The sequence below is a fragment of the Phaenicophaeus curvirostris genome, chromosome 3 (genome assembly GCF_032191515.1).
Source record: "Phaenicophaeus curvirostris isolate KB17595 chromosome 3, BPBGC_Pcur_1.0, whole genome shotgun sequence".
Lineage (NCBI taxonomy): Eukaryota > Metazoa > Chordata > Aves > Cuculiformes > Cuculidae > Phaenicophaeus > Phaenicophaeus curvirostris.
The window spans coordinates 19393160-20546592 of NC_091394.1; the positions used below are offsets into that span (position 1 = coordinate 19393160).

Consider the following 1153433-nt stretch of genomic DNA (forward strand, 5'->3'; position numbering starts at 1 on the left):
GTGCCCCACTCGCAGCCAAAATGGAAAATCTGCAAGCGTTTTCCTCTCTAGGGCTGTGAAATAAAGACATGGGATGGTTTCAACTGGAGAAACTTGCACCAAACTCAGACTGAAGGCACCGCCGGATAGGCAGAACTCAGGCAGATCCCACAGCAGGAATGTGCCATGAGCAGTTCCACAAAAAAAAACCCCGTGTTTATGCAGCCAGCAAGTGGGATTTTTTTTTTTTTTTTGCTTTGCAAATTAACATCTCAAATTAAAATCACTCTTGTGCTTGTCAGTGGTTTGGCCTCTGGCATGCAACACTATTTCAGACAACACGGGGGAATATTAGAACTTGTCAGCTATTCCTTAACTTTTTTTTTTCCCCCTCAGTTTGAAATGTGAGTGGTTTAAAGCCCAGAGGATTTCACAGGACTGTTATGACAAAATAACAGCAGAAGCAAGGCAAGGTTCCTTTAGCTTGGCATTGCTCTTCTGTTTCTGAACTATTGCTTCTAAAAATCTTCCCCGCGGTAGCAATTCTCCAGTCCAACATTATCTAGCTCTTGCTCAGAGTCTGAAATTGTTAAAAGAAGACCCAAACAAAACAATTTCCAGAAACAAAACAGGCCTGCAGGTTCATCTGTCTGGAAATATTTTTGAAGAGGCTCCTAAGAGTTTTCTACCGTCTCTTCATTTCCCCACGATTCTCCAGCCTCACTCATGACCCCTTTCATTTGGAAGCCAGAGATTTTTAAATTGAAGAGAAAATCCCCAAGGAAATAAGGCATATGTTTTCTATATTTTATACATGTAAACAATGTATATTTATAGATTATATATTATTTATCTACATATTAAAAAGGTCAGTGTATATATTTATACAAACATGTATGTATGAATGTGGGTGCATATATGCTTTAAAGGTCAACAGCATGAGTAAAAACGGTCTCCATATTTTTAGATGTTCTATGCAATTGAAAAAAAAATCCTGGAGGTCACACAGGATGGCAGTGAAGTCTTCTAATCATTACTCTTTTCTGCAGTTTTTATAGGCTTACCTACAGAAACTCTCTAGCCTTGCAGAAATTCCCACCAGCACCCCTCTTCCCTGGTAAATTCCACAACAGTCTTCCTCATGGGATGTTTTTCATCTAATGGAGACACACACACACCAAATAACTGCAGATTACAGTATAATTTTCTTCAAACAGCCCTGACTTTAAAGGAACTAAAAGGCCTGTGTGAATCCAATCAAGGAAAAAAAAAATGAGGTGGATAACAGATGGTTCCACAGTTAGGGGAAGCTCTGAAATGAGCTCAGACTAAGCTCTTCGAGGCTTCCAAACAAATAGGCCAAAATAGCCACTGCCAAATACTGGAATCATTATCAAATATATAGATCTACCTGTTAACAAGACAATGTTTGTACCGAAAGCAAGACTAAAATGTGCAGTCTCTTTATTTCGCATATTTACCATGAGTGTCTTTGTGAAAATCATGCATTCTGTTTGCTTAAGTGCCAATAATGAACTTTTATCATGCACTTTGTCCTGTCAGCCCAATACAGACATGAAACCAAGAAACGTTTGGTTTATCCTTCTTACTAGGGCGCAGAAAAATCTGGTTGCATTTAATCTTACTTGTAGTCCTGTATTCACACCTTTTCTAGAGATTGATTAAGGCCCTGATCCAGCAAGCACATAAATGCACAAATCAGCGGGAAGAGGCACATGCTGATGGCTTGTGCTGGGGAGCATCTAGGTACAACCTGCCAGATCCTGCATGTTGTGACATCTGTGTAGGTTTCCTTGGGAGAGCAGTGGGCTGAGCCAGCAGCCGTGGGCAGAAGCACGACTCGTCTACAACCTGACTGTGCCAATGGACAAACTTCTGGGTTTCAAACAAAGTTTGTAATCACTACCTTTCCCTTCTACCGCAAATGTAGAAGAGTCAGTGCAATGTTCCGAGTATTGAGTTCTTCTCTTGTTGCATTTTTTACCACTTGCCTAAGGATGTGAGGTTACTGTGACCATATTTGGTACATCACTTCTTTACCTACTTCCTCCAAATATTTCAGAGGCAGGATTTGACTTTAAAGTTGACAAACTTTAAAAAAAATGAGGATGAAATTTTGTTAAGACAAGCGCGAAACACTACCCTTGGGCAGGAATAATCAATTTTATAAGTACAAATTGGGACCAACTAGCTAGGAAGTGTTGGAAAAAAGTTTTTGGAGATTATGGTGGACCATAAGCTGAACATAACCCTGTGACAGATTGCTGTGAAACAGGTGAGCACTATGCAGGACTGTATGAACATGAGGATAGCAAACAAAACCTGCAAGTAATCCTGCAAGTACTTCTTATGTTTTGTTGAGCACTTGTAAGGCCCTTGCTGGAGACATATGCCCATATTGGACACTCTCCTTCAAAAATGAGAGAGATCTGTGATAAACTGATACCAGAGAGGCTGCGGGAACTCCAGGGCTGGAAGCTTCTAGGTACAGATTAGCTACATATTAAACTGACATCAGTAACGTTTACTCCCATGCTTAAGCAGATGGCATCCTGGAGTTCATGTCAGCTCTGTGGTGACCAACCATAAAACACATATTGATGGGAAAACGAGGCTTCACGCACATAGGCTTTGCGTGGAAGCCCTTGCTTTAGCTGGTGGTCAGAGCACAGTGTTTTTGTATCTGTGTGTTTGAACTTTAGGAGAGAGTATTATCCAGGTAACTAGAATCCCTGTGCTTGTTTTAAGGGAGTTAGTTAGAGATTCCCTTAACTACAAGAGAAAAATTCTGAGAGAGGAAGAAAAAGCATAGTCACCAAAAATCTCTTCTCTTTTGTAGAAACCTGGGAGTAGTATCAGAGAAGAATCTTATGGAAAAAAAGAAAACAATGACTTCAATCACCTGGGCATGTTCCTTTACATGAAAAGCCTTCAGACAGTAAAATCATGCTATGGCAGGTCCCCGTCTGTTCTCCTTTCTCAGTTTCACACTTTGCAATTTGTAGGTAATAAGGAAGATCACTGAGCTGCTCCTCTGCCTGGACATTGATCATGGAATCATAGAACAGTTTGGGTTGGAAGGGACCTTAAAGATCATCTGGTTCCAACCCCCCTGCCATGGGCAGGGACACCTCCCACTAGAAGCAGGCAGAGGTCTTTCCTGTATTCCCGTGAGAAAAGCATCTCATCACTCCTCTTCAAAACAAAATAAAGAAAAAATGCAAAGGTGCAGCAGCAGCACAGATTAGCTAAAGAGATTATGCTGTTGGTTCCCCTAATGGAGAAGGGTCATAGGAGATTAGGGACGTTCCTGCCTGACCATGGATTGCTAAAGACAGACTTCCACAAAACCAACAAAACGGTTTCTTAACAACGTGCCACATAAGTCCCTCACAGACATGCTTGGCTTTACCCTTCTAATCTTGGTAGTACAGAGGAAAATCTGAGTGCAATTAAATTTATTTGACAAATAGATACTGGAGCCAGAGAGAGACAGCAGGGCTTGCTGAAGGCAGTGATGCAGCTGAGCAGCAGAGCCAGGATGGCAATTCAGTCTGACCTGACTGGGACTCCCCTGGCGAGGTAATTGCTTCAAGAGCAGATGGGTTACATGTCCCATTGCATCCATCAGTAAAAACATCATAAGTACTCGTCAAGAAAGCACACTTTTTTTCACTGCTTGCTCGACTCTGTAACTACCAATGCAGCCAATGAATATTCTTACCACTTTTGCAAATGAGTCAGATTCTGCATTTCCAACTGTGTTACGCTGCTGTCACTGTCTCCTCCTCCTATGCTGCCACAGGCAGAGCAGCACGCTGGCTATCTCACACTGAAAAGGAGATATTTTGGGTGCAACAATGAGACTCAGCAAGCAGCACTGCAATAGTGCACATCAGGCTGGACTGGGGGAATGAGCAAAGCAGAGAGAAAAGTACAACATTACACAGTATCTATAGTACTCTGAGATCTCATCACCTAAATATGTAGCAGTACAAATGAGATCTCACCACCTAAATATGTAGCAGTACAAATAACTTCTAAGTGCTGGTATGAGAGAAAAAATATTCTTTCATACATATATACATAGACAGAATGAGAAACAACGTATCGCCATGTCGTGCAGGGTAAAGTGCGTTCAACATAGATTTTTCAGAGGAAACAGATTAGTTTTACTACACTTTATTGAAGGGACTCTGGAGGGACAGGCTATTTAACTGTTTGTCTTGTGCACCTTAACTTTTTATTTTTCTTGTTTAAAATGGACATAGTTTAAACCTACTACATATATTGCTTTATGTACTTTTCGCTATGTTGGAAAGTAAACTTGCCCTAGAATAGTTAATTATCTCACCTGTAAGTAGGAGAAAGGCTAGTAGAAAGATTTTTGCTCTTTTTAAGCTGTGATAGCCAATATAATGAATTTTTCTCAATTATTGTTTTAACGGGTGTGCTGTTTCAAAATATGTTCAACTATTTTGCTATCTTATTTTGAAGCTCATTATTTTCCAGCTGGGAATATGGCAGACTGTGGGCTGAGGCAGCTGGCAGAAGGACAGAGAGGAAGAACTGCCATCCCTCAACAGGCTACACCTACACTTGCTGGGGAGTTGGTTCCCTCAAAGCACAGCTTCGGTTTAGGTTAGCTGGCAGCAATTCAGGTTTTGAAGAAGTCTTGTGATACCCAGTGTTAAAAGAAACAGTCAAGAGCTCTAAGATTTATTGCTACATCTTACCCACCTTTACAGCAGCAAAAAGCCCATAAAATACATGATGGATTAACAAAAAATTCTATCACAAATGAAGATACTGTTTTCCCTCCTCACACTTAATTCTCTTTTGTTTTAAACTATGCATATTCAGAACTAATGGAAAAACCTACATAGCTAGTTTTCATTTTGGGATGATAGCTGCATCAAATGTTTGATACACTGGAAATATCAGTTACTCAAGCTTTTTTTTTTTTAGAGGGGGGTGGGTGGTGGGGAGGGTGTTTAACAAAGAAGTCCAGACACTCTCTTTGAGAAGCGTAAGAAAAGAAGTAGTCAGGGTGGTCTTTTGAGTGATGAAACATGGGAGATCCAAAGAGGTCATTTAATTGGTGCTGTCCCTTACAGCACCAATAAATATGGCTTATTGCAGTCTTCTGCTTCAGCAACTGACTGTACAGCTGGGAAAGTGAATTTCTTGCATATTTGGGGATACAGAGCACATATGCACAAGAAAGCACTTACAGTGCATGGAGGCATTGACTGTGCAGTTTTCAGACAGGCAACAAAACAAGGGAGTGGACTGGCCGCCCACAGGGCTGGGCCATAAACACCACTGCCAAACAAGTGCTTAGGTTTTGGCTGCCATTCAGAGCCCTGAAGTGATTCTCCTAGTCCTCTCCAAGTGAGCCTTCAATCAGCTGGCATCAAAGTGCGGTGAGAAAGGCCGTAGCAAATTTAAAAAATAGCCAAATAATGCTTTAAACCACACATGGCAAAATTCCCCTTTCACTACCACTGACCTGTTGGCTTAAAAGAATGCAGAGTGCAGTACCTTCCTCAACAATAGACACTGTGGATGCACAGAACTCATGACTTGTCTTAGACATTTATCCTGCAGTGAATCTGGTACTACTAAATTGTGGTAATTTTTTGCTGCTGACAGTTTTTAGACTACTTGCAAGATTGGTGCTTTAGGGGCTTCTGTCCGTCCAGTGAGAGGGCAGAAACTACAGGCAGTTTAGATGAGTTGTAATTTCTCTGCACTCTCAGTGTGGTTGCTGGCTGTGAATAACTATTTCCAAATTAAAGGAAAAGCCTGGTATATCCTGGAGACTCCCTGGGATTCACAGAAACTCATCACAACTGTATTCACTCAGCGATCACAGTGAGTTAGTGGAGCTGCCATACACTGCACTATTCTTCCTAAAGTGAACACTGCCTTGAATTTGCAAGGAAATAAAGCATATTAGGTAAATTAAAAGAAATAATCCCTTGGTTCTCCAAACCAATTTTCCTTTCTGCTCTGGGATGGCTGTAGTCCTGTGACCGACTGCTCCCATGCAACTGACTTTGTTGGCATTGCACACAGATTAAGAAATGCAGTCATATACTATAAATTACAGGACTGGAGCCTTAGACTTTAAATCCTTCAGAACAGAGACCCCTTTTAGCAGAAGTTATACACAATGCATAATAAAAACCCCATGCATAGCATAATAATGGCTTACTACATCTATTCATTATTATTGATGACCATATTACAGCATTACAAACAATTTGCTTTATGCCAAAATTTCCCCAGAAAGCAGCTGGATTGTTGAATGCACTAAAAAGCTTTCCCCTGCTACCCTGACCTGCGGCACAAATATAGAACACTAAAACCCTATAAAAAAGGCAATACACCAGCAGTCTTCATCCTCTTATTAAAAGGCAGTTTCTTAGGGGGAGGTTAATTATTTAACAAGCAATTTAATCCACCTCATCAACCCACTTTGTTTGGTTTTCTGCAGCTGGTGGCTTCAGGCTGCTGTGCCTGCTCCCAAATTGCCAGCTCCATACATCTTCAGTGTCCCCAGCTGCTAGAGCTGCAGGCATCACCCACTCAGGCCTGGGCATCAGCCCTGCCACTGCCCTGCATCAGCCAGTACCCAGCCAAAAAGCTCCAAGGCCCTGGAGAGGTGCGAGCTGGGGACTGCTCCCGTCAACAGTCTAACACAGCTTTGGGAGGTGGGAGGGAAGAACTTTATGCACACACACTGTAGGCTCAGAAAACAGTACTTGTTTTAGTGACTGCCACAGGTGTTGCTTGTGGGTCTCAGGGCACTGCAGCACTCTCTCCTTTCACCTCTTCCTATCTGAGCACACAGCTACCTTGACTGGAGCCCTCATCCTCCCAGATGTCCAGATCTGGAATACAAATTGCATTCAGGCATATATTTTATTATCCCCAAGCACAGCAGAAGGAAAGCTTCCATCTTCACTATGTCTCCTTGAACAACCATTCAAGCTCCTCCCTGCAGAACTGGAAGAATGGCAACAAGTGTGGCTGCATGTGTCTCACCTGAACCTACCATCAGCAGCCCTTGCTGTAATGTCACACAAAAGGGCTCTAGGGTCCTTAACCAGAGTGGATTTATTAAGAGGATGAAAACTTCCTTGTTTAGGAAGTCTAGCATCCCTGGCTGATGCAGTCTTGCAGTAATGAAAGGAATGGAGTAACAGACGTAGGGACCTTTATACAGGAAGTCTGAGATTAAATCTGTCTTCATTTAAAAAAACAACAACAACCACCAAACAAAAAATACTCAGGAAAATAAGTTTGCATGTAGCAGGAACCTAATTTCAGCAGGGGCCTGAGACTGGGCTGCTCTTGGAGCAATGCAGGGATGCCACATCATACAGGTGAGTCAACAAAACGGACAGATAAAGCAATAGGGCAGTGAGAGCCTCAAGCATGTTTCTGGGGCAGCAACCCTCTTTGTGGAATAGTACTGCCTCCCTCCTGCCAGCCTCCCTCCCATCTGATCCCTCCAGCCCCTGCTCTGGACCTCTTTAAAAAGGTTTAAAAAAATAATCAGCATCAATCTTTACTTTTCCAGAACTCTGGTTCATAAGTCGTCCTTGATCAGTCTGAGCAGGTTCCTATCTTGTGACTTTCCTGGGAAAAGACGATATCTAATATCTAACTATCTTTCCATGGAAAAGCACTGTGCATGGACAGTGGAGTTCATGTACGAGACAGTAAAAGCACAAATGAGGCAAAAGGCTGCCTTTCAAGAGAAACCTGTGATTTGAAACAGATAAGTATTGAGACTCTTAGGAGCAATTAATACCCAAACTGGGAAAATACATTTTCTAATCCAATGAACCGTATTCTACTCCTAAACATATTGTAAAAATTATAGAAAAGGAAAAAATGCTTTAAATGGCCATTATAGACTGTTAGGCAGACTTTAGCAAGACAGTATTGTGCCTAAAAGACAACCAGAGCCCTATGAAAGAATCAAGGGAAAAATGAGCAGCATCAGGAAAAACCCACTGCTGTGGAAACTGGCCATTAGCAATATGGCAGTGCTGCAGCACAGCCCAATTTGACTGTCAGCCTGCTGGTTGTGACCATTTTCAAGATGCAGCTGGCTGTAATAACTAAATTTTTTTTTTCTTAACACTGCAGGTTAAATTCTCATCACTTTTAGCATCTTTTAGTAAAGAAATATAATATTCTAACAGTAAACATAAATGTTACTCAGAAGGTTTCTTTAAGATGGAATTATGCATTCTTTAGGTACATTTTCAATTGCATCCTGAATTAAGGCTGATATGTTTTTTTTTTTAACTAAAAGCATGTTAACTGCATGTGATCAGAATCTTTGTTCAAGCTTAGTAAAAGACAAGTGGGCTTGATTATTAAGTACCTCCTGGAATACTCACTTTAATCAGAAACCTCATGTCAATTATTTTTAGACAAACACACAAGAAATGAAGAATCACTGATTGCTTATTACCAGCATTCAAATCTTGTCTGATTCTGCGCTACAAACTTTGCTTTGGTACATTAAATAATTCCTTGGCTTGTAATTCAGATGTTATATTCTCAAGGAGCTTTCAGGAAAGGAGGGCTTGTAACTAGTGGAAAGGTCTTATCTGTATTTGTAAATGGAACATAAATATGTTGTGTGATCTGGGGGAACTCATTAGGCTGTTGGTTGCTTCAGTTTCCTGGAAGAAACTGAATATATCCTTTGTTCTTATTTACTGTGGGGATTATTTCACCAATACTTGTAAACAACCAGTATTTAATGGAAGATAAGACCGTATTTATTTGTTCTTCAGAAAATTTTTGGAGCATAATGATACGAAGTTATCATCTAAAGCAGATAAAATCTTATAATTTTGCTTGTGGACAAAGTATATTTTCCTAACTTGACTCTGTTTACAGATGTTGAACCCAGGTGTGAGCCCCAAGTAAAACTCACCTTACCATTGACAGTATGGCCACCTCTGTTTTTAGAAACAATGTGTACACAACCAGCATGCCAGGTTAGCTCCAAATAGAGTAAACCTCCTTTCCAGCTGCTATGTATACATATATAACAATACGACGGAGTCCATCACTCTTCTAACAAAGGCTAAATCACTAGGGCTGCTGAGTGGTTGCCCGTTTGATGCTATGTAGGCATCTCTGGTACATTAAATGTGAGGATCTTATAGCAGAGAGCATTGAAAGCCTTGCTGAAGTCTTGATAGACAATGTTCACAGTTCTACCATGCCAGTCATTTAATCACTTATCAGGTTCATTAAACATGACTTCCCCTTGGTGAAGCCATGCTGACTCCTCCTGATGATCTTATTTTTCTTCATCTGCCTGGAAATTATTTGCAGGATTAGCAGTTCCACCACCTTCCCTGGGATTGAAGCAAGTCTAACCAGCATATAGTTCTCTGGGTCCTCCTTCTTGCACATAGGAAGGACATTTGCTTTCATCCATTTCTCAGTCACCATGGTTGATCAGTGACTGAGAGTGGCCTCACAATAACATCCACTATCTCCCTCAGCACAAACAGGTGCATCCTTGTCAGGGCCCATGGCCTTAGCTATGACTAGTTTGCTTAAGTACTCCTCTCCCACCAAGAGTGTATTTTCCTTGCTCCACATTTACCTCCTCCAAACATGATTTTGTCCCTAACCATCTGTAGAGGGCCTTACCCACTTGTTTTTCCTTGTCAGACAGCCTGTAACAGACGCCCAGTATAATGTCACCTTTACTTCTCCTCTCTTTAATCCTAACCCATATACTCTCAGTTGGCTCTTCATCTATCCCCACGCAGAGCTCCATACCACCCAGCTGCTTTCTCACAGAGAGGGCAACTCCCTCTCCTCATCTTCCCAGCCTTCCCTTCCTCAAGGACCTCACATTCCCACATTACAACACTCCAGTGGGAGGCCATCCCACCACACCTCCATGATTCCAGTAAGATCATAGCCCTGCAACTGCATGCAGATCTCCGGCTCACGTTTATGCCCCATGCTGCATGCATTATTATACAGGGACTTTAGAGAGGTGCCCCGTTTAAATCCCATTTTCTTGATTTTGTGTTCCATTCCTGTCACATCACCTCATTCCCTTTGGTCATTGACCCTGTTCAGCATTCCCTCAAGACTTCTGACACCTCTCTTCCTCCCATGTCATCCTTACGAGGTCAGCCATCCTAATGGTGAAAATAGCTTTACCCTACTTAATGAGGTGGCTCCTATCTCTCCCAAGCAGATGCTTATCTCCAAACAGTGTCCAATGGTTATAGAACCCAAAATTCAGTTGCCAGCACCAGCTCTGCAGCCAATTGTTGACTGGTACCATCAGTATCTTCTTCACACCATTTACCCTCACTGGAAAAATATTAAACATCACGTGGGCCCCCAAACCCTTGACTACTGGTCTGTAGTCGCTTTCATGCCAGGTTTCCCTGGCAGTATAGTTTATGTCAACGTGGAATAACAGCAGGGGGCAGTGTTCAAAGAGTTGGATCATCCACAGTTCATCCACAATGTTCCCTATCCTAGAGCCTGGCAGGCAGCAAGCCTTTCTTGATGATAGGTCAGGTTGACAAGTAAGGAAGTGGCTCTGACCCCTGCAGCAGGGAATCACCCATTACATGGACTCACTATTTCTTCCGCATGGTCTTGCGTGTTTCAGGGTCAGGTGGATCAGATCATAGAATCATAGAATCATAGAATAACCAGGTTGGAAGAGACCCACTGGATCATCGAGTCCAACCATTCCTATCAAACACTAAACCATGCCCCTCAGCACCTCATCCACCCGTGCCTTAAACACCTCCAGGGAAGGTGAATCAACCACCTCCCTGGGCAGCCTGTTCCAGTGCCCAATGACCCTTTCTGTGAAGAATTTTTTCCTAATGTCCAGACTAAACCTCCCCTGGCGGAGCTTGAGGCCATTCCCTCTTGTCCTGTCCCCTGTCACTTGGGAGAAGAGGCCAGCAACCTCCTCTCTACAACCTCCTTTCAAGTAGTTATAGAGTGCAATGAGGTCTCCCCTCAGCCTCCTCTTCTCCAGGCTAAACAACCCCAGCTCTCTCAGCCACTCCTTGTAAGACCTGCTCTCCAGCCCCCTCATCAGCTTCATTGCTCTTCTCTGGACTCGCTCCAGAGCCTCAACATCCTTCTTGTGGTGAGGGGCCCAGAACTGAACACAGTATTCGAGGAGCGGTCTCACCAGTGCCGAGTACAGAGGGAGAATAACCTCCCTGGACCTGCTTTGCTTGAAGGCATATCTGGATTCTCTTCAGCTTCGAGGGTAGTGAACCTATTGCAGTTATAAGGTGGCGTAGGAGCCTTTCTCTTGGTGCCAAAAGTCATCAGCTTCCATGCTTCCCCTTCTCCAGCAGTTGCACTTACCTTAATATTAAGTGTGAACACCGCCTGCTTCTCTGCTGCAGTTGGGGTCTGGGCTTCTTCAAGCTGCTGCATCTCAGAGAAGACCTGTCAGGGACCAACTTGAGAAGCCTGGGTTGAAGTCTGGTTTGACACAAATTAGAGATTCCTGTAAAACGAATAAAGGTGCATCCATACCAAGCAATCAGTTAGGGGAGGGGGTGCGAGGAGGGATTTTTCTTGATTGAGCAAGGAATAAAACTATGGTGTATTTGAACATTTCAGTGAAAAAGGGGGAGAGGGGAGAAAAATAGAAAAAAGCGATCACCACTTCAGCATTCCAGCAACACAGTTTCTTCTTTGTCAGCTATGAAGTCATCTTCTGTGCTGTGGACCCAGGATGCAATGGAAGAAAGATGGAGCAGAGAGACAGCTAGCGGCTGAATTGGCCATCTTTTTTATCCTATTTCAAGGGTCCTTCCATTGGGTCCAGATCAATTGTCATACTCATTCAGGCCTTCTGGGAGATTCTGGAAAAGGGCCTGTTGACAACTGCCATAAAACTCCTTTTGTCACTTATCAGCAGGGCTGTTTCAGGGTAGAAATCAGGTCTGGAAACAGGACAACATCCCACCCTCCAGCACAACTTTTCCCTTGTCAGCTACTCCCCTTCCTCCCTTTTCACACTTCAGAGTGGGGGTCAAAGCTGTTGACAAGAAAATACCCCACCTCCAGTAGAACTTGTCTCCTATTAGCAACTCTCCTTCCATTTAGTCCTAGGTTTTCTTCAGTCATCAAGGTGGGGGTCTGGGCTTGAGACATGACAATGTCCCATCTTTAGTTGTTTGAGGCAAACCTCATCAGTTCCTTACAAGACCCCATCTATCTGCCTTTTCATCCTCTCTGATACTGCACACCTTGCTCACTTCCTCCTGAAACTCCTCTACTTGGCAGCAGAGTTTCTTCAAGATGGCACGTGTCCTATGGGACAGTGGGCAATCAGTCCAGGCAGTGAGAAGCCCCAGGCACACCCTGCAGCCCAGGACTTGGACAGCTGCATGTGCCATCTGGAGTTCAGTCTGCATGAAAGCCTCTGCCCTAGCTAGGACTTCTGCTGCAACACCTGCTGGGCAGACTGCCCTGTGGCATCATCACCATAACTGAGTCTGTCAAAACAGTACAAATTGAACTGAGCACCATTCTTCCACCCCTCTTCCTCATGCCCTGCTGCACAAAACACCGCCTCTAGAAGTTATACTCTGGACTATGGCTCTTATGTAGCCCTACTGTGAGAACTCTTCGCCCTTCCTGATGAGAAACAGTTGCAACAATGGCTCCAGGCACCTGAAGTCAAAGGCAGCCGATCACGTTCATTAGAATATTCCACAGGCCCATGCACTGGTGACTACCCTTCCCTCCACCCTTGCCTGGCAGCAGCAGATGCTCTGCAGTTTCTCAAAGGGTTCCCAGGCATTCCCCAATGATCCTGGATCTTATCCCCAGAAAGTCCAGATGCTCCCAAGGAAGAACGCAGAGACTGCTCCCCAGACAACCCACTCTGCTTTCTGCACTCAAGAATATCTTACTAATCTCTCCAGACACTTGTTCCTAGTGACCTTTGTGGGCTCCGTGTGTCTAAACTCAAGTGTGCATTCACGCTGTCTGAATAACCTCCAAGTCCAGAGAAGAGCAACAAAGCTAGTGAGGGGGCTGGAGAGCAGGTCTTACGAGGAGCGGCTGAGAGAGCTGGGGTTGTTTAGCCTGGAGAAGAGGAGGCTGAGGGGAGACCTCATTGCTCTCTACAACTACCTGAAAGGAAGTTGTAGAGAGGAGGTTGCTGGCCTCTTCTCCCAAGTGACAGGGGACAGGACAAGAGGGAATGGCCTCAAGCTCCGCCAGGGGAGGTTTAGGCTGGACATTACGAAAAAATTCTTCACAGCAAGGGTCATTGGGCACTGGAACAGGCTGCCCAGGGAGGTGGTTGAGTCACCTTCCCTGGAGGTGTTTAAGGCACGGGTGGACGAGGTGCTAAGGGGCATGGTTTAGTGTTTGACAGGAATGGTTGGACTCGATGATCCGGTGGGTCTCTTCCAACCTGGTTATTCTATGATTCTATGAAATGTATTGCATACATATATATATATGTAAATGAATGATATATGTACATGCAAATCTAATACACTCACACATAAATTTCAGGGCCCCTTTCTATTTGAGACATAGGCAGCCTAAACCATTCATTGACCTCCCCAATATGTCCAACTTCCTGTTGTCAGGGCTATGCATAAATATTTCGAGAGAGTTCCACTTGAACTCTCATTGTGTTTGCAACCTGAAAGACTGGTGAGCATGCAAAAGGTGAAACCTTAAGGAGTTTAAACATAGCAGCATAAGAATAGTTGCGCCTCATCAGACCAATGGTTCATCTGAAAGCATCCTATGCCAGATGCCTATGGGAAGCATAGGGGCAGGACAAACAGGTGTAGGTACTTCCCCAGCTTCCAGAGGTCTGTGCAGCAGAGAGAGTCTCCTTAACTCACTTTATAACCCCTTTGCCCAACTGTAGATTCAGACTGGGATGAGTTAGGATTTATTCACAAATTCAGCATCTTTGACCACGTGAATCATTCAAGGTCTACTAACAGCCGTTAAAACCAAGTGAGTGAAATGTTTTATCTTTGAGAGCTGTCCTTAGGGTATTTAATTATAAATAAGCTCTTGACCAAAATAATTTAATCAGATTACCCTTCATGAAAGCATTACTGTGAAAGAATGTAATTGCTGGGGAAAGATCCTATAACGTGTTCTGTTATAAAAAACATTTCCCTTCACATTCCACATATTCAGCCAAGAAATAAAGGACTAAAGGTGGGCATACGGCTTTTCCCTCTGCATTGTATTTCAAGATGATTTGACAAGTATTTGATACTCCCCACCCCACACCTCCCCCGGTTTTGCTTCTTCATTAAAGCAGAAATTAAGCTCTTTTCTCTCACGGAAGGCTGCGAGAACTAGGTTGATACTGAATTGTAAGTGCCTTTCTTGAAAATAAAAAGATTCAAACTGCTTATACATGTCAGAGATTGATCTTTATTATGCTTACTTAACTTAAACATGTAAGGAATACCATAGAGAAAACCCATTGTTGTTAGGATCCAAATCAAATACATTGTTTTAGAAGAAACAGCATTATTGGTGTTCCACTTGTCTTGCAATGCAGGCATTTGTCTGTGACACGTCAGCATGTCACATTCATTAATGTCACATTCATTTCTCCTTGAATACATCTGTGAATTCGTGTTATTCACATGTTTATAGCTAGAGAAATGAGGCCCAGGAAGAGCAAGTGATCCATCTACAGTCATAGTCTCAAGGTAACATGTTAACTAAACATTGGGACATCCCAACTCACCACCTTCCAGCCCTGAAAACATGTTCTTACAAATGAAAATCCAAGCTACGCTCTTCACAGATTGCAACATCAAGTTGCTGAGATGTTCTTTGCATTGGTATCAGCCTGATAAAATTCATGTTTTGCTCACTATTTTTTTGATAAATTTAATGTTGATCAAATAAAACCCCAAACCCCTATTGATAATTTGTCTAAAAATATTAGCAAGGCTACTATCCTTTATAAATCAAGCACAGTGTACATGAAGACTTGGCTCACAATCTTAATTTCAAAAGAAACATCAGGATTGCCTTCCCATTTTCTCTGCCCCACCTCCATAGTTTTTACCATCTCTTGGCTGAGGGGAGGCCTTATTACTGTTTAAATCATCTGAAAGGAGGTTGTAGCAAGGTGGGTGCTGGTCTCTCTTCCCAAGTGAAGGTGATAGGAAGAAAGGGAGTGACCTCAAGTTGCACAAGGGGAGGTTCAGATTAGACATTAGGGTTATTGGGCACTGACACAGGCTGCCCTGGGAGATGGTTGAGTCACCATCCCTGCAGATATATAACAGATTGGTAGATTAAGTGCTCAGGGATATGGTTTAGTCCTGGACAGGTATGGCTGGACTTGGTGATCTCAAAGGTCTTTTCCAACCTAGTGATTCTATGACTCTTCCACCTTCTCTCCCTATGGAAGACTATCCTCTGACTAATGAGCTGTTTTGTCAACTCTTTTACTACCTTATTCTCCAGCTAAAACCAATGCTATTTTTCTTACTTGTAAGGAATCACTAACCCAATCAAAGAGGGTAGCATTTTAACTTCCTGGGGAATGTGCCATTCCAAGACAATATTTTTGCCTGGAAAATAATTAGCCTCTATGGAGCTGGAAAGCACAGATCCTATCCACTGAAACCTTTCTCAGATGTCAGATATTTATTGTTTTACATCCCTTGGCCCTTGGTGCATTTTATAATGTTGAGCCCTCTAATGATGCTATTCTGAGACCAATGGGATATTACTGCTAATACGGCCTTGCCCCAACACAGCATGCACAGAAAAGAAAAAAGAAGTCAAGACCTTAGGAGTACGATGTTCCAAGAGACATCACACATTCTGTAACAACAAACTCCTCCATTTAGGCAGAGACTGACCTTTTCAGAAGAAAGAGAGCAATAAATGTTCATAGGAAAAAAAAATAACTCAGGTTGGATAAGTGTAACGGTGGCCTAAAATGCTGCTGACATTCAGAGTCGTGCCTGAACTGCCCTAATGGTAGGAGATCAAATGTGCTGGGTGCAGGTTCATAACATCCTTGAAGTGGTCTGCGCCAAGTCCTAATGCAAGACTGATTCATAAGTGATTTAAATGCTCCATTAAAACCTCATTCACTCCATTGGAGCATTTTTTACTCCCATTCTATCCCAAAAGCGCTGAATACTGGCACCAAAAGCACTCAGTCTGCCTGGATGCTGTGACAAATACACCCAACGGTTACAGTAGGCAGACGCCCCTTGTTCTCCAGAGTGCAGTACAGTGGCTAGTGGCGTTAGACAACCTCCCTCCTCTATACTTCAGTAGCTGTGGGTTCAGCTAGGTTACATTAACTTTGGCTTAATCCACCATCACTTGAGTAACTGCATGGTTGTTGTCAAATACTCGATGTGGTCTTCTTTTCCCTGGAAAGAGATTTTTACTTTCTTAGCTGGCCCCTTGGCTGATATAATTCTGTAAGATCCTGGAATAGTATGTTCTTCAATATATTTGTCATATACTCACCTCAACAACATTGCATCATATCGATGTCCCATTTCCCTCATTTATCCCCTCAAAACAGTGCCTTTGGTTAAACTGTGTCATCATTCAGCATTTGACAATGGTAACTTTATTTACCACGCTAGAAGGAAACATTTTCTTTACCCCATATATATAACAAATATACCAGGGAAATATTCCTAGATAAAGCATTAGGAAACATGGCAATGAAAGACCTTATTTCACTGGACAACTAATTATACTTGCTGGGGATGACAGCTTAAAGAGTAATGTAAACAAACACACTGATGCAGTAATTCCCCTCAGGATACACCGTATACAATTCTGCAGTGAAAATAGTCAGCTGAGACCCTCTGGGCCAAAATGTCATTAGTGACATTAAGAAAATGCCACTGCTTGCTGATTTATGCAAAGTCCAGAGACTCGTGAGAACTAGAGCTAATGTTGCCTGTAAATTTTAAGTCACCAAAAGCACAGTTTCATATAGCTTTTGCAAGTATTTTTGTCATTCTCATGCTTTATTCTAAAAAAAAAACCATAAAATTTTTCATGATTTCTTACTTAATTCAGCCACTGAACTAAGAATATAATAATTTACACTGGAACAACAGGCTTCATCCTACCAGGTTGCTAGAAAATTTTAAAAATTACTCTCTTTTTTTAAAAAAAATTCATGTGCCTCTACAGGGAATATCTAGTTTCACCAATTTTACTTTGTTCACTCACAGTTCGCATGCCTACTCACAGTGCAGTACCTATATCTGGGCCAGGTGTAGGACCCACCTAATGCTCTTGGTCTTCACTGACTGTCCTTGCAAGACTCCTCTGACTATAGCTTGATTCCACATAACTGTCTTAGACATAGATAGATTTCCATCTCATCAATCAGATATAGCCACAAAGCAATCCAGAAAGATTTTTCACACCCATTATTGAAGCTGATTTCTGTGTGCTGCATAGCAGTGGCAGAAATGCTGCAGAAGCTCATTGAAACATGCATATTTGCAATCAGAGAAAACTGAACCTCAAAGCAAATTCCCAAGACTTTAAATCCCAGCTGCAGCCCTAACTCCAACCCCCAGTTTAATGGATTTCACTAGCTCATGCATGGCACCACACTGCTTCAGTGCTGCAGTAATTCATCTCGGCAGCTCCTGGTTCTGCACGGCAAAAGTGTGGGCAAGCCACAGGATAAGTGAAACTGCAGGCTCTTAGGTTTGCAAGGCTTTGCTACACAAGAGGCTGCAGCTCTTTTAGGGATGCCATATTGTTCAAAGCTTTCTCTGTCTCTTTTTGAATCACCTGTGGTTGCTGATCTAATACCAGTTTTTACTCAGCATTTATTGTATTTCTTATTTTATGTCACGTTGTGGCTTACTCCTTTCTGGTCTACATCCAGATGATTCAGTCCTTTCTGTATTTCTTTGCTTGCTTCTAAATTGACCACTGGTTGTCTGACCACGCTGCTCCCACAGTTAACCACAGCAAGGACTTGCTGGAATACCTCTAAATCCCTATCTAACCTTTGCAAACAAGTTTCCTATCTGAAAACAACAACAACAAAAGGACTAGTGAACGTCTCAACCTCATACTGGAACAGCTGGATCATGCACCAAAACCCAAAGCTTCAAAACACTTCAGCAAACTGAAACTCACTGCTCCAATTCTTGGAAGAGGTTTCCCCCATCAGGCACTAGGTGCCTCCTCTTTTGACTTGGGAAGAAAGGACAATTCTCTTGTGGAGAAGAAAGGACAATTCACTGCTTGGATACAATCCAGAAGTAAATTGTTTTATTCTGACCTATAAATTGCCAAAAATAGGGATGGTCATATTCTGGTAGTTTTTGATGATTTTGCTTTAGGGGCATTCCCTTCTTACAAGAATCTCAGGCCAAACCCAAGTTCCAGTACCTCAATAATGGTACAATGGAGTAGCAACAGAATAACCAAACTCTACTTAAAACAACCTTTCCAAACAACTTTATTTTATCTAAATAGTCACAAGGTACTTTATTGGTATTTATTTATTAGATATTTTATTGTATCTAATACTTATGCACAAATTAAAATAATCTGGAAGAGTAGAACCACCGGTCCAGACTTGTCTCAACAGTTCTTGGCTTCATCTTGTCTATTTCTCGATTATTTTTCTTTACGTCACAAAATCCGGAATGACTGAACATCCTTTCAAATTCTGTGACTATTTCCCTACTTGCTACAGCTTTTCCTTACATTCAAAAAAAATCTGTTTTCTATTAATCTTCTACAACTTTAAGCAGAGGAACTGCTTTTCTTTTCTTTTTCAGTTTTCTTTGTATGTCATTTACCCTTGATTCTGTTAGGAACAAAGCATAGTTAAAAGTACTTACTTTGTCTGTCATTAATATAAGCAGAATTAATATAATTAAGATGGGAGTTCCAAATCCAACCTGCCTTTCAATTTCTTTCAATTATGCTTCATTAAAATTACCCTATGTCATTGGTAACAGTTATGTCAGGTTTATAAGTCAAGGCAAAAAGCCAGCTTCAAATGACAATTTTCTACCATACCAAAACTATAACATTTCTGTAACTACATTACTGAGCGTCTATATTATCGTTCATTAGATGCAAATTTCTTTGTACCACCCCTGAGTAAATGAATGCATTCTTCCCTAATAAAAATCTCGGTTGTGCCACTTAGTTTGAGCACTATTTTTTTACATTGTTTTACTGATAATCAACAGCCCTCTACAGCTTTGTATTCAAAGAAGAGACTGTTTCAGAGACACAGACAAGAATTGCACACCACTTAATTCTGCTCTAATAATATTTGAATCATTTAGGGGACTTGTCATCTTGAGAAAAAGAACATGCAAATTTGATACAGTTGTAATGTGAGGAATTCCTTTCCGGAGATGACAAAGTCATCAGAAGCTGTGTAACTAGCAGTATCAACAATTTTTGGTTTTCATGTTGATTACATGTCTATAAAAATGTTTGTAACAGCTCTCCTTAACCTGTTAGCAAACGTTATAGGCAATATGATTGTATGCATGCAAAATGAGTGTTTCTTCTATTGTTTTCTCTAGTTTTATTATCTGGATCCCATATCTTCTGAATCTTGTGATTTTCTAATTTCATTTACTCCTATGGTAAATATTCCGTTTTGATTATGTTCTCTTTACATGGCACAAAGACATCACTGAAGAGCTCAATACAGAGAGGCTTTGCAAATTATTCTAAGAAAACAAACCCCTGAAGATGATACAAAATCCAGCAAAGTCTATGAAAAAACTCCCTTCCCATGTCCTTTGGAATAGGTCCCAAACGTGGCAGAAGTAGGTGCTGCACTTTTGTGCCAGACTTCCATCCTAAAAGGAAAGCAACGGTGACCAGGCTTCAGCTTTTGTTCCTTGCAGAAAGCACTGGAGAACGAAGGGTATCACCTCGACTCCTCACTCAAACAGCCCAGACAGTGAGCCAAATATCTATATACAACAATATATGCGAGTGCTTATATGTCAGCCCTGTTCTTAGAGACTCTCAGTGTAGGAAAATGAGAAAATAAACTACTTAACTGTGCAAGTAATTTCAGCTGGAGCCGATTATCTGTGTGCTAATACAGTGCAGCCTGGAAGCTTTGCCAATGACAGATTAAGGTCAAACAAATGATCATTCCTGAGAGATACGCTCCTCTTCCTGAACATATTTTTCTTCCAATATGTCTGAAATGGTGATCAAAGACCCTAAAATAATATTATATTAGCATAAATTTCGTGTAATGATGTTACAGCAACTTTGTGGAGTAACACTGGGGTCTAGACAGGCCAGACAGTATGTTTAAGACAGAGACTCTGGTCTTTAGGAGCTGACAGGTGATAAAGGAAAAAAAACCAAAACCAAAACACAGGAAAAACTGCAGAAAGAAAGTGCTGTTATTAACAGGCTGCCCAGGGAGGTGGTAACAGGCTGCTTAAGGAGGTGGTTGAGCCACCATCCCTGGAGGTATTTAAAAGATGTGTGGATGAGGTGCTCAGGGATATGGTTTAGTGATAGGAATGGTTGGACTCGATGATCCCGGAGGTCTTTTCCAACCGAGTGATTCTGTGATTCTGTGATTCTGTGATTCAGAGGGCAGCACTAAAGCAGGGGGCTCATGGGAAAGGGCATACAAGGTGTGCAAACACTGAAAAACAAACAGCAGCTTTAAAGCCTGCATCCAGTGACAGTGTGTGGCTGAACCCCCCCCCATGATATACTGAAGAATATTATCTCCAAACCTCAATTTGTGCTGACTTGTTTTTGCAGAAGCACTTTTTCTAAAAGATGTTTAATGATGAGCTTGAGACAGCTTTGAAAATCCCAACCTGCGCAGCTGTACACACACACACAAACTATAGTACCTGAAGGGGCTACAGGAAAGCTAGGGAGGGACTTTTACAAGGGCGCGTAGCGATAGGGTGAGGGGGAATGGCTTTAAATTGGAGAGGGGCAGATTTAGACTAGACATTAGGAAGAAATTCTTCACTATGAGGGCACTGGCACAGGTTGCTCAGGGAAGTTGTGGATTCACCTTCCCTGGAGGTGTTCAAAGTCAGGTTGGATGGGGCCTTGAGCAGCCTGGTCTGGTGGGAAGTGTCCCCGCCCATGGCAGCGGGGTTGGAACTGGATGATCTTTAAGGTCCCTTCAAACCCTAATTATTCTATGATTCTATGAATTAAAGACAAGTTCTTAGTATGAAAAGTGTTAAGCAAACCAAGCAATAGGGATTGCTGCTTCTGCAGCCCAAAACGTAAGACAGACCTGTAATTAGTATTTATTTTATGACTGAACAATTATGCAAAGGTAATTTAGGCATTCTTTAGATTCAGACATAGGTCTTAAGTACTGAATCAGGAAGCCTCACTCACTCAGGCGTGTTGCTCAAGTGTTTTAAATCTTTGCACAAGCTGTCTCATCTTTTACCACTGCTCTGACCATGAGAGGATGCTCTTTCCTCAAAGCCAGACACCAAACATGTAAATTGAGGATGATAACCCCTACCTCTTTTCTTGCACAGAGTACTTTAATACCTACTAATGAGAAGCGCTGCCTGGAAGCTGGGTACCGTTACATAAACAGAGCATCCTCATGCCATTAATCCACAGATGTCTCACAAATTCTTGTGTAATGGACTGGCAAGGCATGGTGTGTATGTTGCCTCCTCTCAAAAAAGCTGCTTTGAATGAAGGATAAGAGCCTACTTAGCCTGTCCGACAGTATCTGAGCTACAACAATGCCACATCTGTGCCACACAAGGCACAGGTAGGAAAAACAATAACGTGTCACTGATTATTTAGGGACTGCAGCGCAATGCCAGGCACATGAGGAATAATGTATAAAAATGTTTTGATCTACACTTTTGAAGGGGGTGCTGGGAAAAGCAGGCATTTGCTGAAAGTGAAGGCAGTCTGGCTGACATTCAGATTTTTTCAAGGTAGTTCAGAAAATATTTTAGTTCCCATCTCTCCTTAACTTTTGAATTTCCTGGTAAAAAAAGAGGGAGAGAAAAGGAATAATATGAGAAGTGAAGTAAAGCCTGACTTCTTAAAGAGAACGATTCACCGTGAAATAAATTTTGTCACAAACTAAAAAAGCTTTTTTTCAAAGACTATAAAGCATAAAGAGACAGGGGACAGAAGTGCCCACTAATTTAGAGTCTGCTGCTGGAGGTGCTTATGACTTGAATTTTGCCAGTGCATGCAAGGTGAACAATTTAAATGTGTTTACATACTTAACACATGCTTAATTACCTTCATCTTTCCCTTAAGAATTTTACGGGATGCTCTCCCTCTTTAGCACAGGTATGTTTCACCTGCAGCAGTGAATGATGACTATTTTTGAAAAGCAGATGGAGGACTTCAAAAAGAAGGAATCAAGACCCTCTGAAAATCTGAAAGATGTCACCACTGGGAAAAAGAAACAGCACACTTGTCCTTCCTTTTTTCCCACTTCAAAGTTGCAGATCTTCAAAGTTGCAAATCAAATTAGGGTAACACCTCCTCCCACCTCCTAAAGTCATAAAAGCAACCTTCCTAAAACCTAAGGAATTTTGCCTAGGCATTTAAAATTTGGTGAATTTTTAAAGTAAGAGAACACGGTTCCTTATAATGTGAAAGTGTTAAGCTGCCTTAATTACATCTGGACCCAAGGGACTGAATCTTTGTTGTGCAAGGCTTGATATTGATCACAAACTGCAGAAACTTCTCTCTTCAAGTCCAGCACAGATCTATAGCTAATGAAACCTGCTCCTCAGTAAAGAAAAGCCTGGTCATTTGAAATCACTTTACTGTGACCTTGGACCACACATGAAAAGCTTGCAATACAGGAACTGAAATTAAAGGTAGATACAGAAAAATAGCCAAGAATTTGTTGGGTTACAGGTGCTGGGTTGCCTATTATTTCTGAAAGATTATTCACGGAAAGGATCATTGGGCACTGGAACAGGCTGCCCAGGGAGAGGATTGAGTCACCATCCCTGGAGGTGTTTAAAAGATGGGTGGATGAGGTGCTGAGGGGCATGGTTTAGTGATTGATAGGAATGGTTGGACTCAATGATCCTGTGGTTCTTTTCCAACCTAGTGATTCTGTGTGATTCTGTGTGTGATAATGGGGCAACGCAGTGTGGAAGTGCCCGTTGTAGTACTAATCCGTAAATATATGATTCTCACCAGAACTGTCAGCCAGGTGTACTTCCAAACCACTGATTCCTGACTGCTAAATTTAAAATTATGCAGAGTTTCTACTAGTTAATAACTAACTGGCAAAGTCACTGAGTTACTATTGCACTGTAACCATGATTTCCAGATAAGCCAGTGATTTCAGGAGTTTTGACTTTAAGTGAAAAATGGGGGCATCGTGAGACACTGCTGGAAACTGAGACATTTGTTTTCACAGGACCACGTCCTATTCCTACTAAACACAGGGAGTTTTCCCACTAGGGCATATCTTGTTCTCAAAAGTTATTCCCAGTGGACCTCAAGGCTTTCCAAAGACCATTAACGTGTCTTTCCCCATTAGCCTTTGCTACAACCACTGCTGGAACCATCCAGTTGTGTTGGCAGCTTCCCTGGCCACATGGATCTGGAAGGTAATCCTTATTTCACGGAATCCATTTCGGAGGCCTGGGCATGTTATCAGTATTGACTTGCAGAAGGCAGTTCTCTTCATGATCTCCAGAGGAACAAGGAACCTTTGCTGACACCATTCCTTGTTTCCCAACCAAACCAGAGGAGCACCACCAGAGAAATGTGCCTTACTCCACATTTCTAATTAGCTCAAATGCTGTGATTTAGAAAGCACTAATCTGTTGACTTGATGAATGGTTAAAATTCATTTTCTCTCAAATCCTTGCTGACAGGGAAGGTGTACCCTGCTGCATAGTCCCTGCCTGGTGTAGTTTTCAGCTACGGTGCTGGGGAGGTCTCCTTATTCAGCCCATCCTATACATTCTTCCTCCATGCCTGGAGGAAGAAAACCTACCCATTGCATGAAGCCGTGTGTTTCACTGACAGGGTTTTACACCCTCTGTGCTGAGCCAACACACCAACATGTAGTAATACTACCTATTGCAGCACTCGTGCCAGCACAGTTGGCATGCACAGCCCAAAATGACTCACTCCAAAACATTTAAATGGGAAAATAATGTGTGAATTGAACAGCGCCCAGCTCTGTTTCTCTCACAATTATGAAGTATTTTAAAGTGTTATTAATGTAATTGTCTTACCTACAAAGGGGTTTACTAGGTAAAGGTAAACACAGCTGGGGCGAAGAGCATGGAAAATGCCATTCAAAGGAACCCTGAATCCCAGTAAACAGCTACTGCTGCCACACCAAGAGAGAAGGAGGATATAACCTGCTCGCAGACCAGCCAGGTAATATGACTCTCCCCACTGGTGCACAAATCATTTATCTCCTCTCCGTTCCCTTCATCCAGGCCAAGTCCCAGCCCTCCTCCCCATCCCCAAAGGGACTATGCTGGCCTTGCTCCATACTCTCCTGACTGTGAAATCACCTGGAAAGCTCACACACTGCTCACTTTGTGAATGCCAGGAGACTTCTGACTGCACTATTCAAATATTTAGGAATGCCTTGTGTGTTAAAAAACCAGTAACACCTGCTGAAAACAAGCACGTGATCCAAAATACACCCATTATCCAAGACTTTGTGCATTTTACACTGTTGTATCTTGCTACGGAAGTTGTCCCTATGGCATCAGCAAAGGATTGTCTCTGCAGAAAAGTAGTTGTGCTTTATACACACACAAAAAAAATTGAATCTCACCAAAGTTGCTGTAGCAAGTCCCAATTAAATGAAAATGTTTCTTAGCTAATTAAAGGGCTTTTCATTGTCTTTCAGAAATATCATTCTAACCCCCTCTTTATTTTTACAGAAACACAGGAGATGCTTTTTGTTCTAATACCAGGAAGGGCTTATAGGTCACACAGTGCCAGAATTAGGTTTAACATGGGTAAGCAAAAGGCAAATTTGTAAAACTAAATGTTACATATCCATTTTTGTTGAGTATTGAAAGAAGTATTATAACTTAGCTAAGAATAAGAGAGGTGCAGCAGAAGAATTTTTAAGTTGAATGCCATGTGATTGGCAAAATGGCAAAATCTTAATTCTTTTATTTTGACTTTAGAGCACGCCATACAACAAAGCACAATGCAAAAGCTTATATCAGTGCTAACAGTTCTGTTATATCTAGAATGGGCATTCCTCTCTCAGTAACCTTATTTGAAGATATTTAACTTTATGACAGAAATTAGCAACAGTCTGTCTTTTTAAAATATGTCGTATCCTATTATTCCCCAACTAACATTTCCAGCAGAGTCTGCAATGAAACAGAGCTCGATATACAAGGCCTTGCTGCTAAATCTCATTGCCAAGAGATAAGCAAAATGCCATTTTTATAAACCAATCAGCAAAAAATTAAATTAGGTTGCTAGCAAATTCTTGTTTATTTCTAACTAGTAAACAAAAATCCTCCTGGAAATTTCTAGGAAATGTCAAGGTTTGTTTTTCCTGTTTACACTCTGAAATAACATTTTTTTTCCAGATCAATTAGTTCACATTGAGCCCTTGTGCCAGTTACAGGTCATTATGTTGCTTGTAACGCTAATATGCTGACTGGTGCAATGAAACTTTTATAAGTAGTATTACAGACTGCATTCACTATTAAGGCAAAGCATGTACTTTTCCCAGACTGCCAAAATACTGTCTCCAGGCTTTCGATGGGAGAGTTGTCATCTTTCTCAGAAGCAGCCCCCAGCTTATTTTCCCTCTATCAGCTGGCCACGTGTAAGCAAGGACATGACCAGTATGCTCAGTGCCTCCAGGCAGGACACAGAACCTCCAGGCAATAACAAGAAAGGATATACCTGACTTGACTCTCACCCCCCTGCCAGGGGAAGAGAAATATAAAGCAGGAGGAGGAGTCTGATCATGTGAATGCAGAGCTACGATAAAAGAAGAATCTGCTTTCTTCCACTGTTGATTACGACGTTAGGCAACTTTACTACATTTTCTATTATGCTGAAAGTGGAAAAATGTCTGCTGCGGCCACATGCCTTAAAGTGAGGGAGAGGACTAAAAGGGCCAACTGGTCCAAAATGTTCAAGTTTTAGAGTTAAAAACCCCACCCTTTTAAGAGCTCTACAAAATCCACGCATTCCTACTATGCATTTGGTGTGCCCTGTGGTCAGCATTTCATTAACTAATCACCCATAAGTGAAGACAATGTGCCAGTCACGCTGCTCTTGGTGTGCATCACCACTCACCAACATTCACTGGACGACCTTTCAAACAGGACTGTGTGGATGCAGACAAGAACGGAGTGCAAACACTCTTCTAAAACACTGTGTTGTCTTGCCCTCTCCCTTCCCTACTGCTGTCCTCTGGGAAAGCAAAATGCTTGTTCTTCCCTCTTCACCAGGAAAGTGCATGTTTGCATCTTTTCCACAACCACTTGCAGAGTAGATGATATGTTTTTTCCCTCACATAGTGTGCAGGTTCCTTCATCAATGTGAGACAGACTGTAGTGAAGGAAGCTGAAGGGCATCTAAATACAACTTAACTTTAACAGCAACCAAGATACTTAAGGAAATTTTCTTCCTAAGATCTTGATACTACACAAGGGTAAATACATAGAGGAGGGTAATTTAAATTCTGGTATCTACTGCTGAACATAAGACAAAACTCCGAAACTAGAGAGATTCAGGATATCTTTGACCATGACCTACCATTGCCCTAATCACTAAAGCAAGAGCATTTAGCTGGGTTACACCACTAATGGCATGTAAATGAGTCTTCCAGGATTCCCAAAAATGTGCAGTCCTTTTGATTTTGTAGGTTTCAGAAGTTTGCAATTCACGTCACTAATTTAGCAGTTGAAGTCCAACCATAAATTTTAAATTGGAAGACTCTGACCTTCACCTCTTTATTTCAGTTTCACCAGCTGAAAAGCAGAGATAACACTATTTACCTATCTCAGTGTCTTCTCATCATTAATTGCTGCTTGTGAAGCAGCTTGACTATGGAAATTTCATCCCTCGATGCTGCCTTTTACAGAGGGAGTTACAGACTTTCTTGTGGCTGTATGTACAAGAAGCTCTCAAAAGGAAATCACACTAGACTCAAAGGATGTTGCCAAAGAAAACACAACCACACGGAAGCATTTATTTCCTTCACTGAACCAGTAACAGACTTTATTGGGAGTTGTAAAGAAAATACATGCAATGAGAGCAGTGCAGGAAGGAGATATTGCACTCTCCATCTGGTATTACTTAATAACTTGCTCTGTACAGGGGGTGAGAAAGACTCCCCATTCGTGCCCGCTGTGGCATAATATGCTTCAAACAGCTACAGCTCTTCATTTTAATACACTACGTCTATAAGGAAGAGAGCTGTTCAAGTAACAGAACTGAAGCCAGTGGAGCTGCATAGAATTAATCACAGAAGCATAGTCAAATTCATAGAAACGTGTTTTCTTAAGTCAACAGATTCCGATAAAAAGAAATGCAATAGAGTGAGTAAGATTCTTAAAATTGCTCAAATAATGAGCACATGGGAGGTATGGTTTCTAAAGAGGCAGGTTATACAGATAATATTCTGCTTTTACTTGATTATCTTCTGGGACAAGTCCCACAATACTTGTGATTTGTGAAAACTGCATTACAAAACCACCAAGAAAAAAGAGAAGCATTGGGTGAGGCGAGCATCTATGCATTTTAACCTGGCAGTACGGCAATTTAAATTATTCCAGGAAAACATTATATAAATAATCTCTTTGAAGGGCATTGAATTTCTGCAAAAATAAAAATGAGTATGAGGCCACGAGAGACAACGAGACTTAATAGATAATGAGCACAATATGAAAATAACAACATCCCCACAGTTATCCTATCAGTTTCTAAAATGTTTTCCAACTACAAGTATCTTTATCAGGGCACTAGTTCTCCAAATCACTTAAATACATGCACAAAGCCTTTCCAGAATATTTAAGTGCATTTGTCTTTCCATACAAACTTCTAGTTAATCATATGATTGCACACTCTGGTGAAATGCGAGGTGGGAAAGGAAAACTGAGATATCCTATGAGCATTATTCATTGCATATAGAAGGAATCACATTTCCAAATACAGGATGTTATTATTTTGATACTTTATGAAGAAATAAATGCAAGCTGCAATCCCTTACTGAAGCAACAAAATATTTTTTTTTTATTCATGCGGCCTTCCTGGAGACCACTTTGTTTCTTTGTTTCCTGGTTTATATTTAATAATGTAGAAGAAACTGAGAAAAATCCATTATGCTGAATATAATAACTGTGTTTGTCCTAAAGTGACACTTATAATATTTGCTGGCCAGCATTCATTATCCACTAAAAAGAGGAATAATTTCAAGATAACCACGTGCTACCCTTGATGGAGCGACAATATATGTGCTCAGGTGGGCGTCTCTAACAGTCTCAGTGAGGAGCCGTACCCTCTTCTCCATTTGCCTGGCTATAAAGATTTGGACAAGCCGTTTAAATGATGAGTCATTTAAAGCGTTTGAGTAGTGCCAAAATAAGACCTCTGTATGTTTTGAGTTGTATTTCACAATCCTTTGCCATATTTGAGTACTCTCTAAATCAATTTCAGCACCTACAAAATAAGCATGATATTCACCTTTACGACAGGAGCTGAGATGCTCTGCTGAAACATGTCAAGCACTTCAAATTCTTACAGGAGGGTGGATAATAAAATGAGGTGGTCTATATGAATGCATTATGGCAGCAAAACTTCTAGACTTTCCCTTTAATTTCTTTACTTTGTGAAATTGTTTCTGTTTCTGCTTTTGTATAAACATCTCTCCAGTACTGGATTGCATTAGATAGCAGCATTCAACTCGCAGCCTGAATTAGATAAAACTGAAATAGAAAGAGGATTAAAAACATAATATTTCAGAAATAGAAACTGGGTCACATATTAAGGCTTTCTCTATGGTTTGCCAGAAAAAATTAGAATTAGGATCAGTTCAGCACTGACTCCCTTATGGTCTGCTGATGTGGGGCAGTAGTAGGGATAAATGGACACAAACCTGTGGTCCTTTCATGACTTGAAGCCAAACACCATCTGAGCCTCTACAGAACTAAAGTCATTACGTCCCAAACATCATAGGAGTGGAGAGGTGTACCATTGTCATTCAGGAGCAAAACCTCGGAGATGGAAGGGCTCAAAGCCCCCCCAGTCATGTGGGAAATCTGTAGAAGAGGAGTGAACTGATCTTAAGCCTCAGAAGTGTTAGGGTAGATGTGCTACACACATAGAATAGCACCAGCAGACTTGTTTATACCAGTATCAACACAACCTGGTTTTAGTTACACTATTTAACAATAAGGAAGAGGATTAATTGTTGGAAAATGTGAAGCAAATGCATGGTTTAATCCCTGTATGTGGAAAAAAGTTCCTTTAGGGAAGAACAAAAGATTCTGGTGAAAAGATAACACTTATTTTAGATACCCAACCAAGTGACACATTCTCACATATACACGTGAAGAGTCCTTCGCTACACTAGAGTTCAAAACCAAACCAGTTCACATATAAATTGTAATCCAGATAAAAAAAGCTGATGATCCAATAATTATAATCTAGTAATGGGATATATATGGGATTTTTCCCCAATCAATTTTACACATGTATTAATTTCTAGAACTGTGTTCTTCTGTTAAAAGGTATCAAAATCTAGGAAAAGAAAATTTAACTTATTTGAGAAGCATTTTGCTTTTTCTACTGTCAGTCTTTGTTAGACTTCATCCAATGAAAGACAGCAACTGACATTTCAAACAATGAATGTTTCCAAATTATTATGTGCATATGTAGCATTAAAGAAATAATATGCAAAGTAAAAAGAAAAAAACTATTTCGAAGTGGAGATTTCTGTAATCTACTCTTCAGAGATGGCAGAGCCCCAGACAAAGATTTTATGCAAACTGCTGTTAGTGCTCAGTATTTTAATAAAGCACCATCTGAACAATAACAATAAATTTTCATCAGTTTTCTTCCAAGAAACTCCCCAAGAAAGACATGAAGAGAAATATGAAAACAGAAGTTCCACACTGGAGAATTATTGAGAAGCCTCAAGATTCTTCACCATCAACATAGTCTACAGTATCACATATTTGAAAAAGTGTCTCTGTAGGAACTCTATCCATTTCTCCCTGCCTTCACTTACATTTGCTCCTCTACTGTCAGCCTTCTACCTACCACCTTAAGAAATATCAAAAGAATATATAAAAGCGCAATATTAGCTTATTTGATGTGCCTTGCCAATGCCACAACGGTTGTTCTTCACAGTCTCGAGGAAATAATCCAAAATAGTCAATTCAGTAGCTTCCAAATTTCCTCCAGTGTGGCTGAGCTCTGAAGACCAGAGCAGAGGAGGTAGGTGCACAACTTCCAGGTGCTCCTTGCCCTGCCTATTCCAAATCAGCAAAATTTACCTTGAGAAACCTACTTGCTACTGGGCATTACTATCCTCTGGGAGCTTAGCACTGGCAGGGCTTGCGAGCTCAACTACAAACTAAGCTGAGATCAGCTATACCCAATACTGTTCCTTGAGGGAATAATCTTTTTCTAGAATAGGCCACACTTTCAATTTCAAGTGGGAATAAAATATAGATTAATGTTAAAAGCAGTACACCAATTATTTTCTAATAGCTATCAAATGAAATTACAAGAACAAGTATCAAATCTTTACACTTATGTCCTTTTGGCGTATTAACTGAATAGAATCACCAATGGGCTGGTCTTATGGATCCTTGACTTCCAGCACCAGCTGGAAAATACCAGCAACTGAGAAAATACTAACATTTAGCAAGATGATTGCTAATATTTCTTTTTCTCTGGCTCCACTCTCAACATTCAGCTCGAGCCTTTGGTTTCTAGGAAACATATTACAACTTCCACCCATACCTCCTTAGCAGATGCTACTTCTCAGATCAAGCAGGATTCCACATCAAATATTGGCCAGAGCTTAGGAAAACTGTAAGTGGGGCAGTCCTAGCAAGTTCTGCTGAATCTGTTAATTTGTAAATGCTCTCCTCACCTACTTCCCCAGTTGGAGGAACATGAAAATGAACACTGTCTCTCTTTGACTCTTTCTGACAGGAAAGTTTTCCCCAGTGATCTCTGCAACTTAATTAATCTTTACCTTGAATGTCTTCTTCATACACACCTCCCCAACAGTAACACTCAAGTATGGTGCACCATCTGATGTCTTTTGACTAACATAATGGCAATTTTATGCCTCGCAGCAGCTAGCATGTTTACAATCCTGCTACAGCCCTAGTAAAGTAACCAAATAAAAAATACATTATCTGGTGTAATAAACACAGTGTTGGATTTGTTCATCTGCAAGCCCTGCCAAGAACTCAGCTACTCCAGGAACCATTTTGCTTACATCCGTGTGTAAATGTTGTGTTGGGACTAACTTCAGGCAGCCAGCTTTTCAAGCTGCAACTGGGCCATTTTGAGGACCAGCACAAGGCTTGAAGGCAGTAATGCTGAAAGCATGAATTGCTAACAATCTGTGTCTGAAAATCAAAAATACTATGTCAGTAACATCTGATACTCCACCTCTTTTAGTGGTTTATTTCCCTCGGTGCCCATGATTCCCCCATGGACACCTCAATGGCACCTGTTGTGGCCCACGGTATGAACCAAGTTAGCACTGAGGTGATGGTGGCTCAGGTCGTACCACCAAACACTTTCTCCATGTTGGCTGTTTGGAGGCTTCAGCTCCTCTTCTGTCTGTGAAGATGGGCAGATTGCTCAATGGACATTTCCCTGTGCTCCTTTAGTGGCTCTGGTGGGAGTGCTGTGAAAAAGGGGTCCAGCACCCACAGTAACATCTTCTATGCATACCAGAAAAGGAGCTTTTACAAGTTGTTCAAGTAAGGAAGCAAGGCAGCTTGTATATTTAACAGTGTGTATGTTGCTCTCTCCTTTTACATGTTCCCAGCACAAACCTACAAAGCAATGGGTGAGGTGACAAACAGCTGAGGAAAAGACTAGCTGATGTGCAACTAAGAATTTATAAAACCCTTGAATCAGTAAAACTGCCTAAATTGCCAGCTTGTGGGAATACACTGGGAGGTGAATAAGCACCAACAAATGCTAACAGCCTCAAATTCTCTTCTGGTAGATTTTTACAGACAGGTAAAGTGAGGAGAGAGAAATAGTCTCAGGATTTCAGAAGAAAGAGCATAGATCACAGATGGGTAAAAAGAAAACAACAACAGGTTTCTTGTTAACCAAAAATTTCAGAAACCTAAACAATGTCAGCAACTAGAGCATATATGCACATATGTAGCAAAATATGTATATATAGAATAGAAACCAATACTTTTGTTCTGAATGTATTTTCTTTTTAAGAATGTTGGCAATAACTTTCAGTGTGTTGTGACATTTTTCCTTAGGTTAAATTATTGAATGTGAGAAGGACACATATCCACTGAACCTTCATAATAATTTTACTAATGCACATGGAACTCATTAAATATCAGTTTCAGAATTGTTTATAAATGAAATGGCTTATAAACCCTAATGAGGCAAACTGAGGGCACCTGATGCTGCAATCATTCCAAAAAAGAATTTCTTCAAGCGGAGGTCTGTCTGCATAGGAACAGGTGGGATCTGCTCTGGATATTTTAATTTCTTGCCTTGTTAATACCCAGTAATAAATTTTGATGAGATTCTGATGATGATAATGACTAATAATTCTGGGCTTTTTGCTTTAAGATGATAAACTTTATTTCTTCACTTTTATTACAAAGTTTATAAATACCATCATTTAACTTGAATGATGTTAACTGGTATCTTTTCTAGATGAAAGGTTTAAGGATGTCCTCTTAAAATTGCCATGAAAACGGCTTTTTTTTTTTTAATACTTTGAACACATTTGTAGATTTATTCCATAGCCTTTCACCACATTGCTTTGATTTTATTTGCACACTGAAGCACAAACGACAAGAAACCCCATGCGCCACATGCAAGCTGTGTCACTGAAAGAAGTTAGATATCAGACATAATCTGTTTTAAATCAATAACTGTGTCCAAGCAGACTATCATTTGTGGTAGCGTATTGTCAAGCTGCACGGAGATTAAATAATTTGAACTGCAGTCTCAACAGCAGTTGCAAAAGTGAAAAATTCATTGGGAAACGCAGTGTCTGCTCTGTACTAGGTTGACACCTTGCTTTGAAAGCTCAAGCAATATAACATTGTGTTTTGGGAGAAAGGATGAAAGCATCAAGCTTAGGCAAAAGAAAACAGTTTTTATCTCTGAGGTCCCTGCAGAACTTTGGCAGCTGTGGGAGTGAACAGATTCATTTCTCCTCTTTTAATAAGCCAATAAGGTAAATGCTAAACCCAGAGAAAGAAAGGATGAATTTTCAGAATAATTTTTCTTTTTGCCTGTATTGAAATAACTATTGTTTCCCTCGAGTTAGACTTAGCAGTTTTCAGGTTGGTTTGTTTGTTCATTTGATGGGTTGGTCTTGAGGGATTTTTTTGGCTATTCAAAGGTAATGGTACCTGCATCTTTACTAACATGTTTTATACGAACTTAAAAAACCCCGACTCTGGTAAATAAAGTAAATCTTTATTCTTGTGAAATTATGTTATTAGACAAGCAAGTTTATTTGATGAATCAGTTCTTACAGATGAGCTGAATCTTCATTCCCCAAATTTTTATCCCCCTCTAGTTAAAATTAGGCTTTTTATTTTTGTGCTATTGAAAGTTACTAGAGCCAAAAGTCCTTCTGACCTTTTGTGATGAGTTCAGGCTGAGAACAATGCAAATGCTCCTTGTTAGCTGCAGGATCTCAAGGGAAAATGAAGTTCTTCCATGCTGCAGGTTATGCCAATGTGGAAACGTTTGGTTTGGGAACAGACACATAACATACAGCTGTATCAGATGAAGGGCCTTTCTTTACACAAAGGAGCAACAGGAGACAGCATCAGCATGAAGATGGCTGGCAATACAGGTCAGCTATGATCTCAGAGGTGTCTGAAGGTGAAAGAATAGTTTAATCTCATTTCTTCCCAGTCTAGCTTATTTGCAGAAGCAGCCAAGCTATTTATTACTAATTCTTATTATAGATATTCTTTTGCTAGGTGCTGGTCTACCCCATCAGTTAGAGATCAGCAAGAAGCCACTGGGCTTCGTACCACCTGTGATGTCTGTTCACATGGTCGTTTTTTTTGAAAGGCTGTAGAAAGCTACTACTCTGCCTCACCTCATGCAGAAATACCAGCTCATTTCTCTCCCATCAGACAGACAGGGACTCAGACCCTGGATGTTCACCTGCTGAAGCACATCATATATACAAGCTTTGCTTCAAAATGCTGTTGTAGAGACCAGCTGTTTTGCTGGCCAAAAGGCTATCACTCACCACTTCCCTGCCAGTAAAGAGTGCTAATCCATGGCATTTGAAATGGAAAAAGATTTCAGAAGAACAGTGATGAAACAGGATCTCAGTTTATACATACAATATTCTCCTCAACCTAACCTCCAAATGCCTTCCATAGAAAAGTATGCCTGACACCTCTACAGCTGGTAAACTGTTGGGGCTGTGTTATGTGATTTTATGAATTATTTGCTTTAAAGAAAGCTCTCCCTCAAAGCATTCAAATTCTGGCTGTTCAGGTGGATTTTGTCTTTGCTTCTACCAGAGGAGCTGTAGATATTTTGCAGGATTTGCAAGAATGAGATCTACGGCTGTGACATGAATCTGCCAAATTTGTATAGAGAATACGTGAACGTGTTTAAAAGACTACAGGTAGTTTCACTTTAATCCTTTACTTACTGCACAAGACTAGCTCTTGTGCATAAGGAAAATTCAATGATCATTAACTTAAATCCGACTTGCACTGGGCTTTAATAAGTGTAAGTTTGTAGTCACTTGAAGAATTCTATGTGGTTTGGCTCATTGCAACTGTTCAGTGATATGGAAATTATCTGGATCCTAATTTAGGTTTAGACTGGATATAAGGAAGACATTTTTTACAGTGAGGGTGGTGAAGCACTGGCACAGGTTGCCCAGGGAGGCATCAGGGGCTCCATCCCTGAAAAGATTCAAGTTCAGGTTGGATGGGGCTCTGAGCAACCTGATCTGGTTAAAGATGCCCCTGCTTCTGCAGGGGAGTTGGACTGGATGACCTGTAAAGGTCCCTTCCAACCCAAAGTTTTCTACAATTCAATGGTATCTATGATTCTAATATAATCACATAATTTTCCTTGGTTTCAATATTTATTTCAGAGATTAATTCCACACAGAGTAGTTGTATTCCTGACAAGTTTTACATATGTCACTGTACTCAGGGCTTTTGGGAACTCACAATCTGCTCTGCAAGGACTGGTGGCAGCTTCTCCCTTTACCTGCCCCAGGTACAGCCGGCCCCACTCCCTACTCTCGCAGGCAGGATGCCGTGGGGATGCTCCCACTTCTCTCAACTGGGATGCTGTGGGGATGCTCCCACTTCTCTCAACTGGGATGCTGTGGGGATGCTCCCACTTCTCTCAGCCGGGATGCCGTGGGGATGCTCCCACTCTCAGCTGGGATGCTGTGGGGATGCTCCCACTTTCAGCTGGGATGCTGTGGGGATGCTCCCACTTCTCTCAGCCAGGATGCTGTGAGGATGCTCCCACTTCTCTCAGCCGGGATGCTGTGGGGATGCTCCCACCTCTCTTAGCCGGGATGTTCCCACCTCTCTTAGCCAGGATACTGTGAGGATGCTCCCACCTCTCTCAGCTGGGATACTCTGGGGATGCTCCCACTTCTCTTAGCCAGGATGCTGTGGGGATGCTCCCACCTCTCTCAGCTGGGATGCTGTGGGGATGCTCCCACCTCTCTCAGCCGGGATGCTGTGGGGATGTTCCCACCTCTCTTGGCCAGGATACTGTGAGGATGCTCTCACTTCTCTCAGCCGGGATACTGTGGGGCTGTGGGCTTGCGGTGGGCGGGCGATCTCCCCGCAGCTATGGCTAAGCCGTAAAGCAGGACTCGGCAGTCCGGAGGAAGACCGGAGGTGCTCTGGAAATCGAGGTTTCCCACCTGCCGGCTGCGACTCGGTTGCTCGGAGCGTGAGGAGGAGCAGCCGCCCGCTCCCCCTCCCGCCCCCCCAGGCTTGGACACCGCGCCCCTGATGTCAGCGCTCTAAGCCGGAGCCCCAAATCTTCTCGAAGAGATATTAGAGCGGATTACGGGGCCAGGAGTTTGCAAACCGCCCGCGTCTCCCCTGCCGGCAGCCTCTCCCGGCTTCACCGCAGCAGCGAGCGAGCCCGAACCTTCCCCCCACCCCGTCGGGAAGAAAACCCAAAGCGGCGGAATGTCCCGGCCGCCGGGGTGCCGCAGGGCGCCCTGAGGCTTGGGTGAGGGGCGGCGGGGGCGCAGGGAGAAGCGATGGTGCTGCGGTGCGGGGCCGGCGAGCGGGGCTGCCCCGCGCCCCAGCGGGACGAGGAGGAGGCGCCCGGAGACCCCGCGGAGAGCGGCCCCGGGCAGGGGGCGGGCGAGGAGGAGGACGACGACGAGGAGGAAGACGAGGAGGAGGAGGACGAGGAGGAGTACGAGGACTTCTCCGAGCTACCCGACACCTGCAGCATCGCCTCGGACGACTCGTTCTACCCGCCGCGGGGGCCGGAGGACGAGGAGGAGAGCTGGTCCCTGGGCGGCGGGGACCGCGACAGCCCCGAGGCGCTGAGCCTCTTCCGAGCCTGCTGCACCAACAGCGCCGTCGTGCTGCGGGCCCTCATCCGACAGGGCCCCGAGGCCGAGGACGTGCGGGAGACCGACCGCAACCGCAGGGTGAGCGGCCCGGGGGGGCGGTTCCTGCCCTCGGCGGAGCGACTCGCCGGTTCGTGGGGAGGGAGAAAAGTTGAGGTGCCCCTTTTCCTGCCGTCGGGTTTGAGCTGGGTCTTGCTTCCCCGCAGGTTCTCACTAGGGGAAGTCGTGCTCGGGAGGGCAGCCGCGTCGCCTGGAGAATAGGAACAACTGTTCGAAGTTTCCGTTTGGAGTGTACCTACCCCCAAATCACACCTTTTGGAGTTCTCCTGGTGTTTGTTTTGTGACTGGTGGCCTGTTTGGGGGTTGTGTGTCGCCACACGGCTCCTGGTTTTGACTGTGAGTTAGTCACTTGCAGGGACTTGCAGGGACAGGCCTTATGAGGAGCGGCTGAGAGAGCTGGGGGTGTTTAGCCTGGAGAAGAGGAGGCTGAGGGGAGACCTCATTGCTCTCTACAACTCCCTGAAAGGAGGTTGTAGAGAGGAGGGTGCTGGCCTCTTCTTCCAAGTGACAGGGGACAGGACAAGAGGGAATGGCCTCAAGCTCTGCCAGGGGAGGTTTAGGCTGAACATTAGGAAAAAATTTTTCACAGAAAGGGTCATTGGGCACTGGCACAGGCTGCCCAGGGAGGTGGTTGAGTCACCTTCTCTGGAGGTGTTTAAGGCACGGGTGGACGAGGTGCTGAGGGATATGGTTTAGTGTTTGATAGGAATGGTTGGACTCGATGATCCGGTGGGTCTCTTCCAACCTGGTTATTCTATGATTCTATGAATCAGAAAGTGGAAATGTGGGAAAGATTTCCTGGGTGATGTGTAAAGGTGGCAATAGTGCGGGTTAGCACAGCAACTCCACCCACTAGTATTACTAAAATTTATATAAAGAGTTTTTACTCGTAGTTTTCATAAACAACAACTAGCCTGTGACAGGAATGTTTTGAAAGAAAGCCTGAGTGAATTCAGCTGGGCAACTGATTCATATATTCTGGCAAAATAAGTAATCTTTGAAACAAAAGCAATGCAATGATTTGCATTTGGAGCTGCTTGGAGAGGGGCTTTTTTTGTGTCTTAGGTATATGTACTTGTAGGGCTTTCTCTGAAAAATATCTTTACTTGCCCCCCAAGGATTGTTTGTAATACAGATTTTTAGTAATCTGATTTACAATAAACTCCTGCAAAACAGACAAGGAGTCATATTGACACATCTGAGGGGGCAGCAAACTGTGGCATGGAGGTGAGAATGGGCAGCATGGGGTGGAAATGTTTTAAATCAACTTTTCAGCTGGACTCAACATATGGTGTAGTTACACCCTTAGTCAGTACTATGTGAGATCCAAACATGCATTATAGGAGACGCTGAAGGTTCTGCAGAAGTATCTATCCATGATACGAGACCTAGACCTGAGCTGGAGCCCAAACCCAGTCCTGGCATTGTGGAATTGCTCACCTCCACAGGTGTCCATTGATTCACTGTGCCTCAAGTATGTGACAGTGGGGCAAGTTTGGCCCCACTGTACTTGTGGCATAGAAGACCAGGTACCCCACAGCTGTCCTTTCTGGAAGGGTGGCCTTTCCTCCCAACAGAGAGCATGCAACTGGCTGCAAAGCTGGAGGCATTCTCTGCCTCGGGGCTGGTGCTGCACAGAGCTGAGTCTGGGAATGTAACAAAGTTGAATGTAAGCACCAGTCTTCATCTCCCAGTAGCTCATTCTGCAGATGTGATTAGATCAGGGATGTGAAAATAATGGATTCACCTAGTTGGGCAGCACTCCCTTCTCCACCTCACTTCCCCAAAATGCAAGTTGTCATTGTTTAACTCTCCAGCTTCCTAGAAAAGAAACAAGATTTTAGCTTGAATCCAAACTGTGTTCCTCTTATCTGTTGAGGATGAATTTCTGGTTCTTTTCTCTTATTTGTTTTCTCTGAGGCAAGAGAGAGAAGGAAGAATAACTTGCTTTTCGAGGAGTGGAATGGTGAAGGGAGGGCTGTCCAACTGTGTAAATTAACTATTTTCACAAATTTGATTGGATAACCTGTTATCTATGCACAGTACATTTTCATTTTTGCAATTACTTTTTTTTTCAAAATAGACAAGGGGTTATGGTAGTAAGGCAATGACATATTTTGATTCTGAAAGTAAACTCATCTCAAAGTGTAACATGAAGAAGAAACTTCCTAATAGTAAAATTCTTACAATGCATTTGGGCACAAACAGCTGAAGTTTTGCCATTGTTTTTGTTTTCAATTATGACCTTGGCCCTAAAGTAATTCTCTGTGTATATTTAAGATTTGGAAAGAATTATTTCCAAACATGCTAATATCCAGAGTTAACTTCACTTATTTTCCCTGATCTTTTTAATCAAAATACATCAATTCTCTATTTCGAGACAATTTGCCAGGGCTAGATAGTGGCTTTTCATCAGTTTTCTGAAGTAGTGTATTTTTCCTGTGGTGTTTGTGAGCTGCAGAACCACCTGCCAGGCTCAGGTTTTCATTAAATTCACCTTCCTGCAGTAAACCAGACTCCAAAACATCCGATTTATTAGTCACCACATGTAGCCTGAAGACCAGTACCTTCCCTGTCTTGTTTTCATTACTGTTGAGACAATAACAATTCATATATCATTGTCTGCACAGGATCCCCAAAGGCTTGATCCCTGCATCTTCTGTTGTACTGCTGTCTGTTTATGGAGTCCCGAAAGAGAGGCTTGGTACTGCTCGTTTCCTCTCCCTGTCAAATCTAATACTGAAATAACTGGAAAACAACTATGACAACATATTATATACTAGTTGTATATCATGCATGGTGGCCTCTCATTCATGAATGTTAATGTATTTACCTGACTTGTGCTGGCAATAAAGAGGGATTTGCAAATATACATGAGAAAATAATTGTGGCTCTAGTGAAATCTTCTCATCTGATTGAGACCAGAGTGTGATCCAGAAAATGATGCTGCTTTTCTCCTCATGCTGTAGGGATTGGTTTTGCCTCCTTATTAACCACATTTCTAAAATTTCAGATATTTGCATTTCCTAGGTTTAACATCACTTCATATTAAATCTTGCCTGGAGACCAGAATTATATATACTCAGAAAGACAGAATTTTGAAATCTAGAGTTACCAAACCATAGAATGAAAGCAAATTTAGAAATTTGCCATGACAATAGAGAAGGCAATAATGGATGGGAGGAAGAGAGAGAAAAGAAGGCAAAGAACATTCTCATGCCAGATCAAAAATAATCACTGCAACTCATCAGTAGAAAGGTTTTGTGCTAACCATCCATGTGGTATAGTCTTGATTAGTAGATATGCTGTATAACTCTATATTTTAGAGTTGATATATGTGCCAAAATATCCTGTTGTAGCATTTTTCAGCTTTTTCCATTTCCATAGATAGCTAGAAATAATTTGCAATTGAAAAGTATATTATTTTAAAGATGCCGTTATATAAAGGAAATGGTGCATTTGTGATCTTCATTTTGCTGCCTTAAGAGGTACAGACACAAATTAATCTATGTGGCTCAGCTCATAAGCTCTTTCTTCTCCTTTCAGAAAATATTCCTAAATCTGTAAATGAACACAGTTAACTTTTCCCCTTGATACTTTTGAACAGGACGCTGTTGATCAGCATTGCTCTGGAGTAAATTTTCCTTTGAAGCACAGTAGTTCTGCAGCTCTGTCATCAAGCAAGTCTGGATCCCCTTCCCCTTCCCCTTCCCCTTCCCCTTCCCCTTCCCCTTCCCCTTCCCCTTCCCCTTCCCCTTCCCCTTCCCCTTCCCCTTCCCCTTCCCCTTCCCTTCTCTTCTTTCTGCTGAAGGAAGAAAAGAGATTTTTGAAGGCTGTTGTTGTTCCTCCTGATCTAAATTTTCTTTTTTATTTTCCCTGTCATGATGCTTAGTAGAAAAAAAATGCAAAACCTAAAGAATTACCTGGGGAGGGACAATTATGCGTCAAAAGCCAGGAAGTTGCTGAATAAGCAAAGATAAAGTAGTGATGTCCTGGCTAGAAACCTACTTGAAAGCTTATGATAATGTAGAGTTGTGCCAGCCATGGAAGTAAGCCAAGAGAAGTAGGAGCAAGAGAGAGATTTCTTAGGGAGTGACTCACACCATAGTGTAGTACATGAATTAGGAGTGTGGTTTCTTTTCTCTCCTCTCCTCAGCAAAAAGCAGTGAGTTTCTCCAGAGGGTGATTCAGGTGTTTATGTTGTGTTAATTTATACTTGCTGTCCTCTCACTCCCTGCCAAAGAGTATTCCTTTGCTGACTTTTAAGAGAGTTTGCAGACACTGTTTTCATGAGACTCCTCATTTGGGCACTGCGCCTGCCTTCTGAAGTGGACGTGGTCTGTTGGAGAGCATCAGAGAGTGCAGAAGTTTCTCTGAATGCAGGCTAGGTTTGTCTGCATGTTGCTGGCTGTAAAAGGGTGTTTCAGAGTGGCATCATTCACATAATCTCCTTATTGGGCTCGTGACGGTATCATACTGGTCTCCCTGCCATATGCTGCAGACTGCTCCTCAGCGAGGCAACGTAGCCCACAGGCTTCATCCTGCCACAGTGAGACTGCATCAGCCAACTTGGCTACTTTAGGGAGCATTACCCTTCAGAGTTTCTCAGAGAGAGATGCACAGTGAGTCCCTCATGGAGTTGACACCCAAATTTGTCTTTGCCAAAGGGTTGGGCTCCTAAAATTGCAGCTGGCTGAGAAGGACAGGGAGCAAGTCATTCAGTTCCTGCTTCCCGTGTGAGGGAATATTGCACTAGATAATGCTTTTCTAGAAAGTTATGTATCACAAAAAGTGCCAGAGCTCCTGTAACACTCCAGTAACTTGTTTTTATTATTTTTGTTGTCTTCATGATGCTAGTGTGTAAAAATATAGGGAGTACAGCATTTTGTGGTAAGGGATAAACATCTCTGTCACGTACTGCTTTTCAGTTGTCATGGCACGTAGTATAAGTCATCCCATCTCAGAAGAAGGATTCAACGAACATCATCTGCTACAGTGCTGGGAACTTTCTTCTCATTTTCATAGGCAGTTTCAGTTCCCTCATATTCTCTCATAAAAGGTATTCTCATGGGAGGGATTGTATTGAAACTTAACCTCATGATATTGAATCGTGAAAGGGAATTTTTAGGATGGAAATAGTTTAAAAAAGACCTAACAGTAAAAGGAATCTAATTTAAATCCTTCAAAAAAATAGTACAGAAATACCCAAATGCACTAAAAAAGCCCCTGGAAATATGTATGTGTTTAAAAAGGAAGTGAGTAAGCAAGGCAAGCCAAGGAACAGTAAATGTCAAAATAGAAAAGCTGCCAAAAGAAATTTTGAACCCTTCAAATAACGTAACTGCAACTCAGGAAAGCCATGAGAAAGGAGTAGGTAGAACAGGGAAATTTTGAAATCAGTTGGCTAAGAGGGAATTCAGGGAGCTAACCAGAGTGTGGACTGGATTGATACAGATAGGCACTCGGCGGTGTTAAAAGAGTGTGAGCTGTCTGCCTACCCTTGTCTGCATTTATCTGAAGTGTTAAGTGAGTAATGCCTTTGTAAATCTGGCACAGAAATATCCTTTAAAATAACTTAGCTGAAGAAGTATATGCCAGGAACATGTTTTCGGTGGAGTAAATGGGCAATTCATGAGTATGACACTATGCAGAGTTCACAATCCTGAAAGCCTTCAGTTGCTGCTCCTGTTGCTTTGGTTTTACCATGCTGTCTTCATATTCATTAGCAGATTTTGCCTTTTTATAAAGGGGATATAATAAGACCAAAAACTAAACCAAACTGTAGCTTCATGCTATTTTGTAGTAGTATCAAGGCATTCACTTTTGAGCTGTTCAATTAGTTTCAGAGTGCAACAACATATGTAAAGAGTGTGTGATAATATCAAGAACCACTGCATTGTTTTCATCCCAACAACTCTACTGGTACCTGACATACCCATGTTTACACAAGTGGAAGTGATTTATATCTAGACATTGTTGTTCTTCTACCTTCTCCCCCTCAAGGGCTAAGATTTCTAACTTATGGAAGAAAAATTTAGTTTCCAGTAGTATTTCTCCATTAGCCTTAGGAATGCATAAGTGCTTGGCCCTAAGAATGTTTCACACCTTTTGGTAAGGAACACTCCTTGAATTGGGGTCCTACTCCATGTAGAAATCACTTCTCAGGCCTAATATCTGACCTGAAACAAAGTGCATGCCAATACAGTTTCTCAGAAAGAAAATGGAAGTTGAAAAAGGTGGCATGGCAGAGCACCTGGTTGCTCTGAAGAACCGCATCTTGTTGAGTTTCAGTAGCCTGTAGGAGCTACCAAGATTTAAGTACATTGGGAAAAGAAGCAGGTCCAAAACCCCACAAATTCCCAAGTTCTTCAGCTCCAAGCCAAGCACCAGTAAATCATTGTTTGGTATCTTCTCTGTCAAGGCTCTAGGCCTCGAAGCAGGGTCTCTGAGGAAGAAAGAATAAATGGTCACATCTCAGGCACTGGGCTTAGAGTTGTCTGCTAGGAGGCACCATAGGAGTGATGGATTCAGGTGACAGCTGCAGGGGACAGCACACCCCTGGTGCCACATCTTTCAGCATCATTGAGAGCTTAATTTTAAGTTCCTTTCATGTCCTTTTCCCCTGCTAATGCTAGGAGCGGTGACACAGGCTTTGGCTTCTGAAGGACCAGACTCGGCGCCGTCAGGTGGAAAGGCAGGGATGGGGACACCTTTTCATAGATGTGAGGTTTGTTTGTTTTCCGCTTGGTCAGACTTGTCACTGGGTTTCAGGATATGTTTCAAAAAGGCTTCTGAGGTAGGTTCACTGTTGCATGTGCCACAGGCACTGCTTGTCGTCATATTAATTCAGTCACATGGTATTGTGTGTGTGCTTGGGAATAATGTAAGTATTGAAAACAAATACTAACAAATGCTGAATAAGGAGTAGAAGTAACCAAAATATCTATCTGGATCTATCCAGGTGTTGCAGTAGGTACTATTCTGTTCAAAATCTGTTCTACTACTCGAGAAGAGGTAGATAGAAAGATAAAAAAAATAATGACTTCGTTACACATTTTGATAATGATTACTATGTAACAGAGTCTCAACAAAAATCAGGTCATTTATTATAATACTGTTATGAATTGGTATGTACTTCACAAAGGAGAATGATAGTAAGACTGAGTAATAACTCCTGTGTGAGTTTACAGGTGCTGATTACTTCATGCTAGATGAGCCTAATGAGCATCAGGTTTATTTTTAATTGTGTTTCATTAAAATACATTTTTCTTCCTCAAAAGAAATGCAATACATGATCACTAACTAAAACCCAGTGTTAATTTTGAAACAAAGGTTGATTTGGAAGACGTCATCAGCCTTTCACTTGCAGAAGACCGCCCTAGATGAGCGTGGGCTGTGTGTTCATTGCCAGAAGAATCCACTTCTGGCATGAGGGCACATCCACTCTGCTCAGACTTAGCCTCTATGGAGAGGACCAACAGTGTCCCCACAGCTGGCAATGGGCCCAGATTTTATTTGACTACCAAATGGTTCTCCTATTCTGACTTTTTTTTTTAGGCTTTTCAATTCAAAGTGCCCAAATTAGCATCATTTGAACGGACTGGTGATATTTCCTGTTGTGTTATAGATTTGGAAAGCATTAACTATCCTGATACTAAAATTGGTATATAACACCTAGTTGCAAATGCTGTACACTTATTTCAGATATGAGGAGATAGCATTCGGATAGGATAACATAGTTAATATGATGCTTCATTTTTTTCCCAAATCAATGTGTTTTTTTCCATTAATTTTGATACCTTTTCCAATATCCATACTTTGTTTATACAAATAATTTTGTTCTGGGTATTTTTTTGGCAATTAAGACAAAAGGTATATTGCCTGCTAATGATTATTCTTCATGTTCTTATGTTGTCTGTTGCTGCACTGTGGGATTAAGTTTAACTTTTGTGACTGAGGTGTAGTTGCACAAAGGCCACTCAGTAAAAACTGCCAATAGATTTTTTTTTTAAATGGAAAAGAAAATCTCTGGAGGATGGGAAAGCAATGAAGAACTCCCACAGACTTTACTGGAGACAGGAGTTCACCTTTAACGTTTTAATAAATAAAGTTACTCTCAGAAGGTTACCCTTTTGAATTATTTAAAATGTTGTACCGCATAGGTTTAAATTTACCCATTTCTAAGGGTTCTTTCATAACAAACAAAAATGAGAACACTCCAGCTTGGGCTAAATATAATACTATAGTGTACCCAGCACGTCATAATAAGAAATAATTAAGTAGTGTAGGAAGAGCATGGCTGTCACAGAGTCCATAGTTGCACATCTGGCAGTGAATTAGCAATTCAAATTTTATCCACTGTGGGAAAACCCCACAATGTTGAAATAGTTCCCGTTTTTCAATTCTATTATTTTCTATTATGTCTGTTAAAATCCACAGGGAGCAATTTGAAAGCAAGCTGATGGAAAATGGGAATGACTTACAGGCAGGCTTCTGTTGTTTCCCTCATTGGGATGTGTAACAGTTTGAGCCTGACCCTGTAACACCCTCACACATACATTTGGCGGGGGGTGCTGTGCATTTAGTCTTTTACCTCTTTGCCTCTTACTATGTGAAGCTCTATCTCTGGGATAGCCTGTATGTAGACAGACTGATTGCTGCTGATGAGGGACGTTGCTAGTGGCCACTGCAGCTCAGATTTGGACACTCAGGGAAATGTTGTCTCTGATACTACTGGACAGGCGAGCTTACACATAAGCTATTGTTATTGGTTTTCTGAAGCGGAGAAGTGGCAGATAACTAAGTGTATTAAGTTCATAAAAGCAGCCTATCACGGGGGTATTTGGCTTTTCCATCTGTTAGTTAGTTAGTTTGTTTTAGAAAACCTGCGTATCTTGCTATTTGTAGCTTACGCCAAAAAAAAGAAAAGAAAGGCTTGGCATATTTCTTTACTATTTGATTAGGAAAACCAGTAAGGGTAGTTGTGTATTCATAAAAGTGTCTTTAGATGTGGATGAAAGGAAAGGGAAAACTGTTTTTGGAAGGTGGTAAGGTACTTCTGCATATCTGGAAGTATCATATGGGTTTGATACATGTTCCAAGAGAAGGCAGAGTTGAAGCTCAGGTCCATAAAGTAGTTAATTTAAAATATTTTTCTTTCTGCAAAGAAAAATTTTCTCTGAAGAGCATGAAATAGCAATAGCTTGTTAGACAAGGAATATAGAATAGTAAGTATTGATGGGTTTTGGAAAACACCACAAATATTAATGAAACCTTAGTGTTTAGACATGCAAAGCCTCCTGAGCTGGAGAAAAATGCAAACACAGTTGATGAGTTTTCTGGTTACACACAGACAAGTGTAAATGGGTATATTAAATGCCTAGATGTATGGAATAACAGCAGCCGGAGGAAACCTTTAGCTGGGAAGCAACAAGTTAGTTTCCCTGCTGTGCTGCAGGCACTTAGTCACCACTGTGTTAGGTGAGTCCTGCCTGCTGAGGGGAGACTGAGCAGTGAAACCATGTCAGAGACATTGCTCTGTGGCACTACTGCAGCAGAGGTCCCTGCCCAGAAATGCCAGCGTGGAATAAAATCCATGTGGAATACTCTCTGCAAATCAAGATAATTAAGCCTCACCAAATTAAACCTGCTGCAATAAATATAATTGACTAAAGACTTTGAAAAGTTGCTTTTGAATTTTAAAAAATGTAATCAGATGCCACAACCTTTTTCCACCATACATTAACGCCAAATCATCCAGTTAGTGATATGACATGATCAGACATAGAAATATTTAATAGTCAATGAGACATTTTAGAAGCAGTAAGCAACATTAGCATCCCAGAACAAAAAAGGAAAAAAAGAAAAGAAAAAAAGTCACATGGTGAATAAATGTCAGCCTTTCTCCTAAAATTTATCACCCAAATTGTTTTTCTCTAAGATGTAAGATTGTGAAATGTCTTTCACTTACTATTGTAATTTTTTCTTTCTGTGAGCATTTTTAGCTTGACCTAGTTTATGCTTATTACAGTCAGCACAGTTCATCTATGAGCATAGGCTCCATTCACAGATGGTGTGGGGAGAACTGAGGTCTTTTGGTGTGCAGCTATGGGATTGTTAGTGCACGTTTCACAGTTCACAAAGGTACAGCAAACTGATCATCCTCCAAGGGTCTGACTGCAAATAAGGAAAAGGAAAAAGTAACCTGAAAGTTTCCAGTAAGTTGATGCTGTTCCCCAGTGCTTCTCAATATTTCAGGTCTAGTACTCTCTTTTCTGATGTCATTACAGCTATGAAATCCCCTAGCTCTCAGATGTCAGCAGAAAATACTGTGGTCTTTCTTTGGAGGTTTAGCACCTGACATTACGTCAGTAGAAACTTCTACTGCACTGTAGCAGATCCAAGAATCGGTCACTCTATTAGACATAAACAGTCACTGTGTAGAAAGCATTAAAATCACTGACTAAATACTAGTGATCCATGTGGTAAACATTGCAGAGAGGAAGGATTTTAAAAACATGAAGTCTCCTTTGGTGTTGTTGCAAAGGAAGAGCCCACGTGGGCTGTTGCAGTGTGGGAGCAAGGGCGCAGTGCTCAGGGCACAGGCACTGAACCTCCTTGTAAGGCCACATTCATGGATATTAAATAATTATGTGGGAATAATAATAATTAAGTGCTCTACAGAGCACTTACCCATGTTTTTCTGAAGTACATCTCCACAGCAGAGTGAAATGGGGGCTGCTAGCTGGACTGGTTGCAGCAAAAAGCAGCCACTGCATTTAAAAACTCCAGCATCTAGCTGTCTTGTGCTGCCACTATTATTTCGATAAGTTAAGTGTGCAGAAAAGTACAGTTCATAATTCTGCAATTAATATCCTTTTTCAGCTAGATTACTGTCATTGACCTGCCAGTCTGCAGAGTCTGAAAATTTAGGTCAGATATATTCACGGAATAAAATTCATATTTTGAGAATTTAAAGATAAGAATAAATTCACTGTTTTGAGAATTTTTAAAAATAATAATCAGTACTACTGTTTCTATAATGCAAAATAGTTGCAATTGCAGTTGGTGAGTTTAATGTGTATATTGGCCCTTTCCTATTTACTCCTGCCATCCACGAACCACATTCCTCTGTGGAGGAAGTTTTCAAAATAGTGCTTAGGTATCCAGTCCAGACATTGAATACCTGTCTAAAAATACCGTATTTTTCACTTCCTCATGTAATTTCCATTTCCAGTACAGTGACTGCACCAATTCTGTTTTGTCAGTAAATTGTTAGTGTGTCTTATAGGAAATAAGAAGCCTCTCCAACTTGGCAACTTACCAGTCACAGAGGAAAGGGTTCACGTGATATAGAAACTAACAAAACCTTTCAAATATTGTTGTCCCACAGCTGTCTCCTGCTGTTTCCTTTTGGATTTTAAGGTCTACAGGGATGGCATTTGGAAATGCTTTATCTCATTATTGGCATTACTGGTGTAGAGAATATTATTCCAAAATACATGATATCGAAATCCACCTGTATTGGCTGAACTTTTAAGATTATTGCTACAAGGTGATGTCAGTTAGTATAATCGTCTTTGTAGAATCACTGAATCATAGACTCATTGGGGCTGGAAAAGACCTCTAGGATTATTATCTTATTTACAACAGTTCTACTGTGCAAATATGCAAAATGAGATTTCCAAATATTAAGGGGAAGAATACAATTTGTGGCTGTAGGGTTTCAATATTAATGTTAGTTACATCAGTTAACTGTAACAAGCCTTCCTTTTGGATATTTGCTTTTGTATGTGTTGTTCCAGAGGTGAACTGAAGGTGTTGGACTCTGAAGGTAGCAGGAAAAGTCCTGCTCATACTTTTTGAGAAAGAAATACAAACACGAGGCATTCTGCTCTTCAAAATATAGCAGTATTACTGAGGAGCATTCTCTCATTTTGTATCAGAGAAATAGAAAAAGAGCTCCAAACGCTTAGCAAAACATTTGAAAATGTGTAGTGGTCTATTTTAGCGGTGAATCTGGTGCTGCTTCCAGATGCCTGAAAACTGAGTGGGGGGAAACATAAATGTTATCATTCTTCCTTTGCTGTTCTGTGATCTCCTTCGCTACTAGGGGTATGTAGTTCTAAGAAAATCTGGACTAAGAAGCTGCAGCATTTGGTCAGTGATTACAAACCATCCAAATATGTTACCTTCCACTCCTCATGGAAAAGAAAAAAAAAAAAAACCCGTTAATTTCTGTGATCATAGGAGAGACATTTTGCCTGCTGAACTGATAAGTGGATGGTGACCATACTTGTTCATAGCTTTCAATTTCATTTCACTTCTGTAAATTTTTGCAAGTAAAGGAAAATCTTAATAAACCTTCCTGTTGTTTTTACTACATTCTAGCTTTTCTGCACACACCTAAGTCACCTTTATTGCCACTGAATAAAAAATAAAAGCCAGTGGAAATTGGCAGCATATCTCCAGATAGAGTGATGAAAATTTTAGTAGAAGGGATAGTTAATTACTTAGAAAATTGATTATATATTCTCTGAAAATATTTTAAACTTCTCTAAGCTTACTGGAGGTATTGTCCTTTAGCAGATATTTAGGCCAGAGACATCTGAGACAGAAAGGCATATACAGATGAGGTTCCTCTTGCCACAAAAATGTAATATGAATGAATGAATTTATATGGACAGTAAAATGCTATTAACCAGTAATTTTCTAATCTGGGTGTAAATGCTATTTTGCTTGTGCATGACCTTAAACAAAAGAGAAGGAAATTACAAGTTGTTGGTTTTCCAATACAGGCAAGACCTTGATGTTTCCTCCCTGTAGTTACTAATATCCAGCTGAGCAAGTGTTTTCCAACCTAGTGATTCTGTGAAAGCTGGAGAGGGACTATTCATAAAGGCTTGTGGTGATACGACAAGGGGGAATTGGTACAAACTGGAGAAGGTCAGATTTAGATTAGACGTTAGGAAGAATTTCTTCACCATGGGAGTAGTGAGTCACTGGAACAGGTTACCAAGGGAGGTTGTGGATGCTCCATCCCTGGAGGTGTTCAAGGCCAGGTTGGATGGGGCCTTGGGCAGCCTGATATAGTGGGATGTCCCTGCCCATGGCAGGGGGGTTGGAACTGGATGATCTTTAAGGTCCCTTCCAACCCAAACTATTCTATAATTCTATGGTTCTCTGATTCTCTGATTCTCTGATTCTACAACCTGACAAAGTTTTTTTAAACCACTAAGGTACAAAACTCTTCCAGTTTACTGCTCCTGTATGAGTCGTTGCCATTGTGTGTCTGATAAAATTTAATCTGACCTGTATATCTTTCCTGAGATATGGAAGGGGTTTTTGGCTCTCACTTGAGGTATTGCGGACAGCCTAGTAGAATCCTGTAGCAGGTGGAAAGTTCTTTGCAAAATAAAGGGCTCAGAGGCATTGAGGGCAACCTATATGATTCTGTGATTGTTAGCACATCACTTCTTAACTTTTCAGAACAGAAAGCATTGGTTGCACATTTCATTTCTTTGGCAAAAGAATGAGGTGGGAGAGTCACTCCTGGGAAATGAAACATTCAGTACTGTATGATAAAATGCACATTGGGGGAATTAAAAAAATACCAAACAGAAAATGTAGACCTTAGTGCATTTGCATTATGACTGAAGAAACAACACATTTATAGCTTTGGTGGTAATGAAGGACAGATAGTGTTTGCTGCTCTCGAGTCCTGTGTCCATCCACAGGGCAACAGTAAAACAAGCTTTGACAATGATGTCTTGTGTTGCTGATGTGTATCAGCTCAGCTCTGTGGGGAGTTCTGCATGGAGCTGGGAGGTTTAATGCTGCTGAGATTTACTATTCTCGGACCATGCACAGATGGATTCAAAGGAGCTCCTCGGGGTCTGCTGCTGAGGGAGGACAGCTACTGCTCCATGTACTCAGTTATAATGAAACAAACGAAAAAAAGCCAAATAACAAAAAAAGCTGCAGAACAAATGTTTACCATTTATCATCTTGATTGTTGTTGGGTCTGTTTAATCATCAATCAACTCTAAAAATGCCAGTTTTCTGGTTTTGCCTCGGGAAAAATGCTTGATTTGTCCACTAGTGTTGCCTGTGAGTGATTGTTAAATGAACAAGGACTAACTTTTTAAAAATTACTGTTATTCATTTATGGGGTGGAAATGTACTTTTTTTTTTGTTTAGTGTAATGTAAGGAAGAAGGCTGCACAGGTGAAAATTTATGTTGTATTGTACGTTATTGATAACAAAATGACAAATTTACAATATTGTTTCACCACATGTACTATTTTAATTTTACATGCTGAAATACTTCTTCATCCCGGCTTTTTATTGTTATTATTCCTTTTTACTGCTAGCAACCCTGTGCTTAGCCAACAACTGGAGAGTTCTCTCCTGTAACATGTTCTTCATAATTGTGAAATAGAAAAATTGCACAAATATTAATGGAATCTTCAAGGTAAATGTGTTTCTTTGCTCCTATCTCTTAGCAAATTCCAGTGTTTTATTAGCGTTGAGCACCACAAAAATAAAGAAAATTTTGTTTACAGGTCATGTCTATACTATTTTAATGGACAAGTGGCTCTAAGCAACCAAGTCCATTTCAATCAAAGATCCTCATTTACTATACAGGGATCTCTGGAGTTTTCCATGTACTTTTGTTTATGCCTTTAGTAGAAATGTAATTGCAGTTTTCTGATTTGCCAGCCTTTTTGCTTAGATGGAGCTTTCTAATAGCAACAGATCAGCCATGAAAGCCTTGTGTGGCCTCATGCCATACTGAGCTGATGGGAAGTCTCCTGTGACAGAGAATCAGAAAATCCTGGAAAGCAACACAGACAGCTGATGGATATGTAGACTGATTTGCTAATTTTTTTTTTTCTTTCAAGAAATGAATAATATGGCTGCGGTTAAATGCTTAGTTATGCTAGTCCAATAATTGCTAAGGTGTTTGGCCAACGTTGCTTGCAATAGTATATAGGCTTCTGATGAACAGTGTTAGCTGTCACAAACTGAGATGGAATGTGTTAGGTAGCCAATTTTTTTCTGTATCCTTTTTCTTTAATATAATGTATCTATTTGCAAATCTCCTGCTGGAGAGGTTAGATGAGTCTTGGGCATAAGAACATGTTTGTTTTCTTTTAAAAGCTGTATAGTTTATAGCCAGTTAAGCAAAAAGAAAAATACTTTTTTTTTAGGTTGTAATTCCAAATTGTACATTCAGAATTCCCTATACATTGAACAATTTTTTTTTCTCCAGGGGCCTGGAACATCATTCAAAGGTCCCTTAGAATGTTCACATATCACTTGCATTAGTAAACTCCTATCAGCAAAAATACCTTTCTGCAGTCAAGCAATGTCTTGGAGTACCAAAAGACTCTGTGCCAGACTTATAATTCTTCAGCTGCTATGGGGCTTGGAGACAGATCAAGCTCACTGCAAACAGCTCTGAAAAACCTCCATCAGATACGTTAGATACATACTGCTTTTTTTGTAGCATGTTCAATTTCAGAAAAAAAGGTGTTCTTTTGTTAAGAAAACTGTTTTAAATGTCTACTATTTCTCTCATAGATATAGATCCTTAAACTAAAAAGTAGATTGCTTGTATGAATTCCTCGAGTCTTGACTCAAGAGAAGCAGTTTTACACTTTATGCAAATATTCTCCAATTTTATGAGGTAGAACAATTTCTAGATTGTTTACCTGAAACTGTTCGATAAAGATGATATGTTGAATTAATGAGTTAGGAGGTTTTTAAAAAGACAGATCATCTCTAGTAGTTCTAGACATTTGAATATAATTGTGAAATTACTCCTCCCTCTTTTTTTTTCCAGATATTTAATTCTATCTTCTCTACTCCAAATTCAACAATATATTAATGTTCAATCCCTCCTTATGCTTCTTTATTATTTAGCTGAATGGAGTGTATTCACTGGAAGATGAGATTGTTAGATCGAAACAGAGGCAGAACGTGGTTTTCTGCCTTTTTTGCATGGATCTGGACACTCAGCTGAGAAAAACAGAGTGATCACAGGCTCTGTATAAGATGACAGACTTCACCAATGGCAAATACAGCTTCACTCGTCTCTTGCCACTAGGTAATAACATTATGAGCGTGTGCTGTAGTTGCTCATTAAACTGAAGCTGCAGTACTGTACTTTACTTGAGACAGAAATGATTGTGATGCTACTGTCTCTCACTTGGGTATTATAAATATGACTTTTCAACTTTGCTGAACCCTGCTCATACACCGATACCTGTTACAGGTGCAGTGGATGATAAATCCTTATTTAGCCAATTGACATAATAAAAGAGAGAAATTTAAAATGGGAGTGCACATTAAAAAAAAAGAAAAAAAAAGTGCTTTGGAACTGTCTTCTTCAGGATTTGTAAAAACTTAAATCCCCCCAAAATTGCGAGCTATCAGAGGAAAAAAGATCCCCTCTGAATAGATTAATTCAATGGCACAGTGTGTGTTTTATCAAACAAAAAAATCAGGCTGAACCTCTAGCAGATAAGCGTCATTGTGGATGAGCCCATTCTCTAAGTGCAATGTTAAATTAACGTGAGGCTGCTTGCTGGGACTTGCAAGCCAGTAGCAGCAGCGTTCTTCATACAGCCAAGTGCTATTCTCTGATCTTTCAAAAATGTAATTCTGCCTTTGTTAAGACAGATGCACTTTTCACAGGGTGATGTTAAACCTGCAGGAAAGAACCATTCCTGAATGAGAAGTACAAGGCACACTGGCTTTCCTATCCAGTGGCTGTATGCAGCCTATCTGTTACTTTGCTCCTAAATTAGACAGACTTGTGGTTTGATAGGTTTTATAGCAGGAGTTAGGTCTTTTTCTCTAACCAGCCATGAACATTACTGAGTTGTCAATCCTCATAGGTGTAAGCCAAAAGAATGCAACCCTCTTTGCCCTTGACCAAAGCGTATTTGCATAAAACCCAGAAAAATCTGTCATCTGAAGTATAACCCACATGTTCTGCTGTAATTTAAAATATGATTGTAGTCATCAGTGTTTCTAACAGTTTTAAGCATGAGAAACTTGGGCATAAAATTATTATACTCTTATTATTAGCAATACTAATTCACTCTGCATTACTTGAAACTTGGACACTTTTTTGAAGGTATTGCTTTCATTCAGAACTGAAGATCTCCAGTATTCAGAGTGTGAATATAGACAGGCAGTGTTTATACAATTACAATTATTAGTGCCTTATCTTTCTTTGTGGAGATACACTTTTCAGCGCAATTCCTGGAGCACTAGTAATTAGCGGTGCATAGGTGGGAAAGAGTGAAAAGAGTTCTTACGGAGTCGGGAACTTTAACACTTTTCTCCAAGTTTCACACACCTAAATCTAAGTAGTAATATAAAAATCCAGGTTTTGACCTCCAGCATGGTAATCTGTGATATTCTGCAGTCGCTGCATTGCATGGAGCTGTGGGATTACAGGATCGCAGCCCTTAGGTTCACAAGAATTGACACTAATCCATACATGCGGAAATCCACTTTAGGTCTCAGTGCAAAATAGACACCTCTCATCAATTCACCACAAATGTGCCTATTGCTTTAAAAGTTTATTTGTTTTCTAAGGAGAAGTAGGCAACATTTTTTGTATTTATGCTCAAAGAAATCTTTTGCTTTGTTGGAGCTGGGGAAAAAACAGGAAGAGGCACAACTGAAATGAAAGCCAGTCTGGGTAAAACCAGCTGTATATCCTAGATAAAGGGAGATCTTTTATTATGGAAAGCACAACAGGTGCTTTCAAGAACCGGGATGCTTTAACATCTGAAGAACCATTGTTCCTTGCACGAGTTGATGATAATCTGAAGAGACAAGCTAATGAGATCCCACCAGTGGGATCCTTCCTTGATAGAAAGAAAATAATAACACCTGGTCCAACTGGAGAATCTTCTTCATGTTAACCAATAATATTTCAGCATATTTTCCTTCCTGAATAACAGCATTTATCTTGTGTTTTCGTGAACAACAACTACTGATTGTTGTTACCATGTTCTCCTCGTGGCTGAAAGGGTGCACGATGTGATAACGCATCTAGAGTGAAGTATGCAAGGTGAATTCTGTAGGCTAAATATTAATAAATGTCTGTCATCTGAGAATCACTTGCCATTCTTCTATAGAAAGGCAGGTGGTCTTCTCCCCTCTCTTTGTTTTCACTGGTAGAGAAGGTTTACTGCAGTTTCCCAGTCCATTCAGGTCAGTTCCAGGATTAATCAGGCATGTTATCAGAAGATCCAAGATCAATAATGAGGGTTATTATTAGAAGTGCTATAAGAAAGGAAGCAATGACATTCAAAAGCCAGACTGCAGGGGAGTTTGGGAAGGAGAGACAGTGAGGATGTTACTCATCCATTGATGTCATTATGAAACTCGCTGTCAAATAGAGACTGGGCTTATATTGCTTTTACAACTTCTTAAGATCTAAGGGCAAGAAATAAGCTGGTACTTTTGTGTATAGTACTGAGGAGTGTTGTGTGTGGTTTGTAGGCAATTCCTCATCTCTGGTGTCCCAAGAAACATATGCAGTTGCTCTTCTTGGTGAGAATAGAGCCTCTGAGAGGAATAGCTTTCACCCTGATAGGGTTGTTTTTTTTTTTCTTCACAGAATTGCTTTCCTTTTCAGGAGATGCATAAGTATGTGTGTTTGTGCGTGTATTTCAGTGGCAGATTAATTGCTGGTGGACAGACCTTTTTCTGGGCTCTTACTTTACAATGTTTGGATATGGTGTGATTCCACAACCGAGAGGCTCAGAGAGACACAAGCAATGTGAATTTATGGAAGCTGGAGGAAAGGACCTGCAACTTCTCTGGAAGGCCTTTCCTAACATAACTGCAGGAGCTCATTGCCACAAGAGGGTGCTTGCAAGCTCATCACTGACTGTGTCTCTTCAGAGAATTCCACAGTGAAAAAGCACTGGGGCCTTTAAAGTGTAGTTTACAGAAGAATTAGACTACCTACAATGACAGATTATGAGGAAGTAGAAAGCTGTGCATTTATCTTGTAGCCATTGTAAAACTGAAAATTGTTGCTTAAAAAGATTTTGTGAGTCATTACTTTTGGCTGAAAAAACCTGCATTCAAATATTCTGTTTAGCTGCCAGCCACAGATCTAAGCTATGGTCAGCCTGTGTCTGACAGAATGTAACAGAAAGGAAATTGTTATCTATTAAACACAAAGAGGGGAGTTGAATCATATGCCTTAAAGCCAAAGGGAGCACTGTTGACAGAGTTATATCGGTGCACAAAATGCATTTCACATGGCTTCTGAATGAGCTACAAAATCTGTTTTTAAAATGCTGCAAACTCTCCTTTTTATCTTAAATGTGTGAGGTTATGTGTACATATTCAGAGGCCACAGTAGTGTTGAGCTCAGGATCTAAACTGATTTCTAAACATTCCTAAAGGTCTAACAAAGTGAGAGAGTGCACTGAATACAAGTCATGTCAAGTTTGGTTTACGCTGTCAGATGACCCACCTTTGGCTGTCATTTTATTTAGCTCTTAGGAGTTTTGCCTTTCTGAAAATAAATGAAATGATTTGATGATACAATTGATAGGAAGTCTACTATTGTAGCATTGGATTTTGAAATAATCTTATAATCAGGAGATCCTCCAAAATGTTTTCCATATAATTATTTCCACAAAAAGTATATTTTGGTCCTTATTACAAACTTGCTTTCTTTCAGTGTTCCCAAACTCACTGCCGCTTTGTGCAGCGACTGGCCAGAGCAGCAGGTGCTTCCAGCCTCATACATTCACAGGAGGAAGCACTCAGAGCTTTATTGTTTTAAATCTATTGCTAGCTAGAAACACCCGTTCAAGCAAAGTATAATAATGTACTCTTCATTTAAGTATCCAGAAGTACATTGTCCTTGTTCACAGGATGGTTCACAGCCCTTGGAGACCTTGCTAAACATCGCATAGCAAGACAGTGAAACACTAATAAAATCCACTCACTATTCATTGGGGCAGGATCCTGATGTCTGTGGGAGTCTGTTAGTTGCCTTTCCCAGCCCTCAGCAGTTAATGGTTTGGGTTGCTAATTTTTAGAGCATCTTGAGGTGCAGACATAGGATTTTTGGTAGGTATGCTGTCTGGGTTTACAGAAGGATACCCCCACTAAGAGTTCAGTACATTATTTATCTTTTTTTCTGAAGTCAGACCTCTCACTTTCTTATAAATCTCTTCCTTTAAAACCAGGGTGACCCACATCTAGCATAGATCTTGAAGAACAGGCATAGCAAAGAGAGGTGTATAAATTCAGCTGCCGTGTATTATGTGTTATTACTGTCAACATTATCATAACTTAGCACTAACATTTGGCAGTATTAACGCTGATTAGTATGTGCTACACAAACAGGAAAGCTAGGATTAGTAAGGCTGCATTATTTGTCAGGGATCATCACTGCTTAGTAGTTGTACGTAACACGACAGTCTAAACAAAACAAAAATGTGAAAACTAACCCGATAAAAATTGTGTTACTTACCCTACCATCTACCCACAGTATTCTTTCTCCTTTACAGTCAGGCATCCCATAAGCAGAACAGAGAAGCTTTCCCCCAGAATGGTATCCTAGGCTGAATTCCCATGTTATCGAATGCAGAGATAATGTCATTTTAACGTATGTATAATGGGATAAGCTCCACTAGGGGACCTATCAGTTCTTTTTAAGCATGTGTTATATTTATTAAATATTATTTCCTTAAAGATTCCATACATATTCTCTTTCTAAAATTGCACCTTATTTATTTCTGATGAGTTAAGACATCTCACATAAATTGCAAAGCTTAATTTTGGACTGATTGGACTGATTGGACTTCATCAAATGTCACTTCTTTTTTCAGTTGTGCAAAAATGATCCCACTTTCCTCTCTTTCCATATAAACTTCTTCATTCTCTGTATTGCTCATTGCATAACAGTTTGCTATCACTAGCAAAGGCATTTCTCCCACCTGATGAAACTTAAGACTGATGAGCATATTTCTAATATAGTCTTATCAGCTGTCAGTACAAAATAATATGTTATTTTATCAAAACTGATCTTGAATATGAATGTGTATACTTGATAACATCCTGAACAAATATTTTTTATTATTTATATATATATTTAAATGCAATCGCATTAAATTTCCTCACTCAAAGGCCTCAGCATTAAAATACATGAGTCAGTTGTACCTGCAACGAGTTCTTGTTCATGTATTCAGGTCTTCAGTCCTTTGCTTCAAGCTGATGTTCATAGAGAAAAGAGTAGTAAATGACTTTTCGTGTGATAACATAAGTCCAGTTGACTACTATCTTAAGAAATATCACCAAGTGTCATCTTACCCCGTAGTAAAACAGTTGGCAATGCAGTCCACCTCTTCTGCTACTTGATTGACATAGTATGCCTCAGCTCATATTTTTTTGCGGAGATGTTTCCACTGCTAGATGTAGTCCTGAGTGCCCTTTGCTGCTGTCCTCCTTCTGCAGTGAAAAAGGTGGCTTAGGGGATGTGATACAGTGAGGAACAAACCAGTCCTTTTCTCTAATCATTGGGAAAGTGGGTTCCAGTGAGCTCTGACTCTTGGTCAGGCCATAAAATCAAAAGATGTCTTCTTTCCTTTAGCAGCCCTCTAGCCCTTTGGACATGGCATGACTTGGAGGAGGCATGTGCAGGGTAAGAGCTGGCAGCAGATGCTGTGGGTAAAGAGGTGTAAGAAGCTGCCTTCTGCAGCTCCTGAAGCATCCCTGGGGGCCAGGGTATAGTGAAGGTTTGCTCCTTAGCAACCAGGTGTTGTCTCTCCCAGGGTTGGTCTCCCAGGAAGATGAGAATTCCCTATAGGAGAGAGGAGAAGAGAGGATTGCTTCTTTTGGTGTAACACTTTCCTCCCATCGGGCTTCCCATGGGTTGAAGATGCAATCATCTCATTCTTCGATCACTCTCTCCCCTCAGCTGCAGTGGCGAGAGCCCTGTCAAGAGGCAGCTGTTTGCCTGGTGTTGGGAGATGAGGTTGGGTGGTGCAGGAGCTAGGGGCATGTTCCTGCCTGCTGTGGATCAGTATACAACCCCCAAATCCGCATCAACTTAAGGGGTTTTGATTTCCCATTGAATTATTTGCTTTTATTGTGTGGCTTCATATTAAAAAAATATAGAGAATGGTTAATCCCTCACTAGTGTCTCTCAGTATTGCCAAATGATAAAACAATTTGTTTCCTGTATGTCCCACCTAGTGTAGTATCTCTGGCATATGATTGTTTGCCTTGTGTGTCCCCCCCTGGCAGTAGCTCTCTGAGGTTTCTGCCAGCTCCTTACATCACTAGTGATGCTGAAACTGATTCAGAAAGTGTACGTGTTAGTAAATAAATCAATTTTATCACCTTTATTCCTAGTCTAATTTATTAGACAAGTGGTGCTGGTTTTCTTTGTTGTGTAATGCAAGCTTTGGCAGGCATGGTAAAATGATTTTCCCTGAGACTATTTTTAGAGGTGATTACAGAGATTTGGATTAGAATAAAGTAAGGACTTCTGCAGAGATGATACATATAGTCAGCTATACCTTTACTTAAAGGCATGTGGCCTGATTGAAACAAGAGGGGTTTATGAAATAAGTGAAGTAAAACATATTACACAAAATGGAGGGGGAAAATAGTGTGTTACCATCTGCACGTCCACAGTCTGGCACATGTTTTTAGCTAGCAGAGTGCAGTTCATGCTGGGAAATGAATCTGTGAGCACTCATACGCTGTGAAGCAAAGGTGGCAATTTTGTGCCATCAGTATTCAGGCACTGGAAGTGGCAGTGGCATTTAGGCTTGCTTTTGGATACAAGATTGTGCTTCAGGCTACTGTGCTCCTCTGCAAAGGAGGCAGAGAGTTCTGCACACTGCTGATCCATCCCCGCTCATATACGCTTTTGCACTTGTCTCATCACTTCCCTCCACATCAGTGACTCCCCCCTCACCCTCCACCAGGCACATGGAGTTTTGTCCAAGCAACAGAAAGACAAAATTAATTTAAATTTGTAGTTGGTTTTTTTTGTTGCATTCCCAGTATAAATTTGTATGTGACTAAGCTGTTGCAGCCTTTTCTCTAAAAGGTCAGCATAAATTATTTTGTGCAGATAATATTAAAGCTTACGTGCTTGATGGATTTCTCTAGCACATAAACACCACTTCTCACGGGACTGATGACCTGAATAATTACCTCATCTCAGTCACCGTTGATCCAATCATCTAAACCAATTATAATATAAGCTCAAGCCATTTATGAGTTTCTCAGATGGCTTTCTGCAAACTGGAAGGTTTTATGCAATATGCACAAATTAGTATACAGCAGATGGTGATGCTCAACAATAAATTTTGCTCTTTTTCAATACAATGTAAATTTAAAATCTCTGTTAAGCTAAGTTTCACAGAGTATTGGAGCTTTTGGTGAAGATCAGAATCTCCCTCAAATAATTTTGGGAGATTTATTTTGAGATACTTGACCTGATTTTTTTCCTTTGTATGTGGATTATGTTATAGTGAGTGATATTTATGTATAATTCTGTTATTATAGTGAGTTATGTATAACACAAAATATTAAACATATGAATTATTGTTTTACTAAATCAACAAGTAAAAGCTTAAACTCAACTTTGTATTCTTTTATGTTTTGTTATTCTTCCATTTCTTTTACTCATAATATCATTTGTGTAATCTGCTTTTAACTTAGAAATAATGTTTAGAGTTGTCCATGCATATGATTATGGATTACAATGAATCATTAATTCAATTACATGAATCATTGCTGTTAAAACAACCTCACAGAACTGTCATTAATACTTACAGATGCATGCAAAGCAAAGTGGACAGTTGTTTATCATGATGCTTATGAAAAGCAATGGGTAATGTCAATTTAGTCCTTTGCCAGACCCATTTTTGTGTGAATAATCGCTGAAAAGCTATTATCAGCGTCTTGGTGGAAAATAAGTTGCCTGAAGAGATCTTTTGAGAACCTTAAAAAAAGCTGTATGTGATTTATTCTGCTGTTCAGCTTGAGCTCATTATTGATCCTCTAGTATTTCTTGTCATCTCTATTATCTGTAACAATCTAGTCTACAAATAGCCTTACATCTGTAATTTTGTCATAACATCTGACTTGTAAAACTGTCTCCTGAGATATCCATGACCTCACTTAATCATACACATTGTTGTGTCACTAGCCAACACAACGGTGCAGAGCAGAGTTTATTTATTTTTATAGTGGCAACATTATTCCAGGCTTACGTGAAAAGGCACATGAAAAAAAATCAATTTATAAAGAATCAAAAGTTTCCCAAGACTGTTTCATTCTATTTCAAACATGCAGTTTTAAACTTTATGTTTTTGTAGGGTATTTTAATACAATACTTTTGGTTTGATTATAGAAGAACACTATGAAACTTATAATTTGTAAACACTGTTTGAGGAAGATGTTGCAACATCTGGTTAACTTCAAGTAGTTCCATGCCTGCAATGTCCGTTTAAGTACTCTGTGGTGAAATTAAGAAAATTACTTATACTTTATTTAGATACATTATTCAGAATACATGGAAAATAAGTAATTTGTCCCAGACTCACTGTTTTTCCATATATTCTGAATAAAGTATTGTTATTTTTGCTCTGTCTCTTCAAAACAAAGAAGGATCTTTCAAAACTGTGTTAGTTACGTAAAAATAAAATATGTCATGTACTATGGAAAAACTGTGGGGGAGCTCTGCAAAATGCCAGATATTGCGCAGAGGAAAGACAGAAACCTCAACAGTATTATGGCAGTATTATGGCTTCTGCTTGAAAAAAACCTGTTATTGAGCTGAATTTCCAACTTCTCCCCCCTTATGTGGAAAAATCTACAGTAAATGTTAATGTAGCTGATGTGATGGATGACCGATGTTTTCTTATTTGCCAAGCAGGATCAGTATGTGATATCTGAAAAATGAAATTGGATTTGTTGCAAAACTCAGAGAAGCCAGCAACCTCAGTCTCCTGTAATAAAGAAATCACTTTTCTTATATTCCAAAGGCATCAGTGCCATTTTATATTTAAGGTCTCTTCTACACAGAGGATCAAAGCAAACTTTTTTGCCTGTTCTGTTTCATTTTTCTGGGAGAATGACAGGCAACAACCCTGACTGCTGAGCGGGAGAGAGCAGATCTTAGCTAACATAATAGTCCTTGAAAAGCAGGGATACTGTGCTTGCATGCTGTGATGTTTGTACAGTTATTTCTTCTAATTATTATATATCAATAACAGGTTGAGTTGTTGCTGTGATTTAAAGTAAATGGTAGTTGGGGACATTTGAAAGGGAAAAAGCAGAAAGGGATGCATTTGAAGAAGAAAGACTGAAGTCTTAGGGAGAGTATAATACATCCATTTAAGAATTATCAGTCTTTCTTCTCCTAAAGCTTTCACATATAGTGAATATGTCTGACAAATGATCTTACTGACAAAATAATAGTAAGATTATATTTAATTTTGGTTTTCCGTGTACACTGACCACTTCACAGTTGCACTTTGACTCTTTATGTGAGGAGCAGAATAACTGATGCCTTCCTAGAGCAGTAATGAGATGCAATGTCTTCTCTTTTCTGAGGATAACCAGATTGCTCAGGTTCAGAATTTTCTAGGTAAAATTCATTTACAGTGCTTTCTTTTTATGTTTTTAAAAAGCATGAACTGCACAACTGTATTTTCCTGCAGGCCACTGTCATACAGCTTTACCAATCGCTTCAAAAAGCAGTGTGCTGAAAGCAGTTTTGCATAGTATTTCTTTGTATGTGAAGTTAAGGATTCCAGACCAATAACTCATGCTGCAGTTGATCGATTGTGCATCCTGGATGATCTGCTTGTACTTTCAGCAAGCAGAATACAGAAAGGGCGGAAAATGGATGCAAAAAGAAAATTAAAATGTAAAAAGAAGCAACCTGAAACCACAGATTATCACGGAATCATTGAACCAGGTTTTGGGAAAGAACTGTTGAATCGAGGTGTTTATTGCAATTTTCATTCTAAAACTTCTGCACCAGATATTTCAGTATCAGATGCATTTGCAAGAGTTATGCAAAGAAAATCAGTCCCTCAGCAAGCCGTCTGTCTCACCCACCTCCCTGTGAAACACATAACTGGTGAGGGTAACCAGAGAGCACGTGCACGAGCTTTACGGCTCTGGACTGTGCTGGGAACTACATGGCAGAAACAACTTGGTTTTATGTCCTCATGCAATTGCTCATTTTGCTTCTCAGCCAGGAATTGCTGGGAGTGCTTCATCAGATATCAGATTCTCACACTCTTGTCTGAACAACTTTAGATATATACAACTGTCCTCCAAAAATAATTTTCCATGTTACTGCATCATGTAATCCCGCAGAAAGATACTACTCTCTGTTGCCTTTCCTTATCCTCATGCAAGCAGTCTTTGATAGCACCTTTGGGAAACAAACTTTAGAAAACATTGATACCTAAGTAATTCTGCTGGTTTGTAAACTCAGAACAGTCAATAAGATTAATTGATTTTAAGATCATTTGTGTATCATATGTTCTAAAATCAGAGTGCTGACGTGTTGTATATGCCTTTAGGTGTCTATCTGATGGAGATACCCACTAGAAGTAGGATAAAGGTCCAGAAATATTGTAATGCAAAATCCTCTGCAAACAAGAGCTAATACTTTTTTTGCATGTTTTCCTGTTTTAAATTTTTTTTTTCTTTTAAGGAGAGCAAAAAAGAACTTATTTTCTTTTTAAGCATGTGGTAAATACATTTAGAAAACAAAAATGGCCTGTGAAAGTAAACTGTGAGAATATCCTTCAGATCTTCACATACTTAGTTTTGGAATTGTGAAGTCCTATATCCCGAACATCAGGTGAAAAATGAAACTATATTGAAGAACTAAAATAATGCACAAGTAATTACCAAGTGGATACTGATAATTTTTTTCTTTAATTTAAATCTAAGAATCATAGTAAAACTGGGATTAATCTGAATTATCCCACCAGAAGAGCACATATATTTTTGGTGGCCTATTTCAGGTCATAAGTGTATATATATACACCTTTATATGTTTAAGCAGAATCCTCTGTACAATTTCAATAGAACGATTTAAGGTATTGCAGGTGGATCACAAGGAAATGCAGCAGTGGGTGTTGTTTCATACTGAGGACAGGAGTGAATTGAGAATAAAAGAAATCAGAGTAATAATTTTATTGAAAGATGTAATTAAGAAATACTACACATAGCCTGTGAGTGTCCCAAAGAGTTGGCGCTGCCTCTGTTTCTTAATGAAGCTGTCTGCCACCTGCTCCAGACTACCCAGAAAAACAATGCAACAGGACACTGAAATATTAACTAACTAGTTATAATGACAATAAATCAGAAACCACAGCTGTTGTCAATTGGTGAATGGCTCTGGCTCAGTAGTATGCATGGAGAAAAGAAATAAAAAGTGTTTATATAAAAGCAGCTTAGAAAAGTAACGGAGGAGTCAGGATAGGCCATTCGGATTTTGTAACTGGGTTCTCCTTCTTGCTAGTCTTTTGTGGTTATGAACTTGCAGCAGGTCTCTGTGAGTGCATTTTAGGCAGACCAGGTTACCAGAGAGGTTGAGATTTGTGTCTCTGCCCTAATCTTCTCAATAGTCAGGTACTGATGCTGAGCTCAGGAAAACTGAGTCATGTGTTTGCAATGAAGAGGGAATGCAGGGAGCACTGATTTATTTGCTCCTGCCCTCCTTTACATCCGTCAACCACATGAAGATGAACACAGGGCTGCCCGAGTAATCCTGAAGACCAGAGATAATGGTCTTAATCCTAGTGGTCAAGTGAGCAGCCAGGATTAAGTACTGTAGTTCCATTTAATTAATGACAAGTGTACTTTGATGTATTGTAGGCAAGCTGTCCGTTTGCCACTCTGGAGTGAAACGCTAGCTGCGTACCAAGCTGAGTTATAAGGTTTACCTTCTGGCTTGGCTTCCTTTGGGAAGTTTTACAGCTTCCAGCTGTCATAAAGCACATTAAATGGGAACTCTAAAAGCAATTTTATTTTATTTATGACTATAAAAAAGGTCTGGTTATAATGAGAAACCTGAAGCTTTTAAATATAGCAACAGGCAATGTGAACACAATTACTACCTACCGCTTCCCCATCAGAGAACAAGTAGTTGTTTTACAGATAATTATTATTCAGATCAGGTCCAGTTCATCTCTCTGCTGGCTTCATTTTATTGTATAATAAAATTTGATTTATTCTCATTTGGATCTAGATTATATAGTCATATAAGCATAAGCCGTTTATAAACAGTTACTTTCCAAGTAGCATAATAGAATACCTACTCTCTTAGGTATTTCTGAGGAATACCAAATGTTACTCGGCAAAGGGCAGAGATAAAAAGTAGCAGTTTGGATCTGAACATGGTGCCTGGAGCTAATCACTAGTTATGCTGATACCTTCTCAGTTCTTCATTCTGAAAGAAAGAAATGAAAAAGCAGACTAGTATGGTTCCTCAGTGAACTTTCCTGAGTCTGGTAAACCTAACTCTGTCTTTATATTTTACTTACAGAATGGTCTTATTGTTGCCTGTTACCAAGGTTATGTGGATATTGTAATAGCCTTATCACAATGCCCTCACCTTGATGTGAACTGGCAGGATAATGAAGGGAACACGGCTCTAATTACAGCTGCACAGGCAGGTAAGGTTCTTTGATTCATCTCTCACATACATAGTCTTAGGAGAAGTGTGTATTTCAGCTATTATTTTTTAGGATTTTGTCAAAGTCATAGAAGAAATCAGTTTGCATAAAAAAATCCTGGCCAAGACCACTTTCAAATAAGTTTGTTGTGATTTTCTTTGAATAATTAATGTACAGTAACATTTATCCAATGGATTAAGACAGAAAAAGCTATACTTTTCTAGTAGATGCCATTAATATTTTAACTTAAAAAAAAATCTTGGCCCATGTGTGCAGTACTATACTGTTTTGTCCCTTTAAGCTTGTTTGCCTATGTTTTCTCTGGCAAGCAACCAGTCGACGTTGTGGTCATAGAATGTGCTGTATCAGTGCTCATAGCATCTCTTCCCATCTTGCTGCACCTATCTCAGTAGATCTGTAGTAATTGCTGACTGCAGGAAAATGTATCATCATTAAGAAACATCTTAGCTGCTAAGACGTCCTTCAACCACTCCACAGTTAAAAGCAAAGAAAAAACAACCCCAAAACAAACAACAAAAACCTATTTATATAGACTCAGCAGAAGTCAGTGTTTGCCAGTGCTGCTCTTACAACAGACTGGGTATATTGACATTGACCACGTGAATCTGATGCAGACTGGAGTGAGAGCAGAGTTTATCACCAGTTTTAATTCTATCTCCCCCAGCATGGTAATATTCAGTGAACAAGTGTAACAGATCATGTAAATGTAAGAGGTGTTCCTAAAAGAGTTACTAGTTTCAAGCATACAGTTAAAAATTAATCAGTCAATCATTTCTGTTAAAACTATAACACTATACTTTAATCTTTAAGGGAAGCTGTGGTTTTCTCTTAGAAGTGTTAACAAAATGCTGAAGCATGTGAATCGGGAAGAAACTGACCAAAGGAGCCATCCCTTTGTGGTCTAAAAGCTGCTCCAAGGGCTGCCATGGCTCTGCATCCATGGTTTCCGTTGCATGCTTCAAATGTGCTCCTCAAAGGCAATCACTTTATGAGGAATTGCATATTTGGTCTTTAACACATCTTCTTACTGACGAAGAATGAGGGATGTTCATGGGAGTTCATGGGACATAGTATTCCCTCTCAGACCCTGTTCATTCTTCTCTGACTAGATGGAGGAAACAAGTTTCCATCAGACAGCATCCCATGTCTGCTTCAGGCATGTCTGAACATTGGAGCAGTTAGATTTTGGTTTTAATTGACTAATATTGCTGCTAGACATTTCCATATAATAACAAACTTTGCTTTGCGTGGTACCAAAAGTGAACTCTGCTAAAGAAGCCTCTGTGAGATAGATGTTGCATATTGGAAGGGAGGACTGGGACCAGAGTTGCTACTTTCATAGCAAAGCCATGAGTATAGTAGCTTTCCAAAGAAAGTGTGGAGGTCTCCAAAACTCTAACCTACTTTATTTATCTGCCCTAATATAAACTTGGACTACAAAAGGTTTAACACTGACTCCTTCCTGACCTTTATAACTGGTGATAATGAGCTCAGAATTAATCCAGAGGGCTGACATTGACTTGACACTCTCTGCCAGTACTTGTTATTGATCCCCAAAGCAAAAGGAAATTACTGTAGTCAGCAGAAGCTTATACAAACTCTTAACAACTTGGACGTTTTCCCTTGTCTGTGATAATCCTGAGCTACAGTGTTGACACCAGTTATTTAATTCATTATCACAGGATACTGCTGTCGTGTTAATGGAGATTACCCTGAGGTTAACACTGCAACCAGAGGAGCTATGGTGCAATAGATACTGCCTAATTATTGCTGAGTAACAGAGCAGTGTATTCTGAAGAACTGAAAGCAAAGCTGATGTGAGCTTTCCTTTAGTCAAGGGTTTACGTGTTTTTTTGGGGTTTTTTTTACCTTTAGGCCATGGAAATAATAATAATTTTTATGAAATAAATTATTCTGAAAGCACACTGTTATCTATACCACAAGTATTGTTTTTCTTGTAGCAAATCCAGGATATTTCAGTTGATTTTGAAGTGCTGTCAGAAGGTTCAGAAAGCCCAGCTTTCTGTTATGTTCCACTGACCATGTATGGCCAGACCCTGGAGAGGAGCTGGATGGGAAAGAGGCCGCAATCCTGGGGAATTGTTCTGTGTGTTTCAGAGGCTAGGTGCAGATACTAAGGGAGATAAGAGGGAGGCCTCTTTATGTTTCCTAAAGGAATGTGAAATCCATACTTGCTTGTGCAATTCCATGACTGCTCAGAAAAGATGCTCAAATCTGAACATCAGCTTGATTTAAATAGAATTATTTTAAAGACTAGCTAGAGTCTCAGAAGAGAAGTAAATTCAATTCTTTGTATCCATTTGCTTTGATAATTTAAGATTCTCACCCTAAAGTATCTAAAGCTGAAGCTTTTCTGCATGGGCTGACATGAGAAAGATAGGCTGGACAGATCAGTGAAAAGCATTATTTTCTTAATAAGCTTGTTAGTATAGAAAAATAACCACAGAGTGCTCTGCTTAGCGTGTAAATTTCAGTTTTCAAAATGTATCTGTTTGGTTGCTCTCTCAATATTTTTTACTGAGGTGGAATCCCTTCTCAAATCCTTGCTTTCCAAAACTGTAAGTTTGTTGCACTGCACAGCACATGGTGCCCAGAAATGGGCGGTGAGGCCTTTAAAGCAAAATCAAAATCATTAAATGTCAGTTTAAGGACAGCACAGGAAAAGCAGGGAGGTTGATGGAAATGAGATTGACTTAACAGGTGGGAAGAAAGTAGGGAAGAAGAGTGGTTTCAAAAGGGGAAAAAGGAAGGAAAATTACATTTTATCTTTTTTTTTTTCTTAGTCCTGCTGATGCTGAGGACATAGCTACATCAATGCAGTGGATGGTAATTGGCATATTTGCTTACAAAGCATAGATGTTTCATGTTACAGGGACTGGTTTGGGGCAAAGCAGTAGATCTGGGAACATCAAGTGAGAAGTTATCCCAGTTTCTGATTATTAAGGGGAACATGAGAATACAGACCCCTAAAACATCCAGAGGATAAGGGTTCCGGATGTTTTCAGTTCCACCCATCCATCAGAAAGCATTCACCAGCCATGGACCAAACAAAGGCTTTTAGCAGGTGCAATTCAAAATTGTGATGTTATATGACACAGCATCTTCCTTACTATGCAGCTTATCCTTCTGCCTGTATTGCACAGATTATTAGGTAATATTGTGATCATTCTATGCATTTCCTCTGTAGCAGCAATTAAGTGAATTAAGCTATTACAGACATCTGGGCTGATCTCTAAATATGGCTCACAGGGCAAAGAACTGTACCCTTAGCATGCCTGTTCTGGTAGAAGATAGATCTGGCTTAGAAAGAGCAAGAGTCTGATATGAATTCAGTATCACCAAACTGACTGAGGCCAGGCTAATTTATGTTAGAGCTGCACACAGCTTTTATAGCAGACTTTAAATCATGGAAGAGTCAGTTTACAGTTTACAAACACATTTCTAGTTTGCCTAGACGCAGAAGAACTGAAGCAAACTTTATGGTCTTATATCAAAAGTGTATAAGAGAATTTGAACAAAAACTTGGCAGCTCCGAGTTTTACTTTGAATTTGATATCTGTTTGAACTAGGAGTTTGAAGCAAACCTCAGAGGACAGAAGCTTCTGCAGATTAAAACTGAAATGTTTTTTCAGGAATCCCTGAGACACAGAACTTCTGAGAAACACAGACCTCTTCATTTTCTTTGTTATTTTATATCTGGGAGTTTTTCTGTCTCATTTGGGGCCATCTATAGTCCCCTGAAGAGTTTTGGTCAAACAAAGTCTTTCAGGATTGACTGTTAGGATCATCTCAGATTTGAAAAATGTCTCTTACTGAGCTACACTTATGGCAAAGGGAACACCTTTAGTAATGTAATAACTACTGAGAAATTTTCCATTTTATTATTTCTCCTTGTTTCAGTTCCTGTCTCTGGTTTCTGTGGTCAAAAAGCATTATTTCAGGAGTTCCAAAACCTTCATGAAGATGTACTCTGTACATCAGTGAAACAGAGTATATTCCGCCAAACACTTTTGAGCGCAAAGATTCTCCTGGTGATCACCCATACCGTGCTGGGATTTGATCTTATGCTATAAAGTCAGTGAAGCTGAAGTATCTGCATTGAGTAAGCAGGACCGGGTCACTGATCCTGCCCTGAATCCAGCTCACTTCTGCTTTGTTCAGCTTGTTGTGGTTTGCCATATCTTTATATTTCATTTGCATCAGACTGCACAATGTATAGGCACCACCTTATTTGGTTTTCTCTGACTCTAGTGTTGCTAAGCTGATCTGCACTATCTCTTACACTTGCTCAGGTTTCAGGAGAGTTTCCAGTCATGCAGCAAGGTTGCAGAATCCAGCAAATTCTAGGAGATAAGGAGTAGCATCCAGAAAACATCTTAAGTTAGTTGATAAAGATTTTCTTAACTTTCATTACAAAGTGAATGCCGGACTATGTTGGTACAAAGTTACTGCTGATGAAATCTGCACCATATATGACACTATAGACTTTTTGAATTGTCCTGTATAAATTATAATCTGCTTCAGTAACATTCCTAGATGAATTTGAATGACATGCATCACAGAATATTCAGCTGGACTGCAGAGTGAGAAGAGAGAATATTTTTACAGCTCCTCATAATTAAATTGTGATTTTTGCAGCTGCCTGACAGACTGCATTATTTTATAAAGCGTTAAAGCATCATAAAATGAATGACAAGTGAAGGGAAAACTGTTTTGAATGAGTCATAATGGAACTAGATGTTCATCTTGTTCCGATAGTACAATTATAGAGATTTGATGTTTTAATTGGTCTTCCAACCATTTAGCTAGAGATATCTTCAGCTACTCAGTACGCCCTTGCTGGCATCGGTTATCCTGGTGTACAAGGAACATGAATGGCAACAACAGTTGCTTTTAGAAACAGAACTTAAGTAATTTACTTTACTAACAAACTGAACATCTGCCCCATTTTCCTATTGCTGGAGAGTAGGCAAGTGGCTTCACACTGTCAGATGGTAAAATAAACCGTGGGATTCTACACAAAATATTCCTTTGTCTCATATCGTGCCTGGCGTGGTTTGTTACTATTATCAACTCTAAATACCATGTGTAATCACTTTTTAATTAAGCATCATGATTGTAAAGATAAGTTTACTGGAGCATGGAAAGAGCTGAACCTTTATAGTCAGTTTCCCCAGGTGACACATCTTCCTTCCATAATCTGCAGGAGTTCCCCTTGCGGTGCTGCTTACTAGGCCAAAAAAATGAGGCCCCTTGCAACCACAGAGTGACCATCTCTGTTCTTCAATTATTCCTTTATCTTAAATTGACTTTTCAGAGAGGAGAGCAAATTGAGAGAAAGTGGGAACCCATTTCCAGCTCCTATGCCTACACTCTGGTCACAAGGCAGTGCCACCTAACCCAAGGGCTAATGACTATAGTGAGCAGAAAAGGACCTGGGAAAAAGAGATCTTATTAAATGTATGTATTTTTCCAGTTATCAAACCCACAGGAGTAATTTTTGGCTTAACCTTGAGGCAGAGTCTTAGATCTGTAACAAGTTTTCTGCTTTTTTTTATTTCTTTAAAGGGCACATAACCATTACAAACTATTTGTTGAACTATTTTCCTGGGCTTGATATTGAGAAGAGGAATGTCTTTGGATTCACAGCACTGATGAAATCTGCGATGCAAGGCCGAACTGAATGCGTGAAAGCCTTGATGATGGCAGGTATGTAAAGTGCTTCTTCATTGTAATCTGACTGTAAATACTGGACAGTCACAGGCAAACGCGAAGAAGAAAATTGGCTCTTGGGTTGTTTACTCTGAGACATGTGGTACAGCCTTCCCTGCAAAGGGGTGCAACCTTTAAATAAATTGTAGAAGCAAAGTCACATGCTGCAGGTGAAGGAGTGTTCAGTTTGTTTGTGTAAACTCAACCAAGAGCTCTCCAAGAGCTCTCAGCATGAGATTCATGCTCTCCAATAGAGGTTGGGGAGTGTGATCATCAAGATTTGTAGACAAAGAGCTAATAAATTTCATGATACAGCTGGAAAAGACACACAGGTCTGTTGCTGCCAGCTGCTGTGGTTGTGATGGTGCAGGAGTGGGTGATGGTAGTGGGACTGCGGGGCTCTGCAGCTTGACCTTTCTCTCCAGCTGGGGCAAGAAGTGGAGAGACTTGAGGGCCCTGGCTCCTGTCAGGAAAGCTGGGTATAGGGTTCATACCTCACAAGGGACAATGGTGGGAAATTTGGCAACATAGGAAACAATCTTCCTTTCTAACTCCTCTAAGTGGGGTGTCCAGCTTTATGGGCAACAGAGCACCATAAGGTCTGTACCTGCCACAAGGAGAGAGTCATGGCACAGGGAGTGAGCAGATCCCCCTCTGTCCACCTGCCTATCTTCACATTTGAGCAGAGGAAATATATTTCTTGCTGTTGGCCCTTGACTGTTGTTGAATTTCCAGCCGTATGCATTATAAGGTGAAGCGGTTCTTGAGGGGAAAGTCAGAAGTCAGGCGGCATCGGGGAACACAACCTGTACAGCTGTAGTTCCAGCATATGTGTTAAAATATAAGAATATATGTAAATACAGAGGAAAAACACCCATAATCGGCTGTGGGTCTACTTGTATTGTCACTGACTTTTGTACAGCTACAAAGCAGGTATGCATCTCCTGAAATAAGTTATAGCCAGGAGGATTTTAAACTCAATATCTGTTTAGTGGCTTGGGTAAGACCTCTTTTGATGGGCACCTACTTATGGCAGTGCAGGAGGTCAGTAAAGGAAAATAACTCACCTTCCTAGCCGCCTAAGCAAGGATTTAACAGTCAGATGGGGAACAGCTAATGGCAACACGTGACAGATGGTTGGAGCTGGATTGTCAAAGTGACTGCTTTTTCCAAAATTTGAGTTCTGGAGGGTGGCCAAGGTCAATCACTACAAGATTAAGGTGCTCTGAGACACTTGGCCATCATGTTTGCTCTTTCAAACCGAGTCTATGGAACATGTGAATTTGCTATTCGTGAGTGAACAGCAAGTAAAGGGGGAACCCAGTCGCTCATCAGCAGTTTGTCACAGGCTGCTGAGCTGCCAGGACCGAGCTGCTGCCAGCATTTGGTAAGCAAGCCAGCCTGAGTGGGAGCACAGAAACACTGGTTGTAATTCACACCTCAAGCCCTGTTGTAATCTCCAGTATAAACTCAGTGCTGCTTTAGTAAAGTCATTGGAGTGACTGTGTATCTAGAAACTGGGCTTTAAATACTGTGTATAAAACAGCTCTCTGGCAGATGCCTGAGCTTTTTCACTCTATAAATGCTGCATGTCAGTTTTGCATCTCAAGGGACATGAAACCTTCTTAATCAAAGAGGATATTGATATCTCAAAGGGGTGTATGTATTCAAATTAGTTGCACTGAAAATTATCTTCAGGGCACATTTGGTAGGAAAACCAAGGCAAGTGGCAAACACAATTTTCCTATAAGAAAACTTGTAAGCTACGCTTACACTGAAGTGACAATTAGTTCAATAAGACTGCAATCACACTTAAAAAAATAAGATGACTATGCCAGATGAGACATACTGCTGAATGACAAGTTTATTCAGAAATGTCTCCTGGTTTGTACAGAAAATCAATACCACTATGAAAAAATCATGCCTTAGAAGAGATTTTGTGATACAAGGTATAAATTCAGCATTGATTTCTGTTGAAAGGTCAGAATTTCAGTACTCTGTAGTATTGTTACTGGAGATAAAGTTTCTGAAACTCCTGGGGACACATCTGTCAGGCAGAAGCAGGAGTGGACTTCTTAAAGGGAAGGGAATCAAGGGTCACTGCAAGGCACGCAGAGGCACTAGACTCATCAACAACTGTGCTTCATGAAGAAATGGAGCAGGGCTAGTGACAATAACCAAGATCATCCGTTAATGCAGTAATTGCCAGGGAAGTCCATGGTGACAAGGCAAGTCCACAGAGACAAGATAGGTCTGAGGTCAAACACGAAATTAAGTCTGTGGGTCAGGATCCAAATCGGCAAGGCACATGGCCAGGCACAGGCACAGGCATAGCTGCAGCATAGCTCAGGCAAGGACCAGAGATGATCATCTGAGCTTCAATGCAGCTCCCCAGCAGAGGTGGAGAGCCTACAGTGAGCACTTTCTCACACAGCTCTTTTTGCACAAGTCTGATCCAAGGTCCCACAGCTGCACCATATTAGAGCTGGCATGTCTTTTGTTGAAGATAAAGGTAAGCAGCTGTCTATACCTCTTGCTTGTTTCCAGACAGAACATATTGTTAACTAAAATTTATGGGGGAGATGCAGGGGTAGGAAGTTTGGGTAGGTTCGTTCAAAAACAGGCTAGTGGAGTAGGAGGCCATGTCTTTATTCCTCCTCTCAATGTAGCTTCTACAGTCATTAATTTCTGATCAATTTACTTATGCTCTCCTTTTTCCTCTGTTTCTCTGAAATGGCAAAACATCTTTTGTGTGGAAGGTTATACCAGAGCTGCTGCAAACGGCTTCCTGGTTGCCATTCCTTATACTTAGTTCCCTTCATGCTAGTTTGAAATGCTGTTACTAAGGTAAGCAATGGGTGCACTGCAGAGGACATGATGCTGGCCTTCAAGGCCTCATCGTGGCTCTGAGATTCTTTTTGATTCACAGCAGCAGGCTAGGTTTTGGGGAGATCTTTTGTGCCTTTTAGTGGTCACCAACTGTAATGTGTTGGGCATTTGTCACAGTGCCTTACTGACTTCAGCTTCCAAAAGCAGTTATTGCAGCTTGTGGTTCTGCAGCAGTGCTTCCAAAGGTGCAATCTGCATTGAACTTCTTCTGTCCTTTACAGAGCTCTTCTGTGTGGGAAGAATGAGGCGGATACCATTCTCAATGACAAATGCCCATGCTCCCACCCTAATACCAGAGCGGAAAGGACTTCTTGCGATTTACTGGTTGTCAGGGAATGTGGTGGCCTTGGATATAGAACTGCAGAGGTTGTAAAGGAAACGGTAGAGCAGACGAGAATGCTCACTCCTCCTGTTACTCTTATATCTTCTCTTCAGGCAGCCAGGTACCCTGGAGGAGAAGAGCATAACCCCACAGAAAGCAAAAGACTGAAGAACAAGGGCAGAAGCCCAAGTGAAGCGACTTATAGGAACATGCAGAGATGTCAGAATCGGATGGATAAAGATCATAGATTGAGAATGGGGGCAGGAAGGCTGAAAGATAGTAACTGCTAGAAATAATTTCCTTCCAGGAAACACTGTGCTTCAAAAGTCTAAGCCTCTGCTGTCTACTCTGTGTCCCAGTCACCTCTTATAGATGGTCCACTCAGCAATAATAACATGTTTTTGCCAAAAACTACTTCAATTCCTCAGGTGCAGTAGCCTAAAGTAGATGAGAGCAGCTGTTCTGGGCTCAGACTGAAAGTCCATCTTGCCCCTTATCCACTCTCTAGCATTTACTGAAATTTTGCTTATTACCCTTCTCACCATCCTCTCAACTTTCCCTTATCGTAGAGTGTCTTTTCAGAGATAAGAGAACCTGAATTGTACATCTGGCATTTTCTCTAATTTTTCTCTCCCCCCCCCCCCCATTTTTTTCTCTTATTATTCTCTATTTTTGAAAGCTTTTTAGAAATTCCTTGTATTTTATTTGCTATTTGGGCCCTTAGTGAGCACTGAGTTGATATTTTCATGGAACCTGTGATCATTAGGTCAAGATCTCTCTTCTGAGTGGCAGAAATCAGTGCAAAGTCTACTATTCTATATGGGAAGGATTTTTGTGTATAGAATTGTTTCTTTCCATATTCATCAGTCTTTTCTTACAAACATGAGTGAACAGGTTTTGAAATGGCAGGGAAATTCATTATGTCATTTGAGGTTCATTAAGTCATTCTATGCATTGCTGTAAGAGAATTTCTCATAGACAGTCTTAATTTCTTTTATTAATTTTTAAAATAAATTAGGAGTTCAGTAAGTTAGGAACCCTGATCTCTCCTTATTACAAGTTCATTTTGACACAAATATTATAGTGTGTTGTATGCGACATTTTAATTTCAGGGATCTGTTTGATTCAATTCTGATTATAGCAACAAAATTGTGGGCATTTTCATTAATTAACACTGTTTGGTTTTCTTTTCTTTGAGGGGCAAATGTTCATGCGACTGATCCAAGCCGTGGACTGACTTCATGGGAATGGGCTTGTTACACAGGAAGATCAGAATCTGCCTTCATCATGCAGAAGCTGATGGACAGACCATGCCCAGAGCAGTTTTGCGATAAATTTAAACCAGAATGGCCAAAGATGAAGGAACTTCTTTCCAAGGCTGCAGAGCCAAAAAGCTGTTTGCAGAGGATTTCTGAGTGTGTGAGGGCAGCTGTCTCATTCCGGTCTTTCTATGGCCCAGAAGAAGATGGGGTCCTGGATCACATGGTGAAGGTGACAACAAGCCTGAGTAGTCCTTTCATTGCTCTGTCGTGCCGGACGGTGTGCCCAGGCAGCCCTCCTTCTGTGGGGAAACGCAGGCTGGCTGTGCAAGAAATCCTTAGGAAGCAGAGAGCTGAGGAGATCCGGTCTCAGGACAAAGACCATGTTAGCAGCTATGAGAAGCTATTTCAGAACTCCAAAATAACACTGATTCCCAAGAAAAAGGAGCGGAGAGCCAGCCTGCAGCCCATCAGCCTTGCGGTCTCTCAAGTGAATACCATAGCCACTCGGAAAGCAAGCCTCTTGCCACTCCACCTGCTTAGACGGAGCAGTGTCAGGCCAGGATTTTTCATCCCCAAAGTCCGTATCAGCAAGGCTCCTCCACCCACCTTCCAGCCAGAAAAGGCAAGAAGGAGGAGCAGTGCAAAGGATGACCCCTATTTGCAAATTCCCAAATGGAGATACAAAGAGCTAAAAGAGGAGCGGAAGAAGGTGGAGGAACTGGAGAAGAAAAAAGCAGCAGAGGCTCAAAAGCAGAGGCAGGTGTCTCCTGCCAGATGCAGGACCTGATTTAAAGGCATTTGCTTAGAAGGTTTTACAGCCATTAGTCTTGTTATCTAAGGAAGATAACAGACTGCATGCCTTTGTGCATGCCTGCTGCTCATGGAGCTGGAATACTGAATAATGGCCTTTAAGGTGCAGAAAAGGGCAAGGGCTAGGCCACAGTGTGTCTGATGGTGGAACAGCAAGGTATTTTGTGTTGAAGACTTACTAAGTTTACCTGTCTTAAGTGGTGTGGTCCTTTTGCAGCTTCCTTTTTTTCCAGTTCCAGTTGAATGGCTGAGAAAAAAAAAATTGAAAAACAACATGTGTGTGAAAGGATCATACTTTGTGTTTGTTCATTTTGTGATGGACAAAATTAGGGAGCTGTTCTTTTTACACTTAACATTCCCCCCTCTTCTTGCTTAGGTAGACATATTGCAAGGTTTATAGTAATAATGAAAAGTTTAAAATATACCACAGTGTTGGTGGGCAGTGAATATCCAGGTCTACAATTGTTTTGAACATACTAAGCACTTTATTTGAATTTCAGTAATCAAAGTTTAAGACAGGATAGGTATTGAACTGTACAGCTTTATACAGTCTGCATGGATGCAGTTCTTAATGATACTGTTTATTCTGTCGAATATAAAAAGGGCTCCATATGAAATAACTCTGTAGCTGAGGTATTATATCCTCTGCAGGTATAAATCAGGGGTAAGAACTGATTTCTTTGGAGCAACAGAGTAGCTGAGCAAATTTTGGAATGCTACCATCACTTAAGATTGCTTCCCCCATTAAGTTTCCCTGTATCTGCTATCCGGTGTCTCCTCTTTAGTCTCAGGGAAATTTTTGTCATTGCATTTAACTGTGAAATATAGGAGACTGTGAGCCACAGGTGGACTTTTTTTTTTTTTTTTAGGTTGATATTTAAGTTCCTGTTAAAAATACCCGCTGGGTTTATTGTGAGACTTCCCATATTATAGCCAGGACAGGAAAATTATGCAGCTTCTGGAAATTCAAGCAATTTTCCCAGGTATTGTGCCCAGCCATATGCTGTGAACATCCAGTCAGAGATGCACTATCAGGCAGATTGGTCACTAATGTTTTGAAACTGAGGCCAGATGTCATTGTGAGCTTTGGTTCTATGCCCCTGGGTACCCAGAGAAGGCAGTACCTCAACCGTCTGTCTCAACACTGGGAAAAAATCTTCCATAGTACATGAGTGCATCTCAAAGTGGCAGTTCCCACAGGTTGTTGCAGGTTCTTGTGGTTCACATGAAGGCTTTTAACAGCAGTCAGTCTGAATAGCAAGCCAAACTTTGGCAAATTCCAATAAGGAAGGGCTGTAAACCTGCTGCTTGCTGAAGAAAGACCACATTCATAAAAGTAGAGGTCGAAGGCAAACAGCAAGTCATACAGCACATGCCCAGGCTGTGCTTTTTCTCAGGCTTTGCTCCTGTTTGAAATGAAATGTGCTGTGCTGTGTTCTCTGGACAGCGTTGCTCTGCAGGAGCCCAGGCAGATTCTAGCTTCTGCCGTCACCAGCTTATCCCTTCAGTTAAAGAAAGGGAAGGCTTTTGTGCCCTTTACTTCCACAGCACAAAGGCTGACTGCAGACTCACTGAACTTGTAATGAAACTGCACATGTAATGGAAGAAATCAATTCAATTGCTTGACAACTAGCACCCAGATTGGTATTGCTAGCTAGTGTCTGTGGGGTCGGGGCTTGACAGAGGTCATGGCAGATGAGCGAAACAAGGGGTTTCCATACATCCTCTTCTTTGTACCTCTTGCTGGAGTAGCTGCATTGCCAGGTAGCCTTCCAGATCGCAACTGAAGAAATATGCAGCCTGCTAATAAGCCTCCCCAGCCCTGTAAATATAAAGAGGGTTTTATTCTGCAAGTGCATCAGTGCTTGCAACTCAGAGGCCCCAGTGTTGTAATGGATCTGGTGTGACCAGAATATAAGCTGAACTCATTTCTTTGGAGTGTAGGAAGACAGTCTTTTGGCTGTCTGCGGCAAAAATATTAGCATGGATTTTTAATTGATACACTGGATTGAATGGTTTAACTTTTAATATTTGTTTGCTGCAAGCCCAATTTACTGAAGATTTAGCATTCAGATACACTGTGTGAAAAACAACCTGTGCTGCAGTTGAACACTTGAATTTGCACTCTCAGTATCACTTGCAGGAGACATACAATTGACAGGTGCTCTCAGGGATTAACGTACAGTATGTTAGATTTAGGGGCTAAAAAATGAAGCCTGTTTTCTAACCCTTTGTACTTTACTGTCTGTAAGTGTATAAATATGTGATATTTCCATTAAAAGAGGAACAAGCTGTTTAACTTATTTGGTGACCTTATTCTTCAGAGCAGTTTGGGGATGCTGCTTTTCGCTGTACAGAAGATCAAAAAGCCTCCCATTTTCACCAATGGACTAACCAGCACCATCTGAAAGCAGTTTGGTTTCCCTGGAAGGAGATGTTGTGGGCTAACTTCCACTTACCCCACAAGTAAGAGAAGTCTACTGCATTTGTCATGACACTGAGCTTTGGCTGGCCACCTCACTGCAGAGAGAAGTTGTTCCTTTGATCCCCCACTGCCACACTGCTCTGCTGCAAGCAGGCAGTCCGCTGGTGTCATCACGGGCAGCACAGCTGCCTCTTGTACATCTGTTTAAAACCTGGCTCTTAGTAGGTTGTGAAATGCAGGCACAGGTTTCTGTCTCCTCATTGCCTTCCCCCCAGCTGCCTCTCCACCCCCAGCCATCTTACCCCTCCCTCTTCACCACTATCTCCACCCAAAGTACTCTTACTTGCTTTTTAGGGTCCGTCTGAAAGGTTACAAAGGTTGCAGTGGGCAGGGCTCCTGCAAAACACGCTTCTGGAAGCCTGTAGGATAAGGACCGTTGCCGGGGAGGAGGCAAGTTTGTCTCCCCTCCAGCCATCCATTCTCCTTGAGCTGCTGCCACCGAGGAGTTGATTTCTGTAGGATTTCAGCACAGAGTGGTTTGGGTTGTGTTTTGTTGGGTTTTGTTTTGGTTTGGTGTTTTTTCCTCCAAGAGACCAGTAACTATGATATGCCAAGTGATCCCAGCTGTACTTCAGACTGCTCCTGGTCACTCAGGCGGGACAGTTTGCGTCCTAAGAATCAGCCCCTCCCTGCCAGCTGGATCCACTGAGGGAAGGTGGAGGCGCCGCTACAGGAGGATGCTCCCACAGAGGGAAAGGGGACACATTCCTAGGCCAGAGGAAGGTTTTCTGTCTGCTTTTGATGTCAGGCTGCAGGCCAGCATACTAGTGGGAACAATGCTCCCTAGCACTGTTAGTGAGACTGGAACATGGGCTGCATCTGCCTTCATGGCCATTGCCTACCTTGGTACCCTGAGAGCTTTGGGACGGTAGCCAGCCTCTCACCGTGTGATGCTCGCTCACAGAGAAACACCCAGCCCCGTGGTCTGACTCACTTCTGCTATAAGCAACAGGATTTAATGTAGCGATGGTGGAAAGTGAAATCCCAAGCACTTCCTGATGTAGAGTGAAGTGATACTGTGCTGTTATCTCCAGAGAGAAATGGTGCCCCAAGGAAGAGACTACTGACACCATGGAAGGTTTTCAGGCAAGAACACAGAATTAGACATAACTGGCTCCCTGTGTCACCATGTGTTATTAATTTGGCATTTTTTTTCTGCCAATGAAAACTGTTCCTTAAGCCTTGACAAAAATATTCATTGGGCCTCTTCATTGAATGCATTTTCTGGAAATGTTCTTGATAGTCCTGAGTGATCATGCTGTCCTATGAAGGGACAGAGCAGCTGGTAGAAAAAAAATGCTCTGAATAGAGAAATGGCATACAGATATAACACATTCTTTGAAGGCATTTCTTTTTTAAACATCTACATTTCAGCAGGAAACTTCCAAAAGCTGTGACAGAAATTAGGACCCAATAAGCAGGACATGCTGATTTGCAGATGGTTTGAATTGAAGCCTTTTCTTTTTTTCTGTATTTCATGCGATGCAGCCTGGTTTTACTAGGTTTGCTCGTTGTGCCTCATAACAGAACACAGTTTTGTAAGGTACCTGGAGGCTGCAGGAAAGGGCAGTCGCGTCCCTCTCTCCTGCCTGTGCATTCCTGCTTGCCTCCAGCAAACCTGCCATTTTGTTGGATTAGGATTCTGCCAATTTAACGAGCTAGACAAAATCACTGGAGCCAGTACAGGGGAACAGGGAAGGGAAGGGGTGAGACGGTGTTGCTGAGAGCCAGCACGCTGCCAAGTGGCTCAGCCAGTGCCTAAATTAGCCAGGAAAATCTCCCTGGCACAGGTTAGGCAGCTCCAGAAAACATCTAGCTATGTAAAGCACAGAGGTGACGCTCTCCTACAGGTATTTGTCGCTATTCCAAACCCCAAGAAAAGGGGCTTGGACTGTTTCGCAGATATTCAGGAAAACTACAGGACCCTTTACCCCCTGCTGCGTCCTTTGAGCCCTCTTTGGAATGATTGAACAAGCACCTGCAACAGAGCTGCCCAGCCATAAAGTAGGGCACAAAGATTATAAGAAACGGGAATTAGCTTCACATTTTTCTTCCTTTTAAATGATCATAGGTAGAATTACAAATCCATACAGTCATTTGGGTCATTTAAAGAGCCTCTTCATTACTTAGATAATTACTCACCCGGAGTGTATTCAGCTGAGAGAGCCGCTGAGCAGCCAGCCAGTCATCTTCCTAAGGCAAGCAAAAACTGGACTGACAGTTTTGCAGACTCTCCCTGTAGTAAATTTTGCAACTCAGTCTTTGAATTCCAAATCACTGAAAACTGCCAAACTCATGCTATCAGAGATAACAGTGGGCAGAGACGAGTCCTGGAGGAGTGGGCAAGAAGTAATGGAGGCAGTGAGGGGAAAAGAAAATATGTATGTCTCCAATTTAAAGCAAGATTGGTCTTTTGACCCAATTTTTTCTGACTGTTATGTAGACAAGAGTTCAAAGCAGCCATAAAGGCTTGCTCTGGTCTGCAAAGAAATATATTATTTTTAACAAAAAGTGATTCAATATGAACCTCTTTCATTATCTCCTCCATTTTTGGAAATTAGCTATCCTACTAGTTTTGAGCAGCCACTTCCTACACCTTTGCACATCTTCCTGAACGCAAGGTAACCTTGCAAATTTCTAACAAAGGGTTGGTGAAAACAACTAGCAAATCCAGTTTCTCAACATTTTCTTTTGAAGCTTTTTACTTATCAATGACTTTGGACAGAGTTGTAAAAGATTTGATCTGAGGTGGGGAAAATGTCTCCAACAGCATCTTGAAAACAAGAACATCAAATAAACCTGTCTTCCAACAAGTTGGCTACCAGGGATCCTCTGGAGACTGTAGAGCGTCCTGTCTTCCACGATGTTATGAGTTAAGATCAGCACAAAATCAAAATAATATCGAATAACAAGAAACATTACTTAGGTTCTTTACTGTGTACCCAGGCCTGCCCTTTGGAGAAATAATGGTGGCTGAAGGAGCTGGAGAACCAGAGGCAGCCCGCAGTGTGGTGACAGACTGTATGGAGGATACACCTAGATCAAACCATGAAAACCTGAATTCATTTTGATCAAAATAGGAGATGTCAAGCAATTAATTTATTTCAGTGGGAACATGTTCCTTAAGCGAGTCCAAAATTGCTCCTCTCTGGTAATAAGGAGCCCAAGACATCAATTCTAGGGTGGTAAGCACAAGCCATCGCTTCAGATATGCTGTAAAGTAAAGGCTTCATCAGAAATAAACCTTTTCAGCTGTATAACTCACACTGGGATAGTCCTGTGTCAGCTCACTTGGACTGTATTATCCTCTCAGGAGCTGTAAAGGTTGGCCATCTGATGATCCTGGGGACACTCTTTCTCTAGGATCTCCCTAAGCCAAATGGAAAAGAAGAAAAGGAGATAAGTGCTCATCATCCCCAGGTACTATTTCTCTGACAACATCGTTACTGCTTGCACAAAGCAAAGAGGGGATTATTTCCAGGGAAAGCCAGGTTGGGAAGTCCAACCTCAAGGAAGAGTACAGGTAAATTACAATGAAATACATAGAGTTTGAAATGTCTCTGACCACAAGCTCTTAAGTCATCCAAGTAAGCAAAAAATATAATGTATTCCTAGATACCTCCGAAGGTATCACAGGCTGTCATGGTATCACAAAGGAGTTCTGGAGAATGACGGATGGCAAATGAGTAAGGCCAACTCATCTTGCTTTAGAGAACAGGAATTTTTCTCTGCCTGGAGAATTCCTATGTATAGATAAATATAGCAATTAAGAAAAAAAAATCTCATAAGCTCTGGACCCTTTTTTACTTTGGCTGTGGAGCTGCTGACCACTAAGAAGCATAAATTATGTCAACCAGAGCCATGCTTAGACAAAAATGTGTTCTGTAATGCTGAATAAAGACATCCCAGACTTGGCAAGCTGGATGCCTCAAATAATTTCCCTACCTATAAAATACTTATAGAACTAAGTTACATTAATTATACACAATATTAAATTAAACCATACTTATAAAACTATCTATTGGTAACACAGGAACACATACATAAAGTAATAAATGCCATTTATAAAACATATATGTATTCATATATGTTTAGAAATTCATAAAATACACATATATAAAAAGCCTTTCACCTCCCAGTGATAACGTGACACACTCCAATATGTAAATGATGACTGCAGCTAAGAAATCAGGCATTAAATAATTGTACTGTAAGAGGAACAAATCATTTGGGGTATAATACAGAGGCTACAAAGAGAAAACAGACCAGCTGTCTTTCCACTGAACACTATGGAGCACTTGCATGGGAAGAAGCAGGGAAATCTGTGAAAAATTGTACTTCACAGGGTAATTAAAGTTATTATGCATATTAATTTTGCTTAGTCAGGTTTAAATTTGGCACTTCTCTTGCCACATTTGAATTTACAATGTTTGTAACATTCTTTTATGTCTATAAAGCTGTGCAGAGGTTTGTGGATAATTAGTGGGCCAAATGCTGCTCTCTCAGTCCACTCCTGGGAAAACAGAAGAGGTTGGGAAAATGGGTTCAGGTGGTTCCTTTTTCCCCTTTCTGTCATGAATGACATTTTGCTACTTTGCCCAAGCCCTTCTCCCCAAACAAATCAAGAATAAGCTCAAACCCTCCAGAGGTACATGTGCAAAACTCATGCTCATAGACACCACCCTGGATGCATTCAGTGATTTCTCATAAAGCACTGATCAAACAGCGAACTCTAGTAAATGAGAATCAAGAAAGGACTGCTCAAAGACCTCTGCTGTATGTGATCATGTGCATGTGTATGATAGTTTCACTTTTCACGGAATCATAGAATGACCAGGTTGGAAGAGACCCACCGGATCATCGAGTCCAACCATTCCTATCAATCACAAAACCATGTCCCTCAGCACCTCGTCCACCCGCCCCTTAAATACCTCCAAGGAAGGTGACTCAACCACCTCCCTGGGCAGCCTGTTCCAGTGCCCAATGACCCTTTCTGTGAAGAATTTTTTCCTAATGTTCAGCCTAAACCTTCCCTGGTGGAGCTTGAGGCTATTTTGATGCTGTAGTAAGAGAAACCTGCTCAGGGCAAAGCAGCAGCAGCAAAGATGCTTTCTGAGTATCTATACACAGCCTCCTACTGACAAAGGTGACAAAATATTTACTTTCCAAGTGTATCTAGCAACAGGAACTAAGGTTTCCTCATGCTTGCTGCCATTATACTGAAGCCACCTTCTTGCAGAAGCTGACAGAATGGGGATGCTCGGTGTTAGCATGTGACAGTGTTAATGTGGCACAAATCAATAAGCAATGCTACTAAGTAGTGGTCCCACTAAAAGTTCTGTTCCAAACCAAGGTGAAAAAGCTTTTCAAAAGAATATACTGGCTCAGTTGTGTTGAAAGCAGACACGCTGTGTTGTCAGTTTGGCTACTTTTCCAGGAAAGTGTAGTGGAATAATTGTCACTCGTGATTTACCCAGTTTCCATGCAAGATCTATGTGGTCTTGTAAGTGATCACATTAACCACCTGGTATCCTTTTCCAAAAGCTGCAGTCTCAGCCTGCTGAAGTGCATTGTTATAAGTGATATATTTAGTGAACAATAGAACTGAATAGACTGGTCAAATGAATTTTTATTTATTTTGCCCTTGAAAATTTGTTTTGAAAACTCATATTTTACTAACATACTCTCTTAAAAAAACGCTTTGTGGATGTTTACCTGATCCCTTTTTCACTTGTGGTTTGTGAAGTCCGTAGGTTTTATTCATTGTTTTTTTTCATATTAACATTTCTATTATGTTCCTGAGCAGAACATGCCACTGTGAGGCAGCCTTCTGCAAGAGCCTTATTTGGCTTACACAGGATTTCCTGCACCAGTGCTCCTGCGAGTCTGTACCTAGAAGAAGCTCAGCTGAGCTATAGGAACAGGGCTTTATTGTGTACTAGTGCTCACCTCAGTCACAGTGACTTATGGGCACTAGGTTTGGTTGTACGCTCAAAACAGGTTTTCCACATTCTAGGGTAATCACTTGCCCATTTATGAACCTTAAATACCCTGCACTGCCTTAGGATTTCCATGACTGACAAAGCTATTGTGTTCAGAGAAAGTCATAGATAAAATGCTGGACTTAAACTGCGTGTCAGCTGTCCAGAAAAGAAATAGCCAGGTATCATGGCAAGATCTTATCTGCATCTAAAACCAAACTAGAATTAAAAAAGCTGTTGCACTGCTTTAACTGCAAAGTTAAACTGAACAATTGTGCACACACTCTCTTTGGTTGGTTTTAATCAGGCTATAATATTCACTTGATTAAATCAATCAGATCTGGCTTGAGACTAGAGCAATATAAATCATTCATCCTGAAATCAGTTTCCACCCAGAGAGTTGTGGCAGATTAACTAGGTTGTTTTTCAACAGATAGGGCAGACCTACCACTGGGCAGAGGGCTGTATTGGTGACCTGGGGGAAGGCTCTGCCCATTCTGGTTTCCTTGCAGCTTTCATTTTTTCAACAGGAGAGTAAGGTGCTTGTATCTCTTCTACAGCTCGTTGTTGATGAGCTCCCTTATACACAGCAGAGTCAATGACACCTCCTGAAGCAGTTCAGTGTCTCTTGCTCACCTTCAGCTAATTACCAGTCTCACTTCCATTAATGTGGCTTGCAACTACCAGAGACCCTTCCCCTCACACAGTCCCCAGCCCCATGCTGCAGCTTTGCTCTATCATTTGGAATTGGGGAAATTTTAAATCCCCGCGAGCAGCACTAGGTAAGAACTGCAATGTCAACATCCTCTACAGAGAACTGCTCTCTTTCTGCCAAGTGAGACACTGGCTTAATCTTTAATTCAAGGCTCTTTTGAGGATCGCAGCCCTAACTCAGGAACAAAGCGAGCCTGACAACAGTCGGAGGCAGAAGATGAAATATTAATCCATGCTTTCATGACATCTAGGCTGGATTATAGTAATTCCCTGTCTGTAGGTCTTCCCAAGGCTGCCTCCTACAAAACAGCTCGCACACAAGCCAACTGTGGGATTTAACCATGCACTGCAGACAAACAACCCACCTCCCAGACACTAAGCTTGGGGCTGGCTTGGAGATCTCTATTCCTTCTTCATCTCCATGTCTGCTCGCCAGTTGCCAGTTGTAGAGGACATCCATAACTGTTGCTCTTTCTAGTCACTAAAAAAGTCTCAGATTCAGGACGTATCTACCTGTATAAGAAAAAACCCACATAAAATATATTTACACGGCAGGCAAAATCTATAAACATGGTAGGCAAGTTCTGGTTCTTCCCCTCCTAAGCCCATCATCCCAGGACACAGAACATGTATTATGTAAGGTCACCCTTCTTTTAGGGTATTAAGTGGCATTTTCTCAGGGCAATAATTAATTGTTATTATTTCAATAAATTGAAAAAGCAATAAAAGGAGGCCATTGTGAAGAGCTATGTGACTGTTGTACACTGGTCAGCTAGGATATGACAAAAGTAAAGAGAATGCGAGGGTGGATGAGAGAAAGGAAACAGATAAAAGACAACATCACCAGGTATTTCCAGAAGCATCAAAGCTGCAGCTGGGCCTGTGTTGGCAGGCACGGAAAGCTTTGGCTAGAAATGCAAGACTAAAAAAGTTTTGCGTCATATACCACCATCATACTTTTCTGAAGAGCTGCAGCTTCTGGAGATTCCAGTGAGCTATTCAGCAGACTTATGAAGTTATGAAAGCAAAAGTCAGGTCTGTGCAGCCTAAATGCCATTAAATCCCTGTGTTGCCATTCCCATTAGGTGGGCTCTTTTGAATGCCTCACGCCAGCTGAGAAGACACATCAGGGAACAACACTAAAAAGGAATTTAAATTAAGCTGGGGCAGGAGAAGAAAGAAGGGAGAAGCAGCGGCAGGACCTCAGCAGCAGCACCAAGTCAAGCAAAGCCAAGTTCTGATTTAATGGTCATAATCCCCCATCAGAATTATTTTAAAAATCACATTAACGTAGGGGCGTGACTCTTCCTATGGAATTGTGGGTTTTCTCCCACCCAAAACAGCCTTTGGATTTCTAGGCCCAAGGAAGCGCAGAAGAAAGCAGCCCTTCCTTCAAGTCACAGTTATCAAACCCAACCCAACCATGTGATAACACAGCTTGTGAAACAAGCATGAGACACTCTGATTGCACATTGGTAAGGCCTCAGGAGAATAGCAGATATTTTACTACTTCTAGTCTGGGCAAGAGTGCTTTTTAAACAGGCTGCACAGTGTTCAAGCATCAGCTTGTCTCAGTTCCTTTGAGCTTGTCCAGAATGCAGCTAAGGCAGGTGATGTTTGGAGGAGATTGTAAAAACTTTCTAGGCACTGAGAAAGAGTGAGGATGAAGCAGAAAGTGATAAACTAAGGTACTGGGGATGCTACAGCCAGCTGAGCCCAAACCCTGTCACAGGCAGCACTTTGATTCATACAAAGTCATTGAACTAAATATAAAAATAAATACTCCAGCTGATGCAGTAGTCAGATATCTTATTTTGATATGAAGTTTCACGCTGGCTTCAGATTCAGTTTTAATGATGCTGCCAACTGCCAAGTATGTGTTTTGAAGCCAACAATCCCATTGAGATACATGTAGAATACTTTTTTCTTAGATACTGTTTCAGGCAGCCTGCAAACCTGTATATCAATGCACTGGTTACACTGCTCACATTTTCAAGATGGCATGAAGAAAACCACAGTAGTGGTAAGGAGGGGAAGAGGGGATTCTTGAGCATCATGGAGCAACCAACCTAGGTCTGGTTGCTAGGTCTGCATTTATGAAATCCTCTGGGAGCTACTCCTACCTTTCCTAGGATTCCTTACAAAGTGTTTCTGTTAATTTCAATTGTATTGGTGTTTTCCTTTGAGAAAGAATCTACGTAGGCAGTCAATGCTGAGATGCTGGCAGAGCATGTAGCTATTTAAAGGCCTTTCCATAGGAAAACTGTATTAAATTGTAACAATACCTACATGCATTTCACTGGTGAGCAATCAATTTCCATGAACGATAACAAAAGGTGAAGTGGGCCAGAAATCCATATCCCTTAAAATTTGAGTCCATATTCAAACCACCATGCTCTGGGCATTGCAGTAAAGTCTGCTTATTGAGAGACTCCATGTGTGCTTTTCTTTAGTTACTTGTAAGCATCACCAGCAGATGCAGTCACGTGGAGTGTCTAAGCTCATATATTTTATGTTTGGTGCAAACTCATAACAGATCCTGTGGTCTAGAACAACACACGCTTATTCCCCTCTCTCCTGTCAGCTGCTCACCAGCAACAAGGCTTCACAGACTCTCCTGAAGAAAAGCACCTCATGGTTGGGTGCTGCTGGTCACCAGAAACTCCTCATGTGCTGGAGTTCTCTGAACAGCCTGAGTCCTAAAGACAATGCAAAACAGTGTCTGAAGTGGCCCTGGCAGCTGCTCTCCAGACTCCTACCTCAATAGCATTTGGGTCTAACCCTCAGAGATCCTCACCAAATCGGGGTACAAAGATCACATTCTGGTCTCCTGTGCTGGTCTCTGACTAAGAGTAAGGGCTGTCCACTGCATCATTCATTTAAGTGGCAGAGAGAACAACATGGGGATACTCACCTCTAATGCACAAAGCTGTCAAGAACACTCACACCTTGATAGTTCACAAGCTCTTCTAGGCTTTGTTGGCACTGATTGTTCAGGTGATCAAAGGCAGCCTTGAAAAGCCTTTTCTTTGAGTTACTATTTGTTTTTTCCCCGATGTACAGATCTCTCTCATGTCTGGATTCTCCCGATTTGTTTGACTCTAGGGGAAATTGCTGTGCCAGTCAAAGACACCTTTTCAGCTCTACTGTTTCTCCCGTTGCCAAGAGGCTCTCATCTGAGATGCCAACAGCAATGATCCACAGCTCCAGGAAAGCAGGATGGGGGAGTTTGAAACAGAGATCATCAGAAGGGTTGACAGACAGGTGTCACTGTGCAAGACAGTGTGGGTACCCGTCCCACAAGAGTGGAAGGGAAGACTGCAAATGATGGGATCTGTGCTTATAGAAATGATGGGACCAGACAAGTGAAAGTTGCTAGGCAGTCATGCCTGTATTTCTCACTGTCACAGGTGTTGGATCCACAGTTTGTATGCTTATGATTTGCTTATTCCAAGTGCCATAGGCAAAGTCGTGCTGATTAATTATGTGAGCTGCATTCACTTTTCTGAATTGCATTTCCAGGGTGCATTTCCAAGAAGGCTGCAGCATTTCCCTCTTTAAAATATCAAGGCTAGATGAGCCTATCTGCTACCACGATCTTTTGTTAACATCTTCCCCAAATTCTGTTTGTCTGCCAAGCCATCCCCCAGTGAATCCATAGAAAATGCCCACCTGACTCTCAGCATTCAACGGCAGCTTTAGGGAGTGTAAAGATGCACCTTCAGCTTGAGGTCTCTCCCGTGGATGCTCTCCCAGCCACTGCTTTTAGGCACCTCCCCACAACTGGACAAGTTCACCTCTAAGAAGCCTAGTCCACCACAAAGCAGTCCCAGACACTATCCCAAACTCAATCAGGTAGTTTGCAAGGCACATGTGGGCCTCGGGCCCCAGCATGTTGTTGCAGCCTGTCCTTGAGAGCAGCAGTGCTAGGAGGTGAGATGCCAGCAGGCAGCGCAGGTCTATGTTATATACATTGCTGCCTCTGAGGGACTCAAGGTCCAACAGGTTTTGTTCACAAGTTAAGTCCCTCCTCCTACCCCTTAGATGATGTTTATGCAGAATCTTTCTCTCTCTCTCTCTCTCCCTTTTCTCCCTTGTTGTTGTTGATGGGAAAGGCTGTGTAGCCAGAGAAAGTCTCACCCAAATCTGCATTGATCACAATCGAAGTGATGCACCAGCCAACTCTAACAGCTGCTGCCAGCTGCACTGAGATCAATGATTTGTTCTTAATAAGCATTTCTGTTAAGTTTGCAGAGTAAAAACAAGTTCACCTCTCCTTTTAGACTTGAAGAGCTTTTGCTGCACAACTGATGGGAAGCAAAAAGTCTTCAGCTCTATTGTTATTAATCTCAGAAAATATGGCTGAAAATACACAGGGCTCATATTTGTTTCCTGGAGGTTATATTACCCATTAGAACCATAATGCCCTCAAAGTAATATTCTCCATTTACATCAGGTCTAGCATTTTACCTTAAGTACATATTATAAGCTATCAAAATGCAGTGGCCCATAATAAACACAAAGGTGCCATCTTTATTTAGACACCTTTCAGACTACTAGTGCTAGGTCATTAATGCTATTTAGAATTGCTTCTCATGGTAATTGGTATACCTCTTCTTGCTGAAGTGCTGTGCTTTAATCTTTTCACTCTATAATCTCAGCTCCTTACAAACAGCCACATAAATACTGGTATTTTCAACACATAAAGGACAATATATCAAGAATAAAGTTCCTGCTTGTTTCTGACTATAAAAGCATCTCAACAGTATCTCCTGGCTGAGCAGATCACTTGCCAATTGCTTTGCAGTGTTGCTTGATTATATGCAAAGCAATACATAACATTAGAAGGGACAGAGTTACTGTAGAGCAGTAACCCTGGAAATGCTTTTGTAAATTAGAATATGGTTTATATCATTCCTTAAAGAGTGGCTCTGGTAGGACTTATGTTTGTTTCTGCTGAGACATATTGTACATTTGTTTATTAGGAATTGCAAAACTAGGGCATTTTCCCTAGGTTATTAAAATCAGATAATACTGGTTTGTACAAGTATAAGTAAAGATGTACACACACACCTGTGTGTTATAATAGTGAATTTTTAACCTCCTATCTAGATGAGAGTAATCTCATCTACCCCACAGCATTCTGTTCAATTGTTTTCAGAACAACTTGGGTTTTCACTCATATTATCCTTTTGTTTAAACTTGCTATTCCAGCAAGAAGCACTGCATAGACACGTGGTCTTTCTTCCAAGGAGTTCTACTGAATCCCAGTGCCCTACTTTTGAAATCATGCGATCTACACAACAACAGGCTGGGCTCATACTTGGCATGACAAATTTCATTTCATTCCCTCAACCCAGAGCTTTACAACACATTTGGGTGTCAGCAAAATGTTCAGAAACCAATGTTAAAAAAGTAGTTTAGCAGCCACCAAGCCGCAGACTGAAGATGGGACAAAGTCATCTAACGCTGAGATCCACAAAGACAATTAGTCATAGAATCATAGCCTAGTTTGGGTTGGAAGAGCCTTTAAAGATCATCTAGTTCCACCCGCCCTGCCATGGGCAGGGACACCTCCTACCAGCCCAAGGCCCCATCCAACCTGGCCTTGAACACCTCCGGGGATGGGGCATCCACAACTTCCCTGGACAACCCGTTCCGGTGTCTTACCACTGTCATAGTGAATAAAATAAAATAAATAAATATATAATTAAATAAATATAAATAAATACAATAAAGCAAAGGATCAGCCCACAAGCCTTCTCCTCCACCATTTTTCAGGCTAATAAACCCTACATTGCCTGAGAAGAGAGATGTCTGGAGGTCCCTACTTTAATTCATGTAAAAGATCTACTCTGACCTTTCAGTCCTACAAAACACATCAGAAGTTAGCTTTATACCTCAGAGAGTATCACTGAGGTTAACAGGATTCTGTAAACACAAAATAAAAACCCACTCTGAAAGATAAGTTTCCTGCACAGAATGGGAAAATAACCTGCCTTAAGGGTTATTTAAACCCTTAAAGGCTTAAAGGCCTGCAGGAATCTTAAATCTCTCAGGAGAGATCTGCTTAGATGCTGTTGGTGACATTTTCTTTACTTTTAAGGTATAGATCCTGCCTTTTAAGATTCCTCCTTCTAACCTGCTTCCACTGAACAAAGTCTTACCTGTTGCAAAGGACAGACCATCAGAGACACATGCTGTGTACAATAACAGCGAGGAAAACACAGTGAAAAGCTACCTGCAAAAGGATGTGAAAGGTGTTCTCACAAACAGTGTGTTCCAGGGAATCTGATCTCATGCTGCTTAATGCCTCTGAGATGAATAAAATATTAGATTTTAGATTCTAAAATTGACTCTCCTCTCTCTTTCTGGGTACACACATACTAGAATATTAATTAGGTTTCAGTTCAACTAGAATATCTCTCAGTTCCACATCTTAGATATGCATACACCATGTGCTGGCTTTTGCAGCCAAGAGAGATAATATGTATTTCTTTATACTAAATTTTGTAGGTTACAAGAACCAGGAGTTTGTTAAAATATGTTTGCATTTTCAGATCTTCCTCATCCAAAGGTCTTTCCCATGCAAAAAGTTTCAAGGACACGTAGATTTACAAATCAATGAACCTTGCTTTTGGTATGTAATTAGGCAGTGGAAATTGAGGTCATTGAGCAACATAAGAAATGGTCAGTATCCAGTTCTGAAAGGAGATGATAGCTCAGTTCTTTTTCTCTCTTCATCTTCTAACAACAGTTTCACAGAGCACAACTGCATCAATTTCTTTGCTGATCCACTTACTATTCTAGTTTTAACACTTGAGGGTTTACTGCTTTAGTCACAGCTGCTATTCACTGTAGATTAAAATACAACAAAACCTAAAATGAAATGTGCAACATTACACCACCACGTGCCCCAGTCTGCTGGTCATCAAGAGATGAAGCTGCAGACCTTTAATTTCCTCAAAGTCCCCACTAGCATATTACAAAGGCAGCTGACCACCCTGCTGCTGGGGGCAGACCTGCTAGGGGCAGCAGCTTAGAGCTAAGAATCAAGAGTTCCACTCAGCCCTTGCTTCTGTGATACTTCAATAACAGGCACCAGGACAACAGAGGGAGATGAAAATGATGAGGTCTGTTTGTTCGCTGTGTCCTGCTGGCTCAGGACAACTGTTCCCCACCTTCTGGGCCTTTACTGGCAGCTGAAAGGTAACCTCCTTCCCTTACCTGTGAACCGTTTCTCTGGGCTCTCCCTGTACTCCTTGATCTCAATCAGCATTAGGAGTCTCTTAGGAGGAACCCACTGTCCATGGCTCCTGTTCATGAAAATCTGCTCTGAATTCACTGAAACAATCAGGGATTAGAACAGCTTTTAAAAAGAAATGAGATTAGCAGAACTCAAACAAGTGATTCATCACTTGCAAAATGAAACAAAGCCTAGGATTAGGTGCACATGACTTCAGAAAAAAAGGCCTTTTTTAAAAAAAACATTAAGCAAAGTTTTCAGGTAAATACAGTAGGTTCACAAGTAAGTGTAAAACAAGAAGAAAACTGATGCTTCTTTCTTCAGACCCAAACATAGCATGGTGGTGCAATTTTACTCAGAAAGGCGTTGAACATTTCTGATTCCAGTCACCTCTGAAACATGATGAGATACCAGTTATTCCAGGTGCTGGGAGCATGCAGAGATTAGTAGCTAACTTTTGCTCTTCATTTTAACTAAATCCACTGATTTGTATTTCAAGACACACTTCTGGTTTAAGAAGGAACGCAGGTTAGTTGCTGTGCTCTCCAGTTCATTTGCTCCTCTGTAAGTAAGCGATGTCATTATCCTTTTTAACATGGTATCCACTGGCACAAAAACTAGCTTGTAAAAAGGTACTTTACCTACCTGCATAACATCTCCCTTCTTTGCCAGCCAGAACGAGGGATTAAAAACGTTTTGCTGAACCAACTTGTCACAAGAATATGAGAATGTACCCAAGGTGATATATGTGTCTTGCTGTCAGCTATCAAGTGCTCATAGCTCATTAACAGCTAAACAATTTTTACAGTCCTTAAAATCACTGTGGATTACAAATGCTTTTCTTTTTTGAAAGCCACAAGTGACCTACAGAATATCAGCCACTCCTGTTTTCTAAAAATATCTCCAACGAAAGCTGGGCAGCAGAGATTATATTCTAGGGCTTCTTTCAAGGACATTTGCAACATCTATGCCTGCAATGGCTTTAGCGCCTGTGTTTCAGTTTTGTTCCTGGTAGTGCTGGGAGCATGTTTTGCAAAAAAATCATCAGTATCCATGCATGCTTGTCAGCTCCAAGCAGTAATAAATTACATTCCTAGAAAATGGTACTGTATTCTTGTTCTCACATCTGATAAGCATCCTGTCAGGAAGGGAAACAAGTCTATGTAGCAGAATTGACTCCTTCCTTCATGGAGTGCTTTTGCCAAATACAATGCATTCCGCCTCCCCTCTCGCGTTTCCTATCTAAACACTAGTGCTACCATTTTATGAAAAGACACAAAAAATAGTATACACTAGATGCAGTCTTTTCTCTGACAGGGAATGAGGAAAACCAGTAAAGACATGTTCTGGAAGGAAACTGAAGAACACAGCAACAAGCAAAATACAAACCTCCATCTTCATTTAAAAAAAAAAAAAAAAAGCGTACATGTCAGAGATGTAATAGGGAATTTTTGAGGGAAAAAAAAAAGAATTCTTTAGGGAAGCAAATCAGCTTAGTAATTTACTAATTATACATAATACAATCATGCACAGCACTCACCAAAGGCTACAGCTATGACACAGATCTATTTTACCCACCTGCTGAAGAAGTCTGATGAAGATTTATCGCTGTAGACTTGACTCAGTTTCTTCTCATCAAGGCTCCTCCAGTCACTATGACCCAGATTCCTCTTTTACTGACACAGAAGATAACGTTAGCTGTAACAAGTTAAATTTAAGTGTCTGTCTTGTAAGGGAGGAGGTTCGCGTGCAAAGAAATTCGACTAGAACAGAGATTTATCTTCTTAATTCTTTATATCATTGCAGCATCTGACCAGCAACACCTCTTCCTGCTATAAAAGTAATTGTGCTCTTACTGATATCCTCACATTTTCTAAAATACAATTAATATATCTTAATGCTATAGCTAAAGGCATTGACTTAGATGTAAATTTCATTTTATGCTTGATATACCTAAATCTGAGGGGAACAGAAGAAGCAGTTTATAAACCCACACCTCCCTCCTCCATGAAGACACTGAGTATTCAAAATAAAGTTATTCCAAAGGGACAAAAATGTATGTCCAATTTGTGCCCTTTGTATGAAACAGATTGCTATGAATATTTTTCTTGAGCAGCCAGGAGCATGTAGTGATCATACTACCACAGATAAAGTTACCAGACTTATATTTCAAGACATCTGATGACAAAAAGGTAAACCATACTAGAAGTAAATAATTTCTGATTACTAGCAACATTTGCCATACTGCTGATAACAAGGACACAGATCAATTACTGACAACTCCATCAGCAGCAGGGTAGATGCCAGGCACATATATTGTCCCCAAAACGTAATGAAGAAAGGTATTTTATTAAAAAACGTAGCACATCATTATGTGAATGCAGAATCTAAGGATGTAAAATTGCAATTGTCCCAGGGCAGTAAATCTATCATATCTGCACTGAATGATGTATATTTGTTGGATTACATACCTACTACATATATACTAAATACAGAATGCCCAAAGTATCAAAAAGCTGCCAGAAACACTGCAGCCATCTATCCAAACTCTTTTGTGAATCACCTGCGTTATGGCATGCAATATGTAATGTTAACTGCAATTTTAAGAGAAGCTTGCCACCTCTTCTGATTACAGTACTTTCTTCTTCTGAAAGAATAAAACTTGAAAAGCAATGGAAAATGCTAAATTTAATTTCCCTTACCATACTGATTTATTACCAAGTTTAGATTCTCTAGCTTTGCCACGATCAAGTGACGAATCTCCAATTTCATAGTGGAAACCAGCAACTCGCCTTCTAGCTGGTAGCATCTAGCTTTTATTTTAAATGAGACTGGATTATCCAGAACAGCTCATCCACTGTATCAAAAAATTTCCTAATCAATTTCACTGTCTATAAAATGTTGATTAGTCATGCAGCATTATGTAATAAAATACCATAAACCCCACAAACCCACACCCTGCTGATTTACATTACACTTACAGAAGAAAGAGCCTAATATAGAACTTCATGCTTTATTGTTGCATTATAGCCACATTGACAATGACAGAAAATGTCTTTTGCAATCATTTCAAGGTAACATCTCCTGTGATAGTATGTTGCTGTAACATATTTTAAAAGTATCGACAATCATCAGTAAGGCAATCCAGATCACAAGTTATGATTCTTTATTTTGGGCAAGGCAATGCTTTGGTAAGGACACCTATGTATAAACATGGATACCTCCCAGCAATATATAATAAGCTTTCATACAGAGACATTTTCTAACCATAAAGGAATTCCTGTACTCTAAAAGCCACTAAAGCTATCTTGAGAGTGATAATCCATTGTACAAACTTATATATCCATCTAAGTTATCAAAGACAAAATTCTGGTACTGTCTATATATGCTGTATATATTGCATTAACAACCAGGAGCAGTAGTTCATAATTCAAAACCGTGTTCCTAATTTTCAGTATTAGAATGGAAACGTGGCATTGCTTTCAGAAGACAGATAGAAATATGCATTTCTACCAGCTATTACTAGACGCAGAGTAGAGGTACCCAGTCCCACCTAATCGTGTGCTTCTACAATGAGGTTCATCTAGTTTTCCACTGCAGTCAATGGGAAGTGATTCAGCTTGTCTCGAAAGACACTTCCATTTGGTCAAAGACGCCATACCTAAACTCTACCAACTGTCTTGACTACATCACCATTGACTACAGCTGGAGTCCAGACTCTACCTCAGATCTAGGAGGCACAAGACTATCCAGCTCACTCTCAAGCCAGCAGCTACCAATACAAAGCAACTGCAATGATCTACTTAATTGCCTACACAGCATATTGACAGCTACTGGCTACATCACCAACAGGATGTCACAACTTTCTGTCCTGAATCTCCAAATGTTTCTGTCAGCAAACTACCTGGTGCAGATATTCCATGAGGCTCAACAATGTTACCCTTATAAATGAGTTACTCATATGTGAATTGTACACCCATGAGTGGCTACAAACAAGGCCTCAGACGTACCGACATCAGAAATGGTAAGCATATTTTAAAAATTATGCATATTCTAATGCAGAATAGTTCTTATAAACAACACTCATTCCTTAAGGCAAGTACGGTTATCTAATTAAATTGAAAATAAGGACTGTATACACAGATTGTACATCCCTCCTTAGTGCAGGATAAGGGTATATCCATGCATATCCTTTGCAAAACATCACTTTCATTTCAAGCCTGTGAAGAAATGGAAATGCCAGGTCCCTCTCACCCACATGAAGTGAGTTACTCCACTTGTAAAATGGGCCATATTTCATATAATTTTGTTGCTGTTGTTGTTTTAAATCAGCTACTCAGGGAATAATTACTTAATCTACAGTAATTTTTTAAAATGATATTATTAAAACTCTCCTCACTGTTTTTCTATGCTGTTTGGTTTTAAACACAAATGAACTAGTGAAGCCCTAAGTGACTCCAAGTTTTCAATGGTAAATGTTTGCACCACCAGCTCTGGCACTCACTCTTTTGACATTATTGTCAGTTGTATAAACCTAGAGAGTACTAAAAGATGTATTGCACTTGTAGTGAGTTAAAACCAGAAGTTCACTATAAAAATGTAGGTGGAATGTTTAAAAAATTGCTTTACTGAGTTTTACAGAAATGAGTTGCAGAAGGAAAATGATAGAGCTAAGTGATTTTGAACTGTGCAATCAAAAGAATTAATTATATGGCTAAAACTAATCCGATTGCTCTCTCTGAAAAGTAAGTTCTACTGTCCTTATTCACAATAAGTGACTAGGAAAAAACATGATGCACAACAAAGACCGGATCATATGTTTAGTAATGTTATCTCTTAATTTCAAACAGTGACCTCAAACTTTAAGTTAAAAAACAAAACCAGATTTTTTTGCCAGTCTATTATAAGTTCAGTTCTGGAGGGTCCTGAGATATTTCAGCTTGCTATTGGAACTGAGAAATCATCATCTCATAAAAATACAGCTCTCAGTGTGACCCATGAGATCACAAATCAGTTGCCCACAGAAGCAGTGTTCTTGTAACTCTGATTTATCTTCCCCCTCCACACCCACAGATGTCCAAATGGAGGAACCTCAGCAAGACCGTGTGAGTGCAAAGGGGTGTAAAGAAGATTAAGGTGGATTTCTGCCAACTTGAAAATATTTTTGGGCCCTTTTATCATCTCACTAGTTGAAATCAGAGGGCACAGTCTCTCAGATGTCATACTGTAGGATACCAAAGACTGCAGAGGTTCTATGTAATCAAGACAATCACCATTTTCTGCCTCAATGTACACAACAAGCTCCCTCCAGATAGTAAAGATACCAGTACAAAGGGGCTATTCTTCTTTACTAACACAAAAACTACACTAACTATCTGCTATTGCAATGGCACAACTAAAAGTACACATTTTAAGCCCTTTAATCATAGTATTCATAGTATAGTTTTATCTTGGCAATAAGAAAATCTTATAAAAAGCCCACCCTGATCAGCAAATACTTAAGAGATTTTTCCATTTGGGATAACAACTGAGTAGTGTCTTCATTCTTATTAACCCTTGAGAACTAAAGTAAAAGAAACAGCATTTTATTTTAGAGGTCAATTTTACTGATTTGACAGCGTGACTCCTAAAGCGTTCTCGTCTTCTCTCAAAAACTTATTCACTGATGGCAGTTTGGCTGAGATTTCAATGGAGAGCTCACTTGCGAGGCTGGTGAATGTGCTGTTTGATATGTTGTGGGTGAGGAAGCTTTTCCACAGAAGGATGTGGTTTCTGATGAGCCACCTGAGCCGCAGCTGGAGGAAAGTCCTTATCACCCTGTTCAAAAAACACACCAGGAGAAAATAAAGAAATTTTAAAAGTGTACTTTAAAAGTTCAAGTGGATCTAAGTTTTTAAAAATATGAAAAGCAGGTGGAAAAGTGTTGCATGTTACTCTGAAGACCCCCTGTAGAGATCCTATCTTGCCATTCTTATGCAACTTTCATTTCCTCCAATTACACACACCATGCAAGAACACAGTATCTTAAAGTGACCCAAGAGAACAGAAACCTCAACATTCCTATCTTCAGTGCTCAACAGCTCCTTGTGCTACGTTACTTTCACTGGCTCGGTACGGTCAGATATCCTTGACCTGTTTGGTTTTCACAAAGGAGCCAAAAAGAGACTATTTTACAAATAAGGTAAGGTAGCGTGAAAAAGTACCTGCAGTAGAAATCCTACCGTCAGATTACCAATTCTGTAGGAAGAAATGCAGTATCTAAAACTAATTCTAACTCAAATCTTAGGGCTGGCTGGCTCTTGAGTTTAACATACTCTTTTTAACTATGTCTGCTGGTGATAGTTGATCTTTAAGGTCCCTTCCAACCTCAACTATTCTATGATTCTATGTGCTGTTGTTAGGCAGGCTCAGTTCAGGTGTAACCCTTACACCACCTATTTAACACTGTCATTTCTAGGGTTAGTCCCATGAGGTTTTCAAACAAGCAATGGGAAACAAGTGCTACCATTGCTCACTGACACGGGGAGGAGAATAGCATCACAACTTCTTTCTTTAGCCACTGGGACAAACTTATAAACTAGAAACTCCCTGTGTTCCATCAGCTCACAGAGTAACAACATTACACACAAGTACTTTGTACAAAGCTGATGTCTCAGACTACCTGTTTCCCACCTGATCCCACTTCAATCTACTCCAAACTCTCCCTTCTGTTCTGACATAATTTCATTTTAATCTTGATCACTAGGCTACCTTTTTATATTTTTCATTTTTTTCTCGACTCTAAGTTTCTTCCAAGTTTCTTCCTGAGGCATGAAATTTTCTACTTTCTTTCCCCTGATCCTGCTGTTTGCCTTTCCCATACTTCTCTGACCTCTCACACCTTCTTGTTTCAAATAGGTGATGTGAATGTGGATCTTCTATGACTCATGGGTACTGTAGTGGTTGAGCAGATGACAGAGTCAGTCTGTAAACGCCTAACTTGCAATCAAAACATTGTAGAATAATTCAAGCTGGAAGGGACCTCAGGATGTCTCTAGCCCAGCCTCCTGCTGAAAGCAGAGCTAGCTGATCAGAACAACTTGCTCCAGGTTTTTATGCAGTCTGGTCTTGACTCCTAAGGACAGAGACTGAATAGCCCCTGCAGGCAACCTTCTCCACTGCCTGAATGCCCACACGGTACATTTTTTTTGTTTTTAATGTCTAATCAGGCCCTTCCATTTTAATTTGTGCTGTTGTCTCTTGTCTACTTGCCATGCACCACTCCAAACAATCTGGCTCCAGATTCTTGAAAACTTTGTTGTAGGTGTGGGAAGGCTGCTGGTAGGTCCTCCCAAAACCACCTCTTCTCCATGCTAAACGTGGCCTGTTTCCTCAGCCACTCCTCTTACGACATGCGAGCCAGCCCCCTGACTGTCCTGGAGGCTCTTCAGTGAACTCACTATGGTTTATCAACACCTTTCATACACTGGGGTGTCCAATATGGGATGAACTATTCCAAATGCAGTCTAAAGCGTGCTGAACAGAGGGGGATAATCCCTTCCTTCAATCTACCAGGTACTTTCCTGTTAACGCAGCTCACAATGCTGTTGAATTTGTTGCTGTCTTACATTTGACTGGCTCATGTCCAGCTGCTGCCTGCCATTCTTCCAGCCTGTTCAGGTTTCTCTGAGTAGCAGCCCTGCTCTCGAACTTAACTGTTCCTATCAATTTGGTGCCATCCACAAACCTGACGAGAAGTCTTCTGTCTGATAAAGACATTAAACAGGATAGGTCACAGTATATAAACCTTCACTTGACACTGGTGAGAACTACTGTATATCAAGAAACTTGAAAAATATAATTGAAAAATTACTCTGGGTTCAAAAAAGTCTTGGCAGGTTTTGTTTATTACATAGAGAAGAAATGTTGATACATTTGGTAGCTATAAAGTCTCAGAAAATAATAGAAGCAGTTTGCTCTTCATTCGTTAATTACAAAGCTGTGGCTGACAGCTTATTACCCTATCAATTAACTGATTAGCTAAACAAGAGCTACGTTACAAAATTAAGAAAATAGTTTCTTTCCATTTTGAGTCTTTTGCATGCCTACTAGACTTTGGGGTCTGTGTTTTTCACGTCTGAGATAAGTCACTCATAAAAAAAATATCACTACCCTACATCTGTTAAAGTTCTATTAAAATTACTAAACGTTAATGCAATAATTAGTTAGAAGTAATTAGGCATCTAAATGCCTAAATAGGTATCCACTTTGGTGCAGATGGAGGTCCAGAAAACACATTAGTGTGTGTCTACTATCCTTATGGGCTAGGGAAAACGGCATCAGCTCGCTCTTTCCACCTATGTGATCTGACACAACCACACAATCCTACCATAAACCACGTTACACAGCCTACTGATCTAAGGCCATCATGACAAAGGTGCACATCATAAAAAGACATGATAAAACCCCTGTCACAAAGCACAAGGCATGTATTACTGATCTTATGATTAATGGCTAGTTAATACTAATGATTAGCTTATAGTCCTGCCTGCTGTTAAATTCCAGGGAATAATGCCTTGAAGCCCAGGTACCTTGAGACACGTATGGCAGCTGAAAGACGTATCTTCAAACATGTATCTTTACAGACATTTTTTTTCAATGTTGCTCCTTATCACAGATCAAGCTATAGCAGCAGACTTACATGCAACTGCTTTCAAAGAAAATGAATGCAGTAATATCTACCCTAGATATAAAAAGAAAATCCAATAAAGTCCTAAAATTCTAAGTAAAATGATGGAAGTGATTTCAATAAATAATTTCAGTTTCACACAAAACCAAAAAGAATGCTCAAAGGGACTCTCACAAATATACAAAACAAACCCTCTTCTCATAAAAGAGGAAGAGGAATGAAAAAAAAGATTAATTTTGCTCTGATCAGTGATAATTCTGAGAAGCCTACAATCACTTTTGTATGACTGAAAGAAATTTAATGGCAATCTTACCCTAGCAATCACACCAGAGATGAACACCGCTGGTTTGGGTGGGCTGAAAAAAAAAAGAGTGATTATTAGTACAGATTATCTAGAAGGTAAAAATGAAGTACAGCGCATATACAATGCAAAAAAAAAAAAAACACCCAAAAAACTCCAACAAAAAAACTGTGGCATTTTTGGCAATTAATGAATGTTTCAAATAGACGAGATAAATCCTCTCTTCAAACAACTATTGCTTTCCTGGCACTTATTGCAGAATACACCTGTAGGTTTTGGTTGCTATTACTTCACATTAATCATGACAGCAGTAAAATGCTGGTCTGACAACACTCTGTTCCTCACTTAAAGCTGTGTATCTTTGTTTGCATTGGCTCCTTAATCCTCAAATTTTATACATAAGATGCCAGCAGTCATTTAGACTTTATGTATTTGTATTGCAACAATGAAAACTGTAGCTGGACTAAACTTACTTCTGTGATGGGAGAATAAAATAAAATTCCAAGTGTATATCTGTCAATCAAAAGGATTACGATTTTAAGTGTCAGAAAAAACCAGCACCCAGTACTTTAAAATCATATACTTTTCAAGCAGATATTTATCTACTTTATTACACAGAAGGGGAATTTTGTGTGCAATAAAATAAATGTAAAACACATAATGCAAAGTCTGCCCTGCTTTTTCATCTGCAGACCGTCCCTCACACCACCAGTAACAGACTCTCCACAGGCAGACAATGACTCTGAAGCTTTGCCAGCATGAGGGATCAGTTTCCCTGTGCCACTGATCTGCTGAACTGGCCACTTCTACATGGAAGCCAGAGTGCAGACAGGCTGCCACGTTTAACAGCTCAATCCTGGTAGTGGGCATCGTCACAGAGTCTATATTATATATTCTCAGCAACCTCAGTGTTCACCTGGGCAAGTAAACCATGTATGCACAGAGTCCGCAGAAGGATCCAGACCAGCAGCTCCAAAATATCTCCACCATACAGGTAATATATCTGTAAAAAACAATGTAACCTGAAGCACTGGAGAGGGAGGGTGGGTGTGGAGGTGAAGTTGTGCCTCTTTCTGAACATGTCCATAACTGAGGACTCGGAGCAGCTGATTCATTAGCTTGGACCATGAGAAGGGTCCTTACCCTGTGATGTTATGGTTGATGAGGTTGGAAAAGCACAAAGCAAACACAAGTCAAATGATTTATAAGAGGAACGATAATGATTATTATGATGCACTTTACAACTACACAGCCTGTAAAGATTTATTAATATTATGTTACGTGAACTTAAGGTAACAAGCAGCACAATATTAGATCTAGATAGAATGATCTAATAAATGTTGCCTGAGCCCTTTTCAGTCACAGTATTGCTACACAGTCTCTGAACACCCTAGCTATTCAAGCAAGACTGATCATCCCTTTGACAAATTTTTTAAGTCAGAAAGACAGGATTAGAAAAAAGGAGAAAGGAAGGAAATTCTGCTCTAAAATACTGCAGTTTAAGAGTACCTGTGATATTCCTGCAATGAGAAAGAATATTTTGATAGAGTATTAGATTTCTCCAATCTAATTTGCTGTTGGTATAAACTAATAACAAGCAAAGATCAACAGCAAAACACTTTCATTTTATCCTAATTGTACTAAGCCAATTAGTATGTTACAGCCTGCATGAGATTTCCTGGATGCTGAGTAACAAACTCAAACAAATAACTCTGACTGAGAAAACACAGATGTAGCGCAGTGGCTCAAGGTAGCATTCATAAACTAACACCATGACATTATAAAGGAAATGAACAGTAAATGAAAAAAAAAAATGTGTGGCAAGTTATTCTTCAACTATACATGAAATCTGGCTTTAGTCACACTCGGAGAAACAGTTACTTGTTTGACATTGTATTACTAACAATATTGGATAGTAAGAAACTAAAATCAGATGGGTTTTTTTCCTTGTATTCTTACTATGACCTTTCAGTCTTCACTATGCTTGGATGATGCATGAAATTGAAGTCAACATTTCCAACAAAAAAGAGCCTATACTTGCTGAATGTGCTAAGGCTTGTCTGCCTACCACCTGCTGTCTGTTCTGTACTTCTTGCTTTAAAAACAAGTTAAATGCTCCATGGGTTTGGCCAAAAATGACAGCCAGAAGGAATCAATAGCATAATAGCTGTTTCAAACATAGTTTTACCTGCTGCAAATAAGTCTTCTTAGAAGCCCTGGTGTCCCCAGCTTTCAAATGCCAAATTCTCTGGGTACAAAATAAAGCTGTATAAAGTTAGAATACCTGATGCATTTTTGTACTTATTTTTACTTAGTTGTATGCTCTTTTGTCTAAGGAACTAGGCTGAGATCCTATAAGGACCATTTCAGAATCGGCTAAAAATCCAGCTTGAGGTTTATGTTTCAGGCAGCACTGCAGAATTAGCTACCATATTTTTATAAAGAAGGCAAAACCCAGTAATACTATTTTCTTGGTAAAAACTATAGTAAACTATGGTAAAAAACTTCAGATATAAAGCATCTGTCTTGAGCTCTACGATGAAATAAGATGTTTAGTTTTGCTTAGTTTTGTTTGTATGCAATTGGTTCTGGGACTGTCTTCAATTGCACTGCCCAAGGAACAGGACACTAATTAGGAGTATCCCACAGGTATATGCTAGGCATCAAAACACCTCATATGAACTTGTCTAATGTTAATGTGAAACATTTTATGATAGCACAGGACAGTTCACTGACATAGAGGGAACAACACATTAGGAAATCAGAGTTGTAAAAATGTATCTAAATATAGACGCAGCTAGAACAGATTTGTCCTCCACTTTGTTTGTTCTCTCCATGGCTTTTTGATTAGACCCTTCTTGTTTCATGCTACATTTCCAACTTCTACATGGAAGAACTAACGGGAACGTTGACCTGGCTTCCAGCTCAAACACCTCTAAGCTCCATCCACAAAGATCTTTTATAGAAAACCCAGCATTCATTTCTGGCTGAACTGAGTTCCCATATCCAGCTGCAGGCACATGCTGTAATGAGGTTTCACCTCTTAATTTATTGCAAAGGCAAAATGCTTTGCTTCTATAGAAGACACCTTATTTTTATGCATTAATTATCCCTAGTAGGGGAAAAAAAAAAACCAGAAAGCTGGCCAGAAATGCAAAAGATTGAGTGTCTGTATTTAAGTTCTACATTAAAGCACTGGCTTTCCCCTCATTTCTACTAGATTACATTTTCCTTTAAAAATGTAATGTTATCAGTTGGTGAACTATAAAACCAGAATCAGGCATATATAATCACAATTCTATACTAATGAAGAATTCAACGGATCAGAGAAAGGCCTGGATAACCCGTCACTGATTCATGCTTTAATTTCTGTCTTAATGAAAGAAAACTTTCTTCAGACGAATGGCTTCACGCTGTATCAGTCTCTACTGTCAGGCTCTCATTGGCTTTTGTGGACCCATATTAGCTGCCAACAGCATAACTCTGTAATTGCACTCTGAGACATCAACTGGGATTGCAGTATTGCAGCATCACTCACTATCTTTCCCAAGGACCTACTGAAAATAGAAACAAAAATGGAGAATATGCACAGGCTCTCATCACTACGTTTGTAAAACGCTTTCAAGTGCTTTGAATTCTATTGGTGTTTTATGCAAAGCACAACCTACATTTCCAGTATTTTGTAAGCTGTGATGGTTGCTTTGCGGATATACTTAATCTGATGAAAATTGGTTTGACAGATGTTGTTTTGAAGATGCAGTATTGCTTTGTCTAGACGTCAGTAAACAAGAAAGCAAAAAAAAAATATTACTTTCTGACAAAAACTGATTTTGTTTATATATATACGTGCTTTACAGCCATATAATGCATACATTTTTTATTAAGTTAAATAATAGCCAAACCCAATATTGTGTAAGGAATACAATGGCGTGTTTGCCACAACTGCTTCGAGTGTGTCAATACTTGCCAAGCAAATTCTGAATTTATTATAACATATGGAGAAAAAGACCACATCTGTTAAGATCTGAGTGTTCAAGGAACTTAGCCTGATTTTACATATGTGATGCTGCTAAGAACTGCACCTGTTCAACATCAGACTCTCTACTGGATTAATTTATCCTCATTGTCTTCAAATAAAATAAAGATTTCTGTTATTTCATAATACTTAGCTTAAATAAGAACTTCATCTGACATTGTGAGTAAATCACAAAGATGATTGAATAGTTGAAAAGATCATTAACTAGATGAAATGAGGCATTAATAATACTAAAATCTTATGCCTTCACCTTAAGGGATTGGTTGAACTGAAGTCTGACAGACATACTGTAAAGACATAGTGACATTGGAATTACTGTGAAATCTCCTACAGGACATAGGATATACATAGGGCAGACGACTACTTATCCAGCTCCATTTAAAACACAAGCTGAATATATTAGTATTCTAAATTAACATGAAATTTTATTGCTGTATGTATCTATACATGCAGTGTATGGGCACACACGTGCAGAGGCTATGCATGTATGCATACACAGATTACACAGACTCGTAGCTGTTCAAGAGCAACTCCAAACGCAGGAAAGAGCTCGGCATGTTCCCACAGCTATACAGGGGATGAACGCCTGCAGCCACTCAGATTTGGGGCATCTGAACTGCGTACTGCACTGTTACCTGATGGGATGAAACTGAATCTGACGACAGTTTCCAGTAGCAGGTTAAATGGCAGATCCAATCTGGAGGAAGGACTATGAGCACTGCTCAACATGCAATCCAAACCAAAAGCCTGCGTTTAGAGCTGACAAACCAGGAAACAGAACCATATATACAACCATTCCTTCCCACGTGAACTATAAAAGCTCCTGAAAAGGGAAATGGTTATTACCTGCAGCCAGCTGGTATAGAAGGCTAGTACTCCATATTCACTAGCGATGAGACAAATCAAACCAACTTGCTAAGACAAATACAGAATGAGAAAATGTAATTGTAAAAATAGTGCCTTACAGTATACCTCCTTTAAAATACTGTACTCAGTCCAGGAACACCATAACACGGAATTAGAGCAGAAAGAGTTGAGAAAGCATGGAGAACCTTGAGGAAAGAATATGAGGAAAGAATTAGGAACTATTTGCATTCAGTATACTAAAGAGTGGAGAATATTGTTTCCGTTTACCTACTTTATGGCAGTACATGCAGAAAGTAACACTTCAAGAAAGCGGAAGACATACATTTAAAACTAATTACAGCAGATACTTTTAAAATACCACAGAATTTTAATGCAGAACCTCCTGAAAATAAGGCAGTATCAACATCAAGAGTTTAAAGAAGTTCAGATACTTCTTTATAGCAGTGATTACTTGAATTTACACAGTTGCCTTTGATTTTGGCATTGTCTGAGAAAATAATTTCCATTACAATTAAAAACACATTTCTCAGCAACAGAGTAAAGCTAACAAGCACACTGCTCACCAGCTTGCCTGAAATACTTTCCCATTTGTTATAATAAATTTAGGTTATTAATTTTCTGGACAGAAAAGTAATAATTAGTCTGACTGACTACCAGAGGAAAATATTCTAGCCAACTACTTGGGGACACACAGTATCTGATAATCTATGACAATTTATGCTGTTGAGATCATTTATTTATCTGTCATAGCTTTCAAACCTTTAAGATCACCCACAGGATGGCACTGTTGAACCTCTAAGTATCACATACAGTAAGTAGGGAACATTCTTAAAAGAAATCCAGGTGGTGTGGAAAACACTAAAACAACTGAAAAGCAATGCCTCCCCTTGACGCCAAATCTCGATAAAATCTAGTACATATACACACACACACATTCATACACATACTTACAGACACTCCTTTTGGAAAACAATTTTTTTGTCCCTGTGGATTGGTCTATGCCCAATGAGCTAGCTTCCAACTCTACTAAATAGCTCCTCTTCCTATGCAGCCAAAATTAATGTAAGTTTCAAGGAAGAACTCAATGCCCTATCAGGAAATTTTAATGACTATTTGTTTTGCTATGGACATACAAGCAAATTGGGTGTCCTGATCTTTTAATGAGGTGGTAAATCACTGGCTGTTATATTTAATAGCAACTGATTGACATTAACTGTTCTCACATTCATGTCGAAGTATTGCTGCATGTGGCCTGATTAATCTCACCAGCCTCTTATTCATCTTTGTTTTTAGTGCATGTGTTAACTGTAAAAGAAAATGATTTACGAAATATGTCCAACACCTCTTTTCTATACTGTTGCACGCTACATTGCTATCAAGGAGTAAATTTCTCTTTCATGCCTTCTTCTGATCACAAAATGAAGATTTATGTATTTCACCCTTTACACAGACTCAGAGGATTTACAAATAGTCCCTAATTCTCCAGCTGCTGGTTCACGGGTTATCACAGTATCTACATTAGCTCCTAGTGAGCATTAATGACAAACTTCTCACAGGCAGTGACTGCAGCATTAGCCCAGTTAATATCTGTAGTCACTTAACTGCAGAAAAATGAGAGCTATGAAAACTGATGTAAAGCAAGCAATACTTAAATGGGGTTACAACTCAAGGGGAACTCGAAAATAAGGAATGAAATAGGATAGACTGTAAGCATTTGCACAATGGCCAGCAAAGACCATGGTGCAAAGGGGAGAGATGACCAAGTCCTCCTTGTATCAGTCAAATGGTCAAGTGTATATCCATGTGTGTTCTCATGACAGTAACACACTTCCATAAGGATATCATGACCGTGTACGTGCAGTGCAGCATCTCAGCTGGAGAAGCACATTAGCCAGTTGAAGCACTGCTTCATCTTTCATCTCTGAGTACATGGAAGATGGAATAGAACTGCTGAAAAAACAGCTGTACTAGGAATTCCTGACCAATTCAATGCGTCACTCCTGGGAAAGCACTGAGTACAATAAAGGGCACTGCGGAAGGTCATGAAGACTCTGATGCTATCAGATGTTGTGCTGATGATTGTGTGAGTTGGACAGGAACTTGCTTTAGTTCAAACACTTCTAAAGTTATTGACACAATTCTTCTTATTCTTCAGTGGCAAGCGGCATTCCTAGAGGCACAAATCTTGTCATAGGAATAAGACACAAATTAATGCTGAAACCTGGAATTCCTCTTAATTCAGACATAGAAAACAAAGAAAACAATCTTTAAATAGCTAATCTTGTATTTAAAGCTCATAAAGGTGCAACAGAAGACAGAATTAAAAAACATTTTAAATTCAACAGCTTACTATTAATAGTAAGAAACCACCTAACCCCTAATAAACTTAGCCCTCCTAGGTTTTCAAAGTGAAAAAAGACAAGGAACGAAGTTCTCTAGAAGGGATTCAGACAAGGGTGCATCTTTGTTTAAATGAACTTGGAGAAACGTAATTTCTCCACTTAAGCATTGACCTCCATCGACCTGAGAAGAAGCAACCACTTCATTCTTCTACTACCATTACTACGCCTGCTGCTGCGCTGCAGCGGTCAGAAAGGCAGCATCTTCATTTTCCATCCAGAAACTTCCAGTCACCTGAATACAATCAGAACAGTCTATTTCTTCCACATTTATCTTAAGGATTTATATCAGAAGGTCAACATCAGATATTACTACAATCATCTGCAAAACACCCAGTAATGTCAATAAGACTGGAACTTAGTACCAAAAAAATACACAGAAAATGACCTTGGAGAAATCAATAGCAATGGGATTCAAAGCATTATGAAGTGAAGGACTTCCAAGAGGAGTTCTTAGATGGTAAGCTTACACTCAGAGTGAAATAAGTGTCTAGCTTTTTGAAGTGGTAATAAGAGCCATGACAATACAAATGGATAACAGATCAATGTGCTTTAAAACTGAATATAGTTCTATAATAGTACCCATTCATTTCAATGGGATGTAGAAATATTAAAGCAACTACAAACTTCAGAATGTCAATATCACAGTGATTCTTCTGTTAATCTAACAAAAGCAATCGTTAATTTTCTAGTTCAGACTGTTTGATTTGTGCTCCATTTGTTTGAATGGCCTTTAATTGCTTTAATAACAGCTAAAAAGGTTCATTTCCTTAAGGAAGTACTATAGCACCTGCAAGACGGCAGCTAACCACGTGGCAACATTACCTTGTATGATACAGAACAGGGTTCGACTACCTTCTTTCTGCTTGTGATGCACACATAGCTTTACTTCTTCACTTTGCTTCCACAGGACAAACAGATCAGTCTTTGATGAACAAAACCAAAACAAGCGTGCATGGTCTCAACTAAGTTTACACTTATTAAACAGCAGCAATACTGCTAGTACTATATACTGGTATTTTGTACTAGTATTTTAGACTGGTCATTTCTGCACAGATGACAACGTGGTAAAAGAAAGACAGTAAAAATGACTCATTTTACTTTAGTGCTGTCTGAAGTTATGTTTCTGTAGTTCTATTTGAAGGGTGTTTTCAACAAGAACACATATTTTTCAAAGCATCTACCTAGTGGTAGTATCTCTGGCCACTGTCTGGATGTTGTGACAAGTGACAGTATAATAATGGGAGTTGACTTAAGAAATCATTAGCCTACTCACCTTTGAAATCAGGGACAATGGGCATAAGTAAAATGTACTACTTATTTAAATAATAAAGTGTACCCATCTAAGTATCAATTTAGGTCAGATTAGCTACAGAATTTTTTTTCTAAAGATCCCTTGATTCTTCTGTATGCTTCAAAGGGCCATTTCTGTCATCCTGTGTGTGCTTGGACATATAAACATTTAAATTAATAGCTTTTTATTTGCTAATGAGACAGGATATACATTTTGCAGAAGACTATTAACATGCAAATATAGAGATCTCGCCTGATTCAGTCTATGTAGTTCAACAAAGTAACGGAGTCCCAGTACATCAGCGTAAAAATGAATGAAAACGCATGACACCGCAATCCGATTTTCAAACAATTAAGAAGTGGAAATAGTAATTGTTACAGAAAGTGCACTTTCTATCACAGACATACATAACCAGATGTGCGCATTAGTAAACACTATAGTACATGACTGTTCATAATGTGGTAAAACTTAATGGCAGCCTACTCTTCATGAATTCTCAAATTCTGAAGAAATACTTTGTATATATGAGACATTGCCACTTATCTCTTGGTTCCATTACATTCCCTTATTTCTCTTCCCATCATTAAGACTTCCCAATTTGCTGGATGTACAGCTAAGCATCTGTGTAACACTGATTCTTTATTTCAAGAATTCAGTATAAAACACATTGCCATTTAGTTTTCACTACAAAAGCAAGCGGTTAGAGGGAGCTCAAGATCTGCAGTAGCAGGAACCAAAGAAAAATTTTTACTGGTGCTTTTTGGCTGAGGGTACATGGGAGGTGTTGATCCTGTCCTCCCCATTCCCTCCACCTCTAGCTACCTCTAATAGTCCAAGTGCTAGCTCCCAAACCAACAGGTTTTTTGCTTGTTTTCTGTTTTTTGTTTGCTTTTGTTTTGTTTAATAACAATAGGTTAATTGTGCACAATGCCAAGTTAATCAACAAATTTTCTAAGGAGTGATGACTTTGGGTAACATATCAAAAGCTGGTGCTTTGCAGAGAAAACATCTCTGTCAATTACAGCATAATCACTTCACATGTAAATAGAGAGGATAAGGAATTTCAAACTTGCAACAACCACATTTTGCTCCAGGCTGGAGTGTAAGAGGATCTGATTCCGCTGAACGCTTCTGAATTCACGTGATGTTAGAAGCAGCTGAAAACTTTTGCAATAAGTCTTCAGAATACTTTACAGGAACTGCACCATTATGGACCTTAACTTTCTTCTTTTTTTTTTTATAGAAGACTTAGGAAGAAAATTAAAGATACACTGGCCTGAGACTGCTAAGTCAAAGAACACCAAGAAAGGATTCAAGTGGTTAACCTGCTCGCGTCAAGAGAACGTATCATAAGAGAGACAGGGACAGCAGAAACCATACTGATAGAAATAAACATATCTGAGAAAGGTTCCACACTCCATTAATGCTCTAAAGTCTGGTCTCATAACTTACAGATAAATCTTTTTAAAAAAAAACAAACAAACAAAAAACCCCTTAAGTTTTCATCTAATTGAAAAATAGAGATCATGATTTAAGCTTATTATTCTAATCAGACAAAAATTCTGATAAATATATACACAATAAATAGGGAAGACAATGGAAAGCAACAAAGCTATAGGAAACAATAACACATTTTTGAAAGTGTCTATCTGCGGTCACTTTTCTTGGTCTCAGTGATTCCCAGAGCACCCATCACATGGTAGATGCAAATCAAGTGGTGAAGTGAGATGACAATTTAGGCTACTCCCAGACAGATAATGCTGGGGTCCAATAAATATCCACTCTCTGATGGAAGCTGAAAGAAATAAGTCAGGTGGACTACTACAGTTTTTTGATCACAACCTGGCAGTTACGTTTAAGAACCCAGAATAAGAACATAAGAAGCCAAATTCATACCTGATACATTTACTGCTATTATTTGTTGTATTCACTTATAATGATAGTCCTCCTTTCACATTATTTCCTGAGATGACATTTGATAAAGTGGTACGTGCAAAATTTTAATTAGCAACCCTGATTCTCCCTTCATGTCAAAGACCCACCCATTCATTCTAAGTTTATCATCGCAAAAAATCAAAACAAAAGTCCAGGTGTAAAAAGAACAACCTTAATTTAACAAAATGCCAAGCCATTTTCTAATTTTCACCCTCTATATTTATGGCAAAATTTTGTTATTTACCAATGTGGCATTCCTATTATTAACCTGCACTTTCAAGACTGAAGGCAGACCCCTTGTGTATACTTGCTCAGAATACTTGCTGCTATGACATTAAAATTGACAGGAGGGTATTGGGCTCCTGTCATGTTTATTTAAAATCTTTATAAAGAAGTCGTCCATGGAGACATATCCTAGGCACCCAGGTGACAGCAATGCTATTGCTGCCACATAATGGCCAGCTGCAAACTGAAGTTTAATTTCATTTTTGTCTATAAGAGGGATCTCTTCTAGCTATTTCCAGTTGCAAAGAAAGAGAAATTTCCACAAACTTTACAGCAGGGATCCTCATTCGTTACTGTTACACATCAAGAGAATTAGAAAGTAAAAAGTGTATAGGAGCTTTAAGCCAGAAAAGGTAGCTTTGGTAAGAAGCTCTGCTGTGAAGAACATTAACATTTCCTGATGTAACATGGAGAGGATAACAACACAATCCACAGTTCAGAAAAGACACAGTGCAATCATGCTACTTGATCTGTGAGTGGAAGCAAGAGGACAAGGACAGATAGCTTAACAATTTTGTAAGTACTGTGCAGAAGTACAGCAGGAGAGGAAACTGTAGAGGCAAGGGGAGAGAAAGGATAGAGAAATGAGAAGAGAAGAAAAGAAAGGAATGAGAAAGAGATATCTTCTCTTTTGGAAATACTGCTGAGTAAACATCAGGAAAAAATTCCTAAAACACAGTGGAAGTACAAGCTCCTGTGACCAGCCTACATGACAGGGCAGAAGAGACATCCAGGGACATTCTTAATGTTATAAGGTATCTTGTTTTGTAGACAACAGTCATACTAGAGAAAGCACATGAAAAGACAATGCATAAGTGCCACAAAGTGCTTTGATGTAGATACCAAAGGGTATCAGTAACAGGCATGTTGCTGCAGGCTTACCACCTCATCCAGACAAAGAACTCTGCTATGACCTTGGTAAGGTTACAAAGAGAGAAAACACTGGAATACAAATATTGTTCCTCCTCCCCCTTTTCTGCGGGGGTGAGCTAACTACAGTCACATATATGCAATCCCCCCCAACACACTTTATTGACGCCACATGAAGAAATGATTGAAGTGTTTTGTAGGCTATACAGAAACAAGGAATCCTCTCATCCTCTTGAAAGAGAGCACCAGGCAACAGATTTGCAACTCCTCTGAAAACCTCTGATAACAAGCCACCAAGCATCTACATACAAGTTCTGGTACCTCTGCTACTTCCAGAACCCTAGTTTTCATATGGACCACTGGAGAACCTCAGTCTTTTATGAATCAAAAGATTATGACTTGAGCATTTGAAATAGAAAGCCCACAACTGTCCACAGCTGAACAAAACTGCATAGGAAATTGCCCAGTCTCTTTATCTGTTCTGTGCTGGCATGGTACATCCATGACATGATAGAAAAGATACACCTAGCATTATTTCTAAGGGGGAGCTATGATCACTCACAGAAGTAACAGAAGTCATGCTGGTTTTAGTCTGCATTCGCTTTGCAGAGCTTCAAGTAACAGTAGGGTGTTAACACAGAATGGCAACACTACAGAAAACATGAGCTATGCCAACTGATTAAGCAAGTCCACCCTGAAGCAATTCCTTTCTGTCTTTCTCTAGGTCTTCCAGACTGGCAAGCAGCCTTCTCTTAGCTTTCTCATCAACCAATCCATGTTCAGAAAGTTTCATTTTAATTTCACTTAGTGTTATCTCACTGTCACTCTTGGCATATGAAGCAACCTGATCAGCTGTTACCGTTTCTTTTAGGTATGGTAATCTTGAGGAACAAATTAATTAAAAACTTAAGCCAGGCTGACAGGTGTGACTATTCAGTGGTGTTTTTTTAATGGAAATGCATATTTAGAACTTCAGAAAGGCTTGTAATTATTTCAGGTATGTCAGGTTTTTGATCAGATCAAAAAATTAACATAGCAATTCGAAGACGCACTTTGGTGGTGTTTGTGTCCTTGGAAAACCTATTCAGTATCTCGGCTATTGTGCAAATAATGCAATGGTTTCAAAAGCAGTTTTCAAACTTGAAGTCTGTACTTTCATTAATATACCCTGCTGCAATTTCCAAAGGGGTAAGGCATTCACAATTTCCCTTGATTTAAACAGGAACGCTGTACCTTTGAACACAGAGTGAAAAGTATCAAGTAAGGTACTTGCACTTGAGAAACCACTTCAAAATTTTCAGTAGAATATGCAAGTTAGCCTTCATAATCACTGTCGAAGAAGCATGACAAAAGGGAAACATTTGATATAAACCTTAGGTAAAATGTGCAAAGATTTTGAGCATGAATTAACAGATTAAACAGGACCATGTGTGCCACCTCACACATATTCTTGAGTTTTAGCCTATATAGTCTAGTTTTGAAAAGCTAACAGATATTTTCCTATAAACAATTTGGTTGTAGTGATAAGGAAATAAAATATTGAGCAAAATGTGGATTTGACAGCTCAAGAGATCATAGTCCTTTAAAGTACAGAGCAGGTAATGCAAGCAAAGGCCAACTCAGACACCAGTGCTAATGTGACCTTGACCCTGGCCTGCACTTTAGTATCTTCCTTAGTAGTTTATCTGACTGCAGCTTATGCTCCCTTAGCAGTGCCCATAAACAGACGCCAGGCCACAGATATCACTCTCATCACTACATTGATGTATTGGTTCAGTGCTTAGAGCAGGCTGCCTCTGGAGGTTCAAATGCCCATAGCAGCTTGCAGCATGCTTCACACTGAAAATCAGTGGCTTTTTCTTTGTTTGTGGAGCATGTCATTGTGCATGGGTTTTTTTTGGCACACAAAATGCACTCATCTGGCACTGGCAGTCTGTTGATCAGATCTCAGACCAGATAGTTTGGACCAGTAAAATTTTAGAGATAACCAGGAGGTGGCTCCCTACTGTGCCACCACCAACCTGATTCGTTACATCTGGGGAGGCCTCTGTAAGACGTCACTCTGAAAAGGGCAGGTGGCTCTCCTGGATCATCCAGTCTCTAACATGCTGCTTGGGTGGTTCTTCCCCAATAGTGGCATAAAGGATAAGTGCTTCCTCTAAAACCATTCTTACTAAAGGTCTGTCACGACACTTCAGACTGATTTAAAATTGCTGGCTTGGATTATATTGCTCCTTTAATCTGATATGTATCTCTGAAGTCTGCTCAGAGTATTGGAAACACTCATTCCTAACCCCTTCCCTGTACATGCTATTTATAGAGTTGCCAGGGAAGGTCACGGAACAGGTGATCTTGAGTGTTATCACACAGCAAATGCAAGATAACTGGGTGATCAGCCCCAGTCAATGCAGGTTCATGAAAGGCAGATCCTGCAAAACTAACCCAATTGCCTTCTATGACAAACTGACTCACCTACTGCACGAGGGAAAAGCTGTGGATGTAGCATACTTGGATTTCAGTAAAGCCTTGGACACAATTTCTCACAGCATTCTGCTTAAGAAACTGTCAGCCTCTGGCCTGGACAGGCGCACACTCTCCTGGGTGGAAAACTGGTTGGATGGCCAGGCCCAAAGAGCTGTTGTGAATGGAGCCAACTCCAGCTGGAGGCCAGTTATAAGTGGGGTTCCCCAGGGCTCAGTGCTGGGTCCAGCCCTGTTCAATGTCTTTATCAATGACCTGGATGAAGGCATCGAGTGCACCCTTAGCAAGTTTGCAGATGACACTAAACTGGGAGGTAGTTTCGATCTGCTGGAGGGTAGGGAGGCTCTGCAGAGATCTAAACAGGCTGGACTGCTGGGCTGAATCCAATGGCATGAGGTTTAACAAGGCCAAATGCCGGGTCCTGCACTTGGTGCACAACCCTGTGCAGTGCTACAGACAGCAGGAAGAGTGGCTAGAAAGATCCCTACAGCAGAGGTATCTGGAGGTGTTGATTTGACAGCTGACTGAACATGAGCCCAGGTGTCCAAGAAGGCCAATGGCATCTTGGCTTGTATCAGAAATGGTGCGGCCAGCAAGTTCAGGGAGGTTATTCTGCCCCTGTACTCGGCACTGGTGAGACTGCACCTTGAGTACTGTGTTCAGTTCTGGGCCCCTCACCACAAGAAGGATCTTGAGGCTCTGGAGCATGTCCAGAGAAGAGCAATGAAGCTGATGAAGGGATCAGAGAACAAGTCTTATGAGGCGCGGTTGAGAGGGCTGGGGTTGTTTAGCCTTGAGGAGGCTAAGGAGAGACCTTATTGCTCTCTACAACTCCCTGAAAGGAGGTTGTAGAGAGGAGGGTGCTGGCCTCTTCTCCCAAGTGACAGGAGACAGAACAAGGGGGAACGCCCTCAAGCTCCACCAGGGGAGGTTCAGACTGGATATCAGGAAAGAAGTTTTCACAGAAAGCATCATCGGGCACTGAAACAAGCTGCCCTGGGAGGTGGTTGATTCACCATCCCTGGAGGTATTTAAAAGACGGGTGGATGTGGTGCTCAGGGACACGGTTTAGTGGCAGACAGGAATGGTTGGACTCAATGATCCAGGAGGTCTTTTCCAACCTGGTGATTCTATGATTAAAACTGTCTTCAATGATTCTGCTTGTTTTTGAGAACTCAAAGAACCACCAAGTTCTTCTAGACAAATGATACTGAAAGAACTAATAAAACAAATTACAGAACTTAAACTACAGAGTAGTCCACAACACAACCACTAAATGGCTGAGACTGGTAGGGACCTGTAGAGGTCCTCCAATCCAAATCCCTGCTCAAGCAGGGACACATAGAGCAGGCTGCCCAGGACCCTGTCCAGAGAGACTCTGAATATCTCTCCAAGGAGGGAGATGCCACAACCTCTTTCTACAACCTGTTAGTGCTCAGTCACCCTTACAATAAAAGTGTTTCCTGTAGTTCTGAGGGAATCTTCTGTGTTTCACTTTGTGCCCATTGCCTCTGGTTTATGATCAATCCATGCTGACTACTCCTGATCATCATCTTGTCCTTCCAGTACCTGGAAATGGCTTCCAGAATTAGCTGCTCTACTACCTACCCAGGGACTGTGGTGAGGCTGACTGGTCCGTAGTTCCCTGGCTTCTCCTGCCTGCCTTTTTTCAAGTGTTTATAAATATCAGGAATTTCCTTCTCTCCTTTGCTGAAAGAAATATAATTCTTATTCTAAGAGTTTCTCTTAGGTGCTTCAAGAAAACAAATACACTATTGTAAGGGTGGGACTGAAATGTCAAAAATATGAATAAGGTGTTTTCTTCTTCAAAATGTTTCATTTTCATTTAGCTTTTAACTTACCTGAATCTTTTAAGCGCCCACTATAGTTCCATACAGAGCAATCAAAACTTTTAAAATTGAGACTTGCATATCAGATTGTGCAATGATTATTCTGCAATAAATACCAAAGATGATTACTGAACAAGGAACTCACAAAGTGTGCAATATTCACATTTATTTTTTTTTATGGTTTAGCATTAACTACATACATGTATACTCTTCTGTGAAAAGCAGCAGAACAGTGGACTTCAGCAGTAGTACATTTACTTGATAAAGAATCTTGTGATATAGGTCAGGTCTTTGAAGTTATAATATATAAAAATTGGTTTTACATAGTGCTGTTTATACAACAGAATTCAATTTCCTCCTTCCTTGTATTTATGAATTCAACTTCTGCAGAAAACAATTCAACCATTCTAATATCCTCATCTAACAGATGAGAGACTGAGGTATGGAAATGTCAAGAATTACTATATGGAGTATTACTATTTCAAGTAAGACGTACAACTAATACTAAGAAAGTATTGTGTTACTGAGATAAGGTCTAGATAAACTTTCAACTCCCGAAACTGCCTGGGAAAGATTCATGTAAAATTGCTGGTAGGTAAACAAATTGGGAAGCATGGACCTCCACAGTCAACACCGTTCCTCTTCAGAGAAACTATGTGACTTAAGAGATATTAAAAAGTTAACAGAAGACTGGTGAACTTGTGACTCAGCAGCACCTTAGTCAAGTCCTGTGAAAATTAACTTGTACGCTGTCTTTTTTCCCCATTAGTGATTTCACCCTAAAATAAACAGAACAAAGTTGCCTAGAAGTCTCTGTGACAGATCTGTCATAACAGAGGAAGCAAAGTCTCTGTCAGTTACCACAGCAAAATATAAAGACTTTTAAAAATCAGTTATAAGAGCAGAGAATTGGGAACCCCTGATAAAAGAGACATCATAAAATAATTCTAAAACTGGAGTAAGTAAACATAGACAAATAAATTAAATTAGTGTGTAGGAACTGACTTTTACTTTAGTAGGCTGAAGACACTTCATCCTGTTTATAGCTTGGACACAGGAACCCGAAATATCCCCTTAAAAAGGAATACATAATATCCTTCGCATCAAAGCTTGCTGTAGCTGAGATCATTTCCATAGTGAGGGGAAAAAAAAAAAAATCACACTTCCTAAACTAGTCTGACACCAACACATTTTTCTTACTCTAAAAGAAACAGGGCTAAACTTTTTTCTAATTAAAAGACAAAGCTTTGAATTCGAATTTCCATCCATGATGAACTATCCTTATGTTTATGCAACAGTCCAGATCTTTAAACCTTATTTTCTGATGAATAAAACCCACAGTATACCTCCTTTAATCCAGCACAAAGCAAGAAAAAAACCCCAATGCATAGCTGTGCAGCCATTCCTGTGCTGTACTGTAGCAGCATTAGTTCATGCATTGCAGATTACTTTCTCTAATTATGAGAAATTCATCTACGGTAAAGTCTGTCTCAGGGAGAATGAATCCCTTATGCATAGAAAGCAGTTCTCCAAATGCCAAACTGTTTGGTTGCAACAGACGGGTGATAATCTCACATGTTCTATATTACTGTCCTCTGAATTTCAAAAAAATCACGAAAAATTACCTCTGTTTCTCCCAGATGCCTTACGATCAGTGGACTTATTAGCTAAGGGTAATATTCTTGAAGCAAGTGGTTCTTGGAATTCATCAGCTAAGGGAAGGTAAATGCAAAAAAAAGATAAAGACCTTGAAGAGGTGTACAACAGAAGTCATGGGGTGGGGTTCACATGACATTACTCACTGCAACACCTCTAGCTATTCAGAAGTCAGAGCATATTACCTCTTAACTTTTAAAGAATTCACCCTGATACCTCTTGAAATATTCATGCATGACTGACAGCAGAACTGAGACAGTTCCCCCTAAGACTTGACTTCCTCCACAGCCAGAAGGCTGTCTCTCCTCTGCAGGTAGAATAATCTCTGCCACAGAAAGCATCAGTCCCTTGGAAAACAGGAATGTAGCCCAGCTGTTCAAATAAATAGCTTCAAGGGAAGGTAAGTTATTCTGCCAGACTGAGAATGGAAGAAACTTTAAGCAGCAGTAGCATTGCTACAGCTTATAGAGAAGTCTCAACTGCCACTTATTGTCAAGAACATTCCCTTAGGCATTTATGAATATGGCAAAAAAAAAGTGAGGTCTTGAGGTGATATCGTTATTCCATGATGGCCTATGGACATAGGCAAGGCAATATAAACAGGCATCTTCAGATATGGGACAGAAGTCTGAATATTTCAAAAATATATAAGTCCACAAGCCCAAAACCTCATCTATATTTCCAGCTATGTTAGGAATTCTAACAAAATACAACATCTGCGCTTTTGTGCTTGCATGGATCTGCTACACACGTGCTAAGGTAGAGCGAATACTGTTCACCCTATACAAGATTCCTCAGAGATTCATGAGCCAAATGGAATTGTTTTGCAGCTTTGGCAGACAGCAATACCCCTAAAAACAACACACAAAACACCAGCTATGCTTCATCATCATTGCTTCTTTGTGTTGTCCCTTGTATACACTGTTACAGAGGAAAATCCCAGGAGATCTGAGTGCAGAACATATGGGCTTGGCAGACCAGTCAGGAACAAATGAAAACAAAAAGGACAAAAGATTGGGATTTGTGAAAGAAAGGTAAAGACACCTGAAGCTAAAGTGGAGAGAAACCTAGTGCAGAGTGGTAAGTGATGAAATACAGTCTATAGATGATGAGGCTGAAGAAGAGATGAGACTAAGTTTTACAAGTAATACAGTGCATAACTCTCCTGGAGTCCTGGTGAACAGCAAGCTGAACAAGAGCCAGCAGTCTCTCCTGGCAGCATATAAAGCCAGCAGTATTCTGTGCCCTCCTCTGCTAAGCACTCACTAGACCACATCTGGAACACTGCATCCAAGTTTTGGGCCCCAATATAAGACATCAATAAAGCACAGTGAGCTCAATGAGGTCTATCAGGATACTCAGGGCGTTGGACCACTCACCTTGTGATGAAATGCTAAGGAAACTGGGTTTGTTCAGCCTGCAGGAACAAAGGCTTTGGGGAAATCTAACAGCAGGCTGCCAGTGTCTAGAAAGAGGTTATCAAGAAGATAGAGCCAGGTTCTAGACAATGGTGCATGGTTGTAGGATGACAGACAATGGGGGAAGCTGAAACAAGGGAGGTGCAGATTAGCTGGGAGGAGAATTTACTAAGAGGAGAGTCAAGCAGTAGAACAGGTTGCTCATGGGAACTGCGTAGCCTCCATCTGGTCTGATCTCATAGTTAACCATGCTTTGAGCCTAGGCTACTGATTATTTGAAGTCCTCTCCTACCTAAATTATCTAGAGTCTAAACTGTGTTCACAAGACGCTATGGTTTATAAGAAGCTTAGAAGTGTACTACTTTAGGCCATGCAATCTGCACCAGGCAATTTGCAGAATACTGACCAATAGCAAACCTTTGGCAAAAGCGTTAATGACTAAACAAAGTATACAGTGATCATTTCTCTGCTATTCACCACCCAGCAGCTCTTTGCCTTCATCTGTTCTCATCCAGCCTGACAATGAACTGAGATTTCTGAGGTCTCACCATTGCCTTTGCTGTGAGCGTACATCCCAGGTCATCTCCAAAATTCACTCACACTCCCATCTAGCATTTATCCAGGCAGAAAACAGTCTGCTAATGGTATTTACATTGCTTAAAATGAAAAAGGCTGTGAAACTTACAGAAGAGTGGCATGACGGTTAGTATGAAGTGGATGCTACTTAATGGAATTCTAGATGATTCTACTCAGTTTGTCTACTAATAATCTGCTAATAAACAGAATTCACAGATTGCTTTGAAAGCTCAGCTAATTTCTTTTACACTTTACCTTCATATAACTCTGTCTTTCTTCAGGAAACAGAACAGACATCTGGTGATGAATGAGGATTATGCAGGAGGAGATCTCCTTGCTGTAACAATTGACAAGAGTTTAGCAAATGAGCTAGAGAATGCTCAAGAGGACAAGCATCTAGGGCTAAGGGAGTCCAGTTATTTTCCTAGAAAATATGCCAAAGCAAAACTTAGCAAACCACATAACGAAACTTTTCACAGACTATACATTTTTTTATGGTGTTCAACTTCAGATCTTTGATTCAAAGAAAGAATGGCCAACACAAATAAAGGCAATGGGATCTGTGTCTGAAAAACACAAAAAGCTACATGCAAGCTAAGTATTTTAATGTGACTCAGTCTTCAGGTCAGGCTGGCCAGCTAATTAATTGTAGTGTCTGCACTTCAACATTAAACTCAGCCTCTTCATACTTTAAGAATGTTATAAGAATAAACTAATGCTGAAAGTACCACTTATAAGCACCATGAAAAAGCCCATAAGAAAATTATTCAGACTGCTGTGAATAAAAGATTTTTGAAGTGTAATAAATAGGAACTAGAGCCACAGGAAATTCAACAGGGATTATAAAAGGTTGAGTGAGTAGCAGCTTAATGGCATAAATTCTGTGAAATAAAGCAAGTTCTGAAGAAAACTCGGAGAGCTGATCATGCAACTAAATTCTGTCGTTGAATAAACAGATGGGAATAGTTTTAACCCTAATTCTTAGTTTGGGGTGGGGGGCGAGGGGGGAGATGTCATTTTCTTGTTTGTTTGCTTGCAGTCTTACTGTTACTTTAAGACAACTTTTGCACATATGAAGCTTCTGATTGGTATCATACAAGTGTGATCAACTAATACTTAAAAGAAGTTACTATTAAATTCAAAAACACGTCTGAAAGGACAGATTTTCCATTGCTCCTGCTGCTTTTAGAAGAAAACACCAAACCAAAGCTCAGTGAAGGTCAAGTAGATTTGTTTTATTAAGCTTAGTTTAACCTAGTTGTATTAGTCAGGCTACCTGAAATCTCTCTTACAGCAGGATAAGGAAAAGGAAGATAGCTTTTTTTTTGTTTTTCTGAAGATCACTTTCACAAGGAGTACAGGGTGCACATAGCCCATTAGACAGTAGGCCTACATAGGGTGAAATGTTCTGCAAGTTTGCTTTTGTAAGTGGGAAAACAGGTTTCATCACGTAGCATCATACTGACCATCACACTGATGAAGATTTGTAGATTGTCATATCCACTGAAAATATTAGTTACTTAAGCAACTTGTTAGCAGTAACAAGCTGCTGTCATCCCCTGCACTGGCCAGCACTGCATGAGGTAAGGACACTATGCTAATACCTTCTGTCTAATTCCTGACCACAAAGGAACAGGAGAATTAGAAGCAAATATACCTTTCTGCACTCCCTTCTGTTTCTCAAGTTAAATCCATTCTGCCATTCCACTTTCAATGTTGATTTTGATCTCCTCCTTCCTCTCCCCCTTTCCACCTAGCTCCTTATTAATTTCAGCAGGCCTCATTCAGTTTTCTACCCTATCTAATGCAGTCCAGGTCTCTCTCTCACACTTAGACAATTCTACCTTCCCATTATCTGTTCAGACAATTACAACCTTTTCTTCCAAGAGCCTCTTTGTACTCCCTGAACCTCCCTTCTTTGTCCTAGAAAGATATTCATCCCTTTGGGAACTTTAATTTGTCCCCCTATTACCTAGCTCTGAGAAATTACTGCTTGGAGATGTTAGTCCCTGGATATTTCTACAATCAGGATCTTGCTGATTCACTTCTTGTTGCAGGATCAAAAAAACTTCAGTAAGTGGAACATCTCCCTGCTACCACTAACCAGTACCACTCCAGAGTTGACAGCAGATTGCAAAGACAGAGAAAAAAGCAATTATTCAGCAAAGAAGCCCATGCCAACATATATTTAAGTGTCAATTTAACTTGAAAGTTTGGCTAAAATTCTTTCTGGTACTGTTGTGCAGTTTTGGACCCTGTCACAAGCCAACGGTTGATAAACATTATGCCACTTCAGAAAATCTGAACAACTGCTGGAACAAAGCAAAGATAAGAAACTGGTGGTAGCAGTAAAAACAGCTGCCTACAAAGACAGCACTTAATCCAAATTGGTCCCTGAAGTCTTACCTTCCTGAGAAATCACTGTCTTTTCTATTTCAAAGCCGGTGTCAAAGCAGTATTTGGCAGGCTTCTTTTAGTTTTGGAGAGAACTGACTGCATTCTGTGACTGCCTAAAAGGTAATGCCTAATTACACCAGTTTGAAGCAATAACAATAAAATGTTGATGATTCATACAATTGGTTCCAAGTTTATCTATGCCAGTTGCCAAGTAGTTCTTTCCGTCTTTGCTTTGATCAGAGAAAGTGACCTTGCTATCCTTTTAATACTAACTATAAAATAAGTTTGCAATTAGTTCTTTAAAGTTCAAGTGATTCTAATGAAATCTCTTATGACCAAAATGCAAATTAGTGCTTTAGGTCTACATCTTGATTGTCTGGGGAATTCGAATTGTTCTCTGTCCTAGTTACACTAGAAAAGGGGAAAAAATACCAACAGGAACAAAACCATTGGAATAAACATACTAACACGTCACTGGAACTAGCAATATTTTAACACCTGTGTTAATTAGCAAAGACTATGAAACAAGAGTAGGGGATTTTTTAAAAGCATTTGATGAAAAAAGCACAAAAACTTGCATTATTTCTACATAAACAAAACTTACAGGCAGCTGTTCCTAAAAACATGTATGTTTCAACTCTTCCTTTCTCATCAAATCAAACAACAGCTAGATAATAGAGCTGAAAATGATTTTTGTACCAATGTATTTATCATGTTTCTCAGCACATCAAGCTGTCAGGCTAACAATTAGTTTCATTTCCAATTAAACCTGACAGGCAGTCCCTTGGTAAAAGAACATGTGTTAATTTAACTAAAACACATGCCTCCTTCCTTTAAAATACCTCCTTCATCAAGCATACAGCTTTTGCAACACTTTTCCAGCTAGGTGGTACCGCTCTCTCTGTCATCCCTCAAGTTCTTACTGCAAACACAGCAAACTTCTAACTTACCCTCAGGATGTAACACAAAAAGATTTTCTCCCCCCTCAAAGAAGCAGACATGAAATCTGGACTTAGATGTTCCCATCACTCACTAGCATACCTACTAATAATGCATAAAACCAGAATGAGAGAGAGAACTTCTCCTACACTAGCTTGTTAAATGAGGATGACATCATTCTCTGAGAAACTGATGTTTAATAAGCATAGTACCCTCTATACTTCATTGTCTCAGAGAGTTTCTTCATCTATCTGCAACCTTAGCCTTTTGCAACTGAGGTCTACAAAGTGACTCAAGGATCAAGTAACAATAACCAAAGTAAAAGAGCGAGGATACTTGGTGTTTAGCTATGAGAAATCAAGGACACCTGTCTTCCCATATCTAAGCGAAAAGAAACACTCAAAGAAATGTGAGCAAAATTTGCCTTGAAGAATTGGTATTTTTAATGCAGTGTCAGCCAGCGTTCCCTCTCATTCACAGGCTCATCTTGCCTCAGGACAACATATCAGACACACAACAGTAAGCAAACTATCCAAGAATCTGGTTATAAGGAGGTTTCCTACTACATCACATGGAGTCTGGCATTTTTCATAGAATCATAGAATAGTTAGGGTTGGAAGGGACCTTAAAGATCATCTAGGTCTAACACCCTGCCATGGGCAAGGACATCCCGCTATATTAGGTTACCTAAGGCCCCATCCAACCTGGCCTTAAAAGCCTCTAGGGATGAAGCATCTACAACGACTCCTGGTAACCTGTTCCAGTGCCTCACTACTCTCACGGTGAAGAAATTCTTACTAATGTCTAATCTAAATCTGCCCCAGATCCTTCTCTTCTTAAGGCTGAAAACCCCCAATTCTCTCAGCATTTCTTCATAGGAGAGGTGGACCATCCCTCTGATCATTTTTATGGCCCTCCTCTGGACCTGCTCAAACAGGCCCATGCCTTTCCTGTGATGAGGGCTCCAGGGCTAGATGTACTCCAGGTTGGGTCTCATGAGAGCAGGGGAGGGGGGAAGAATCACCTCTCTCAACCTGCTGGCCACGCTTCTCTGGATGCAGCCCAGGATACGGTTGGCTTTCTGGGCTGCAAGCGCACTTGGCCATGTTGTACTTCACGAGGTTCACATTTGCCCACTTCTCCAGCCTGTCAAGCCTGCCAATCAATCTCAACTCAGTCCTTCTGCTCTTTTAGGCAGGAAGAGCCAAAGTATCTGGCAAAGCTGATCTTTCTAACAGACTTGGAGTATATCCGACAGATTTTCATAACCTCCTCAAAGCACTCTTGCAGCATGTTTTATTGAGGAATCTCAAGTTCAGCAGCTGAGTTTACTGCATGCCAGGTAACAAAGAACAAAACCATTCAGGACTCACAGATTAAAACCAAAACTCTGCATTTCGTTTAAGAGCTTCAGTAAGAACTACCACAAATCTCCACAGAGCAGTGGCATAGTTAAGATACAACAGTTCATTTTATAAATATGTTATGGATCTGTGCACTAGATACAGCTTCTCAGTGGGCCTTGATGGAGCACATGGCTGCAGAAAGACGTTTGTATCCCAGTGCTGATATCCCTGCACTAGGAAGCAAAGGTCCTAAGTTTAAAGGCAGACACAGAGGGGAAAATAAGTGTGTAAAGCTAAGACCTCCACACTTCTGCTGATTGCTTTGCAGGGTTCATCAATAATATCTCATCTCACCTGGGCTGAGTTGGAGCTAGCTTGCTGCCCCTAAAGCATGCCCAAGCGCCTGAAGAATTTGTTCATATATTACCCAGAGCAGGAGACATTGCAGGTGCCTATGGATAAAATCTAAAGTTGCCCCTGCAGCAAAAGAACAATTGCCTGCAATCCCTCTTGGATGATCACAGACAAGCAGGAACACAATCCAACAATATTTCATAACCAGTATTTTCAGAGGCTGCTTATAGAAGCAAACATTTATGTTGCTTTAGTTTACTACAATGAGATCATACATTAACACAGTTGCAGTTTCTAACATACAATCAGGCTCATATAAACAGAATTATTCACCACTACAGAAATGTGAGGGGGAAAAAAAAAAGGTCAGCTCTGAATTCTCTTGTCTTCAAGAAGGTATCTCAAGTTGGAGTTAGAGAGTTAACACTTTAGTGTGCGAATCCAAAAGCACTACAAACTGGTTCCTGGCTGACCTGGAGCGTAAACACAGGGCTCAAACTGCCTGTCAACAACCTTAGGCAACAAGTGCCTCCTGGCTGGTGGAAGTCAGGGAAAGAGGTTAATTCACATTCTGGCTGCAGCCTAGACTTCAGCCATTTCACCTGCTAGTGCAAAACTGTTAGCCCATGGCCAGGGCTCCAAGGCGAAGCTTGCAACGGAGTCAGAGCTACTGCTAGAGAAGAGAAATTTCAGTGTTTTACCATTTGTCTGACTCCACTGACAGCACACTACCTTCACCCTTCTTTCCCCACTAACATGCCAAAGACAGGAATCTAGTCAAGATGGCAAAGCACCATAGGAACATTTCACATCATAACCAGGCTGCCAGCCGCTCAAAAGCGTTTCAATGTGTGAGGCAAGGCAGAGACTACAGTGCAACCGATGGAATCTGCATCAGTTTCCCACAGTACTGTGGTATTTGATCATAAAACCCCCTCTCTACATAGACATGAACTAGCTGGTTTGCAAAGAGAACTACCAGCAAAACTTCAGTGGTATCTTTGTAGCTCATCTGAGAAAGCTCACATGATAAATATTTCCTTTTACTACCCTGTATTTTTACTGGATGTTCCAGCCTTGTGTTACAGAAGTGGGTAAATAGAAGCACTCCACACCACCTCTTCACATGTTGTACTGATTCTTCTACCAGATCCTTCTTTTTTCATAGCGCTACAGAGTAATTTAAATTGGAAGGACTTTGTAAGTGACCAGTCAAACCTGCTGCTCAAAGTGGGCAACGTTGTCATGCCCTGACCTGTCAAATTCTGACTATCTTCAATAATGAGGATTCAAGAACTCTTCAGGCACCTTTTTCAGTGGCTGACCACCACCATCAAAATGGTGGATTTTTTCCTCCTTTTGTCTACTCAGAATTTCCCTTGCTGACATTTGCGGCTGTTGATTTTTGTGTATTTCTGGGAGAAGTACACCTCCATCTTCCTCATAACTACTCATTAAGTACTTATTTAACAGATAATACGGTGATCAGACTCCCTAAGAGCACTTACTTCTCCTTGCCTGTTTCAAATGCATTTTGAAAACAACGGTACATGATACCAGTTGCTTTGCATATCCTCTGTTTCACCAACATGCTAAAGTACCCTAGTAAGTGAAAATGGCTTTACTTTTGCTTTCTTAAACTACTCTTTGATGTAATTTCACCACTGGTGTATCTGTGCCCAGCCTTGTCCCCCACCATCCTAGCTCAACGACTCCTCTCCGAGTTGGGCTCTAGCCCTGGCTGGCTGCCTGGTCTGCTTCAGTCATGGCAGCTGTCCTGGGGACCACTCACCCATGCTGGTGCACTGCAGGGCTGTGTGTTTTCTCCAGCAGCTGCTCCTGCCACACCTGCTACTTGCAGTATCTTTCACCTGAAGAGAGTATGGGTAGCACAAAGGCACTCCTAGTACTTTTGACTAAAGAAATTGCTGGGATTCCCTGCAAAGGCTTTTATTACTGTAGTTCATTCCCAGTCTATAGCCAGCCCAAAAGATCTCTTCCTTTGGACAATATGCAGACCTCCTTATAAAGCTTTGATTTCAGAGAACTATCAGAATAATTCTCCCCTCTGAAAACACACCAAATGTTATGTTAAAAAATGTGAATTCCCACATGGATTAACAGAAATAAGGCTCACTACTCTGTCAGGCTTATCTTTACATTGCAATAGTAGCCACAAGTTTTGCCTCTCCCTCCCCTAGCCATCAACTCGTGGATTGGTTAAGACTGGGAGAGATTAGGAAAACCAAACTAATGGAGCTTCTCGCTTACCACCCTTAAAGGGGAGAGCTAGCATGAGGACTGAAAATAGTAGACAGTTCCCTCCTGAGGCCAGCCCTACCCACCAGCTTCAGGTTGGGTTTGCACTTTGAGCCATGTGGTTGTGATCTTGTTCCTAGAACACAGTACCACCCAGAGCCAAAGTGCCAGCACTCAGCACTCAGCACTCACCAGCCTTGCTGACAAGCCCTTAGTTAAATGTCCAGACAAAGGTGAGGAAAACCAGGAGGACAGCACTAAATTCTGCAAAAAGAAGATCTGGAGTACAAAAGTCCCTGGAAAATTAATGGAAAATAGTTTGTTGAGGACAACTAAATACAAGTACAAAGAGGCCACATGTTTTCAGAAGTCTCTTCTTGCTTCAGGAAGTGCCGCTGCTGCTCTAGCTTGAAGAGATTTGCTTTTTAACACCGCTGAAGAAATGTCTATGGTCCCAGCTACTGCATGGACCCGTGACGGACACCAGTTCTGATGATTCCAGGATTGTTTGCAATTACCAGCTGACAAGTGCTACCATGGAAGGCAATATTTATGCTGCCAATATGTCCTCCAAATGTGACCTTTTCCAGGACATTGTCTCCACAACAACTTCCAATCACTTCCAAATAATTTCAAGACACCTAGCAGCAGATGGACTGCAAACTTGCATCCTAAATGAAAACTATCACACCAGGAGTTGTAGGGGGCAAAGGGGTGAAGAGAAGCTCATTTCCAAGTATGAAAAATCATGAACACCAAGTACTACACACTGAAATAAAGGCACTGCACTCTGCATAAAGATTTTTCAGGCTTCTTCCCATATAGAGATATTTAATCCCTTCCAACAATTTACTTTAGGGAAGAGAAAGTACATGACAGATGTACAGAATCAAATTAAACTTTTAGATCTAAACCATCCATATTTTGATGTCTATCCAAAGACTGACTAGTCTCACTGTAGAATTAATTTACACAGACCATGCTAGTTAGACTAACAAGAGGCATTTAAATTTTTCACCTATATTTACCAAGTTGTTTTCTCAATTTTCAACTTGAAAAACACATATCTCCCTAGAAAATCTTTTGCCAGGTTTGCGGTAAGATTATTTTTTTCAGACAACTCTTACATTTCCTTCCTTTTCCATATTTCAAAAGCTAAAACATGGAGTTTGGGTCGGGGTTTTTTTCTTCTCTTTCAGTGAAACTGATTTTGGCAGATCATGAATCATCAACTTACGCTGCCACTCTTGCCTCCCTTCATTTAAGAGAGAGGAAATCAAACTGAAAAATGTATAAATCTAGGCTCTTTTCCTCTCTTTGCTCTTCAGACTTTTCTGATGTCTCCTAGAAAAGCTCAGTCTATATTTATGCCCATGACTACAGCCTGAAGAAACTAGGAAAGAATTAATCATACCCAATTTATGTCACATATTAAAGATAATGGATACAATCCTAAGCAAAGCCTAAGAGAGTTAAGGTGCTAACTCAGACACTGCTATGCCAAAAATGAACTCCTAGAAGCATACCTTGGCAATCAAATCTTAAAAATCAAACCAAAACAAACTTATATATATGTCTTAAAATTCCCACCCCACCCCCCAACCAATTCTCAGATTCTACCAAGGAGAGATTTCCTGAGGTTCTGTAAACAGATTCAAGCTTACGTTAAGCAATTAGATTTACATTTTCTCTACCCCTTTTTGCCTAGGGAATCTTGCAAGATTAAAGGTATTAATAATATCATGTGCAACAATGGTGAATCCAGAAAATAACACTGCTTTTGTGTTGTTCCCTCAATTTGCTATAATCCCACATAGACTAAACATCTGTAGTACGCAGAGAACAGTTCCTCACCTAAGCGGCCAAGGCAGGCCTGCCAACACCAGCTGAGGATCTGCCCTGCTTATGCTACTTACAACAGGGTTAAAGTAGCGAACAATTTGTTGAATTCTAAAGTATTTGAACTTTAGATTGCCTTCCTGGAAGGTGCTCTAATTCAGGTTTCCAACTTTTCAAGTTCCTAAAATCAACATAGATGTCCTATGTCCTACAAACTACTCCAGCAGTGCTACTGGATTGCCTCCATCACCACCACGGCCACTGAGAAGCCAAATTTCCAACTACTTCTATTATTTAGTATTAGCACATAAATGTTTCATGAGGTCGCCACTTCCTCCCAACACACATATCTCTCCACTGAAATGGGAACTGATGTTAACATTAATTCAGCCTACAATCAGCTGTACAGTGTTAGAGCACATATTCATCTTGTTGATTCCCAGTGGGCAGCAGTGAACATGTGGGAAAGGAGGTGATGTTGGAGCACACAGAAGAGAGCTCCTGAGAGCTCTTTCCAGAAATCTGCTGCTTGGGAACTTCCTAAGCCAGAGGTTGTGTTCTTATATTTAGTAGCCCTCAACAGTTTTCCATGAATTTTGTAGTGGCTTTTGTAACCCAAAACTACTTGCACAGTTTAGTGATGTCCTTCTGGAGCTCCTCATCATTGCTGGGACATTTAACTAATCAAAACAGCTCTGTATCACCTTCAGACATTTCACTGTTAACTTCCTTGTTAAGGTCACTGACAATCAATGCCTTCACTGTTTGGATATATGAAGTCATATGTCTACCATTGCATCAATAGAGCTTTTATTTATTAATTCAAATCCTAAACGCATGAATATTTCCTCAGAAGTTGGCCCAATATTGCCTTCTCTACTGAAGAGCGAGATGGTCTATAGAAACTCATGGCAGTAAACACTTGCTGAAATTATGGCAGACTAAACATCAACTGCAAAGATTCAGTAACTCCAGTGTTACCAAACATCATTATAAAGGCTCTGAAAATCTTAAATGACTTCTGATAGAAATTCTTCTGTTAGTTTCCTTGTACCAACACTTTGCCCCATTTGATAATCTTATTTTTCTCTACATTTCTTAGTAACATAATTAAGTTCAAATAAACAAATGAACGCTGCTTCTCACAGAAGCTATTTACTTGCCAAGGTTTCCCCCTCTTAAACTGGTATAAAGAAATAACTTAGAAAAGGAAATATTAAAAACAAGCACATGAAGAATTAATTTGTTTCAGCAACATGAATGCTGAATTAGATTCAGCATATGAATCCATTACTATATTCCTTCATTTGCATATTTTTTGCACACCACCTAGTGAGTATTAGAAAACTTCAGCTCAGGATTTTCTAGACAGGAAATTAGCAGGTTTTCAAGGTAAAGTTACTGTAAAGTTACCCCCAAAAGAGACGTCAAATATGTTGGCTAAACATTTAATGCTACTAGTATTAAAATCTGTATGAATAATCAAGTGAAGAAAAAAACTTCCAGTCTATTTGGTATGCACAGAAATCCTAAAAATGTAAACAAGGCTCCTCATTAAATAAACTAAGTTACCATGGGATGTGGCAGAAGACGCTCTCCGGGATCAGAAACTGGAAATAAAGGATAGGAATAAATCAAGTATCATAATGACAGAGGTTAACTGTGGGATCCTAAAAGAATCTCAAAAAGAGGTCTACATAGTGAGATGGCAACACATGCTAATGTTAGTGAATTATTCAAGATAAAAAAAACCCTGAATATATACAGTTACAAGGGATCTCAGTGGAACAATGGAACAATAAAGTGAAGGAGAAAGATGACACCTTGATAAATGCAGAATATACAAACTGGGAAAACTAATCATAACTGTACCTAAATAATGATGGGCTCTAAAACAGTTACTAAACTCACAAACAAATGTTAGAAATACCATGAAAAGATTTTTGAAATCAGCATCTTAATACCCTAAAGGCAGTTAAAAAGGCAACTGGCATATAAAAACTATTAGGAGAAGGAAAAGAAGCTGAAAAATAAAACCATGTTACTGTGCAAGTCTGCAGTATACTTCTACCCTGTGCATTGCATTCTAGTTATCCTGCAACAACAACAAAAAACCAAACAAAAAAACCAAACAAAAAGATATGAGAGAACTTGAGGAAATATACACAGTAGATAGGAGAAAGTAAACCAAAACCAATTATACCCTGTTTCTTAGTGCATAAGACTTGGAGGGCACAAGAAAAAGTTACCAGGCAAGCAAAAAGAAAACACTTCCTGCAGCACACACTACTTGGAGACTGTGATACTGAAGACTATTATCAAGATGAGAAATGCAAGTATGCTCAAAGGAGGCCCAGAGAAACTAGGTCCAATGGCAGTAATTTGATATGATTAGTAAATTCCTAAGCTGTAATTCGGCTTGCTAGATGCTAGGAGAGTTCACTGGGCTTGTTTGACATGAGCCCTCCCTGTACGCTGCCTCAAGGTACCATCTGTTGGGGAATGCTGCACAGGCAGGCAAGGACAGGCAGAGCTTCATGCTGGCCCTTCACAGCCATTCATATTCTTTAAAACAGAAGAGGAAGGAAAGGATCATAATGAAGTCAGAACTCCCCCCTTCCTTCATTGTATAAATAGCTCCATATTGGTTTAGAAGACATGGCAACAGGCAGGGAGAAGTATGAACTATACAGTGTCTTAAAAAGACATTAGCTAATAAACCTACATAAATTTTTAAAAGTGCCAGAGAAGACAAAATCTGGTGCATTAGCTGTGATCAGTTATCTTCCCTTTCCCTCTCCTATTGGCAGGGAAAGAAAAGCGTGTCCATTAACTTGGCTACATTTATCTTTCCAATAAGAAGCATTAAAACCTGAAAGAATGATAAAAGTAATAAAAAAAATCTTCTAGCCTATTTGGTAAACATAGATTTCCAAAAAATGCCACCAAAGCCCCTCATTAAACTGAATTACCATGAGATACAGCAGGAGACATTCCTGAATATCAGAAATGGAAATAGCCAAACACAAAAACCACAGAATCACTAGGTTGGAAAAGACCCACTGGATCATTGAGTCCAACCATTCCTATCAATCACTGCTTTAAAACATCTATGGCTATTATGTACCTGTTCCCATTATAACTCTGGAATTCCTAAACACCATTTTTACTTCTCAGACTGACACAGAAAATATAAAAGAGCCTATTCCTCATAATCAGATGAGCTAAATTGTTAGTCAGCTCTGCACAGAAACAGGAATACATACACAAAGGCCTCTCAATATTATAACACTTTCCAGAATGAAAAAAGGTAGTTTTAAGAAAATACAACAGGAGCAGGGCAACTGACAATCACTAACACAGAAATCGTTTCAAGCCAAAGACACAATATGAAGTAAGAATATGAATACTGGGAAACAAGGTATCATAAATTGAGATCCTCCGAGGGGCAGCAGCAAGAATAAATAACATATTAGCAGCAGGACTGCAAGTTTTCTATAGTTGTATTTGCTTACAAGATATCAAGGAAAAATGTAGTATTAACTTCAAAGCCATCCAGAGGTCATCCAAACCATCCCAATACAGGGAAGGAGCCAGAACAGCCAGCATTATCTGCCAGAAGGCCTGTTTGGAGAACACAGCAGAACACAAAGTTCCACTCCTTAGAAACTTTCGAGGTTCTGGATTTTTTTTTCCCCATTGTAAACTGGAACAAGAACAAAATCTTTCAAACACACCAGCAGAAACACAATTGCGTAATGTCTCAAAACAGGAAATTCTACAGCAGTTTTCAAAGTAGTAAGAATGCTCAATTTCATTTAGTCAAAAACTTTCTAGATAGCCTTATGTGGAACAATTTGCAGTAATGTTACTAGTGTCACTGTTGAGGATGGACACATTCAGTAACAAAATTCTGCTTACTGGTTATTTTGAAAACTTCCAGTAGTTCCAAACACTCTCAAAAGAGACACTACAACTTAAGCCGTTCTGGCAAAACAGTCTCACCCTTCCGCTGTAATACCTGGAGCTTTGCATCTATTATCAGAAAGAAGGCTTTAGAGTAGGCTTTGGGAAGCAATTAGCAAACACTCAGCACTACAAACCACAAGGAAGTGTTCATCTTAAATACAGTCCTCCGTATTTGTAATTTTCCCAGAGCGAAGTCTATAATTTAAGAAGACACTTACACAGGTACACCTTCAGCACATCCTCATTTTCAAGCTTAATGATAGTTTTCCCCACCCCAGAGAGAATCGCAAGACAATCAGCAGGAATTTAGTCTGAATCAATGCCTTGAGGCTTGCAGAAGGCAGAGTCTACTTGCCGCAAGTCACCAGTGAAACCAAACACCCTGGGACACTAGGACTGCTTGATTCAGTACTGCTAGTATGGGGTGCTAGATGAAGCACTCTATGGGCTTCTCTATAAGTGAAAGCTAGCCTAGTATTTACTTGTGGTTCTCACAATTTGAAAAAAAAAAAAAAAAGTTACATTTCAAGATCATTAGGGAAAAGAACGAACCAGTTTGGTTGTACCTTGAAGCAACAAAACCAGCTCCTCTTTGAATGTGTTAACAGCCCCAGGCTCACTGTGTCAGATACACTCTAAGGAATGCACCCCAGAGAAACTGAAACTCATCAGAACTAAGATTTATGCGAATGGTGCTCAAATATTTTTACTAATCATTGTTTATGGAGCAGGATGCCTGGGACCAAGATACAATCACTGAAATATAACAGTAAAATCAGAAGGTCTAGTGTGGTGAACACTTTCCCAAGTAATATGCTCCAATGAACAGCTCTATCAATTGCTACAGCAGACTAAACAGAACCTCAATGATAACATATGTTTTCAGTGTAGTCTTTAATCATATCTCATGTATCTCCTGCTTCTGCCACCAGTGTCCTGGAAGCAGCCAACTGAAATTCTCTCGTTTGGTCCAATGATAGTCAACAAAAGACAATTCTAAACTTTATGTTAATATTACAGTGCTTCTAAGCTCAGTGCCTGCTTGCAGCTGAGGTAGAAAAAGCTTAAGGGAGAGGAAGGTGCTACTTGAAAAACTAGATCTGCCCCCCTTGGCACACATAGTGCCAATCTCACATACCTCCTACCCATTTTCAGCTCATGGTGACTTCACTTCAAACATAGAGTTTTGATTCTAAATAAATGAGTAGCATCTGGTCCTCTGGCAGGTTTGTATTTTTTTTTTTTTTTTAGTATAAATTCATACCTTTAGCTTTAGAAATGTTCTCAGTGTTGCTGAACACTTAAGTAACAGAGATCTTAAAAATATTTTATTATTCTTCCGGGTTTGGAGATTTTTGTGCTTTCTAATGCCTATGTAACATTAACACCATCTTTGCCTTTAGACTGGTACGGTGACTGTCATCCCTGCATTCCACTACTTTAGAAAAATATCAAGATAAAAGCACAGAGCAAAATGCCACCACTCCAACCATTAGCTTAAGACATTTTACTTTTCTGTATAGATGTGGAACGCCATGCTAACTAGGCTGTGTCACTCGCAAGATACTACTTCCCTTCCCCACCATTTTCCTACCGCATATGACTAAGCTTTTCACACTTTCCTCATCACACAGAATACAAATTATAGACTTCCATTCTTTTAAAATCTTTTTCTAACAGCAGCTTGGCTGACAATTCAAGTCAGCTTTCCAGCTAATTTCATAATACAGCATATGTTTCTTTGGGACTGAACCTGACTCTCACTGAGCTGGATGGTGTATCTTCCATTCACTTTGAGAGGGGGATGTATCACAACTTTTTTAGTTCTTTCACACATGCATACAGTACTTCAGGAATATGGAAAGAACTATCCATGAAATGTCAAAACTAGCACTTACACTGATGGATTTATCAACCTACTGCTTCAATCATCAAGAAACACTGGGAGCATGAAACAGTTTCTCAGAAGGCTCCCATATTCTTGTATGAGAATGCTTCATTCACAATCTTGTCTAGTTGTTTTCTCCACTCCCCACATGTACAGATATTTTCTCTTCTTAAATGGAGATTCGCCTCTTGCCTTACAACAGTTCTGCATTTAAAAATCACTATTCCCATAGTTAAACTGCATATGCATTTGATATAGTTCAATGTAGGTCACAGAAATCACGTTACTGCTTCTCCAAGAAAATGGTCATCCGCAGAAGGTATTGTCCTGAAAATCACACGAAAATTACTAGTGCCATAGGTTTGTTTTATAATTAAACAAATTACATATATATAAACTTTACGAGACTTGAGCATCTGCTAATCATAAAAGCCCCATGCAAAAGATTAAGACACGAAGATGAAGTGGGAGAACGCATTAAAGGCAGTATCACTTCTGTGACAGAGTGTGACACTATTAAAAAAAAGTTATTCCCTTAAATGTAAAGTGAATTTAAGTCCAAAATAATAAAGATAAGAAGGAGGGCGGGGGGGCGGGGGAAGGCACTAAGCACAGAATCTTTTTGGAAAAGAAAGATGTTATGGCAAAGGTAGGAAGCTGTTTCCCTCACTGCGCTAAGTTCTGTACTCTGCTTAATAATATCATAAAATTATAGTTGCAAATCTTCTACAGCTCTTTTGCCAGCACAACTTCCTTTCAGCTTTTAGAATATTTAACCAAGTAAAGAAAAAGTTACAGTCACACCAGACTCTGGTATGGCAAAGTGATAGTGTCTATTGTTTGACGCAGTTTGCATCTTTCCGAGAAACTGTAAACATGGTGTTCATACCCAGGTTGCTCTTCCATTGCATTTCCTCAAGACATTTCACCCTCTAAGGCCAACTGCCTCTAATGCTCCACATCCAAGAATGAGAAATGAGAGCTCAGATATGAAGATCTTGAGATCCCTCAAGGGTCATATCAATACATTTAATCAAGTCCCAACCTGTCTCTTTCTTTTACCTTAAATATTCACCACGCTAAGACAATGCCTGCTTGCTTTTCCAATATTGTGGTGCGGTACATGAACACTGGTAAAGAGGTCTTTTTTTAGGGGAGAAACACTAGTGGGCTATTGACTATGAGTATTTATGAAAGTACAATGCTACCTATTCATGGGGGTTTGGTTTCTGTGTTTAAGAACCTGTAAAGCATCTCAATCTCACTCTTTTTTAATTTTTTGTTTGGGTGGGGAGAGGGCTTAGAACTCCCAAGACTTCCTGCTGTCAAACACTTGCTGTCTCTACAACAAAGAACATGAGAACTAACTGGACAAACATTTTCATCCATGATGGAAACTACCTCATACAGGACTTGTGCGCAAGTCTGCTGAACACCCAACAATTCCCCAGGTCTTGGCTGTGAAGGGCTACTATTTCTGACTTAAAGAGTCAGGATTTTGACTCCACAGTTTCTGCCTCAGCTAAAAAAATAGAACAACAGGGCTAAAAATAATACAAAGAGCAGAAATAGTTTTGAGCATTTCCATATTTAGGGTTTAAACAAACATACGTATCTGCTCAAATGGCTTAGCTGTGTAATCTGTTTTTTAAATTTTGTCAGAAGATTGCACAACAAGGGTCATTGCAAGGCAAAATTCAAATTTATGTCAATGGCAAAAGAATCTTCAGTGGCAAATGAAAAATGGAAATAATGCCTGTGGTGTATTTCTTGTCAGCTGCAACAGAGTAGAGTGAGGGAAAAGAAAAATAAACTTACTCTTGAATGAAAGCCACAGCTTAAATTTTCGAAATTTCCACTGCCCTTCTAAAAGAAAAAGAGGGAGGGAAAAAACCCAAAAAGCAGATGCAGCTTAAGTAGCATATTCAGACTTTACAAGCAACACACAGAGATACCTGACAGATGAGAAGTACCTTTGACAACCCTTCTCTTGCCATGTAACTGAATAAATACTGAGACTGGCTCTTTGACATATGTAAACACATATGCCTTATTAGCATGATTTTGCTTTTGAGTCACCGCAGTATAAATTACCCTCTTAAATTCTTTTCTTTTGCACAATGAATATAGCTAAAATAAATATCCACATCCCAAACTGAATTAAAATCCACGCTGCCTGATTTGTTCTTTCTAGAGCTAATGGGAAAGTCAGACATGATACTGGATACACAACGTTCAGGTAAGTTTAAGATACAAAACACATACAATTTTCAGATGTATGCCGAGAAACCACTCTATTGCATTAATATTCAGTAATTAAATCACTGTAATTACCCATTTTGTTTCAGAAATATAACAAAAGAGACAGAAAGAGTCTCTAGACATGAAAGTCTGTGCAGTTTACCCTGTTTGTAATAATACAAAATGAGCCAGACATTTGCTTTAAATATTTTTTTTTTAAATCCAGATCGTGATATGCAATTATAGTTTCTTCTTGAGGCTCCAGAGCAACAATTAATGAAGCTCTTGGGCAAAAAAATGAACAAGCAGCTCTCACTTCAAATTATCTGTCTTTCAGAAGTATTTATGATGGCTTGAGTCAGATGCTGGCACAGGAGTAAGCATGATGCTGCAAATCTCAGTTAAACATGCATTCTAATAAAGCCCAGGACTATGAGTAACCTACTTATTCCAAATATTTTCTATGGCAACACAGACCTGAAAAACGATGGTTTCTATTCATAATCCTACTTCTAATTACATGTTTCACCTTCATCAAACATCACAGAAAAACCCTTTCAGCAATCAGTTTGATTGTCACTCAACCAAAACTGCAAACCATATCTAAAAAGTAAGACTTAAGGAACTACAGAAACATAATAAAATCATTAACAGATCAGATGTTCATCCAGCCAGTACTCTATGTCCAATCAGGCTGATCAAAATCACTCTTTTTCTGAAGAACACATGGGCCAAGGACCACACTTCACAGTCAAGTTTGTCACTGACATTTTTGACCACAGTGGTGCCACTGAGTTTGGATGCCACATGCCTTTTTTTAGTTCACCTAAACCAAATGATGTAAGCCATACCCTCCTTCATTGAGTCTCTCTATATAATCAAATCCAGCCACCCCTCTTTAAGTAAAACTATATTTATACGAGACATATCAAATTATTTCTATTATTGCTCAAGACTGAGAATTGCCTTGCAGGGAAATTTTAAATTTATATAAAAACATCTCACCACATACTGTTTTCTGGGATCATAAATCACCATTATGACAAGCTAGCCTACCATTTCATGAAATGGTAGGTTGTTGTAACAATTTCATTTTAGGAACCAGAACCGAAAGAAATACTCTACAGAGTAACTTACAGTAACTGGATTGCAAGTTACTGAACAACTGAGAAAAAAAAATGTCAAAGAACATATACCTGGTGCAAGTTACTTTCAAATCACCTTTATCGCTTGTCACAGCATGGTTAGTTACCTTCGGGGTGTTTACTTATATCAGCTTTGTTTACAGTAAGGCTAGAAACACCTACGGCTGTCTTTTTGTGCAAGCACACTGCAAAAACAATGCAAACTCTCTCCAAATTCACAAATACTTCTATGAAATCTAGCTGAAAACTTCATTGCTGAGCAGCTGCTCACATTTTTGCCACTGTGGGGAAGACATGCTCTCAGAGCTCCCAGGGTACGCTCTGAGAGCTTGAATCTTCTGGCTCTATTTACTGCCAACTCCACTAATCTGTCCTCAACTAAGCCTACAATGAGATTAAAATAATCACTCAATCATCCTAGCCTCCCTCTTCACACATGCACAAATTACTTTTCCCTAGTTTATTGTATTTCTCCCACGTCATTGTCAGCTGCCCATATCACCTGATAAGAATTGACCAAAGGTCTGTTTGCTTCTTTTGAGTTTCAATGCAACAGGGAGTAGAGGTTGCATCATATCCAGGAGACCGCTCTAAAATGGTTAGTCTTAAGATGGCAAAATCATGAAAGAAAGTTAAAAACACAGATGTCCCCTTGTTTAGTAGAGTGCATAAAATACCAGCTAGTAATGACCAAGAAATACATATATTGGTATTGGTGCCAGAGAAACCAGAACAATGGCCTCTTCTCCCTACTCTGACAAGCTCACCCCTATTTCCTGATAAACCTCCTTCCACAGGCCCGAGTGGTTTAGAAGGACACCGTGAATCACCAGGAACAGAAACACAGGAACTCCAGAGGTCTGCATCTTCCAGCATGAAAGCAGATGACATGCTGCAGATGTAATTTAATTTTGACAACCAGCAACTTTATGTACTATGGCCCATGGAGTTTGCTTATCCTGTCTATGGCTAAATAACTCCTTGCTCACATCTATAGCTTGTACAGCCACTGGCTGCAAAAGTACTCCCACAAGAGCCTACAACAAGTACATTAAACCCTTTCCCTCACAGTTGCAAAGGTTTCTTACTTCTACCAGATAAACAACTTCTCTCAGACTTGTTAACCAACTTATAGTTTCGTTTTATAATTCATCTTGGTTCCCATCGAACTGTGTTTCTTATGTCCTTCCTGCCACTTCCTTTCTCAAGAGGATTAAATCAAAGAAATAAAGTTCAGACCAATATATTTTGTATTAACATACAGGCTCAAGAATAACTGTATGCACAAGTGCCAAAGTGTGAATCAATAATGTACGGCCTATAAAAAAAGCTACATGAAGAGCATACTCTGAGTATGCATTTTGTCAATAAACCGATTAGGTAGCTGAGGGAACAGACGCAACAGTTAGCTATTTCCTAATTAATAAGGTAGCTCTAGAGGTCATTAAACTTTCTCCTCTGCCTTTAAAGCATAAAAACTGCTCCCAGACCTACTTTACAATATTAATATAAGGACCTATTTTGTTAACATTTAAGATCAGGAGTGCACTCTTCCAGATTGTTCTGTTGGCCATGCATTGTTTTGCAGTGTGGATTAGATTCCAGGCACCTGACTTGGACTCCTTGCAGACAAAGCCAAACTGGAATACGCAGTCCAAGGAGACACCTAAACCACACCACCTAGCATCGGTCCTTTAGTCCAGAAGATCAGACTAAGTAATTACAAACACACACTGTGAACATCAAGTCCTCGGCACCAACTATGGATTTACTTCTGCTGTGCCATGGCACTTGCCAAAGCCCACAGAGCCACAAATACCAAGGTTAAAATTTAACTTTTCCCTATGCTATTGGAGTTTGAGATCTGTGACAAACCTAAGTTTTCTCATTTGGATCCTAACGAGATTCCTTCTCCATGAGGTAGGCATGCCAAGAAAATGCAAGAATAAGCAAGTATATAACACACCTTAAGTAAAAGGATGTATCCCCAAGCAAAGTTTAAACCAACCACAAGACATGATTTCTTCCTTTGGACAAAACCTAACTGCAATGCAAACTCTGCTTCAACTTACATTCCACTCAATAGAAATACAACATGACCAACTTGTTTAATGAAGAAATGGCATAAAGTTTCATCTTCCTGCCTTTCAGTTGAATGCACTAATTAAAATTGCTTTTCCCTTCTCATAAGGGTGTTTCCTAGTTGAGCTGTGATTTAGTCAATAAACATGTTTGTTCTTATGTATACAGACATTTTCACAATTTCTGTTTATTACCATTGTTATACATGTAAAATAAATATCACAGAAGTCAGTCTACTTACCAAAGAACAAGAATGGCTCTCTGTTTTGTTTTTTTGGTTTTTTTTTTTTTTGCCTTGAGCAAGTAGCAAAACCATGCAATAAGCTAGTACGTTAAGATTTCAGGTAAATGTAGTCTTGTCCTCAAAGAAAAACAATTAGCCAGGGAAAGCAGCACAAAACAAAGCGGCTTTTGTATGAAGAGAAATACAGCAGCCGTCCATTGAACCTCCCTGCTTTCATTTCTACACAGAAGTTACTAGCAGTTTTAAGTAGATTATTAATCTACAGTAACAAGTGTTTGCTTTGGCATACTCCACCAGTAAAACTGCCAAATTCGCACCTAAAATAAAAGCACATAATATTTTATTTTTACTTGTCTTTCAAAAGGCACCATATTGTCAAGTACCTTGCAGAGGCAGGACTATGGGCCAAAGGGTAGAAGGAATCATCTAACACATAGCAAGATGACCTTAAATGCAGATTGACAGCCTAATGCTTGTGACAAAGTGTGCCTAGCCTCTATATTGCTACACAGCGTGAAATGATTTTCTGACATTTTAGGAAAGCTGATGTCTTACTTTTAACTGTGTAGTTTTCTCTAATCTTCTCTTATCTGTCAGGATCACCTTAAAAGAGGCTCACCAAGGTAAAAATTCCCAAATTCCCAGTTCTCTTGAAGGAGCATATAACTAACTTGCTACTGCTTTAAAACAATTTTATGACACATAATTGGTTTGCTCTCCACAAAATAAAACAAAACTGGTGATAAGGTTCAGGCTCACAGAACCCATGTACTGTAGTACTAGCACTAAATCAAAATGCTTACCTGCTGGTTTCCCAGTCTTGGTCATCCTTATCTTTTTCTTCTTTGGCATCAGAATTGTGTGGGTGCTTCTGCACAATCCGCATCCCACCAGCTTTCACTGGAACAAAAACGAGACACAACAGTCTCAGCTAAATCAACACAAGTGAAGAATGTTTTAAGGATGATGCTCCCTTCTGCCCTAGTATTTTACACAACAGTTTCACAGTAATCACAGTTTGAAAAAAAGGGCACAAAGCATTTAAGTGTGACAAGCATGAGGAACAGCCACTTCAGCACTGCATCTGCCATTCACTTTCACATCATGCCACCTTTGCTCATCCTAAGAAGTTGCAGCTCATTTTACCGCCTGCTTCCAAAATAATTTCAGACAACTTAACCCCATTTTAACTCTCCCAAACCCCTGTAAACTTGCAGCAGAATAAATGAAGGCAATGGCATAACATTATGCAAAAGGCCGCAAACTCCTATAATATTGCCATAAAACAGGAAGGGACAAAGAACCTCACTTGTCATTTCAAGTTAAGAACTACAGCTCGAATAATAGCATCTCTATAAGGAAGTACTTCAAGAACACTAAAATAAAAACAAAGTTTAGGAGAACTCTTAACTTGCATTTACAATAGAGCCTTTCGTTTTGGGAAACATAAGCATTTATGACATTTCAAATCCTTGTCATGATTTAGTTTTAGAAATTATGCAAATGACAAAGCATCCCTTTGAAACACCACACAGTAAGTGAAAGCAAATCCACTTATGTTAATCGTTTATCCCCTCCGAAGTGAAATGTAAAATAGGAACCAAGCCAGGCCTAACACCGTAGCTACCAATCAGGGCAACAGGCAGGCTACTCTTGATCTGCTTTGTGTTTTAGTATTGTAGTTTCATCTTCTTTTGCTTCAATCATTGCTACACACACTTACAAGACAGCATAAAATGAGATGATGCATCTTGTTGGCTAATTGGACGGGTTACAGAGCCAATAGAAACCATATCAGAAAACCATTATTGTGGTCAGGTGTCAATAAAACCACCTACAGATGTGTTGGTTTGTGTTTCACATTGCCATGACACGGTAAGCCTGCAGACAGCCTCAGCAGATATGGCACAGCCTAAGCAAGAAAGATGCCAGAGCAGTGCTAGAAAGAAGTCAAAGTGCCCTGGCAGTGCAGCTAGAGAAGCTGTTCTTCTGACAGCTCTCCTGTTCCAGCCACAAAGAGATTAAGGCACCTCACAGCAATTCAGTGCTAATCCCTGAAACCCAGAAACAGGTTTAGTTCTCAGTTCTTAAACAGGACAGCAATGGAAAGGACACTCCTGGGCATAAATTTCACAGCCTGGGTGAAAGCAGGCAGTAAAGAGAAAGTGACCTGCCCTATAAGAAAGTGACAGCTCTTTGGCTCTGGGATTCTTAGAATAGATTTTAAGCTTTGTGTGATTTTTGAAAGATAAACTCCTAATTCAAAAAGGACATGAACTAAAGACAAGCGACTAACAGACAAAACTAAAGAAATATCTTTTAAAACCTATCAAAACTATGCCCCTTAATCATGCACTTAAAAAAAAAAAAAAAACAACCAACCTACCACACAAACCTTTTGTGTTCTTTCTCCAGCATAAAATTTACAACACTTAAACTGGTGACAAATATTTGACATAGGAGAAGGGAAGACAGAAAGGTTATGCAACAATTAAATGTAGTTCTAAAAAAATCAAACAAAAATTAAAATTCCTATTAATTTTTGTCAATGCAAACTCCTTAGAAATTTCTTTGCAAAAGCAAACACTCCAAGTTCTGTTAAGTGCTGTCCTGTTCTAACACCTCAGTTAATCAAAGTGATTGATATGTTTTATTTACATTAATTTAAAAATTTAACATCATTGCACAATCAGTTCTTATTAGTTCCCTTTCAAATCACTTCTTGTGGAACATGCTGTCTCCACAGCAACATCTGCCAGGTTGCAAAAAGCACTTTTCGACAATGCACACACACTTCCATGTTCTTCACTGTCTAACAGAAAACTAAAGAAAACAATATTTGAAGTATAGTGATAATTTAGATAGTCTGAAATCTCTCTTCTCTCATGCTGCGTATTATCAGGCCACCAGCCCCTTGTTTTCTCTTTATCTGTCACTGGCAAATATGTTCAGATTTTTTTGTATGTTGAATTAATGACTAAAAACCAAATAACCAGACAATTAAAAGGTTTAACACCAATACAGTAACTCAATAGCCCTGAACACCTGTTTTTTTGCACCAATATACACAGACATAGTATAATCAGCTAAAAGTACATTGGTGCATAACTGAACAATCTTTAGTAATCCAGGGTTACTGCACAAATCTGGGGAACCAAACGAAGAATCCAGCAAACTGCTGAGAACAAAATCCGGTGGGTCTCTTCCAACCTGGTTATTCTATGATTCTATGAAATAAGTAGACCAGCATCCTGTACATAAAGTGAGGAAAATCTGTGCCACCCATGCCACAGCATGCTCATACCCAATCTAGTTTCAGGAGACAGTTTAAGAGGAGGAGTACTCTCACAACATAGTTCACCTTCCTTTCCAAAATGTTTCAACCAAGCTACACTACTTTAGGGTTAGACAGAGAGGGAAAAAAAAGATTATGTCTACAATGCTAAAGAAAAACCCACTCCATGCATTCCTCAAAGTATAACCAAGAGCTTTACCAGTTTCGCACTTTCCTTGAGCATCCTATTAAATATTAACACAAAATTTATTTCTTACATAACATGTAATAACAGATTCCATTACATTTAAAAGATGTATGAAAAGCCAGGATTGAGAGAAACAAAAAATACGCTGTTCTGCAAGTTTAAGGAAGCATACATTAGTGTCTGACAAAACAAGAATGGGAGTAAGAGTTATTACATACCTCCATTTCACAGAAAATTTGGCTCAGAGCTGTATTTTTTTAATGTATGAAAAAACACAGAACAGTTTTCATGAGCCTACTGTAAAGCTTTATAAATAAACTATTACACAATCACCTTGCTTTATTCCCCAAAACTATCTACTAAAGAACAGCTAAAAGCATAACTACCCAGGCCCCTTTAGAGGGACTGCAAGCTGTACAAACCTACTCAGCAAGGCATTATAGATGCATTGATCTCACTGACAGACAGATATTTAATAAAGCTTAAGTTTTTTCCGGAACAGAGTTCAAAGTCATTTTGTGCACCCTGTTACCAGCCTGAGGTCTTGAGGTTTCTCTCCGTTTCACTATCTTTTGTCTTTTCAAGTGCTTTTTTGTCTTCTCCCTCCCCATGTGAAAGATCAATGCAGAGAGGAACGTAACAGACTGCATGCAGTCAGCAAGTGAGGGCTGAGCACAAATGAAAAACAATGCATTAGTCAGTTCTGCTTTAATTTGATGATTCGAATCCTTTCTAACTTTAACGTGTGTGGGGTATGACATATCTGTAATTACAGGTAGGGCATAAGCAGCAAACCCAGAGCTTTTATGTCATTGGTGAAAAAAAAAAGTTGCCCCTGTTCCCATCTTTGACTTGCTAGGAACTTTGTTATTTATGAACACAACTCCACCTGCATTTATGTAGTCACCTCTTATTTATTTATTAAATAATTTTTTACTTTCATTTTATTAAAACTTATTTGCAAACTGCCCCGTTGGATTGTATTATTATTATTGTTGTTGTTGTTATCATTATTATTATTGAAGGAGCTAAACCAGCTTGAGACAGAGCATTAAACCTAGCTTCAGCCCTTACAGTAAATGTAAACTGTCACTAGTCAGCACATTTATTGCGGAATTTCCAAGTGTTCGAAGACCACAGGGCCACCTTCCTCTGCCAACTAGCTCAGAACCATCTTCCTCCAGAAACAATCTGAAGATACTTTAAAGAACTATTTTTTCTCTGGCTTCAAAGACAGACTTGGTCATCCCTCTCTTTCCAAAGCTGAACTGGGGCACACTCACATAAAGTGCTCACAGATCTTAAAAGGCACATAGCTGGAAACGTTCTTCAGTTCAAGTGTGGATGCATGTTTTACAAAGAAAATAATACTGAAATACTCTGACAGCAAGGGGAACTTTTGTTGTACTACAATTGTGCTTCTGCATGGTTCATTGCCTGTTTCTTGTGCAGCCTAGAGGCTCACTTCAGATCTTAAGAAAAATCCCACCTGTTTCCAATGACAGTTTTTGAAGCAAAACTCTTAAACAGGCTATGACACCAGAAAATGCAGTTACAAAGTACCTAACTGAAAACAGCCACCATTTATCCTTCATTGCCTTTCCATAGATGGTGCAGCAGGAAAACACAGCTAAACCAACCTCATGTCTTAACCATGCCCTCACACTGAAGCTGACGCTTACCTGACCTCAAGACAAGCCAGCTTCAGGAGCTATGATGGCAAAAGCTGATGACATTAGGAAAGGTATTTTGGTTAAGTTCCCTGAACCAGCTCACCAGAAGTCACATAAGAGCTACTGCCATGCCAAAAGAGGCTGCATAAGTGGGACGACTGCTCTGTGGAGAGATCAGCTTCACTGTATTTGTGAGCTGTTATCTGCCATGCAAAGCAAAGTTGCTATTTCTCTATTTCATTATCTATTTAAAGGAATGTCAGCTCCGCATTATAAATGAATTCAATTGTTCAGGCTGAACAATTGTTTTCAAATTTAGCTACTAAATATCATCAATAGATTTGAACATAAAACCAACTACCCTGTGTATTAAGAATTTCAGCATTTTTTGACAGAAACACTTAAAAAAACACCAACTGTTCCACCAGGAAACGCTAGAAGACAGATGAAAAGTTGCTGGTGCAGGGATCACTGTTCCCTTTTGTAGTAAACCCATGACAAAGAAGAAGAAAAACTAACAGTATGTGAAGGAACTTGGATACTGTAACCAAACCCCACCTGTGCACAGTGAAGAAATGCCACCTGTGGACAGTGGCAGATCAGTGCCCCATTGAAGGTGAAACACAGCTCTTACCCCAGCCACCTGCTGCTCTGCTCACCCCTGAGCAAGCAGCGCTGAGTGGAAGGTGCTGGACCTCCTCTGCTGGGCAGCTGGTGAGCAGCTTTCCTTGGTTCCTACCCTGCCAGCCTTCAAGGAATAAAGGCAAGAGCACATAGCCTCCTCCAGCCTGCAGGCAAAATGGATGCACAGAATACTACTGGTTTCTCTGCGGTCTGTTCACACTCACCTCACCATGCTACAAGCAGCCACGTGGGCTGTGATGTGACCAAGATTGCTCCCTTCTCACCTTTTTTCAGCCCTGGGCACTGCGTTTATAGACCTTCACCGCCTTTCGAGACAAGGGCCCATGAGGACAATGTTATCCATCTCCTGGGTCAGAAGCTGGAGATCATAGAATCATAGAACTGTTTGGGTTGGGAGGAACCTTAAAGATTATGCAGTTCTGACACCCCTGCCATGGGCAGGGACACCTCGCAACAGACCAGGCTGCCCAAGGCCCCATCCAGCCTGGCCTTGGGCACCTCCACAGATGGAGCATCCACAGCTTCTCTGGGCAGTTCCAGTGCCTCACCACCCTCATCACAAAGAATTTCTCCCTAGCATCTAGTCTAATCTTCCCCCTTCCAATTTAAAGCCATTCTCTCTCGTCCTATCATTACGCGCCCTTGTATAAAAGCCCCTTTCCCAAGTTCCCGTAGCCCCTCCAGATACTGGAAGGTCACTATAAGATCTCCTCACAACCTTCTCTTCTACAGGCTGAACAACCCCAATTCTCTCAGCCTGTCCTTGTACGGGAGGTGCTCCAGCGCTCTGATCATCCCTGTAGCCTCCTCTGGACCTGTTCCAACAGCTCCATATCCTTCTTACGTTGAGGATTCCAGAGCTGGACAGAGTACTCCAGGTGAGGTCTCACAAGAGGAGCAGAGCGGCAGGATCCCCCCCCTCACCCAGCCGGTCCCGTTTCTTTGGACGCAGCCCAGGATGATGCTGGCTGTCCGGGGTCGAGCTTCTGGCCGGTGCCCAGTCCCTGTCGGCCGGGCAGCTCCCAACCGCGCCAGCCCCCACCCAGACAGACGCCGACGGCCACGAACCGCACGGCTGCTCCGGGAAAAGGCAGCGCGGCCCCGCTAGCGGCAAACCCCGCCGGGGAAAGCCGGGAGGGAGGGAGGGAGGGAAGGCAGGAACGAGGAGGGGACCCGCGGGGAACCCTCGGGGGTTCAGGGCAGCAGCGGCTCCCCCCCCCGCGAGCAGGAAGAGAAAGAGCCGAGAGACGGGAACCGGCGGCCGTACCAGCAGGAGGGTGTCCGGCCCGCGTCTCTGCTTTCTCTTTGGGAGGCGATGACATTTTTATTTTTTTTTTTCCAACTGCGGCGGCTGCCCCGTTCCAGCAACCCCGCTCCCCGGCGCCCGCCCAGCCCCGCCCCCGCCGACGTGGCCGCCGGGCAGCGCCCCGGGGCGGGGCCGGGGCTGCCCCCGCCCGCGCAGGCACCGCCGGGAGGGCCGCTAGCGTCGCCGAGCCCGGCCGAGGCAGTAGACCGTGTCCCTAAGCACCTTGTCTGCCCGTCTTTGAAACACCTCCAGGGATGGTGACTCAACCACCTCCCTAGGCAGCCTCTACCAGTGCCCAATGACCCTTTCCGTGAAAAATCTCTTCCTAATATCTATTCTGAACCTCCCCTGGCGCAGCTTGAGGCCACTGCCCTTTGTCCTGTCCCCCAGGGCCAGGGAGGTTCTTCTCCCTCTGTACTCGGCACTGGTGAGACCGCTCCTCGAATCCTGGGGTCAGTTCTGAGCCTCTCACCACAAGAAGGATGTTGAGGCTCTGGAACGAGTCCAGAGAAGAGCAATGAAGCTGGTGAGGGGGCTGGAGAGCAGGTCTTATGAGGAGAGGCTGAGGGAGCTGGGGTTGTTTGGCCTGGAGAAGAGGAGGCTGAGGGGAGACCTCATTGCTCTCTACAACTACCTGAAAGGAGGTTGTAGAGAGGAGGGTGCTGGCCTCTTCTCCCAAGGGACAGGGGACAGGACGAGAGGGAATGGCCTCAAGCTCCGCCAGGGGAGGTTCAGGCTGAACATAAGGAAAAAAGTTTTCATGGAAAGGGTCATTGGGCACTGGCAGAGGCTGCCCAGGGAGGTGGTTGAGTCCCCTTCCCTGGAGGTGTTTAAGGGACTGGTGGACGAGGTGCTGAGGGACATGGTTTGGTGATTGATGGGAATGGTTGGACTCGATCCGTGGGTCCTTTCCAACCTGGTGATTCTATGGTTCTATGGTTCTGTCACTTGGGAGAAGAGGCCAGCTCCCTCCTCTCTACAACCTCCTTTCAGGTAGTTGTAGAGAGCAGTAAGGTCTCCCCTCAGCCTCCTCCAGGCTAAAAAAATCCCAGTTCCCTCATCTCCCCACGAGACTGGTGCTCCAGACCCTTCACCAGCTTCTTTGCCCTCCTCTGGACACACTCCAGCACCCCAGTGTCCTTCTTGTTCTGAGTGGCTCCAAACAGAACATAGTATTCAAGAGTATACACCTTTTTATTTAATTGATACAAGAAAACTGCACAGGCAATTAACACAATTCTGAATTATATGCTTGTACACTTCAAATAATACTTTTCATTAGTGACTTATTGGCAATTCACGTCTTCCGTTTTATTTTGTTCTGCCAAGCCACATATGTGTGAAGTGCCACATGTAGTGCTCATCTTGCCTTCAGATCTCATTACTTTTTCCTTTGAAATCGCAGCGCTTATTCACACTGGTTTAAGAAATGTCTCAAATGCTTCAGTTACATTTTCTAAGTGCTGTGGAATGTCGTGGAGCGCAACATCTAAATTAATTATATTAGTAGCAAAGTTTATATCATACAGGCTGTTCTGGTTTTGTTTTCTAATTTGACATAAGGAAAATGAGTCCCCTAGAAGATGAGTAGAAGGTGGTTGGAAGTTGAATCCCTCCAAACATGCCGTAGTAATACTGCATCCCAGGTATGTTATAAGGAGATTAATGTAATATTTTAGTTATTTACTATCACACTTTCTTACAATTGTATTTCCATTGTCAAAAGGTAAGAGGCAAATATATGGGATTTTTTTGCAGTAGTCCAGAATATAATAACATTATAGTATCCTTAACAGTCTGCATGATCAAATGTTATACAAATGCTGTAACTAAGTTCTTGCGTTTTGCTGCTGAGTAATTTCAGTTTCTTACGCATACAGCACTTTAGAGTCTCGTTATACAGTATTTTCAGCTCTGTCACTTTCTGTGTAGCCTAACACAAATGACTCCAATTCCCTTTCCAGTCTCTGTCAAAGTCTATTCAGATTATAATTTTTTTCTAGACCAGATTTATCTCCTAAATGGAGATTTTAATGCTTCTTTGTCTACTTTCCTGTGGATTCCAATTAAAAGATTATATTTGCAGTTATTCTTGGTTTTCCCGGTTATGTTCGATTTGTAGTTTCTTGTGCTGGTTACTAGAGCTGGCTTGAATTTTTGTTCTTGCAGGTCAACCAGCTGTTACAGAATTGAAATTAAAGAAAAAGTGATTTATGACATTGAAAGACCCACAAGTTAATGGTTTTTATCTAAGAATCGGTAATAATTTCATATTTCAGTGCAAGGATTCAATACATGGAGGTGCACAGGGAAGATGACTTGCATAAAAAATGAACTTTGACTGTTCTTGTGAAAGCTGGCAACATTTCATAACATTGCAAGATTTTACACGTCACCATTAACACAAGCAGTTGCATGAAGGCTTGCTGTGGCTTCACTGCTGAAGTACGACATCCATCCTGGGTACATCTCAGAAACACAGGGCTGAAACGGGATGTTTCCTGAAAATGCAGCTGTGCATCAGGTTTGGAAGCTGGGATTGTAAAGCAAGTCGTTCTGGTGCAGAAGGAGCAAGGACTGGAAGAGAGGAAGAGAGATGGAAATGGGAAAAAACGAAGCACAAGAGGACTTGGGCCTAGGTGGACTAGGAGAGGACAAACAGTTGAGTAGGAGGTGGTAGAGAAGTGGCATGAGAATTGTGGAAGCAGAGCAGGTGCCAGGATGGGATATAAGAAACATCTTTCCTTAAGCAATGAATTGGAAACCAGGACTGGTTCGGCAAGGATGTAAAGCCCAGAGGAGGGGAGGAAGTCAGGTCAGGCAGGAGTGAGCACACAGAGGGTCAGGCTTTCAGGAGGGAGAGGGAAAAATCTTCACTGCTTTTCAGAGCTGAGAAGTTCTCAGACCTTGCTCTGTGTGTCAGTACATATGACTCATAACTTCAAGTGACAGGGGCCTATGCAAGTGCTAAGTTTTTGTGCTTGCTGAAGGATTATATAGGTGTTGGTATGATACCAAAAGACAGAATTTTATTTTCAGTTAGTTATTCCATTATTGTGGGTTTTTTTTACATGTTGCAAGAAAAAATAAAAAGGAGACAAAATACCTAAATTTTAAAAAAAATTAAATTGAGTTTTGTAAAATCAAGTACTTAAGTGAGGAGATAATGTAAAGGTTGTGAGTGAGATTTCACTTTGGTGAAAGAGTGAAGATATTCCTTGGCAGATCTGAGGCAACATGCATTTCTCAGGATGGTGGTGTTGCCATCTGTGAGTAGCAACGTCCTTCTTGATTATGTGCATGCACAAATAATACAGAGGTATTCTTAATTTACAACAAGCATTAAAATGACAGTTGTCAGTCACTTCGTCGTTTTCCACACTCCTGCTGTTCATACCATCACGCACAAATGGGAGTAACTGTGGGAAACTGCAGTGGAAAACAGGTGGAGTTTTTACAAAAAGTTGGCTGTGGAGTCATTTCCTTTGCCAAGTCAGCCACACCTGGCGCTGACAGCCCGTTCCCAGAGATTGTAGCAAGGGCAAGTCTCCACTGGAAAAATAGTGAATGACAGCGTCACAAGACAGGACACTGAAACACAGCAGCACCATGAGGGAAGAGTAAATAAATCAGGGTGCTTAGAATATTTTTATTTCAAGTTTTCACGTGTTTTGAAGACCAGTGGATGTTTTAGCATTTTTGTGAAGGATTCCACAGCACACCTCTTTGATTAATGGGTAAAAACTCATATCAAGTATCTGTGACATTAGCCAACACAACCAAGAAAGAGTACTCTAGCTACTACCAACTTTAACTAAGAGAGTTAGCAGAAAGAAGTTATGTCTTCTATGGTGACAGCACAGGCAAAAAAACCCCTCAGCTTCCACATTAAAAAAAACAACCAAACAATAAACACAGGAAAAAAGCCTTTGCAGATCCTGAAAACTTGTTAAAAAAAATATCTGAACAGATTAGATAGGGAAAAAAAAACCCACATGTGTATAAAACCTGTTTTAAGTTGCAGTTGGCCCTTCACACCTCTGACAGTAATACTACATTCCTCTTTTTGTGTTTCATAGACCAAAGTATAGTAAGTATTTTAAAAATAGGCAGTCTGTTGAACTATGATTAGGACACCATTTATGTCTATTTTGAAAATACTCCCCAGTACTTAACAGATGGCTGTAATTTTGGTGCTTTTACTGGGGCAAGCAGCAAAGCTTTGTGTTCTTTCTGAAAATATTGAAATACATAGAAAAGCCTTTTCTGGGTTCAAGTCAGGGAGAAATTATAATAAATCAACCTAGGGTCATTCAACACTTAAAAGGTAGCTAAGTGTTTTGCTAAAACCATCTTGACTTCTGCCACCATTTCCAGTATACATATGCACATACATGCTACAAATCCTAGGGAGCAGGATAGACCGTTCTCTATTTAGCTGTTGGGTGGGTGAAACTCTCTCAATGAGTAGTTTTTTACTGCATTTATAGGCAACAATTAGTTTCTTTGAACATTGGGCTGTTTTGTTTCAACAGCATGTTTTAAGATTTTGCTGGTTTTAAAGATGAAAAACCACTGAGAAATTAAAGTACTTTCCTATTTTTTTTTTCCCAGCCAATTAATGAAAATATCAGTTCTTCACATAGTTGTAATCCTTTGTGACATTGTTAGGGTAGCACGTTAAATTTTTGAGAAGTGATAGACAATCTAAACAGGTTTTTTTTTTATTTGAATTTTTTTAATTTGAATTTAATTTAATTTTTTTAATTTGATTTTTTTTTTAATTTTTCAGGTTTTCACCTATATACATTGCTACCCACTACTTAAAACAATGGGTTTACAAACAAATACAGTCACAAGATGGGAAAGTTCTCTGGTTTTCTGCTTCCATGGAAATATATACAGACTTTATCAAAAGCCAAATAACAGTCATTTCTGTTCTGTCCACTGCTACTCCAGGTTAAGAAAAGGTTACAGTTTTTAAGGCTATGGAAATCTTCAGAGGTTGTGTGGGCTGCCATCCAAAAAGGTACTTTTGTTATAATGTGCAGATTTGGGAAAACAGTTTGTGTAAGAAAACAATTAAACAAATTTGGGGCAAGAAAGTAAGATGTACTTTAGAATCCATTTTCCACTTTACCAACTGTTGTGTTGACTTAGTGATTGAAGTCACTTGGGGCGCCAGTGTTTGCTGGTTTGTCCATATCTTGATAATCTGATTGATTCCATGTTGTTACTCTAACTGCACTGTTACTCTTGACAAGGAAAACAAATATCTTTGCTTGCTGGATTTACTAGTTCAGTTTTCCAGGAAAACCTATACAATTTTTTTTTTCTTTAGAATAAGTTCCCACCACAGCAAATACATAAATCTGTTGAGAGTTAAAAGTTGCTGAATTGAATCATAATGTAACTGTAACACTCAAACAGTCTTTTATCTTAGTGTTTTAATAAGTTTCCTTGGAAATATTTCTGCTAAAATGTGTACTACAGATCTCTTTCATCAGAAAGGTGGAATGATGTTTTCATAAAGAAATGCTGAAATTTTACATTGCCACTCTTACGTTATATTGTCATAAAGTTCAGAAGTTTTAGCTGTTATCAAACATTAAATCATCACAAAAAGCAGTTTCTCAGTGTGATGTATTACTGCTAAGTTGTGAATCAAATTCAGGAGTTTTCTAGTAAGAGAAGTTGCTCTATATGTCTTTCCCACGGAGCATTCTGTTTTTAATATTTATCTTAAGTGCAGTTACTCCATTTTACATTTGCTTCTCCCCACTGTTGTTTACAATATTATCTTAGCTGTTGGGTATTAGGCAGGGTGCATGCTAGAGTAACACAATTTGTACTAGGTTTCTTTTCTTTCAAGAGCAGTTGCAGGTTATTTGCCATACCGCTGAAGTAGAAATTTATGTTGACTTCACAGGAAAGTTCTGCCTTTAAGGAAAACCAAAATGGAAAACACTATCGCAATACAGCCTCACTTTAAGATAAAATTTAGTGCTTTTCATTTAAGTCTTTATAAATGTCTCTACCATTTTATACTAAAAGGAAAATAAAGCAAAATAAAGTGAATAAACCCCTGTGACCTTACAGAGACTTTGCAGTACAAAATGTCACTATTTATTCGTCCTCCAATTCAGTGCAATTCAATTCTGCCTTAGGACACCATTCATGGTGATACCACTACAAAAGTATTCTGATACAGAAGATAAATAAAGCCATTTATAGATTCGAAGGAAGGAAGGATGAAGGAAGACAGAGGGAAAAAGAAATAGAAGGAAAGAGAAAGAAAGAAAGTAAATAGGAAGGGAGGGAGAGAGAGAGGGAGGAAGGAAGATATCTAGTGCAACAGGGAAAGTAAAACCTGTCCTTTGGAGTTTTTTCATCCAAAGGTCTCAACATTCTGCATAATGGCCATCATTTTCATTATCCCCTGCCTTTTGATGAGTAAATGGAAATACAAAGAGGTACAAAAAGTTGCCAAACCAACTAGCAGCAGAGATGAAAACAGAATCCGGGTTGGATGGGGACTTGGGTGGCCTGACCTAGTGGGAGGTGTCCCTGCTCATGGCATGGGGGTTGGACCTAGATGATTTTTAAGGCCTCTTCCAACCCAAACCATTATATGATTCTCTTGAGGCACAGAGAGCTCTGTTAGCTCTCATTTCTCTGGGGCTTACTGAAGAAATTGTATATTTTATCATTATTCATAATATGCACGTTACTGCTGCCCAGTTGGAGAGGATCTTGTTATTCCAGCTCTCTATACAACAAGGCTTCCCTCCACATGAATATGAGTGTGCACAGCTCCTTGCTTTTTTTGAGTCACACAGAAGCTTTGCTGCCAGTGGCAATGGGGTCTGCGATTACTCCTGGAAGCTATTTGTGTGTGTCCTGGATGAGGCTCAAGAGAATTAGGCATTGTACTCAGCTTTGGGTCTTATAACTTCTCTGCTCTTCTTTCCCAGCCCATTCTGTCTTTGAGATTGCAATTGATTTGAACCTGTGGAAGCTGTGCTATTTCATTGAAGAATTAATGTTGATTCAAAAATGAAAATGAAAAAAAGGTCAAGGTAAATTAAATTCTTAGTGTTTCCAAGCATATTGGACTATGTGTGTGGGATTCTACATTTTATTTCTAGAAACAGTTAACATCGGAACATTGAGGTTCTTTTGTGGTTGTAGTGGGAACTGAGAACCTGGCTGACTGAAAGCCTTGCTGTAAGCACTCATTGCAGAAGTAATGGTTGCTTAGTGTCCATATTTCATATTTAGGGTCAGATACCACATCCGTGATAAATAACACCAAACTGCATTGATTTCCATGTCTTCAGGTCCTTTTTATTGTTTCATCGAAACTGTTCGTGACTTCAGAGGGAGTTTTGCATGTACCCAAATATGGACAGTTGTCCCTAGCTTCTAGGAAATAACCATTTAAGACTGGAGGGTTGCCTCTTATAGGTGTTAAACAGCTGCCTTTAACACAAGCTTATTATAGGCCAGCACCTTTCAGTAGCTGACTAGAGGACTACCTTGGAGCTTAGGTGCAAACAGCCATTCCTAAGACATATGAGTGAAGTTGGTACTCAGCTTCACACAGCAACAATATGTGACATAGGCTTTACTTGACTGCACTCTATCCTGCTAATAGATAGCTAGACCTATTCCAAAACCCACTTTTTCTCCTGGAAGACCTTTACTGCCTTAGTTTCAGACCTTTGGTAGCTGACTTAGGATTTCTGTTAACTTTGCAGCAAACATATCAATTGCAAAGTTTAGGTCTTTACTTTATGCATTAGTTATTTATGTTCCTTTCAGAGAACATTAAGTAATAGACAACAAGAAGTGATACATTGTGGTGTATATTTAGTCCAAACCTGTCTTTGTCTAGAGCAATGCAGTTGTTTTTTATTCTTTGAACTGATCTTAACACATAGCTCAGTTGTAAATCTACCCAATAATTTTCCTTTAGAAATACTACTTTATGTTACAGCGAGAACTAATTGCTAAACAGCAAAAATCCCTTTTCAGTTGAATTCTAGATGTCAGATTTCCAACTATAATTCTTCTTCAGAAGGAGTCTGAGTGTGTCAACATTTTTATTGATGTTTTCTGCTGAATGCTTTGTTATAAACTGAACATAATTAAATGTAAGTAGATTAGTATTTCATCACAGCTCAAGGGTATAAGGCTAACACATTCTTCCTCCTGTTATCTCTCTAGTCTTTCTTCTTACATGAAAAGAATTCAAAGTATCAGCGTTCTTTAGGGTTGGGAAGTCTTATGACCTCTCCTTAGGAAACTGCAGTGTTTGAACAATGGTGGAAGAGGTGTTTTGCTTTTCAGTTGTGTTCCAGAATTATGTCAGTTTAAAAGAGTGTATTTTGAAAATATTTGCTGGCTGAGTGCTAAAGGTCATAAGACATTTTCAAAGTATGAATCTATATTTTATTTTTCTTTGCACAAAGTTTCAGTTTGTTTACTAGTTTTCAATTTTTTTCTACTTGTCCATGCTACATAATTTAGTTTAGTTTAATTTAGTTGCTAGCATTACAATTTTCTAATTTTTTTCACAGAGGCTTGGTTTTATTTTCATCAATTATCGTATGTTAAACATCGATAAATATCATTAGAAAGTTTTTCGTGCTTGTACTGGGTCTGGCTGGCTGGAGGTAGTTCTCGCCATAGCAGTCCTTACAGTACTGCGTTTTGGATTTGTGATCAAAACAGTGTTGATAACATAGCTATGTTTTGGCTATTGCTGAGCAGCTTGCCCAGCATCAAGGCTTTCTCTTTTTCCCCCTCTGTGCCTCCAGTGCATGGGAGAAAGGGAGGGAGGGAGCAGCTGTGTGGGGTGCTTGGCTGTTGGCTCAGGTCAGCCCACCATGCTGTTGTACTGGGGAAAGTTGATCACCACTGTCACTCATGTTTTAAGAGTGGCTGCTTGTGGCTAAGCTGCAAGACAGCCACCCTGGTCAGGGGCTGAAAGGTACTGAGTTACGATGAGCTTGTGTTGATGGCAGCTGTTTCGCACCTGTAATGCTCAGTCCCAAATGGCATCCAGGAAAATTTGTTGCCCAGCTTCTCCACTCATGGTTGACTGGCCTGTATTTCTCCAGATCTTCCTTCTAGCCCCTCTTGAATTGGGATGTGGCACTTGCCTTCCCTAGTCTTCAGAAGCCTACTTGTGATTGCCATGACCTTTCAAAAGTGATATATATCTTGCAATGACAGCAGCCAGCTGTCCCAGCACTGTTGGATGCACCCTATCCAGTCTTATTTATCCAGCTAGCTTAAGCGATCCCTAATTCTGCTAATTACCATCTACCATGAGTAATGCTTCAGTTCCATTGACTGTTATTAGGTTCCTCGTACACCTGAGGAAAATATATGGCCATAAAAACTGAGACACAGAAACAATAAGTACCTTATCATCTCCATATCCTTTGTGACTAATTGCCCTACCTAGGGGACCTACAGAAAATCTGGGTTTTCCCTAACCTTCCTTTTGCTGCCAACGTCCTTAGAGACGACCTCCTCAACAGACCTTCCTAGCCATGCTAGTTTCTCATCCAGCCAAGCTTTAGCATTACTAACTCCATCTTTCCCCATAGTATAATATATCATAGTGGATAAATATGCAATTAGATACTGAGCTGGGACACTGTTCCACTGAATCCATTGGCCCTGTCTATGGACTGACCTTCTCTAGTGGATGTTGCCAGGCTCTGCTCAGTGAGGAAATCCATGTTGTGCTACATGTGCATTACAGAGCTCATTTTTCCTCCAGATTTACCTTCCCTGAGAACCTCAAAAACTTCTCAGAATGTGCTTTTGTAGCCCCTCCATATCTTTGGTCCAAAACAGGCCTGCAAAACTGACCCTTACTCAGGATCCATAAGCACAAAGAGAAATCCACTGGATGAGGGTTTTGTTTCCCAAAAAAATGTGTTGTTCTGAAACTGAAATTAATTGGCTCAGATAAGTTCACTCAAGCCTGCTATGCCCTTATTTGGAACAAGGTGTGATACCACCAGCACTGCACCACAGACTCATTAGAAGTTTGTGTTATGGAGAATCATGTTGCTCATTAACAGACAAACCTCTTTTTATATGACTATCACATTTTGCAGTGGTTAGAGCACTATGCCTTTGTGCAGTCACTACTACTATGCATACAAGGTCTAAGTGCTCCACAGCAACACCTGCAATTGTTTGAGTGATCCTTCTTGGCCCCTTTGCCCTTCTGATTTCTATCCACTGCTCATGTGGCAGCACAGGTTGGTCCCATACGGGTATCTAGCTTGTTTACCTTGTCAAGGCAGCATCTGTGCAGAAACTCTTTGTCTTCTTATGTGGCCATAGGGACTTCTTCCCTTCCTGCTACCACAGACTGCTACCACATTGTTATGTACTGCTCTCCTTTCTTCCCACCTTTCCAGCAAAGCCCTGAGGACAGTGAGCTGCCAGAGGCTTTCCACTTCCCATTTCACTGCCTGTACTTCATTTTGATGAATTATCAGATGCTGTACCAGCCAGTGAGCAACCTACTGACATTGCTTTGTTGGAGGAATACTGTTCCTGGGTCTTGGATCCCAGCAAATTGAAATCATGATGGTGAGCTGGTAATAGCTGAAATACCAATTTGGTGTTACAATTTGCAAGCCATGTTACAAGGCCATGGGGAAGAATAAATGATACTGCTAGGTCAAGGAAAATGTGTATCAAAAAACTAATCGAGGGTCACCACCATTATTTATGAACACTGCTAGGATAAGAGGGGGGCTGAATGGATCATTCTGAATTCAACACATCCTTTTGTCAATATCTGTCCTAGAGGAGTAAAGGGACCCATAATCCTCTTTGCAGCCACCTCATTTATTATTTTTTATAGGCCATTTCTTTCCAACCCTTTAGTGATTTTAAATTCTTGGCTGTTAGAGTACTCCTGGTTCCCCCTCAAGGACAACCCTGCTAGAAATATTGTCTCTTATGGTCATCCTGAAACAGAACCTCAAGTTCATACAGATTAACTGGGAAAGTTCTGGCTTCTCAAACTACTTCATCCTTTTGCCCAAGGATTAGTGCTCCTTCCTTGCCCTTTTCATCTACTTCTTATCATCTTACTTGCCCTTTTCCATAGCATGAACTTAATCTTAGTTTCCAAACCTGTGCTTGGCAGAGCAGCGTGAAAATTTATAAGCTGTCTAAAAGACGGAACTCTATATTGAAACTGCACTTTTGCAATCATCAACAGCCACAAGTCGCGCTTCACTCCACTGTCCCTTGTTCATCAGTTAATTCTTGTCTAAATTCAATTACAGCTTAAAAGTGCATCCTTCAAAAAATTCTATGTGGCCTGCTTCTGCTTCTGCATTGTGTGTTTTTAGCTCTGACTTCTCCTTTCCCTGCTCTGTTGCTATCTTTTCCCAATGCAGCAATGAAAATAGCTCTTCATGGTCCTGTTCCAAATGTCTTTCCAGATTAACCAGTCTTCCATATTGCAACCACCTCTGAAGACCTGATGGAAATCCCTCCACCAACGGATTGTTCAGGAGGAAATGCCCTGTTTCTTTGCTCTGCTCAGTCCTATGCATAAGCTAAATACCTGTTGTTTTGCCTTGCTTCTGTTTGTATAATTTTGTTTGTCCGTTGGAGACAATCCTGGAATAAAGTTCAGCTGCATCAAACTCACCCTTAGCAAATGAAGTATGTGTAAAATCAATCTAGCTGCTTTTTAGTCTCATGGACACTTCTCATATCTCATGACTCTCATGTAGAGGAAAAAATAAGCAAAATTAAAAATTCCAAACAAAAAATCTCACACAATTCTTAAGTGCTTCCACTCCATCTCTTGGAGTGGGTTTTGTGGCCCTATTGCCCACTCTCCTTGTCCCACCTAGGCATCTCTGCGCTCCTCTTGGCTATGAGGGCCTTTACCCTGGATGTCTGCCTGGCAAAAGATGGGACTCCAGTAAAGGTAGCCTGTTTCTGGAGGACTCCTGTGTTCCTACAGTAGTCTTAGGATGTTGCTGCAATGTCTGGGAAGAGATGCTGCATGCTGCACTGACCCCAGGTAGCTGTGTTATAGACCAAAAGTGAATCAAACCCCATGCTACCAACGTAGCTGTCAGCTAGAGATAATTTTCCAACATCCCATGCCTGAATTACCCTGCGGAGTAGAGCTCAATTGTGTCTAGTCCAGTGATCATGTCTGAGAGACGGATATGGCATAGTCCATTGTTATGTTTGTATTAAACATGGGTGAAACCTTACATGAAATAAAACCATCTGATTAAAGAGTCAGTATACATTGACTTTCAGAAGTATTTTCAGTTTTGATCAGGTAGGAAGAGAAGTGTAACAGTTGGTGATAAACTGATTAACAGTTTGTTAACAAGGAGATCACTGTGTCTAGCGTGCTAGAAAGAAAGCAGCATTTTCAAAGAGGCAAGGCCATTTAATCACCAAGAAAAAGATCCAAGACGAAGGACCACGTTTCACTTAAGAAGTGAAGGTGGGAAGAGAAACCTGATTTTGAAAACAACCTTAAGAAGTGTTTAAAGGCACATATTATAAAAGGCAACATTCTTTCCTGAGCTGAACATTCTCTCCTTCCCCGAACCCAGCCCAAGAAGGTACTCACTTCAAGGCTGAATCCTCGGTCAAGAGGATGTGAATTTCTAACAGTCTCTCAGCTGCTTAACAATGAGTGAGAAACAAATTTAGAGTCAACACAAATAATGACCAAAGATCAGTGTACATTTTCCATTTTCTTTTGGCACTTTCACTTTAGAAAATTTTGTAACCACTTATTTTAATTTCTGTAGCCAAACATTTTTCTTCCCTTTTACTTTAGGCTGGCTTGAATTAAGGATGATTTCATAGTAAATAGTTAATTACTTAATCCCTTAGGTGCAGCTAACCTTAAAACTGTTTTACTGGAATATTCTTGCAATGCCCAGCATCCCAATGCTTTTTTTTTTTTTCCTCCTTTTTGGAGATTCTCAGGTAGGAAGAAGCATTTTCTGATGCCTAGTCAGGGGTCAGTGCAACAACAGAGTAGTGGAGGAGAATGATTAACCCAAGAACTGTGGATGTCAAAGCATTTCCTAACACTGAATGAAAGAAACTTTTAAATGTTGACTTCCATTCTGTGAAAGACATGCAGCACTGTGAGAATCAGTAGGAAAATGATCTGTTACATATATTTGAACTCCTCCTGAGGTATCTTTTCTCCTTTGTCCTCCCTGGAATAGGTAAAACTAACATCTCTATTGAGCTTCAAGAACTGAGCCAATCAACTATTGAACACAGAGCATTTGTCACCTAGAGGAATGAATAATTATTGTAGCCTCACTAATCTGATATCAAGGGGTAGGAAATGTAATTGCAAATATGTCTGTGCCTAAGGGGGGAAAAAATAGCAATATCCTATCAGGTCTGTTAAAGAGTTCAATGCGTGAACCTGAGCTGAGGGTGCAAACTGAAATGTCTAGTGAAAATGGGCTGAGAAACCGGAATAACTTCTTTTGCTGGGAAGAGAAGTGAGATGAAGGCAGAAAAGATTTCTGAGTCTGTTCAAAAGGAAGCAAAGGAAATGTTTCCAGCTGAAGATTTTGGACTTAGAGATGAAATTATGCTGCTAAGCTTGGCTATTCTCTAAGGTAATGAAAGATTCAGGCTTGTTGTATTTCTGTAACTTCTTCAGTATATCCTGCCTCTGAATATAACTTAGGCAAATCTAGAGGTAGAAATCCATTTAATTTTGTACTCACTGTGAGAGTATTTCTTTTTAATGGTTCTTTCTCTATTAAAAGGTAGGAATGGGGGCGGGGGGAGGGCGCGGGAATATATATTCCAAAGATATCCACCACAAATGAACAGGAAATTCTGAATACACAGCATGAAAATGGACCACAAAATCAAGGATTAAAGTCATTGAAAGATAGAAAGGGCTGTTCAACAAGCAGCATTAGGGAAAGCCAAGAACATCGATACAGGCAGACAAACATTGCATTTAGCTTGGTGAAGGAACCAGTTGACAAATTCAGAGAACTTAAAGTATGTCATGTTTAACACTCTGAAAGATGAAAGAGGATTCAGTGACTGCAATCCAAACTTCAAAAAAATCAGTGTCACTCCTGCTGCACAGTGGGTGAATCATTGAAAATCTTTTGTGGGAGAAGGAATCGGAACTCCTTTCTCAGTAGGTTGACATGGAGATTTTTCTCTTCTCCAGCAGTTCATACATCTTTGTAAAAATATAGTTAGCAGTAGAAGAAATTTGGATTAGAAAGCAGACTGTACAGATCTAGGAAATAATGCAAAGTACAGAATTTGAGAAGAAAGAAAGAGCAAATTTTGCAGTATTTTTCCTGAGAAATTTCCTCTTTTTTTTCAGTCATCTGTATACACAAATGGAGGTGACTTCGACAGAAATATGAAAAGGTAAAGCATATGGGATTCTTTCAGTAACACAGAATGTCAGTGAAGGGAAAAAACCCAACTCTGATAATAAATGTAAGCTAGGAAAAGAAAGAAGGCATAACTGAGAAATAAGAGAATCCATGGACTAAAAATACCTAGTGGTAGTAGCAGAAGACCATTACATGGCTGACTGCAGACTAATTGCATTTGTTCAGTCATTGTGAAAATGGATACAGATGCGATGCACAAGTTTGAAAATATCCTACTGTTAAAGAAAAAATAAAGCAAATGTTATGTGATAAACCATTACCTAAGATGATGTTGGAGAGAACTCAGAAGATCATATGCCTAAAATGTTCTTCTCTGCTTTAGCAGCTCTTTTAATTAATTTTTACTGATTTTTTTTTCCATAAAAATACACTGTAGAAACATAGAGTCAGAATCCTAGAATGGTTTGTGTTGGAAGGGATCATCTAGTTCTAGCCCCCCTGCCATGGGCAGGGACAGGTCCCACTAGATCAGGCTGCCTAAGGCCCCATCCAGCCTGGCCTTGAACACTTCCAACGAGGGGGTATCCACAACTTCCCTGGGCAATCTGTTCCTGTGCCTCACCACCGTCACTGTGAAGCATTTCTTCCTTATGTCTAATCTAAATCTTCCCCCTTCTGATTTAAAGCCATTCCCCCTTGTCTATCACTACATGCCCTTGTATGGAAAGTTCCTCCCCAGCTTTCTTGCAGTCCCCTTCAGGTACATTGAGGCTGCTATAAGGTCACCCTGGAGCCTTGTCTTCTCCAGGCTGAACAATCCCAACTGTCTCAGCCTGTCCTCATAGCAGAGCTGCTCCAGCCCTCTGATCATCTTTGTAGCCCTCCGATTTAAAGAGAAGTATGTTGTGATGAACTGTGTCAAAAGCTTTGCAGAAATCCAGATAGATTGTATTCATTGCTTTTCCTGTGTCCACTGATCACAGAATCACAGAACAGACCCACTGGATCATCGGGTCCAACCATAATCACCCCATCATGATATGATAACCCCATCGCTCCATCACAAAACGTAAGATAGTGGTTGGGGGGGAAAAAAAGAGGCAAGTCTTAGCCAGCAAGATGGGTTTTCTTAGTCTGTCACTATCTGAAGTGACGTATCACACTCCTTGCTTGAAACAGAACATAGTTTTGTGAAAATCTGCTAGAGTTGGTTACAGAGCTTCAGGGGCTCAATGGGTATTTTGCATTTTCTTGACTGCTGTGGTATTGCAGTTTCTTACTTGGATGACTTCAAAGGCACAGTCCAGATTTTACAAGCTTTTTCTGAGTAGAAACAGTTACGGAAGCAGCTGATATCAAAGTTAATAGTTCCTCAGAGGTCTGAATACATTCAGATTAAAATGGAGAAAAACCCAGACCAGTCTTTTATATCTCGTTTTCATATACTGATAGTACACCTAGTGGCAACTGGGACTCACAGCTGTTATTCCCGACTGCTCTCAATTTATTACATCATTCCTGGAAAGTTACATCAGGTCCCAGCAAAGCTTGTATTGGTTAGAGGGAAAGCATTAAAGTATAAAAACTGTCTCCAGATGCATCAACAACACAGCAGAGTCCTACTTAGTTCTCAAAATAATAGTAGATGGCTGATGTATGCCAGGGAGGAAATCTTCCTTGCCAGTTAGTTTCCGTCATTTCTCACAGTTCAGACAGATTTGCCAGTGAGAGACACTGGGCAGCCTTTGGGCCATATGGCTGGCACGTCAGTCTCCAGAGCTGAAGGAGGTCATGTGTTACCCTTCATTAAGGAAATCATAAGATGCACTTGGCAGTGTGTTTCTCTGAGCAAGGTGACTGGGGCATTTGTTGTGAGTCTATTAGAGAGCTACTTCTCTTTCTATTCCTGCACCCCAGGTAAATCAGCTTTACTGCATGCATCCTTTTGTTTATTTGTCTCTTAGGAACACCCTGACACAAGAGTAGTACACATTTTTGCAAAATGCTTTGAAGCTGCTGGTTGAAAGCAGAAAGAAAATGCAAAAGACGTTTTGTGGATAAATTTAAGTCTGAAGATTAAAATATGACTCAATGGCAAGGAACATTTAGGGTATTTCTTCAGGCTCTGTCAGTAACCCAAACAAAATGTTAGGTGATCAGGCCCCTGAGCTCTGGTAATTTAATGTAAATTTCCATTCATTTTGGCTAAATTGCTACACACTTATGCAAGCCACATTAATTAAAAAGGCCTGGGGAACTCTCTATATTACAACAATAAGAACCTGTAAGAAAGGACTTTTCTTCTTTGAAGAAAATTCTAGAAAGCCACAGGAAAGATTAAAATTACACCACAGAAACTCAGAAAATTGAATTGTCAGGGAAAAAGAAGAGCTTGGGAAGGAAGGGGCAATAGGGAGTGGGAGACAAAGCCCATAGTGATAACTTCAATATAATTTAGAAGAAAGGGGAGGTCAGACAGAGCAGTGTAACGTTGTGTCTGAATCTACACAAGTCAGAAAGAAAAGCTCATACACTTTCTACCAATAATCCGCATTTCTCACATTAGCTGACACCAACAGGGGAGACTGAAAAAGCGCTCCTGCAGGTACGTAGCTAAGGTACATGTTTGGAGAACATTACTATTCACTCTGTGAAAGACAGATATTAAATATTTAAATCAATTTAAATGCAACTGTTCTGTTCTGAGTCAGAGAAAATCCACAAGCACACCAAAGACATATGAGGATTTTGGAAGCAGGCTTTCCAAGGAAAGGACCCAGAAATCAATTACCTGACAGGTAATATCTAAGCATGTGAGCCATGTCTGCAAATCAGGTGCTTAAGCTGGTATGACAAAGCCATGGCCTAAATGTGTGGGCTATGGCAGCAAAGTAGAGGCTCTAATTATTATTCACTGATGTGTTTCCTATGGACTCCCAGCCTCCGAGGCCTTTGCGTGATCTCCCATCTGAGCCTACAACAGGCTAAGCAGAGATGTGTAAACCAGGCTGCATATCTTGCAGTTTCACTAAATCTATGACTCATCTGGCTGAGTAAGAGCCAAGCTCCCAGCAGGCTGGCAGGAAGGTGGAGGTTGCTTGACAGAGTGGAATAGAAGATAAACGTGCTACGGAAGTGTTGCACGAGCAGTCACTGCCAAGAGCCATTCAGGGCTCTGAATGTTTCAATAAGTGAAGCGTCCCCTTGGGTATCATGTAATCTTCTCATTACTTAAGTTTATCAGTTGTGGGGGATTGCTGGGAAGAAGATTCAGAGCAGCAGGATTCACTGTGTGACTAAAATAATCTTACCTATTGTTTGACCATGAAGTCCTTGCTGCAAAGATTTACACATACACAGGCACCTCTTACTCATTTCACTATACTGTCCTTAGCTGACTGTGTACTTTATTATGGGTTTTTTGCCCTGGAATGATGTGGTGATGTGTCAGTCAGCCATATCCAACCTAACAGCTGGCTGTTCCCTTGTGTCTGGATTAATTATTGCCTTTTATGTGACCCATGAATGCACAGCCCAAAGTTACTAGCTGCTGGCTGGGCTGGGACTGCTGGTTTCCCTCAGGGGGTGCTTAAACTCCTGTGTTGGTGACCAGGCTTAAGTGATGGTGCCCATGGGCTCATTATCTGCCTTAAAGCTCCTCTGCAAATGATTGGTAATAACTGTCTTTCTCAGCTAAGAAGTCCACCTCTGGTCTTCTATTACCTCCGCTAGCACAGTTAGGTTGTCCTTTCTGCCTCACTGGCTGACCCAGGACAGCTGGAACTGTGATGAGCCACAGTATTTAATAGTTGATTCTGTGACATTTCTTTCACCATACGTTGCGTATATGTTCAGGTCAAATGAAACTGCTGTGCAGGGTTCTGGATGTTTCAACAAGTGAATCATCCCCTTGGGTATCATGTAATGTTCTCATGAATTTAGTTCAGCAGTTGGAGGGGGGAAGGAGCAATGGGAAAAAGATCCAGAGCAGCAGGATTCACTGGGTGACTAAAATAACGTCTGGGCAGAGGCTGTCCAGAGGCTTGTCATGACAGCAGCTTTAACGTTCATCCCAGGAGGTGAAGTACAAGCCTGGTAGTGTGTGTACTCTTGCCTGAGTCCAAAAGTTTGTTTGGACTTGGAGCCGTGCTGATAACGGCATCCAGCAATCTTGATAAATGGTAGCTTGTGATCAGGCCTTCATGCTGCACAAGACTTGATCAGTTTGTGATCTTTACTGAGAATTCAGTCTTTGTGATAAAAATTAGTTTGTTTCTTTTCTCATTATGCCTTTGACATTTGATTTATTTAGAATTAATTTCCTTAAATATTTCTTTGTCTTGCTTAATCACACCTCAATAACTAACACTTAGAGAACTTCAGGGACTTCCCTATCTTCAGAGAAGGCATTGACCAACTGCATTTTTTAAGGCAGTACTGCAATTTCACAGTATTTAGTTAAATACCCAATTAAATTACATTGTGAAAATATAAATGAGACCTCTGCTCTCGAATTACTTTGCAAAGTAGTTATTTTAGCTGGTACTTTTTATTTCATAAAATTCCTAATAGTAACTGCCCCACCTGATTCCAAGAAGTAGTAAATACTGTCTTTGTCTTCATGTCTTGCCTAACATATTTTATTGTTCTCATGAAATTTCCTAATATATGTGTGTGTGTGTGTGTGTGTGTGTGTGTGTGTGTGTGATGACACTTGGGTCATATGTCTGGTAAATTGAGCAGAAGCTTCAAACAGCATGACTTAGATTTTTGTGGCAGCAGTCATTAGGGGTTACAAATAATATGTCTTTCACTGGTTGAAAAAATTATTTTAAGGATGACAGGTTATAGGAGGACATCCCAAAACCTACTGTAAAACACTGGCTTTTAGTGAGACAGGCTCGTCATGCTTTATGGAAAATTAATGAGTAAGAAATAGAACTGAACAGAAGTAGAGCATTAGTTTGATACACACTGCAAGGCAAATTCCAGCAGGTTAGAAAGAAGGGCAGCTGAGTGGATGACATGTGCCTACAACTCTGGTTTAGTTCTTTGCAACATGATGTCTGAGGTAGTGGCCTTAAGCAAATCATTTAACAATTCTTTGGAGAGAATCAGTTACATGTTGGATGTAATAGCTCTTAAGTTTGACATACGCAGTCACCTGAGTGGGAGCTCTGCCTAGGAAACGGAAATCAAAGACCACACTTGCTCCAGTGCTTGAGGAAGATTCAAATCCATATTAGTGTTTTTTTCTAGGAGAATATTCCCAAGACTGACCAGTTAATTATCCTAATGGAAGGGAGTAGGAGAGACTGTTCTTTCCAGGACATAGCTCTTGGCTGCATTGGCTGAAGCATGCTTAACCTATGGATCCATGTTATGTTTAGAGACAATTGTTCATCTGCAATGAAATCTCTACCAATACACTAAACACAGATAGAGTATTCTGTGGCCCTGAACTTTGTATCATAGAATCATAGAATAACCAGGTTGGAAGAGACCCACCGGATCATCGAGTCCAACCATTCCTATCAAACACTAAACCATGCCCCTTAGCACCTCGTTCACCCGTGCCTTAAACACCTCCAGGGAAGGGGACTCAACCACCTCCCTGGGCAGCCTGTTCCAGTGCCCAATGACCCTTTCTGTGAGGAATTTTTTCCTAATGTCCAGCCTGAATCTCCCCTGGCGGTGCTTGAGGCCATTCCCTCTTGTCCTGTCCCCTGTCACCTGGGAGAAGAGGCCAGCACCCTCCTCTCTACAACCTCCTTTCAGGTAGTTATAGAGAGCAATGAGGTCTCCCCTCAGCCTCCTCTTCTCCAGGCTAAACAACCCCAGCTCTCTCAGCTGCTCCTCGTAAGACCTGCTCTCCAGCCCCCTCACCAGCTTTGTTGCTCTTCTCTGGACTCGTTCCAGAGCCTCAACATCCTTCTTGTGGTGAGGGGCCCAGAACTGAACACAGTACTCGAGGAGCGGTCTCACCAGTGCCGAGTACAGAGGGAGAATAACCTCCCTGGACCTGTTGGTCATGCCGTTTCTGATACAAGCCAAGATGCCATTGGCCTTCTTGGCCACCTGGGCACACTTCTGGCTCATGTTCAGTCCCTGTCAACCAACACCCCCGGGTCCCTCTCCTCCAGGCAGCACAGGGTTGTTGTGCCCCAAGTGTGGGACCCGGCATTTGGCCTTGTTAAACCTCATGCCATTGGACTCTGCCCAGCAGTCCAGCCTGTTCAGATCCCTTTGCAGAGCCTCCCTACCCTCCAGCAGATCCACACTTCCACCCAGCTTAGTGTCGTCTGCAAACTTGCTAAGGGTGCACTCGATGCCTTCATCCAGGTCATTGATAAAGACATTGAACAGGGCTGGACCCAGCACTGAGCCCTGGGGAACCCCACTTGTCACTGGCCTCCAGCTGGATTTCACACCATTTCCCACCACTCTCTGGGCCCGGCCATCCAACCAGTTTTCCACCCAGGAGAGTGTGCGCCTGTCCAGGCCAGAGGCTGACAGTTTCTCAAGCAGAATGCTGTGAGAAACTGTGTCAAAGGCTTTACTGAAGTCCAGGAAGACCACATCCACAGCCTTTCCCTTTGTAGACCTGGCCTAGCTTGTCCTGGCTTGTTCTGAGTGCATCCATGATACAGCAACTAGCCTTAAGCCTCCTCCATCGGATGCTTCTGTGGCTTCAGGATGTAAATGTTATATTTCTGCCTACCTTTCAGCTCATAGTGTCCAAAACAACGAGGGCACCGTAACAGCCTGTCATTGCTGAAATGGAAGATATGTGTTGCATGGATTATAGTGTGGCATGATAGCATGTAAATATGTTTGAGATTGCACAGTCACATGCAATTGTACTGAAGCAGAGTGCAGACCAGACAAATGTGGTGCAGTCTTGTCCGTGCTCCTAGTGTTCCTGGTCTTTGGTTCCGCTGCCTCAGTGACTGTGTGTAGGCGTGGGGCAAACCCATGCTAGGCAGTGTGTTAACAATGAAGCAATAAGAACAGAATACAACAGCCATGGAGTGCTTGAATATGTTTCTATATCCTGTTCTAGTAAGCTGCACAAGCATAGTTGAAAAAAGGATAATTCCTTGTACAAGAGCGAAACTTTAGGCATCTAAGTAACTTGACTGCTGGAAACAAAAATGTTCATTGAAGTAGAAAGGAGCTTTTAAGAATTAGATGCTTAAATTGATTTCTGGCCTTCCTATGGCTCAGCTTATCAGCAGCTAGGGCAATCACATGCCCCTCTACTCAGTGTTGCAAGGATGAATAATATAAAGATTTTACAGAGTTCAAATAAAAGAATAATGAGGGGCAAACAAGGACCTTGAATAGTTTGACCATGAGAACAATAATGCAGTTTGACTGCAGTAATATTCTTCAGTGTTGTAGACTATCTCAGCTCCGTCAACTACAATTAGCTGCAATGTTGTAAACTCACCATAGTACTCTGTTGAAATTTTCCAGTTCTATCTACCTGCATAGCCCCTTGGATGGTCACTGAAGCAGTAGCGTGTGCCTAAAGCTGGTTCCTCTGTTGTGACTATTGATGACGATACAAAAAACTGTTATATATAATTTTCCTCGCCCTCCCTCCTGTCATTCAAATCTCCCACATTATTTAACTAAGTCCTCAAAGTATAGCACATTAGCCTCTGAGGTGCACTGAGGGCTTCTTAGGTGCACTGAAGTTCTGGGTGGGCTAGGCTTTCTCTGCTTCACTCTGTAAGCTCCATAAAAACACTATGAAGTAAAATTCTCTTCAGCTTCCAGAAACTGGAGGTTCATTGCAATGTGTTCACCCTTTCCCAGGCTAGGCCTAGTCCATCTTATTGTGTGCAGGATAACAATCTGTCCAATGCTAGCATACAAGTGCTGTTAAGTGCTAGCAGAAATTCCAATTAGTTGTTTTTCCCTCTGTAGACCAGAGAAAATATTTTAGATGTCCTCTAGTGTGTTGGCTTTGGAGTGCCTTTAAATCTTCTGAGCTTCATGGAGCCCCTCTCCTTCAATATTTGGTGCTTCTTTTTTAAGATCCTATTGCTTCCAACCGCCATTCCCTTTTAAGGATACCACAGAAGAATTTAGTGTTTTGCCCAAGCACATAACATGGCAACATTTTAGCTTAGAAACATGAAGGCCTTTGCTTGGGGTCACTGACCACTTTGTGAAGTAGCAAAGGGTTTAATAACTTTATTGTTTGAACTAATGCGTATGGACTATTGCAAGGAACCAGGATCTCTGGTTTTGGGAGCTACATGCTTATTTCCACAGTGATATACAGTTTACTTCATTTGTAAAAGTACCCTCTACTGTTCCTCATGGAACAAAAGCTACTAATGCTGGCAGCAAGGGAGAGTGCCTTCTAGTCCAAATTGTGCTTCAAGGAACCAGCCTTCCTGCCCTATGCCCTACAACCCCAACCCAATCTCTGTGCCCATGTAATGCAGAGCCAGGACAAGACCCAACGTTTACTAGAGAGCAGGGCACCCCAGAAGATCAGTAGCAGTGTGAAGATTTGTTGCAGTTACAGACTGCCTCACCTTCTTGGAAACTTGCCCTTGCAAACTAGCTTCAATAGCCATCATTTCTGATGTTAATTTTTTAACGTTCCCGATTTCCCATCCCTCCTGAAGTTGAAGGACTAACTTCAGTTTGGCTTTCTGGTTTAGATGGGAAAGCTTCTGTACAGCAATTCTGGACTGAGTTTCTGCAAATGGGGGTTGTTCGGCAGTGTGATTGTCTTTTTGTAGGGAATTTTTGAAACTATTGCTGCTCCAGCAGAGAGGTCGGGACTGTAAATCAATTAGCAATTAATGGGTTGATCATTAGCTTATAAGTTTTTTGTCCTTCTCCCGTTGAAAGACATGATGGCTTTGCAGTTTAAATGCCCTCTGCTAGATTTCTAAACCAGGCTTTAAAAGAGTGCTAAGTCTAGTTGTGGCCTCTGCAGTGGGTATTAGGCAGCTGTGGTTAGGTAACTAATGGTTAGGTCTCAGTGAACTAAAGTATATCAGAAATCAAAGCTACCTGACGCTGAGTTCATTTTTATTGCTTCTTTTTTTTTCAAATGTGAGCAAAACTTCTTTGTACTCAGAGGCAATTTTATCAAATTTTCAGTCCCCTACTGCACAAGAAGATTTCTCATTGGCTGAAAAAAAGAAGAGATTCTGTAGTAATATTTTCTGTGAGATTTAAGATTAGCAGTTCCTACTACAGAAACCATACCAGTTGCTACTTTTCTACCATTAAACTGGGTGACATGGTTCTTACAGTTCACAGGCAATTTTTGTATAATGGAGATAATTCCCCATCAATTTAATGCAAATTTAAAGTTTTAATTAGTAGTATTTTATGGTTTATATCTCATTATTCTGGAAAACTTCAGCAAATCTAAGTAAAATAAGTATCTTAATTTTTGCAGATAATATTATGAAAATGATAATAGGGTATGTAGATCACAATAATGTACTAGTGTTATAATGTCCGTGCCCATTTCAGATGTAGAGTTTTAAGTTTTGAATGAGTTGACCTGAAGATCTTTTTATGTCAGAGAAAGTTGTGTATTAAACATGCAGTGTTAATGTAAGAACATGAAATGGAGTTACAGTTTTGCCAGAGGCAAAATTCTGCCACAGTGACTAGAGATTTTTACTACTGTGCATGTCCCACATTTTGTAAACAGTAAGAAAAATTACTATAATGATACTTATTAAACTTAGCATCAGTATGCAAATGAAAATATGAAAGATAATATATTGTTCTCTACAATTCTATGCAGCCTAATATATGCACTATAACTTTCCCTTTTGAATCTGTCTGGTGATTAACTCATCAATCCTCTGATAATTATCAAGGATTGATAATCCTCTGATAATTATCAAGGATTGACCCTCAAATTGTGATAAATCCGATGCCTGTTACATGGGTGTGTTATGTGTTATGTGTTACGTGTTATGTGTTATGGAAATTACAAGATGTTCTCTTGAGGATTTTACAAGAAGTAATTCAGATAAAAATCTGTTTAAGTAAACACTGTGGGTTGTTTGGATTTTAAGAGTATTTTAGGTCTACATACTATAATATGACAAATATTAGATCCTATGGAATCTTTTTGTGGCTGAAGGCTGAGGCTTTGTGGAATAGTTAGCAATGTTTGATACAAGTTGACAAAACCCCCAGACTATTGATTTTGTTTTCATCAAGTACTACTGAATCATATTTCTTCTTTTAGAGGCCTTTTCAAATAAGCTTAGCTTTTACATTTCGGTTTATTTTTTCCTAGATAGAGGGGAGCAGAGCTTCTGTGGTGACTAAAGGCACAGAGTCCTTTTGGGTGCAGAAACAAAATCAGTTTATTATGCACATGCAAAGTGTTATATACCCTTATCTGCCCCGTTAGCTAGCTATCCTGGTGATTTTCCACACTAAAGTCTCACAGTTACAGCGATTCAGCGTAATTCTACTTGCTACAAATATTTCTCTTATCTAGTAACCAAAAAACTCCCAACAGTTCCTTTGCAGTTATCTCAGCTCTGTGTTCTCTTCTCCTCCTTAGCTGTCCCACAGTTTCTTGCTTAGCAATCCCATGGTTTCTTGCTTACGAGTGCAGGGATATTGGCTGTATTATCCTACACATTCGCAGCAGTGGAATCTTGCATACCTGCAAGCTTCAGCTTGTTAAAATTGTTGAACATCTTCAAAAGCCAATAAAGAACTGATGTTTACTCTGAACTCAACCTATCCAAGATTTGTATCTGAAATTTTCAAAGTACCAGCTCTGTACTACTTCTGCTTTTCATCTATGTCCCCTTCATGTAAAGTCAACCTCATATATACACAGTGTAACCTAATTTTACATCTAAATTTTACTGTTTTGAAGAACACACTGAAACTATGAATTAGTTTTCTTCCAGTCGTTCCTTGCAAAACAACTGGAATTCTTGCCTTCTGCTATAGTGCAGCTTCAGAAGATGATCAAGTCCAATCAGCCTGGGTGGAACACTTCGCTAGCATAGGCTTTGTTGTGTCTGGCATGCCAGTGGGCAGTGCGGTGCCAGGTCAAACAATGACATTCTCAAAATTCTGCTCTTCTCTTTCCTGTTCATGGAACTATCTCAGCTCCTTCGAGTTCCTAAGTTTCTGTGGATGAGAGCTCACAAAGCTGCTCAGATACAGTTTGTTAGTCTTTTGTTTTGATGGACTGATAGACTCTTCAGGAAGGGCAGGCTGGGAAGGAAAGAAGGAGTATTTGCCCTTTACATGAAAGAGAAGCTGGAACACGTAGAGCTATGCCTATGGCTGGATGACGAGGCAGTGACAGCTTATGGGTAAGGATCAGTGGGCAGACAAACGTGGAAGATATTGTTGTGGGTGTCTGCTGTGAACTGCCTGATCAGGAAGAGTAAAATGGTGAGTCTTTCTTTAGATGACTGGAAGAAACCTTACATACACAGTCCTTAATCCTCTTGGACTCTCTAACCACCCATCTACTGGAGGTTCAATCCAGCAAGCCACAAGCATTTCAGAAGGTTTCTGGAATGCATCAGTGGCAACTTCCTAACACAGAAGACTGAGGAGCAAACAAGGGGAGACATTCTGCTGGTCCTGATACTTATAAACAATGAAGGATTTGTAGAGGATATAAAAGTAATGGGCAGCAGTGATAAGCAGTAAGGTAGCAGTGGCAAGAGGTAGAGGATTTCATGATCTTGTGAAGAGGGAGCAGGAGTGTTAAAAGCAGGATAACAACCTTGGGCTTCAGGAGAGCAGATTGTAGAAGAATCCCATGGATTAAAGGCTTGGAGAGATGAGGAGTCTATGACTGTCGGCATTCAAGTACAACCTCCAAGCTCAAGAATGATCTATCTTGATGAGCAGGAAATTAAGCAAAGGTAACAGGAGCACTGCATGGATGTAGAAGGAGCTCTTGACTAAACAAGTGGCCCAGGTGGAATACAGAGACACTGAACATCCGGGGTGGATTTAGTAAAGCCAAAGCCCATCTGGAATTGAATCTCATAAGGAACCTGGAGGGCAACAAGAGGGGCTTCTACAGGTCTGTAGGCAGCAAAAGGAAGACTGGAAAATGTGGGCCTTCTTCTGAAAGAGGCTGGTGATCTAGCAATGGAGGGCATGTAAGAGTCCAAGACAGTCAGTGTCATGTTTACTTCAGTCTTTCCTGGTAGGATTTCCCTTCAGGTATCCCAGGCCCCTGAGACCTGTGGGAAAGTCTGGAGCAAGAAAGGCTTGCCTTCAGTGGAGAAGGATCAGGTTAGGGAACATCTAAATAAACTGGACACGCTTAAGTCCATCAGAACTAATGGGATGCGCCTTTGAAGGCTAAGGTAGCTATACAATGTCATTGGGAGGCTACTCTTGATTATCTTTAGAAGTTCATGGTTATAAGAAGAGGTTCCTAAGGCCTGGAAGAAAGCAAATATCTCTCCTGTCTTCAAGAAGGGTAAAACTGATGGTCCAGAGTACTACAGATCAGTCAGTCTCAGCATGATACCTAGGAAGGCAATAAAACAACTAACTCCCATAACTATTTCTGGATGCATAGAGGACAAGAAGCTTAAACAACCTGATAGCCTTCTGTGATGAAATTACAAACTTGATTTACCTTAGCTCTAGTAAGGCTTTTGGCAATGTATCCCATAATATCCTCACAGACAAGCTGATGAAGTACGAGTCATACGTGTAGACAGTGAGGTGGATTGAGAACTGGCTGAACTGCCAGTGTTATGATCAGTGGCTCAAAGTCCAGCAGAAGGCCAGTCACTAGCCCTGTGTCCCAGGGGTAAATAGTGGGTACAATACCATTTAACCTCTCCATTACTGACTTGGATGATGGGACTGAGTGCACACTTGGACAGTTTGGAGGTAACATAAAGTGAGAGAAGTGGTTAGTATTACAGATGATTCCACTGCCATTTAGAAGCACCTTGACAGGCTGCAGAAATAGGAAGATAGGATCCTCATGGAGTCCAACAAAGGAAAATGCCATATCCTGCAGCTAAGGAGCAATGACCCCATACACTACGAGAGGCTAGGGGCCAACCATCTGGAAAGCAGCTTGGCAGAGAAGGATCTAGGGGTCCTGGTGTATGAGCACAGTGGAGCACAAACCAGCAATGTACCTTTGAAGCAAAAAAGACCAACAGCGTCGTGGGCTGCAGTAGGAAAAGTGTTGCCAGCAGGTTGGTGGAGATGATCTTTTCCCTCTGCTTAGTACTGGTGAGGCCACATGTGGGGTGCTGGGTCCACTTCTGGGCTCACCCAGGGCAGAGGAAAGACATGGACCTGCTGGAGCAGGAGTGAAGAACTACAAGATGATTAAGGGGCTGGAGCATCTCTCATATGGGGTGAGAGTGAGAGAACTGATACTGTTCAGCCTGGAGAAGAAGGGGCTTGGGGAGACCTCATCAATGTATATAAATACCTGAAAGGAGGGTGCAGACAAGATGAAGACAGGCTTTTCTCCGTTGTGTCCAGTGACAGGGCAAGAGGCAATGGGCACAAAGTGACACACAGGAAGTTCTACTTAAACATAAGAAAACCATGTTTTTACTGTGGGGCTGAGTAAGCCACTGGAACAGGTAGCCCAGAGAGATTGTGGAGTCTCCATTCATGGAAATATCAAAAGCTGACTGGACATGACCCTGAGCAACTTGCTGTAGATGACTCTGTTTTGAGCAGGAGGTTTGGACTACACAGTCTTCAGAGGTCCGTCCAGATTCAGTGGTTGTCTAATTCTGTGATTCTGTTTTATCTCAGTTTCCAGGGTGTGTTTTTCTATCTCACAGGAGCACTACAAGAGATGATGAAGGTGGTGAGGTGCTTAAACACTGCAGTAATAGTGTGAAAAATTACCTATAAAGCCTAGTTTCTAAAATATAGTTTTCCCTGTAGTATATTGAAGAAAGAAAAGCAAAATGCCTAAATACATTGCTCACTGAACTCTGTGCAGTTTCAGGTGTTTTAAGTACAGCCATTTGCTGTTTGCTCAGTAACAGTGATACAGTTCAGGCTGCCCAGACACATTTAAGAGCTGCATTAGGAACTTAAAATGACATGGAGTCAGTGCAGTGAGTGGTATACTAAGAGTTTTTCATCTTTGTTTACTGTCATGTTTTAGCAATTACCTTGTAGACTGCACTGCCAAGACTCAATTCTGGTACAAATGAAATTTATTGATGAATTGATTGATTGATTGCAAGAGGGAATTTACTTTGGTATATATTCCAAGTAGCATGATGGAAGTGTTCTACAATTTCAAAAGCTTAATGTTAAATTACATTGTGTTATTGTTTTCCTGTCATGGTATATTTCATCATTGCCAAGCATGGTACATTTCTGTACTGCCATGGCAGATTCTCAGTGGAATGGAGTTTTTATCTACCATGTTAATGAATGGTTTAATAATACAGTAAGAAAGACTACTCACATAAAATACTTTAATGATGGATGTCAGAACAGTTTCTGGAGTGGATTTGTTTTAACAAAGGCAATGCACTTCCTCAGGCATATATGGGATTGCTACTAATAAAAGAAATGAATGTCATTAAATTGGTAACATCATGTGCCTACACTTTTATTATCCTTACTTTTTCTTTTATTATGTTTTACTAGATGTTTTTGAAACATGAATTGTAAAATAATCTTTGTCATATATATCAGTAGAGTTGGAGAACCTGTGTTCATTGCAGTATTCCCACAGTGTGTTCCTCTCATAGCCTGTATTTAAATGTATCTAAGCCACACACGCAAAAGTTATAAGATTGCCACTCTGCCTATTAGACTGATGTTGCCTGGGGATAATCAATAGCAAACGATGATGTTATAAAAAATTCAATCTCTATTCTGTATTTCAGAGAGTGTATGATAAACTTTTTTTTTATTTTTGTTTGACTGGCAAGTCATGGCTGCAGCTTCAACACAAACTGAAATAGAGGTTCTACCAGGCAATTTTGGTGATTACCCTAAAGTACTAAGCACCAAACATTTCTTCTTAGTGTTTCTGTAGACCTATAATTAGAAAAATCCTGTGGTATTTTTTGTACTATATACAGAAACAAAATGTGTGTGTACAAAGAAGTCCTGAGTAGAACTGGATAAAGAAGAACATATTTAAGGATAGGGCAGGTTTCTTCACAGTAATTAAACTCCTTAGCATTATAAAATAGCAACTCTTGTTGAATGCTTCCCACTGTAGTATTATCCTAGTCTCTAACGTCATGTACAAAACCATTTTCATTAGCAGCCAATACCTGCAAAATATCTAGCTTCTTATTTGGTTGCTGAAGTAGAAGGAAAAAGCTGTGAATTTAATTTTTCTTGTGTAAAAACATATTTATGTTATGTATGTTCTATGTACATCCTAGGTAATGCACTTGGGATCCAATCTTTCCTTCATGCATGAAACTCTAATTTATTTAATCATACTAAACCTCAGATGAAATTATTTATTCAGTCTCCCATTACTGCATCTTTGCTGCATAGGAACCAAGCAGTTGCAAAGTTACATGAAATACTTTGCAGTTCAAGTCTGAAATCTTGCCTCTGGCAGTGGGCAGCACTTGGGTCATCAGAGAGGGGAAGTGAACAAACAGAACAAAATTTATAGCTCAGGTACCTGATCACATACTACTAAACATGTAGGGGAAAAATTTCATCTTCGTTCTTGCTAAGATCAGTATTAGATCTAGAGTAACAGATGTAAATGCCCCTGTTTCTAACATTTATGACCTGATTTTGTCCAAAATTAATTTCTGGAAACATTTTTTTACTGTTGGTAAAACTATCTAATATAATATATAAATATACTATATGTACATATGTATGCATATCAAGTTACTATATGTACATATATAGAACATTTCAAGTAAAACAGAAGCAGAATACTACATAAATTTGGTCAGGTGTAAGTTAGTTATTCTGAGAAATATACCACATTGTTGGTTTCATTGATGAAAATAACATTTAAAGGTCAATTGCAAATTGTTTTCAAAGTATTGCTTTTCTGAGATTTTTGCCTTAACAGCTGTACTCTAAGGCTTTGACAAGTTTCCAGGGGAACTAATGGCTACAAATGTGACTGATAATTGAATAGTACTATTTTATTTCCTAGTGGTACTACTAAATCTGATTGGCACAATGCATTTCCTGAAATCTTTCTGTCTTTAAAAACGGACTCTTCTTTCTTCACTTCTATCAGAAATACATAATTAGTCCTTATTATTACACAGAGGTATGATTTATCCTTTCTCCTAGCACCCTAGAAAGCTGGGAAAAGATGTTTACAAGCAGATCCACATAACTACTTAGGTAGGATTTAGGTGTCTAAGATCAACATTGGAGTGCTCAAAACCCTGCTCGTAACTAATTCCCTCAAAGTTGTTGTTGTTTTTAGTATTCATATTACAAATGCACTTCTGCTTGTGAGCAAATGTACAAGTGTCTTGATCTTGAAAGGGCAGAGCCTCTCGAAACCTATTCATGCCTAAACCCTTTTAGCAGCCATCAAGCAGATACTTGGCCATCTATTTTGCCAGAGGGATCGTGTCACCAGCCACTGCCTAAGTGCATTTAATGGATGGTTTTCTGCTTGGAGGGCAGCAGTGACTGCCATTCTCCTAGACTTCCACTTGTTTCTCCTCCACTTCCACTTCCACTCGCTTCTCCTCAGTGTCTGTGGCCAGTGCACTGGCTCAGGCAAGCTGAATTTAAGTCCCTGATTTTGCTTTGCAGAAGCTGGTTTCTAGAATCCAGCTTTGGTGAGACCTACATTACACATTTTGTACCTTTTCTGTATTTAAATCTCAAAAATGTGCTGTAATTGATTAAAGAAATTGAACGCTTCGTATTGGGAAAAGCAAATTTTTAGCAGATTTTATGATTTCCTGTGTTTGGTATTTCATGTATCCAGAAACCCTGAGTCTTCTGTCACCCAAACAGATTACCTGAAAGCGTTAATTTTTCCTTCTTTACTATGCTAATCTACAAATGCTGTTTTTTCTTGGGAGGGTTGTTTTTCTGTGACATCTCGAGCCTTGAGCTCCAAACTAAAATTAGCAACAAGGATCCCAGATGTGCCAGTTATTTTTGCAAGGCAGCCTTTTAATAACAGGCCAGCTGCAGGAGGGGCAGATATCTGCAGAGCAAACCCTCCTGCGTCGTCTAGGGAAGGATGGGAAGAGAAGGCAGGAGGGCTGTGCCAGGTGTGAGGAAGCAGCAAGGTCCTCAAAAAAGCTGGTATGGGAGAGAAGTGGTATGAACCAGAAGCCCCTGGACATAGGGGAAAGGAGGTCAGCTGGTGGTAAACAAAGAAAGAACCACTTCTAGGGTAGAGGCTGCTACTTGCCACCTAGGTGGGCATCAGATGAAGTGAGCTGGTGGCAAGTTCATAACAAGCATGTGGAGACAATTTCTCTTACATCATATAGCTCACCTTCCAAATGCCTTTCTGTTGAAAGATGTGAATACTGGAAGTTTCTGTGAGTTATAAGTTAATCAGACAATTTTCAGAGGAAGACAATGAATTTGAGTACCAGATCACCACGTCTGGCTCAGGTGTTCCCTGAGTCATGGACTGTGGAATGGTGGGAGAGAATTTAGAGAAACAGAGCACATTGTTACAACAAAATCTCATAGGCATATATGTAGAACCAAGAATTTATTGTCAGCCTAGTTAATGTTTTAACAGTCTGCTTGTAAAAAGTATATAACAAAGTATCATTAATAATACAGCTAAAATTGTTGTACAAGAAAACTTATTCATAAGTACCCCTTTTCTCCTGCGTTTTGTTCACCCTTCTGATGTCCCTCTGGTTGCTAAAATAAACACCTGAGTCTTCCTCAGGGTGAATAGTGGGAGTCAGAACAAGTCATCAGCGTCCTCAGGTCTCACCTGATCACTGTGCAATTCCCATGTATAAAGGGTGTCCCTCTCTCCTTAGTCTTGGGGTCTGGTCAGGGCTATTTGTATAAGTTTTCCTATCACAACCTGCCTCCTTCTCCCTGCTCCCCAGACAAAGTTTGGGAGCCACATGCTGCCCTCCCCCTGTACTGTTATCCCAGAGGGGCTGAGTTTTTTTCCTGCAGCAACTACATAGTGTGCCAGTCACCTGCCGTGGGTGCTCCCAGAGAGAAGCCAACACAGGGAGGCCACAGGCACGTGGCCACCAGGCAATTGCTGCCACAGCTAAAACCAACACTCACTGAGGCAGTGCCAGACATGTCCTGAGACCCTATAATGCCACCAAGACTAGTGCTAGTGTTGACAAAATCTACATTTACTGGTTTTCAATATGCTTGCCCTGGTTTTATGTCTGCCCTAAGTTTTAGTCAGTTTTTCCAGGTTTTGGTCATTGTCCCAAATACAATACAGATCGTTGGACCTAGTACAGGTGCTCTTATTTGCTAACACTTCCTTCTCCTTTTTAGGGCTGATGAGCTGTGGGAAGTGGTCACAAAGAGGGAATAAGATCTCCAAAATTCACACTGGCTCTTTCTGTTCCTCCATCCCTAGTCAACAGGTATTCTACAGATCACTTTCAGTCACTCTTGAATCTCTTTTAACCTTCCCCAAAAAGATAATTTTTCTGTGGAAAAATTATTTTGTTGCCTCAGATTGACAGCAAAGTAAGCATTCACCTCCTCTTCAAATAGAAAATTTTGAACGTGCCTGTACTTCCACAAAGCCTTGAACCAGCTCTGCCTCAGGTTAGTAATGTGGGATTCATGTCATACCTTTACTCAAGCTTGATCATATATTTTAGTCAAGTAAATTCCCCCAGGAATCAGTGTCGTAAAAGCTTTGGAGTTTGCAATAGTTGCAATGAAAATATTGGTTAATAAATAATCCTCCAAGACATCCACAGTGCTTTCAAAAAAGATGAGTCTTTACTCATTGTACTAAACTTGCAGAAATATTTTCTCTGCCACAGAGTGCCATATGTCAAAATAAAACTACTATTTGTCACTAAATCAAGGTATACAATTTCATGAATAAAACTTTCAGAACATGCAGTTTTGATTTGCAAGATTTGACAAAAGTAGGGAAGGGATGCTGGCCTCCTTCTATATGCAGGGCAAGTCACCAGATCACAGTGAAAGATGCCTCTACAAGACTTCATTTAACATTGGCAGTGCTCCATATTTACTCCAGTTTTATTGTCTTTTGTGTCTTTCCTCAATCAACACAGTATCTTAAAAATCTCAGATGTGGAGAGGTCTATGGACACATGTACACTGCTCTTCCAGGAAGGCTCCTGGACTTCTGAACCATAAAAAACATGGTTCTGCTTTGATAATATGCTTTGCTCTCAGTAGTGTGCTACATTTTTTTACTATCCTTCTTTAAAATCAAATATAAATTAAAAGCAAGAAAAAGGAAAGACTCAATTTTTCATTTATTCCTGGACTGTTTGGCTAGAGTTATGCTCTCAGATCCAGATCAATAATCACATCTGATAGCCTCGAGTGAAGGTTTATGCTTGACTAAGGAGAAATACAATAAAAGTTAGTATAGAGGAATTTATTTGCAGAGTGACCATTTTTCTCCATTACCATAGAGGTGTCACAGAGATAGACTGCATATATGACACTGAAGAGTACTAGAAGGGCCACAAAGTGTTTATTTATAGATGTTTGAAATATTTCACAGAGGCCTAACTTGTCTTCAGTACCCTTTTTACCCCAGTGTAAATGAACTCTGATTTTAAAGGCAGAAGCTAGCCCCTAATATACATTTAAGTGATCTTCATCACTTCTGACAGCAGAAAGTTCATGGGGTTTTTTTGTTGTTTTAAGAGCACGCAAATATCTTTCCATTTCAGCACACAGCATAGGCAGAAAAAAGGCTCAAGGGCAGGTGTGTGCCTGGCAGGAAGGACAGGAAAGAGAGAACTTTAGGTATGGAAATTAAGCAATGAATTCCCTTAAAAGCAAAACTCCTTACTCTGTCTAGATAATTTCCCATCTTGTAAAGGATGTAGAGAAATTATAGTACAATTCCAAGTGTCCTTTAGATTTTTTTCTTAGAGTTAATATGTAAACTTAGCACAATAGCACTCCAGTAAGTCCTGCGTTTCACTAACTACAAGGCATAGAAGTACTATAACTATTGCTGCTGCAATTCCAAATCCCTTAGCTGTTGACAAATCACAATGGTAATGCATACGTCCCATCGGGTTAGTTTTGCACTGAAGCATAGTGTTCAGGTTAAAGAGGAACTTGATACATCTTCTTTAGTGTTTTGTAACAGCAAACACAGATACACTTCTGTTGTGCTGATCTTTATCTTTCTTTTAGTTTTTGTTAAAAGCCATTTTAAGAGTTTGTAGTAATTACTTGTTGTGTAGACAAACATTAATGTTCAAAATCTGTTCCTCATTTCCCATGCATGTGCATACAACTTTTTTAGAGCAAGCCCATAAGTTTGTGAAATTACTCACTGTCCATTCAACATGGCAAGAACCAGTCACTTGTACTAGGCATTCTGACAGGTAACTGAGAAAAGAAGTTCCTATATCAAGAAGCAGGCAAGTATTCTTTCTTCTTATGAAGATATTTATAAAATCACTTATTTCACAATCACATGCAGGCACTCTCCTTTGAGGGAAGGCTTATGAAGCAGAAATACATCCTGTATCCTAAAAAGATTTTGAGCCCAGTGCTCCAGTCACCTTCAGATTTATGTTTCCACTTTGGCAGGGCCATAATGTCAAGCACATGGAGGAGTGCTTGAAGGACTAGAACAGACTAAGGTAAGAGCCAAGAATAAGCATAAAGAGCAACAGAGAGGTGGGGAAAACAGGCAGAACAAAAATATAAGCACGCAATAAGAGAAAACATCTGTGAGAAGTAGGATAGTGCGGTTTTGTTTTCAATTAAATTGAAAAATACCAAATGTAACCTATGGAAAATGTTACAACAAGTAGAAATAAATCTATTAATAAAAGGAATATTTCTTTTTATGAATTTTATCAAAAGTTGCTACAAATACTTGGCCTCCCTCTAACATAATTCACATTTTTACTTTATAGGGTCGCGGCAGATGCATGAAGCAAATCACAGCCTCACTGAAGCTTTAGTCATTCAGGAGAACTTCTGCGAAGCAGACAACTTTGAAGATGCTCCAGCTAAAAGACATCCAATTCAATAAATGCTCCATTATTAGATGTAGTCCAACTTGAAATAAACAAGTTCTTGATTCTCTATAATTAAAAAAAAAATAATAATATCAGAACAATTCCAACAGGAGAAGATGCTTGTTTTGACAGTATCTCATGTTTTGCTTACCTATGTGAGGAAAACGAACTCAAGCTGCAAGTAATGATGGAAAGAACATCTATTGGAATTATGAGTGTGGTGGTGGCTGAACACCAGGTGCCCACCAAGCCACTCGATCAGTCCCCCTTCTCAGCTGGACAGGGAGAGAAAAAATATAATTAAGGGCTTGTGGGCTGTGACAAGGACAGGGATATCGCTCACCAATTACTGTCATGGACAAATCAGACCTGACTCAGGGAAATTAATTTAATTTATTTCTAATTAAAAGTTAAGGTAGGGTAATGAGATATAAAAGCAAATTTTAGAACAACTTCCTTTCTTCTTGGGTTTAACTCCACTCCCAATTTCTCTACCTCCTCCCTGCCCCAAGTGGTGCAGTGGGACAGGGGATGAAGGTTGCAGTCTGTTCACCACCCATTGTCGCTGCTGCTCCTTCCTCCTCACTCTCTTCCCTTGCTCCAGCATGGGGTCCCATCCACTCCTCCACTGTGGGTGCTTCCCATGCATTGCAGTTCTTTAGGAAGAGACTGCTCCAGCTTGAGTCCCCTACGAGATCACAAGTTCTGCCAGAAAACCTCTTTCAACATGGCCTCTCCATGGGGTCACAGCCTCCTTTGGGCACATCCACCTCCTCCAACATGGGCTCCTCCATAAGCTACAGATGGACATCTACTCCACCAACCTCCATGGGCTGTAGGGACACAGCCTGCCTCACTATGGTCTTCACCATGGGCTGCTATGGTCCAGCGCCTGGAGCACCTCCTCCCTCTCCTTCGTCATTGCTGCTACTCTGCAGAGGTTTTTTACCCTTCCTAAATAAGTGACCACAGAGGTGCTACCAGCATCATTAATTGGCTCATCTTTGGTCAGCAGCAGATGTGTCTTGGAGCTGGCTGGCAGTGGCTCTATTGGACGCACGGGAAGCTTCTAGCAGCCTCTCACAGAAGCTAATCCTGTAGCCACCCCTACTACCAAAACCTTGCAATGGAGATCCAACTCAATGAGAGAAAGAGAGGTTTACATATAGAAGATTATTGAAAGAGCCTTATTAGGAAACGGAGTATGAATGTTGTCTAAAAAACATTAGGGTGCAGGGTATGCTATCAGGAGGGAAGAAGAACTGTTTAAAATGTTGGACAAGCAGGGGAGGTATTCACTGGAGCATCTGACTAGGATTCAGAAGTTTTAGCTTCAACTGTATCCCCATCGAAATGTGGATAGTGACCTGCATTTTTTTTCTGCCCAAGAAGGTAGCCAAATCAGTAGATTAGAGACATGTTTATTCTCTCTTTAGTGTGTCCCATAGTTTTTTTACACCAGAACACTGCAGCCTGGCAGCTTCCAAATGATTGCACCCTCTAACAAATATGAATGCTCCAGCTCCTTCACAAGAAGTAGGTGAGGAAAAGTTGCTTTAGCAAAATATATCCTTTTACACACAGCCTTTGTCTCCAATGTAATAGGACACAATATCTTTCATTTTGGTAAGGCTTGCAATTCTTTGGGGATTTCTGGAGCCAGATGATCAAAACATTTTCCTTCATAAGAAGTATATCAAGAGAGAGCTGAACCAGAAGCTCCCACTTCGGTAACTGAGTTCTCACATGCAATTAATTTCTGTCCTCTTTTTTCCTGTGAGATACTACCTTTGGCTTTTGATCCTGGGACAGAATACGGAAGCCTAAAAGGAGCCAAGTACCTTCCTCTTCATTAGGGTAAGGCATCTGGGCTCTAAAGAGGGCAAAATATAAGACAGATATCACAGCTTTTTTAAAATTTCTTTCTGGATAGGTAAGCTGGCAGAGCCAGCTGTCCAGCTCTTGTGGATCGGCTAGGCACATATCCCTCTGTCTTCTTGGATTATACAGAGAACTTAAGCCTGAAAAAAACCCCGTGTATTCTACCTCATTGATGGCTTCATGACAACAGTGTGCAAGTTTTCAGAACAAGAGAAAAAAAGTTGTGATAGATGTTAGTCAAATTGCTTCACTATCTACTGGAAGGTCCTTAGATGACAAGAAGTGTAGCCTCCTTTAAAAATTTCTGGACACAGATGGTAGAGATCATATAAGGCTTTAGTTTAAAGGTGGTTCTTGCTTGCATAAAGCTAGCTGGAAATCTTGCAGTCCGGTTGAGGTTATTGTACAGAGGACATCTTTACTCTCTTATACTATCTTATGCTTTCAGTACATATATACATAGCTTGTTAATTCAATACATATTTTTTAGTGTATCAGTGTTCAGGTGACTAGAGGTCAAGATGACCTGATCTCAGTATAAACTTTGTCATTGCTTTGTCACAACAATCTGGTTATTTTAAAAAGCAGACACTGAACACAGTGCTACTAGCTTTGCCTTGATGCTTTTTTTTTCTCCCTCATGTCCCATTTTCCCCAAACACACACCAAAGTTATAAAAAATTGAAGAGTAGAACTATTAATGAATCTCAGCCAACATGACAATTTTTCTTTTCTTTTTTTTTTTTTTCTGTGCATCAAAGAACCATGCTCTTTTTTTCTTTTCAGTGTCGCACAGTTCCTTAAGGCATCTAATCATAAAAAAGTTGGCTCCAGTCAAGGAAAGAGGGTGAAATGTTTAGCCCGACCTAAGTCAAAACCTATTGAAAAATCCCTGTCAAGAACATAGTCTAATGTTGCACTCCTTGACCACGTTTTCTTTCTGAGCAGTCTGCCTGTAGCGTTGTAATTTGCAGGCAGACCTCAGAATTCCCAGAAGATGGCTGCCAGAACTGGTGAGCAGCTAAAAAGAGCATCAAAGGTAAAATTTCTAACACTGCAGTTGAAGTGATGAGTGAAAAACTGGAATAAAATAGGTAATTAACTTTGAGAGTGTTGTCAGAGCAAAGGCAGCATAACGAGCACCACAGATTATTCAAAATTAGGGCATTTAGTTTTGTTCCTAAAATAGCGTGCAGATTACCTTTTGAATGTCTTGTTTTTACAGTCTTGTTTGTGAGTAATCCCATGAACAGCTGTTTAGCCCAACATTTTGAGCACAGAGCCCAAATGACTGACCTGATGTAACCTCTTTCCAGCTATTACCCCTCATCTAGACAGCAGTCAGAGACTGACACTGCTCTATGATGGCTGGAGTTAATGAGTAGATTATTTTTGCTTCCTGTTTTTAGGACTTCACTGAAAAAATGCTGGTGAAAGCCAAGCTGCAAGCAAAAAGAATAAAGACCTTACTACATAATAGGACAAACAGGAAATAATTCATTGTGCCTGAGATGTGCAAGACTGCATTGCAAATTAAACACAAAGGATTTTACTACGTGGTATTTCACATCTGATTCTTACTTTCGTATATATGCTTAAAACCTCTGGATGTTCCAATTTTGTCCCTACAGATAAGATCATCTTCTGGATGTTGGGTTGTTTTAGGACACGGGCTGTTTGCAGCTGCAAGTTTACCTTTCAGTCTGCACCATTGCACAGACAACTCTCTAAATTAATGTTGGGCATGGTTTCCATGAGTGGTTTCTAGGAAAAGGAGAACATTGCCTATTTGAATTTTGGTTTCCATGAGTTTACATTCTGTGACTTGTTACAGTTGAGGCTTCACAAACATAGAAAGCAAAATTTTGTTTCAGCATTTCAGAACATAGCCTCGTGTCTGGGTCCTGTTGTGCACTGCTGCTTAATTGCTAAATCTGTAGTTACCTTTCCTTGCTGTTGTCAGTATGCGTCTTACTACTATGCACTAATGACAGTTGCAATCGATTAGGGTGCAGCATTTCTGGGGGAACGTAGGCATTTTTTTATCTCATTAGAATCTAGAAACGTTCAGGGAAAAGACTTATAGGACACTCTGGAAAGAATACTTTCTCTTCCGTGAAGTCTCACGTGGAAAACAACATCTTTCTTAGTTGGTAAAATAAGCTGGTGCATTTTGGATCATGAAGGCTGTCTAAGGGAACGGTTTGGTGCTATTTTGAACCAAATCTAATTTCTGTCTACAACCTTTTGGTAGTTTCTTGGTATGATTTAAGTGCACAAAAATTTGATTCTACTTGGAGAAAATTCACCTGGAAGTTCTTCAAGTTACATGGGAGCATTAAGTTCTGAACTACTATGTGGGAAGTTATATATACCTGTTTTATATATACTGGAACCCATTTTCCAGTATAACAGTTTTTCTTCAGAAAGTTTTGAATTGCCTATATAATAAAAGCACCTGGGCTAGGGGGTGAGTCTAAATTCAATCTGAATTACATTTCCTGTCAGGCAGCAGCAAAAGCAGGATGCTCCACAAGGGAAGGCATGCAGAGAGCTGAGGCTGGTGATGGGGCAGCAGGGGCACCATCATCAAGAATAAGGGAGGCAGAGCAATGTGCCTGAGCAAGAAGAGAAGAGCAGTATCCAGGCTCAGCTGGCAACGATCACAAAAAAAATCTGAGTGTGATGAAAGCAGATCTGAGGTCAAACCAGGAAGAGGTCACGTCAGCAAGGCAAGGATCAGCAGGATACATGGCAGCGCACAGGCATGCCTACCACGTAGCTCAGGCAAGGAGCAAGGGCCTGAGCTGAGACACAGCTTCCAAGCATAGAGTGCAGTCCCCAGACGAGGCTTCTCACAGTTCTTTCTCACAGCTTAGCTGTTTTCACAGCAGAACAATGAAAGTTTTCACTGCTGTACCATATCAGAGGTCATCCTGAACACAAAATGCTAAACCTTGTGTAGTGATGGAAGATGTTGCAGATTCTGTTGATGGGCTCATGGCCAGTTTAACATAATTTTATATTCTGTCCCACATTCTCCTGTCACATTTGAGGAGCTCTCCCTTGACTGTCTTGACTCTTCCTTTCTATTGCCGTTTTGTTCCCTGATCATCCAGATTTGTTTCATTTTCATTTGTCCATTGTGCTGAAAACTGATAGGCATTTCATTCAGCAAGTCACGTCTGGGGTTTTACGTTTTCTCACTTGGGGAAAGACCCCATATGGGCTCAGGAGGCTTTTCCCAAGCCATCTGGCTAGCTGCTTTGGGCCAGCAGGAGTAAAATCTTTCAAAACAAATGAGAGGACATGCTCATTTTTGTCTGCAGAAAGAGAGCCTTCACTGAATTTTCTGTGACTTGAAAAAAGTTTCTGCATCAGACAAGATTTACCTGAACATCACCCCAAGGTTGGCTGAGGCTCAAGTTAACTTTGTTCAAAACTTGGCCTGCCCCACAGAAATTCAGCCCTTGCTTCCCAGAATCTTTTACAGGACTTAGGTCTGTGTTGAATACTTCCACCAGCCTCAGGATCAGACTAAGTTTGCCTTATTCCTTATTTTGTTATGACGTATCACATAATTCCAACATAAGCAGTGCACTTATGCCAATAAACTGAAATCTAGATGCGTTTTTTCTTTTTTTTTTAATTTGATTTGGTTTGGTTTTTTTAAATCATCATGTAGAATTAGGAAATCATTAGCAAGTAAGGTCATTTTGCTGTCAGTACATTACCAACATTTGGGCTGGTTTTCTCTTTTCCTGCCCGCCATGGTGGGGTTGGCATTTGAGGTGCTGCCAACACACTCTTCTCACAAAATGCCAGTGGAGTAATTCCAGAGCAACTCCACATACTCCTGTGGAAGTAGGAAGTGTCCAGTGCCTTTGAAAAGCAAGTTTCTTATTTAAAGACTTAACTCCAGGCATGTAAGTCTCAGTAAAGCTTATCTGGCAGTGTTGAAATCAGAAGATGATGATAAAGGGGCATGGAAAAGAAGCAGGGGAAAATGATACAGTGCAGAGACCTATGTCAGCTGTTAGGCACACAAAGAGAAAAGAGGAAAGAACTGTGAAAAGGGCTTTGAAAGAGTTTTGGGGGAATGATTTGAAAGTCACAGTCCCTCTTTCCAGCAAGATGTCCCAGCTGGATTTCAAAATTTTATACAGACACCCTAAATTCTTAGGGTTTGAAGTCCTTGTTATAGATCTACTGCAAGAAAAAAATCAGGAAACGTTTCCAGTTTTCCCAGCTAATCTGAATCTGACTCTTGGGCAAGAGTGTGCCAGGCAATTTAGATTTCCAATTTTCACTTAGGGTAAAGCTAGTTGTTCAAAACACAGCGGTGAAAGTGGTGTTTAAAAAAGTTAATCAGATGAACAAAAATAGAAAAACTTTTATTATGAGTGGAACTTTCAACCGAAATACTGCAGTATATGTACCTGGGAAAGAACAGAAAGGATGATAAATAACGTCAGAATTAATTCTTACTTTACTGTCCAAGTCAAGCTGGTGGACTGAGACCTGTTCTGCTGTTTGTATTATCATTGCATACCATGATTAGATTCATTGATGTCAGAATGTAACAACAAATTCAGGCCTCTAAAAAGAAGCACAATCTACTTTTAGTCTATTCATGATACAGATAAGGGCTTTTGAAATGTGCCAATTTCTGCTATAAATATCTATACAGAGGCAGACATTCCCTGTTAAATATAATAGATTTTTTGAGATGGATCTGCCAGCTGCTGCTCAACTTAACAGTTAAAGGTGCATATGGTCACTCAATAGACTTCAACAATTATTTTGTAAAGTGACAGCTCCCTCAGAATCCCCCCCCTTCTGTTTGTGGTTGTACTTGGCTCTTAGTCATTGCCTCGTGATCTGTTTTTACATCTGGGAAGTCAGTCTACTTTTATACCATGACAAGCATAGTCTGCCAATAGCATAATGTGGTTTCCTCTGACATGCAAAAGCTGACACACCAATGACTTCCCACTTATTAATGCTGTAAGGACTGGGAAATAACTATTCTGTTTTAGCAGTTATTCAGCCTTTTGCCCTACTCTTCGCCTCTTTGAGTGTGTGTGTATGTATGTGGTGTGTGATTTTTAAGAAACTTATAAACAGCTCTGTTTATGCTGAAGGCTCCAGCCATGAAACAGATTTCTGAATTAGCTCAGGCTAAAAAAGAGCAGATGAAAGATGAACGGATGGAACAGAATAGTTTTGAAACCGTCCTTTCCCTCCATTAACTTAATGATAGGTAATGACTTTCCAGTCTGTTCTTCAGCCATTTGGTAGAGCTAATATAGCAACATGTTTTTAGTTAATCAGTAATTATTATATTAGTATAAACTACAGTTTGTGAAATGTAGTGAAGAAACTCAACATGTCAATGTGTTAAACAAAGGTGCAAAAGCACTCCATGAGTTTGAAACTTCAATTATTTCCTCATTTACCAGGCACAGTGCTCTCAGGTTAAGCCTGAAAAACAAAAGTAATGACAGAGACTCATATGGCTCATGCAGACTAGCAAAGGCCATAATATAACCAAATCCTCATACTAAGTATTTTCTAAATTGTTTTCTCTCCAGAATCTAAATGCTTTTTGTTTTCAGCCTTGCTTGGTTATTAAGGAAGTTCAAGTAGATGTTTGACAATTCATTAACACACAAATTATATTATCTTACAAGATATCATTAGGTTAGATATTTAATACATTGCACATACATGAGGTTGAAGGCAAACACACACATGCTAGAATAACAAATCAGATATTAAGAGTTTCTAGAATCATTCCCATGCATCAAAATCATGAAAGGCCATAGTCAAAATGTTCCGTAAGGTAAAATGATTTATTTTATAGCTAAAGTCATACTTTCAATTTGTAAGTACTTTTAAGCTATAAAATACTTTTGTTTTATTTTATAGTGACAGTTTTTTCTTTCCTGATAAGAATTCTTTTGCATGAATAGTTTGACATAGGAGCTGATGCCGGTTCATAAACAGCACCAGTGCTGACTCTGCTTCCCTTTCCTGAGACGAAATAAGTCAGTGAAGCCTGACCAAGCCTGCCTGCACTCTCAGGACTCCAGAAGATTAAATATGCTATTTGGCTGGACTAGCCCATAGCATTTACAGTTTTTGCAATCCACGAAGGCTGCTGCTGCCAAAAAGATTACTTTCTGAAGCCTCAGTAATGCCTGAGAGCCTGTGTAGAACAATCTGCATCTTGCAGCACACACACAAGCCTTGACTACAATAACCCAGAGAAACCCTCTAGCACCCATGACTTAGTGAAATCTTGTTTTAAGCTAGTATGCAACCCGAATACAATCATCATCTTCACTCTCAGCTGCCCTGTCTCTGATAGCGAATGCCGGGGACCAGAAGTGCACATCTGAGGCAGCTTCAGGCCAATGAGCAAAATCTTCTCCTGCAGAAAATCTCTGTAATGAGAACTTAGTGACTTGCTGAACTTTCTGCTTGGAGGGATATTATCCATGTTTCCTCTTGAAAGAATGAAATCCCTCCTTTTGAAACTCTAAAGGCTCTATAATGGAGTCACCATCACAGCTGTAAGTGATAGTGACGGATGGCCTCAAATGCTATGACCCTAAAAGGTAATATATTCAAGGGTATCAGTGAGCAAGTCTTCTTAAATGTAAGGCTTAGAAAGTGATAATTTGCCACTGAATTTGTTGGTCTATTCACTGCACTTTCCAGAGTTTTCAGAATGGGAATTCCTATTTTTAAGATGCTTTCTTAAACAGTAAATCCTACCTGATCATAATTGAAGAATTGCCTTGTGATTCCAGAAGCTAGAGTATTTGAGGAGGCTCTGCAAGGCATAGGGTCTTCAAGCATATCAGTTTGAAGGACTGAAGCTTTTCTGAGCTGCTGCTGAAGGGAGAGATTTGAACAGCCGTACAGGTAATATCAGAATGATCTGGTGTGCTTTGCTAAGGCACTGAGGTTTTAATTTTGCGCTCACTGCTTAGGGGCAACATTTTTACGTGTTCACTGGGCTGCTTGTATTTTGCCTTGCTACACAAACCTCTGCTCACAGAATCCTGGGAGTTATTGTGAAGAAAACCCTGTCCAGCAGAAAGCCATCTGACTCTTGTTGCAAATCAACAGTGACTTTATATCCTTTTGTCTATAGTTCTATTGACTATACATTCGTATCTTAAAGTAGCTCAAAGTAATTAAAATTAAAAAAATAAAGAAAATGTGTGAGGCTTATCAAAACAGAGATACCCTGTAGAAAAAAAAAGGAGATATTTTTAACCCTTTGGCCAATAAATTTTTTTTTTCTGTTTCATTGTGCCAAACAGAAAAGCTTTACACATGGACTTTGGCATCTTCCTAGCTGTTCTCCTAACTTCTCAAAATCAACAGGGTAGAAGATATGCAAGCTTATGGTACCCATGTCCCTAACACACCCTTCTGGAGTATGACAGGCTCCATAAAGATGGTGTAAAATCAGTGATAACTTGATGGATTCTCATGGTGAGTTTGACTACAGCAAAGTAGTCATCTGCCTTGTGGTTAAAGCTATGGGGAAGAAAAATCATCACTGGTTGGGAGGAGAAGGAGGAGGCTGCCTATTTTGCCTATGCTCAGTTCTAAAATGCCAGGCTTTTGCTGCTACTACCCCAGAGGCACCAGTTTCTCCATGAGATGGGGAGCCTGGCTCCTCCCATCTGGACTCGATAGGAATGGTTAGACTCGATGATCTAAGAGGTCTTTTCCAACCTAGTGGTTCTATGATTCTATGGTTGCCACCTCCACCCCTCCTGCTCCCATACAGCCCTATAAGCAGCAAACCCAACTCTGCAGGACTCTGCTTTAATGACAAGGAATTGATGTTAGTCTATCCTCCTTTGGTGAGAAAAATTTGATGTTGTATATATTTCCTATGCCTTTAGACAGCTCTGCTTATGCACATCACAAGTGGAGCATGATGATAGAGGTAATATCAAATTTGGAAAATATCTAATTTATAAATAAAATATCAGCTATACAAATCAACATAATGATTCTCTATGAAGTAGTTTAGATTGTCTGAGACAAGCTCAAAGGAAATGAAATTGTTATGTCACCTGTAGTGCATGCCATAATCCCCTTCAACCACAGATGTGCTTCTCCCAGTGATCAGAGATTTCTGGCTGAAATTTCAGCTTGCTGAGCATTTTGAGTCTTCCAGAGCTCCTTAACCAAACTCCCTCCATTTCATATTCATGTGCAAACCATCTCCAATGGCGATAGTGTGAAATGGAAAAATCAGACAGGAGACATCAGAAATGAGAATGTTGCCCAAAATACCTAGAGGGAACAGGTTAGTATGGGATGATGAAAAATTAAGAGCTGAGATTTCATGACTGCTACAATGACATATGACCCAGAGCACTGAGATAACGCTATAGGACCTATCCTTGTGGTCAAGACATCAAATAGGTGTTTAAAAGCTGAAGTCAAGTTGTACCATAAAGACTAAACTTTTTCAAACAAAAAAAAAATTCAGTTTGACAATGAACAGAAATAAAAGGACTTTTTAACAAGCCTTCATTATACCACCATGCCTTTGCAGGGCAAGTCCCTTCTTATAGGCTTGCTACTTGCTAACTTCTGTTTGTAACAAGAACTGTGCGCTCTCCTGTGGCTCTGTGGGAAATATCCTCTTTCTGTTACCTATCCACCTGCTTCTTTTGCTTTTCTCAGCAGTCACCTTGGCTGTTCTGCAGGCTTCTTGCTGCCTGACTGCCTGCTCACGGTCTCCCTTTAGCTGGGTCCATCCTTTCCACTAGTGTTTCCCCTGCCCATGATCAATGGCTCCCTCCCAGGGGAAGGACAATCTTCTGCTCTATCGAGGTTCCTCCTGACTCAGACTGCAGCAGTCAGAACAAGGATGTGGGGTAAGATAATGCACAGCATATATTAAACCACAAACAAGGCAGATGTCAAGTGCCAAGGCTACTCACTCCCTTAAGTTCTCTCTGTGTTGTTTTTGTGGATCTCTGTGCAAGAAACGGTGTGCATTAATACTACCAGTGTTTGTTAGAAATATTGCTTTTACAAACAAAGTCTGTAATAAACTCCAATGCTAACACAGAGATAACAAAGACACTTCACTTGCAGAAATAATAAAGCAAATTGTACATAGGCCCCCGGAAAACAACGAGTTGGGGTGGCATATCCAACATGGATTTCCCAATCTGTTTCTCTTTTATGCCAAAATGGAGGAAGCATCAGTTTTCATGTATCTTGATTCTAGAAAGATGTTGCTTTCTAAAGTCTAAAAGTAAGTTAAAATTACTTTAAGTAAGTCTACAGCCTAAAAGTTACCTTAAGTCTAAGTTACATTAAGTCTACAGTCTAAAAGTAAGTTAAAGAAACATGGACTAATATTTGAATTAATTTTATACTGGGCAAAAAGCGTCTAGAAAATGAGACGCAGTTATAACAACACTTCACTGTCAAAATAGGAGAAAATAAATCAAGCAGCATTCACAAAGGGTTGATCTATATACAGTGTTTTTTAACATTTTCATGAATAATCTGGAGCAGAAAGTTTGGGAACAGAAAATGGGACTGTGCAATCAGTAGAAGGGAAAGTATGACTACTGAATCTGCAGATAGTGTCAAACTAGGAGGAATCTTAGAGAGCAAGCTTAGGGTTCTGGATAATTGTGTTGAACTGGAGGAATACTCTACGAAGACAGCAGGGTGTCATTCAGTAATGAGAAGTAATACACTTAGGCAGGGACAGCCCTTTCTGTAAACAGAGGAAGAGCAAGAACTGGCAAGAAATCATTCTGCAGGGGAAAAAATATAAACCCACTATACTGAAAGATAATTTCTGTTCTTATATCTCTATATATAGGTAGAGAAAGAAGGGATTATAGCTTAAAAGATTGAATTCCACTGCAGTCAGCATTTTTAGGGTTTCAGTGACTTCGCCTGGATCTCAGCAGGAGGACTGTGTCTGCTTTTGGTGAAATGCTTTAAAAAGGATGTGCAAAAAAGCATTGCAGAGGGAACAGTGAGAGCACTGGAAAACATCACCTACAGGGAAAAGTTAAGTCAGTTGAGGTTGTTTAATCTAGAGAGGAAAATGTCAAGGAGAGGCATAAGAATAGTCTTTGGATGTGTAAAGATGTTGCTGCTAAAAGCAAGTGAATAAACTCTTCTTTATGTCCATGGTAGGCAGGGAATAAAGTAATAGGTTTAAGCTTAGGAGAAAAAGTTCAGGTTAGACAACTGGATATCAGGCATACTGCATGTTACCACAGAAAGAAGAAAATTTAAATTAATTGAAGTTGACTTATCTCAGCAAGGGGATTGCACTTAATGGGGGCTCAGGGAATGATCAAAAGATTCCCGACGATTACTGAATTTGATACTACTCTGCTGATGCCAGGGAATGAAAGAAATGGAAGAAATAATGCAAGTTGTAATGAGGAGAGAGGAAATGTGTGGAGTACAGTGTAAATAACACTGCAGAAGAAAGATTAAAGAGAAGAAGTAGGAGGCAGTAGGTGAGAGGAAGCAATGGGGAATAAATTAAGGTGGTGAAGGGAAAGTAAGCATGTACCCAGAAGATAAAAAGATGAAGACCGGTGTCAGAAAGAGAAGACTTAGCACAGAAGATTCAATCCTACTTGGACCCCTTTAGACATCTGAGGTATAGACACAGAGAGATGATCAGGAAGATTTATTGCCTCCAGACCTTTCCAGACCACACTGCTTTCCAGATGCTTCCGCAGAGTCCTCTGCATTCCTCTGCATTTAGAAATGATGATGAAACTGACTGGCAGAGTTTCATCACTTTCCTCTTCCTTGTTTTCTCACAGCAGTTCATTGCACAGTCCCAAGATTTCTCAGTCACTGTTCTCAGAGATCAACTCTTCAGCAAACTTGGCCCTTTTTGTTCTTGGTTTTGGGTACCAAGGAACTAATTACCCTGGAAAGTTTAATAATAAGCATCAGGTAGGAATTCTCCAGCAAGATGCTGGGGGATAAAAATACACTTCTCCATGGCACCATCCCATTTGCTCATTCATTTTTCTTTTTTCATTCCTGCAGGCTACTTTTTTACTCACCAGATTCTTTCCAAAAGCTGCAGCGTGGGAATTAAAGATACTATAGGAAACAGTGTAGTTTGGTGCTTGACTACCTCTTCCACTTGCACGCAGCCTGCTCTCACTTCAGGCACTGCACAACAAGCAAGGACTAGGAATTAGACATCTAGATAATAATTCTGAGGGTCCAGCAGTAACATGTGGGTATCTTTTACAGCAACTGCAGTATAAATATAAAATAGTAATCATAAACATGCAGAGCATAGTTATCTATACATGAAGAAAGAATAATAAATAGCACAAAGATGTATGTTCCCACTTTTTTCTGTTGGAGTGGAAAAGAATCACCAGCCATGATGATTTCTTTGTGCAGTGTTAGTATCAGTGGCAAAATGACAGGGTGGAGAACCATCAAACAGCGCGCAAGAGGGAAAAATGTCTGAGCAATTTACTTCCCATGGCAGCAAGTGTAGTGTTGTATCTTTGGACTGCCAAATATTTTAACTGCTAAGATCACGCAGAGGAGGCATTTAAAGTTTGTTGCAAAAACCAAGGTTTTAAAAAATACGTTTCCCCATTAAAGTTTTCAGCCATGTGCCTGTTATTCTTTGATCAGCCAATTCTCTGCAGGGGTATTGTCTTGGAAGTAGTTTCCACTCCACCTAGCCCTCCCCTCCCCCCAGCAACACAATTTAATGTGATAAACAATGTTGTTACAATGACCCTCAATCGTTTTCCCCTAGCCAGTATTTCACTGAATTACAGCAGAGTAGAGGAACTTTGTGGATTTAGAAAGAGCCCCCAGCAAATCCTTCTGTGAGAAACAGAACAGAGCACTCTGGTGCTTTATTGCCCAGGAAATGAGTAAGATGACTGTCACCAGTTTAAAGAAGTCACTAGTCCAGACCTGATAAGGCTATTGGGAAGTGGGGGGATGATACTATAAGCCAACATTTTCCAGCATGTTAGGGGAAAAAATATACATGAAAAATACAGAAGCTTCCAGTTTTAATGAAGCCCTGTTCCTTACACGTTTTTTTTTTGTTTGTTTTAATTTTTCCTTTAGGAATAGCTGGATTGCTATTGACATCAGTATACTTTTTTTCAGTGCAGGTTGTTTAGCTTGGTAGCAAAACTCAGAGAAAAGAATGCTGGTAATGGACATTAGGATCTGTCAGGCCAAAGAGAAAGTCCTGAATACACGCAAAGCAAGGTGAAAAAGGCTAGCTAATAGCAAACAAACAGTCTCCAAATCTTCTGAGTGATAAAGCTCTCAGAGGCTGAACACAAAGCCATACTTCTGTCATTCTGCCCTTTTTGGCCCATTGTATCCTCATTTTTAAGACTATTTCCTAATTACAAGGGAAGCAAAAATGAAACTGGACAACTCTGAGGTCCCAGCAACTGTACAGTGCCTCTGCCACATCCTGGACTGATAGAGAAGAGGACCTGTAGTGTACAAAGAAAATGTGCTAATGAGCTTATTTGCTCCCCTGCTCAGAGATGAAAGATAGCTTTCCTGAAAGGAAGTTGCTGTTAGAAGCTGCCATTGAAGTAAAGGAGCAGCAGGCTGCCGTCATTTCTGGATTTCATTAAGACCAGAGGAAATAATTTTCTTATTTTGAACAGCAGATAAAGTTCTACATTTGAAAACAAAATTCAGAAGTATTACAATATAAATCTAGCCCCCCTGCTTTCACCCCATTTAACAAGTTCTCTCCCCTTTCTTTTCCCTGCTAGTGAAAATGCGCTGCTTTGGTAAGACAGGGATTATGAAATCTCAGCTAGCAGTCTTCCTCCACTTTTTCTGTGGAAATATTCAAAAAAAGATTAAAGCATTTGTTAGATGTCCCAGGGTATTAACTCCATATTGGAAAGCGGGCAGTCTCCAATGAGAACAAATTATGTCTTCGTTTCAACAGGGTCTTTATTAACAGGAGGACTATCTAACATAACCTTTCCTTTTTCCTTTTTGTCTTAGTGATGGTTTTGTATTTACTTTTTACAGATTCAGCAATTCTTTAAAAAGAAAGCTTTGTTTTCTACCCTTTCCAGAAATAGAGATGCATGTTTCACAGCTGGAGAAAACCAAACTTCTCAACGGTCATTGCACACAGCTAGAAAATCAGCTTTTGAAATTCCCAACATACTACTTTCCATTTAGTCAGACAGATTTTTATAGAGAGGATTGTTCATGAAGGAACAAATATGAAATAACAGTAGAGCAGGCAGAATATTCCTGCAAAGATGGCTAAAGTGAACTATCCTGTGTAACTACCTATTTGAGAAACTGTGCAGTGTTGCAGGGTTCATACTGGACAAGAGAGCACAACACTTCTATGCATTATCATGAAGAGAAAACTAGGGGAAGGTTACAGTGACCTCATGTGCTGTGCCCTGCCATTTGCCTTGGCAGTGTGGTACTGCTAGTGACTTCCCTGGGTGAACAGTTTCCAAGGACCCCACTCATTCATTTCTCCCGCATATACTACATGCTGGTGACAAGGATGCACTCTCAGTCTAGCTTCACCATCCCTGTCAATGTCTTCTGGCAACTGTAGTTCCCATGACTGCATCAGGATATTTGAAAGGATATACTTGCAGTCAGTGACAAATATGCATCCCTTAAGCACTGCCTTGGAGCATTAAGCCACCTTGTACTCTACATGCTTCTCTTTAGGGATGAAAAAGCATCATGTTGCCACCATGGCATTAAAGATCTAAACTGAATGATCTCTATAACTGAATCCTTTTGGCCACCCCAGACGAGTATCAGACAGTCAAAAGAATAGAACACATCTTTTTTCCAGTGAACTAATTATCACGTGCCTGTCTGGAATTAAAGAAGATGCTGTCTGGTAAGAACCTCTTGGAATAAAAACACTGACAGACACAGTGCAGAGGGCAACTTGTGAAAATTTATAAAGGTAACGCATGTGGAGCTACAAGACAGCAAATCTAAAACACACCAAAACCCACAGTTTTACACCTGCAGTGTACTGTCAATTACTGCAGATGTCTTGCAAAAAAAACCCCATGAAAATAACTGCAGAAACAGCAGATATTCTGTGCAGGTTTGCCATGAAGTCCAGTTTAAAGTGCATTAACTTACTGTAGTAGTTGTGCTTGTGCTTAACAGGAATATGATCTCTGTCTGCTGCTAATGGAAGGAGGTGTGTTATATTAAGATGGTTCCAGAACATCATATCAATGTTAGAATTGACTGAGTAATTTCTGTACACATTTGAATCTGTTATCCCACGGTTCTTTCAGAGTTTGGCATTTACAGAGCCAATATTATGTAGTTGGTTGTCTTTTAATACGTATTATATAGATGCTGAATCCTACATAATGCATAGCTGTACTGTTGTGCTAGATGGAGATTTGCTTGTTGCTACTAATATACAACTAGCAATCAATGCACTGCTTCAGTCCTACCAGAAAAACATCAAAATGCAAACTGCAGTTTCAGTTATTACACAACGTGATTCTGTGAAGGTGCTTCATTGTGCAGTTTGCTCAAAAAATTCAAGTTCAACATCATGTAACATTCATATGAAAAAATACTTAGGGCTGAGTATTTATAGGACTGCAGCTAGGATAAAACTTTAAGAAAATACTGCCTTTTTATATGTTACCTCAGTTTATAGACTCCTCCATGTAAATTTGCTTTTGGCTGCTGCTGTACTCAGTATCCTGCACTAGACAAATGCTTGGCTTGACCCACTGCAGACCTCTTTATGTCTCTGCAAATAGAAATGGAGCCAAGAGGTAGTATCCTGTCATCTAAACAAAATGTCAATGACTCCTGGCCTTCTGCATTTATAAAAGACACCTAAAGAGTGCATCTTTAGCAAGGATTCATCCTGGTTTGTTCTTCCTACGCCTAAGGGTTTGATGAAGCAAAGGCAAGCAGTGTATATGAAGGAAGAAGGCAAATAATAGCGAGATGTGTGAGAAAATTTGCAGAGCTGAGGGCATTTTGTGGCAGGGTAAGGATCATGATACAACATTGAACATGTGGAAGCCAGGGAGAGCACAAAAGAGGTGGATAGGGAATGTGGGAGAGCTGAAATGGTGATGATTCCCCCTGTAAGCACCATCTTATATGAAGAGGAGATCCACTACTGATTTAGGAAAGTCTTTAATATATGCCTGACTGACTCATCACAGAATTCCTGTCTGGATACTAAAGAGAAGTTTGTATCTTACCTGAAGAAAGATAAATGCAAACCCCAAATTATGTAATAAAGAAATGAAAAACTATAACCTGAAAAAAATAGCTTACTTTGTATCCCAACTGACTCCTATTTTTGTGCCTGCTGAAACATGAAAGCTGTTATATAACAGCATGAATCATTACCATCTGAACATATAAGTGACAGCTTTTCTTCATTAATGTCACCTTTCCTGCACTAATTGCAGTACACTTTTAAAGCATATATTTTAGAAGGCAATGTCAATGCTTGTTGGGAAACCCAAAACTTCTTAGCATCTGTCTTCTTTCTCTTCTCATGGCAGTGCTGTTGTAGTGGCAGGACATCTTTGCCCTGCTCTTTACACAAGTGCAATTCTTTCCTTATGGAGTTAGGGCACTGGCAAGTGATTACTCATGACTTTACTTATCTTGTCTTTTCTCCGCAGAGAATGATTTCCATGTTGCAGAGTACTTTTCCTGTACTCCAATGCATTCATATACCTAGGGATACTTCCATCACAGGAATGAACCAGAGTTGTTTCAGTGGCATCAGTGTTTCAGATTTTGCAAATTGATATAAATCTGACCTCTAGTGACTTTTTGAAACATTACGTATTAAAATTGTATATGGAATCCGAACATTTATTTTCACAAATAAAAATGATGAGAAACTTATGTCTGAGTACTCTTTTTTAAGTATATTCTCTTTTGTAACATTATTAGGCACTTGTTGAAGCTATTGATCCAAAAAGAGTAGGGTGATAGGTTTACATTTTTGTACACTGCGTGTTGCCTTTACAAGCCAATTGATCTAAACAATCTGCTTCGCGCTGAAGCATGACTCTTTCAGTGTTAACTATTACTTTACCTCTGTTATTAAATTACTTTCTAAATGAGATATGCCTGATTAAATCATTTTAACAACCAAACAAACAGCTCCAAATTTGATTAATTTGCTATTCATGAGTCACACTGAAGTCAGAAGAGGCTTTGTTTGGCAGTAAATTGATATTAGAGAATGCAAGTTCACATTCATACAGTATCACTGAGAGCCCAATAGAGAGCATGCCTCAGTTAAATACTTTGTGAGTGATAAGGAATAAATCATCACGTACATCGGTTTCTGCTTGCCTGTACTGTAAAAAGTTAGGAGTATTTACACTGAATTCATTGTGATTGACGAGATGCAAAACATGAAATCAATAGAAGGCCCATACTCCTGTTAATGTAAACCATCCCCTCTTTTCTTTTTTTTTTTATGGAACTGCATTGACTTAAATTATCGTGAGAGAAGAGTCAGACCTTGACATTCTTGAGTTTAATGAGAGGAAGTTGTAAAGGCTGTCATCTGCCATGCTGTTGTATATTTTTCTTTCTTTCTTTTTCCATTCAGAAGTCTTATTTTTAAAGCCTCAGCTCCTGAAATCATAAGACTATACTAGGGATTTATGTTTCTTTTTAAGACAATTTTTAAGGTCTTGAGGGCCATTGGACATCAAGAGTTGGCTGTTGTGTCCCTTCTGTAGATAACACTACTATGTCCCATGCAATTAAAACCTCTTGACCCTTCCCGGTGGAGGAAAGGAGAACCAGCTCACATGGCTGCCTCCACTTGGTGATGCTTCCTAAGGTCACTTCAATGCCTTCTTGTTTGCCAGGTGTTTGCCATCATCTTGTCCTTTTCTTCCCATGTGAATTTAGCAAGATTTGTTTCTTAACTGTATTTCTAGCATAATTGTCCTTTATTTTGTTAACCCCATAGCGTGTTAGGTCATGACTATTGAATATACTGACACTGGATGTCACTAAACATAATCATGGAATTTATGCTTTACCATCCTAAAATACAAATTCTATGAAGCTTGCTTCATAGTTAACAAAAAAGAAAATAGGCACCTCCAGAAGTCAATCCATCTAATACTAAAATGAATGCCTTTTTACTACAGAGGAAGCCTAAATGACTGGCTTAAACTAGATGCCTGCAGTTTGAAAGGATGTGTCTCACCCTTGCGTCTGTGGAAGAAGAAAAGCTGCAACCTCTAAGGACTGAAATTCAACATTGTGCATATTATTTTTAATAGGGAACACTTGAAAAATCATCACTGATAACTCACCCAGAATTGCAACAACAGGTCACTGAATTGCAATTTATAGCAAAGCTTATTATCATTTATCCTACTCAGGTTGAGTGACCTTGGAATTTTTGCTCATCAGACCTTTAAAATTTCATTTATTGCCTGGTCTCTGGCAAGGAAAGGAGTCCAGCTACATGCTCTGATTGTTAATGCAAGCAGTAGAAGCACTACTGACTACAGTGCTCTAGCTCTTCATTTTGGCCTTTTACTGTTGCCCAATGTCAACAGCAAGGTGTTACTGACAGTCCACATTCTAAAGAATGGAGGAGCTACTGAGTTCTGACATAGCACAACTGCTGCTCTCTAAAGTTTCTTCTGTCCTTCCCTCCTTTCTTTTTATTTCTTCTTGTCTGTTTCTATCACAGGCACCATGAACAAAGCTCTCAAATCAGGGTGTCATAACCCAGAATGCAGATGTAAAGGTACAGACATAGAAAACATAAACCAATGTACAGTGCAGATAGTTCCCTTCATTCTGATCAAATAAGTGTAACCTCCCCCTCTATTCCAGGGAGGCCAACTTTTGTTATTTTCTATCCAATAGAGAAGACTGTTTAAAAAATTAAAAAATGTGATTTCCCACATAGTGGAAAATTGCCTTCCCAGACAGTGGCGTGTGTAGATAAACACACAGACACAGTAGTGCAAGCTAAGGTGACGAGGCATTCTGGCTCTTGCTGACCTAGACTGGCATGATCTTGCAGCTGCAATAATGCCCTTCCTATGAGTGCATTTTGTGCACAACTAAATAGAGCTGTTGAAATGCAAACATAAAAATAAGAAACTCAACATGAGCATTCCTTCCACTGAATCACTGGGAGCATCAGGGGCTAAAAGTTTTTTATCCTGAAGTTTCCCTATTTTGAGGCAATTTTTGAATTGAAGACATTTTTGAGCATTCTTTAGTCATAAATGGCTACATTCTTCATACCTTAATGCACAGGACAAAGTTCTTCAAGCTAATTTCATATTTATATCTCATTTCCAAGTGGTCATATCACTGATTTTTCTTCAGAACTGCAGCATGCAAGTGCAGAATGTCCTGTTTGTTCTTTTCCAGCTCCAATCACTTCATTGCAAGGGGCCACTCAGTGTCCCAGCGTAGCTCTTTCATCTGCACCCTTGGATGGAAGCGCATGTTGACACTAACTTCATGTAGGTATTTGAGTCCTCTTTGTGTGTAGACAAGAGTAACCAATTATTCAAACTAAGATTCCTGTAGGAAGCTAGGCAAGGCTACCAAGACAGCAAGCACATAGCTGCTGCAAACTTAGGTGATGAATCCTCCAGTGGGTCTCCAACCAACTTCCCATTTTCTGCAAATTGGCTTTACCTACTGTTTGTCTACAACAATTAATGCCTTTTACGAGAGGAGGGAAAAATAAATTCTCCTATGTACTTCATGATGATAGCCAGTCAAGCAGAACTGAAGATTATCTCAGAAAATAATTTCTCCAGTTTATTCAGTTGCCACAGCTTGCAATGACAATGAGAATGGAGATATAGAAGGATTTGATTGCAAGGCCTGCCAAGAAAGAATTTAGTACTTTGCAATTAAAAACAAGATCAGAAAGACAGGCTTCACATACAAAGAAGCAGCCTAGGTTCCTAGAAGCGACTGCCCTCCTTAACAGCATGTGAAGCTTCCCTGAAGAAATACTAAAAGAGCAGGACATGAAAAAAGGCATAGTTTCTTCCTCGAGTTCAACTACTCTAAATGCACCCAGTTTGTACATTGTTGAGGACTGCAGTCACTTTTGGTAACCAGGGACAACCTAAAAGGCAGTGTTTAGCTATTTGTTTTCCACAAAGCCTTCTCCAGGATGCTTAGCAGAAAACCCTAATGTTCAACAAAAAAAGGAAGAAACTCTAAATATACTTACCACCTGGCTCTTGGACACATAAGCCTGAATCCTCTCAAATACCCCAGAGAGTTTATCAGAAAGCCATCCTTGCTGTGAAAGACCACTCTGTCCTACAGCAGTCAGGGTTTCTGAAAGGCCACTCCAGTCAGTGTACAGCATCATCCCCCCTCAGAGGAGAGGAATCTATTCATCATCTAGTGTCTTCTCTCTCTAAATTCAGCCCTGTTAATACTGTCAAAATATACTTTTCCTTACATGCCACTAGTATTCCTTGGTAGTCCTGTTAAGCTTACTCTGTTCTCAATTCAGCTCACAACATATACAGGTTATCACACCAAAGGCTTACAAACAATACTAAGGTTTTAATTTTACAAGAGCATTTTGTCATTTGGAACAGGTAGTATAAAATCAAAATAAGTTCCTATTATTTTCGGATCAGGTCTCTACACTTTGCTTCATTGTTTTAAATGGTATTCATTTCCTTGCCTTATGCACTATGTAATATGCAGTCTCTGTGGACTCTGCAAATTATTTTCTGTAATGTCTACCAAAAGGTAAACTATTCAAAGGGCAGCATAATCTTCCCAAGCCTGACACCTTCATTTTCAGAAAGAATATATAAGATAACCAAATAGTGTACCCCATGGGGCCTATTCATAACCTAATTGGGTTGTATCAAATTTGAAACACATTATTCCAACAGCAGCTTATATAGGTAGTTGTTCATCATTAAGGAAATGGATTTTCCAATTGCTGCTGGATATTATGCCGTCCACATTCACTCTGCTTTGTGGATCCATGGAGAAATCCTGACTGCAGGCATTTCTTTCCTGTCCTGTACAGTTTAAGCTGCTTGTAGGCTGTGCTCAGAGAACTGAATCTTCAGGTATTTGATTTGCTGTGTGTTCAGTGAGAAGTCTTCCTGCTTATCACCTCTTAGGAAATCCACCCAGGACCTGGGTCAGTTACTTCATCTGTATAAGGGGAATCAGCCACATAACAAAGATTTCCATATCTCTGTGTGCTCTTCACGTATTTTTTAATTTTGTTCCTTTGATCATTATTTTGAGATTGTACCTGGATGTTTACTGCTTGCTACATGGTCCTAAAATTTACTATGAAGAACAGCATAGGCATAACTCAAGCATTAACAAGCAAAAGAGAACACACTTAAGAAGCATATTAGTTACATCTTGACGTCCTGGAATCTACATTGCCAAATCTCATGTCTGGCTTTGGTCGACTTCATAACGTTACAGGGCTAAATATTATTTGCACTTCAGAAAGTCATTCGTTATTTTACATTCACTGTTTTTTCTCAGGAGCATAAAAAGGTGACATGTTTCTCAAGCAGACCTACAACCACAGAGCACTTTAAAGGGAAAATATGGTAAACATTACCGCTAGAATGCTTAGCAGTAATGACATTATCTTAGTAATAGCCTGCAAAAACTTTCCCTTTTAACAGTCTGTCCAGAGACTGCAAACCAATGACACTTCACTTGAAAGCAGACCTGAAACTGTACCCTTTCAACCGCAAATATGTTAATCATCATTTAGACAGATTCATTAGTCTTAATGTCAGTAAACTTACAGACTAACTTAACCAGTTTCCCTGTCTACCAATCTGTTGCTCCATATGTCCAAATCTACAGCAGAGAATTGTCTCAAGAGACAGCAACACGTTTTGCTCTTTGAGGCATCTGTCACAGCTGGGGCTGAGCTCTGCCTGAAATGCTTGCATGGTGCCTGCAGCTGCCTTCTCTATAGGTGATACCCAAATGAGTGGTGCCTCCTGCAGTACTCAGCTACTCCAGTTGACAGGAAAATGTGGAGTGGTAGTCCAAGGTCTTAAAAATTGAAAGCCTTCTCTTGAAGCCAGTCAGTTGCCAGACAGATGATGGAAGGGGTACAGCCCAGTAGCTAACACAAACAAGCTATTAGAAAGTATCTGTTGGTACAGGACCTATTGCACAGTCAACAGATATCATATGCAATGCTTTGGTTTATTCTGTTAGAATGAGGATGTGAGAAATGTGCGGAAGAGCACTGGGATGCAGCAGTGCCATTTGCCTTGCTTTTTCATGACACTGCATGAATGTATAGACTAACAACTTCCTTGGAAGTGAATAGGAATATTCACGTGGCTGCCAAGTGTTGATTTGTGCATGTTTGGTCCTTGGCTAGGAGGCCTATACTTGACTCAGACATAGATCATGCTTTGCTTCTTCCCCAGAAAGCTGATAAAAACCATCTAAAATATCAACAAAAATGCCTTTTGTCCCTGTTGTAGGCCTGGCAGTCTTTCTTCTTTAAGAGATAGTGGGGGTTAAAGCAAATCTCCGGTATGCACCATAATTCCTTTAATCCAACAGATGTTTAAAGGTGCCATAGGCAAGGCAGGAAAGTAAGGCCAGCTGCTAACCAAAGAGCAGCCCCAGAACAAAAGAAAAGTCCAGCTGTCAAGTCATCTTAGAGGGTTTTTTTTTTGGCAGTTGCTCTTCAGGGAAAGCAAGGCTATCAGCATTGCCTCTACTCAGAGATTCCTTCTTCATGCAAAAGAGCAGCTGACGAGTGAAAGTCAAGTTCGGAGAAAAATCTTGTGGAAAGGCTAGCAGAGAAAGGATTTTCTTCACTGGGATTTGTAAGATGACTCAAATTGGCAAGTTATGTTAATATTCTGTATACAATTTCAGTATTAGCCAAAACATGAGTCTCTTTATCTGGGTACTTGGTTGAACTGCCCTCCTCGTAATGTTTTCTCCTGAAGCAGATAGAAAATCTGTCTTGCTTACCACCTCTTGCAAGACTGTGATCCAAAGGAAAACTTTGCATATTTTTTAATATTTTATGAAATGTATATTATGAACATATAACTATAAAACATATAAAAATGCTGAGCTAATTTATGTAAGTGTGCTATATATATGTATAGTGCACAAATATATAATATACTATATATCTGTTAAGAAATTACAAAACTTTACAGAAGAACAAAAAAAAAAAAGCCAGCTGAAACCCAGACTTTGCTTTTGGGGTTATCATTTATCAGTGTTTTTATTGCTTGCAACCTTCCTTTGAAAACCATAATTAAAGTTAACTGCAAATCCAAGACAAATGAATTCTTCTCCCTCGCTCTTTCTCCTGGCAATATTCTGTGTGATTTTGTAACCTCTTTTTTATTTCTATCTTCCAAAAACTGTCATGGCTTCCTAGCCCTTAAAAATAATTCTTACTAGTTAGATATTTCTCACTAGTTTACATAAAAAAATTATTGCCAGGCACACTTTTCATTCTTTTCTTGGATCACTTTTGCATATTCCTACACTCTCTTAATATACACAGTGTAGCTGAGCCAAACAGGAACTTATTTTGGGCAATATTTATTGACACCTTTCTTGCGCTTATTCCAGCATTTGAGCATCTGAAAGGATGTGGTGTGCTAAGTAGCATAGTGCTTGTAAGAAAACCTAGCGTGTATGAAAACGCTTTTACAGATTGCAATGAAGGTGGAAATACATGGACATGTATCCAGCTGGTCCCAAAAGACCTGACTGAGGTCTTGATTGGTTTGGAAGAGGAAGGGGAAAATAGTACAAAAACACAATAACTTGCTCCATATTTTAGAAATTCTTGTGAAGAGCTCCAAACTATTTAAATCTACTATTTGTTAACACCCAAAGAATACAATATTCCATTGTTTCTGAGTATGCTGAAATTTATTCAAAACCTGAGAATAATTTTGAACTATAAAATGAAAAAAAAACCTACTTAAGGAATGCTTTGCATGTCAAAGAAAACAGAGTTTCTATACCAAATAAGATTTTTGATTAGGAAGTTAGACTATACAAAGAAAAATCAAGAGTGTAATATAAAAAATATATCAGAGATGACACAACTCTTGCTGTCCTTGCATTGAGTAGCTCAATCAGACTTTATCACTTCACTTCAAAAAAGAACGTAAGTGAAGTAGAAGTGGTTGGCTTGAGAACGGCAACAGGAAATAAGAGAGCTGGAGCTGCTGCTGGTGTGAAGGCAGTTGCAAATGACCATGTTATTACTGGAAAGAATATTAAGAGAAGATATGATAAGGGAACATGAATTTGTTGCAACTGTTGTTGCAACTCCAGACAGACAGCTACAACTCAGGAAACATATCTTGGAGCTATTGCTGAATATTTTCTAAAATCACTGATCTGCTGTGCAACAGCAACCAGAAAAGCCAATGAGACTGAGCATCATCAGGAAAAGTATTGAGAATGCTACGTTTCAAGAAGGACATAGTGTTAGAGAAGATACAGACAGGAGAAACCACAATGATCAAAGGGATGCAGGGTTTGCTTCATAAGGAGCAACTAAGGAGGCTGTGGCTCTTCAGTGAGTAGAAAAGGAGATGGGTGGGGGTATGACTGAGGCTTAGAGAATCACAAAGGCATTAGGTGAAACAAATGCAGAACTGGGCTGTTGACCAGATCCCGTGAAGTACTGGCACTGGGGGTACTCAAGGAAACTAGTAGGAGACTAGTTTAAAACAGAAATGAAAGCAGCTCTCTGGGCTATGTGTGGTGAGCATCTGGGATTGCTGGGGGATGCTGTGGAAATCCTGTGGACACTCAGCAGGTCCAAAGGGCAGAGAGGAGTATTCAAATTCAGGGTCTGCAGGTTCAAGCACACATGTTAAATGGAACAGTCAAGGCTGTGTACCCTCTAAAATCTCTTACACACAGTTCTGAGTGCTGGAAGGGTATGAGGAAGGTGGGCAGCAGATAGTGGCAGTCATGTGCCACCTCTGAGAGATGGACTGTCATTCAGAACCTATCAGCCATTTCATATATTCTTAATGCATAATATAGTAAAGAGTATTTGGGAGATCTCATTACGATCAGTCTATAAAATGTAAGCAAGGGAACACTTTATTTATTCCATAATCCGCAAAATGTAAACAAAAACAAAAAAAGAAATTGTTTTGCACATTCCAAATTCATGGAAGTCACTGACAATGACAGGGAGTTAAGTAGGTCATCCAGCCCAGACATAAGCCTGTCCACCAATTAGGGCAACATCAAGAGAAACATTTGTCAGCTAATCCCTGAAGACAGGAAGAGATTCTTTCTGCGTATAATTTGCTAATCACAGTATGACTTGGGTTGGTTTGTTTATTTTCTGGCATAGTTATTCTCTTGCCTATGTGGAAGAAGGGAATTAATTCACAGTGTATTGCTGTCACTTCCTACAAGGGCGAAGACTTCAAAGGGCAGGCAGTGGAAGGTAACTTCCATAAATGCAAATGCATTTACTTCTGCTTCCTTAACTGTGGTAATTAGGAATTCAGGAAAGGTTGCTGTGCTCAGTTCCTTCAATGCACAGATTTTGGCTTGTAAAAGAAAGATGATGGACTTCATTAAGCAGGTATATTTGTACGCTTCCTTCATATAAACTTTTTCTTGAGTCTATCTCTCCAATGGTCATGTCTGCCAACTGCCACATCTGCTGTTTCTTATTATTATCTGCCATTATATGGAGACATTTTTCTTTTGCTTCTATATTAGAACAGCTTGAGGACCTTTACTGCCACAGCTGAGCTCCATACTACTGAAAGACCATGAACCATGACCAGTAAGATCTCCAGTACCACAAATGAAGTCATCAGTCTAATGGTTCGAAAATATTTTCTAACTGCAAAGCAAGAATGAAGCCCTACATTGTGACAATATGCATGGTTTTGTTTGAATATACTAATTGTTTACAACTTTTTACCCTGATAGAAAGCCAAACAACAGCCAAATTTATAGCAGTTATAGGAGGCCATTGCTATTTTCTGTCTAATTCTTCAATGCTCCTACTCTTGTATTTAACAAGATAATGTAAATTCTAAGGTGGCATTGTATAAAAGAGGCTTGTCTTTTGAACTCTGAGCTTTGAGTTTAATAAAGCCTTGAGGATCTGGACATGTTTTGCTGTTCTGTTTTTCTTCTCTTGATGAGCCTCCTATTACATGTGGATATTCTACTATGAGTCTCCTGATGTGGGGCTTTAGAAGATATAACATAGTAATGCTGGCAAGAGATATTTCTAGTGCTGAATCTCTAAATTAAAAGGGAAGACTGAAAACTCACCTACCTTATTACTTCCATGTGAAGTCACAACTATAAGAAATGTTTTGCTGGGAATTTGATTTAGAGAGACTTTAATTACGACTGACATTTCTGGAAGACATGTAATTGTTTCCCCTGTAGCCTCAACAAACTTGTACTGTTTCTGCAAAATCTGAGCAGTCTGAACAAAACTCAGCAATTCCAGAATCCTGCAAGGGGAAAATGCATTACAAAACCCACTAAATTTTAAATACTTTATATTATAAAGCTACTCTCCTACCCTAGACAGCATCCAAAATTCCTGAGCAATCTGACATGCTTTTGTGTCAGGTCATACCTAGATAATGCAACAAGACAGTCCACACATCCTTGTGGCTCTCTGCAAACGCAGGAGCTTTGAATTACAGGATATACCACTTCTGCAACGTTCTTATTTTGCGGTATTGATGTGCAAGGCTTGTGCCAGGACCTGACTGACAGCAGTAAGGGCCCAGTTCAATTTTCAGAAGTGACTAATAAAACATTGGCTTGTGTTCCTACCCAGAAACTGGGGTAAATTAAATCAGCAGTTCCTCAATGACCTAAACTTCCTCACTTGTGAACAATGAATAAACTGGCCTGAATAAAGAGAACAGCATAAAGGAAGAACAGGAAAATCAATACATTAAAAGGATTCATGGATCTGTCTTATTAAACTCTTCTCTCCATTGGATGTCAAGAGGAGGGATTGTACTACTTCTTTAGGTATCAGCCACTTCAAGCTCCTCCACTAACACAGAATCCATCTGCTTTGACAAGAAAGGGGGCCGAAACTGCAAAAGTAAATAAAAAGAGCAGCAACACTTTCTTTAAATGGAAACAAATGAGGTTTCTCTGAAAGGGATACAGCATTTTTATCTGTGACATACAGCAAAATTTGTCCTGTGGGACAAAACTAACAAAAAGAAAATATGTTTTTAAAGTAAAGAGAGAGGAAACTTCCCTGCAAGCCCTTCTGTACACCTATAGTAGCAAAAATAATTGTATTAGTGAGAGTGGGAGAGTAGTGGCCCCAGCAGCAGGGGAACAGTTGCTAAACATGCTTGGCCCTGGTAGTGGTGGGTCATGACTCTGTATAATGCTCAAATACAACTGAAAGTCTTCAGGCTGCTTATCTCTGTCAAATCTCTCCCATGATCACTGAACCTGCTGTGCAGGTAGGGAAAAAAACCCAACAAAACCAAATAGACAAAACCAGCAACAACAAAAAAAAAACCCCAAAACCTAGAGAAACAGCTTGGAAAGCATGAAAAATCACTTGAAACCTCCAGGAAAGCTGAACCTATCCAGAAGCCTGGAGAACACCTGGGAGACTGAAAGCAGCCCCTTGCTCTAGGTCTGCAAACAGCAGATGCCAACATGAATGACATTAGAGGGCTCCTTCAGTTTTTAATTCTGACGTTTTTACTAGTTTTCAGTTAACTGCAGGTGTGTTTTACAGACGTGTGAGTGGTATTGCTCTGTGTTTACAGAGGATGCCAAAGAAAGTGAAAGCAAAATAAATTGCAACCAGCTTAAGACTGAGAAACATATTCTTCAATGTTGGCAATAAAACCAAACAGAAGAAAAAAGAAGTTTATGTTGGCAACCTAGTTACTGTCGTCATCCAAGAAAAGCAAGAGAGCATAAAGGTAGCCCAAGTGTTGTAGTGGTTCAGCCCATATGCAAATGAGAGAGTCACAGAATCATAGAATGGTTTGAGTTGGAAGGGACCTTAACGATCAACCACTTCCAACTCTCCTGCCATGGGCAGATGAATCCATTTTGCAAAGTCACAAGCAATGTCACCTCTGAATTCCAGAAGAAGAGGAGCAAAGGAGGCTGGTTTTGCCTGAAAAGATCTTAGCAACAGCCATAGTTTTAAAATTATAAGTCCAAGACCCACTAACGTCAGAGCAGAGACTGCAGGCTATTGCACATTGTCAGCCATCAGGCTCCAAGTAATGCAAACTATGTAAGGACTTCAGTTTTACAGTGTGACTTGTTTTTTGGGTTTGTTTTTTTTTTATTCCTTAGCTTTGGGAATGCTCATGATCTGGTTGCAATGCTTTGAAAGACAAGCGCACTCCTCAGCTACCCATCAATGAGAGCACCAGGTCAGGGATAGAGGATGGGCTGAAAGTGTCTGAAAGATAGTCTAGAGACCTCCAGATACGTTTCTTGGAAGCAGAGTCACTTATAGAGCAAGGACATGTAAATTGAAGTCTAATGGGACAAAGGCTCTTCAGCATTTACCACCTTATGCTCAGAATTGCATGTGACAGGACTCCAGATGGTATACAAATGTGAGGAGGGTTTGCCTGGGCTTTTTCATGCAGTGAATTCCCCAAGCAGCTTTTAAACTCAGAAAAGACCGGGCTTATTACAATACAAAACTCTACTGCTTAGATATGTCAATGGAGACAGCGGAAAGGTACTGACTGGGGTTGCAACACTAGAAAGAGGGGAGCAAAGGAGATGTTGAGGAGGTTATAGATTTGGCAGGAATAGTGAATACGCAGTCAAACTTGTGCTGTTTTTTCAAGTACCTATAAGATTTCAACTGTCATTATATTGAGTTGGAGTAGGAAATGTTCCCCTAACTACTTCTTAGCATCTCAATAGTGGGTTGGGTTTTTTTTTTAAGAGAAAAGTTTCTTGTTTTAATTAAGCTCTAAATGTTGGCTTCATGACAGGTTCTCACCCCCTGACTTCCTTCCATACTTCCTTTCTAAAGAGATCTCCCTCTAAGCAGCCTCACAGTGTCTTCATCTTCACATTGTAAGACTGGTAATTAGTTGGATCTTTGCTGAGTTCCGGGAAATCTTGTGAGTGAAGTCATTGTAATAGAGGTTAGTGTTTTAGCCTTCTGCTTTTATTTGAAAGCTTATTGATAAAAGAAACAGATTTTGACAATGTGATAGCCGTAGATATTTGAAAAACTATCTCCAAGTTGTTTCCTTAGTTAGGTGTGCAGTACAGTCTCTTATTTAAGGAAGACAGTAACATTGTGGATAGCAAGTCCAGGGATATGATGACAAGTAGGTACTGTTCAGCTTACATGATCATGTGCACACTGTCATCAAACTAGTTATCAGGCCACAGCTGTGGCTGTACTCATATATTTGCACCTTTTTGCCAGTTATTGTGGCTTCAAATTTGACTTTAGTTTTTTAGAACAAGTATCTGCCTTTTCTATTCTTTACAGTAGTGGTTCAGACAAGGTAAAGTGAGCTGTGAATTTGAAAACCAAAGAAATTCAGTATTATTGAAAGGAAGCATAAACTTAAAGGTCTTTAGAAACAATGTCTTCAGTTTCCTCGTACGAAAAGTGCAATCTCAGAAAGATAAATCCATCCCAGGTAAAGTGGGCATCTACCAGTGCAGCTTTCTGTGTTGACTGTTCAAAATAAAGTGCTTTGGTTGAGTAGGTAATAAACTAGTAGGTGCTGGAAGGGGCACAATGAGAACAAAAGAAAAGGTGGATGCACTTGCAATAAATGCCAGCTGACTGGGAAACCAAACAAGTGTTGAGTGAGTCATAGTCTGGCTGAGAGCTATACCAGGTGTTAGTGATTTTGGAACCAAAAGGTTTGAACAAGTCAGGCCAGGATAGGGATGGCTGCCTGCCTAACTTCTGCCTTAAACATCAGCTGACGTGAACAGAAAGACAATGAAAGATCAGCTCGGTACAGTATTGGAACAGGAGTTAAAAATTAATGTTTTATTTTCCAGTAATGATATCCAAGGATATGTAATGGTGTTTAAACAAGGGAGTCTGTGGAGCAGGATGTTCATATGTCTTGATAAGATGGTTAATGGTGGAGGCCAAAGACAATTTACCAGCATATCTTCTAAAACCTGTTTAATTCACATAGGAATTGATTTGAGACTTGAAAGTCTTACAATCTCTACAGCTAAAACAAATGTCAGTGCAAAGAGTGAAGTATGTAAATGATCTTAGAACAATTGCAGCTCTATTTCTTTTACAATATTATTTGCCAAGAGTCTATGAATTTTGAATTTGTTCCAAAACCATTTTCAACATAATTTTAGCATAACTTTTATCAGCTTGCCATCATGAGTATTCATTGTTTATTTGTGCCATATGAATATTCATTCAAATTTGCAATGATGTCTGTCCCTACTGATTTGGCAACAAACATATAAGCAAAAAATTCATTGAATACCTGTAATATTTAAATACACCTTCAGTGTGAAGTCTACCAAGAGCATTGCAACACTGAGAATGTTTTTCTTCCAGACAGTCTCAAAAGTGATTATGTGTGTTTGATGTTTGGCTTTTGATAAAACTTTATGAAACCATCATCCTCAGCTTGCCACCTCAGTGCTATAGCACAGACTCTCGTCACAGCTTTGTGTAGCTGTTGAAGTTTGAACTACTGATTTAATAGTTTATTCATAGACTGAATAACCTATAATACACATAATTTACGATTTGGTAAACCATCTTGTGTTGCCTTTAGGCATGGCTGTGTTGTTATACACTTATGCAAGATGCAAGTTTTCAACTAAACTCTTAAAGACAATGTAAGCAAGGGAATTTCAAGATAATATAGCATAATGATTATGTGTTGATTATGTTTAATGCTGATGATTCTGATTTAATTATCCAATTTCCTGATAGAAAAAAGTAAAAATGGAAATGGATTTTCAAATGAAAATGGATTTCAGAAACAAGAACATTTCAGTTTTCCATTGCCTTCTATCTTCTTACTGTCTTTACATATTTAATTTTATATTTTAAAACAAGGGAGAAACTAACTAAAAGTACATTTGTGTGTAATACTTTTTCTGCTGCCTTCACAATTTTTTTTGTGTCTCAAACCCACAAAGAAATCATAAGATAATTGTGATACTTCTCTTCTGACTTTGAATTGTTAATGGCACACAGGCACTCAGTCTCATGCTAGCCTTTTCAAGAACATTTCTTATCTGGAAAAAAGTGTTAATAAAAAGATAGTAAAAATGATCCACAGATATTGTAAAGGACTAGAGAGGTTCAAGCATTTATTTGATAAAATTTTCAGGCAGTACATCATGAACTTCTCTGTAGAGAGTAATTCTATAATTCTAGAGCTATTTTCCAGTTTGCAGTTTCCACAATTGTTTAAGTGGAATAAAACCTGGGAACAGAATAAAAATAAAGAAAAGTGGAACTTTTTCACCTAGGTTTATACTTAGTGTTTGGAAGATTGAGAAATTTATCATGCAACTGGAATGCTGAGTTTCTGTTTTCATAGTTGTTCTATGTGTGATGAAGTGTTTCTAAAACAGAATATTTTGGATGCAAAAGAAATGTGCTTCGCTTCCCGTTTTATATCATTTGTTCACTTTGTTGGCTGTTTGGTCAAAAGAAAAATCATTAAGCCTTATGGCCACATTTGTTACTATACTCTGCAGATAAAAAGGGACAGTAAACATGGCTTGACTAACTCTTTAACATGATTTAACTTTTACCTGGATTAATGCAGCGTATTGCTTAATATCCTGCTCCACATCCTGCTTCATCCTTAAAGCAGTAGCAACTGGTACTCAAAGTATTCAGTGGATCTGGAACTGACAGCCAGATATCTGCATGGATATGCATGTCTCTGTGTGCATATGCATGTAGAAGCAAATATACGTGAATATTCTAGATCTTCAATAAAATAAAAAAATCAATCCCCAAGTCAACCAGCTAATACATTCCACTTAAGAGTTTTCTTTTATTTCACTTCTAATATTTCCGTGTGGGGTTTTTTGTTATGTTTTGTTTTTAAAATAAGCAAGCCATTTCCTGTCTGAAGCTCTCCCAATCACATAATCTTGCCAGACAAGACACAATCTCTCTTCTTTATATTCCATTTCATGTTCTTTCTCAAAGAAGCACCTCTGCCTCCTCCAGAATTGTAGGGCTCTTACAACTGTCTACTCTGAACTGTTTTTTTTTTCTTTCTTCCAGAAATACAGCATTCCTGGCAGCCCAACACCCTGTGCTGTGGCTACTTTGTAGCTTTAAATTCATGTTCATGCTCCACATCTGTTAGTCACATTCTCTTTCTCGTGGTGGATCTCTCTAAGTTATCTTGGGCAGGATGATGAATTTCCCCTGTGGTGGTTAATGATGAACTCACAGAGTCAATTCATAAAACTAAGTTAGGTATTTGTTAAAAGCAATGATGGAGAGGTACAATTGCACTTGTCTTTCAGCAATGTGTACATTGACTTCAAATCATGACTTCCTCAGACTTGAACTCTTCTCCCCAGCTCAGTAGCTGATTTGAAAAATAGCCTGTAAGGGCTTGGGCATCTCACAGTTATTATACTATCAGTGTATCACTGTTGTGTCTCTGTGTCACTACTGTAAAGCCACAAAGCCACAGTAATATGCATTGAATATTTTGCAGTGGGGCAACCAGCCTTAAGACAGCATCTCAAAAGTATTCTATTGACCTACACAATTATCACGGTGTTTGCAATATAATTTTAAAAGCTTTGCTAGAAATCCCATCAATGTTCCTCCTTCCAGTAAATAGAAATGCCTTGGAGGTAAGTCTTTCATCTGCTTTTCAACAAAATTATTGGACATTTGGGCAATCTTTTATATATTGTTTTATGTGCGAGAAATGAGCCTCAGAGAAATTGATGGTAAAATATGAGTAAAACCTGCCTGAACTTGTGCCCTCCCACTTCTTTACTGACAGGTACAAGCACAATAAGCAAAGGCAAGACTGCACTCCTGAACTTAATTTAACCAGCAATGTTTGTACATACAGCAATAGCAATGCCCAAACCCTTCCCTTCTCCAAAGAGAAAAAGAAAACCCTTCCCTTCTGCAAAGAGAAAAAGAAAACCTCCATCCCTTTGAAGTGGTCCAAGGCAATTTGCTAAGGGTGGGCAGAGAGTAACTTCTTCCGATTTTCCCATGACTGTACTGAAAGAGGCAGCAAGCTGGCAGGCAGCTCAGATGGACCTTTCAATTAAAAACCACAGGGTATTTTTTTCTGGAAATAAATTTGCTGTGTTTTACACAGTAGTTAATTCTTCAAAGCATGTGTTCAGAGAGGTTAGTAAAATCTATTTCTGTGCAAATGATGTGAGAATTCTGCAAAGTGCTGAAAAAATATTTAACTACAAAAGAAGGCTCGGGTCTCTGTCTTCTTGCAATTATACCAGACTCTCCAGAACTGACTTAATAACTGTCAAGAACTCTTTGAACTGTTTTGAGCGTAGGGTCAAAACTGCAGAAGATAATTGCTCTGGACTGAGTGTGATACCTTCCTTAAACAAGGATGTTTAATATATGGATTATATGCGAGCAAGAAAAACTGTGTCTGTTTACCTTGTCATGCAAAGGCATTTCCTGGCATGTGCTGCTTCCCAACTCCTCTTATTGCTCCCAACAGGGTTTGTTCAGAAATGGTGGATTTCCTCTGCCTTTGTGTATGGTTCTTGTTTTGGAAGGGCACCATGATATTGAAGCATCTTCCTGCTATGAAAAAGGAACATGACCCTGGAGAGCAGGACTGGGGCATACTGCAGGGCTGGTAGGTTAGTCTGAGTGCTGTAGTTTTATGGTTCTCGTTTTGATCTTTGCAATCTTGACAGTCCAAATTTCTGTCTGTGATGTTATTATGAATCTGTACACAGCATGCATTAAGTTCTACTTGGATTGGATAATTAACAGCATCAGAATTCTAAGCCACCTGCTAAAATAAAAACTTCTGTACCAAATACACACAAACACACAAACTATGAATATATACACATATGAAATATATAAATGACAATGCACAAATCTTTAATAGCACTGTTTAGACACTCTTTAAAAGTTCTGTACTTAATTTTATTTTCACTTTATATCTGAATATCAGCTTTAACCTTGACTTTCAATTTTTTGGCTTTTCTTATTTTAAAAAAACTATGAAATTGTTGTAATGTTAACAGAGTTAATTTTGATTTGTCATTTGAATCATAGAATCATAGAATCACTAGGTTGGAAAGGACCCATTGGATCATCAAGTCCAACCATTTCCATCAATCACTAAACCATGTCCCTGAGCACCTCATCCACCCATCTTTCAAACACCTCCAGGGAAGGTGAATCAACCACCTCCCTGGGCAGCCTCTGCCAGTGCCCAATGACCCTTTCCGTGAAATATTTTTTCCTGATCTTAAGTCTAAACCTCCCCTGGCGCAGCTTGAGGCCATTCCCTCTTGTCCTGTCCCCTGTCGCTTGGGAGATGAGGCCAGCTCCCTGTTGTTCTTTTTTTTTTCCATTAGAAAGGAAATATTGCTCTTTAAATGAGGTTTTTATTGATAGATTCCAAGCCAGGTGCTGTAAATAGACATGGAGATGGTTTAGTGGTTGATAGGAATGGTTGGACTTGATGATCCTGTGGGTTGTTTCCAACCTAGTGTTTCTGTGATTCTGTGAACCCTCCACCAGACACAACCTCTTTGCCGAGGCAGAGGTGCCTTTAATGGAATATGTAGCGTGGTGCTAATTATGCAAAATTTACTCAAATCTTACCAGGAAAAAAAACATCTGTGGGTGGCTGGGGAGAATAAGTTCCCTTTCCTGCAGGTTTCTTATGGTGGTTGCCAGGGGTTTTGGGCTTTCAGTTAAGAAAGTAATTTTTTCATGCCCTGGGCAGCAAAAGCAACATCCAGACCATGTCCCTAATTCGATATATCTGCACGTGTTTCTAGCACTAGAGGTACTTCTGACTTGGGCTGTCACTCATAACATTTTGACCAAGGTTCAAATCATTGCAAAGCGCATCACCTGTAGGAGACGGGCTAATAATGTGTAGGTACATCACCTCTCCTTAGTGATGAAACAAGGAGCAAAGGTTCAGTCAGATGGACCTATCCTGGCTGCGTGAAAACAGTGATGGTTCTTAGACCCACGAGGGGCCATTTCCCTGGAAATGGGGGCCTTAGCAGCGTACGTTGCATAATTCTCTTTGAGAGAATTGCCATTTGATTATCAAAAAGAGAAAAAGAAAAGCTTGAAATGGAGACCAGCCTACAACACATTGTTTCCATACTCAAATAGTATCCTCCTTGAGAAGAGATATTGCTTGCTATATCAGAAGTTTTGTGACTGAGGTACTAACCTCTAAGAGTGGTTTCTGTTGGAAAAGTCAGCAGACCTAGTTAAAGGATGTTAGTTAAAAGATGTCCCTTGAGCCAAACTGGATGAGACTCATAAATAGGGGATAATTTGAAATATTTTCTTAAGCTCAGTACAAAAAATTCTCGTCCTGTGGTCATATATGTGAAAAGTTCAAAATTTCAGACAAGAACTACTTGTACTAAGTGTTATTTTTTGTCAGCATAATATACATCCCATGTCAGAGAAAGGACTGCTTGGTGAGCCTGAAAACTATAAAAGTCTCCATGGAGAAATTACAAGCTGCTTTACTGAGCAGTGTCTAATATTACAACTGAGCTAACATAAAAGCAATAAAGGAAAATCCTACCACATCAGTATGCACCCATCTGAGCTGTAGTGCCCTGAAATGCCAGATTTTCATCATAATCTCATCTCTTGATCATGTTCGCTAACAGTCAGAAGAACAGTACAAAATAGGAATGTCATACAGAAGTTTCTCAGGTTTTAAATATCATGCCTGGCATTTGAGTTCCAGGGAGTGAAAAAAAAATAACTTTAAGCAGAAATTCCACTCCTTTACCTGGAAGTGATAGAGGAAAGGAAAATGAGGGCTATGTTCACCTTCAGGGTACAGAAGCACATTTTGCACTTCAAAAACTGAGCCAGAAGTTAGGACTCGGATCCTAGAAATAGCACACAGTTCTGTGCATCTTAACATCAACAAATAGTCTCACTCTGTTGTGAGTCTCTTCATGTAGACGGTGGTACTCACATGCAGAAACATCTGCTGAATCAAGCCCAAATGATCAGTGGCAATCCTAGACATGGTATTTGTAATTTCCATTTCTCAGGTCTAGTTCTGAAGACCAGAAGGCAGGCTGAAAATGAGCAAGCCTGCTGTCCTAATTATACAGTGAATTGTGCTATTAATCACTGTATAATTGTTTAAATCATAATAAAAATAAAAATATTTACACAACCTTTTTTTCCCCCTGAAACGTGTCATATTGTCATATTTCATTTTTTCCTCACTGACCCTGAAAGTTGTTTCTTTTTCATAATTTACCAGGCCTTCACACTCCTTTGGAGAGAAATAAGTGATCTCAAATTGGGAAGACTTTGACTGTTCCTATTTGCTGATTAAAACTGAAAAAGGTCAACCTCATCTTTGGTCAAGCAAAAAAAAAATTAGGCTTTTATGCAGTTCTATTTTTGTTGTTGCTAAAATATTCTAAGTATGCCTCCAAAAACTCCTAAAAGTGAAACTAACATCTGGTGCAGGCACTTCCATGCCAACATCTAGCCTCATGGCAATGCATATTTTAGCCTGAATTTCACCTCAAAATGAAAAGGCAGAGGGGACAGCAGTGACTCAAGACCTGTCAGGTTATGCTTACCTGTCAGGTTTCTTTCTATCACTTGCCAACTAATTAAGGTAACCTTGTCAAAGAATTGAATTAACATTCAAGTGAAATGACAGAGCTTTAGATGTTCTGGTTGGAGGTTATCCCATTTCTCTTTTCTTGGCTGCAAGTAGCTGTTGCACACATGCTGTTCGCTGCCCCACTGAAATTATTTTCCATTGCAGCACTGACACATTGCAACGGTGATTAATCTTTGCTTTTCTTCAAAAAGCCATTTTTTTACCTCTGCTTTCTTGTTGAATTTAATGCACAGTAGCCAGACAAAACAAGGGCTTGACAGCAAAAGAATTTGAGAAGTAAAAAACCACAACATAATGAATCAGGATACAGTGCCCAGTTCCTCTGGCTTTACTACAAACATGCTGTGCAGCCATCGGCTCTTTGGAAGAAGATATATTTCATGAAAAAAGATCATGGACAAATTTTTCGGAAGGAACTCATGTTTGCTAATGGGATCTTCTGAAAATATCTGTCCATGAACATTCTATTCGAAGTATTAGAACATTGAGCATTTTATAAAATCTATTAAATGCCTTTTTATGTTTACCTGTGTGTTTTGCATTACCTTGATTCTTCATCCACATAGCTGTGTTTTGCTACTTATCAACATTTGGGGCAAAATCACTGAGGCAAATCCATTGTGTGGGCAAGAGCATATCCTATTGCATATGTGTAACCCCTATTTTCCAAGCAATATTAACAACACCTCTGAGATCTGTGATCTGTTTAAGACAACTAATGTACAAGTGATAGCCTAGGAACTATAGGTAAGTTTTCTGCCAGAAGTCCCCAGAACTAATATCAGATCTGGATTGAACAGTGAAGTAGACTTGTTTATGAAAAACTGAAGTACAAGATGAGAACAATCAGTTGAACAGTGAAAATATGACAAGCAAAAAAGAACCCAAAGATCTAGTGTAAGCTAAAAATGGAGTTAGCAGTGAATTTTATAGCTTTCTAGGAAGGGAAAGACTCAAGATACAGAAAAATATCATTTGCAAGCTCATCCATGCAAAAGAACAAATGATAAGGGATACAAACATGCTTATGATAGAGGTAAATGAGGTATATTGGAAATGAATGCTGAATTAATTAGCAATGCTTGGAGTGATTATTTTGCAAAAGTACCCCATGAAGAGAACGCAAGAGAGGATTTAAATCATGTAAATCCAACCAAGATGAGATTGGCTGTACTTAGAAGGAGCAAGTCATAAAAGCAGGTAGGGAAATGAAAGTGAGGGAAATCTCTTGATGAAGTGCCAATGCATTTGCTGAAGTGACTTGTTATGGAAGGCATGTTTGATTGCTTTATTGCTTTTCTAAGTCTGAGAAAGTACTAAACCAATGTTGTAAAATCTTTGCAGAATATGTGTTTAAATGTGGAGAGGTATTAAGCTTGGCACAAATTATCCAAGTGACACGGTGCTGCAGAATATGAAGGCTTGGCATAGATTACTGGAATCATCTGCAGATGATGAAATTTAGAGGTGTTAGACAGTTTCATGGTAGGGAAGACTGGAAAGTGTGCTATATGTATTTTCTTGGAAATTTAGAGAAAAGAGACAGCTACTGGAATGGTCTTTGTAGAAATGGGAAAGGCACATGCTTATGTAACGAGAACAAGCAAGTTAGTTTGGTGAACCTTGTATGTGCCACCTCTTCCACAAAAAGGTGCTCCAAAGTGAGAAAATATGAAGAGAACTACTGCACCATGTGCTATTACTGAAGGAGATTCACAAAAGCTTGTGATGTCATATTAGCTAAATTTTAACAGTGGCAACACTTTCTTACATAGGCATGAGTTAGGGTAATCGTTGATAAGACTGATGCCTTCATAGGTGGTGAAAGGCATCCTCCACAAACAAAAGCAAGGACAAGACCTTAGAGGAAACAATTCTAACAGTTCTTTCTGATCACTTTTTCATTGCATGTTAGCTCTGTGGTGTAAGTGCAGCTCATACAGACTCTGTTCTTTAATGTTAGTGGGAAATCAGTGTACTTAAATTTCTGTAACTTATGCGATTTAGTTGATCAAATGTTTGGCTGCTCTGTGAAATGAAAAAAAAAAGGAAGGAATGGGGGATTTTTAGTTCAGATTGTTCCAGTTAAAGGCATGCAGGGGGAGCCAAAAAAAGGCTGAACTTTGTTTGAATGACATATATGCACATCAGGACTGCATTAGTGGAATAGTTCTGAAACAACAGTATAAGAGACAATTCTAGGAGTGGACATAGACCTTACATTCAGACTGGGTTTAGCAACAAGTTAATTTGTAGGAGATAGTTTTCTACAGATGTGCTAAAGAAACCTGCAAATGTTGCTAACTTAAACCAAGGAACACTTCATGACAGAAGAATTTTGATGATTTTTTTTTTTTGTCTCTTCTCTAAAATATCTGCCATTATCAAAAAGTACTATACCCTCTGGGATTAGGAAATACAGGAGAAATGTATTTGGCTTCTGAAACACAGGAAAATAACCTATGTTATAGAAATATTCAGTTTCCTCATCTTTTGATAGGAAATGCACAGGCTGTACATATGCAGGCATGTATGTAGACAGACAGCAGCGTGATTCTTTGTTTCTCCCACCTATCTTTTCAAGCAAAGTGTTGGGTTTCAACACCTTCAGTCCTCAAGTTTACAACGACATCAGTCTTGTTATGACCAGCAGTCAGTCTGCATCTTAAATCCTTGATAAGACAGATATCAGATTGTCTACTTTAGTACTTTTACTGCTAGGCAAAAGAGACTGAAAGATAGGACTAAAAGCTGGACTATTCATTTGAAGAGTCCATAGCAAGCAATTATCCAGTCCTTTACTCATTCTACTAAATATTGGTTTTAGGATGCTTGTTTTTCGTGATGTTGTTTTCTGTGTGGGTAATCCATGTCCTCCCAGCTCAGCTCTACAGATACAGTATGGTAGTTAAGTATTAGGTGTACTCACAATGATTTTTTTGTACAGACATCTGTTGAAAGGTAAAAGCCTTTGAAACAGAAGTCTTTCTTCCAGCCGTCAACCCTGTGACAAGCTACTGCCTTGTTAATTCTCTACAATGTTATATATTATTTTGGTCTCTGCAATTATTTTCTCTAACATTAATCTAGCTTACAGTTGGTATCAAAATCCACGGATTTTGCTCATGCTTTTTCTGCAAGAAGAAGCAATTCTTTAATATGCAAATAAGAGCAGCAAAGTTGGATGAATTTAGTTAGTATGCCCTTGAAGGAGAGAAAGGCTTTTATGAAAAGCTCAAGGTTATAGTTATGTTCCTAAGCATGATGAAAAAGCTACTTAACCCTTTAGAACAGATAAGTAGGAAGATCATTTCATCATGAAAAGGAAATTTTTCTTGTGTAGGATATTAGCAAAAAATGGGAAACAAATTAGTGGGAGGGATGTTAAGCAGAAACTGAACTGTAATTGTGACAAATGCTGCAGCCCTGTCTTTCTCATTTTGTTGGACAAAACTCTAGTCAACCTGGTAAAACAACTTGTCCTCATAGGCACATTGTAGGAATCCATCTGGAAAACATATTGACAGAGGTTGTCTTTCTATGCTAATAGGTGTTAGCATTGGCAAATGAAATTGCCTTGAGTTAAATTGTTATGTAAGATTAGTGGACCGTAAGACTTGAAGCCTGGCATAAGATACTACCATATAGATTCTTCTCAGTTTACAATACAGACCCAGGCAAGGAAAATTTTTCTAGTGAGCGTGGCTTTCTTCAGGACTGAAAAGCAATACTGACTTCCTGAAATTTCTAAAAGCTCTCTTTAACAAGTCCCTGTGCATGTGCTTTTCAAAAAATACATATCTAGCTGAAAAGCTCAATTAAAATGGATGTTTGCCCTTATTCAGAACTTGTTCCTTCAGACTATCTCACACCTGGGGAGTCCAAAAAAAAGAAAAGATGCTCTCTGCAATGCAAAATGTTTATTGACTTCGATTGATTGGATGAACAAGTGAATTCTGCAACCAAGCCTTACCCAGGATGAAGTGCTCTACACACCCTCTGATGTAAATCCAGTGTTAGGATGTCATTTTTAATTTTATGAAGACAATTAAGACAGTTTTATAAAGAACAGACCTCCAGTCTTTAAGAATTGATCACACTTCATACTTGATGCTCCTGAAAGCAATAGAAAGCCCATTATGCATTATCTGATTATCACTGTAAGGCATACATGTCTTCAGTGAATTAATAGAAATTGCAGACAAATATTTTGTTTTCAGAAAAATCAATATTATCCATATTGTACTACTTAGCTCTATCAACTCGGGGGAAATCAAATAAGTAAATAATGAAAATCAATTACCAGACACATAAAAATAACATTCATCATCCTTTCAGGGGACAATAACAACAGCGTAAAGAGCATGAAGAAGTAAACCAGTATTTGATGTCATCTTTTTACACTGAAATCTGTCTATATTTTAAAGCATCTGTCCTCACCAGTCAGCTTCAGCAAGCAGTAGGCAATGGGTCCTCTCACCCTGCTTTTAGAGAACTGGGGTCAAGAAGAAAGGCTGAAAAATGCAAAAGCTCCACCCGATCAAATACTACACTTTCACTATCTTGTGGATATCCCATCAGCTGGACCTAGCCTCAAACAAGGCTTTTGTTCCACAGGCTGCTGAGTCCTTTCCCATCATATTCCAGCATGAAGGAACGGCATGTGGCAGTTTCCTCTCCTGGAAGTTATTTTTTCATTAATTGAAGTTGGATACTGCATTAACAGATGTGCCCAGGAAACTTTTTATTTCCAGTGAAGTAAGCCAGAACCAAAGTTGAGCAGCTCTGTGATTTTGACAGCTGAGAACTAACTGACACAACATCATTATTGATCTTTGAGGTCCTTACCTGTAAACTCACAGCTCTAGGTGTGCTAGTGAGAAGCAACTCACCTTCTTGTGAGTTTTCATTCTGTGTTGGGCACTGATGATATGCTGTTTTACAGATCTGGGGAACTGTCCGTGCTGTGCACTTCCTGATTCTTCATATTATTTTAGCGAGATCTTACACAGGTGAAGAGCAGATGCACATTCAGAGCTAGTTATCCTTCCCTAAGCTTGCCAGGTCTGAGAAATGTCAGGCAGGGTCTCATTCTGTCCAGGACATCCTCTTCTGGTATCCCTCCAGTGGGGGAAAATCAGTATCTCCCTTACATATTTGATGTTAGCCAAGGTAATATCCAGTCCCTGTTATTTTCCCTCAGGTTGTTTGGCTCATGGACACACCCATGTTCTGTTATGCCTGTCAGCTTGGCCCTGGATGCAGTTTGTGTCCTCCTTTCCTCACTTAGCACATGCTGTTCATGCCTTAATCTACAAGTGTTTAGTCAGTTATACTTCATCCCTCCTATATTTGGATGAGTATTTTTGCTCATGCTGACACCACACAATTGTGCAAGGCTAAGCAAAACCTCACCTAAGACGTATAAATCCTAAGACGACCAAAGAAAGATGGATAAGAGAGTTGCAGCAAATTTTTGCAAATATTGCTAGAATGGGTTCAAGAACAGACAAATCCAGACATGGTCTGAGTCTTAATACATCCTGTTATTGTTATAAATAAAGCTTAAAACTTACTATTAATACAAAGGCACAATATCCATTAATATTAATATTATTATTACTGTTTGACAGCCCTGCTGACCTTGGCCTATCTCTGTCCCAGTGTCTGAGCACAGTGAAGTCTTGAACCCCTGCAGGTCTCCTTAGTTCTTGTGCCTCTGCAGCCACTAACCACTCACAGGACGAGTCACGTTTCTATACAGCCACCACCCAGACATGGCCATTCACTAGGACTGCAGCAGAGGACAAATTGCTCCAAAGTCCTTGTCATTCCGATCTCCTCAAGGGTAGTAATAGTGGCCAGCCCTTCCCAAGCAAAGACAATGAAAGCATATAGAAAAGTACATACCCAGCTTAGCAGGTGGCTGTCCAGTGTTGTGTGTAGACCTGACAGACTCAGTGCACCCCTGCCTCTCCCATAGGCATGCTGCCCTTCACTGCTGCCCCACAATATGTTACGCAGTGATTAGGGGATCTCTCTTTCCAGAAGCCACTTTAAATGGTCTCAGGACCTTTGCTTTGCAAGTCTGTTCCATTACATCAAACTGGTCTGACTTCATTAAGCCTCCGTTAACTTCAGTTCCCGGTGTCAGTATTTCTTATCTTGCTTATTGACCCAGGTACAATGACTAGTCAAGTCTGCGAGTACTTGATTGGCAGTAATGGGAGCAGTGGGTACGTTTAAGGAGTTTGCTAATAAAACCCTGGTTTCAGTGTCCTTCAAAGGTATGGGGAAAAACATTAAGCTGACAACTTTCTTTTGCACTTGGTAAGCTAAATTTCTCTCTTTGCCATTGTTCACCCATCGCTTTAAACTATTTTATTGAAAGGGAGAAAAATTGATAACCCAACATGGAGAGGAACACAGCATGTAGTTTTCCCCCACACTGTGCCTTGCTCTGCCAGCTACTCCAGCCAGCTCCGCTAGCTGTTTCTATTATTTCACCTTGCCACAAAATCCATATATTACTTAGGACCTACAAAATCATTTTGCATAGAGGACACTCCTAGAACAGCGTTTTCACTTTACAGTTGACTCCAAAAGCTATAAGCGAAAAATGGTGTTTGATGGTTTTCTTTCTATCGAGTGTAACTTCTGCATCCCAGGATTGGCTGCTATTGCTTTACTTTAGAGCAGTTACTTACCCCATACACCTAACTGGCCTAGCCATCCATGCACCTATGTACCTACAGCTACAAACCCTTCTCTGTTTTACGGAGAGCTGTCTTTTTCAGCAGAAATGGCTTCCAGAGACAGTGAAATGACAAATAACAGCTATACCTACTACAGGCCAGCCTACTGGTCACTACAGAGATCTTTCACTCCAAAGCATGTTCATAGAGTACTTCTCCCTTTTCTAGCACCTTTTCTCCTCTGGAATAATTTTGCAGATAGGATTACTTTAAGGCATCAGCCACTAAATCTATCCATATGGCACCAAAGAGTGAGTAGCACCTGGTATATCATAGCTAATAGTGTCTGAAATACCCCATATTTCCAGTGGGTTTCTTGAAGCTGAAATTGCCTCAAAGTCTTCTTGCTGTAACACAATTCATCTTCTGTTGCCTTTTAGCCAAAAAATCACATAATGAAACTATATCGGGGCCCACACACCAAAAAAAAGAGAAAAAAAAATAAAACTAGGATATCTTTAAACAGTTTTATATACTCCTTGTTCCAGGCAGTGATTTATTTCAAATAGCACGTTGGAATGGTCACATCCCCTTTCTGCTCCTCCAGCCCTGTGTGGGATAGATGAAGGTTTTGGAGGAAGGACCAGGAGTTCTGTTGCAGCAAGAAACAGAGATACAGACCTGGTGCTTTTTCTTCCCAAACACATGCCTGTTTGCTGATATTTCATGAAAATATTGTTGGCCATATTGTGAGGATTCATCGTGCCTTGACAGATGGCCTTACAAATGGCAGTAAGTGCTGTGAGCAAGGCACAGAGTAAATCCCTGGAAGTAAGAGAGCCCCAGTCTTTCAGGGATAATTCATGATTTCTGGACATGGTATTGGAAACACAATAAAAGACTATCTAGTTAGTTTCCCACTTTTTACATCCCTTTGTTCAAGTGGTGAGGCTTAGCTGTGACTGAAGTTGTTCTGGTTTATAAAACCGCTTTTATTATTTAAATCAAAGTTAATACAGCAGACAAACACCAGACTTAAACTGTGGCATGGCAGAGACAAGATGAGTGACAGTCATCATTTGACAGTTCATGAAGCAGCTCCAAAATCCTCCTGTCTTTTAACACCTGTTTAACCTTCATTTTGTTGATTTGCACAGTCATTAATTAACTACATATGCTAAGCACACTTATCCTGATAGATCTGGAATTTCACAGTCTATTAGAGTACATAATTTGCATTTACATCAAAGTGTTGTCAAACCAAATAATTATCTTAACCTACACATATACATCAAATTTTAGGAAGTCAAAACAACTTGTCTCCTACTGTACTTTTCAATCATATATATTAGCATCACTTTTCTTTTTACTTAGTCAAAACACATTCCACAGATAGTGACATCAAAAATTTTATTGCCCTAAATTCTAATTGTTGAAAGTGAGAAAACAAGCCAAAAAAGGCCTAAATCCCAGACCTTAATGTGCAAAGGTTAGCTTGCGCTTCCCCCTGTGTTTAGCAACAGTGGCTTTAATTGTCTGCGTCTCTGGCTTACGGCTCTGTATTGTCTTCTTCCTAACTTAGACATTACAGATGCCCATATGCTTACACAAAGCCCTTCTCTTTGGTGGAGGCTGTACAGTAACCCGTGGGCAGTACCTGCTCACTCAGTCTGTAGCCTCCTGCTCAAACACCTTCGTCCCATCTGCCCAGACCTGAGCTTAGCTTCGGGGTGTGAGCTGCTACCTATGCTTTAATGTGCCAGCAAACTAGGCATATTTTAGGTTTCCTTTTTTTTTTTTTTTTATTTTAAAATTTGAGGAAAATGCAAATTTTATTCAGGATACATAATTATCAGTTTCTACTAACTTGAGATTTTTTTTCTTTTCTCCATCACAGATAAGCTGTGAGCGCAAAAGCAGAATGAGTTGCTGACATGTAAGTGTTGGCTCTGCACCTGGGTTTTCATAATTGGAGTAGACAATAACAACCGCTACAATATTGAAAAAAGAACAAGAGGGAAAAAAAAAAACCCAAAGAAATGGATGACCTCTTAAACTATACTAACTGAAGGTAAGGCAAAAAATTGAACTGGAAGACCCCTGGCTGAGCTGCAGCAGAAGTGTAAGGCAATGGGGCTCAGTCAGTGCTGCCCCCCTAGCTGCAGCACATGCAGCTTCCCTCCCACTAGTGCTCACTCCTTTGCTCTGGCACCTGTTGTCCCCTGCTACTGAGGCGGCCACGGACTAAAATGCTGCTGCCTGCTTTTGCTTGCTGTTGCTGTCCCTTGACTCCTAGGTATTTTTTGAGGGAAAGGGTGTAAATCTTTTCTTAAAGGACTTAGGCTTCCTATGGGAGATGTTAAGCCTCATACAGTAGATGGTCTCTTTTTTTTCTTTATAAGTTGATGTCAAAGAGGGATAATAATTGATTGTATCTGTACAGAGCAGTGTGAATTCTCTGCCACAGATTTTCTCTTCAGACTTGATGTGTTATTGTCTTGATGTTTTTGGTTATCAATATTTTCTGCCTATATAACATTCATGTAAAATAACTAAATTATGTAAAAAGCAACCCCCGGAGCCACTGGGCTATGGACAAGCTAAAAAGCTTAAGTGAATTTGTATATTAATTGATTTTGTAAAATATAGGGAATCACCAAATCACTGCTGTTTTGCTTTCCTAGATTTAGTGGCAAGCTTCAGATTATGCCTGTCTGGAAAAGAAAGGTATTTCAGTGTCTGAAACTACTCATGTGACTACTGAAATTAACTGCAACAACCAGTCACTGCAAGTACTTTTTATCTAAGTCACTCTCTTAAAGCAGTGAAAATAAAATTCAGAGAGCCAAAGGCTTTATAGTAAATTTTGACAGATAGATACTAGAAAATAACTTGGGTATTTTTCCTCTTTTAGCTACTAGAAGGTTGCAGCCTTTGGCATGCTGGTTAGGGCAGCTGTCATGCACTCATCCTTCTTTGAGAAGGTTCCATCAATTCTTCACCTATTTTTACTTTGGGCCATATCCATGGCTTGGTTAAGCTGATGGAAGTCTTTCAGGGGACTTCTGAGGGCTTTAAAATTAGGTGCAAGATAAAGCTTTACGCTTTGCAAGAATGTAACACGTACTTTCTTCTAGCAAAGCAATATCGATGACTACAGAGGAAGGAAGCTGCTTTTAAAATTGCATTAAAAGTAGTAAAGTGCGTTTGACTGGGAATTAGACTTAAGAATAGTGCATTGGCAAGGTGCCTTGCTAGACTACTGTGCCTGGCTAGCACCAGTAGTCATGCATGTACCTGGCTGGACTTGGCTGGATTGTGGTGTGCCAACCTTTTGAACAATGTGGTTATGTTGAGATGGTGCAAAACCTCGTGGGGTGGATGGGAAGAAAGAACTTCAAGTGCTTTTATTACATGGATTTGTTTGGCTTGGCTGCCAGAAGAGTGGAGCAAGGTCTCCTAACCCAGGTGTACCAAAATATGCGATAGTCACTGCTTTTCTCACTTGTTTTTTAGAGCAGCCTGAAGGCAGAGATGCACGCCCCCCCGCCCCCAACTGTCAGCTGCAGTCTTCAATCCCCTTGTCTGGGGATGAAACTCAAATCTCCCACTTTCATCCTAAATGTCTGAAGCTGCCTTTATGCCACTATTTAAAAACTCACTGGTCCTCTGGAAGACAGCCGGTCCTGCATAGTTCTTCATCAGATGCCAGTGTGCCTCTGGCCTTCAGGGAAAATGCTGGGTTTGGAAATACAAGTGTTTGGAGCCTCTTCTTGGCAAGTCCAGACCCAGCATTAGCATCATTCAGCATGGGTGGATGCTCAGCCACACATGTCTATCAGATATTACTCAGCTGGGCCTTTGCAAGGGCCTTTGCAAGTTGGGTCCTTGGTGGGATTGCCTCCCATGTGTGTCTCCCTGTGTCCACGTATCCACTGGGGAGACCACACGTGCTGTTGAGGATGGTAGGGTGGAGGGGAGAGGGAGTTTGCAAAATATGCCTTTATTTTGGCCTGCTTAATGTCTTTTTTACCTAGTCTTAAAGTCTTTGATCAAGTCTTATCCTCCTCCTCTCTTCTTCATAGCAGTAAGCAGTCATTGCCCTCATACCTAGCATCTGCTGGCTGAAGCTGCAAGTGCCCAATGGTGACCTGCGATTGCTCCTCCTAGTTGTCTAGCATGAAACTATTTGTGCTTCACATTGCATCTATTAAATGTCCATTCTATTATCTTCTAAGTAATATTTGATGATGTCAGTGCATAAAATCTGTCAGGCACATTCCACTGTTAGTAATTAAGGGCGTGTACCCGTCTTCAAGCACAAGCTCTGAGTGTCTGTATTTTTAGGCCCCTTGTTTGTTTGTCTCCATCCCTCCCTCTTTTTTCACTGCTCACCATGATATAATAATGTTAAACTCAAGAGCTCTTTATGCCTGCTGGCAGGAGAGGATGAGTAACAGGGGTGGAGGCGTTGAGAAAACTTCCCTTGCTGTGCACTGGCTTCCAGAGCCTGTGCTGTGCCAAGGTATGAAAAAATAAGTCAGCATTTCTGATTTGAGTTGCAAGGCTCCCTGGCAAGGCATTTCTGCAGGCTAATGCAACCCAGTCCCATGAAAAAATTATTCCCGAGCTGTAACACATACTGCACTCCATGGTTCCAAGCAACACACACATAAATTAATGGCTTACTTGCTGTTTCTTGGCTGTGGTCTACTCTACGTTAGGGCCAAGATCATGTTTCTTACACTGTGTTCCTATCCAGTGGCACCAGCCTGGAGCTTTTGAGTTTTTTTTTTACAACTGTAGATAAACTGTCTCCCTGTAAGCAGTGACAGCAGAGTTCTTGCAGCCATAATTAGTGGTGAACTGGGTGTGACACCCTTCTCTAAAATACTTTCCCTCTTCGATTGCTGCTGCAGTATAGGTTGTGCTCATAAACCTGATGGAGAAGGAGGAGGTAGTGAATGACTTGAGAGCTGAAAGTTAGCTATCTAATTAATATTTAAGATAAATGAATGGCAGGGGTTTCTTGGCTGTGTGAAGCTAGGCATCAATCTTTGGAGTCAACTTCTGAGTTTAAACATATTGCACTATGACCAGCGATTCTCCACAATACAGTAGGATTTATTAATAGAAAATATGTCAATATGAGTTTGCCTTTGTACATGTTAGCAACATGTACAGTGAAACACATTTTTTTTCTCAATCTATATTGTTATAGTTATTTTGTGTTATCTGACATAACCATTTATAATTTGGGCTTAAATATGTTATTTGTCAAAATGTACTTTCAGTGTTAATATACCTTTAAAATCATAGTTTATCTTTTAAATATTGAATTAATATTTTTTTTCAAATCAATATTGCTCATATTAGTGCAAATTTGTTAATCTCGAGATAGGTTACCCATTCCTTCCAGACCATAAACAGCATTTAATAAAACAGTGAGATTTATATAGCTCTACACAGCTGAATAAGATTCTAACATGAAGCTTGTTAAAAAAAAATCTGACATTTTACAGTACATCAATTGCATTTTATACATTTTTTTGGAACAGTTTTGTTTCTTCTCTATTTCTGTGTGTGATCTAGTACAAGAATGAAGGGAACAGCAACAGGTAATGATACTTTCCTCAGTATTGAAAAGAATGCATCAAAGAATGCATCAGATATATATCTTGTTCCATGTGGCAGCAGTGTTGGATTTCCAAGCCTGGAAAAGAAGCCAGGTAATTAAAAAGCTTCTCAAAACTTAGTACAGCAAGAGGGAATGGCATCAGTCAGGGCACTTGCTGCTACAGAAGAATGGAAACAAAACAACACAAACTATAGACAAAAAATATTTTATGCCACTTCGTTGATCCAGAATCTCTCACTTGAGCAATGGTCAACATTTGACTCTAAGTAATTCCTAAGAGGAGCTGAAAGGGGACAATGTGGGCATTTCAATAGTCTGAAAAATGGAAATAAATCCAACTTACAATAACCTCCTTTTCTAAGAAATTTAAACTAAAAGGCAGATCCCTTTGGCCTGTCACAATACTGCACCTGGAGAACTGTGCCAGCTTGGTGATTACCAGGCAGTCAAGAAGAACTTCAAGTTACAAGTGACATTCTTTATTAAAAAAAATCTGAAAACGTGCTTTGTTCAAAATAGCACTGCAAATGTCACTTATTAAAATCAATGTAATAAATAAAATATAAACAACCCGTGTCCAAAACTATGAATAGTATTTTTATCTACCTCACTATACATCTGGCCCACTGTGCCCCTCCCACCCACCCTTTCTTAAATTTTTCTGATTTTTTTTTTTGCATGCGATTTTTTTCCCCTGTTTACTACAAAGAGCAGATAAGGTTACATATCGTACACTGGGAAAAGCTGCCAAAAAAGATTAAGCTATAGTCCTAGATCACTGATAAACCAATTCTACATCACAATACCTGCCTGCATGAACTACCTGGGCTGTGTCCTGCAGAGCAGGCAACAGACTTGCGGGAGGCTTCTCCTCCTGCGCACAGCCAGAAGTGTGCCAGGTGATGTAACGACTATTACAACGACTCATCACAGAAATGTTTGCAACCTAAAAAGAATTCCTTAATTGCAATTTGAGCAATTTACAACTACTCCATTTGTAGTGTGTCTTACGCTATAAAAACTGTGAACTGTTGTCTGAATCAAAGAATTGAAGAGATGCTGGATTCTTTTTTTTTACTTCCAGAATTCCAAGAGTTAAGATGAATATGCCGTCTCTTCTGGCCTCCTAGCTTCCTTTTCTAGTCTTTAATTAAAAAAAAAAAATATCTGTCCCTTACTTTTCTTATTTTTCAGGGTTTTTCTTTAAATGCACAGAAAAGGTCAGTATCTTTCATGAGGAATGTGTTCTGCGTATCACATTTTTTTTTTTGGTATGGGTTAAAAGGAATGATTGTCCTAATGATTCAGGAGTCAGACCCTTCCATAGCCCAAAGAGTTTGGAGACTCCAGACTTTAGTCTGATGGCTCTTTGTTTTCCATTCCCTCAGGAAGATGGGAAGATCAAATTTGGCCTTCCTTGAGTACTTGCTGGTTGGTGGCTAGAGAGTAATGAAATTTCTTCAAGAGATGCTATTCTAAAGGAAATGGCACCTAGGGGTGAAGGAGTTAGGGGAAAAGATTCGATAACCCCTTCCTTTGTGAGTATGTGACCTAACAATTTTGAATTGCGATCACTTCATAAGAAAGTGAGTAAGAGAAAGCACAAATTGGAGTTTCCACTGTTTCAAAAAAACTGAAAATCAAACGAAAATTGAAGCTTGAACAAGGAAAACATTGGATGAAAAGAAGTCTTACACCACACAAACGCACACACTCAAACACATACACACACAGCGAATACTATGCATACATGGACACACACAAGTAAGAATGTGTATTTTTATGGTAGGTTCTTGGAAATAGACATTCTTAGCAAATATGGATGACAGATCAATTGTAATTTATTTTCTTTTAACACTGTATCATCATAAAGAAAACTGGTATAAATGAAAAAAATCTATTTCAAATATCTACATCTAAAATTTTAGGCAGTGAAAAAGCACTTTGTTGACAAGGAGTGTGGAATGATGAATGTTAATTGTCAGAAACCGCTGAATGCCTTTTTTTTAGTTGCCACAAACAAATTCACATATCAGAACGAACAATACTGCTAAATATTCCTTTTTGTTTTTTTGAATTTTTTTGATTTTTTTTTTTGTTAAAACGCACCGGGGAAAAGAAAACAAAAACCTGGAAATTCATACATCTTTCAAAATTTGAAATTGAAGCAATATTTAGAACCATAGATGAAGAAACACTGTGGCATTGGTGTAATATACACAATGCACTTTTTTTTATCTGTAATGTACATCAAATACTTTACAACGATGCATTAACAAAAGGCAAGAAACATCTTGCTGTACAGAGGAAACCCCAAATGCAACTTGAAGCCTAGATTCACAATGAATGAGGATATTAAACAAAGTGTGAGAAGCTGTTCCCCATAAAGTATGTACGCTGCTCAGTTACTTGTGCTTAACTCTTGACCCACATCCACTGTCATGTTCTCCCTCCTTCCTTCAGCCACATTCAATATACAGCACTGAACTTAAGACTCTACAGGCCAACAGTGAAGTTGTCCCATACTGTAAAATATATATATGTATATATATATTTCTTTCTAATTACTCCCAGGTTTAGCTCTCGTATCTTTTAGCCTTCTAAAAAAAATCTCTTAATTTTTTTCCGTACTGGTTATCCGGGCCTTCCTATGGAACAGGCTTTAACAAACTAAATTTGCAGGAAAAAAAATGTCTTGTGGTATGCATGCACATGCACAGTTCCTGGAGCTTTTGTATCTGCCCAAGTCTCAAACCCAGGAGTCAGGAGAGGCTGGATAGTGGCTTGTTTCATAGTTAAGTTCACTATATGGACGAGCAGCTGAATAGAAGTCGACATAATTGCCAGTTGACTTTAGTCCCAGGTGCATGTTGTATTCACTTGCAGGTGGACGATGATGTACTTGGTCCTCAAAGAAGGACTCATCATAGTTTCTTGTTGAATTCTGAAACGGTTGATATGGTTCATAATCTTTTCTGCTGGGCTCCTGTGGAACTGGCTGTGTTGAAATCTGAAAGGCAGTAATACCCGCAGCTTGTTAGATACAATTTACTGTGGGCGACAATAGGGAAGGAGGAGTGAGTCTCTGTATTTATCATGCTGGAAATAAGGAGGAGTGAGTCTCTGTATTTATCATGCTGGAAATAAGAAGTTTATCTTTGTAATCTTAACATGTGCTCAAGGTATTGTTTGGTAGTGAATTAATTCCATAGCTTTGCCTTGTCATTATGTTTCATTACATTTCTTTATTTAATATTTTTATTAACAAATATTATTTTATGTTACTACTGCTAACACATACTGGTTTACTTAAAATGTAATTTGAATGAGGATCTGAGCAGGGCAGCTTTCAGTTACTTTTGTAACTAAAACCCGTCTATAACCTTCTGAGTATTTTGCAGCTAGGTAATGTGAACACAGGCAGCCAAAACTCAGCTTTGAAGAATTTGAATGGAAACGATATACACTCCAAAGATACTATACATTTTGCAGCTGCCTTTGCCACAAGGGAGATTTAGAGCGATACCATATCCTTAAGAACCATTTACAGTCTTCCGGGAACTGATAGGAGAAAATTTCAAGCTAAGTGCCCTGAAATGTGTTCTACTACTGCTAAGCTGAACCATCTTCTTATCATCTCTTCAGCACTTCACGTTGGCAATCTTGTGCTGTTGCTAAATTGCAACATTACCTCGAAGCTGAAATATTTATGATATTAAGTACAAAAAATCTCAGGCAGTCCCTTAACCTAAGATTGCCATGAAGTTTGTTTGTAGGCAGCCCTAGTGAGTCTCTGGTTTTATAGTTGGAACTTAATTAAGATCTTAATTTTATAAACATTTTCTTAGTCTCTTTGTGGAACACCACCTTTTACTGTATCTCACCTCTGTTAAGTTTGGGCAGTCTTTGTGGCTGCAAAATGATACAGCCCTTCAATCCTCCAATGGTCGTATTGGTGCTCAGACATTGGTGTCAGAAGACTCTTTGCAGACCCTGTGGATGCTGCAAGATCTAGTAATGCTCCTTTAAGAAGAGAGGAACAGTTGTGCTGCTATGTCCCAAACTCAGTCATATTCTTTCAAAGCATGTCTGTATGGAGTGCAAAAGGCTGTCCATGTCCTTTAACAATTCCACAAGTGATCTTACATCGCTGGGCCCAATATTAGAACAGCACAAGGGAGCATAACTATTCTAGTTTCTATTTCTAGTACTGCTATCAAGTTGTATATGATCTGGAGCCTCTCGCTTCATTTCATATATTCAAACACAGATGTTTAATTCTAGACACGGGAGAAAAATTCTATACTAAGCAACCTAATTACATGCCAAAAAGTTTGAGACAGAAAATTTCTGAGTAGAAAACAGGGAACTGAAGTAGTATTTCTGCGTTCTTTTTAACTAAAAACATTACTGCTGATCATAAATCTAACACTTCATTGAGAAAGCAAGTGGGAAAAGGTGGGATATTGGTTTTGTTTTGCTGTTTGTTTGGTTTGGTCTTGCTCAAAATTTCACCCATAAAATCAAATTAGTTGATTCATAAGTGCAGTTAGAGTGTACCTGCTGTTAAAATACCTCTTACCCTTATTTTCTTAAAATACTATGTTAATTAGAAGGGCTTAATCTCTTTAAATGCAATAAAAGCAGAAATACCTTCATGCACTGAACTGACTCACACAAAGAAGGAATACGGTGCCCCACAGGAAATACTGGCTAATTAAAAAGCAAAACCAATAAAGAGAAATGGGGGCACAGAATATCAGAAACTCTCTTCACGTAAAATTTGTAGATTAAAACAGAGATTCATTTATCTGTCTGATAACACTAATCATTTTAAGTGCTTTCCTTAAATGGTTTCTCATCTCATTTCTCTAGTTGAAATATGCTATAACTTTTGCATATTACACAAAGAAGTTGTGGAAATATTAGAGTTGTGATAATTAAATACAAAGCAGCATTATGCATAATCATGAAAAAAAAAGCTATCCATGCAGAAAACTATCTGTGTTCCAGGGACTTAGGAAATACTATATGGGAAATACAAGCCATATAAATGCCATATATGTTAATTTTATAACATTTCCTGTGAGTGCATTAGCTTGACACCTATGCTGCCAATTACATTTTTGTAATGCCCACCTTCTCCAGATATACTCATTGCTTTCTGGTTTTCTGGGGCAGGACATTTTATAAGTCAGTCCTACATTGCTTGACTTGGATATATTTATGTGAGAAAGTGTCCTTGCTGATGACATGCTACATTTTCTTTTGCCCATGCCCCAGTGCATACATCAAAAAACAACCAAGCAAAAAGTCTTGCTACAATCAAGTCTTGCTTCTGGAGTGACTAAATAGTAATTCTAAGGGTTTTGGCTACACCAAAGTGTAGCGTAACTATCCCTGCAAAAGACATTAGGTGGTTTCTTCTCCAGGACTGTTCAGTACTTGAGTTTCTACCAGGATGTCTTAGCATGTGAGCCGTGTGGTGTCAGCAGTAGGGTTGGATTTTATGATGCCTGTACTCAAGTAATAAGATGTGATTTGACTTAACCAAATTCATTGGCACAAGACATCACAAGATACCAGAGCCAGCAGAAGTGCCCATCAACATTAGCTTGGCTTTTGTACTCTGTTTCATACACATCCAGAACTTTAAAGGCATTCAGCATCTCAAGTTGCTCTTGAGTTCATTACGAGTTGCAGGCCTAAACACCTGAAATAATTTTTGTGCATATGCCATCTAGAACAGCAACATTTTAGTCTACTTGCTTACCTGGTTATGTTTGATGTCTTCTGCAGGTGCACCATATGAATTCCTGTACAAAGTTGAGATTCCAGTGTTCTGAGCTGGAGAGAGAAAAACAGGAAGGAAAAAGCAGGTTTACCAAATGTACCTCTTTGGCCTCAAAATGAATTCTGAAGACTTCATTAAATACGTTATACAGAACCTGTTTCCCACACAGGCTTTAAAAGCATCTGCTCCACTGAGCAGTCACCATCTTTGCTTTGGTGCACTTGCATGTGCACGGTACACACTTATTAACAGGTGCTACGTCATGTTCGTATCATCCTTATGCATTTCAAATATAAATCAACAATATAATTTCATATACAGCTAACATTCAGTAATATATTTCAGGTTATATATGGGATTTTATATCACACATACATAAAGAGCTAACAGTTGTAAATACTGAGATTAAAAAAACATTTATTTCATTTCACTTCAGTTGTATGTTGTTACAACAAATCCTGGATAATTATCCTACGGTGCTTTTGCTATATGGTGAAATTATTCATGGAAAAAGTGATTAAATGCAAGTGAAAAAAGAATTACGAAAAAAAGTAACAAGTAGTTATACTGAAGAAGTTTGGCCAAGATAGTCTCAAATTCATGAACTGTCACTTTCTTCTCAGATGTTCTACTACTAAAATACACAGACAAAATTGAGCTATGTGTTTGAAATCAGAAATAATTCTAAAGACATGGATAACATCATACAGTTTTGCTAAAATTATTTCCCACTTTGCCCTCCCCCAAACACATAAAAAGCTAAGGAATTTTTGTGCAAAGCTGACTTCTGTGATCACTTTGATTTAGGTGGCGGGCTGAGTCTCACTTTGCTGTTAGAACTAGAATGATTGTAGTAATTTCTCAAATTTGGAAGAATACGAGGGTAGTATTTTGTGTGGCTGCTGTGCACTGTGCTTACGGGGTACGCATTATTAACTTTCCAGACATTATTACAAATGATCCAATGCTGTCATGCAGACTCTCATTACATGCCTGAAAGTAAAAATTGAGTAGTTGTGAATCAGAGTCATCAGTAGAACTGAAACATATTGAGTTGCATTCAAGCAACTTCTCTCAGGTCACTGTGCAGTGGTGTAAAACCTGGAGGCACCAAAGAGTTGCTTTTAATACCTTCACAACTCAAAACCGTTGAGGGTGATGACTGAGCATCACAACTGAAAGCTGGGTTTGGGATCCATGCTAGTCGTATCACTAAGAAGAACCACAGTTACTGAAGAAGTAAGCGCTCTTTCTTCCTTTGCAACTTGCTAGCATGGATCCCAGCATGTATAATTGCCTCCATCTTTCCCCCACTCACTACACTCTCACTGGAGAAAGGAATGGCATGGTCTTCAATCACAGTTGACTGTAATACGCAAGTCTCAATCTTCAAATCTGCTAAGGGTTCCATGCTGAAGGTATAATTCTTGTTAGAGTTTGGTGCACTGTTCCCTGTGCTGCTTCACAGTTGTCAGATGGTGTTCTTAAAAATCTCCAGCATGTTCTTGACATGGATAAAGGCAGGGCTCATACAGTGGGGTAAAGAGCCATAACAGCTGGAAAAAAATTTTTTTTTCACTTGATAACCATTAACTAATAGGGATGAAAAAACTTATTTCTGGAAGATCTGGATGCAGCACATAGTCTGCTGTAGGAAATGGAGAAGAGCTCTGGAGGTCTCCAGGGAGTGCAGCAGGATCCTCTCTTTGAAGGCGAGAAGACTCTGAACTTCAGTAAGAGATGATGATTCCTCTTTTCCAGTGGAAGGCAGATTTAATTCTGCCTATGTGCCAATAGGCAGTAACAGATGGAAATGATAACTGCTTGAGTAGCTTGTCTTTGGCCATCGATGTTAGTACTGAAGCGTGGATCTGCAGAGGTTCTCTTTGCTCAGGCTGCACTTTGTCACCAGACTTGAGTGCTGTGTGTGACTTGACTGTCATTTCAGAGTTTTTTATAACCCAGCTGCATCCTGTGCTTTAGTGTTTGGAAATCTTCCTCGCAATGACAGTCTTTGGTATTAGAAGCGTCTGCATCAGCACTGCTATTTATGGTGCATCTCACAAGGGCATGACTCTCACTACTACAATTGCCATATCTTTCCTTGATACCATCTTTTTAATGCCTTTTTTCTGAGTTTTCTGCTTGTCTTACAAAGTGCTAGAAGATGTTAGGTTACAGATTCCTTTTCTCAAGATCCAAAGACAGTCAGTGTTTCAGCTACCTAATTTTATGAAGTGCTACATCTTAAAAAAAATGAAAGTGATATTCGGTGTGTTGGACTTCCATAAACAGGGGAAGAACTTCTTGTTACCATTTTGTTTTCATGTATATAAACTGCACGATAAGCATGGCTGAAGTTTCATACAGGCAAGTTTTCAGCCATGTGTGGCTGAACACATTAAGTCCAGACAGGACAATACTGGTTGAATAAGTTGGATGTCAAGAATGAAAGACTGGTATACAGTGCAACACCTGGAAGCTTTATGAAGAATCTGATGAAAACCAGCAAACTGGACACATGCTAATTTATATGTTCTTCCTAGAGGCAATCAGAGAGGTTTTAAGGCAGGTTATGACCTTCCCATCTTTTTATAGGTATATGAAAAGGCACAAGGTTCCTACGTGCCACTAATAGCCATGTCTATTATAAAAGCAGAAATAGTCCAGAGCTGGTGCACAGCACCTGTCCAATGCACTGCTGTGACACTTGCACTGATGCTCAGAATTGTGACATGCCAGATTGAAAACTTACAGTCTCCCAGATCGCATATTCTGCAATGGAAAAATGGGTAGTTTCAGCTTATAAAAATAGCTGCAAGGTCTGCATTGCTGATTTTACTGCAGTGATGTGGACATAGATTGACAAGCTTAAAATGCAAAAAAAAAAAAAACCTATTATTTTCTTAATGTAATAAAAAGAAATATAATGACACATTGAATCCTTGGAAATGAATGCCAAGAGATCAAGAACAAGAAAACTTGGCTCAGACTAGAAGGGAGGCTGGGATAAATCTGTCTCTAGAGGAAATGTAAGTCAAGCAATGTAGCTGCTAGCAATGCATGCAGCCCCGCTCCAGTACCTGCTTCTGAACACACAGGCGGCACCCCTGGGAACTCCTTCCCCGCTCTGCCGTGCTTCAGTGAGCAGTTGACTCTTGCTGTTCAAAAGTAGAGGGCAAATATAAAAGAAAGAAGGAAGAGAATGAACTGGATGAATGGCCAGATATCGAGTGGTTAGCATCTGATCTTTGCTGTTAATATTGTGTATGTACCATCATAGTAAAATTATCAGAGAGGAAGAGAAGTTAATGAAATAACGTTCTTCTTAAAAACATGGCAAGAGAAGGGAAAGGGGTACATGGAGCAAGAGACGGATTTTCCAGCAGCCTTACTTACTTACAGGGATGTGAAAATTGTAGGTTTAGATGAAATGGTTTAACGAGTGATGTGTGTGTGTATAGTCTGCAGTAGCTAAACATCAGTATGTGATAGTACTGAAGAGTTACTTTTTACTAGGCAAAACTGTGAAGGTTCTAAAATGAGTACTATGATCAACCTGCAATACTTTGTGGTTGCATTGCATAAAGAACATTATAGAAAAATACTTTTTTCTCCCTCCGCACCCCTCCCCCCCATTCAGTTTTCAAGGTAATATTGTTTGTTTGGGGTTTTTTTAATATCATATAGTTCCCCACAGCAGTTTTTTGCAAAGCTGCCAACTTTGAAAATTATGTCACTTGATGGTTTATGTGTCACAGGTATCACTGACTGAAGCCGTCCTCATATATCCTTGATTCATGGTTCAACATTCAGCTTTCAGTTCTTGTTAAGTACTTCTTCTAAACACACCGGCAGACTCTTTGAAATAACAAGGTGCTAGCCTTTTGCCCTCACAAACACAAACTGACAGCAAGAAAGGATAGCTCAGCTGGACAGGTAGTCATCCTCATCTGGTACTGTGTGAACTGCTTTTTCTGATATAAGCAGCAGGACTATATTTTCCAAAATTTGGTTTGAGACAGTAATGGAAAATGCTTCTGTGCCTCACACATCTCAGCTAAAAGAGATCATTACCTGTCACTACCATTGCCACCTTCCTACATTGTGAAAGATAAGATAGGGGCATGAGAAAAGATTACAGTGTATTATGTTTTTTTAAGTAATAGTAAGTTCAAGTAGCCTGAGCACTTGTGGCTATTGCAGCAGATGATGGTGGTTGTGTTCTGAATGTGCAGGGACATGCAAGTAAGTTTAAAAAACAAAAATACAGATGATCGATTATTGATATCAAGCAGAAAATAAATTAATCAGGAGATGTTTCTGCTGGTGGAAGTGAAGATACAGGGTGCAGATTGGGATGAATGCGTTAGCTCAGCAAGAGAACTAACAATGTAAAAGAAATTTTAGAGTAGGTGTCCCATGATAGTATACAGTAAGCTTGTCTTTTGTGTTCTGAAGGAACACACCATGGCATAAATAACTTTACCAGATGTACTTATAGTTCCTGTTTTTTAACAAGGAATATAATAGTTTTTGTCTTAAAATATACTTTAGGTGATAACATTTTATTATTGGATATTATTTTCTGCAGAGAAGATGGATACTAAATATACCATGCATCATAAACCTGTGAAGGGAAGAGGGCACTGAGAACTTTGATATTGTTCCTCTATTTTTTAGCTGTCTTTGTGAAATCAATATAAGTTACCATCTTCAGCCAAACAGTTCACTTCATAAAAGTGTCCATTTCTCAGAGAGGTTTCCTGACAACTCCCCACAATGGCAAGAAACCAACATTTCTACTTTGAAAATCCATCAAAAAACCTTCATTCAGTCTCAGCCAAGAGGTCATAAATTTTTTTAACCGAGAAGAGCTTTGGAGAAGAGCATGGAGAGAGTCATGGATATATTGGGACTACAGCAATGGCTCTGCATTCTGTGTAAATCCATAAGTCAAAGAAAGCTCTGTGTAATGCATCAACTTGGCACAAAATACAAGAGCAGCTCAAAATAACGATATGCCAGGTGTAATCTGAAAATCGTACCTCTAATGTACATGGGCAATACACAAAATGAAATATAGGCATTGCAATGACCTTCCTACACGAACTTGTATTAGACCACCCAAGTAAAGTCAAAATGTCTTACAATTAAAACCACAAATACTGATTTTATATTGTTCTTTAATGAAACACTTATTTTATGAGCTACAAGCACAATACACAAATTTCATGGTGAAAGCTGATGAGTGAAACTCCTTCTGTTATACTCCTCTGTTCTTAAGATGGTGGTTAATTTGAGCTCAGACCAAATGAGCAGAGACTTGGTGACCTGAAAGAGAGAGAAAGTGATCTGTTAATTTCATATTCATTTGTACAATGGCCATACAAGATTGTGACATATTATTAAACTTTTCAATTTGATTTTGCTTTTGACTTTTCTCGCTGAGCTCAGTAGCTGGAAAAATAGTCTGTAGCTGAGCATGATGCTGAGTTTCAAGTTTCCTTACTAAAAGCCCACTGAAAAGATCAGTAGAACAGACAAAATACGGGCAGATATTTAAGGAAAACCTGATGCAAATATCAAAGCGGAGCAAAAGTTGCTGGGGAATTACAAGCCTCATGATCTGAAAATTACAGTGAAAGAGAAAGGAAACAAAGGAAACAGGAATGGGAGGAGAAAACGACTACACTAAAAGATAAAACAAAAAGATGGAGAAAAAGAAAACCCCATTTTTGTTAAAAGTGTGGAGAGGGAGATGACTACCTGCAAGGAAACACAGATTTTCCACATGGAAAAACTTTTTTTTGTGAACCTCCTGAGATTATCTGATAGCCTAAATTTGCAGATACAGCTAGAACAAAATATTAATGTTTCTGCTTTTTCAGCCTGTTGATTTTACTCCTGAGATTCCCTCTTCATGGATCCTTCAGAAAATACTGAGAAAACCTGCAGTCCTATCCTTCACAATCACACAAGTAAGGCCCACTGAAGTGTTTTAGAGAACCACCTTGTGCAGAGACTATGAAACACTCAAAATATTAGATACACGAAAAGCAGTACCTTGACTGAATCTGCTGCAACTTCACGTAGTACGCTGCAGATGCTGTTCAGGATGCTTCTCATTTCTGTGGTTTCCAAATGCTCTTGACTGTCATTCTTCTTCTTCAGATTTTCACTTTCATGATAATTGATCTTCTGTATTGCTTTGCACACAAATTCCAGTGCTGGCCTTTAGGTTTTGATTACACAGTGCATAACACAGTAGATGCAGTGTGTACCACAGTACCCTAAATATAGTCTTGAATGCTAGTATGGATGGCCTGTTGCTGAGGTACTACTGGTGTCCCCAGTGACCTGAGGAACATATTCTGGCATCCTCTGAGTAAGACCTCTGAAGTGATCATGGGAAAAGGTCCCATGGTCCCATGATGCTCAGCACTGGATAAATGCAGGAAAATGTTCAACAGATGTTATATAAGCCTGTGCCATGGTGATGGAGACGAACACGTATTTTGCAAGAGAAATAACAAAGAGGTGCAAAGCACTTGAAATATTATAATTAATAGAATGCTAACAGGTTAATGAGTTCACTAAGGGAGCCTTCAGTGAAACCAGCAGTAGATGCCATAACATACGCAGACATTATCATTCCATTTGCGTCAGCCCAGCTGAGAAAGTAAGAAGGATAAACTTTACAAACTGCTACAGAATTTCCTAGGAATGACTGATGTGTAAAACAAGCTAACAGTTCCCAGAAAGCCATTGCCTGCAGAAGACAGATGGTAGGGATCACTGTACGTGCTCAGCCACTGTTATGCTTCAGAAACAACATCAGTTAACACAAGGTGGATTTACTCACTTCCTTCTGAAACAAACACAAACTTTAAATTAAAAAGAAACACAAAATCGCTGTCAGAGCCTTTCCTCTGTAAAGAAACATGGTCTTACAAAAAATTTTTACACAGCATTGTATTCATTCATTAAGATCAAATATTTCTTCAAGCTGGATTTTGCAAGGTGGCTGAAACTCTGGAATCAACCAAAGCAGGTCGACTCTTTTCTATAGTAAACTAAACCCAGCCGAGCCTATAAAATCAGCAGTCTATCACAGCTGATTTTTATATGTACTATGCAAGCATAAACTTACCGGTCATGGTGTCTTTCCTAGAAGTGTGTTCTCCTTTATTTCCATGGTAAGTGGCATTTGTTCCAGTTGACTCATAGTCTGTTTTTCTTTCTTTTAGGCTGATCATTTCCCGAGGTGAGGCTGGGGCACTTGCTAGATCATAAAAATGGATTTATTTTTTTTTCTCACCACATATGACTAAATGTAGTGTTTAACTCTAGATTAAACATTTCAGTAAAGTTTATATTTTTTACCATATTAACATTAAGCTGTTTGAAGAAAACTACCCCATTAAAGGTGCTGTTTTGTCAAATACAGAAATGCATTTTTCATGAGACAACCAATCACAAACTTTTTATCTCTGAACATTTTACTTTTTTCACTTCCACCCAATATGTATGATGATCAGTAAGAAAAAATTACAAGAATGATTTTTTTCTTCCCCTTTAACTTTTAAATTTCTTTATCTTGTCAAACTTTATGGTACAGGCACTTCCTTTTTTTCTCAAAATGGTTAATTCCTTTCTGTGGAAAAGACCATTAACTTTCAACTGTGTGAAAAAAACCTTAGAAACTGTTTCTTCCCTTGTTTGCTGAAAATAAGCAAACCCATTAAATGATTCTAATGGGGACAGGAAGAAAAGCAAGGTCTTCTTCACAGAAAACATACAGAAAAGAATGACTAACACTTAAAGGTAACTCAAATAATTTATTTTCTTTAAATATCTATGTATGACCAATTACCGTTAAAACAGCAACTGTTACTTTAGGTATCACTAAAATGAAATCCTTCATCACCAATACTTGTGTTATGGCTAAAAGGAGGAAAATATGAGGTCACTAGCAGAAGTGGGTTTGTACTTGATTCTCATGCACTGGAAAATATGAAGGTGATCACTGGCATTGATCATGAAACTCAGAGCTTGAGATGCTTAGGAAAAAGAGAAAAGCAGAGGAAAAAATAATAGCATTGGTAGATTCAATTCACTTTCCCTGCTGTGGAGGGCAGGGGAAGGAGTACAAGGCAAGTGGCAGAACACCCCAGAGCCTCATGAAGGCACAGTTGTACAAAAAAGACCAGAGTACTAGTACTTACTGACACTCCCCCCCCTGCCTCCACCCAGATGGCTGGTATGTCAAAAGAACCTCAAAAGCAATAACAGTGCCCTCGCATTAAAAAGGAGAAAAAAAAAAAAAGAAAAAAAGTAAGACAAATTCATTTGTGAAGCTAGGTCATGAGTTATATCTTTCCACATCTCTAAACTATGTTACATTTTTTTAGTTAAGGCACAAGGAAGCACATGTAATTAATTAAGGAGTAGGGAAGCACAAGTGATGTTGAATTCGGCTTAGATTGGTTCTGCTGGCCCTGGCCTTTGACTTCACAGAGCAGACGTGGGACAGACAGTTTTTCTTATGAATTCTATTAGAATTGGGGATTGCTTTTAAATTGCTTGTCAATACTGATATAATTTGAAAGCTGATAATTCAGCAGATACAAAAAAACATGACAAATTACCAAACATTACCAAATCAGCTCACAGCAACTTGAGTCTAATAGGGAACAAAACAGAACGAAAACCTTGAAAAAGTTCCTAACGTGAGGATGCATTTTGTTTCATATACTCTGCTAATGCTTTTAAGTGCTCTGGTGTTTTGAACAAAATTTACTGATAAAGACAAAAACACTTCTCTCTAGTCCCTGTGGGAATTATGTCTCTTCTCCCATGTAAGAACAACTGCTTTCTGGCAAGTGTTAGAATACAGAAGTGCCCTCTTTCAGCATTTTTACTGGAAACAGACATAAAATTATTGGTTGACATTAGACTGAAAAGTGCTATCGAGGCTTTCTGCCTTATTCTTAAAGGACACAAAAAGAAGACAGCTCCCTACACTAGTTAAGGCATCTTATCACAAGTCCTATGGATGGATGGGACATGGTGAGTTCATGTACTTCAACTGTTTACCCCAAGGTAGGATCCAGTATACCAAAATAATTCTTGACAGGTTTTCATCTAAAACTAAAGATCTCTAATGACAGAGACCACATAACTGCTCCAAGCAGTCTGTTCCAGTGCTTTGTTTTCCTATGGTTCTCTGATGTCTAGCCTGACTCCTTGCTGCTCGTTATTTCCATTTGTCTGCTATGAAAGTAGAGGAAGTTTATGCCATTCCTCTTCACAGCTGGCTGTTATGTGCTTGAATACTTGATGCATACCTCTCCGCCCACTGCCCCCATCTTGTGTCTATTTTATTCAAGTTAAAACAATTACAGTCCAGTCAGTGTGTTCTCACATTCTGATTCCTCCATCTCTTGATTCATGTTTGCAACTGACAAAAATCCCTAAAGAATTTCCAAAGAACTTTTGCCTAGCTAGATATCTTCCTTATAATTTATTTCCAAAGGACTGGATCTTTTTTTTTGTTTTCCCTTGGACAGTGTAATTGTTGATTTATTTGATTGTGATTCTTAAACACTCATCTTAATGTGGAACTGTGTGTGTGTCTGGGGCTTTAAGCAGTTCAGCATCTAGCTTAAAGTAGACAGCAAGCTGTTGGCAATCCAGGAGACTACTGGACTGCATTGAAGATAACTTCTTAGTCCAGCTGACAGAGACCCCCACATGAGAAGATGCAATACTGGACCTTATGGTCACCAATATAAGCAAACTCATCAGTGATATTAGGATCGGAGGCAGCCTGGGCTGCAGTAGGCTTTCCAGTCTCATGATAACCGATAATGGTGATATGATTTAATCCAAAATTTCCTTAATATGTTCTTCAAGCAATGGAGCAACAGAAGTGGGAAGACAGTTCTGGCAAGAGACAGAACTAAGATTCAGGGCCAGACATCTCAAGTGTCTCACACTTACAGGCAAAAATGAGATTTTGGAGAAGAACAAAAGGAACAAGAGCCCTTTACGGACTTGTGTAATGACAGACTTTGAAAACTGAATAGCAGCTCTCATTGTACTTCTGCCTACATTTCCAAATCTCCTTAGTGTCTGTTCTGCAGGACCAAGATGCAGCTTCTAGATAAGTAGAACTGGAATAATTAAATAGAACAATTTTCTTAAAACTAAAACCATGGCACAATTTTGACCCATTCTAATCCTAACCTCTTGGGGTACCTACAAATGACAGTATTTGATTGCATATGTAGTAAAAAGCACATTGAAAGGCTGATTGTTTCACTCTGTTATCTTAGATTTTCACTGGATATGGCTTTATCTAACCAAGGTACCTTAGAATAAGCTGAGGGGAAAATGCCCAGATTTCTGAATAGAAAAATTAATTAACACTGAAGCATAAGGTGAGATACTGATATTAAGGCTGGCAGATGTTATACCCATTTACAAGAAGGGCTGGAGGGAGGATCCAGGAAACTACAGGCCTGCCAGTCTGACCTCAGTGCTGCTATCACACTGCACACGCAAGACAACCATGTGAGCAGGGCCATTCAGCGTGCGTTTGTGAAAGGCAGGTCCTGCCAAACTAACCTGACTGCCTTCTGTGACAAGGTGACCCACTTGATGGATAAGGGAAAGGCTGTGGATGTAGTCTACCTAGACTTCAGTAAAGTCTTTGGCACAGTTTCTCACAGTATCCTACTTGAGAAACTAGCTTCCACTGGCCTGGACAGGTGCACTCTCTGCTGAGTGAAAAACTGGCTCAATAACCAGGCCCAAAGAGTAGAGCTAAATCCAGCTAGAGGCTGGTCACAAGTGGTGTCCCCCAGGGCTTGGTACTGAGTCCATTTCTGTTCAACATCTTTATCAATGACCTGTATAACAGGATTGAATGTACCCTTAGTAAGTTTGCGGATGACATTAGGCTGGTAGGAAGTGTCGGTCTGCTTGAGGGTAGGGAGGATCTACAGAGGGATCTGAACAGGCTGGATCAATGGGCTGAGACCAATGGTATAAGGTTCGACAAGGCCAAGCACAGAGTCCTGAATTTGGGACACAACAACCCTGTGCAGCGCTACAGGCTTGGGGAAGAGTGGCTGGAAAGCTGCCTGGCAGAGAAGGACCTGTGGGTATTGGTCAATAGCTGGCTAAACATGAGCCAGCAGTGCCCAGGTGGCCAAGAAGGCCAACAGCATCTAGGCTTGCATCAAACCAGCGTGGCCAGCAGGACCAGGGAAGTGATTCTGCCCCTGTACTTGGCACTGGTGAAGTCGCATCTCAAATGCTGTGTTCAGTTTTGGGCCCCTCACTACAAGAAGGACATCGAGGTCCTGGAGCGAGTCCACAGAAGAGCGACGAAGCTGGTGAAGGGGCTGGAGAACGAGTCTTATTAAGAGCGGCTGAGGGAACTGGGACTGTTTAGTCTTGAGAAGAGGAGGCTGAGGGGAGACCTTATCACTGTCTACAATTACCTGAAAGGAGATTGTAGAAAGGTGAGTGTTGGTCTCTTTGCTCAAGTGACTGGTGATAGGATGAGAGGCAATTGCCTCAAGCTGTGCCAGGGGAGGTTCAGACTGAACATTGGGAAAAATTTCTTTACTGAAAGAGTTATCAACCACTGGCACAGGCTGCCCAGGGAGGTGGTTGAGTCACCATCCCTGGTGGTATTTAAAAGACAAGTAGATGAAGTGCTTAGGAATATGATTTAGCAGTGGACAGGTATGGTTGGACACTATGTTCTCAAAGGTCTTTTTCATCCTAGAGATTCTATGATTCTAACTCATTGTATGGCAATCCCAATCACGAAAACGCTGCATGCGATTCCATAAAAAAAATCATGAAATATTCTTTCTACTGTAAAACTTTACAAGGTTGCAAGTTTAAAGAATATATTTTGTGCCCTTCCACCGCTGTTAACAATTAATCTGGATGCCAGTGACATTCCTTAAAGAAGGAAAATAACAGTGATGGATTGCCTCTGTCTTTACTCTTTACTTCAGTCATGAAAGCCTAGTCTTACCTGAGCGGTTGTTTGGAGACATGCGCACGGGAGAGATGGAGGGCGTGCGTGATGAAGAGTACGGTCTTTGCCGATCCCTTTCTATTGTTGAAGATGAGGCTACAAAGTGATACTGTGACCATCCATCCTGCAACATCAAAAAATGTGATAGCAGTCAGTGAAAACACCATACAGTTCCCCACTGTAAATACAGGTTACCTGCCTCTACTGTTTTCACTACATATGCACAAGAGGGCTACTATATTTTTCCTAACACTGGATGGCAAAAATTCATAGTGGTACAGGATATGATGTGCTGACTGTACTGATGCACCAGGAGAAAACTGAAAATGCAGTAAGTTCTGTAAAATAACACATTTCAGAAAGACTCAAATTATAGAAACACTGAACAACTTTTTAGGCTACTTGTTTAATGGTTCATTTTTTCATGCCTCCGTTTTCCCATTGCAAACTACTTACTGGCTATGAAAATATTTCAAATTATAAGACTGCTTGTTTTCATGGTGAAAATCAGTTTTGGTTTTAACTTATTTCTAAGCCCTAAGGAAAATTTGGAGTAAGTAGATGGGGAAGCTCCAGGATTATCAAAATTATCGTAAACATTTTGGTATCTATAGTCTAGTTATATTAACAACCCATTTGTTCACACATAAGGGAAAAAGAATCAACACAGTTCCTTGTATTTTTCTCAAAGATGTACAGAAATAAATTCTATTCCACCAATTTAAAACTGGTAATAGTGAAGTATTAGACAAAAAAACAAACCCAAACCAAAGTAATACAAACACCAGAAACAGCTAATTCAGAAATAAAACCCGACAGTTTTAATAATTCATATTTTGTTCCTGTACCACAACATAATGCATAATACAATGCATTAATCCAAAGTAACGTATTTTACATTTTTAAAAGGATATTAAAAATAGTTTGAAAGTATCATGTTAGCGCTCTTATTAAATGGAAGTATTTCCCATATCTTAAAATGCTGATATATTTTAACTGCCTTTATCACTAGTTAGTGTTAAATCTAAATCAGTAACACAGTTTTCCCAGTCTCGCACTGAAGGTGCAAGCCTTTTAAAAATGTTTCCTTTCTGTTGGGCTCAATGTAAATCAAGTGAAGAACCTGGAATGGTGCTAAACAGGAGTTTTGCAGTGAGATGCTGAATAAAAGCAACACAATACAGTGCCACCAAAAAACAGCTGGAATTTTCCTTTCACTTACAGAAAAATAGTTCTCTGTTGTGGTAGAAAATATCCCCACCTCCTACTTCAGGCTACTCCAGGCATCTAAGCCTCAGTTCCATGCTCTCCCACTCAGTGACTTTGCCTAAGGCATCTCTCTGACTTTGTTCCCTCCACGGAAACCACAGGCACCTGGCTCTTGGAATTGCAAGAGAAAATGGCCTGAAAATACCCCTTCCACTAAACATTTATGAAAGAAAACTCAGTAAGATTGTGACACTTTCTCTTTTTAAAAGGAGATGAGAAGAAGGAAAGAAGATTTTCACACTCGATGCAGAGGGAAATGTTATAAGTAAATTAGGACAGACAGATATGACACCTAACTACAGATTTCAAATGTCTGTACTCCTTACATAAAACATTTGTATAAACATGTGGGTATCTCCGTTGCAATTTCGAAGTAAAGTAAAAAAAAGAGTGAAGTCTGGGCCCTAGCCTTCATGGTATAATCATGACTTTGCCTAGAGTCAATAGTGTTTGTCCACAGAAGTTGCTCATGTTTAGGACGCTTCACAGAACAGCATTTTGTATTTCACTACAGTCATATAAGAAAGTACAAGGAAGAAAACTAGTTAATTAATAAAAAATAGTGAGTAACCTGAAAAAAGAAATAATTACTCTTTGATACCACTTGATTAAATCTAAATTTCCTATATCCAGTCTTTCATTTCCAACAAGCAACTTCTACACGAGCCACATCTTCCAACCTAGGAGGATCAATGAGAACGCAAACAAAACCCTCTGTGAAGCCCTAACTTCTTAATGCTAAATGCAACTGAAAATTATTAGAGATTTTTCAATATATATAGATATATAATATGTGTATAGAAAATACATACATTTTAAAATACGTGACATAGTTATAATTATAACGAATAGCTTAAATCCAATAATCTTATCCAAGCATCAAGTCTGTAAACAACATACTTAGCATTATTTTTATATCTCCTTTTAATAATAACCTGTGTGGTGATTTATCTACTATAAAGAAAAAAGTAGCAAACATGTAAGAAGCCCATGCCTTTATACTGCTGAAGAAAAATGATTCCCTTCTTCTCTGGGATCAGAAGTTCTTACAAGAAAGGTGACTCCACAGTTCAGTCTGTTACAGTTTTCTGATCATTTATGTATTTTTAAAAAGATACCAAGAGGACAGACTCTAGGTCTGATAAGATGAGAAAGAATAGACTGTTTATTTCTGTCTGCCTGCAAAGGGAGGAGACAACAGTCATGCTTACATAGTGCAAGTCAGAAATGCTTACAGCTTTGTGGATCTGGATGCATGCCTAGCCAGGTACATGCTCATTTTGCACTCTTGCTTCCCTCAAATAAATCTCTGGCATGTGGGACAGAAAAAAAGTGACCTGAGTCTTCCCCTAAACCTTTCTTCTTGTTGTCTATTCCATCTGTATTATTTACATTAACACTTGGACCCTGGCTCTGATGGGAAGTGAATTAAATAAATCCAAGTTATCTGCATTGTCCCATGGAGAAATAGCACACGGCACCACTTTGTCAACATTGCTTCCTCAAAAATAGCCTTGCAAGGTGTCTCAACAGTGAGGACACAAAATCCAGCTGTAGTTGGGATGCTTGGCAATGGCATTCTTCTGAGGCAGATATTTTCCTTTCTTGTTCTCCCTGCAAATTTCTCTCTCTACCAAGAGTAGTGTCTCTAGTAAGGTCTTCAAATCAAATTTGCCACAAACTTTCAAGTTCGCAAGCTCAGTAAAACAAGACTAGGTAAACAATGAACTCTAACACAAGTATTGTAGTGGCTTGGCATTGCTTTTGATTAGGCAAAGCATATTGCTATCACTGTATGACAACTTTCTTGGTGTTTTTCAACAGCATTACGGGCAGCTCCCAGACCTCACGCTACTTCAAACCCCTAAATACTACAAGTCATCTATCTTTAGATCTCCTCTGCCACAAGGAACAAGCTTCCATACTTGGAAAGGTAAACAGTTTGTAACAAATTCATTAAAACTATCCCCCACCAACAATTCCAAAAGCTATTAGTGTTAAATATTGAAACTAATTTTTAAGAGCCTAAAGGGAGTATTTTCAATTTAATGCTGAGATAAATACCACCTGACGTGATGGCTGCTTTCATTAGTTTGTTTCAGCTCTAGTGCTTGCAATGAAATTTAATTAAATTGATTTGGGTACTTAAAGGTACAGTATATAGCAGTGTCCTGCAGAGAAGAAAGCTAACTCAAAAGCGAAGTGTGTGAGACTGCATTTCAGAAGCCAATTTACTAGCCACAAATGTGACCTAGGAGAGGAAGAGTAAGGCAAAAAGAACTGACAATTTGGAAAGAAATTCAATGCAATTCTATTAAAGAATGGATGTCTTTGTTAACTGGCAGCAATTAATTAATAGGTGGCAACTGCAAACTACAGGAGGATGCAGAATGACTAGAGTAAAGAAATACCATTATACATCTTATTGCCTCTTCCAAAGTTATCTTCTATTGGGCATTTCTCTGCATTTTGACCATAGTGAATATAAGTATTCTCCCTCCATTATACTCCATGAAGTCCAAATGTTAAAGTTCGGTTGCCAGTTTATACATTTCTGATAGTATGTTCTTGCTAAAACTGCAAGGATTAGATTTGGGGTGGGGACTGGATAACCACTTCAGAAAAAAACCCCTGTGATATTATAGCCGTACTGTTCATCTTTTACTTGACTTAAAGTGTGAACAGGTCCTTTGTTCCCTGATAAACTTTCAGAGATTTTGAAAACAAATAATCTTCTTCAGGCTTAAGGGAAATATTTATTTTGTCAGGATGACAAAACTCACTGTGCCAAACACCCATTGCATAGGTAACTTATGAAAATATTAGGTTGGTGCAAAAAATCATTGCCATTTTTGTCATTGTAAAGTGTGATGCTTATTTTTGATTAAACTTTTCTTTAACTGTGCTTATGTAGCATAGAATTTTAAAGCATGAAATTTGCTCTACATATTTATGCTAATGGTTTTGTTTTCACTGTTTATTCTGTTTCATACTATGCTCCCAAATTAAAGATGGGCAAAAACCCCAAACTTGAGCAATTTTGTTGTAGTTCAAAAGGGAACGCAAAGCAGCAGAAACTGCTAGCAATATCAACCAAGCATTTGGCCAGGGGACCATCAATGAATGTGCAGCTCAACATTGGTTCCAAAGATTTTGTAATGGAAACGAGCCTTGAAGATGAGAAGTAGTCACGGATGTCCTTCCGTGACAGACAACAACCAATTCAGAGCCATTATTGAAGCAGACCCATGCAAAACAACTTGACAGGTTGCAGAAGAACTAAATGCTGACCATCCAACAGTTGTTTGACATTTGCACCAAACTGGAAAATCAAAAAACCTTGACAACTGGATGCCACCTCAACTGAAGAAAAAACAAGCCTGCTCAGAGCTTCTTTTGTGCAACAAAATTGATGCATTTCTTGATTGCACTGTGACATGTGACAAAACACGGATTCTATTTGACAACCAACAGCATTCCACACAAAGGCTGGACTGAGTTGAAGTGTCGAAAGACTTCACACCAAAACTGCATCGAAGTAAGGTTATGGTCCCTGTTTGGTGGTCAACAAGTGGAATTATCCATTATGACTTCTTGAATCCCAGCGAAACCCTCACAGCAGAGTATTGCCAGGAAATTGACAAAATATACCAAGAACTGCACTGTTTATGTCCAACATTGGTCAATCAAACCCGACTAATTCTTCTCCATGACAACACCCAACTGCATATCTCACAAATGGCTCTGCAGAAGCAGCACAAACTCTACCTCACCTACCTCACTTACCAGACCTCTCCCCCAAGGATTACCAAATTTTCAAGCATCTCAACAACTTCCTGCAAGAGAGGATTTTCCACAACCAAGCAGGAGCTCAAAATGCCTTCAGAGAATTCATCGGTTCCAGGACTCCAGAATTCAAAGCTACTGGAATAAACAGACTTGTTTCTTGTTTGCAAAAATGCTAATGGTTCTTATTAATGAATTTTAGTCTGAGAGACATACCACTTTAAAGTTGATGGTTAAAAACAGCAATAATTTTTGGCACCAACTCAATGTAATATGGGTTTTCAACATTCTTCTTCTTGTGTTTAAAATTCAGGGAAAAAGAGAAAGCAGTTTTCTATAGTGTTTGCAAGAATTCCAGATTTTCAGAACTCTCTGGTGGCAGAGTCCTTGACTTGAGGAGATGATTGATACCACATGCCCCACCTTCTAACGTGTAGTACAGTAACACTACAAGGACTGAATGAAATGAAGCCCTGATGAGAACTGAGATCATGTGGAAAACAAGGGAAAAACAGAGCTTCTGCCTTAAGAATTCACAGAAGACAGAGGAAAGAGAGGGGACCAGATACAATGAGGTGGGCAAGCGATGTGTGGTGGAGTTGGGAAGGAGCACTGACATCACCAGCCTCAGTGCGGCGCCCCGTCTGGATGATCTCAGAGCATTCAGTCAGAAAGAAACCCCACATCAGCTCATGTGCTAATAGCCATGCAGAAAAAGTAAGAATAAGCCCTACCCTCTGACTGATTATACTGATCAGTTGCTAAGAAGACCCTGACTTAAAAAGCACTGAATGGTTTAGAAACTGTACTGTAGCTGCATGCACATAAATATCTCTCAGTGCTCAAGAGCATAGTCTGCCCTGACTTCTGGCCACTTAACATTGTCAGGAAGAAAGAGAGCAACTTCTCAGAAACACAGGAATCCTGCTAGGGAAAAGAAACAAAAATGGTGCAACAAATCCAATAATGAAACATTTTAAATCTGAGAAACTACAGAGGATGTTGTGTCCTTCCTCCCTGAAGTTTACAAACTCTCCTGCATGTTACTTCTTGTTTCAGGCCTGATCCTCGTATGACTTGATTTAATAAACATTTTTCCAAATGACTTGAAGCATACCAGACCAGACTTGTTTTGCCATCCTACTGCTTTATCTGTAAGCCAGCATTTTACTGGTTCCAGGAATTAATTGTAATAATATCTGGTTTTGTAATGGTAATAAGCTGCAGAAAAAGTAAGGTTTTGATAGGTAACCACTTGCAGGAATTGGTAACTAGACCCACCATGGTATTAAAAGTAGGTGATACATTAACAAGGCAAAGTGCCTGTAAGTAGGTAATGTGGGATCAACTCACTTTGAAACTCAGCCAGACACTCCTCTGAGTTGCTGGTGTTGAATCTTTCACAAGCTGAAGCACTGCTGTCAGGTTAAATGAAACTTCCTGACTAGTGTGCACCAGTGTGACACTGTCAAGAGTAAAAGATAAATCTGATGTGAATTAAGTCAAGGTTCATTGGGCTTACAGAGGTCTGGGCAATTCTTCACTGGGAATTCGTTGTCACAATACTAATAAGACATAACAGAAATTAGAACTGGATCAAATTATCAACACACATTGACACATGAAAGTTATGCGTGTGACTTGACTGGTGAGAAATCTAAAACGGTAACAAGGTTGGGGTGATCCACATATTTATCTCAAGGAGGTCTTAAATGGGATTTTTAAAATAATATGTTTTAAATGCTCACCAACCACCACACTTATCATTAGCCTTTACAATCTGGGATCATATTATTTTCTTTTAACATAAAAAGAAGAATAGATACTTTTCAACCGAGATACCAAGAGATACACTTCTCTCCCTCTGCCAGCAAAATGGCAGGGAAGGCCAACTTTCAAATATAAAAGCAAACCTATAAATACACCTGAATACAGAGTTTGCTAGCAGGCCTGCTCCCTGCATGCCACCGAAGTAGCTGACAAGGATTTATCAGCTGCTGAAGGAAAGATGGAGAGAAGGCTGCTCTCTAAAAAAGCCCACATCTTTGTATTGAAGTGTATTTATTTTGGAAGAAGGATTTCAACCGAATACTTGCATTTTCAGTGACTCTAGAAACACTCTTGAAAACCAACCAAACTAAGTTAAAAATAAAGGTGTTCTTTCACTTTGCTTTGACTTTACAGTGCCAAATCCTACTATGAGTAAACATCTCCTGAAAGTATTGCCCGTTATGGATTTGATTGTATTGTTTCCAGGAAAACTCAAATCAGCAATTTCTGGGCATGAATCTACTTTATGCTGTTATCTGAATAAATCGGCTACAATGATGGTTTTTTTACTGCCATCAGCTAAGCTACAAACCACTACAAGCAGAATATTGACATTTTTACTCCTAGGATTTTGTCTTTTGCTCTCAAAGTGGGAACTGGAGACATGTTGTTGAACAGCAGAGCAGGGATTGAGCCTGGAAGACCTGGCGTTCTCCCAGCTTATATAGCAGCAGTTGCTGTTTGTTTTAAATCCTTTGAAGTAATTCTGCTTTAAGTCTCTAGGTGGAAATCTAGAGTAATTTCAGTGTCTCCAAAAGACAAAGGACTTCTGACTCTAGTTGTCCTGTCTCCACTCCTATCCCAAGGAGTTATGAGCCAGACTCTCAAAATCAACCAATACAAAGTGAAGACATGGATCACTGAAGCTCATCTTAATTTGAGGATTTTAATATTTATGTTTATAGTCTTATTTCCACAGCTTATGAAAGTCAGAAAATTACTTAAAACAGAAACATTAATCAAGTTTTGGGGATTTAAAAATATTATAATAATATGGATAAAAGTGCAGGAGTTGCTCTCGGTACAACCACTTAGCTGAAGTGGTTAAAGGAAAATGCAGTTTGCTTCCCATGCCTTCTGATGATGATGCTGATGCCTGTTACTTGCTGCTTATGGGTTATCTTGGGAGTACACCACCTGCTGCTGTGCGAGCTTATGAGGAAGGCCCCTCAGTCCCCATTTGCACAAACACAACTGAAGGGAGAGGATGGAAACCCTGCTGAGAGCACCAGGGGAGCAGTGCCATCACCTGAGCCAAGGCAAAGAGCCAGGCAGGGAAGGACCAAGTCAACCAGGTGGCAGAGCTGCCACTGAAGCAGCTGCCTCTCACATGGGCTCTTGGCTCCTGCCTCAGTGCCCCATGCTGGGGAACTGCCACTCCACTCCCTGGCTGGTGCATCTGTGTGATAACACACACGCACTGCTTCAGTCTTCTTTCTTATGATAAGCAGTGGACTTGACCTCAGCACTTCTCTCCTTTTCACTCTGAATTTCAATGTACAAATAGCTTTTACTTTAAGTGAGCATTTCTACATTCCAGACACAGCACAAGTTCAATTGCTTAAGAAGCTGAAAGAGAAATACATATTTAATGCAGCATGAAGCTTAAAGAAGGGCTCCTAGTTAGTCATTAACCACAGAAAAACTATCTTGCACTGGATGAGGATTATTAAGTTTTACGTAGGCTCTTTAAAGTGACATTTTCAGAATCAGTGCTTAAATTCATTCTTTTTGAAATGACACGTGTACTTCCCAGCCTCCACCTCAGCTTCTCCGAAAGCAAAGCCATTATTCTCCAATTGCCAGCATTCTACCCAAAAATAATTTGGAATATTTTCTCTCTCAGTTTTTCCCTTGACATGACAGAGCCTGAGGTAGTATATTCTTCTGAGAGTATTGTCCATTTTTTTCTTTCAAAATACCACAGGTGGCCTTGGCCATTTTTCTCTTTGTCAAATGCTTCTTTTCTGTGCAGTGTTATCATCTTCTAAGCACATTTCTACTGTAATTTTGCATCTCATCCCTTGATTTTAGCTATGAAGAGACACACGGTAAGGGAGAGATACGTTAATTGCTTGCCAAATCTATCCAAGCTAGTTAACTATCTCTGGTTGTTTTACACAGCACAACTCTTGGATGTTTTAGGAAACTACTGAGGCATCACTTTGCCTATCCGTAATTAATTATTGATTTCCTGTTGTGTGAGTTGCGAAGATGACAAGACCTAATCTGATGAATCAAATAGCTATAAGGGAATCATATGTGAGGCAAAGCATGAAGGACAAGACTTCAGATACAGCAAGGTTCTTTATTAATTTCGCTGAGGTTATATGCAACTAAATAATAAACTTTTCAAAACACTGCAATAAAATGAAATAAATTCATTTTTCAAAGCATCACTTCGCTCTTAAAACAGAAATAGATTTGTTCTAATATTTTTTAGACAAAATGAAGGCACTATCTGGCCCTTCAGCTAGAATTTCTGTTCTCCTGTTTTCCACTGCATAAGGTATATATGCTATAATTTAACCTTAGAATCACAAAGAACTACTTTTGCTTGTAACTTGTATGCCCAAAATAACTTGCATCTAAGAAAGTATTTACAATAATTTTTTGCTTGTATTGTCGTTTTCAATCCAGTAATACAATTTCACCTATCTTAACATGCTTATGCTCTAGAAATGCAAACTATGGCTCTTGATCACAAAATCTCAGGAGCAGGACAAATACTAAATTCTTGTAAGGGTCAGTTTCTTAAGCCTACAGTCCTTACAAAGACTAGAAACCAATCAAAGTCTCTTACTGTTACTCTGCATGCATTCAATCATAAAATCAACTAAATACAACTCTTGTATTACACCTGCGAATATAAAACATGGAAAAAATCATTTTTTTTTTTTTAAAAATCATCTCTTATGGTGAAGAACATGTTAGGACTGGTGGAACTGATTGTGATCAAGGGCCATTAGGATTTTTTACTTCCCGAAGAGTGGCACTGTGGCTGAAAATGGGGGATCATTTTATTCAAATATGTAGCTGCCTGACAAACAAAGAATCAGCAACCCTTTGGAAAAATCAGTAGGTCACAGAACCATTAAATTGTTTGAGTCGGAATGGACCTTTAAAGGTCATCTAGTCCAACCCTTCTGCAATATGCGGGGGCATCTTCAGCTAGATTGCGTTGCTCTGAACCCTGTCCAACCTGACCTTGAATGTTTCCATGACTGGGATTTCTACCACCTCTCTAAGCAACTTGTTCCACTGTTTCACTACTCTCAGCGTAAAAAAAACCCAACTCTTCCTTGTATTATATTTAGTCTGTATCTATACTCCTTTAGTTTAAAACCCCTTGTCCTATTGCTGCAGACTCTGCTAAAAAGTTTGTCTCCATCTTTCTTGTAAGCCCTCTTTAAATACTGAAAGGCTGCAATAAGGTCTCTCTGAAGCTTTCTGTTCTCCAAGATGAACAATTCCCAGCTCTCCTTTCCTCACAGGAGAGGTGTCCTATCCCTCTGATCACTTTTGTGGCCCTCCTCTGACCTGCTCCAAAAGGCCCACATCTTTCCTGTGCTGATGGTTCCAGAGCTGGACTCAATACTCCAGGGTGGGTCTCAACAGAGTAGAGCAGAGGGGCAGAACCACCTCCCTCGACCTGCTGGACAGGCTTCTTTCAATGCAGTCCAGGATACAGTTTGCTTTCTGGGCTGTGAACACACATTGCTGGCTCACGTCCAGCTTTTCATCCACCAGTACCCTCAAGTCCTTCTCTGTGGGGTTGCCTAAAATCCCTTCATCTTCCAGCCTGTACTGACACTGGGGGTTACCCTGACCCAAGTGTAAGACCTTGCACTTGGCCTTGTTGAATGTTATGTGTTTCACACTGTCCCACTTCTCAGGTTTGTCCAAGTTATTCTGGATGGCATCCTGTCCCTCAGGCATGTCAACCACACCACTCAGTTTGGTGTCATCTGCAAAGCTGATGAGGTTGCACTTGATCCCACTGTCTATGTCATTGACTAAGATATTAAACAGTACTAGTTCCAGTACTGACCCCTGAGGGATACCACGCATCACTGACACTCATGCTGTCCTTGGCTCTAGGTCATAGAATCATAGAATCATAGAATCATAGAATCACAGAATAACCAGGTTGGAAGAGACCCAATGGATCATCAAATCCAACCATTCCTATCAAACACTAAACGATGCCCCTTAGCACCTCGTCCACCTGTGCCTTAAACACCTACAGGGAAGGTGACTCAACCACCTCCCTGGGCAGCCTGTTCCAGTGCCCAATGACCCTTTCTGTGAAGAATTTTTTCCTAATGTCCAGCCTAAACCTCCCCTGGTGGAGCTTGAGGCCATTCCCTCTTGTCCTGTCCCTTGTCACCTGGGAGAAGAGGCCAGCTCCCTCCTCTCTACAACCTCCTTTCAGGTAGTTATAGAGTGCAATGAGGTCTCCCCTCAGCCTCCTCTTCTCCAGGCTGAACAACCCCAGCTCTCTCAGCCGCTCCTCATAAGGCCTGTTCTCCAGCCCCCTCACCAGCTTTGTTGCTCTTCTCTGGACTCGCTCCAGAGCCTCAACATCCTTCTTGTGGTGAGGGGCCCAGAACTGAACACAGGATTCGAGGAGCGGTCTCACCAGTGCCGAGTACAGAGGGAGAATAACCTCCCTGGACCTGCTGGTCACGCCGTTTCTGATCCAAGCCAAGATGCCATTGGCCTTCTTGGCCACCTGGGCACACTGCTGGCTCATGTTCAGTCGCTGTCAACCAACACCCCCAGGTCCCTCTCCTCCAGGCAGCTTTCTAGCCAGACTTCTCCTAGTCTGTAGCACTGCACAGGTTTGTTGTGCCCCAAGTGCAGGACCCGGCATTTGGCCTTGTTAAACCTCATGCCATTGGACTCAGCCCAGCGGTCCAGCTTTTCCATAAATATACTTAAACTAGACAGTTTGGGATCCACAGCTTTCTCTGACAGCACTTTTTATAATTAAAAGTAATAAAACCAATTTACAAACTGCCACTGAACCTTCTCATTTCTACTTTCTGCAGGAAGAAGAAGAAGCTACAACTGCTTTATCAAGACAAACTGTATCTGCTAGTAAATGAAGTAAAACAATTCAAAATCAAACACACATACTTCAAAAGGGACTCCTTTCAAAATACAAGGTTTCCTTATTTGAGTCAGAAATGGCAGACATATTTAGGCTATTTTTAAATTCTGTTAGCAGTTTTAGGATGATAAAAGGAAAGAAATGAGAAGGATTTCCCAGCAATTTTTTCCCCACCCCTTATTAGATTCTGTAGAACATCAAAGAACTGAAAGTAGGATATTGATGCACCAGCTTCATATTTCATCAGACTTTGATTACATTTACATGTACCAGCCATGTTAAACAAACACTTTTAAACTCTTTACAGGATCCACAAGAATAAGTATCATGATAGCATAAGTACAGCAACACAGAGGAGCATCAGCAAAAGATGCCCAGTGTTATACATCAGACCATCACAGCTGAACTACTCACCTCTGAAAAGAAAGCACGCTTTGATTGCCGTAATAACAAATTTCATTCCCCTCCTCCTCTGTGGTGCTTGCATATGCTACTACTACTACTAGAAGAAGTTCTACTGATCTGATTCGTTTGCAAAACTATAAGCAACCATACAACACAGTGCTTCAACTTTGCTGGGAAAAACAGTTTCTTATCCATACTTTTTACTACACATGCGTTTTTACCTGTGTCTGAAGCTAGACGTGCAAACACCAAGCATACAAGTTAAGTAAAAATGTTATTTTGTTCTGAATGGTAGAAATGGTCATCCTTGAAGGGATTTTGGAGAAAAAGGTTGACATGAACTAAAAATGGTTTTGCTAAGCATGTACCTTTAAAAGATGTGAAAGTCTTTAGAAAAACTTATGGATTCTTTTTAGTATTGTACATCTGATTCCAGCTAAACTTTCTTTGCCATTAATTAATATTATTTATATTTGTTTTAGAAATATAATACATTATTTAAGTACACTAAAAACGTTCCCAGTCCAAAAGACATGTTGATCATTTTCTTAGGTATCTCCTTTGTATTCAAGTGTTAAAATCTCACCTTATTCTGAGGAACTGTACTTTTGAGAAGAAAAATTCTGTAGAAGTGACCTACCACTTATGCATGACCCTTCAGATTCTGGATGCCTTCTTGTATCTCTACCCTAAGGATATCTGAGAAACTTCAGTTACACAATTCCTTTCAGAAAGAAAGCTCCAAGTCAAAGATACTAACTCCCTGGCTGCATTTTAAATTTTCTTTTCTTTAGAGAAGTTCAAAAGTTGAAGTATTTTAGAGACAGACTTTACACAACTATGAGATATTTCTCTCTTCTAAATCTGTGCTTAGCAACATTAAAATGCACTAGGGTTTTCAGGTGAAAAATACCTAGTTGTTCCCTCATAAGTCAGCTACAGCTTACCATGAGATTCACTAGCAATGCTTAAAATGCTTTAGTATCATGTGTATGGCTCATTCTTTTAATTCTTTTTAATTATTTTCTTATTTGTTTAGCACCTCTTGAGTCTAGCAGGTTTTGGACGAGAACGATGTCAGCTTCCACACACCTCATACTGATAATTTAGAAGAAGTGCTGCCAAGTGTGGTTGTTAAATTAGTGCTTGCTACAATGCTGAATGTTAAAGGAAAGGAATATTATGCCTCTAAGGCCCTCACCGGAAAAGCAACAGTCAAGTATAGCTGCAGATAATTTCTATGCTCATAGCTCAAACCATTAAGGTTTATTCCTGTAGGAATTCCTTAGCTCGCTTTTCAGATTTCATGCTTCAAGTCAACATCTTCTAGGCCCACGCTGTGTTGTGAGTACATTTTATATACACCCTCCCATTTGTGTATACACATACACACATAGACATATTTAGAGATATTTTACACACATAGAGATAAATTATCCTGCTGCAAAACTGTGTAAAGGACAGGCAAAATCTCACCTCAGCTGCACAGGACTGTGTTCATGAAAATATTATCATCAGTATTGAATCTTCAGTTCAGCACAGACTGTATCTTAGATTATCGTTACTATTTTAAACAACATAGTAAACATGGAATATGGTTTAGAAATAAATTTATAAGTACTGAAGTAACTGTAACATGATGAAAGGAGTGGTAGGTGATGTTGCACAGTAAACAAACCTTTGTCAAGGGTATCTCAAAGAATTTAACTATGTAAAATGCAAAATCATTAAAATAAATGAAGGCTATTGTAAACAATGAAATTAAGAAGTACAAAACATTTGAAAACATCTCCCTCTAGCAACTGTTGCAGAAACACAAATTTTGATTCTCCATCATGTATTGTCATTGTCATGTGGGTGAGAACATTAATATTTTCAATTCCAACAGATTTTCTATCCTCTTCAGGCCATGAAAATATATAGAAAAATGTAATAACATAATAGCAATCCCATCTCTTTCTAGTATAGTCTGCTACTGTAATAAACTCAAAGGCAGTTAGAAGGAACTAGGAAAAATTAATACTTGATATGATGGATAAGTTAGGAAAATCAGTACATGATCTACTTGACTGCCCAAGTGAAATGAGAATTATTTGAATTAAAATAAAATTGAAATAACATTTGGTTTGGCTCAGCATTTTGTAATATTTTGGATATAAGTTTTGTCAAGCAGGATATTATTTAAGTAGGCAACTGGCAGTGAAAAAACCACAAAGTTAAAATTTACTTGACAAAGTTTAGAATGGTTCTTGAAATACAGTCCCTGGGAAAGCATATGTAAACAAAATAGGAGCTAAGTTAAATGATAAGTTTATAATATACAGTGATGCAGCCTAGTGCTAATTATGTTGAAAAATGTAGTATCAAGGTAAAAAGAAAAAAAAAACCCAAAACAAATTCCAGATTACCATATCTATCATTCCTCACTGAAGGGGCCTTCTGTCTCTAAGAATGTGAAAAGATCAACCGATTATTCTTTGGTCTGTAGCTACTACTCGTTATTTCCTGCAGAACAGACAAAATGACTTTGCTTTAATGAAAAAATACTTCACATTTGCATGCGGATTGGGAAAGGCAAGCCTAACTGATGTGAACACCAGAAACTAATATACAGTAAAAAATGTAGAATTAATAAGAATTCAACACATACAGACAAAAAAAATCAGTAATACGAACTTTTTCTCCAGTACTGAAATCAACGACAATTTCATGATTAAGTATCTAACATGAGTGCCATTTCATAAAAAGCCACATTTAAAATGCTCATTTAAATGTGAATATGTTTTTAGCAAGAAAGATCTAAAGAGAAAGAAAAAAAGGAAGTATATCTTCGAAGACTATATTTTTTTATTATGTTGGTTATAAAATGTCTTCTTAAATTACTCAGATGGTGCTTTAAAAAGGCTTCAATGTATTAATTTCACAGATGATTTCCACATTTCCTTTATTTAAAATCAATTTTAGAAATTTGCTTAATTCCTGATTAACAAAAGAAGGTAATATTATATATCAGATCATGAAGTGCTAGGTGTTTTAAATATCATATTCCTGCTACCTAAAGATTAAAAGGATTTACACTAACCTTGAAAGATATTTATGTCTAAAGTATTTAAATGAGATTTTCTCTGATGTCTTGTCTCTTCCAGGAAAACTTAATAGCAAATCCAATAAACTGAAACAAATAGCGTAACTACTATGTCCTGTCTAACCAGCACAAAGATGTAAATGTTAATTCTATTTTCTCTGAATGTTTTATCAGAGACAACACACAGACACACACACACGCAAATATATAAAGGTTTCTTCATGAATTTACTTGGAGTTGTGCATATGTAGAAGGTATTTTGGTTTGCAATAATGCCACAGAGCCACATTTTATTATGAGAAAAATAAATAAGGGGAAAACAAAAGACTACTCTTCGTTAAGGATATGGAATTTTTGTACCTAAAATGAAATAACGCCTCGAGAAAATGCCCAGTCACACCAATTCTCATAAACAGCACTTATGTCTGAAGGAAATCTCCATTGTTTTTATTAACAGAGATTTTGGAAATTAGCATTTTAAGAATTTAATTGACTTGTGGACACATTTTTTCTATAGATATCCTAGCTTGCCTGGGATCGTCTTACTGAAATACACATCTATTGCTTTTTTCTTAGCGATGACATTAGGCCAGAAAAGAAAGCAAAATGCTTGATAAATTTCATCTGCTATTGTGACACAGTGCTTATTAGTAACTGCCTTTCTCTTTGAAAGCTTCAGACAATCAACAAAGAGATTACAGAAATGCTAGGAAGCTTGTCAGGGAACTTGCCCCTCTCCCTGGTATCTGCTGTCCTCAGAGAGAGCAAAACTCTGTGTACCTTCCTCATACAGCAGAAATGAATGGAACTGCTCTCCCAAGTAAAGTGAGACACTTTCCATCTAAAACCTACAGGGTTCAGTAAACTAAATTGTGTAATATTAAAATATATACTTCAGTAAGGCTTTGTTATTTTTGATTCCTGTACCAATCTCAGTATGCATGAAACATAACAAATCAACACAGGTCAGCTGACAGCCAGAATACCTGGGTTGGGGAATAGATTCTGGTTTCTTGGCTCTGGGAGAGAGTATGCTGAGCGTGCCATGACCCAGAGTGGTGGGTTGCTGAAAATCCTCTGTCATCAGTCACACTGAAGCTTGGGGCCGCCCACTGCCATAAATCAATCAATGAATCAATCATTTATTAATCAGGTACTTGCATTTTCATAGTTAATATAAAAATGCGCTCCAGACAATGCCCTCGCTATAATGAAAATCCAGTTTTATATTGCATTGGGGTGAGGAGGTTACCTTAAATTAATCCATCCCTTTCTAAAAGGGTGACATATTATCCTGAACAAGGCCTTGCTTATTGTACAGAAATCAATTAAGCCCCACTGAAAGATCAGCACTGCAAAATATATATGCTCACAAACAATTTGAGCACATGAATAGTTTCAAGTCAAGCCACTTTTTGAGGAACTGTGATGTTCTGGATTTGGAAATTAGATCCTTAATGCAAGGTTTAAGTTCTGCACAGATCTTTTTACTAGGTAAATTTTACCAAAAGATAGCATCTTTTTGGGGGATGTCTGAATAATGCTAAGCTTACCAGAAGAAAAGCCAAAGAATGTGTTCCAAGTCTACATGATAGCATGACGTAATTAACATTTTTAAAGGCTGTAGGTGTATTTTACTTAAGAAGGTACCTACTTAAGTAGGTATATTTTACTTAAGAAAGGACTTTAGTTTCTAAAATTCCTTGACTAGAGTTTTGAAGTTTATTGCTGGCAATTTTCATGGAACATTTAGCAACAAAGGACCTTCTCATAGAGTCATTGTTTTATTATTCTGAAAGTCACATGTAAAGAGAGTCCTCTTCTATGTCTGGACTGTCTTCACTGCTCCTGAGGCTCTGGGCAGTTCTAAATATTTTTACCAGACAATTACAGATTCCCCCTGTTGTAAATGGCACACTACACACTGAAGGACGACCACCTTTAGCAGCCTCCTTCATTTCAAATTATTGGTTGTACTTTCATTCATCTGGTAGGTGAATAGGACAAAGACTTCTATTATTCCATGCAGAACAGAAACCTAAGACAACAAATGGAAAAGAAAACGAATTTCTACAAATTCATTGTGATCTCTGCTTATATACTTGAAGACAGAATAAGTGTAAACAGAATGACAGAATGCAAACATAGTTTATTGGAGCCTAACTGGTTAGGTAAAGCAAACCAATTAATAGAAAACATATTCTTCCTGACAATTCCTCCAGCTCTTGTAATATCACACAGATTTAATGCTGATTGCAGCTTCTTTTCAGCTAATACATTTTCTTTCATGTTTCACTCATGTAACACAGCCCTTTTGCTCAAATTTCCTCATGTCATTTAACAAGCTATCTGTGTTTAAGAGTAGTTGGCTATTTTCTTTAATGTTGAGACTGACAGCATTTTCCAGCTAATGGAAATCTGTTCTCTTACAGTTACACCTGCGTTCTCTAAGATGTCCCCAAATCTTCAATTAGCTAACACCCTAGAAACAGGAGAGGAGTCCAGTGCTCCTAATTTCGAAATAGGTGTCTTCAAAGAATCACCACAGTATCTACTTCCAGCTTGCTTTAGTATCTAAATGGAAATGATGAGACAGGACCTCTCTGTAGACTGTAAGCACCTCTTAATTCTCCTGCTAACTGTACAAGATACTTGAAGAAGAGGAGTGTACCATGAGTCTGAAGCACAGCCACAAGCAAGATAGCTCCCCTACTTATTTTCTGAAAGTGCTGAGCCACTGACCTATCCATGGTGTTAAGCATCCTGTGACCATTAGGCACTTCTGAAAATCAGATTTTACATATTTTAGAATGGACTCATGAAAACAGAGACAGATAAATGATAATTCATGAAAATTTATGTCTTACTTGCAGAGAACAAAGAAGTTTTAAAATGACACAACATTAAAATCACTTTTTGGGAGACAATATTTCCTCTACTAATGAAAAACTGTGACAATCGCTTCTTTCTTATTTGCTAAGCTTTAGCAGTATTTAGAAATTAATCACATTAAATCATCCAAACTGTTTATATCAGGCTGAATCTGAATCTTGTTTTCCTCTTGGTGGGAAGTTTCCAGATTAGACTTCTGTTTTGGCCACTGCTCAGCAAACTAAACACTACTTTCCATGGTGAAGTGAAGTTAAAGTTGAGTTTCTGAGATGACTGGCAACACCTTCACTTCAAGACCAAATTCATTGTTTTCTTTTGGTCTGTGAAATTTCTTTTTTTTTCCCATATAATTTCAGGACTGGAAATATTTATGCTTTTAATATCTTTTCTGTTGACCATGTTAGGATAGTATCAAATTAACCATACCAGGAAATTAAATCCTTTTTTTTTCCCCAAAGCACAAGCCTACCAAGGATGGTAAGCACCGTCATCTCACTCACAGATCTGAATGTTGACTGTTTACCTTCTGTGACTTTTCCACTTCAGCACAGCCTAACAACACTATGTGTCCCATTAAAGTTTGAACTGGAAATCCTAGTACACTGGATAGAATTGGATAGATCAGTACAGGGCATGACATAGCCCTGCAAACACAGTCCATAAGGTATTGTGGACTCACAGAGCTTCCCAAGTGGAAACTGTTACAACAAAGCCAATGCATCCTACTCTTTCTTGAGTTTGCAGCTCAAGATGTAGGAAGTTAGAAATCCATCTACCATTCTCCTGCGGCAGAAAAGCTACAGTCTACACCTTTGCACGCATTCTATAGGGTAAAAAGCTATTGGAGAAGAGAAGACAACAGTTCAAAGAGTGCAACTCCTGTTTTATTGGCTATTAAAAACAGGCATGATGTTCCTGCTCCAGAAAACTGAACTAAAACAACACACAGACCTTCGACTGTTATTTTTTATAGGATCTTGGTAATCCCAGGACACATCTGATGCTGCAGATTACCTTAGCCTGTCTCTCAAGTTCAACTGGTTGCAAAAATTCCAGCTCTTGCTTTTGAGGCCTTACAGAAAAGCATCTATGAAATCAAGAGGGCCTTCCCATTGCTTTCATTGGGTGTAGGATGAGCCTGCTGCAGAGGAGATCCTGAGTACCAGAATTGTGAGCTCTGGAGTGTTGGAAATATGCTTCTTGCAGGATTTCTTCTGACTGTCTGCCTTACTTTTCAAACACAGCATGCGTATTAGTCTAAAACTCTTCTCTTCCCAGAAACACGTATGTATCTAGCTTAGCTTAGTTTATCAGATTTAATTTTCTACGCTTTCTGCCTGACTGACTTCTGGAATAATTTTTGCATTTTTCAGGACAAAAACGGACAGGACTTTAAATTTTTGTGTAGTCTAAAAAAAATCTTTTGTATTCTTTACCAGTCACACTATGACCTTGAGACAGGATATATTGCTTAATTTGGGCAATAAAGTTAACCAAGTATTTGCTGTTGCTTCTGCAGCTTTTGGCTTTGAACTGACAAGAGAAACAGGCAATATATGTCAGGCAATGAGCAGTGCAATGAAAACTGTGCACATTACTATCCCTCTTCAGCTACATAGCTGAAGCTCTCACCCTGAAATCTGTTAAATTTGGGCTATTTTTTATGAAATAGCTGATTTTGACAGTGTCCTTAGAGGCTGCTTAATTTTGGTTTCACTACATGGGCACATTAATGCTACAACCTTGGTTAAAGCTGAATAGCTTGCTCGCCTATGATGCAACAGAATTTGCAGAAAGCACTGTATACCCTGCTTAGGGCAGTCCAGCTACTGGCAGCAGGTGGGGGACTAGTTTCTGACTCTTGCAACTCACTCCACAGCCAGAAGTTTATCAGGGCGTGCTGCTAATGCGATATTGATGCCTATACACTTTTTGGTTTTTGGTCCTTCACAGATGTGGCAAGTCATTAAATGACTGTATCAATCCTCAACTCTGGACGGGCTTCCTGTCAGTGCACTTTATATTCTGCAAACTATGGGATGATTCCCGTAATGTTGAACAAAATTAGAAATTTGAGTTAGGTTTTCATGTTTCTGCTGACACAGTCTCATTTGGGTTAAATACATCAACTGTTACTGTATCAGCACTAAAGGTATATTGGCTTCTCTTGCAATTAATACAAAGGTTAACCCTTCTATTCTTTTTACCTCTCCTTACTTACTCTACCATAAACACATAGCTTTAAAATACACCACAATTCAAACTATTTTATTACATTGCTCCTCAACAGCAAGGTAAGTGCTGCTACTTTTCTTAAATGTGATGTGGTGCCCGTAATATTCCTGTAATACAACACAAAATTCTGCCTCTCTGTAGCCCACAAATTCTTTGAAAGTAATTGTATAGATATTTCATGACATAGGAAGAAATTGCTGATGATTTTGCAATAGGATTTACCTGCATTTGAAAAAAAACTGTACAAGTGCAAGATACTGCAAAGCACTGATCATATTATACTCTAAATTCACTCGTTTTCACTAGCAGACTGCCTTGACCCAGTATCTTTATGCTACACAACCAGCTGATTATTAGTAGAATGATAAATTTTCTAAGTTCCTATCATAAAAACATTTTCCCAACAGTGGTGAAATTCAGACTGCCAGCATACCAGTCAGCCTCATATAGACAAGCTCAATAAATATTATGGACTTCATAAAGATTACTGTATGTCTTTTAACAAACAGGAGTATCGTAATTTAATTATCTGAACATATTTATGTAATGCTTAGCTGGATATGTAATGGCATATAATAAATACATGTAAGTAAAGACTGACCTTCATTTTAAGATTTTGTGAAGCCTGTAGAACTCAATATAGAGATTAATAAAATGCTTCCTGAGAATATAAACAATCTGTCTGCTATGAGTGTCCTGGAAGCTATCTCAAAGGCTAGCCTGCACTATTTTACACACGACACGCATGTTTTTGTGGCTGCAGAAAATATTCCTTTAAGCATGCAAGGTACTTGAGTGACCAAGCATGCTTAGTATGCAAGTATATTATCAGACATTCAAATCGGCAGCCAACAGAATATCCTTTAGGTAGCAGTATCCTCAGAAGCCACACAGCATATAGATAACCTCATGCATGAAGCAACCCCTGAAACTACAACACAGCATATATATAGACAGAAGGCTGGAAATGAGCCAGCCATTGTAAAAACTTCTAAGAGATTATGGTGCAATAAAGTTCAGCCTCTATACTGCAGCCACCCACAGGCACAGAAGTCAGGCTACGCACACTTCTAGTGTGTTACTGCCTTGTATCAAGAAGTCTACTCTGGCTCATGTTTGTTCCCAACTCTTAACAGGAGTTAAGAGTTAACTTAACAGCTCAACAGTTGAGTGTCAGCTCATTACTTGGAACATCTTCACATACAGTATCCCTAGGGCTGCCAAGGATGGTTGAAAATACTGGAAGTGAGCAATGGGAGAGACTCAGTGGTCATCTTCCTTGCTCCTCAGACTTGACACAAACAGGGCCGAGGCATGGAAAAGAACAGCATTTCAAACAGAAGGTCAGCTTCTGCCATTTTGAGGGCTGGTTCATACATTTCATGTAACTAAGTTCTTATCTTGAGCAAAACACATACAGCACAGACTATGCTGTTCTGAACTTTCCCTACTTCACCATTCGTATGCCTCAGCCTTAACTAAAACCTGAACTTCTGTGCCACATGAAGTCTTACCTCTCTTTGCTGAGATTACAAATACAAATGTCAATGAGGTCAGCTGTGAAATTCCATTTAGCAAGAAGAACTCTGAGAACTAAAGCTGCAGGCTGATCCTCGCATGGAATGTAATTCAGTTTGGAAATATTCAGCAAGAGCTACTTTAAATGTTGCAACGGACTAAGTAGACAGTTATGTTTTAAAACCTATATAGGATGTTGTTTCATAGGAATGTATTACTGTATTGTGATGAATTTTAAGAGGTTAGCAGGCCTCTGGGAATGGTATGGTAATATTGACTCCATAGTCTGTTTGAAAACGAAGCATATGATACTAGTGTCTGCCAATCAATCCGAAGTGTAGCTATCAAGTTTCAGCCCAGCTCGACATGTAACTGGACCCTAAGTACCACTCCTTCAGATACTCTTGTTTACAATCTCATGAGGAAATTTGGGAGCTGAAGTGCTGGAAATCTGGTAAATCTCCTCAGAAAAGGGTGGGGAGCTGCAAGATTGAAAGGTACAGTAGGAGAACGTGCTTAGGTTTGTTCTACAGAGAACTTAACTCTGCTGGGCTGTCATATCCAGCACTTTCTCTATGAGTTCTTTTGAAAAATTCCCATACCCTTTTCACCACCACATCTGTTTCCAAAAGGTATTTCCATGTTCAAAGTAGAAATGAGGGAAAACCCCATAGCTCCAAGTATCCGAAATTTTAAAACTCTAGGGGAATACTGAGTTCACATGAATGTTTTGATCTAAAGTTTCTCAGCCCCCAGATTTGGGTAACCACCATGACAGATAACAAATCTAGAAAAACCCCAAGCCTTACCTTCTTGTAGAGACTTCTCAGGTCTCTGTACTGCCACATACTATTGAGGACCTGAGATGCTGCTTTCACCACTTTTGGCGAATGCCTGTTACACACATATATTAAAAAGGGAGAGAGAGAGAAAGAAAGAGTGAGAAAGAGACTGTTAAGTACAAGACTCCATTCATCCCAATTTCAAAATGCATTGCTATGGATTTAAGCCCACAATTAAGGTATGTTTCAAACGTACCACAAGACCTTTGTTTGGCATCTTGGAGACCAATGTGTTTTAAGCAAGGGCAATACATGTTATTTCTATAGCACTAATTATTCAGTGAGGAGGAAATATGTGTTCCTCAGCCCACCGAGAACAAGGATTCATGCTAAGACCATAATGAGAAGAATGGGAGAGGTAACAATTGGCACAATGAAAGTAACCAACTGGTGTTGCATACATGTAAGAAGATGTCCTGGCTACAACTTCTGGCATAAAGAACAAGAAGTTAAGCTGCCAAACTTCAATGCATTAAGCACACCTTAGCTGTGGCCAAAAGCAACACTCTAGACGGGTGATGAGCACTGTTCTCAAAGTGCAGAGCCAAGATGCAGAAATACAACTGATTATAAAAAGTCATGACAAATTTCATTAGGTATCTAAATTAGAACTTGCATCTTGCTCACACCATTACTGTTTAATGACGGCAATGTAATGTTATGTTGAAAACTGTATATAACTTCACATGGACTTGCCTTTCAGAAAGATTTTGCAAGAAGCTCTGAACTATTGTTACAGTCAGTTGGAGTCATATAATCTTCTTGGGATAGGTAACATTTAAAAAAACAACTAAAAAACAGTATATCAGAGAGTATTCAGCTCAGTGAAGAAGTCTCAAATAGAAAAGGACTGGGAGGATAACCCAGCCCACTGAGGAAGCACATATTGTATAGTTAAACCCTTGTGCTGTACCAATAACATACATAAAGCCATAGAGCACTAGAAAACCTTGCAAAGTCTGGAGTGAGGGTTGGTGGAGTTCAGGGCAGTCACTGAGGTGATTAATGTTTTGCTCAGAAAAGGCACATGGATTGCAAAGCCAAAGGGAAATCAGAAAACAAACAGCCTATCTTAGTGGTTTGGACAGGGAGTCCTTTCATGGGTCAGGCTCTGGTGCATATTGTGACCTCCGAGAAGGAGCACTGGTAGGTTGACACTCGTGATGGTAAAACAATGTTTATGACACAACTGATTCAATTAACTCATACAGTATTATCCTAGAAATTTACTTGGTGCCTTTTTATTTTCTTCTATTTCTCACCCAGAGTACAGCATTAAGTAGGCAATTGGTGAATAAACAGGAATTTGCTAAACACGTTCAAGCATAATTGTTTTAATTATACTCCCAGTTGTACTGGCTAGTGAGGTGTTGTAGCATGGAGTAACCAGAAAAATAACTGCACCAACCACACTGTGAGTACTAAGGAGAAACAACAACTCTGCAAAGGCAATATGGGCTTGGCCAACATGACCTTATGAACATCAGTTCCCTCGTGCTGTCATACAGGGAAAATTCTCAAGCTCTGGGCATGTTCAAAGAGTAGTGGGGATAGCCCCACACTCCTGGCACTAATAGATACCAGGATGCATGGCCAGGCTAGTATTCTGCACTCATACAAGCAGACACTTCAGACTGGACAAGAAAAATTCATACTGAAGTGCTTTACTGTATTAAACTAAGCATGCCAGAATTTCCTATCAATCTAACAACTAGCAGTTCTGATTTTTGAATAACGGATTACATATAAGAAATCAAACCAAAGCAATGGTGCAGAATACTAACATTTATGAAAGCTGAAAAATGAAGCTTTCATTTAAGATAAGCATTTGTAACACCATGAGTTGACCAGTTTTCTTGTTCTAGGGCTGTGTAACTTGTAACGGTAATAATGCAGGACCTCAAGTCAAAGTACTTGAGAGGAGGGATATTTATTATGATTTGGGAGGACATTTTGGAATTACTCAACACTACCTGGGCTAACTACTTCCATTCAACATAGATATGTCTTTCACAGTTATGAGGGATACGTAGACAGGGAATTATACCCTTGAATCCTCCTAAATCTGCCCAAGATATTTTGAAAATTCCAGACTCAACAAATATTAATTATCTCTACCAGATAATGAACAGGTAGACAAATGCATTTGTCTGAAGAAAGACATATTCAACTTAAAAGAAATGGATGTGAACCTGTTTGCAATATCATACATTTGACCTAGACAATAGAAATAAAAATTTAAGGTAGATTTAATAATAATAAAAATGCAAATGTAAGTAAATCGGCAGAGCATGGGGAGCTCCCACAACTGGAATCACATACTTTGTTACACTACTACATTTTACCCCTTACAATCAGAATGTGAGAATGTTTCAGTAATGAATTTGGTATGAAAACAGAAAGGTGACAATAGAGGAAAACAAACATGATTAAATTACATTGGCAATGCTCTGATCACATAGGCGAGCATAAGTTCTCATACCAAATGTAAGGTGCATAAATCTTTCCTTCAGGTTGTAGCCTGGCTTTGTGGGGCTCTTTTAGAGCTCTGATGCTGCAGTAGGCTGTATGATGACAGCTTCAAGTAGGTGGACTGATGGGTTTTGTACACTACAATGAAGCCTTTTTATTTTCAAACTGCCATAGTCCCATTGCACTCTAGTTCTGCAGAAATATGAGAACCAGGCTATCTGTTTTAGGCAAAAGAAGGATAAAGAGTGAAATCTTCATGAAGAGTGTGTACATAGGAAAACAGACAAGATGAAACCATAGCTGCTCTGAAAATGTCACAGTCGTGTGTAAGATTTTTGCATGTTTCGGTGCCTCACAAAGTAGCCTGCAGGTATCCTAATGCTCCCCCAGAAGCATGGTGTTGGGAAAATCCACGGATCCATTTTTCTGCTATGCCCCACCTTACCAGCAAACTGGTGGCAGGGAAAAGGGTGCACTGAAGAGGGACAATGACTTTACATTCTTCACACCCAGAGCAAGGGGAGCAGTAACAGAACTGTGGTGAGGTCCCTTCCTTTCATAGGATCCCTCCACCTGCACATCACCCCTTCTGCAAGGTGCAATCCAACAGCTCTGGCCCCTAATTTTTATCAGGATCTTCTGGAAGTACTTAGAGATAGTGGTTACTGTAGATAATTACTGTTCCTTAAACTGCACATACAGTGCACTCCATACACTGCTGATGGTACCTCAAAAATAAACCACAGAAGAGACTTTTGCTATTGGTTATTATCCGTTTCTTGTCATCTTTCACACTGGGCGTATGATTTCTGATGAAACCAAAGAATTCAACTCACGATTGCACAGAGGAGGCAAACACATTCAGGACTAGTAACAACTACTGGAGATGTTAAAAAAGGTGCAAGGTGATTTGCAAAACATACTTGTCTCCTTTACTCTTAGATATGCCAACCAGTTTCTCAATGCCGCCTGCGTCTCGTAAGGCCTTGGCATTCTCCATGTTTTTTGTGATGACTTCATGCAGAGTGCAGCAAATGGCAGTAACGGTGTCATCAGACATGGCCTTGCTTGCTGAGCTGTTGCTGTTGTTAGCGCCTGGCAGTCGGTGGACCAGATCCCTCATGGCATACTTGCCTTTGTTGAAAGAAAATGAAGGGAGAATTCAGAAGATAAAGTAATAAAGGGTGATGGGGAAGAAGTACAGGGAAAATACGAAGACTATTACCACCATTTGCATCATTGCATGTAATCTAATTGGCTACTGATACTATTTTGGAACAAATCACATTTATATGATTCCATATTCAAGCATTTCACACATCAGGGACTTTTAGTATTTCCATATTACACTAATTGGAGACTTCAGATATGGGCTACATCATGCCTTTATGAGAATGAAATGATGATAAACAGGTTGAGTAAATGTATAAAGGTAATCCAAATACCACAACTTACAGAGCTTGGCAAGTCCTCATCTCCCATCACACAACTCATAACTCAAGTTACTACAAATAAAATATGCATCAGTTGTTAAAAACACTACACTGGAGAAAAAAAAATGATGTTGTGAAAAAGTATTCTCTAATGGTTGAGTTTCACTGAACAAAGTTAATTCTATACTGAATGCAGTAATTTAACTGGGTTACAAGGTTATAAAGTTTTAGAGTTAGTGTTATACAGTGCTCAGAGATGATACCACATCCTTCCACACATCCTTAGCTGTATGCACGGTGCTAACAAGAAATGAAGACTTCCTGACATCTATTCCTGTTTGATATTTAGAGATTATTTTATGTAACACTAACTTACAGAACTTAAAGTCTCCTACATTGAAAGCTGTGATGAATTTTTAAAATGATCACATCGAACTGAAGACATGAAATTCTGTTGATTATTATAACTTTTTTCATGTTTAGATGAATGTTTTTTTCAAAATTGTGTCTGAAAGCCATGTCCAAATAACACAAGAGCAGTATTTGAGATTATATATCTATATATCTAAATATATATAAATATAAGACAGGGTTAGCACTGGCACAGATAAATGAGATGCCTCAAAACAGTTCTAGTGAGTCACTATAATGGCAAAATGGCAGTTCAGCCCTTCAGTGTGATGAAGACAAGATCAGAGAGGGTGAGGGTCTCAAAAAGTTTTTGATGAGGTCAGTAAAACAACTTTGAATAACTCAGTGCAGCTGTGCTAGGAATTTGCATAAAGCAATCACCATGAGAGTGTATCACACAGGATGAAAAGGACAGGAAAATTGAGATAACTAAATATAATTAGTAATCGAATCTATATTACAATTTATGAATGAAATAATAAAGTATGATTATTTTATATAATATGATAATTTAATCAATTTTTGATAACTTAAAGAAGTTCTGATCAATTAGTATTTATGAGTACTCATTATAAGTCTTATTTCTGAATTCATAAATTCAGTAGCGTGTGTCCATATTTGAAAGCAAAAGTAAGAGGAAAACCACATCTTAACTATCAAATGTTAAATTGTTTTTATTTCTCACAATTTTGTCTCCAGTGGTAGAAATACAGCCAGACATTTAGAACTGAATTCATTGTAGAAATCCCTGTACTGGAACGTTATCAGATAAATGTTGTGGTAATGTGAGATCTTAGAAACTACTCACTCTCTAGCATGTAAAAACCCTCCTGATTATAAAATAGCATAACACTATCTACCTACTAAGTGTGTACACTAGGGTTTGAATCATACTGGTGTTCTGCAATTCAGATACAAATCTTGCCCTGAAACATTTTTATTTCTCTACACTTTTAGTTGGTCATTTGCATTATTGGCTTTTCATCAATATTATTAATAACAGACACACCATGAATGTTATTTTCTTTTTTTAAAAATGGTTTGTCTGAGCTAAGTGTAATTCTTTTTCTCCCCTGCAAAGGCATGAAACACTGTTCAAGAACAGCCTGAAACTCTATTTACATCTGCCTTCATTTGTTGTGTGTCATGTGAACACACCAATAGTTGCTTATCACTTATGGTGCTTACTTCAGCCTGTAGCATACAGTAAATTAAACTTGTGCATAAAAAAAAAAAATCCAAACAAACCAAGACTTGCTGTAGCTTTTACTCTTCTGATTAGTGTCTGCCACTGGTCAGGAGCAAGTACAGTTAGATAAACCAGATCAGCAAGACTTTCTGCTTTACTCTGAACACACATCCAGAATAAACCAATGTTCCTTTTTCATTTAGTACCTCAGCCTATGAGCGAGAGTGTGTCATCATTTCAGTCCTCTGGTGGAACCAGATAACAATGTTCACTCCATTAGCAGACTGTGCCCCTTAGCTCTGGGTTTAAGAAAATCTGGATGGCTGCCCCAAGAAGATTTCTTTCCTGGAACAAGCCTAGTGTTGCAGGCAATAATATTCATGCCAGAACACACGCCTAGACACACAAGATGTTTCTTACAATAAATAAAGCTTTTGGATCTATCAGGAAAAGCTCAAGAAGAAAACTGAAATAAACACATACAAACATGGTACAAGCATTCTAGACATGCTAATGTTCAACGGTTCTAGTATTTCTGCTGTGCACACACTTAGGCATGAGAAGATCAAACCAGTGTTAGATACATAAGCCCCACTTTTTATAGATAATGTATAACGAACGGACAATACAGAATCCTTTATTCTGAGCAGCTACAGTAATTCCAGATCAATACTACTATTCAATTCTGAATCAGTTCCATATTTAAACTACAATTTTTTTTTTCCCTACAAATTGCATCAAATTTAGCCTTTGAACAGACAGTGCCAAAAGATACACAATGCACATTTTCTAGAACTAAAAAGCAGTGAGGATATTGCAGCCGCGGCAGCTGTGCAAGCTGGTGCACAGTTGGGAGACCTCCTCTAACAGAATCTGTTATGACAATGACAGGCTCCTTGTCCTGTGAGGTGCTACCTGTAAGGGAGACAGGCTTATTGCTCCCTGCTCTGTCCCTGAGGTGCAACAAAAGCCAGAACTGGTACCTTCAACAGAACTGCTCACACAGACAGGTAAAGCAGCTGACTGCATATACAGCCATCATAGCTCAAACTCTTCTTCCGAAGGTTCACCTGAAAAAGGTGGCACAACAGCTGGAAGAAGAGGGGAGTTGCTGGGCTATGGGATCATTTGCATGGGCTTAAAAATATGTTAACAAGAGTAACTGCTAACAGATTTCCTGTGATTTTAGTATCTGAATAAATTGGTAGCTATTTGAAAATACGTTTGCGATGAGAAAACCCCTGCCTTAGCCAGAAAAAAGAAGTGTCTAATTTAATTTAATTAAAACTAAATAAAGTTATCTCAAAAAACCACCACATTTTCTTAAGTAGAGACTTAAATCATAAAAGCTAGAAGTTAAGAACTATTCTTTAAAATGTAGAAAACATTCTACAGTAACTTGCTCACATTCCCAGTGCGTTTCTAAAACAACACACAGTTAATAAATTCCTGTACTCCATTCACAAAACATTCAGTCATCAGTTAACTTCTCTGATCTCAATTATGTTTCTGTTGCTTTACAATTGGCATGAAGGAGAGAAGAGTCATGTTTTTTAGCACTAACTACAGAAGAAACCCTACTCTATTTAGAGTCATGCAAATGTTAAGTAACACCAATGAAGCACAGCTACCGCTACAGCAGCTCAACACAGCTGACAACACATGCAATCCTTGACTTTTGCATTAGTGTATGTTACAGTCTTCAGAGAGTCTGAATTTAGAATTACTTTTTTTAACATTAAGAGCCTCTTCTGGAAGCAGACTGAAACATATAACGGGGAATAGTCTTGCAACATCAGTGAAGTTTTATTCAGCACTACTATTAGGAAGGCTGGGGAATTCAACTTGCAGCTCAAGAAGTATTCCCGAGCTGAGCAAGTGAAAACTGATGAGGGTCCTGGGAGGAAAGGAGTATGTGTGTGAGAACAATATTAAAAATAAATAGCATTGTTAATTTTCATTAGGGTTCACATAGAATTGCTTTGATATACAAATAAATTGATGTTTTTATTCAAGCAACTAAGACCCAAAACTGATTTGATGCTTTTAAGGAGGATTTACATAATATGATTAAACATAACCACCAGCTTGAGAAGGAAAAAAGAAATAATATTTACTTGTTCAATTTCACTCATAAAGGAAGAAAGACATTACATAGCCATAATGTGGGGGCAGCATCACAAGACAAAGGTTGTCTTGTAGGTGTTAAGGAGAGCGTTTCTCTGACATTATGTATTTTAAAGTCTTCCAGCGCTTCTATACTGAGAGTCATACTAGTCCATCACCATACACTAAGCCTGTGACTGTAAGATGATAACATTTGCTTACTAAACATTTCAGCAATGCAGATTTAACATCTTTTCCTCTGCATGATAAAATCTCATTAGCACTTTAGTACATGCCTCTGTTAATTCAGGAAACTTCTTTCACAGGATCAAATGGATAGCTGTCCTAAGAAAGACGCTGCCTTCAGAAGAAAACAGTAAAGCAAACTATTCTTCTGGTAGATATTTTACATGAGTAAAATATCACAGATAAGGTTCCACTTCTGTAAATATTTCCCTTCCATTGCCTTAAGACAAATTCACTGCTGATGTAACCCCATTGACTTCATTTCCATTTTCACTCATCTCTGAAAAATTACTTTGACACATTGGCACATTTATTAAATAGTTGTGACATGGTTCCTTATTTGAGAGAACAAGACTAGGAAAATTACCCTACTGAAAACATGAGAGACCTCAAACAGATATTAAGCCAAACTAAGAACACTATTCTAGAGGTAGAGCTTGCTCTAATAAAAGCAAAACATTCCTATTCCCCTGCCCTGTTAATTCACATTGTGTCGCTAAGTAATACAAAAAATAGCAAAATGCCACCATATTTTTTTGTAATGATACAGATATCCTATTCCTGAGCTACTGGTATCTGTATGTCACAATATACATGAATTTTGTTCTTTTGGTTTTAAAACGTGCCCCACTGAAATATTCAGACATACATGTTTTCATGCATTTTCATTATCCTCCTGTGGTTTTAAGACTTTAGTATTTCACAGCCTTTTTTTTTTTTTTGAAAGTATATCACTGGGAGAGCATTTATTATTACTTTCAATCATTATTTAATAAATATGCCAAAATTGTCTATTTAATTTAAGGAACAAATTTTGATCCAGAGTCAGTGTATAAAACTGATTAATAAATTAGAGGGCATTCATCACATGACAGCAATGGCAGAAATACCACTTCTGTATTTGAAAAAGAGTTAATTTGTGCACCATGCTTTCTCTTGTCAGATACTGATTTTTTAAGCTGTAATTGATAATAACTACAGCATCTGAAAATGCCCCTTCCATACCTGCTGAGGTGCAGGAATGGGGCATAACAGCCAACAAAGATATGATTATGCTTAGAACAGTATGTAGTAAACTCTGGACTCAGACTGACTAGACAGTGCAAGGTGTTTTGTAGGCATCAGAGCAGCAGTGAATCCCATGTGATTTCAGAGGTTAAAGGTTTGTTAGTTTTCATAGAGATTTTCTTCTGCCACTGAAACATTTGAGGCAAAATAGGTTAAGAAAGTAGAATGCTACCAGACTAAGTCTTAGAGCCAGACACATAGAGTTTTTTGTGGGACAGAGGAGGAAGTAAACAGAAGAAGATGAATCAGGGCTATTCCAGAGCTGTTGGGCCATCAGCAAAGTTAGCAGATGGACGGAGACAAAGTTATATTTTTGAAAGCAAGAGAGTCTACAGTACTGAATTTGAGTGACACTTGTCTATGGGAGTAGATGACTACTCCTCAGACTATGGGGAGCACCAAGTAAGATGAAGGTGAGTATAGAACAAGAAATGCAATGTCAGTTTATGAAGGAGGACTCCTATTGCAGAAGATAGAGCAGCACAAACTGAAACAAGGGTTATGAGCCATCCAAAGTTTAATGGCCTCTTGTTCAGCATCAAATAACATGACTGCCTTCAGGTAGGCTTTCTACTGCAATGACTGAGCCAGTGACTTTGCTATCCACTCCTATGCATAATATATAGTCTCTAGCATTGCTGACTGCAGCAATGCTTATCTTTAGGTACCTGAATGTCACTCCCTATGTTTGGCCAAAAATGTTTTTAATGTACCCAAGTCCTTTCAGTTGTTATGTTAGCGATGTGCACACATGTGTACTCTCTGGCACTTCAGGGTAAATACATACGAAGACGTTTCACTACACAATGTGAACTCACTACAGTACAACAATTATCCTTATTAAAAATATTATCACCTCAGTTCAATTACTTTGTAAGGGAATGACTGATGAGTTTTGAGTAAGCATCTCAAAACTTGTGGACTGGAGCCATTGCTTTAGCTGCTTCACATTAAGGCTAGCCTGACAATTAATTTCGGATAATGAGTGCTTTGAGCTAGAGAACAATGCTGGATTTCATGGCCTTGCAGCTTTATTTGGGCTTAAATTTTAAGGCTCTATGGAGATAAATTATTTTTGGATAGAAATGTTAAACATGCCCTCCTGTGCCTCCAAGCATGCAGGTGCAGTTTGCTGACAGCTGCTGAGATAGAACAAAAGATTAGGTGGAGGTCTCAAGATTCCCTTTTCCCCCTAGAAAAACAACAAATATTTTTTCCATTTTCCACCACCTCTGATGACAGGCAGCAAGATTTCAAGATATAAGATCAGTATTTGGTGTGGACCATAACTGAGAGGAACAATATATTCTCTGATACATTGTATGTGACATGCCCTTCATTGGTTTTCTTTTCTAAAAATCTTTTTTGTCAAGAATAAACTCAGTGACAGGTAGTGTAGCATATAAAGCCCTACAGGGAGCAGGAATAGTCATTTTTTACAGTTTCAGGGAAGAAACCCTCAAACTTTCATAAAATGATTAAAGTATGTGAACCACTAACATCTGTGTTGGCAATGTCAATTGAGATATTCTTGTAAAAGAATCAAATATCTAAAAGTTCAACTAATATAGATGTTTTCATCTTTTAAAAAAGATAAAATATGCTGGTTCTATGATTCCATATTTTGTAAGAGAAAGGTATGGCATGAGGAGAACTAGGATGACAAAGGGCACAGCCATAACAGGAGTGGAAAAGTAATACATATAGAAGCTAGCAGTATTGCACAAACAAAAGAGAAGCATTTTGGTATTTTCACCCTGAACATGCCATGGGAAATCAAAACTGGGTACAATGCAATCACCACTTTTTAGCAAACTGCCTTCTCAGATCCATGACCTCTCACAGATTTCCTTTCCCATAGCAGCATTTTAACCCAGCCACCTTCCTCCTTCAGCTTCCGTTTCCAGAAATGCAGCTTTTCCATTTTATGTATTTCCTGCCTCTCTCTGCCTGATCATTTTTCTTGCTTTCAACTCACCTTCTCAGGGCTGCCTCCTCTCCCCTCTACCATATGACTAATATCTTTTTTCTTCCTTGAGCCGTACTCCCTCAGCCTTTGGGTCTGAACCACTAACTTTCATGTTCCTTCACCATTTCTTACATATGTGATATATAAACATGTATCTCTGGACCCACTCTGCCTGCCAAACTTTTCCATTCTCTCCTCATACTGGTTTAAATGACCTCCAATTTGATGCTAAGCTAGATCCTATTTTTGTCAAACCCCTGCAAGCCCATGTCCCCTGCCAGGCTCCTTCTTTTTAATGTTCCAAACTAAAGGACATTTTAGTTAGCTCTCAAGCATAGACTTTAGACTTGAAAATATGAGTGTGTTCAATAGCAATTTCTCTTGTACTACTCTTGCTGTCTCTCTCGTATATTTCAATTCCATACATAACTACCTATTTAATCTACTGCAATTCCTAACACTGATTTCACTCCTCTCCCAATGGAAAACCTTCATAGACTGCATTTCTCTCACACAGCGAGACTGCAGATACTCAGTCTTTCTATTAGTAGCTGTCTTAAAACGCAGAGATTAAAGAACTTTCAGACGTCTATAGGAGGCTATAAACTGCTAAGTCATACAGCATATCTGTCCCAATGCATGCTTTAAAGGCTAGATCCACGTCTAAACTTTGCACACAGAAGCACTTAAGCTGGCTCCACCAGAGCTAATGCTAGAACTAGGGCAATGTATTGAGACCCTGCTGTACATCTCTGTCTCTTTCATCTTTGGTGCTGTCTTTTTGGCAGTTGTCATGGGATGCATACTTCCACAGAAAAGCTGATTTCTGGAGAAACTAGCTTTCCTTTGGGGACTAGGTGTTCGCAGCAGAACAGCCAGTAAACTAGTAGAGAAATGGATTTATGGGTACCATGGTACCAGTGCAAATGGAGTTTTTGTTTCGTCATAGCACCTCTCATCCAGTGTAGTGGTTGGTTTTGATTTTGAATGTTAATCCATGTATCAGCTGAGCAATCTCTATCCGCTCTCTCTCATGCTGGAGAGCCAAACCAACCACCAAACACAGGCAGCCCACCTCAGGATACATTCTCAGACTTACAACTTGGTTTTGGAAGATGAATTTGGAGGAGATGTATGCGTAATTTGTTGACTGTCTCTCCAACACTGTGACTACATAAAATGAGTCAGTTCAAGTCCAGCTCGATTTGCCTAATTATCTGTTGATTTGATGCGCCAAACTAACGTGTCCACAGGAGAAGAAAAATGTCCACCACTAGGCTTCTATTTGTCACTTTCATTTGCAAAAGAAACAGCACTTTTTTAAGGTAAACTGTCACAAACCCAAAAATATTACTGCTCTTACGCTGTTCCCCCATCCCCTGGCCAGTAAAAAGGATTTGAGTGGTGGCTCTTGCACTTTTAGCTTTGGTAGATTAGCTTGGAACAAAAATGTCAGACCCAGATTTTATCATTCTTGGATCAAAGGAATTTGATGCTTGGACTTTATGTCCAGAAAGGATGGAGTGCATATGGGCAATCATTCAAATAATTTTGGTTTTAATTAGTTCTGTTTACATTTTCTGCCAGGTATACAAACTAGAATAGACATGGAAAGGAATTGTTAACCTACCTATTGACACAGGCAGTGCAAATATATCTAATTAATCAGCTGCTTCAAACTCCAACACATTTACTTCTTGTTCAGACCGCACTGTCATCTTTCCTTTCATCTTTCCACTAGCCCAAGGTAAAAGAGATTCTGCTAAGGCAAGTGATTCCTCAGTTTAGTTGCTGCAGGCTAAGTTTTCTGATTACTGGAGCTGGTTTTACTCCCTTGCTTTCCTCTTCCCTGCTCCCTGCAGAGAACAGAGCTTTTGGAAGGCTGAATTTTAAAAAATATAGTCATTTAATTAATGTTATGATTAATCAGTGTTTCTAAAGTGCTTTGAAGAGGAAAAGTCCTATGTGAGTGTTGAGCAGAATTTTAGTTTTATCTGTATTATTTTCTGAGATAGGATAATATTTTCTTAATAGTTTAATTCAAGGGACTTTAAATTAGGCCATAATGAAGAAATAAGAATGTAATCTATCTTTGGAAAAATAAGTTTAGGCTTGAAGATCTATGCCCTGATCTAACAGCCATTGAAATTAATGAGCCTGTCTACCAATGTCAGAAGGTATTAAATTGGATTCATAAAGAAGCTTTTCTCTTCTTCTTTGGTTTTTACTTTGTGTCAAAAATAGAACAAGACTCTGACAAAAGACTGATGTAGCCAGAGTGAATTGCAACCAGACATTATCCTGCTTTAACTGGCCATGAAGCAATTTCTATTTATTTGCTACTATTTTTCTTCTTTTTTCACTTGTGCTGTAATATTGCCTGAAACTAATAAACAAATTTGCCCCATCATATTGTCTGAAAGACTGATTATTTTTGCATGCTTTTATATGCAGTTATGACAATATCATGGTGAAATGCATAAAAAATCTTATTTAGAGATGTACATTAAAATATTAAGAAAAGTGACCCCCAAAAGGATTATCATAATATATTATTGAAGATGAAATAAAATGCATGAACTTGAATGCATGAGTTCAAAAACTATAAATCTTGGTAAGGTGATAGTGTCTTCTGAAAACAACTCTTCCAACAAATATAAAAGACACTCCAGGTCATACTGCCATGCTCATGTAATCCCCAATTACTGCATTGTTCAAATATTTCTTAAGTCATCACGATGAAAATTCTACATGGAACTGTTAAAATAATTAATCCGTTCACAATGGCAAAACAACAATGCTGTGGATATGTATCGGTATTCCACATTGCTTTATAGTGCACCATAAAATAAAATAACCGACACTTAAAACCAACATCCTGGTTAGTATTTTAGGTCCAGTGAAACCACACACTAACTTCACACATAACAATTTTTGGGAGAAGGACATAAGGGAAAAGAAAAAGAACAAGTAAAAGAACAGCAACAGGAAAAGTGCTAACTGTTTAAAAGATATTTTAAAACCTTTAAAAGACAATCTATCCATGAATGGGTAAAACTAATACACTATTTGGTTTGGGTTTTTATCAATTTGGAATTGTTCACAAAACCCTCATCAAGACACAGTGGCCATCTGCTGAACTGCTAATGCATCAGGATAACTAAAACAGACCATACAAACGTCTGCTGCCGTAATAAAGTTATAGATACCTTTATTACAAATGGTGTCTCTCACAGGTCATGCAGAAGGTGGACAGGCAGTCAGTTTTACTATGTATTTTTTTAGAGGTCAAGACATTTTTGCAGATAATATTAACGCACCGACTCAGTTTAATACCTGTTCTCGACAGAATACTTTGTGTTATTAGCAACACAGATACTGGAAACAAGCAAGTTATATTGAAGTTTTACATTTTAATTCATCTGAAGATACTCCAGTTTAAGGCCTGTAAGCAGAGATATGGTGGGAAGTTAAAACAAGCTTTCTGTACGCATGGGAAGGGCAAAAATGCATCTGATAACCTTCCTTAAATAATATGTATCATATTATTTTTTGTTTTACCTACAACACAAGAAGTTTTTACATTTCTCATAACAAAACATCCTCAGCTCTTTTTACTTGTATATCTTACTAATAGTTGTCTTTAAAGAAATAGTGACAAATGAATCCTAGTCCCAACTCCCCCATCAGAGTACAGATCTACTAGAGCACAGTTCTTTTTTTGATTCCTTAGGAGGTGGGAGTCAAGGAGTTCACAATGTGACTTGGTTTAGGGTTGTTCCTTTCAAAGTAACAGCTCCAGGTGGCACCTTTGGGCTAGTAGCTGATCAAGTCTTTTCTCCAGTGGCTCTCAAAGAAACCTTACCTCTAGACATCCATCTAGAGCTTGCTCTGTGTCACTACATTATTGCTTATTTAACCTGAGTCACAGCTGCTCATCTGCACCTCGGTAACACACGGAGGGAGGATTCTCAGGGCTGTCCACTCAATCAATTTTCTCCTCTTATCTCCATGAGGATGCAATTGCTCACATGGGAAGAGTCAGAGATCCCACAGGTTAGACGTTACACATTAGACTTGATCTCCTTTTCGGAAATCAAGTTGGACAAAGGAGATCTGCTTAAGGCAAAGATCTTTCAAGATCATTTCTATCAAACCTCTGCAATGTTGGCTCATCTCTGTTAATCCCCGGGAGAGGGGGAGAATTGGGCAAGTTTTCAAAAACTCTTCTCTCTCCATACTTGGGGAAAAGAAGAATCTGACAGAGAGCAGTGGCTCTACATGCCTTACTCTAAATGATAAGAGTGCTCTGAAAGACTAGGGTGAAGTCAGAGTGAAAATTTTACAGCAGCCTTGCTACTTCCCTGCAACATGGTAGAACATGAAAGGATGGGAGATAGTTTTGAAATACTAGAAGAGATTTCACTTAACAACGAGAAAAAAAAAAACCCAAAGAAAAAGAATCCTGTCAAACAGAACAAGTGAAACAGCAGATACAATGCTGACCTCCTAACCACAGGAGATTCAGAGGACAATATTCCCAAAGGTAAACTATTTCTTGATGGACTGCTCCACTGTGAATGATAAAATAAAATTTGCAGAATATCATGTTCCCTTTATGAGATCAACTGTTGTCAGTGTCACCTTGAAAAATTTTGCACACAATTATATGACTTTGCATATATTCATGCCAATAATACACATTTTTCTCTACTTAAAATTAGCACTCTGATTATTTCGTAGAATAATCCCGAGTAATGAAATTCAAAGGATGTATAAAACATATCACTTTAAGAGCACCCCGAACAGCACAGAATCTAAGAGGCCCTGTTACTTTTCTTCTGAGAAGAGTAAGTAATGAGACAGTTTATTTTCCTCATGTGGCACATTACACCTACCAAACAGCAGGTGAATTCCACCACTGCACACATTCTTTTGGTACACAGAGCTGAATTATTGCCTTCTGCTGCAAAATCTGTAAACTTGGACTACGAGCTTTTTTCCTTTTTTGCAAAATTGCAGAAGACTTCTCAGGATTCTGAGAAGAAAAGGAATGCAGAGCCTGTATCTTGAATAAAATGCAAGGATGGACATAAACTAACAGGGTTATTCACTGATTAATTAAAAGACTAAGTTCCCTCTGTGAGACTGACCAGCCCACTTCTGCTCCTGTTCCCCAAAGGGTTAAGCATATAAAACTGAGATCGAACCATGCATGAATGACGTGCCTAGCTTAGTCATGCTTGACTGTGGATCTTTATAATTCTGGTAGCAAAAATGAAATAAAAATTGATGCAAATAATTTCCTTTTAAATCCAAGAACATTTAAGGTTGTTAGGATCCTCTAGTGATTATCTAGACCAACCCCCCTGTTCAAAGTACGGTCAGCTTGGTGGCTTCTAATATTTTAATGGAATTTCCTGTATTTCAGTTTATGCCCATGACATCTTGTCCTTTGATGGACTTCATGAAGAAGAGTGTGGCTCTGTCCTCTTTATATCGTCCCACCACACATTTAGACACAAGGGTAAGAAACCTCTAAACCTCCCGTTCTCTAGGCTGAACAGTCACTGCTGTTACAGCATCTTCTCACAGAAGAGATGCTCCAGCCCCACAGTCATCCTTGAGGTCCCCCTTCACTGGACTTTCTCCAGTAAGCCCATATCTCTCTTGCTCTGCGGAGCCCAGAATTGGAGCCAGTACTCTAGGTGTGGCGTCACCAGTGCTGACAAGAAGGGAATAATCACACCTCCATCAACCTGCTGGCAACACTCCCAACATAGCCCTGGAGGCTGTTAATCTATTTTGCTGCTTGGGCATGTTGCCGACCCACAGACTTTTTTAGATTTTTCTCAGCAGTTAAAGCAATGGCAATGTAGTCAGCACAGTGAATGTGACACCACATTGTTTAGGCCCTTACCCTAACTCTTGCCATTAATCCTAAGCCCTTGTAACTGAACGTCTAACTCTTACCCCAACACCTGCCTGCAATCCCTAACACCAATTCCTATCACAAAGCCAAAGACTAAAACTCTAACCCTTTATCTTATCCCCACTCTAAACCCTTGCCCTGGTCGCTAGGGTCAAATTGCTGTCCCTAACCCTAACTCTGCTACTTCTGACACAATGCCCCAGCCCACACTCTAACCACAAGCCCTTGGAACAACCTCCAGTCCTCAACCAAAGCCCTTCTCTAAACTCAAAGGGTAATCCCACACTCCAAAAGGCAAGCCCAATGCCATTCACCTAACCTCTACTCAGATGCCCTAAAGCCAAGCCAACCCCTCCTCCCTTTCCCTGCATGTTCACCCCAGATCTAGGGCTGGCACATGAGGACACAAAGGGTGTGGGAGAGCTGGGCCAACAAGGGTGATTTTGTGGCTGTAGGGGGATTCAGGTAATGGGACATTGATTATGACACCACGTGTGTTACACCTTTATCCTAACTCTGACCAGTAACCCTAATTCTGTCTTCTAACTCCTATGTCTATCCCCACCCTCTAACCCAATCTCAAACCCTAATCCTTGACCACAGTATCACAAAGTGCAAGCCTCTAAGAAAATCCAATAATGAATAATCTGTTAAAAGAGGAAAATCAATTGCCACAAGAAATATTTATAACTGTCAAAAAAGAAACCAGATTTTTTTGGCATGATCTTGATCTCATAAAGCTGAGCAGGAGCAGTGAGGCAAGGCTTCATTTATCACTGTCTCAGGCAAACATTAGTATTCACTATGTGAGAAAATTAAATATTTTGCTCCCATTAGCCATGGTATTCCTTCCCCACAAGCTGGTTCCCAGCTTACTTGACTTAGCAGAAACACCCAATTAAAATTCCTGTCCATGAATCAAATCCAGTGTAAAGTAGCTGAAGGACAGCGATGGATCTGATGTAAAGCACTAGCAAATGGCACTGGTCTTCCCTTTGACAATTACGCTAAATACTCCATTTAAAAGGCATCACTAAACTCAATGGATCTTAAATATCATAGCCCTACTTTAAAAAAAACACTCAGACAAACGAAAATTCTGTGAAAAAAATGAGAAGACAAAAAAAAATTAGTATTGGCATATCAGCTTTTGAGTAAGATGCAGTCAACAGCAATATCATGCAGCCACACATTCCCCTTTAAACATATGCTCCTTATCTAATATAATCAGCAACACAAAAATATTTGCACTCGTGTTATGTGAAATTAATGGCAGACAAACCCTACTGAAAAGAATCTTTAAAAATCATTAATACAAAGCACACTCTCACCAATTATGTGATAGTCTATTGGATATTTCTTAGCATCCATATTTATTCTTATCTTCAAAAATGTCTGAAACATATTCTCAGTACATATTTATTTCAAATATTAAAAGTAAACATCCTGGAGAATATCTTGGAACCTGGCCCACTTCTGTGCTACGAAATCTTCCCCTGAAAACATATTAAAGGAGATAAATTTGTCATTGATGTTCAAGTTCTCTTCGTCCTGGAATTATATTTCTTTCCACAGACTGAGTAAGATAATGTTCTCCTCATAATTCACAGAAACATTTAGTTTTAGATACACATGAAAAATATTTATATTAATAACAAGTAAATTTCTTAATTACATCTCGAATTAGGATAACTCAGGTTGGAAAGGACATCTGGAGTTTGTCTAGTCTGATCTCCCTGCTCAAAGCAAATGTAAAACCAATGCAGTACAAACACATCACAATAGACCACTTATCAATGGGAGGAGACATATATTATACCTGATATACTTGATATAATACACTGGATGGCACATATAGTCCATTTGCTGCTCCCCTGCGAAAAAAGGCTACGTTCATAATGTAAGAAATACTTAAATATGATGAATGTATCTCTCCATGTGTGCACACACGTTTAGTCTCTTCTCCCAGTACAATTTCAAAACATATTTTTGCCTACACAAAGATCACAATGGACTTCATCCTTTCTGATATGAATATATTCTGAGAAATGGCCTAGCTAATACAGAGCTGAAAATTTGATTTAATGATAGAACAGGAATGGAAATTAAGATGTTCTTTATGCATTGGTACACACACATACTATGCAGCTGCAGATGCCTTTAAAACCCAAATCCTTCCTCAAGAGAAACCACTAGTACATTATGGTTATAAACTAATCTGTGGGAACGAAAATGGCAAATCTTGAAGGAACTGGTAATATTTGTGTGCAAATATATAGTAAATTACTATTGTTAATCTGCAGGAGATAAGCTTGGTTGTAGAATGGAAAGTGGTAGAAAGCTTTACCATGAATCTGGGCCCCTCACCACGAGAAGGATGTTGAGGCTCTGGAGGGAGTCCAGAGAAGAGCAACAAAGCTGGTGAAGGGGCTGGAGAACAGGCCTTATGAGGAACGGCTGAGGGAGCTGGGGTTGTTTAGCCTGGAGAAGAGGAGGCTGAGGGGAGACCTCATTGCTCTTTACCTGAAAGGAGGTTGTGGAGAGGAGGGAGCTGGCCTCTTCTCCCAAGGGACAGGGGACAGGATGAGAGGGAATGGCCTCAAGCTCCACCAGCGGTGGGTCAGGATGGACATTAGGAAAAAATATTTCACGGAAAGGGTCGTTAGGCACTGGCTGAGGCTGCCCAGGGAGGTGGTTGAGCCACCTTCCCTGGACGGGTTTTAAGGGATGGGTGGATGAGGTGCTGAGGGACACGGTTTAGTGATTGATGGGAATGGTTGGACTTGATGATCCGGTGGGTCTTTTCCAACCTGGTGATTCTGATTCTGTGATTCTGTGATTCTGTAATCTGTGTTTTAGCTGTCTCAAAATCCTATGCTTCTTTTCTTTTGCCATGGCAGTTGAAACTTGATGCTACTTTTCAAATATTTTGTAATTTGGGAGAAAAGTGGGCCTAAAAGTATGTCCCTGGAAGGAATGCAGTTTACTGCAGTTTACTCTCACATGTTAAGCCTTTATCCTTGCAGACATGCAGCCTGCAGGGATGATGAACAACACAGAGAGAACTCAGAAAGGAAGAGCAGACTACACAAAATCATGACAGCAGAGATAGGACAGGACTATTGACCGAGGTCGCATATACTGTTCTAAAGGAGCAGAAGACAGAGTTGTAACTTGAGGGACTGGCTCATAGCACTTTTTACTCATGGATCTATCCATTGATTTGGCATAAGTTGGTTTTCCCTTAGAATAATTGCTGAAATTCATCTGAGACTGTAAACGCATTGGTTCAGTGGGCTCAGAATGATAGCTGCTACGAACCTGCACAGAGGCTGATTTTCAAAACTCCTGCGAGCAAAATATGAGAGCTGCTTTCAATAATACCCTTCATCCTTTTCAGGATCATAATGATTTGAGACCTGCACTTCAGGTCTTTGTGATTCCTGGGCCCAGTAAGTATACTTCTTAGATGAAGTACCCTCTTAGCTTGTGAGTGAGGGCAATACCCTGGCTGGAAGATAATGTAACATGATCTTGCATTAGGAACGAATTGCTTAAACTGATTCTTGGAAGAAAGGTAAAAAAGAGGTCCAAGAAGGGAAGATCACAGAAATGGCAGATTCAGCAACCTGAATCAGCAGATCCGGGTCTCTGAATCTCTGTTTTCTTCTCATTTTCAAATTGCACAATTCCCTAAGTTCATTTCATCACCATCCTTCTTTTCTTACTCTCTGTTTCTTTCAGGATCAGGAGAAATAGAAAGCAGAGACATTTCCTTCCACTCCTCTTCATAATCCAGGAGAAATTCTTTCTCTTTGTTCTCTTTTAAATTAGTACCAATGCTTCTGAAAGTACTTCCATCAATTTCGTAATAATGACGTGCTTTTTTATAATGCCTTTGAACTGATGATGTCTAGGCATTTTATGCACATTAACTGTCCCTCACAACGAAAAAGACACATGATTATTTATTCATGTCAAGGAAACTAAGGCAAGACAGGCCGATGACCAGCTCAAGAAGCTATCTAAGACTTGATGGTTTTCTGCCTCAGGAATGACTGAACAAACCTAGAGAACAAATTAACTCTTCCAAATTTTAGATGTGATATTGCTGTGTTTGCTTTCTAAACCATTTAATTCTCTTACTTTGTTTACTTCAGTGGCAACTCCACAACAAATATCTAGCCACGTGGCTCCTAATTGCAGCATCTTATTAGTACTGCCAGGCTAATAGTTACTGATTTCTTATGTTCTAAGTAGATTTTAGAATAAACAGGGTAATGAGAGAGACCTTAAGAATGTGGAAATGGTTACATCCAAGTTAATCTCTGACTCTTAATCAATTTTTGTCTTGTTTGAAGCATGAACTAAAGTTGCAGTTCTTCTTTATTTCTCTCTTTAATAACTTTGCCTCAGCTTTGAAGTTTCTGTAAGCTGAGAATATCTTATCAGAAACGTCTCAGTGAATGAAAGATGCTTAAATAGGGCTACAAGTGAATGAGTCTCTGTAGGAAGAGGCTGAGCTCTTCAGCATAAGGCATATACATATTTAATCCCAAGGCAGAAGAATGGATTTAACTATAGCAGATAATGCACAAAAATCCATCCTCAGTATCCCTGTTTCAAAGGCTTTGCTTGTGATGTAGTCAGTATCTTGGATTGTTAGCGGCTAACAAGAGAGAAGGAGACGTGCCTTTTTCTTTGAGGCTTGATTTAGACATTGCAGTACAGTTCTGCACAACAGAGGATAACACCTTTAACTGCTGAGGATTTAATACCTATATGGGGAAACCAAACAGGCTGACTTGAGGGCTATCCAATATCAGCATATCCAAAGCAGCTTGGCTTTGCCTGGCTGAGAAATGCAGCTTATCTGTTTTGTTATTCTAATTTTCTAGTAAAGAAATGAAAGAATTACCAAAACTGGGTGGTTTTTTTGGGGGCAGCTGGGTAAGAGAGGAGGGAGGGTTAGTAGTAACGTAACAGTTTACTATGTTAGGACTCATGGTGGCTGGTTTCTAACAAAATACAAAAACTTTCAGGGTGTCAGCAGACATCCAGTACACAAGTATTAAAAGTTTATAAGACCATATTTTCAGCCTCACAGACACTCCTGAGCCAAGTCAGAGTTTTCTACCCCTCATATTGAATATTCATGCAAGTTCTTTGACTTTGTTCTGTTTAACTAGGTTTGTTTATAACAGGAAGGAGTAATGTTTTGCTCACCCAGCTCGTTTTGACCAATAAGTCAGGCAGTGCTGACTCACACAAGTGTTTGATTGTAGACATAATGAGTTAATGAGAGGATGGAGGGAGCCTAGGAGCTGGAATACCTCCTGCTGCTGACTGCCTCAGGGTGAGTTACTATGTCTAAGGTGAAGGGACTGTAACTTCCTTAACATGCTAAATCAATCAACTGAGAATCTATAATTTTAGTGTGAATATAGAAATTCCACTATCAAAAAGGAACAGTTTTATATAATATTATATTTTAATATGAATTTATTTCTATGAAATACTCTTAGTGGGGAAAGTGCAATATTTTCAAAGGACCAAGGTGACTCAACTAGCATCCAACTCCATTTTTGAAAATAGAATATTAGTCCCTTTAAAACAGCTGCTTAGAGCCTATGTCATGACTGAAAAGACAAATTCAGTTCTTAATTCACCATCAAGCACCTAAAAATTTTACCTAGTAAAAAAAATTTGTACCTTCACTTTCCCTGCTCTTCTACTGAGTTCATTAATTTAAAGCAGACCTCACCACTGTTTGACACCGATAATGAGCACCGATTCATCCCACTCACTCTACCTTAATAATGCTGCTTTGTTTCACAGAATCACAGAATAACCAGGTTGGAAGAGACCCACCGGATCACCGAGTCCAACCGTTCCTACCAAACACTAAACCATATCCCTCAGCACCTCGTCCACCCGTGCCTTAAACACCTCCAGGGAAGGTGACTCAACCACCTCCCTGGGCAGCCTGTTCCAGTGCCCAATGACCCTTTCTGTAAAGAATTTTTTCCTAAGGTCTAGCCTAAACCTCCCCTGGCGGAGCTTGAGGCCATTCCCTCTTGTCCTGTCCCCTGTCACTTGGGAGAAGAGGCCAGCACCCTCCTCTCCACAACGTCCTTTCAGGTAGTTGTAGAGAGCAATGAGGTCACCCCTCAGCCTCCTCTTCTCCAGGCTAAACAACCCCAGCTCTCTCAGCCGCTCCTCATAAGGCCTGTTCTCCAGCCCTTTCACCAGCTTTGTTGCTCTTCTCTGGACTCTCTCCAGAGCCTCAACATCCTTCTTGTGGTGAGGGGCCCAGAACTGAACACAGTATTCGAGGAGCGGTCTCACCAGTGCCGAGTACAGAGGGAGGATAACCCTCTTTCTTGAGTTTCTTGAGTTTCTTGGTTTCTTGAGTTGAATCCTGCTTCTCAGGAATTTGATGGAAAAATTCCTTCTAGCTTCCATGATGATAAGATCAAGCTGACAGCTACAATATTTTATTGAGGTTGTTGCAATTGTGTGCCATAATATGTGCTTTTTAAAGTAAAGGTGTACTTTTCTATATGCATATGTACCTCACAACATGCTTTCCTTTCATTTTTGGTGCAGGCAGAAGGTTGGAATAAAACCTGTATAGCTGGGGTTGTTTGGCCTGGAGAAGAGGAGGCTGAGGGGAGACCTCATTGCTCTCTACAACTACCTGAAAGGAGGTTGTGGAGAGGAGGGTGCTGGCCTCTTCTCCCAAGTGACAGGGGGCAGGATGAGAGGAAATGGCCTCAACCTCCGCCAGGGGAGGTTTAGGCTGGACATTAGGAAAAAATTTTTCACAGAAAGGGTCATTGGGCACTGGAACAGGCTGCCCAGGGAGGTGGTTGAATCCCCTTCCCTGGAGGTGTTTAAGGCACGGGTGGACGAGGTGCTAAGGGGCATGGTTTAGTGTTTGATAGGAATGGTTGGAATCGATGATCCGGTGGGTCTCTTCCAACCTGGTGATTCTACGATTCTATGATTCTCTATATGTTGTGTGTATATATTCATAGGCATGTAAAGATTTAAGTCAAAGAGAGTTTAGGTCAGTTTAATATGGGGATAATTTTGCAGATGATACACAGAGGTGAAGTTGAAGGAAGTTACCATAAAGGAGAGGACTGAAATTGCCTTCGGAAATAAGAGTGTTTGCGATTACACTTCTTATGATGACCACTTTTTTCCCATGAATCTGCAATAACTAAAAATCCATGTTATTGCTATGTAATTGCATTACAAATCAGACTAGAATATATTAGTGTACATGTGATTACTAAGATCAATTTCATAATAGGCATCACTACTGAATACTAGGAAAATTATATTTATTTCCACTGATTTTGAAGTAACCAATTCCAAAGTTTAGGATATTCACACAGTATTTCTCCTTTAAAATCTGCAAGTACAGCGCCTTTCTGAAAATGCAACATTTTGAACTACTCTAGTCATTTCCTCTCTGGTAAATAAAGGAAACTTCTGTGTCTAAGTGAATTTAGTGGCAATTATGCTATCATGGCCTGGATTCCAAGACTATTTGACATTGGTCCTTATACACTGACACACTAAAATTGTGGTTCAAAATTTGCTGAAACGTGTCCTGAAGTAACTTAAGTATATGCACTGATGTCAAACACATTAAAATTGTGTTTATCCACTTCTGATTTAGGAATTTTGGAGTTCATTCTGCATAGCTTGAAACAACAAAAATGCTAACTTACCAACTTCTTACTCACCAAAGCATCCTTACCGAGATTTGTGCCAGATAAGTGGATGATACCCTGTGTGGAACACTATCTGGAATGCTGTGGTCAAAAGGGGGTAATTGCCAGTATGAAATCCAGCCAGCAGATGGTTACTAATAGTGTCCCACAGGTGGTAACACTGGGGGCAATAATGTTTAACATCTTCATTAACAACCTGAATGATAGGATAGAAAGCATTCCCAGAAAGACTGTGGACAACATGATGTTGGGAAGAACAGTTAATGTACTGGAGGGCAGGAATGCTATTCAGATGGGCAGCTGAATAGGAACCTCAAATTTCAACAAAGGCAAATGTAAAGCCCTGCAACCAGGATGAAATAACCCTCAGCACCAGCACAGGCCGGTGGTGAACTAGTTTGAAAGCAGGTTTTCAAAAAACCCCTGAACTTAGGGGTGCTGGTGGACAAGTGGAGCATGAGTCCACAATGTGCTCTTGCAACAAAGAAGGCCAGCCACATCCCAGGCTACGTTAGGTAGAGTCTAGCCAACTAATGATTCTTCTCTAGACTCAAATGATTCTGCCTCTAGACTACATCTAGAGTATCATATCCTGTTTCCATCTCCCCAGTACAAAAAAGACATTGCAATATTGGAGTCCAGTGGAGCACCACAAAGACAGTCAGGGGACTAAAACACAAAACATACATGAAATGCATTTTCTGAGCCTTAAGAGAAGGTTAAGAAGAGGTCTTACTGTTGTCTACAACTATTTAATGGGATGGTGTAGAGATGGTGTCATCTTATGGTTACAAAGTTTAAGAAAAAAATGCAAATAACAGAAGTCGGAACACAGAAAATTCCAGCTGATGAAAGAAAGAGAACTTTTACTAGGAAGGTGGTCAAACAATGCAACAGATTGCTCAGGGAGGTTGAGGAATCTCTGTCCTTTCATCAACTGGACATGGTCCTGAGAAGCCTGCTCTTATTGGACCTGCCTTGAGCAGCAGCTTGTACTAGCTGACCTCTAGAGGACCCCTCTAAGCCCAAAGGATTCAGTAAGAGCAAATTCTGACTTTTGTTGCACTGGTAGACTGAAGCCTTCCCTACAAACTGAGCAAGTAAGTTATATTTTGAATGCATTTTCTTAAATTACTCAGTAAACTTCATTGTTCAGATAGATTAAAAGGAGGTACACTGCCACAAGATCATGCAGTATCTACGTGAATTTCATAGTATATGTATCCCAAACTGTGACCAATCATTTGACAGTTGAGACCGCCCACAGAGACAAGTAACTTTTGAATTTTGAAATTCTCAATATTATCTCTTTGGGTGTGATTTTCTGACAAGTTTGTTCAAAATCTTCATTCTGGAGTACAGGATGGTTCACATCTCAAATATGAAATTATCTAGTTTCTTTAAAAAAAAAAAAAATTACTTCAATTATGAATTTTAACAAAATGATGTATTGTCTTAACTTGATCTTTCAAATTGCACTATGCATGTTACATTTCTACACAAAAAAGCATAGGTTTAAGCAGCAATGCATATAAATGCTTTCTTAGATCAATTCCTGAAGTCTGATTTATCAGTATAAAGTATTATTCATTATAAATATATAAAATTCTTAACTCTAGGGGGTAGTCATTATATCTTTTTCATGTTTGCACAATCTCTTACATAACACAGCCAGAAGAAGCAGCAAAAGAAAAATGAAAAACATAGTAGTACTAAAGATTGTATCAGTAATACCCGATTTCAAACAATTTTATAGAGATACCATGGAGAGATTAATGGAGCTTTGAAGCTGATTCTAAGGGTTCTCTCGGCCTTCGTTGGGAGGAAAACTAAATTTCTTTATTTTTGTTTAATTGAGCCCATCGAGATATTAAGTACTAGAATCACAGTCTTACCTTATGGAATTATGCCCCACAACAAATTGATTATTTCTTCACTTATCTCAGATGAAGAGAATTTGTTATCATTTTAATATTTTGTAACTGCATATGACAAAATTGCTGCTATTCAATCCCAGCAGTTATAAGCACGGAACAGCAGGTTTGGATGTTTTTAAAAATGGCTTGTTAAGTAGGGGTGCAAGCTGATTTAATCTGAGACCTACTCAACTAGCATCTAAAAGAAGAGCCTCAGAAATTAACAGAAAGATAAAACAGTGACAGTGCTCCCAGCCACTGCCTTTTTAGGGATGCTACTTGCACCTAAAGGTACAAGATTCATGAGGAAACACAAGAATTCATTTATAAAGACTGAAGCAAAAGACTATTACTCTGCTTCCTGTAATGAAAAGGATATTTGAAGTTTTAATAATATTATCTGAAACAAGAGCATTTAACACTAAAAGCTGTAATAAATGATGGAAACTACTAGTCTGTGACTACAGCAAAGAACTTCATAAAGAGCAATTACTTTTTAAGAAAACAGCAGCATCTGAAAAAGTTATGCAGAAACCAAGTAAGAGACCGAGTTCCCTTTGTATAACCGTCAAAGACTAAATTAACACTAGGATCGCCCTTATTTTGACACAGGATACATATAATCCAACAGAGAAATGCAATCACTTTCCATATATACTCAGGCAACTGCAAATCACCAGCCACGCTGTGTAATGACCTAATGATCAGAAATGGAAACAAAAACTAAATTCAATTTAACTGCGCTGAGTTTAGTTAGAGTGCCATTTGTAACAATCCAGACATCCATACAGTTTCCTAATCTTGCATGCTGATTCTCTGATATTTTTCACCTTTGTCATATTTTCATCCTGGGAAAATGAGACATCTTATGGTCCAAATATTTATCTAATGGATGATGACAAACACCTGTACTGCATATCCACAGGTATTATACTTCTGTGTTAGCCCACTTCATGTTAGTATAGTCCTCTTATGTGGGGACACAGAATCTGAAATATGCACAAAACAAGTCTGGCAACACTGAGATAGAAGTCTGAATGTGCCTCAAAGCCACCTGTGGGGAGAGGGACATTGTGTATTGCCATTTCATCTGTCAACATCTAACTCATGAATTAGGATTGTACGACATATTGCAAGGACAACTGTGCAAGGATGCAGATGCACAGAAAAAAATGCTATTAATGTGATTGGAAGCAATCTATTATAGATAGTTTTAATTTAATCGACACAAATTTAAAAAGAAATAAAATTCTTAATTTCTCAGCTCCACCTCCAACTTCCTGTGCAACTACAGTGCCCTAGCCCCATTCCTAGCGTCTTCACGTGTGAGAAAAAGATGTTCCATTCCTCTACCAAATGCTAATTATCACACACAGAATAACCAGGTTGGAAGAGACCCACCGGATCATCGAGTCCAACCGTTCCCATCAAACACTAAACCATATCCCTCAGCACCTCATCCACCCGTGCCTTAAACACCTCCAGGGAAGGTGACTCAACCACCTCCCTGGGCAGCCTGTTCCAGTGCCCAATGACCCTTTCTGTAAAGAATTTTTTCCTAATTCATCTGCCATGTTCTACTCTCTTTCACCAACATGTGTTATCAATAGGATAGAAGTTCTGGTTTCTTCAAAGAAAAAGGTGCTTTCAGTAAAAAAATGCCATATATGTAATTTCTATCATTTGAAAATTGCTTAAGTTGATAAGGATTTCAGGGAAAAGAAAGGTTATTTTATATCTTGTACAGAATAAAACTATCTCACTGTTCCATGAATTGAAGTCAATACAGAACAAGCTGGAAACATCTGTTTTGATATACTTATCTGTTAATGTAAGGCTGTCACAAAACTTGAATTTTCAAAACCACTTTGCAGATTTAGGATAATTCCTCACAGATTTAAAAGTACTTTTAAAACTACTCTGGCAGTTTATGACATTTTCTTTTCTACTTTTGTATGTTTTATGGAATAAGTGACTGAATTATATGCACTTTTTAGACTGGAACTCCAAACTTTCAAAAGATAAGTAGCACTTCTCAGCATGAACATACTGAGAAACAGAGATGAAAATTAATATCGAGTTGTTTTAAATGTCAATCTTCTGAGTGAGAACAGTGGATACAGTTACGGTTTAATCGCTTTCTACCTTGTACAGAAGAACAGAACCAAACAGAAATTGTTTGTCTCAAACTAAATATCAGGTGCAGGCTGGGGAACTTTCTTACGTGCGAAATGAACATAAATGAAGTGAAAAGGCACATTCATTGCCTGCTTGTGGTTTTTTGGTGTTGCTGCTTTTGGCAGTCATGCCGAATCTAGGGTTTCCTGGGCCACCTCCACAAGATTTTGTGACTTTTATTACTTGCACTCATAACTGAATCTAAAGCAGTACTGAATGTGAACACAAATTTATAAAACCTATAACAAACACTTAAGCGTTTATAAACCTTAAAACATTATATTGTATCATTTAAAATTACTGCTATTATCTAGATAAGCTGTCACGGTGCAATGCTGAAGATTATAATGATTAGGTGGAGTCTTCTCCCCTGAAGGTGTTCAAAAAGTGTGTGGATGCAGCACATTAGAACATGGTTTAGTAGACATGGTGGTGTTGGGCTGATAGTTGGACTGGATAACCTCACAAGTCTTTTCCAACTTTAATGATTCCATGATTCTCATGAGACTCTGGCACTTGAAACGGAAACACAGCCACTTCCAGGTATTCCTCCGCCGGAAAACTGCTGCCACAGGGAACAGCTGACCTGGGGCTGGGTTGTGGTTAGTATTGTGAGGCATCTTGATCTTATTTTATGGAGATAAAATGCTGTGTGATTCTTTGACTTGGCATTACAATGAAGAAACAGATCTGTGAAAGTGGTACTCTTTGTTATCCTAGATCTGAGACTGCATACAGTTATCTGTTGTTTTGAGTAACAATGAGAAAATTGTAGTTCTTTTTCACTAACTGTCCTTTCAAAGTCTACCCAGCTAATTAAAGGGGAGCAGGACAGTACTTATTCTGCATCATCAGAACAACTTCTGATGGGATCCTAATGGCTCATCTTCAGTAACATAAAAGCAGCCACTCAATCTCTGTCTACTTATCTAGTTTCTCATACAAGTCCCATCCCACCGTATGATCCAAGACTTTAAGGTGACAGGGGTAAGTGGGATGAACATTTAGAAGTGCCATTTTTACCCTCCTGTCTGCAGTCCATGCCTACTTGACTGGCTGAAACATCAGCTTTTTTAAGGAGTTTCAGGCAGAGAAAAACCCCTCCAAATCTAGATAGTTGTATTTAGGCAATAGGGAAGTTCAGATGTAAAAGACTTAATCTAATCTTGAAAATGTCTGATCTTGACTTCAGTATTAAAAATGAGAATTCAGCTTTACCAGCCCTGTTTTTCCTCAAAAGCCCTTCAGTTGGGAATGTTATTTAATCAGGAATGATTGAGGAAAGAAGACTTTCCTAACCTCTGTAACTACTAGGTCTGCTTGTCAGAAATATATTTGAAACAAACTGGAGTAAAAGGCAATAAGTGGTTGAAGACACATGGAAAATAAAAATCTCCTAGACCCAAAGCTTTTACACTGTAATGGAAAAATATTTAACATCTAAAATTTTACGAGTTTAAATTCTCAGCTAACTTATGTATACAACAATACAAACCAGGGAGTCTGGACTTGGCCATATAGGTGTTATAAAACATCAAAGCTTAATTATGCATTTACCACCTTAACTAACATCTTTCTCTTCATTTGTATAGAGTAAGCAGCACAGCTATTACTGTGTTACCATACCTTCCATCCCCTAAATCAACTTCTTGATGACAGCCTCTTATCCAAGTATCTGTTTATCGTAATAAAGGTTTTGCACAGCTCAATTATTAAACACAACAAATGAAGTGAAATAAAAACTGACAAATTAAACAAATTGCAGCATACATTCTGTCTTCACCTTCTTCAAAACAAATGTCTGATTCCTGATTAATGCTTTCTAGGATTTTGTGCATTGTCAGTTCATGTCAATTTAACATTTCAGTGACTAAGCTACTTTATAAGTCAATTAAAAATTCAATTAAAAAATTCAGTGTCTCCTTTTCACATCTTTGCATACGTATGTGTGAGAAATTCAGAAGCGCTCACATTTAAAAAGAAGAGAGAACTGCATGTAGACGCTCTAAGTGGAATAAAAGCTGCATATTCGATGATTTCCCAATCCATCCCCACAATCTCTGTCAATGTACTTTACTAGGACCTAGAAGTTCTTACAGCTGCTGTTCTTTTAACTACAAAAGTGAACACTGATTTCATTTGAATTTATTACTAAAACCGACACAAAGTTAGGGTCTTAAAATGTGGCCATGTTCTAGACAGGAGAGCTCCCTATACTTACTCATGCTCCAGAAGAGTCACGTTCTGCTGTGAGAATGCAACTGCTTGTCTCTGATGTGTTTTCAGCAGAACAGCTGAGAGCAAATCTTTCCAAATGTGCTTTGAGTGCAAGGCTGGGCATGATGACCTCCTGAGGTTCCTTCCAATCTGAATTACTCTGTAGTCTAACAATTCCTTAGAGTTGTTAACTCCTGATACGTATTTCAACAAAACATTCTCAAGTTTAGCAATAAAATTATGAAACAAATAACAATTATTTCAGGCACTCAAATAGATCCACGTTGCTCATGAGATAGCAAGGTACACACTCATTTACAATTTAAACATTCCCTAGAATTATTTCATCACTCAACAATGGTGAGACAGTAATAGAGGGTGAGATCCGTTTTATTGCATGTGGGATAAATAATTCACTTCCTGGGAGTCTTGCTCTCTCTGTCAGCTGTAAGAGAGTCTAATACAGATATACTGGATACTGAACTTTTAGGCACTTAGTGAGGTTAAGCTGGTTCCAATAAACATTAAGCAACAATTTAATTGATATGCTATCCTTGATTTTTGTGCATGTCTTATACCTGCATTACCAAGAGATGAGTAGTGAACTGAGAATTATACAATATTGACACCAACTAGCTCCCAACTCAGGAATCATTATTACAAAATGACCCCTGATACATGCCCTGTTTCACGACTTGTTTCAAAACCTTATGAAGGTGCAAGAAATTGTGCCACTAACTTCACTTATCTGAATCATCCTTTTACAGCAATAGCCTTCAATATTTCATCAAACTCCCTAGAATCTAGAGCTCTGAATAGACACATGGATTGTTCTTAAGGGAAGAGATACGTAAGGATACATTTTCTACACAAGATAAGAAGCCATCAAAAACCTTTAGATGGAATTGTCCTAATTTTTTTCAAGGTTGACTGATCAAAATACTTCCAGTTTTCGTGGTTAAATAAAAGATAGTTTTAATGAGAAAAACACAGGTCAAGAGAAAGAATGGTGCTCTTGAATTACTATACTTCTACCAATCAACATTGACCTGGAACAGCATTATAAACCACTGTCAGAATAAGTGAAAACTGATAAAAAGACCCAAAGCACAAAACTGTGCATTGAAATTTTATACATTTTACCTCCAGCTATGCATTCATTCCAAAGCCCGTACCCTGTGGACCTAGTGCTAAACAGTATGAAATGCAACACTAATATAAGTTCTAAATTGTAATTCAAGAGTGAAAATCCTATATTGTACATACTCTCTTCTATATGAATAGTGAAAAAATTCTCACCTGGGGCAGCCTGAAAAATCAGCTTATCTCTTCTGAAAGACCACCACTGCACATTAGACGTCACAATAATTGTAATTGAAAATCAAAGTTAAACGCCATACACATACAAGAACAATGCAAATGTATATTTTGGGGACAGAGATTCAGCCTTTAAAAACTTCACTGACGGTGAAGACTGAATGGGGAATCTTGATTTGGAAAGCCTTCTTGCATCCTGAGTGGGGAGAGAAACCAGCAATGAGGGAGGCTGCTGTGCCAGTGCTGGCTGGGAGACTCCAGGGAGGAAAAGAGACTTTGTCTTAAGTAGGACACAGTTCTACAATGCAGGGTCAGATGACCCACAGAAAGTTTCCTAGAAGTCCAGACAACCGTGTGGAAGGTGTTTGGACTAGAAAGCCACTGAAGGTTGCTAGGGCAGATGAGAATGTGAGGAAAAAAGTCATCCTCCAAAAGATGCTGTTTACAGGAGATATATTTATTTTGAAGTCTTTCTGCCCCTCTCAGCTGATCCAAGTTTTCGCAAAAGAAAAAAACTTTATTCTAGATCAGTAACTTTTTTGAGATCATTCCCAACAGAGTGTGGCTTTAGAGAATAGAAGTCTGTAGGTGCACTCACTTCAGGGAAGACAGTGGGACAGTTCCAATGTGAGGCACTAGGCTGACTAGAAACCTACCACAGGTAATCCTCAGGTTAAGAACGAGATTCCTAAGGGAATGATGAATGCCACATCCTCAGATTAAGGCACCTATATAGCATTAAAGGACACAGAAGAGTGGGTTTGTTATTCCACTTTTTCCCCTTTTCTTTTTTGAAAAAGACTGAAAGAGAATGGAAGAAGGAAGGAATATGAGGACGACAGCACAGAGCTCATTGAGAAAACCCATGGAGAAGCTGTGGGACAGAAGTGAATCCTCTATTGAATTGAATATCAAATGCAAAAAATTGTGATTTTTGGTCAACTTGGAGGCCTTTAAGGGGGTTGGAGGGAGATCCATGGAAGAGACAAAACCTGCTTGAAGGAAGAAGAACAAGCACAACTGGTAAAAATCGGAGGAGCTCAAGCATCCCAAAATGCTTATGGAGAACATGAAAAGAAGCCGTAAGATGGTGGGGTCCCAATGGGTCACAGGGGCGTTGTGCGGCTTAGACGGCTGAAACCCAGGAACCAAAACCCAAATATCAGCATTAGATCTTTTCAAGACTCACTTCCCTCATCTATAGTGCTGCTGGGAGAGAGAAAAGGCTGATAAGCCTTTTCATGGGGTGCACTTTTGGGAAGCAACATAGTATTTCATATAGCTGAGGGTCCTGAAAGGCTAGTAGAAAATTAATGTGGTCTGAAGGAGACCAGGAACACAGCTAGGCAGTATGCCCAAGGAGGGAAAACCATGCGCTGGATTACCTAGTGCCAGAACTAAGTAGGCTAAGTTTACTATGTGTTTGTCTGGATGCGGTTTAATTTTGTGGAGGAAGATGAATATTCCCACTGTGTTGGCCTAGAGACACATGGTACAATACAAAAGCTATGAAGAAGGAGAAAAAAGAGGTTGTATTCAGGACATGGAGCATGCCCAAAATGAAACCCAGGAGGAAGACTTCACTATAAATAAAGAAGATGGTGTTATGGGGTTGGCTCAGACAAATTATAAGAGAAGCCTGGCACCAACCTTTAGTGATATAACACCACAGTTGATAGATCTGTGTGGAAACCGAAACAGATTGGTCAATTCAATGCAGTCTAGAAAGAAAATAAATAAAAAAAAAAAGCTTTTCTATTTTTCTAGTTCAGTACAGGTGATTCTGGATCTTACCAGGCTTTCTGATATATTTGCATGATGCCTCAACAGTGATTTATGGGCTGCTTGGCAGCTACAGGAAGAAATATCTCATTCACTGGCACATTTCAGTAAAAATTTGTCAGCCAGGTATGGAACAACAGCACCACTGAAAAGAGCGCTTTACAGATACATAACAAAAATAAATTCTACTTACACAATTTTACTACATATACAGTACAACAATTCACCTTTAAAAAAGGTTATCTTAAGGAGTAAGTTCAAGATTCACAGCTGAAATGGTTCAGGAATTATAATGTCCAAGTCATATTGGCATGTTTTGATTTTCCTTAAACTGCAGCAGATTTGCATTGCAGTTATAAAGTACAATTCCCCAGAATCACCCCACAAATATCTTGAATATGAGCAGCACCACATAGCCATTACAGGTTGACTACATAAATAAATTTATTAGGTAATTATTTTCAACAGAATTTTTCCACCTTTTGAAAATTCATCTTTATTTATATCACATTCCCCAAGAATTCCATAAAATATTAAAATGTAGATGTTGAGTAAGCTTATTATCCATAATTTACTGAATATTTGAATGGTACATCATGTTAAGACAGCTCCATTTTCATATTAGGTCTTACTTTTCTAAATAAAGTTTGCAAATTTGGAAAGAAAATAAAACTTTCAATTAAAAAATAATAATCAGAGCAGAAAAAAAGGTAACCATCTCTAGCACAATCCATGGCATTACATACCATGTTTACACTCAGTAAATTCAAATTCAAAGAGCTTTTTTCTGATGTCAGTAGGTAGGGATAAGAGAATATAGAATAAAACAGCATGAATGTGGTTCATGAACCCTATTGAAGAAGTCCAACAAATAATAAGATGCTAAATAATAGGGATTATGGCATATTGTAGACAGAATGTGGAGGTGGATCATGAGAGAAAAAATAAGTCTGTTATTAATCCAGATTAGACAGTCTGATATACTTGCTTCAATGGTAATTTCTAATTTATATAATCTACAAAACAACAAAACCCCCCACTAAGAATACATATACAGCTTCAAGAAAGCTGAGCACAAAACATTGAACAAATTTAATTTCATGCCGATTTTATCAACTGTAACATGGGCAAAATCTGAACAAGCAGGCTAGTCTTGCAGGTTAAGCACCAGTCTTGAGTTCCATCCCTGGGCAACCACAGCAGATTTACATTACTCAGCAACCTCTAACTCTGTTTGCTTTAAAACATTTTGTCAGTGAAGTTTCTCTAGTTCACACAACATGGAGGGGAGCAATTGCTTTAACAACTTGTAGAACACTACTGTAATGAAGCTCTAACCCTGAGATAACACTGGATACAAATAATAAAACATTATGATCAAAATATCTATTTGCAGAATTCTGTAATTAGAAGCAGAGAAATATGCTGTAATGATACCAAATCGACAAGTTTGCAAAAGAAAAATTAATAAAAAATATGCTCTTAATGTACAGAAAAAGTAGAAATAATTTTGTCATGCCTGTTGAAATAGTTCAAAACCAAGGAAGCGATGATTATTTTTTGAAGACAGAGCATGAAAATAAAAGTTCAATAATCTACAGTGTTTGGATGAATTTCAGCTAAAAAATCCCACCAAAATCCTGAACAAAATAAAAAAACCCCAAACTCTAAGATGCTTATTTACTATGCCATAAGGATTCAGGAGCAACAATGATTTATGCAAATTATTGTTGTCTTCCATTACTGCATAGGTGTTTGTGAATCAAGCACCTCTCAGTTCACTTGCTGGAGCTACTAATATGCCCCATACATCCCTGGAATAATCTTAAAATCTTTATGATTTGTCACTTCATGACCCCAAAATTACTTGCAACAGACAATCTGAGGATCAGGAGTGGCTGCTCCGCTTTGATCCTCAATCTGGAAGATGCAAGTGCTACTGCCAGCCTAGGAATGAAGTGCTAAAGCAGAAAACAAACCCATTGCTTTTCTTCTAGAGATTACAGTATGACAGATCATGAAACACTGCATGATGTTTAATTAATTTAACAATTCCTTGCAATATAGCACTCAGCTGTCACACAAAATGTGAATATGACACATTAGAGAAAGAATTGAAGAAATTGTGCTAGAAATGTGAGAATAATTATTTTCATTGCGCTCATTCTGCTGCAAACTGGAGAAAAAAAAACCCAACCCCACAGAATACACAGATTGTTTGGAAAGAACATACCTATTAACTCCTTATTTCTGACATCTAAGGCCATGTTTCGTAAAGCTGTAGCAACTGCACATACCACCCGGTCATTGTCTATTCGAAGCAGTTCCACCAGGATTGGCAATCCTTTTTCTTTGCGGACAGCAGCACGGATATACACTGACCACTGTAAAGACACATGGGAGACCATGAAGAAGAAAGTGAGAAATCCACTGCAGAAAGCAAGGCACCTGAGGTTACAATGGACATGGAATAAAGACTAACAGAAGCATGGGGATGCAAACTCAAAAGAGGGGAAATAATTGCATTTACAATGCTAGGCAACTGCTTGATTTGGAAATCTGCATTAAGTTTTTATGGTGGCAGAAAAATTAAATGATGAATTGCCTTTACTGCTAGCACACCTAGTTTCATTTGTATAGCCTGAGTCTGCTGACCACTTGCTTTGCATCAGCATTTCTTATATAACATGTAACGATGCTTGTTCACCAACAAAATTTATGTTACAAAATATATATTATGAAACGTGTTCAAGAAATTTGAAGTATTTCTTTGCTATTACCATAAAAATGATTAAGCCTAAACCCACAAAAATGGTCCTATAATTTGTCTTGCAGTTGTCAATGTGTTCAGAAGGAAAAATGAGGACAAATATATGCCTGGTTTTGTCACCTGTAGCGGTCCTAACTGGAAAACTATTGCACATTGAGGATTTAGAGATTCAGAGTTGACCTGAGGTGGAGGCCTGTCCTGTGTCATGCTGCACGTACCACGTGGCTGCAGGATAAACCCACTGGACGATAATATCAGTGAAGCGTGTAGGCATCTCCCACTTGGCAGCTGGTCATGAGACCACTGGTGGGCCTTGTCTTTACCTCAAAGTGAAGCAGCATGTACTCATGTGAACCAACTTTTCTTTGACAATACTAACAAAGAATAGAATTGTTTACATCTAATAAAACCCTCTAAGGGCTCTAAAGACTATCATGCTAGCGAACCTCTCCATGGATGGGATACAGCATGCAATAACTAGGAGCTACATCCAATGTTGCACAACCTGGGTTTCCCAGCATCTGAAGGGACGAAAGATTAACTAGACATCCTCTTTTTTGTTCCATTGTTAGGTGCAGAAGTTGAATACATGTAAGCAAGACTGAAACTATGACTTTGTGATTTTGAAATCTATGGGTATTGCCAAATTTGAGATGTTTGGGCACATGCAGGATGTGCAAGTCTTCTCAGCACAGCCCACTTCGAAACAAGCCATTTGCTAGGTATATATTCCTTCCCACATCCTGAACTTGTCTGGACTTATCATAAAGTTCATATTCATGCTCCAACTGATAGTTGAAAGGAATTTACTGAAGCAGAGCTTCCTCCTCCTTTCAGTACTATGGCATGGATGCTTAACCTGCCATTGTGCCTGGAAAGTGAGGACAAAGTTCTGGAAGCCCTTAAAGTCTGAAATATTTCAAATATTTCAGAAGCCTATGATTTTCAGATCATGATGATCTTTCTCTTCCGACAAACCCTCCTTGAAGTACAGTTCAATCGCACCTTAAAAAAGTTATATCACAATAGTGTTCCTCCGTAAACAGAAAGAGTAAAAACAAATTCCATGAAATAAAGCATTAAAAAAAGGTAAGTACACTCACTGTCAGTAGACCATGCTTAACCTTTGCATACAGCCTCCCCTTACCACAGTTAAAGTGCTCATTTTAAAAGCTAACATCTGTTAATACTATAGGAACCTGCCCTGAACAGCAAAAGCCAAAATATATTTTATGATAACACCTGTAGATATGAAGACAGGCAAGGGCTGCAATGTCACACTATCTAGAGTATAAATTCATTCCAGGTGATGTTATTCAGGTGAAACAGGGAAAAAGAAAAAGAAACAAGCATTTGAGGAATATTATTTTATTATTTTTCCTCTATAATAACTATGTATTAGAAAAGACAGCTGGCTGGACTTTGCTGTACTAGAAAGTGATAATGGTTACGATAAGCTTTCAAGTCAGGTAAATGGGACATGAGGTTCTCAGCACCATGGAGCACAGTAATATGTCTAAAACGTAAATGTGCCATCATTTGCTGCAGCAAAGCAAATAGCTCTTACATGAGCAAAGAAGCAGGAGAAGGATTCTTATCTTATTCTATGCTCTCTCCTCCAGTGTATTCTCTGGAACTGGTGCATGGGATGATCACCAGATAAAAACTTAAAACGCATCTTAAGGATCAGTGAGTTTAATTGAAATTATCTGCTGAAAAATAATTACTTTCCTATACCTTGATTTTAATGGGATGTGAAATATAAAGGATGCTTAAAGATAAAAACAATAATCTGTACGCTTCCCTTTTTAACAAGCACATGCTTAATCTGCCACATAAACACACTCTCACTTGAAGCGAGGAGTACCCTAAGCAACAGCTCTTTGCACTTTAAAAGGCTGTATTTTCTACACCTCTCCCAGGAGAGGCCTCTGCTGTGTCTGCTGTGATTATAAGGTGACTGCAAGAGTGAGAGTTCATGGTAGCAGTGAGCCTGCTTTGAGAAAGTAGTGAGCCTCTCTGGTTGAGGTGAGAGCTCAAGCTAGAAGACAGTATGAAAGGTGCTGTTGTTCACTGCAGAAGTACATCATGAAGGTAGTGCTTCCAATACAGATTACGTGGGAAGTAAGTGGGACTGTTTTTTTTTTAACCCTTACTTCTGCTTATTCAATACCAGGGGAATCTAAAATGATCATTCACTACGCTATTAAACTCTCCATATTAAACCATAGTAAACAGTTTCCTTTGATTTTTTTTTTTTCAGTTATCCACCCAAGGAAAACACAAACACTCTTTTTTAATAAAACACAGGTTTAAAACAAACTTCTAGGGTTGCAGTATTTTCATCATCCATTTCAAAACACAAGTCCAAAAGAAACAGATTAAGAAACGTTTTTTTTTTTTAACCCTAGGGAGAGTAGAAGATGTAGGAAAAATACTGAAATAACTCAGCATGACAAAAAGAGAAAATACAAACATATTTACTGATTAAGTGATATGCAAGCCTTCAGCATCCATAGTGAACCACTTAGTTTGTTCACAACAGTAAAAAATACAGCTCCAGAATTTATAGGGGAAAAATTCAGATGTAATGTTTTACAGATGCCCATATGCACACACATACATAAAATAATAGGAGGAAGAGTGTAAAGTATGTACAAAACCTATCCTCTCTCCTGTGCATTCCTCCCCCTGCCAAGTGACTCTTTCCAGAGAATGCCATCCACTTTGGGAAAAGTCCAGAGACTCCTCAAAGTGCGAGTTGCTATCATTTCATCTGCATTTTCAAGTTATGCACCTTGGGCAGAAAGACAGAAATGTCTATTAATTGTTTCAACAATCCCCAGAGAACTTTCCATGTGGAAAGTGGTAGGAACTGTCTATATCTCTTTCCTTAAGCTGCCAATTAGGACACGTCTCTGCAAGCAATTACGCTGCGCTGTGCAGATTTCAGGAATGCTCAGACAGAGATGCCTCAAAATGGCTATTTTATTCTTGCAGAAAATGGAAAAATTGATTCACTCTTGCATATACTGATGATTTTTTTGTTTGCCTAAAGCCATCATGAAACACACCTGCATTTCCACTTTGCAGGTCAATTGCTAGTATGAGCTCAGTGAAGTATAGAAGGGAAGAGATGAAAAATCATAAAAAAGAAAAGAGACAAAGGGTTTGTTGCCTATCAGTAGGTAAATGAGGCACTCTGCCAATATACTTATCATCCTGTTACTCCACAAATCAGTGGCAGTGTCAACTATCAAATAATTGTTCGTTTTGTAAAGAGAAAGGGCTCCTAAGGGAACAGCAAACACTTTAGAGGGAACAAGGAACCGAGAATAAAACAAAATCATTACTGTTGCATCAGACTGTGGCTAAATTATCAGAGACAAGCAGAGGAGCCACAATCTGTGCATGAATACTCTTTAGAGATAATTGAATTCGGGTAGCATAACTGCTATACATCATTTTGAAAGTATCTAGTGCATCTCTATGTCCGCTTCCATTAGTGGTTCCTTTTTTAAATTTTCGTCATGGTAATTAAGTAGAAAAATACAGTAAACAGGAAAATTGTTTTTTAGTTCATCATATTTATTATTATAAAGGACCCCTTCCAGAGCTGAATGCCTCTCAGGACTAAGAATATATTAGGCTAAAATTCCACAAAAAAAGCAATTAATCTAGATAAAACTTAGCATTTTTTTCAGAAAAATTACCAACATTTAACCAGTTAACTCCTTATTGTATTTCATATTATTTCTTTGTTTTCCTATGATGCACCACCACAGGAGACCAAAACTAAAAGTGAAGAGATTTTCAGCACAAAAATAAAATCTAAAAAAACCTAACCCAACCCAAAACTCCAAAACCCCTTGGTCTCCAAGGAATACCAACAACTGTGTACATTTGATATTTTGAATGGATTTACTTTCCTGCCACTGCCATCAGTGTTATTGGAGTACCTCAAGAATATTCCACTACCACATGCTTCAGTTTAGACTAGAATCTGTATCCTACTGGTACAGTTCAACACTGTAACTCAAACATTCTGTTAAGATATTAAATATTAGAGGGAATTCTTAGAATCAAAGAATGGCCTGGGTTGGAAGGGATCTTGAAAGATCATCCAATTTCAGCATCTACGACTTCTCTGGGAAACCTGTGCCAGTGCCTCACCACCCTCACAGTAAAAAAAATATTTTTACTATCTAGTCTGAATTGCTGAAATATAAACTACAAAATGAATGCCATATCAGGGCAGCAAGCATAACAAAGCCAGATAAATTATCAATAGAACGAGAAGGATTAGAGAGACTTGGAATTTGCTAGGAGAGGCTTAAAAAGGTGCTGTCTGCTAACAGGAGTGGACCAACGGGAAATCATCAAGAAAATAGAGAGTATTTTTACATTCTTAAATTCCATTTAGAAAACTACAGTTTTACTTTACTCAAATAACTCTACTGGGTTCCCTGAGCAGTCATGCTACCTGACACAGAATGAGGTCCTGCAAACTTGGTTATCTTTTGCAATTTCTGAAGAAAGCGAGAACATCCCAGGGATTTTCTGTTCCCTGACTGCAGTGCTTCCTTCTCAGAAATGATCCCATCTGGTAGGCCATCAGTAAGTTCCCTACTTCTTTGTGTTGCAACAAGAGGAAAGTATAACATTGAGCTGGTTACTTTACCCTTTCTCCGTGACTTTGGTCAAGCTTAAAAAGAAAGGAAAAACCTGATTGGTAAAGATAGACAGTTAAATAAATAAATTAAATAAAACGAATGGTATTAACAGAAGATACTTTGAATGTTTGAGGAAGGTGAAATTCAGAAGGAACAGCCCCCACACTTTGTCATTCTTAGTTTTGCAGTACAAGTACGTACTGAGTATTCAGAATGATCTGAGAGTCTTTAAAATGAATTTTCCAAATCTTTTACCTAGTATAATTAGAAAAGAATGGCTTTGAGACAAAAGTGACACGTCTCAGGGGAAGCAAACCAACTAAGAAATTACTTTGAGCATCACACTCATCATAAGCTACTGTGCTCCTATTCCACTAACTGATGTCCACACTGTTCTTATGATGTCTGTGTTTCCAGCACCAGGTCTTGTTACAGGTGTTTCCAGCACCAGGTCTTGCTTCTTGAATATCGTCCTGCCTCTTAAATTTTGTCCTCTTTTCTACAGAGCTTATGCATTTCTCTGTATTAGTTGATGCTGCCTCATCTACCGTGGGAATAAGTAAGAATTCCTGCCAGAATAATGCATTGATATTTAAGTCTTTGCCTTTGTTTGCTAGCTAATATGTTCCAAGTGGAATTCTCCACCCTACCACATAAGGATTTATAATGTTAATAATAACATTTTCACTGGAATCCAAAAAACTTTCTCCAGGAAGAGCTCTATGAAATTCCAGAGGGTTAATATGTAAACAACTAGAGTAATCAGAAAAGTCTGGCAAGACACCCACAATATGTCCTGCCCTGATAAGAGGAAGATGGATAACCTAGATGTCTTCTGCTTGAGACAATAATTACTTGTTATCTGCTAGTGTTTGGATGGCAAACAACTTGAAACTCTTTTCTTACTACTCTTTGAAGTAGCTGTACTGACCTTGTGACTGCATCAGTCCCTTTTATGATTTCAGTTTCCTTATCTAACAATTTATTTAATAGAGCTCTTGTTCCTATGAGACTCGGATTTCTCTAGGATGGAATTAAGAAAATAAATGTAGTTGCTTGCCTAAGGAACAAAGACTGAGATCTCATCTAGCTACCTCAAGAGATCAGGCCATTGATCCCTAAACCCCATTCATGTGGGTATTGTACCTCTTGGGGATCAAAGGCAGGGACATCCAGTTGTCTAACCAAAGAGTCTTATCATTTCTTGCTGAGTATGATCAAATGTGGAAGTGAAAGGAAAGGCGGTAGAATGAATTAGCTAAGGAATGCCATGGCCTTAGGCGATCTCATGCATGTAGTAAAAAAAGATAATATTTTAACACCAGTGATAATGGAAACAAACTGAAACACAGGAGGTTTGCAGAACATCAATAAATGCTTTTTCACTGTGAGGGTGACTGAGCACTGGCATAGCTCGACCACAGAGGCTGTGTAATCTTCTTCCTTGGAGACATCTAAAAAAACCATCTAGACATGGTCCTGGGCAATTGGCTCTAGGTGACCCTGCTTGAGCAGAGGGCTGGAACAGATGATCTCCAGATGTCCCTTCCAACCTCAATCATTCTGTGATTCTATGAGTTCACAGCATCAAGTATTTCAGAAATTACTCTGGAAGATAAGCTGACATCAGCCTAAATTTAGCTCTCGGATACGTATAGACAATAATATGCAGACATTCCAGTATCTCCTTGCTTCTTGAGAGGGAAATCTCTTCAGAAGGGACATAACCTTGGATTCTTGACATCGTTAACTGTAGGACATTTTGCACATAACTTTTTACAAGCTCAGTATATTTAATCTATTAACACCTTATTGACCAAGGTGAAAACTAAAAAGAACTTGCTACTTTTATTCCCACCATCTAGGGGAAAAAACCCTTGATGTCAGACTGCATATAAAAATATCTATGCAGATTTCCTTTTACTGTATGCATCCTGTAATTTTATATCATAATTTAAAAAAAAAAATCAAGGTAATAAAACAAGTAATGATATGAGGATGAAGGAAGGACTTCAGGTTCACAGTGTTGTAGTGAGAGAAATTTCTTAATAAGCAGGCAAGTGTCTTCAGAATCAAGTTGAATGATTTAGCAAACATCGTATTTTTATTTGTGTGTTTGTGTACTAATGTGGCAAAACCTAAATTAAGTGACAAAGAAAACTAAGACTTCCCGATAAAAGTAGGGAATTACTTGCCTAATGGCAAGTAATGAGTCTCCACTGCTTCTACAAGCATGTCTGAAGCCTTATTTGCTCAGGGAAAACTCCAGCTAAGCTTGATGAGGAAAGTATTTTCCTGGATTTTTATTTCATATTACTATGTAGCTTTAAAATACAAGCTCATATCAAGTATGATTAGAAAAAGACTACTTTTGGAAAAGAATATGCCTGGGAGTGGCAATAAAAGAAAGCAAACCCAAAACCAATGGACACCTTTTTATGCATTTTTCCTTCTGCTTGTAGGAAGGTTATGATACAGTGAAATTACCCTAGTTATGATTTGATAGGAGAAAATATCTTGCGAAGCAATTAATCTCCTCAAACAGAAACAAACCCAGCCCATGGTAGCAGCAGAGTTCTGCAGTGACCAGCTGCTAGTACCACAGGCCTCTGTGCAAAGCAGTAGCCAGACCTTAAACAAAGTAGTTTCCTGGCAGTGACTTGGAAAACTTTGATTTGCCAGATTTTCCCCAAAGGCTTACATAAATGGCTGTCTCCATATATATTTTTCTAGAAGGGCCATTCATATTTTGCATAGATGCATCTAGTAATTATATGAATAAAAGAGAGATCTGTGAGGATATGCATGTGCTTTTCCATGAAAAGAATGGGTTTGCTTCCTTCAGATTCTAGTATCAGGGTCCTCCCTTTTTAAGGACATCTTGGTGCAGAAGAGCAAGATGAATGAACCCCACATTCACCTGAAATAGCCTCTTCCAAAATGAGTTCTGCTTTGTATAAGCTGTCGATCTCTTCTTCAGAACCAGAATACACATCAAAGTCAAGATATGCAGATGTGATCTATACCAGGTTAAATTTTTGCAAGGAAAATATCCTTTCTCATACCTCAGATCAGTATCTTGTCTTATTGGAAAACTTTCATTTTGAGCTGTTAATATATATTTGACACTAATATGCTCCTCCTTTGATTTCTTAGAGATTGTACTGGTTCTAATGATAATTGCACAGACAAAATACTGTATTATTCACCATGAAAAATAACTTTACTTTGCAGATAGGTAATACATAGCAAGACTTTGGTCCAAAGCATTTTATGTTGAACTTAGAAAATTTATATGCATTATATGTATGTCACACCTTTTTTTGTTAGTATTTGGCTTTAGAAGGAATTCCTGGAACTGAAACAGTGCTAAAAAATGCCTTGCAGATTAAGATTTATTACACGCATGTGTTGATTTTATGTGTGTATATCAATGGAAAGCTATATTCCCTGAAATAATGTAAACTCCAGGCCTCTCTATGCTGTTAATCCTTAAAGCTATATACTGCTGATTTGGTTTTGTGTTTGAAATTTTGGAAAGCAGTCTAGCGGATTTTGACACGTATCATCTGTTAATTCTAGTGGCAGACATTTATCCCCCTACACTATTTTTTATTTTTTAAAAATTACCCAGGATTCCCTTTATCTGCTCACTTTCCCTTAATAATGGGATTGGCTAAGCATCACCTATGTTAGAATCACAGAATCATAGAACCACCAGGTTGGAAGAGACCCACCAGACCATCGAGTCCAACCATTCCTATCAAACACTAAACCATGCCCCTCAGCACCTCGTCCACCCGTGCCTTAAACACCTCCAGGGAAGGTGACTCAACCACCTCCCTGGGCAGCCTGTTCCAGTGCCCAGTGACCCTTTCCGTGAAATTTTTTTTCCTAATGTCCAGGCTAAACCTCCCCGGCGGAGCTTGAGGCCATTTCCTCTTGTCCTGTTCCCTGTCACTTGAGAGAAGAGGCCAGCACCCTCCTCTCTACAACCTCCTTTCAGGTAGTTATATAGAGCAATGAGGTCTTCCCTCAGCCTTCTCTTCTCCAGTGCTACCTCTTGGTCACTGAAGACGCCTAGATAGCTTTGTACCAGAGGAACCAAAAGGGAGAAAAATGTAGAAAAGAATTATGCAAGTATATTAACTGCACTGTAGTTCTTTCCAGAAGGGACCATAACTTCAGAAGTGTGTAAGCATGCCTAGTGCACTGGCTGCCTCACATATTATGGGATTCTTCTGGCATTAAAAAAATGTTAATTAGAAAAAAATGCCCACAATTGCCATTGGTTTTAACTGAAACATTATATGTTTTCATGCAGTTTGCTCTTTTTGGCTCTTTCGGTCCATCATAAAGTTCTTCTTGAAAGATTTAAAGTTAAAAAAAAAATCTTTCCCATTCTTTATACAATTACAACTTCTTGGAGGAACTAAAAGAATAATATCTCCCTTAGGAATAACCTCTTCTTTCAAGAGTTTTCTATCTTTTATTTCAGTTATTTTATATCCAGAAGACAGCAGTAGTGAAAAAGTGAGGTCAAAAGGTAGAAACATCAATGCTTATGTAATCCCCAAAGTGGATTATTCCCCTCACAAAAATTGCTAGTATGACATGTGAAATTAAGGATATTCATTCTGTGCCTGCACATCACTTCTAATGGAATTTGTGAATCTTTAGAAAAATCGAGCAACACAAGAACAATTGAGCTTTTCCCATGGTATCAGCACAGAGAGTGCTAAAGTTCAAATCAGTTTTTCTAATCTGGCACTTGCCAAAGAGCTCCGTGGAGCTGTCCTTCCACTCTCTGTACAGCTCTGCCAACGGAAGAATTGGAGGTAAACAGATTTACTAAAAACGGGAGAAGGGGAACCACTTAGATTTCAGTACTCTCGTTAGTCCTGGCAAATATATATGAATTGTTTTCTCATTTGGATCAGGGCTACACCATCCCCAGATGGATAAACCACATTTATTGTGTTTCTGTGCCAGGATTACACAATCTGATGTCATCTACAATATGAGAACAATAAAAGTATAATGATTTTCAGGCACAGTGTGGACATAGCACTTCATAGGACAAAAATCACTGGACAGATACTTTGTTACTCATTTCATTTGTCATTGAATACAATAGTTAAAGGCATTTTATAAGTTTGGTGGAACACAGTGCTTATAAAGCACTGCATGCCTTTGAAGATCTAGGGAATATGCAAACTCCACTTACCATACAACTTTAAGGGGAAAAACCCCAATTTATTAGTGTCAGGGCTAACATTTAAAAATGAACACCTAATTAAATTGGTAATTAAATATCACATTTGAATGCTCAACTACTTAAAACAAATCAAGCAGGATACTTTGTGAGACATAACTTTGATGACCATATATGAGTGTTTTCATAGCAAATGGGAAAAATTCCCCATGAGAGTTAACTTAAAATCAATGCATTATATTTATACAATACAATTAGATAGTTAGTACTTTTACCCAATAAAACCAGGTTATCACCAGGAAAGCAATGAAGAAATTGCCCTAAAAAGTAAACCAGGCTTGACTGTTATTGTGAATTTTATTTTTCGTTCCAAATTTAGAAATATTTTCAAAATCTAGTAATAACTTTTTTTTTATTCTCAATTCACTGGAAATAACAAAAGAGAGAAAAATGGATCTTTTTAATATAATTGAAAAGTAGGATTAGCTGGAATAGACTGTGTTGACTGAGCATTTCCTCGCCCATTATACATATTTAATCATATCATCAATGTATTTTAAGAGTTTCTTATTTTTTAAAAAAGGAGATGATAAGATGATTGTGTTGCTCTGCTGTTGCCTGATTTATCTTAAGAGACAGAACGTCAACCAGTTTCTGCAGTGAGAAAACGATATGGTTTTGTTTGATTGTCACTGGTGATAGTTTTGGCTCATTTTTCATGGCTCTGTCACCCAGATTCATAAACAAGCTGCTTCTCCTCACTTGGATACTGGTTTTCACTGGCAGTTTATCATACTTGACTTGACTTAACCAATGTGATTTCCACTACTGTATTCTGACTTTTGCTACAATATGACTATCTGTATCAATTCAGAAGACTCAAAATGCTATCTCAAATTTGACTGCCAATAGTTCTGTGAAAACAGAAGGTTATTTCACTACTAGGAGCATTCAGATACATTTACATCACCAATTTGCTATCATCTGTAGGGTTTTTTCTGAACTGAAAAAAAAATTCTTATCAGGTTAATATTCCTACCTTCCAACTCCCAGCAGCCAAGTTCTGCAGTGCCCCTGCTGCCCCCTCCAGCGTGTCTGGATTTGAGCACTCAGAAAGAAGTGTGAGGTAGGGTTTGACTATTGAAGGGTGCCACAGCATCTGGATTCCTTTGGGTGGTTCTGCACAGTCTGGGAGAGGTCCTACGCCATCCCACTGTTGGAAAGTACAAATCAAATTGTCAGCAAGGACCAACAAAATACTTGAGAAACGCCCCAGTTAAGGCTATAAGATCTATTTGTGTGAGCATGAGGGCATCATATGCCCACAAGAAGCTGTTTTCAGTTTTAGCATATCACACAATTCTTCATGGAGAAACCAGATTTCCAACTCAACACTCCACACAGAAGAGCTACAACACTGGCAAGCCACAGTATTTTAGCTAGCTGACATAACAGAACCACATTTCATTGAATTTATTTTTTTAGGTGGGAACAGAAGCTTGTGAATGCGAATATATCTTAAGAGGTAAATCTAGAACTTGCATGGGAGGAAGAGATTTTCCTTTTTCACATCCTGCTCAGTTCTCCACATTCTCTCTCTTCTCATTAGAGAAAAAACAAGACAAAACACTACCGTGGAAAACAAAGTAACTGAAGGCTATGAGCCCTCTCATCCTCTGAAAGTCCCAAGTGTGAGAAGTCTTCCTCAACTGCACAACTTCTTTTGGCTTTTCATGGTGCGAGTGCATGAGGCATTAGCCACACGGCCAGTCAGCCAGCCGTATGGTCTGAGACTCTAATGTAGTCGGTAGAACCACCTCGCACAAAACAGTTTCTTCCTCTAATCACATACAGAGTTTTGCCATGAAAACAACTCATCTGATATCCCAAACAGGCAATATTAAAACCTGGACAACAAGTAGATTATTGCACAAAATTCACTCTTACCAGGAAGACAAATTTTATTCCAGGAGGAGAGTGACTCACTCCTCCTGTGGAATACAGAATACTTGCACCTAAGCATCAAACCTCTTAAAAGAAGGAAATCCAAGGACTTATTTTTGCTTCTTTAAACAAAAGTAAGATATGGAATGCACCTCCAATGAAATTTCAAATGTGATTTCTATCTATATAAGTAACGTATGTTTTGCTTTGCTTTGTACAGATAAAGGGATTTAGGAAATGCATAGCATTAATACCACTGTTAGGAACAAGTTTTAGCTTTTTAATAAAATCTCTTTTCTAACACCTCTGACATGTTCAGATTGCACAATATGATACTAAGGAAACCTTTTAATGCCACGGGTTAGAGTTTACTTTGATTATGTAGATATAAAATGTGTATCGTAGCATTGAACATCCACTAGGCATACAAAGATAGCACAAGCCAAATTAATTCCTTGCTTTGATCTGCAACAGCTAATTTAATTAGTTGCGCCACAATACTTGCACTGGGAAAGATCTAGAAACTGTCCTTTTCAGGAAGTATCAACCATTTATTTAAGTTCACTTGAAAAATCTACATATAGTTTAAGGGATAATCAATCAAGTCTTATCTAATAATAACTAACATAATTTTAACAAGTCTTTCTAGATTACTACCATGCAAACCACCATTTTTTCCTAAATTAAAACCGAACACCAAAGTGGAAATCTTGTGGAGCCACTTAATACACAGGAGCTGTTACTGAAAACCAGGAAGCTGCTCAGACAGGAAATTCTCTGCACTGTACAAAAGTTACCATAGTTTAGAAGAACTGGCACGGCATTACCCAGTATTGGTTGAAAAACTACGGGAAAATGGCCTTCTGGAGAAACAATCCCTTTAAATGAGACTATTAAAGGGCTGTACCTTGAATTTTTAATATGTTTCTGCCTTTAAACCAACAAGTTGATTTCAATGCATGTAACACAGTCCTCCTTTTTTCTCCATATAAATCACCATCCTTGCCAGAAATTACTTCTTGTCAGCTCATAAAAAATACATGAAAACCGGCTTCTTATTTATCTCTCAGAATTCAATCATTTGCACTGTCAGAATTCTTTGGAAAACAAATGAGAAACAAATCTTACAGGTCAAATCTGACCTCACCATCAGATTTAAACTTTGCACCTTAGTAAGCCCACTAACGAACGGCTTGTGATACCCAGGATCTTCATCTGTGTCATTCCGATTTGCATGAATTATGCATGCATTATTCAGCTGAAGAGTGTTTGCACAATGTGTTTACTATATTATTTCAGGGGTAATGTACATATAATCTATCAGATGTATCAGATCTACCCAATTCATTTTCTGGGCATATGTGGAGATAGAATTATCTTAAACTCAAGCACCTACAATTTTATAAACCCAAGGACTACCGAAAATCAGCTGATATAAATAGAGCTGTATGTGTATTCATGCCGTGCTGGTACATATAAAGCACTAGAAGTGATACTTGCAGATAAATGAATATTTAATGCAGTTTTGTCATTCTTTCCAGTAATGAAAAAACATTTTTGAAACAAAAGTGAGACAAATCACTGCATTTCCCTGCTCTCCTTGTGACTCATTTTTTACCTTGATTTCCTTAATTTATGATCAACTGTAGGGGAAGACCTTTTTCTCAAGACACCATGATGCCTCAGGGTCCTTCTAAGAGTGATGGAAGTCTTTGGTAGTGCACACACGTGCGCAGTGAAGGTCCAGTAAATCCAGTGACATTGGATAATGTCCTGTACCATTCTTCACACGTGGTGTGTGTTTGCCCATAACAGCTGAGTGGCATGCATAGGGAGGGTGTCACTGTCAATCATGCATGACACCACAGTAGCCTCTTCAAGGTTCGGTGATAAAGGGTGACAGAACCGTAGCTGCTTTCTAGGAGGGAGAGGGCATAAGCTACTATGACCTGTCACATACTCCCTGTCTCCATGTTTCAGCTCCTCTCTGCTCCTGCATCTGTGATCTCAGTTAACCCTTCAGTGAAGGGTTTAATGGCTTCTGGCATCTTCTGCATAGCTGAGACCAGTGCCTGCAGCAGTGGCAGGGCACACAGGACTGATTGAGATCAGAAAAGAAGCTATTACAGAGGTGATTTCCCGATCTTCATCCATTTATTTAGTATTTCATAAATATAAACATCAATTGCCTGAATGAAAAAAATATCTTCCCCAAAATGATACTACAGTCCATTTTCTCAAATGGTGGCTAAGGCATGGCAGAAATTGCTTTATAGTTCACATTTCTCAATATTAATGAACCAAGGCAGTGTGCTAAACAACTCTACCCAGTAAATTACAGGAAGAGTTATTGTATTATTGCAGACTATGAGGAACAATCAGTAAGGTCTATGTCAGATAGGCTATGGATGTAGTAGAAGCCCCTGAAAAACAAGCTGACTGCATGCAATTACTCTTCCTAGCTTATGCTAAGGAGGAAAAATAAAGTCATAAACAAATATTCCTTCCAGGCTTCCCTCCTTCGGTTGAAATTACCCACATATATGATGTGGGTGAAGCTGACAAACTGTTTGTTATGTGGGTGAGACACAAATCTCTAATTTCCTGAAATGGGTGCAAAGAAAGAATGAAAGCCAACCAGAATCAAAATCCAAATACGAAGTTCTTCAAGAACAGAAGACTTTTGAGAAAAAGAGTACTTTTAATAAAGTTTTCCAAAATTACTATGGAACTTAGAGAAAAGATCAGTCATCGAGATGCTTCCCCAGTGCCACATAACAGATTTGTTCTCATTTTAATGAAAGCAAATTTGTGTTTATAGTGTATTATTGTATTGAACACCAGGAAAGGCTTCAACTCAGTGAGACAAGTGCATTCTTAGTACTTTGGATTTTGTACTAAAAGCCTCATGTTAGTGGAGTTTGTTATTAAGGAGTATCACACTATGATAGTTTTCCTGTGATAACAAAACAATAGGGTTGTATTTTCATTTATTAAATATGAGTATTTCCTTTCCCCGAGTCTGTGCAAATTACCAGTGCTAACAAAAGAAAATCTAGGAAAAAACTCCAGCAAAACCCAGCAATGACTACAACCATCGTGATCTCTCTCCAATGATCCCAGACATTTGAGACAGTCTGATAATGCCGTAGCTATGCTCTTTCTAGCAGCAGTGATGAAATTTATATCAGCAACTGAACAGTGTTCCACAAAAGCATTATATATTGCATTCTTAAAATAATTGTCAATGCCTTTATTAAACTTCTTTATGTTAGTACTCTTAGCTAAGAAAAATAATTTTATTTGATTTGTGGATTTTGTCTGCTTAAAACCAGACTCCTCCCAAGTAAAAGAGGATGGAGTTCAATCCAGGGGCAACAATCTTGAGCATCTCACTGCATCTCCTCTCCTTAGGGAGCTAAAGCTAATGGGCTCTGCACTGTACTCCACAAACCGACAAATACAAAGTCTATTTAATAACCCTGTAGTTCTGACTTCGAAAACTTGGTCATACATGATACCGAGAGATTCTCAGGGTATATGAGATGTTTCTATGTAGGCAAGCAAGAATTTAGAAATCGTTGCTAAGAAGCTCCATAGGGAGCTGCTCAAGAAAGTTGATGTCTTGCTAATAAACAGTTGGCATAACCACCTTGCACAAGACAAGGAAGAAACAAGTTGAAATAGTATCCTTCCTGGGCAGAACATGCTGGCAATAGTCTTTCACCCTAATTTCAGTTTAGATTACTAGCTAAAGGCAAGAGCCACCGTCATATCTCTGTTTCTGTGCTTTTTAACTTGGTGTGTCTTAGTAGAGTATTGACATATACTTGGTAAAATAGTAGTTCGATCACATGAAAAAACATACCTGACAGCTTTATTTTTTATTCTTTTTGAAATATTATTGCCTTAAACCTGCTATTTTACCTGGACAGAAGAATTTACAGCCCATTTAGCAAGCATACTAAAGAGGCGTGCCAGTCAATTCATAATGATATATAACTTGAAATGTTGCTTTTATACCTTAAAGCTCTTGACAGAAGGTGAAAGAGAAGGTCAGGCTCATTTCAAAAGTGTCACTTCCAATCAAAAATCAGTTTTGGGGCTAGATTCTAGGTTGACAAGAATGATCACAGATGAGGAAACTGAGAGAAGCATGGAGCCAAGAAGACGGCCTGTTTATTATTAGAAATGAAAAGAAATGAAATAGTGTCACGTGCATATATGGACTGCATAACAAGAAATATAATAAGGATTAATGAGAACTCCCTGGTTCTTTTAGTGAAATCGGTCCACACACCTTATCATGCCTCACTGCTTTTTCTCACAATCCGTGTTTCTCGTACTGCTCGAAGAACAAACCTGTTGGCAGCAGCAAGCATACTAATAGCAGTGACAAAATTTTCAGCAGTGGAAAAACTAGCTTCCATTTGAAGAGTGACATGATACAAGGCAGAGAGGTCAGAGATGAAGGACTCTACAGCTGGAGAGAGTAACAGCTGATCGTAGGTAAGCAGCAGAGAGAATATAATGAACAACAGCGACAGAAGGAATTACAGTACTTGAGGTCTGAGACAGCAATAAAGTCAGGTGAGTTTCACTCATTTTTCCTGAGGCCTTTATAAGTTTTGCTTTCTGTTTTTCCATAGATAATACCAACACTATAACTGGCTTTTATAGCAAATCTTCAGAAGGTTTGGATCTCTTTGGGCATTAAATTTGTGTGATACAGCATATGCCTCAAGAATCCATCTGACCTCTTGTACACTGCTGAAGAAAGGAATGATTGTGGGCTCTTTTAACACTACCCACCTTTATTGTGAAATGAGGACAACACTTGTTTCCTGTGATCCTAAGGGAACTTATAAAGTCAAGTAATCTTGTCATTAGACAACTATGACCTGAATAAAGAAACATCTCTTATTTGTTTGTGAGATATAGAGAAGTTGCCATTGTTATAGACAACTGATGTAATTAATGAAAAATATATTCCAGTTTGTTCTTGAAAGGCCTTTCAAAGAAAACCACATTTTATGTTATCACTCAGTTCTGTTCTTGCCCTCAAGTAACTTATATGTGGTTACAATTGAAATACAGCCTAGAGGAACAGGGATAATTGTTTCCTAAATCATAAAACAAATAAATTCTAATTTCTTTACAAAACAAAACAATGAGAAAGTGACTTTAATATTACAAGTTTCTCCTGTTTTACGGTTTAAGAAACAAACATCCTAGCAATGTGTGGGATTTTTCTTTTTTTAAGTACAGAAAGCTGTGTCTTCAAACACATCTGCTGTCTAAAATGATACATCTGGTATAATTGCCCAATTACAGTAGTTGTGCTACTGGTAGCTTTTATATAAGTTGGACACTTCTACTTAAAAATTGAAGACCACTGCATAAATGCCCACATCTGTCACTTCAGGAGAAGTTCAAGAAAACACACGCTTGAGAAACTAAGTGAAGAATTGCAGAAGTATACTGTAAAAAGAAAATTTGCAAGTTGCATTTGGTAAGATCTGAACATTTTTTCCCCATGCTGTTTTGTAAACCTTATCTTCTGAGGAAGACAAAACAGTCAATATTATTTTACGAGAACCCCATACACTGCCAAAAGAAGAACAAAACCTATATCCACAACACATTTTCTGGGGACATAAAATGTAGCAGGCTGCAGAACTGGAAATTGCTCCCTTGTACTGAGGTGTCTCAGTTCTTAGAGATGTGTCTGTGCTCTGTGCTTCGTCTGACAGGAAAGGCAAAACTCTCAAGTATTAAAGGAATCTCACAGGTAAATGATTGGGGTTTTAATACTGACTGAACTCCACTTTATGTATGGATAAGTGACAATAATAATGAGCCCAAAGAAAGATTTGATTTTATTTTTGTGAAGAACTTTTGCTACAGGTAGCTAGGTTTGGATTGCCTAGTGTGAACAATTATTAAAAGTAGTCTGAAGCTCAGTGCCATCTCTTCATGGGGCACGTGGGTAACAGACTACTTGTATAACTTTCTCATCCTCCGTTTCTTTGAGGTTTCCTTCCACAGTTTGCATTCCATGGCAGTTTGCAGCACTTTAGTGCTTCAGATGTTGTAAATCATTGCATCCCATGAAGACGCCATAGGTATGCCTTCATTATTTACACGTAAAACACTGTCCATCATGAGTGTGGTCTTCAGACCTATATTATAAGATACTTCAGAGTGGGAAAGCGCCCCTGCTGAGGCACTTAGAGGAATGAGCATTCTAAAATACCGTCCCCAGGAAAGCATGAAAACTGTTCTGAGTGACAGAACAAGCAGCAGGTAAGAGCTTAAGCACTGCAACTGAAAAGAGATTATGAAAGGCATCACCTGAAAAATTTAAGAGTCTTGCAGAAAAATGATGAGATTACTGTACAAGAATATGTACATGTTCAATACTCAGGGCAGCAGTCAGCACATAGGGAGACAATATATGGCTGAAAGGGCATGTGAAGATGTTTTCCTGCAGGAAGTGTTGATGAACTTAATTTAGATGGGTAAATTCTGACTAATCTGAAGAACACAAGATGATGTTATTGTCAGAGACTCTTGCCTGGAAAAAAACAATCCAAACAAAACATCCAAGAATACTGTTTTTTCTTGACAGACATAGAAACAGTGATGAGAGTACTCTTGATTGTGATATAATCTAGCAGAAGAAAGGTCTTCCAGTTACTCGTACTTTCCACTAGTATGAATCTACAGGAGTCCCCCAATACAATAAAAAAATGACAGAGCAAAAGAAGCAAAAAGCACATTGTTTTTTTTTAAATAATTGGACTTCGTGGTTTCCAGAAAGAAAAGACAATCAATGGGTGATCCAACCTGGTGATTCTATGAATATATTTGTGTACTTATTTTCGCAAAATAAATGGAGAAAAAATTACCTTTTGCCTTACCCCAGTCTGAGTTGGGGGTCAAGATCTATGCTATGAATACAAAGGCACAGCTACATGAAAAACATTTTTCTGATTTTCTTTTCCATTTTTGAGGGTAATGTGGGAGAGCTATTTCTGTCGTGATAACTTAGCTGAAAGACCTCAGACACATTTGGTTTTAGTAGGACTCTGGTTAACTTGACAACGTACTTTAGGATGCTTGATGTGGTCGACAACAGCCAGGGATCATGGGGGGAGAATAACACACTCTGCAGAAGGCTCACAAGGCTCCCTGAGATTTCTGATGAATAATAGCCACTGGTGAGAACTGGTAGGTGGCAAGGAGGGGTAGACTGTCCAGATTTAAAGGAATTTAAATGAAAGAAGAAACATCATTAGAAAAATATTTCTAGTATTTGTAAGGCAAAGGGGTCCTGTGCACCACAAAATTAGTTCTGGGTAGAGTGAATTTATTTCCTTGCTGCAGAAAAAAACTAGTGAACATAAACCTGAAAATATGTGCACAGTTTTACTTTTCTCTGGATTTTAAAAATTATATTAAACCATTCCATTAAACAAACACAAGTAGATCTGAAGAGACCTTTACCATGCTGCATACTGATAATGAGCGCTCACAGAAACAGACAAAAGACACCTAAGAGCAGGCAGGAACACGTAAATTGTAAAGAAAATCAGCCAAAAAGATATTAGTTCTTTGGCCTGGAGAAGAAGAAAGGTCTTTTATAGAGAATCTTTTATCTACTGAAAAGCCTGAGAGGAACATTGAAACAGTCAGTGGTACAGAGTTAATGTATGAACCTAAGATCCAGAAATCGCAGAAGGAATGTAAGAGTTAAAAAGGACTTTATACAATGTTGAGCTAAAAAAGACTTTATACAATGTCTGTGTGCACACACGCATGCATATTGGTAAACAGAGCATCAAAAGAGAAAGGTGAGGTGCAGTATGACCCATTCATATCCAGACATGATATTTTAGTTCCTGCACTTTGAATAACTGCAGGCATAGTGTGTGGGAACTCTTAATTCAGGAAGAGGGACAATGACTGCTTTATGGGGTAAAATTAGTTTGCCTTGGCACTTTTTATCTTCCATGTAGCCTAATACAGGAATCACAACAAAAGACCATAATAAATTCAAGTTATATTATGACTGCACTGTTTAACTAGAAGAACAGGTGAAATTAAAGTCTTATTAGTCATGAGTGCTGTGTTTTTCAGTACCTGAATCTTAGCTTGTTAACGTTCCTATAACTTTTCCACATTAACACAACTTGCCTTTATGTAGTCAAGAATTTTTTCAGTACTGGTTTACTACATTTATTCAAATACACTGCATGCCTAATTGCTTACTCAAACAAATATTTTCTTTCAGCAACCTGAAACAGAAATAAATGGCAGTGGAAAAGACTAAGTCTAGGAAGACAAGGAAAATACTTGCTGCCAGCACAGTTCATAAATCAGTAGCCATTCTCATTGCTATTTAGTGTTTGTACTGATGCAACGACATCTTTCTCTGTAATATCATTGACAGCATTCCCCAAATTTTAAGATGTTAATGGGGTAAAAAAAGGAGATAAATACAGACTGAAAGTCAACCCAACTAAAATAAAAACCTGGAGCACCTCAAATAACTTGAGGAAACTATTATTTTCCAGTCTTTGTCTCGTAACAACAGATGTATTGAAATATGCATGCTGTTTTTACAATTCACTCATATTGCTTGATTCAGTCCCATCCAGCATTCTTTTAACATGTAAAGTCAGAGTAAAAGACTAACTTCGAGGCAAATAAGAATACAAATTTAAGTCTACTTGCTTGCATCAAAGCCTCTCTACCCGCATACGGCTGTGTTGAAGTATAGTGTAAAGTATATGCAGATTACACATGAATGTTAAGACTTACACTTTTCATTATAAATGGCTTCCTTTAGTAGACTGAGCATTTTACAGTACTTATAGCATTTACCGTGTACCTGTGCCTACAGTTTTCCAGATGCCATCATATAATATGCACCTTTCTCAAGCAAACATGTTTAATTACTACAGAGCCATACTTTGCTTTAAGCTCTCAGATAATCAGCAAAAGCGACAGTTTTGTATATTATGCATCATGCAATTTACTTCTAATACATTGCATTAATTATTTATGTATTAAATGATGGGCACTTCAACTACTCACAGTGCAGCTGCACCTAATGTTCATTACCTGATCTTGTGATTTCTTTTTCTTCTTCTTCTTCCCCCAGCACCCTGAACTCTCTGCATCTTTCCCATTGGCATCACCACAGAGTAATCCATCAAGTTCATCTGTTCCCATCTGCTGTCCCTGAGATGTTTCAGCAGCTAGCCTGTATGAGAGGTTCCTCAAAATGCACACACAGTTTTCAACGGTCTGAGAATTGTGACAAAAAAAACACAGAAAACAACAGAAGAGAAATGTTAAAATCCTTCACTTGCTCACTCTGTATACACAGCAGAATAAGTATCATCGATCTTTGCACATACAACTACCCCAACACTACTCTTACCTGCTCATTTCTGAGTGCTCCCCAGGTAAAAACAGCTTAAGAACTTTAGAAATTTTTATGAAAAGTAACCAGTAGTCTGGACGATATTTTTCTGGGTCAGAATTGTCATTCTGAATTTCACGCTGTAGCCCCATGTGAAACAGAAGCCAAGTTAAACAGCAGTCAAGAGAACCTGAATACACACAGAATGGCAGCAAACTCCCATCTTGGTGAATAGAAAAGGCTACAAATAGAAAATGGCAATAGGTTCTGCATTTGTTTACTTTTCTTAAACCAGAAATCACCTATTTTTCTGGCGTAAATTCTGTAAATTACCAGAAAAACGGGATCCAAGTTCTATTTCACAAGTACTTGCAGCATGAACAGATGATGCTTCTTGAGTCCCAGGAGTAAGACTAGAAATTTCAGAGTCTTGCTGCTTTTACTGCTTCCAGCCAGGCTGCCAATAACTTGTGGGCTACCTTTTTCTTCCACTGATTTGTCCCCCAAATAGGTTGTACCTTCCGTAGACGATGCTGGCAGGAATCCATAAATGGAGTGAGACCCAATGGAGGAGAATTCACATAATTTCTATAAGTCTAAATACGTTTTAGACTTACTTGAATGGTTCAGTTTGGTATAACTGCCCCTAATAAGAAGATATAAGCTTAATTTTCTGGAGCACAGTTTAAAAAAATAGTCTGTACCTATATTTATACTTCATGGAGATAAAAGGCTATAGTTAATTCACTCCAGCCCTGCTGCTCCATTAACCCAGGGCAGAATTGCTGTGATGCTTTTGGTTCTGTCTTACTCTGCCATATTCACCAGTGAGGCAAACAGATGGGGCTTCATTTACTTTCAAATACTGTATGAGCTTATGCCAGGTATGCATTTGGCATACAGTTTTTGCGATGGCATTAAGTTCCAGAGATGATATCAAGTCAGACCAATCTACAAAGGAATAGTTATTTATTTGTTTTTAAACATAGATGAAATTTCACATTACGCTTGTACAAATTTGAAATCTCCAGCCAAATATGTAAACACATGTAGAAATATATGTTTGTCCTGAAAGTGCTTTTAGTGAACATTTCATATCTGAAAGCTTTGCATAGCTCATAGCAACCATAACTTTCTTTAAAAGTTGGCTGTCTCTTACTTTTCTTTAAAATTTCCATATGTGTATTTTATTCACTCTTGCTAATATTTATTTCTGCACAGCCATAGTGTGCTAAAATTGAAGCTTTGTGGTTGTTGAATACGACTCTAAATTTTAATTCCTCTTTTCACAAATAATAGTTCTCACACTTAAAATTATTATTAAGTCAGAAACAAGTAAGTTGAGTCCACCATGAGGACAGTATGGCCTCAAATTAAAAGCTGCTAAGCAAACTTCCAAGGCTCAAATAGAACCAACACCTTCTTCACTAAGGTGAACTCCTACAATCCAAGAAACCTAGTTCTGGCCAGGTGGCTGGACAGATTTCACTCCTCCTTGATTTGTAGCTGTGAACTTTCAGGGGTCCTTGTATTCCTCATTCCTTTTTCAGTTTCATCGTAAGAGGACTAAATACGAGCTCAGTGATCTTTCTACCTTAACAGATCAAACTAAAACTACAAACAGTAACTTTGTCAGGTAACGGTGCCCAAGTCACTGATTTTTAACACTTTAACTTGAATTAACATAGCTTTTTTTTTTTTTTTTACACATTATTAAAAAATACTACTGTTAAGATGCTTAAAAAGCTGCTAGGATCTATGCGCTCTTAACTTCACCAACATGAGCAACGACTTTAACAACAACTCTGCATGTGCTTGCAAGTGCCCCATCTTCTTTCAGAGCCTGCAGGGTCAGGGACATGTTTCCCATTTATTTTAGTTTTTAGTCACTAATGGCATTACAAAATTATCTAATAAGGCAATTGTCACAGCATTTGGAAAACAACATTTATAACTTCAACATACAGTTCCACTTTTTTGTTATAATAGCATCATTTTTGATTAAGAAATTATTCAGTCAGTTATTTAAATATTTAATTAAAATTATATATTATTCTTTCATCACACAGTTAGACATATGTTAGATAGGAGGTTAAAACTACTAAGATAGGGAGAATAACTTTTCTCTCTTTTTTTTCATTTTTCCCTGCATATATGACTCAGCTGGCAGTTTTTCCAAGTCATACCAGCTACAAATGAGAGTATAAACAACATTCTATATTAAAAAGAAGATGCAAACCAGGAGCTTACTGCGCTTCTTATTCAGTCTTCTAAACAATGAACCCATTGTGAAATCAGCTAGGTCACCTACAAAGAAACTCCTGAAAATGCAGCAGCTGAGCTCTGAGATGGGGCATAAACTGACTTCCTCCTTCCCCCTTTCCTCCTCTTCCTCCATCCACCTCCCACTCTGCCCCAACAAAGCTCTTCTAATTTCACTGTTCTGTTAGGCAAGCTGAATCAGGGAACTTTGAAACGGTCCCTAGACCGGCTCTTCCAAAGCTAATGAAGCTAAAGATGCCATTGCGTTTGGGGGCTGCTCTGTGGGAGGCGGCTTTTTTCTGTGACAATGTCACTTTATGGTCCTAATGTACCCTGAATTCCTGGATTCTTGCTCCTGAAAAGACAAAGATGACAAACCTTACTATCAATTTCACTGCTCCCCAGAGCAGACTGGATCACGTACAGCAATGCGTCCGTCAGGCCATCACACTCCCTCATTCTTCTGCGAGCCTCCTCTCCGGCAGAGCTGACATTCCTATAAGGCAATAGCATGGGTCACCATCTTCCCTCCTGAAACTTTCTCACAATTAACATACAGATTAAAAAAAACTTGTTTTCTTTTCTCCTTCCATCAGTTCAGAGCTGTGAATAATGAAGACAGCTGTGAATGAGCTCAGGAAATGTAACACAGAGGGGAACAAATGGAAGTCATCAGGTTCTCCACAAGAAGGGGCTGAGAGGCCAAGCAGCATGCACCCACCTGAGCTGGGAGACTCATACCCTACTAAAATTTGGTGAAGGGATGATAATTTTTCTTTCCTTTGCTTAAAAAAAAAGGTTTTATTTTTGTGAGAAAGCATTTTTAAAATGTGAATATGTACATATAAATCAGGCTTTGAAAAGTCTAGAAGTTTTGCTGAAGAAATCTCCTAGGATTTGAAGAGCCTAGTAGTTAGAGCTCTCGAGAGAAAAATATTATCAAAGCATAACATAAAACACCTGTTATTACTTGCTTCTCACTGTACATGAGTGGTTCGTTTTCTGTCTTATTTTGAAAGAACATTAATGCCTTGATCTTCTCTTTACGTAGTTACTCACAAGTTGTTTTACATTGCAAAATTTAAAACCTCAGCTCATTATAATAATTGTGTTCCTCAGACAGGGCCAGAGGGCCTTCTGAATGTATTTATAAGAACACAATTAAAAGAAAATGTACTGGATAACATAATATATCATAAAGTACAAAATATTGATATCCAAAGAAACAAATATGTATGAATGAGCATCTGTAAGTAGAATCTGTATTTGCTAACATCAAGCCTCCCTGAGAAAAACTGCTTTCAATTTGCACAGTAGTTTTCACTGGGAAATGGGTGAATTACCAATCTCAGGAACGGGGTAGAAATTTTCACGTGGTTCCCTTCAATAGGGGAAGATAACGCCGTTAAGGTGGCTCATCCGTAGCTCCTCTCTCCCCACTCCTAAAGTTTATACAAAAGGAGAACAGAAAAGAGCACACCAGCCCAAAGTACTTAATGCCAATATATAGAAGTTGAATTGGGGCCATTGGCCCTTTGATTTGGAAGAAGGCAAGGCACTTTCTTCCTCTTAAGCCATTTGCTGCTGCCTTTGCATTTAAGATGGAAAAATGACAGGAATCTTGGGAGGGAGGAATGAATTTCAGATGAAGGAAGGTGAGAAGACTTAAGGATAGGCTTCCTTTCAATTTTTTCTTTGCTCTACCTACTTCATCCCGTTCTGCCTCCCTATCATCTGAAAAAAATATTTCCATTTCCATTTCCCCTAAGCACCAAAGAATTTTCCTAATCAAGTAATCTTATAACTGGACAATCCCCCAGACCCTCAATGCAGGTTCTTAATTGATTCTGCTCCCTAAATGCACATGATTTTCCATTTATACTTGCAATCCCACACAATTCTAATTAGCTCTGCTCTCCCACACGTAAGCTGCCCCAGTTAATTCAATATTGTTCCCTTCACTTCTGCAGATAGCCTGAGAAAAACATACATCGCAGGAGCACCAGAATGAACTCCTTTATCTCCCTGGCACATGAATTCACACCTTCCATTCTCCTCGAGACCTTCCTGTTCACCCCGCATTCCACGTCAGATGTGTGCCCTTCATAGTCGCTTGCAAGTTTCGTGTGGTCTTGGTCTTGTTCTAATCCATACTCTAATCCATCCCCTCTCTGCCGCTATAAGAGGAGCAGATAAGAGGTTTTCCTCATTTGGGGTTTGGGCAGTGAGGACAAGGGGAATTAGTGGAATTCTTTTATCTGGAATTCTACTCTCCCACCCTCCAGAAAGAGAAGAGAGAAGTATCCAGCCCCAGAAGAATAACTGCAGAAATTACAGTAGAAGGATGCTGAGGAAGTGTTTGCAGCACTCTACCTTTCCTTGTACCACTATAAAAATAAAAGCTGAAATATTACTGAATCTTTTAAAATAGAACTAGATGTACTAACATTATGTGTCCAGGCTTCTTAATTTTCTGCAATTACGTATACTGAACTGAAGCTTTCAAAATATATAGACTTAGATATTGGTAAAAAAGAGACACACATTCTCCCTGATCTTTTCATTGAGGTGGTTTCACCTTCTCTCTAGCATGGCCAAACGTACATCACCTCGATTCTCCAGAGCCTGCAGAGACTGGCAATGTCTCAGCTCCTCTCCAAGCTCACCAGAAACTCCTCCTCACCAAGACAGCAATGCAGACATCCTTATATTCCCTGAGCTCTGAGCTGTCTGCCTCTTTCATTTCCAGCCAAACAAAGAATATGAGGCCTTCATACAAAGTAACATGGACACTCTAGGGGCATGTCTCACACAGACAATGCATTTCTTTGCCCTGTGCAGAAAAGCTGTCGAGTTCAGTTCTTCTGTTTATCATCCTTTCCCATTATGCTCTAGTTGCTTCTGTAATCACGAAGCAGATATACCAAATTCCCATGACTGCTTTTCCTTTCTCTTAAAAGTCTCAGTCTAAGTCTCTGCACTGACTCACAGACCTCCCTAGATTTCGTATAATTATTTACATGGGAAATAACTTAAAAACCCAAACAAATTCAAACCTTGCACCAACGTTTTGGTAGAAATAATCACTTAGTTATTTAAAAATAAACACATTCCATTATCTAACTACTCCCATTTCAAATCTATTGAAGAAATCATTATTAGCTGAGAACTTTCACAGAAGGTCTCTAATACAACCATGTTCAGGGCTACGTAGTTCTGCAAAAGAGGAGCAAGTTCTAGATTACTTGAGCCATGAAAGAAAACACCCTGCATCTTAATTTCTTTATTTCTTGTTGCTAAATTAAACAAGCTGCACTTGTCAGTGTGACAGGGACCAAGACATCATTTGTCATTTACGAATTTACAGGTTACCCTGTAAATCTTCTTGAACTGGATCATTAGTAATATATACTGTTGGTAAAACGTTCCACTAATGAAGCACATATTTCTCTTGTGTCAGTCTCCAACCACGTGAAACCATGTTTTCTGGATTTCTAAAAAGATGTGGAGATACAATGTATAGGTTTTCAGGAAAAAAATACTTTTCCACCATAAAAGCAGACCAGCAAAACCTTGATTACCTGGTAAGTCTTGATAATTTGTGGAAACTTTACTCACAGGGTATATATGAGGTTAGGCTGACACTTTGAATCTAACAGGACAGAGAGCCCCTTAGACCTCCAAAAACCAGTAAAACTAATTTCAAACGGGAACCAGCCACACAGGATTACCAAGAATACAGAGCGCTGAAGAATAACTCTCAGTTTAGTCAGCAGGTCCTACTTAAGACTTCCAAATCCCAGCTAATGTAAGCAGCTTCTTCTCAGGAAAGGAACATCAAGAATAAGAGCTCAGACCCATGGCTCATCAAACTGCTGTTTTCTGAACAAATGACAGACTGATTTGTCTAATTGTCTAGGAATGGAAAGAAAATTATAATAATTCAGCTTCAGTTTTATGGGAGGATGTACTACAGCTATGGCATCATCACCTGGTAAGTAACAGCAGGCACGATACTCCACACATATGTAGGGGTGTCAATCCAATGCTCCACGGATATGAAGTGTGTGGTATAAAGTGTGCTCACAGGGATCAGCAGTCCCTTGACAACCATACAATTTTAAGGGACTTTTATAATGGAGTAGACCTTGAGCCACCCTGGCTTAGCCATACAGCCAGTGCAGCCTTTGGACATACAGTAAATGGATTAGCTGTAGCAGTTACAATTACTACCGTAACTTTTGAATTCTAAATTTTTATCATTATTTGTACATTAAGAATTTTTTTAATCATCCCTTACTGCTGAAAACTAAACTAGCTAATAAGAGTAGCTATTTCTCACACGATGTACAAATCTAAACACCAGCGAGACAAAAAATAAGAAAACACAAGATGGTTCATCTCCATTAGAATCATAGAATCATAGAATAACCAGGTTGGAAGAGACCCACCGGATCATCGAGTCCAACCATTCCTATCAAACACTAATGGTTAACTGCTAATTACTAGCAGTTTCTAAGTGTTAAGCTTTTAGTGACTACAAAATCAGCTTATTGACTGGAAGGAATAATAAATTAAAACAGTTTTTTCAGTCAGTGCCATAAATCGTGCTTGCAATTTTGCCTGATTTGAATGACAGAAATCTTCCTGCTAAAAGTTCTTAGTACCAGTTACAGCCTTCTTTATCTTTAAGCTGGTCTTCAGAGGAGTAATAAGTTATCAATCCTGCATGTGGAATAAAAGCAACACAGGTTTTTGGGCAATTTTTCTCTTACTAATTATAATAGCCCAACTGTAATTAAAGGAGCAAGACCATTTTATAACAACAAGGAATTTGGGCCCAGATCTTTCTCTTAGGTATTCATTTAACTTTAAAAGCATACTTTGCAAACATCTGACAGTCTAATATGGATACAGCCTTGGTTATTAACCCTTCTGTCAAATGCTATGACAATGTGATTTAGCTTTGATTGTTCAGCCATGCCTTTCATTTTCAAAATATGGGAGTAATAAGCCCCCCAAGTGAAGCAAAGGTGGCTTTTACTGCTGTGCTTCTCCATGTCCAATGCTTAGGCTAAAAGCATTGTTTTTAATGACTGCTCTGCGTGACCTGCGACACAACTGACTGCTCACATAATTTTTGGCTATACTGAAATGTTTTAAGAGATACACAGTGGAACAGAACATAAACTGCAATAAACATCTTAAAAGAAATTGTCTACACAAAAAACCCACCACCAACAACAAAAAAGAAACAACAACAAAATTTTATGGCGCGAAATTTTGGTAAGGGTTCATGGTATAATCAACCATAGCTTCATGTGAAAGAAACAAAAAGTATTTCTAATTCACCTGTCAATGCCTTGCAATGTCCTCCCACTTGAACTGCAACTTCTATTTAAACACAGTGTGCTGAATTACATATAGTATATTCAGGAAATCATAGAATAGTTTGGGTTGGAAGGGACCTTAAAGATTATCTAGTTCCAACCCCCCTGCCATTGGCACGGACATCCCACCAGACCAGGCTGCCCAAGGCTCCATCCAACCTGGCCTTGAACACCTCTAGGGATTGGGCAGCCTCACCTGCCCTGGGCAACCTGTGCCAGTGCCTCACCACTCTCACGGTGAAGAAATTTTTCCTAATGTTTAGTCTAAATCTGCCCCTCCCCAGTTTATACACGTTCCCCCTTGTCCTATCACTACAAGCCTTTGTAAACATTCCCTCCCCAGCTTTCTTGTAGCCCCTTCAGGTACTGGAAAGTCACTATGAGGTCTCCTCAGAGTCTTCGCTTCTCCAGGCTGAAGAAGTTCAACTCTCTCAGCCTGTTCTCATATGTGAGGTGCTCCAGCCCTCTGATCATCTTTGTGGCTCTCCTCTGGACCTGTTCCAACAGTTCTATGTCCTCCTTACGTTTAGGGTTCCAGAACTGTTTTAAGTTACACCTGCAGAAAATTTCTGATTTCTTATTTCATTTTTCTGACATGTAGTATCTGGCTCCATTAATGCTCATATGTTTATGCATATACTGCTCTTAAAGCAGTAACTGCAGGAGTTAAAAGTCAGTTTGACCAGTGTTCATTCAGTCATTAACAGCTGAAACATTGAGCCACTTACTGCCCTTGGGAAGAAGCTGCTGCGGTGCAGACTCTACATCTCATAATGGGAACAGTTTAGAGATGTCAATGTGAAGACATTTTCCATTTAGAATTGCAACATGGCCAAATGAAGCTCTACATGTGTTAATGACCTATTGCACTCAAGTGTGGAATGGTGTGGTATGTTGCGTGGTGGCCCTGGCTAGCAGCCCAGCACCACACAGCTGCTCACTCATGCCCAAAGACTGCAGAGAATCTAAAGATGAGGGAACGAAGACTTCACTTTTCAGCAGAGTCTTTTGATTTTCCTCCTTATGTGAGGGAGTGCAACAAACTGGCCAGTCCTAAGACTTCTGAATAGCCGCCTTTTCCACTGAAAAGTGCAAGGATGTATGAATTTAAATGATAGAGCATCAGGTATGATTCAACCAACTTTTGCTTCAACATACACTGTATTCAGTCAGTAGTGCTTTGCAGATGTTAGGGGGCCACATTTGGATCTAATGGTAGTGCCCATCTCATCTCTTCACTGTTACCTAATTGTGCCATAACCATAGTGCACAGCTTCTCCCTTTAAACTGCTTTTGTATCTCAAGACTGGAAGAATGTAAGTACAATAGTATGCTGGAAAATGCTACACGAGAGCAAACCATAAAAAGTTACAGAAGTAGTGGACACAGGAATAAATAAGATATGCTGGGGGGAGTAAAAAAGCCTGATTTTCAATCCTACCTTTCTACTTTGAAGATGAAATGCATAAGCAATAAGCATGTTAGAGAAGGGACAGATTATTGATAATATTTATTTCACTTTTCAAGAGACTTTTGACTTGCTGTCTTACAAACACACTTTAATGAGAACAAGCAACCATGGGAAGATGGACAGATAATTGTCAAAATATAGGATATAAATGGTCAATTCTCACAATGGAGGCTGGTCGCCAGTGGAGCGATTTATTCATAACCTATCAGAAACAGGAGTTGAACAATGAAATTAAAGTCTGCTGAAGATATTAAATTATTCAGTGTGATAAACTAAGTGCTAACAGGAAAGCACTGTAGGATTTTAAAAATAATGTATAAAAATGTAAAGTAAGGTATATGGAAAAAAACCAACAACCATGTGTACCTGATTTCACTTACAGTATGCTGGGCTCAGAACTGACCACTGAAACTTTGGAATTACAGCAGACATCCATGAAAAGACAGTTCAATATTCAACAGCGGCCACATGAGCAAAATGGACTGTAAGGCATATAAGGCAAGCAACATAAACTACAACAGTATACCACTGTATGCACCTTATTATGCGATTCTGATCCCCTCATCTCAAAAATGAGACAGCAGAACTGGAAAAGATTCGGAGGAGGGGTACACATTTCCATGTTAGGAACAATTTATCCAGTAGGTTGAAAGAGTGACAGATAATGGGAGCAAGAGAATATAATAAAAAATTATGAAGGCATTATGTTCACAGAAGGTGCATAGAAGTCAGCTTTTCATTTCTGTTGAGAACTGGCTGTCACCACATGGAACCAGACAATGAAGCCTTAAAACAAAAAAAACAGGTGGTAGTTGAATGAAGTTGAGGTGTAGACATCCTGCCCAAAAGAAGCTGAGGTTGACTAAAGTGTATATGGGCTCAAAGCGTGGCAAGTTCATAGAAGAGAAATCTGTTAAAACCCAAAGAAATCACATCGGTTTTAGGAAGACTGGAAGCCAGCAAGATGGTGGAAGTATGAAGAGGATGAGTGCACCTGAAAAGTCCCTGGCCTCATGAATTCAGAATACTGGATTTAACCCTGGAAACTGCTTTGGGTCTCTTAGTTAGATCTTTATGCACAAATGAAACATCAAGATGTCGTTCAGACTCCCAGAGAGAACAGGCAATCTGAATAGCTGTTCAACAGCTGGAGAAGAAAGAGATGTACAGCATTTTAGCAATGACTTCTGAATCAGTACTCAGCTGATGTTCTGAAAGACATACATTTCCTAACTTTTGTTGTTTAGTTAAACAATATTATTATGTACAGAAATAAACACAGCTGAGTAATAAAGAAGAAAGGATGTGGACATTGCAGAAAGGTTTCTGCTACTGCTTCATGAAATGGAGGTGCACGTGCAACTTAGAGCAAAGCAGCCAGTGAAGACATGGAAGCTATTTTTGGAAGAGCTACAAGACTACCACTACTGGCTCTCTCACCAGTTTCTCATTGATTGCTTCTCCACACAGCTGAACAACCTAGCACAAATGCTGGCACAATTACATTGTTCTTCGCACCTGACTTAACTGTTCCAGCATTATCTGAGGTGTTTCTGTCCTATAGAATTAGTTGCTGGAGGTCAAAGCAATGTTTGTATGGACCTGAAAGCAACAGGACAAATTTGTGGAGATGTATGCTGTTAAATGAAGGCATCAACTCCCATATCAACTCCCAGACAAACACCTACATGGTAGGTTGGAGCATACCCTGAGGAAGTATTACTGGTCTAATTTCTTCTTTCCTGGTCATCTACTTTGGTCACCGTAAAAACTCAAAAACATTGTATCAGATGCTTCAGTATTGTTACTCCCTTGTTTTTCATTTTCCTGCTCAGCTTGTTATCTTATTCAGACCAAGCCCACTGATCAGACATAAATGGTTTTCAATTAACCTCATTCTACCCATTATTTATCAGATTATTTTCTTCAAATGCTGACAAATTGGTCTGATTTGATGTTCTTAATTGCCTTCCTCTCCACTAGCTGTTCAAGCGATTTCTAAAGTATTAAAATTCAGGTTATTTTTTTGTCATTTCTATGCTACTTTTCTCCCTCACTAAAAGATGAAGCCTGCATTTGGCCTGTTTAGTCCTGTGGGAAAGTCTCTGGTTTGTATGAGCTGTACTAGCAAAATTAATCCCGTAAGAAGAAAAATATTCATCCTTTTCATTTTCTGTAGGTTATATTCTCAGGAAAACTTGGCATTACAACTGCATTCATAAGAACACTTGAAAAGAAGAAGGTAAAATTCTTCAGAGTTCAGAATAAGCAACAAAGAAACATACTATTTGTAAAAGACAGTAATTTACTATGTGTTCAAAAATATTTTCACTGTATTTATCAGCATGACTTACAATGCCGAGATCACTTTACAAAATCGCTTCAATGTTATTTCACTAATACAATTTAAATTTTGTAAAGAAAATTCATTCTCCTTCAACCAAAATTTTAACATATACAGCAACTGGAGAAAAGGATTTTCTTTCATACCTGAAACTTGTAAAAAGGAATTTAGCCAACTTCACATAGCGTGTGAAATTTCTTGCCATCGTCTGACGTATTTGACCTTGGTTTAGCTTAAGAACAACTAGTACGAACAAATGAAAATAAAAACTCTTGGTCTTGACAGTTCTTTCCCCTTGGCTTATTCTCAACGTAGCTCCTGCTTTTCAGGGATACACGTGAGCCTCTCTTCTATACACTCAGAAATATTTTGAACGCCTGAGTTGATTATGATAAAAGTGCAACTTCAGAATCCAACATGGGGTCAAAATGCATTCCTGACCTGCTTCCAAGTTGTACCCTGATTTGTTTAGTGCTAGCAGGCATGTCTTAGCTGCAGAAGATATATTTGTCTCCAGAGTAATAGGAAAGGACCAGACCATCACATAAAATTAACAGTTAAAAATAAGAATGACACTTTTCCGAATGGAGGAGGTTTGCTTATTTAATAAAACTCCCAACTGAAAGAAGCCCACATCTGTGAAGAAGTTTCACAAGTATAGTTTCTGGAATCAGAAAAAAACCCACACCAAAACCCAAAGAAAACAGACTTTGTATTATGCTTTTTTCAAGTTTGTTTGTTCACCATCTTGCTTTCTTAAAGGATTATTTTGTGTATCCTTTCTCCCCCTGTCAACAAATTATGAACCCTAGAAGTCCTGAGAGTTTCTACTCTCTGGAGTCATTCTCTACTTCATTATAACAAGGGACTTAGAATCTGGGCTCCAGTACTCTCAGAAGTCTTTTCTGAAAGAATGTGTCTGTGTAATCCCACAGGAGCAAAAAATGAAACCGTTTTGATGTCCAATATCAGCATTTAAACATTCACAGTCATTTCCCTGTCTTGGATTCCAGTGAGCCTGAAGTGTTGCCCAGACATTCTCTTAAGTTTTGATTATAAAAGATAGAACTTATTTAATTAGTAAAGTACAGTTCCCTATCTTGCTGTTGTTATTACCTGGGTCTCCTTGATTTTTCATACATAGAATTGAAACACCTAGGATTCAGTCAGTCTCTGAGATAAAACAGAGAGTTAAAATATCCAATGCATATAGCCTGTTCCCTGGAAGGAAGTCCATGTGCCAGATAGATCCACTGGCCATATATTTGGAAGATCTAAAATTTTTGTCACATAAATTCAATTGAGGGTAACCAAGCTTGTGCAGTAAAAAGTCCTGTGCCACAACTGTCAAATTCCTTCGACATGATGACAAAATAAGATTAACCTGCAATTCAGATATAAACCCTGTACTTTTACAGTGGGCAGCCAATTATACTCCCAAGTAGGTAGACACTTTGAATTGGAGTCAAACTAAATGAGATCTCCTAGTTTGATGATATACAGTGCATGTTTATAGAAACAAGAGAGCTGTATCTCAAAAAAAAAAAAAGAAGAAAGCATTTATTTTTTAGATTACCTCAGAATAGCATCTGTATGAGGGCAAACTAGTTTAAATCTTTGGACAAAATCTCATGACACTGTCACTGTTGTTTCTCACTCTGTGTTAGACAAGCATACAAGCATTCTACTTGGGCTAGACGACAATTCAGATGTGACTTTCTAGATGTACAATTATGAAAATAATGCCATTATGGATGTATTCTGAGTTCTGTTTTGACGTAAGATTCTACATTTTATCTTATAGTTTTCACTTTTCCAATTGTTATGCTCATTTTTAAGTTAACAGTTGTCAGTAAATCAAAACAAAGAATACTGGATCATGTATTACAACATATTGGGTATTTCTCTCATATACTTCAGTAGGCATCTCACCTCAGTGAGTCTGTTTGCACGTGCCCTTGATATGAAACATTTAAAAGCATTATTAGTAATGCACTTCTTCTCAGGTCTTATATATCAAATATTGGAGAGTTATACTGTTCTTTTGTTTTGGATTTAGAATCAAATGAAAAAGATTATCACCAAAACCAGACCATAAACAATGTAAATAGTTATCTTCAGCAGAGTCACCAGTCTTAAAGTTCTATGAATAAAGATTAGATTCCAGAAAAAAAAAAAATATATGACTTGCAATAAACAATCCTATCAACCCGGAGGAACAAACAAATAGGTTCGTGATTGCTTAAGTAAAATGATTCCCCTAACCTACAAAGCAATCTCCCTGTCACATCTGAGTTTCAAGTGCCTTTCTGCATCTATTTTACAGTCTTGAAAAAACATCAGTGCCGAGCCTTGAGAAGAAAGGATGGTAAATCAGCTTTGGTTGTTGACTAATCAGATGAGCACAACTAATTGCAACACCAATCAGTTCATTACATTATTAGGTTCACTCTTTCTGATCAGCTACTTAGAAATTTTAATACAGAGGATAAGAAGTCACAAAGAACACTCATTAGAACACTGGAAAGTATGAAACACTGCTCTAAATGAAACAAGTTACAGCAAAGCATATAGAAAAGTAGAAACCAAATGCTTTAATGCTTTTCAGCTATATGTATACTGATACTTTCAGTGAACTGACGGCTAGGGATATTTCTTGAAAACTGCAGCTTCTTTCCCTTCCATCAAACTAAAACTCCTTAGAAATGCTGTTTTATATCTCATATCTCCCTATTCCTATTCTCCACTAATTACCAGTCATTAGTTGTACCTTTTGTTTTACTGTTATTATCCACATGCTCTATATTACGTATACTTCCGTCCCAGTTTTCAGTGAGGCATCTCGAAATTCATTTATTATTATTTTTGCTCATGTCACTTCTTCCCAGTCACATAATTCACTATTACAATACTGTCCCTTTGAAATTGCATTTTCCTATTTCTAGAACAATATCTCCCCCGCAATTTTCTTATTTTTATACTTTAACTCCATTAAAAACATCAAGGTTTCTATGCTGCTTCCCACTAACATCTCGCAGTGTTATATTTTTTTAAGTTAAATACCAGGAAAAAAATTCATATTATCTTAAATTGCCTAATTGGAAAAAAAAAATAAAATAGTGTGATGCACAATAAACCATAATTCCTATGCTTTGGCTAAATGTGCCTTCAGCATAAGAAATATATATGTAAGTTCATGTCCTATTTTCATGACAGTTAACCTGAAATTGCAGGGAGTGTGTATCCTACCTCAGATTATGTCACTTCATCATATCTCCAAACGGCTTTATGTGCATACTGAGAGATGATGAAAGAACTGACCCTCTAGCATGCCTTTCAGCCTAATGAGTCATTGTGCATCACTGCTGCTTGAAATAACCTGTAAAAAAAGAAGGGAATCTTATCCCCATCTAGTCCATGCCACATAAATCGATTAACAAACTCTCCTCTACTGCCACTATTGTCAATGCTCTCTACCCCTTTGCCTTATACCCCAGGAGTGGCATCTGACAACTTGGCTTTTCTGCCACAGCAAACCTCCAACAAAATCCTGCTCTGCCCTCGGTTCCCAACTCTGTTGTATGTCACAGTACTTGCTTAGGGGGCAGAGATTGCTTATTGTCAGATATTTCATTTTTCCCACTTCATTTTAACACATGACCTTTGAGTCAATTCACTCATTCCTGTTAAACTAAACACCAAATTCAAACTTCCCATTGATGCCTCAAAATGCTTACGAAACTCTTGGATGAATAATAGGCTCTCTTCTTCCACTCTGTCATTTGCTTTGCCATGAAACGTACTATTATGCTTGCACTCAGGTCTGTTACCCTCCCATTTGCAAATGTATACATTTAGCATTTTACTGTAATTGCATCATCCTGATTCTTCCTATAAATTGATGCAAAATACTTGTATGCATCAAAAGAAAAGGATAAAAAACAACCAAACACTCCCTTCCTTCAAAAAAATGGAGTAGGCAGGAGCTGTGTTTATCTGAGTAAACGTTTCTGCAGAAGCATTGTGTTCTTTATCTCATGATCACTTTCATGCATCCTACTTCCATTAAGTCTCACCTTATATAGGGGCTTTACTATATGTCCTTTGGGTCAAGGGGGTGTGTGTAGTTGTGTCCTGAAAACACACAACTGCCCAAGAACAAGAGAGTTGGGGCAGAATTATTCAAACTGAACAACCAAAGTTGAGAGCTGGTTTCAATTACAAATTTACTGATGCTCTGACAATGTCCACCTCCTATCTCAATAATTATTTTGACACTAAGGGATTTTTGCAGTGATGATTACTCTTTAGCTGACAGATAAGCATTCCCTGAGTGACAGATACTCAACACCATCAGATTTGCTCCCGTGTGACCTGCTTTTACAACACACTCATTGTACAAAACTCACCTCTAACACAGTGCACTGACAGTAGTGGTGTTATGCCTGGGAAGAGTTTCATTCTTTGTATGCTTTGTATGCCAGTCAGAGATCAAATCAGCAAAAACATAATCACAGTTTATAAAGGTGTATGTTCTTTTATGAATAAACACTCACTCTAATTTTGTAATTATTATTTTACCATTCTTAGTTAATTGTCAGTTGCTCAACAACATTGCTTCCTCCGGTGCGGTGCAAACGCAATTCCCAGAATTACAGCAAAATTTACTACATCAGGTATAGAAGAGCACAAATTATTCAATACAACTTTGTGAAGCTTAGTACTCACTCCCCAGCTCTGAGCTGATTTCCATTGCCAAATCTTGCTGAAATAAATATACTAATACCAAGCACTAGTGGATTTTTTCTGCCCTTCCTGAACAGGTGGCTCCGGTAAAATGACACTCCATCAAGATGGTAAATGCATTAATCAAGTATCACAATGTTCCAGTTCCTTGTGCTTGAGTTATCTTTCAACCCAGAGCAGAAGAGATACAGAAGGCTCATGTGATCATAATTGATAAACTACCTGTTTGTTTCCTGTGAGATGATTCATTTACAGACATTGACTGGGAAATGCAGAATCACCCTGCAACTTATTAATTAAAATTTAAGTAATTCCTCCCACTTCTGAATGATTTGACTTACCTAATCTTTTACATACCTATCTACTCACCTGCCTGCTTTACATAACAGTGCCCATGGCCAAGAAACCCCATGCAGTCAAGCCCAAACCTCTCTCCCCATCCCACTGATGCTGCAGCAGTGCTGATTCCCAGCTCTGTTTCAGGCTCATTGTTTGCATTTTCTCCCTTGGCCTCGGACTTGCCTTGATCTCTGGCTGTTGCCTGATGCTCCCTGGAGGGCCAACAGGACCCAATGCTGTCCCCCTAAGTCTTCCCCCTTGGATGAGCCCATTGGTGAGGGCATTGCCTGCCCACACTGCAGTCATCCTCAGCTCATAGCTTGCCAACCCTGGGGTGCACACCTGCTCTTGCTGCCCCTGGCACACTTCATTAGGCAGCTGACTCTCTCAGTTTTCCTATACTGGTCTTGATAATCCTTCTCTTCCCACTCTTAAAACCACTGAAGACTGTACAGTGCTTTTGGTTAAAGATTTATTTTTCTGAACGCCCTAAGACTTGCACACTTATCTGAATTAGGCTGAAATTCATTGTCCTCCACAAGTGAAAAGTATATGGTCTCTGTCTAAGATCCCCTGAATCTCATCTCCTCAATATACCAAAAGCCACAACCATTTCATGTTTAAAATCTGCTGTTCATATAATTTTATACATGCATCAACTGGAAGGTCACAGCAGTCTCGTATCTTCCTCTCTCCATCCTGTGGATTTTGTTCTACGAGATGTTGTGCTGCTGAGGGACCAACACTATCCTGTACCATGTTGGGTATAGGAGCCTCAGCCAAGTCGCAGCCTCTCTTCTCAACCATAATTGGGATCAGACTCCAACTTGGGCATTGCTGGATACAAGTGCCCCTCCCTGCATCCCTGGATACCAGCAGCAGGCAAGTATCCCTCTGCACAGAGCTCTGGGAATGGAAGGGAAGAGCTGTACACCTGTACTCCAGAAGCACTCGCCAGCACTGATGGATGCCACTGAACATGCCAGGAAATGTAGAGACTCTTCTGCTGGTGGGAGATTATGGAAAAGGTATTTGAATTTCATACGCAGTATTTATCCAGCATTAATTTCCTCTGGAGGGCACATGACCTACCCTGACAGTATTGACAGGAGGAATTACTGAGTAACAAATATTCTGCAGTTCTTTGCCTACTGCTATCCCACTGTGTAGACAAGTTTCTAAGACAAAACTCTTGGTTCAAACACCCAGGTTGTAATCCATACTCAGTTTCAATTTAATCTTTAAGCCTACTTCTCACCAACCATATCTGCAATCTTGCCTGATCATTTAACCTAAAATGTTGTCCTCAGCATCATGGCACTAAGCCATGCAATAACACTGTCATGAATGTCATCCCCTTTCTGAGAATCTCCATGGAAAGCAGTGCCCTGGTAGATGGAAAACATGAACCCTGGTGTTTACCCACACCTTTTGTGGCTGTGCTGGGCTTCTCCAACTACTGCCTCTGCTGGCCAGTGGTACTGCCATGACAGCTACCGGCAAAGACACTTGAATTCATGCAGGTGAATGCTAGAATTTCAACCCACACAGAGAAATCTTTTATCAGAACATGCCTAATTACACTGAGCTATTTAACATATATAATTCAGACAGCAAAATCTCATACACCTGCCTTTGCTGTTTGCTATAGACTCTTACAGTAATCATTTCATGACATTCAGTATGCCTCCCTCCTCCTGACCCCAAATAAAAGTGCTTTAGACCCCTTAGATCTTCAACTTACACGTCTATAACCCAAGTTTCACTTAAAGAGTGGCACTACAACCTGCCCCAGAAGATGCAAACAGCCTGTCATACTGTACACTTACTTTAGAAATCTACCCCATTAACTGAAGGAACCACGACATCCAAAAAAAATGCGGTGCCAGAGAAGTTGATTGCTGCTATTAATACCCAGAAGGAACAGCAGTGACAAGCAAAAATGCTGAAACTACTTCAAAGATCAAGTGCAACTGCCTTTGTTTATTTAGCCCAAAGATGGAAGTCTAAAATAAACAGCAAAGAGTTCTGGAAATATTTCAGAATATAAGCCCAGAGAACTCCAGAAAAATATGGAGTTATCAATGAAATAAAAACCCCCAACACCTGAATGGTCCAAAGTTATATTAGATAGGAAAACGAATTAATGAAAAATCCACTGGATCTCTCCGACTTGCATTCCTTCAAAGAATATAGTATAAATATTTTGCATAGAATTCTGAAGTTTCATCTCAGTTTTGAGGGGAGTTAATTGATTTTGGAGACTTGCAGATGGCACTTTATAGACACTGTGCATGTAAAGTTCAATACTTTTTTCTGACTGCAATTTCACCGTGATGTCAAAAATTACAAACAGTAGCTTGTAACTGCAATTCTGAGATTGTCTGAGCTCTTTTCATTACAAGCATCTATTTGAAAAAGTGGTAGTTACTGATGCCCCCTCCCCCTAGTCTTTTTCTTCCAGAAAAAAATCTTTTATCAATGTCTTTCTGATATATTTTTTTTCTAATGCTACCTCTATCTTTTCCATTGTCACGGTGTATTTTTTACTTCCATTGTGTGACAGATAGCAAAGAATTACATTTAATTAAAAAGAAATACACATTGCTTATGGGATGAATAGAAGTTTACTCAAACAAGGCAATGCACTGCTACACAAACAAGCTAAGAATGTCCTTCCACAAAGAATACATCACGCTGTTCACCCTCCCAAAGATAAAAACAGCTCACTAGACAAGCAGCCTGCCACAGGTGATGGAAATCTTCCTGGGTGCTTAGCAGCAGGACCCTCGCTTTAGCTGGGCACTCAATACCACAGAGCAGACAAGTTTTGCTATTAAATTCAAGTATCAGATACCACTGGTGTGTTTCATAATGCTGCTCTAATACACAGAGTACAGTTCAGAATTAATTTCCAGAGATTTCAGTCATTCCACAGCCAGTTTTATTAAAACTAGAGAGATCTCGCTGCATTTATGCAATGTTATTTATGGGAAAAGCAACAAGCAGATCTTCCTTTACCATACGCCTGAAAGGACTCTTACTTGGAGAATTAAATGCCACTTGTGTTCAAACAGTCTGCTTAGTGTTTCAAGTCATGGTGATTATTTAATTCTGCTGTGTGTGGAACAGAGTTTATTTAAATAAACATCTTATTACACATGTCCAATGTCAAAATTACACATTTCATTTTTCAATCCCATCAAAATACAACTTATGAATTCACAAAACTTTATTTACTTCATAAATCATTCTGTAATTCAAAATTAGTCCTAACAAAAATTAAGAAAAACCGAATGAACATTCATTAACCTACACTACTGTAATTAAAAGAATATGTTTCAAATACAAATCTTTCTGTTTGTCTGATGTTTGAAAGTAATTATACTTGCAATTGCTAATCAGTTCATCATTATGAATTATAAAATACTTTACAGAACAGTATGGTTAGAAAGTTAAGCACTGAAAACTTAAGTAATATCCAAATTAAGTTTGTCTCGGCAACTGTAATTCAGGCCTCTTTAACAGAATGAGCAGAATATGCTCCCTATACTGTCATTTTTTACCCCCACAGGACTCATGCAACATCCACCGCAAAGGATGGACTTACTTAGCGTGGATCAGAGTTACATTCTAGAAGGGTTGTTTTCTGTTAACTTGCTCACCTCTGTTATCAAGTATTCCATGACCAATGCAGGGGAAGAGGAATAATGGCCCTCAGAAGGGAAAGGAGGCCAAGGAATTTTGTTCTTTTCCAGATTTTATTACCTGTACTGCTGGCTGAACATGCTGATGGGAAGCTATTGCAGGTGCCACCTACCCAGTGGAGCAAGTTAGCCTTCCAGTTCTATTGCCAACATTATTCTTGTTTCCTGCCTGGATATCAAGAATCAACAACGACAGTACTGCTTTGAGTGAGACAATAGCAGGAATTGTGCCGAGACCACTAAATAAATTTCACATGAACTAGAAAATGGGCAGAGCAAATTCAAAATGGCATCTTCTGGAAACTTTTCTGTTTCTCACAGCAGACTTTAAGCATGAACAAATATTTATTATTGATAAGGTAGGTTAATCACTTATTTTTTACTGAACACATGAACTTCACAATATAAACAAGCACAAGGACAGACCTCAAACAGAGAGGAGTAAGTGTGAAATGATTAAGCAGGAAAGAAATGAATAAGCTTAGATGCCTGCCAAGAGTCATGTTCCCAAAACCACTGCATGCCTGCACCAAGGACAACTCCAGCTATTCATATGTGATTGTAAACATGATTCATGTCCTCCCTCCCTCCTTCCCTCCTTCCTTCCTTCCTTCGATAGATGAAGGCCAGTACATGACAGTTACCAAAGTATTAAACACATTCCACTTCCTGCATATTTGTTTTTACCTATTCTGTCTGATAATACAAGATGTGGTTTGCATTAACATCCCTGAAAATCTCTGTGTACTAACGAGAAAATACTTTGACTACCCTTATGCAAATTAAGATATATTTACCTTACCAAAGCATGATCAATTAAACTTCTCACATACTTGGAGGAGAGAAAACAATAATCATATCTAGGGACTACAATACTTTAATCTTTTAAACACTTGATCTTCAGAGTTTATAGTACAAATATATTTTACAATAGGGAAGGTTCAGGCTGGACATCAGAAAAAAATTTTCATAGAAAGGGTCATTGGGCACTGGAACAGGCTGCCCAGGGAGGTGGTTGAGTCACCTTCCCTGGAGGTGTTAAAAAGATGGGTGGATGAGGTGCTGAGGGGCATGGTTTAGTATTTGATAGGAATGGTTGGATTCGATGATCCTGTGGGTCTTTTCCAACCTTGTGATTCTGTGAAAGCCCTTGAAGAATGTCTGACTACATAATATATTCACTAGCAGTAAAACATAATGATAGGGCTCATGCTATGGAAAACTAACATTTGTTTACATAAATTGGCCTCTATTTAGTAATTATAGTGTATGTCTGCAATAAGGTCAAGCAAAATGTAACCCTGGCAGAAGCAATACTGCATGCATTATAGCCTAGTCAGAGGTACGTTGGAGAATTACGGAGGATGATTAATTAGTTAATGCCTTCCAAGTGTCTCATGATATGTGGAGCCATTACTCTAGCATAAAAATGTTTGTGCTAATTAAGTCACTTCCCATTTTCTTAGAAGACATACTACTGCCTACTCTTATTCAGGTTAAAGGGTACCAAAAAAAGAAAACATATAGTTATATAAACACAAACACATACACAGATGCACACACATCTTTATTTCTATGCTACTAGCAAGTAATGATTTATTTTCATTATAGATAATAATAATAATAATATCAAGATATTCGAAGTACCTACACATTTGGAGGAGCAAATGTTAAAACAAGCTGCTTATTTACAAGTCATCTGTATACACAGATGTGCGCATAGCAGTAGTATGTCTCTACCACCAGTATAACAGTACCACTCTACAACCAGTACCTCATTCAGGTGCCTAGTTAAGCAAGTCACCTGAAACAAGTGATAATTGCTTTTAGAATCAATGGAAGGTAACTGATTTCACTGGACTTCTGCAAGGTGGGGATGCTGCCTACTTAGATTTGGGTATCTCAGTTTTCTTGATTAAAATCCAAACAAACCAAAACAAAATTCAATAAAAGAAAAAAATCTGGGAAATCTAGGATTATTTCAGTTCCCAAAGACGTTTCAGGCCACTTTTCTACAATCTAACTGAAGGCAAACTCAAAATTTGCAGTTCTCTCAAAAGCAACACTGAAATAAAACAAGAAAAAGATATGGTTTCCGTAAAAACAATTAAAAATTCCCACATCATTCCTTTAAATGATGTAAAATTTCATTTCAGAAAAATGCAGAATTATATGAATTTCTCTCTCCCCCATTTCAATGGTGGTGATCCCAGCAGCAGCCACACTCCAGTTGACTTTGCTGGTGGATTCTGTGCCTGTGTGTGGATTAGTTACTGAGCTGTTGTCCTTAGTAACCTTGGGAACTTCATAATAGGGAAGGGTGGCATGATTGTGCCAAGGAGCAGGCTAAGGAGGACTACACTGTTCTCAAAACAGAAGATGTCTAGCATAGAAAACATCAACCTAGTTGCATCACTGTCCTTGATGTGAAGTTAACAAAGCTGCATCCTCCTTCTTAAATTTGTCCCAGCTGATTCTTTTCTAGTGCACAGAAGATACTCAGTAAAGCTCATAAAGTTTGTTTCTGCCACTTGGTCATGCTGAGATGAATGTAACAGAGCCATTACTCTCTGCTGTGTCCCATTTATCACTTGGGCTATAAAAAGGATGACTTGCCACCCCCACCCTGTCTGTTGATTAATACAACGAGATGTCCCTTGTTCCTGTGGGGTTACACAACCTAAATACTTCTGAAGTCACAAGCTGTGCCCAAGGCCAGGTGGCCTTAAGGCTACCCATTGTCTGCAAGAGCTCACCTGAGCAGCCTGGCACGCAGCCAGACTGTGAGCATAAGCGGTTAACAATAACATATGAGTTAACTACCAAAAGTACAGATGAGATTGCACATTTTCTCATATTTGCATAGATTAGAAGACACCTCTTCTTTGTGTGAAGCCCAGCAACCAAAGACAGCAGAGTATCATTCAAACTCAATCAATTTGACCAGTCTACAGAAAAATGTCCTCAACACAGATTAATGATATAAAGTGAATGCAAAGAATTAAATTAAATATTTTTTGCAAATATTTTTTCTATTTTATTATGTATTTTTACTTCACTAGGGGACTAAAAAAACCCCACACCCACATCTGTATATGCACAATACTTACATTGTGCCCTTTCATGACTGTCTCTTTTGAAGCACTTTCCAAGTATTGTACTTCTGCGCATAGTAAATCAGATATAAAGATGGATGAATGACAGCAGGGGAAGAGGAGGAGGTATTTCACAATGCTACTGTCCTTCAAGATAAAACGCTGAAGTTGTAACCATCTAACTATAATAAATGAGTACCTGACAAAAAGAAATGAGCTGTGAAAGTAAAAAACCCACACTAGGATGAATATTTCAGAAGTACTTTGTCACAGAAATCCTCTGTATGTAGTGTGCAATCCTAGCTAAAAATACTCTCAGGCCAATGTTAAATGTTTCCATACAGTCCATGCAGATGCAGTTAAAATAAAGGATTGTTATTATTTCTTTTTTTAAAAAAAAAGAATGTGTCCTTTCTTTTTGATGGAAACTTTCTCAACATTAATAAAGAACAATATGAAGTTAATTTAGGGAAGGCAAAAGAAAAAAACCTAAACCCTACAAACCTGTAATATTTTGTTCAACTCCTTTTTAAAGAGGCAAATATTTTACCCTGCCTGTCATGCTAGATAGAAAAGCATGGACTTTGCTGGCAGAAGACAGGAAAATTCTCTTGCCCTGTTCTGTTCTTGCCTTTTTGAGACAGTGTCCACAAGGCTGAGTGTGTATCAATGAGCTGTTGCTGGAAATTAGCATCACCTTGCACCGAGTCCTAGCTTTGAATCCTCCCACTCCACGTGCGTTTTAGTTTTTATCACATCCAGAGAAATATTCAAATTTGATAAAATTGATGAAGCCTGAATCATCACATGCTTTTTACTTCAGTCTTTATATAAAGTCTCAATTTACCCCCAAATTATCTGCCCACTATGCTAATCCTCTCAGAAAGGGGGAAATCCATTTGATTGCAAGTAATGATCTTTTTTTTTCTCAAAATGTTCTTACTAGATTGTCCTCTCAACTCAAGAAAAAACCTCACAAAGTGCTAAAACTCCTTTGTGAATGCGTAGTGACAATAAGAAGACAAGCTCAACACTGCTGGGCAAAATTTCACAGGAGATGTTATCCAGAAACGACCTGCTGCTTTTCAGTCTTCGACTCAGACATCGTGAGTAGACTGTAAACTGTGCTGGCTTGGAAGTCTGCAGCTTATTTCATCACACCCAACAAAAGCTGTATTATTATTTATTTACTTACTTCATCAGGAGTCTTCCTGAGAAAATGTTTCCAAAACAGATAAAAGTAAAAAGCTTGTGAGTGTGGTTAGTGGGGACTGCAGGCCTTAGTGCTTCAGTGCTAAGGATATTACTGGAGAGCATTTCTCACAAGCTTTCAGTAGCTCACAAACTTGCAGAAATGTGGAATGGCATCAAAGCTTTCTCACAGCAAAAGACTTGAGCACTGGCTCAACTTGAGCTGCTGGCATTAATTACTCTTGTGCTAGAAGTAAGATAGTTCACACGCCCAAAACATTCTGAAAGGGGGTGATAAACTGTTTACCCTGTGATGTTGGCTGCCTTATCCAGAGGGATGAAGCAAGCTCAGTGTACTTCAAACAGGTACCTCTACTGAAAATCCTCAGACTGAGCAAAAAAGACCAAATGATCTTCTCGCTCCTAGGGGAAGCTTCTTCAGATTTGAAGTAATCTATCATAAGATAATAAGGGAAAGCTGCACTAGTACAACCTGTCTTTTCTTCACTATGCAGGGCTGTTTGTTTTGACATATTCCTTTTTCAAATTGCCTAGTAATGCAAACAGCTTTAAGAGGAGACAAGCTAGTTAATATACAAACCAAGCAATTAGCACCAAAGAACCTCAACTTTACGAAATATTATTTTATTATCTGTGGTGGAATTGAGTGGGTATACAAACCCTGGATGAGGATGATTGTGTTCCTTATTTTTCTTGAGTAAATAAAACATCATACTCTCTCATCAGTCACTGTGACCAGAGTGGTGCTACGGAATTGTCACAATCAGTTTTTTTCTCATGCTGAGATAAATAAGACTTCCTGTGGAGTCAGACTACACCATTTTTTCAAAGTACCCGTTTGAAAAGGACCATCCAAAATTTTGGATAGTCAGCAAACCAACAACAGAGGTATTCTTTGATTCCCACTGTCGGCTGTTGCCCTTGTGATTCTCTCCAATGAGCCAAGACAGTTGAGACAGAACTGGCTCCATCTCTTGAGCTTCCCATGCAGTGACCGCATGGGCATGCTGACATGTTCTACAGTACGTGTGGTGCCACAGAGGCCAAGAAGAAAATAGGTGTGCCTCTGTGATAGTCATCTCTGCAGCTGGCCAGCGAGAACAAGGCCCCTTGTAGTCAGCTCAGCTTGGAGTCAGCCCAAACCAAGTCAGCAGGCCACCAGGATTCAGATCATACTTTATTACACTGTCTGCCAAGTTAACATTCACTACCACATAAACAAAACTGTTTTGAAATGAAAAGAACCCCACAGAATCTAAGCCCTTTCACAAAACAAACAATTTCACTTTCTTCAGAGTATTCACATCCACACAGTTAAAAACCTCTGACAGAAGGAAATATAAATTAACACTACCAAACCACATAAATACGAGCGGACATCTAATTTTAACGTTACGCACTAGTTAACAGCAGCTCTTCAACCTGAAAGGAATTAATACCACTAAAAGCTGAGAAAATAGTCAGTTATTCAAAACATACTCAAGATGTTAAACACATCCCTAACCATAGAATCACAGAATAACCAGGTTGGAAGAGACCCACCGGATCATCGAGTCCAACCATTCCTAACAAACACTAAACCATGCCCCTCAGCACCTCGTCCACCAGTGCCTTAAACACCTCCAGGGAAGGTGACTCAACCACCTCCCTGGGCAGCCTGTTCCAGTGCCCCTGGCAGAGCCTGAGGCCATTCCCTCTTGTCCTGTCCCCTGTCACTAGGGAGAAGAGGCCAGCTCCCTCGTCTCCACAACTTCCTTTTAGGTGCTTGTAGGGAGCAATGAGGTCACCCCTCAGTCTCCTCTTCTCCAGGCTAAACAACCCCAGCTCTGCTCTCTCAGCCGTTCCTCATAAGGCCTGTTCTCCAGCCCCTTCACCAGCTTTGTTGCTCTTCTCTGGACTCGCTCCAGAGCCTCAACATCCTTCTTGTGGTGAGGGGCCCAGAACAGAATCCAAAGTGAGGGTATATACCACAAGCCATTCAGCATAGGAGGCAGCAGTTGATACATTTGTCACTGTTGCTGAGCCTAAGAATATCATAAGATGAAAGTAAAGGCACATACATTCTTTTGACATGTGTGTAATTTCCAGCAACAGTAAATTTGTAAATTACAGGGAGAACACGCTCCTGTATAACAACATGTAAATACTTATAACTGCATGACACCCAGTTAAGCTGTTAGTTTTTCCACCTAAAAAATCCGCATACATTCTTGTTAAAGAGAACAAAAGATCTAAGCTGAAGAACAGGAACTACATTTTTGTTTGGTCCTAAATTATCAGACTCTGGCATATAGATCTAATATTTCTAATTTGTATACAAACATGAAGTCACACAGAAATATGAAGAAGTTCCCTTTTTTGCCCAAGGTATTTTTAAGTTGGAGGCCCACTGATTACTTTTTGTCTATATAAGTGCAAAATCAGCAGGTTGGGAGTCCCTTTTCCTTTTGAAGGTAGATTTAGGAAGAGGAGCACAGCACCTCTTATTAGGTAAACTAACGTTGGAAGGAGGTATGCCATCAAAGCTTGTTAAATGTTTTTACGTATAGAAGAGCAAAAAGTGTCTGGAATTATGCTGCACTGTTTTTCAGATCAAAGGAGAATACAAAAGGCATTCCGTAACACCAGTTTAAACCTAAAATTTCTGGTTGAGATTTTGACCAACTTGAGCTCAGAATGAAACTCCAGATCTATGTGGAATTCATAACCTCAATTTGATAGGCTGAAGTAATGCTTTTACCAGAAATGTTGCAAAAGCATTAAACTTCAGAGTGCTGTTTGAATACCACTGCTATAATTAATACAATATGACCTTGTATAAACCTTATAAATTTGTTTATGAATATGCAAAGTGGGAGTAACTGCACTGTGCAGAAAAAGTGGGGTGCTTAAGTACCTGACAAAGCTACAGATTTAGTTCTGCTGTTACTTCTCCCTTGACTACCTTATCAATAAAACTACTACAGCAGCAATCTGAAGACACTGATATATTTATACTAAAATCTCCTTTTCTCTTGAATCCTATCATTAGATATTTATTTCAGCTACATTTCTGAATGATCACAGTATTCAGTAAGGAACAAACTCTCCCATATCCTCCAGAAATTCATCTCTGAAACTTTATGCGTAACCAGGATGAGGTCATTGTGGCCTCTCAGATTGGTTTCTGAATTTTTTCAAGACTGTTTCTTTCAGTTTCTTGAAAAGGTGAAATCTGTCTCCCACAGTATTATAATCCCATGACTCTTCCTGTTTTGGTTTGTGGCTGGAAGACCAGGAATACGGCTGTGCACTTTTACACATGACCTAGTGAACGTTTTAGGCCTTTTTGAAGATACTTTTTGCATAGTTCATGACCATGAAAGCAGCCTGTCTGAAAGCTTTCAATTGGGGTGCCTGAAATTAGACACTTAAACTCACTATCAACAACACGAAAAATACAAATGATTTTCAGAGCTGCTGAGTCAGTAGTATTCTAGAAATACTCAAAGCCTCTAAAAATAAGGCTCTTACGCAGACACTTTTTCGCTGATTAAAATGCTACTACTAGGTAAATGCACTTAGAGTTAACTGCCTTCTATCTTTTTTTAAAAGACAAGAAACAACAGTTCAGCTCATTTTCCCTCCTATGAACTACATTTCTGCATATGCCTCTGGGAGGCATTATCAAGCTTATTAAAGACAGTTTTAAAAAATCCATTGTGTACAAGTAATACAGAACTTCTGAATGAATACATTTAAAAGTAAGCAATATGACATCCAGCTCTGATCTGGCAAGACAAGATGTAGAAGTTGTGATCAAGATACCTTTGTTTGTATTAAATTGGAAAATATCTGGTGGTCATTCGTACAGTAGATGTCAGGAATCCTTCTTGTTTTCTTCAAAATAATGGAGAGCAGACATTAGCCTCCTAGTTCCTCCCCAGCTTGTCACTGCTGGAATGCAGGAGCATAAATGTTATAATTTTATAAGAATTTTAGTGTAAAGGGACTGAACTTCATAAAACTAAGCTTTTCCTTAGCCTCTTTACAAGGCTTTTCTCTGTACTTGCTTCCAACTCCAGGCCCTAGAGAGACTCCCAAACTGAGAAGAGCTGTTAGAAGAGTGTGTGTTTGTTGACACACCAGTATAACCCAGGAGTTCAGGAACTCTCTAAATTGGTTCAACATCCTAGTTGTAGTCCAATGAGGTTTAACACATGTTGTGCAACACTGTAGACTATATAAAATACAAGATGTGTTTCACCACAACATATTCACAGAATGTAGCTAGATGACTGGCATCAAATCTGCTGATCTGATGGTTCTTGGGATGTTAATTACACTGGGTTTCAAATTTTATTGGCTCAAAGTGTATTAAAGAGACAAGAACAGTAGTGATTACACCTTTTTCCAGAACGAGACTGGATTTGAAGAGGCTAAGAGGAGGAAAAAATGCAGGTTTGGATTTGGACAACTTCTTCTCTACAAAGGGATAAGCGTGCCTCAGCACTCCTCTAGCTACATTTCTCTCTCCCCTGCCTCTGGCTTGCTGGAACTGTTTGTAGTACAAGTCCCTCCCTTGAGCAGGCTGCTAGTGGAAATACACAATCAACATGACTTTTGTCCTATCCAGATTCTGACAGGCTTCTTAAAGGAGTGTGGGCTTTCTTGGTATCTGATGCAGAAGATTGCAAGGCCAGCCTGACAAGAGCTCTTGGGCTCCAGAAAATGCAAGAAAGACACTGAGATGGGCTGGTGAGACCAATATCTCTATACTCACTACAGCATACACAATGATGGACAAAATGCAACTCTTCTGCTGATATGAGGAAAATCATAAAATCAACAGCAAAGGTCCTGGGGCCTGCTGTAAGAAGCCAGCTCCTATTATACCCAACTGAAGATATCCAGAGCTTGCACCAGTCAGTAAAGACAGAAATATATTCTAGCTTCAATAACCAGTACTTACACAGACACACATGCATATACACATGCACATGCGTATGTGTATTAGTTTGGTTTCTTAAGAAACATGTTTCATATATATATAAAAAAAGAATGTTTCTTCATATGTATGTATATAGAAAGTAAACAGATGATGGATATACAGTTTGCGCTATTTATTTCATGCTACTCCCACATTTTCTTTCGTCAGTATGCAGCAGAATGTTACATTCAAAACAGAAAAGTTCCTAAGAGTAAGGATCAATAGACTTCAGGTGCTTAGATGAGAACTGGATCAGAAATAAGACAGTAAGGTAAATGCATAGGCTGTACATATCTATGCAACAGATCATTCATCCACAAAACAGTTAAAAACATATGATATTCAGGCTTCACTTTTAATACAAATTGTACTAACAAGATAATTTGTTTCTTCCAAAAGTTGATCAATCCACAAATACTGCTTGGTCAGTTACATTCAACACATATTTTAAAAGAACATTTCCCCTTTGCTCTTCATAGAATCACAGAACCATTAGGTTGGAAAAGACCTTTGAGATCATCAACTCTAACCATACCTGTCTATCACTAAATCATGCCCCCAAGCACCCCATCCATCCACTTTTTAAACATCTTCAGGGAGGGTGACTCAACCACCTCCCTGGGCAGTCTATTCCAGTGCTTGATAACCCTTTTGGTGACAAAGTTTTTCATAATGTCCAATCTGAACCTCTCCTGGAGCAGCTTGAAGCCATTCCTTCTTGTCCTATCACCTACCACTTGGGAGAAGAGACCAACACCCTCCTCTCTACAACCTCCATTCAGGTAGTTGTAGAGAGCAATAAGGTCTCCCCTCAGCCTCCTCTTCTCCAGGCTAAACAACTCCAGTTCCCTCAGCTGCTTCTTGTAAGACTTGTTCTCCAGCCCCTTCACCAGCTTTGTTGCTCTTCTCTGGACATGATCCAGGACCTCAATGTCTTTCTTAGAGTGAAGGGCCTAAAATCGAACCCAGTATTTGAGGTGCGGTCTCACCAGTGCCGAGTACTGAGGGAGAATAACCTCCCTGGTCCTGCTGGCCACATGGTTTCTGATACAAGCCAAGACACCACTGGCCTTCTTGGCCACCTGGGCACACTGCTGGCTCATGCTCAGTCGGCTGTCAACCAACACCCACGGGTTTTTCTTTGCCAGCCAGCTTTCCAGCCAGTCTTCCCCAAGCCTGTAGCGCTCCAAGAGGTTGCTACATTTTTTTTTTTTTTTAGTTTAATAATAATTCATGGTGTTTTGTGAAAAGTTTAACAAGTATGAAAGGATCAATTGAGAAAATCTGAAAACTATAGGGCTTTATAAACAAAAAATTCTTGAGTTACTCTTCCATACAATTTCTAATCAACTAATGGAGTGGGAAGATACATATTTTACCTTAGCATTTTACAATTTTTACTCTAAAATCAGATTAGAATCTTAAAGCAGTAAATTCATAGAATTCCCAAAAATTCTCAGGTGAGATTTTATAAACTGAAATTCATCTTAAATTCATAGAACAAAACAAGGTTCCGAACCGTATATCAGGACAGAAACCCTGAAAAAGATTTTGTCTGAGATTTCTTTGGACAGCCTTTGGATGCAGATATAGTTCGGTAATAAGTAAGCTGGACACTTCACATTAAGACAAAATTGAACAATATGTCTCCTCTTGATTTCTACATTTCAGATTAAGGATTGTAAAGCCCCCTATAAATAAATGGGATTAAAAATTCAGTTTTCACTTGACTTTCCTTAATAAGTCTAAATGAATCAGAAACTGCAAACCAAAGATACAGTATTTTCCTAACACAAATAAAGCAGTGACAGCTGAAATCCAAAAGGAAAAAAGTCAAACTTTGACAGAGCTTAATGAGGTATGGTACAAATATCTCAGTGGGGAGGCAAGGAAATTGGATGATTAGTCTAACACATCACAGTGAGGTCTGGCAATTTATGAAAGATGAAAATTAAGAATAAATTTATAAGCCATAGGTATAACGCAGTATGTAGAGCTTTGAATTATCTAAAGCATTTCAAAGTATTCAAGTTATGTGAATTTACTTAGTACAATATTGTACTAAAGCTTTTTTTTCTTTTCTCGACTCACAAGAGTAAGCAAAGTGCAGTTTGTAAATAACCTCTTTCAGGAAGGAATGGGAAACAGGTCCAATTTTACTCCTGTTTTTCATATGATTTCATACTGATTTCAGCTGGATAACTGTGTGCTGGAGTTGCAGTATTGGTTCTGCACAGTATAATTTTAAATGTATTAAGAACTTGCTTAAGAATGATAATGAATGAGCAGAAGGGAGTATTAAAAATTGTAGTTAATAAGTAACTTTTAAATTGAAAAAGCTTAAGAAACTCATAAAGAAACAGAAAAGGGAAGATCAGCAGAAAGTGTAACTCATACTGTAGTGAAAAAGACAAAACAAAGAACTGACTATGCCTATAGAATGACCACTGCAAACTATGTGTTAGCATTGTATATGGGATGGATTATATTACAGCAACTATCAGATACTATTTAAAACTTTTGTCAGTGAATGCATCAAAAAGCCAGAAGACTGGGGAAAAAAGTCTCCAATCTGTTAGCATTAAACCTTTTGTAATATATAACCAGATGTCTTTAAAAACTGCCAACATCGAGACTTAGAAACATTTGTCAAGTATTCTGAAGACTACTTTTCCTGTGACACTGAGCATTGTCACTGACAATCCCGATGCAATTGATATTGACTGGTGTCCCTTCAAAACAACTCAAAGAAAAGGAGTAAGAGAAAATAGCGGGTGACAACCAAACCAGAGTCTTAGAAGAAATTCTTCCATGAAAGATGACAACAGACTTTTAATTTCCAGCACAGCAATGTCTCGGTGAGCAATGCTATTACATCGTCTTGCTTTTCATTTCCTCCCTTTCCAGTGAGATCTTGAAATGGAAATATGAGTCTTGTAACGAATCACAAGTAGAGAGCTGTTCAGTTCATTGAAGGTGGTTGGTTATTTGAGGAATGCTAGCTAAGGGACTACCTGCACAGAGCATGGCTGCTCCAATAATTTCCAGTAGAACACAGAGCTTTCTATCTTTTCTTCCTGACATTCACTGGTTCCTCCGTCTTACTGCCCCATTATCTTAGCTGAATAAAACACAAGAATCTAGTCACCACTTCAGAGGTCAACTTACACTCTTCTCCCTTGCAAAAACTCAAAGTTGACATTTCGCTCAGAGAGAGAGATTTTCAACAGCAGCTGGGGAGAGGTGAGCAAGAAAATTCCTGCTGCTGTGAAGCAAAAGTAAGTTCAACCTTCTACAGTGTTCTGTCCCTGCCAAAGAACATCCACACAGACTAAAGTGGGATAAAATTACAGAAAGAAGATGGATGAAGGCTAAATAAATATCTGAAGCAATTAGAGAGGTGAGAAAGATGCATCTGGGAAATAAGGAGGGTTTGAGATCAGAAAGATATTAAAAAGTCATCATGTGTTCAAGGGCTTGGATTTAGAAGGAAGGTAAATCTGCTCAGGAAAGCCATTCCAATTATTACAGCTATCTGGGAAGGATTCAAGAGTTATAATATGCACAGTCTTTTGCAGGCAGATATGAGCTTATTTTGCATGAGCTGACCAGAAGCCATTCTGCTATGACAGTGTACCATCAAGCACTTGGTAGTAAGCCTTGTTGCAAAGCAGTGTGGATTTAATCAGGGAACGTACCATTCTCATGTGGCCACAAGTCTTCAGGCTGACCCAGAGTAAGCTCACATCAGTTTGCAAATGGGCGTGCACATACACTCACGAAAAAACAAAAACAAAGAAGAAAGATTTCAAGACCAATGTGCAACGAATCCATCAACTATGAGGCAGGGTGAATGGAGGTTGGCAGGATCAAGGATGTACATCAGTTCCTGAGAAACAGTCAGGAAAAATTAACAGGAAGATAGAGCTTATGGTGTGGGGAGACCAACATCAGACATGTTAATTCAGAGAAGGGGCACTGCGAAGCCCCAGATTTATAATGGATACATCTTTTAAAGGCTGCTTTTTAACTGAGACATAGTAAACATCACAAGTGTGAGAAATATAACATGGTATATCTCTCTGTGGGATGACTTCTGTCACAGTAGCATCATAACTTTTTTTCAAATTTGACCGTAATGCAATACAATTATGTTACCAAATTCTTTTTAAAATCAATACAACTCAGGTACTAATACCTAGCTTCAGTCACAATCCAACATAGCTGGTATTCACATATACATACCTGCATTTAGGTCTAATACAGGAATATTTGCAAAATGGAAGTTATCACCTTCTATATTTCATTCTCCTCTGATCATATATAAACAACCAATAATAATTATTACTTTTTCCCTTAAACTTTTCAGATATTACCTTTGAAAGGAAGACATTTCATTTGATGAAACACCACAAAGATGAGAACGTGCTTGCCATAAATATGTAAAAGATACTGCTATTCTACTTTGCTTCCTAATCAATTTTTCATTTAACTTTTTGATGGATATCTGCCTTGGATGCGGCATACAACATAGATTGCATTACTGATACATAGTATTCAACTGTAATGTATGTAAAAACATTAACTAATTGATTTTCATATCTCTGAGATAGAAGAAAAAAAAGGAGGAAAAAAAACACTTAAAAGGACTTGCCCAATATGTTAAAATATTTTAACAAAATTATACGGACCAGAATTCAGAAATTGGTATGACACAATCCTTTTGGAAGGCTGAAATGCTGCTTACTCATCTGATTTTCATTCTCGTATTTACAGTCATTTTAAGAAATAGACAGATCAAGTTGCACATATCTATACAAGTGCACCTTAGTGTTACATATACAAGTTTGGCATACCAATATAAATACAAACACATACCATACTTGTTAAAGACCTATTTAAGTATTCTAGTTGCACAATGTTAAATTGCTTGGTCTCTTAATGAAATCCATTTCTTCTCTTCACAGATCAGAAAATATCTACTTTATATATTTATCATAACTCCAGCAATGGCACCTGGAACCCGTAGGATATGTTACTTTTTGTGAGCATCTTCATTCTTTTTCCTTCTGATTAAATTGTGTGTAACAGTGAGAACATATTGACTTCACTTAAGCAACTGGGGAAATGGGACAAATATACAAGGAAAAAGAAATCTGTAATATAGAAGCTTGAATGAGAAGATCAGTCAAAGCTGTTAAGAAAAGAAAAAAAAGGAAAACCCCTAGTAGCACTTCTAGAGATTGCTTCTTGAATGGCCTGAAGCTTGTTTTCTAATTAATTTCCAACTTTATGTTTACAGCACTGAAAATCATTGTCTTTGCTGACAGGCAAAGGAATTCTTTACTTCACAGATACCTAAGAATGAGAAATAACAATGCAAGGCAAAGCAAGATGATTAAGGCAAAGCAAATGTTTAGCAGTACTCACCTTAGGCACCCAGTGGCATTGCGCAGCACCTGTGATGAATGGAGCTGTATTTTATGATCATCCTGGAGCGGAGAGTTTTCCCATCCAGAGTGAGGGATGATCACGGCATTGGTCAACACTGTGAGGGCATCCTGGATGATTGGCATTTTCAGTGCATCACAGGAGGATAGATTCCAGAGAACACCTAAAAAAAAGGCAAATTACTAATAATTAACATGAAAAACTAGATTGAATAGATACAGCTTTTTTTTTTTTGAAGCTGGTTCTGTCAAGAAAAAAAAAAGTGTTAAGTTGTAAACGGGGCTGCATGATACCTGCAGACTTTTGCAGGGAGAATACAGCTTTGAACACACAAGTAAACAGACACACAGGAAATTTCAGCCTAGAAGCTGAGCAGCTGGTTATGATCAAGGCCTATTTAGGCTGTGAAACACATGTGGAATAAAGGAGTACTACATAAATTTTTCAAGGCTTGGCTTGCACATTTCTTCCTTCTAAACAATATTGATAAAGCAATAGCAGACAATGGGTTCTGATTTACACTAAGATTATTACTGTTGATAGATAACGCACTAAGAGAACAAACCCCAACTCCTTCTGTGATCTTCATTGTATTGGAAGTAACTGTCTAAGCTAGTTAGCACTACAAACAAGACTTCCTTCACAATCCATACTATTTTTGCACAGAAACAACAAGCTTAATGGTTCGAACCACAAGGAAACTTATTAGAATATAAAAAAATCCCCTTTATTTAAAATCCATAATGCGCCAAAGAAGAGGAAGAACAATCAAGAGCCAAAGCTTTCTGAGCAGAGCCACAAGGATCAGGTCCACTGCAGATGTCCCACAGAGAGAGTAAGAAATCGCTGGGGTCAAAGGAAACCCTAGTTTTCATTCTCTCCTATATATTTGTATAAGAGAGCACAAAACCCACATTTGATTTTTGTGCTGTGACAACAGCCTGCTGGTGCTGGACAGCTAGTAGTGCTGGGGAAGCCAGAGAGCAACCCACTGCTCTGAAGAAGCAGTGATCTTTATTTTAGCCCAGCATCCTCCTAGCAGCAGCTGTAAGAGTGAGCCTGCCTCTTCCCACCCCAGTCCTTGCAGACACATGCCCTCTTCTCTGGAGTCCAATCCTAAACCTAAACCTTCTTTCTGGTAGTTACAGTAGTCTGGCCCCGTGCCTAATCCTGAGCAGCAAAACTGAGTTTTGCCTTTACGGCTATCAAGTTTTGAACCAACATAGAGAATGATTACCATCACTGTAGACACAAGGTTACACATACCAACATTACATTATGAAAAAACTGAGTGGTGGTGGGAGGAAACTGCTAAAAACCTTACGAATATAGACTCAGACATTTATAAATATAAGCGGCAAGAACAACACTTGCTGAAGTCTTTCTTTAGCATTTTGTGTTTTGAAGAAGAGGTCTAATTAACAGGAATCAACCTACATTTTTGTGTTTCCCTTTAAAATTAATTACCTCTGTGGGGAGACTGTTTCAATTATAAAATTTCATGTTTTAATTATTTTATAAGGAACTAAATGGAAAGAATTATGCAGTTTTATGTAAAAAATTTGCTAAGTAAGTGTACCAATAAAAAACCACCAAGCTTTAAACTGATCTGTATGTGGCGAACAGGCAGAAATCAACAGACTTCAGCTATTGATTTAAAAAAAGGCAGAAGTAAGAATACTGCTCATATTTTTTTTCATTTAAGAATTTCTGCTTTAAAGGGAAAAAGGTAATTGCCTGAATTCTGTTCTGAATGTCTTTATGAAAGGTAATGATGTATTTGAAGGAATAAAGACCTTCATAAAGATATTTATACTCACTTCTCTATGACCTTTTCTTGGTAAACTTTACTGGCATGTTTACTATTTCTGAAAAGCCTACTATTTTCCTGGCTTAGTCAGTCAAAACCAAATGTGGTTGCATTTTTTTCTTTTTGCATTTATCTAGACAGGGGTAAATGATATGCATGATATGGAAGAAGAGAATCAGGATGCAAATCTTTCCCCCTCCGGTGTCTGATTTACTTTTTATGCAAGACATTGCATTGCTGCTTTGTGAAGAACTCTTATTTTAAGAAATTAAGCAGAAAACTGTTTTAATGACAATAAAACAGTACTTTGGGCTTCCAGAACTAGTCATTACCTGGAAAAGTAGGAAAAAAAAATACAAAAAAAAATGAGTAAAAATAAAAGCCCTGTCTAGCTAAAAGCTTAAAAGTGTGTACGTATACACTATTTTCTCTTCACTCTAGGTTCCTGCTAATTAAAAGTAAACTGACATAAATATCATGATAAGAAGGTATCAGTAATAAGTGTGATGCCCAGAAATACTCTTGAAGCCCTTTTTCTCTACTTAAAATCCACTTGACAATGGATTTTAGCTTTTGCTCAATAAAATGCTACAGTAACTGGCAAGCTCCAAATCTAAATACAAACCTACATATACATGCAAGAGCCAAAATGTAGGGTCTGGTTTCAATAACTAGAAATTCAGCCTTCACAGTAAGAGGATGAAGAATCATCGGACTAAATTACCCATTCTACCTTCTCCTAAAGTGATTGTCAGTCAAGGAAAAATCAAGCAAAACGTCACTGCCCAGTATGTAGTCTTTAAAGTTTTTGAATCTCACACAGAATTTTAAGGAGTATGATAATCTTCTTTCACCCTAGAACAATGTGTTTTAACTAATTTTAAGTATTTTAATACTACCACACACATTGATGAAAATAAAAAAACAATTTCGTTTTGACAAGTATAATGTATTCTCACAAGTAGTGGAGTTTGCTACTTGCTGAGGCTGGCATTTCAAGTGCCTCCTTGTACTCTTGCTTAATTAAGGATGAGCAATTATGAAAGGGCACCGGCAATTCACTTGCCATTACTTTTGCTAAGGACGACCTGGAACTAGATTTATGTGGAGCCCAGGAAGATGATCCATTCCCTTGTCTTTACAAGAGAAAGAGTGATAAAAAATAAAAATCTTTTACCAGAGGCACCTTCCAATATGGAGCTCCCTCTTCTCATGACTATGAAGATATTTTTCAAGCAGGTATGCATTACATGCCCTTTAAGACTAGAGGAAGAGCTAGTCACTGCGACTATTTGCCACCTAACTATTAAAGCCCTGACTGAACTTGGTTTCTGAGTCTGGAATAGCCTCAGAGATGCCTCAACTAACCGCTAAATCATTTGTGTGTCATCATCTGGCCACAGGAAAGGAAGGGACCAGACTTGGCATACGAGTGAGTCATCACCAATAGTAGGACCCATCTGGATATACGTGAATTGGAACAGAGCTGTTAATCCACCAACTCTATAGTCCAACTCAACAGTTTACTACCTGTAGACTGACTCTTGGGGAGGTGGGGAAATAAGGAACTAATCAGATGAGTGCTGGACATCTCTTACTCAATCATTTGCATTTATAGTATCTTATATCCTTCTTGCTTTTAAGGTTGTGATGCATTCAGAGTAGGCATTTTGTCTCTATTTGCAGATCACTTTAGTTTGTGTTGGATGCCACACAGAAGGAGAAAAATAGCTGCACCAGACTGATTGCGTCTGTTCACAGGTTGAAGTTTTTCACCTTTACATATAACAAACCGAAGTGCATGCCTTCTGGCTTTATTTTTAAAGCTAAGGAAAAATGGGCCCTGAAAGCATTCAGATGGTTCTAGTTGGAAGATGGATTTTGGGTCTGAGTACCAATTATTAGTGTGGCAGACATCATATGAAGGACTCCTAAAGGAGTCTACAGGAATGATGCTATGGAGATCTTGCTGTACCAAGCTACATCTTCTTTGGTAGCTTATCAGAGAACATGCATCTAGTATGTTAAACAGGCCATACTGCATACTAAAACTACATCATCTTTTCTAAGAATGCCTTCCACACATAACAAGAATCAAATTTAAGTGATAATCAACATTTTCAAAGACACAACTGTACAGCTATAGTTTATAAGGAAAACAACACAGATCTTAGTGACAGAATGAGGGGAGATGGTTTTAAATAGGAAGGGGGAAGATTCAGATTAGACACAAGGAAGAAATTCTTCACAGTGAGGGTGGTGAGGCACTGGAACAGGTTGCCCAGAGAAGTTGCGGATGCTCCATCCCTGGAACTGTTCAAGGCCAGGCTGGATGGGGCCTTGAATAGCCTAGTCTAGTGGGAGGTGTCCCTGTCCATGGCAGAGGGATTGGAACTGGATGATTTTTAAGGTATCTTCAAACCCAAACCACTCTATGATTCTATGATTTTATGATCTTAGGAATCAGGAGTACTTTGATTTATCTTTCTCTTTGCAAAGTCCAGAAGATCAAAGACAAGACCAACCCTTTGAAAAGCACAGTCCAGGCTGATGAGATGCTACTACTGCCTAGCAGACAGAGCTTATCCACTGTGCTTTCAGTTTAGTAACAGCATTCCTTTTTATATAAATTCATTTAAGCTATTGCAATAGATACTGCATCACTTACCCTAAAGAAATAAAGCAAAATATTTTAAAAATTTGAAGTCACTCAATTTAATGGAGCAGTATGAGACAAAAAAAACCATCATCTCTGAATCAGGCTGGAGCTCAAACTCATCCTGATTAAACTCTTCAATGCGTTTTTTAGTCCGTTTCACTTTGAACTGGTATTCTCATATGTATATATAGTTATCTCTATCTATCTATCTATCTATCTATCTATCTATCTATCTATCTATCTATCTATCTATCTATCTCTGATGAGCCGCATGCTATCTTACAGGGAGTTTCCCTCATGAACATGACAATTACAACTGAAAATGGAGTGCAAAAACCCTGTACAGAAGCCAAGTACACGGTATCTTTTGCTGGAGACCTTTGGAAAAGCATATTTTATCCTAAGCTCCCAAGCACTATAAAAGTCATTTGTAGCTGTAACTGCAGCTTTGACACTTGGAGCCCCCATGTAATTGCAATGCTGCTCTGCAAAGGTGGATCCATTCCACGGCACCAGGGTGTGGGATCCCAGTGAATTACAGTAGTTCTGCTCTGAAGATATCAACTACAGTATATCTTAATACAAAACCTTATAAGACTTCACAGCCAGCTCAGCTGTCATGGTACCGGTAACAGACTTTCTGTAGGAAACAAAAAGTGGTTGATTTGAATTCTGGCACCTGAACAATTCATAGCTCATAAGACAGTTCCTTAAATGCACATATGAAAAATAAGTTTAAAATTGGCCTAGTAGAGGAGGAAGTTTCACCAATTTTCTTAAAATAATTTTTTAGCTGGCTACTGAATGAATATTTATGTGCACCTTCCTGTAATTCACATATTTACATGCACAGAGGTGGGTTTTACCTGTGTATAAGATGACCAAAGAAACATGCAAATTAAAAGACTGGTTTTCAGTGAAAGTCATAAGCAGGCAGGAGTTTAAGGAACAGTAAGCAAAGACGCAGCTAGATGAGTCTTTTTCCCTTTGCAGCCACTCTATATGATATAAGTAATATAAACATTTCCTCTGAAAAGCTAACTTTCTCAATTATTGCTCTAATTGAGTAATACATCTAGCATTATATTAAAGCAAAAAGGAGGGACCAGTTTTAATATTGTTTGTAAACAATTCCTGTCTAAATGTTATTGTTTTAACTGAAAAAAAGTCTATATTCTTCTAACAGGACTGAATTTTGACCTAATGTTGCTGCTCACTCTCTGCTGTACACTTTAAAATAACATGTAACTGTGGAATGGAAGATGTGTCACACAGGAATGTTTGACAGTCATTAGCTTTAATGACAGACAGTAGAGGAATCATTTGAAGAGTTGAATAAAGTTAGCATGGAAAGAACACTGGTTTCTGCTTAACTTGTTTTCCTAACTGAAGAAATTAAACAGTCCCATAATACACAAAAGCCAAACCAAAACCAATTAACTCTAAGTTGGAGAAACACAGGAAAAAAAATCATCTGCTTTCAAACAAAAGTTCATCCTAATACATGATTAATGGCAATACCATTCCCAATGAAACACCTCATTAGAAATCAAAGAAATCAACGAAGGTTCCATATATGAATGGAAAGATTTTTTCTTTTGCAATACTTACACATTTTACTGAAGGATTTTTTTTTCTCCCAAAATCAAAATCTATGTTTAGTAACAGACACTAAGACAGAGAACAAAGTGTTATACTTAAAACTGACCACCAAGTTACAGCACTAAGTAGCAAACTCCTCTCCCATGAGAAACAATTACGAAGTTAGTCCTACCTATAAAGTCACATCTACATGCAAAATGCAAGGCTCAGCGTATGTTTGCTACAAGGAAAAGAAAGAGAAAAAAATAAAAGGAGAAACACTTATTTACTAGCCAAATTTTTAACTTGCTACATCAGCACTGAAAATAGAATTTTTGGGAAAGAGACAGGGGAGGAGGGGCAAGTTGGCTTCTGAATATAAACATAAAAAATACAATCAGTGGTCATAGGGAGGAAATATAATTTCATCACAAAAATAAAATGTTTCAGCATATCCTCAAACTTTCCTTTGGTAAAAAAAAAAAAGCTAAATACTCAGATCTGTCTCAAAACAAACACATTTTCCAAAGAAATTTTATATCTTCTGTGTTGCAAAAGGTAAACATTTCAAACTATGGAGAAGTTTTAAACTGGTTCTAATATTCCATCATCCAGGCAGGAGGATCAAAATTATATGCAGAATTGGATATTTTCCAAAGGATTACTACTTGCTGAGAAAGTTCAGTGCAGCTGTTATGTCAGGCCATATGCTCCAACAGATGTTCTCTATTTACCACTCCAGATTGCCTCGTTTGGTATTTCCTTTTAAACTTAGATTTGACCAAAGTAAAAAAAAAAAACAAACAAAACCCCAAAAATAATTTCTGCAGTCTATGAACAAGCAAATTACTTGAATGAATTTTCCAAAGAAGATGCATCTCACTGATTCTTCAAGGAAGAAACAGTAATTTGCCAGTTAGACTTGGAATTTGACATGGTTCATACATGGGAGTGATCTCACTGTCAGATAGAAAAGGAGAGCAAAAAAGGACCACCTTGTGCTAGGAATGGTAAATTTAGGACAAGTGAATGGGAATTTACCTGGGAAACAGAGAGAAGGAGGTCGGCTGCGATGGGAAAATTGACAAAACCATCCTCAAGCAGACCCCTAATGGAGAACAGAGAGGGACTCCTCTCTCAGGAGTATTGCTGTGCTCCTAGCTGAAATCTCTGCACCTCAGTGACTTCTTCTGGCCCTCCACCATATTCACCACCAGGGGAAACATGCACTGCCAACCTGCAGAAGGTTTTGTGTTGCTGTTTTATCACTGTTCCCTTTTACCTATAACAATACTTTGAATGTTACACCTTACACAACAAATCAGTGCTCCAGCATGCTGCTAAGAAAGCAGGGCAGAAGATTTTAGAAAGCGTTAAGTTCTAAAATCTCTCCTTATTTAACCAAGAGCACCAGGGGGTGAAGTAGTTAATCTGATAATTCATTAAAAAGGCGAGAATGACTCTTCATGAACACAACAAATCCTGTCAGTGGGGTTTCCCATTTTCAGAGACAAAATAGTAACAGCATATTGAGAAAGGGGGCAAAGATTGTTTTATAATTAGACAGTAAATTTTAATAGATCATGTGTAAAATGATTCAGTTGAACTGTCAATATTGTTTGCATAACTTGTTATTTGATAAGACAGCACCACAATTTATTAGATTACTTTTGGATCTGCAGTTAAATATGAGCCATAGATAGGAAGTGCTTTGAATGGCTCTGAAATTTCTTGGAGATGTTGTAGCCTATGAGTTGGAAATCAGTTTCCCAAAAACTTACAGGTGTAAGCTATACAGCATTTTACTCTCCTCGTCTGTAAGGAAAATGGCTATGAAGATTTGATGTCTCAGTAAGTGACTTCAAAACGGATTCATAGAGGAACTTTACAAAATGCCAATTAATTCCTGCTCTGAATTTGTTTGGAAATCAATTCCATATTTCTAGAAATCATGACTATGTTTTCTGTAGGTGACGCTAAAATCTATAATTTAACTTTTCCAGAGTGTAGAATTGTACTGTAAAGTACCATGGAGTTCCCCCATACACAGCTGTGCCTTGCTATGGCACATCCACTGCCTGTGAAAGGTCAGCTGATTAGTCTGGAGAAGCACAAACAGATATTTACTGTTTTGTTGTGGGTTTTTTTTGTTTGTTTGTTTTGTTTTTTTAAATTATGATGACGCAATAGCAATTTCTGATGAGTCTCTGTAAAATCTTAAAGTAACTGATTACTGGGGTGGAAAAGCAGAGTAGCCCTGTAACCCACTAATGACACCAATGCGATTGCTAATAAAAGGACAGAGGGTTTGTACTACATTGGGGAGACCTCTGAAGCCAAGTTGCTTAAAACTGTCTTGGGATCTTCAGCTTGATTAACTCTAGCCACTGCTTGTGCCAACCAGGTGGCTTCATTTGCTTTGCTTTTGCTTAGCTTTGCATAATGGTGTGGCATAAACCTAATTTTATCAAAGCAGCAGTTTTTCTCTGTTCAGTAAATCCTTGGTTTCCCTTTTTCCCCATGACAAGATTTTAAGCGTAACAGCAAGGAACCATAAACTATTCTATGCAAAGTCTGAGCTGCGAGATGAAATGCATGTTTTTAACTGCAATCTGAGACTTGCAGAAAATTTGATGGAGTTTGGCAATTTATATGAAATTCTCGCTGGCTCACAGAACACAGGGCAGAGGTTTAAGAACACCTGGAGTAAAAGCATCTCAAGGAATGGGAGGGAGTCAAATGATTATATAACCTTTAGGAAGTGAAAAGGATTTTGTACTACAAGAAATTCTGACGAAAGTGTAATATTTAATATATTCAGCCACTGGCTTTGATCCAGAGTAAACAGATATGAACAACACAAAAATAATTTTATTAATGCTGAAAACAACTGTCATTTAAAACACTTAATTAGAAGTAAATCAGTATGAAAGATTTAATCAACTTTTAAAATTGGTTGTGGTAGGATATTGTACTTGCAATTAAATCCTTTTAAAGAAAGAGTAGGAAAGTTTTATTAGAGCTAGTACCCTCTAAATCTCCCATTTGAATGAAAAGCATTTAAAACATACAAGCGAAGTTTAGTGCTAAGCAAGTAGATTTGAACATTGTGAATATTATCGTAAATCTATAATTTAAAAAATAATTAAGCTTAAAATCTCTAAGTCATCTGTCTCTGTGCTTGGAAAGTTCCTCAAAGAACATGTTTAAAGTTACTACAGGGAATTCAAAAAAGTTAGGACAGGGTAAAAATTTTAAAGTTATTAAAGAGAATGGATAAATTACCATATTTTAAGTTATTACAGGGAGTGGATTAACACATAATGCAGTGGGTGAACTATTGGCTGATGGGTTGGGCTCAAGGGGTCATAGTGAATGGGGTTACATCAGGCTGGTGACCAGTCACCTGGGGGGTTCCACAGGGATCCATCTTAGGACCAGTACTCTTTAATACCTTCATAAATGACCTGAATGCAAGACTTAAAGACAGTTACTAACCAAGTTCACTGACAACATGAAACTGGGGGGAGCAGCTGACACTCTTGAGGGCAAAGAGGCCCTGCAGAGGGATCTAGAAAATTGGAGAGTTGGGCAATCGCCAACCACGTGAAGCTTAACAAAGGCAAGTGTCGGATCTTGCACCTGGGACGTGGCAACCCTGGATACATATAATCATATAATCATAGAATAACCAGGTTGGAAGAGACCCACTGGATCATCGAGTCCAACCATTCCTATCAAACACTAAACCATGCCCCTTAGCACCTCGTCCACTCATGCTTTAAACACCTCCAGGGAAGGTGACTCAACCACCTCCCTGGGTAGCCTGTTCCAGTGCCCAATGACCCTTTCTGTAAGAAATTTTTCCTAATGTTCAGCCTAAATCTCCCCTGGCGGAGCTTGAGGCCATCCCCTCTTGTCCTGTCCCCCGTCACTTGGGAGAAGAGGCCAGCACCCTCCTCTCTACAACCTCCTTTCAGGTAGTTGTAGAGAGCAATGAGGTCTCCCCTCAGCCTCCTCTTCTCCAGGCTAAACAATCCCAGCTCTGAACACAGGATTCGAGGAGCGGTCTCACCAGTGCCGAGTACAGAGGGAGAATAACCTCCCTGGACCTGCTGGTCACGCCGTTTCTGATACAAGCCAAGATGCCATTGGCCTTCTTGGCCACCTGGGCACACTGCTGGCTCATGTTCAGTCGGCTGTCAACCAACACCCCCACGTCCCTCTCCTCCAGGCAGCTTTCTAGACAGACTTCTCCTAGTCTGTAGCACTGCATAGGGTTGTTGTGCCCCAAGTGCAGGACCCGGCATTTGGCCTTGTTAAACCTCATGCCATTGGACTCTGCCCAGCAGTCCAGCCTGTTCAGATCCCTTTGCAGAGCCTCCCTACCCTCCAGCAGATCGACACTTCCACCCAGCTTAGTATCATCCGCAAACTTGCTAAGGGTGCACTCGATGCCTTCATCCAGGTCATTGAGAAAGACATTGAACAGGGCTGGACTCAACACTGAGCCCAGGGGAACGCCACTTGTCACTGGCCTCCAGCTGGATTTCACACCATTTCCCACCACTCTCTGGGCCCGGCCACCCAACCAGTTTTCCACCCAGGAGAGTGTGTGCCTGTCCAGGCCAGAGGCTGACAGTTTCTCAAGCAGAATGCTGTGAGAAACTGTGTCAAAGGCTTTACTGAAGTCCAGGAAGATACATCCACGGCCTTTCCCTCATCCAGTAGCCGAGTCACTTTGTCATAGAAGGCGATCAGGTTAGTTTGTCAAGACCTGCCTTTTGTGAACCCATGTTGACTGGGCCTGATCACCCGGTTCTCTTGCATGTGCTTCATGATAGCACTCAAGATCACCTGCTCCATGACTTTCCCTGGCACTGAGGTCAGACTGACAGGCCTGTAGTTTCCTGGGTCCTCCCTGCGGCCCTTCTTGTAGATGGGCACAACATCAGCCAGCCTCCAGTCCAGTGGGACTTCCCCAGTCTTCCAGGACTGTTGGAAGATGATGGAAAGGGGTTTGGCCAGCACATTCACCAGCTCCTTCAATACTCTTGGATGAATCCCATCCGGCCCCATAGACCTGTGGGTGTCTAGTCAGGCTAGCAAGGCTCTGACCACCTCCTCTTGGATCATGGGAGCCTCATTTTGCTCCTCTAACTCCTGGGTTTGTACACAGACGGAACAACTTTCTTTACAATTAAAGACTGAGGCAAAGAAGGCAGTAAGTGCCTCAGCCTTTTCCTCATCCCCTGTCACTGTTGTTCCTTCTTCATCCAATAGGGACTGTATGGTCTCCCTAGTCCTCCTTTTATTATTTATATATTTATAGAAAGATTCTTTTGTTACCTTTCACAGACTTTGCCAATCTTATTTCTAGTTAAGCCTTAGCCCTTCTGATTTTTTCTCCACACAGTCTCACTTCCCTCCTGTAGTCCACCCAAGAGGCCTGTCCCCTCTTCCAGAGCCCATAAACATTTCTCTTCTTTTTGATATCACTCATGATCTCACTGTTCAACCAAGCTGTTTTTTTCCCTGCCGGCTTTTTTTCTGGAACATGGGGATGGCTTTCTCCTGAGCTGCTAGGATTTCCTTTTTGAGGAGCTCCCAGCCCTCATGGGCTCCCTTGCCCTTAAGTACTGTCTCCCATGAGACTTTGCCAACCAGCCTTCTGAAGAGTTCAAAGTCTGCCCTCTGGAAATTTAATGCTACTGTCCTACTAACCACCCTTTTCGCTTCACCTAGAACAGAAAACCCTATCATCTCATGGTCGCTTTGTCCTAGGTGTCCTTCTACTGCCACATCCCCTACAAGGCCTTCTCTGTTCACGAACAGCAGGTCCAGGAGGGCACCCTCCCTTGTTGGTTCATTCACCAGCTGTGCAAGGAAGTTGTCTTCCACACTCTCCAGGAACCTCCTAGACTGCTTCCTTTCTGCTCTATTGTACTTCCAGCAGATATCGGGAAGATTGAAGTCTCCCACAAGAATGAGAGGCATTGATCTAGAGATTAACCCCAGCTTTTATAGAAGAGCTCATCAGCTGCTTCTCCTTGGCTGGGTGGTCTGTAGCAGACTCCCATCACAAAATCTACCTTTTGGTGGGCTCCTCTGATTTTAACTCACAGGCACTCAATCTCCTCATCGCCACAATCAATCTCAATGATGTCCAAGTCCTCCCTTACAAAGAGGGCTACCCCGCCTCCTCTCCTACCCTTCCTATCCTGCCTGAAGAGTTTGTACCCCACCATATATACAGACTGGGAAGTGAGAGGGTGGGGAGCAGCCCTGTGGAAAGGGATCTGGGAGTTTTGGCTGACAGCACGTTGAAAATGAGCCAGCATTGTGCCCTGGCAGCCAAGAGGATCAACCACGGCCAGTCGAGGGAGGCGATTGTCCTGCTCTACTCTGCCCTGGTGTAGCCCCACCTCGAGTATTGTGTGCAGTTTTGGGTGCCGCACTATGAAGAGGATATCAAGCTACTGGAGAGTGTCCAGAGGAGGGCCACAAAGTTGGTGAAGGGTTTAGAGGGGAAGTTGTATAAGGAGTGACTGAAATCACTTGGTCTGTTCAGTCTGGAGGAGACTGAGGGGGGATCTCATAGCAGTTCAGTGCCTCCTCACAAGGGAAAAAGGAAGAGCAGGTGCTGATCTCGCTGGTGACCAATGATAGGACCTGAGGGAATAGCAGGAAGATGTGCCAGGGGAGGTTTAGGTTGGATATTAGGAACAGGTTCTTCACTCAGAGGGCGGTGAAGCACTGGAACAAGCTCCCCAGGGAAGTAGTCATGGCGCCAAGCCTGACAGGATCCAAGATGTATTTGAACAATGTACTCAGACACTTGGTGCACTTTGCTTCGTTGCAAAATTTGAATACAATTAAGAAATAGGAAATTCAATATGATCAACACTGGAACAACACTGAACACCAACCTGCAAAAAAAGGGAGATGTAATAGAGATTTTAAGAACTACATCAAGGTGAAATACCATAAGAATGCAACTCATGGAAGAGCTTTATTCATTTTTACTTAAGTCTGTGGTAAAGTCACCTCAAAGTGGGATAAAACAGCCTTTATTCATTTGAAATCAAATTTCCAAGTACAATAAGGCAAATAGATGCCACCTCTAAATGAAAAGTTTATATCACAATAAAATTCCACATCTGTGTTTACACACTCCAGTAACTAAGCTAATCTCAAGGGCACTTCTGCCCTTCTGCAGAAAATTATTAAATTGATTAACAGCTGCAGTATCCTAAGTACTAAACAGCCAGCCCTTTGATGTAATATTGTCAAATGCGATCTACTACACAAAATTCACAAGTGTAATACCTTACAAAGTCCAATTAGAAAATAACATCACAGACAGGAAACAATTTCAGGCATGTGATTTTGACTTTAAGAACTCCCAACAGAAGAGCTCCCATTGCGCTGGGCAGCTAAAATTTCTTCTCAGAATTACGTAAAAAACCCAAACCAAATCTAAATAAATCTTCCACTGATGTAACCCAAAAGGTCCATTTAAATAGAATACTGCCTTAAATTTGCTTTACACATCACTGCAGGCTTGCTAACTTGCAAAGACACTGATTAGCAAAGACACATGCAAGGCTCAAAGGGGACCTTCTGGAGTGTCTTGACCAACCTGCCAGCAATTTATGCTCATTCTAATAAGCAGTATGCAATCAAAAGGAAGTTTAAACTGCAGTGGTTACCTAAAACCAGATAGATAAAAGGAGTACAATATATAATTGCTTTCAGTAACACTGTCAGAATATCAATAAGGTTACAGATATCTCATTATAAACATGTGGCATCTACTAAAACCATAACAGAAATGTAAACCAGCTACATAATAATGTTGCACAACATGGAGTGACGACTGAGGACCAATCAAGCCAAAAAATAAACTGGCCACAGCTGAAATCAAAGACAACATTAATGAATACTGGAATGTGACCAATCAGTGCAACCTGACCATGGGTCAAATCCACCTGGACAACTAGTGCTTCTTTGAATCTAACACTATGTACATAAGGCCTTATAATTTTTGTAGGAATGTAATATATGGCTTTTGATAGAGTTAATAAAAATGTGAATGAAATATACAGAGTCTATGTCTATCTCTACCTACCTACACATAGTATATATGTAGAGTGTTAGGTAGTTTATGCTTTTTAATTATTTTTTTGTACATGTGATAATTTTCATAATTCATATATTTTCAGCAGACAATAGTCAAATCTCTGACATCTTAATGTCAACCACAAGAAGCAGCAGGCTGGCTGCCAGCACAGAAAAAAAGCAATTTCCCTTGTCATTATTTATAGCTATACTTCTTTACCATAATGTGCTTTCCAAAAGTGGATCATTCACTTTTACCTTTCAGTCAAATGTGGTATATACAGTTTGAAAATGGACAATACAGTCATATAAGAGGCCTCTGTAAATGGACTTGGTTTTGATTCAGTTAGCTCATTGTTCATAGGAAAATACTATGCTTCTAGTTGTGATGGATTTTGTTTGCCAAAATGAGAACAGCAGTTTAAATCATTTTGTCTGAGACAGGTACCCAGTTATCAGATGGAGATGATGGAACAAGGAGCCAGCATAGGTTGAATCTAGCCACAGCTGCTCAATCTCACCTTCTCAGAAAGGCATCAATGGGATTCCTGTGTTATCTTTGCTAAAACTTTACATTTTCGCGCTACATAATTTTTTTCGTGATAGTAAACAAAATAGATAGAATGCTAAAATTTAATTTTGTGGAAGTGTTCATAATTAACTTTTACTTGGGAAAGGCAAGGGAGTCACAAATCAGCAACTCACTGCCACTACTAACAAGTGAAAACATTTTTTTCTACCATCTGCAGGATCTGTGCTAATTCTGTACTCTGTTCTTGTCTATTTATATTTATTAGGAAAATGTTAACATTTAATTATTTTAAAATAGAAGGCTTTTAGATTTTCCCGTTAATAGGAGATACTGTGGAAAACAGTAGCACAGCGCTGGGGTGAAAAGATCGCAAAATTAAGTACAGTACACGCAGCTTATACAGACTTCTCTTCATTCACAGACCTATGTGTAACAAGATACTCTAATTCAAGTTCTCTTTGTCTCTGGATATTATGAGAGGCTGTAGGCTGTACTTAAATCTTTATTTCTATGAGAGGATTTAATTTCTGCATATATTCAATGGTACACTTCAGTTTATCCAGGTCTTCTTGTCAAAAACAGTGACTATGGAAGTGCTTCTGGAACAGAAATCTTTCAATACTTCTTGGCCACCTGGGCACACTGCTGGCTCATGTTCAGTCGGCTGTCAACTGCATAGTAGCCATGCAGCAAACTTCCCTCATGGCTTCTACATGTAAGCCAGCACCAAGAATATTTGCTCCGTGTCAGAATGCCTGGAAGCTGTATCATCTTAAGATTATATCTGCCCAATCCAAAAATCTGACCATGATAAGGTTTTCCAATATTAGCCTGAGTCCTATGCTGCCAAGCAGGAGAAAGATGAGATAAAGGAAGAAGTGGAAAAACTTTGTTTTGGAGAGATTATGGCAGAAGTAATATATCTCTGGAAAAGAGGAAAAGCCACAAGCACACCAAAGGCAATCCTGACAAGCAAGGAGCTACTGGGATAGAAAGCTGGTCTGCAGGTTTAAATACCCTTCCAGAAGGAGTCTTGAGATAACTAGAAACTGAAATTATAATCACCTTAAAGAGAAGCAACAAGAGGGAAGAAAATACACATGTCTGAGGAAGGAACGAACATCATAACTTTTGCTTTGGTGGGCATGTGCTTCATGGTACTTGCGAAAGGCAATGAATGCTTCGCTACTGTTCAGACAAATTGAGCTGCCAAAACCAACTTCTGCCCATATTTCTTACCTCGCAGCTAAGTGCCTACTCTGAGTGATTCACGCCTTAGTCTTGCCAGATTTCTGGACAGGTCATTTAGATTTGATAGGCTCAGTTTCCCATCTGTATAACTGAGATAATGACACAGCCCTACCTAAGAGAAGTATTCTGAAGACAAATGCTGCAGGATCATTTTGCGGGGGTGGGGGGAGGGGGGAAAGAAGGGGTAGGTGCAGAGCCCATAGAACTTCCAAGACAAGAATTTTGTGATTTTGTGTCCTCTCTAAAAGTAGCAAACAAGAACAGATTATAGGTAGACAGAATGCACAATGAACATAGAATCAAAGAATGGTTTGGGATGGAAGGGACCCTAAAGATCATTAAGTTCCAACCCCTCTGCCATGGGCACGGACACCTTCCACTAGACCAGGTTGCTCAAAGCCTCACCCAGCCTGGCCTTGAACACCTCCAGGGATGCGGCATTCACAACGTCTCTGGGCAACCTGTTCCAGTGCTTCACCAACCTCACAGTAAAAAATATCTTCCTAATATCTAATCTAAATATCCCCTCTTTCAGCTGAAAATTGTTATCCTTTATCCTATCACTGCACTCCCAACATGAGCAACATGAGATGGAAAGGCTCAAGGTATTATGTTTACTTCTAAAACACCTATTTGATATTATTTTCTCTGTACTTCCTTCAGGCTATGGTGGCACTACTGAAGCAATTATTTTCCTGCCACTTCAACTGAGGAAGGCTGACGGGAAGCAGGCAGAACTTCTTTCAGTTTACCTTGTGCTCATGACCAAGCCGGATTATTTTTCACTACTGGGACAGCTGTCACACTACAACACTGTACAAAAAAAAGCAAGAGAACAGGTTTAGATGCACGACTCTAGCCTGATTCCCAAGAGATGCAAAATGAGAGGTGCACCTATGAGTGTTGCTTTGGAAAGGAGCTTTGTAGAACACTACCACTTCCAGGTTTGCATTTTCAAAGCAGGGGCCACTGGCTGTCATTCTGAAAGGCACAAAACCCAGCCAGGGCAAGCAGTGGTTTTTTGGAATGCACTGGCTATTAAAACAAAAAAAGCCAATAGAAAACCAGGCCCAGGAATAAAATCTTCAAATACCACTAACTTTGATTCCATCATGGTTACCATCTTGCTCTGCTCCCTCTTCTTGCTCTGCCTACCATTGATGGTCAGCATCCACTCTTCTCAGTGCTACGTTTGAGGGCATGCTGGAGCACATATCCTTTCTTTCTGCAGGAATTCAGGAAAATTTAAGGACATACTGTGCAATGCAGGGAATGGAAACTGTAGCCTAGCATCTTTTCTTCAACTGACCTAGTGACATTATGTGTTCAGTCTGCACTTCCCGTATGGGAAGTGCCACTGTGACTGCTGAGGTGTACTGCTGATGTTCATTAGCAGTTTGCCACTTACAACTCAGAATAAATAGGCAGAACGTTCCCTGGAGCCAAGACACGGACAGCAGAACTAAGAGACCAACAGGCATGTTGAATCCGAAGCGGTGGTTACATTTTATTAGATCTGTCAGTAATTCTGCCACTCTGCAGGAGGCATCATCTGAGCTTGTGTAACCCAGTATCTCTGCCCTATTAATCCCACCTCACAAGTATGAGGCAATAGGTGTTGTAACTAAGGAACAAAACTAAATATAAAAAACTACATTTAATAAACACCATGCACTTTATTCAGATACCCTCCAGAAAGGAACCTGGAGTTGACTACAGGACGATAATCTTATCAGTTGTATCCTGAATGAGGCCTGATCCACAAAGTTAAGTAATTTCTGCAGAAGCACAGATGACAGTGCATACTCTGATGGTTCTATGACAGAAACGAGAGCTTTTCTCACATATTTTTATAGGAAAATCATAATGGAAATACAGGCATTATAAAATAGGATAATGAAAAGATCTTAGGATTTTTTATTTGTAGCATAAAATTAACCACCACATTTATGTTAACAATCAAACAGAATGAAAACACAAAGTGAAAAGTCAAACAACCCATCTAGATTCTGCTTAATATTTCAAACAGAAGAGCTTAGGGGCCCAGAGGAAAAGTCTCCAAATATTTCAGGCCAGTGCTGTTTGACTACATTTCTGAAAAAAAAACCCAAAACCCCACCTTGAATTTCACAACGTAAAACATCCAAGCTATCCTAAAAAGATTGGATCCTACTATATCAGGAGAAGAAATAGACTGCACCACTACCTGTATGCTGTCTAAACCACATCACACAGCATGCTAACAAATGTCAGAAAATAGATGATGTCTCTCCAACATGCTTTTCCATTTTCATATCAGTATCACAAGAAAAGTAAAAAAGAACGATAACAAATCCTCCATCTCACTACATCAGATATAAAAGAAATGAATAACAGCTTCTAAGGAAGTTCAGTAAAATCCGACTTTGGCATGTGCAGCCTACACCAGACAGAAGGGAGCAGAGGATTCCCATCACAACGTATCTGTGGACTAAGAAAACCTCCCGCAAAGGCCATTCATGGCTACCCAAGAACAAACATACCCACAAGTATAAGCATAAACCATGCCTGCATCTGTAAATTGTCTGTATAATACTGAATAGAGTTATTCACAAATTACTTATATCCAAAGGGCCTGAAAGGGTTTTGTTACTGTAAAGAAGATGGTAATAAAATAAAGAGTTACTGATGGAGTAGGAGGCATTCAGAACAGAAGTGTGCTCGTAGCACGTACATAGAGTTAGAAGAAAAAGTATCGAGAGACTCAAACCTGTGACCAGTTCTCTGATTTCCAAATCTGTTGTCTTGCGGAGTAACCGTACTAATGCTGGGATACCACCACAGTTTTTCAGAGCAATTTTGTTGTCATCATTTGCCTTCCCATATACCAAGTTTCTCAAAGCTCCACAGGCACTACGGTGGACTTCTGTCATCCGATGGTCCAATAGGTCCACTAGTAATTGTATTCCACCTTGTCTTCTTATCTGAAACAGGCCAAAGCAATAATCATAAAATTAGTGAATGAACACCAGCTTTATATATATTACTCAATGTACTTAAGCAGTGATTTATGCAGACTATGATCCAGCAAAGGTATGCTGGAAGCCCTGCAAAGCAGCTATGCAACATTCCTTTGATTTCTCATACTATTTTTCCAGTCGCAACGTAACTGTATAATGATAAACCTGAACCTCTGTAAAAGTCGCCAAAAGTTAGTCAAGTGTGTTGTCTCAGCAAGATTTCTCAAGGTTCAGCAAGGTTTGCCTTGGCAAGGGTTTCTCCTGCACTGGAGAAACATCATCTGCTTTGGAGTGTAACGCATCACAAGCTAGGGGAAAAACCACAAGACTATGGCAAATAAAAAAAAAAACCCAAAGCATTTAATGCAATACAGTTTTTAGGAGTCCTTTCCTTTCATATTTAATTACTTAATTACTTGGAATGTGAGCAGCTACTGTAGTCTCCAAGAGGACATAATACCAACAAAACTCGGTAAAGCGAAGATGAAAGGAAAATGAGGAATTCTGCACAAACATAAAGACAAGGATGATGGATAAATCATGGAATGCTCATTCTATTATGATTGAGAGTGACCCTGAAGTGATGCAGGAACAGAAGGGTTATTCATTCCTAAAGTGTCCTACAAAATAAAATTCTAACATATGACTTTATACAAAATACCATTCTAGAAAAAGCCCAAAAATGTTTGAGGCAAATGATCAAGAGGGTCAGGAATACCATGAAATATTTATTATAAAATCCACTTGCCACAAATCCATCCTTATTGTTCTGTGGCACTATTTGCTTCTCAAACAGTAATTAGTCTTGGATATAATTTTAAGAAACTACTCTCATTTATAATTAACATCCAAGGAGTACAACCCTTTAGCTTCAAGTAAGTTATATAGGCATCTCTGTCCAAATGTTTCTCCATGTGTCTTGTTGGCTAAGGCTCAAAGTAGCCAGGCACTTCAGCTGGCCATTTTACCACCTCTAGTAATATTTTCTCTAAAATATTAAAAGAGATATGGCTAAAGAGTGTTTTCAAAACTGCAGGGAAAGGTGAGACATGAATTTTAGAATCAAAGTTTATGATGAAAAGTTCTGAAAGCTTTGTGAAGTTGTTCTTGCATGTCTATGCCTTCCTGGGGCTCTCTACATGGTAGAGGGTTGGGAGTAGGAAATGGTTAAATGAAGCACACTAAAATTAATTAGAAATTCATGCTTTATCTACTAAATTCCAAATATTTCAGTACAACTGATGTACAACATTTTGTGAACCTACTACAAGTTTCACTCCAAATAAAGACTGAAAAATTATCAGCCTTTGAGCTTCCAAAATTGAGCTACACAAAATTACTCATGAATAGAAGTTCTCTCTCTCTTCTGCTGGCTTATCTGGCACATTTCTTTTTTTTGTAATAACCTCAAGATCCAGTAATAGAACAGTTCTATAGTTAAAACTTGTATTAACTGAGATGTTACAATATTAAATTGTTAGAATATGTATACAGTTACAACACACCTTTGGACTAAATGCCAAAGTGATAGAACTTAAAGATAAACTAAGCAGGCATCATATCAGTATATTAAGTCCAACTTTATGAGCAATATACAGAAGCTGGCGCTAGATGGAGAGTGTGGGAATGTGAATGGACATACGTTTAATACATCGACTTCAGGTGGAAAAGTTCATTACTCTTTTTGAGAGCCCATGCTTCTGCTGCTCAGAGGAACCGTGACATCTTTTGATTTAGAAACCAGATTAAATTTAGATTGAGAAACCAGTTGTATTTAGAAATACAGATGATGCAATACATCTCACTGATCAAAACTTTGCCCATGCCGACTGGATGACTTGCAATGACATAATTTGCTCCTTTCTAAGCCAGGAAAAAAAATATATCAAGTTTATCTGGGAGTGGTGAGCAGTGAGGTTCATTGGTTGCTTCTTTTTACAATCCACTGCCATCTAATATTCAGATTAAAATATGTTCAATTACTCTACTAATAAGATTCTCAAACGCAAGCATACTATATGAGGAGCCACCTATAGACAAAATAGAGGAAATTATTGAAACAGAACAGGAACAAAAATTTATGCATCAGTCCTACAAAAGATGGATCAACCACTGAGCTTCACACTTCAACCTTTGAAAAGAAACAAGATCAGATGGAAAAAAGAACGCAGTTAAAAAATACCAGGAGTTGTTCTGATATGATGAGCAATATCGGGAACAGCAGAATGAAAACATGCCTGGTGATCTTTGGGTTTTACACTTTTAAAGCACAATATGCTGAATGAATATTTTAATTGCTTCACTGGTAAAAAAAGATTGTGAATGAGAAAATTAACTTTGTAGCAAAAAATCATTCCATATACTATAATTCATCTGAAGACTCAAAGCCTCTGCCTTTGTTCAGAGGCATGCTGTGCCTGTTGCTACTTTCCTCATTCTCCCTCTCCAAGTGTCATCTCAGGCTCCTTCACAGTTTCTCTAGTGGACACTCTCACGTGACAGGTCTTGCTATCTTGAGCTACTTTATAAGGAAAAATGTATGGTTCTGCCATGTTCAGCTGGTATTCTTGAGCTGTACCTTCCCTTTTCAGTCAGGGTATCCGACAGCACACTAGTATTCAGCTCATGCAGTTTCTCCCCCCCAGGAACCCAAAGTCAGCAGCAGACTGAACTGATTCAAAGATACTTTTTTAAAAGCAAGGATATTAAATATTCATCTAAAACTCATCTCTGTCAGGAAAAAACAGGGGTATTACAACAGAAATGAAACAGATGTCACATAACACTTTACCTAAGTTGACAAATCTCCTTAAATTCTGCTGAAAAATGAACCTATTCTTACATGGGAAAGACAAGATTTATTTTGCAAACTTTCTTTGGATTTCCAGGCTCAGTTATTTGGCAAAGTAGCTGTGTCATGCAGGAAGAGATGAAGCTGATTTTTCACAACTGGGAGCTCAGTTTCTAATGGTGTTCTTTACCTGGATTACCGTGTTGCTTTGTTTTTCCAACAGCCCATTACTCACCAGAAGTCTCACCCCATCTTCCTCTTTCCATCATGCATTTATATAGCTGTCTAATACTACATTCTCCAGCAGATTTAACTATGCCTGACAAATTGTGAGACAGTGATGAATGTTATCAGTATTTATTTTCTTTTATGGAAACCGAGGCAAAGGAAATGAAATTATTTGTTCAAGTCCTTTATGGAGTTAGAGCTGCAGCCTGGAGGACAATTCTGACCTAGTGAGTCTCTTGGGGCAGATCTCAGCCAAGATATGTTACCATGGCTCCAGGGAGTTCGGCAGTGCTACTGCCAAATGCCTTTGACAAAAATACCGGGATAAGCAGCAGTTTGTACCAATGAAGCATTAAATCCCACTTCCCCAAAGGACTCTCAGTAGACACTTCTGTCTCTCTCTTGACTTTACATGAAGACATCATTTCTTAATCTAATATTTAGTGACACATCAGTGGCTGCTGCCTTGCCACATCTAGAAGAAAAAAAAAAAGATACACCAGAGTCTGCTTGCCTGCTACAATGAAATAATTACCATAGTATCAAGCCGTAAGGAGACATAGACCAACTTTGTTCTCACACAGTTCAATCTCAGAGTAGCCTGTTCTGAAGTCAAAAGAAAGACCTTCAACTCTGCAGTGCAATTGAGTTTACCCAGTCACATCATGAAGTTTATTCTTCCTGTCTTCAAAATGTTTTCCCTGTTTTACTCTGCCTCTTCTCAAAATAATAAAAGAAAAGGCTCAGACTATAAGTATTAAAGATGCTGGGTGAATTTGTGTAGCGGTGTTTCTCATGACTCTTCTAATCCATGGACACCATTGATTTCTGAATGTTCCTTCATTTTTTTTTTGTCAACAAAAATATTTTGTGTATGTCTTTGAAAGATGCTGTCAGCTGGTTGCCAAACAAGTACATCAGTCTGTGTTCTTTCACACGTGGCACTATGCAGAGTACAGCAAATTCTATCTGACTGGGAATCCCAGCATGCATGAACCTGGATTCACTGTGCCGAGCTTTCTTAGTAACAATTTAGTATAAACCTGTGCTGATCAAAGTACAAAATACAAGAACAAAGACTATATGAATTTTGTCATGATAAAATTTCCATGGACAAAAGTACAGAGCCTCTTGCCTCTGATGAATCATATGTTTGTTATAAAGGCCTTACATCACTGCTGTTACAGTCTACTTGCTGGTCAGAAGGACTTGCTCTCGTCAGGTCTCATGATGCCACAACACAGATAGGAAAGGAAAAGGTGCCAGAATGATAACGGTGCACTTACATCAGCATGATACCAATCTTCTCCTCTGGCATCATATGAAGTTTGATCTTGCACAGCATCTGAGAACATATTTGTATCCACACTATGCAGATATAAAGTGAATTTGGACTCGAGATGGGGTTCAGATCAGTGCTGAATGCAGTGAAGGTGTAATCCATGTCCTAATATGGACAGCTTGGATGTGTCATACCATGAACTTTTGAGAAACGCAATTAATCATTTTCAAGGCTGATCTTTGATTCAATGAATTTGGCTTCAATGGTCAAGGACCCAAGATTAGTTCAGAGTGTGTTCACCACAACAAATTTTCCACGACAGTGGACTGTTATCTACCAGGCGTTACACGTGACCAGTCTGAAGCATTTGCATCGGTAAAACAAGTCAATAACACATTGATGATATGTCTGAAACAATACAGATAAACTTGATTACGATTTTAGCATATGAATTACTTGACAGCTGGCTTTTCTAATTTGATACAAGAGATTGGATATACATGTAGAAAGAAATGTAGAATGAGAAAGATATATATAAATACCTGGAATGTAAGGGCAGCTGTTTTGTGAGGATATCTGGTCAATGGCTGTCCAGCACATAAACAGATGAGACAGCAAAAGTAATAAACCATACAGAAACTGTATAGAACAAGAGGCAATACCAAAGACTAGGTCTGCGAGGTCGCTCATTGATAGGTAGCTGAAGGAACTGATCAAAGGCTTGGAAAGGTCCAACCAGAGTTTTGTTAAGTAGCAAAGTGGGAGGAGGGGAAGGAAGGAATGATAAGGTTATCACAGGTCTTACGGTAAGAAGCATACTTATGGGATGCTTTCACGGGATTGCAGCAATGTGCAACATTTATGGAACATTCAATAGAAAGGCAAAGGTAGGCAAAGGGAGACATCCAAATGCACAAGGGAGGAACGACATGAAAACATAGAGAGAAGGGTGTGATGAAAGGGGCTAGTCATGTATAATAAGTTTGACTTCACTATGTTTGTCTGGTCAAACCCTGTGCCTGACCGTTGCAGTCTGTATTAGCTAGAGTGCTATCATGAAGCACATGCAAGAGAACCGGGTGATCAGGCCCAGTCAACACAGGTTCACAAACGGCAGATCTTGCCAAACTAACCTGATCGCCTTCTATGACAAAGTGACTCGGCTACTGGACGAGGGAAAGGCCGTGGATGTATCTTCCTGGACTTCAGTAAAGCCTTTGACACAGTTCCTCACAGCATTCTGCTTGAGAAACTGTCACCCTCTGGCCTGGACAGGCGCACACTCTCCTGGGTGGAAAACTGGTTGGATGGCCGGGCCCAGAGAGTGGTGGGAAATGGTGTGAAATCCAGCTGGAGGCCAGTGACAAGTGGGGTTCCCCAGGGCTCAGTGCTGGGTCCAGCCCTGTTCAATGTCTTTATCAATGACCTGGATGAAGGCATCGAGTGCACCCTTAGCAAGTTTGCGGATGACACTAAGCTGCGTGGAAGTGTTGATCTGCTGGAGGGTAGTGAAGTTCTCCAAAGGGATCTGAACAGGCTGGACCGCTGGGCTGAGTCCAATGGCATGAGGTTTAACAAGGCCAAATGCCGGGTCCTGCACTTGGGGCACATCAACCCTATGCAGTGCTACAGACTAGGAGAAGTCTGTCTAGAAAGCTGTCTGGAGGAGAGGGACGTGGGGGTGTTGGTTGACAGCCGACTGAACATGAGCCAGCAGTGTGCCCAGGTGGCCAAGAAGGCCAATGGCATCTTGGCTTGTATCAGAAATGGTGTGACCAGCAGGTCCAGGGAGGTTATTCTCCCTCTGTACTCGGCACTGGTGAGACCACTCCTCGAGTACTGTGTTCAGTTCTGGGCCCCTCACCACAAGAAGGATGTTGAGGCTCTGGAGCGAGTCCAGAGAAGAGCAACAAAGCTGGTGAGGGGGCTGGAGAACAAGTCTTACGAGGAGCAGCTGAGAGAGCTGGGATTGTTTAGCCTGGAGAAGAGGAGGCTGAGGGGAGACCTCATTGCTCTCTATAACTACCTGAAAGGAGGTTGTAGAGAGGAGGGTGCTGGCCTCTTCTCCTAAGTGACAGGGGACAAGACGAGAGGAAATGGCCTCAAGCTCTGCCAGGGGAGGTTTAGGCTGGACATTAGGAAAAAATTCTTCACAGAAAGGGTCATTGGGCACCGGAACAGGCTGCCCAGGGAGGTGGTTGAGTCACCTTCCCTGGAGGTGTTTAAGGCATGGGTGGATGAGGTTGCTAAGGGGCATGGTTTAGTGTTTGATAGGAATGGCTGGACTCGATGATCCGGTGGGTCTCTTCCAACCTGGTTATTCTATGATTCTATGATTCTGCGATTAATTCCTAAAAATTTTCCTGGATGACGACAGTTGGTGCAATGCTAATGTACCTCAAGCTGGAGTAGCTGATGAGCAGGACAGGAGATCTTGGAAAGAGGTATCAGAGACACTGTATATCTAGAGGACAGATATCAGTGACACCAAGGTTTGAGGATCTGCTACTAGGCAGATCAAAGGTCTCAGTCAACTACCAGAAGGACATCTTTGTATCTTTGTGTGTGTGAGATGAGTCCTCACATCAAGCTTTAAGCCTGATCAGCTGGAGAGTAAAGACCATTGTTGTTCATGTTTGCTTAAGTGCTGCTTTGTGTGCATGTCATGCCTGTGCAGCCACTGTTCTCATGTTTGCATTGGTCTGTTGTGTGACCTAAGTTTCTTTAACGTATATACCTGACAAAAAAATATGGATGCTTTTAGTTCTAAGGTGATCTGTATCTGATAAATTTCTCATTTATTTATTGTATTGGTTTTATAGATAAGTAATTTAGGTTAGCACATGCAACAATATGCTTGAAATTTTAACTGGGTGGAATGTTCTGCCTATATCAAGTTTACTGAAGGATATAGAACAACAGAAATCACCAGCTGGCTAGTCTAAAGGAGAAGTGCCCACCTTCTGATGCAATGCCAAAACACGTTCTGCTCCATTTCCAAGCAGCAGAGTTTGGTTGCCATCACTCTGAAGGTTACCGACACTAATCCCACAGATGGGAGCGGGTGGTTCCTGCAGCATTCAAGCACTGCCGTTGTACAAAAGATATGTTGGAGTCAGTGGATCAAATATAGAGCCCCATTAAGAAGAAATCCAGAGAGTTCTCCCCAGGGATATATGGCTCCCTTTGGAAAAGATGTCTGGATCTACAATTTTGGTATCTTCTCCCTGCTTTTTATTAAATATAACCTTTGTTTAAATATAAAATTTATTCGAGACTACTCTAGTCAAAGGATACTTCTTGTGCCATAAAAAGTATTGAAAAACAGACAATTTATCAACACGGGACCTCTCAGTAAAAAAAAAAAAAAAAGTAAATATTGTAGGAAACACTGCAGCCTTCTTACTCTGCCTTTTACTTTTCATGACAAATGTATGCCAAAGCTTGCACAAATCATAACACAACTTGAAACTGAATTATTGTCAGATGTAAGCATAACAGCATTTCAGCCCATGACCTTAATTGACAAAACATGCTACCTGTCAGTGATTCAGCACAGAAGCCGTGCTGTTCCTCCAGGGTCTCCGTTTAAAGTCTAAGAACTGGATGTGAAAATTCGGCTGGCTTGCTTCCTTGGGGATGGGGAATGTTTACCCAAGAAGTGAGGATAACCAGGACTGTCAGACTGAGCAGAATTCATGCTTTAACTTACAAATGAAAGTATGATTTTCTCACATTTATAAGAACGGACAACTTCTCAAATGTGAACAAAATATATGTGAGCGATCTTTCTTCATACCAAGATATCAGAAAACTAGCCCTAGAATCTGGCTGTTGTTTATAGCTCTAAAACAGCAGAAGCAAAGTCAAAGCAAACAGATGTAAGCTGTTTTAACTATTACTACAGTTTTGAACTCTGTTTTGAAATAAAAATTGTTCTATTCCTCGCAGCAGTGAAGAAGAGAAGCAAACACCCCTCTTTCAATCACTGCATAATGGAAATTGCCTCTTCCAACCCTTGGAAGGCTTTGAAAATCAGAGCTAGAGATACATAAAGGATGAAAATTAAAGCTTCAAGTTTTAAACTGTTTAGCCAAAGACCGTTAGGTAATGAAGTATTCTAACGCAACCTAAAAATATTCTTGTGATAAAAAACAAAACTCCTTTCTTCTACTTACACTCAGCAAGTGGGTATCTGAGATATTGTTCAGACTTTGCCATTAGGTATAACTGGAGCATCCTCTTCTGACTACTTTGATTTACAAAGTAAAATATAATGGAAACAGAAGAGGATTAAGAATAGGCGACAAAAATTGTTAGAGACTGACAGAGCGATAAAGTATGTTTCTAAAATAACACAATCTCCTCTTCCCAGTAAGACATCAAGCATTCCACTACTAAGAGCTCCACAGTCCTAATTTGAAGATTAATTCAGTGTTAAATGCTTACTGTCCACATTTCTCTTAATAATCACTTCTGAATAACTCTTTATCCGGAGGAGGAGAAGGAAATCTTACAACAATCAAATCTTTTCAGACTCTGTAAATATTAATTGCCAGCTTAATTGACATAACACGCTGCATCATCCACCACTTATTCTGTGACATTTCCATTATTAAGAAAGCATGTTTCAATATCAAAATACAAGTGTTTAAACACAGGGAATTTTTTTTAATGCCATTGTGTTACATATAGAAAGGAACCAAAAAATAAATCACTGCTAGCACAGGTGATGGTATATGTTCAATAAACTCCAAATTAAAGGGGCAATTTAGTTTAAGTCTGCTTCTGAAAATTTTTAGTAATAATTGGTTTTAATGTTCTTAGATGTTGATTTTCTAACTAACAGAATAAGGGCTTGTCATTTTGCATGCAAATGGGTTCCAAGCAATTCTGTTCCACAGGTGCAGGAAGGAGAAGCTACAAGTGAGCAGAATAAAAAGGCAAATCCTTTTTAAACCCTGCTCCTCTCATGCTCACCATTTGAGCTGACCAGTGCACCCACAGAGACCAGGACACTCCAGCGAAGTCCTAGAGGCTGTAACCAGCATGGCAAGTTGACCTCGCTGACTTGTTATACACAATATTCATAAAATTATTACGTTTCTAGATTTTTTTTAACTGCAATTCCAAATCCTCTTCATAAGGCCTCCCTGTTACTTATCTCTACCTATTTTACATTATTAAAATGACTTTTGTCTAAGAGGAAAAAAAAAAAACCACTGTATTTTTTTGAAAAGGGTTTTGGAGATGGGCAACCTCATTGCTAGCTAATTTCACAGAATAAATTCCTGAACCTTAAAATGCATATAAAGGGAAAAACGTAAATAATTATCAAAACAGAATATGTGAATAATATTTAGCAAAATATGTCTTTTAAAATAAATGTACTTGTTCAAATTTTAATTCCTCTCCACTATTTCTTCTGACACGCCTACAGAACAGCAGGTAGATAGTATAAAATTTGTACACTGCAAATGCATGTGAGATTTATCACAGACAAATTTACCTGTAACATCATAGGGTAATTTAGTTTCATTAGCAAAGTAATTTGCTATGAGTTTAAAAAAGTGCTGAGCAATTTTAGCTTAAAATAGAGTGGAATGCTATGTAAATTGCTGCATTAGCTCTGAAGTTTAATTTGTTTAAGGAATCTAAAGCAGGGTTTGGATGTAGGTCCCATTTACAAATGGTTTTGTAGAACTGTCATTAAATACTTGTTAGATCAGACACAAAGGCAACATAAACCTGTGAAGAGGCATAACCTAAATATATTTAACCACTCGTATATATACAGTGTTCCACTTTAAGTTAAATAAGGATTGCTCTCTGTGTGCTAAACTACCACGTGTGGAGAAGGAAGAGGATCTCTTTCCTGTGTCCATAGAAATCAGGTAGGCATTTGGAAGAATAGATGTGCACATATGAGGCTGCACAGCACGGGGTCAGTACTGAGAAGCATTTCTTCTAGGAGTAGATATCCTATTTCTGTTACCAAGTATACATTTGTTTTTCCCTGTGTTTAAGTGACCTCTTTAGATCTTGGGATCTATGTTTGGGGTTAACAGAGACTGAAAAACATGTTCTGAACAGGAAGAGACTCAAAACCATGTTCTAAAATTGCTCTGAAAAGTTACGAATAAATGTGGTGCCCTCTCAGTCAGTAAACCTTAATGTATTCTGCACTGTGATACATTCTGTTTCTCATGCTTCGTAGGAAGGCTATGCCTATTATAAATCAAGGTTTTATCAGAACTTTATTTTTTACTAAAGAAATCTCCAGCTTTGTATAAGTTACCCATAACAGTAAAGCAGTTTACACCTAATACTCTTAAAAACATTAAATTTGTAGGCTGACACAAGCATCCTATTCTAAACATCAAGCATTAATGGGATCATAAAAATAACCTCCTAGCTGCAGGTATAGAGCTGATCTAAAGTGCTTGTCTGACTGTGAAAGTATCAGAAAAGTGATTTTCAATCCCCATGTTAAAAGCAGTATCTACTAAAATGAACAGAGTGGCATTGACCTGCATTAACCAAGCTTCTCAGCTTTTGAATCACTGCGGGTATAAACTAACACTGTGGAACACACACAAATTAGGAAAAATACACAAACCCCAAAGCCCTTAGAAGGTACTGTAATTAATAGTTTTTAATTCAAGGTCTTTGCTTTTTGAAACAGCCAAAGAAGCCTCACTATTAAAGAAGGTTCAGCAGTGTGCACTTTATAGATAATGCAACAGTAATATTAATTTAGGGTGCAAAAAGATATCGGCATTACTCAATCACTGATCTAGTACTGTCTGAAAGTAAATGAGAAATGATTAATTCCAAGTGTTTGGATCATTTGCTTTCTGGTATTAGAAAAGAATGATGCAAATACTTGAGAATGAAGGATTACATTATTGAAGGAAAAATAACAATATATGATCTTAACCTAAGAGCACCCTGGTAGTCCTATAATCAGATTCCTAGTGAAGTTTAACATGATACAGAAAATGCAACAATTTTTTATGTAGAGAAAAAGTAGGTTTTTTAGACAAATGCTGTAGGCTGTTACTTCAAATAATCTAACAGTAACAGCGGACATCAACTTAGTGTCAGATGAAAATTTCTTAAGGGGTAGTTAACTATATTCAGATAAGCATATTATTAGTGGAATTTAGTCAATGTGAACACAAATACAATCTTGGAACACAGTTAAGATCAAAGAAAATTCCTTTTTTCAGTCATTTAAGCCCAAACAACAGAACAATTCCAACTGATATTTCAGCTATAACTGGAAATTAAAGAAGATCCTTTTTTTGGTGTTTGCTGTAGTTACCTTGGATACCTCACACAATAAACAACACGCTACTTCTCAGATTAAAACACGTTTATAGTTTATTAGCTGAAGTATCATACTGTCACCTGATGATCTCTACTCCTATGACATTCTCTACTGCCATTTAAAACAAGAGGCATTCTCTCTTTATAACTGATGCATGATCCTCCAAGAATCTCTCAGTCACGTGAGAATTTTCTGTCTTAAAGCTGAAATATCTGGGAGGGTAGTTACTGCCTCAAAAGCTAATGAATGCTTTCTTACAACCTCTTTCTTTGGCAGGAAGTTTTGCTAATAGAAACTCAGGCACAGAAAATTAAATTATTTGTCTATGGTCACAAAGGCAGGCTCTGGCGCAGCTACAACTACGACCTGTAATTTAAGAGTTCTAGTGTAAAGCTGCACTCCAGAATCTTTCCTCTGTCTACCCATTTATGTATTGTAAATGGAGTAAAAGTCAGCAAAGCCTTTGACACAGTTTCTCACAGCGTTCTGCTTGAGAAACTGTCAGCCTCTGGGCTGGACAGGCGCACACTCTCCTGGGTGGAAAACTGGTTGGATGGCCGGGCCCAGAGAGTGGTGGGAAATGGTGTGAAATCCAGCTGGAGGCCAGTGACAAGTGGGGTTCCCCAGGGCTCAGTGCTGGGTCCAGCCCTGTTCAATGTCTTCATCAATGACCTGGATGAAGGCATCGAATGCAGCCTTAGCAAGTTTGCAGATGACACTAAGCTGGGTGGAAGTGTCGATCTGCTGGAGGGTCGGGAGGCTCTGCAAAGGGATCTGAACAGGCTGGACCGCTGGGCAGAGTCCAATGGCATGAGGTTTAACAAGGCCAAATGCCGGGTCCTTCACTTGGGGCACAACAACCCTATGCAGTGCTACAGACTAGGAGAAGTCTGTCTAGAAAGCTGCCTGGAGGAGAGGGACCTGGGGGTGTTGGTTGACAGCCGAGTGAATATGAGCCAGCAGTGTGCCCAGGTGGCCAAGAAGGCCAATGGCATCTTGGCTTGTATCAGAAACGGCGTGACCAGCAGGTCCAGGGAGGTTATCCTCCCTCTGTACTCGGCACTGGTGAGACCGCTCCTCGAGTACTGTGTTCAGTTCTGGGCCCCTCACCACAAGAAGGATGTTGAGGCTCTGGAGAGAGTCCAGAGAAGAGCAACAAAGCTGGTGAAAGGGCTGGAGAACAGGCCTTATGAGGAGCGGCTGAGAGAGCTGGGGTTGTTTAGCCTGGAGAAGAGGAGGCTGAGGGGTGACCTCATTGCTCTCTACAACTACCTGAAAGGACGTTGTAGAGAGGAGGGTGCTGGCCTCTTCTCCCAAGTGCCAGGGGACAGGACAAGAGGGAATGGCCTCAAGCTCCGACAGGGGAGGTTTAGGCTAGACGTTAGGAAAAAGTTCTTTACAGAAAGGGTCATTGGGCACTGGAACAGGCTGCCCAGGGAGGTGGTTGAGTCCCCTTCCCTGGAGGTGTTTAAGGCACGGGTGGACGAGGTGCTGAGGGATATGGTTTAGTGTTTGCTAGGAACGGTTGGACTCGGTGATCCGGTGGGTCTCTTCCAACCTGGTTATTCTGTGATTCTGTGATAAGACTGCCTCATATCTAATATGCTTTGTAATATCAACAGTTCAATGTGCAAAATTATATATATAAAAAAGTATTTATTATAACAACTGTGGCTGCATACATGTATTTATAGTCATACTGGTTTGAATATTATTTCCTCCCCTTTGTCTAGCTCAGGTTCTCTTTGCCTTCTAAAATCCACACCTTCCTTCTGATTTTTTAATAAATTGCCTGTAATCTTTAAAATAGGGGAGGACCAGAACCTCACAGAGTACCATCTGTAACACAGTCTTCCAGCAATGATGTTCTCCATTCTGTTCTCTATTATTTTCCTGATACACTTAACTTTCCATTTGCTTGTTGGACTACCAGTAAGCTTCAGATGATAATTCTGAAAAGCAGTCCAGCATAAATCAAGACTTCACTTTTTTTTTTTTCAATCAACACAATACAGAAAAAGTATACAGAATTAAGGAACAAGCAAAATAACTATCAAAAATAATGCCACCTCACTGCTAATGGACTAACTCTGCTTACTACTCTATAAAGCCTTTGAGTTGCAGCAATTTTTCGGTTGGTCCTGGACATAAGAACAGCAAAGTAGTAGTTAAAAAAGAAAAAAAAATCACCACCCAAACCCCTGTAATACTTCTGTGTGTGGAGTGAGGAGTGTGTCCCTTTCTTAGCGTCTTGCTTGGTTCATCATGTGCCTGCAATATGTCTAGTGAAGCAAACAGCCAGATCTGCTGATGCTGATGGGCAGCATTCCCACCTGCTCTTCAGCAACTGCAGTAGCTCAGATAGGTGGGGCTGATTTCGACAGGTTGTGTCATTTATCATTTTGCATGAAACACTTCTTTATATACGTTATATGATCCTTACAGTGGACATTACAATGCCTACTTTTTATACAGATGAGTCTGCAGGAACAAATCAAATTTCTTTGTGAAACTAAAAAACTCTATAATATTCCAAATAATTTCAGGCCACCTCTCAGAGATCTAATGCATTTCCGTATCTGCCTGAACCAAGGTCTCTACAAGATACTAACCTTAGAAACGTCAGCCATTTATCTGTAAGCTGCACTTTTCTGGCATGAGGAGAAGCAAATCTGGCCCATGGAGAGCAAAAAATTGATAAAGACTTCACCATGGATAATTTTTTATATCTTGTTTTTAATTGTCTTGGTTTTCCTTTTATTACTTATGTGGTATGAGTCATACTCTGAGTTATACCAGTGCAAAACCTAGAAGATGGATATGGACTTCAGCAGCATTGGTATAAATTGACTCAGATTACATTAAGGACTCCAGTTCAACGGACTTCAAACAGTTTTCTGCAGTGGCTGAAAGGTAGGCATTTTAATTCTGGAGTCTTTGGTGTCCTTAAGCCTCTAGAAACCTGTGCTTTCTGTTGCAACCACTCTCAGTAGCTTAGTAACAGCCATCTCTTTGCATTTTTAAATACATCTTGAAGATCAGCTGATGCTCTTTACGTTGGATGTTTCATTGGCATGGCCTTTTTACCAGGCCTACAATTTACCTTACTGAAATCATTTTGCTGCCAACCTTTTCAGTACAGATATGTTGAGAAAGCATCAAATTACACATATTTATATCTAGGTTATTTTATTTCTATAGATAGTGCGCAAAGTCTTACCGTGCCCTGCTGGATGATGAGACCAATAATAACAAAATATGCTTTACAATAGGAAAGTAATCCTCTGCATTCACACATCAGCCTAATAAATCAGAGAAGTAATTGGCAGAAGAGTTATGAATAGAAAGAAATCCATGGCATACATACCAGAATATTATACAGTGCTTGAAAAAGTTGCGAATATATATGTTGCCCATTCAAAATGTGGGAACATCATATTACTCATGTCAAATGACACTGTCTTTCAGTATGTATTACCTTTCCTTCCCTACTGCCTAATATTTTTAAGTACAGAAGATATGGCTTTTACAAACATTACAATACAGCTGGGACATTTTTTCCTCACATCAGTGAAGAGAGATTCACGACACACTGCAATGTTCTTAGGGCATCTGCTGCATGCTGCAGAAAGTAGCATGAAGACATTCATCTTGCACACATATTAATGTTTTTTTTCCCACTCCTCCTAACTGCATGAAAAGCATTATTGCCAGATGTTCACATCTGAATTTTCTGGCTAATTGAATTTATTGCCTAAAATTCTCTATATTGTAGTTACTCATTCAGAGGCAAACTGTGGCTGCCCAGAGCTGAAAAATTTAGAAACCTTGACCCAACACTCTCATCTCCTGCAGGGCAGACACTGTAGCAGCGAATTTGAAACTCTTGACAAACAGGAGAACTAGACAGGGTTTATTCAAGACCTCACTCACCCACTCCTTTCAGCCCACACGATCAGTGCTAGACCCTAAACAGCAGCACAACAGAGCTCAGGCTCTATGCAATCCCAATGATGTTTGCAGACACTGTTAAATGTTAGCAGTGCAGTGTATAAACAGGAGAGCACAAACAACAAAAATTAAGAGGCAATTATCCATACGAAGCATGCACCATTGTCAATAAATAAAAACATGACTTTATTTTGCTTTGGCTCTAAATAATCATTGCTGATTACCTATTAGCATCAGAGAAAAATGTACCTTAAAGAGGAACGACTGGAAAAAGCGTGCAAAACTTTGCCCATTTGGCTATTCCCTGAAGAAGGAATAACTGGGGTGGGAAAGAAGCATGAAAGCAGTGTGAAGTGGTGTGTGTGGTAAAAATACAGGCAAAAATTCTCCACTTTAAATCCACTATTTTGCAAAATAATAATGTCTTCAGTCACTGTACATTCGATTCAGTTGTTTTGTGAGATTAGAGTGATGTTACGAAACAACTGAAAACAACAGGAAGGCAGCAACCAAACTGTCTAATTTTTGTTTATGTAGCATTAACTCAGAAAACCCACCACAATTAGATGTTCAATCACTTTTATGAAATCATATATTCATGTTTATTTATTTCTGAACCAGTGTCACTTTACAGGGCTGATATTTTATTCCCAGTTGATGCTATTTTTCAAAAGGAATAATTTTAAAATGTGAATGCAATAAACCCAAAGCATTAATCAAGATCCTCGGCACAGCAAAGGAGTAAAAGACAAGAACATGCCCCTGCGACCTGCCACTACTTTGCTGTGCAGTCTTCAGTTAACATCCTAACTCTTCAATCTTCTATTTTAACTAAATTTTATTCTGGTGGGGCTTATCATTAACTATTTAACAACTATAAAATTTTCCTAATCTGACATATATGACAGCTGCATAGTAAATCATTATTATGATTCAGGAAAAGTATCCTAATGATGAAATCAAAACTAACCATGGTTAAATGACCCCAGAGAGATTCTACAGTGTAAGATGCCACTCCTTCTATGCTACAAAGAGCACAGACTGTGGGGACACAACACAACACTCAGTGACATTCATTAATATTCAGTCTTAATAAATGTGAAGACTGTGCACAAAACGGAGACATGCACTCTATCATTAGAATTCTGAGATAGATGTCATAAAATGACAGCGCATAAATTAGATGGTGAAACAATAGAGTGATGCACTTAGAAACGCTCTTCAACGCAAGATGATTGGTTTAAGATTTAATTCCCTGATAGAAGGTGGGGTTTTATGCATAAAGAAAAACCAAAAAAAGGTGAATAGGTCAAAATTAACCATGTTTCCAGAATTTATTACAGACTAAAACCAGATTTATATATTCTAATAGATATTACTTAGTAACTCCGCATTGCACTCTAGACTGGGAAAGATTAGTGATTGAAAATGTGTTTTTTATTATCATTATTCTAAATCATAATGTTTTAAGACCATTGAGAGTATAAGTGGTCTTAACAATTGTGTTAACATAGATTACTGTGTTTAGACCAACACAGCTATTTCTGCCTAATCTCTATTAGTTAATATTAAAGAGGGAAAATGTTCAGTCACAGGGTTGTATTTTTGGCCATGAGTTAGTGCTTCTTTGCTTCACACAATTTAAACTAAAAGAGGAGAGAGGGTATCATGGAGACAGCATAAAGGGACATCCAAAGCAGACATATTAGACACTTCTAACTAGTGCTGTAGTTTCTGAAATGCCATCGAATACACTCTCTCACACATCTATCAATAGAAAAGGGTTTGAAGTGCAGAAATCATTGTTTTACAAACCACTTATAAAATACCTGCCTTCCTTAACACTGAAATAAAACTCAAATCACAGACTGCTGAAATAAATAAAACCGAAGGGAGCAGAGAGGTTACACAGGCAGAAAACAAAGGTAGGGTGCTTTCAGAACATCTTTTACAGGAAGAAGATGAGACAAGCCATAGTTACTATATCAGAGTGATGAGATCTTGATAATGGGGGATAAAAAAGGGCTTTGTTACTATGAAACTAATTCTTCATCTTTTCCAGTTTTGTTTTTTATGAATCTTCCAAAAGGATAGGGGAAAATATGTCTTCAGCTCCCATATTCCACTCAAAATTAATACAACTGAAAGGATGCCACAAGATGTACAGTGTCAGGCAAACTGCAGACAGAAAAAACACTGGGACACAGCCTTGCACCTTTAGCCCAAGGGATGTGCTCTTAGCCTGAGGGATGGGAGAAAGCAGTGACTTAGGACAACATCTAAAAGCCTGTCACCACTGAGGATCCAGTATCATGTGTCCATCCCCATGGTGCATGAACCACCACTGTCAAGTTTGGGCAAGTTTCCATTTCCTGAAGCAGCTGCTGCTGGAACAGAAAGTACCCAAGAGTCCTACAAGAGGACCATGACAATCCTCTAACATGCTCGCTGCTCAGCTGGGGCACATCTCTGCTTTCGTGGACATCTGTGTCAAAGAGCAAGATCTGGCATTTTTCGCACCATTTCGGTATATAATAAAAGCATAGAGAATGAAAGCAGAGGGACAGCCCTCACAAGTGTTTTCAACCTGAAACCGCACAGCTGTTCATACTGACAGGTTGTCGCCAACTTACCACCCTTTAGAAAAATAGAAGGAAATAATTAAAGTAGAATAAAATGATCATCTCAGTTTTAAAGGAGAGCCCATGGTCATGTAGGGCTAAAAACAGACCTAGGGCTTGAAACTTAGCAAATGCTTTCAGTATAAACTCATTTTATTTCAGGTATATGGCTTTAACCTAAACTGCATCATTTATGACAACTTCACATATTTACTCCATCTCCCTCTTCTCTCTCTGGCTACAACGAAACATGTAATTTTTTTGTGTCACAGCATGATAGGGTGGATTTGAGCCATAGGTATGCCAAAGAAAGCTAAAAATAACGGGTGCTTAAATTGATCAAATTAACCATTCTTCTCACAGTTTCGTTTTGTAATTATTATAATTCCCCACTTGACCAAGTCTCATTTAACAATTACAGGTCAGTTATTTTACACTTTGCAGTTACTTCTCATGTAGCTATAAGCAGTACACCAGAATCTTGTAGAAGTGCAGCCTCTGTTGGCTAAAATTCTCCAAGTACCACCAGTTCAAAAGCTCTTTGAAAAATAACATTAAAAAAATACATTACTGTTAAGGAGGAATGAAAGATGTCATTCCTCATGGTAAAGAATAAAAAATCTTGAATGTAATGGGATAAGAAGTAATCATAAAGCTATTTGTGTACTTTGTCTTGCTGTGAAGAGCTATACTGGGATGCTTATGATGGTTGTTCATGGAAGTTAATCCTAACTTTCTTTTAGTGTAAAACTATATGCTTGAATGACAAAGTGCAAGGAGAGGAACATCCTGCCAAAAATCTAGGCCAACAAAGCAAACTAAGACAATTTACAAAAGACAAATTAAAGGGTCATTTCCAAAAGTACTTTGAGAGTAAAATATTAAAACATTTTGTGTATGAATAATTGACAGTAAAATACTACTAACCTATACTGCAAAAGAACAGATCTGTTAATTGGCTTCTTAGAAAACAGTCTAGACATTAGTAAGAACCTGCAAGTTAGGTCCTGTAGAATCATTAATGAGGCTAACAATTTTACATGAAGAATGTTTCTGAGTATGTCACTGGGTGCTGCTTTCCTCCATTAAGTATAATTTCTACCAATAAAAAAGACACAGAAAGTGTATTTGAAAGGGACTGTTTTACATTTATTCACACGGTAATGCCCAGGGTGATGGGGAGATAGACCCAAACTATCCTGCATGCAGTAATCTAAACACAGGTAAACGAAAGCATGAATGAATCAGGGCTCACTGGGGAATCGGGTGCAGGTAAGCACCTCTTCCTATAAACAGTCATCATTAAAATGGTAAATTCCTTGTGAAGCCATTTAGGGAAGTATTTCTCAAACTGTGAGATTTTACTCACACCGTTGTTTAACATAAGAGCATTATGATAATCAAAGTACTAATAAAATGTTTATAATTGAACAGGGAAGTATACCTTCTCCAAAAGTATGTAATTATTGTCTGCATTAAAATGCACTCTCAAGAAATGTCTTGGAGCCCCTTTGCAATTTTTACATTACCTTCTAGTATCACCTATGAGACACTTCTTTCACTTAATTAAATACTATGTCTATATCATCTGGCATGAAGAAATTATAGGAGTTTACATAATTGTCTTTAATGGAAAACCGACAGTATCATCACTGGACCAGCCAAATTCCATCTTTTAACTGAAGAGATCTTAGAGGAAAAAAGAAAAAGAGAAGGTGGCAGCTATGGAAAGGTGAATGCAAAACTATGATTGTTCTTCAAACACATAGGAAAAGAAAGATACTGTTGTCTCTGGAACCCCTTATGGAAACAGAGAGGAGTATTGCAGAACACTGTAGAAACAAAATCAAGATATACATCAAGGACGATAACAGCATTTCCAAAACCCTTTCTGGATCCTTCAAATGTTACAGAGTGAAGAATTTTGTCAGCATTAGCCAGCAGTTATAAAAGCAATATCATGGACCTATCCTCGGAGATGATGACAATAATTAACATTACATATAATGAGATATTTTTTCTTATACAGTTCATGCTCGTATTCCATTTCAATCATATAGATTAACATGCACTTAACAAAATAAAGGATGTGAAAGAAAAAATGCATATTCAACAAACCCTCACTAATAACAATAAAGAACAACATAAACATAAAAATAAACAAGAGGTTAGCATAGTCTCTGCCTGCTGCCTGACATATGAAAGATTGGTGGTGTCGTGCTGAAAGGATTCTGGGCACATTCTCAAGAAGTCACAGAAGAAGACGCAGAAAATCTTTTAAGGCTAATGATGAAATGAATACAATTGGTGATTTTGAGTAAGTTTGGAAAATAATTGCTTTCAGCATGCAATCACTCATGCAATAACGTCTGTCCTGATACTCTTCTCTTAAGACCATGTGAAGTGTGTATATGGGAATGCTCTCGAAGATAAAGATGAAACTGTTCGATCCAGTGAGATTTATTAAGGATGCAAGGGAAGGCTTCAGGCAGGACAGTAGTCACTGTTCTTTCATTTGGCATCTTTGCACAATTTTCCTGAGATGAGAACCTCAAGTGCTGTGGCTTTGATGGCAAAAATTAATTTCCTAGCTTGCAGAAAGGAGTCATTGGTGCCAAAAACCCTGAGTGACCTGTTACACCTTTGCAGCTGATGGCAGGCTGCCATTTTCCATGAGAGTAAAATGGTGTTGGCGTGTGAAACTGCACAATTCAATCCTTTTATATGGTGACCTCATACAAAAGAGTAAGCTGTCATTATAGGAAGAAAAATTGCTGTGGAAGAATGAATCCTGTGTTTAATAGAATGTGCTCTTTTAAAGAAATGTTCTCTACTGACTATTTTAAAATGCTTCTCTTTTCCTATATCCCCTGACTGTTCCTTTTTGGCATCCAGGACCAGCTACTCTGGCTCTGCTCACAGTCTCACCATTGTTGGTGTAAGAGCCCTCTCCTAAGGAGAAAATGTCATCTGAAAGGGACTTCTTGTGCTCTTCTGCCTGACAAACTTTCTGTTTGCCTACAAATATCTGATCAAAACTTCTTCCCTCCTTTCCTTTTGCCTTTTAGTTGCGTTCTTCACTGTCACCAATGAAAGAATAATGAAAAAATGAAAGAATGAATCACTAAAGTATTCTGAGACTCTAAATTCCAGAATTACTAAGCCTAACTGGCTGCCTGGTAGTTTTTACAATCTTCAGCCTTCTGCCTCCCTGTGTCCCCTTTCATGTATAGGAGATCTTCAGCAAGGATTGTTTTGTCTCAACAAGAGATGAAAAAAAAACTATTAGACATTATCAAAAATAATCTAATTCTCTCAACTCCATTCCAATATCTGCTGCACTACCTAAGCACCAAGCATAGGGAATAATGGCAGAGAATGAGAAGCCCTGCTGAAAGCAGATGTAGTGCTTGACTTGCAGTCAGCAATACTTGAAGGAGACTCAAAAGTAGCACTTGTGGAAAACACAGCTATGAGCAGAAGTTATAATCATACTTTTAAATAAAGTTTACCACTGAAAGGTTTTGGGCACCACAGAAGCAGCAGCATCTGCAAGAAATGACACCACCATTTTTATCAATGGCCAGTGGTTATCGCATCTGCCTATCTCTGTTCAGGACTGGAAGGGAAAAAAACAAAAATTCTACCATAAATATAAAAAATTATTCACTCCAAAAGTTCTTTTATGAAAAAGTAAATGACTTCTGACACCATACTAGCCAGCCTGGGGGATCTTCACATAAATGGCTTCAAACTTTTGTTTGAAAGTCCTTTAAACATATAAGACAACCGTGCTGCTTTCTGTGAAGAAGGAACTGGATATTAAATGTAGTCATTGCCAGACAGGAGAACTAGCCTCAACACACAACTGGAACACAAATATTTCATGGAAGAGTGATTTTTTTAATATCAGTTTCTATTATTTACGTATTAGTTCAACTCATAATTCAGATGCATCCTGTTTAAATAAAAAAAAAAAGATTTTGTTTGTTTTCAGAGACAGTTTCTGTCTTTTATGGAGAGAGGAATATATCAAAGCTCAGAATAATAACAAATGAAGGGGTGAAATCCTCACTTTACCTGTTATCGCTACTCAGAGAAGAAGCTCAGAGCACTACCTAGTACTCTGCTGTCTTCTACACTCGCCTTCACACTGCCAGCTCATGAGCCTGAAGCTTACAAGAGGCTGATGTCCTAGCGGGATGGGTTAGATCAACATCATCAGTCACTGTTTTCCCTGAATGGTTAGCAATGAAAATCAAACCATCTTCTTCCCTCAAATGTGATAGCTACCTAAGGGCTCTCAATATATGCCTAACAGGAGAAAGCACAGATTGTACAATGAATAAATTGCTCTAATATTTTAACTGCCTTTCTTGGAGATTAATCCATTCTTTTACTGAAAACTAACTTGTGGATAAGGATGAGAAAAGAAAATGAGGAGAGTATGCAGTTAAAATATTCAGCAACACCTGTAACAGCGTTTGCTTTTCCAGTGCGCAACCATTCTTCATTTTAAAATTCACGTAGATAGTTTTTTTTATTACTGTTTCTAAGATGTTGTGATGATGATCATAACCAGTGTAATTCAGCCAGCGCCAGCAGACAACATACTCACTCAGCAGAAAAAAAAGCCTAGAAGGGAAAGCTGCTATAGCTAGGTAGACCCACAGAGGGGCATGCACTGAGGGGAAGGAAAATGAAGCACTAGCAAGCCAGCACCATTGCACAGTTCTGACAAATAAGCAGTAGCATATCCTGATCTCAGTTTACCTTTACATGCCAGGCTAAAAGATGTCAGTACAGGCACAGATTTATGTGCACACCACATGTCCCTGATTAGCACTATCTGTGAGAAGGCCAGGGGAGGCAGCTGGGGCTGGTAACAGCTTCATTCATTCAATTTTAATTGACTCCTGTGTGTTTGTCAGATCCCTCAGAGCTGCCTTCCTTCTGTTTTAACTTGTGCCAAAAGCTGAACTAGTCTCATTAACCACAGGGAACGAACAAGCAAGAAGTACCAACCAGGTACAGAACAAAGTCTATATTGCTTGTTGAATTACATTTCAGATATAATCTGCACAAAATTTCAAGATCGTACACCAACAATCATAGTTCGAGCTGCAAAATAAGTAGAATTAAATTCTACTCACACAATTACACATTAAAGCAGGCTTTGATTCAGAATATTTTTTCTTAATTTCCATCTTTTCTGTTACTATTTAGTGTCCAAACATCTCTCTTTGAAAATCTGAAGGAAATGCCCATACACTTCAAAAAGATCAAGACTATACCACTAGCTGTTTACCTAACTACTGCTGATACAATGTTTAAATGGTATGCAATCAATAAAAATATTCAAAACCAATGAATCAAACAAAAAGAGTGGCAATAACATTTTATGGATTTTTTACTTTCTCTAATGGTAACAAATTACATAAGTGAAAGCTTGAGTAAAATGGGTCCAGACATATCATAGAATCATAGAATCACCAGGTTGGAAAAGACCTACCGGATCATTGAGTCCATGACTACTCTTGTGACTCTTTGAAGTACATACAAATAATTGCTGATGATAAATGGCCGACAGCAAAAAGATTCATAAATCTTACCTCTGCTTTTATTTTATTGTCTCCGAAACAGAGGTGTTGTAAGTAGGCTGCAGCATTGGACTGTACTGAGGGAAACTGATGCTGTAGCATCTGTATAACTTCTGGAAGCTCTGGATCTCGCCAACCGAACTCTCTGTGCAAAAACAAACCAGAAAGAATCATCAAAAATTCCACTCTTAGTGGATGAATGTGACAACAGTTGGGCCAATGAAGACATATCTAAGTAAAATCTTGACCTTTTTCTGCATTATTTTCAAAGCAAACACTAAATCAAATATGAAGCTATTTTTAATTTTTAACTGTACTTCTTTGCAAAATAAAGGTTATATAAAGTATAACTAGAGTAAACAACTTTTTTGAGTTATGTCTCTAAGTGCTAAAGTTTTCTAAATAAAAATGACTAGATGAAATCTTAATATAAGAAAAGAAACAAGATATATGCTGATACCATTATACCTTCTCTCTAAAATTAAAATATGGAGGCTAAAACCAGAATCACAAATGGTTTGCTCTGAACTGCTAGTTAGTCAAAAAGTACTTTTTACTCACAACAAATATGTATTTGATATAAACTGCTTTCTTATATAACAAGTAATGACTTATTTTGTCTTTTTGTTTGTATGGTCCATGCTTAATGTAAAACTGTTATATAGTTCTGTCCCTGTTTGAGCAGGGTGCTGTACCAGCCAACCTCCAGAGGTCTCTTCCAATCTCATCCCTTCAATTGTACAATACAATTACTGTACAATACAATTATTGTACAATTGTACAATACACACTTATGCATCGCATTGCTTTTACATCTGCATTCATACTACTCAATCTAAAGCAACTAGGCAAATACAAAGACTCAGCCCTCACACTTTTCTTTAATCCTACAAAGCATGAAACACTATTAGCATCAAATGAAACAACTGAACCCAAGTGTGTTGAACAAGTCCCAGCAGGTATTCTGCAGCTTCCAGAACTGAGCTTAAAATCAATCTGTCACTTCAGGTAAATTTTTCCCCTCTGTGCTTAAGGGTAACATAATTCTTGAATATGGCTTTGGACTTTGTGTCCCAAGAGCCAGAAATACACGTAGCCACTCTGCATGAGATACTTAACTCTTACATGCCTTTTTCCCCAGAAGCTAATTTTCTTGTGCATAGATATATTTTCACTGTCTTCCATCTAATGCTACACACACAAGGTAACAGAGGGAAATGAGGGGAAAGAGGTGACTTGTGAAAAAGTTCGTAGGTTCTCTGTTGCGGTTACCATGATCACTTGGGAGTTCACTGCCAAAAAAATCCGCAAGAGCCGTTGCAGAGTCCAGCTACAATAATTGAAAAAAAATACTCCTAATCATCACTTTCCTGCTGCACTGAGACCAAGTGTACGTATGTCACTGGGAGAAGTCACCCATGTTTGAGTACCACTTACAGTAGCTTTGCAGTCTGTTTCTAGTAAAATCCAGCACCACACTTCAAGTACAACAGTTCTCCCAAGACATTGATTGAAACAAGAGTAATTTTGCAATAATAATGAATTACTACAGAACAGAGGTATTATTTGTTCTCTTCTCATACGGGATGTTTGCCAGGTTGAGAGTTGTCATTACAGTTGTATCTTAATGAAGAACCATTTTATAATTAGGAGATGTAAAAGAATACACTTAGAATTTCATTGGCTATTTATCTTCTGACCAAACAGATGTTAACTCATGAAATTTCACATCAAGGGTTAATACAAAGAAAGTATGAAGATGTAATAATAAATCACATGCGGACTATAGCGGGAATGTCAGAACTAAATGATTTAAGCTCCCTTCCAACCCAAACTATTCTGTGATTCTATGATTCTATGATTCTATTCCAATGAATCTTGAGATAATACAGACTGTTGGGAAGCTTCAACAAGAGACTATTTTCATATGTTTAGAAAGATCATAACACTGGGTTGATATTTTGAAAAGTCAGACAACATTGTAAAAGGAATCAAGGGAGGCTAGAAGCTTTGGCAGCTGAAGACAGGTGAAAAGGAAGTTTTTGGTTAATTACTTATTTCTGTTTAAGAATGGGTAGTGTAAACCTATAAACAGATCTTAAATTAACAGAGGTGATAGAAAAAGCATTATCTGATGTCGTAGCTACTTCTTGTATTTGCTTCAAGGACATTAGACCCGCCTCCTAAATGGCCCCCAGCCAACCAAAGACATCCTCTAGAAAATATTTTTAAATAAAAATAAAAAAAAAAACCCTACAACCCATCAATCTTATTGAGAACAATTTAATAATCCTAGCTCTGCTTCTAATTTATTCTAATTTTCAATCCTGGATGCCAAGTGTTGGTATTTTGGAGGATATAAAATAGCAGAGGAAAACTGCTTGTATGACAAGACAACAAGGAGGAACATTTGAAATGAGCTGCTTTACACCAAACAGCTATACGACAAAGTGCTGGAACATTTCTCACCAAGTTCTCTCCAAACAAAATTTCCTCCTTTATAATATGCATCTTGAACAGAAAACAAACAAGCTGAAAGCCTGTTAGGGACAGTACTACACCACGGGGCTTGACAACCAGCCCAGGTTGCTCTTCCTCTTGTCCTGGAATCCAGGCCAGAAGAGGCAATGAGGGGGCAAAAAGACCTCCAGCAAAGGTATGTTTAATTGTTCTAATGAACCTGCAGGCTGTGCCTGGTTTTCCCCTCTCATACCCCAGAAGGAAAGTTAGCAAATAAGTGATACATGAATACTTGTTAGAAATGGTTCTGTGCACATTGGATGTAAGTAGAAAATTATTTCAGAAAAAAAACCCTTAGCACTGAATACTGAGTTCATAATGTAACCAGTTTTAGGGAAGATAATGAACATAGCAGGACAAAAAGTTTAAACATTTAGCCCCAGTTTGCACTGTCATTTCAGGCAGATGGTCTCTGAGATGATTATATTTTTAGCAGTTTCTATATGAAATATGGTAGCTATATAAAACAAATAAAAATTTCTGTCAACAGTTAAAGCTGCTTGAATAATTGTGATAATTTTAGCAGCCTCCGGGGCAAGAAGGACTAGTTTCCAGGGGCTTTTTCATTTATTTTTACATGTCTCTCGTAGGTGGCAAAAAGCTAGAGGAAGAAAGGATCTCTTTCTTTTTAAGAACAGCAAGCTTGTGGCCCTACTAGCAACACTTACTTGAAAAAGCTATATATTGCTTTTTTAAAAAAGTTGCCTTCATTATGAAAAGTAACGAAGGCTACTTAAACAAAGTCAACTAACTAAAGTCTTCAGATGGGAGGGGGGCTGGAATTTCAAGAAGACAAAGGTATAAAACTATCTGGAACATTTTGCTTTGATGCGGGGGGAACTTTCAGGCTGTGACTAAAACATACCCATATGACAAACCCCACATATTAAAATAGAAAGCCAAACAAAAGTAAGAGAAAATAACTAGTAGGGAAGGCAAGTATGTTGTAGTAGTCAATAGCTGGAATAAACTGGTCTGTACTCTGAAAAGATAATCAAAATTAGATAGCAAAGTATCTTTTACTGTCTACCAACAAAAAGCAGTAGTAGGGTCGGTACTTGATAAGGGACAGATTAAAATAAAGGGAGAAGGATCATGACAATCAAATCTACCTCCATTTCTGCAAAATGTCTGATATTATGCCACATCGAAATTACTTAAACTGGCAACATACAGGAATCCAAAACCAATTAAAATTACGAAGTAGAATTAAGCAAAACTTGAAACTGTAGTGAATATCCTAAACAAACGCTAGCTAAGCCTTTGTCCTTTATTAACACCCTCATGCTTACGAAACCTGAACAAGGTGATTCACATAGATGGTCAAACAAGCCAGAAGCCTGGAGCAAATATGAGGAGGTGCATGGTACTTAATTTTTAAGAATGCCAACAAAGAGTCTGTGTAGTTGATTCAAAAACAAAGAGTGAGCTAGCACCTGTACATTCAAGACTTTCTGCTCTTTCCTAGATTTTTATTACAATACCAACATGAAGCTGTTCTGGTCTGCTGAAGGCTTCTGGTGCTGGTGCAGGTTTTTCCACAAAAGAATCACAGCTGTGCAAGAACTTCACAGTTTTGCCTGGAAAGCAGCATTTGCCATGCATTTCAAATATTTTGGCAGGTTGAAAAGAGCCTTATTTCTAGGAAGTGTCCTCATCTGAGGAAACTGATGAAAGCACGCTAAGGTGTTCCACCTTCTTTCTTTGATGGAAACTGTGCTCTCCTAGGAACGTAGGATAGATCTCATTTTGATCCTGCATCTGGTTTTTAGCCAAGTTTTTTTAAGTAAGGCAGATGTTCCGTGGATTATAGCAGGTTACTGTTCCAGGAGTGACAGAAGAACCGAAGGGTAACACTGAGTTATATGTAAGCTGGCAATATGTATGCCTAGGCTATCACAATAGGCTACGTTTTATCCATGAACAACAAATAAACAACAAACACTTGGACAAGAGCCACAACTCTGAGCAGCAGAACCAGTAGCACCAAGAAATCCAGGCTGACTTGGATACTGCAAGTGTTGCACTGAAACCAATACCTGCTCCTGCTGTTGTATCACATACGTGTCAGAAAGCAAAGGAGACGCAGACTGAAAAGAGATTGTTAGTAACACAGTTGAGTGCACTGGCTATACTGGCTATGTGGGGTCACGTAAAGGTGCTGCTGAACACAGGGTATATACTGCATCTGAATATTTGCTTCAGTTATACCAGATTTTCCATCCTCTGCTACTGCAAATGCTGATGACACACAGCAAAGCAAAACCAAAATTCCTGTTACATCTACATCTGCATTGATTTTAAAAAGGCTACAAAATAAATTTTAAAAGCATAGGTCTCCAGTTGTTAAGTAATGATAGTGATCACTTCTACCCAGCATTGGAGAAGCAGGTGTGATATCTCTGTCTACTCTCCGTCCATTGGCTACAGTGAATCTCACAAGAGCCTGAGTCCTTATTTCTGATTTACATTATTATAGCAGAACATTCACATCTGATCAAGCAGTTGGCACAGGCAAGCACTGACACCCAGAGCTATTCCTGTCTCAGCAGCATTCCCCAAAGGCAGCACTGTGAAGATGCCTGCTACAAAGAACCATATGCTTGACAAAGACTGAACTATCACCAAGCATTTATCAAAGAAAGAGAATTCACAATTTCTAAATATATTTATTACAGAATTGTATGTTTAAACCAGACTGGACCGTATGTGCCAGCTTGTCTTAATATGCATGCGTATATGTGAGACAGTCTTAGACTGAAGAAGTAAAGGTTTTCATATACGAAGTGGTGCTCAAAGGCAAAGACAAAACAATGTGAGCTAAGGATAATCTTTCCCAGACTTCTAACTCATATACATTGTGGCATCCCTAATGCCCATCTATGAGACTTTCTGCTGAACTTACGCCTACAGAGATACACTGCTCCCTCTTCTCCCTTTCAATAAATAAAGACTGAAAATCTCTGTAGCCTTGTTTCTGAAAGGAGAGCAGTGAGAATGTTTTTTATGGTAGTACTAGGAAAAAACAAACTACATGTAGCTCAGGATCAAACACAAGAAGAACTAATGGAAAGTGAAGAGAAGATCAAAGGGAGAACTACTTTCCATGTTTAGAGGGAAAAAATTACTTTTATTAAAAATATTTGGGAGAAAATATACCAATACTACAGGAATCTTTCTCTAAGGACTTTAGCTTAGTACACTTAAAGATGCAAAGGCAAGATGTTAAACTTCACTGCTAATGAAAATTAGAAAATACATAAATTAAAAAAATCCACAGGCAAGGACTGTGATATAAAGAGGAAGAAGTCATCTAACAAATTGTTCCCTCATTTTCTTTCTGTGACTTTATGACAGCCGGCCAAACAAAAGTGAACATACACTTATTATATTACATTTTGAGGGAGTTAAATTTAAAGTTTTTCCTTGAAGTATTTCCCCTTTTTCAAACATACTTCACTATATGCAAGCACACAGACAGACACGGATTATCAGCCCGCTCTGAATGATCTGCTACAGCTTAAGAGAAGGAAGATCTACTACATTTGCTTTGAAAATATAACATGTGAACACTGGAAACCTTTGCAACACTCTTTTAGGAAATTAAAATCCAGTGATGTCAATCTCTGTTCCACTCACCTTGGAAAACCCTCAATATCCTTCCCCATATTGTCTTTAGTCAAACTTGGTCAAAGAAGTGTGTGACAACAAGCAGCTGATCACCTTCATCCTCAGCCCCACACTGATACAAATAACATACATCTACAAAAGTAGTAACAGCAGGTTTGAGCCTAATACAAACCCCTTAGGGCAGCAATGAACCCTTATCTGCAGAGCTTCCCATACTTCTGTTTTGTCCTTTCAAGAAAGATAAACCAAACCGAGACTACTGGACAAGTTAGGGACAAAATATTCTGACATAGTTTAGGCTAAATTTGGAAGCACCAGAAGTAAGGAGAGAGAAAAAGCACTGCAGATGCATCTTCTATGAATAAAAATGCAAATTCTAACGAAACAAAGAAATCCATCTACATTATTGTTTATTCCAACATGAAAACTGCAGTCTGTGTGAGGTGCCCCCTATGACTGATGCTAATGTGTCCACTGACACACAATCGGATTAAATATAAACATCTCACCAAACCTGCAACTCTTGAATCTCACAATATTTACCATTTGTAGTTCCACTAATGGAGTTCTTCACACTTTCTAAAGAGCTGCTCTTGTTAGAGCAGTGCGCTTGCCAAATGTCTTTGTAACATTAAAAATGATTGCAATAACTGATTCATTGTCAGGTTGCTGAGGTGTTTTTTAATACATGCACAACTGTGAATTTGATTTGCAGGGAAAAAAAAAGTACAAATGGTGGATATGAAATCATAAAGAGGAGGAAGCACTCCACTACAGAGTCTAATGATACTTGAGGTATGGGAAAAGTTTATTTCAGAGCTTGTCAGAGGTTGAGGAGGCAAACATCAGAGAGATATGCTTGGCCAAATAGTTACCAGTTTTCATTCAAGTGACACTACTCAAATCTACTTACTCAGGTATACTGTGACCTGTTAGTATATGCAGTGTTAAGATATTATCTACCATAACTGGACCCACTATACTGAACCAACAATTTCATTGATGCAAATGGGCAACACTTTGCATTCTGGCAATATTTAAGTGTATGATACATGAGCAGTCAACAACATCTGACTGTGCTTCTATATATACTTTATTTTCAGTTAAGAGTGTAGATTGTGTCTTCCCTAGATTTCAAATTTAGCACAGCTGAGTACAAACCAGCTCTTGGGTTATGATATTTTCCTCGATGCTTCCACATGGCCTAAAGTTAGAACTGTCTTGCAGTAGTGTTTACACAGATTCATCACAAGTGTGTTTTTTTACAATTGTTTGTGCCTGCTCATGAGGTACAGAGGAGTATGTACTGTGGCAGGTGCACAAGATTCCTGCCCAGCTCTGCCAAGCAGCAATGGAGATGCTCAGAATGTCCCAGGTCTTTAACAGAACTATAAACCTGAGGTATCAGGGCTAATCTAGCACTTCAAAAAAATCACCTCTCCAATAGAGCAAAGGGCTAAAATTGACTTGTACAATGGCAAACGTGCCCTCCTGTAGTTCTGCTTTTGTATCCTTTAGATGTTCTCTGATAAGGGATCACTTTTTTGTTCTTACATTACTAGCTGTGATTTAGATTTTAAAATAAGAAAAGCATAAAAAGTGGGTTTGTGAAGAGGCAAGATGAAAACTACTTCAACATAACAAAAATTATCTGGAGCTGAACCATCTGAAGATTTCTTGAACATTTTCATCTTAAGAGGAAAAGATTTTAAAAATGACACAGTTGAATAAAGATTATCTAATGACACTCACCATGTGGTACCATTCACAGCTCCAGGTTACTGCCTCCAATACAATATGATTACATTCAGAAGTATAAGTACTACCTGCTCATGGTTACCCAGATATCATTTATGAATCTCTTTTTAATTGAAATATATATATAAACCTTTATGAATAAACTTTCAAGCTACCGATGGTCATCCATAAATATGGGAGTGAGGAAGCTTTTAAGAAAAAAGTTTCTCTGTCCTCAGGTAGCCATACCCTGCTGTAGCTGGTATAATGTTCTCTCTCCTCCAGACTGTGGATCTTGAAGCAGAGGAAAACAGGGACTTCAGTGCTTTAGGATATCTTTATTTTTGCAATTTTTACTATTTGGCTTATGTAGTCGATTTTTTATTTGTTTGTTTGTTGTCTTTTTTTGTAAGGAAGTGCCATTTACCTTCTAGGGCTGTTGAGCTTAAACAGTCTTGAAAATCTGGCTTTATCTCCTCCTCTGCAGATATTTGCATAAACAGGGACTGCTTCTTCAAAAGTGAATAAGAGGCAAATTAGGTAAGCCATCAAGATATCTTTAAGCTGCCTAATTTATCTCCTTTCTTCCTGCAATGCATAACATTTTTCTGACCTACTACAGAAGGGCCTTACAGTAGCTTAATACACTGCAGCTGTGAAAATATACCTAGTTAACTCCTCCCTGAGAGACCAGCTTGTGCTCGCTTCTCTCCATTTACAGTTCACACTTCACAGGGAAGATTTCAGAAGACTGTGAAATGTTGTTCACCAGTAGAACAGCTGTTACAGATGTGGATATGCTTTCCTCATAGATCAGAAAGGTTGCAATGCAGACAGGAGATTAAAACAGTAGACAGACCTAAGGGATTCCAGCCTTGACTCTGTCATTGACTCACTTTGTCAGACACCGTCATTTACTTTAATGCCTTTCACCAAGGCTTGATAGATTCTCTGTCTCTGGAGACCCGGTAAATCAAAATCACGTCCTTTTCTAGAACTAGTGTTCCCATCCAGAGGCTTTTAAACCTTTCTGTATTCCAACAACTGTGCAAAAGCTTTTGAGGTTCTGCTTCCATCTGGCCATGTAGAAATACATCTTTTCCAAAGAATAAATGCTACTTCACAAAGCCCTGATTTTCCTGCAAAAATAGGAGGTGCCCTTTAAAGTGGAAGACTTTCATTGTACTTCCCCACATGCATCAAGATACCTAACCATTGCAGCTATTGAAAAAAAAAATTACAAAAAAGCAGCAGGAACAATTTAGCATTAGCCTAACAGCACTGATGTTACCAATTCAAACCACTCTCATCTGCAGGAGAGGAAGTTGGCACACACAATACTCCATGAAAGTCTCAGGGCATCCACATCATTTTTTTGAAGTAACCACCACCACAAGAGTTCCCAGAAAGTTTTGGGGCACTCCACCTCACTCCAGTCAACGCTTTTAATGTCATGTTATTAACTGCAATGAGTTTCTTGATAACTGACGTGAAAACACATGGATCATCTCTCCCCATTGCTCTCTTTCACGAATCTTCTGGCCACAGAAGATCTCCCAAGTCCCAGGGCAAAGAGAGAACAACTGCTTCTACCCTTTTCAAGCAAGGATGATGGACTCAAGCTTTTTCAGGTCTTGAGAAACAAAAAAGCAATCAAGCTGTGTGTTTTCCTCCTGTCCACAGTAAAAAGATTGGGCAGTTTGCCATCTGGGAAATGGCAAGCTCCACAACCAGAAACTGAGTATTTTTTATGTGTGCAAATAGCAGAAAACAGGTGGCAACATTACATACAGTTTAGCACAGCTGCAGAAATGTTTTTTACAGAAGCAGTCGAGGGAAGAAAAGAGTGTCCATCCGAACTATTAGAAAGTATTAATATTAAATAACTTGTGCTGTGTCATTCCTTAGCAATTACCCTATTAGTGCATTATTGGCTACTCACTGCATGGCAGCAACTGTCCCTTATCTCCACATATGCATACCCAAGCATCGCTCTTGTTTAACTAACACTTTGCAGCATTCCCTGTCTTTCTGAGCACAGTAAACTCTTCAAATTAGACAAGCTTTTATGTTTAAATAATGAATATTAAATAATAACACTTAAAGGTGATTCAAATTTGATAGGCTCCACAATATGCCCTGGAACACTCAAACACCAAGTCTGGAAAGCCAGAGAAAATTCTACATAAATTTCTAACACCGAATTAAAAAAATCAAACAATAAACTGTTCTCATTTTCTTTTCTTACAACTGGACTCCTATTCAATCTTTTAGAGAAGCAGAGGAACTAATACTATCCATTAAACTTACAAGCTGTACAATTCTATAAATACACTTGAATTTGCTCTTGTCAAAGGGAAATACAGGCTAATGGCTTTTCTTTCCTGCCTTTATTTCAGTTTTCCTTAAGCACGAAAAAAATACATGCTAGCTTGATGCATCTGAATGTACAATCACAAAAACAGTGCAATAATGCAAGACTCGGGAGACAAGACAGTTCAAGGGATCAGAAACAAAAGAGTCTGCTGGAGGGCAGGGCGGCTCCAAAGGGATCTGAACAGGCTGGACCGCTGGGCAGAGTCCAATGGCATGAGGTTTAACAAGGCCAAATGCCGGGTCCTGCACTTGGGGCACAACAACCCTGTGCAGTGCTACAGACTAGGAGAAGTCTGGCTAGAAAGCTGCCTGGAGGAGAGGGACCTGGGGGTGTTGGTTGACAGCCGACTGAACATGAGCCAGCAGTGTGCCCAGGTGGCCAAGAAGGCCAATGGCATCTTGGCTTGTATCAGAAACGGTGTGACCAGCAGGTCCAGGGAGGTTATTCTCCCTCTGTACTCGGCACTGGTGAGGCCGCTCCTCGAATCCTGTGTTCAGTTCTGGGCCCCTCACCACAAGAAGGATGTTGAGGCTCTGGAGAGTGTCCAGAGAAGAGCGATGAAGCTGATGAAGGGGCTGGAGAACAAGTCTTATGAGTAGCAGCTGAGGGAACTAGGGTTGTTTAGCAAGGAAAAGAGGAAGCTGAGGGGAGACCTTATTGCTCTCTACGACTACCTGAAAGGAGGTTGTAGAGTGGAGGGTGCTGGCCTCTTCTTCCAAGTGACGGGGGACAGGACGAGAGGGAATGGCCTCAAGCTCCACCAGGGGTGGTTCAGGCTGGACATCAGAAAAAAATTTTTCATGGAAAGGGTCACTAGCACTGGAACAGGCTGCTGAGGGAGGTGGTTGAGTCACCCTCCCTGGAGGTATTTAAAAGATGGGTGGATGAGGTGCTGAGGGGCATGGTTTAGTGTTTGATAGGAATGGTTGGACTCAATGATCCTGGAGGTCTTTTCCACCCTGGTGATTCTGTGAATTGTTAAAAAATTGCTTGAATGGAAATGTGTTGGATGGAAGGAAAAATATCCACCAGTAATGAGTAGTGACACTCAAATAGTATTGCTACTTCCCATCACATGCCTATTATTTACTTGGAAGTATGTTAGAAGTTCTAGGGAACTCTCCTAATGGAGTACAGAGATATCATCATCTTCATGTTAAGTATGGCTAAAGAGAGCCAGTGCGTACATGCCCCTCACAGGAGGAAAAAAAACCACAAAAAACTGGGCAAAAGTTAAAATCATCAGCCCTAGTTTTCAAGTCTCTGAACCAAATACAGTACTGATTCATTACTAGATGATTGCAAAAGATTTACAAATTTAAAGATGCAGAGTATCAGGACCGTATTTGAGAGGAGTGCAGGACAAGAAAAGACCTTCTAGGCTATCAAAGCCAATTTCCAACTGCAAGTCTTCTGCTATTTGGCATGTATGCTGCACGTACATTGCTAAAGCTAAAGATGGCTTAATGTAGGGAAATTTTAATCAATCTCAGATTTCATTGACCCTAGCAATAGTTTTTGTTTATAAACGGAAAAAAAGAGATATTTCGCACACATATTTTTCACACCCACACTTTTTTACTGCTGCTGTTTCTAACAGTCCCAGCCCATGGCAGAAAAGTTGGAACTAGATGATCGTTAAGGTCCTTTTGAACCCAAACCATTCTATGATTCTGTGATTCTATGATTCTAACAGGGTGTTTCGTTAGTGTTCTCTTCTATTCAAAGCACCACCAAACCTAATCTGTATACCCCTTTTCAGTGTACTAAATCAGAAAATAAAACTGTACTTCTACAATTGCAGGGAGGAGTAAAAGTAGAAAGGATGGTTTCTAGCTTGGTATCTTGCATGATAATGTTTCTGTTCTCTGTCTGGGCCACAGGATAACCCAGAGTCTCCAAAATGACACAAAAAAACAGCAGAAGAATGACAAGCTTGTCAATGGACAGGTAAGACTAACAGAAAGTACTACCAGTGCTACCATTACAATATCATTGAAGTTCATAACCCTTACCTGCTCTGTCATCAACAAAACAAACCAAGAACAGTGTGTCCTACCAAAAAAAACCCACTACAAATCCCAAATCAGAGAAAAATATTTACATGGATGGTGCTCAGTTTATGGCAGAAGTAGGCTGTAGATTTTAAATAAATATAAAATAGACTTCTCATATGTATATTTGAATGTTCAACTTCAGTAAAATAAAACTCAGAAAAACATCCTTTGAATGAGGAAAACCATCTCCTCTCATAGTTGCCATCCTACCAGGTAATGACTGGGACATGACTTCCATATCCTTTACAAAAAGAATGTCTGCAGACTCTTCCGCACAGCTCTGCTGCAGAACTATTTCCAGCTGAACTGTAAAACACTGTGTGTTTCTAATAAATCCACTGAAGAAAATAATCATGCTATTGAGTCAGGGCAATTGCCTTTATTAATGAATGAGAGAAATACTGCCAAGGATCTGCCATTTAGAAATCAGAATCAAGATCTTAAAGAGGTCTTAGACACTAGAATATATTGAGGGAAAAATATATGCCTCAACCTATCAAAAATCCTTCCTCAGCCTGTGGAAGTACAGTTACCTATAGAAGAAGGGTGAGTTAGTTGTACAGTATTATAGTTGTATAGTTGTATTTCCCTGCAACATGTTCTGGGTGGGATTTTTCCTCTGATATACTGAATTCCAGTGCCCATTACATTCACTGATCGAAGAATTTAGCTTGTGCATTACACCCTGCATAGTCTGCCAAATGCAAGAAGCACAGACTGTGAATTGCACTTTTATCCAGCTCAGAGCTAATTCATTATCAGACTTTGAGTAACCTTCTCCCACCCCCTCACCCCCCCATTTCCTTATTTAAGCTACAAGAACAATGCCACTCCCTCTGATTTTGAAACCATCCCTATGCATATGGCTGGCAGCACTGGCTGCAGCTATAAAACATCCAGTATTCACAACCTATTGCTCTAACATGACTGACTGCTTCAGACTTCAGCAACCGACCTAAGATCATGGTCAGATGTAACTAAGCAACTGATATCAGAGCTGTTTATAAAATGATTTCAGATACATTTCTAGGTCAAAGTAGTTTAACTGTGGTTAAAAACTTAAGCAGTTATTCTGCAGTATGTACAATTCATGTAGCATGTGTAACTTAAATGCATCTATTCACTTTTGACTAGATTGTCACTTAAGAAATTAGGTTTTGCTCTAAAATGCTCCCAAAAATGAACAGCAGGTTTATTTGCTGGAGAGGTGAAAATCATAATGACAGGTGGTTCCAGTCATCTCTATTAACCCTCTTTCAGAGACACTGAATCCATTCTGACAACCGATTATTTACTTCCCTCTCCTTCCCAACATACACTCAGAGCAAGTCTGGACAGCATAATCTCCTTTACCCAAGACAAGAGCCTGTTTGCACAGAACAGACACAAGAGGTCTACATCTAAGATGGCAGTGAACTACTGTCATACATAATGCAGAAGCAAACTTTGATTATTTTTCCCCCTTTCCTTTTTTAATAGCCACTGATGTCTGCAAGCAGGATAAATATGTTTCTTATAAATTTGTAATTTTACATTTTTGGTCCCCTTAGGACAAATTTGTATGATTTCGAAATACACATTTCAAACTGCTGCTGCAGATGTCAAAGTCAAGTTCAAACACAACAAAGTTCACAGATTTTTCAGGTGTGTTGTTTGTACAAGGGAGGGCTGGGAATGGGAAAAGTGAGATTTTTTAGGTCTGTGTCAATACTTGCTTGAAATTTACAAATGGTTGTATAAACTTAATTTTTTTTCCAGTGGCAAATATGAATTCACATAAGAGCTTGTGTTCTTGATATAACCTGATAAAAATGAAACTGATATCCAGTTTCATCAAAACTCAGCATGGTAAAGCCATGGAACTGTTTTGCAGTAGAGGATATTGTATTTAGCATAATTTATTTATTAGTAGAAACTTCACTGTATAGGCCATTGAAGTTATTTTTCTCTGTTTCACAAAAATGTCTCTCTCCCATGTTTTTTTCATTTGAGCATAAGGAAAGGTGATCATACCACAGTCTCTTTTACTCCAAAGCCCATGGAAAAAACATTATGCTCACAGGTGTCTTATAAAGAATTTCTACATATGAATTTACATGCATAAATCAAATGGCTCTATGAGATTTTCCCAGAAGCTGCTACTAGTTTACTTTAAGGAGAATGTTTTGCAGCCTTCTTTTCACACTTGTGGATGTCTGAGAAGTACAGCAAACAGGTATATTTCGACCATACAAAATTACATACTTGTTGGCAAACTCCTGAAGGCTTTAGTATTTCAGACACAGGTTCAGACAGAACTTGGAAAATAAAGTAATTCAGGGTGCTTTTTGGTTTTCAGTACTTTACCATAACTCTGCACCCACAATATTATGACTGTTATTTGGTATATTCGTGTTCAGTGCGTAAGTGCTTAGGTCTTTCCTCTCTTAAAACATACTGAACACAAATTTAATGAAAATAAAAGTTAGATATGCACAGCAAATAAAGTCTTTACCTTAATTTGCTGAGATTAAAGTATTTCACCTTTTCAGGAAAGCACAAGACATAATGACATTATAATCACTTTAGTGTGAACTATAGATATGTAACTGTCAAACCAGCAACCATACATTTTACTTGTATGATACATATTTTAATTAGAAATAAAGTTAAATGGCTACTTGTGCCCACTGTAATTTCAGAATAACGAAATGAAATTCCAGCAAAAAATAATTAAAAAGAGATTCAGAGTATGCCTCCCATTGGCTTCGCAATATATTCATTTCTCAAGCTTTTGTATAACTGATTATATCTTCTTTTTTTTAAACTTCTATGAGTAAATAGCAAAACTAATTAGCTGCACACTATTAAGTTAATGCACATTTATCTACAACAATTCAGTTCTGACTGTGAAATAATCTTTCTAGCCCATAATTACACTCCAGCTTAATTAGCATAATTTCCGCAGCACATTCTTTAATAAAGAAGCTGACATAAGGGTTTGTCTTAAATACCAAGGATATTCCAGACAAGTAGAAAAAGGGGAGGCAGGCAGAGCTGCATTAAACACCTATTATATTATCAGGATAGTATATGTAAAACAGAATTAAAAATCAATACTATCTGAACTATCACAAGCATCTGAAGGTGCTTTCGCAGAAGATAAGCAAAACACTTAAAGGGCTTGAGATGTATCTCAGCCACTTCATTAGAAGTGGTCCATGTCCGTTGCAGCTCCTTCATCCCATCACTCATCTCATCCCCCTCACCAAGGGCAGCCAGCAGATTACTCATTATCCCATTCAGTGGATCAGTTTCCTTCAAAAAGAAAACACACGTGGTCTTGTATCTATCTCTTACACTAATTTAAGTGTTGGCAGTCAGTTCCCACTGAAGACAGTCACTCACTGTAGGTGAAAAGACAGATGAGTCTCCAGACTTGTTTAGTCTTTGGTTTGCTGGTGAGGATTTAGCAATAAGAATCCCAGTCAGTAGTAACTGGGCCTCTGTTCTGGTTTGAGCTGAAGTAGAATAAATTTCCTAACTTCAGCTAAGCCTTGTCTGCGTAACTTCATTTTCTGAAAGTTAACTGCATTCTAGAACTGCATCCAGTTCTGGAATCCTCAGCATACGAAGGATATGGGTCCAGAGGAGGGCTACAAAGATGATCAGAGGGCTGGATCACCTTCCATATGAGGACAGGCTGAGAGTTAGGCTTGTTTAGCCTGGAGAAGAGAAAGCTCAGAGGAGATCTTATAGAGACCTTCCAGTATCTGGAAGGAGCCTACATGAAAGCTGGAGGGGGACTATTCGTAAAGGCTTGTGGTGATAGGACAAGGGGGAATGGGTATAAATTGGAGAAGGGCAGATTTAGACTAGATATAAGGAAGAATTTCTTCACCATGAGAGTGGTGAAACACTGGCACAGGTTGCCAAGGGAAGCTGTGGATGCCTCATCCCTGGAGATGTTCAAGGCCAGGCTGGATGGGGCTTTGGGTAACCTGATCTAGTGGGATGTCCCTGCCCATGGCATGGGGGGTTGGAACTAGATGATCTTTAAGGTCCCTTCCAATCCTAACTGTTCTATGATTCTATGTTTTACTCAGACAGCGTTTCTCTCTAGAAATAATAACATAGGACATTGGCATGCAGAAAGGCCACTGCTTATACTTATACCAAGGCCATCCTTGATCTGGTGGAATGCCATACATCAAAGAGGAAGGCTGCATCTGCAGGGAGAAGTGGACAGAATAGGTGACCCCAAACTGACCAACAGAGTATTCCATCCCTTATATGTCATACTCAGAATAAACCAGAGGGATCATGAGAGTCAATCTCTCATCTTTAATGGCCAGCATCCAGTGAGGACCTCATCTTTCTTTTTTGCCCCTTATACCAGATTTGTGCATTCCTGAATCCAGTTCCTGAGTCCATCTCTCTCCTAGCCCAGGACCTTTTCCCGTATGTCTGTTCTGCAGCATCTGTGGTGATGTACAGTTATCAAAGGGAGGGGGGAGCACAATTTCAGATATTTGTATGTATTTTCTTATTTTCTTATTAATAGTATTTTCTTCATTATTATTATTATTTCATTAAAGTTTCCAACCTGCAAGTCTTTTTTCCTCTTATTTCCCCTTCCATTTTCCCTGGGTGGGCTGGTGGAATTGGAACCACCACAACTGCTCACATTTTACCTGCCAATTCAGGCCAGATCAGGGTTAAACCACGACAGCCTCTTATGGCCACTTTATTCCCTGGTACTTGGGCTGACAGCATCAAACTAGTTTTCTGTGGGCCAGTGTGGACAATGTGTATGTGGAAATACATGGGCAACAGTACCTGAGTACTGCTGTGCTTGATGTGAACAAGTTGTTCCAGAGAAAAGGCTCTGCCTCTCCTCAGCAACTTTAACTCATCTTGTTCTTCTCCTGCCTGAGCCTGAGATGTGCTGGGTATCAGCGTGCATCAGATATATACATCTGGGCTATGAAATGTAACCTCTGCCATAACCCAAACAGCCACAAATGTCTCCTGACAGTGAACTAAAATAAAAAAAACCAAAACCACTTACTTGTGTCTTCATCTAACTGTTTCTAAATACTAGTAGTTTAAAATGAACTGCTCTCTGAAGTGCTCAAGGGTTCTGTGAAGGACTTTGACTAAGTGCATTCTGTTAGTAATGAAGTCCTTGCACTCTTCCATAGTTACAAATGGTATAAAGATAATTTCACCTGTGAAGGATTACCATTTATTGTGTGAGATGATGAAAGACATTGAGTAAAATTTTCAAAATCACCAAGGTGATTTAAAACCAGAGTCCTATTTTCATGTAACCTTATAAAGGATTTTAATTTAATCAGGTTTCCAAAATGCCTATGATGCTCCTGAAAATGTAGACTTCAGCTTTTAAATCACACAGGCACTTTTAATAACTTTACTCGCTCTAATTAACTTTTTATTTTGAGGTTAGCACTATTAAGCAGGACCAGGATGAAAATGATCTCTGCATATTAATCAGTGACTGACTCCCACTGCTGAAGGGTAACATGTGAGGAGATGTCCTAAAAATTCAACAGAAATTCAGAGCAATGGAAACTGATAAATCAGCTCTTGGAGAAAAACAAATCATCAATACTTATTTCAACTTACTGCTTACTTAGGAATACATACAATCAGACAAACTCTGCCTGATAAGAATTTAAGAAAAGGAAATGCATCATAAATGAGATTATAAGGGATTTTTTATTTTTATTCAGACATATAAATGATGCATCAACTACTGTCTCCAGACTACAGAAATGCAGCCAGTTCAAGAGGTTTCAGACACATACGTAAAACTGAAGAAGATACCCCAGGAAACTGCTCTGCTGCTCATTCTGCCTTTTCCCTGGAGTGAGGTAATCTGATTTTGAGGCAGCCACCCCCTACCCTTGGCAGATGCAGGGAGAGAGGCAGCGAGGCCATGGCCAACTAGTTCTGTACCTGCAAAACCTGCTCGGCCTTTCAGCCCAGGGTTGCTAAGAACGCTCCTAGGAGAGGCATCTTGTTGCCTTTTCTGAACCAGCACCAGTCATGTCTGCTTGGGGCCACAGCTTTGCAGCTCCTATCAGTTTGCAATATGGAGCCACCAGCAGCTGAACCTTTTGTTTAAAGTCATCTTTTGAGCTGGAGTTAAACGCATCAGAAATTAAAACCTACCTTTCCAGAAGCCAAGTAAGTAATAAACTTTCCAAGAAGGTTAAGTTTTTTTTGTTATAGTTAAGACCAGAATACCCAAGCAATAAAATTAGCCATAATTTCCATGAGACTTTAAGTATCTTTTGTAATACAATTGCATTTTAGCTATCTGTTTAAAATCAAGTTATCTGAAAAAATACTAAGGTAGCTGGAATTATCAAAAGAAGCTAATGATTTTGGCTGCCAAATTACAGAGGCCTGACTGTAAATGAGTCTCCTTTGTCAAACCGTGCACCCAAAATTAGAGCATCTAAAATTACTAGCTAATTTTGAAAATCTTGGTTTGTCTTGTTCTTTCTCCTTGACAGCTACTTAGATCTGCTAATTTTTCTTTCCAGAGCACCAGAGCGCTGAGAAGAGAAGAAAGAAATCAGCTTCAGCCTTCAGTCCTGCAGCTTTGAGTCAGCAGATACAGAGTTATGGCTTGGAGACACGAGATAAAACTAAAGCAATATACTCAGAGCCACGAAGTCAATGAATTAAACCAAGAAAAAAATCCCTGTAGGTCAGGCAGAGATCATGCACAGTAAGCACAGCAAGAGACAAGGAAATGGAAGGCATAAATGTATTATCTTTTCCATGTCATTTCATTTCCCTATACATCTGTTTTGCTGCCTATAAAAAAGCACACTTCTGAAAGGTTCTCCTGAAAGATTTTTGAGAGCTTGCTGTAAAAATCACTAACTCCGGGGCAAAATATTATTACCAGTGCTGCCACAGAGGTGAAGAGTAGTCACTGGCTGGTTTTAATGTGGGTGAAGATCTAAGACAAAAGGAACCATCAGGAGGCAGATTATTTACAACAATTTGTTGAGCAAGCACTGTGTAAAAAGAAAATGAGAGAAGCTTAGTGAAAGGCAATTTGTTTCATATGCCTAAAGAGGTTCTGTTTTTCATTTATGTTTTCTGGTATTTTCCTGTTGCTCTAAAAATGTAATTTCCTTGGAATTGGCTCTTTGTATCCCAGTACTGAGAACTGATGCCGACTGGAGAATATATACACAATACATACATATATAGAGAAAGAGAGGCTTAAAAAAAATCCCACCGTTTATGAAAAATAATGCCAGCGTATGCAGCTACAAGATAGGTCAACTACAAACACTCACGGAGGATAGCGATTAACAAAATGACACCTGTCACCAAGTAGTCAATAAAATACAGGAATGCCTTTCTCAGCTGAACACTTGAGGAGGTTTCACAACTGTCTTAGCAAGTTAAACTTGCCCTTGGTTTTTCATGTGATATGGGAATGACTCATCAATACTAAGATGTCAAAAGGAAGACTCATTTGCCTGAAAAGTTGGGTTTTATTTCACGTACTCTCAACTCATACTCTCATACTCTCTCAAATCTCAAGCAGGTCTCAGTTGTACAAACAGTAGAGCCTTTTATGTGTCTGACATCACTCACCAGACTCATCAATACCTATCAGACTTTGTTGTCATCTATTCAGCTGTCTCAATGGTTTACGAACTAGGAAGCATCTAAGCACTACTCACACCATCTCCTATATCAACACTTTCACCGTCCACTATAACCAGGTAAGAAGCTTACATTTCTGGAGAATGCTACTAGTTGTGGCACTGATTTATTTTTGGGTCAAAAAGGTACAACATTTGTGAACAATCAAAATCAACACGAATGCTCAGTGCTGGATTTACTTTTCAAATTTTAATTTTTATATTGAAGCCACGTACTTACATGGCATGTTTTATTCTCTTCTAAGTGAAAACAAAATAATCATGAAATTGTTCATTTTTTATTTAAATTCATTGCCACAAATTTTATTAATTGCAATTTATGTGTTAGAATTTGCCATTGTATTTTGTCCAATGTATTCTTGTCCATAAATGGTATCTACAACCGTACAAGGTACCACATCAGATTCTCAGGGTCCTGTTTCATAAGGAAAATACAATGTAAATGAGGGAGAACTAGGAATACAATATAGGTTTTTCTCTTATCCTGGAGAATATTTTTAAGAGTTTGAGATCAAATATGCTACGTGCCTATTTAACGAGCAATTAACTGATCCTAGAAGGAGGATGCAAGTTTAGCAGAAATGCTCCAGGGTATTGACCAAGTAACACTAAACCAGGCAATAGGTAACCGAACTAATCAAGCCATTTTTTAATCTTCTTTTATTTACAGTTCTGGTAAGGAATTGTTAAGAATGCATTTATTACCATATTAAGCCTTCTCCTGTCTTTCCAAGACTATCTTCAGCTGATCCTAAAACTCATGATACAAAAAATATTTCTCTAACTTTCAAGAGTTTAATGACATAGTGCAGGCTTACTTTCTTCTTGCCTTCTACACATTTCAGAGCAAGCACTTTAAGGAAAAATGGCTTGAGAAGGTGTGCTGTGAGGTAAAGTTATGAGCCCTGCACACTTAAAACATGCTCACTGCCTTTTTCTTCAGTGGGTGGCCAAATGCCCATGGTCCTTCAGTATGACTGGACTAATTTGACAAGCAGTTCCTTTCACACCAAAGAAGGAAGGACGGAAGGAAGGAAGGAAGGAAGGACGGAAGGAAGGAAGGAAGGAAGGACGGAAGGAAGGAAGGAAGGAAGGAAGGAAGGAAGGAAGGAAGGAAGGAAGGAAGGAAGGAAGGAGAGAGAGAGCATGGCATCCATCACTATGTTACACCAACGCTGCAGCAGAATGTCACATCTCTTCCTCCATGCTAAAACCTTCAGAGTTTTTCTAGAGTTATGTAAAAATCTTGAGGCTTTTTTAAAGTTTGTAATGAAATCCCAGAAATTAAAAATCCTTGAGAATTTAAACACTTCCCAGAGCTGTAATGGAGGCAGAGAACTAAGAAATAATTATGAATACTTTCATGTGATCTGTTTTGAACCATACTGCATAATGATGTTTCAATGCTCACTATCACTGAAACTCAGATGGGATGCCAGAAGAGGGTGACACCATCCAGCACACAACTGAGTGACAATGAAAAAACCCTATAGTTCCCTGTGAGACTTGAGATCCATTTGGCAGAGCTGGAAGCTAAGGATTAGTCAAAGGACTACAGAGTAAAAATAAAGAGTGACTTCATTTCTGTAAAGACTTAGTTTAAGCTGTATTCAGGGAAAGCTGGCCTTCAAGTATCTGTTGATACAAGAATTCCCATTTCAAAACATGGGCATATATAAGCCGGCAAAATACCCCAAACATTTCCTCTTCCTGGAACTAAAACAAAAGTACCTATATAGTTATATGCTCTAAGACTGTTGTCTACCACTGGGAGGGTGCTCTCCTCTAGCTCTAGCACAGCAGGGAATTATCAGATTTTAACTCTGTAAGATCCACTGAGATACGTAGCAATGAGCTGAAGAATACTGCAGTCCTGGGGCAGCTTTCTGCAAGTACAGGCAGAGGATACAAAACCAAAAGATGTCCTTCTGCACCAACTGGACTCTGAACACCTATGTAACGTTTTTCTAACACATACTTAACATGCCTTTTCTATTATATGGAAACAATAGTTGGGAAAATATTTTAGTTTATGTATTACGCTCACATGGATGTTCAGCCTAGAGAAAACTCCAGGAAAACCTTCTAGTAGCTTTCCCGTGCTTAAAGGGGGCCTACAGGAAAGCTGGGGAGGGATTCTTTATCAGGAAGTGCAGTGATAGGATAAGGGGTAACAATTTTAAGCTGAAAGAGGGAAGATTTACATTAGATAATAGGAAGAAATTTTTTAACGTGAAGTTGGTGAGACACTGGAACAAACTGCCCAGAACAGTCATGGCTGCTCCATCCCTCAAGGCGTTCAAGGCCACGCTGGATGAGGCTTTGAGCAACCTGAACAAGCAGAAGGTGTCCCTACTCATGACAGGGGGTTGACTGGATGATCTTTAATGTCCCTTCCAACCCGAGTCATTCTATGATCCTATGATGATTCTACAATACGCTTTTTAAGCGAATTCAAGAACAGAATCCTCTGAAGTGGGTGAAAAAACTAACATACATAGAACAACACTCACATTTTCAAACACAGCAGTTACAAACATATATTTGCAACAGGAAGGAGGCCAAGCTTATACTACCATCACACATAAGGGCTGTGTCCGTGCAAAGAATTCTAATATGCTCTGTTGACATTCGTGAACAAGAGAGCTGTGTCCTGCTTCACAAAACAATTGAGCTGCCTACAGCCAGTTTTTTGAAGGATACCATACTCTTCACAACTGCTGTATTTATTATAGACTCTTCTGAATTTGGAGTTACATTGACTGTCTTATCATTAATACAACACATACTTGAATGAGTTTTCTTTTTTATCAGTAAAACAAGAGGGACGGGCTATACCATTAACATCTCTGTATTCAAATTGTTCTTTCAAACTGTACATCCATGATTATGGTCATGAATTCAAATCAGGTTTAAGACACTTGCATAGGGAGCAATTTTGCTCTTAAATGTTTCTTAGGCCTGGCAACGTATGAAGGAAAAATGCAAACATTCACATTTCTTGGCAATAAAATGAGAAGTTGGCCCACTACCTATTTGGCTTCTTTTTCACTGTAATAGAAATAATACTCAAAATTGATACAAATAATATCTCATTTATTAAGAAAGAAAATATTGATATTTCAAAAGATTCATTTAATACAGCACAGATTATTTCAATATACTTCTATTTGAAACAGTGTAATTCTGTGCATCAAAGAAAGGTAACCACTGATCTAAGCAGACTTTAAGTTTTTGACAGGTTACTAGGTATTTTTCTTAATGGCATTTAAATTCAGTTCAATTGTTTGGCCATACAGCTCTTTCACCATCCAGTGCCAAGGAAAATTTGGGAGCAGCGTATCACACTAAAACCCACGGTGGGGTAGCTACTGGCATTGCAGCTCAATGAGGAAATGTGTGTATTTTAAGTGCCAGAGCTACCCAACTCTGAAGACACACCATTTGTGCACAATGACATTCTGTTAGCAAACTGCACTACTGAGCAATCTCAACTTTATTAGATTCTTAAATCCTTATTTGTTTCAGGTTGACATGACATAGTATGTTTCGGCTCCTGCTGTTAGTGATATTGTTGCAATGAAGAAAAAATCCCCATCTGTATCTTCCCACACAGTCAATGACTGTGAGAATCTGTGTACTAATGGATTTCTTTTGCTGCTCTGGAGTGTGAAGAAATCAAAATCTATCTTTACCACAAACAGCATGAATGAGTATTTAGATTTTCTAGTAGAGCGTTATTTTTTTTGGCAGCATTTTCATTGTACAAATCTACATTTTATCTAGATTTTTCTAAAATCTTCAGTCTTACTCTACATTTCTGAACCTCAAACACTGCTGTGGATCATCCAGTTGGGTCATTCTACTTGTTTATAAATTAAATGTGTTAAGTTAGACTAGCACTTTTGGGGCAGTATGGAAAATGGCAGTTGATTGTGGAGAACCACAGATATGGTCTGCAAGGCTACATGGAACACACTTGCTAACATAACTTATGACTCAAAGGAAAAGCTCACATGACAGACAGTTAAGGACTCACACAGAAGAATGGACAGGATGATATTAGTCCCGATGATTCAATTTGAAAATACTGGCCCAACTTTATGAGTAGGAAGATTCTTGTGTAAAAAAACCCACAGCTTACTGCTGGATTAGATTTTAAGAAGACTTTTGTCCTGCATGTGGACTAAAACCTTTTACTGCACAACATACTACGGCGCAAAGTTTTGAAGACAGCAAAGGAAGAACAGGCACTTTCTGATTCTCCTTATATATGGTATAAAACCACATTTTATATATGTATCTAAAACCAATATGAAATATTTTAATTAATCCACTGCTTATTTTACTTACAAATGGTGATAATATTAACCCATATTATGTTCAAAGTGATGAAATGGTTTTCATCAAGGGTTTTGGCCTGAAGACACTCATTACTTCAACAGAAATAAGATCTCTGTGTATTCTTTGGAAGTTTGCAGCATAGCACTGGAAGGTCTGATGAAGAGAAACAGACCTGCAACAGGCAGCAGATGATGTTGGTAAATCTGGGAGGCAATTCAGGACTTACCATCTGAAACGCTAAGGAACCTGTTAAGTTAAATAAAAATTATCAAAAATGCTATGCAAAGTTATATGTTAGAAAGCAAGAAAAGCTTCGGTTGGGATAGTGCTTGGCTCATCTCAGCCATTGCTTCCAAGCATCATCTTCTATTTAGTGTTCTTACTGACCACCAAAGAGCCATTTTAATGGAATGACCTCTTATCAATACAAGATTCTTGGTTTTGCCTTCAAACCACTTAAAATGCATCACCATGTATTTGAAGTCAGAATTTTGTCCACATACATCGATTTGCATTTACCCCAAAAGAATTTTGTCTGGTTTTGATGTGGCATCACATTTTTTTTCATTGCATTTCTATCAGATTGATGCAAATGTGAGCTGCTTAGATCTACTTTGAGGCCCTTTTAGAGAACAGGCAACACATTAGACAGTTTATAGGGGCTAAAAGAGGAAAAGATCATCAGGCTATAGTCTACAGTTTGGCTATTTTGTTTCTGTGTGCACTTGCTACTCTTGAGAAGGAACATTACCTAGTCCTGGTAACTTGCTATTGCTATTCAGTATTTGTTCCCCCCTTATGATACATTCATTTCCCCCTCCCTTAAAAAGGAGAAGGAGAGAAAGCGAAAACTTTTAACTTGCTCTTCAGATGTTTTGATGGTAATGGCTGTGCTGTTCTTGTAGCGTAACAAACACTGTGATTCACAGGCTGAACTGGCTATTGGCAAAGTCCGTATGAGCTGTGCTATACCAAGGGCGTTCTCACTGACCTGCTTTATTATGTTTTTCTCCCACCACACATAAGCTCTTGCCATTTCTAAGCTTTGCCTACCTTGATTTCAGGACATCAGACTCCAGAAATTTGTACCATTTTAACTGATCACAAATGATCTTTTCCCTGTTAAAGAACTGTCTATGGATTGAGAACTGGCATATACTTTTATGCCATTAAGAACTGAAGGAATTGGCTTCCAGGCAGTGTCGGAGCTATGGGAGAACACTAAGCCTGTAGTGCTTATTGTTCCTCATGGACATATGGCTGAATGGCAGAATAGCTCTTAAGTGGCAAAAGAAACCTGGACATTTTCTTTATAAATCCAAGCTTATGAATGAATAGGAATCTGGAGCCTTTATAGACCAAGGTTACCTTCTCAGTCTGTCACAAGAAAAAGAGTAAACTGAAATTTGATAGAAATGGTTATTCTGTATTATGGATGATATGAGTAAGACCACATACAAGACTCACTGAACATAGCAGGAGTAGTACGTTACTCTGCAGACAATATATAAAACCTGCTTGTTTTTAATAAATAAAAAGTCTTTCAGTAAAGTTTAGGACTTGCTACTATGTCAGAATTTCCAGTTAGTTTTCATAAAAATGCATTATTAATTTTAAAATTTTAGAAACAAAAATTCTAATTTCTTAAGAGGTTCTATCCCCTCCATTAATGACAAACCATTTTGACATATCAATCAGTCTCACATCTACTAACTAGACAGATTAACTTTGTAATAAATGTTGTTTAAATGTTGCATTCACATTCTTCATACTCCTATAAATTGTCTAATTATTAGAGATGTAAAAAATTTTTAAAAAATCAAAAGAAGAACACATCTTCAGTTTGGAATTTCATCGATGAGTTGATAAATACTTTGCAACTACTGGACAATGGGACTAGGGAACTGATTTCCAGATTTGAGAACACTAGTTTGATTTATGGCTCAGTGCATATTAGTCCTATCTTGTGCTTCTTCATGTAAAATTTGTAAATATTATAGGGTTGAGGAAAAAAAAAGGTGTAAGTCAGAGCACTTTCAGCATTTCAAGTTCTTCTGTATCCTCAAGGAATTATGCAGACACAGATCACATTCAGTATGTAAGTCATGGCAAATCTTGTTTTCTTAGTAAGAAGCAGATTCTTTCCTGACAGCAAGTATAATTTAGATTAACAACATGAAAAAAGAGCTAGCTCAAAGAACACAAGCACAAGCCTAGACATTACAGTAGTTTCTACAACAAAGAAAGAAAAGTATCTGAGTTTTAGCTACACTCTCAGTATGGAGCCACGCAAGCACACAGCACTTCTAGAATGTAATTCCTTTCTAATGTATTGCTCATCTCTGTTCACTAATAGCTCGTTTCTAATGCGTTGAACTTTGTCTTTGTTTGCTGCTTTGGTCTTTTCATTGAAAAAAATGCCATAAACTGGATCTTGAGAAGTCAAATTATAGAAGTAATTCTAATTATGAATTTAATATTAATTTTAAGTTAATAAGAAACTTCATAAAATCCTTTTTTAAACAGCAACAAATGTTTATGTGATCTGCGTCACCATTATTTTCAGATTTTGCAATTTGCTTCTTCAATGAAGAGTAAAAATTTGATTTAGATAAACACAATTATTTACATTTTTTCAGCAAATGTTTCTCAGATGAACTGGAAAACAATTACACTCTGCATACTCAAAGGAATAGCAAAATTTTGCAAATAGCAATCCATACAGAAAATTTTAATTAGCTTTGGCTTTCCTGTGCTGAATTTAATGCACAGTGGGTACCTGTCCATCTTCTGACTAATTCTGCAGAATATTTTCTTGCATGTTAGCCTGTTTATATTTCAAGTGATGCATTTTTTCTGCACTTCACCACAGAAAAAAAAGCCTCGCAAACTACTGTAGCTCAAATACTGTACCTTTCATACACCTGTTTTGCCATCTACTATCCTTACTTCTTTACATTCTTTTTCATACAGATTATCAAAGTGTACGTAAACATGACTATTTTTACTTATGGACAGTTGCAGTTCTTTTATATTAAAAGAACTTATGCAGTTCTTTTATATGTCTCTACCCTTATCCTGAAGTACTGCCAGGAAGACTGAGGTACTGCAAGGAAGGCTTCCGAACCAGAATTGGGTATGGCTTTCATTGCTACACTTCCTCACTCTCTTCCACTTTGTTACTAAGAACATCTCATTTAGAATGATAAGACAAAGAGATTCTTCTTTTTTAAAAAGAAGTATTTTTCCACAACCTACAACACAAGCTTTAATAATCATGCCTAATTCAAAACCTTTCAACAAACCCTCAGAATAGATGATGACATTCAGACTGAAAATATGTGAATTAATTTGAGTCACATTTCATGAGGCACAGTATGAAATGCAAAACTAAATCCAACAGACTTCATATAAATATATAAAACTTCCAACACATTACTAAATTATTAAAATTGCCAGACAAAGGATTCAGAGGCTACAGAACACCAAAATTATAGATCTGCATTCAGTTTTTCTGTAGTACAGACAAACAATTATAATGAAACAATAGTGACAGAAGATTTATGATTGCTGGAAATTTGTAATTAAAGTTTGAAACAGTCCTTTAGGAAGACATCCAGGCTACAAATGAATAAATATAGCAAGATAAAATAGGGATAAGCAAATGAATCAATGTTTTATGTCTCGTGCATTGGAAAAATTCAAGTCATTTACACATCTATATGTCAGAGTCTGTTCTGGTGGAACATTGCTGAATCATTCAATGTTCAGCAGCTATGTATCATTCCTTATGCAAAACTCATTCTGACACAAAATATCTTTGAAAACACAGGTTATCTATTCTGAGCAAAAGAAAATACAATAATGTACTAACATATTGCAACCAAACACAGACATGCAGCCACAGTAACAGGAAAAAAATACAGAGATGAAAGCTCAGGAAGTGTTTCTGTGAAACATCTGAAGGACCACACTGGCTATTCACAGCTTAGGATGCTTCAAGCTAGTTGCAGAATTAACCCCAAAAAATGCCTTTACTAAACTTGGAGTTTCTTGGTATGGTAAGAGCACACATTCATTTTGCTTATTTGTGTTGATGTCGACGAACTTCTGCTCCTGTGATCCTAAGTGGTTAAAGCTATTTACTTCAGTGAGGCTGAGCTCACAGTTTCTGGGAGCAACAGACACCAAAGAGCTTATATAGGATTGATGCATTGATTGCAAGGTCCAGCCAACAACCCGGTGTGCTTGATAACAACTTATTTAAGAATCTTGGTCTCAGAGTTCTGGGGAGGTTATGCAAGATAAATATCGAGAAAGTTCAGACATGCTTTAAAGAAGGCAGGCCCACCAAAGCCTTGTCAACTCCAAGAATACCCTCAAAAATGGGTGACTGTAGATCAATGAAAAAGGATGGCAAGACAACCTGAAATTGTGACCTGACTGTCCCTTTTGTATAACTGACTCCTGATCAGAGAACGTAGCTGGCTTTGGTGTGATTTCCTAACACTTAGGGAGCTGTGACCTTGTGTGTTTTATAATTGACGCTTGAAAACAAGCAACTCCCTAATGCAATTCCCCCAGTAAATTGCTCCTTTAAATTGAAATAAAAACTGTCAGAAATTCTGCTTTGTCCATGGTGTATCTTTTAATGCTCTTCCTATTTTCAAAAAAACACAGAATCTGGGTTTTTTTCCTGCAGTAATTGAAAATATATTACAAGGATATAATGCTTTGTGCAACTTAAAATACTGACATGGGTTTTTTTAGTCTCTCTTGCATCAACAAAAATTCGTTCTTATTTCTGAACATTGTGAGTAAGATCAAGGACAGAAACTCAGTCAGGAAAGCACTAGGGATGGCAGGAAGGAGGGAAGGAAGATGAAGCTGAAAATGCAAACCTAGAAACAGGCAAAAAGTCTTTGCTGGAGCAAAGCAAGTTCTAGCACAGAGTGAGGAGAGCTGTTGGAAACTTAAATTGAAGCAAGCTGAGAAGATAAATGGAAGTTTAAATTCAGGTGCATTTTGGCAGCATCTGGAAATCTGCCACTCAGAAGAATCATTGTGATGTAGAAACCATCTTAAAGAACCACTGCTACACCAGATACAAAAACAAAGGTAGAGCTCCAATGAGAAGGTGCCTGTTACACTTCTCCTGCACTAACACCTGCCCCCTGTTAAATTTAACTTAAGAGAAGGGAACTATAGAAGAACAAAAAGATGGTCTTCATAAAAAGGTTAGCTAAGATATTTAATGCATTATGAATGCCCCCTTAGGACACCGTAAAGAAAGGACTATGGCAGAGCAAATCACCCATCAAAAGGAGTTTGAGGAAAGGTAAAAAAGGAGCTAAAAAGATGAGAAAAGTTAATTTTCAAGTAGTGCTTCTGAGGTCTTTGAAATCTGTTCATTTAAAAAGTAAACAAGCTAGTGAAGTTTAAGAATAAAGGAGGATTCGAGAGAGGACTTAGATCATCAGCTCGACAGGCATAGTGAAATGATGTGATTCTACCTACAGGAGGGTAAAATAGTAAAATCTGTCCCAAGTGTGGGGCATCTAAAGCATTGATTGCATTGAATACATGAGATGACTCAGCAATGGCAGAACCAACAAAGGATAAGAGCAATGGAGCATTTAAATTGTACTTCAATGTACAAAGTCAACAAGAATCTATGAACTGAGAATTTTCGTAATTATTGTGCATTCCACGTTTCATTCCAAGAGCTGAAAATAGATCATAAACACCAACTTACTGAAATTGACAAAATGGTATAGTTTAAGAATCTCCATTCTTTTTTGGATGCAAGAGGGAATATTGCTACCAAGAATAAGGAAAAAGCTGAGAAGCATAAAACCACGCTTGATAGAAAAAGGCCTAGGAATGGCACTCCAGAGTCCGAGGAATGGTGTGCTGCTGAGGACTTTTGGTTTGCCACCTCAGAGGAAGTGGGGGATAGCATTTCAGGTGGCAGCAAAGATGTAAAGATTATTGATAGGTTAAAAAATTCAGTGAGTAGTTACTTAGGAATTAAGACTATTTCCCTCAGGAGTGTTGCGGGATCAGAGCCCAGCTGAAATGCATCTACACCAACGCACGCAGCACGGGCAACAATCAGAAGGAACTACAAGTTACTGTAGGGCAAGAAAACTACAATATGATTGCCATCGTGGAAACGTGGTGGGACAACTTGCAAAACTGGAGTGTTGCTACGGTTAGCTATAAACTCTTTAGGTGGGATGGTTGAGGAAGGAGAGGAAGTGAGGTAACCCTCTATGTTATAGAGTGTTATGATAGGCTTGATCTTAATGATGGTGATGACAGGGTTAAGTATCTATGGGCAAAAATCAGGGAAGTGTCCAATAAGGTAGATATTGTGGTGGGAGTCTGTTACAGACCACCCAGCAAGGAAGAAGAGGCTCATGAGTTATTCTACAAGCAACTGGGAGAAGTCTCACGATCGCTAGCCCTTGTCCGTGTGGGAGACTTCAACTAACCAGATGTACACTAGAAGTATAATATATAGAGAGGGAACAGTCTAGGAGGTTCCTAGAGTGTGCGGAAGACAACTTCCTGACACAACTGGTAAGTGAGCTGACTAGGGAAGACACCATGCAAGACCTGTTGTTTGTGAACTAAGAAGGCCTTGTGACAGTTGGAGGACACCTGGAGCACAGCGATTGCAAGATCAGAGAATTTTCAGTTCTAGGAGAAACAAGGAGGAGGGACAGCAGAACCTTGGACTTCCAGAGGGCAGACTTTGGTCTGTTCAGAAAGCTGGCTGATAAAGCTCCATGGGAGCCCAAGAGAGGTGGATGCTCTTTAAGAAGGAAATCCTTGTAGAGCAAAAGCAGGACATCCCTGTGTGCCTGAAAAAGAGATGGCAGGGAAGAAAACCAGCTTGGCTGAGCAGAGAGCTTTGGGTTGATCCTAGAAAAAAGAGGAAAGTACATGAGCTTTAGAAGAAGGGGCAGGCACCTTGGGAGAACTACAAAGATGACGTGAGATCATGCAGAGAGAAAATCAGAAGGGCTAAAGCCCAACTAGAACTTAGATTGGCCAATTCCGTGAAAGATAACAAAAAACGTTTCTACAAATACATGAACAACAAAAATACTGCTAAGTGGTTGCTGGTATACAGCCATCTGAACATGAGCCAACACTGTGCTCAGATGCCCAGGAAGGCCAAGAGCATCCTGGCTTGTATCAGAAATGTTACAGCCACCAGGAGTAGGGAAATGATCATGCCTCTATATTCAGCACTGAGGAGGCCTCATCTAAAATTCTGTGTTCAGTTTGGGCCCCTCAGTATCAGAAGGTCATTGAGGGGATGGAGTGTGTCCAGATAAGGGCAGCAATGCTCATGAAGGGTCTAGACCACAAGTGTTATGAGAATCAGCTGAGGGAATTGGGGTGGTTTAATCTAGAGAAGAGAAGGAGGGGGGCCCTCTACCACAACCTGAAAGGAGGTTGTAGTGAGGTGGATGTTGGTGTCTTCTCCCAAGTAACTAGCAATAGGATGAGAGGAAATGCCTTAAAGTTACGCCGGGGAGGTTCAGATTAGGTACTAGAAAAAATTTCTTTACTGAAAGAGTGGTGAAGCTTTGGAACAGGCTGCCCAAGGAAGTGGTGGAGTCTCCTTCTCTGGAGGCATTCAAAAAGCACATAGACGTGGCACTTTGGATTTGATTTTAGTACGCATGTTGCTTTTGGGCTGATGGTTGGATAGACTTGGTAAATTTGGAAAAGACCTCCAAGTTTGACAATTCTATGATTCTAACCATTAAGTCACACCTGAACTGGAACTCAACAACTACCTAACACAATCCCCAAATGCTCAGAAAAATCATGTAATTATTTCAGTGTAAGGCCAGAATAGGCTTTGGAGCTAGCTCAGTATTTGTTCCTTTTGTGAGATTAAGCCAGAGACTGTTTACAAAGGGAAAGGCACAAATGGGAGAAAAGAAAAGAATACCAAGAAACTCCAAAGAGATAAGCCAGAGTTTAGCCTCTTGGTGTTTTCCTGTCAGAGATTTTGTATGACTTGCATGAACCCTAAACAGTTCAATGGTCAAAAAGTCTCTTCTTTCTCAAGAGTCTTATGGCCAAAAATGAGCATCTAAATCCATCTGAAACAGTCTAAAAAGGGAGCTTAGGACACTTCTTAAAAACTTTTAATTAAGCTTATTCTAGCTAGTTACTGAATGTGGTACTACAAAATGAGATGACTGGTATGCATTAATCAGTGAATATAATTAAGAAAAAGGCAGGCTGAAATAAATGCCTCCTGACCATGATGAATAACTATTAATCATCACAATATTTTAGCTACTTTTTCAACTCTCTAGTAACTTCTTTTTACTGAAATCACAGCCACGTACTTTGTGAAATTCAAATGTATGCTTCCAAAGTACACTCAGATTACATATTAATCCCAATTGAACTCCCTTTCCATACCTTGTATTAAAAAAGGCCCCATATCCTCTTCATTACTGAACAAGCCATTGAACTTTTATGATTACAACTAGGCAACTAGCTGAAATTCCAGACAAATTACTGGGCCTTTTTTTTGTGGATTTACAGCACTGATGATACCTCTATCAAGTTGATGTTCACCAATCTCAATTCAGAGTGAGAAAAAAAAGTGGCATCATTAAGTGCCACCTTCAAACGTGAAATCTCATGTACTGCAGCTGTATTAAATTGCATAATACCGGAATCTCCAGTACAGAGCTGGCACACATTTCTTAAGTACATAAGCCTCTCTGATTTATCTGATTTTGACCCGTTTGATAGAGTTGCACTTGGTCTTCTGTATTTAGTCTACCCAGTGAAGTACATGGAAACAAAATACACGTGTAAACACATGAATCTGAGCTCTACTCTATTTTCAAGACTTCCTGTATATATTGTACATTAATAAATTTCTTTTTACCCCAAGTAAATCACATTGTGTAGAAATCGAAGAGGCAATTCTAAATTGCACCATTTTTTGAACTCTCATTATTCCTTTCTTCTTGAATCAGGCTGATGTGATTTGATGTCTAACCACTGAAAATGTGAAGAGGAGACTCTTACTTACTTCAGGGAAAACAGAAACAGAAATTCATACATAACAATACTAGAGAACACTAGGTCCCTAATATTCTTTGGGCTGCCTGGAATTTCTCATTCTAAAAGGCAAACAGTCTTACTGATATTTTAACATTTTCATAGTGTCAGAGCACTTTTGGCTTGAGGTACCATTGCCTTCTGAGACACACTTGAAGAGATTATAGATAAAGTCAAAACATGAAACTAAAAGTTAGCACTTCTGAGGTAAACTACTCGATCTGACAGCAGAAAAGGAATTTTTTAAAGCAAACCTCAAAAAAAGTAAAACCACCCACAATAACCCTCATTAAAAAATGCACATGAAGCTTGCCTTTTCAATAATTATTTATATATTGTTAAACCAGCTGATCAATTTCTTTCATTTAATTATTATGTTGCTAGATTCTTTTAAGAACATTTTCCAACTTTTTTGTGTATTACTGTGACTTAGACACAATCAGAAAGATGTTTTCAGATGCCAAGCAACAGTTCCTCAAACAGCAGATCCTTGATTTCAAACAATACAAAGGGCATGTGCAGCAGAAGTGAAACCATGTCATACATTTATCATCAAATCTGGAAGCCAAAGGTGTTTTCCTAGATACACACTCCTGAATCTGTAACTGTATACACTGTGAACTAAAATAATTTAAGTGCATGATTATTATTCTAAAGCAATCGCTATAGGAAGCAGCTCATAGAAATACTATGTTACATATACTACAGAAAAATCTGTCCAGCTTATTCTGCAATGACTGTTTGTTTCTTTAAAAAAAATAATCCTCAGAAGAAATTGTAACAGAAACACAACAAGTAATGGCTGTTGGAACTCTCCTGTAGGATTCATTTAAAATAGAAGAACAATTTGGTATCAAAATCTCATTATATCTTCATTTTCTGAATGTGTATCTATTATTAATTTCTCAGTTAATGAATCCATACTTATTAAATATTAAGCTTACATTAGTTGCTAAATGCTAAGAAGCACTTGTTCAATATATGTTATAGAAGCAAGGCTTTAAGATGCTACAGGGAATAAAACCAGCAAGATACACTAGCAAATATCAAGAAAATGTCAAGTATAACCCCAAAAGCAGCAGAGGTCATTATTTAATTATTCTCTGGTTTTTATATCTGATTGTTTGAACAAAAGTTTTAAAAGAAAGAGATGAAAACACAGGTGAGGAAAGTAGATCACAGAGCTTAAGTTCTGAAATTACTCTATTTGGTCACTGATTCACTTTTCTGTTTATTTTTTGGAAAGATAAAACCCAAACCACTGTTCCGCATAGAATGGAAGTAATAAGGAAGAAAGTCTTATTATTAGGCATAAAGATATGTGTTGCTGCAATATAGCACTTCCCAGAGAGGAGACATAAGGGAAATTCTGTTCTCTATTTACCAGCCACAACCATTCACTATAGTGCTGGCAGGCAAGTACTTGATGCCTGAAAGAATATCAGTGCAAGAAACATACTTGGCATCCTGGACTGCTGGAAAATATCTCCAGATGCAGTGGTAGCTAACTTCACGCTGCTGAACTGCAGCGTTGACTTATTTTTGTCTTTTGCTGTTAACTGTTGCTCATGTTTTTAAACAGGTTCAGATGACACTTTAACATGGCAAAACAGCCAAATTCAACGGCTGCCTGTAGCCTCTGTTCTGCTTAAGACTCCAGAATAGTTAAACCATGCACCTAACTTTCCAGAACACCCTTAAAGCAGTAACAGCTTAAGCCATACACTGATTTTCTTTTATCTCTGTGAAGTTTTAGCACAGCCCTTGAACTTGGATTGGTGTAAGTGCAGAGGAAGTGATTACTAACATTACAAATCACTAAAAGCAGAAAGTCTGTGTTCACTGTAAACTGTTACAGAGCCTAGTAGTCTTCGTTGATTCCCCATATGATGTGTTCTACCCCTCCTGCAAAATAACAACACGTCTTTGCAGGAAAGGGCAGTTCCTTCTCACCTCATCCACAATCCATCTTGCAGCCTCAGAAAAGGAATCCCTTGGGTCTCTTCTAGTACTACTATTTCCTATTTGGCTTATTTCCCTCTAAAAACATTTGGTTTTAACTTGTAAGATGTTCTCTGGGTACTCAGCCTCATGAGCCAGAAGACAGGGAGGAAGAGCAGAACAAATCTCCCATGATTCATGAAGAAATGGTTAAAGACCTGCTGGGACAATTAGACATTCATAAGTCCATGGGATTGGATGGGATCCACTTGAGGATACTAAAGGAGCTGGCGGAGGTGCTTGCCATATCCCTTTCCATCATCTTCCAGCAGTCCTAGCAGACTGGGGAAGTTCCACTTGACTGGAGGCTGGATGACGCTACAGCCATTTACAGGAAGGGCCAGAGGAAGGATATGGGAAACTACAGGCCTGTCAGTCTGACCTCACTGTGGGGGAAGATCATGGAACAGGTGATCTTGAGTGCTATCACACAGCACATGCAAGACAAGCTGGAGCGAGTCCAGAGAAGAGCAACAAAGCTGGTGATGGGGGTGGAGAAGAAGTCTTACAAGGAGCAGCGGAGGGAACTGGGGTTGTTTAGCCTGGAGAAGAGAAGGCCAAGGGGAGACCTTATCACTGTCCACAATTATCTGAAAGGAGGTTGTGGAGAGGTATGTGTTGGTCTCTTTGCCCAAGTGATCGGTGAGAGGATGAGAGGGAATGGTCTCAAGTTGCACCAGAGGAGGTTCAGGTTGGACATCACAAAAAATTTCTTCACTGAAAGGGTTAGCAAGCACTGGAACAGGCTGCCCTGTGGGAGGTGGTTGAGTCACCATCCCTGGAGGTATTTAAAAGAGAGGTAGACGAAATACTTAGGTATATGATTTAGTAGCAGACAGGCACAGTTGGATCTGACAATCTCAAAGGTCTTTTCCAACCTTGTGAGCCTATGATTCCAATTCAAATAATATTTTGTTTCTTATATTTTGCTGGTTTGGGTTTTTTTTTTACATTAAAAAAAAAATGTGCTTAATCACATTGTCCTCCTTTCTGACTGGTAACTATGAGATTCTTCAATCTATAAGATTCCATCTATGAAGAAGAAAAAATAAAACTAAAGTTAGCATATGTTTGTGTTTTTTTCAAATTAATAATGAAAAACAGAGAGTGAGACTGTTCCCAGTGTCAGTCTCCTGGCACCACATGCTTTACTGTCTTTCCCACATTGCTGCCTTATCTTTTTTTTTAAACAGTGTTTAGCTTTTTTTTAGCTTTTTTTTTTCCCCCCGTGTGACCAAGATTTTATTTCAGCTACTGTGAATTCAGACAGCATCAAAGACTACACAGACACACACAGGCTACATCTCTAATTTCTTCTAGACAAGCCATATTTTTCTCATTTTTCTCATGTTTGAAGAATATAATTGAAAGAGCCTCCAATTTTTCAGTACAACAGCATGAATTTTACAGAAAGAAACAAAGCACAGATCAGATTCAGTTACCACTGAAAACCTGGTTCAAGCTCCTCAAAAATTCCAGATGTATGTCCTTATTAATACTCATTTATTTGTGAAAGTAATATAAAGAAAGAGAATGAAGGCGAATCAACTGTTTCATTGTTTGCATTTTATCCTCAGCTTTTGTCACAGGACAATGGTTGCAATAACTGGGAAAAAAACCCTCAAATTTTAACACCGAGCAGACTACAAGCCAAGATTCTTTATGTTCATGGAACAAGTAGAAAGGTTGAGAAATTCACCACTGAGCTCCAGTTTAACAAGGGCAGGTAAGCGAGATGGATGTGAGGACAGGGTGTGGAATGAGGAACACAGAAATATTGCTTGGACATGTATGGATGCTGTTAGGAAAGTTAAAGGCGAGCATGAGCCAAAAGAAGGATGTTGAGGCTCTGGAGCGAGTCCAGAGAAGAGCAACAAAGCTGGTGAGGGGGCTGGAGAACAGGCCTTATGAGGAGTGAGGAGCGGCTGAGAGAGCTGGGGTTGTTTAGCCTGGAGAAGAGGAGGCTGAGGGGAGACCTCATTGCTCTCTACAACTACCTGAAATGAGGTTGTGGAGAGGAGGGTGCTGGCCTCTTCTCCCAGGTGACGGAGGACAGGACAAGAGGGAATGGCCTCAAGCTCCGCCAGGGGAGATTTAGGCTGGATATTAGGAAAAAATTCTTCACAGAAAGGGTCACTGGGCACTGGAACAGGCTGCCCAGGGAGGTGGTTGAGTCACCTTCCCTGGAGGCCTTTAAGGCAGGGGTGGACGAGGTGCTGAGGGGCATGGTTTAGTGTTTGATAGGAATGGTTGGACTCGATGGTCTGGTGGGTCTCTTCCAACCTGGTCATTCTATGATTCTATGATTCCATGTGCAAGCAATATCAAAGACAATGAGAACAGCTCCTATTCCTGTATTAATAGTAAAAGGATGAACCAGGGAAATGCAAGCTTATGGCTAAATCAGTAATCCCAGGCACAGATAAGATCAAAGTACCCTAAGTGTTCTTTGTCTTAGTCTTCACCAGCAAGGTCTCCCAGGGTTCTGTGTCTGAAGCAAGGGCTCAAGGAGTAGAGAAACTGTCAGTAGAAGAGGAGGATTAATTCAGGGATTATTTGACAAATTTAAACCTATGCAAGCCCATAGGACTAGAGAGGATGCATGTGATGGTGTCAAGAGTGCTGATAACATTCAAAGGCTGCTCTTTGTCATGGCATGGAGACTAGCTGAGGTCCTCAATAGCTGGAGTAAACTAAATAATGCACTGGTGTTTAGAAAATGGCACGATGACAAACCAGGCTAGTAAGCACCAGGAAAAATCATGGAGTAAGTCATCTTGAAAGCCACTTCAAGCCATGTGAATTAGTTCGGTGGGAATAATAAGCCAAAGGTAATCACGTTTGGCAACATGATTACCTTCTGTAATGAATTACAAGTTCTGTGGATGAAGAGAGCCATGAATATTCTCCACAGTGATCTTAAAAAGGATTTGAGATAGTGTCCCATAGTATCATATAGAATCATAGAATAACCAGGTTGGAAGAGACCCACTGGATCATCGAGTCCAACCATTCCTATCAAACACTAAACCATGACCCTTAGCACCTCATCCACCCGTGCCTTAAACACCTCCAGGGAAGGTGATTCAACCACCTCCCTGGGTAGCCTGTTCCAGTGCCCAATGACCCTTTCTGTGAAAAATTTTTTCCTAATGTCCAGAAATTTTTTCCTAATGTCCAGTATCCTTCTATCCAAGCTGGGATGTTGCCTACCTAAGGGGTCTCAATTTTTACTCAACTTGAATTCATTATAAGTGGAGTTTCCTAGGAGTCTAGTCTGGGACCTATCCTTTGTAATATTTATTAAAGACATAGAGAGGAAAATAAAATGCACTCCCATCAAATTTGTGGACAATATGAAATTGGGGAACTGTCACAGAAACACAGAAGAATTAAGTTGGAGAAAGCCTCAGCAAATCATATAGTCCAAGCCCCACTCAAAGTAGGTCTAGTTAGACCAGGCTCCTAGGGCCTTATCCAGATGAGTTTTGGATATTTCCAAGGATGCAGATTTCACCAATTCAATGTGTTCCAATATTTTAACTGCAACAGAACAAAATATTACTATTGAATCCAAATTTCCTGTGTTCCAACTAGGGCCTGCTGTCTCTTTTCCTATCCAGCTGCAACTCTGAGAGGTGCACAGACCCACTTGACAGCCAGTGTGCCATTCAGAAGAACCTAAACAGACTGGAGGAATAGGCTAGCAGGAACCTTTATGAACAAAGAGGACAAATGTGAAGTCCTGCTTCAAGGAATACACACCTGCAATTGTACAGCAGAGGGTCGTCACCACAAGGCGGACAGTACAAAAGTTGAGGCTGAGGCAACTAGGCATCTTTAACTTGAAGAAGGATGGGTACTGGCCATAATACCAACCATTCTTCATCGAAAAGGAAGTTATACAAAAGGTTGACCTAGGCTGCTTACTGAGGTCAACAAATGAAGGATGAAAAGACAGTGGTCAAAATTTAAAATCAGGGAGCCTGTGACTTGACATAAAGAAAAAACGTTCAATATCAGGAGAATTAAGCACCATAAGGAGTTGCTTAGGGAAGCCACAGAATCCCTATTCTTGGAGGTTTTCAAGGCACACTTAAACAAAGCGCCAAGCAACCTGGTCTAAATTCACTGTTGACCTTGTTCTGAGAAGACAATTTGATTAGGACCTCCCAGAAAAATTCTGCAATTCTAACTAGCTCTTTTCAAGAAAGCCCTTAACCTGGTTATTAAAACCATAGAACACCAAAAAGCACAACATCCCAATGCCAGTGTGACAGCCATCTTCTATTTGGCCTGTATAAAGATATTCTAGTTAGAATTAACATTGCATTATGAAACAGTCTTAGTGCTCATACATTGCAGAGTTATTACAAAAGAACTAAGTTGTTTCTGCTACAAAGATTCGAGAATTTAATAATACTTACTTCACAAGATATAAAACAGTGACTTCTTTCTATCATGGCACATAAGTTCTACAGCAACATGCAAGTAACAAATCCATCTCTTCATCATTTACAGGCAAGCATGGTAGGAATAATACCATTTTTCTGCTTAATGGGAGAGCTAAAGAAGGATTTGACATTTTGTTAGTTTTCCTTTTCTTGAGAGAGAACAGAAGATTTTCCCTGTGTAGATTGCTCATCTGTGGCCTATCTAACCTTACCACATGTATGCTTCTAGCTTTTTGGCTAGCACTGGTACAAAAATAAAACTCATCAAACGTGTTTCATTTACCTCTACTATCAGAGAAATATATGCACTGATTCCACAATGATCATTCACATTAATGAATCTTTGCAGAAGCAAATCTCTTGAACTGATAATTAGTAGTTGAGTAAGAAAGGACTATTCACATTAGAAAGGAAAACTATATCCTTCCCATCTCAAATGTGTCACCTTAAAAAGTGTGGTTTATTCTGTCATCTGATGATGATTGAACAGGCAAATATTTCATTTCAAATTTCTTTTTATAATTAAGCAGCAGGCTAAGCAATACAAACTGCTTTTCATACTGAAAACTATTTTAACATCCCAATTATATTACCTAACAATGCACAAAAGCTAGTCAGAAACTTTATGTAATTGCAATCACTCATAACACTAAGGTGACTTTGTCGATAGGGTTAGAGGGGCAAATGAAAACATTAAATAGTTTAAAAGATCTTTTAGTCATAACAAGGACTCGTCTCTTAAGAATTCTCTGGCCTATTGAAAAAAAAAATTAGCAGTGCTTAGTATTTGCCTATTCTCAGATAAAGAAAAACAAGATGTAAAAGATGCTTATCTATCATTAGGAATATTTAATTATTGAAGTTCTTATAAAACAAGCAAAGGGCATGATGTTTGTGAAAAAAAGAGAAAAGATATCAAAGTGAAAATTTTATTCCAAATTATGGCAAAATTTCTATTAAATTTTTTTCTTTCATCAGTACTAGTACAAACATCCAGGACACAAAAAAATTAAAATTAATTATCTTTCCACAATGAATTACCACAAGTAGTTGATTTTTGACACTCATAATGCACATTAAATATTAAAACAAATAAACTACGTAAACTGATTACTATTTGTTGTTGTTCTTTTTTTCCCCATGGAACCAGGTTATTCAGAGGCTTCCCATGGCAGAGAAATACTTACAAAATACTGAGATGCTTTCTATGTCAGACACTTAGTAATGGAAGTTACCAAAGTGCTCTGAACATGTAAAGTATGGTGATATATTACAATAGTACACTTTAAGCTAATCCCGACATTTTTTTCTCTCTAACCTCTGCCCCATGTTGTGACAGTGAGAAAGAATCCAAAATGGTTTTCCAAAACCATGGACAATTTTTTCTGTCACAACTACGTGACCCACTCCACCATCAACTATTGTGGTATTGGAATAGGATGTGAATTATGAAAAGACACTATCTGACAAAGAGGTCTGGAACCGTCAGCTAGCTACAATAACAAGTACTTTTTAATATCGACCTTATATGTGTTCCATGGTTTGCTCCCTAGAGATAAAAAAGATTACTGAGGACTTGCAGTTCTGTACATTTAGTTGCCAAAAGTCTACTTTAATGAAAATTTGGTTGCCTTTTTTCTTCAAATCTCTTAACACCAGTAGTATTTCAGAACCAACAACTAGAAATGGTAAAGCAGAACATCAGTGAAAGAACAGCAACACCAAGTGCAAATACTAACTTAACAGCATCAGTCCTTCTGGGAAAAGGCATATATAATATATATAATTATATATACTGCATATATGTTAAAAGACAAACACACAACTACACATACCTATGCTTATATATATATATGCATACATAACTTTAGACAACTTCCTTCAATATTACCTATTACAGGGAGCAGAGCCATTGAACTCTGTGGCATTTCTGTATCTGTTTACCCTGCTAATATGCAAAAACCTAACCTGGGTGTTGGATATGATTCTTTCTTTTAAAGTGCCATTAGGATTCATACACTAAATTCATTTGGTGGTGTTCTTCTAAATACAAGTTATTTAACAGGGGATTAATACCTAACAATAACCACAAATGGGGGGATCCCAAACCCTCTACGATGAAAGAAATGCTTTTTGACACCAAATCCATACACCAGCTTTTGAAACTTGCTGCAATTTGGCTCCACAATCAGACTAAGACTGCGTCATAGTTAAACAATTACAAATAGAACTATTCATCCATTACTAAGTGAAACCACATACTGTGATTCTAGAGGAAGGTAATATATATCTAACTGAAACTCCTGAAAGGTTCATCACATCTTTCTTTGAAGTGCTTGTCAAAGCTGCTGGGATTTCTGTTACATCCAACATATGAAGAGTCGCTTAGGCTGGACAACAAAATCCTGTTGGGTTAGCTTCTCAAGATTAAACACCACAGCAAGTAGATATTAAGGCTGGAAGAAATGTTTTGCTTGTTATTTTGTTTAGAGGGGACCATGTAACCTCAAACTAGGTATTATGTATTCCATAGTCACGTTCTTCATATTCAAGGAAAAATGTGAGCAACATATGCAGACTGAACACATTGTTTCACAGATGTTAAATTAAACTCCTTACACTCTGTAAAAATGAAAAAAGAAGATGTAGCTACTCTTAAGTGAACACTATGTTGTGAAATAACTATCATAAACTATTAGGTATGCACTCAGAAGGGGCCCACAAATACATTGGTCATGGGTACATGTGAGACTAAAGAATTCTGATAAAAACAGCAGTCAAATAAAGACATTCATAATGGTGTATAAAGTCTCAGATAAACTTGATTCTGTGGGTTTGAATGAAGATTTTGCTTTTTCAACTGATGTTAATGCCTGCACAGAATAGAATTTACCTTTCATTCTCAAAAACAACAGCTGATTTTCCATGGTTTTTGGTTATCCTGTGGTCCCTGTTAGAGGTGCCAGAGCAGCAGGCCTGCATGGTAAAGTTCCCTCTAAGATACTGGGTCAAGAGCTTCCTCCAGTCTCCCATACACAATCCGAGGACACCAAGTCTATGGATCAGAGGGCAGCTCAGAAACCAGATCCAGTCACATCTTGCATGTTTTCCTGTCCATTACCCTGAGGCACACTGCAACATCATTTCTGGAACTGAACATGTATTCCAGGCTCCTAATACTACCTGTCTACCTAGAAAGCATCTGTGATTCTTGACATTAAATAGCAATCTCCATATCCCAGCCAGCAAGCGAGCATCGATCATAACACTATTACTGTCAATTATCCATCAGCTTAAGTGCTAGAGCAGAGTTGCATATGCAGAAAGTCCATGGGCTGGTGGCAATTCTTGTCAATGGACACTTATGACTCACTATCACAGACTTCTTCCCCTCCCTCTGCATACAGCAAAGATAAGCCTTTTAAAAAGATAATACCAAAAATCATCTCATTGACAGGCATGCCATAGCCTGTATGCAAACAACCAGATGGGGAAAGGAGGCAACTTACATTTACGTAATGACTGTAAATGAAAATGCTTTGCAAACACAGCATTAAGAGCATGTAATATAACCCTGTTACTACAGTGGCATCCCCAAATAGCACTGATGGGATCTAGGCCTCATTATAAGATGTATGCTATAAATGTATATGCAGAGACATATACCATACTTCAAAAAACCTTTCACCTATCACAGAATATCATCTACACCAACTAAGTACAACACAAGGAAAGAGAACAGATGGTTTGGATGGCAACTGTAAACAATTTTTACAGACAGCTAAACTGCTCCTAATTATATCAGTTTTGAGATCTCCTGTCATACCTACACAATTTATAGTATGTAGCCCTCTTAACCCCCCTTGTAAAATTATCTAGAAGACTCCTTGCTTATAGTCTGACATCTTCTCTATCAAACAGAGTTTTTTCTTGCTCCCTCTATTCTTCCAGAAGGTCTGGAAAAGGCTTTTCCTTAGCCACCACCCCAGTCAGGAAAAGAAACAATAAAATAGCAACCCAAGTAAAATTCACAGTAGCGGTTAAGGTAACATTTCTCTGCAGTCATGCCTTAATATGGCCTCCTGGTGCAACAGTACCTGATTAAACCTTGACTGGCCTCTCAAAAAGCCAAGGAATTGAGGCTTCAGAAGGTCACTAACTCAAGTCTCCTGCCAGAAGACAGGTGAGCATCGGAGTGTTGCTGTCTCTCAGTTTCCTCATTTGGGTATCATTGTTCCCTACTCCCTACAACCCTCCCAGTTTTAATGGACAATTAGTGGTCAGTTATGATAAACTATTTAAGCTCTTATTTTCATTGTTTCTCTTTACAGAAGAAAATCTAAAGCTATCTACTACCTTGCAAAGAAAAAAATGCATCTTTTGTTACCTACAAGGGACACACAGGGGACTTAAGCAGTGGAACAGCCTGAGTCATTGTAGGGGCTTATTCTTTGCCAGATGCAGGACTTGGCATCTGTCCTCCTTAACTTTCCTAAGTTTCCTCTGCTGGGCCATATCCACAACCTGTCTAAGTCTCTCTGGGTGGTAGCCCTGCCCCGAAGAGCTACCAATGGGTCACCCTTATTTGGTGTCACATGCAAATTTGAGTAGAGCATTCTCTATTACTTCCATAAGGTTACTGATAAAGGTATTAAGCACAACGGATCCCAGGATATTCCACTTGGTACTGGCCTTCAGGTATAGTGCATCTTTTAATCACTACTCTCTGAACCTGACCATAAAGCCAGCTTTCTCCCCATCGCGCTCTCAGCCCAATCAGACAAGTGTCCAAACATAGATAAAATACTTAGGGAGACAATCTTGAAAGTCTTGCTATAGTCAAAGTAAATGACAGGTATGCCTATTCTCCCATTCTCATATCTAGTCAGTTTATCAGAGATGCAAACCAGGCTGGTTAGGTGTGATTTATCCTAAGTAAATCCACATTGACTGCTTCCAGTGATCTTTTGCTTCGCATGCCTGCAACTTATACCAGAAAGACCCACTACACCAGACAGGTCACTTTACAGTCCTGTTTCTTTAACTCCATGAGGACATAATTTTTAAAAAGCCTAATATAAAATAAATAAATAATGATTCTGAGGTCAATGGATGTTCTGTGTGAGGAATACTCACCCCAACACAATCCACTGCCACTAATTAACTCATTGTTCAAAACCAGAACATTGTTCTATACAAGGGCACCTAATATAAGAGTGTATCCTACAGACACAGAAAAGAGGCCTAGAAGTTCTATAAATCTATTCAAAGGCAAAGTAAATATAGCATATAAAAAGAAACTTATACTCTAGTTATGTACAGATGGTAAACATAATATAATATTCCCCAGCTTTCACATGAACAATCCAAAAGAGGTAAATGAACATAAATGAAAGAGAAATTATCACAGCTAAACAGCACGGAAAAAGGGGATTATTAGAGATTAAGAAAGCAGTTGTCAGAAAACTTCTAATTGTGTTCAAATGAGAAAAAGAAAATACAAACTAACAGGTGAAATGTAGAAAACGAGGCAGGTCAAATCAGTGACCAAAACAGTAGCTCAAGAACAACTATCGGAATGTATAAAAAGGCAATGATAAATGCTTTTTCAAGCAAACAAAGAGCTGAAAACACTCCTGAGGAATATGTGTGTAAAATGCAAGGTATAAAAATAATGTTCGTGAAGATGAAGGTGAGTACAAGGGAACTGAACATATTCATTATTTTTGTGTTCACTGTGGGAAAGTTTAACAAGTTCTTTCAAAAGAACTCATTAAGAAAATGGTCTCAAATTCAACACCACAGAGAAGGGGACAGAGTTGGATGAAATAGAATTACCAAAGTTCCAGGTTAGTCTCTTCAAGGAGCAAGTCAATAAGACCCCCAGGTAACTGCCCTCAGGAACAAGGGAGCAGAACAGAGCTGGCACATCTCTAAGGACACTTTCCACAGAGCACAAGAGCTCTCGATCCCCAGGTGTAAAAAACAGGAAAGAGTTTTTTTTACAATGAGCATAGTGAAGGACTGGCACAGGTTGCCTAGAGAGGTGGTAGATGCTCCACCCCTGGAAACATTCAAAGCCAGGTTGGACAGGGGTCTGAGCAACGTTATCCGATTGAAGATGACCCTGTTTGTTGCAGGCGGGTTGGATTCCATGGTCTTTGGAGGTTGAGGACAACAGCAAAACACAACAGCTGAAGAATGCAAGAATGAACTAAGGTAACTGCTAGCTGGAGCATGGAATCTTCTGCTTAAAATATATTGTATTAAGTAACTGGGAGGTGGATAAGTAACGCAATTCAAAAAAGAACAATGTTGTCTGGGATACATGGGGAACCACAGGTCTGTAAAAATCTGGCCAAATTTTTAGAAACTATTCTAAAAAAAATAAATTAATGAGCACTTGCAACCACACAAGCCATGGGAATCTTCTGGAGAAGCCAAAGAGTGCATTATTTTTCCTCCCAAAAGCAAAAAATACTTTCATTATAATGGAGTTATAAGAAAGTATCAGCTCAACCCTCTGAAACATCTGTGAAATCAGTGTGAATTATTAGGAAAACAATGCAAGACACAGGAGTCATCATCACTATATTAACATACATTTCTACGGTATACTTGTATCTTGAATGCGTACATGTTTCTAATCTCCTCACCAAAAATGAAGTAAATAACAAAAATAGAGAAGGCTGGCAGGGAGCAGTACAAGTTAAGGAACAGCTTTCATAGTATGTACTACCAAATACATGAGGAATGCCTCAATCTGCAAAGTCATGAGTTACAGGATGTGTGATAGAGAACTACACAATTACAAGTAGCATGGAAAAGGGGAATTATGGACCTATTTTTTATAGCTGTGCTTAGTAGAACAACTAAGGAACATCAAATGAAACTATCAAGTGGAAGTTTCCAAAGAAATTTTCACAGAAGTGGCATATAAGCTGAAAAACTCCTTGCCAATTGATGGACGCTAAAGCTTGCATGTCTTCAAAGAGCGATTAGGCATGTTCAGTAATTACAAGTCCACAAAGGAGTACTGAGTGTAAAGCTGCCAAGTTCATGACTTATGATACTTGGCGGGGAGGGCAAAACCATTTTGTGTAATAATAGCAGACTTGCTCTGTCCTCTTCCCCAGGCATCTTAGTGCTGCCCTCCATCAGAGGGGATACAGGGCTCACTAGACCTTTGATCTAAGTTAGAATTGTAATTCTGATGTTACGCTGTTTTCTCTTTCAGAATGCTTCAAGTGTACAGACCCCATTTAAAACCACAGACAGAAGTCATCAGCTATTTGAGTGGAGGAGAAAAAACGTCTCTCTTGTATGTTTAGCAGTGGTATAAAACAATGTAATGTAAGCAGCCACTGTGTAATAGATGGATGCATATCCACTTTAACAGTACTGCTTTGGATACTGTTATTTCACACCAGTTCTTAAGCACACTATGATAAAGGTAAATCCTGCAGCATGTGCACATTTCAAACCTAATGAAGACAATCTCTGTTAAATAAAAAAGGATGCACACAAGATCTGCAACAGTAAGCAATTTCATGAAGATAGCACAATATTTAATTATGCACTTTTCAGATGTAGTTAGAGGAGTACCTTGTCTTAAAAGGGTCTCCAACTTGGATTCTTTCTCAGCTTTTAAGTACCAGCTGATTTTAACAACATCAATTCAAAGTGAATTCAATGTAAATTAGTAACCTTCAAAGCCAAGGATGATGCTTTTTCTTGGCTATAGTTATAACTTTTGATAGTCAAAACAAATGCCTGTAGGGAAGTATTCCTGGTGAAAGGTGAAGAAAGAGTAACAAAATATCATAACAAAATATCAACCCATTCTGGTGGGTTGACCCTGGCTGGACACTAGGTGCCCATCAAGGTCAGTCTATCACTCCCTGTCCTCAGCTGGACAGGGGAGTGAAAATTTTACAAAAGGTGTATAAGGATACGGAGAGAGCCCTCAGCAATTACCATCACAAGCAAAATTTATTACCAATCAAATCAGAGTACAGTAATGAGAAATAAACCCAAATCTTGAAACACCCTCCTCCCACCCCTTCCTTCTTCCTGTGCTTAACTTTACTCCCAATTTTCTCAACCTCCTCCCCGCAGTGGCACAGGGGGCAGAGAATGGGAGTTGCAATCAGTTCATCACATGTTATCTCTGCCAGTCCTTCCACCTCAAGGAAGGACTCTGCACACTCTTCCCCTGTTCCACCACGGCGTCCCTCCCACAGGAGACAGCCCTCCATGAACTTCTCTAACGTGAGTCATTCCCACAGGCTATAGCTCTTCACAAACTGCTCCAGCATGGGTCCTTTGCATGTGGTGCAGTCCTTCAGGAACAGAATGCTCCAGCGTGGGGTCACAAATCCTGCCAGCAAACCTGCTCCAGAATGGTCTGTCTTGGATCTGATGTGTTGGCTCCACTGGACATAGGGGAAGCTTCTAGCAGCTTCTCACAGAAGCCACCACTATAATCCTGCCCGCCATTACCAAAACCTTGCCATGCAAGCTCAATACAGCCACTTCTTAAAACACAAGCTATTAATGCAAATTTTTACGTGCTTTAAAAACTATTAATCAAAAGAAATCACCTGCATCAAACCAAATATCATTTTTTAAAAGTGTCCATGGTACCTGTTGACAACTAGTCCAAACCCTGGTCATGTTAGTTGTCCAAGATTCTCATTTTTCAGTCCACCTCCAGTCTGGCAAACATCTCAGGCAATTCAGACTTATTCTTAGGACCATGCAGCTGGGTCACATATCTTTATTTTCTCCCTCCAAGATGAAAGAAGTCCTAAACCAGTTTCCCTTCTTTCACTGAAGGACTGACCTACAGTGAGCATATCCCAAGCAAACTTCACAACCAGGCACAGCACACACACCTAAAGCACGGTGATGTATGTCAGTAAATACTTCTGAAGAGAAACAAGCTTAATACCTCAAGAATACACCGCCCCCTCCCAAGCTTACACTGCTTTGAGGATTGTTTTCTCCTTGTTCATTTTTGCATGAATAGTGTCATGCCTGTAAGCATAAATAAGCTGCAAACGCTGCTTTTGCATCTAGGTGTGCAGATACCATTAGTGTAGTAGTGGTATGCCACATACAGACAGCTGTTTGTCTCCAGTCTTTAAAGACTGTTGCATGGTCAAGGCCTTTCCTTAAAGGATTCTACATCTCTGTCACTTTCTCATAAAGGGACATCAGAGACGTCTCACTTTGATTCACTCTAAGAAACAATACGTAAAAAAAGTTTTAAGATTATTTCTTACAAGACTACTGAAGATGTTGCTTTAGGAAATTGTGAACCCTTAAAACTGTACCTGACTGCAAACATAGGTCCGGATTATGTATATTGATATTCAGTATCAACAACAACAATCTTCATAGAAAAAGCTAAGAAACTGTTAATGGTATGGACTGATGTGAATACACAAATAATATTCTATCAGGCCCTGGCATCAACTGACCTTTTTAGAAGACTGTGCCAGCAAGAGATGATAAAGCCTCTTCATGAGGTCAAGCAGTCTCTTAAGCAAGCTCTGTATTCTCACCTTTTTCTTACATATGCATTTGTGTGCATGTACACCTGTAAGTGTGGAAAGGAAAAGAACTAGATCCCTGAACATTTTCCTAGTAGCTGATCTTTTACATTTCTATCAGCTAAGGGGAGATCTCCATAAAGGGGAACCAGTATTTCTCATCTTCTAGAGATGAATTAAAAGAAGTCATATGGCAGCTTTGGTGCAGAAAATAGGCTGACACACCTCCTTTGCAGAAGTTGCACCTGACGTTCGGAAGTTGGGCATTTAGCCACCTAAGGTAGCTGTTGATGTGACCTTTGTTTCAGATTATTAGCCTGCAAGCACAGGCTCATCTCTCATGCACTGCTAAATAATTTTCTCTTTAATCAGTAATACCTTTCCTTCACTACGCTATAAAAGCCCAAGAGCATTTGCCTTCATACAAAAACTTTACGTGTAGTTCAACTACCACTGTTTCCCTGAACTGAAAAAGCCAACAGGTACTATGGCTGTGGAAAAACAGACTTGAAGAAAATATGCTAGCTTTGAGGTACTAATTTCTTTTATTTTTCTTCATTTAACAAATCTAGGCTTCAACAAGTTGCAACATCCAGCATTTCCCGACTAGGCTTTTCCCTTTATTGATGGCCTCATTTCTGATAACAGGTGGACTTCCAGGGGCAAGGGCTGTTTTGGACTTTGAACAGAAGATCTTATCATGCCATTTTTCTACTCTTCTATTTTATCTAGCTAAATCTTCTGTATATCTCTAAGATAGTTGCAATGTTAGAGATAAAAACATCTTCAGGATGTGTGGCAAACAGAATTATGTTTTAAAAACTAAGAAGTGGTCACTTTCATCAAGGAAAACAAAGATACATATTTACAAACGGAATTAATATTGTAGGGTGGATATTCTAGCACACTTCTCATGCCTCTGCTCTCTTCCAAACCTTACAGACCTCAGAAAACCAGACTCTTTTTTAATAATCCATTTTATTTTCTCAGAGTTTGTCAGTACCCTCAGAGTGATTGCTTTTATCATCTGATAGAGAATCAGAGAATAAAGAGAGTAATACACCATTCTGAAGGTCCTCTAGAGAAGGATTTTCCAGCAAGGTGTCATCTACTGTGCCACTCTATCACTGCCTACATATGCAGTTTTGCTAGAAGACTTTTTTTTTTTCTTTTGCTGAGAAGTGTGATGTACTTGAAAAGATGTTTTGTCGCTGGTCTGAGAAAATGTCTGGTCAGTGACGAGACTGCTTTGCAAAGCTCTGAGACAAAATTCACTGACTTGCTCTTCAGCAGCTATCTCAGGAGACTCACGCAGCACTGAAGTAATGATGAACTCTCAACATCGTCTTCCCTGAGCAGAGTATATACAAACTGAGGAGCAACTGTAGCAAAGCTATTCTACTTCAGATTCTGGAATCTCACAGAGTAGCTCTTCCGATAGATCCATCAACATTCTTCAGAGCCGCTCATCAAGCAGGAAAGGTTGTCCTAGAAAAGGAGGTCTCAGTGTAGTAGTAGCTCAGCTTGAGGCAACCAAACAGCTACACTTGTTCCTTCTCAGCGAATAGCCTTTGTAAAAAGTCAGAGAGATATGTCACCTAGTTTCCATATTAGGCACCCAAATTCAAGTCTGGAGATTAAATAATTATGTCAGTCGAAGCTGAGTGACAGGAAGTGTAGCAGGCATGTATTTCAACTGTGACTAAGGGGATGCAACAATACAGCGTAGCTCAGAGCCCTCAGATCACCTGGACTTTACTGTGTCTCCATGCAAACAAACCAGGTGGTGCTCACTTACAAACAGTTTCATTTGCATCAGGGCTGACCTCCCTCTGCTGTTACTGCCAGAGTAACCCTTCAGCCCGTAGCGCTATAGCTATTTCCTCTCCTTGCAATGAAACGGTTTCTGTGGCCAAGATCTTTTAGATCACTCACATTGTTATTAAACGACACAATCAAGATAGGCAATCTAGACATAAAAGTCTGAAGAATAATGTATTAGAAAAACTGAAGTTATCTTAAAAAGCATTCCCTAGTAACATCTTGTAATAAACAGACTAGAGGCCACACAGCCAACAAGCTTCCCAAGAAGACTAAAAGTCTTGAAGACTTATGTCTCTTCATGTTGCTTAGTGTAGCAAAAATAATTAAGATTTTGGAAGCTTATGAACTACTTTAACCTACATAAGGTACAAAACACTCGGAATCAACACAAGTCATTTTCCCTTTTGGATTTTACATAAGCAAAATCTGTAAGCAGGGCACAAAACATACTGTGGTGCGAGAATGTAAGATAAGATGATGGAGAAGCCTCCAGAGAAGTTCATTTTAATATGGATCTTGCACAGCACTCCAGAATATCACAGTGTTAAAAAAAAAGTGAGTACGTTGTTTTATCACCTAAAAACCCAGACAGAGCAGTTGTTCAAGATAAATTCTGGAATTCCACAGGATCTTCAGTTTAGTAATCTGAAGCCAACTATAAATCTGAAAAAGTAAGCCCATGTTTGGTTTTTTTTACATGAAGTCTAGTTCATCTTTCTCAACGCATGGAGAGAGATGTGGGTATCAGAAGAAATTAGCATACTACAGCTCTCATGGACGATTTGTAACGCACTATATGACAAACATGTTAAGCGTCGTGGTGGCTACTTTTCAAATGAGATTATATTACCATCCTTTATAGAAAATGTCCTTAAAACATCAGAACTTGTAACAGGAACACAAAACTGCTCTCAAAAATTCAAATCACAGTGTTCAGCCCTTTTTGCTCTTAGAATTTTTTTAGCAGCAACAGACTACCTGTATGCCTGCCTTTAACCTGGCCAAAATGACACATATATAGCATGAACCCAGTAGTTTTTTTGTGGAAACTGGGCAACAAGATTTCATATGCAGTACAGTTGCTTTCTCACCAGATGATCTTTTAATCACATATGGCTGAAGAATACAACTACAATTAGGAAGGCTACTCACAATTCACCTGTAGAAAAGACAATACTCCTATCCTCTATTCTCACTACTTGCTACAGAAACATAAAGCAGGTATTTAACCACCATAAAGCGAAGCAGGCACAGTTTATAATAAAACTCTGTCAAGTAATCTAAAAAATAAAAAGGTCAAACACACACAAAACCAAAGCAAAAATCTTTAAGAAGGCACTTTCAACAAATGAAGTAAATTCCCCAGGTCAACACCTTATCCCACTTCTTAAAACACTATCAACAACTACAACAAGTTCATCCTGAGGTATCTCCCTAGCAAAGTTCTGGGCATGAACTAGAAGTATAAAATAGTATGACTTACTATCTGCTACAATGAGTCAAGACAACACTACCTCAGGAAATCTCCAAGGAATTTTCCAATTAGTAGATAAGGGATTAAGAAGAATAGGTAAACATCACTGTGCCCGAAGAAAACAAAACGGATCATAGCTTTGCAAGCACGGCTGTAGAATACCTGGCATGAACACATGAAAAGGATCATGCAAAAAACGTGACTTATCTCAAAGTACTAGAAATAAAACTGCAACCTGTATCACGAATTAGTGTGTATAACAATCAGAAAAGAAGCCTTTTGTTTCATGGGTAAGGTTGAGACAGGAAAACACCCAAACAAAAACTATTACACACTAAATCATGACTGTTTTTTTACGAGCCAAACTGGATCAATATATGCTGGGGCCGCTGCACAGCAGTGTGACGAGTCATCCTGTGACATGACACAGGCAGAGTTCTGTACCAGACAGTACCAACAAGAAACGAGAGGGGCCACACACCTCCTTTATCCCTCCTACTTCTCTGTAATTCCCTTCCATCACATCTTTTCTTGGAATTTAGGTTAAGTCTAGGTCTGTCATACACACACATGCACACATACATGTGTAATTTCCCTTAGTACGATCAGTCTTCTGGTGGAGATGACAGTGGAAAGTAAGGTTGATAAAAAACCCACATCAGAAGGAATATGCTCTGTAAACAGTCATGCATTCAAATACTGCTTTTCTTTCACATACAGCAAATGGATTTTCTTGATGAACAGTGACAATTTTCATTGGAGAATTCAGTAATTTTAGAGTATGCACAAGCTAGAGTTTACGCTGACAATTCAAGCTGGCTTTCAGCTATACCCTCATCTCCTACCCAATGAGACAGCAATTGATAGCCTCCCTTTTTAGACTGCTTTGCAGAACAGTCTTGGTTCTTCACATTATCAAAAGCCAGACTGCAGGGCTTGGGTTTCTATTATACTGTGCTGCCTGTACAATAGTAACAGTGCTGTATGCTTACCTTTAGAGAAAGGTGTCATCATCTTCAACACTAGGAACTTAAAGAGGTGTTGAAAACCCTTTCCATTCTGTTTTATATCTCTGAACCAGCAAGTTTGAGATCATTTCTTGTGAATCAGATACTGTACTTCTTTTAAATAAGAGTTACAATCAAGTCTTCAAAAAATAAAAGGTAAATTTTGTAAATAAAATGGAGACCTCTTTGCATAAGACCTGTGAAATACTCAGGCATTTATATGATCTAATCTCCTTTAAAAAAACAGGGTAAATTAACTTCATTTAAATACATTGGTATGAACCAACTTAAAGTCATTAATTTCATCTAATACAAGTTGCTCCGATAGGGACTTACTAGCATAGGTATCTACACCTCAGCAATATGTAAAGCAAAAAGAAACTCCGATTTCGATTAAGTAGCTTATTCTTACCTCTGCCATCCTGAGTACTCATGACCCTCACAAAACTTTTAGATCAGTATGATGAACTTGATATCAAAAGAATTACTCATTAAAGCGACTGCAAGCAGTGAGTAACTTTTCCTCCAAAGACAGACATTTCCAATGTGCTTTCTTACTACATCACTCTTCCCTCCCACCTCAATCAGGTTTCATGGAAATGAACACCTGACTGCCAGGAAATCTAATGATTTCCGGTGTTTTTCCCCTTTCTGCCTATCATGTTTTATTTACTATACTGGAAACAAAACTTTGGCCAACAGTCAGTGGATGGAATTTCTTGTCAAGCTAGTAGCTACTGCTTCACAGAAAAGTGTAAACTGTCACCAAAACAATCAGCAAAGTTGTAATTATACAGTAAATCCGCTTGTGTAGAAGAAAACATTGAGAAATCTCCTCCTCTATGGATTTTACACTCCAGATACTACTCAGATACACTCTACACTCAATTTCTGCTAAAACTCCCCTGTACTCATGTATTTGAAAGCACTTGATATTTCAAAACGCAAAGACTGAAGTGCAATTGTATGACACCTTTAGTCATAAAAAGCTGTAGAAGGGCAAATTCCTTACCAAATGCATCTATGTGCTTCTTCAACCATATAAAAATAAAAAGATAAAATATAGAACAAATTGAAATTTGGTTGAAATCACTTAGGATATTGAAATTGCTTTGTAAATTCAGAGCGGAAATGCAAAGACAATTAATCTCAGAACACATTAAAATAACATTAAAACAGCAAACATTCAACAATACCATGCTTCAACAATTGATGGGTTTGTATCATCTTCATTTGCAACTATAAACATCAGATCCCTCAACAAGACTGCATCATTTCTTGTTCTTGGTTAATTCTAAGTGTACAATTCTTCTGCAGAACTTCCAAATCTACTTGAGATGGTCAACTTGATATAACCTAGAATCATAGAATAACCAGGTTGGAAGAGACCCACCTGATCATCAAATCCAACCATTCCTATCAAACACTAAACCATGACCCTTAGCACCTCATCCACCTGTACCTTAAACACCTCCAGGGAAGGTGAATCAACCACCTCCCTGGGCAGCCTCTGCCAGTGCCCAATGACCCTTTCTGTGAGGAATTTTTTCCTAATGTCCAGCCTAAATCTCCCCTGTCGGAGCTTGAGGCCATTCCCTCTTGTCCTGTCCCCCGTCACTTGGGAGAAGAGGCCAGCACCCTCCTCTCTACAACCTCCTTTCAGGTAGTTGTAGAGAGCAATTAGGTCTCCCCTCAGCCTCTTCTTCTCCAGGCTAAACAACCCCAGCTCTCTCAGCCGCTCCTCATAAGACCTGCTCTCCAGCCCTTTCACCAGCTTCGTTGCTCTTCTCTGGACTCGCTCCAGAGCCTCAACATCCTTCTTATGGTGAGGGGCCCAGAACTGAACACAGTACTCGAGGAGCGGTCTCACCAGTGCCGAGTACAGAGGGAGAATAACCTCCCTGGACCTGCTGGTCACGCTGTTTCTGATACAAGCCAAGATGCCATTGGCCTTCTTGGCCACCTGGGCCACTGCTGGCTCATGTTCAGTCGGCTGTCAACCAACACCCCCAGGGCCCTCTCCTCCAGGCAGCTTTCTAGACAGACTTCTCCTAGTCTGTAGCACTGCACAGGGTTGTTGTGCCCCAAGTGCAGGACCCGGCATTTGGCCTTGTTAAACCTCATGCCGCTGGACTCAGCCCAGCGGTCCAGCCTGTTCAGATCCCTTTGCAGAGCAAAGGGACCTAAAGCAAGTAATTGCAACATCGAGTCATTGCTTTTAGGTAAGCCTTAATTCTCAAAATATTCATTAACTTTCCATGACAGAAGATTCTTGATTCTCACTTTCCCCTCTCTCTATCCTCCATACAGCATTCCATATAGCAGGTAGGAAGGGAAAAAAACCAAACAAACATCCTCTCCTGAGCGCTCCCAGCTACCTCAAAGACCAAGTAATCCAATGTGAAAAAAAAATTTTCTACCCATAAACCAAACACCAATCATGTTATAATCAGGCTTTGTGCGCCTTTTAGTTACCAGTTTAATATGCCTGCACTCACTAAACTCCAAGGTGAAGTGAGGATAAGTTTTTTAATTATATAATATACATCCAGTAACTTTGGTAAAGGAAATACAGACATCGTTTCCAGTGCTGTTGCTCAGAAGTCTGGTGTACACAAAGGGCTTCTACTGTTAACTAATCCATAAATAATTTCTCAGCAGCAACATACTGTCAACACTCACAGCTTCTTTTACTAACTCCAACATGGTTGTCCCTGTTAGACCTGCTCCTGAAAACTTCAGGCTCTGCCAGCAAGGAAAATTCAAATAATAAACAAGCTGGGGACTGAAGTTGGATATTGCATAGCTATACTGTGTGTAGTACAGCAAGGAGTATGACCATGTATCTCTCTTCAACTACTAAATTTAATTTGTAATTTGCCATATGAGTCATTCTAAATAAGGCATTAAAGCCTTACACTTCACAGCTGAGGTACCATCACACTGCCTCTTCCAGCCTTCCTCTCATGAAAGCAAGAGTTCAGTTTCAGTGTCCTTGCTACTCACAGCACTTTATGAGCCATAATGAAATTCTGCTCTGAATTCCTCCTCTTTCATCAGAAAAGTTAGTAGTTATCCCCAAAATTTTGCATCCTGCTACGTGAGGGGATAAGAAAGTTACATGCATGAAGTAAAGAGACAGAATTCCCAATAAAAGCAGAGACTGCTTTAGAGTTGAAAACCACAGCTGAAGAGATGGCCGTGCACGCTGGCACAAAATACATTACTAAAGGCTCTAGAAATAAGAAGACAGGGGAAATGATGGCAGACACCAGTTGCCGTTCCAAGGAAGAGTTATTTGTCAGGACGTGCATGCTACAGTTCATACAAATGTTAGATCGAAACTTCCATGCCCAACAGGTCTTCAAATTTGAAGCATTCAGAAGCCCAGGAGGCAGAAATACCTCTAAGGATGATAACAACAGGAAGCCAAGTCACAACTAGAAATACTGCTCTTGGAGTTCACATCTCAGTCTACTCTACTGTAGCTCTTAAGCATTTTTCCATTTTTCCCTTTGACAAATTTAGTAGAAACATATCCATGTCAATCTTCTCACCATTTTAATTCATACTAGTTTTTTTATCTATCTCTCCCCTACGTATTTTTAGTTCTTTGTTAAAGACCACTCAACTACATCTCATTAAAGTGTCAGGAAGAAAATATCTAGTGTAAGGAGTTAGAGACTAAAGTCTTTGGCTTGCAGGTGGAGTAACACACAAGGGGGATTCTTCACTTGACTCTTATTAGATTTCTATTATTGCAGGGGTTTGAGATTCCTCAGCGTTACCCAGTTAAACCAGAAAATTTACTTTTATTACTTCCTCTAATTTCTCAAGCTTCCATGGAGAATAGTGTTCTCTAACAGGCTATAAAATGTAATTCTCCATTAAGCATGTTGGGAGTCTGCTTCTAACCCAAAAGAAGGAAGTATCTTTGTATGTGATGCAAAATGCAATCATTTTAAATTATTCTACAACTCCTCAGTAAAAGGTATTTTAACCCTAAAAAGTAAAATTAAAACCCTAGTAATAATTGTCACTAGGGATAATTGTCCTTAAACAAACAACACCCTCAGTCCTGCTCAATTCAAACACAAAAACAAAGCCAAAATGAAATAGTATCATACCATCCAACAATTAAAACTGATTTCAAAAATTAGTAACTTCACTGTCCTACACAGCAAATTTATTTTAACAAGGAAGGATTTGGTCACATATATGTGAAATATGTAATAAATACATATATGTAGTATTACTTCTCTTTAGAAAAAAGTCACAAGCATTAATACTCTTTAAAGTTTAGGCAAGTTCATGTTTTACTCATAAGTCTTCCAAGAAGAGGAACATCTAGCAAGCATATTATCGAGGACTAAATCAAAAACCTATTTACTCCCTATCCTCTTTTGAACTGGAAAGCTATTCTCTTTCTCATCATAAACTTGGTCATGAAACAAAGACAGAACTTTAATATTACACATTGGCTCTATCAGCATGGAACTCCCAAATATCACACCCCTAGTAAGAAGGCAGGCTTTCATAGATATATTATCTGACAGAAACCAAATCAGAAGAATCCTTGCCACTCCAGAATTACAACTCTCTATCAGATATTTCGGTTCTTCATTGATATGTGTGCAGAAGTAATTTGGTGCAGCATGTGTCAGTCTGGTTGATCACTGAACTAGATCTGTGTTAGTGTATGTAGTGTCCAAGGTAGAGTATTAAGCTACAACAACTCAACAATGGGGAACTAGGGCAATAAAACTATTCTTCTTTAAATACCCAGATTACTTTTATTTGTTTTAAACACAGCATTCATACTCCCTCTGTATTTGAAACCATGGAAAACCCAATAATTCTCTAACTTGTCTGCTTACTAAAAAACTGAAAATGAATATCTCCATTCATTGAGACGTCTGTCAGCAAAAGGTATCGCAAATACAATCAAATTAAAATGATACTGCAGTTTCCACTAGAGTAAATCCCAGTGTCACCAATAAAACTAGCTGCTGCAATTGTATTTTGGGTATTTACAATTTGTGGCTCCTGAGCTCATCATTTCAAAACAGACAGAGAAGATACTTTGACCAATACAAAGACTATACATGGATACAGGAATGGCTCTACCTGAAGCAGGGAATATAACAGACAACTACATATTTCCTGAAGATGGCACTGAAAAGACTACATCCTTTGTAAATGAGGCTTCTGTGCAAAAAGTACTGGAGAAGCTGGGATCTACATCAGACCAAGTGCTTATCACCATCAGCACAAGAAGTTTCAGCAGCAGGCAGCTGTACTGGTGAGGAGACTCCAGTCACACTGGACCTATTACATTGTTTCTTAGAAAACAAAGTAATCTGGCTCGCCTCTGAACAAAATCACACCCTGCTTCTGTGCCCTGTATCCCCACCTACACACACATCCTAACAGCACACAGCTCCGTGCCACATATACATGGATTATGGAGATCATACCTGTACAATGTAAACATATCATACATATATACACCCATATTTTGTGTACATACATATATTTATACTCTATGCACCAAGACAGAAATACTTACAGGCTGCACAGAGGTGGTAGGCAGGGTAGACACAGGAGGTCTTCCAGTTTCCTGGCAATGCAGAAAATCCTGTGCTCTGTGCTTCTGCTTTTGAGATACCCAAGGCCCAATATGTGCTCAACCTAACAGCTCTACTTAGAATCATAGAATCACTAGGTTGGAAAGGACCCACTGGATCATCGAGTCCAACTATTCTCATCAGTCACTAAACCATGTACCTCAGCACCTCATCCACCTGTCCTTTAAGCACCTCCAGGGATGGTGACTAAACGACTTCCCTGGACAACCTGTTCCAGTGCCCAATGACCCTTTCGTGAAATTTTTTTTCCTGATGTCAAGACTGAACCTCCCCTGGCGGAGCTTGAAGCCATTCCCTCTTGTCCTATCCCCTGTCACCTGGGAGAAGAGGCCAGCTCCTTGCTCTCTACAACCTCCTTTCAGGTAGTTGCAGAGAGCAATAAGGTCTCCCCTCAGCCTCCTCTTCTCCAGGCTAAACAACCCCAGCTCTCTAAGCTGCTTCTCATAAGACTTGTTCTCCAGGCCCCTTACCATCTTCATCACCCTTCTCCGGACACACTCCAGAGCCTCAACATCCTTCTTACGGTGAGGGGCCCAGAACCGAACACAGGATTCAAGGAGCGGTCTCACCAGTGCTGTGTAAAGAGGAAAAATAACCTCTCTGGACCTGCTGGTCACATCGTTTCTGATACAAGCCAAGATGCCATTGGCCTTCTTGGCCACCTGGGCACACTGCTGGCTCATGTTCAGTCGGCTGTCAACCAACACCTCCAGGTCTTTCTCCTCCTGGCAGCTTTCCAGCCGGGCTTCTCCTAGTCTGTAGCACTGCATAGGGTTGTTGTGCCCCAAGTGCAGGACCCGGCACTTGGCCTTGTTAAACCTCATACCATTGGACTCAGCCCAGCGGTCCAGCCTGTTTAGATCCCTTTGCAGAGCCTCCCGACCCTCCAGCAGATCCACACTTCCACCCAGCTTAGTATCATCCGCAAACTTGCTCAGGGTGCACTCGATGCCTTCATCCAGGTCATTGATAAAGACATTGAACAGGGCTGGACCCAGCACTGAGCCCTGGGGAACCCCACTTGTCACTGGCCTCCAGTTGGAGTTAACTCCTTTTACTACCACAATCTGGGCCCAGCCATCCAACCAGTTCTCCACTCAGGAGAGTGTGCGCCTGCCCAGCCCAGAGGCTGACAGTTTCTCAAGCAGAACGCTGTGAGAAACTGTGTCAAAGGCTTTACTGAAGTTCAAGAAGACTACGTCCACAGCCTTTCCCTCGTCCAGTAGGCGGGTCACTTTGTCACAGAAGGTGATCAGGTTTGTTTTTCAAGACCTGCCTTTCATGAACCCATGTTGACTGGGCCTCATCACCTGGTTCTCTTGCATGTGCTTCTTGATAGCACTCAAGATCAGTGTTCCATGACCATCCCTGGCACTGAGGTCAAAATACTTAATACATACATATATACACCTCCATATATTTACACATGTGTTTATACACCTCTATATATTTATGTGTGTTTATATACATATATTAAGAGTAAACCAAGCTTAGCAAATATTAAGTGTGGAGTGGTGAAGAAAACAGATTCCTCTCCGCCCCCAAGCTAGGTAACTAGACTTATTACTTGAGCATTTAGATTGTTAGCCTGTTCGAAAGATGTGGGGTGTTTGTTATTCCAGCAACCCAGATTTCACAACATTTCTATTTTTACAAGATGACAACAAGAGATTGTAGAGTACAGTTGGCTGTACTCATAGACTGTTTTCATAGAAGTCCAAGGTGCTTAAGAGTTCTGCCCTTCACTGCACACTTTGAAAAGCTCTTTTTAACATCAACCTTGAGCACATAATTGTCCACATCTTCCAAAAAAATTTTGCCATTTTCACACGGCATCCTTCCTACAGGATTTCAAAGCTGATCTATCCAGAAAGAAACCATCCCCTTCCTTTATCCTTGGGTTTTCTACTGAGACATGCTATCCAGTGAAACAGTGAAACATGACTACATCAAAAGCAGTCTGGGAATACCAGTAATTATTTGCTGTGAAGATTAAAGCTTTTAACTGATTCAGAGAAGTAAATCTATTGACATAATTAAATAATATAGCTGCTTTTGTTTTTAACCCCACCTTTCTTTCTACTTTCTCTGATTCTTCATCAGCTAACCTTTCTGCATTTCATTTCAACTGAACGCGAGCATTTTGTAACAAAACCGTGAAATTTTATGTAATTGTAGCATGTACAGCAAAATGAAATCACTGGACCATTTAACACTGGCAAGATGTGCAGAAACAGCAGCACAAATCCATGTTTTTACCTTTGGTTTACATATTAAAAAGTAATGCAGGCCAGTAATTCACAAGCACTTTTCATAGCCTTCATTCTATGTGGCACCTTCTTGCAGGAGTTGCATCATTATCACTATCAACTGCATATATTGAGAGATATACTTACATTTTCACACCAGTTTCCTTTTCAAGAGGATCCTAAGAGAATTCAGTATTACAAAGCCTAAATTTTAGGGCTTTGGGGAAGAGCAAGGAAGCAAGTGTTCTTTCCAAAAGAGTTCTTTCCCTTAGGCAATAGAAATACTATAACACTCAGCTGAAAGCAGCCACTCCACTTCCCTCTGAGTTTTCTAAGCACTTGGTCATTTTTTGAATTACCAGAAAGCTCAAAAGGTACATTTACTCTGTTTAGTTTCTATTCTTTTTCTCATCTTTTATTTCAATAGAGCGTTATTATTTTTCTAAAGTTACTAACCAAAACCAAATGCCAGCATATGAAAACTTCTACTTGCTCTACTAAAAGATTATTCGCTTTTCTTTTTTAACATTGAGAAATTAGTTCAAACTTCAGTCTCACTAGAAAAATCTAAAACATGTTTCTCTAGAGGTTTAATTAAAATTTTAATGCTGAATCCAGAACATCCAGATTGAAACAGAATCCATGGTCTACAGAGATGCTGGCAGTAGAAAATTGTTCTGTTACACTGACATTTTAACATTTGAACGAGTTACTTTAATAGACAATGATTATTCAAGAAATATTATTTTTTTGTTTGAATCAAGCAGTTTTATCTGTCTGAAAGTAGAAAAAAAAAAACCAAAACCCAAACCCTGAACTACTTCTAGGTGCCGTGAAAAGGCTGAGACTCAGCTGTTGCGTTTAACAGAGTACACGTGCAGCGAGACTACACGAGCATTATAGAGGAAACAGGCTGAGAAAGTTCTCTCTGCGTTCGTCTTTGCCCATGTTTTGGGAACTTGACAACAGTGCCTTTTAGACATTTTCTCCACACACAGGCAGTTTCACAAAGTGGAGAAAAATATACTGGTAAAACCCCAGTCTCTGCCTGTACTGAGAACAAATGAAGAATGTCAAAATACTGCCATTAAAATTCTGAAATTCTCTAGTTTTCATCTTACTCTAATAAAGTATCATATGAAAGATTTATCTTCTTAGTTTTCCTGTGGAAACTAACAAGTTCCAGAAACCAAAATTTGCCTTTTAACCACTGTTGATCGAGACTCACTGTCAATTTTCCATTTAGAAGTTTCTTTGCATTATTGAATTTACTCCATTCAAAGTTACATTTCCAATGGAATTGGTATTCTAAGATGGAATTTCCTCTTTGAGAAAACTGCAAGATTTAGCTTACGTTGCTTATGTTCAGCACAACCAGGAACACCATGAAATTAGCTTTCCCAAGAAGCCTGTGATACCAAGGAAGTAAATCAATACCACATGCAGAGAATTCCATTTTCCAAAGAAGTTTAAAATGTTAGAGAAGTGAGGTCATAAACAGCTTATTTTAAAATCTTTCTGAAAACTATTTTGTTCATTTCATTATCTTTCAGGCCTCACTGAAATTATCAACACAAGTGTGACAGGCTACCTTCACTATTCTGCGTGCCTCAGGTGTCAACTACCAGCTCTATCATTCCTCCACCATCTATTTTATTCATAATTGTATAGAGGAAATATAAATAAGCTCTCAAATAAATTTTGGAAAGGCTGACACAGATTGTTTTCTTGATTATTTTTTTCCCTCTCAAACATTCTTTGTAAGGAAAACAGACCCATCAGTTCTTCCCTGCAACTTTCCCAAACCCTTTTTTCCCCCTTCCTTTTAGCAATGAAATACAGATTTTTTCTTAATCACAGATTCCTGAAAAATAGTTGGGATGCTGATGACTCCTATCCCATTCTTACTGCTAATTAAAAAATAGCCACCATACCCCAAGCCCCGCAATACAAACACCTCGATGAAACTGAGTGAGACTAAGTCATGTTTAACATGACTAAAAATCAAAATCTAAACCAAATTCTGATCATATTTTAAAATAACAAAAGAAAAGAAGATAGATGTTCAGTATCAGACAGCTTTATGTCAATGAATATGTAACAGAACAAGAATAAGGCTTCTGCATTCACATTTCAAGTTATTCTGAGAAGCTGTTTGCTTTATCATTATGAGGCAAATCTGGCCTAGTAATAAACCTCCTGGGGATTAGGAACTATTAGGCTCAATTTCACTGTACCCATGTGTACAACCCATGTGATTACAGGCATATAGGAGTAGTAAACAGGCTCCTCAATGGAAGTATGTCTACCTAGATGACTTGAAAACTGAACCACTGAGAACCCATAATTGGAAAAGAAAAGGTGGAAAGGTGCTCAGCCGGCATTTTCAGACATCAGTCCTTGAATTTCTCTGTGAAAGTCACACATGCATTTTTGTCGATGAGGAAATTTCATTTAGGAAGTTCCCCCTGTGAAAAGACTTCCCCTTTCTGCATAACCAAACTGCTCTACAGTCCTTATCAAACCCAAGAACTGGACCCCTGTCCTACTGAAGTAACATCCATAATCTTATATACTTGAGAAGGAAGCTTTTATGCAGCACTTGTCTCTTTTTTTCTTTTAGGAGGGGAGATTTTGGTGTGTAAATTGTGTTGAAGCAGAAAGGTAACAGATGGCTGCTGGAGCCACACCACAGCAAATGCAGCGGCTGACAGGATCTGTTATCCCTTAGCGGCGGCAGATAAAACCTTTATAGTTTAGGATAAAATTTTATTAAAAAAGAAAAAATGTAGCTGCTGACAAATGTAAAAAACATCCTCTAGATAAGTCTATGCAAAGAAAATTTCATCCCACAGAGAAGATTTTATGTATTTAAAAGAATTTTTATGTACATGAGAGGAAAAGCTTTGCCTAAATGGAGGTGCTGCAATCTGGCTCCCCATGGCCGACTCCATTCTCAGCTTCGATGGTAAAACCACAGGAAAAATCAACCCCTTTTTCCCCACTTTTTCCTGAAAAAGCTATCTAATATCAGAATATCTAAAGAATTCTCTGCGCACCAATTTGTGTGCAGTCAGAGCTTTACAAGACATCTGGCAACTACTTCGATGCAGAAAAATGTCAAGCCTTCCCTAATAAAAGGTACTGTAAGGAATCACAGAACTATACAAAATACTTAAAAAGGTATGAAAAGGGTAACCCCTTACGAAAGGCAAACATCTTGCAGGGGAAAAAAAAATGTATCCATTTTAAGGCCATTCAAGACCATAAATTTATGTATGGCGACATGAACACCTACATAACTACAGGTCTGCATCATCAAACAAAAGAGGTCGGATCTAGCTGTGAATCATCCGTTATGAATTAAAACTGACTAAAACAGTACAAGTATTTTATGTCTTCAGCTGAAGTAAAATTTATTAACAGCAAAACATTCCTCGAGAGTAGGGCCAGATACCATCTCTCTATAAGGAGGTAACTAGCCGCATACTCATATTCCAGAAATATGTAGCTCAAAGCATTGAGCAAGAAAGGGAATGGCAGTAATAATTCAGTCAACAGGAAAGTATCAACTCCACAGAAATACAAAACGCCACAGATGGCTCCAGGCTCACTCTCTGCCCGGAGTCCTAGCAGGTGGGGCTTCACTGCCATGGTTCCCTCAGGTCCTCCTTACAGAATCACCAGGTTGGAAAAGACCCACTGGATCATCAAGTCCAACCATTCCTATCAAACACTAAACCGTGCCCCTGAGCACCTCGTCCACCTGTGCCTTAAACACCTCCAGGGAAGGTGACTCAACCACCTCCCTGGGCAGCCTGTTCCAGTGCCCAATGACCCTTTCTGTGAAAATTTTTTTCCTGACGTCAAGCGTTACAATACAGCAGCAGCTCCAGCCTCTCCTGCTGGTGAGGGAGTGTCCCAACCTGTTATCATCGATGTCTAGTAATCCTCAGCTGCACACAGGGCATCGCTCTGCCCTTATTACAAGGGGCATGGGACCAGCAGGTCTCCAGTCAGCACCATTTCCCTGCACCATCAGTCCCACAGACAGTCCCCCTCCAAGAAGTGCACCAATGAGCACTGTGGTCACAGGCTGCCCCCATGTCACCTCACAGCCTAGGAAAAGGATTGTGGTAACGTTCCATCCATGTCATTACCTTGCTGGTGGGAAAATCCCAGATCATGAACATTCTATCTAACATCTTACATACCATCCTTGGCCTTAGGCCAGGGAAATCCACCTCTGGAAGATGTTCCTTCCTCTTTTTTGAGACATGTTAAGAAAATAGAAGAGGCCTTTATTTTTTTGTCATTGTTCTGACCCAGATGATTTAAGGTCAGCTCTTCACTCTGCCACAAATTGTCTGATGTGTGAGGGTCACATGATACTTTGCACTTCAACCATCTATAAACCAAGAATAGGAGAACCTCATGTTGAAAAACTCTAGCAGAAATAACCTTGCTGAATTTTAGTCGCGTACTGAAGTTCCAGGCAGAAATCATATCGATGTTTCCATAAGGAGATAACCAGGACTACGGGACTGCAAACACTGCATTCGTTTGCAGTAGTTTGAGAGAAGTCATAGAGCCTGAATATTTTAAAGGGAAGGCAATTACATAAACACCAGTTCCAGGAAATTTAGTTTCTGAATCTCTCCGGGACTCTCAGGAGTCAAAACAAGGAACCCGTTCTCATACTAGTAATAAGAGCTGAAACAAGTGAGGTTGACTGATCAGCACAACTTCTGAGAGCACCTAAGAGAGAAACATGACACTAAGTGGAAAGTAAGGGTGCCACATTTACTAAGAAACGGTATTACACCTGCATTGTACTCCTTCCTTCACTTCCACCAACACACACACAAACACTTTTGTTTAGCCTAATCAGCTACTAGGGTCAAACTTTCAAATTAAGTTTTTCCATTTCAGATGCTCAAACTCAGGTAGGTGGAAGAAAAAAAACAAACTGGCATCAAACAACATAAAAAAAATCATCCTCCTATTTGAAATGTTATATTTGAACAAAATACATCACATCCTCATATGGAACAAGCAGACTATCTAGTCAATTTAAATTATTTTTAAAGAGTAAAGAACAGAATTAAAATATTTTCTTCTATAAATTTATAGCTTTTGCTCACTTCCTGAAGCAAATCACTTGTTTTACCTTGGGACAGAGTTTGCACAGCCTCTCCCCCATAATTTTATCTTTCGTACGTCAAGGAAACCTAGAGATCTCACTGTGTCCTCCTTTGGGCTACAAAAACCTTTCCATTTCTTTCCAGGTCTTCAGCTGTCCAGATCCTTCCACTTCATTGCATGGATAGATAAACATGACCACAAATTATCAGAGGAGGGTGACAAGCTAAAAAGCAAATCATCCCGCTGTTGCTGCAGTGGCTTAGAAAAAAAAAAAAACAACAAAAAACCCCCCAAACAAATAGAAGAGCAAATATTTCACAGAAGTCTAAAGTCTAAGAGTTTCCTTGGCAACAATGGCTGCAGGATTTCTATGGGATCAGTGGTGACTCTTGCTTCCTAGCAAACCACTTGCTTAATGCTAAAAACTATGATGCATCTCCAAACCTCACTTGTTCATCAAGCTCCTGGAGTGGTGTAGTGGACTGAGACGAGAAATAAGGATTGAAGTGAAGGTGGTAGAGACCATCAGAGGAATAGTGATACACCCAAGGATGGAAGACTAAGCTCTGGACTTCACATCAGGTTTTGCTGGCAGAGATCAGTTTATTCCTGTTCAACATATTTCATCTACATGGAGTTTGGGTTCTCAAAGTCAGATTCTTCATTTATAAAAGCTAGAAACTAATAAAATATGTTAATCGTTCCTCCCCTTAACAATGTTTAGCTAGACTCTACATTAGAAATATTATTTAAGCAAACTCTTGGTGGTGGTCTCTTACAGAAATCTCTTGCGCTGTCAAGGACACATTTTGTACAACAGCTACACAGTTAGCTGGCTTTTGTTTCCTGCTTATAAAATAGTTGTGCAACATCACACTGAAATCCAGCTTCAGAAACTAACCACCTCTGCACAGCAATTTACAGAGCTGAGGACAAATTTCAGTTGCTTTTTTAAATGAGAAAATTTGAGAACGTGTCCTGATTTTAGTAAGCTTCTTCAAAATTTTTCTCATTGATCTCCTCCTCCTAATACCTTTGCCTTCCTCCAATCACATTTCCCATGAAAGTAAAAGCAAGATTATGCTTTGAACTTCAAAGCACCTTACAAGTTTAACTTACTCTCAACATCCCTGTAAAGGGTAAAGATCATTACTATCCATTTGGCTGATGAGATGTCCAGGAGTTACTACGGAGAAGCTTCTTATGTAGTTTGTCTTGCCAGGAGATCGTAACAGCTTACATGAGCCCAGTAAAACCTGAAAGCACGGTTCTTCCCCATGTTTTTAATGTCTGGTTGGAAAGTATACTTACAATGTTTTCTGGCTCTTGCAGTCTGTCATCACAGAAAGACACCACGCAGATTTTGCATCTGTCAAAGTTTGCAAATGAGCCATAGGATACTGAGCAAACTGTGTGGTAAACAGAGGCAGAAACTGCATCGAGATGTATATTTGCCATTAGAAGCTCAGTTATGCCATTCAAGAACCAGAAGTGAGCTATGGATGGTACGCTGTCCACTTGCTTCTTTCTGGATGAATTCAGCCATTAAAATATACAACAGATTTAGAAACAGTGGAAAGAGCTTTGTTGCTGTTCTCAAGGGGCAGACCATCACTACTGGGGGGAATGGGAATTGTCCAAAAAACTGGTCTCCCCAGTTCCCAATTATTAGATATACATGTACCAACACTATGGGGAGGCCTGGCCACTGTCCTCCTGTATACCTGGTGTCATTGACAAGTATGTAAGTGTCATTGCACTTCTCTCCCTCCAGCACAATGGAAAGGAATTACCTTTTGGTAGACGATTATAAGAAAAAACTTTCAGATCAAAACAAGAGACAAGGTATCATCTCTTAAAATTATACCCTGTGTACTGCATAAATAACCTATCAAATAAAATGGCTACATATAACCCGTTCTACTCTGTTGATGGTTTAGGAACTGTAAGCAGATGTATTGTTCAAACTACATAAGCCAGCATGTCCACATTACTATGAGATACTGAAACTGAAATGTTCTGTGATTACAGTAGGGCAGACTTGTTAATGACAGGATCAGATTTCTTTAAAGACTGGATGGCAACAAAATGGAGTGGCCTCATGCACTCTCAATAAAACGCTACTCGTCACAGAGGAAAGCAAGTACTAGTGCTTCATGAGCTAAAAGCACAGACACTTTATTCCTTTAGAGCACGCTTCAGTTTTTTTTGTTTTTGTTTGGGTTTTTTTGTTTGTTTGTTTTTACAAGCGTTTCCCAGAGAAAGGAGGTTGCTAAACGACATGGGGCAAATACCAGAGAGAAAAGAATAGTAAATGCAGATGATGTGTCTGTGCGTACTGAATTGCAGTTGCTGCACTGTGAAATGACTACCTACATCCAGCACCTCCTCAGCCATTCATTTATAAACCATCCCAAAGCAAACAGTGGAAAGACATAAGCTGTTGGCACATACAAGAATGTGTTCACATTCTCATACAAAAAGTTCTTCAAGTTCTGGGTACCATTTCTCTACCACAACTTGACACTGGTTGACACCAGTTAGATGCTCATTTATTTTGCCATGCTGAAGCTGGAACTGGGCATTCTCTAGGAAGGTCTTTCTCAGCCAAAGTTTCTATCCATGTCAGTCTCCTAAAATCCCAAATTAACAGATAGTCCATGAACTCCACCTATTTTGAGGAAGCAGGCATCACCATTAGTTACCTATGTTACAGCAGGAAGGGGAAACAGATTCCTGCTTATTTTATTGTATTTGGTATGTTTTCTCAAAGCTATTGTATACATTAAGTAAAAATTAATGCCTCCTATGTAGAAGGTATCTGTATGAGGAATTGTAATTTGCTTTGGACTTACTATTCTTGAATGGGGCATATTTTTATGTTGTTTAGACTCTTCAATTTTATTTCCCTTCAGGGTTTGATTTTCACAGTCAGAATAGAACACATTAAAGCCTGAGAGACTGTGCAATTTTTATGTAGTAAAAAATCCCAGATATTTCATTACTGAACAGAAGATACACTTCAATGGAGAACTACAAAATGAGCACGCTGAAAGAACATCTGCTTGCTTCTACGCATATAAGGGGTCTTACTGATGTAAACTTGATGCAAAAAGATCCTAGCAATTATATTAGTAGGACCTGGGAAGTTGCACCATTTACTTCTGGATGTAAAACTCCTCTGCCAAACATTTATGTGCACAGATCCACAAGAATATGTTTCCCATGACTTCAAACCCACCACCTTTGCAGAATTATCTCTACTTTACACCTGATCTCAGGTAAGAGTAACCTCTGAGTGGAAAAGAGAGCTGCCTATCACACATTATGTTATATAAAAGCTTGGAGGTACATCTCCAAATCCTGTTCTATTTCATTCAGACCAAACAATAACTTCAATCTTCTACCTCTTGGGTTAGAGAGTTATATAAAGTGCCCCTGCCCACAGCAGGGGGGTTTGAACTAGATGATCTTTAATGCCATTTCCAACCCAACCCATTCTATGATTCTATGCTAGAGACCCATCAACACCCTGCTAGATTCGGAAAAGCCAAGTCCACATCTCAAGACTGACCACAGCAACGCTGCACAGCGTTGCCACCAGCTCTACTGTAGTCACAGCAAGGCTTTCCCCTCCATCAGAAGTTTCTTTCTGAAGGTGACAACCCTTCCCAAAGAAGCTACCAGACATGTTCCCACAAAGATGTCCCACCTCCCACATATGCAGGTTTACACTATTATTTTCTTACCTCGCTACGCTGTTTGACTGCTGGGCTGCTATTCAGATTTACAGTAGACTTAATGCTATTAACACTAAGACAATCCTTGGAACAAAGCAAGATTAAATATATAGTGAAGACTCCTGCAGAAAAATTTACCTTTTAACAGGCTGCATTCCAAACTCCGTGTGCTAATCTCATAAGCAGTTTTACTGGAACACAGAAATTTAACCAGAGTTTATTTCACCTCTATCACTTTTCCTACAGAGAAAAAAAGAAAGCTCTCTAGCTTGCATTCTGAAAACAGAGCATATTTTTGCAAAAACAAAACAAAACAAACAAAAAAACCCAACACCCCAAACAAAACCAAGATGAGTTTTGAAACTGAAAGTCCACGCTGTTCTAATCTAATTTATTTCCTTTCAGAAGTGGAAGGAAAGCCAATTTAAAAGTTCAGAAGATAGACAGACATTTTCGTCATCTTCTGCTCAGGAGGAAATTAAGGCCAGCAGAGGTAATGAAATGGAAAGCTGACTCTGAAAGCACAGAACAGAGCAGAAACGTCTCAGGGTATTACAGTAGAATCATGCAATACCTGACAAACTCTTGTCTCTATGCTGACCTTTATCCAGACAGTTCTAAAGGTGAGAACCACTACAAAATAGCTCGTTTTAGAAATTTTGTTTTACTTGTAAAGTCGCAACATGATTCTACTGCTAGGTGGTTTTCTTTTAAGGGTGTGTGCATGTTTGTGTTGTTTAGTTCTTCAGTCTGCTGTGTAATGACGAATGAGCCCTTTACAGCTTCATTCACCAAATTACCCTGTTTCTGCTGGATAAATAATTCTAAAGGTTCTGAAATGCAAATCTTGGGAAGGGGGATACCATAAATGTAAATGTAGGTTAATATAATGCAATGCAATATGAAAATGGACAGCTGAACTCTGATACTCATTTTGATAGCCTTAATGGAGTGTATCCACCATAATACTCTTGTTGTTAACTCAGCTTCTTACCAGCTTCTTTGCAGGAGATGATGTGCATATACAGGTGTGTAATAGTAACAGGTAAGAAGAGAGGAAAAGTCACTAAAAATGAAGGAAACATATTGACTCAACCCACCAAATAAGTCAGATAAGCAAGTGAAACGACCACTACTGCAAATCTTCATTGGTGTGTATTTAACTGAAGGATCTGAAAGTTATGATTTTTATTTCTTATGTAGCAAGTGTGATATATCAGCAGCAGTATATATACATGGTTCCTTAGTAGGTTAAAAACTCAAAAATCAAGTAATTTACACACATTTGTCAGCTTCATGTTTTGGAGTAAAAATTGTAAGGCACACAGGCTGCAAACTGGATACCAGCATTTCTGTTTCTAGGGCTTCCCTGTTTCCCTGAAGTCCAGGTATGGACAAACCTTACATAACTTGTTGGCGGCAAGAGACAGATCAATCTTTCTTAAATGAAAGCAGGCTGGAAAATATCACGTGAACATATATTTCCGATACTTCAAAATATTCACGACTTCTCTCAGTTCAGTAGGAACCAAAAGCAAGACAATCAGAAAATAAATACTGTATTCTTCCCCTCCCTCCCTATGCCACTTTTTCATATAAGAGGTTACGGCATACAACAGCTCATATCACAGCCCTACTGTATATTTCTCTTCCCTTTTTTTTGATATGAAGTAAACATGAAATAATGCTCTGGAGAATGAATCTGTAAATTATCTTTAATATCCAACTTTTCCATTCTCCATAAGCACAAGTTGTTTTATTTCTAACAAGTGATAAGGCACTTATTTCCTTTTTAAATAGCAAAGCCTCAGACTTTCTGCCAGTATAAATGCATACAGATTTTACTATGTGTTTCGCGAGCTTATATCTGCTAACAGTCTACCTGTATCAATTAAAAATTATCCCCTACCACAAACTGGATAATAAATATCTTGACACTTGTTAAAACTAATTTTTGTACTGAACTTCAAGGTAACGAACATTAAACTGTATTTTATGACAGTTGGATGATGCAGAACAGATGTTGAGCTAAAATTTGATTTGCCAAACATCAGCTCAGAACACATACGTAGAACTGGAGTATTCGTAATCCAAACTATACAGTAAAAACAATGGAAAAAAATTGTCAACTACATCAGTGCCTGCCAGCCATTTTTCTGGGACTTCAGATGGAAATCCTGCCTGAACTCAAGACTCCAGAAAATAATGTTCAGTTTTAGGCACTCTAACTGCTTATTAGGATGAGTATATTCTCTTCTGAATCTCTATTTCTCATCTTGAATTGACTTGCCACATAAAAAACACTAATCAAAAGCCTGCAGTTAGTATGCTTTTGTCGTGCAGCTTTTCCTCTGCCAGTGAGCTTTTTGTTCGGACCTCTGGATGGGCAGGTAGGCACAGTGTCTGAAATTCACACCTTCCACTCCCCTCCATGATTCATCTCAGTCACAGAAAAACCCAAGTAACCAGCAAACTTCAGCAGCAATAGGTCTGTAAGGAGTTTCAAGATTTGCAGCTGAGAAAGCCCATCTATCTACTCACCAATATGGGTAAAGTATAAACGATGCTCCCTTGACAAATATAATGCAACTTAACATAGCCATTGAAAGTCCTTCTTATATATGGGCCATGTTTTCTTTTTCCTAATTGAAGCCAGTACTTGTACTTATACCGCCCACACGCTACGTTAAATAACGTCTGTCCTTCCATAATATTTTTTCAAGCATCTGGAACATCTGGTGTCCTCTCCTTTCCATATCTGTCATTTACCCACATTTTTGTAGTCTATCCAAACAAATCAACACATTAAAAGTCTCACAATTGCTTTTGTTGCTTTTTCTTCAAAATCTTTCCAATTTTCCAGCGCCTTTCTAATAGTTGAATGATCAGCAACTGCTCTAGGCTAGAGACGGTTTCACAAGCCAGTCTGCCTAGGTGGACTATAGCTTCTGTGGACTAAGGCATAATGTCATTAAGGATGCTTTTGACATTGCTTTATAAGAATTGTTTGAATCAACAAGTAAGGGCAGCAATACTAAGAGACACCACACACAATCCATGGATTCAACAACCGAGATGAACAGTAATGTAAACCTCTTTTACAGAAGCTGTTTTGTGAAAAATTACAATCCAGCTAACAGTAATGAGTGATAATATTCAATGACACCTTATAAAGAGTCTGTAAGTTCATTTTATAACTGGATACCTCCTCGCTCCTACTTTACCTACAGAAATCAATACCCATGAAAGTACAAACAGCATCACAAGAGAAAGAACTAAAAAGGAAGTGAATCAAAAAATCTGCAAGGGGAAATCTTCAACAAGCACATATCCTATATAGCATCTGAGTAACAGCTGTGACGTGTCAGAAGAGCACCTAAACAGAGATAAACTTTTCTTAAAAAGATATTTTGCCTAGGATCTGTAGAGATACTGTAAATAGTTCTTTCCTCTCTATAGGGAATAGTGCCTTCAACGTCACCATGCTTCTGCCAAGAACATTTCATAAGGATTACAGTAATTTCTCATCTGGATTAGCACACTCCTAGTGTAATTTTCTTTACAGTTGAACAGGAGACAATTAAAAAGAAAAGCTTTTTTTTCCTTCACGGGCTTTTATACTCTGGAATACAAATGCATCAAAATACCAAGGTTGCAGAAAAAGACTCTTTCCCTCTCAGTACCAGTGTTAGGTCTGGGAAAGGAGGAAGAAGAGGAGAAATCCAGGTTATCCTTTTTTCAAATTTCTAGAGGAATACTAAAAGCTAAGGGGAAAAAAAAGGTTGAAGATGGAGGTTTTCTCAACACGTAAAACTTTGTAACGGCTGAAGTAGCTGCAAGCAGTGATGTTTCTAATATGCCACAACCTTTAGCTGCTGTCGTGCTCCTCGTTGGAGAGACAGAGATAATTGCTATAATGCTAAACAAGTCAAGAGATCATGTTGTGAATATTGGAGTTTTAATGCACGAAAAGCAGTCTTTTCAAATTGTTTCTTAAACACCTCCAGCATTTTTGCTAAGGGCAAATTTCTGGGCTCTCCTATCATTAATTTACACATGGCAAAAATAAATAAAATAAATCACAGCATCTCCCATAGAAAAACTTTGTATAAATTAAAACTTTCAACAAGCTTTAACTTAAGTTAGCAAAGTGACTTGCTTTCTTTTCCATCAGAAAACTGAACAAAATCACCAAGTAAATTAAGGATTACAGTCAGTATTTTCACTGCTGTTGTCATGAAAGTCAAACCTTTGTCAGAAAACTTACTCTGTCTAATCCATATGCCTCCTTAGGTTATGCATGGCTATAAAGTTTCCTTTTCGCACTTTCCCTAGGTATACGAAGATGATCATGCCGCAAAGCAACATTTAAAGTTGTGCTATGTATTTAAAAAGCATGCACAGTGGCAATCATCCCTGCAAAGCTGTAGTACACTCATTCTGCTACCATGTACTGGCACTCGAAGCCTGCACAACACACAGCGTGAAGCACAAGCTTGATTATGTGTTGTTTCCACATCACTCAATCTCACTGCCCAATACCAGAATACCTTTTTCTGTAGCTTTTATGAAAGTTAAGTGCAGACAAATCAACAACCGTAACAACTTCTGCCCAAGCAGCAACCTGAAAATTCAATCCACAATGGTTAGAGAGTCAAAATAGTCATACTATATTTCCCATTTTCAGAAAAAATTACTTTTCAGAACCTTTTAAAGGGTGGCATTACGGAAAGCAGGCTACACACATGTATTGAAGACCACACCTATCATTTTGTTTCACAGAAGAGCTCATGAGAGCCTTCCAAGGTAAAGTATAAGGACAAAGCTATTATGCAAACAAAATCTTTGATATACAAAAATGGGTTTTGGCTTTTCTTGATATTCAACAGCAGAAACATACAAAGCAAACCACAATTACAAACCTCTGCACAAGCAAGAAATAGTAGACAATGAAGGTTTCACCCACCTGGGATCTTTCTGAATGCTATCAATGGAAGGTGACCTAGCCAAGGTCCCTTCGGGTGGGATGGCTGGCCCAGATTTGCTGTATGGTGATTCAACAGAAGGACAATACTGCAGCTGTCGGTAGGGGTCTGCGTAATTGGAGGCTGGGCCGGCTGCATAGCTGGCCCTCTGGAAGGTTGCTGTTGCGTTCTGTGTGCCGTGTTGACTGCCTGTGCGCTGTAAGGGTACGGAGTCGACACCAGGGGAAGATGGGGCTACGACAGGAAAGTAGGGACAAAGTAAAAAATTGAGGACCTGTTCACAGAAATGGTTAACCAGGTCTAGGCAGAGGAAAAAAAAAGAAACACACACATAAAACAGGGGTTCAAAAAGAATGAGAAAAAAACAAAACAAAACAAACAACATTGTCATTTTCAAAACCACTGAAGTAAACAACCGTCAAATGAATTTCTAAATGACATGCCACTTCTGGACTAGAAGAACTTTACACCAGTTCAACAGACTGTAGCAGTGCTTTTCACCTGGGGTTTTAACTGCACTAACCTGAAATAAAGAAGGTATAGAAGCAGCATGGGACTAATCAAGCTAAGGTTCAAATGCACCATCCGGTGAGGCTTTTGCAGTCCTTATAGGGGTGGAAGTCTGTCAGATCCACCAGCAGAAGGAGGTTTAAAACAAGCTCAAGACTGCAAACTGGGATGGTTGGCTTTATGGCAGAAGAAATAAGACAGCTGCAGCCATTCATAAAGCAGGTAAAATCAGACACCTGCTACTGAGAGTTGCTGTGTACTCTTTGTTAACAGATATTCCGCATATTTCACCTTAGCTAAGAATTAGGGGGCTGCTACTGTCGAGTCTGAAAAAGAGCTAAGCATAAGGTGATAACAGAGATGTCTTAATACGCACCAACAATGGCTGTGATCACACACCACAGCTCAAGATTAATGCATTACTAGTTCTGAGCGGCTTAACCAATAGATTTAAAGTGACTTAATGCTTTTCCGCCTCAAAAATCTTATTAATATCTCTTGTAGCCCATTATCTTTCTGTTACAGCATCATGTACTGGAGATCCAGTCTTCTTTATGTTTCTATGAAACACACAATATTTTTCAACCAAAGTCCAGCTACTGGAAAACTGGCTCTCACTGTAAGGGCTAGAGGAGCAATATCCATATGATCTTTGGCCTGGAAACAAACAGAAATTAAATACTGGATCTGCTTAGAAGGAAAATCAGATTGTTTGAAGTGGCACATGAACCCATGGTGGCTCTTGTTTCCCCATCCTAAGAAAACATGAATACTTTCATCAAGAGGAATGGGCCCAGGTGCAGGACTATTTTTAGCTGTGTCAAATTAACAGGCAAAACCGCAAATTCAGGAGACAAATTTTCATAATAGATTTCCCAGTCACTTCTCATTAACACATACATTTACATTTTAAGAAAATAAATATTTTTCATATATTATAGAACCATGAAAGGGACTTCAAGCATTTTATCTCAAACTGTCAGCACATTAAATACAGTAGAGCTTTAAATAGAATTGCGGCCACTTTGTCTGATGCAGTACTTGTCAAAGTTACAAAACACGTGAAAATTTTCAAGTTATATTATATTTTTACCTTATTTTCATATTTTTTCTTATGGTCCTGAAGTATTTAATTTTTCAGTAGTGAGTATTATCTGATAAAACTTTGCTATGAACATAGATAAGTGAAACCACTCGTTTATCTATTGCCTCATCACTGGGAGTGTTCAAGGCCAGGCTGAAGGAGGCTTTTAGCAACTCTATCTAGCAGAAGATGTCCCTGCTCATGGCAGGGAGGCTGGACTACACGATCTTTAAAGTTCCCTTCCAACTCAAATCAGTTTATGATTCTACGGTTACGTTAACTTACATATATAACAACACTTTACAAGTTTCACTTCAAATTGCTAGTATAAATTTCCTTAAGAAATAAGGCAATAAGATAAATACAGACCTTTTTTAAAAATTGCATCAGTTAAAATGCAATACTGTGTCTCCCTTCCTCTTCTTCACAAGACAGTTCAATGGAAATCATATTTGTTTTTAAATTCTTTGAAAACTTTTCTTTCCATTTTTTCTTTTGTCTTGTTATCAAAATAAGTATTTATATGACTGAAGCTAGCTGTCGCCCTAACACCTACATGCTTTTTGAGTCACTCTGATTCATTTTTCAAATTATCTTCTTAGGAGTCTGTCACTTCCTTTTGAATTTTATCACAATGAACACAGAAGTGCTATAGTCAGAATACGAGAATGAAATGAATCTATGAATTCACTAAATACTTGCAAAGAAGCTTGTTTGGCCATTGTTAGCCAGATCAATTAAAAGAAAATCAAAAAAGCCTGAGCAGCTATCACTTTAGAATGACTTCTACATCAAAATTGACTACAGCCACCTTCACAGACTGTAAAAGGGTTAAGCTTTAGCAGACATTTTCATACAAATAATGTAATGTAAAAATGAAGCAAAGCCATCTCCTACATGACTCTTGCTTAAACAAATCCTTTTGACAGCCAGACTTCCTGACTGAAGCGTGGCTCTTTAGGCTACAGCAAACTTTACATGCATTGAGATAGCCCACCTGTTTAGCTATTAAAACAGCAAAGCTACAGTGAAATATCTAGTGAAACAAATAAATTCTGCAGTCCATTTGCCTCATCTAGCAACAGTAAAACTTCACAGACATACCCAGAAGGCACACACTTGTCGTGGACCAGGAAGCATTAATGTACCAGTTACGCTTGCAGATGGTCATGAAACCTTTTTACATGTTTTTAAATTGAAGACATTTACCCCCTCCTCCAACTTTCTAACTTCTGCATTTGACTTTGCTCCTCTCAAATTCAAGCCAGCTGCACCTCAATCACAATCAGCTCAGAATAAGTAAGGCACAATACAATTTTGAGGAGGGTCAGGGGTTTGCCCTAGAAAAGGAAGAGAGGGGTGAGAGGCAGTAACAGAAGTGCTTTCTGGAGAATTCGGCTGCTTTCCCTTCTCCCAGCACCAGTTACCATCCCAGCCTTCCTGGCATGCCACCTAGTTGAAGTGAGGGCATGGCTAAGTCATGTTGTTGCCCTGGGTCGACGGCAGACCCCATTCTGCCTCTGCATGAAAGTTAAACCAGAAGTCATGACCAGCCTGTGAAGAAACAGGTCTAGTTTCGTGGACATCTTTATACCACACTGATTTATGGCGAAAAACATGTCCACATGGAAAAAAAACATGTCCACAAAACAAGACCTGCTTCTGGTCTTCAACAGTCTCCAAAGTGACAAACAGATCAAGATTAAAATCAAAGAAATGAAAGCCTCAAAACCTTTTCTTCTCCTCTATCTAGCTTTACCTAAGGGAAGACCCATGAAATGGCCACATTGAATAGGGACTGCTACGCACACTTTTTAAAAACTTACACAGAAATTCAATGACTGATGTCACATAAGTCTCAAGTTCTGTCCTGCTTCTTTCGTACTGGTCAGCCTACCTGTGGCTCCTCCTCAGGACTGCTTGGCCCAGTGGCCTCGCAAAGGAATGGGGAGAGGGTGACTGGCACCTGGCTGCCCCTTCCAAGCACCCCACTGCATGTACGAAGGGCTTGTACAAACCACATCCTGCAGCACTGGAGCTGGTTCATACTGATGGCAAGGTCGCAGCATCCCCTCCCTGCTGTAGCCAGCAGATACTCGGTAAAGCAAATAACAGGCTCAATGGGAGGCCAATAAATCGCTATACCTTCATGAAATTTTAAACTTCAATATATATCAAAGAACCATGCTTGAGGAGGAGAATTTTAATTTTGGGTTGAGAAAGGGGTTTCATTGAGCATTTAAAAGAAGTGCAAATCAAGAACTATTACGTCAGGGAAGAGATTTCGGTTTGTCACCTAAAGATTTCTTTTAAGATCTTGTTTTAATTCAGCATTGTGATTAATACTTTAAAAATACCACAACATCTAAATGCTTCACTACTGCAGCACCAAAATCACATCCCTAGAAAACTATCACACACGCATTTCATAGAATCATAGAATAACCAGGTTGGAAGAGACCCACCTGATCATCGAGTCCAACCATTCCTACCAAACACTAAACCATGCCCCTTAGCATCTCGTCCGCCCGTGCCTTAAACACCTCCAGGGAAGGGGACTCAACCACCTCCCTGGGCAACCTCTGCCAGTGCCCAATGACCCTTTCTGTGAAGAATTTTTTCCTAATGTCCAGCCTAAACCTCCCCTGGTGGAGCTTGTGGCCATTCCCTCTTGTCCTGTCCCCTGTCACTTGGGAGAAGAGGCCAGCTCCCTCCTCTCTACAACCTCCTTTCAGGTGGTTATAGAGAGCAATGAAGTCTCCCCTCAGCCTCCTCTTCTCCAGGCTAAACAACCCCAGCTCTCTCAGCCGCTCCTTCTAAGACCTGCTCTCCAGCCCCCTCATTTAATAATTTCTTACAAAGTGCTGCCAAAGAGAATGAAAACTATGAAAACCCTCCAAAGACTTGATGTATGCTCCAATTAAAGTTCTTTCAGTTGCAGAAATAGCATATAGAAAAGCCAGCCTTTATAATTTTCTACAGCTTTGCACAGTATCAAGAACAATACAGCAACTCCTATATTAATGTTGAAAATTAAGGTGTATCTCTAAATGTGGTTCCAGACTCATAAAGAGATACTGAATTTAGAAATTCACTTGCACAGTCTGCATCTGATTTTCAAATCTTTGACACCTCTAGAAACAACTAACAAAACCCCAGAAACAAAACCACATTGATTTAGGCAGGGATACTACTTTCTCCCTTCTTAAGTATCTTAGGGAGACCAAATTCACATAAGAACTGGTAAAAAAATTTAGACTTTCTAGAAGTCAGAAGGCATTTTGCCCAGTTAACGTGTAGGATTAGACCTTCAGAAAGGATAAACTCATTTACTAGACTTATCTTGTTACACCTTCTTGCTGAGAATTACTTGGCTGATGCCGCAGTTTGACTTGTGGATATTACCTTGTAAAAGTTTCCTCTTATTATTCTATATGAGACATTCAGTTCCTGTGCTAACCTTCTCCTTGTGCCTTTCATACAAATTCCACAATTCTTAACTTTTTTTCCCACTGATTTGCACCTGCAGTTGATTCTTACTCTCACATGGAAGTTGCAAATTGGATCCGGCTAAGATGTCCTTTCAGTGCAAGGCACATACACCAACCCTCCGTAAGTTCATAAATGATACAAATACAGTGATTTCAGTTGGCAGTAAATACACAGGAAGACTTATAAAACAGATACTTTTCCTATTTAACACACTGTAAAAATGACAGTGCATTCTCTGTCATCTGGGAAATAAAATCCATCAAGTTTGGGGGATACAAACACTCTAAACGTTAAGTGACTATTGCAAAGCATGCACCAGCTTTTTTGCAATTTAAATTTAACAGATTATAATCAGACTAGAAGCAAATCAACAATCCAAAGTAACGAGCACAAGCAGTCAAGATTAACACTGTTCAAGATGTAAGATAATACAAATAAAATAATAAATCTGTTTAGCAGTTACCTGTAGCAGCACTTCTCCACATTTTAAGTGTAAGATTTTTGAGAAATGTATAGCTAAGGGAACCTGAAAATATTTACTGAAAGAGGGACACACATACTAACTCCCTGTAGTTGATAGCAGCAAATACCTCTAAGACAGTTAAGATTTTATGAAGGCACTATCATATCCTCTGTTCAAAGTACATACACACAAGGAATTTTGCACTTTAAACATCCAAATTGAAGGCTTGCATGACCTTATGCAAATATCAAGACCACAGAAATCCTAGTAGCTTGGGAGCTTTACTATGTAATTTTTTGTAGTCAAAAAAGAGTCAGAACTGCTGCAACTTTTTACTCTTACTTTTTACTTTTCCAATTTCTTCTCCCTCACTCCCCCACACTCTTCTATTCATTCTATTTATTTGCTCATCTTGCAATCAAAACTACACTTTTGAAATTCTCAGGCAGAGAGAAATGAAAAGAATCTGTAAGTAAATATTCCCTTGTATTCCCACATGGGCTCTTCTCTGTCCAGTCAGCCTTTGCTCTCAACACATCAACCTTTTAGGGCCTACAGGATTGCATCGAACTCCACAAAGTCAACTGGAAGAGCCTCTTTCCCCCTATTACATCTATGTCCCTTCCCTCTTTCAGGGATTTCTAGCCATGCTTTAACAACTTAACTAGCCTTGCGTCCTATGTCCCCCCCACCCTGAATTCTTTTTGCTGGCTTTAACTTTCTGCAAGTACTCATGTGTTCTGTATCTCAGGGGATATACAAACTCCTTCCCTGCAGTCAGCTCCACCATGCTCAGCATCTTCAACAGTGGGCATGGCAAATTGCCAGTCTCTCTGCTGTACTAGTTATGTCTCTAAAGGAATACAACGTGTTGTGCAGGGGAAATGCAAGCAAACAAACTAAACAAATACTGAACAGCACGATACTTTGCAAAAGCTGATTTTTTTTTACACCTACAAACATGTTACTCACAATTTCCTCAGGTTCTGTTTATACCTGGCTGTCACACCTACTAGTAATTAATGCGTCTACATGCTACTGCAAGCATGTATTCACTAGTATTTTTATCATCAGAAATTTCCATGACATGGTAAGGAGGATGCCTTTTTATCAAAGCAACATCCATGTCTCCTCCAGCGGGCACCACAGATGATTTACGTTGTTCATACTTTTCTATCCCACATTCAAAACCAGAGGTAGCTGTTCAGCTGCTATGCTGTTACTGCTAGGGGAAATAGTGCAACTCTGAAGTAGTTAACGGGTTCATTCCACCACCAGCAGCTGCAGATTGTTAAGCCTAATGAAGATCATAAACATACTCAAAACTGATCATATGCCCCAGTGTTGAATTACTACCCATTCATTCTTTCAAAAAATCTTAAAATCATCTCCTGACCATCGCTGTATTTACATGCCTCTGTTTTGCAGAACAAGTCCTTGCTTTATAGAAACCAAGGAAGCATCATTTGTGCTCCGCATATTGTCATGTTTAATGAATCATCTTCCAAAGCAAAAACTGGCTGAAGAAGTGAATCTTTGAAGACTGAAGAAGTGAAGTTGCTGCAGCACTGATGTGTCCTTTCATTCTGATTTTCTAAGAGCATTCTTTAGATTTGACACTGTTACACAATAAGGCTGATCATTCCTTTGCTTAGAAACTGATGTTTTTTCCATAATACAGAAAGAACTGTTGAAAGAAAATACTGCTTCCTTGGTTTTGGAGCTCTTCCTCTTTTTACAGAGCAGCCAATATCTGGTCACTTTGAAGGCTCATTTTGTCTGTACTGTTCCATTTCAGTTTGCACATTCCCACATTGTTTATGTCTGAGTTTCCTTTTCAGACTTATTTTTGTTGCTTGAAATACATAATTTTTTTCTTTTATTGAATAGTTCCATTGGGGGTAAACATGTCACTGCCATTGCTTAAAAAAATTATTCCATTTTCTGAGTGTTAATCACCAATTTATACTTGCCATTTTTTTACTAGTAATTGTTTTCAAGTATGTGATTGGCTGGTATCAATCTGAAATCACCTAACTCCACCAGGGTTAGCAATGGAAGCAAAAACATACCTTATGAATAAGGTAATCTATAAGAACGTTTGTACCTCTAAACCAAATCTGAATGAAGAAATAGGTAGATAAGCAATTCAGTAAGCAGCAACGGTGACAGAGTTTATATCTTAGACATTTGTATTTCAGTTCAAAAGGTATGGTGATTGAGCTGAATGAGTTCCGATCAACATTTATTTGCAGCTGTGCTTGATGCAAATCCACTGAAACTTGAAGTCAAAACTTGAATAGAGCCTCTTCCACAGCCAGGTCTGTTACAAGACTTCATTGCTGTGCTCCAACTCACATCCCCAAAACCTTCTCAAAAACCTTCTCAAATTCTACATCCTTCATGCTAGCCATTCTTCACCATCAGGTTTCAGAGTTAGGGGGTGTCCATCACGGTAATATTGCCTGTACATCAAAATTGTATACAGCTAAAGCATCATTTTGAAATCCATCTAGTCTTAGGGAACAGCAAGGTTTTAGGCAGATATTACCATCCTGCAAGCAATTACATATTTTCAGTTATTTCCAATTACAAACTCTCTGACTCAAGGCAGGAGTAACTTCCTTCCTTCCCTTCCCTTCCCTTCCTTCTTTCCTTCCCTTCCTAGCAGGGCAGGAGTCGCGTTTTTAAAGTTGTCAATATTACAAAAATATAATAATCCTTTCCACATCCAGGAAGAGACTGCATTTTAAGTCTGCTAGGTTTTAAACTCCGTTAATACATGCAACTTCCATCCTCAGATTGGGCTTCTAGCACGTTTCAGTGATGCTGCTCTGTACAAAAGATATGGTATGTCCACAATGTGTGATAATCTGATACCAACTTCAGCTGTTAAAGGTGTTATGCCAAGATCTTTTCTCAGATTCTCTCCTGTCCCTCTGAGTTGCATCCTTCAATCAAGGGAGAACATGCTGCTTAATTCATTTGTTACACGCACATTTAAACAGAGAAAGTAGCAACTGCTAAGGTCTTTAAAAGCAACTGCCCCTTCAGAATTTGAGGTAGTAAAATGCATCATGCCAGTTTCCTCACTGGAAGTAAAATCCAACCCTGAACAATGGCAGTATACAAGACATATGTGTCCTTTTCCTCATCTTTGTAGTACTACATGGTTTCACTTTGTGTGCATGGGACATAATGACCACAACCATTATAAAATCCAAATCACAGCAAAACCACACAGACCATAATAATGTGCATATACCAGCCTACTGCAACTATGCTTTTTTCCTCTCCAAATTTACCTTCCCTTGAAGTCTCTTTGTTAAAAGCTCCCTGTCCAGCTGGCCAGAATAAAAGAAAACACATGGATGACAGTCACAGTTATTACTAAAAAAGTCTATAAATATTATGAGACAATAACAGATTAACAACCTGCACTGCATCATACTACAGCTATCAAGCACATCGATGTCGTCTCCTTCAGGTTTTGAATTCTCCCTATTTAGTTCACTATAATCCTCAATAATAAAATCACTATTAGCCGTTATTTTTTAGAATACCTTACAGAAATTCAGTGATTTTAATTAATACTTTCCACTCTGGAATAGAGAGGCTTGGGTTTTGGTTTTTTTTTCTGTTTTCCAGTGCCAGATCACATGACACGTACACCTTAAACACTAACCTAGCATCTGCAAATGACAGCTTGAAAGTTGCTGGACCCATTATAGTAAAAACTAACATCTTTGAATACTTTTTGTACTCGCACCAACTCCAACCCTACACGTAAACTGCTGAAATTATGACAAAGGAAGAGACTACCTCTAAAAGTAGACAGTAGATGTAATCTTGATTTTAAAAAAAAGGGCTTGCGGTTTTTAAGAGTGCCTCTAAATACAATGCTGCAGAAAGAATGACCTTCTTAACAAAAGCATTAGTAGTCTTGAAGGCATTACTGGATAGTTACATCAGGCACAGCATTGTGGTTTTATTCAGTAAAGATTTACAAGAAGGAGATTTATGAAAGCTGTTTGAATGGCTTCTTATTTCATTAATGACAACCCTATATTTCTACACATTACCCAAGCAAATAAAAGAGAACGGACATAGTCCTGCATCACAGAAGTCTAATGTGACCAGGCTTTAACCTGACACTGCATGTGTACAGTAAACAGATGATAAATAAAACAGACAGAGTAGACATTGTATTTTCTCAGTAATGGCAGATGAAATTTACAAGGTATGTACTTCCCTGACCAAGATTTTATAATCACACTTCTCCCTCAGTAGGTGGCAAAAGTCAAGGGACATTCAAGAAGCATTCATACAGGCTCTAAGTCATCCTTCTATTTAAAAAGGAGAATAGAAGAACTAGAAAATACATAGGACAAGCTACAAGCCTCTGAAGGCTGGAGGAGGCTGTGGATACTGACCATTTTAAAAGGTTTCCATACAGACCAATGGTGAAATCTGGGCTGTCTCCATATGGGTACAATACTTCTACACAACCCAGCCATGGGCTCAGTAATTAGAAGCTACAAATACCTTATTTGGAGAAATGCTTCCCCTCTATAAGGGTGATATTACTCACAGATTACAAAGGTGGTTCTGCGGGGTTTTCATCCCCTTCCACTTTCCTCCCTCTCTTACTGTTCTTGTCTACAGCTTTACGTGACCACTGGTCACCACTCAAGTTGAAAGCAATATGTCTTTTGTTACACTTTTGTCAAAATTTTAATAGATAAAATCAATACTCTTTCTCAGAGAAGATGCCACTGTACCTCTGAAGAAAAAAAAATTCCAAACCCAAACACTTAAAAACACTTAAGAACATAACACAGATAAGGCTATATCAGACATCCCCAACCTGTCAAATGAAATGGGATTATGACTTCGCATTGCTTCAAGGTGATTTGTTATTCACTATGCATATCACCAAGGTATTTTGTGCTCAATTTACTTTGTACTGAAGATTTGTTCCCCACTTGTTTCCTGTAATTCTCTCTCCCAAAGCAACGTTATCAAGTGGATGTCAGTTAGGAATACGGGTCTATTATCACACCATTACCAAACTAATAGAGAAGCAGTAGTAGGAATAATTTTTCTTTTTAATTTCCTTGAAAACATTATGTCCTATAGCCAGAACTCCATGCTGTGTGATTTACCAGCATGATCCTCAATTAATCTGCAGCTGTGGCATCACAGTATGCCTCTGCACAGCACATCAGCTTGTGATGAAACAAAAAACAAAACAAACAAACCTGTCCCCTAACCAGAAGGAAAAACACAAACCAAGCAGAAGGAAGCAATTGGTATTTCTAATGTAACTACTGCATTTTACACCTGGACACTAACATTTGAGAAGCAGTATAAAAGACAAGGGTTTTAATCCAAACGGGGCAAGTCAAAGCCGATTTTTCTGTTGCTCCTCCTTTTTGCCTGAAGTCACCACTTTAAAGCCAAATTAAAAAAAAAAAAAACTTTTGAAAAAATCTTTTTACTTTTAACTGAAATACTTGTAATACAGGAATGAGCATGTAACACACAGCTTTGCATTAATAGCTAGATGATGCTCTGAAAGCATAGTAAAACTATACCAATTTACTCATCAATGCTCACTGTAAGAATATGAAAACACCTAATTGCCTAAGTATTATTTTTCCTCTAACCCCCTTAAAATTCCTTTTACTCATTAATATGAAGTCTATTGAATTATGAGCGATACATCAAGCTAGCTACATTCCAATTCCATGCCAAGAAGCAACACTCTCACAACCTGAGAACGGAGGAGATTGCTGTGGGCAACTGGGACATAAATTGTCCTGTGGAACCTGTCACTGGTGATGTGCAAGGCTTAGAGTCTGATTCCTACAGCTTGAAGTTATGCTTGTGTGCCTCACAGGTGTAGAAAGCCGTGAAGCAAGACATCTCTGTGGAATTCACCGTGACATTAAAATTGGAGTCCCACAATGTCATTTTTACATAGTCTCATTTCAACATAAGAACGCTGTGTTAGTTTTCTATATTTTTTTCAGCATGTTTAAATCATAATCAACTTCAGCAATTTAAAATGGCCGAAGAGAATTTAAAAAGGGACTGTTTGCTAAAAGGCATTGTGAATGAATATCAAAAAGGTATCTCTTCAAGCAAACTTTTTTTAAAACCATTCTCTCATTTGTTTCAGATATCATCTGAATACTGTTATAAACTACTTCATAACCACTTAAAAAAAAAGGCAACTTTAAAAAGGTGAAACTTCTAAAGTTAAAACCAGTTAAAGAACAAGTTTATCTGTAAAAGCAAACATAGAAAAAAAATTATCAGTTTGTGATGCCACAAGTCTGCAATAAAATAGACTTAATTATTCTTAAAAATTGAGTAAATTATCCTGTTTGATAGGATACCTATGTTTAACTTTCCTCATACAGACAATTTTTCAAGTATTAGAAAACTGCCTCACAACGTGAATAAGTCTTCACCTTGAAAGAATGACTTTTAAAAACATCAAACATATCCAATGTTTTATTACACACAAATATTTAGTCTTGTGAAGATGACGTACTATAGATCAACTCATGTATCCTTCGTAGCCAGGACAAAATACTGAGAATCAAGCCTAAGCTGGGCCACCATAAAAAACACAGAGCAAATGAAGTACTTGGTATTTGGAAGCAGCATTAAGCAGTTCATGCTTCTCTGTCCTTACTGTAAAACGCTCAATTGCAAAAAAATATTGACTCACACCTACTTAGCAGTTACAGCTCCCACAGATCACTGGCTCTCTGGCTGGCTGTGCAGAGTCATCTGGCAGCAGAGCAGCACTCCCAGAGCAAGGCAGGGCTCTGCCCCACAGTACCAGCAGCAGAGGGAAGGCAAGGAGCTGGCGGTGGTGCAGCTTTCAAGCAACAACTCCACAATGCCAGACTTCTCTCTAAGTTGTCAATGAAATGGAAGTTCAAATGGGTTGGGAGTGTGGCTGCCTCTCCTACAGGAAGGGAGCCCCAGGGAGCGTGGGTGTACGGCACATGAGCTTGGCACCCAGAACAGGAGTCAATAGGACACTGAAGGACTGCCTTCCTTCCCTTAGACAGTGCTTAACCTTCAGAACAGCATAAGTCTGGGCCAAGTGCAGCAGTGGCAAAGCAGCAAACACTGGCATAGCCACCTGGGTCCCCTTCTCATCCCTCCAGCAGCCCATCTAATCCATGAAAAATGACTGGACTCTGGAAGCAAATGCTGCCTCTAGCTCACTAAAGCATGACACACGTCTACAGGAGAAAGACAATAACAGAAATAACTAGGAGCAGTACTTAACATAAGGCATCCCTTGGTACAGACTCCTTTCACAGAATCACTAGGTTGGAAAAGACTCACTGGATCATCGAGTCCAACCATTCCTATCAGTCACTAAACCATGTCTCTCAGCACCTCATCCACCTGTCTTCTAAATACCTCCAAGAAAGATGACTCAAACACCTCCCTGGGCAGCCTGTTCCAGTGCCCAGTGACCCTTTCCGTGAAAATTTTTTTCCTGATGTCAAGCGTGAACCTCCCCTGGTGGAGCTTGAGGCCATTCCCTCTTGTCCTGTCCACTGTCACTTGGGAGAACAGCAGCACCCTCCTCTCTACAACCTCCTTTCAGGCAGTTGTAGACAGCAATAAGGTCTCCCCTCAGCCTCCTCCTCTCCAGGCTAAACAAGCCCAGTTCCCTCAGCCACTCCTCATAAGACTTGTTCTCCAGCCCCTTCACCAACTTCATCGTTCTCTGGACTCGCTCCAGAGCCTCAACATCCTTCTTGTGGTGAGGGGCCCAGAACTGAACACAGTACTCGAGGAGCGGTCTCACCAGTGCCGAGTACAGAGGGAGAATAACCTCCCTGGACCTGCTGGCCACACCATTTCTGATACAAGCCAAGATGCCATTGGCCTTCTTGGCCACCTGGGCACACTGCTGGCTCATGTTCGGTCGGTTGTCAACCAACACCCCCAGGGCCCTCTCCTCCAGGCAGCTTTCTAGCCAGACTTCTCCTAGTCTGTAGCACTGCATAGGGTTGTTGTGCCCCAAATGCAGGACCCGGCATTTGGCCTTGTTAAACCTCATCCCACAGGACTCAGCCCAGCAGTCCAGCACGTTCAGATCCCTTTGCAGAGCCTCCCTATCCTCCAGCAGATCGACACTTCCACCCAGCTTAGTGTCATCTGCAAACTTGCTAAGGGTGCACTCGATGCCTTCATCCAGGTCATTGATAAAGACACTGAACAGAGTTCAAGACTGAGCCCTGGGGAACCCCACTTGTAACTGGCCTCCAGCTGGAGTTCATCTTCAGCAAATGAAGAACCATGCAGGAGCAGGAAGGCAGGTGGAGAAGAGGACAACAGCATCTATCCAGAAACATAACAGCATTTCCCAGCTTCAGCAGCTTTTCCTGAGGTGCATCACAGGAGAATGAAATTCAGAGTTTTCTCTGCCACTGGCAAGCACTTGAACAGAAACCACCGCCAGGAGCAACAGATAACACTTTTCTCTGGAAAGGAAGCCCATCAGTTTCTCCATAGCTCTCCTGACAGCACTCTCCTTCTGCCGAGAAACCCAGCTTGCAAAGAGCCACACTTCTGGTTTGCACCTGCCATGAGGAACTTCACAGACCTCCTCTCTTTGATCAGCACTCTCTACTGTATCACCCAGGAGGCAGTGCAGCCTGAGGCAGCACAGCTTTTGGTAACACACAGCCGTAGGGGCAATGCACTGATGGAACCACCCAAGCACCGTCGGGAGGAACCTCAGGGAGATGTGGCATTAAGGAGAGGCTGCCACCAGCGCAGCCGGAGGGCAGCTTGGCAACTGTCTGCACACGCAGTGACATCAGGCAGCTTTGGAGTTAGCCCCAGAAGTGCTGCAGGAATGCCTCTGCCCTACACACGCTCCCTGACAGATAACCCACTGTAAAAGCATGCTTGGTAAACTTCAAGTCCCACTCAAAGCCACTCTTCAGAGGCAATGAAAACTTTGACTGTTCATCCTTTCACAGTTCGACTTCCTTTCAAATGAAGCTTTCATTTCAGGGCCCTCTTTTTAATTTCAACAACATCAACCACAGATCCTACTCTTCTTAATCCTTTTACCCTCTCTATGGGAGACACAGAAGGGTCCTCACAGTGCTCTTCTGGCATGTCCCAACTTCATCAAGGAGACACTTCAGCTTCATGCACCTAGGACTCAAAACTAATGCCAGCTGGCCACATAACCACACAAAGCTGCTGGACCTCATATGACAGAGCTGCATCATGAGGCCTTCCCCATTGTGACCTTCAAGGGCCAGAGGCAGAGACTGTCCTCCGGTTGCACATCCCAAGGCAACCCTTTAGCTTCCTTCAAGGTTCCCTTATTGCTAGTGAGATGCATACATCTTTCACAGAGCTGAAGGTGACAGGTTCACTTCAGTGGTGTAATTGCAGATTCATATTTGCCCACAGCCTCCAAAACCAGTGAGGACTTTAAAAGCACAAGCACTCTCCAGGTTTTGAGATCTAAACATCCATGGTTACCAGAATCAGTCTTGCTTTTAACCAACAGATTTTATTTCAGATGATAAAGCCCCAGTTTGTGGAGAGTTCAGAATAAGCACAGCCCTCCCATCTACTATCCCTGCCTCCCAAACCACTGGGGACGGCATTCATTCAAAGGTTTCAGTAACTTCATCTGGAAATCACAAACTTTTTAGAGAGGGCTCTTCTCTTTCACCAAGGTACCACAAGGAAAGCAAGTGTCATTACAAGGTTCCAGAGTGCTGCCAGCCTCCAGAGGTTGATGGGAGATGATCCCACAGATGCCACTGCTGCCAAAGTGGACTCTGCCACTGCTGATTGGCACAGACAGCCCAGAACCTGAGCAGCAAAGCTACTTTCTCCTCAAGGCAGCTACAGAAATCCTAGGCTTACAAAATAGCGGGACTTTACCCACTTAGACTTGTTTCACATTTATCGTGAATAAATGTCAATAATTAAGAACTAAATCCCTAGTCTAAACTTCTAGGTTTGCAAATAAGAGAACAATTGGCTGTGTGTTTCATTCTGGCCAAAAGGCAATCTTTACCCCCTCTTAGGTAACAACCCTCTTCAAATTCCGGTGGTGTTCACGTCAACATCCCATCAAATAAGCTTATCTCTTTTTAAACTTATAGTTTAAATTAATAATGCAAGGCTTTTGAGTTTAAGAAAAATAGGTAATGCATCTGCCTGGGCAAGAATTATTACTATTATTTTGTGAGGTTACAAATGCAAATTACAGGTTGCTATTCAGTAAGTATGTTAATTTGTTACTTGTATTATGTCCAAGTACTCCCTCCAAGCACATTCCCATTGCAAAAGTAGTATTTCTTGTTTATTGCTACTTTTAGGACAAAAGTTTGGTACTTTTTATATAAGAGAAGGCATTACCCTTTGAAGACTGAAAGGGATTGTCAAGTAAAAGCTACAGACCAAAAAAGCCTATGCAGCTACTGCTGTCAAGTTTGAAAGATTATTTTTAGCTTAGACAGCTTGACAGTAACACAACTGGTCATAATTTAAACCACAAAGTGATGAAGAATTCATCCTGCCTCTACCTAAAATTATTCAAGTAAGGAAGATGTTCTGTAAGCTCCTACTGTTTTGTACCTTCTGCAATAAGAAGCCGTATCATTATGTATTTCAATCACAAGTGAAATACAAAGAAAATACAAAAGATTTGGTTTGGGTTTTTTTTTTCTGTTTTTTAAATGTTTTCCCCCAAAACAGTGAGTAAACAGCACAAAATGAATTAGTTTACCCCGTAGAGAAATTTTAGCTTATTGAATTCTGTTCAGTGAATGTTGATTCATCCAGAGGATGAAAAACTCTGAGTGGGTTTTATCCTTAGTTGTGTAAACATTCCTGAAAGTAATAGGTATTTAAGAGCTTACAAAAGAGAACAAGGTGAAGCCTATATTAAAGAAAAAAATTTTCCATTCTGAGTCACTTAATCTTCCAAGTTAAGCGAAATTTTAAAATTCAGGGAGAATGTTCTCTTTAAAAAAAATACAAATACAAAAGTAAATGCTTTCCAAATATAACTAGCATAATTTTTCTTTCTTATGGGCAGTATTAGCTCTAAAGGGAAAAAAAAATTTAAAAATCCAGGCATTGGATAAAGTCCTTAGACTAAGTTTGCCTTCCCTTTTTTTTCCATTAGATGTGGTAAAGCATGTACCATCATCATGATTAAAGGTACTGTTGTAATAGACAACAGAATGTGAGCTATCATCGACAATGCAGCACAATTAAGTCTAAAAGCTCCCCTATCTCCTGCCATCCCAATGCTATTCATGCATATAGGAGATACAGGCCATGACGCCTTGGCACATACCTTCAGGGAGTACAGAGCAATTTGCACCCCTGATATCTTATATCAAATAGTCAAGACAAATAGCCATTCAGTCCTATAATAAAAAACACTTAAGACAACTAAAGGAAGAAATAAAAGTTATACGTGCCAAGCTTCCACTGCTCAGTGTTTTACGTAGAGGTCTTAACGCCCTTTGTTTAAAGAATTGCTACCTTTTCTCATGTGTGTGACTCTACGCAAAACTTACTAAGGTGGTTTCTTTAACAGGAAGGAAATGTTTTAGTGGTGTTTTTCAAAAAGCATAAAGCTGTTACGGGTATTTAACTAGAAAATGCTGTGGAAAAACTTTCTATTAAGGATTTTGTCCTGAACACTCAAACTTATGTAAAACAATAGAAAATTTGGACATACAAAACCTGCTAGTCTTGCCCTTGGAGAAATAGGTTTTAAAAAAACTTTCAAAAGGAAGTAAAGTATCATGTTCCAAAAAGCACACGTAATTTTTTCTTAATGAAACTCGGAATGATGTGAGAATGGACATAATCTTCTCTCTTTCATCAACAGAGCAAAGATAAAACACCAGAAATACTTATAATTCCTAAGGCAAGTTCTTTCTACATCTGCTTTAGGCTATTTTGGCTATAGCATTTATGTACTCTAATTATTTTCTGCATTAAATACCAGAAATATCCCTGTTGATTTGGGATCTATTTGTGGGTTGTAACATACAGCTGTACTTCATTTGGTTGAGAGGATATTCTGAAAGTAGGACTTGTGCACCAATGCCTTTCATGGACAGTCATTATTATTATTATTATTGCTAGATAAACCAATGATGCTAACCGGCTTTTCTCTATGCAATAGTTCAATTTTATGTCGGGTTACCTGTACCTAACTGTACCTCTGCTGGAGAAACAAGGAAGAACATTTCCATCTGACTCACTTTGAAAGCAAGTGAACAAACCTTTAGGTTCATGTGGAAGGAAATTTGCAGACCCTTTGAAACACAGAAAATACCTTTGCAAGCAAAGAAACCCTAGCAATTTCTTTAGGGACAACAGATTTTTCTTAAATACAACACGCGTCATTAATAAAAATATTTTCTCTCCCTATGAGTAAGCTCCCTCCCCAAATTAGCTTAACCTACTGTACATATAACACAATATTAAGTATTTCTATGTTTCATACATGCTTTGGGGCTATATTGATAGCTGCCATCTGCACAAGGTATTTTGTTTGACTGGCATGCACATAATACATTTTGTTCAGCATACTGGAAAGAAAAGAATTATTAGTACTGAAGAATAAGGTACATCTCATTGAAAGACAATCATGCAAGTTACATCCACCTACCTGTACTAGTGCGATATGTGCCTGTGTGTGCTGTTTGCAGAGGGTCCCCCTGACTCTGGCTGAGACTCCTCATAGGGGGCTTCTGATAAACTCTGTCTTCGTAAATAGGATCTATATGGTGTTCTGGAGACTGCAGTGCCCTTAACTCGGAGCCAAGGTGACTGTGTTGGCTGCTGTAAGATGCCCGAGACCCAGCTGTAAATAGATTTAAGAGACATTTGAGAGAGAGAAAAACAAAGACAAATAAAGGAACTACTTTAAATAAAGTTTACTTTAAATAAAGTTTACTTGAAAGCAGTGCTTCAACACAAAAAAACCCAAAAAAACCCCAAATCAAGGTAATAATTTTTTTCAACATACTAATTAAACCAACATACAAGGGCAGAAAAGCTCCAGGTAATCACTTCAGTTGCATTACCTAGTTGCCTGCATCTACTCCACTCTTTCAAGGGAACTATTTATTTTGGAGAGATAAATATCTCTTCTTAAACAAGGAAAATAATAATAAGAACAGTAAAAACAAGCTGTGAGGTCCAGGAATGCCTTACAACAACAAGGTCGACAGAAGAATAAGGAAGGTGGGAGAAAAGGGAGAAAAAGTCAGAACTAAATTCACGGTATGTTCTCATCTTAAGACATACAAATGAAATAAGGTAAAGCTGATGAAAAGATGTAGTTGCATGAAAGCTAATCTTTTTGCTGCTTCACTGGAGTACAACAGAACAGTCGTGCCCCATCAATGTTTTGTTTTCAACAGTTTAAAAAAATCATATTGCTAAGACTTCTTCATCTTAAATCATCTGAGGATGAATAAATTAAACATGTACTCTGGAACAACTATTTTAAGGATACAGCTCTTCTTAAAAAAAATCAACTGGAATGGCATTAAAATATTTTATTATTCTACTACAAAAGCATTATTTTCTATCATGATATTGTAAAAAGGAGGCCCTCGTATTTCCAGCTGTGATTACATTTGTCACTTGAATCACTTTGCCACCTAGGTACTTCAGCTCCGTGGTCTATTTGCAAGATTCCCAAGGGGAGTCACAGGGAAGCCATGCAAATATTACACATTTTGAAGGCAAGAACCAAGCAAGTAAGCAAGCAGCACTCGACAAAGGTTAGGTCTGTATCACAATGTGGTAACATTCTATTTAAATGTTTAGAAAAGCAATCAAAGATATAACCATAACATCCCTTGCTGACTGTCCTGTGAAGTTAAAATCCTGGGCGTCAGTGATGTTCTACTAGCTCAGCTTGTGCTACTCAGACAAATGGTGCAGCCATGCTTGCTGAAAACCCCTCCCACATTCATCGTGTCGGCAGTGGTTTTGCTGAATACAAAACCACTAAATATTTAAAAATGCAAAGCACAGATCTAAAGTAATGTGTGATAGCAAGGTAAGACAGAAATGAGAGAGATACACAGACACAAAGTTACTTCAACTTTAATACAAACTCTCTAGAGGAAAAGAATGCATTTCACTATGCACTTGGTTCAATCTGTATCCAGAGAGAAAAAAAATAAATAGGAAAATTGAGGACAACATTCCAGAGGTTCAACAGAGCACCAACAAATCATACTTACTATGGAATAAAGAATTACAGGCCCTTCTACAAGTACTGCAGCTTTTTTGTCCAGTTACTAATGAACAATGCTCTTTGAACCAATCGATTTTCCTGAACGCCATAGTCAAGGGGTTTCACCAGCATCGAGTACAGTGACACAATCACTTTCCCACTCCTGCTGGCCAAACCATTTCTGGTACGAGCCAATCTGCTGTCGGCTTTCTTGGCCACCTGGGCACAGCGCTGGCTCACACTCAAGCTTTGCTGAACTGCATGCAGTTAGCCTTGGCCCATCAATCCAACCTGTCTAGATCCTGCTGCAGAGCCTTCCTGCCCTTGAGCAGATCAACGTTCCTGTCCAGCTTAGTGTTATCTGCAAGGTGACTGAGGGAACACTCAATCCCCTCAGCCAGATCATTAGTAAAGATATTAAACAGAATTGGCTTCAACACTGAACCCTGCAGAAAACCACTTGTGACTGGAAGCCAACTGGATTTAACTCTGTTCACCACAACTCTCTGGGCTTGGCCATCCAGAAAGTTTTTTAGCCAGAAAAGAGTACACCAGTCAAAGCCATGAACCTTGTGTCAAAGGTTTTATTAAAGTCTAGGGAGACAACATCCACAGGATTATGTCACCACAAGGAAACAAGGGTCACCTTGTCATAGAAGAAAATCAGGTTAGTTAAGGAGGTCCTGCCTTTCCTAAACCCATGCTGACCTGGCCTGACAGTCTGGTCATCCTGTACACGCCAGGTGGAATGAATACCACTATAATTTTTAATGTTTCTATTAAGATGGTATTTCAAAAACTGGAACAGCAGGTTCTGTTTTCAGTTACAATCTCCTTTCTATTGCTCTTACAATTGTTATACATATTAATTTATTCAAGTCTCAATTAGGAGCAACAGTTTTTTCTCATATGCTTTATTTAAATATTAAAATCAACTAACCAACACCTGTAATACCAACAGCTATCTTTGTTGCCAGTGCTGTACCATATGTAGTAAACCTCACACAGATAACTTTCAGGAAAACTAACATATAATTACACCTGAAGTCAATAGAAGACTTGTAGATTTTTTGAATATACTTTTTTTTTTTAAAAAGAAGAGGGAGTGTGGGGAGCATGATAAGATTTCAGATAACTGCATCCCAGCAGTTATCTGCACATCTCATCTAAATACTCAGCCCTTCCACCATATTCTGCTGCTACCGATAGCATAATCGATCACAGCAAAGACCATGAACTAAAAGAATTGATGCCACTAAGAAAGAGGTAGGTCTAACACGCCTCCTGTCTGCGTCTGTGTTAGCAGCAAACAGCTGCATCCTTTACTACTTGAAGCTGGAAGCTGATCTGTATCATCCGCTTCAAAACCCTTTTGCATTAACGCAGTCTAAAGCTCACAGAGGCTGGAAAAGCAACAAGGTCAAAACAGTCAGCAGCAATCAATATACTACTAGGAAGCAATAAAACATTGGATTACCAAAGCCCATTAGCATTCTTGCATTCAAGGAAGCTCGTCCTCCATAGAAGTGGCTTCTTAAACTGAACACAGGGCTCACTCCAAACTACCTTTGTCCAGACCTTAAATAGCCACCATCCCTTCACACCTCTACACTCCTCTCCCCTCCCTGGGCTACTCATCCCTAACAGCAATGACTTCTTTCCCTTTGAGAAGTAAGTATAAAACATCAAGCCCATCCAAGACGGGTTTATGTACAAGTTGAAAGACAAATCACTATTAATTTTACAGTTCTGCAAGCCATTAATTATAGATGATGTACCAAGGTAGACACAGAACTCTTACGACCACAGCTCTGAAGGAATGTTGTTTTTTCTCCCTTCTAGATTAATAAAACAAAACCAAAATCCAAAACTACAGAGAACAGCTAAACCACTATTTAGGGGCTGAAGAAACCCCTCGACAATTAATTCCTTACATATTCAAGTCTTTAGTTTGACAAAAGACTCTGAAATTATTTGATTGCAATGCTGGAGATACAACACAGCAGGAAGTGTGGAGAAGACTAAAAGCTCTAAAACAGCAATAAGAGGCATTAAAAGTGAAGCAAGGAGGAATGGGGTGTCAAAGTAGGGAACATTTTTTTTTTTTTTAACAGAAACTGATTAACTGTCAGAACAAAGCATACAGAAAAGAGAGTTTCCTCTGTCTTCTGAAGTCTCCAGGTTAAGACTGGAACTCGACAGAAAGTGGAATGGCCATTCTTCTGCAACTCTTTGGAGCTTGTAAAAGTAGACTGGTCAGGCTCCAGCCTGGGTATCATGTGACACCCTAGACAGGTGGATCAGGGCAAAACTGATAACATAGAATTGGCCAGCAGTTTTACCAGATGACGATATGACCTCCCCACAACTTTTTGTTCTCCTCCCACATTCAAGAGGGGCAACAGTAATAAACCAGGAAGAGGGCAGTCCCACTTAATGGATCAAAAAGACAATCGCCATTCTTTACAATTAAAAAAAAAAAATCCAACCAAAAAAAAAAACCCTACTAGCTAAAGGTTTCCAAGTTATTCAGATATATTCCTCATTAACACAGGGAAACAGTTATTTCCTAGGAAAATGTTCTTTTTTCACAAAGTCTTACGTTACACACGAAGAAAAATACTGTAATCAGACAAGTGTAAAATAAGAAAAATACATAAAATCATCCATAACTGCTCTTCAGACCTTGTGTGGGCTGTCATGGAAACAAATACAAACAGACACATTCGAATGACATTGCTAATCTGACAGTTTAGGTCAATAAAGTATACCATTACACTGGCAACATTCCTCATTTCAAGCAACTAAGGATATTCAAACTATTCAAATGAATGGATACACAGGCATTAGCATACACCTTAATAAGGCCTGAACAATTTTTATTCATGCCCCTTGTGATAGCCTTTGCAAGCAGTCCTCCTGCCTTACTGCAGCCCTAAGAAAGAGCATTATAAATTCATGATGCTCTCCGAACATCTCTAATGGCATGGGCATACGGTACTGCCCTCCTCTCCAGGATTTAAGAGCCCATTGGAAACACAAAATGTGCAAGTGAACATCTCAACATGAAGGAAAACATTGAGATTTGACTAGATAAACCTTTCAGCCCTCATTCAGAAATTGTCCATTACAAAATATACTCATCAAGAGTCCTGTTAAGCAATTTCCTTACGTCATTGACATAGGAATATCATTAATGAGACATGAGCTGAGTATGATGCTCAATGGCCATTGTGTTATCACTTACCAGCAATGTGTTTACACCATTTAACTTAACTTGGTTGCAACACCACACATTTCAACACAAATTGTATCTCTGGCTACCTGAAGCTTGAAATATCAAAGTCTGAACACACTACAACACATTGCACTCAGAATATTTTACTTTTTTTAACGAAGAGGACTGACCCTCACAACTGGCTGCATAGATTTTTAATTTCAAATATAATTACAACATCGCAGTTTGATGCAAACTGCTTGTAGATGCTTGCCCTGAAATGCCACTGCCCTTATTAAAAAAAAATTACAAAATAAAAAATTATACAGTACATCAGGTCATAGAATCACTGTAATTCTCAAAAAGCAACATTTGAGAAAGAGGATATGAATAGTAGGATTTTTACTCTGAACTCATATGTAATGAAACCTGTTTTATAGACACTGAACGGTTTTACTTTACATAGTAAAGAAGCTGATGTGAACTCAAGTGCAGAATTAGAAGTGAACAGGGGGAGAAGTGGAGGAGAAAAGTCAAACATTCATAGCTAGAGTTTTGATACTGACCTTTTCTTTGCCAGAAATTTATGCAGATGCACCTCCAAAATGGTTGTCTGAATATATGCATCTTCTCCCCACAAGCTTGGAAAAGGACAATATGATCCACAACAAATGTTACTATAAATACAACTAATAAATCTCAGCTAACGGAAATTTGTTAGCACCGTGTGACGACAAGTACGGGACCAAAGAGAAGAAAACATATCTAACTGAAGTACTGAAAGCAAAGGCAAATTGTCAAGACATGACAGATGGTTAAATTAACCAGTAAGACATGACAGGCCAGATGGCAGCACCAGCTAAGGCACACCTTGGATGTGTCAGCTTGTGCCCTCAGCAAACCAACGACCTGCATCAACCAGAACCAAAACACAGTCTGGAGTGAATTCCTTTTAATTGGGTTTAGATTTCTATTAAACACAGGTTTCTCACCCGTTTAGGTTTTGCACACTAACATTTTGTGTTTGTGTGTGCACGTGTACCAATTTGAGTCTGAAGTTTTTCTCTCCCCTAATACTGACATGAAAGATTAACAAAAATGAGTTCAAAATTAAATTAATTTTTGTCTCTGTACTCTTTTTCCCTTCTCACTATACAATTATGTTTGTGACTCGGGATTATTTGTACAAATAATACCGTCACTGAATTAACTGATTACACATGATGCCTTCAACGCGCGTCAAACTTGAATAATGTGTATGTGCTACTTTGGCATCCCTGGTCCATACTATCAGAGACCACCACAAAACAAGTATGTGCTACAATATAAACTCCCCAAACTGAAAGAACGTACTTGCTTCATTTGCCAGTATCTTAAACCTGCTTTTCCTCAGGTTTTCCTCAGGTTTTCAGGTTTTTAAAAGATGAAAGTGTAATAAGATGAATGACCTGGAGTATTTCTTGTAAACTGCCACTGCACTATCAAACCTATTAGCAGTTTCACTATCGGGATACCACCACATTCAGCAGTTTGGCTAACACTGTGGAATTTACCAGACATAATTTGTTCATTAACCAGATTAAGTATCTTAGGAAAGTCTCCTCAAAACAAGATTGGCTTTGGCTACTTAAGGGACACTGCAAAACCAGCCTCTGACCTAGGCTTAGCACTTTTCATATCAGTGCTAAAAATAAAGGTAGGGGAGGGAAAAATGGATTACACTTTTTAAAGTCCAATAAAAAGACCCAAAATAAGCTTTAAAAATCATTGTATAAGGCTTACTGTGTCTTATAGATGTATATGGGTAAATTTCATCCCATTTAAACTAGTTTTTAAGCAAATATTGAAATCAATTATGTTATGTATATCTAAAAGAAATATAAACCTAAAAATATTTTCTTGTCTGTGTTTACTTTTTAGTCATGCCACATGTCGTGACTGCAAAGAATTGTACCCATTTTCTTAATTCTACAGACCCAGGAAAAGCAGAAAAACCTCACATCATAAATTTGTATTTCCTCACAAGCATTTTCTTTTTTCCTGCTACTGTCCTCATTCTGTTGAAAAGCATTCACCTGCTTAAAACATTTTATCAAAACCAAATTGTTAGTGGAAGAAGAGAAGTGTGACTGTGAGCAAAGGGATAAGAGGTAAAGATAGCCAGAAAGAAACAGGAGATTAAATGTGACGGACAAGTTCAGGGAGATAATTCCCTTTTCATTTCTGATCTAGGGAACTGTCACTAGAGAAAGAACAAAAAAACAAAAACTCCCCCAGTCCTATCACTACCACACAGCAACAACTTGCACTCAGCAAGGCAGAAAGTGAGAGATTAAATTTCTAATTTTTTTTTAAACTATTAACTGAATATTCACATTAGGCATTATCGCCCCTCCCCTCTTAATCTCTACCTTTCCCCTTCCCCTCAACCCTGCCAATTTTACCAAAAGGGAAAATGAGTCCTGTGCACAAACAGGAACATTTATACAGTGATACAAATCACCATTTATAACTTTCCTGCTCACTAACCACTTTGACTGAAGGCTGAGTGTCTCCATAATAGGATGATGTTACTAAGCAACAACACCAAGCAGCCACACGCATGCTGTTCGGATAGTTCGCTGCGGCTTCGCAACCATTGAAAATCATATCAAGCCTTTGTAGCAGAACAGATATTCTTTGAAGTTTTGCTGAACATCTTTATCTTAGAAAAGATAAAACTTTATTATTCAAAATTTTTTAGCTGCAAAAGCTTTTGTTGTACGATGGGCTCTACCCCAAAGCACGTGCTGCAGCCACACATTCAGCTCAGCAAGTAAAGGAGCAGAAATATTACTGCATTTGGCAAACATACCCCAAAAGTAAATACCCAGAAAAAAACCAAACTAAACTCTATGGGGCAGTCTGTGAAAACCTACAGTTAATGCTTCTCTGATGGGATTGCAAATCAAAAGGAAGAACAGTCTGTCAATAATTCCCTACAGCTGGGTCTTTCTTTCTCCTTGAGACACAAACTCACACAAAGGCAAGACTCACACACCCTATTTCTACCTACTAAGCAGCAGTGCAGACCAAACATCCCAAACCCCATACATCTTTGTAGGGCTACAGACCAGTTCCAGTGATATGCTAAAAAGCAGTGCTGCCTCCTATGAAACAAATCAGGCACTATTCCACTGATACCCACCAGTGAAAATTTCACTTTCTGATTGTGTTTAACATTGTGGAAAAATACAGTGTCTAAAAAACCCAGCGGCTCACAACCCTTCCCCCAAACTGAGCATCAGCTCACTCAGCCTTAAGCAGAACAAGTGTTTGCAGCAGCTCTGGTGCAGGGGGAAGAGGAAAGAATCCTCCCTGCACAGGGAACAAAAAGAATATCTAGAGCTTAAATTCAACTAGAAGCAAAAGTCTCAGGACCGAAATGGAAAATTTGTTAAGGAACATGCGTCGTGGAACAGTGGTTCCAAAAGTGAAAATAGTCACTGCATAACCCCATGGGAAGGGAAACACAAGGTAACAAAACTCACTTGGGTAATGAAGCGTCAAGTCTGTCCAACTACAGTATTCCTCAACCGGGTTTTGCTGGGTAACCAGATTTTTTTATGTAATTGCACTGCCATTTCTGGGTGTTCACAGTTCCAACAGGTCGTTTCCCTTCTAACAGGGAAAAGGCAAACAGACAGTCTCAAAGCATGCTGCTCATGGTGCATCCTTTAAAAAGTATGAATTTATGATGAATATTGCACGTGCTTCTCTTGCAAACATATGTTCCAGTCTCCAACACATGCAGCTGAAATCTAAGACTTCACATCTGAGGTTTTCTCACAGAAGAGCATTTGCAACTTCTCCTTTGTAATTCCTTTTACAATGAGATTGCATATTATTAGACGTGAACATTATTAACTTGTGGAGATTTTATCTGTAGCACTTTGTACTCAAACTTGCATTTCAAGAGAATGGAGAAAAGTATCAGATAGCATTTGTTCTTTTATGTAAAGTCATTTTTGACAGCATATTAAAGACTCTCCTCCTAGTAGCTTTCTTCTCCTCAGTGAGCATTTGCTTGAAATCCCTGGTTTCTAGCATTCGCCAAGACCCGAGGTGTGAGTCTGTGACATTCCAGGGAAAAGGGGGATTTAGTATCTCTGTCTGTCTTTCAACACCCCACTCAAGAAAGGGAATATCTCTTTGCATAGTCTGTAACACACTATATTACTCAACAAGTTTTCATTATCCTTTTGAGACTCACTGCATTTAAAGTATGAGATTGAAAACATGGAGCTTCTATTAAATGTATACAAAATCAATTTGAATATGATCTAACTAAAGAATTTAGTTATGCCTGTAAGAAAGTTTAGACTAGCAATTATCTTTTACAATTATGGCTTTTTGTTCAATACATTGTCATCATATCATTCAAGCTGATTTCAGGTTATTCCCATTACGTATATACTGAGACCTCTGCTAAAACACTTAAAAACAACCTCCCATTATTAAAATCAGTATAACCTAGAGCACTTCTAACAGGCTTACTCCGTATAAGAGAAATAAAAGAAATGCTGAATGTAGAGATAAAGAAAAGGAATGCTGTTAACATTGAGATGATGAGGAACTTAAGGACGCCAGCAAAGTTTATGCTGGAGTTACTATACAGGTGATATTCTCATGAATTTGCGTTTTCTCTTTTAATTCATTATGCTTACTAATAAAGTGATAACACAATAGTAAACACTTAGTATAGAACTTCCAAACCCTCAGAAAAATAGCATATGTAAATCCTTCTATAATAAGCAACAAGCAAAAACCAGAAATAGATGGCTACAGATTTTTTTTCAACTTATTTAAAGCACAAAAAGAGACCAAAAAAGAGGAAACAAACAAAACCAGCACAACCAACTTTGTGCTGTGCCATTAATCTCATCAACTCAAATTATCCCTCAAAAGCATAGCAAGGAAAGAACCATGAGCTGAAAGAGTCTTGTCACTCAAGCACAGAGACTTGCTAAAATGCAATGGCCACGACAAATGCTACCAGAGAAAAATGGTGACAAAAGGTTATCAGCAAAAGGAAAGCAGAACTAAGGTAAGAGACATAAGAAATGTGTTCACAGTGGTTTGCAATAAACCACTGGGAGGGTTCACCTTCAAGAAGTGTTTTAACAGCGCTTTCAATTAGAAAGATGAGATGCATGTTAGTCCAAAGGTGACAAACACTTGGGTTTCTGAACTGTCCCACAATTAGTTCCTGGTTATTCATAAGTGCAAACTGACATAATTTGCATGTCAAACGAATGCTTCACCTGTGAAACCAACACTTCCATGATCATACAGCTGGCTGGAGACATTTGCTTCAAGCCTGATTTTACACAAGCAGTCTGAAACCTACTGCAGACTGAGAAGTGTAGTGATGCACAATCCATCACAACCTTGATAAACTACAGAGAAAAAGAGATTCTCAGCTAAGACAGTTAATCCTTAAATTCCCAACTTGGAAGACAAGATCTTAAGCAGGGCAGGACACAAATAAGATCGCTCTCTGGAGAAGACTTCTCAGTTATGTTTAGCAGTGCCTTCAGATTCTTGCGAAAAGCAACTCGAGGTGCAACACACATAAGGATGATGTGATCTAGACAAGAATTGCAACTTCGGATTGAAAGAACTGCAAAGTTTTGATAAATAAACCTAGGAAACTCTGAAGCTTGGTCAGAGACCAGACACAGTTCAATTATGGCTCAAGAGTCACTCTACCTTCAACATGCCTATCAGTTTCAATTCTTTGAGGGGAAAACCGAAAAGCATTATTTCATGAAGATATTCCATACGAGCCAAATACATCATGGTTGGTTAGTCAAAGCCTTATGAGCAGATCCCACTGGCGAAAACAAGCCACTGATGATACCTTTTGTCCTCACTCCCTCCTTGATCAGATACTACTACTTTAAAGGCTGCCAGGGACTTCACTGATCGTGGTTTTGAAAAAAAGGCTGGCAAATCCTTCACTAAATTATTTATTCCTACTAAGATTCAGCAGTCTTGATGCATAATGTTTATGTACCAGTAGGTGCTATGCAAGCTAGCAGCCTTTTCTCTGTTAACAGAGGAAGGAAATGCACTAAGTCAGGTCTGTGTACAACAGGCAGCTTAATTTCTTCATCATCCAGAGAGACCAGTTCAGAAGAGAAGAGGGCTAGAAAAAGTCTCTCTTGCCCACAGCGGGTCACACTTGTATCGAGTTCCCCAGATGAATTCCTAACCATACCTAACACTGCCAATTTTGCTATTATGTGATTAGGCCATGAAATATTCCATTATGTTCCTAATATAGGTGACCAAGAAGTACTGCAGTCAAGCAGGTTCACCCAGGTCTTTTCCTACTACTGCTTTCAGCCAGAGATCCCCAATTTGTAACAAGTTATTAGGTGTGTTATTAGCTCAGCTCCAATTCTATTCTTTCCCTCTGATCTGCGAAACTCTTTCTACACAGGATTTATCTTCCTTTCTTCATAAAGACCTCCTAATATTCCACTATCACAGTTTCCTTAGAGAATTTCAGGGGTTTGTGCCAAGGTAACAACATGAAAAAGTATGTTTCAACTAGACGAAACAGAGTTTTCCTTGTGGGACTTTATTAGTAGCATCCTTCCTTTCCATTAATTTGATTTTCAGAATGACAAACCGACAATGTTCCTTTGTCCAGGTCCTTTCCCAACCATACCCTTGCAAGAATATCTATCTTCTCTAGCTTAACTAAACATTTCCCAAGTGGCACTACAGAAAATGAGTCCTCAGATCCTGATCACAAATAGAAAGACATCAGATATAACCTAAGAAAAGGTCAGAAAGCTGGTTACTCCAGCACAATCAGGTTTTGCTGAACTGTTGCAAATTATCCCGTTAACCATTTACCACCTTCACATTTTGCATTATCCTTTCTATCAGCTTTTGTTGTAATGCCCAACAAAGCACTGTTATTATCTGGTCTACAATTTTTCTTTTACTCCATCATCCCTTTCTTCAGGGCATAATAGCCTCAAGAAGGCAAAGGGCTGTTTTCTCATCCCCCTCCACCTTCTTTCTTCCCAATACCCCAAAATATCTGTAAGAGTGCAACTCACCCTCTTTTGTGGCTCATGGACTTTGACACAAAGCTTTTGAGGACTTTATGGCACATTTTGGTGAGCAAATATAAATACAACTGCATCCTTACTAAACCAGGATGCTCAAGGAAAGCGCAGGAGGCAAAACAATCTCATGGAGAGGAGATTTTTTGCTCTCCGGTCTCAAGAAATCTGCCCCAGTATCAGAGGGCCACAGCTCATCCTCCACCCTTACTCCTCTCTTTGAACCCAGGGAGAGCTTTAGTCCTATGATCAAAAGGTTTTAGTGCCAGAGAGGAGCACAGCTGGCTATCTGATAAAAGGGATAGTTTGCACCTGGGTTGGAGGGGGAGGGTAAAAGGTTGTAAGGCAAGATAGAGACATACACTGTGGAAGAAATAAATATAGAAAAGCATATGCAAAATTTTTCTCTGAAAAGTGAGGGCTGCCAAAGATTTAAGACTACTTGCATTCAAACTAATATGGCACTTTCCTGTTCTTCACTTACATGCTACAAGTTGCGGCTTGATGTACTTATTGAAAATCTATGTCATCTACTGGCACCTTCATAAGCCATGCCTTATAACTGTAAGATTAGTCATCGCTTGGTCCTTCTCATTTCAGCAAATTAAATCCTGACTTTTGCTTCTACCCATTTATGATAATATACAGTTCCATGAATTCATTATCATTAGACAATCTCTGCCCTCTGTAATAGCACTTTTACTAAAACCAACAAGTATTCTGTCTGTTCCGGGTCCATACCTAGGTGACCCTTAAGTTTGACCCTATGACTACAGTAAAATGGCCTCATTTATCTCCCACGATTGCTCATGGAGAGAATTTGGTCCAGTGCAGCTTCTGGCAGCCACGACTGACAGCTAAGGTATTTCACCTGTGAGCACTCTGCACCTCAGCCTGGGCAGCCATGGGCACCCCTCCACCCAAATTTTATCCTTAAATAAAAGCAGCCTTTCTCAGCTCCCCAGTCTGCAATTTTCTTGTCATAGCTAATTGCTTCACATTCGATCAGAGACACCTGCGCTGCATTAAAGCTGGTGTGTGCACACAATAACCAAAAAGCTATTAAATATCCCAACAAATGGATGTTTACATGCCTGACTAATAGTGTACTGACTTTCTAGACCTCAGCTACTTCATCTACAACAAACAGTTTGTGTGCCACAGCAATTGGACAGGATGAAGTTTTCCACAACAGTAAAAATTAAGGGCATGCTCTCGCTTCCTTTAAATACCTGGAGAGCAGAAGGAACTAAAGATCTATGTCATTATTTCTTCAGACTTGTGTAACATTTACAGGCTATCAGATAATGCCTTACAATGGGGTTTTCGACCCTGAAGAAACTACAGTTTCCATATGTGCCGTGTTGGCCCAGTACACAAGTGCGACAAACACAGTCAGATGTCAATCGAGATCACACAGCACAAGCAAGTATTACCACAGATGCCACGAAAGCCTGAGCATCATAACTTTGAGTTATTTCCCTTGCCCACTACTCCCTACCCCATGCAATGACACTCCCTTCTGCTCTGAACAAGTGAGTCCAAGGCGAAGACATCTGGGAGAACGCAGAATTACGCTCCTGGCAACTGAAGAGGACAAGATTCAGACCAGAGGGCCAAAGTGGTGGTAACAGGCACAGACAAGACTGAGCCTCTCCAGGGTGCCCTCAAGACCTAAAAGTTGAGACTTAACATATTCCATGAGGCCCCGCTTGCTTCCTATAATCTCACGTACCAAAAATACAGAGTAACATAAGTAAGAAAAGGTGACTGAGTGCCCACACTCACTAATATACTTCCAATGCTCTAAACAAAAGTTCCAAAAAGTTAGTTTTCTAAAACACTGCTCTTCATAGATTTTGTGGGATTTCAGCAGCCAAGAAAAACGGACAGAAGATTTACAGATCCTTGGATTATGCATTTTTCTGCTACAGATACTGATTCTCTCTACTAGTTTTTTGCTAATTTCTACTTCATCTCATTCCCATACTTCTTTTCAATGGATATATATAAACACAGACTTTTAAAACTCCACTCTGATGCTTGAGGAATTCCTTCCAGTGGCTTGCATTTGATTCCTGGCCTGCTGAAGTTGAGGCCCAGAGGCCAGGAACTGCATGTGAGCTTGTGTGGTTACAAGCGACAGCGAAGGTTTGAGTGCTGCTAAGAAGCATCTTTGATGTTACATTCACTTAAAAGCACAGAAACGACCACTGCCTTTCAGTTACCTACAGTCATTCAGTTAAGCTACTTGTGGCTTCATACCAGCTGAATCCATTCTCAGCAACGCCCTAGACTGGTTTTCTTTGCCTAAGGCCTTATTATTTTGCAATATTATTTGGTTTCTCATTCATCCGAAACACTTGGGAAAATCAGTCATATGATTTCCCATATCAAGAAGAGGACGTAAAGGCAAAGGTGATGGTCGGTATGAGAACAGAACACCACCTGAGACATATTTGTTAGCTCACACGGGAGGTCACAGCTCAAGTTCATTAGCTCAAAGACATATCCACATACATGGGGCCTCCCTGTTTGGCTCTTTGTCAACTGTCGCTCTCCTGTGAGCAAATTAATTTTATGTATCTGAAAGACATACAAACAAAAATCTTAGCTATAAGAAGATATTTCAAAGATACCCCTCTCACTCCTTCTGCTTTACTTCTGTAGATTGTTCATTTTAGATACCTCGTCCAAGTTGGAATTGAATGCTATTGTAAATGTTTCTGTTATAACGATTAATAACAAAATTATTGCTGAAGGAATAGGTGGAAGCAGAACTGTCAGCAAAGAAAAACAAAGTGAACATCGAGTTGTGCATTTGCATCAGCTCTGAAACCAACATCAGCGCTTCTAACCTCCAGGTTACAATGTGGAAACAAATTACTTAGTACCAGAAAGATACCAAATTTCAAGTCTCTGATTAACATCTGAAGTATTACTGGGGTTGAACTAGATGATCTTTAAGGTCCCTTCCAACCCAAACTGTTCTATGATTCTATGAACTTTTGTTTTGTTTTCCTGTCTGAAGGAAGAGTCTCAAAACAAAGACAGTGTAGAAGGAGAAAGAAAACCCCAAGACTGCACTGTCTGTCCCAGAACAAAAGGGCATTAACAATGTTCTCATGCGTAAAGGCTCTGACAGACGGATAAAGGAATTTTCTAGCTAATAAAAACAAAACAAAAGCCTTAGAAAAAAATCTATAGAAAACTATTTTGGTTAAAATTAATGAGGCAATTTTGTTCCCTCCATGGAAGAAACACTCACAAGATTCTACAAAAATATAAGAAAAATAGTTAAGCGAAATAACTGAGTGTCCTTTTTGTTATGATCAATCACATCAATACTCCAAGTCCCACAGCTTACTTTAAAGCCAAAAAAAATCAAAGATTTTCCTTCCTTATTTGTCCAAAGAAGCACAACTGCACATCACACCTAGACTGTTTTATTAGCTCAGTCCTGTGTCTCAGGTGGGGATTTTAAGGCACAGAGAACTTTTAATTCTAGGGTGATTTAGATCCACTTTGGCTGTGAATTAACACTTTGTTGTACCTTCCTCATCCATAATGCCCTGCCCACAAGTTAAATGATGACACATGTGGTGAAGTCTTGTCTGCACTTGCGGACATCGGTGGGCATTTGAGTTTAATGCAGTTTACAAATACTTTACGTGCACAAAGTTTAGATCCCTCGAAGAAGCCAACTTTAACACAGGTCAGCACTAACACTGATTTTAATACTATCTAACCCTTTTAAGAGAAGGGGGTCAATGCACATATCCTCACAAGGAGTAATGCAGACATTCCAGCATAAATGCACAGAAAAGCGCAATTTATTTTAACACATAACCGGATAATTTTTTGCAAAGATGTCAACAAACCAGTGATATGTAGATGATCCAATACTTTCATGCAACTGAAAAGAAACCTAAATTCATGCTGAGAGTAACGTATATCAGTTATTCCATACACAGTCGTGTAAACTGACTTGTTCTGGGCCCATATGATTGCACAATGAAATGCTAAAACATGCCAACACTCACCATCAGATAGCAGTGCTGCCATAAATTTCAACAGGAAATCAGGGTTCAACATATCATATGCAATGAAAAACACACAGAAGGAGAAAGGGCAAAGGAAGGTCCCGAGCAAAGAGGCTGAAGAGCGAGACAAAACAGACAAAGGAGCAGAAGGAACGAGATAAAACCTGATGAAACACAGAATTTTTTGCTCAATAAAAAGTAAAAGGCATATTTCATACATTAACTCATGCCACATTTTCATAAACTAATGTTATTTTACTATTAATACTATAGATGCATATAAACAGTACTTCCCTCGGAAAAGACAAATTACTTTTTTTTTTTGATTTTACAGGGATCTGAAAGAAGATTCTGTTTGCAAACATGAGGCTGAGTTCTAAAGTTTTCAGCAGTGGCATCAGGGCTGATAGAGAAATCTGCAGCTCTTGTTTCAGTGGAACATGCCATCACTACAAAGTGGTTCACACCAACACTTATTTCTTAGGCCTAACCCGACAGCGTAGCCATCAGAGCACGATGCATTTTACAAGCATATTTATCTTCTTTTTTAGTGTTTTGAAAAGAAGCAATACCTAAAAATATTTGCTCTCCTCTTATGTGCCCCTAGTCTTCCCTAAGCCTGGATGACGAGGCAGGGACAGCTCTGCAACACCAGGGCTGCTCCTCTTTCACATAACATGAGGCACAAACTACTTCAACAACACTCTTGCGCCACCTCCTCTCCCTTTGCTCCTAAGCAAACCCACTACCCATTTAGTCTATCTGGTTCTGGCTAGCAGGAGATGCTTCAGAGGACTGTGAATAGCGGACACCTGTGCAGTCACCTGCCTCTTGAAAGGGTCTCCCCCATGTTTCTGCTGCCTGCTGTCCCTCACACTCCACCTTCCAGGAAAAATGGGCTGGTTTGGTAAGTTTGGCTCTCAGCAGCACTCTGTGGCTCCGTCCAGGGGTAGAAGCTGCAAGAAGGTATTTACAAACCACGCTTTCTGAATCCAGATCACTGATTAAAACAGACAATCAAGTATGCTTTGGAGCAGCTCTCCAAAACGAAAGCTACTTCCAAAACTGTAACTGCAGATCACAGCAATGAAGCAGCAAGACTGAGAATAAACATGGCAAGTGTACGTTCTCAAGAGCCACTCTATACACACATACCCACACACACGCACACGCTTGGCAATGGTAACAGTTCAAGAATAAATAGGCTAAAACCCATTTCTGAAGATGTTTCTAAGGTTACTCGGTTAAAACTGAGTCACTGCATGCTATTGCATGTCTCTCTCTAAATTCAGGATGCAGTCTAACAATTGCCATTTTTATAACTTCAAGTTGTTTCATAATCGAGTTTGTAGGAAATTAATATAAATACTGCCATCTCTTCAATTAAGTGTAACACAGATTCAGCCTGGGGCAATGTGTGTTTGTTGTTTGTATTGTGCGGTTTCAATTACAATTTTTAAAAAAGGTCTTGTCTTTTTCAAAAGGTCGTCTTCTTTTTAATCTAACCCTAGCACTGGTATCATTCAATTTGTTTAGCACACTGAGAGCCAGTAATATTCATGAACTAGACAGCTCCAGTACAAATTTCTAATATTATGCAAAAAAAAAATTAAAACAAACATAATTTGTGTCCTTGGTAATTACTACAAATAGTTGTGTTTTCTTCCCAGAGATGGAAAAAGATTACTTCGAGAAACATCATCCCTGTGATGACACATACATACCAATACAACTTCACATTAATCACAGCAGGCAAGCCATTAATCAGTGCAATATGACAAGTATTCTTCACTCCTCCTCCTCCTCTCTCAAAATAAAAAAAAAAAAAAAAATCTTTGGATATAATGAACAAGAAGCAAAAATCTCATTTAATGAATATTAGCTTTTCAACATACAATCACTTGCTCTCCTTCTCAATGGGCTTGATTTCTAACACAATGACTGGAAAATTCCTGCAATAATATAATATACCTAAAGCCCAAACACCAGACCAGTTATGAGCAAAAATGCCTATAGAAAAAAACCTGAAGATTATGTTAAGTAGTATCCAAAACATCTGATCCTGCCAACTTTAAAGCGTATGTTAATTTTAAGTCTCCATGTAGACCACTGACTTCAGTGGATCCAATGAAAGCCCAGAAGATTAATCAGGCATTTAACACTGCTAGCCAATGTGTAACTCCACTACAGCAAGAAGGCCATGAGGAACATGCGGCAGAATGGTAATGGAAAAGAACTGGTGGAAGCACACAATAGGAAACTCTTACAAAAGAATGGGTCATGTGATAGAGCTCCTTTCAAGGACTACTTGAAAGGCATGTTACCACAGTGGAAAAAAAGTAGTATTTACTAACATAGTGTTGCTTCCACTTTGATTTTTTTTTTAGCATGTCTGTCAACTAATACTTATTCGAGCTAGAGGATTATTCATTTGTTGTAAAGTAAGACTGAAATTTTTAGCATACTTAAAAGTAAGTCCCCATGAGAGACAGTAACTCAGCAGCTTGTTAAGCTTGCTCTGAATGGCACAACACTTGGAAAAGTTAGTGTAGCTTTACGAATTTTTACAAACTTACTACCAAGTTCAAAATCCTCAGTAAATTCCACACAAGAATACATCAACCATTTCCTAAATGCATACATTTATAAACTTTTCTTTCACCTGAACCATGAATAGTGATAAGCAACTCTTCACTCTGGGTCCTGAAAAGAGGCAGGGAGGGAAGTACCTACATTACTCAAGATGCAGAAGTCTTACCAAAAATTTGAAAGCAATCCAAGAAAATGAAAGCCAGTTTGTTAACTTTTAGTCAAATCAAAGTAGAAAACACCATTAGGAACGCCTTACAACTAAAAATGGCCAAAAGGCCCAAAGTGCTAATCCATGTTGCAATTTGAGCCTAGTATCAGAGGAAAGTTTCCCAAACACTGTAGCGCTTGAGTCAGTACGATGGGCCGTATGTCCTACAGAACAAGTTTTGACTAAGCCATCATAACAAGTTTAATGCTGCTATAAAAGATGCCTTCTTCAAAAAAACCCACAAACTCCAGTACAATACAAATTCAAATGCGAAAAGTACATAAAGAGAAACACAGACTGTGCCTGTTAGAATCTTCCCTAGGCAAAGTCTTCTATTCTAGAACAAAGGCAAAGAAAAACCATGGAAATACTGGCAGTTCATACAGGTGTATATGGTTTAAACTGAAAAATTTAGAATTAAAAAAAATTGTTCCTTTGACACTAATGGTTCTCTCCATGCCTTTTTAGGCTCAAACAACTCTTTTTATAGCATGACACTGCACAATTCCCTAAAATACAAAATCTGTAGCAATTCTACATTTCCAATGCACTCTAGAAAGGCAATATTTAATATCTGCAGCCAACAGCGTGTTGGACTACACTGGTGCGAAGTTACACTAATATAAGCGCTAAATAAACCACTTTGTAATTTGAGACTGAATGTTTGACAACAGGATTGATGTTACATGTCCTCAGATCTCAATCTTGGCATCATCTAGCGACTGCCACCTCTTTAAACATTCTGAACTTCAAAACCAGTATTGCATAAACAAAAAAGTTTTCAAAACCCCATCCATTAAATAGAATAAAACCCCCATCAAATAGTTCTGACAAGGAGATACATTAGCATTATATTATATTATCAGATAATTTAAGCTGTGTGTTTAGACAGAGAGAAACTAAATAGGACGACAACAACTTGTAGAGCAGGAGAGGTGGGGTGGGTGAGAGGAGAAAGGGGGAAGAGAAGAGGATTTACCTCCAGCAAGAAACTTGTGTACCTGCCCGATAAACAGAGCCAAACCTCTCTATGCATCCTATTTATCTTCAAATCTATTTATGTCACACAAGAGAACATATGAGCATAGCAGCTGTTACTATAGCAATGAAATGGGAAATTTTAAGAACACAAAAACCCACCCCTGAAGGATGCTCAGTTTAGCAGAGAGATGGTTGAGAGAACAGCGCACCAGCGTCTCACTTCTAGGATCTGCTCAAAGTCTGCGGTTGCAGAGACATTAAACGAGCTGTAACAGCCTATTCTCTAAGGAGCACTCACAGCCAAATAACTGCTACCTATTACTCGGCACAACTCAGTACACCGGGAGTTTCTGCTGCGTAACCCCAAAACTTGCCAAATACCCCAGAACCGCCAGTAAACCCAGGGGAAAGTGATCCTCTGCAAACGGCTCACGGTTTTGATTGTGGCAGAGAAGGGATTCACCATAGTAACATACTCTGCACCTGAACCATGGGCAAAAGCAAGGAGCTCAGCACCCAGTGCCCCCCCACCCCCGATACGGAGCACACCTGCCCAGCACCCGGAGGACGGGGTGAGCCAGGAGAAGTGAGGTACTTTCTCAAAGAAGCAGGCAGGCAGCCCACCTCTGTCCACACTCACCGGAACGGGAACCGCAACCCTCCCCGAATCGATTTGCTGCCAAACCCACCCGGCTCTGCCCATCCCCTCCTCGGCCGCCACCCGTGCCAGCCCAGCGCCCTCCCGGGAGAGGCCGCTGCCACCCGGGGCTCGCCGGAGCCGCCTTTCCCTCCCCATAGAACCTCCCTGCCCTCCGCGGGCGCGGCGGCTCCGCGCATCCCTCCCAGCTCCGAGCATCCCACCAGCTCCGGGTATTCCGCCGGTTCCGCGAATCCCTCCGGCTCCGAGCATCCCTCCCATCCCCGCGCATCCCTCCCAGCTCCGCACATCCCTCCCTGCACCGCGCATCCTTCCCATCCCCGCGCATCCTTCCCATCCCCGCGCATCCTTCCCATCCCCGCGCATCCCTCCCTGCACCGCGCATCCCACCGGCTCCGCGCCTCCCGCCGGCCCCGCGCCTCCTCCGCGCTCCCCCCGCCCCCGCGGCCCCGGCCGCGCTTTTACCTGCGAGGGAGCCGGGTCTCTGCAGGGTGGCGGTGGCGTACAGCTCCTGGGAGTGCTTGCTGTACTGATCGGCAGCGTGAACCAGCCGCTTGGTAGGCGACAGGGTGGCGTAAGTGCCGATGGTGGAGCTTAACTGGTGGATAGGAGAGGAGGAAATGTTAGACTGGACGGTGGGCGGGGAGGTCACTCGGATCGGGGACGGCGACGGTCCCGCCGAGGAGGCGACGATGCCGACGGGCGAGCTGGTGCTGTAGGACTTGGCCAGGCGGCTGGGGGACTGCTTCGGGGAGGAGAGGCGCTGCGCGGCGGCGTAGGCGGCGCCCTCGGCGGCGGAGCCGGCCCGCGGCAGCTTGGCGGGGGAGCCGCCGGGCTGGGCGGGCAGCGGGGAGCTGCCCCGCGGCGCCGGCAGCGTGGAGCTGGCGTAGAAGAGCGCGGCGGCGGCGTGCGGCGGCTCCGGCAGGTGGAAGGCGCTGCCGTGGCTGGGCGCGAAGGGCTCCCGCGGCTGCGGGGCGGCGGGCGGCGCGTTCGGGGCGCCCGGGTGGGAGCCGCGGCCCCCCGGGCCCTGGAAGCACAGAATCACACAGTCACCCGCGGGGCTCGGCCGGGCCCGGCTCCCCGGGAACCCCTCGCTCCGCAGGAACGGGTGGGATCCTCGGGAACGCTAAAGCGTCGCCGGCCTCTCGGGAAACCGGCCCAGCGCATAACTCTTTTTTTTTTTTTTTTTTGTAATTTTTTTTTTTATGCCAGCTTAGGATGGGTTCGGTCACCGAAACCGCAGCGTGCGGGCAGCTTTGGTGCCGCCTCTCGCATCGGCGTGTCCTGCGCTTCTTTCATGTGCGGGGGAGCTCGCCCCGGCCGGGCCGCTGGGAATCTGGAGTACTGACTATTTTTGAGAACGTACAGCTCGGCGGGAGGGAAAATATAAAAGTAACGTTGAAAAAAAAAAAAAAAGCGAAGTAAAAAAGCAAAAAGTAAAAAGGTAAAAGTAAAAAAAAGTATTAAAAAGGTAAAAAAAAAAAATAAAGTAAAAAACATTAAAAAGTATTAAAAAAGTAAAAAAAGGTAAAAAAGATAAAAAGTAAAAAAAAGTAAAAAACATTAAAAAAGTATAAAAAAGTAAAAAAATAAAGAAAATGTAAAAAATAAAGTAAAAAAACATTAAAAAATAAAAAAGTAAAACGTGAAGTAAAAGAAGTAAAAAAAAAAGTAAAAAAGGGTAAAAAAGTAAAAGAAGGTAAATAAGTAAAAAATAAACAGTAAAAAAAGGTAAAGAAGTAAAAAACAGTAAAAAAAAAGGTAAAAAAGTAAAATGTAAAGTAAAAAGTAAAGTAAAAAGTAAAAAAAAAGTAAAAAAGGTAAAAAAGTGAAAAGTAAAAAAGGCAAAAAGTAAAAAATAAAGTAAAAATAAATAAAAAGTAAAAAGGTAAAGAAGTAAATAAAGTAAAATGTAAAAAAAAGAAAAAAGGTTAAAATGAAGTAAAAATAAAAAGTAAAAAAGGTAAAGAAGTAAAAAATAAAGTAAAAAGTAAAAAAGGTAAACAACTGAAAAATAACGTAATAGAAGTAAAATCAGAAAAAGTCAAAAAAAAAGCAAAAAAGTTGAACAGTTAACATTTTTCCAAGTCTTCCAAAGGAAACTATTTTTCTTACTGCTATCCTTATCAAATAAATCACAGTGTATACTGCTGCGGCATTGGACTTTGTTTAGAGTAGAAGAGAAAAACTTGCATATAAAAACTTAATAATATCTTAAGAGGGTTTTTTTAATCTTGAATAAAGAAGAGTGCATGAATGTGCATTACTTTTAAATCCTGCCTAAGTTATTTTCCCTTATATTAATATTTTATATATCTTAGAAAGCATGTTAGCTCCACATATATAATTTATTAAGGATAGTAAGTGTTCTTCAGTAAAAACTTCTCGTCGGGGTGAAGCTGCAGCCGGCTGGTGGGGTCTCTTGCTCCAAAAAAAGCACCCCCGCCTCTACCCCAGGTTCAAATAGATCAACCCCTGCCCAACCTGCAAACCCTTTATTCTTCGTAGCTTAGAAGGGAGAGGCTGAACTCCCAGGAATCCCAGTAGCTGGAGAGAGAGGAGGCAGCGAGTGAAAATCCTCAGCAGATGCTGCCTCTTGGAAATCACAGTCATGTGCCTGAGCTGCTTCTGGAGCAGTGAAGGATGGAGCTCACCCTTACACACAGGGGATTTACTTTAAACCTTACAAGGTGCTCCAGCTCCCAGGAGTTGATGGTGCAGTTTGGATCAGTGCGACCAGTGCACTGCCCAAACACACACACCTCTCAGCTCCTTATTTCCTTAGTAAAAAAAGCCTTTAAAATGGCAATAATGAATTTTGTGACTCAGTTTAGAAAGGTGTGGTGAATGCCAGCAGCAGTGGTTTTTGACATTTAAATAGCAATGTGTTTTTTAGTGGCATCCTACAGAGAAGAAAAAAAAAAAGTAAACAAAAGCACCATGTTCATGCTATGAAGCCTGAATAATTTTCACTAGGATACCCAATAAAGGATTGGTCAGGAACTGAGGACGAGATAAAAGAACTCATCAGAGCAAAGAATAGATGAGGTTCAAAATGCCAGTAATGTGTATTTCATCCTATGTAAGCCCTCTGGAAATTCTTCTGTCCTTTTCTATTTTAACTTTTAGAGCCTCACCCCTCGTCTTAGATGCTTTGCATCTCGGGGGAAGAGTATCTATTTTTCTAGACAAGGATAAGGAGCGAGCTTCGGGGGAGCTGCTCCTGGTGCTTTGCTCCTAGTTATTTGTAGCATGGAAGCTGCCAGTACTCCTAGTGCTCTGGCATCTCAAGGGAGGCCAAACCCAAACTCTCTGGCTTCACGTTTTCAACGCCTAAGAGCAATGGTCTTAGAGATCAATGTAACGCAAACTGTTCCTCCAGCTGTTCTAGATGGTAAGTCCTGGGTGGGCAGGACGATCACATGTAAGTAGCCTGCTAGCTGCTGAGTTGGACTGTTCTGATTGTGGCCGTGAGTTCCAGACACCACAGCACTAAGAATCTTGACATTTTCATAAATGGCCCAGAAGCTCAAGTTGCTCATTTGAAAGACTCCTAACAAAACCCAAGAAGGCAGACTCTGGTAACATCAATGAACTTTTAAAAGCTACTTTCGTGCTGAGCTACTTACCGTCTGTGCTTTAAATTGGAAAGAAGAGCTAATCTGCAAATGAAAATGACTGTCCAATAATGTGTTTGACAGGAGTACAATTTTCATTTTCAAGGTTTAAACTGTATAGTAACAACTTTTTGGAAACAGAAACAGCTGGCAAGTTTTCAGACAACATGGACAAAGCATGTTTTGCACACGAGGAAAGTTGTTTGAACCCGCTATATTATCAATTGAAATATGTTAATAAATGTATCTTTTTGGACTGCAAAGGGGCATAATACTACTATATTTTGTAATATTCAGCACTGTTCCACAATACAGTCTTCTGAACATTACCAGTGTCTTCTGCAATGCACTGGTAACCTAGACAGTTGTAATGATTTTAGGCAAGAACTGTCAACGTGTATAAAGAATTTCTTTTTCTAATCTACCCCTACACTGCTTGATGTGTCAAGGATTTAGAGTAATTAATTTTGAGTAAACCAATATTATCCCATATTCCTAATAAATCTCTATAAAGCTGCAGGCGTTCTGCAAGTACTAATTCAAAAAGAAAAAAAAAACCCTTTGTGATTTTCTGGTTTAGGGAAGAAGGTGTAGTGGCGGGACACAAGAATTAAATGCTTAATTAAAAATGCCTTGTGTAGCACTTCCTAAAAAGCTAAGCATTTGCTCTGCGTGAAGGAGAGAACTTTTGGAGGAACAGATTGCAATGAAAACATTATTATGCAGTATTTTCTAGGATGTGACTCATCTCAGACCTGTCTTAAATTTATTGTGAGATTCTTCAGGTTTTTTTTTTTCAAAGGGCCAAGTGTACAGTCATGTTCTTCACTCCTGTTTTCAGAGGCAAACTGGGTTTTAATTTCTCCCCGTGTTTCTTCCTGGCTGTTGCTGAGGACAAGTATACACACACGTCATTGTTCATCCTCCTATGTGACATTAAACTTCATATGGAAGAATGAAGCACAATGGTATTTTTCCCTTATTTTTCCATTTATCCATTATGGTTGTCAACCTGATAATGAAACTGTGTCTAAACTAATGAGAGTGAGTTTGCTTCCCAGTTGTTATATCCTCCTACATCAGTCTATTTCATAGGTGTGAGCAAAACTCAAGGACTTTCTTACTACAGCCCTATAAGTAGCTAAGACACTGTGATTTATCTTTTTTTTTTTTCCTGGCCTCCCGAAGAAAAGAAGCTCGATTTGCTTATTTGGATTCAATATATGGATTCTGATATATCACTTTTTGTAGTAGAAATGTGTGAAAAAACATGAGAACATTAATAAAGCTATGAAAATATTTCCTTTCCCATTTAATCTTACTAGAAAGATCATGCTCTACTGACACAAAGAGAGACCTGCAGAGCTCTAAAAAGAATTTTACCTAGGGTGTCCAGCTAGGTTATAGTGGTGTAAGTAATGTCTGCCTGCTATAATTCATGCATTTAATGCACTAAATTTCAAGACATTGGGTTTTTTTGGTTTTTTTTACAATTCCAATTGAGAATTTAATTTGAATTGGAACCTTAACAGGTTAAATGAAACACTGCAATACAAGATTTCTTTTTATGAAATGGAATTGAGAGGGGCAAATACCTGTGCTGAATTACTTATTCTGCTTATATTTTTTAATAGCTAAGGAATTACAAAAATCTGGATGACTTGACAGCTTCAACAGCACTTTGGGGTCAGCTTCTAATTATCAAAACAGCAGCATGTTGATTCTCGGAGACTGCTCCCAGAGGGAAAAATGGTGCACAAGACCAGCAAAACCTGAATAGCAAAAGTCTCAGAGAACAAGATGACCATTATGGATATGCAGTTGCAGCAGGTCTATTCGGTATAATATCTAAAATCTCTTCAAACTCTTTTCTTCTTCAGTGTGCCAAAACACAAACCCAAAACCTGGTACATTTTGTGCATCTGTGCTTAATAATTCACAGGGGCTAAGGAACAGAACTTCTGTCAATACAGCTGCCTGAGTCTTAGAAACAGAACTAACTAAGAATGGAAAAGGCTTCCTAGTAATTTTATTTGAAACAAGATAATGATACAATTTCCAGAAAAGTGCTGGAAGATTTGAATCATGGTACCAGTTACCCTTAGGAAATGATAATCTGTGCTCGATGTCCTGCATACTCCTCTGACAGATAACAGAAGAAACTGAAAAGGTACATTACATTTGAGTAAAAGTGCATGCCCATCTTAGATCTGTATCAACTTATATCCACAAGCATTTTTAGTTTCAGCTTGTTTTGCTCTCTGGAACATTAACTTGGTCCTTAAGACCTTAAACAAGGTCATATCCAATGAATACAAAACCAGTTAGGTGGAGTACACTGTTTCCTATCAGAAGACCCTTTCCTTTCAGTCTAAGGATATTTCCAATCGGACGCTCAAGTGGTGTGGAAGACATCCCTCCAAGCTTCTCAGATACTGGTGGTTGTTGGCAATTTCGGCAGCAAACTTGATCAGCCTTACTAGGATTTTCAAGAGACACAAGTGGTCTTTTAAAGGTCCAGCTCTGTTTCACAATCTAGGTGATATTCTGTGCCCTTTCAATGACTGGAAGACTTGCCCGTCTATTGAGGGTTTTTTCCCTGTCTGACCAAAGAACCTTCCATAAGGCTCCACACGAGGTATCACTCTGCTCTGGTCCAATTCCTCTATCAAAACTGTTCTACAAAGGGCAGAAGAGGGTATTGAAAATGCCTAACATTTTTTAGTCTTTGTAATGTGGACTTTGGTGTCTGGGCAGCATCTGTGGAAGGATCTTTCTTCTGCAGGACTGCTTTGCTGTCATTTCTAAGTTCCTGACATAAATAAAAAGATGCTACCGATATTCAAATGCACTAACATGTAACAGATGCCAGCCTGTACCTCTGGATCCCTCAAACGTAGCCTGTTCTATCACTTATCACAAAGGTCATGGGCAGCACAATGTCACTGCTATACTGTGTTTGCAAAATGTACCCCAGCACTATTAGGAAAACTTGTCAGCCTTCCTGATCCTAATCTCAAAGGTCATATGTACAGATGAATGTAGGTAATACCATCATAATCTTCTACAGCCACCACAGAGCTGAAGGGACCTTTCAGAATGTTCAGAGGTGGTTAATCTCTGGTTTTAAAGCAGCAATGGAAGCTGTGATCATTACCTATTGTAGGATCAAACCAGCAGTATGCAGATCAGTTCTTCACTGTCATAGGCTACACTAGTGAATTGTTCTCTGTGACTTTTGTAATAAGAGTAATCTGCCTTAAGATTTCATCAGCTTCCTTTAATGACAGAAAAATTCTCATGCTCATATTCGGAATCCAGTTTTAAACACATCATCTTCTGCCACATCCTACCAGAAGTGAACTCCTTATTTTAGATTTTGTCTGGGTAGATTATTAAGCATCCTGTCACCTTGTGACACAGATAACAACTGATGGCAGGAAGAGCCAGGAGACCAACTGAGAAAGGCCAGTATACAGGTTTTGCTTTACAAGTGAACACATTCCCGTACTCATTTGCTAATACTCTAAATAGGACTAGTGAGGTGTGGTGGTCCAATCCGCGAGAAACTTATGACTTGTTTAGAGGAAAAAGGACAGAAGTTAAAAAAATTAACTGTTAAATGACTTTTTCAATGCTTTTCTTTTTAAAATTACCTTTATTATACATATACTTTTTGGGTTTAAGGGTTTTCAAATTCCCTGCAGGCTTGTTCAGTCCAGAAGCTTCAGGAGCATAGGACAACATGCAGTAAGGATTTACGTCTGTTTCTGCCTCAGCCCTTGAGAAGACAACAGGAGCACTGAAAGCTAAACAAGTCTTCATCCAGAAATGTAAACTAGTTTCACTTTCTTTCCCCTCTCCTTGCAAACACAGGGCAGAGCACAAGGAAAACCACTATTTGTAGTACATGCTAGCCTTTATATTCCTGTGGTATTTACAATGTAAGCTGACCATTCTCAAGACAACAGTAAACGCAGTCGATCAGTTGCTCATGAACTACATTGTCCAAATAGAGGATTAATTTTTGAGTTACTCATCTGCAAAATCTGCTATTTTTTTTGTACTAAGAGCAACTTAGTCAAGTACAAGAGTCAGTACTGCTGACTCTTCACAAATAACCTTAATTGATTAATACAGCATATATCAGGATCTGGACAGCATGTCTGAAAAGCTGTTTTCAGTGGAGGAACAGAGTAATTCCCTGCCACAGGAGCAGTTGTTGTGGAGAATCCCTGTTCCAGCATCATTTAGAACATAAAACATTTTGTGTTTTAACATACTCAAAGCAGTGGAAAAACTGTATGATCTATAATGAAGCCCTCCTAATTGACAAAAACATTAGATTGCTCTTTGCAGCACTATCCAGGAAGTCCCAAGACTAATTAGTTTCTCTTTTTTATACAATTGCATTTTCAGAAATTGTTCTTGCTGTCACAGCTGGCCTTGGGACTATTTACATATTTTTCCCACACATTTGGACTATCATTCATGTTCAGAGACAGCTATATTCCTTGCACACAAATACCAAAGGAAATTACCACTGTCTGAACTAGATGATCTTTAAGGTCCCTTCCAACCCAAAATATTTTATGATTCTATGATTTTGACTCCTGAGGCTTATTATAGTAGCAATAGCAAAACAATTCCAAGGATTGACTTTTCTCCTTCATTGGGGGATCAGCAGTGGTCATATTCAGAACTTTTTAATTTTAACTTTTGATTCTTTCACTTCTTGTTTACCTCTCTTAAAACCTCCTTTAGATGCTTTTTTATGGTACTCGTTCATAGTTTATATGGCCATTTGTTAATATTTTCAAGATGTATTTTAACTGACCAGAACATGTCAAGCGTCTTTTTGCAGGATGATGGTGTGAAGAATAATTATGTTATGTGAGTTAGTTTCCCGCAGGAACATCTACCATACAATCTGGAGGAGCACAGAAAGAAAACCTGTTTTCTGCCCTCTCATACCACTTAAAAAAAAGGTTAGGAAAGCTTGCCTTACTAACTTACTAGTTGCCTTTCTGAAGGTAAACAGTTCTCTGTGAAGCAGTTGGTTCAGGAGAGCTTTTCAGATCTAAGCAATGGCTGTTCAGTGTAATTTCAATGAAAAAATCTAGATCATTATTTTTTCCCCTTCTCCATAAATTAATCCTTTTCTACGATGAGGATAATAAGATGAGTATAATTAAATTTGTATTACGAATATCGCTTCTTCTAACATCTAAACAACTGTACACTTTCCCTTCCTGCCTGTTCCTTTTTGTTTGGTTGTGTTGCTGTCAACCTGTTCCTTTTCCTTCATCTTACTTCTTCTAGCCTCTTTGAAGAATGCATCACACCCTTTCAGGCCTCAGGGTATGATACTTTTCAGAAAGCACAACTCCTGATGACATCTTCCCAGGCTACAACTGGATATTATAGCCTCCTTTTTCTTTCTAGCTGGAATCCTGCTTGCCTGCTGGCTCTAATCCCAAAGAACATCAGGGAGGTCTTCTTTGGTAAACAGAGAAAAACCCTGAGGCTTTACCACTACACAGGCTCATTTGAAACCCTTTATAGAAGAAAAAAAAAAATCTACCCAATTTGAAATGAAATTTAACTGTGCTTTATTTCATTTTTCAGTCTTAGAGGATAGGGAGTTTTTCTGAACGAACTGAGAGAATAGAATATTGTATGATGTCTCTCGATATCCCACAAGCTGTGCAATGACTATGTAATACTTGAAATCTCTTAGCAATTTAAGGCTTTGAAATTCAAAATACTACTAAATTCTACAGAATCCCAAAATATAAAGCGTCTCAGTGTCACACTGAGATGGTCTGCTTTGCTGCTGCGGTTAACATTTAAACAAAGAAAATAACCTGAGCTGACCAACAAAACCTACTCAGACTTTATTTATGTACAGAAGCATGAACACTTCTAGAAATTCTTGTCTAAACTGAAGCTTAACTTCCCAGTGAGAAGCTCAGACGTTGCAATGAAAAGCACAGAAGGTGAGAGGGTTATGTGTACGGCCAGGGGGGACCATTTAGACAAGACCAGAAATTTATGAAGTTTTCATGGGTATCTGAAACAATCTTTCAGAATGTTTGAAACCTAAAGATGTCTGTCTGATAAACTGCTTGTCTTACAGTATGGGGGAAAAAAGACAAAAAATGATCCTTGTATCTGGGATTAGGCCATGGCACCATGCGATGCATAGTATCCCAAGCAGGTTTCGCAACTGGCGTCAGCTTGGCTTTGGTTTTGTTTGTTGTCACTTAACTGCTCTCAGTAGTATCCTGATACCAATGTGGGGAGGTACTAGACCTTATTTAGGGCTCCTAATTAGCACAGTCACCAAAATTTCCACACTTACATGCCTAAACATGCTATCACCAAAATAAATACACGACCAAGTAAGTAAACCTGGCATGTAAATCTCCTTTTAAATGAGATTATTTTATTACTATGCAAGTCAACCCACTTTAGATTTACAAAAATCAAGGTGGTAACTCCACCCTGTTTCAACTGCAGTGAAGAAGACAGAAAGTAAAGGCAGACATTCGTGCACCAGCAGGCACAGAACACCTGTCTCCTTGGAGCTACCCCACATAATTTCAGGTGAAAGAGACCCAGGCTGCTTAGGACACGTACCTGGCTGTAGCTCTGGATGGCACCTCTGGCCTGACTGCTGCGGGTTGGGAGCTGGGCGGTTGCTGTTTCGCCAAGGGCGAGGGTCTGGTTGCTGTGGTAGCTGGCTGAGTACTGGAAGGACCCTTCAGGCTTGGAATTGAGCTGCAGCGCGCTCTGGGAGAGGAGGCTGGGCCCTGCAGGGACAGGATTTGGGAGCTGTCAGAAAGTCTCAGTGAAAGAGCACACCCGTGTTATCTGTCAAAAGGTGCTTCAAAATTATCAGATGTCTGTGGCTTCGGCTTTTCACAGTCTGGCATTTCAGTAATAAGTCACACACATTAAATTCCTTTTTTTACCACTCAGTCATCATTATTATGCTATCCCAGCTACAGACCACACTGCTTTCTTGGCAAAAAAACCCCACATGTTTTTAACTGGTGAAGAAATTCGAAGCCTAAACAAATCCAACCGTGTTATTTGATAAAGAACTCTTGGTTTTCAGCTCAGAATAGTTGATGAGGGTTTTCCTAAGGATAAGCCTTGTTTATTTCACTTAATTATATCCAGTCCTTCTGCGTGGAGAATGCTAACTTGTCCCTCCCTGGCCCCCCAGCACATTAGATGTATTGATTACAGCCACTGTGTGGTGTATACATGGTGATGTAATACTTCGGTGCCTGTAGGGATGGATGGCAGCCTCTAAAATATTAATAGCTCCTCTCATCATGTAGGACTCGCCCTGATCGCAGTGAATCTTTGATGACTGTTTTGTCAGCTTATCTTATCTTCCCCATCATAGTGCTGCACGGCAGGAGAGCCAAGTGCAAGCAGCAAGCTTAAATTGGGGCTTCCAAATTGAAGGGCCTGTTGGGAGCATCAAGAGTGACATTTCCCACAGTTATTTATTTGTTCTGTGAAACTCACACATGTTCTAATATTCATTAAGCTCACGTACAAGTGATTTAGCTTATCATGTACACATAGCCAATTCCCCAGTTTTTGCTCCAAAAGCATATACCAGACAGGGAAAAATTGTTGAGTGATTCAGGTGTGACCTCCCACAACCACTTTTAATGGCAAACTATTTCTGTCTCTGTACAGAAAAAGCTACATTAGAATCAGAGAATAGTTTGGGTTGGAAGGGACCTTAAGTTCATCCAGTTCCAACCCCCCTGCCACGGGCAGGAGCATCCCACTAGATCAGGCTGCCCAAGGCCCCAGCCAACCTGGCCTTGAACACCTCCAGGGATGGGGCATCCACAGCTTCCCTGGGCAACCTGTACCAGTGCCTCACCACCCTCATTGTGAAGAAGTTCTTCCTTATGTCTAGCCTAAATCCGCCCCTCTCCAGTTTATATCCATCCCCCTCGTCCTATCACTACAAGCCTTTGTGAAGAGTCCCTCCGCAGCTTTTTTTGTAGGTCCCTTTCACGTACTGGAAGGTCTCTATAAGATCTCCTCAGAGCCTTCTCTTCTCTAGGCTGAAAAAGTCCAACTCTCAGCCTGTCCTCGTATGGGAGGTGCTCCAGCCCTCTGATCACCTTTGTAGCCCTCCTCTGGACCCATTCCAAAAGCTCCATATCCTTCTTATGTTGAGGATTCAAGAACTGGGCACAATACTCCAGATGAGGTCTCACAAGAGAGAAATAGAGGGGAAGAATCACCTCCCTCGACTTGCTGTCCACGCTTCTTTTGATGCAGAAAGAAGTGTGGCCAGCAGGTCAAGGGAGGTGGTTAATGAATACCCACCTAATACTTTCCTATACCTTCAATGATTTTAGTTTCGTCTAATTTTCAGTAATCTAGCTTGCTCTTCCATGGTGTCTGGGCCCAACAAGTGACATACAAGAGGAGAGAAAAGAAGAGGGTTATGACTGAGTCACTGTGTGAGTTACAAAAGAAGTCTACCTTCGACCCAACAGCTATCATCTATAGCATATTCAGTGGCTTCATAGTGAGATGGATTCATCTTCTGTTTAGCACTAAGAAGCTCATCAGAGCATAGAAGGACACAAACCTTAAGGGATGTGAAATGGCTATGTTGGTTTTGCTCCTACAGAACATGCAAAAAGATCAGTTTGAAAAAGACTCACACTATCAAAATTCCAATGATTTTTACCAGAATTAACTCTCAATATATTCCTGATACAAAGGCCAAATTTTATATCCTTTAAGTCTTTGTTACGAGGAGGTACAACTCCTCCAAAGAGATTTCCACTTAGAAAAAGTGCAAACAACACCCACCTCCAAATTAACATAAAGAGTATTTTTTTCCCCTAGCTTGTTTCTCAGAAATGGCAGAACCATTATAACTGACATTTTCCAAAATCCAATCTGAACTGCTCATATTACAAACAGATCATAGCAGGCTATGTAAAATGGAAGGGTTTGCATCGAAGTGTAGACTGTGATTATGACGCTATTTTACATATCAACACCATTTATACTGCAAAGTTAATTGCATTCATCAGATTATTGCAGGTATAGAACAAATCTGAAAAGTTCTAGTTCTTTTATTTTCCTTACAAGTATGCTGCAAGGTTATTAAAAATGTATCACATGCATAGGAGAGATTAATTTAATCCTGCATGGTTGTTTATAAATCCACCATTTGGTTTCTTTCCATTCCCTGACTCTGCAAACAGGGTTTACTAAGCATTTTCCATTTAATTGGTTTTGTTGCAAGTTTTATTCTTTAATGAAAGAAATATTTTCACAGTTTTTTTTTTCAAGAGCATAAAGAAAATACACTTAGTTTTAAAATATACCTGTAGACTTTATTTTAATCTTTTTTATTCTGAATTTTCACTGAGAATTTTCTGTGATCAAGTGACGTGATTTAAGTTCAGAAAAGTCACAAAAATACACCTTTCCCAGGAGGGGAAAAAGTTGCAGAAAGAAAGCAATTTTTGTGCATGAAAGTGTTTGTACTCATTCTGAAAGTAATTATGCTGTGACATTTCTAAAGCTTAAATAATGATTAAACTATCACATGCTATGAACTCAATATGTTTGAATTTTCATTGCATCTGGCTTTCAAGTGTTCCTTTCATATTACTGTGTCTTGCTAGGGGATTTACACAGCCAGCTAGAGTCACATACATTGTTTCCCTGCACTGCTCTGGCCAAATTTTGCAAAAAAAAACATTTTAGGAAAAAGTTTGGAGCACATGGTTTTAAGTTCACTAACTACTGTACAGCAGTTTTTATTTTGTACCTTAACAAGCAGTAATGAACAATTAAAACATAGATACATTTCAATAAAGTAGCTACAGAGTCGTTCAAGAGAATCTGCCAGAGAGATATTTAAATTTAAAATAAGCCCACATTTCTCAAGCAAACACAGAACAGAGTTGTGGCTGCTCACCTGTAAATAACTAGGCCTAAACCAAGCACACAGACTACAAGATACACTGGAGATCAATCAGCGTGATCTTGAAAAAGCACAAGTTCCTTTCTTAGGATTTAGGTACTGCAAGCAGTCCTGTCTTGTCTGATAGAGAAAAGATGGATAGCTTTTCTCATTAAGATTCTTGAGATTTCAATCTGAAGGTAAAAGCAAACCTTCTGAAGAGCCTGCAGCTTACCCAGCGCAGAAGAAAGTGGTTTGTTCGTGTAATCCTATATGCTGACGGCTCTTGACAACAAACTACTCTCTCTTCTTCGCAAAAATTTAAACTCTGTTTTGTTGGTGTAGGTATAACTATTTTTCATTTGTTTTCATATGAGTTAAGGCAGCTGGAAATCCTCTATTTTAAGTGAGTCATGGTGTTCCCCAGGGCTCAGCACTGGGTCCAGCCCTGTTCCATGTCTTTATCAATGACCTGGATGAAGGCATCGAGTGCACCCTTAGCAAGTTTGCAGATGACACGAAGCCGGGTGGAAGTCTCAATCTGCTGGAGGGCAGGGAGGCTCTGCAAAGGGATCTGAACAGGCTGGACCGCTGGGCAGAGTCCAATGGCATGAGGTTTAACAAGGCCAAATGCCGGGTCCTGCACTTGGGGCACAACAACCCTGTGCAGTGCTACAGACTGGAGGAAGTCTGTCTAGAAAGCTGCGTGGAGGAGAGGGACCTGGGGGTTGACAGTGACTGAACACGAGCCAGCAGTGTGCCCAGGTGGCCAAGAAGGCCAATGGCATCTTGGCTTGTATCAGAAACGGTGTGGCCAGCAGGTCCAGGGAGGTTATCCTCCCCCTGTACTCGGCACTGGTGAGACTGCACCTGGAATCCTGTGTTCAGTTCTGGGCCCCTCACCACAAGAAGGATGTTGAGGCTCTGGAGCGAGTCCAGACAAGAGCAACGAAGCTGGTGAAGGGGCTGGAGAACAAGTCTTACGAGGGGCAGCTGAGAGAGCTTGGGTTGTTTAGCCTGGAGAAGAGGAGGCTGAGGGGAGACCTCATTGCTCTGTACAACTACCTGAAAGGAGGTTGTGGAGAGGAGGGAGCTGGCCTCCTCTCAGAAGTGACAGGGGACAGGACAAGAGGTAGTGGCCTCAATCTCCGCCAGGGGAGGGTCAGGCTGGTCATCAGAAAAAAATTTTTCACCAAAAGGGTCATTGGGCACTGGAACAGGCTGCCCAGGGAGGTGTTTGAGTCACCATCCCTGGAGGTATTTAGAAGACAGGTGGATGAAGTGCTGAGGGGCATGGTTTAGTGATTGATAGGAATGGTTGGACTCAATGGTCCAAGAGGTCTTTTCCAACCTAGTATTTCTGTGATTCTGTGAATTATGAGTTTCCTTTGTGGTCTGGAGATCCAGATGCTGTCAGGCACAGCAGAGTGAAAGGAAAGGAGTCACCCACTCAGACAACAAGGAGAGGGGGCAGGCTTCTTGTGAAGCCTTTTTAATTAGTTAATTTTAATTTAATTAGTTTCTGTTACCCACTCCTCTTACTGGCAGTTATGTTATAGGCTATTATTTTTCTCTTTCAAAAGCCTAGCAGTTTAAAGATTCTGAGCACCTGAGAGTATCTGGCACCATTTATTTGAAGCAAAACAGAGACGAGGAGCAGATGCAGTTCAGTACTCACTTCTGCCATGAGTCCCACCACTACAGGGAGCAGCACCAAAGCCCACTCACGACCTCCTGCCCACATTGCATTTGACAAAATAAGTATAGCCTAGAATTACACTGGACAAGCTGATTCATGGCATTTGGTCCATTGCATTTGGCCGTAAATGTAAACTGGAGAGTTATAGACTCCATCACAAGCCACAATAGAAAAAGAGCTTCCACAATATCTACCTGTTTCTGGCAAGGGGGATGTCAAGGAGCTGACAGAAGCACAAGGCAAAAGTTGCAGTGAGACCCATCACATTGGGACTATTACTGTGCTCCTCGCCTGCAAGGGATCAAGTATTGCACTGGCTGCTGCTCATAGGCTGCTGTTGTTCTTTCTGAATAACACCACAATGTGCCATGCTGCAGTGAGGTGCATTGTAGCTATTTAAAACCAAACCAAGGAAGTGAGTGGTCTTAAACGATGACATTATTATTAATTCAAGAACATCACAGTAACAGTTGATTACGGGAAACCAAGAAACACAAAGAATCCAGGTTACTATTATCATCCATGGCTGGGTCAAAAATGAGGAAAAAATAGAAATTATGAAAACATTTGTCCTTTTATTTTTAAGAACAATATTTTCTTTGGAAATAAAATCTTTTACCTACCCTTTCTGATCTCTCCTCTTCCTTCTTCCAACATTCAGAGTCCAAAAACCCCTCCAAACCAACCAAGCAAAAAAAAGAGATCACAGCCTAGAACTTTCATTTTGAATTATTGCTTAAAAAATATAAATTCTTGAATACTGAATGTTTGCCTGCAGAAATATTTTATATGGCAGTTTCAGAACAGCAGCATACTAGGATACTTCTCCGTACCTGCACATACTGTTCTAGCTCTACCAGTGTTTGCTTAGGCAACAAAAAATTAGTTACAAGCACAGAACAAATACACATTAACTTCTAATTACTAATTACTCTAGTTCGTATGCAAGAAGTGAAAAGATATGAGAGATCAGTAAGTAAAAAAAAATAAAAACAAACAAACCAACAATAAAATCCCACAAATATAATTTATTTTACCATATTGCTCTATTTAGGCCATCCCTTAGATTTCCTTTTTTTCAAACCACGCTTTGTACCATACTTAAAACAAGATAAAAGAAGCTTTCCATTGTGTCAAAAAATGTATTTTGCTTTTAAATAATTTCCTGTTCCTCAGCATAAAAAAAATACATTACTTGTGCAACTGTCTTTCTACCTACATTTCATCAGAACAATCCGACTTATACATTGAACAATGGTCCAAAATGTCCATTTTTTATGCTCAGAAACTGCCAAGGGCTAGGGCTACTGCATTAAAATCCATTGGAATATGGTTGCTGATTTAGTAGGAGGCAAATCAGTTTTTGAGATATTCTAAGAGTTTTAAAGTAGTGCGTGCTAACAGCGAAAATGTACCAACTGAACATATGAATATAAGTAATTTTTAACAAATACAATGCTGGTAAAAGAGTGCCTATATTATCAGAAATCTTTAGCAGGCCAATTGTGTCAGCACCACTGCTCCAAATTTTAAAAGCATATTTCTGGAAAAATTCAAGGTCGGGGTAGATGGGGCTCTGAGCAACTTGATCTAATTGATGATGTTCCTGCTAATTGCAGGGGAATTGGACTAGATGAACTTCACAGTCCTTTCCAACCCAACCCATTTTATGATTCTATTATTCTTTCCGTTAGTTTTTCTGCAACAAGAGGGGATTCATGCTTCCTAGCATTGTCAAACTACAAGAGTACAGCACGTAGCTTTCCTTTCCTGACTCACTTGGAAGCAAACCCCAAGAGAAGCTGGGTGCTCAGCTGCCCACTGTCACACTGTCATCCGCAGCCTCAGTCAGGACGGCACAATGCCCAAATTAAGAGAATGAGCACAGTACCGACGTTTTGATTCACTAACAGTCATTAAAGCCTATGGGAGCTTCAGTGAGAGATGACAAAAAATTGCACCAGCACCATCAGTAATGGAACAGACAATAGAGTCATGACATGTTTTCTTCCTTCCCCTGGAGGGCAGGGCCTTGTCTGGTGATTACGCAGTAGCAAAGCTTACCCGAATCATATTCCACAGAGGTCATAAGCAGAAAAGTATCTCACATAAGAAACCCACTAGTAATTTGAGCTCTAAGGAGCTTAACAGTGTCAGAAGTTAAGCAGTTGTCTAAGTGCTGAGAAATTATGCGGACTGCTGAGATACTGGTCCAGTACCCTTGCACTGATTAGAGGTGGTGGGGTGAAGAAGCACATCCTATCAAATTTTGCTATTTTTAATAGCACTACAGCATGATTGAGTATTTATAAACAAGCTCACGATGTAAATTCTGACAAAGAATTAAGTACAATCAGTATTCATTATAATATATTTTTACCTACAGGACAGCCAGCTGAGTACTATAAATCTGTAGATTAACTGCATTTTAAACTCAGACTTTTAATATTTTATAGAAATAAAATTTTGCTGGCTCACAAAGCTAAACAGCCAGATGAATGTGGGATACTTGTAAAGGAGGAACTCAAAAGAGACCAAAGAATTGTGCCCTGTGTGGATATCAATATACAGCCTATCCCTAGTGCCTGCCAGTCAAACATGCAAAAAGGTACTTCGATTTCCTGATCCTTAGACTGCAGTATCTCAAGGAATACACCACAACTTTTAAATTCACAGTATGCAACAATCAAAGATAATACTATAGCAATACTATGGCCATTCTTCAAAAGTGAAGAAAAAGGAAAAAAAGGTTGAATTATGAACCAGGACTAATATATTACATTATGGAGCAGAAGTTATCATGAAACAAATAGTCAATAATACATTATCTCCTAGTTGTTCAATTATCAGATAATTACCATATAATGACAAGTTACATACAGTACTATACTATTACAAGATAAAGGCATGATTATTTCAGTATTCTAAACCTATGCAATAATTACTTCTGAATTGACTAAAATAATTACACTACGTGCTACAGAAACATATATCTAGTCAGCCCCCATGAGATTATTGCTTGCTTGTTACTTAGTTTTTCACAAAACCATTGTGCAAGTGAGAGGAGAAGGATTTTTTTCTCTCCTTCAGATTTAAAGTCAGTTGGCTTTCTGGGACATGTTTCCTTCACCAAGTAAGCAGTAAAGTGGGCACTACTATTGTGTTAGACATTTCCATTTGGTCAGTCATCTATTGCGATGTCGGTTCTAATTGAGAAAGGAAACAGACCAAAACGTGCTCAAATGAACATTTAATTACCTCCTTTACCAATTATAAAAAACACTTCACTCACCTTCGATCAACTGACAGTAGTAGTAATGATAAATTATGGAGTAAGCGTAAATAAAGTGTTTTTAATTAGTGTAATTAATCACTTCACACATTCTTCAACCTGCTTTGCTCATTTGAGTAACAGTTGAAAGAAAACACTAGCAAAACTCCTTTAATGTCCTTTAAACGTTCATTTACAGAGTTAATAGGTTGAGGTGCCTCACATCCCAGTGAGAGGATCCTAACTGTTAGTATATGCCTAATTAAGGATTTCAAACAACAGTAAGTCATCACTTACTGTTTCTTTTGCCTCTCAGGTCATTTAGATTAGTGCAATATTGATCCCTACCCTACAACCTAGTTTTTTTGTTTGTTTATTTAACTGCCTGTATTCATGGTAAGTAGTTGCAAACCACTCCCAAAGCTGAGTTTTATTTGTTGCCCAGTTTTGCAAAGGAGTGGATGATTAAAAAAGATCTAATATTATACATAATACATCAATAGTAATAGGCATTGCCTAGTACTAGAACAGCACTAGGAAAATATTTCCAGATCTACCTTCTAGGAGACATTAAATATTAAAGATATCAGTACCTTTATACAGCAAGAAAAAATCCCAAGGCTGCAATATAACAAAGGTATTCCATACCCTAGTAATGAAGAAAAAAAGGAGGGGGAAGCAAACACATACTTAAAATGAAGAATTAAATAGTAATAATTCACATGCTAAATCTCAAGCAGCTTCCTTGTTATGAAACAAACACATCTTTTTAGGTAAGAGGCAGCAAGTCTTAAACAACTACACTGAAAACAAACTTGTTTTACAAAGAAAGTAATTTATATGCAATACCATGCTCTACCAACATTCAGAGGGCTACCTACAAATACAGAAAAAAGGCTTTAATGTTGCTACAGAAGCTATTCTAAGGTACAGGAAAATAGGATTTGGTGGAATGCATTTGGAAACATAAAATAAGTTTGTTTTCATCCAAGAACTCTATAAATTACATATATCTAGAGAAATGATGAAAAAAAACTAGGCTGATACCATTATGTAAGTGAACAATAAAAGGAGATCCCTTTTAATTCTCTTTCTGACCTAATTACTATAGGAATGAAAGATGAACACTTTATTTCAAGCCATAAGTAACCTGGGAATAGAAAATAGCTTCATTACATGCTGATTATCTTATGATTTTTACACAAGATAAAAAGCCTGCCTTTGTTGTAGAAGGGAAGAATGTTGGCTAGGATTTGAAATAACAGATCACTACTCCAAAGGATAGTTAAGAACCATAAAGGTTCAGAACGAATAGTAGAAAACCATAGGATATGAAGTGCATAGAAAAAAACATAATGCCTGCATCCCACGCTGAGAGTAAATGGTTCTTTTTTTTAATACTTAAAAGGTTTTTTTAATGGTCATATTCAAATTCCAGGGTTGGGAAAGGGGGAATAAGGAGGGGCTAGCACCAATATCTAGTTCAGACAGGTTTCCTGACACTACCAGGTTTCCAACTACTGCATAATGCTAAGGAAGTGCCTCCAAATAAGAGGAATCCACGTGCAATTAATCTAGAACTACAGAGTGGCAAACGTGATCTCCTCTTGGTGTTTGGTAGAATCATGTTTCACAACTTTGGCACTCACAATACATTGCCCAGTGTTTAAAATCTGCCACTTTTGCACCTGTGAGGGACAGGAAGAAAATCAGAGAAATAAGTTGTTCTTCAATAGCTGAACTTAGTAAGGAAGTATTCAGCAGGGAAGAATTTCATTAGGGATAAATAACTTCTATGGCAAAAATTTGTAGATGCTATACTATAAAACTAACAGAATTTCCAGTGAGTTCATATCAAAGTCTTCCGGAAGATAGGAAATGTTGCAAATAGGAAATGGAACAAAGTAGCATTGAAAAGCCTAAGCAATCCTGAAGTAACAGGGTAACCCCAGTGTTATTTACTTAGTGTATATTTTGTTTTCTGTACTGCACCACACATAGCACTACTCCAGGTGTTTGTATGAAGTCTAATACAGTCAGGTCTTCTTTCATAAGCAACACTTGTAAATGTTTGACAGTAGTAAAAAATATGGAGTTTCATACTAATGAGAGAAATTAACTGAAGAAGCTAGAGAACAAGACCTAGAGACGTGCACCAAGCAAGGACAGTTATACATATTTAGTCTTAGAATACAGAAGTTACCTTTGTCTTTGTATTTTTTTAATAGAAAAAGCTATCCTAAATTTAAATTAAAAACAAGGATAACCTACCAATGCAAAATTTTAAATGATCCCAAGATTAAACAACTTCTTTTGTAGAAGATCAATCATATTTTATGAAAGCGCTTGCTAAACTCTGCAGATACTGAAATCAGATAGTCTCTGAAAGAGATAATTTATCATTGGTCATTAGGATGTTGTGGTTTAAAGGAGCAATAGATACAAACAACACAGGAATAAGATGGGCAGCAAGCATAACTATTAAATCACATTTCTGCACTATAGTGGACACAGAGAGGAAATATAATATCCTCTGACCTTTCATCTAGGGATATTTAAGGAAGATCTGGAGCACTTTCAGCAGTTGAACTTCTGCTAGCACTTGTTACACCTCCATGAGAAGCCTCTGCCAACAAAACCTTGTCAGTTGCCTAAGGCAGACACGGTGTGAATTACTGAAAAAATATAAAAAAGTGGCATGATTTGCTAATGGTGATGATGTGAAATTGGTGAAACCCTGCAGACTGCATGCAATAGCAGGAGTGGCAGAAGTCACACAATACTTCACTGTAACAGAAGTTTGCTGTCTATTAAAAGGTGACACTGTGGAACCACAAGAGAACAGCACCTGAACTGGGCTTCTGGATGGGATTAGAAGCATTTCTGAATGTGACCACAAGAATAAATTTGCATGCAGGAGGATGCACTGTATGCAGCAACACAGACACCAAGCTCCAACTCATAAGGAACTGTCATGGTTCCATTCAGGAAACACTGACTTTTGACATAAATAATTGGGTTTTTTTAATTGTTTTCATTATCAGTCTTCCATTTTGCAAAGAATAACTACATTTAAAATGGAGTGCATGCTTTATTTACAGAGAAAAGAAAAGCCACCTAAACAAAGAACATATTTTGTATGATTAAATCCTATTTTTTCGAAATGTTTTATACCTTTGAAGACTGTGAATGTCAAGTGTTTGTAGTCACCCTCCATGCCTAGCACAGCCTAAAGCTGCTATTGATAGTATTAAACTAATGTGTTCCCTTTTTATTTCTAGGAAATAAAATCAGATGGCTATAGACATCACGCAACTATGACTCATATGGAAGCTGAATGCATTATCAGGAATCAAAAAATCAGACAAACCTCTTCTGGTAGATCTAAATAAGACTGTTGAAAAATAATAATAATTAGAAAAAATAGTGCCTACCAGCTTCTGATTATAAAGAGTATAAAACTACGCACAGATACATGGATCTAGTACAAAAGGCACCAGTAGATCTTTTATACTATTATGTTGTTTGATGAATTTAACTAATAGCACAGAACAGGTTTCCCCTTCTTGTGCGAAGCAGAACTCCATTTTTTTCTGACCTTTGACAGGCTTAAATCTTGATTCTTTTCTGTCCACAAATGAAAATGGCTATTTGGTCTCTGAGGCGAGCCAGTTCAGAACGTGTCTAGCGCTGCTTCAGAAGTCAATTAAGAAGTAAGTCAAAAAGGTCAAAATGTTATGACAATCTTTTTCATCTGCCCAGAACTCCTCTGCCATACAACAGAAAGCACGCCTTTTTCCTTCTGCTTTCTCTTTGTGCCCACAAATGTGCACTTTATCCTCTGATGTTGTACTCAGAAATTGCGCTTATCCATCTATAAGGCCAGAATGGAGGCAACTCCCTACTCTGTGTTACTGTAGAAGGCACAAAGATCCAGCTTTATTGAGAGCTGTGTAAACTGCGTGCAACACGAAAGAAATAAAACCCAACACCATACCTGCCAAAATAATTTTACCCAGGCTAACAAACCAACTACCTCTTTTTCCGAGGCTGCATCTACCCGCTGCTTTACGCTCACAAGCTGGCACCAGCAGATCTCAGAACAATGCAGCTCTTGGCACTTCTAACTGTGCCAGGCATGCGGGTGCTGGCATGCCACTAAGGCAGGAGTAGGGTGAGTGGTTTATCAGTCTGTCACGAGGATGTGGGTGCATTTGTTTCGTGGCCGGTACTACAGACACAATATTTACTGATGTTCTTTTGCATTGTAGGTTTGGATGCCAAAAGTCTTTCTTTGTTCTGCTCCTACAGATGCTACCATAAGTCACTGTCATTTTCTAATGAGTTTCAGTAACTGCTTCCTGCAGTGGATGAGGGAACACCTGGTCATCTGCGCAGGATTTGTTTGCCACAGGCTAAGCATTACAAGCTGATCACTACCTCCTTTCCATCTCTCATGTTGCTCTAATTGTTCCTGCAGTCCTGGTCTTGACTCTCACCTTTCCATTCTTCCCCCTCCCTTCTCCCATGTATTTTACCTGCTGTTACTGCTCCTGTGTTAATTTGACATTCACATTTTGACACTATAATAATAAAGCTGGATTGTGAGGGGTTGTTTTCTTTAGGCAAGGATTTTAAGTCAGTAGCACGGCACGAAATGACACCAGGTACCAAAACTGGATTCATCTCAGGACAAGCAACTCCAGAGATATGAAGTAATTTTGTGATATCAGTATGGAATTTATATATAAAAGCACATTTCATCACGTAGACATAACCAGAAATAAGGAAACTCTAAGAACCATGCTGCAGGCAACAGAACATCAAAATAAAAATATAGCCTATAGGCAGCTGCACAGAAATGGAGGGAAATGAGAAATTACTTAGTTGCAATATTGCTATAGTGTTTCCTTTGGACTCCAAACATGACACAGCAATGAGCAACCTGAATTGGCCTGAAGTTACGTAAGCATGTAAAAAGTGATGACAGCAAGGCCACTTCCAGGCAGAAAGTGTTTCTTTTTTTTTTTTTGCCTCTGAGGATGAATCATCATCTGTTTTGGGGACGAGACGCTGAGGCTGTATTTCATGATGCATGAGAACACAAAAGATAAAGAAGCTGGAAGAAGAAAAGATGGAATTAAAACAAGAAGGGAAGAAACAGATATGAGGTTGGGTAGTTCAGGAAAAGATGGGACAGCAAGAAAAGGCGAGAGAACACAGGAAAGGAGACGGCTAAAGAGAGGTGTTAAGATGGCATGAGTGTCTCTGGCTGGAGATTCCTGAGGAGAGGCAGCCTGTAGCAGTTTAGGTCCAACACTGAGGTAAGAGCACTACTGGATCATCATGTTTTGAATGGTATTTCTGCAGTGGTTTCCAGCACCTTCTCCCTGAGAAGACCATAAACCCCTTAGGCACCCTACCAGTCTACAGAAGGGCCACAGAAGAATTGAGACGATTGAATTCCAGCACAGGACGGTGCCCACAACAACTTTTGTTCCAACCCTGAAGAACCAGGGAAAGCAGAAGCTCCCTCCCTGAATGGCAATGGCTCCATCAGCCTTCACCAGGCCTCCTGCTTGTAAACAATCAAATATGAACTTGAAGACAGGAAGAAAACCAAAGCAGGACAAGATCAGCTGGACCCAAGCTGCAGTCAGAAACCTATAGTGGACTATAGCTGGTGTAGCCGATAACAAAGCCTGCCTGGAATTCCATGGATGAGAGCCAATACTGTGTTGACTCTTTGCAGTGGTCTCCTCCTGCTTGCATAGCAGAAGGGACTGAAAAGGAAAATTTCACTTATGCTCTTAAAGTGAGAAGACTGACATGAATTTAATAGGACGTGGTACGTCAACAAGAAAGATGTGCCTGTTTTACCTGGCCCTTACCATCCTGTAACCGTTATAAGAGGAGAGGTGATCAAGCAGTGAATGACAGTGTTTGAGCAACATCTTTTCATCTGATGCTATTCTCAATACCTTTGAACTCTGCCTCTGACACAGGATGAAAATAATACAAGCTCAGGATGCTCAGTGCTGATGGAGCATTTCCTGAGGCAGCACTGGCTGTAAACACTGATACTGAGATATAAGAGCTGGCTCTCAGGTCATTGCTAGAGCCTGCTTCATTATTATCAAATCTTAATGTCTTAGTGTGGGTTTAGCAATTAATCTACAGAAACTTTACATGGTCAGCTCTTTTGCAAAGACATTAATCTCTTGCTGAGGAGTGCCCCTGGAAGAAGGTCTCAGTGTTTGCCACCAGCCAGTGGCATTAAAATGCTAAATGACATAATAATTATTTCATGCTCACACTTAGGGTGACTAGGGCAGAAAGGAGAGGTGGATAAAGGAAACATCATCTTATCTCCATTTCTCAGAAACCTCATCATCTTATCCCCATTTCTCAGAAACCTAAGTATTTAACAACTACTTCAAAAGACTGAACTTGACCCTGAGTTTAGACAATTTCTGCACAACTTTCTCCGTGAGAACATACAACATGGAAGTGTAAGATTACCCTTTAACAAAAGACTTACCCTGTTACAGTTTTGGCAAAGATGACTGTAAACCCCCAAAGTTTTGAAGCCAAGATATTGAAAAGGCTCATATTAGAAGAGGTGGATGGAACAGGGAGAGGCATCCAAAACACTCAACCATAAATATTTACCCTGAATATATTACAATACTGGCAGAAGTTTAATCAATAAATTAAAGTTTCCTCAGACCTCATACTCTAAAAGATTTGTCCAGAGCTAAGAACTCTTGAGTCAGATAACTTCCAGGTTTGCATCAATGCAGCAGAAATAAAGGTGTCATGAGCCGTGTTGTGCACTTCTGCCATTCCTACTCCAAAGACTTCAATCCTAAAATGAAAGAGGGGCACACACACTTCCTAGGTGGTTTTCATTTCTAAAATGTACTCAAAGAGCACGTGATTTCTATTAGTGTGTATGTTTACCACGAGATCCCACCAGAACACATCCTTTGTGTGCACAAAGAATGACTCAGCTGGATTGCCCTAGCTCTCAGAGCAGATAATGAAATGGAAATAACATCATCTATCAACAAATTGTCAGGTCCACTGATGCCAAATTTCATCTTATTGAGCATGTCAGCCATCTGACAGGTGGCAATTTCACAAAGCAAGAGCTATGGGATAGAAAACAGATAAACACACATCCTTTTACACATTCATTGTGTAAATAAAGCCTTTTTGTTTCAGTCCATTTTCAGTATTTATGAATAAAGCAGCTGATAAAGGATGAAAATAATAAAGGTTGAACAAGGAGTGCTCTTTCAAACTGGGACATCTGCTTTCACACTGAGTAAGGAGGATCTGTCATTGTAAAAAATTGCTGAAACAACTGAATTAAGATAATAAAATAAGAGCTTAGCCCATCTTTTTAGCCTCAGAATTAGACAAGTTATTTAAGTGAAAACCCTATCTGTCTAATACAACATTTATATATAATTTCATGTGATAAAAATAACCTGTTCTTGCAGCAGAAATCATTCTTTAGAGGAAAAAAAAATCAACATCTAAATGGTACTACTACTCATTTGTGCTGCGTTTTGGACAAACAGTTTCAAGTAACTAAAACATATAATATATTGTGGGATTGAGTCCTCAGTGGTTAGCTATGCTTTTTCTTCCCTAGAAAGACTGAGACATTTTAACTGCCTGCATTTCTGTCAAGATGTAGCCCCAGTGAAGTGTACTTTGAAATGGCATTAGCCAAGAAGACAGTGTTATTTAATATACATTGTATTTATTCCCTTATCAGTAAGCTCAATACTGTAATTATTACTGAGCACCAGGACAACAGGGTCACAGATATAGATAAAAATATATTCAGAAAATTTTGGGAAAAATAATTGTCTGGAATACTGGCAAGGTAGGTAGGAAAAACTACAAATCCAATATAAACCGCCAATTTTTAAATTGAAACTTAAAATGTAGCATTCAAAAAATATCGGACAGTTGTAAGACTGATCCAAGAGGTTTTCTGATCCATGTCAACAAGAACTCTGTGGCTGCAGTTGGTTATATTGATTTAGAGAGCAAAGAAGGAGGGTTGCCACATGAAGTGACTAAGCAAGTGAAAAACAGTGAAACAGTTCAGTTTCAGTGAGAAACTTAAACACCAAAAGCTTCATAAATCTGTCCCACAATCCTTTTAAGATTGGTCTTATGTTCATTTTGTGGAGACTGAAGCAAAGGAAATCACATAAAAGATTTAAGCATCGATGCCTTAACCCAAAATTAGAGACTCCTGTATTAGGAGACATTTGAGACTGTGGTTTAAGTTAGGAAGAAGGTGCCAATAGATTTGCTCAGTAATCTCAGCAGTATGTTTAACCTTCATTTTCCTAATGCCATGATAGAGGGAGTAAGCACTGCCTGTCTCCACCCCTGTAGCCTGTAAGGATTCAATGTAGTCTGTAAGGATTCAATGAGCTTCATCTAATTATCTCAGAATTAATATCGATGCTAGTATTATGGCAGTCCTCTGACGTGGCACGTTCATGACCCGCAGGGACAGGAGTACACAGGAACTAGTAGGAGGGAAGAAAATACAGGTTCAATGTATTCCTTCTGTTCCACATCTACCTCACTCTTACACAACCCATATGTAAAATGCAGATTTATAAACTTTAGCAGGAAAATGTAGTTTGGTCCTTAATGATTGCTCAGAGGCCTCCAGTTTCTCTGTGTTACAAAAGAAGGACATAGGGGGCCTCAGGCAGATCATCAGGACCTTTCCCACTTATCTGCAGACCAGACTGTGACCTTATTAAGCCTTAATGACAAACATCCTCAGCAATCACCTTTCTTCACTCAGAGAGCTGTATATCTGTGTCTAATCTCCTTCCCTCCATGAAGCTTTCTACCTTTTCAGTTCAGCGCAATGGGGGAAAAAAGCAGAAAACAACACAAAACAAAACAAAGCAAAACAAAAATAACTAGGTAATAAAAAAAAATGACTAGGTAATAAAAGGAACAAATCTGAAGTAGTTGTGTGATTTTGAGACAGTGGTGCATGGTGGGAAGGGGAGGGAAAAAGTGTCTTCTTTCCTTTATCATCCACCTTTCCAAGCTTTCTACTCTGAAATATTAATTTTTGGTCTCCACAACAGATACTCAGCTCTCTCAAAATGTTTTTTTTCACATGCCTTTTCCCACTAAATTAACCAATTCTGCCATGAAAATATCTTTCCTGATCTACAGTCACTAGTCAGTACTCCTGTGTTTTATGTCTATCTGAAATACCCATTGCATTATCTCAGTTCTAAACTAAATTTCACTCCCCTGTGTGTTTCCTTCCCCAGTGAATTCAGGTCCCAACCTTACTGTGCTGTTATGTCCCTCTCCCGTGACTTGTCTCCAGTGTCTTATATGTGACTACCATGGCTCTCATCTGCCTGATCTTCCCCTGATCCTATTCAAAGTGACAGTTATTTACCTTTTATACAAAAGCAGTATTTTTCAATTCCCATTAGAAAGACATAATGGTGGAGGAAAGAAGCGGTTTCAGATAGGAGCAGCCAACTCTGCAGTCAGCTCCAGGCAGCCACGATGGGTGTAAGAGCAATGTACAGCGGGAAGGAGGATAGATTGAGTGCCCTCACAGTGACACTGAGGGATCCATATACAAGCAGCAGCCTGTACCTGCCCAGCCTAAGGGAACGCGTACGTAAGGACCACTGTTGTCCTGCTGGTGATATCCCCACAAACACGACAGGCTGAACTCCCCTGTGACTCCACAAAAACTGTCAGATCACATCTGATGTAAACTAGAGTGATACAGTGGTGAGAGATCTATAGCTGCATAAAGATAAAGCACAGCAGTACAAGGTGGGCCACAAAGATACTGGTTCAAGTCTTAACTCAGATGCAGCTTCTTGCGTAATTCTAGAAGTTTCCTTACTTTTTGTTTGTTCACTTGTAACTGGAAGCACGTGGCTTTGGGAAATCAATTTGTACTGAGTTAGGATGGAAGAAAGAGATGGGAAACAGTGAGCCAGTTCCCCATAGATGCATATAACCCTGTCCCAGGGTCAGTCCAATCACAGAAACTTGTATGAGAGCACACAGCAGTTATGAATCTGTCCGTCTTTGTCTGCTAATAATGACTTTAAAAGCAGTGATCATTCTGCTTGCATTTCACCAAATTAATGAAGGCTTTATATATTTATATTATTTTTATTTGCTGATTCACACTCAAGCTAATTAGTGAGCGTCTCTATTAGCAATACAGAACCCTCTTGCGTAAGCCCCTTTCATGTGACTTGTCCCATTAGCCTTTTTTTTCATGGCTTTTATTTGCTACTAAAGGAATAGCACATGTGAAGTGATGTTTGGGATTTAGAGTATTATAACAGCCGGCTGCTATGTGGTGACTTTTTAAAACTAATTCTGAGAAACTCAGAACGCATGAAACTGAATCGTAAAGATTCTGACTACAGACATGCTAATCCTCTACAAAGGCAGAGTTACTGACAGATTAACTGGTTAGACTAGACACACACAGCTCAGAAAAAGAAGCTGCGGTCACATCCCTGGGCAGGCATGCTCTGCTTAATATGACGATTTAAAAATCTACCAAGGCAGACTGGAAATGTTGAGACTATGCTTCTGCAGTATCCAGTTACATCTGTTTGTTCTCAGCACACTTGCAAACTAACTGGGAACACCTAAAACTAGGTATCAGAAGGTGCTCTGAATGATTTCACAACTATAACATTAGAACTTGAGGACACATAGGAAGGATACAACTAAATTTAAAGTGCAAAGCTGAATTGTCACACATGAGATTTTTGTTTTAATTTAGTATGTGTGCTCTACTCATTGCTTAGAGAAGTCAGCGTGCCCCAGATGAAATCTCTCTCTAGTGTACTGTACAATCTGAGCCTTAGCTTTGGGGTAAATGACACATGCACAGAAAATGTACAAAACATGGCACGATAATTGTTTTATAAGGCAATCATAAGAAATTCAAATTATGCTGTACAGACAGCCTTGACTTTGGTACTTTTGACTTTGCAAACATAGTAACGTTTTAACTGTCTCAAGCGTTCGTGATATTTTACTCTGAATTGAAAAAAGACCCCCAAAAGAAAAAGAAAATCCAGTATATGACATTCTAATTGCATTTATGAGTGATCAGCAGAGCTGCAAATGTTAGCTTTGGCATATACAACTGACTCTTAATTAAAACTATAAATGGCAAATAGCAATCTAGTTTCATTATGAGGTAGGCCTGGAGCAGAGGAGTATGAGGCACTGTGACAAAAGGCTTCACAAATATTTCCTGACAATGAAGAAAATCAAGCTTGCAGCTCTGTGGGGAAGCCTGCTTCCTTGTGAGCACAAGCCTGTTCTCTCCAAACCTAATTTCTTAGAGACAGCTATTGTCCTGTCCATAACTCTACCACTATTTCCTTTCTTAAATGTCATTCTCATCACGCTGTTGTTCTCTCTCTTTGCACCTAACTCCCAGTCCCATGAACAAACCATCGAACCAAGCAAATTCAGCTTTCAGTTTTCTGACTAGACCTTCAGCTTCAACAAAACTCAGTTCCTCCCCTGCTTGTCCCCTACACAATCCATCTCTATTGTTCCTCTTCTTCATCACTGTTTTCAATTTGCCTACGTTTGTTATTCTCCTTCTCATCTATCAACATTCCTATTTGTGTCTTATCTTCTTTTGTGATACTCAACAGAAATCTGCTTTCATACTAGTTGTCTTCACATATTTTGATTTCTTTCAATATACATTCTTCATCTTTCCCTAACATTTGTTCTTAGTTTCCATCTCTTCAGTCAGTTCCTAGCAGTTTCCCATATAAGCACGTCCCTCCTTGCCCCCAGTCTCCTCTATTGCCATCTACCCATTTTCATTTTTCTATTGAACTGCATTTTGAAGACCATCATTATTATGCTAGTCATTTAATCTGTTTCTGCTCGCCCTTAAATGAAGAAAAACAAAGGTCAGATATAAAGGCCCACTTTGTTTCATTGTGTTTTCTCAATTTTGTTCAGACTAAGCAATATCTTAACACATGTTCATTACAGAGATTCTGTTCAGATCAAGCAACATCTTAACAAAAGTGTTAGTGACAGTGTGGGCCCAGAAATCTTGTGCACATGAAAAGTGATATTTTTTCGTAGCCTGAGGCTTGTCAGCTTTGAATTTTATTGCAAATCATGTTTTAAAAGCATAAAAAATATTCTGACAAATTAAAATTCTGCATTCAATTTGCAATGCCTCCCTTTCACCACCTGATGACCACATTTCGGGTGACGACTCGTCATTGCTAGAAATGCTTTGCAAAAGGTGGTTTTCACATTCCATTAGCCTTTCCAGACAAAAGGGAGGTCATGCCCTTTGGTTTCAGGAAAGCAGAATTTGGGTGGCCACCTCAAAAGACATAAATCAGCCACAGGGCAGCAGGGGACTGAAAAAGACAAAAAAAGGCTCAACTGAGCAGAGGGAAGGAGATGCAGAGGAATACCAGAGAAAACTGAAAAACCATGGCAGTGTCAGGAGCTAAAGTAGGAGTGACATGAAAGTGGGTACATATTGTGGCAGATGACAGGAACTGGTATCAGACAGAAGAGTAAGGAAAGGGAAAGGAAAATAGGGAATCAACCTGCTTTTTTCAATATCTAGTGCTACATGTGATAACAGACCTGTTAATCTGTTGAAAAACTTTGTCTCAGTGTATATGACTCATGAGCACAAGTGTTTGGAGACATCTGTTGAGTAGAACATTCACTTTTACTGGTTTTTAGCCTTGATTTACTTTCCCATTGGCCGGACCTAGCAAAGAACCTGTCTACGCACTGCACAATTCTGCAACCCGAACGGCTGCTAAATGACCAGTGAACCAGACTCTGAGAAACGACTTCAGCTTTCTTACTACAGCTGCCATTCGCTGCCTCACTTTTAATTCTGCCTGTTTATCCATCTGAAAACTTTAGTCTTAAGGATTAAGAAGGAAACATTTTCTGAGGAAACCTTATTGCAGTCATTCAGAACTTAAAGAGGGCTTATAAGAAAGATGGGGACAAACTTTTAGACTGCCTGTTGTGATAGGACAAGGGGTAATGTTTTTTAACTGAAAAAGGGTAGATTCAGGCTAGATACAAGGAATGAAGTTTTTACAATGTGGGTTGTGAAACACTGGAACAGGTTGCCCAGAGAGGTGGTAGAAGCTCCATCCCTGGAAATATTTAAGGTCAGGTTAGACAGGGGTCTGAGCAACCTGACTGTGCTGAAGATATCCCTGCTAACTGCAGGAGAGTTTGACTAGTTGACTTTTAAAGGTCCCTTCCAATGCAAACCGTTCTATGATTCTACATGTACCAGCTGCCTGGCCAAGGGTTACAAACAGACATCAGGATTACTCACAACCCCAGACTACCTTTCATTTTATTACTTTTGCACACTGAAAAAGTGCTGTTTGAAAGTTACTTTTGTAGTCGTGACGCTGAAGTCTTGTGACATGACTTTATAGTACAGTATAGCAATACTGCAATTACAAAATATTTTCCTTGAAATATAATCCACATTTGTATTTTTCACCCACAAACTATCAGTGAGATTCTCTCCATTACAAACAAACCCAAAAATTAACCTGCAAATTCAAGGAGACAATCTGCCTGCTTACACCTAGACTGTCTTCTGCCAACATCAGAAAATAATCAAGAAAAACACTTATAAGAAATCCATTAAGTTTTAAAGCACATGTCTAGGTTCTAGAAAAACACATTTCTAGAAACTTACTTTCACTGGCCGAATAGTCCTGTGGATCGAGTATCCCTGATTCCTGCAGTGATCTAATACAGGAGTCCACCAGCTCCAGACCAGTGGTGAGCTCATCTTCTATGTCCTTCTGACCATCTGTAATAAAATTAACAACATATAAATGTAAAAGAAAGGCAAAATCAGTTACATGTGACTAAGCATCCACAGCAGATGAAGGAATGAAGTACACACCAAGATCACATATTCAGAGGAGGCTGGCCACATTGAAAACAATGCCATCCTTTGCAAGTGTGGCCTTGGGTCAATAAAAGCAAAATAAGAAAGTTCATGTTTTATCTAAAAAGTTAGAGACATGTTTAGCAGTGCCCCGCTCTCAAAACTCTGTGTTAGTCTCAGTGTTACTTTTGTCAACCCTAACAATTTTTGCCAAATTTTGCCAGGTTTTATCTAGGGCTTTCACAAACTAGCAAAGCAAATAAAATATTGCAGAAGTAGATGTTGCTTTCCTCTCCATCTTCTTTAAGAAATATGATCATTTTAGGAGAGAAAAAGTGTAATACATACATGTAGGTAAGTACATTACCTTGTGTTTGCCAGTGAAACTGCTCTTCTGTTGAACTGAAAACAGAAAAAAAAGAGTATTTTTTATTAAATGATTCAGTAGTGTGCCATCAATATTCAGATCTAAATCTATTCTGAAGGAACTGATTTAAGAGTAAAGGAAAAGACTTAAGAAAAAACAACATACTTAGAACATATCCAGTGTTATTTTACATATTTTTAAATGAATTACTTCCATAGCATTCATTCAGCAGGAGGGAAGCATCTTCACTTCTTAAGTGATGTAAAGCTACTTATAGAAACTGCACTTTCAGTCTTCATATATAAGTCACACTATTACAAAGCAAAAACCTTAAAGTTTTGCAATTTTATTGATCCTTCTATTCGTCTGATTTTCCATTGTTATAGAGAAAATTATAAATTGCTTTCTCAATTGAACAGTTACATGTGATTTCTAAAAGAAATTAGAAATATGATTCCTGGTTCTACTGATCATTATGTGCATTTTTATATTATTCAAATGTGCAGCTAAGTTAATTCAATTGGCCTACACAAGAGAGTAAATTTAGATGTGTTTGTGCTTCTGTGTTCAAGCACTTAATTTTAAAATAATGAACATGCACACTAGAGGATGAGTTAGGTAGGTTTTCTTCCTATAAAATGAACAATATATTCAAAAAAATGATAAAATGAATGATACATTCAATTAGGTAATAAGTAGACTTTTCTCCAAGGCATGATGTGTTTATGCTTCAATATAGGTCTTGCTTGCTTGCATGCCAAGAACACAAAACAGATTGAAGTTACTCAGTAACTATTTGATAACAGTCAACTGATTATTATACTCAAAATTAAAACATTTTTTGTACATTTTTACAAGATATTTATACAGGAGACCAAAATTATCAATTGCATCCATTGGTTAAAAAAAAGGCAAATAATTTTAACTTTTCAAACTATAAATTTACGTTTTTCTGATGTTGAGAATAAATGCTCTTCTTAATGAGCAAATGGGGTTTAAAACTTGAATTGTCTTCCCTTTTCCCAACAGATTCTGGATCTCTTATGAATATGTGAGTAGAGCTCCTAATATCTATGTTCTGAACAAGAATAATGTAAATGAAAAGAAATGTTTCTTTTTGGAGATTTCTTTTTACAAGAATAGAAATTGGGTTGTTTATTTAACAGATCTGAAATTGTTAAAAGAAGGATAATTGCTCAATTTACATATAAATAATTTTAAAACTGCAATTTCTAATTACTAGCTGGCATGAAAACTTTTAACCTGACAAATTCAAGTCTATACATCAATTACCAGATATGTACTATCTATGATTTACATTGACTCACTGTAGGGAGATTTCATAGATTAAGAAGCTAGACCTTCGATTAGACACTCAAACGCCCAAATGCTTCCAGTCAAGCCCAATGAAGTTAATAATATTGAAGATAAACATAGCCAGAGTCCTCTGGCAAATAATATGGCAAAGTGCTGAACTGGAAGGAATGACTTTAATTTAAACTACCTTTTCAAATGGAGCCCTAGTGGGTGGTGACTAGGGACAGTGCCTCTTTTTTAAATATTACTTTTTCAAATTGAAATTGCTTTTGCCTAATTTTCAGAATCACTAAACCAATATAGCTTCAGCTGAGATACCAAGACTTGAGAGCACTCTTCCTTTCTAGACTTCACATAATCCATATAATCCACGGGAAGCAATGTATTACTTTCCACTATACAGTCTCTCCTCAGTATCCAGATTTCTTTGTGACAGATACCACCTCAAGAGACAGAAAAAAATGTGGCACCTCAGGTGGCATTTTTGTTGGCTGAATGAATTACTAAATGTTGCTGGCAAGAACATGCTGATGTAAAAGCCACCTTACCCAAATCAATGAGAAAAGGAAATCAAGCCTGTGCATACAGAGAGAATTATCGCTTCCAGGAACTCCAGCTTAGCCCTTTTTAAGCAGTAAATTTGTATTAAATGTAGAAGTTCACTAGTGATGTAATACAGATATTATTACAAGAATGACTAGTGGTTGATTAATAGTGATCCCTAATATTACTGGTTTGACTTCCATAGAAACATGTTAACGTATTCACCTTAAGATAGCATAGATGAGAAACTCTAAAAAAGAATTGCAATAAATTTTGACTATATTTTGGCTTTTCCAGTTTTAGTCAGGCTTCTCCTCACAATTACTATAATGGTCATTTAATAACTACTGTAACTCTTACAGTCAAGGTAACAGATTAACCATCAAAATTTTTATCCTTATACTACCCTCTTTTTCAACATATGGAATATGGAACAGGCTGCCCAGGGAAGTGGTTGAGTCACCATCCCTGGAGGTATTTAAAATGCATGTCGATGTCGTGCTTAGGGAAAGGATTTAGTGGTGAACTTGGCAGCGTTCAGCTTATGGTTGGACTTCATGATCTTAACGGTCCTTTAAAACCTAAATGATTCTATGATTATAAATAAAAAGTGTATTTGCTCCTACAAGGATATCAATATATTCTGCTATGAAAAGAATGTTGTTTTCCCTAGCTATATTCATGTTCTTTAGCTTTTGAACAGTCCAATACAGTTGCATATTACAACTGTCATTTCTTGGTTACAAAATGATGCCTCAGTTTCACAGCAAACACTTAAAGAGTTTCCCTAGAAAAATCTTATCAGAATTCTGCATAGTTTAAATTTAGACACTCTACTTTTTTTTTTAACATAATTTTCTTTTTTTCCTCCAAAAATGATCTTTTCCTGCTTTTGGCCTGATTCCTGACTGAAGGAACCAGACGTGTCTGTGCAGGGAGCCTTTAGGCTGTCACACAACTGTGCCAAATCTGCTCAAGTGAATAAAATGTTTCTTTTTTTGTGTTTTTCTTCTAGGTGTTTTCCAGCTTCATAAAAGATCAATACAACTGACTGCATACTCACATCAAATACATGAAAAGACAAAAAAAATAATTAAGAGAAGTATTCCCCCTAATAAATTCTTCAGCATGTTCAGCAGAATAAAGCTTTCTCCTTTATAGTTTTTCTGAAAAAAAGGTTTTTAATTCATTATCAGCCCCTTTTCTGCATATTGCTATGCCACATTTTACAAGTTGGTAAACTTTACTGACTTTAACTGAGGAAGTTGAGCAATAAAATACTAAGAAGTTCTGAGCTAAGGAAAACAGCATTAAACTTAGTGTTTGAGGAGGCAGATTTTAACCAGAATTAGATTGGTATATTATTAGAAAATAGTCACATAAAATACTAATGAGCTGAGAACTCAGGCAGGTGTAACTATTACCCCCTTTAATGCAAACCCAAAAGAATAATTATCATTTATTGGCTGTATTGTTCTCTCATTATCAGTAGTCATTGCATTCTATATCTACTTCAAATGTTCTAGTATAAATAAGACAATGGTACTACTTTATTCTATTTGAGTGATAAAAAGAATCGTGTGTTACCATTCAACTATAGTAAACTTTGATTCTTCTATACTTAAATTATCTTTGGAAAATAGGATTTATTGCATGAAAATCCCACGGAAGCAGAATAATTTAATAATGAAAAGATAATGCTAAAAACAAACGAACAAAAAAACCCCCAACCAAATATAAAAGAAAACTATCATATGTTTAGTTCACCTTGAAGTTAATGAATCTATCTTCTGTAAGGATGCATTACACTGTTCCTAGAATTTTACCTTTAATAAACATCTATGCAAGTAAATATCCCAGTAAAAGTTGCTTTACATCCCTAGGCAAGAATGAGCAAAGTAAATATCCACAAAGTAGTCATCTTGATTCCAGCTGAACTCACATGTTCCCATTTCTGCACGCATGTAATAAAAGCACTGAAGTAGAAAGGAACCTTCTATGTGTGACCTTACATGCAAGAGAATGAAAGGCAAATGACCATGGCATGCTGCAGGGAACACAGAATCATAGAATCACTAGGTTGGAAAAGACCTTTGAGATCAAGTCCAACCGTACCTGTCCACTGCTAAATCATATCCCTAAACACTTCATCTACCTGTCTTCTAAATACCTCCAAGGAGAGTGACTCAACCACATCCCTAGGCAGCCTGTGCCAGTGGTTGATGTCCAATCCAAACTTCCCCTGGTGCAACTTGATGCCATTCCCTCTCATCCTATCACGTATCACTTGGGGGAAGAGACCAACACTCACCTCTCTACAACCCTCTTTCAGGCAGCTGTAGACAGTGACAAGGTCTCCCCTCAGCCTCCTCTTCTCTAGGTTAAACGACCCCCGTTCCCTCAGCTGCTCCTCTTAAGAATTGTTCTCCAGCCCCTTCACCAGGACCTCCATGTCTTTCTTGCAGCAAGGGACCCAAAACTTAACACAGTATTTGAGATGTGGCCTCACCAGAGCCAAATACAGGGACACAATCATTTCCCTGGTCCCACTGGCCATGCTGACACAAGCCAAGATGCTACACCACATGAACAGAGCACTCAGGGAGCTCTACCTGTCACTGCACAGTATGGAAAGATCAGAAGCACAGAGTGTTGCAAAGATGCAGAGTTTCTATTGTCAGCAACGGGCGCCTGTCTTTTACCAGCAATCTGTTTAAATCAAGTTTATCCCTTTTTAGGCGTAGATGGAAAAATCCCAGTCTTGAGCTACAGTCACTATGTCTATAAACAACAAACAAATTGTGCCTTTGCAGTCTTCGTTATTCATTCCTGTATTTCGCATAAAGCTAAACAAGAAGCTGGTGTCCTCTTCAAGACAGACTTGTTAGGAACCCAGCATTACAAGTTGGGATCTGTGGAGACAATGATACAGTCCCACGACAGCACCAGCAGAACAAGGTGAGCTCTGTACGGCCACCAAACACCTCCCCTCCCAGTTTACAAATCAAAATCAGTTTTGGTGGCACACAAGTGAATGCTCAAGGTGACACCAAAATACTGCTTTCCAGGACCACGGGCTCACAAGCTTATGAGCCACATTTCTATAAAAGTAACCAGAACCCTCATGGGAGGTAACTCACAGGTGGGGAAGGCTGTGGAGCCCTTTGGCAGAAGAACTGTCTGAGACATCTTGAGACAGTGTTGCCATAGGGCCTGTAAAAACACCAACGGATTTGCTTTCAAAGCAGGTGCCAACAAGGGGCAAGGGCACCTTGGACTCCACTGAACTCCTAGAAGTCAGGAGTGTGCTCATGGCCCTGGCAGCAGGGACAACGGTGAGCCAAAGACAACTTCGATCAAATCCCCTGCCCAACGCACACATTTTGCACCCTACCCAGTCACGGCAGTAATTGCAGAAGCACTTGGGTCTGGTTTTAGGCATTATATGTCATAATGTGAGACCCCAGTCCCTTCAGATGAATGCCTATTGATATCTTCTAAAGCATACAGTGCAAGAAGGAGGCTCACCATACTATATACACTTCTCCTAGTGTAGCATTTATTATGCAGCCTGCAGATGTTCATTTTCCTTATCCTGTGCACCAATATACATCGGTGCACATGCACATCAGGCCATATGATTTGTTTATTCAAGTCCCATGCCTTACTGCTCCTTGGAAGAACACCATAGCAAAGAAACTCAGTTCTTACTGGGAAGGGTTGCAGGTCTTTTTTTATTCCCTCTTTTTGGAACACCTCTTCATTTATCACAGAGCCTGCATACAGGCTGCCAGGGCAAACTGACACTTTTGTATTCCTTTAATTATCCAAGAAATGTTTGACTGCCTTTTCTTTATATGAGGTCATTCTGCTTACAGTTGTCATTCATTTTCAGAGAAACTGTTGTAGCTATCTCCTACACAAAAATATTTCATTTTATTGTTTTCTAAAGAATTCATGAAATTATATCTAACTCTACTATAAAACAGCTATGAAAGGATTTTTACAAGGACTTTTATAAGCACATGATCTTTTCAATTATTTCTGCAATGGAGCCAAACAAAGATCGCTGTATATAATTACAGGCAGATACCGTCTCACTGATTTTAAAATTGCTATTCTGGTTGTGGAAGATGGAAGAAAAAAGATTCAGAAGCATTTCACAAAAAGCAAGGAGGTTGAGAAACTAATATTCCATCTAAAGAGAAGGAGAAGTGGAATTTAAATCAGCAGTACACTTCAGGTTACCTGCAAAATAGTAAACAATCTTTAGTATCAACTCTCTGTGAAAAAAAACCAAAACACCCAAACAAAACCCTAAAAATAAATTTTACATGAAATAATTCTGTGAAAAAGCACTAACCCCTCAATAAATTACCACAGAAAAGATCAGCCCCCAAGTGCAATTTTTTTGTTGCCCAATTTAAAATTATGACAAAATCTCTGACTGTGGTAGTCACCGTATAGACGTGACACTGTGATCTCTCTCAAATATTTAATCACACTTTATTAGTCAGCTGTGGTATGAACTTGGCTACCATATCAAGGAGTCCTAATCCAATCCCCTTAAACAATCCTGGAAAATGTAAAAAATACCCCAAACAACTAACAAAAAAAAAGAAACAATGCCCCCGAAAAAATCCACACATATCTTACTGAGGCCTGCTCTTTTGTACCATGTGAATTTCAAATTGACTTTTTAAATCATTACAGAATTCTTCTTAGCCGTAGATGCCAGGAAATCATTTAGGTGGTTAATTCCCACCTATTAGAAATACTTTGCTACAGTTCCTACAGGGAAAGAGAACTGACTATTTATTTCCCCAGACAAATTATTGTTATTCCCTAGGTTTTACAAAATCAATAGTAGAACTTTGTGGGTATGCTATGAATGTTTTGTACTTCTTTCCAGTGACGCAGGGAAATATTCACACCCACATTTTCAAAAAAAAAAAAGGTCCTGAGATCAATGCTTTCCTCTGCATTTAATACTTGCAGAAGTTATCAGATGTGATTTTTCTTTAAAAGCTACTTCTTAACTTCTCCAGTCCTATTTATAGCCAATCTTCCTAAACTGATTCTGCTTAATAATAACTATTTCTTCTTATTTACATATGATTTAAAGTTCAATGTACTACACCGCTGAGAGCACTATTAAAGTAAAGCAGCGTGCACAGAAAGGCAGCAGCAACCTCACCTTCCACACACTGTGCTGCTCAGGTGCTTGCAAAGTGGGCAGCAAAGGCTGCTTTTCAATGGAGAGAGCACAATACAGTCTGTTGCCCTGTAGTTTTTGACCACCACTCCTGAAACAGTTAACAAGAGTATCAATTTAATTAATTGCTTTGTTTTGTTTTACTGAATTCATTTCACAGAGTACCAACCCCCAAAAATCGTTTACTTAAGTTTTTATAGAACTTAGCCACCTAGACACAAAACACTCGCTATTCAGCTCACAGTAACAACCAGCTTCCTTTAGTTTCAGCTCTACAGTTGCTGCTGTGACAGTGAAGACAGAGAATCCTTTCACAGTGCAAGCCTATAAAGCTCCACTATTCAAAGGAAAAGCATTTGCAGGGCAACATATGCAGATACTTGTTACATATTATTTAACTTTGAAGCAATAACAGCATTCAGGAAACACATATTGTATGATTGCCCTGTTATGAATAGGGCTATCAAACTCTTCCCTCAGTGTCTGTTTCAGGCTCCTGGTATCCCACACAGGATATTGGGCTAGAGAGACCTTAACTCTGAATCATACAACCATTCTTTCATTCTTATTTAGAGAGGTTAAAATAAATCCAAATGACTTAATTGTGTAATTTCCTTTTATTAATTAATTAAGAAAATAGATGATTGCTTAAAAAAGAAGGAATTAGCTCAAAACTGAATTTCTGCTACGGTAATATTGTTAGTTCTTCCTGTTGGCTTCAAACCTATTCTTATTTGAGAAAAAAAGGTCACTTCCAACAGAACAAGAACGGAATGGAATGAAATGGAATAGGACTATTCATAGATCATATAATAGATCATAGAATCACTAGGTTGGAAGAGACCCACCGGATCATCGAGTCCAACCATTCCTAGCATCACTAAACCATGCCCCTCAGCACCTCATCCACCCGTGCCTTAAACACCTGAGGGAAGGTGACTCAACTACCTGCCCGGGCAGCCTGTTCCAGTGATATATTAAAAGTTTTTCACCCAAAATGGACTTGTTTAATTTTTTGTTCAGTTGTAAAGAACCTGCAACGATCATCCAGTCCAACTGCCTGACTCCTTCAGGGCTGGCCAAAACTTAGAGCATGTTGTTAAGGTCATTGTCCAAGTGTCTCTTAGAGACTGACACGCTTGGGGAGTCAACCACCTCTCTGGGAATCCTGTTCCACTGCCTGATCACCCTCTCAGTAAAGAAATGCTTCCACGGGTCTAGTCTAAACCTCCGCTGGCAGAGCTTTGAATCATCCCACATGTCCTGGCACAATCCCAGGAAGAAGAGATCAGCACCTCCCTCTCCATTTCGGCTCCTCGGGAAGCTGTAGAGAGCAATGAGGTTGCTCCTCAGCCTCCTATCAATTTTAAATGTTGCTACTTCTCTCCAGCTTAATAGTTTAGATAGAAGTGCACAATCATATTTCTTCAGCCCCAGTGGTGGTATCTGGATCTGATCCAAATCAAACAAGCATCTAAAATAATATTTTGAAGGAACTTAAGTGGTCAGAATTCTCTAATTTGCAATTGCCAATTTGCAAATTAGAGAAATGCAACAGAGGAGAGGTAGAATCATCCATGCCTTGAGCCAAATGAGCAGTTTAGTGCCTAAACCACAACACAGGCTATCAGTACCTGTAAAGCTGTACCCTTCAAGCATGCCTTGTAGACAACCTAGCACAGAAAATGCAGTAATGGTTGTCATAATTTGAAGAAAACAACACAACAGATAAAAAGAAAGATAAAATAAGGTCTAGTTTATGCTTTCCCTCCTCCCTCTTACCACAAAAATTAAGTTATTAAAGCACTTGTGAACAATATGATAGAACTAGATATAATCCTGTTTTATTCACATGTGAGAAATCAAAGCAATATCTAAGTTGAGTGTAACCATCAGACTATTCCTTGTCTTTCCTATGAAACCTTAATCCTGTACAGTAAATAGCACAGCATTTTAATTAAGGAACTCCATTCTAAGAGTTGCTACCACAGCTACATTCTCTTTGCCTCAAGTTTTGAAAGACGGCTTCAGAGAAAGGATGTGAGACGGTAATACCCACAAGAGGAAAGACAGTTTCCCAGTGGAACGGAAAAGATACTGAAGATCCAGAGGTGAGACTGAATTCCATGTAAGGTACCTTAAGCACCATACCCAGTATTTTGATGCTGCAGAAGAAATACTCATTGAGTTGAGATCAATCCTGTTCTGAGGCACACAGTTCCCCATGCATTGTATGAGCACCATAGGAACCCAACCCAAATCAGAGATTCACTGAGACAGGCACCTAAAAATAAACATTACAACACATTTTTTTTCAGGATCTTTTTGGTTCTGGTCTTTGGTATCAGAACATTGATTTCTAAAGAAATACCGTGCAATAGAAATAAAATTCCTGTCCAGGAAGATACCGCACTATTTCTTCTTGGGATAACTAACCACTAGCAGGTAAAACCTCACTAATATCATAGAGCTCCTATTCTTCTCATTACAGAAAAACTGCACAAGGATACCTGTTCTACATAAGACATAACCCTCAACATGCAGATCAAGCTGAGTGCTTTATGCTGACCACTGTTTCAGGTAAATCATTTTAAGTATGACCACACTTCCACATGACTACTTCAGCTACAATATTTGTTTTGCGTTGTCCTTGATAACTAATAAGAAGGTGATCTTCTATACGTTTTGAGGGATGATTCATTTACAGTTCCATATTTCCTTTAGGAAATTATGCAGACAGAAGCCAGACAGTCTTTACCTTGAAGAAAGTACATTCCACGCAGGAAACTTCCAGCACGCATGTAGCATGTCACTGTGTGAAATTGCACATCACAGCCCTTCCCAGCCTCTCTTCCCTACAGCCTTTTCACATTAGCTTTACTCATCTCCTTCCAAAAAACCTACCCCTTCAGGGCTCTTCACCACTTTCCACATAAACAGCTTGCTTTCCTGTCCAATCCTTCTCCCCTCTTAGAGAAGAAAACACAGATCTCAGATGTTTCTTCTTTTTCCTTATCTGATCACTTTGCTATGCTCTGGCCCACAACTTAAGCATGTAATTAGCTGCTTGGGTCAGGAGCAAACTCCTACTGTGCCAATGCGGTGGTGAGAAGTTCCTCGTAACTAACAAAAAACATTATTGAAGTTAATATGTGGTCTGAATTTTGACACTGAACAGACTGCACGGTAGTCCTCTCAACCTTATAAGTTTTCTTTTATTTCTGTATTCTTCATTGGGTGTGTAGACATGAACCAATGCCGTGAAATGGGAGCAGATTCTGCAGGGCGCAGAAAGTATTTTGTTGATCCTTTTTAAGGGATGATTAAGTAAACAATTTGATGTGTACATTAAAAAGAGCAGGTTTAACTGCTATGTTCAACAAATTATTTTCTGTTGAGAAGAAAGAGGAATAGTCATAGAATAATTTAGGCTGGAACAACCCCATGGTATTAATTTGGTCCAGCTTGCACTTAAAGCTGGGCTAACTTCCAAGTCCTGTCCTGGACATAACACTATAGGGATGCATTTGAGAGATTCTTTCATTATTCTCTGTTTAGAACTTGTTTACTTACTATTCGGTTTTTAATAGGGAAAATAAAAACTGATAAAGATAAAGTTAGAAGAGTTTGGTGAGCTTAGAGGAGACAAGTCTGAGCAGGGACCACAACTGGTTTTTATAACGTAGCAAGGCTAAATGACAGGAGAAAAAGAAATAATCAGAGGAAGCACACAGTTGGAACAAGAACAAATTGGTTCAAATTGGTTGTTGAAATTTTTGCAGTAAATGTAAAAAAGTACTAAAGCAGGTTTCCCCATCCAATTGGAGTTGAGAAGGCAAAATTATATATGCTGTTAGAAGGCTGTTTGATAAGTTTATTAGAAAAAGCTGATGTTAGTTTCAGCTTCAAGGAACTGGACTACATCCCAGGATGGTCCCTCCAGTTCTGCACTGGAAATAATCTTCATCTGTGATCCTGGCAATTTGGAGTTTGTTACATGATGTAGTACACATACAACTGCATGAATTAATACTTCACATCATCAGAAACACTGAGCAATAGAGAAATTCAGTTTTTCTAGAAGCACTCAGTATGAAGAGTGATGTATGTAAGCAATGATGATACTTTACATTTCAGTGGATGAATGTAAAGGCAGCAGAGAACCACTCTCTGACCTAAAATGCTGGATGAATGTAAAGATAATTTGGCCTGTTAGGTTGGTGACAAGCAGCTGGATCAACCCCTGAACAACTGCTATTGATTTATGATTTTAACTAAGGGAATGAAAATTCTTATTCATAAACAGTCTTGTTTGTATACAGAGTTGACAAATTATCCAAGTAACTAAAATGGCACAAGGTAATAACAGCTATTTAGCTATATGGATAACCTTTAATCACACATTCATTACTGAAAATGACTAAAATCATATTAATGCAAGCTGACAAAAAAAATGTAACCTTCGAGCAGATTTGGAGATTTGTTCTAAGCACACATTCTTTTTATTCTGGCTTTTTCCATCACTAAGCCTCAGAGGTGAAAATGAGAATCAGTTCTCTAAGAAAATAATATTTGTTCTGTTATTCATTGCCTAAGAGTGACTGAAGATTTACAACACAGGAAACACGATGCATGTAAAAACAGGCTCATAAGTCAGACATTTGGTAAAAACAGATGTAAGGAATATATTATAATTCTATTTTTAAAAATTGTATGTAGGCACTAAAGAGAATATTCCTTAAGAATAGAAGGTTATCTTTGTAGAAGCTTGAAGTAATTATCTTCCAGACATCACACTAGTAATACTAAGAGCAATAATATTTTGAATCATCTTTATTCCTAGCAGAATATTACAATATAAAATGCTGTGAAAGTTACTGCAGAACAAAAATGATCCTCAGAAATTTTGTTTTGATAACAAAAGGATGAAATCACCTTCCTACTTAGACATATGCTATATCCAGAACATGAAGTTTCACGAGACAGTTAAATATAGAATCTCTTTGTCTTAGTAGATGTACATAATTTACACATTCTAATACTGAGTTAAAACATTGCAAGGGAACTTTGACAATGTGATTTCCTGATCCTGCGTGTACCAGTTTGTACCTTAAGGTCTGCCAGCCACGTAAATCGTGACAGGCTGCATTAATATTAAGAGTTAGACTGAAAATCGGATAAAACCAAAAGACAAGTGCTCAGTCAGTCTCAGAAGTTGTTTGGCTTTTCCATAATTGATCTACTGTTCACTCTCTGCATATTGAAAGTACTAAATTCTTTGTCTGTACCTCTTATCATGCAGTTGATTTTCCTAGAGCTGAGTAGCAGATTTGTTTCCTAAACCTTGTCATACTTCAGCTCTCTCACTCCTGTTTTGGGCAATCTCCTTAATATTCATGGAAAACAAATGCACACCCTCAAATTTCCACATTATTGCTCCTTTAAGCTGTAAAAAGCCCCATCTTTCAGGGAGACTGAAGTGGGGAGTAAATTGGACCAGTAGTGAAAGCTACTCGTTACTTAATTATCACAAAATTTTCCAAAGCAAAATGGCCCTGATATACTGCAGAAGTGACTTCACAAATATTACAGGTTCTAAATGCTGCATCCAAAAAACCCTCAAGAGGCTCAGTGCTATGCTTTTATCACTTATAATATATAAACTTATATCTCAAGCCTCTCAACAGAAGAATTGAAGTGCTGAGATGGCTTGCTTGATAAAACCAAAGGCTATCTATCGCAGTCCTTAAAGAATTTCACATTAGAAAAGTCTTAATAGTTTAAAGTGTTATGATAGGTCACTGATCTTCATTCTGCTCAAGGGGCCATCTAGCACTCTCTGAAAAGTCTGTATAATTATGCAGAAAAATGCTAAACTGTGTTACGTTAAATAAAAATCTTAATTTTCTTTGCTGACTTTGCTGAAAAAGCAGACAAGGGAAATAAAACACAGACCTCAAATAATTTGGCGAGCTTTAAATTGGACAGATATAATTTTTTACAAACCCTTTGTTTCAGAGAAAAGGTTCCTGAACCATAGGAAAATTAGGTTCTCGGCTACCTACACAAATCCCTCTCCAGCATGCCGCAGCATCACTTGTTCAAAACAATTCATTAAAATTCTTTCTTCCCCATGGCTAGTATATCCAGAATCTGCTTAGTTTTCACTAACAGCTCATGCCACAAAGTAATACTTTTCCCTCTGTGCCCATCCTAATCACAAGTTTCATCATCAGAAATATCACATACACATAAAATATAAGTTACCAGCTTTGCTTTTATTTTAGCTTTCTTTTCTCTAATTACACTAAATGAAACGTTGTGGGGTTCTCAACTGAGTTATCCCACTGTTTTGCTAACTCTCCAACTTCTTTACGTTTCTTAATTTAAAAAAAGGTGCTTGTAAAATTGAGAAACTTATATTACTTGTTCAGTGCATCTCAGAAATAGTCCAATCAAAAAACTAAGTCTGTTTTCACTGGCAAAACGGAGCTAATACGAAGAGAGTCACTGATTTGTTGTTTTCTCCTTACATACAAATCATATAATATCTGTTATAGACTTGACAGAAGAAATTTCTCATAGTATAGGAATGCTAAAGCTCAGAGATGAAAACAATTAAGAAAGTAATGTGCTTTGCGGCCCTTTGGAAGAGGAACAGTATTTGCAAGTTAGCTTGGAGCAAGACAGTCAGTGTTGAAAGCAAAGACAGACTTTTGCTCCTAATTATCTCCTTCAAACTCCTGCTAAATGCAGGTTCTACAAGCACTGTTGGGAGGCATTACCACTCTTAAAATGTTAAAAATTGTATCCAGATCAAAATGTTTTTCAATTCTGAAGAACAGAATGAACAAGGAAAAAGTCTATTAAAAAACATGACAAGGCCTACTGATAAAAACAAAATTACAACAATCCCTAGAGGTCAAACAATTTAGACCGCGTAAAACTATAACAAAATACAGTTCAGCACAAAATAACTGGAATACAGGACAACATTGCAGTCAGGATGGAGTTGGAATAAAAGTGATCTATATAGAGGCCTGTTTGCAATAAGAATAATATTCTACAGAGGGATCATGGGAAGGAGAATTCAAAGAACACAGTATGCTCTATGTCCCATGATAAGCCATATAGACTCCCATCCAAAACTGAAATAATCACAGGCAATACTAAGTATTGTACCTGAAAGGAGAAGGAAATTAAACCAAACACAGCTCAAGCCTAGGCTGACTTCTAAAGTCAAATACTTGCTAATACTTAGAATTGTAATGATCAGCAGCAAAAGAAATAAATTCATGTGATTTTACTAAGGTTTCACACAGCGCATAAAATGGTAAATTTCTCTCAAAGCATAAATAAAAGAAAACGCAGATCTAATATATCTGGAATTCCATCAGGCGTTTAACTCATTATTGGAAGACATTGCCAAGTTAAAAGCTTAAAAAACTGAAGTGTGAAGCAGAACGATTTGAACACTGGGTGTAAAATGGCCAGACAAGAGACTATTAGTGGTGTTGAAGAGAAACTGAGTGAGAAGGAGATGACACAGAATTACTCTAAAGTCAGTCTAGGGCTGATCCTGTAATATACTTTTCCACAGGAGCGCGTCTGATAAATTCAGACAGTTTGAAGACAAGGCAAGATCAGTACCTGAAATGTATTAAAGCAGTCTTCTAATATGATGTAAGACTGGACGTTTTGTTCCTTAGGTTTATTCCAGGCTCATCTTATCACAACTCAGATTCAATATTTTTAGCAAATCAAGACTGAAAATTGCATTCCTTCTCCTGGACAAGTACCTTTTTTTTCCTTTTCTTTTCCTCCCATAATGAAAAAAAAGAGGAAATGGATTTTGATTAGGTTGTTAAAAGAAAGCAGGAATTCTGAAAATACACTATGGTCATCTATAAAATATAATTTATAATAGCAATACAACTTCTATTACTCATAAATAACTTCAATAAACTACTTCAAAATATACTGTCAATAATATGGATAGTCAAATTGAGAGACATTGAGGAAACCAAGGTTTAATATAATTACTCCTATGTGTGTGAAACAGTAAGTCAAAACATTATTTGGTCCAGTATAATCATTAATTTTTCATTCAGCATGGAAATATTGCCTGTAATTGAAAGAGAAAAAAAATCCAAAACACCATAGGACAGCAGAGAAAGAATAGACACAAGGATATATTGGGAACATAGCTGTTTCCATAAGCACATTAGTATATGCACACATTCCATCTGTACATTGCAGTGTATTCTCATCTTCCAAGACAACAAATACAAGTCAAGTTTTAATTATAGATTAAAAAATTGAATTATTAAAAATAATTTAGTCTCAGAGAAAGCAGTTCTTCATCTACACTTGTATATGTGTATATATACATACACATAGGTACATAGACAGACATGGGATTGAACTACTTGAGTACTTCAGAATTTTATCTCTTTGTATGAGTCATTAAATTGAATACACATATTTTTAAGAGCCTGAAACAAAATTCAGCATTTATAAACATATTGAAGTGATTCCTCAACATACTTACTTACAAAAGTTAACAAATTAATTACCATGATGTCAGTATCTTGTAAATATTTTTAAAGAATTGTATTCAGAAATAAATACTATCAGGCAAATTGCATGTAAAATTTAGATAATGCAGTAATCATGGATAGAAGTTGTCTATCTTATTTTTTTCTTTAAGTCATTGTTTTCATCCCTGAGAGATTAGATTTGAAAACATGTTCCTCTGCAGCACTGTAAGCTCAAAACACCTCTAATTTTTCCATATCACAAGTACAAACTTGTCTACTCAAGACTCACGTGCACTACAAAGTCTGCTTTGTAATAGCAGAAGCTCTTTGAACAATCAATGTATAACTAAAAAAAAAATGTAGCCTGTACAAGAACACAAGTACTACTCCACCACAGACTGACTCTGCGTGCCAGGTTAGTGCCAGGCAGCTGCAGATCGGAGAGCTAGGGACACTGTGAGAAGATATGACCTCAGCGTGGCTGCCACCACCCTCACCTGCCTCCTATCAGGTCAAGGTGACCCTGGTGCCAGGGGGAATCCAGAAACACCCAAACACATGGGTTAGCACATCATCAGTACCAGGGAAGAATGTCAAGATTTCTCAGTAGATGTACAGGAGAATTACAGAATTGAATCATAGAATCATTTGTTTGGAAAAGACCTTGCATATCATCAAAACTTTGTCCACTGCTAAACCATATCCCTGAGAACTTCATCTACCTATCTTTTACATACCTCCGGGGATGGTGACTCAACCATCTCCCTGGGCAGCCTCTGACAGTGCCTGATAACTATTTTGGTGAAGAAATTTTTCCTAATGTCTAATCTGAACCACCCCTGGTGCAACTTGAAGTCACTTCCTCTTGTCTTATGGCCCATCACTTGGGAGAAGAGACCAACACCCACCTCTCTACAGCCTCTTTTCAGGTAGTTGTAGACAGTGATAAAGTCTCCCCTCAGCCTCCTTTCCTCTAGGCTAAACAGTCCTAGCTCCCTCAGGCACTTCTCCTAAGACTTGTTCTCCAGCCCCTTCACCAGCTTCCTTGCCCTTCTCTGGACACGCTTATCCTACAGGCTTTGTAAACCCTGTGGCTTGACTGCCTTGTTCATTCCTGTCCACTGTAACCCCAAAGAACAGCATCATCTGTCAGAACTGTAATTTTGCTGCTAACTGCACCCATACTAGAAATGCTATCTTTCTGAAAACTGTTAGCAAGAGCTGTTCAGGGTTTTTTAATTTTGTTTGTTTGTTTGTTTGTTTTTTAGAACTATTAACTCCTCCTCCCATCATCTACCTTTTTTCCCCTCCCCCTATTAGAAAAAAGCCTTAAAAGAAATTGTGACAAGACCAAGCCCTCTGGAACCCCAAACACTTTGGTGAATAAACAAACACATCTATCTCAAACTATTAATGGACCCTCTGATTTCTTCTTAAGGACTTTGGATTTTGGATATTAGGAACTGAAGAGGGTGATATTACAAGGTTACTCAGAAAAAATGACATTAAAATAGTGATTTATTAAGTAACTTGATTCCAAATATATGAAGCAGATATGTTTTGAGCATGCCCCTACTTTTATTAGACACATAAATTTAACTTCTGTAAACTCAGAGCCAACATAGCTTGGAAAAAGAAGGTGACTTGTTCTGGCTGGTACACTGTGTTTAGCATTACTGCTCCTGTCCTGCTAACTAGGACCTTTACGTCTAAGAAACTTGGCTGCACTTAAAATCCAGTTTGAAGCTGCATTTCAGAGAGGAAAATAAGAAGGAAAATGTAACCCCTATTTTTACTCCTGAACTGTGAAACTATAACATGGAATCACTGGGACAGGAGAAACAGCAGACCATGATACCACATTCTCAGGGCTGAACTACATTTTTGATGAAGTATTTGAACAGGAAGTGTTGTTCCAATTCCCCCTTTGGCAGGGAGTAACAAGACATATGTGGTATCACCTGAAAAGCGACTGAAACTCAAGAAGCAGCCTACCTGCACTGCAATTCACTTTTTAGAGCTCTGACACAAGGTGTGCATGTGACAGATAGCACAACCTTTCTTATGGCTGCAGAACAATAATGTGCCAAGAACAAATGGGACATTATCTGAAGTGTATGGCTATCTGACAGCAGATGACCGCCTTCCCTTTTTTTCCTTCAAGGCTTTTATAAGTTTATATGACAACAAAGAATAATCTAAGACTTCTGTATAAAGAAAAAAAAACCAAAACCAAATACAAATCATTCCTTGTGAGTATAGTACTCACTACAGGGCACTTGACATACTTAGTGTGTACAGCAAACTCGACTTCACGGGGACTGCTGACCGCAGACCTATTTTGTAGTTTCCACTTTATTCCACAGGGCTCAAGCTTATCTGTTTACACAAGAGATTTTGTGACATCTGCCCTATTATTTCATGAAAGCACTGACCACTTCAAATTGAGTCCGTAGAAAGCCACGCCCTGTCATGATGAGGATTACACCAGTCCTGATTTCACTTTTCTTTCTCTCCATATCCCCTTACTGCACTCATCCTATTTTGCATTTTCCCTGGCACGAACCTCCCAGTTTTCGGATTCCTTATTTCTCCAGTGCAGTGTACATTACATGGGCCTGAATCTTAACTTACTGCATCAGAACAGAATCAAAATCATAAATTATGCAAACATCTTTCAGAGGAAAGATCTTTCTGCAGCACACGCTGTTACTCGTCACATAACCACCTCTGTCTTATGTGGGAAAAGAGTTACTACATATCAGAGGCAATTAATTCTGATAAGGCTTTATTGTATGTCCTTGCTGACAGCATTTTGTAAAGGTAGATGGAAGTAGGTGACTAATTTGGGTTTACACATATGCCTACAACACAGGAAAATCAAGTTTGAATCAAACAAAATTGAGAGGTCCCTGCTCTCCACCAGAAGCCCAGCAGAAAAAGTGTCATAGCTTCTCTGTGGCAGCATTTTGTTACAGCTTCCAGAAAAGAGCTGTGCTGGAGAAATCCAAGAGCGGGCTCCTCTATCAGCAAAGAGAAGCCATGAGTGAAGGGTGAGCACAGCACAGGTCACGCCCTCAGCGACCAGCACCTAGCTGAGTGAGAAGGGCAGGATGCTGGCACTGGGCTCTGTCCACAGCCCTGGCAAGGCAGGGTCAACAGCCACAAGCAGCAGGAACCAGGGCCAGAGACAGGCTGCAGCACGGTCCGAAGTCCATCCAAGAGACAGGGGCAGATGCAGAACTAAATACAAGCTACCTACAACATAGGTCCAAGGTCCACACAGGAGACAAGGACAGATTAAAGATGGCAAATACATTTATGACACAGGCTATCGGTGCCTGGCAGGCAGCAGCAGGGCCACCAGAGACCCACGTGATTAGAAACAGGACAGAAGGAAGGAAGACACACCAGCTTTTGAAAGGGGCTTTATCACAGTGGCTCCTCTCAGCTTCTGAGGCAAATAAACTAGCAAGGGTCAGCATACCTCGCCGGTCCCATTCACACCAGATATACCAACAATTAGTATACCTGACAGCCATCCGCTTTGGCTATTGGAAGCTGTGGGCTATTAAACCTAACATAGACAACTTTCTCTACAAATTGGCCAAATCTATGCAGCAAATTCTACACATATTTACAGAGGAAAAATATCTGAATAATCCTATGACACTAGAATACAACCCAATCAGCAGCTAAGAGGGGTGGTGGGTTTTAGTTATTCCTGAATTTACCATCACTGCACACATCACAGAGTGAATTATATATAAAATTAATTTAACCTTATAAATATTCCATCCCTAAAAATTTTTTTTCCTCTCTTGCTCTGTCTTCCAATTTTAAATTCTATTCTGCCAATTTATCAATTTCCAGCTTTAAGGTTGTGAGTAATACTCTGATTTATATATAAATAGATTACTAGATCCACAATTGTCAGTACAATTATGGCCAAGGCCTTCCTAGCCTGAATCAAACTACAGGAACATTTAAATAGAGCCTACTTTAATAAATAAACAATAAATGAATAGTCTTGACAAATGTAACATGTTTCCAAGAAGATGGTTATTTAAGAGGCTTTTACTGTTCATTAAGTATAAGCAGGATACATTTTAAGCATAGCAGCTGTTAATTTCAAGATGTAGTTCCTAAAATTTCTCTAAAGCAATGCATATAAAAACTTTTAAACACACTGATTTACGTAGTTCATTTCAGAATCAAATACAGATACTAGTAAATTTAAGAGAGGTTAGATGTGTGAGGTAGAAGGGGCATAAAGTGAAAGCAAGAAACACATGCTCAAGATTGTTTCCTTTTCAGGGAGCCAGACCCCAAACTGACAAATTTGGTGCTCAAAATGAAGTCACAATGAGGCCTTGCATCTGCAAATCCTACTTAAATAAGTTTCCAAGTTCTTTAAATCCAAATTGGAACCAGTTGGATCTTTTAGATACAAACCGCTGCTCTGGTCTTCCTTGCCAGGAAATGAAGAAGCACCCTTTAGGTTTTTGTGTGCAGCACATCTATCTCCTAACATTTATCCCTTCTCCTCATCAGTTAAGGGAAAGGCACCTGGATGAAAACACCAGGTTTAATATCAGTGTGGAGATGAGCATTTTGACTATCATTAATTATGCAGCTGTCAGGACAGAGTGCAGTCTCAGCAAGTTTACAGATGATGCAAAATCATGCAAACTGGTTGAGAGACCAGAAGCTTGTGCTGCCATTCAGAGGGACCTCAACAAACTGAAGAATTGGGCTAGGAAGAACCTCATAAAGTTTAACAAGGGGTCTGCCACATCCAATGCTTAGGGAGGAACAACCCCATGCACAGGCTGGAGGGGCTAATCAGCTAGAAAACATCTTTGCAGAGGCGGACCTGGTGGTCCTGTTGGACAGTAAGTGGAACATAAGCCAGCAGCATGCCCTTGTGGTAAAAGGCAGCCAAGAGCACCCTGAACTACATCAGGAAAAGCAATGCCAGTGAGCTGAGGGAGGTGGCCTGTACTATACTATGCCCAGTTCTGGACTCACAGGACATAAGAGACAAAGACACACTGCAGTGAGTCCAGTGAAGGGTGACAAAGATGACAATTGCACTGGCCTCTTTGCCATCTGAAGAAAGGCTGAGAGAGCTGGGAAGGCTTTAAGAAGAGAGAGAACAGGGGCATCTCATAAATGAGAGGGAACAAAGAAGATGCAGCTAGGCTCTTCTCAGTGGCAGTAAGTGAGAGGACAGGAGACAATAAGCACAAATTACAATGCAGGAAAATCTACTTAAACATGAGGAAGAATAATTTTACAGTGAGTACCCTAGAACAAGTTTGCCTGAGAGGTTGTGGAGCTTCCATCATCCAACCTCACTGGGCATAACTTTGGGCAACCTACTCTAGTTGACCCTGCTTTGAGCTGGGAGGTTGGAGCAGACACTGCAAGGGATGCCTTCCAACATCAAACATTTGGTCAATTTACATCAGAATTCAAAAAAACTGGAGCATATTGAGATGCTCTTGTATCAAGTTATGTTTTGTAAACAAACACAAAGGAAGTGGCAGTTTCTAGATTACCTGATTACCCTAGAACAATTACCAAGACCAGATATGTTCTGAAACAGAGTGTAACCCCAGCTATGGTGAAAAGCGCAAACCAAGAAAAACCTCCAAAAGATCATTAGCTTTAACTTATCCATGCAACTTTGTGGCTATGTGCAACAAAGAGAAACTATGAAACTTTACACTCTGCACTTAATCAATGTAGCTATTGTAGAAAAGTTGAGCTTACCTAGCTGACTTCTTATTAGGTGCAAAGCAGAAATGAAAGCTAAAATTTAGATATCAAGAATGTCTTGTCCTTACTATAAATCTCACTACTTCAGCTCTCCTCTACAGGCACTGAAGTAAAAGCTGAAGTAGAGTTGAAAGGTACAGGTGTCACAGCTAAACTTATCCTAACAGTGCCCTGACAGTAGCAGTCTTTGACAAACAAGCCTGTTTCAGTTCTTGGTTCCCCAGCATGTGCCTCCCAGCATGCCATGAAGCAGCACAGTTCCCCATTACTCATTTGAGTAGTCTGCAAAGTTTGCAAATTCCACTGATGCCATTTTTCCCTGCCTGAAGCTTCTTAAGTGTTATTTGTTCCTGCCAACATATGTATGTAGCTATACATCATAAGGAGTTAATACTGCACTTGCCATTAGAATACAGGGATGTCATTGACAGAAGTACCGCACTCTCCAACTACTTAACCACACAGAGCTTCATTTTAATCTAATACTGCGGTTGCATACAAAGAAAAAATGCCATTTAAGTTACTCTTCAAGCTCTTCTGAAATAAGACGCTAAGTTTGCTATAACTACAATGGTATATCTTCTTTTAAAAGAAGAGTAATGTCCTTAATAAGCATACAATTGTTAAATGCTAATTAATAAGTATATATTGTTTTGTAACTCTAAGCATTTTATTAACCTATCACTATGCTGCTCTTACCTAAATTTGTGTGCTTGCTTATGCAAAGCTACACATTCAAAAAACCGAGATATTTGCTTATTTTTCATCTTAGCTACTATATTTTTCCAAAATTAAGTCCCATCCCTTCTGCCTGCTGCCTCGCTGTTTGCTGTCACAATCAAGAGACCTAATTAAAAAGACTTTGTATCATTAGTTTTCAAATTAAAAACATTTGGAAGACAACGTAGACACGTTTTTAAGAAGACAGAAAATGATGCTCACATTTGCCAAAAAAAAACCCCAAAAAACAAAACCCAAACCAACCTCAAGCAAATCTTATAAAAGAACCTGAATAGAAACAGACTCTCCTGGAACTCAGGTTGTTTTGAGTTTCCAAACCCAAACGGGTTATTACACATCACCCAACCGTCAGCTGGAAGACAGGGAGATTTTTCATCTCTAAAAGAACATTAATCGTATTAGTCTAAAATAATCCAGGCATCCAGCCTTTTAGAGTTACTTTCTTAGCACTAGGCTGTAAAACTACAGATGAAGCCTCTCAAAACAGCAGAGAAGCATGACACAGCAGAACTTGCTTATCATTAGTAGCTGAATTTGTGATGCCTGCGGTCCCAAGCTGTGAACTTTCACCTAGATAAAATGAACCTCTACTGAGTTACACAAAAGAAGGGGCCTCAGTGTCTGTTCAAGCCAGAAGATAAGGAAGCTCCACCAGTTGCAGTGCCTAAAGATAAGAGATGGCCTGCCTAAAGACAAGGAAGGAATCTAATTAAAAACTAAAAGACCTCAAACCGTAAAGCACTACGGGACCAACTGTTGTGTGGACACTGTGTAAAGAGCAAATGGGGGGCAGGAACTTAGACTCTAAGGGTATAATTGCCCAGGGATTTTTGTTGTTCAAATTCCACTCTAGATTGCTCTGGAGGCACCTATCTCCCTCTGTAACCTGATGCTGTGCCATCAATAAGTGAGCCTGAAGTAGTTCATATCAGAGACACTGCCCTGGGAAACCTAGGGTGGAACCAAGAGAAGAAACTCAAAAGAAGGGGAGAGAGTGAATGAGTGAGTGGATAAGAGAGTCCGGAGGGGCACCCATTGGTTCACTGGAGCCATTCACTACATATGGACCTTGGTCCTAGCAGCTGAATAATAGAATCATAGAATATCCTGAATTGGAAGGGACCCACAAGGATCACTGAGTCCAACTCCTGTCCCTGCATAGGACAAATCCATCAATCACAACATGTGCGTGAGGGTGTTGTCCAAATGCTTCTTGCATATTGTCAGGCTTGGCACCATGACTGCTTCCCTGGGGAGCCTGTTCCAGTGCTTCCTCTGAGTGAAAAACCTTTTCCTAATACCCAACTCAAACCTCCCCTGGCACATCTCCCTGCCATTCCCTTGGGTCCTATCATTGGTCACCAGAGAGAAGAGATCACATAAGTCTCTCACGGACTCTCACACGGAGTGAGTGTGACTCTCAGTGTGGTGTGTATGCTCTGGCAAGATTTTTTCTGTAACAATTCCAAGCTAAGAAGATATCCTGAAAATAAGACACGTTTTCAGCTCCCAAAAAAAACTTGCCAGCATATATCAACTTAGCTGGATCATAAGCAAGCATCGGAAATACCACTTCTATTTTCAGAACATCATGCATCCAGGATGAAAGATGGGTTCCTCCCACATCTAAATTGCTCAGTAAATCTTATATTTCAAGAACAGTCTTGTGATAAATGTCAATTTTGTGCTAACTGCATTCTGCAAATATTTAAATTGAGATGTTAACAAAAAACAGAGAAGAAAGACCTTTTTTAAAATCGTGGATGCACCTCAGCCAAGCAAGAAAAATATTTAAGCCATGACCTACAGGTTAACATTCAGTCCAGAATGAGTGGGGAAAGATACTTTTGCATCCCCTTGAGACGTGTAAAAAAAATATTTCATACAACTGGATTGCTTCAACATGAAGCTATGTGATACTACAAAACAATTACAGTTGGAACTTGGGGAGAAAATTAATAGACAGATGGTCTCCATTTTCTACTCTAAAAAGTAAAAAAATAGAAAAGATGGTGATGATTCTGATCCCTATACAGCAAACTATTTTTAAATTACAGATTTTTGTGATGTATTAAAAAATAATCTGTTCAAATCAGATATGCACAGAAAGCAAAAACCTTGTCAAATTTCTCTGCAAATGTTAACTTACGTTAATAATCATCACCTGACATTTTTAGTATTACAAACCTTTTCTTTCATGAAAAGCATAGCACCAGCACTCCCTTCTCATCAGAACAGTAGCTTCTTCTAAAAAGCATCTTTTGCATCTGAGTTATATCAATATAAAAAATAAAAAATTTACAGCTCTGAGACAAACTTCCTTATCATTTAACACAATGAAAAAAATTCCATTATTAGGTTCTAAATCTCAGAACTGAATAAAGACCTCACATGATTACTCCTTCCCTAAAACTACCTGATTTTTTTTATAGCTACGCTCTTGTAGTGCACTCAGCAAGGCACAGGCAGATGTTAAGATAAGGATCTCATTTTATTGCCTAAATCACAATCCAAATTGAAAAGGCTGCCTTCTCAGCTTGCTGGTCCACATATTAGAAGTGAGAGGGCAGTTTTAGTTCTGCTTCTCCACGGATGAAAAGAATAATAATTAACGAAAGATACCTTGTTTATCAACCTTAGTTCAGCACAAGACAGGCCTGGAGATGTTCTCTGTCTCTATTAGAAGACATCCTAGAGTGTATTCTTGAAAATAAGCAAGCCTACCATATAGTACCTGAGTATTCAGAGCATTTTAGTCTTTCCTGTACTTAATGCCCTCTTTATGAAGTCAATATATTCATGTTTCTGTATATTTGTGATGTATTAAGAAAAATCAGAGCCAAATAAAAGCAAAAACCTACATACTGAAATTTCCAGTTTTGAAGCTGAACCAAATAACAGCGGCCGAAATCTGAGCGGTACATAATAAGTAGCACTGGTAGAAAGACATCTTTCTGAAGTCAGGATAAAGGCATCGAAGATGCAAATACTGAGTTTCTCTCACTTGTAAAATATTGTCAAATCATTATGAAAGTGCACACAAAGCTGTACATGAATATTTAGTAATGATGCCGGCAATACTGCTAGGGAAAAAACAATAAGGATGGAATATGAGTTAACTTGACAGGGAAAAAAAAGGCTTTTCCCACAGAGATCTACAGATACTAAGTATTACAATTGGTTATTATTATTTAAAAAAAAATTTTGAAGACATTTTATGGCACAATTGTTATAAAGAGGCCAAAGAGAATTTTGGCTAAAAATTTAAACTCTATAATCAGGTTGAGAATATACATAGTTTGAAGGACTTTTTAAAATGAAAAAATAGGTTTTGGATAGCATTACTTACTATGTAGTGTTTCTAAAGATCCAACCGGAAAAAAAACCAAACTGTAACATACTCATTAGATGAAACTATCACATTTTATTTGCTGCATGGAACTCACATTGAGCTTCACAGAACTCCTTCTCCTTGGGTTTGATTTCCTGGATTAAAAAATTAAGCTAGGAAATTTATACTGGAATTAAATGTTTCAGCAGGCAATACTGGACGGAGTTGGAATCCTGAAGTCCCCTATCGGCTAAGGGAAACAAACTCATAGGAGAAGCAATGAGCCGTACTCTGCAGTGGAGCAGATCCAACGAGCCAAGCTCTGCCAGTGTTCTCAAGTGTTTCCTTAAAGCTAAGGAATGGTGAGATATGTTACCACTGTATGTCTTAATCACAAAAGTCAGAAAATCGGCATTTAAAAGAAACTACATTCTGTGTTATAAATGCAAAAGGCCATTTATTGACCAGTTAACAGCATGCACGTACTGAAGGGCAAGAGCCATGATGTTTGGATGAAAAGGCTGTTTTCTCCTGTTCATATCTATGAATATTATCCATTTTTAAGTTGCTGATTGTGAGTACAATGTAACTTAATCAGGCTAATCAACACTGGATATTGAAAAGTGCTGGATGCTGTATTGTTCTTTCCTTACGAGCACATTCACCAGGAAAAAGAGAAGTGATTACATGTAGAGTTCCCACCAATGCCAACTATATGCATATACAAATACTTTCATTTTCCTATTGTATTTTTGCAACAGCTACAACATTGACACTAGCATTATCATATGCTCCCAGTTCCTTATGCATTTTGGACAATTTCACATGAACAAAAAGGAATGGTATCTCATCCTGTTAAACCGGCAAAGTTGCAATGCTACTTTATGTGATGATGGAAGGAAGAATTTCCTTACAAAAGGAAAACAAAAAGGTCTTGGTTTTACTATAAATGACTGTAAGAACAGTTCCTCTCAATGTCAAATAAAATAATCACTTACCAGGCTTGGTAAAAATATGCAAATCTTTGTATTTACTCTTAGGAGAGGATCAGGCACCCTACCAGCACCCTTCCAGAGAAGTCCCTGTGCCCTTTTATCCTCAAATTTTATACTGCGTGGCAATCCAAGCCATATGGCTCCTACCTACACCTCCTTAGCTGAATCAAACAGGGTTTTCAAGTAAGAAGAGTCTGCTTGGTTCTGCAACCCCTTTACAATTGACCCTCAGGCATAATTCAGTCAACCAAGTTGTAGGAATTGCTGAATTTACTGCTGTGCTCCTTTGTCACACATTGTATAGAAAATATGATTTCTTAATACTATGGGGTTAAAACAAAGAGGAAAAAAAGGAAGCTGGTCTCCTTTCCCTCAGAAGTGGATAGACACCACCATGAACACTCTGAAAATTGTGCACTCCTGCAGGTGTATTACAAGCTACGGAAATAGATTTGTTTCAACTAAAAATCAATCTTGACACTGCTCTGATTCAAATGTGAGAATCTAATACATGATACAGACCAAACTACTTACTAGTTTGAGAAATGGCAAAGATATGATTGAAGTTTTTAATGAAACAGGAAAATTTAATACAGGACAGCCTTTATTCAATTAACTGGTTAATTTATTCTGAGATCTTTTAAAAAGAATGGTGAATTATTTACAATGGATAAAAAATGTCACATCTTAAAAAGCATGTGAAAGGCAGTTAGCGCAATTCCAGTACCACTTCATCTGTGTATGATCTCAAATGCTGATTACAAAACTACGCTGTCTCAATTAATTTTAGAAAAAAACCTCAATGTAATCTCTTACACTTAGCAAATGCTAAATTTTACAATGATATTTAAACCATACAGCCTAATCGGTAACTAATATTTAAGGCTGCATCTTGGTAAAGACATTGAACAACTGGAAACATAATGACTGCATGCTTACTTAGCACATAAATTCTACAAACTACAACCTCAACAAAAATTACATTCTAACTCACATTTTGTCCATTCCATGTATATTTGGACTCTAAATTAAAGAACAAGTTAGTGGTATAACTCAACAAAGTACTGTAAATTTCTCCCCATCTCATCAGGCTTCAGACTATGTAGCTACTTCGATCGCATCATTTGTGGTGTATTTATTAGACTGTCTTTTCGTTCATACTGCAAATTGCTTTAGCAATTTCTGGAAAAAAAAATTATAGTATTCTAAGCATAATTTTTGAAGTAAATCATGCCTGATTAACAGCTGTTGAAGTTGAAATTCTGTTGTGGGGTTATACACCAAGAGCAAGGAGAAACAAGAGCAGACGAAGATGTCTGTGCTCTGCTCGCACTGAATACACAGATCAAAACTAGATGAAAGATTTAAACAATTTTTGCTTTAGTCTACCTTACTATTCTTCTGTTTGCTGAAACTATTGATGAGCCTAATAAAATATTTTTTTTTTTTGCTCTGACCAGCTAGAGCCGGTCCCAAAGTCAATCAATAAGGCTTTACCTAGAACAAGTGTCATAAAACTTACTTGATTGCCTTCTTAGATATAAAGTTTCAGGTTTAAAAAGTAACAATAGATACTGTTCCACAATGCCATTTTGATTAACATTTTCACTTTAAAAATAGGATGGGGCAGAACCAAAGCACATGTCAAGCAATGGCTGACATCGTCCGTAGCAAACGGAGATAGTTTTTGGGACAGCTAACATTATTTTCAATGATGAGCTGGAACTAAGCATATGACTTTATAAAGCTTGCTGATGACTGGAATTGGCAAAATTATTACATATGTAGGGAACAAGTAGAAAGACTGATTGTGATTGCTTTTCTAGATATAAATGTGTTTCATTACAGCCAAAAGAGTAATAATTATCTAAAAAAAATGGAATTCGGGTCTTTCTGTCAGAGTAGAGAATGTACTCTGGAAAAGCAGTGAATGAGGATTTTAGGTGCCATGGTTAAACACCTTACTAGCTGAGAATGATAGGCTGTGGAGAGAAGAGACAATATAGAAATTTTGGATGTAAAAACAGAACATAAAATACTGGAGAAAATTTTCTATTTTGGCAGAAGGCTTTCAGAAATATTCTTGATATTTAAATATTGCTTACAGAAATCAAATTCAAAAGGGGTCATTGCAAGGACTGGAGAAAGAAGTGAAAAATAATACAATTAAACTGATGAAAATGCCTCTGTATGACCTGTATGATTAAAAGGCTTAGTTTGATCAGTTAATCAAGGAGACCAAGAGGTTGTCTGATTACAATATATATGAAACTATTTATCCCAGTCAAGACACTTAGGGTTTTCCTCTTGCACAGAAAGTATAACAGAAAGCCATTACAATACCAACCTCTTCTGGAAATCTGGTATAAATATTCATGATGTTAGCTAACCACTGGAGATACAGACTACCAAGTTCAATAGTAGACTCTCCATCCCTTACAGGCTATAAACCAAGAGTTTATATTTCTCTGAAAATTACACTGAGTAAATATGTGTTACTCAAATACATACAGTCTGACTGAAATTAAATGACTTAAGACAAGTGACAGGTCAGATCCAACCACTTAATGGGTCATAGACTCACAGCATTATTTGCTTGGAAAAGTCCTTTGAGATTGAGTCCAACTGTACCCGTCCACTACTAAACCATATCCCTGGGCACCTCATTTACCCACCTTTTAAACAGCTCCAGGGATGATGACTCAACCACTTCCCTGGGCAGCCTGTTCCAGTGCCTGATAATGCTTTCAGTTAAGTTTTTCCTGATACCTAATCTGAACATCCCCTATTGGAAGGTGAGGCCATTAAGGTAATTTCTGTCTATGAAACTTTTAAAGACTGCACCCAATGCACATCTGCCTACTGAACGAAACAGTCTATCCATGGACACAATACGCTAAAAATCAGAAAACCAAAGGCAAAGGCTGATACAATTTCAGCCACTGATAACTTAGTATAAGTAAATTCTTGAACTTTAGTTACATCTACAATGTTCCCATGGACATGGCCAAAACTTCGAATTCAACTTCTCCCCTGCATCTCCTCCACCTCACCAGAAATTTGCTTCACTTGAAAATCCAGCAGCCTGGAACTTGGTCTTTGGTAGCATAAGGCCATTAGTTTGTACAGTGTAGTGCCCAGCGCTCTACAAACGCCCAAACAAGCTAGACCTAGTTTATAAGAAAAGTTTCTGCTCTATAAAGTATCAAAATGATATCATGATGGATGAAGGAGGAGGGAAGAGGTGAGAAAGGACAAAAAAGAGGCACCATGAAGTGACTTTTTTTATATTGCACAGACCGTATTCCAGTTCTTTGTGAGAGTCTACCAGTTCTCATTATCAGCCTTTTCTCTAGCCATCAGAATGCTTTAAGTTTTATTCAGTGACCATGATGGAGTACAAGGAAGTCATCTTCTGCAGCCTCGTTCCCCCCTCTCCAAAATACAGCAGATATCTGAGCTGACAACTGGATAAGCTGAAAATTAGACTTTGACCTTAGCCAACTGCTTGTCCTATCCCTCCACAAAGAGCCTTATACAAACATTTTTAAGGGACAAAAGTGCAACAATGCATATGTTGGAATCATTTAAGCCTTGTATGTACTTGCGTAAGACATTTAGAGTACTTACATCAAGTTTTCGTAATTCTCTGCTAGATACAGAATTAATAAAAGTTTTTAGCTGCTCTAGGACATTATGAATTAACAGGAGATCAGGAAATAATGATAAAAAAGGTGCCAAGATTCAGAGCTGCAGATTAACTGTCTATTCCTTATTTCTGATTTCACTTAGAGCATTATTATAATCACAAACACATACGTATGCTCTTCCATGTAGTTCATGAAATTGGCTGGATGATTACAAAGACTTAAAGATGAAGTGCACTACAACGGATTATTCTAACACTTGATTGGTTTCAGATAGCTCCAGGGCTTTGACAGCTGATACTTGGCAGATGTGCTTCCATTTTAATACTGTTTATCTCCAAGTGATCTACTTCAAGGCATTTGGTCTTTTATTTGGAATGTGTGATTGTCTTCTGTAGGATCAGGCTAACCCTGTGTAACCACTAGGCCGAAAGCACTGAAACTAGAGCTGTTAACTGTGCAAAAACTGTAGACTTAGCTTGTAAAACCTTAAAAAAAGGATTCTTAGGGATAATTAATCTTATGACATCTGGCTTGAATGCTAATATTTTACAGGCTTTGATTTTCTTTTTTATGCCAGAGATTTGTGTGCTGTCACATGAGCATTCTTATACGTGATGTTCTTTCTATGAGAGGAACTACTAACTTCCCAGTTTGTCCTCTTATTTTAGAAAAAGCTGGAGGAAGAAGCAAATAACCATTTCTCCTCAGCAGCCTCATCCTCACTCCCGATCTGGTCTTTTGAGTAACTAAAGTATCTTCTTGGTTAATTTATTCTTACAACCCATGCAAAGCTAGGTATACTTGTGGGTAATGAGCAGAGCTCTCTGCTGTCCCGAACTTCATTAAAAGTTGTGTTTGTCTAGTTACCTTTCCCCTACTTCTCCCACCAATGGCCACAAATGCCACTTAGAGAGTATTCTCAAAACAGAAGTACTGAAGTTTGACATTTGTGTCTTGCCACAAGAGCACTGATGTGCAGGAAAGCCTGCATCCACAGATCCATGGCTGATGGTTACAAGGAAAAATACCATCTTCTGAAAAGAATACCTGTTACTTTAAAGCAATCACCATATTTGTTAACATGGCTGAAATCCAAAGAGCTGTTATAGGATATGAATATTTTGCACTGTAAACTACTTCAAATTCTGTGACAGGAATCATCCTGAGTTGAGAAGAATCCTTTTTACTTGAAGGCACCCTGGCTGGAGGCTACCAACTTTCACCTCACTGTGCCATTCTTGTTGAACAGCCTTCAGGGAGGCAGTCACCTCTAGCAATTTCAGTTACACAAAACATATTCCCATGTTCCCGTAACAGAAGACCCACTGTTTTTATTTACCTAGGATCAAAGCAGTGACAATTAAGAGCTCTTTCTATTTATATTATTATGTTTGTTTACTCAAATAAAATATCACTTTTAGAAAACATGGGGTTGGCCACGAGGAAAGAAGAAAAGAAAAAGGCAAAAAAGAAAAAAGGTTTATATTTTAAATGTTGATGTCTCAGTCCTTGAAACCACAGTACAGAAAACTGGAAGCACAGATGGGAATACAGGTACTTCCCCAGCTGTCAGAATAATGTTCCTTGACCCCTTTCCACTCTAATGAATCTTCAGTTCTGTGTATGGTAGAACAGCCATCACAGAAAGCACAAAAATAAACCTCAGGAAAAATAATTTCTGTGTCTGATCATTAGATTTTTTTCCTAGCAGACTGGGGAAATGAATTGAACTTGCCTCCTATATATTTTCAACGTCAAACATCGAATGCCGTTTCTGGCAGCTTTTTTGAGTTGTGTGGAAAATAGCTGGCACATTTTTTAATATACAGGAAAAGATTTAGGCCAGCATGCCTCAGACAGACAGAATTGACTTCCTGAAGCTTGCAGTGATGGATCTAAAACTCAGCTAGATGTGTACAGCTGTGTTCAAATACACTGTGAATTCAGGTGATGCTTCATTCAGTATGCTGACTGTTTCAGATCACACTGAGAAGCTCTTAATCTCATGTAGTTTAGCTCACAGCCGTAGTAAATTAAAGGCAAGTTATGTCCATAGTAACCAACACTTATACTCTCTAAGGCTCAGCACACTCAAAAAACCCTCCAGACATAACCAAGGACACATGGCAGATGTTTAAGAGAGGCATTCTCTAACTCCACTGCTCTATGGATCTATTGGTCCTAACCACAAATGCCAGAGAAGAGCTTACACACCCTTACATAAACAAAATTAAAAGGTACCAACATAAACATGAGTAGCAATCAAGTGTAAACACATTAGAAACTGTGAGTCTTTCAAAAATTGTCCAAAAGGTTATTACTGTTATTGCTATTATTATAAAGATAATGATGATGGCCTTAAAAATATCTTGCTACAGGGCCTCAGTATAACAACTTCTCCTGACACTATTTTTCTGGACATTAAGAGTTACAGAGAATCTGTTTTACCATCCTTCAAGCATTTCATGACAAATCTTGAAGTCAAAACTCCATTTTTACCGAGCTAAAATTTCACTCATCCTGAAAGATTTTATCAAAGCTGTAGGGTTTGACCATAGGCTAATAGATGTCAGAAGAGATATGTGCACAAATTTTCAACACAGGAAAACAAGACAGGTAAGTCCATGACAGCTGGGCAGAACAAAATAAACAGATCATCCCTTAGCAGTTTTTCAAGAAGCAATATGGAAAATGAACCAAAGCTTTTGTTTTGCCTTATACTACGAGTTATTCAACATTACACTTACCTTCCTGGCCACCATACAATCAGCAATTATAGACTTTGTCTCAAACTTGTGTGTTCTACCACTGCGACACCAGTTCTTGTATCAGCTGCTTATTGTTTTTAAGATTCTGTGTGAACGCAGTGTTTAGACATCAGAAGTCCAGTCATCTGATTTACGTTAAAGGAAAGTTTGGGGAGAGCCAGTGCATTTGCCTTTATTATTCCAAAACAGTATTTTTGTATTATTACGTACATTTTGGATAAAACATTACTTTTCTATCTAAATCTTTTAAGTTGGACGCTGTATCACTCTTATTTGATTTTCTACTATGGTAGCAACGTTACTTAGATTTAAAACCTTAGAAACTTTAGCAATTGTAAGAAGACCAAAGAATTTGTTTCTTTCTAAAGCATAAATGCCTAATAAGATGCACGGTGATTTTAGCCTTCAGCACACAAATACCCAAAGGTCCTGCACTTGAAATACAGAATTAAAAGGTGCTCTGAACTTTGAAATCTCTTGTTGCATGCATTCGTGATTACAGATAGTTGAATGTATAAAATAAATTTTTAGTGCTTTATACTATGCATTCACTTGATGGATATTATACTATTATACTATTTCTGCCAAAAGAATGCTCCATGATATTACTTCAATCTGAAGTCATACAAAACCTTAAAGCAATTACTAATGCTGCTGTCCACTTCTGCATTTGTTATAAAAAATTAGAAGTTGCTATATCTGTGTTCTCTTAGATGAACACATAGCAAAGTTAAGATTATGAACCAGTGCTAAGCAAGTAATTACTGAAAGGTACTTACACCAAGACTCAGTTGCTCTGATTAAAGGTGACACTTTTATTTAGAAAGACAGAAGAAAAAATATTAGAATGTATCAATAACTTCCAAGTGACTTGGCAGAATAAATGTCTGGGGGTTTTTTGTTTAGGTAATCAAAAAATCACCCAGCTGTAATTTACGCCTATTTTTAACTGTAGAAAACAACTTCACTTCAAAGGATCAATTTTATGTCTTTTTGCATGTAAGGGCTGGGGAAAAAATCAGACCTGTGATATAAAAAGCAAAAATCTACCAATAAGCATCTTGCCCTCTATTCTCTGGCTGAACTTGAGATTCACTTTCCAACAAACTTTCATAGATGTTTCCCTGTCTTGAAAGCCTTACAACTCAGTCAGCTCTACATTTTTAATTCATTCAAAACTGTTGTACCAAATTTTCTGGAAATCAAGATCACTACGCTGATTTAGTCATTTTACTAGTTGCCTTCATATTTAAACATGTTAATTGTATTGGGATCTGATTGGACCATCCTGATTTTCATCAATTTCAAAAAGCGAATGATGTTAAGACAGTGGTCCAATACAGTACTGTATATATAAGACAGAACTTCTGATGTTATTTTCAACATCTGAAAAATGTACTTTACTAAACAATAAATGAATAAGAAAACATTTTAGGTCATTTTAAAGTTAAAATTAAGTGCCATATGGAAATGAGAAAACAACATCTTTTTCTTTAATAATATCTATCTTTAAAATACAGCTGTATTTATAGGACTACAGAGCAGGGTTGTTGAAACTGGCTTGCATTAATATTCAAATCATGCTGACTTGATTCACCTCACTAAATAAGCTCCCAACTTGCCAGACACAAAAGAGAAAGGGTTATTTAAAAAAAAAAAAGTTTCTAACTATTAATTCTCTCCAAGAAAGACCACAGATAGAAAGTTTGCTTGATATTTATCAGCAAGGCTTATGTTCCTGTCTCTTCTAATGGGACAGCAGACTAGCATTCTTGTACCTTCTGGAAAGCCACTGTTCCCCCAAAACTACTTTATATATTTATTCAGACATCACCTGCTGTCCTTGGACTTAAGAAGCAGAAAATAGGACTTGGTAGGGCACGTCTCTTTTGGCTATAAAAGGACAGCAACCAGGCATAGCACATCTAAACCTCTAGTTTCTTGCCTTATTTAAAGACATTCCCCTAAAGAGGTGACAACGGTACCTTAAACCCAGGACAGTATTTTTATTAGAGAGGCCAAGTAACTTGCAACTGGACAAACATCTGGCAGTGCAGATTTTGTAATGTTAGCTGTGCTATGGTCTTTTCTGCTAACACAAGGGACATCTACAGGCATGAACACGCATATGCAGTGTTCACTTCTAACCGCTTTTGTCTTTTCTGGAACAGAGACTACTACCCTGATTGTAAACATACTCCTGCTCATAGAAGGGAACCAGAAACATCTTCCTCCCTTATGCATTTTCCTGACACATATCAATGATTCCCTCAAACAGCGAAAGAATGCCATTCACTTCAGCAAAGTGGAGTTGGCAAACTGCACAGCCGTAAGCTCTTCTGTTGTGGTATAACTATTTTCCTCTCTTCTTCTCCAAACTATTACCTAGTCTCACAGATAATTAGCTCGACATCTCCATCACAGTATTAACATGAATCGCAGCCTTGGAAATAATAGTAAGGAAAAGAACACAAGCTGAGCATGCAAAAAAGCTGCAAGAAATGTGGCTTGGAGAATAACTGTTGGAAGCGCATGTATGAAACATGAGGCCACAGGGGCCAGCTTACAATCAGTGAAATTCAGATCATGCTTAAGCTCTAGACAAGGTGACATCAATTTGAAAAACGTGCTCATAATTACAGAAGGAGGGGGAGAAAGGAGCAATGGGGTTTTACAGCCTTTTTAAGGCACTGTTCAGATGAATACTGCATTCTGCAACATTGGAATTCTTGGGTGTAAGAAGAAAATGACTTACGGAGATATCTTACTGTTATTGTGTACCAAATTAGGAACCTGGATAAATACAATGTAGCACATAAACATGGATGGAAAACAGAAGTATTTCAGGAAGCTTAAGAAGCCATATCCAAAATGAGTGTATATGCCTTGTAGTTGTTTATTACGATATGTAAGAGACGTGAAGATTCACACTGAAAAGCATAAGTAGATCAGCTTCTATGACAAACTTTGACCTAAACCTCATCCTCTAAGCCGTTCAGATCCAATAACAATGTATGTAAGCTTTTCTGCATTCATGACACACTTTAGGTCAAGATGTGATTTATTAGAACACCCATTACAGATGGCATGCAAGTCCTACACCACCACCACCTTTTCTTCACAGAACCTTTCATGTTCGTGATAGCACTCTCACTAAATGAGTGCTAAAATTGCCAAGAGAACTTCAGCTGTTGACCAGGTGATTTCACTGACAGAGCTTTCATATTAGAACACAAGTATACCAGAGATCTTAGGTGGTCTTCGCATTATTTGACATTTCAGCCCTTAGAATTGAATTTGAATAGTAAAATTCTAAGCAATGTGGGGGTGTTCCATTCTAATTGATTTGGGAGAGGTACTAATGCTAGTCAGCAATTCAAGGTTTAAGACTACATCACACTTGGATATGCAAAAACCAATGAAAAACCCAAGAAAAAACTTACTGCAAATTGTTCAAGTTCCAGAACTAATTTTGAAGTAGGTTGAGGATGAAATCAATTCATTTTGAGGGAAGCTGGAGGGGGTGAATGCACTCCACTTGTTTACTGAAATAAGAATACTTGTGTCTAATTTTCTGACAAGTAACATTTTATTTTGAGAACTAAGTACATCACTAAAAATTATTACAATTACTGATCATCAGTGATTGATATATCACTGAACATGATTACAACTATTATAAACTGTGATACACTTGCCAAAAGGGAAAAATATTTGAGTAGCATGTCTTACCTCCTTTTTTATCTATGGTAAATAACCTGATGAATCAAAAGAGAAGGAACATTTGTTGCTCAGTTTCCAAACAGACTTAAGATACTGGAATACAATACTCGAAGGAAGTGACTAACAGTATCAGATCATCTGACAAGCAACTATATTAGTACTAAATTGACTGAAGTTACTAATTACTTCAGTCAAATCACCATGTTGTATTATTTGTCCCAGAAACTATTACAATCAGTAGGATTTCCCACATATCCTCAGTTAAGGATGCTGTCCTTTAGACAGCCACCAGTGAACTTACTTTAGTAAAGGTAAATTGGATTATGCAGTCTCATTTGAGAGTAGCCTATTTTATTTCCATAGTGAACAAATCAACAGCGCTCCCCTGAGCCCCACTCCTCCATCTCAATTATGTCAAATTAAAAAGTGGAAATCACACCATCAGACAACTCATCACCTAAAGCAATATGGGATCAGGAAGAAATATCCTTTTCAGAGACTAAACCCAGCTATGTGAGTTCTGTTTCTTCCATTTCCCTTTTCTGTCCCTTTTCCAGGGCAGCAAGAGAACGGAAACACTGCAGTGAGACAAGCGGCATTATACAGTGCAACTTCACACTAGTATGCACACCAGCAAGGCAGCTCTTTTGGTCAGATTGCCTCAGGAGGCTCTCAGAGGTAAAGTGTGGTTACAGGCTGCAGCCTTTAAAGTTCTTGGAAAATGTTCAGAGGCCTTCAGATGCAGATAAGGTCTCATTCCAGCTCATTCCTAGATGGATGGTAGAACTTCAGTAGCCATTTTCAGTCTGCCTTGGGCATGGTTTATATGTTTATATAGAATAGAATCATAAAATCACCAGGTTGGAAAAGACCCACCAGATCATCAAGTCCAACCATTCCTATCAAACACTAAACCATGCTCCTCAGCGCTTCGTCCACCCGTCTTTTAAACACCTCCAGGGTAGGTGACTCAACCACCCTCCCTGGGCAGCCTGTTCCAGTGCCCAATGAACCTCTCCATGAAAAATTTTTTCCTAATGTTCAGCCTAAACCTCTCCTGGCGGAACTTGAGGCCATTCCCTCTTGTCCTGTCCCCCGTCACTTAGGAGAAGAGGCCAGCTCCCTCCTCTCCACAACCTCCTTTCAGGTAGTTGTAAAGAGCAATGAGGTCTCCCCTCAGCCTCCTCTTCTCCAGGCTAAACAACCCCATACTGCGTTACAAATAATAATTACAAATAAAACTGCAGCCTAGCAGTTATTCCTGTAAGAATGTCTTGTTTCTGCCTTGGATTCTCCATTCCAAGATCTACCCTCATAACTCTCCTGTTACATCAAAACACATACATAAGTTACTGAGACAATACAACCTTATGCAGGTCAGTATTTCCTGCATCCTTCAGTGAAACTGAAGAAGAATGCAACACAGAACTCCTGGCAGCTGCTTTGTCAATTTGAAAGCCAGATGAGGAGAAAAAATAGCTTAGGAGTTTCAGATTCAAAAATAATACACTATTTTTGCAGAATTAGTTGGCTGTGGATGAATTTCTTTCACGGTGGTTTACAATTTCTTCCTTATAGTAAGGCGATTAATTATATGTGATGGCTATATTAACACCTTGCTTATATTGTACAGCTGAGATCTACATAACTTGGTGGCAACTGCTACATCTTAATAATATGCGTGTTTGTATATTATGTGTGCAACATGTGTTTTCCAGCCCAATCACAATTCTACAACTTACATTTGATGACAAATATACCAGGAAAACACTGCTAGTTACCACACCAAGAAATTGCATTCAGTTAATTATTTTCTGTCCTAAGGTTTCATAGCTGAATCAAAATAGATGCAAGACATCACATGCCACACAGACTTAATTCAAAACTATAGGGACAAAGCCTTTTGTAAGCGAGGAAGAGGTAGACAGAATTATATAAAAGCTTTATCACGGCAATGTCCTTCCTCCTGTTAACTTTTCCCTTTCCTCACAAAGATTTATGGAGCAAATTGTATTAGGATATGCACCTATGGACTCCTGCCTTAGCATCCAGCTTCTGCACTTCAAAGGTCAGAGCTTATAATTGTAGTGAGCAACAGGAATGGTTACTGAAGTACTTTTACTGGTGACAAAACTTCTCAAAATATGTAACAGTGTGCCTAAAGATGAGAAAATCATAGCGGATCTTTTCTTTTGTATCCTGTAAGACTTTGTGACTTCCTAGATTTTATTTTAGTTCTTCCCCTTTAATCATGGCAGGTATTTAACTGAGATAAATGGGCTTTGTATCAGTGACTCCAAATTAACAAGATCGAATTTTTTTGTAGCTAATTTGCTATTAAATTCAAACATTAACCATTTATGGGACATCATATGCAGAGTGGCTATATACATATTACAGAAAACAAAAAGATTAAGGTGTAAAAAATCAAATACTTAATTCATCTTCTTTATATCACATATAATTTTCTCTTAATAATTTTAATATAATTTACATTTAAATTCTTAAATTTGTTCTGTAAACAAGCCCTGTAGTTACAAGAAAGAGGATGGTAACTCCTTCCAACAACAGCAACAAATTAAATTGCCTTAAAAGGGATAGTCCAGAGGTAAAATGCTGCCTGCAAGAAAAGTGCGAGTATATGGAGTTCTCTCCAGTCACTCACTGAGATTAGACTACTAAGATTTATATTTTGTAATTAACTTCCAACGTACCTATTATAGATTCTTGGTAAGTAGCTCTAAAGAGTTTAAACAACTGATAAAATCCTTCCAACTTACAATTGTTCCCTATAAGGGTGACATACTTCCTTCTAAACTTGCAATGAGGGAAGAATGAATAAAAAAACCCACTGACAACATAGAAGACACTTGAGAACTTGACTTCTCTAAAAAGAGTACATACTAAGGTTGATTCAACACATAAGACGATGTTCAGAGATGTTGCTACGCTTTATTTATTTATTTATTTATATGCCTACCTATTTATTTAATTAATTTTAGCATATGCCTGGACAAAAACTCCAGAGTGCCCAAGAGACAAAAAGAAAGTGAGGCAATGCCATAGGCATCCATTAAGTTTTTTCCCCTGAAATGGCATAATCCTGCTAATGTGAAGAATCCAGTGTAACTGGATTAATAAAATTTTAATAAGCCTTACAATTAAATAACTCATACTGAACTACATTGTGGATAAATGTATTTTCCACTGACTTTAGTACTAGTTTATGCTGGAGTTTCTTTAGCCTAGTGACATTTGAAAGCACCAAGTTTTATTTCTGAGAGAAATTGCCTGAGCTCACTCTATTATGATTTGACATTTACATCGCAGTCATAGCCTGCAGCTCCAGCCAAGATCAAATCCCCACTGTTCATGCACATATAAATGTATGGTCCCTGCTCCAGAGAATTTAAATCTGAGGTCACCTGCTAAGCCAGCTACAGAAAACCAGAGAATCTAAATAACAAATTATAAATGTAGCCATTCAGACAACTGCAACCCTGAGGTTATTGTTACTGACATAGAAAAGCCTGAAGGAGGATTTTTGCTCCCCATGGTGAACCTACTTTTTATATGCAGCCCACATAATCTGAGTAAATACGCTTTCTAAGATGGAAACCAAACAACACAGATTTGTTGTGTGGCCTAATATTTGACTACAGTAGTTTTTCTTACACATGAACTTCATGCTATGATTCAGACCACTGAGAAAGGATCATTAATTTAGAATTTAATTTATTTTACTTGTATACGAAGGGTTTGCATTACCAATTTTGCTGAAGCTTCATTATGTTTGCTTTGATGAAGACACCCTTCTTGAAATGATAGGTTTTCATTTTCCATTTAAAAAATGCAGGACTTGTGAAGTCTGGACTTGGGTCCTTCTTTTCATTGTGAAATAAAACTTAACTGGATTTCTATTTTATCAAAACTGCACAAATTTTGAAGGGCTGTCTAGAAGTCAATGACATTGATTATCTCCTAATACCAAGGCAACTCAATAGTGAGCTGCTTATCTCTAGTTCTGTATTAGTTGCTTTTAGCCCCTTCTAGGATCCCTTTCTCATCTCCTACTCTACAATATGCCCACATGTATTAAAAAATTAAATTCAAGTATGCATCAATAAATATATACCAAACACACAGCTGTCAATAATTCATTCTTTAAGTTACTTCATCTAGCCTAAAGTCTACTGCTTGATATAATTGTGCAGCCTGCCAGCAAGTTGTAGGCACTTAGCATCCAAAACTTAATTGTATCCCACTTGGGAAGCTCACACAGTGGGATGTTGATGAGGTCTCACAACTCTCCCTCATTCTGTCTCCCATGCTTAGGTGTCCTTTGCAAGAAATTCCCTGGTGTCAGATAAAACACCTTGAGGCACTAACAGCATTACATAGGCAGTACTTTCTCAATCAGCAAATGTTGGTGACTCAGCCTGTTCTAATTCTGCAGCAACTAAAGTAAGATCCATCCTTTCTTACCTGAGATTTTCTTAAGCATATTAATAAAAATTTCTGCCATGTGAAACTCTGTCTTTAAGCAAAATCTATCAAACCTATTGCTTGTTCTTCAGAAGCATATCCCATATACAGGTTCTCTACAATGTCTTTTCAACTGTGTTCTTCAAGACTGTTAGACTGCCACTGTATCCAGTATTTTCCTCTATATTCAGCTTGTTGTTTACACAGGGAAAGAAAGTGTGGGGTTGTTTTTAATTGACCTAATATTTTGTAATTTATTTTCAAACTACTCTCTGAATACTAAGGGAAATCAAAGACTTTTTTTTAAGGCTGGAAAGTTCACACTTTAAATCCTTCCTTTTGACTAACTGCTTTCATATGCTGTATTTAACATTTCTTCATCAGTTCATATCAGACAGAGGAAAATGAAAAAGGTACCTATTTCACTCATATATAATTTTGTGGGGCTTCATAATTTTTTGGAGGGAAGGAGTATGAGTATTAGAATTGAATCATACTACCTATAAAGAGGCTAAAAAGTTTACAATACTAAAAAATTTGCACTGAAGTATTTATAATGCAAATATACTCATCAGAATTTCAGTTTTCTTAATCTGCATTTAAATTTGCAGATGTTCTGTTAAAAGAATGCCTTCTTACTAATTCAAAACTAAGTTAAATTCTTGAGTTAACTTCTACTGTTACACTTGGAATACTTTTTGCAATGCTATTTAAATTCCTTTACTGCATGACTGCACATCCTTGTTGTGAAGGACTTTATTGGTTTGTTGGACAATCCTTAAGTCCCATTAAAGATTACTCAGGAATTTGTTTCACTAGTTATTTTTCCACTAGCAAACACAAACTATTTCATTGCACCTTTCACTGATCATGATTTGATCAATTTTATGCTTTCAGGACTGTTTCAAGTCATTTGCCAATTAATTTGCTCAAATACACACTTATTTATTAAAAGTGGCTGAATTTTATGCTTAGTTAGCAATCGTGGATGAACCTATTATGAATACATAATGAATTAAAGAAATGGTTGAGACCTTAGCTATTATTATAATTTTCACTGATTTAGTTTATATCGAGACCCGTATTATTGATAGTGGAATCCTTTGAACTCTGAAGTTTATGGAGAAACTGAGAAGCCATTTTCAAGTTAGTGAAGCTCTGGAAAGCTCTTAGGCTTCGTGGTGAATTTAAAATCAGTATTGCTGTCACAAAGCTCTTGTTCCTATATAGTCTGAATACATTTCAAGCACAGCCACTAACAGAATTACTGTCCCTGACCTTGATTGTAGACAGGCCTGTTAACCACCAATTCAGTAAACATCTTCTGGTGTTCTCTCACTTGTCTTCATCTGTGAACATCTGGACTGTGAACTCCTCCAGAAGGTTCAAATTCTCCTGAAGCTTCCACTTCATTAATGACAGCACCCTCACACTAGCAAAACAGGGAAGGGAAACGTCAAGAGGAAACTGAAGGAAAAGATACCTTTTTAGCCCAGCTGCAAACAATTCTGTTTTGCAGATTTTGGCCTTTTTGAATGCAGAAAACTCAGGAGGTGGTGAATAAGGAAATAAAGAGTTGCTTACATCAGTTGGCCTCCCTCCTCTGTACTGTGATTTTACTCCACCGAACACTGCAGACATACCCACAGAAGTGTTAATCATAGAATCATAAAATAACCAGGTTGTAAGAGACCCACCGGATCATCGAGTCCAACCATTCCTATCAAAAGCCACTGTTATCCTTCTTTAGTGTCGTCACTTATGAATATCAGTTGCATAATGAAGCCTTTTGCTTCAGTTTTTGAGAATGTATAATGCCTGTAGTATCTGCTTGCAGCTGGGATTTTTTTTTTCCCCAACTAGATGCTGCTAATAGAGCCTTCTGTTATACTGGCTGGTCAATTTATGGGCTGCCCAGACGTGTCAAAACCACAAAATGACTTGCTATCCACACCCGGTCTCCTCCAGGACATCCTCCTACCCTGCCCATGGTCCTGGATCCCATGTCAGCGTCCCAGGGCTGTCAGCTGAGCCCTGCTGAGCCCTGGGCCTGTCCCTGTCCCCAGGGAGGTGTCTGGTGCCTGGGCCTGTCCTGGTGCCCCCAGCTGCCCTGCTTGATCCAGCAACTTCTAAGTTTGATACCAGCTCTAACCCACTGCCTTTTTGCTGTCATCAGTGCAAAGCCAAGCCTGTAAGAAGCAGCTCACGGGCAACATGACCCTTTCTAGTCTGTGTCAAGGAAAATATCAGTTACACTGTAAAGCACAGACAATAGTGAACCGTTATTTAACAAAATCCCCCAAAACTTATTAATTTAGATGTTTTGCCTTGGGTAATATTCACATGAAACCTCATTGCTCTCTACAACTACCTAAAAGGAAGTTGTGGAGAGGAGGGAGCTGGCCTCTTCTCCCAAGTGACAGGGGACAGGACAAGAGGGAATGGCCTCAAGCTCTGCCAGGGGAGGTTCAGGCTGGCCATTAAGAAAATATTTTTCACAGAAAGGGTCATTGGGCACTGGAACAGGCTGCCCAGGAAGGTGGTTGATTCACCTTCCCTGGAGGTGTTTAAGGCACAGGTGGACAAGGTGCTGAGAGGCATAGTTTAGTGTGTGATAGGAATGGTTGGACTCGATGATCCTGTGGGTCTTTTCCAACCTGGTTATTCTATGATTCTAAATATCCCTGCAGCGGTGTCTTCACTGGTTTAAGCAAGACCCCCAAAATATTCTGCTGGATTCTCACTTCCCATCTAGTCCCTGGTCCTGTGTGATCCCTCCAGCACATAATCTCCTAAATACCTTATCTTTGTGCAGAAGACTTACTGGCATGACCATTTCTGCACCTGAAGAAATGGTTTCCACTGACTATTTAAAATTACCAGTGTGTAGTTGGCAAATCTGACCATAGGACCTGCCTGATGAGAGTAGCTGCAAAGAGAAATGCTGAAATAACATGACTAGTTCTAAATATGGCTAATCATTAGGTTTATATTTTTTCCAAGTAAGAAAAAACAAGAAGTGCTTATTTTAAAATAATGATGGTCTATTCCACTCAGCAGCACTACTATAAGATCAAGTTAGGCAAGTACTGAAAGATCAATAACGCCATAAATAAGCACATTTTCTCATGACAATACTAATTTCTTAGTAGAGACACAGCAAGGTAATTCATTATATAATATCAAAAAAAAACCACACTTCAGGCCCATGAACTCTCAATCTTTCTTTCTGAATGTTTAGATGTACACAGATATGCAATTCTCATAATATCACTCAGAATGAGAAGTTTCATGTAGTCTATCTTGGTAAGAGCGAAGGCAGTAAAAAATTAATCATGATCTTCCAAAATCAAAGACAAAGTAGCATATTAGTTGTTTATTTTTCTTGCTAAATGACAGCAAGACGTGATCTGAAAGTCAGTTTGCTAGAAATAGATGTTGATTCTAAGAGGTTCAAGCTATGTATTCTTGCTTTTCCACATACCGGAATTGGTAATAAGAAATTTTGACATTGACACCATATATATAGAATCACAGAATCACAGACTCGTTTGGGTTGGAAGGGACCTTTAAAGGTCATCTAGTCAAGTTCCCCTGCAGCAATCAGGGACAGCTTCAAACAGATCAGGTTGCTTAGAGCCCTGTCCAATCTGACCTTGAATGTTTCCAGGGACGGGGCTTCTACCACCTCTCTGGGAAATCTGTTCCAGTATTCCACCACCCTCAATGGAAAACAAAATCTTTCTTACATCTAGTCTGAACCTACCCTCTTTTAGTTATTGACCTCTTTAAATACAAAACACAAAATGCTAACATATGAAAAATATCAAACCTCAGGCTATCACAAACTTTTTCATTTAATACTCAAATACTTAACTTATAGCTTGAATTATCTCCTTTTTATTCTGTCATTCTTTGCAGATGTCTACCACTTGTTAAAAGAATAACTTCAAAATGCAGTATGAAGAGAAAATTACTTCATTTAAAATTTTTGAGTCTTTGTGTATGCCTCATGATATAACATGACCATTACAGTGTAAGAAACAAAGTGATTTTACACAGCCTATGGATGATTACTGAAAACGCTAACAATCTCTTGACAATGCTAATAATTCTTTGATGGCTCCGTCCCCTTGTGGTTTCCTTTTGATTAAACTGAAGTAATTAATGTTCACTTCAGAGAGGTAGAAGGCATTTAAAAACACTGGTAAAGAAACCACTAGACACAGAAAGTTCAGTGTCCTATATTCTAAACCACCTTGTGTCGTGAGGAACAAAATGTTTTATGCAGTAAAAATGGAATAGAAACAAATGCAGGGCAGCAAAGCAAATGATAAAGCTAGATTGCTTAGTCACACTGACCAAAGTAGCCCTGTGGCATTTAAATATTCACCGGAGTACCTATGTCTGCTAGGCTTTTCCTGCTGCAGAGATGATACAGCATTATGCAAATCTGCAGTGGTAAAAGACGAATTCCATTATCAGCAAGGCTGCAAGTTTCAATAGGACTTTTGTTAAGAAAGATCTATTCACTACATGGTGAAAGTGTGTACCAGGAACGAAGGGAGAAGTTCAATAGTGTCATTGACAGCTGTACCACCTAGTGCAGAGTGCACACACAAAATTTAAAAGCAGTGCTGCCATCTCTTGGCTGGTTTTGGCTGCAGTAAACACATTCTGTAGTTGCTACATTTATTAAAAAAAAAACCAAAACACAAAAACCAAAAAAAACCTCCAAACCTGCAGAAATGACTGTCACAACATGACTTTGTTCAGCAATGTCCAAACTACAGGATATGAAAATAACATGTGACTATCTCAGTAAGTGGGGCTACAGATTATGCTCATGTCTCCCTATCGGACATACAGGAGACACTTACAGAGTGCTGTTTTTTCCTCCTCTTGCTTCTTGGCTTTGGGGTAATTTTACTTCCCAAAAAAAAGACCACACTTGGAGTCAACAGAAGGGAAACATCTCAGAGAACATTTAGGAAGTTATCTGTTAGATTCTGAGCCTAAATGCATATGAGTCCTGCAGGGAAGATTTCTGCCGGGATTCAGGATTTTTACTTAGGATAATATATGTGTTTTACATTTAAATTAAAAAAAATGTGTATACGCAGATTTATTTATATATACAAGAATGTATAAGCACTATTGTTGTCCTATTACATCAGAAGAATAAAAATCAATTTGATCAAGACTGCACAGATTTTTGGGTCTTGTCTTTCTGGCAGATTCCAAAAGGCAACTTTCCAATGAACTGCCAGAATCAGAGCACTGTCTTTCCTTTCCTTCTAGATTTCACCCTGCCAATATGCAAACAAGGGTTGTATTCTATTTCCTTCCATAGGAAAAATATAATAAACAAACAAACAAACAAACAAATAAATAAATAAAAGCTGCAACAGAAACATGCATTCTGCCTCTCTTACAAATTACCACTCCAAATATTCTTAAAATAAATGCTTATTGATGGGGCCCTATTCACCTAAGCTTTTGCATGGATATAAAGTTTTAAGACACCTTAAATTGTCCTGTCTAAATGACTTTCTAAGACACTCCAAAGAAACAGAACTTGTATATACAACACCCTTGTTGAGTATTTTCTCCCTATAATTCAGGCCTCTCATTTGTCCTTAGCTGTAAATCTAAAATGTGAGTCAGTCACTGATCTGACCTAAAAACCTGGTTAAAATGTTTTCAAGAGCAAAATCATTAAACATACAATTAGTGTAAGTCCCAAAATTAAAAAGTACATTATTAAAAATGTATCATCTGATATCTTCATACAGAAATCTATATACACAAAAGAAAAAAATATTATTTGTTACTCCAACTTCAACAATGCTTCATCAAGGTTTGTTTCCACACAGCTCAGTACCAGAGCATTTTTCTTCTACTCCTATGGCAGGAGATCATGGAGGTGTTTCATTAGCTACTTGCTGTTACCTTTGCGGGGCTCATCCTTGCATATCATGGAACTATACAGAAATTAAGGTTGGAAAGGACCTCTGGATATCATTTAGAGCAACTTTCTGCTCACAGCAGGTCCAATTAGATCAGGTTGCTCAGGACTGCATTTCGGTGAGGAGTCAGTATCTCTGACAATGGAGATTCCACAACCAAACTGTGCATCTGTTCCTACGCTTAACCACTGTTGCAGTGTAAACAAAAGATGTCCTGATATCTAAACGGAACTGCCTAAGTTGCAGCTTTGTCCATTGCCTTTCATTCTGTCACTGCTGGCTGGTTCATGTCCCACTTTCCATCTCCTGAGCTGCTTCCTACCCAAGCAGCCCCAGCCTGTACCGTCAGATTTTATTCCATTTCAGATGTAGGACTTAAACTGCGTGCAAAATTGGAAGAACTTTAGGACATAAAGGACAATTGTCACAAATGATTAAATGGAGTACAGGGTGGAAAGGTAATAATGAAACATATTCTTTCCACTGAGTACCCACGTCTAGCGTTTTTTTACAGCAGCTATTCAGCATCTCAGTTCTTTTTAACCTAGGGTGGAGGTGCAGGATGGGAGAGGCATCAGATTATCAATTATCTGATGTAGCATGACAGCTGAGAAACGAATCACAATTTATAACACAACTCTGTCACGCTTACTACTGCTTTGTTTCTGCATGGATAACTCATGACTCCTCAGCTGCCTTTACATTTGGATATATGTTACAAAGGTAAGCACTCGGTAGTACTGGAGCCCATCTGTATGCAGTAAGGGAAGAAAAGGAGAAAACAGAGAAGCCTAAATAGAGCAAGGACACACTCCACCATGATTAACAGAATTTAAAATCTGCTATCGATTAAACTAAGACATTCTGACTATAGCTGCAAACACAGGCTAGCAATGAATATGTCAGGTACCAAAGGAGCAGAAAAGAAATGCTCTGATACTGAGCTGCAAGGAAACAAACCCTAAAATTTCAGCACACTGTCCAAACTTAACTGATTATAACTCTTTATCTCAATATAAGGAAAGTCTGGTTATCTACGTGGATGTAAACAAAGGTTGCCTTTACATGAAGAAACTCATACTTAAGGCACTAATGAATACACCCACCTACTAACCTGAGATTTTGACCCGACAAGTCTGAAATTACACAGGATCCTTAAATCTGGTTTGGTCAACTACTTAGAACCTGAGAAGTTGCAATGTGTTGTGGTTTGAGCTCAGTTTTAGCTGCTGTTTGGGCTCGGCTGGGGCTAAACTGTGACACAATGGAATCAAGAAACAGTAGGAGATACTATTCTCAATCTACTTTCCAAATGTTATTGAACTAAATGATAAATAAAAATGGTAAGTGACCCTTGTTCAGATTATATATATTGACTAGTCACAAACATGACAAGAGAAACAGATAAGCGGTGGAAGATGCTATGTTATGATATGTTATGTTATGTTATGTTGTGTTATATACAGATATACTTCTAAGTGACCACTAAGAACACATAACCAGCTTTTCTACCCAATTTAAAAATGTTGGTTAGGAGAACTGTTTAAAATAATTTAAATAGAAACCATGAGTAAAGCTTTTGTGATATTAAATGCTTGTTGCAATATTTCATCATGTAATTCAAGCACTATTTGCATTGAAAATAAGCATTTAAAGTTAACAAGTGCCACCAAAATGGTGTAGTATTGTAGTAAAGAAGTCATCAGACATAACAGCTGGGAAAGTTCGGCCTGGAGAAGAGAAGGTCAGGGGGAATCTTATTAACGTCTATAAATACCTGAAGGGAGGGTACAAAGAAGATGGAGCCAGGCACCTTTCAGAGGTGCCCAGGACAGAGGAAGAGCCTGTGGGACAAACTGAAACATAGGAGGTTCCCTCTGTCATGAGCCACTTTTTTTTTGACTGTGAAGGTGACCAAGCAGTGGCACAGGTTGCCCAGGGAGGCTGTAGTGTCTCCATCCTTGGAGATACTCAAGAGTCATCTGGTCATGGTTATGGGCAAGCAGCTCTAGGTGGCTCTGCTTGAGAGGTTCCTTCCACTCAGCCACTCGGTGATATCAATTAGGCAGAAGGATGATTTGCACATAATATGTATCAGTGTCATAGTACCAAAAGCAAGCATCCTATATTAACTATAGGGAGCTGATGACAATATGTAACCATCAAAACATATGAAGACATTCTCCAAGCTGTAAAGCATCATTTCTGTATGACAGTTATTTTTGCAGCTTTCCAGGGCATTATATTAACTATAGTAATGTTTAGGTCATAAATTAATCACTTTTTTGCAGATAGACACTATAGTAAAAGGAATGGTAATTATGACAGTGTTTTATGTACTACTGACATTCCACAAGTATATAATCTATCTAAATGTGATTTTTTAAAAGAGTACCAGTCTCTGGCAATGCTCTTGTCTAGTATTGCTTTAGTTACCCTATCTAACCTTAGTAGTTTATCTGATGAAACCAACAGTAATCTGGAACTAACTAACCTGGACATCTCTGCTGTCATCAGTGTAGTGATATACAGTCAGTATTGTGACTGATGATCATAATATGGAATTTTTAGTGTCCTATTGCTGTTACTTTCTTTAAAAAATATACCAGATGGTAGAATTTGCCCAGTTGCCGACCACCCATACAATGTTTGATATATAGCATCTAAATACTCATGATCCTATAAAGACATCTTTCTTGTTACTGAAACACTAGAAAGGAAAATATTCCCATGTCACCAAATCCATAAATGTGAATAGGTGGAAAAATATAATGCTCAAGAGTGCTGCATTTCTGATAGTGGGTCTTCCTTCCCTGAAAATCAATGGAAGCAATACTGAAATGTGCCCTAGAATTCTTCAGAAAGATTTCTCAAGGCTTCACTCATGGATGCCCATTTTATGGGTGGGACAGTGTGCCAAAGGGAAGCAACATTCACCTGCGATCTAATACTGTCATTTTTTTTCAGTACCGACACTTGGCTTCCCAGGCTGCAATACGGGAATATTTGACAGTAATTATTACTCAATAATTTCACTGAATCTCGTTTTTCATTAATGTATCATTGTTAGGGATTTTCTTGGGAATAATACTGATATTATTTCCTCTTTTTACTTAGGAAAATGGGGACAGCCCCCAATTCAAAGGGTAGTTTCAGAAACTACAGATTCACATTTATTTATTTAACAGAAAGATAAAAATACAGGTTGAGGGCAAAACTGTTGACTGGGAGAAAAAAGAGTATCTCTTTTACTGCCGTTTTGCTCACAAAAGGTGCTACCTCACTGCTCTTTGCTAATATACATTCATCGTTTTCTCATCATGTACTTAAACTAAGACTGCCTGGCACAATGTATAAAGTTCACTTAATGATAGTTTTGTCCTCTATAAGCTCAGAGGGAATATCGCTCTTCCTATATAAAGACGTCAATAGCTTTGAGTTTAAAGGTTTAAAGACTACAGTCCTTTTATCATCCATGAAGTGGCCAGTAATAATGGCTTAGCTGTTGAAATTATTAACACATATGAAAGAAGACGGAGAAGGTTATCCTCAGAAAAACCTCCTTAGTGAAACCAATTTCTCACCTTAAATTAAAAAATTTCCTAGTTTAGAAACCCAGCATGGCTTCTAGGATTCAACACAGCTCTTTGGCTATTCTGTACACCCCAGTCCACAGGCAGGCTCTGGAGTCTCTGCATCCTCCAAGCATCATGGCTCAAACGAAGCCAGGGAGTACAAGGTCCAACACAAAAAAAACCCCAAAAAACCAAAACAACCCCGAGACTAACCTGATAGCTCAGGAATCAAGAGTGGAAGGGAAGAGACAACGAGATGGTTATAGAACGTGTTCTAACCTGTCACATAGAGACAAGGCTCAACTTAATCCCTTCACTCAGTATGAGTGGCCACGTGTTCAAATAGAAACATTTTCTTACCCTTGGTTGGAAAATATCAGTGTGAAAGACCAAAACAGTGAGTTAACATCAAGTTTCTTGTGAAACCGAATAAATCTGCATTGCAAACTTTTCAATTATTGACTGATGCTTACGGTGAAGGGATCCCAAAGATCAAGTCAGTGCTCAAAGGAACCCATTTCTTGTCAGCAGAAGATGTGAAAGCAAAAATGATGGAGATCCTCAATAGCCTTTCAGAAAATGATCTGTGGAATTGCTTTGAATGTCGGCAGCATCATATGAAGCTGCGTGTCAGCTGAGAAGGGATCTATTTTGAAGGTGATCATAGGTGATTTTCTTAATTTGTTAAATAAAAGGAGTTACAGGCACAGTCTCAAGGGGTTTTTTTGTGTTGGTCCTTGTATGTTCTTCCTAACTGTCTCACAAGAGTTTCCATAAAAAGAAATCTGTTGCTGTGGAGACATCTATAGAAAAGGAAGATCTATCAATATTCTGTCACTTTCTTTCACATCACCGTTACAAGGCTAATATGCAGTGGTATATTTTGTATTATTTATCCCTATCTCCTTCTCTGCATTGCCCACAAATGAGTTCCCCAGCTATAATGAAGGTGAAAAATAAGATGTGCTCTTAGGAATTCCAAAATGAAAGAGTCTGTTAGAAAAGATGTTATTTTCTTTTATTTCTAGTGATAACCCATTGTAATGTACCATTTGAGGTCAATTTGCTTTCCTAGAACATCTAGGAGGCATGTTGCAGTGTTAGGAACCTTTTACAGACAAGTTCCCACAGACTCACCATCTTTAAGGATGAGATTTAAGCTTAAGAACTTACCTTATCTATAGCTGTGATAAGGATAAAAGTAAACTTTCCAAACTGGTTACTTCACATACACTTCAAGTACAAGATGACTACAGTGAGAGGCTGTCCCATCAGAAGCTAAGGAACAGTTTGAAGACTCTGAAGCTACCATTTCTTTAAAAGAGATTGTTCCACCATGACAATACTAAGTGAAAGATGAGACCTGAAGTAATATGTAATTCAAAATACAGCAAAAAAACCCACAGCAGTTGAACTATGGCTGTCTGATGTGTCAGATCTATCACCAGACTGACCACATAATCAACGGAGAAATAAAATTCTGCAATAGCCACCAACCAGAAAGGGTTAAAACTCTCCAGACTGGTATGGTTTCCTAGATGCAACTAAACACTAACATTATTACACACTAACCTATGTAGAGGAAAGGTTTCATAATAGATATGCACTGTGCACTGTGCCAGGAACTATTACATCTTGCATGTCTTTAAAAAGTATTGTAATTACATAAATCTTCAGTCTCTTCTAAAACTCTAAAGGGCACATATACAATTATCTATAGTGTCCCTATAATGAAACAGTTTTCTTTAAAAAACAATTCCATTTCTATTTTTACTAAAGCATTTTTCTTATGAAATTCATTAGTAGCAAGTTACCCCTTACTACTTAGGCATCATTCTAGATCATGTCAGATGCTTCTGCTGTTTATTAGGCATACACTGACCTTGAAATAACACCCACCTCAGAAATAATTTCAGTGAATGAAATTATGTTTAGCAATACATGAAAGACCTAGACAGTTCTGCTGAGAGAGTATACAGCTTAATAGAGGTCCAGGTTTGGGGAATTGCATTACCGCTTGCATCAGCCTAAATGATTCTACAACAACCATCTCACATTGACACAGCTTGCAGATTTATGCACCGTGTAGCAAAGAGCCAGTCTTATCACAACACATCCACTATCAAGTGTTTGGAAAAGATAAGAATTCATTTGCATTTTTAATGACAGCTCAATGTCTTGACTTCTTTTCAGATGCTACATTGGCGAATACAAATTACAGCTGCAAACATTCCCTTCCTCTAGGCTTACTACCGATATTTTGGGGACATATTTCTTCAATAAAGATCAATTACTTGCATGACATCAGTTGACATAGGTGAGTAATTATGTAATATTTAAAGTTCCATTAATTCTTTGATAAAGTATTCTAATGCATCATGCAAACTCCTGGATTACAGGACGTCAAACTTCAATTGCACTTTAAATTTACCGTTCCAATAACAGATACCATTAAAAAGAGTTATCAACTGATAGCCACAACATAGAAATTAATTTTCACCATCCCTTCTTTTCCTCCTTGTTCTGCTCTCATCAGGAAAATATATATGGAAGACTGAAGTATTCAACACTCATTTGCCAAATTACTTAGTTATCAATGATAGCCACAGGCTGGATTGGGCAGACTTTTATATGGCTATCTGCTTTGCTTAGTTTTAAGATACACATCATTTCACCCTATGTCCTTGTTCAAAAAAAGTATAATAAAATGAATATATGACACCCTGACAGAAAAACATTTACAAGAAGACAATCTAAGATACTGTAAATGACCTATGCACTACATATTTGCCTTTAATTTCTCATGTATAAACATCAGAATATAATTTTCTTACTACAAAGGTACCTAAAAAAAGTGATGTGAATCTCCTGAGAAGCTAAGCTGAGATGAAGAAGGATTAGCAAAGATAAGAGACTTTCAAGGTGTTTTATGTTAATTAAGCATTTAGTTCTGACACATTTCCAGGAATGCACAGAGCTTATGTGATTTCTTCAGTCTGTACTTATAGTTGTACACATCCTCAATTAAACACTAGTCACTCACTTTAAAGTGACTTATACTTTGTGACTATGGAACATTAACCATCCCTGCTACAATTGCAACTGATAAACAAGCCAGCACATCTTTTGAAGGATTTGTTAAAGCACGGTGGATAAAAGCAATTATTTAAATTCCACACTGAGATACACAATATGCCACTTCACTGAACGATTTCTATTTAAATCAGCTGAAATATCTTGTATCATCATGTGTGTTTTACAGCAGCTATTTCAAAAGTGCTACAGCAAATTCCTGGAGGAGCTTCCATGGAAAACATTAGCAGCAGAAGAGGGAGCTTGTGCAGCACTCTTTCCACAGAGTTAACTTATTTACAATTCTGTTATACATTATATTATGTTCCACTAAACAGGCAGTTAGATATAATTTTCACTCACACTAACGCTTTGGATTTAAACCAAAGATATAAAAAGTGGAAGCAATTCACTGTTAACAGAATACACTGTAGGAGATGAGACTATGTCTTGCTGTAATGGTGATGAATGGACTGTTCGATGGGTAAAGAGTTGGTTAGATAGTTCCATTCAGAGAGCAGTGGTCCACAGCTCAATATACAACTGTAGATCAGTGATGAGCAGTGTCCCTCAGGGGTCCATACTGGGACCAGTACTGTGTAATATCTTCACAAACAACACAGACAGTGGGCTCAAGTGCACCCTCGGCACATTTGCAGACAACACCAAACTGAGTAGTGCAGTTGACGTGCCTGAGGGACGGGATGCCATCCAAAGGGACCTGGACAAAGCTTGAGGTGCGGGCCCATGTGAACCATGTGAGGTATAAGGCCAAGTGCAAGGTCCTGCACCTGGGTCAGAGCAGCCCCCAGTATCAATACAAGCTGAGGGATGATGAGATAGAGAGCAACCATATGGAGGACATGTGGGTACTGGTAAATGAAAAGCCAGACATAAGCCAGCAATGCATGCTCACTGCCCTGAAGCCAACCATACCCTAGACTGCAGCAGAAGGCAGGACCCGCCAAACTAACCTGATCTGCTTCTGTGACAAGGTTAATGGATGAGAGAAAGGCTGTGGATACAGTGCACTTGGACTTCAGTAAAGCCTTTGATACAGTTTCTCACAGCATTCTGCTTAGGAAACTGGCTGCCACTGGCCTGGACAGGCACATACTCTCCTGGGTGGAAAACTTCTTGGATGGCAAGACCCAAAGAGTGGTGGTAAATGGCGTTAAATCCAGCCAGAGGTCAGCTACAAGTGGGGTTCCCCAGGGCTCAGTGCTGGGTCCAGTTCTATTCAATGTCTTTATCAATGACCCGGAGGAAGGAATTGAATGTACCCTTAATAAGTTCACAGATGACACTAAGCTGCTTGAGGGCAGGGAGGCTATTCAAAGGGATGTGAACAGGCTGGATCGATGGACTGAGGCCAACAGGATGAGGTTCAACAAGGCCAAGTGCAGAGTCTTGCACTTAGGACATAATAACCCCTTGCAGGGCTACAGGCTTGGGGAAGCTGGAAAGCAACTTGGAGGAGAGGGACCTGGGGGTTTTGATTGACAGCTGCCTGAACATGAGCCAGCAGTGGCCCAGGTGGCAAAGAAGGCCAATGGCATCTTGGCTGGTATCTGACATGGTGTGGCCAGCAGGACCACGGAAGTGATTGTGCCCCTGTACTCAGCAATGGTGAGGCCACACCAGTGTTCAGTTTTGGGCCCCTTGTTACCAGACAGACACTGAGGCTCTGGTGCGTGTCCAGCGAAGAACAATGAAGCTGGTGACAAGGCTGGAGAACAAGTCTTATGAGGAGCGACTGAGGGAGCTGGGGTTGTTTAGCCTGGAGAAGAGGAGGCTGAGGGGAGACCTTATCACTGACTACAACTACCTGAAAGGAGGCTGTAGAGAGGTTGGTGTTGGTCTCTTCTCCCAGGTGACAGGTGATATGACGAGAGGGAATGGCTTCAAGCTGTGCCAGGCAAGGTTCAAATTGGACATTAGGAAAAACTTCTTCATGGAAAGGTTTATCAGGCACTGGCAGAGGCAGCCCAGGGAGGTGGCTGAGTCACCATTTCAGATGGGCAAAATAAGTGCTTAGGAATATGATTTAGTAGTGGACAGGTATAGTAGGGCTTGATGATCCACAAGGTTTTTTCCGACCTAGTGATTTTATGAAAAGAAGCGTAGCCAGCAGGTATATGGAGGTGATTCTGTCCCTCTACTACACTCTGGTGAAACCCAACCTGGAGTACTGCGTCCAGCTCTGGCACCTTCAGCACAGGAAAGACATGGACCCATTGGTGGAAGCCCAGAGGAAGGGCACAAAAATGATCAGAGAGATGCAACATCTCGCCTATGAAGAAAGACTGAGAGAGAAAGGGATGCCCAGTCTGGAGCTTCTCTTGAAGGCTCCAGGCTCAGATCTTATTGCAGCCTTTCAATACTTAAAAAGGGCTTATAAGAAAGATGGGGACAAACCTTTTAGCAGGGCCTGTTGTGATAACAGGTAATGATTTTAAACTAAAAGAGCCTAGATTTAGGCTAGACATAAGGAAGAAATTTTTTACAGTAAGAGTGGTGAAACACTGGAACAGGTTGCCCAGGTTGGTGGTAGATGTCCCATCCCTGGAAACATTCAAGGTCAGGTTGGACAGGGGTCTGGCAAACCTGATCTAGTTGAAGGTGTCCCAGCTTACTGCAGGGGCGTTGGACTAGACGACCTTTAAAAGGGTCTCTTCCAACCTAAACCATTCTATGAAACTATGATAATGAAAACTAACAGCTGGATGTGACTTGTGAAATTTAAAAAACTTTCACACTGTGTGCGTGAAAATACAGACATACATGAGATGCAGTATTTTACTACAGTATAAAACTTTCCTCAATATTACCTACTCTTTTATTAAACACAATACTTAAAGCAGTAAAGCAGTGATATTTCACAATCCTCTAGCTAAATGGAAAACCTAGTAATGTCCAGTTAGGGTAATTAACGTGTGTCCATTAAAAGCAGATAAAAACAAATACATATTTGTTGGGCTGTAGATTTAGTATTTGCTAACAATATACTTGGTAGCAAGCAATATATTTATTTATTTAAACTTCTACCTCATAATGTCTAGATTTTTCCTCAGAAGTGAAACCTTTTCCTTCTCTTTTATATCCTTTCCTTCTACCATATGATTTTATTTATCATTTATTTTAATGTTATTTGCACTCTCAGAAATTCTTATTTTACATTTAAGACTTCATATTTGTACAACTATTTTTATTTTTTTCTAATGAGAGAATGATTTGCATCTAAGATGATACATTAAATTCTCTAGATTCAAATGAGCTTTAAAGTATTCAGGCCTGTAATCTTCTTTAAAACCAACAGGAACTGATAACGTTTTCAAGATCTCTTTGAAAATCTTAATCAGAAGATTAATTTCTTGATTTTTGTATTTTTTTTTCACTTGCCTACCATATTTTGTATATCCAATTTTAGTTCTTGTTTTCATTAGTCATAATGTTTTCTCCCATATTTCTACAACTCTTCTTTTTGATTTTATATCATCTTCTCTTTGTTCTTCCCCATATTTTTAATGTTTGCTCTATATTTCCATTTCTTTCATGCGCAAGTGTGGATGCACACGTGTGTGCCTGTGTGAGGCAGAGAATATGCTCTCACCTTTTAGGGTAACTAGAAAAAGCATTTCTTCGGCTCAGTGCTCTCAGCTACACACAAATTTAATCACAAACTAGGTCTTTATCCTTCTATATCTTGTCAGCAATAATTAGACAGATATCTTACTGTTGTAACAAACAATTGTTTTATCTACAGACATCCCGCCTCACCCTGCAAAGAAAAGGAAAAAACAAAGAAAAAAAGCCAGGTAGTCACCAAGGCCCACACTGAACTACAAATTTATAATTGGAAAACTGAAGTGAAATTACAAAGCTCATTCCAACTTGTGAAACCAGTAAAGGAAAACCAAACGCTTTAAACATTTCCTCCAGTCCTACACCAAGCCTGCCCTCCCACACCCTTTAGATATTTATCGTACTAGTTGATCTATTCTTGATTGCTTTTTATCACCAATGAATGTAATTTTGTTTCATTTATTGAAGGTGAAGAATTTTTCTACTGCTAGTTTTTCTATCCCTTCAGACTGATGTTAAATAAAGATGTCAGGCTATGTCCACACTACAGTATGCACTATGGTGTATATAAGACATTTTCATTTGTAAGGTAAACTATTCACAATACACATACACTAGAAACCACGTAAACTTCATCTGAGTCACAACAGCAATGATACCCTCGTGTTTTGAAGAAAATAATTCAGTGCATTCAAATGCAAGTTTTGTACACAAGCACTAACTAAATACATTGATAAAACAAGATAAGATTTGACATTTGGGAAAGCAGGAACTAAATCACATTTTTAGAGAGGAATAAACTTCTGACTTTAACAGAAGGAATAAATTAACTACTGTATATTCTGATATTTAACTGTGTGCCCTGCAGCACAGCATCCGCACACAAACTGGAATTTTACTAGAAAACAAGAGAGAATTTTCAGTAAACCCAAGAAGTTAGAAATACGAAAATCACTTATGGAGAAGGGAATTATACAGGTTCAAGAATCATTAAAAAGCTGGTAGAAATTAAGTATCCCAAGCAGTTCATAACAGCTGTCATGCTTGAGACAGTTTCAGTTCAGCACAACCTACAGAAGATCTATGAAAGACAATGCTCTCTCAGACTACCATGAGTCATGAATGTCAGTTTAAGTTTCCAAGCATTTCAAATTCCTTGAAACAATTCCATCTTTTTTTCTCTATCTGTCTCTACTCCCTTCTATAATACTTCAGTATTTCAGAATTTCAGCTGAGATATAGTTATGTAATGTTCACTTATGTTTCACTCATTTACGTCCTCTAGAAGAGCCTAATTTTTATTGTGATACAGACAGAACAATGGAAAAGAAAAAATAATGAAGCAACAGGGTAATAAAAAGTTTCACCCATTTTCCTTGTGTGCTCTTAACAGTTTTTAAAGATTTCTTATAACTTAAGGGTCCACACTGGATAACCGGTCTTGCTTGTTACTGGTGTCCCTCAAATCCTCAAAAGGAACACGTTTGTCATGCTACAACTGGTGTTTTTCAAAGAAAAATCCTGCCAGTCTGGAGCTTCAAGTTGTGCACTCACACATCAGTGATGAAGTTTTGATTAACTGATCCAAGATAGGATTCCTAAAGAGGTCACGATAACTCCCTGTCTGATGGACTTACTTGAAGGCTGTAGACTCAATAGCCATCAACACATTTCATGTCAGTATTTCAGTGGTTTGGAACAGTGTCCCAGATTCACTACTGTCAGACAGCTATAACTTCAGTGAAATCCATGGACTTCCATGCAATTTCCAGGGTCTAATTTGTCAGTTTGACAGGCAGAGTGCCTGTTGAAACATGACTGAGTTTTGTAATGTCCTCCATTAACAGCATTTACAAGCCAGCAAAAACCACAAAATGGGATTACACAGTAAGTAACATCACAAAAACTAAATATTGCTCATGGTAGCAGAACTTTTCAACTTTTGTTTGATTATAAATGCAGGGTTAAACCAGGAAAAATTCAGTACAGAAATGGCACTCAAAAATGCCCTTAACTTGAAACAAATGTTATTAGCTCTTATCTTGAATTGAGTGTCGAGGCCTTCCTGTTCCTCTCTTGAATTAGAGAAAGGATTAAATCCAACTCCTTTTCTTACATCAACATTTCCGAAATGTTTCTTGTCAATCACTGATTGTAAAAGTAAAACGAACAGCAGCTAATCTTTACAGAAAGAAGTCTGCCAAAACTAAAAGCATTCTCCATACTTGCATATTTCTATTTCTTTCTTCTTTGTAGATGTATCTCAAGTTCTGTAACTTTGGAAGTTACTCAAATTCATTTTATCATCTTACTGTCATGCCAAAAGAAACACATATAGGAAGCATAATTTTACGTTTTTTCTGTTGCTACATTGTAGCCACTCAGCTTTCCCAGTACAAACTCTCAACATATAATTCAAGTAGACATCAATAAATATTTTAACTATTTATTTAAGCATGACATACAGACACACATTACTAGCCAAACATTTGTTCTTCAGAAATGGACAATTTTAGTAAACTCCTTTATTTTTTTCTCTCAAGTCAGAACAATTACAAGCAACTAACATAATCTACAATATGGATAATTGCATCCCTTGTCATCTGTCAAGCTGTTATTCAGTTAAAGGCATTTTCCTAATGTCATAGGATCATAGAATGGTTTGCAATGGAAGGGACCTTTAAAGATCATCTATAGTTCCAACTATATGAGAATGAGATGGACTAGATGTCCAAACTGATGACAATTACTACTGGCAAAATTAAACAGATGGATATTTACACAGCCTTAAAGAGGCAATAAATTAAAAGATAAATACAATTAGAAATATTTTTTAAATGGAAATTCTTTAAAAGCTGAGCAAATTCTATCACATTTTCCTTGTATTTTTGCCTGCTCATATCTTTAACAACAACAACAAAAAAAATCTCTTTTCTTTTTTAGTTTTCTTTTTCATGTTTTTTCTTTTCCTGCATACCTAAGTTCTGATCCTGCTGCAAAAAACATGGTATAGCGACATACGTGACAGGATGAAGTGGTTATTTGCACAAGATATTTTAATATGCTTTGGACCTATTACACATTTAGAGTGCTTCTGAAAAGCTTTGGCCCCACCTTGTGTGTACAGTATTGACTAGATTTTTTGTACTGTGGATACGTGTGTGGTCTCCTCCTGATGAAAAGACTTGATAGGCTCAAGTCACTGAAGCACAAAATCAAGTAAAATGTGCACTTTGTAAGGAACAGAATTATCATTTGTCCACAGTTTTCCAAATAAACACTAAAATCTTTTTAGTCATCAGGTTAAAGAGAGCAAAGACAGCTTAGGTAAAAAACATTGCAAAAAGACTAGCAAACTTAAGCTTCCAACCTTTAATTAAGATACATAGTGAAACATTGTTTCTCCCCTTTAAGTTGTACTACGCCTTCACATTTACATTAATTCCCATATTGGACTATAATATATTTGAATTTTAAGAGTCTGTAACCTAATAAAGGGTTCACAATGAGTATTTAAGAGACATCATAGATATCCATTTGTTCAAAGAAGAGCAGCATCAAATACGTTTTCTGCACCTTTCCAAATTTGGTCAGTGAAGTGCAAACATTCAGCTCAGGAACTATTTGCCATTGCTGTCACCTTAGAAGACAAAGTGGCCATTTCAGAGAAAGACAAGACCTGCTTTGTTAATAAAGGAGGACAAGGAGAGAAAACTGGGTAAAAGTGGCCTAGAAATCCAAGCTATTAAGTTCAAAGCCCAAGGGCTTCAAAACTGATGTGTACAGTGGGGGAAAGTTTAATTTCTTCTGCATACTTCTATCCCACTTTTTCCCGGACTAGTTTCAGAAATCAATTCACAAAATCTAAGATCAGAGTTTTTAAATACAGTCGTTATCTTCAGGGAATGCACTGGCATCTTAGTTTCTACTTGGCCACTCCTCAAAAGATCTAGATATAGGATAAAATCTAGACTTAATTGCACTGGAGAAGTGTTCCTTAAACAATAGCAAATAGCTGGGGGGAAATGAAAAAGAAAAAAAAGGAAATAAAAACATTCTAAACACATGATTTCTAGATTGGTTTCAACTATGCCGCTACAAGTGATTTCTCTTCAACCCAGTAAGAATTATGAAAACCTTCTCCTGTATCTTCTTTTTGTTCAAGCTGGCACTACCTTATCTTCAGCAAGACTCCATAGACTGAATGTGAAAAGGAGCCATTGATTTTTACTCTGATTTTAAAGTCTACTCTTCTACTCAAGATTTTACACATGTAATGCCCTACTTTAGCAAAGAAAAACATTTCTGGAAATTTCAGAAACTAATTTTTAGACACATGATTCTTACAGTCTTCTACTTGGTTTTAATTCTCTTTTTTTTTATAAAACAGCCAACACAATTAATTTTATGCTTTGTCTCCTAGTGTTACCAGGAGTAATGGCAACCCAAGTCACCCTGAATATTTCATAGTTTAAATGCCACTGATGGGCATCACAATATATTTTGTAGAGTTGGAGGCAGGGGTGAAAATGTTTTCTTTAAACATCAATCCAAAAGAGAGCAATGAATCACATATTATTTTGATGAGCTAAATAATTTCTTTTTCAGAATGTGTAAGAAACTGAACACATAGTCCAATTACCATCAGGATCTAGACACGCAGTAGGTAAGTGAGAACAGAAACAAAGAAAACATGCAGGGAGTGCAAGTATGCAGTACAGCTTTAAAAAAAACGTCCTTAAAATTACTTCTGTGACAAATATTCAATTTTTGCTTAAACAGTTTACCAGTGCTTACTTTCTTTTGATATGCAATAATATTTAAATCTAATCACATATCCGAATTAAAAGAAAAACATCTTTTAGGCACATTAAGTTCTGGTTTTAAAATGTTTGGGGAATGAAGACTACTGGAAGGGAGCAGGATAGTAGAAAAACCTTAGGATTAAAGGGCTTGTACTTTATTTTTCAAAATGACTGTTCAAATATGAAGCTTGTTAGCAATAGATAATAATTTTCTCTACTTATTTAGGGATTTCAAAGAATACTGCCAGACTAACAATTTAAGAATCTGCATACAAAATGGTTGCTTTGCTCATAGACAAACTTTAAAGTAATGGGGGTTTGGGGGAAATTAGTCAAGCTAAAAAGATAAGCAACTTGGAAGTACTTCTACCAATTCTTTACTGGATAAATACGCAACAAATTCATCTTACTAAACTGGTGAAGAAGTACAACAGATTCACAATGTAATGTCAGTGCCAGCCTTTTAGTGAAAAACCCACCAAGCTGCGCTCCCAATAGCCATTCCTGCCCAGTATGGTGAGACGCTCTAAAGAATCACTCAAGCAACTCTTTAGCACAGGGTGCCTTTTCTCACTTCCCTGCACTAGCAAGTTTCTGTATTGCACAGATCCTTATCAGCAGATGTGGTGGAACACTATGGAGAGGGCAGACACTGAGAAAAGCTGTTGGAGTGGCTCTGAGCTGCTGAGGAAAACCTCCCTTAATCCAGTGCTTGGAATTAGGAATTTTCCTCCCTTATTTATTGTCTCCAGCAAAGCAGGGTGAAATTACACAAAAAACTAGGGTAGCCTATTGAAATGAAGAAATAGCAGCTTTATAAAGTGCCAGTTACCAGCAAACCCATATCATGAGTAGTACTAAAATGTTCTTCTCTTTGATTGTCTACCACTAACAGTGGGTCTTTAAATTCAAGAATAATTAAGGCAGCAGCCTGTTATTCCTGAAGTCAAGGGCAGCTTTGTTTTGCTTCAGCCTGAACTGTGATTTAGCAATTGCTGGAAAGCAACAAGCAGCTGCATGCCAAGTAATTCAGCGGCTGTTGGGGAAAACTGTCATCATATACGTCCGCGAGGCTTGAACTCTCAGGGGTGCATGAAGCTACCTGACAAAGCCCTGTAGAGGAGCTGTGGCTGAGGGCTGGAGGCTGTGCCTCCCCACTGGGACAGCCAGGGATGCTGCTGAAAGACCAATTGACCAGTGGGGCAGGTGGCCACAGTGGGATGCGAGGTGTGGGGGAACAGGGAGAGCCCGTGGGATCCTGGAGCAGCAGGGTAGCAGGAGTGAATGGAAGGGAAATGCAGAAAGCCATGGCAAGGGAGAGAAATGTTCACTGTCCCCTGCAACTCAAGGTCACTAGCCAGCATAAGAAAGCCCAGAAGGGCTAATTCACTGCACCACGACACAGTGGGAACCACTTTTATTTCTATGCTGCTTTCCTATTTGAGGGCTGTATTTGGGGTTTTCTTCTATCGTCCCACACTCCCTTCTGCATTTAAAAGCCTTTTTAGTCTTTTGGGGGGACCTCATTTTAAGGAATAAGACAAGGCTTATTCATCTCACTTGAAATCACAATCTCCTACAATGTACATCTTCCAAAAGCAAGATAAGTTCATTAAAACCAAGGTTCTGTTCTGATGCAAGATTTCCAAACCAGCTACCACATAACTTTTGGATTAATGCCTTCCCCTCTAGGAAGCTGCAAATGCAAAGATGGGCAGGTGGGTTCTTAAAAAACAGAAGCTGGAGCACTGGGGTGGTACCATGTCTTTGTCAGACAGACTTTATTCTGTATATGCATTTCAGGTCCATTATTCTTGGCAATAAACTACGATTTCTATGAATCATTTGAGTGTCCTAACACTTCCAGGTTCTGTAGATTTTTTTTTCCAAAAATAATTGAGGCTACATAACACTTAACGACCCTTAAACTGCTAAAACACCGCTTTCACAAATTAAAGTCAACAAAACATTCTGTATTAACTGTAATAATCCTGGAATTTCACAGCATTGCTTGAATGCACTCACCATTTCAAAATAAAACCTTCAAAGTGTACATAAGTAGCACAGTTAAAATAACACTCATGCAGCAAAATAATGTTTTAACTTGGCATGCAAACCATGTACAACTCAGAACAAGTACCTAGACAACAATTTTACCGCTACAAATAGGTTTTCTTCATGCCCTGTTTTGCCTCTTGGAAAAAAAACCAAAAAATCCAACTTTTATTCCTGAACAAGTATGCGTTAACCTGAGTATCATAGTAAATTGTATTATACAAATATCTTGAAATTATTTTCCTTACCATGAAACAAACTTCAGATTTTCCTACTCACTCTTTTCTACTACATCACTTATCTAGTCAGAAAAACAAATAAACAAAACCAAGTGAACAAAAATGATTGAGACATCCCCTGTGTGTCTTCACTAAACATACAGACTGCTTGGATTTAAAGGATTTTGTGTTTTACTGAACTGCTTTGTGCTGTATTGCTGCTCTGTGCTGCTCTTGGCTGTTTCTCATTACCTTTCTGCACGATAGAAGGGCTGTTGTTACGGTAAATAGATCCCAACACCTGCCAGAGTTCCCATTGATCACTGAAGTTCAAGTGTCCCGAGACATTATCAGAATAACTGGAAATATCTCATTAAGGTAATTATTTAATTGCAGAGAAACAGAAGCAGAGGGAAAAAAAGAAAACTAAGCCTTAATAGCAGCTGATGGCTTTAGCTGTAGTGAATGCCAGAAAAACTCTGAAGCGGAAAAACACCCCAGCAATTCCCTGCAGACTCCCTGCCGAATGTCCACATTATGTAAAGAAAGCTTTGCACAGGCCTTACATAAAACACTGCCTCAATTCAAATAATGAGGTCCACAGAAACATGACTAAATACCTATTCCATTACGTCCTGGAGGCAAATCCCACTTGTCACCAAGTGCCTGAAGAGATATGGGTTCACCTTCAAAAGTCTGCCCACTGAAATACACCCAGGATCCCAAAAAATCATCAGGTAGGAGGGCTGAGATCATAAGCCCATCGAAGCAGGCAGATAAGCCCACTCTAGCAGGGAAATTTACCCCTATGCTTCCCAGTCATAGAACGGGAAGCCCTTCCCAATGCTAGTGTGCAAAAGGAATGGCATGGGAGGTGCAGCTTCCCCAAAGCAGCACACAGCATCATAGTCAACTTGCTCTGTTCTCTAAGTGCACACAAGACACTTGCTTGGAAAATCTCCCTGCATAGTTTTTGCTGCTGCATAAAATTCACTTCTACAGGGTTGGACTTAGAGGGTTAGTCCTAAAAAAGATGAAGATGTAAGGAGCCTTCATTTATCCCATTTATGCCTTTGGTATTCTGTTTCAGACCACATGAATGGATGATGTCACTTGTGCTAACCCTAAGGTCAGCATCTCTGCCAGATCCAGTAAATTCAATATTTGAGGTCTCATTAATGGTTTACAGAAAATTCATTGTTGGAGGCTCTGTGGAGTGTAAATAAAGAGAGGGGAGGAGTCCCTGTCTTAACCTGAGCTTTCATGAGTTGACTTGACCTCCATGAGTCAGTAAAGTAATTAACAGAGGCACCCCAAAGAGACCACCTGGCTTGCCTTCTACCATCCCCTACTTACTGCCTTCCCTGTGGCAGAAGAGGGAGGGGTGGTCTATGGATAGTCATTTTCTGCAAGAACAAAAGATAACCCTTCACTGATAAAAGCATATTCAGGGTTCTCAAGCTCTTAAAAATATTTCCTTTAGATTTGCCCTGTGGCAGGAATAAGCTACTCTCCCTACAGGTACTTGAAAGCAAATGGCAGTCTCTGAAACAGTTTCATGTCTGCCTTGTCACTAATTAAGACATATGGTCTGCCTCTGAGATCGTACAGAGAAGGGGTTAAATGTCATATACCTGTGGATAAATAGTATGGATGAGCAGGAATACATACATCTTATACTGTTGGGTTTTTTTAAATAAAAATTAGTTCTTTGCCCATTTAATGTGCTATGGAAGATATCTCAGCAGATTGTCTTTGGAGATGTACCAGAAATATGTTCTTGGTTAAACATAAATAAAAAGACCTTATTTTCTAATTATCATTATACAAGACGCAGGGTTCAGACTTTCCAGTAACTGTTGGGACTGCAATGCATTCTAGTCCAGCTTTGTGCAGCAAAGGCCAGCTCTGAGATGCCTTGGTCAGCCTTGAAGAGCTTTTCAAGAGACAGCTGAAAGAAGACTCAGTGGTTGGGAATTTACTCATCACTGTGATCTTGCCTGGTGACCACAGGACTCTGGCTGACCTGGGTTACTGCCTCTGGGCCCACCTTGATCACAACTTTTGTTCCTGGCTTCACCTCACACTTGCTGCATCATCACAAACTTGTCTGACCTCTTCACTGAACCTTGTGTGACCTCAACCCTTCTCTGAACCCCGATCCTGTCTCCAGACCTGCTGTGCTTGGGTCTTGCAGGATGGAGCCCAGGCTTGGGTCCTGCAGGACGATGAGTGTCCTGCTCCGCTGGGCTTGTTAGCACACTCTGACCCCAGCTCCTCACCCCTAAGGGTGCAGACGTCCCTTGGTGGTGCTGACAGTAACGTTGGAACTGGGAGTACAGACCGGATATCCAGAAAATAAAGGTCTGGCACCATGTGAGAGCCCTGCTGAGTTGGAAAGAGAATCCAAGAGCATCCTGTTAAGTGGTAAGAAATACTATTTTGTACTCTAACACTGTAGCCTTTGTAAGGGATGCTGGCAGAGCAGCAAAGTAAAACCTCTCAAACAGTAATTTCAAAAGCAGAATTTATACTCCTACAGCTTGACATTGAGCAAGAAAGAACCCTGGCTCCCCGCAACTGTTTGTGGTGTGGGATGATCCCGCATGACAGGAGCAGACTGCCAATGCCTCTGAGTAGCCTGATCACAAAGGAAGTCTTCTGGGGATCAAATTTTAGTACTGAGCCAGTTAAACAGCAGTTGAACATAGCCAGTGAATTACAGCATCACCATCTGAATGACATCGAAAGCAAAGTCACATACACAAGAAAACTGTACAAGATTTCCTCCATCCTGAGCAAAACTTAACACTGAGAAAATACATTAATTCTGACATGGAAATGAGTAATATACTGTAACACACGATACACAGATGAAGAGAGCCTCCAAAATCCTGTTCCATTCAATCAAAATATTCAGAGCACTTTAAATCCTTAATAGAGAAACAGTTTGTCAGATAAAGAGTATCTAGAGGCAGTGAGCTCTTCAGAATCAACTGAGCACACCCAGTGCTGCACAGTATCTGATGCTTACTGCAGATTATAACCCATATCCTGACACTGGCATTTGAAAAGTGAACAATTTGACAAATTTGCATTTTGTGACTCTTTGTGAGTTGCCAATTTTAAAGTTGCCCCATACAAGATAACAGAATACATTCTTCTCTTCCTTCTGTTAGTTCACAACTTCACATAACACCATACATCAAATCCTGCTACTCAACATAGGCATCAAAACTTATATCCCCCGCACTGATGGTAGGAATTCAAAAGTTCTTAGGACCGTGGCTTGACAAAAGAAGAAGGGTGAAGTCAGAGAAAACATGGGCCAACTAATTGTCCTTCATGCTTTTCCACTGGAACACATTATTTAAGCCCATTAGATACACCTCTTAGCCTACTTTGGGTAAACAGAACCAGTCAGAGCCGCAGGTGCAGAGCCCTGAATACAGCTGCTGAGTTGATTTGGGGGGCTGCTTCTAACACTGTCTGCACAGAATGGGCTGTGGCTCCTCTGTCACCACTGTAAATAACAGTAAGTACAGTGAAACACAGCATGGAGAAGCCCACCCCCACTGTCACTGGTGATTCTATGGTCAGCGAAATAAGGTGAAGGCTTGGCTAGCTCAGAACAAAGGCAAAGCAGTCACTCAGGAAAGGTGGCCCCTCAGCCCCCAAAAGGTAAACAATTCAAGCACTTGGGAAAGCAGTTCAGCAAAAGGGAATGCCTTTAAACATTGCCACAATAGATTTTTAGTTATAATTTGAACTATTTCCCTCCTCTTTACCTTTCTGGGTCCCTTCCCCCAATCTTGGCATTTCAATTAAAGCTCAATAGGCACATTTTTTTCTGCAGTTTCAGAGCTGAATTAGCCTGGCTGTGCTTTCTATGCTCAGAGCAGAAAGACCTAGACAGGGAAAAAGCTAGCATGTGCAAAGTACATGTCTTCTTTGGAGAGTTAAGTATTGAGTTTGAGCCATCACCCCTGAATCACTTAATTGTGCCACAACCAGCATCTTTGAAAATAATCAAATGATCAGAAGAAATCTGTATATATACTAGGATTTATTCCCGAAAGACACAGCAGTGATCTCTTTCTCCATCAGTGACACTTAAATTACTCATTATTTTCACACAGAACCTAAAATACCAGTGCATACTGAGCCACAGTTTTTGAGCTCTGTTTACCAGCAAGTTAAATTGATGACTGGGTTAACAAATTAATATTTTCTGAAAGATAACCAAAATGCACCTACATGAAGTACTTCCTTCACTGTTCCAATATTAAACAACACTACTACTACTACTTTTACCAGTCATTTAATACATTAGAACCAAAATACACCTGCACTATAGCAGCAACACAAAACTTGTCTTTTCTCATTATGAATTTTGGCTTTATCCTCATCTATTATATTTGCTGATAAATTCTTCAGCTTCTAGAAAGAAAGCAGCAGGAGGCGATAGTCACAGATTAAATACCAATTTAAACTGTCTTCTATTAAGTATACCCAAAATATAACAAAACCACAGTTGAAATATCACTTTACATTATACTGTAACTTACAGGTGCTTTCACATGACACAACAAAATGTATGACTGCAAGCGTACAGCAGTGGAGATGTCTGCGTGCTTTTACAGAGATATATGAGATGATTATGAACTCACTTTTGAGAATATCTAGCATAATACAACCTGTTTATTTATTTTTATATTTTATTTAGAATCATAGAATAGTTTGGGTTGTAAGAGACCTTACAGATTATCCAGTTCCAACTCCCCTGTCATGGGCAGGGACACTTCCCACCAGATCAAGCCTGTCACAGTGTATCAGTCCCCAGGAGTCCCCAGAAAAACCCATACCAGACACTGCACAGAGCAGCTAACACAGTAGAGAGCACACTTTCAGATATATTTGTTCTGCACTTGAAAATTCTTCTTTGAAAGGTAACCCTGAGAAACAGAACAAAGTGCAGAAGTTTTTTAAAATACAAGTGCAGAAATCAAGAAGAACAAGAATAGGACACCTGGACTACAGGCCCTCATCAAAGGTCCAACAAGACTGTTAGGCATTCAGGCCCCTCTATTTAGTTCTTCATTAGACAATTTCAACAATACTGTATGGTTAAGAACTGCTTTGGAAACTTCTCCTTGGAGCTGGTTCCTACACCTCTGGGAAAGCTCATGCTTCTGCCCTCTTCCCTATAACAGGTATGCCAGTCAAACTGAACACATTGTGGAAGTATTGTAACTTCCCACCATGTCCACTCCTTTTATGCAGCACTTACCTCTTCAATGACGTCAGCCCTCTGACATGCCGTACTGTTTTGCTACAGTACCATGACAAATATGAACTGTCAGGGTGTGAACGGACCATTTTTTTTTTCCCTTGAAGTAATGGTCTCAGCTTTATTTAATTAAAGATTTTGTTTATCAACATATATTCTGGGATATATGTAGGATTATTGACAAAAGTGATTGTTTTCATTAATGTTGTGATAAAATGGCTTCAATAAGGATAATTAGGTAGCTGCAGCGCTTATATGCAAACTTTAACGTTTATATATACACATTCAGCTGTGCTGTTCTCTACAACGAAGTAAGAAACCTTGGAATCTCACAACTACAGCCAAAGCTCAGAGCAAAAAAACCAGAGAGAAGCAGGTTTAAAGCACTAAAATTGCCTATTAAGGATGACGTTAATGATGATAATGATTTATACTGTAATGTAGGGACATGTATAATTCTGTGCCGACTAAAATAAGAAAAATGATAGCTGGCTCAGTTTTAATTGTTCAGACTCAGCTCTTTTTTCACCTGGTTTAGGAAAAACTGCTAATATGCAGGAGAGAGATTCAGAAGTAAGCTGCAGAAAGGTGTATAGGAGCTTTGGGACCAGAGTAGCAAGCAGTTCTGAGACAAAACCCATTCTATGTCCACAGTATATACACACACACACACACACAAAGGCATGAAGAAAGAGGAATTGCCCACATGGGTTTAGAGGCCAAATGATGCTTTCCGTTGCCCAGGTTCTAGAAAATGGGAAGGCAGCCATGGGGTGCTCAGTGCCTTGTCAGTGACATCAGCTGGGTTCCAGCATTCATTCCTCACAACAGGAAGAAAGATGCAGAGAGGTGTGTTGGGTAAATTTCTTCTTGCACTATTCTTATTTTTTTTTTCTGCCATGCGTATGATGCCTTTTCAGTTGAATGAAATTCTGAAGTGCAACTAGAAGAGATCCTCAGAGTAGTGGTAGCTGACACTACAGGGACAGACAAGTTCTTTGGGGATCCTAGGCACCAGGGATCAGTAGCAGGGTGCACCAGTCACAGACAGACATAAGTTCCTCCTTGAGGCAAAATTTATCTTGTGATAAAATGCTACATATGCAAATGCTCTGCAAATGATGACCACATAAAGGGAATTTGTTTCTGTAATTTAAAAATACGATGACTCTAAAGCCTGTTCTAGCACAATCCTTAAGCACTCCTCAGAAGTACTGCCTTGTTAATTCCTGTGTAAAGCTCCATCACACAAACTAATATACTTTAATATAAACTGTCGCAACCTTGCTGGACATACTCACATGAGTATTCGCCCCTCGAGAAAAAAATGTTTCAGTTTCGTGAATGGTACCCATGGAAATATCACATCAGCCAAGGACTTAGAAGCCAGACTTGTTTATCAGATTTCACTTTCCTAAATCATATTTAATATAATGGATATAATAAAACCCAACTATATTAAATTGTCCAAGCATTTAGTTATAGTCATTTGGCGCAAATCTTGTTTTAAGCCTGGACTGTCCTAGCTACAAGCTCTCCACAGCTGCAGGATATAACTGAGGCCAAAGGATCTTACTTGGTATCTATTTCTTTCTTGAATGCTCTAACAGTGTGTTGGCTGCACTGTCCAGTCGAGCATGATTTGAAAACATTATCCGCTACTGTCCCTAAAAGTGTGTGTGGTTAGCTATCTTTCCTGGCTGCTGCACTCAGATTTAGAGCAGTTATAAAAAGGGAGGAGGAAGGGCTTCCAGGGTGAGGCAGAGAGGGAGAAATGCAATGGGGAGAGGTTCTACTCAGAGCAGAAAGCAGACCTCAGCCACACTGCAAAGAAATCTTGGAGGTGGGTGTGGAGGCTGGGAGAACAAAGCCTTAGGAGCCCAGAGGGGTTGCATGGTATCTGTTCAACACAGAAAAATCTCTGAGAGCTGCTAGTGTCCAAGCAGAAAGAAACAACCTACAGTACATGAATACAAAGGGCAGACTTGAGTTTAGAACTTAACTGAAATCTGTCTATACAGTAGCACTGAGACTTCCCAATTTCCAGAACTAACATGCTTTAATTAGATAACCTTATTTCTAACAAAATGTATATTAAGGGAATACTCTTTCGCCTTTTGGTATATTTATTTTAAAGTGAGCTGAGAGTAGCTCCACTAGGAGGCTCAGATTCAATCACAGACTGAGCAGCGTTTTAATATGGTATCTAAGCAGTTTTTTTTTCCTTTAGAAAAAGACAAATGGATTGAAAATAAATTAGAGAACGTGAGTTTTGTAAAGCATAGGTAGATTTATTTATATACAATTTATTTTTTTACCATCTTCTAAATATAGATAAAAACAAAACCAAATTCAAGTTGATAAGAAAAATGACCTCATACTAAAACTGATCTAAAGATTTTGGAAAGACCAATAGAAGAAGCATAAACAGAACGCTGCATTTGCTACTATATCTGTCTATGATTATCATACTTATATACAGCAGTTTGCTATTACATTCTGAAATTCTCCCATTCTTCTGAGAAGGTCAACAAATAAAATGAGGACAGCTGAATACATATCCAGTATTTGCTCCTTTGTCAGGAAAGGCCTCCACAAGACACCTGAAAAGGTGTATTATCTGCTGGGACAAAAAAACCCCAAAACAACACCCTGAATGACTTGGGGAATTCCATCACATTTTTTTCAAACAGCAAATCTGCAGCTGCGTGAATTTTCAACCAGTATCAACAGTCGTAACATTCTCTGAATAAATGTACATGCTTCTCTTCTAGGGTTTAATTTCACATGATACTTAATTCAATCTAACAGTAGGCAGAGGCTAGTGGGGGTGAACCTGCTTTCTCCTTCCTCCCTTGTGTTAAATTTAGTGATTGTGCAACTCTACTCCCACCAGCTTGCTAATCTGAGGAAAAACTCAACAGTTTTCATGAGTTAGCTTTCCCTCCAAGCAAGGAAGATTCACCATGACAAGTCAAACTCAGAAAAGGAAGAAGTAAGGGCACACAAAAAGTGATGGGAGAATGAAAGAGCTATTATGGGAGAGTCCTCAGGGAAGGTGAACTTTCCAGCATTGCTGAACCCCTCAGAACACTTTTGTGGAGAAACATTCAGGGACACCTTCTTTGTTCTGCTCTGTGTCTCACACTGCAGTGCCAAGGCTCCTCACTTCAGCCAAGGAACTAAGCAGAGTAGGGTGGTAGTAACAGTCTGACAACGACTTCCAAAGCAGTGAAACATTCAATCCAGGGTCCATCTAGGGTCTTTGGTCATGAGCATCAGGAAACAGGGCTGGGGAAGTTGACTGAAGGCAACCTACAACAGTGCATGTCCAAGAGGTCCACCCAGGAGACAAGCTACCTGTAACATATATCCAAGGTCCATCCAGATGACAAAGCCATACACAGGACTGGTGACAGGGCTACTTACCATGGACATTCAATGTCCATCCAGGAGAAAGAACTGGAAACAAGTTCCCCCTACAAAATGGCTCTATGCCCTTGGGACACTGACATTTGGTCTCAACGTCATACATTTTCTGGTTGAAGGCTAGTTGACAGGATAGACATGGGAAGTTTTCTAGAGACTTAAGCATTACTAGTGCACCATTGTGCAAATTCATCTAGTAGGTTGGAGCAAGGATATCCATGCTCTTCATTTATTACCTCTGGCCCCTGAATGCCTTACCAATACTATGTTGGCAGCAGACAAAAAATACTACCATAGGTAACTTAAATTGCACTGGATAGGGTAATGAAATGGAAATAACATTAAAGATACCAGTGTATAGCAATGTAATGTTAACACATTTATTTCAAGCACAACCTGCTTATACATTAACGGAGTACGATAAGCAAACTGAAAAGCCAGTTCTGTGTCACTGTCACTATCACAGTTAGTCTGCAAGTGCAGTCATCTTGTACAAAGCTCACAGAGAACAAATATATTGTCACTTGGCTGCAACACTTGGTAAAACTGACAGTGCTATCTAGCAGGGAAGCAGTATACGTTTTTCTGCAGGTACAGCAGCGGAATACATTCAAAAAGGCTTTTCAGGTCTAATTATTTCAGAAAAGATGTACACAGTCCCCATAAAATAATACCTGGCCTTTTCATTTAATACAGTTTTTCTCCTTTAAATGTACTCTTGAAAAATGTCTGCCAAAGCCTCATATTTACAGTCAGTAGCTTCCTTTCAGAATTGATCTTAATGCCATTTACATTTTATTACACAGTTAATCTGTGTACAAGGGAGTGATGACTGGTGCCTTGCTATAGTACAACAACCATCACTAATATTTCTTTAGCATTATACAAGAACAAGAATAACTTACAATTTCAAGTGCAAAACACAGATTAGAACAAAAATTCATAAATGAAATAAGAAGCAAAGAGAACAGTTGGTGTTCTTAAAGTTTGAAGTCAGGAAAGATTTTAGTACTCTTAGGGTGAAACACCTGTTTAACACTTAAGAACAGTCACAGAGGCCCATAAAACAACAGAAACAAGGAGCATATCAGAGGCTTGTGAGCCCAGGAGCGTTCCCTAACTATTGAGATTGACTGCAACCAGACTACTGGTTACAATGAGATAGGAGCATGCTTTGTGACCCCACATGTCTTCATTTGAAAGAAACTTGGCTAAAGGAACAGTGATCGAGCTACAACCAGACATCTAGGTCTCCATGTCTGGAGAGCTGCTGGACAAGTGCAATGAGACACAGTGACCTTGCAGGGTAAATAAATCACTACAAACACCTCTAAGTGGCTAATCTGATCACCAAATCATATCAGCTCACAGCCTGCAGTTACTCTCAGTGTGTTCAGACTCTACAGGGTAGAACCTCAGTTTTCTCTTTAAATTGTCACAGGACCCAGGATTTCAAGAGCAGAGTATTCTGCAAGACTACACTCAAAATATTAGTGAATAAAAACAACGAGTTCCATATAGAAGATATTTTATTATAGTCCCTTAAATTAAAAAAAAAATAAAGATTATATATTTTAATCAAGAAGACAGCTGAAATGTAATATTTCATAAGTGGAATGATGCATAGTATCCAAACTATGTAGCTTTGAGTGTAATTGAGCACTACCTTAAATAGTTACAAATTGTTTGGAACACTTAGGCTTTTTCTAACTTTTCTTAGTGACATGTTCAAAAATCTTAAAATATTATTTCCTTTAGTAATTATTCTAGAGTTTATGCACATAGCTGAAATATGAAAAAATTCATATGCTGCAACACAGAAACAAATTAAATTTGAGCAGTAAGACATTTCTTTTCTTATAGTAATACTCTGAAATCCCTATGGTCACTATAACTTCTAATAATGTAGTGCATTTGTTTTATACCTTGTTTTTCCTTGTATTTCTTTTTTATAAACATCAGCATTATTTAAAAAAACCCAATGCAGTCAAAACTGGCACTTGAAGGCATTTTGATCTCAGTTCAAAAAGTAAGCAATGCCATTCTAGATAGTGTATTTCTCTTTTTGTCCTGTATATGAATCTTTTTTCCTTCATGTTAATAGCTTTGCTCCCTGGTGCTACCAAAAGGCCATCAAGATGGCAGTGGAAGAGATAAGAAAAGTCACATTGATTGTGCATAGTGTCCTGTTAAATAAGTAGAGAAATTTTATTCCACATTCATTGGTCCTTCCCCCCATTTCTTTCATTACAAATTTTCTGATCTAACAGGATAGGCTAGGCTTTTCCGAGCAGTAGCTGATGGTGAATCTTTCCCATCAAACTTCATGTTATGAGAATACAAACTCACAGACCTAAAAGATCCCAGTTTTAGAAAGTCTCCTACTTGAAAATAAAGGAGGTATCACAGTATGACAATCTTGGCAGAGCATTGATGCCACAGAATAGAATGGCTTGCCTTGGCTGAACTGAATGATTCACTCAGTCCCTGAAATCTTCCCTTTCACCATGCAAATAAAGGTGGTGGTTTGTTTTTTTTTCCACTTCCCTGCATGTAGGACAATCCAACAAAAGAAATGGAAGAAGGAAATCCACTCATCTCTATGGGGTACAACAAATAGGCCCTGTCCTTTTAGAAAGAGGCACGACAATTCAACAGAGAAGTAAAATTTCAATATCCATCTCTGTATAAACTGTGTTATGGAAAGCAATTAAGCTTTCACCTCCCTGATCGTCTAACAGAAAATGACCTTGAATTTCTGCCTTGAAACTCCTCAAAATCTTATTCTTACAGATTTTCAGGGCTGAAGTTCCACAAAAGAGAACTTGTAATCTAATACAGATCATTTACAATTAGCTGTGATTGCATTGGCCTTTCCAAAACCTCTGTATTCTCTCACAATTTCACATTACAAGAAGAACCAATGTCAAACCAATGCTGTAAGGTGAAGGGTTTTTTGAGACTAACCTCTAACAATGGCAAGTCAAAGCAGATATTGCCAAGTTTGGGAAAATCAATACAGAAGCAAATCTACAAAATGTACTTTTAACCATACATTTAGTATCTTTATTTTTACTTCCATAGATCTTTTCCATGAGGATGATGCAACAGCTCAACTAGCAATTTAAATAGGCAAAATTAAAGGTCATTTTCTAAGTTCTTTACTGAAGCAATACCATTGAAATTAATGAGAGGGCACTGAATTAAAGATCAGCTGCAGGATTTGTATCTTTCATTAAAAGTCCTCCTGCCTTCTTACAAGTCACTTTCTACAGGATTCCTCTTTGAGATCTGGCTGCAGTAAAATTAAACATCAGTTGAAATGGATTTAATGATTTAATTTTATAATAGATTAATTGCAAACTTTAGAAACATTGGTGCAATACTTTCAAACCAAGCAATTCCAAAGATCCTAAGGAAGGAAAGTAAGCACATTTCATTGAAATGGATAAAGCCTCAGCTGCAGTAAGTGCATGTGTCTGCATATAATATTTTATTTATCGCTATTATCAAGATATATAGCATGTAATATTTCTGACAGACCTTCATGGAACTACTTCATTTGCCCAGACTGCAAGCATCTATGAAAGCATTATCTTTTCCAAGCTTCTCTACCTCTAGTCTTGCAGCCACAGATTCTGATCAGGGAACCATTATTCAGTGGAGACCATGTACGTATTTTTCCTCATCACAAAGTTATTATTCCTGCAGGATCAAGGAATAAGATACCTCCTTATGCCAAATGAGAAAGTGAGAAGGGGGTTCTGATTTAATCGAAGACAGCAGAGTGGAAAGTCCTGTATCTTTTCCTAGATCAGCTGAGAGACGTTCAATGCACAAATCCCCCCCCCCCCACTCAGTTCTTTTAGAGACATATCATTTTTCAGAGAGGGTTAACTGGTAAAGCAATTCAGGACCCTTGGGTCTTGAAACTCATTAATATGACATCAGTACAGTAAAATAAATTATGTACTTCATCAGACATTACAGGGCAGCAAAACCATTGAATCATATGGAACAAGTCATTGCTTAGCAAAAGATCTTTCCAGTACCAATAAAAGACAAAACGAGGGATAGAAGGAACAGCTATAAATATGACAAGGTAAATAAGAACTGAAACATTACAAAAAAAATGGAAGAAAATCTTAGATTGCTAGGCGGCTATAGAATTATATTAAGACTATCAAGTCATGTTTTATAAAAAAAATGTGTATTGAAAATTAGTTATAATTTCTCCTTCTTTAGATCATCAACCATGTTGAATAAGAAACAAAATGGCAGAAGTAAAGGTGGTAGATATCTGCTGGGGGTTTGTCATGCAAGAATATGTCAATATGACCAACTCATGCAGCACTGGGGAAGGAAGGCCCCGCTCAACCCAAGGTCATTTCAGTTACTGTCTGTCTTGGCGTAACCAATCCTGATCCAACTACCAATCTGCTTTATTAGACTTCATCCTACGCCACACACTAAACAAGAAATGCTTCTTACAGTTTCTTTTATTTAAGACACTTACTATTATATTTGACACGCTAAATTCAAGGCACTTGAACTGTGAACAGCCAAATAGTAACATTAGAAAATCCTTATTCCTGTAAAATTTGAATTAAAAAAGCAAAATAAATGTTTAAAATCCTATTTTAAACATTGGATTAGATTAAGAATATTTAGCATTATTACTGCTTACCATCACTAAATATAGCTTTAAATTATAACAGGATAAAAAACACAGTAGAGCCAAAAAAATGTACTCTAGGCTGGCTGCACTCTCAAATAATTACATGCTTCTATTAAAATACCCAGGTAAATGTAGTACTGTTTTTCACTAAAGTCAGCACTAATGCAGAAAGCTGTACATTAACCACAATATCTCTCCAAATGACTAGCTACAATCTCTTCACTGTTTATATCTTACATTATTTAAAAAAAAAGTCATCCATAGCCTATATTTTCCAGCAAATGCTTTAAATAATTAAAACCTGATAAGGGTTATATTATGCATGGTAACAGGGCTTTCTTTAACTTTTACTCATGAAGGAATAAAGATCACACTTATTTAAACATTGTAGATGTTACAGGGTTCATTCACAGATTCTCTTAATAATGTGAACAAGGGTATTTATTGTAAGTGCATCAATATCCCCTTCTGTTGTTGTGATCTTTTTTTAAGCTGAATATAAACTGTCATCTAAATTCATTGCAAAGGAATAAAGTGACGTATTATCAGTGCCTCACTGCAGAAAGAAAGACTAATATTGAAAGAGTTGTGTATTTCTGGGCCACTAAGATACACACATTCAGAGGCAATAGCAGATTTTATTTTTTTATTTTGCTCCTTTCTCTGCAATATGGATCAACAAAGACAAAAGCTAAGTGAGTTAAGTGGAAACTGATGTAAAAAATATAACGGCAGAACACATGAAAAAGGTTTTTGGTTAATTCTCCATTTCAGAGGTGCTAAGGCTACAATTTCATTGGTAAAGTTGGCTGTAGGAACATTTATGTGGATTTAAAAACAATTCAGAATCAAAAGACAATTTGAGTAGTGGCACAATCAGATTCTTACGCTGTTAAGGAGAGTAACACACAACCGTTTGCTATTTCTGTAACTTCTGATTAGAGCCAAAAATAGAGACTCAAGGAAGGTGAAGGCCTTGAAAAGTTTTAAACATCAAATCACCAAATGTAAATGCTATTGCCTTCTCAATTACAGCATTAATTGAAAACACTGAGGGGAGGGAAGTCAAAAGGAAAGGAAGGGAGAAAAGGTGGATGAGAAGAATACTCAATAATAAAAGTACTACTCTTTCAACAGCTAACTTTTTTTTTTTTTAATCAGAAAAAAATCTGGGAAACATAAATGCTGCTACAGAATTTGTTTCAGACCGACTTCTATAATTTACTGCATAAGCTCCACATTCCTTTTCAAGACCAGATTTATAAACACCATTAGGTGTGGACAAGGTATGTATTTAGCTCATTTCTTCAACAGGATTTACATGAACTGGACAGAAAATTAGAAAGCTTTTTGCAAAAGCTTTTCATACATGAAGTTACTTATGCCCTGACATTTACATATCCCTAAGAAGGAAAACACAATATATTGTGATGTAATATATTTAGCAGACTAAGATATAAAGTGGAGGTGATGATTACTTCAAATTACTAATAGTGTCTTCTGTTTTCATCAGCAACTTGCAATGATTATTTCCTCCTAACAGTTACATTTATCAATTTACATACACTACACTTCATTGACAAATTATTTGGCCACGAACTCCCAAAGATCTGCCAGAGCTTTCTGTTAATCAACTGGAAGGGGAAAATTGGATAGCTGAACTACAAAGTACTGACTATAATTGGATCAGTCATATGACTGTAATAAAAAAAATTCTCGCAATATTCTATATCTACTAGCCTAGTGTTTTGACTAACGGTGACTCAGTATAGACTAATGCTTCCAGACTGATGTTCTTGAAATGCTCTTACTGTATTAGGTTGAAGTGGTTGAAATGTATTTAGTTTCAAATGGTACTTACAAACTGGGTTTGAGCATAAACACACATCAGAAAATGTAACATATATACCATCCCAACTATATATGCCTCAGCTTACAGAAGGGAAGGTATTGCAGCACAGGCAACTACCTGGTTTTGGAGGGCAAGATCATATAAGCAGCAGAAGTTAAATGCCAGGTGCAACACTAACTATGAAGATAACTGTGCACGTTTTATTCAGTAAACCCATAAACTTGAGCCAAAAAATAAATATTAATTAAGTCTCTCTTTTAGATAGGGAGACTGGGGAAAGCCAGCCAGGACAGAAAGGGGAAAAGAAGAACACTGAAACTTCTATGTGACTGTTCCTGCTGCATTCTCTCTACAGTGTCAAGTACTACGAAAGGAAGAACGCAGACTTCAGCTGGCCTAGGTAAGGGTGGAACTCCCATCTGCCAGCGCTATCCTTCATGGCCCTACAGTTGCCTTGCTTCAGCTAGTAAAGGTAACTTGCCCACACTGCTGTCTGACTCCTTTCTTGCAAGGCTTGACATAGAGCAGGGTTGCTTCTACCAGGTTTCAGTCAGATACCTCAGTAGAAAAGCTATTACCGTGTGAGACTAGTAGTCCTCCATCCCAGTGGACTCCAAAATGGGATGCATATACACCAGGCATTGCACAAGACAAGTAACTGAAATGCAGGAAAGAAATATTTCTGTACCATTAATACATAAATGAAAATAAAAAACAGTGTTTATTTCATTTTTATCTCATTCTTTTTTAATTTCTAGTTTTGTTTAAGTTTTATAAGGTTCATAATATATTAGTACAGTAGTACAGGTACAAAATCTATAAATAAATAAATATCTATATATTGCAGGAGCGTGCAAATATTTTACTGATAGCAGTACACAATCAAAAAAACGTGGAGAGCACTGCTCTAACCCAGCACGGAGGCTGGTGCAGAAACCCTAGCCAGAAACCACAGAACCTGCTAGGAAGTTAGTCCTCTTCAAACTGATGTCTGATTTTTGAGGGAAGGAATGCCATTGCTGTGAAGTTAGCTGAAGTCCCCATGGAACACAGAATGTTTCTACGCAATACTGGGGACCTATATATTTTTCTTTTTTCTGAAAAGCTTTGAAGACAGTATTTTTATCTAAACTAAAGGCATTCCTTTCATAGTAGTCACTGGCTCCTGTTAGCCATTCATGAATACAGTAAAAAAAAAAAAATCAGTAGCTATGTTGGAAACCTTTACGGTAACTTTCAGAGGATATTTGAAATCAGGCAAATTTCACACTGTACTCAGCTTGATGCTAATCCTATTGCAGGTGTATTCACAGCCACTGGTGTTATAACATTTATGGTAAAGACTTTTAAAATAAAATGCAGAAAGAAGATTTAAATGAAAATAAAATACAACTATTTAATCTTGATCTATTTGTTTCAAGATAACAGAGAGGATACAAATGTAGAAGTTGTACTGTATCTTCCTTCTCTGTACCTGGGGACTTGGGGGTTATTGCCCTATAGAGAGTGAAGAAGTAGAGAGGTAGTGCACAAGAATTTTTTTTAAATTTTTTTTCTGTGCAAGTGAGCAGTGTGGAGGAACAAGGTGAAAATAAAAGGGGTAGACGAAAGTCAGGAGGAGGCAGAGTATTTATTCACTATTAGTAGTAACTGAGTAGTAACATCTACTATAAGCTGAAAGCACAAGGGATTTAAAAGCCCCTGTAAATTTAACTTATAAAATCTATAAAATCTTCATTAACTGCTGAAGTGGCAACATGCCTAGAGAGCATAAAACATTAGCCATTCAAAGTACGTTGCTATCAAATTACGAGATGCCCATGGAAACAGAACTGTGTTCATTCATGCCATTCCTGGAATTCAACTAAATGTATTAGTAATACTTCCTGTGCAATTCTGATACTTGATATACTCAAGTATAAAGGAATGAATAGCTCAGTTTCTGCTAGGAAGCGGTCACAGTTGTAGCAGCACCATTATGATGTTTACATCAGTCCCTCAGAAACATAAACAGACAACACAAAGGAAAAGCAGGAACAATATCTGTGCACATTATTACACCTAGACAAGAACAGACCACTAAAGAATTAAAGATATTAGCACTGTTAATTTCTAAAGTAAGGAAAAAACGACTGGAAAAATACTAAATCCAAATATTTTCAAAATGAATTAGTGAGTCTAAAATTTCCTGTATCAAACACTATAGCTAAATAAAATAGAATTATTTTGTATCAAGATGGATCCGAATCCACTTTTGATGTGACAGCAGAAATCACTACTATTGAGATGAGTGTAAAGCTATGACTGATCAGAAATCTGTGACTTCCATTTTTATTGAAAATCCCCACTTTCTTAAAAGATTGCATGGGAAAACCTCTATGCTTTATTAAAACCAAAACTCCAGACAAAGTCATCTTAATGCAAGAGTAATACAGTAATTTGCTAGGGTCAGATGAACTAGCCTGGATGAGGTTTTAGCAGGAAGCATTAGTAACTGTTCCCATATCTGCACTTGCAGATATGCTGCTGTCTACAGGACTGATGCAGTTTCATAACTTGCAAAAGGTGCATCAAGAAAAGAAATGGCTATCTGCTTACAACAACCGAAGACAACACACTGGAATTGTATCAACTTCTGCTGCCTAATTCTGTTGTTTGAAAGATTCTGACGTACAGATGTGATGACTACTCATAGCAGCAAATGAAGCCAGTTAATATCTCTGCTTTCAGCAATTAGTCCTAGGTATCTCAGACTGAGTAGCCAGCAAAAATGGGTATTTTCAACTTCTGTCTTTGGTCCTCCAACTGCAAGCAGGGCATAATATAGTTCCCTGACTTCTGCCTTATCCTTCTGCCTTGCTTTTTTCTAGACTCTGCCCCTGTTTTACTTCCCTCATCCTGCTCCATCCACTCTTCATTTCTAAATCCCTCTGATTCTGGTTTGTGACCATCAAATACAAATCTTTACCTTATAGAGTGCATCTAGGTTCTTCCAGATGCATTATCTCTCTTTTGAACACTGGTTTCTCCTCCCCAACTTCTTCCCCCTCACACACACATAACTGGGATGCTACATGCATCTGGAGGTCTCCTTCTTGACCTCTTGCCATAGGACTCAGAAGGACCCCTCATTACCCTGAAAACACAGAAGAAATGATGGGACTTTAGAGATTTTCCTCCCAGCTCCAGTATTCTGTCCCATTGTACACCAAATCAGGCAGATGGCAACAGACATTGTAGGAAAATGGGTATTTATCTCTTTAACTCTGTGGAAAAGTAAGCTTAGTTCCTCTGTGAACAGTAAAGCCTTCTGGTGGAAATCTAAAAATAACAACTATGATGATGATTAGTTGAAATTCCCTTCAAAATCTCAGTATCTGCATCTTGAGAAGGAACTGTCCAAACCAGAAGGCACAGCTCGTCAAAATAAGGAAGACCTGAAATTTTTGTTTAATACAAACCAGCAGGCAACATTATTGACAGATGCTACAACAATCTATGCCCACAATTTCTCAGAACTGACTCCCTGAAGTACCATGGATACCCTACTTCATTGTTTGATGTCAATTGCCCGTAGGTCATTAAATACTGTCACCATGTTCAAGACTTTGTTCTAGCTGCTTCTAAAGCATTACATAAATGGCACCACGGTACCTTCAACCCACAAGCAGTAAGCACAAAAAATGAACTTTCCTGGACAAGTTTTATCAAACTTTCCTGAAAACACTCTAAACTCAAGAACTTTGTAACAGCGAGGCATGTTCCCTCAGCATTATCCTCAATCTTGTCTTCCTCAAGGTTCAACAACATTTCAACATCTGATAAGTAAGGATGGGAACAAAAAGAAAAGTTATCAAATTGTTAAAGCAGAGCCCAGCAAGGTATCATAAAAAGGAGAGCTGGAAGGGCTGTAGAGAAATAGTCTTGTCACTTGTGTCCCATTCTTGATAGATATTCTACATGTCCTTAAGCTTCAAACAGTATTTTTTACAGTCTCCTTAGGCAATCTATTACAGTACTTATCTGTCCTTAATGGCAAATTGTATTGCTCTAATTTTTCAACAAATGACTTGTCAAAAGCAGACTGAACATAGGACCTCACACTGTAAGACATAATAAAGTTTTATATTAAAACCAATATATTTCATAAGATCAGTGTTTCCATGTTTTTTTTCAAACTAGCACAATATTCAAGTGTCAGGCTTGCAATAACATTTAAATTATGAATGCAATAATTGGAAAGACTTTTTGGATATCTTAGAATCGTACCAGAAGTGCACTAAGGTAGAGAGTACACTACTGAGCACAGTCTTCATTGCCTTACGTATCAGTAAATGTTGATATGTAAAGTATCTGCTCTTTTTTTCTGTTGTCATCATTCTGCTTTTTTTTGTGTTTGTTTGTTTGTTTTTTCTTTCTTTCCTTCTGGTATCAGTAAAACAGAAGAAATAATGAAACGCTTGATCTAACTAAGAGAGAATCTAAGTGACACCTGGCAGCCCCAGGTAAGGCTTTCAGCCTCTAAGACACTTTAAGGCACGAGAGAGAAAAGTACCTGTATCATTGTTGCCACAGCTTCTCTACAATAACTTTGACAAGACTAAAATAAAATACAACACCTTAGTTTCATAAACACGCTAGAGTTTGGCAATGTTGAACATTACTGTGTTACTGCTCTCACAGAGCGGATATCTCTGGAGGGTATTTGGCAAGCAGAGGAGCAGGGAGAGCATCTGTGGAGGGGGTGTTTTAAAACACTTGTTGGAGTTGGTGCCTTCAGAGACATATCTTATCTCAGAATGATACGACCCATAATACTATTGTAAAAGATAGAAATGTACTGTAAAAAGAATGTCACACCAGACCTGATTACTTGGACATGTGCTGGAAATTTGCCTTTCAACAACAGAAGCTTATCTGTTGCAAAACTGTGAAACCAGTCAGTTCCCTGTAGAGGATCAACAGGACTAATCTGTTTTCTTGATGTGCCTCATCATGAAGAACCAGCACAAAGCCCCCACAAATGTTACAGTGATGAAAATACAAAGAAGTTGTACAACTTTGTACTTCATCTCATTTTCTTACTTTTTCATTTATTGACCAAGCTTAAGAGGATACAGAGACCATCACCCTTCAGGTCTCTACATCTCACAGCCAAAAGATCAAACGATAGCCAAGTACCAGGTGAAACAGGAGCATTGAATATAATAACCTCAGTCCTTACCAGATCACTTCATCTAACTTCTAAAACATTTTCTCCGACCTGAACACTCTTACATGAGGTGGTACACATGAAGTCAGCAAACTGGTATAGTAAGTTAGGCTTTATACATTGTAATAGTTGTCACAACAAGTACAATCTATCCATTCCGCTTCTAGACAACTTCCCGTACTTCATAAAACTCCTTATTTCTAAGCAAAGATTTCAGAAGTGCCTAAATGCTGTGTTAAGGCACGTAAATCAGTAGCATGAAATTCAGGAGTGCTGGGTTCTGGCTGCTACGTAGCAGCCAAGCATCAGCACAGTGACCATCATCCGTCATCTAGCAGCCCAACATCTAGTAAGTCACCAATTATTTTTGTGGTAAGTAAGTTAGATTGTTGGAGTATTTGAATTGTATGGGGGCGGAGAATCCCTAGATGATTTCTATAAACTATAGGTTGAATACTGACATGGGAAAAAAGAACCACTTTAACAAAGTGGCCAAGCATTCAAACCATACTGTTCATTCTTAGTTGTGCTTTAACAAAGGCCGCTTCAGTTTCTTTTCTTCAAAGATTGTCCAAATAAACTCCTTAAGGACTCTGAATGTAACAAAAAAACCCTTCTCTCCAAAATTTTCTAAGAAAATCGCGTTTGTTTTGATTTGGAGGTTTTTTTTGTAGGTTTGGTTTTTTTGGTTTTGCTTTTTTTTTTTAAAGTTATGCCTTTTACAGGTAGCAAATAAAGCAAATAATGCAAAGAATTCAAGGAAAACATTATGGTATAACAAACACATGCATTTTCCCAAAATTTTGATGTAACCGAATGTTTCCTTCCAGCTCATTTCATTCTCATGTTGGTTAAGTAGCATTATAACCAAAAACGAATGATTACTTGACATGAAAGCTGGCTTCCTAGTAAAAACTGGGGTTTTAATCTCTCTATTACCTTGAAACCTACAACCTGTTTTCACCAGGATATTCTGTTGTACCACAGGCCAAATAACACAGGATAAACTTCATGAGATCTGGAAAGATATCAGATAGTACCACGCTCAGCATTGACAAAATATTCCTCCTCAATGAAGCTGAACTTGAGTTATCCCAAAACATCACTTCATGCATAGCCTACCTTTCATTTCAGTTTTCCTACTGAAGACCCAACGTAAATTACATACTTATTCAGGGTTTTTTAAATTGAACTGCTATCAAATAAGACACAGTAAAGAAATGAATCAAGTGACACAAATGAGTATCAAAAGGTCCAGTGCAACAGACTTGTAGAATTTGCAAGGAGCATTTTCAGAAATCTGCCTGGTTTACTCCCATTTCTTCTTTATTAAGTCAGTTGACAAAAGCTCATCCAAGCACAACTTAAGCTTCACATAATCCACTAGAAAGATGAGCAACTGGGTGTGACAAAACTTTAAGCTTCTTCAGTTTCTAAACTACTGAGCAAACATAGATTGCAGAGTGAGATAAAGTTTTGAGCTACAGTGTTTGACATCAAAAGATTGTGAAAATCTTTGTCCACTGGTGATATGCCAGTGTTCTTAAAAAGCACTACTTTAAAAGATCTGATTACACTTCTTGAATGTGGTGACAATTAAAATCATGCTATTGGCTTATGTTTAAAAAAGTAAGCACAAAAATCACACTCGGCATCTTCTTAAGTAATGATAAAATATTGATCCTTTTATTTCTGCTCAGAAATAATTGTGCATTATTTTTTTAAGAGTTAACTTTCTACTTTCCATTTAATGAAAAGTGGTGGGTTTTTTTAATTTTTGTTTTAAACTTAGAAGCATCCCAGAAGTCCATGGAGACATTACTGTAACCAAAGCAAAGTGAAAAAGTTTAACTTTTAACTGACAAAAAGCTGAGTTTATGAAGAACCACAATGTGAGCAGAAGTTTTCAAATAATGTTGGAGTATAAATTTTACATTGATAGTTGCTTCATTTTCTGAATGTGACTGTTGATCAAACTCTTTGCATAGAAACAACTGTTCTGCTCTCATAATATAATAGAATTGTAACTTTTTCTTTCGGCTCATATTTTGTCTAGAGCTGACATTCTAGAGCCTACATATTTTCAACTTTGTTTTTCTTAATATCTACATTCACAGGCAAAACCAAATCATACGTTCATTAGTTTAGATTAGGGAGGGAGCTTGTTTCTGAAATATTTGAAGAATTTCATGTAAAAAAAATATACAGAATTCTTATACAATTATTTTTTCTAGTATTTATGTGGAAATAATAATAAAAACATAGAAATATTTAGGTGGGGAGCCCTGAAGGTTGCTTAGTCAGACCCCAGGTCAAATGAGGTCCAACCAGATAATTTTTTTTAGGGCCTTGTACAGTCACGATTATAGTATCTCTATGGATAGCTGAGGCTGGTAGGGTCCTCTGGAGATCACCTGGGCCAATCCCCCTGCTCATGCAGGACAAGCTACCACCAGTTGTCCAGGACAATGTCCAGGCAGCTTTTGAGTATCTCCAAGCATGAAAACTTTACAGCCTCTCAGTTCAAACTGTTCTAGTGTTTAACCAAACTTATGGTAAAAAAGTAAATTCCCTACATCTAGTCAGAATTTTCCATGTTCCAACTTGTGTTTGTCCCCTCTCAGCCTACCAAAATGCACATCTGGGAAGAGTGTCTTCTCTACATCCTCCCATCACTTGGTTGTAGACAGGAGAAAGACCCCTCATGACCATTCTCTTCTTATAGCTAAAACCCTGTGTTCCCTCAGTCTCTTCTCATACAACATTTGCTCTCTAGCCTCCAACTTTCTCCAACCCCGCACTGAACTTGGTGCAGCATCCTAATGTCTTTCTCATGCTGAGGAGCCCAAAACTGGATAGAGTACTCAGGATGTAGCCTCATGAATTTCAGATAGAAGGAAGGAATCATTCACTTTGATCTACTGGCTACACTCAAATAAGTTGCTCGCATAGAACAGTGATAAAGAATGCAAACCAGAAACTTACATTAAAGTTTGAAGAATTTACTAACAATTATCTACAGTTCTTCAATGAAGTCGAAAAGGTATTTCTGTAAACACACCCCTTTCATATAAGATACACATACATGCATGCAATTTATTTTCTTGCTTGTTCAATCTTTCCATTCTGTGGCATAATTTTCTTTGAATTCTTTCAAAAGAAAAAGGAAAACATCTATCTGAGTTTTCAAAGTGCCTTGGAGATCTTATTTTAATCTCTGGAAGGAAAAAAAAACACACTGACTTTCATCAGCTTCTGTTCTGAGGATCTACATGATGTGGCCATGGGAAATTCAGAAATTTGTATACATTAATTTGTGCTTAAAATGATCAGACACTGAAGGCCTCAAAGATATGCAGGCATCTAATTGCCCTCCGTACAAAAAAGAGTGACAGAATGATAGATCTGGCCCAGAAGGAATAAGCAGCTCAGCCACAGGGATGGAGCAGTATAGAACATGACTAGGCTCGTTATGCAATGCAAGATGAAATTTTAATACTCAGCAGGCTGTGTAATGAAGTGCTCAGAGTTTGCCAACAGGGAAACACTGCGGCATGGAAGAGTTCCCCAAGTTTTGTCCTACTTCATTGGCCTAAACATTTTATTTGCCTTTATTGGAAGCCATTGATTCTCCCTTTGATTCACTGCCAAGAACCTGTTCCTGAAGAGAAGACACAAAAGAAGACTCCATGAAACTACTGTCCTGAGGAGGTAAAGCAGAGATCGGTTTTCCTGCTATCTCCATAATGAAAGGTACTGTAAGTACTTCTTATGTGTATCTACAGCATTTTTAAGATGTTAGATCAAAATATAGCAGAAAACACCACTGCAACCTGTTTTAACCCAACTGAAATTGCAAATATAGACAGCTGCTCCATGTACTAGTTCTAGCCATTTAGTTCTTAACATCCACAGGTAACAAACATTAACAAGAAAAAATGCCTTTTAGATAATTTCAGTAAATTATTTTAAATTGGAAAGGAAAAAATCTAGCTTCCCAATAGTAAAATTTGCTGATTGCAATGTTAGTTTGAATATTCCCTGATAAGGAAAAGCACCTGAATAATAAACCTAGGTGTCATCAGTCAACAGTAACATCAGTGAAGGATGTACATTCATTTGTACTGGAGAATTCTAGTAGGATTTCACTTTGAATAATGACAGTATTTAAAATAAATGCAATTGATTTCAAGACTGTTTCAGAAAGCTCTTTACTAATAAAAGCTTAGTAATAACAGCTATAAATTGTGATTTTAGTTTATATTCTACCGGAAAAGCACACTTAAAACAATTAATTATTCAGTAGCTGAATAATATGAATATGGCAGATTTTTCAGATTGCTCTGTATCAGTAGGAATTTTTTTTTTTTAAAGCATCTACTATTTGCCATGAAATTAATCATCTTGTTTTAAAGCAAGGCTGCCTAAAGAGCTCAGCTTCACAGGGGGTCATGCCTATGATAAAAAAAGTATTTTGAAGCAAGCCTCTTCTGCCCCCACAGAGTCCTACAGACTATAATAAGTTAGATAACTTCCTTTCTTAACACATACTACTCCAATAAATAATTTTTTATTTTCCAAGACTCTGCCTCACTCTACTATGCATCAAAGGAGCATTCTCAAATCTGAATAAGTACTAAAAAGTCAGCACAGCTGCCAGACTGATACTTGACTTCACTTTATATTCCTGTTCATTCTACCCTCACCCATAATGATTTAGTATTCTCAAAACTAGCAGAAAATTAAAGCTCAAATAATATGTATGGGAGAAATAAAGACCAAACAAAAAAGAAAATTAGTTTATTATTGATTCCCTTTTTAAATCACTTGCCAAGTTTAAGAACAGCTATGTAATTTCAAGCTTTCAATGTTATCTTATGGAGAACGGTATTTCAAGTATTTCTTGAAATGTTTTTAATTTAAACACACATAAAGAATTTCCGTGGAAAATCACAGATATCATAAGTTTGCATGAAATCTCCTCAGCTATTTCAGAAGAATTCCAGAGATACTATTCATTCCACAGAGAGATTAGTAGTCAAAATACTAAACTTCTCAAATAACTGGAGTCTCTTAAGAAACAGCTGAGTGACATTGATACAACTGATGATTCAAAAGTGTAACTTTATCAGTAGGAAATAAGTTCACCTTTCAAACAAGAAATTTCCCAACCTCCAGATCACTGGCTGGAATAATCCTAAAATAGCAGTATTATTCAGACATGGGTCAGTATTATTCAAACACAGTTCAGATAACTTTTTTGAAATGGAATCCTACCATACTTAAATTTTAAAATGCTTGGGGAGTGCACTTCAGGTGTAAATCCAGAACTGCACTGCACTGTCAAATATTACCTACTCAGTCTTTAAATAATTCTAATTAATATAATTCTCTAATGTTAGTGTAAGACTAGTTGGTGGGGAAGATTATATAGAATAAAGTAAGATTTTATCTAAGGGTGTTAATTCTCACTAGATTTATTAAGAATGTTTATGGTAAAGTCAACTTCATGTACAGCTTCTGCTGAATTAGTGAAAAATTCTTCTGACGCCATAAATTTTAATTGAATGGTTGCATTCAGCAGTTTTGTTGCATCTTTAGAATTCTACTGAAAAATTATTTCCTAGTTATCATGAAAAACAATCGCTCATTTGATTGTAGTCTAAATTTCTTAAACTAAGGAAGAGTTTCTTCCAGTAGTGACAGACATTTCTTGTAGTTCCAACTAGTACCACACAAACTTGGCACTAAATATGGCATATCACATGTGATCATATGCAGTCAAAAGATATCACACTAAATATCCCCAGATAGAAACAGAAGATATGTCTATAAAATGTATTTTTTCTTGATCCTTGAAACTCAAGTACTATCATTTTTTGTTTATTAGGTTCACCTAAGAAGACAAAGAAAATGGCATCAAGAAGACCAAAACTATTAAATCCTTACTCACACAAAAATGACCAAGACAAGAGCTTCCTTTTGTTGCAATTTCTTAAATAATCTCGCCATCACCAAAAACACGTACCAGAACAATTTCTTAAACTGAAGAAAATCCACATTTTAAAAGAACAGACTGACTCATATCTTACCCATACATTTTGATGTCAGGTCAGCAGTAATTATTTCTAAAACTTTTAATACCTTGAATGATGAAATTATAATAAAACTTATCAATACATCTCTGCAAATATAAAGCTAAAAAGCTCTGGCTGAGAATTATAGCTGTATTGGTAGTGGAATTAGTAATTTTGCTCCTAATCCATTCAGAATACAGCAAGTGAATGAATTCCAAATGTGACTACTATTCTGTTACTAGAAAACATAGATACCAAATTGCATGAAATTAAGCTGCCTCTTGAATTTTTCATTTTAAAAAGCAGATCCAAATGGAAATTTTCCAACTCTACTAAAATCTCACGCTCCCTGATGTGTAACTTTTTTTCATGATGATGATCAATCTTGTTCTCAGTGATAATTCGGAACAGCAACAAAATTCATTACATCACAAAGAAATTAACAACTTGTGCATTACCTAATGCTGCTCATGCTTCCAGTTTCTGATCCAAGCTTACATCTCTCCAGCTGGCTAGCTACAATCTGACGTTCAGCCTCAAGTTCTCGAGTCAGTCTCTCAAACTGCAGTTCCTGGAAAAAAAATAAAAGAAACCATTTGTTTTGACTTCTTTTAAGAATTAATTATAATAAAATTATAATTTGTTCAAGAAATTTTACTATATCACCTTATGCAGTGCAATTACTTCTGGTAACACCTACTCGTTCCTTCATTCACTTTAATGAAATATGTTGTTGAATGAGCCAGTTTATCAGGAATGGAATTTCCAAACATATTAAATAATTTAGGCCTACATGAAAAGCATTCATAGCTCATGTAGACCTCTTAGTAGCATTCAAATGCGTTATTAAAAAGCTGATCTAAGTATGATCTCAGATGAGAACAATTTGTGTTACTTAAAAAAGATGCAAAGTTCCACAGATGATCACGTAGTGACGAAAGCTTTTATACTCAAAGTCAACCATCATGGTACACACCTGTGAAATAACGTAAATAGAAAGTGCGTTGTTATGGAGTGAAGACAGTTTAATACCTGCATTTAATGATGTGCAAAAGGGAAACTCGAGTAGTATTTTACAAAAAAACAATGTTAAAAGTCCTGCCACTAGTTGAATATATTTCCTTTTATTCTGTCATGAAAGCCAAAGCAGTCCCACCAGATAAGATTTATCCACAGAGCTTATAAATACACTTCTAAAGAGTTTTTAGTTTAATAGACAAGAGAATATGTTTTAATTAAAAGAAAAAAAAAAGAGAAGCAAAACCAATTCAAGTAGAATCCTCACTATTCCTTAAAGAGCTACATTTCCCTCCTACAGCAGCAGAAGTTTTATCAAATATAAAACTGAAACACTTTAAGGGAATTATGTTTGTTGTAAATCTGCCAAATTTTGGTGCCCTTTCACTCTGGTCTTAAGTTACATTTAAACTGTTTTCACAGATAAAAAAAACCAGCTGTCTTGACCATTTTCTTCATGTTTTTCAAAAGCTGAAGGAGAAATATTCTGAGGATCCACTTGCTGCATCATTCCTGTGTCCACACAAAGGCACCTATTACCTCTTTTTCCCTCTATTCTTTCAAAATAACCTCACCATAATGCAGATATATGGGAGAGAGTCCCTTGAATAACTCCCCAATAATGTCTTGCCTAGTGGAAATTATTTGGGTCATGACTTAGGTCCACCAAGAGCCGCTGAAGAACTTGGTATTTAAAAAAAAAGGAAGAAACGTTAATGATAGAGGGAAGGACACAAAAGTCTTCACCCTATCTGTTACCTAAAATCTCCAACCAACAAGCCAAAGAAGTATGAAAGCATTAAACTTTTAAATCACTGAATGGAGGCAAATGTGACTGAAATGGAAGAAGGAAATGCCTAGTGGCTGTTCTATGTAAATCAGCTGGATTATTCCCCTTTGTTACTCTTGTTATTGGCAAGTAATAACTTTTGTCCTGCACTATGAGTAAGGGGGGAAACTCCACACAGGTTATGTATAGCATGAATAGCCAGTGTATACTTAAATGGCTACCGACAGTCAAAACAAAGCCTACTTAAATGCATATTCCTTACTCCAAGTAAGACTACATAGAGGACAAGAGTAAGATCCAAGACTGATGTAGAGTAAAACATCACTGTTCACTGAATGTCAATAGTGCATCAGTAATCATAGTTAATAATATTCTATGCATGTTTTTGTACTACTCAAATGTCTTTGTCATTGTTCTTTGCAGATAGGATTATCAGAAATCACTCAACTATAATCACTTATGTCAGATATGCCTGCTTCATATAGAGCATTTTTCTATCACCTACTAGAATCAATTGTCTGAAAAGCTGAAGAGACAGTTGACAAATTTCCAAGAGTTATTATTCAAATTCTGGCCTTGTTCACACAAAAGAATACACTCGCTACAGGAAGGACTGTAACAAACAGTCCTATTCAGGGGGCTGTTCAGGGTCCAGCCCTGTTCAACATCTTTATCAATGACCTGGATGAAGGCATTGAATGCACCCTTAGCAAGTTTGCAGATGACACTAAGCTGGGTGGAAGTGTCGATCTGCTGGAGGGTAGGGAGGCTCTGCAAAGGGATCTGAACAGGCTGGACCGCTGGGCTGAGTCCAATGGCATAAGGTTTAACAAGGCCAAGTGCCGGGTCCTGCACTTGGGGCACAACAACCCTGTGCAGTGCTACAGACTAGGAGAAGTCTGTCTAGAAAGCTGCCTGGAGGAGAGGGACCTGGGGGTGTTGGTTGACAGCGACTGAACATGAGCCAGCAGTGTGCCCAGGTGGCCAATGGCATCTTGGCTTGTATCAGAAATAGCATGACCAGCAGGTCCAGGGAGGTTATCCTCCCTCTGTACTTGGCACTGGTGAGACCGCTCCTCGAATCCTGGGGTCAGTTCTGGGCCCCTCACCACAAGAAGGATGTTGAGGCTCTGGAGCGAGTCCAGAGAAAAGCAATGAAGCTGGGGAAAGGGCTGCAGAACAGGCCTTATGAGGAACAGCTGAGAGAGCTGGGGTTGTTTAGCCTTGAGAAAAGAAGGCTGAGGGGAGACCTCATTGCTTTCTACAACTACCTGAAAGGAGGTTGTAGAGAGGAGGGTGCTGGCCTCTTCTCCCAGGTGACAGGGGACAGGACAAGAGGGAATGGCCTCAAGCTCCGCCAGGGGAGATTTAGGCTGGACATTGGGAAAAAAATTTTCACAGAAAGGATCATTGGGCACTGGAACAGGCTGCCCAGGGAGGTGGTTGATTCACCTTCCCTGGAGGTGTTGAAGGCATGGGTGGACGAGGTGCTAAGGGGCATGGTTTAGTGTTTGATAGGAATGGTTGGACTCAATGATCCGGTAGGTCTCTTCCAATCTGGTTATTCTACGATTCTATGATCTCTATAAACAAAAAAAATGTGAAGTTACATTATGTTGACCCACATAACAGCTCAAACTGACCAATGTTCAAATGTCTGAGAGGAGGGACCTGGCCTCTTCTCCCAAGTGACAGGGGACAGGACAAGAGGGAATGGCTTCAAGCTGCACCAGGGGAGGTTCAGAAAAATTTTTTTCACAGAAAGGGTCATTGGGCACTGGAACGGGCTACCCAGGGAGGTGGTTGAGTCACCATCCCTGAAGGTATTTAAAAGACAGGTGGATGAGGTGCTGAGGGGCACGGTTTAGTGGTTGATAGAAATGATTGGACTCGATGATCCTGTGGATCTTTTCCAACTTACCGATTCTGTGATTCTGTGAAAAATATTACTAAAGTTTTGAAGAACGTAAAATCAAAGTGGCATAGTGTTTGCAATGCCAGCACACTTATATCAAAGCACGTAAGTGCTGAGAAATTTTGATAGGATAAAATACCAAAGAAAACCAAACACAGCATTATTGTTTAGTTTCAAAGTAAAAGCAAAAGCTTTAACAGCTATTCCATTCCACTGCATTTTTCAGGTTACTGATTTCTATCACGACAATTACATCAATGCACATTTTGATGCCTGGCATCAAGCATTTTGACACCTTTCATCGAGCATCTTCACTTCCTTCCATTGCAAGTGAGGCAAGTCAGACGTGATCTTTGCCATGGCCTATCAGAAGGCACCTTTTTTTACCTGTCTAGTAAGAAGATGCAATTGTCCTTGTTGAATTACTAAGTAAACATAAGAATCAAGGACTTGGGAACTAATGTTTGTGACTGTCCATGCTGTCATGTCTCTTTTCCTAGAGACAAATACAGCTCATTGTGCCCTTTTACTCTAGTAGGTGTGCAACCAATCCCTCTCCAGCTCCATTCTGTCCATCTATCCCAGGTCAACTAAACGAAGAAAAGCCTCAAACCTATTTTATCAAAATAGCTTAGAAGTGAAGTTTAGTTTGCCTACACAATATACTTTTCTACTCTTGATTCTGTCATTTGTCTTTCTTTCCTATATACTCCTTTCTGTTCTCTTCTGCATTTCCTTTTTCATGTCATAGCATACTTTATGACTCACCCTCCACTATTCTCTTTCAGTCCTACTTTACAAAATGCTACTCTAACAAATGCCCTAAAGTGACCGGTTTAAGCAGCCTCTCTCTCTCTGGATAACTGAGGGAACTCTGCTCTTCTTAGGATGCATAAACTGATCTCTTCTGGTTTCACTCCCCTCGTTATTTAAGTCCTGCCCTGCAGAGAAGACTGGAAGAGAACAGTTGTGTGTAAATTTCACCTCAAGCAGGAAGCAGAGATGTGCTGGAAACTTAAGAAAAGAATAATCTTGGTTTTCCAACACATGAAAATGGCTAGAATAGGTGAGCAGTAGCTTCATTACTAGCTTGATTTAACTGTTGCTACTTCCCACTTAATTGCCTTCTGCCAGGTGCTATCAGAAGTTAGGGATGGAAGGAAGGAGATGGGGAGGAAGGTGGGAAGATAAGTGAAGGAGCAGAGTCAAGCAATCATTCGCTCAGAATTATCCTCCACATAAAATTTAACAAACAACTTTGTTGGCTATTCCCTCATGTGATGACAAAGGTGCAGGTCCACAGGGTTGCTTTTGGAATGAAAGAAGAAAACATGAATTCAAATAAGAGTCAGGAGTCTGTTAACCCTCCCTATCAAGAGCCTTTGCAGAAAACAAATTAATAAGCTTACTTCTCTCTTTGTTCAGGAAGCAGTAAGAGTGACTAATATTTGAATAAATCCATATGTTTAGATTTCAAGCAGCTGTCACAGTGCAAGATGACAGAAAGTAGAAATAGTATTTGCTCATATTTCACAAAAATAATCACTGAACCTGACTTCGTCATTTGTCTTATTTGTTCTGTTTACAATCATTTTCATCAGTTCATGACACATTACATTATCTTCAAAACCTTCTATGATTTATCTGAATCAAGCTAATTGAAACATCAAAATTGAAATCAAATTTCTACCTACTGATTAAGCAAATCTGCTGTGGAAAACTGCAGAAACTACACTCCAACATCAACATTATTTTAAGTAAAGCCATATCAAGTGCAGGCTCCTGATTTGTGCTACGAAGGGCAACGATGCCAAAGCAGGTACATGTGCAAAGGCACTGCACAGTGAAATAACTGGTCTGGCAGTCCTTAGCACCAGAAACGGTGTGGGAAGCCAACAGAAAGATGATAGATAATGATCACAGTAATGCAGAGAAATCACTAAAGAGTAGCTTGGAAAGATAGGACTTCTTGTTAACTTCATCAAACTGTTCTGAAGCGATAAAGAGTATGTATCTGTTAGGGTCTGAAGCAATTTAAAAGTGGTATTTGTCCACTACCATGATTTTTTTTTTTTGTAAAAATATTCATTATTCCATAGATGGCACATGGTTGTACTTGCCTTTTCAGTATGAGTGTTACATCTTACCTGCCCTCTGCAGCCACCAAGACTTCAAGCATTAAATAAGACTTGAGTCAGGTCATACGTTTCACAGTGGTCCAGAAACTGAATAAGCCTGATGGAAAACTCCACAGTCTTCAGACAGGTTATAAACTCCTGAGCTCAGGATACCCCCAGTAACAGAGTATTTGGTTATTTTTATGCTTTGTATCTATATTGACACATACTGTGATTCTATGATTTGAACGTTGGTGGGGGGTGGGGGGGGGGGAAGATGTGAAACAGGTCAAAAGAAATCTGGCTGATATTCAGAGCTGATCTCACTTTACTCTGTGAAAGGACTGAAGGATTACTTGAAGAATATAAATGACAAGATGTGTAGTGATGCTGAGTAAAAGACACAGGAAAACCAGTAGAGACAGAAAAAAGAAGTTGCTACAAAAAAAAGAATAAATCTAAATTTTGGCCTTGTGTATTCATTGAATGCCCAACAATCTTAAGGTCGTAATATTAGGAGGAAAACCATTTAGCTCTTGACTGTAAATATGCTATTCAAAAAATAAATTGCCACACTGATGATCATTTGAATCTTCAAATACAGCCAAATAACAGCACTGAGGTAAGGCTGAGAATCCCTGGCGAGATAAACAGATAAAGTCTGATTACAGCTACGCAAACAAATAAATCCTCTCCTGGACTGAAGTCTTTCACAGGAGTATGTTAGTATCACAGAGCTTCCTAAAGTACATAGTCTGTAGAAACACACAACATTCCCTCTATCTCCTTGTAATGTATTAAATAAGAAAAATTGTACCTCAATTAATGTCACAAGTAGTACGTGTAAATTGCTATGCACATCCCATGGCATTATACATAATTCCACATACTGCACATCTATCAACTTTAATTAAATGCTGTTACTTAGAGTGGTGTTGGCAACAAATTTTTCTTAACCTATCATACCAGACACACATGAGCAACTAAAATTGGGGCACATACTTCCTGAGGAAAACAGTAAAATCTAGGCAGAAATCTAGGCACAGCAACAGACGCAAACCAAACCTGACAGCCCATCCTACCAGCACAAGGAAAACAGAATATCTTGATGGTTTCAAGCAGGATAAAAACATTACTAGCAATGCCTCTATCCATCTGACACCGGACATTCAGAAGCTTCAAAACTGGGCTTTAGAACATACCATTTGGTTGTTCCAGCTGCTCTACTTTTTCCATTGGTGGACTATGTTTTCACTTACACTGTTCCCATCCTTTTTCACTGTATTGTTTCATTCTTCTCTTTTACTGCATAATATGGATGTGAGTGAAAAAGCTCACAACAAGGTAATAATCAGATGAACAGAGAGGTGGCAAATTCAGAAGTCCAGCAGTGGATGTGTTATTGTAGGATCTCAATGGAGGCCAACAAAAACCAAAACCAAAACCCCAATATAAAAAAAGAAACAAGCCAAGTTGTTAATAACAGCTATGACTGCATCCATATGGAACTGAGAGTCTCCAGGTAACACCAGCTTAAAGGAAGCAACTCACAGATTTGAGGGTAGGACTACTGTTCAGAGGAAACTTAACAAGTTGGAAAAAAAGGCCAATGATAGTGTCATGAAGTAAAGAGAGAAAAATTAACTGCTCTGCATGGAGAATATAATCCTCCATGTAACAGTAGAGCATCTCCACAGAAAGGACCTGGGAGTCTAGCGGACAACAAGTTGCAACTCCACAGTGCATTCCTATGGCAACGATGGCCAAACGCTTATTTCACTGTACTAGCAAGACAGACACTAGCATAGAATCATAGAATAACCAGGTTGGAAGAGACCCACCGGATCATCAAGTCCAACCATTAGCAGAACAAGGAAGTAATTCTTCTCTTTAATATGGTACTCCTGAAGCTGCATCTTGAGTACAGTGCCTGGGTTTGGGCCACCAGGACAAGAGACATGACAAGATTTTGAAGTAAGACAATCAGAGGGCCATGAAGATGATTAGAAAATCAACGCACACGTTGTACAAGAAGCAGCTGAAGAATGTGGCTTGTTTAGCAAGGAGAAGAGATAGAGGGAGGACCTAATTGCCAATTTTTACTTCTTAATGGGCGAAGACATAATCAGGCTCTTGTCAGAGGTATACTGCAAATGGACAAAGATAACAGTCACAAGTTGCACTGAGGTAAACTGTGAGTGTATATGGGTAGAAAACCCACAAAACAAACAAAAGAAAAACCCAAACCAAGCCCCAAAACCAAACAACACTGCAAGGGTGGTTAAACAGTGGAACAGGTTGCCCAGGTAGGATGTAGGATCTCCATTCTTAGACATTTTGAAAGTCAGCTGCACATCTGATCTAAGACTGACATTAAGTCTGCCTGGAGTAGACTTTCAAAGATCGCTTTTAACCTATTTTTGACATGATCATAGAACTGATGAGTCCTGGAATTTTTTCCAACTCTTAATGCCTTTATCTGTATTATGGATTAGAGATCAGCAGCTATGAAACTCTCTTGATCATTACCATGTTTAAGACACACAAGGACATTAAGACATTCATAAAGACATGTTTCACTCGATGTAACTGCTAGTATTTTATCAGCCTGAATCTGTATTTCTCTAGCTCTTTCCTTCACCTACTCTGAGAATTTTAGCAATTCCATGCTTCTTTACAAGAGATTAGCATGGCATCTGGGCTATTTTGCATATGGATTATTTTCACATAAAAAACTAGTCTGGCTGATTTTGGTGCTTAAAAATAAACTATTCCTTCTTTGTCATGTAAGATTAATTCAAACAAGTCCCTTTCATGCCTTTAACAACTTTTATAGAAATCAGACCCTATTTTGTTTTCTACTTTTAAGACCCTGATACAAGTGAAGTCACAATTACATTCAATCGCAAGTTTCAGCTCTCCAGGCACACTGCTCTATTCCTCTGTGAGTTACAGACAACCCTTACTCTGTGAAAGCACACTGTCCAATTGCCTGGCCTTCTGTTCCTAGGGAAATTATATTATTTCTTCTCCAGCACAATCACCAAAATTCTTCACATTATCTCCATTTTTCTATTACCAGTTGCCTGGTCCTTTTTAATACCATTTTTTCCTCTCCCTGATTCATACACAGCTTCAGTCTTTTAGCTCACTTCTTTCTCCTCCTTCTCACTAGTTCTTGCATCTCTTGCCAACACTCCTAATGCTTCATCATACACCATGATTGTTGTGTTATTCTACTACCTCACATGCAAACTACTTTTGTCTCCAAAGTAATAAAGTCTAAGTAAAAGCCTAGGAGTGTTAGGACAGGATTAAAACTACTAAAAGCTTTCTAATCTCATACCTTTGCATCTCCTCATTCCACACCAGCAATTTAAGAAGATAAATTGACTTTCTAACTCACTAGCTTTGACTCACTTTAGGGCTTATTAACTGTAAACCTCAACGTGGGAGCAAAGCAAAACCTCAGAGATGGTGGGTCTTCTTCAGGAACAATGAGAGATGGAGCTTGAGTTTAGTAACTTTCCAATTCTTCAGTGTTACACTGGCCCGAGCTTGTAATTCTCATCTCCTTCTCGGCTGTTCAGGTACAGAGACTTACTACATCTAAGTGGAAAAGAAAAGGGTCGTTCCACTTACAGCAGCAGTTTTTGGAACTCAACTTATATTCAGCAAATGTAGTATATCAGACAGATCTGTGGACTGATGCCTTTTACCTCGATTTTCTAACGCATACTTGTAGGGTAATTTTCTTCTGAGAACAGCAACACAGTCCTGCTGCAGCTTGACAATGCCTTATTAGGATGTAAAAATTATTTGTATGGTTTAAAGACAGGTGAAAAGCTAAGAAAATTAAACAACGTGGTTTCAAAACGTGATATTCCTAAAACTGTTCCAGACATTGAAGCACTAAGAAAACCTTTCTTGAGTCTGACAACATACTCAGCTTCTAGTCTCCCTTTCAGAATTCTCTGATCTGATCTGTGGTCTGATAAGTATTATGTAGCTATTGCTAGCATCTTGACAAAGGTGTCAGTAAACACACCAACCTATGCGGATACCAATACCACATAACACTTCTAGTGCAGTCTGTCTACATGTTCAGAGGCCTCAAGTCTTCTCCAGCATTTGTTTTGTGGGCTTCTCCAGTTCCCTATTCTAAACTAGTTCTCCCGTCCAGAGTTTTGAAGATATACATCTTCCTAGGCATTGTGTACAGCTGGAGAGCCAGTGTTATAAATATTTAGCTTTACATTTGTCCAGACTGGTGTAAGAGATTAGAGACATTTAGTCTCTTCGTTTTCTCCTGTTTCCATTGAATAAATTCTGGTGAACGATTTTCTTTTTTGATTTTCCTTGCCTTGTACAAAAGACTGATTTCTCAATCCATACATAGACTGTCAGTGCAGCATACCCAAGAACAGACTCCGTAATTTGCAGTTATCCTTGAATCTCTGAATTAATTAGGATACTAGATCTGAATATTGCCATGAGTAGCTATTAAGGAGCTAGTCATTAGTATGGTTAGTAAGGGATTCAAAAATTATCTAACGTCTAACAATGCAAGATGGTCTTGCTTTTTTTTTTTTTTTTAAGAGCAACATACTGCATGCAATTAAGACTTGGAGCATTCTGTTTTTTCTTTCCTTTCAAAACAGAAGCTTTATTTTCATACAGACTTGCAAGACTCAGTTTGCTACACATACTGTATGTGGATGGACATTCAAATAAATAGAGGACTGTAATAAAACTGTAAGAAAACTTAAAGCAAATACAGGGATGTTTGTAAACAAAACAAATCTAGTATTCTGGCAGACAGTACATTGATTAGTCAAATAATTCACTTATTTCTACTAATATTAAGGAAAAAAACACGCTTTCAAACATCAGGGGCTAAAAAAGTTGAACTCAAGGACTGCAAACCCTTCAGATTTCCATGTTCTTTCACAGATGACTCTGTGGCAGCAGCAGTTAACTTTGATAGCCCAAACTATGCTTTTGAATCATTCTCCTCTGTTAAATATTTTATTACAAAGAAGGGAACTAGTAAAATAATTAGGCAATTCATTCCTTTCCTGGCTACCCTGCAGAAATACCACAGATTAAGGAAATTCCCCACAGATTTATATTGTTCCTTATGAAAAAGAAAAGCAATTAGTAATAAAAATGTTAGTTTTAAGAACTATCATTATGATCTTACTCTCCTAATTTCTGGTATGAATAGCTCATCTTTTGAACAAACTAAAAAGATTTCAGGAATGAAATTACAGTCTAAAAATTACCTGTTTGAAAACAAATAGATAAGGAACATGCAGTTCGTGATAACATCTGTAGTACAGACAAAGATAGGGAAAGAGCTTAGAATCAAGTAGAATAAACAGTCTCATTGAATAAAAAGAACTCGTATGGGTTGACATGTAATACTGCATCCAGTTCTTGGGCCCTCAGCACAGGAAAGACACGGACCTGTTGGAGCAGGTCCAGAGGAAGGCCACCAGAATGATCAAAGACCTGGAACACCTCCTCTATGAAGAAGGCCTGAGAGAATTAGGGGTATTTCGCTTGGAGAAGAGAAGGCTCTGTGAGACCTTATTGCAGCCTTTCAACACTTAAAAAGGGGTTATAGGAAAGATGGGGATAAACTTTTTATCAGGGCCTGTAGCAGTAGGACAAGAGGTAATGGTTTTAAGAGGAGAAGAGAAGTTTCGACTACATATTAGGAAGAATTTTTTTCGTTGGGAGTGGTGAAACACTGGAACAGATTGCCCAGAGAGGTAGCAGATGCCTCAACCCTAGGAACATCCAAGGTCAGGTTGGATAAGCTCTGAGCAACCTGATCTAGTTGAAGATGTCTTTGCCTACTGCAGCAGTTTGGACTGGGTGTCCTTCATGGCCCCTTCCAACTAAAACCATTCTATGATTCTACGTTTCTATGACACATGGATTAACACTGTGGAGTTGGCAGCAGTCTGTCCATCAAGACAGAGAAATTTTGTAAGAAGGGTACAAGATGCAGAAGTTCTGGGAGTCTCCAACCACCTCTGTAGCTTGTATGGTCCAACAAAGAAGTGACAGAAAGACATTTCAAATAGACATGATTAAGACGCCTACAAGAGAAGATGCAGTTCTTATAATGGTCTCAGGTAATGCACAAAAGACAGTTTGACATCTTGCAGCTGAGAAGCCACTCCTCAAGTGATCATTCAGTTTTCAGATCTGACACCCCTACAGAAGGCAGAAAATGTGACAGTTATGAGGCAAATAATAAAAAGAGAAAATATGTAATAGAAAAAATGAAAATTTTGTTTAAAGCTAAGACTTAAGTCCTCATCAATAGGATGGAAATTGCTGTAGTGGAAACACAGGGCCAATGTATTGTGTTAAGGAAAGCTTAAATTGTAACAAAAACAAGTCAGCACAGTTAAACGATAAGGCAAAGGAAGTCACTAGAAGAAAACACTGTCTTCTGAAAGCTGAAATCATCTTCAAATTAATAAAATACAAGACCATAAATACTGGCAGGTTAAACATAAAAACACAAGACAGCACAACATAGTTCTAAGGGACAAACAGCCAAAGCCATCAAAGCTAGCAACAAATCCTTCTTCAAATCCATCAGGAGCAAAAAGCTGCCTGGAGAGTCTGTAGAGCCACTGGGTGATCAGGATATAAAAGGGTTCATTGAAGAGGAACTAAATGAATCCTTCAGAGAAGTTTTTGATATTTCATGGGCAATTCCCATGCTAAGAACTCACTGAGGGAGCCTTATCAGAGGATCTGCCTGAAACTGAAGTGACCCTAGACTAGGTCTGGAAACAAATTGACAAAACAAACAGTAACAAATTGGAAGATCAAATGGCATTTGTTCAAGAGTTCTGAAGCAACTGAAAAATACATAGCTTGAAATAGTGCCTGTGCCTGTTTCCAGAGCTCTATAAGACTACAGAGCAGCAAGACAGACAGTCATATCAGGCAAATTAGTGGAGCCTGTAACATAAAACAGAAGTACCAGACAGCAATACAAACATGAACTGCTTATCCAAAAGACTTCTGTATGGACAAGCACTTTCTTAAACAGGTGATCAAGACTGGAAGTAAGTGGTAAATATTCATAGTTGCAGGTATGCATCAATAAAGTTCTGGTGCTGCGTTTCACGCTGCATAATACATACAAAAATGACTTGCAGCAAGGAATTAACAACATGATGACCAAGTTTGGCAACAATACAAAACTATGCAGGACAGCAAGGCTGAAAAGCAACAACAAAGAATTCTAGAAGACTGTTTTTACAGCCTGAAATAGCAGGACACATAACAGGAAGTGAAATTCCTTGTAGGTAAGTAGAAGGTGATCCTCATGGCGCAAAACTGATCCTAACTTCATGGGTCCTTCAGCTACCTGGAAACGCTTCCACAAGCTGCATACTTCCTCCTAGAAACCAAAGGCTAACTGGTCTGTAGTTTCCTGGATCTACTTTTCCATCTTTTTTTGTGGGTGGCTGTAGTATTTGTTCTTTTCCAGATATATGGAATTTCCCCTTATTTCCATGCCCCTTAAAAGGTGTTAGGGAATAGTTTTGTGATGGTACCAGTGAAATTTCTCAGCATGCTCAGTTACATCCAATCAGATCACAAAGGAGTTGTACCTGTCCAGTTTGTACAGATGGTCCCCTCACTTGACCCTCCTCTACTATCAGTAATTTGCCACTTGCTTAATTGTTGCTACTTGAGATAGAGTTTTGGGGCTTGACATGACCTGTGAAGACAGGTCAAGTACCTCATCTATTTCTGTGCCATTTTTATGAATTTGCTGGCCCTATTCAGCAGCAGCCCTACATCTCTCTTTTACTTCTGCTTCCCACTAACATATCTGCAGGAACTTTCATGTTATTCCTGTTCTCTCTTGCTAGTTTGAGCTCCAGCTAAGCTTTTGCCTTCCTAATTGCATCTCTGCACAAGGAAGCAGTATTCCTATATTCCTCTTTGGGAGTTTGCCCCATTTTGCACTGTTCTTGTGCTGCTTTTTTTCATTTGAGCTCTCATAGTAGCTCAGTGTTTTCCAGATGAATTCTTTTTATGCCTGCTCCTTCTCCTGCTTAGAGGGATAAACTGCTCTTGTGCTTCTAGAGGCAGCTGTCTTGGGAAATATCTCAAAATTCCTGAGCTTCTTTGCCTTCCAAGACAGATGCATCCCCCTGCTGGATCCCTGCTAACAGTTCTCCAAGTGAATAGAAATCTGCTCTTCTGAAACTTATCCTCCTCAAGCCCCTTGGCCTCTACACTCTTCCAGATGCTCAAAACAGTGCTGCAGTTAAAACTAAGATCTCTAAAAATGTCTTCATTAGTAAGCACACAGTCCAGAAAAGCACTGTCCCTGGTTTGCTCATCCACAGACTCCACTAGGAAGCTGTCCTCAACGCACACTGAAAATCTCCCAGATTGCTCATGCACCACTGTGTCACCTTCCCAGTAAATATCATAGTGGATGAATACTCTTCTGATAAGGGCTCACAGGCCTGAGGCCTCTTGGAGGTGACTGAAGAAGGCTTCCACCACCGTTTTTCCCTGACTGCAGCAGTCATCATGAAGTCTCTCTCAGTGGCTCTGATTTAGACCCCAAAGCATTCTACAGACCACAGTTAGTCTCTGTTCATTAAAACTGTTCTTTTACACAGAACACAATACTTTTTCCTCTTCTACACTTTCTGCCTTTCCTTATAATCTTAATTGTCCAGTGTAGGACTGCTGTCATGTCAGGTTTCCCACTGAGTTACTGTAATCCCAATTACATTGTAACAGTGTGACTGTATAAGGAATTCCATTTCTTCTGTTTTTCTCCCCAGAGCTTGAGGGTTGGTGCACAAGCACTTGAGATGATGTGCTGTCTGGTCCGCATCCGAGGGGAGCATAGTAGCCTCTCCTATGCCTCTGTTCCACGCATGCTTTCACTTTGTCCCCCCACTTAATTCTCTCCATTTTCCCTTAACCGTCATTTAAAGTTCATTCCTTTGTTTCCAAGTCTATTGGCAAAGAGCATCCTTGCACTTCTTTAAAAAGTGGATCTCTTCTCCCCTCAGTAGGTCATAGTCCTTTGAACATAGAAAAAGAAAGACTGACAGTGATACCAGCTACACAGCTAGATGTCAACCTAAAAGATGCGTATTCTGCTTGCATCCTTCCCTAGCCAGGCTGAGAAGAGAACAACCCCAGCACCTGTCTCATTTACTATAATCTGAAAGACCTTGCAGTCCTGATTCATTTTCTTTTTCTCCAGATCACACTTTGCAGTATCTTTGGTGCCCACACAGAAGAGTATCAAGTCCTTGGACTCGATGAGTCTTGGCTGACAATCTGTGCAGGATTTGCGTTGTATTTTGTTCCAGGCAAGCAGCAAACTTCAGGTGACTTTGTGTCAGGTTAGCAGAAGCACGCCTTCAGTTTACCACAGAAAGGAGTCTCCTGCTTCTAATACTCAGTACTACTTCTTCCTAGCAATTTAGACCTGTTGAGCTGTTGGCTTGGTTGTCTCTTCCACTGTAACACGTTCATCTTCCATTCTATTCCCAGGACTCTGTATCTGTTCTTTAGATTATTTTTCAGATGAAAGAAGAGCTGTTGCGTTGCTGTCATAGGTCACAAACTTCCAGGGTGCCCTGTTCTGAACCGCTATTACTTCCTTATTTAAGCTTACTTCTGGTTTTCTGTTGCCTGCACACCAACACCTTGTCCCTTGTCCCCGCAGTATTGCTGCTGACATCCTATTAGTTTCCTGCTCATCACCCCTGCTGTAGCACAACCAGCTGAGCTCTGCCTGCAGGTCCTACACCTGCCAGCTCCACGGTCCATTAGGCAAGAAGACCCACAGATTAAGTCCCTACCCTGCTCAGCCCAGCGAGGAGTATCAGGCCTTCCCCACTGCCCTTCATCCAAATGGCCACATCTCCCCCCCAACAGGAGCTCTGGCTGGTCAATGCATCTGCCGTCCTAGAAATAGCCCTGTGGGCTGCCACAGGAGCATCAAGTCACTGCCATTTGACCATGAGCTTTCCTACCAGGACACAAGTACCAACAGTCTTATACCACTGAATAAATTCATAGTGTGCTAACATCTTGAAAATTGTGAGAAGTTCTGCTCTTCCCATGTCTGAAATGATGTGGCAGAACTTAAAAGTATAGAAAGAAAGGTTACAAGGATGATCAAAGGTGTGAAATGAATTCTACACAACGAACAAGAAAGTTGGGACTCTTTAGTCTCAAAAATAGACAGCTTAGGGAGGACATGGTACAGGTCCACAAAATCCCACACGGCATAATCACTAGCTCTTTCAAAACAAGAAGCAGAATATATCAAATTAAATATATCAGAGCCAGACTTGAAAACAGATGAAAAAAAGATGGTTCTTTATGTAACAGGCGTGCTTTTGATGGTTATTATTCACATCATAACTTAACCGGGTTGTGGAAATCTGAGAACAGGTGGCTTTTGAGGATTAGGAGACTGTATCATATATTCTTGCCCTGTTCTTACTCCTCCTTCAGTACACATTTATGGTCATTGGTGGAGACAAGTTGTCTCACCAATGGCCATTCTTAGTAGTGAGACATACATTCATCACCACAAAATAGAAACCAGTAAAAATAATGAATCCAGGTTTTTATATAAACAGATTTTCACCCATAAAACATCCAGATTGAGAATCTGGGCCATTCTTCCAATAAAACACGCAACAGTTTTGCTATCAAGTTTTCAAATAAACAAAAGATTCCCAGATTTGCACTATTAATTCTAAGTAAAACAATGTGTGGAACCAAAGAATTAACATACTGGACTGGATTTGTGGTTATGGCTCTGGGAGATCAAGCATAGGAACTGACACTTGCTGCACTGCTGGATTACTAAGCTTCACTAAAATAATGGTGCTGCTTCTACAATTACAGGACAGATTTCAATTCAAAGACTAGTCAGCTACCACCAAAACATTGTTCAGGAAACTGTCAGTAGATTAAAAAGGACAGAAGCATCTCTACAGCAATGTTCCTAACAGCAGGGATATCAGAGCTACTGCTTTGATACAACTATAAAATGAGAGTGCCATATAAATCATTGCTATTTTCATTGAAGGGGAGGGGTGGGGGTTGAGAGAATAAATGAATCAACTTGTTCCATAACTGCAATCAGTATAGTTCACTGGCACTACTGCGGAAGTCATCTGATATTCAAGTCTTTATTACAGAAAAACACAGCTATCGAAACTGCATCTACCCCTATGTGATGAATGCGGGAAACTTCTGGCAGCATTGTCAACCTGAATGATTTTAAGACCTAGCATATACAGTACACATTGCTAAAGCCCCAGGCGTTGAGCACAAACAAGAAGGCAGGAGCTCCGATTCCTTTTTCAGAACAGACCAGTTCGTGATATGACAGTTTTGAAAAGGAATGGCAAGTTAATAAAACCAAGGCAGAGCATACTGAATTTTAAACTTTGTACTTTAAGCTAATTTAGTGGCAGAAAAGGGGTTTGAACCAATTTCCAGCCACAGCTTCCAAGCTGTGGTTTTGAGCCATTTCTATTCTTCCCCAAGCCCCCATCTTAAATCCACCATCTCTCCCCATAGTGGGAACTTGGACTGGGTAAAATGCAGGCTCTCTCCTCCCCACACCTGGCAGCAGCTGAATGCCACACACATTCCCTTTTCAGCGACTGCAAGTACTGTTTCCATGGCAGCACCAGGAAAACCACTCCAAACCAATCAGTGAGGGAGGCTTGGAGAACCACCACCCCAGCAAAGTTCCCTCTCAGCTCCCCGGACAAAGGCACTCTGCGAATCCTGTATGGGAGCAAAGCTGACTGCACAGCCTGGGAAGGTTTGAATATATGGGCAGCACCATGCAGCGTGGAAACCTCCCTTTGTGCCTGATGAGAGCTGCTGTGACTCAAACACATGTGATATGGTGGCTTGAGTGGCCAGTTGTCCAGGTAAGCAGAAGGAGATCTGTGATGGCCAGTATGTGCCTGGCTCTCCTCCCCTCTCAGGTACTCTGATACCATGCTGGCTGCAATTCTCTAGCAGACAGATTTCTGGCTGTTCCTTGGTTAAGGAGAAGTAGAGATGTACACTTATCCTGAACTGAACAAAAACAACAGGATGTAATTTTTACTTCACAAATAACCAACACCAAACCTACGGTACCAAAGTCTTAAATGGATTTTTTAGCATCTCAGGGCAATCAATGTATGCATTGGTCCTGATAATTTTGTCAAAGCCATATGATTTCCACAGCCAAATGTCTCAGAGACAGAAACAAGATTAAATGCGACACTTCTGAATGACCTTGGTTAGCTTAAAATAAAGAGAATCTGAAACTGCAATCTACACTTGCACAACATAGCAAAGATGTCAGAATACTGCAGCCACTTCCAAATCCCGAACTGCTAACAAAACATGATGCAATCTATCAGCACCACACACAGGCCCTCAGCATGCACAGCAGGCATCTTTACAGGATCACAGGTTGAGGTTGACAGATCATCAACTTGGAGATCACCTCATCCAATTCCCCTGCACAAGCAGGACCACCTACCACTAGTTGTCCAGGTAGCTTCTGAATATCTCCAAGGATGGAGACTCCACAACATCTCTGGGTAACCTGTGCCAGTGCTCAGTCATCCTTGCAGTGAGAAAGCATTTCCTGGTGTTCAGATAGAGTCTCCTGCGTTTCAGCTTGTGCCCACTGTGTCTGGTCCTGTCACTGGGCACCACTGAGAAGAGCCTGGCTCCCCCTTCTTTACACACCCCTTTCAGGTGTCTATGGACATGTCAGATACCCCCTTAGTATTGCCTTCTCCAGGCTGAACAGTCCCAGTCTCTCAGCCTTTCCTTATATGAGAGGTGCTTCAGTCTCTTCACCATCTTAGCGGCCCTTTACTAGACACCTTCCACTATGCCCACAACTGTCTTGAACTGAGAAGTCAAGAACTGGACTTAGGGCTCCAGGTGGTGTCACCTCACCAGTGCCAAGCAGAGGGGAAGGATCAACTCCCTAGACCTGCTGGTAACACTCCTCCTAAGGCAGCCCAGGATACCGCTCTCCTTTGCCACAAGAGCACATTGCTGGCTCCACTGGGATCCCCAGGTCCTTTTCTGCAAAGCTGCTTCCTGGCTGGGTGGCCAGCCTGTACTGGTGCCTGGGATTAAGGGGTATAGCCCTGTCTGCAAGTGACATTACCAAAGTTACCAAGGCATACACAACACCCCAGAAGTAGAAAAAAATGACTAGACAGTTGTCATGCATGCAGTGCACTAGGTAACTTTCTGTGCCATTAAAATTACTCTCCTCCGCAGAACACCTCCACAGCAGAAGACAAAATTTCTAAGAGTTTTCCCATTCTGAGCAGTGTGAAAGGCGTAACTTTTTCCTTGAGGGCTAGGAATGGATAGGAAGTCCAATTTTAAGAAAAAAATACATAGGAGACTATTATTTTATATTCTGAATTGATCGTGGATGGTCAAGCTTGTCTTATCTTGCAAGGCTTATTCCTCTCTGTTCATGGATACTCTCCAATTTCAATAACAGCCTGTCCCATGCAAAACTCTTACTCTCCCTATTCTACCTGAGAAGCTGCACTGGATCCAGTTCTGAGAAGCATTCCTCCTAAATAAGCCTGGCTCCTTTGATTCAGACCCTTTCGAGGGTGTGTCTCAGCAGCTTGGAATTCACAAGCACCAGCAACATTTGCAATGCTAAACTGTAAGAAAAGAAGAAAGACTACTTAATTTTCTGGGCCTGTTCTGTTGTCTATTCCTCCTGTATTTTAGATTATCCAACCACTTGACAAGCAAAACATGACATCAAACTGATTACTGAGCAAGTGCTGGAAATTTATAAAGCAATTTACTCTTTCGCTTAAAAAGGAAGAGTACATATTTAGTGTACGAATGTCAGGATTTTAAGCCAAATTTCACCTCTACTGAAGCTTTCTTATTATTATGTTACTTTCCCATACTTAAAGCCCAATTTCTATTCGGTAAAGACTGTTTTTTTCCTATTACATTGCTGGCAAAATGTGTATCATTTCCAAAAGCAAAGTCACTTGAATTAGAATGAAAGAAATAAATTAATGGGATGCACTGACTGTAGGCACTCTACTCTACTTCATTTCCTCAAACAAAAGACTGCATTGACCAAGAGACATTTCTCTGGCTCACATCCATTGCAGAGCAAAGTCAGAAAGGGAGAGACAGAGAAAGAAAAACAGCATTCCCTCCCTTGAATACATTAATGAGAAGTGGGCAGAGACCTTGCAACAATGTTTGGGATGTTTTTGACAGCATCAATGGAATATAAAGTATCTCTAACCACTTTCCACATCTTTTTTTTGGAAGAACAAACCCCTCCACAACAGTGTAATACCACTTAGAGGGAAGGACTTTGCAAACTTAATGCTTATAAATCAGCTCCCTTCCCTTTAGAAGCTTTGTGTCTCCACACTGCAGTTTCTATCTTTTGTTCTTCAGTTCACATTTGACACATGAGAGGAGTAGGGAGCCCTTTCAGATTCAGTACTGCCAGAAACAGCCACTGCAGCTAAGAGTAAGTCCGGAAAATCAACTCTAACTTTAGTACAAAGTTTGGTGCCTTGATTATCGTCAGGACTGGACAACGGGGAGAAGAACTTCCTGAAAGCGTGTTGAAGTGGATACCAATATTTTTAGGATTTAGTTTCCTTTCCTGTATTTACAAAGCATATCTCAATCCAGTGGTACAGGCTTTGTAACTGTTTGGGAGTTTACAAACAGTTTTATGCACACAGCCACTTTGGGTATGTTTGGCAACACAGTCATCTGCCTGTTCCTTGCGAAAAGAGGAAGACAGGTATCTCAGTCGCAACTGAGTACACGTGGCTCCGGACAGAGGACTTCAGGCAAATAACTCACAACTATTCTTTACCTACAACAATACATTATGTTAGAATTCCACCAAAATGGAGACTACAAAGCGATTTATGGTGAAACAAACTTGAACTTGAGAAGCAGCCATGTGAGAAATAACACTGAAAATACTGGTTAGTATGATGAGGACTATGTGACCTAAATTGTAATTTTAAGCATTTAGAAACAGGAAAGCTTCGGATAGCTCTAATACCGTGACATTGTAACTACTGAAAATGCTGACTTTTTAATGACAATCACTGTATGCAAATGATCCAATTACAAACATCAACCCACAATGCCTTGTTGAAAAACAGGGGGAAACATTTCAAGCAGCCCTAGAAGAAAAAATTACATTTTGAAAATATTACTATGTATATGGAATAACGAGGACTCATAATAGATACTGGATCTTATTTACTAAAGTTTTGCTGTTTGATTCAGATGTTCATTTCATGCTGCATTAAATGAATAACAGATAAAACCCCTTTAAATGCTCACATCAGCTTCAAAATCACAGTTTGACTTTTTTTTAAATTAATCTTACAAAACACTGAATCTAAATTTGCAAGCCATGATGACTCTAGTAGCGCAAATGAAGAGAGAAAAAAATGGAGCAGGTAACAGACATGGGATGCTCTTGCCATATTTGCATACTGACTACAGTACTTTCCGATAACAGGATAGCAGGGATTCATCACCACTTTTATTTGTACATAAATGGACCTGAAGAACAATGACTCATAATTTAAAAATCTGGGTAAATATTTTTTAAATAATTATTGATGTAATTTAACATTCTTTTCATCAATCTCAGTCAAAGGTCTATTTCAGTAATTTCAGAATTGACCATACTCCTGGCACAAACAGTAGAAAACCAAAACCAAAAGTAAAAACAATTCAGTTAGATCAATCTAGAGGATTTCTGTTTAAGAGTGAAGCTTGAAAAGTGTGTCATTTATCTTCTTTATGCCTGTGAAGGTCTGAAGTATCCAGTCTCACTGCAAGAATAACCTTCTACATTCCAAAACCACAAAGCAATTCATCCCACTGTAGACAAACCTAAAAATCAAATATGTTTGGAAAGAAAGGTTACAAAAAAAGGTCAAAAAACCTGCAAAATATGGCTGCTGCAACAGGTGGACTCTTTTGTAAGATTAGCAGCCTACCATAAAATCCTTCTCTGTAACAGAGCAAACCATGATGTGACAGTAGATAAAGTCCATTAGAGTGAATTTAAGTACATGTATCCATGTAGACAGAATAAGCCAAACATCTGCCCATGTGTTTTTTCTGTGCTCTGTTGATGTTGCTATCATCTGGACACATTATCCACATGTCCCCTGAAACCATGTATTGCAATTTCCATCAACTGGTATTACACCTGCTGAAGAGGGCAGAACTGATCGACTAGAGCTTCTCCTGCTGTTGAGCTCAGCCAACAAGCTGTTCCTGAATGCTGCAGATGTTTTGGTAAACTGGGACAAAATGATTTTTTAAAAAAAAAATTAGTTTTCAACCTAATTCAAAATGAAGGGTAAACCAAACAAATACTAGCTATAAAAAGTACTGTTTATACTGTGCCTTACTGGTGTGTATTTCAAAAACTCAAGTGAGATAAGCACAAGGTGAATGAAAAAAAAAAAGAATATTAATTCCATAATATGTAAAAAATATTCTGTCATGACAGAAAGGTGTCCTAAAGCAATAGAGTCAGTGCTGGCAAACAATGACTGGGCTCCCATTCCCAGAAACACTTCCAATTCCTTTACAATGTACAGATTTCATTTTTACAAATTCCCTTCCAAAATATAGTCATTTTTAGATGAAGCAGCATTTTTTTCAATAAATCTACTCTGTCACTCAGAAAAAAAACCCAATTCAAAGTCATTTGGAAAGTCCCTATGCTGACTGTCTTAAATCTGCAACTGTTTTCTCCCCTCAGATAACGAAATGGCTAATTATTATTTTTCAGCATTCCATTAACATTAAAAATAAAAGTCTCAAGAAAGAAAAGAGAGAAACTTGCACAGGTTGTGTTAGAGTTTGGCGACCGTGCCTATGTCTAAATAGGAATTCCACTGATTTTACTGATTAACTTAAACTTAGGTTAAGTCTATTTCCTGTCACAGAAATGTAAAGATAGGGCCAAGAGGCCCTGGCAGGACAAAAGGTTTAACCATTAAGCCTTTTAGTTTGTCCAAACAGGTATCCAGAATCTATCTGGCAGTGAAAGCCAGGCATGCAGACAGTTTCTCAGTCTGCTCTATGATGCAGCCATGCCACAGCCATCCCTATTGTATGACTTACTAGCAGAAGGAAGTTACTTCCAGAAACCAGCACCTGTACACCTTGTCTTTACATTTAATAAGTTCATTTTCGTTATGAGGTAGCGTAACACTGATGCCAACAAATTAAAATTAAGAATTAGTTAGGGTTAAGGCTAACTTAAGTTATCTCTAGTTAAGGTTACAGTTAACTTAGTAAGGCTACTAGAACAGTTCAGGTTACCGCTGCCAAGTTGAAGCCATGCAGTAGCCCCATGATTTCTGAACACACTACAGAAATATACAGGGTAAAGGCTACTGACAGTCAAATAATGTCATAGGAAGTTTTCAGCATTCAAAACACTGATTGATATCAGCCCACTAACAATGAGACTCAATACCAGCTGCCATAATCAATCAATCAATCAATAATCAATCAATCAATCACACTTTGTTTGGAAAAAGCTCACAAATCAGAAATATACAAAGACCACTTTAATATGCATGCATGAACAGGAAAAATAAAGCCTCACTCACTCCAGTGAACGTGAGTACTATTTGCGTGTGCATTTCTGTTTAGGAGCAAGTGAGTCCACTTATTTCTAGTACTGCATTTACCACAGCCATATATGCAATTTCTATGCACTTCAGTAACTATAATACAACGTAGAATTTAATTAGAAAATACCTTCTGCTTTTAGATCAGCTCATGCAATTCCTAATGAAAAACATACCATACAGTTCAAAACATGATCCCAGATAAAAGAATGACATCCCGAAGTCAGAGCAGCCTTTGAGAACTTAGCAAGCCTCATCCACAACAGGACAGGATGGCTGGAGCAAATACAGAGCAGAAGTTCAAGGTAAGAAAGAAAGTGGTGCAGCTCTGCTGGAATTATTGCCATACTTAGTCACTCCCAGTGCAACAAGCTTTATTCCTGGTAAAAAAACCCAAACAAATTGACAGTACCTCACAGAAATGTCACGTTTCTGAAAGTTGCATAAGCCACAGAAGACAACTCTCAGAGTCAGGAGACCCAAAGGAAGTAAAGCCACGCTGCAGCCCACCAGAACAGACACCCTCCCGACTGCCTGATACTTCCTCAATGGTCTGATCAACCATGGAAACACTTTAAATGCAAGAACACTTACAACAACCCTAATAGGATTTTAATTTTGATAGCTGCCCTACGGATAGGTTTGTGCTTGCATGGTATATTGGACGCATATTCCTTATTCGACTTGCCATCCTTATTATTGGTTATGACAACAATCGACCAGTTCCCTGACGGTCCCATATTTTTGAACCAAAACACTGGCTGCATACGCCCAAACTGCTTGAGAACAAATCCAAAAATTCATACAACATCCTCTCCAGCATGCTTTCCTAGTATCCTTAATACACTTTTAGTGACCCCTAACTTACATATGCTATGCTGGAAGAAGCCAGTCAGCACACCAAGGACTAGATCTCCCTGCCCACTGCTTAGCAGACTAACTAAACTTGTGAAGATGCTTTTGGAGTTGTGTGTGTCTTCTAGAAAAGTGCAGAAGTGCAAACTCAAGTCAGGGATGTCAAAATTTTTTAGCTCAGATGCTACACCACACAAACAAACTTACTAGCCTTGTTCTTAAACATCAGGTTAGTAACTGAAATTGTCTCAAGTTGCACTGTATGCTGACCATCGCTGTTCTCTGCTGTTGTGAGCACTTGCAAGCGATGGGTGGCTGCTTTGAAGCTTGCTTGTCTACACCTGGTAACTATAGCTTACAGTCCAAAGAATGTAGAATTTCGCTGGCTACTAATTAAAACAGTAAGCAACTTATCCTATGAAACATGACTACGTGTATCTCCACACATGCACCTGCAGGAAAACCGATGACAAACAGAAGCCATTTGTTTCTCTTAAGCATCAACAAGCTCATTCACAATTTTCCACTGCATCTAAGAGGCTGAGATGTCTTTCCAGATGCCAAGAGCGTAAATACATACTCATATACTCAGTAGTCTGTTGGTGTGTCTGGAATATTAGCACAGCTGATTTGGTTTTAATTTTTGGGGTTTTTTTTTCACAAAGGGAGAAATTGGCACATGTAATACATGTGCTCTGAAGCAATGATCTAGTTCGGGTACACAAGTCATCACTGACACATGAATAAACTGACAAATTTTAAAAATCCTGACATGATAGGCTAACAGTGAAGGATTAAATATAAAAGTTTCAGGAAGGTATTATCACAACAGCTTATCTATGAAAGAAAATCCTGTAACTTTTAGGTCGTATTTTCAGGTAATCCTCTGAATAGTGTATTACCACAGTCCAGAGGAAAAAGATTAACCTTTCCAAAGTCTGCTGAATCGTTCTATTTTAGAGGAACCTACTATTGAAATGCATTCAAGAACACTGCAAAGGTGCTTTGTGTCTCAGTCAATGTGTGATGGATCTGTAACTTATCTTGCTTCTGTTTTCGCTTGAGACTGTCTATATATCTTTACTACTCCACTAAAATAGGAGTAGCTTTTCCTTTTGATTTGGAAGGGCCAGGTGGCCAAGAAGGCCAATGGCATCTTGGCTTGCATCAGAAACGGCGTGGCCGGCAGGTACAGGGAGGTTATTCTCCCTCTGTACTCGGCACTGGTGAGACTGCACCTCAAATACTGTGTTCAGTTCTGGGCCCCTCACCACAAGAAGGATGTCGAGGCTCTGGAGCGAGTCCAGAGAAGAGCAATGAAGCTGGTGAAGAGGCTGGAGAACAAGTCCTTGAGAAGAGAAGGCTGAGGGGAGACCTTATTGCTCTCTACAACTACCTGAAAGGAGGTTGTGGAGAGGAGGGTGCTGGCCTCTTCTCCCAAGTGACAGGGGACAGGACGAGGGGGAATGGCCTCAAGCTGCACCAGGGGAGGTTCAGAAAAAAATATTTCAAGGGAACTGTCACTGGGCACTGGCAGAGGCTGCCCAGTAAGGTGGTTGAGTCACCATCCCTGGAGGTGTTTAAAGACGGGTAGACAAGGTGCTCAGAGACATGGTTTAGTGGCAGATAGGAATGGCTGGACTCAATCATCCAAGAGGTCTTTTCCAACCTGGTGATTCTATGATTCTATGACCTATCTCTGCATCCCCTGCATCACTTAAGAAAGAAATTGTGCATTCCTTCTCCTTATCCCTCTCTCCCAGAAGTCCTGACTTATCTTTAGGCCTCCAACACAGAGCCACAGCTACAAAGCAAATGAAGATGTGGCCTACTCAGCCAACAGAAAGGGACAGCTTGGCTCCTTGGGACAAATGAATGCATGTCTGATTTACAGCAAGTCCTAAACGTACCAAAACCTTTTTCACACAATGCACCACTCAGATCCTACAATATCTGAAAGAACTTACTTATTACGTGTTACAGAAGTTTATAACAATCATTTAACACTAATTTAAAGATGTACTTTAAATTACTCTTAAACACAAAGAAAATACTAACTGTGAAAGTAAAAGTTACTGTGAAAATAACAGTCTGTTAGGAGTATTATTGTGTAAAATGTCATTCTTCGGATGGGCACTTTGTGCAATGAACACTGGGAGAGTATTATACATGTTCTAGATACAATTCCTATTTAAAAGCACAACTAATTTTGATACCACTGTTTATGCAATTCTATACTCTCCCTACGTATACACATGTACTTTTAAACAACTGCAGAAGCTTATTTAAGTGGGCAGTGGTGCTTGAAAAGTACCCTTGCAGGTAAACTTAAAAAAAAAAACAAACCCACCCAAACTTTTCTTAATACTAAGTACCTATTAGAAATACAAATACATAGGGTACCTACAGGAATAGCAAAATTATAGCTGAAAAGCTAAAAAAGTAGTAGTTACTTCATCTAGGAAACGAAATTAAAGGAATGGTCTTTAAAAGAAACAAAAACCTCTCCATGGACTGCCAGCATTTCAATAAATGCAGCTACCTGCAGTAAAAGGAGACTGAAGGTACATTCTGATCTCCCCTAAAAGTGGATGTGAGAAATACCTAAAGCTGAAGTCCTATGACAAAAATGGATGAGAAATCCATATCTTCCATTATGTTATTGCTGAAGAAAATTCCCACCTCTATAACTACAATTTCACCATATGTCATATTTTATAGTGAATACACAATGTCTCTTACAGAAGGTCTGCTGTTCCTGATGAAAATTACTAACATTGCTGCACCAGAGCATATAAGCTTAAAGTGAACTGAGGCAGAAAAAAATTACAAAGAAAGAAATATGATTAATGAAAGGATTACTCATATGTAGTATTAATCTTGCACGTGAATAATTATGTTAAAATAAAACTGCTCTAAATTCTTTTCTATATATTTGTCCAATTAATAGTTTGGGGAAAGCAAGCTATTAATCTAATCCTAACATTACCACATCATTTACTGGAAATTACTTTCTAGGCATCTGTGCTTGGCAAAAATTAAATGAAAAATATTTCAGTCTTTGAAGCTATATGAATTTTGAGCGCATACCTTTCCAGTGTAACATCTAACCTCCTGACTGTTTAGAAGGGAACAAACGCAGTCAGGATGCTGTGGAATGAGTTAAAACATTTCAGTACTTATTTATGAAAGCCCAAGGGCTTTCACAGTTCATATATGATTATTTTTTTCCTCTTTTAATCACATCATTGTGAGTGAATTATTTCAAACACAATTTACGTAGACAAAGCTGGTGATGTTTCACCTCCTCCACAAGATACACCAGTATGTGGTTTAGGTTACTATGTCTGGAGTTAATTAAAGCAGGTGTGTAACTTCATTTAATCAAAAGCACAATGAAACCTGTGAGTTCTGGAACTTCAAGTAACTCTCTTCTATAACTAAAAGAGTACCGTAAATCGACTCAACACAGACTCACCTCCTCTAAGTCAGCCAAGTTCCACTAATATCAGTAGATCTTGAGATCTCGTTTTAAATCATCTGAGAACTTCTTCCAGCTTTTACTGCATATCCTTGATTTGATTAGGAAAAAAAGAAAATACTAAAGGCAGACCAGTAAAAATATGTTCTTTGAATCAGCAGCCACAAATTTTTGTTGCTAACGACATTGGATTTCATATGAGAGCTGAGGGATGGTTCCCTCCCCAGCTAGTGGCAGGGACTGGACTGACAGCAGCTTTTTTTGAAGGACTCTGTAAGTCTTTTACTTGAATATCAGTTAGGAAGGAGATTATTTAAAGAGAATCATAGCTTAGGAGTATAGGGCTGTACACAGATAATGGCTTTCAATGCCAGGGAAAGACAAACAATGAATAATAAATTGAGCCACTGTGCAGAGTGAGCTGTAGAAAAGCAACACAGCCCAGGTACAAAGATGAGAAGTTGCTCCTCACAGAAGGCTGACACTGAGCCATTTCTGTGCTTGACTCTCAATTTGAAATTTGGCTATTAAATTTTTAGCACATCCCAAGCCAGCTGGGAGAATCAGCTGTGGAAGCAAAGTAGATCTAATCTGAAATCAGGGCAGGACAGACACATAACAGGGAAAAGGGAAAAAAGGGAAAAGGGAAAAAAGGGAAAAGGGAAAAAAGGGAAAAGGGAAAAAAGGGAAAAGGGAAAAAAGGGAAAAGGGAAAAAAGGGAAAAGGGAAAAAAGGAAAAGGGAAAAAAGGGAAAAGGGAAAAAAAGGGAAAAGGGAAAAAAGGGAAAAGGGAAAAAAGGGAAAAGGGAAAAAAGGGAAAAGGGAAAAAAGGGAAAAGGGAAAAAAGGGAAAAGGGAAAAAAGGGAAAAGGGAAAAAAGGGAAAAGGGAAAAAAGGGAAAAGGGAAAAAAGGGAAAAGGGAAAAAAGGGAAAAGGGAAAAAAGGGAAAAGGGAAAAAAGGGAAAAGGGAAAAAAGGGAAAAGGGAAAAAAGGGAAAAGGGAAAAAAGGGAAAAGGGAAAAAAGGGAAAAGGGAAAAAAGGGAAAAGGGAAAAAAGGGAAAAGGGAAAAAAGGGAAAAGGGAAAAAAGGGAAAAGGGAAAAAAGGGAAAAGGGAAAAAAGGGGAAAAGGGAAAAAAAGGGAAAAGGGAAAAAAGGGAAAAGGGAAAAAAGGGAAAAGGGAAAAAAGGGAAAAGGGAAAAAAGGGAAAAGGGAAAAAAGGGAAAAGGGAAAAAAGGGAAAAGGGAAAAAAGGGAAAAGGGAAAAAAGGGAAAAGGGAAAAAAGGGAAAAGGGAAAAAAGGGAAAAGGGAAAAAAGGGAAAAGGGAAAAAAGGGAAAAGGGAAAAAAGGGAAAAGGGAAAAAAGGGAAAAGGGAAAAAAGGGAAAAGGGAAAAAAGGGAAAAGGGAAAAAAGGGAAAAGGGAAAAAAGGGAAAAGGGAAAAAAGGGAAAAGGGAAAAAAGGGAAAAGGGAAAAAAGGGAAAAGGGAAAAAAGGGAAAAGGGAAAAAAGGGAAAAGGGAAAAAAGGGAAAAGGGAAAAAAGGGAAAAGGGAAAAAAGGGAAAAGGGAAAAAAGGGAAAAGGGAAAAAAGGGAAAAGGGAAAAAAGGGAAAAGGGAAAAAAGGGAAAAGGGAAAAAAGGGAAAAGGGAAAAAAGGGAAAAGGGAAAAAAGGGAAAAGGGAAAAAAGGGAAAAGGGAAAAAAGGGAAAAGGGAAAAAAGGGAAAAGGGAAAAAAGGGAAAAGGGAAAAAAGGGAAAAGGGAAAAAAGGGAAAAGGGAAAAAAGGGAAAAGGGAAAAAAGGGAAAAGGGAAAAAAGGGAAAAGGGAAAAAAGGGAAAAGGGAAAAAAGGGAAAAGGGAAAAAAGGGAAAAGGGAAAAAAGGGAAAAGGGAAAAAAGGGAAAAGGGAAAAAAGGGAAAAGGGAAAAAAGGGAAAAGGGAAAAAAGGGAAAGGGAAAAAAGGGAAAATAATTGCAGAAGTGTTTGTTGCTTTTCTGCTTTTTATTTTTGTTTGTGTGTTTAAAACGTCTGCCAACAGATCTCTTATTTGAATTCTTTGTCTTTATTTATTGACAATTAATCATCTCTTGCAGGAGAAGCATTTTTTTTTTTTTGTTTACCAAGTTACAGGTTTCTAGCAACAGACAGACTTTTCCATTGCTTAAAGGCCAGCTTGTGAGAACTAACAGCTCTGATAGTCTAAAAGATAAAAGCATTAGAACGTTCATGGTAGACTGGGCCAAGTGATAAAGTATTGACCTTTCTGAAGATAAGCCATAAAACTAACAGCAAAAACCTACAAGTGTGTAATATCACCTCTTCACTTTTATGTTATTATCTACACTTCAGCCAACAGTACCCCTCTAATATTATTGATGATGGATTGATCTTAATCCTCTATGCAAGAGAATTTGTATCAGGTTTTGGCACATCCCTTCTGCACGTTCATAAATACTGGCACTTAAGAGAAGTTGAAAGAGTTGAAAACACATGAAAGCAAACAAGCAAAAGAATTGTACCAACAACTCTGTAAGAAATCAAAATAGAGCTGCCTGATACTGTTGAAATAGGTGACCAATAAATTCACTCAAAAATCAAAGAGTGAAAAGTTAAGCGGCAGAAGCTAACTCAACCCTGATAGACTTCAGATTTACCGCCAACAGCAACTGTGTAGTGGTTTCACAAAATAAAAGTGAGTAACTGCACAATCAAGGCCATGATGAAGGTGCTGGTCCTTCCTATACAGTCTGCTGGGCTCTCCTGCAGGCTGGACAAGCACTCAGGTATACCTTTTTTCTCATCATGGCAGCCAACACCATCTTCAAGCCACTGTCCACACAATCAGTATTAATTTCTTCATTACACAATCAAAATACTTTAACACATGGTGCACCTACATTCAGTGATAATGCTATTTAGAAGAATGCAGGTGTTCTGGTTTGGGTTAAAGCCACAGTCTCTGACTTTTCAGCTAAGCCTGATAGTTATCAGCAAGGTAATGGGCTATTGGTGTCCAGAAAGGCCACTGCTCCCACCTATTCCTGTGTAAATGAAGGCCATCTCCGAGCTGGTGGAGCAAAGGGTCATAGCCACTAGGATCAGCATACAGGACAGGTGACCCAAACCTGGCCAAGGAAGCATTCCATGCCATACATGTCATATTCTGTATAAAGCTTATGGAGGGCAGATGTTCAGGAGGGACCTCCTCTGCCTGTCTGTCCTGAACCCAACCACATGTTCCTGAGTCCAGCTCCCACCTGCCACTGAGTCCAGTCTGAGACCTTCCTGCAGCGTCAGGGGTGATGTGTGGTTATCGAGGCAGTTAGAATCGGGTTTCTATAACTGTATACAGTTTTTAAAATTTTCTTATTAATATTATTATCTTCCTTTTTATTATTGTTGTTGCATTAAAGCTATTTAGTGTTATTTTCCAACCCATAAGTCTCTCTCCGCCTCCCTCATTTCCCTTTTTCCCTTTCCTGGGTGGGGTCTGGGACTAAGCTGCCCAATTTAGCTTCTGTCCCGGTCGGGGTGGGGCTAAACCGGGACAGCAAGTTTTCCTTTAAGCAAAAATTATCATTATTCAGCACTACCTAGAAAACTGAGGCCACAACTAGGGAAAAAAAACCAAAAAACAAACAGAAAACAAAAACCAAAAGACATGATAACATCTGCCTGAGTGCCAGTCGATCATCAATTTATTTTATGTGTAACTGAACAGTTCAAGCAGATACTATTTCTCTTGCCTGTAGTTTTAGGCAGAAGCTGTCAATGAATGTCTACTGCAGTCTCAATAGACTTTTACAGCACTCCCAGGCTCAGCAGAGAAAAGTTTCCCAACTCCTATCTTCTCTAACAATTTCTAAAGTTTGGTTTCAACAGGTTTCAGATCAATGAGAAAAAACTCAAACTTTTAGAATCAATTTTAATACAAGCCATACACGACTTCCCAAGTAACTAATTCCCAAGTAACATATTAAATGTAAAGGCACTATTTGTATCAGCTCCCAAGCTCTGATGTGCTCCACCACACTGCCGCAAAATCAAGGACCTTTGCCGAATAACTCAGCCATACACACTGTCATTAGAAGTGTCAGACACAGGGTATGTTAAGGAGAACCTTACCTCGACTGCCATGTAGTTGTGTTTCCAGGTATTTTTTCTTCTGGACCCTTAAAACTACACAGTTTGGTAGCACTCAAGACTGACACAGAGAATCACAATTCTGCAGCCACCTTCTAAACCTGGACGAACAAGTGCCTGTTTTTGTCAAGTTACCTTTTTCAGAAGCCAATTAATGGAACAACAATTCCAGGAATACCATACAAAGGACTTGACCTCTGGCAGAAACTATTTGTAACAGCATGAATCCCACGCTACGAGTTTTCTCTGGATTTCAAACAGAAAACTTTCAAATTTCTCATTAAAATTATCTCAGTTATCTCCTACAACTCTAATCTCTACTGAAAATATAAATAAAATTAAGACATGCACCCCTCAAAAAAAACCCCAAACCAAAACAATAAGCCACTTGCATGTACCAGATTTCAATGCATGGATAGCAGGTTCTGTCAGATCTATTACATACTCTCCCATCTGAATGCCCTGTCCAATGTCAGCATTTTTACTGTAGTGCATGCCTCTAGGTCAAAGTTTACCATTTTCTGTTACCTCTGCCTCTCCCCATAGGTTTAAGCAAGTTCCCAATGTATTTAAAGTACAGGTACTTGTGCAATTTGTACACATACACATTTGTATACGTGCAAATACACAAATGTAGCCTGTGTTAGTATCACGGACCCATTGCATGGAAGGCTGCTTAAAACACGGAGAAAGAGTTTCTACTTTAAGCAAGTACCATGCTACAAAAATTGTTGTGAGAGCTTGTTCTTTAGTAAGTTTTTTGATTTAATTTTTACCAAGGACAGAAAGCTGTTTTATCCTATTTTTCTGTCAGTCACTTTAAGATTAAGCAACTAGAAGACCGAACACATTTTTTTTTCAGAAAGAGAAGAAAAAATTATTCCTTCTGCTTACAATTATTTTAATGAAAGAATGCCTAAGCTACTGAACATCATTAGTTTGTACATAAATGACTTCTACCTGTATAATAAAATCACTGAAGTAATGCCAACTTTGCCTTGAACTTCCAAAAATCAAGATGTACGCGTATGGCTGAATTAATTCAGTTACTCAGAAATCAGTGGAGTAATACTTGGCCCATTATCTACCTGCACAGCACAAGTGAATAATGCAAATGTGTATGCAAAGGACCATGAAGTATCTCAGCTTAGCAGTGCATTTAAAATGTATCACTAACTTTCAGCTTCCTGAAATATTTATCAGCCGCAGGAGGTTCCACCGAGAGCACACTCTATTAAGGACTTCACTGAATTTTTATTTCTACACCTGACTCAGAGGACTTCAGAAAAAGAGACTTGAATTAACTGCTAAAACAACTTCAGGTACTGCTCTGTCACCACGGGCTTCCCAAGTCCCTTCCTAACTGCTTCTGAGTCACTTAAATGTTTTTCCCACAGGTAAGACTAACTGGGGTCTTTAAGAAAAGCAACTTAGAGGGGAAAAAAATGGAAGTAACAAGTTTCTGGATGTTTCACTTCAGAAGCCACTGAAAATAAATTTTATGCAATTAAAAAGCTACAGAAAGAATCCACAGAAATGAGCACACATCGAGACACCACAGTCAACTCAAAAATGTCACATAATGAGCTAAGCAGTCTCATAAAATTCGATTTAATGACACAAATTAGTTAACTGGATCAACTAGGAACAAACTTGGATCAAATAGGCAAAGTTTTTAGACTACTGAATGCCAGTCAAAGATTGAACTATTTTTACTAAGCTTTTTTTTGGTATAAAATTAGTCCCTGATCTCAAAGCAACTGTTGTATTATGGATCACAACTCGTGAATTAAGATTTTTTTATACTAAGTACTCTGGAATAGCCTTTCAAAGTGAGAGAGAGAGAGAACCAGCCCCCAGTTTACGACTAAGCAGTTTTACTAGCTTGATACAGAAAAACCTTTTTATTCCAAATCTAACTAAAGAAAAATAAACAGTAAGAGAATTATCTCAAAACTGTATGATTTACTCATTATAGACTTTTGGAGGGTACATACTTACTCGTTTAATCTGACAAATGCAATCTTCTAGTAAACAGTATTAATCCACAACAATATACTCCTGCAGTGTCTTGAATCAGGAACAAGTTGTAAAACCAGTCTGTCCTATACACATTTATTTCGGTGTTGCAGGAAACACTAGGCAAAAAGGGTTGTTTTTACACCTGGGAGATTTCATTTTAATTCAGCTAAAAGATCAAACTAGTAAATAAACTGTTACCTTAACAAGGACACAGATCTGTGTCAGAAAAGGACTTTTGCATGTAACTGACTTTAACAGGAAATTAATTTATTTAATCCCTTGATCAATCAGTCACATTTCCCTGGGACTTGAGCAGCACCAGATGAAACTAAGAGGTCATGACCATGCATTATTTTTACTAATCTTTTGTAATGAATTTCAAATTAGCTAACCCATCTACACAAATGCCTACCTGAAAAAGCTTTCTAAAGATTTAAAGGTTAAACATAATTATAAAAAACGTAAATCCCATTCTCCACTATTTAAGTCTACAAGTTAAGAGATACCAGTCACTAAGGTTGAGTACACAGCATTTATTGAGAAGATTCTCTAAGGTAAAAGCACAAAGCAACAGGTCTATAAGCTCAAAGTATGCGTCTACAAAAACACATTTTCTGTAGAAGAAAGTTTAGCCTGTTAAATTATTTTATCTCAATGGAATTACTGATTTTCTTAAAACTTTGCTTTAGACAAGCTGAAACAAGAAAACCTACAGTCACTGCGAGGCTGAGTTAAGGGCATGAAACGTTTTGGGAAAAACAGACACCTCTAAAGATTAGCATTTACTTCTTGTCTTTAGTGGACTTTTCAGATACCCATTTCTCTTTGTATACTTTTTTTTTTTCTTTAAACTGACCAAGAACTACGTTAAAAAAGCCCCACACATAAAACCTGCCAGACTAAAGTTTCACGTGGACTTGAAAACCCATTGTACTACTGATACACCCTCGTGTAATGAGACTGAAAGCATGTTCAGGCCCAAAAAAATATTAAAAATAAAGCCCCAAACCCCAACATTCTTAAGCCATTCAGAAGCGGCGTTTAGCACAAGTTACGCACCTTCCCACGAAACCACGCATTTCACCTCCAGCAAACGCGTTAGAAAACAGCCCCGAAAAACTGATCCATCTTTAACTCTTTACCTTTGTCGCCCACTTCTTAAATTAATCTCCTTAATCACTTCACCGCTGGCTCCGGGAAGTCTCCTGAGCGCCCAGCTGCCTTGCCCTCCTCTCCGCGGCACCAGCTCAAGCGGCTCCACTCATCTGGGGTTGTTTTTTTTTTTCGTTCCTTTGCTTTTACCACTTACAAAAAGAAACTTGGGAGAGCGAGGAGCGCTGCTGGCCGTTCAGAGCGCCCGCAAAGCCTTTCAACAATAACCATCGCCGCGCCCGGTCCCCTTCGCCGGGGGGATGCGGGCAGGCACCGGCCGGGATGGAGAGATGGATGGATGGATGGATGGATGGGGGGATGGAGGCGCGCTCCGCCGGGCACAAAGGTCTCCATGGCAACCGCGGGGCCAGCCCCCCCACCCCCATCACCGCTCTCATTCCTCCGGCATCCCAGCGCCGCCCCCTCCCGCCGCCCATCGCCCCCGGGAGGGCAGGACGCGGCGCGGGGCCGAGGGAAACGGGCAGCGGCTGGAATGCAGCCCGGCCGGCAGGAGCAGCAGCGCCCGGGGAAGATGCCCCTGGCCCCACCCGGGCCCTGCCGGCACTCGGGGAACGAGTGGCTGGGGTCTGAACAGACCTCAGAGCCCATCGCCATACGTGCGCGTCGCTATTTACATCTACTGATGGAGAGCAGAAGTCGATATGCTAGTACAGAATTCCAGCATAGCTTAACTTCACAACGGATTAACTAAAACACACGTTCTTTCACTTATCAGTCTCTCCTAACACAAAATATTGTATTTGGGGATTCCTTCTCCCCCCCCTTCTTTTTCTTTCTCTTTTTCTTCTTCTTCCTCTTCTTCTTCCTCTTGGTCTTCTTTTTTTTTTCTTCTTGTTATTATTATTATTATAGAATCACAGAATAACCAGGTTGGAAGAGACCCACCGGATCATCGAGTCCAACCATTCCTATCAAACACTAAACCATGTCCCTCAGCACCTCGTCCACCCGTGCCTTAAACACCTCCAGGGAAGGTGACTCAACCACCTCCCTGGGCAGCCTGTTCCAGTGCCCAATGACCCTTTCTGTGAAAATTTTTTTCCTAATGTTCAGCCTAAACCTCCCCTGGCAGAGCTTGAGGCCATTCCGTTTTGTCCTGTCCCCTGTCACTTGGGAGAAGATATTATTATTATTACTATTATTATTTGGTGGAGTAGAAGCTCAACATGAGCCGGCAGTGTGCGCTCACAGCCCAGAGAGCCAACCACCTCCTGGGCTGCATCAGAAGAAGTGTGGCCAGCAAGTTGAAGGAGGTGATATTCTCTCTCTATCCCTCTCTTAGGAAATCTCACCTGGAGTACTGTGCTCAGTTCTGGAGTCCTCAGCTCAGGAAGGACATGTTAGAGGGAGTCCAGAGGAGGGCCACAAAGATGATCAGAGGGCTGGAACACCTCCCATATGAGGACAAGCTGAGAGAGTTGAGGTTGTTCAGCCTAGAGAAGAGAAGGCTCTGGGGAGACCTTATAGCGGCCTTCCAGTGCTTAAAGGGGGCCTGTAGAAAGCTGGGGAGGAGCTCCTTCTCAGCAAGTGCAGGGACAGGCTGAGGGGAAACAGTTTTAAGCTGAAAGAGAGGAGATTCAGATTAGATACTGGGAAGAATTTTTTTACTGTGAGGGTAGTGAGGCAAAGGAACAGGTGGCACCCATCTTCCCCACACACCTGCTCCCTGCCCTGGGCTGCACAGCAGGGCAATGAGGTGCAGCAGCAGGTGCTGCCCCGCCACCTAACTACACATCCACACCCAAACGTTTCAGGCAAAGGTTATTCTGGCAAGGGTGTGCTGAACTGCCAGTGACCCTGGAGCCCTCAGCTCTAGTTCCAGAACCTTCTCGAAGGAACTTCTGCTCATGCCCTGATTCGAGAACTTTCACAGCGAGACCACCCCTCACATGCTAATGGAGCGTGGACTTTCATAGAATCATAGAATAACCAGGTTGGAAGAGACCCACCGGATCATCGAGTCCAACCATTCCTATCAAACACTAAACCATGCCCCTCAGCACCTCGTCCACCCGTGCCTTAAACACCTCCAGGGAAGGTGAATCAACCACCTCCCTGGGCAGCCTGTGCCAGTGCCCTTTCCACACAAACAGGGCCTGCCAAGGCGCACAGTGCATCACCCACCACCCTAATGGAATCAGCCTGAGGAAGAACTGCCCTGAAGAACTACCGAACCATGTGCTCCTGAAGAATTGTTGCTGGAGGAGTTGCTGCCAGATGGAACATGTTTTCTAGAGGAACCACCGTGCCCCATTGGAGTGATGACTTTTTTCTTTTTCTCCCCACTACTTTATCTCTCCTTTGCTGACTTATTTTACTGTACCTTCTTTTTTCCCCGTGGCTCTACAGAGTATCTGATTGAATCCAAGCTGTGTTTAGCAACCTTGGCTCTGTTCAGGGTTATCAGACTGTAATCTGAACAGATTTGGATCTGTTTTTTGCAACTTTGAGAAGTTGTGACTCAGAGTGCACCGAGTATCTGGTTTGTTGTTTTCTCTGTGTCTAAGATAAATGCTGCATTTGCGTTTACCCTGGGAGATATTGTCGGTCTCCAATTTGCTGTGCAGGTGCCAAAAGATCCTCCCTCTTCAACTGTGCAGGTCAGGGTGAGACCAAACTCTACTAGTGTTGGAAGCAGGCCCTGATATACCCATTTTTATTTTTTTTTAAAAAGTCAGAGCACACAGCCTTCGTTATTTGCTGCCAACATTTAGGTAAAAGACCAAAGGACTGTTGTAGAGGCTTGCATTTTAGCTTTTTCCTTAAATTCTGTAATCGATCCAGATCTTGAAGAAATGGCTTCTTTCTACTGACAAAAAGCTGCCCCTCTTTTCTGAACCACAATGACCACGTATCTAACATCCGCTATCATTAACATTCATTGTTACTGATTGGGAGTCATAAAATTTCTGTGCATATTCCAGTAGTCTTCCCTCAAAATGTCACAGTGGAGCCGAGGTCAGTTTTGCTTGATTTTATAGGACACAGTACACGCACTGAGGAAGGCAAAGCGACATTTCAGGGTCTGAAGGAAAAAAAAATGCTGACTTGCCTTCTGCCAACTTTCCCTGGCCTTACCCACACTCCCTGGGGCAGATGTAAGCACAGAGGTTGCCCTCAGCTCCCCGCAAGAAAGAGGGCAGAGGGAAGAAACAGAAAGCAGCTAAGCAGGTCCAGAAGTTTAGATTGGAACTTCTTTTAGAAACTGTCTGAGGCAAATGCAATAATAATAAAAAAAAGGATGCAATCGGCTACTTCTCCCAGGAACTTTTGGGAGGGGAAAACCCAGCAGTTAACTGTATTTGTAAAATATCAAGGAGGTAAAATGTTGCTGGGGGCAATGGATGGAAAATTATGCTGTAAACCCCTTTTTTATTAAAGGTCTTATTGCTAAAATAAAGGGGAACTTGAATGGCAAACCTACAAGCTTCCTTGTAACTCTGCCAAGCTGTAAATGTCATTTAAGGGGAGCGATGCTTACATTTACTGTTGTTCTCCATTGCTGCCTAGGATGTAGAAAGAAGACTGTTTATGATAAATTAAAGGTCACAAATAAATGGCAATTTAATAGATGAAAATCTACTCCACATGAAATAATATCTCCAAGGGGTAATTAATTACACAGCAGTCTGAGCACGTTCTCTTTCACTGAAATACTGTGAATGGCCATGCTGTTTCACCTCAATGTGCTAATATGCATCACTGTCTCAGGAAACCTCTGTTGAAAAAATAAGAAAACAGGTACTATAAAGGCATTACATCTATTGCAACAGTGCACAACACACACAGTTTTGTTGTAGATGTAATGGAAACATTTAACCTAACAATAAAACTCTCATTACCAAGATCAATGATTGGTATTAAAATAGATTGCCACATATGGGAATGGTTGGACTCGATGATCCGGTGGGTCTCTTCCAACCTGGTGGTTCTATGATTCTATGATATTCATGAAAGAGTTGTTCAATAATTTGACATTTGTATAGATTGCTATCTTGATATAAAGGGATCCTATCTCATAAAGCTGATTGATGGAAGTGGAAGAAAACTGTTTTCATTCCATACCCATGTATTCTTCCAGTTGTTAAAGCATGTACTTTTTCTTAATCTCAAAAATTCCTGTACACTTAAAATTGGTCAAATCCTTAAGTGCTCTGTTGATCTCTGACTTATTGTACAAACCTGTGCAAACTTTGAGAGTCTAGACAGGCAGAAGCAGAAGGAAGTCCTATAATGTATTTTAGGCTTGCCAGTAATACTTATTCAAGGAAACTGCCTTTAAGTTGGTGTACTGAGAAAGGTGATTAGGTGGAGGACTGTTCTATTGCTTGTGTAGCATGTGAATGGTTATCTCTGAATCACAATTAGGCAGTTTTATGCTAGCATCCTCACCCTCACTTTAATCTACACAAATGCACATTCTCATCCTTTTCACACTGATTCTTCAAGGATAATTTTAAATATCTCCTAACATCAAGAGTGTGGTGACAAGGTGGATTCTTTAGAATTCAAATGAAAAACATCAATACTGAAATATTTATGTTTTTCACAAGAGATAAATCTGTGGACTTTTCAAGACAGCCATTCTAAGGCCACAGGTAAGGGTTGGCTTATGCTTTCCTCAACCTGTCTAGTAAGCCAACAAGATGCAAGTATGGGATAAATTGCTGTACAAAGCAGAAATCACACAAATATTTACTTAAATATATAATAATAAATATAAATATTTATTAATACATTTATTAAATAAATACAAATATCAAAATAAATATAAATATTTATTTAAAGTCACACAAATATTTACTGGACTAATTTGGTAGCAGTTTCTATACTGGGTTGTGGTGTTTTTTTCCTATTAAACCCTTTCTAGGGCACATTTAGCTGTTCCTCTGTTTGACAATCTATGCATTTGCAGACAGAGATCACTTTAGAATTTTCCCTTTTCTCTACTAACATTTTCTGGTTTGTGACCTTAAAGTTGCCATGAAATAGCACAGCAAGTACTGCAAAACCTCAGATTTTCAAATGTTTTTCAGAAACTCAGGCCTGTGTCACAATCTTTTATTGTGTTTTACTCATGTTTCTTTCTTGATTTCCTAACCCCGTGGTGAAGACCACCCTAAGAACAAGTAAGAGTTTGTGCAATACTGTGCATGGTCACTTTAATGATCCCTACAGTTTCTCTTCCATGACATACTTGGCACAGGTAAATAGTGTAAACAGGGAATTTTGATCTTGCATAATAAATTAAGAAAGCTTTTCTCAGAGTCTGAATAGACAGTGCTATATAGCACTTATGTCCACCAACTCTTGCTCTCTGTGTTCTGCAATACTAACGAATAGAAGAATTCTTTCAAAAATATTACAGGCCACAGAGTCTTTTAAGAATTTTGCAGAATGTGAGCCACTTTAAGTCAGACAGAAGAAAACAAAATCACGTGAGAAGGGTTGGTACTTCCAAGCCTTCCTGGAAACCAGAAATAAAACTCACTCTGATTCCAGTAGGAACAGATTTAGGTCAACTAAATTACCATGGAGAGCTAACACTTATGAAGTACTATACTTAACTCCCAACTACTTGGGTTAGTGATGGTTTCTCTGAGTTACAAAAGGATTTTCTGGATACACTGCTCAGAAAATTTTTGAAACTAAATACTTGCATTTTTAAAAGTCCATTAGAAGCTTCTTATCAGAATTCTAATACCTACATAGTTTAAGTAATTGCATGTTGTGTTTTCTGTTTTGAAAGAAGGGTTACCCTTCACAACAATCAAATCTGGAAGTGTAATCTGCTGGGGCAGTATGATGAAGTTGAACATCAAAAGTACAGGTGGATTCTGAACAAAAAGGAAAAGGGGTTTTGCCTTTTGCCAAAATTTACATTTATATGTATAACAGCTTTTCCCCTTTCACCTGTTTTCCTAATGTGGAGCCTGTGCTTGAGATACCTGAGAATTCTTTTCAATTTCTTTTTTGTGCTGGTATTTTTCAAAGCAGTATGAAATATCTTATGATTTTGCTATGAGACAGGTATACTAACGTGTCCATTTCCAATATGAAAACACTTTCCTATTACCTTCAGCCAGTTTCATTTTCAGAATTGGTTATCTGGAGGCAATACATTTTATCATTCCTCCACTGACAAGCAGTCCTTTTTATTGGGTTCATAAATACCTCTCATACTGATGGAAATGACCAGCAGACCCTTAAAGGAGGGTAGTGGGAATGGCAAGCACCTGCCACAATGAAACCTGCAGGTGTGTGACAATGCCAGAGCTATGGGTAGACTCATAAATGCACAGAAGGTAGAATCACTTCATATTACGCACACAATGCTAGCTTTATTCTTGGTAATTGACTTGGTTGCCACCTAATTTCTGAGTACCCTGGGTTTTTAGATCATACAGAATAGCTATTTTTGCTGCTATCCATATTTTGATGTATTTATAGAAAGTAAATGGGATTATATTTTTGTTTCCCCCCCAGCATTGGGGACTTTTATCTCCTATTTTTCTTTACAATCTGAAGTTAGAATTACTCTTGGTCCCTCCAAAAGGGACCATTCACACATTCACTTTCTCATCCATCTATGAATGCTAACAAAATAGAAGCAAATCCATGTTGGATAAACTCTACTAATGTCATTGGAAACTGTTCCTCAACAGGCAAGTTTTAGATAATGCCAGATTCATGGAGAGAACATAGATGCCTGCAACATCACCTGGTCTGTGCAGAGCCTTGTTACAGGAAGCTGCTCTAGGCACTGTATTAAAGAAGAAGTGGGATGGCTTGAAAAAGGCAAAAAATAAGCAGGCTATTCCAAATAGTTTTTTCTGTTGTTGATTTAGTCACCATCAGAACCACAGGGCCTGACAGATTAACTTGATCTCAGGAAACCCATACCATAGGCAGAGCTCAGTGGTCAATGGCATTCTATGCAATTTAGCACTCTTTGTTATTTAAAAGCTTTAATGCAAGTATGGAAAGAGGGGACAGAAGCCATGAAACTAGGGAATTTTTTTCCTCCTATTCTTCTCAAATCTTGGCTGTTGACCAACACAGTAAAAATATGAGAAATTGGAGAAATTCCCCCCTAAAGGGATATTCTGTTTCTACAATCCAGGTGCATTTATGGCTGTCAAATTAGACTAGTTTGAAGTCTGTAATTTGTTAACAATATTTTATCTTGAACTGCTATAGTTAAACTAGAAGAAAGTCAATGGACTGACAGGCATGACTGCTGGTTAAGTCTTCCAGAATAAATCAGTTGCCTGTTCACTGCATCAGAAAAATCCACGGGATGCCCAGCAATGCTGAATACAATGCATTAGGGTAAGAATGAAGACTATCAACTCGCTTCCCTTTCACATCACAAAGTTGCTAGCAAAGATTTCCTGATAAACCAAAATGCGATCATCTATGCTGGTTCAAAGTCTCATTTCACATTCTTCTGTCACATAATGCTAGCTCACAACATTAGAGAAACAGAAAAGGAAGCATCACAACATAGGCAGCAAAAGATCTTTTTTTTCCAACTACCAGTATTATGCTGAAGAATTGACAAAAACAGAGTGCATGGTACCCACGTAAGGAAAAATCTTCTGCACTAGCTGAGGAAACCCTGTTGTTAGATCTGCTGTCCTAGGAGACCAGCACTCTGCACAACAGTAAGGAATGAAAGGAGGGCAGGTGCTTCTATCACAAGTGGATTCATATTACACCTCACCTCAACAGCTTGCTTGTCATGCTGGTGATACAGAACCATGGAAAACCAAATTAATGATACAATGTGTTCGGTTATATAAAATCTTAGAGGATTAGGTAACGTGTGCTATCTTCCCTTCAAATATAAGTATTTTTTAAATTACAAATTATTTTTTGAATAAAGGAAGGTTCAAAGTTGCTTTATTTAATATCAAAGTAAGTCCAAGGGAAAAAAAAATGGTATATCAGTAAAACATAAAATCAACATTGCAACTAAGAAAATGAATGTGAAGACATGTTATTACAGTTACATGTACTCCATTGCTGGTGTGGCAATCAGTGACAGAAATAATTTATCACCACAATATAAAACAATGTCTGTAACTCAATTTCACTTGTTATATCTTGTATGATGCATACAGACGTCAGGTAAAGTTCATCATCTATGATGTTGAAGCTTTGTAGCAGTCAAATATTATGATGGGTTTTCTATCAAAATAAAAGGAGTTTAAGAACCAAATAGGTACATTGAATCTGCAGAACAAGCACACAGCAGTGTTGTATGTCATATATAGTCTTACATAGTGTCACTTCTTCAGCCTCTGAGTTACTTTGAACAAGTAGAAGGCTTTTTAAGTCTGACTTTGTGTCACAAGGCAAAGAAGAAACATATCCTTTTATCTGGGAATTCATCTCTGACCAGGAAAATGAAGACTTGCTCCTAACAACAGGTTATTTTCCTCCTCTTTCTGAATATAAAAATACTTTACTGGTCTGGTAACATGAGGCTTCTATCTGCTCCCCAAAATATCTTGAAAACAAAATTATGCCTTTTGCCAAAGAGCATGGTGCAATATAGAACAAGAAATGAAATGTGGTATTTTGTACAGGGAAGAAATATTTGAGTTTTCAAACAAACCAGAATATAAAATGGTCAGGAGCAGGTAATCAAAATAAAAACATAACAGAAATCCATAGAGGGAGTGGAGAATATTGACAAACATGCTTTTCATTAGGAAAGACTTTTTGCGTCTATTTTTGAATTAAGAAAATCAAGCAGAAGTGCAAATATACTGAGAGAAGCACCAGAAAGCAGCAGAAGTTAAGTTTGACAAAGAGAAGCGGTACAATCAATTTGATCTTTCGTCAGACACTTTACTAACTCTGCAGAAATGGGATATTAAGCAAATAGCCATAAAATAGGTTGAATTATTTAGCAAGTGTGGGAATTCTAAATCATTCTAGGCTATGACCTACCTATGTCAGCAAATCCAGCTGCACTGGAAAAGAGTCTCCCAGGATGCAGCCGTGGTTTGATGGGAAGCCAAGAATAAGGAGGAGCTCTTCAGGAAAGTCAAAGTCTTTGTTCAATTCAATTAACAAGGAGACGTAACTAAAATTTTAAAGGAAAAATAGGAGTGTTTTTAAAGTCAACGTTACGGGTGAAAAAGTGAGGGAGGCTGTGAGAGAGTTAAAAAGCTGTTTCAGGCTTCTGTTTTGATAGTTCCAAGACTACATTTTTTAGAAATGGTTGTATACTGCTGGGTTTTTTTCCCATGTATATTTAAAAGACATTATAAAATCACTGGGCACAGACATAACGTTAACAGCTTCTCTTTTTTCATGCAAAATTTCTTTGACAGCTTGGCATGTAGTTAATCACTCTTTTAAAGTGAATGCACCCCAACACAGTGGACCTAATTTTTCAATCTGTCAGCCAGAATTTGTCATTAACAAACTTTACAAAATAGACTAAATACTTAGGCTTTTTCTCAGGCTTCTGACTTGACAATAGGCTGAAGAAAATGTGTATTTCCAGCAAGATTAATGAGTAATTATTAGTTGAGATTAACCTGTTATATAGATTTAATGGAATTCTCTATTGACTGTGGAAATTCTCAGAATAAACTGATGAATGATTGCCACAAATGAAAACAAGTTAACCTGAACAGAGGTATTGTAGAAGCGGAGGGAGAAAAGGAGAACAGATAAAACACAGGGAGCAAACTTGATGTTCAGAAAGGCATTTGAGTCTTTAATATTAACAAAAAACCCAGAGAGAGGCACACGTTAATGACTGCAACCACCATTCCTTTTAGGGTAACAGGAACATTAACCTTCACTAGCTACACCATTCACATCAGGCACAAATAAATCTGTTTCAGAGAATTCTTTAGGATAATAATAATAAATGCTTGGCTACTGGGATTTTAGTTTAGGCTTTCAATCAGATAAAGAGAGATGGTTTGGGTTTTTTTTCTTTCCTCCAAAGAGCACACAGTGTACCTGCTTCAAAAGTTTTATTAAGGGTATTATGATTTTGTAGAACAGAAAGATATGGAAGTATGCTCACATACTATCACAGCACATATTCAAGGCCTCGAATTCTATCTGCAGAGCATTTTTTAAAAAAAAATATTTACTGCAAAAAACCAAGAAACAGCATTATGCACACCTGAGAGAAAACACCTTGGTCAGTGATTAACAGACCAATTAAATAACTTAAACTTCTGCTAACATTCTCCAGTCAACCACATTTTCACTTTTAATAACTTACTTACCAATGCTACATTTAGATAATATCCTTTCCACACTGTGTCTTCCCTGTGAAGCTCTCTCTTTTTCTTCTTCTCTCCTCAATCTCTCCCTTAACCTTTTCCTCCCCTTTTACTTTTCTCACCTCTTTCTCTTTAGGCTAAGTCCAGCTCCCTTAAGAAACAACAAAAAAATCCCAGCAACCCTCTGCAAACGTGCTATTCTCTCTGCCAGTCCCTCAAACAAACCAAACAATATTTTGGAGATTAAAAATGCCCTTTCTGTACACACTATTAGAGACTATATTGTTAGCTGCTCATAGTTTAGTACGCATGAACAACAACAGCGCTTTTAAAAATTCAATTTGCTTTCTAACTGCCTCTTTAAACTTCAAAATATGGCACAAGGCAAAATAAAACATGGCCTCAAAACACCCGATCGCCTCAATTCAGCTCAGAGGCCAGACCGACCATTTCCCACACGACACCAACAGGCTGTGGTGCCGTGCACTGGGGACACCCCACACCTGCCCATGGGCCAAGGGACTCCATTTCAGCTCTGCCTGGGGCACCCAGTGCTGACCCCCATAACCATCAGGGAGCAGCGGGCCTGGGGCTGCTCAGAGAGAACGGAGAGGGTGCTGACAGCATGGACAGGGCAGCTTTCACCCCAGGCAGGGTGCAGTCCTACAGCATCTCTTTTATTTCTGAAAGGCGACATTCCTTATCACTGCCTACAGTATCCTTCACCTCTCCTTTACCTGCCCAGTCGGCCATGTGTAACTTTGACCTAGTGAATAATTATTTTACTGTGCACAGAGTGCTCCACGACACTGTTTTCTTCTCCACCTTCACAAATCTCAAGAGATTTCGGATGCTGCCTCTTGCCACACAGAGATGCAAATTTATTGTCTCCTTTCTTTTTTTTTTGGCAACGCATTTAGCAGGAGCTGCTGCTTGTGCCCTGACCCATGCTGAGCCGTCTGTCGGGCTTTATACCTTGCCTGTGAGTGTTAAATTCAAAACCTGTTCCCAAGCTTTTGAGTAGTTGCAGTCACATGATATCTACCAGTTGCAGTTTTATATCTACCGGTAAACTAAGCCAATTCACTGTAGAAAATATTAGTGGAAACTATCTAACGATAACTAAGACCATTCTGCCCAGGAACTTAATTTGATATTCAAGACCATGTTATCAATGACCTGGATGAAGGCATCGAGTGCACCCTTAGCAAGTTTGCAGACGACACTAAGCTGGGTGGAAGTGTCGATCTGCTGGAGGGTAGGGAGGCTCTGCAAAGGGATCTGAACAGGCTGGACCGCTGGGCAGAGTCCAATGGCATGAGGTTTAAGGCCAAATGCCGGATCCTGCACTTGGGGCACAACAACCCTATGCAGTGCTACAGACTAGGAGAAGTCTGTCTAGAAAGCTGCCTGGAGGAGAGGGACCTGGGGGTGTTGATTGACAGCGACTGAACATGAGCCAGCAGTGTGCCCAGGTGGCCAAGAAGGCCAATGGCATCTTGGCTTGTATCAGAAACGGCGTGGCCAGCAGGTCCAGGGAGGTTATTCTCCCTCTGTACTCGGCACTGGTGAGACCGCTCCTCGAATCCTGTGTTCAGTTCTGGGCCCCTCACCACAAGAAGGATGTTGAGGCTCTGGAACGAGTCCAGAGAAGAGCAACAAAGCTGGTGAAGGGGCTGGAGAACAGGCCTTACGAGGAACGGCTGAGAGAGCTGGGGTTGTTTAGCCTTGAGAATAGAAGGCTGAGGGGAGACCTCATTGCTTTCTATAACTACTGTAGAGAGGAGGGTGATGGCGTCTTCTCCCAGGTGGTAGGGGACAGGACAAGAGGGAATGGCCTCAAGCTCCACCAGGGAAGATTTAGGCCAGACATTAGGAAAAAAATTTTCATGACAAGGGTCATTGGGCACTGGCACAGGCTACCCAGGGAGGTGGTTGATTCACCTTCCCTGGAGGTGTTTAAGGCACAGGTGGACGAGGTGCTAGGGGGCATGGTTTAGTGTTTGATAGGAATGGTTGGACTTGATGATCCAGTAGGCCCAGAACTGAACACAGGATTCAAGGAGCAGTCTCACCAGTGCCAAGTACAGAAGGAGAATAACCTCCCTGGACCTGCTGGTCACGCCGTTTCTGATACAAGCCAAGATGCCATTGGCCTTCTTGGCCACCTGGGCACACTGCTGGCTCATGTTCAGTCATCTGTCAACCAAAACCCTCAGGTCCCTCTCCTCCAGGCAGCTTTCTAGACAGACTTCTCCTAGTCTGCAGCACTGCATAGGGTTGTTGTGCCCCAAGTGCAGGACCCGGCACTTATGGACTGAGTTGCATTTCCATAACCTGGAGAGAGCAATTCTGCTGTAACACATGCAGGCATACCCCATACATGGTATCTTAAGCAGTTTTGGAGAAGAAAAGAAGAACTCTTTCTAACAGACCCACATGGCTTAAACTGCATGCAACTTGGCCTTTACTTGTTTCAACAATAAAAAACAATGCAAATAAATGTTTAAGCTCAGAATAAATCATCATGGAAAGAAGTTAGACTTGCACATTTTGAAAGGTCTGCAACAGGTAAATGTTTATGCAATACTGGTATGCACGCATAGCTGCCATACGCATCCCAGGATTAAATATACAAGCAGAAGTGTTGTACCCATTTAAATTACCTGTGCCATACTTGAAAAGAAATCTTTTTGCAAAGGATACCTAGAAATCAATCCATTTAGAACTTACAGAATATTATATACTTATAATCTGCAGATAGTACATCATTCTAGCAGATATATATGACAATCACCTCAAAATACAATGTTCTGCATTAATACAGCAAGATGTACCAAAAGAATTATCAAAAAGTTGTGGGGTTTTAATGAATAATACTCTCATACTGAGTAAAATGAACAGACATCTCAAGCATCTAGAATTTCTAGCAGATGTAAATATACGATGATCATAACTGATGATCATGTCTATGTTTCTGCTCCTTCATATTACTCAAGACAATGAGAAAATGAGGAATGGTTCAGTTAAAAGAAAAGTCTTTTGCCAGCTGTTTAGCAGTAAGTAGCAGGAAAAAAAGTCAGCCTGGAGATTAATTCACACTTCTTCATAAGCCTAAAACAAATTACTTAGCCTGTGGGGACATAATCAAAAGCAGTGAGTAAGGAGAGCATGGAGCCCGGTGAGGCTATTTCCCTGGCTCCTGCAGCCTGTGGGATACTGGCTGTTAGCATTACTGCAGGAATCATGAGCAAGTGCTCATGGAAGTGGGCTTTTTGCCTTGCTCGTGGGTATTCTTTCACTGAATAGAATGACAACCCGGGAACACCATCTTAGATGTCAGCTATGCTCCTTAAATGATTCACCAATTCACAAGCAACATCCTTGTATGGGGTCCACCATGGGCTTTGAAACATTTTTGGAACCTGATACCAAAGACTATGAAACACCATGGAGAAGAACATGAATGAGTAAATCTCAGTCATTCTGAAGGGAAAAAGCCATTTCAGGGGGGTTTTGTCTCTTGACGACAGCTGGTACTGTTCATGAACCACAGGTATGAAGCATCTAATACTGAACACAGAGCTATCTGCAGAAAGCATTTGCTTGCTTTGTTTTTGACTCTCTGCAACTTAACATTTTGAAGCTATTTTTCTTACTCTGCCTCTTCTGGTTTCTTTTCCCTGTCTCTCATAGCTTTTCCTGTCTCTATTACAAACGTCTCTCTAATTATTTTCCTCCAGGAGGCTAAAGCAAGGACAACTACGCTTTTTCTTCTCTTAAATCTAAAATTGTATAAAGTTCTCATGGAAAACTAGAGAGCTACTATGCAGTATTTCTTCTTTTTAATTAAGATAACTACTTCACATAAGTTGCACCTAAAAATCCCAAGTAATTTTTCAGTTCAGGATTTTGCATAAAACAAAGAACCTCCACACATACAAATAAGTGTTTAGTTTGGAGAAGTTACTATGTCAAGGAAGATTCAGAGAACTCTTGTTTGTGGCTCATATGTTTTGTCCTCTGCTGCTATATCACTGGAGACAGAAGACTCAAATACCTTCATAATTTCCTCTAAACGAAAGATGCTTTGATTTAGTCAAGTGAAATACCCTAGAGAGAAAAAAAAAATACTGTGTGCCATAAGTCATATGTGAAGGTATTTTTAATTTGACAAACCCACTACGATTAAACTCATAAAGTAGATGCTGGCGATACCTATTAAGAGTCAATAAAGAGCTCTCTTTAAAAATTGACAGTATTACATGGCCTCATAATATGTATGCAATTGTAGATTTAGAGCAAATGTATGAATATTATTTATCTGACTGTAGATCTAACCACACCGATTCTTTCCTGGAAAAATACACTTTAGAAATGGCGATAAATTCAGAACACTAGGCTATGCCTATCCATTAAAAACCACCCTTTTTTGTTGAAAACTGAAACAGGCTAGAGTCACATTTATAAGCTAAAAAAAAAACCCACCATAATATACAAAATTAAAACTATATAAGGATAAAAATAACAATACTAACTGTGTATCAGCTTGGAGCATAATTAAAAAGAATACATGCAATTTAAACAAGAAAATTTAAAGTACAAGATTAAACAACGACACTTCCTTTCAATTCTACCATTATTTCATATATTTTTAACTAACTATGTGAAAAATACAGATGCACTATATAGTCTCTTATGTAAGACTGTTGCAATATGAGAGAAGTTAGGACTAAACTGTTGTGTAGGAGATAAAGAGAATTCACTTTTTGCCCTGTTATCCAAACTACTTCTTTACTCTCCAAACAAAAAAATGCCCATGACACCAATCCCTACTACAGGTACTAGAAGGCTAACATATAGTTTAATAGTTTCATTGCTCCAGTCAATACTACTCATGCCAGTCATGTATCTGTACAGTTCAACAATTAGGTATTATGGCTAGAAAGAGTTACGAATACCCTTTCAATTGCAATAGAACAATTAAAACTTTCATTCTTTCAATAAGAAGCAATTTGGAATTAAATTATAAAACGTCAGTTAAGAAGAAAAATGCAATACTGCCAATAAAGTAGCAGACTTTGTTTTCAACTTCATTAAACACTATCAAAATAACTATGGTACAGTACATTTATTATTTTAAAAATAGCTGAGGTACAAAGAAAAGTACTATATGAGTATTACACATGGCATGTCAGGCTACGTCTGTTCAGAGACAAAACATTTAATTTTTAAAAGAAAGTAATGTGCCTTTAGCACTGTAATAGCCTTACATAGTGTAGGTTTCACATCAGCACTCTACCCAAACGGCACTGCCACCCAGTGCATTTTAAATTTGTTTTGTGGAAGGTTTCCAAAACCAAAATGTCAGACAATCTGCTATTTGATAGAGGAACAAAGCTTTTCCTAGAGTATTAAACCCACCACAGGTAGGTACTTGAGACTTAGCTTCAGAGGGAAGGATGGCAAAGAATTAAAAACCGCTTGTGTGTCAGTCTCTTGCACAGAGAACTTCATTGCTTTAAGTCCAATCATATGAAACCAGTAGTAAGAAAGGAAAGTTTGTGTGATGAAAACAGAATCCAAGCCAACGTCAAAAGAGAAATGTACTCTGAAGACAGTATTTCCTGAAAAAATTAAGCTTTCCATTCTTCCTTCCTTTCCCTCTCATGGCCTGGCCTCCACAACCACGAATGCTCCCTCACTCTCTCAAAACAAACACTAAAATACAGTTTCTCCATATTTACAAGATCCATGCTGTTAGAAGAGATGAAATGCTTGGAAAAACTACAGCAGGTGTGCAATATCAAAGATTTCCCAAGCACAAAATATATTTAAATATTTATGCCTCAACCTTGTCCTCTTTTTTATTTCAGGAGCTATTTGAACCGCTTGTGAACAATGTATACACACAAACCTGTTCATCTGAGAAGGTGAGCTCCAGGTACCAGGGCTTTGGCAAACGCCCATTCACTTTGTTACATGTTTTGCACAATGTTTTCTGTTCAAGTTATGAATGGAAGTAAAGACTGAGGTTGTAGTAAAGAACTAAGGAAACTGCAAAAATCTAAAAATTCTATTTATTATTCTCACAAGCACATAATTCTAAATTTTCATGACTTCCGCATAGTAAAAAGCATTTTCATAAGAATGAGTGAAGCAGAGATAATTTCTATGCTGAACCAGGGCCTCTGGCCTTCATCAGCTCATATCACACCAAAAACATCATTAGCAATCTAATCCCTCAGGAGGGGGCAACATATAATTTCATTATTATGTACCTCTGGCATCATTCAGTTAGCACTGTGCTACACATGGTTAATGACACTAACATTTGCAATGGAAAACAGCTTCAGTCATACCTTATAGAAGAAGGATAGCTGAAAGATTACTTTAAGAATATACTTATAATATCAGACCAAGCAGATCTTTTCATTTTCTTAAGGCTTCAAACAGTTTTGTGCAAATTTTTTCAGTCTTAGCATTTTTTTCATTCAATCATTTTTTGCACTGTCACACTGTGCTTATTATTTCACAACTCAACATATAAAGATAAACTTAGAAATGAAAGTTACCTCGTAAAATTTTAGCACTTTTTATTGCACGCATTATATTTCTTTAATACTTTGTATTCCACTTTACCTGCGATTTAATGGGAAAACTCGTAATATGGACTTTCCATCTCTGTACTAATTTCCAGAGTCCTGTTCTAGCATGTTTTCTATGAGACAATTGCTACTTTCTAAATAGAATATTTCACTGGGACTGCCATCTACTATTATTAGAACAAAACAATTCAGGTTCTCCTTGTCAGAATATAAATAGGCCTAACATCATCCCAGTTCAACATCAAAGTATTTGAAGTTGTTTCCCTTCCATGGTAAATCAGTTTCCTTCCTAGTCTTTTCCAACATATCCATTTGCTCTTTGAAGCTCCAGCACGGCTTCCTCTCTCCTCCTGACAAGAAGCACAGAGCTTTCTAGTTTCATCCTCGTCACTCAGCCACTGCAATTCTCCTTCTTGAACTACTCTGTTCCCTTATCCTTAGCCATCTGAGGCTAGTTAGGTCACACTGCTTATTCAGAACCAAAGTTATTTTTCTTTCATCCTCCCAGGACAGTACATGGACCACTGGGACTAGATGTAAGATGAGAGATGGAAGGGAAGTGATTTTTATCACAGCAGGGTAAAAGGTAAGATAAAAACAGCTTACGCAACTCAGTATAATGGAAAGTACTACTATGAAATATCTGGTTACCTTTGCCCAGGATAAATATGAAAAACAATGGCCTTTTTTTCAACGAAAACAAAAGAAGTATCTTTAAATCACAAGGCTTTTGTTGGTTCATTCTTCAATAGCCTCTTCACTTCCCTGTTGCACGTAGGCAGATTTTCACCCTCTTATGGAACAAAGCTATATCAGCAGTGCAAATTCTGCTAATTTTCACAGACGAAGCAGGAAGGAAAAGAAAGAGGAAGAACACATAGCACCTTTCCTCTTTACCCTCAAAATCCTCATAGTGTAGAGAATGATGACCCAAGAAACTGAAGTGTGTTTTGGGTGAATTTTTTATTAAAGGGCCCAGAAAACCCAAACCAAACCAAATCAAACCAAACCAAAACAGGTCGCCCAGCATACTCTCTGTATAATATGGAGTACTTGGGGTTTTTTATATCCAAAGTAGACAAATAATTTCCTGGTTGGAAGCTTCTGAATAATGGCACTTTGCTCTGTTTTGAGTTCCTCTAATTTTTTTCTTCTGTCAATTAAAAATAATTTGATAAAAATAAATTTCTATAAAGAAGAACTTCATAAAATGCTTATAGTTTAATCCTCTAATAAGAATTAGCAAAGAGTACCAATTTTATTCAAGTGTGTTTGAAAATCTTACCTACTCGCTGCTAAAAATTGAGTCAACGTGAAATTAAATCTTGCTTGTTTTTTGGAACAGAAAACTTGTGAACATCAGAAGAGCTGCAAGATTAAGGCAGCATAACTAATAACTGATACAAAAGAAAAATCAGTTTGGGTTTTACTTTTGGGGAATTAGATCTGCACCTTGTGCAAAAGTTTCAAGCTCCATTAGCACAACTACCTACGCTGGGGCTAGAGCCATGGCCATGATCTTGGTAAAGCTGCCACCCCAATTTGTTGCATGACAGTACAGATGAAATGTTTTTCCTCATTTTTGTAAAAATTTCTCAAACAAGCCGTCATAAAGAGTTACAATAAAGAACATGATCTTCTAAAATACCGCTAATAGAATACACTATTGCACCCTTAGCAAGTTTGCGGACGACACTAACCTGGGTGGAAGCGTCGATCTGCTGGAGGGCAGGGAGGCTCTGCAAAGGGATCTGAACGTGCTGGACCACTGGGCTGAGTCCTGTGGGATGAGGTTTAACAAGGCCAAATGCCGGGTCCTGCACTTGGGGCACAACAACCCTGTGCAGTGCTACAGACTAGGAGAAGTCTGTCTAGAAAGCCGCCTGGAGGAGAGGGACCTGGGGGTGTTGGTTGACGGCCGACTGAACATGAACCAGCAGTGTGCCCAGGTGGCCAAGAAGGCCAATGGCATCTTGGCTTGTATCAGAAATGGTGTGACCAGCAGGTCCAGGGAGGTTATCCTCCCTCTGTACTCGGCACTGGTGAGACCGCTCCTTGAATCCTGTGTTCAGTTCTGGGCCCCTCACCACAAGAAGGATGTTGAGGCTCTGGAACGAGTCCAGAGAAGAGCAACAAAGCTGGTGAAGGGGCTGGAGAACAGGCCTTATGAGGAGCGGCTGAGAGAGCTGGGGTTGTTTAGCCTGGAGAAGAGGAGGCTGAGGGGAGACCTCATTGCTCTCTACAACTACCTGAAAGGAGGTTGTAGAGAGGAGGGTGCTGGCCTCTTCTTCCAAGTGACAGGGGACAGGACAAGAGGGAATGGCCTCAAGCTCCGCCAGGGGAGGTTTAGGCTAGACGTTAGGAAAAAATTCTTTACAGAAAGGGTCCTTGGGCACTGGAACAGGCTGCCCAGGGAGGTGGTTGATTCACCTTCCCTGGAGGTGTTTAAGGCACGGGTGCATGAGGTGCTGAGGGGGATGGTTTAGTGTTTGATAGGAACGGTTGGACTCGATGATCCGGTGGGTCTCTTCCAACCTGGTTATTCTGTGATTCTGTGATTCTATTCACAATGCATCTTGACTGCTGATAACTGCTATTAAGTTGCAAGCATAGTTCAATTCCAAACTTAATCAGTCATAATGAAACTTACCCTTTTCTCACCTTTAACTACGAACACCAGCTGAAAGGTCTTGCTGCGTGCCCTTTACTTACAATATTCCCAAGCAACCTTTCAACCCTACTGGACTACTTAAGGAGATAGAAATATGCAGGGATGAGAAACTTGTTTGCCCAGGCATCAGACTCGATGTGAAGCAAGACGATTTGCACTAATTTCAGGGGTCTGTGTATTTTTTTCTAAACTACAACATTTATTTCCACACAAGAAGTAGTTCTGAGAATATCCCAATTCTGCTGGTAACAGCATATATTATTTAATACTCCTGAAAATGTGGCCTGTGCTAAAAAAAAATGACTCCATTTCTCAAATGAATTTATTCCTCTATAAGTGCTGTGTTAAAAAAATGAATATTTTTCCATTAGATAGAAATACAGTCCAGTAAAAATCTCTACTGTTCTTGTAACTCCCTCCCCTCTTTTTCCCCAGAGTAAACTCCATGAAAAAAAAGCCAAATAGTAAGTGAAGTAGTAGCTAGACCATATCTGTCCTGATTCTCTGTTCCTTCACTGTACTGTACACTTTCATCACCCTGTGTTTTTCCCGTTCTATCATCATCTCTCTCCCTCTCAGTGTTTGCCTACATCCAAGTGTTTCCCCACGCAAATAAAACAGGATCACGGATCTTCAACAATATTTCTTCTACTACTCTTGCTTGGTGCACCCCTCATGCTACATGGGCTTTAACTGTGTGGCCAGTAAACTGTTCAAGATGGGATTAGGACTCTTTCACTGCCTTCTGTCTGCTCAGTACCTAGCATGACAATGTTCATACTTGATTGTCTAATCAATGTAACAAGGGAAGTTTAGGATTATGGTTGGGGTTGTTCAGCCTGGAGAAGAGAAGACTCTGGGGAAACCTTAAAGCAGCCTTCCAGTACTTAAAGGGGACTACAGGAAAGCTGGAGAGGGGCTCTTTATCAGGGAGTGCAGGGATAATGAGGGGCAATAGTTTTAAACTGAAAGACGGGAGATTTGGATTAGATATCAGGAAGAAATTTTTAACTATGAAGGTGGTGAGGCACTGGAACAGGTTGCCCAGGGAAGCTGTGGATACCCCATCCTGGAGGTGCTCTAGGCCAGGCTGGATGGGGCTTTGAGCAACCTGAACTAGTGGGAGGTGTCCCTGCCCATGGCAGGGGAGTTGGAACTGGGTTATCTTTAAGGTGCCTTCCAGTCCAAACCATTCTGTGATTCTATGATTCTATGATTTATGTGGGGTTAAATCATTTCTGTAACAGTATTATCTGAGTAGCTAACCATTTTTTATGTACTTCTCCTTATGTAACCCCTTAAGTAGGGATGCATGGAGAGCTGGAGAACAGAAATTAAGTCTCATAGCAGCAATAATGAAAAAAAAAGAATCACATAAGGAACTAGTATGATACCTACTGCTCTGTCAATTGTGTCTCAGCACCAAAATCCATGAGAATCATTATCTCTTCTTTCAGGATGAAATTCAACCACTGTATCACCAATATCCTTTTAAGTGCTCTCACTGGTCTTGCTTTTGGTGCCATACCACCTAAAACTCTAAATGCAGTATAGTGTATCAGTAACCACTCTGCCTCCAGCTACTTCAATAACTGTCACAATGAATATGGAGAGCATCTGAATTGACCTACATAACTACTCACTCATACAGTTACTTTATTTTTACAACACTGGCACAATGGGTTTGTTTGCTATATTTTAAACTTCATTTTGTTGAAATAATGACAATCTTTGCATTGTATTTTCATTTATATGCCTCAAAAAAAAATCCAAGGTCTTCATTACTTACAAACATTTTTACAAATCTGCAATGCATTCAGTTTCCATTCTTCTCAGAAACTGAAATATGAGTCACTATTCACATCCAAAATCTCTCTGTCATTGTGTGCAAGTGAAAAACTGCTAGTATTTCAGTGTATTAATATAGTGGATTAAATTATTCATTAAGAAAATATACTAACCAACTAAAAGTAACTTAAGTTGGCATAAATTTGCCAGCATAAAGGAATGATCAGCGAATATATTAAGAAAAAAATTGCCTGGAGCATGGAAAAAAAAATCATAAGCATCTTTAATGAAAACATTGATTCATTTTCTTCTGGGCACCTCATTTTAAAATATATACAAGGCCCGAAGTCCAAGTGTACAGGCTACATATGGCAGGGCTTCTTGGCAAGGTAAAAAATTAAATATTATTATTCAGTACCATAATTATTTAGTGAAAAATTGTCCAATGTTTTTTCAGAAAACAGTAAGTATTAAAAGCACAGATTTTGCTTTCATGAATCTGACATTTCAGAACCAGTTATGGACCAGAAACATAACAGCAATAAAGATCATGGGGTACCTCTTTCAGAGATGATAAACTGGATTTGTAATCAAGTTTCAGTTAGATTCTACTTGAATTACAATTAACGATATTTATAAGACTAACACATAAACAACAGCAGAATCTTTTCATGATTCAAAAAAACCTGAGTTCCTGTAATAGGAACTGGTAATGTATTTTGCTACTTAAGGAGTGTCACCATCTTCCCCACTGGATGAACTTGCAATGGAAACCACCTGAGAGATACAACAGAAGTAAAGAATGACTTAAAAACTAGCTCCCATGTCTGCACCTATAGATTCTCACAAAATGCCTTATTAGTAAATAAAATCCAAAGTTGTTCAAAGCTCTTAAATAACTCAATGAGAAAGTGTTTGGGTCCTTTTCTCTGTCCCCATTTACTGAACCCAAGGAAACAAATTGTTATAAATGTACTGCTGAACGCTACTAATCCATCCTTTGCAAAAAAAGATTTGCTTCTGTGTGCTAAGCAAATGTGCACATTTGTGTCACAGAATTGCTGAGCCCCTTGCCTCACACAGTGACAGTGGGTCATCAAGGGCTGGAAAACTTTTCTTGACCAAGACGACCTGCATTTGAACAGCCTGCTGACCATCACCTAACCTTGTGATCTTCTTCAGGGATTTCTTACATAACACAGTTTAAAAGATTAGTAATCAACAACAACAGAACAAAGTTGATTTAACACATAATTTAAATAACAGATTTTTTTTCTTAAATCCTGCCAATAAAATTCATTTCACAATCCTTTGAGATTCTTCTCTATAGCAAAAGCTACAGAACTATATTTGAGACATTTGTATTAAAAGTATGAGGACACCCTAGGAATGGGTAACTGCCCAAACCAGCACATTCTAGCATGGCTGCAAAGGATGACAACACCAATTAAAGGGATCACTCTGTGCACTCTCTTAGATAATTATCCAGATAAGGTCAAGGCTCACATTCTCCTCAAGTGCTTTGATAATGGTTTATTACAGCAGCCCATTTCAAGTTACATTAGGCTGACAGCTGGTGTATGGAATACATTTCAGCACAGCTGCAACGAAACAATCTGGAGGTTAATGGGGGGGCCACAGTCAGAAAGGCACCTCCCCACCTCCTCCACAATGTCTGGGAAAGCAGCACATAAGGCTGCACTTTCTGCACAATCCCAATGGAATTCACACCCAGGTGTGCATTACTTCTGTAGTCACAGGAGACCTGGGCACTGAACAGGCGGCTTCTGCATCCATTGGGGTTTTTGCTGGTAAACTTGGAAGACAAAAGTCTGTTGTGGCATTAGAGTTTACCCCTGGGATCCTTGTTATTTGCACGAGCCTGCATAGATACCATAGTCAAGCCCCACATACTAAGGCTATTTCATTGTTTTAATGAAATTTTCTTTTCATCTCTATTTATAAGCCTGACTTTTCAGAAGCATATTGTAATGATTAAAATGTGCTTTAACACTGTTGTTAGATATCTAATTTTTGAATTATTCAATGCATATATGCACCTGTAAAGCTCTAGCTAAAATACAGAACTTAATAAAAATATATACATTTTTCTTCCACTGATTTTAATGAACCTTGAATTATACCCATTAGTGCCACTCTTTGCCGTTCAGATACCTGCTGTAGCTGCAGACACTATTCATTTGATATTAATATTAAGTCCTGCTTACAAGAGTTTATTTATGGATGAAGACTTCAGAGAAGGCACATTATGACTTCCCCATATAATGGAAGCCCTTCTTAAATTTTTCAATATTCTGAAAAGCCAAGATAACCAACATTAGCTTCTTAAATCCATACTTGAGGCAGCTGTTTAAGTGACCTCATTTAAAACAACAGCAGAAAAAAAAAAACCCAACTTTGCACATTTCCTCTTAACTTTAGTGAGAGCTGCTGAGTACTCAGAATAGAAAATATAGTCACATGTTCAGCTGCCTTACTTTGATTTAATGCATTATGCCACTGTTGAGAAATCATGGTCAGATAGATTTTAAATCAAATCTTCAAACCTAAGCTGCAGAGGTTTTTCACCTCCCAGGATTTCACTTCCTAGATTAGAAAAGGAATTTGGCTCTCTGACATTGGTGAGATTGCTCAGATAAAAAACCAAATAGATTGTACTCTCTCCTGTCTTAGATTTAACATTGTCCTATTAACTCTCCTCTTTGAAACTCCTTCTACTTTTCTACTTCCTTGCAACACAGTGGGATGAAAATACTCTATTCTGCAAATGGGAGAAAAGAAGCAACAGTCACACGTGCAAAAAGAAGTCTGTAACAGCAGGCTGAAAGCTCAAAAGTTCCGTCCTCAATCTGCATCAGTAGATCTGGGCATCCTGCTGCACTGTGCACACTGGCCCTGTAGGCTGTCCTGCTCGATCGTTTATCAAGAGTATAAAGTAAGCGGTGGCAGTGAACACGCATCAACAGTCTTGCTGTTACTGCATAATCTTTTGATTATACCACTCTGTCAAATGACTAAAATAGCTATCTAGAGACAGCATGCTATCTTGTAGCACACCTTTTGAGGTCTCCCAGTAATTCTCTTTGTAACAAGAAAATTACTCTCTACCTCCAGCTAGCAGGACACTAGCAGAACAGGTGGGCCAATGAAAGGGCTGGCTTCAAATAGTTTCATCAGTCAGATGTCCTTTCCTGTTGGGAGTTCATGACACATCATGACTGACTGTTAGTTCACAACACACTTTATGATTTTGCTCATGTGCTTACAATATCAGCTGCTTAAATTGTAAAAACAAAGGAATAAATATTTATGCCAGTGCAAGAAGTTAAGATGCCTAAATAAACCAGACATAGGCCTAAAAAATGCACAATGGGCATCTTCGCAGGATTATAGAAGGGCTGAGGTTGGCATAGACCTCTGGAGGTTACTTGGTCCAACACCCCTGCTCAAGTAGGGACACCTACAGCTGGTTGTCAAGGCAGCTTTTGAACGTTTCCACAAATGTAGACTTCACAGCCTCTCTGTGCCAGTGCTTGGTCTTGCTCACAGTAAAAAAAGTGTTTCGTGATGTTCAGATGGTGCCTCCCGTGTTTCAGACTGTGTCCATTGCCTCTGGTCTTGTCACTGGGCATCACTGAAAAGAATCCGACTCCCTCCTCTTTGCACCCTCCTTTCAGCTATTTATACACGTGGATCAGATTCCCCATGAGCCTTCTCTTCTCCAGGCTGAACAGTCCCGGCTCCCCCAGCCTCTCCTCATATGCTCTTTTAACTGCCTTGGTGACCCTTCTCTGGGCTCTGTATGTTCACGTTTGTCTCATACTGGGGAGCCCTGAACTGGACCCAGGGCTCCAGGTGTCACCTCACCAGTGCAGAGCAGAGGGGAAGGATAACCACACTTGACCTGCTGGTAACACTTTGCCTAATGCAGCCCTGGATAACATTTGCCATCTTTGCCACAAGGGCACATTTCTGGTTCATGTACCACTTCGTGTCCACTAGGACACCCACATCCTTTATTTTTTACAATATTAGTGGATTTGAGAATTAACAGTGACATACCACAGCAAAATTCCATCCAGCAGGTAATGATGATTGATATTCAGAAAAATATGTGAAATGCTCTTACCAGACAACCTAAAATGCAATAAACACTTGATGGGGTTTACGTCCATTAAGACACATTTCAATAACTTATTTTTTTCTTAATGATTTGCTTCCTCAAAACTGCATACCTATTCTCTGTAGAAGGTATTTTCCAGTATTATTTTTTTCAGTCAAGTGACATTTGAGTTAATTCGTGAGCACAGAGAGACACCGTACGTGTTCCAACCTTTGTCATGCAGTCCTTCAGCAAGTATCAATACACAAAAGGAGAGTTTTAACGTATATTTAGAATGAATGCAGCATGAAGAGAGGCTCCCACATGCGTATGTATCAAGCAGAAACATTTTTTCTTGAAGCTTAAGACACTTCACCCATAGCAGGTTTTTATTTTTCTTTTGTTTCTCCCTTTATATTTGTGACTGCTAAGCTAAAATCAGCTTCATTTTGAACTTGAAAGCGAGAATACAAAGCTCAGTCCATCAAATGTCGAGTAATACAGCCAGCAGCTCTGACAATGACACACCATTTTCTATATCTGACTGTACCAAAAGAGCAAAGTATGTTATCTATGAATGAAACTTCTGGAAAATATTTAGACAATTTCTGTCTGGTATCTTATATGTGAAATATTTTATCCTTAAAGTGGTGGAAGACTGTGAAAGCCCATGTGTAGAATAATCCAGAGCAAAATCTTTTAAAGTATCTCTGAGACTAATGTACTTCTGCTCTTCAGGGTCTCCCTCCTCACTCTTCTCAGCATGTCAAGGCTGACACATTCACATTACAGGCATTTTCCTCATAAATCATGCCTGCTCACCCACTAAATATGCACAAAATGAAAGGCCTTTAAGTACAGCTGCTCCCTACTCCAATCAAGACCCTTTAAAAAGAATGGTGTACAGCAAGCCGGCTTTCCTTTTAGACCTCTTACATCTTACTCTGTTTCAACAAAGATTTCCTAAAAAGATACCGTCAATTCAGCTTCCTTCCACTTCACTGAGGGAAAAACAGTAGAAAGTACATTTTTGTTCTCACACTAGATTAGCTGAATGGAAGAGACCTTTATCCTTATGGAAATTCAACATATTACAAAGTATTGGAGATGACCTGTGTAACATTCACAGTAATGATCATCACTATATATATATAAAATGTAATAAAACAACTAAATTTTTGTTGTGAAGATTGGGTTGAAAATCCTGTTGAAAGCTGTTATTTCATTGTTAAAGCAAAAACTAAAGAAAAATATATTATTCAGTATAGCTAAACCAGCATGATTATTTCAGTCTCATAAATCTCACTCCACATCTTTTGCGAAAGTTAGACTCATAAGGACACAGTCCCGTAACGACATCTGCTGAAATGGTCAACAAATAATTTACAGTAAACAAACAAATGAAAGAATGAAACCAAATTAGACTAGGACAAGAGAGAAGGTTGGCTTATTCATATTTGAATGGACAAAATATAACTTGATGACACTGTTGCTAGGAAATAGAAGGATAGAAGAGTAATGTAATATCTTTTCTTTTTCTCCTGGTAAGGACCAATTGTTTACTTGCTTGCATTTTAGTAGATAGAATTTCAGGCATTCAGTGATATGTAGACAGAAGTAGAGAGCAGACTAACATTGTTCATAATTAACATCTAGTTCATATTGAAAAGAATTATGGAACACTGAAGAAAACATGACATTCAATACTGCTGCTGATTATGATATCTCTGTATTATATGGTCAAGTAGGCAACATTAAGGCTTACATTACTCGTCTTATTTCTTACTCCTTGGCTGAAATAATTTCTATGGTAGCACACAATAAACCTGCCTTTGTCTTGGGAGGGTCTTACATACCACAAATTCCCTATTTACATCACTAAAAAGGTCAATGTGTATTTTACTTCACCACAGCAGCATACTGCAGGATAAATAAAATCTAGTTATAAAGCTAGACTGTAAGACTGATTTTTTTAGACAGGAGTCCTGTATGATTGCAGAGAGAAGGTCAACTTAACAGCAAATACCAGTTAGTATCTATAGTGACTAGTCTGGCCGCCAAAGCCAAGGAAACAAACAAACAAAAAATACTAAATGCTGGAATTGACTGTTCTCCCACCTGACTTTTCTGCCAAAGTGAAGCCCTAACCAGTTTACATGGGAGTTGGAGGAATGCATCAGCAAGAAGCAGCAGAGACTACTCTTGCAGGAATTTTGATCCTACCTCAGAGAAGAGTGAAATCCATTGAAGTAAATTATTTTTTTTCCAATGAAAACAGTAAAAAAAACCCTAGAAAATTAGATACTTAAAATCAGCTACAAAAATACTGTCAATTAATTTTTGTCATACTATTATAACATGAGTATATCCTATTTATCAGGTACTTTTTTATTCAAGGAAAACTTTTGCATCCATACAGCTGATTGTAGGCTAACATGTTCTAACAAATAAGTTTTTCATCTATATAGCTGCTTACAGTTCAAACATGCTGTAAGGGTTAACACTATTATCAGCACCAATGGCATTTCCTCATTGTAAATGCACAAAACAGAGAATGTTGCTTGAAGTGGCAATAATTATAAATTTGAATGAACTTTTAAAGAGGATCCATTGCATAGACTATTGAAATGTTAAAGCAATTAAAACAGCTTTTTTTCAGCAGATTAACTCAAGAAAAAATCCAGGCAATGGTGGAGTAGCTCTTGGGAAAACGTTACTAAAATAGTAAATGGAGTTCATAATCAACAAAGACACTAACAATTTCCTCCTGAATAGATGATATTTCATGTCACTCTAACCAACCTATGATACAGGTCACTTGAAATTGTACCTTGAGAAAAGAAAACAAACTGCTGCCGGACTGCTGGCATAGAGATCAGATTCCTGCTGGAACTGCTTTAACTTAGATACACTGCAGCTACTCATCCAATTTACCCTCAAGACAACGAAGGACATAGAGGCAAGAGGAAAGAAGGAGAGAATCTACTTGAAGTAGTATCATGATAGCTATGACAGGAATGACTTAAATAATGGAGTCTATCAATTTAAAAAAAGCTCATATGTTCTTCTATATAAATGCTAAGGCAAATTTTAAACAGTAAAAATTTCAGCCTGTTTTGCAGGCTAAAGCCAGGAGAAGAGATAACATGGCAGATCACATTTGCTATCTATGAGAAAAACTAGAACTTTTGAATCCATTTAATGGTATACTTAAAATCTATTTTGTTACAAATCAACAGATTGCACCATTGTTTAAAATCTGTGGAATTTTTGTTACCATGCAAATACAGCTTGGATGCTGCCATTCAGCCTAATTGTAGATAGTTTTGAATCTCATAACATATGCAAAAAAGGGGAGCCCAAAGTGCCAAGGCAAAAATACCACATCTGAAAGCCAGGTTGTGGCATTTGATTCAACAGACCTGGGAGGACTGAGAGGTATTGACCAGGCTGGAAGTTCATCCTTCTCCAGTTAAGAGTGGTCCTGACAAGCAAAACCGGGACGCATTAAGAACCTGCTCTAGTGCCAGCCCTTCTCTGTCTCAACAGGATGCCACCATCTATGTCCCCAGATGCTGCAGCTGGACATGCTGTAATGGGGGGCGTTTACGCTGATGATGTTATTACCTCACTTAGTGTTTTAACAGTCTAAAGAAGACCTACTGTTTTTCCCTGGGACTATGCTCATCCTTTCACTTCTCTTCTGTGTCTTCTTCCTGAGGTACTTCCTGAGAGGAGTGTGACTTTCGCAGCTGGGGTCTCTTCTTCCTCAGTCTTGGGGCTATTATACATTTCTTACCACAGCCTGCCTCCTTCTCCCTGCTCCGCAGGTAAATTTTGGGAGCCACACACACACTGCCCTCCCCAGCACCAGGGAGAGGCTGTTTGTCCCACAGTTACTGCACAGGGGTACCAGCCCCCAGGGTGCTCCCAAAGCGAAGCTGGTGCAGGGAGGCCAGAGGCACGTGGCCACCAGGCAATTGCAACCACAGCTAAAACCAGCTCCTGCCAAGGCAGGGCCAGACCTGTCCCGAGACCCTGCGCTGCCAGCTCTCCACTAAGCCTCTGACTTTGTGCTAGAGATGGCAAAACTCATATTTACTGGATTACAGGGTGGGAGGGATCATGGAGAATTCAGTTCCAGCTCCTGGAGAGTCTGCTTTTGGCCTACTTAGCCAAAACAAGAATTTAAATCCTGTGCAAGAAAGGATCAGTTAAAGGCAGGAAAAAAATCAGTCTGATTAGTGTTTTGAATTTGAAGAGAATGGCTGGCAGAAAGGGAATGACTGATCCCACAGCACCTTGGGTATTGAGCCAAGTTAATAGGCACAAGGATAAAACAGCTGACTATGACCTCTGATGGGGAATATTTTTTAAGGAGAAGCCTAATGGACTGCCCAAGAAGACTGCTTAATGGAACATGTAGAATCCAGAGCTAAACGTGGATAATGGGGTGGGCACTGGGTTAGGTTTTTCCTGGGCAGAGGCGTAGGACTACAAGGCATATTTCTGCATGGGCAGCTCTTCAATGGCAGCTCTGTCAACATTCCTTCTCAGCGGAGTCTACGACAGATGCTCAGATGGAGACTGCAGCTGCTACAGGGGAGTCTCCAGCACGTTGAGACCGCCTAGGCCCTGGCAGATGACTCTCAAGACAAGGGTCACAAAGGACCCTTGGTGCTCTATCATACCAGGCAGCAGAAAGTTGGCCTGCAGTAACAGGTATTAGGCATCCATTCTATGTTTTGGGGGGTTGCACCCATATCCCGCAGCGTACTTGCTCAGAGGGGCATAAGCAGTTACACCAGCTACTTCTGAGGACAGAGTTCAGGTTTGGTGGCTAGGTACAATCAGCTTCAATAGCCTTGATAGTGGCACAAAGGAAAAATGCTTCAGATTAACACGTTCTCCACAATCCCCTGACACAGTAAAACCACAGTGATGTTCAGGTTATGAGACCCATTTCAGTGGGTGTCCAGCCCAGCTTTGCTGACTAACGGCCTAACACAAACCACTCAACATATGTTCTTTCAAAAACAGCCCTGGTTTATGCTCTTTTAAAAACAGCTGAATTTAGTCCACTCTAACCCAGGCAAGAAGTTCTTTGCTTAAGGGACTTTGTCTTCCTCTTCTGAGTTGAAGAACAGTTGCCTTTAAAGTATTTTTTCTCTCCTGCTTCTATCAGACATTAGTGCCAACTCTGAACTCAAAGATGAATAAGAGGAGCAATAGCAATGGGTAGTGAGTTGCTTTAAAAAAGCTCATTGGCTTCCAGTTGTCAGTGCCCTACGGGCCAGCCTCACCTAGGGTCTTCAACCCTCTTGTCCAGAGGCTCTATTTAAGCTCAAGCTGGGACCTTCAGGCCTCAGTGTGTAGTCCTGTCTCGACTACTGGTAAGACTTCTTGCCATCACTGCTCTGCTTGCTGGGGTCAGGCACCACAGCGCTGCACCCTGGATGAGGGCATTGCCCGTGCAGTGCTGCAGCCACCCTTGGCTTGCCGAGCTTTAGGGAGCAGCCCTGCTCCTGGTGCTGACACCAGAGCCCAAGCATGACAGCCAGCCTTAGGACAAGTAAAGGACTGCCATTCTGGCCTCAGTGCTATCTGAAAGAAAGTTTCGGGTCCAGGTAATCATCATCAGAAACAGGCTACAGCTTGTGGAGGCCTCTGAGGCTAATGCATTGAAGCCTACCCCAAACAATGAACTGTGGTGAGAATTGTGCGTTCAGGGACCTTGTGGTCAAATATAGTGATTCAAAAAAAGCCTGTAACAGCTGCTGTTGGGAATAAATGGATGCATTTTCCTTTTCAGTTAGTAAACAAACAGTAAATGAAAAGAAGAAAGAGCAGTATGTGACAGTACAGTATTCACGGAGACCACCACGGGTCTCTATAACTGGGTCAACACCTTCTGCACCTATTCATCTATGTAACTCATTACATTACCCAAGCCGGCCAGTTCATATTTGGGGAGCATTAGGGTATTTTAAAATTCTTTTGGATGTACATCTTGATTAAGATATGACTGAAAACAAGCTCACTTGACATACTGACCCAGGAAGCAGGAGTTTTTCCACTAAAAATTAAATTTGACTGTGATGTCTCCTTTTTTTCTGATTCCTTATTTTCCGAGGCTTACCTGAAGACTTTACAGACAGGAGTGTTGGACGGTACATTCAAAGACCATAGCTGTGATTTTAATGAAATCACTTTCTTGTGCTTCATGAATTTTCAGGGTGTTGTATGGGACACTGAGGTCCTCCTTTACATCTAAAGGAATAAAGGGCAGGCAGAACAGGATAGGAAAGAAGAGGCTCATAAATGGGATTCAGGTAACAAGGCACCTCGAGATGGGAAGCATAAAGCTCTAGTACAAGGAAGAAGACCTTCTGAAGTCTCATGCTGAAGAAATTAATATTACCAAAAATACACATATTTTTTCTTGTGTTTAAAGATCAGTTATCAGGCTACCTAGAAATTTAAAATCTGCTGAGGAAGTTAAGACATGAATTCATAAAGAAAATAAAAGGAGAGTTCCACAAAGAAGGTTTAGGTCCTTTTAAGATTTAGGTGTTCAGGAATACATAAAGTTGATAGCTCTCCTGTCAGTAAGCACACCCATCCTGGCCTTGTTTCTGTGACTTGGACTCTCACCCTAAGCTCCCATCAGGCCAGGCTGGTGACAACTAAGTCATTGTTTATAAGTCAAGCAGAATCAACCCAAGTGGCTATGGCAGTTTGCCCACTAGTTTGTAATGCTGTCGTTCTCCTAGGCATGGCCAAATCTGCAAAGGTGCTCAGTGATGACGCTATACACAGTCAGTGCCTAGCAGTGAATTGAGATTTGTGCCTGGCAGACCTTAAGCCTTGAGGGAAACATGATAAAGTCTTAAGGAACCTGGCAAAACTGTTTCTCTTTCCTCAACACAATTTCTAATGAGACTGGGGAATGAGATTTCCCAGCTATGGCAAGACACCTGTATGTATGATTGGATTATTTATATTGCAAGCTGTGTCCTGGCTGTTGCTTTCTTGTGTTCGCAACATCCTTTTGCAGAACTCTGGGATCTGTGTGGGTCAGCCACAGTTTCTTTTTTTAAAAAAAATTGCTCCAGTGTATATTTGGCCAATTGAACTCAGGCGAGACAATCCCGTTATCTAAAGACAATATATTATGATATGGAGGATAGGATACTTTGTGAAACTCTGGGAACTGTGCCTCATTTCTTCTTTGTCATAGTGCAGAACTACAAAAATACAAGGGGTTTAAAATCCTTCTCTTTCCTTTAGGAGACAGCCATAAATTAAAAATATCATAGTTGGAAGAATAAGGGCTTTGTTTTGGATCCTCCTCTGCATAATATGAAAATCTTCATTAATACTTGAGATGAATCAATAGAGATGAATCAATGAAAGACAATGAAAAGAACTTGATTAATAGGATATGAAAGTCTGTCAGATTTTGCCAAACCAGAAACAGGATGCACATAAAGTACCACTTCACCTAGAATATAACCTATTGTGGTTTTACCTAGTTTCTTTTTACTGTCCATCAAATATAAATATTATTTTTAGTTGGAACAAAATGCCTGCATTGAAAATTATCCAAAAAAGTCCAGCTGCTTTCATGAAACTTTAATTGCAACAGTAATTGCAAAGGCTTATCTTATTTGAATAAGACTATTTAACTGATCTGTTCATGCAAAAATTAGAAAGTTCATCCTAAATTGTTGTAATACCTATTACTTACCTATGAATTAAATCCAGGAATAAAGAGTAAGAAATATGAAAATAACTGTAGCTTAATCCAGCCCTTTGAAATAGCGAATGAAAAAGGGTCTTTTTAACTAACTGTTATGCCAGGATAAGATGGCACCTGTACGTTCAGCTTTCTGAACTGTGGAAGGATTATTCATGTTTATTTAAGAAAAGACTCTGACATCTTCTTTCATAAAGGTAATTGCTTTTCTAGGCAAGTAGTCCAAGTCTCTCTGCTAGAGCTTTAATGTGGAATAAGGTATAAGACCTTGTGAATAAAGATGGTAGGAACTGGCACAAAGTCAGTATCTTCCTTTCTTGTCCTTTTGTGAGAAGCCACATTTCATTTACCATAGAAATTATAAACCACCTTTTTAATATGGTTATAAATTCATCACATCTTTTTTTTTTCTCTTTAAAAAGCAACTGCAGCTGAACATTAACAGTTGCAATAAAACTAATTTTAATTTTAGCGGAAAGGAACTTTGTTGATAGTTCTCAGTAAATCCTTTACAAAAACAGTTCAACTGCAGAATACATTTTCTGTGAAACCTAATGATCTTCTAATGTAATAAGAAACAAACCTAATATACATAAATTTAGGATCAAGTTTCAGCACAGAATTCTTTCTCATTGTTCTAACTGCAGTTTTTCAAAGATATAATCTAATGATCAAACACATTCCATGGTCTAAATTCATTAGAACTTTTCATTAATATTCATTCGTTACATTTGAAGCAATCAGGTAGAGAACTGCAAGGACATTCAACTTGCAAGTGATCAGAAAGTGAAGAAGTTTTACTTGTACCACATCTCAACCAGATCAGACAGACTTAAATTGTATCAAATACATTAGCTCAAATTAACCCCTGCTGCTGCAGGAAATCATAGGAGCCAGTCAGGGGACAGCATTCCTAACCCTTAACGAGGTGAGCTGCTGCTAGACTACTGGCTTCCGATTGGAGGCCAAGATAAAGACTGCAAAGGGGGCAAAAAAACCAACAACAAACAAACCCAAAAGCATAATCAAAACTATTTACTGCTCTTTTAGCATTATCTTCAAAGTTGCAAGGGAAAATCTTAGCTCAAATTCAGTACTGGTGAAATATTTTTCACTCAAATGTCTTTTACTTCATTCTCCTTCAGAAAAGATAGTTGGTATCCATTACTTCTGACGTACAACCAATCATATACAACACATTTTGTGTTAAAGGTTTATAATTCAGTGTTAGGTTGCAATTTGGGATATTGAAACTCCTAAATCATGCAAATACTTCACCATGTATTAGGTGAGGAAGCATTACTTTTGCAAATTTCTTGTTAGATAAAAAGACCTAAATAATTCAGGAAATGCTGAATCCTAGCCTGGTGCATTAGCTTCCCATAGTATGTATTATCTTGTGTATTACTTCACTCTTTCCACCAAAAGAAAGAAAAGTGGCTATAGAATGTACTTATACGTGTACAAAAATGAGCTCACCATGTTAGTCGCCAGCACTGATACACTGCAATTCCTCCAAAACTGAAAATCAAGAACCTCCTGTACACGGATTCTCTTCCCCCCAGTCACAATCAGCTGACGTAGCTAATGCATCTGCACTGCCCCACAAAAATCAGAAAGATGACAGACTCTACAGATGCATTATCACTGGAGGGAAAAACTTACTGAGACCAGAAACACTTTGATCATTTCTTGCACCAGAAAAATTACCAGTTATCCTTGCTAAAAGATGCCAAGAGGCGCAGTATATACTTATTAGAAAACCAAAAGCTGCTAACCAGGAAACCAGCCCCCATGTTCTGCACTAATAGGGAAATAAAGGGAAAGAAATGTTGGTTACTTTTGAACTCAGGCATGAATTGCTGAACCTCAGAGTGGAACTGAAGAGAAGGGAGGAATTTAACTTGCTTTTGCAATGCTTTGTTCAGACCATGGAAACTACAAGTATTCTGGCAGCCTGCCTTTATTTCTTTATTCTTTGTTGCAGCAAAGCATTTAAACACAGTTAATTTCAATTTGCTTTATCGGATTTTAAGGGTATGTTAAAGTACTTCTAACTGTATTCAGCATTGGCATCTCAATGATTAACAACCCAAGAATTATTGTCTGTTCCCATGACTGGGAGCCCAAAGGGATTTCAGACAATAGAATAGCCTGTCATGAGATAAGAAATGGTTTCTCAACAAGCTGGAAGACAATTCAAGCATGATATCTTTAACTTCATCGCTTTAAAAGTGGATGGTATGTACTAGGAAATCAACACACATGATGGTGTTTCCAAAGGTTTCTGAAATACCTTTTATGATATAATTGTTTTTTAAATTGAATTAGAAAAGGTGTTATTGAATGCAGCGTTCATTAATTTTGTCCCCCTTCAAGTTAATTACTGTCATGCTCCTGCAATTTAGGAGATCCTGTGTAAATGAATATTTACTGACCAGGAAGAAAACTCTTTGTGAATGGCAGGGAACTGATGCATCACAAAAGTAATCAGGCTGTTCATAACCTGAGAAGTGTCATGGAAATGCTACATTACAGTACAAGACTACTGAGTCTTAAGACCCTTGCAGTGACGTTTCATGTAATATTACCCAGTATCTCAGTGGATGATGCAGAGTGGCCCTGTCTTTGCTCCTTACTCCTGTAACAGATGTGGCTTATTTATAATATCATCAACTTATTTTTAGACATTATGGCAACCTCCACCTGCAATCCTAGCTCCTGCAGGTATAAAATTAGAATCTGTATTTCCGGGGTCAGTATGTAAGGCTCAGATTCAAGAAAGCACTTAAGTATATGCTTTACTTCTAGCATGAGCGCAAAAGCTTCTCTGCAATTGATAATGGACTCTGGAGCAGATTTTAAAAATATCTTCCTTACTAAATGAAAAAAGCCCACCATGTGGACATTAGCTAGCAGAAAATTAAGCACCCCCGCGGAGTGAGAACTGCTCTTATATTAAGCTCAGCAGGAAAACTCTCAAGTTTCCTGGCTTGCTGGTACATTTCTCACTTTTTGCCAATATATTCAATACATTTGAAAAATATGATAAAAATAGATCACCATTCCTAAAATAAAAGACATTAAACTGATTTCCACCACACAAGCCGTGTGACAAGGCAAGCAGTGAGGTAAATTTTGATAAACTTTTGGAATACTGGCCTGGGTCACAAGAACAATGCACCAAAAATTACTGCAGCAAACCATTTCTTCCTGACTACTGTAAAAGAAATCACCATATTTAGCAGCTGACAAAGGTTTCACATGCAAACAAAACTCAGTTATTTAAATAGCTACACAAGCTGGAGTAAACAGAAAACTTTCCTTATTTAAATGCTGGCAGTGTACTTATGCAGTGCACTTCCCACAAACAATGAATGTTTTGAATGTTACATGGATATAACTTTATTGAGTCTATTCCTCTTCAATGCTCAAATAACGATGGATTGCAAAGACATGTAAATCGACACAGACTATCTGCTGGGGAAGCTGACCAGGGCCTCTGCATGGTGCTGCTGTATGATTACAAGTGAGAGTCTTCAGTTCCTAACAGAAAAAGGTGAATAAACACAATTTGTGGGCTTGTCCTCATTCACACTTAGAACTGTTATTCAGCTGACTACCATGGGCATGCAAGTTTGTAATACTGGTTTTGCTTCTTGCATCTGAATGATGTCTTGCACCTGAATGACTTCTTGCACCTATGAACTGCGCATCAATGGCCACTAATTTTAACATCCACTTATGTCCAGGATGGTTCCACTCTTCCAAGCTGCTGTCATCCTACTGCCTTCTACTTAGCCAAGGGTTCTACTTTCACTTATAAAAGAGGCTAATAAGAAAGACAGAGTGGAAATGTTTCCTAAGGCCTGTAATGATAGGACAAGGGACAAAAGTTTTAAATTGAAAGTGAATATATTTCAATTAGATATAAGGAAGAATATTGCTACTATTAGGGTGGTGATATACTGGAAGAAGTTGCCCAGAGAAGCTGTGGATGCCACATCATTGGAAAAAACTCGAGGTCAGGTTGGATGGAGCTTTCAGCAATCTCATCTAGTGAAAGAAAACCTTGCCTGTTGTAGGGGGCTGGGCATGATGACCTTTAGAGGACCCTTCCAACCCAAGCCATTCTATGATTCTAGGATTCCATTTCTGTCTCCAAGGCCTATGACTGTGGATCCTACACAAACAGAGGTTTTGACAGCCAGTTAATCAGGTGAGGAAGGATAGCCATTTTGGCCTTAAAATGTTATATTTTCTACAAGTGGAATAAAGAGAACATTGTACTTTTGCCCAGTTAATTACTTATGTGAGATTTTTTATTTTTAATTGCCTTTGAGATCTGGCCTGTCTTTCTCATTTCTATGTATATCATGAAATGAAGCTGAAGCCAACTGAGTATTGTCTAGTCAATCACCCTTTTTATTTCTTCAGGGGGTTTTTAAGTATGGGGTCAGTATCAACTGTACCTTAGTTTTGGTTCTGCCTTTGCAGGCAAAGTAATAGAATTCAATCAAATTCTTTCCTAACAAACATATTAGGAAATACATAACGTAATTACACTTTTCTGGAATACAGCAAAATAATTTGGGTTCCTGCCTCAGCCAGTTATTGAACTAATAATTTTCTAAAATCAAAATTGAGACTACTGAAGAAGTCAGCTTCCTTTCTAATATTCCTAAAACTTTCTCTATTAAAAAATAAAAAATCCTTTTATTTTCCAAAGGCTCCCTAGAGGCAAATTGTCTTCTAAACTTCAGGAAGAGTTTCTTTTATAACACAAAGATGACATACTCAATAAAATCTCTCTTCTACAGTTTTGGTTTCTATTTAAACAGACATATTCCATCAAGCAGCCTCCAAAAATTGACTCGAGAAGACGGCCCTCTCACCTGATTGAAGTTTTCCAGCTCACCAATTTCATTGCTAAAACTCATCAAGTCTAACCATTTTCCTTATTTATAAAGAAAGGAAAAATCCCCTCACTTTTTACTGCTTCATTCTTGAAGAGAGCTTTACTGTTTAAGCTTTAGTGTCTCAGCCCCACGGGCTGCCATCATCAACCCATGTAGAAAACAACAATAAAATGAAATCACCCATAGAGGTCATTCCTTTTGTCCTGTGATAACATGAAGAACCAGAGGACAAGCAACGAATTCCAGAACTTTAACAACCTGAATAAATTGTGAAGTACAAACCAGAATGAATATAGGATGTGACATTCATTTAATGTGAGTCAATGCACAGAGGTGCAGTCGGAAATCTGCAAAGATATCTTCCTGCTTTTACCCAGGAAAAATGACCACGGAAGGTGATGACTGTTTTTCACACACATCTTTTTCAGTAAGGCAAAAATCATTAATTTGCGATGTAAAAACACTGTGAAAGAGTAAATTAAATGTCATCTGAATGAAAGCACTCCAAAAATTGTAACTGAAGACTAGTGACCGGCCTGAGGTTTCTGATTATTCCAGTTCATACTTCCCCTCCCCTTCCCTTCCCTTTTCTTCCCTTCCCTTCCTGTTTCCCTTCTTTCTCTTTCCCTGTCTTGTCCATTTTGTGAAAAACAGAAACACCAAGCCAAACCACATCCCCAAACCCATACCCTAAAACTTCTTTCACAGCTAATTCTTGAAACAGACTTGTAATGACTCAAGCTGGATGACTACAACAGAAATACTTACTTAGCAGCACTATATTTTCATTGCAAACAAAGCTTCAGTCAAGCTTGGCTCACCAAAACAGTGATATCACTGGCAGCTTTCATTCTCAGAGTTTATCACTATAACTTAAGATGAATAATAGCGCTGTTTATGTGATAGAACGGAACTCAACAATAAATCCCATACAAACCATCAAACTGTCCAAGCCCTCAAGATGATCTTTTAATGACTCAACTTCAAGGACCCAAGCATGACTGTAACTTTAAGGTTTTTAGATTAATATAAAGAAGCAAACACAACAGATTTTGTAGATTAAGTAACTATGTAGATTAAGTAAATCTTCGAGGCTTCCAAGCTGGTAATGCTTCCGCATAACACACCTCTACATCTGTTTTTTCTCTTTTTTTTTAACATCTAGAATTGATACCTTTGATTCATCTCTATTGTAGGAATGCACACTGCATCTCTGTCTGTTGCCAATTCGTAATTTTAAAGATGTTAAACCTGAGTTGCCTAAGGGAAAAATCCATAGCAAATGTGCCTTGAAGCAAGGGAACACAGTATATCAATAGTCATAATTCTAACATATTTCTGAATACTTATATGTTCTATACAGAAGCTTTTTTAAAGAAAACAGTGTTTTATGGCTTTTGATTCCTTTGTTTATTTATGAATTCAGTTCCTGCATTGAATAAACTAGAAGATATATATTGTCATGTAAGTGTAAGAAATCATGCCTGTTTAGCCTGTTATATACTGCAATAAAATGAAATTTTGCAGGGAATAATCTCTCTTGTGACAGAACTCATTGCAAATACAGAAACACAATTCAAGTTGTATAGATAAAGATTTTTACAACAAAATGTAAGAATTTCTATTTTTCATTGCAGATGACGCTAAGCTGGGAGGAAGTGTTGACCTGCTGGAGGGGAGGGAGGCTCTGCAAAGGGATCTGAACAGGCTGGATTGATGTGCTGAGGCCAACAGGATGAGGTTCAACAAGGCCAAGTGCAGAGTCCTAAACTTCAGACACAACAATCCCATGCAGGGCTACAGGCTTGGGGAAGAGTGGCTTGAAAACTGCCTGAAGGAGAAGGACCTGGGGATGTTGGTTGACAGCGACTAAACATGAGCCAGCAGTGTGCCCAGATGGCCAAGAAGGCCAATGGCATCTTGGCTTGTATCAGAAACACTGTGGCCAGCAGGTCTGGGGAAGCGACTGTGCCCCTGTACTCAGCAATAGTGAGGCTGCATCTAGAAGGCTGTGTTCAGTTTTGAGTCCCTCACTATAAGAAAGATATTGAAGAGCTGGAGTGTGTCCAGAGAAGGGCAACGAAGCTGGTGAAGGGGCTAGAGAAGAAGGCTCATGAGTAGTGGCTGAGGGAACTGGGGTTGTTCAGCCTAGAGAAGAGAAGGCTGAGGGAGAGCTTACCACTATCTACAACTAGCTGAATGGAGGTTGTAGAGAGGTGGGTGTTGGTCTCTTTTCCCAAGTGATAGGTGATAGGACAAGAGGGAATGGCTTCAAGCTGCACAAGGAGGGGTTCAGATTGGACATTAGGAATAATTTCTTCACTGAAAGGGTTATCAAGCACTGGAACAGGCTACCCAGGGAGGTGGTTGAGTCACCATCCCTGCAGGTATTTACAAGATGGGTAGATGAATTGCTTAGGAATATGATTCTGTAGTGGACAGGTACAGTTGGACATGTTGATCTCAAAGGTATTTTCTAATCTAGGGATTCTATGCTTGTATATGATACTATGAATTAGATGATAGTCAAGGAACGGGTATCCATGACAATACCTGAAGCTTGAAGGAGAAGTGATCTCTCTATTTATACTCCTAAACCCAGTGTAAGCCACAACCAATAATAGGCTGAATTAAAGCTTCTACAAAAACAACAAAAAAACCCCACTTTGGTTTAAATCCTTGAATCTCATCCTGTGTTGACATAATAACAGCAGTGTAATACACCATTTTTATTATGTGAGTTCCAAGGTTGCCAGATTCAATTTAAAGATATGAAATCATGTTTTCTTCCAGATGCTACACTCCCAGGAGACAAAGTCTACAGAATGACTGGAAGGGACAATGACAAGGAAGGCATAATATTTCAGTAGAGTTATGTAGATTGGTTATTAACCAGTGTAATGCTGAAACTGCTGCTTTCTGCTAGGCAGACCTGGACTTCACAGTGGAAGATGATGATGCAATGTCCAACAGTTATTCTTTGGAATTAAGAAACAGTAGCATTTTTGTATTGTAGAAACTGAAAGCAGTTACATCACATTAACATGGGACCATTTATGCAAAGTATGCAGGAATAGCAGGGGAAATAGCAATCAGAAAATGTGTCACTGACTTTGTGAAAACAAAAGAAACCATTTCCTCTCTCCTCAACGTGCAAAAAAGCATATCCTCAACAGTGATTGTATGGCACTTTCTAACTTTAGAGATTTTAATACTATGCACTTTGAAAGCTGTACCATATTTTGAGTCAGAAGTAGTGTTACATCCTCTTTCAGAAACCAGGCGTAGCTGAACTGATTTTCATACCTTTCCACAGAGTCACAGAAAGGTTTGAGGTCAGAAGGGACCTCTGGAGGTCATGTGGTCCAACCCCCTGCTCAATCAGGACCACAGCTTTTTAGTATATCCAAGATGGGAAACTCCACACCCTCTCTAAGCCTGTCCTCGATCACCCTCACAATACAAGTGTTCTCTCCTCTACAAAATAACTGTGTTAAATACAAATTAGGCATGATAGGTATCAGGTTCAACGAACACTCTCAAAAAAATCTCATAGGAGAAATGGTCATGAAATACACCTCCTTACCAGTTTTAGCATCTACTACTGTTACCAATAACAGAATGCTACTTTAAAGGGGATTTTTCCAAAGAGAATTAAATCCTGTGCTTTTCATTTGAATTTTCATGTGTCCACATGCTACCTGAATGAATAAATCGAGACTTTTGAGAAAATTTTTACACATCTCTCTATCAGCTACATTTGAGTATGAACCAAATTTATCACAGAAAACTCTGAAGTGCTTAGAGTAGAGTGGTATTCTTTCCTCCTCACTAGAAACTGAAAGCCTTTCTTAGTCAAGTGTACTATATTAACACCAAGAGAAATTACCATGGTTCTTCCACACTTGTTATTCCCACTTCTGGCAGGGAAAACAGGAGAATACTTCCTGCCTTTCCTAATCCTACCTTCCCATCTTGTTTAAACCTCCTTTGGGCCATTCTGATGCAGAAAACCTCTTATACTCCCTCATACGTAACATGCACGTGTCTAGGAAAGTGAAGAAGAACACCAAAGCCCAGTTCCCCATACGATGTAACTAGGTGGTCTCATGGTAAACTTCAGAAAGTTCTGTAAGGGAGAGATATTGCACACTACAAAAACCCTTTCTGAAAGAAACAAAATAATTCCTTTTATGTCTGTCAGATCTAAGTATGACAATCCCTCTAAACAATCTGTACAGATTTTTCTCTTCATATTTCAATTTAAGAAGCTTGAAAATTGTTCTAAAGAGCTACTTTATAAGTGACATTAATCAGAATTAAGTAATACAAACTTTATGCTCAACACGTCAACCGGTAACTCAAGTAAGTTCTATTACTTGTAATTTCTAGTGAACAAGGATGGTGAGAGATAGTAGGAAGGAGAAATACATCAGCAAGAAACATCAGCAAACCTAATACGTCATCTAGTATTGACCTGTATAAGCTTTGCTACCTGTAGAAAACAAACTTTTGAAGAAAGTAGTGATAGGAGCAGTAATGGAATGAACTAGTAATGGCAAACTACAAGACTGTGCAGAGAGAAAAGATGTGCTGCATCTCATTCAGCAGCTCACAGAATCAGAAATAGGCATCTTGTCCTGCCTAATACCAGAAGATAACAGTTCTCTGGCAGTGCGCCACATGTATACGTGGTTTGTGCCAGTGCACACTAATCACATATTCCCATGTAGGGCCTGGAGGACTCCACACACTCCGGAATATCATCAGTATTTCATTCATCTCCCACAAAATACCTAAGAAATATCTGCCCTCAGTGTTGATCTATGCATAGAGTTGCAATTGATGTAATTTGCTTCCTTAGCTTCAGTAAGAGAAGCAGGAGATGTGTGATGGTTGCAGCTCTCTAAGTGCCAGCATGTTGCCACATACTGAGAGGTACTTTCTCATTTACTTTTGGACAAATTTCCCATCTATACACAGAGGAAAGATACACTGAAATTCTACCACCAAGACTGCAAAGCAACTCATTCAAAATCAGGAATTATCACCAAAAAATGTTCAATGAGTTTTAACATGTGAAATCTGCCTATTTCAAGAATAGGTTGAGAATATCTGGGAGATATCCAAGTTCTGCAGTCAGTGAGACTTTTCTTCCTTGTTTGTTTGTTGAGGAAGTTATAATTTACAGTCTTTCCTTTAGTTTAAGTACATGAATAGACGTGATGGATAGCCAGTTCATGCAGCGAAATGCTGTAGGAGACAAATTTAAATTAAAATAAATTTAAAGCTTTTCAACAGGAGCCAACAGAAGTTGTGTGCTCCTCACTTACTCCTTCATCCTAAGTACACATTAGTTATGCTTTGAATATATAAAATGCTATATAAATTAAGTACAATAAAAGGTCATGTTCTAGACACCTTAGACTCCTAATACAAAATAAGTAGATACCTTTGACTGTAATTGCACAGTGCCTCAGTTTCCAGTCATTGAAAGATGAAACATATATTCTCCCACTGCAGTAGTGTGCGCTATTGGAAACTGTCACAGAAAAGCCAGTGAGAAATTAAAAATCTATCTCAAACCAAAAGTCAAGTGGTAATATTTAATAGGACCTGAGGCTGAATGAAGGAAAAGCAAATTACTGAATAACTAAGTGAATACTAAACACTTCATATATTGAAGAAGGCAAATGATGTGAAAAACTGTGGTGTGATCATGTAAAAGGAGATTATCTAAGCATGAACATAAATAGGTACCTGACAAATCTTAATCACAATGACTCAAGGTTTGAGCAACTGATTTTATAACCTAGAGTTACTTCTGCTCTCTTTCTTCAACCATTTAAAAGATTAATAATATCTGTTTTGTTCTATTGTCCAAGTTTCATAAAACAGAATGACTAGGAGAAATTCATTCAGCTTCCCTGAAATGCACAAAGTTCCCATTTCCTTGCTTTCAAATAATCTTCTACCAGCATCTTAATTTACCTCCTACTCTAGAGTTCTTCCCGAAGACATTCAGCTCTGATGTGAAAGCCTGTCAACTTTCATTTTTTTTTAAATGTAAGGATACTACATCCTCTAAATTCTCCTTATCTTTTTTTCCACTAATATCTTCAAAGAACGCAAACAGATTCGTTCAGCATGACCTCTTCTGCCTGAATTCATGCTGGATATCCTTTATCAAACTGTTTTACTAGGTGTTATTCTGCCACATCTTTAAAAAGATTTTTCTCAAAATACGGGCTTTGGGTCATCGATTCTTCATTTTTCTCTCCTTTCAGACAATTATTGCACCATCTAAGAAACCTCAAGCATTGTATCAAATATTTAATTAATCTTCCTAATGTCAAGCCAGAGATGAGCATGGTTTTTTCAACAACATATATTTCGCAGATAATTTAACTAAGGCTACGATGTCCGAGACAAAAAGACCCTGAGATTAAACCTGTAGCTCAGGAACCAAGAGTGGGAGGGGAGAGAAAAGGAGATGGTTATAGAGCACGTTCTAACCTGTCCCAGTGAGAAAAGGCTCAGATCAATCACTTCACTCAGTACAAGTGGACCTGTGTTCAAATATAGACGTTTTCTTAACTTCCATTGAAAGACATCAGTGTGCAGGAGTGAATAGCGAGTTAACATCAAGTTTCTTGTGAAACTGAAGAAATCCACAATGGAAACTTTTCAACTATTGCCTAAGGCTTACAGTGATGGGATCCCAGAGATCAAGTCAGTGCCCAAAGGAACCCCATTTTTTGTTGGCAGAGCACGTGAAAGCAAAACTGCCAAAGATTCTCAACAGCCTTTCAGAAAATGATCTGCGAAATTGGTTTGAACGTTGGCAGCATCACATGCAGCTGCGTGTCAACTCAGAAGGGAACCATTCTGAAGGTGATTGCAGTTGATTTTCTTAATTTGTTAAATAAAGAGTTACTGGCACAGCCCTGGGTTTTTTTGGTGTCACACTCTCTATATCTATTTGCACTGTACTGCACCTCAGATCTCTGCACAGAATTTCAGCATTTGTTTCTTGCACCTTTTGTTAGCATCATACAGTTTCAAGTACTAAGTCAAACTAAAGTCAGTTGCCCCACATTCTTAAGAGGTAGCCAAGTCCTCTGAAACTTTTTCTTCACTTGCACATTTTAAGTAGCCGAGGCTGACTTAGTTGGTGTTAGAATGGAAAAGAAAATATGAGAGACCCATACTCAGATCACTTCTCAGCACCCGAGATTTTTACAACTCTTCTCCTGAGCCGAGTTTCACTACAATTATACAGGACTGTAAAAAATTTTTAGCCTTTTCTAGCAATAATTTTGGGGCAAGAAACCTACCTTGAGGTACATCCCACCAGATGAAGGAGCACACCAGCATTAAACTGTACACAAGCAGAGAAGGAAGGGTAAGTAGGAGTGTGAACAGCTGACAGAGGCAAGACTACTAATCTTACTGAGAAGAGAGAGAGCTTGTATGGAAAATTAAACCACAGTAACAGATTTGGATGGTATTGTGAACTATTGTTGTTCTAGTTTTCCTTTTAACTCGTGTGAGTGTTTCTTGCATGATTTCAGCCCCTCACCTCTCAAAACCAATGCTGACTTGCAATAAATCCATATATATCTTCTCTAAATTAACAAACCACCTAACATCACCTCTTCAGCTTTAATAATACACATTTAGGCCCCTTTATGCAGCAAACATCCCCTCTTTTTCTTGGCCTTTCCTTCCAATTAAAAAACCTTCCTTTCACAGTTGCTGTCATCAGTTTGCTGGTTCTCTATTTCACTCTTTATGCTTATCCTATAACATTGATACTAGCATCCAGCCATTTTCCTTATTTCTTTGCATTTTAATGTTCTGTGTCTTCTTCATTCTACTACGCCACAATTATTTCTGTTCCTTTCTCAGTTATTTTTGGTTTTCAATATGACTTCCATGTGTGGATTATCCAAGGCTTTTTAATATCTCTTTAACTTCCAAAATACTTCTTTCAGGTGTTACTGAGTTTTTCCCACCTCATTCCATATTCTTTGAAAGTTTGTTTTTCTGAAGTGAAGTATTTTCCTACTACTGCTTACAGAACCCATTTTTGGTATATTAAATTCTAGGTGCTCTCCTAAATGAACTGTAATTGCCATACCTGACTCACAACCAGTAATTTTTTAAGTCCAGTGTAGCTTTTGATCTCATTGACCCTTCAGCATTTTGCATGTGAGACTGAAATAGTGTTTGTGGCTTAGGTTATACTGTCATGATGTCTGGTTCCACATTCTGAGAGGGAATTACCCTGCATAAGAGGAAGCTGCTTCTAGTCTTCTGTCCTCCCCTGTATCTGCTTCTGCCAGAGAATTCTGCCAGCTTTGATTAGTACGTACTCAGGACAGGACATTCACTGGCATCACTGGAGGTGAGTCCCACACCAAATAGCAAAGCTGGCTTATTCTCCCCTCATATGTTATTCTCTTTTCTCTCTCTCTCTCTCTACTCCAACTTGTTGTCAGTGTACCATTCCCCTTTGCAAACTCCTGTCTCTTAACCTTCTATTTCCTTCTTAACTATTTAAAAATACAAAAACTCTATATTCAGCTCTGTCATCATGCTCAAAAGGATGCTCTCCAGGATCCAACACTGCAATACATTGTAACTCGGAGTCTCATCTTAGGGTTCACCCAGGACAACTTGCAATGAAGCGCAAGAGGCTGACGGTGCCCTTGCCTGGCCTCTTGGGCAGCATATTCTTGGTACCAGCTAGACTTTGCTGTGTGTACCAAGATGTTCCTGCTAAGCTATTGTGCTTATGAGATCATTTCTGGGAACACAGTGAACAAGAGTTGCTTGTCTTTGTCCTTATTCTGTGTTTAGCTGTCACAATTTTTTTTTTTTTGCCAACTGTGTAGTGTTTGAAACCACTGTTCTTTTTTCTACTTTTGCTTTCTGCCATGTTTTCCTAAAACTTTTACAATTATCTACTTGAGTGAATTTTTTACTACCAAGGTATAATGGACTAGTCTAAAAGAGTAAGTCATCACAAAATCCAAAGGCAGAATGGGCTAAAGCTTGATTTTATAATACCTATAGTTACATTTGTTGATGACTATACTCGTATTTTATAATATGAAAAAAGAAGAACTACAAAAGCCTCGTTAATAGCATCTAATCCTTAAGAATGGAAATATTATATTATTTTCTAATCAACTTTAAATACCTAAATCAAATTTATCTATCCTGGGCAATGAGCCTGAATATAATGAAGCATGACACTTGCAGGAAGAATAAGCCTTTTGGTATTAAGTCTTATATCCCTGTTTGGAAAGCAACTGCAATAGCAATGCATTCTTTCCATTGCTAGTCCTTTTTTAGGGACAGATATGTATGTGTATCTAGTGTCACCTTCCCACACCCACAAACTAGATATACCTTCTTTACCAATTTTAAATGATGACACAAGGTTAGTAGAATCAGCATAGTGTTTTCTTTAAACAGTTCTCTTTAGAGTTCTTTCTCGGGGGGTATGTTGCAGTTAGACAGCTGAGCTCAACAAGTTTATGACCTAGGGCAAAAACCCAAATCAGACCTCCACCAGGGACAATCTGGTTAAAATAACAATCTTGTACTCTAATTTCAATGGTAAATATCAGTCTTCAGTTCAGCAGACGTATCAGAAGTGGTAAAAAAACAACCTCCCTATCAGAAGTGTATGTTACATTCCCTTCCTGTTACGTTTTTGATTTCATTGAGTCATTTTAAATACCTGAATTTCCAAAGGAAAAAAAATCCATAACATATTCATAAAGATGAACAAATCTTGGACAGAGTCTATTGAATCTTATATTTTAGTAAGCAAATGACAGGTAAGATTACAAAAAGACAGTAAATCTTTTTAAAAAGATATATCCTTGATTTGCCTTCTTTTTAAAGCTTCTCAATCTTTTTGTATGGACAGAAAACCCTGGCAACCAGACAATTTTGTGTAAAAATCAAGAGTTAAAATGTAATTCTTAATAAGACTTATTGTTCCTCTGGTAATTCATCACATTCGAAATGTAAACTTCCTCATGTACTCACTGGCTCAAAACCAATGTTTATTTATTTGCCTTGTACAGGCATGATTGGATTGGGTTGAATCCCTGCAACAGTTTGTGAATTATGCATGTAAAAAGCAAAAAAAAACCCCTGTACTGAGTATCCACACATACACACACACACACACACAAAAAAAAGCAAACAAAAGAAATCCCACTCTTCTACCTCCCCACCCCTCAACAAAAGGAACCCACCAAACCAAACCAAACCTAACCCCTATACACATCAGGCTTAACACTTCTCCACCATTTGCTGTGGAATAAATGATAAAATTCTCACTTCTGTCTCAGCCAAAATCACCACTTCAGCTTGTAAAATCTAAAACCAAACTTGTGTTTCTTTGAAGTTCTAAAGAAATATTTAAATTGTCCTTTTTAATGTTCCCTCTTAGGGATTCTACATCTTTCAAAGACCTTTATGCATAAATATCGATTGTGGTATACAAAGGATGCTTTTTCTTCTTGTTAATGGTTCTTTAATTTAAATCAAAATGAAATTAAGTCACGAGGTTTTGAAACTCTTTTTCTATGGCTTTTCTATATCCTTCAAACGAGCTCACTTCCTTTGGTCGGTAACCATTCAGACGTATCTCATTTTCACTTTAAAATAGTTAAATTAGGATACAACTACTAAATACAGAAACGGACAAGGAAGGTCTTAAAAAGTGAGGTTGGAGAAAAAATTTAAAGGCAATCAATATATGGCTTAAAAACAAAGAAAGTAATCCACTTCATTTTTAGTAAGGACAACTATTTAGGAAGAAGTGAAAGGAGGACGTCAAGTGGAATGAGAAAGGATATAGAAGCAAATGGCAATGTCCGGTTGCAAAAAAAATATACTAAAGAAAAAAATCATTGAGCTTACCAAGCTCAAACCAAGGGATGCTGTAGTCTCATGTATTCAGACTGCATTTTTCTTGCTAATATTCTTTTCTATCCCATTTTATTTCTAACCAGTATTATTTCCTTGTTACCTTGAAAACTAACTTTTTTCCTTTACTTCCTTTTCTTGTTTATATTTTTTTTCAGATAATATGCCTTACAATAGTTTTCACTGCTATGAAACCAGCTATTTAGAAACAGAACCCATTTGATTAGATAAGATTTTAGATAGACTTAGATTTTAATCCATTTCAATACAATAATTAATAATCCAATATTTTATACAGATCACTAATCTTTATTTAACAGGTCAGACAGGTCTCTGAATCATTAAGTCAAGCTTAAAAGAAAAAAAGCAACCTCTCCAGACTTAAGATTTGAGAGCTCTGGGCATACTCAATCTTCCTTTTCCCAGTCAGCATTTGCAGTAGCAGGATGCTTTTTCCAGTGACTGTTATCTGAGCTACGTGTAACTCTGGAAGATGATTACAGATGAAAGAAATCCTAAAACCTACCTCACTCATTCTTTGCATTTCTTTTGTGTTTCTCATTCATCTTGATAGGCCTTTCTCATTTTTACTCTTAGGTAGCTTCACAAGACGCTGTTCTTTTTTGTGCCACAGAATTCGGATGTACCCCATCATGTAGGTAAGCAGGCTTTTACTATTCCAAAATATTCACAGGAATAACTACCAGAAAAAGAATGGCGTAACTGGGGCTTTCCATTTTAATAAACATAGTTGATACAAAACACAACCCTATTTTCAAGGAGAATCTGCCCTTAGAAGTAAAACTCATCCAGCTTCAAGTTAATTACTTTGACAAGTAATACTCAGGGTCACAAATACAAAATGTAGAACAGATCTTGGAAAATTAGTTGTCTAAAACACCAGCGAGGAAGATGTATCACAGGGAAGAGATTTTAGATGTGTTACGGTCAATGGCAAATCACCTGCACAGCTATATGAAAAAGAACCCTATGAAACTGAGTCAAATTATATAAAAAAAACCCCAAAACAAAACCAAAAAGCATTAAAAGAGCTTATAGTCTTGCTGAGGACATCACGATGGATATTATGAAGCTGACACTTTAAGGAGTATTGCAATAAGAAAAATAAAAATGACTTATGACAGAAGAGATGAAAATATTTCTTAGAAATTTATTTCTGTTGTAGGTTGTTGCAGCCAAAATATAGAGCTGACTAGTGGTTGCCTGTGACAAATAAAAATGGCTTAGGCTATTTTGCTTCACTTTTATGACTAAATAAAACAAAACATCTGATGTATTTTTTTTCTCTTCTCAAACATACAGATAAAATACTGCAATTCTGGTGTATTTCACTTCAATTCATTAAGTTCATCATTCTTTAACCCGCACGGCCCTAGAATAGGCATGCCTATTCTGAATTTCTATAGCTGAAATACTGCAAAGATCTTCCAATTCTGTGCCTAGTTTAAGAAAAGAAGGGGGAAACTAAAACATGTTTGCACAATTTTAGTTTTATTCCTATCTTCTGAAGGCACTGGAGATTGAAAACGATTAGAAAACATATAGCATAGGATAAAAGAAGATTGATGAGGGCTGAAAAATTATTTAATTTATTGTCCTTACGTGTGGTGGTAAAACAGAGGTCAACTAAATGAGTGAATTACAAATAAATATACTTGTAGTAGTAATAATAAATAAAATTATGCATTTATATCACACTTACCTAAAAAGTGCTTTGCAAACAATTAATTAGTCTGTACAAAGAAAACTTATCAAACAAATTACATTGACCAGGTAGGAGTAAAGTTGTAAGTGCCAGAAAGCTGATTTAATTCCATTTTTTCTTCAGTCTTTACAGAATCACAGAATTGCTTAGGCTGGAAAAGACCTTTATAATCATCAAGTCCAACCGTAAACCTTACACTGCCAAGTTTTCAGCAGCATTTGTTCTATTATAATACAAAAAAAAGGTTACCTTAGAATATGAAGTCAAAAAGACAAGGAGTGAAAACTGGTCACGGCTCAACAAGTTGAACAACTATTTCATTTTAAAACACTCCTTTTGTCTCCTGATGACTAGCTTATACACAGTTGACACTGATTTTTTTAAATGAATGGAGAAATTCAAATGTCAGAACGAAGATGTCGGATATAAATGAAGCAGCCATTTAAGCTTGCAAAGAAATAGTTCTTGTTTGTACAGTAAACTGTAAAAAAAAAGACAAATTTATGTTAAATGTAGATTTTTAGTCATGCATATTATGATCTGTGCCTGTGATTCAAATACAATTTAAAGCTGTGTAAACCCATTAAACAGCTTAGATCACTGGAAACAATGCAGTGAATGCAAGGGTAAAGGAAAGAAAAGCAAAGCAGGGGTGCTGGAAGTCAAAACACTTGAACATGTATTTAAGAAAAATAATATCTGGAAAACTTAATTAAATTGACATGTCTTCTATTTTTTTGGCATTTTTTTAATTTTCAACAAATGGTAATTTCTCCATTCTGTTGGCGGAGTACAAGGATTCAGCAAAATGTGCTTTTTCTTTTTTTGTCGTTTTTGCTTTTTTTTTAAGAGAGGCTATGAATACATCAGCAATCTCATTTGGACAAACAATGCAGTCTCAAACCAAATCTTCTGACTCGCTTTACTGCATTTCCTATGTGCTTGCACAGTTCTTAGAGCAGTTTTGTGAACAAATTAGATTTTAGGAAACAAAACCAGAAGTACTGCACCAAAGTGCTTTACAACTTTGACGGGTGCCATTAGGACCAAACTCACACAGAGCTGAAACCAGCACATGCGACTTCAGCACCACTAAAAATTCTTAAACCATTCCCAACACGAGCAGGTTCCTCCAACATATAAAGCGACTGCCAGTGACTAAGAGTCCTCAACTCATTCTTCAGCTCTGCTGCTCCTTCTTCAGTCAAACAGACTTCTGGTCTGAAAACTTTTTTTTCTTTACACCAACCCTTCCTTCTACTGCAGCTGTCCCTTGCCAAACTTCATTTTTGCTTCTATGGTTTATTATCCCTTTTACTTCCAACTCTCGTCTGTCCTATCAGTAAATGTCTACCTCTTCCCACTCTCAGAAAAACAGAGATGTGACTTGGAGAGATTACAATTCATAGGTAGTATCAAGTTGTTGGAGCACCAAGAGGGCTACATGTGTCTTGGGCAGATGCTCAGCTTGGTGACAGCACCAGCAAATTTCTCACTTATGACTCCAGTCCAGCAGGAGGATGCTTCAAAAAACCAAAAAAAGATGATGCCAGGTTTCTTGAAAACCAGGAACAATCATACGTTGAGGTCACCAAGGCAGACTTGTATCTATAAAAAAAAAGGGGCTTCAGATAGGGGCACATCACTGAACCCTCCAGATTATTTTGAGCACATTCCTGAGCTTTCTAGGTTGAAGCTAAGCTTGCCATGTGGGAGAAAGCCCACACTATCCATCACTGGAGTTTTACTTCCTTAGATGTTTATCCTTGGGAGTATGGGGACAATGTGGGCCCAGTAGCTGACGCAGGCCAAAACACATCAGCAGATCATTATGAGTTGGGAAGGGGATGAATAGCTCAATCAATAGCTCTCTTTGGTCTCTGTTTAGTGCTAGGTGCACCACAGCACTTGGATGCTAACTGTTAAGTGTGCAGATAGACTTTCTAGAACATAAGCTTTTCCTTGTGAGGCCTCTTCAGACCACAAGCATGACCCTTCCCATGCTGATGATCCATCTTAAGTTGGGAGAAGCATAGTCATTCACAGGAGAGAAAGGTAATACCCCCTGAGATTTGGATAGAGTATGGGAAATAGGATGGAAGCTCTTCTCTTAGGAGGAAGAGGGGGAAGCAGACACTTTCTTGTTGAGAGGGCTCTTTCCCACAGGCCTCATTAGTTGGTTCTGCTCTTTGTTTAGCCCTTACCAAGAAGTTATCCTCTGTCTTCCAAGCTGTGGCCACTGTTTTCACATTACTTTTTCTTGTCTCTTTTCCATTCTCTCCCATGGCACCTACTTAACTTCTGTTAGCCTCTCCCCTTTATTCCTGAGCAGTGACTGCTGCTCTCACAGTTATTTAGTTCCCTGTCCACTCCCACTTCCTTTCTTTCAGTAGAAATTTGTAGAAGTCTCAAATAGCAACCAGATAGCTAGAAGATTTTCCATTGTTACATTTAAAGGTTGAACAAAGATAATGTGGGACTGTGGTTGAATGGAGTGGATAGTTAAGTGTCAGTGGATATCACTGAGGCTGGGCTGCTGTGCTGAAAGGCAGGGTTCAAGGAGAAGAGGAATTAATGTAAAGCTTAAGGTAAAAAAGACCCAAAACTTTCAGTTGTTTCTATACTTATAAATATTACAGATATCAGATATTGTTCCTCATAAATATAAAGAAACTTTTTAAAGTTGAAATTTTCATTACTAGAAATGATAAACACAGATAATTTAGCATAGATGAGAACAGATGACAGTAACGTAGTATCACTGAGCACTTGCATAAAGCTGATAGAAAAAAAAGAATTAAGACTTCTGGAGTCCATGACAGGACAGTATCCTACTACTAATGTGTGCACAGACATCTGAATTACAGCAATAGCAGCATCTAGGATGAGGCTTTGCACCAATACTGCATATCTGAAACAAAATGTGATTAATAAAGGAAGAAACAGTAGAACAGTATCCCATATTGTACAGAATTATGTTAATACAGAAGAAGACATACAAACTAAATATACTGTGAAAACTTATAGTATCAGACCTTTGTCAACATCAGCCTCCCTCTTACTAAAACGAGCTACTGCCATTTTGGATAATAGGTCTGGCCATAGAATTCTTACATAAAGGGTTAAAGTAAAAATAATGACCTTCTTTTGAGAGCAGACTATCATACTGTATCATCCTACTTGGATACTGCAAATGAGTGTTGATGTTGGGTTCCCTAAAGCAGTTCAACAGAAATAATCAAGCCTAATGCTGCGGAAATACAAGACAAAAAATGTTTGAAAAAAGACTGTAACCATCTGCAGCAGCTTGAGGAAAGCATTTTGACTATGAGAAAAAAAGTGAGAAGAATATGCTATATTTTACATCAGTCATTTTCCACTATTTTAAAAAGCTTCTTCCATTTAAAGCCATTAGCCACAGCTAACATGCTATCCAACTTATCATCCCTTCCAAGCCTTCATGCCTTAAAATGTGATTTTTGAGACAATAAAGTAAAACAAAAGGCTTTAATCAAGGATAAAATATTAGTTAATGTGGTTCCAATGAAATAAAATACATAAGCTCATACTATATGTATCTGTTTGGCTCAACATATTATGCACAAAGTGGAATTTGGGGCATGTGCTTAATATTAAATTCATACTTAAAACTACAAAATCAAATGGTGACTGACATTTCTAAGCAAAGAGTAGAAAGAATATGAGGAGTCTTGTGCTGTCAGATGTTGTTTACAAAAAGAGTTTCAAAACACAATGAATTATTTAAAGAGAGAAAATTTGGGTGCACCTGTTAACATTGAACAGGACTGCATAATTCTGCCACTTGGGCAAACTCAAGGGAATCCGAGACAAAATTGCATCCACCAAGAGAGACAGAACTGCACAAGCAGTCAGTCAATAAAAACTACTGAGCGATCAGTACTTCTGCTGTTTTCTAACACAGAAGACATCCTGAAAAGCACCTTGGGGAGTTTGTTCTCCCACTGACATTTTTCAAACACGTAGTCAGACTGCTAAAAAGAAAATGAGTTTGTGTAATTCATTTCTACCTAAACTTCCACATAAAAAGGATTAAAATCATAAGACACAATAACCAAAATACATTTAAAATTATATGACATACCATATTCCCAGCTAATTGCTTAAATGTTACCTTTAGTTAAAAATGTTTCTTCTCCTACTCAACTGGGTACAAATAATTAAAACTTTCTGTTGTAATACCTATACATTGCTACGTATTCCTTTCATCCTTCTTATGATGAAAGTGTTTGTGAAGTGCTTATCTATACCGCAGTGAGATTAGAAATGCAGAAGAACACTACATGAGGATGTGTCAAAAACAATGAAAAGAGAAAAATCCATTTGGTCTGTTAGATACTGAGCTAAATTGTAACAAAGTGTGTGTGTCACATTTTTTTCACATGAAATTGCTCACATCGATACATACATGGCTATAATCTTTTGTGCATATAGTTAGCTTGGACTGTAATAATTTATATACTGACTGGAAACCTTGGTACAGAAGTAGAAATTTGGAGAAAGCTCTTAGTGGGCTCTTAGTCTATGCTATTCACTCCTGAAACGGGCTTCTTTTTCTCAGTTGTTTCCTAATTACTAATGAGTAAATAAAAAAAAAAAAAAAAAAGGGTTTAGGGTGCAAAACAGTAAAGCTGCATCACACGCAACTTGCTTGGAACAGCTTGCTGGTCCCTGTGCAGGTAAATATCACAGTCATTGTACCTGCCTTCCCACCATTATGCTGGAATTCAATAATAGACCATCTCTAACTCATTGCTGGTGAATCACCTTGCAGCCCAATGCATCATTTGAATTAACTTTGTATTTTCTTTTTTGTACTGTTCTTTTCTATAGTGGATATGACGTGAATGCTCTAAGTTAATACATTTAAGAAAGCTAGCTGAGTATCCGAGTATCCTTATGCTATTAGAGGAAGGTTTACAAAGTAATCTAAACCAATCCTACTTAGCAAATTGCAGCTTACCACAGAATACTTCTACACAGCTCTACATATTATCTGTTGTTAATGAACTGATGGCAATGAGATGATATTCCATTTTCCCTTTTATCACCAAGAATTTCAATTTTTTTGCATTTAATTTGCCGTAGTGAATATGCAAATCAGCTACTCCTGGCTTATGGCAACTCTTTTCTTCAGCATGGGACTCGACTGGGAGCAGCTTCTAGAAGCCCTGGTAAGATGACACCAAAAACTGGCAGTTGTTTCAAGACAGAATTTCTGAAAACTTTTAAAAAATCATACCACATCTAAGAAACTTTATGATTACATACATAAGGCCTGAAATTAGCTTGTGATTTTGTTGAGTCAGTTTATTAAGTCCTTCTCTTCTAAAGCTGAAATTTAGGCCATCTATAAAGTCACCCACCAAACCTTTTTATTTGCATATTTAGAGAATTAAAATTTTCAAAATTACATAATATAAGTAGATTTTAATAAACCTGTGATCCTGAGATAATTTTGCCTCCCACTCTGATTTGACATATTGCTTAGAGCTGATCTGAAAAGCTATGGTTTTCTCTATTTTGAAGCATTTTTATTGCCTTGTTCCATCAGTCTATCATTTGCAATTGTATTTAGCTCTCTGCTGAATGTGTTAACATTCTCAAATGACACATCTTCCTTGTATCTTTATTAAAACTAACACACTCCACTTCTCAACTTGCTTCTGTGTCAGTTTTTGCAATAATCTTAACACATAAAAGGCTTAAGTAAGTTCTCACAATGTTCCTAGTTATGATTCGCATTGTTGTTTATAGGCCAAATGTGCCAGGTTGGCTTCAATGTGTATAAACTGCATCTGATTTTAAGCACTTATACTTGCAAGGGGCAACTCTATATTAATTGCTAAGTGTTTATGAAGGTAATTAGTATTATTGCAGGCAAATGATAGAACACAGGAACAGCAATTGCAACACCTTGAACGACTGACGCTCAAAAAAGTACAGTATAATATATAACAATGAAATTTGAAGGAGTGAGATTCAGGAAGATATACTGAGGTTGAGGTATGCAAAATGTGCAAGAAAGGTGGCACCTAAGCCAGAGTTCAAAGAGTATTAACTCCCCTGATCCAAACCAACACTTCCGAAAGATGGATTAAAACAATGACCAGCAGACTTAGTTTTGACAATAAGTTCTATAAATATCTCCAAGACCTAAACTGGTTTATGCTTATGGAAGCCCAGAAGAAAACCAAAGCGTATAAAAACAGAACTAAACCCCAAGAATGCTGCCAGAAGTTACCTAAAGAAAAGTGAAATAAGAAACAGCTCTGACAAAATAAAAGATTTCTTATTTTTAACAAATTTGAGCAAATTCTACCTATGTGAGGCTTGTGGAGGAAGGAATCTTATACCACCTAAAAACATAGCACTTAATATTTCTGAGAACAGAAGCCTATGAGCTCTCTAAGAATAAAATTTCATAAGGATAAAATCAGATTATTTGAGTTTTAGATATAAAATACATCTTTCAAAAGGAAACATGAAAAAAACCAATGGTCCTTAAAAAACTCACTCAGTATTTCTTCACACTAAATGTTTTCATTTAAGTGGAACAGATGAAGCAGACTTCTCAGGGTTTTTTTTTTTCCCCCACACTTTTCCAGGCTCCAGTCGTACAGTTATGTAAAGTCCATATCCATTATATATAACAGAATAAGCCTAAGGAGAACACAAATGTTGTATTTTTCTTTACTATTATTTGCCAATATATTAACTACAAATTCTATGGATTAAGGTTGGCACTTAGGTTTCCATTCTCCTTTACCTCCGTATTATAAACAAAATCAATCTATATTCCATAATACCTCAGTACAATGTTATTAATATGGGCTACAGAATAGGAGGACTGCAGGAAGCTTCTTGACTGGAAGACTTTCGATATGTCCAACAGACTTCTTTTTATTATTCTTGGGGTTAAACATAACTTACACATTCACAAAGTGTTTCATTGGGCTACTACTGGGCAATAACTGAGAAAATTATAGAGCCCTATGCAATCAACAGTTCTGTCCACACACTGGGTAGCTACAGCAACTTTGTTTGCTCACTCATCTTTTTTAAGACATAGAATGGTTAGGAGCATTCCCTCCTTCTAACATGAGAAATGAACCATGGTTATCCTGAACATGGGCACCTATAATCCACACAACTGTCCCACTCCCAACAAGCTTCCTCTGAACTTCTGTTTGAAGCTTGTCAGCAGTTCTCTGGCATGGTTAAACAAAAGAAAAGTTTATTTGTGGGAAGCAGCTATCTGGTGAGAATAGGGCATCCCCTTTTAACTAGTTCTGGAACCAAAAATGGTACCACTACAAATTTAAAGCTACTGGGATTATTACCATGGAAGTCACAACAAAGAGAGATCTTGAAGAAATATAGTTAAAGTCAGCCCTAAGCAAGATGCAGAGAGCTAGTCAAGTGAGAAACAAATTCAAGAATAAAAAAAAACACAGAAAAATCTCAGCTTACTCTCTTGTTCTTTTTTAACAACTTAATTTCTTCTCTTTCTAAACAGAACATCTTTTTAACTCTGGCTTAGAAATCTTACACAAGGTTTGCATAGGAAAGCAAAAAAAAATTAATTTCTATTCCTTCTCATCTACCATGCAGTCTTAGACAACTTTAGAAGGTTGTTTCCCATCCTCTAAGATGGGAACACTGAGCAGCTGAATTTACTTCACAGATAGTTCTCATGTACCAACCAAAAATCCTGTAATAAGGGGTAACTATAGCCCCCCCCAAACCCATAAGAAGTTTAAATTATACAAGGAAGTGAGAAAATTTAAGGAATTAAAGTATGGGTAAACAGAACTTGTGATATAAGTAACTTGAAAAAGGCCTATTCCAATGACCTTGAGTTGTTCTTGTCATGACAAGCTGAAACACTGTAAATAAAGTAAAAGGGGGTTTCCTTTATAATAAATGCACCTTCACATACACATTCCTGGAAACGAAGACAGTATTTTACACTCTCCTGAAGCCTACACTACACATGATAAGTCCCTGAAAGTCAACCAAAACCAGATAAAGTCTTACGGGGTGTGGGTGGGTCTTTTTTCTAAATCCATCTTCCTAAATGAATTTCTTATCAACTAAAAGTGTTGTTTATGAATCATTAAGCATATGTTAAATTTTCACACTGAGAATTAACATGTAGCTTACATTGGTTCATTAGCTTACATGGCACACAATGCACAGATATGTACATCATGTCTTAGTCATTCAAGTAGAAAGAAAATTGTATTTCCTCCCTGAAAGAGGTTTTAAAGTTTATTTTATTTATTATGTTGTGCATTAGGATATTGGCCTCTTTAATTCACAACTGATTTGTCAAGGACAGAGTTCATGTGATAATCTGATTCTCTTTATTGACTTTTGGCTGGTAAGTAACCGACTCAATCTTGTTACATTCTGCCCTAACTTTGAGCCTCTCCATGATTAACTACTCTGGACCCATATTTGGATTGTGCACTGGCAGAAGTCAATGTGACTCATATCCTGATATTTAAATTACTATAAAAATTCAGTCAGTCCAATACATATTCCAAAACAGATGCTTTCAGTGAGCATACCTTTTGCTGGTACACAAGGGGATCTGTATTGAAGAACATTCAGAAAGCTTTGAAGCCAAAAATATTCTTTATTTCCACTGCCTTTTGGTATGCCTACAGGAGAAGGATCAGATCATGCACAAACTCCAAAAGCAGAAAGAAAAACTTATCTAGATTATTTGTTGTAACATACTTCATTTGCTATTGTTTGTAATACTCAACTTGACCAGTGAAGATTGATGTCTCCCTACTTCAGATGTCTAATTATAAATGTTGGGTAGAAGGAGAGAAAAGATAAGCCACTGACAGCTACTCAACTCCCAATCAAACTGACAGATTAAAGGAACAAAAAACCCTACCTGTTTTCCTGTGCTAGCAACCCACAAGGACATGCATAGCTTTGGTTTATAGGAGGTGATGGTTGCCCAGACACACGGTTTGATAGGAATGGTTGGACTCGATGATCCGGTGGGTCTCTTCCAACCTGGTTATTCTATGATTCTATGATTCTATGATACAGGAGCATCTGCTGTACCAACCAGTGGTCAACCAACAGCAAAGACACCTTAGCCCATGTTGTAAACCTATATCTGCCTCATACTTCACACACCCTGCTCTTGGGCCTGAGACTACCCGTTGTTATTTAGGAAAGGCTCACTATTGTTTTCTGGGGCTGATATGCAACGTAGGTTCAGCAAGTTACGTTAGCTTATCATGAAACATGAACCTGTCAATCTTAAGAATCAACAACTATTGAAATTAAGGAAGAGGCAATGATTTTCTGAACATGCTGAGGTATTTTCTGAATCTGCTTAAGAAGCAAAAAAGCTGAAGTTGCTGGCATGCTTCCTTAAATAAAAAAGCATCTCAGGAAAATAGTATTCACTGTGATAACATCACTACAGGGGAAAAAAACAACAACAACAAAAAAACCCTGATAACAGACAAAACCTGAAGAATTAATAAAGATACTACTATGCTGATTCCCAGAGTTAAAATTCAAGTTGTGACTTTTCAAACCAAGGGCATTGAGAAACCATTTTTAATGTAAGTGAACAAAGTAATGGAAATAATTTTTTCAGTCAAGCTTTAAAACTATTTGCATTACTGCTTATTGGCAGAAATTCTGAATCTTTAGAACAATACGAAGGACATGAATTTAACTAGGGAGAATCAATCAAAAACATTCCTGATCAATCTGAGATATACATTAAGTTTAAAAATCATTTCTAGGCAGCAAAATAAAATGCAAATGTTCAGCTACATTAAACCTTACATAGCTACATATTTTGAGGCCAGAGTATGGTCTTAAGTACAGCATTACTAAAGTTAGTTGATAAATTGAAATCTAAAGAATATTGAGTGTCTATTCAGTGTAGCTTCTAAAGAAATCCATTAAGAAAGCAGTATGATTAAACAAACAAACAAAAAAATCAGATATCTGAGTTCAATTCCAGAGTCAGTTAAGCACACATCTTTTATAAATAAAAAAATGCTAAATAATCCTAGTGTTATCATTACAGCCAAGATACATACGGAAACTTCAATAAACCAGATAATACGAAACTATTTTCAGACTGTAACACAAAGATGGGTTAAGATAACTCTAAAAATATCCCCTACAAAAACATCTAGTGTCATCTCCTCTGGACATACTATTATATGCACACACATATTATATGCACTGTTTACCTCACATAATCTCCATTTTGAAACTCTTTCTACAAAGGAAATTCATCATGCGCAAACAAAGAAAGAGAATTAGCATTCTACCTCTCAGCATCCTCAGGTACTGATGTCTCAGCCTTTCAAGACAGCATGTTTTAAGAGTAACACAGATGCAAGGGTCATTCTAAATCGTCTTTGGTGGAAGGATTTAAGCAATGGGTTAAATTAATCAATATTAAAACAAACAAATAAACAAACAAACAAACAATCAATCTTGACCACTGAGGAAAAACACAATATAGGAGAATAATACGTTTTCTCTTATTGCCCCTATCTTGTTTCCCCATACTATGAAGTCTGTTACACTTTGCCATATGTAATGGGCTTGATTTGACTCACTGAATACCTCTTCTAAATTAGTGTATTACTAAATCATTCCTCTAAACCTATGACTTCTGAAATATTCAGTATCACTTATTGTCATCTGTATTTCACAACAAATAAACAACATCCTGGCTTTGTTGTGAGTGGGTAGTTAAAAGACACTATTAAAAGAAAACACTTGATGATCATGTGGATTATAATTATAATCATATTGAACACTAAAAGGTAGAAATTGAACATTACTTAGGTTAAAATAATAAATATTTGGAACAGAAATAAGTGCGGTGGAACAATGATCAGGCTGCCCAGAGAAGTGGCAGATTCTCCATCCCTGCAAACATTCAAGGTCAGGTGGGATGGGGTTCTGAGCAACCTGATCTGGTTGAAGATATTCCTGCCTACTGGATGTGGGTTGGACTAGACAACCTTCAATCCCAAACCATTCATTAATTCTTTAAAAGAAACGTATTACTAAAATGGTAGGTAAAGATACACTAGATACATTTTAGCCCAAGAGATTTTTATCTGAGAAAGTTATATTTAAAGAATTTATTTTACCTGAAGACCTCAACTTCTCTGTCCATCAATATAAAACATATAGATAGGGCTTTTGAAATAAAACCCAAAGAAAGCCACATTTTTCTCCAAGACAATTATCAGTAATAAGTCCCCAAAAGAACAGAAGTATGATTCTGAATAATTTTACTACCTGGAATGCTAAAAGCACTAGTCACATAGCTTTGTTGCATTGCATCTATAAATAAACTGGGCTAAATTACAGTCACTTCAGTGATGCTGACGGTAAATGACAACAGAAAGCAAACATTTCACACTGTGTATATCTCATCGTAGAAGCATTTAATACTGTTTTTTCACATAGTAACTGTTGAAAGAAACTGATGAAAGAAAGCCAATCTAAAATTCTCCTTTGCACATGTGAAAGACAGACTGTAGCTGCTTCTAGTTTATATGCAGCTTCTCTGTTTTCACATACGTGCAGTGAGAATTCAAAAGCTCAACATTTGTGGAATAAAACTCCCCCCTCTGTCAGGAGATGGAAGCAAAGACAAGCCACAAAGGAGGAGTTTGAAATCATTGCCTGGGCATGCAAGGATGGCTTTAGGAAAAACCAAAGCTGAAACAGAGATAAGACTTGCAACAGAAACTGAATACATAGAAAAGACCTTCTACTACTGCATTACTACATATTGGTGTAAATGTGGGACCATGGCTGAGTAGGTGGTTTCACGACAGCAGACACAGATACGCATTTAGGTACTGATGCCTTTTCTGCCTCAGCCTGAAGGTGAATCAATAAGATCTTCCAGGGCTCTGTGCCCAGAGGCAGAGTTTGGAAAGGAGAGGAAATACTAGCGCTACTGGAGGATTGAATTAACGACTACATAAGAGATCTTGACATGGGACATAGTGGGCTTCACCCAAGGTTGCTGAGAGCTGCCTGATGTCCAGATCCAGAAGAAGGGTAGCTGGATTATGGACCTTAAGTTACTGGGAAAGATAAAAGGTGGATCCAAATCTAGGGTTTGTGTACATTAAAGAATGGGGGAAAGGTGTGTCTCATACCTATGAGTGTGTTTTGGCCCTTTTCACTTCTGCTTCAAGGGACTTGGATCTGATAGTCCTGTCCTCCAAAGACATATGCTCCTTGCCAGTGTACTGGAAAGGTGAGCTCCTCCCCTTGTCCATCCACTTTTGAGGGAACCCAGCCCTGCTGCACTGTGGACATGAGTGGTCCTGAGATCCACTCCTGATCCTCTATAAGCAGAGCATGAGATGCTTACCAAGAGGCACTCTAAGTGGAGACTGGGATGAAGCAAGGAAAACAGGTATGACTAGTATCTGGTTACTGATGTGTCCTGGACTGGGAAAGATGATGTACAATAACAGAGCTGAACAAGTTTTTGTACTTTCTAGGTCTCTAGGTAAAACATTCTCATCCACCTGAGAACCCTTTGTGCCTCTGTCCTTACTAGAATCAAGATTATATTTAAGAAGAATTTATAAGTCTTCTGAAATTTGCATGCATACTAATATTCCAAAGGGTTGTGTCAGTGATCCAAATTTGGGAGAAGAGGGGTGAAGGGATGGAAAAAGAGGTGAGGAAGGAAAGGAGGGAGAGGGGAGGAAGAGCTGGTAAGAAATGATCAATTTTCTGTTGGTTTTTTTTCATACTTGCTTATTGGATTGTTTACTGGGTTTGGAGGGTTGTTTTGTTTTGTTTTGCTTGAATGCTTAAGCAAAGACTCTCAACATGTTACAATTATTAGATACATACTTCAGACACTAACGTGACACAGGTACTATAATATGCATTCAACAAAGAAACATTGCCTATAAACCAGTGGGATGTAACTGTATTCAGGTGTGTATTTAGGCTGGACTACCTTTTTTCCCATGGGACTTAGAATTTGGTGTCTTCCTTTCCCTTTTTTTACTTTGTGACCATATGACAATCATAATCCTCTGTGGACTTACTGAAGTGGAAGAAATGGTCAAAGAGATGAATAACTACTAAGTTTGGGCTGTGAGTGTGAAGCTGAAGGCAGGGTAAATGGGAGAGTATAATTTAATATCTAAGATGTGCTAAATGATGAACTAGTTTTTGCTCTCTGCATAATACACTGTTGTGATATACACAGCAAAAAGGAGGCACAAAAAAAAGAAAAATGACAACATTTTGAGTATTACCAGCTTCTAAAATGACTTAGAGAGGTTGTGGTTGAGGGAGAAGTTAAAACTGATAGCCTGTGTGTTGAAATGGATGCCAGATTAGGGAGTGGAGCAGAGTAGTTAATGAGCTTAAACTTAAGAATCATAAGCTAAAAAAGACTTCTCCCTACAGATGCCTGAGCTAAGGCTGAAATCAAAACTGTGATTTCACTCAGTCTCGCTAAGTAGTTCGGCTGAAAAATGTCAGCTTAAGGCACTCCCACAGCAGAGTAAAGAACTAGTGAGAACCCCTGGCAATTGTGTATTATCCTCAATTAAATCATGGTGAAAGCACTGCCACAACCCCCGGCTGTAATCCTCATATCTACCGTGTGTGCTCATGGCTTCCTAAAAGAAATGCTTGCACTCAATCTTATATCAATGACAAGATACATGGTTAAAGTATACCTAAATTTGGTCTTTGCTATCTCTTGCCTTTGCAAACCAAATTCAATGACACTTCTATACTCAGAAATCTGGCATTCAAGTTACCTGTCAGACAGCCTGTACCAAAGTCTCCAAAGACTGCTTCCAAACATGCAGATTTTCATAGAAAGCAGCACTGAATTAATGACTGAAACACCCAGTTTACACTATATAAAAAAATAATCTGCTTATGCTGTTCTCAGCCTACACAATCCCTCCCACCATATACATGATGCCTTCCATGACAGTCTTTGTACTTTTCTAGCATTACACTTAGAGACCTCATGTAACTTTCACCTCACTGCTAGTGATTGCTAAGGAAAAGGCCACCTACGCCTGAAGTGAAAATTAAATTAATTTGGGATTCAACTTTTGTGTTCATGTTTGCTGTGATTTTGCTTTATTCCAACTTCAGCAAAAACAGAGGTACTAACTACATGGCATTCTATTAGCTAAAATGTAATGTAATATTGTTTAAAACAAAGTATACCTGAGTAAAAGAACAACCCAACTCATCTAGATTTAACTCTTCTAGAGTCTATGGTTGTGTTTTAAATGCTTGAAATAGGTAAGTGCTGAGATTACTTTATTTCATTCAGAAATATCTCCTAATATATAGGATTCTAAAAAACTATGATGGGACAATTTTATATAGCAAACTTCCAACAATCTAGAGGAAACAACTTTGTGAATGTTCAGTAAATACCATTTTGCTAGCAATCATAACTTTTGCCTTTCTACCAGGTGTTTCTAGAAAACTTAGTGTCAATGAGAAAATTAAATTTGTATCCATTACAGATCTTACTACTTGAATGTAACTTCTTTTACAGCAAGGTAGTTGTGAACCAAACAGGTCAAACTTTATGGAATCACAATTCATAGTTCAATTTTATACTAGTATTTTAGGTTTGCCTGCCTTGCACAAAAAGTATTTAAGCTATCTTTCCCTTACATACAAATCAATGTAATAATTATAGAATTAACGTCTCATAAAATACAGTGTTTTAGAAGGAAAAACCCAGAGTTATTGCACGAGTTTTCTTGTATGTGATGATTAGTGTTCAAAGGTCTAAAGAAGTCTATGAAAAAAATGAAGGTTTAAATAAAAGCTTTAACTTTATCATGCTGTTGTTAACAAAATGTATCTCTTCTACAATTTGAAATAAAGAGGTTAGGTGTTCCTACTATGCTTGAGGTTTTTTTTGGGGGGGCGGAATCTTAAAAATTAATGACCTCAAGTTGAAACAGAGCCTGGAATAATTTCAGCCCCCTGAAAAGCACTTGAGGAAGTTACAAGCATTTAAAAATCTATGAGCTATGTAATGAAAACTGCATTTCAATGTGACATTCCTTATTAGCACTGTCTTCCAGAGTCTTTCAAAAACTATTTAAGCATCCTCTGAGCTTTGTATAAGTAAGCTGCAGACCTGCAAATCTTCCTGTGCTACACAGTGATATATCATGAACAATTAGACACATAGGTGGGATGTGCAACTGTATTCTTTGTGCAGAGAAGAACACATTTAATTGTTAAAACTACAAAGAGTAAGCATCCTACTGACTAATCTCAGTTTCCTACTGGCAGGTTTAACTGTGTCCATCAGCACACAGCACTAAGTCAGCTCTTAGGAGAGATAGCTGAGAACCAAGAACAAGGCGTCAACTTTGTCGAGGGCCCCTCTACAAAGCCTGGCTCTGTTACACTATGGTCAACACTAAAACAGAGCCAACAAGGCGGCTGAGCCCAAGCTGAGCCTTCATCTACAAGTCAGGTATTTCAATCATGAACCCAAAGTTTGTGTGCGTGGAGACTTATCAGAACAGTCTTCTTGCAAGTGTAGAGGATGAATTAAGCTAAAAATCCATGTGTGAGCAAGTAAACTTTTCTAGTTCCCAGAGCACTGAAGAGCTTAACACACAAAAGTTACATAGGAGTTATCTCAGAACTACCCAAACCATTTACGCTGTCTTGTTCACCACAGATGATGCTAAGTAGGACATGGGCTGCCCTACTTGTGTGCAGTCACAGGGATGTGTGTGTGCACTTAAGTTCCCTGGTATCTATTTCTACAGGTGTCTCAGGGGACAGCTGCATTTCCAAGAGTAACCTGACACAGGCCAGTCTCATTGCATCTCAGGTAACAGGAAGCTGACCGTATTGTGGAAAACTGCATGCTCCAAAATATGTTTACTGAAGAGGGGTATAGAAGCAGGAAAAGCAGAGAGTACATGAAGGTGAAAATACATAGGTCTTTACTGCCAGAGTAAAGAACCATTTATTCTTTTTTATGAGTTACAGTAACAGAGAAGCACTACAACTTGGCTTTTGTATTTTCAAGTGGCAATTTCCTTGAGTTATTTAAAAAAGATTCTCATTAATAATAGCATCTGAAAAATGTGAAGCCTGCCCATATGGTAAGTAGACTACACAGTCAAGACTGAGCCTATACAAGGTACATTTTATTTGAAATTCAATATGACACTGATTTTCAGACAGGAATGAATTAAATGGAAAGCTGCATTAGACATCTGTTGTGAACTTTAGTGTTTATAGGGATCAGTACACACAGGATCAACGCATTAATTAAGAATGAGGTGATAGCGAGTACTTCACATCCTCTGAGCACCAGTTACCCACAGAGCTGACTGTGGCTGGGGAAACCAAAACTACAAATTGAATTATCCATCAAATCAAAATATCAACTGGCTTGTACAATGTGAGTTATATTACAAGAAAAATACTCTCTATATCAGTTTTAACTACATGACTATTGACTTCAGTTGCAAGTAGTTTTCACTTTACTTCATACATTTTCCTAGCTCTCAGAAGATTAAAAAATGAACATAAATCCACAGAAAAAAGACATTCTCCTCCCCTAAAAACCACACCACAAAAACTTATTATGACATTTTTTACAGTAAGAAGTACATTTTCTACATTTTCTACCCCATTTTCACAAATTTGTTGCTCCTGTTTCTCAGAAATTTTGTGTTATTTTTGTAACAACTTCTTTAAACAAAGGATAATTATTATTTCAATATAAGTTTTGCTCTTACTGACTGTGATAAAAGGACCATCAAATCCTGAACTATTCTACTGCATCATCAAGACTCCTTGATGTTTTCACACATTTTAATAGGTATCAGTTCAGATAACAATAGGTAACCACTAAGCTTTCAATGTAACTTAATGCTGCACTAGGGTTTCTCAAAGGTTTCTGTGCATGCTCCTTTAGAAGACTATTTTAGTAGTTAAGAAGTACTACACCACAGGGCGTATTTCTGGTGACAACTCTTGTATTCATTTACTTATGCAGAGCAGTTTGTAAACAACTGGAATATTCAGCATCAGTTGGTTACTCTCCTACTTTGGCAAGAACCCTGTAGTACCTGCTACTACTACCAAGCACCATCCATGTGGGTGCTTGGGTCACTGGGGTAAACCACCACCTAATACCTTTTAAGCTGAATCAAGCTGACTTTAATAAGAATTTAAATGCTTTCATTTTAGTGACACTCAAGAAGCCTCCCACTCTTTATTGTACTTCTGAAAGCTGGACAGGTTGAGGTCTATCATTTCCTCACCAGACAAAATCCAAACAAATCGGCAGCATTGGCAAAACCTCCTAGTACCCACTTTTAGCATGTATAATTATTTTCTAGCCTATCTTCAACAGCTGTCATGCTAGTTTCCTTTTCCGCTCAGGTAAAATTCAGACATTTGTTCCACTGTATTCAGATTCTGAGATTTCTGCACAAGCACAGCAGCATCCATAAAACAGATTAAAAACCATACCTGCGCTGGCCTTGTCAGCATTTCTAATAAGACTGTTATTTAAATTTAGCCCTGACAGCAAGTTAAATATTGGTTTAATTGCAAATTACACTCTAAATCAAATTTTCTAGCAGGGGCAATGAATGTTTGCTATTGAGTGATGGTTTAATTTATTTCTAACAGGGACTTTAAAGACTTTGCCTGCAATTGTAACTAAAAAACAAGTGGAACAGACCGAATGAAAAAAGAACTCCCTTGTAGATATAAGTTCAAAAGGAATTTGGGACATTATAAAAATGCAAAATTAAAATCTTATTGAGACACATAGGTTGTGAAATGCAAAGAACAGAAGTACCTTTTGAACTTTTTAAAGCATTAAAGGAAAGACAACAAAGTGATTGAGCAGGAACAACATGTGAGAGATTGCCTTTATGTTTTGTTTTAAATAACTCCCTGAATATTGTAAAAGATTTTTGTGAGTCATGTAAGAGTTTGTGACCAACCCTCCCTGTTGCCACATACCGCTGCTATGACTATTAAAAAAGACTGGATCCCCTAAAGCATTCAAATATGGATTATTGACTTCTAGTGACTGCTAGATGCTTAATAAGGCAAGTTGCAAGATGTCCTACCATTATTGGATAGTAGATCATTTATTTACACACTCAAATATGAATTTGGTAGGCCAATATTAAGTTTAAAAAACAAAACAAGCTCAACACACACACATACAAGTTGTCATGCCAGATAGGAATATCACTAAAATTAATACACTCCCTAATAAAGGGAGTGGAAACAATAATGCCTCATTCTTATGCTTCCCCAAAAGCCAAAACCATCTCTCATAACACTGTTGTTCACTGGTTCTGGATGCACCACTCCTGCACCACAGGTTTTGCACTTCAAGAATTTACAAGATTGGGGCATCAATGCGACTACCTGGTACAAGAAGTGTTATTTACTGCCTTTTTTAAGGAGGAGTGTCACTTCTACCATTTTGATGACATAAAGATTGAGGTCACTGATAAAAATGAGGAAGGAGTGGGGGAAGTAGTCTTTCACCAGCTACATTAAAGATCATGTTTATTAAAAGCACTATAAATTAACAGGGACGTGAAAATAACTTAAAACAGTGGCTGTCTTATCTTTCTTTCCCAGATTTCCTGAAAAAACTTCTATAAAGCAATTACAGTAATTTTGGGTTATTCTTGGAATGGAAGCATGAAAACGTAGATTTGTAAGTTCAAAATCTGAAAGATTAAATAAAACAATCCAAAATAAAACACAAGGATTTTTGTTTGTCTAGCTAGATAGTCACAAGCCTGATACTGAAAATCCTGTCTGAGGAAACTAACTCTCCCTCAAGGTATAGAAACAGAAATCCTTACAGACTTGTTTCTGTAGGTATCACTACGGTTACATAAGGCAAAAGGCCAAGTTGCTTCCCTTTTCCTTCACTGAACACCCTTGTAGGAGTCAGAAGAAGTTACTCTCTTGACGAGCTTCTATATAACGTATCAGCACCATTGAAAACACTTTTCCAAGCTTAAAGAAATACTATAGAGTTCCAGTTTTCACATTTTTCTTCAACAGTATGCCGCTTCTGCAGTGATATAAGAGAGCTTCTTGCAACTAAAGGTGAAATGTTCCAGCTGTTTCCATATGTGAATCATGACAGGAAATACACTAGTTTCAGCGTATGCACAAAGCTAGTATGTGTGAACTTCGAAAGACACCACACAGACCCCTGAGCATTCCAAAGGTTTATTTTAATATTTACTTAGAACTTCAAGTCTCAAAATGTTTCAGTCTCCTTATCCTCCAGAGAGCCAGCTGCTTATTCATCTCCCCAGCCATATAACAATTGTTCTTTACAGGTCAGCCAGAGAAGATACGGTGTTATATGTTATATTGCAAAAAGAGGAAATGCAAAGCTTAGTGACACTCCAAGTCAGCAGGACACGTGCACTGCCTTGCTTTCTCTTCCCAGGCAGCTTCTAAGAGGCAAGTCAAGTATGTGCTGTTCTCTGTGTTGAAATATTTACTGTTGTCATACAGTGCATCAGCAACAGCCAGAGATAAAGGGTTTAGTTAGCAGAGTTGAGGACTACAGCGGGTATTCACACAGGAATTGAAGCATCAACCACAATTCACACGAAGACTTGAAACAACAAGTATTAGTCTACATTTAAAAAGAAAAAAGGGCATAGCACTATTTTCTCCCTCTTGAGACAAAAACACATTATCTGTGTAAACTTCCATTTCTATTTATATACACATGTAGGAATAAATTACTCCACTTGGAGAGTAGGGTAAATTATGACTAATTTTTTCCTACAGTGGAATAATTTTTTTTCTAGCAAAATAAACAAACAAGGATTGATTTTAGCAACTTTTTCACCCTATTTAAATTTGGTAGGTAGGAGGAAGCATTTTTAAAAACTGTTGACAGTTTTACTTGGAAGACACGCAGATGTATCAGGGAAAGACATAAAAAAAAGACAATCAAATCAGGAAAATGTAATTTTAGTTTTATTAAGAGCAAAGACTAAATATTTAGATATTATTTCAAAATGCCCCTTTTGGTTATTAATATATTTGCTTGTTTCACTGAAACAGGTAATAGGCAGATGGTTCCGAACCACATATTCCTTCAGCTGTTCTACCACAAGTCTTTCATGACCTTCAACCTAGGATGGAACTGCACTAAAAGCACCTCATGTCCTTCTGTGCCTACACAAACTATTTCTTCCTGGCAATACACACTGAAAGTAATGGTACTTAACGGCAGATACCCAGTCCAACAACTTCCTTTAATACACTTGCTGTTTCATGTCTCTTTTAGCTATCTGCAAAGACTAACCTATGCTGTGATTTTGTGACTTTGTTGAATTAAGACTGGTACACAAGTCAGTACAGACACACCACATATGTGAAAGCATACACTGTCTTTTGAGGTCGTATGAGTAACTCCATTTTCATTTGGGGGTTGGAACTAGATGATCTTTAAGGTCCCTTCCAACTCAAACTATTCTATGATTCTCAGAAGACATACCACTGCCACTGTTTGTAATAATTCCTTGAGCTGCGCAGCTTAAGTCAATCTGCACCACTGGTAAATTAATCAGGGCAAATGAGCTAAACAAACACTCAGAAGAATCTCAGATGTACAGGTTTCACTTTCTAAAAGAAAATGTTAGTAGTTGCCTGCACTAAGTAAGAATTATAAGCAGCAATTAAAGAGAGATGGAGAGATGTCCCTTCACACTCCAGTCTTTATGCCTGCCATAATACTGTGAAATCACATAACCGAAGAGTACAAAATGACTCATTCTGGAAGCTTAAATCATGTATTTCTATATACACAAAAAAACCCCAACAACATAGGTTTACTGTGATAGCTGATACCAATTTTCAGCCACAGCTCTTTCTGCCACAATTATACAAACTCAACTAAAGTGCAATAAAATACACTTCTGCTACAGTAAGATAATTTAAATTAAGCTTTCTGCATACCGGCCCAATTTTTAAAAGACAGTGGGAGCCTACACTCCTCATTGACTTCAAAAGACGAGGAATATTCAGCATCTGTGAAAAGATGTTTCTTTTTATTTTTCTTGATTTTTTTTTTCAGGTTTTGTTTTTAAGATTCTTAGTGTAAAATGGTTCAGTTTTGAGAAAATCTCTTCTATACTTGCTCTGGCAAAGTTTCCAAGATCTATAATCAAGCCCACTTTTTCCTGTTAGCATATTACTGCAAGTAAGGATGATGATGCCGCTCAGACTAATATCACTGCAGCTGTGCAACTCCTTTTATTTTAGTTTGGTTTGCAGTGATAACTAATAAAATTCAATGAGCTTGTAAAGGACAAAGTGAAGACAGAACACAAACATTCAGAACTTGGAGAAAAAGCATGGTCCATGAGAATAAAAGGGATTTTGCTCACTCTTCCACAACACTACTATGCCAGCAGGGATAAAATAATCAATAATTTCAAAAGCATTTAATGAGTAAGATTCTTGAAAACAATTTCATCTTCATGTTAAATAAACAAACATAACTTCTTCTATACCAGAAGGTTGGGGATATTTATAATCATCACTGTGTATACATTATGCTTATGATACCAGAAGTGAGCTGTGTAAATAGTCAGAGCTGCTTCTGCAAAGTGATTAGAGAACATTAAAATTTTAGCTGTACTCATCATTAGACTCACTTGAAAATATACTACTGAAATATTTTCTTATGGGGAAATGCTGATTAGTCAAGAGTGAGATACTACCATGAAAGAGAAGGGTCGAGGCAGAGTAAAGTGGAAAGAGAGGGGAATATTGCAATAAGGCCAAAACATTTCATCTTGAGCATTTTTGGAATATAATAGTAGTACTTTGGTGGGGGTACAATCAAACAGTTTTTTGCACAATTCTATTAGGAACCTCAGAATATACAGCACAAGATTGCACAGAGTTTAATTCTATTTTAATATATCATAAGATAGGAAAACTAACCTTACTGAGAAGTAACCCTGAAAATATTAGCAGAGCCTGTACAACACATTACTTTCTCAAAGTCATCCACTGTGCACCATCTAGCTTTCTCCTAGTACGCAGGTATTTTAATAACAACTCTGTCAAGTAGAATGAATTTACAAAATATTTCCAATTTAAAACTATTAACTTGTACTCTTAACTAGTCATTTGCTTTCACATTCTTTTCTCTGGTTTTCAGATGTTTCCCTTCAGCCTCCAAAAAAGAAAAAAAACAAAAACTAGACTTACTTAAAAAAAAAAAAACCCAAACACCTTGAAATACAAAAGAAACCCCAAAAGTAATTTTTTACCAAGCGAGAAATATCATGTGCTCATTATTAAAACTCTGTTGAGATATTGATTTTATTTCTCATTTTAGGGTTTTTTTTCAGGAGCAGATCAGAACTTTCACAATCTACTGGCTTTTTACAGTCTTTCAAAACATATAAAGAATTGTTTCAAATTCTCTGCAAGCCTAACAGATATGGGTGTATGAACCTTAAAACCTACCTTAATTATGAAATATGTGATAAAGTGGACAAAACCCCTCTGAAAGCCAAATGGCATACCACATATTTAAAGGTATATAACATGAGTTATCAGTATAGAATATTTGCAAACTGGTCAGTGGCAATATTTAAAATTATGTAAATACAATGGCCGGCTTCCTTTTCATATAGGAAAAAATGCTCCAGCAGTAGGGGAAAAAAAAAAAAAGAAAGATGATGCAAAAAGTCATAGGATTTGGATATTACATCATTTACAATTGGAGATTTAAATGTTAAAACTGCTTTTATAATTTCATACAAGGATTCATTTTTATAATTAATTTTAACATCATTTGAATCCCAGTCTTCAAAGCCAACTTGAGAATTAAAATCAAGATGCAATTCTATCTCTCAGCCTTCTGACTCACAAATAACTCACATGGATAACTTCATTAGTTGCAATATGACACTCAGGTGAGTACAGTTAGTCATGCTCAAGGATCCACAGAATTAGACGAGTTTCCCAATTACATTTACACAGTAACATGCTGAAAATTTAACTTCTAGCTATTCACATGAATATAGCTGCTTACTCAACAGCTGCATTAGTCTGTTTGTTCTCCACATCCTCTGTGGCAAGGAAGCGCATTAGAAAGTACTTCCTAAATACACAATTGTAGCAAGGGTTTGACAGGGACCTCAGACGAAAAACCAAATAACTCTTTCCTACCCAACAGGTAAAATCATTTCATATTTACAATAACCAGATAGCTGGACATGCTTCATGGCCTTTTTTCATATCATTTCTCTTTCGTTCCACTTCATTTTCAAACACCTCTGTAGCTGGAAACTTTAGTACCTTCCACAGCACAGAAAGCCAAGTACAGCTTCGTCCAACAAAGGCACAGTAGAAACTTTGGAGAATAGAGAAAAGGTAGGGTTTAGGGAATTGAATCCCAGGAGACAGGAATATAACAAGACAGAGTCTTACACCTAAGGACATGTGGAAAGATGAGACGTCGAGACAGCTCAAACTGGATTTTGTTCATTCAAGTTCAGCCCCAAGCTTCTGTAAGCCACTCAACACCTGCTAGGATCTAGAAGCAGCTTCAAAAGTAAAGAGATCTGCAAGGGCTTGAAAACATGGTGAACTGATCTGATTATATTAAACCAGCTCACATCTTGCTCAGCATATTAACAAAAGCTCAGTATTAGCCCTCCCAGACATCAACTGGCTGCCAGGCCACTGAGAAAGCGGCTACACCTGTATTATCTATGTAGTTCCATTACACAGGGCATGCAGATAAAGAAGTCTTTTTTAGAAAAACTTACTTCTAGAGATTATGTTAGCTTACTACTGAAATATCAAAGATACTGAAGATTATGTTATTCTAATGAAAAAATTGCATGACAGCATCCAGAGGTCCCAGCAATAGGAAATGATTTTACTATGTTGGGCCCCCTCCCAGAAAAATGTTAATGGAGAAAAGTGAACTTTTTATATAATACACATTCTTCTACAAAGTTCCATGAAACAAATCTCACTTAAGAAACAAAATTAAGACACAGACATTGTAACTGGGAGGTAATTCTGCAGAACTATGGCTTCATTAGGGTGACAATTAACAGGTGCAGGAAGAACCAATACATCGTAACTAACAAGCTTTAAAAACCTAATACTGATACAAAATCTTCCTTTAACAAGCTCTAAGCCTTTATTCAACTCTTTTATAGTGTGTTGAGAATAGCACAACCTACTGCAAAATAACACAATGACATCTGTAATCTGAATCTAGGTGGTATCTAAGAAGGAAAGCATATTTGTTCAAGCAGCAACCAAGAAAACTACTGCAAAACTACTTTTAACAGCCAAAGTTACATAAACTCCCCAAAGACAATATGGCTTTACAAGCATATGAAAATGCAGAACATGCTTCAGTTTTGATGGCTGTGATGCAACAGAAGGAGTTGGAGAAAGTGAACTTTACCTGTAAACAGACTGCTAAAGAAAACGCTGGTATGTAATGCATTAGACAATATAAGCTGCAGCAGGTTTTACAGAGAACTTCACTATTATTACATTTGCCTTCTGGGCACTGCTTAAATACACTGGCACCAATAAGGTACAGCACAGAATCAAAATAAAATATCCATTAAAAGCAGCACAAAAACTAAAACAGTATTGCTGAATAACACCTCGGTAAACTACAAGATATCCACGAAAAGCTGTTTTAGTATGGATTTCCTTTAAAGCATGGAGTATTGCTCAGTATTTAACCTGGAAGGAAGGAGAGAGGGAACTCGTGTGGGTGTATGACTACTGTAGGAAGAGTCAGATGACATAGACAGAAATAGTCCAGAATCCCACTTGTGTTACATAAAATCCTCATCTGGCATTTTGACACTGGAATTTGCTCTAAATGACCCCTAAAAGAACAAGAACTGTCTCTGACTTCAACTATCATTTATTTTTGTGGCAACCACTTCAGTCTTATAGAGATAACAATCAATGTACTATATCCTAAAATCCATTATTGCAACTATTACATTGTATTTCTACCTTAGGTCTAGAGAGAGCTGAACAAACCCCCGGAAATACCTTGCTGAATCCAAGGATTAACCCAAAGAATAATGTCCTGAAGTCATGCATTCAAGAAGCACTGGTTGTTCTCTGCACCACTGAGAAGAAGCAGTCAAAGCCAAATTATTGCAGCAGCATGAGGAGTTACTCAGTTTCCTATATTGGGTATATCTTGCCCTGATTTCCAGTCTATTTATTTATATGCCATACACAGACTATGAGATAAATTAATTTTCCTCCTGAACGTATACCTGACTTGCCTTGCCTCATTTTATGTCACCTGAGGTCCAAGTCACATGGGTAGATGCAACGTGTCTATTAATTAGTCCTGAATCCTCTGAAGATAAGGTTCAGCCCTCATGAAATAGGAATCTTCACCAAAAGTGTGTAACAGAAGTTTTGAACCTATTTTACTCTTCTCCAGGTATTCTGTCTGATATTCAATCTGATTAAAATAAAAAAAAAAATAAATAGGGAGCTAAGGGACTGTGAAGAGAATGGATCGGTCACATAAAGTTAGACAAAAAGGATACTGAAACTAAATGTGAGGCTACTTTCCCACTTCTGTAGTATTAACATCAAGAAAATATTATTTATTTATTTCCAGCACGTTGCTCTCTTGTACAATTAAGGTCTGATAGAGTTTGAGAAATAATAGCTTGGTCTCTAAAACTTGCTTAAAAAGTGAAATCTTTATGTAAAAGTAAAGACAGAGGATATCTCTGGGTGGGGAAAAAAAAAAGTCTTACCAATATCCCATTCTGCATTAACTAGTTTTCTATGTTATCCACCTGTTTTGTTGGCCATCTATTATTTCAGTCCTTACCATTAATACAAACACTGCAGAATGAGATTATTCTTCAATAATCAGCCATCCTCAGTTTTCTTATTTTTTAAAACATTAAGAGCCAAGTAATCAAATTGGGAGAATTTTTAAGCCATGCCATTCTCCCTCAAAATATATATTCTACTTCGAGCAAAATTGTGCATTATCATTGAATCACTATTGAATCATCATAGCAACATAAAAATTTTGGCTTGAAGTCACCTAGATGTGCCTCCTACTAAAAATATCAACATTCTCAAGACCAGATTAGGATTTGAATAGTTGGCTAGAAATGAACAAACTCACAGCCTTTCTGCCCACCTCTTCTATTACTACAGTATCCTTTTCATGAAAAGGTTTTCATGTGTCTAGTATGATCTCCCCACACTGTGATTTATGGCTACTGCCCCTTGCTACACTGTATGCCACTACTGAGAAAAGTTTGGTACCATCACCTTTGTCACACCCTTTGAAGCTATTATGGGCTAACGTAAGACCACCACCTTAGCCTCCTCTTCACCAGATCCAGCTCTCTAAAAATCCCAGCTCCCTAATCTCTCCCATCACATCGTACGGTCTAGGCTTCTGACCAGTTTAGTATATCCCTCTACTGAACTACTTTCAGTTTCTCAACATCTCCTCCATATTGGAGGTTATTAAAATGACACACAGTTGTCCAAGAAGTGGCTCTACCACCTCCAAGTAGGGGTGGTAGCAGCTTCCATCAGTCTGCTACTCATGTTCCTCCTTCCTTCTAAGGCAGCCCAGTGATCATATTCAGTTTGACATTCTTAATACTTGCAGGTCCTTTTCAGCAGGGCTGTGACTCAGCCAGAGCTTCCCAGCCTGGACTGATGCACGGTGTTATTCCACTTCAGATGCAGAATTTCAGTCTGCTCTTTTTAAAATACATGTGTTTTCTGTTGGCTCAGTCCTCAGTTTGTTCAGAATCTCAAGACACCATAAGACTGAAGCTCTACTTCAGCTTTCCAAGCATAACCCTAATTTAGTATCGTTCATACATTTGCTGAGGGTCCACTCTGTTCAAGATGACAATCAAGATAGATTTCTGTCAATCCTTTTATTCCCAGCTAGTGAAAGAAACAGGTATGATCTTCACAAACCAAAGTGCAGTAGCAATTTTCTCTCACACACAAACAATTATCAAGGTTTTACGTATTGGACAATTTCTCATGCCAAATAAGGAAATACACCTGCATATCACTCACACAGCACTTCTGCAGGAAGTACTTTATCATTTCTATATATTTTTCTCCATATTCATGGAATAAACTATCATTCACATTCTAAAATTAAAGGAAAAGCATTTAGTGGACTTGCCACCAGCCTTGAAACATTCACCTACTAGTAAAGAAATAAGGATATTTATTTGAGTCATTAAAGTAGCTTAGTTCTTCTGTATTTAGGCAACCGTTGCTATGGCTTATAACATCAATGAATTTCTGTTTCCTTTTCCAACAGTGAATCTGGCACATGGAAGTACAGCATCAGCAGCAATGCTGATTCAATATCAGCAAACAGGCACTGCGTCAAACCTCAGTTTGAGTGGCTATCAAATTTATTATGGGCAACTGTCCATTTTCTACAGACCATCATCCAGACTAGGCATGAAAAACCTCTTAAAAGGATGCTGATGCTGTGTATAAGCCACGGGGTGCTTGCAAATCTTTACAGACTGCAGTGGGGAAAAGTCAATGTTATGTACACTTCTTTACAATGCTTATCAATCCCAATATACATCACAGTAGTACATCCAGTCCTACTTACAGAGACAGAGGCACTTACCAAAGTTATATCTAGTTTTGTAATACGCTCGTTTTGCATGCAGAAAGGGTGTAGGATGAAACTACACTGCTAATTTCGTCTCAAGAATTTATTCACTATTAAAATAAAGCTTTAATGCTTATTTAGAGAGTGTGAAAGCACGATTAAAGTTTTAGTTATTTTAACAGATGTAGTAATGTACATAGTGGTCAAAGATTTCAGAAAGGTGTCCATGCCCATGTCGCACCCGGAGCTGCACTAACCCTCTTCCTGCATTTGGAGCCACGCAGAAAACATAGTCTGTCAGGTTTTTCCACGTTTCAAAATCTCTAGCCTGTAGAACAGTATCTTGGAGCTGTACCTGAAGGCTGCTTTATATTGTGGCAGGAATGCACACTGGTTAGTTGGTCCCTGCCACAATTTGTGGTAAAGTAACTAATCTAAAGAATCACCAATTTTTACAGCACACATTACCAGAAATATATATAGTAAGAGGAATCGTTTCCTCCATTTTCCATAACAAACAGAAAAGTATAACCTGTGTTGGAAGAGGTTTTCATGTACAAGCACTGCTTTGAGAAATAAACAGAAGTATTACAAAAAAACCCCAAAAGACATAGTTTAAAGGGTCCGTTTCTCCCTCAAAGCAAAATTAGCAATCAAAATTATTCAATTCTGGAATATTAAAGTTTTTAAGATATCAATTCATTTAAAACTGTTATGCTACTGGTTGACAGAATAATGCAATAAAGCTTCCATTTCATCAAACTTGGTACAAAACTGAGAATTTTCAAGTGAATCTGCTGACTTACTATGAAGAATCAAGCCTATTTTTAGTACCAGATGCACTTACCCTCAAGTGCTCTGTCAACAAGAGCTTCAAATAATGACCTAGATTGACAATGAAGTGAACAAAGACGGGATTTAACTACATGCAGGAAAGACAGTATTAAGGGGTGGTGTTTCTCAGCTACCTTTGAAGAACAAAAATAGTATTTTACAGGGGTACCAGTTGTAACATCTGAAGTACAGATGTACTTCAGTAAATAATGATACATTAAAAATATAAACAGGATTTCACCAAGATGTGTTACTATGCTGGAATCAGACAAAGGGTGAAAAAAATGTTTACCAATTTCAAAGCACTATTCAGTACAATTCTTAAATATACCTATTTACATTGAAATACTGAAGAGTATGAAAGACAAAGAAGTGAACAGATAAAGTCAGAAAATTTTTCCATTCTGCTTTGGTTATTTTCTTTATTTTTGACTGAAAAATTTTGCTGAAAAATGTATCACAACATGAACGTAAACTAGAAGACTTCTTAGATGAAGAGGCTGGTAGTAGTATACAAAATGCTCGATTTAAATCTTAATTATACAGCCAGGCACATAATTGCACTGTGTTACTGTCGGGGTAGATGGATAGTTGTGACCATGAGATAACACTGCACCATAACACTGCAGGTTAGAGTGATAGAATATTACACTACCCAGCAAAATGCCATTCCAGATTAATCACTTCATTATACTGGAGGGTGTAGATACTAAAGGAAGGAAAGCTGAACACAGACAGGTATTAGTTATGTCTAAGAGATAGGACTGTCTAAAAAATGTAAAGAACAATGCTTTATGAGGACTCAAGGAAAAACAAATGTGGCAACTGAAGGAACAGAGATGAAATTTGAGATGTATGGCTCACATTTTTTAACAACTGAAGAAACAGACTACAAGCAGCTATTTGCTATATAACAATATAGACCTAAGAAACTGAAGAAATACAAAGTAAGATTTCTATTTCCATTTAGTATGCTGTCAAGTAGATAACTAGTGGCAGTTTTTCACTCATAAAAGCTGGTGTCACAAGATATTAACACCCAAAATGGTACATTTTCACACGTGAGAAAACAATATTTTATACCACATTATGCAAAACAACAGGACAAAGGGCTGCCACTGAACAAAGATACCCTCGCCCCATACTGCTCCCACACAACCACTTACACACTCAGAGTGAAGAAATGCACTTAAGAGAAAAACAGAGGCTACATGACCTGAACGCTCAGGGGAAAATAATGACATGATGGATGACAAATGCTGAAAAGAAAGACAAACTCTTTTTTGGCAAACAAACAATGCCAAAGGAAACACAAGGAATCATAGAATCACCAGGTTGGAAAAGACCTTTTGGATCATCGAGACCAACCACTCCTATAAATCACTAAACCATGTCCCTGAGCACCTTGTCTACCCATCTTTTAAATACCTCTAGGGATGGTGACTCAACCACCTCCCTGGGCAGCCTGTTCCAGTGCCCAATGACTCTTTCTGTGATTTTTTTTTTTCTGATATCTAGTCTGAACCTCCCCTGGTGGAGCTTGAGGCCATTCCCCCTTGTCCTGTTCCCTGTCACTTGGGAGAAGAGGCCAGCACCCTCCTCTCCACAACCTCCTTTTAGGTAGTTGTAGAGAGCAATAAGGTCACCCCTCAGCCTCCTCTTCTCCAGGCTCAACAACCTTTGTTTTAGACAAACTGACTATGTCAGCAAAGTATTTCAACAGTTTGCACAACCATTTGCCCCTGGATGAAAGGAATTCAGATTAAACTACTTCTAGGGGTGCTTCTGATTAAAATAACAAATTCTATACATATTGGATATGCTTATAAATTATGACCCTGGTAACTCTAATCAAGAGTACTTTTTACTCAAATAAGCGTAACAGGTATTTAGATTGTTTGTAGAGCCCGGTCATTGCCTCAACAAGTGACTTTGCCTGCTGTGATTCCACCTACAAATAGTGACAGATGAAGTTGGAATACCCAGACTCGAGACAAGTAGGCTGAGCCTCATGACATACACCTCCTGGGAGCTGAGCCACACTCCCCAGCAGTTCCTAACCTTGAGTTCCAGGCATGGAGCACAGGTCTCCCTGTTGGGTTCAGAGAGTGATGGAGGAAGGCATAAGTTCCCCATTGTGGTGCTTGCTGGATAGCTTTATATGAATTACACAGAGCATTTAATGAACCAAGTAATAGCTTAGCTTTGTACCAACTCTGCAAGACCTCAGGACTTAGCCTTGCCAGGCTTTCTCTGTCTGAACATTTCTTGATATGCCTGCAGCTTTGTTTTACTTCGGTTTGAATGTAACAGCAATTTTTGTAAGCAAGCAGGGACCTATGGCTTATTTGCTACAACCATAATTTATACAGAAAGAAGTATCAAGCAGTCATTCTGTGTAGAGCAAGTTATTTAATGCCACTAACATTATGAGACACAGGCCCAGCATGACAGCAGTGGCCCTCAGAGGAGAAGGCTGAGAGCACAATACCGACATGAAGGGAAAAGAGATGGGTCACCAGTTTGGCAGTGGAGACTCCATGACTATAAACAACTTGGCCAGATGTGCATGGGGAGTATATACATGGTTAAGCCAAACATAAAAAACAAAGAACAAATAGAAAAGCTCTGATGAGAACTCTGGGCTTCAGCTGACTTCAACACACACATTCTTTTCTGGCAACTGGGAGATACTCAGAGTCATGATGTTAAGCATATTCAAGATAATGAGATTCACTTTTATATCATGTCAATTGTATATTGCAATTATATTGTCAATTATATATAGCAATTGCTATACACCATTAAGTGTGATTTCTAACTAAATTGTCAATTGAGTGTATTGTTGTGTCACTGAGCTAAATCAAAATCCCCTGTAACTGTAAACAACTTCAAATTAATTAAACTTTGTACTATATATTAAGCACCTCACATGTGGAATACCTAAAAGAACATGGTCAAAGAGTATCGTACTATGACAAGGTCTCAGCAACAAAAAAAGGTAACATCCTAGAAAAGAGATTTCAAAAATTAAGCCACTGTCATCTCACTGTATATACCCCTTAAATTTAAAAAAAAATTTAAAAAAAGCCCAAAAAACCCCCCCAAACCCCAAACTAAACTAAACACAAAAAAAACCCCACACCAAAGTATTTCCAATGAAATCTGGGTTGGTTTTTTTTTTAAAGAAAAAGGAGAAAAAAAAACCTCTGTGGGTCTAAGGGACCTGGATTTCCTGTTTGCACAGGAAAGGAAATATATATATAAAGAGCAGTAGAGAACCCATGCAAAAAGTCTGGTTCCACTGTTACACATGTTATAGGTTATACACATAAAGTCTCCCTCCAAAACACAGCAAGTGATCTAGCATAATGCAATGTTAAACATGACTGAAAGAATTATGAATTAAGCAACTAATTTTGTGTAGCAATTTACTATGAATCTTCAGGTTTTTTTAAAGGTTAATTTCTCTTGCTGGCCTTTTATCCCTTCACACTGAAAAGGTTCTTGTCAGAGGCAACTATAGAATAAGTTCCTGTCATCAGAAGTTTCAGAGATGAATACTTCATTTTCATTTTCACCACAGAGGAGAAAAAAAAAAAAGGAGAAAAAAGATAAGTACAAGCTGCATATTGTTAAAATAATTTCTGTGACTTCAAAATGGTTTAGTGTTATCTTAACTACATAACATCAAGCTAAAGTTAAGCTTATTTCACAGAATCACAGAATCACAGAATCACCAGGTTGGAAGAGACCCACCGGATCATCGAGTCCAACCGTTCCTACCAAACACTAAACCATGCCCCTTAGCACCTCGTCCACCCGTGCCTTAAACACCTCCAGGGAAGGGGACTCAACCACCTCCCTGGGCAGCCTGTTCCAGTGCCCAATGACCCTTTCTATAAAGAATTTTTTCCTAACGTCTAGCCTAAACCTCCCCTGTCGGAGCTTGAGGCCATTCCCTCTTGTCCTGTCCCCTGTCACTTGGAAGAAGAGGCCAGCAACCTCCTCTCTACAATGTCCTTTCAGGTAGTTGTAGAGAGCAATGAGGTCTCCCCTCAGCCTCCTCTTCTCCAGGCTAAACAACCCCAGCTCTCTCAGCCGTTCCTCATATGGCCTGTTTTCCAGCCCCTTCACCAGCTTTGTTGCTCTTCTCTGGACTCGTTCCAGAGCCTCAACATCCTTCTTATGGTGAGGGGCCCAGAACTGAACACAGGATTCAAGGAGCGGTCTCACCAGTGCCAAGTACAGAGGGAGAATAACCTCCCTGGACCTGCTGGTCACGCCGTTTCTGATACAAGCCAAGATGCCATTGGCCTTCTTGGCCACCTGGGCACACTGCTGTCTCATATTCAGTCGGTTGTCAACCAACACGCCCAGGTCCCTCTCCTCCAGGCAGCTTTCTAGACAGACTTCTCCTAGTCTGTAGCACTGCATAGGGTTGTTGTGCCCCAAGTGCAGGACCCGGCATTTGGCCTTGTTAAAACTCATGCCATTGGACTCAGCCCAGTGGTCCAGCCTGTTCAGATCCCTTTGCAGAGCCTCCCTACCCTCCAGCAGATCAACACTTCCACCCAGCTTAGTGTCGTCCGCAAACTTGCTAAGGGTGCACTCGACGCCTTCATCCAGATCATTGATGAAGACATTGAACAGGGCTGGACCCAGCACCGAGCCCTGGGGAACCCCACTTGTCACTGGCCTCCAGCTGGATTTCACACCATTTACCACCACTCTCTGGGCCCGGCCATCCAACCAGTTTTCCACCCAGGAGAGTGTGCGCCTGTCCAGGCCAGAGGCTGACAGTTTCTCAAACAGAATGCTGTGAGAAACTGTGTCAAAGGCTTTACTGAAGTCCAGGAAGACCACATCCACAGCCTTTCCCTCATCCAGCAGCCGAGTCACTTTGTCATAGAAGGCGATCAGGTTAGTCTGGCAAGACCTGCCTTTTGTGAACCCATGTTGACTGGGCCTGATCACCCAGTTCTCTTGCATGTGCTTCATGATAGCACTCAAGATCACCTCCTCCATGACTTTCCCTGGCACTGAGGTCAGACTGACAGGCCTGTAGTTTCCTGGGTCCTCCCTGCGGCCCTTCTTGTAGATGGGCACAACATCAGCCAGCCTCCAGTCCAGTGGGACTTCCCCAGTCTTCCAGGACTGATGGAAGATGATGGAAAGGGGTTTGGCCAGCACATCCGCCAGCTCCTTCAGTACCCTAGGGTGAATCCCGTCCGGCCCCATAGACTTGTGGCTGTCCAGTCGGGCTAGCAAGGCTCTGACCACCTCCTCTTGGATCACGGGAGCCTCATTATGCTCCTCTAGCTCCTGGGTTTGTACACAGACGGAACGACCCTCCTTACAACTAAAGACTGAGGCAAAGAAGGCATTAAGTACCTCAGCCTTTTCCTCATCCCCTGTTACTGTTGTTCCTTCTGTGTCCAATAGGGACTGTATGGTCTCCCTAGTCCGCCTTTTATTATTTATATATTTGTAGAAAGATTTTTTGTTATCTTTCACTGACTTGGCCAATCCAATTTCTAGTTGAGCCTTAGCCCTTCTGATTTTTTCCCTACACAATCTCACTTCCCTCCTGTAGTCCACCCAAAAGGCCTGTCCCTTCTTCCAGAGCCCATAAACATTTCTCTTCTTCTTGATATCCCTCAAGATCTCTCTATTAACCAAGCTGGCTTTCTCCCCTGCCAGCTTTTTTTCTGGACCACAGGGATGGCTTTCTCCTGAGCTGCTAGGACCACCCTTTTGAAGAGCTCCTAGCCCTCCTGGGCTCCCTTGCCCTTGAGTACTGTCTCCCATGAGACTTCACCAACCAGCCTGCTGAAGAGATCAAAGTCTGCCCTCTGGAAATTTAATGCTACCGTCTTGCTAACCACCCTCTTCACTTCACCTAGAACAGAAAATTTTATCATCTCATGGTCACTTAGTCCTAGGCGTCCACCTACCACCACATCCCCTACAAGGCCTTCTCTGTTCACCAACAGGAGGTCCAGGAGGGCACCCTCCCTTGTTGGTTCATTCACCAGCTGTGCGAGGAAGTTGTCTCCCACGCACTCCAGGAACCTCCTAGACTGCTTCCTTTCTGCTGTGTTGTACACCCAGCAGATATTAGGCAGATTGAAGTCTCCCACAAGAACGAGAGGCATCAATCTAGAGATTGACCGCAGCTGTTTATAGAAGAGCTCATCAGCTGCTTCTCCTTGGTTGGGTGGTCTGTAACAGACTGCCATCACAAAATCTACCTTCTGGTGGGCTCCTCTGATTTTGACCCACAGGCACTCAACCTCCTGATGGCCACAATCCATCTCAATAGAGTCCAAGTCCTCCCTTACAAAGAGGGCTACCCCGCCTCCTCTCCTACCCTTCCTATCCCGCCTGAAAAGCTTATACCCCACCATAGCCGTACTCCAGTTATATGAGTCGTCCCACCACGTTTCTGTGATGGCAATGACATCATAGGCCCCTTGCCCTATGACAGCTTCCAGCTCTTCCTTCTTATTCCCCATGCTTCCTGCAGTGGTGTAAATGCACTTCAGCTGAGCTGCCGAGCCTTCAGCCCTCCTAGAGGGAACAGGGTTCATTCCCAACTGCCTGGTAACTGGAGTAGTTAACACCAGAGTGCCTGCATCTCCCTTAGCACCCCGAGGTGTGTTCTCCCCCACTTTTTGTGTGGTGAGGTACTGGTGGTAGTAACACACCTTTAAGTCTCAGGAGTAGATTTAAGTGTAAACTTGGCTTAACATTTGCTGGGTTCTAGTTTTCTCGTTGGAGGATAAACAGAAAAAAAAGTATATTTTAAATTCTAACAAGAATAGCTTTCAACTACCTGTTAAGTATTTTTTTCTAGGAATACAAAAGATTTAAATTACCCACAGAAAGATATAGTTCCATTTAGCAGTAAATGCATCAAGAGTGGAAAATGCCATCATGTGAGAAAACACATAGAAACAGATTGGAAAACACAATAGCAGTATTGAAGCTTTCAAACTTACACAAAAGGAACAAAAATTGCTAAAACAATGACAAAAATTTAATCTCCTTCAAAAATCTCTTTTCTACAACTGATGTTGTAAGAGCAAGCTGCTACTGACAAGTTAAAGGAGAAGGGTCACTGTGGAATCTGGACAGTGCTTTTAGTGTTTTTCTTTCATCTCCAGAGAAGAACCAAAGCATTCACAGTCCGGTTTTTCAACAGCACTTTCCCTTCTCTGTAGAAGAGGCTATGCCATTTTTAGAGCTATGGGTCTCACTGCCTCATATATTTGCTATAGAAACAAAAACTACTTTTGATGGATACTGCTTAATTCAAGCACAGAAAAATACTGAAAATGGGTAAGATGTGCAAGTCTCAGGAACATGAAGTATATGCAGATATGACTGTGACTTCCTTTAAAACAAAGAAGTGGGGTAGACTTCAAAGAATCATGGAATCATTTGAGTGGAAAAGACCCTTGAGATCATCAAGCTCAACCGTACCTGTCCACTACTATACCACGAGCACCTCATCTACCCATCTTTTAAACACCTCCAGGGATGGGGACTCAAACATCTCCCTGGGCAGCCTGTATCAGTGCCTGATAACCTTTTCCGTGAAGAATTTTTTCCTGATATCTAATCTGAACTTTCTCTGGCACAACTTGAGGCCATTCCCTCTCATCCTATCACCTATCACTCGGGAGGAGGGACCAGCACCAGCCTTGCTACAACCAAGGTCTCCTCTTTTATTAATACATTAGATATATATTAATAATATTATATATTATAATAAGCATATTATAATATATATATCACATTTAGCACACTGAAGTTTGAGGAGGCACACCCAAAACCTCTGCTCCACTGTATATTTAAACAGGGATGTTATGTTGGACTTTCTGAATCAATTCTAAATATTACAAAAAACACGACTAAATCTGTAGTTTGAAGTGTATTTTTACACCAGCTGTGCTAAAAAGCCCAATCCTCGAAAACACGTTCACAAATTGATCCAACCACCCTTTGCCAAAGAAGAAAACAACACACACTATCTTCCATAACAGAAAACTGCCTTCTTGTCTTTTCTGATGATTATGTTCAGCTCACTCTGCTTCCCAGCAGCATTTCCCACCTGGCTGCGTAAATCCACATTTATCAGTACAACAAAGGGAGTTGTGTCAATACACAAAAATTCACAATTTCACCAGCCACTCCTAACTAGGAGGAAATTTGGACAAGAGGAAACTGCCTCAAGTTGTGCTAGGGGAGGTTTAAATTGATATTAAAAAAAATATTGCTTTACCAAACAAGTAGCAAAGCATCAGAACAGGCTGCTCAGGAAAGTGGTGGAGTCACCATCCCTGGAGGTTTTCAAAAAACATGTAGACATGGAACTTCATTACATGGTTTAGTAGGCACAGTGGTGTTGGGCTGATGGTTGGACTAGATGATCATAGAGGTCTTTTCCAACCTCAATGATTCTATGGTAATAATTATTTTGAGTTACTTTACATCTTTCAAGTGACTCTAAGGTGAGACTGAAAATCTATTCCACTATGCTGGTTAAAAGACTAGGCTTCTAGGTGTGAAAATATTTTATATTTAAAAAAACCTCAAGTAATGACACCAGAGGGAAAGAAATCAACACTTCTAAAATGTTATAAATGTAATATGTTAAAACATTAGGAATTTAATATACTAAGATTTTGTTGGTTTTTTTTTAATTGAGATCAATGGTATTACTTTCTCAGAGTTTTATTTTATGTTTGAAATTCTTCCACTAATGGCAAAATATATAAGTTAAGGCAGAAGCACTTCTGGGTCAGGAAAAGTGCATGCATACACTGGTTGCATAACAAAGGATATTTTGCCTTTCTTTGTGATGGCCTTTAATAGCGCTTTAAATAAGCATTAGACTGAGCTGTTACTAAGTGGCATTTTACCTAGTTTCTCTGAAGTTCTTGGCTTTGAACTACTAATTTTTCAACATTACTTTATGTCAAAATAGCATCATATTTAACTCCAATTTTATTCTAGAAATTGGCATTTTCTTCCCTCCTTTAAAAGACAGCTTCATGGGAAGGAACTCTCTGAACTCTTTTCTATCAGACTAAAACTTCACAGAAGCCTTTCCTCTCCCAGCTCGTTTCAAACAATCTCAAACCCATATTTTGGATTATCACCACATCCTTTTATCAGTGAAGAAATTTTTAGTTTCTTCATACTGTATCTACTATGGCTACTGTCTCTTCAGCCTGACTTACAGACTGCAGCATTCTGAATAAGCATTATTTGTACAGGTCTCCATTCTTGTAACTGCCATTTCCTGAGAAGCACAACATAAATACATTCATGGCTGCTCCAAAGAGAAATGTGAAACCAGCCTCAGACTAAATCATGAACTCAGGAATCTTATTGAGCAGCGCGTACAGCGAGTACATTAAATTATTTCCTTCTTCACCAGGCACTATGATGACTGGTTGGACTCAATGATCCTGGGGGTCTTTTCCAACTTAGTGATTCTGTAATTCTGTGACTCTTTTCAAACCTTCTCCACTCAACTCCTCATTTCCAGTAACAGAATTGTACATCTCAAAAGCAACCCACATCAGCTTGAGGATGTACCTGGGAACAGCCTTCGAAGCTTTGTATTTCAGTAATGTGTTGGTCTATCCAGCAACTTGGTAGTCACTGTATAGACTTGTGCAACTCCAAACACATCATACAGGCAAGTCCAGCTCTTACCAAAAATGAATATTTCATAGCAAAAAGGAAGAGGAATCTCTCACTGGAATATTTTAAAACCTCATGGGAAACAAGGGAGTTCTACAACTAAGGAAGTGAATAGATTGACATGCTACTTAGAGAAATGATGAAAGAAATACATATATATTGATTGAATATAATTAGCATGGGTCTGAAACAGGGCTGTTAAAGTTTTTAAAGGCAGAGAGAGAGCCTGTTGTTTGAAGGGAAGCAAGACATGAATATATCATAATTGAATCTATTCAGAAAAGCTACAGAATACTTAAGGTTACTAGAGTAATTATGGGTTCCTGTAAGGCAAGAATGAGATTTTTTTGTTGTTGTTGTTAACATCATGTATTACAACATGTTAGGCATTATAGTAGGGAAAACAGCTGCAAAAATCATTCTTTGATCAGACTTGGGGCCCAGGATTTGGATGACTATGAAATGCCATGACCTGCTGCTGGTCACTCTAGATGATTTCATGATTCAATTCCAGACTTAAAAAAATAGTCTGAATTGAAACATCCAGCCAGATATGTGACTTTGTTCTAAAACGTCAAACATAATATAAAGACCTATCTGGCAGAGACAAGAAAGAAATTAAATCTTTCAACTTCTACAGCCGTTTTTACTTACATATGTATATGTAAGATGTGTATGACATACATAACCCTGCTTCCAAAGAGTACTAACGCTTAACATAAAGATCACTTAATTCATGTATATTACCCTTATTTAATGCTGACATGCCTAACAACTCTTAGTCACTATTATCCTGTATGTTGTTTTTAGTCTAGCTTTAATCACACTTACTTCACAAACACGTAACTTTCTAATGGGGAAAATTGGTAATTATTTAAAAGTAACAGAAATTAGTTTATAAAAAATGCAAATCTTATAAAGTTTAGATGTTTTAAATCCTAAAGATGACACTCATTCTTGTTTTAAGAAAAAACAAACAAACAAATGATATCAGCAACCATATTAAACCCAAAGACTTGCATTTTCTCTGGAAACAGTACTATGATTTAAATAACATATTAATTAATCATTTATTTAAACAGTGTGAGAAATATTCCAAAAGTGTTAGGGTCTAAGCTTTTTCTGGAGGGAAGGGAAATGAAGACAGGCATCTGGAAACAAGTACCTGTATTTGAAATAGGTAGGTTTTAAAAGGATTCAAAAGTAATATTAAGCATTATTCAATTTGTTCTTTGCATAATCTTCTGAAAAGGAAAGACCTGTCCCTTTAAATACGCTACTAGTAAGGTGGTAAAGGAAACCAGAGTCACAAAGTAACATATCCCTACCTCTCTTGAAGCTGCTGAAGAGGGCCTGCTTTTCTGAGTTGAGGGGTGGAGAGGAGCAAGAGGAAGGTGTGGTAGCCACTCCACAACAGTGGCCACAACAAAGCCCACATGTGCAGCAAGGATGAGTTGGGGAGAATGAGCTAGCCACTATGTCTCCACCACTCGTTTACCTATCAGGATGACCAAACTGGCCCCTGGTCACCTGTCCCTGCATATCAACATAGGCAGAGATCCACCTACAGAACAAAGAATCAGAGGTGATCATGAAAACAGAAGTATTAATAAGATTTATGAATAGAAACCAATATATGTTGTACTTGGATGACTTATGGATGTGGAAACTGAGAGTTTTCTGTGTTGGAAATGTTTTTATTTATGGTCTTGGAGTTTTTTGGATCCCTACACACTGGTGGAAGTTGCACTGGCAGGGGGGGCAAAGCAACCCACCATGTCCCTTACTAGCGGTGCCACTGACTAAAAGTAAAGAAGATAAGGAGCTGGGTTGACTGATACCCCTGATGTTATCACTCCAGAAGGGACTATAAGAGGATGAGAGGAGCGAGTTATAGTTGGAGCTCCCTCTCAGCTGGTCTGAGACCCTCACCGATGTCAACATAACATCATGGATCCAATCCTTCTGAGCACCAGACCATCTGCACGTGCAACAACCTTGTGGAAATATCTGAAACGACTTTATCACTGAAGTCCAGACAGGTCATATAGTCCCTCACAAACCCTTATAGAATGCCAATATTGGTCTAGACTTAAGCTGATATTCTTGACTTAGAATTCTAACATTATAGGTAATAAACTAAATGTTTAAATGGAGTTCTGGGTCCTACTCTGTACCCCTCAGTGTGTGACACAAAGAAACTAAGACAAACATATGATACTATGGGCTGCGTCGAGTGCTACCAGCTTGCACTGGAAATGGAGGGCAGCAAGGGCAATGGCTGCATAAGGTGCAAGCAGGTGGACTATCTCCTCAGCCTGGTGGCAGACCTGAAGGATGAAGTGGAGAGGCTGAGGAGCATCAGGGAGTGTGAGCTAGAGATGGACTGGTGGGATCACACCCTGAGCAACAAAGCACAAGAGAAGTCACAGACACAGGTAAGAGCCCAGGATAAAATGGATCTAGCATCTTCCCCACCTAAGGTTGTACGTAAGGGCTCAAAATGAGGTAGTGAGTGGGAGCGTGTATGCTGACAGGGCAAAAAGGCAACCCCCTCCTTGCCCACACCACCTCAGATGTCACCCCACAACAGATTTGAGGCTCTCGATGTGGAGGACAGACCAGAGGAAAACAAGGAGGGAGATGCACCCACATCAAAGCAGGGTCAGAGACCAAAACAGCGTAAATGCTGCATTGCTACGACCGCCACAAGGACCAATAGAAAAGTCATAGTTGTAGGAGACTCGCTATTGAAGAGGACAAAGGGTCCAATATGTCAAGCAGACCCCACTCACAGGGAAGTCTGCTGCATCTCAGGAGCCCAGGTAAGGGATGTGGCCAGGAAACTTCCCAACCTGGTGAGATCTACAGACTATTACCCATTACGATGCTCCATGTGGGAAGGGATGAAGCAACAGTACGAAGCCCAAAGGGGATTAAAAGAGATTTTAGGCCCTTGGGATGGAAACTGAGGGAATCTGCGGCCCAGGTGATTTTTTCTTCCCTCCTCCCAGTTACAGGTGGTGACATAGCACAGCTCATACAGATCCAGTCAATTAATACATGGCTCCGTGGCTGATGTCACCATAATAACATTGGGGTTTTTGATAATGGTATGGCTTACATGGCACTGGGACTACAGGCTTCAGATGGGAGTCATCTTTCTCAAGATGGAGAAGAGGGTCTCTGTCCAGGAGCTTGCAGGGCTTGTAGATAGGGCTTTAAACTAGATATGAAGGGGGTTAACAGGAAGCTAGCCTTTAACAAGCAATGGGAAGGTGGGTGGCAGGGATCAGGTGTTAGGGAGGATACTTCTCTAAAACATCTTGTAGGTAATAAAGGGTCCACTGGGAAGGTGATGCAAGTGACAGCCCAGCTGAAGTGCCTTTACACTAACGCACAAAGCTTGGGTAACAAGCAGGAGGAGCTGGAAGCTACCGTGCTACTAGAAAGACACGAGAGTGGTGAGACACTGGCACAGGTTGCCAAGGGAAGCTGTGGATGCCCCATCCCTGGAGGTGTTCAAGGCCAGGTTGGATGGAGCCCTGGGTAACCTGATCTAGTGGGATGTCCCTGCCCATGGCAGGGGGGTTGGAACTAGATGACCTTTAAGGTCCCTTCCAATCCTAACTATTCTATGATTCTATGATACCATTTTTGCACTGAAAATAGTTGTCAGTGCTTCAAGATGGATCTCATTCTTAGAATTTGTTTTTTAATTCATGTTCTCCAAGTACTCTTAATGAAAAAAAAAAGCCAAACCAAGCCTCTGCTAGGTCACTTTAACTACATTCCTCCTCAGCTTCCAAGGGAGCAGTTTCTGTATGCCAATAACCAAAGTGCTGTGAATACATATGTCTGGAGACTTCCAGGAAAAGCATCAAGTTTGCTATGCATTTACTCAAAAGCCTCTCAAGCAGCTATTTCTGCTTTCAAAACAGCATTATCAATAGCTCTCTTCCCAGGAAATCTTTTAACAGTGAGTGAGATCAGAAGTCGTTTGCACAGGTAGAAATCCCAAGCAGAAACATACCACGCTTTTTGAAGAAGAAATAGTTGTATCTATCACATATTTTCTCACAAATCAGAGAGTCCTGATATCTCACGTTGTTTGTTGAAGATTTTTTCCAATATTTACAGATACAAAAGCAAATGACAAAGCAGAAACAGAAACAGCTTTCTTTTTCTTAGAAGCAATGAATCATTGGGCCTAATGTGTTTGCCAGTATACCAAAAAACAGAAAGAAATCTTTCTTCATACACAGGTATTTAACCATGTATTATACAGCACGGAAAACTGAAATTGTCTAGTGGTTTAACTTTACTCAATGACTTCTGTTACAAGACTTTGATTCTGACAATCTAAAAATAGCAAACAAAACCATAAAAAAAAACCCCAGCTTTCACTTTCACAGAATGCATTAACCCTTCCTCTCCATGAGGGTGGCTTGAAAACACCGAGGCCAAAGTTCAGTGCCTGGCACCTGACTTCTTAAACACATGGTGTATGATTCTGACCTCCGCTCCAGCAACACCCGCTTCTCAATTGCATCTCAGAAGTCTGAAGCCCAAAAGTGATTCAGCATGCTTTTCCAGAGGTAGAACACAAATGAAATGGCTTGTATGTTAAAACAAGGAGCCCGGGATTTGAATTTCCTAAAATCAACCTAAGACTTCAACAAAAACATACAGGCTTCAATTTCCGTTTTGATATAAATCCTCATCTTGAAAAGAATGCGGCTAAATTGTCTGATCCAGTCATGACCAGCATGAATGCCACTTTACATCTGACATACGAAGCACAATTTGTCAGACTCAATAGATTTTTTAGATCAAATAAATCTGTTCTTCAAAACAGGAGAGCACAGAGATACGTGTTCTTCAAACTAAATACAACAAATCTTCAGATTTTCTCAATAAATCATTTATGTTTCACATAGGAAATCTAAGTAGTGCAAATAAATAACACCTACGACTTCTCCGTACCTTCTTTCATGTATCCTGCCCTCCTCACAAACTGCAACCACCAATACCATAAATCTCGCACTTCACTCTACTGCAGTCACTCAAAGACACTGTTTCAGTTGTTTAGTGAGAAGCAACACATGAACTTGCCACAAGTGTTCCAAGAGAAGTAAAAAAACTAAAGCAACTTTTTAAAGCTAAAGCTCAGAACAGAGGAGGAAAATGTAATATATTTGATTAATCAAAACATATTTTATATATGAACTCAATCATATTTTTCATTATTAGCAGTACTTTTGAATAATTGCCTATGTGCATACTTATAAAATTCTAGGTGTATTTTCAGCTATAGTCAAAGGGCACATAAAGCAATATCACATACAAGGCAGTAAAATAATTCATGGCATCTTCTAACGAGCAGGGAGGTACACATCTGAACAGCCAGTTAGAAACTTACTTAATTTACTCCCCTAACACAGAATCAGAGTAATGCATTTCATCTGCCTGAAGCATGGGATGCTGGCATAACCTAGAGTTCTTCCAACAGAGCATTAAATAATCTATGTCAAGACACACAGTATTGTGGGGAATAGAAAAATTCCAAAAGCATGTTTGAAGCAGGGGTTCTTTCTTTTCAAATCCTTACTACAAAATAATAATAATAATAATAATAATAAATATTGCAGTTAGATGACTTTCTGAGCAGTAAGTGTTGCTCAACATTAGTGTTGCTATTAAGCCAAATTTACTGAAGTCATCATATACTCTGAGGAACGCGTTCAGATCCGGAAAAAAGTCTGAACACAGTCTCAGTTTTTTAGTTTAGTAGTCTTCCAGCTTGAAACAGGTCTGACTGCAGACCACCTGTCAAGAAAGAAGTTTATTTAACAGAACACCTCTGAGATTTTAGTAACCTGCACCATAATAATTCAAGAGATTATCTTTTCAGTCAGCAGTACCTTAGGTTAGCTGGCTAGGCTGTTCTTGGTGACAGGGGAATGCAGAACTCCTTTATTACAGGCTGCTTTTTGCTGCGGTTCACAGGAATCAGAAATAACTTTGCTAATAATTTACCACTTAAAATCCTTCTCCTCTAGTGGATTCAGTATGGATTCCCTCAAGTACTCAGTTCACAGATTTATGGGGGTGGGAGGTTCAGCTGCAAAATACACTATCAGGAATAAACTAGCAGTATCATCACAAAACACAGCGACTAAGAACTCATCACTATTCAATACTGTGTTTCACATTCTAACAGGCAAATGCAGCACATCTTCCATCTCTGTAACTTCCCTGTGTATTTTTTTCAACATCAGAGAGACAAAAGCAAAGGTATTTTTCTTCAATAAAATACAGTAGCACAGGCTGAAACACTGAAACATGCCAAAGTAATGATATTACCCTGGCATAGAATATGCATACAAACATCTAAACCATTAGTAATTCCAGTACAACAACGTACCATAAATCTTATGACAAAATTCCACATTATAACCTTTCTTTCTTGCATTTGATACTTCAGAAAGAGGAAAAAAATATTCAACTTCAACACCTAAAAGAGAGAACTGGTACATACAAAAAATAACAATAAAGACCAATTTTGACACCTACAGCAAGGAGAATGCTGACTAAAAGCAGTTATCTTTTAATGTCTCTCTTTGGGACACCTGATGCTGTTGTTGAGCCAAATGAGGTAGTGAAGGAGATCAGATTGTCAAAGAGACACTAAGTTAAATCTCAGACGCTCAACCCACAGAATTTTACATTAATAAGTCCAAACCTGTCTTATTAGAGTTGACCACAAATCACAATAAAAACTTGTCTTTCAAAAATTTTTAATACTTTTGGTTTTAATCATCCAAGGTTGAAAGCCTCTGTCCTACCCAATTTTGCCCTAAAATAATCACACATCAAGTATTACACAAAAAACCTAAAAATGGGTATATATTAAATTTTAAAATCCTAAGAGTCTTATAAATCCTTTCAACTGAAGAGTCTAGGACAACATATCCCTTCCACAACTACTCATTTACCTATACGCCTTAACTCCACAAGAAGATTGTCGATAAGGAAAAGACAGAGCTCTCAAAACTACCATTCATAGTAAACAATGAAAGTGGAGAATAAAATGAACAATTCAATTAAGTTAAATTTATCATAAGACAGCACATGGAAGTATATTAAGACATGAAGAAATATTTAACATTCTTTGCAATATGCATTTGTGAATGAAATTATTCAGATACCACCTATGAAACCTTTGTAAGAAAACTCTGTACTATATTATTGTTTTCTAGGCTGCCAACGCAGCACTTCCATACCTGTTCTTTGACTGAAGCTAGAATTGCAGAAGTTGTCTCAGTTTCAGAGCCATCGCCGTTGGATGTGTTCAAAACAGGACTAAGGGAACTTGTCTTGTCAGAAGACGAGGGCTGGTCTGGAACAGGCATAGTTTCTGCAGTTTATGTAAAAACAAAATAATGACTTTGTTATTAGAAACCTGATACATACCTGAAATCATATGCATATAATAATAATAATTTAAGGAAAAAAATTGTAGAACATGTTTCTGTTCAGTAATTCAGAATTAATATATAATTTATTTAAAACTAAAAGTAGTTCTAAATTAATTATAGAACAAAATATTAAAGTCTCTCCCAGTCATACTTCACAATATTCACAACAGTACATTTAGAGAGGACTCAAATAATCTACAGCTGTGATTTTTGTGTAGTATTCCAGTGGCAGCACTCAACAGGAAATTGGAGTGTCACGAAAGTAATGAATCATGAAATGATTTGCAAACAGAAAACCAACAAAAGATACATGAGAGAAATCTAAAACAACATGCTGACTTTCTAATGTGCATGATTATTTAATTTCGATTATATTTTAAGCCTAGGTAACTAACTTTGCCTTTCTTCTAGTCTAGATGCTGATTTTGACAACCTTTTATCAGAGTATTTTTGAGAAAAACAGCACACCAGTTGTTATGCCATTTTTGAGACTTGTTAAAAAGAATTCTTGGCACTTGAAAGAATTTCTAATATACTTTTTTAGAGAGGAAAATGGTGGTGGTGACTGTGGAAAGATTTATCTTTCGGAAGCCTAAGCTATAGTGTAGCATCTCTGTTAAAATGCCACTATAGCCACATCTCTGCCAACCAGCTGTGCCTCATTGCAGAAGTAAAGAAGCAGAAAGGCAGCCTGCATGGTTGTGTGCAGGCAAGAAAGGACAAGATTGTATTCATGTGAGAGCTGGCCTGAATTATTCCATGGAAGAGAATTGGCCCATGGGCTGCCAGCTGGATGGGCCTCCTAAAGAGCAGTGGGGATATTCAGAAGGATATGTCACCAGAGGGTCATATGTGCACAGCACTTGCCATCCACATCAGTGGCAAAACTCGTGCCTTGGCTTCATTCTGCTTTTCAAAGTCCATGTTTATATAAAACAGAACTTTTTCTGGAAGAGATAAGGAGTTCAAAAAGAGTGGGAAAGAGTAGTTCATAAATGTAAATACAGAATTCAATACACAGAGCAAGCATCCCTGCACCAGTCTGCCAGAAGAGGAAATGACATGCTTTAAAACTTGGGCTCTGAAGCCACAGTGCTGCCCAAGAACATTCATTCAGCACAGCTGGACAGCCTCTTCCAAAAGCTTCCTGAAGCTCGGAACATCGACATGCATATGTAAAACAAAAATATGAAAATACACACTATTCATTAAAAAGCCAGTTATTTGCCATAAGAAGCATCTCCCTAAACCTCAGGCTTGATTACAGAATCTTTTAGATTAGAAAAGACCCTTAATATCATCAAGTCCTATCACAAACCTATCACTACCAAGCCCACCACTAAAACATGCCCCTAAGTGCCATATCTACCTGTCTTTTAAACACCTTCAGGGGTGGTGACTCAACCACTTCCCTGGGCAGCCTGTTGAAGTGCTTGACAACCCTTTCAGGTAGTTGTAAAGAGCAGTTAGGTCTCCTCTCTGCCTCCTTTTCTCCAGACTGAACCACCCTAGTTCCCTCAGGCAGTCCTTGTAAAACTTGTGCTCCAGACCCTTAACCGGCTTTGTTGCTCCTCTTTGCACTCCAGCAGCTCAATGTCATTCTTGGAGGGAGGGTCCCAAAACTAAACACAGTATCTGAGTTTATATATTCATAGAATCATAGAATAACCAGGTTGGAAGAAACCCACCGGATCATCAAGTCCAACCTTTCCTATCAAAAGCATTCCTACTGAAGCATGAGATTATACATAATTTTAATTAAAGAAGCTACATATAATTAAATACATAAGCAACATACCTGCCTTCTCCTATCACAAGTATAAGTATACTGTCCAGAACTTCTATATGATTCCAATCTAATAGGACTTATGAATTATATTTTCTCATTTTGTGCAACAAAGGAAGCGGCTTCTATTATTTGCAGAAAACACTGGTGTACAGCACTCCTTGCTATCAACATCACAGCCTGTAAAGTCCAGCTGAGAAACTGCACACAGGAAAGACAGAGACCAATTTGGAAACATGAGTGAGGACACACAAAGCAGTCCTCACAGACACGCGGTCCGGGTGACTGGGAACCATACTTCCCAGTCAGGGCGGCTCACGTGGAACTGCAACAGCAGGAGGCATGAAGAGTTGACTCTCCAAGACCACACTGGAGCAGGGAGAAACACCAGAGCTTTGAATAAGGAGCCTGCTAAGTAGTTTCTGACACACTGGGTGAGAGCATCTCCCCTGCTGCAGGATTGCTTTTTCTCCACTTGCAAAGAACCTCCCTGGAAAAAGCCCTTTGCCTGCTTAGCTCATGCTCCTGCTCCTCCAGGTCTGCCTGACCACCAGCAGGAAGAGTCTGCTGAACCACCTGTTTCATAAACAATAAGCCAGAGGCGGTAAAACGCAACAAACTAAACAAGACCAGGAGTCAAGAACGCCCTGGTCCTGGCTCCCAGCACTGCAAGTAACTGTCATTTGAAATCCATTATAAGTTTCCTCTCCACTTGAAAAATTAAGAGGACTTATCCACTCCCCCTATCCCCAGCTCCCTATCACAGCACATGGTTACTGGGTCTGACACACAAATGCTACCTGGAAGGTCTCTGGCTACCTTCAAGGAGACTCTTTTCCATACTGCACCTCTCCATACCAGGTAAAACTGGTAGGGTTTTGGTAAGTGTTTTAAGTGTAAGTATCCTTGCCCTAGCACAAACAGCACCCCAAAATATTTAAAGTGGTTTTGAGAGGGAAAGCAAGGTCACACAGTCAATGGGGAAGCCACTTGGTGACCAAAAAGATGCTTCTGATAAGGTAACACCAGTCTCTGTGTGCACAGAACAATAACATGCACGTGATACAGGCAGCAACTGCCTGCTGCTGTTCTGAAATCATTTGGAAACTGTATTTTTAGGCTGTAAGGTTTTGTAAACACTTTGTTTCCACCGAGGAACACTACAAAACTTACCTTAGCAATCAACAATTTCGCAATTATCAGTTTACATAGAAAAAAATATGATTACACAACCAACTGCTGCAGTAATTGTTCTTGTTTTAAATAGGCTCAAGCTTTGGATAGAACAGCAGCTAATATTCTACAACCACTGCATGTTACCAGAATTTCAGGATTTGGGGGTTTATAAAAAAATAGCTCTTAAGAGAAAGAGGAAAAAAAAAAACAACGCATATTGCACGTCCTCTTCATCTAGAAACAGGGAAACCATGAGAAATGTCCCTGGCATTAGAAGTAATGTTTTATGTACCTTTTAATATATTTCTTCTGGACAGAGACCCAATCTCATTAGTTCAGTTTATTACTCCAGTTGTTGGAGAGGTAAAGATTTCAGCCAATTGTGCTTAGTAAGCTAGTATTGTTGAATTTACAGTATGTCATCCACTTTAGCTGCTAATTTTATGCACTATAACATTTTTTCATTAGACTAATTCATAAGAGAAATACCATTCAGAAAGGAAACGTAGAATGAGCTTTCACAAACAACATAGAGGCCACTGTACTGAAAGTAGTTATATTAAAAAAAAAATCAAAGATGAAACAGTGACAGTGTTTCTGCAGCAAACACCAACATAGCAAAGGCCCGTATTTGCACTAGTCCATCTGCTCAGAGCAGGTATACCTTTTAATTTAGCTTGGTCTTCAGTATAAGGAATCTGGTTTTAATGGGACTCCAAATTGTATTGTAGAATTACAGAAAATAAGGCTCCAAACTACAAAAATGGGCCTCCAAGCCTCTAGACCACTACTAAATCTTTAGACTGGGCAGATTTTTTCTTCTTAAGTCATTGCAGATATTTAATACGCTTAACCAGTCCTTCACAGCTCCCCTCACTGCAGCATCCCATGGCCTTCTTCTCTGTTTCAGGCCTCCACCAGCCTTACCAGTAGAAAACTTGCCTTAGTGTTTTATACAATACTTTTAAGCTTAGTGCCTCCTCTACTATCCAGCATATATGAAAAAACACAGAAGTATTCCATCATTCCTCTTGAAAAATGCATTATTGTACATGATGATGACCACTGTACCTTTACTTCTGCTCTGGCTTCTCTTCTCTAGAACAGCTACCCCAATTCTTTTCATTTTTTCCTCATAAAATAAGCTGGCTAACAGCCTCTTAACCCACATTCACAGGAACTTAGCACTAAAAACAAAAGGGAAATTAGAGCAAGTATGAAAAGAAAAACAAAAATTACGCAGCTTAACAGAATCCACCGTAGCTAAGTAACTACAAAACAAAGTAAAGCTGCTGCACTGAGTTTCCACAACTGCAATAACATTTCCTATCAGTGTCACAGAAATACAAATGAGATTCTGTAAGTCAGAGCATATACATGCTCCTGAGAGAATCAAATTAAGATCTTAGATGATCATAGATAGATGAACAGGAAGAATACTACCAGCCTTTTGGGAACACACTGGGAAGTCAGACATAAATAATTCATAGATTCCTATACTCAACAGCGCTGGCAAAATTCTACGTGGAGTTGGAGAGTTTGACCCTGGATTTGGGTTTCCTGTTGTTCATTTGTTTATCTAAAAACTTTACCTCACTTTTATGAAAATCCCAACTCTATAAATCGAAACAAAACCATCCTCTCTGCCCGTGTACCCAGTACAGGTGCCTCACACCAGACACAGACAATCCCTGGCAGCTTCAGCGGCCTCAGCACAGGAGCCACAGGCAGGAACTTGGGAAAAATCCTGGGTCAGAAAGGGCAAAACACTTCCCAGCAGCCAGGGCTGACAGAAACTTTGTGAGAAAAAGCCCTGCAAGCCCCAAAGGGAGAGCAGGAGGAAGGGGTCCATGTGCCCTGGCAGAGATTCCCCTGCAGCCCTGGGAGACACACCAGTGGGGCAGGAAAGAGTGGCTGGGTAGGCATCTGGCAGCCCATCAAGGTCAACCCACCACACATGCATGGGAAATACTGTTAGACCAGCTGATACCACACCGCAGCTGGAAAAGTTTTAGGAGGATGAGCTGCAGAGAGGAGCTGATATGGCCTGTCCATAGCCCACCATTCCCCATTCCTCTCTGCTGCTCAGAGGTGGAGGAGGTAGAAGAGGGGATGACAAAGCAAAGCTGAGCCTGGGAAGAAAAGGGGTTTCGTTGAGTGTTTTAAGTTTTCTCTTTGTTTCTCACCATCCAATTTTATTTCAATTGTCATTTAGTTAAGTGAATTTTCCCAATGTCTAGTCTGTCTCGGTACTTGGTCTGGTAGCCATTTCTTAGTCCCATGAAAATCTGTTCAGAAGGAAATGAACAATGAGGTGGTTTAGGTGTCTAATTCCTTTCTCACAGAAGCATAGTGGACATATAGCGACACTTAAATAAAAGCAGATACAAATTTTTATGACTAGATCCCACCAATGTCTAGCGACAGCAGCAACATGACATTCAGAACCGGGAAATGAAAGACTACATTCCTTCTGTGAACTTTGCAATGGCAGTGGATGTTGAATAGTGAACACCCTTCCTTGAAGCAGGATTTCATACCTTCTCTGAGGTAATTCAACCATCTTAGCTAGTCCCAAGGTCAAACTGCAAAAGTCTTCTCAGGCTGAAGTCAGGCACAGAGTTACATATACAATACATAGAGGTACATTCTATACTATGTATAAATCCTTCAGTAAAATGGAACATCAATATGATCTATAAATCCAGATTAAAACAGTCATGTCAGATGCTGGGAATTCACCTGGTTTAATTTTGCACCCACATTTTTATATAGATTTTAATCACACTCGGCATGGATTTACTAAGAAGGGAACTAAAGAAGCCATGAAGACGTTACTGCTAATAGCATTTTGTTGGCATAGTTCACTCTCATACTCAGATGGGGTGGACTGCATCTCCCTTTTGGTGATCATATTCTCCTCCTCCACATCAGAAAAACTATGCTTCATTCACTGCATCCACATAGGACACTGAATAAAACCCTAGAACTGAAAAAGTAACATTAACTGTAAACCAAGCATTTAATTTGGTTTCCAACTTAAACTGCATTGTTTCAATAGGTCCTTTATAACCTACGCTTAAAGAAAATGGGAATATTACATAAAGGGGCAGACCTTCATTTTTAAATATTAGATTTATATTCCTTTAAAAGCCACTTTGCTAATGCTGTTTACATAGTCTAACATTACATCACGCTTTCATGGGTAGAAAGGGCAAATAGGTTAAGCAAAACAAATTAAACAAAAAACAGCTCCACAAAGTCTGCAAATATATGTTAAAAGCCAAGTTATCCACTTCATTGGCAACTGCATCAAATCAGTGGAATCAGAAAATCCAAATATGTTTCTTTAATTAAAAAGATATTATGGTAAGGAATACATGTTCCCCAGTGGGTTTTCCCTGTATGGTGAACCATTAATCAGTGAGGGCATTCATTATAGAAGTGTAAGTCATGCTGTCTTACTGCACAGAAATCAAATTCGTCTTGTTGCTGAGCTAATCTTGAGAACCATGAACGACACTGAAGTAGTCTTGGATAAGAAACAATCATTCAAACTAACCCAATATGCAATTATGCATTTTGAAATATTTCTTGCTTCCTTTTCTCTACCTTAGACACACTGTACAGATTACAGTATGACTCCTATTTAATAAAATGCATTTCCATTGCTTCTATTAAAGTTGCTCTTTCTTTTTTGCTATCGTTTCAAAATTACAGAAACTTACAATAAAACGAAAAAACTTGAATACATTCTTTTTAACATAAAATTGTCTATAATTTCATTAACTTACATCAAGATTTCAGAAGCAAGGACTAATGCTGATCCTGTTTCTAACTGGTTTTTATTTAAAAAAAAAAAATACACAAAATACTCCAATGTTCTTCAACATAATAACTGCATGATTTCCAGAGGGAATCTCTATTTCTCCCTCAGTATATGAGCGACAGTTGTTATTTGAAATCCTACAGTTGTGAACAGTTTCAACACACTAACTTGTAACAAATGTGGTAAGCAATAAACAGGTCTGACACTGTGTCTATGAACATGAAAACCACCAGCTTTCACGGCATTCACCAATTCATTCTGATAAACTAAGAATTCAGTGGGTGTAAGTTAAGAGACAAAACAACACAGGATACAATAGCCCTGGTAGTTCTTGCAAATTATTAGCTATATAACAAGTCATATTTGGTGCAGTTATGGAGGAAAAATATACCCAAAATAATAATTTTGATTATTACATATTGTAAAGCCAATTCAAACACTGTCATGACTATTAGACTTGCCAAGACATTTAATGTAGGCTTTTCGAACAAAATTCCAACTGGAAGAAGTAAAAAGTTGCACTGCTTGAGAATTTTGACACGCAAGGAATCAGCATCAGCAGAAAGTCGACCTCTTGAATTCTTTTGGTCACATTTCTGTTGCATTAAACATTCCTGCAATGAAGCTGAATTCTTCAGCTGGGAAACAGGGTAAGAAGCCTGTAAAGACAGGTGCTTTCTTCTCCTGCACACATAACCACTGAAATCGCAGATTTCCCTCACTGTCCTTCCTTTACTGACAATTCAATGAAACGCGTGGCTGGGTAAGTATTCTTAAAAATATTATAAGTTGATAATCTCAAATCAATGGGAACAGAAGACAATCTGCCAGATGCTGCCAAATACCTCAAAGAGGAAAATTTCTTCAGATTGCCTAGTAATCACAGCATCCTAAAGCGCTATGTTTCAATTACTAGATAGGAAAATAGATTAGTTAAAGGCGACATGATATCTTAAGGACTTTTCCAAAAGCACAAGTTCAATTAAAGGTCAAAGATACGAAGGATCAAGTCAGCACTGTTCTTATTCCAGCAAACCAATCACAGGCACTTTACAAAGATCATGGGCTGTTTCTTTCTGGGATTGTTCTCTGTAAATCCACCCAGTTGCCAGTTCACTGAGACAGTCAAGATCACTCTTGACTTTGTGACTTGAACTGTTGCATTCTCAGTTTAACGATATTGTGTAGGTATTTAGGACCTGTAAGTGGATAAAAATGAATCCTCTGGTTTTAAATTTCAGGTAAGTAAAAGTTCATGTTCAATAAACCATAACATGTCCCCTCCATTTTTTTTTTATTTTCCCTACTCTTTGCAAGTGTGACAGAACATGTACAAGAACCTGTCACAGTAAAGGAGAAAGACAATCATATTCTAAAACTTGAATGAAGAGATGCTATATTGGCAAATCTGGCCCAACATTTTCCTTGACCTACCCTGCCCTGAAGTCCTACAGATAAATATATAATACTTAAAATAGAAACCATAGATGTTGGCATATACACAATTAATGTATATGAAACCTCCTTCTTCCTTCTGTTACACATACGTCTGACACAAAAAAGGCATTTGCTGAAGCAATCCAAAGACTACAGCAACAGGAAAAAGTTTCTTCCTCAGGGATTCTCTAGTCCTACTCCAAGTTTGATTAAAACACCTCTACTTTTCTGTTCTCCAAAGAGAAGCAAAATGGAAGGTCTTATAGACACAGCAGTGAATACAGGGTCTCTGCAGGCTGCATCAAATACTTTCATACGACTACATTAACCAATGTCAAAACATGAGAAGCTACATGGAACCTAAAGTTTTGCTTAGAGCTTAAGCCATATGCAACACTTCCAAATCTTTTAGTTCAATGTGATCACACTAAATACTGTTTCGCTCAAGTAATATGTCATAAAACAAGGCAGATTTACCTTTTTTTTTTAATAGTTAATATTTCAAGTACCTTGAATTACTACACAGCCTCCCTTCTTACAATCAAAAAAAAAAAATCCTAAAACATTCCCAATTATTTCAGCAGAATAACTCTAAAGAAATGCTTACGAGAGAAAAGCTACAGCATTTGGCCCAAAGAACTTTGAAAAAAGGCAAGAAAAAGTTGGCTCAATTATACACCCCTTCTTTTTTTCTCTCGAACTTGAGTTAGCACCGCTGCTGGATACACAAAGACTTAAAAATGAGATTCAAACCACATACAGCTCTGTGTCAGTTAACTGCCCCAGGCCCCTTCTCCATCAATATATTGTAACAACTGAATAAGTGATTAATCAGGACAGATAAACCGCATGCTGGCTTGAAACATTTTCCTATTTCATTGGTACTGAAAACACCTACCTAATCTCTAAGAATATGTCCTAACCAGCTAGCAGGCACCATCTGATAACTGAGCAACCTCCTAAAAATCTTATGAAAATATCTCACAGCTGGAGTCAGCAACACAATCATGAAGAGAAACCAACATAAAAATTCATATTCCTGCCAATATTTTAGAGATCTCAGTATGAGGATTTATAATAATTGATTTCAGTTTTGCTGAAAAGTCTATTCATAATTCAAGCAAAATTGTTCCATTCATGGAATCCAATAAGAGAATATTGTTTGGTGTTGTTACCAAGGGAACGGGAATTATTTCAGTGACAATGCCAATATCCTCAAGCATATAGAGCAAAACGTGCATCTACAAACAAAAGCCACAAACACTCCTACAGTGAATTCTTAAAATCTTGTGTGACCTACATACCATAAGAATTCATGATTCTAACATAACATAAGGCATTCCTTTGGTTGGTTGGTTGGTGTTTATTGTTCATTGGTCATTTATGGACTCGGAAGGACTTCAAAAATTAAGCACCATCATGTTCCAGGTCTGGTTGGGATGTTTTCTTTATAGAAGCTCGTATGGTGGTGCCGTGCTTTAGATTTGTGACCAAAAGAGAGTTTCAGGTACTGCTGAAGGTACCTGCACAGCAGAGGCCTTCTCAGTATCTCAGTCTGCCCTGCAGCGAGGCTGGGAGGCAACACAGTTGGGATAGCTGACCCCAACTGGCCAAAGGGATACTCCAGACCATACAGTATCATGCTTAGCAAAAAAACTGGGAGGCCGTTTCTCTAGAGTAGGTGTTGCTTGGGGACTGGCTGAGCATCAGTCTGCTGGTGGTGAAAAAGTGTTTTTTCATCACTATTACTCTTTTTTTTTTTTTTCTTCCACTTATTATACTATCTTTATCTTGACTCACTCAGGTTTCTTCCTGCCCAATTCTCCCCTCCATCCTGCTGTGAGGATTCAAAAAGCAAGTGGATGAGGGTTTAATTGCTGGTCAGGGTCAATCCAGCACACACCACAACTAAGAAATTCCCCTCCAACACCACCAACAGTGATAACATAAAAGAAAAGTTTATAATGCAAGAGATGGGGTCAATGGCAGCAACACTTGAGGACACATGTTCATTACGAAGAACAGAAATAGCAAAGCAAAAGCACAGTCCCTTGAGTCTGAGGCAAGTAATCCACTAACGTTCTGTGCCAAAAAACACTGTTTATTGCTACTACTTTAAATTTAAATTGCAGGCTGATTCATGCTGACTACTCTTAATGTTTCCCATGGCTCCAAACCTGAAGGAGGAGAGATGTTTCTGGTGTTGGTGTAATCTCAGGACTAATCTACTTCCTCACTAATACCTATAGCTAAGGCGCTTACTTATATACATATCATATTGAATTGCACAGATCCTCTTTGTCTCACGTTGTACTCTTTCATAAAGTCCAGACAGCAGAACATATACTACCAAGCCCCATACAACACTGTACAATGTACCTTCAGACTAACCTTCAGAGACACAAACAATGTCTAGAAATTAGGCCTGCACTAGCAAACCAAGACAGCAGTTACCCTGGGATTCCTTTCATGGCTGTATCCCAACAGAGAGCTGATAGGAGAACACTTATTCACTGCATGAAGTAGGGACTTGCTAGGGTAGGGATGTCTTCTCTTTTAAGTGGCTGGATCCACCTTTCCAGCCTGAGACAAGAATGACTATCAAACACTTCCCTAGTGTTTTCCTAGTGAGCTGAGGTGTGTCCACAGATAGAGTGATTGCCATGCTTTTCTCTCTTTCCACACACAGGATCCTGCTGGTGTGATACTGGCAGAGCTGTCTGGTGGATGGGGAGAGCATTGAGCAGTACTCTTAATGGGAACTGTGGCTGCTCGTCTCCTCACTCCCTTTCATACGGGCTTATAGAATCATAAAATCACTAAGTTGGAAAAGACCTCTTGGATCATCGAGTCCAATCATTCCTATCAATCACTAAACCAGGCCCCTCAGCACCTCATCTACCCACCTTTTAAATACCTCCAGGGAAGGTGACTCAACCACCTCCCTGGACAGCTTGTTCAAGTTCCCGATGACCCTTTCTGTGAATTTTTTTTCCTGATATCCAGCCTGAACCTCCCCTGGTGGAGCTTGAGGCCATTCCCCCTTGTCCTGTTCCCTGTCATTTGGGAGAAGAGGCCAACACACTCCTCTCTACAACCTCCTTTCAGGGAGTTGTAGAGAGCAAAAAGGTCTCCCCTCAGCCTCCTCTTCTCCAGGCTAAACAATTCCAGGTCCCTCAGCCGCTCCTCATAAGGCCTGTTCTCCAGCCCCTTCACCAGCTTCGTTGCTCTTCTCTGGACTCGCTCCAGAGCCTCAACATCCTTCTTGTGGTGAGGGGCCCAGAACCGAACACAGTATTCGAGGAGCGGTCTCACCAGTGCCAAGTACAGAGGGAGAATAACCTCCCTGGACCTGCTGGTCACGCCGTTTCTGACACAAGCCACGACGCCATTGGCCTTCTTGGCCACCTGGGCACTGCTGGCTAATGCTCAGTCAGCTATCAAACAACATCCCCAGGTTCTACGACTACAACCCAAGTCCCACAAAAAGTACCATATGCCACATCAGATTCCTGCGTAGTAAAATGAGCTCAGAATCTATCATTTTGTAGGTGAAGTTCGGATGTTGTACTCTCCTTCTTCTCAATAAACGCATCATGTTGCATTTATCCATTTGAGTTTTTATCATACACTATTTGGGGCTTTTGGCTTCATATGCTCTTTACAATATTTTGAGACCCTACAGCATCCCCACAAAGAATAGTGCAGTATGGGAAGCTCCACAAACATGCTTTATGGCCAAGAAAGATTTTTTAAAAAACTTAGTTTTCCTTCATTCTCTGTAGCAGTTAGCATGAGTTATGTCTTGACAGAATAGCTGTTAGCATAAGCCAGTAAATGCTAACCAGTTCTTTACTGTGGCAAAAGCAGATGAATTACAGTCAACCACCTGCCTTGAAGAAGAGAACAGGTTTTGTGTGCTGAGGAAAACAGATAGCTAAACTACGTAAACAGGCTGTTGATTATCAAACAGGGCAAACACGACCAGAAGTATCTGTAACAAGCAGATTGTGAGCAGTAACAGCAGCAACCGCAAATCAGAGATCACCATCTGAAATGACTAATCACCAACACCATATTCCCTGCCCAATCTTGTAACCAAAGATACTTAATATTGGGGGAAATGGAGTACAAAACACAGGAGAGAGCCTCATAATCCTGCACTGGAATTTGGGACCATCTCACGAACACTCAGAGGAACTGAAAGCACCAGAGACTACCCAGGAGACACCATGACCCAACTGGAAACATTTGTGCTGACCCACCTGATGTCTCTCTTGGACTTCACTCTCCCCCCATGGAAAAGAGAAAGTGTGTGAGGAACCACTGCACTAGCCTGCCCAGTTTTTCTCCTAGACCTAGACCAAGTAATCTCTCCCGTGGAACAGTGAAATCATGCAATTCTTAAAAATGCATAGATGCATGATGAATGTGTTTTGGTATTCAAATGCATTTAGCCTCCATACTGACATTTGGTCTTTAAATAGGAATGATCTTTATCTGTCCCTACCTACTACCAACACAGTCTTGCTGCCAAGTTCTTGTGCCAGATATTAAAAAGTTTTCATTAAATTTTTATGCCTTTTCTTGTTTTGTAAGCCTTTTCTTATCTGCTTATTACGTTTTTACATTTATCCTTCCAAGGCGCAAAATCCTTTCTATTTCTTACATGAATACCTCACCACTTAATTTTGCTGGATACCCACACCACTTTTCTTCTGCTATGGAACTCAGTTGTTCACCACTCCAGAGTCAAGTCCTTCAAATCATCTCTGTGCCTCTTTCAAAGAATTAGTCTTGGAGTGTTTCTGTACCAGCCATCCCAGTACTCTTCAGAAAAGAAAATGCTACTGTTCCCTTTTAAAGTGAAGTGCCACAAAGAGGCAAAGTATCTCACCTAAGATACAATCCAGCTTTCCCAAGAGTCAAACTTTTTATCTGAATGGAGAAAACAAAACACAAATTTCATCAGTACAATCCTAGCTATTTTTCTAAACTGCATGCAAAAGAATATTCTCTGTGCTCCCAAGCATGGAATCTGGATTTTCATAGAAATAAATGCTGAAAGAAATTTCTGCTGACATATCAACCATTAAAGTACATTAGAAACACAATCATAAGAAAAGCTAGCAGAGTATAAAACTGCCAGAGAGCAGAGGCAGAAGTCCTTGCATTAATGCATAATTTTTATTAAGTATAATTCACATACACAGACTAAGTTTGAAAGTTTAATTTAACCGAAATACATTTAAATCGACAACGCCAATCATTATCGGCATATGATGACAACTCCTCTAAATATGTTTAGTTGGAAATGTATAGCCACGCATTGTGGAATTAACTGAGAAATTTACAGTAAAGTACATAAAAACCCAAAGAATATAAGTCTACTTGTATGCTCTGTCTTGTGATTTAGAGAGAACAGCCTTTTGCATTTTCTTTTCAGTTACTCCGTCTGAAAGTTTGGAAATTACTAATCCCCCCATATAGTTTTTCAACCAAACCCACTGTCCCTGCACAGTACATATCCTCTATTTTACATTTTTTATAGCCAAAATTATATTATCCAGGAGATAGCTAACTGATGGAAAAAGAATAAAAATATTTATGATTAATTGTATAAGGCTGTTACTAGTCTAATAGTTTCTGTCTTCACCCTGTCACACTAAAAAGAGTATCAACTTAAAGAGTTCTCTTTATACATGTATTTCAGCACTCTTGAAATATATCCAATAGGAACATATCACTTGCAAGACTTATAACAGACTACTTATATTAGGCCTTTCTTCTTCTTGTTTTCAATACACCATGCTGGGTAATCTATTAAATGACAGAAAAAAATGCTGGGGAAAATACAGACAAACCTAAATCTTTGCGTAACTCCCTCAGAGACAACTGGTTTAATGTCATAGAAGAATTCCTGCCCACCTTCACCATCAGCTTGGAAATTCTCATCCTTCGATCCTTCTAGATGAGGGACTCTGAAATTTTGTTTAAGGAAACTAATTGATCTAGAATGTACAAAATAAAAATCTAGTGAATGTGCTAATACTTAGGGAGACTACAAAGTGTATGTTAAGACCAAAGGGTGAAACACAACATTCAGCATTTTAAATATAGACAGAAACCATCAGGTTGGCATATAGGAAGAGCAGAGAGAAGTTACTGACTGTAAGCAAGTAGCAGTCACAACGTATGAGGTAGGAAGCACAAAATGTTCACCTAAATATTTTTGCTGCTGAGTGATAAAAGATGAGAAGCAGCCTAACATAAGAATTCTGCCGTTACTTAAGAAGAAAACAGAACATTTCTCCAAACGCAAGCCGAACAGACTTAAGTCTGAGGCAGACTCAGATTGATGGTCTGAACTGTATTTGTGAAGAATGTGCATCATGACTTGCTTATCCACATGCATTTTGCCTACGTGACCATAAGGGAAAAGTAACCTCACCTGGCATCAACAGATGAGTTAAATGATTCTTAAAACACTGAAGTGCCACAATAACTGACCTACAGGAATGATCCCACAACACCGCATGAAGCTCCATAAAATTTCTTATTTCACTGTCAGGGATGCGTTGCCTGAAAAGCCACAAACTTTCCTAGAAAGCAGATACTAGACCTTTTTCTCAGTGAGGATAAGTAGCAGAACTAACGTAGTAACTTTACATTGGCCTTTAATTATGACTATTTTTTTTTATTGCAACTACAAGTGAACCGTCATAATTTTCTCAAAAAGCCTAAAACTAGGGCCTTCTTTTACAATACTGTAATATCACTGTATTTTCTTAGGGGCCTATTTACTTTTACAGGACTTATCAGGAACATACGGCAGAACACAATTTGGTTCCTAAACAATGGGTCCATTATTAAAGGGTCATCCAAGATATAAGAAACAATAATGAAGTTGTAGCAGCAACTAAGCATAAGAAGCGAGTCAGCTTTCCCCTCAGTAACTTGAGTTTAAACCAGCTAGTTGCATAGAACTGAAAATTACCTGTGACTTATCTGTACTAGAATTTCATTATACATTGTGTAACTCTATTTTCCTAAGCCAAAGTTATTAGCGGTAACAGAAAAGAAATCAATATATTCAATTCAGTACATATCCTCTAGCATTCCATTTCTTGCAACCCTACAAAGATACATCACTCTTTTTGTATCTTTTTTTTCAACACTCTCTCAGGGATTGACTCCTTCTGTAGCATTCTATCCTAGTCTCCACATAGATCGACTTCTTTTAACCATTCCTTCTGTCCAGAATATTGTTTCCAAACAAGAACTATTGTTCAAGACTCCAGTAGAATTAATGCTAAATTACTGCCATGTGTAAGTCCTTAGAATTATCTCACTTGGTAAACTGGAGTGGTGTAAAATCTTCTGTCCCCCATTTCCCTTGCAAGGCTGATTTAAGGTGCTGTTGAATTCCTTTGCACTATCGCTGCCTGCAAAAGCAGCAACATCTCCTCAAAGCAGATATATTTCACTGCCCATAGAAAGATGTGCACACAATTACTTAAGGTTATACAAGTTCTCCAATGTCTGTTTTCGCTGTCTACATTACCTAGTTTTAACTACCTACAAACACACTATATGAATGATTAGGATGCCCTAATCTACACTTACATATACAGAACCTGAACTGTATTTATGATTTTATTTACAAGCTCATCCTGACAAATTACACACTGTAACAGAAAATCTGATTTCTTTATCTTAAGAAAGTTTGCACAAGTTAGGCAAACATCGCATTCAGGGATGTACTGCCAGAAATACATCCAATGATACTGGGGAGGAGGCCAAGGATGTGGGCAGGAAGCCAAGAAGGAAGGTGCCCCTTCTCCCTGTTCCTCCTCCTTCCTCTCACGTTCTCAACCAAGGTAAGAGACGCTGCCTCCCAAAATGGAACCAGTGTGGAGGGGGAAGGTGCAGAGTGTAGACCTGAGACATCACATCTTCTAGGAAAGCAGTCAGCAACAGCACCGAGTCAAATATGCTGGAAGCAGTTTTCAAAAATAGCTCTGGTGGCATTCACTTATTCCATGATGTAAAGCTGGTGAGGAACTTTCACAATTTTCTTTCTAGCTTTCTCTTCTGGTTACAGGCAGAGCTAGTACTGCTTAGTACTTCTCATTTTAAGATCCTATTTTGAGCCACTTACCTTTTTCAGAAGCTCACTGTTTGGGCTGAAATACTCCATCCAAGCAGCTGTCTCATAATTAAGCACATCCACCCACCCTAGTCTTAAAGAGTTCAGGCATTTCCAAGAATCATATTTCTGGAAAGTATCTTTTTCCGCATTGTGAAAAAGTAGAAGCTCTGAAAGTGTTTATGTTTTACAGGGCATTGCAGCAAAATTATTACTTATATTACAGGTGCATCTATAGACTTCCACTGCAACTGAGGATCCACTGACCTAAGCACTGTATAAATTAAGAAAAAATAAATATAATAAAAAACATAAGAAACAGATCTCTACCGAAACCAATATGCTCAATTACACAAGCACAGAATTTACCATATGCAATTATTTTCTGACTACAAAATAAATTATTCAAAAGCATTACTTGTAAGTTATTTGATACTGTTATTTGATAAGAGACTCCGACCTTCTTAGACCAAACATGCAAAGGAAAAATAAATTCAACTAGAAGTTTATTGCAATAAAGCTTCTAGAAGCAGCACATACTCACTGCACAGTGCATGTTCTGAAATCCCATCACGTACTTTACAGTGACTTAAAGCTGAAATAGTTTGAATTTCATAATCTCCTTATGGCTGCTTCTTACTGGGGAATTTTTTAAAGCGAAGGTGGGAGAATAGACAATGAAGAAAACAAATAAAACCCCCTCCAAAACTCTTAAAATCATTATAGAAGCATTTAAAATCATTTAGAATAGGCAGCGAACCATTAACTGTTTCATGACCTGCAAACACCTGCAAGATCCACCAAAAGAAAATACTAGACACAAAGATTATTCAAGGCTAGAAATAGCTCTTCATTTGCTATCTACTTTGTTTATTAATGGCGTTACAATTTGTTAGAGATGTCTGAATAAACAAACCCAAAATAACAGTTATTCTAATATCTAATACTCTGTATTCACTACGCTGTTGCCCACCAAAGATAAGTCTTAACAACACAGATAGCTGCTTCCTGTCCTATTTCTTAAATCATGAGATGCATTTTATATATTGAGCTGATCTGGTATTTCTTTCTTTCTTCAGCTACAGGCAGTCTTTGAACGCTAAGCATTATTACTAACACCTTTAGCCCATGAGTTCAAGTTGGGCTTTTAGAGGTACTTATAAATTACATGAGTTTTCTATGAAGTACACTCAATTCTGCAGCTAGAAGAAAGAACTTGCTTTCAATTACTTTCTGAAAGAAAAGAAAGAAGTAATACTTCAGCTTTCATCTGATTTAATCTGAAGTGGATACAAACTCATATATCTGACCTGCCCTGAAGAGGCACAGCATATTGCCATGGGAGAACATAGTAATCAAGAAAAAGAAGCAAAAGAAAAGAATAGCCCAGAACACATTGGGAGACTGATTTCACACACATCACTTCTTACAGTTTCCACAGAGCCTCCCAATGATATACAACCAGTTTAAATTTATCTTCAGCTCATGAAGTAGAGGTATTGCATGCAGATGAGCCTATGTTTCTCACCATTGATTAGAAAGCAAAATACAGAAGTAAGCTTAACAGAAGCCTGGGCACTTCCTGCATTAATTTAGCTGTTGGTATACTGGAAGAATCCCATGGTCCAAGATGAAATGTTGCTTCATTGTCTCATTGACAACTCTGAAGTTGCCACTAGACACCAGTACTGCAATAAGAAGGGAAGTAATGTCTCCTACGAGATATTCAGAGAAGAGGAAAATGAAGAAAAAAACACAGGGAGAAAAAAAACCAAACAACCCAAACCCGAAGCAACACTACTCCACCAACCCCTGCAAACAACCCACTCTATATATGTGGAAAAAGGCAGAAACCTACTATTTAACTGACTTAATGTTTCCAATGAGTCATCATGCCAGGTACACATCTGCATTCTGGGCTCCAGCTGGGATATTCCAAAATACTATGCAGAAATGGAAATTTGCATCAGCTACCAACAGCCCTAAGATGGATTTAAGGTATTCAAGATGAACACTTTTCTAGTTGCATTCACTTCTGTTCCTCCAAGGTGTTTCAGTGGTGTTTGGGAAGGGAAACACACCACAGAATTGGTTTAGATGTAGAGATTTGCAAAATAAGCACATAAAACTGGTTGTCCAGTAAGAGCTAGCTGCCTGTAGCCTCCTCCTAGTTAGCATGGTAAAATAGGTGACTCTGCCGAGTGATTAATTCTATCACAAGACAAGCCTCTAAGGCAGACAGGATGATTCATGTTTGGGGAGAGGAGGAATCATCTCTATTACCTGTAGCGGGTGCCTAGGCAACTATTTTAAACTAATGACTACCTTTTCAGGTAGCTAAAATTAGGTAAGATGGATTGCATCTAAGATGCAGAATAAATATACCAACAAACAAGCTCATCAGGGAAATGCTATATAATCAAAAGGTTATTCAAAACTTCTGGAAAGATGAGTATAAATATCCAGTACTAGAAATTGCCCCTGACATGCAAACATCCAAGCTTTTACTGTACAGTTGTGTTTCGTGCACAAAAATAAGTATCATCAGAGCTTTTTTCATACATTATTTTCAGCAGAAATATATGTTCATGCACATTCAGAACAAAAATAATTGTGCAAAGTATGCAGCATTTATGATAGAGTTGATCTTTGTTTTTTTTTCCGTTGGAAAGGAGATGATTTAATACTCCTCTGGTACAGGCAAGGAGGATTTATTCCAAACTAGAATCCCTTACAAAAATGACATTTTTTTTCCCTTTTATTTAGTTATGTCTTTGTGATAAAATATAAGAACTGAATCAAGCAGGTGTTTAATGGCAATATGAACAAATCTATTTTCCATAATATATTTATTTTTTAAAATCCTTATTTGTTTTTAGGCAAAAAAAAAAGATATTAATAAACATGCAAGTTAGAAGGTGGATATTAATAAATACATAATATTAACAATGATCATACAGAATGAATTATTCAGGTTGGAAGAGACTTAGGCAGGTCTTTTTATCCAACATACCAATCAGATCAGTATGATCTGCTTCAGCTAGATGATCAACCTTCAAGACCAGGCTGTACAATCTGGCTCTTGAAACATCCAAGAATTAAGATCCTAGAGCTTCTCCAAGTAATCTCTTCCACTGCTTAATTAAACTTGGAGTGATTATTTTTTCCCCTGTAAGTCAAGTGAAAATATGTCCTCTCAATAAATGAGTCAAGATCCAGCCAAACAGCTCAGCAGAAGAGCCTATTTCAGTCTTCTTGGTAACTTCTTTACAGACACAAGAGGACGGCTGCTCGGTCCCCATAAGCTATCTCTTTTACAGGCTTAATAAGCTCCATTTCTCAGTCTTTTTTCAGAGAGCAAGTGCTCCTGCTTCTGAACGGCCTGGGAGCCCTCTGCTGAATTAGCCCCAATTTATTGATGCCTTTCTTGTATTGAGGCATCTCCAAAACCTGTGCATGGCAGTCTAGGCATAGTGTAATGAGCACTGAGTAAAAGTGAGTAACATTTTACTTAGATCTCCTGGCTGTGCTCCTACTAATGCCGTCCAGGATGCTGTTGGCTGCCAAGGCATCCTGCCAGCTTATGCCCACATTGCTGTTGACCATGACCCTTCAATTATGTTTCAGCAGAGCTGCTCCCCAACCAGCAAGTACACAGGATATACTACTGATGGAGGGAGTTTGTCAATCCCAAGCTCAAGGATGAGATATTTGCTTAGTTTCACAACATAACCATTAGCCCATTCCCTCAAGCTCATCTGAATGGCAGTCTGGCCTCTGAGTACCTTGACTGCACCTCATAATTTGTTGTCCTCCACAGACTTGATGAGAGTGCCTTGCATCTCCTCCCCTTCACTGATGAAGAATTAAACAAGACAAGGGCACAGGATACACCCCTGGTCTGACAACCCAGACAGGTTTTCATCCATCTAGCAGACTGCTCATCTGGGATGGAATGTCACAATCTGGAAACAAGGATGCTGTGGCAGCCTGTGCCAGACTTTGTAATGCCCTTCATTGAAAGTCTTTGGGCAAACTTAGTGAGATATTACATGGGATGGAAGAACTCTTCACGAGTGACTCATTATATAAAGGAAAACAAACAAAAGTAAAGACAGAGTAAGCTCGTCCTATAAAGACCACTGACAGATTCCTGGAGATAGCTGGGTTGCGAGGTAAGGTGTTGTACATATGTGTACTGCTCATTCCATTTTCTGGAAGGCTGGAGGTGACAGAAGTTGCTAATGATACTAAATTAGAAGTCTTAAAGAAAGTGATCAGTTAGGGAGAACTGCAGATAACCTTACAAGCCTGAACGACTGGGCAATAAACAGCAGAACACACAGAACCACACCATTTCTAAAAAGTCCCTAAGCTTGATACTGTGCTAAAGATGATATGTAATGTGCACTTGCCTTGTTCACATCTTCCTTCTGGTCATTTGTCATTGGCATTTGGTAGGGGCAGGACAGTCAGATCCAATACAGCATTTCTTATTTGTTTTATGTTGATTTCTCAATATACTTAGTCTAAAAATAACTACACTAAAGGTAACCATGAGTGTCTACTGCCATTTGAGTGGCCTTTGGGTAATCCTGCCTGGACTTCAAGTGGTGCTCCAGGAGATGTCTCATGTAGGTCCTGTATCCTAGCTGCTACACCAGTATTGCAAAAACCAGGGCTATTCCAAATGGCATTAGACAACTATGGCAAGCTAACTGAGTTGAATTCTCCATTCCTAAAACACAGTGAAACAAGAGAAAAACACCATATGAAGAGCCTAATATAGGGAAAATTTACATATTTTTTCATAGAAAACCATTGTTTTCACCTAAATCCGATAAAATTTCTTACACCAGAGCTTGCTATGGAAACAAGACATTTAGTTTTACTCCATGCTATGGAGATATGGAATGGACTCGGTGTTATAACCAAAGAAGCCCTGCAACCCCTCAGCAGTCAGAAGTTGTATGAGATTTAAGCAACAAACTATGGAGAGTTGCTAAGCCTCAAAACCAAATGCACGAAACCCATATAAGCTCATGAACAGAAATCAGTTGAGCAACATGAATATGAAAAAACAGAAAAATTAACCTTGATGCTGGCAAGCACATTGACTTGAACTTCTCGACTATGCCAGTGATAAAACTGATCTATTGTGAACAAGGAGATAAAACAATTTCTATGAATGTAAATTCAGACTTCTATCTCTCCTTTCTCCAAAAGGTCTAACAGGGAACTTGAATATAATTTTGAAAGATCCCACACAGTTACACAGTTTGCTGTATTAATAATTTTTACTCAAACCATGTTGCATAAACATAACAAGACCATCTGTAAGTTCAGGAATACTTTGAAAAATTGTATTTCAAAATTGTACTTCATTTCCTAAGTTATAGAAACATAGAATCGCTAGGTTGGAAAGGACCCACTGGATCATCGAGTCCAACCATTCCCATAATAACATGGGGTGCTGTGAACCCCTCAATATATTTTCGTGGCTTAACTTCCCTCTGGCAAATGCCACCCTGCTCGCTCTAGCTGTATCCACCACATGCTGTGAGGTCAGTTTGCACAGCAAGGGCAGGAGCATCCCAGCCAGCTGCTGTGCCCAAAGAAGACTCCTAAATAACTCTTGTGCAGGCAATTCACCCTTCTGTGAAGAAGATGTGTCTTAAACACCTTGAGCCACTCAGGGCTCAGAAATGCCTGTGTCCACCCCCATTTTTCTCAGCACATTTTCATTCACTCTGATGACTTGCTCAGGTGCACGGCTTTGTCCCACTGAGACGTAGCGTTATTTCACTAAATCTCTTTATTTAAAAAGAAAAAAATTTAAAAAGAACCACTTAAGACTTTCATTCTGACATTTTATTAAAATAAATTATTTTTTCCCTATTTAGGCGTGCCATATAGCCAGCATATAGGAACAAATCCATGAGCTACTAACAAATGCTAGTTGTTGGAAGTACACAAAAAGGAAGCGAAAAAGATTCTCAAACACTCAGCATGCCCCAATAATTTCAGAAGTGGCCAGCAAAATCCTCAGAATTACTGGTAGGAAGCAATGGAGTGTGGCCAGAGCACATGCAGAATGAATCAAAGTTGCCTTCTTCAGAAGGGCTAGTGTTCAGGAGTCACAAGGCAAAACACCATTAGTCCATCACATTAGACAAGCACACCAGCTGGAACAAACGCACATTATTAAGCTCTGCTTGAGCTGGTGGATGTGAATGGGGCTCTTTCTGAACAACAAATCCTTGACATAACCTCCAGTTCAATGTTCTATTTTTGTGTTCAGGCACAACTGCTTTTAAGACATGTATTGCAAGGTGATGTTTATAAAGTAAAAATAATTCTTGAAATTAGGACTGGACACCTTGAAACTGAGGTCTAAATCAAAACCAGATACCAGTAAAATGATATGTACACAGAGTACAAACAACAAAGTTACCCTGTGTTATTAAGAACATAGATTTAAATTGATAGCTCTCTAATGCCAAAGATTTCCTTCAAACTGGGTTTTGCTTGACTACTTACATGGAGAATTTTTATACTAAAAATAATAATTCTCTGAGCACAAAGGAAATTGAGCACACACAACTTAGATAACAGATTATAGTGAATCAGACTCCTCATAATTTCTCTTTAAAACACTAGCTGCATTACAAAGCATTACCTCTCTGAGGCATCCCATATGTAGCATGAAGGAAGGTTCTGTGTTCACTGAGCAAGAAAACAGTTCTGTCAACAGTCAGTGAACCTGCGGCCTCTTCAACAAGATTGTTGTAAGAGAAGTGCATCGGGATCAACAGTGATGCACAACCTGCTGCCTGCTCTCTACTGTCCCTACACATACATTCATCAACATCTGCCAACGAGTAAACAACGGTCAGCTATATCCAAACTGCTGGACGGAAAATAAAAGACCACTCCATTAACAGAGCTTTGAAGTATTTCATTTAATATTAAATCCTCCTCCTGCCCACGCCAGACATCTCAGTGTAGGAAAAAAAAAAATCATTTATCTAAGAGAGGTAATACTGCAACGTCTTACACAGCTATGGAATTGGTACTGTACAAATTCTATCTTCCAGAAGTAAAGTTCTCACTCACAAACAGTTTAAAGTATGAAAACAGGAACACTGAAATACACATACTGATGGTGATATGCAACAAAGATGAGTAGATGCAATGAAGCCTTATTATAAAGCTAAGCTTTATAAATGCCTATGTAAATGTTTTGCAATGCATTTACAGATATGCAGTATTATTATTTTCCTTAACCAAATGCAATTTGCAACACAAAACCACAATGTGCTGTTTCAAAACATTTTCCTCTATGTCTTGCGACTTCATTACGAAAAAGAGAAAAACAAAGTCATTTTTCCAAGCTTACTATTTGCTTATTGGCATTGACAGTGTTTTCTTATCCTTTACAGCTACAAGCCTTGATATCAGCTGATCGGGTAGACTACACTGAACATAAAAGAGAATTTCAGCAAAGTACACATAAAAATTAGTACACTGGAAAAAAGGTGAGTGATTTTTTTAATGTCTTCTCTAATCCTGATCTCCAAAAGCAACACAAAGCAGTTACCTTAGAAAAATACAAATTCAGTACTGCAAATTGTGCAAAAGTCTTCTAAAGAAATCTTCCCCAGATACCAGATTGTACTGTAAAATTGATTATACACATTTATACATTTACACATTTTAAATAGTGATTTTTTTTTTTCTGTGAACTATTAATGCACCACATACATTTAGGAATATACATAAAAGCCCTTTGTAAATGTGTAGCCATGTGGAGCAGCATTTTTTCCAGTTCAGGTAGACAAAGGTTCTGTTTGTGCAGAGTCAAGATCTGTTCAAATATTATTTGAACTTCAAATCTCATATTTATATTTAATAGCACATAATGATCTGGAAAACACTGATGTTCACAACCATAAGAATAAAGCTTTATTTCCAACATGGATAACAGCAAGTAGATGTGAGAGAATCATGTAAGGAAATCAGTGTTATCAGAGATCAAGAAAAACAATACATAGCTCACTTGAAAAGAACTAACTAATGTGTAATTAGCAAAAGTCAGGAGAGTAGCTAATGAAGTCTAGGATGCCAACACATAATCTAATTCCTTCATCAGATATTAAGACAAAAACATTATTGTACGGAAATCTATATCATTCTGTATGCTGAAACTATACTTCAGCATACAGAACCTAAAGAAAATGCTTACAAAGTCAATTTTCTTGGTGACAAATCTATCAGTCCAGAGATTGTGGAACTGTAAAGGAGTTCACCCGAGAAGTCTGTCAAGTCCACTTGGAAACCATATACCAAATAAAACATTTACAGAAGTAATGCAGCACTTATTACTGTCATAAGGTGACTTCCACTTAGTGTGGTCAACAGATTATCACAAGATAGGGAGAAATAATGAAATTACTACTGACAGCAGCCAGTCATTCTGAAAGATGCTAACGACACCAGGCAGAGAGCAGGACTGATTAGACCAATAAACAATGCAAGATTTCCACCTGAACTGACACACACAGGCCTGGCTCCCTTCCTACTGAAGACAGAGCTGAAGCAGGATGCTACTGAAGCAGGATGCTATTGAGAAATACAGCATCTATAAACGATTCCTAGACTGTTAACCAGGAGACTGAAAGACAAATTGGAGAAGGAATGGGAAGTCGTAGAAAATGACCTTGGCACCTTGGCTCATATCCTTTCACTGCAAAGAAGACACAGACATTAAAGCTGGAATAAGCACTGACAAAAACACTGAAGAACAGGGATTTGTCTGTGTTCCTCCAGTAGTGAATAAAAATCACTTTCACAAAAGCTTTGGGATCTAATTTGATCTCAAAATTATAGGGAAATACTGAGCTGTGGTATGTTGGGTAGACATCTATCAGTATCATTCGCTACGCTGTGAGAACCTCATTTGCCTTTGCTAAAAGCATGTTAGTTTTCATGCATTCATCTTCAAGTACCTTCTCAATGAGAATAATTAACAACTGCAAAGTCTACTGCTTCCATTTAACCTTTTTGAAACATTTAGCACTTCCACACAGTTGCGAGGCAGATCCAGTGAAATGAAGTACATAAAAATGCTACTTCAGTTATCTACAGGAAATCACTTTTCTGGCTGGTTTAATGCAATGCTAGCATTTCCCTTTCCTCTATCACTAAGACTGCTAGAAAGAAATAATTTTTTCTCCATCCTCTTTAACACTCCGGGCATAGAGATGAGTCATGTAATTTGTGCAAAAGTCCATTTTTAAGGCATCTTGTACACATCCTACTAGTAAAGAATCTTGGCTAGGGAAGAAATAGTTTCTGCTTTTTTGTTTGTTTGTTTTTAATTACCACAAAATTGTACTTCTGTCCTATAGCTGGGAATGAAGCAAGATTCACTGATTCCCTATTTTATACTTCACAAAAATAATTTCTCCTTTTTGGAAAGGCTTCTCTATTATTAATTCATGGTTCTATTTCTAGAGCTTTGGAGGTTTTGTTTGTTTGGTTGGTTTGTTTCTCCTTCCTCCTTTTTTCATATAAATGCAATCCTTTCTGATATCAGTCTTTAACTGGAAATTCCTTATTCTGTGGTGATCTCACTTTCTGTCCATTACAGACTTGTGTTTGTGAACTGCAGCCCTATTTTTACTTTCTTATGATCTAGCTGTAGGAATATCATCTGGCCATTTGCTTTATGAAGAAGTCCATCACAACCTTGTAGGCTAATAAACCCTTATAAGTTGCATGATGCCCTTCTATGATTTGCCTTGCTTGGGCTGCCAGCTCATGCATTCTGCCTTGTCCTCAAATCTGATAACTTTTCCTTCTCAGCTAAGATTACACAAATATTTTAAGTACAGAGTTGTATTTAACACAGAGTTACTTCGATTTATTTTTATTAGTCGCTTGTCTGATGCTTCATAGCCATCTCAAACTCAACCCAGAGAACAAAGACGAATCTCAAAAGGCTTTCAGATAAGACTTCTTTTTCAGTTTTTCACAATAGAGATTCCTAAGCCAATTTAGACCTTTACAACAGGAAGCTCAACCACACTGTCCCAAGTCCCTGCAAGTATTGGGAGCTAGGGCTGCTGTTTAGATCGGCTTTACAGTATCACTATAATGTGTCATTTGCTTTTCACTACAGCAAGAGAGCTTAAACACGGATCTGCCTATCATATCTTCCCTTTTTCCAGATCTGATGTTTACCTTTCTTATCCTTCTGCATTTCAGAATAATTCTGAAGTATTGAGGACATGCATCCTCTTTCTAAATGGCTTACATTACTTCATTATGTCTCTATCAAATTCATAGGTTTTGTTTACCTTATTCAAAGCCTGATGTACATTTGTCCTTCCTATATACATTCTCAATCTTTCTTCTTCAGCAATTAATGACTCTCCCTTTGCCTTTGTGCCTTCTTCTAAGTCACCTCTCTTTATGCATAAGCTCATCTAACATCTGAAAGATCATCTAACATCCATAAGCAAAGTCTCATCCAGTGACAGCAAGACATAAAAACGATTTCTAAAAAACAGAATCATTCATTTTGTACTTATCTCAAGAAATAAGTTTCAGCATGATTAATTCAGAAATAAATTGTTCTGTGAAACTCAGAAGGCAAGTATCATACTGTTCACTTGGTTATAAAGGGCACAAGCAAAGTTCCAAAATAATTTCTAATTTAACGTTAATATTTTATTCTAAAATATTTTACTGATGTATTACTATGATGGTTCTCTGCCTGTCAGTGGTTTTAAAATTTTTCTGGTACTACTGTCTTACACTAGTCCTTTGTCTCTAAAAGAATAAGAGAACATATGCTATCCATAACTATCCATATAGTTTTACATAATTACAGATAATTTTCATAGGCTAAGAGATTGCTTTCTTCCCTTACCATAAATTTATCCATGAGGTGTGTTTCAAGAAAAATAAGGATGGAGTCTTACTCTTCAGTAAGGCAAAAATGCATTTAAAAATATTCAAAATCAATCAACTCTGTGGCTATCAATATACTCAGTACTATCATTGATACTTAAAGGGCAATGTCTCACATACAAAGGATAGCGATGTTCCCTTTCAGAGATACATGCAAAGGGTAGGGGGGAGGATCTTTCTTTGGACATAATCTCCATTGAAGTAAAATAAGTCAGAGATTTTGTGTCCACTTTCTGCTCTGTGTAACTCCAAGTCTCTTTACTGCCCTTGTCAAAACTGCACTGGACATTATGTTTTTATTTCTCTGCAATTTCTTATTTCTATGCAAATTCTTAAATAATCAGATATATAATTTGTTTCTCTGATGAACAAGATGCTCCGTTTCCAGCTGAAACCCCAAAATTTGCTTCACTAAGCTAGTTTGAATAAATTTGTATTTCATTTCTTACAAAACTGTCTGTGAATTTATTCCATGAGATCAGAAATCCTGTGCTCAGTGCATAACAGCCCATACCAATTCTCCTAGAGGATAAAAATGTTATGAAATTACAGATAAAAGATAAAAATGGTAGCACGTGATAATGCTAAATACAGAACTGCTCTCTTAATAATGCTGAATTCAAGACCCTGCCCAAGTAATTTGAACCACATGTTTGAAGTACACAAACACTTGCCATTTAATTTTTGTCCAAATTAAAATAATGAACCCCTAAACTCTACTGAGGGGTACACACAACATTCTCTTCTGGCTTCATTTTTTCATTTCTGCTTACTTCACATGCTGATGAAGAAGAGGTACCGACAGTACTTCCTCTCTCTTTTCTAATTCCCCTGCTCTTCTCTGGCCTCCGGCCCTGTACCTGTTGCAAGAGACCAGCCACGGCACCAGGAGAAACCCACACAGCTGATGGAGCTGAGATAGAATCATAGAATCACCAGGTTGGAAAAGACCCATTGGATCATTGAGTCCAACCATTCCTATCAAACACTAAACCATGCCCCTTAGCACCTTGTCCACCCGTGCCTTAAACACCTCCAGGGAAGGTGACTCAACCACCTCCCTGGGCAGCCTGTGCCAGTAACCAATGACCCTTTCCATGAAGAATTTTTTTCTAATGTCCAGCCTAATGCGCTGTGGGTACCTGTTCTCATTCACAACAGAATAGGAACTTAACAACCTCCGTTTCTGAGGGTGACTTACACTGTTGATTTCATGCGTGTTCACAAAAAAAGGCTTTCCAATTCTGCAACTCAAAGCACAGGGAGGCAGGCATCTGCCAAGCTGAAGGATGCTGATGTCAAGAGTATCACCTGAGCACTGGTTAATCTTGTTCAATCACATGGCCATAGTGAGGACACCTCCACACAACACAAGATTATGACACTTCAGGCAGATACACTAATAATTTCCTTAAGCTGATATGAAGCAGCACTAACACAAGGTTCTGGTTTTTACTATGCGCTTGCAGAATAAACTGTACTAGTTTTTCAACAACAGCTCTGGGTAGCTGGGATTGAAGTTGTAGAAATTATATAAAAAGAGAATGCAGAAATTTACACTATGAAGCACAAGGGAATAGTATTAAGAGTACCATTCTTTATATTTCATATGGTCTATTGGTTTAAATGTCATCACATCTTTTTCAAGCTTGCACAAAAAGAATAACTGTTGCAGGACATGCACTTTAATGCAAAATAAATGGAGGCATCTTAGGAAACTGCCTCTCAAAGACAATTCTCTTGAATGAGAGACATGATTTTGGCTTTTCATCTAGCATATATTTATAGAATGGAAAACCATAAACAAACTGGGCAGATGCAGTTTCTTTTGTCTCCCTTTAGACAGGATACAGTAGCATAAAGCAGAGAAACAAAACATACTGTTCCCCTGGCTTTATCACCTAAGCTGATATTTACAGTATGCATATTCACTCCTAATAAGATAAAAGAACCATGCATATATCATTAATTCATAAAGCATTACAGTAAAAAAAAAAAAAAAAAAAGTGAAAAAAAGGAGGGAAAACGTTTCAAAGCACTTTATGATCCAAGCAGAGTTTGTCAGTGATCCCTCCCCCCCACTGATTCTGTTTCAGTTAAGCAGTAAATATTCAGCAGTTCAACAAACTAAATAATTCTGACAAGAATCAGATGTCCCTCTTTGTAATTACTTCCACAGAGTTTGAGTAACTTCGAGAAAAAGAAAACCAAAAACCAACAACATTTTGAACACTGAGGTATCTGCCTTTAACAAATGTTTGGGGAGAAAAAGAAGATCTCAAACACATTTTTTTGCTTCTGTTTTGACCAGAGGGAAAAGCTCTCAGCTGTTTAAATAATGGTACAGCAGGAGCCTAGTGCAAAGCCCAGCATGGCCACCATCCACTATGTGTAATGGGCTTCACTTAATGTTCAGGCTTCACTTGGCTTTCTATTATTTTCTTACATTACTTTGTCTACTAACATTCATTCTTCAACTACCAAACTCCATGGATACATTCAGCAATACCACCAGGATGGCTTGCTAAGAGTAAGAGATTTTCTTATGACTTAGAGCATAAAGTGTTGACCTTGTTTCACCTTTCCATCAGCAAAAGCAATTCACATAATCAGATTTCATTCTGATCACGGCCATAGCTGATATTCTTAACATCATCGATAAATTAGAAGCAAGTTATTGGCTTATATACTTTAAAAAACCCAACACAATGGTATACTATTAAGTATTTGTTTTCTCCTTCCAGGCTATTCTGTTAAGAATATAAATTAGAAAGTTAATTGAGCTATGCAGTTCTTTCCAAATATGTACTCACTTCAAATAATTGTTTAAAAAAAAAATCTCCCACTGATATTGCTCCAATTCATCATTTGGCATTTGCATTTTTAAAAACATATACAATGCTTTAAATATAGATGTAAGTAATGTAGGGTTGTAGACTTCATACCTATAATTATTTTAAACAGGAAATTAAACTTCATACAGTTGATCAGCCTATTTCATTCACTACTCGAAGACAAAAAGCATTCTCCAAAATCACTGCATGTGTAAAATTTGTCAAACATTGTTATAATGAACATCAACCCTACAAAGAAAGGCTGGGAGAGTTGGTGTGGTTCAGCCAGGAAAAGGGATGGCTCTGGGAAAACTTTATTCTAGACTTTCAATTCACAAAGATGGCTTCTAAGAAGGAAGAAAGAAGAAGAGAGACTTTTTTACGATGGCCTGTAGTGACAGAAAATGAGACAACAGTTTTAAACTGAGACTAGGTTTAGATTGGACAGAAGGAAGAAATTCTTCACTATATGGGTAGTGAGGCACCGAACAGGCTGCCCAGAGAAGCAGTGGATGCCCCATCCCTGGAAGTGTTCCAGGATAGGCTGGACAGGGCTCTAAGCAACTTGATCTGGCAGAAGATGTTCCTGCCTATGACAGGGGGTTGAATTAGACAACCTTTAAAAGTCCCTTCCAATTCAAAATGACCCTGTTCCTTCTCTGAAAGAGAAAGCAGAACAAGAAACCCAAATTATGGACTTGCAGCCGTTCATTAGTATTTTTCCTAGTTTGTATGAATTAACGTATAAACACGCACACAGTCTCAAGTACAGACTAATTCTGACCTCCTAAATAGTTCTGACTCTAGCTCACCAACCTTAAGCTAGGAGAACCTTTGGCTAAGAGGATATCCTTGAGTGCCTCCCTTTTTCCTAGCACCCCTTAAGAGATAAAAAAAGCAGTGACAAAATCCTGAACATACACCCCTCAACCCATAACACTCCAACCTTTGTCCCCTCCCATCATTTTTTTTCTTAAATTGCAAATTAAATGGCCCATGCTTCAGAAATAGACACTTCCTATAACCTCTCAGTCCTGCTCCTGTGTTTTACTTGAGACAGGGCATGGAAAAAAAACAGTTGTTCCTGCTCCTCTTGGTATCTATGTAGCAGATGAATAAGATTTTCATCACCTTACATAACAAATGATTGTTGGTGATGGCTCTCTGCCATCTCCCATTATTTTCCAGTACTCCAATGGCTGTACTTTATAGCCTGAATAAGCTGAATCAAGAATGCAGTCTTAGGTAAGAAAAGAAAGGAAAGCAGAAAACAGCATCTCTTGCTTTCCAGAACACAAAGGAGACAAAAGGATGCAGTGTATTTAGAGGGACTACTCAGAGTCTCACAGTTTCTTATAATGCTGATACTAAGTCTGGAGGGGTATGTGAGGGAAACTTGCTCCAGTCATTTCAGATTCAAAAAGAAAGGAAGATATTAGGGTTTTTCCATTTCCTTTAAAAAAAAAAACAAACCAACAAAAGAACCCCTCACACACACACACAAAAACACCTCCCTTACTGGTTACTTTCTGGAATATAAGGGAGAGAAAAGGAAAAGGGCAAGTGGTTCAAGATCTGTGATCTCCAAACTGAATGGGATTTATGAATTTTATTTCTTTGATTTTCAGAAAACAGATCCCTCACAAGGTCTAGTGTTTCTCCCATGGACAGCCTAAAACACAATCAGTTTATTGACATGGGATTCTACAGGACAACTTGCTATATTATATGAAACACATATGGATAATTACATCAATAACACTTCATTCTCTCTGCATCCCAGAGAATGCAATGGCAATGCAAAAGTAACTATCAAGTATAAAATAACTACTAAAGATGAGACAATAAAGAAAAAACATTGACAATGGACTGAAAAAATACTCTCCACCAGCCCAGCTCACCACTTCACATTCCACCACCTGTAGAACATCATCACCTACAGCACAAGAACTTCAGGAGACATCAGCAATGGTAAAGATAAGCAAATATAATTAAAAAAAAAAATCAATCCATATCTGTAAACTACATATTATGTAAGTTACTTCAAAGAACTGTCTGGGCAGTCAGAGAAATTATAGAACATAAGGACAGAAAAAGGAGTACGCAATATCACCCCTGAGAAATATCAGACAAGAATAGTTTTCCTTCTGAGATGCCTTATATGCGGGTTAAGTAAATGAAGAGGTAGAAGAGAAAGAGGAAGGAGTGTTAGCAGTAGTTCTCCCACTAGCGCTTCACAACAAAATTAAGTTTGAAAATCCACCTATACAGAATATCTCTTCAGCCTACATGGCAGCAAAAGGAAGGTGTTCAGAGCTGAATCACATGCAGAAGAACATATCATTTTGCCAGTCCTTTTCAAGACAGTGAATGAAGAGAACAGAATTATTCCCCCCTCTTAGGAAACGCATCTTTCTTTTCCCAGGCTGGAAACAAGCAGTTTTCCATAAAGGAGACTGCTGAATGCTTTAGATGCATACTTTATATACCTATCAATATATGTACGTATATACAAAAAGCATTAAATGAACAGCTAAAATACAGAATGCCAGGTGACCATGCTCAATAATATTTTAATATCTTGCTAAATAACAGAAGTTCTCACCACACAAGTAGTTTTGAGAGTGGCGCTCTTCAAAGTAAACTTAGAAATAAACTTATGGATCGTCTTCATGCAAAGCTAGCAGTTATAAAAAGGTATTACAGCAGATGAGATTGTCACTAAACACACAGTTTCCCAAGGAAAAATGTGTAAACAGAGGTTCTTATAATACAAGAATTACAGAAATTTGAACTTCAATTCCAAAAATGGAGTGAGGATCCTGACTTCTATTTTACACTTAAGGCCAAACTCACAGCTTCAAGAACTCTTTCCCTGTTTATGGGAAAACTTTCCCCAAGTTAAGGCATACTGCAGACATTCACTATTCCAGATAACCTTTCTAAGACTGCCACGCTCATACTCAGAAGTCCTTTACTGTTCTCACAGTGTTAATACTGCACAAGCCATTCAGATTGTTGAGTTATACTACACTACTTCTTTCAAAATAGGTAACAATATTGGTGGGGCAGGGCTGACCATGAGACTACGTGTGTTGCAATTCTACTAATGTTTGTGTCACTCAGACTTCCGTTATGATTCTGAAAACATTATTCAGTGCAAATGAATTGCATATTATACAGTCCTTACTCAAGATTTGTTAATTTTTCTACTACTTTGTCTTCATTTTCACTGCGTGTTCATAATTTCTTTTATATATCACTGAGTTTAAGGCTATTGTAACACAGGCTCTAAAAACAATACTGGGTATTGATAAACATTGAAGGACTTGATTAGAAATTATTCCATGCACACATTAATTACATGAAAAAGCAAAGGCTGTCAAAATATATTGTTTGTTCAGCGACTATTATTGTTGCAAAAGTGAATGATTATTACAAAGAAAGTTAAGACCCTGACCATAAAAAAATCCACACTAAATTAACAGTCAGTCAACTCATCTTGCAGACATTCATTTATTTAAAATCATGCCTGCATAAACTTCATGACTTTCCATTTTTGGTACCTTCCTCCACACTTTCTCAGAAGAACGTCAGTCAATATTACAGCAGTTCTGCCAAACTTAACGTTGAGGTTATGCTTTAGACCGTGACATAGATGATTGGGAACACAACAAGTTATGATTTTGAAGACATAAGCCACAGGAGGAAAAGCAAGGCATGGGATTTTTGCAAACAAGAGTCTAAGCTTAGGCTGGCCAGGAGTTGCAAGGAGAACCTTGATAAGGACTGTTCTTTCTCTTGAGGAGAAAAAAACAAGCAGACAACACAAAAGAAGCCAACCTACTCTGGCTTGTCTGAGGCAAGATCTTAAAGCAAGAAAATTCACACTGTACCTGATTTCTCTTACAAGGCTTAAGGCTCTCTTGTTTTTACCAGCTAGGCAGCATGCTGCAAGGCAGCTTCTCGGTTTCTGTGGGACCAAATCTTTAGGCTCTGTAGAGCTCCTTTTTCTTTCTCAACAGCACTAATATCTTCCGCTGAGGATGCAAAGCTTTTACTTAAAGACCTACGTAGCTTTACACAGAAGCACTAATCATCAGAGGAACGCTGGCCACATTTTCCAAAAATGCAGATAGTGCTCTGTATAAAAAAAGTTAGAAGCCATTCTAAGCAGAATACAAGATAAAGTTCAGATACACAATTCAAATGTGTCCTATTTACTGAAGGACCACAACACTGATAAGAATCTTTGAATTTTTTATCATAATGTCAAGGAATTTAAGTTCTGCTTATTATGCACTATTCAGAGCCTCCTTAACTACAGGAGCAACAGATATGTTGTTTTTTAATCTAAATTGTATCTGCCGCTTAAGAAATAACTCTGCTGCCATTCAGGGAGATAACATTTCTATGACAAATGAAGAAACAGCAATACGATTTAAAGTCAACTTAGCAAAGCAGTTATCACTTCTAAATATACCGCCATTTGTGTTACTACAGAGGATATTTAAGGAAAAGTAGTCCAAACTCATATCCACATATTATATTAATTTCTAAAATTTTACACTTAGAAATGTTTTATAAAGCATTTTTACTATTAATAAAATACAGTCAATTTTTTTTTTTTAGAAAAAAGCATTGCCCAGACGTAACAAAAGATTAAGAAATATCAAGTCACTCATTTACTGCTTTTGAAAGCTTCCATGTGCTGCTTTTATACATGACATTTTTTGCTCTGCTTGTTAAAGCTGAAAGTCTCCTCCACTTTGGGAAGGAAAGCAGTAGATGAAAAACCAAGCATCACTCCATCCTTGGTGAGTACTCTTTGAGGGCCCTGAACTTCACAGCACACATGATTGATAAGAATGTCAGACAGAGGTTAGTTGTTTGTGGTGATAAAACGCTGACAGGAAAATGAATTTGTTTAGTCTAGATGTAATACATACTTTTTTAAAAAATGACAAAATGTGAAATGACTGCATGATGTCTCCAAGTCAGGGATGGGAGGGGAGTTGTTTATTTGTTTTTTTAATATACACAAAAGTCAGTGAAATGTGACTTCTGATGTTCTAGCCTAGGACTTCGCTGTAAAAACTATATCATGCTCTCTATAACAAGGTATGTGTGGGAGGTAAAAATAGAACATGTGTTTTGTGCTGTGCTGCTGCTCTGTGACAGCTGGTAATACATGTTCTATGTGAATTACCCAGGGCTGGGCAGGCACTACAATTGCAAATTGCCTGGATGCAATGTCTTTTCAAAGACCAACTGTCTACTCTTCTCTAACCCAGTCACACAAACTGTTTGACGGGTTCCAAGCATTTTATTTTCCACAGCCAGGAGGGGGGAATTCTTGGCAGATGATACATATCTCTGGGATTTGCTACTGGCAGAAATGAATTCAAGAGCAAACTTGGCAATAATCGGAACGAATTACAAAACTTCACTGGGTTTCCTTCTGACTACAGGTTATGACATCCTGCGGCTACATTCACTGACCAGATGCTATTCATGTCCTGATCTTTCAAATTGTAGGCAATGAGGACAGTGTCTTGAATTTTGCTTTTAAGAGGAAGCATTAACCTCAAATATATACTACGGGGAGGTATACACAGATACCGTAGTGATTGTCATTTTCTAAAGATATCCAATACACATCCCTTTTGAAATATTAACTCTTATGAAATGTCTCCCAACGACCCAATTATCTACTCACAGTTTACATCACAAATTGAAAAGGTTAGAAGCATGGCCAGTTCCAGAAAACTACTCTGCCTAAATTAAATATTGCCTCTAAGGAAAACCATTTCGTTTTTGTAAGCTAATTTCACTATTAAAAAAAAAAGAACTAAAAACCAACAAAACATCCAAAGCAAAGCACCAAATAAACTAAATATAAGAAACCCCAAACCCCTCCACCAACCCTAACTAAACCACATCAAAACCAAAAATAGCTAAACTAGATGCTAGGCTAGTTTTATCTTCTTGTTGTTTTGAATAAGGCAAGATGATTAAAGCAGTCGTGTCTTTTGTTTAAAAGGATACAAAGAGATTTAAAAAATGAGCTCAGAGTATCCTTCAAAACTTAATTTCATGTAACAATATCATGTAATAAAGCCTCATGGAAATTAAACATCTACCGTACCTTGTCAATCATAATTATTTTGAAAGAGACATCAACGACGCTGCAAACTAGAGCCCTGTAAAATAATTCCTACATACATCATTCCTACTCAGTGGTCTAGAAAACTTTAACTTTCTTGTTTTAAGGTTTCCTTGAAGCTGCCTAAAGGGTATCGCTGAAAACACTTCAGTAAACTAATAGTAAATAAAACTGTTTTGCTTCAAAGACAAACACAGACAGGGCCTTCAAGGTATTTAAGTCATATTATGAAGAAAGCTTTTCTCCTGCCTTAACTTAAATTCATCCAATTATGAAATTATCAGAATTAATCCAATAATTTTTTTCAACCAAGACTGTCAGTTCCGTACCACTATTATTTCAAACAGTACATTGTAATGCTTATTAATCATGAAATATTGTCACAGAGTTATATAAACCACAAGTTACCACCTTTTAATCAGACCTCTGACCTTCAGGAAAACTGCCAATCCTGCACCACTGTTCCATTTGTTTTCTAGCTCAACTGCCAGCAGATGAGGTCATTTTTTAGGGAAGACACACATTTTTATGACAGGTAAGTCTTTTGCTACATTTACACTGGATTTTGAGCATGACTCTGAGCCTGCATACATATCCATAATTCTCTCATCATGCATGTATTGTTAACACAAGATATGTTAACAGAGATATGAACCACACTCCCGGGTCTGGCAATTGCACAACTTAAATCTACACTCTTTAATCACGAAGGCAAAAAGAGAAATTAATACTCCTAAATAACCATCATCTTAATATGTTTAACCTTACTGTAAAAATAAGCACCCTCCACACTCATGAAGAAATAATATATTGGATCAATATGCCTGTCAGCTGAAGCCTGACATTTATTTTAGAAAAATGCCTCATACTCTAAAGACATTTATCTGGCAGCATCATTATCTACTGTAGCATCTTTATCAAGCAGAAATCATTATATTGCTACAACTTGTTATTTCACTGGTCAGTATTTTCATGAAAGGCAATTAACAGTCACAGAGTACATCTCTTGGGATTCTGCCCAAAGGTGATGGTGATATAGCCAATAGGTAAAGAAAGTTACACCCATCTCCACACTGGTATCGATTTCATTTATTTGTTTTGAACCAGGGACTACCATATGGATTATACCAATTCTACTTCACAAAACAAAGTATTTATTTCTTTACTACTCCTAAAGGAAGGAGAACAGGAAAAGGACAAGATGAAGATATCTCTGAGATGCCAATAACTATATACTTTTATGCTTTGCAGAAAACAAAATGAAAGCAAATTAATCATAGAGCTTCAGGATAACCACCACTTCCTGGAAACTCATTACTAAACCAACTCCAAAGTTTAACTTTTGCATAACTATTCCCCTCAACATGTGGTTATTATCATTGATGCCTCCTCAGTTTAACAGAATCACAGAATCACAGAATAACCAGGTTGGAAGAGACCCACCGGATCATCGAGTCCAACCATTCCTATCAAACACTAAACCATGCCCCTTAGCACCTCGTCCACCCGTGCCTTAAACACCTCCAGGGAAGGTGAATCAACCACCTCCCTGGGCAGCCTGTTCCAGTGCCCAATGACCCTTTCTGTGAAAAATTTTTTCCTAACGTCCAGCCTAAACCTCCCCTGGCGGAGCTTGAGGCCATTCCCTCTTGTCCTGTCCCCTGGCACTTGGGAGAAGAGGCCAGCACCCTCCTCTCTACAACGTCCTTTCAGGTAGTTGTAGAGAGCAATGAGGTCTCCCCTCAGCCTCCTCTTCTCCAGGCTAAACAACCCCAGCTCTATCAGCCGTTCCTCATAAGGCCTGTTCTCCAGCCCCTTCACCAGCTTTGTTGCTCTTCTCTGGACTCTCTCCAGAGCCTCAACATCCTTCTTGTGGTGAGGGGCCCAGAACTGAACACAGGATTCGAGGAGCGGTCTCACCAGTGCCGAGTACAGAGGGAGGATAACCTCCCTGGACCTGCTGGTCACGCCGTTTCTGATACAAGCCAAGATGCCATTGGCCTTCTTGGCCACCTGGGCACACTGCTGGCTCATGTTCAGTCACTGTCAACCAACACCCCCAGGTCCCTCTCCTCCAGGCAGCTTTCTAGACAGACTTTTCCTAGTCTGTAACAACACTAATAAAATCTGAAGCCAATGTGAACACTAACAGAGACTGAATTCATCTAAACTGGCTTCTTCTACTCTTGGAAAACCCTTTCTTGCTTCTATTCACTCAACTTCAAAAATAAAAGCTATTAAAAATTTTACGGGACAACACTTGTCTTACCTGGGCAAAGCATAAATAGGCATGTTCACCACATCATCCAGCAAACACACTGTTCAGAAAGCATTTTCCTTTGTATTTGCAACGAATTGTAGGATTTAGAAGCATTTCACATTGAATTAGACATACATTTAATCAGAACCGGTGAATATGGGAAGTCCTTTATCGTAACACATCTTTGAATAAAAAAAAAAACAAAGTAGAAGACTGATTTGGGATTTTTTTACCTCCTCCACAAAACCAAATCTTTCAAGATGGTCTCCCAAGAATGCCTACTTGACATTTCTGGTGATACCAGAAGCTAAAAAAATTCCCAAATAAGTAAGAAGGTAAAAAGTAGAATTAATACAAAACCATAATAAACACATGGTTACTTCTGTCAAGAAAAGCCCATGTGATTTAATGTTCTGCCATGAAAACAACAAATATTTCCTGGGTTTTTGTTTATGCTGGTCTCAGACCAAACATGGCTAATTAATGCACTGAAAGCTCTATCATTTAAGGTACCAATAGACTTCATAATTTCATTTTCCTCATTTAATTACATAACAATAAGTTGTCATATCCACAGACTTAGAGGCCACAAAATTGCTACAAGCTGCAATTATTGTTTTTCAGCATTCTGACACACACTTAGACTGCACCTGCAACAAGATGTCATTATAGTATATACAAATGGTAGGACTTTAAAATTTACCTAGAGAACCTTAACAGGTTCCTACAAACAGCAGAAGATTCAGCGATCCAACTGAAGAGTACATCTTAGAAATCAGATTTTGAATTAAGTATCAAATTATCATTAAGTGACTTCTTCTTTGGGGGCTGTTTCAAACTGCATTACTTTTTACTTATCACATTTTAAAAATAGATCAAATTTATTACAGGAACAAAAGAAAAAAAAATGAAGTGCTAAAAAAAAAAAATTAGAAAAGCTACTGAAAGAAATCAAAAGGTAACGGCTGCCAGATTTCAAATGAGCATTTTTAGGAAGCCTGGGGAGTGGAGGGGAAGAGCTTGGCAGGTAGACAACGACCATTTTTCCCTCCAGCTTTCCAATGAGCAATAAACTAAAAGCTATTCAACTCCATCTCTCACTTAACATAGCCACAGTCAAAGCAATGATTTCTTTGCTCAGATGAAATGCCCCTTAAGCATGCCCTAGATTTACAATGAATTCAGTGTGATTTTAGCTATACAGCTTCCACTGGCTTAAATGGAAAATGCATGACAAAAAGACCGAGCAATTTTATATAGAACTTCATGAAATGATCACTACACTGGCAAGTTAAGTTTTGGAAACCTTAAGGCATCTTTTTTCCAGTTCATACCACCAGCAATTATAACACATGGCATTTAAATTTTCAGTACATGCATATAAAGTATTACAGTAACTGCACTTCGACTACAATGAAACACACCCACTTAAATGATTAAATAAGATGGGATACTTCCATTCACTAGCCCATTAATTTGCTCAATTTATTATACAATATTAGAACTGGAACAAAATTAGCATCGTCTTTTATACTTAACTACATAGAAAAAAACTGCACATATATATGTAAATACACCCTCCATATTACATATATGTTTATATGCATATATATATATTGCATACATGTGTATTTACTTTAAAACCTTCACTACATAGTAATTTATCGGGTGAGCCTTATACCTCACAGATGCACAGCAGCCCTTCATTGCAGGCTGCTTCTTTCTGCGCAGTGGACAAATTCAAATAGGTATACATTAATATGTCCAAAGACCTTTGAATTTCACTGCTCCATGGCAAGAAAGAGGCTGCAAGAGAAGGCTACCAGCAGTCTCCCTCACTTACAGATCACTGAGCCATCTCATCTGAGCAATTACGTGCGAAGAAGACAGTGATTTTGTAAATGGCAGTATTGGCATCCCAGATCTCATAGGCATCTTGACAGGCAGCAGTTTGCCCCTGAGAAGCTATAGGACCACGTGTGAATTCATCAGTAAAAAAAATCAGGCCTTCAGGAAAAGAGCTGGGAGGGAATGGTTATTGGAGGCTACATCTCTCCTCCAGTCAACACGCTATCAGGTTTCCTTTCCTTTTGCATCTGCTTTCAGGATCAAAACACTATCAAAATCTTAGAGATACTGGTCTTAAAAACTGTGCAAGTTTTGAAAAGGCATTGGGGCACAGGCTCTCTGCTAGAACCAAAAAGATTGGGAGAACACTGCATGTCTCCTTTTCTCAGCACACCAACAGAAAATAAATGGTTTTCAGTAGCAAAATATCAGTGAATTGAAGAGTTAAGAGCCATGTCATTGAAGTCTTTCTCCTGCAGCATGCCTTTTCTCTGAATACTAAAGCCATTTGGATTAAAAATTGTATGTTCTTTGGAAGAAACTGTTTAGACAACAGAGCTGGCATCCCAGGATATCCTATGGCAGACTAGGACACCAGAAATTTCCACTTCATTCTCTATCCACATTATAGCCTATTTTTCAGTCTACAAATAGGTCTTCACATTTCTTCCTAGAGAGCAGCGAGGCTGATGAAATCTCTTGCTAAAGGGAAGCTTAAATAAGAGCTCACTCTTCACCTGCATTAATAATTCCCTATGGTCAGCCTGTGTGAATCTGTTAATGCGAAATACTTCATGCATAGTATTGAATCCAAATAAGCCTACATTCTTAAAAACAGGGAGAGAGTCCAAAATAATTTTTGCACTTTTTGAACTAGGTGGATTTCTAATTTTTGCACATTTTCTGACTCAAACCAAAAAGCCCTGTTGCTCCATCCAGGAACCACAGTGCAGCTCGTATTTGAAGCAGAGTGAAGCCAGCTCAAAACATGGCTGCTGCTTGCAATGCAAGCAGAACACATTTTATGTCTAAGTGTCATTATTGGGGAGGATTAAATTGTTGCGTTCAGTGTTTTGTATCACCTCATTAGGTTTTACTGTATATGTAACAAATGCATACCCTATCTTTACAGTGAATAATAAAATAAAGATGAGTAAGACGCTGCTTAAATAAAGCCAACTTGCAAATTCAGCAAGCAGAGAGGGAAAATGCCAAGACAACAAAGAAAAGTGGAGGGGAAGAAATGATGCAGCTCCTTGAATCACCTCTTTGTAAAGCACAGTGCTGAAGCAAATGTTAGAAAAAGCAGTTTAGGGTTTTGGGGGTTTGTTTATTTAAAAAAAAAATAAAAAAAAAATCAATGAATGGTTTATCTCAGATACACCTGGATTTGAGCTGCTAACCCTCCCTTAGTCCCTTGTTCAATTTAATAGTGCTGGAAACTAACAAGGCCAATTGCTTAGACCCCAGATTACAAAAGACATAAAAGAAAAGCCTTCACACAAGAGTTCTGCAGACAGGGCAAGCAGCGACCAAAGCTGGTGAAAGCTGGTTTATCCCCTCTAGGAAGAGGAAAGAAACCAGCCTAGATAAGGCACAGTGGTGAGATAAGCTAACAGCGGCAGTGCTGTCTCTGAAGAAAAACAAACCAAACTGAAGAAATAACCAATGCACTTACAGAACGCATCCATTGTCCTCTACCTCTCAGATGATTAAAGTCAACTGGAAAAGTAATTTTAAAAGAAATTAAGGGGAGAGCTTTAAGTTGAGTTCTTTCATAAATTTCTCATAGACTGCAGGCAATCTGAAATACATGAACTTTAGGGCAAAATGCCTGTTAGTGCCCACCTTGCCATTACCTCCTACTGGCTGCAGTTTTCCATTATCATTACTTGCAAAAAAAAAAAAGTCACAAGTGTTGTGAAAACCTAGTAAGCATAAATTAGTCATCCCAACACACAAGCATATGTTGCAAATTTTAAAACACTGTGTAATTAAAAAGATTACTTCAAAATGCTCACATATGGTGCTGCAGATTCAATTCTAAGAAAAAGTCAATAGTTTTCAACTGCTTGGCTTGAAACAGCCTCCCAATGTTACATTTTCTCCACTTCTTCCTTTAAAAGACACACCCCCCTGAGTTGTACAATTCTCTAAATGCTCTTTAGACCTCTGCATGTGGATGACAGCCTGAAACTATAAAGTTTATTATGTTTAAACAAATCAAAAATAAAAAAAACAGAAATACACAAATTCCAAACCAATCAAAAAAAATTAAAAGAGAATCCAAACAAAAGCACACGAAGTCAAATCTGTAACTTGATTATTTCAGTATAACAACAACAACATTTTAGTATCAGAAGAAAGCATCAGGAAAACTTACTGTTTTCTAATTCTCTCAAATACTAGTTTCCATCTAGCAGTCACAGCCCATACGATTTTTCCAAGCTGTCAATTAGTGTAGTTAAGCAATTTTTTTTCCCCACAATTAAAACTCTTCTGTTGCTTTCAGACCCCAAAAATGTTTAAAGGGAGATGAGTCATTAGACCATTTTGGGAGTTTTATTTTCAACTTGGAAAGCTCCTTTAGAAGGACACTACCATTTTTATGTTTCAGAAGGGTTCAACAGAAACCAATGTCCTTAACAATTACACAAACTGGAAGATAAAATTATATTATGGTTTATAAATAGAATTTAAGGTCTTGCTGAAGGAACTCTGACATCCTTTTCTCATCATCCTAGTTTCTTAATGACATCTTAATGAAGCTTAGAGATAGGACGAGTTCTATTTAATTAAAACTAACACTGCTTCAAAGGGAATTTTATTAGGAATAAGGAAGGTCTTATGACTGGACTACAGAGACTTGGGTCTTACTGCTGCCTTTCTTAATTCACCTTGGGTGAAATACTGGCTATCTTCCCCCCTCAGTTTCCCTATTTGTAAACCTGGGAAACAGACAACAAAAAAAAGATACTGACCTATGTTGCAAGTGTCTCAGTGCTAAGAATACATACTAATTGCTTTATATGGGACATTTCAGATAACGGGTCAGAATAGACTTCAAATACATGAATTTGCACAAAGTAGTGTTTCACTGTCCAGCGAGACCCAGTAAGACCACTGAAATCTTTGTAGTACTGAATGACACCTTAACAAAATACTTATACTAGCAAGTCCTTAAAAAGATATTATATAACTTCATTATAATTATTTATTAATTCAAAACACATGTCTGAGTGTATACACGCATCTTTGCCACTAATATAGATGAAAAAGCTTGTTACATTTCAGGGAGACTTTACACAGGCAATTCTGAGCTTCATATCATGAGAATTACAGCAGAAGAATAGCAACATTTTAAACTTAAAACCCTTTAAATGTACTCTTTAAGGGCACCTTCACAAAAACAGCACAATGGACTTGGTTAAATCCATATCATTTTTCTGTTAAGATCCTGAATTGATTCCAAAATCATACAAAAATAAGCTCAATACACAATTAGAACTAACTGTTGCCCTTACCACTGAAATGCATGAAGCAATTTGTGAAGAAAAAGAAAAAAATTTTTTTTTCCTGAGGTTCACTGCTTAAAAAAGGATTTTCCATAGTAAGTGACATTTCTCAGCATAATTCTAAGAACTAATCAGATCAGTTTCAAGAAAATGTCAAACCATTGCCCTAGGCAATGTTCTGAAAATTAAACTTACATTGCATTCAATTCAAATGAAATGAATTACTTTTTTCCTAATGAATGCTTTTTTGTATATTAAAAATGAGCATATTTGCCATCTACTATCAATACGGTTTCAATTACAATCAGCTTTACTGTCTTGAATATCATCAACATGATAACCAGTAACTTTGATTCTAATGTTCCACATAACAGGCAAGCAACAAAAATGTATTTCTGGTATTTTTGCATTATCAGAAACTGGTCTTTTACTTGAAAGACAGTTTGCCTTAACCAATTTTCATATGAATGTAAATCTCTTCTGCAAATTCTGCACTGCTTTCCTTAAGTACAGGGATAAGGACAAAACCCATGAATTTTGGGCTCATTAAATGAGCTAGACTTCAAGCTGTAGTATTTTGGAGCAGGGTATAGCAACCCAAAAAGATATTTGACTTTCCACTTGGAAATCAACATGTCTGTAACTGCAATGAAAGAGATTCCTGCATTATCCAAACAGAATCAAAATGATCGCTCTACCATCCCACATCACCATAAAATACACTAAGGAAACACAATCTAGATAAGTTTAAAAAAAAAAAGTGAATATAAAATTGCTCAGAAAACAGAATCAAAATGAGTCATCAATGGTAACTATCACAAGAGAAAGATTTTGCATGCATTTCCCATTGTTCTGATCTGCTGTTATTCCCAACGCCTAGATGACTGACTGTGGTTATTAAACTTACAGCTTGTGTGACGTAATACAAGCACAATGAAAATGCAGTTAGAATCCAGCATGGAGGAAAGAGAGGTGAGACCAGATCCCAAGCAGACAATGGATAGATTCCAGGTTAAGAGAGAACGAATTGCACAATAATGAACAAGTAATAGTGGAAGAGAAAGGAGCCCTGTAGAGAAAGGTCAAGTAGTTACCAGCTGAACTTGCATTGAATTCACAGAGTTGTGAAAACACCATGCTTATGTGTACAAACAGCAGTAGGACCACCTCACTTCTCTCTCAGTATTGTAAACCGTCATCTGGAAACACGAACATTGCAAACAGCCCCACCTCGTTCCTCTCTCTAGAAGATCAGGATGAAGGTCCATTTGTGAGAAACACACACTGTGCATCCCTCCACTAACTGATCTGAAACACAGTCTGAGCAGAAACTTGATTCTGAATCTTCTTGTCTCCAGTGGCACCCCCAAAAACCTCCCTAAAACCTCCCTAACCACACTGGCGTTATCCTGGACCCTCTGGTTACTTCAACACTCAACTTGTTCGGGTGCTCAGCACATATATATCTGGCTCCCAGGGTACTTAAATAACTCGCCACAAAGAGCAATCTTGAAATGCCCTTCCTTTGCAATCCATAACATGACCCAAACCCCGGTGATGACACACACATACACTCCAATGCACTGCATGTGGAAACATGCTGTTTATGTTATAACTTCATAATTTGAAAGGGCATCCATCAATAAAAAGATGTTCATAGGCATTTCTTACAGCACATACAAGTGAAACATGGAGCAGCAAGAAAAACCTAAAAACAATGAAATAAGCAATGTTTAAATAATTCAATTGGAAACACAAAAGTATAGAAAGCAGAGAATTGTGTGACTAAATCCACTAACTCATACCTTTAAAGATATTTTAAAGTCTTGTGATTCACTAGGATGGACTATTCAACATTTATAATTCAGTAGGCACTTAAAAAAACAACCAAACAAAAAACAAACCCAAACCAGTTGCACTTTGGTTTAACAGTTTATAAATAGCTAATCTATTTTTTCTGACAGAGAGAGAATCTACTGATTTAGGATCAAATTTTTGTTTTCAACATTTCGAAGTCCAGCTACCAAAGGTAATTTCATCCCCTGCTTAGTCTGGAGTCCATCCCATCCCAGGCTAAGGTGTAGGTTGCTCCCATGTACTTGGTTTCTGTCTAGTTTTCCCAAATTTAAAAAAAACCATGCATTTCCCTGAGGCATGAATGTAATCCCAACTGTATCTCCACTTGCTCACTGTTCAGGAGCTCTAAAGCATGGGTCCATGCTGTTTTCAAAGACAATCCATGCTATTTTCAACGACGAGAACAGAGAAGAGAACGATGAGATGGTTGCTAAGCTATGGCTTCTCAGTTTTACATCTCAGGACTGCATTCACTACCCACAAAGAATTGTTGCAATGGAATACAGAAGAGTGTGGATATTTTTATGTCACTATCCAGCACCTATATGCAGAAGCAGCCATTTAATATCCAAACACAAACTTCACCCATTTACCCCCAAGCAAGTACCTCTAACTCTAGGATTCTGCCCTTTCAGTTTTAAACACCTGAAATGTACAGATCATTGCACAATTTGGAATTCCACCAACTGCAACTCAGTCTCTCTCATTAAAATGCTTTCAACAAACAATTTAAATTAATTCTCTTGTTTTGTGAGAAACTTGAAATTTTTTTCCCATAACTGCTAGGGAAGTCCAGTCAACGCTTCTGAGAAAGATGGTACTAGGTAGAAAGATTTTAGAACAAATGTAAGCATCTTTTTCTTTTTTTCTAAACCCTTGGCATTTTAAGTCTCTTCAATATTCCATAAAAAACTCTCAAACATCAAATATTTTCTCATCTAATCAAAGACTTTATTCAAACAGTAAATTTTAAGACATTATTTTCTCTTCTCTTGAGAAGGACAGCATGTTAGAGATCATAACAGACCTTTCTAACAAATAGACAAGACACCTCATTACCTTGAGAAGCTAAGCATAACACACAGTAGTGGAAATATTTTAACCTGCTTGACTGATCTCACTGTTGTACGTAACAAAATAGTCAAAAAAAACTCTGGCAGGTATATGTTGTGCTAAAAATATAAAGATCCTTAAGAAGTACAGATACAGAATAACACTGAGTGGCAAAGGAGAAGCCTGAGCAAAGACTCAAACTAGATGTCAAGATGCACATTTTATTTTTTAGCACATTTTACTTACCCTCTAATAATCAAGAACTCCTATGGTAGTTTCACCTATTCAGAAATACAAAGTAGCCTGTTCACAGCACTTTGGGTCATTCTGAGACCACCCATCCTACTCACAGAATTTTCTCAGTGTCCCCAACAGCTGTGAGGGGCAGGGCAAGAAAAATCAAGGTGTCCATTTTCCCCTGTGTCACTTTATCCTACTAGACCAAGGCTACCACAGACACTATACTAAGAGTAGTAACAATCGCACTAAAGATAAGCCAACAGTGACTGGCAAAAACAAAAAAGCAAAACCCACCACCAACCCCTGGGAAGTCTACATTTTGTATGCAAATTGCCTTAAATATTTAAATAAAGAATGTGAAAACTACTTGTTTTAAAGCACTCTTGCACATAATGCCGTTCTTGCCAAGGGAAATTAAGTAGAGTTTTATACTGTTCTAAATATCCTATGGCCTGGGCTCCAACTGCTCTCCCATTTACAAGACAAATGCTTAGTGTTAGACTGGGAGGCTAATAAAAGTAAACCGTGAACATTGCACAGGAGCAAAACTAAATAAGAACTGCTAAATACTGTATTTAAAGATCTCAGAAAGTAACTCTACACATATAAGTAAAGAATGATCTTACTAATTTTCCAGGCCTTTCCTCCTGTCTTGGTTTTCTGGACAGCATTCTGCAGCAAACTCTTTGAACTTGACATCGCCTCCTAATAGATGATCTTTAAGGTCCCTTCCAACCCTAACTATTCTATGATTCTATGTTTAATATGTAGAAATCTACCACCTTGCTCCAGAAATATCCCAATTCCTATTTGTTTCAAGTACAGCACAGACATTTCACCAGAGGACTTCAAAGACGCACCTTGACCTCTAACCCGCTAACCCATCCTTTCATAAACTGGCAGTCAATAAACTCCCTCGATTTGCCTGATGAACAGCAGCATTTTAGGGCCATCAAGCTTTCCTGACATCAGAAGGCACATGGAAAAATCTAAACATTTAAGGATGAAAGGTTTTGTGACCAAGCACTATGCTTTGCTTTACTTATTTTCTGTAGCAGGAGGTGATCTTGTCTGTATTTCACAGAATCAAAGGCTACACAAGGTTGGAAGGGCCCTCAGAAAGTCCTCCAAGACAACCCCTTGCTCAAAGCAGGGTCAGCAATGAAATTAGACCAGGTTCCTTAGGGCTTTATGCATCTGGGTCTTTAAAACCCCAGAGATGGAGGGTGCATAATCTCCCCGGGCAACCCAATCCACTGTCCAGCGGTTCGCAAAGCAAAGTTCTTCACCAGAAACAATTTTTCCCTAAACTGTGTAAATGACAGATTGGGACCCAGGTTTGGACCTCTGTCAATTTAAGTTACCAGATTAAGTTTTACACACACAATTTTATTTCAGTGATTTCGGTGTTGTCTTGTATTTTAATGTCCTCCAGAGTACTGATATACGGACTTTTAAAAACAATTTTATTATACTTGGACCTAAACACCTTACCAAGAAGGGATTATGAGAGGCAGATAAGAGGACTGGGGCTGTTTAGCCTGGAGAAAAGGAGGCTGAGGGGAGACCTTATCACTGTCTACAACTGCCTGAAGGGAGGGTGTAGCAAGGTGCATGTTGGCCTCTTCACCCAAGAGACAGGCAATAAGACAAGAGGAAACAGCCTCAAGTTGCACCAGGGCAAAAAAAAGAAAAATTTCTTCACCAAAAGAGTTATGGAACTGGCTGCCCAGGGAAGTGGTTGAATTACCATCCCTGGAGACATTTAAAAGACTGCTAGATGAGGTGTTCAGGGGTATGGTTTAGCAGTGGATAGGTATGGTTGGACTTTATGATCTCAAGGGTCTTTTCCAACCAAATGATTCTATGATTATTTTTCAAACTTCTATTTCTGTAGTAGTCCCAGTTTACAAATGAAACACAATACAAACCTCAGGCGTTATTACTTTTACTAAAATTTGCATTGATTTAAATCTCATAGATGTAAGCAATCAACTTAAACACATGCAAGATTAAGTTCCATTAAAGGCATGGGATGGGAGGGTGTGCCAGATTTACAGAAGCACTTACATACCTAAAATTACTAGCATGGGCAGAATGATGCATAACTTCAATCCCCCCAAAGAGGGGACAGAGTCTCACACATTTTCATAGTAAAGGCTGCCTGCCTTCACACCCTGAGCTTATCCTGAATGTAGCTTTAAATCCCTACCTGCAACTGTAATGCAAAGCCATAGCAATGCATCATACCTGTTCTATATAACAGATCAATCAATAAAACCCCAAAATAGCTATTTAAATTGATATGCACAAGTTAAAATGCACTTAGAATCTTCCCCTGAATAGCAGATTTAATTTTACTGTGCAACTGAAATTACTGAGAACCGTTCTTAAGATACCAAGTAGGCTGAATAAAAAGAATAGGCCCTGCAAATGCTCTATTGATAAAATAATTAGAGAAACTATGTGTCTATCAAGATAACATTTTATATTAAATAAGGAAGAGAATACAGAAGGACAATTTTCCTCGTCTGAAAGCAGTAATAATGCTGGAGTTCTTCTCTAACAGCACATACCTTCACGTCCACTGAAATTTTCAAAAATGGATCTTGAAAGTCACCATGGCACACACTAAAAGATATAAAACTGCCAGGTAGATAGAGAAGTGAAATTTTCTGTTTAATGGGAAAGACTACAGATAACATTTATGAACTCAAATGACAGTGAAAAGACAGTTAATAAACCCAATGCCAGACACATGGTGGATGTGTTAAGTTCCAGCATCCATAGTACAAAGAAGGTGCACAGGAACACTTCTAGACTGAAAAAAACCCCTTACTTTTAAAATAAATTATCAATAACCTAACAGGCTACAGAAAGTCTTAAACTCCATACAGATAAACAAGGGAGAAATACTTTCATCTGCTAGATTGAGAGGTGGATCACAAGAATAGCTAGACTGGTATTCTCAGTCCATACCAAGCTTTTAAAAAAGAGGCTTATCACCCACAGCAGCAGTTTAACTATGCTTATTCATCAGTGAACATCTTGCTTTATAAATATTATAATGTCTATGTCAGAATTTTTCCAAAATGTTTTAGAGAAAGACAACTCTGTGAACTGGGCTGAGCTCCCTGTTTCCTGAAACTGTCTCCTGCAAAACATTTTTTCAGTTTTCTTACTCTATTGTTGCACTTCAAAAAAGGAGTTAAAAAAATGAAATAGGAAAAAAGAATGAAGAAAGAAAAATCTAGCCTACAGAACATCCTAGATTTTCTGCTTCACTTACAGATTTTTAGAATAATTTACATTCTGGGAAAACCCCTACAACAAGTACCAAGTGAGGCTATGGGCAAAGCTACAAGAATCTGGGTGGCTGAAGTGCCCTTGGAAGCATTAGAACATAAGCCTACAACTCTTCTTAAGCAGGACTGTTAATTCTTTGGCAAAATAAGGATGACATTATTACTCAATATGTAACATATCCTTTAAAAAAATCAGAGAAAATAAAGTTGAATGATTACATTTAAGTGTATTTTATTCTATCTCTACACGTGCAAAATAATGTGCAGTCCCATGAAGGCAGTGTCTTGGATAAGATCCGAACTGCTGATTAGTTGGGATGAAGGATGCATTCCAGGAGCAGCTGGAATGTAGGCATTTTGGAGGGTTTTAGTTCAGGGTTTTTCTTGTCACTGCTTTTTAGCTTGCTTGTTTGTTTTTTTACAACAAACATATATTATATAGCTAAATCTGCATTTGTTTCATCCTTACCTAGCACTTGAATGAACAGAACAGTCCATTACCCTAAGAACAAGGATTCAGGGATTATTTATGCATGTAAACATACATTAAAATAATTTCTGCACTAGAGAAGGCAGATTATGGGGAAGTATTACATGCTATTCCATCATCAAATGTGCAACCATCATTGGATCTTTTTTAAGTAGGGATCTCTGATTCAGTGCAGGAGTTTTAGGTATTTACTGATTTAGAATGCACTCTCTGAATAATAATGCAATTCACATTTTATTTCTCCTGGGAAATTACAGTGGTCTACTCTGTTTAGCTGGATTCAGGTTCACCAAGCATAATAACAAATAAGAAATACCTGTCTCAGACAGACTAGGGAAAAAGTTGTTTGGTTGGTTCAAAGCAACCTAGTAACATTTACATTTCTTTCAATTATAAATTCCAAACAAAACCACCTGCAAGGTGCCTGGCAAAATCCCAAGGAACTCCCTAAAGTACAAATCATTGTATTTGTCTTGTACCTGTTGAGTCATTGGCAATTTTGAACATTTAGAACAGATTACACCCAGATCAAGATTCCTGTGCTTGTGGTCTAGTCTGTTTCTTAAACGGGTAAGTGAAAAAGCCCTAGATGATTACAATGAAGATTTAATTTCTGAGATTTTGTCAGAGCGTGGATAGATGGCTGAAATAATCACACAAGTCAGCTGGGACCTTTCATACACAGTTCAACATGTAAATAGATAAATGACATACCCCAATATCCCACATACTTTTCCAAGGATCTCATTCTAGGAAGTCTGTAACAACATCCAAAAATGAGATTTGCCTGCTTCCCTTCCCCTACCCTTTACTTCAACTTAGACTCTCTGCTTGGTGAAATCTGACATAATTTATTTTTCTGTTGACAATCTTTATACTTTGGTTTTCCCTGTAAATGCCAGCTAATTACAACTGTGAGTTTTTTATATTATGTTAAGTCTCAGGTAAGGAAAACAGAATTCCAGACAACTTGTTCTGATGCTTATCGGGCTCTGTGTCATCCTTTCACTGCAAATGTTACACTTCCATTTTTCACATTCAGAACATTTAGTCTTAAAAAAGAAAACAAAAACCCCTACACATCCACATTTGGAACAAAGACTGTCATCTTTCATAGATCATTATGCTGCTGACACAGTGAAACCACGGATAATCCCCAAAATACACATCCAACATCTGTGTTTATGAACTTATAACAATTAAGAATTTAAAATTTATCTATCTTAAAATTCTTCTGTGTTTTTAGAACAGAAGACACAGTGGATTTCAGCTGCGGGATGAAGTAGGAGAAAAAAATCTACCCAAGAACATCATCCCACAATTAGAACCAGACTAAGTGTGAATAGTATTCATCTCATTATTGTAAACAATACCAATTTAAGCATTATTGTAAATAGCACCGATTCAAGACACTGAATACAGCATTTTCTCCTCATAAACAGGTGTCTGATTCAGCATTCATTTAATGGGAACTTGTCGGCAACGGAGATGGGAAGTTTTGAAACGAAGTGCATAGGGCAACAGGAGAAGACATAGGAAGGGAAGGAAATTGTACAACATTGTTTGTTCTATCAGCAACTACACTTAGAATTTTAATCTTCCTTACATAAAAGTAAGTTTTATCTTTAATACAGATTCATTCCTGTCATCTTGTAATTATTCTCCAAGCTGCCTTTATGCTTCCAAGTTCTTGAACTGACGTTAGATAGAAATAAAGAATGAAATTATCTCTGTCATCCCCATCCGCAATTCTTTTAACATCCTTTGCTCCTTCTTTCAATGAGAATTCTAAAAACTTCGAACCATTGTCCTGAAAACATTCAAAAGGATATATTTGCAAAGTCATCCTTCTAAAAATGGAGTCCCCATTGGTTTTTCTTCAAAGCTAGAATGCCTTCAGCACTTCACTGTCTAACAACCTCTTCCTGCCCTTTTGTTATACATTACTGATTTTACTGATATTGCAGCATCTTGTCCATTTGACCTTGATTTGTGTGGTCTGGTCCGTAATTCTCATAAAGGAAATCTTATTTTTGTTCCACCAAGGTAATGCTGCAATAGAACACTGTTTTATTCTGGTACTATGATGTGATAATTTTTTATTTTAATTTATGTTACCATAGTAAAGTTCTGAAATGACAGTTTTTAAAAAAATCAATGAAGAAATATTTGTGCCACTAATTCAGCCAGCTCTTCTCAGAAAAAAAAGCCAAAGTAATGTTCAGGTGAACTTTTAGCTACTTCAAAGTATGATAAGCAGGGACACATAATCACAAGGCTGAGACTCGCAGGGACCTGTGGAGGTTACCTAGTCCAATCCCCCTGCTCAAGCAGAACCACCTATAGAAGGCTACCAAGAACCATGTCCAGACAGACTTTGAGTATCTTCAAGGATGGAGGCTCCACAGCCTCTCTGGGTAACCTGTGCCAGTGCTTGGTCACCATCACAGGAAAAAATTCTCCTGATATTCAGAAGGATCCTCCCATGTTTCAGTTTGTGCCCATTGCCTCTGGGCCTGTCACTGGGTACCACTGAAAAGAGCCTGGATCCATCTTCTTGGTAGCCTCCCTTCAGGTATTTATAGACATTGCTTAGATCCTCCTTGAGCCTTCTCTTCTCCTGGCTGAACAGTCTCAGCTCTCAGCCTTTCCTTATAGGAACAGGTGCTCCAATCCCTTCACCATCTTTGTGACACTTTGTGGCACTCTCTCCTGCACATCTGTGTGCCTCTTGCAAGCTCAGAACTGGACACAACACTCCAGGTGTGGCCTCACCAATGCTGAGCAGAGCAGAAGGGTCTTGACCTGCTGGCAACATCCCTCCTAATGCACCTCAGGATATCATTTGCTGCCTTTGCATCACAGGTACACTGCTGGCTCATATTCAACTTTGTGCCCACCAGAACCTCAGGTACGTTTTTGCAGAGCTGCTTTCCAGCTGGGTGGCCCCAGGCCTGGACTGGTACCTGCGGTTGCCTTTCCTACTTATGGTTTATGTAGCCAGGAGACATTTCTAATGTCCCAGGAAAGTATTTTCAAAACATGACACTAGTTAACTGGAGTGTTTTAAGCCAATAACTGTGGAGTTCCGAAGCAGAGCTTAAATACACTATACTAACTTAAATTCTTAGCTTCTGTTACAGTTCAGCAAGTCCTGCTTCATTCTCACCTAATAAATAGGCTGTCTATAGGCGTGCAAACTTGGCAGCCCTGCCTATGAATTCCTCGTTGGTTTGTATCCACTCTTGCTGCTTTCCTTCTAAGCCCTTATAGCCTTCTAAGTGCGTTCACACTGACACGTAAGGTAATGTAAAACCGGAAGAATTTTTCTAGACCAACAGCTGGAGAGGAGAAAGTTACTACTATGAAGCAGGATGTAGAAAAATAGATGTGCCACCAAACCCACAAACAGGATCCGTGGAGAGTGCATCAGCGTTCCGAGCAGAGCGGCTTTCCACTTCCCCAAAAGAACTCACAGAATTTGTCAGAGCTATCACGTTGCTGCTCTGTGAAATCTGGCATGCAGCCTCCAGCACCAGCCAATACCTGATGCTACACAGAAAAGCAAGCAGTAGCATATTGCACCTGGCTAATCTTGAGATCTGGCCTTTAATTGCTAAGCGGAGAAGAAAAGAAATGCACTGAAATTCCTCCTGGGCTATGTAAGTCATTTTGCTTATGTTTAAATTTAGCAATATAGACACCTTCAGGTGACACTGCATCAAATGCAGACAAATTAGAATTAGCTTCTTGCATTTAACTGATGAAGCCAATTTAGATAAATATTTGAACATCTACAAATAATACAGCCATGTCTCCCATAAAAGCCTGGAGTTACTGATGTGACATCCCTAGTCACTACATGAACAGCTATTGCTAAGGAGTTTGTTTCCTTTTCCTTTTTTTCCCCATTGGCAAGAGGAAGGGTGCATTCCACAGGCACATAGGACTGCTAAAATTGTGATCCAGGGTTGTATAAAATTACTGTCCTTCCAAAACTCTGGAATATTCCCATGAAACATCCTTGCCCCCAGTCTCTCTTATCTCCTGTTCCTGGCTTTCCCAGAGAAAACTCACAACTGATAAATTTCCACAGAAAACATCACTCATTGTATCCTGAAATAAGACTCAGGGAGTGAAAAGAAACAATGAGGACAGAGGAGGCAAATTTTTGTAGTGAATGGTTACAACAACTATCTTTGACAACACGATATGAAAGTCATCTATTCAACTCAACACCAACATAATGATTTCATGGAAAAAAAATACGAGAATCCTTCATAAATTACTTCTTATGACTAAATTATGCCACATTCAACTCACATCTTTCTCAAGTTATCTCATTTGCTTTACAGATTGATGATGGTCTTCATGCCCTGGCCTCTATATTCTACAGGATAAACATTTTCAACCTACTCATCAATCTGTCACATTCCTCACATTTTTATGACCCTCTTCAATTTAGTCAAACTACTTTGGCTGGCAGAGTAGGATACAGTGCAATTGCATTTCTCACCATTTGAGATAAACAAGATGGACTTCATCCTTCCAATCTCAATTCTTTCAAACAGTTTCCTACAGATATGAAAATGTATATGGTCTTGGTAGGCTGATTTCTTTTTAATAAGAATAAAATTTTAACTTTTAAATAGACAAAGACCGTATTTGAAATCAGAAGGGAACAATTAAGATTTAACACGTGTTCAGGTCACTCCCACTAAGTGTTCCTTGTTACTGAGCCTTTCACTATAAACAAATCCATCATGGGACATTTCAGCTTATGAACTAAGATCCTTAGATTCAAGAAAACAAAATAGTTTTCTAGTTCTAATAAATCAAAGTTCTGCAATTGCCATCAGCAGGGGCAACTAGCAAAGAAAAGATTGAGAATGCCTACTAGCTTAAAGGCAGCATTAATTACTATGATTCTCCCAAGTGAGGTAGTACTAGATAGGCTATCTCCAAATAAAGAGCAATTGCTATTTAGCAGTGGTGATTTTATTCTCATTGCAGCTAACATCTTCTTAGCTGCTGAACTATTGCCTACTTTTCCAGCATATGTTTCTGAAAAAGCTATTTATTTTTTAGTGTATTAGTTATGTAGTAGACACACATTGTCCAACCCTTTCACATGTTTGTAATCAACAGAGAACAGGATATCCAGCCCATTAAAGAAACAAGAGCTGTTTCTTGTTCAGAACTTCTCATTTCCCATCTCTGCTAGCTATTTTGTTTACAAAAACTCTCATTTGTAAATGCTTTATTTACTGAATGTTGCACTAATAGACAGCAAGCTCCTTGACTGCACAGAGGAAAAGTTAAGTTGCCAGTAACCTCTTGCTCATCCTCTCCAATGTGAGGAATTTGAAAGGAGGATATGGCTAAATCAGAACATTTTCAATAGTCTGGGACATCTTTAGGAAGGCTGTAAGCGTGGCTCTGCAGTGTTTAAGCCTTTAAGTAAATAAGTTGAAAAGTTTCATATTCAGTACGTCTAGTGAAATATGAATTAAACATAAAAATTAAGCCAAAAGTTGGAAATTACAATGCAACTGGTAAAAGCTAATCCTCGCATCTTCATAGACGTGAAGATTTCTTCACAGAAATTATACACTCTGCATTCTTCATCGTGATAAATTAAGTGAGTAGTAATGCCATACAAGCAAAGTTAACTAACTAGCCTTTCCCAGTTCATGTCCATCAACTTAATTTGAATACGTTTAAATGTACAGGACTAGAAAGTTAGTAGAATAGCCTAATGCCTAAGTGTCTACCTTTGAGTGCAACACTTTGTTTGGCTGGTTTGCTCATACAAATTATAGAACATCTCAAGTTGGAGGAGACCCGTACAGATCACAGAGTCCAACTCCCTGCTCCTCGCAGGACTACTGAAAACTAGACCATATGACTACGACCATCATCCATGGCTTGGTGCCATGACCACCTTCCTGGGGAGCCTGTTCCAGTGACCAAATACCCTCTCATAAGGAGCCATTTCCTCATGTCCAATCTGAACTTCCTCTGATGTAGCTCAGATACTACAAGCTGACATGAGTAGAAAAACTCTTATGCCTGCATAAAATCCACAAGCCTGGTCTGAAAGCTCAGACAGCTATACTATCAGTCTCGTGATACCAGGTAAAAGTGTACAGACTTTGTCAACAGTCTACAAAATACTATAGTTGTTATACTGACAATTAAAAACTTCAAAACGTTAACAGTATAGTGTTCAACATTCCATCTTCAACAACATTAGGAAAATTACAGCTGTACCCTGCTGCGTTTCTCCTCCCCTTCTCCTACATGCCTCCTGATTCCCACTGAAAAGAAAATTTAAAAAAAAAAAAAGAAAACCCCATTTCAACATTTCCAGCAAAATTTTGATCATTTTTATGCTTCTCATTTCCCCATCTCCTTACACTGTTGTCATGAGTACGGCTGCCAGCATCTGATCATGTCAGATACCCTAGAAATGGGTGCATAAAAATAAATGAAAATAACATTACAAGGTGGGATACCAAAAGGAAAGGACTGGATTACACTTCTAGGAAGCAGAACCCTGACTGTAAGGCATTCAAACATCACCTCTGGAGCTATATAGTGACTCAGATATCAAGTAACCCATGTCTGGAAGTGTGAGGGGATCACATTTTGTGTGGCATCACGTGATCTCAAGTAAGATCAGCACTGATAACCAGATGAGAAGCAACAGCTTTCTTGCCACCAAAGTAAAGCACTTTTCAAAAGATGTTCACTTTTCAGATTCAAAGGCTACTTGAGGCCTGAGGCTAATGTCTTTAACACATAGGGGTGATGAGGCAGCAGCATTGTTTACAGGCTTGACTCCAGGAGCCAGGTTTCATTAAACTATTGGAGCCAGTTAGCCAGACTAACTCCTCTTTTACAGAGCAAACCAGCAATAGTTTCAACAAGACTAGGCTATTTACACATTAAGATAGTAGCACAGGTAAGACAACATTACATTTTGCAGCACAGTGCAATTCACCATGACATATTCCAAGAAAAATTTAGAATCACAAAATGATAGCATGGCAGGGGTTCGAAGGGACCTCTGGAGATCATTTAGACCCAAATCCCTGCTAAATCAAGTTCACCTACTGTAGGCTGCAAAGGAATACATCCAGGTGGGTTTCGAGTATCTCCCAGGAAGGAGACTCCACAAACCCTCCGGGCGGCCTGTTCCAGTGCTCTGTCACCCTCATGGTAAAGAAGCTTTTCCTCATGTTGAGGTAGAGCTTCTCGTGCTCCAGTTTGTGCCCATTGCCCCTTGTTCGGTTGCTGGGCACCGCTGAAAAGAGTCTGTCCCCATTCTCTTGACACCCACCCTTTAGATATTCATAAGCATTGATAAGATCCAGTGAAAAATCCCATTTTGCATTTCTTAATCAAACCTGAAGATAGACAAAGAAAAAGCCAATTGTGGTTACTCAAAAAAAAAATATTAGAAGATAAAATGTTGTTTATATACCAATTATTTTCCCCATTCTACTGAACTACATACTGAAAACTGTACAGACTCCTACAGAGCCTTCAGGAAGTTTATTTGCTTTCTAGTTGCATACTTCGTCTTATTAATTTTTTCATATATAAGGACAAAGTATACTGACAGAGATCAATAACAAATGGTCTCCATCCTAACTGCTCCTGCCATCAGAAGAGATGAGTATGCTATACTTGAGCAGCTCTGCAATTGCACAGCCACCAAGGAACTGTCACCAGCATGTAAGCTGCAGCAGCTGCAAGGCTACTCTAAATTGAGCCAAAGACTGAAGAAGTCTGTGATACAGACAAGTAACAAAACAAAGTTCTCACCTTGGAGGCATTCATGTTTAGAGCAAGTAACAGCCAGCCTCCCTCTCCCCGAGCTGGGTTGCAAAAGTAACTATGGAATAGATTTCGAAGGAATAGGATTCAATAATATGCACAAGCAGCTTCTCAGACCATTGCTTCTTAATCTTACTACTTGGTTCAAATCAGTCTTGACCTTCACCTTTCATTTCCAAGTTCCCACCCCATTTCATTCCTTTTGCATCGTTGCCCATTATAGAAGAATTTATAATTTTCCATGCCAGTGTATTCAGCAATTCAATAGCTCCTTAAAGAAACTAATATCCCTTTTGTCAAACGTTATATAACTTTTCCTATTTAAAGGCAGTATAAGTGCAATGTCATTTATAATTTCAGATTATCAGCACTTCAAAACGTCTTCATCATTAACTTCCACACTCACAAGCTTTCTTCATCTCCTTAATAAACTTGCTACAGATAACCTGGAGTTCAACTCTGGGCAGTAGTGGAAAAGAATCAGTTTTCCTCATCTTATATGTGCTGTCTTACAAAACTTCTTAGAGTTTCAGAGTTTAGAGTCCCTACATCAGTACTGATAGCGTCAAAATATCTGCAACTTGACTGTAGAGGGTCTGACGTCACTGCTGCTATTAATGACACAGAATTCAGTGGACAAACTGTAACAAGAAAAATGTAATTATATTTATTACTCTTCTTGGGTAAACAAAACTCAAGTGCCAAAGCATGCATGAATAGGTCAATGCTGTACTATCAGCTTCCACACTAACCTCAGTTAAATATCTCGCTAGACATACATCATAGTAGCAGACCACATGTATCAAATTCTTTACCCTAAACCAAATCCCACTTCACTACCATGATATACATGGGCAGTTCCTAAATGAAATCAGAGCATACTCATGGTAACGACTCTTACCACCAGAGTTATTTCCATCGGCTGACAGAATTGAAACAATAACCTTCCCCTGCTGTAGCATCATTTACACAGGCCTGTTGCTGCTTTCTGAGTATAACTCATCACACAAAGCAATATGAAGTTAAACTTCACTCTACATAAGATTTGCCAGCAATGTTCCCCTGCTACAATCACATCACACAGTATATCCTTAGTAGCCTTTTTAGCTCAAAAGTCTCAACATAGGCCTTAGAAACGTGTGTTGATGGTTAGATTCAAGCCCCCTTAGAAACTCCATACTAAAAAGAACCATCTTCTAAAGGTAGCAGTATATGCATCTTGTTCAACATCTTTCTGTAAAAGCCATTTCAGCACAGCTAGCATCTTGATCCTTACAATATAAATACACAAAGTGATCCATCTACCAGCTGAGAAGTCTTAAGAAAGGTTGATAAGAATTACTAATTTCATTAAGCTTCCCCCCTGGGGGGAGTAGGGAGGAAGGAAGATCATAGAATCATAGAATCACTAACTTGGAAAAGACCTTTGAGACTGTACCTGTCCACTGCTAAAACACATCTCTGAGCAATTCATCTACCCATCTTTTAAGTGCCTTCAGGGATAGTGACTTAACAAGCTCCCTGGGCAGCCTGTTCCAGTGCCCAGTAGCCCTTTTGGTGAAGAAATTTTTCCAGATGTCTATTTCTCAACCTCCTCTGGTGCCACATGTGGCCACTCCCTCTCATCTGATCACTTGAGACAAGAGACCAGCACCCACCTACAACCTCCTTTCACGTAGTTGTAGACAGTGATGAGGTCTCCCCTCAGCCTCATCTTTACTAGGTTAAACAACCCCAGTTCCCTCAGCCACTCCTCGTAACACTTGCTCTCCAACCACTTCACCATCTTTGTTGCCCTTCTCTGGATGTGCTTCAGCACCTCAATGTCTTTCTTGTACTGAAGGAACCAAAACAGAGCACAGTATTCAAGGTGCGGCCTCACCAATGTTGAGTACAGGGGAAGGATGACTTCCCTGGACCTGCTGGCCATGCTGTTTCTGATACAGTCCAGGACGCTATTGGCCTTCTTGGCCACCTGGGCACACTGCTGGCTCATATTCAGCTGGATGTCAACCAACAGCCCTAGGTCCTCCTCTGCCAGGCAGTTTGCCAGCCACCCTTCCCCAAGCCTGTACTGCTGCATGGGGTTGTTGTGTTCCAAGTGCAGGACTTGGCACTTGGCCTTATTAAACTTCATACCGCTCATTGATCCAGCATGGTCAGATCCCTCTGTAAATGGTTTGGGTTGGAAGGGACCTTAAAGATCATCTAGTTCTAACCCCTCTGTCATGGGCAGGAACACCTCCCACTAGATCAGGCTGCTCAAGGCCCCATGCAGCCTGGCCTTGAACACCTCCAGGGATGGGGCATCTACAACTTCCCCGGGAAAGCTGTTCCAGTGCCTCACCACTCTCAGCATGAAGAAATTCCTCCTCAAGCTTGGTCTTAATCTTCCCCCTTCCAATCTGTAGCCATTGCCCCTAGTCCTATCACTACATGCCTTTACAAAAAGTAGCCAAAGACTGAGAGTTTCTTAAAATACCATATTTTAAAGGCATTAAAAAGAGTCATTCTTTGTCGCGGTCGGGGCAATCCACGACACGTAGAAGTTGTAGGCCAAAAGACCATCTTTATTGATTTTACAAGACTTTTTACACCCCTTTCCGAGCTGCACACCCATGCACGATTGGTTTAGGTAAAACCTGACAGCTCATAATTGGATGACTCCTTCTCAATTGTAACTTCATAATTGGGTGATTCCACCCACTGCCTGGCAGCTTCCTAATCTTGTTTACTCGGCTCTTCTTGGCGCCTTCCAGCTTCTCCAAGGATACACGGGGATCTATTCAAGGCCAATGTCTAAGTTCACACACTCTAACTCCTCGGACCAGCCAAGGTTTCCCACAATTCTGATAACAAGCGTGAGATTTTGACTGAAAGAGTGTTTTTCAACTTATTTACAGATGTTCATTAACTCTCACAACTAATGTAACATCTCATTCAAAAATTTTCGTTGTTTAGCTTTGGCTTTTTCCAGCCCCAATATTACCCATTACCTTCATCATATCCGGGGTTCAGCCTCTGAAAAACAATCATTTCTAGCCTTCTATCACTGACACTTAATTCTTCAGTTGACTAAGTGACTAGTTGCAAATACTTGTTCCATAGCTAGACTTGCATACACAGCTAAAAATCTCCTAAGATACAGCATTTTTTTTTCACTTGATGCTTACAAGCTTTACAAAGTAAGGCATTAAAAGAAACTGAATGGAAAGATGTAGACAAACCTGGAAGTTTGAGGGTACTCTTGTTTTTTCAAGATACTTGCCAAAGCGGGGGAAATGGACTTTGTGTGTTACATAAGGCCATTTTTACATGCTTTGGAGGTGGGAAGTAGGTATAAAGAATTTTTAAGATTTCAATTAACACCCTGCAATTTTATTTTTGAGATTTAAAGAATATTTAGGATTTTCTCACACTGCTTTTTTTTTTGTTTGTTTAAACAGATTTATCTAAACTGAAGATCTGTTGAGAGCTATAGTTAGCTAAGGCAATTATTCCACCTGCATGAAATAATGTGAATACTCCTTAAATGTCTAAATTGGAACATAAACTCGAAAGATTTTCATTTACAAATTCACTGGTTTATTTGTAGTTAAACAGTAAACCAATTAAATAAAGAGCCTATATCCTCTTTTCAAAGAGCAGCACTTCCAAGTCAGAATGATAAATCAATCTGGGATGAGAGCTAATTATATCCAGCATCTTAATTACATTTGAATTACTTCTGAAGGAGAAAGTCCAGTTGTTTTCTTCATCAGAATATAAGTCAGAAACCTATAGCCCATATGTACTAAATATCTGCTGTAACATATTTGAGCTTTTTACACTTTAGTACCTGTAAAGTTGCACGGAAGAAGATACCCAGCTATTGGTTGTCAAACATGTTTCCCAGTCCAAATAAACAGCTGAACCAATTCAAACTCCTTGCAGGGGTTTCTTTCTCTTCAACTATACACAAATTTTTCCAACATGTAGAAGACACGGCCTATGCTTGCAGTGGTCACTCATGACTAACACCACTGTAGCTGCTACAACTCACGCCTGGAGCACCACTTAGTCAGATAAGCAAGCCTCAGGAGATCTTGCTGTTGGCTGGGACAGTTAACTGGTAATTTAGTTATTTTCGACATATGCTTAAGCGATCTACTTCTCTACTTTCTAACTGCGTCAGCATACACTGACTGTGATGTCTCGAGATGCATCCCAGCTCACAGACAAAAAAAAAAAATCACCAAAAGCCATGTCACCGAAGTGACACATCAATAGAAGAAATGGCCTGTTATCAATAAAATGCCACGTTTCTTTGAGAAATGTCACTTCATCTATATCTCCACCTCAGAATTGGGCATAACTTCTGAACAAATCTGCAAAAGCTGCTCAAATGGATTAAAAATGGCAACATCACTTTACAGATTTCAACCATGGAATCAGCAGTCCAATCTGATCACTATTTTGTAAGCTCAAGATCCCCCAAAATGGGCCCTTGGCTTACATCTGAGAGATAACTTTTGTCTCAAAAACGTAAGCCAGTCACGTATTTGAAAACTGTGAAACTAACACACAAGACAGTTCTGCAGAGAGGACAGAGGCATAAGAGCAATAGCAGCACAACCACCTCATTATACAAGGATTAGCAATTATACAACATTGAGTAGTGCTTATGTTAATCAGCCAGAGATGTATCACTGTATCAGGAAGCTCTGCAGCAAAGCAACGTGACACCTCTCAATCTCTCATTTTCACAGGCTTGCTGAAAGGGAGAAGGAAAGTGTTTTTAACTGGGTCCTTTCCAAATAAAGTCTGAAATCCAAATAAAATCTGAAAATGAAGAGTGTAAGGCTGATCCAGATAGTTATGCATGCTTTTTAGAGACAGTCTGAGTAAGAGTTACCAGGCAAAAACTGCTTCAGTTATTTAAATGAGATAGAGACTGAAAGAAATATGACTATAGTATTGGGGAGGATCAATACAGTCTACTTAGAGCAACCTTTAAGATATATTAGATTATGGACAGTGTCTCATTTTAATGCTTCAGCTGGGCAGATTTCCCCCCCTTCCCCCAAGCAAGGAACTGATGGGGGGACTGGGAAGTTTTAACAGGGTTTTCAAAAGGCTTGAAAGTTTCTTAAAGTAGATTAACAATTTAGAGCTCTAAACTGCTGGATCAAGTTTGCTACAATAGCTTAAGCTGACAGACATTTGAAAAAAAAAAAATCTGTTAACGCCTGAACTACACATGGCTATGGAAATGAAGCTTAGATCCAGATTCGGTTCTATTTCCTGTCAGAAACTTAGAATTAAGTTCTTCATATACTTCTCTCAAAGAAGAGATATTAGTCAATATTGAGTCATAGCACTAAGAAATCTCTCCTCTATTACATTAGTACAGAGCTGCAATTAAAGATTTATTTAAGCAAAAGATCTTATGAAAGAGTTGTTACTCTTTATAAAATCTATTTCAGTTCAGTAGCCCTGATTAAGTCCCAATTTATGACTGGAAAGAGGCCAAAATAGGAAATCGGTGTGACTCTTTAACGTAAATTTATTTATTTATTTTTTTTAAAGAGAGCAGTTCTGAAATATATTACAAAGCCTTCCAAGAAAAATCAATGTCATTTTGAAGTTAAAGGCTTAAAGTGCAATTAAAGTTTTAAAATGTCAAATATGGCAACATGTGCTTCAACCCTTGATTTTGTGTTATGAGTCCAAATTGGCTTGTCTGGTTCATAAGAATGAGGCAAAAAAAGTCACATTTTTGAACTGCTACTAACCAGCCTAGACTAATGAATGGTTTTCATAAAACTGCATATGGAGCGCTAGGTAACGTCATCTGACAGACTGTCCATCGCTAACGTGAAGTCCCGTTTTCCTTGCAACTCCCCTCAACTCACACGGTGCTCGTGCCGTGTCCAGCTGTGCCCCTCCTCTCCCCAGCTGCAGCCCCAGCAACGGGCATCAGCAGCCCAAGAACAGCTGCACTAAACAGGCCCTGGGGCTGGTAAAAAATCTGCTTTAGCTGTAACTGCAAATATTGATAAGAGTCAGGAACAGGTCAGGAAGAGTTATTTCCCATAGCTCAACACTGACTCTGCAATGACCCATTTTCTACAGCTTAACAGAAGTTTCCTTTGCTACAGCTTAGTGCTGACCCTATAGTGATGCACTTTAACCACACTGTGATAAAGGTCTATGTAAAATAAGCAGTATTTGTGCAATTACTGTGAGTCATTCGATAAAGAAAGAGTGGCTGAAAAGACTGCAAATGTATAGAAACAGCCCCAAACAGACCCAAGAACAAGGAGGAGGAAAGCTTCCCTCTCACACAGACAGTATTGCACCACCCCAGAGAAGAGCTGAGAATGCCAACATCCCACTGCCCGGCTGTCCCTGAGGAATAACTAACATCACTGACTTCAGGACACAGGGGAATGTTGCATGGTTGAGCACGACACAGAAGGGGTTGATGCAAGGACATTTATGAATAAGAACTTTAAGCATATTGTTAATGAGTTTTTTTAAGTCCACCATAACCTATTATTATTTCAATTAAAAATTACACTTCTTGACAGACCGGTACAACTTCAATTAAACTGAAAATAAATTCTTGACTTCACAAATAAAGTGTGCTTCTTTGACCTACAAACTACACGTGGTTCAGTGCAACAGCATACACTTCTAACAACATACATGATTGCTTAGCTTCTGCTTTCCATATTCATGGAGACCACACAGCCCTGTGATCCCCTCTCCTGCTCTCCCTTCAAAGTGGTAGAACAACTGGCATCGTAGTATCATTATGTCCTCCCTGTGCCTCCTCCATCTGTCGGCCAGAAAATACAACCTCCCCCCAAACCCCTTTCCACCACCACCCGTTTTTCCTCCCTCAGCTATCATGAGCACTGATCCCACAATGCTGCCCAATAAAACTCTTCCAGGGAAAGAAAGTATGCACACTGCAATAATATACACTTATTACACTGCAATGTAATATAGCGGTGCAGTGTGTGTAAACAGTATGGATTATCAGGCATTCACTGAACTGAAAATGTGTGTGCATCTGCTCTGGATAAGCATCCTCAATTCATGACATGAGTCGTCGTAGTTAAGAAATGAATACTGAAATGAATACCAAATACTAAGAACATACTGCAAATTAACTTTCAGGAATCACCTTTATCTCAGTATCGGGATTTTTATGTATAAGGTGATAGCAGCCATCCTTTGTAGTTCCCTTTACAGAATTACAAGGTTAAGAGATCAAATAAACTGTATGTTAGCTTAGAAAGACTAATCCCTTCCTGCATTGTAGGAAATCAGTAACATTAGTTTACCAGTCTGCCACATACATAGTTTTTAAAATATAAGATCTCCCACGAGCAGAAATAATCAACATTTTTGACATCTGCATCACAAATTGAACTTAAATTAACAAACTGACCCTTCCCTGTATGAATTTATAATTTCCTTTTACTCTTAACCATTTAATGAATAAAAATAGGCTATTATAGATCTCTATGTATCTATTATTAAACAATACCACTAAAGTTAAATTTACTTCTGCTTATCCAATCTGTTCGTGCACACACATTTGAACTACCCTGGCTTTAGCTCCAAGCAAAAAAAAAAAGAGTGGCAAATACTAACATTCTAGGTTTTCCTTGATCCATGGAATACTAGCCCAAATACAATTATAGAAGAGAGGTTAAAAATGTTTCTAGTAAAAGTATTTTTTTCTGATTAATTGTGGAGGAAAAGGACTGTTCTTCATAAAACACAATCTCAGATAATTTACACCACTGTGTCATCAAGGACAGAATTCAGTTTTCAGCTATGGAAAGACAAGTTCATGGAATAGTTTAGGTTCGAAGCGACCTTGACGATCATCTAGTTCCAGCCCCCCTGCCATGGGCAGGGACGTCCCACAACATCAGGCTGCCCAGGGCCCCATCCAACCTGGCCTTGAGCACCTCCAGGGATGGGGCATCCACAACTTCCCTGGGCAACCTGTGCCCCTGTCTCACCACTCTCACAGTGAAGAAAACCTTCCTTATGTCTAGTCTAAATCTGCCCCTCTCCAATTTATACCCATTGCCCCAAGTCCTATCACTACAAGCCTTTGTAAACAGTCCCTCCCCAGCTTTCCTGAAGCCCCTTTCAGGTACTGGAAGGTTGCTGTAAGATCTCTTCAGAGCTTTCTATTCTCCAAGCTGAACAACCCCAATTCTCTCAGCCTGTCCTCATACGGGAGGTGCTCCAAGTTCATTGCTCTTAGGTTTCTTTTTTTTACTCAATTCTATACATAGCAGCAACACAGATTCAAAATTAGTATTTAAGGGCAATTTTTTGCACAGCATCAAGCAGCACCCTGGAAAACTGAGTCAGTTGTCACAGAACTTTAGAAATAACGCGAATTTTCATGTGTTTTACTCCATCAGAGAATCATCCCCCTACACACTTCCAGTTCTTAGTATTCGTAATTGGGGATGTATCCATCATTTTCACTCCTTGCAACAGAAAGCCCACTTCTTCTGAACTCACTAAACAGACGTTAACCTATAAATACCCTTCAACCAAATCATAGCAATGCCAAACAGTAAACTATGTGAAGTTTCCCCCAAGATAATAATTTGTATGTTCATAAAATATTAGAAGTACAGGCTTATGGAAAAGTTGATAAATTGAATCCTGAAGCACTTTCCAAAACAGAGACCACAAACACCCCTATAACAAGTTCCAATAATTAGAACAATTCTCAGGAGAGGGAGAGGCAGCAGAAAGTGCTGGAGAAGGAACTCCACCGGAGCTTGCAGTAACACTGACAGTACATAAGCACCTTCTCTACCAAAACTGGAACAGAAAAGGAATAAGAGAAAGAAGACAGTCAATGGACTGCTATGTATGTGTCAGTGTTTCAACCCTAGTTCTTCTTACTTCACACTCCCTGCTTTTTTTCTCCTTTCAGTTACCTTCCAAAGGGCAGCTGATTAGCCAAACATGACATCTTATTTTTTATGGGTGAGTCAGGTTTCCAGCTCAGATTTTTACATCCAAGATCTCTTGTTTTTCAAACACATTGATATAATAAAACTAAATGCATTTGGACAAGGAAGATTTCACTCACTGTACAAACGTAATTCAGAAGAAACAGCAGACGTGCTATTAATTTAGAACAGTCCAGAAATTTGTGATATGAAGTTGAAGAAATTGCAGCACTGCTTTCCCTGCCCCCAACCCTCCTAGGCAATATAGCATTTCTAACTTACAGTTTAATTTACAATATTTATCTTACTTTACCTTTGCAACTAGTTAAAAAGGTTGCATCACAAGACAATCATACTACTGCATATGAAACTAATTGAAGCCTAGGCTGGTTAGATTCCTATTGAAATACATTTTTTACCTTAAGGAGCAATGAATAATCTTTACCTTAGACATAAGGCAAATTGGTACCTTCTTTCTTTATTTCAAGTTGACAACCTAAATACAAATTAACACTTTCTTAACATCACCATAGTGGATCTAGCAACCATGAATGCCACTTGCTGCAAAGCCATCTACAGGAGACAAGTCTTCCTATCAACTGTCTCCTAGGTTATTCTTACCCCTGAATTGCTAGGAGAGAGCAGTAGTGACAACCTTCTCTTGTTATCATTCTTGGTATAAAAGGTTGAAGAGAATAGCATCAGCAACAACAGTTTTCTCCTGGCCATGCTGCTGAATCTCCCAGGAGAAAGGGCGAACTCTACAATCTAGGGACTATCTGCATTCCTAATGCTCCTTTGTATTTTTATTTCTGCCAACAGACATGCATACTGTATTCACAGATTTAATGAAGGAATAACATGAAAAACGGCAAGAGATATTGTGGTGATCTTAAAGAGTTGTGAACTTCAGCAGTTTGTTCTTCTATTTTCACTCCCAGTTCTGTCTTGTTTCTTAATCCCAGCTGTAACAAAGTAAGAATTCTTAGTCTCAAACTCAAATTCACCCAGGCAATAAGTACAAGGCATGTTACAGTGAACAACTTAATTTTAGAAAGGAAACACTTTATTTTAATTTTTTTTAATAATGCATATTTCAAAAAACAGAGTAATAATTGAAAAACCCTGTTCCCAGTGAAAATCATCTGGAGGATATTTATCCATTTAAAGCAAGCAGAAAACATAATGAGGTCTTCAGCCTATTATAGCTTGATCCTGCTCAAACTATTTCAATGGATCTCTTCCTTCAGGGCATGTAGCTCGGGACAGAATGTGCCAACTCCTGTCCTCACCTAAAGTGCCTGTAGAAGAAATGTACCAGCAAGAAATAATGCGCCAAGCACCACTCTAACAGTCCACCTCATGAAGCACACACATGCAGTCTCTGCATGCACATCTCTTCTGGAAAAGAACATTTCTAAGAACCAAAGAACACATATGAATGGGATGCTCCACAGACATTTTTTCCAAAAAAAAAATTCTCCCATTAGTTAGAATGACACAGAACCATCTAGCATATCTACTTTTTCTCAAAATCGTAACCTACAGCAGGTCGAGGAAAGCAAAACACTCAGGAAACTCAATTTTATTGGACTAAAATATTTGTTGATTAATAGTTTGTATTTCCCTCCTCCATGTGTCTCCTTATTAGCAATCTGTCTTGTTCACCAAACAGGTTACTAAACTAAACGGAAATTTCTCACAAATCCTCAACCCGACAGTTCTGCAGCTCTCCTTTTTCTTTATGATTACATTTCACAAAGAAAATGCTTTTGTTTTACCATTTAATTTCTATAATAGTGGCAACAAGGAAATATTAATTGCATATTCGCATTGCACCTATGAAATTTAAACTCTTCCATTCTTCCACAGACAAGTGCTCTCTTTTCCAGTTTGAGAAAACACTTTTCAGCTGTTTTACAACCTGGTAGTACTAGAACAAATGGCCTTGTAATGGCTTTAAAAGAAGAAAAGCAACAGTTCCACAGGCATTGTGAAGCTTTCCTTTGGCACTGGGAAGCTTGAGTCAGCTCAAAAAAAAAACCCCTAACCCAGTAATTACTGGAGAATTCATGAAACTAAGTGTTTGCTTGGAAAGGTGTCACTTTTTTGCTATCTAGACAACCTCTCCCCCCTGCTCATTGTCTCACCTTGCCATCTGCCAAACAGACAAAAAAAAAAGCTAATTTACTGAAACTTTTTGTCATACCTGTGCAGTAACTGGCAGCTCAGAACAGCAAAGTCTGATTAAGGCACAAGTCCCACAGCACTATATGTTATATACATAAAAATGCGAGGAAATAGCTCACGGTCATTATCAAGGTACCAGAAACAGCTGGAGAACAGAAATAATGGCTGACAAAAGAACAAGAATTTTGCCAAATTTTTATCGAGGGAAAGTAGACAACATGGAGAAGTAAGTGAATTAGGCTCTGAATATGAATTTCTAAGATTTTTCTCTCTAGTACTGTTTAAAGGTCAGTTTCTGCAAGCCTCTCACACCAGCAACCCCACTGATTCTTTTTAATGTCTCAGTTAATAAAACAAATTCCTCAAATTTGGTTTAACAAAGTAGGAAACAAAGAAACATCAGGAAAAAACATCAAGAGAAAAAGATAAGAAGAGGAAAAGGGACTGTATGCAGACTACAGGCCAGTGAAGGCAACTAATAAATGTTGTTCCTGGATACTAGAAACCAAAGATTCTGATGCCACTGCTCAATAGTCGTTAGTCCTATCAGGACTTATCACTGTAACAGAAAAGTTGCCATCAAGATCAAGAGAAGAGTTACAGAAAAATACATTAATTTTCAGCTTCCCTGTTACAACAGGCTGACAGTTGTGCAGTCTTGAAGTATTCCTTTAGCAATGTTTCTGCAGTAGCCTCTATAAGTCACTTTCATAGTTCTATTTGACATCAAGGAGGAAGCTGAAAAATAAATTGAAGCCTTGATATGACAGCAGCTTCTGTATGAGGTCAACCATGAATATTTGCATGTGCAGGGCTTTGAAGTGTCAGAAAGTTACAGAATGAGACATAACCATGTTTAACACTGAATATTTTTTAATAATTTATTTCCAGCTGATGGCTGTACATATCCTAAACTGCATTTGAAGGGGCAAAAGAAGTGAAAGAATATGACTTAGGAAGGATGTTCAATGTCCACCACCTTCATTTGCAAATCCTTTCAGGCTCCTTTTCCAACACACCACAAAACAAACCCAGCAACCGGTACAAGTTCTGATGGAAGCATGCAAGTATCACACAGGGTCCTCCTCTCCATGTGACTGATACATCAACTATGTTACAAAAATCCAACCCACAATACCAAAGGACTTCAAAACATCTCATCTTAGCTTTTCCTTACACAAACTCTTAGAGAACCAGTTCTCAACATCATGCAATTATAATTGTAGATCCCTGTAAAATGGACACAAGTTAGCTGCAAGAGTTACGATCATCTTGCAAAATAGTAAATTAGTTTTGAACAGAAGCAGATTTTCTCAGTCCTCTACAAACTGGCTTCTAAATGCAAAGGTACGTATTTTGTGAGTGCCCTAGTACCTACCATTTATCTTCTCTCACTGACACCTTTCCAGAAACGGCTGTTTAAAAAAAAGTGTCACAGGCTCCCAAAGTAAAAATTTTCTTCCAGTGTAATTGTGAGTTTGGATACGTTATTGAAATTTGGCACTTTTTTTTTGATAATCAGCACATACAGGATTATTACAGTGACTTATTAACATGTTCCATAAGTGATTGCTTCACTTTGCCTTTCCCTTTCCCTGCATTCTAGAGTGACACTTGTCTTATTTAGTGCTATTTTAACATAATTTAATAGACACTGACAATAAAACCGTATTTCCTTCTGTTATAAGTCATCTTCCTGTGCATAGTAATGTTGGTTTTGATGCTCATTAATAAATTGTACTGAAGCTATTTTAGTTGCAGATACATTCAAATGCCGCCTGGCGTCTAAATCAACCTGTTATCATACCAGCAACAATCAAGAGTTCGGTAGCTATTCTGCCATTTAGCACACGGACATAATATGAACTGCTTCATAAGAAGTAGTCACTGAGCACATCTTCATCTGACATTGGCGGTCTGTCATAAACATCTCATCAATTCCATCACAGAGACTATTTCATTATAGCCAGAAATATTTTAAAACAACTACTTGATCACTCAACAGGAACAGACTTTGCATATGAAAGATGACATTGTTCAGAATACATCATTGCCTTTCTCAAAATGGTTTGAGTACTCCTACAAATTCCTGTCACATCATTTCAATATTTATTAAATCCTTATTTTTGCTGCTTGGGCTTTTTTGTGTGCTGTGTTTTGGGGTTTTCTTGTTGTTTTAAATAAAAGCAACCATAACTAATGCATACCAATAAAATAATAACTATCTGAGTTGAACCCCATATAATTACATTATGTTAGGGACCACCACAGAATCACAGAATCACAGAATAACCAGGTTGGAAGAGACCCACCGATCATCGAGTCCCACCGTTCCTATCAAACACTAAACCATATCCCTCAGCACCTCAAGAATGATTTAGTCCGCCTCAATTGACACTATAAACAGAAATCTGTATATGTTGGGGAGACCACCAATACAGAGACATGAAAGCCATCTGAAGTCTTAACACATCTTCTATATAATGCAGTTGCATAAAGGATGCTAAAATTAGAAATTAGTAGTGTTTGCCAGTTGATTATTCACAGCTGAACACAAACTTCCAAATTTCTGATCTTACAGCTTTCAGAAACAACATGTTTATACAAATTTCTTCCTTTTTTTAAAAAAAACCTAAAAGCTAGTACAATGTACCTTATCCATTGCAACTTTCCAATTCCCTGAAGGTGTTTTCAACTAGAAAGAACAAAGTGAACACAATGGAATAACTATATTTAAGTGCTCTTAAACTCAAATTTCATTATTTCTGAATGTCTTCAATCCAGTAATAGACATAATCTTTTGTCATTGAAGAGATTTATGTTTTTTCAAATGGATAATTAAGTGCGTAAGACCAAAATGTATTTCCTTAATTGTATCACATCTTTGGTTTTAAAGTAAATTGTTTCTTCCAGTGTTACATCAGCTTCAAATACAATTTAATGTTGCTTTTTGTCATGCTATGTAAAGATTGTACTAAGAATAGCTTTAAGGATAGTTTAAAACATCTTATTTATTTGTCCACCAACACAAATGAAACAAAGAAATTCTTTAAATCATGTTTTCTAGGGACAGCAATCTTGATAAGACTTCCAAGCTCTCTAAACCATGGACTCCAAGCATTTCAGTGGACAAAGACCACCAACAAGTAAAATAAAGCAATCAATTAAATAGTAGGCATACATGCATATGATTTCTGACTTCTCCATATACAGATCAATGCACAAAGTGTAGCATGTGGGAGACTATAACCATCTTCCAGCCACAGGCATAATCTGGCGACCACTAACATTTGTTTCAGCACTGTGGGGAAGATGAGAACTGTGTGTCGACCACTGACAAAGAGTATGCCAAAACACAGCCTATCTTCACTGGGAAAAACTCTTAAGGACTGTAGGCCTCATTTCAAGTTTTTGTTTTTATAAAAAGATGTTCCTGGCAGATGCAGTCAGGTCCATACTTCCTTTTCACTGTCCTTTGCAGCCCATGCCCATTTTCCAAAGGTGGCTGCTGGATGCTCTATCTACAAAGTAGATTTAATATACATCAAATCAGAAGTAGAAAATCACATAAAGCACTGGAAGTTCATTAGTATTTCTGGAGTTGTGCTCCAGCGTCTCAGGCAGTCATCACACATTTGCTATTAACATAAATTTATTCAAATATGAAGAAGCTGTTACAGCAGTTCTCTATCCGCAGTTCTTGAAACATGTTGTGATGATTATGAATCTCACACACATTGAGAAAAAGTTACAGTGAATAAATTTGTTACAATACCCTCATACCCTACACTCATTTGCAGCATTCAAAGCACATTATGTTAAATTACATCCCCTTGATTCATTCTGTACTAGATACTTTCTATAGACTATTACATACTGCCATCAACCACATCAGACAGAAGTTTGCTAATTTAAAAAGCTCACTTTCTGGGCATTTGGACTTAAGTTGCCTACTCAGATTGTCCAGTAAGAGACTAAATCTTGAATATTACTGAATGTGATTAAACACTTAATACTCTGTATGAAGACATCCACTCATGCTTGCTATATTGTCCAAAGGATAAAGTAGTCCAGATATAATTTTTTCAGTATGAAATACTCTCCTTCTGACCTTATTACATCAAAGTATCAAAGCTAATGAGCTAAATACCTCTACATATATGATATTGACATCTTCAAAGGACTTTTTTTTTCCTTAAACAGAGAAAAATAAGCTTACAATAAGGTGCAAATTCTGTGAAAAAGATCCAACGATAAAATACTTATTGCCAGAAGAACTACTGCGGAACGTCAACAAAACCTATAGCAAGGGAGAAACTGGCCTCCATGCCTCCTTTGAGTAAAAAAAAAAGGGCCTTTTGATTCCAGACTCTCAGATCATCAGTATTAATCAATCATCATTCGGTTGTGAGACTGTGTCAGCATATAGTTTTAAGGTTTGCAAGTTTGGCAGAATCAGAGCTGATACAATTTATGTATAGGTAACAGACTATTCCTTGAACCAAGACATGGCAGTTCTATAATTATAGACAGGTACAGCGTCCTCTCCCCTCTCCAGTACTAGTCAAAACCAGGTGTTTTCTCTCATAGACTCTTTCCAAGTCAAAGGGAGGGAGAGGTAAGCAGATGCTTTGATAATTATTTCCATTTTCTGTACTTTCTTCACCACTGCCATACTTTCGGATCACTGCATAATTCTGGTGGTCAGGGGATGAATCTCATAGAAACCTGAGATATGGTCTCCTGAAAACTGACATCTTTTTCTTGATCAGCTACAAGGAACTACGCCTATCTTCAATAAACCATGACCTTCCTCAATAAAAATTCTGCTTCCTGAGATCTTCCTTGGTTCAAAAAATCATTGTATAAGTCGTGTTGGAGAGGATTTTGGAAGTCACTACCCCAAACTTGCAGAAAACAGAATCAACTCTGAATTCAAACCAGGTTGCTCAGGGTTTTGCCAGAGAGAACTTGAAAACCTCAAGGACAGAGATTCCACAACCTTGCTAGGCAACCTCTTCCATCACTTAATTATCCTCACAGTGAATGATTATTTCTCCTTAAGACTGAACCTTTTATCTTGATTTACATAACTTGTTTCTCATCTTCCAGCCAAGCACCTCAGTGAAGAGCCTAGCTCTGTTTCCTTGATTGCATCCTTGTCTATAGTGGAAGGCTGCTTTGAAGCATCTTCTCAAGGTTCAACAAGCTCCATTCCCTCAGCTTCTCCTCAAAGGACACGTTCTTCAGCCACCAGCTGTTTTGGTGGCCCTCCAATGAATACATTCCAGGCAATCAATGTCTGTCTTGGATTGGGCTGGGGGAGAGGATAGGAGGTGGTCTCCAAACCTTGGCACAATATTTCAGGTGTGCTTTGATGAGTGCCGACAAAAAGGAGGATTAAACGCTTCTGTCAGTGTATGGTCTAACATAGCCCAGGATGCTGTTTGCTGTTGCTACTGTCACTGCAAGACCCCATTTTAGCCTACTGAACTTCAAACATGTTCACTTGTCTCTTGCCAAACTCTGATGGGAAGTTTGACACAGTACACTTTTTTCTTACATGTTTATAACACTGTCCTTGACTAGACTTTCCAGGTGCTACAGGAAAATCAATTGATATTGCAAAAAAAAATTAAATTTCTCCTTATCTTTACAGCATAACAGCTTTTAAATACAGCAGGGAAACATGTAAGTCACACTCAGTTCAGCTTCCATAACCACCCCTGAAGCAGTGAAGAACAGCTCAACTTGATGATTAGGGACAGAGGGGAAAAAACATCACAGGCATAAAAAAATAAACCCTGCCTCACCACAGAGCAAGCCTCCTTTTTCCTACAGTGATGGAGGAGTAATTCCAGTGTTCATGAGACTGAAGAAAATGAGATTGTAGAAATTTGATTCTGGCTCTGACAAGTATTTGATTGGGGAGATTATAGGCTCTAAAATGTTTGGAATAGAGATTTTACTTGAGCAGTGCCTGTGTTTAGGGAATACATTTGCCAGACAGACAGTAAACAGTGTGGAAGAAGAAAATCTCAGCTAAATAGAATAATAATTTAAACAGCAGAGATGCTTGTCTTAAATTTTGTCAAAAATGCAATTGCTCACTGTAGTCTGACACATGAGAGGCTAGGTTGTTTTGCTTGAACTGTTCTTGACAGATTTTAATGTTAATTGGTCTGGGGAAGATGCCAGGCAACCTAAAACATTTGCCGCAAAACAAATGTGAAGGAAATACAGCTCAGGGTGGGGAGTCTCACAATTCACTTACAACTGCAGAGAACAAGCACCATTCTCTACAGGGAATGACAGAGTGAGCTGAAGAAAAAAATTATTTTAAGAAGAAGCAAGTAACAAGCAACTCTGCCACAGGATTTACTTCCTGTACATTAAGCAGCAATAAAACATTAATTTCACTATAGTAAAAACGCTGACTATAAACTCCAGCAAGGTCTCAGCAGAAATACAAAAGCAGTTGCAGTCAGCTGGATCTTTTCTGTACACAAATTACCATTTATGGCTAGCTGAAAAAAGTACTTAAGAAGGCAAAAGCAGTAGAGACCAAGTTATGATGGAGTCCCTCAGAGCAAAGGCAACAAAGGTCATCTCATCCCAACTGCTCATTCCCTATGCCAAGTCTGCAAATACTAAGCTAAAACAGCCACAGACCACAAACAGTGGAATTACTCCATCACTGCTGGAAAAAGGAGGATTGCTCTGCGGTGAGGTAGGGTTGCCATTCAAGAGACCTATAGTAACTACAGTATTTTTAACCAGGTCAGGACCACTGTTTCTGAAAGGAAGAGACCTTTGAACAACACTCACATGCAGCACAGCTTGCACTGGTTGTGAAGTCAGCAGCATTTCAGATCCCTCAGGTCATGCTCAACCAACAGCTCTGCAACTCCAGCAAAACCCCTTCTTACAATAGACAAGCATGTCTTAACACTTATCAAAAGGACTCAGTACCAGAATGTGACATTGAGGGTGGGACTTTAAAACACCAAGTGTGCCCAATTCTCATTCATTTTCATTAGAGACTTAACAGACTGACAAAACTGATGAAGAAAAGATATCCTGGAGTAAAGTCAAACAGGCATGGAAGTTAGTCCAGGAGATTTTTCTGTCTGGATGAAGACTTGATTCCCAGGCCTGTTAAGAACACATGAGCACATGCAGTCTGCTGCAGAGTCTCAGCGGAATTTTGTGTGTAATGCAAAATTTTAGATTTGCATAGTCTTTCTATTTGCACTTCTATCTGCTCCTAAAGACCAGCAAGAATGCACCCTTCTCTTCCTTCAAAATGAAGGGGTAAAATACTTCAATAGCCATAAGAGATGCCAAAAAATAAAAAGGAAAGGAGCGGAGGAGAATGAGAGTCTTCCTGTTGTAATTTTGAGTAATAGCTGAACTAAATCTGTTTCTCGAATGAGGAATCAATTAAGAGGACTCTGGCCAAAAAAAAGAAAGATCATCTCATTCATATCACGCACAGGAACATGGTGGGAAAAGCGATTTAACCCTTCCGAAAAAATCAGTGAGACAGACACAACCAATTGCAAAATATCACCCTTCTCTTACAGCAAATAAGCTACACAGACTATCAGGCTCTCTACCATTTACAAAATAAGTCAGCTATTTACCCAAACCAAAAGGCTTAAATGTTAACCCACTGTTTAGCAAACAGAGGAAACAGAGGTGACAGAAAAGGAACAAGAATTTTGTAACAGCAGAGCATGAAAACAGAAGTGGAAGGCTTTATTTCTCTTAAATACAACTAGGCACTCACAGATAAACAAAAAAATTCTCCCATATAACTAAAAGTTACCAAAAAAAAAAAACAAAACAACTCTAAGATTCCAGCATAAATAGCTTAAAGTAATCAACTGCTAAATTAATTGCGTATACAATTTTTACATTTCTCTGAAAGCTAAAATTCATCATTAAAGAGTTTCTAATTCTGTACTCTCTAAAGTTATTCCCATCTTTAAAATCAGGGTAATTTTTAAACCAAGAGATTAAATTTAAACATTAAGTTTAAAAAAAAAAATAAATCATTAGCCATTAAAGAGTTTTACACACAAGTTTTGACATCATGTCACCAGTATGTAAGAACTGGTTAATTAGGAAAGTGTACTGATGATGTTCTTAAGTCTGTTACAGGACATTCTTTCATAATTTATTATTTATATAGTACCAATTAAGTATTAATACTTGCCATTACAATGAAATTGTGTCTAAGCATTATAAGAGGATCAACTTTATTTAAAAGTGCAAAATACAATTTACTCAATGAGACTGCTACTAATGAACTATTACAAACTACAGTGAATTCATTAATGCTAATATTTCCCCCTCCCCCTTAATACAGCAGCACAGAAACACACCTGACCTTCCTTCCAGAATTACATCCTAAAAAAAGGCATCTTCCCTTTTACAGGGAACTACTCCCAGTGGCCAAATCAAGAAAACACCTGCTCACACAGCCAACATGCTTTTCCAAAAAAACACCCCCACTCCACCACCACCCATTTCAGACCGGTTTGCAGGAATTGCTTTGAAACATTTAGCAAGCTTACCTGTGTGATCCAACTACTGAATATAGTGGGTATTTAGCACTACATTTTCTATCAAAGAGTATTTCAAAGAAAATACCTGGGGGAGGGTCACTTTTTAATGGTCAGTTTTTCTCAAAGAAATTAGAACATACTATATTAAACTCTGTGTCCCACCCACCCCCGGATTAGCAGCGCAGAACCCTCGTAGTTTTCATATACGTCCACAATGGAATTATGAACTTAATGTTTCTATCCAAGATTTAGTTCAGAGATGTTTTTCTCAGACAGCTAGTCTAGTCTGCCAAGGTTAAGCAATTTCTGCCAGCCTTGGTTTTCACTAAGGAAACCATTTGTTTCAAGTACAGGTGGTCCATACCATTCATTATGAATGAGTTTGACTGCCACATGGGGACAGGCATGCCCAACATGACAGCGTATTATTCATCCTTCTTGAAGAGTCTATACTTGAAGCAGCAGAGCAATGCACCAGTACAATGTCAACTGCAATTAATAACATGCATACTACATCTTTTTACTCCATCCTGAATTCTGGCACTTGCCAAAAAGAGTAACACCTTTTTTTAGCAGCCTCAACGAAGCAACAGCAGACTGCATTGATGAAGCTCAAGGAGACATTTGGCTTGTAAGACAGAACAGCCCCTAGAATGACCGTTGTATAGGGCAAATTGATATTTCGCCTAGCACTAGTTTTAGTCATGAGGTTTTTGTTGTTGCAGTTTCAGGGTGCTGATGGTTCTGCTGTTTATTTTGGAAGTTCCTTGGGGTTGGTGGTGGTTGTTTTTGGCTTGTGAACTGCTAAGTTTTTCAAGTAGGGACCTATCAGAACTGTAGCAACCAGTTCTCCATATCCACTAGTGCCAAATGGTCAATGGATTTAAATCCCGTTATTCGGGATATGACCAAGTCTGCATAAGACTCTTGTGCCTTGACATCCCAGATTCCCCATCTTGGAAAGAGGGTCCATAATTCATCAGTGAGGAATTCAAGAGCAGAGCAAGCTTCAAACAATCACCTCAGAAAAAAAATATTACTGTAAATGTCTACTGTATAAGACTGAATTTTAATAGGATTCTAAAGCTTCTTCAGCACTAGGCAAGTACATTATTTAATTAATCATGTTGATTTACCACACGCTCAGCATCTCAGTAATTGGGACACCATGTCTACTTAAGAACCAGTTCAAAGCCCCACTGAAGCCAGGCTCAAGACTCTAATTAGTCTGCATGAAATAAGTCAGCAATGCTGAATAGATGTAAAAGGGAAGGGAGATAATATTAGGCTTGCCGTTGACAAACGGCAGGAAGACACACAATGGTTGGAGGGATGGGGTGCTGATATGGGCCCTCCACCTGCTGCCCAGGGGTATGCTGGGGACACCGTGGCACAGTGGAAGTCCTGTGGAGACAAGCGGGAGGCTCCTGAGGATGTAGGTGCCAGGAAGGAAACTTCTGCAAAACACCTTAAAGGAAATAAAGGGTCTTCCATTAAGAAGGCGATGCGACCAGCAATGCAGCTGAAGTGCCTCTATACAAACACACAAGGCCTGGGCAACAAACAGGAGGAGCTGGAAGCTACCATGTAGCTAGAAAGCAATGATTTGGTTGTCATCACTGAAACTTGGGGGGACAAATCCTATAAGTGGAGTGTGGCTATGAATGGCTACAGGATGTTCAGAAAGGACAGAGCAGGAAAGAGGTGTGGAGGCATTGCCTTCTATCAGGAAAGAGATAGAATGTGAAGGTGGGTAAGAAATTGGTTGGATGGTCATATTCAGAGACTAGTGGTCAACAGCTCAATGTCCACATGGGAGATCCATGACAAGTGGTGTCCCCTTGGGGGTTCGTACTGGGACCAGTGCTGTTTAATATCTCTGTCAATGATATAGACAGCAAGATCGAGTGCACTTTCAGCAAGTTTGCAGATGACACCAAACTGAGTGGTGTAGTTGCCACACTGGGAGGACAGGATGTCATCCAGAGGGACCTGGACAAGCTGGAGAAGTGGGCCTGTGCAAACATCATGAGGTTCAACAAAGCCAAGTGCAAGGTCCTACACCTGAGTCGGGGCAATCCATCGTCTCAGTACAGGATGAGGTATGATGTGATTGAGAGCCGCCCTGCAGAGAAAGTCTTGGGGCTGCTGGTTGATGAGAAGTTTAACATGAGCCAGCAATGTGTGCTTGCAGCCCAAAAGGCCAACCATATCCTGGGCTGCATCAAAAGAAGCGTGGCCAGCAGGGTGAGGGAAGGGATTCTTCTCTCTTCCTCTCTTGTGAGACCTCATCTGGAGTACTGTGTCCAGTTCTGTAATCCTCAGCATAAGAAGGATATGGAGCTGTTGGAACACACCCAGAGCCTTTGTCACAGCCAAAATAGGGAGAAAACATAATGTTTCATCAGTAATCTTGGGTTATAAAGCATAAATCAATGTTGTTTCAATACCATATCCATATTAATTTTTTTTTCTACTGACAGTTGTATTTTGTAATTATTTGATGGCTATATTTTATAGCTTATACTTATTTCAAAACCAGCTTGTGAATTTCTTTCTGCTATGTATGCATTTCAGGTGAAAAATTGCTCACAAAGCAGCATAGGACCCCTTAGTCTTTGTATTACTATCATAGTCACTAGTTTGGATCTTCATTACCAGATTAATTTATTAAATATACTTATACTACAGAAAGATCAAGTTTTTCAGAGACAACAATATGAAAAAGCTTAGCATCTTTACCCTGCAATAGAACCTCCAAAGAAAAACAGAAACAGGATACACAAACAGCAAAATCTTTTATCTTAAACTCTTACAGAAATGGGATTTTACAGTAATTATATTAAAAGAGCATTCCAGTCCTTCGAGGCACAAAATACTGATTTGTGCTAAAGAAAGCTCACTTTTCAGCATGAGATACTGAAGATGCAGAAATTGACAAAAAAAAGTCAACATTTTCATCATGCCAAAAAGAGTTAGGAGGGACACCGGTCTTACTTGACTAGTAGTGACAAGTCTGTCATTAGTGTGGTCATCCAAAAATGTACTTAGTCAATAGGATTAAGCTTTCCTGGTACATTTTGAAAGAAATATATTTCAGCCTTTACAACTACAAAGAAACAGATTTGTAATTCTGTGACATCCGTGAATGTCACTAGCAGATTGGGCAGTCTCCTAGAAAAGCTTTCAGTGAATCAAAGCAAGTAGGAAAAAAAACCCAAAACACCCAAACCCAAAACCCAGCAGTAAATGCAACTGATACAGAGAGTGTATGTTCTGTTTCCAGGGTATGGTTTTAAATATGATCTCATTTATTAATACTCCTAAAGGTTTGCCAGAGCTCACTAACCATTCAATTATTCATTTATTTAAAGTTAATTTAACTGCAGCATGAGTCCTCTTAGTACAGGAACAACTGGCAGGAAACCAGCTGAACAGTAAACTTTTCAAATGAAAAAAGATAGATCAACTTAACACTAGTTCTGCTCTGTTCTCCCTATCCTCTTTCAGGATCTAACCAACATAACACACAACTTCTCTCAGAATCCTGGTAGAATAAGGAGTACTTATCCTGATAGAGTAACTTCTTAAATGTTGTAGGAAGTAGTATTTTAAAAGAATTTAAAGACTATATGATGCTCATTTCTGGCAAGAAAATTTGAATACTTGGAAGAACAAACAATGAGAGTAAGAAAAAGCTCAGGCTTCATAAGGTTGCCACTGTGTTCATTATTCATTTACTTTGTAATCTTTACATATTCATAATAAATGTATTATTGGATGGATTATCCATAGTATCTTTCAGACAACTGAATTTGTTCAGCATCATTAGGATGTACTTCAATAGAATCACTTAACAAGACCTCTTTCCTACTTAAGAAAATGTCAAGTCTATGCCCCTTGCAGCTAAAAGAACCGGTGGCTCAGACTAATAAATGATCGACTTACTGCTGGTGAAAATACCTTTAACGCTTTTAGGAAATTACCTGGAATCAAATTTTCAAGTTAATTTCCTTACATCAGATCAACATCAATTCATGTAAACAACAGAAAATTTTTCCTCTGCCTATTTGCTTCAGTAAATTCTGCTCATCCAGGCTGATCTATGATGTCAAACAATATTTTGCCTAGGCATAGCAAGGCTTACACAGGCATCCCAGTGGATCAACTTTTCTAATACAATCACTATGTTACAGCATCCAGTTTCTCAGATTTCTTCAACTATGCCAACATACACATGCACAGTACACACTTCAGCAGTTTGGGGAAACAGCGCATATACCAGACCTTTCACCTCTGAGCTCCATCATAGAAAGGACTGTATAATCCGTCATTCTAGGGCTGTAGTCTTTACAACTGCTTAGGGAAACAAATTCAGGTGGAACCATGGCATTGTCACAACCCCTGCGCAGACCTACGAATCTCTTGCTACCACAAGTCCATGGTATAAACAATCAATTACATCGTGTTTTGGCAGAATAAAGCATATTCATGTCTGCTGGAGCATGCAGATGAAAGAACCTGAGAGTCCAAGTTAAAGAATAACTAAAAAACCCCAAAAACCCCAGAGCCCAACAGCAAGCAGTGATGGGGCAAGGACTCTCCACTCATGAGAAGTAGCTTGTTTTACAGCGAGTACCATCAAAGGGGATGCAAGTCAAACCACCGATCGTTGGTTTTTTTTTTTGTCCTACTAATTCACCAACCTATGACAGGAGACAGAATAAAACAGAGCAAAAGATGAACAGTTGCACAGTCAGCAGACCACAGATTACTCTGAAATACACAAGATTGTTTATCATTAATCTCTAGCCTTAATTTTTAAAGAAGCATCTAGCTATACAAACAAAGAGAATGGATTCCTGTAAACCTCACAAAAGCAATCCAAAGCTTTTTCCAAAACATATGAGGAAGAAAGAGCAAAATCTTCTCCCTTCTTTAAACAAAACCATGAATAAATTATGTTATTGTTTTGACTCAATAATTACTGCATAAGGGTCTCCTGCAGAAAGACTCACACCAATAAGACTCCCTATTCCCTCACCCCCCACCCAAGCCCACCAGGCAACACTATCCACAAAAGCAGCACTCCAGGACCAAAGCAGTGAAGCAGCACAAAAACATTTTGGTGATCGAGTTTCTCCGTTGGTGTTTTCTGGTTTGCCCCTTTTTTGAAGTGTTTTTCCAATACTTAACTGCTCACAGATGGGATATTCGTGAAGAATGTATGCAACACCCCACAGAGACCCCATAAGACTCCCATAACTAAAGCTTATGTCAAGAGAAATGCACGCAGCGGCTCACTGGTGAGCAGATGCTCATTGCTGTCTGTATGTAGGAAACGCTGCTGCATTATCACAGTCTTAAAGGAGAGAAAGGTGATTTTGTTTAAAAACAGTGCTATCTTCACTCACTCCATGCTCACTTTTACAGCCAAATATTCATCAACACCAAAACTCACAGATCCAGCCTGTCCAGCAGTCAGGCTGTAAGGTTAGTGCATCACTGGCATCAATCCAGGGCCCCCCATGATGATTTGGGAGCCAAGAGACTCCCAGAATTACTCCTCCTCCTGTTGGGATGGCAGCTACAGGCAGCTCTGAGTGGGCTTTTTGAAGCCCTCAGCAGCTGCCAGTGATCAGTCCTTTCATCCTGAGAGTCATCAGGTTTTCATCACCCTCCTTTGCCTCTTAACCCAGGTCTCAGGAAAACCTGTGTTTGGACCCGTCATTCTTACAGCCCCTTTCCTGTAATTTAATGTCCTGGTGCTTCCACACCATAAATTCCTAACTAGGTCATATTTAAAACTGCTACTGCAATCCTCCACATATGCAACAGGAGGGACTGAATCCTACTGAATTATTTCTGCTATTTCTCAATCCATGACTACCACAGGAGACTATGGTAGCGTATCTTCTGAGCAATAAACTCGTTCTGGTTCAGCATGCAAGAAACAGCCTTTTACAGAATTTTCTTCCTAACTCCTTTGTGCTTAGCAGACAAGCTGAAGTATAAGGACATAGTTTCTGCTTTAATCCTGTCTAAGGACACACTTTCTTGTAGTCGCAGTTTTTTAAGGCCTGTTAATCTTTTTGCCCTTCCAAATCTGTTCTTTTTCACACAAGTTTATCACCATTTACTTAATGCCTCATATAAATAAGTTAATCAGCCTTTTTTATAACAAGAGATACACTTAAGAACATTTTAGTGTCCATTATTTTGTTCCAGAAAGATATCAGCCAGGCACAAGAGAGTAGAGACTTCCACAATCCCCCTCCTCAAAGCTGACTCCTACTGCATTCAATGCTTGCAGCCTACTTTGCTGCTTTTGCTTCTCATCTCGCATTAGGGGAATAGAGGGCCAAACGCACGACACTGCATTACGCTGGAGGAAGCAGCGGCTTAATAGTAAAAGTTTTATCACCATCTGCAAATTTACAATTCCTAACTATGTAGGTATTTCAGTTTGCTTGATTCTTTTCCAAGCATTCCTTCATACAACTCAGAATCTGCCTTCCAGCTGAACTGGTTTCTTGTGTAGCTAGCTGATGCATTTATTCATTAGCTTCAGTGAAGCCCTAGGCACAGTGACAGCATGAATAATATACAAAGTAAAGCCCAACATGCTAAAGAAACACCGTAGTTTATTAAGGTAAATAAATAAGTTGGCGGGGGAGCGGGGAAAGTTCCTCTTTCTTTAAAGAAAAATATAGAATCTTGATAGACAGGATAAGCAAGCTTCTTATTTTTCCCAAGATGTGTGTATATTTGGCCATAAACATGCACAGCATGTTCTAGTCAAACACTCCCATAAAACTGCATACATCCCTATTAGTTTTAGAGAAATAAGCTACCAGATTTAAGATCTAAACTTTATTCATTCTTTGTGATCTCCAACGGATCTCTCATAAGTCATAAAGGGGAGAGGAGGTCACACAAACCGTAGCAAAACATAATTGATAACAGTAACTTGAATTCATTAGCAGTATAAACTTTTAATTTAACACTACAATAAAACGTAAGCAGTAAGAAGTATACTTACCAAGTTCAAACATCCCTATTTTTTTCAGCCAAACACCTTTTATGCGCAGCATGGCTTATCTGCCACACTAGACAAAAAGAAACCTGACCTATGAGACCTTTTCTACCCCTTACTCTGCCTTGTAAAGAACAGTTTATCTAATATTTTTCAGCAAAGTTCAGTCTCTATGGTCATTCCAGTAGTACTCATTGAGTGAGTTCCAGGGTAGGGGTTTTCTTGGCAGTGGGAGGAGGGCTTTCTACCATTTAACAGTCATTTAAAAGAAAAAAAAAACCACAACCCAAAACGTTGTCAGCCTGTTTCATCTTCTCACTTACATCTCAACAATAAAAATCAAAATAGACACAATCCCTCACTATAAACTAAAACCATAAATAAAAGGTTCAGGACAGCTATAAACAACAACACAGTTTCTTTGTTTCTCTTTTTTTTAACTAATAAAGAAAAAGAAGAAAATATTTTGTTCAGAGATCATGTTACATACTAATTAATTTGCACAATTTCATATTTATGACTTATGTTCGTTGTTAAGATCACCCTTAACGTATCTAATTGTGCTGTGATATGCCTTTAAGAAGTGCACAGCTAAAAATTTAAGAGTCTTGACTCCCATATTTTAGTGCCCCACAGGTTTATTCACCACGAGATCCCACTAGGCACAGAAAACACAGGCAAATAAGCAGAATGTTTTCTGATGTTTACAATGGAAACAGCATACGGTCAATGCAAGTAATATCTGATGAAGCTGGTCATTGAATCAGCCATCTCAAAGGATATGTTAGGATTTTAGTGCTAGTTTTTAAATAACTGAACATTATATCGCCATCTCAGTATGTAGACTGCTTTTCCCCCACAATATATAATGCATTTTTTCTGATTTTTTAGAAACATTAACAGAGTAAATAAGCAACACCCACAATTAAACTGAAGTGCCTGAGATCATTAGACAATATACACAGTCACTCCTCCATTAGCTCTCTATTTCACTTGAACAATGAAAGATTATTTTCAGATGCTAAGAATCTGCAGCAGCCACTCTTTACTTACTCTGAATTGATACCATAAAAACAAATGTACAATTGCAAACAGGAAAAAAAAAAGAGGGAAAGACAGACAAAACATTAAAGAAACTGGAAAGAGTGCAGCAGAGAACAAAACAAATAACAAACCAAACAAATATCCCACACAATTAAAACACCCAATAAGAACAAAATTAAATATATCATTCTACAGTAGGTTAAAAAGTTTGTTCCTTACATAGCCACCTAATATCTTGCTTGAGCTAATTCAGCACTTCTAGTAAACATTTAGTAATGACCTACCAGTTATTACTACCCTACAGTGAATATACAAACAATCCAGTTTTACATCAAATATCTACATCCTTCAACCTGACAGAAAAAATTACTAACATGAGGATACCTTTCATGCTTGCAGTGAAGTCCACATCAGCCAACAGGCCCAGCAGAGAGCCTGTACTTCACATGAACTGTTGTAAAGCCATCAAAATATTAGCAATTTAGAATTCATATGTTCCATAGATTTTCTGCTAAACATATGAAAAGGGAGAATTTCACAGTTAAAGCAGAAAACCAAGCTTCACATAAGCAAAAGCCCAGTGAAACACACAAGCACAGAGCTGGCCTTTGCCTGCTGACTTCAGCTACGGTGCCCAACTGCACTGATGGCCACACATTTACTGCTTTGATGAATATTCAGCCTTCCAGCCCTTTGCTTCACTTTTCTCAAAGAGCTTCCAGAGTACTGTTAGAAGTTGTTTGCAGCACAGTTCCTCTGCTTGGCCAAAAATTATTTACTAGAACACTAAACTAAGATTTAAATTTTAGAGCAGGGTGAATTTCAGAAACTCCACATTTCAAAAGTTTGCCCTTAAATCAAATTTCCATTCCTTGTCAGCATTTGTGATTCTTAAGCTTTCTAAAATACAAGTTAATATCTGGTAAAGATTAGTTCAATTCATGAAAGTGAAGGTTGAAAACGAGTGAATTTATTTAAACCTGTACTTGAGAATTTATATTGGCGTTGAGCGTAAAGTTTACTCTCTGCTTACCAAAATAGCTTGGCTCTGCCACCTAGACACCTGAGAAATCACACACTTCTAAATAATAGTGAGCAGATGGAGTAATTTCTATTTTCTGAAAATTAGTGGCAGTAGCTTATTAAAGCTCTGTAGCAACATTCAACTTCATGTTCTTCCTCAAGCTTCAAGATAAATATGACATTAAATGAAAGGACACATTTTAATTTAACATTTAGGAACTAATTTTGACTAATTTTAGCTGACTTCTGAACAGCGTCTGAACTGGATGCAAATGACAAATAGTTGGCGTTTATCTGCAAGTGTTGTTCCTGCATCACTAATACACTCATCTGACACTGAAAAAATACACTCCATCTCTTCATAAAGTGGAAGCAGCTGCAATGACAACTGATTTTTGGCAGCTTCAGTCTCCATCTACTTCTAGGTACCAGAAGCAGCTTCAATCACATATGAAAACTAATTAACAAACCCAATAAGCTACACCATAGCAAATACAAATGCCAGATATTTGCTCTGACTGATGAAGCTAACTTTTGCATTGCATTTTCACAGCAATTTTGAAAGCATGTTATGGAAGGAAGTTATCTCTCTGTACAGCTCAGATCTGCACATGGATCTTGCATCCCGGCTACCACAGTGCAATATTTATGTCATTGCAAAGGCAGGTAATCTGGGCTCTGGACATCAGAATGTGGCATTAAAACAGGAGCATCACAGCTCAGCAGATCTCACCACATTGAAAGTAAGATTCCATCTTTATGCAGTGCTTCAGAATAGGAGAGTTATGCCATTTTGTTCCATAACTTCATACCAACCAGGAGAACTTTCTGCTTTCACAACAGGAGAGCTCACTGAGATCAAATCCCCAGAACAGAGGCAGGAAGAATGAAGTGTTGTAATGGCAGCATGACCACTACAACACAGGCCACAGTGGGAAACAATCTTTTTCATGTGACTGCCTCTTCTAGAGTACTAGGTTAAATACATCATGGTTCACAAAGGATAAAATGCTAAATATCTTCTTCACAGGGTCTCAAACAGGCTACATCTTGAAATACATGAAGTTAGTTCCTTACTTAAGACTCCTAATATCTTGTTTGAGCTAATCCAGCACTACTAGTAAACACTTAGTAATGACCTACCAGTTACTACTACCCTATACCGAAGATGACTATGACAATCAGTTATTTCTTCCAGATGGGGGCCATGCAGTTTGCTACCGCAGCAGCTGAGCCCAGCAGTAAGGGCTCTCCTTGCCAGGATACACTCGAACAAAAAGTTACCCACAGTCCTCCTCTTTTATTCCTGTCTTACACCCATCACTTAGCTTTTTTTAACCAAGGAATTGTCTTCCCTCCTAGTAAAACTTGACGCTTTCTTAATGTAAAAATCATCCAGACTTAGGGACTGCCTAAGAAGGGAAAGTCTAGAGGGATTTACGTCAAAAGCTCTGGTCACCTCAGAGCTATGTGGTCACATTCCTTCAACACCATGTTATCTTCACTATTTTCATCATATATTCACAAACAGGGAGGCAAACACATCTGGGTTCACTATAGGTAGCAGTGTCTCACAGCAGGTTGGATTTACTTTGGGTGTGCCAGAATTGCAGAGGCAACTTCTACAATCCCCAAGAACCTGGTATCCCCCAGCTAGCAAAATGCTTCCACCTTACACTTAAGAACCATTTGCTTAATGGTGGAACAGGAAAACATTTAAAATGAAGAAGCCACTGTGCAGTGGTACACACGCTAACAGCAGCAAAAAATGTGCAGAGATTTTTGCATCCTTCCTCCCACTGAGGAGGGAAATACACTGCAAGAAAAAGCCACGAGGTCAGGACATGGATGCAACATTTCTTCAAACATTAGAAAGAGTATGCAAAGCTGGAAAAGGCAGATCTTTTCCAAACCAGCAGCACCACTTCTGGTGATCCCATACAGAAGAGACCACAGAGCTGTAGTGCTGCCCAGGGTGGAGAAGCAACAGCCAGACATTCTACAAGGAGAAAAAAAAGGCTGCACCATTTCTCAGTGATGGACTTGAAGGAAAGCAACTAGTTTTCCTTTCCTGTGGATGAACAAAAGCATGTATACCCTCACTACTGAAAACAGCAACATCCATAGGAATATTTAAGTTAGGCAAATGTGGCTGATATAGAGGAGTACCTTTTTTTTTTTATTTATTTAACTCAAGCCCTACTCAGTTTGGGATTATCATTAGCAGCAACAGATTCATAAGCAGTCATTCTCCTGGTAGGAATCAGACAAAACACTTATGCTGATCAGACTACACAGCACAAAGAGGTTCCTAAATTTACACTTTATTTTGCTAATTATCAAGGGATAGAGCATCCCAAATCAAGCCAAGCAGCCTGACAGCTTTCCTGTGCCAAATTATTCCTAAAAAATAATAATAAATCCTACTATATCATGTAATAGTAAACCTAAGCTTCCTAATGCAAAGTGCTGTAATGCTGTCCCAAGCCAGCAGATGGAAAGCTGAATTAATCTCCACTGTTACACACGGGCTTGTTAAACCACAGCAGAATGAAAACAAAAGATCGTGTTATTATCGCTCAGTGCTGCCACTGAGAGCCCCGTGGGGAGCCACGACACCTCACATGAACCACACTTACTTCACAGTGCTGCTCTTGGCAAGACCCTGCGAAGAGCATCTGAAACAAGCGGTGCAGTTATTCATGAGCTAAATGGATGCCAGAAACACCACGTAGAGGATAAAGGGATAGCAAAAGAAATTTGCACCTCTCTTTTCCACTGACAGGACTAGTAGATAGGAGAGACAGATCTGTTACTCTCCATCCTGATGCCTGCATCAGCACAGAGGGTATTGTCAAACCAGGAAAAGGATTCTGCTCTCACTCCCACTGTAAAATTAGACTTGAAAACACCGAAGAGCCCTCTCACTGCCAGAAGAGAGAGAACAGAGCTAAGGACTTCTGCACTTCCACAGATCAATATGCATATCCTCTAAACATCAAAAAACAGAAGCAGCATGAAATGAAGCATTTTACAGGAGATACCCTTACAGCATAGATAAAGTGAAGAGACTTTCTGTAACAATGACCTAGACAGATATTAAACTAGCAGGTGTTTATCATACATCTGGGAGACAGACAAAGCAGCATTAATCTCAAAGAAAAATAATGCAGCGTGATAATGTGACATCTGGCCACACACAATAAAAACGCGGTAAAACATTTATTCTTCCCTATTTGCTAAGCAAGCAATGAATCTTTTAATTACACACATCAAAACAAGGTTCAAAAGATAACAACGAAAACATTTGAAACATCTGGGAGAGACTGTATTTTATGCTTAGTGAGAAAGCACGTTGGTGTTTGTGGACCTGATTCTGTCCATGTTTATCAAGTTTCCCCCTTGAAGTCAACACCTATCCATGCATAGGAGACAGAGTACATTTGTATAAGCAGGATTCTAAAAGTGAAAATAAAGTGCTACCAACGTCATTTCAAATCATGCTTGAATCTGTCTTTGTTCTTTTGTTCTCCTCTTGAGCATTTCTGTAGCCCTTCTGTGAATTATTTGCCTATCCTTAATCTATTCAAGGAAGAGATGGTCTTAAGATGTCTTTAAAAAAATTAATCGTAAGATGCAATGACTCTTTGCAACTGTACACAGCAAGTGCCTACGATGCATTAAGTGTCTTTGGGCACCCAGTATATAAGTATTGATTATTCTGAAGACAGAAGCAATCTTTTTTTAGACTAAGCTAAAAAAAAACCAACCAAAACTAAACAAGTTCACCACACTAATAAAGCTAAAAGGCCTTTCTGAACTAGTTTGAGCTCTACTAATAGCCAAATATGTTATATTAATGGGTATTCATTGGGTTACTTAAACAGCATTGAACAGAATTCAAATTACTTTCCATAGTGTCTGGTGTGCTTCTCAATGAACTTTCAACTATACTTCTAAATGATGACAAAATTCTTCTTACTGCTTTTTATAAGTTGATATATTTCACCAGTTTAAAAAAAAAAACAAAACACAAAAAACCAAAAAAACAATACCAAGACCTTACAGCCTCACAAGGGTATTTTTGGAAGATGCGTATTTTATTTGTATGAAATTGTTAGATACATAATTTCACTTTGAGGTAAAGCTAGTCTTGTAACACCAGCAGTTAATTACTAGGTCCACTACCTCCTCTGTTAAAGCCAGAGTGAGTTTTAATAGATTTACCATAAACGAGGATGCAGAAAGCAAACTGTCAGCAAATTGGACTGAATCTTGCCCCGATTACCTCAGCTTGGGGATGTTTCAAGTCCTGTTACATAATGCTCTTTTATTTCACCTGACATTGCAATTGCTCTTTCAAGCATGATGTTTATAAATCGAGAAAGCATCTTCAGTTCCCATTTCTGAAAGCCTTATCTTCAACACAGCGATTTACCCCCTAGAGTGACAGTTCTAGACCTAGACCGTAGTGCAAAGCTGGTTCTTGCATCTTTCAGACGACACAACTCATCCAGACCACATGGCCCAAACAGCAGCATAAAAATCGAGTCTCTCTTGACAAAGTCCAAACTGACTCAAGGAAAGCTACACTTCACTTAAATGACTTCATGATTTATCCACTGCTTAATAAAGCTTTGAAGCTTTAGCCAACACCCTTAGAAAATGGTGTAGGAGGCAACAGAGAGAATAAAGGCTCAACTTCTTGACTAGCAGGTAGCTATTCGAGGTCTACCAACATAGGTCCACTTCAGAAAAACAGTGGAAATTACTTTAAGACTTAACTTCTGCCTGGAGCAAGCAGGAGACTACAGTAATAGTTTCTTCCAAATTGTATGAAATAAAATTTGAGTGCATATACTAGTATCAAAAATAAAAATCAACATATAAAGTATATTTTAAGAATTCCTGACAATCCAAATAGAGTGACTATGGGACCATGTTACCATTCCCTGAAAAAAAGGATCCTACAAAATAAAAGCACTTGAGTGCTTTTATTTTAAAACACAACTGAAGGCAATGTCATGTCTCTCCATGAAACTATGAAGCACTCACGCACCAAAACATAATCTGCAACATGGAAAAAGTCCAGGGTGAAAACAAACTCAGAACTTTATTCTTGTGATAAATAGCCCAATCTACTTTTTAAAACCTCAGAAGCAGTGCTACCTTTAAGGCAGGCTTCTAATTAGCCACACAATTGAAATATGCAGCTGTTAAAACACTGAGTACAGAAATAAGCACAAGAATCATTTTCTACTTGCATGTGTGTTTCTCTCTATGCTCTATTTCTGAACTCCTAGTTCACTAAAGAGCTGTCAATACAATAGTTGAAGGAAAGATACTGAAGCCCCATTATTATCTGATCCATTTCAATTTACAAGTGTAAATGATTAAAAAAACCCAAAATGTGACAGATCTGGTCATTACGCTCTTACAAGAATTACCTTGTTCTAAACTACATATCATCATATAACAAATCATTTCTGCATCATTTGAAGAAGTGTTTAGGTTACATTGGTCATTACTCTTTAGAGAAAACATAATCACCAATTGACATTATAATTTGGAGGAAAACAGGATTTAAAAGATTAATGCATGCTGTCTGGAATGAGCTGGACAGAGGCACCCAAAGGGCCCAAGGCTTTCATTTATTTAGGAAGAAATAAAATGCAACATTACAAGTTACAAAATTACATTGACAAGCTCCCAATTATTCATAACAGTTACTATAATTTCCCAAGAAACATTTCTAACCACTGAGATTTTGCTAAATTCCCACAAATGTTTCCTTTGGCAAGGTATTTACTGAAGTAAATCACAATAAGTTACCTTGCCAAAAGAAACATTTGTGGGGAATTTAGTAAAATTAAAATGCCTCCATCTTAAGCACAGTAAGACACTGTGAGTGTTCTCTACATCTTTTATTATACTATAAACATCTTAGTGTCATACTACTAATTAAATAATATACTATAAAACTAAATACTAAAAAATATACATAAAATCAGCAGAAACTGAGTTCATTCTTACTGTCATAATTCAAGTTCTTCAATTTCAGTTCTAATATCAAAACTCTTAAAAAAGAAGCCCAAACAAACAAGTGAACAACAAAAGCCTTACAAGTATTTCCCATGCACACACCAATTAAAGAGTTTATAATTGCAAGACCTTCTCCACTACCCTGGAGATTGAGACTCTTATTTTTCATACACAGGTAAATATTATCTGAGGGTAAGACCAGGTGTTTAAGTACAGCCCTCCCTGCCATAAAAAAAAAAAAAAAGTAACAAGACTCTTGACAAATAACAAAATAATGACAGCTGGGCGTAAACACCGGGAAATGGACTAGAATACAAAATATTACCTATTCACCAGCACTACCAAGAGTAGAATGCCAGGTTATAGGGATTTAACACTAGACTGATAGGGCAGGAAATCATGGTAAAGAGAGAGCTACCATTTCCTATTGCTAATAACTCTACCTCTGTGTATCAAAATTTATATAAATTACCCTAAATATATTTTTCTATGCTCAAGAAATAAAAAAAAAACCAGCAGTAGGCTATATGAGACACATCAAGGCTCAGAAAAGAGATACCTTCAAATCCAAGAATGAAAGTTTAATTTGCAGGTGTCTAGGCTGTTAGAAACCAAAAGCTACTCACTCAACTGTAAGAGCTCAACTTTATAAAAGTTGTCCATAGTTTTTTACTGCAGTGTCAGGAAGTGATCTTTACTTCTTTATAACAGAGTTGAAAAAGAATGAATTAGAAATAGCAGTCCCTCTCTCTCCTCCCCCTCTTTATAACATAACAAATGCTTTCTTACTCTTCATATGATGGTTAAAAATTTTCCAAATTAATAGTTTAATTAGCACACTTGAGAAGCCTACATGAAGTTTCAGAAGTGCCAGTCAGATAAGTAGCTGTAGCTGCAGAAGAGACACGCTTACTCTTCAATTGCAAAACTAGTACCACCACTTCAAGGCTGTTTGAAACATGCGTTCTACATAGTTGTCCAAGCCTATGCTGTACTGATGTATTGAAAAGCTTAAGGCTCATAACAATAGTTGTTTGTACCATTATTACCAAACTAGAGTGGCATGTATCATTTTAAGTATTTGGACCTTCAGATATTGCCAAGTACCAAAAGAGTTATTAAGCCTGTATTGATTGTAGAATCAAGTCCAGGAACAAGCTCTGAAATTTTCATGACAGGAAAGCATTATATAGAGTAATCCTTAGGCTAAGGTGCAGAGGTCTTTCTGCCAGTATTTGAACAAACCAGCATCATTCTAAGGCTACCTCATGAAAGTAGATAAATGATTTTCTAAAATTTCTATGAATATTTATTTAAAAAATCTACCTAATTTGACACCAAGTTCTGTCTTCCTATGTTCCTCAGTCTTATTTGTTGACATCACACACACACTTTGAAGAACACCCCTCTGTAGCTTAGCAAACAACTGTAGCAGAGAGAAAACTAACTCCAGCTTCAGCAAATTTTGTAACCAGATACACTTCTTCAGTTCTCTAAAAAAAAGTTCTTACTATGTTCATTATGCAATAAGTCAATTAGCCAAAATTTGGAACAGAACTTTATGACTATTAGTATTCTAAGACAGATTTCAAAACAAATTGACAAACAAAGGATCAAAACAAGGCATCATAAAAAGCATACTTCTAGTACATTTTACTGTATACTAGCAAGGACCCTATTGAATTCTCCCTTATGCTCTCAAGAAGTAACCAGAAGTAAAAATATAGAAACAAATCAGAAAAGGCAATCAAATGCTATGATTTGCCTTCTGGTGCTAGTTTTGAGGAATACCTAGTCAGCAAGACGAAATTTCAATAGTTCATTAATTTCAGATGGAGAAAGAACCAGATCCTTACGGCTGCCCATGAGATTTTGTTCATGATTTTAAATTTGGTAAGACTCTTACATTCCAGCATCATGAAATAAAATTTTAAAAAAATTAAATCTCTTTTTTAACTGTACCTATAAACATATTATACTCTTGAAATCACCCAGAGCTAGTGGCAGTATAAGTAATACCATCAGTAATGTAACCAGTGGTATTACCATCAGTAATGTAAGAAGAAATGAAAGAGCTTCAAGTGTTTCCTCAAGGCAGGTTGGAACTAGATGATCTTAAAGGCCTTTTACAACCCAAAACATTCTATGATTCTATGAATATACAACCAGGACAGTAAACACTAATGAGCAACTGAGAACAGTTTAAATAAACTCCGAAATGCATAAGTTCTGTAACAAATCCATTAGTAAGGCCAGCAAATATTATCATTTGATCTGATACCCAGAGTAGAATAGTTTACCATCTGACTATTTTTGTCTTTTAAATATAGGTAAAGCCTTCAATAAATGTATTGACTGCCATAATTCAATAGTTTCATTTCCATTATGAACTATGAGCAACATTAAAATTCTAAACTCATTTCTAAAATCAATTTGTTTAATATTAGTCACCAACTCCAATTCTCATTGTTTTATTTGCTACAAAATTAAAATGTCCTCTAACAGAAATCATTTCCCTTGTGAGGTACTAGCAGACTGCAACCAATTTACTCCCTTCAGCTGGCAAAAGATGATAACTTAAGCTTCTTTATCATCTTCTGCAGGTGCATTTTCTAGATGATGATTCACTCCAGTAAGACCCTTCTCAATACACTTGCAGTGTCTCAGCTGATTGCATGGAAGGGTAAGGATCCTAAAGCTCTTTTTTTTTTTTTTTTTTTAAATCACTCAAATGATATTTAATCTAATGCATATCATGTGATTGTGTTTGGGACAGATGCATCCTTCACTCTTTTTCTTAATCCCCAAGTTTTGTTCTTTCCTGGAAATGGCATCAGATTTTCTCTGCACTCTCATGACTAGCTTCAAAAATAGAACTATCGTAGTTTTTTGGTAAAACAAATTGATTCCATCAGTTGCTTCCATTAGTCTTGCCATTCTAACAAGTCTATATTGTACCGGGATAACCTTTTCTCTTTAGCCAGCCTTCTCTCACCATTTTCACTAACTTCCCCAGCATTTATTCAAAATCAACATCTCCAGTTAAGACTAAATGCTAACTTATTCTTTTAAGACAAGTTTTTTTCAGCCACTTAATTTTGCCATGTTCTTTACGCGATGCTCTAAGTCCTCTTTAGGCAGGTCATGTAATTAACTTAAAAGCACTACAATTTCTGCAGACTAAATATTGATCTTCGTAATGAATCGACTAGAATCATAGAATCACCAAATGCTCTGTTAATGCATATAAATGACCAAATTCATTTGAAGATTATGCAATTTGGTGCAAATTCCATCCCACTGATTTCATTCATGTAAGTAGTCCCACTGATGTCAATAGAATTTTGAGAGTAGATATGAACAGGGTTTGACTGTATTGAACAGAATCACAAGATCTCCCGTACGTTGAGTGGTAGGGGAAATGATCCTTCGTCACATACAAAAGCCCCAAATATATTATTGCAGAAGCTTCCAAATACCTACAAAACTCCTATGAACCTTCTTCCACATTTCTTAACCTGTGTTGATGACTTCAATTTTGACGTACCACTTTATTTCTAAAGACACAATACTATTACTCTCTACAACCAATTTAACTCTTGAGGACAACCTCAGGGCTAGGAGAATTCCTAGGAGTATTTCAAACTAAAATACATTAACATGTCCAGGTATTTTTGGCACACCTATACCAAGACACAGACAAGAAACAAAGCAAATTTTGTGTCTCTGACAAGGTGCAACAGAAGCAATTTCTAGCCTACTGCTTCTGATCAGCGTCCTCACCACTAGCTGCAGCGGATTGGCAGTGCCAGTGCTTGATACATAGTCCAGCTGGCAATACTTCTTCATGTTGTACATGCTTAACTGCTGTTAAAGAGTGTTTCTTAAAAAAAACTGATCTACCATCTCTTATTAACATATGGTTACACGTCAAGAAGTAGATTAGGAGTAATTACTTCAAGAATCTGTTCCTGGAGCTTCTACCTGGTACCTATCTCCACTACTGAACACTTCCCCTTCCTCTCCTTATGGTTTTTTTTTTCCAATGCAGTGTGTGCCTAAAGCTAGCTGGGGCTTTTGAAAACCTGGCAACAGTGAAGGGCACAATATTGGGCAAGATTGAGAGTTACAAAGGAATGGGAAAATCTATAATTTGTACACACCTAGACCATGCCTTCTTCAAAGAAACAGTATTGATCTTAGTGTATGCTCTGTGTCACGTTAGAAGCAACATGTATTCCTCCTGTTTGGATAAATTATTAATAAAGATTAAGTATGTTTAGAAGAAAAATAAAATTCAAAACCAGACTTGTCAATCATGGAGTTAGCGTCTGATATGAAGAAAAGCCTACAAAAAAAATCCTATCATCACAGGGCAGAAAGACTTCAGAACCAATATTAAAGGAGGCATTTTTAAGGCACCTGAATTCCTAAGAGCAGGAAGAGCTTTCAGGAACTCAACTTTGACTTGCACTTCCGACAATACTAGTACAGGACCTAACAGTTTCTTTAACCCAAACCAGTTTTTTGGCACACTCTAGAGGTTTTTGCTCCCACAGAGAAACAACTGAGAGGACAATTAAGAAATTTGTGAGAGTTTCAGATCCAGAAGTGAAACCTGTAACCAGTGCAGACTGGTAGAAAAAAGGTTTATGTAAGAATGCAAAACCAATACATTAGAAGATCAATTCTGGTTTCATGCTGTGTGATCAGATTGCCCATGTTATTCAATTAGCCCAGGACTTCTAAGACTGTAGGAACAAAAACCAAAAAGACCACATCACAATTAATACTACCCTATTAAAAGATAGGGGAATCTAGTTTCCAACACATAACTTGGGACCTTTATGGAATTTAATGCTTCACTTCATTTATGAGAAAATAAACCAAACTCAAAGACAGCTAGCAAAAAAACAGATCATCCATCTAAACAACATTAAAACAATATTCCAAATCTTTAGTGTCACACGGATATTTCTTTATGAAGTGGTATTTAAATTTTATTCATGCTCTCTGAATAAAAGGAGTATTAATCATCCAATTTGCCATCATTTGCCCAGCCATTTCTCCCTTCTCACCAAACCCTGTCCATACAACATACAACAGATAAAGGACTATTACAGAACTGCCTTCTGACTGTTTGATCAAGTTGGTGTTAGGATGCAACTCCCTGTATTATGTAACAAGGAACTGTTCAGATCTCAGTAAACTATGCCCTCCAGGTCCAAGACGCGTTCAAACACAAAGCATTAATTTTCTGCTATCATCACGCTGTAAGTCTGAAAATGCAGGGTGCTTCAAGCAGTCATGCAGGTTTAAGCAACCTCCTCAAAACAAAGCAGAAATCAATAGCTCATTTTAGATGCTTCATTATGTAAGAAGAAAAAATTCCACAATCTGAATACTAAAGAGGCATTTCCTATCATCAATGATATCACAGAAATGTAAATTCCAACTGTGAAGTGCTTATATTTTTAGAGCAGTTTGATTATTGCAAGCCATTAATCCACAGCTCTCCAACTTGGAACCCACTGATCTTTTGCTATAAACTTCTCTCCTTAGTTTTGTTGAGAAAGCAAATAAAACAACATGGATCAAGGTGTTCAGGGTATTCCAGGGAAAATAAAAACACACAAAAAAAGGAACACACTATGTATACTTTTCCAGTTCCAGTATCGGTGTAATCCGAGACATACACGTCACTTTATTCAACGCAGACCTCCATATCAGTGACCAGCGAAATGAAATGAAATCAAGACCAATTCATAACAAAATCATACAGCGCCTGCTTCAGTGAAAGTGGAAATAAGACCCTTGAAATATCCTGATGATGGCTCCCCAGGGATCCAGATCGAGCTAGGAAACTAGCTCTTGTACGCAGAAGAGTTGGTCTCAGATGAATGGTGCTACACAGGCACCCTTAACTGCATGTATACAGGCCCTTCAAGCAACCATGCAAAGCTTTAAGCTCCTTTACACCCTCCTACATCTAAGTTTTCAGGCAGCATCAGAAAATTCACTGGCCACTTCTCCTGCACACTGGACAAGATGGATAAGCAATGCAACTGAAATCCTTGGGACGATCTGCGTATCCAATGTTCTATCTGAAGACCACACACAGGCACTCGTTTTTAGATAAACTAGTTGCCTACTGTGTTAAAAGCAAGTGTCACTGGGAACCTATCAGGCCCATACCTAAGACTCTTCCCTGGCCTAAACAGCTTCCACACCCAGTTTAAAGCTTTGCTCCTCATTCAACATGAAGTAATAGTTAAACTGATACTGCAGCCCACTAATATCTGAATTTCTTTGAGACAATGTAGATACCAAAGCAGAAGTCAAAGAACAGTTGTGAATTATCTAGATATGCAGCAGAACTGTGCACAGCTCTCCACATACGGCCTCATCAATGCAATGCAGAAGGGCAAGAGTCACTTCCTTCCATCTCATGGTAGCGCTTTTCCTAACGAAGCCCAGGAAGCTGTTGGGCCTTTTCTGCCATGAGAGCACTCTGATGGCTCATGTTCAACTTGTCCACTAGGAACCCCAGATCCTTCTCTGCAAAGCTGCTTTCCAGCCAGTTGGCTCCAGCACTTAGTGGTGCAAGAGGTGATTCCAACCCAGGTGCAGAACTTGGCATTTTGCCTTCATTGAACTTCATACGGTTCCTGACAGTTCTTTTCTCCAACCTGTTAGCACGTCTCTGAATGGCAGCAGAATCTTCTGAGGTATCTGCAAACTTAACAAGTGTAACTCTTTCCCACCACCCAGATCACAAACGGAAGACGTTAAACAACACAGGACACAGTGTGGACCCCTGGGGTACACGATTAGTGCCTGGCCTCCAGCTGGATTTCATGCTGCTGACCACGACCCTTTGAGCTCAGCAGTTCAGCCAGTTTTCAGCCCATGTGACTGTCCATTTATCTAATCCATACCAAGACTTTGTCTATGAGTACGTTATGGGAGAGCATCAAAAGTCTCACATAAAGTCATAATAAATGACACTCACTGCTCTCACTTCATTCACTATAAGTTATTTCATTGTTGAAGGTTATCAAGCTGTTAAAGCATGTCATGTCCTTGACAGATTGATGCAGAATACTCCCAGTCACCCCGTCCTTCATATGTCTCAAAGTTATTTCCAGGAAGATTTGCTCTATCACCTTCCCAGGGACGGAGATGTGACCAACTGGCTGGCAGTACCCCAGACTGCCCTTCTTGAAGGCAGGAATGCCATTCATTTTCCACCAGTCCTCAGGAAAAAAAGTCTCTTACAACTTGCAAAAAAGTAGAATTGTAATGTAGGCGATGGGGAGATGGCATGATAAAGTGGATCACTACAAACATCTCCACTCTTCGGTGAGCAAATATATTGTTCCCTAAAAGCTAATTCTGAAGGCCAAGTTAGTTGTTCGTTACTATTTGATAAAACACATTCTTCCATCTGTAACAGAGTCCACAGGGGAATAAATGGAAAGACTCTACTGGAACCATCCTGAGACAGCCTGATAGTTATAGACCCACAACGGGATGCCACAGAATTTCATGTTACCACAGTCATGAGGAATGAGCTCTGGTTCTCTGTCACTAACAGCCTGTGCCCTAACTCAGCTAAAGCAATACCCAAAACAAACCAGCTAGCAGCTGAAAACACAGGTAATGAAGACTAGAGTAAAGCTCCTGAGAGTAGGAGACTGAGTGATGTTAGGGAAGGGTGCTCAACTGTGGAGCAGTCTATTGGAAGAAGGAGGGGGAAAAAAAAAGAAAACAAAAAAAAATTCAAAGCATAACCATCCTCTAAGCACAAAAAAAAAAAATCACTACCATGAATAAAGGAGATAATGTACTCTGCTGTATACAGACACCAGTAAACAAACGCAAATTTCTTTTCAGATTATATCTGTAGGAAATACTCTTGTCATTCACATTGTATTTACCCTTTTGTGGTGTAGGTGGTTTGTTAACCACACAAGTCTTGTTGATTGTAATCTGAAAACCTAGAGGAACAATGGAAAAGAAAAAAAAAGACAAGCTTTAAGCAGCTCCTAGAATGGAAACATAAGGAGTAAATGCCTTATGTACACACATTTGGGATAGTGATATTTAGAATAACTTGCAAGCAGATGTTCTAAAACTCACTGTACATTTCAACAGACCATACTATCAGGGCCAACTACATGTATATAAGGGGATCCAAGTTGTGAAAATTAGATTTCTCCAATAAATTAAAATGATTTCATTCATCAAATATTTTTAATTACTATTTTAACTGAAATAGCAGCAGCTACAAAAGCTACAGCTACTGTTTCACAGAATTTGTTACGTTTAACAAATTTAATTTTCAAATTAATATTGCATTAAATGTAGTTTTGATTGTGTATTATTTACTATCTATAAATTATTCCAGAAGAAGAAATACAATCCATAACACAGCCAAAAAACATCATTATACAATGTTGCCAACAAAGTCATTACCTCCATCTGTTGAGACATTTTACTTCATTTTAAACACATGAAGTGATACAAGTGACTTCTACCTAATAAGCAAAGTGCAAAGAAAAGTCTATGGATACTTCCTGATCCACTGAGTCAAAGCTTAGGAGCTTAACCACCTTGGCCCCTCCCCTTTTCCTTGTTTCTTTTGTGTTTTGTTTGCTTGATTTTGTTTCTCCTCACAAAATGAATGCCAAGAAAAACAAAGTCAGAAAAGACCACTTTTGAGAAATCATCTTACAATCTCTGAGATATTTTTAAGGCAAACACGCATTAGAATAGTATTTCATGTTTTGTGAAAGTGAGAGAAAATTGCTGAGAGATTATTCAAATATTCTAGGGCTTACTTATGCTAATTATTTTGCTGAAAGAATCTTTAATTACTTCAACATCAGCCTGACCCCTATTTGGAGAAGGCAACCTATGGATATAGGAAATTCAAAGATTTGTCCCTCATCCTCCTGCTCTGAGACCATGTGTTTCTTTAATCTTGAAACAAAAAAAGGAAAGGATGGGAAAGAAATCATTACTGGTACCACAACGAGGCTTGGACAGAAGCTTTCTGTCCATTTTTCTCTTAGTACACGATAAAACAACAGCAACAGACGCTGGCTCACAAATGTGTTTAATAGCATACCCTACACACTCTGTGTTAATACAGTAGTATTAATGCTATAGTAAGGAATCAGCAGCAAAATATTTGCTGATACTTCGTACACCTTCATTGTTCTTTGAAAAGCATGTTTTAGTTTTGGTCTTTACATTTCTCACGAAGAAGGGATGCTGTACAGTTTACCTTTGTCCCTCTTTCCCCCTCCAAATTACTCCCATTTTACTTATTCTCTTCTTTTTTTTTAAGAAGGGTCAAAAGCTTAGCAATGACATTTTCTGGTTTGCATCACATAAAACATGTTGTTACCTGTTTGGGAAAATGTCATATGAAGTTAGCTTCATGCCACCTATGCACCGAAAGCAGTATAAGAAGAGACAATATTTGCATAAGCAGCATGGAAAGGGCTACATGTTCCAGAAGTCTAAGTACATGAGCAACCAGAATCCTCTTTTCTTACTTGCACCTGACCTGCTTTCAACCCCTATAAACTTGTTTTCCCTTCAGCAGTTGTGTTAGCTAGGTTTTTGAACTTCCCAGCACGAGGACCACCTGTGAGTATGTTTTAGACAGCACTACTTCAACAGGGTTGTGATCTAAGTTCAGTTGTCAAAACACTGATGTAGTACAAAATAAAAATCCACCACTATGCTTGATTGGTTAGACGATTGATAAATTAACATTACAGTCTGTTACTCCATCTGCATTCTTGCATATGTTCTTTCATATATGGTACAGCTAACGAACCTACAGCACATGCTTTTCAAAATGCTCCCTGGGAGGAGCTGGTTATACGCCACTCCATATGCAGAGTGCTGAAGCATAGTCCTGACTGTAGCTCTTGTATTTGTTATCACTCGTAAAAGGCCACAGATTAACCCAGAGGTGTTGAGCTCATTCTATATTTCAAGCTGGGATATTAACAACCATCTCCAAGGTCCTATTATAACCTATGTCTCAGGTGCAGTTTCATAACAAAATCAACCTGCTGAAATTCAATATCAATTAGAAGTGAAAACATTTCAACTCAAACACTGAAAAGTTTCATTTCGTTTAAGTAAAATGACAAGAAAATTTGAAATGAGAGCTACAAACAGAACAAATAAAGGATTTTCCTGGGGCTCCCACCACAAGTTAGCCTGCATCTACAGGTAGCAGCTTCAACCCCTTGACAACATCTTTTTGCATCATCAAATTATTTCAGGTATAAAGTAGTATCGTAAACCAAAGAGGGATGTAATATATATCACATGCACACTTGTTAACAAGTGATAGCGCTCACATCCTGTCAGACAGCAGGAGAGATCCCAGATGTTTAAAACATTTTTTTTTTACAAAAGCGACAACAGAATTCAAAAGGCTAAAGAAACTTCTGTGACATTCTATTTAAGCCATTAACTACTGTTTCAAGACAACTGAATAAAATGTCTTTACAAAAGAGGAAGCCTGCCTGAGAGAAATATATAATTAAGAGAGAGACAGTACTGCTTTATGTGTCTGTTGTGTTTGGGGTAATATTTGAATGTCATATATAAGTATTATTAAAAAATTCTGCATATATCTCCAAACTTCAAAAGTTTTGGATATAGAAATGCTCAGAGCTTAACCTGCAAGTGCCTTTTTATTCTTCTCTTCCACATGTATATGAAACAGGTAAAGAATGCACATCAGAAACATTACACAATGTTCTATAAATTCATCCAACAGGGCAAGAAACCTTTTTGAAGAAGCTCTAAAATGATTCATGTGCAAAGAAGAAAAAGCTTTGTGCTGGCCTTCCTTTCTCCGACTGTTTCTGTGAAATGCAGATGTATAGCTGTGCTTCAGAAATACCCTTTATATCCAAAACCTGGTATTGTGAAATAAATCATAAGTCTCTAACCTTTTCACATTAACTAATATAAGTTGTACATTGAAGGGAATGGAATACAAAACTACAATTATTTTAGCTATCCTCAAACTCTATGGAAGCAGTAGAGGATTTATCACAGTAACACTGCCTCCTTTAGCTGATCCAAAATCAAACATACGTCTCAACTCATACCATTCCAACAGGCAGAGTTCTTCCTAAGGTGCTGTAGCTACGACTTGGTGCTAAGGCTGATTCCCTTCTGAATAGGAGCAGCAACTGAATGCCAATACCACACTTCTGCACAGACTTCTCTACTTTTACATATGTTGCCCTGCTTTGATACAGACCCTGAAGTATATGTCTCTCTTATACCATCTACTTAATTTAGTTGTACTGTAACTGCTAAGTACTGCAGTCTTGTTGTTTCACTTTAGGAAAACAAATATTTTGCTTTAAAAAAAAGTAAAGAACATCATCTAACCTGAGTTTTAAGTGCACATTTCCCAGCAATAAGAAGGGAAACTTACATTCAAAAAACACACAGAAAAGGGTATTTCTAAATGTTTTCTCAGTATCCAAAGCTTGCACTTCTATCATCAGGTGACTAGAAAGAGTTGAACTTAAAGTCCAATAGGTTATTCCAGACATGAAGACTAAATCACATCAGTAAGATGTCAGACAAACTCATTAATCTTATTTTCAGTGTAAATACCACTACAGCTTCTTTGTAGGGCAACAGCATCCTAACATGTACAACACATTTACCAGCACATGGTTTTGCTGGGTAAGTAGGTAAGCATGAAAGAAGCGTGGAATCAAAAAGAGCACAAACTAATAATCACCTTAAACGTGCACAGGGTAGAAAACCTGGTATCTACTTCTCTAGAGACAGACAGTTCAAGAGACTATATACTATGAGGATTCACCTGGATCCTTGTAGTCCACTGTGTTGGACTAATGCATTTCAGAAAGTGGATCAACAGTTAGAACAGTCAGAGGTACACTTCTAACTTTGTAAACTCACAAACAATCACTCTTTTCCCTTTACCTCTGATTTCTGTTTTAGGGACTACTTTACTGTTCCACCTGTCCCATTCTTCCTGACCAACTCAGCTTTTTCATACCAACCGCTCATTCCCTTTTGTTAAGCAAATATATTACTATATTGCATAGCATCACAAATTAGACACTCCTAAATAAAACCATGTGACAAAACCCTTAAATTTTGGCCACTTGTCAATACGATGTACTTATTAAATCCAAATGAGAACGAAAGGCCATATTTAAATAAAGATTTATACAAAAAGTATCTGAAAAACTTTGATACTTATATGTTACGATAAGAATATTAAGCACATGAGTCCTTGTTTCTTTACTACTATCACGGTATTTTACCAGGGGCATACTAAATATGTTACAAATAACTGAATTTAAAAACAGAAGGGGGAGAAATAATTGCTTCATTCCCAAGAACACACATTTTCATAGACTTAGCTATATGTTTGAGAAGTCTATATGACTTTCTAGAGAGCAATACTATTTATTGACAAGCCTGCTACAGTATCAGGCAAAGAAACCTTACAGTTCCAGAACTATACTGTTCTACAAGTCAGGAAGGATATGTCTGTAAGATAAGTTAGATAAGAAAACTAGCATTCCAATTTTTTCCTTCTCTTTCCCACTCCTCCACCATTTTTTCCCACACCTGGCAAAACTTGAGTTCTTAAGTACAAAAATTATAAACTACTACTCAGATTACTCATCCTGCCTATTCTATAATACTGTAATACCTGTAAATTTTTTTTAAATAAGAAAAAAAAAATGCAAGCAAAAAAACCCAAACCATCAAGCTGTGTCATGACAAACATTAGATTGCTGTATAAATATATAAAAATATATTTTTACCAAGGTATATCTTGTAAAGCACAGGTCCCCCTGTGAATCAGTTGGAGTTCAATTACCAAATTCAACAAGAATACAATTAGGGTTTGCCTGGGGAAGAATAAAAAATTACATAACTTGTATATTAACCTCAAAAGCAATGTAACACAAATGCAAGTGAGATATTTCAACATCTGACACAGATGCAACTAATTCCACATCTCCTTATAGCACAAGTAAAATATATGTGCATGTATGCATTTATTAAACATTTTCAATTTGTATTTTCCTTATTGTACCTGTGCAAGATGTCCTGTTAGAATTTTTGTAAATAAAACACTCCTGAAAATGCATTTCTAAAAGTATTTGCCAGAAATCATCAGACTAGCTCAACTACCTATGTTGAAATACTCATTTAGCATATTCCCTGTTCATTCATACACCAAGAGTGACTTCCAGCCTATCCCCCTGCCCCCACATTCCATCCTCAACCTTTTTTTGCTTTGCTATTAAAAGTATCTCAGAACTCTTTCCCTGCTTCAGACACTATATATACAGTAAAAAAAAAAAAGAGAGAAAAGAAAAACCAATTTATATTGCAGAGCCTCTGCCTCCTTGACAAATATTGTTGCTCCAAGTCTGTTCTGTCAATAGATCACTAGCAATCTGTCATTTGAGGACCTGAAATATCGTCATCATCACTGACCAAAAGCCAAGTAGCTCCCCGCTGGATATTTTTAGAGGGGAGACCATGCTGAGAAAGTCTCAGACAGAGTGATCCATCAGCAATGTCAGCCTGAGGACTCCAGTGGGCAGAGCGATGCTGTAAAGGAAGCCCTCACTCCTCCTCACCTGCTAGTTCTGGTTTGAGTAAATATATATAAGGATTTTGCACACAAACAGGAAAATCAGGTTATTTGAGTGACTTTGCCCAGCTGGCTTTCCAATGAAATGTCACCGGTACATTTAGAGAGTCAGACAGAGATGCCAGGTCACAAAAATCCAAGACGTCCCAAAGTCCTAAAAGTAGGTAAAGTTTATGTGGCACTGAAATAACAATGCTGCACTTGCTAGAAGAAAACCCTAATCTTATTTTGGAAATCAAACTAAATTCCTTTACTTAATTTCACTGGGCAAAGTTTTGGCCACTCTAAGGTAAACTGAAGGCATAAAACATGATCAAAGTCAAGAAGTTTGTTTTTACCACTCAAAATGAGGTGTATCCTCTGCTCAGTTTAAGGATGTTTTTAATACTAATGCACATAAAATAGAAGAAATATTTGTTACTTACTACCCAAAATTCACATCTCTTCAAATACATGAAGGAAAAAAAAGAACAGTAAGAGCTATACATGCATTGTACCTCCTAGACTTAGAGACAGAAAACCAAGAATTAAAAGCTGATCTTGGCTACTTTTAATTAAAAGGTGTTTACGGACAGGGAGCATTTAAGACAACCAGTCAAAACTCAACCTCAAAAAGGCAAAGAAGAGATGAAACCTTTGCACTTCATCCACATAAAGTAATTGCTGCACAAACCTATGTTACATAAGGTGACACAGAATGTAAGGAAATGTTTATTTCTTTCTGAAATAAGGAGTATTATCCATCCTTCGAGTGCTCATTATGACAGTCAGCAATGAGAATTAAGTGTACAGGATCCCAATGGAACCACTCAGAGGCTAACAAACTTCCTTAATTTGACTAGAAATGCATGCTTTGGAATTTGTTTTTACTGAAAAACCCTGTAATTACACGTATTAAAAAGACCTATTTACCTGAGAGTATCAAACAACTGCTTAACAGAAGAATGCATTAAGCTCCTCAGACATGACATGGTTTGTCCCATTTATACGAAAAAGACTTCTTGGAATCATGACTCTGCATCTAATGCCAGTTCTTAAAACTTGCGATCCTAAATTTGCCCTTTGATTAGACATGCGTGTTTATAATTAAGCTCAACCTGTCCATCCTTCTTTAAAGAGACTAGAGTCAAAGTCCCCAAAGACTCTTGAGGCTTTGTGCAATACTTCACTTATTCTCTGTAAAAACAATAGAAGTCAGAAGTGAAAAATAAGGGCAAGCTGTGAAGCTTGTCAGAAACTTTCAACCAACAATATGTACTTGTGAACCTATAAAATCTTCAAGGGATCATCATATTTATAGAAGAAATGGTTTTGCATATCTTGTATGCATCCAACTATAGGATGCTGTATGTCCCAAGTAAAATAAAAGCATGCGTAGCAGTTAATCCTTAATGAAGTCTGTGCCAGATTACAAACGCTATATTTTCCCAGAGTGAACCAAACTTTACCTTCTGAACATCATGCAGACATAGCCGAGAGGCATTTGGGAATTAACTTGGTGACCTCTAAGCAGGACTTCCAAACCCATTACTCAGAATCCTTCTGTTGGTCATTAATGCTGTGTATGTGGTTCAATTACAGAAATAAAGAAAACAGAATCTGTTTTCTGTTGTTTTAATTGTAATAATAATTCTGAGAATGCAGTAGGCCTACTTTATTATTGACACTTCAAAAGAAGAGATACACTACCACACTTGCAAGTTTTCCTCCGTATCACCAGAAGACATACATCAGTACTGCAGTGGAAATCCACAAATAAAGTCACGTTATTCTTGTAACTCAAGCTGCAAAACCATTTGTGGTAAGAATAGGAAAAACTATGTCACTCGTCAATTACTATCAAGCTCCTTCATTAAAGCATAATTTTTTTTTTAAATATACAAAGCTTTTTTGCTCTATTCACTGTATTTCTAAGCATGCTAGGTCAGACAAGGTTAGGCATTGAACTGTAACGTTCAGGATACCATCACGTGGTGATCAAGGACACAGAAATATTTAGAAAATGTCAAATATGACTAATCATTTTGTTAAAATTTGTTTAAATGCCCATAGACTGACTTAGATTTTGATCTGTAAGAATTCACTAGATTACCCACTCTGGATTTAGCATCTACACAATTTAGGAGCCCAACTCCCACTTTCTGAGAGACTTCAGCTTCTAGATCATACAGAATCTCACTTCCAGAAATACAACATCATTCAGAAATGAGATGATGCCATGAGGCACGTTCTAAAGTGGAAGCTGAGTTGTTGTAAGGGCTGTAAGTGAGGAAAAAAAAGGTGTAAAGAATGCCTTTAGGTATCTACCTATTTAAAAAACTCAATTTCTCTAAAAATCCTGGCATACAAGACAACAACAAGGTGTGCCCAGGCAGGCTTTCAATGTCTAACCTCAGAGGCATTTACATTGCTGAAAACCTTTACAATCATTTCCTTAGATAACCATTCTCTGACCTAGCCCTCTGCCTCCTCATTCTGCTTTCAAATGAATATAAACCTTCCAGTGCCACATCATTTTTCATGCCAAAATATGAGCGTGAAAAGGCTTTTGCCTTCCCATATGCCAAACAGGTAAAGCATCACTCAACCTTTTGGCAAGAACAAGATTGTTTTTAAACAAGCAAATTTGACTGGGACAACAACCTGCTTCCAAAGAAACCTGATCAATCTCCAGCTAAGTACAACTTTATAAGAAAACACCAGAATGCCAGAAATTGATTCACATAACCGCATATGTTATTTTCAGAGAACTGCACTCCTTTGTATGAGTTAGACTCTTCACTCGCATAAATCTAAAGTAATGTAAATACTTTAAAAAAAATAGTCTGTAGATCAGGTAGCATACCAGACACACACACACCCATGAGTTTCAGTATTTCGGCTTGAAAACTATAACCAAATTTTTAAGATTCAGATGTTCCACTTGCAGCATCCAGTGTGGATTTTCTTGCTTTTCAGATATCCAGCTTCAAACATTGTAGCACTCTCATGGGATGCAGTAATTAAGACATAACACATTCCTTGAAATTTATTGTTTGGAGCTTTGAGTTACTCCTGAGACCATTGTCAGTCACCCTTCCAAACTGCATGCTGGTTGTATGGAAGGTCTGCGCCATAACAGGAAGCAGATCACAAATTTTAATAAACCTAGCAGTATAAAAAGGTATAGTAATTTTCTACTACCACAGTGAAAGTTATTTTTAATTATTCTCCCAAACATCTTTGTAATTTAAAACAAATTAATCTCATAAAAATGAATAAGTAAGAGTTTAGTCTCATTTATTAGGTATAAAACAATTAAGAAACCCATCAGGATCCCTATTTATGCTACCTGCCAGATTTCATTTAGCTCCCTTCAAAAATTCAGCTTTAAAGCGATATTTTGATGTTACTTAATTGACTGTGTTAGGCAGAAGGACGTACCTATGGCTGAAGAATTAACATGTATATGTTACACTAAGCAAATTTAAGATTTAGTGTCAGCTTCCAGAAGTAATTTTCTTGACCAAAAGGAAACTGCTGTACTCTTAAGATTTTGGGGTGATGAAGAAATCAAATGCAAATTTGGCAAGAAAAACAAAAAGGGGGTGTGGGAGTATAATAAACAGGGTGGGAGGGGAGAATGCAAAATCTTCCCCCAGAGAACCTTTTATGACAAGCTTATTTGGCTTTCAGACGTTCCCAATTTTTGGATGCCACTACTCAAAGTAGACCGCATATCCGTGACTTCTCAAAATGAATGAAAACAAGTGGAAAATAACGTTTTTCTATCCAGTAAAACTACCATGTCTACTGTGATAAACCATAATAAAATGTAACATCAAACATGGTTATTTTATATATGAATTTAAAGAAGTTAAAACCTTTATGGTAGGTCTGAGAAGCACAAAGTTTTAAAGTTTCATCAGAAGCCTGGTATTTTTCCAGAAACTTCAATAAAAAGGCAGTGGCCAGAAGGACAGGATAATACATGCTCTCCTTGCTTTGTGTCTCTTGAAGTTATTGCTTATTACTATAACTGAATTTTGGAAAGTGGAGCAGGCAGACTAAGAGCCAGTAGGATACACTAGAAGTTAGCATGCCAATATTAAATATTTACTCTTACAGATAATGAGATGTTTCTCCATTTCTTAGTTTTACATTAAACTGGCAAATAATACAATAAATGTGTGTATATATATATATATAAAAAACCCCATGGCTAACAGTTTACATATAAACTGATACTATATTTACTTTTCAATATTACTGACCTTAAATTTTGCCTAGCATACTGCCAGAGATTCTGGTCAGGCAACATGCTTTTTACAACCCATTCATGGCACCAAGTTAGCACATCCCAAGGGGCTAAAAGAAATGGTTTCAGTGTGTCACACTGCATTCAGACTTCTTTCCAAGTGAACATAACTACAGAAGAGCTATTAGTCAAAGGGTCATGTGGTTCTATAGTGCAGGAGGAGAGGACTGCATACCTGTCCTCCATGGAGAGAGACCTCCTACTGACACAACAGAAATAACTTCTCCTATGAAAATAAGAAAAAAGGTTGGAAAAAATAACAGTTTTGCAGGTCCTCCTCAGGGCCTTCTCAGGACAAAAAAATCAATCTCTTATTTAAAAGCAAATGTGTTTATGTCCTATTTGAAAGCGATTTTGTCATTTAAAAAACTAAACACACCATATTTAAAAATGCCCCCTCCATTAAGGTTTACTGTTTACTTTCAGGTTATCAATAATTAGACTACTAAATTTAATAATGTGCAGTTAAATAAGCATCCAAAACTCATCCTGTAAAAAGATCTTACTGAGACCTTCAAAGGAGAGAAACAATCAATTTCATTTTTGTCACATCTCAGCTGTAACTTGAAATATCAAACTCTTCGTGACTTACAAGTGCAATCAATAAGCATCAAAACCACAGGTCCGTATTTAAGAGTACTGTACTAACGTGTTCTCCTTATGTTGCTGATACTCCTGAAAACAGCTGCTTCTAGGAATTGTTGAAATGTATGTCTGAAACCCTAACAAAGATATGCTGAAATTTCCACACGTGATAGGCTCTAAAAATCGTATAGCATTGAACCATGAAATAGAAAATGTATCCAAAATTTAGTGCAAAATTTAACACTCATGAATTCTGCTGATTTTGTTATCTGCTCCATTTACATGCCAATCTACAGCCTTACTGAAAAATGCATTTCTTAAAACCCTTAAAATAAGCTGCTCTGGCACTGCCTTTCTAGCTTAAGTTGATTTTACGAGTGTCTTGAGAAACAAATACTTAACACCAAAGCACAGTCATTAAACTGATACCATCCATCACCAAAGATAAATTATGTAAATCAGAATTACGCAAACACCTTTTTTTTCAGTTGCTACTATTTCTGTTTTGCGCAGCTGTCTGTCAGAGTTCATTATGTGAGGATGAAATTATTTTAGTAGCATTAACCAAAAAAACCCAGCAAAAGTCACAAGCTTGTGTCACTGATGAAGTATTCACTGCTTTTAGCATCCGTTATAGTACCTGACAAACAGAAATCAAGCACCGTAGCTGGAGATCCCTCCCAAAAGCATCTTTCTTGTAATCCACAAAAGCTCATGCAAACAGCATTCAGAAATAAATACCTTGCTTCCAACTAGGAGCATTGAGGGGTATTTCCTTTCGTACGAATATAGAGCACTCCCTTTTCCAGAGCCTCTCTTACATAACAGACTGCAAAAACCATCTCTGAACAACGTGATCAAGATGCGATCTCCTGTTTCAGTACTACAACGTTCAACATAATCACAGTCAACGCAGTCCCGACCCATTAATCAACTTCTTACTAATGAGGACAATCTATCTCGCAAGTTGTCTGCAGTTTTGCAGGATGCAGACTGATAGTCAGTCAAGGCTCCCAGAGGGTGAATTCATTCACAGACAGAAAAGGAACAGCTTCACCGACATAGCTCAAAATTAGTCTTGTAAGGGTATTTAATCATTTTATAACGTTCTAGTTTTGCTTATATATATATATATCACAGTCTTCCTAGGCAGTTTGGGGTTTTGGCTGGGGCTCCTCCCCAAATAACCTGCGTAGAGGTAAACAAGTTCACTAAAGGTAACTAGGTTGACAAAAGCCCTAAAGCCATTTGAGTCTCAGAGGCCCACAAGTAGGATATGCAGCAGCTTTCTCTGGAAACTTGCACCTCACTCCCTCACGCCGTGCCATTTATACATTGACCAAGTAACTACGCAGTCTGAAAAATACCAACCCTGCCTACGTGAGTTAGAGAATCAGTTCATTTTCTTTACATGGGATGAATCCATCCTTAAATACAGGATGACAAGGATATTTTTTTCTCTCTCTCTCGTTTTGCAAAAGCCCACAACAGACTTAGACAGTCCTCTCGCTATCCTGAGGTATGTGAAGGCTTGACGCACCCTGTAGAGAGGCTTGCTATGAAGCACAGCTCAGGCTGACTCACTGTTTTCACTTTACATACAGACCTACCTATAGAGACAATGAAAATAATCTGCAAGGTGAAGTTTTTGCATTATCTCGTTATTGCCAATAAAAAGGGCATGAACATTTTAAGAGGCATGTGTATCAGTCAATAAAGTTAACGGCTGGGTCTTTAATAAAGGGCCTATTCATTTCTAAATGGGTTTTTTTTGGTGGTTTGGATATTTTGCTACAATGTAGAGGGTTAATTGTAACACTCCGGCTCAGAACAAAGCCCACCCTAACACTTAAAACTAGGAGAAAGAAAACATCTCTGCTCAAGACGCTGTTTTCCAGTTTTTCACGTGCTTATGTCTTCAATCCCTGCAGGGGAAATTTAACATGGTTTCTAAATGATCCCTCTTCGGGGCTTTTATATTCTCCTCCAAGATCCCCGGGCAGATGAATTTGTGTATCACACGTCCTGCCTGCACCTCCTTCCTCTGCTGCGACTCGATTCAGCTCGAAACTACGCTTGGACCAATCGATGCAAGCACATCACACGCCAGAATAGGAGTAAGGTAAAGGGTACAAGAAAAAGAAAAGCATCTTTCCCTTTTTCAGCCATTAAATATAGAGCAGCCAAGCCTCACGCCGCACACCGCGGCTCCTCTCCCTCCCCACGGGCGCAGGGCTTCCAAAGGCAGAGCACCACCCACCCCGGCACAGACACACGGACGGACGGACAGACAGACAGACAGACAGAGGGAAACAAGCCGCAGCAGCCGCTCCGGGGCCACCGCGCCGGCACCTCCCGCACGGGCTGGCTCCGCGCAGGGCCGGGCGCTGCCCCCTTTTCTTCTTCTTCTTCCTCCTCCTCCTCCTCCTCGGCTCATGACTCCGCTGCCATAACGAGGGCAGCAGTGCGGGGAGACGCGGGGCCGAGGATGCCCTACATAGAGCCGCCAGCGCAGGGAGAGAGGGAGGAAAGGGATGCAGGGGGGGGAGGGATGGAGAAAGGGGGCAGGGAAGAGACAAGGGAAAATAACGCACTCGGGTTACCTCTCCCTTGAAGGCACAAACACAGCTCGCAGCAGCCCAACCCAAGCCCGGCTGCCTCGCAGGAGCCCGCATCGAGAAAGAAATATCACGCAACCGGGAAGGGTGTGTGTGTGCGGGAGGGGGGGGACCTGGCACCATTACGGTGCTTGTGGTACTCACCGCTCGGCGCCGATTCCGTCTGCTTTTTCCCAAACATAGACTAAAATCCAACGGCAAATCCTCAGTCCGCTAGGCAAGGACGAAGGGGGGGGAGGGCGAGCGACAGCCCCGGGTCTTCACCGCAAGGTCCTGACCTTGCCCAGCTGCAGCATCTTCGCTTCGTTCCCCCCCCCCCCCCCAAACCTCGCGCCCGTGGGAACGCGCCGATCCTCCTCCTCCTCCCCGGCAGAAGGGGCTCCGCCGCAGGACCCGCTTGTGCCGCCGCCGGGGCTCGGCACCCACCGCCCCGCCGGCTCGGGGGAGGCGCCGCGGCGGCTGCCGCCGGGACCCGGGGCCGAGGGCTGCGCGGCGGCGGCGGCGCCGGGAGCGCCGGGCGGGCGCACCGGCCGCGGGATGTGGCCGAAGGAGCCTCAGCCGCCGCGGCATCTGCCGCCACCGCTCTCCCGGCCTCCCTCCCTCCCTCCCCGCCTGCCTCCGCCCCTCCTTCCCCCGTCCCCTCCCCAGCAGGAGCGCGCCCGCCGCGCCCGAGCTGGGGGCGAGGAGGAGGAGGAGGAGGGCGAGCGGCGCCGCTCCTGCGCCGGGCGGGGTCCCCGCGTCCCCCCAGCCCCTCGTAGCCCCGGGGGGCGGCTCCGCTTCTCCGGGGGAGGGGGGAGCAGCCCCCCGGCGGGGCCGCCGGCTGGAAGTTGAGGTGTGCGAGCCAGAAAGGTGGAAGCAACAGGGCAGAGAGAGCTCCTTCCCTTGGTCTTTCCTCCCCTTGGTTCTCTCTCCCCCCATCGCTGGGAACGCTTGGTGCAAAACCTGCCATGTTTTCAGAAGTCTTCTTGCCATCAGAGAGGGCGAGGAATTTGGGAGCCGTGTTTACTCCCGTGCGCGCTTAACCCTTTCCTGAGAAACTTGTGTGAAACGCGATTACAGCGCTCACCTGGAAGTCCCCGTTCCGTTGGTCCTTTTAACTTGCTGCGCGGAGTTTTGCTACCTGCGGGAAAGTACGTGGGCTTTCTTTTTTTTTTTTTTTTAACGGTGTTGCCTGGGGTAATTGCCGCTCATTCACGCTCGCAGCGGCCTGACTATCGGCGGAGCGCTCGGAAAAGCCAAATGGCTCGACTCAGACGTCGAGGCAGCGCCTGCAGCCCCTTATTGCTCTCTACAACTACCTGAAAGGAGGTTGTGGAGAGGAGGGTGCTGGCCTCTTCTCCCAAGTGACAGGGGACAGGACAAGAGAGAATGGCCTCAAGCTCCACCAGGGGAGGTTTAGGCTGGACATTAGGAAAAAATTCTTCACAGCAAGGGTCATTGGGCACTGGAACAGGCTGCCCAGGGAGGTGGTTGAGTCCCCTTCCCTGGAGGTGTTTAAGGCACGGGTGGACGAGGTGCTAAGGGGCATGGTTTAGTGTTTGATAGGAATGGTTGGACTCGATGATCCGGTGGGTCTCTTCCAACCTGGTGATTCTATGATTTGCCCGAACCCCCCTCCCGGACACCCGCTTCGTGCGGGCGAAGCCCCCGGGGCGGGCGCAGGGACCGGGCGGGACGCGGGGCTCTCGGCCACCTCGGCCCTTTCGCTGCCGAATGCGCTGCCGAGCTGGCTGAGTAAATCCTAGCAGGCGCTCTGTTCGCCAGCTGCGGGGTGGAAAGGTGGGTGTGCGGGCGGATCTCGGCGGAGCGAGGCTCGCCGGGTCCAGAGCGACTCGCTGCTGCCACCTTTTGCTCGGCGATCTCGCCGCTTTCCCGAACGCTCCTGCGAGGGGGAACTTCACCTTGCTGGGGGCTGAGATAGTTAGCGCTACTTTCGTCTCACGAGAAGGCCGGAGATTAGTTCTTCCCTTCGCTGCGTTCCTCGTGCTGCATCTGAGACCGAAAACGCCGGCAAATAAACTCCCTAAGACCCGTTTTGGAGTTTCGGAAAGCGAGCATCCTTTATCAGGACTGGGCAGCACAAGGCAGTGATCTCCATCATAGACTCACCAGGTTGGAAGAGACCCACTGGATCAAGTCCAACCATTCCTATCAAACACTAAACCATGCCCCTCAGCACCTCGTCCACCCGTGCCTTAAACACCTCCAGGGAAGGGGACTCAACCACCTCCCTGGGCAGCCTGTTCCAGTGCCCAATGACCCTTGCTGTGAAAATTTTTTTCCTAATGTTCAGCCTAAACCTCCCCTGGCGGAGCTTGAGGCCATTTCCTCTCATCTTGTCACCTGGGAGAAGAGGCCAGCACCCTCCTCTCTACAACCTCCTTTCAGGTAGTTATAGAGAGCAATGAGGTCTCCCCTCAGCTTCCTCCAGGCTAAACAACCCCAGCTCTCTCAGCCGCTCCTCATAAGGCCTGTTCTCCAGCCCCTTCACCAGCTTTGTTGCTCTTCTCTGGACTCGCTCCAGAGCCTCAACATCCTTCTTGTGGTGAGGGGCCAAGAACTGAACACAATATTCGAGGTGCAGTCTCACCAGTGCCGAGTACAGAGGAAGAATAACCTCCCTCAGTTGTGTGCAAAGAGACCAGAGCTGGGGGCAGAATGTATTTCCCGCTTACCTGCATATGTATAAATTTCCCCAGAAATCTTATGCATATGCTATTACTTTCCAAGGTCTAATTTTAACTTTATTATGAACTTCACGACAGTCAATTGGAGCTGGCTCCAGCTCTTTGTCTGACCTTGAGTTTGAGATAGGGAAACACTGCAAACAGAGGTGATTACAGAAGAAGAGACACCTGTTCAGCACAGAATGTGCTTCACACAAGACTTTCTCATCTTCAAAGAATTAACAGGATCTGGAAAAAACATTTTTTTTAAAGAAAATATGCTATTAGAGGGACATTGTGTCTAGCTTTCAAAAAATACAATCACTTAGATGAACTTAGATGAAACTTAACTCTACTTTTGCTTAAATCGAAGATATTCCACTTTTTGTAATAGTAACTACTTCTAGTATCATGTCCTGAAAGACATGTCCCTCTGGTCTCTTTTTTTTTTTTGTTTTGTTTTCTTTCCTTATATAACTTGTCTTCATTTTACCTTTGCTGTTTACCTGGGGAAGGATTAAATACAGAGTTTTTCATGCGCTGCCTTGAGACCAGTTTTATTTATCAACTATCTCTAGCCTCACAATAAACATGCTTGTTTTCATCTACTCAAAGATGTACCATAGGAACAAAATAAAAAATTAGTGTTCGGTTGACCCTACTTAAGCAATTCAAGAAGCCATAGCAGTAAATAGTTAGACAAATCTGTGGTAATTAAGAGCTTTTACATATGAATCTTTGTCTAATGAAAGAAGAGAAGTTGATTGCTCTGTCTTTCTTCAAACTTGTATCAGGAATATCAGGCCTGACCTGGCTGTCTGAGGCTGGAAGAATCAGCGGCTGGAGGTAGCACAGCCTAGTCCACTGTTTGATGGTTAGGGCCCTATCCTGGGAAGCAGACTGGTCTTCCAGTTTGAAATTCCTAATCAGGCAGGTAACTCACCCCTCTTGTTTCTTGACAAATGTTCTAACTTCCAAAGTATTGCAGAGTAAGGAGAGACCCACCAGCAGCTACCATTTCACAGGGAGAGAAAAGATAAAACAGCTCATCATCTGCATCTGGAGGAACACAATCCTGCTAAGTGCAAGATGCTGCGTTTGTGATTCCTAGCAGACATGGGCGTCTAATCCTGGACTACAAGCAGTGTATTACCCAGAAGATACTTAGAGCCACTGTCTTATGGTTAAGCTTCAAGATTTACTTGATGATAAAATTACTGGATGTCACAGCATCCTAGATCTATAGTATCATGTGATCTACCTTTTGCAGCCAACTTCTTCAGAGATGAAAGGTCTTTCTGCCATTAAAGGCAGAAGAGACAGAAGGGCTAGAAACAATCTGTGTCTTACTTTTCTTCCGTCTAAAATACATCCATGTACTAGGAACATTTCATGACTCTAGGAATTGTACATATCTGGCCTAATTGTAGGATAAGCAGAGTGTGCTGGTGAAGGATACATCTAAGATACCCGATTCTCCCCACCCTGTAAGGTTACCTAACTACCTTTACTGATGTATAAGTACTGTTGGCTTGGAAGTTAAATATAGTAGTAATAAAAGTAGATAGTGATGAGGACACTCTGTAGCGGAAGAGAGGACATGAGGCAGAAGGGGTTTGGAGGAATTTGGGAGGTGTCTGAAGATGTTAACTTTACTTTCACAAGGTTTCCTCCTTTCCTAGCACTATCTTGCATGACAGGGCATTCATCTTAAGACATCATAGGATTCACAAAGCCACTCCTCTAACTGTTTTTTTCCCCTAATTCTCCCTTCATCACCTTTTTAACATTCCCTCATGGCCAGGGTCCAGCACCCTCCGTTGTCACACATAAGTCGATGAGAACTGTCCATACTAAGAATGTAACTGAAGTAAAACTAGGTCTATGAAAAAGATTAATGTTTTAGTCAGTCCATAACAAGTCTGGAATAAAATCAAGAAAACGTGGGTTTTTTTCCTTTTTTAATAAATTGAAAAGTCAGCTAAGCATAATTAGTTTTTTGAGTTTAGAGTAATACTTTAAAGAAGTTATTGCAATTACTGTCTTATCAATTTCTAAGAATTATTTAAAGGTGAAATTATTAAAAGACGTTGACAACATCCATTTAAATATATTTCAGATAAGAAAGAGTGTGCTTGTTGAGACACACAGTATGGTGTCTTAATGGAAGTGGGAATATATTTAAATAACTGATTCAAATTTCTTCGCTCTTATTTGATTATGATATTATCTTTAATAAGTCAACATTGAGTTATAGCAGTATTATTTGTATTTTCCATTCTTCCTAACTTGTTGCACAGTATTATATACAGCATTGCTTACATTAGAGCAAAGTACATGTAAATCCTGGGATGAGGATGGCTTTCTATGCAAAAAAGATAAAATGACTAGAGAAGGTTTGCAGGGCTATATTTGCATAAGCTCATGTCCTGATCTCATGGAAATACCTTTTTAGCAGTAGCCTCTTAAAGAAATATGAGATATTTTCTATTCTGAGACACAGCTGGGTTGATTCATTCTGGTTATGAGTAAATTACTGTTGAAGTGCTAAGCTTGACTGGCAATAGAAGGATACAATTGAATTTGTAGTACCTGCAGATGTTGTAAATGAATCTGTATTTGCATAGGGAGAGTTGGATTATAGGTACTGAAGACAACTCTCAGTTCCTTGGAACCTGGCTGTGATTTTCTTTTTTACAGTTTCATCCACAGATAATCAGATAATCAGTTATGAACAAAATCTCTCTGAAACAGCTGGGTTAAAGTCTTTATGGGACCTGCTCAATTTCTAAAAGTCATTTTAGGAATTATTTTTTACCTAATAGCTGCTTTTAGTATCCTAAGTAACTTAGTATTTTCAACATTTTTTATTTTCATGTAAAATTATATAAAAAGATGCAAATTCAATTGAATTCATTTTTCTGTCTTGGTCACAAAGAATCAGCACTCTTATTCGAGGTATAGTAAGGGGACTGCATTATTTAATAGTAAAGCTTGATCTAAGCATTCCTGATTAATGAGCTAGATTGAATTTTACTCAGCTCCAAGGAAAAACATAATAAAAGAGCTAAGGAGGTGGGAGAGAACGTGGCGGATTATTCCTACCAATTAAACACATCTGAATTAAAGAGGGTGTGGGGTTTTTATGTGTGTTTGGTTGAGGTTTCTTTTAGCTTTTGTGCATATTGTCTTTTGGAAAATGGAAGGCCAGAAGTTGAAACAAAATTTAGTGCAATGTAAAAAAATGTTTTTTCCAGCATCCAGTAAAAGAACTTTGCTGTTATAGATTCATATCCTATACACACAAAGGCTATGCAAAGAACTGAATGTTCTGAAACATCTTCTAATGTTTCTAATCCTGTGAAAGAAAGTAATCTCAATCTGTATTCATGTGACCCAGCCTTACGAGCAGTACGATGTCAGCTCAGCTGAAAATTACAATCTAGTTTTAATAGTTCAAAACACTTTTATCCCTGTTAGTGTCAGCTGAAATACCAAACCATTCTCAGAATGTATCCCTTAATACATTTAGGGCAGCAAAAGTATTTAGGATTAAGGTATAACACAAAACTGCATCATACCTTCTGGATTCTTTTCCATTTCCATTGTACTTGTGTACACTGCACATTGAATAAGTCCATTTCAACATTAAGAGGCCATTCTGGAAAAGGCCAAGTAGAACTCTTGCCATGGATTCAGACATTGCGTTGTTTAGATAACAGTTACTGAATCATCACTATACTGATTATCCTTTTATTTAATCCAATATCATGTGACTTTTACTTCATATTTTCCTACAATGTGTAAGACTGCTGGAGTTCAAGGAACTAGTAGAATCAGCATCTAGTTAGAACTCAGTAAAGACTGAAATATTACTTACCCTGAAAGCAAAGTGAATGACTTGACATATCTTACAATTATAGAGTGCTGGCTCATTTTCGAATCCGTTCTCTACTATACTTAGTCAGAATAAGGAAAGATGAAGCTAAATTGAGTTGGCTGTCAACTCAATGAGCAGCACACTCTGAATGTCACACACTTCTGCTTTTTCCACACAGCATGGCTTTAAATTCCTGGAGACTGTTGATCTGTTTTCCTGGTGCTCAAGAGACTTGCATCCCATTTGACATCTATTCAGATGCTTTTTCTCAGTTTTGTTTGATGGTTACACTAACAGCTGTTGTGAAAACCCAAACCACTGAAGCTCAATAGATATTCAAAAGCTAGCAAGGACTCCTTGCAGGAATATTTCTGCTCTTCAAAGCTTTTCCTTATGTGGCATGTAAGTTGATGTTTTAGTGTATGGGAGGATACTTTGTAGTATTCCTTGCATCCATACCTGTAGCTTCTCAAATATGCTCCTGGTGCATTTTATGTGGTTCCCCCAGCAGCGGAACCAAGACTAACTTCACAGATGGATGCTGTCCAGAAAGCACCATTTGCAATGTAGACCCAAGGTCCTCCAGCATGCCCTGAACATACTGAGGCCCAGCATCTGCTGTGAATTTCAGTCCTGATATACATGTAATGTGGACATGGAGTCCTGAAATCTTAATAGAGCTCAGAAAACTGAATCCAACTTTCCCCCTCTTTGCGCTGTACAAGATATTCCCTGATGGAACAATGGGCATTTCAGTGAAGTGGGACAAGAACCAAAACTACTTCGTTCCCTCGCTTTCCTCAGCTGAGGTCTTTTTGGTCTTTATAGTTGTGAAGCAGATGCCTGCTTGTCATCTTTGGCCTGATGATTCCCTTGGTCAGGCACTAGAATTTGTCTCAAAAAAGACGTTGTAGTGTGTCAGATCATATGGTTCATGTGTGTTAACAAGTCTTACCACTTTTTCCCACAGGCTGTCTTGCATAATCGGATAACTCTAGTCCTATGCATGATTTGTACTAGAGATGTGTTTGCCATCATACCATAGAGTTTTCAGTCTTAATCTTGCTTCCATCAACTAGCTTGTTTTGGGAGAATAATTTTCAGCAATGAAGGAGCATCAATTGCTGCATTTTGGGTGGCCATCAGTCTAAGAGTGGGATGAATGAGTGTGCATTAGATAAGTATTATGCTGAATTTTCCTTTTGTATGTTTTCAACATCATGGTTTTCTACCAGGGAAATTGGATTTTCATAATGATGTTGTAAAAATGGAAATAATGGGAAAAAGAAGAGTGAAACAACCTTTGAACAATTATAAATAGTCCATTTTGGTACCTTTGTCAAAGACTGTCACTGTCCTCCTACGTTCTGTGTGATATTTTTCAGCACTATTATTAAATGCCTCAAGAAAACACGTGGAGCACATGGGGCGGTATGTGTTTTCCCTAGATTCCTGTTCTTCTCCTGCTCTTTCAGTTTTGGGGTAACAGCTGTTGAAGGAAGACTTAAGGTTCTTATTTTATGCTTTTTTTCAGCAGGAACAGTAACTGCTTTTTTTCATCTAATTCTGTTATTTAAATCTCTATGTTACTGCATACCTGACCTTCCTCGTATTATTTTTAAACTTAGTGGAAAACAGAAAGATATGTTTTATCAGTGCCACCTGCTTAAATTAAAAAGGAAAAGATAACTGAGTTTAGTATTCTCTTACATTTCATGTAAGAAGAAAAAAAATGGAAGTAATATACAGTCAAGTAGTATATAGTACTCAGAGGGAAATAAGTTTCTAAATCCAAATGTGAAGATTTAATCTTTTTTTTTTTTTTTCCAAGGCCCAATTAAAATATATTTATATTGCATTTTTTAGCCAGTGATTTTGGGTGGATTTTGGAATTCTCACAACTTCTACTGTGGCCGTACAGTATGAGAACAACTGTAAATGTAAGTTCCACCATCAGTCCTTTTGGAAAGAGGTTAAAATAGACCATGACATCTCTGATAAACTGAACAGCAAGAATATTTTTAAAGTCTTAAAACCTTTTAAGTGAGTTGCAAAAAATCTTTGACATTTCCCATGTCAACTGTGTCCCTAAATTAAGTTACTATTGTCACATACAGAGTTTGGAAACCTTTTTTTTAAAACTTTAACTCTAGGATATCATTTTAGAAAGTTGTATTAGATTCAGTGACCTTTCGTTATGCTTTGGTTTATGTTATTTTGTGATGCCTGGGAGATTTTTCAGCTGTTATAAAGCAGCAGAAGATAGTGCTGTATTTTTGGAAGTTCTTTTGCAGAGAAATACTGGTGACCAACTGTCCATCTTTGGCTTCTTTTTTTCCTGTTGTTTATTCCAATGAGTGACTGACAATGTGGTTACCATCTTAACCGAATACTGCATTAAGCAATTGTGTGACACACTGTAGACTCTGATCTTCATACCCTTAATATAAATTTTAAATTCAGAATGGAGAATCACTTTGTTGATCTGGCTCTCTGTTTCTAGTAAAGAAAACCCAACCCTATTAAGTCACAAGGCTGAAATGTGTCAGGGATCATCTTGCTGCCATGTCATTTTAGTAGTCCATGGTGGCTAGAAAAGAAAGGTTTTGTAAGCTAAAGTTTTTGTTTTCTTACACAGAGCTCAAAAGAAACAATGCCTCTTTATAGAATGCAATGTCTGTTTATAAGCAGTGAAATAACAAGCATTAATTTGAACAAGATGTAAAGTTTATTTTTCACTTAGGTTTCATGTGTAGAAGAAATGGCCAGTGTACTACAGTGAAGAAAAATACTTTGATATGTAAAGGATATTTCATCAGAGGTCGTTTAGTGACATGTTATACTGGTATGGCACTGCATTAGTCTATTATAAGAAATGTGATCTGGAACTTCAGCATATCTAGTAATAATCTCAAGATTGTTACAGCGATAGCGATAACAGACCACTAGTGTACTCCATTTAATATGTATACACAAGGCAGTCATTAGAGCAGCTGATTAAGGGTCAGGATGTTCCATTATGGGTCTTCACTGAGTCAGGACAAGTCCATAACTTCCATACTTCTGGTTTCTACTTTTTCAGTTCTAAAATGGGGATGTCATATACACTAATGGACTACATTGAGGTCTTTGGGTAATTGACAACATATAAACAAGATACAAAAATATCTCTGAATATAGCCAGTATACTCCAGAGTAGGCAAATACAAACAGCCACCACAACGAAAGGCTGCAGTGAAAGACAGACCGCACTGACTATGGCTGTTACGCCAGTGGACTTCTGCCATCCCACTGTTTTGTCTGATGGTCTCAGCTTTCCCTTATACGAGTAACTGTCGAGGAAACATGATGTTACTGGAAGAGGTGAGGTTGCCAACCATATACTGCAAATTGTTGTATATCGTTGTGGAGAATAGCCAAAATTACATACTCCTGACCATTACTGTAACAGTCCTAACTAGTCTTTCAGACCCATGCAGACAGTGGAGCTTCTTTAGCCTATAACAATGCGGAAGGCTCTTTCACTTACTGTGTCACAGATGCCTCCTTTGTTCCTGATTCATTGTCTCTGTATAGGTGATCTGTCATCACCTGATTTCTTTTCACTGTTGTTGTCCACGAAAACCAGCTCTCTCATCCTTCAGGTTTCTTTTCTTTGTGCTTCTGAGCTCTGTACAAACTTGCTGCTACTTTCAGGCCCAGTTTTCCAGTACCCTAATTGACTCTACACCATAGTCCTTTATCCTAAGGGACTCAGAGGGACTTTCATGCTTATTCTTAGGGACACTGTATTCCTTCTTTGTCCATCATCACGTTCCTCTTTGTTTTAAGCAGATTTAGGAAACTGTGACTATGGATTTAACAACACATTCAGACATAGCTCTCTGCTTTCCCTAAAGTGTTTAGTTCATCATCTGTAGCTAATCTTCAGGGGCTTAATAGAAAGATGGTATAAAATTAAAAGGTGAGAATGCAAAACGACTGTACATCTGGGAGTGCCAGACTGCTGCCTCTTCCCCTTCTTCCCCATCATTCTTGAACAGAAGTTATAACATAGCTATTACTTGCGGAGTTTTGAGGTGTGTATGAAGGGTTGCCAAATACAGCGAAAAGCCCAAGAGATTTCTCCTACCAAGCCTGCTTCTGTTCTTCCTGTTAGTAGGATCACTTGTTAGCAAGACTTCACATGCATTCTGAATAGACACAATACACACATGATGCACAAACTCTGCACCCACATAAAGACCAACAGCATCCACATGGAAATGAACAGCACAGCCTCATTCCCCATCTCCAGATGATTAATTTACTAGTGGACATTCATACACCTTCACTCTTCATTCACCGTCGCTCCTAAATTCATAGGTTCCTAGATCAGACAGGTCTGCCCGAGATCCGTGTCCAAACCTGTGGCCCCATTAAGCTTCTCACCAGATCTGACCTTGTGTCTTTCCATGTTCTGGTCTCTTCCTGCTTGCCAGCTAGTCCAGGTTGAATTATGCTAATGAGTCATCTTCACATACCTCCACGGAGAGAGCAAGATCACACAGGAAAGAGTAAGGATCAGGGCTCAAGAAGTTAGAGCAGGCTGCAGTGATCAGATGTGGAGATCAACTGGACAAGGCTATTGACCCTTTCCTTGCCTTTGGTTCTTCCCCCTAAACATCCTGTAATAAGTTTCACCCATTTCCATAAGCCTCTTAAAGACTTTGGGAATAAGTTTGCTGTTTTCCATGAGAACCATGATGCTCTTCTCCCCCTACGTTCCTTCTTACCAGTTATAAAAAGCTGATGGAACCTCTCCAAGGCCTTGAGTGATTCATTCAGTTGTGTTCCCTCAATCTGTGACCTGAGATCTGTTTTTTGATATTGTCTCTGTTATCTCTTGGTCCTTAGGGTCTGCGTACCAAAGTGAGGGGTTTACTTTTTCTGTCTCTTCTCTTTGTTTTTCAGCAATAATCTCCAGAGATGTCGTTACATTACAGATATCTACATATCCTTTACATTTCACACAGCTTTTATCTTCAACATGTCCTTACAATACTTATTAGTATTCCCCCATGTCGGAGCAACTTGTGCTCATTTGCTTACAAAAAAAATGTTCTACAACCAGAGAATAAACAGTCCTCTCTGTTAGTGTCATATCATCACCCAGTGTTCTTCTGAGCAATACAATGAACTTTTTGTAGACTCTGAAGAGAGCAACAGCTACAGGAAACTACTTTGATTTTTACACGGTATTTTACTGGTAGAAGAAATACACTGATATTAAAAGAAAAACACCTTTGATAACAGTAAATAACTAGCCACTTGGATTCTATCATAATTTAACATGAAGACTCAGGAAGGACTCCAGTCCTTTTTAAAAAAAACACTATTTTTTTAAAATACCCAGTAATCTTCAGATCTTTTATTGCCACTATGACAGTTTTTCTACAGCAACAGAAAAAAAAATGTAGAGCCAGAATATTTTATCTGCAACACTCTTCATTTCCCAGAGTATCTTCTTGAGCTGTTCCTTGGCAATTTCACTGTTCTAGTGCCTTATGTGAGAAGTTGCACATGAGACTTCATTTCACATGTTCTTCAGCTGCAAATCCGAGAATATTGAAAAGCTCAGTTTTCAGTAATTATTTTCTCCTACAGAAGGAGGATGCATGATGAACACAAACTGTTAATTGAAGGGGAAAAAAAACCCAAACAGAGCAACTGAACAATTTTGTCTCAATTTTGATTAAAACATTTTACCTGCTGTAGAAAGACTGTCAAGGTATTCCATTGGGAACTTACCCGTCACTGTTTTGTCTCCATGTGACACAAACCAGACCTATTCCCTCACCTTGAGGCAATCAGAATTTTGAATGAACTTTGGATTCAAAGGACTTCTTCATTCTAGAGCTCAAAGCAGTCAAAGAGTAGGGAGGTGGAATTTTAAGCCGTTTTGTTCTTTCTAAGAATTATCTCAGAAAAGCAGAAATTTTTCTGGATGTAGAAGAACACATGGATGAATAAAAATGATTTCTAAATGAAATGGCGTAGACTTTTACAACCTACAAATGTTAAAAACTCCCTTGGAAAGGACCAGTATTGCATCTTACATAGCACCACACAAAAAGAAGACATGTCTTCCTAGAAATCAGTGATGATTTTGTTCATCACAGATTTTTCATAGTCCGTAGATTAAGGAAACTTCCCTCTAACGTCCATCCCCTGTGCTGAGACACCCAGCAAGTCTAAGGGTCAAGATATCCACCAAGCCTTCTGCAGCTCCGCACTGGAAAACCCAGGGGAGGAACATTTCTTCAGGTGGCAATATTTTAAAGACTATGTATCTCTTGCTCAGGTTCAAAATCATAGTAAAGAAGCGTTGTTGTCCAGATAACTATTGTTTTCTGACATTATTTTTCCACAGAGTAGATCTCATCCTTTTTCCAAGTGTATCTAAAGCCATTGAATATCCCAAATTAGATAATACCTTGCCTCAAATATTCAGTTTATATAGCTGAAATTAAATTTTCCATTCCTTTCCTGGTATATGGTGGACAGGAGTAGATAATAGGTGTACATTGCAGACACATGGATGGTTTAGAAGTGTGCTGCTTTTCAAATATGAAAAATTGCTTTGAGAGTGACCTTTTTATGCTCACATTGTTTATCTCTTCCCGTAAGACTGTTCTTTAACAGGTTGCTTTTCACCGTTCACTTGCACAACTGTGCACTGCGTTTCTCACTGCTGAATTTCTTGTTTTGTCAGATCATTTCTGCAATTTGTCAAAGTCATTCTGAATTCTAATGTTATGTTTCAACATACTTGCAGCCTCACCTGGTTTTCCATCATCTGTGCATTTAATAAGGTTGCATTTTTACTTTAGTATCGAATTCATTAATGGCACGATTTAAGTAAAAACAGATTCTGAGCAGACCTCTTCTACTGTGGGCGGTAATTCACTGATAGCTACCTTCCTGATTACAGTTTTTCAACAAGATTTACACCCACGCTGTAGCAGATTTTATCTAGATCATTCTTTAATAGTTTTTGCCTAGCTCATGTCTCTTTAACCTGGTTATCAGAGTATCATGGAGGATATCATTGGAAGCTTTATTAATGTCACAATATAAAACACATTTCTGTGTTTCTGAGTTTCCCTTCTATCCGCAAGTCTCAGTAACCCACTGTGGAATAAAATTACATTGATTTGACACATCTATTTTTTTACAAATCCACATTAGCTGCTATTAATCCTATAATCTTTCCGTATCTTCTCTAATTGTAAATGGTTTAGTTCCTTGTATCAAGGTTACTCAGGGTCCGCAATGAAGCTGAGAAATCTGCAAAATCCCTGTGAAATCCTCTGGCTCACTTCCTTTTACCATTCTTAGGGTTAGCCTGCATTAAGGCTGCCTCTTGTCCATATGAATTTTTGAAACTATTATATACATATTTTAGAATTAAATTTGTTGGAGCCAGCTGATGTCCAGTTATATTACCTAACTGTATTTGTACCTGTTTTCCCCTTGCTCTAGGCTGAGATTTTATCCCACTGCTGAGAAGTCAACAACTGTGGAAGCCCATGCTGACAGATGGGGAATTTCGGGACGGGACGATTCAGAAAGGGCAGAAAATACGTGAGTTTTCTTAGCTGTTAGTAGTTTCCTTTTCTGTTGGGTAATGTGTTCTTCTGCTGCTATGCTGTGCATTTGTAATTGTGATATGTCTTGTTGGTTTCATGGGGTTTATGCCTTGGCCTTTTGTTTCTACACGGTTGCCTGTGTTATAATGTATTCATCTTTAGCAATCTGATTTATTCTTCACTTCATGAATTCTTCTTTTGGTTGAAGTAGCTGAAGAATTCATTAGTTAAATCAATTGCTTCTTATCCTGCCTCTTCATTTCACTGTAAGATTGTGTGACAATATGACTTTGGCTTAAAAGTCATGTGTGATGTGACATTCTTTCAGAATAGGTGATGCCTAAACAGAAGAAGATGACAAAGATACAGATTTAACAGAAGCTAATAAAATACTGAGTTAACTTTTTCTAAATCAGCCATATATTTCTTTTACATGGCATGCAGAGTAATTGGAATTGTTGGAGTTTATAAATTAAATACTTAAAGATTAATACGATAACCTTGTCTAGGAGAACATCAATACCTTTTTTTTTGTCTCTTACCTGTTTTTATAATCTGCTTTATAATCCTGCAACTAGTTCATTAACTCTGGTTTGCAAACAATACTAATACTAGTCAATTATACCAGCTAGCATTTGAAAAGACCTAGAAAAAACTTGCAGATTACCAAGTCACTAGATGAGCAGGAATTTACAGCTATGAACAGTGGTGATGTTTCCATTTGTAAGTGCTTCTGACTGTTTCTGTTTTGATTACTTACACACACATGCACATACGCAGGACTCATCAACTCGTTGTGGTTTGAAAGTTGACTCAATCTGGCAACTAATACATCTAGACCAAATCAGCTGTTCCTTCATTAAAAGCTGTCATTATGGCCTGTAAGAATTATTATAATTAATATGACAGAATTCAGTATTGATGGACAAGAGTGGGTTCCCTTGTGCTGAAAGCATTAAATAGCCTCAGTGTTTACATAATAAATAATGTCTGGTAAGGTGCTGGAAAGGGACAGCTCTATGTGGCCAACTCTCCATGGCCAAGTCTCCACGGCAGACAAATCTCCATGTGAATGATTCCATGCAGGGAGGGTTAGGGTTAGGGTTAGTGTTTGAGGCTCACCATGGAGAATTGTCCTCTCAGAGAGATGGCTGCAGAGAGTTGTCCTAAACCCTAAGGCACAGTAACTTGGTCCTGTGTAATTAATTATATTTTCTATTAATTTGGGAGATTACCATTCATTCTTTAAAAAGAAAAAAAAAACAAACAAAACCCAAAAAACCCCACCCCAAACCGACAAACCCTAACAAATAGTATGCAAGGAAAATAAAATATTTTAAGTTTGTGCTGTCATACCTGCAAACAGTGAGCAATGAAGGAATGTCTGTATTACATGCTTCAGGAAGCATTGTCATATTTTGTCTGTGAAGAAAGGCTTTGAGGGTCTAGCTGACTTCCCATTCTTCTTCTGCTATTAGGTCAGAAGAGAGAACTTTGGTCAAACTTCCTTGTCCTGAGCTCCACAGTGAAACTCCCATATCACTAGAATACATGCTTAGAGGTAACTTTTTTTTTACTGTTACCTTTAGTCTCAAGACCTTTTACTACTGGAGTCACCTCTGATGTTCCTGATTCAGAGATGCAGCTGCTCTTGTGCAGAAAAATTCCTTACCATTTCAGGAGAATGTGCCATTGCAAAAATAGCTCTTTATCAAACTCCAGCTCCTACTTCATGAAACTTTCCCTATGCAAAGAAGAACATAAGGAACTTATATATTACTGAAGGTTGAATATATATTTCAAATTCACAGAGCTTAGCTTTCTGGAGTTCAATGCTTTCACAGGCATTGAGTGATAGCAAAATGGGCTAGATTTAGTTTCTAGTGTTTCTTACTCGTACACTCAAAGAATATGCAGGGGGAACTAGTCACTTACTAACCACCACTCTGCTTTCAAGAGGCACAGTGGAGGCAGTGCTCCAGACTGTTGTTTATAGTGGCTGTGTTGTCTGATACTCTTCCTTCTGCTCTGTCAGAAGCTCTCTTTGTTACAAAAAAAAGGGTAAGACAAGGAGAGGTGGAAATTTTCCATCAACTTAGTGTGTGTGCGTACATTTTAGAAACCTCTTCTGTCCTATTGGTGATGAAGATCTCTTAAAACCATGGGGCCCAAAATTGCTTCATCCTGCCAAACCCCCATGCCTACACAAGGCATATACACCTAACGCCTAGCATGCCATGAAGGAAGACATCAGAAAACTGTGGGATATTCTCCTCCTATTATTTCAGTGGCAAGAGAATGACCTGGAAATACTTCACCCAACACCTGTGTATGAAAGGCAAAGGTGCTTCTGAAAATCCACCTCATTTAGGCAGGTTAAAGGTTTCTGAACCCCCTCAAAGGTACTTGAAAGTACATATTCTCCTCCACTTTTGGAACCAGGGCTGCCCAGTGTCATCTACTGGCAGACAGTATCAATAACCAGGAAAAAAAGCAAGAAGCAGTGAGCAGGGCTCAAAGGGAGGGACAGAACACCCCAAAATGACTGGGGAGTGTCCAACACTCTAAACAACAGGTCAATGTCCCCCATGTCTTAGAGACCTGGGCCACCCATGTCATATGGCTGCTCTGGCTGTAGCTGGAAGTCAATGAACTAGGTGTAGGCAGCAGAGGGACAGGGTTGGAGGTATGGGCCATATGTGCTCTTTTCATAGTCAAACGGTGGGGAGTATACAGCCTGCACAAGAGCCGCTATCATGTCTACCGTAGGGCCTTTCCCCACTCTTGTCAGCCTGATTTTCACTGCAGTAGCAGTACTTGCTTCTGATTGCATTAGAACAGACATTTTGTGTGGTAAGATTCAGTCAGGTATCATTTGGGACACCATTTGGCAGCTCCTAGGAAAAAAATAAGGGTTTTAAATCTAGGCACAAAATTAAGCTAGTATTATTTTCAACAGGAAAAATGCTGAAAGGTTTTTCATTTCGTGATTGAAAACCATCTTATCAGAATGTGCCAGTGGTTAATTTTCCTAACATTTTATGTGTGTAACGCAAAGGGACAATAAAAAATTGGGAAAGGTAAAAACAAGCGTAGATTGTTAGATAGACCATATGGTGAGGGCAGACCTTGAAGAATGATAAAGTCATCATCTTCTGGACTTTATTGTTCATTTGTTTTCCTGTTTGTTTGTAATGTGCCCTGTGGCAGCCCTATAAATTTTCTTCCTGTGTAATAACTCTTACTACTTCTTTTCTTGCAATTACAAAAGGTGTTTTATGTTTACCAGCCATTCCAGACAACACAGATCCTATCTAATGTATATCTAGAGCAGTAAAAGATTGAGCATATCAGTGCCTCGTATAGTGTGATACATAAAATCAAACATTAATAGAGGCTTTTGACAATCTCCATCTGCTTGATCTTCACACTTCTCCGTCTGTTTTTTTAAGAGATAAAGTCTTGAAATATTTCAGCATTTCCTCTAACTCATCTAGCCTGCCAATTTTTTTGTAGATCTGAAGATCTCAATTTATGAGTTACTTAAGTCCTGTGACCACAGCAGAGAACAGTGTTTTTGTTGGGGTCATGGGTGTTACTTTCATGTCTCTGGAAAACATACAGAAAATATTTTGGAGCACTTTTGAATCTGAGGATGAGTTGCTACAAAGAATTGACTGTAGGGTCATGGAAAGCTGTAGAAAGTGTGATTGCATATACTGAGGTGTAGGAGGAAAAATGATTGAGAAGCTCTTGAATAGAATATCCAGTTATAAGACTCCATTTGAGCTGAAAATAGAATTACCATTTCACTGTTACAAGCATAAACTATCAGTGCAGTTTTTCTTCATGCAATCTGTGGAATGTCCATCTCAGCAGCTAAAGGACAGGAACTGCAGAACTTTATCACAAGAATTCTCTCATCACAAGTGTAACCTTGTCTAACTTGAATTAGATCAAGAAAGATTATAAATAAGTGTCTAAAGTAATATTTTTGTCTCTATATTTAGAACACTGGCCTAACAATCATATTTAATCATTATACTATCCACTAGTTCAAAACTAAAATCAGAATTAACTGTGTATAAAAACTCCACAGAAAATAAGAGGTATGAATCCATAAACTGAAAATGATCAGGTTTAGCTCAGTTCTAGTTCTTGCTTGTCTTCCACACATTATTTGCTGCTTTCCGTTAAGTATGAGCATTAGGCTATAGATTCATGCTCTCAATGGTTTTAATACAGATGAAATAGATTTAAGATTTATCCAGGGGAAAAAATATTAAACAATATATTTTGATATGTGAGGAAATGGCATTGCAATTAAACACATCTCAAGAATTTTCATATAAAACTGTGGAATGCTTGAAACAATTCAATCCTTACCTTGTATTAGTTCTATTTATGTAAGTAATTCCTTTCTTCCATTTGCTTAATTATAGTATTAATCTTATATTTTGAAAGATAAAAAAACCCCAAAATCAGAGCTCTTTCACATCATGTTATGAAGCAACAATTTAGCAATATTATGAACTGCTTTAGCCTAGGTCAAACTTTTATTCTTTATGAAGATGTACTCTTATGTCCCATAGAGATGAAAAATCTCTTAAATGATTTTACTCTATTGCGCTTTTATAGTTGATGCCATACATGCCATAAAGAAAAAATTCTTACCAATTTTAATTTTTTATAGATCCTCTTTTTGACATATGTTAGCAATGGTGAATGTATTTTAAAAGGAAATAATATAGATCTTAGAAAGTAACTCTATCTATAGGATAAATGTATTATGCATTCTTTTTCATGTAAATTATTTCCTGAATTTTCACAATGTAACACACCACTTCTTAAGAATATCAAAGCCAAGTAGTACCATTGCAAGCATCTGTCTCCTATTTATAAATGAAGATCAAGCAAACTATTTTATTCTTGTTAATTTCCTTAAAGAAGAACTGCTTCCCTAAGACTGTAGCCTATGGTTCTGTCAACAAAACAACTTAAGAAAATACTTATCAGTGGACTGTGGGTTGATGTCAGTGTAGGAAGTTTTTTTTTCCTAAAACACAAGCTCTGTGCATTTCCGTAATTCCAAAAGGGAGGCCTGCTAAATGGATTAGAGATCAAACTAAAATTACAGATGTCTAACAGAACATTTCTCCCACTCCACCAGTTTGTTCAACTCTGGTTCATAAACAAATACAGACAGTAGGATCAGGTAACCTATTCACATTTCTTACGCTGGGAAAGTGTCATTGCAGTTCTGCTACAATCATATACCCTGGAAAATTCCTGAGGAACTTCTTTGCTGATGTAACTCCAAGGTAGTTTTTTTCTGAATCAATTCAGAAGCAAATGTCCAAAGAGGTATTAAAGCAGTTTTACTGGTATTCATATCACAGAAGTATTCAAATAACTTTAAGGATTTTTTCAAGACCTCATTGGACAAAGCGCAAAGCAGCCTTGTCTGTATTGAACACTGATCCTGCTTTGAGAGGGAGGTTGGAAGTAGGCAGTCTCCCAAGGTCCTTTCCTAACTGAATTAACCTGTCACTCTGTGACCTCAGATTGATTTTTAGAATTTTTATTTACAATCAAATACCTGAAATTATTTTATTCTTTAATGACTGAAAAAAATATTGGAGAATAGTCATTCTTAGAAACAGCATTACACTAAATTTTCCTCAAATTCTAAATCTGCATAGCTTTTCCCAAATCTGTTAGGACAAAAACTTTACAGTAAAATGATAGGTAAAAAAAGTGTGGCACCATGTGTTTTCATAATCCAGACAAAAAAAAAATCCTGTTCAAACTCTGATCTTCTAATTTTTATGCATAATTTTGATTGCAATAATAAAAAAAATGAGGTTGGAATCATAGAATCACTAGGTTGGGAAAGACCTCTTATATCAACAAGTCCAACATTCCTATCTGCCACTAAACCATGTCCCTAAGCATCTCGTCTACCCGTGCTTTAAACACCTCCAGAGATGGTGACTCAACCACCAACCTGGGCAGCCTCTGCCAGTGCCCGATGACCATTTCTGTGAAAAATTTTTTCTTGATGTCCAGATTCAGGGCATGGCTGGGGGGTGCGAAGCTAAGATACCAGGATATTTCATGAGGAAATGTGCTAAACCATCTGTTTGTATTCTGCTGTTAAAGCTACCATTCTTTTTCCATACATACACTGGGGATAATCAAACTGCCATTTTTTTCTTAATGCTATTATGTGCTAACATTTTTGTTCAGGCTGCAAGGAGTTCTCATTGTAGCAAGATCATTTCTCCCACGCAGAATGAAACCTCATGTACACGTTGCTCTCCCCACTGCTTTTGTCCATCATCCACTGGGATATTCCTTACTAATGAAAAGAGGTAGAGAAAGACATCTTTGTGTTGTCTGGGCAGGCTCTTCAGTGAGAGCATCTGCATGTGACAGCACACTGAACGGACACTATTTCTATCATCCTTGAAACTTCTACCATCAGAGTTTAGTATAGAGCTCACAAGTGGACTTTACCTGATCAATCCACTCATTATTTACTTTATTCTCATCTCCATAGATCTTATATTTCATGACTCTTAAAAAAAGGCCTCCTGCCTCTATTCTTCCTTCCAGGTCTTTTCCAACAGACGACACGGGATGACATTGTTTTTCTTAGCCACCTTCAGACTAAGGGATGAACCTCTCTGATGCCTTCCTCCCGTTTTCTGTAATCCCAAATTCCAGCGTTTGTCAGAGTGTCCCATTTGTACTACCGGTCCCAAAAGTGCTTAGAATATGAGTAATCTTTATTTTTCTGAAATCTGTCTGAAACTGTTCATAAACTGATAGGCGTAAACAGATGTGTGTCTGTGTGTGTTTGTGCATGCATGCATATGTTTGTGTGTTATAGGTGTAAATAAAGGATAATTCCTATTCTTGTGGGAACACGAGTGCTTCAAAATTCTTGCAAATGGAGAAAACAGAAATATCAACAGTTTTCTTGACCAAAATAAAAATGTTGTTTTTATTTATGAATGCTGCTTTTCGCAAAGAAGTCTTACCTGCAACAAGACAGCTGCTTTCCTGCTAGCTGCAAATCTCGTTTTTCTCATATCAAAAACGAAAACAGAGGCTAAGGGCAAAACCAGTAACACAGAAGAATTTTCTGGGTGAATATTTTGTGTCAGCTCCCTCTGTACCTTTTCCTGTCTAAGATGGCTCTTGTAATAACTTTCTGAAAGCATAATCTGAACTGTGTTACAAATAATGCGTAAATCTCTTCTGTGTTTAATCAGTTGGCCTTCATTTTTTACCTTTTTTGTGTTCTGTCCATTAGAACGTTCATTTAGCCAGAAGGATAAAAGTCTGAGGATCCCTGTACATGAATGAGTATATTCCTACAGCACCATCATGCGAATGCACTGCCAAAACAAAGATCAGAATTATTGTGGAAAATCAATGATTTGTTTCATTTGAACTGAAATGTCACCTTACCTTCCATTTATGTAAACCTCAACGCTCTTTGGAGATTATTTTGTGCAACTTTTATTTCAGAATGAAATGAAAAATTAATTTGAATTGTCTAAGCACTGTTAGGAACCAGAATCTGGTTGAAGACTTTTATATACAGAAGATATTAGTGACAATAAACTTTAGGTAAGAGAGTTTTTGGTCATATGCTTAAATCACTTAACTCCATCACAGCTTGCAGATATTGGGTACAGAAGAACAATCAGTTGAAAATAATAAACTCCAAGCTACTGTAAAGCATTTCCTAAGGAGTTTCCGTCTTAGGACTTGGTTCTTGCAACTAAAGAATATCATACATTTTGAACATTAGAGACTGAGGAAGACATTAAATCATCTCAGTTGAACAACTTTCACAATGATTTAAAAACACTAGAAATGAATAATTCATGGCCAGTTAGTACTTGAATTTTATAGTAATACATGCTTGCAGGAATATGGGATCAAATTGCCTCACAACATTAGTTTCAGAATACAAACATGCTAGCAACTAAAGATGTCCTAGTGTCAACTGATAAGGAAATACTATGTATCCAGCTTATTGAATGTCCAATAATCAGTAAACATCAGTGCTATTTCACTGTGATGAACAACAGCTGGCGAGCTGAACCCTCTTCAACCATACAGCAACCTATCATAAAGTAGATCTATTTATTTAAATATTTGTTAATATACGATTTTACTAGTTGTGCCATCTAAGGAGGAGATGAACTGTGTATTCCTATAATATAGGGAATAGTGTATTACTATAAACTGGTATGTGATATTACACTGGGTGATGTAAAAATTATGCAGAGATGAATCTGACTCAAACCTCTTAAAATTTACCGGCTAAAATAAAACTAAATACTTAAATTGAGTCAAATGCCTTGCAATGATTTCTGTCTGAAATGAAACAGAATAATACATGGTTGAATGAGGTAAGAAATAAGACTATGGCAAGATGATTCTATTCCTATGATTCTATACAGGCCTTATGAGGAACAGCTGAGAGACCTGGGGTTGTTTAGCCTGGGGAAGAGGAGGCTGAGGGGAGACCTCATTGCTCTCTACAACTACCTGAAAGGAGGTTGTGGAGAGGAGGGAGCTGGCCTCTTCTCCCAAGTGACAGGGGACAGGACAAGAGGGAATGGCCTCAAGCTCCGCCAGGGGAGGTTTAGGCTGGACATTAGGAAAAAAATTTTCACGGAAAGGGTCATTGGGCACTGGAACAGGCTACCCAGGGAGGTGGTTGAGTCACCTTCCCTGGAGGTGTTTAAGGCACGGGTGGACGAGGTGCTGAGGGGCATGGTTTAGTGTTTGATAGGAATGGTTGGACTCGATGATCCGGTGGGTCTCTTCCAACCTGGTTATTCTATGATTCTATGATTCTATCATCAGAAGTGCATGAAAATGCAAAAGGAAGTTAACAGAACCTAAATCATATATTCAGTAGACAGTGAGGAACATGGCTGTGGAACAGAGAGTTGTAAATAATTCATGGAGAAATTATCTACGTATTAACAGGTTCACATGGTTTCAGAAGAATTTCACTTTGGGTTGCAAGCCTGCTACATACGAAAGGGAGAGATGTTTTTCTTATACCATGATAATAATCTACACTGAAAGACTGGAAAACTCCTTCAACCCACAGAAATTATTATTCAGACAAGATCAATAGGAGCCTCACTGTTTTGCATGACGTAGGTATACAATGCATAATTCTCTGCGACCCCTCCACCAGTTTACCAAATGAAAATGTATTTTAAGCTATCATGGGCCTATTTAAAGAGAACTTGTATTTCAGTTACATTCTCCATCAGTAGTCTTGTGGGAAACTGTGTGCGGTTAATTTAGAGCAAATTGTGTTTATTCTAAGCAAAAACTTTTCCAGGAATGGATGAAAGTGGATTGGACAACAGTTGGTGCAGTGTGAGCAGTGTACTTTGGTATGATGTCTTTTTATTTCTCAGCCAAGTCTCTGCTACCTCCTCTGATTCTGTCCCAGACCATGAAGGGTGATCTGTTCAGTGGCATCATTTAGCACATCTGGAGTTACATGGCCAGTTATGCTTGAGCTTCTATACAACTGTCCATATTGCAAAAGGATAAATAAGTCAAGTGATAGCAATATTCGTACAGCTATTCCATTGTGATAATGTGTAAGATTATAAGTAGGTTTTGGGTAGAAATACTTGTACTTAGTCACCATTTCACAGAAACTAGGAAATACTTGTGAAAATAAGAAATAATGACTAAAAAAAATCAAACCTAGTAACAAAACTGAAAACTATGGCTGAAAATCATCAAAGTCCTGTTCTACATAAGAAGCTTAGTTAAAATCTAATATATTGTCATAGGGATATATGAAATAGGGGCAAAAATTGCTATTTCTGTTTTTCAGTTCTTTGAAAGACACTAATTTTCCGTACAAGAATGTACAGGGAAAGTGAAATTTGGTAACAGTAGGAGATATAAAATTGAGTTTTTTCATGGTTTTTAGAATCCAAGTCTCAGTCACAGTAGATTCTATCTCTAAAGTCCTTAAGGCCTCACATTAGTCAGGAAGGGGTTTTTGCTAATTTTGTGATGAGCTAATCTGGTAGCACCCTTAGGAAGGCGAGTTCAGGGCTTACAAACAAAGTCCAAAGGCTCTGGAGAGAAAAAAAATAGTTATGCGTTCCTAATATTTGGATTTAATGTTCCCCTGTTCTTCTCAAACTGCCTTTTTAAAGGCCATTAAAAAGAGAATGATTAAGAGTAAGTGTTGAATAAACTATGTCCAGTGCACCAACTTTGGTTCATTCACGTCCATGTTACTTTTTTTTTTTTGCTGGAGGTAGCTTTATTGCAATCCTTTTATGGCATTCATGGGCTGGTATACTTTGTTCTTAGATTATTTTTTCTCACTTTTCTCTCTCTTTTGTACTTTTTCTTCTCAATATATGTTATTAGCAGTTATTGGAACATTTTATAAACTTTCATTGACTTTGCAGCACTTGAGCTCACAACTGGGATAGACCTCATGAGCCTCAGTTATTACAGTCATCAGAAATAGATCCGTTATTTTCTCAGTGTAAAGCTGATTCAATACTACAGTTAACAAAATTGAAAAAAATGAGAGTACTTGCTGCTGCATCTCCTGGCTTGACATTTCTAAATAATCTTAGTGTTTCCCTTGTCATTTCCACTGTCGCTCAAAGGTCCATGCTCCAGGAAATTTAGTCAGGAAATTACTCCATTATGCAGGAAACTACATAGAGTGAGTAAGGGTCAAATCTGAGCCAGAAGGAGCTTCTCATAAAAAGTGAAGATTGTTCATTACCTTTGTGGTATTGCATAAATATAAAACTTAATATTATATCTCTTGAACCTAAGGTACTATGTTTGCTGATGACTATGCTCTTAACTGAAAATAAGACTTGGAGAAACTCTAAAGTAATGCCTGACCCTGGAAGTTGGCTAGGACTTAGCCAGATAATGGCTTCATCCCTTTTTGAAACAGAACTGATTCAGTAATGTACTCAACATATTGTTTCCAGGGTAGGGAACCCTAGAACACAAACAAGTTGTTTAATAATGCTTATTACAGATAGTGTAGGAACAGTTCAGATACAAAAGAGAGGGAACCCAGCTATTATTTCCCATGTGCTTGATCATGAAGTCTAGAAGAGCAAAACTTGGAGAAAAGTAACTTTAAAAAAGCAGCCAGAGCCTTGTTTAAGGCATGCACTCTTAGGCCCATAATTACACAAACTGTTAATTAAATAAGACAACTAAGTCTTAAATGTATTGCTTGACTGACGAGAGCTAAGCAGAAGTAAAGAGGAGCAGCAGCTTTTTGGTCCTCTGTCATTGTAGTCTTCATCCCACTCCAGGGTCAAATTCCTGGAGGCTTAAACCAATAGTTCACAAATCTTTTCTGGTGTGGCTTGGCTAATTCCTGAGATAAAGAAATTTTTTTGTTCCCTAAGGAACAAGCTCTGCTCTAGTAGGCAAGTAAAAAAAAAAAAAGTCAGGTAGAACACAGAGTGAGAAGGACAGGAAGGAAGAAGGTTCTTCCCAGCAGAGGAGAGGAAGAAGAAAGTGAAGGCAGCCAGAGGCAGGAATCAGAAAAAAAAAAAAAAAAAAAAAGATGAATTATGTCAAAGAGACCAGAAGAAAAACTGTAAGTGAAAAGTGAAATGTTTGCGAAATACAAGAGACTCATGGAGACTCATGCAAATATTACAAATCTGTGTAAGTTTTTGCTAGTGGGAACCGCTGTTTAAAGACTGACAGGCCTGAAGCCAAAGCAGAATCAAAGAATGGAAAACTGAATTGCCTGCCAGACAGAATAAAAGTAAGAAAGGTAGATACAAGGTGAGAAAAAGGACGAAAAAAAAAAGATTCTGATGGGAACAGGGAAAAATCTTCTAATTGCTATTACCAAGGGCAAATTTTCCCACTGAAATTGATCAAGCATGACTGAGCTAGATATTAAAAGGAGTAGAGGTCCTAAATTAATGTATTAGTTAAATTAATTTTGGGAAAGGGCTGCAAAAAAATTAGTGCCACTGCAATGATATGAAAAATATTCTGTAGAGTCCAAGAATTTGAATTTATGGTTCTTTGTATTATAAATACTGTAAGTATTTTTATTACTGTACTAATCAGATTTTTAATTTCCTGGATATGGATAGCAGAACAATTATTAGTAGGAATAGCACTGTCATTTCTGTTTGGGGTATCTGAGAGATTTCATCATTAAGGAGCAATAAATGACAAGAAATAAAGTTATTCCAGAAGGCTGATAAGTACTAAGTACACTACCCAATACTATGACCTGGTTCAGCTTCACTTAAAAGGAATTATAAGAAAACAGGCTACTAAACAATTTTTTCTCATTCAAAATCATGGATTTAATGTATATAAAGGAATTCAGAGAGGTCAGGCTGAAAAGGTTTGTGTATCAAAGGCTCTGGAATGATGTGAAGGAAACATACACAGAGTATTTAGAGTTTGTTGCCAAGCACAAGGAAAATTCTGAAGAAAGTGCTCTAGATTTATCTGGATAACTAGACAGCTGAAACAGGATACTAAGAGAAAAACCTGAAACTTGTGAACACGAAAAAATGAGAAAAGATTGGACATCGAGGAATCTTATTAAAGAGATCAGAAAGTTGAGAAAGAAGATAATAATTCACCAAAGTTGAGCTCATTCTGATAAATGATGAAAGGGTTGGAATAACTACAGGTGTGGCTTCAGCCTAAATAAATACTCTGCTTCTGTTTGCAGAAAACAGTATATTGCTGACCAAGTAGAAGCTGTAGGAAAGCTATGAGAATGGTGCTGTGGAAGTGGAAACTGAGACATATGGAATGACATGAAAAATTGAGATCAGTACCTCCTCGTCAGGTACCTCCTCAGGGCAATAGGTAGACTATCTGGTGGTATGCATTATCTCCAATTTTTAGATTTCTGATGACAGAAACATAGGAAAATCCAAATGAATCTGGTAGCAATGATTTTTTAGTAAAAGTTTAATGTTGTATGCATAGAAAACAGTTCATGAAGCAGTAACTTTTCAGAAGGAAAAAATTATGTAGGCAGCCGCAGATTCATTGCTTTGACCTCTACAGTGTGCAAAACTTGGAATATATTTTCAAAGAAAAAGCAATTAAGACTAGAGAGGCAAATAGAAATGGATATAAAATGCAAGAAAAAGAAAGTCTTGCTAGTAAGGACTGGTAAAAGAATTTTCTTCTATAAATGAAAGGTTCATGCAAAGGAAATGACAATGGAGGGGAAAAGTTTGAGTTCATCAAGATGAGTTAAAAGTTATCATTATGATGTGACCCAGAGAAAGGAAATGCAATTAAACATATCAGAAGAATTTGCAGGAGAATAAGAAGTATTAATGCATGGTCCTAGAAAATTATAATGAAGAGTACTACATATATTGTGATCATCCATGTTCAAGAAAACTGAATTTATATTTAAAGGAGAACAGACTGCTCAGGCAATGCTCAGAATTTTCTGCAAACAGTGACTAACAGAATATGGCCTAATAGTCTCAACAAACAAAATGTGAATGACACACGCTTGATCTCTGTGTGCGAGACGTTCACTTTCCTCTCTACTTTTCTAGAGTAAAAACTGGAGGAGTTTCTAAAGCCAAAAGATAATATAGGTACAAAAAAACCCCAAATGAAACAAAACAAAAAGGCTGTATGTTGTGCACAGGTAAGCTTAGGTTGAAACTAAGGAAATATTCTTTATCTAAATGCGACTTTGAACTGTCTTACTAGTAGGAAGTAGGGTGAGAAAACTCAACAATTTTCAGAATAGAATGTGATTGCTTTTTGAAACTATTCAACTCAGCTGCCTGTCATAGTTCAGCACTCATGATATTTTTCCTCTTGATATTTTATAACCTGCTTTTTATTGTACTAACAGATCATTGTTTCTGATTACTATCCAACTGAAATGGCCAAATAAAGCCAAGTATTCTTTGCAATGTTTATCCTTTTGATATTACTGATAGCATACATTTATTTATCCGTGGTAGACGTGTAAAGTTCTATCCAAAAGATGTGATATTGGTTGCTGCTAGATCTAGAATGCTGGCTGGTTGAAATAAATTTGAAATTATTATTCCCATGCTTCTCTACTCGTATTTGTAAAATAAAATCATTTGTTTGAACAAGGGAAGAAGAACATAAGCCCTCCAATTGTCACAAGGATTAGACCCTCCATGAATTGATTCATAAAAAGCTTCAAACACCTGTTTTAGTTCCAGTTGTCAAATGTAGTGAGAATGCACTGAAATGCTCATTGACGCCATAAGATTAAATAGACTCCTGTTATATTGTACTAAATGAATTAAGAAAGTAAAAAAACCAGTAGAATTCTTATAGATCATAATTTAGTGACAAGCAGTAAAACAAAATGTCTCCAGCAATATATGTGTATTAAACTGCCTAATATATATTTCTATATAAGAATACTGGTTGATATGTGCATGTAGACTAGTTCACTTGCTGAAGCTTGCCATCATGCGTTTATCTTAAAGATCCTGACAGTCACAAGGAGATATTTCCAAGTGACAGGTAGACTATTATGAAGCCTTTTTTCCTAAGTAGCAATAAAGGCTGACTTTTGTGTCAGTGGCAGCATGAAAAAGATGCATTTCTTGTTCAAAAAAGTGAAATTATATATGCTATAGCTGTACTTGGCACCTTTCATTTCCCAAAAGACACTTTTGGTGGAGTTTCAACAAATCCCAGTGATACTGTATCGTGTCAAGTAGTAAAATTGAGTTCAGAAGCCAAGCTTGACATAATGCACTTCTTATTGCAGCATGTTTTCATGATGGAGAAAGGTATTTTAGATGCAGTCTGTCTGGTTTTTTTTTCTTTTGAAAAATTGGGAGCCTCAGCATCCAACGACTGAGCTCAAAGGTCACTAGATGGAAATGGCCAGGTTTGTAAAATTCTCCAGCACTAAAAGTTTGGTGACTATATACTTAGCAAGATGGCACAAGGAGCAGTATCCATTGCTTCATGTTAAGTATATTTACATACACACAATGTTTATCGAAGTCCATATATGTATGGACTGTGTACCTAAATATGCCTACATGCACAGACACACACGTGTGTATATATATATACTGTATATGCCGTGCAGGCAGAGATGGAGGATTGTGTCAAGGTGATCCACAAGATCAGAACACCAACTGAAAAGACAGTTTTGATGTTACCCAGTGTCTGAAGCTCTTTATCTGGAACTGCTTCTGAGGCATCTGAATGCACTGGGACACGCTACCTATTTTTAAGCACACCTGCAGGACTTTTCATATGCCACATCATTCTTTTTGAATTTTTGTTTACTTAGGCCAAGACCTGAGTCATAACTCTGAATGTTTAGCCAGGCAGGATTAGGTATATGTGGTTCTGGAGAACTTTCAAGTTAAAAATAGAAAAAAGAAAACAAGAAAAAAGAGAAAAAGAAAGCTCTAGCAAGCTTTATTTGCTCCAAGGCTACCTGGTCACCTGGGTGATACAATATACCTACCTCTGTCGCAGACATTTACAGGTTAAATTAAAATCTGAATTGCATTCTGATAACGAAGAATATTGCTTAAGAAGTAATGCAAATGTATACCTTTTTTCTCTTTTTTTTCCTTGAAATGAATATAGATCCTTCATGAGGACAACTTTTTTTACAGAAATCTTGCATTTTCTCTTCCTGAATAGTGAAAAAAACTTGAAAGAAAAATAAGCTAAAATTTATTAAAAAGAAGTAGAGATTTTAAGCAAATGAACTGTACTGTTCTTTATTTGATAGGTACCTCTTTCCCCCCTTCATATCTAGTTTATTATTTCAGATATTGACTTGGTTAGAAATATCACCCACTGTTTAGTAAAACAAAAGCCTCATGGCTGGATATATCACAGAATCACAGAATCACAGAATAACCAGGTTGGAAGAGACCCACCGGATCATCGAGTCCAACCGTTCCTGTCAAACACTAAACCATATCCCTCAGCACCTCGTCCACCCGTGCCTTAAACACCTCCAGGGAAAGTGAATCAACCACCTCCCTGGGCAGCCTGTTCCAGTGCCCCATGACCCTTTCTGTGAAGTATTTTTTCCTAACGTCCAGCCTAAACCTCCCCTGGCGGAGCTTGAGGCCATTCCCTCTTGTCCTGTCCCCTGGCACTTGGGAGAAGAGGCCATCACCCTCCTCTCTACAACCTCCTTTCAGGTAGTTGTAGAGAGCAATGAGGTCTCCCCTCAGCCTCCTCTTCTCCAGGCTAAACAACCCCAGCTCTCTCAGCCGTTCCTCATAAGGCCTGTTCTCCAGCCCCTTCACCAGCTTTGTTGCTCTTCTCTGGACTCTCTCCAGAGCCTCAACATCCTTCTTGTGGTGAGGGGCCCAGAACTGAACACAGTATTCGAGGAGCGGTCTCACCAGTGCCGAGTACAGAGGGAGGATAACCTCCCTGGACCTGCTGGCCACGCCGTTTCTGATACAAGCCAAGATGCCATTGGCCTTCTTGGCCACCTGGGCACACTGCTGGCTCATATTCAGTCGGTTGTCAACCAACACGCCCAGGTCCCTCTCCTCCAGGCAGCTTTCTAGACAGACTTCTCCTAGTCTGTAGCACTGCATAGGGTTGTTGTGCCCCAAGTGCAGGATCCGGCATTTGGCCTTGTTAAACCTCATGCCATTGGACTCTGCCCAGGGGTCCAGCCTGTTCAGATCCCTTTGCAGAGCCTCCCTACCCTCCAGCAGATCGACACTTCCACCCAGCTTAGTGTCGTCCGCAAACTTGCTAAGGGTGCACTCGATGCCTTCATCCAGGTCATTGATGAAGACATTGAACAGGGCTGGACACAGCACCGAGCCCTGGGGAACCCCACTTGTCACTGGCCTCCAGCTGGATTTCACACCATTTCCCACCACTCTCTGGGCCCGGCCACCCAACCAGCTTTCCACCCACGAGAGTGTGTGCCTGTCCAGGCCAGAGGCTGACAATTTCTCAAGCAGAATGCTGTGAGAAACTGTGTCAAAGGCTTTACTGAAGTCCAGGAAGACCACATCCACAGCCTTTCCCTCATCCAGCAGCCGAGATATTCTTAGATCTGGAAGAAGTTAAGTCAGCTGAGACTTACACTGTCGTTTTAACACAGTATACATTGAATCTCATACCTGTAGCTACTCTAGGACATGAATTCATATAATGACAAACTTCTGAATAACTTCCAAGACTTTCAGGTTTTTCAAGATGACTGAAATTGAGTACCACTAGAAACCTCCTTGTCTGTAGTGTGGAGATACATCGAAAAACACTCTGTTGTGAACAGGCAAAAGCATTTGTAGCAACTGTAAACTACAGCAGCTTTCACACTACTCAAGTGCAAGCTTTTTTTTCTCTATATGTTTATGTGAATGAGTCCCTTACTGACTTTAATGGCTGGCTAAGGTATGTGTGTTGCACGTTTTTTAGGGGAAGAGCCATCTTCCACCACCTTCGGTAGCTTTTCTCAACAGTCTCCACTGATGCACCTTAATGATAGAGTTTGGACTGCAGTACTGCAGCTTTTAAAAACTCCATTTTGTCATAACAGTTGTTAATATTAGAATGGGCTCTGTGCTATATTAGATCATCTCACATTCTACTGCTTCTCTTTTGTCACTGCATGCTTATTGGGGTGGAAAATTTTAATTTAACATATTTATCCAGAGAAAGTATGGGATAAATAAAAATCCCAGACACAGACATATACTTATAAACAAATTAGATAATGTTTGCAAAGTTTTGGGAATGTGGTTTCCTAAATCAGCACTATGTATTATCAACCTGAAATAATTAAATCATAAATAACTAGGATTTCTTGTTATTCTGTTTCACATTATGTAGCCTGGCAAATTGTCAAGAACTATGCCTGATTCCAGCTCTTCACTAAGGCATGGCAACTACCATTTAGCAGGAAATTAAAGTGACTTCTATTTTTCACCAACAGGTGGTACTATGAATTTCTATATTCCTTAAAATATTGATATTGCAATATAGATTTTACTTAATGTCAAACTTACATTTTAGAAAACTACTTAGGAATTAATTTTTTCTCTTAGTAACCTTAAATGAATTTTTACCTACTAGTGAAAAAAAAGCATAAAAATTGCCCAAGTATATATTTAATGGTTCTGAACATTCTACCAATTTGCTGTCATTTGTATGAGTCTTCCAAAATATTTTTGTATACTGTAAAGCACATCTAGATACTTCAACAGTTAATCATAATTAGCCGTCAGTGTATAATCTTTAGTGTCTTGTCTTTTCCTTGGGTAATCACATTCAGTATTTTGTGCCAAATTCATATAAATTCTGAACCTTCCCTACTTCGTGGAGTTACAAAGTACCTACTGCCTGAAAATATCAGTATGTTAAGAACTAAAAGATTAGAATATAGTCCAACTAAAAAAATCACAATTTACACTCCTTAACTACAACGTACAGTGGGAAACAACTCATAAGAAAGTAGAAATCAGAATGTGAAGTGAAAGGTAGAGGTAGGATTAAGCTGAATTTTAGTTTTGATTTAAATTGTCAGTAGAGACCAAAACATTCTGAGTGATGATTCTCTGGAAGGTGTTCAAAGTTTTGTATAACAAATTGTGGAGTATTTGAAAATGCCAACTCTAGTAAAATTATGCATGTAACAATTCTTTTATACTGACAGATCACTCATGAGGAAAAACAGCTTAAATGAGCCTTGTCCAAAATAAAACTCTCATAATTCAGGACAGGAACTCATATTGTTTGCATTTTCATTGAGAAGTTAGTGTAATGCCTTGGTTACATAGAATTCAGAGTTAGTTAGGAAGATGTGTGCATTCAGATAGGCTTTTTACTGATCTTTTATTCCACAGATTTGGGGAATTCAGATCCAGACAATCATTCATGGCATAATACACAATATTTTTGCAGTCCTTCAGGCCCCAGAACACCTTTTGGCTGAAACTACCTCATATTTTAGAAGTGAGAAGACCAGGATAGAAAAAGGACCAGGATTAAGGAAAAAAAAAAAATCACACTTTTCCTTCGGATTTATTGCTAAATTCACAGGTCATGTGTCCTATAAGTCATCACACAACAGAGTAAATTATGGAAAGTGATTCTCAGTAGTCTTCTGTTTATAAGACTTCATCTTTTACTTCACAGAGTCACATGGTAATTTATGGAACTATAATTAACTTTAACATATGAAATGTATTTGTGCAAGAAATTTCTTTTCAAGAATATGAGGGTCAGTACACTTTTTTTTCTGCAGTCCATTGTAGCTCTGCATATACGTTCCAGTGATTAAAACTTACAGTTAAGTGTTCTCTGTTTCAAGATTTCACTGAGAGTCACAGAATTAGGCTAGACCTGCTGTACTTTTATGCATCAAAGAACTTGCCTTAAGTCTGAGGCAGCCTGGGGCAACCTTTTAAATTTCCAATGCATGCATCATAAGCTTACATGTTAGACACATTCAATACCCAAAGCATCTTCTCATTGGTGACTTTAAAAAGTTGTTTTCTTGTGTCACTAAAGGATTTTTACTCTTGTTTGATTTTTTTGGTGGGTGTTTTCCATGGGATAGCAGTGTGTACCTCTAAAAACCAATGAGGAAACAGGAAGATCTACACAAATTTACACCAGTATACTAGTATTGTTTGCCTTCCTGATAACCATTTGTAGCCACAGAAAATACTTAACCTACCTCAAGTTGGGTCACTGCTTAGAAGCCTTGAGTTCTTTTAAGCACAGCTACTATATGCTTTGTGCTAACTTGGATGCATTTTTCAGATGTACCTGCCGTATGCAGTACATCGCAGATTATCTGCTTGGAAATCACATGGTTAGCTGAGCTCTCATCCTGTTTCCAGTTTCTTGTTATCTGCATTGCCAGCTTTCGTAAGGATGCTAAATCACACTTGATTTTCAAGTTATTACTTCATTTCTAATCTCTCAGTCGGAGCTGGCAGGCATGTTTTTGCTGATATTTCATACAGGGAGATTTTCCAAGACAAATAGTAGCTGAGAAGCAAGATTGCCTGTAATGACTAAGACATCATATGTAGTTTCATGAATATGGTGTGCAGAACTTCAGAAATAATGGGAAAAGCCTAATTCAATAGGGTGGTGGCATCTGAATCTCTCAAATCCTGAATGTTAGTACTGGATAATGGAGGGTAAATTATCTCAGCACTGCTCTGATTTTCCTGTGTTAATTCTAATACTCAAAGTAATCTGGTTATCTGCATCTATATCCTGTCATATCCTAGGTTTTGAAGGCATAACTAAGGCAAGCAAATTTTTTTATTGATTTGTTTTGTTTTGTTTTTATTGTCCAGGCTTGTTAAATACCTTAATGGTCCAAGTAGTTTTTTTTCAAAGGTATCTGCAGCCAGCTAATCACAATTTTCCATTCTCTCTCTCTTTCTTTCTTTGAATGTGAACTTTGCTGAAAACCTAATAGTAAGCTCTTTATCTTTAATGAGTTTTCTGAGTTCGGTTAGTTGCCCTCAGTTCCTCTTCCTTGCGTGTTAGAGTATCCTTGACAATGCAGTAACTTCTTTAGCAACCTTTTTGTTTCTTTTAAGTAAAGATCTTCTGAGAAGCTCCTTTTTCACTTTACATTGGAGTGTACTCTTCTCATGAAATTGCCAAAAACCAAATTATATTAATCCTTTTTCATTCCCCAACAATATTTGTATGAATGTTAGCCGAAATACAGCTAATCAAAAAATATGCAGCAATGAAGAGCTAATAAAATCTTTAATCTTGAACATTCAGACTATATCAATGCTGCTTGTAATAACTACCATTTTTATAAGTTCATCATATGACTAAGTTTTCTTGAACTCTTTTTCAAGTGGATAGAAGAATAATGAAACCAATTTGGTTGTGGTGCTTTTGTTGTTTTGAGGTTTGGTTGTTTTCTTTTTTTTCCCCACAGAGGAAAATCTATTTCAGAACTTGTTGCTGAAGTTGTCTAACAGCTTGATTATTTCCCAGAATATGTGGAAAATTATCCACCAGTACTCTCCCCTATAGCATACACTAATATTCTGCATTGTCTTAGAAAATATCTTAAAAGAATAAGTGAGTAAGGACAAAGGGAGAAATGCAATGATCCCAGTTATCAGCATTATTTTAGTAAAGGTAGATAATGACAATCTTTTCTCCTCCTTTCCCCCTTTTTAAAAAAAAAACATATCCAAACATTTCTAGTTTCTCAGAGAAGTGATCTAATTCCCAAAATATCACTGATCTAGATTTAGGTTAATCATCTCCTACATGATTCCTGCACAATTGTAGAATGAGATGTGGATGATAGAGATTGCTAATGAATTGTGAGGTGGATAAAAAAAACTGCAAAAGGGAGAGCTTAACAGTCATCGGAAAGGAGAGGGATTGTCTTTTGACAACACTGTTGGCACTAATCCTGTTTAATAGATGCAGCTGTTGCCACAGGGTAAAGAACAGGTAAGGGTTCATTTAACTGGGAAAACAAGAAAGCTGGAAAGTATTGTTGCTATCACAGAGGACTAAACTATGGAACAGCAGGAACAAAATGGTGTTGAGCAAAGAAAAGGCAGGCATTGAAGAAGAGAGGAACAACTGCTGTAGACTGGTCAGTTGTCCAAATAGAAACAACAAAGGAGAAGGGAAATCTATGAACATGGTCAGTTGAAGAAGGCATCAAAGCTGCCATCATGAGACAAGTGTGAGAAGAGCTACTAGTGTTCTAGCTAGATTTGCCAAAGCAGAGAAGCAGAGTTCAGACAGAAAACTCTATTGTCTGATGGAGATGTAGAATTAACAGAATTCTTCTCCAAGACATAGGTAGGACCTCCTGTGGAAAAACATACAAAGCTTAGCTTAAACTTTTTCCAGAAACAAAAATTTGTTCTGAAGACAGCCTGTGGTTTACTAGATTGATTAAAGGACTGGAGAATATGACTAAAGAAGTGACGTTAAAAGTGGTTGGCTTATTTGGCTCACACATACTCTAAGAACTACATTGACTGTATAATAAATATAAAGATAAATTTCAGGAGAGGAAAATAGCCACAGAAATGGAAAATTTGACATAAGAATAAATTTTAAACACTCTTACTCTTGTTTTATGCTCAAGAATGATCTTTCAAAACAGCATAGCAAGAACATAGAATCTTAATTGTATGAAGAAGATGACAAGTTTATGGAAAAGATGATAGAACCTGAAAATTTTTGAAGTTTGAAATGAAATCTATGGCTATCTGATGTATTGATATCGCCAAAGAGATTTGAAAGGAGGATTCTTTGTATATGCTACATGTGGATAGTTGTATTAATATGCTTCAGGAATTTTTCCTGTTGCTAAATGAGGTCTTTTTTTTTTAAAATTCCATGCATAATTTGGTTTGGGTTTCCTTTCTTTCCCAAAGTTTTTTCTTCATTGAACACAGTGGCAGACTGGAGATTAGTGTTCACTAGTGCTCTCAATAGCATTGATTTATCAGCTACCTTGCAGCTGAGCCCTGCTCACCTGCTCTGGGCTGGAATGATGACCATACTTGAAACCTGGAAGACTTTTCTTCTTGCAGATCAAGTCACAGGGAACATCCCCTTTCTTTTTAGGTCTTTTGCATTCTTTTGTACAATGCTGTGTGTTTTGCTTTTTTTTTGATTAGTCTGAAATTCTGTTGTAAATTATAATTCACTAATACAGGAACCTGAGACTTGACAGTTCTCAGTCTCTTCCAGTCTTTTCCTGTGGCCTATAATGGCCTATAACTACAGATGATGATTCAACTTTTTGAGGTCATTGGAAGATTGTTCATAGGTTTCTATGGACTACTGTTTTCAGTGAAACTTTCTGAAAAGAATTTCTTCATTGCAAGCTACTATGGTAGTGGAGGGTCACTGATGAAGTGGTTCTTTCCGATTCTGCTTAAAATCTCTGGCAGGGCTTAGGCAGGTGCCAAAGTTTTAGGCAAGTCATAAAGTTGTTGTACTTCTTGAGTTACACTTGTAAAAGTGCACAGCTTTATTTTATAACTGCAAAAGAACTAGTGGTTCTGTAAATGTTTCACTGATAACAGTGGGGAATCATTAGAAATATTTATTTTAATTGGCTTCTCAATAACTTGTTAGAAAAGTTATATTCCTAATACTCCAAAGATTTCCAGTATTACAGTTTTATGATATCATATGAATATGAAATGCTTTCACCGTACAATGTGGATCATTTCTCTGGTACAAAGTACTACACTAGAGAAAAATAATAAAGTCACTGAAAAATTCACGCAACTGTTTGTAGAATAAATGCATAGTCCCACCAAAAGTTGGTGGGTGTTGTTTAAAATTGTTTCCCCTGTTCTGTAGTATCTAGGTTTTTATAGCTGTGGTTTCATTTGTGATCTTCCAGCCCCTCCTTTTGTTATCTTCAGCTAACTAGATATATTTTCCATACCACATGTCATTGTTTCCTTTATTCTATGCTCTCTTTTCTTGCATAATTCCATTATCAACTTTTAATACTTGGCTGTACATCAATATTTTTATCCTTAATCTTATGTCAGTTTGCAGTATGCTGCTTTTACCCTTTTTATTCGCTTCTCGCTTTATGGCTGAAGACAGCATCACTGTCGTGTTTTCATTTTCTTTTCAAGAACGAGGCGAACAGCAGGTTGTTGTTCTTTTCTACATCTATAAGCCACCAAGATTTAGTTCTACTACATTTCTGTTTCCATGTTTGCATACTCTATTCTTACTCTTCATCTCCAGAACAACTGCTTAATCACTCTAGGAAGTCTGTGGCCCTGTCAGGGTTTTGGTTGATTATAGTTCTTTTTTTCCTGAAATTCAAACACAAAATGATTCCAGTACTTTCAACACAACAGGATTTTGTGTTCTTTTCAAGTTCAAATTCTTGAACCTCGCTGGAAAATGCCCAGTATTTCTTAAAGTTTTTTTTTCTAAAATTCCAACTGAATTGAACCACTGACTCATTAAGCTGAAATTTCCTATTACTTTGGCAAGATTTTCTCTCATGAAAAATTAAACTAGCATCATATTTTATTGTTATAACTTCACTGTGTGATAAAGGAATATGTTTTTTTAATGATGTCAAGGAATGTGGTATCTGCTGCTACTGGTGCATTAATTTTTCTAGGTCCAGGCTTGGGAAATTAAAATTGCTTATTATAATACCTCCATTTTCATTGTTATTTGTTTGTCTTGCAGTCTTACAAAAATTCCTATTCATTCAAAGTCTCAGTCCTCTATACTAGTCCTCCACACACTAACTTTCAGGACATTTTTACCATGTCTCATCAAACAAGACGTGTTTTGTACAAGCCTTAAATTCTTTACTATCAACTATTTGACTAAAACGTCCCTTTGACTCTACTTTCATTTATGTCTTCCCATAAATATGGCATAATTATAGATTTCTGTTATGCAGATTACAGATCTGCTTCCTGTCTTGTCTTGAAGAATTATTTTTATTTCTCAGTATTATTTGTTTAGGACGTTGTACATGCATTTAGGACACTGATGTTAATTGTACTGCAGTGTATAAGAGCATGAAATAGACTGCCCATTATAAATAGGCTGCCCATTATAAATTGTGATTTCAGGCTAAAAATAAGGTTTAAACAAAACAGTAAAAGTAAAATATTTCTTTCCTTATTTGATTTCCATGTTTTTACTTAGTTGAGGCTGTTTACTTCTATCTTCATTAAAACTCAGTCTCAAATCCTTACAAAATCCTGGTTTTACAATAGCTACAGGTATTTAATTCTAGCTACTCAAAATAACAGTAGTTAGACTCAGTGTGCACTCATTAATCTATCTGATCAGTCAGTCCTTCTGCATATATATTATTTCCTTTGCCAGTGCTTCACTCCTAAAACTTTTCTTCTGCTTCTTTCTGATTGTCCAACTCCTTTCTCTTCCTGCTGCTGTTTATAGTCCATATAAAACCATTAACTCATTTGACCCCTGCTTTGTTCCAATGTCTCCAACATAGTTCTAGCATGTTTTGCTCTTTGCTCACAAGCTCTTTGAATTCGTCTGTTTTCGGTCTACATCCAACGTGAATCTAGGGCTCACAACAGATATATCTGAAAGCATTAAAATGGAAGGAACACTTCATTGTTTTGCCACTCTTCAAGTAAAAGAAGCTAGCAGTGTTGTCATTGGTAAAATTTTACAATTGACTGAAGTATGAGAGACTGAACGATAATGTTGTTCTCCCTTAGTATGTACGTTCTGTCATACATTAGTATTGTGGGTCCTTGAGAATGCCAGCCTGTTACTAAGAAGGGGTAAAAGTTAATTATCCAGCAACGTAAAAAGTACGTTTAGCAGAACTGGAGGATATGACAGGAAATTTTATGTAATTAATTACAGATTTTTTTAGTAAGCAAAATCTTAATTCTAGTGGATAGTCAGAGACAATTCAACCGACAAAAATCTACCACCATGTAGTAATTTATGTAACTAAGAAATAAGTGTATGACTAAATAGTGATGCATTAGAATACAGAAAATTACAATATATTGCAAAATGCCATATTCTAACTAAAATGTACTTGAAATCTAAAGCACATACCCTGCATACAGTGACCTAATAGAATAATCTTACATAATGATAATATAAAACAAGGAGTGAAATTGATTATATGATCAAAAGAAAACTATGCTAGGCAGAGAATAAAAGAGATGAGATAGGAAATTAATTGTTCAACTTCCTTGGAATATGAGAGAGGCAGAAGAATTGCATGCTTTGTTTTTCAGCTTTTTCACTTTTCAGTTGTGTTTTTCAGCTTTCAAAACTAAATGTTCAAATCAGTTCAGTTTGTCAAATCTGTTTTCATATACTTAAGCCTAATGTAGTTTATATGAACAAAATGAGAACTGTTTCTCGTCTTTAAATATTGTATTCAATGTGTGTATAGCTGCATTATCATTGATAGTATGTATGTATAGAATGTATGTAGTATATATTGTATAATGCTCTTATAAATGAAGTTGTCAATGGCTCTGTAGGTATTTGTGGATAACTCTAGTATTTCAAAAGTAGAATGAATTAAAAATAAGTCCTGCATTTGGGAATACAGGGAGTAAATTTTCTCTTCCTTTTGTTGTTTTTTTTTTAAAATAATCTGTGGCACAAATTCTGCTACAGTTCATCTGGGATTGCTGTAAATCACATGTATGTCACTGTGGATGCCATCTACCAGCTTACATAAGAAAACCATATAAACGAGACTACTGTCCTTGCCATTGAACTTAGCAAACTGAAGCCTTCCATTGTGCATGTTTACCTAGTCCTTGTCTAATACATCCAAACAAAAGTATGCAAGTCAATATATGCTGAAATTTGTGACTCCCGCTTGCCTGTTGTATGTACGAGTCACATCTTTCTTTTGCATTTCACAATTCTCTTCCCTATATCACCATAAGGATAGGGCCCATTTAAAGAATTAAACAATATTTTCTTCTATATTCCTCTTTCCTAAGAAGGAAAAGGGCTCCTGAAGTAAAAAGACAGAAGGAAGTATGATCAGTGCAGCCAAAAATAGTTGAAAAATTAAGTGAAAAAAAATCAGGGTAAGGAAATGTGGAAAAACATATGGTTAATCACTGTGTATGACTGGTCATAAGTAACCGCAAGCAGTTTAGAAAGAGTCTACTGTCTTATGCAGATGGTGTTCAACTGTCTCTTGTGACAGGAGAGGCTCACCTGTTGAAATATGGAACGTCCTTTTAGACAAAATTACAAATGACAAGCTAGTCTCTGTCCTTTCCATGAAAGATAAGTCATTGGACCTTGAAGCCAGAGTCCTTGCCATTGCCTTGATATACACCTCGTGGTGAGGAGGACGGGAAGGGAGTAGGGGAGGAGAGAGCTAAGGCTGACAAGTTTTTAGGATTTCTTCCTAATGTCTACTCTAAATCTATCTCCTTCCAATTTAAAGCCATTCCCTCTCACCGTATCACTACATGCCCTCGTAAAAAATCCCTCCCCAGCTTTCTTGTAGGCCCCCATCAGGTACTGGAAGGCTGCTATAAGGTCTCGCCACAGCCTTCTATTCTCCAGGCTGAACAACTCCGATTCTCTCTGTCTGTCCTCGTAGCACAAGTGCTCTAGCCCTCTGATCATCTTCATGACCTTGCACTTGGTCTTGTTGAACGTCATGAAGTTCACACAGGCGCACTTGCAGCTTGTCCAGGTCCCTCTGGATGACATTTCATCCTTCTGGTGTGACAACTGCACCACTCAGCTTGGTGTCATCTGCAAACTTGCTGAGAGTGCACTCAATCTCACTGTTTATATCAGTGATGAAGACATTAGAAAGCACTGATCCCAGTACAGACCCCTGAGGGACACCACTTGTCATGGATCTCCAACTGGACATCGAGACATTGACCACTACTCTTCGAATACGACCATCCAACCAGTTTCTTAGCCACCGTACTGTCCACTCATCAAGTCACTATCTCTCCAATTCAGAGAGAAGGATGTTGTGGGGGACCATGTCAAGGCTTTACAGAAGTCCAGATAGATCACATCCACTGCCTTTCCCATGTCCACTGCTGCAGTTACCCCATCACAGAAAACCACTAGTTTGGTCAGGTAGGACTTGACCTTGGTGAAGTCATGCTGGCTCTCTTGAATTACCTCCCTGTCTTCCATGTGTTTTAGCATAGCTTCTAGGAGGATCCGTTCCATGATCTCCATCAGTTTTGCTTTCACACTTCTACAGACAAAAAATGGGTTCTTTTGTACACTAACTTGGTCTTTGGGATCTCTTCACTGTAAGCTGCAACCCATAAGTGAAAAGTTTCCATTGTGAGTTTCTTCAGTTTCACAAGACACTTCATGTTAACTCACTGTTCTCTCTTGCACATTTAATATTTTCTGACTGAGGGTAAGAAAACATGTATATTTGAACACATGTCCACTCATACTGAGTGAAATAATCGAGTTGATCCTTGCCTCACTGTGACAGGTTAGAACATGCTCTATAATCAACTCTTTGTTTTCCCCCCTCCTACTCTTAGTTCTCAAGCCATAGGTTTAGTCTAATTTTTTGTGTCAGACCTCGTATATATACTCAAGAGTTATACTCAATACCATTTCATGCTGAGGTTACATCCAACATGGTTAGTCTACTGTGAAATAAGGAAGACCAATATCATTTACAAGTCATGTGAATGTCAGGCTTAGCAATTCCTCCCATCCTGAAATATGCTGGGCTAAATTTACTACCCCAGTGGGATACATCTGCAATGCTCTGCTGGTGCAAAATAATCTCCTTCAACTGGCATATCTGCAGATAAGCTGGAATAAGAGAGCCTCAGCTTACCCAGTACCAGGACTGCAGGCTGCTTTCCTATTTCCCTATGGTAGCATTCATTTAAGAATGCTTTATGGATTTATACAATCATTTTAGCTGTCTTCTCTAACGCACTGTCCCCATGTCTCTGCCACATGGTGCAATGTAAGGCTGGAAGTGAAGATCTGTCACTTCAGCTTTGTTTGTCTCCTGGGTAAGTCCTGAGTGATGCTAAGTGTGTGTCCACACCTTTTTTTGACTGCTCAGGATGTGCTATTCAAAGCAAGACTGTCCTCTGATCCATGAAAGACACAACATGGATAAGATGAGCAACCTGGCTTACAATTTTCTTTCGCTGCCAGCTTTCATTTGTTAATGAGATTTTCATTTTCCAGAGTTTGATTTGCTTTCTCACTAAGATCTTTCACTTTCCGAAAAAGAAGCTTTTCCATTCAAGATCTGTATCTTATGTGAATCTCTCTGCTTCTTTATTCTGTAGATGCTGCCAAATTTGTCTTTCAAGACATTCATCAATGAAATAATGCAACAGAATTTTGTCATATCAACACTTACTGACATTTCATAATTTCTTAATACAGAACGTCACAATCTAATCAGTGCTTGCTGCACAGAAGTAATAAAAACATTTATCTTTTCAACTTTATTCTTGTAAGTACTGATTCAAAATTGTTACCTTTTCCAAGTTATAATGCTTAGTTGAGTCCAACCAGTTTCAAGGTATTGACAGAAGAGAAGAATACACACCTGATGGAATTACTAGTTGGTGGTAAGAAACAGACAGGAAAAAATCTATAAGCAATACATATCCATTTAGATTGTGAAATAAGAAATATCCATGAAACTGGATTGCTAATCTCATTACATTTGTTCAGCTCAAAAACCACAGTGAGGCGATTTACTGTGAAATCAGGCTCATGCTCTGCAGATCATAGGATTTTAGTTTCTGAAGCTTATTAATGCTAATGCAACATTTTTCATTTACTTAGTGGGCATTCAATGAATGCAGAAGCATCAGTTTAACAAATCACTCTGTCATATGATTCATTCTGATCAGAGCCAAGGAACACATCTTCCCCCATGTGGTAGGGGTATGTAAAAAATAAGCCACATATGGTTTGGTCTTTGAGAGTTAGAATATATCCAGCTGGTCTCCATTTCTGGTCACTTAGCAAAGCTGCTTTTCCTTTTGGAGCTACACAAGCATGGGTTCCCCTCAATGCTGGGCAGAAAATAAGAAGAGCTTGTTAATGCTCTTTGGAGACATTATTTTCACCCTGGGAAGCTTTCACCTGAGATGTACTATACAGCAGATCATCTTTCATTTTCAGTCCCTTCCTGTTCTGTTTTCATTCCTGCAGACTGGCTAAAGCCTTACAGAACTTCAAGTTGTTTGTGGTTTCACTGAGAATGAAACGTAGAGCTGCTGTTTCTACCCTTCCACATACCTCTGCCAAGTTTCACCAGCTGTAGCTTTACTTTGTCAAAAAAGAAATAGAACTTATTCCTCTGTTTGTAAAACAGAGCTAAATATAGCACTAGAAAAACAACTTGAAAATCTGTATTTTTAGAAAGACCTTTTCTTCCACTGGATGGCTCTCACACTCATGCCATTTAGAACATGCTTTTAACACAGCACCTGAAAATAAGCAGGCCGTAGGACTGAAAAGCCTATTGCTCATCATTGCAATTGCTAGTTCAGTAGAATACTGCACATAAAAGAATAATGAGCACTGGAAGGTTTGATGCCAGCCTGAATGGCTGTTAAAGAAACTGTTTGATTCCAGAAATATTTTTGTAAAGCTCCCAAGCAGCATTATTATATGAATTGATCACTTAAAGAGGAAACCTCCTTAACATGGTGACCTAAATAGTGCTCATAAACAAACAAAATTCTTCAGAGACATTTATTCTGTTTCAAAGTGTCGCTAACTGGTTGCTAGAATTAGGTATGCTCTGAAGATAGTCTTCACAGAAAGCTTTTCTGAGTTCAGGGTATGATAATATATGATGGAACAATATTTTAGATACTGGATATTATAATAACAGTTTGAGTAGAGAAAAGAGGGCTTAGCTGATGGGATGTTATTGCAAGCTGACATCCCACCATGGAACTTGATGAAAAGTTGATTCAATCATGTTTCAGAAATAACAGTTAAAGAACAAGCCAATTTTCTTCTTTCATTTGCTAATCACTGAGGTTGTAATGTACATAATTTCCTCAGTATTTATTTTAATGCTAATATCTGTAAATATTCAATATTATAATTTTAAGATTGACTAGCTTTCCATACCTTTGTATCATTCTGAATTTCTTTTTTGCATGGATGACAAGTCTCTTTCTCTTATAGCTGTCTTGCAGCAACATTTACATAAGTGAAAATTTGCCTCAAGAACAAGTTGAGATATTAAATTAAAATCAATACTTGGAGGCATTCCTAATAAGATAATAATTTGTTTACAAATTTGTAAAGTATGTACTTAGTGTGATGTGAAAGGAGTCATAGTGAATATCAAAAAAGATGCTCCAAAGAACTTAAAAAAAGTGGACTATACAGTTATCTCTTCCTGGCTTTACTGCAGGGATATAGAATGAAGTATTGTAAAGTGTCATCTCCAGACACCAAACAGAAAATCTGATATGCGAGATGTCTTTGGAATTATAAAGGTCTAGGTACTTCTGCATTGCATAGAACCTTTCCTGAAAACCTGTACTCTTAATCTTCATCAAAATCATAATATATTAATTGATACTTACTTATTTTTTACTTAGGATATTAAAGGGATATAATTAGTGTCCTTCATTAGCCTCAATCCTTGCGATTATAAAACTGAAATTAATTCCATTTTATTCTCTTTGGAGAAGTACAAAATAATTGTGATCTTGTATGTTACTTTTAATCTGTTGCTGTAATTCCTTTGAGATATTACCCTTATTTGTTCTGCATATAGATACGAGAAGAAGAGGAATTTGTTAGTCAAGACACAAAAGAAGATAAAAAGATCATGTAATGGAAGTGTTAATACCCAAGAATACATAGAACTTTTGCTCTGGAACCAATGGTGCTGTTATGCTCTGAAAAGATCTCATTGTGCAGTCAATTGTGTTAAAATAAGGCTGTCTACAATGTCACATGGGTATAGCTGTCAGATTTAAGACCTTTTCCATCAGAGATTCTCCTACTTCCTTATGTTAATCTAAAGCTACAGAATGTTGATCCAGGACTAGAAATCCTACAACTGGGTTTTAAAATGAACCAAGAATCTCATGGAGGAAGAAGGAATGTTAAAATCTGTGAAAGGTCAAAGCTGATAAAGTTGAAAGTACCATTCTTGCATTTGAATGAGCAATCAATAGTATATATTATTTGACTTGATTTTAAAATGCCTAGAATCATAAAAACTCTACTCAGTCTGATCTCTGAAGTTTCCTTTCTTTGCTTCCAGAAGCAAAACACCACACCTGCATTTCCAACAGACAGAGGAAAAAGCAATTTCCCATCCAGTGCATTTCAAGGCATGGGAATACAAAGACAGAAAAAATGATACCTGGTTACTTTGGAGCAATCAGACAAAAAAGGAGTTGTAGAGGAAGGATCACAGCTCTACTCTTATGAAAAAAAGGCAAAACAATCATAGAAACCACATAAAAGAATCTGAGCTTCCATCATCTAGAAAGAAACTTAGATTACAAGAAAATGTAAACAGTTTTTCTCATAGCTTCTCAAATGCAAATCTTCTGAGATTCACCAATTATCAGTAGATTATAGATCAGTTCAACATTTTTCATTGACCTCTTAATTGTTGTGGGGTTCATTTTTTTAGCTGTAAAAATGTGGGGTTTTTTTTCTTATTTCTGCATTCTTCATGCCCTTGTTTTGTAAATGCACAAAGGATCTGCCTAAGTGGAAATACTATTCACTGTTTTTCACTGAGTATGCCAGGGCACCTTTCCTTCTGTCCCTATTTATCTGTCTTCTTTGCAGTTTATTGTTTTGTAAGGAGAATGTGTTTTGTCACATTCATGAATTGCAGATCAGTTTCTCATGAACTGGCAGGACTGATAGCAGTAGTTTTTCTTCTCAGCAGTCTATAATTCCACTTCTTTCTCATTGCTTCTCTTTTATGTTTCCCCCTTATCTATTTCTTTCTCCCCATAGATGGGCAAAGCTGCCCAGAATACTAGATGGCAATTACATTCTGCAGATGATTTCTGTAAATTGGTCTGCTTTTCAAGCACTTATAAGCAAAATTATTCTAGCTGAGAGGACATCAGCTTAAGAAAAGGAAGAAGAAATATATGCGTCGTTTACATGGTTGAATATACTGCCACCACACTAGGAAGTGTCAATCCTATTTACATATGTTAGATAATGCTCATGCGCTTTATTCCTTAAAACTCTTTTTTAACATTCCTATTATTTCAAAGCATATTCTTCTAGCTATTGCGTTTAAAACAAAAAAAAACCCCTACTTGTCACCTGCATGTTTGGTATGCACATAGCTATCTTTTTTTTTGATTTTTTAGCTGCAATATAATATATGACAAACAGTCTTTTGCAATTAGTCAATGATAAATTGGAGAAAGATTATATAAAATTGAATATTTTGGGAAATTTTATTAATGAGGGGGAGAATCACCTCCCTTGACATGCTGATCACGCTTCTTTTTATGCAGCTCAGGATCTGGTTGGCTTTCTGGGCTGCAGATGCACATTGCTGGCTCATGGCAAAGTTTTCATACACTGGTATCCTAAAATTGTTCTCAGCAGGGCTGCTTTCAATCCATGCAGTCCCCAGACTGTATTGATGTTGGGGATTGCCCTAACCCAGCTGCAGGACCTTGTACTTGGCCATGTTCAACTTCATGAAGTTCACATGGACCCATTTCTCAAATCTGTCAAAGTCCTTCTGGATGACAGCATCCCTTCCCTGAAGTGTATCACCCACACCACCTATTGTGGTGTCATCTCCAGACTTGCTGAGAGTGCTCTCAATCCTACTGTCCATGTCATTGATGAAGACATTAAATAGTATTGGTCCCAGCGTGGATCCTTGAGGGACACCTTTCATTACTGGTTTTCACTTGGACATGTTTCTTACTTGCAATGGCTAAAATGAGATAATTATAGGAAAATTCTAGAAACAATGAGAGGTGTAGATAAGCATTTACTCTGAAAATTTTTTCACTAACAATAGTCAACTGAAATAACAATATATACAGATTAAAAGAATTAATATTTGACATTGAAATTTTTAAAAAGTAAAAGTACACAGGTACTGTTTATTTCTAAAGCCACTGAGTAACTGAAACATTTTCCTTAATATCTGGGTCAGATCAAAAAGTTGACCTGCAAGTGCTAACTCATTTTGAGAAAATGAAATTAAGTGACTTAAAATTAACAACATCGCAGTTCTATGGTTTAAAATTATCATTTAAAAGGCTCATTGAACTGAAAAACATGGAAAAACCCCTTTATTATACAGGGAATAATAAAGCCTGATGGCCTGTAGTGTTTTTATACTACATTTCAGGAAACTACGCTAAAGTAGATATTGATAGTTTAATTCAAGTATTCCACAGCTGTAATTGATGTATTTTTTAAGTGAAGAGAGAGAGAGAAAGAGATTGCAAATTATTATTTTCATTTATTTTTTGTTTTGATATATTTATTTTGTTATCTTAAGTGAATGTGTCAAGTGTCATCTTTCATAACTATGAATTTTGTAAAGGCTGCAGTTGGAATGATTTTATTAGGATAAGGCTAATGAAAGATTGTGCTACTAATGTTTCATCATACTAAATGCAAGGCAATTAACTTTTTTTTTTAAAGCTGCAATACCTGGAAACTCTGTGATACAGACTTGATAAGGTATCTGGAGTACTAGCATGGCAATCAGACATTGTTATGGTCCCAAAGATCTTCAAGAGATGTATAAAAATTTTAGTGGAAATTAAAGATGCTCAGCATTTTGAACTACATGTGTGTACTGTATACTCTGGTAGAGAAGTGGAAACAGAGTGCGTTTTGTGTTTAGAAAAAATTACTGAGAAGGCAATTAGCAATTGTTTGAGTTATACCTGCTTCACTGCAGAAAGAGTCAGGTAAGTTTAAATAAGGAACTAGAGAACACCAGAAAAAATCTTGCTACTACCTTGCTACTACTTTGCTACTACTTTGCTATCTAAAAAAACCAAAAATGCCTGCAGCTGTCACATAAATAATGTAGGTAAAATATTGAAAGGCTATAATAAAATAAGAAAATCATAAATTCTCAGTATAACAAGAGGATCTATTTGCTCTTTCATCCCCTAAATAAAAAAGTGATGACCTGACAGAAAAAGGGGAACCAATGTTCACCCGAGGAACTTTCCCGGTAAGACTTTGCTGTCATGCCATTTTCTTTTTTTTATAGTGATGCTCAGCCTTGATGGAGTTGTCCCCGTTAGTATGACAAAAGCTTGGAGTATGTGGCTACCTACCTGGAGAGGCTCTGTTAGCACCCCTGTTGCTGCAAATACATGCATTCCTCACACTTGCATTATTTGTTTGTGACCTGTGGCTTTTTCAACTGACTTAGACAGGTAGGAATCTTTTTATCTTTTTTTTTCCTTCTTTTCCCCCCATTTTTGTCGTGATGGAATTGACACATAATCCTGCATAGCTGTTCCCAGCCACCTGTGTTGTCCCTACCCAGAGGTTAAGATGAGTAGAAGGCTTTCTGAAAATTCTCTGAATTAAAGCTATTCAGAAAGAATGTGAAAAGCCTTTTATTTATTCAGAAAAATATGCTTTACACAACATTTTTCATGGACTCACATTGACTGAAGTAAAGTGCCATATGGGGGAGAAATATGTAGAAAAGTTTCATAGATTTAGTTTTAGGAGAGTGTTGTATTCATTATTTTATTATGTGTATGAGGTACTCCTACTGTTGGCCTAGCTTCGCATAGCAGTTCCAATGTATTTTTTTAAAAGATCATTGCAAGCTCCTGTAGCTTAATGATAACTGAGATGTTGTTTCTGGATCTTTACATTGGAAAGAGCTGTCATAACATTACATCAGCAGTTTTATCATTACGTTTGATTTAATAGAACAGAAATCAAATGTTTCAGTCTAGTCCATTCTGTCCAAAACCTGAAAATCAAAGGAAGCATATTTATAGACTTGCAGATACTAATTTTGAGCTGAAGCAGTATTTTGAAGAATTTGCTAAGATTTCCGTATTACTCCAGAGATGCGTTGATTAATTGAATTCTGTCTTTAACTTCTGTAAATTTCATATATTAAAACATTAATTAAAGCCCACTCAGGGTTAAAAAGTGGATTTCTGCTTTCTTCTGTACATTATGCTACCATTTTGTCACCCAGTCAGTCACTGCTGTCAAGTGCTTTTGCATTTTTCACAGCCATTGATATTGGCCCGAATAACTTAATAACATTGACAGACTTTTCCACCTCACTGCTCAGCTTCTTTTCAAGATCATTAATGAATAAATTAAAAATTATGGAGTCAAGTGCAAATCTCTGAGGGATTCTTCTGATAATCTTCTTCCCTTGTGTAAACTAACTGTTTCTGCTGCTTATTTTCTTCCTCTTATTGAGTAGTTTATGTATCCCTTTTGGCTCCCTTTTCCACAGTCATCTTCATGTCTTTAAGAGCATTTGGTAGAAGACACTGTTCATCCTGCTTACTCCACTCTGGAGGCTTGATGAATTCTTCAGAGAACTGTATCTTTGTAAGAATTCCTTTTCAAAAATTGTGTTGTTCTTCCCTAGTTGTTCATTTTTATGAACCATGATAGTTTATAGACAGTTTATATTTATTCAAGTGCACATCAATTCTAGTTTTCAGCCACTTTCAACTAATTAACCTGCTGGACATGTTAAGCTGCTGGTCAGGTCTTGGATTCCCCTATGGCCTTCTGAAATAATTGAAGTCATGTGTGTCAGTCCTCTACCTCTACGCTGTTTCTGAAAGTTTTGTGATTTAATTGGTTCATTCTCAAGTCTCCCTAGAGCCCAAATGTAAATATCAATCAGTCTTAATTTTATCTGTTCCTTCAATAACTTCTGCTTAGAATTGCATGTATTGTTTTATGTGTCTGTAACTTAAAAAAGGTTCCATTCAAAAATCTCCATGAACTTATTGATGTTAAGTGGATATAAACATGAAATTTTTCTTCTCTAATATGGCCTCCCTTCCTTGGTATCAACTTTGAACAGTTTGATTCATTTTCTTGTGCTAAAGACTAATTAGAAAGTTTCTTCCTCATATGTTTGAAAATGGATTTATTCTTTGGTTTTGTGATATGTGCAGGTAGTTTCTCAAGTTATTTTTTGGTGCTGCCATTTTGTGGTTTTAGATCTAACTGGCCTCTTATTATTCCTTCTATCATCCAAGTTTCAACACAGTTTAACCTTTTTAAAGGATTTCCCTTTTTAATGATAAGTTCTAGCCTGTTGGATTTTCTCAAGTCTTTGCTGTTAGGTTGTCTTCATTTACTTTGAGAAGCCATATGGTGATATTAGATAGTCATTGCGCCACTGGGAATGATTAATCTCTGTAACCTTTTTTCTAACAACTTTTCTCATTTATATGCAATTTCTCTTTTTAAATCAATCAGAAGTAGACCTTTTAATTTAGTAGCGTCAGGATTTTGGAATCCAAGTGTCCCATGATTAGTCATTACACAGTGACTTCTAATGATATCACTTGAACCGATTCTTGCAAGTTGGTCTGGGCCAAACCTAAAGAAATGTCACTGACATGGTCTAGACATTTAATCTCAAAATTATACACAGATGTGATGTTCACTCAGGCTACCAGAGAGAACCTTATTCTGTTGCCTTTTACCTTTCCTTTCAGGTTCCAAATTCTCCTTTAGTATTGTGAAGCCTCTGCCAACATCTTTATCGGGTGAAGTAATATATTCCCAAGAGGTGTTTCTTTTTTTTTCTAATATAATCCTGGAACATTTTATGAGATGGATTTTGCATTCAGTATGGAGAATGCAGAATCTGTCTTGTTCAGTTTTGTGCAACTTTGCAAAGTACAAATACAAGAAAAATATAAAATAAGGTAGCCCTGTGACTGCAGCTTCCTCTTCTGTTTGCACTAATGTATCATAGTTTGTAGCCGGTTTTGGGCTGGTATACTGCTGTGCATAACTCTTGATATTTTAAAATCACTCAGCTCTCTTAGGGTACACTCTATGTAGACATTTCCAATATTCTAGTCACTTGCATCTCTGAATCACACAATAATGTAAAAAATAAGACACAAAAGAAATGTGACATATGAAAAAAAAGCTTAAATGGTTTATTTTAATGTGTTGATTTGTAATGTTGCAAGCTATCCTACTAACCTGACCACACAAATCTTTGCAGTATTTTTTCTGGGCTGTATTTGAGTCATACTGATTTAATTGATATCAAACCCTCTCATGTCAATATCAGTAAAATGTATAATTGAATTTGGGTTAATATTTTTAATATATCCTAGAATCCCACTGAATCTTTTCAAAACAAGAGAGAAAACCTCCTAACGAAGAAAAATTGTAGAAGATTCTTGCTAAGACTTAGAAGATGTGGTCCAGTAAGTGCTTCCTTGAATTTCCTTCAAACTGTGAAATATCAAGCATAAAATCAGGTTTATTTCAAAGGGGTACATCATAAAACATTATATTTATATGTATTAGTTACTGAAGAATTCTTAAGTAAAATCAAAACTACTGGACAAATCTACGATAAATATGTGCTATTTTTAAATGCCTGTATTTATATTGACCTAATATCCTGAAAGTCCTAATTTAGTAAAGCTCTCTGTCCCCTTCCTCCTCCTCCTAACTTGCATCTCGAGAACTGTAGTCCTCCAGGCATCATCCGTACAGGAAAAAGGAGACTGACTTTCATGGTGGATGCCTGCTGTAGTTTGACTGGCCCCTTCAGCCTGAATCACCTCCGACAGCTGAAAATTCTAGTACAGTTTGGGTCCAGAGGGGCCAGTCCTTCTGCTCTTGGTAGGAGGTGCAACAAAGCTGCCACCTCACTCAGATGAGAGTAAGACTTTTGTCTCATTAACTGCCCAGGAAGTTGTTCTTCAAAGAAGAGCCTGCTTCAGGTTTGCTGATTTCATATGTGCACATTCTCCACACTGGTGCGTTATGACAGATTGTTTAAATGGCTGCTGCAGTGTAGATGTCTGACGTTGGCGAAGACAGTGAGAGCTGAGCTAGGAAGTGGCTATATGTTTTTAAAATGTGAAGTAAAGCTCTTGCACCTCTCCCTCACTAAGGTAGTATCACAAGAATATTTTCCAAACACTTCCCTGGTTGTTATGTTATGTTAAATCAGAAATCTAACACCACTCAGTGTTCTGGGGGGCGATAAATATAGACAATCACATCCATCTTCCTGAGTGAGGATTCAGATTACTACAGGCTGCTATTAAAATGTAGCTTAGTGAAGCTGTTGTAGATTAGCTTACCTTTCAATTATCTTGTCTATCCAGTTTACATGAGACCTAGCTAAACGCCAGTGGTTAAAAACCTTATAATGTTAGTCAGCAACAGATTAAAAGGTATTGAATTATCTACCTTTCTTCTACAACTATGAAACTGTTCAACACCTCCTGAACAACAAATTGGTTTAATAGGAGTACATAAAAAAACCTTAGTACATAAACAAAGTAAACAAAATCAAAAATCCCTCCCAAACTGAATGCAGCTATCCATTTCTCTTTTCTCAAACAGCCACAATTCAATGACATGGAAGTGTCAGAAGTGAAAAACTGTACCATAATTTAACAAAGAACTGTAGAATTTGCATTTTGGTCTTGTAGAACATGTAGACACTGCATCTTGTCTGCTAAACTGCTCTGCCTAAGCTAACACTGAACCAGAATAAGTGGAAATTTTCCAGCATCTAGAGTGGAGATAATGAAATGGGATCACATTTCTATTGGTTAATGTGTTCATCATTTGTATAGTCCCCATGTCCTTCCCTAAAGTGTTACTTCAGGGAGGATGACCAGCATTGTAAGAGATGCTGTCTTTATGCAGGAATGAACTTCTATTCAAGCCATGAAAAATGCCATTTATATCTATTATCAGAATGTGTAAACTTAGTCACAATTATTGTGAATTCAATCCACAACAGATTGAAGCAGATCTCCAATGAAGTTGAAAATACGATAATGAGTCCTTATACCCAGATACTGCTTGGTCCCAGAAAATAAAAGTCTTCAAAACAGAAATAGTAAATCTTAGCACCATAGAGTCATAGAATCATATAGGTTGAAATAGACCTTTAAGATCATCAAGTCAAGCAGTTAGTTGACTATATGGCTGAAGTACACTAAAATTTTGATTTGATTTCTAGGTCTGAAAGTAAATAAAGATATTGCAGATTTGAAGTTTTCTTCAGTCATGACACAACATTCCAGGTGGGGTCTCATGAGGGTGGAATAAAGGGGGAGAATCACCTCCCTTGGCCTGCTGGCCGTGCTTCTTTTGATGCAGTCCAGGATACAGTTGGCTTCCTGGGCTGCAAGAACACATTGCCAACTCATGTCAGGCTTCTCATCAATGAACTCCACCAAGTCTTTCGCCACAGGACTTCTCTCAGTCACGTCTTCCCCCATCCTGTATTGAAACCGTGGATTGTTACAACCCAGGTGTAGGACCTTTTACTTTGTCAGGGGAGGTGATTCTCCCGCTCTACTTCACTCTCATGAGATCCCACCTGGAGTACTGTGTCCAGTTCTGGAATACTCAACATAAGAAGGATATGAAATTGTTGAAACAGGTCCAGAGGAGGGCTATGAAGATGATCAGAGGGCAGGAGTACCTCTGCTATGAAGACAGGCTGAGACTTGGGGTTGTTCAATCCGGACAAGAGAAGGCTGCAGGGAGAACTTATAGCGACCTTCCAGTACATGAAGGAGGCCTATAAGAAATCTGGGGAGGGCCTTTTTACAAGGTCATGTAGTGGTAGGATGAGGGGGGAATGGCTTTAAATTAGAAAGGGAAAGATTTAGATTAGCTATTAGGAAGAAATTCCCCACAATGAGGTTGGTGAGGCACGGGAACAGGTTGTTGTTCCCAGGAAGTTGTGGATGCCCCATCCCTGGAAATGTTCCAGGCCAGGTTGGATGGGGCCTTGGGCAGCCTGATGTAGTGGGAGGTGTCTCTGCCCATGGCGGGGATGGGTGGGGTTGGAACTAGATGACCTTTAAAGTCCCTTCCAACACAAACCATTCTATGACTTTATGATGCTACTATATTGGAGTTGGTAAGTCTGAGCTTACGAGTTGAAGTGAGAAGAGGTGGTGAAGTAGAAGTAATCCGACCATTACGAGCAGATTCGTTTACTCCAAATCCAGTAGGCTATTAACACATATCAGGGTCTAAACATTCATTGTAATGACACTTTACTCTAGTACTTCATGACTTGTACAGTTCCTGTACTTCACATTTTCCTGTTTTCATAGTATCCATGCTCCAAGACCTTTCTGAAAGGTAGGTTTTGATTTTATGAAATACTGACTGATAATTGAGAGATAAATATTTCAAGCTCTTTTTAGTTAAAATGATTCTGATCTTACTGTGTGCTTTCTTACATAATTCTGTGTTTCAAATCCCCTACTTAAATTTCACAGGTATTTTCAAATGATGATCATCCAATGATCCTTATACCTTTTTTTACACAATGAAAGGTAATGTGACCATGCATATTCTAGAAAACTCTTCCAGGCACCTTTTTAGAGTATCATTCAGGCTTACATGTCAGTACTGGTTGTCTCTAATCCAAAGGAAGTTACAATCACTTTATTAATTTGCAAATATGTTCAGACACACACTTGGATGACAGTGAAGATTTCTGGTTTAATGACAAAGTAATGCATAAAGACATTATTTATACATCTGCAGGAAGAAAGACATTATTCAGTTACTTTTAAGTATATACATATGGTAAATCAGTGTTTTTCCTTCAGCTATCTTTTACATAAAATTGTACTTAGATCTGAGTTTTCCTTTTTTCAGGCCAAACCTTTTTTTTTATTTTGTTGTTATCCATGTCACTTCATCTCTTCTTGAATTAGAAATGGACTAAGACAAGCATAGGAAAACAAAACAAAGAAAAACATTCTTGGAATAAGGACTGTGTAGTTTTTGTACCATTTTACACAAAATATCCTCAATGGAATAAGCCTCAGGCTTCTGTTATATCAAATCTGGTTGTATTGTCTAATTCAGGCCCCTGCAAAACCTCCAGCTGCCCCACCTCTCTTACCCTTAGTTGTGTGGTGCACAAGTACAAATACCGTATTGACAGCATCTGCTATCTTGATCTTGAAAAGTTAATAAATTAATTGCTGTTACAAAGTGATCATTTTTCTTTTTTACTCTTCTAGTTGTGATTTTCTTCATTCATTGGTTTCAGGTGAATAATCTTTCAGCTTTTCTTTCTGTGAGGTTTACAAGGAATTTACGATTTCCAAAGGATGGCTATTGGAACAATATCAGATATCCTATAACACTCCTTTCTCTTTTTCCTAAATTGTAAGGTATACATTTTGTATGTGAGTTATCTTTTTTATTTTTATTTTATTTCACTATGTGACTCTGATGATTGCTTCATAGCCCAGAAGTAGCCAAGCTACTTTGTGCAAGATGAGCTCCTTGGTAGTTTCTCTGACTTTGGTCTTAAAGTGAAGAAAATAATGGCTGGGAAGGAGAATGGCACTGACAGGCACAGCCTCACTAGATTTGCATGAGGACACAGTGCATCAGAAGAGAGCTTCAGAATCTTAAAACGTGGTTAAAAGCACATCTGTATACTCTGGCCTATAATTAGAAGAATGAAGTAGAGTTGAAGCATTGCATGTCATTACATAGGCATTTCATGCAGACAATACTTAGTATTATTTCTTGTTATTTGTTTACAAGACCAACTACTCTTGTAGAAGAACATAGAAGATTTTGATGGGAGTGGCTTTAAAAATAGAAAATCACTGCAGAGGCAAGAAAGATAGATTATTTTTTTCTTTTGAATTATATGTTATTTTTCCTCCCCTCTTCCTCTGAGGCATCAGACATTGCCATCTGTGACTGCAGGGAACCCCAGGCGAGGCAGCACCAGTGTTCAGATGATGTTAGAATCATAGAATAGTTTCGTTTGGAAGGGACCTTAAAGTCCATCTAATTCCAATCCCCCTGCCATGGGCAGGGACACCTCCCACTAGATCAGGCTGCTCAAGGCCCCATCCAACCTGGCCTGGAACACCTCCAGGGATGGGGCATCCACAGCTTCCCTGGGCAACCTGTGTCAGTGCCCCACCACTCTCATAGTGAAGAAATCCCTTTGTTCAGCAAATCCACTGGCTCAAAATATCTGCTGTGCTATTCTTGTTCTTACACTGACTCAGAGAGAATCTGAATCAAATGGACATGAGAACCACATCAGTCAGTGATGCATGAAGCTAGTTTTAATTAATAAGCTATAATAGGTAAGTAATAATTTCTATTCTAAGCTTTCTCTTCCACAACACTCACAGACTTCTTGTTCACAATAATCCAAGCTCTCCAGTCCAGCTGTGGCCAGCACCACAGATCTGGTGGAACAGCATCAGTCTAATTTCTCAATATATCTGCTGGGAGCCTGACCCCTGGGCAGAGTGATTCCATCTTGGACTCAGTCTTCTTCACAGTGTTGGACATCTATGTGTAGAACTTGCCTCCCCTCCCCAGAGACTGTAGGCTTTACTTTTTTGCTTTCTAAATTAGATTACATCAGATGCTAATCATGTAGCCCAAGCCAATTTCTTTGAGTTTCCCTATACTGGAGGCAAATTAGCATTTTCTACCTAAATTTCTATCACACTCTGGTGATCTCATGCTCCCAAATGTATTACAAGGGTGTGAATTTGACAACAGCAACAGAAGATATTTTATCTGTCTTTTTTTTATTTTCCAGTGTCCAGTGAATAGATACAGTCATTCAGAGCTGTGAATACATACTCAAGATCTCATTTATCAGAGCAGTGCTTTTAGGCAAGCTTTACTTCATGAAACATACTCAGGGGAACATCAGTTGCTGGGCTTAGAGTGAGGAAGGACTTTACTTTCAGGTCAGATTGGCTGAGATAGGCTTTTTTTCATGTTCCTCTGCAGTATTGGGCAGCAGTTGTTGCTTAAGACCAGCATCTAAGCCTATACTTCTCTAAATGCTTTCTGCCATCACTGGAGCACCAGGCAAGAGGGTCCTATTGCTTTTCTTCCTCCTAACACAACCGTGTGTCTTTGGTTTGAGACATGTTTATCTATGCTGCTCAGACTAGGAAAGAAACTATGATTTCTTCATATTTTTGAAAAATACTTAGGTTCAAGACAGTGGATATGAGGCAGAAAGTTCCCAGGACCCTGGGGTGGGAAAGATTGGCCTATTATAGTTCAGGAAAGCATACTAAACCCTCAGTATGTTTCTTGGCTTATCCAATTGGAAAAAGTTAATTGGAAAAAAATGGTTTCTGTGGAGATGACAACTCCTCTGATGGTAAAATATGGCAAATAACCCTGGTAAAAATCAATATGGCCAAGCTATTAAACTCCAAACTATATTTCTTATTTAAATACTTGTTTATTATTGAACCCTTCTCCTTTGACTATATTGTCACTTAAAATACCACTGTAATACAGGAAAAATATGTTTTTTCTATGCTATTGATTGTACTCTGCATGAGTATAAATGGTGTCACCAGACGGAAGGCAGATCAATAGGTCAGAACTTACTGATGACATAAAAATTCCATGAGGTTTCAAGATAAATACATCAAGTCTTTCAACTGTGGTTATAAAAAATTGCCCATTTCTTTTTACAAGTTGTTTTAAAGAAGTAGAAAACAGTTACTTACTTTGCAGTCTATTCTGCTGTGGCAGTTTTATTGTCTTCTTTCTGGCCTGTGATGGAAACAGTATATATTTTCAGTCTGGAATGGTTTAAAATATGAAAACACTAACCTCTGGATAGCCCTTCATCAAAAAAGAAAATCTCACCTCCAAGGTCTTTTAAGAGAAACAAACCACTGAGATACCATCAGAGAAAATGGATACATACAAGCAAGAGATGAAATATATTTATATATAAAAAAGAAAAAGACGCACACACATTCTCAGTCATGAAAAATGGCTCTACTTCAAGTTTGGCATCTTGTCTTTTATTTGCACTTAGTAGCAAACTCATTCAAAAACTGTAGCTGAGCTGGGTTAGATGCAGGAATACATGTCATCCCTCTGTAATCAGGAAATCCAATGTTAATGACTAATATTAAGGACTGGCTGTAGATATGAGGTCAGCTAATCTACAGTGCATCATTTCTAGATGCCCAGGGAGGATCATTATGGCACAAAAAGCTATCTTCCATGATGTAAGAAAACTTTGTTCAGTATTCCAACTTGCTGCTTGTTGTAGGAAAGACTAAAGCACCATAAGATCATAAGGGCAGAACATTTGAATCCTACATTATTCTAGGGTATAGTTGCAATGGCACTATATCAGGTTCTTTATCAGCAGATAGAGAATTTGCATTTGAACTAGTGGACATGCATCAAGACTAAAGAGATGAAAAAAAATTCACAAAGAAAACTAATAAGTAAGAATAGCCAATGCTATTTTAACTAAATAGAGAACTTAGTTAAACAAAGTATTTCTTTCTTTGTCCCACTGGTGTCCTCACAATGCTTGACAATTGCCAGACAAGAGAAAACAGGTCATAAAACTCAGATATGTATGACTTCTATTGATAGCAATAGAAGTCTTTCCATAAGCGTAAAGAACACGAGCTGACCTTTTTGTATCTTATGCCAATGCTACTGAAAATGAGATAGAAAACAAAAAAAAATTTCTCAGTTTTTACTCAAAATTTTACTCAAAATCACTTATTTCAGGGCTAAACCACAGTGATGATTTCCCAAATTGTACCCAAAGTGTAACATTCATTTCAGCAACGGTGTCTGCACCACCTCAGCTTAGCTTCAAACATCCAGCAGGGGCTTCTTTTCCCTGACAAAACCAAACAATGCAAATCCATATTTGGGTCACAGGCCCATATTGTCACAGGCCTTTCTTTTCACATCATAAATAATCAGACCTAGTATTTGGAATTTTCCAGAAAGGTGACTTGATTTGTTAAATGCTGCATGCATTATAACCACAATAGTTTCAATAGAATGGGTTGTTTTTTTCAGGCAAATGTTCTGCCTCTGTATAAGTGCAAATCTGTTTACTGGAAATAACAATTAGAATGCAGCAAAGATGAGTTTTAAAATTTGAAGTTCTTGAAGTAAACCACTTCAGAAAAATGATAAATATTCATTTGAGGAGGAACATAGTTTATTTTAATGGCTTTTTGTATTCTATTAAATGACCAGAAAAAAACCTCAGCTTTTCCTGGTGTACTTCAAAATCAAGTATTAGCATGATTCTGAAAAAGCAACATCATAAAATTGTTACAAGTGAAATGTGATCATAATGAGAGTTGTCTTGTAAGCGTTCAGTTCTTTTGGATTGAACTTCAGCTATACAGATTTTAAGGGCTTATCATGTTCCCAGATGAGTTAATAGGTATTTACAGATCCCTAGATGAGTACTGAAATTTTTGTTTTGTCTTGCCTTTTGTTTTTTCCAGCTACAGTCACTTGGTAGTACATATTCAACAATGATGACTGTTAAACAGCCAAAAGGAATGAGTGACATGCAGCAATTTTACTGGTAGTCAGACAAGAAAAGCTGTTATAACACTCATATACCTTCAAACAGCCTTATGAGTATAGTACTGTAATTATGGAAGCTTTCTTAGCAACTCTGAAAGTCTACTAGGTGTTATAGGAACATGAGTTTATTTTTATCCTCGTTTCCTAGGAAGAAAAGTTTTATGCAATCATATTGTCCATGTTAATTTATCTGTCTGTCAGTCAGTGAGTCTCCCCAACAACTTCTGAACCCAGTATCCAATTTCAACCAAATTTGAAAGTGCACCTGAGGAATCAAAGCTATTAAATTTCTACAAGCTTCATGAAAATAAGGTATTGAAGGTTCCAATTAGTGTTCCCTTGAGTGAAAGATCACATTCTGAGTATAAAGGGTTTACCTTTTCACTTTTTCTGACAACTGGCCAGTTAACATGTTTGTATAGTTACATGCTCATAAAGCTAGTTACACCCTATGCTGTCCAGATCAAATTATTTCAGTGAGTGGAAGAGAATGCAGAGCCATTTGACATTAACTGACAATCCCTCACACCTCCCTCTCTACCCTCACCCCACCACAGAAAAAAAAAAGAAAAAAAAGAAAGGCTCAATTGTTTTGATTGATCGTAAAAGAATCTGCTTCATTTCTTTTGTTCTTGATCTGGATTCTAACACAGAATTCCTAGTACTTCCCTTGGAAATTTGTTTTCTGGATTTATATTGTGCTATTGATGAGTTCGCATCAGTATTTTGTCTCATTTAAAACTCCTTAAAAAATATGTATTGCTTTTTACAGTGAGCTTTTTATGCACTAATTAATTATCACACCATCTTTATGAGACAGTTACTTGTTATTATCTGTGTTCAGAAACTGATTTCTAGTAAAACATTGTGTTGTCTCTATGTTGATGAGCAAAGTTAGACCAGTGTTGTTCTGATCTTTGTCAAAAAGAAAAAAAAAGCAATTCACAAACTTACTACCCCCTCCCCAGCTATACTTGATAGTTCTAGTGAGTAATTTAAATCAGCATTTTCCATATCTTTAAAGAAATCAACAATTTTTTTGCATGGTCAGACTTGGTCAACAATTACACCTCACGGTTTTCTTCTTTGCTTATTTGACACGGATTAATTTAATACATATGTACAGTATCATAGGGATTGTTGTGATTTGAGGTCATCATAGAAATCAAGGAGTTAACATATCAGAGAAATGGCTGAACACTTTTGCTAATTAAGTGTACTGTTAACCATAATCTGGTAATGCTGTGTTTGTTATTTGCCAGTGTGAAATAATCCAGAAGAAAGAGTCTGGAAAAACTGGTACATAACAGAAACACCCTTGGTCATTCAGCCCCAAAGAGTCAATTTACAAATTTTTCTGCTTTAAAATTCTGTCTAGAATTTAACTACAGAAGTACTCACCAAGCTTGTAAGCATCAAATTCCCTTCCACTTTCTACTAAAAAATTTGTCCCAGTGATATTTCGTGGCAAGGAGTTCTTTCAGTGAGTGACACAGAACAGCACCAGATTGACCTTCCCTTTTTGTCTCCTAAACTAAATGGCAAAGGGATTTACCATTTTGTGCTTTTTCTTCCCTCTGGTATTCATAGTTCTGTTTGATATGACAATGCATTTCTATTCTTCACTAAAATAAACCAACATATTTCAAAAAAGCTTCTTTTGTGTTTTTTTTTCATTGCTTTGACTGATTCGCATTTACACTTCACAAACCTTCTGTGCTGTTTCCATTTTTGATTAAGTTGACCAGAACTGAGCACTGTACTATAGCTGACCTGTGTAACTGGTTCCCAGTTCTTTTTTCCTGAATAGCTGTGCCTGAGCAATGGCATGTACTCCTCAGCATGCCCAAACATTTCATCTTAACCTTTGTGCCATGCATTGCTTTGTAGTTGTTAACATTACCTTCCCATGGCAAATACTGCGCAGTTTCTTGTCTGTACCTAGCTGCCATGAAAATCTTTATAATATGTTGTACTGCGATGGGTCCCAAACCTTTTTGATCATTTGAAGTCTGACTATTTGTCCCATTTGAGGTCTGACTATCTGTCCCTGGAGGTGTTTAAGGCACAGGTGGACGAAGTGCTAAGGGGCATGGTTTAGTGTTTGATAGGAATGGTTGGACTTGATGATCCGGTGGGTCTCTTCCAACCTGGTTATACTATGATTCTATGATTCTGTGATTCTATGATTCTATTTTCTGCTTATATTCTGTTCTAAATGATTAATTACTGCACTGGATTCTTCCAGCGCTGCCTTGAAAACCTGCACCTTTCCACAGACAGAAAACACAATATATGTTTAATGTTTCTTTTCTTTTTTCCACCCTGAATTTATGCACCTAGTTATTTGATAATTAAAGCTAATTATGCAAATCAGATCTCACCAAATTACAATAAATCAACATCACATTTAGGGCCAAGGCTGTACTTGTGAGATGAAACAATGGAAAAACTGCAGCTGTATCCAGGCCCTCACTACCATTGCAAGGCTCCAGAAGCTCCATCTCCACCCTGCAGCAAAGCACAACAGGCATAAGAAGTTATCACAGTACTTTACTAACAGCATATACCAAATGAGGGTCATAGCCATTGCCTCTGTAGCCTTTACTCCTGTTAAACTGCATCTTGATGGGAGCAGTGGTGGTACCTTGAGGTCCTGTGCCACATGCCTAAACTCATGACCTTGTAATTTACTTTGAAGTATAAGGATGTAGTGTGAGCCCTTCTTTCTCCTACTGTGCTCAATCACAATTCAATTATTTGAGTTTATATTGACAAAACTTGAGCAAAGTTTCCATAGTAACCATAATGATCAGAACACTGTAATGTGGTATACAAACACTGTTTCGTTTGGTAACTTAAAATGTGATAAAGCCAAGTAAAGAGCATAGAACCAGTGGCTGCATTCACTATTTTTGAATCTTGCTGACATTTACTTAAGCATCAAGTCTTATGTGGTGCTTAAGGCTACCTTTATCCCATGGGCAGAGGCAATACCCTTCAAATAATTCATTTTTCTGTAAAGTAACTTAGATCTGATATATGAAGTTAAGCAAGAGGCATCCTCAAAAATTCTTCATCCCATAGATAAGTATTCTCAGTTTTAGACTGCCACATCTTTTGGCCTCTAAATGATAATGCTACCTTGCATCTCCCTCCCTCCATTTGCATTTCTGTTATCCATGGTAAATAACATGTAAAGTCTATCAATTTTCAGATCTAGTCAATTAGCACAAAGGAAAATGCAGGAAAGTAGCATGAAGAAGAGGCTAATTGCTATATGTGAGGGCAGATCAACCTAGGATCCTGGTGGGGTACTACATGAGAATAATCATCCCAAATGTTAAGTGACTATATTAACATAACTTACATAAATACGCAAATTTATGTTTTTAAGATGTGATTTTCATTAGCTCTTGGCATCTTGGTTTTCCACACAAGTGACTTAGACTAGAGGAATTTGCCAAAACTGTAGAGACTTCATCTAATTTTAGGATGCAAGCCCTTCTGTTAGTTGCCCTTTTTTACCCATCTTAGTTAAAACTACAGTAGTTATTTTTTTACCATAAATACAGTCAAGAGAAATTGCATTCACTCTTTTATGTACAGTTCTCCATCTTCTTGTGTCAATTGAAGTTCCTCCTGTTGTTCTTCTCTCTCCATGCCACCTGTATTCATGTTTCCAAACAGATGACCTTTTATCAACAATGAATCCTATGTTTACACATAGACTTTTTACTACTGACGTTATACTCTCCTCCTTAGAAACTTTTATTTGCTTTAAACATAAACATCTGTAAGAAGGATCTGGCACCTCCTTCCTTATTTTCAATAAATTGACTCAGTAAGTAAATGATGGAAAGAAGTTCTATTCTAGTCATCTAATACATTTGAAACCCTGCTGACAAGAGGTTTGAAAATCTCTTGACAATAGCAGAAAAGAATGGGAATGCTAATTGGCAACAGCACGCTGCAAGAAAAATTTTAGGCATCAAGCTTTCCATTCTTTTTCTGAAGTAACCTTTCTTCTGACTCATTTTCCATGTGATAAAAAGCACTCTCTAGATCTTCTAGCATTGTCTTGTCAAAGTTCTCCTAGAAAAACTTAAGGAGAGGTTCAGCTGGCATAATTTCTTTATTTCACCAGGTCACATAGTTGTTTTAGACAATTCTAAATCATCCTGCTTAGGAAAGATTAATTCCTGGAGACTATTCTAGAAAGAACCAAACAACACAAACAACCAATACTAAAAGAAAATATCTTGAAATTCTACACCTCTATTCACAATCCCCAGTGAATAGTTATGCCAATTGAATGCTGTCTTGCTCTCACTTTAGTGAAAGGGAAATCAACAGACTCTTTAGACTTCTGCTCTGCCTCTTTATAGCGTACAGTTCCTCGTAGGAGTACATTTTAGTTGTAATCCCTGTTATTCTGCACATTGCACATTTTTGCCTTGCAAAAATTTTTCCTCTTGAAAGACTGATAATGAGATCATATATAGGAATGGACATGGAAGAGGAAGATAAAACTATGTTTTACTGTTTGTTCACTGAGACAGTCAAAGAACACTTGAAAAAAACAGTTTTACATGTGTATGTATTTAGTTTCCTAGCAGAAAAGAAGCATTGGCACATATGTCCCAGTAAAGTGTCCAACGTAAGTTTTTCCCCTGAGAATATGACATAAATTTTTTCTTAAAAATAAAATAAGGAAAAAAGAAAAAACACAATCCATTCTTCAGCAAGCAGCCAGACACCAACAAGCAAAAAATGACAAGTGTAACTGAAGTTTTTATCTAGCTCTAAGGACAGGTATGTATGTATCTTGCATCTCTTTTCTGAGTAAAGAAAGTCTTTACAAATGGAAGATACAGCATTTTCATTTTACTTTGCTATAAGGCTTAAATTTGGTTGCATTATAAAAAAGATTATTGTTATGAGAGTCTAGAAACACAAGGAAGTGCTGAAGCAGATTGATTACTACTGTAAATGATTCAGGCAGCAATTCTGAAATAACGTTTATGTCCTTTGGTCACAGAAGAGCATTTGTAAATGTTTAAGCTTTCGTATACAGTGGAGGTGTCACAAGTGGTTCCATTGTGTTCTGCTTTATTATTTCCTGCTGTTCCAAAGAAGCTCTGTTAGAGTATACCAGATGCATATGAACTTCAGTTATTTTCTAAGCTTCTCATGATAAATATTAAGTAAATATGTAGAGGTGAAAAAAGTAAATGTAAACAAATAGATGCAAATAAGTCTTTTCATGCATTATGTGAATCTCTTTAATGGTCTCCTCCAGCATATGCAACAAAGGCATCAATGAATATCTGACAGAAATGTCTATGTATTATGTGAACTCTTTATGTTGTGTACTCATGCACATTCTAGCAGATGTATTCAATGAAGATAAATCCAGTATTATTTAAACACTGGTTTACTGCATGTCGGATGGCAGAGAAAAAAAGCCATACAGGGTACATGTGATTAGTCTTTGTTTGAAGCTCATCTAACTACAGGAAAACATGCACAGTGTTAGCTAAAGTAAGTTTGCTTGGGCAGAAATTAAAAAATTGCCCAGAGAATTGTGCCTTATTTATGAGCCTGATTAATTGATAGCATGTTATCCAGACCATCATGAAAGTGAATGACATTGCTGAAATGTATTCATTTCATGTGCAGACAACCATAAAGGACTCCATGGAAAAAGTACTTAGTGTCAGCATTAAAAGGCAGGGTATTATGTTTAAGTAAAAATATTCCTCACTTCAGAAATCATATCATGTCCCTGTCCCTGCTGTTGCTACCGTAAGAACAGACTGTTGCATTTTACCTTATGTTTTGCTACTTTGACATCTGGCCCCGGAGAAGGACAGCTAGACTTCACTGACCCTCGGCCAAACACTGGATACATTAGTCCTGCTTACATCTAACTGTGTTACTTAGAATGTTTTCAGAGTAGTCAGATCAAAGAAGCCAAGCTGCATTTGGCTATTACGCTGGAAAAACACAAGCAAATATTTAATTTACCTTGATGTTTGCTTTCATTAATGGACAGATGAGACAATATTTTTTTAAGTATTTGCCTAGACTGTAGTTAAGTGGATTGAATCTTTTATAGATTTTAGAATTTGTAAGCTTGTATTTTCAATGCATTAACCTGTAAGACTAGTTCTTGTTTGTTTTAACTTCATCTTCAAATTTCCAGTTAAGGTATTTTAATGCATTTTTTCCCTCTAAAAATCTTTATTTTGTGTGCTATGATATGTCTTCTCTAGTCACCCAGACCAACTTGACATTTGGAAAAACATTCAGAAGACTATTGAGGGAGAAATGCTTCATGAAGTTTCCTCTCAATACTTCCATGAGGCAGAAGAACAGAGGAGTGCATGGAATCTGAAATATTAGAGTTTATCTTCAAATCCATTAATCTACTCAATGTGTACAATCAATCAGTGCTTCCAAGGAGTCTTCCTGAAAGAAAGCATCAATGTAAACGTGCTGACAGGTCATCCCTTGGGTATGCTACTAGCTATACAGGAACAGACAATCTGACTTGGTAGCCTTTTTTTGGTCTGTATTTGGTAGAGGAGGCCTGGGAAAGAGTGTAAAAGCAGAGGTATCATTCAGTGGTACTTTTCTGTTCAATCATCCTTGACCACTGTGAAACTTGGTGAAGCTGCTGAAGGCTTTAAAACTTCTTTGTGAAGCCTGGAAACTTTTCATTGTGCTTGGACTGCAAAGTAACAGAACAGAGTTAGAAGACTGGTTTCCATGTATAATTTCATGTAATTTTCCTGTCCTCCTGTTCTGGGCTCTCTAGGGACTGATTCAGTGTTTGTATTATCTACAGCAGTGCATCCATCTGAAACAGCCCTAAGGCCACAGCAGCTCTTGCCTGTATCCTGTTCCAGGTAGATTACCTACAGTCAGAATGGAAGTATGCTGGGAAGCTGAGAGGAAGGTTCTGGCACTACAATGCCCAGAAATGCTGCTGACAAGATGACACAAGGAAAACCTCCTGCAGGGAAAGCCCTGGCATTCCCCTGTTGATAAGTGAAGACATTTGGATCCTCTTGGACCATTTAAGAGTAGAAGTAGGTTCACCACGTTTTGTATACCGTTTTGCTCTCCTGTCTCAGCTGTGGTAATCACCACCAAGGCAGCCTGACTGGTTCAACTACATAGCCCCAGCCGCATCTTCAGCCATTGATTTTTATTCGCTTTTTCCTGTCTTAGGTTATTCCTTTATACCACTGTCCCCTACGTTGACCATAATTACTTTTCACCCCATTAGTCCGTGGTGTTGTATGTCTGTACCTTAATTTGATGTTTCTAATACTGTTTACCAGGTGATCTCAGCCACTTATGGTATTGTTGACACAATTTCCTACATTTCCTAGGTCTTGCGAGATTCCGCTCCTCAAAGGTACCCCATACCTGACTCCTGTGAAGTCTGGCTGTTTCTTTCATATCTACCCTGAACCACCAGAGAAATCCCAGGTGTCCCCTCATGGCACTTCTGTAACTTTTGTTGGATCTGTTTTCATGCATCTTATTACATTTTGGAACGTCTCTTGTGCATTAGCTTTCCATACCAGTTCATCTGGCTTAACCCCAGGCCAAGTCCTAGGCAGACATCAGCCTCTAGCTCCAGCAAAATGGGGATAGTTTGAATGACAAAAATTGTCACCAGATGTGGATACCTTTTAATACACAGAGAACATCAAGCTGAGTAAGGAAGAAAATACCTGTTTTAAAAGCAAGTATGGCCATACATTTTAGATCCTATTTCTGTTTAAAAGAGTAAGAAAGACCCTTATTTGTATTATGCTCATGAGAACAATCCCCACTGATGGGATAAACGATGTACAGAGAAATGATGGAGATGCCCTTGCTTACTGAAAGGAGAGGATAAAAGCAATGTGCTCCACTGTCTTATTCTTGATGCATCACTGCCTCCATGAATAACAGGCTATGTGATTTAGTAATTAAATACCCTTTACTACTTTCCCACCTTATACAATCGCATTTAGTTTTAGGACTACAATGCTCTGGAAGACCTTCTGACCTGTCAAATCCACCCAGCTGTGATTACAGACAGGCATTTAATAAACATCTCATCTAGAAGCGGCCACGCTGACATACCCTGCATCACAAAGCACTTCAGTGCCTTAGAAATTAAGATCTTTAGTGTAAAAGATCACAAAAAGAGGAAAAAGGTTGGAGTAATCACTTGTATCAGCAATCCTCATGTCAGTAGAACGGCAGATAACTTTTTTAGGTGAATATGCTCTGATGAGCCTGGGAAACAGATGACACATGATGATACAGAATAAGATAAAAATAACTTGGTCAACACAGCAGCAAAAAATCCAGCCTCATCAGGATGATGAGCTTTTCTATCAATTTTGTATCCATATAGGTGACTACACAAAGGTAAAATCATACTTTGAAAAATATTATGTGCCCTGAAATGCAGATGTAAAATTGTGTGAGGATTTTTATCTTAACATTTATTTTCTTTTAAAGTTACTACATGATCTTTTTACTGTTTCTTTTAGATTTTACTTTTTCTTAAAAATTATGACGTTCAACTTTCTGTTGAATAATGTTAGACTGCTTAGTCCTCAGTAAGTGTATATTTGTAAAGGTAAACATTATTTTAGAAATCGTTATTCTTGTAGGGAAATTTCAAACATTGTGAGCATTATTGGACAACATATTTGTGTTTTCAAAAGAAGTTCAGCAATTAGTTATTTGCAGGGCTTTGGAAGTGCATATATATGGAGGTCAGTAAACAGAACATCAAAAAAACCCCAAACACAAGAAAGGGATATAGCTTTCTAAGAAACATATTCTTTTTGCATTTGATTTCAATAATACTTTGTTGCATGCACATATCTGTTCAGTTTTATAAAGCAGTTGCTTTGCTGTATGTTTTCTTATTTAAATGCAAAAAGCAACAATTCATTATGAATAATTAAATTAATATAAATAGTTATATATAACTTGTTATTTTCAGTAATATTTGTTGAAATAAGCAAATTTACAAGTATGACGTAATTTCTTATCACAAGAGGAATATGACTGATGAAAGTGAATTGACCAGGAACTTCTCAATACTTAAAAGCAATGCAGTTTCTTACTAGTTTTGCAACACATAGGTAATAAATGTTAACCACAAGGAACAGGATCATGATATATTAATGTATAATGGTATTGTATGCTGTGTATTATTTAATGTTCCTTCAACTAGATGCTTTTCTGGACATTTCTAAGTCTATCTTGCCACATCTCACTTTAATTATACATTTTAATTACTCTGAAAAGCTTTCAATTAAATACATTTTGTATGGAAGATTATTAAACTCTCAGTTTTCTCCTATAAATAAACTACGATGTTTTTCTTCATTTTTTATATTTATCTTGCAAATATTTATTTAAGATAGGACTAGCTGTACAGTATCTACTTCCTGAGTTTGTTGCTGAGAGTGTTTTTCTATTTCATAGTAGACTTCCAATGTTTCTTTAGCTATTTAATGTTAAATATTTTTAAATAACTCATTTATGAATGACAGATGAATATTTTATTTATCTTTGAAAATCTGTGATGGAAAACATGAAAATATAGTACAAAATTTCTTGTACCGTTACTTGGTTGACACCCCTATAATTTGAAATATAGACCTATCAGCTGTCTTTTTCTCTTGTAAAAGAGAAAAATGGCTTCTGTGAGTTCCCTATAATATATCCAAGTCTGTAATCACAAGTTTTTTGCAAAATATCTTAAGAAGCAAAATAAGAAACATTCCATTGTACGGGTTTCCTCTCTGCTCAAATGGACAAGTGGGATGAAATATCTGCAAATTCGTGCAGTCTCAATGGTTAAATTTGTAAGGAAAATATCTGAAGAATAAGCTAAAGAAATCTTAGTTATGAGTCTGAAGGTCAAGTTCCTTACATCTGATGTAGCTTTAGAAACATGCCAAGCCTGCCCATCTTTTCAGTCGCAGTCTTCTGAATATTTAATAATGAAAGTATGTAAAAGAAACCAAACATTATATTCAGAAGTGTCTATGGTCTGTAACAGTTATCTTGTGGCCATAACAAAGTTTCTTATGAAGAGTCACACCTGAAGCATGACACTCTGAGGATAACAACACCAGAATATGGGTAATAGATTATTTCTACATAGACATACTGTACTGGTAGTACAAACTGGCAAGTTTAGCAAGGAGCGAAAAATTTTCACAAGGTTCAGGAAATGGATAGCGAAGTTTTCCTGCATGTTGCAGAGCTATCAAGAATTAGCTTACGACTCCCAGCACAAATTATTACATGCAGTACAAACATTTAGATTCCAGAGGACTGCTTAGCTTTATTCCATCTTTTGAGATAGGTCTTTCAAGAACGTTATATCTTTGATATTTTAGGAAAATCTACAGCCACATGTAGGAAAGGACTATATAGATACATATGATACAGATATATCACTTAGTTCTTCTAAAAAATGAGATTTGTGCAAGAAAAGAAAGAAAACTTTACTTGCTAACGGTCGAACTTCTACTAAAAATTCTGATAAACTAAATTCAACAAAAAAGATTCAGTCAGTGAATATTACATTTAAGTCAAAATAAGCATAGGGAAAGTAAGAAATCCTATAAAGAGATGGTCTATTTTCTCTTTTGATATTGTAAGTTGCTTCTTAGTAGCAGTGAGCAAAAGAAAGGATGAGAGGATAGTAAAGTAAACATAAGTATGAATGATAAAGACCAAACAGAAAAGACTATGACGACTTCACTTTTTTTGAAAAAAGGAATTCTCACAGAGGTGTACTGTAAAGCAGCTATACAACGCTTTGGGAGCCAGAAAGCAGCAGACCAACACATACAATTCAGGCATCGACAGGCACTAAATTGGCCGCAGAAAGCTGTTATTTAGAATACAAAGTACGACGAGTGCTATCTCACTTAGTGAGTCTGGTTTAGGTCCAAAACAGTATGTGTGTACGCAGCAATTTTGCTCACAGGATGTAAAAAGTTGGGAATTTTAACTTCGTGAGAAAATGTCAGGCTGAAATGCATACTTGGTTATGCTATCAAATGTATTAAAAAAGTGAGCAGGGAGGGGCATGAGGAAAACCTGCTAGCTCCTGATAAGAAAAGCTGCTGGTCATGTGATTATAGGACAACTCAGGCTGGAAAGGAGTAAGAAGCACTGGTGAGACTGCTCCTCAAATCCTGTGTTCAGTTCTGGGCCCCTCACCACAAGAAGGATGTTGAGGCTCTGGAGCGAGTCCAGAGAAGAGCAACGAAGCTGGTGAAGGGGCTGGAGAACAGGCCTTATGAGGAGCGGCTGAGAGAGCTGGGGTTGTTTAGCCTGGAGAAGAGGAGGCTGAGGGGAGACCTCATTGCTCTCTACAACTACCTGAAAGGAGGTTGTAGAGAGGAGGGTGCTGGCCTCTTCTCCCAAGTGACAGGGGACAGGACAAGAGGGAATGGCCTCAAGCTGCACCAGGGGAGATTTAGGCTGGACATTAGGAAAAAATTTTTCACGGCAAGGGTCATTGGGCACTGGAACAGGCTGCCCAGGGAGGTGGTTGAGTCCCCTTCCCTGGAGGTGTTTAAGGGACGGTTGGACGAGGTGCTAAGGGGCATGGTTTAGTGTTTGATAGGAATGGTTGGACTCGATGATCCGGTGGGTCTCTTCCAACCTGGTTATTCTGTGATTCTGTGATTCTGTGAAGAAGTTTACAAGTCTAGTTCATTGCTCAAAGGATGACCAACTGTGATATGGGACCAGGCTACTCATGCCTCATCCAGTTAGTTCTTCAAAGTATTCAATGGTAAATACTGCCTAGCATCTCTGGACAATCTCTTTCAGTCCTTGACATTTTTTCTCTTGTGTCAGGCTGGAAGGCTGGACCCTCTCTGGTTTCTGGCTATGTCTCTGGTCCTGTGTTCTCCCAAAATGGACCACAGTAAAGTGCTTGACTTTAGAGGTATCTCAGAGAATGAGCAGGAAAAGGTGCGTTGCCAAAAAAAGATTCACGATGCTTTTGTGCTGTATCTGTTCTAGCAACTGAAAGACATTTTCTGTTTCTTGGTAGTCTACACTTACTTTGAAACTCTGTTCAGGACTGAGAGGAGAAGCTTCTATCCACCTGTACACTCGAAATAAAACTTCTGCACAAAAGCAGTTATTTTAAGACATCTATATATACTCATTCTGCTTATCTCACAAGACAAGCTGTAGGTTGTCCGGAACTAGAAAGGTAAAAAGATAAGGTATTTTCTTTATAAAAAGCATGAATTTTACTAAGAGGTATATTAAAGCTATATTAATTTTAATCTTTTGTTAGAAGGAACTTGATAAAAAGGTGCAGATAGTGTTCTAAAACTCTTTGAGCAAATGCTCTGCAGTGGCTTCAGCTTTTTCTTTTTTTTCCTCTGAGGTCTGGAAGTTTGCAAGAAATGTTGTATGAAGAAAAACATGAAGGTTATTAAGCTAACTATTATTTGGTGCTTTCATTGGATCAACTAAGAGACATGCCTTTCTTAATCCTACCCAGTAGATGAGACCTTAACCTAATTATTTTTTTTTTTTTTATTTCACTCTCTCATCCCATTTGGATCTCTCAAGTATTCATAATCTCTACTGCATTTAGCTTTGGCATGTTTTCAGCACTGTGGAAAGTGAAAATGGACTGAGGACAGATTCCATTTGAGATGACCATCCCTGCACTGACCATCAAGAAGTAACCATCATGAGATTGTTCTGCAAAGAAAGACAAAGGTGATAGCAGGGCAGGCAGAAGGGCAGAAACAGATACCTCATGAATAAGGGATACAATCCCAGACTACCTGAGAATGAGCTGATCTGACAACAGTAACGGGTTTCAGCCACATTTCAGTGAACTGTAGACATGTCCGTAGTGACAAGACAGGCCCAAAGTCTAGCCAGAACATTAAGAAGGAAGGTTTTTGCCGTTTTTGTTGCTAGTAGTTCATATATTTCGTAACAGATTCTTCTAAATTGCATTTTCCTGATTTACTTATAGGAATTTCATGCATATAGTCACATCAAAATATTCCTGAAAGGAAATTGTATCACATTTGCCATTCCTCCCATTCAATAAACCAGTTATTGTGACAAAGAAGGACATTGAGTCTCAGCAAATTTGTGCTTGATGTTTGTTATCCTCTTCTCTTTTACCTATGCATACCACAATTACTTAATTAGTGCTAAGATTTTTTCAAAGTTTGATCCTATTTCCATTTTCATTTGCCCTGTTTGAAATATAGGTGCTGTGTGGTATCTCTCTTGCCTCCAAGATCAGGCCTACTGTGCCGTAACTCCTGAAGTTAACAGTAAAAACATTTATTTGACTGACTCAAATACCTCACAGCAAACCTGAAATCTGACTGATTTATCTAGCTGCTTATTAACCTATTCTTTCCCTGTTTTGTCATGATTTCCATTCCCTTGTCATTACTAATTGTTTGAAATATTATCTTGTGAATATTGAAGCAAAAAAAAAGGCATTAAATTTTTTAAGAACAAAAGCATTGGCCCCTATCATTGTAGAAAAAAACCCAATACCTCATTGCTCTAATGAAAAGCTATCTATAATTCTGATTGATAGCTTCTGACAAAAGTTCTTAAATTAGAAACAATTCCTTTCTGGTCCAAAGTAGTACCACATGAAGCATTAAAAAATGAGCTTCTAACTCACTGCATTAGTGAATTCAACAGGTATACAAAATTTTAATTAAGAAACTTACGCTGGTTTATACATGCATGGGTATAATACAGGTGAATAAAAAATAGCACTATATACTTTTTAAATATAACTCTTTTTTTGCACCATAACCATTAAGATACGATTCCTTTAGTTTTTTTTATTTTTTCTTTTGCAAAAATATAAACTAGACACAGGGGTCTGATCTTTTAAAGAACTTCAAAGTGATTGAAAAAAAGAAAGACTTTGTAATGAGTTCTACAAGAAGATTATGTGGGACTAAAGGACAGCATGTATACAATCTGCATGAATCTATATGCAAGTTAACGCTGAACAAATGGAAAATGCAACACACAATGAAAATTCTCTAAAATGATGAGTTTGCAAACAGCCACACAGAGATTTGACTAAAATCACATCCTGTCTCACTATGATATTGAGGTAATCAACTTAGTTACCAGTAATGCATTGTATGCAGCTTGCATTAAAAGGGATGAGTAACATTCCATGTTAAACAATCAAAATTGTACATAAAGGTATTTTTGTTCCTTTCCACTTATTTGTATGCAGCAGGTAGCTAAATATAAATATTAAGGAAAATGAGATAGCTAATAGGCCATCTACAGTGAACAAACAAAATGTGTTCTTCTCTGTGAACTGTGCTTAAAATGATACCAGTTTTGTAATACGGTCATTAAAAGAGAAAGGGTCAAAATGCAACGTTTTGATGATAACACGGCTTTCATTGTTTAGACCTTCAGATATCATCTTTCATTGGTTGCTTCAATAGACGAGTACACTGCAAATTAATTTTCAGTCTCTTGAAAAAGGGCAGAAGCAGGGAAAGAAGAGAATAAGACTGTTCTGAAATAGCTTCAGCAAATGCATCCTGCTTTTTGACTGTACTACTGTACAGTGATAAGGGTGTCGCAAAATTTAGATGCTCAGGAGCCACCCTTCTCCACATCTTTCATGGCTGGTACAAAAATGGATAGTCACCAGGATAATGTGAATTTCATAGAGATTTCTACTCTGTCTGGCTTCTTTCTTTTTCATCACAGGAAAATGTAATACGGGCCACAGAACAAATGAAAAAAAAAAGTTCTTTCTTTTTCTTAGAGTAGATCCTTTTATCTAAGAATATGTGATTTTTTTTAAAAAAAATATATGTAAAATAAACACATTTTCAATTTATGAGAGAATACAATTTCCTTTTTCTGAGTGGAAAATAGCACATCCCATCCGCCCACTTATGTATGACAATTTTTATTCCTTTTATTTTTCTAGTCAAGACCTAATTTTCTGGGTCCTGGAGCTATAGATGCCTCTGAAGCCCTCTCTATTTTGTGGGATAGGCTGTGAACAAAGAATTCTTTTGTATGTAACTCTCTAACATAATTTGAACTAAAATAGCTTCAAGACTCAGCAAGCAAGCAAAGTAACTAACTATCTGCATAAAAAAGCAAGTCTACAATTCTAACATAAACAATTGCAGACTTGGATAAATAGACATGCAAGCAGTAATCAGAGCACTCCCAATACTTTATTTTTAACATTCAAAGAAAAGAGTGCAGAAAGGAATCAATGGGCCCTAAGGCCATATAAAGCTTCAATTGGCTTTTATCTTACATCCTGTTAGATTATTACAAGTTTGTAATTACACCTATATTAATATTTTAAGGCTTCTCAGCTTACACAAACTGTCAAACAAGTAGAAATATGAGGAAAACACATAGAAACCAGAAAGAGGAATGAAAATTCTAAATTCTATTTATGGCTTTCTGATCATACATATTTGTAGTCTATTATTAAACCAAGGAATAGTTAAAATTTTACAGGTTATGTGCAGTGTTTAAGTAAGTAAGACAAAATGTAAAATCTGTTGCTGTCCATTTAGTGCAGACATTAGGAAGATGGGTAGGCATTTAAAAAATATCAGCATTGCTTGGGTGGTTTTATGTTTGTGAAATAATTTAGGAAGTATCAATAGTGGTAAGAGGTAATATGATGAATATGTTGTTCTTAATTCTGTGCATGGATGTGACAAATTGGGTAACAAGGTGAGCCACACAAAACCTTTTATTCTGTGCGTGACATAAATAATTGTGAAGTCTTGTACATATCAAGCCATCATTGTCACTGCTCAAAGTTTCTTGCATGTAGTGAATGCTGCAATACACAATGTGCTATGCAGACAAGTAATTTTTCCTTGTCACTAATGTCTTAAGAGTCATCTAGAATGTCAGAAATGAATGGGAATCCAATGTCAGATAAAATTAGTGTCTCTTGATGGCTCAGAAGACAGAGAAACTGGAAAAGATTAGTCTTGTCTCTGCGAATGGAATAGAAATCTGATGTTAACTCTCAAGTGCTGGAGCTGAATTTCCTTCATTCAGAAAAAACTTAGATTCTGTTTGACTATATTAAAATTCAAAGTCAGGCCTGCCTTTAGTTCTGTACTCCAAGAGAAAGAACCCACATATGTCAAAAGGTAGATTTTTAAAATAGCTAGGGTTTTATTGATGTATCCAAATGAATGGTCAGATTGCAGAATAGCCTAGTACATCAGATGCTAAGTTGTCTGAAAAATCTAACGTGATGATCTTAGTGGGTGCTGAATACTAGAAAAAAATGGTTGTATTTTATTATCTGAAAGTTTTACTGAGCTTTTTGAAAATCTTCTTCTGCTGTGAGTCTTCAGTTCTCTTGAAAAAAAAAAAGTACTGCCTGAACCATACTGCACTTGATCTCAGAATTAAAAATGTTATAAATATGTGTGTAATATATGCCATTCACACCCACTTCTTCCTGACAAAAACCACTTGCATTTATCAAGAGTTGAGCATTGAAGATATGAGCTATTATTTTTATGCTATACCTCTTGTGCCCCAAGAGTTGGCTAAGTATTCTGTTCCAGAGCTGATGTAGATTGTACTATATGTAGTCATTAGATTCAATACTTTTGCTTCAGTTTCTGGAGATGGATTCCTTCTGAACACCACATTAATAGGGAACTAGGTAAAATATAGAATTGTATATTGCTGGTATTTTTTTTTGGACAGAAAAAAAATTATTGATCCCTTTTTAAAGAATGTTTCAAAATACAAATGAGGTTCTAAGATCTGTTAAGTAACTTGTGTAGAGCAAATAGACATTCTTAAAGAAAACAACTTACTGCAACATGAATGTGAAACCCAAATAAATGCAAAATAAATGTGAAAATCAAACATTTTAAAAACCCAAAGGAATGATCACATTGCTTTTGGAGTCCACGTCATACTTTACGGTTGTGTACAGAAATAAAAGAGAATTCCATTCACTTTTAATCATGTGGAAGATGGAAGTACAATGTAAAGCATGGCTAGAATGACTGCAATTTTTTAAAAAATGAAGTGAAAAAATAGTATATTGTGACTTATGGTGATAACTTAGGGTAAATCAGTGCAGTGACACTGTTATTAGTATCACCATACACTAAGATAAGCTAGAATACTCATTTGGCAACAGTGAATTCTAATCATTCTTGGCTCTCCAAACCTCATAGTGGCTTCACTGAGAATTTTAAGTTTGTGAAGAACATCAGCCTTTATCCTGTTCTTAATCTTATTGTATTTTTATTCTGCTGGCACACCAAAGATAAAATATGGTTGTGTATTGATCTGCACTGATAAAACATGTTTGAAAATAAGCTTTTAATCAAAGGTGCATACAAAAGAAACCATACATTTTTTTATTGTGTGTATATCAACTTATTAGTTATTTATTATGCAAAACAGCAGTATAAACCTAACTGTATGACTAAAAATATGTATAGAAAGGAAGGAAATTAAAAATAAAATTGTGAATTTCTTCACATATGTTTTCCAGAATTATTGAGGTTAAAAAAAAAAAGTGTAAACCGGTATGTATTTTCTGAGTTAAAAAAGGAGTAACAAGGTGGCCCTCTTTTCTTCTGGCTGAGTGAATTTCAACTGATAACCTCTTTATAACAGTAGTGTTGCTGCTGTGATGACAATATAAGGATACAGGCAAGACAAAGTTTACAAGCAGGAATAATGCTTCTTTTATTACATCCACTGCCATAGCCAGAGAAAATCGGATGAGGTTTCAGGCAAAAAAATCCTTCTTCAGGTCAGTGAAAAGAAGAAGCAAACTTAAAAACTAAAAGCAAATTTGGAAGAACCAATTGGATTTTAATTAGATATGTATCAGTTAGACTATTTCTGAAAGATAAAGCATCTGATACCTGTGAACTGGAAAAGATTTTTTTGGAGGTGACCTCTATTTCTCAAAAAATCCATTTCTGAGAGCTGATAAGGTATCAATCTCCTAAGGGAGAGAGAGAGACAAATAGTTTATGGTCTTTACAATCCAGAGAAGTGAGGGAAGGAGGGAAAGATTATAACATACCATAAAACTAATCTCTTCAATGAATCTATAGTTTTAGACATTAAGTAAAACTATGAAACTTAGTACTTGAAGGACAAGATTGTAAAGCAGAAGGCTGCCAACTAAATGTTCCTAATTATTGATATTTTTAATTACTTGTTACAGCTCTAAAATCCTGGTCTACTGTCTCATTTCATTGTGCAACAACTAATTGTAGAACATTACATATTAGGGGACATATAATCCAGATAGTACTTGAGTATTAATTCAAAGGACTTTCAGGAAAAAAAAAAAAAAGACAAGATCTGTCATAAAATACTTGCAAAGAAAATATACATGAAAGGAGTAAGAGAAAAATCATTAGCATGCCCAACAATTATTTAAAATTATTATATAACAGGAAATTAAATGAAATATTCAGCCCTCATAATGGGGGAGTGGCCAACAGTGGAGTTCTGCAGGGAACAATGCAAGTTAATATAATCCCAAATACCCAGGAAAAGAGCAAGCACTGAGGTATGAAAATCTGCTAATGATACCATGACATGAAACGTGAGGCTTGTTTGCTTGTAAAATTGCGGGAGGGAAACTGAGGCACAATACAAAGTTAGCTGAAACTCAGTGTAGGTGAATATAAAAGAAAGCACACAAGGAAAATGGTATGAAAGCATAACTGGGACGTTGAAATGCTCGGCTGTACTCCGATTACTCTATGAACAGCCATATATCTCCTCCCCAAGACAGGGGCATCTCCTCAGAGAGGTTTTGGCATTGGGAATCTTGGTGAATTGCCTTGGAGTGTCTATTTCCAAGAGGGAGACAAACTCCTGGGCTCTGTCAGCGTGGCCATGCTAAGGAGTCAACGGGGTGATAGTTTTGAGGGAAGTGTGTCTACAATGTCAGTTTACATCTTTATTTAATTGCAATTGTATGGATCCGTCTGGGTGCATTTTGTTTTCCCTGTTTCCCTACCTACTACGGTGGCACCTAGCACACTGGATGAAGCATATTGTGTGACCTCTTTTATTCCTAAATTGCCCAGTAATATCACTTGAAGGAGGGAGAAAACAGGAATGGAAAAAATCCCAAATAACAAAGTGTTATTAGAAGTTACTAAGATGCTGAATTTAAAGGTCCTGTGGGGTAAAACGTAGACAGAAATTCTTGTGATTGGCAATATATTTTCTGATCTGAACTGTCAGTGTGGTGGGGTGACCTTATCTGGCAGTTAAACACCAACTCTGTTGGTGGCTCACTCCCTGCTCAGTAGGATGGGGAAGGGACTTGCAAGATCATTTGAATTGTGGATTGAGATAAAAAGTTTAAGATGCGAAGCAAAACTCACACACAAGCAAAGAAAAGCAAAATGAGGAATTTATTCATTACTTCTGATTGGCAGGCAGATGTTCAACCATCTTCAGGAGAGGAGGGCTTCATCGCTCGTAACAGCTGCTTAGGAAGACAAACGCTGTAACTCACAAGTCTGTCGCTCCTCTTTTCTCCCAGCTATTATTGCTACCCATGATATTATGTGGTATGCCGTATCCCTTGGTTAAGTTTAGGTCAGCTGCCCCAGCCTTGTCCCCTCTCAGTTTTTTCACACCTCCAGGCCATTTGCCAGGAAGGCCAAGTGGGGAAAGGAGAAATCCTCCATTCTGTGCAAGTACTGCTCAGCAACAGGCAAAACACTGCTGTGTTATCAACAAATCCAAAACACAGCACCATATGGGCTGTGAATGAGTAAAATAAACTCCAAACCACCAGATCCAGCAGAGTTAGTAAAAATAGTGAATACAAAATCATGAATAATAATCAGAAGCCTATTTTCAAAGTGTCTTTTACTAAAGGTGCTATCAAGCAAAAAAAAAATCCACATACTGAGAAAAGTATGGTTTTCATAAAGCAAATCAACTTTCAACAAGCCAAGAAAAGGTTTCCCAACTGAGAATTTTCTAAAATTATGTGAGTAAAAAAGTACCATAGAATAAACTTCTTCTTGGTACAGTTTAGAAAGTAATAAAAAATACCTAACACTGAAATACTAATCTTCATGAACATCTTTCCATTTTTTTTCTGATTCTGTACACACAGATGGTTTTTGAATGAACTTTGCTGCTGCACAGAATAAGGAAATAAACTGTCCCCCACTTTCAGTGTACAAAAAATGTAGAAAATAGCATGAAACTTAAATGCCAAATGAAATACGATTTCTATTAGATGTAAAGAATACTCTATGATTAAGTCTACTTAGGTATTGGTAAATTGTCTGAGAATGGTGTAGAATGACTATCATTGGGAATTTTTAAGGAATAGGTTGACAAGCATGTGTCAAGGAGAGATGGTTATGATTGTACTGGTGGTAAGTCATTTTCTCTTTCCTGTATCTTCTCAGTTTCACTTATTTTGATATTGTTCATGATTTTATTACTAGTGCTCTACAGGACTGCTTATCTCTGTAGTTCAGATGAAAGAATTGTCATTGTCAGGAGGTAAAACCAAGACACACACACAAAAAAGCTTTCCACTCTCTTTGAAGTACCTACTTAAAAAATATCATAACTAATCCAAAGACAATGCCACATAAGTTTGACACATGTTTATGCTATGTATTTCATGCTGTTTACTTTTAGGTTTTCATTCCTACATTTTGTGTCCCACTTTACTTCAAATAACTGTCACTTCCCTTTCATGTTTATTTCCAAGGTCTATCAGTGGTTTAATTTAGCCATTGAGAAGATAACAGGTGTGCTTTGTCAGATTGCAACAGTAATGGAAACATGCTTTCTTGACTTTCAAATAGATGTTTTATTTGCAAGTGTCAGGAAAAGGGTAAAAAGATCACGAACAGTGTAATCCTGGCAATGAGAGCTCATGAACAACGTGTTCAATAAATCAATAAAAACACATTTGTGAGTAATTAAGGTCTGGGACCTTGGTTTCCTTAGTCAGTTTCCCAGTGCTATGTTGACAGATGTAAAGTTGGGCACAACAATGACATGGCCATGTAAATCGTTCAGTTCTAAGGTCCATAGACAGTTTCAAAGGCATTTACTCACATCAAAACAGAAACTGCTAAAAATAGTGGAATTATCTGTAACACTTAGTGCAGTATACAGTATATATATTTGGTAAAGGTTAAAAACCTTAGCTGGAATGACTGCAAATTGTTAATGGATGATTTCTTCACTTATCTCCTTTTTAATTTCTCTTTTCCTGTGTTGAAATCCTCATCTTCTAGCACAGCCTCTTGACATAGGTTTCCTTTGCTGCTAGGTCCAGACACTGTCTCTGTATCCAAGAAACAAAGGCAGAACAGAATATAGGGTGAGAGAGAGGAGGAAACAATTGCTAGTGTTCCTGGGTTTTGAGTACTTAGAGGCATATCAGTTGTCATGGCACAAAAAGGGTGAAGAAGGACACAGAAAATCCACTCAAGACGGGGTGAGCATACAGTCTGCTACAAATGGCATTGAGACTTTGAAGGCCTCTTTGGCAACAGAGCTCTATGGGAGGGATGCTGCTGTCCAGATGTGGGGCTGTGGGAGGGATGCTTGTTGCTGAAGACCTTTCATGGGAGAGATGTGCTTTGTCTGAGCCACTTGTTGAAGGGGTTGAAGGAACTCGGGGTTGGTTCTGTTTAATATCAGTCATCTGGATGAGGGGATTAAATGCACCCTTAGTAATCATGCAGATGATGCCAAGTTGGGCAAGAGTACTAGGGAGAGGAAGGCTCTGCAGAGGGATCTGGACATGCTAGATTGATGGGCCCAGGCCAACTGTATGGTGCTTAACAAGTCTAAGTGTCGGATTCTGCTCTTGGGCCACAATAACTCTGTGCAACGCTACCAACTTGGGGACAAATGGCTGAAAAGCTTCCCAGTGGAAAACAACCTGGTGTACTGGTCAACAGCTGGCTAAATATGAGCCAGAAGATCAACAGCATCCTGGTTTACATCAGCAACAGTGTGGCCGGCAGGACTAAGGAAGTGATCATTCCACAGCATTTACCACTGTGAAAAACAGATGCAGGCAGGAAACTCTCTTCAGTTGCCTTTTAAAGAGGAAGAGATAATATATAATGAAAGCACAAAAATAAAATAACGGGACAACATAACTGAAATTGGTAGAAAAGTTAGTACAAGGTGGGGTTTATCAACTGATGGTCTTCCAGTACTTTGCAGTTGCAATCATAGAATCATAGAAAAACCAGGCTAGAAGAGAACCATTGGATCATCGAGTCCAACCATTCCTATCAAACACTAAACCATGCCCCTTAGCACCTCGTCCAGCCGTGCTTTAAACACCTCCAGGGAAGGTGAATCAACCACCTCCCTGGGTAGCGTGTTCCAGTGCCCAATGACCCTTGCCGTGAAAAATTTTTTCCTAATGTCCAGCCTAAATTTCCCCTGGCAGAGCTTGAGGCCATTCCCTCTTGTCCTGTCCCCTGTCACTTGGGAGAAGAAGCCAGCACCCTCCTCTCTAAAACCTCCTTTCAGGTAGTTGTAGAAAGCAATAAGGTCTCCCCTCAGCCTTCTCCAGGCTAAACAACCCCAGCTCTCTCAGCCGCTCCTCGTAAGACCTGTTCTCCAGCCCCTTCACCAGCTTCATTGCTCTTCTCTGGACTCACTTCAGAGCCTCAACATACTTCTTGAGGTGAGGGGCCCAGAACTGAACACAGTATTCAAGGAGCAGAGTATTCAAGGAGAGGAGTATTCAATATATGCATGTGCTGGAAATAATTTAAGGTACTTGGAGCTACAGGAAAATATTTAAGCTGCAGGCTGGTTTCTTGCAAAATGGTAGCATAAAGCAGGATTTAACATTCCAGATGGCTAGGAGGTCATAATATGCTACTTCTTAAATACAACTGCACTTTAGAAAGAGTTCTGCGGGAAAATGAGAGAAGGTAAATTTTATGCTTAAATACTATGCTGTCCTGATTTGGCTTTCAGTTGCAAGTAACTTTTGTTTCTTCATAATTTTTTGCTTCACTTGTATTTTTCTCATGCCTTTATATTTTAAAGAAGGAATAAATACAAAATTCTATTACAAAATTGACTTCCTAAGTCTTCGGTTCCAATTATCTGGAGTCAGAGCTTCTTTTTTAGCAATAAACAATAATTTTCCTTGACTTCAACTCTGCAAGTTCATTCTAGATCCTCAAGATCAAGACCCAGTTTTCCTTGAATCTGAAATCCTGTCAGTGATTTGGAGGAGAAGTTGTTCCTCTGTTTACTCTGTGACCATCTTGCTTTTGCAGAATAAGTGTTTGAGTCAATTACTAGAATTTACAAATATGTTCCCTTGATGTGAAGAAGGAGCTGAATTCATCCTCTCAGCCTCAAGGACTAAGAAGAGTCAACAGATAAAGGTATATAGAGGAAAATCTGTTAGTCTGGCAAGGCATTCATTTTACATGTAATTTTTCACGCTATGCTACAGTGATGAAAAGCACTGGTCAGGGTTAATGCAAACAACCAACCAACAGTGAGAATCTTAAAACGTATATGAGTAGCTATCCCACGTCACAAGCAATGGTTAGCCAAATAGTCTGTAACCATCAGTAATCAAAAACAGATGACAAGGAAACAAACCTAAAGCCAGGGTAAGCACATAGTACAACTTCCCCTCAGAGTCATCATTAGTCATCATTAAAATAAAGAAAACTTTCACTTCTTACTGAGATGTTCTTGTTGAATTATGAATGAAATAGGGATGAAGATGAACACCTGACTAATTTGTTTAGTGCTAGAAGTCTGGTGAAACTTGTTTGAATGTAGGAGCCTAGATAGACAATCTGTTTCATTCAATTACAGAGAATTATGACTTTTCATCCATTAAGCTTTCTACATAATGAAGGCCTCTTTCTCATTTTCTTTCTTCCTTTAAGGGTCTTTCTATCTCAATTTTACTTTGACTTTTCTTCCCTTCTCATATATTGTTTATTTTGAAATAGAATAAAAAAAGATTTTGTAATGAAATAAAAATAAATTCTCTAGGGTGTTTACAAGCACATAGTAAATCTGAGCAACTTGCTACAAATTGGCAAATGTAATCTGAGAGCCAGCCAAGGAAAATTTCAAACACTTTCATAGTGTGAGTCAAATTGCTCAGATTGTTCTGATAATGCTGCCAGTAGTTTTTCCTTTGCATTTTAAGCGTGAGTGTAACAGTTGCTTTGTGGTACTTTCTACTGAATGACTGCAGGTTAATACAAGGCTTTCATTTTTGTCTTTATGCAAGGTTTTTGTTCTAAAAAGCTGTGTTACTAAAAATCTGAAATTGCTTATGCTGCCATTGCAGGTTATTTTGCCCATCTGGAAGACGATATTGGTTCTTTAGGTGTAAATGGCTCAGTGCCAGTTGCTCACCAAACTAGTCTTCCTTTGCTCTAGGATTTGTTGTTGTGCCCATCTACAAAAAGGGCCGCAGGGAGGACCCAGGAAACTACAGGCCTGTCAGTCTGACCTCAGTGCCAGGGAAAGTCATGGAACAGGTGATCTTGAGTGCTATCATGAAGCACATGCAAGAGAACCGGGTGATCAGGCCCAGTCAACACGGGTTCACAAAAGGCAGGTCTTGCCAGACTAACCTGATCGCCTTCTATGACAAAGTGACCCGGCTACTGGATGAGGGAAAGGCTGTGGATGTGGTCTTCCTGGACTTCAGCAAAGCCTTTGACACAGTTTCTCACAGCATTCTGCTTGAGAAACTGTCAGCCTCTGGGCTGGACAGGCGCACACTCTCCTGGGTGGAAAACTGGTTGGCTGGCCGGGCCCAGAGAGTGGTGGGAAATGGTGTGAAATCCAGCTGGAGGCCAGTGACAAGTGGGGTTCCCCAGGGCTCAGTGCTGGGTCCAGCCCTGTTCAATGTCTTCATCAATGACCTGGATGAAGGCATCGAGTGCACCCTGAGCAAGTTTGCGGACGACACTAAGCTGGGTGGAAGTGTCGATCTGCTGGAGGGTCGGGAGGCTCTGCAAAGGGATCTGAACAGGCTGGACCGCTGGGCAGAGTCCAATGGCATGAGGTTTAACAAGGCCAAATGCCGGGTCCTGCACTTGGGGCACAACAACCCTGTGCAGTGCTACAGACTGGGAGAAGTCTGTCTAGAAAGCTGCCTGGAGGAGAGGGACCTGGGGGTGTTGGTTGACAGCCGACTGAATATGAGCCAGCAGTGTGCCCAGGTGGCCAAGAAGGCCAATGGCATCTTGGCTTGTATCAGAAACGGCGTGACCAGCAGGTCCAGGGAGGTTATCCTCCCTCTGTACTCGGCACTGGTGAGACCGCTCCTCGAATCCTGTGTTCAGTTCTGGGCCCCTCACCACAAGAAGGATGTTGAGGCTCTGGAGAGAGTCCAGAGAAGAGCAACAAAGCTGGTGAAAGGGCTGGAGAACAGGCCTTATGAGGAGCGGCTGAGAGAGCTGGGGTTGTTTAGCCTGGAGAAGAGGAGGCTGAGGGGTGACCTCATTGCTCTCTACAACTACCTGAAAGGAGGTTGTAGAGAGGAGGGTGCTGGCCTCTTCTCCCAAGTGACAGGGGACAGGACAAGAGGGAATGGCCTCAAGCTCCGCCAGGGGAGGTTTAGGCTAGACGTTAGGAAAAAATTCTTTACAGAAAGGGTCATTGGGTACTGGAACAGGCTGCCCAGGGAGGTGGTTGAGTCACCTTCCCTGGAGGTGTTTAAGGCACGGGTGGACGAGGTGCTGAGGGATATGGTTTAGTGTTTGGTAGTAACGGTTGGACTCGGTGATCCGGTGGGTCTCTTCCAACCTGGTTATTCTGTGATTCTGTGATTTAAAGGGAAAGAGAAAAAAGGGAGGACAGTGCAAAGTTGCGGTGAATGGCAGGTTTATTTTCAGACTAGTAGTATAACTCCCTGTTGTTTCTAATGGTGGCATTGTCAACAGAATTGTCTATTTTAATTGACTTAGGTAAAATGATGTGTGCACACTTCCCTGGCTTTATTCAGTTACCCTCTCTTGACTTCCCCTCACTATTGTGTATGGGATCACTGAAGACATTGTTTTAGACTTGCTTTGTTCCAGCTGTATGAGTTTTGAAAAGCTGAAAATTATTTTGGAAAGTCTCCGTTTCAGTATTATCTCTTCTTCCTCCCATACATTTACACTGGTAAAATGAACTTCATATTGACTTGATTTTATAAATAGTAAGTGTTAATGTTCCATTTTTAAACTTTGAACCAAGTTCTCTTATGTTGCCACTAGGTTAAAAAACAGAAGTGCTTTACTCAGCTTTGATTTAGATATTGTTAATTTAAATGTATGATTTAGCTAACGTGTAATAGCTTTAGAAGTCTGGAAATATATTTATATACATACAATAGATTTACTAATCCTACATCATACTTTATAATCCTCCCCTAGGCTTATAAATCCTACATTCTATATGTAATCCCAGTGATTAATTTACAAATCATCCCAATAAATCCTAAATTAAAATTAGTAGATTTGTAAATCCTTTCTTTGCATTTGAAGTGCAGAACAAGTAGATGATTTGTAAGTAAGTGAGGTCTTCAAAGCTTGACAGTTACAATTAAATCTATATCCAGTCTTATTTCTCTTCCCTGTCTGCATTCCCAACTTGACCTGTAAATCCTGATCATCTGCTTCTTTCATGAAATTAAGCTTTATTTAAACAAGACAGAAATTCTGTAAACTTTCATATGCCTCAGTTGACTTAACCACATCACAGTAATCACACCAGCTTCAAGCCCTCCCAGCTTGAACTGGAGAAAATGTATTGAAGCTGAGACCTGAAAGAGCACACAGGATATGTCAGGAAGTGGTGATGGAAATTCAGTTGAAAGCATTTTCTTCTGAAAAATGGCAACTGCTGCATGCTCCATCATGATGTTTGATTATTCTATGGCATCACAGGATTCTTTGTTAATGGCTCCCCAGAGTGTTATTCCTCAAAAACTTAGCAGCTTTTGTGGCAGCAATTCTGGCTTTACAGACAGTTAAACTTACTTCATTTATAAAGTCAAAAGCAAGAGTGTCTGTCTTGTGCTCTAAGTTTCAGAGCAGCAGAAAAGCAGGGAAGATAGTCTGCTCATATCTCTGACAGCCTCGAATGTGTTATCCAAATTACTTTCATAGGTTTTTTGAGTCCATGCACCTGTATAATATTGCCTGTGTGCTTGTACAGCCCCTCAGTATGCAACTAATGGACCTGCACAGCTCCAAACTGAATGAAAAACTTTATTTGAAAACTCTGTATGTTTTTCTAAATATGTATTAAGTAGCAAAACACTTTTGTTATTTTGTCAGCATTTTCCAAGTCAAGGTTGCATTGATGATTTTTCTTTACAAGCATTTAGCCTTATTAAATGTTATAAGCATTTCATTCAGCCCTTACTCTGTTCAAGATTCAAGCAATACCCTGCCCATCCCGCATCCAAGTCTCACCTTCACTTTTGTAACCAACTCCCACTGGTGCCAGTGCCTGACTGCAGGAAGCAGAATGAAATTCCACTTTTTCTTCTTGCAAGGCCAGATACCGCTATAGTCTGTTCTACACAGATCTACATGTATTCGTGTATAGTGTTTTCTTGCCTGTATCTCTGATTTCCAACAAAGTGAGGAGCTCAAGAAGACTGGGTAATGGCTAACCAGACTGAGAAAAAGAACTTAGTGGGTTAAGGACTTAGCTAGCAGAAATGAGAGACTATGAGAGAAGTGTAATTCCTGTTTTTTAACTTTGTTTGGAGGGGTAATTTTGAATTTAGAAATGTCTGTATTTGTGCTTATATGTGAATTCATTTGTAGGAGGTGTGGCAGGGAAGCTTGTAGCATCCCTTCACTTGAAGAACCTCCCCAATCTGAAGTCCATTGACTGTTCATGACAAATTAATTTCTAAAAATTTGCAGTAATCATTTGACTACAAAGTATTATAGAAAATTCAGCTAGCCACAGAAGGATGAGTAGAAGTCTAAATATCAGTCTTGAACATTAAGCATACAAAAGGACTATTTCACTCCTGCTTTAACTAACAGGTAGCTTTGGCTATGAAGTTTCCTGGTTATCTCCATAATTCCTAAATTCTGAATAATGATCAGTAGAAACCTTGATGTCAGTCAGAGAAATCAGTTACAGCAAATAGAGATCTCTAAATTAGTACCACAAGGACTGTCTGGCATTTGGGGAAAAGAAATAGTTGAAGGCTCCCTTCCCTTCTACTGTGAGATTTAGGCACTTCTGTTTCAGCTATAAGCTGCTGATGTACCAGAGGCAGATCATGCATGAAGTTTCAGCCAGAACAGAGTTTCAGACAGGTGATGTCCTCAGTAATTCTGATATCTGGCAATTCAAAATAATTCTATTACTAGCTATTCTTTCAAAAGTAAAACTGTTTCTTTACATATATGCTAACACAGGTTGCAAGTTCACATATATCTTTATCACTATATGTTTTTGCCTGTATGCATGCGTGTGGGTGTGTATATATGTACCTACTAACACATATATGCAATACTAATGATATAGTTTGTATTATACTTTACTAATATATATACAAATATATGCTTCCATATGAATATGTATATATTCCTACATACATTTACATATTATTGCATACTGAAATTTAATTCTCCCCCAGCGTTAGAGTGAAGCTATTATCTATTCATTGGTAATACTGGCTAGTGTTAACAGCTCATCAGGGAGATAGTATATTCTCTGAGTCCTCATATGTTGAATACAAATAAGGAGAGGAATAGCTAGAAAATATGTTTTACCCAAATTGCACTGTTCTGTATTCTTCATTGTCTTTCCTAATCAGTTTTTAATCTCCTATATGGCTTCTTAATTTTACAGCTACACATTTATACCTTCTCTCACACCTTCTCCTCCTCTTCTTGCTAAGCCATTCTTCAAAGACATTTGTGATGTGGATGTTCTTTGTCACTAAGTCTATCTCTCTGCAATCTATAAGCAGTGATGGAGCGAAGCTATAGCAATAAGCCAGCTCCTCTGCAAAGGGGTTGGCAAAACTGTGTCCAAAAAAAAAAAAGGGATTGAAATCCTAGAATCCTAGAGCTATGAACATTAAAGCGAATACATTTAAATGTTTTTAAATGATAGCAACATCTGCTAAAATAGCAGCCAAGAACTAGGTTTCAAAGAGTGCCTGGAATTACATTAGAAACAAAGCCTTTTTTGGCCACAAGGGAAGTGTTTTGGGCCAAAAGAAGAGTAAGGGTTTCAAGAAAGGATCACTTTTTTTTTTTTTAGAATAAACCAGAAAGAAAATATATTTATAGTCCAATTTTCCTGGCAGTTAACAGTATCGTGTACAAATACATATGAACTTTTCAATAATTAATTACTCATATAACACAGATCATTATCCATTTGTCTATCTTAAAATCTTGGTCATAGATGAGAGACAATATTTGTACTATAATTATAGCTCTAGACTAAATATAAGCAAACTAGATTTCCTAAAAGAGTGATTCATTCATCTCTTTTTTTCTACAGTTCTTGTTATCATATTTCCAACTAGATAAGCCTAAAAGTTCAATTATGGCCTGAGCAAAGATGGCACCTTTATCATTGTGTCTGAAATTTTTTAGTAGCAGTTTACTAGATCTTTTGGGTGCCATTGCATTTACAAATGAAGCCCTTATTGAATACTGAAAAGCTAAATTTATTTGAATCCAGTGAAGTATCCTGTTTATAATACTGTATATCTTACATCAAAAGCATCCCAGCCTAAAGAAAATACAATTCTGTCCCCCAGAGCCACCAAAGCAACTCAGTTTTGTACTGAAACTGCTGTAACTATAATCACAACTCATAGTTTATTTTGAGGCTCTATGTTACTGAACTTCATAATTGCTGTAATTGTTTCAATTAAGCCTGTGATACTAATGATAAAGCAGGACAGCCTAATTCCTCATACTCTGATCATGTTTTATCTGCTTCGACAGAGGACAGATACGCATTTTGCTAAGAGAAAAGACATAAAAAACTCAGTCCCTTATGGAAAAGAATACCTCTGACAGATAAAAGAGGATTTTTGCAATACAATTGGAAATCTAGCCCTCTTTCTTTACCATCCATCTGTCAATATTATTCTTTTGTACAAAATCAAGATTGAAAGATTGTAGAGGCTGTAAAAATATATTATCAATCACCCTAAACATTTTTTTTTTATTTTCAGTCTGGCAAATATTTATGTAGCAGAAGTAAGCTCAGCATTAAGGATTACAGAAAAATAATATTTGAAAGCATTCCAGGGAAATGTAAGACATTTATTAGCCTATACAGTTTATAGACAGAAGTTCATACATTCATCGTAAGCAGTAGTAAACAAAGAGAAATAGTTGAATAAGCACTCACAAAAAAAAAAATTTTGAAATTCAAAAGGGTGAATAATTACTTGAAAATAATTTGCTAGAAACAGAAAGCAGATTGGAATTCTTAGCTTTTTCGTAAGAATAGCGGCAGCACCCTCAACAGAAATAGGAGTTTGCTGACATTATTTTGATTCAACGAGGAACTGGACCCAGGTCCCATTGCTTCTTCCACAATATTGTGTGACAATGAAGTAAGTGTCAGGGCCCTGGGCCCATCCTACCTCATGTGGGTTTGGTTGCTGGAGCTCGGGCCCAGCTCAGAGATAGCTAAGGGCTGCCCCCTTCCTGATCATTGTCTTGGGGGGAGCATTTCTATTCCTATCTAACTTCCCACGTACCCCTGACTTATCTCCAGGCAGGCACCCAATGTGTGAGGCTGGAGCTGCCTGTGGTGCTCCCCATCCTGCCCTCCTCCTTGACTTCTCCCTGAGCCGGGAAGCCCCCAGCCCATACAACGCTGTAACATGCATCTGTTCTGGTCTAGCATCATTTCGTGACCTTTATTTGGGTAAAACTACTGCACAATTTAAAGGGGAGAGAGATTAAAGCTAAAAGTAAACAAAGGTTACATCTTGATAACGACCATTGAAGTGTGTGAAAGAATTTCCATCTACTGTACCAATCATTTGAAACATGCTTCCCTCACTTAAATGCATATTCTCATTAGTGTCATACATTAGCTTCCCCAAAATGAACAACTGCTTAATATCTCTGTACAGCTAAAATTCAGATTTTTGCAAAAATAATCACTTGCAGATTTTATTGTACTTTCTTGGGATGCTTGATCAGAAATGTGATGAAGGAGCTAAGAGTGAAATCTCTCCACCTGGAGAGAGATGTTACACAACCAGGAACAAAGCACTGAAGCCTTCCCTGAAACTTGGAATGAGGCTGTGATGTTCCTGAGCAACTGAGTTTCTCTAGCACAATTTTAACAACCTCTTTCTAAATACTTGTATGAAGAAAGGGAAAGTGCGCTGGGAACCATATGGAGCCTAAATTTCCCCAGTCATTTTCAGCTCAGTTAGGTCCTTTATCTGCTTGGCAATTTTGTATCTCATTAATTTCCACCCATTCTTATATTAGCTTCCACCCTGCTCACTTTTGAAGCAGTCACACCTCTTTTATGTTGACTACCCTGGATACCCTCTGTAAATACTTCTGCATTTTGTATTCTCCACCCTGATTGTTGGCTTGTTTTCTATGTTTATTAGAGTCAGCAGAGCAAAAGAAAGGTGTTTAAAGCAGCAAACTGAGATGGCAGTTCCATATTGCTTCCCTCAGAAATCAAAATATTCTGCTTGTCTTACTGAGCAGCCAGGGAGACTGGACATATTTTCAGATGGAAAACCTTTGACTGCAAAGCAAAGGTGTCACACAATATTTATAGCAATTTACATACACCAAAGTGGAAGCTGTCATTTCATCATGTCACAAAACACTGTCTTTATGAATCTTTCTGTCTCAGGCCAGAGTGTGCATTACTTCAGAATATTATGAATAAATTCCAATATAAACTCTCCAGAAATAAATCACAGTTCCCAAAAGTCTCAGGAGTACCTGCAATTGTCTTCCAAACCAAGTAGACCTTCAGACCACTTTACACTACTGCTTAGCTTATAAATGTGAATGTCACACAAAAAATTACAACATTTTAGTGTTTCATTCAACTGTGAATCCATGAGAGGTAGTTGTAATGTGTAGATATATTCTCATACAAAACTAAAATGAAGAATCCTTTCACTGCTTTAATGCCCCAGTCACAAAGGAATAAAAGAGAAATAGAGGTTACTAAAGAGGAGAACACTAAATTCACCTAGTTTTATCAGGAAATCAGGAAATTCTAGTTTCCTAAAAATTGGAAATATATAGATAAGTAAGAATTATGACTCTCATACCCACAGCTATTCCAGACATTTTGTACCAGTCTTTTCCTATCTATGAAGTTAAGAAGCCCTGGCACTAGCCAAGGAATTGTTGTTGGAATTACTTGGTAAGTATTAGAGCATAAAGATCAAATGAGTAGAAGGACTACTTGATTCCATTCTTACTGCTGAGCTGGCAGTAAGACATGACCTTCTGAACGTAAGCTCTTGATTTCGTAAACAGAAAAGTACGTGGCTGACAATCTTATTGTCTCTTTTCAATATAACCAGAGATGGCTCTTTCCTTTCCTGTGATGACAATAGATAGTTGTTCAAATTTTTGAGATCTGAAACCTTAGCTTTACTTTACCAACCTAAAAGATTTTCAGGACTAACTGTTGGGCTCTTCTGATAAGTGAGATGTGTTCTAATTTACTAAGAGAGAGTTTTATTTTGACTCAGGGCTAAAACTGCACTACTGGATGTCAAAACTGTGGAAACTGCAGTTCCTCTCAGGCTACTTACTCTAAAATCAGAGGAATATCCTAATGAGCTAGGTCTTATGCCTCAACAACATAGGAATAACACAACTGGAATCTTGCCACTCACTTTTGCCAGTAGGTGGCAACTCAGAAGTATATCCAACACCAAGAATTTGGGTGTGGAATTCATGAATGGAGGAAAACCAAATGGCTGCAGACTTTAAGATTTAGAACAGGTGGCTCAAAAGAAAACAGGCCAGGGTTAGTTTCATGGCTCTGGAGTCAAGAGGAAGGTCCAGAATGCTGCACTTTCTTGGAAGCCATACAGAAAATGCTAGTTGGAAAGAGTTCATGGTTCATCCCAGCCCTCAAACTGTGCATTGGCATGGACAATATTAGGTGGCACAGCCGAAATTGTGCCAAGGAATGCACTAGGAATTAAATGATAAAGCCTGTTTCATTCCATTCTTTCACTTTTGCTCTTCCCACACTGGATATTACTGTTATAAATATAAGTAGGGGAGTGGAGGTGGGGTTCTGCAAGATCTAGAGACATCCCAACTTAGACAGCCAGACACAAGAACTATTTATCAGGTAGACCTACTACATGGTCATTCTTTCAAACAGCAAAGCAGGTCTCCTGCTTTACACAAGTGGTTACTTATGCTGTCTAAAGTTACTAATGCCATCTAATGTTACTAATGCCCCTCATGCGGCTGCAGATGATTCAGTCAGTTTTTTCCCTTAAGTAAGAGAATATAAGCCTACATGTCATATTTCCTACAAGTATGCTGTAAGTATATTCTGGTTTTCTGATTCTGAAGACATTTTCCAGCAATCTTATGGGAGGTGTGCCCTTGCGTAGATAATCCAAAACCTATTTGGTCAGACACCAACCACAAATGAATTGCTAATCCAAGTGATCTTATTTAGAGAAGGAACTATTGTTACGGCCTTCTGCCTCGGGAACTATGTGTCTTTTACATATTAATCCTTTTGCACTTAGTCAATCATTCAATGATAAATGTAATATAGATCTTGAGTTTCTCAGACATGTCCTCTTGAGGTGTTTCACTCTGCATGTACTGAAGTTCATGAACTATGGAAACTACTGTGAGAAAAGATTCCAGAACAAATGAGCCTGGCAATTACAATTTCAGGTAGGCATTCAGGAAGGACTTTCTTGTTCCCATGATTTATAACAATTTAACAGGGGCTTGAAAAAAACCTAAATTTTGGACTTGTATATTAACTTTGGATACCGAAATTATTTTGTGATCTCAATAACTATAGGAAGTTTTATTCTGTCCTAATATTCTTAGCTAGTGGTGTGCCGCATGTACCTACTCCAGCCCTGTTGGACTGCCAATATCTAATTCCTGCTATTTCTGAAAAAAACTGCAAATTTATCTATTTATCATAAAATAACCCCAACACAAACTGATCCCTGTTCCTACTCTTGCTGTGAAATGGCAACGTATTAGTAAATGTAGTGTATGTGAGAGTACTTAATCCTTCAATGTAATTCATAGTAAGAAGGTTTCAAAGAAATAATTAAGGGAGAAGCAAATGAACATGATTCTAAACTAAGCCTATTAAAAAAATTCTGATTGGCTTAAAAAATAATCCTTATCAGCCAATCTGTTTATTAAATTATTTTTAAATTTTCTTTATTTTTTTGTCTCTCATGTCAACACAACATAGAATCATAGAACCACAGAATCATAGAACCGTAGAATCATAGAATAAACAGGTTGTAAAAGACCTCTTGGATCATTGAGTCAAACTATTCCTCTCTGCCACTAAACCATGTCTCTGAGCACCTCTACTATCTGTCTTTTAAATACCTCCAGGGATGGTGACGCAACCACCTCCCTGAGCACCATGTTCCAATGCCCAATGACCCTTGCTGTGAAAAATTTTTTCCTGATGTCCAGCCTGAACTTCCTTTGGTGCAACTTGAGACCATTCCCTCTTGTCCTGTCCCCTGTCACTTGGGAGAAGAGGCCAGCACCTTCCTCTCTACAACCTCCATTCAGGTAGTTGTAGAGAGCAATGAGGTCTCCCCTCAGCCTCCTCTTCTCCAGGCTAAACAACCCCAGCTCTCTCAGCCGCTCCTCGTAAGACTTGTTTTCCAGCCCCTTCACCAGCTTCGTTGCTCTTCTCTGGACTCGCTCCAGAGCCTCAACATCCTTCTTGTGGCGAGGGGCCCAGAACTGAACACAGGATTCGAGGTACAGTCTCATCAGTGCCAAGTACAGGGGAGAATAACCTCCCTAGACCTGCTGGTCACGCCGTTTCTGATACAAGCCAAGATGTCATTGGCCTTCTTGGCCACCTGAGCGCACTGCTGGCTCTTGTTCAGTCGGCTGTCAATCAAAACCCCCAGGTCTTTCTCCTCCAGGCAGCTTTCTTGGCACCCTTCCCCTAGTCTGTAGCACTGCATAGGGTTGTTGTGCCCCAAGTGCAGGACCTGGCATTTGGCCTTGTTGAACATCATGCCATTGGTCTCAGCCCAGTGGTCCAACTTGTTCAGATCCCTTTGCAGACCCTCCCTACCCTCCATCAGATCCACACTACCTCCCAGCTTAGTGCTACCTGCAAACTTGCTAAGGGTGAAAATGCCTTATCAATCCAGGTAATTGATAAAGACATTGAACAGGGCTGGACCCAGCACTAAGCCCTGGGGGACTCCACTTGTAACCAGCCTTCTGCTGGAATCAGTTCATTTACCACCACTCCCTGGTCCCGGCCATCCAACCAGTTTTCCACCCAGGAGAGTGTGTGCCTTTCCAGGCCAGTGGCTGACAGTTTCCTAAGCAGAATGCTGTGAGAAACTGTGTCAAAGGTTTTACTGAAGTCCAGTAAACTCCAGTTGTTAGGTTATGTACCTTGGTAAATTACCTATGTATTCCTCAGAAAAGCTCTGTCTGTTTTTCTGGTTCATCTGGTCCAGAACTATTAAAATAGGAAAAAAACAGCCAACAAACAAAGAGACAACCTAACTTACAAAACGTTTAGAGCTCTTCAGGCAGCAAAGATGCTAGACAGCTGCTGTAGTTGAGTCTTGTTAACTGGCAGACCTAGATGTTCACTTGAGATTTTGCTTTATATAGCTAACACTATTAGAAAAATAAAACCCAAGACTGTCTTAATCATGTCACGTACAGTTGCTTGGTGTGCATTTGTTTTTGCTTCCATTTGAACATTAATTACTCTAGAGCAAACTTTGCTTCCAGCATAAGGTAGAATAGTTCAATTATTTAATTGCATTGCTGATGCCAACACAGGGACCAGCAGATATCATCGTTTTTTATTTCTTTAAATTATTATGTAACCTTGATAGAACACTCCGTATTAGTGCTTAAAGTTGGAATAACTTTTGATTGCAAAGTGCATTTAATTTGAATCTTAATTTGGTGCTCATTTTTTTCCCCTTGAATTTTCAACAAGTACAGGAGAAAAAACTGGTATGATGGAGGAGGGGAAGGAAGGAAGGAAGGACATTTCAATTTATTTTAGAAGTTTGGTTATATAATCTTTTCAGAGACCTAGCAAGACTTTTCTACAATTATCTTGAATAATGCCTTACTATGACTAAAACAAATGTAGCTCTAAAAAAGTAATTGTGATGCTCATGAATACTCAGTACCCCTGTTTTTATTGAAATTTATGCAAATAGATGTCAAGTAATTAACAATAACTATGTAATAAAGCTTTCATATTTTATAAATTGGACAAAAAATCACTGAATATTGGATACCTTTGACATTCAGCTTACTTATAACTGTAACCATGAAAAAAAGTCCAGAAACTCATAAGATTAATCAGTGTTGTCAACACAGTACCCGGATGTTTTTTTAATGTAGCATGTATTGCAGAACTGTGGCAAGACTAAGGTTGGAAGGGACCCCTGAAGCTCATCTGGTCCACCACTCTTGCTCAAGCATGTCTCAGCTGTCTCAGCATTTCCTCATAGGAGAGATGCACCGGTACCTTCATCATTTTTGGGGCCCTTCAGTGATATCTCTCTAATGACTTCTTATCTCTCTTGTACTAGGGAGCCTAGAACTGTCCACATTGTTCGGGGCATACATCATAGATATTATAGAACAAAATTGTTTTGGAAGGGAGCACTCAAGCTTGCAATGCAGGACTAGCTTCAAAGCTAGATACATTTTCTCAGGACCTTGTCCAATCTAGTTTTGAAAATCTTTAAGGACTGAGGTTTCACAGCCTCTAAGGTCCACCTATTGCAACACTTGACCACTGCATTTGCTTGTTAAGAAATTTTTCCTTGTGTCCAACTGGAATGTTTTCATTGCAGTTTATGGCCTCTCATCTTTCCATTGTGCAGCTCTGAGATTATTTTGGGTCCCTATTTTCAAAAATCCCACCTTAACACAATGTATGGCTGCAGCTAGATCCCCCTAATTCTTCACTCATCCACGTTAAACCAAATTCCCTCAGTGTCTTTGTGTATATCTAACGTTAGCCATCTCAGTGATACTTCAATGGACTCTCTCCAGTCTGTTACTTAATACTTTAATTAGTTCAGTATGGCATTTTGTTACCTTAGGGCTGAGCTCGAGTTTACTTTGAATCAATTCCATCAGTGCTTACTTCTTGGGTTTTTCACTACCTTGAGAAATGTCAGTCTCCAATCAGTGAAAAATTTGGCACAGGTGGAGGACTTAGAATCATAGAATCATAGAATCATAGAATAACCAGGTTGGAAGAGACCCATCGGATCATCGAGTCCAACCTTGTCTGAACTAAAGTTGAAACTTACAAGCAGTATAGGTGTAACCTGCTTACACTGGCTGGCCTAAAACATTTATCTGTGCAGAGCTAACAAGTCACTGCAAGGCTAGTAAAACCAGCTGGGGGACTGTTTTTTGAAATTCTGAATGTAAAGGTAAAATAAAAAATAGTACATGAGATTACTCGATTACTTGCACCACATTAATTAAAAAAATAGCTAGACCGCAGTTCATTATTTGTCCAACTAAGAAAAAGGTATTTACAAGGGTATGTGCAAGGTTTTCTCTCATCTAGATTTCTGTAAGGGTCTGATATCTGTGTATGCTACTGTAAGTATAGGCGATAATGCCACCTACACAAAAGACAGTATAATCCTTTTCCTGATAAGAAACCGTTTACAGTGGGTTACAAAATGTCTACACTCAAGGTTTTGGAGTTAACTGCCTTATTCCACGTGCTTCCCTCTTCCTTTTATTTCTATGCATTTGCTTTCACTGAATTGCTGAAATTTCTGCAGCTATGGAAAACAAGGATGTATGCTGTCTATAGCAGTCATTCCTGAGAAGAAAAATGTATTATCCTCAGCTGTTCTGTTGACAAACTGAACCTTGGTCTCAGGTCTTATGGTGTTCCATGAAATTTTATCAAGTCATAGGACTCTTGCAAGACAATTCTTCACACTTAGAAGAGTTTCTTTAGTGTTTGACAGCTAATTTTTTTCTGCAACCCCATATGCAATGGAAATGTGCTCTATGCCTTTCTAACTAGTACTGATGACAAGGCGTTATTTAAACTTCCTGGCTTTCACAGAAAGAAAGTTAATATATAATATTAAAAAAGACCCATTTCTTAAGACAAAAAGGCCAAAGAAGTGATTCAGTCTTTTGATCTGTTTTGAGTTCTGTAAATACAAGACAAACCTTTCCTTCTGAATAAAATTATATGATATTTTCTACAAGGTCTACTGAGACTTTGATCTTTCCATGGGTATTTGCTTAGCAGTTGTAGCTATCCTAGCTATCTGCAAGAAATGACTCACCCTGTTTAGTTACAGTGCAGTCAGAAACTTATATCAGCTGATTATCTTCCTTGGATAAGGTAGATATTCTTTCTGTCCATTTATGTTGAATAAAAAAAAAAAAGAAATTCATGGTAAACAACACTGGAGCTTCTACATAATTTTTAAAGAAAAATGTAACATTCACCTCATGTTAGGGAGTAATCACTGGACAGAAACAGACTGCTAGAAAGTAATCAAAATAAAGTTTCAGGTGCTCTAAGATGGTAATAAGATGTTGCTTGAAGATCAGAAGTAGGCCTTTCTTCTGTGATAAACTCAAAAGGAAAATTTATTACCATAATAATGCTGCAGATTTTCAGTCCCATGCGTCCTAGTTCAAGCTTCACTAGATTGTGGCATTTTTCTCCCAGACAAAAATAAAAATAAGCCACAAACAAAACCAAAATAAAATTAACCATAATTTAGAAAATGCTGATTTTAAGTCCATCTAATTAAATTAAATGCGCTTCAACATTTCCTAGACTAAGACAAACTGACAGCTTGAGAAGTACACCTTTTAGCACACCTCCTTCAACTTCCATAACACTTCATGTTTTGGTAAACTGAGCTAATAAAATCTGGAAGCTTGACAAGGTTTTGCTACCTCACTACCAGAAAGCCCTTTTCATTATTCCTTTACAGCGAACAGAAGGGCCAGTCTGCAGACCCAACCCATTTCACAGGGAAGTTTGCTGCCTTCCTGGGGCCCACTGCTGATCTTCCAATTACGTTCAGAGGTTCACCTAATATGGCAGATATCATTGTGGGAGCCTGCAATAGACCACCCAGCCAGGGTGGGAAGGCTGATGAGTTATTCTATAAGCAACTGGGAGAAGTCTCAGAATCACTAGCACTCGTCCTTGTGGGACAACTTACCACATGTCCACTGGAAGTATGATACAACAGAGAGGAAACAGTCTAGGAAGTTTATGGAGTGTGTGGAAAAGAACTTCCTGACACAGTTGGTGAGTGAGCTGATTAGAGAAGGTGCCCCACTGGACCTGCTGTTTGTTAACAGAGAAGGACTGTGGGAGATGTGACAGTTGGAGGACACCTGGGGCATAGCCATCACCAGGTGATAGAATTCTCAGTTCTAGGAGAAGCAAGGTGGGGGGCCAGTAGAACAGCCATCTTGGACTTTTGGAGGACAGACTTTGGTCTGTTCAGAAGGCTGCTCAATCAAGATCCATGGGAGTCAGTCCTTAAAGGCAAAGGAGTTCATGAGGGCTGGATGCTCCATAACAAGGAATTCCTGGTGACACAAGAGCAAGCCATCTCCATGTGTCAGAAAATGAGCCAGTGGGGAAGAAAACTGGTGTCGCTGAGTAAAGACCTCTGGATGGAAATCAGAAAAAAGAGGAAAATACAGAAACTCTGGAAGAAGGGGCAAGCAACTAGTGAGGACTACTGTCAGTCCAACCTCAGTGCCAGGGAAGGTCATGGAGCAGGTCAACTTGGGTGACAGCTCACAGTACACACAGGACAATCGGGTGATTAGGACCAGTCAGCATGGGTTTATGAAAGGCAGGTCCTGCCAAACTAACGTGATCACCTTCTATGACAAGGTGACCTGCTTGGTGGATGATGGAAAGGCTGTGGATGTAGTGCATCTGGACTTTAGTAAAGCCTTTGACACAGTTTCTCACAGTATTCCGCTTGAGAAACTGGCTGCCGCTGGCCTGGACAGGCATTGCCTCTGCTGAATTGAAAACTGGCTGGGTGGTCAGGCCCAAAGAGTTGTGCTAAATGGAGTTGAGTCCAGCTGAAGGCCGGTCACAAGTGGTGTCCCCCAGGGTTCGGTGCTGGGCCCAGACCTATTTGATATTTTTATCAACAACCTGGATGAGGGGATCGAGTGCAACTTTAACAAGTTTGCGGATGACACTAAAATGGGAGGAAATGTTGCTCTGTTGGAGGGTAGGGAGGCTCTACAGAGGGATATGAACAGGCTGGACTGATGGGCTGAGGCCAATGGGACGAGATTTAACAAGGCCAAGTGTAGAGTCCTGCACTTGGGGCACAACAACCCTGTGCAGTGCTACAGGCTTGGGGAAGAGTGGCTGGAAATCTGCCTGGTGGAGAAAGACCTGGGGGTGTTGGTCAACAGATGACTGAACATGAGCCAGCAGTGTGCCCAGGTGGCCAAGAAATTCAATAGCATCTTGGCTTGTATCAGAAATGGTGTGGCCAGCAGGACCAGGAAAGTGATTATCCCCCTGTACTCAGCACCAGTGAGGCCACACCTTGAATTCTGTGTTCGGTTTTGGGCCCTTCATTATAAGAAAGGCATTGAGGTCCTGGAGTGTGTTCAGAGAAGAGCAACGAAGACAGTAAATGGGCTGGAAAACAAGTCTTATGAGGAGCAGCTGAGGGAACTGGGGTTGTTTAGCCTGAAGAAGAGGAGGCTGAGGGGACACATTATTGCTCTCTACAACTACCTAAACGGAGGTTGCAGAGAGATGATGGGACAAGAAGGAATGGCTGCGTCAGGGGAAGTTTAGGTTGGACATTAGGAAAAATTTCTTCACCAAAAGGGTTGTCAAGCACTGGAACAGGCTGTCTGGGGAGGTGGTTAAGTCACCATCATCCCTGGAGGTGTTTAAAACATGAGTAGATGAGGTGCTTGGGGAAATGATACAGTGGTAGACAGGTACAGTTGGACCTGATGATACCTAAGGTCTTTTCCAACCTAATGATTTCATGATTCTATGACCTGAAAATATTGAATGGAGGTGGAATCATGCATTTCTATGACTTTTAGAAGAAATTAATAGTCTGATCAACTATTAAGGTCCAAATAAATATGTGATCCTATTTGTGATATCATTATTCATATCAATGCTACCAGAAAAAACCCAGAATTTTTTAAACTTACCTTAAATTATTTAGGCACAGTCCAGTGAAAATTAGCTATTGTTTCTACTTTATTCAGTGAAATAAATCCTATTACTTAGCTACAAAATAATAATTTTTTTGGATCTGGTTCAAATTTGCCACATGACATGGTGGATTTGTCTCCTGTTAAAGTGTGTCACACCTTACAGGATTATTGCTGCTGCATTCATGGTTATTTTTAGATCTCTTAGGTATCCTCAGTAGGATGCAATATTTGCTATTATCAATTTTAATTTATTATCACGGTACAGAAATAGCATTGAATAAACATTCGACAGCAACATTTTCTAGTTTCAGCTGAGATTTACATTCACTTTCTTAATAAAATTCCAATCCCCATATACAGAACAGAAATCAACTGTTAGTTCAGAAATGACTGTTCCAAGAAATGCTGTTTTTCTGTTAAATTACAAGGGGTAGTTGCACATACAAATAGAGGAATTCAGAAAGTTAACATTAACAAAACCTAGCAAAATGAAATTTGTAAGAGGGGGTGGATGGGGTACCATAATACAGCAGCTCTCTTTACTTGTGAATTATTTAAATGTAGAATAATTGAATTGGTATAGCTTACAGAAAACCTGAATAAATTCTCATTTTTCAATATTCCTGGATTTCTGTGATCAATATGCAATGTAACAAATGCTATAAGATCACACAATAGCAAAAGGCTACCATGTTTGGTTTATAAATGATAGACAGGGAGCCAGGAATTCAGTCAGCAGCAAGACCCAAAACAAGCTGTTGTTGCTCCTCAAGAGTCTGGAAGATGTTTGGAGCCAGTAAGGCAACATCCTTATGATGATGCCAAGCAAGTTAAAAGGCTTTTTAAGTGTCACTGTCCGAAACTGTTTTCCCCCTAGAAGGAATACTCAAAATAGTTAGATGTAATCAGAGAGGCAGAAAAAGAAATAAGACTTAGAATTTACAAAACTAGCAGTCCTGTTCTGAAAAAATCAATGCTATTTGCAGATGGCTACCCTGGGACTCTAGCAGGTGTATCAAGCACTAAGGGCAGTGTCATGGCCCATTTGTATCTCTCGGATTTGCAGGACAACATACTCTATAATTTAAACTTTACTTTATGAACTCAGTAGGAAGGAAAACACGTGAAACACGAGCTCAATGTCTTTTATACAGGCTAGTCTAATGTGAATTCACTCATTTGTCACCTCAGTAATTCACGACTCAGGAGTTTTCTAACTTGTAACTCGCATCAATGAGCAAAACCCTGTGGCAAATAGATTTTTACGCAGTTTTGATTTAGCAGCAATATAACAGTTTTGACGAGCTAATAAAGTTGGATTGCAGAGTTTTAACAATATTTAATCATTAGCCAATTTAACAAAGTGATTCAATGGAATTTATTACAATCAAAACTATGACTTACTTAAAGTTTCTAGAATGATGAGGTTCACACAAGACTTATTACAAAGTTTCCTAAATCAAATCACATAGACACAAGCAAACACAAAGGTACTTAGATGTCCAGACACACAGAAGTTAATCTATGATTAAAATTCCCATCTTTGCAAGTTCAATTAATTACACACTTTTAATCCATTGGCATTCCTCAACGGGTGATAGTTGAATCCTGAGAATTCTGACATTACCCTTATGCTTTGTTGGCTTTGTTAGCAAATGGTCCTTAAACCTCAGGAAGTCTACCCTGAAAGGCATCCCAGCTCAGGCGGAGATGCTGGTCACAACCCACTGCAGTCCAGGAAAGCTCAAAAGAGGGTCTCGCTTAGGATCACCCTTTATAGGACCATGAGATAATTGACTTGGTCAATATTTTTCCATTGTGGCCATGATTCATGTTAGGTAACCATGGTACTTTCTACCAACTGTACAGTTCCAATACTTTCCACATTGCACAGTTCTGGTGTCATTCAGGTCTGGTTACAACTCATGCGGCAGGAGTTCCAGTTGCAGTCAGGGAGTACCTAACAATCCCAACTCTTGTTCCAGCTCAGTGCGCTCGTAACCAAGACAAAAACACAATGGGAGTTTTCTCCCATAATATGCATGGCTTGTCCTGAGGTTGCAGAGTGGTCTGAAGCGAGGAGACTGCACTGCCACAAAGCACCCACACCTACAAAGGGTGGGAGTGCTCACTGTTTCTCTTTCTTCACAGCACAAGTATCCCCTGTGTTACATGGGGAAGCAAGAAAGCCTTGTCAGTCTGGATGCTGTTGGGTTTGCTTCAAAATCTTTTTGGAAAAGCTGATGTAATTATACCTTCCAGCCTGGAGTTTTGGTCTATGCAATTTCCATAAAATAATGGATACTGGAAAAACGTCAGGCAATTAATATGCAAGAATGCAACAGACAATGGCTGCAGGAGACAGCAAGCAGCAGGTGATAACAGCTGCATAATGACCTCTGTCCTTCTCTGTCTATCCTGTCCTGCCTACATATTGCTCCTGTGTTGACCTAACGGTGCTGCTTCCAGCATGCATCAGGCCTTAGCATGAGTTGTGTGTTAGGCCAAAACGTGGGCAGAAGTTGAGTGAACAGTCACAGGGAAGATGTTTAGATTTATATTTCTTTTGAGATGTGAACAGATCGCTCCTAAGCGAGACAGGCATTTACATCTCACTGTAATGCTGCTGTCCCGAGTAAACAGCACTTTCCTTGGTGAGGTCTCACTGGTCATTAATTGAACTTATCACTCATCTCACAAAGGAAGAATGCAAATACAAATCTGAAGTCACATTTGTTGAGGCAATTACAGCACACTGCAAGAGAAAAATAAACCAGATAATTCTTCCTTTTCTCTGCCTAAGGCTGGCCCTGTTTGTACGGTAAAATGTTAAGTCCAGCTCAGAATAAGAAAGCTCATTGCAACATTATTTCTTCATATCTCTGTGGCACTGCATCATAATGCTCTGGACATTTCTGCTCTCTGATGAGAGCCATGCATGCAGTCATTGATCTTTCTGGCTGTCAGACTCTATGGAGGTAAGCAGGGCATCCTTGTTCTGCATCTGTACCCTAAAGACTGCATTTCCATGTGTGGAGCTTGGTTTGAAGAAATGACACAAGATTCTTTTTTTTTACAAGGCAGGCTTTGAATTTGTGCACTTTCACTATAGCTTTAAAACTTAGAAAGCATTGGACTAATTACAAAAGCAACTGGATATTCCTGCCATGAGAAAGATCCTGCAGCCAGACAGCTGTTACTGCACAGAGAGAGAAAGTCTAAGCAACAGCAGATTAAAAGCCCCTCATCCAGTAAATGTTAATTGCTATGTCACCTTCTGTGTTTTGCTATTGTGATTTCTTTTGCTACATTATGGACTATGTTATAGTAACAATGCCTGTCCTTAATTTTAAGGCTTGGCGGCATCACAAATCTGATCTCAGTGCTGTCTGGTGATTAAATAATGGAGCATTAACTTCTAGCATGTCTTTCTATTTCTTCCATCCAAACTTTCTCTGAGTAGTCCCCTTTTTCCCTTTAACCAGTCCTCCAGAACATGTAAAAGTGTACTTACTTACATTACTTAATTTTATACATTTGGTCATAGCAATGGCAAAATTTTGCAGTATTTGTACTCTATAGAACTCCTGAGTAACCATGCTGATTATTCTTTGGATTTTTAGCTTTTTTTCTCAATGCGATTACATTTCAAGTGTTATAGTTCCTGTTATAGTAAATCTTTAAGTATATACATTTCACGGTGTTAATTTTTGTCGTACTAACTGGTCCTACAAGTTAGCTCTCCTAGATGAAGTTCAAGTTGAACTGTACACGATCAGCTGTAGATGTTCTAACAAAATACCAAACATAAATGATTTGTGACAATTTTCCTCATTCTATCAGAATGACTGAAAGTATTTTTGGTGCCTGTGTGGTGATGAAACCAGCTGACTCAAAGAAATTTGAATTTGGAAGCAAGAGGAAAAGACTTGGGTAGAAGAGGAAAGAAGATAAGATAGGACACAAGGGGCTAAGAAGAATTTTAAGAAGAAACTGAGTAGAAAATTTTAAATTTAGGAGGAAGACATAGACATGCAAATGATGTAGGAGTAAACAGTAAACAGTATGTAGAATGATGCTGAAGATAAGGAAAGTGGCTGGGATTTGGGTGGCTAGCTCTTCTTTCTTGAAGTTCCATAGATGAGTTTTTATTCACTCAGGCTGCACATGCAATCAATATAAGTATTCTAGGTCTCATGCATAACTTATCGACTTGTTGATAAAACCACTAGCTATGTACCTGTCTGCAGCAATATTTTGTAGTGCAACTTTAAAAAAAGAAGGCATGCCTTTGGATAACATAGTGCTCTGTAGCAGTATGCTAGGCTGTGAAGAGAAAGTGCAAGATAGCAAAGGGAAATTGATGCAGGAAAACAAAAAAAGAAGCAGAAAAGAGAGCTTGAAGAGGAAAAACAGCATTGGCAAGCAATGATATTAAGAAGAAACAGTAAAGATATTAAATATTAAAAATACTCCTCCAACCAATGATCAGCTTCCAGGTAGTCAACAAGAGTTGTTTTATGTTTTGCACAGTTAAGTTCTTACAAAGCTTTTGCATTTGTGAGATGAACAAGATTTGCACATGACCCCTGATTTTCCTTTGCTTTGGTGTAAGCGTAGAATTCGTGTCAGCTTATCCTAAGCTCTCTGTTGTGCCAATTAAATACATATCTTGTTTCATTGTTGAGTTCAGTTATTAGCTAGAAGGATTCCAGGATATATATTTCCAGGATAGGTGGAAGAAAGATAAGCTAACTGTATTGAACTTGTCTCACAGGGATAGCAGATCCTTTGCTCAGAAGCTGATGTGTGTAGTGGGTATATAGGTAACAATAGAGCCGGGTCTTTTGCTAAGACAGCCTTACGAAATAAGCATTTTGACCAGATCCTCTGTTGGTAGGAAATTAATGTGTTTCATAAAAATACCCTGATTTTTATGAACTAAATACAGAGGATTTTTTTTCCTTTAGGGATCCTGGAGAACACTGGTCATACAATGCCACAACATATACTTGTATGTAACAAGCTGAATTCAAGTTAACTTTATTCATTCTATTTATGGAAGAAAAAACAAGCAGTTATCATCTAAAGTAATTTAACTTTATAAAACTTAAAAATGCATGTAAGACAGGTCTCACACAGATTTTCCTTGTGAAGATCACTATGTAAAGACTCAGAAACTGTCACAGCCAGGCAGTTTAAGGTGATAAACCACAGGGTGCTGACCCTAACCCATTGTCCCCACGCTTTCTCTACCGGTGTCCTCACTGAAGAGGCTGAAGGTAAACTGTCAGTAACAAGGATGGAAGGAGAGGAATCAAAAGTGAAAGACTGAAGATGAGCCTGGGAAAAAAGGAAGGAAAAGTGTTGTTTGACTTTTTGTTTCCCACTAATGAAATTAGTAATTAAATTTTCACTTTATTTGGAAATAAAATAATTTTCTCTGAGTTAAGTCTGTTTTGCCCACAATGGCGATTTGGTAAGTAATCTTCCAGTCATTAGCTTGACCCATGGGCTTTCTCATTCCTATTCTTCCTATTTTCCTGTCTCACTGGGAGTGAACGAGCAGCTGGGCAGTTGTTTGGTAAATATCTGGAATGAAAACCTTTATTCTTTTAGAATAAATACTGAAACTGACAGCAGCTTTCGTAACACCAAGCTTTCACACAAATCGTTTATCAAAATCATCCTACCTAATCCTATTAATTCTTTTAGTGTAAAATGTTCTTGGTCTCAGGTGCTTTAAGGAAAGCTTTTAATATGTGCGTTTGACAAAAAGAGTGAGAGAGTTCAAAGCCGACTCTGAGACAGGAATGAGAAAGTAAAATTTGCCATCTTGTATTTTTAAATGGTTAACAATATGCTCTTTCTCATCCTGGTCACTGAATTATGGGACACTTATTATGATCTAGTGTTTCATATCTTTACATCTAGTGTAATCTATCTTTTTTTATGGGACGCTGTGAAGGGCAATGCTTTGACAAGTAAACCTGTGCCAGTGAGTTTTCTGAATTAAAATTGAAGAGACACAGATCTCTGTTCTACTTTACCCTGGCCCCTGACCAAATAACAGAGCACTAGCCCCATGGCTGGCTGCTGGGCCTATTACCCAACAGATCCATTTTCTTGCATCCCCTGAGCTTCTCTTTACTGCCAGGTCATGGGCAATGTTGGGTGCTAAATCTGGTAAAGCACAGACAGAGCACACAAGCTGCTGCTGTGGTGCACTGTCACTGCTCTCACTGCATGCTGGTGTGCTGCATTGCAGCTTGGAGGAACAACTGTCTCAGAAGCCTGAGGCTATGTGACAATGACACAAAAGACTTGACCAGCAACACCTGTTGGACCTGGCCCTGATTCCCTTGGTACCCGTGCGTATCTGAGACCTTGCAGAGAAGGAGGTTGGAGATACTCACTATTGATTTAGCTCACTAGCTCTCTACTCCTGCAGTAGCAAAATGCTTCCATCTGCAATAACCCTAACAGGTTGCTTACTTTATTCCTGGAAAAGTTTAATTCTTGTGTGTTACTGCATCAGACAACTTCGTACAGCACAACTGAAAAATAATATTTGGAACAGGTTGTTTTTAGTAAGCAGTGACACTCAGCTATTAATAATCCTAGGTATCTCTCAATTACATAGAATTCAAGAAGGAAAGGAAGGAAAGATATACTCCATACTTTATTTTCTCTTCACTTCACTTTGCAAAACACATAGTGGGTGCAGGAAATCCCAGTTGTTGCAACAACAGGGAGATAACAGCCTGTGCACTGGCTCACAGACTTTCTGGATCTAAGGCTTTTAAGTTTGAATGCCTATTGTTATGCAGTCTGTTATAGCCCTCCTGCCTCTGCAAAACAAATTTCATATACTCCCCCGCCCCCAAATAAAAATATAAGATTTTTCCATATACCTATCTTGCTTTTGTTTGGATAGACATTTGCCTCCACACTGCATAACACGGACTCATGCAAAGCAAAGGGCAAAATTTGACTTTTTATTTCTCAGTACTTTCTGTTCTCAAAGGCTCACACAGAATTGCAGACCAATGCTAATGCCATTCAGGATGGTTCATCTCTCTTTCCAAACGTATCACATCCTTCTTCTCGACAGCAAAACATTGCTTTGTAGCAACTTTCCTATGGCTGATGTTTTATGAAATGAATGTGCTAGAAGTGAAAGGGAGACAGTTCACACTGCAGGACTTGGACTGGTTCCTTCAGTTTTAATTGAGCATGTAGGCTTCAAGCTAGTCATCTCATAGGCTAACCAGCCATTTAAGCTGTCTTATCTAGGGAATTCGAACTGTTAGCAGACCACAGAAGCTCTATTGAATTTAACTTCTGATTTTAGAGTGTATTTTTATGTATTAAATACATGCATTTTAAAGGTATTCCATCTCTGAGAGCAGGTATTTTTTTGATGTTTTTGTCCCCCTTTTTTGAGATATAGATCTGAAGCTCATTTTCCATACTGGATGTAATTGAAGACTGACTTCAAGCGTACACATATCTAAAAAGCAGAGGGTGTTCTTCCTTTGGAATTTCCTGGTAAAACATGATAAATTTGCTGATTAGCATAGACATGAAAAAAGTATCTTTATGAAAAATGGAAGCACTATGCAGCCATGGATGTGTAGAATTCTAAGAAAATATATGAATAAGAAGTAAGCAAGTATCAATCTTGATCATAAAATACTCATATACACAGGGATAACAAAAGCAGAGCTTTTGTTGTTTTGGCCATAGACAGCTAAAGAATTCAGAAGTTAGAGTAATAGCATATTAATAATAAAAAGTATATTCTATTAATTCAAAGAGAAGAATTCAGAGATGAATACCAAATCTACAAGGAATATACTTTTTGTAAGCAGCAATACAAACCAAATGTGTGAATACAGGTAAAACATAGATGTACACTCTTGTAAAAATGAAATTTGATGGAAAGCAAAATGCATTTATGGCAACTGTGAAAGCAGAAGAACATTCTCTTTAGAAAAAAAACAAGAGAAACAGGATTTTCAAGGTGTCAGAATGATTCATTTCAATCCAAAGGAAGTCAGTTGAAGTAGCTCCATTTAACAACAGCATTAAGTTACCTGTTTTTGCAAGTCTTTTCAACTGCTGCCTGATATTTTCAAATTTTTTGGCAAATAAAAGAATAACAAAAGAAGATGATATGAATACTATAGAGTGATGGGAAATAAAGCAAGGAAATAAAAAAATGAGAATTTTACTATATATGGGGAAGCTGTCAACTCACTGAGTAAATAAGAGCAGACAGAAAATCAGCAAAGACTAATTAAATACCCCTAGAGTTAAGCTGTAGCCAATTAAAAAAAAAAATCAAACGATTAAATCAGATTTAACTATTTAAATGTAAAAAGAAAACAGCAAGGCTATTTAATGCTAAAACTAGCTTCACCCACATCTTGACTTCTCCATCAGTGCTTACTGAGAGTAAAGATCATGATTCTGCCTTGTGCATTTCAGAGAAGAAATGAAGAACTTTACAGACAAAAATCACATTCTGATGGATGTATTATGTACTCAGAGAATGTGATGACTGATACTTGTATCTGTCATTATCTTGACATACTGCATCTTTAGTAGCGATATTCTTGATGTACTGCACCATTAGTAGTGACAAAACTGTTCTTTACTATGAAAACAAATAAATTCTTAGGAAAATAATGAAATCAGAGAGGCAGAAATTAAAAATGGTGTCTAAGTTGCTCATATTACATAAAACATGAACTGGTTTCTGATTTCAAACTAATATACTCTAGCCACAAAATCTAATACTATCTTTGCACATGTCTTTGTAAAAATTCCTTTTTGTAGAAGTTTGTTACAGAATAAAAGTGTCCCTGTCGCAGTAAATCTTGAGGAGTTAAAGCTATGCTGCTCCATAATTATTATGATTAGGCCTCTAACTGCAGCCTAACTTCAGCATTCAGGAACTGATGTCTGAAAGTTAAGATGACTTCTTGCCTTGCATTTAACATCTAGTTCCTAATAGTTAATAAAACCAAGAGCTCACTGAATAGAACAAAAGAAATTAGCTGCTCTGTATATTATTAATGATAGCCTCATTTTAAAGATCTGGAAGTGGCTATAAGCATGCTGAAGGTAAGACACCTCATTGTAAAACAGAACATATATGTCAACACCTCTTATTTTACACTACTCTGCACACAGGTCTTCTGTCACCACTGAAGTGAACATTTATTTCCATAATAGGTCTGTTTTCCAAAAATATCATTGAATATACTCAATGATTTGCTATTTAGACATTGCTCATTTTCTACAGGGTTGAGTAAATCTTGATTTACACCACAGTGGAATAAATATTGTTTTTACCTGGCATTGAGTCTAGGCTGCCTTTTTCCAAAATGCAGGTGATAGAGAGCAGAAAGAGTAATTGGTCATGTTAGGGTGAACTGAGATGTTTTTATGCATTTTTAGAGTAATCGCTACAGTAAGACTGTATTTTATACAGATGAATTTTCTCCATTAATCGTGTTTAATTGCCAGAATGCCAGCAGTGTGTATCACTAAGCCAGCTACAGAGCTGCTTCTAATGACTGTGGGACTTTATTTTTCTCCCTATTGCTAGGAGTATCAGCTAAAACTGAGTGACTGAAGCAACAGAAGTCAATTAAGTCCGTCAAGATAAATCAAAGGACTGCTAATAAAATAATGAATTATCTCTGAAAATTTACCTAAAGCTCAACTACTACATCTTGGTTGTGCCATGTATTAACTTCTCTTTCATTTGAGAAGAACAAAGGCTTATATGAAAACGGCTTATTTTATTCCTGTGTAGCTGTTGCCACAATTCATTGAAATATTATTGAATTTCTGGCAGTTACTTATTATTAAAGTGTCAAAAAAAGAAATTAATTGTTTTGTGTTTAATTGTTTTATGGACATAAATTAAACTCCACTAAGAATATTTGACAACAACAGATATGCCACAATGAAGTTATTTGAAGCTTGACACTCTACATTTCTCTGTTAATAATTCAAAGTTAACTTTCAGAGCTGTCTGTAAGGAATGGCTGAAAAGAGAAAATAAGCATTTGTTTACAATTTTTTTTTTTGTGCAAAATAAATTCTAGGCAAGTCATTGTTCAGAAGTTCATTCAATGGTTGCTAGAAAGAGTTGGAATTTGAGAGAGCTTTTCTGTTATTTCCTCTCCTCTTCTGAACTCTATATATATTTTAAAAAATTCTGGAGTCTACCTTTGTCTTCCTGATCACAATGGCACCTTGAAGCAGATCCCCTAACAGGGCATTATCTCAATACTCTGACATGTAAAGACCTGGGGAACAGTTTCCAAACTCTTGAAGCTAGTTTTATATAGTAACCCAAAACCAATAAAACCAATTTCATTTTTTAACTGCTGCATATTTTTCACATCATGAGGAAAAGATGTTAACAAATGAAAATATTACTATTTTTTGACAATGCCATTTCATATTCTGGATTTTAAATCCTATCTAATACATGTTTGCATGTTGAAGTGTATGGTCCAATACATTGAATAGCTTTGTAACTCATTTTTTTAAAAGCTGGTTAAAACAGTGCGGAAAAAAAATCATTAACAGCAAAGGACTTAATTACTGTCATAAATATTAAGATTGAAATATCCAAATCATCATCCCAGTTCAGTTGCTTCCTCTGGAGGAAGGTGAAGACCTTTCAGGAAAACAGGAATCTAGTTTAAAGTTTGTAGTTCAACAATAACAAAAGTGTACAAAAATTGCCTGTGTGCAGAACATTATGTATTGGCAGGTTTGGTAGTATGAACTTCTATTTCAGAACCCTTGCATGGGTTAATTTTTTCTAATATATCTGAGGTTTTTGCCTCAGTTTGTTGCACAGAATTTTATACCAATTCCTATTTTAAATACAAGAGAGGCAAGAATGATTTCTTTAGTCAAAGAGATGTGTGAAATTCTTCAAGTTTTTGTATAACAATAGTTCTAGGACTAACTTCACAAAACCTGAAATGTTTACCCATGGAAAACAAAGACATGCATTTAAGAGAAAAATAAATGCTGTAGTAAAAGAAAATAGTATTGCCTTCAGAAATACTGAAAATTAATCCAAAACTTTGTGCTTTATTTTTTTATTATCCGTTGTTTCCTCCAGGAAAGATGGTTATCCCAAATCATTATCATTGTTCTCTTTAGCTTTATCTTACAGATATTGTTCAGTGATGAAAAATGATTGGATGACTGTGTATGAAGACATATGTTAGCATTGAGGTCAGGAGAAGATTTTGCTGTCTCAGTAAGAGGACTTGGAGATGAAGCCCTGTTAACAAAGATGAATGAATATACAGGTTTTTTTTTTGTGAGCAGCCCTCCCCTCATGCAGATCTTCTGTGATTTGTGCGTGACTTCACTGGTCTGTTTGTATTCAGTCTGAAGACTATTATAATTTTCCAAGCAAGTGAGATGGTCAGGTAAGCTTTGCAGTCCAGGACAGGAGGGCTTACAAAACACTCTGCTGATGACATCTTCCACACCTGGCTCAGCTTTCCCTCTTCACCACGCTCTCACCCTGCTTATTCCAGCAGAAAAGGGCTAGCATATCCAAAGCAATTCTTGCCAAATTAAGTAATTTTATGTAACTAAACAATCACTAGAAAAGGACAAGGAACGATATGTGTATCAATAGTGAAAGTTACTTAGTATTTTTGACATTTAAATGTAGCTTCTGGCTGCTAGAAATGATCATCAGTTCAGGTCCTCTATAGAGAACCAGAAATGTTTGGACAGATAGAACGTTTAAGGGGACCATGAGGATAATAAGAAAAGGATGGAAATTACTGTCTTTGCTATTGACTCCTCGTTTAAACAGAAAGATTAGAAAGATCTGCCAGAAAAAAAAGATTAATTTTAAAGATTATTTGTTTGAAATAGATTCCTGATATAGTGTGATAGTTGGTGTAGAAAAAAAAAAATCTATCTATTCAGAGGAAGTAACATGCTGAGGCTATTGAAAATGAACGTCAATTTTTTAAAAAGGGAAATGAAAATAATCTATTTTCCTCATATTAAAAGGCAGAAAGATAGAATCTATACTACTGTTGATTTGGAGATAGTGAAATTGGGGAATGACTGCAATAAACTATTAAGAACTGTTCGAGGATTGGTTTTTTGCCTTACAAACAATCTTAAAACATCATCTAAATCTACATTACCAATGTTACAATCTGAATGCTTCTGCAGTACTAGAAACTCTGAAGAAATGAGTTATTTCATGATGATGTGGCTGTAGCACAACACAGGATTTTCACATAGGCTGAGAAGGAAGAAGAAATCTAAAAGAATTCTAAACATGTTTGCCTTGAAGGGACATCAGGAGGTCCTTTCAGTCTGTGCTATATGAAGGAAAACAAATATACCTGAACTCATATCCTGAAAGCTTTTTGGCTGCTTCCTCTTTCCAAAAACCTGTAGGAAAAAAGATTTTATTAACCTCCCAAGAAAACTTTTTTCCTGTTTATGATTAGCCTTACAGGTTGAAGACTTTTCTTAGTAACTGTTCATGTATAATAATTTTAATAATAATTAAATTTTGCCAGTCCTTTCTCTAAATGAAAGAAACAACCAACAAACACAGAGAAAAACTGACTGACCATTTTTAGTAAGCTTGTCTTCTATGGAAACCTGTGTCCCTTTTTAGTGGTTTTTCTGGATGTAGTAAAACTTGATCTCTTGACCTAGTCCTAACAGGTCAGTATACCAAAGAGTTTACATGACTTGTTAGACTCTTTTAAATTCCCTCTGCTGTCAGTCTCTACTTTTTTACCAACCTAAATGCAGTTTTTTTGGCACAGTTACAGTATCAGCAAGTAAGGCAAGCCAATTTTTCCACACTTTAGCAAGGACTGTGTTCAAACTTTCTAGAAGTCTAGGTGAAATTTTTCCTCAGCCTTTCTTATGTTAACTTAATAGGTGGGTATTTGGGGCAGTACAGTCTGCAACTTCCTCAGTTTCATCTCAGCAGTCCTAAATATTTAACAAGACCTTGAAGAAGATTTGAAGAAGGATAATTAATTGATGTGTTTGAGGATGAAATGTCTCTAAAATTTACAGATGCAGTTCTCCTTTGAATGGTCATGCATGTACGGATTCAGAGTGTGGGTGATTTTCTTTTTCTTTTTTTTTTCTTTTTTTTTTTTCTTTTAAGGAGCATTCTTTGGAAGATACGTTAGTGAACACATCACTCATCAAAGCACATGCAATAATATCGGTTCTGGTGGAATATATCAATGAAGGAAGATCCACTTGAACATAAGATATTTTAAAACAGCCCTTGATCTAGCTTCTCTTTGTGGAGGGATCTCTAACTATTGATCCTGTCACTGAGGTCTTCAGAACAGTCAGCTCCTTTGCAGTATGAGATAATTTCTGGTAATTAATAACTGTAATCAGGCATAAACCCTTTGCTGACAAAGGAAGAGTAGGCCACAGGCTGTTTGCCAAAGCAGAGGTTTGTATTAAAAAAAAATCCAAGAGATCTGTGCAGTTGACAGATTGTAGCTTATTGTTCAGTTGTTGCCTGCATCAGTTGGCTAACTCATCTTTGGATACCTGGATTTTACGGGGTTCTTTTCTTACAGAGTGTTCTTGCTGCATTTCTGTCAAATCTCAAGAATTTTGCATGTGCTCCTTTATTGAAAATCTTTCCTTCATGGCTGGTACATGTACTGAGCCTGCTTAGCAAGTTATGTTCTGCCCAATTGACCTTACTTGTTAAATCTATGGAATATACTATTCCTTATAAAATATAATCTAATCACTCAGTCAAAGCAGTCTAAGAAAAAACTCAATGTCTTTTTTCTCTTCTGAAAAAAAATCTGTGTTGTTTTCTCACTTCACACAAGTGCAATTTTGATACAAGCCTTTTCAGATTCAGACAGACAAAAAATAAGTTAGAATTTTATTGCAGTGAGACTAAAGATTGAGCCTATGCAAAAAACCCAATGATTTATGCTCAGAAATGTAAAACTAAGAAAACGAAAAAAAAATTAAAATTGTCCAGATTCCATCAGACTTGGATTAGTACCAAGTCAGTTATTTCACCTTAGGTAGAACCTGGGATAAATAGTGACAGAGATCTTATTCATAAAGGAAACAACGTAAGAGGGATTGATTACCACCATGTGAATCTCCTGCTTCCTAGCAGAAGAAATAGCCTCCAGAAAAACTGTCTTCACAGACAGGAAGAGTAATGAACAATTTCCAACTGTGTGGAGTATCAGGTTTAATTCTGTTGAGAAATAAGGTTGCTTGTTAGCAGAAATAGCTTCACAAATCTCTAATAATCCAGTGTGAATAACAATGAAATCAGAATGAAAAAAAAAAGAAAAGGACATGGTTGATACAGGAAAAAGAATTTAGGGCTCTTACCCTTAACTTAATTTTAGCACACAAAGGCTAAATCAATCAGTCTGTGGCAACCAATGGGCCATACCAGCTAATGGGTATTAAACTAACCAGCGGTGATGATCTTCCCCCTAGCTAGTCCAAAGGACAGCTATTAAGGTTGGGATTTAGAGGTTCTAAATTGGTATTCTGGCCTGTTTTATAGTACTGAGGACAGAACCTCTGGAAACCGTGTCGATATGTTATCACTAACGGAGCGAAGAACTGCATCAAATCTGCAGTAACCCAGCTCTACTCCTGAGCCAAATTGACCATTTCCTGTGGCAGCCAAGATCCTTGCAACACAACCCCCCACACGGTGTAACAGTTGTTGCAGTTGTAAGAAACTGCACTTGGTCCATTTATTATCTTTTCAGAAAGACACAAACAATTCAATACTATGTTGTTGTGTTCTACAACATTCATAGCTAACCACTAATTTTAATTCTACTTTGTGGAGGTTAAGAAGAGCAGGATCACAGTCCTCTAGGGCCTTTCTCCTGCCTCTTACTTCCTTGTGTCTATTTTATTTACCCACATCATTATGAAAGTCATAAAGGTCAGGTATAAAAAGAAGCACACATTGTGCCTGCAAAAGGTGTAATATTTTCTTTTCAATCTTCCTGCTGTTCTGGGAGTCTAGGTTCATTAAATGCTGAATGCTAGATTCTTAACCATTTCGTTAATGAAGAGGATTGTTTTATCTCCAGTAAAAAAGCAAAGGATAACCATGTCAGTGGGTTGACTCTCTAATTTACTCTCTTTCCTAAGGCTGGAGTAATTTTTGAGACCGTTTGAGAAGCCTGGACCTATTTCTTTCCATATAAGGGACACTGGGTTTTCAACCCTGCCTTGTAGTAACACCTCTTTCTAGGGGAAAAGCATGAAAGTTGGAAACTTACCGAATGATATCCACATGTTTTTGGTTTCCCTTGAACAGTTACACTCAGTGTAATTGTTGGTAACACTTCAGCCAGAGCCCAAAGGTAGCTCTATTGTGACAGTGGAAAAGTTGGTTTTGGCACGAACCTGTCTCAGTCAAACAGAATTTTGCCTTGAGATCTGCCTTCCTCAAGGTCTCAAACAGTAAAAGCAAATATACCTTGACTTTGCAGAGGAAGAGGCACTCTAACAGAATCTAAAGAAAACATCTTTCTAGAGTCAACTCTGGAAAAGGAGAGGGCTTTTACAACTCAGGAAGACATAGTGGGAGCCAATGAACTTACTAGTATCTTGTGCTGGAGGGGTGAACTTTTGTTTGATTAGAACAAGAAGGAAATAAATTTTCATTTAGACTTCCTACCTTATACTTTTCTAAGGGAGTCACCATTACTGCAGTTGGGGTTGCCATTGGGTCATTGGCAGGGTCATCCCTGTCATTGTCAGGGATTTGTTCTTGCTGTTTGCTCTCACAGTGGTCCCCAGCCACAGAAACCCACAGAGCTCACTGCCTGTTGCAGAGCACTCTTCTCTCTCTGATGGATTGTCTGATGCCTCCTTTCTGGAAAAGTACTTGTTGCTTTTTATTTATTTTGTTCTTGTGAATATCAGATACATTTTGAATTCTCATCTTGTTCTTTGAACTAGCCACTCCTCTGGCATTTTCTGCAAATGTTTAAAGCATATTCTAGATTATTTCTTTCAAGACATTCATGAAAATATCAATTAGAGCTTGGCCCAATCCAAATCCCTACAGATATCCATATGAAATGTCTTCTCAGATCATCTGTGAACCATCATTACCTATTGTAACAGTACACACTGAGTTGGGAATTTGGCTTATGACCATATTATCAGTTTTGGTCCTCTCACTATGAGAAAGACTTTGAGGTGCTGGAGTGTGTGCAAAGAACTGTGCAAAGATCAACTTTATTTATGTATGTCTATATGTCTTAAATATCTGCCTTGGTATGAAAATGTGCATGTGCGTGGGGTTTCAAGCAGTATGACAGCAGTAGAGGAGAGAGAGGGACGTGTTGGAGGAGGCAGTGGCCTTTCTCTGCTCATACCTGTGGTTGACTGCTGGTGTTCTTTGGACTGTCCATACTGGACCCAGTGCTGAGGATTTGTGCAGTAGTGTACCTCACTGCACATGCGTGTCCAAAGGGTTCAAGCAGTGGTTATTCTCACAAGGGTCGTTTGAACTGTCAGTATCTCCTGGAGCCCCCAGCCCCAGCTCAAGAACTTCCCTAAAGGAACTTCTGTGCATGCCCCAGTTCATGAAATTTCCTTGTGGAGACCAGTGTAGGTACTGCAAGACCCCTCCTCTGTGTGCTTCCTATGCTACTAGGAGATGGAGCCCTCCTATAAACAATCTGTGCCAAGAAGCACATATGCGTGCCTTCTGCCCCATGAACCATGTTTTCCTGTCAGAAGCTCCAATGGATTAATTGGGGTGGAGATTATTTTTATTTATATTCCCCTTCCTTTTGCTACTTTTCTTCTTTTCCTCTCTCTGTCCTATTCTCTCCTCAATCATAGAATCATAGAATAACCAGGTTGGAAGAGACCCACCAGATCATTGAGTCCAGCCATTCCTATCAAACACTAAACCATTTCCCTTAGCACCTCATCCACTCGTACCTTAAACACCTCCAGGGAAGGTGACTCAACCACCTCCCTGGGCAGCCTGTTCCAGTGCCCAATGACCCTTGCCGTGAAAAATTTTTTTCCTAATGTCCAGCCTAAACCTCCCCTGGTGGAGCTTGAGGCCATTCCCTCTTGTCCTGTCCCCTGTCACTTGGGAGAAGAGGCCATCACCCTCCTCTCTACAACCTCCTTTCAGGTAGTTGTAGCAATTCTACCTCAATTTTCTTTCTCTTGACAATTGTGTGTGAATTACATTATATCCAGGTTCTTGTTGTAAATTGTTGTTACTTTGAATGATCTCAAAGTAAATCATTGTAACTTTGACTCTATTCAAAGTAGAAATTGGAATTTTGTGTAAACCCCTGAAGTTATTGTCCTGGCTGCTGCACAAACATTCAAAAGAAACCTACCCCAAATCCTGCATACAAGGCCCATTATAGCCAGGTATCTTGCACAAAGGGCAATGAAGCTGGTGAAGAGTCTGGAAATCAAGTCTTATTAGGAGTTGCTGAAGGAACTGGGGCTGTTTTACCTGGAGAAAAGGAGGCTAAGGGGAGATCTTATCACTGTCTGCAGCTACCTGAAAGGAGATAGTAGTGATGTAGGTGTTGGTCTCTTCTCCCAACTGACTAGTCATAGAAAAGAGGAAGTGGCCTCAAGTTGTGCCAAAGGAGGTTTAGACCAGATATTACGAAAAAATTCTGCACAGAAAGAGTTATCAAGTGATGGAACAGACTATCCAGTGAAGCTGTTGAATTACCATCCCTGGAGGTATTTAAAAGACGTGTCGATGTGGTGCTTAGGAACATGGTTTGGTGGTGGAGCTAGTAGTGCTACGTTTATGGTTGGCCAGTGTCATGTGGACTAGTGCCAGAAAGCATACTGAGGTCAAAATATCATCCTTATCCTTATCCTTATCTTCATCCTTCATCCTTATCTTCTAGGCCTGATACATTGTCAAAAAGGAATTGCAATGATCAGAGACAGTGTGTGTTCTTAATTGCTGTCATTCAGTTGCTTATAAATTGATGCCTCAATGATTTGAGAAGGAAATTTGAAGCAATAAATCTATAGTTCATCATCTATGCTTTTTTCCTTTGATACAGTTTCCTTTGGGAGGGTAAACTTTCTGAAATATCATACCCTAACCATTTCTTCAAGAACAGCTGTGAGATAGTCTCGATCACTTCTCAGGTATTCCAGGATGAATTTTATAATTCTCTGCACATTTGTACCTCTCTAACGTACCCTATCAAAAGTCACCCTCCACACATTTTGTGGGACTGTGCCCTACATGCTGTTTTCCAATAAATAATTAAGCACTTAGTCCCACATTGCTGTCATCCTTTGGTTGCTGCTGTTGCCTGATCAAAAATTTCATCTCCAGCTTCTTTTTGATAAAGACATTTCTTTTGTTCTTCCTTCTTTTATCTGCACCCAGAGAAATACAACAAATTTGCCTCTCACCTCTTTCTCAGCTTCAGAGAGTGACTTCAAAGCGTTCTTGGTCTACAGTGTAATATCTGTTTCCTTTTTTCTTGTTCATGTTTCCTGACTAAACTACTTCTATTTTACCTTCCAATTCTATTGATTTGTTTCACCAGCTTTCTGTGAAGCTGATCAACTATTTTTTTGGTTTGTAAAGCATTATTTCAGATCCTTTTTTTTTCATGTGTAAATTATGCGTTCTCCACGGGTCCACAGGTCCTACAAGAAGTCTGTTCCGGTGCAGGCTCCCCACAAGGTCATGGCCTCCTTCAGGCCTCTCCATGCTCCAATTTAAGGTCTTTTGTGTGCTGCAGGTGGATATCTGCTCCATTGTTAACCACCACGGGCTGCAGAGGAGCAGTCTGCCTCACCAGAGTCTTCACTGTGGGCTGCAGGGGAATCTCAGCTCCAGTGCTTGGAGCACTTCCTCCCCCTCCTTCTTCATTGGTGCTGGTGTCTGCAGAGTTGTTTCTATACTATATCAAACACTTACCATCAGGCCAGTTAACAGCACTACTAATATGTATAGTCCAAATTAACACAACACAACCTCATTAAGAACAATATCCCTAAAATGGTTACACAAAATTCTCCAAATATCAACTCCTTTTTTTTGGTATTGTGCTTATCCTTGCAATATCCTAACATTTTGGTCTAACATCAGTTTTTAGTACTAACTGATACTAACATCAATAGTGCCACCTTCCTCAAAGAGAGAGACCATGGGTGACATATGGAGCAGTCATCATCCCAAATTCTTAACTATGGGACATACAAAGTATACAGGTGAGATTACTTTCCCCTCACCCTCAAAGTCAGCTAGGAGCTATATTAAATGTTGTCTTGTCAAGGCATTCCTCCTTCTCACTACTTCCCAAAGCTAAGTTAGTTAGGCACATGCTACAATTTCCCCAGTGCAATTGCCCCAGAGGAACTGTTTGCCCCCTGGTGACTGCAGTGTCTTCTCTTTCCCAAGCCCTCAGCCCCAAGCCCCCTCTGAGTGAAGTCAGTGTAGGCGAACGACAGGCATGCAGCCACCAGATAATTGGTGCCATGGCTAAAACCAACTTGTTCCATGGCAGGCAGACAAGTCTTGAGACCCTGTGCTGCCTGTTCAGAGCCAAATTTGTGTTTACTAGTAAAGATTAAACCTTACTTATTGGGCTGGTCCTTCTTCACTGTGGTTTGTCAATGAAGAGTCTTATTAGAGCACAGTCTTATTAGAGGTACCTTATTAGAGGTACAATCTTATGGTCATCTAAAAATGATACAGTGAATTTCTTAAGTCTTTTGTCCAATATCATGAATCAATGAGAGCCCTTAGCCATCCTACTAAAATAACAAGTGCTAAAGACTTACTATATCAGTTCTTTAATCTTTTGTTTTGGTGATCTTGCAGTCTAAACTGAGTGATACAATTCTTTTAGGCCTAAATACATCACTGCTTAAAATATTTTAGTGGCAGTTTTTGATGCCCAAATAGAAAACATTAAACCTGACATGCCTCAACCAGATGGAAATATCCAACAAATTGTTTAAATATTTATACTGAAATACATGCAGAAACTATGTACGCTTGAGAAAACAGCAATTAGACAATGCAGTTTCATTTAAGAGCTGTGTTAGGCAAAGTTCAGCTTTTGATTGCTCTTTGACTAGTGAGTTGTTTTTACATCATGCTGCTTTTCCAATTTGAAAACTTTAAAAAAATGAAACAAATCTTAAAAGATGAATTCAAATAGTAAAATATGAAATAAACTCACTCAATTCAATATGATTCCATTCAGGTCTCTCTTTCAAGAATTTTTACTCAGTCAAATAACACTTAAGCTTATGCATAACTGTCTACAAGATCAAGAGTTGATTAAACTGTGTATGAATTCTAGCCTATGCTGTGGCAAAGGCAAGCATCCCTCTTTCACTACAGCACAAACAATTTTTAAAAAAAGTCATATTAGAAGAAGTTAAGAAACCTACATATTATTCATGGCTCAGATACAATATCCAAAACCACCGCTCCTTAGATGTGCTTCTGCTTGCCTTGAAAGTTTGCTGTATTGTTTTTTCTTATTATATATGCTACTTGCTTAATATGGTTTACCATCTCTTCTTTCAACCACATATGAAAGCAGATGGCGGTCCAGTGAGGACGATGCCATTTTTATACTAAATATTACCAAACAGGTCTCTATCTTATGCATATATTTTGTTATTATGGAAAAAAGGCACAATACATTTTTGCTATTGAAATCACATGTGAATACTACGTATGTGTATGTTTATGATATAAATATGCATATTTGTGTGTATATGTATCAGCTAGAGAAACATCATGATGTAACTATTTAGAAGAGTGGCAAATCAGACCAGCTTTACATTGTAAAAATAGACTTTTACTCAATGTGTTCATTAGTAGCACATTTGTTAATTGTCATATTTTAGTATTAATCATCACCAAGGCATACACAAAACTCTTTGTCTTTTGACAGTGATATTATAAATTAACTGTGAGTATATAGTACCATGAGGCATGTCATATAGTTAGTATCGATGGGTACAGTCCTTGGTACTTATTAGTTGGAGAGGTCCCATTGATCAGGCTTGAGAGTCGACAACAGATGTCTGAACTGAAGGGACCTTGTTTTCCCTCGGTTCCTCCAATTCTCCAGTTTTCCTCCCTTGTGCTTGATGTCTTTACACTAGTGTCCTCCCACTAAAAGAAGAAAGGGGTCCTCCTTTACCATTTGTCTTGTTCTCTTCATTTTGCCTGTCATCCTTGTGTGCCTGGAAGTCAGTCCCTTGTGCTTATCCTTTTCTCTGACAGCTTTAGTTGTGTGGATGCCTTTTATCTGCAACTAGATGTAGCTTTGTTTGCCTCTTTGGTGATTATATTACTCACACATAGAAGTAAAATTGTGCCTGACTGTTCCGTAACAGTATTACAAATACATACTACCGTTAATAATAGTGTTTAATAGTTTAATAATTTAATAGTTATAGTATAGTTAATGTTAATTTTATCCTGATTAGTCTATTTACAATTTATTTGTGTCACAGACCTCTATATTGGCTACAGACTCCTTATTTGTCCTGAGTTAATTATTTTCATCTAATTTTTCTCCATTTACTGTGAAAAAAAATCGCTCAACCCTTTTGGAATGACAATGCTCCTATGGAGGAAGACCTCTCCTTTCTGACTGTCTGCAGAGATGACTCAGCCTCTTTCAGGCAGTGATCTGGCCATGAGAAGACTGCTTTGCATTTGCTGTCATTAGTTACAGGGTGACACCATCTACTAAGTGATCGTATCATTGTCTGTATGGACGGAAGTATTAAGTTCCCACCAGTTATCAGCATGTTGGATATTAATGCCTCTAAAGCTGAGAATGGTTTACTTATTTCTTTAATCAAACAGCCAAGAAAAACCATAATTATTATATAGTACAAGTCTGAATGGCAAATTAATCAAACCTCTTTAAATGTCCTATTTTGCAGCTGAATGGTTGCCTGCTCTAGCTTAAGGCATTTTGCCAAGTGCTTAAGGTGCTCAAAATATACAAAACAGGAATGATGTGCTCTTTCTTGGCAAATGTTCTCTGGATCTACTTCAGCTACGCTTCTCTTAACTGTAAGTCCAGAGTAACTGAGCTTTTGTAGTTCTCAAAGTATATAGTTTTCTTCTAGAGAAGAAGAAATGCAGTCAGTTATTTCTTGGTCTAGATGTATTTACTACTGATGTATTCTGAGTTGTTAAATTGTCATAAATAGTGAAGCTTATCCTGAGAAAGGACTTGGTAAAAACAGAAGTAAATAAAAGCTTGCTTCCGTTTTATAAACGGTTACTCAGTGAGAACCAGGAGAGAAATCCATTTCATAAATGTGACCCAGTTGTTCAAGTGTAGCTTTCTCATACCCCCTAGTGATCATGGCACACAGACTGCCTAAACAACAACCTGTTGTGCAGCTATTAATCAAGTGTAATTTAGAGTAACACTAAAACATTTATTTAGACTTTACCTAGTTCACTTCAGCAGAAATTCTACCTCGGAAAAGAATGAATGGCTCTGAGCACACTCTCTTAAACACTAACCCTGAGTGACAATTTTACCAAAGCAATTCATGTGAATGTGAATGTGAACAAAATAATTCAGTCTGGGAACATCTTACCATCATTTCTTCTCTGACCCATCTCCTGTGTTAAGGTGGGAAAACATGTATTTCTGCCTCAGAAAGGAGAATTAACCTGCACTGAGATGGTTGTGGCCAACGTCAGTTTTTTTCTCCTGTTTTTAGCTGTCTCTGCTCAGGAAAAAAATAACAGAAAATGTGTGGAAAGGATGCACTAAGAATTTTATTTGATTAAAAACATATATAATTTAGCAGGGTCCAGTAACTTGCAAAGACTAGCGCTAAACTACTGAAAAAAAGAGCAATTGGTAGGCTAATACTATTAAAATGAAAAGTTGGATGAAAAGTTTCTTTAACGTTCATCTGTAAAACAAGATTTGGACAATATAATTTGTGTTAGTCTCAAGCAAAAAGTTTCTTGAAATGAGTATTTCAGACAATTTATGAGGTCTGATTTTTTTCCTAGAGGCATAATGTTTCATATCGTATTCCAATGCCTACACAGTTCACCTTGTTCTCAGTCTGGTTCATTACACAGTAAAGGTCCTGGGCCTCATGGTTGGGATTTATATTCCAAGTGAAATTTCTAATGGATCAAACTGTGAATAAACAAAGGGACTGCTAATAGTTGCTTTCTATATCAAATGAGTTTAATAAGAGAGATTTCCTTGGCCCAAGTACAATCTCAGGAATGCCCATGGCAAGCACTAGTTTAAATCACTCACCGGATTAATTACAAAAGGTGCCTAGGAGTAGGGAGCAAGACAGGCTCTTTCTCCAAATAAACACTTTAATAACTAAGACACGGTAATATCAGGTTTATCTTTCTTGAGCATGAACTTCTCATCTCTCTCGAGCCTTATGAGTGAGATTCTTCACTGTGGTATAGCAGAGCTTTAGCAGGAGCAGAGCAATTCTGGTGCAGGTTGCTGGCCATGCACCTACTTAACCAGCAAAAGAGAGTGGAGAGGCATACAGCTGAAACAAAATGAAAGGATTGTGAGAGAGGTTGACAGTGAGACCACTTCTGTTAGCTCAGCACTGACATATGCTGACTTCAAGTGCTCATAGAACTGTTGTGCAGTATGTCAAAATGGTTTTATAGGGCTTGAGTTCTTGTCATACGATCAGCTAAGGCTTTGACATTGCTATCCTAGTCAAAATAGTTTCCCAAGTAACACATATTCCTTGTTGTTTTTTCAAGTGATCTGCTTTGTTTTGTTTGGTTGCTTTACAGTTTTGACTTTTTTTTCCCCCCCTTCTTTTTAATTGCTAATGCACCACTAGGCTGTTTATTGTTTAATGTAAAGCACTTGATAATATACTTAACAAATCTAATTTACTTGGCAATGTTTCCTCCTCTGTCCACTACTATATCTTTCAAATTTAAAGATGAGCAATGACTGGAGCTTTAATCCAGTAGAAATCAATTGGTTTATCATCAGACATAATACATTTGAGACTGATGTAGCATCCTAAAGCAAGAATACTCACAATTTCATACTTAGCAAGTATCTTGAATTCTGTCATATATTTTCTGTACCATAACCTCCACACTGCATATAGCGATTTGCATTCAAGGCATGTTTTAGGTTGGAATATGGACTGGTATCAAGTTAGTATAAACAAATTACAGTTTCAGTGGACTCAGGATTTTACCAAGTGAATACAAAGACTGAGGCCGATATATAACAGCCTAAAATTTACCCCCACATCTTACAGGTTACATCTTTATTCTGACAAAAGTGTAGCATAATGTACACTTCTATGTTTTTATCTACACATAATGTGTAGATAAACAAGTTTTCTAACTCTCAATGCAACTTCCAAACTTTCATTCAAGAAAAAAATAAAGTATATTTTAATTCTGGACTCTAATTCTGGAGGCTTTGACTAGACTTTTAAGAACAACATGAAATTAACAAAATGCATAGCTCTCCTTTAGTAGTCCTTGTAGACAACAAGCAAAATAAAGGTGTTTATGATCCACCAAAGGCAGAGCACAACTAGGCACTTAATGGTGACAGCAAGAGCTTTAGTCTTTCTATTTTGTGTTTCTCTATCACCTGCTGTCTGCTTGAGCACAAATTACATACATGACACATAACATTAGCAGGAATAAGTGACAGAGCTAACTTGAAAGAAAAAATATTGCTGTGATGATCTCTATTTTACCATTTTAATACAAGATTGTTTAAAGAATATAGCTAAACCAGTACTGTAGCCTCCTTTTTAGCAATGAGTTTCATCACATTTGAACAAACTCTGATGCTAAAAACTACAATAATATCTCTATGAGAAGTGCAATTTTTATCAGCAAAAATATGGCAATATATTTACAGGTCTCCATCCTCAACATGTATTACCATTTGAAGAATTTGATTTTATGATGAGAGAACAATGTTTTTGAACAAATTATCTCTCGTTCGTTCACCTGGAGTCTGTATTTATTATCTAGAAAGTACTTAATTTTATTTAATTTTTCAGAATTTCTGACTATGTCACAATCTTTAAATTGCACTTTAAACAGGGAATATGGAATAAATCTGAAACAATTAAGACTGTGCAGGAACAGATGTTGAAGACTGTGCTGCACTAAATAGTTAAACAAGAATTACTGTATGGTCAGAATGATATATTTCAAACTCAGTTCTGATTTTCGTTACGTCTTTAGATTGTGACATAAGCTGTGTTTTAGAACGGGGCTATTCCTTTGTTTTAAGGAATGGGCATGTTAGTGGGCAAAGAAGAATGAAATCCATTAAACCAAAGTTACTCTTTCTAAGATAAGCCAGGGGATTTAGTTTGTTTATCAAGATGCAGTAGGGCAACAGAAAGGATTTGAGTGTCTGTCCTATGCAAACTTTACTTCCCATGGATGAAGAAAGGTACTAGAAACTTAGTCTGCACTGGTAGATCTTGGACTTAGAGAGCAGTGACATGTCCTTGCACGCTAACACAGGAAGGCTGGAGTTAAATAGGAATCAACAGCAGATATGTATGCAAAGGACATGCATCCCATCAAGGCAAAAAAGCAGGCTATAACAAGCCTATTGTTGTGCTTTTCAGTGTTTTCAGAAACTGCCACATCTACAACAATAAAAAGGTAAACTATGTAATTCCAATTTCATCTTGTAAGAGCGGCGACTGCTGCAGCACCGCTTGTTAGACTGCAAAATCATCTGAAATGTATGCACAATGTCTTGAGCAAAAACCTGACACAGGGACATTTCCAGTTCTATGTTACAAGTGTTCAAAGCTAAACCTTCCGCTATGCTCAAGAAGTCCTTTGGTTGAGAAGTATTCCTACTATATACCATTTGAAGGAATATAATAGAGCTTGCTGAGACTTAAAACACATCTAAAGGTAAAAGAGGCCTTTAAAGATATTCAGTTTTTCTGTCTGTCTACATACATTTTCTAACAAAAAATACAAAGGCTCACACGTGATAGATGTATCCCGTAAAGACACTGTTGTTTTGTTACCAAAGCTGAAGTTTCCATTTCATCTTGGAACTTAGTCACAGAATGTTTTCTCTAAAGTTAAACCTCTTACAGCTTATATATAAGATACTTATTATATTAAGATGGATTTCAATTTCTGAGTGACTATCAATCAGCTGTATTTTAATCAGGCTCTTTAAGAAATATATGGCCTTCTGTGGGAACATTTTTTTTGTGAAGGATAATAACCGAGCCCTTGAGATGTCAAACTTGTTACACAGAGCAGTGTAATTAAGCAAATACAATTTTTACATTTTTCTTAAACTATCCTCAATAACCATATAACTAATATGAATGACTATGTAAGTTAATACACACATATATTCTAATATGCAGTAAAAGTTAGCGAGTAACTATTCTGAATATCTTAGGTATTTCAGATGGAATATTAAGCTGTTAAAGATGAAGTTTTTAAATTTTGAAGCATTTCCTAAAGGGCTTTAACCTATTTTTATTGTAGTTTCCCACCAAATCCATTCAAAAGCACATGTAAATATTTGGTTGATCTGATTTGTGTCTTTCAGTGATAATTTCTTGACTGAATGAAAATTTTTCTCTCCTATCCATATAAAATTAAATCACTTCTTATGTGCTAGCTGCAACTGCAAACTTACTTTTTAATTTTTTATTTTTTTTTAAACAGGAGTAGTGAGTACACAGGTTTAGTTTTAAAAACAGTGAACAGGTAATATGTGCTAGGGAATTATTCGTGGTTGCTTTATTTCACACTTTCATTTTAAAGTAGAAAATGTCATAGAGACAAGGAAATTTCCTTCAAATATTGATGTATAAAGTCTCAAGGAAGAACTCCCTGGCAAGGTACAGCAATCTAAGTTGGTACTAGCGCAGTGTTGCTCTCAGTCGTTCTTCCTTTCTCCCCCCTTGTTGCCATTCCCTACCCTATACATTACCTTTCCCTAGATTATACTAATATTTATACTTTTAAGATCAAAGTAGTTGAGTATTTTTATTTCATGAGAAAAGATATTTTTGGGCTTTTATTTTGCAGGTAGTTTTGGCTGGATGGCTTCAATCAGTCCATCTCCTGAACACACGGCAGTGAGGACAGAATTTTATTCCACATCTCTGGAGTACTGCTTTACTTACTATGAAACAGCATCCTAAATTTAGTCAGCTGCAACATTTTTTTGAAAGCAGTATGTTGAATTTCTTCTAGTAGTGCACATATACCAGCTCAGAATTATACAGGACGCTTGCCGCACAAAAACTTTGGCTGATAAATATAATACTGTGTAAATTCCATTCGATGTTCATGCAGTTATAGGTGTTATGGATGATACCTCCAGGACATATGTACCTCTCACGCAGTTTCTGAAAACAAAGAAGACAGTGTATTCTTGCACTCATTCTGTACAGTTCATACATTCTAATGTTAAAACTGTCATATGAAAGTATGAGAAACTTTTAAACTTGAGTCATACTTAAAACTTACAGAGCAGTATTGAGTGTTCTCCAAATGGTATTTCTTGAAACTAGACTCAGATGGAATTTTTTCTAAGCTGCTACACCAAAATAGTTTTAAACCACTTTCTTTTGAATAATGAACATTTAAGAGTTAATATAAACTAAATGTAAGTTTAATAATCAATACATAAATGTGTATTTGTATGTGCATACATATAAGATTAATATATCTAATAAAATCCAAATTTATCCTTACTTATGTCTCATCTAAATATATACTTATGCTTCTTCAAATAAGCAGTTCAAATTTTAAGTCCCTTCAAAAAAGAAGTGTTCTTCTAGCACAAAATTATTTCTTTTGGAAATTCTAGACTTTATGTATTGATAATTTCTTTAATTTCAGAAATATCTTTAACATTCTCCACTACAAAAATTTAGATACTGAAAGACAAAAAGTACAAAACTCATTCTTATGGACTATTTTACCAGCAGAAACATTGAAATTTTTTTCTTAGCTACTCAAGCTATACTTGCGTTATTTCTTACAAGTATGCCTAGACCATACTTGTAAAGGAAGACTGTAAAAAACATCCATGGATTAAGAAATTCCATGTTATGAAAATCTGCAAATTATTTTTTTATTTAGTGCAAACAAACATGATGAAAATATTCTTCTGTTTTATTGTTGGATTTTGCAATCAATATTTTTCATGAAATAATAAAATAAAACTAAAAACCCCCAAATAATTCTGTTATAGTTTTCATTTAAAAAAATAGTACAAAGTAGTTAGAAACATGAAAAATAACAATAATTCTAATTTTAATGTTTCACCACTGTTTGAACTTGTTCTTAATTTTTGTTTTGAAATTTAATTACAAGAAAATTAATCTGAAGGGAAGAAGGTAGGATAGACTGAGAAAATTCCAAAAGGCCTTTATCAAAGTTTCATCTTCACACATCTATTGTACTTCTTTTGGCACAGTTCAGCTGGATTACTCACCTCCTCCTGAATTCCTCATGTAAAGGAATGAGTTAATTCTTGGCTAACCTTCCTGCTTGGCAGGCTTAACAGTTTTTCCCTGCTTTTCACTTCACCGCCTTCTCCCAGCCCTTTTATATCAAAATAAACTGGATGGTTTGCTGCCATGAGACTAGATAGCGTTTATCTTCTTTAGTCCATAGTTCATTTATGAATTTCATATTTGAAAGATGACATGGATTAAGTAGTGACTTTGATAAAGACAATGCTTCCAAGAATAAGCCTCCATTTACCTACACCATCATCTTTGAACAACACCGAGAAAAATAATTAAGTCATATTATATTTTATTTTTAAAGTTTTCTCATTTTTTCCAAACTTGATACCCTAAAACTGACATCTCTGTAACGAATATTTAGATTTTTTTCCCTGTAACTGTCATTTGCCTAATAACTCCAGTTTTCTATTCTACTCCTCCCTTTCCCCTTAAAATTAGCAGCATGTCTGATTTCTCAGACTGGTATGTCTTAACATCTAATAAGAAACCTCTGCTTTTCCCAGTAACGTTAGCTGAGCTGATAAAGGGTACCATTTTTCTCCACAAATTTTGTTGTATTCAACTAGAACAATTAAAACATGCAGCTGTAGAGGAAGAAACACTTGCACTAATTTTTTTTAACATTTGTACATGTATTTATAACATTCTTCTGATTACTATGCTTGAAATTAACTGTTATGTGCAGTAACAGTTACATAATTCAAATGATCAAACTCCTTCTGAACAACCACCATCTGAGGTCTAATATTGTGGAAATCCATGCAGTTAATGTTTCTAAAGGTGCATTGTATTTAAAATCATCTTCATTAGTAGCCCAGTTTCATTCAGAGTGCCTTTCATGTTTTACAATTATGACTAATATTTCTGCTTGCTAGAAAGCCTTCTCATAACCATTCACTGCAATAAATTTGAAATGCAATGATTCCGTTATGCAGGAAGACATGATGAAGAACTCTACCATACTTATAAATACTGATTCTGAATATTGGAGTTTCTATATTGTGTATAGATCAGTTTGGAATGTGGAACATGCTATGTTTTTTCCTTGCAGAACTGGTTTTTCATTTATAAGGACTCACATTTCTTGCAACCAAACCACACTGGAAAAATGCCAATGGTAGTAGAGCATAAAACCATCTATTACAACATCTATTATAATGACTATAAGGAGAAACCTGAGGGCTGCTTATGGCATACGGTGTTGTGAGTGGTTTCGTTGAGTTCCAGAGCTTTGAAACACACTAGGAAAACTTCTTCATTGAATAGAAGATCTTGTGGCAGTTCTTCTGATAACGTCACATTAATTCAGGGGAAGTAAGCTTGAGTAAAAACAAATAATGTCTGTGGAAAATACAGCATATCTGGCACTTAAGGAGTCTTACTTTCTTGCTTCAAAGTTTAAGAAAGAAAACCAAACCAAACCAAATCAAACCAAACCAGTATGTTTTATTTTCCTTCTACATATGTACTACATGTTCTAGAATTCCTCTCACTTTTGTCTCACTTTTACCTGTTTTGCGGTGTGAAGGAAGCACAGGTTTTAGGTGAATTTGTCTCAAGTGTTTCCACTGAAGTGCTAGAATATTTCTAATTTTATGATGATTTTACTATTACTTATGTTAGATGAATTTTCCAAAATCTACAGTCATCCTTCCAGTAAAAAAGATCTACTGTGTCACTGCAAAGGAAAACTACAATCCTCTTAGTCTTAACTGCAGGTATAATGAGATAAGACAGCTACTTGCCAACCATTGTCAGACTGAGTTTCTATTTTTACATAAACTTCAAAGTAGATATTTGCTACTGGAAAAGTACTGGGGTTTTCTCATAACAAATATTCAGGGCCTTACATCAAGTACAGCAGAGTACTACAAATGGTAATTCTGTTGCTGTGTTTTACTGATAACCCAGCTGCCATGGTTTCTGGATGAGTATCAAAACTGTTTGAGATTCTGCATTGTTTTGTCATTGTTTTGGCTTGATAGCTGGGATAGTGTCTGTACCTGGCTGAAACAGCTCCCTTTTCAGAATTTCAAACATATTCTGCGCTCTTATCTGAAAGAGAGCTGCTTCTCTGCCGTATAGATATGAAATGGTTCAGATGGGAACACTTGGGGAATGTGGGAGACTCAGGGGAATCATCACTCCTTAAAGAGGTACTTCTCCACACTCATTCATAAAGATATTAGGCATGCAGAAGGCTGAATGTCGTCAAAACAGGTAGTGCCAAATCTGCTTGATGCCACTGCCAGAATCTCCTGCCAGCAGTAGCATTTTTAGGACATCTCTGTGCTCTGGTCTGTTTAGAACAAGGTTTACAAAGAGCTATAATATTTCCTTGTTCTGTACAGTTTTGAAACACTTTGGCTTAAAAGGCATGACAGCTTCAAACAACTTGATTTTTTTTTGTAGTAGCTGGCCCTTTGTTACAACTGTGGGTACAGAGGGGTCTGCTCAGCTAAATAAAAACAGCACAATAAAAACCACGGAGGCAATTTTCTATTTTTTCTAAAAGCCATCTCAGTCCTATCACTCTCATATGTTGTAGAAGCCCCAAGAAAAACACTCAGCATGCAACCTTTTTTAGGGGTACTCTTTTGTATTATACCATTTGTTGAGTTTGATTTCAGAGATATCATAGATATCATAGATAACCTAGTCACACCTAAACCCATTGCCAGCCACATATCAGTGTCTCTACTGTGTTGTCATTTACTTTTATCATTGAAGAGCTGTAGCAAACTTTCTTTTCCAGCAGAAAGGCTAACCAACTCCCCATACTGTCTCCATGAACTACTACACAAATAATTTTTTGAAACGCACAAATAGCAGTGATTCTGCCTAAATCTTTTAAATGCAAATCTCAATGAACATACAGGTGTCTTTAGACAACTTTCTTAGCTAATTTTGTTTCCTCATTTTACTCTCAATAATATTTTCACTGTCTGTCATGGTATGGGAAATTTGCCATTTACCATAAATTACAGTACCGGTTAGCTCATTCTGCACTAGTGAAGATTCAAGTTTTATTTCAAGAATTCTGTAAGTTTTTCAAGAAATCCTAATGTTTGTCTTTGAAATCTCTCTATATGTCTGAAAAATATATCTTCACTTATTAAAATGATCTACTCTGGAGTCTGTTCTGGTTTACTGTTCATTACTGCCTCTTTTGTGTGATTTTACAGTCTTGGTTATCTGGATTAACCTTTTCTAACTTCAACAGGGACATTGGAAATTGTACGGAGCAATGGTACCTGAGTTACTCAGAGTAACATATCAACTAATGGCCTATATTGCATGTGTCACATACTAGGGAAGAAAGTCACAAAAACCCCCACTTTCTGGTCACATTGAAAAAAAAAAAATCACCTGTGAGAGGATGGCCTGGATTATGTAACACTATCCACAAAACATAATGGACCAACAGCCTGCAAACTACAATCCTCCTTTGGTACCTGAGCCTTGCAATGTTTTCATCCAGAATGTCTTTTAACCTAGAGAGCCCAAGGCTCCTAAAAACTATAAAAACTCAGGTCTCACATGCTGGGAAACAACTGTGTCAGTGTTTGGTCCTGCAATGCAATTTGTTACTCCTTACAGTTGTTCCTCAAGAAAACGAACGTGTTGAAAACCCTGTCCTAGGAACACAGAAGGATAACGTGGGGACTGGAATAAATTGAATTTTTGGTCTGATTACACTGGAAGAAGAGTTGTTGCCTGGAGAACTTCCCAACAGGAATGCATGGAGAAACGTACTTGAGTAACTTCTGAAAGAAACATAGAATAGTGCTGCTATAGGAAAATGAATGCAGGGTGAAAGAAGGTCAAGGACAACAACCAGTGGCCAGGAAAAGTTTGTCTAATGTAGTCATACTGTAATGAGGGCGCTTCATTTGAAAAGACATCAGTGTACAGTCACCGCCCACAAATACACTAAGTATTGTGAGGCAAATGAAGACATTCTGCTCTCAGGGCCAACATTGAAATCTGGAGTCAAACACAACAGAAGTGCACAAGCAACCACATTACAGGGACAGTACACTAACTTTTAACACCTCCCTTCCCTCCCTACTTGACAGTGCTTGTTGGAGCAACCTTCCATGTCACAACTTGTTCCTCACTAGTTCAGAGGAAACCTGGTGAAAAAGTCAATGACTGCTTCTGGAGAAAATGAAAAAAAAGTGTCCCTTTGAAGAAATGTGTGCCTAGCTATGGGCGCACACACACAGCACTCTTATTATCACCAACATCTTACAGACCTCATGGTGCTACAACCAATAATAAGTCACATATTGTACTGAGTTGGCAATGTACATATAAACCAGGAAAAGTTACAAACATCATGTGCGTTACTTTTAAGATGTCTTATGCCTAAGGGTCATCTTTTCAGCAAAGTGAGACAGAGCTTATAGAGAGCTCAGAGAATGCATAACAAACTGGAAAAACCTGTTGATGAGTACTATCTCAGTTTGCAAAACATGTCTGGAACTGCTTCTGGCTAGCCGAGGGAGGAGTAGCAGTGCAAAAGTTCACTGGCTTGCAACATCACTACTGTGTCAGTACATCACTGAGCTCTGAGACAAAGTGTGCCGCTGCCAGATATCCTCACTGCAAAGTAATGTGCTTTGCAGAGAGCTACAGTGTGAGTAAACATACAGGGAGCCTAGCGACATACAAGGCCGCTGTTTGATGCACTAACATTCTCATAGTTCAGGGCTTCATTTCCACTATCACTCTTGACCTATCCTGTAGTTTAACACTAAATTTTTTCCCATTACTCATCAAACCTTTTTTCCTTGCTGTCATTTTGCCATCAAAACCCCACGGATCTTACACAGATCCATCAAATGCTTATCTCAGCCTTCACAGAGATGCTCCACAGAGACCTTAATTGAAGAGGTAAGGAAATAGGTTAGTTCTGGAATTTTAATTATCTTGTCTTCTCATATGCTTTAAATCCCTGTGTTAGCCAAATTCTTGCACTATTCCCACTGTCTCCCTCTGGAAGCTTTCCTGTATTTAGCTTGGCAATGTAGCTTGCACAATCCTTTCTCAACAGAGTTTTACAGGGTTTTTGACTTCCTTCATAGTCTAGGCATTATGATGAAACTTAGCTTTTTCTTTTTCCCAGAAGGTCTTAGTGACCCTGCTGGACTTTGAGGGTGGATGGAGAGGGAAGGAAGAGAAAGAAGTTCAGAATAGGGCCAGGTTTAGCTTATAGTCTAACTAGAAGAGGCAAGTCTGTGAAAGCAAGGAGAAAGTCAGAGAAGCTCTGAAAATTACTCAGCAACTGTCCTTTCTGCATTTGAAGACTATACAATATATTAACAAATGAGAAGCTGTGTAATATGACAGATTATGAAACGAATTTTTGAAGAAAATATTGACTTCAGTTGCACAACACTACTTATACATGTCTGAATCAATTTTGTTGTTCATTAGGCTCTGAAAATTTTGGTTGTTTTTTAGATATGTGTGTAGATACGTGCACAGTAGAGAAAGAATTTTTTTTCTGTGTTACTCTAATCTCATTTATTTTTAATATAGGTAATTCCCTTTTTTTTCTGAGTACATTTTTCATATCATTTGTAGGAATTAAAAAACATTTCACAGTTTGAAGTAAGGCGTTCCCTTATCCAAAAAAATATTAATGAATTTTTAAAAGTGAGCAGTTAGGAGAATTTTTCAACATTGGAGAACACTGGGTACAAAACCAGAGTAACTTTCTTATTTTCCATTTTATGAACAAGCATCACATTTTGTCAAACAAGAACCTAGATAACTGTGAAACTCCCAAAAGACAGGAATATTTGAAAATCCTTTGGCTTTCTTCAGCACAAAATAACCAGCTGATTCTACACTATAAGCTGCCATTAAGCACCACAATACTTCACATGGTATCGAAGAAATTAAACAACTTTAATTTGTCAGTTTTCCAGAAATGGGTATGGAACTCTCAAAATGCCAAGAACAATACTGCAACACCAACACAGGAACACCAACATAGGTCGAACAGTCCTCAGAATACAGGAAGTTTGGTTTGCAGCCTTACTCTATGACATTCATGAGCATAAAGTTGGAATAAATGACCTCCTGAATTCCCCTCCAGCATGAATTATTTCACGTTTCTAATCTTTACCTTTGAGAAGAAGATGCTGATTCAGAAAATGCTGATTGTTCTAGCTCCAGTGAGACATCCGGTATGCTATGCAATAAGCACATACCTATAATTTCACTGAATCAATGACTTCAGGAAAAAATTAAACACCGGGGATTTCTCTGAACTGATACAGAATTCAGATAGAGTTAAATTAAAAGTTAAAGAGGATCAGTGCTCGTAGTGACATATTTCATAGCTGTATCTTTGTCAAACTTTTATAAAAGTATCAGAAAAGTAGAACTTCCAAAGAACTTGAGGATAAACCAGGTATAGGAATCTCAAAGCACTTTCTTCCTAGAAGTATATGAGAGCCACAAAAGTTACGATAATGAAAAAAGTAAAACTCGTGTTTTGTTACTTCTCCAAGGAAAAGTTGTAGAAAATAAAGCCTGATCTCAGAGGAAAAAGTCAGTCTTTGCTGTGTACTGAATGTTGGTATCTGCGAGTTGGATAAAAGCTTTTCTTACCTTGCGACATGTTATTTTCAGAAAAAAAATCTGTGTCCTGATTGTATAACTTCTGTGCACATTCTTACTTTCTTGCTATGTAATGGTAATATCAGTTTCTTAGTTGATCTCTTTTATTTATCAGGAATTTCTTTTGTGCCTCTAAATTGCCATAGTTCTAGCACATAATGAATATAAAATATGACTTTAATTTTGGCAGGAAATGAACTGAAATTAAAGCTGTTGAAAAAGGAAAATAGAAACAACAGGGGGGACATATGTTACATATCATGGTAAAACAAGAAATCACAGTACATATTTTTCAGGTGGCTCTTTCCTGAGATATGGTGTATAAGAGGCTCAGTACTGGCATGAGGCAAGAACAGCTGTGCACTGAACAGTTCTTAATCATCTCAAAGCTACCTAAGACTCTGAAAAGGAAAACACAAAAACTACAACGTAAAAAACTCTGATTATGTACGAGTTCTGGAGTCCATGTTTATATTCAGCTAGTGTCTTTCTCCAATTCAATGCTGAACAACATCAAGAAGATGTTGAATTTCCATCATATATCTCTTGATCATGCAGTTCATTGTTGTAATTTACTGGCTCTGGTCATTACAGGAGAGCTTTGTGCAGCTGATGGTGGTATTTGATCTGAAAAAGTATTGATGCACAGTAACTGATCTTTATAAAAATTCTTTGACTAGAGCAAGCAAGCTCATCAAAGACAGTAATGCTTTCTATTTTTCTTCTCATACATTATTCATGAATAATCTGAGTGTATTAATTGGCTTATTACTTGAAATAATCAGAAACTTTATGTGGAATTGTAGGCCACTGGGATCTTCATGTAGCTGATGTTTATAATTAGTGAAAAGACAGTTTTTCTTCTGACTTGTTATGGGTTCTCTAGCATTTAGATGGTGTTTAGACACATTTGCTCTGAATGAATGAATGAAACATTGGGGTGTGGAAGTTAGAAGTTCTACTAATGACTTTAGCATGAATATGTACTTTTAGAATTAAAGTTCTGAAAAGAAGTTGAGTACCATTTGTTATCAAAAAGTCATGAAAGATATGGTTATATATATGAAGAACATATATAGATTTAAAATTGTAGCTTAAAACAAATCTGTAGAAAAATCATGATGACTTCAGCAGAAGCCAGGACTGCGGCTTTTTTAAAATTTAAATAATTGTAAAAATATACTGCATTTTACAGTGTCACCTAAAGAATATATTACGGTCAATACTGATAAGAAAGGCTGAAAAATGATACCTAAGTATCTTTCGACTGCTTTGTTCTATGCCATTATTGTTCAATTGACATAGCTGCTCAAAAAACCACTAGATTACACGTTGTCACACAGCTGCGAGGGAATATTTGAAAAGAATGTTCCTTGTTGCCAAAAAGCTAAAAATTTTGGGCCAACAAAATAACAAATAAATGCAGTCAAAGAAGGTGGGTGCAGCAAAAGGGGTTGGGAATATATGAAGTAATATGGCATGGCATGATCTCCAAATTTCAAACTAGGAGATTTCTGTATTGAGACAGAAAGGTTTAATAGTTTAAAAATTTTAAGAAAAGTAATATATCTTGGGTTTATGAGAGTTTAAGAAAAGGGTATGACTTACTATCTTCTGTTCTTCAATGGTTTATGTACCATCTAGGCAGAGAGTGAGCAATTATTCCTTACTCATTTTCTCTATATTATTTGTGATTTTATGTTATTTCTCAGTTTTCTACCATTCAGACAGAAGCATTGCAATTGGTTTCTTTTCTGTGTAAAGCATTATATACTTTTGATCACCTTTGTTATCTTCTCTCTAATCTACTAATGGGGTAGTTGGGCAAACAAGAACTGCAAGCAGTACCCAAGGCATATTAGCAATGATTTTATACAGTGGCATACTGCTATTTTCTGTTTTAATCTCTCTAATGATTTTGAACACCCTGTGAGCCATGAGGTGATATCAATAATGATTAAGCTCTTTCTGAACAGTGGTATCTACTTTTGAACCATAATGGCCTGTGTGTGTACTGTTGTCTGTGCGCCAATAGTTTTTCTTATGTGGATATAGAATTTAATTCGCATTTTTGATTCAGCATTATAAGATCCTCATGCAGTTATTCAGAGTCAGCTTCAGTCTGGACTGCCCTAAGGGTGATTTTTTTGCTGCAAACTTCATAACCTTGTTAGCCACTCTCTTTATCAAGCACTCATGAGAATCTAACTGCACCATTTCCTCTTGCTCCCTTGCTATTATTGTCCCTCATCAGGCAATCTTCCCTGCTTAGCCAGTGCAATATAGTTTCTAAAGAGAAGAGTAAATATTTACTGCACTACTGAAGGCCCATGGGGTTATTCCTTGAAAGCTGTGAATTACTTGCTCAGAGGCACTCTGATAAGACAGTGAACCGTATACCTTATCAAGGCTACAGAATTTGTCCTACACTTTCTGAAGATTGCAAGAAATTCTTCCGCATACACCAGTTCTCCAAATATGCAAGGTATAACAATTTTTTTATTCTCAAAAAAGTATACATAATATTGTACTTTTTGGATACAGTGGTTATATAGATAGTAATTAAGACAAATACAATGCTTTTTTTTACTCATCCTTTAGAGGGAACCCAAATACAATTACCATCAAAACATGTAAATAAGCTGATAGAATTAAAATCAGAACTTAAGCACATATGGAAATGAATGAAATGCTCTGCTGATATTAACTGGGTATCTAAACCTACCAGACAAACTGTGTTTGCAGTATATGAAATATCTAAATCAAAACCATCCTATTACTTATCTACTGGACTATGATCTATGCAGGGAAATGATGTGAGTTAACAGCTCCCCTTCTTGCAGTATTGTGTCTGTCAGTTTAAACACAGCACTCTGAATTTCACTGAATACCAACCAGTCTCCATGAAACCTCCTTCAAAGGAATCCTGAGAGTTTTCTTTAAATCCAAAGGAAACCCCAGGAGATTGCTACATTGCTTTTCCAAGTAGAACCAAAGAATTGCAAGAACAATCTGTTTATACTGTAGAATCTCTTTATACAGCAGAAAAAGCTCCACATTTATTTGAAAGAATAAATATTAATAGCATATTCTGAGCTACTTAATAAGCTTATTACAATATTATGCTAGTACAAATAATGTTGTGATGTATTCCTAGTTCAATTGAGTAGCATTTAGTAAAGGATACAGAATAACTTTCCCTCTTTCTTTCCCTCCACTCTCCTTAATCTCAGGGATGAACTTGACCACCAAATGCAGTGTTTGTCCTATAGTCAGGCAGAATTTGGAGATAATGAGACTTTCCACAGATTCAGGAACATCGAGGACAATTCTAGTTCAAAACATTTTCCTTACTATTTTGCATATAATTTACATCAGTGTTTAAGCAAAGTGAAGATCTCCATTCCCATTGCCAATCCCCAAAGCTATATGCTCCTTTTATCTTCCCTGGTATGCCCTTTGTCTGAATTTGCATAGCAAAATTACTGTATTAATAATTTAGATAGAATAACTCAATAACTAAAAAAAATTAAACATCTAGCAAGAATGATGAATCCAAAAGATAATATGAAATACAGTGAACTGAAATTCAGATATTTCAAATTTGAATGCCTGACAGAATAATTTGCACTTCACATGAACGGCACATGTTTTGGTGACTCACTCTATAAGGGGATAATAGAGTTATGGTAATTTGGCTCATTATGAGAATCTATGGGTTCGAGCTGCTAATCAAAAAAAGTACACTTCAATAATCTCAAAGGACAAGTACTACAAGTGAATTTCTAAAGACAAGCTACCAAATAACTGAAGAATACTATAATACAAGGAGCTAAAAGCTAAAAAACTCTGGGAAGTTGTTAAGTCTTTAAACTCAGCCATTTAAAAAGTAAAAGAAGCAGAAAGCAAGACAGTGATATTTTACAGTAGATAATCTCAGGTGAAATGCATATCAGAGTAGATTTTATTTTCCAAAAGAAATTGTGTAATATCATTCTAACTCTAAAGATTTTTTTTCTTTCAAAATATATTCATTCATATCTAACAGATGATTGAGACTAACAGGCACAACTAAACGTGTATGTGATTTAGTAAAATCTGTTTGGGAATATTTTTAGAACTTTATTGAATCATGGTTTGAAAAGTCCAAACTGTTGACTTAGTTGGAAAAGAAGTAATCTCATGTTAGTAGCACGTTAAAAAAATAGTGCATATCCATTGGAATAGAATGGTAGTATGAGAGATAAAAACAGGGTTCTGAATTGTTCATCTAAATGCATCCAGTTTTAAGTACTCACGTAGATGAAAAATGACATCATACTGTACATGTTGTCTTTAACGGAATCACCAGGAATGGTGAAGTAACATTCCACTTGCAAATCACTCGCTAGAAATCAATGGGGGAGGGAGGAGGTTAAAATTACTTTTGGTTATCTGCATTCTGAACAAGCAGATACTCATACAATCTCAGATGCCTTAGCACTGTCCTGTGGCATGATAAGACAATTAGCCAATCTGCCCTCTTTGCTAAGAAGAAAATGTGCCAGTGAATTTCAGTTCTAATTGTCAGCATTAATGAGTAAGTATCTACAGATATGTTAATCTGTATAGTAAGGAATAAGGGGGAAAACTTTAGACTGAAAAACTGGAGTGGATTTAAAAAAATCATCAAAAAGGAGCACTTTTAAACTTCTTTATTTTAGCTGGAACAGAAAGTACTGCATGAAGATCATCTTCTGTTATTTCTATGTCACCTAAAGTTAGAAGACATTGAAATTTTCTGAGAAAAATTTGATCCTGAGCTACTGGTATGTTGAATGCATCAAAAGGGATCTGAGGATTTTCTAATTTTCTTCTCACTCTGCAATAATGCTTGGCTACGCACTTAATCTTATTGTTTTCTCAAGCCCACCATGATCCAGGAGGAAACGTTCTCTTCCTTCCTGTAAGTAGGACTTGTAGTTACTGGTTGCCTCAGAATCACCTCAGAAACACCAGTACTCTGAATTAATCTCTTTTGCAAGATAATTATTCACATCCAAAACCTGTCAAGAATCAACAGCAGTGCTATTTTAGTAGAAAAAAATGATCATGATATTTGATGAAATTTGTCCTCAGGATAGTAATTTAAAACTGTGATAAAATAAAGACTTTAATTCATTAACCTGCATCACTAAGCACTCTTCAAAACAATACATTTGGGGAACAATGCCTATGACAGTAATGAAATTGGATGATCTCTCTAGTTTTGTTGACCAGGACTGCTTTCTGTAAATTTATACTTCCATCCTTATGAAGTGTTGGTTGTTTGAGCCAAAGTAATTGTAAATGCTTAACGAAATACTTCAGTCAGTGCATAAGGAATTTTCTGTGTCTATGATTTCCAGTGGAGCAAATCACAACTCTGATTTCAACAGGAACAGACACTTCAGGACAAACTTTGTCACAAAATGCTTTCCTGGTTGTACTGCTGAGTGGAATACTATATTTCTAAAATTTCATCAGGTCTCTTTGTCTTTACAGGTTAACTATTTCCAACCAGCATTTTTTTTCTGGAATGACAATAGGTGTGCTTTTTCCAAGGCATTCAATGTCCTTCCATAAAAGCTCTCCAAACACAACCAATATCCTTTGACAAATTAGCTCATGCCAAGAAATTATGATGTAAATTTATTTAACATTTAATTTAGCAACTAAAATAATTAGGTCAGTAAAAGTTTCTATTTAAGGAGATAATACATTTTCCTAGCACTCATGAAAGCACAAATCTATAGTAACAAAGATAGGACTTAGTAGAAGGGAAGTGTTAACACAGATTCCTAAAAAATCCTGAAAAAATAAGAAACACCAAACATGTTTGTTTACTGTATCAATGTTTGCACTGGGTTGTGCATGTGTAATATGTCCAGAGGAATACTTAAATTTAGCTGCTCATGTCTCTAAGATTTGTCGTTGGTTAATCATAAATTGTGGCAAAAATTACAGCACCCAATAATGAAAACAAATACAAACAAATATAATAATTTTTAAAAATCAATAATTCAGTTCCATGATGTTTTACTTCTGGATCAAAAAAAATGAAATTTATCTGTTCATAAACTCTTTTCATTCATTTCCATGTCACTGAAGCCTGAGTAACTGCACTCACAATTAGTGCTGAATGAACTTAAAACAGAAATTACTTTTTCTAAATGTAGAGAATTGCTGCTAAACTTCCACTCTTTAATGCTCACAGCAATCACTTGTAACTCCTATTTACCACTTTGAATCCTAATTCAGTGTGCATTTAAAACAAGGTTAATAGTTTTCTCACAGAGTCTAACCCTGATGGTTTGAGGTTTTTGGCTGATCTTACTGAATCAGAAAATCTTGCTGACTAAATCGTGAAGTACCATAAAATAAGGTTTAATCTTGCTCAAGGTAACTTATTTGACTTTTAAATTGTTTGTAATTCTTTTAATAGCTTCTTTTTTAACACATTGGTATCGTCTGGATGGTCTTAAGAAACTCAGCTTTGCCAGTAAAAGCTTGAAAGTTTTGCAGAGAGTTAGTAGCTTCTTAGCAGAACTACCTTTGTAGTCCCCAGTTTAAGCCGACCAGAAACTTCTGAGCTGACTGACATTTACACTTTACTCTCGTAATGCCACAGCAATGTGCATGAGGTACTGGCAGGCTTTTTGGGAAGTATTTGCTTGTGAACATGAAACATTACTCAACCAGTCCTAATTTCAACAACAGAAATATCTGGAGAAAGATTCCATAGGATGCCCAGAAGCCTCAGCTAAAAGACAGCAAAGGGATGAATAAAACAAAAAAAATTAAAAAAAAGGAAGAGAGTTATGCCTCTATGACAACCTAGCAAAGCAATTACCGAACCACTGAATTTACATATAGGAGATAGATGCTCAGCCCATTGTGAAGGGTTCAAACCTACTTCCATGTGCAGGTGTGTGTGTGGGAAAGGATAGTAAGACAGAGCCAGAGGATGTAGGGAGGAAGAAAGATGTCTAATAAAGCTTAAAAGTTAGGTTCCTAAATTCCAAATTTTGGTTAAGTCTAAGAACGCCACTTGGAAAATGGTGACAAACCAAAGGAAGTGTAGGCATAATATGCTTGAGTGGGTTTAGTCTGTACGTGATACTCAGATGCCTATCCTGGAATGCCAAATTATTGCAGAGATAGCTCAATTGAGCTTTTTTGTTGTTGTTGTTATCCAAAGAGAATCCATTTGTTTCACACACATTCATAACTTTTCTCAAAGGTTCGTAAGCAAGAAACAAAACACAGATTAAGTGAAACAAAATACCAGTGTACTGGGATATGAAACTGGAAAACAGGTAACTTAGGTTCTATTTTATCCTTGAAGGAACAGAAGCCATGGTGATTTGCATGCTTAATTTTTGACCAATTAACATTAAAAAGCTTTCTAACTCTACTGATTCTCACCTGCTGCAGCCATACTCTCTGTGCAAAGTGATGAAGCGACATTAATGGTGAAAAACATGGCTGAAGTGGCAAGAATAAAAGAAGGTAGATCATATTAATGACTCAGTAAAATTGCATGCATTCTGAAACTGCCTTGTAGTTCACATAATTTCTCCCTTGCGAGTCTTGCAATCCTGACTCAGTTAAAATTTTTATCAGTATATATATCTCCTGTTAGCTGACTCTCTGCCTTTATTTCTTGAGTATCTCATAGTTTTTCCATTTTTCTTATGAAAGGCATAGACTTATCTACTGTAATCTAAATTTCATTTGTTCTGAATTACAAAATCCAAATAAGAAATGAAATGGAAGGAAATTACACTATGAAGTTTTACTAGGATTTTTTTTGTGTGCGTGTTGCAGGCATCCTGATTTTGAAGTTCCGTCAATTTGAAAGCTTTTGCTGCCACTTTCTGAAATTCTATATTCTAAAAAATAAATAAATAAAATTAAATCTCATCAGTTTTCCTCTGTTAATAATTTCTTTTAATTGCCTCATATGAACTGAGAATTTCATGAGGTTCAGCTACATGCCCTAAATTGTTTGAGACCCAAAGGTCATTATCAGTTCATTCCACTTGAAAGTCTAGATTTTGATGTTAAAAATATATATATGTATTTGATATTCAAGACAGTATATGAGTCTCCAGTCCTATGTGGATATGAAGGCAGGTCCCTCTCCACAGAGAGATACATATATTACAACATACATATCGTACATGTAGGACATGTATAAAATAAATATTATCTGTAAATTTGTTTTTCTTCTGAATTAAAAAAAAATAATCTGGGAATCAGATTTTTTATAAAATGAAAAAACCACATACATGTAAAAACACATATGTATTTTCCAATCTTTTTTTTTTTTCTCCTCATTACTCAAGGTAGGGTTGTTGTACGCTTATTAGTTTTCCTAAAAGACATATATATCTTTTAATGTACAATCATTTATGACTAGGAGTTGATCTTATGACTGGTAAGTTTTTGATAATCAGGGTAATAGATACCATAAAAAATATTAATTGAAAGTTAATATTTCAATTGATATTCTCATTGCTTTGCTACCTGGATACTTGTTTTCTCATTAGCTATCCTAATTGAATATTTATTCTAGTTACTGTAAAAGAATTGCAAGGAAAAATATTAATGTAAATAAAAGGGTGATTCAAAGCAATATTCCATGCAAATACTTATTGATGTATATGAATATACGTTACGCATAGAATGTGTATTGTTTAAAAGGTTATAAGACCCTTCACATTTTTCTGACTTTCCGCACAGAACACTTCAAAGAAAATTATAAAAAAAGTATTAAAGAAAGCCACGCCTCACTCCTTGTGATGACTCTGTTTCACCCATCAGTGAGACTGAATGCTGCAGTCTCTTTTTCAGGAGAATGCCAAAGGCAGGTCAAGACCTTTGAATTCCCTTGGGAACCTGATCCAAGCTGCTCTGTTCTGAGCAGTGAGAGGGATCAGGCGATGTCCCTGGCAACCCAGACTCACCCAGGATTCTGTTCTGTGGACCTCAGGACAAGCAGCAGGACTCCTTGATGATTTGGAAAACGAGCAGAGTCTAGCGAATACTGAAAATCTTCATAATTGAAAAAGTAAACTATTCAGGATGATGACAGGAAAGCCTTCAGAAAGGAACCAGGCCTGGGTTCAGTCCTGTTCAATATCTTTCTCAATGTCCTGGATGGAGGCATCGAGTGTACCCTTAGTAAACTTGCAGATGACACTAAGCTGGGAGGTAGTGTTGATCTGCTGGAGGGTAAGGAGGTTCTCCAAAGGGATCTGAACAGGCTGGACTTCTGGGCTGAGACCAATGGCATGAGGTTTAACAAGACCAAATACCGGGTCCTACACTCGGGGCACAACAACCCTGTGCAGTGCTACAGACTAGGAGAAGTCTGTCTAGAAAGATGCCTGGAGGAGAGGGACCTGGGGGTTTTGATTGACAGTGACTGAACATGAGCCAGCAGTGTGCCCAGGTGGCCAAGAAGGCCAATGGCATCTTGGCTTGTATCAGAAACGGCGTGACCAGCAGGTCCAGGGAGGTTATTCTCCCTCTGTTCTCAGCACTGGTGAGACCGCTCCTTGAATACTGTGTTCAGTTCTGGGCCCCTCACCACAAGAAGGATGTTGAGGCTCTGGAGCGAGTCCAGAGAAGAGCAACAAAGCTGGTGAAGGGACTGGAAAACAAGTCTTATGAGGAGCAGCCGAGAACTGGGCTTGTTTAGCCTGGAGAAGAGGAGGCTGAGGGGAGACCTTATTGCTCTCTATAACTACCTGAAAGGAGGTTGTAGAGAGGAGGGAGCTGCCCTCTTCTCTCAGGTGACAGGGGACAGGACAAGGGGTAATTGCCTCAAGCTGCATCAGGGGAGGTTCAGACTAGATATCAGAAAGAAATTTTTCACAGAAAGGGTCATTGGGCATTGGAACATGGTGCTCAGGGAGGTGGTTGAGCCACCATCCCTGGAAGTATTTAAAAGATGGCTAGACGAGGTGCTGAGGGCCATGATTTAGTGGCAGAATGGTTGGACTCAATGATCGAAGAGGTCTTTTCCAACCTGACTATTTTATGACTCTATGAACCATCTTCATCAGGCAAAATAGAAGCAGCTCGTCTTCAGCATATAGATGTGCTCAAGATAAAAGTGACTCTGCTATGTAGTGATAACACAACATCAACTCTTTGGCTTTATGAATTGCTGTTGACATGCCAGTTTCTCACATCATTATTTTTTCTCAACAGGGAGCTATCATTAATTCACGTTATACATTAACAACAAATACTGAATGTGCCCTGGGACACAGAAGTGCAGGGAAAGGTGTGCAGGAATCAGTTTCTAGGCTCATGGTTGAACCAGTTCATAGAGATAAGAAGGACTTTGTTTCTCTTGGGAATATCTAGAGGAAACAATTTCAAGGAACATGTCTAGGAAAAAAGTCTTGGGGAAAATGATAATATATACCTACTTACTTTTTACCCTATCTGTTCATTTTGGAAGGCTTATTAGAATATTCCGAGTTAGTAATTCTGGCTTGAAGAAAATTCTATTTATATGGAAAGATTGATACCATTTTTTCTCTAATTGACCAGCTGGCTCTTCTCAGTGTTTTCTGTAAATAGTATGATGTAGTGCTATTTTCACGTAGCATGATTACTGTGAGGCAAGTATTGGAAAGTTGTACAAAATATTTACATTCAGTAACAGCTAAAATAGAATTTTCTTTGCTATTATAATAAAAATACAGTTAAAGTTCCACTGTATTGTTGTAGTAGGGGATTATTTTTAATTTACTACAATTCAATATTCTTAGACTGCAATACAGTGCAATTTCTTGGACATAAGCTGAAAAATAAGGAAGTTAGCCAGAAAAAGATACATCTGTGTTAAGAGCAGATGATCCAGATAATTTTCAGGATTAGCAGTTCTGACAAAACTATGAGAATAAATATATATTAATATTCAATGAATTTAAAATGTTTGAGATCTTAAAGATGTATTAAGATCCGCACTGCTTCATACATCTGACATATGCAATTATAGCTCAACTTCATTACATAGATATATTTCAAGACACAAGATACTCTCAGAGAAAAATCAAGTTATGAGGTAAATGACCTCCTATCTAGGAAGGTGTAAACAGAGATTTAACAACTCAATGAAACCTAATTAGCAGACATTTATTAAAAAGCTGTGAATAAACTTGCAATTCTCACCCTGTTAAAGTGAATAGAATTTTGCCATTGACCTTTGTATGTGTTGTTATTTCCCTAAGAGTGAGAAACTGAAATCATTTAGTAGCTTCATTTAAAGATCTATCAAGGAAAAATGTTTATAATTTGCTAGTAGATGATTTGAAAAAAAAAATATTTCTTTTTTGAGAAAATAATTTATTGAATCTCACTTGGATTTCAAATTTAGGATGCCTTTTTAAAAGTTCCACTTCTGTCAGCTGAAATTGTCTTTCAAAGATCTCGTCTTTCATGCTGCCTGCCATCAAGCTGCTGGCAACTTATATTAGTTTTGAGTACCCTGTAGACAGAGAATAGTTTTTAAGGTCCAGATCTCATTTCTACATCACATTACATCTGTCTAGCATGCTGAGAGGAGGGAAGTGACATTTTCAGGTAGCTTAAAGAAATACTACTCTTGTTTTATGAAGCCCAACTTTCAAAAAGTTCAGAGATTAAGAATGATTTGTCATCTGAGATACAGGATAACATTAAAAAAGAGTTAAATAGCAGTAGGCATTGCTGAATGGCTATTTTGCGGGCAAGTAATGTACGCAGTATAGCTCAGTGCAAGAAATTACAGTTTCTCAGCATTATTTTGCTTATGTCTTTAACAGAAGAATAAAACTGTAGCCCCCCATAGCATTTAGTGTTAGGAAAGTTTATTGCATAAGAATTGGCTGCAAAGTTTCTAAGTGTTCCTTTGAAGCAGTTCTGTAGACATTGTGCTGGACTAGGTAGCTGCTTGGTAACAAATAGACTCATCCCCTCATATGCCAAAATGTGAAGAGATGTCTCTAAACTTTCTTTTGAAAAGGTGAAGATCAATCCTACAACATTACACTCAGACCATTTTTTACGCTGAATAAAAAAATGAAAATCTGTGGCAAATAATTTCTGAGTTGTGATGATGTAATGAACTTTTTTTAAAGAAGTGATGATTCAGTTGATTTAACTGCAATTTAATTTAGAGGTAGATTAACTTTGTCTATCCTCAGAATAATTATAAGTTACAACGTATCCCAAAGTCTGATTTTATCTGGTCTTTAGAGGTGGCTTTACAGTGTTTATAATTGCTCTCTTTACAATTCTGATGCATAAGCCTTACAAGTATTTTAATTCATCTGATTTAAAGCAAGAGTTAAAAACAATACAGAAAAAAAAACCCCAAAATAGAAAAGATACCACAATTAAAAGCTGAAAAAAACCTCTTCTGTATATATGTGTAATTTTATTTTGGGGAATTATCACTACTGTGAATATCGAAGATAGATTAACTGGAAAAGAATAAAGTGGTTTCACAGGGGCATGTACAGATTTATGTCTCTCTTTAATCTGTCTGATGAACAAGTATAGTTTTCAAAATATGGATTTTTATACACATTAAAGCTCTTTGATTTGAAAACTTTGACCTTAATTAGATAATTTATTTTTGTCCAGGAGAGTATATTCAGGAGACATAAGGAAAAAATCTAGAAAGAAAGATTAGCAAGGTAATGTCTTTGAGAGGAAAAGAAAGGTTATTAATAAGATGAAGAGACTGGGAAAAGAATTTGCTTAATGTAACTGGTATCTGTGAAAGAGAAGTGCAGTGCCACAGATAAAAGTGATTCGTGAGAGGATGATGTGAGTGAAAGAAGCAAAAGCATCAGCTCTGAATGGCAGGATGCAGATAGAAAAAGTTTTGAAATTAGGCTGGAAATAGGACTTGTAAGAACTTTCACCTGAAATACAAAGGGATAACAGACAAGTGAGCTGTTATCCTTGAACTCTACAAGTCTACCCTGCTCATTGAAGACTGATTTCATTCTTATATTTCTGTGAACATATATTTAAAAATATTAGACAAAACATTACAAACGTTTCTGTTTGCAAATATCCAACAAAACAATTTTTTCAATTAATTGAGTGATAATTACTTTTGTCCTCTTCTCAAACAGTTCATGAACCTCCTTCCACATTTTTATGAAAGGTTACATGACTTTACAGTGTGTTACTGCTTTGAATCGTACTCTGCTTTGTAGGCCATGGCCAGCATTTTCAGAAATTAATGTCCGCAGAAAGTATCCTAAGCTGATGTTTATTATGAAAGTTTTTAAGAAAATACCGAATACCTGACAACTGCTTTCAAAAACAAACTCCATGAAAATCAAAACAATAAAGTGGCACAATTTTGAAAGATATATGATTATTTAGATATCAGGAAATTAAGTACTATTTTTAGAATTGCTGGTTGAAACTAACGTTTTATATCCCTATATCATTTTATATGCCTATAGACTCACACATATATGTGTAACCCGTGCTATCATGTTTTCAGTTAGTATTCTCAAAAATGTTTCAAAGGTGTAAGCTTTATTTGTATACTTAAATCTCAGCTGTGATATATGAGAAACAGACACAAACTATCTGATGGTCTGATTTCTCTTGTTAATAAGAATAACATTAAAAATGAAACGGTGTTTTCGGCACCTCTGTTCATCACAAGTGCTCCTGTCACATCTGTGTCATTGCTGCACATAAAGTTAATGAACTAGTTTCAAGGTATGGGGCTTCACAGACACAAACTGGAAATGTTTAAGTAGATCAGACAGAAATCTTTCTGTTTTGACAAATAAACTACCTTATAGAAGCCTGCAGACTGAGGGGTAGACATCAGGGCCTAGGGTACAGATGAGTTGGCAAACATTTTCAAATGATGTGTCACTACCGGTGGATCAAAAATGCATAATGTGTATGACAGTAACCAAAATATAATCCTGATTTTTGTGTAAAGTGGTGAATACTTATCATTGTCAGAAACTATTTTTTTCAAGAACATGCCCTTTGCTGCTTAGTTATGCACTTTCTGGATTTCAATATGGAATGAACTTAAGATCAGAAATGGTGATCTGTATGTCCACTTCGGGAAATTCTACAAGTCTTGTGAAATTTTATATTCTTCCCCATAGTTCAGCATATGGGCAGAAAGGAACAAAATCCTGGATGGACAAGTGGTGGTAAGCTAGCACATCTTATAAAGTACAACAGGAATGAGAGTTTTTTAAAAGAAGTTGATAACTGAAAGCCAGTGAAAGGTATTCTTAGTTTCCCCAGAGTCAAAACCACCACAAAATACATCAGGTGTAAATAAGACAGAATAATTAGAAGTCAAAGTATGTCAAAGATAATAATTCAAAATACAAAAAGATCGTATGGATGATACAGGCAACTGACTAAAACTGCAAGTCCTTTCATAATACTGATTAAACATCTACTTAAAAATGTATTTTTGGCCCTTTTGCTCTGATCCAAAAGCTTTTTTGGAACTTCTTTATTTTGGTGGTCAGACATCTTGCAATACCTGTGCTGAATTTAATTTCATCCAGTCTGTTCCCCTTTTTGCCGTGTTTGTGCCGATGCTGACATTTAGCTTTAACAGGTATTCTCTTTTCTAAGAGCTTCCCTTATGATGTATTCTAAGACAGTAATCTCATTCCTTTTCAAGCTTCATTTTGCTCATCCAAACAAGAAATGTTTTTCTACTAGAATCCTCTCCAAGTACAGGCTCTCTATTCCCCTGGTGTTCCTTGTTGCCCTTCTATGTACCTTTATCCATTTTGGCAATTTTTTCTTAAATATGGCTGTCTAGGACTTTAGAGCTTTTGGAGTGGGATCTTATACAATGGCACTAATACTTCCTCACTTGGAAATGTTTTGCCTGGAGCATCTTAGAATTGGATTTGCCTTTTTCACAGATGCATCACATTATTTCAGGGATTTGCTTCAACTGAAAGGAACGATTAAATTAAAATGACTTTGAAATCAGCTCATTCCCACCCTGTTGCTATGTTAACTCAGTAAACAGGGTACATTTCTTGCATACATCTTTCCTTCATTATGTATCAGATTCCATCTTTTCATCATAAAAATAGACTTTTCAGTTTAACAGTTTTATTTTCCCCAATAGACCTAACATCATGATCCTCCATATGTGAGCTTATGAATGTGGTTTAAACAAAAACATTTAGAAAGTGCAGAATAAATTTCAATGTAGCCAATTCTGTTTCAAAGATACGTAGGATATGTTACCTCTCTGGAAATTACAGTTTTCAGAAACATATTGCAAATTACTTTAGATAGATAAGAACATGTTGAAAAAACACAGGAGTTTTCAATTGATCAACATTATTATAAGAAATATTAAGAATATGAGTAGCTCCTTTGCAAGCACATAAATAAACATTCTATATACATTTTAAAGTTATATTAAATATATGAAAATAAATGTTGAACTATATTACCACTTCAAAACACATACTTTTATATCAAAATCCAGTAGAACTCCACTAATTGTGGAAGATAAACAGTAGTGCAATGACTCCTTATAATAAAATTGAAAGACAAAATAATTTAAATTCAAAATACCCGATGAAAGAGAAACATAACTACATGCTGAAAGACCAATGTTTCTTCTCAATGTTTGTGGTGAAAAGCACCTAAACCAAAACATCATGAATCAAAAACCTCCCCACAGTTTTTCACCAGAGATTGTAAAAGAAAATGCTGGAAAATAATACAATTAAATTAAGACAAGTGGTATGGTTTTATTAAAGTGCCAGGCAAATATATTGGCTTGTATAAAAATACCAGTAATGGGAACGTGAAAGAATTTTAAAAAAGGGTAAAAAAGATGACCCTGGGAACTACTGAATTGTCAGCCTCATCTCTGTGCCTGGGAAGATCATGGAACAGATACTCCTAGAAGTTATGCTAAAGCATGTGGAGGACAGGGAAGTGATTGGTGACAGCCAGCATACCTTCACCAGGGGCAAGTCCTGTATGGCCAGCCTAATGGCTTTCTATGATGTGGTGACTACATCAGTGGACACAGAAAAAACAATGGATATGATCTATCTAGACTTCTGTAAAGACTTTGGCACGGTCCCCCACAACATGCTTCTCTTTGAATTGAAAAGATGTGGATTTGATGGGTGGACTGTTTGATGGACAAGAAATTGGTTTGATGATCATATTCAGAAAGTAGTGGTCATTGGCTTGATGTCCAGATGGAGATCCGTGACAAGTGGTGTCCCTCAGAGTCCATACTGTGACCAGTGTTGTTTAATAACTTCCTCAATGATATTGACGGTGCACCCTCAGCAAGTTTGCAGATGACACCAAACTGAGTACTGTAGTTCCCACACTGGACAGTTGGATGTCATCCAGAGGGACCTGGACAGGCTGGAGAAGTGGGCCTGTGTGAACCTCATGAGGATCAGCGAGGCCAAGTACAAGGTCCTACACCAGGATAGAGGCAATCCACATTTTCAATACAGGATGGGGGATGATGTGATTGAGAGCTGCCCTGCAGAGAAGGATTTGGGGGTGCTGGACAATGAGAAGCTCAATATGAGCCAGCAGTGTGCGCTCACAGCCCAGAAGGCCAAACATATCCTGGATTGCATCAAAAGAAGCATGGCCAACAGGTCAAGGGAGGTGATTCTGCCCTTCTCTTGTGAGACCTCATCTGCAGTACCGTGTCCAGTTCTGGAATCTTCAACATAAGATGGATATGGAGCTGTTGGAAGGGGTCCATAGGATGACAACTTTCAGTGGTTAGTAGACAGTATATTTATCGTGTCCTTCTCCTGAAGTAGTCTGGTTTCTGTTAATTTTATTATGACATATTATTATGGAAAGACTTCTTATGAAAATTATCATGGCAATAAAATTAAGTACAAGTTATTTGAATGAATCAGGACAGAGAGAAGAAATTAAACTCTAAGTAGGTAAATCCAGAGTTTTATAAATTAATTGATGAGTAAATAATTTTTTGTTGCAGAAGACAGCACTGAATGAATGCTCTGCATCAGACTATTCAAATTTTATTGAAATATTAGAGAATATGGCCTCATCAATTTGGCTGAGATTGATTTGTGTCATTGTGTCATTGTATCATAAAAATAAATCTTGTTGACAGTTCAATACAAAGTGTAATGATATAGAAAGTGGACTGAGACAAAAGATTCTCTAACAGAGGCTGAATGCATTATTTTTTCATTCTGGGTTTATCGAATAAATAAAATACAATAGGAGCTAGAAAGGTTTGAATTATGGTTAAAATTAATAAGACTAGTCATAAGGAGAAAGAAAAGGAAATGAAAAATTCTTGGGGGAGGTGGGGGAACACTGATATTGAAAAAACAAGAGGGAGGCAACGGCCAAGAAGTAAACTGCATCATATATATTTAAACTGAAATCTCTCATCAACATACTCTAATTGAATGATAAGAGGGTTGTAGAAAATGGAACAAAGAAACTGGAAATGAACAGGTGATATTTGAATTTGTGTTTATGCATAGCCATTGTTGGACCATACAGCTCATGGTAACTGGTGTGAAATCTGTACACGCCATCAAAGATGGATTAAAATCTGCAACAGAAAGGAAGTTCACCCTTACTGTACATAGTAAGAAGAAACTGCAGCCCCTGAAAAATCTACACTGATTATGGTGAAAGGTTTGATTACGTATGCACACAGTGTTTTAGATTTGTTATACTGAGTGCCATTTTCTTCTACCTTTAAATTACATTTTAAATTCTTCCAACAACTCTCTCTACATTCTGCTTCTTGACAGTAAATATAGTGCTTGATCCAAAGCCAAATGCTCAGTGGTTCCAACGGTGCAGAATCAAGCTCCAAGGATCCCATCTGTAATTGTTACTTTCAATCCTGCTGACAAACTTGCTCAAGTGAGCTGGTTGTGTTTGTAGTTCCCTTCAAGTTAGAGACTAATAAAAATAGAACAGGAGGTAGAAATGCATTTTTAAGTATCACTGTACATGACTTAAAATAAAAACGGTGTTTATAAATGAAATAATTCCTGAATGAAGTGACTAGTCCAAATGCTAACTATTTTTAGCAAGAGTTTTAGACTGTAGAAATGTCTACTACAGCTATTTCTGTGAGACTATAGGATGGTGGAAGGCCCATTACTTGAAGAAACTCAAGCAAGACTTGAAGGAACTCAAGCATTAGAAAAAATTGGATGGAATAATCCTGCAGCAGAGAAAAAAGGACAAGGTAATGATAGAATGATAGAATGATAGAATTACCAGGTTGGAAGAGACCCACCGGATCATCGAGTCCAAACATTCCTATCAATCACTAAACCATGTCCCTCAGCGCCTCATCCACCCGTGCCTTAAACACCTCCAGGGAAGGTGACTCAACCACCTCCCTGGGCAGCCTGTTCCAGTGCCCAATGACCCTTTCTGTGAAAAAATTTTTCCTTATGTCTAGCCTGAACTTCCCCTGGCGGAGCCTGAGGCCATCCAAATTATAATAAAACAAGATTACACTGAATGATCATTTCTAAAAATAATTTGTATTAAAAGTGTAAAACAAATCCACACCACTGACCTAACTCTAGAACATCAATAGCTTGTGGCCTACAACATCAAGTTTCTTAAGTCTCCAAGACTGGTACCTGCTTTGGAAATGCTTTTCTTTAACCATGCCTTCTTCATAATTGTCCCCACTGGTATTGTTATCACTGGATGAAATCCCAGCTGCAGGGAGTCAGTTACAAAGTTTTTTCACTGCTATCTTCATGAAGATAATTCAGAAATTTTCCAATATTCTATGAACAAATGCTAAATCTGCTAAAAATACCCCAAAACAATCCAACCAATACAACCTACTCTTGCTAAGTATAGACAGAAGATGGACCAATAGTAGCATTCTAAAAGATTGGTTTGATACAGTTTTTGAAAGCAAGAATGTTTTTCAGTTCTTTACTGATCTTTTTGGTACTTCAACATCAGGTTCATTTAATCCTGAAGTCAAAACAATGCCATGAACAATATTGCAAAATATTGCAAAAAAAAAAAAAAGCTCAATAACTTGCTGCTGCTAACAACTAACTGAATGTCTTGTTTCACCTGAATCATGGAAGAATAGTGTGGTCCTTAACTAGATATGATTTTTTTAGCACTTGCACCTCCATTAATACTCAACAGTGTGTGTCTGTGTAACTAAAAGTAGCTTGGTTGTTTTTTCTTTTTGGCTGATGACACAAGAAACAGAGATCAAGAAAGTTTACAGAAAGACTACTGAAAACAAATAAGTTTGGGGGATATTGTACTACAAGTCATCCCTACCATACCAATAAAGCAGCTAAGCTTGCAATGCTTTCAATCCTGTGTGTTTCATTATTATACTCCCTTGCAATTATATAAGCTTTCTGATAATGAATAAATACTTATTGCATAAAAAATGGAATATGAGAAGACAAGAAAAGTAATGTAAAAAAAATGTGCCTAGTTCATGACAAACTGACTTCATTATCGCATGTGTGTTCATCAACTGAAACAAATCCATAAGAATATCTTTACTACCTTTACTGTTTTAAGATTAAAAAAAAAGTGTAATCTTTAAAAAAGGACAGTTTGTAGCTACCTAATGATATTGTAAGATCAAAGACCTCAACAGTGTAAATTAAAGTAAGGCTCATTAACATCAGTGGAACTGGCTCCAATCTTTTTTTACTATCCTGGATATTTTGCACATTCTGTGTAGAAGAAACAAATTGACCTTTCTGAGTCACTGAGAAACTTCCAGTTACTACTCTGTAAAAGCCCCAAACAATCAAAAAAAGCCCAAATCTATGTGGCTAGGCATATCAGCCACTTGTAGTGGATACCTGGATAACCAAGGAAAAGATCTTCACATAGAATCATAGAACAGTTTGGCTTGGAAGGGACCTTAAAGATTGTCATTAATTTCTTTTCTAAGAAAGAAGCTCCTGTTCCGATGTGCACAACTAAGATCACCTTTGTCCCCATAGCCCATTCAGCCTGGAGATCCATTGCTGAATCTGTCAATACGGACACTTTGTCTTTGTCAGTGTAAGTACTCTCCTACTGGCAGCTATTTTGAGTTACACACAGATAACAGAGAGTGCTGAGAAATATAAACTCATTACACACTTCAGCAGGCTACATAAAAATCGGTCAGACCATCTCAGAATCCTTCCAGCTGTGCCCATCAGTCAGATCCTTTTCAGGATCAACACTTTTCAAGGAGCAGAGGCATCTCCTGGCAGTGTGCCTGTTTCTCAGGCTACCTTTCTCATTCCTCATTGTTCCAGTTTTGAGCCTTTGGCCTTCACTTTAACCTGTGCCTTTCACTGCCCCCTCCCCCTCAAATTTGTTATCTTGAACACCTTTTCCTTTTTTTCCCCCTTCACATCTTTTATTAGCCTAATTCTCAGGAAGGACTCTGAGGATGTATTAGAGACTTACCTGCTATTCAACTGCAAGAGAAAACAAATAAGAAGAGTAGGCATGTACTAATGCTTAGGAAAGCATAAAGGTAGGGCAAAAATACAAGATATTTCCTCCTAATACATTCCATCCTTTTAAGTGTCATGAGCTTAGGGCCCTGCTAGGATATCTCTACCCACCAACCTGTCTTTAAAACTACTGTAGTGTTCTTATTTTCACAACAACCTCTGGAAAGGTTGATAAATGTTGCATGAAGACTCATCTCTTTACTTGTTTTAACTTGACTCCTAAGAGCCTTATTAATTGGATCTGAAAGGATAAGTAACAGCAGAATGCCTCTTTATGCCATTACTTTCAGCTTTTCTTTTTAAAAATGAAAGCATTATCACATCCATCCCTTCCAACAAGATCAGTTTTAGTTATCATCAGTTAATAATAACAAAGTAAACTAAATGCTACATCTTGCCTCATCTCCTGGACTTGGTTCTTCCTTTTGTAAAAACTACTTCAATTCTGAGTAGCATGGCACATTGCCCAGTTACATCTCTGTTTCATGGTGCTAGGCTGGCATAAAAGAAAAGTCAATCAGAAATACAAAAGATCAATCAAGAAAAAGCTGTATTTGTTCTGTTCATCATTATTTATAGACTGATTATCACTAGGGGTGATAAGGACTGATACACTGTTTTTTCAGTTACACTTGCCATGCACATTTACCTGTATAATGTTAGTCTATTACACGCTTTCAGATTTAAATCTTCAAAAGAGAATTTTTTCTTGGACTAGAAAAGAAAGCATGGAATAATTCTCTGTTGAGAGGTGCTATGGGTACTGTTAAATGTGGGTATTATTAAAATGTAATAGTAATGCTAGTTTTACTTAAATTTGTTGCAGAATTTCCATCTTAAATTTGTGATACCTAGATTTGGTTATTGTGGAATTTGAGGTACTACTATTTAAAGTGTACTTCATAATATAGAACGTAAATGATAGAGTTAGTACTTTTCTGTTTAAGGAAGGAACAACAATACTTTAGTGGTGGACATTGATTTTTTTACAACTCTTTCCCGAGTGGAAAAATCTCAGCTCATTAGTATATTGGAGGAAGTACAGTGTGAGAAGTTTTCTGACGTTATCAGCTGGATCAGGTGAGGCTCCCTGAACTGTGCTGCTTAACCCTTACCCAGTGGTCCCACAATTCGGACAGACTTCTCCACATTTATGTTATATTGCTAATAATTTACTTAAACTATGTACAAACCATTTACTAGCTACTATACTGCACATACTTTTCACATAACCATATTTGCACCTGTAGAGCAATTTTCACTATTTACAAGTTTCTTACCTATGTAGAATGGTAATTGCTTCATCAGGAATGCTCTGTGAGTCTCTGGATGGGATGTGTCTCTCTAGATTGGCCCACTTCTCCACCTATGTTGTTAATCTGTACATTGAAACATACCAGCTGGACTGGATACAGCATGAGCTTCCTGGGGAGGATCTCCAGGGCAGTCAGAAGGGTTGTAGAAATTACTCAAGTGTGTAATTATGAAGGTGGCTAGGAGTTCAGTCAACTTGGTCTGAAGTTGGTCCACTATACCAAATTAGTCCATTACCTCATCTATGGAGATGAATAACTGGGAAGTTATTAACTGAGGACTTAATGACTGAAGTGCACTAGCTGTGGATCCGAGCACAGCCCTGACATAGGGATGTCATGATTACAAATATAGGTCAAATTTTAATTACGTCATTACATTTCAGTTGCAACTTAAATTCCACCACTGTTGCCACTGGCCTAAACCAAAATGTACGCTTGCAGCATTGTATGCGTATGCGATCACTGTATATAGCACTTGATCTCCTGGCTTGATTGCAGTCATAATCTACATAGGCTATCACAAAACATCATAATTAATGAACCATAAATTTCCACAAAATGCAATCAAAAGTAGAAATTAGCATGGGCTTGATGTTCTTTCCATAGTCACATACAGGTATCTTCATGCACACATGTGGATATAAGGATAGATTAGATAACAGGAAGAGGTTTTTTTACAGTGAGAGTAGTGAAACTCTGGAACAGGTTGTCCAGGGAAACAGTTGAGGCCCTATCCATGGAAACATTCAAAGTAAGGTTGGATGGTGCTCTAAGCAACGTGATCCTGCAGGGGGCTTGGACCAGGTGACCTGTACAGGTCCCTTCCAACACAAAGCATTCTATGATTCTATGACATAATGGTCTACTTTGACTGATATTTCATGCTGTCTTTTGCCAACAGCCAACAAAAAGATCATCTGATTTCAGAGCAGGCACCTAACTGTGGAGTTCATGAGGCTTAATAATAGCACTGAACAAAAATGTAGGTGAAACCAGTTCTGACCAAGGACTATATTTTAACTCTTTACTGATATAGTTGTAACTGAGGACTCACTTTCATTTTAAACTTAAGAAATGAGAAGATCATTTCAGAACACAGGTGAATATTTGACACTGTAATGGTTTTGAATAACTGCATGGCAGCTAAAATAAAATTCTCAGACTGGTGCAATGTTTTCACCTGAGCAGTACAGTTGGTGTCAAGGTCTTACCTCATTAGTTTCCATGTACTTCTGCAGCCTTTTCAGAGAGTTTGGGTTCCAGTCAGTAAAGCAAAGTAATTTGATAGTGTATTCTCTCTGCTTTTAATCATACCACATAGCTTCAGCATATGAAGAGCAACTACAGTCCTGTCTTTCATTTTGCTCTCCATTTTAGGTGTTAAGAAGGAGAAAAATAATCTTTCAGAGATTTTATTTTTGACCACGATAAAAATATACTGATACTGGTTGGATCCTAACGTTGTCACAATAAAGTGAGTCACATTTGCAGCTGCCATAAGTGAACAACTGGAATGAGAAGACCAAATCACCAACATGTTTTCACAGGCAGGTTTTGGTTTAAGTGCTTGTTCCTTCTTTAAGGTGGTCCTTTAAATACTGCATGAGTAGTACATTTATTTTATAACTGTTTCAACATAGCTATACCAGTGAAGTCTGGGAATCTGGGAGGTGGAGAAGCAGGGAGGTGATTTTCTAAACTATGCTGCATTCTTCCTGCTGCAAGATAGGATAACAGCCTGAATATCTTAAGAGAATCAGCAGCTTCTGTCATTTTCTTTTCCAGAATGTATGTGAAAGAACCAAACATCTATGCTATCTATGGAGCTTCTATAGTGAACTGTCTTCCACTACAAAGACAGTTGTTCTGTTGCTCTTGCCTTCTATATTCTATTTTTTGATTAGCCTATATCCTTAAAAGTACTTTCCCTGTTTAGTTTCCTTAAAAACCTTTGGTAACATACAAGAGTGAAAGCAGTTGGCAAATCTGAAGGGATGGCAGTCAGATCTCCTTTACCTAAATGTAAGTTAATCTTTTCAAAGAACTCCAGTAGGTTTGTGACATCTCATATTTATCGATATGTCCCTTAACTCCAGTCTTTATTCATCCGTAGTTCCCTTGGAGCTCTTTTTCGAAAATTGGCATTGTTTAAACCGCTTTCCAGTCCTCTGAGACTGATTCAGTTTTCTACACACCACAGCTCATAGTCTGGCTATTTCACACTCGAGTTCCCTCAGAACTCTGGGGCAGAAGCCATCTGTTCCTGGTGATTTGTTATTGTTTGCATCATCTCCTTGATCCATAACCTTTTCTGCCAATACTTCAATTTTAGACAGACCCTCTGACACATAACACGAAAAGAAGGGTCCCTGCTTCTACACGTCAAACTACTCCATATTTAATATGGATGAAAAAAGAAAGAGCAAAACCAGAAAAAGTTTGTTTTCTTAGGACATTCTTTCCATGTTTCAGTTGTTCTATTTTTTTTGGTAGATTCTCTGGAAAGTTTCCTTTTTCTGAAGTATATGAAACAATGTGTAGTAGCAGCTTTCCAGGTTGCCTTCAGATACTTTTGTGATCCATATTGCTGTGCTTTTATACGGAGTTTATGATACTTTCTTTGATACCAATTTTTTTTTGAAAAACGCCTTAATTTATTAGCTTCCTCTACATTGTTGTTTAGCTGTTTGTCATTTCTCAAGTCTTTATTGACAAGTGTTATGCTTCTGCTCTATAACTCTGATACAGTTTCCATGCTGTTTTCAAATATATTTATTTTTTTACTGTTCCTGCTAATTTCTTTCATCATCTTGTCTTTCTCCTTTTGAAAACTGTGTACATCTATGCTGGATTTCTCTTTTTGTTAACTTCATGAAGGAGTCGTGTATCTAAGACTTCAGTTTTAGCGTCACGCTTCAGTGTCACCTTTCTCCAATGAATAGCAAGTTAGGTTAAACACTCTCCTGCTACTGTGCTTCCTGTTCTCATTGCCTCTTTGACTTCCTCACCATGTTAATGGCACTACTACTATGCTAAAAAGAATGACACATACTCCTGTATAAATGTTTGGATGTGTCTGAGGTAGCAAAGGATAGAACTGAAAAACCCAGAAAACAGTAGTCTTGGAATAGACTGTTCAGTTCAGATGCAGCTATTTGCATATACATCATGTTGTTTCTTAATGACGCATTTTTGACATTTGAATTTACTACTAAGCAAAACCTTGGCCAAATTCCTCTCTCTTCTCCGCTTGTACAGCAAATGTAAGCTCTCACTTCCTGTCTCCTTATGTGGCCATATGCCCCTACATCAACATCCATCCCTTTCCCTCTGCCACACCCCTCCACATATGGTTCCTCTACCTCAGTCTCATTTTTTTACAGCTTTATTGCAGGTGTTATGCAACTATAAATTCAAAATAAAGGAGCAGTTAGATGCTATGGTTTTAATTTGCTGTTGTTCAAACAAACATGCATAGATGCAAATGATTAAATAAGTGCAAAGCCCTTGTGCCGTTATAAATCAGAACATTCCATACTCCAGAGGCAATGAGTTAATATTTATCACTGCAATATTACACAGCAATATGATACTGATGGGTCATATTGCACAGTTGCCATCCATTTTTAAAGCTCTTCTTCAGTGTTCAGAACTTTCATATAATCTCTTTGTTAGTGAAAAACTAAGTAGCTATGAATACATGATCCTTTATAACTCCAAGATATAATACATAAAACAATTTATCACACATATATCCCTTTCATATTTTTCCAGAACAAGTAAATGGTCTAAATTAAAGCAATCTGAATATTTTCCTTTCCTCATTTATTTATATTTGCTCCATACTCAGCAGACTTCCCAAACACTATTTCCAAACATGTCTGATAGTATGGTACACAACATAAATCTTCAGTCTGTAGTGCTTAGGCAAATATCAACAAAGATGATACCCTGTGCTCCAGACCCAATCCAGTGTAAATGACAGATGTTGTCCATCTGTCCTGGGAAAAGTGCCACCTCCAAATCTCAGTGACAGTCATTCAACTTCAAAAATGGAATGAGACTCTTGGATTGTCAAATTCACTCTCAACAGTTGCAAGCCATAGTGGTGTAGAAATTTGGTTCATGGGAATACACATAAAGCCAACTGCATAAGACACAAGCTACCAAAGGCTTCTTCTTACCTCAAAACACATTTAAGAACTGTAGGTCAACAACCATACAGTCCACAAAGAAAGAAAAGTACAGATTGAGATCCTCACTGATCCTACATTCCTTTGACTTGTTAAATTAGGTCACAGTTTCCTTTTTTTTGCAACAGAAAACTCATCAAAAAAATTAATTTGGATCTGTTCTGGCAATTTTAAGAAAATGAAGGAGATACAAACCTAGGAAAAAATGGTCGAGGTTGAAGACAGTTTTAGTACAGGCTGTTAGACTATGCTGAAAATCAGAGTACTTGCTACAACAATTAAAAACCTTTCTGGTTATCCTGTTAGTCTGACCTAGGCCAAAAATCCCCTCTGGATCTCTAATCAGAATTCACAGAATGGCAGCTACATCATAAAATCATAGCATCAAAGTCACAGGGAATCATTGCTTCCCATGCTACAACAAACATTGAAAATTACCCTTGCTAACTCCACTGCTCCAGATCTACCACCTATCAAAGGGGGTGACATCTGTTGTACCCAGCTTCAATCACCAAAAGCCAGGGAGAATTGGAGATGGTCCATTGTGTGTGGGAATAACTGGCTGGAGAAGATTATGGGAGTTGGGCAGTGTGCTGCTGAAAGAAATATGGTCTGAAGCTGTAGTCTCTGTCAGCAGACGAAGGCATTGAAGGGTTTTACTGGTTGCTGGAGTAAGTTTTGATGGTGAAAAAACAAATATGAGTAGAATCTCTAGATGACCCTGAGAAAAAGTCAGAAATAGTTTGTAGAACAAGCATGCTTCAGCAATTAGTGCTGTTATCTGAAGTGCACAGCCTGTAGTGCCAGGCATCATGAAAAGAAAACCCCTGTGAATAAGGAGACATTCTAAATATAATTTTGGATTTAAGTGTATAAAAAGCCCCGCCCCCTTTTTTAAATTGCCTCACTTGTTTCTTAATGTCTGTTTCTAAGTTTGATTATTATATTGGACATGGTAAATGAATACCTTCACTTATATTTTACCTAAACTTACTTGATTTAAGGGTGATTTTCAAGCTTAATGGTTAACATTAAGCAAATTGTCACACAGGGAAATGTTGAGCAAATGTGGGGCATTTGCATAGCCTCACCATTGTCCCACTCCCCATCGTACATTTCCCATGAACCTGAAGAAACTCTATGGTCTAGGATGATTTGATATCATAGGAAACAGAAGAAATATCTTCTGGTGTCCATCAATGCCCACTTAGCAAGGTAACATGCAGTAGAGTTGATGGGACCTCAAACATTTTAGTGAAAGACAGTAAAAAATACGTGAGAGATATTAATTTCCCTAGGGTTCTAGGTCATCATCTAACTGTCCAATTTTATATCACATTTCTAGTGCTTCTGAATCAAGAGATTAATATGCAAAAATCAAGTTATACATCAAGGGAGACAAATAATTCCTGTCTGGTCTCAGAAGACAAGTCATTGCCTGTGGTCATACTATTTATTCATCTTTTAATTAATTTTATGACTTTTGTGCTTTTGTTCCACAAATACTCCATCAGTTTTGCCATTCTGATTACTTAAATTTCTGGGAGCTTGAGTTTTTTCAGAATAACTAAGAAATCTTTGGAGGTAGTTCAATATTAACACACAATAGGAAGATATCATTTTTCCTCCTTTTTTTTTCTCTTCCTTTTTTAATACGAAGGAGGTGCTATTGTTTCTTCTGACAGATGGTCAATTTTCATGCCATGACTATGTCTCCAGAATGGCCACATTAACAGGACAAACCACAACTTTGTATTTTTTCCACCCTTTCAGTCTGAGGATTAAGTTCATACTGAGCTTCCATTAGTTCATACAACTTTCTTCCTGCAAGTGATATTTTTATTAAAAATCACTCCTCTGACTTAAATTTGTTTTCTTTATGAAAACATTTTAACAGCTGGCTTTCTGAATGTATTTGTCCTTTATTATTGCTTTCCACATATTCTAGAGTCCCTTTTCAATATGTCAATCTCATTACTGCTATTAAATTTCAAATACATTTCCCCGAGATCTGGCCTTCAGCTAATATTTACAGCTTCTAGCTTTTGATAGCAAATGGAAGGAGATAAACAGTAATGTATGTTACCTTCTCTTCATGTGACCAAAGTTTAAAGAAAAAAATCCACATTTTCGTGAGAACTGTGAGCAAATAATCAATAATTACTGGGAAGGAAGAAGGAAAGTCCTTAGGTTAACTTTAAGGCCCAGTTTACTGCATCTCAAGGTGGAGGCATCTGATCAGAGCTGCTGAGCAAGCAGAATGAACTCCAGCTTAGCAGTCTAGTGGTGCTTTCAACAAGCTGAGATTGAACGCTCTGTAATTAACCGAGCAGCTTTCCCATTCTCTCCATTTACTCCAACCTGAAAAAGGTTCTCTGTACTTCTGGCCCCTCAAGAAGCAAGTGCAGAATTTTAGGGAGAGAGGAAAAAGGTTAGTAGTGGCAGAATGCAAAGATATCAATGTCTGGGTGGGAATGAGAGCACTAAAAGGTAAATGGGGAAGGCTGAAAAGGTGCAACATAACCCTTTTCCACCATAACTAGATCTTCAGAAAGAAGTACCAATATGAACACAGTAAACGTAAAACACAAGCCAGGCACACTCTTTATGTATACAATAATTATTTACCTCTCTTCTCTTGTATTAATCTATGATGGTGTTTCAAAACCTTGGGTGTTTGCCAGATGCCCACCAAGTGGTTGTTCCAACACCCTCTCCGAAAGGACGGGGAGAGAAAATAAATGAAAAGTCTAATGAATTAAGATAATGACATAGAGATCACTCGCCAGGGATTGTCATGGGCCAGACCTAAGAACCCCAACTCTCTTTTCCAGTCCTGAAATTATGTTTGTGGCCATTTGTCAAGTACTAACGGAGGTAACAAATGCAATAAAGAAGCTTAGCTTGTGGATTAAAAATGTAATTAGAACAGGACCTTAAACATATTAAAAGGTTATTCTGTTTTGTTTTATTTTATTTTATTTTATTTTATTTTATTTTTTGTCCTGAAACTTAAATTCAGATACTGTTTATTTCTTTCTGAAAGACTTCAAAAACATCTAAAGTAGTTCTATCATTCTGGATTTATACAATTCTAGAATGTAACTATCTGGACATCTCTACTGCCCAGACTTTTATGTGTTTACTTTTGTCTAATTGTGGAATTATCTATTACTTTTCCACATTATTATAACTTAAACTCACTTTTTTAAAGTAGTTTACAAATATTTTAAAATTTCTAATACATTCTGAAAAAGAATCTAGCAGACAGTGTCCCATATAAGAAGCGGAAATCTCTTTCATTGTACCACTTCTTCACCATATCTGCTGTACCTTTTGCACTGTTTTGTTCTGTTTATTAATGGAGGAGTTCAAGCCAAATAAGACTGAAGTAGGTTTTTTTGTTTGCTTTGCAATGAGTGCTTTAACAAGATTGGCTCTAGTACATATTGTCAATTTTGGTTCAAAGTGATATTCACTAAAGAGAGATTTTTAGAATTTCACCAAGTGTAAAGCTGAAACAAGGAACAACCAAGTTCAACTCTTCTGCTTTGATAAGTAGAAACTTTGCCTTCCCTAGGGTACTTTACTGTTAGGACAAGAAAATCATAAATCCTGCCTTAGTTTTGCATCGCAAATAGGTCTAATGGGACTAGAAATAAGTAATACTGTACAAAATTGTAAATTGTTGTCCAGATAAGAATCAGGGAGGAAAAGTTATACTTTTCATGTGTATTTTACAAATATACCTCTAAAAAGGTGTCCAAAAAGATCTCTAGTTCATATAAAATAAATATTCCAAAATATTCATTATCAAAGCAAAATCCTTCTGAAGAAAATATTTTCTGAACTAGTAAAAAACACTTTAAACAAACTTCATTTTTCTGCCCTGACATGGACTTGATGATATCAGTGCTCCTAACTGTCCCTCGTAGCTAGTTCATTTATTTATGACATAGCATGAGGACCTGAGCATAGAAATCATCTGAGTGCTCACACCTTCCAAGTAGAAGAACTGAGGCAGTAGAATCAAATTATAGTGAACTAAGTTGAGATGGTTTCTTCCAGATTAGCTCAATGAAACATTTTATTTCATGAATGCCTGACTAAACCCATGATATTTAATTATTTGCTATTTTTAAAAAAAAGGCTTTATATAACCGGATTTCAATTATCCATATGAAATTAATCTAGAAAAAAAAATTGAGGTTATACTACTTCTGTAACTATGGATAACTACCTTGACGAATTTCTAGGAAATAAAAGTAAAAGACAAAATATTGAAACGTAGAAATTTATAAGTATTTTTGTTTATTTTACCTCTGTCATTTTAGCTAATACTAAAGGTTATTTTATTAATTCTTTTTAAGGGGAATGTTTATTAAGAGCTTTCAGTTACTGGAGTTACATAAGAGAAAGACAAACAGTTTTTATAAACAAAACAAAAAAGCTAGAAAGAAGAAAGTACAAAATAAAACCCAAAAATGTCAATGCAAAAATGTTTGATTATAAAGATTAACTCGACAAATTAAACATAAACCCCCTTCACTGAAATACACAAATCTGCTGAAATTATACCCTTTGTTCTTCAGAAGAATATTTCAATGCTTTAGTAAAAAAGTTAACATCACCTGAGGCACCCACTTATAGTATACAGGTCTCTGAGGAATCCCAAATGTTCCATATAATAGTATCTTTCATGCAGACAGCCATTTGCATTAAACATTTTTCCTCATTTGAAAGAGAGAAAGCATCATTATTAAAGGAACAAATGATATATTTCAAGTCTTTCTCTCCTGTGAATTCAGCTAGCTGCTCTGGCATGGAAAGAAAAATCATTTAAACCATTGGCACAATATCTCCCCTTCCCACAAGTAAGTAGCTGATACAGTAGTAATGCTTACATACCTCAGTGTTGCTATGATATAGGCCAGCAGACCTTCAGCAAACCTTAACTGGAGTTTATCAGAGGCTAGAAGCATTGTGATATTTACATGATAAATTTCTCCTTTCTGAGAGAACAGTACTCTTAACCAGTACACAAACAACAAAACTGTCTAGCCACAACTACCTCTGGGACAGCCGCAATTTTAACAAAAGATATGTATTGGTTCATTTATCCTATTTGACAAAATGCCTGCTAAAATGCAAAATACTTGTTTAGTATTGTTTGTGTACTAATTATGCTAGTAGGCCACAGTAATTTGCTTCTCACTTAGAACTCCAGCTAATCGCAGTCACAACACACATGGAAAATTTCCTAGATGCTCTTTCCCCAGTGGATGATAAATTGCTTGAAAAGATATTAAGAGAATGAAGAAAAAAGGCAGAGCCATAATGCATTCTCTCTTCTCTTGTGAGTGCTTGCATCAATACAGGTGCATTGAATGTCATCAGCTATTTGCCTGATCCTCACATGAATGCCCTGAGTAAAGAGACATTACCCAGTGCTTGGAATCTACCTGTTCCTACTAGTCTGACTTACTATCAGCCTACACTCAGTCAGTATTCTTACACAGGTATTTTTGGTTCCTTAATGGCAGGGGGCTGTTGCATGAATAATCAGAATTGCAACTGAGATATGGTCAGAACAAAAGTCTTTTATTCCTGTAGCTGTAGGAGAGACCACAGGGTAGCAGACACTGTCTCTGCTGATACCAGCTCTGCCCACACTGGGCAGTTACAGAACTGAATGTAACTTTACGTTATGCAACACATTGTTCAAAAAAACCTTGTCATATACACAGGATACAGTAGATCACAAAAGCAATTAAAATTTTTTTCATATCCTCGGGGCTCCAGACAGTGCATCCTTTAAGTATAATCCACTCTTTTGTTAGTTAAATTTTGCTGAGTGGCAGACTGTTAGCTGCAAATGTTTATCAATTAGTGAGGCTTGCAAAGGTCTAGCTAACTAAATAACTAACTAACTAGCAATAACAGCTTTTCTTCCACAGGACAGGTGCTAGAAATGACAAGGAAAAATGTAACTCATAATGCATACTCAGAGGAAAGAACAAGGGTAATTTATATCAGTATCTGAGTTTTGGTATAGTTTCATTTAATTGATTAAATACCAAAAAGTTAGAATGAAGTGGCTCTATGATATCATTCTGTTGTATAATTAGTTGACATGTTAGGGCATCAACATTCTGAGATACGTGACTAGTTACAAATCTATGTCAAAATCACAAATGAATTAATGACTGACACTCATGCACAAATACTGAGACAGCTGGGGTTGTTTAGCCTGGAGAAGAGCCTTATTGCTCTCTACCTGAAAGGAGGTTGTGGAGAGGAGGGTGCTGGCCTCTTCTCCCAAGTGACAGGGGACAGGACAAGAGGGAATGGCCTCAAGCTCCGCCAGGGGAGGTTCAGGCTGAACATTAGGAAAAAGTTTTTCACAGAAAGGGTCATTTTGCACTGGAACAGGCTGCCCAGGGAGGTGGTTGATTCACCTTCCCTAGAGGTGTTTAAGGGGCGAGTGGGCGAGGTGCTGAGGGGTATGGTTTAGTGTTTGATAGGAATAGTTGGACTCAATGATCCAATGGGTCTTTTCCAACCTGGTGATTCTATGATTCTATGATTTCTATAATGAATCTCACTGTCCCCGTTTGCTATGCTTTTCTTTCAAGTGAGAAAACTTACTATTTATAGGCTATCAGCTGCAACAAAACTGGAAGATATGTTCCTGGAGGACACAAACTCTTTTGTTGCATGCATCCACTCTTTTGCACCACATAATTTTCTAAACAAAACATAATTTGAGAGTTCCACAGCTCTGGAAACAGGAGGGATTTATATGAAGGCACAGAACCTTTCCCTGACAGTGTTGCTATGGTGCAGGAGTATTGTGCCTTTGCACCACGAAGTAGACTACTTCCTTCCTTCTGTCTTGTTTCTCACCTCTGCAGGTCATGTTCAATAGCTTTTATGAGGACTTTGGGTAGGTTGGAGATGTAAAGGGAAATTCAATTATGCATTTTGTGAAAGATAAAGAAAGGATAGAAAATTTGCATTCTTTTTTCCCCCAAACTTTCAAAAAATATGCTACAGTAAGAGTCATAAAGCTTGGAGAGTGAGATTTAGGTAAACAGCTGGCAAGCAGAAAACTCCATGTCATTTTTTTATACTGTGCATGGCAGACATTTGGGAACAATTTGACAAGAGAATTTGCTAACCCGATGCAAAAGTGCAGATAAATCCTTGCTGACTGTATTTTGCACTAATAAATTGTGCATGAGACCTCTCAGCTACATCTTGGTATGAGGCACTGATGACCATAACGTTAAGCAGAATGAGCTTTTCTATCCACCTTCCTTCCAAATGCAAGCTATTACTAGATTAACTCAGGAAGAAACGTTTGCTACATGCCGTGTGAGAAAGGCATGTTTGTCTGTTTGTCTCCAGCAGCTAAATCAGAGTCCTGCCAGCAGAGACGTCAGGAAATACTCTCTTTTTAGAATAGGGATATGGATTATAAATCACAGCTCAACCTTTGTTCTTGAAAAGAAATAAAAAAAAAATGAGAAGGCTTTCTATGACATTGTTTGTTAAGAGAAAGCCCCGTGCACAGCAATCTCTGCAGTCATTTAATAGCAACTCATAACTTACCCCATTCTTCCTGCTTGGGTCTGTTTGCCTCTAGGCCTAGGAAGAAGAATTGACCTAAGTGCTATTTCACATGAGAAATTAACCCTTTCATATGCCCTTCTCCACACATATGAGGTAATGCCTCTCAAAGATGTAAATGCTAGCTCAAATAGTGTGCCTGCACGTATATAAAAGGGTGCATGGGAAGCCCTCTGGGGAATGTATTTTCTACAGTGACAGGCACTTATATAGACATAAAATTGTTTAAGCGTGTTAATAACACAACTTGGAATATATCACAAAACAAAAGATGTCTCTGTGAACTGACTGGAAAAAACAGTGGAGCAATGCAGACCTGTAATCATCGCAGCTCACGCCACACACTACTGATCATCGCCTTGGCAACCGACAGTGTTTCGTGACATCACTGAAATCAAGAAAGGATAAGCAACAAGGGCAAACAGAAACCAAACAACTTCTAGAAGGAAGAAATTTTTTTGAATATATACTTTGAACTATCTGCAATGACACACAAACTAAAGGGTAAAGCAAGCAGGAAAAAAAGGTGCACGTGCAGAAATTTCCAGTGAATAAACCAGCTTCATTGTAACCTTACGATTTTACCATGGAAATTGCATTTTAGTCTTTTCTGATATTTTTCACAGCTGTGATACAGGACAGTCTGTAAAACAAACTATCCAGGGTGACTGAAAAAGAAAGAGCAAGGTTTTTATAATTTTTCTCCAAGATTACTCTCTCTTCTTATTTGTTTCATGTTACGAGTATCTACAGCATTAGCAAAGGAATAAAAAAATCACGACTTACACTTTGACAGAAGGAGACCTATTTTTTGTGAATGGAAAACAAGAAAAGAAGTAATGTGAGGAGATGGAGCCAAAATTTAGATAATGAGACTGAGAGAGTCAGCTGGCATGACAGCTCACTACAATCCATGTGATGAGCACAATGCTTTTACAGAACATAGCTTCATTGAAGTATTAGTCTTTCCATCGATTTCCAATGGTTACGTGCCTTACTAAAAAAAAGTGAAATGAATCTTAGAAGCTAATCCAGACCTCAGATTTCCCACGTTACTGTAACTTCCTGCTGTGCTGTAGGTCTAAAATATGTCAGTGAGCCTAGAAGTATAATTTAAGGAGATTCTCATTTTCAAGCTTGTTTCCCAAACTGACTTCATTATTGCAGATTGCTTTTTGGGTAGCCTTTTTCATTTCCTATTGCTATTCACTGTCACGTTTTTGCATTAACTTGCACAAATTATATAAAAGGAGTTATAAGTTATTAATAAAAAGAAGAGTCAAAAAGAAAAATAACAAGTCTTTGAAACAAAAAAAATTATAACCATAGGTTGCTAAGTGTGAAAAGACTTCAGTTACCAGTATTCCTTTGGAGGATGAAGTAATGATAGTTCAGACATAAAGGTGAATAATACCTCATACAGTTTTACTTGAATTTGGCCATGTCATGATTGATTCTACACCTTTTCCCATAACAGAAAAGCTGTAGGTGTAATCAAGCCATGGCAACAATTAATCAACTGAAAAGAAATATAAAAGAAAACAGGTGATTAAGAGGTTTAAAACATGTACTTGGGTATTTATATGGATAACAAAAATTATGTAGTAGTTGTGGGTACATAAAAATTTCAAAATATGTCAGTTGTGGTACTTACTGAAGAAAAATGTGCAATTTTTCAACAGGTACTCAGGTTCGTAAATTTTTTAACACCTACTTGGATGTATATTATTTAAACTTATCTTTTATCGCTGGTAGAGTTACAGTGCTAACTGTATGCAGAAAAATCACGGAACGTATGGTTTCCGAGGTGTAAGAATACAGAACAAATGGTCAGGCTTTTAAACTAAGCTTCCTTAGGAAATTAAGATTGGCATTAGAGAAGGAGTAGGTTTGAATCAGGCTGACAGTAATAACATGTGATGACATGCTAATGTGATGATATTCTTCATAGCTATCTGAAGTGATAATTTAAAAAATAATACAGAGTATTTTTTAAGAAAATCAAGGTATTAATTTTAATATTTCATATTTGTAAAAGAAATAAAAATCACATTTGAGATGAAGTGAATTGATCTGCTGTTAAGAAGAAGAGGAGTTCTGGTTATGCTTAAAAGAGCTACAGTATAAATTTGCTTATGACTATGAGACAAGCTTGAAAAGATTTACTTATTAAAAATATTCAAAAATCATCTAAAAGTGAGGTAATCTATTTTAATAATAACATTTAAGACTGATATTGTGCTTTCACATCAGAGCACTCATAAAATTAACCAATTAAATAAGCATAGTTTATTCATTAAACATTTTATTTCTGAAGTAACAAAGACTTTTTAATTCAATTGAAATGTGCAAACCCTTTTCTATGTGCATCATGAGTCCAGTTCCGGAGACCAGTTCTTTACAGGCAGAAGAAGCTATAAAGCTAAAAATACAAAAATATGTTAGAAATGATAATCCAAAATAATCTTACATGCCATAATCAAAACAGACACTCAAGAAGCCTAATTTGCTTTATTTTAAAGTAGAAAATTATCAAAGGTTGTGCAATTTCACTGTCAAGTCTCTTCAGAGTAAAACAATTCATTTTCTTGATGTTTGTCCTGATTGGTCCATAATAGTATGCCAGCAGGAATTATTTGTTCCTGTTTCTTTATAGCAGTTTCTGACTCTACACATCAGCTGTAGGCAACATTTCTAACAAACCTTAAAAAGTAAACCTGATATGCCTAGTTATGCACAAATACATAAGTACAAAGTAGAAAATTGTAAAAATCACAGCAATGGACTCAAATTAGGATTTCGGTAATAACAAGCTGCTTATCTGGAAGATATGACTAATATTACAGGAGAGAGGGGATGAACCACGATTACTGTTTTACAGTGTAGAGCTCACGGAAAGTGCACATAGTAAACTTGCAATAAATAGTTCTACTGACTAGACTGTCACAGTTCACATAGTTAACACTTAGTCACAAGGAATTTGACTCTAAGGAAACCTCATAGGGGCAACTCCTGAAAATTCCATAGTTCCACAGTGCTCCCAGTGGTGCCTACATAGTGCTGAATTTTGCTGAAATGTAAAGAAAGTTGATAAGCAGCTTGTAGTAGTGAACTATTAATTTTGTTATAGCTTTTACATGCATTGACTTCTAAAGAAAAAGAAGGATAAATTGAAGAGGTGTTAATGTTATATGTTTAGGATGAGTCCCTTAAAGTATCAGGAACCTGAATTTTATTTGCTTGCTTTTTCCAAACTTTTTATTTCTATAAAGACAAAAGCTGTAATTATTAAATTAAGGACCTAAAAATCCCTTTCTTTTAAAATAATCTTATAATGAAATTACCTGTAAAGGGTATCAGTTGTTGCTTTTGGCTGTGTTTTCTAAAACATATCTCAAATTGCAAGTAGGGAAATCTAATCTGGATGTTGGATAATAATCCCACTTTCATTTTTGTAAAAAATTACTGATTTAAAAAATAGCCTGGTCTACTAGTCAGAGACCTTAAAAAATGCAAGTGTTCTTTTTTATAAAACTGAAAAGTAGAAAGAACCAGAAATTTTCAGGAATATGACTTAAATATTGTATTTTTTCCTTTGAGATTCCTTACATAACAGTGTTTCAAAAAGACAAATAATAGCCTCCATAAAGCCATTTGATTCTATTTGACTAGCATGAAAATACTGTTTACTAAAATGCAGAGTAAATAACAGGATTCTAACTGCTGTTATGCTCAGCGTTTTTATTCCTTCACATAAGAGATCATTAATTATCAACTAGAGCACAAAAAGCAAGTAGGTAGCTCCGCTGTAAAATGTCTTGAACCCCATTACTGTTTTCTTGCTATTCAGCTTTTAGTATTGTGTTTTAAATGTCCTCCTTGTCCTGAGAAATTCTACAAAAATCTTTTAGGATCCAAACTGAGATACACAAGTCAATCTGATGTTCATTTTTCAATACGAAAACAAGTGAGGGTGAGGACTTTTGGGTTAGATAAACAATGAGAACGCCCCTAAAATTTTATGAGAGCTTTTCAAGAAAACAAAAAGATTACCTTTTTATATATTCATTTTAGTTTCTTTCACATTAATCATATTTTGTCCAAATTATCTTTAATTTCAAGGTGAAGTAGTGATGGTCCTAAGCCAGGACAAATTAAATGAATTCAAACATCATTAAACCAAATGTATACTGACTCCTAGCAGGATTTTGAAAACAGATCTATAAACATAAGATTAGATTGATAAGTACCCAAAGGAGCCTGCTAGAAGATCTCTCTTCAAGTTCTCTCTTTGAGTTTTATAAAAAGATTTTGAAAAAGCAGTGATTTACTGATAAATATTTATAGAAATGAATTCAGCATGAACAGAAAAGAAACAGAAAATTGCATTTTTCATATAGCTCAGTGTGGAAACTGTACTTTAAAGAATTAGTCTTAGGAACAAGGTAAATTATCACTAACAACAGAAATTATCTGATGCACTACAATTTAATATGCTTACAATGATAAGATTATGCATTAATTGTATAACAGCTGTTCCTTTTTCATCATTAAAGACAAATACCTGCAATCATTTCATGCTGGTCTGATGTTTGTGGGATGACATTGCACATCTTATTGTACTACATAATTTCTGGTGCTCACGTATACAAGTCTTTGTTTTATCTGCAACACAAGCCATACAGAAACAGTATTTCATCTGATTAATAAAATAATAAAGAGTACATGTATGTAAGAAGTGTTTTTATAGACAAAAGTACTGCAAGCTGGCACTAGGATAAGTTTTGATTGAAATACTTCAGTGACATTCATAACAAATATTTTTCTGGGTACAGGAGAGATCTGAGGTATCAAAACACTCAGAAAGGGAAAGTTTCAGCTGTCTATTTCATTCAGAGCTTTACCTCTCTAAGGTAGTTAACTGAAGAGGTGACAATACTGTTGGTTTTTTCATGTGAAAAAGATATATTTTGCTGGTAGCTGGACTGAAATCACAGCCTCATTCAATCATGGTCAATACCCACATATGAGACTAAGAAGTTATCAGGCTTGGACTTGCTTAAACAACGCTTAGTCAGAAGACCTGTGCTTGTTATCAAGCTAGTGAATTTTTAATCTTTGTGAACAGAAAACTGTACTTGAAAGAAGAAAAACTTCTTGTGAGGAGATCCTGGGGGGGAAAAATAGTAGTTTGGTCATAAGTGGAGATCTTAGAAGTGGTTTTTAGAAGCAGAATGGTTACTTTTGAAGAATATGCATAAGTCTAGCATCTGGTGCCTTTTATGGAGTTTCCCTAGGGATGTGAGCCCTTTATTTTTTAGATTAGTTAAGAGCAGTTTAAACACTTTGAAGAGCCAAATCTGAATCTAATGTAAAACAGAATGCTTACTATTTCAAGTCACAAAAAACTCCAACAAAAAAAAAACCCAAAAAACACCCTCACCCACCCTGCAGAAGATAAACTTCTTATTTTCCTCATGTGCTTATGCTAAAATAAAAGTTATAACACCTGTGAAAAGGGTTGTAAAATCTTGTGTTTATACCCATTGTGGATAGGATTGATACTTTTACTTACATTTTTTTCTGCGTAGTTGCAAACTGCAAGCACACAGTGGGCTGCAGGCTGACGACATCTAGGCAGAATAAACTAAAACTTCAGTAACGGCATTACAATTTGCTTGCTTTTACTGTTACCTCATTCTTGCCAACCCATGTCATGTATTCATATTTCACATACTTTTTCTAAGAGAGATTGTCTTATGGTATGTCTGTACTTCAGCCAAGTAAATGATACCTCTGGATACAATCCCCATTCAAATTAAATGGAATCATGTCCACTTCTAAAAGCATGGGTTTTATTTGATTAATGTACTAAACCCACTTCTAAATAATAATTGCCATATTGGAAGTGTCAGGCAAGAGGCATACAATGGCCATACCAAAGCTTTTGGCATGACATAACAAGGTTTTGCAGCTTCTGTAAATGTAAAATGTTGCCACAAAAAGAGATTATGAGGATAGAACTGCAGAGGACACTCCAGGGGGCAACTACAGTTTCAGAAGGAAAAATCAGAAGGGGAAGCTCTGTCTGTAAGTACCCTGGAGGGCTTAGACTTTTGGGTAGGTTCATATGAAGAAGAGACCTTTCTCCTTCCTCCCTTTCTTTCCACAGAAGGAAATGAAAGAGGCAGGAAGACCACAGTCAGGCAAGACTGCTTCTTAAACAGATGAAACACCATGATGTTGATACCCACTGTAGTGTTCACTCACAAGTCAAGGATAATGTACGGGATTAGGTGCATCTAATCAACCAAAAATGCTGTTTCTGTACAACAGTAAACAGCTAGGAACTATGCCTTTATGTCTTTAAAGGTTTGCATTTTAAAGAGGTCTCTCGTTATAAAGCAGACCCTAGAGAAGGAAAATTAGCTTCCTATATAAGATGTGTAGTGTTTGAACTTACTCTGTATCTGATATCAGCTTATGACTAATATATCTGACGTTCTGTTGGGAGCGTATCTTAATAGTATTGAAATGTGCTGGTAAATCGGACCATTAGTGTCTCTAATGAAGTGTCCATATTCACATCTGTAGGGGAAAGCTACCTTAATTTTTGCTGCACAGTAAGAATCTAAGAAAGCTTAACAGTATGCAGAAAATTAATGTCTTTTGCTAGACAAAGAATGGGATCTAAAGCTAATGAAATCTTTCAAAAACTGATTTAGGATAAGAAAAGAATAACTGTTCTTGAACATGCCTAATCAGAATCAGTACAAAGGGTTTTGGTGTTAACTCCAAATTCCTGTGTTCTTTGAACTATCAGAAAATTGAATGATTTTTTTCCATTGTCTGTGTATTTTTAACTTAATATTTCCTCACCTATCTCACCTATTTCCTCACATAAATTCATTGAAATGCACACTGATTTCTTTGTAAAAGCAAGTAGATTTACGAGCTGTTAACCCACCTTCTGTGACTTCTTCTGCCTTGCTTAAGAGCCATATGTTCCATAGAACCAAATGCAAAGCAAACATAAAAATATCTTCCCTTCTCCAAATGTGGAGTCACTTTATGTTTGATCACAATAACCTACTTTTGAAGGAGTATTTCACTAGAAGACCTAAGTTTAACTATGAAAGTATAATAACATACTACACAAAGGTACTGTTAGTACATACATACATAGAATACCTATGCAAGAGTAACATAAATATGTTTAAGTTAGTCCACTATTTCCTTTTCCGTCCCACAAGGTGATATCACTATACATACTACTTTATGAAATCATGCGATTTATTGAAATCATGGATTGCCCTGACCCAGGTGTAGGACCTTGCACTTGGCCTTGTTGAATCTCATGAGGTTCACACAGGCCCACTTCTCCAGTTTGTTCCGGTCCCTCTGGATGACATCCTGTTCTTCTGGTGTGGCAACTGCACCACTCAGCTTAGTGTCATCTGCAAACTTGCTGAGGGTGCTAAAAATGTACTTGGCTAAAGATATTCTACCATTTCTTTCTACATTGGGAAGGATAGCTTATAATTTTTATTTTTATTTTATTAAAATTTGAATTTTAATCCAATGGTTATATGAAAACTGATACCCTGACATGCAATATACTTAGGAAAATAATAATTAAGACTAATATTTACTGACACAGTAAAAAAAAAAAAGTATTAAACAATTTTATGCCTTATTTTGGAAGCTAAAGGTGTGTTTGGGAACCTAATTTTTAGGCACTGGCATATAAAACATGTCTACTGTGAATATCTTATTGGAGAGAGAATGCAAGTTGCTAAATTACAGTACAAAACCAATGCATATTCAGGTTACATGATTCATCTATCAGTCCATTAAAAAAATATGAACTCCTGCTTGCTAGCACTCTCAGTTTAATCAGAAGCAGCAACAAAATGATGGCTAGAAGGGTAGGAAATGTGCGCATCACCTTGGGACACTGCATCTTCTCTTGCAGTTAAGCAAATTCAGATTAAGGACAAAATATACTTCCTTGCGCTCAGTGCAGAAGATCCCAGGACTGAGTGTTCAGCACATGGTGCATCTCAAGTGCAACACTGACTGCTGAGAGAAGCAGTCAGCACAGGAAGGACATGGATCTATTAGAGCAGGTCCAGAGGAGGGCCACTAAGATGATCAGAAGGCTGGAGCACCCTTCTATGAGGACAGGCTGAGAGAGCTGGGCTTGTTTAGCCTAGAGAAGAGAAGGCTCTGAGGAGATCTTCTAGCAACTTTCCAGTACTTAAAGAGAGCCCACAGGAAAGATGGTGAAGGGCTCTTTATCAGCGAGTATAATGACAGGACAAGGGGGAGCATTTTTAAGGTGAAAGAGGGTAGATTTTGATTAGATATTAAGGAGAAATTTTTTGCTGTGAGGGTGGTGAGGCGCTGGAACAGGTTGCCCAGAGAAGTCATGTATGTCCAATCCCTGGAGGTTTTCTGGGCATGGTTGTACGAGGCTTCAAGCAACCTGATCTCATTCGAGATGTCCCTGTCTGTGGTACGGGGGGCTGGAACTCGATGATCTTTAAGGTCCCTTCCAACCCAAACCATTCTATGATTCTGTGAAACACAACCAGATCACAGAGGTGATGAAAGAAAAAAAAAAAAGAACCTTATCTGGAGTCTTAAAGGGAATTTTAAAAACTTTGTTGCAATCCAAAATAATTACAAATGTTCTTGACTAGGAGCAAACCTGAGAGGAGAGAACAGAACTAGCCTTATTCCTGTTCCAACTCATTCTGGCTAGTCTGTTTGCAAAACTTTGAGGCTTTTAGATTATGTTCAAACACAGACTGATTTTTCAGCTTACCTAAAGATAACAGAACCATCTAAAACTTTGGCCAGGTCAGCGTTTTGTCACATGGAGACAGCAGTGAAAGTTACAATGCAATAGAGCCAAGGTCAATCAGTCTGTCTGAGGAACTGCAAATAAATAAAATCATACAAGTGACCTCTTCTCTTTTCCTATCCAAAACAAAAGTCAAAATACAAAATCAGCATTTCCACAAAATTCTGTTTTGGTATCCAATGAACTTGACAAATGGCATCCTATGACCCATAATCATAAATTACCAGCCATTCTGGAGATGTAACAAAACATTTCCTATCTTTCTAACTATTAGCATAGCAGTACATACAATTAATTTTCAGTTTCATTGGTAGCCTTTAACACTCAAAGTTCTCATTGCAATCCAGATTAATATAGTCTCCTCCTGCAGCCTGCAGGGAACAGATTTAGTTAAGTATTTAAGTTATTTACATTGCTTGAAAAATCTTCCCTCATTCTGTAACATCAAAAACAACACAGATGATTCAGAAAATTCATTCATGTCAGTGAAATACACTTCTAATTAAAGTGTATGTGAGATAAAACCTGCCTTGGAGTATCATGGTGCTGGAGGCCACCAGCCCTGACTGTCTTTTCCCTTTGGGGAAAGGGGCAACTCTCTTTGCTGGCCAGCTCTCTGCAGGACAGCTCTGTGTGGGAAGCTCCAAATACCAGGTTGGTTTTTTGTTCTCTCTTTTGTTTTTTTTTTTTTGAAGTGTTGTTGTTTTTGAAATCGAGGGAGTTATAGGCATGGCATCCCACCACCTCAGCATCCTCCTCATCCCTGGGAAACTGTGAACATGAGAAGCCAGTGGTCCCCATTGCTGCTTAGAGGTGTGCTGGTGGAGAGATGGTTGAAGAGTTGTTCCACACTTGTCTCTTTGTGAGCAGCCAGCCTTGCTACTGCTTGGCAGTGAGTTCCTGGTGCACCAGTAACCACATGACACTTGATGAGGGAGAGAGATGGTCCATCACTCTCCCCCACTCCTGCACTTCTTCCCCATTCCCATTTCCCCCCTTGCCCGCCTCCAAAAAAAAAAGGCAGCAAAACAAAACAAGACAGAGAAGGAAAATGCCTTCATTCTTAACTGCAGCTCACTCCACTGTCCCAGAGAATCACTTGCTGATCAGTCCATTACCCTTACTATTAAGTGCTCACTCTTGTGTAAGTCTGTTGCATTGTAGGAGGCCTTATAAATAAAGGGAAGCATTCAAAACAACATGATTTAACTCTTTTCATGGTAACAAGAGCAGAGTAACATTGTTACTATAATAAAATAGACATTTTTAATGGTATTGAGGCATGATTCTCACAACATGGGACCAGACACTCAGTGCTTGCCTGTTATGCAAAAATTCACAGCCTTCAAAATTCTGCATGAATATATTTTGAGCAAGACACTATTGAAAAATTCTTGGTATGTGGGTAGACAATGCTATATTTTAATTAAAACAGAATGTATCTCTTCAGAATTAGCTGTATAATTATTCCTCTGCCAGCAAGTAACCCTCTTATTTATTTGCAAGCTAAATTATGAAAGATATTCTGCACTTCTTTTCAAAGACTTTAGTGGGAGTTAAAATTCAGTGGGAGTTATATTTTACCCATGGGAGAGGAGAGAATCTGCAAGCCAAGGTAAACAAATCTTCGCCAAGTCATGTGCACAATATTTCTGAATTTCTTTTTCATGTCATCCAAACACAGGATTAGGGATGAAACAAGAACAAACAGATAAAATGGTACAGGAAATACATTTGCCATCACTGGGCCAGACTCTTTTTATGTGTAAATCAGGTTAGTGTCAAACAGTCAAAGAAGCTATACCAGTTTGCAAAAAAATGAGTGTCTCACTTTATTGTAGGTTAGCAGCAAGGTCATTAGTATCTTTTCAGGTTTATATTTGAAATCAGACAGATATGTTAAAAAGCTTATTGTCGTGAAAACCCAGGTGACATCTTTCTGTTCATGCAGTACTACTAATGTACAATTCCAACAGTTTGTCTGTGCATTGGTATGAGTGATAATCAAAGGTAGATGTCAGTAATGGACAACTCACCATTTCCAAGCATAAAAGACAGACTATAAACTAAAAAATTACTTTCCTTTCCTAAAAATGTACAATGCTTGTATGATAACAAGTCTTGCATAGCCATTAAATAACAAAAGCAAATGAAATTTTTACAGCTGCATTTCTAAAAGCAAGAGCAAGAAAGTCGATATGCTTCCTTTTGATCCTGAGTATCATAGGAAAGAGAGATACAGAACTGCTTCTTCAGTTATCACGGTGTTTTAATATATCTGACCCACACTGCTCGCCTTTCTCCACAGAAGTCAGTACTGAAAAATCCCAGACTGAGGAAGGCTGTATTTAGTGTCTATTACAGTATTATTTCACAGATATTCCAAAGCAATTAAACATATAGGTACCCTTAAACATCTGTGGCTGAAAAACTTGAGAAAAATTTAACCAGAAAAACGACCCTGAAGTAATTGGATAATGGCAGAAACAAAACACAGACTGCAGGTATTCACATATTCATGGATACGAATAAATTACTCCAACACAACCCAGTGCAGAGCACATAATAGCACTCTCCACCTTCATAGCTGGAAGGCTGGCAAGAAATAAACAGCTTCACTAATTTATGTCCTTCAGACACTTTCTCTCTACTAAGTGAATTCAACAATACAATTCCTCGAAACACAGAACTTAAACATAAAGAAGTCATATGCAACTAATTGTAAGCTAGCTAGTAAAGTGTTAGTAGTACTCATCTTCTCATAGAGGTGTTCTGCCCATATACACAGCTCCTTGACAGGTCTAGGCTGCCCTTTTTGCAGGTAACTAAAACACGCCAGTAGTGTGTGGCTGCATCATTCAAGTGCTAGATAATATATTGGTAAGAATAAAAATTTTGTTCTGCACATTTGGGATGCTGCATCTCAGCTCTCTAACACCATCTAAACCAACTCTTCATGGTGTCCTCTTCAGCCATATGACACAACAGACAGTATTTGATGGTAATCAGCACAATTCATGCCTCACCTCTCCTGTGACATTTTCTGTTGTGCTGCTGCTCACTTTTAGTGTTTACCAGGAGAATTTACTCACTTTCTAATAGATATCTACTTCCTTTCATCTTTTCTATTTCTTACTGATGCAATTCTTTGTTCCAGAGAATTTCCACTCTGCTTTTAGGGTCGTTTGTTACATTCTAGATCTTCCCATTTTTCCATGATGTAAACATTTTTTTAAGTGGACTCAGTTTTTGCTATTCTCATTTGATCTATTGAACTGCTACTCTGTCCTTTTCTTCTAAAATTTTGGTCTTAAGTTTAAATTATAATTATTGTTTAGCTTTCTTCTACTCTGACCTAATAATTTAGAGCACATAGGTTCTTATAGATCTCAGATTTTGCTACAAGGAAATAATATACTGTTGTCATCAGGGTAATTAGTGTTCATGTAATTCTCAGTAATTTTTTTGAGAGGTGTCAAAATTAGAATGAGGACAGACAGAGATACAGCATTTTTTATTTTATGATGATAGAACAAAGTACATGGTAGTCTTCTTTCCTTTGAAGCTGGCATCTTCATTGAGTAGAATACACAGACTAGCATGCCTGAGTTTCAAAGATATCTCTCCTGCCTTGTGGAAGAGGGTATTCTCATCTCAATGAGGTAAGTTGATGACTGTAATTTCCAATTCAGTTTTCAGCAAGCTGCATACAAAATTCTCCAAGTACAATGTTGAGTACACTTCTAAATATGCCCTTGATAAGGCTCATACCTCTTTTGCCAATGAGTGCATTGGTAGTAAACAACCGAAGCACAAAGCATCTGTGCTCTAGGGAGCTTATTCAGTTCTAAATAAAGTTCTCATTCTGTCATAATGTTTGAAAATAAATATGAAAGAAATAACCTATACACCACTGTCATATTAGCAGCTATGTCTTATAGCTGTCAATAAAAAGATTACTCAAGCTGAAACTGAAACCAACATTTTTAATGCAGTTAACATTGGGATACTTAAGACAATTACATAGTTGAAACAGAAAAGATATCATTTTATCTCCAACAGTACTAAGTTAATGACTGTTGCATTTCCTATCCTAATATCAATGAAATAAATACTCTAAGCCTTATCAAAATAACAAAAGAATAATTTGTGACACATATGGGAAAGAGTAAATTTTAGAAAATGCTTTTGTTTTGGACAAGTGTGTTATTATTTAGGATTTGAGAAAATAATTTAATAAAGGAGAGAGCAGAGGTAACTCTTTATTTCTCTGTTAAATGATGTTAGCAGTTATTTACAATAAAATAAATCCTGGTATACTATACCAAGAGATTTGCAACTTGCCTGTTAGACACAATAAAATAATATAATTTATCCTTCAAGCTAGAAAATAAATGTAGTAACGGGACATGTCAGACTGAACTGTAGTCACCTGTTTTGATCATCAACTTCCTTTTCTGAATTAATAAGCAATAAACAATTTTTTAGACTATTACTTAAGTTAGTTCCCTGCCAGATTAATTCAGAAATCTTTTGAGAATAGGGTAATAGAAGTAATAAAGTCTTTTTTAAGGCAAATAATCTTCATTTCTTTGACTACTGATTGAACAGATTGAGATTTTATTTGACTTGGGGGTACAGGTGGTACCATCCTCCCCTAAATTTCCTGGAGTACATAACAATGAACTGTACACAGTCAAAAGCCTGTAAGTTAAGCAAGGCAGTATATGTATGCAGTTATTAAGCTGGACAGAGAAATGATGCAGCCCTTAAATGTTAGCTGATGCCTAGGGAATTCTGTACATGTCTAGCCTGGAAAATGCCCAGCAGTTAATGCTGTTAGCTATGCTTTAACACTGGAACGGGGCAGTACTGACAGTATTACATGGGATTTTGTTGGTGTTACCTCACAATCCTAGCATAAAAATGATGTTTCTGGTTATGGTAATTAAAATTATATTTATACTGTAACTAAGCACACAGATTAAAATGGGTAATTCTCCTACTGGATTAGATGAAACATTCAAACATTAAACACTGCAAGTAACAATGATTGACTTCTATCTCTTTCATAGCCCCAAGTGTTAAGTGTTAAACATTGGCATCAAGAGGAAACAAACCAACCAACAAACAAACCAGCTGTAGAAAATTGTAAATTGCAGTGTTATAATAGCAAAGAACAGACAGGATGCATTTTCAGACCTTCAGCAGGAGAAAGATGGAGAAGGAGAGAAAAAGATACAGACTGAAGTGGTAAATTAAGATTACTGCAACTAATCCAGGAGATAAAAGCAACTTCATGTATTTCTGTATCAGAACTGTTAACTAGACAGGTATTGATTAGGTCAAGCAACAGAAAGTTACAGACTTCTTCGAAGGAAATTTCACTTAGGCTGTCAAGTCAGTCATCATAAATGTCACATGTTATCAATGTGAAAGGCTGAGTTGAATTACAATGAAGATCTTAGTATCTTAGTTGGTTATGGAGAAATAAAAGATAAACAAAACTGGCTTGACATGTACCAGTGTTGCAGCTGAACTTAACATTCTGACTTATGCAGGTACAGAAAATAGTATAGATTGCATCTAATTCTTTCCTATGCACTGAACACTGCAGGTTCCTTAAGCCAAATCTCAGAGGTAGTTAAGCTTCTTTGATGAGAAGTAGTTATTTCTTTGGTACTGTTGCCTGATTTTACAAGGAATCCTCAAGTAAAATACGAGACTGGACATAACAGGCAGTGCAGTCCAGCATATGAAGAAGTGCCTGGCAGCAGTTAAGTGACAGCTGCTTTGTGCCATCAAGGCAGGACATAGAATCATAGAATCATAGAATCACTAGGTTGGAAAATACCTCTAGGATCAGTGAGTCCAACCACTCCTACCAACCACTAAACCATGCCCCTGAGCAGCTCATCCACCCATCTTTTAAATACCTCCAGTGATGGTGAGTAAACCACTTCCCTGGGCAGCTTGTTCCAGTGCCCAATGACCTTTTTTGTGAAATTTTTTTTCTGATGTCCAGCCTAACCCACCCCTGGTGCAGCTTGAGGCCATTCCCTCTTGTCCTGTCCCCTGTCACTTGGGAGAAGAAGCCAGCACCCTCCTCTCTACAACCTCCTTTCAGGTAGTTGTAGAGCACAATAAGGTCTCCCCTCAGTCTCCTCTTCTCAAGACTAAACAACCCCAGTTCCCTCAGCTGCTCCTCATAAGACTTGTTCTCTAGCCCCTTCACCACCTTCATTGCTCTTCTCTGGACTCACTTCAGAGTCTCAACATCCTTCTTCACAGAATCTTGTAGCAAGACATGAGCATGTGCAGTTATATATGTGCATAGTATCATCTAAAGAAACTTTTCTGATGACGCTTCAAGTATGTTTCTGCAACACAGTCCAGTATCAGAAACCAGATGCATCTTTTTATATACAGTACAAGGCTGCAAAGGGAAAGGAGCTTAGGTCCAGAAATAGAATAGTTAAATTCATTGTACTCCTTGAATTTCTTCAAGTGATAGAAAATATGAAGGCTGATTACTACCCTTGTTTGACAGTACTTCCATTGTAATTAAAAATAAACACGTTTTCTCTTCTGTAATGTAATCTTTTAGCAGCCAGCAACAAAAAGAATGAGGTCCTCTATGTAATATATTCCCTCTTAGACTGCCTCTCTCACACCCACCTTTCTGGGCCATTTTCTATTGCTCTTATTAGTTACAGAGAAAGGCTTGTTCAAAAACACCCTATTGCATGAATGCCATCAAACTAAATCAATATATTTGGACATGGTGCGTTAGCGGGAATTTCTGTTTATGGGATTGTGACAGAATCAGGCAAACCATAGCTTATGCAAGTATCAAATTGCTATTTTAAGAGAAGTTAAGGCCTAGTTTGATGTCAGAGGAGTTCTCATTTCCATGTGAATTAAACTGTAAGAAAAATAGATAGAAGCTAATGTGTTTAAACACTGAGCAAAACTCTGATGCTAATGTCCAGTGCACATGACAAGAAATTAACATGAATTCACTCACATTGTGATTCACAGCAGATTCTGAAGGAAAACAACTGCTTAAGAGCAGTAAGAAATGATGAACACACTGTTAATAATATAGGTGATTTTAAATATAAACAAAAATGACATATATCTGATTACCTAAGCTACTTACCTTTCTTGATCTCAATGGCATTATTTCAAAGGTCATTCTTTAAAGGTCTTTCTTTTAAGGTAAAGATACACACATATTTGTATAGGAAATGGACTTTAAATAATAAGCTCCTAAAAGAAAGGATTAGCTTTCCTCTGTTGTGTAGGGTATGTGTAGGGTATTGCCAGGGAAAGTCATGGAGCAGGTGATCTTGAGTGTTATCATGAAGCACATGCAAGAGAACCGGGTGATCAGGCCCAGTCAACATGGGTTCACAAAAGGCAGGTCTTGCCAGACTAACCTGATCGCCTTCTATGACAAAGTGACTCGGCTGCTGGATGAGGGAAAGGCTGTGGATGTGGTCTTCCTGGACTTCAGCAAAGCCTTTGACACAGTTTCTCACAGCATTCTGCTTGAGAAACTGTCAGCCTCTGGCCTGGACAGGCGCACACTCTCCTGGGTGGAAAACTGGTTGGATGGCCGGGCCCAGAGAGTGGTGGGAAATGGTGTGAAATCCAGCTGGAGGCCAGTGACAAGTGGGGTTCCCCAGGGCTCAGTGCTGGGTCCAGCCCTGTTCAATGTCTTTATCAATGATCTGGATGAAGGCATCGAGTGCACCCTTAGCAAGTTTGCAGACGACACTAAGCTGGGTGGAAGTGTCGATCTGCTGGAGGGTAGGGAGGCTCTGCAAAGGGATCTGAACAGGCTGGACCGCTGGGCAGAGTCCAATGGCATGAGGTTTAACAAGGCCAAATGCCGGGTCCTGCACTTGGGGCACAACAACCCTATGCAGTGCTACAGACTAGGAGAAGTCTGTCTAGAAAGCTGCCTGGAGGAGAGGGACCTGGGGGTGTTGGTTGACAACCGACTGAATATGAGCCAACAGTGTGCCCAGGTGGCCAAGAAGGCCAATGGCATCTTGGCTTGTATCAGAAACGGCGTGACCAGCAGGTCCAGGGAGGTTATCCTCCCTCTGTACTCGGCACTGGTGAGACCACTCCTCGAATACTGTGCTCAGTTCTGGGCCCCTCACCAGAAGAAGGATGTTGAGGCTCTAGAGAGAGTCCAGAGAAGAGCAACAAAGCTGGTGAAAGGGCTGGAGAACAGGCCTTATGAGGAGCGGCTGAGAGAGCTGGGGTTGTTTAGCCTGGAGAAGAGGAGGCTGAGGGGAGACCTCATTGCTCTCTACAACTACCTGAAAGGAGGTTGTAGAGAGGAGGGTGCTGACCTCTTCTCCCAAGTGACAGGGGACAGGACAAGAGGGAATGGCTTCAAGCTCCGCCAGGGGAGGTTTAGGCTAGACATTAGGAAAAAATTCTTTACAGAAAGGGTCATTGGGCACTGGAACAGGCTGCCCAGGGAGGTGGTTGATTCACCTTCCCTGGAGGTGTTTAAGGCACGGGTGGATGAGGTGCTGAGGGATATGGTTTAGTGTTTGATGGGAACGGTTGGACTCGATGATCCGGTGGGTCTCTTCCAACCTGGTTATTCTGTGATTCTGTGATTCTGTATGGATGCTTAACGAGCTCAATATAAATCCATATAGATTAAATGCCTTCATATAGTCTTAAGTATATAAAATGTAAGTGTAGGATTAAATAGAGAACAATTCACACAATATGTAACATTGCACTGATAGTATTTGTGAGTATCCATCAAATGAATCAAAAGGCATCTTTCATTAATTAGCTGGCTAGACTTAGCGAGGGAAAATTTAGTACAACTAGTAACTAGAGTGGCAACAGTAATTTCCAGTGGCGGCTTCACATGCAAAGGCCTAATGTTTCTAAATCAATTAAAGAAATACAATCAACCTGCTGACTCAGCAGTTTGAGAGGAGAAAATAATCTTTCTAGAAAGTGATCCAAAAGAACCTTTGAATGATTCAACACTACAGCTCAAGACTTGATTGCTTTCTAAACTTCATATGAGTATTCTTGTTTCATGAAATTTTCATTTCTTGCTAGGTCAAGCAAAGATTTTTTTTTAATTTAAGAAAAAAAAAAGAGGAAAATATTTATTAAACTCAAAACTTCCAAGTCTCTGCTAAAGGCTTTAGACTTTTTGCTGATCAGAAGAACACAACAGTGAAAAAAGACATTTCGAACAGTAGGAGTGTTTTATTTTTTAAAGAATTTTCTGACTTTTTCCTTTCTTTGTAGCTAAGTAATATGGCTAGGGTGACATCAGGCAGGCTATAAGAATCTGTGCAACATAAAGGTTTAAATACATTTTGCACTCCTAACAAAATGGATAACAAGCAATCTCTAGCAGTATACTAACACAGAAAAAATAAGAAACACATTAGCAATCCTTGATATCATTTAATTTCTTGTTATGTACTAGGATATTCTCACAGTCTTCAACAATTTCTTTAAATTACAATTTCTTTAAAGTGTTCCAAGCTCACGTACAATGTAAGTTTTCTGAATAGAAAAATGGATGTCAATATAATCAGTTAACTACTTAAATCTATGGGTATAATTTTATATATTCTTGGAATTGATGAAATATTTGTTTTGTAATCAGTTTTACCTCTCTTCAATAGACGTTATTCTCAAACTGTCACAACTGTCAAAGCCATACTTGCCAAAATATTAAAACTTTGAGAAAATACTAGAAAATATCTCTAAAAATTCACAGCAGTGAATGCTATTTTTTATGAAACAGGGCTCTGTTGGAAAATCATGGGAAGATCCAAATAGTCATCAATGTATAATGATAGAAGGATGAAGTACTGCAAGCAGATTACATTGTATTTTATGGGAAGATCTTTGTCACAGTTGTTTCATGAGAGTTAAAAAAAAGACTTCCATTGAAGCTTCACTGCGGTTTACATTAAAGAAAGGATTTCTCGTCAGGCAGTAATTCAGTCCTAATGTTAAAAGAATCCATACACTTTCCACTGGACTAACTTGAAAATTTATATAATAAATCAATTATAAAACATTTTACCCTATGAATATTTGAAACAGTGTCAGTACTTTTTAAAATATTCTAGTACGGCAAAACGATAAGAGAAGACAAAGTCCTGAAAGTCTAACTTCAGGGTTTTTCTTTTCATTACTAGGAAGCTCACTGTGCCCTCATGAAATCTTAAGATTTTATACACACAGAATTTCTGTCAATCCAAAAAGTGTACCCATCTCTCTCTCTTTTTTTCATAATTTGTTCTGCATTTCTTTACATTTAATATGTCAGTTTTAATTGTTTTCTTCCCCATTACTAAAATAAAATTACATAAGCTGACCTTGAATATCACTAAAAAAAACCAAAATTCAAGACAATTTAACAGATCAATAGATTACACTAATGAAGAATGTTCTAAACCACAGTGGTTAAAAAAAAATTCTGAGACCTAGACTTCAAAGAAATGAAAAATACTGTTAGAAAAACTGTCTACGCTACAAGCAGCTCACATTACTGCTCCAGATACCAAAATCAGGATATAGACAGGGAGGCTGCTCAGTGTACCTAGAAAATCTGATTAGAGATTCAGCCTTTGTGAATGACATGAGGAACCTGCTACACTGAGAGCACGTTGGATGATACTCCGTTAAGTGCATGAATCTGAGCAGAGAGGTCTGTGTTCACTTCTAGCTTACATTAAGGCAGGCACAGCAGAGTACAGGGGCATAGGATGTTTTATCAGTATCATGAGACATAATACTGCAGTTTTTAAAATATACACTGGTTTTAAACCATAATTATATTGTGGCAGTAAAAAGGCCATTGCAAAGAATACTTTTCAGAAATTACAGCCAGTTAATTTATGAGACAGCAATAACAACCTCAAAAGCATAGCTGTACTTTTATGAGCATTCTTGAACTATCCTGTTTTAAATGCTAAATAAGGATTATTAGTGTAGATAAAGAAAAATGAGTGTGTTCAATACAAATGATCCACAACACAGTAAAAGTTTTCAGAGGGTGTGGCTTCAACAGCATAAGCTTTTTCTCCTATTCAAAAGGAAAAACATCAGACTGTGGATTTCTCTGGTCTTTTGATGAGTACAATCCAGAAGCCTGCTACAATTTCAGTTTCCTACTAAAAATGGGTCTGTGGAACCAGTGAATCATCTATGCTGCATGACCAAAAAATATTAATGCAGCTAATGGTATCTTTATCTTCATTTAGTAACTGTATTCCACATTAAATCAATATCACCTTGGGTTGTCAGGGATTAGTTTTTCTCCCTTGCCTCTTATCTAAACTTCAGATGCACATTAAAATAAGAGTGGCTGTTTTGGTGGATTGCTAAAACAGAGATCAATGAAGGAATATATCATCATCCTTTAGAAACTTTTTAGCCCATGCTTGTTTCTAAATTTTATATGTAAATATTCCTTATGACATGATACACAGTCACACCCTGAGGAACAGAAAATGAGAAAGCCTTCCAATAATATGAAGTGCACAATATTTGTCCTCTGGTACCTCTGTAGAGTGCCCCATGAAGAAATCATGTAGGCTGTTTGTTCAGTTTGCACAGGACTGTAGGCTAGGACTGTAATCTTCATACTCAGACTAGCTATTAATAGTCAGCAAGGCAAAGTTACATCAATACTTGCCTGGGTTTAACTCATGATTAATCAGATTTAACTTAAAATTGTATTCTTCATAAAACATGTATAGGCTTTTCTCCTTGGTTAATCCACTATTTTGAAAGACCTGGGATGAGCTAGTGGCTCAGCTCCTCCAGCCCCAGCGATGTCCAACTCATTGCTAAAGGAAACGCTCTTACCCAACTGTGGCCAGACTCCACTGGAGAGCATACAAATCAAGAGCAGTCTCTGGCCTTGCTTGTATGCACTTAGAAAAAGCCTGAGAGCTGACTGAGAATATTTTTCACTCAGTAACACAGTGCTAGCAGAGTTTTCATGGAAGTGTTTGTGTCATTAAGTACTTTCATTCTTCTCTCTTCAACATTCTTCTCTCTTCTTTTGTTAACACTTGATCCTACAACCCTTGCTCACTCAAAACTCCCACCAGCTTTAATCACAGAGTAGCGACTTGTAGCTGCTTAGTAGTAAAAACTGTTCACGGTTCTGCCATATTTATTCATGCATGAAGAAAATCCAGATCACTTGAACTTAGCATGTGAAAAAACACTATTTGACAAATGTCAAGGACCTCACCATGGTCTATTTTTTTTTCCCAAGGTAAATGATGTCATGCAATATGGCTTGCACTGTGTTAATACTCTGCCTTAGGAAATCTTCAGCTTTTCCAAGAGGCAAATGGAATACACATTTCTTGCATTGCCATACAAAGAGATACAAACAGAAACAATTAGTGGGATGGTAACATTTGCCATTAGTATTACCACTAAATATTCAAAGAATCATTATGTATTGGCAGTTTTTAATTTAGACCATGAAAAAATGATGAAGAGAAGTTTACCACATTTTTTAAGTGCTTTCTAAGTGATTTTGAAAGTGTTTTTATGAGAATACCAAGAAAGAATACTGAAAAAACAGGTGAATAATGAAAAATCCTCAAAACCTCCCAAATAAATTAGCTGCATTTACATGAAAAGAACACATATTCTGTGGAAATTTAGCTGAAGCACAAGTGGGGAAAAGAAATCTTGCTATTCATTAATAGGACATTTTTTAAAAAGAAGTTATTAAAATGAAAAGTATGGGTGTAGATTAAGGGGTGGACATAGTCTCTGTGGGGGAAAAAAAACCAGTCCACAACCTGTAACATCTAAGAAAAACAAATTAACCTGAGACAACTTTGCAAGAATCTCAAATAGGAGGCTGGAAGAAACAGAACATATATCCTCTGAAACTGTTTTCAGAACTGTTATATTCATTCCCTTCTATGAAACAGGATTATAGAGTCATATTGCTAATCCCAAATCACTTTCCAAGATAGTGTAAATGTGTATGGTTATTATTTCTTCATATGTATGTATTATCTGCTACTTGTGTTGCCATTGTAGGCCGACAGCTAAGGATATTTGTATAGAAATACGATGTTTCTTTTCATATGCTTTGTCTGATGACAAAATCAACTGAGATCAACAAGAGTTCTTTCGTTCATCCTAGGAAAAAAATTTTTTAACTAAAATGGGTCTTTAGAGGAGAAAGTCACTGCTCCTGTAATTAAGCATAGAAAGACAAAAAAGTATCAGGGGAGTAAATCCTACTGATTAGTCACCCTTTCTCTCTGTTTCTGTGAGGCTGGAATAACAGCAAGAGCTTTTACGATGGAAGTGATAATAACTATCAATTAACACTATTAAGTAAACTGCTTAACTATATTTACATTTTCAAAGCACTGTGAAAGAAAAATATCATTTTACTCCATCACCCAGGGAATTACCCTTATGCCCCTGAACTCTCCCTCTCTGGTGGTACAATGCCCCCAGGCCACAAATGTGACCCTTGGACCACTTAGCACAACTTCTGATTCACTTGGAGTTACACCCCCCACTCTTCTCTCTCCAGGCTGTTAGCTGATTCAGAGGGAACCGGGCACACTGGGGAAAAGAATTCCCATTGTAAAGAAGCAGTGTTAATGCACTCCCTTAGCATACCCCATCTGCTGTATTTGGGAAAAAAATTCCCTTGTCCCCTGAAGAAGAAAACTGACAACTGACCATCCTGACTAGGCATACTACAGGAGAAAATGTCCCTGTAAAGATACAGTGGTCATGTGCACAGAGGCACCCCCTCAGCACACTTGTGTCTGGAGAGGTCTCTTTATTGCCAGAGAAAGATTGACCATCAGTCACACCCTGACAGCTGAATATGCCTGATACCTGGGTTGTGGCCCACCTGTGGTGGTCTTATGTAACTGGTGGAAGTTGCCAGAATTACATCAAGTTGCGGTAAAAATGAACAGTAAAATATCCATTTGAATATTCAAATATATGATGAAAGTTAATTATGCTTGAGTCCTACAAGTAAGTGGTCTTGTAGAAGGCCCTGTATCACAGCAGGCTATGATCAGCATCTCTCCATGAGTTGGGACGCTTCTCAGGAGTAATGCATGGAATCATTTGCTAAAAAGGCTGAAGAGGGAAATTTTAACAATAAGACTAGCCTCTCTGCTTGTTTCTTTATCTACCCTTCTAACTACCTGTGTGTAAACATGTGCATATACTTTTGTAGGTATGATTGTCCATATACCTTTTATGCTTAAATATTAAACCAAGATCTGATACAAGAAAAATTAGACTCCCTGCAACTGTTTTTATTTAACAAATTAAGAAAATCAACTATAATCACCTTCAAAACAGTTCCCTTCTTAGCTGACAGACAGCTGCATACAATGCTACTGACATTCAAAGCAATTTCACAGATCGTTTTCTGAAAGGCTGTTGATGATCTCTGTCATTTTTACTCTCACATCTTTTACTGACAAAAAATGGATACCCTTGAGCACCAACTTGATCTTTGGGATCTCTTCACCATAAGCTTCAGTCAATAACTGAAAAGTTTCCATTGTGAATTTCTTCAGTTTCACAAGAAACTTGGTGCTAACTTGCTGTTCACTCTTGCACACTGACATTTTTGGACCAAGGTTAAGAAAACTTCTACATTTCAACAAAAGTCCACTCATACTAAGTAAAGCCATTGATGTGAGCCTTGACTCACTGTGACAGGTTAGAACATGTTCTATAATCATCTTTTTGTCTCTTCCTTCCCACTCTTGTGTTAGGCACTGTGTCTCTGCATATACAGATATTCTTACACTGCGGTTGTGTATATGCTTCTTATACCATGTACTAAATAAGAGTGAATCTTGTAATTTTCAAACCATAATTAAGGTTTTGTTTTGATTGCAATAGATTTCAGACAATCACCTTGTTAAATATAAAATAGTTCTACGATTAAGTGCTGCTAAAAATCTAATGATTTAATCTACCATAAATTATCAATAAATTCTAATTGTTGCTAAACCATAACCATGTAAAATATTCCGTCCGCAACACCTCCAAACAAAACCAAAAAAAACCCCATGGATCTTTTTCACTAGGCAGTTGCACATGCATTCAGCATCTATTGGTCAAATATGGGGATAGAGGGAGAAATGTGGAGAAGCATTTGAGGAAATTTGGGAAGTTGGGAAGATAAAGTATTCCATAAATATTATCCTTTTACTTTTCTGCATGACTGATAGAAGAGCTGTTTGCCACAGTAAACATTGTTATTCTTTCCAATAGTTGTTTTGTATTGTCCAGAACACAGTCAAGACTGAGATCTTATAGACTTAAAAAGTAATAAGAAATTTTTTGGGGAGCATAAACTGAAAGTTATGAAGGTAAAGCTTTCTGAAATGGATCTAAAGGCTAAGGTTAGTGAAAATAGGATAGTGAAACATGCACCTTGAGAATTACATTTCTGATGGAACCTGTTCCTTCCCTTAGAATGCGTTTAATATTCAGGCTTGATTCTTTGTGCCAACAAGGGATTTTATGGAGAATATATTCATCAGTTCATGGTTTCTGTATTGCCATATTCCTTTTCTGGTCTCAATAAATCCCTTTTTATATACAATGAATATTATCCTATCAAGCAGAAATCCTAAGGACTGGTATTGCCAAATTTGTCAAACAAACTTAATTGCTTTTCTTCTCACAGTGTATTATATCCAGAATTTCTTCCTCACTTCTGGGATGTTGACTCTTTCTTCCACTTCAACAATAAAGAACCTTTACTTCTAAACTAACAATTTTCTTTCTAAGAAGTACCTTTGCTTTTGCTGATGTTCTGTCACTGTGTTTGTGGTAAGCTCTTTGTAAACTCATAAATAAATGGACAGCCATTTTGACATCCAGAATGAAAACTCTTCTTAAAACTCAGTCTTGCCACAGAGGTACACAGCTGGTGTCTCATGACTGCATATTCTTAGAGCATTCATGAACGTCTGTCTGTTGCTTTATATTTTATGTTTTTATTTTTAAATGCTTTTATTTTTAAACTATATATGGTTTAGAGTAAAGAAAAAAATAGCTCTTTTTTATGTCTGAGCATAGCTGCAAAAAGCTTGTAATGAGACAGTGCATGTTGGAAGATTCTAAGACATTTCCATTGATACACTAAATAATGTGCAAAGTGCTCTGAATTGAAAGGTGCTACATAAATTCAAAAGCATTATTAAGGACTAATGCCACACTATTTTTTTAAAAGCCAGTTGCTGTTAGCACTCATCACTTGGCACATGTCATTCAGATTAACCCAGCTTTTAGCTCTTCTGTTGCTTATGGTCTGTCATAATAAAATCTGTATTACTGTTCCTGAGAGTTGAGTGTTGAAACACAGTGTAAATGAGGTCTGGTATTTCATTCCCTTACCCTAAAGCAGGGTCAACCGTACTTACAAAATTCCTGACAGGTACTGTTATACAACCTCTTCCCAAAGATCTTGAATGATGGAGAATTCACAGTCTCTGCAGACAAGGCTTTATTTTCAATTGCATTTTATTTCCTCTTCTGTTTCCTCTTCTGTAAACTGAACTGCGCCTGCTGCAATATAAAGATCTCATCTGTACTCCTAATGAAGTCTGTTAAGCATCTACAAGTACTAAGTAGACAACTTCAATAATTCCACTGTATTTCATTCTCTAGCTTGCTGCTATTAAGAGTTCCTGAAAGGGAAAGCAATTAAATGCTCTAGGGTTCTAAATTAAGGACCATTTTAAAGGCTATCAATCCCCTGTACGGATAATAACACAGGATTCTCAAACTCTGGAGACCTTTCTGCAAATTCTTTTGATATAGGTAAAGGCTGTCTTTTATTGAATGTTGGAACAAGTAGCAACACTTGTTGGTTTACAGAGTTGCCACACCCTAGAGAAATATCATATTGTTCTGAAACGACCTTAAATCACAATTATAATTTGTCAGTGAAGAATATATCCAGACATTGCACAGTAGTCTAATGCATTAAGAACATACATGGTGAAAAAATATTCAAAGCAGTGGAGCTTATGGCTGCCTCCTAATGATCCTAAAAACTCTGGAGCTCATGGTGACCCCTGACTTCTTTTTCCTAGTCGTCCCAAGGAGCTTATTGCCTGGCACTGCCCAGCTATAAGCCCAACTTTCCCTTGCTTGCTCATGCAAGAGGGAAATAGCAGGCACCACTGGCTCCTGCTACACGCTGAGCAGCAGCCCAAAGGTGTCAGTCAGTGATCCAGTGGAGCTTTCCAGGGATGCTTCCTCCCAGCACGTTCACAGGGTTATCCAGATCTTGTCCCCAGCACTGTTCAAATCCAGAAATGATTGCTTTTCAGTAATAGTGTCAAAGGGTTTAAAAAGGGCTAGGGTTGGAGATGGGGAGGGGATGAAAGAGACCACAATATTTTGCTGAGAAGTTTGTTAACATTTGAAGAAAGATTTACAAGCTTCAGATAGTACCTTAGGGACAAATAATTTTTTCTATTTTTATTCAGAGGAAAGTTTTCTTATTTGTAATAGAAAAGCATGGAATCATAGAAGCATGGAATCATAGAATGGTTTGGGTTGGAAGGGACCTTAAAGATCATCTAATTCCAACCCCCTTCTCATGAGCAAGGATACCTCCCACCAGACCAGGCGGCTCAAGGCCCCATCCAACCTGGCCTTGAACACTTTAAGGGATAGAGCATCAACAACTTCTCTGGGCAACCTGTGCCAGTGTCTCACCACCCTCAAGAAGAATTTCTTCCTAATGTCTAATTTAAATCTTCTCCACTCCAATTTACAGCCATTTCCCCCCCTCCTATCACTACATGCCCTTGTAAGAAGTCCCTCCCTGGATTTCTTGTAGCCCCTGTCCAGGTACTGGAAGGCTACTATAAGGTCTCCTCGGAGCCTTCTCTTCTCCGGGTTGAATAACCTCAACTCTCTCAGCCTGTCCTTGTATGGGAGGTGCTCTGTATGGGAGCCCTCTGATCATCTTGGTGTCCCTCCTCTGGACCCATCCCAAGGGTTCTATATCCATCTTATTTTAAGGATTCCAGTACTGGACACAATAATCCATGTACAGTCTCGCAAGAGTGGAGTAGAGGTGCAGAATCACCTCCCTCGACCTGCTGGCCATGCTTCTTTTGATATATCCCAGGATACAGTTGACTTTCTGGGCTGCAAGTGCGCATTGTCAACTCATGTTGAGCTTCTCATCAATAAGTGCCCACAAGTCTTTCTCTGCAGGGCTGCTCTCAATCATGTCATCTCCCATCCTGTATCAAAATGGCAGATTGCCCCGACCTGGGTGTAGGACCTTTCACCTGGCCATGTTGAATCTCATGAGAGTCACACAATATGGTACGATATGTGGCAAAAATTCTGAAGGGTTAACTCTAGAAGTTTTTCTTTTCTTCTAGTTATTTTAAAATATCCATGAATATTTTGTTTCCCATGGAAGTTATTTAGTACAACTTTTCAAGGCACTTTGAAATTAATGGGCATTTAAGTTATTAATTTCCTTTTTCAAACCCCAGTTTAAACTAAGCTTTTCTTTCGACAGTGGGTAAAATCCCTGTATTAAAACTTTAAGAATGAGAACTTCCCACCATATTTAATCAGTAAGGCTGAAAAGAATTAACATTCCCAAAACTGAGATGCTACTTCTGTCAGCGAAGTTAAACCTCAAAGAGGAAAAATAATGATCTAGGTGAAAACACTGAAAAGTTATCTAATGTTGTAGTGTATATGGGAAACGTGTGAAGATAAATGTAGACATTGAGAAAGCAGGAAAATAAATTTCTGGCGGTAGTGTTTTGGTTCCTTAAAAATGTCATCTTCAAAGATTGTGAAGAAAAATACTAAAGTGTAGGGCCTATGTTTAAATAGCAGTTTTAATTCATGGTTAGGTATATAGCACATACGTGTGTCTGCATGTCTGTGCATGCATACATAAAAACTACTCAGTTTTGTTATTACTAGTTACACTACTACTAATGTAACCAAAATTTAAACATTTGCAAAGGAAACATTAACAAAGAGAAATCAAATCCTTAATAGGAAGGAAATCAGTGTGTCAGATTCCAATACTCTGACAGTTTTTTTGACTCTACCAGTTTTTTGTAGGTATTCCATGAGTGGAAGGCATAAAGTTTAATATCAAATTTACCTATCTGAAAATATTTGATATTACATGGGATTTTTGATTTAGCAGATTGATATAAAATATACTGAAATCACAATACAAATGCAAGTTAGTAAAAAACAGCAACTGCAATACACAGTTTATTCATGATAGCAATGTAATCCTCATTACTGGTCTCCTGGTCTCAATAATATGCTCATCATCATAATGCTGGGTGTCCCCATTCTCTAAGAAGGAAAATGTGGACTGAAGGAAACTCATGCTCATTGCTTTTATTGAAATTCTTTCTGCTGTGGTCAATCACACCCTGCATTATTCCCTGAGGTTCATGGGCACATCCTCCTTACCCGCCTCCTCTGAGCCTTCTTCCATTGCAGGGTTTTATGGGTTAGTGACACAGTGACATAAAGTAATGTACTTACTAAAAATATTTTTCTCTCTGCAAATGAAATATCTCAAGTCTCTCAAGATGTATTCTTGCTTCTGAACTTAATGTTTGTGGCATTCGATCAGATGTTTCAGGATAAAAATTGGGAAGACTTTGAGGAAAGAAGATTTGAATTATCGACTGGATAAGAATTTCATCTTTATTTTGTCTATTAATTCTTTTTTCCACTACTGCTTACATAACAGTCATATTATTTAGAACGAGATCCTAGGTTTTAATGTACTTTTTGAAAAGGATTGGCTGAGAAACCTGTCTAAAAACTGCAGGATGCATCTTGCTTTTTGTGAATGGTAACTTATTGATTAGAAATTTCACTTTTGCAGTTAAAAGTACATTAAGCATTCACAAAAGGTGGATTTTACCCTTGTACAGAAAGTCAGTATTAGAACCAATGTGCTGCTGCTAGCCTGTTTAATTCCAAGGCTCTGAGGATAATGTCTCTATGACTGTTGTAGAAAGAATATCAAAGGTCAGCTCAATCTATTATTCCCTTTATGAAAGAAAGATTTCCTTCTCTTATTCACCACCCACGTATTTTTTAAACAATATCAAATGTATCGAATGTTTTATCTTTTTCCTCCTTCATCTACCTTATGTATTCATCCCATAAATTCTAACGGTCAGAAATTAGTGCTCATGTCTCAGTTTTGAAACTGGAGCTTTCATGTTCAGGTCATGGACAAATAATTTGTTGCATTGCTTACCTCATCCAGAACTGGCCTAAATACAGATGTGCATAAACACAGCTGTGTAAAACATGTGTAAGAATTGATTAGAAGCGCATTAGGAGTGAAATAAAGACAAGTTCAGTCTGGAGAGGGTAATTTCTCAGTATTTAAGCAGTGCCAGAACTAACCTATGCTTCTGTATCTCTTTAGCTGCCCATATATACTTAAAACACGTTTAAAATACCTTAAAGAAATTAACTTTTCTTTTTTTTTTTTTTTTTAATTCCCATAGTTCAGCAATTGCTTGGCCGCATACATCTCTCCTTAACCCCCACCCCAAAGTTATGTCACTGTGTCAGGTCTGAGACAAAGAAAGAGAGAAGCCTATCTAAATACATGGATGTCAAGGGAGTGATTTACCTAGCAACAGTAACCACGTGAAAGTTTTTCAGAAATGTGTCCCCATGCATGTGACGGCACCTTAATGGCTTGGATTTTAGATGGCTGAAGAAATGGCTGGAAGGATTCTAGCCAAGCAAAGCACCAAATGACATGCATTGTACATATATTCTGGGAAATATAATGACATCAGTGCACAGGGGAATTTATGCACATCCTTTCCATTAATTCTGTGAGGAGTTTTGGTCATAAATCTATACTTAGAAAAGTATTATTTTAGCCTGTGCTACATTAGATATAATAAATATGTGAACAGAGGAAACGTGTTGGGATAAATGTTTCTGAGTTGTAATAGCCATGATTTTTTAGAAGCAAGTCATCACATAAAAAATTACCTGAAGTATTATAAGAATAACCCTGAGACAAACAAGAGACAAAAAGCTCAGATGGTACTGTGAAATACAACAATCTACTGCTGTGCCCCTAATGGATACTGTTGACAGATGACCCAGGGGATCAAACCCTAATGTACACAGCAACCAGCCTTGTCTTACACAACTACATTACATAGATCCTACTGAAAGAAAACTGTGTCCACATCAATTCAGCATAGAAAAAGGTATGTATAGGTTAAAATAATGTAAATCCAGAATAATCCAATTAAGGACTTAATCAAAGCCACTGTACATAAAGATCCATACTATTTCAATTCAATGTATGATCTAAAGCAGAATTTCCAAGTGAGATCATAGGTCTCCAAAACCCATACATTTTATATCCCACCCTGTTTTCCCTTGTCCCATGGACATTTGCCCTCCATTTCTGTAAATTCACTGTCTTAAAAAAAAATATACTGTAACCCGAGTCATCAGACCTTTGACATGGGTATTCTATAGTTATCTGCCAGAGAAGACTAGAAAGGTGAAATACAGAAAAATCTGCTTTTATTATAGGAAAGCAATTAACTTTTTAAGTAGAGAGAGTTCAAGCTAGATCAGGCTGAAGAGAAATAGAGGAGGGCTTACAGTTAACCCTGTCCATGATGTGTTTGGTTCCTGGTGTGGTTTTAGGCTACTTAAACATTTTCCAAATTGTAGCAAACTTAGCATGTTCCAGATTGGTCCTTCAGTCACCTCTCAGGGCTATCAGGCTACTTGCTACTCCTCTGGGGAGGGCCATCCTTCTCACCTTTCCTTGCTCCGTGCTGCAGGCCTTAAAATTTTACTCCCAATAAACAAACTCAGTTGCTAACCAGGTACTATCCCTGTCCTTCAGGAATCTCCCTCAGATCCAGTCTTCCATTAACTCATAGCCAAAAACAAACAGTGCAAATTGTGGAGTTCATCGCACTTGTGTTCATAGCAATATTTTCTTTGCTACTTTTTCTAGGATACAATTTCCTCTTCCCTTGATATTTTTATTGCCTTTTCTTTTTCTACAGCTCTAAGCTCTTCTTCAGTCTGGCTTATCAAAACCATTTCTAGATATCTGCCTTTTCCTTACTCTATTTCTTCAACTTCCAAGGGTCAGAGCAGATATCCACCTGCAGCCTGTGAAGGACCCCACAATGGAGCAGGTCGGTGCCTGAAGAAGGCAGTGATGCCGTGGAGAGATTATGCTGGAGCAGGACCTGTGGACCCACAGAGAGAGGAGCCATGTTGGAGCAGGTCTGCTGGCAGGACTTGTGATGCTACAGGGGACTTACATGGGAGCAGTCTATTCTTGAAGGACTGCACCTTGTGGAATGGACCCAGGCTGGAGCACTTTGTGAAGAATTGCAGCTTGTAGGAAAGACTCATATTGGAGAAGTTTATGGAAAATTGTCTCCTGTGGGAGGGACCTCACACTGAAGCAGGGAAAGAGTGTGAGGAGTCCTCCCCCAAGGAGGAAGGATCAACAGAGACAATATGTGATGAAATGACTGTTAACTGCCATTCCCTTTCTCCCTGTGCTGCTGCAGGAGATGAGATAGAGAGCTCAAGAGTAAAGTTAAGCCTGGGAAAGAGGGAAGGGCTGGGAGAAGGTTTTGAAAGATTTTGGGTTTTTTCTCCTTACCCTACTCTGATGTGACTGGTAATTAAACTTTAATTTCCCCAAGTTGATTCTGTATTGCCTGTGATGGTAATTGGTGAATGATCTCTCCCTTGACTCACGAGCCTTTTGTTATATTTACTCTCTTCTGGTCTGCTGAGGAGGGGGAGTAATAAATGGCTTTGGCAGGCAACAGGCATCTAGCCAGGGTCAACCCACCATAGCCATATAGCAGGAAGCACTACCAAACGAACAAATCCTTTAAGCACTCCATGGTTTTACATGTTTTTACACAAGTTTACAGAGAATTGGTAACTTCTAAAATTCTGCTTTACAAACTGTAACTAAGGTGTTTTTGTTTCTGTTATTTGGGCATTGATTTCTCTCCTTTCCTTTCATGTTGCTTATTTAGTTTCAGTATATATGTGGCTGATTCTAGCCTCATATTTGCTACCATCATTTGCAGTAAGTGAACAAAAATGAGGTCTGTGCTACATGTTAAAAGAGATCCATGACTGAATATTCTCAATGTATCTAGCCATAGTGCTCTCAGGTTGTACTCTCTTTTTCCTTTTTCTGTTATCTTAATCTGTACCGAGATATCTAGAAACACGTTTCTCATCCAATAGTCTGCAAACCACATGCACACTCTCTGTTTGTTGGCATAGTTCATCTCATCTGACCAGTTGCAGAGGTTAAATAGGAGTTTAACATGGGTGTTGGTTTTGCATTTGAATAACACCTCTTCCTCTTGCATGTCTCACTCTTTACTAGTTAAATTCTGGCTTATCTCTATATCTAAACCAAGAAAATCACACATAATCTTCATTGTTAATCCTTTAATTGACAAGTGTGTTGACTGGAGACACTAGGTGTTCTAGAAACAAAGAATAGAAATGAAATCCTAATCTCAAACTGTAACCAGCACAGAAAATAGTAGCCGCTGGTGGCATACATCTCCACTGAGCTGTGTGTTCATAGGCAGAACGAAGAGTCAGTTTTCATGAAAATCCAGATCTTGACAGGAATGGTACATGAATTTTGCAAAGGCCAATTGGACAACCATTTAAACAATGGTACCCTTGGACAAAGGGTTGGAGACCATGAATAAGGATATTCAGTGTTCTCCATTGACCTCCTTATAATGGTATGAATTATAGTTTAAAAAAAAATTGGAAAAGTTGTTAGTTAAAAAGCAACTACAGCTCTGTAATTCTTCAAAGATTTATTTTCTTCATCATCAGTGTGTTATCACTGTGTACTTAATTTTACTTTATTTTTTTTTGTCAGATATTGGAAAGAATGCTAGACTGTTATACTCCCTTTCATGTACCCATCACTCAATTTACAATTAAAATTCTAGTGCACATCAAAGCTACAACCTGTTATAGGAATTTACTACGTCAGATTTAAACTGCATGAAATTTTACAGTGTTTGTAAAACTGTTAAAGTCATGTATTTCATTTCCAGTAAAATGTCTTCTTTGCAAAGTACAGTGAGCATGCTATACATGCTTACACTGTGCAGGATATGTTTACAAAAGTATCTGGACAAACAACAGACCATACACTCCTATGAAAAGGACATACTTTAAACTGGCATAATATTTAAAATACAAATTTGTTTGCATTGTGAAATGGCTCTTTTCATGATTGTTTTACAGTTTTATATATGAATTATTGTGATTTAGTAGGGTCTAACATTTGTTAGTAGCTTTTTGTGGTTATATTTCCCAAGAAAAATATTTTCTTTCAGTGATTAAAATGAGACCTACAAGTATTTTTTATTAAATCTATTATACAAGATAATATTTTAAAAGTATATTACAGAAATGCTTCCTCATTGAGAACTACTACATATTCCCAGGTTAGAAGCCACAAAGCTTAATAGAGGAGGTTAAGATCCGCCCACTATTGCACAGAAAAAACTCTCTGCTAAGATTTAATTGCTGCAGTAAGAGCCAGCTATGACTTTATCATTAGTAGTTGATGCAGTTTGAGAAGTTAGCCCCTCCTATGAGAAAAATTGTAGTAGGAGTAATTTACTTATAAGTGGTTTACTGTGTTGTAATGTAATATGAGTAACAACATAGTTCTTTTATATAAGTATCGCTCCTTTGTAGTAGCGTGATTCAGCTGGTTCAAGAAGACCTTGTGTATTATTTCCAAGAATGAAATTTACAGCTTTGCATATGGGAAGAGCTGAATGGCAACATTTGCCCTTATTCTTCCATGGGCTGATAAACCTAATTACAAGAATTTCTCTCTTATGGCATGTGCATTCCTCTATGGGGCTTGCCATTCTCCAACAGTCCTGTTTATATTAAAACTTTCATAGAGTCAGCCTCATTACAGAAACTTCTTTTAACATTCAAATACTTTGGATGATACTTCCAGGTATTATTCTGGAAATTCATCTAATAAAAACAATTGTCTGTGGATATAATTTTGTGACACTCTGACAATCACTTAATTGGAAGATTTTTTCCCAATATGTTGTGTATGTAAATGTTTTCAATTAATTAAATTGTGAATAACTAGGAAGTGGGAAGGGTACCATTTGTACCTCTATTTTCAAATTTCTGAATGAGAAATAATAAAGTTCAAATCTACATGAAATATTTCACAGTATATGAAACTGACAACTACATTTTTCTGTCTTCCCTAATGGATTATGAAGTTATGAAAAAAGTGGACTTTTTGCCAGAATATTTCCTCATTAATTTTTCAGCTCAGAAAAAAACTCCACTCATAATCCACCCAGTGGCTCTGCATGAATTGTTAATAGACGAATCATCAACTATGCTGAACATTTGACATGGAAGTTAGAATTCTTGAAAGTCTACAAAACACTAATTAACTAACTAAAATGTCCTACTCTTTCCACTGAAATTTAATGAAAAAGCACATTCTTCTTGATATTATAGAACTGTCATCTCCCGTGTTTCAGCCATGAGATGACAGTTTCAGTGCAAATGGTTAATGTCTGACTGACAGTGCAGCAGAGAGAAGCACTTGAAGTTGGCAGAGTCAGCTATTGGAGGACCGATGTTGGAACATGACTTGGATAAAGCAAATTGAGAATAAAAGTTATAAATCACTTTGTTTATCAGCTCATCACTGCCAGTCTGACCTACTGCAAATGGCACAAAAGCAAAACTGTGAAAGGTTGCTTCTTGTAAGCAGCTTGGGCATTGCAGCTGCTCTGGGAATTAATAAGAAAAGCGTTTGTCTTGAAAAGTACTCCCATTTTATATGATTTCCTGTAATATTCAGCGAAGTGGTGCACCTAGGATATACAGAGTCAAAAAGCATTTCCAGATTACAAAGTAAAAATCTAATTGAGGAAACTATGAAAATGGTGTTTTGGTCACAAAGTAAGAAAATGTTTCCTGCTTGTATACTTCAAGCGAGAGACATTATTGGCTAGTGCATGCAGCTATACAGAATTGATACTTTTAAAGTGTCATTTTCTTTCAGAAAAGCCTGAGATGGAAAGCCAAAGAAAGCTAGGAAACTGCATCTTTAGGAGGTGTTCAGTACCTAAAAGGATTATGGTTGGTGTGGTCAAAAGAATAAGCAATGGTAACTACATGCAAAATACCTTAAATTTGTTGCATATGTAATAATAGAGTACAAATAACTCAGTGGAATTCTTGTCTATGTTGATATTCTGGCAATTATTGCCTGCAATGCTTACTCTCAAAACTTGAAAGACAGTTTGATACTTAAAAACAAACAAACCAAAACCAGAATTTTGCTTATATTTTCTGTTTAAATGATTACTATACTGCATTTTTTTTCTGTTAAAAAAGAGTATCTTGAAGTATTTTAAGTACCTTTTGTTTCTTGTGCTATGACAATCAAATGAGATACAAATTCAAGTTGGCAGCTGCTACTGTGCGTTCAGGGCAGTGCTGGAGTAAGGGACAATATAAAGCTTTGAACAGCATTATTCTTCATGCAGTTTAACTGCAGTCCATCTTTTTCCAAATCAGTCACTACAGAATTGTCTCTCTGCTGGGTATTTATGGAGAGTGGGCTTCCAGATGTACAATCTGAAAAGAAAAAAAATACAACAGAAAATCTTGGATGGATGTTTTAAGATGTGATGCTTTTAATATCATTGAATCTTTTTTTCCTTCACCTGTTCTGGTCCATCTGGTCAATTCCTCACGTTTCCATCCCCATCCATACAAAACAACATCTTGATAGATTATTTGGCTAATATTTCAAAGCTATACATTCTCTTGAATTCTTGTAGAGTCTTTATCTCCATTTCAGTGATGAAGAAAATTACACAAAAAGCTTCCTTAGGGCTTCAATATTAATTAGTGCATTGCAATGCTGCAACATGGTTTGAATGATCACTACTTTTTTTAAAAAAAATAACAGTTTAATTTATTGATGTTCAGTGAAAGTACCTCTTGCACACTGTAGTTGTGCAACTACTAATACTTTATAAAACCAAGAGTGAGTCACAAGCATTCACTAAGTTCATGTCTCCTTTGATCTAAGGGTTGGTTTAAGTTTCTGTCTTCCAGCACACTCAAAACAAAACATACTGAGGTACCAACATTACAGTTCCATCACCCAGTCAACAACCTGGGTAATGCAAAAAAAGACATAATCTTTTTCTTTAGGGATAAGAAATAAAAAACCACTTCTCAAGCAGAAAAAAGGAGAATTTTTTTTGTAATGTTTATCTTGAGGATTTGTATGCTCCTTGATCAAGATCTTGTAACAACTATGTAGATACTTTACTAGACACCTCCCCCCTCCCCCGACATATTATTGTTCGATTCTTCACAACATCTTTTCTTTTATTATCACACATGATGAGTATACATTTATTTTCAGAGGGTAGGATGAGCAGTCCATGGTAGGTGTTATGGCTCTTGGAATGGAAGGCAAGCCAGCAGCTGAGTGACAACAGGGCAGGAAGGGCAGCATTCTCAAAGGTAAAATACATAGTCCCAAGATACTCAAGAAAAACAAAATCAGATCCCGTGTTCAGATCACCGGGCTAACCCATAGCCACAAGGCAGGTGCAAGGTCAAGCTTGAAAGTCTACAGGTTGGGAGCACCAGGCATATGAGTGACCACAACCAAAGCTTTAAGATAGCTCTGGTAGAGACAAGGCTAAATATCTTGGCTTAAAGGCACCTCTTATGCAAAGAGGACCAAGATGCCTAAAGGGCTTCTCGCAGCCTTTTCTTTCAAAGCTCTTTTTGCAGCATTCCATCCCTGAGTCCCACAACTGCACCAAGCTGGCCTTGAGCACAGGCAGCAAAACCCCAGCGGGGAAGAAAACTCAGGGTTCTGACGCATAATTAGGAATGTTAATTTTTGCAACTGCTTACTATACCTGGTGTGAACAGTTACTACTGGCTTTCTTAAATGGAGTAAAATAACAACTCCACAACATTTATCTGAAGACCTCAAAGCAGTTCAGAACTGTTAATGAATTAAGCCTCTTACCATCCCTTTGATGTGCAGAATTAGTTTTATCTTCAGCATGCAGATGCAGAAGTTGGACATAGCAAAAGAATTCCTAAACTCAACAGCAGCTTGACCTCAATGAGTAAGGTCAGAATTTCATCCACGGAAGTCAAATGAGTTTCCTAAGATCACAAAAGAGGCTTCAAGTCCCTCTTTTTATGCACGGATGGAATTCTCATGACAGTTAATAGGCTTGCATTACCTTTTTTCTTTTTATGAGCTTGGTTTACATTTGTAGAAAAATGCAGATAAAAACTACAACATCTTTACCTGAGGTTTACAATTTGTTTCTAGAACTGTACTTGCTTCTAAAATGCATTCTTTACAATAAAATATATTTTTTACCTTCCTCCACTTCATTGGACTGCAGATTCAGAATGCAATATGCACTGAGTACTTGTAAAAATAATGTTTTCACAATTTTTGCAGTTTTGATTGAAATATAAAATGATATAGAAGATGACTCAATTTCATGTTGCTTTGCCACATTCCAATTTTTGGCTGCTTATGAGAGCAATATAATAGTCTAATATCATTTTATAACAAGCAACTAATTACGAAAACTACATTTTTGTTAAAAACATCTTTGTTCATTTTCATATGTTCTCCCAATATTACTTGGTTTTCTCTCCATCTGTTTTGAAATATCAATTTGAACCTGTAAAAATATGTGAAAGCAGGTTTGAAATCTCCAAGAAGAGCAGATTTTGGGCTGCTTGCCTCCTAAGTCAAAATAGGTAAATATATGGAATTTAAGATTTTATAAAAAAATACATTTTGTATTTCACTTGCTGTTTGTCTTACCTTATATTCATATACACATACACCCACATGCATATAAATACACATACATGTAAAATACTGATTTTTTTTGCATAGACTGAGATTTGTCTTCACATCTCTGGGATAAAAAGAAGTCAATGTAGCAATGAAGATCAAGAATCTTCACTTAACTCTTTAAAACTCCAATATAATGGGACTAAAACTAAATAATTATTGTCTGGCTAAACTAACACTCATTTTAGCCTTAGTTTTTGTTTTGTTTAGACCTAAAGCATTTTTCTTTTCAGAAGTGCAAGAGTTTTTGAAATGTTTTCCTACATTTTTATCTGAGAAGCTTTAGTTTTGTTTTTATTTCCTGTTTACTCATTTATTACCACATTTTCTCTAGAATTTGCCTCTTGTGTACTTCTGTTCTGTTCTGGTTTTTGACTTAGAATGCCTTGGGTTGGCAGGTGCATCTTTTAGTAGATCAGGTTGCTTGAAGTTCTGTCTAACCTGACTTTCAACATTGTCTATGAGAAGGCATCCAAACGTGTTCCAGTATCCTACTACTGTCATGGTAAAAAATTTATTCCCTACATCTAATCTAAAATTACTCTCTATTGTCCCTTGTCTTGTCACTACAGGCTTTTGCAAAGTCTCTCTCCAGCTTTCTTATAAGCCCTTTTTATATACTGAAGGACTGCAGTTACATCTCCCTGGAGCATTATCTTCTCCAGGCTGAACAATCTTAATCCTCAGTCTTTCTTCATAGGTGAGATGTTCTATCCCTCTGATAACTTTTGTGCCACTCCTCTAGACCCACTCCAATAGGTCTATGTCTTTCTTGCTCTGGGGGCCTCAGACCTGGGTGCAGTACTCCAAGTGGAGTCTCACTAAAGTGGAATATAGGGGCATAAATAACTCCTTTGACCTGCTGGCCACACTTTATATGCAGCCCAGGATGCACTTGGCTTTCTGGGCTGCAAGTGCATGCTGCCAGCTCACGTCCTTTTTGTCATCTAACAGCATACTCAAATTCTTCTCTGCAGGGCCACTTTCAGTCACGCGTGCTCTGGTCTAGGTGCAGGGTCTCTACACTCAGACTTATTGGATTTCATAAAGTTCCCATGGGCCCCCTCCTCTAGCCTGTAAAGGTCCTTCTAGATGGCATTTCCCCCTTCAAATTATGTCAGCTGCACCTCTCAGCTTGATTTCATCTACAAGCTTGTTGAAGTTGTATTCAACTCGCTATCTATTTAACTGACAAAGATATTAAGTAGCATCTGTCCCAGTTTGGACCCTTGAGAGACTTTCACTCTGAATGGTGAGCACTCAAAGTAAACTGTTAACAAGATGTTCCATGAAATTGTCACATTTTCTAGGCACTCTGGGCTTCACGTGCTGTTTCCATAAACTGATGCAACAACATTTGATGCCAAGGTTTGTGAACACAGTCACAAAAGTTATTGAGTTAACCAGAGAAAATTATTTCCTTTAAATACCCCCTATATTCATGGGTATCCATGCCCACAGTGGGCCAGAAAGTGGCCCTCCTTTGAAGTTATTTAGGATAGAATCAAAAATTTTTTTTATACAAAGGTTCTATTGTTATTTTTATTTTTTCCTGGAAGTAAATAAGCCAAAATGTTACTTGGAAATTATGTACCTTAAAATCATAAAAATGAAAACATAAATGCGTTGGATAAAGGACTTCACAGAAATCACTGAAAAAACACTGAAATAACTGAGTTTGCTAGCATGCAGAACAAACAGGGTAAGAAGCCTTGATAAGAATAGAATAAAATCAATATTAAACTAGGTCTTTATTTGGTTATATACTGTAACATTATGGATTAAAATTGAATGTCCAAAATGAAGTTTATTGTTCTACGTTCTTGCTAATTCTCTTGAGTTGTGTGATAGTAATGCAGCAGCTCTCCATGGTGCACATCTCCAACCTCCTCACCAAAATAAAATGGAAGGAGTGAGATCCCATTATCTTTAATGGACTGGAGAAGGTTATAAAGGGAAGAAGATAAAAGAAGGTGAGCTGTCTACATTGCAAATTAGGATCACCTCAGAAGCAGGTCAGGACACAGCAACACTTTAATCAAATTCTGCGCAGTTCCTGTTTGTTGTATTGACAAATTCTAATTATAATGAAATACTATTTGTTCCCTGGTGTTGAATGTTTCTGTTCTAATGACTATAGTGATTTGAGGCAACTGAGCTTATAATTCACTTTCTTGGCTAAGACTGAAAAGTTAGAAATGAAAGCAACAGAGGAGAGGTGGAAAAGAGTGTAAATATAGGTTGGGTGCAAAGAAAGGTGTTCAAAAAACTCTAAATATTTTCTCTACTTCTAGCAAAGCCTGCCAGTTGAGCATTAGATTTTGTTGCAAAGGCATTTTTAAAACTACAATGCAAACTAAAAACATCACATTACCGATCACATTACTATCTCTTAAAAACTATTAGTATTCATTAATATTAACATAATTAATATAATTAATACAACTAATATTCACAGGGCTTTAGCTATGTAGTCGCTGCAAATTTACTTGGATCATTGTAAAAATGTGTACTTTGTCTATTTCTTTGACTCTTGGACACCAATATGAAGTCTAATTATTTGAACTAGGGAGACTATTTTAATAATGACATAGTCAATACTACAAAGCTCCAGCAGTAATGCTGGAAAAATTAATCAGTAACATCACTCAGTGTCTTTTTAAAGCTAGTTAAATGATAAAAATGAAAAAAAAAAAACAGCACAGAAGAGTAAAATAATTCCTGAACTTTGCCTATGCATGCTTTCCTATGTACAGAAGTGTAATTTTATAATTTATGTTTGGCTTACAAGAAGAATTTTTTCTCAATTTCATGCACTTTCTCAAGAACCCTCTCAGATTTTTGCTGCTTTAGAGATTGTTAGCTGAATCATAAAAGCTAGTAAAATTAAACAATTTTATAACATCTCAGTGTCAGTTTCTACACGTTCAGAGCTTCAGCAGCCTCCTGTGTATTCCCTACACAATGGCAGTCAGGTTAATGGCAAAGAATCATAGAATCGTTAAGGTTGGAAAAGGCTTCCAAGATCATCAAGTCCAACCATCAACACACCACCATGCCTACTAAACTATATCTTGAAGTGCAACATCAGCAGGCTTTTTGAACACCTCCAGGGAAGGAGGCTCTACCACTTCCCTGGACAGCTTTTTCCAATGCTTAACCACTCTTTAGGTAAAGAAATTTTTCATACTATCCAGTCTAAACCTCCTCTGATGCAACTTGAGGCCATTTCCTCTGATCCTATCACTAATCCCTTAGGAGAAGATACCAACACCCACCTCATCACAAGCTCCTTTCAGATAGTTGTAAAGAGTAGTAAGGTCTTCCCTCAGCCTTCTCTTCTCCAAATTAAAAAGACCCAGGTTCCTCAGTCACTCCTTACAACACTTGTTCTCCCTTCACCAGAATCATTGCCTTCCTCTGGACACCGGACTTATCTCTGTTCAACACAGCTCTCTGGGCTTGGCCATGCAGCCAGTTTTTGTTTAGCAAAAAGTACACCTGTCCAAGCCATGAACCATCTCCTTGTCTTGGAGAATGCGGTGGGAGACAGTATCAAAGGTTTTACTGAAATCCAGGTAGATAATATTCAAGGCCTCTCTCTCATTCCCTAGGTGAGTCACCTGGTCATAATAGGAAATCAGCTTGATCAAGCAGGACCTGCCTTTCACAAACTCGTGCTGGCTGGGCCTGACCCCCTGGTTGTCCTACATATGCCTGATGAGCACAGTCTAGAGGAATCACTCCATAATCTTCCACGGTACTGAGGTAAGCCTGGCAGAACCAGATAAGAGATGAGATGAATTAACAGGGAATGATATGTTGTAGTCTAATTTTCCATTGACTTATTAAGAACTTAAAAAAAATTAATTTTTCACATCACTCCATCATCTTATCCAGAGTAAGATTATCCCATCTGGCCCATTACCTTCCTAAGCTGAAATTTAATATCTTTTCATCAATGGAAGTTAAGTGCAATCATCAAATATTTTATATCCTCTTTGAATCTTTGTGATGTCAGTAAATATTTGCAATGCATAGCACCAAGTCTTCCAACCAAAGCACAGGTGAAACAAAGTGGAAATCTAATGCCTTAAAACTGATGTAACTACTCTTCAAAGTTTACACTAGAAATATTTCTTGTATATTTGAATATTTTTATATTAAGTAATTCAGCATATGACATTTATAACAGAGGAAAAGTGAGGTTACAGTCAATGCATATTTAACTGTTCCTGTATCAGATACAACAATTTTCCGTCAGTAAGTAGTGTGCAAGATCAGCAGGGAAAAAAAATTACAGCCAAAACTTCATGAGTATAGAAAAATATTTTTCTGTGCTTCCTGGGCCCGTGAAATGCCTAGAATATATATAGAAAGTAATACCACTTACAACTGTGTTTTTCCTCCTATCTTGTCCTTCATAGTAAAAAAAAATTAATTTGAACTGTTAAAATATTACAACTTCTTTATCCAGAAAATATCCCTATTAAAAGTGAGTTGCATATCTTGGTGAAGAAGCCAATTATTTATGAAAATATTCTTCTTAATTCAAGAAGACACAATTCGATATTTTTTTTTTTTTTTCAAATTAAAATATGTTGCATGTAAATTAGTTTTGATGAAAAAGCTGAAAAAATGTGTTTTGGTGCTTATGCTTTATTTTCTCTCATGTCTTTTTTTTTTTCTTCTGCCACTTACATTCATTGGTGACATTCATACTTTAAGTGAAATATGAAATGAAAGGAAGAAGAAGAAAAAACAACCCAACAAACACAAAATCAAACAGAAGGGGCAAGAGAAGGCAGCCTTAATCACTGAACTGCAAGTTATCTGACCAATACTGATTATATCTTTTAAACTTCCACTGCAGTAAACTATTTGGAAACAAGAAAAACCAAAAATGAATGTAAGCATTTACCATATGGCAATGATAGAGGACCAAGGAAGAATTACTTGCTTTTAAAAGTAAGCAAGTTTTATGACAATAAATGTAAGTCATGCCCCCGTCTCTGCCCTTTACTATAGCTTTACTAATAAGATCTTTTTCCAGTTCCTTCCTGCCTGATTTTATGCTGCAATATACATTTTTAAGAAAAGCAAAACCAGGGAAACAATATGTTACTAAGCCAAAAGGGTGATTAAAGAAAAAAGATTAATAAGAAAAAAAGATTTATAAGGAAAAAGGTTTCAGAGGAAAATTTCAACTGCATTCTCTGAGTTTGGGTACAAATTGAGTCATACCAAAGGATTTCACATTGCCTTTCTTCAAGGCAGATGTAATCTGAGAAAACAAAAATCATCATGCAATAAAAGAAAAATCAAAAACATAGCTAAATCTAAATAATGTAAAATTATTAGAAATTTTTGTAAAATAATTATAAATAAAATAAATTTTAAATTTCAGTGCAGAATAGTGAGGTAAAGAAATGCTCAACAACAGAAGAAAAAGAAGTCTAAGGCAGAGGAAAATTTAAAAAGAATACATAAGATTTAAAATAGAAAATTGAAGCTCTAAAAATCAAAGAAATAGAAACTTGTCCTGTAAAAGAATAAGGCCAAGGCTGGAGTTTTGAAACGTGGGAAAGCACTGAGATGGAAAAAAAACCAACAAAAAAATCCTTAATGCACAGCTGTAGAGCATTTCTTTGTATTTTGCAAATGCAATGCCACTAAAAGTCCAAGTATCTTCCCATAATAGTATTTGGACCTAAAACACATAGGTATAGTCTCAGGACAGTATCCATAGTTTTCACTACACTGAAGAGTATGAACAACTTTTCTTACTCAGTTCATGGAAGTGCTCTTTGGAATGTATTTTACTCTCAGAAAGAATTCACACTCAAGAACATTGATTTATGACACAAGTCTCACCTTTCTTACAGTCAGGTATAAAGTCTTGACAGAGGTTGCCATTTATGTTTTCCTTTGAAGATAAGTTATCATCTGAATATCTTCTGGCACTACTTTGTCTAATTTAGAGCTACGTTATATACTTCCTGCATGGCTGAATAAAAAGTAAATATTATGGTTTCCTTTTGACTAGCAATTTTTACACATAAAAAAGTTTCACATTACTGTGCCAACAACTGACTTCATGCATTATTCTTCTCCCCTCTGCTGTTTCCTCTGGAGGAGCACGGTACTCATTGATGAAATCTTGCAGGTGCAAAGTCAAGGAAAGGACTGTGCTGACATGTATTCAAGTAGAGAAATATTTTGTCATGTAGTTCAGGTAGGTCCACGCTTGACATAGCAGCAGTGACTTGCTATTCCCCAGAGAGTTTCTGTCCATGAAGGAGAAAGTTTGTTTCTACCTACTCTGTTCTTACCATATGATCACAATCTAAGCCCTTGGCCCTTTGAAGGCATCAGAGCAAAAAAGAGCTACAAGAGCAGTTACTTCTCATCTCCTCAGAGAAAATATGACAAAAGCATCTGGGTTTTGTGTAGCAGTCAACGTTTGGAGTATTTTCTTACAATTTGAACTCAAGTGTAAGATGAATCTTTTTATACTCTTTTTGCTCTTTAACCTGAAAAAATGTGAAGAAAACATGAATCAGTAACACTGAGTGACAACTATTCATAAAGGTGATAGGGAACAAGCTGATGTTATGTGCTCTCTTTGGGTCAATCACACTGAAATTCTCTTGTGATCTGCATAACAAAATTTACATTGTGGATTTGCACATTACAACCCATGATATGATTTATATTTTGATAAATTTTCCTGAAATAAAACAGGGCAAAGTTCATAGTTACAGAAGAGTTGTTCAAGAGTATGAATTCTAAAGGCTCAAAACCAAGAACAATTTTGAATCCAACATTATTATTTAGAAAATTCCTTGCTTAATTTTAGCTGTTGTTCTGACTTGATGTGCATGGCAACCAGCATGACTTTTGGAGGCATGGTGCTAACACTGCTGTACCTTGTCTTGCATACTACCTCCTGTCTAACCAGGCAGATGTTCAGAGGAAGAATGATCTGGCTCAAAGCCAGATCTCTGGTCTCTTTTTATTTCTTCTAATGTCTTATGCATGTCTTAATTTCTTCTTCCATGGGGAAATTTGCATGATGGTTAAACAGAATCCAGTTCTAAAGCTCTACTTCATACTAGCGGTTGTTATTGGTAAGATCTGTTTCAGGGACTCTCACATTTCCCTACTAATTAGGAATAGTCTGTATATGATTCATGTGGCTGTGTTTTACTCTGCTGTTTAAATAGCACATTGTGCGGGCAGAAGTGAGTGAAAAGTTACATAAAAGAAGGTAAGGATGGAATTCTGTCTGAAATTTGTTTTAGCCATCCTAAGTGACCAGTTGGTCACAGCCGACTGGATGGTGACACCCAGAGTTCCTTGTTCAAACAGTTTCCATTGGGCCGAAGGTGTTAATTAACCATTACCTTTTCTCAGCAGCTTCACAAATTTGCAGTCTTCACTTTGAGATACTTTAAAATGTTTCTGAATGAGTATTTTTAATTCCTATTTTGTTTATTTTGTTTCTCTGCCTTGCCTCTTCTATTCCTATTTAATTCTCCTGGCTCCCGATCAGGCAAACTTGCAACAGCATGAATCCTTTTTGAAATAAGTAAACGTATTTCAGCCATAGCCCCAGTACTGAACAAAACATATAGCTACTGACTTGTCGCTGAATTGGCCTGAAAATGTAAAGCACTGATGAAGAAGTTAAAAATCTGCTGCAAGCGCTGTTGAAAGTCCAGACACTAGTAGCACCTCAGTGAAGCATTTTTCCATTGCATTTATTATAGCCATTTCTAACATTTTTTTATTACTACATGGATCCTCCTGGTAGGTGGAAGTGAATAGGTAGGTGGCAATCAAAGCTCCTCCCTGTTCTCAGACTGTAGTCTCGTGTCTTCCAAAATGTCATCCAACATACCATAACTGGAGCAATATCCAGGAAAGGAACTCTGTACTCAGCTCCAAACTTAATTCCTATAAAATGGGAATGAATTGTTCCCCCTGCCTTATACAGTACTTGATCTTAGTGTGGCCTTAAAAATTAAATATTTGCCCACTGTTTTGTGGTTTAGGTGGTTTATGAATGGTAAAAAATCAGATAAGTACAAAAACTTAACTTGACCATAAAAATACACTCTAGACAAAAATGAAAACTTTTGTAAGGTTCTTTTCCAATGGCATCAGGAGCAATATCTATCTAGAATATAATGTCACAGCTATTGCGTAAACAAGATGGAAGATACTTTAATATCTTTTCTTTTTTTTAAAGGGGGAAACAGATGTCACTGAAAATTGAAAGCAGAGATGTGCTTGGGTGCAACAGCTTGGATATATCTTTAACATAAGATTGATTGTAAATTTAATTCAGCTTCAGAAATAAATGAAAATTCTCTTTGAATGACAACAGCAATGGTTCTGAAACACGTATCACTTGAATCTTTTATTATATTTCCTCCCAGTTTAGAGAGCACCATGATGTTGGTGAACTGCTAGTACAGAAAAAAAAGTACAAAAATGTACTTCTGGATTATTGGTTTTTCTTCAGTTCCTCTTGAAGAAGAATTTGTGGTGTTGTCACCAGCTTGTGGGAACTTCTGGTGGGCTTAGTGTGCTTTAGTTGCCAAAAAAGCAATCTATAGTTCAGTCACTGCAAAACCACAGTATACTGGACATTCAGTGAGCTCTCCTCACTAAAGTTGCATCCTGATATTCGAAACTTCCTGTATACTCAGGCAAAAAAGCTGCTAATACCAACATGGTAGAGGTGTAGAAAGGTGCCAATGGTGAAGTTCAGCAAGGCTCAACTACATCAGCGTATAATGTGGGTCCCTTTCTCTTTGCAAAACTCTTTTTTTCTACAGACTTTTCAGTCTTCCACTCTTGTAACAGAACTCATACTCAAAGACCCGATCTTGCTGTATCTGAACTTGCATGACTTTGGTTACTGTGTATTGAGAAGAGACATACACTTAGTGTTATCAGAGACTTCCAAGCCTTAACAGACAAAAAGCTCCCCACCTCCCCCTCCACTTTCAAAGTGAATGCGCTTAAAGCATTTATGTTAAGTCTTTCTTACTCTTGCGTTAGTTAATTGAAAAATAAAGGTGCACTTCCATTGTCCTATTAGTCACAAGAAGACAGAGGTCAAGGCCATGAAAAAGCTTCAGACTTCAGATGAGTGAAACCAGGAGAAGCATGCTGTCAGCCTTCCAGGCTGAGATAATATGCTTCTAGAAGAAAAGTGATGCTATCAGAGGAACGTATCTTTGTCAGATAAATAAAAACTAAGTCTCTCAGTTTTCTCTACACTTCATCTTATGGGTGACAGTCAATCACCATGAGGTAAAGAGGAAAGTTTATATAATTAAATGGCTGGAGCCTGGACAGGGTTGATTTGCTCAACATTCTTTTGTGATGTTTCTTCTCAAAGCAAATTGATATTAGAGTTGGCAACAATAAGATAAAATGACAAAAAAATACTGTCTTGGAGTGATATAAAAACGTTCACCCTTTACAAAAAGTACCACAGATCTTCAAAGCAAATGTCTTTGATCGAGGGAAGTGGTGAAAGAAAACTACATTGTAGATTTCATAGATTTATAGAATGGTTTGGGTTGGAAGGGACCTTAAAGATCATTTAGTTCCCATCCCCCTGCCAAGGGCAGGGACACCTCCCACTAAATCAGGCTGCCCAAGGCCCCATCCAACCTGGACCTGAACACCTCCAGGGATGGGGCATCCACAGCTTCCCTGGGCAACCAGTGCCGGTGCCTCAACACCCTCATTGTGAAGAATTTTTTCCTAATGTCTAGTCTAAATTTTTCTCTCTCCAATTCAAAGCTATTCTCCCCTCATCCTATCACTACATGCCCTTGTGAAAAAAAAAAACCTCCCAGATTTTTTGCATGATCCCTTCAGGTACTGGAAGGCTGCTATAAGGTCTCCTCGGAACCTTCTCTTCTCCGGGCTGAACAACCCCAACTCTCTCTGCCTGTATTCATAGCAGAGGTGCTCCAGCACTTTGGTCATCTTTGTAGCCCTCCTCTGGACCCATTCCAACAGTTCCATATCCTTCAAATGTTGAGGATCCCAAAACTGGACACCATACCCCAGGTAGGGTCTCTTAAGAGCAGAGCAGAGATTTATTATTTTGCAAACGGCACAGTTCTGTAGATATGTCTGAATTTGTGGCTCACTATACACTGAATATTGTAGTGTAAAAAATACCATACAGTTTTCTCTACAAGATGGGTGAAGTTTAAATCTGCTACTGTTTTAGCTCTCATCCTGTGCTAAATGTGGTTTTGGGAGAGAGAACTGAAGTTTTTAAGGTGTAAAAACTAGGGAATTCAGGAGTGTTTTTCAGCCTTAGAATCCAAATATGAGTGGCCACCGATATCTGCAATATTTGTCGGTGGTTAACATTATTGCTGTAATTTGTTTTAGTACACTGGAACATCTCAAGAATAATCTGATGATTGTTAAGTTATTGAGAACCTTCTGACCTACTTGGAAGACATGGAGACGCTACTTAACATGAATAGTCACTAATTTGGGTATAAGAACCATCATATCTGCCATAGTAGTACTTATTTACACTATCACCAGAGTGTTAGTATCATCACAAGTTCCAAGCACATATCTAAAATCATTACATGCACTATAAGCAATAATTTTATATGTAAGGTCAGAGTCTGTGCTTGTTGCCCCAAAACAAATATTCTATTTTCTTGGGTTTGGGTAAAATCGTTTCAAGCTCACTGCTCCTGCAGGTTGGTCATTATCATTTCAATGGAAAAATAGTACACTCTTGATGAATTCTGACTGCCAGCCACCAGTGCCGCTGCTTTAGCATGGATTGCGTTGCACTTGAGTTACAGTACAAACTTACTACAACCCAATGAAGGGCTGAGGTTGTTTCATTAGGAAAGATTTAAACCTTTGTGTGTTCTAGATAATGTATGGCCTTTCCTTATGTACTTTCAAAGTTCACTACCTCAAACTGAAAGATTTTTTAGTTGGGTGTGATTGATTTTTCCAAGAAGGCTTAAACAATACATAGACAAATTAAATTTACCTTGCTAATTCAGTGGTATGAACTGCCAGGGCTTTTAACAAATAAAATGCCACCTGCTGCTCTGCCTCATTATATAAGAAATCATATTGAATTAAAAGTTTTGAAACACAGGGTGGCAAGGAATGTTACTGTAACAAAAAAGGACATAAGAGTAAAAAATAATTTTTCATTCTATTCAGAAGACTTGTTGAGACCAAGGGGTTTACCTCTCCAGCCGCCTTTTATTTCTGAAGTAGGCATGTACATCAGATGGAAGAGAACTATTTGTCAGTAATAACTGGATTTCTGAATGATAGAAGAAGGCATGATACTTTTTCCTTAAGATTTTTGCCATTGTCTGAATTCTTTCTTCAGGTTTAGTCCCATGCTGTTGTTTTGTTCCTTTAATAATATTTGTTCACATAGCCAAATGCTAAGGTACTCCTTTACTTACTTTAAAAAGCTTAGACTTTTACATAACCAAATGGTTCACATTGCTGCTTGCCTTTTTGCACCAGACTAAGATATCTAATAATTGCAATTACATTTTTGCCATTAGTATAAAGAAGCCTTCTTCAGTTGAGCCATTGCTGCTTCTCAGCTATGTCCTAATATTTCTGGCAGTTACCAGTCTGTGTCATGATCAGGAATGAATTTTTAGAGACCTGCCTGAACTTAAACCTCCTTGACAGTCATAGACTGGTTAAATATTTGGAATCTTTATTTCATTCCATACAAAGCACAGCTCAGTTGCATTCATCTTATATGAAACTGAATTCTTGATCTGTTTCTAGGAATACACAAAAGTCATAACCCATATTAGATGTTTTTATTGGTATACTGTGGGCATTTATTTGATGGGATTTACCTCTGCCAGTTTTCTCAAGCTGAGACTCTAATAATTTTGTGAAAGTTGTGACTACTACTGGTAGAAGTTAACTTCTTTTAGATCTGGTAGGAAGTTGCCTAGTTTAATCTGAACTTAGTCATAGGGCTTAGGTGCCCTTTGAAATCTGAAGTTTCAAAAGGTAGCTTTGATCTTTCTTTGTCTGCATTTTTTGCAACACACTGCAAGGCATTACTAGTCTGTCCATACTGAGCGGAACAGGTGAGATTTTATTTCAGGCACTAGTACAATTTCTCTTTCCTTCTGCCTTCCTCCTTTCCTTCTCAGCTTCTGTGATCAAGGTAGTTTATGGAAGTTTCCATAACAGGAACTAAGGTATTTTGTTTGTTTGTTCCATGCAACACCTGGTGGTTTTTCTAATTCTTCTTCATCATTTCAATTGCAGAAGGTACAGAAGCTTTCTCAGCGTAACTCAGCGCTTGTTACCATCAGACAAGTGGATTTATGCCATGTGCGTGCAATTCTGTTAGCCCCTCCATTGAGGTTGTGCTGATTCAATGACAGTCAAATGTAAATATATATCTTTTTTTTGTCAGAAATGTTTCCAAGAAAACCACATTATTTGCAGTTCTAAATACCAAAGAAAGCATTGTGTAGAGTACTGGTGACAGTGTGTTGAGTTACACAACACAACCCCAGAGTAAGCCTTGTGGGATCACAGTAGAAGCAACAATGCAGGCATTTGCACTGGGGTACATGTCAATTTCCCTACCACTGAAGACTGACCCTGACAACATAAATTTCCAAGGACCCCTTGGAATAGGTGACATATAAATAGTTCCTACCTTCTAGAAGACCCTCAGAAGACCTACAAGACTTCAGCAGCTTATAAGTGGCTTCTATAATGAAGTTCAAATCTGTCAAAGTTGATCTGTACATGCTAGCATAAGACCTGATTATTCTCTAATGAAGGAGGTTAGATCTATGGTAATAGATGCATGGAATAACATGGCAAATGTTATTCCATTCAATTATTGATTGAAATGATGGGGTAGATTATCCTGGGTTTACTGCAGGTGTACAGGAAAATGTGAAGTTTCAACAGCAAACTGGAGATTTAAATCTCCGTTGTTCATCACAAGCAGAGAATCTTATCTTTCACACACTTACATACTTGAAGAGGTCCATGTATGAAACTATCACCAATAAGACAACTTTCATTTCTGGCAGTCTATAGTGAGACACTAAGTTCATTTAGGTTTTTTTGAGATGGACCATGTATTCTTAGCAATATTGAAAAAACACGTTTGACTCTTAAGGAAAATCAATGTTTAAGGTAGCTACCTTTTCTTTTCTGCTTTTTGTTGTTGTTGTTGTTTCTGGATATTTCCCTTATTTTTTTTCTTTGCTAATTTAGTTTTGTATTATTTTCTATACTCATTTTTGCAATCTGGAAACCCTACTTGCTGCCCTTATAGAATCCAGGGGTTTCTGGTTGCATGATCCACTACATTTCTTTTAAAATAATACTGGAACTGGAATTAGATTTTAGTTTTATTCTTCCTGTGAGGTGATATCTGTTCTCTTGGGAGGGGCAATGTAAAGAAAGAATGTAAAAGAAGAGAGGAGGGGAGTAAAAACATTTCTTGCCAGCTGGGTAGTGTTACCATCAAAATCTCTTTATAAATCCCTTTTTTCCCTTTTCTTTTCTTCCCAAGCAAGCTGAAAGCAGAGACAATTCATTACACTTAAGAACAGAAACAATAACTTGTCTTTGCTCTCTTCTTTTCTGTTTCTCCATCAACTTCTATGAGACAATTTCCTAGGATCTTTCCTACTGAAAAAAAAACCCTCTTATCCACCTTCTCCTTCTACCCAGAAGCTTGTTTAAATCAGACAGCTGAGAATTATGTCCCTGGTTTGAGACCCAGCATGTGTCTAGTTGTCTTGTAAATGCGAACAAACAATCCTTTGGACTCTTCGAAAGTTTCAATATACCTCTTTATTTTATGACCAATACATTTAGATATTTTGTGATTTCTATCAAATAACATCATCAGTCTTTGTTTTGCTCTGTTGATTGGTTCTATAGTACTTGCTGATAATTTATATTAACAAAAAGCAGATAGTTGTGTCAACATAATGATGATTTCAGAGTATGAGAAAACCTGCTTAAGCAGGCCTTACTTGCTGACCTTCAGTTTAAAGAAGGTGGATTGGTCTCCAATTAGACTCATATGTCCTGTACTATCTTCTTTATCTCTATTTACAAAGTTAATATTTATCGTCCCAGAAGTCATGAGCTCATGATAAGCCAATCTTAGTAGCTATTATTTCCCATGTTTTATCCCTTCTTACTTCCACACAACTTTTGAGCTCTCTTCAGAACACAGCGATGCTTTCTAACCTTTTGTCTTTTTAAATCTCTTCTGTGGGCTTTATGCATCCTGCAATAGATTCTAATTTTCTTCTGGATTTCTAGTCTCACTTAGCAGAGCTATTCAGGTGGTTATGCTTGGCAGCCTACATCTCATTTACAAGTACTTCTTCCATAAATAACTAAAAGAACCAAGATTAATTAGGTAGGTAGGTAATTACATGTGTTTATAAATTAAATGATAACAATTAGAAAAATCAATCAAATTATGTGATCTTAATTATTTTAACACCAAAACTCATAAACTAGACTTCCACTGTGTCTGTGTTTTATGTCCATAGCTGTAAGGCACAGGCTGTCCTCACCTTGAAGTGACACAGGTAAATTCCTTTAAACTATGCTCATATCAAGTTTCCCATCCATAGACTTCCGAATGCTTTTAGAGAGAATGACTTCTAAAGGTAATAGAGGTTCCACAAGCTGAACAATAGCTCAAATCTGTTTTGACATGAGTGAAAGGATTATGAGAAGGCAAGCTTTGCCTTCTCATTCACCAGCTTGACCCTCCTCAGCTGCAAGCTTCTATCTGACCTCTGATGACAAGGCTCACTGGTCTGAGACAGGCATTGACTACTCTGGATTAACATCTGTACCATGGCACTTATAATCATAAAGTGGAGTAAGGCATAACATTAACGCTTTTATTCAGCACCTTCTTTCTTCATTTTACAGGCATTAGTTCCCAGTATCAATCCGCAAAGGAAGGAAAATACATTTACCCGTAAAACAATCCATGTGTTGCATTATCTAATTTACCACTCAAACTGTGTCTAAAAGGTTCCAGGCTACAGTAAGAGTACATAAAGGTTTTTAATATGTGGTAGGAAGTCCTGAAAAGACGATAGTAGGTATGAACGGATCTTCCCTGGAAATGACTACAGTGCCTAAAAATTTCATGGTGCTATGTTATATTTTATCAACTATGTTTGTGCCTTATTAATGTTCTGTTCTTACTAAGTTTCCACTAACATAAAATAATGAGACCTTACACACATCTAGACTATTCCCTTTACACAAAGGCATGTGTACTAGCATATTTCATCTCAATTTAGTCAAGACTTCTGAGCAGCTGTAAAATTTTCTCTGACTAGCAGACATGTTTACTACAAATCACTGTTTCCTCTTTTGCCCAGTTTTTCACAATATTATTCATACTAGTTAGTATAGGGAATAGTGTACAAAATAATGACAATTAAACAAGCAAGCCCCAAACTCAAGAACTAGCAATGTTGCTCAAGAGCTGCAAGGGCATCTAATGAGCAGCTCGAATAGGAGCTTTCCAGATTCTGTGGTTCTGCAGGGAGGAATAGCCTTAGAATCCACTTTTAAGTTTCATGGAGTATTTGTTTTACAGAGGGACAAAAGAAGGGCTAAGCAAAGTTTGCTCACCTCTGCTCCTGTATTGAAGATCCTCATTTTTGGTGTACGACCACCTCTGTGACATTCACAGTAAATTGATCAGTTGTGTCATTTCTTACAGTGTGCTCTGTGTCATGTCTCTCAGAAAAGTTGTCTCAGTCAGCACTGTTTCTTATCATTTGTGCAACATGCAGCAACACATGCCTCATGGGAGAGCAGTAATGAGCAGGTAGTCCTTTTGAACAGAAGCCTGGATGCTGAAAAATAAGCTCTTGAGTTAGAGATGTTTTCCTTCACTGAGCCTTTCTGCGTACCCATTACCCTCCTAGTGTCTAAGTTCATATGCAGGTATTAGAGCTGACTGGAAATTTTCAAATGGAACACATGGTTTCACTTCTGGCTTTCATTTCAGAAAGGGATAAAATGCAAAACTTTGACTTCTCCTGTGAAGTGGAAAATCCACTGCTCATCAGCTCTGGTTGCTAGACTGCCTTTCCAAATATCCCTAGAGGAGGTGTGAGTGGGTGATGTATGTCTTATGCTTTTTCTCATTTTTCCCACACAAAGGGAATAGAAACTCTTTCCCCTCAGGAATATGTAGTCACTAGACTTGCATGGAACTGTCAGTCTTTGAAAGAAAACTGTATTTTCTGTTTACTGAACTCTGTTGCTGGTAATAAACAAAGTATTCCAAGGAAATAAGCAGTTTCACTGCTGTATTATTCATACTGTAAACCGAATTAGACTATATTGTACTTAGTTACAAAGAAAGATTTGGTTTACAATTTCATCTTTCAATGTGATTTCCCATAGAACCCAATGGTTTGCCATACATGTAAGTCAGAATTTAATCACATTTGACAATCAATTTAAAAGAATGTTTGAGAAAACATGTGTCTTGAGATACGGCACAGTATGGTTTCAGGAAAGTGAAGTAGGATAAAGAAGACATTTAGTCTACATTTACACTGGTAAGTTAAACATATTCAGGAACATCCTCAGTCACTGATAACACCAGCATGGAACAGAATTTTCTGTGTGGTTTTAACTTCCAATTTTCCAAAAGAAGCCAGCCTTGATCAGACTGAAAATTAGCTGACACAGGTCCTGACACAGAACATATTCCTCAGGATTTTTTTACTGTTGAGAAGTATAATTGTTTAGTAAAACATGCCTGCCATGTTCTGCCATTATCTACTGTAATCACACCTTACTCTTTTTAAGAAGCAGCCTGTCCCACCCTCCCTAGTCTGCAGTCCCTGATGAGCTTTCAGTACTCTGGTACACAGCCCACAAATGCTGTCAGTGTGCTTTGGAACACCCCAGCTCCTGGAAGTCTATTGTTTCCCCTTTTGCTGCTCAAGTTCAGACTAGATGACTTTTTGTATCTCCTTTGAGATACAAACAATGAACAAACACTTTCATTGGTGTATGGCCCAGACATCTACTGCTCTCTATGTCTTATCGCGTTGGATAGACATGTGGAGTTGTTACATCTATTGTGACACTTTGAGGGGCAGTAGGAGAACAAGGACGTTGAAGTGGGGTAATACAGTCTAGAGCAGCAAACAGGAATGCTCCCCAGAATGTAGACAACAAAATGGATGTGCAGTTAAATATAGTTAAAGACAGGGCTCCAGCTCAAATGGGCCTCCATAGGATAAAAGAGTGAACCGACAAGAACCTTCTGAAATTTAAGATGAATGAATGCAGAAACCTATGCTAGGAACAGACATACTCCCTGTATTTCTACAGTGTAGTGATGGACTGACTGGGGTTCAGACTCTCTGAAAAGGCCATAATTGTCCTGGTAAACAGCAGGTAAAACATGAGTCAGCAGTATCCTCTGGCAGCAAAGAAGGCCGATAGCATCCTCTTGTATTTTTGGGAAGTAATGTCACTGGGAAGTGATCACTCTCCCTTAATTAATTCTTACAAGACTATGTCCTAAACACTGCAACAAGTTTTGAGCCCTCCAGTATAAAAAAGAAATATATTGAGAAACTTGTGTGTGTCCATTGGAGAGTACAGCCTGGAGAAGAGGTGACTGAGGCGACTTGCCAGTAGCCTTCCAACTCCTACAATGAAATCACTGAGAAGACAGAACAAAGCACTTTCTTGACGTGTATGGCTGGAGAACAAGAGACAATGGTCTTAGATTATGACAGGGCAGATTTCGAGTACATACAAGACAAAAATTTCTCAGCATAATTAAGAACTGGAGATAGTATAATATCTAGCTCCAGAGGTTTCCAAGACCCAAGGCTAAACTAAGCAATCTGATCTAAGTGGTATGTTGGACCTGTTTTGAGCATGAAGTTGGACTAGATGACTTCACAAGATGTCTTTTCTGGTTTTTTTTTTCACAGTCTACAAATGGTCTGCATAGCAATATCTCCTAGGGTAGAAACATGAGGCTATTTAGTGTGTGTGCCAGATTGAAAATGCAAAACTGAATAGCATTTGCTCACAGCTCATTTTGTTAAATGGAAGGGCAACTATCAGCCCCCAACTGATCATGTAAAAGAGGAACACAGTCATCATCTGGAAAAAGAATAACCAAGGAATTACGGAGGGATTTAGTTATACAGACATATTTAGAAATGCGTAAGGATTTATTAACATTTTTTAAATGTGTTCTGCTTTATCTGCTGTATTAACAATATTCATCCTACTTGTATAGGTCATTGATTGCTGGTTAATTACATGTCACTAGCAAAGGAATAAACCATTTCAAAAATTCTATTGGCTTAAACTATGCAAAATTAATAGTTTGTCTCTGTGACACCTTCCAACATGAATTATTCTGTAATTTTATCCTGTGATAGTGTTTTAATTGTCAAAATATGCTTGAGAATTCTTTGGGAAGGAATTATCCATCCAACGTGCCGTTGTTAGCACAGGCCAAATTCATGCCCATAGACATTTCTGCATGTTCTTGAATTCACCAGGATAGAGGTAGCTAGTCTCTTGCTCCATGCACCCAGCATCATGCTGTAATACTAACATCCAAGTTTCAAGGGACTAGATTTTCGAGACTTGAGTCCTACATGTATTTAAGAATGTGGAACTTTGTGCAATGATTATTTTTTAATACAACTCATCTGCAAGCATCAAATAAGGGGAAAAATCTGACCTCTTAAATCTTTCTGAATATTTAACTCAGTTTGCTTAGACATTGGGATTGTGTAATCTTTTAGCTGGTTTTGGATAACTGAAGGAGCAGAAGGAAACAACAGTGGAACTGTAGCCTTGCAGCATTCTGACTTAAAAATTCTTAGAAACAAGCCTACCGCTATTCCTTAAAGAACCTTGCTGTTGTGATTCTCCTAACTGTTTTTCAAGACACAATCTAGCCTTTAGTATACAGTCAAACTGAGATTGTATTCTCATCCCCTTGTATTCTCATCTTCTTGTAAGAGCATATATAGCAAGGAGTAGCTGAAGATGCCCAGTCTCACATAAGTGCTGCTGTGCTTATTTGTCTTGACATCGGAAAAAAAGAAATGTGTTAAAATCTGAATTCACAAAGCTTAAACTCCAGATCACACTGCTGTTCAAAGATCATTACACTTCTGAATTTTATACAGACTGCAAGAGGCTATATTTTAGACCTGTCAACAGACCTAAGAGTCATAGCCAACACAGGAAAAGGTTTAAATACCTGGAAGTATTGAATGTCGCTAGAGCCAAATGATTAATGGAGAAATGAGATTAAGTAATGGACTCTTTCGAAAAGGAGATGAAAGTTTGGATGAGGGCAAAGGTACAAAAGTGAAATGAAAGAGCATTTAGGAAAGAAATTGCATTGTGCACTACAGGGGAACTCATCTTTACATAGACAGGGTCTCCACAAGCCCTTGTAGATATTTTTTTTCTAGTTTTCTTTCTTGAGACTTCTTCCTCTTGTCTTTGACCTTCTGTTCTTTTACAACCTCATATAAATTAATGCTCAGAATTAATGATAAACCCCACAGAAGAGATGTAGAAGTCTCCTAGCAAACAAATCCATGCAAGATTGGCTGAGGCAGAAATTTGGGTATTATTTTTGCGTCACTGGTACACTTTATCGGCTAGCACAACAGTAAAGAAGACAATCTGACTAAATCTAGTCCTTAAGAAAGTGCATGCATTAAATGAAAAATCAGTCTTGCACCAGGGACTATAGGAGTCAACAGTAAATACGGGAAACCAAACTACAGGTCTGTACAACCTTAGATTGCACATCTTTATCCTACTGAGGCTGCTGGGCAGTCTGTAGATGGTATCACTGAAAAATAAAGAACATAAAGAGAACTGATAGCCAAAGGAAAGTGGAAAGTAACAATGTGAAAAATGTAGACAATTTTTAAATACTTGTTTACTGATTATAAGCAACACTTGGGAAGATCAGGGCAATCAGGTTGCAAGAAAAGAGATGCAAGATAAGAAGAATTTATCACTGTATCAGAGTTGACAAACATAAAAGTCCAAATAATTGTTACCTTGCCATTTTGTATCTGAAAAAGAGGATGTGGCTCTAGAGCCAACTACGAGAAAAATAAACTGCTTCTATCTGAAGACTGATCTGAACTAAACTCTGTTTTTACTGCTGAAAAATGGTTTACTTTTCAGACTTCAACCCTGACATTTCCTCCTCTTCTATTTGTATTAAAATATCTTAATGATTCTGAATATAGATGCTTCTAGTTCTGGCAGATATTTCTCTAATAAGTTTCACTGGGCATGGTTTGATGTGTCCTTTGTGGGACATAGTTAACTGCTTATATTTATAAAATCTATTTTTTTAAATGTTGGGTTGCTCACCTATACTAATAAATCAGAGAAATGCTTTCCTTCTTGTTCTTATCAACTGGGTTATCAGAACTGAATGGCTGTTCCTGGAATTAAAACCTCCAGGGAAACAGTTCTTGCAGTGAATGGGCCATAAAATCTCATTCTGCTGCTGGGACTAAAAAACATCTGACTTTTTCTTTCAGTGCAATTAGGAAAAAAATGCATCAGAAGAGTTTTCCTCAATAAAACACAGTTTCCATTTTAAGAATATTGTTTTGCCAAGACGATTTCTGAGAGATAAAATTCTAGGCTATTTCCTTATAGATTCAATTTATTAACATTGCGTGCTATTACCAGATATTTCACTACATCAGGCAAATCCATAGTGACCTTGCAGAATACTTGGATATCAACAAATCTGATTCCTCTCCAAGAAAAAAAAAATCTGCAGAAGTGCTTTATTGAACTCCTCCCACAACTGGAAAGTGGAGTGTCCAGACAGTAATTTAAAGGCAATATATAGAGTTTGGTTTTTGTTTTACATTCTTGAAGGAGTATTTTTTATTAACTGGGAATGACCAGTTTCAGTTTTATTGTTTAAATATATCACAAAAGGACAGTAGCATTTTTTTTGTGGCTGTTCTAAAATGTTAGTCAGCCAAATGTCTTTTATTTTCACTAGAATCTGTATACATATTAAGGATCTTCTAAAAATGACAATAAAATTCTGGATCTGTCTCTGCAAGACCGATTGATTTATATGCCACTGAAGACAGAGGAAAGGCTTTTGTTGCTTTATATGTGTAGGAACATCACTCATTTCAATCACCACATTGTCACCTTTAAAGACCAATTTGTTATCCTTCCACTTTTATTGTTAAAATTACTGACATCAGGGAAAAAAAAATTTATAGAGACTGCTAGTTAGAATAAGTAAGTATCTAAAGCTCACCTTTAGATTCACATTTCTTCATGTTTTCTGCACAGATAATTTTATATTCCTGTTATACATTAAATCATAGCATTTAGCATTGACAGATCCAAAGTATAGATTTGAAGAGAAGTTGGATGAGACTGTTCGGCAACTTATATACTGCTCTTTTCATTCCTCACTCACTCTTTACAACCAGAAGAATAGAGGAATTACCTTAATTAATGAGAGGCTTTTTGAACAATTGCATGTAACAAGCATAAACATCACAGTACATGCTGGATTATTTTATAGTATCATGCATAAAATACTTCAGATTTGACTACAGGCTGTGATATATTTGCAGTGCAAGGCCAAATTAATCCTTTCTGCTTTTCATAATAGGCAGGTAGTTAGAACATGCATACAAAACTGAAGCAAGTTTGAACCTGATTTCCAGTGTTACATCCTTACAGTCTTTGAAAAAGTGTACACCCAGATACAGATCCAAGTTTCATGAGTTTGCCCATATCCCCGGCACAGGTCTCCAGATTACAGTATTGAAAAAAAAACCATACTGCATTGTTTGGTTTGGCTGTTTTTCTAAGTGGAAAAATAGAATACAAAATACCATGATTGTACATGGAGAACTTAAACTGCATATTACTGCAGTATTTATCAATATGATCTATCATCTGTCCTTTTATCTCTACCTTTTCCAAATAAGGACTTTTTATAAAAAACAAAGACCATATGTTTTATTTTCATTTGTTACATTTGAAAGAACAAAAAATAAAACAATTTGGACTGATTGTCAGTATTTCCAGATAAGGTGTAGATTATTTCATGATGTTTACTCGGTATGGCCAGATATCCATGAAGACTATATATGCATCTATATTTTTCTTTCTGTCTGCCTCCAATAAAAGCAAACAGAGTCTATGAAGATGATTCAAGTAATAAAAAATGAGTACTGTGGATCAAAATCCTGAACACCTGAAATGAAGTGTAAGCACCTATGTGGCTTTTCACAGTTGCAAAATTTCAGTCAGAATTTCAATTGCAGAGAGCCCTTTAGGGATCTGAAAGTAAAAGAATTATTTTTACTTTATATTTGCTCCTTTCTTTCCTTGGCGAGCACTCTCATTGACAGAAGACCGCTCCTGGTTAAGGCAAATTAAGTAACAGCAACTGACAAAGTATGATTCATGTAGCCTGGGATTTTTTACTGGTTCTGAGAGGCTCTGTCTATATAAACAGAGCCATGCTTTTGTGCAAAGGGTGTTTTGGCACATGATCCTTATCATACATTGAGCCCATAATTGCTAGCACGCAATATTCTCATGTTAGTAAATCCGGTAACCTTCCCCTTTCTATCTCTATTGTAGTCTGAGAGTAGCTTACTGTCAAATATTACTGATGGTCTTTTAAGAACAGAAGGCACCAAACATAATTAAAATATTTGAAAAGTAATACAATTCTTGAAGAAATTAAAAACTTGGAGGTTTACATGTATAAAAAGAAAGTAAGACTACATGCAAAGCACCTGTTGTCAATTACTAAGAAAATAAAATACTCTTTTTGGGATGTGTAACAAGAAGATTATTGTAAACAGTTCTTCTACGGCATTTCAATCATAGCTAAATGTATTTTATGAAGAAATAAAGAGAAATTTTCAGTGAATTTTACTGCAATTGTGTATATTGTGTATAGGATGTTTTCTTCATCACAAACTGTTGAATGTAATCTATTTTATATAATACACTGTTCTAAATGTAGTTATGTTTCCACATCTAAAAATGGTTGGAATAGCTTCAGGAATATTTTCATGAAGACACATTTCAGAGTGTTGTCTTAAAATTTTTTAGGTTCTAGCATGAAACCCATCATACACGGTGTGTAAAGCTAGAAGTCGAAGTATAAATGTGAAAGAGCCTACCTTGCCTCTAAGTTCCTTTTCTCAAATTCAATGGATTTTGAGAAGTATCTGTGCCTTTGAAAATCTTTTATTGTTAAATTCTCTTTACTTACAACAGAATAGAAAGAAACCTCTCTATAAAGAGACTATAAACATTAAATCATAAATGCACATAGATAAATTGTAATGTTAGTGTTGAAGTAATGTTGGTCGAACAATATAAGGAAGATGAAATTCATGGGAAAAGTATCACCTCATCGACTATAGCTTCTTTTCTCAGGCATGGGAATTTTCTATCTATTCACAAATTGTCATCATACATACATACACAAAAAATCCAAAGAGCAGCCACTTAAAAGACAGTTGTCAAACACACAAATAATGTATTAATGATGAGAAACAGCAGACTAGTCACAGATATTGCTGAAGCTGAGGGAGAAGCCCAATGAATTATTTGCAGAGTTCTATTTCTGCACAGCAGTGAATCAACTTGACTACCACAGGGTGGCATTGTTAAAGAGGAATTACGTTAACATCTAGTTTATGACTTAAGCCAAACAATGTTAAGCCAAAATTCCTGCTTCCTCTGAGGAAAGAACAGTAAATTTCTGATAGTTTGCAGATGCAGGAAATCAGGATAATCTTTGCATTTATTCAGTGGTACTGACCAAGAAGATGGAAAGTCAAGCCATAACTATCCCCAGTGTCAGCACCTTGCCAATGAGTAGCGGGCAGAATGACAGATTTACTCATGTACACTTGAACAAAGAAAATGTAATCTGGCTTTCTTTGTTACCTGACTAGTTGCCAAATCAAATTCAGATCTGCTTCTTATATTGTAGCCTTTTTATACACTTTGTCACTGGCAAAATGAATAACTGGCCCCACCATAAACTTGCAGTAAGATAAGCTTTATTTTAAAAATCAGTAAATAATTTTTTTCAACCCACAGCTGCCTGAGTTGTTAAGCAGCTTGTGAAAACTGAGTTGAAAATAAAGCTTCATTTTCTTGCATTCAAGATAATTTTATGACTTCTTATTTTATTCATGAGTCTTTGCAGTTGATGTGCTCTTCTGCATTCTAACCAAATGGATCCCAAAGGGATATTCAAAAAATGAATGTTTCTTAAATCTGAAAAAATGCAAGAGTATATTTTTTTCTGGTCAGCAAAATTATTGTTTGACATGAACATGAAAAAAGTAAGAGTCTTTTTAATAAAACCTGTACTACTCTTTGCTGATATTTTGTCAGATACCCTGTAAATGTTATCTTGAAAAAATCAGATGAAATCTACAAACATTTAAAGAGAGACTACTGTAAGTATAAAAAACAAGAGAATAACAAAAATATAATTATCATGATGGCAAACCTACTCTATAGAAGTAAGAGGATAGCTGTCAATATCGTTAGAGTGGAAAGGTCACTTTACAATTACAATAGCTTCACTTATCTTCCTTTTGTCTGAAGCTGCCAGAAGAAGATAAATGCCTACGTCTACCCTGATCACAACATGAGTTTTATCATGTGATGACATGCTTGCCAAAACCAATCATTTAAGCTTTGTCTAGGTAGACACTGAAGAAAAATAACCTGCTTTATTTTTTATATGAGTTAAGCAACAAAAAACTCTTGCACAGAAACTGTAATTCAGTATGAAAATGTCTGTGCTTTTGTTTAATTTGATTTCCAGCCTAAAGGAAATTGAATTATGTCACTGAATCAAGTTGTGCAAACATACACGTTTAGCTAGTTAGCTTTGAAGGTACACCTTGAGTCATACTTGAATTCAATGTGCCTCCGATGAACCAGGTCTTTATTATTTTAACTAAGTACCACAAAGTATATGAACTATTAATATACAGTGTGCCTAATTCTGCTCCCATGGGACTGAGTGGCAGAACTTCAGTCAAGTGCAATAGGAATATTACTTCCAGATATTAGTTCCATTTCCAAAGTCAAAGGAACAGATCTCTCTCATGTCATGGAAGCAAAAGACACTAGCTGAAGTCAGAAAGGTATGTATAATATCCTAAACTTTTGTAAAGTTCAGACTTCAATTTTTTGCAACAATGCAGGGCAATATAGATCATTAGGAATGGCATCTATGAAGTTCTCGTGCACCTAGACTAGTTACAAATGAGTTGATTTTTCTTCTTCATTGCCTACCAGGAGTCTAGAATGAATACCATCACACTTTTTAACATGCTGTGTTGTTTCCAAAATTATGGATCCACCTTGATGGCTTGCATGAAGCTCCAGGCTGGCTTGCTTAAATGGCTTCTGATGAAGTTGGCAGGTACCTTTGCCTGATGATGCTCTGCACATTGCCCAAAAATTGTTGGAAGTCTTCAGAATGATAGGTCTTTCTCCTGTACCCTACACTTGTTTACAACATAGCTAGGTAACTAGTCTACCTCACCTCCTACAGTAGATTAGGAAACATGATAGATTAACATGAGAGAATGTGGTGGGTTGACCTGGGTTGGCCCACCAAGGTGGGATACTCACCAAGATGCGCTCTCACGCTCCTTCCTCAGCAGGGCAGGGGAGGAAAATAAGATGAAAAACCCACAATAAAAATAAGATGAAAAATCAGTTTAATACAGAAAAACAAAGGTCAAGTGCAGAAGAAGAATAAAGCAAACAGATTTATTCTCTGCTTCCCATCAGCAGGCAATGTCCAAGAACTTCTTGGGAAGTAGAGCCTCAGTATGTACGATGGTTGTTTTGGAAAATGAACACCTTAATAATAAATGTCCCCCATGTTCCTCTCTTCTCTTAGCTGTCATATAGTATAAAATATACCTTTGGATAGTTTGGTTTAGCTGTCCTTGTTATGTTCCTTCTCAAACTCTTGCCCACGCCCAGTCTACTGGCCTTTTGGATGTGAATGGTATTGGAGAGACAGTTGATGCTGTGAGAGCACTGCTGAACAGTGTTATCAACACCATTCCAGCTACAAGTATGAAGCACAGCACCATGAGGTGCAACTTCCCTGTGCAACATATGCCAGGGCCTCATTGTGAATTTCGTCCTAATATCTGATCTAAACCTTCCCTCCTCCAATTAAAAGCCATTCCCTGCTCATTCTATCACTGCATGCCCTTGTAAAAATCCCTTACAGCTTTTTTGTATGCCCTCTTCAGGCACTGGAATGCCGTTAAAAGGTCTCCTTGGAGCCTCCTTTTCTCCACTCTGAACAACCCCAACTCCCTCAGTCTGTCCTCATAGCAGAGGTGCTCCTGCCTTCTGATCATCTTCGTGGCCCTCCTCTGGACCCATTCCAATGGTTCCATATCCTTCTTATGTTGAGGATTCCAGAGCTGGACACAATACTCTAGGCTGGGTCTGACCACACTGGAATAGAGGTGCAGAATCACCTCCCTTGACCTGCTGGCCATGCTTGTTTTGATGCAGCCCAGGATATGAACAGACTTCTGGGCTGTGAGCATGCACTGCTGGATAATTTTGAGCTTCTCATCAACCAGCACTCCCAAGTTCTTCTCTGCAGGGTTGCTTTCAATCACATCATCCCCCATCCTGTATTGAAACCACAGGTTGCCCTGACCCAGGTGTAGGACCTCGTATTTGGCCTTGTTGAACCTCATGAGGTTCACACAGTCCCACTTATCCAACTTGTCCAGGTCCCTCTGATCTAAAAAAATAGTGATGTCGGGTTTTTTTGCAAATAAAATTTATTTTTCATTTAGATAGCAATTGTTTTTTTTCTTAAACTTTAATAAAAATTTTGAGTTCCATACTTGAAGCCAGGAGCAAAATTTAGTAATGAAATCAAGTATCTCAAATATAATTACTATTATTTATAGACAGTGGACAGTGGGATCTGAATAACAATGATATCAAAAGAGTTTGGTTTCTGGTTTTGGTTTTGTGTTTTTTCCACTTGTTTTTCAGGACTCTGCACAAAGTAGATTCTCAAACACTTTGATTGTTCCTAGGCCATTCTGGAGCACCTCTGGTTGAAGATTTTTGAAAAAAAACCTGTTCATTCACTTTTTCATCCATAAGCAGAAGTAATTAGGTTCAGACTGATGAATGCATGTGGCAAGGGAGCATATGGGTAGAAAACAACAGTTTAACTTAAACAGAGTATCTTGGGAAACCTGAAGATATGAAGTTAATGAATCCATGCTGTTTTATCTCATTCCTCAATGAATTCCTTCTTTGTCAAGAATTTGTCATCTGTCACACAAGGAGAAATGATAGGAGTATTTCTGATCCCAGCTGTCAGAGGCACATAGCCTTAAAAAGTTGCCATCTGGCTTTAAAGCCAGTTCTTTTTCTATTCTAATTGACTCTTTTTGGCTTGTGGAAGGAGCTTTTCACTGCCCTTTTTCCACTGGAGTGAACAGAGGGGCTGACAGATGTAGTGAAGCTCCAAATGTGGGCAAGCTTAGAGCTAGTGGAAGAGGCTATGGGTCAGGTGGAGAGGACACAGTCCACTCATTTTGGCTGTAACTTAATCTTTCAGGACACGAGCTCAAACAAATGTATCAAAATGCACATCTGAACTGAAGACAGCCTCCTCCAAAACTAAACGTAACTTTTGGAACATGGCTGGAAATTAAATGGGCCCATTCAAAGTCCTCAGAAAATCTCCTGCCAGAGGGAAACCACCTGCTGCTGAGGGAAATGTAATTCCCACCATTTTTTTTTTTCTATACCCTTGCTGGCTGCCAGAAACTGATAAATCTACATCAATGTGCAAAATGCAAGGAAACTGAAGCAGACATGAGCATGTGTCTAAGGACTTCAGCAGGGAGAGTTATGGCCCTTTTCCAGCCACATTTTACTGCAAGCTGTATCTAATTTGCTGTTCACAGTCACCCTTGAAGCAGATTTTGAATGTTAGCTTTTCTTCCTTTCCTCCAAGTGTGCATAGCTCAGATTAGCTCTGATTGCTATTTTTCCCTTCAATGCCCAGTAGGGTCAGTAATTTTTTTCAGATAAAATCTTAACCTCCAATTCCTGGTGATGTAAAGAGAGGCAAGATTTATTTATTTTTTTTTTTTAAGATAAGAAAAACATTATTTTAATCATGATTTATTATAAAATTAGCTCTTCACTATCCCTTTAATAAGGGAGAAACAACTAAGATGTTTCAAACAGAGAAATGCAGAATATTTGATCTTTGGTTGCACTTAGGTTCTTTGCTCACAGGGACAAGTCAGTAGCTCTCCACTTTTGGCTATCTAATTTAGACAGCACTCTAAAAAAACCCAAAACCAAAACAAGAACTATAAATACTGTATTTCAAAATCTGTCCCTCTGCAGCAAGCCACAGCTGAAGTAAGCCAATGCCTGTTCTTTAGAAGACTGAAGATGATGAGCAAAAAATTGATATGTAAGGCATGTTTTATTTAGAACTATTACTTAAAAATCTGGCCTAAGGCTAATACACATGCTGGTATACTAGGACATTGCTTAGCACCATTTATGTCAGAGGCAGGGTGCACTATCATCTCTATCAATCCTAGAATCACTTACTTGGAAAAGAAAAGTTGTTTCTTTTTTGTTTTAGCCGAGACAATGTTTAATACAACAGAGTATGTGTGTGCATGAGAAAGTTCTTAATGCAAAAAGAAATAATAAAAAAAATACTGAGCAGGTTGATAAATCTGCATGCAAAAAGAATAAAGGTTGATTGTACAAAGCAAAGAATGTATTGGATTTGGAAATCCTTCATTATCTGATGTGCTGGTAGAGGCACCAAGCATTCCTGATACTATGAAAAATAAATTGTGTTATGGAAAATACAGAGTAGCAAAAATTGCTCTGTAGTATGTGTAACTCCTTAGAGTACAAAACCAAACATAACAATGTACCGCTTTACTCTATCTAACACATGTATCTGGATATCTAACTAGCTGAAAGAGTAAAAAAAAAGAATCTTTGTTACCCATTTCAAGCATATTGATCTATCATGAACAGAATAAAACTTTGTGAAGAAAATCAGTTCATTCAAAAACAATTATTGTGCACTTCTTTTGTAATAGGCAGAATAACCTTTGCAACATCCTATGATTCATTAGTGAATATGTCAAGAACCTGTAAATAACACTTGAAGCGTGCTTTTTGGTCTCTTAATTAAAGTAACAGTGAAAGTCTTATCTCTTGAGACATATGCTACTGCCCTGAATATTTTAAGCAATATTTCATTTCCTGCATTTGTTTTCACCTTAAACATGAAGGTGAATTAAACAAGTAATAATGTTCTGCTCAAACTCAAAATTACCAGATTAAACATCTTTAATATATTCTTGACCTAAACCCAAGGATCAGGCCTTTCTGATCTGAGCATGTGTTTTGTAGAAATGGATACATGTAGTTCCATCTATAATTGTTTAGCAACTTCAGTTATACAATAAAATGTGCTTTTGTCCCTTTTTGAAATAATCAAGCTGAAGTTACATTTTGGTCTAAATTTCAACATGTCTTTTCCATAAAGAGAGGCTTATATGACTCTTAGTGATTTAAGAAGAGACCTTAGTTTTCTGTTTCTCTTACATCCAATGAGATAGAGAACCCTATTTCACCATCTGCTAAAAGGTGTTGAAAATTCTTCAGCCATTGCATAAAACAAAATACATTTGGTAAACTTCTGTATTTCAGAAATATATCCATCATGACTTAGAGAGCAGCAATAAGAGTTGCCATTGCCTTTAGGCTCTATAGACAATTTTGATTGTATAGTGTAGTCAGGACGTGCCAAAGGTGAGAAAGCAGAAAAATAAACACTGCATTGTCATATTGCTTTGCTCCAAACACGACAAATACGGCAACAGTATTTTCCACCAGAAGGTGCCTTTGGCACCAACTGGACTGGTCTTCTAGCAGCTTCCAACAACTACTATTTGCCTACTTTGCTTTCAGTTGCAAAATACTCTTCTGTTTAGGATGACGTTCCAGTCTACTTTTCTGTTTCTGCAGCAAAGGAGTGCCATTCTTTTGTTACATTTGAGTCAGTCAAGTACTGAAGATGTTACCTATCCTCTGTGACACCTCATGCAGCTTTATATAAAAAAACTTATCTAGTTATTTTAGGATGACTTTCATTGCTGTTTTGTACTTCACAAATCGCAGGTTTAATACTGTTAACTGCTGTCAAGTCACTAATCATCATTATCCATACAAACATGATTATTAATATGCAGGAGTTCTCCTTCCGTTTTTCCATCTACTTCCACCTTCCATTTTTTATTGCAGCACATTCTCCTTCATTTATGAAACAAATATTTCAAAATCCTGATATTCAAATATTTAGTCTATACACAAGATGGAAAGGGAAGTTATGGAATCTTTTCCTAACTGAATTTTTCTCCCATTTCCTTACAAACACAGAATGACCTGAATTACTTATTCTCAATGACTTGAAAATCCCAGTTTGAGCACTTCAGCTGTAACCAAAAGTTCAATGGAAGATACAAAACAGGTATCAGGACCTTAAATATATTCTTCAGTAGGTGGCAATCTTATTTTTTTTCCCAGTAAAACACTCAGTTGCAACTACCCAAAAACTTTAAACTTGAGCCAGTAAGTACTCTGCTAAATGGATCTGATCATGACTTAAATCCTTAACCCAACCCATCTGTACATGGATCACTTCATAGTCACTGATATACTCTCACCATGAAAATGTGAGGAGCTGCTTTAATTCTCACAGCTTCTCTTCAACACCCACAGTCTGCTCCATGGAAGTCAGGGAGCAGTAAAATAACTTCTGCAAATAATCATTTGGGGTGACATTTTGCTGTGCCCTGCTTAAAGGTGCAGTGACTATCTTATGCCCTCTCCATAGAAGCAGAAACAGGATTCCTTTTTCCAAATTTGTCATCATTTGATCATAAGAGTAGCAAGACTCATTCCCATGATAATTCCTAGAGAAGCTAACAGATTTTTGGCTTTTGCCTTTCTTTTTCACATCTATCTTGTGTTAACTCAGCTACCCAATTTATCATGGAAAGACAATAAAATATGAGAAAAGTCTCAAAATACTTAGCTTGAGTTCAGACAAACAGCTACCATTAACGCACAGTAATAATAATAATAATAGACTTAAAAGGAAGGTCTAAACAGTGAAAATATAAAAGGCATATAGAAGTGTATAACATAAAAATTTGTAAGTCTCAACTTTTCATTAAAGAGGGAAAGATATAAATACATATTATTAAGACATTTTTGAAGACTAGAAAGTCATTGCATGCTGTGAAATAATCTGTCTTGAGCATATAGCTAAGCTATGTATCCTTACCAGCAAATTGTAAGAGATGGGAGAGTAGGCAATATTTATTTGCCAAAATCTGAAATCTTAGTTTCTTCTAATTAGTGAAATATTTGTAGATTCTAATTGGAAAAAAAGTTTTGTCTACTGAAGATTGAAGAATCATGGATCTATTTAATTGATTATGTGTTTGTCATTTTCATGCTACCTTTGCTTTGTAAGCATTACTTTGCTAATTTTCCAATGCTTCTGCAAAGTGAAAAAGCCTTATTTCCATTTTACAGTTCGAAGACAGAGCCTGGAACTCTCAAGCTGAAGGAGTTGAGTTTTGGAAATTTGTCTCTGACTATCCGATGAGAAAGACAAGATTTGGATTTTTAGCACTTGTTAGCTAGAAAATACAATCTCATTTACCCTGGAAAAGCAAAGGTCTGAATTGACACTAGTTAATGACTTGAAACTGACAGTGCAGAGAACACAGTTTTCAAGATGTTAAGTTTTTAAAAAATATTATGGCTTTTTTTTGTTGGTTTTTTTTTGTTTTGTTTTTATTTTGTTTTTTGTGCTTGCTCAGTGAGTGATCTGATAGACATCAGTGCCAATTGCTGATCTACACAGAAGTGAATTCTTATTTCTTGCTTCCAAGGTATGAAACACGTCTCCATCAGTGCAGTTTCTAGATGCTGGAGACATAGGAAATGCTGCATGTACAATAATTTCTTTGTATTTGAGATGTATGTGGGAGTAATACTTAAGACTCCAAGTACTATTGAACAGTCTTTCTGCAGGATAGTATATAAGCAGAAGTTCAGGAACTCAAGTTCTAGAGCTTCAGTCAGTGAATTTACCAGGGAAATTTGGACAAGTCATCTAATAAATAAGTTCTCATTTCCTTCTCAGTAAGGATATGTACACCCTTTGTAAAAACAAACAAAATAACCCAAAACAAAACCAAAAGATGAAAAGTCTGATAAAAACAATTGATGTAGTAAAAACATATAGTATAACATGTAAGCACAACTACAGGCAAATGACAACCAAGGAAGAACATTCTTATACCTGAATATAGAGCGTGCAGCCAAAATGTCCCATGTTCAAAAGAGCCTTAAAAACCAAACCCAATACCAAAGCTTCCCAAATTGCCACCCAAACTCAAGAAAAAATGTTCCTGTGGTCCAGTAAAGGTCCTCTAACTTATTCTAAGTTATTTACAACTTTATTCACATGCTAAAAGAACAGACTGAAAAACAGGTTTCATAAGGAAAGAGAGGCTTTTATTGGTTTCTATAGGAATGTTGTAAAAGATTAAGGAAATTAAATCTGAAATATATTCAGCTTAAACCCCATGGTCACTTAACTTACTGTCTCCACAAGACCTGCACAAGCCTGAATTGGCATCAGTACCAAAAATTATAACATAAATTTTATTCACACTAGTATATTATATTTTTAATTTATATTCTGATTTTCAGTGACTTAAATGAACCCTATTATTTGCATTTTAACTTCTTAATGGATACATTCCATATATCTATTTTACATCCAGAAGTGTTTATTTAGGGTTTTATTGCCTTTCATTCATTAACCTTGTGCATATCATCTATTGCAAATCATATTCCTTGGATCTATGCCTCTTTTCTCCATTTCTAATACTGCCATCAGTGAATAACAGTAGTGAAAAAAAGCACAAATGAGTGTGTGTGTATCTTTAGATTTATATATAGAATAACAGATACATACACTGCTGCCTCAAAGATGGGAAATGTGATGCATTCCCTGCAGTCATTAGTTTCTTGTGACAGCTGTTAAACAGTGGTAAGCTTTTGGAGCAGCAGAAAAGCTTTGGATACTTCTGAAACCTTGGTTATCCCACAGTAGGTAACCATTCATCCTTTGCTGATGCTACCGACCTCCTGCGTGGTAAAGATGAAGCCATTTCTGGGGCTGGGTTGAGGAAATGTTTTGGCATCTCTTTAGCACTGAGCCATTTTCTCATGCTGTTTCTCTTGCTGCCTGGATGATCTTGAGCCTGCGATAATTGGTAGAGAGGTCACAGACTTGCAAAGGAAAATAAAACCTTTGTCTTTATGATTATTTGATGGCAAAGGAGTTACTAAACTGATGTATTACATGCTGTACCTAAACAGATATTACAATTACTGTACCTTTTTAATACTGCAGTCTGTGCAGCAGAGGAGGCAAAGAATGAGCTATAAAACATTTAAAGAACTTACACTTGATGAAAGCAGGAGTGTATCTGGCAATGACAATATTTCTTCTCTAGACACCTACATCTGTCAAGGACAAGATAGGTTATAGCACAAGAATGCAAAAGAAAGTGAAGCAAGTGAAGCAAATCTAATTAGCAGTAATAGGATATTAAATGTATGCTATATCACTGACTCCTTGAATCCATCTAAAGGTGATAACCGGGGATTACTCCAGTCATATCATATAATGTCTAACCTATAGAACCTAAATCTGCAATACAATGAGTACTTTTAATTAATGTTAATTAGGTATTAAATTCACCACTTGATGTAAAAATGTTGTAGATGTTCTTTTGAAGAAGGGAATACATACAGATAAACTTTTTAGACAGAAATCTTTCAGCCTTCTTGTTTCCTTTAAAGACAGAAGTCATAAGGACTATTTCCTGTGGTTTACCCATGAAAATTTAAGATATCTTCAGACGATACAGCTGCAAGCCTGTATTATCTTTAAAAAATGCTGCAAATGAGGATTAAAATACACCTTCTTAAGAAAAGTCTAGATTGCCTTTTCCTAGTAGCAATTTTTCTAGTAGCCAAAACCCATTAACAGCTGAGTATTTTTGCGTAGAGCTAGGAACATAACTAAAAAAACTTAACTGATGACATGGAATTAAAATGGGATGTCTGTGGTACTCTGTTGTTGTCCATAATAAACTGTTGATTTTTTAAAATAAAAAATAAGAAGAATGATTACACTTAGTGCCATGGTACACTGAAATCCTATGGCAACTAACAACAGAAATACATAGAGCATAAGAAAAACAAACAAAGCAAGTCCCCAGGCATGAGAACTTTGACAATAAATACCAGATCATATCCAAGAATATGGCAAAATTGATTTTTACAGAGTTGGGGTCTTTTTTTAGATTTAAGGGAACAGGAACATATGAAAAAGTTGAATAATTTAAAAAGTAGATACTGATCTTGAAAAAATTAATACATTTTGTCATGGCTCAAAATTGTAGACTAAGTTAGTGTTCTTACCATAAAATCATGGCTTTATTTTCATATTTGAAATGGAGAGAAACTTGTTTGTCATCAGTTGATGACAAATAAGCACTCAAACCAGTCACCCAGAGGGGTTGTATAGTCTCGTGAATGTTTTAAGACCTGACTGGATAAATCTCCCAGCAACCTAGCCTGATCTCATAGCTGACCCTGCATTGAGTAAGAGGTCAGAATGGATGATCAAGCAGCAGCTAACTTGTGATTGTAGGACATGTGGTGTGTATCTGTAATCTCTACCATGAGAAGCTTTGCTGTCTATGGCAGCTGACAATTGTCATTTTTATTTATTGCATAAAGCAGCTATAAAAGGAATGTGTCTGTCCTTCTCATATCCAGACTTCTTTTGCTTAGTGCAGGATCACGGAAGACAAGGTAGTGAGCACTTTTTATAATCGGTATGAAGGACATGGAAGAGGGCATCATGTGTTAGAGCAAGGAGTTAAATCTCTGGAAAACCAGCATGAGTATAGCAGTAGTGTCCTGAAGCACTGACTGCCTAAACTGAAAACACTCACCAGCTCTTTTTCCTCTTCCTCTTAAGCAGGTACATGCCTCAAAAAACTCCATACTTAACTTCTTATTTGAGCTTTGACCCCTCATATTTTAAAGGAACTGTATTTACCTACTTATTCCAATTCACACAGTGACAACCTTCTGAGTGTTATCACAGCTGCCATTCAAAGCAACAGGATCATCTCTAATGCTTGTGTGTTGGTTTTGACCAACAATTTAAAATCAGAGATTCCACTACATAATGTATCTGGCTAATGTATCTCAGAGAGCCACAATATTGTTAAGTAAGCAATCTTCTTTTACTTAGTCATATAAAATTCCACCTTTGGTGACTCGGAGGTGGAATCAATGACTTGGATCACAAGGTGCTATGAACATATCTGCAGAAGACCTGCAAAATAAGTTAAAGATCTTGCAGTTTGACAGCTTTAGTAAAAGCAAATAACATGATTTCTCTGTAAATAAATCATAGAATCATAGAATCACCAGGTTGGAAAAGACCCACTGGATCATCGAGTCCAACCATTCCTATAAATGTTAAACCATGTCCCTCAGTACCTCCTCCACCCATCCCTTAAACACCTCCAGGGAAGGTGACTCAACCACCTCTCTGGGCAGCCTGTTCCACTGCCCAATGATCCTTTCTGTGAAGAATTTTTTCCTAATGTCCAGCTTAAATCTCCCCTGGCAGAGCTTGAGGCCATTCCCTCTTGTCCTGTCCCCTGTCACTTGGGAGAAGAGGCCAGCACCCTCTTCTCTACAACCTCCTTTCAGGTAGTTATAGAGAGCAATGAGGTCTCCCCTCAGCCTCCTCTTCTCCAGGCTAAACAACCCCAGCTCTCTCAGCCGCTCCTCATAAGGCCTGTTCTCCAGCCCTTTCACCAGCTTTGTTGCTCTTCTCTGGACTCGCTCCAGACCCTCAACATCCTTCTTGTGGTGAGGGGCCCAGAACTGAACACAGGATTCGAGGAGTGGTCTCACCAGTGCCGAGTACAGAGGGAGGATAACCTCCCTGGACCTGCTGGCCACGCCGTTTCTGGTACAAGCCAAGATGTCATTGGCCTTCTTGGCCACCTGGGCACACTGCTGGCTCATGTTCAGTCGCTGTCAACCAACACCCCCAGGTGCCTCTCCTCCAGGCAGCTTTCTAGCCAGACTTCTCCTAGTCTGTAGCATTGCATAGCGTTGTTGTGCCCCAAGTGCAGGATCCGGCATTTGGCCTTGTTAAACCTCATGCCACTGGTCTCAGCCCAGTGGTCCAGCCTGTTCGTATTCCTTTGGAGCCTCCCTACCCTCCATCAGATCCACACTTCCACCCAGCTTTGTAGGACAAGAGGGAATGGCCTCAAGCTCCGCCAGGGGAGATTTAGGCTGGACATTAGGAAAAAATTCTTCACAGCAAGGGTCATTTGTCACTGGAACAGGCTGCCCAGGGAGGTGGTTGAGTCACCATCCCTGGAGGTGTTTAAGGCACGGGTGGACGAGGTGCTAAGGGGCATGGTTTAGTGTTTGATAGGAATGGTTGGACTCGATGATCCGGTGGGTCTCTTCCAACCTGGTTATTCTATGATTCTATGATTCTATGATCATCTGTGAACTTGCTAAGTGTGCACTCAATGCCTTCATCCAGGTCATTGATTAAGACATGGAACAGGGCTGGACCCAGCACTTCAGTGCCTTGCTTCCAGCTTCCACTGTTGCTGAGCTATCAGCAAAAAGATCCCAAATCTCAGTGTAAACCAGAATAGTTGATGCTTTCAGAGAGACGGGACAATGTCCATAAAAAAGGCAGCAAAAGCTCCAACTTCCAAGCCATACTATCAACTCTAAGACAGCAAAAGCCAGGGATGGGATCATACCTCACATGAGGGGAACATGTATCCCTGAGTAACAGCTTCTAGGCCAGTTCTTAACTGTCTGGGTTTCCTAGGTACTGCAAATACCTCTCAGCTCACACTGAATTCCTATCTAAGAACTCATCCCCCCATGGAAATCATATTCCCAAATCTCCTCTCTCCTTTACCCCCAGAACCTTTGAATAGTTGCACACATGCAGAAGCTGAAACCTGACCTAGGTAGTTCCTAGGAATTTAGTAAGACTACACATGTTGTGGCCAACAGACCTCCAGAAAGCACGCAGAAACCCTGCAGGAATGGTTCAGTCACTGTTTAGCCCCTGCAGCCTTTACCAATTCATAGAAACATAGAATCATAGAACCATAGAACAGTTTGGGTTGGAAGGGATCTTAAAGATCATCCAGTTCCACCCGCCCTGCCATGGGCAGGGACACATCCCACTAGACCAGGCTGCCCAAGGCCCCATCCAGCCTGGCCTGGAACACCTCCAGGGATAGGGCAGTCACAACTTCCATAGGCAACCTGGGCCAGGGCCTCACCACTCTCATGGTGAAGGAATTTTTCCTTATGTCTAGTCTAAATCTGCCCCTCTCCAGTTCACATCCATTGCCCTTCATCCTACTACTCCAAGCCTTTGTGAACAGTCCCTCCCACCTCTATTGCAGCCCCTTTCAGCTACTGGAAAGACGCTAGAAGGTTTCCTCAAAGCCTTCTCTTCTCCAGGATAAACAACCCCAACTCTCTCAGCCTGTCCTTGAGGTGCCCCAGCCCTCCGACCATCCCTATAGCCTCCTCTGGACCCGTTCCAACAGCTCCACATCCTTCTTACACTGGAGACTCCAGAACCGGACACAATACCCCAGGTGGGGTCTCACAAGACAGGAACAGAGGTGCAGAATCACCTTTCTTGCCCTGCTGCCAACGCTTCCCCCGATGCAGCCCAGGATACAGCTGTCCTCCTGGGCTGTGAGCACACTCCGCCAGCTCATGTCGAGCTTCTCCTCAACCAGCGTCTTATCATGGAAATGGGAGAGGGAAGTGGAGGAAAAAGACTTGTGGGTTGGAAACTAAAACTGCAGCTTTAATGAAATAATAGTAACAACAAGGAAACAGCAATGTAATACAATAGATCTCCAACCATTCCTGTGGCCAATGGAAGAGGTGGCCCTGCATGGCCCTGGGATGAGGGGGTGGGAGAGGTGGGGGGGCGGGGCCAAACACTGTTGCTCGGCAATGAGACAAACGTTGAGAGGGCAGAGCTGGAGCCCTGCGAGCCTGAGCTTCGAAAACGAGAGATGGAGATGGATAAGATGGAGGTGGAGATGGAGATGGAGATGGAGATGGAGATGGAGATGGAGATGGATAAGATGGAGGTGGACATGGATATGGAGATGGATAAGATGGAGGTGGACATGGAGATAGAGGAAATGGAGATGGACCATCAGGTGGAGGAAATGGAGGTCGACCATCAGGTAGAGGAGGAGATGGAGTGTGATTATTTTAAGAATTATGATCTAACAATCCAAACATAAAACCACCCCCATAAACCCACCACAGGGGACCTAAAATAATGGAATTAACAGTCAAATGAAATGCATTTTTAATTATTGGATGACATAGTCCATGTGAAGACTTCTCAGATAAAATTATGTTACTTCTTACAGGCACAAGAGTCAACATGATAAGCAGGACTCTGCGTCAGCACACATGGGGCTGATTTCTGTTATTAAAATACCATGTGAGATTTGGCAGCTCCCCCAGCTTTCCTGCCTGTAAGAAGGGGGATGACACCTCCCCTTTCCATAATGGGAATCCCTCTCAAGTCCCTAAGAGTCATTGCAAGATCATTCAAGTCAAAGCATTGTTACAGGATATTTGCTGGCAAAACAGGCTTAGAGAACGCTGTACTTTACGTTAGTAATGAAACATTGATGGGAATGGAAACTGTCCATGTATACCAACAGGGAAACAGTCTTTGAACGCAAAGGTTGTTGTGCAGCTTCACAGCTGATCAGATTTGACAGAATTTCTCTGAAACCCGTGCAGCTGTGCCAATTTAAACCTACTCAGGAGATAGCCTTAAGTTCAATAAGTTTCACGTGTGTGATATTTTAAGAAAAGTTTAAAAAAAGATAATATTCTTTACTATTAAAAAGCTATGCTCTGAACAGTTGGCCATCCAATTGCATGGCTGCTCTGTGCATTTGGCCACTAGGGGACATGCCCTATGCACACGCTTTCATGTCTCCCTGTCTACCTGCAGATCCCAAGGGGAAAAGCAGCAGAATCCTGACTTGAAAAATGAACTAGAACCAGGTAGATTAAACTAAATACCTCACACATGCTAAGTATTAAGATTTATCAAGCTTGTAAAAAAAACCCATTGTCAAGCAGATCCTTTAACATGTAGAAAACATGACAGGTGATAGGTGGTGCTCGCCAGTGACTGAGAAGCTTATCAGACTGTGACTGCCCTGGTAACTGATAAAAAGGCAGAGACTGCCAAGGCCCCCATAGCCTGGGACACAACAGCAATCAAGAAAATAAGTTTTTACATTCTTTACTGCAAAAGTTGGGGAAGTAAACTCTAATGCACATTAACAGACAGCTCTGCTCTTGTTCTACAGTAAGGCACATATGGTGCTGCAGATTCCAGAAGTTCTGGAGTTGAAACACCACGATCCGTGTCCCTGGCTGCACACCCAGCACTACACTCAAACTGAAGCCTTCATGCCTGGGGAAGCTACACAGGGCTGGAGCTGTGTCCCCACTTGCTCAGCAGCACCGATCCTCTTCACCAGGAGCTGTGATGCTCAAGGCCGCCTGTCGTCCAGCAGGAAGGAGAGACGAGTAGAGACGGAAGGTCTGGCAGGCCCTGCCTTCTACAACAGGCTATGAAAACCTGAATGCTTGGGCCTCTACTTCAATAAAAGACTCACTGATACTAATGGAAGATGTTCCAGCAACATTTGGAACCTGTTAGTGTGAGGACAGTATCTCCTAGAAACACCTTCTGTGGGAAAAATTTCCATTAAAGAACTAATATCTGAATAAAATATATATAATAATATATAATATATTAAAAAATTATATATATTATACATTATATATACTATATTATTAAATATATTATATAAAAATATATAATATATATTGTATTAATATATAAAATATATTATTTATTATTATATAATATATAATAGAATATGTTAATTAATAATTGAATAAAATATTTGTGGTTAATATATGTATAATGCATAATATGTTTCATAATATACTATATGAAAATACATATTAATATAATATAACATATTAATAAATAGCTGAATAAAATATTTGTGGTTAAAATGTTGTTTGGATCATCGAAGTCATGACTTCTCCCATTAAAACCAACTTTAAGATACTTAGAAAAATCCCACACACTTTCTTCATTTAAAATTAAGAAGTCTCTGCACATGTTCCTTGGCAAGTACAGCACATCCCAGCTTTCATTTGCAGATCCAATAGTTCTTGTCAGGGGCACACTACAGATCAACATGAGATCTTGCTTCTCCTTTCTTTCCTCACCCTACTCCCCACCTAAGAAAGAGTGTTTAATTCTTCAGGTGGTACCAGATTGTTGTTTCACAGTTCCTTAGGTGCCTTAGCCTTTTGTGTTGCTAAAGGCCTTCACTTTTCCCACTTGACAACCTGTCAGCTCTGTATCTTTTCAGCCAAGATGTTGTGACAGCATTTTCCATAGTTTCTGTGACAGAGTTTTCCCCATATTTTTCTCATGCTGTTTTTTTGGTGCTGTTATTCCCGTGGTCTTGCTTCCACAAACTCAAAACTCAATAGCACTGATACAGCAGCTTCTCATGCAAGGCAGTTGCCATCAATGTAAGAATGTCCCTTTTTCCCCATTCTCTGTGCCACCCTAAGCCACTCCTTTGATATGTTACTGGGGACAATAGTATACATTCAAGGAGGTTAACAGTCAAGCAGCGTGGGGTACCTGCCCCTGATCAAGTCAGACAGCTCCATAAGCAGAAACAATAGGCTGAGAGGCTACGCAGGTCATGTTGGAAACTGCAAAATTACTGTAGGAAAAGTATTAGAGGAAGAATCACTTGCTGCATCGGAGAAGACACACGAGGAAGGATATTTGTCTCTTTTCATGAATGGCCACTGTGAAGAGTTTTCCTCTTTGTCTCTTTCCTCATTCTTTCTCTTTTCCTCTTTATCTCGCCTTTCATTTTTATACACCAAAGCAACTTTGATGATTATAACGGCTGTTTGCTGTCAGCTACAGACCACTAATAAATCTTTGTACATCTGAACCTGTCCTGACCTCCTTCATGCAACACTGTGTAACTGAAGCAGATCCACTAAGTAATTTGTCTGACAGCTTTGCTTCAGTGTTGTTACAAGAACATGATACCATCTTGTACTGCATATGCTTGAGATGCAGTAGTAATTTTCTTTATAGTACCTTCTATGGTGCTGTGTTTTCAATTTTGAGAGGTTGTGTGGGGCTGTTGGGGTTAGATCACAGCACTGATAAAGTTTTAGGTAGTCATCATGTTATTATATTTTAACTAAATCCTAATATATGAGGTCTGACACTACCTCCCTGAAACTAGAACTGTAACTTGGGAACCAAGAGTAGGAGGGAAGAGACAAAAAGATAGTTATAGAACATGCTATATATAACCTGTCACAATGACACAAGGCTCAGCTTACTTGCTTCACTCAATACAAATGGATGCATATTCAAATAGAAATGTTTTCTTACTCTCAAGAAATGTTGGTGTGCAAGAGTGAACAGTGAGTTAGCATCGAGGTTTTTTTTATGAAACTGAAGAAATCTGCCATGCAAGGTTTTCAGTTATTGACTGAGTCTTATGATGAGGAGCGCATGCCTCTTGCACACATCTTTTTAATGCATGAACAATTTTTGGAAGGCAGGCAAAGCATGAAAGATAATTGCCTAGGCCACCTCCACATAGTAGTTACTGATGACAACAATGAAAAAGTCTGAGATGTGATTTGAAAAGACAGAAGACTGAGTGTTGGAGCAGCAGTTGAGAAAGTTCATTGGGACCAGGATAGTGTTTGGTGCATTCTAACAGCAGAATTGAACATGAAAAAGGTTTGTGCAAAAATGGTTCAAAAATGCTGTCAGATAAACAACAAGGAAGTCACAAGGAATTGTGTTTGGACATTTTGCAACTCATTGGGTATGAAGGCAGATTTGTTGAGTTTGGTAATTACTTGTTACGGAACTTGGATATTTACGCATAATCTTGAAACAAAGCAATGATCAATGCAGTGGAAGTCAGCAATATTTCCAATACTGCATGAGTTGTTCAAAGTTCAAGCCCATGTTGACTGTTTTTTTTGATATCCGGGGTATTGTGATGGCAGAGTGAGTTCTCAATGGCTAGATAGTATATTAGCAGTATTGTACTGAAATCTCGATGAAATTGCATGAATGCATGAGAAGGGAATTACCAGAATTGTGGAGAAATGGTTGGATTTTGCACCAGGACAATATGCCAGACCACAAAGTTTTGTCTGTGGAACAGTGTTTAGCGAATAACAACATCGCTGTGCTTGAGCACCCAACGTATTTGCCAGACCTGGCTCCCCCTTCACAAAGATCAAGTCAGTGCTCAAAGGAATCCATTTTTTTTTTGTCAGTAGAAGACATGAAAGTAAAAATGACAGAGATCCTCAACAGCCTTTCTGTGGCTGATCTGTGGAATTGCTTTGAACAATGTAATGCTTTTGTATGCAGCTGTGTGTCAACTCAGAAGGGAACTATTTTGAAGGTGATCACCATTGATTTTCTTAATTTGTTAAATAAAAAGAGTAACAGGCACAGTCTCTTTTTTTTGTGGCAGATGTTGTGCACAAAGTGATCATCACGGTGAGAAAACAGAAGAACTGAGGTAGAGATATTTGCCAACGCTGAAGTAAAAAAAAAAAAAAGAAAAAAAGACAGAAGAATTGAGATGAGAAGAAATGAAAGCAAATCTAGATTTCATGCTTTGCTGTATAAATCCATCAGAAGCTCCAGGGAAAAAAAAGTGTTCTTATGATACTAATTTGATATTAGAAGGATTAACAGTAAATTCACACAATCTATGAAGATTCTATGCATAATATGCATAATATAGTCACAAAAAATCCTTTTTCCAATAACTGCTGGCTCTCAAGTAAAATTACAACATATTTTCATATAAAATTAAGGGCTGTAAATGAGAAAGCACTATCTCTTCGAAAACCTTTCAGAGAAGATTGAATTTGAAAAAGAACAATAATTAAGAGACTCCTGCTAACCTTAAAAACTGTTCTTCAGCAGAGGAATATTTTCTGTTTGGTTAATGTAAAAAGTGAGATGTCCATAAAACAGGGAATTGATTTTTTTTTATACAGGATAGGAAAGTTAGTTTTTTAAAAACAGTTGAGGAAGAAGAATATCCTAGAAATAAGATTTTGAACATGAATACAGAACAATCCTATGCCCTGTTAGAGCACAGCAGAAACTGTGTTTGCTCATGTCTTCTTATATGACCCTGGAGAAATACTTATAGGCTAATAAAATAACCCCCAACTTCGCCAGTATTTGGCATCTCAAATCTCCCACTCTCATTTTTCTTTATAAGGCCAGACCAAAACTTCAATACTGTAACTACACAAAATAAAAAGAGAAAGCAAAATGCTTTCTTACTGACATGTGTTATGTGCCTTATTGTCAGATTTATTTAATATATATTTCTCTAATTCTAGGTGTGTTTCTTTCATACAAATTAGGATTTTTGTACCCTAAGTTGTAATAACTGTAAATAGACAGAGGGAGATAAAAAGCAAAATAGAACCAGAGTGAAGAAATTCTCAGAAAAGAGGAAAGGTAAAACTTCCACTGCTACTTTTTAACACGTGCTCTACTTTAAGATTTTATCAATAAAGGAAGACTTCATTTACTATTCTCATCTGAGCTTCCTTTTGAGTCATAGTAGTACAGGTCAAATAATTCTACATGTAAAAGATGATTTTTCTAGATGAATTTACTTGGTTTAAGAGCAATTTCTGAACCACAGTATAGTTGCAACACTTTCACATCAGTCTGTTCATGATCTGGTCTGTTCTGCCTGGTAAATCAGCCTTGATCTGCTGCCAACTAGGTAGGAAAAGAGAGACTAAAATTTTGTATTAACTTCTTGAAAATAGCATCTCTGTACAAATATAATTATGGAATAGATTTTATTCCTCTACAGTCACAGATCAGCAGGATCAATGCTTAGTTACTGCCTTTATTGTATTTGGACGTATCTTGGAACATTTATAACAATTTTATAAAGATAACATATTAAGGTATTGCACTATCTAAATGGATCACCTTTCATGATGTAGGTTTAGGGGTTTTTTGTAAGTGAAAATCATTCAAGGAGTCAGCTATCTCAGCAGCAAACTCAGGCAGAAAACCTCTACTGCATTTCCTACATCCAACGGTTTGAGAAACGCATATTGAAAAACAAACCCTCACAAACCCTTCAGTTGTTCAAATATATTAAACTATTGTCACACATATTTAAGAATAATAACCTGAGAGGTTGATTGAATATGTAAAAATGGGTGTATTATAAACAGATATTTTTAACTTTGTTAAGAGGATGAGAAATTATTTTTCTTTCTAAGTATGTTATATATTTTAACATCATTTCCATAACTCACAACAATTTTGTCCATAATCCAAAACCTTCTGCTGCTGCTCAAGATAAAGGTAATCTTCCAGCTTTCTTTCCCTTTTATTTAAATAAAACACAAAAGAAACCCAGCCTCCTCTGGGAGAGAGAACAGAAAATGAATCCTTCCTTTCTAATCATCTGCCTTCTGCTACAGCTTGGCATTCTAATTCAAATGAATTAAACTTACTTGTTTTCCATAAGACAAGGAAATATTTTTATGTACATTTCATAATGTGACATAAAAATCTGTGTTCTCTCTTATAATTGTAAGTTTAACTTCAGAGAACTTATATTCCGTTATATATTGTATTTGCTACTAGAAGAGATCAGGAAACTTCTGTTGTGATTTGTGAGTTCCTTAGTGTTTGTTTACATATGTAGTTGAAAACTTACATGCAGCGTTGGAAGTTTTTAGAATCTCAAAACCTGACTGGTTTTAAGAAATGTTTCCTAACCTGCAGGATAGAGTATCTGAATACGTATTACATTAAAAGAAGGATCTGTCAAGGAATTTTAGGTTCTTCTTCAGGAGTTGCATTCAAATACTTATTTTACTTCAAAAGCTTACCTTCAGTTTTTGTCAGTTGCAGCCAAGTTACTGACATGAGATGAATACTGATTCCCTATAGGTTTTGTATATCAGAAAAAGAGACTCTAGTAAAACCAGAACATGTCAATGTTAGAGAATCAAAAGTAGATAGATAGATCATGGGACACAATCATTAGCAACTAAGCTATTGAATCACCTGCCTGATATTCTACCTCATCTTAAATGACTGAATTTGAACAACAGATACATTAATCAAGCCAATAGATCCCCAGGTTATAAAGACCATAAAGGAATTCAGATTTCTTCTCAGGTGCCTAAATAAACAACATATGATATGACCAGGATGATTCTGCTTTTTTGAAAGAATTTGGAAAACTAACTGTATGTAGGACAATATACCATAAATGTGAAATGCCGTAAGGTGAACAAGCTGCTGCCTGGTACAATTTTCTTCACAGGTATACATGGTTTTGGTGAAACTTAACCTGGAAATTGATAATGGTAGTAGCAGGAACAATGGCTCGATTATTTTGAGTTTGTTTATATGTTTACCTCCCTCAGAAACAAAAATGGTCCGAATAAGGGCAATCGATAACAAAATAAAAATGAAATCCCACCCCCCAACCCCAGGATACACACTGTTTTGTTTTGATGGATATTTTAAAAAGGCCAGGAATTTTAAAAGAACACGATTAGTTATGCTATAGAAATTTAGAATGTGAAGATTTAATGATATCAGCCTTGGTCAGTATTTTTGTGTAACAGTTTTCTCTCATCTCACTTAAACAGTAATAAACTGCTAGCTTGAAGGGAATAATAAAAAATAAATTATTGTATGTTTTTCACTGTCAGAATAAGAATGGCAGCTGTTTATTTCTCATGACAAGCTGTCTTTCTCCTTCTGAAAGGGCAAAAAATGAAATATTCTGTCATATCTTTATTTAAAAGTGAGTTTTGACATTATATACATGTATTTACACGTGTGACAATGAAATTAACAGAAGAAAAATGAAATCGAGGGAAAAAATTCTTTTTCTTTTGAGGTTACACCTTATTAACACTACCAATAAAACAAAAATTACTGCCTATTGAACATCACATTGAAATACAGTAGTTACATTTTCCATCACTCTGTCATATCTAACTAGTGGCATGTATACTCCAACTCTTTCACATCACAATCTCAGATGAGTTCACCTATACTCTATTTTATCAATAATCTCTTTGATTTTATACTGGAAAGGAAGTAGTGGCCTGATATGTTCTATTACAGTCAAGAGGAATATTATTTGTTGCTCATCACATCTTAACTAGTAAATTGAGATTGATAGCTGATATCTAGGTTTGGCTCATGACCATTATTATCCACAAATTTATACTATATTTAGGAAAAAGTTTCAGTTTGTCTTCTGGGAGACGTTGCAGACTTGATTAGAAGTTATGGTGGAGATACAGTGAGGACAACTGGCATTTTGGTTGACTCAAATTAGTGTTCAGTGATAGAAAGAATAATCAACTCTGAATACAGTGATGGGAAGAACAACAGCATCTAGTGATTTCCAACTGTGGAGCATAAAGCATTATGCCGGCATATGCTTGCTTTCCTATGTACTGTCAAATCACATTTTAATGGAGCTCACTTTGTTAGTAAAAGAAAATTTTCAGTGCTTAATTCCTTAGAATCTTTTCATATGAAAAGAAGAATATGAATTTTCAGTTTCTTTTATTTTTCCTTTCACCAAAAATTTCACAGCAGTGTAGAATATCAGATTTTTTTTTCTTTTTCCTGCTTCTCACTGTAAGGTTTCACCCATTGATTCGAAGGGAGTCTAAAATCTACAGATACTTTTATTTTACTCCAAATAAGTTTTGTTGGGAAGCAATAGCCAGATTGGTGTTTTAACGTGCACACCTTGTTAGAGGCTTTCTGCTGTTGACAGTGGCTGTTTTCTCTAGTTGTAAGACAGCCTTCCTCGATAGTTAAAACTCATATTAAAAAGTGAAAGAGTCATAATTGGCATAGTTTGTAATTTTTTTGCCTTCTGAAGGTTCTCTTCAATACTTTTTACTTGTATGCTTAGCATTTATACGATTTGATGCAAAACTAAGTTAGTCGTGCTTTACATTTAATGCAGGAAAGTATTTTTCTGCAGACTCACTCTACCTTTTCTTGTTTACCGAGAACTGACCTTGACAAGGAGGCTTGGATAGGCCTGACATTATCCTGAATGAGAGTTGCTGCAAGGCAACCCGTCATTCCTCTCCAGTATGAGTGAGATGCCACAGTATTATGAGTGTTCTGCTGACTGCAGTGAACAGGCTAGAACAAAATATATCCATTGGATAATGATTGATACCATTTGGGATGACCTTCAAGGAATAAAAAACAAAGCAGAGAGAGATGTGGTTACAAGGGGAAAAACCT

At 38.6% G+C, this 1153433-nt stretch overlaps 3 protein-coding genes across 8 annotated transcripts; 1 reads left to right on the forward strand and 2 right to left on the reverse strand.

The window, feature by feature from the left end:
- Positions 1 to 36523: 36523 nt before the first annotated feature.
- On the forward strand, positions 36524 to 76850 carry ANKRD33B (ankyrin repeat domain 33B). The gene is made up of 4 exons (XM_069854823.1): positions 36524 to 36925; positions 65496 to 65625; positions 71236 to 71376; positions 75789 to 76850. The coding sequence occupies exons 1-4, from the start codon at positions 36524 to 36526 to the stop codon at positions 76637 to 76639; spliced, it is 1524 nt and encodes a 507-aa protein (XP_069710924.1). The 3' UTR covers positions 76640 to 76850.
- A 19237-nt stretch (positions 76851 to 96087) lies between these two features.
- Positions 96088 to 149606, reverse strand: DAP (death associated protein). The gene is made up of 4 exons (XM_069853487.1): positions 149495 to 149606; positions 143231 to 143327; positions 102070 to 102112; positions 96088 to 98905 (listed from the first exon to the last, which is right to left on the reverse strand). Exons 1-4 carry the CDS (start codon positions 149547 to 149549, stop codon positions 98786 to 98788), a joined length of 315 nt encoding a protein of 104 aa, XP_069709588.1. The 5' UTR covers positions 149550 to 149606; the 3' UTR covers positions 96088 to 98785.
- An 85015-nt stretch (positions 149607 to 234621) lies between these two features.
- Positions 234622 to 897037, reverse strand: CTNND2 (catenin delta 2). Of its 6 annotated transcripts, none has more exons than XM_069853473.1 (23): positions 896876 to 897037; positions 781673 to 781806; positions 650422 to 650534; positions 559055 to 559089; positions 558490 to 558606; positions 536394 to 536566; positions 526600 to 527161; positions 505728 to 505922; positions 487445 to 487763; positions 411916 to 412048; positions 387848 to 388061; positions 369124 to 369307; positions 336799 to 336916; positions 333855 to 334040; positions 323821 to 323994; positions 312357 to 312507; positions 279535 to 279745; positions 276107 to 276191; positions 269639 to 269764; positions 253159 to 253285; positions 248251 to 248382; positions 241077 to 241150; positions 234622 to 238313 (listed from the first exon to the last, which is right to left on the reverse strand). In XM_069853473.1, the coding sequence occupies exons 1-23, from the start codon at positions 896910 to 896912 to the stop codon at positions 238053 to 238055; spliced, it is 3861 nt and encodes a 1286-aa protein (XP_069709574.1). In that variant the 5' UTR covers positions 896913 to 897037; the 3' UTR covers positions 234622 to 238052. The 6 variants fall into 6 exon arrangements, with proteins under 6 accessions (XP_069709574.1, XP_069709579.1, XP_069709576.1 ...); XM_069853474.1 differs by having other exon boundaries at positions 234627 to 238313; positions 487445 to 487697; positions 896876 to 897035; XM_069853479.1 differs by having other exon boundaries at positions 234629 to 238313; positions 526600 to 526732; positions 896876 to 897034.
- Positions 897038 to 1153433: the final 256396 nt, after the last annotated feature.

Coding starts and splice junctions, on each gene's coding strand:
- ANKRD33B (XM_069854823.1), top strand. CDS start 36,524: ATGGTGCTGCGGTGCGGGGCCGGCGAGCGGGGCTGCCCCGCGCCCCAG. Junction 36,926..65,495: donor AGACCGACCGCAACCGCAGG/GTGAGCGGCCCG, acceptor TTTTACTTACAG/AATGGTCTTATTGTTGCCTG. Junction 71,377..75,788: donor GAAAGCCTTGATGATGGCAG/GTATGTAAAGTG, acceptor CTTTTCTTTGAG/GGGCAAATGTTCATGCGACT.
- DAP (XM_069853487.1), bottom strand. CDS start 149,549: ATGTCATCGCCTCCCAAAGAGAAAGCAGAGACGCGGGCCGGACACCCT. Junction 143,328..149,494: donor GGCCGGACACCCTCCTGCTG/GTACGGCCGCCG, acceptor TTTTTGTTCCAG/TGAAAGCTGGTGGGATGCGG. Junction 102,113..143,230: donor CAAGACTGGGAAACCAGCAG/GTAAGCATTTTG, acceptor TTTTTTTTTCAG/CCCACCCAAACCAGCGGTGT.
- CTNND2 (XM_069853473.1), bottom strand. CDS start 896,912: ATGTTTGGGAAAAAGCAGACGGAATCGGCGCCGAGCG. Junction 559,090..650,421: donor GGAAGCATGAGCAGCATTAG/GTAATGCACAAG, acceptor TTCTGTTTTCAG/TTCAACAGAAGAGCAGTTTC. Junction 323,995..333,854: donor AAAAGAAATCACAAGATCAG/GTAATGAACATT, acceptor ACTTTCCAACAG/TGGGATGGCGTAGGACCTCT.